At 49.4% G+C, this 1153433-nt stretch overlaps 4 protein-coding genes, 1 long non-coding RNA gene and 1 pseudogene across 8 annotated transcripts; 2 read left to right on the top strand and 4 right to left on the bottom strand.

Moving 5' to 3' along the window:
- Positions 1-42627: 42627 nt before the first annotated feature.
- INSIG1 (insulin induced gene 1) lies at positions 42628-56283 on the bottom strand. The gene is made up of 6 exons (XM_069587195.1): positions 55738-56283; positions 54667-55098; positions 51974-52098; positions 50623-50789; positions 49987-50086; positions 42628-44536 (listed from the first exon to the last, which is right to left on the bottom strand). The coding sequence occupies exons 1-6, from the start codon at positions 56018-56020 to the stop codon at positions 44507-44509; spliced, it is 1137 nt and encodes a 378-aa protein (XP_069443296.1). The 5' UTR covers positions 56021-56283; the 3' UTR covers positions 42628-44506.
- A 37219-nt stretch (positions 56284-93502) lies between these two features.
- Positions 93503-101382, top strand: LOC138438989 (uncharacterized). Its single transcript, XR_011256523.1, has 3 exons — positions 93503-93594; positions 100933-100990; positions 101265-101382. It is a non-coding gene; the product is annotated as an uncharacterized lncRNA (long non-coding RNA).
- Positions 101383-176699: 75317 nt separating this feature from the next.
- HTR5A (5-hydroxytryptamine receptor 5A) lies at positions 176700-191615 on the bottom strand. The gene is given in 3 exon segments (XM_069588881.1): positions 176700-177032; positions 190873-191009; positions 191012-191615. Coding segments are annotated over 3 exon segments (1074 nt in total).
- A 27442-nt stretch (positions 191616-219057) lies between these two features.
- PAXIP1 (PAX interacting protein 1) lies at positions 219058-261014 on the top strand. 3 transcript variants are annotated; one of them, XM_069587192.1, is made up of 21 exons: positions 219058-219577; positions 221970-222104; positions 226340-226383; positions 227730-227793; positions 234099-234212; positions 236916-237551; positions 243698-244169; positions 244643-244737; positions 247356-247451; positions 248063-248200; positions 248919-249040; positions 249717-249901; positions 250862-250905; positions 251943-252013; positions 253423-253525; positions 255786-255954; positions 258489-258589; positions 259500-259634; positions 259716-259791; positions 260037-260112; positions 260581-261014. In XM_069587192.1, the coding sequence occupies exons 1-21, from the start codon at positions 219497-219499 to the stop codon at positions 260705-260707; spliced, it is 3084 nt and encodes a 1027-aa protein (XP_069443293.1). In that variant the 5' UTR covers positions 219058-219496; the 3' UTR covers positions 260708-261014. The 3 variants fall into 3 exon arrangements, with proteins under 3 accessions (XP_069443293.1, XP_069443294.1, XP_069443295.1); XM_069587193.1 differs by having other exon boundaries at positions 260037-260101; positions 260578-260681; XM_069587194.1 differs by lacking the exons at positions 219058-219577; positions 221970-222104; positions 226340-226383; positions 227730-227793 and adding an exon at positions 231609-231768.
- A 16148-nt stretch (positions 261015-277162) lies between these two features.
- On the bottom strand, positions 277163-1091720 carry DPP6 (dipeptidyl peptidase like 6). 2 transcript variants are annotated; one of them, XM_069587190.1, is made up of 26 exons: positions 1091484-1091720; positions 655386-655500; positions 629767-629865; positions 569469-569563; positions 553463-553537; positions 486531-486583; positions 451298-451379; positions 399237-399357; positions 368483-368637; positions 366935-367032; positions 347564-347687; positions 345880-345918; positions 341210-341317; positions 339372-339463; positions 338582-338629; positions 337575-337693; positions 309590-309637; positions 301253-301351; positions 296729-296798; positions 294202-294396; positions 286504-286558; positions 281621-281732; positions 280620-280678; positions 279914-279986; positions 279752-279825; positions 277163-278113 (listed from the first exon to the last, which is right to left on the bottom strand). In XM_069587190.1, exons 1-26 carry the CDS (start codon positions 1091718-1091720, stop codon positions 277967-277969), a joined length of 2592 nt encoding a protein of 863 aa, XP_069443291.1. In that variant the 3' UTR covers positions 277163-277966. The 2 variants fall into 2 exon arrangements, with proteins under 2 accessions (XP_069443291.1, XP_069443292.1); XM_069587191.1 differs by lacking the exon at positions 1091484-1091720 and adding an exon at positions 810178-810589.
- Positions 371692-372208, bottom strand: LOC138439788 (protein dpy-30 homolog pseudogene; annotated as a pseudogene).
- Positions 1091721-1153433: the final 61713 nt, after the last annotated feature.

Here is a 1153433-nt window from a genome sequence, read left to right as displayed (position 1 = left end):
GCTCCTGCACCGGGGTAGTGTTGCTAACAGGCTCACCGAGGATGTCGCTTGGGGAGGGGTGTGGTGATAACCACCCCCCACCCCGGGCCCTTTGGCAGCTGGATGGCCTACAGCTGGGGATGAAGCCGAGGAAGCCTTCGGAGTGCAGCCCCAGCGCTCTTTTCCGTGTTAAGACATATATTAAAAGCATAACTGTGTTAAGGCGGATATTAAAAGCACAGCCGAGCGGGACTCCCTTCCAGGAGGGTTTTCATCAAGCGCATGGGCCCCCAGGACCATGGGGACCCTGAGCGGCTGCCCCAGGCCCTCCGCCTGGCCGCGGTCACCCTGGGACCCTTGCTGCTCAATTACTGCCATCATGAGCCGCTCCTCAAGCAGGGGTCATTTCTCTCGTCGAGCTAAAATCAAGTATCATCCGTTCGAAACAGCAGTTGGGGGAGCAAAGCATTCAGAGAGGCAGCCGGGCGGTGTCTGGGGAGAAAGGAGAGACCGGGTGGGCAGCTACGTCCTCGGCGGGGCTGTGGGTCGGTCCTCGTGGTCCACACCCGCGGACAAGCGCTCCTCACGGCTGGCTCTTGGGGGTGGGAAGCATCAGGCCCTCACGCCCCGATTCGTCCGAGCAAAACACTCGCTACAGAAAAGGACGTTTGTTGGGGGCAACAGCCGCTCCAGAACCTGCCTGTCTCCCCAGACCCCCATCCCAGTCCGCCGTCGTTCCCAGAAGATGACTTGAGAAGGGGCCGCAGTGTGGGGACCGCGAGGGTGGGCTTCCAGGCTGCGGGCAGAAGCAGGCCCCGCTGGTCCGGACGCCCTGGGCCTCGGTGATCGTGGCCAGGCTCTGTCACCAGGGCGGTGAGAGCCAGGCCGCCCCCTCCAGTCCTGCCAAGGCGTCCAGCGTGGAAAGAGCCACCGGGGGCTCCTTCAGGGCCGCAGTTTCGGCTCAGCCCGAGATCTTCTGAAAGTGAAACCGGGCCTTCCCAAAAGCCAGCCTGGAGCATGCATTTCAAACCCAGCCTGCACAAAACCGAGGCTTCCGCCTCGTCCCAGGCACACGGGGGCTGGTTGCCCCCGGAGGCCGCTGGGTAACACGTGGAGAGGGCAGCCTGGAAATCTCCGGGGGCAGTGCTTGGCTTTTCTGAGTAAAGTGGTAACCTTGACATGGAAGGAAAACGCACTCTCGCTCGGCTAGGGCGATGGGCTCAGAATGGAGATTCTAAAGACAGCATCACTCGTTTAAAATCGGATTTTCATTTTTCTTCCAGCCAAAGTGAAAGTGAAATTGAAGTCGCTCAGTCATGTCCAACTCTTTGGGACCCCGTGGTCTTTAGCCCACCAGGCTCCTCTGTCCATGGGATTCTCCAGGCAAGAATACTGGAGTGGGTTGCCATTTCCTTCTCCAGGGGATCTTCCCAACCCAGGGATTGAACACAGCTCTCCTGCACTGCAGGCAGATGCTTTAACCTCTGAGCCACCAGGGAAGCCAAAGTCCAGCCTAATTCCTGAAGCCCAGTTCCTGAAGCCAAATCAAACAAAACCAAAAAACCCAAAACGTTTCAGTCCCGTAGCCGTCCGCCCCGAAGATGCAGAGATGGAGGCGCAGGCACGCAGACACCTGGTTTCCTGGGTGACTCACAGATTCCCATCCCGTCTGGTCTGTAAATGCCGACCCCAGGCTGCAGGCAGGCCGCTTCCTCACTGGCTGCTTTTCTCTGAACACCGCAGGCAGCTTTGGAACCTGTGCCTGTGAGGAGCATGGATTAATCCCGCGGTATCCGTCTCGGGCCCTGCATACTGAAAGTGGTTCTCTGACATCCTAAAGGCTCTGGCGGCCGAGGGTCCGCCCTGGTGGGGACGGGGAGCTCGCACGCCCTGCCAGCCTGCAGGTCGGCCCTCTGCCCTCGCACACAGGGGCTGTCACAGCTGTTTCTTTTTTAAAAATAAAACTGCAAAATACCTGCTTTCCTCTTTTCAATTCCGCCATGTTTTCCGAGAACCACCATCCTGTGAGTTTGTAAGGTTAATGCTTTTCCCCACTCACACAGGCACAATTTGGGAAGAGACTCTCCCTGTTTGCAAGAAATAACATTGAGTGTGTTTTGGTTTGGAGTTCATGCCCGTGGAGAGGGACCCCTGGCCCCACCGCTTCGGTGCTGGGTCCCAGAGTGGACTCCCGATCCGAGTGAGGCAGCCTGGCGTCTGTCCGTCCACCCGTCCTTTCCCTCTCTGTCCACATCACAGAGCTGGTGACCACCGAGCACTGTGGGCTCCAGGACCAGATTCCCGAGCGTAAGCCAAGCATGTCTGTAAGAGCCCCCTTCTCGTTCCGCAGGAGAAACACTCGGAAGGAGCTTCCCAGGCAGGATTGGAGTCCGGGTCTCCCTGGCTCGGCTCAGAGCATCGGGTCCCCTTGGAGGCTGATGGCGGGGGGTGGGGGTGATGACTTCAGCGTGATGACCCTCAGAGACGTGTGTCCCCTCCACTGAACACGGGGCGACCCCCACCCCGAGTGCAGAACAACACACGGAGTGTGTCTTGGAGCTTCCAGCCTGCCTCTCCACCAGCACCGGGGGTGACCGGGGGGAAGGGGACAGTGCCACGCACGGGGAAAGGGAGGGGGAACACGGGGGACAAGCCCCCCCCCAGGGGGCCCAGCTCTGGACTGTTATCTTCACATGAGTCACTGAAGGGTTGGGTTTGCAGAACAGTCACTCCCACAGCCAGTAAGTAAGTGACCCAGGACTTTCCTCCCTTTCCATGATGGGGGCCGAGGTGTGCAAAGACTTCCCCATCATGGGGGCAGGGGTCGGGGGAATGAGCATCGCGGTTCTCCCTGCTCTGCACCCTGCGCCCTCCTCCACCTGCTCTCAGCCCGCGATGGACATTCTGGACAGCCAGTGAACTCCTCGGCCTGGGGTCCAGGCGGGCTCGGGCAGAGAGGACCGGCGGAAGCCAGAGGTGGAGGAGAGTGAGAGGTGTCTGCAGGGTCCCCGAGGGCCACCGCCTGTTCCCCCGCCCCGCCCTTGAGGTTCGGGCTGCTGGTGGTGACGGCTCCCTGGCACACCATCTGTACCGTCACCTGGGCTCCCGACACTGAACCCACGACTCAACACGCTTCTCTGTTTCCCCCTTAGGAAGGGGCTGGCACTTCCTGCCATCTGATGATTAAATCAAAGTCATTCACAGACAACCTGTTATCTCTGGGGTGAAGCGCACCCTTTCACAGCTTCCCAGGTGGCACTAATGGTCAAGAACCTGCCTGCCAATGCAGGACGTGTAAGAGACGCAGGTTCGATCCCTGGGTCGGGAAGATCCCCTGGAGGAGGGCATGGCAACCCATTCCAGTCTTCTTGCCTGGAGCATCCCACGGACAGAGGAGCCTGGTGGGCTACAGTCCATGGGGTCGCAAAGAGTTGGGCACAACTGAGCGACTTGGCACGCACCCCCTTTTCACAGGCCCTCTCCATGGGTGGCTCCCAAGCCACTGGTCCGTGCTGACTTCAGCCAGGGAGCACCTCCTCCAGGAGCACCTGCAGGCCACGCTCACCTCCTCCCGGCCTCCCCGAGGCTGCTCCTTGGCCAGAACTGGCCCGTATCCACCTGATCACCCTGGTAGCACCTTTAATGACCCGGCACCTGGTTCTCATGTCCCTTCCTGCCAGAATCCTTCCCTGATCTCAGACCAAGTACTGAGGCAAGCATCACATTCATGTTCCTGGAAGCAGCCCCCTTCCCACCCCCCCCCCCACCCCAGCACAGACAGCTCAAGGTCCCGCTGCTGGGCGGGGGGACAGCGCTGACTGGCCTCTGGACCCTCCTGCGTATCGGGGCTGGCTCCTTCTACTCAGGAGAAGGGCGTCACCACGAGCCTCCTTGCTGGGGGCTGCACTGGGACCAAAGGTCGACTCGGCAGAATCACAGAGCGTTGGCCCCAAGACATAGGGCTGAAATTCTGCCTCCACACCTTGCTGGCTGGGCACCTCAACCAGGACCTGACCTTCAGGCCTGGGATTCCTCGCATTGCCTTGCAGGGTTGTAAGGGCGACCCCAACCCTGCTCTCACCTGACCCAGGGAGGAGGTGCCCTGGCTTCAGGCCCCTGCACTGGCCCCACGACCTGGGCAGTCTGAGGTATCATGGGACCACTCGGAACTTCGGTTTCTTCTTTGAGAAACGGTGGCTTTGGAGGAGTGTCTGACCTTTCATCAGAGGGGGAAGACCCTGGGGCTGGGCCTTATCCCCTCCAGTCTGAATTTCTCCCTCCTAGAGCTAACTGTCCTTTTCATCTTGTTCTGACTCACAGTTCAGATTGCCTCCTCCCAACACTCCTTTATCCAGTCATCCTGTGGCCCCAGGAATCTTAGGCCAAAGGCTTTTCCATGACCACGACTGCATCCCCAGCAAGAATGCGCCACTGGGACTTCCCTGGTGGCCAGTGGTTAAGACCCCACGCTTCCAATGCAGGGACGAGGGTTCGATTCCTGGTCAGGGAACTCAGATTCCCCCATGCCTTGCCGCAAAAAAAGAAAAGAAAAAAATGCGTTGCTTTTTAGACACAGCGGAACTGAAGGAAAGAACAGATGAAATGGAGTTTAATTGACCGCTTTTAGCACAACAGCCCCACGGCACTCACGCTCTGATGACGGTATATCCACAACCCCATCTCCAAATTAAAAATGCCAAACAGTTTTTCCCACAAGAGCCCTTGTGCGGTGCACTAAGTCGCTTCAGTCGTGTCCAGCTCTTTGTGATCCCGTGGACGATAGCCCGCCAGGCTCCTCTGTCCATGGGGATTCTCCAGGCAAGAATGCTGGAGTGGATTGCCATGCCCTCCTCCAGGGGATCGTCCCAATCCAGGGAGCAAACCCAGGTCTCTTATGTCTCCTGCATTGCCAGGTGGGTTCTTTATCACTAGCGCACCTGGGAAGCCCAAAAGAGCCCTTAAAGTAAGCTAACTTAAAACGCCCTTGGACAGGCCAGAAAACTCAAAAGGCTTTGATAGGCTGACGCCCAGCGGTGTGACCCACACACCAACTCTGTCTTCCCCACACTGGGATGGAAGGCTGAGCGCTCTGGTCTAAGAAGCCAGAACCCCTGCCCCAGGTCGTCCGCTCTTTGGTGAGGACGCCTCCAAGATGACATGCCGTGATGATGGCAAGTGGCTGCCTTTGGACACCGCTTAACACTCTTCAAAGCCCCTTCCATTTTCCCATTGAGGCATCTCACAACCCACGGAGCTGGCTTTCGTAGCCTCGTTCTGTGATGACAGAACAGCCTGCCTGAGAGACTGCGTGAAGAGGGGAAACGCCCCTTCCATACCTGGATCAGGCAAAGCAGCCCAGCCCCTTCTGGCACACTCCCCGAGCTCTGCAGAATGTCCTGTGCTGGCCAGGTGGATCTGCCTTGACCCACACACTCTGTGCAGACACCCCACCAGAGGAACTCCAGTGTCCGGTCTCAGAGTCGGGAGGAGGGGGCAGGGGTGGCCACTGAGTCAAGCTGAGAGGTCCGTCCAGACATCAAAGCCTGGGCAGGGGCTTGTGATAACCCCTCACTCCCAACAGCAGAGCTGACGCTCCTGCAGGCACTGGCCTGGTGCCATTTAACCCACACACACCTGCCTCCCGCTCTAGACAGCGGGGAGTGATGAAAATGCCACCGTCACAGACTTGCCACGAGGACCATGTGAGCTGATCCACGGAGTGTGCGTGGGACTGCGCTGGTCCCCGGTACCTGCTGCCTGAGCGTCTGAATGATGTGGCAGCGTCTCAGCTCTGGACAAGCACTCACTCAGAATTCTGCTGTGCGGGGACAAGCCTCACTGACCCTACAATTCCACCTGTGCGCAAGGTCGGGGAAACGATGGGCTGGCGGGGAAGAGCATCTGCTTCCTCCACAGGCTGGAGGAAGCAGCAGGCTCTTTGGGAGGTGAAGGGGCTCCGTCTGAGGTCAGAATGCTTCCTTGGCCTGAGGCATCGACCCGTAGTTGGGGGCCGAGTCTCACTTTTACTCCAGCCACTGACCTCGTGTATCATTTACCAGGGGTGCGGAAGTTCTGGCTACAGAGCTGCCACAGCCACCTGGTCGACCTGCTTGCCCTCTGCGACACCACCCTGCCCAGGCAGGATAGGAACTACAGCACACGCAGGCTGGAACCCTGAATTTTCTGGGTCGGGGACCGCTTGTCCAGGTTTTAATCTGCGTCATCTCCTTCCATATGGCAACAAAACATTCTTTGCCCTGTACACCAGAGATTAGGGTAGAAAAAAAGAAATGTTTGAATTTACGCTACCATAAGTCCTGCCTTCTTGGGACACAATTTCCAGGCAAAGGGGCTTAAATCAGTAAAATGCCCCTTCTATTCCCGCGGACAGAGGTGGTAGAGATGCTTGTGAAAGTGAAAGCTGCTCGTTTGTGTCTGACTCTCTGTGACCCCATGGACTATACAGTCCTTGGAATTCTCCAGGCCAGAACACTGGCGTGGGTGGCCTTTCCCTCCTCCAGGGGATCTTCCCAACCCAGGGATCGAACTCAGGTCTCCCGCATTGCAGGCGGATTCTTTACCAGCTGAGCCACCTGGGAGGCCCAGAGATGCTTGCACTTGCATTAATTGGACAGCTACGCAGGCATGCCTGTGAAAGGCTCTGTCAACCTGGGGATACAGGAGGAGCGAGGTTCGGTGTCAGGACAGGCCGGGAAACACAGTGCCACGGCACCCTGGGGTGCACGCCCCGACAGACCTCGGTCTTGGTGCTATGGAAGCCTGGGGCGGGGCCCTTCCCAGCCTGGATGGGGAGCCGGTTGGGAAACAGTACCCAGAAGAGGCCTTCTCAGGGAGGCGTCTAGCTTTGTTTTATGATACAGATTCCGAACTGAAAGAGACCTCTGTGTTCAGGACGTTTTGACAGTTAAAAAAAACAAAACCTGACAGTCTCTCTGGAAGTGAGAGGCATGGCTCACCGGTGACTCGCCCCCGCCAGGGCCCCCCCGCCTGGCCCCCCTAGGCATACTCCTGCTCCCAGGGCTTTGAGGGAAGGTGGCTACCCGGGTCCTTCTGCCAGGGACTAGCTAGCAGGGGCAGGCTTAGGGTGAAGAGACCCCAAAGGTAAGCCAGTGGGTCTCCACCTTGGCGCTGCTTAGAATCACCAGAAGGGCTTTAATATGCTCCCTGGGGGCTCTGCACGCAGCCAGAAGGTGCTGGAATCCAGAGGCCTGAGCTTGGTGCACAAAACCGGATATCCTGTGTCCAGGTTTATTTTAGGTTTTAATATTTTTTTAAAAATTGAAGTCTAGTTGATTGACGATGTGTTAATTTCTGCTATACAGCCGGGATTCAGTTACGGTATATATATATTCATTTGCTTTATATTCTTCCCCACCGTGGTTTATCACAGGATATTGAATATAGTTCCCTGTGCTCCACGGGAAGACCTTGCTGCTCACTCCGGTGTCTTATTTGGTGTGTGTAGCCTGCTGGATGTGCGGGACAGAGGATGGCTTTTCCGTTTCCGGGAGGAGGCCTACCTGCGGGGGTCAAGGGGCCTGTCAAGCATCACAGATGTGACGAGAGGTGTGGAGTAGAGCCCACGAGTCCAGTGCCTGCCCCCCCGCCGGCCAGAGGTCCTGCTGCCGAGGGCACAGCTGTGAGTTCCCGAGGACCCCTTGCTTTCAAGGGGGCCAGAAGACCCCGCATCTCCCCGGGATGAGCTGTTTCATCACAGATGCCTCTCGGGGGCTGCAAGCCTGGGCTGCCATGTGTAGTCCCGGGGCCTCCTGGACGCCAGCTCCCAAGGGACCAGGGGCTGGGGCGACAGCTCCAGGGACAAAGGTGGCTGGAGCACCCTAGGTCTCCTGGAGGACAGAGGGCCGAGGAGGAGGCCAGCCTGCTCCCTGGGAGCCACGAGGGGGCCGCTAGGACACCCACTCTGTGCTGCCAGGGCCTCATGGCCTTTTGGGACTCACAGTCTGCTCTCAGGGGCCCCCAGGGTCCACCCTCAGGCCCGAGAGGAGCAGAGCACAGAGGGGAAATGATTCTCGGAGGCTCAGTGGGAGAAGGCAGCCGGTCTGGGGGTGCTGTACCCGCAGGCCAAGCTGCACTGGAGCCAGTGGGCCCACCAGACCCTGGAAGAGGCTCTCAGACGCCCAGCTCCAGAACTTCTTGTCTGTGGTCCCAAGTCATCCGGTTCGTGGGGCTTTGCCACGGTCGCCCCAGGAAGCTGTCAGAGATGGGTAAAGTGCCACTGGATGGAACCGCGGGGAGGCCAGGGAAGGCTGTGCAGGCCAGCTCCAGCAACCCCAACACCTGCCAGGAGGCTGTGCATGGAGACAGACGGAGGCGGGGGACCTTTTAGAGGTGCCCAAGTCCATAACCCCGTGTGACAGCCAGACGCAGCCCAGCAAGGGCACCAGGGTAGAGAGGGCTGAGGCCAGAGCCCCCACCTGGGGGGTCCCTCTTGGGAAGCAGGGCAGGTGTGAGCCCCCGGAAGATGACCCTTGCCCTCTTGGCCTCCCTAGCCCTCAGTGGGTGTCTGGGACACAGAAGAGGCTCAGAATAAGCCAGTGGCCGTTTGCTGCCCCTGGACTGGCTGGCACTCACATGACCCCTGGCCCCCTGCCCATCCCAGCCTGGAAAACACTGAAGCCTGAGAGATTTGAGAACAGCACTGGGGTACTCCCTCCCCAAATGAAACCAGCCGCTCAGCCAGACAGTGAGAGGGCCTCGGCCTCCAGGGTGGGAACGGGAGGAGCTTGGGACAAAGTATATCTTTATTTTCATGCGGCCCTACAACTCGCCTGCCCAGTCTGGCCCGGCCAGGACCACTCCACCAAAGGGATGGCCCCAGGACCCCACACTGACCCTCTCGCCTCCCCTCCAGCCTGTGCCCACTCTCCCTGATTTGTTTCACTTGGAGAAATACTTCTGTTTTGATTTAGCTACACTCCCGTCATCTCTTATAGGAGCCCCTCCCCCACACCAGGTCATGCTAGGTGGTCCATCCCCCACGTGGGTATCTGAGGCCTCTGGGAACGTTCCCGGACCCCACCACTCCAGCGATGGGGTTTAAGCAAAATGTTTGCACTAGTCTTTCCTGGCGGGTTGACTTTGCACAGAAAACAAAATATTCCCGCCAGAAGCAACTTGAGAAGTGACCACACACTCAGGGTTTTCCTGGATGCGACCTGCTCAAGGTCACACCAAGAGGCACAGGGTCACATTCAGGGTCATGCTCAGGTGGTTGGTGACAGCTGGGCATCCCCAGGAGCAGGTCCCTCCTGCCTGTTCCTCTGCCCCTTTCTTTCTCCAGCTCCTTCATGGCCACCCGTGCCCCCTCCCACCAGGTCCCCAGCCCATCCTCCCACCTGTCCCCACCTCCGGCCTGGGGCCCTCCCTGTCCCAGCCCCGCTGCTCCTCCGCCACCCCCTACAGGAAGCCCGCGGGCCTCTCTTTCCCAGACCTACTGAAGAGGCTTTAGGATGAGAGCCTGAATCCAAGTAGGTTTGCAGGTGGGGGCGGGTGGTCTTAACTCCCGCCTCTCGATCCCTGCATCCAGCCCCCGGCCCATCACCAAAAACTCAAGGCCCTGGTGAAGGAGCGGGGAAGACGGCCAGGCCCTGCCTCCTTGCTACCCGGAACACGGACTGGACCGCCTTGAGCCTCCCGCCTGCCGCCTGCGGTTCCCGCCGGCTCACCCGTGCTCCGAGGCGCCCGCGTGGTGGCTGCGGGCTCCCGGGGCGCGCGTCCCCGTTGTGACCCCGGCCCGGGTCGGCCCCATACACTTGCTTCGGCGGCCTTGGACATCCGACCGCCAGCAGAGACCAGTGTCCGGCGGGTGCTCCCCGGGCGCGCTCCGGGCTCCTCGGGGCTGGGCAGGGTGTCGGCCCCCACCCACCGCCCGCCCGGACTCGCCAGCAGGGGCAGCCACGGGCCAGGGCCGGAAAAGGAGTGTCGCCCCCACACTCACCGCAGGCGCTCTTTCTGGAAGCAGGGGGGGTGGGGCTTCCTTCCCCTCTGAGAGCCGATGTCCGAGTCAGCCTTCCCCCGGGCTCGCCTCCCGCCCCTTGCACACAGGCACACGTGCACACACACGCGCGCAGAAACACAGGCCCACTTGCACAAGCGCCCCGCGCATCGCACTGGCTCTCAGAGGCCGGGTCCGGGGGGGACCGCAGGCACTGGCCCTTGGGGTGCGGAGGAAGGATCCACAGGCCTCCCCGCGCAGGGCCCCGGGAAGGGAGGGGCCGCGGCCGCAGAGAGCTCTGCCGGTCCACCTCCAATCCCGCGAGCGGGCGGAAGGCAGGGGCCGGAGCTGGGACCCCGGAGCCTCGGGCAGGGAACGCGAAAAGCCGGTGCCCGCGGAGACGAGGGCTGGTAGGACTGACCGAGGCTGGCCTCCGCCCGCGGGCGCGGGGCGGGGGTGGGGGCGCTGGGGCCCGCGCGCCGACGCCCCCTCCCTGCCCTGCCCCGAGCAGCACAGTCCTGTCCGCCTGGCTTTGCCCAGATCCCCTGGAGGCGGAAGATGGAAGCTGGCTTTTGTCTGACCTGGTCAGACAGCCGTTTTGTGGGATAAAGGCTTAACGCTCGGTGAACACGCAGAAAAAGCTCAGCGCTGGCCCTCTGACAATCCCATTGTCTGGGGCCTGAGCCCAGCGGTTTGGTCTGAAAGCGCCAAGTTCATGACATTTCAAAGAGAAACGATACCGGGAGTGGGGGGTAGGAAGGGGGAGGGCAGGGTGGGCAGGAGAAACAAAATCCAAAAAGGAGATAACAAAATTTGACTCCTTGGCCCCCGGATTTCCTCGGAGGCCCCCTTCAGAGCCCTTCCGACCAAGTCCCTTTCTCAAGACACAACTGAACTGGGGGCCGGGCTGTTGGAGTCAGCGTCGCCAGGGGCTGCAAGGTGAAGGTGTGAAAAGACGCTCAAACAGGCACTGTGGAAGCTTCCGGGGACTATTAGCAAAGCCGAAGCCATTAGCACAAGCTCCCATTGTCTGCACTGCCCGGCTAGATGACATTTTTGTCAAGGTCTAGGTGACATTTGTTACTTTAGGTGACAAAATGAGTTTATTTTAAAGAGCTAGAGTGCTATTGTTTTCCTCTCATTTTTGTTATTATTACTACTATATCCTTTTAAAAACACACACACTTTTCTGAGCCAGGGAGCAGAGGAGCTTCCATTTTTAGTGTTTTATTTGTTTAATGTGCCTCTGCGAAAGCAAATAATTCGGGAGAGAAAGCAGAGGAGTCGGGAAATTGAATCTGTTTTGTCTCCAGCCAAGTTTCCCTTGAGTGATTTCGTTTGCTTTCTGTCTCGCTGAGCAGGCTCCGCTTTCGGACGTCCAGCCGGCTGGGCCTCCGCGCGGCCCTCCGCCCTCTGTCCGGGGAAGCTGTCCTCTGGAAGAACAAAACAGGCCTTCCAGAATCATGCTAACGCGAGGAGAAAATAGGATTAGGGAAAAGTATCAGCAAGGTAAGTCGGATTAACAGCAAGGTTCGATACATTTTGGCGTTCCTGTACAGTTTTTAATTCTACAAAGGTATATGTTTCCCTTCCCTGGTTTTATTTAAAGAGGCTGTTTGTTTGTGCCCAAGAGGTAGACGATGAGCGATAAGGCTCTGTGTGGAATTGGAAACGTATAACCTTGCAAAATGACATTTCGCCCTGTAGAGTGTGACATGCTCGGGCAGATAAAGGCAGAGTGCCGACGACGGCTCTTTGTTAACGCCTCTTGCCCCCTGGCGTCGCTTTGATGGAAGGACACCCCCTCGCGCTGCAGCAGAGCGTCTGCCTGCCGGCTCCGTCCCCTCAGGCAACCGGGGAGATGCCTGCTGGCCCAGCCACTTTTTAAATACCCCAAGTTGGGGTTTAAACACTTATGAGCAGGGACTGGCGATCGCGAAGCCAGGGGAGCAGAGAGTCTGATGGCAAAGACGGGTTGTTTGTACTACTGGAAAGACAGATCGGCCCTGCATTTTGCCACAGGCCGATTTAGTCTTCATTTGTTAATCAGGCTCCTCCGTCTGTCCTAAATTAATGCAATTCTTCGGGGCAAGGCAAGGGGGCATTTATCCTTGTTTCAGTTTGCAGGCCGCTTAGCAATAAACTTGGTAGAGGGCTGCAGTTCCCTGGATAGTCCCCCCAAGGAAGTTGCTGCCTCTGCCACTGTTTCTGAAGGTCCTTTCCAAGATGAACTGCAGACAGAAAGCGAGAGGGGAAGGCGTCCACCCCAAAGGCTTTCGAAGTTCTGGCTGAGAGGGAAACGTGTTTGAGAAAGCTCAAGGCCAAAGGAAAAGAAAGTTCTTGCTGAGCGCTTCCCCCTTTGGAGGCCGGGACAGTCACAGGATTTCTGCCTCCATTCAGACTTGTCGTATGTGGTAGGGCATGGTTTGGGAACGTGAATTTCCAGAGACAGAGCAGGGTCCCCAAGAGAACTAGGCAGGGCCGGAACTCTGGGCTTCCACCAGCTCTGCAGAAGTGACGGAGAAGTTTGTTCTGTCTGAGCGCTGGCTCTGACCTGCCTTGTTACCTGGGGGCTTTCCGCAGCTAAGCTGGAGTATTCCTGATGGTGTGTTTCTATAGTGTTCTCTGGGTGATGCGTTTAGTAAACCCAAGAAGTCTATAATTCCATTTTGATTAGTGAAAAAGAGAGTCTGGGTTTGTTTTGTTCAGTTTTTTAAAGATGTCTGCCTCTTTTGGGGGTTGAATGCAGATGTGTGTGTATATGAGAAGGAATGAACTTTTGCAAAGCCAGATCTTGCCGATTCCTTGTTTTAATGCCTCAGTCTGCGGATTCACGCACGAATGCCTCTTCTCCAACTGATCAATAACCTAGCTCATTGCGGAGGCCGCCGAGGTCCAGGACCCGTAATTTTATCTTAGGTGGGAATAAGACTCACCACCTTTTGAGTCCAAACTCTGCTCTGGTTACCCAGTACCTACACTTTTAAAGTTATTTATTTCCATGGGACGGCAGACGGTTCTCCAGGCCTGGAGAGTCTGGACCTTTTTGCCTCCTCCTCTCTCTCGTAATCTTTAGGCTGCAACATCTTTCAAGGGCTTTCCTTTCCCAGAGCCCATATCTGTAAGTGAGGTTTCCATTTTCCCAGCTGTCGGCTCCAGTACCCAGCCAGATGTGGCAGGAGGAGGTGTGGTCCGCTCCCCTCCTCCCCACGCTCCTCTTCTGCCTCGTGGTGCTGAAGCCTTGAGCTTATGGTTCCCGGACTGGAACACACGTTGCCCAAGTGTTCCTGCAGAAAGGGAGGACAGAAGGAGAGTTGTAGAGCTGTCGTGTGTTGACGGATATGCAGGAAGCATCAGCGCAGGAAGCATCAGCGCGCACACTCACTCGCACACCCGTCTTTCAGCTTGGGATTCGGATCCCTCTGCTGGTTTTTGGTTTTGCCAGCTGGTTTATAACCATTGGATGTATTTATTAGGGGGATATTGTCCTCCTTCCTACTAGCAGCATTGTTGCTTTATCTGGAAATTAAAAGTAAAGATGGAGCATCCTCCAGGGAGAAAGAGGACAGCCCAGACTCCCTTCAGGACCTGGGCCTGCACGCCCTGCCTCTCCATCTCCAGCCCACAGATACTGCAGATAATAGCCCCACCACCACCACCGCTGGAGAGGTGGGCAGGCCCTTGGCCTTTGTGCCTTTGTTGGCCTTGGGACTGGCGACCTCGAGCTCACTCTGCTTCTGGGCTCTGGGAGCTTGCTGACTGCAGGGTTGGGGGTTTTAGGTGCTGCAGAGGCTCTCCTTGGCAAAGGCCCTCGAGGAGCATGGCTGCCCAAGCCACGGTTCAGGCCTGAGGCTGAGCTCTGAGGGGTTTTGTTTTTGTTCGGAGAGGGGTTTTGGAGACATGACATGCTTGCAAAGCCTAGGGGAAATACGAGGAGAATGCTGGCAAGAATCCAGCCCCAGCGCCAAGGAGGTCAGCAAAGCCAGGTTTTAGGAAGCCCTGGTCAGGTTTGTGGGCGCTAGAGAGAGACCACGTTGGGTCTGCAGGGTTGACACTTCCTTTGCAAGTCTGGAAGATGGGCACTGAGCGAGCCCTTCTTCCCGCTGCAGGCCCGCCTAGAGAGATTAAGTCCTTGCACAACCACAGACCCCTGTATCAGGTGGGGAACCCCAATCTGAAAGGGAGAGACGGGGAGCTTTGGAAACCTGCCACTCCAGTGATGAGAGATGGGGAAGGCAAATTCATTTCCACTGGACTGCTGTACAGTAGGTTTGAAGAGAACAAAGCAAAAACTATTAATGTGTTTAAGTATATATACTTACTTCATATTAATCTTCTCTAAATATAGCTTCATCGGGTGTCTTCACCCCTTGAATTGAGCAGAGTCCAAAAGCTGTCTCCTGGCCAAGTTCACATACATCAGTTCTCTCCCTGGGCGTCTCCATGCATTTTATTTACCCTATAGTTTATTCAAACTTATTTTTGAAGGCAGTTTTATTCGGCTTGTAAAGACTTTAACTCATCGGGTATGCACTGTAAAAGTTTCACAGTCAAATGCCAGCCCAAATTCCAAATCGAGAAGTTAAATATTTGTTTTTAATTTTCTGGCTCAAACATGTTAACTAACAGAAATGATTCTTTCTGCTCTAATATGCATGCATAAATGGACTTGTTATTAGAACCCTCCCTTAAAACAGCATTTGCTTCCTGCCCTGACACATTGTGCTTGAAAACTCCACTCTTAGAAGAAATTTTAATATGTACAAATAAAGAGCAAGTGCTTGACCTCAGGGTACTTTGGTCCAGGAGGCAGGACACAGAGGACACAGCATTCATATTATTATTTGAGTAGCTTGATTATAGAGCAGTTTAAGTAGAAAAATGTATTTTGTAGGAAATTGTAAAAGGGCTTACTTCACAGAAAATATTGGCACCAAAGTCCTCTTAACAGTTGTCCTTTTCAACATTATAACAGAAGATTGGATCAGTAAATTTGGAATTTTGTAAAGAATTTCAGGGTTTAATTTGCCAAATATTTTAGCTGTTGCATTTTTTTCATTTACCTATTTATACATGTCACTTTCTTCAATTAGCAAATCGCTCTTCACTGAGCGCAACTAAGTGACAGAGAATATGAACAGATTTGGAAATAACCTCACACCTGACCTGGACATCGTTGGGAATGGAACCACAGAGAACTGTCTTCTCTGCAGAGGGGTGTTTCCACGCTAATCAAATTGCAAACAGTTAAAAAACCCTGCTCAAACTAACATCCTGCGTCTGATGGAAGAGGTGCCTTCTGACTGTAAACCAAGGCAGGATCCATCATAAAGAATCAGTGTTCCCACATCTTCATATCTGATTTTTAAAGGGCCCTTTTGGGAAACAGACGCATCTAATGCTTGGGGAGATGGGTATTAGGCACACACCCGTCACGTAGTAACAGCCTTAACCGGCGAGCTATTTACCTGGTCTCTGCTTTATCCTCCAATTCTTAAGGAAACAAAGATGCCGCCTGCCTACCTCTGCGGGGGGAAGCTCATTTTCCTTTCTTGTGGAACACACACTAAGGGCCCTCTCTTGCCCTAGACCAGGTGTTAACTCTCCTGATTAATGCCCCTTGCACCTCCTAGAGTGACCTGAACTGCCTACCTCTCTTTTCAGCCAAGCAGGGTTCACGTGGAGTCTGCCCTTTACGGCATCCACGTGTCCCCTGCATGACGCACAGGCGGAGAAGCTGGCCATGTATAACCAGAGCTACGTAGGTTCTAGCTGGTCGAATACAACCGTCTGTGGTCTCCCGGCAGGCAGCTTGAGTCCACGAAGCCCCCTCCACCCCAGGGCGGAAAGGAAAGGGAGACACAGCTTTCAGGTCTCCAAGGTGCACAGGGATGGCAGGGCTTCTAGGGGTCGCTCCTTTTCACCAAACTCAGGGATTTAGCAGGTCATCAGGCAATTCGTTCAAGAACGTACTCTGTAGCCAGCACCGTTTTAAATGTTCCAAGAGAAGCTTCCCTCTCTCTGACATCTAGGACCGCCTTGGGGGAGCCCTTGCTGGCACACAGTGAAGAAGGCAGACTTCCCCTTTCCGGCATTATTTTGAATCTTCTCCCCCGGATCTTACTGGAGACTCATCAAGTCCTGTGCGCTCCCACTCCTGGCTCGCTCCTGTCCTGGTGGGGCTGGTGATGGAAACGGGTGGGAAAGGAAGGGACAAGGGGGTACCTCCCTTTCACTTTTGCTTGATGCTGCCTGTTAAACACAGCAGGGCGGGGGCAGACAGAGAGCTCCCCTATTAGCGTTCCATCCCCGCTGCCTTCGCCTCAGCTAAGAGCTGCCCCTGTACTGTAAAAAGCGACCCCGTTCCCTACACTGCTTGAAACGCGGCTGTAAGATTTGGCTGAATCAAGCTGCGTTGGCTGCCAACACGTGGGTCCGGGCGTGGGCGCGTTGTGCGTGCACGGGGACGCGTGTGCACGGGGACGCGTGTGCACGGGCACCGTGCGAGGCGTCCGCGGTTCAGACCGGTCCTCCAGGCGCAGCAGCCGCAGGCTGCATTTGAAAGGCGGGCGAGGGTGCAAGAGGTCGAAGGGGCAGCGGGTCCAGGGGAAAGAAGAGAGACAATTAGGACCTGTCGGGGTGCCTGCACTCTCCCGCCTTCCCTAAGTGACCTTTACGCCCGTGGCGGCGAGGAAGTCAACAATATTGATCAGGTTCTTCCTTGGGTTCCACGGGGCCGCGCTCCGCGGTGCAAAATGAACCATTAGCGGACGCTATTGACCGAGCCCGCTGGCGGCCTCTCCCCCATTCACCCGTCCTCGCGTAATGAATTCGTCCATTTAGAAACATTACAAGGAATATTGGAGATTGACTGCCAGAGGAAGTGACACTTGACCCTTGCATCCTGCGCCCTGGAGGGGACAGCAGCCCGGTTTCAAAATAGCAGTCCCCGAGCAGCGCCCAGCGGCGGTGACCGGCCGCCGCCCTCCGGAGCCGCTCCGGGCCCCCTCGCCCGCCCCTCCCGCCCGGCAACCCGCGTTCCCCGCTCGACGAACCTTCTTGCAGCCGCGTTTCAATCAAACTCACTGGGATGGCACCGAGCAGGCGCCAGGGACAAGAAACACGGCACGGGCTACAACGCGCGAACATGCCGAGCCGCGCGCTCCAGCGCCCTCGACCACGCGCGCTCTGCTCGCCCGACCCCACCCGGCCCGCGCCGGGCGCGGAAGGAGCTGGGGCCCGCGGCGTCGCCCCCGGACGCAGGGACGCCCCCTGCGTCCCGCCCCCGGCGCCCGCGCCCCTCGCTTCAGTCTCGGTAGCGAACCGCGCGGGCGCTTGCGCTTGGCGAGTCCGGGGCTGGGGTGCCAGGGAGGGGGGAAAGGACGTCGCCCCCCCAATAGCCGCGTTCCCAGTTCGCTTCCTGTGGGGACCCGCGCGAAGAACAGACCAAGACGCAGAGAGAAAGAGAAGGAGAGAGAGGCGACGAAGGAGGGGAGAGGGGCCTTGGCGTGCGTCCCGCCCTTGGGCCTCCGCGCCCCAAACGCCCCGCGCTTCGTGTGGGGCTGGGGAGGCTCTGAGACCGCGGGTCGCGGATTTGGGACGCGTAGGCTATTCACAAACACAATCGGGTGCCGAATGCGGCTTCTTCGTTTCGAAGTCGGGTAGGACCGGTGTGGCTGGGAGCGCTCCGCTCTGTCTGCCGCAGGCCGCGCGGACCCGCCGAGGTTGCTCCGCCCGAAAGTCCGGCCGCGCCTTTTGTTCTAGCCGGTGGCCGTAATTTAACATAAAATGCCTATCAGAATTACTGCTGCTGCTACACGGCTTTCCCCTTGTTTTGCCACCAACTAACAGGATTAGCCAACGAGAGCGAGATTTCAAATTAACCATAAAAATTACAAATTGCAATTCATTTAGCTGTCCATTTACTACATTAAAAAACATAAATAAATGAATCTGTGTTCGGAGGGTTGAAAGGGCTGCAAGGAAGCCTGAGCATCTGGACTCGGGCCTCGAGACAGGTCTCCGCGCCGGGAGGCCGGCGGCTGAGAGATTTTCAGCGTCCTCCGAGACCAGACAGAGGCCATGTGAGCCCCAGGGGTCTTCCAGGGGACTTAGGACCCGGAAGGAGGCTCCTGAGTGCAAGCATTCTGAGCAGAGTAATCCCTGGGAAGGGCCTGGGGTGGGGGGTGGGGGGTGGGGGGTGGGGGGGGCGGAGGGTGTGGGCAGAGAGGAGCGGTCTAGGCGACAGGCTCTCCAGAAGAAACACCACGGAATGCAGCAAACATGGTTTGCAAAACTCCGAGTGGTGGCGGCAATTCTCCTTTGCTGCCTAGAGTGTAAGGAGTGACATGATGGTGAAATCTTTGCTGCCTTGGGCTGTGGACAGGTCCCAGCCAAGTTACATACGCATTCCAGTCTGTTTGCATGAGGAGTCTGTTTGCTTGAGCAGCGTGGCCCTTTTTAGGGAGAAGGCCGTTGGTGTGGCCGATGTTTGGAGGCGTGGTGGCCTTAACCCAGCTTCTGCTTTCAAATTTATTGAAGTTTCACACTTCACAGATGCCCTGAGTCCTAAAGTTTCGTCTGAGCAGTGACGGACTCAATGGGTGGGGTGGGCCAGCACAAGAGGATTCCGCTTTGCTGGGGGAGGCAGGCTGGGCAGGAGTTCTGTTCTCCCGGGGCCAAATGTTTCCCCTGTGGCCTAACGTTTCCCCCGTGGCCTATCGACACTTGAGGGGAAACACTGACTGTGCTTCACTCCCACCTGGTTGGTTTTTTGTTTTTCTTAGTTCAGGAGATTTTGTTCCAAAACTACTTAGTCTTTGGTAACAGACGAGCTTTCCTCCTCTCTGCAGCTGGAACCAGGCCTCCCCAGGGCAGGTGGCGATGCCCCCATTGTGTGCCATCGGCCTCCAGCCCCGCTGGCCCCCGAGTTAGCCTGGTCTGGGAGTGGGGGTGCTTCTGCCGACCACATGGGCACCTGTCCAGTGGATCACTTTCCGTAGATTTGGGAGAGGGAGTGCTTGCCCCATTGGGGAAGGTGGGCTGGCTGGAGTCGTGGGCAGGACCTGGGAGTTGGCACCGAGCTGGTGATGCACGCAGGACAGCCCGGCTCCCTTGCCCTGCTGTCCCAGGATGGGAAGAAAATGTGCTAGGTAGGTCTAGGGCCCCACCCAGACACGCACCCGATCTTTCCAGACACACATTCTGTGGCACTCACACAGCCCTACCGCCACTCCTTACATAAACCCTCGGGCCAAATCTCGAGGAGGATCTTCAGCCTCTCTAGAATGTTCGGGAATAAATCCCGACCGAACAGCTAGCCCGATTCTCCTGAGCCTGGGCCTCCACTGTAAAGCTAGAGGAAGGCTGGCCAGGGAGGAGGTTGGGAGGTGGGGCACTCTGGGCACCCACAGGCTCCTGCGAGGCCTGGCGCCGCTGTCCCACCCAGCCTGACCTTTCTTGTCCTCCTGAACCTGCTCAAACGTTGGGTGGGACCCCCAGAGGGGGCGCCTCCAGCTTGGGGAGGCTGGAACCCGGGGGCGCATATTTTCCAGAACCTGGGAGGGAGGGAACCACGGAGCCTTTGACGAAGCCTTGGCGCCTTTGATGGCTCCGCGCAAAGGGCAGGCTGGGTGCCCAGGTGGCGATCCCCGCACTTGGGGAGTGTCGCACCCCAGGCCCCCGGCCGCGACACCTGCCATCCCCCGCCGCAGGCTTCCGAGCCCCAGGGGCGAGGAGCGCGCTCAGCCCGCACTCGCGCAGCGCCTTCCGCGAATAAGCGGCGAGGGGAGGAGGGGGGGTGGTTTTCCTGTTGTGCCGTCTTGCTCTATCATCCACGATCTCGCAGCCAGAAGACGCCAAGGGGAGTTTGTTCAACTCTCCGCCAACAACCGCCGTTTGGGTTACGACTCATTTACTCCTGGAAACTCTGCGTTCCCGGGTGCACAGGAGCGGAGAAGCCTTTGTTCGGCTGACAAAGACCTGGACGCCCACCTGCCAGGACAGTCCAGGAGGAGTGGGGTCCCCGCACCCCTCTACAGATTTAGGGGCTGCTGGGTTAGGGACACCTCCGCGGATCCCGACCATGTTCGTTTGGGGCCCCAAACTGTTCCCTTGAGCCTTCCAGAGCCCTGCAGAACCCTAGCAAAAAGTACCTAGCCTGCCCAAAACAGGGCCATCCGCGGGGCTTGGAGGTGTGTGCATCCTTCCGGAACTGTGGGGAAAGGGGAGCCGATTTATTTTATTAAAGTTTTCCAGACACTCACTGAGGTGGATAGGTGACTGTCTCCCCTGCACCCCTGAGGAACTCAGGCCGCGCAGCTAGGGGCTGAATTTGAGCAAGACTTGGCCCCCAGAATTGCTCCTTTGCTGACGCCCTCAGGGACCCCTCACAACCGAGCCTGCTCGGCCGGGTCTCAGGCTGCTGGCCTGGGACATGACGATGACCTTTCCACCCTGCTGACTTCATCGTGGACTGAAGCCCAGATTCTGCAGAAGGAGAACCGTCCTAGCCTATGAGGTTTGCCCGGGGTGGGTCAGACAGGATGTGGGTGAGTGCAGTGGTCCTGACCGTTCCCCTTGGAGCAGTGGGGCCCCCCTAAGACAGCACTTTGCACCTTGGTAGCTTTCAATTATTGATGTCATCAGAGAATCTCAGTTGGGGAGTTTCAGAGCTGGGGTGGTTAGAGGGAGGGTGAGGTGGGGTCTTGTGGGTGAAGCCATCTGGACTCCAGGGTTTCGGTGTCTGCAACCAACAGGTTTTATTAAGTTCCTGCCATGGGTCCAATATTACACTTGGCACACTGTGGAGGGGGGGTGCAGGGTGATGGGGGGAAGCCCCCATGCTTGTTCCAGCTTCTGTGTTCCCAGAGGAGGTGCCCCCCACCCTACGAGCCTCCTAGTCACAACTGGACACAAACAGCCCCACCATCTGCCCGGAACCGCCCTGACAGGCCTGCCTGCGTCGCGCATCTGTGGCTTCTTCTCACCTTCGTGTCTGGCCCGGTGAAGCGGCAGCTGCCTGGCTGCAGTGTTTCCTGTGCGAACCGGTGAGTGAAGGACTGGTGAGGGGCCGGTGTTTCTGGGAGATGTGTGAGCCTGTGCACAGGGCAATCACTCTGCCGCCTTCCCGGAACACAGACCCGGTCCATCCCCACGGGGTCTGAGCACAGCGCCACCTGGAGCACTCTCTCCAGGGAATGAGTCCTGCCTCCCTAGGGAGAGGGCCCCAGGGCAGATTTACCTCCCCTCCCCCACCCACTCTGCAAAGAAGTCCAGACCCTTGGGGACCGTGCCCCTGACCTGCAGAGCCTGTGTCTGGCCTGGGAGACAAGCGTGTCCCCTCTTGCACCAGGTACACAGGTGCGCCCTCTGTGGATGGAGAACGCCGGAGGTGGCGGTGGAGAATCCGGCAGCGGAGCGGAGGTGGAAGCCTAGCGCTGCCAGGGCTTTGCCTTGGGCAGGAACAGTCTGTCCACCCAGGAAGCGAGCGACTCTTAGGAGGCCAGTGGGGGCCTGGAGGAGCACAGCCCCGCCGGCCACCGTAATGCTGACTGGTGGCGGGATGGCTCCCTGATGCACTTCATCCTCCTTGCACTTACGGGTGCAGCCCCCCAGTGAGCCGGGGAGAGAGGGCCTGTGCTCACTCTTCCCATTTTACAGGCAAGGAAACCGAGGCGCCACCAGGTCTGGTGACTTGCCCCAGAGCCCCCCGCCTGGTAAGTGGGGGAGCCTAGGTTTGTGCCCAGCTTGGCCCTGTGCAGTGTCACCTCTTGCCGAGTGACCCCTGTCCCCAGGAGGAGCCCCACCTCCATCGGTGAGCAGGGGCAGGAGAAGTCCACTCGCCTGCTTGGCTGCCGGGAGCCGGCCTGTCACCCTCAGCCTCCCAGTGCTGTCTGGGAGGGCGGATGCCTCGAGTCTTCCCAGACAAAGGGACACAGCTGGCCCCACCAGCCCAGTCACCCCCGCCGGGAGGGGTTCCACATGCCAACCCCGGCTCCTGCTCCCTCTCCTCCTCGCCTTTGATCTGATGAGTCTTAATCCCTGCTGATGACCCGGCCTCTGTCCATCTGTTTCTGTCCACTCTCCAGGCAGCAGCGCTGGCCTCTTTGGGATTCTCTGGCCCGAACACCTGTTCCCACCAGCAACTCTTGTTCCCCAAACCTCCCGCCTTCCCACAGGGTGGCCCAGGCCCCGCCTCCCCAAGTAAATGTCCCTTAAACAGTCAAGAAAAAGTCAAGCATAGTTGATACACAGCAGAGAGGAGCCAGGCGGTGTTTTCAATAACAGATTGGATGATTTCCTCTGAAGTGGGTAAAATAATATTAAAAGTTAGGCACTTTCCTATGAGACTCTTGGAGAAGGAAATGGCAACCCCCACCAGTATCCTTGCTTGGCAAATCCCGCAGACGGAGGAACCTGGCAGGCTACATCCATAGGGTTGCAAAGAGTCGGACACGACTGAGCAACTTCACTCGCTCACTCACTCTAGAAAACTTAGGTCCCTGAGAAAACAAAGCATTTTGCTCTAGTTCATTTCAAGGCTTTCAACCTGAAAGTTGAAAACACCAGTGAAGATGTAAGAGGCTTCCAGGACAGTGGCTGCCTGCATGGCTCTGGGGCCCAGCAGATGTGGTTTAGAGACCTGCCTTGCTCCTCACTAGCTGTGTGGCCTTGCCTGAATCTCCCACCCTCTTGAGTCTTGTCTCCCGCAGTTAAGTGGGGCAGGAGCAGTGATCAGGGGTTGCTGCGAAATGCTTGGGGCTCAATGCCTGTCGTCACCGCTTTCCTCTTGGACACTCTTTAAAAAAAAAATTGTCTTTACTTATATTTGGCTGCACCAAGTCTTAGTGGAGGTACGTGGGATCTAGTTCCCTGACCAAGGATCGAACCCGGGACCCCGCCGTGGAAGCATAGGGTCTCGGCCACTGGACCACCAGGGAAGCCCTCTTCCAGTCCTTGTGATCCAGCAGGCCCGGATGCCAGGGCCAGGCGCAGGCAGGGCAGGAGAGGTTGGAGGGAGAGGTGGGCCTGGGCAGAGCAGGGGCAGGCAGAGGACGCAGGATGGGCCCCCTTACCCGCTGGCAGGACAGCTGCACCCCACTTGCCTAGAAAACAAAACTGCTCTTCCATTCAGATTCCAGGTTTCAAAGTCAGAGGCTGCCCGAGATGGAAAGAACCTTGGTGAGTCGGGGAGAGGACCTATTGCTAGCGAGTTCTCCTTCAGCCTGGTCCACGAAGTTGGACGAGCCCTCCTGTGTCTGAAACCTCCGGGCTGGAATCTGGACCTCTGATTGGAGGGGAATCTGGCCGGCTCAGATTTCCCCTTCGTGGCCTTTTTCTGGAAGCCCAGGAGGAGGCGCTGGTGAGCAGCGCAGCATGTCGGGCACAGCCGGGCCGGGGGAGGGGGACGGGCCCAAGGAACAGCTCCCATGGCCCTGCTCTCCCCTCTGGAGCCTGTGTCGTCTCTTTCGTGTAAAAGAAATGAAAACCCTCGGTCACGTTCACCAAGCCTCCCAGGACCTTTGCTGGAAAAAAAAAAAAAAAACCTACCCTGACGACAGCAACTGCAGCCAGATGGGAAATTACAGTTAAATTAAAAGGGGCCGCTCTCGCTGTGCAGAGGAGGCTGTGCGGGGCTGGGGGCTGGCCGGGGTAGGGGGCGCCTTCGAAGTTGGGGGCTGAGCACCTTGCAGGTGGACCAATGGATTGTCATTCAGCCAAATCAGTCCCTCGAGAGGGTGCCCAGCGTGAGAAGCTGGGCAGACGCTGACGTCTGGCCTTCGGGGGAGGAGGACTGCTTCCGGGGGCAGTGTTGTCGCTGCCCCAGGACCACAGCCTGAGCCCCGAAGTGCCCCGCCCCTCCGCCCTCTCCCCCACGGACGTCCCCGCAGCCCGAGCGCCGGAGCACTGCTTCAGCATCCCACGAGGGTGTTGAAACCCAAACACAGTCTATTTACGTAGTGTCTCTTGAGGTCTCAGAGGTGCCCCTGGGGGTCCCCAGAGCACCTGGGGGCTTCCCACACGCAGCTGCCACACTTCCAGCGAAGCCTGGGGAATTGTGCTTCCTGAGGGCAGGGGCCCCGTCAGTCTCGTTGGACGATGGGCCGACAAGGCTTGAAGCTCCCATGTCCCTGGAGAAGCGCCGGTGACCTGTCAGCCCCTGTGCCGTCTGCACGTGGAGTGCTTGTTTGTAACCAGTGGCGACAGCCGGGGTAGACGCGGTCTTAGCTGGAGACTCCCGTGCCTTCTCGTGCTTCGGCATCTGGAGCTTCTGAGGGGCTGCGGGAGCGCGTCTGCGGGACTCCTCGCCTGCTGGAGGCCTTGACGGTGAGCGCCCACGTCTTGCTGATTTAGGTGCTGAATCCGTTCCAAGGCACCCGGAGAAAGCAGACCATTAGGATGGACCGAAAAGACCAGAAGAGGCGGGGGGAAATGGGCCATCTGCTGGCCTCCCTGGCTCCAGAAGGCGGTGGCCGCTTTCTCCTGCAATGCTGCTATGGGCGTAGGGCTGGGTGCTGCAGGCTGTGGGGTACTTCTGTCCTGTCGGGAGTCCAGTGAGTGGACGCCAGACCGCTTTGCCACAGTGTCTGTGGACAGTTGTGATCCAGTGGGGCTCTGGCCCCTGGAGGTTGGGAGGTGCCGGGGGAGGACCACCAGCTTCCTTGCAGTGGCCGGCTCACTCCCCTACTGCTGTGTCTTCATTCTGCAAACACCCACTGGCTGGAGCTGAACTGCCAGCCGCACCCAGAGACTAGGAATGCATCTGAAGTGGAGGACCAGAGGAGGTGTGAGCACTGGGAGGGACGGGCTCGGGGTGCTGGGACGGGCTCGGGGTGCTGGGACGGGCTCAGGGTGCTGGGACGGGCTCAGAGTGCTTGGATAGGCTCGAGGTGCTGGGACGGGCTCGGGGTGCTGGGACGGGCTCGGGGTGCTGGGGACAGGCTCGGGGTGCTGGGACGGGCTCGGGGTGCTGGGACGGGCTCGGGGTGCTGGGGACGGGCTCCGGGGTGCTGGGATAGGCTCAGAGTGCTGGGGATGGGCTTGGGGTGCTGGGGACAGGCTTGGGGTGCTGGGATGGGCTCGGGGTGCTGGGACGGGCTTGGGGTGCTGGGGACGGGCTCGGGGTGCTTGGATAGGCTCGAGGTGCTGGGGACAGGCTCGGGGTGCTTGGACGGGCTCGGGGTGCTGGGACGGGATCGGGGTGCTGGGACGGGCTCGTGGTGCTGGGGACAGTCTCCAGGGTGCTGGGATAGGCTCAGAGTGCTGGGGACGGGCTCGGGGTGCTTGGGATGGGCTCGGGGGTGCTGGGATGGGCTCAGCGTGCTGGGACAGGCTCAGGGTGCTGGGCCGGGGCTCGGGGTGCACCCTGAATTCACCGACTGGTGCCCTTACAAAAAGAACAGAGGATTCAGGGAGGCCCCCAGAGGACGCAGCCTCTGGGCACTGTGTGGGCAGAGGCTGGGGCGGCTCATCCAAGCTGAGGAAGCCAATGACGCAGCACCCCCAGGAGCTGGAGGAGGCCTGGCAGGTTTCAGGGGCACGTGGCCCTTCTACCCCTTGACCCTGCACTTCTAGCCTGCAGCCGTGGAGAGCACGTTATTGCTGTTTCAGGCGCCCGGCCTGTGGGGCTTGGCTCCAGGAAACCCTGGGTGAGGCTGAAACGCCCTGCAGAAGAGGACAAGATGGGTGGCTGGCAGGCGGCCTCAAGGCCAGGGGCTAGGGGTCCCTCCCACTGGCCGTGACGGCACTGTGGTCTGGTACCCACTGATGCCCTGTGTGCCCGTGACAGGTGAGCCAGGCCCTCGGGGCTTCAGGGTGTGATCTGAGCACCCTGAAAGCCCTCTGCCTTTTCCTTCTGGCCCTGCCCCCCCAGGCCCCATCTGAAGCTCCCACCCAGCCTGCGTGGTGTCCCTGGCCATGTCGTGGTGTGGCAGAGCCCGCAGGAGACTTGACATTGCTGCCCGCTGCCCATCAGCCCCCCAGCATTCCATGGGCTTTTGCTTAGAGCAGGCAGGAGCTGGTGCTGCGTGACCTTGAAAGGGGGACACAGCTTTGTGACATGCCAGGCACCCTTCTGGGGGGCAGGTGGGATCTGGCTGCACGTCTGTTAGGAAATATGTGGATGAGACCAGGTGACGTCCAGGCAGAGAAGAGGGCCCGGTCCCCCCACTGCTGCACTGCAGGGGTTGGGACGCGGGGGCTGGGGGAAGGGTGGGCCCGTGTATAAGCCCAGGATGCATTCAGGATGGCCCACCGCTCCGGCCACAGCCCTCAGCCTCCTTCCTTCCTTCCTCCCACGTCACGACTTGCTGTCTGCTTCCCTTTTTTTCCAAAGCATGCACGTCTTTGTCTGCCGTGTGGCTCCGGGCCTGCAGCGTCTCCATCAAAATGATTGAAACTGTCACTCGGAGCCGATGTTCAGTTAGGCCTCCCTGCGCCCAATTACCCTCGCGGTGAGGCGCCTCCCTGGGATCCCTGGGAACTTCCTGCAGAGATCGGACTTCTGTGCCAGTGTTTCCCAAACCATGTCCCTTGGAACACCAGTTTCTCCAGGTGTTGATGCTATTTGTCCTGCAGAAGGGAAGGGGGAGGTTTCCAGGGAAGAAGCGGTCAGGGTCTCCTCCTGTATGCATAGTAAAGGCTCTGAGAAGGCTGGAGGTGAACACGTCCATGTGGTTTTATGTAAACAGGCATCTTCCCTGGCATCTTTCCCCAGGGAGCAATACTGAAACCTCCGCGTCTGCAACTGTCTGGGAGAATCCTGTTTCGCAATGTGGATGGGAAATGGTCTGAGCAAATCAGACGGGCATATAATCTCTGTTTTGTGACCTTGTAACCGAGCAGCTCTGCCCACCGGGAGGTTTGGAGGGCTGTCGTCTGGGCTGATCCTGGGGGAAATGATGGAGCAGAGTTGGTTTGTCTCCACTGCCTGTGGGCTTCACTTTTTGTCCACTTCTTCCCTGTCGGTGTCCGCACTCCTTGACCTGCTCATATCCCCTGTGGTGTGATTCTGCCGGTGTTTCCGCTCTCTGAAATCACCTTTCATGACCAGAATGGAAAGCTTGTTTATACTAATGTGTAAATGACTAGCCCATTGATAATGCTTAACTTTGGTGTGGGCAGGCGGCTTTGTGCACACCACCCAGAGGCCCTGGGCTGTTTGCCTCGCAACAGAGGACCACTCCCTCCCCTGTCCCCCTGTGTCTTGGGGACACCAAAGATTGTCCGGCCCAGCCCAGCAGTACGACCTGGGTCTCAGCCACATGCCACTGCCGTCGGAGGAGGGGTGAGGGGGTGGGGATCCAGTGTGTCCACCTACAAGCTTCCCTCCCTCTCCCCAGCTGCCCTTGGGGTTTCCAAGGCAGCTTCCCGAGCCCACCATCTGGAGTTTGGGAGCAGGAAGGCTTTTCCTTCCTGAGTCACAAGGTTAAGTGCAGATGGGCCTTCGTCTCTCTTTCCTCAGCTGTTTCCCGCGGTGTGGGGATCACCTAGCGGCCCGCGCACGCCCCTCCTCGGTGTGGTGGAGACAGGGACCGTCTCCGTGGACACAGCCTCTCTCCCGTGGACAGTAGACTCGTTCTCCTGTTTGTCAGGGGCTCAGCTGCTCACAGGGGCCTGGCTCTGGTGCCCCTCAGCTGGGTGAGCGCAGGAGGCTGTGTGGCAGGTGGGCACCAGGTGTGCCCTGCCCACTTTCCACCCTCCTGTGGCTGGCGTGTGCCCCACACACTGGGGGTGGCAGTGACCCTAGGATGTAGCCGGGCGGCACCTGCTGTGGGCTCCTCGAGGGGCAGAAGCACCAGCCCCTCACCCCTGCATCACACCACCACACTTGGGAGACAGTCTCCAACTAAACCCTCAGGAGAGCATCCAGGGAATGCTCCCCTGAATCAGCGTGGCCAACATCCTGGTTATCTCTCCTGGGTGTCTGTCACACCTTGGTGGGGGGCTCAGGGTTTCCAGCTGGGGGCAAAAGGTCTAAACAGTGGTGTTTGCAGGGGGAGGGCGATGGCGCACGAAAGATGGGAGCAGGCGGGGTGCCTACCACAGGTGTCCCTAAATTCGGGTGGCGTGTCTTTGCGTCTGTGCCTCTGAGGCTGAGGATGGTGGATAAAGGGGGTGTTGGAGGCCTGCCTTCCCAGTAGGAGAGGAAGCTGGAGGGGGGGCGCGCCCTGGGTTCCAGCCTGGGCACTCAGACAGGAGCAAGTGACCCTTTGTGGTTCCTGCCCTTCTGTCCTGCTCTCATTACCGACCCTCCTGAGCCGCTCCCCAGCCCAGGGTCTCCTACCCGGTGTCATTAGAGCCGGTAGAACGAGACGGAGCTCAGTCAGCAGCGGAGGAGAGCTCCGTCCTCTGATGGAAGGGCCGGAGGCGCCAGTCAGGCTCCAGGGCACTCGCTCTCCCGCCAGGCAGCGGACAGGCGGCCTTATCGGGTCTGCTCAGGGCTCCCCTAGGGGCTCAGATGGTAAAGACTCTGCTTGTAAGGCAGCAGGCCTGGGTTCAGTCTCTGGGTCGGGAAGATCCCATGGAAAGGGGGGTGGCAACCCACTCCAGCTTTCTTGCCTGGAGAATCCCGTGGACAGAGGACCCTGGTGGGCGTCAGTCCGTGGGGTCGCAAAGAATCGGATAGAACTGAGCGACTGACACTCACTTTCAGGGGCAGGGGGCGGGGCTCTCGGGGCGGGGCTCTCGGGGGCGGGGCTTCTGCTCCAGATGGCATTGCCGCACCCAGCGCCTCTGCACACGGCCCTCTGCCGCCGCCATCTCCGGGGCCATGTGCAGTGTGTCTGCACACGGCCCTGAGTGAGGTGCCCCGCGCAGCCATTTCTTAGCAGAAACTCTGATCTGAAGGGCGGGGTGAGGGGCGAGGCCTCTGCATGCGGCCCGCTGTGAGCAAGTGGAATCACAGGAAACACCAGGAAGAAAATGTGTCTATATATAAACACACATATACGTAAAAAAAAGAGATGATTTTTATTACCCAGATTCTATATGTATCCCTCAGGCGTTGATAATGGGCTCTGCTGGCGATGAAGCTGCAAGGATGCAAGACGAGGCCTGTGAGGGGAGGCTGCGTGTGCAGGCCCGTGTGTGTTCACGTGCACGTGTGTGTACGCGTGCATGTGTTCTGACTGGGCCTTCCTGCATCAGCAGAGAGAAGCTTTAGTTCCCCAAGAGAAGCCGTGGGTTCGGCGGGCCTGCAAAGAGGCTCTCTTATAAAGTCTGGGTTGGTTTGTGGATGTCGGCAGACCTGGGTGGGCGGGTGGACGGGGCCGGAGGGACGGGAGTAATTGGCCACATGAAAGACGCTAGTCATTGGCTCTCCCTGTGAGGAGCGCCGCGAACGCCCCGTGGATTATAATATGGAGGGAATGAATTTTAAAAATTTATGCTTCCCGTGTTCTTCTCTTCATCACGTAGTCTTTTAAATATATCCTCAGCAGGCAATCTGAAATATTTAAGAGGATCATTCTTGATTAAAATCTAATAAAAGGTGGGGGTCGCCTTCCACCACCGCCTTACCCGAGGCGGGGGTGGGGGGCTCCCACGTGGCCCCCCCTTGTGCTCATCTCTTCACAGCAGCCCGCTTTGAAGGTCCATCACTTGAGTCAGGACGCCTGGCACGCCCCTTCACTTGGGAGGTCTGTACTGGGCCCCAGGACAGGGTCCCGTTTCCCGGGGTCCCCCTCTGTCTGACCTGTGAGTGGCTGTCGAGATCAGGCCACCAGGCGGTTTGGGTGGTGGTCTCTGGAGTCCGCTGTGCCCAGCCTGGCTGCGGTCTACTTCCTGGACCCAATGCAGAGGCACCTTGGACGCCCAGGGCCCTTTCCAAAGGTCGGCAATCAGACCTGCGCCTGGATACCTAGCATCTGCAGGCGAGACTGCCCGTGCATGGGAGAAAATCGTTTTTGTCGCTTCCTTTGAGACGGAACCTGCGTTTGTGTCTACATGAAGCGCTCTTTTAAGTAACATCCTGTAGTGTCCTGTCCAGCGGCTTCACTGAGCTGATATCTTGGTGGTGGGAGGCTCTGCTATTTCGCTGCTTTGAAATTGTGAAAAGCACTTGAACTGACTGGTACCTCTCAGGGCCCAGGAGAGCCCTTGCAGCCTGAAAAATGGAACAGAGACAGATTAAATGATAATATTGCACCTGCTCCGATCTGCAATTTAGACTCTTAATGAGAAAACAATGAATGGTTCGCCTTTCTGCTGTGATGGAAGTGCTCATCACAGTTGTTCAGGTTAGAGAGAAGACCCCTCTCCTTCCCCAGCCTTTGCGGTGTGGGCCCCGTGTGGACGGTTCCCCCATCCCCAGGGTCAGGGCACTCCCTGGGTCTGGCGGGGCATCTGAATCCTTGCAGAGAACAGCAGAGGAGCCGCCTCCTGGAAATACTGGCCCAGAAGCTTGGTGTCCACCCACGAGCCCCGGAGAGCTCTCAGCATCCACTCGATGGCAGGCGATCCGGAGAGCGAGGCAGTCTGCAGTGTACCCCAGGTGCAGCCCATGTTCTAGAAGATTCTAAGAGGAGGAAAGGGCTCTGGGGACAGGGACTGATCTCTGCCACAGCCCCCAAGGAGCTGCTACTGTCCAACAGCTGCTCCTGAGGGGATGTCCCCCCCTGCTTGTCACACCCCAACACCAGGGTTCGGTGAGCTTCCCTTGGACCAGGGTCCCATTGGAAAGGGCTGAAGGGAGCTTGTCCCTGCCCATGGGCAGCTGACCCTTTGCCAGCAGGAGGAGAGGCACCCAGGACAGGCTCCTGGGGCCTGTAGACAGCATTTGGGGACCCTGTGCCTTTCCCAGAGAGCTCTCTCTGTGTTCTCAGGGGCTTCCGTGGACCCTAGTGGGTGAGAGCCACCGTTACCCGTCAGGCTTGGCCAGGTTCCATCATCCCCCTGCTCCCGGTCTGTCCTTGGCTACAAAGGGCAAAGCTGTGCAGTGACACGGCAGCGACGTGAGCGGAAAGCCAAGCTGGAGCCTGGGGGGACTGGGCAGGCGTCATGACCCCCTCCCCTCCGGCACTGCGGGAACCCCTCCCCAGTTGGTGTGCGGGAAGAATTCCCAGCCTTTTCTCTGTGTTTCCCCCTTACTAATATGATCTCCAGCTGTTTGCCTCCATGAAGGAAAACCAAGTTCATTTTCCTTCATTAATGTGCCTGCTTCCAGAGTGACTCATTTAGGATTCATTCTGGCAGAGGCTGCAGCATCTGTTACCGTTTTTACCTGGGCCCCATGGGCAAAGGTTCTTACCTTGCCGGCTTCAGAGGGTCGTGCACAAGTGTCTACTCTCTCCTCCCTGAGTGTCAACAGCAGGCAGGAGCCGCTGGGAATTAACGGAGGCCCCCTTCCCCCGCCAGGTCAAACAGCCGGATTTGGCAGCCCCAGACACCTGAAGGCAGGTGTGCATGCCCGGCGGGGGCTCTGGTGCCCCTTCCCATCATTACTGAATCGTGACGATGCCCACTGCTCTGATTCCCCCCAACTGAGTCCTCAACGCGGGGCTTAGGTGAGAATTCACTTTCCTCCTGGGACTCGGGAGTGCCCAGGCGCTCCCTGCGGGGCTCCTGCAGACCTTAGTAACCCATTGAAGGCAGTCAGTTTGCAGCATGGTGTGGCAGCTGGTTAAAACCTGGCAGGCTGTGAGTTGGTGGGGTTGCGGTCTGGGTGGATCCGGTGTTTCTTTCTGCTGCATAAAGAACTTGACTTTCTGCTGGTTTATGCTCTGGCCGCTGACGTGTCATCCTTTTCTCAAACTGTCGTTTTCAACAATCTGGCAAGCCAAGCCCCAGCCCCAGCCCCTGCAACCTCAGAGAGTAAATTGCCAAGAGCTCCATCCAGTTTGCGTGCAGCTTAAGAAACAGAATAGGATATATACATTTTCTTTTCAGCATCAAATTCCCATTGAGATTTGCCTTTAAAAAAGTATCTCTGAGCCTCCAGTTGGTCTTTGATGAGGAGTGGGCTGGGTCGGGGGTGTGGGGGATGCGGGGGAGGACGCAGGTGCCGCAGTAGCCACTAGGGGGCCCCAGCACCGCTCAGCGGGAATCTCCACGTTATCCGAGATGAACCCTGCGCCTCCACCAGGGGTCAGCGGGGATCCTGGGGGATGTGTCTGTGGAGGTGACCGGGTTCCAGGCTGGGTGCAGGGGTGTGAAGTGATGGAGGTGGTCTTGGACAGGAACCCCTTTCTCCTCAAATGCAGCCCCCCCAGGGGTCCGGGAAAACCCACCCTCCACGGAGCTCGCTGACCACGGACAAAACAGGGTCACTCCCCGGGGCAGCCGCGGACAGGTCTGAGAAGCAGAGATAAGCCCTGCCCGGACAGGCCTGCAGCAGTGGGAAGTAGTTTCCCGGGAGGTGGTCCCGGGTCATCAGAAATCTACCTGGGCTTGGTAGGAGACGGGGGTGGGGGATGGGGGGGGGTGGGGGGGGCAGGGAAGGGCGGATCTTTGTGGAACACGGGGTCTGAGGAAGCAGGGTCCCCTTCTCTTCCCCGGGTGTGTGCTGGGGGGCAGGTAGGGGAGGCCTAGGGTTCGGGCTCTGGTGTGGGGTTGGCCCTGCCAGGCACACAGGTGGCAGGTCTGTGCTTCCATCCCTGAGGCTATACCCCTGGGGACACTGGGCACGTCTGGGGACATTCTTCATTGGGAAGGAGGAGCTAGGCAGAGGCCTGAGATGCTTGCCAATACCCTGCAGGGCCCAGGGCAGCCCACGGCTAACGGGTCCCTGGTCCCCACGTCCAATGCTGAGGCTGGGGAGCCCTGATCCAGGGGGGATGTCCTGACGTTGGGTCCCAGGGCTGGGTGGGCACCGGGGCTGCGTTCCAGACACCCCTCGTCTGGGCAGGGGGCACAGCACCCTCACCCCTCAGCTCTGGGCACTGGATTTGCCCCTTTCTAGCACCACCCGGACCCCTCCTATCCTTCGCCCCTCGGGTACCTATGGGCACCTGCTCTGTGCCAGGCTGGGCGGAGGAGTACCCACTGGGTCCCTGTCAGGAAACGAGGCATTCTACACAATTGGGCTGTTGGACGCAGACCTGAGGGAAGGTCCCTCCATCTCGGAGACCCTTTGGGCCTGTGAGGGCCCTCATGCAGGACCTGGGATGAAGCTGGTCAAACAGATCAGCCACAGGCCCCTCTATGTGGCCACTGGGCTGGAGGAGCTGACCCAAGGCATCCTGGACGGGCGTCTCTGCCTCAGCACTCTCTGGGAAGTCAGCAGGGTTTCAAGTTGGAGCCCAAGAAGTAGGTTTGAGACAGGGTCTGGCTGAGCCTCTGTCCCCAGGGCCTGGAAACAGGGGTCAGAACCTCGTGGTCACTGTGCCTGTCTCTCCCCTCACCTTACTCTGTCTCTCCACTGCACGCCACCCCCCCCCCCCAACCCCACTAAGCCCTGTCTTGCCCTTCCCTGTAGCAGAAAGGGCTACAGGCAGTCCGCTGTCTGGGGGTGAACACTCCCAGCAGACTCCATATCTTTGGGACAGTCCCCCTCTGGCCCACCATGTGGCCCCTGAACTGGTTGAAGTCACTGGGCCTAAAGCGAAGAAGAACTAAAGAGCCTCTTGATGAAAGTGAAAGAGGAGAGTGAAAAAGTTGGCTTAAAACTCAAAATTCAGAAACTAAGACTTTATTTTTTGGGGGCTCCAAAATCACTGCAGATGCTGACTGCAGCCATGAAATTAAAAGACGCTTACTCCTTGAAAGAAAAGTTATGAGCAACCTAGAGAGCATATTCAAAAGCAGACATTACTCTGCCGACTAAGGTCCATCTAGTCAAGGCTATGGTTTTTCCAGTAGTCATGTATGGATGTGAGAGTTGGACTGTGAAGAAGGCTGAGCGCCCAAGAATTGATGCTTTTGAACTGTGGTGTTGGAGAAGACTCTTGAGAGTCCCTTGGACTGCAAGGAGATCCAACCAGTCCATTCTGAAGGAGATCAGCCCTGGGATTTCTTTGGAAGGAATGATGCTAAAGCTGAAGCTCCAGTCCTTTGGCCATCTCATGTGAAGAGTTGACTCATTGGAAAAGACTCTGATGCTGGGAGAGATTGGGGGCAGGAGAAGGGGACGACAGAGGATGAGATGGCTGGATGGCATCCCTGACTCGATGGACGTGAGTCTGAGTGAACTCCGGGAGTTGGTGATGGACAGGGAGGCCTGGCGTGCTGTGATTCATGGGGTCACGGAGAACCGGACACGACTGAGCGACTGAACTGAACTGAAGATCATGGCACCTGGTGAGACTTCATGGCAGATGGGGAAACAGTGAAAACAGTGACAGACTATTATTTTGGGCTCCAAAATCACTGCAGATGGTGACTGCAGCCATGAAATTAAAAGACACTTGCTCCTTGGAAGAAAAGCTATGACCAATCTAGACCGCATGTTAAAAAGCAGAGACCTTACTTTACCAACAAAGGTCTGTCTAGTCAAAGCTATGGTTTTTCCAGTAGTCATGTGTGGATGTGAAAGTTGGACTATAAAGAAAGCTGAGCACAGAAAAATTGGAAAAGACTTGAGAGTCCCTTGGACTGTAAGGAGATCCAACCAGTCCATCCTAAAAGAAATAAGTCCTGAATATTCATTGGAAGGACTGATACTGAAGCTGAAATTCCAATACTTTGGCCACCTGATGCGAAGAACTGACTCATTTGAAAAGACCCTGATGCTGGGAAAGATTGAGGGCAGGAGGAGAAGGGGACGACAGAGGATGAGATGGTTGGATGGCATCACCAGCTTGATGGACATGGGTTTGAGCAAGCTCCAGGAGCTGGTGATGGGCAGGGAGGCCTGGCGTGCTGCAATCCGTGGAGTCGCAAAGAGTTCAGACATGACTGAGCGACTGAACTGAACTGAACTGCTGGTTCAGTGACCAGGACCGAGGTGTCTGCGTGTGAGCTGTAGGGCAGTGTTGGAAGCCTGGTTGTGTGGGTTCTCAGCTGTAGGTCCTGAACAGTGGGTGGGGCTCTCTTGAGCTGGGGCAGCCTGGCCCCAGAGGTCTGAGCGCTGATCACCCAGGCTGGCCGGCCCCACTGCTGGCCCTGCTCTGTGGGAGGGAGCTGGGCCAGCGGCACTGGGGGCTGGAGATGGCCCCCTGGGTCAGCGGGCAGAGGGGGGGTCTCACACCCTCTTTGGAAGAACCCCCCTTTCTCAGCCTGAAGCCTGTTGGAACCCACACATCTCTGCTGCTACAGGAGAGAGTGATCCTCTGCCCTCCCAACGAGCTTGGCCCCTCCTCCCCTGCGCTGGGGAGGCTGGGGCTCTCTCCAGAGGGTACCCCATAAAGCATGGTCCACTCAGGGGAGGACACAGAACTGGCTTCCAGTTCTACCTCTGTCACAATTTGTTTCGAAATGGTAATGAAAATCGCATGCAGAAGTACGATCAAGGTGACTTTTTTCATTTAACTTATGTTAAGCCCAAACATCAGAGCGATTAACGACCGGGCTGGCGCGAGTGATTTTCAGCGCTTGATCCGGATATTCCTGAGTATGTCGGCTATCTCCTGTGTGGCATAACGTCGACCGTTCTCAATCAATGTCTTGATTTGGTTTCTATGAACTTCAGCTGGTTTGCCCGATCCTGCAGCATCATCCAGCGAGAAGTCTCCAGCATGAAGCTTTGCAAACTGCTTTTGACGTGTTCCACCGGTCACAGCGACTTCTCCATACACTGCACAGAGTTGCTTTTTCTGCATTTCAGTTCCGTTTTTACCTTTAGTGAAATAATAAAGCATAATATGCTGAAAATGTTGCTTTCTTCCTTCCATCTTTAAATTAAAATGGCCACACAAAAATTCACCTCTTCTGATAAGGTTTTTAAATGCTGATATGACAGCTGTCACAATTCAATGTAACAAAATTGTTTCCGATGAAGTTAAAGACAACCAGGTGCTGCTAGCCTCGCCTTATCAGCTCAGTTCAGTTCAGCTGCTCAGTCGTGTCCGACTCTTTGCGACCCCATGAACTGCAGCACGCCAGGCCTCCCTGTCCATCACCAACTCCCGGAGTTCACTCAGACTCACGTCCATCGAGTCAGGGATGCCATCCAGCCATCTCATCCTCTGTCGTCCCCTTCTCCTCCTGCCCCCAATCTCTCCCAGCATCAGAGTCTTTTCCAGTGAGTCAACTCTTCACATGAGGTGGCCAAAGTACTGGAGTTTCAGCTTTAGCATCATTCCTTCCAAAGAAATCCCAGGGCTGATCTCCTTCAGAATGGACTGGTTGGATCTCCTTGCAGTCCAAGGGACTCTCAAGAGTCTTCTCCAACACCACAGTTCAAAAGCATCAATTCTTCGGTGCTCAGCCTTCTTCACAGTCCAACTCTCGCATCCATACGACTACTGGAAAAACTATAGCCTTGACTAGACGGACCTTAGTCGGCAAAGTAATATCTCTGCTTTTGAATATGCTATCTAGGTTGCTCATAACTTTTCTTCCAAGGAGTAAGCATCTTTTAATTTCATTAGATACTATTTATCCCTCCAACTCAGACACTTCAGGGCATGAAGGGAGAGATACTTAGCAATTACGCTAAGAAAATAGGCAGGAGCTGGGACTGTCCCAGGAAGCCAGAACATACAGTCCCCTGAACGGAAAGACAGAGTGAGCATCTTAATACACAAGCAGGCCCTACAAGTGAGAACCACTCACAACTAAAGAACAAACGAAGATCCTCCGGAGGAGGGCATGGCAACCCACTCCAGTGTTCTTGCCTGGGGAATCCCCAGGGACAGAGGGGCCTGGGGGGCTGCCTTCCACGGAGTCGCAAAGCACCGGATGCGACTGAGCGACTGAGCAGGAAGAACAGACAGCCGGGGACGCGGGTGGCACGGCGGTAAAGCACCCGCCCGCCCACACAGGAGGCCCAGGAGACTCAGGCTCAGTCCCCAGGTTGAGAAGGTCCGGGGATCTTGGCTAGACAGGCTCGGCTCGCGCAGTCTCCTGCTGGGCAGTCAGCTCCTCAGCTGTGACGTGGAAGTGGGGAAGGGGAGGGTGTGGGAGGTTCCTGAGATGTTCCCCTCGACCCTGATCCTGTGCCCAGTAATAAAGGAGCATTCCAGCCCTGTGTCCCCACGGTTGGGCGGAGCTTCTGTGGGCCCCTGGGCAGTTGCGGGGCAGGAGGAGAGGGACTGGCTGCCAAGTCTGGACTGAGCCTGGGGTGAGGGGGCCCCAGGGGAGGGAGCCCTGGCCTCTGTTTCCCCCATTTTACTTGTTCAAGTCAGCTGCCTAAGGGCCAGTTGCACAGAGGAGATTAACTGAGCTTCTCAGCAGGAGAATTCGACCCTGGGTGTTGAAATCCTACCTGGTTAGTGCTGATTTTAATCTCGACCAATTAAGTTTTCAAAGACCTGCAAACTCTTCCTTGTTGACTAAGTAGAGCCTCTTAGTTCCACTTGATTTACTGGGCGGCATTCTCCCACCTGTCTCTCTTCCCTCCCTGAGAAATAAAGTGGGTCCACATAAGACAGACTTCCAAATAAGAACTCTGGCAGAGTCAGTTCTGTGGCAAATACTTCTGTTGTGTTCAGCCGTCTGCAGTGCAGCCTGCAGAGCCCACCTTAGGGCGGGGCGGATGACTCGAATCAGATTTCAACATGGTGGGGGTTGGTGGTTTAGTCGCTCAGTCGTGTCTGACTCTTTGTGAACCTAAGGACCATAGCCTGCCAGGCTCTTCTGTCCATGGGATTCTCCAGGCAAGGATGCTGGAATGCATTGCCATTTCCTTCTCCGGGGGATCTTCCTGACCCAGGATTGAACCCGTGTCTCCTGTATTGCAGGCAGATTCTTCACCGCTGAGCCACAAGAGACTCCCAGATTTCAACACAGTGTACAGAAAAAGCAGCTCTCCAAGTTTAGATGAAACGATAGAATACACAGGACATCCATGTATGCCTCTGGAGGAGTAAGAGCTATGGAATACCAAAGAAAGCGGCAGAGATTTGTTGTTTCCTGTTCTGGAGGCCAGAAATCTCACGTCCAGGTGTAGGACCACCCTGCCTCCGAAGGCCCAGGGCTCCTGTGCTTGGGACAGCCTCCGGCGTTCCTCGGGGCCAATCCTCTGGCCTCAGAGGAGTCCTCCCTGCCCCCTCCACCTGGTCTGTGTCCGCCGTCCCCAACCAGGGCTTGACCCTGGGGCCCCAGCCGTGAAAGCGCCCAGTCCCAGCCACTGGACCACCAGGGAAGGCCCCCATGGCTCCCCTCATCCTGCTGGGTCAGCTTAAATCCTCAAAGGCTCTTCCCAAGTAAGGTCCCATCCGAGGCTGGGGGTAGGCCTCCCACGAGGACGCACAGGGTGAAGGATGGCGAGACCCCTGGAGTCTGTGAGGAAGCAGCCTTTGGGTTGAAAACAGGAGGCAACACTGTTTCAAAAAAGAAAGCTTTTCCTGACTTTTCTTCTTGCTCAGTGGAGAGCCGAGGGCCTCCGATGCCTTTATCCTACAGCCAAGTGCTAGGTGCTGGATTTAAAACTCTGGGCTATTTGAAGTTAAAAGTTGGTTTCATGATGACCGGCAGCTGAGTGTTTGACACCCTACCTACCTACCGGTCTTCCTCCTTCCCAGATTCCTTTCACCAACCTGTTACGGAGAAGGATCAGGGTTGCTGAGCAGAAACAGGGTCCCCAAAGATCTCTGTGTCTCTGGAAGCGTAAACTGGGTCCCCTGGGTGAAGAGCTGGACCCCGGCGCACACGCTGTACCTGCTGGTGCACATTGGTCAAGGGATCAGGAACCTTTTATCTGTTTCTCAACGACCATTTAAACGGGTACAAAGAGCTGTCTGTGGATGTTGAGAAACAAGGGTTTCCTTTGTGAGAAGCCCCCGGACAGGGCTTCCCCGTGTACCCCCAGTTTCTGAGAGGACCTGAGGGCCGTTTCTGATCCCATGAGGGCAGTGAAGTGCACACTCCCACCTTGGACCTGGGAGCTTGGAAATGATCTTTCCAGGGGTCTGTTGGCATGTTGCCCTTCCGTTGGCAGGCCCCCCCGGAGCCTGGTCACATGGTGGGCTGGTCTGCCCGCACACGCTGCGGCCGCAGAGCAGACCGTTAGGGGTAGGCTAGGGGGGGCTCCTGCCAAGCCGCCCCCTCATCTCAGACTCCCTCAGAGCTTATCTGCTCATGCCCACCCCACCGCCACTGGCCCCCTGGCCCCGTCCTAGTCGGGTCCTTTTGCAACTAACAAGACTGAATTAGGGGAAAGGGTGATGCCAGCAATTCCCACTGGCACGGTCACAGGGCCCCTGGGCAGGAAGGAGGGTCACGATGGGGCTGGGAACCATCGGATGGCACATGAGACACAGTCTGAAGGGCGGCAGGATGGCAGTCACGTGACCCAGCACATGAGGAGGACAGCAAGCAGCTGGGGTGCCCTGGGCCCAGGGACAGTCTCCACACACCCTTCACGGCCCCGGGCAGCATCATGACGATTCCTGAAGTAAACACAGAGCTTGAACCTCTTGATTTGCATGATTTCGTGGCGTTTTCTGGGTCAAGTGAATAGCGAACTGTTTTTAGAGGCCTCGAAATTAAAAGATGCTTGCTCCTTGGAAGAAAAGCTATGACTAACCTAGACAGCATATTAAAAAGCAGAGACGTTACTTTGTCAACAAAGGTCCGTCTAGTCAAGGCTATGGTTTTTCCAGTGGTCATGTATGGATGTGAGAGTTGGACTATAAAGAAAGCGGAGTGCCAAAGAATTGCTGCTTTTGAACTGTGGTGTTGGAGAAGACACTTGAGAGACACTTGGACTCCAAGGACCCAACCAGTCCATCCTAAAGGAGATCAGTCCTGGGTGTTCACTGGAAGGACTGATGCTGAAGCTGAAACTCCAATCCTTTCGCCACCTGATGTGAAAAACGGACTCATCTGAAAAGACCCTGATGCTGGGAAAGATTGAGGGCGGGAGGAGAAGGGGACGACAGAGGATGAGATGGTTGGATGGCATCGTCCACTCAATGGACATGAGTTTGCGTGAACTCCAAGAGTTGGTGATGGACAGGGAGGCCTGGCGTGCTGCAGTCCATGGGGTCACAGAGAGTTGGACACGACTGAGCAATGGAACTAAACTGAGGCCACTTTCCGCCAAAGCTAAACTCTAAAACTTTCAATAGGGAACGTACCTGAGAGAAGACACACAACACAAGGAGCTAGATTCTGATGAGAAAATTAGTGAACTTTCAACTCATCGCCCCTGACTGTCTTATACCCTGAACTGCGGGAGGCATTATCACAGGGGACAACATGGTCTCTCCCACAGACAGAACTCATGAGACGGAGCCGAAGCACCGGAAAAACGGTGGCTGATGAGTGAAAATGTGGTAACTGCCTTTCACATGCCACCGTCTTTAAGTCACAGACCTAGGCAGGAACCCCCACACCCAGGACACCATCTCAGCAGCCCTGTTCTTCCCGGAGCCAGCAGCCTTGAGCCAGACACTCGGTGTTAAAATCGTTCAGGACGAGATTCTTCCCATTAGCGTCTAAAGATCTATACAGAAAACCAACAGAGGACCAAGTGGGTCCTACGGCTTGGAAGCACATTTCACGCATCTCTCTTTGCATAGTTTGGCTGTGTTCAGCGATCAGTGTGAAACTCCCCCTGTGGCCCGTTTATTGTCAGTCAGTCTGCTGCCTCTTCAGGGGTAAGCGTGAAGTAACTGGGATCCAGTAAGTAGGTAACTGGGCAGTTGGCCAGCTTCTGTATAAGATATGATGTATTAGAGTTGTGTTTGAATATGTTTATTAATACTTTATGATATTGGCCACATGGTGCAAAGAGCCAGCCCATTGGAAAAGACCTTGATGCTGGGAAAGATTGAGAGCAGGAGAAGGGGGCGACAGAGTTTGAGATGGTTGGACGGCATCACTGACTCAATGGACACGTATTTGAGCAAACTCTGGAGATAGTGAAGGACAGGGAAGCCTGGAGTGCTGCAGTCTGGGTCACAAAGAGTTGGACACGACTCAGTGACTGAACAACAATATTAACACTTTTCAAAGGTATATGCCAACTTTAAGGCTTTATCTGCTACTTATAGTATTACAAAGATATCTGAAACTCTCAGAAGGTGAATTTTCTTAGCAAAAGCTCTATTTTAAAACATGGAGTCGAAAAGGCAAGCTTAGATTTAAATTGGCCCCTTTCCCTCCCGTCTTTTCACCACCAAGATAAAGGCATTGTCTATAATCCACACGACTTGATTATGTCTAATCCCGTTCTTTAGACGAACTTCCAGAAGCACTCCTTGGGTAGGATCTCAGGAGACTCTGGAAACTGGCTAAATAAACACAATACCTGTATCCCCATCGTGAGCTCCTGGTTGCTCAGCCGCGCATCTGCACCTGTAGAGACAGGACATGGAATTCCTTGCTGACTCACAGACCGACCTTAGTGAACTGGGGTAATTCAGCCACCTGCTCACAGATCAGAAAAAGTCCAGAAAACATTTCACTCCCCAAACTTTACTCTGAAACACAGGGTTAGACTAGTTCAGAGCAGGCATCACAGTAAGGCCCCTACATACGAACCTTTGAGTGCAAATTTTCAAAGATGCGAACACTTCTTGTTCACTTGATGCCAGCTGCAGTACTGCGCGTGCATGCTAAGTTGCTTCAACTGTTTCCAACTCTTTATGACCCCATGGACCATAGCCCAGCAAGCTCCTCTGTCCATGGGATTCTCCAGGCAGGAATACTGGAGGGCGTTGCTGTGCCGTCCTCCAGGGGATCTTCCCGACCCAGGGATTGAACTTGAGTCTCTTGCATCTCCTGCATGGGCAGGTGGCTTCTTTACCACCAGCGCTACCCGGGAGGCCCCTGATGTACTGTACTACTGTACTTTTCAAGGTATCCTAAGATTTAAAATGTTGTTTTTTATGTCTTATTTGCATGGAAAGTATTACAAACCTATTACAGTACAGTACAGTTGATTGTGTTAGTTGGGTACCTAGGCTAGCTCTGTTGGACTTCAGAACAAATTGGCCTTCGCATACTCGCTCTTAGAACACCACTCACTGCTAGGTAGGGGATGTGCTATTCTGTGCTGGGAGTCTCACAGTGAAAGTGACCTGACTTGGTCGTTTCCATCACACCCAACTCCCCCCCAGCCTGGCCCAGGGGTCTGTGCTTCTCACCCTGGGATGAGAGCCTCTGAGGCCAGTTTTGATTCTTGTCCAACCCAGCACCCAGCCCTGGCAGCGCAGGCGTTCACACCGGGCGGTGTGTGTACACGCACCACTTCTGTGACAACTTCAACTGGGGTGACCCTGTGCAGCGGGCGCCAGGGACAGCGGACCTCTGCCATGTGGACCCTCACTCGGGGCCCCTGGACGCACTGGCTGCCAACAGCCTGGAGGCTCTCTCTGCCCTTTTCCTGGGTGCCCAGACACCCCGTTTCCTAGGACGAGGAGAAGGGCCCTCTCACTTCAAGACGGAGGACAGCATTCCTGGGGGCGGGCAGGCCGGAGAAGACATCCCACTTCCCAGAATCAGTGGGTGGGGCGGGAGGTTAAACACCTCCATTTCCACCACGAGGAAAAAATATTTTTCCCAAGATTGTGTGGCTACTTAGTAAATTTTGGAAAGCTATAAAATATTCTTCCATTCCAAATGTGACTATCCTACAGAGGGAATTCCCCCTCCTCCCTTTAAAGAAAAACCCATAAATCCAATGGTTGGTTTTGAACCTTTAATAAAAGTAAAAAAATGAATTCAAAAGAACACAATGCTGAAAACTTAGTATGAATGTGAATCTCACTAGATGTTCCAATCTGGTATAGTGCAAATTCTGCTCATACTATTTTAACATTTTCACGAACTCAAATAACTTTGGTTCACATACTTGCTAGAAAATATTGGCAACGAAATTCTTCAGATTCACATCTTTTGGCTATACTGCTTCTAACAGACAGAGATTTATTTCCAGTTTAAGAGAGAAAAATACTCACTGTGCATGATCAAGTATATTGGAAAGATTCAATGACTGCTTTCATCTAATAACTTCTGGTTTTTTCACAAAAACGCTGACATCCTCATTGAAAAATCTTTTCGCATAGCTGATGGTTTTCGTTTTCGGAAAATGTCATAAGGGGGTCATTGCAAAGTTCAGAATGGTCCTATTTTCTTTTAAAAGAAATTCCTCTAAAACAAAGTTGCTACAGTAACCTAAAATTTACTCCAGGATGTTCTCCTTAAAACAAAAGCAAACTGAGACGGGGACCATCGGGTGAGAGGAGCCGGGGACGCACAGAGTCCACGGCTGCCGGTAGGGGCTCCCATGTCCCCAGCCCCCCAACTGCCAGCTGCCAGAGGAATCTTACCATCAAGCCACATTCACAGGATTTGAAACAACCTAAATGTTTTAAATTGCAAAATACAGAACGGGTGAATTTGTAAATAAAAATTACAAGTTTACTAAACCCCCCAAACTAGGAGTATTTCAAAGGACTGGGGCTCAGCGGGAGGGCACGACAAAGTAACTTCACAAGTGGAAAGAAATTATTGCTGAATCTTGCCTCCATGCAGCACTGAAATGGAGAACCCTCTTTAACATCGCATACGTTTAAAAAAATAATAATAAATATTTAAAGAGAATACAAGGCTCAGATTGGTTTTCCTATACATTGCACTTGAAGGCGAAGGCCCAGGACTTGCATACCGGGCCCAACGTGGGCTGTGCCATCGAGTGAGTGCATTGTGCTCACCGCGTCCTTCGAGGGTTTAGAGACACCGAATGTTTGATGCAGTGACGTGCGCACTCTTCTTTTTACAAGGCAATCACAGATTGCAGATCTCCTAGGGCTGTGGGGAAAAAGCTGTCTCTTCTTCCCGAGTATCAGAGAAAACGCAAGTTTTGGGCCAAGACGGAGACGTGTGGCCGGCGGGTGCCCCCTTCGAGACGACGCGGATTCCGGGCAAACTCTGTGAATACTGGGGTGGAAAGTCCAACCCATCGAAGCACAGAGCCACGACCTCCCACTCACTGCCTCCTCTGCAGGACTGTCTGTGCGGGGCCCCACGCGGGCACCGAGGGCACGCCGTGCCCGCCTGCCCGGCACGGCCACCCAGCACTTGCTGCCACCACTGCCTTCTCTTTTTCACAACACAGCCCTATTTTAAAAATCTTCTGGATGAGTAATATTCCTATCTCACCACACTTCATCTTCATAAGCACCACCAAGCCATCCCCAGGGCCCTGACATGGAACCAGAGCTGGCAGTTAGGCTTTAGTTCGAGGCTTAGGAAATATGGCAACTTGGCATTTAATAACACAGGAAACTGAGTCCTCGGGGCCTGGTGCCCGGCCGGCCTGCTTGTGGTGCCCCCCGGCGGACGCAGGCCCAGACACTGTCCCACAAGGTGCCGTCTCAACACCAGCGGCCATCCACCCGCTCAGCTGCTCTGAAACAGGTGAAGTGTTTTCCAGGAGTCACTGGTGCAGTCAGCCCCATCTGAAAAGATTACTGAGGAAAAGAGACAGTCTTCGTCACTACCCCGTATCACGGATTTTCCTCCCAAACCTTGCCACTCTTCAGGATCCGTGGGTCTGAAGGTTCAATCACTGTGTGGCTTTTCGGGGACACCCTATGTGGGGAAAGAGAAAAAAAGAGAGGATGTTAGCGCTGGATGTGTGCGTGTTTTAATTAGCAATTTAAGCGGACCCTACGAAGAGAGATGAATGCCTTTGCGCTGGAGGCGAGGGTGGAGAGGGGCGGCAGGTGGGCTCCCCCAGCCCCACGGCGATGCCCTCGGGGCCCTGAGCTGGGCGCCGCTGTCTCAGCAGACCCCGTCTGTCCCGCTCAGGCAGGACAGGAGGCGGCACCGCTGCCCAGAAGCCGTGTCTACGCACGTCTTGTCACCGACCAGTGCAGACACCCGGGGCGGGCACCCTGTGCTTCTGGCCGCTGTCTGGGCCCAGCCTGGTGGGCCCTCAATAGAGGACAAACACCCCACTGGAGGAGCAGGTCCCAGACCAGAGGCTGACCTTCCTGGGGTCATGGGCCTGTGTGAGGAGAGCCCCCTGCCTCCTGTCAGAGCCGGGGCCCCCCCCCCCCCGTATCCACCCTGACCTCTGCTGAGAGGCCGAACGAGCCCCACGGGCCAGCCTGCTCTGCACCAGATGCCAGGCGCTCAGCCTCCTGGGCCCCGACCCCCATCTCCAAAGCGGACTGACAGTCCTGCCCCCAGACCGCTGCCACAGGACTCGGCCAAGTGCCAACGGACGTCAGCCCCTGGCGACACCACGGCCACGACGGCCAGGAGCCGCCGCATCGCAGACAGGAGAGGCACGCTGGGGACGCAGCGTCTGGGGCCGGGGCTCTGGGGACAGGGCCACACCGCTCATGCGGCAGCGCGAAGCCTCACTGTTTCTGAGAAGAGACTTTCGTCTGTGAACAACAGACACGAGCCAGATAAAATGAGGCTGCAGACTCCTGTCTAAACCCACAGGCGGACGGCAGGCACCACAGGAAAAGCTACGCGAACCACTGAACACTCGAGCAAAGCCAGCCTGTGGCTCTGCGGCACACCTGCCCAGGCCAGGAAGCACGTTTAAGGGCAGAACTGAGCGGACGGGAGGGGCGGGCTGCAGGCGCGTCACATGGGACTCTCCGGCCCCGACCTCGCATCGACGCCTTCAGCCCTTTGTCTTCTGTGCGTTCCGCTACAAAGCCTCACTTGGAGACGTTTGAAACCAAAAATCCATCCTGAAACGCTGCGGCTGGAATATGAGTCAGAAGTGTCCTCTGTCCGACGGCGGCATGGAGGCTGCTCTGAAAGCAAGGACAGTGGCCACAGGCGTGTGAACAGGGCCATCAGCGAGGTGCCGAGCGACCCCATTTCTAAGGCTCCGAGTCCTTTCAAATTCCAAGTGAAGAGTAAGCTCACTGTCACATAGCAGCTGTTAGTTTTTTCCCTTTCTTCAAAGAAACAAAATAAAAACCTGGCTAAAGTATTTGAACTCTTTCTTTAAAAAATTGTTTAACTTGCTCAGGAGAGTCTAGTGAGGTGCTGCGCTGTCCAGGCCGAGCTCTGAGACCCCCCAGAGACACAAACCCAAGCCGTCAGGGCGAACACCCCAGCGCGCTGAGGGGCACGAGCCTCTGTGCCCGGCCCTAGGCACTGCTCTGGGGGACCAGGACTGGGCGGTGGGTGGTCAGGCAGGGGCAGAGGGCAGAGGCCATGGCCCTGCTCCAGCCCATCACAGCCGTTGGCTGCTGGGTGGTGGGGAAGAGCAGAAGGTCCTTCCAGCAGGGACGGTCAAGTCACGAGTGGTTATAGCTTTCTAAGACAAACCTTATTATAAATATATTTTTCGTTCTTCAGCCCTGATGCAATTTGAAGCAAATATAACTTCCTACACTTCCAATTCTAGTCTCATGAAAAATACAATTTCGGCTTCACACACTTATCTGTTTGCTCCTGCAACAACAGCACATTGCGGAAAGGCGGTCTGCCATCCCACGGACATGGCAGGAAAGGCTGAAGTGGATGGAGGGTTTGTAAAGAGGAGGGGTCACTGTCAGGTTCAGAGGTCAACTGATAGGCTGTGAAGGCTGTGTAATTCCTGCCAGACAAAGGGGAGCTTTTTAAGATTCCCTACTGCTTTCAGGGGAGAGTCATTTACAGAGGGCTTCCTTCAGAGCTCAGCTGGTAAAGAATCGGCCTGCAGTGCGGGAGACCTGGGTTCAATCCCTGGGTTGGGAAGATCCCCTGGAGAAGGGATAGGCTACCCACTCCAGTATTGGGCTTCCCTGGTGGCTCAGCTGGTAAAGAATCTGCCTGCAGTGCGGGAGACCTGGGTTCAATCCCTGGGTTTGGAAGATCCCCTGGAGAAGGGAAAGGCTGTCCACTCTAGTCTTCTGGCCTGGAAAATCCCATGGACTGTGTGGTCCGTGGGTCACAAAGACCGAGTGACTTTCACGTCACTTTCATTTACGACGCCCTGAAGGATGGAAGAGACAAACAGAAAGGCAGGGACCAGGCAGGATGGACTGAAGGAGGGGAGGCCGGGGTGGGGATGAGGGTCTAGGGGCTCTGCAGGGGGTGGGGGCCGATTCCCTGCCTCCCTGTCGCCGGGGGGTGGGGACCCGATTCCCTGCCTTCCTGTCGCCCACAGCCCAGGGCCAAGGCCCTACTCCCAGTGCACAGATGGCGCTGCGCGGAGGCAGAGGGCTGCAGTCCTGCGGTGACCATCCCACGGACACCCTCCGCGGGACACAGCGGACGGGCCTGCCCCCCTCCTGACACAGGTCTGCCCACTGCAGAGACCATGGCCACGGGCTCCTGTACACAGGCCAGTGCTCCGGTTACCAAGTACAGCTGGCCCTTGAACAAGGCTTTGAGAGCAAGGCTTCAACACGGTCCCTAGTTGGCTGTATCCGTCAATATAGGATTCATCCAATACACTCAGGTTTTCAACTTCTAGGAGGGTTGGTGCCCCTAATCCACCTGTTCTTCAAAGGTCAACTGCAGAACAACGGAAAACTTTAAAATTGCAAAAGAGAAAAGAACAACCCCAACCACCTACTTGTCAGAAGCGGCCACTTCTTTCCTGCGGAGCGCTCCCCGGCCCGCCCCGACCAACACGGCTCCTCACTACAGCCCGTCTCTGCCAGTCCGACCGGCTGACCCCTTCAGGCCATCTGAACCGCGAGCCTCACTCTTGGGCCCCAAGTAGCTCTAATGGGAGTAACCTTTCCTCAACCTCTCCCCGACTCTGCCAGAAACAGGGCTGCGACCCGAGCCGTGACCGCCCTGCCTGTGATCACGTGGACCGTGTCCTCTGCTGGGGTCTGAGGACTCAGGGAAAGGGGCTTTGCTCTTGCCCTCCCTCGAGCGGCTGGCAGCAGAGGGGGCATCTGTAAAACCAGCTGTGACTGCCCCTCTGGCTTCACACGTCTGAGGAGTCTACCAGTCTCCCTGTCAGCAGCTCGCCCTGCTGGGGCTGGGGTCCAGGCCCTGGCTGGGGACTAACATACCACAAGCTGTGAGGCGTGGCCAAATACACACACAAATAAATGTGCACGGATGGAAAGACGGCAGGAGGGCTGGACTCAGAGACCGGGGCGGGGCTCTTTCCCTTTGATGACTGCAACGCTCACCAGCCTCTTCCAGTTTCAAAACACAACAGTGACATCCAAAGATAAGACTGTCCCCAATTTTGAAGAGTAAAAAAGAAGAAACACCTTTAAGGAAGGGGAATTACCATTATGCCAGTTATCTTAAGTTCTGTTTAAAACTTTCACTCATCTTTTCAAAAAAAATCAAAGCGTCTACGACAAACCAGTCCATCCTAAAGGAAATCTACCCTGGATATTCATTGGAAGGACTGATGCTAAAGCTGAAGCTCCAATACTCTGGCCACCTGATGCAAAGAGCCAACTCACTAGAGAAGACCCTGACGCTGGGAAGACTGAAGGCAGCAGAAGGGGGTGACAAAGGATGAGACGGTTGGATGGCACCACTGACTCAGTGGACCTGAGTTTGAGCAAGCTCTGGGAGACGGTGAAGCACAGGGAAGCCTGGCGTGCTGCAGTTCATGGGGTCGCAGAGAGTCGGACACGACTGAGTGACTGGACAGCAGCAGCAAGACAAGGATGGAAGGACAGCTGCTAAAAGTACCTTCGCTTAGTGTTGCTGCCAAAGGCGTGGCCGTGCCGCTCCCGTGAGTCTACTCCAACCATTTCTGGTGTTACGATCCTGTGCATGGCGTGCACCGTCTACCTCTATCGAAAGGACGCTTCTTTACAAAATTTGTCAAAAGACCTTCATCATAGACGTATGACAGCATCCACCCCTCCTCCTGAAGTAATAACCGGTTGGCTGAATGGTGTCAACTTTAACTCCATGAAGAGTCACAGGAGCTGAAAACAACCTCATCTCAAAACCCTTATTAAGAATGCTAACTAAATACTACCAAAATGAACATCTCAAGGCGGATGGCGAGCATGCAGCTGCCTCATTCTCCCTGGAATCACCAGGGGCCGCGGGGATCAGCACAAGGGTGTTGCGAGGCTGTGGTCACAGGGCAGGGCCGCCCGCATGCTCACAAGGGGTCCAGAGACAAACCGTCATCAGCTTTTGTTTTGGCGGCAGGTCCAGACAATCACAAGGGTCAGGGTGGGGGAAGGATGGCGTGGACTCGGGAGCCAGTGGGACACATCACAAATTCCCCTTTTTAAATTATTTCCATTCTTGTCAAACAGCCAAGCAGGCGGCTCCCAAGCCAAGCTCAGCGGGCACAAATAAATGTCTTCTTTTTAAAAATAAAAGCATGAGGGACCAAGACAAGTTTCTAAGAAAGTCCCAGAGTGTGTCTCTGAGAGAAATGGCCCTTATAAGACTCTAGTTTCCTTTTCTTTTTAAAATTCATTTTATTTAAGCCTTTGAGTTGAAGTCCATTCAAAACAGTTAAATGTCCATGTTGCACGCTCCTTCATCAAAGTGCTCAAGTGTCGCGATCTTTCACTCCCAAACAGAACTGCCAAGGCATCCTGACTGTCTGCCTTTCTGGCTCTTGGGAAACAGCTCCGTTCAGGACTCCGTGTCTCTCCCTTTAGTCCTCAGACAAGGTCCAGGACGGAGTCCACCCACCTAGGGACACTCAGCGGCCCCCAGCCCTGCCCACGCTCTCATGGGCCTGGTGTGGCACCCTTCCCCTAGCACGGCGTAGTCTGTACCCGCGCCGTGAAGCCCAGGAGGAAACTCATCATTAATCATTCAGTTAGCCGTTCCTGTAGCTCATCTCTGCCAGTTACTACAGGAGAAGCAGTTCAGAAAAGCAGCTGATAGCATCCGTCATGTGAGGGGAGCTCTGGTTCCTCTGCCGGTCTCACTGGGAGCTTACAAATCCCTGAACCTTTACAAGTTAGCCAAGAATGCCCTGGGGATGTGCCCTTTTTTAAAGTGTATGCTTATCTGAATAACTGCTGCTCCTGACTATACATTTATTGACACAAATGATAATGTCTTAGGCAAACAAGCTGATCAAGCGGAAAGCTCCCAGCAGGCGCCAACGTGACCACTTTACGTACCATGGCCAGCTGTCGTCCTATGTTTCCCACGGTCACACCTCCCGAGAAGAAGATGCAGGGCAGCCAGGAGCGGATGTAGAGGAAATCTGGGGACGTGTACCTGGAGGGAGAGGGAGGCATGAGCCCTGCGCGGCGGGCAGGCACACACACCAGCCACGCTAGCAAGCAACACCCACGCTCACCGCCCACCGCGGCCCCCTGGCACAGAGAGCCAACGCTTCGGAAAAGACCCTGGTGCTGGGAAAGACTGAGGGCAGGAGGAAAAGGGGGCTGCAGAGGATGAAATGGCTGGATGCATCACCAACTCGATGCACATGAGCTGGAGCGAGCTCCGGGAGATGGTGGAGGACAAGGAAGTCTGGTGTGCTGCAGCCCAGCATGGGTCACAAGGACCTGGACACGGCTTACGAGACTGAAGAGCAATGCAGAGCTCTCCACCATGGCTTGGTTTTCCTTAAATTACAGATGGTGCATTTTTACGTGAGTCAACAATAAGCAGCGCTTTTGAAGATTTCACGTCTAAGCTCATGCCGTGTAATTACAAACAGAACGTGGCATCTCAGCTTCGTGGGTATTCCGAGTAAAAGTGGAGCGACAGTTTCCAGGCAGAAGTGATACTTGAGAGCACGTGCTTACTGATAGACTCCGTTGTACACCAGCAGCTGCGTGATCAGGGTGGCCAGGAAGGCTATGGTGATGCCCAGCCCCAGGCCACTTCTTGAACGGTCAAATGTCCACCAGAGGCCCAGAGACAGTGCTGCTAATGTCAAGGAGAGCTGAACGTTATTGGCAAAATCCAGTTTCTGGTGACGCAAAGTTAAGGAAAAGTGCAACAATTTCTAATACAGTCAAAGACATGCAAGCGAGCCCCGGGGCCTATACATGTGCACCACCGGATTCTCCAGCCACAGAAGCTGCCAGGTGAGCTGCAGAGAGCATGTGCTGGGTACAAGGCTACTCGATCAGGATGACCTGGGGCATCTCTGGGACCCCTGTGTCAAAAACTTGACCTTACCAATCAAAGACCTAAAAGCTATGCATAAAACCCTGCTTGGGTTTATTTCAACCACTAAACAACTATATTCTAATAAGTCATCCACAGTCCCACTTTTATTTCCTGTTCTTATTAGCAGTTTGAACTGAGCAAGCACAGTCTTTACTGTGTCTGCAAGGAGACACCTCATCGGAAAGGCATTCAACACAACACGGTCACAGCTGATGGGGACACAGCTGGCCTCCTTCACAACACCGCTTTATCAGCTGGGGACAAAACAAACGCGTCAGAGCCAGGCTCTCTTGTAATACCTTTTCTTAACAGTCTTATCATTAAAATCAGGGTAGAGCAGATTTAAGCAGCAGAAACTCTAAAAACAGCTTTCTCCAGAATTTAAAAATATAATCTTGCTGTGAGAAAGAAACCATAAATCTCCTGAGACCTGGGAAACCATGGCCCATCTTCCTAAAGACTGCACTGTGTTTTGCCAGGCAGCCCACTGGTGGATGCCAGAACCTGACCTTGAATGTAACCTCCACTGGGAACCCTATTCCTGAGGCCACCTCCTCTGATCAGCCCTGGGCCTTCCCTGGTCAGGACTGGGGAGGGCGGAGAAGCAGACGGGCTTCTGCTCTGCCTTCTGGAAGGGTCAGCCAAGAAGAGTGAAGCTCTCGCAACCTCTCACTGCACCACAGGAACCAGGTGTGCACGGTGGAAGGATGGGAGGCAGAATCGTACGAGGAATTTACCAAACGATCTCCGAGGATCCAGCAGGTAGTGACCAAGAAAGGGACAGAATATAAAGATGTCCACTCTGTTCCCAGGGTCATTTTAACTGTCTCCTGAAATGAACTGAAAAGACTTTTCAGGACCATTTCGAAAGCTCTGCTGAGAGGAAACTGAGCAACGTGGTTTGAAATCATACTTGTAAGAGGACGGCTCAACTGACCGAGGACGCGACAAACACCCACTGACAGTAACGCCTTAGGATACAGCACTGGCGTGGTTGATGCCCACGAAGACGGCCACGCAGCGCATCACGCTGGCCCACTCCCGCTTGAACTTGTGCGGCTCTCCGAGGTGACTGTCGATGCAGGGGTACAGCAGGCCGACCACAGCTGCGGGGGAACACAAGACGGCAGCGTCTGAGCACGCTGGCAGGGATGCAGCTGCCACGCGGGGATCATTACCGCGCTATTCAAGCCATCCCCTTCCCTAGGCTTACCAGTCACCAGACGTTTAAACTAACTCTGCGTCTTTTATTTTTAAACTAATGTCACATCTTTGTTCTCCTTGAATACAAACTGAAAAATCCACATCATTTTGTACAATCTTAAATAAAACTGCGGCCTCAGTGCCCCTCCCTGGCCCAGTGTGTGGGAAGCACCCGCAGGGCCCGGAGGCCACGGCACCCGTTATGACACCACCCAGGCCCGGCACCCCCGTGTCGACCCAACTGTGCCACGGTCCCAGAGGGCGGCCCTGCCCCTGACGGTTAAGGGGACTTTTCTGCAGCGTTTTCTGTAGGAGACCCACATGTGCGCTGTGCGCCCCTGCCGTGGGTCAGCACTCAGCACAACCTCGCCCCACCGTCCCTGCATCCAGGCCCCAAACCAGGGGCAGAGCACGGGACACACGGCTTCACGCCCCGCTCGCCCTGCTGGAACCTGGCGCTCGTGTGTAAAACGATGAGGGTTACGTAACCAGAGGACGCAGGAGGAGCTTACTGTGTGGTCGGGAACTGTCTTCACAGACACAGGACTCTAAAGCCTCAGAGTTCCCAGAGGGTTTAGGTGGGGGGAGGCTCAGTGTTCCGGGGCGAAGTAAAGTGGAAAAAGCCAAAGCAAGAGGGACTGGGGCGCATGGTGGCTGGCCGGGAGGCAGGCCAGGTGGAGTCAGCCAGGTACCAGGCTTGAGAGGCATGCACGGCGCCCCTGGTGTCTCGCGAGGAGGGCCCACTTCAGGTCCCGAACAGAGAACAAGCAACACGGCCTCAGCCCAAGAGTCGACGAGACTGTTTCAATTTCATAATACATTTTATCAAGTTCTGATTTTGGACTTTTTTTTGGGGGGTTGGGGACCCACATGGCATAGCTTGTGATTGAACCTGGACCACCACAGTGAAAGCGTCAAGTCCTAACCACTAGACTGCCAGGGAACTCCCTTAATTCTGGAGTCTCCAAAAATGGAACCCAAACAGTTCCATCACTTAAGTCACTATATCTTAATCTTAGCCTTTCAGATTCAAGTAGGTGAAAACGTACTATGGAATTTTCCCTTTATGCTCCTGACTGATGGCTTAAAAAAAGCAGCTAGGGTACCAGACATCATGTATCAGATATCCCTGGAATTCCTTAAAGCTTCTGTTACAAATAAAGCCTAAACCAAATGGTTCAATGGTTTTGAGATCAACTGTTCCAGTCAAAGAAACTATTATATCACATAAGAATGAAAAACTGGAGTGTGCACCTAGGCCCAGTGCCCCAAGAGGCGTCTTAACAGTGAAAGGGCGCACTGACGGGGCTTAGAAAATAGAGCAGGAGCATAACTTCCTGAGAACGATGAGAACCTTCTCCCCACAGCACCGCTCCCCGGAGGGTCCCCACTCCAGCCTGGGGCCTCGGCGTTCTAAGGGAGGCTGCTGACAAGGCACTGCGTTCCCAGTGCAGGGGACACAGCCAGCTATGGATGGAGGGCCTGCCACTCAGCGTGGCCCCTTGTGGTTCCCATGTCTGTGAAATGGAGCTGCAGCAGAGTCTCGTAAGGACCAGGGGAAGCAAAGCATATCAAACAGTCCGTAAATGCCAGCCACGGAGCAGACAGGAGCCAGCCTGGTCACCTAGGTCCACACCTGTCCGGCCCCCCAGCCCAGGACACCTGCCAAGGGCAGGCTGCTCACTGCACTTCAACCACCGGCAGACCTTAGGCCACAGCAAATGCTAGGTGCCAGAGAAGTCTTAAGCGCCCTATTGGGATGAGATCAATTCAGCGTTTTTTCCTAAAACCAGCCAGACGACCAAGACATTTTACTCAGAGATACAGTCCATCTGTCTAGTCTCTTAAGACTGCAGACTCTGGGTCAGGTTTTGTGGCTGGCCAGGTGCACTAAAGGCTAAACTCTGAATAAGACATTTGTTTTCCTTCATCCAGGGACCCCGGCGTTTTTTTGTGCAGGGGCGGGGGGGCAGGGGGGTGGTGAGGCCTGGCTTTGGCACGTTCACAGGGCCATCCAGAAAAAGGAAGTGCGGGAGGCCACTGGGGCAGCTCTGCCCACTCGCCCACGTGACAGTTTGTTTTCGGTTGCCCGGCGGGTAGCGTGTTCCCAGGGCCAGCCAATCGCGTGGCAGTTCCTCGGCTCACCAGTTCCGCTGGTGGCCAATGGCACGGCTCGCTCGGGGTGACAGCTGTGGGCCCCTCAACACTGTCCTCAGGGCCAGATCAGAAAGAGGGAAGGACCTCGGTCAGCCTGGCACGGGCGAGGAACAGCCAGTCACTGCCCCGCCTGATCCCCATCACCAGTGTCCAGAGTCCTGGCATCTGGGCTTCTGCCTCTCACCCCTTCTCCTCTAGATACGCTCCCTGGAGAGGCACACCGCCCCTCTGTGGATGGCTCCATTCTCAAATAAACAGTTCTTAGAGGTTGAACACACTTCCTAACCCAACAGACATCTCCGGTGTCTACTCACCCGCTGCTGTCCCGCAGCACGGAGGAACCCACCAGGCGGAGGAGAAGATGGTGGCGATGACCTCATCCGGGAACAGGGTGACATTCCTCTGGACCTGCAGGAGGTTGAGCACCAAGGCCAGGACCACCCCCACCGAGAACAGCACCAGGCTCCTCTGCACCAAGTGGTGATGCCAGCTGTTGACGTGGCCGCTGCTGCCCTGGCCCCCCACACCAGTGCTCTGAAGCCCGTGAGCGGGGTCAGTGCCCGGGGCGCCATGGGCTGCCAGCAGAGAGGGGCCTGACCCCGAGGAGTTGATCATCTCTCCCGCTTTGGCCACCAGCCCTCTGGCGCTGGCCCTCGGGTGGCTTCTGTGCTTCGTGCCCTTGGCACAGGGACCTCTCCAGAGGTGGTCGTCCAGTCTGGGCATGAGCCACCAGCCTGCAGGCTTTCCTAGAACGAAAAGGGGGCGTGGAGGTGGAACCCTGATCAAGTTCACTTCCAAAGCAGGTCAGGTCCAGGGAAGCCCACTCAAGAAGGAGGGCTCTGCTCTGGTTCACCACCAGCAGGTACAGGAAAACCCCTAAGGCCCTCCGGGAGTTAGTCACACCCGGCAGGTGCCCCAGGGTGGGGAGCAGCTGCAAGGACCCTGCCCACAGCCCCAGCCAGGCAGATGCACCAACTGCTTTCCGCGGCAGGCAGGTTAACCTGGGCGTTGCGCTCCCGCCACGACGCCCCTCCACAGAAGCCCTGAAGTTCTGGCCCGTCCAGTCCAGAAGTTTTCCAGACCCCGTCCGTCTGCAGGAGGCGGACTCAGCCAGGCAGGACCTGGGGCAGGTCATCCCAGGACAAGTTGCTGGGGTCCTCCCGGTCCGGGAGGCGCACCGGCAAAGCGCACTTGGGGGTCGGGGGTGCTGGCCCCCCGCGCAGGGTCCGGGGCTTGGGTCAGGGCTGGCGCCCAGGCCCGAGGGTCCCCCAAAGGAAGGCGGCCTAGAGGGGCGGCTGCCTGGAGTGGAGGGGACGGCACCCGGACATCCCAGCCCGGCCCATCCCGGAGCCCCTACCCCGCCGCCCTCGCCGCGCCCCGCGTACCTGGCCGAGGGGCGCCCGCCCGCGGGCTCGCCGAGGGAGGAGGGACGCAGAGGAGCGTACCGGCCCAGACCGCCAGAAGTCGGGCCCGCAGCGGTCCGCGCGCCGCGCCGCTTATAAGGCGGGCGGCCGGGCCCCGGGTCACGTGGCCGCGTCGGGCAGGCCGCCGGGCCCGCCGCCCGGGGGCGTGGCTTCCGCGCGCTCCGCCCCGCCCGCGCGCCCGGCCGCTCGGGGTCTGGTGAGGCGGCCGCGGCCAATCGCGGGCAGGCGGCCCATATGACGTCATCACACGCCACCGCCGTCCCGCGCCGGGCGCGCTGGCTCGGGAGCGCGGACGGCCGGACGGCGGGCTGAGCGCGTCCGGGGGCCGGACGCTAGCTGAGGGCGGGGGGTGGGTAGGGGGTGACGGCGATGACGGGGGACGGCCTGACCGACCGGCTCGAGGGGAGGGGGCGGGCTGTCGACCCACTGAGCTGCGAGAAGACGGCAGGCGGGGGGACCGACGGACTGAGCAGAGGATGGAGCGGGGGAGGGGGGCTGGCCAACGGACGGCCCGCTGGACCCGCCGAGGGGAGGGAGCGCTGACTGACTGACTGACGGGCCGATGGACCGGCCGAGGGGAGGGAGCGCTGACTGACTGACTGACGGGCCGATGGACCGGCCGAGGGGAGGGAGTACTGACGGACGGGGTTGGCCTAGAGCGCCCGGGGCCTCGGGTGAACGGCCGCCGCGGGAGGACGGCTTCCTAGCAGTTGGCAGCCGCGGGCCTGGCGTCCGGTGGTGGAAGACCTTAGTCTTCGGACCCTGTCCCAGGCATGACCCGTTCAAAAGCCTCCCCTCCAGATGGTCACTCTCTGCCCCGGCGTGCCACGTGGTCATGCTCTGACTTCCGTTCCATGCCCTGCTGTCTGAGGCTCCTGACCGGCCACCAAACCTGCTGATATAAAGTGGGTTAGTGCCTGCAGTGACCAGAAGGTGCTGGCACGTCTAAGGGCTCAGACGTGTTTCCCAGGCACCAGAGTGGTTTAGAAAACTTTTCTGACACAAGCCCCTTTATGAAAAGGTAAATGATGGAATCTTCACTCAAAATAGTTTCTTCTAGTTTCTAACTGTCTCTCAGTGGAAAACAAACCATCAAAACCACTTGGGGTAAAAATAAGAGATTATTTTATCTTGTTGATGTCATATATTTATATCCTGTTTGCCACATAAGTCTGGCCACCTAATAGGAGGGCAGGCCCCATGCCAACTGAAAATCCACATCTCGTTGAGCAAGATTGTATTTTTAAGATGTCCTTGAACAACAGTAGAAGAACTCTGGCCTTTTCCCACTGTCTGCGGGTGAGCAGAGATTGAGAGGAAGTTTGTGCTCTAAATAGCAAATCCGCTCACAGCCAAGAGACCCTACAGGCTTAGGCAGTGTGAAATGCCATATTGTGTGATCTCTGGGGTTTCTGACTTAATGCCAGAAGATTAAAAAAGCCTTCCTGAGGCACCAACATTTCTCAAACTTCATTTTGGGGGTGGAGGTGAGGATGGGATTCACATGAATGATAATCCAGAGACTTCAAGGAAAAGTAATGCTTTCAGGGGGTGTGTTTACTCTCCTGGACCATAAGGATGTTTCACTAGGTAACTGGAGAAGTGCTGAGTAGACATTTCCTGTTATCCCAGGGTCAGAACTGGTTTCTCTAAATCTCTTCTGCCTGACTGGCTAGACAAAGCCTGGTTGTGTGGATGTCATACACCCCCGCCTCCCCCCTTACCCCCTCCCCCACCCCGGTCCAAGGTGCCAACCTGGCATGAACCTCACCTAATCTACTTCTATAAAAGCGTAAAAGAATGCTGACACTGGATTATAACCAAAACTGCTTTTGAATGGTTATGTTCAATCAAGACAGCATTTGCTAATAATGTGACATTTTCATTTCTTGAGCCTGGCCCAGCCAAAGCAGGAGTGTGTGCAGAAGAGTCTTCGGTCTTCTGCTCTTCCTGTTGAGTGGGCAGGACAGGTTTTCCTGTCTCTGCCCTGGTCACCACTATGTACTTTGTTCCCAAAAGTTCAAAGCTTTTTTGACTTGAGGGAGTTGGGATCCTGGCCATTCTTTCCATTTCCTACATAAGTCCACGGAGATATGTTTCTCTGTAGGTATATATACATGTATTAATACACGTTATATATATATATGCTCAGTCAATTCAGTCATGTCCGACTCTGCGACGCTGTGGACTATAGCCCACCAGGCCCCTCAGTCATGGGATTCTCCAAGCAAGAATACTGAAGTGGGTTGCCATGCCCTCCTCCAGGGGGTCTTCCCAACTCAGGTATTGAACTTGTGTCTCCTGCATTGAAGGAGGATTTTTTACTGCTGAGCCACTACACATACATGTAATATATATATTATCATATGACAAACAGATGGGGGAAAAAGTGGAAACAGTGACAGATTTTATTTTCTTGGGTTCCAAAATCACTGTGGACAGTGACTGCAGGCATGAAATTAGAAGATGCTCCTTGGAAAGTATGACAAACGTAGACAGCATATTAAAAGGCAGAGACGTCACTTTGCCAATAAAGGGATGTATAGTCAAAGCTATGGTTTTTCCAGTAGTCATGTATGGATGTGAGAATTGGACTGTAGAGAAGGCTGAGTGCCGAAGAACTGGTGCTTTTGAACTGTGGTGTTGGAGAAGACTCTTGAGAGTCCCTTGGACTGCAAGGAGGTCAAACCAGTCAATCCTAAAGGAAATCAACCCTGAATATTCATTGGAAAGACTGATGCTGAAGCTCCAATACTTTAGCCACCTGATGCAAAGAGCTGACTCATTGGAAAAGACCCTGATGCTGGGAAAGATTGAAGGCAGGAGGAGGATGAGGTGACAGAGGATGAGGTGGTTGGATGGCATCATCGACTCAATGGGCATGAGTTTGAGCAAGCTCTGGGAGATAGTGAAGAACAGGGAAGCCTGGCATGCTACAATCTATGTGGTTGCAAAGAGTCAGACACAACTTAGTGACTGAACAACAGTCAGTTGTTGTTCACAACAACAACAAGGATGTCTGTGGGCTTCCCAGATGGCTCAGTGGTAAAGAATCCTCCTGCTAATGCAGGAGACTCAAGTTCGATCTCTGGGTCAGGAAGATCCCCTGGAAAATGCAACAGCCACCTGCTGCAGTATTCTTGCCTGGGAAATCCCATGGACAGAGGATCTTGGTGGGCTACAGTTCATGGGGTCACAAAGAGTACATGTATATATACATACATATGCATGTAATATATACATATATACATACATACCATCACAGTAACATTGGGACCCACGAAGTTCCAAAAAGCTGGCCCAGTTATCAACTGACAGGAAACTGGCTCAATAAATAATGGCACACTAATATGATGAGATGCTGTGTAACTGAGAGCCATTCCTTTAACCATCAGAAGCCTATGCTGAGTCTCCCCTACTCCAACCTCAGGCTCAAATCCCATGCACATAGGTCAGGAAGCACTGATAGAAATCAAGCTCTTAACCTCAGGGAGACAAATGTGCCTCATGGCCATGACTCTGAAATGTAGGTGTGCCATGGACTCAACTGGGAAACCCTAGAAAATTCAGGAAGCTTCTCTTTCGCACATCCTCTTTCAAAACCTGGTATTTTCAGATGTGTGAGGTTTAAGACAGTGAGGTGACAGGTCAGTGTTTAGCTACCAAGTTGCTGTTCACAGGCATTCCCGACAGCACAGATTGCAGTTTACCTGTCTTGCGGGATCTGAGATTTTTTACTTCATCTTTTTTCCCTGTGCCCTTCTGCCTGGCCATCCAGACTATCCCAGTATCTTTAATACCAAGTACATGCCTTATAAAAACGCTATGGGCTCCTGCATTGTGTCTCTGCTGTCTGGGGGAGTGCTGTCAATGCTCCTAGGTAATTGGCATATCAAGGTCTGTTCACTCAGTCACCTTCCTCTCTCCACCCACGCCGAGGTTAATATAGCCCTTCCTCTGCCCCTCCATCCCCTCTCCTGTGTGACACTCTGAACCAGGGTCCCCCTCGAGTCACACAGAGACCCCACGGATCTGGGGGGAAGGCAGGAGGGATGCCCGTGGGCTGCGTTTCGCCAGGTCCTGCTAGGGCCGTCGGTGTGGCCTCGCCTCCACCTGGTGTTCATCACTGCACCCCCAGGTGTGTGGTTTGCCTAAATGCCTGTGGAGTCTGGGCCATGAATGGAGAAGTCAGTCCAGGGAATGACAATGGAAGGAGCTGAGTTTACTGCCTTGGAGAGCAGAGCCTCGCTACCAGAAACCATATCCAGGTATTTTGGGGTTTGAAATGCCATCATCTGCAGTGAGGCTGTTATTGATGGAGTCTTTCTGTTGAGCATAATGGGATCTGTTCTTTCCAGCCCCAGCCAGTGACTCGGAGTTGATTATCTGAGGAAATATGCTCATGAGGGTACCATTTATTACAGTTTTCAATTATAGATGTGCTGTTACACAAGGGGAGTTTACCCTCGCTTACGAACTAAGCCCAGCACTGTGCTGTCTCCCCAGATCAGTCACTGAGGGCATGATGCTGAGTAGGTCTTCTGGACACAGACAAATCATGGGCTCGTGGGGGAGTGTGTCGGGGGGGTAGGGGGACGTGTTCTAAGGACTTTGAGATGTTGTGTATGCAGTGAGCACTCTATGGACTTTAGTCTCTATTCCTGATATACTTTTGATAACATTAATAGCCATTTAAAAATAACCTATTTAAATAATCTATTTTTAAAAATAGGGTAGATGATTAAGTATATTATTTTTTAATAGAGATTATGTGCCTATTATAAAACATACAGAAGAAGTGAAGTGAAGTCGCTCAGTCGTGTCCGACTCTTTGCGACCCCATGGACTGTAGCCTACCAGGCTCCTCTGTCCATGGGATTTTCCAGGCAATAGTACTGGAGTGGGTTGCCATTTCCTTCTCCAGGGGTCTTCCCGACCCAGGGATCGAACCCAGGTCTCCCACATGGTAGACAGACGCTTTACCCTCTGAGCCACCAGGGAAGATAAAACATACAGAAAGTAAATGAAAATAGATATTTAAATCCATAATGCCATCATCTAGAGATACTCACTATAACTTCTTGGGGTATTTCCAGATATTTTTCCTATGCACGTATGTGTGTTTAAAACAAAACACAAGGAGAATCATACTTCATACGCAGTGGAGTTCGTCCTTTGGAGCATTCAGTAGCATTTAGTACATCCACAGAGTTGTGAAAGCATCACCACAGTCAACTGAGAAGAAAGTGAAAGGTGCTCAGTTGTGCCCAACTTTTTGTGACCCCATGGACTGTAGCCCACCAGACTCCTCTGTCCATGGAATTCTCCAGGCAAGAGTACTGGAGTGTGTAGCTATGCCCTTCTCCAGGGGATCTTCCTGACCCAGAGATCAAACTCAGGTCTCTTGTATTGCAGGCAGATTCTTTACCATCTGAGCCACCAGGGAAGCCCCAGTCAATTTGAGAACATTTCATCAACCCAAAAAGAAACTGTACCTAGACATCATTCCCTTTATCCTTCTTCACCCCACCCTGCCAGCCTCCACTCCCCAGCCTTCAGTTCGGTTCAGTTCAGTTCAGTCACTTGTGTCTGACCCTTTGCAACCCCATGGACTGCAGCACGCCAGGCCTCCCTGTCCACCACCAGCTCCCAGAGCTTACCCAAACTCATGTCCATCGAGTCGATGATGCCATCCAACCATCTTATCCTCTGTTGTCCCCTTCTCCTCCTGCCTTCAATCTTTTCCAGCATCAGGGTCTTTTCCAGTGAGTCAGTTCTTCTCATCAGGTGGCCAAAGTATTGGAGCTTCAGCTTCATCATCAGTCCTTCCAGTGAATATTCAGGACTGATTTCCTTTAGGATGTACTGGTTGGATCTCCTTGCAGTTCAAAGGACTCTCAAGAGTCTTCTCCAACACCACAGTTCAAAAGCATTGGTTCTTCAGTGCTCAGCTTTCTTTATAGTCCAACTCTCACATCCATACTTTACTACGGAAAAACCATAGCTTTGACTAGACAGACCTTTATTGGTAAAGTAATATCTTTGCTTTTTAATATGCTGTCTAGGTTTGTCATGGCTTTTCTCCCAAGGAGCAAGCATCTTTTATTTTCATGGCTGCAGTCACCATCTGCAGTGATTTTTGGAGCCCAAGAAAAACCCATCCCCTGGGCTGGTCATGCCAACAACGTCACCCATAAGGGTTATGGAGAAACATGTTTTGCAAGAAAGAAACATGTTTTTGGAGAAAAGAAAGAGTATCTTTTAGCCTTCTGACTCCCTTCTCTGGCTGGTCACATCTTCCTCGCAGTCATTGTGTCCTCTGCTGTCCTGATGGGTACTCAACTCCCCCGTGTGTGCACTGGGCAGCCAGGGTCCATGCCAACAGTGAGTGCAGCTCAGTTTCTGCAGTGGTGGGAGGAGGCCAGGGCTGCTGCTGTACGTCCAGGTGGGTCAGAGTCACTCACAAAGGGAACAGAAGATTCAGGAGAGATGCCGGAATCCCTTTACCTCAGACTGGGACTTGAACCCATGAGCATGTGTGCTAAGTCGCTCAGTCGCGTCCGACTCTGCAATCCTACAGACCATAGCCCACCAGGCTCCTCTGTTCATGGGATTCTCCAGGCAAGAATACTGGAGTGGGTTGCCATGCCCTCCTCCAGGGAATCTTCCGACCCAGGGATGGAACCCGAGTCTCTTAGTCTCCTTTACTGGCAGGCTGGTTCTTTACCACTAGCGTCACCCCGGGAAACCCTGAACCCATGTTCCGGGATTCAAGCTGAGCCAAAACCATGGCCTTCCGCCTGAGATCACAGACGTGGTTCAGGTTCTGGGTGTCTCATCGCAGAGAGAATTCAGTGAGAGACACCGTGAGAGGTAAGAAGTGGGTTTATTCAGAGAGAAACACACTCCACAGACACAGTGTGCCATCACAGAGGCGAGTACTTCTCAAAATGTGCTGCCGTTAGCTTTTATGGGCTGGGGGATTCCATAGGCTAATGAGCGCGAAGATTATTCCAGCTGTTAATAATTTGGGCATGGGGTCACAAAGAGTTGGACGTGACTTAGCAACTGAACAAGAGCAACAATATTTTGGGGATGGGGTGGAGATTTCCAGAAATTGGGCCACCGCCCCCGTTTTGATCTTTGATGGTTGACCTTGGAACTCTCATGACACCCCTGGGTGTGTCGCTTAGCTTGCTGATGTGTTACAAGGAGCTTATACTGAGGATCAAGGTCTAGTCGACTTGTCTGCCATCTTGGACAGACTTGATTCTAATCAGTTTCTGCTGTGGCCTCAGACTGTGTCATTCCTTCAAAAGTTGTGCCCTGCCCCCTGCCCTCCTGTTTCAAATGGCTTTGATGTGGAAAGCTGTTGGTGAGTCTCACTGAGACCACTCCCTATGGTCACCCGAGCCACTGGTGAGGACAGGCCAAGGCAGAGCGCGTGGGACGAAGGATGACACGACGGCCTAGGGGTGGAGAGGAGACCAAGAGGTGGCAGAGGGCACTGGGGTGGAAGGTCTCACAGCAGGAAGAAAGGATGTTTGAGAAAGCCAGGGAGGCGCTCCCTTTGGCAGCACGCACACTAACCTGGGAGGATGTAGAGATCAGCGCAGCCCCTGAGCAAGGATTACAAGCAAACTTTATAGACATCTCTTCCATGTTAAAAAAAAAAAAAAGAAATCCAGGGAGGTATGTTGCAGGAAGGGGAGTTGGCAGGGACAAAGGCTCGCTCCTGGCGGAAAGACACAGTGATGTGGGCTGGGGGCACGGCAAAGAGTCACGCTGGTACTTCATGAGGAGGCAAGTGTGGACGAGGAGGGGAGAACCAGGCTGGAGCAGAGCGTGGTCTGGAGAGAGACAGGCTTTTCAGCGCTGATGGAAGATTGCAGTAGACAAAGGAAGAAAGAAAGGAGAAAGTGTGGGCAATTCCCCCAAGGAGCCTGCAGAGGCTGGAGGGAGGTTGGATGAGAATGTTTGCTGTCCCCAGGAGGGTGCCCTCAGGGAGGCCTGGGGCCAGGTGGGTGGGCCACCAGGAGGGCCTGCCGGCCAGGGTTTCAGGCGTGTGGGGTGTGTTGGGGAGGAAGGAGGAGCTGCTGGACTGAGAGCAGTCTGCGTTTCAGCCTGGGGGCCTCCTCAGCCTTTTGGGTCGTGATTCCACAAGGTCTGCAGGGTGGTGAGGTGAGTCCTTTGTACCAGCATCCCGGGCATGAGAAGCTGGGCTTTTCCAAGTGGAACAAAGGAGGAACCCCAGGGCTGGAAGGGCGGCACACTGAGTGGCTCGTGGCACTCTCAGAGTCCAAACAGGGCCAGGAGGAAGCCGAGAGTGGGCTCGGGGAGGGGCAGCGACCCCCCTGCCCTCCCAGGACGGGGCGTCAGGCAGAGAACTCAGTGTTCCCTCCTCCGTGCAGGGATCTGTGCTCTGTCCACTGGCATGACCCAGCACCTACACACAAGTTACTGGATAGGGAGTCTGGAGGAGGAGAGACTCCAGCCAGACAGGAGGATTCAGAGGGACAGCAGCTGCAGATGTAACAAGTCACAGAGTGGCCCTGGGGTTGGGCTGTGCCGTGCTGCAGAGGAGTCACCCGGGCCACGGGGTCAGGGGTCAGAGAGGCGGACCCGGGGGTTGGCTCTTCTGAGATGGAGTTGCTTAGGGCAGAGGGTCTGTGCAGGAGGCCTGGGCCTGCCCTCGAGGTCGCATGACTTGGGGGGTGGTGGGCTTATAGCTGAGAGGATGCCCCTGGGCGAGAGTGTCCCCCCACATTCCAGGTCCTTCCTGGGACCTCAGAAGACAAATACAGGATTTCTTTGGAAATTGGGTCACTGCAGCTGTGATTAGTCATGCTTAGGTCATCTCGGAGCAGGGCTGGCCCTTAACCCAGTACGACGGTGTCCTCATAAGAGGGGAAGAGCCACGGAGAGAGGAGACTCCTGGGAAGGCCAGGCTATGATGGAAGAGAGCCAAGGGAGGGTGTGGCTGTGAGCCCAGGAAGCTGAGGGCAGCCCTGGGCCCCTGCAGCTGGAGGGGGCAGGAGGGAGCCTCCCCCAGGGCCTCCAGAGGGAGCACAGTCTGATGCACCTCAAGTTCAGACTTCTTTTTATTGTTATTATTTTTACTTCACAATACTGTATTGGTTTTCCCATACATCAACATGAATCCGCCATGGTTGTACATAAGTTCCCACTCCTGAACCCCCGTCCCACCTCCCTCCCCATACCATCCCTCTGGGTTATCCCAGTGCACCAACCCCAAGCATCTTGTATCCTGCATCGAACCTAGACTGGTGATTCATTTCTTATATGATATTATACATGTTTCAATGCCATTCTCCCAAATCATCCCACCCTCTCCCTTTCCCACAGAGTCAAAAAGTCTGTTCTGTATATCTGCGTCTCTTTTGCTGTCTCACATACAGGGTTATCGTTACCATCTTTCTAAAGTCCATATATATGTGTTAGTATACTGTATTGGTGTTTTTCTTTCTGGCTTACTTCACTCTGTATAATCGGCTCCAGTTTCATCCACCTCATTAGAACTGATTCAAATGTATTCTTTTTGATGGCTGAGTAATACTCCATATGTACCACAGCCTTCTTATCCATTCATCTGCTGATGGACATCTAGGTTGCTTCCATGTCCTGTCTATTATAAACAGTGCTGCAATGAACACTGGGGTACACGTGTCTCTTTCAATTCTAGTTTCCTTGGTGTGTATGCCCAGCAGTGGGATTGCTAGGTCATAAGGCAGTTCTATTTCCAGTTTTTTAAGGAATCTCCACACTGTTCTCCATAGTGGCTGTACTAGTTTGCATTCCCACCATCAGTGTAAGAGGGTTCCCTTTTCTCCACACCCTCTCCAGCATTTATTGCTTGTAGACTTTTGGATCACAGCCATTCTGACTGGTGTGAAATGGTACCTTATTGTGGTCTTGATTTGCATTTCTCTGATAATGAGTGATGCTGAGCATCTTTTCATGTGTTTGTTAGCCATCTGTATGTCTTCTTTGGAGAAATGTCTATTTATTTATTTGGCCCATTTTTTGATTGGGTCGTTTATTTTTCTGGAATTGAGCTGCATGAGTTGCTTGTGTATTTTTGAGATTAGTTGTTTGTCAGTTGCTTCATTTGCTATTATTTTCTCCCATTCTGAAGGCTGTCTTTTCACCTTGCTTATAGTTTCCTTTGTTGCGCAGAAGCTTGTAAGTTTAATTAGGTCCCATTTGTTTATTTTTGCTTTTATTTCCAGAATTCTGGGAGGTGGATCATAGAGGATCCTGCTGTGATTTATGTCGGAGAGTGTTTTGCCTATGTTCTCCTCTAGGAGTTTTATAGTTTCTGGTCTTACATTTAGATCTTTAATCCATTTTGAGTTTATTTTTGTGTATGGTGTTAGAAAGTGTTCTAGTTTCATTCTTTTACAAGTGGTTGACCAGTTTTCCCAGCACCACTTGTTAAAGAGACTGTCTTTAATCCATTGTATATTCTTGCCTCCTTTGTCGAAGATAAGGTGTCCATATGTGTGTGGATTTATCTCTGGGCTTTCTATTTTGTTCCATTGACCTTATTTCTGTCTTTGTGCCAGTACCATACTGTCTTGATGACTGTGGCTTTGTAGTAGAGCCTGAAGTCAGGCAGGTTGATTCCTCCAGTTCCATTCTTCTTTCTCAAGATTGCTTTGGCTATTCAAGGTTTTTTGTATTTCCATACAAATTGTGAAATTATCTGTTCTAGCTCTGTGAAAAATACCGCTGGTAGCTTGATAGGGCTTGCATTGAATCTGTAGATTGCTTTGGGTAGTATACTCATTTTCTGAACATGGTATATTTCTCCATCTATTAATGTCCTCTTTGATTTCTTTCACCAGTGTTTTATAGTTTTCTATATATAGGTCTTTAGTTTCTTTAGGAAGATATATTCCTAAGTATTTTATTCTTTTCGTTGCAATGGTGAATGGAATTGTTTCCTTAATTTCTTTTTCTGCTTTCTCATTATTAGTGTGTAGGAATGCAAGCGATTTCTGTGTGTGGATTTTATATCCTGCAATCAAGTTCAGACTTCTGCCCTCCAGAACTGTGAGAGGATAGGTATCTGTTGCTGTTCAGTTGCTCAGTTGTGTTTGACTCTTTGTAATCCCATGGACTGCAGCATGCCTGGTTTCCCTGTCCTTCACCATCTCCCAGAGCTTGCTCAAACTCATGTCCATCAAGTGGGTGATGCCATCCCACCATCTCATCCTCTGTTGTCCCCTTCTCCTTCTGCCCTTAGTCTTTCCCAGCATCAGGGTCTTTTCCAATGAGTCTGCTCTTTGCATCATGTGGCCAGAGTATTGGAGCTTCAGCGTCACCATCAGACCTTCCAATGAATATTCAGGACTGATCTCCTTTAGGATGGACTGGTTGGATCTCCTTGCAGTCCAAGGGACCCTCAAAGGTCTTCTCCAGCACCACAGTTCAGAAGCACCAATTCTTTGGCTCTCAGCTTTCTTTATAGTCCAACTCTCACATCCATACATGACTACTGGAAAAACCATACCTTTGACTGTATGGACCTTTGTCAGCAAAGTGATGTCTCTGCTCTTTAATATGCTGTCTAGGTTTGTCTTTGTTCCAGAGGCCCCAGGAAACCAGCAGCAGACAGGCACTGTAGGTCAGGGTTACCTATAAGCCACACCAGGGGCTGTGGCGCTCTGGACTGGACGCACACGGGTGGTGCTGCTGTCACGCCCCTCACGGTGGTGTGGCCACGTGTGCCTGGACATGGCACATCGGGTGTGGCCTGCACCTGATGGTCTGGCTGAGTGGAGGTGCCCCTGTCAACCTGTTTGGTAAATGTTACCAGAAATGAATTTCTGTTTGGAAACACTTGGTGCAGCCCTAGGGTGCCTGCTGCTCCAGATGTGGGGTGTCCAGTGAGCTTGGGGCTGGGGTGGGGCAGTCACGCTCACATTGTCTGCTCCAGGAGACGATCAGACTGGAGACCTGGACAGGCCCAGACCAGGTGTAGCAGTAGCTGTGTGGGGAGATGAGCCACAGCACGGTGCTGGCTCATGTGGTGAGGCGGAGGGGAGCCACGGTCTGGGAGCCTGGGGCAGAATGTGGGGTTCGCTGTGTCCTTCCTCCCCTCCAGGCCCCGGGTGGGGTGCAGCTGGTCGAGGCTGTGGCCCATCCGTGTGAGCCACCTGCTGGAGGGTCTCAGGGAGCACGGAGCCCATACCCCTGTCACGTGGCCTTTCAGTCCAGGGTCTGTGAGGGAGGAGGGGGCATCATGTCTCATGTTTGGCCTCGGCCAGGAGACGGGGTGGGGCAGAGACCCTGGGCCTCAGGGCCAAAGATGCAAAGGCCTGAGCTACAGTTATAGCCTGGAGACAGTGCTCTAGTGTTTGGGCTTGCTTTGCTTGTTGCTTTTAATCCCTTGTCACTTTCCAGCATCAGCAACAAAATCTTTAAATGAAAAAAAGGGCATTCATATGCGCCCTTGTTGAAGATGAACAAGAAAGAGAAAAAGTAGAAAAATTACCTTATGTTTTCCAGCCAGGCTTGGGGTGAGCTGGGAGGACAGGAGCCATGGACCTCAGGGGACAAAGTGGGTGATGGTAGGAACATAGGGAGGATAGAGGCTGCTGGGGTGACTGATGGGAAAATTTCCTGGGGACGCAGAGGCTCCCCATGGGCCCGGGTGGCGGTGCCTCCATCCGGCTCGTGCTCCTGGATCCTGGAGAAGAAGGAGCTCAGGCTGTGGGGTTTGGGGTGGGGAGAAGAGTGGGTTTACTGTCAAACATGAACATCTAGGGGGCCGTGGGCAGCAAGTGGCTGACATTGGAAAGGCAGTTGGATGCGCCAGGGTTTGGACCCAAGCAGATTTCAACAGGATCATGTATACAAGATGGAGGAAGCAACAGAGACATACCTTTGGCCAACGAGCCCACGAAAACAGGCTTAGCATCACTAATCCCCAGGGAAGCGCAAATCAACCCCATCGTGACATGCCAGCTCATGCCCACGAGGTTGGCTATTATTCAAAACAACGACAGAGAACTGGTGTTGGTGAGGATGTGGAGACTCGGAACCCTGTGCCTTGGTAGTGGTAACGTACAGGGGTACCATTATCGTGGAAAACAGAAGAGCAGCTTGTCAAAAAGTTAAACACGGAATTACCATACAATTCAGCAGTTCCACTTCTGGATTTATATCTTAAAAAAAGGCAAAGCAGGAGCTGGAACAGGGGTCTGCTCACTGTGTGCACGGCAGCGTTCTTCACGATAGCAAAGGGTGGAAGCAACATATGCGCCCATCGATGGATGACGAGTAAACAAACTGTGGTCCTCACAAGGACTTGTGAGGACATTCTGTCACCTGCTCCATCAGGGATGGACCTTGAGGACTTTATGCTGAAGTAAAGAGCCACAAGAAGAGTAAGACTTTGAGATTCACTTATATGAGGTCCCAAGAGGCGTCACAGTTGTGGAAACTAGGTGGTGGTTGGGCTTCCCAGGGGGCTCAGTGGTAAAGAACCTGTCTGCCGATGCAGGAGACTCGAGTTCCATCCCTGGGTGGGGAAGCTCCCCTGGAGGAGGGCATGGCAACCCACTCCAGTGTTCTTGCCTGGGCAATCCCATGGACAGAGGAGCCTGGTGGGCTATAGTCCATGGGGTCACAGAGAGTTGGACATGACTGAGCGACTGAGCACGCTTAAGGTGGTGGCTACCAAGGGCTGGTGTTTAATGGAGACAGGGTTACAATTTAGGAAGGTTCTGGAAACGGATGGTGGTGATGATTACGGAACAACATAAATGTACTTCATACCACTGAACAGTGCACTTAAAAGTGGTTAATATGGTAAATTTTATATATGTTTGACCACAATCGTTTAAATGTGGGAAAAAAGAAGAAGGCACACCTGACCGTGACCTGGTTTTCCGTTTTGCGTCTGATGACAGCAGAGTCTGCCTTCCGGGGCCCCTGGTTACAGCGAAGAGAGACCGAGGGGCCCTCCTCCTGGCTCTCAGCTGCCCCGCTCAGCACCACCCATGGGGCTGCAAGGCCCTTGCTACAAGTCATCTGCCTTTTAAGCTTCTTTTTCTTTTCTTCGTCCTTGATGCCCTCTCTTCCTTGCTTTCCCGGTGCTTGACTTCTGAATGTCAACGGTCTTTGCACATTAAACGCCAGCATTGGCCGAAGGTCAGCTGTGTTACTAGAGTGCCCTCGGGTCCCTGGGGGTCGCCCCTGGCTGGGTCCTCTTGGGAGGCTCCCCTGAGTTCCTCATCCCCAGCGCTGCCCACCTGCTCTCAGCCCGCAGACGAGTCTGCCCTGCAGGTTGCATCTCCCTGTGCCCCCCGCCCTTGCTGCTTGCCTGGGATGGGCTCTGGCCAGCAGGAGGTGCTGGCTAGAGATGGGAGGGTGGGGGGCACGAGGCTGGGGTGTCCTGTCCCTGCTCCCTTCTTGCCCATGACTGTGTGTGCCCCCTGGTAGCCCCTCCAGCTCCACCGGCTTTGGGGTGGGAACAGCCACCCTCAATGGCTGGTCTGTGGACACCCACCCTCCCCTGTTTGTTCTCTTCACCCTGGCCTCCCTTCCAGGGAGTATTTTCAGCAAAGCTTCTTTCTTTAAACGACCCAGGAGACCTGAGTCCTACTGGGTCTCTGTGGGACCACCACCATCTCTTCTCCCAGCAAGAGGCTTCCTGAAGTCTCTGCAAGACCGCTAGCCCTCGCTTCAGGTTACCCGCGATGACACTGACGCTTCTGAAAACCATCTTCAAGGCCCCACCAGGTGCTGTGGGGCTGCCGGCTTCCAGGAGAATGAGGGACATGGCCACTTCTCCCGGATCCCTAGAGGGCTGGTCACTGAGTGCCCCGAGTTAGGGGGGTTAGGATCACAGGAGGAGAGCTATCCCGTAATATCAGGAAAGCCCCAAGCAGGGTCAAATTTGCGCTTGTCTTTTCACTGGGCTTGGTTACTAGGTACAATAGGGTTATGGAGAGTAGGTTATATTCCTGTAGGAAACTCAGAAGTAAAAACAGGAACACAGAAACCACCTATAAGTAGTCACGGATAGCATCTTATATGCACAAGTACACCTGTAAGTTTACGGATAAGATCTTACGACTATGGTACTTCTCTGCTGGTCCAGTGGTTAAGACTCTGCGCTCCTAATGGAGGGGGCCCTGGTTTGATCCTGGATCAGGGAGCTAGATCCCACATGCCGAACAGCACGGCCAAGAAGAAAACGATTTTACTATTAGAACTCTACAGGTTGTAATATTCTGTCTTGTTTCTCAACTTACCCCCACCTCCAACAATCCAGGGTAAACATCATTCAGGGTAAGAAATATACATTTTTCAGCAACAAGTTTCCTGCTGCATAGATGTGTGTGTGTGTGTGTGTGTGTGTGTGTGTGTATGTGTGAGTGTGTATGTGTGTGTGATTTCTTATCATGTCTTATCACTGGACATTTATAGAGAGCCTCATACATTTTAGTATCATAAACAAAGCTTCAACAGTATCTTCATAGCGGTGGTGGTTTCGTCTCTAAGTCATGTCCGACTCTTGCGACCCCATGGACTGTAGCCCGTCAGGCTCCTCCACCCATGGCATTTCCCCAGACAAGAATGCCAGACTGGGTTGCCGTTTCTGTCTCCAGGGGATCTTCCTGACCCAGGGGTTGAACCCGAGTCCCCTGCACTGCAGGCGGATTCTTTACTGACTGAGCCAGCAGGAGAGCCCAGTATCTTCATAGCTGAATACCCAGGCGCATCTCTATCCCTGTTTCCTCAGCACACATCCCAACACTTACCTGTAAGATAATGGAACTGCACATCCTGCCGAATGTGTGCCGTTCCTGGTCGCGTGCTGCCGGCCAGTCTGGTTTCTGACTGTGGGGCTGACATTCCTCCCCGCTCTCCTCTCTGGTGCAGTGCTGCAGGGCTCCTCAGATGTAAGCAAGAAACAATGAGTGACAATCTCACCTCTCCTCTCCACCTTCCATCAATCCCTCCCGGGACAAATGGCTCTTGTTCTGCTTGTCATTCACAGTGATTTCCTGGGTCCCTATTTTTAAAAATAAAAACCAGAGCTGAACTGTGGTTTAATAGGAACTCCTTCCACTGCTTACACTTCTAGACATTGGGTTGCTGTTTTAAAAATGAGTGTATAAAACTTGTGGCTATCCATGAACAGGGCAGGCGCACTTCACTGGGGATAGATTTAGTTTGTTCTCGTTACATATTTAATTTTGCTGAAAAGCAATTTAATCTGCTAGTGGACTTCTTCCCTTTGCAATAGGTAAAGTTTGAGTGAATGAATGAAAGTCACTCAGTTGTGTCCGACTCTTTGTGACCCCATGGACTATATAGTGGGTTGCCGTTCCCTTCTCTAGGGGATCTTCCCATCCCAAGGTTCGAACCCAGGTCTCCTGAATTGCAGGTGGATTCTTTACCAGCTGAGCCACCAGGGAAGCCCAAGAATACTGGAGTGTGTAGCCATTCCCTTCTGCAGGAGATCTTCCTAACCCAGGAATCAAACTGGGGTCTCCTGCATTGCAGGCAGATTCTTTACCAGTTGAGCTACCAGGGAGTCCCAGGTAAAGTTTGGGGAATTGTAATTCAGTGATTATCACTGAGTATTGGACTTGTTTCCTGGGTGTAAACTTTCTCTGTATTAAGAGCTGAGAAAGGAGGTGAGTCCCCACCTTCCCACACTCAGGGTCACTGCTATGCTCCAATCAGAGGGTCACCCCAAGCGGGACCAGCCAGGAGGAGTCCGGGTATGCAGACGCCCTGTGACCTCACCTAGGGAGCAGGTGACCTCCACCTCTCAGGGAGATGGGACCACCTCCAGAGTGACCCACCGACACACCCGGAGTCGGTGTCAGCTTACCTAGCCACCCATCAGCAGCTGGAAACAACATGCCTCTTGCAGCCAAACTCACCACCAAGAACCCCCCGGCAGGCAGCAAGGAGCAGGGGACTTCCCCAGCTGCCCGCGTTCACCTGATCGCAGCGGGAGCTCTCGGCTCCGGAGGGGCAGGGCTTTTCTCTTGATCGTCAGGCGGTCTGTGCAGAGTGCGCCCGGGGCTGCTGGCCTGGGGCCTGTGTCTGTATGCTGGCCCGCACGCATGCAGGCTCCCTGGGCCTCTGCCCGCCTCTCCCTTCCGTGTGTCCAGTCTTGCCACACGTAGCTCAAAGCTCTGTTATGAAGCGCATACACCTTTGTGCCTGTTAGGACTTTGTGACAAACTGACCCTTTTGTTATCATGAAATGCCCCTCTTTATTCCTGGGGACACTCTGTCTTCAAGTGCCTATGATCTGATGTTGACGTAGTTACTGAAGGTATGTGCCTTTCCCTACCCTGTACTTTCAGCTTATCTGTGTATTAAAAGTATGTCTCTTGTGGACAGCGTATCAACTAGGTCTCAGTTCTTCTAATGCACCCTGAATATCTCTGTCTTTTCTTTGGAGAGTCTGATCTTCTACGTTTGTTGTAATTAGTGATGTGATACGACGTCCATCATTTTGCTATTTGTAGCCTGATTGTCCTTGTTTAAAAGTTGGTTGATTTTTAGAATTCCCTTTACGTGTATCTATTATCCTTGCTTGTATTTTCTTAGTGGTTGCTTCACTGGTAGCTCAGTGTTTAAAGAATCCACCTGCCAGTGTAGCAGACCCGGGTTCAATCTCTGATCCAGGAAGATCCCCTGGAGGACGGCATGGCAACCCACTCCAGTATTCTTGCCTGGAGAATCCCATGGACAGAGGAGCCTGGTGGGCTACAGTCCATGGGATCACAAAGGGTCACAAAGCGACTGAACGAGTGTTGCTCGAGGGGTTATAATGTACATTCCCTGGTGGTCCCTGTCTCTTTAGAGTTAATGTTGTATTATTTCACGTAAGTGTAAAATATTGCGACTGTATAAAAAGCTTGTTTACCCCACCCTACAGCTGTTGTGTGTGTTACATATACACTGGCACAAACCCCACAGAGTTGAGGTTGTTTATCTGTACACATGATAAAGAGGAAGTGCCAGGATCTGGGAGCCGCACAAAGCCCTTTTCTGGGTCGTGTCGGTTCCTGGCGCCATGGTCTCCGGCCCCTCACATATCTACTTGGTTACAAGGGGCACAGTGGTAAAGAATCCTCTAGCCAGTGAGGAAGACGCAAGACACCCGGGTTTGATCCCTGGATCAGGAGATCCCCTGGAGGAGGGAATGGCAACCCACTCTAGTATTCTTTCCTGGGAAATCCCATGTGCAGAGGAGTCTGGTGGGCTACAGTCCATGGGGTCTCATAGACTTGGACACGACTTGGCAGGCACGCACGGTCTTTGTAATGGGCACCCTGCAGCCATAGGCAGGGCTAGGGGGTCTCTTACAGCCCTGTTACAACCACACAGCTGAACACAGTCCAGAGCAGAAAGGGTCTGCTCCCTTCAGGCAGCACTGTTGAAACTTGTCTCCACAGGTCATGTGGTTGATCCAATCTGGTTCTGAAGGGTGTGTGGTAAGAAAGGCACTTGCGATGGAGCCTTGTGGATGAGGATTTCATTATGTTCCTGCAGTCAGTGCGTGTTATCCTTAAACCAGGGCTACCCCTGCCTTTGCTGGGCCAGCAAGTTGCTGAGGGTGCAGCACACGTGTCCCAGGACTTCTGCCGGAAAACAGAACCCAACAACCGCAAGCAAACGAACAGATGAGACTATTAGAAGCATCCGAATAGTAGGCCAGGCCCCGGAAGGCCATCAGTAACGCAGCAGATGGCGAGGGCGTTTTTCTCACTAAAGAGAATACCATAGCTGCGTTCACTCTGAGCGGGGAGCAACCTTCCCAGCAGAGGGCTCCCCCCTGGGTCGTTCAGCCGGGCTGCTTTGAGGCCCTGCTGCATAAAACATGGGTTTTCATCGCAGGGCAAAGCCATTTGTTCTCCTAGCTCTCATCTCCGAGAGGCAGAGCAGTGCTGGGAGAAGCTTGCCCATGGAGGGGCTCTCCACTTCCCTCAGCCCCACTGCTGGGCCGTGCCCCCGCCCGTGCCCTCCAGCCTCAGTCTGGTAGAGTCTGTGGAATTAACCGCGACGGCAGCCGCACCCGGTTTCCTGGGCAGATGAGCTCAGCCTCGACTTGATCTCATGGAGGCCGCCTGACACCCAGGCTGGCCTCAGTTTTCTTACTTCCCCACTCAGCTCTATTCACACTCCTGTTCTGTGCTCAGAGGCCCCCAGTCACCCCTCTCTCCCCGCTGCTTTCTAAATTTCAGATTTCCCTTAAATAAATTTCGTGTAGGCTTCTGTCTTCAAAACAGATGGCAACCCGCTCCAGTGTTCTTGCCTGGAAAATCCCATGGACAGAGGAGCCTTGCAGGCTGCAGTCCACGGGGTCACAAAGAGTCAGACACGACTGAGCGACTTCACTTTCACTTCACTTTCTGTCTTCAAGGGCTTCCCTGGCGGCTCAGATGGTAAAGAATCTGCCTGCAAATCCAGGAGACCGGGGTTCAATCCCTGGGTCGGGAAGATCGCCTGGAGGAGGAAATGGCAACCCACTCCAGTATTCTTTCGTGGAGAATCCCATGGACAGAGAAGTCTGGTGGGCTACAGTCCATGGGGTAGCAAAGAGTTGAACACAGTGAGTGACTCTATCTGTCTCCAAGAGACTTTTCAAAATCTCCTTCTCAAGGCGTAAAAAAGTGGCCAGTTGCTATTTAATTTAAATCAGTCTATTTAGAAAGGGTAAGTCAAATTTCTCTTTTGTTTTTAAATGCCTGCTGCAGTGCCGTACTTACAGAAGGCATTTAAGAACTGCGCGATATTGCTGCTGTGGATAACAGTGTGCCTCTTTTGACACAGTTGGTCTTTCATTGCACGAGAGAGTGAAAGACTAGGAAATCCAGCATGTCACCAAACACTTGACCGCGGCTCATCGAATGCATTGTTCTCGGGGTCTAACGTGAATGCAAATTCCTCGGGGATCCTGTTAAAATGCAGATTCTGGTGCCGGTGTGGTGGGGGGGCCTGAGACTCTGCATTCCTTGCAGACCCCAGGACATGTGGGCCCAGGAGTACCTTGCTGCAACCTGGGGCCAGGCATCCAGTTACTGGAACATTAAACCACTCCCTGTCTACTTGGGAACACAGGATTTTCCAAGTGTGTTTGTTTGTTTTCGTTTAGGGTTTATTTTTGGCTGTGCTGGGTCTTCACTGCTGTGTGTGGGCTTCCTCTGGTTGTGGTGAGCAGGGCTTCTCTTCGCTGCAGTGTGAAGGTTCCTCGTTGTGGTGACTTCTCTTGTTGTGGAGCACAGGCTCGAGGTGTTCGGGCTTCAGTAGTTGCCGCTCACTGGCTTAGCGATTCCGAGGCATGTGGGATCTTCCCAGACCAGGGATCGAACCCGCGTCCCCTGCGCTGGCAGGCAGGTTTTTAACCACTGGGCCACCGGGGAAGCCCCAGTGGTTTTTGTTGTTGTTGTTTTTATCTGAGTCTTAATTTTCAGCTCTTGATATGGAGTGAGGCGACATTTCACAACTGTTTTTATTGTTTATTTGTTTTCCAACGCATAATACTGATGCTAGTGGAGCACGTCAGTAGAAAATTATTTCCGGTTGATGTTGTTACTAACAATTCAATCACTGACCTGGGTAACAAGGATCTTAACCAGAGAGAAGCCTGTGGTTTTCATGGGAGTAAAAATAGTTGATTATAAACGCCAATGAAAGGACACCATCAGACCACAGGGAACACAAAGAGGTGTCTGGCAGGAGCTATGCCTGTCTCAGACCTACCTTACACAGAAACCTCATTGTATCAGGCCAGAGGTTCTCAAAGTCTGTATCGGAACACTGATGGAAAAAGTGGGGGACTTGTGAAAATGCAAGTCTCTGGGTCCCTCTCACCCTCAACTAGTCCCGTGGCAGGGTGGGGCCCTGGCGCTTGCATTTCTGAAAATCCCCAGAAGAAGCCAACATGCTCGCCTGGGACCTGGGGCCACACTTTGAGAACCATTCATTCAGGATGTTACTGTGCGTGGCACTTGGCAGGCGTCCTCTGTAATCTCTTGCCCTCGGCTGTATTTTCAGCAGTAAGCATTGTTTTCTGGTTTTTATTGCTAGTTTATTTAAAATATTCCTATTCCCAAAGCATTTCTTGGAAAACTCTAAATATTTTTGTTAATGGGCTTCAGATATCAGATTCTTGTCGAGGAAATAGAATACTGTTTAATTTAGATTACCTCTCCTTTGCAGCTTTCCCAAAGAGCATAAGAGCGACACTGCTCTCCGCCCAGTGCTTCCTGTGACTCTGCCCGAGAGTCCTCTCTAGTGTGCGGTTTTTATTACTAGAACTTTCTGTGGGTCCATAAGTATGGATATGTCTGTGTGGTGTGATGTGTGTAGTGTGTGTATGTGTGTATGGTGTGTGTATGTAAATGTGTGTGGTGTGTGGTATGTGTATGTGTGGTGTATGTGTGTATGTGATGTGTAGTGGTATGAGTGTGGTGTGTGGTATGTGTATGTGTGGTGTATGTGTGTATGTGATGTGTGTATGTGTGTGTGGTATGTATGTTTGTTGTATGTGTGTGTTGTGATGTGTGTGTGGTGTGTGTGTGGTATGTATATATGATGTGGGTGTACATGTGTGGTATGTGTGTAGTGTGTATGTGTGGGGTGTGTGTGGTGTGTGTGTGGTATATGTGTGTGTCTATGGGTGTGTGTGGTGTGTGTGGTGTGTGTGTATGCTGTGTGTGTGGTGTTTGTGGTATATGTGTGTGTTTATGTGTGTGTTTGTGTGTGTGTGGTGTGTGTGTGTGGTGTGTGTGTGTGGTATGTGTGTGTGGTGTGTGTGTGGTGTGTGTGTGGTGTGTGTGTGTGGTATGTGTGGTGTGTATGGTATATGTGTGTGTCTATGTGTGTGTGGTGTGTGTGTGGTGTGTGTGTGGTGTGTGATATGTGTGGCACGTGTGTGTGTGGTATGTATGTGTGTTGTGTGTGTGGTGTGTGTGTGTGGTGTGTGTGTGTGTGGTATGTATGTGGTGTGTGGTGTGTGTGTGTGTGGTGTGTGTGTGGTATATGTGTGTGTGTGGTATGTGTGTGTGTGGTGTGTGTGTGTGGTGTGTGTGTATGGTATATGTATGTGTGCGGTATGTGTGTGGTGTGTGGTATGTGTGTAGTGTGTATGTGTGGTGTGTGTGTGTGGTGTGTGTGTGTAGTGTGTGTGTGGGGTGTGTGTGGGGTGTGTGGTGTGTATGGTATATGTGTGTATGTGGTATGTGTGTGGTGTGTGGTATGTGTGTGTGTGTGGTGTGTGTGTGGTGTGTGGTATGTGTGTGTGTATGGTATATGTGTGTGTGTGGTATGTGTGTGGTGTGTGGTGTGTGTGTGTGTGTGTGGTGTGTGTGGTGTGTATGGTATATGTGTGTGTGTGGTGTGCGTGTGGTGTGTGTGGTGTGTGTGTGTGTGGTGTGTGTGGTGTGTGTGTGTGTGGTGTGTGTGTGTGTGTGTGGTGTGTGTGTGTGCTGTGGGTGTGGGGGAAGTCCAGCCTGTGAATCAGAGGCTCTGAGTTCTGACTGTGACTCAGCCACACACCATGTGATGCCCTGGAATGAGTTACAGACTTCTTTGAACTTCGGTTTCCTCAAACATCAGGAGACGCCCCAGAAATCACCAGATGAGACTGGAGCCATTTCCAGCTCTAAGAGTGCGATCCTTCTCCCCTCTTGGAGACTTTAGGCTTTTTTTTTTTAATAACTCCCAGAAAGAAGAGAGAGGAATATGTGTGTGTGCATTTATAATTAAAATGCTGAAAGGTCCAAGCCGGGTTAGACGCGCTCTTCTGCTGTGCTCGAGCGGTCAGCGCCCGGCAGCGCCCCTCAGCCCCTCCCCGCCCGCGCGCGCCGGACGAATTGCTCTCACCCCGTTACACAGGCGCGCCTGCACGGCCTGGCTCCCACGCTTTCTGGCGTGTACCGTCTGGCGGCCTCGGACTTCTCCTGAGAGTCCATCCCTAAACGGTCCTGCACCCACGGAGGGTGTTCAGAATGTGCAGACACCTGGGGGGGGGTGCTGGTAACAGCTCAGGACAGCCCGCAAACCCCCTACCAGTGTGCTGCACCCCCACCCCGACGCTAGGGTCCCTCAGAGTAAAAACATGGCTGCAAAAACAAAAGCTCCTCTAATGCAAGGAAGCAGATTTACTATATGAAACGCGACTTGCTCTGGGGAACTCGACAGTTTGAGTGAAACTGGAGGATGGGTGTCCCCTGGAGTGTGTCTGGCAGGCGGTTCGCTTCCTGCCCTCCCCAGTGATGACCTCCGGGGTTGTGTTGGAGTGTTTTTTTGGCTCAGCGTTATTGATTGAACCTGTGGTGGCCCTTTCCCAAGCTGAGAGGTGTCCATATAGCAAATTCAAGGGAGAGTGCTTTCCAGGAAGTGGTCAGGAGGTCCCCTTCCTGGTGAGTCCAGAGTGCTGCTGGGATGAATGAAGAGAGGCTACGCGGGCGTCTGCACTTGTCACAGCGGCTGCTTTTCTAAAGCAGTACTGTTCTGACTTCAGGGTTCTTTCACGTCACCTGGGCACCTTGTCAGCCTGCAGTGCTCACTGGGCAGGTCTGGGTGGGTTCAGACCCTCCATGATAATCGAGCCCCAGTCGGCGCTGCGGCTGGTGGTCCGTGGACTGCACTTTGAGGAGCAAGGCTTTGGGAGAAACCTGATGATAATTCCTTGTGATTTCTTTTGCTTTGTCTCCTGGTGTGTGAACTTGAGCACTCTTTTGACAAGCATAAACTCCTGAATAAAAATATTCATCCAAAAATACACATTATGCTGTTTTCCCTCAGCCTTATCCTTTCCTGGGTTTTTTTCCCCTTCAGATCCTAACAAACCAAGTTGGGAGAGGATTAAAAAAAAAAAAATCCTCTCTCTCATGTGCTTCCTTGTGAATTAGGAAGTCAAGATTGCCCATGAGTTTATATATTGCACGTAGCATTTACATAGTGAATGTCATCAGGTAATCAACAGACTACTGGGGACCCCTTCCGGCTACATGCTGTGCTGGGTGTTCAGGCCCCACCTTTGATGGGCTGCCTTGGTGGGATCACGGTAGGAAGCGGATAGTTCTCAGTGTAGGTGTTAAATATTAGGACAGACATATACGCCCGGTTTGCTCCATGCTATAACATCTTACGAGGCAAAAATGAAGATTAATTTGTAATTGTTGATGTTGCACTCCCAGAACTGGGAGAATGTTTCAAGGCTCCACTCGGCTTCCCACCGGGACCCCCTCGGGAGGAGAGGATGCCCCTCCTCGCTGTCTGACCACACTGCTGACTCTTAAGCACTTACTAATCAGCGCTGGCGGTATGTGGGTGCTTTCTATTAAGACATAAACCTTGTGAACCTGAGGTTTGTGTCTGAGCCTCTGTGGTTCCCCACAGTACCTGTCACAAAGAGATGCCCAGAAAGCCCCGTTGAATGGTGCCCACTGTGCCCTGGAGCTTGGGGTTGCTCCGCTCTGGACCAGCGTTAGAGGGGACCAGCTGGACCACGGGAAGGGGGAGAAGGCTCGCCTCCTTCCCTTTACCTGTGCTCGCAGACCCAGGGTTGTGCTGCTAGAAACACGCTTCCAAACTAAACGCCTCCCAGCGGAGAGGTCTGTGGCTTGGGGGTGTGGCGGGCAGGGGACGCGTTGGCTGATTCTCAGGGTGGAAGCGTGTGGGAGCCGCTGGGTGAGTTTGATGTCGATGACTGAGCTGCAACATGGATGTTATTGACATCTGAAAGACGTACACTACGTTCCTAACCTTAGTTGAGAAAAACAAAATATCGATTGCTTTCCGGAAGCTTTTGGCTGTTTCACCACACGCTTGTTGGCACGGGGTCAGCTTCTGCAGTCCCGATTCAGCATGAACATCCACATACTTAAAAGCCTGTTTTCTCTTAGACGAGAGGAGAGGAAGCCAGAGGGAAAACACCCACTGTTAAACTTGAGTGAAGCCCATTGGGGAGGGAAAGTTTTAAAAGTTTTCTCAAACTTCACAGTGCTTTTATCTCTTCTTCTTCTTCTAGTCGACTTGAGGCTTTTCCCAGGGCCGAATCCATCCATTCCCCTGGAGAAATATCTTAACCAAGGGTTTTGACTTTTGTAAAAGTACATTTTGCAAACCTTCTTTTCAGTGAACTACTACACCATGCCTGTGATCCCAGGAACCCAAATATCCACAGCTTCTCCAGCCTGTGTCATCAATTTCCTTACTTGGCGAAATAACATAATAAATGCAGAGCCTTTATGACAGCAGCGTTAAAGCATCCGCCTGCCAACGCAGGAGACGCAGAAGACGTGGGTTCCATCCCTGGGTTGGGAAGATCCTTTGGAAAAGAAAACGGCAGCCCACTCCAGTATTCTCTTTCTTAAATAGTTTACTGACCTGTTTCTGAGCGTGCTGGGTCTTTGTCGCCGCGCGGGCTCTCCTAGTTTCGGTGAGCGGGGCTGCTCTTGAGTTATGGCGTGCGTCGGCGTCTCGGCAGCGGCGCTTCTTGTTGCGGACCGCGGGCACCAGGTGCACGGGCTTCAGCAGCTGTGGCTCCCCAGCTCCAGGGCACATGCTCAACAGCTGTGGCGCACGGGCTTTGTCGCTCCAGGGCAGGTGATATCCTTCTGGACCAGGGATGGAACCGATGTCCCCTGCATTGGCAGGCAGGTTCTTTACCCCTGAGCCACCAGGGAAGCCCCCCACTCCAGCACTCTTGCCTGAAGAATCCCATGGACAGAGGAGCCTGGTTGGCCACAGTCCACAGGGTCGCAAAGAGTCGGACATGACTGAGCAGGCATGTGTCCTGTGACGGCAGGAGGGGCGGACTTTTACCGGGGTCCCTGCCCCGCGTAATCCCGTCCGTTCCCCAGGAGGCCACCCCTCTTCTGGGACCTCTCTGGCTGGGGCCTGTCACCTTAGCAGCGCCTGTTGCTGCGGCCCAAGCCACCTGGCTGTTGTCCTAGCACACACACCCACCCTCCCTTAGTTGCCCCAGATGCCGGGGCTGAGAGGGACCCGGCGTCTTTCTGGAGATTGATGGGGAAGCCGCCCGCCTGCCAGCTTCGTCTCCACGTGCGCTCACGCGTGCACATCCGGCCCGCAGGGTCCCTCACATCTGGGACCCTCATCTGTGACCCTCACATCTGGCCTCTCATCTGTGACAGTCCCCTCACCAGCATCCTCCATGCCCCCTATTGTCCTCCTCTTTAGTAGACCTCCTATAAAAAGAGCTTTATTTGCGTTTTCTCATTGTTTTAAAATTAGTTAATTTGACCCCGCCAGGTCCGAGTTGTGGAATGCGCATCTTTAGTTGTGGCCTGTGGGGCCTAGTCCCCCAACCAGGGACTGAACCCTGTGTTGGGACCATGGAGTCTTCGCCACTGGACTGCTCAGAAAGCCCCCACAATAGCTTTATTTCTTTTTTGCTCATTTTAATTGATTAGTTAGTTAATTAGACACTGCGGGGTCTGAGCTGCGGCGTGTGGGATCTTCAGATGCGGCGTGCAGGACTTGCTTCCCTGACCCAGGCACTGAACCCATGCTCCCTGCCTGGGGAGAGCAGAGTCTCAGCCACCGAACCACCAGGGAAATTCCCAAAATAGCTTACTGCTTGTAAATGTATCTCCACTCCTTGATAGGCTGTCCCCTTGGGAAGCCCATCTTATTATCCTGTTGGTGGATTAGCTGGGAGTGCGTTCAGTGGCAGGTGTGAGCAAACCACACCCGAGTGATCGAGATCACGATGGTTTGCTTGTTCATCCCATGGCATGAGGTCTGCAGGCAGATGGTGCGGGATCGGCCCAGGGCTCAGCAACACTGTGGGGGCCCAGCTCTATTCTTTCCGAGCTGCCCCCAGGGTCTCCACCAAAAATAAAAAGAAAAGAAAGCTAAAGAAGATGGCACTCTCAGTGGGTGAGGAGACTAAAACAAGGCCTGATCTCCTGTACAACGGGTGGGAAGGGCTTGGGGAACCCATCGCGGGTGCAGAAGCAGGTGTTCCTGCCTCCAGCCTGGTGGGGCGAGGCAGGGGCTCTAAGCCGAACGTGGAGAGGTTTGCAGCTGTGGCAGCAACGACTGCAGGGCCGTTGGAAAGGAGCTGCGGCTTCCAGAAGAGGAACACAGCCAAGGGGGAGCAAGAAATTAACCTGACTTTCCTGCCCACCTCCACTCTCCCAGGGGTGCCTCTCAACTTCCTCTTTGAATAACCCAACTGGAAGCCCTGAGCCGTCCAATACAAGCCAGCATCTTAGGGCGCTGAGCTGAGTGGAGGTGAGTGGATAGTGAGTCTGGAGGAGCAGTGGAGTACATCCAGCCCTCTGCCATCCGTACAGTGTGAGCTTTCCATCTGACACTTGTCCATCACCTCATGGTTTCAAGAGGGCTGCAGAACTCCAGGCATCATGCACACGTTCCAGCTGTGATAACTGGGGAAGGAAGGAGACGGAGGCTTACATGAACTGTGCTTGTCCCTTTGTGAAGATTTCCTGGAAGCCTCGCCAGCAGACTTTCACTTATATCTCATGGGCCAGAGATGCATCCATAGTTTTTCCACGTAAAGCTATAAATGAGAGGCCATCAATTCCCAGAGAAGTTCCCTCCCCAGTGTCAGGCCATCCATCAAGGGCCTAAGAACTGGAAGATCCATCAAGCCTGCTTGGAGGAATAATTTATATTTAATAATTTATAAATAAATTATAAATCAGTGAATATACACAAGAAACAGTGTTTGTGTTACTGTATTAGACTCTGCAAAGCTCTGCAAAGTGAAAGCAGAAGCAATTCATGATCTTTATCAATGGAGGCTGGATGGCATTAAGAGGATGTTGTAATACATCACCCTTACTATTCCATACAGTCTGGAGGGAAGACCCTTTGCATTCAGAATCTACCGAAAGGGCTATTTTAAAACATGTATTTATTTGACGGCACTGGCTCTTAGGCGCTGCACTCGAAATGTTGGTTGTGCTCTGAGATATCTTTAGTTACTGCTTATGGGATTTAGCTCCCTGCTCAGGGATGGGACCCAGGCCCTCTACACTGGGAGCTCAGAGTCTTAGCCATCGAACCACCAGGGAAATCACAAGGACCATTTTTAATGCAATATATTTTTTCAAAAGTACCATTTTTTTTAAAGCAGAACTTCAGGTGACCCCACGCGAAGGTTTCACTGTAGAGCAGGACTCGGAGCAGAGACCCATGCACATGAGCCAGAGTGGTTTGTGCTGCGTGGGTGCCTCAGGGGAGGGGGGGAGCTCCCCCCTTGTGGGTGTGCAGCGGCTGGAGTCTATGCCTGAGCGTGCAGAGCGGGGGAGGGGCAGCGAGCTGTGCCCCGGGGTCCCTGAGCAGGAGTTGGGCAAGCAGAGCCGAGAGGGTGTGGGCATTGAGGAGGACTCGGGAGTGATGGGGGGGCACCTGCCCATCACTGCGGTCCTCAGTAGGATCTTCAACCACCTCTTCCTGGGTGACCACAGCCCTCCGGTCACGTGGCGGGTATGGGTCGGTGGGGGGGGAGCTGGTGTCTTGATTCCCTTCTCTGCCTCGTTTACACGCACCGTCTTTCCCCCAGATGAGCTACTTCTCTGATGAAACGGCCACCTCGTGCATCTGGAGTGTGTCCTCAGGGCTGGTGTGTGCGTGTGTAAGCGTGTTCATGTGTGTCCACATAGGGTGTGTGTTTGCATGTGTGTGCGTGTGCAGTGTACAAATGTGTTGGGTGTCTGCGTGTAAGTACACTGTGTTTGTGTAGGTGCCCACATCTGTGCATGTGTGGATATGGGTGCCCACACGTATGTCCACAAGTATATACAGCATGTGTTTGCGAGTGTACACATGTTCACATATGTGTGCATGTGTGTGTACACATGCTCGGAGATGCACGCGTACATGCATGTGTGTATGGTACGGCCACATGTAGATATATGCATACATGCATCTGTGCATTGCACATGCATGCATACATGTGAGCGTACATGCGAATACACACATATGGGACACGTGTATATGTATGTGTGTGTGGGCACAGCATGCGTGTGAGGGTAGGCTCTGGACCAAGGCTCTGGGTCAGGAATTGCACCTGAGCATGAGTGACTAGAAATGGTGATTTCTAGGATTTCCACGCTCCCCTGACCAGAACTGGCTCCGTCCAGGGTAGCAGGCGGCCCCACCTCGCTCCCCTGCACCCAGCATCACCGCTGTGTTGGAGGCAGCTTCTCTGTCTTCCCGTCCTTGCTGAGGCCTTCCTCTTCCCCTGCTGGATAGTCCTCAGCCCCGGTGGCCAGGCCTCTCGAGGAAGATCAGGCAGTGCCTTTCTTGAGTCACTCAGGTGCACCAAGCACGGGACTCAGCCCTTTGAGCCAGCTCCCCCAAGCTCACACTGACCCTCGGAAAGACGCAGATCTAGCTGAAAAGGCAGGTGCAGGAAGGCTGAGCGTCTCACCCAGGGCTACACAGCGGGGCTTGCATGGAGATACTCTGGCTCCAGGTTCCGAGCTCCCTCCCTTCCAAGCTGTGAGTTCTGCTGACCGCAGTCCTGAGCGCAACCTTGGGGGAGCTTGGCTGCCTCCACATGTGGCGAGGCAGGCCTGGCTCTGTCCGGAGCCCAGCAAACAGAGGCCCGCGGAGGCCAGCTTCTGGCCCACGGACCCCTCATGCTCTGTGGAGGAACACTCTGAGTGCGGGTGACGGTCATCCTTGGATAAAAGATAGTGATTTTGATTTGGGTTCTGGTCGAGAGGCCACATCCTTGGGATTTATCTTCTGCAGACACGGGCCTTTGAGATGCAGGATGGAAGGAGAATGGGGGGACGGACAGATGGCTGACATCTGGCCTCGGTGTGTGTATGTTGGTTGGGAGAAGCAAACTTGTTGATGAGGAAGGGGCGGGGTGCTTCTGTCTCACACGACAGCTCCCGGGGCCATGGTCCAGGCCAGGGGCCGGGGCCTGGCCTGCCCAGTTTCCTCCCAGACACCTGTCTGCCAGCTGAAATGCCGGAGTGTTCCGCGGGGGCCATGCTAGGCCTCAGCGGCACCTCAGTCCCTGATGGGCAGGTCTGAGGTCCTAGGAGTTTTGGGGGACCACCCTCGGCCCTGCTGGCCTTGCCCTAAATCAGAGGGGAGCAGCTGCCAGCCCGCAGCACACACGGTGGGCCACCCCCTTCCCCATCCCCACCCGTAAGGCGGGAGCCTCGGTCCATGATGATGCCCGGGTTGGCGAGGGCCTCGCTCTGAGAAGCAGGGACGAGTCCTTCTGCCCCACAAGCATGGTCCTGATGCACACATGAATGGCAGGGGTTTGGGCCGGGAAGGATGAGGGGGAGAATTCAGGGGCCCAGAGTGGGCTGGACGGCTCTATTCACCCTAAACATACTCAGTGGTGCTTCCTTTATATCATCCCCCAGAGCCAGGGAAATCTCGCGTGGGTGAGTCTCCAGTAGAGCTGGGGAAGTTGGTTTTGGCACAAGGAACCCAAAGAGACCAAGGACAGAGGAGCTGCAGGCCTCATTGCCCATCCCGGCGGTTCCAACGGGCTCCAAGGGGCAGACCTCTTGGCCCCGCGCTCCAAGACTAGTGGTGTGGGAACAAATGCCACGTATCCCTGAGAAAAGATCGTCATCATACTCCTGAGACCCAGGTCCATATGTATCACCACGTGAGAGCGCTCTCTGTTCTGTGCGTGCGTGTGCGTGTGTGTGCACGTGTGTGCATGTGTGTGTGTGTGTGGAGCGCTGCACACCTGCTGCCACCATGTGACCCCTTGGGCAACAGCAGGACATGTGTCCCCAACTGTCCCTGCCCGTCCCTTTGTCTCCAACACAGGTGTGAAGCTGCTCTGCATTGATGTAGGAAAGGAAAATCAAACGCTGACCTGGAAAATTGGAGCTTGGAACAGTTTCCTTATCGCAATTATGCACGGGTGTGTGCTAAGTTGCTTCAGTCCTTTCTGACTCTTTGCAACCCCAGAGACTGTAGCCCACTAGGCTCCTCTGTCCATGAGATTCTCCAGGCAAGAATCCTGGAGTGGGCTGCCATGCCCTTCTCCAGGGGATCTTCCCAACTCAGGGACTGAACCCAGATCTCCTGCATCGCAAGCGAATTCTTTACTGCTGAACCCTGCTACTGCTGCTAAGTCACTTCAGTCATGTCCGACTCTGTGCGACCCCATAGACGCCAGCCCACCAGGATCCGCCATCCCTGGGATTCTCCAGGCAAGAACACTGGAGTGGGTTGCCATTTCCTTCTCCAATGCATGAAAGTGAAAAGTGAAAGTGAAGTCGCTCAGTCGTGTCCGACTCTTCGCGACCCCATGGACTGCAGCCTACCAGGCTCCTCCGTCCATGGGATTTTCCAGGCGAGAGTACTGGAGTGGGGTGCCACTGTCTTCTCCAACTGAACCCTGGGGAAGCTCTGTTGCAATTATACATTACATAGCTGTATGTACCTCTGTCTCTATCTACATGTGATCTATAAATGAGTGTGTGCGTACACAGAGCTAGAATTCTGATGTAAACTTAGGCTGTATTTCTCGAAGGTGATTTTTTTCTCGGCTGTGCCACTCAGTATGTGGTATCTTAGAACACTTGCCCCCCGCATCGGAAGCTCCGAGTCTTAACCATGGGGCCACCAAGGCAGCCCCTCTTAGAGGTGGATTTAAACTACACTTCCACAAAAAGGTTTTCAACAATGCTACTGCATTACTTTTGTAACCAGTAAAAAGTAATTATGGTACAAACAGAAGTTTAAGGTGAAATATTCCATGAAATTGACATGAATATTTCTCAACACGAATTATCCAAAGTCTTTACTCAGCCGTACTCTAGGCAGGGCCAGTGTTAAACTGTGGCTTACGAGAACCCAAGGAGCCTCCTCATTCTAAGAGAGACTTTTCCGCTGGGCCTGTTGCACGTGTGAAACGCACAGCATTAGGGACCACCCTCTGGATTAAAGAGTAGTGTCTCTGAAAGATCCCCATGAGAAAGCGTGACTCCTGCCTCTTGGGAAGGACGGCTCCTGAGGGGGTCTTTAGGGACACACAGAGTGATGAGGTTGGACCTGGGGGCAGGTGGAGTGGGAGAGAAGGCCCGGAGACAGCCCTGGAAGCCCCCAAAGGCCGTGCGGCCTCAGAGAGAGAGAGGACGCCTCCAAAGGAGACTTAGGAAGGAGGGGAGGCGCGGTAGCCGGACAGGCTCCCCGTGCTACAGGGGTCGGCTGGTCCCAGGGTGGTGAGAACGCATCGGGTCACAGAGCCGGACCTCCGGGCCGAGTCTGTGCAGTCGCTGGATCGCTGCTGGATGGACCTTTGGGGGCATGCAGTCCGTCCTGACCTGCTTTTCTTGAACAGCACTGTTCCATGACCGTGCGGCCTCCAGAGACCTGGACTTTCCCTTCTAGCCTCACCCTGACCCTGTGGCCAGATTGTTTTCCTGTGGTTTAGCCTCTTGGCAGCGGCTCCTGGCCGGCTCTCAGCTCAGCAGGGCTGTCCCTTGCTGCACAGTCGGTCATTTCTCCAGGAGACCTTTCCCACATTTCATAATGTTTTTTTCTCTTCTAAACTTGCCCTGTCTCCTCTGTTCAGAGAGGCTTATGCATGCTCCCCCCAAAGACTCAGAGTCAGTTTAAGTCTTATCAGGGTGTTAGGGGTGAGCCCAGTTGCACGTTTCACTCCAGTGCCATAGCCAAGTCCACCATCTCCCATGCCAGCAGCGAGTGTTAGATATTTCAGATTGTGCTAGGACCAATCCCAGAGTCCTATCTTTTTACCTAAGGACTTTTCCTGGTACCTTGACCTTGCCAGGCATTTCTAATCCTTTTGGCTAATCATTTTCTAACATTTTTATGGCTCTGAAGCATGGGAGTCCCTTGATGTGCCTTAACTTGACCCTTAGGAACCACCGGTGTGATGGCTGATAACTTGAGGCAGTTTTTTTCTTTTCTTTCTTTTATTCTATAGATTTCCCTTTGTACTCTCAAAATCCTGACCCCCGAGGAAGTTTGGGGCTTTTCTGTCACTTAGGTTTGTTAAATTGTTGTTGTTGTTCAGTTGCTCACTCTTTGTGACCCCATGAACCACAGCACGCCAGGCCTCTCTGTCCATCACCAACTCCCAGAGTTTACTCGAACTCATGTGCTTTGCGTCAGTGATGCCATCCAACCATCTTGCCCTCTGTTGTCCCCTTCTCCTGCCTTCAATCTTTCCCAGCATCAGGGTCTTTTCCAGAGTTGGGTCTTCACATCAGGTGGCCACTGTACTGGAGTTTCAGCTTCAGCATCAGTCCTTCCAACAAATATTCCGGGTTGATTGCCTTGAGGATGGACCGGTTGGACCTCTTAGGTCTCTTTGGTCACTGAGGTTAGAACTGAGCAATTTAAACACGCTTCCAAGACCTTGCACTTTTTTTTTTTTTTTATTCTTTTATGTCTTATCAGTAGGAAAAGGTAGCATACGAAAACACATGGAACAAACCGACATGTGGACCCAGGCACAGCTTGAAACAGCTGGTAGAGAAGTCCCCCCAGTGCAGCCTCAGACACCAGGCCGGTCTTCACCTTGGGCGCAGTTCTTGTTTGTGTCTGTAGGTAATCTTTCAGCAGCAAACCCATCTGCCCTTCTCGGTTGTCAGCAGCGAGTAGTAGCAGAAGCAGCGGGTTCCTGCTGCCTGATCCAGACCTGATCACGTTTCTGCCTGGATTCCTCATTTCCCGTTTCCATCTCTCAGTTACTTCTCTGTGGCTCTCTTGTCGCTTTCTCCCCAAACATGCAGTGGCTCAGACCGTAAAACAAGTCATCAGAGTAAAATGGGGCAATTATTCTGTCTGCCCCGCTGAACAGCGAGCCTCATGAACTGAGAAGCTGGGACCGGTTCTCTGAGCAGCGGCTTCCGGCGGAGTCTTGGGGGGTGGCGCGGCTCCCCATCTCTCCTGCTGCTTTCTACACCATCCCTCCAGAGAGAGGCCTGGTTGACGGGCCGGTTGTGGGAGGCTTCGTCCTGTAGCCGCAGCACCTCAGTCTGCTCTGGCTGCCCTAGGAGAACAGCACCGGCTGGCTGGCTTAGGAAACACACGTCTGCTTCTCATGGTTCCGGAGGCTGGGAGCCCGAGACCAGGGTGCCAGCCTGGTTAGGTTCTAGGGAGAACTTTCTTCCTGGCCTGCACACTGCCACCTTCTCACTGGGTCCCTACATACGAGAGAGGGAGAGGCAGGGAGAGGGCTCATGAGCATCTCTGGCGTCTTTTCTGGTAAGGGAGCTGATCTCATCATGGCACTCCACCCTTATGACCCGTGCTCAACATAAGTGTAGGTTACGTAAGTTCTAATGTGGGTTTAATCCCTGGAGAAAGGAAATGGCAACCCGCTCCAGAATTCTTGCCTGGGAAATCCCAAGGACAGAGGAGCCTGGCAGGCTGTAGTCCATGGGGTCACAAAGAGTCAGGACTGAGCGACAAATTAACAATAACAGGGTTAGGGCTTCGACATGTGAATTTAGGGAGACGCAAACATTCAATCCATAACAGCCAACCAAATAGACTAGAGATGCTTGTCTATTATGGCAGCTAAGAGGCTCTGGGGCACTTGACATTTAGCTAGTCCAAACTGTGATGGCTGGAGAGTGTCAAATACACCTTGGATTTCAAAAGCTTACATTAAGAAAAAAAGTGCAAAATATCCTGTTATTGTCATTGTTCAGTTGCTAAGTTGGGTCTGACTCTTTGCAACCTCATGGACTGCAGCACACCAGGCCTCCCTGTCCTTCACCATCTCCCAGAGTTTGCTCAAACTCATGTTTATTGAGTCAATGATGCCACCCAACTATCTCATCCTCTGCTGTCCCCTTCTCCTCTTGCCTTCAATCTTTCCCAGCATCAGGGTCTTTTCCAATGAGTCGGCTCTTCACATCAGGAGGCCAAAGTGCTGGAGCTTCAGTGTACTCTGCACATAATCCAAACATGTAATTTTTTATTACACGAGATAAAAATATTTTGGATGTATTGGGTTAAAAACACATTATACTAAAATGGACTTCATGTCTCTTGGAAACTTTTTACAGATGTCTACGAGAAAACTGAGCCTCACACGTGTGGCTAGTCTGGGAAGGTGGAAGAGGAAGACGGATGCAGAGGAAGGGACCAGGCTGGGAGGTGTGGGCTTGCCCTGTGACCAGCTCCGGGGGCAGCGGCGGGTGCGGTGGGACCGGGAAGGGCAGGTGAGGTGCTGTGGGCCTGCTGCCGCGCTCAGAAACAAGCACAATCCTTTTAGGCACAGAATTCTCTGTCGATGAACGGAAGCTTCCTGTATACACGGAACGGCGGAAACGCAGGCACGGAGGCGGAAGCCAAAGTGACCAGTGTGGCCAGCCCTGGGTTCCTGCTCATGCTGTGGGCTGCCAGACCCTCGTCCAGCTGTCTCCGACCCTTCGCTGTGGCCACCTTGTACACACAGGCTGCAGAAAATTCCACCAGGGTCTGGAGCCTGGGGCCCTGGGGAAGGGTGGGAACCGTATCTGTCCGCTGAGCCGGTTTTGTTACCTTTGTAAATCAGAGGGAACGCAGACAGTTCCAGAGCTCCTTGCTCCGCCCTGCTCCTACCTCTCCTCTTCCCCCTCCTCCCCCGCCTCCTCCTAGATGAAAGGTGAAGGTGAAGGCGCTCTGTCCTGTCCGACTCTTGGCGACCCCATGGACTGTAGCCCACCAGGCTCCTCCATCCATGGGATTTTCCAGGCAAGAGTATTTCCTTCTCCAGGGGATCTTCCTGAACCAGGGATCAAACCCGGGTGTCCTGCACTGCAGGCAGATGCTTTACCCCCTAAGCCACCAGGAAGAAGATCAGGAAGGTGAGAAAAGGAATAAAAAGTGGTTAGGCAGAGAGAAATCAGATGGTACAGAAAACGGAGGGCAGAATCTTAAACATGGGACACCAGGAAAGTCCCAAACGTAATTTTAACAATATTTATTTACAGTAGCATCAAATGCACAAATTCCTAAAAGTATAAGTACTACTAAAACTAATGAAAAAGTAGAGAATCTGAGTAGACCTATCAGTTCAGTTCAGTTCAGTCGCTCAGTCGTGTCCGACTCTTTGCGACCCCATGAATCGCAGCACGCCAGGCCTCCCTGTCCGTCACCAACTCCCGGAGTTCACTCAGACTCACGTCTATCGAGTCAGTGATGCCATCCAGCCATCTCATCCTCTGTCGTCCCCTTCTCCTCCTGCCCCCAATCCCTCCCAGCATCACAGTCTTTTCCAATGAGTCAACTCTTCCCATGAGGTGGCCAAAGTACTGGAGTTTCAGCTTTAGCATCATTCCTTCCAAAGAACACCCAGGACTGATCTCCTTTATAATGGATTGGTTGGATCTCCTTGCAGTCCAAGGGACTCTCAAGAGTCTTCTCCAACACCACAGTTCAAAATCATCAATTCTTTGGCACTCAGCTTTCTTCACAGTCCAACTCTCACATCCATACATGACCACAGGAAAAACCATAGCCTTGACTAGATGGACCTTAGTCGGCAAAGTAATGTCTCTGCTTTTGATATACTTTCTAGGTTGGTCAACTTTTCTTCCAAGGAGTAAGCGTCTTTTAATTTCATGGCTGCAATCACCATCTGTAGTGATTTTGGAGCCCCCAAACACAAAGTCTGACACTGTTTCCCTATCTATTTCCCATGAAGTGATGGGACCAGATGCCATGATCTTCATTTTCTGAATGTTGAGCTTTAAGCCAACTTTTTGACTCTCCTCTTTCACTTTCATCAAGAGGCTTTTTAGCTCCTCTTCACTTTCTGCCATAAGGGTGGTGTCATCTGCATATCTGAGGTTATTGATATTTCTCCCAGCAATCTTGATTCCAGCTTATGTTTCTTCCAGTCCAGCATTTCTCATGATGTACTCTGTATATAAGTTAAATAAGCAGGGTGACAATATATAGCCTTGACGTACTCCTTTTCCTATTTGGAACCAGTCTGTTGTTCCCTGTCCAGTTCTAACTGTTGCTTCCTGACCTACATACAGTTTTCTCAAGAGGCAGGTCAGGTGGTCTGGTATTCTCATCTCTTTCAGAATTTTCCACAGTTTATTGTGATCCACACAGTCAAAGGCTTTGTCATAGTCAATAAAGCAGAAATAGATGTTTTTCTGGAACTCTCTTGCTTTTTCCATGATCCAGCAGATGTTGGCAATTTGATCTCTGGTTCCTCTGCCTCTTCTAAAACCAGCTTGAACATCTGGAAGTTCACGGTTCACGTATTGCTGAAGCCTGGCTTGGAGAATTTTGAGCATTACTTTACTAGCATGTTCACCGTAAGCTCAGATTGAGTTTAATAAATGAGGCAGGGATAAAAACCATTTGAGGCATTATTTCTCATGGGTTGAACACAACAACAAAACACGAAACAAAACACATCCTTGGCCAGAGTTTATCACCTGCCTTCGGAGTGGACGGGGAACCCACAAGGCTGAGGACCTGCTGGGTGCAGTCAGTGCAGGGAGCTCGGGGCCAGGGCTCGGGCCGGGGGATGGCTGCTGTCCTTAGGTCGGGAGAAGGAACGCAGAGTGGGAGGGCCCGCAGCGGCACGAGGCCGCCCCGCTGCTGGGGGAGGGCAAGATTCCTCCCAACTCTGCCCCGTCCAGATCTCTGCCTCCGCCTCCGCTGTCAGCTGCCTGGAAGCTGCTGCTTCGCTCTTGGGATGAGGTTGCAACATAATTGCAAGTAAACAGAAAGGCAGGGTAAATAAGCCAACTCCAAGCTGCAGGCCGCCCCCCACTCCTGGAGGCCGAGAGAGACTCCCATTCCAGATGGGTCTGCAGCTAGGACTGGGTAGGGGGTTGAGGGGCCTCGGGATGGGGCAGCGGATGAGGTGCGGGCAGGAAGCGGCAGGTGTGACCAGAGTCACATGGAGGCTGCAGGGGCCGGGGCTGGGCAATCAGGGCGGCTTGCAGGACCTGGAGGCGGTGTGTAGGAGGTGGCGGAAAGCCCACGAGGGTCTGGGGGATGGTGGTAAATGTGAACAGAGCAGGCAGTTTGCAGATTAAGTCAGGATGCAGTGTGTGGACCCCAAGGATCAGCTGACCAGACCCCCACAAGTCTCTAGCAGAGAAACTCAGAGGTGAAATGGTTGCTCGAGGTCACACGCCAGGAAGGGTTCCAGGCTGCCCTGTTCCTAGAGCCAGAGCATCATTTCTGGCCCGGGGTTGCGGCGGGGGGGGTTGGGGGGGGGGTGGGGGTGCGGTGGCCACAGAGACACGTTAACTACATGAACTGCAGAGGACAATCCAGCTTCTGAATCACCCTGGCCACCCTTCAGCTGCTCGAGCCGCGTGTGGCCCGGGGCTGCCGTGCTGGACCCTGTAGATCTAGAACATTCCCCATCATTTCCAGAAGTTCCACTGGATGGGCCCCCTCCCCCGTGGCTCCCCCCTCCGCCAGAGTGTGGTTCACTGTCTGTACCCAGCACCGGGCTCCTGGCCCCGTGTCCAGCTTGGGGGCCTCGTCCAGTGAACGCTCTGGCCAGGCATTGTGGCAGAGGCCCTTCTAGGTCCGAGGCCGTTTCAGGTTCTTCTCGACTCCCTTCCCGTCTGCTCCCTGAGGTCTCCTGTGCCCTTAGCAACTGCCCTGCCCCCAGTTCTGGCCAGAAATCACAGAGGCTGGCGGCTGGAGGAGGACTCAGATCTGAGCCGATGGTGGCACCACTTGGCCTGGGATGTTCCTCCTAGTGGGGGAAGGACAAGGTGCAGATGGAGCCCGGAGCAGGCAGGAGTGGCCTTGTTCGGAATGACTGAAGCTGTCTTGTGGTGACTTGCCAGAGGCTCGGACCTCCGCGGAAGGGTCTGGGACTCTTGTCTCCGGCTTCCTCCTCCGTTGTCCCAACGCGGGTGATGTTGTGAGCGTTTAGGACGCTGTCGGGAGGAGAGGCCACGCCTCCTGCTTACTTAGCTGTGTTCCGTCCCTTATTTGTCTGATTATTTTTGCTCAGCGGGTGGCATTTTCATTCAGCCATGTTGTCGTCGCCTGCGTTTATCAGCGGTGACACATTAATCATGGAAATGAGAATATTATTAACGAGGAGCAGGTCATGCCGTTCCTGTGTCTGGGTCTGCTACAACAGCTTAGCTAGCACCCCGTGGCCCCTACAGAGTGAAGGACTCCAATGGGGTGGAGGCTGGGGACACAGCAGGGGGCCTTCCACTGTGGGGTTGGTGTGGAAAGAGTGCATTTATGTGAACGTGCACGTTTTTAGGAGTCGCAAACCCCTGGCACCCCTCCGCCCCGTGTTAACATGTGTCATGGGTGGTGGTGGGGGGGTGTGGATCGGCTGTCTCTCGCCGTCTCCCACAGAATTCGAGCAGCAAATTCCAGCCCACGGACCTTGTAGGGTCCCTGAGTCCCAGCATCTTGTTTTCTGAACATCGTTTGCAGAGCTGGTGTGGTGACCCCTTCACTCCCTGCAAGTGCCCTTCAGCCTCAGGATGCTTGACCCTGCCGGGCAGGTCCAGGTTCTGGCCCAGGGCGCTTGCCCTCATGATGCTGGAGCCCTTGGAGAAGCAGAGATGCCTGGTGCCCATTTCCCCTGCCCCCTGGTGCCCGCCCAGGTTTCCTGCAGTGGCCTGGGCGCCAGGAGCCATCGGTCTGCCCCTCTCTCCTCCCGGTTGTGCAACCTTCCCTGGCCCGGCCGAGCCAAGTGTGGAAACTGTTCTCGGAAACTTGGCCATCGCCCAGCGCGGCAGGGGTGGAGGTGCCAGTCCGGAGTACTTAGCGAGTCACGCCACCTTGGGTCATGAGACGTGGCCGGCTGGGAGCTGGAGACGGTTGGCTCTGCCCTCTCCCCACCCTGCCCCGCGATCCTGATTCCACGGTGAGCCCAGGACCCAGACCCGGAGCAGGCGTGGCAGGGGAGGGGCCTTCTTGGAGCTCAGGTGTCAGCCGGCAGGGGCTGGCTGCTGGCTGCAGCACAGGAATCCTGTGCGGCCTTCTCTGCGCCTCCCCTGGGGCGTTCCTGTGGCTCCGCCTCGAGGCCCGCCGCTGCTGACTGCCCCTCTGCTGGCCAGGACCGGCCCTCTCCCCACCTGCACACCTCATCGCCACTGTTGCTGTCCTTCCCCCCAAGGTGTCCAGACCCTGGTCTTCACCTGGTGACATCTCACCTGTGTAGATTCTGACGATCCTTTCTGCCCCACCCGCCCAGCCTTCAAACCTGGACCTCAGTGGGGCAGGTGGGGAGGGGGTGAGATTTCTCCAGCCTCTTTGATCTAATCACAAATGAGACCCCTGACCCCAGACCTGGGAAGCTTGACAAGGGAGCTGCACGGGTTGCTAGGGCCACTGAAACAGGTAGTTCCGCGAAGGCATGGCTTAAACCCCCTTGCTCACTGGCCTGCCGGCCCTGGGGCGTGGCAGGGGCTCCTTCTGAATCTGAGCGGGGGAACCTCTCCAGGGCCTCCCTTCCGGCTCCTGGCAGCCTCAGGACACCATGGGGTGCGTGGCTGGTGGGGGCCGGTTCCCTGCATCCCCATGTTGTCTTCCCTCTGTGCGCAGCGCCCTCTTCACAGGACAGTCTTTCTACACGTGACGACCACAGTGGGCTAGGAGCCACCCTCCTCCAGTATAACCTTGTCTTGGCCGGTCACTTCTTCAGTGACTCTATTTCTGAGGTTCTGGGAGTTTGGACTTCACCATATGAATGTTGCAGAGGGGGCCAGAATTCAACCCATAATTGGAGCAAAAACCACACTTGAGTGAGAAAAGCCTGCTGCTGGGAGCTCAGAGTCTAACCATGACTGCCCACGACCTAGCCCATAGCAGACAGCCTGGAAGCTGTGTAACAGCTTAGCTCAAAAGGGCTGAAGACCCTTAGTCCACCTCTGGCCACAGCTGGTTGGCTAAGTTCCAGCTGGCCAGTTGGGAGAACCTCAAGTCAAGTCTAACCCCAACCCCTGGATATGGGTCCTGGGCCCGGATCCCATGCTTCTCAAGACAACCCCGTTCCTGCTGGAGAACCTCATGGTCATCAAGGTCCTGGGAGACCTTGTAGGTCTCTGCCCCTCTGCACCTTGGCTGACCTGGGCCAGGGGTGGCTTCGAGGAATGCCAGAGACCCCGAAGGATGCGGTGGGCTGTCACACAATGATGAAGAGTCGCGCCACAGTCATTTTACTTATGGCTGAGCCTGGGAGCCCTCCTTTGGCGTGAATAAAAGAAAAGTCAATGCAAACAGTGTTGACAGGAGGGGCAATTCCATGGAATAGTCGTGTGACTCCGGGAGGCGGAGGGGGACGGCCGTCTTCCGGGGCCGCGAGAGCTCTCCCCTCACCTGTGTCTCTGCCCCCATCTACGTGTCTCCCTGTCTGGGCCGGGTCTCCCAGCTGCCTTCTCTACAGGGAGGGGACAGGGCCACTTCCCGCCCCTGCGTCGCCACAGAGGGGCCGGGACTGGCTCTCAGAGTTCTGAGACTTGGGGCCAGGGGCCGTCTTTGGTCCAGCTGTGTCCTGCCAACCCTGGACCAGTGACCTGTTTCCGGGGGTGAGGTTCTACAGCTGGCCAACTGGACCTGAGAGGACGCCCAGCCTGGGCCAAGCAGCTTGGCCAGAGGTGGACTGGGGGTCCTCGAGGTCTTTTGAGCCAAAAGCAGAGGCTGTGCTTCGGGAAAGGGGCACCCGCCGCTGTGTGCCCCCAGAGGAACGGGATGCCCCCAGCTTCCCTTTTGTCTTGTCCTTAGCGCCTTTCAAGGCACTGGACCCGGGGAGCCAGGAGCATGCCACTGAGCGGGTTTGGGGTTTCTGCCAGCATGTGGTCTGTGGGTGCTGTCGGCTCGGTGGGGAGATGTGTCTTTGGAACTCCTGGATCGGTTACTTGTGGCCGTGGGAACTGGGGCATGGGAGAATTCGACCCCAGGGTTTCAGGGCAGACTAAAATGATATAACACCTGTTGTGGGTGGAATTGTGTCCACCTCCCTACTCACAGGGCTTCTTGGGTGGCTCAGCCGGTAAAGAACCTGCCTGCAATGCGGGAGGCCTGGGTTCAATCCCTGGGTTGGGAAGATCCCCTGGAGCAGGGAACGGCAACCCACTCCAGTCTTCTTGTACTTCCCTGTGGCTCAGCTGATAAAGAATCTGCCCGCAATGCAGGAGGCCTGGGTTGGGAAGATCCCTTGGAGAAGGGAAAGGCTACTCACTCCAGTATTCTGGCCTGGAGCATTCCATGGACTGTATGGTCCATGGGTCACAAAGAGTCAGACACGACTGAGTGACTTTCACTTTTACATCCCTACTCACAAAGTCACAGGCTGGAGTCCTAACCCCTAGGACCTCAGAATGGGACTGCATTTGGAGATAGGGGTCCTTAAGGAGGCGATTATGCTTAAACAAAGCCATGGGGGTGGGCCCTGATGCAGTCGGGCTGGTGTCCTGAAAGGAACAGGGGATATGAATACATAGAGGAAAGACCGGGAGAGGACATAGGGGGAGGATGCTCTCTGGGGCCAGGGAGAGAGGCCCCCAGGGAACTCAGCCCCCCATCCCCTGGGCCTGGGACTCCCCACCCCCAGGAAGGAGAGAGAGGTGTCTGGGGCTCGAGGGGGCCGCCCCGGCACCGGCTCAGAGCAGGAGCTCAGCGTGGGGTGGACCTGGGACTTGAACCTGGGCCTCAACCAGCGCCTGCTAGTGGGCTGTCCACCCGCTCCCGCCCCACCTCGGGGAGCGTGTGTTCACACTCGCAGCTCAGCGTTTCCCGGTGTGCGTGTCTGTGTGCCGCCACCTGTGACTTCTTTGAGTCAACACACAGGACCAGAGACTTTCAATGGGAGAGCGACTGGTCAGCCATCTCCCTGGGTCGGTTAAGAAACTAAAGGGGTGCCTCGGTGCGAGCACAGCCTCGGCCCTTCACCACTGGGCCTCCCGAGCCGCATCCCCCCTCTCCATCCCAGTTCCGCTGAACCTCCCTGGGGGCGCTTTGCAGTCCTCCTGGCTCCGCCTGCGGTCAGTCTTCTGCCGCCTGGCGCAGCTCGTCTCTCCTCCACTGGTTAAAAACCTCAAGTGTGATTTTTGACCGGATCCAAACCCTGCTTCTGTGCATTTTCAGCCACCAGGGCCCCCTCTTCCTCCCCTCGGTGCTGGCCCGCCGTGACGACCCGAGGACCTCTTCCGAGGCTGTCCACGCACCTCCCCGTCCTCTCCTCCTTGACCACCCGGCCAGTGGCTGGGCGCCCCTCCCTGGAGCCCAGGGGGCTTCTGCCGCTTCTCACGTGCCAGACGCAGTCCTGATCCCCCGGATCTGTGCCTTCCCTCAGTTTGCACGTCCCTCTCAGCGCCTCTGGAGCCCAGTTCTGCTCCCTGCTCGCAGGGTGAACTTTCCAAGCATGGGTCGGATCCTGACACTGGCCCTCCCTGAGCCCCTTGGCATTCTGGACACAGGACGAGTCCAGAGCCGCGCAGACACTGCCTGAGGGGGTCTGGGTGCAGCTTCCTTCCTCCCCTCAGACGCAACGACCCGGGTGCTGTTTAAGCAGAGGCTCCGTACCCGGTCCCTGTCCCGCCTCTGGACCCGTTTCTTCCCATCACTCCATCCTGGCTCAGACGTCTCTTCCTCTGAGAGGCTCCTCCCCCATCTCTACTCACTCATCTGGCTCTTTTATTAAAAAAAAAATGTTGATTTGTATTTATTTATTTATTTGGCTGTGCCCAGTCTTAGTTGCGGCATTTTGTTGCAGGATTTTTAGTTGCAGCATGCGAAGTCTTAGCTGTGGCATTTAGAATCTAGTTCCCTGACCAGGGATGGGACCTGGGCCCCTCTGTTGGGAGCTAGGTGTCTTATCCCCTGGAGCACCAGGGAAGCCCCCCTCACCTGGCTTTATCTTCCTTTCACGTCCCTGGTTACCACCTGCAACTGTCCTGTGTGATTAACCACCCTCGAGGTAATTGTCTCCCTTCCTCCGTGAACACAAACTCTGGGAAAACAAGGGCACTGTCTCCACCGCCGTGTCTGCCTGGTTCCTACAAGGATGCTCGGGATGCGGACGCACGCGGCAGACAGTTGCAGAAGGAACGAGGCCGTCTCCCTCCGCGGAGGCTCCAGCAACCCCACGAGTCAGGAGGCTGCCCTCTGCGTTCTCAGCCCCTAGCACTGACTGCGGGCGAGGCAAGTGCTCGTTACCTGCAGCGAACACGCCAGTAACATCTCTCATGCTTAAAGTTTCTCAAAAGAGCGCTGCCCAGAGATCCTTTAAGTTAGATTCTTCTCGTCCCAGCTGCCACTTTTGGCTTTGTAAATGAATGTGCTTCCTTAACGCTCATGACCAGGATTGCTTTTAAGAGCACCCTGGGTCCCTGAAGCGGATAAATTTCTTTGGAGTCATCTGAGAAAGATCCATACTCCTGAGGAAGCGTCCGCATGGCCCCCCTCGGCCCGAGGTTTGCCACGCCGGTCTGGAACTCACTGAGCAGGACAGGAAGGCTGGAGAGTGGCTGTCAGAACATCCGCACCCCCTCAGCGCTTTGACCGGTGGGTGCATGGGCCACTGCGTCCTTTCCAGGTGGTAGGAAGGTGACCGAGAAAGCCAGGACCTGGGCCAGACTGGCCTGCTCACCTAGAGGAGGATGGCGGGGAGCTCCGGGGGTGTTTTGGGGACTGATGCTGACCAGGGGCTGGATGCAGGAGTGGGGGCAGTGAGGTGCCCTCGGACTGCAGACAGTGGTGAGTGGGCACAGAAGCAGGAGGGCTGGAAGCAGGAAATCACAGACGACTGTGCGGCAAATGGACCCAGGGCAGCGGCTCGGGGGCTCCGAGTGGTCTGGGTGAGGGGAGACGCAGACCGCCTCGCGGGCGGAGGGTGCGGCACCCGGGACCGGCTGGGTGTGGGTGAGGCTTGCATCCCCAACCGCTGGCTCGGGTAAGCAGGAGCGCAGTGGTGCCGTCCAGTGGGTCAGAAATGTAGGCAGGGAGCAAGGCTGGGGGAAGAGAGGAGCTTAGGGTTTTGTTTTCAGTGGTGAGAGAGTGCACTCACACCACGTAGCATGTAGCAGCCCAGCCGCTCTCAGGCGCCGGGCTCTGTGGTTTCACGTGCCGCCGCTCTGTCTTGCGAGTCTCACCACCGCTCGTCCCCAGACTTTGTCATTTTCCTCTCCTGAAGCTGTCCCTGTGTGACTCTGCCTCCCTCTCCCCCAGGCCTCGGCCCCCAGCATGTTTCCTGTCTCTGTGAGTCTGACGATGCTGAGGACCTCACGTAAGTGGAATCACACAGTGTTAGTCCTTTTATGACTGGCTTGTTTCACGAAGCATCCTATCCCTTAGGCTCATCCACGTTGTGTGTGTGCGTGCGTGCTAAGTCGCTTCAGTCGTGTCTGACTTTGCAATCCCGTGGGCTGTAGCCCGCCAGGCTCCTCTCTCCATGGGATTCTCCGGGCAAGAATAGTGGAGTGGTTTGCCATGCTCTCCTCCAGGGGATATTTTCAACCCAGGGATCGAACCCAGATCTCTTATATTTTCCCTCCTGGCAGGCGGCAGCAGGTGTCAGAATGTCCTTCCTTTTAAAGACTGCATGAATATTCCACTGTCTGGATGGGCCGCATTTCGCTTATCCATTCATCCATCCGTGGACACCGGTTGTTTCCCTCTCTTGGCTGTTGTGAATAAAGAGTATGAGTCACAGATATCTCCTTGAGACCCTGCTTTCAGTTCCTTTAGGAGTAAACCCAGACATGGGATGCTAGACCATACTTTTTTGAGGAATGCTATGCAGTGAGATGTCGGGGTGGAGGGGACTGAGCTGGGAGTTGGGATGGGGGCCACTGGGACGCGGGGCCGCAGGACCACTGGGAGCCTGTAAACAGAGAGGTTGCTCTGCGGAGGCGGAAGTCAGAATTGATGACCTCCGGGAGGGGCGGTTCGTGGCGATGACGGGCCTGGGTGGGCCACAGAAGCCAGGCCTGTCACAGGCCGGGCCGCAGTCTTGCATCGCTGGAGGGGGCAGAAGTAGATGCTGGAGACTGCTCGCTTCACTAGTGAGGCCTCTCGCGCTCCCCACAGTGCCGGGGTGACGCAGAAGCTGCGCGAGGAGCACAGGCCGCTTTCTGGGCGCTCTGCTCCTTACCCATCGTGGGTTCAAAGCCGCAGCCGCGCCCCCCGCACGGAGCCACCGGCAGAATCAGATGAGACATCTTTGAAAAAGCTTTATGTTCGTTAAGTGCTTTCGTCTCAAGTTATCACACTCATATTAAAGACACCCAGTAAGTGTTGAATCGAGTCAAAAGGAAAAACTGAAGGGATTCTGTGCAGATCGTCCCCCCTCACCACCCCTGTATGTCCTGGTATACTCAGCATTACAGAACCTCAATTTTCACGAATCTACCTGCAATTCAGGGGTCTCAGGAGACATGGGTTCAATCCCTGGGTCAGAAAGACCCCCTGGAGGAGGGAATAGCAACCCACTCCTGTATTCTTCCCTGGGAATCCCATGGACAGAGGAGCCTGGCGGGCTATAGTCCATGGGGTCACAAAGACTGAAGTGACTTAGCACACCCCAACATTGATTGAGACAGGAGGAAAAAGGCAAAATTCTAAATCTGTTACAATTAGCTATGCAGTCAAGTAAAGGAGAACTCCAACTAATAACACCGTGAAAAAGATAGACTTTTCTGTCATAGTCAAGAAGCCGGAAACATAGTGTTCACGGCTAGAAGAGTGTCTCTCAGTTCAGGGAATTCCATTCCTTCTAAGCCTACTATTCCAGTCCCAAGTTTACGTTATGGCCCAAGAGAGCTGCCGGAGCACCAGCCATTAGGTTCATGTTCCAGCCAGAAGGGAGAGAGGGCAAGGAAGATGTTACCTTTAAGTACATTTCCTCAAAGATCTGCAGGGCAAGTATATCTCCATCTCACTGACCTGACCTTGGACACGGACACAATTCATGCTTGAGAACCCGAGAGATGGACTCTTTCTTCTAGGTGGCCCCAGAGAGGGCCAAGAATCGGGTGTTCCCTTACAGAGGCAGACAGACAGAATGCATACTGTGGCCCAACAGAACTGGAAGCACGGTGTCTTAGGATGAGAAGAGATGACTAAGGTTTGCTGTCGCTTGAAGTGCTTTTTGGAAGCAGAGTGGGTGATGATGATAATAATAATAAAATGATGCTGATGAACCTTGTCCCTTGAAAGACTGAGTATCTGAGCCAGCACTGGAAAATAATTCCCAGGCGTGGGAAAGAAGGACAGCGTTCTGATGTCCGGTCTGTGTTTCGGTCCACGGCTGACCATAAACCTTGTTCTGATGTTTATGACGGGCATGAGTCAGAATCCTGATGGGGTGGCCAGCGCTGTTCCTCCAGTGACGCTCCAGAGAAGGCGTCCCTGAGTGTGGGCCGCCTCCGTGTGACCTCGCACCCCGCTGGCTCGCCCCAGTCCCTGCATAAGCTGCTCTCCCAGCGTGGTTACTAAGCACATCACTTTTGCTCTCCAGGGAGTGCTGGCATGGACAGTGACCGCCTGTACCAGCAGCGTCTGCGAGTCTTACAGGAAATGAAGGGTTCTGGGTTCCAGCTCAGATCCGGGCTTCCCCGATGGCTCAGCTGGTAAAGAATCTGCCTGCAGGGCAGGAGACCGGCGTTCAGTCCCTGGGTGAGGAAGATCCCCTGCAGGAGGGAATGGCAACCCACTCCAGTACCCCTGCCTGGAGAATCCCATGGACAGAGGAGCCTGGTGGGCTACAGTCCATGGGGTCGCAGAGAGTTGGACGCGACTGAGCAACTACGCAACAAGACCAACGGTGACTCTAGCTCAGATCCAACCAGCAGAGCCTCTGGGTGCAGGGTCTGGAATGTCGTATTTGAAGCAAGCAGGCAGTAAAGTCTGAGAAAGAACCATGTCCCACAGCCACATCTGCTGCAGACAGACAGGGATCTGATGACCGGAAGTGGAGTCCAGAGGTTGAGACCGAACTGACGCTCCCCGCCAGTTTCTCGAGGTTTCCTCTTTATACTTAACGCTGCTGGAAAGGTGTAGGGTTGAGCCCAGGTCCCTGGCCCATAGGTGCTTTCAGGTGGAACAGGGGGTGTCCACGCCACAGTGACCTCGGGGTCACTGCAGAAGTCAGATGAGGCGCCGGATGCCCAAGTCCGTGCTTTGCTAAGATGAAGTCCAGTCGAGGGCTCACTCTCCATGGTTATCATTTCAGTGTTTTTGAGTGGGGCTGTGCTTCCTCGTGTCTGCATTTTCTTGGATGATCTAGTTTGCAACAAGGAGGTAGCGAGGTGCCCTGGAGGGAGCGTGGAGGCGCTGTGTTGGGCTGAAGGTGCAATTCTCTAATGAGTAAGAGGTTGAGCATCTGACCCAGGCTGAGGCCTGGCACTCCAAGTAAACAACGAGCGGGGAGGTCACCGAGGCCGAGAAACCAGTTCCCCTACACCCGGCCTTCCTGGCCTCAGTCCTGGGAGGGTAGTTCCCTCCAACTCCCTGTGACCTAGCACGGCCCACATTCCTCAAGGAAGCCCAGCCCACACCGACAGGGCCTGCTGTTTGCTAAACGTGGGCTGGGGTTCTGCCCGTAGGCCCTGCCTTCCTTGCCTGATCCACAACTCTGCCTGACATCTCTATTTTCTTGGTCCTTGGTAAGAACAGGTAAATACCATCAGCGGGCAAGTTGCTGGATGGCAGTACCAGTGACAGGGCCCAGTGGAAGCCAACAAGCTCGGGTCTGACCAATGTCAAGTCCAAAGTTACCTGAAGAAAGCTTTTTTTATTTTCGCAACCGGTGAAATATCAGACAAGTGTTTGCTCAACAGGCTAGAACATTCTAGGAGGAAAGAACTTGCATTCAATTGCTGCAAAGCCCTTCAGGTCAGAACATCCCAGACAATCTTCTGGAAACACAGCGGAATGTGCTTTATTATACTGGACCAGGTTCAGAATTTGTGATAATTCAGATACCAATACCTCTGGCTTCCCAGGTGGCACTAGTGGTAAAGAACCTACCTGCCAAGTGGGGGACGCTGGAGACCTGGGTTCAATTCCTGGGTTGGGAAGATTCTCCTGGAGAAGGAAATGGCAACTCACTCCAGTATTCTTGCCTGGAAAATACCATGGACAGAGGAGCCTGGGGACTACTGTCCATGGGGTTGCAAAGAGTCAGACGGGACGGAAGTGACATAGGACGAGATACCAGTTGGTCTGCAGATGACTTCATCACTGTCGATGGTCTAAGATTTGCCAGCAAATATCTGAATTATTCGGCAATGTGTTTTCAGTTCCTTTACAAGCAGTGTTTCAATGTCTGACCTGAAATGCTAGTTGATTAGAGGCCCAAGGCCGTGGCTAAGGCACGAGCGAATGTGAGAATTGAGTCCGGGAGTTGTCTCCTGCTGGGCCTCTGGCCTTGATCCCTTGGAGCTGTTGACTCACCTGCCAGATGGGAGGGTAGCTACTTCAAAGGCGTTCTCAGCCCTGAACAGCATAAAGGCTCCGCAATAAACTTTTCAAGCTACTGCCTCTGTTTCCACTCCACCACCCAGAACTCTGTTTGTCTGCTTTGGGCAAACACGCAAAGGGCATTGCCAATTTCTGCTGTCAGTGTTATTCACGGTGTTATTGGGCTGTGTTGATATAAAGCCAGCAAGAAACACATAGACAGCCAAGCGTAGGGACGAACAGAAAACATCCCAGCGTTAGGCAGGAAAGCGGGTCGGACCCACCGGGTACAGCTTCCCGCCCCTACCGTCACTTCTCTGCCGCTTAGTAACACGGTCCTGGGGCGAGCAAGAGGGCTCTGTGAGTCTCGCTGCCTTAACAAATTATCACAAATCCCACGGCTCCAAACAACATAAACGAATTATCTCACAGTTCCATTGTTCAAAAGTCCAGCGCAGTCCCCGTTGGCCTAAAAGGAAGGCGTTGGAGAGCTGGGTGCTGGTGGAAACTTTAGAGAACTGCCTCCTGGCTTTCTACAGCTTCTAGGGCCCACCGCCCTCATTCCTTGGCTCGTGGTCCCTTCCACGTTCAGAGCGGCAGCAGCTCCTGCCCCGGCTCCTGCCGCAGGGTCCCTCTCTGACTTTCCTTCTGCTTCCCTTTCTCAGGGCCCTGGAGACTCTCCCTACTTAAGATCATCTGACTGGCACCGTGAATTCATCTGCATCGTTGGTTTTCTTTTCCCATACAACCCCAGACACAGGTTCTGGGGAGCAGGACGTGAACCCCTTGAGGGTCGTTATTCAGCCAACCAGACGGGTGATACTGTTTGGGTTTCTGCTGGTTAAGATGGAAAGACCGTGTGGCTTGGCCACAGCAGCCGTGGTGGCCAGCCAGGAATGGCCGTGTCCATCCCTCTCCTCGGGGCTCTGTTCGAGCAGTCAATTCGTCACCCTGCCCTTGTCCCCATGACTTGCTGTGTATTGTGCTCAGTTGCTCAGAGACGTCTGTCTCTTTGATCCTACGGACTGTAGCTGGCCAGGCTCCTCTGTCCGTGGAATTTTCCAGGCAAGAATATTGGAGCTGGTTGCCATTTTCTACTCCAGGGGGATCTTCCCGACCCAGGGATCCAGTCTGAGGCTCCTGCGTCTCCCGCACTGGCAGGAGGATTCTTTACCACTCCACCACCTGGGAAGCGCTGTCCCCATCGCTTGCATCTCGTTAAATCTTGAGGAACCCCGTGCTTCTCAGTGGCTGAGGCCCGTTCATCTTCACTCCGGCCCTCGTCGGAGCCAGTGCCCTCAGTCTCCGTGGTAGAGACCCAGAGCCAGGGTGTTTGTTGTTCCTCCAGAAGACAGATTCCGGGTGCAGAAACACACGCAGCCGGAGCGGCATCCAGACTACAGTCAGGGGCATCCTGTTAAATCTTCTGCAGTGCCCTGGGGTGTGCACAGGCCCCAGTGTCAGAACCCCCAGAGGTGCTGGGTTAACAGGCAGAGCCCTGCCCCCTACCCGCCCGCCAGCCCTGCAGAGTCAGGGCCTGTGCTCCGTGGGGTTGGGAAGATGCAATCTGCCACCTTTCTGTGTGATTCTTATGCACAAGGGGGTGTAGGAGCCTCAGCATATGGACAGAGCCCCCCGGCAAGGTAGCCAGGTGGATGGCACAGCCGAACATGAGCAGGGGAAGCCCAGGAGCCTGTACTGGGCCATGTCCTTCCAAAGAGGCGTTCAATGTGCCGTCTCGTCCACTTCTGCTGGCATGACAGGGGTCAAGGTGAGGGTTTTTGTCGTGCAGGCGCTCAGTCGTGTCTGACTCTTTGCGACCCCACGGACGGCAGCACACCAGGCCTCCCTGTCCTTCACCATCTCTTGGAATTTGCTCAAACCCATGTCCATCAAGTCGGTGATGCCATCCAGCCATCTCATCCTCTGTTGTCCCCTTCTCCTCCTGCCCTCAATCTTTCCCAGCATCAGGGTCTTTTCCAATGAGTTAGCTCTTTGCATCAGGCGGCCAAAGGGTTGGAGCTTCGGCTTCAACATCAGTCCTTCCAATGAATATTCAGTGTGGATTTCCTTTGGAATGGACTGGTTGGATCCTTGTTGTCCAGGGGACTCTCAAGAGTCTTCTCTAGCGCCACAGTTAGAAAGTATCAATTCTTCAGCACTCAGCTTTCTTTATGGTCCAACTCTCACATCCATACATGACCACTGGAGAAACCATAGCTTTGACTAGACGGGCCTTTGTCAGGAAAGAGTGAGGGTGATACCTCACGAATTCCTGAGCCTTGGACTGAGAGTCATCTGGAGCCAGTTTAAGAAGCAAGGGTGTGTGGTGGTGATCCATGGTGTGTTGCAGAAAACGGACCGTCCATGTGGTTTTATCATGAGGGTTTGGGGGTGGAATTAGTCATTGTTGGAGTCATGAAGGGGTTGGCCACATGTAAGAGCTTCCTCCAACCCAAATGTATTTGTGGTATCAATGTGTTTCTTTCTTTTGTTTGTAGAGAGGATTGTTTCTAATCTTTTTCACAGTAAGATTCATGGGCATTGCCAGTGCCAATAGAAACCCGCCCTGAACATAATTCATGAGGAGCGCAGACTGCGCCACTGTATGAAAGAGTCATCATCGGCCTAAACATCCCTTTTGTTGGGTCTTTAGTCGAGCGACATATTCTTCCTGACCAAGGCTTTTGTTGACACATGCGGACGTGGCTGTCGGTGGAGGATCTTGCTGGGTTACCTAACAGGGAGTCTGTTCCCTTTGGTCTAGATTGATGTTGTATTAAGGTGTGTCATGTAGAATTGCCAAGATAACCAGAATTCAGACGTTTTCATGAACATCAATCACGTTGACCCCACAAAGGATGCCTCTGTGGGTACAGGATCAGGCAGTTCATTGGCCGGACGTCCCCCACCCCAGCCAATCACCACGCGGCGAGCTGGAGAAGTTGGTGGGTGGACAGACAGAGCACCAGGCCTGGGGAGATGGCATTCCGGAGCCTGAAGCCGCACGGCAGGAAGTGGGGCGGGGGGGGGGCAGACGGCCAGTACTTTAGGCTTTTCTCTGCTGTTTCATCTGACCGGGATCAGAGCTCAGAGCTGGCTGGCACCTTGAGGCTCAGCCCCGCTGCACTTCCCCAGGAGATCAGCGTTTGAGTGTGTGATGCTCACTGTTCTCTCCTTCTTCTTTAAACTAAAAAAATTTCAGTTTGAGATATAGTTGACATACGATGTTACGTCCATCTCCAGTGTACAGAGTGAGTTGAGATTTGTCTGTATTGTGACATGATCACCAGGATAAGTCTAGTTGACACCGTCTCCTCACACATACAGATTCTGTTTTCCTTGTGATGAGGCCTTTAATACCTACGCTCTTCAGTTCAGTTCAGTCACTCAGTCATGTCCAACTCTTTGCAACCCCACAAACCGCAGCACACCAGGCCTCCCTGTCCATCACCAGCTCCTGGGGTCCACCCAAACCCATGTCCATTGAATTGGTGATGCCATCCAACAATCTCATCCTCTGTCGTCCCCTTCTCCTCCCCGTCCTTCAATCTTTCCCAGCATCAGGGTCTTTTCTAGTGAATCAGCTCTTTGCATCAGGTGGCCAAAGTATTGGAGTTTCAGCTTTACCATCAGTCCTTCCAATGAATATTCAGGACTGATCTCCCTCAGAATGGACTGGTTGGATCTCCTTGCAGTCCAAGGGACTCTCAAGAGTCTTCTCCAACACCACAGTTCAAAAGCATCAATTTTTCTGCACTCAGCTTTCTTTATAGTCCAACTCTCACATCCGTACACGACTCCTGGAAAAACCATAGCCTTGATCAGACAGACCTTTGTTGTTAAAGTAATGGCTCTGCTTTTTAACATGCTGTCTAGGTTGTCCTACTCTCTTAGCAGCTTTTGAATATGCAGCTCCGTGTCTGCACTGTGGTCGCCAGGCTGCACACACACCTCAGGACGTGTGCGCCTTAAAACCGGCCCCTAGACCCCTCCCCAGCCGTATCCCTGCTGCTCTTGGTCGCCGCATACCTGGAGCGGGGCCAGAGGCTCCTGGGGCCGAAGTGAGAGAGACACACACTCTGGTTCCCACTCGAGTGCCCCCCTTCCCAGGGTCTTATCCCCCCACCCCCACACACAGAGTGTCTGAGGTGGCCGTGACCCCGTCCTGTGCCCACCTGCCCGTGCCCAGAACGGGCCCCCTTCTTCTCAATGTGAACGGTTCCTGCAGTTTGGCCTTTCACCTTGAACCGGGACCTTTGGCGAAAATGAAGCCATTCCCTTCCCAAGAGCTTGAGTGACTCCGTGCCAGGGAAAGGGCCTCAGGGATGGGGACGGTAGGCATCACTGTGCCCGGGGGCCTGGGAACCACGGAAGCCAGAGCAGCCCCCGCGCCCCGCCTTCCCCCAGTACCCACGCCTCCCCCCTCCTCTCCCTGCCTCAGGCTCTCGTCGCCTCTGTCCCTCTCGCTCTCTGTCTCTGCTCTCCTCTGCTTCTCTGACTCCTTGGGCGCTCTGCGTGCCTGCTTCCTCTGGTCAGTGGCCCCCTGCCGCCTGGGGTCTTCACAGCCTGAACCTGCCCTGACCTTCCCCCCACCGCCCCCAGGCTGGTCTCCAGGAGGTGCCTGGCCTGCCCAGGGGTCTGCCTCAGGCCGCTCAGTGGCCTGGCTGGTGTGGCTCCTGGCACCCACTCAGCAGACTGCTGAGGTCACCCTCTGCGGCCCTTGGCGACGGTCAGAGCCCTCCCCTGCCTCCCCTTCCTCTCCCTCCCCGGGTCTCGCTGCTCGCGAGGCCTTAGTGGCTCCTGCATGAAAAGGCATGGAGATTTTCCACTACTGTTCGCTTGCCCAGCGCTCACGCTCTCCTGTGCAGACAGGACCGGGGGTCTTTGTAGCCCACCAGGCTCCGGTCTGTGGAATTTTCTGGGCAAGGATACTAGAGTGGGCTCCGTTTTCCTACTCCAGGGGGATTTTCCTGACTCAGGGATCGAATCTGCATCTCTTGCGTCTCTGTTATTAGCAGGCAGACTTTTTCCCTCCGCCTGGGAAGCCCCTTACGTATATAAAACCCCAGCTAAATACAGGGTGGGCCTCAGAGGCCCCTCTGCTGGTATCTTCAGTTTATCGGTGCAGAAAAGCAGAAAGCAGCGCCTCTCACTGGATTCGGACAGCAGACCAGGCGTGTCGCTGGCTTTCAAGGGTTCACTCCTCCCCAGGCAGCGTGTGCCCCATGGCTTGGGCAAGGCACCACCAAGCAGGCAGGGGCGTCCGCATCCCTCCTGGCCGGCCCTGCCCTCCCCGAGGCGCTTCTGCTTCTGCCTTCCTGAGGATTCTTCCAGAGGCGGGGTGAGGGCGTCCAAACCCTCTCAGATGATGCTTATTCATGGCACGCTCGATTCCCCCCGGACTCATCTCTGCAAACCTTTCCAGGGTTGTTACAGAGCATCTGAAAGGCTGCGGCCCTCAGCTTTGATCTGACTGCTTAATTGCCTTTACTAATCACACTGACATCAAGTAGATAAAAATAGCCTCCGGGGTCGGGGGTGAGCAAGTCCCCCTCACGTGGGGTTGGGGGTCAGCCAGGCTGAGATCTCATGTTCTCCTGGTGGCCAGCCGCCTGAAACCATGGCTCTGATTAAGTAAGCAGCCATGACTGCTAGAGCTGTACTAACACCCTGACCTCAGGTTTTGAAGTATTTACTTATGGAGAAGCAGAGCAAAAGTGAGGAGGTGCTTCCTGGAAAAGATTTCTAGTTTATTTTCTTGGGCTCCAAAGTCACTGCAGATGGTGACTGCAGCCATGAAATTAAAAGACGCTTACTCCTTGGAAGAAAAATTATGACCAAACTAGAGAGCATATTAAAAAGCAGAGACATTACTTTGCCAACAAAGGTCCATCTAGTCAAAGCTGTGGTTTTTCCAGTAGTCGTGCACGGTTGTGAGAGTTGGACTATGAAGAAAGCTGAGCACCAAAGAATTAGTGCTTTCGAACTATGTCAAGAAGGGTCAAGAAGGTTAGGCTAAAGTCTATTTATTTCCTAAGTCTCTGCTGGTGTTGCTAGTAACATGGTCCCATCACTTCATGGCAAATAGATGGGGAAACAATGGAAACAGTGGCAGACTTTATTTTCTTGTGCTCCAAAATCACTGCAGATGGTGACTGCAGTCGTGAAATTAAAAGACACTTGCTCCTTGGAAGAAAAATTATGACCAACCTAGACAGCATATTAAAAAGCCGAGATACTATCTTGCCAACAAAGGTCCGTTTAGTCAAAGCTATGTTTTTCTCAGTAGTCATGTATGGATGTGAGAGTTGGACCATTAAGAAAGCTGAGAGCTGAAGAATTGATGCTTTTGAGCTGTGGTGTTGGAGAAGACTCTTAAGAGTCCCTTGGACTGCAAGGGGATCCAACCAATCCATCCTAAAGGAAATCAGTCCTGAATATTGATTGGAAGGACTGATGCTGAAGCTCCGATTATTTGTCCACCTGATGTGAAGAACTGATTCAATGGAAAAGACCCTGATGCTGGGAAAGATTAAAGGCAGGAAGAGAAGGGGGTGAAAGAGAATGAGATGGTTGGATGGTATCGCTGACTCGATGGACATGAGTTTGAGCAAACTCTGGGAGTTGGTGATGGACAGGGAGGCCTAGCGTGCTGCAGTCCAAGGGGTTGCAGAATTGGACACAACTGAGCAACTGAACTGAACTGAACTGAATTTACGGAGAAGCAGAGCGAAAGCCAGGAGGTGCTTCCTGGAAAAGATTTCTAGCTGTTTCCCTTCGTGCTCCCTTCCCAAAGTGGAAAGGCCCCGCCCCCTGCCTCTCCTATCTCTGTCTTGTCTCTCTCCCTCCCACCTCCCCTTTCCCAGGGTTTTCTCAGAGTTTTCTCTTAAAGCAAAACTTCTGAATCACAGGCTTCTAGTTTTGAGCCCCGGTCAATGCTTCTTCTCACCTGGGGTTGTTCACCACGCCTCCTCACCTGAGCAGCGGCCCCTGCCTGTGGCTCTAACCAGCTAACCCAGAAAGTCTGCTGGCCACTTACACAGATGACCCTGCAGAGGGAAAGATGCTGGGCCGAGAAAGAGAGGCAAGTGCCTGGAGGCCAGCTGCTTCCCGGGAGGCGAAGGGCTCAGCCCAAGGACAAGTATCTGACAATCACCTGAGGTTTTGAAGAAGGTGAGAATTTCACAGTCAAGTATCAAGTGCCTCGGGATGTGGCTTCAAGAGGTGATTAAGGTAAATGAGGTCTTATGGGTGGGCCCTGATCCGATCTCACCAGTGTCCTGATAAGAAGAGGACACCATGTCTTACAGAGGGACGGCCAAGGGAGGACACGGGAGGAGACAGTGTCTACGCAGCAAGGAGAGACGCCTTGGGAGGAATCAGCTCTGCCCATACCTTGTTCTTGGACTTCTAACCTCTAGGAATGTGAGAAACACATTTCTGTGAGTCAGCCAGTCAGTCACGGTGTGTTACAGAGCCCTAGCAAACTCACACACTCATATACGCACATACACAGACACACACACACACACACACACAACCCCCCCACACAATCCCCCACACTCATACATATACACACTCGCACACACACATACACACACACATACACACACATATACACACATATACACACACACACAAACTCCCCCCCACACACATACTCACAGACACACACACACACAGGCACACTCACACATACATACACACATACAGACACACACACTCCCTCACACATACACATAGACACTCACACATACACATACTCACACATACACTCACACACACATACACATAACCCCATACACACTCACATACACACACAATCACGCACACACATACACTCCCTCACACACACTCACATATACACACACACACTCACATACACACATACAGACACACACACACACAACCCCCCCATACACAACCCCCCACACTCACTCACATACACACTCACAGATACACACAACCCCCCCCACACACTCTCACACTCACACACACACATACACACACAAACAACTGACACACACACACGAACTCCCACACACACATACACACACTCACACATACACACTCACATACACTCACATACACACACACACATAGTCACTCACAGACATATACACACCCCCCACATACACATAGACCCCCACACACACTCACACATACACTCACATATATACACACACACACACACAGAGTCACTCACAGACATATACACACTCACACACCCACATACACATAAACCCCCACACACACTCACATACACACACACACATACTTATTCACATACAAACACACTCACATACACAGTCACTCACAGACACATACACACTCACACACCCACATACACATAAACCCACACACACACTCACATACACACACGCACATACTTATTCACATACATACACACTCACATACACATACACACAGTCACTCACAGACACATACACACTCACACACCCACATACACATAAACCCACACACACACATACACACACGCACATACTTATTCACATACAAACACACTCACATACACACAGACACACTCACTCACACATGCTCACTCACTCACAGGCACACACACACGCCAGGCCTCTATAAGCCACGAGGACAGTAACGTCTGTGAGTGGAAGCCGCTGGGCCAGGCCATCGCAGACTGTTCTTAACCGGCACGCGTGGCTCAGAGCAGATGTGGCCCGGGAGGTCCCAGCAGGCACTCTGGCCCTTTTGCTGTGCAGGCTGGGCCTGGACTCTGCAGCCCTCCTGCCTGGTGGGACCCTGACCCCGTCCCTTGGCAGCTGCGTGTCGAGCAGCAGGTGTCCCGAACTCCTCTGTAAGCAGGGCTGATAATGCTGCCTCTTGACATTATAAAGAGGCAGTTAATATTTGCAGAGGACTTAGAGGAGCGCCTGGAGAGCGGAAAGCGGGGAGTGTGCTGCCTCGCCTCACCTGGGAGGCTCTGGCCACAGGGACGCAGGACGCCGGTTTGCTGGGGGGTGGGTGCGGAGCAGGGTCACGCGCTTGGTCTAGGGACCTCTTCACTCTCAGAAGTGCCTGAGGGCGCCAGAGGGCACCCGTGTATGTGAGAGGTATCCCGTGATATTTATCATATTAGAAACTACCAATCAGAATTTCACCATATTACAAAATTAAACTGAGAACATTTTAAACACTTCTTCATTTATTTAAAAATAACAATCATAAACCTTTTATATTTTAACATAAATATTTTATGACAAACAGCAGTAGTTACAATTTTGCAAATGTCTTTCCTTTCTGGCTTAATAGAAGACGCTGGGTTCTTTCTTGCCTGCTTCTGCAGTCCAGCTGCCCTGACGTGTTGCTTTGGATGGAGAAGGTGCAGATCTTGGCTGCGGACATCCACCGGGCTCGGGAAGGGCTGCGGGCCCCTTGGAGGCTGCTGGGCCCTTGGGGTCGAGGTTCCAAGGTGCTCCGCAGAGCCTGAGGGGTGAGGCGGTGTGGGGGAGGGTGGGGAGGGGGGGCGCTTCCCGCCCTGCAGTCAGAACATCTCCATTGCCGGCAGGCCCCCCACTCAGTCTCCTGAGTCGTCTGATCGGGGGCATGGGGCTGTTCTGGGAGTTTCCACCAGGGAACCCACTGGAGTCCCGGGAGGGGAGGGCTAGAGGCCTCCAGGTGCGTGCAGGAGGGCAAGGCGAGGCAGCTGTGTGTGTTGGCGGAGCGCTGCGCCACCTGGGGCGCCCCAACCCGACCTAGGGAAACACCGCAGGCAGCTTCACAGAGGACGGTGGGACAGAGGTGGGGGCCGCGGGCTCACACAGGGGCACGGCGCAGCTGCTCCAGGGTGACCCCAGGACTCCCGAGCACACCCTCCCCTGGGCCCCCTGGGCCCCAGAGCACCGACTCCCTGAGCCCCCCACCCAAGAGCGCCCCCTCCCAGTAGCTGGCCCCACACCAGGCTCCCAGCTGTCCAGAGCGAACAGCGATTCGGCCTGGTGACCTGACCCCACCCCTGGCTCCCCCCGGGCACCTCCCCCTTAGGCAAGTCCTTTAGTGTCCTGGCAGTGGTAGCAGCGTGCTGAGACCCCGCTGGCCTGTGTGAGCGGGACCGCAGGTGGGGCTGGCCTTCTTGGCCACTTCCAGGCCGGGGGCTCAGTCTGTGCTGAGGCCGAGACCCCCCCGTGTCAAGCCTGCTGTCCATGTGGGCTCCCCGGAGGTGGCCAGCGTCCCGGGGCCCGGGCTCACGCTGACCGGCCCCTTCAGTGGCAGGTGGTCATTGTCGCATCCTTGCCGGGCGGGGTCAGGAGGCCGTGGAAGCTGCTAGCTTCAGAGCTATGAGCCCAGCGGGGAGCCGGATTCTCCCTAGAGGACCAGAAGCAGAGATCAATGCGCGGGTTTATGCCTTCACGGTAAAGAACTGGCTCCCGTGACTGCAGAGGCTGTCTGGGAGGGGCACGTGGGTGTGAGACGTGCAGAGGGGAACCCAGGTCCCTGCTGCAAATAGACGCAGGGAGAGGGGTCTCCCTCACCCCACTTTCGCTCTGTCCCAGCCTCCAGCAGGTTGGACGAGGCCACCCCTCCCCCCCCATGTGGGGAGGACTGTCTGCTGCAGTCAGGCTATAGATTCAAGTGTTCACCCGGGAACACCCTCACCGACACACCCAGCATACTGTCCAAGTGTCTGGGGGCCCATGGTCCAGTTGAGCTCAAGTGTAAAATCAACCACGTCCCTCTGTGGAGGTGGCCCCATCTCAGTGACAGACAGGGCCTGGGCCAGCTGCCCAGCCCGCTTCCCGACCCCCGGAGCAGGGCAGCACCACCCTGACCACTGGCTCCTTCCGGCTGAGAGGCAGGCCCTCGCGCTCCGGTGGTACCGCCCGTGGCAACCAGCATCCTCCCATCCGCATTCCCAGTTTCCAGGCCATCTGCTTCTTTTGGTAACTACCCCCAGAAATTTGCTTCCAAGAAGCCCCAGCTGAAATCAGTGCAGACATCTCTATAGTCCATCCAAACAGAGAACCGGGCTTCCGTTCCCAGGCTTTGCCACTCACTTGGGAAACAACCTACTAACTGCAACGAGGCGCCTACATGCCAGAGGAAGGGCCCCCCCAGCCACCAGGGGATGGAGCCCGGAGAAGTGAAGCCAGAGGCCTGGGTCCTTCCGTCCAAGCCGCTCCCCTCTCCCCGCTGGCTGCTTGATGAAAGGTCCGGAAGCAGAATAAACTCTCAGCAGATATCATCGTCAATTGAGATAAGCATCAAGTTTATTGACCTAAGAGGTAGATATCCACGGCACTTAAATACCACATCAATCTTCACCTCTAGGGGCAACCGAGCCTGAAGGTGCAGCTGGGCTTCCTGTGTTTAAACCCACCCACAAATCCCCCGTTTCCACAGCAGGGCTTCGGGCCATCCCCGCAGCCCCAGAAGACCCGAAAACGTGGTGCCAGTCCCTTTCTGGAGGCAGCAGACTCTAGTGCCTGCGGGAGCCCTAAGTCACGAGGGAGTGCTGACCACTGATCCCATGGGGCTGGGGTCAGAGGTTACACACCCGGAGCAAAGCTGCGGGAGGTCGGGAGGTCAGCTGTGGGAAGAGGCTGCAGGCAGCGGTGGGGAGCGGGGAGCAGGAATGAGCCGGCTGGCGTGAGGGCCACCAGGACCATCCTGGAATACAGGATGGTGGTGTGACGGGAGCTGGGGAGGCGGCTGTGAACAGCCTGCGGATCTGCTCCGGGTGAGATGGACGCTGTCTCAGCGCAGGCCATGGCGCAAAATGCCCCAGACTGGTGGTTTGAGGGCTTCCCCAGCGGTTTGGTGGATAAGGAATCCGTCTGCAGTGCAGGAGATCCAGGTTCGAGCCCTGGGTCAGGAAGATCCCCTGGAGAAGGGAATGGCACCCCACTCCAGCATTCTTGACTAGAGAATCCCATGGACAGAGGAGCCTGGCGGGCCGCAGTCCGTGGGGTCACAAAGAATCAACCACGACTGAAGCGACTGAGCATGCCTGCACGGGCTGTTTGAACAGTAGACATTCATCTCCTTCCAGTCCTGGAGTCTGGAGTTCAAGATCGGGGTCCTGGCTGGTTGGGTTTCCGGTGAGGACCCTCTCCTTGGCTTGGAGATTGGCGCCTTCTCACGTTTCCCATCTGTGGGCTCTGAGAGGTGGTCTGGAGCCTCTGCCGTGGAGTAGCGCACCGGGCTGGTGACTCCAAGTTCAGAAGGGGCGGCTGAGCAGCATCGCCTGTAACGGTGCGGGCTGCCTGCGGCACGGCCTCCTGAACCCCAGCTCTCGCCTGCAGCCTGCGGCCCGCTGGCCTCCGGGGACCCCAGGGTCCCAGCCGAGTAGGGGAGGTTACGCCTAAACGCCTGAGCTGTTTCCCCGTTGCATTTTCGTGTCTTTGGGGATGGGGTGAGCTGAGCCGTGTGAGTAACTGAGGCTCACACACCTGGATGGCAATCTGGAGGCATAAGCACCATGGAGATGCCCTAAGCCTGCAGCCCGCCTGGAGGACGGGAAGCCTCCCTGGGCAGTACAGACAGAGGTGGTCTTCAGTTGCCAGAGCTCTGGGCAATCACCCCTGAAGAGCGGGGGGAAGACCTGGAGGCCGCTCTTGGGGGCCACCCACCAGATCCGGAGATGCAGGTTTCTCCAGGCTGCAGGGGGACCTGGGCGCGGCGCCCTGGAGGTGCTTGGCTCAGGGCGGGCTTCTGCAACCTCAGCCCTCCCAGCAGGCCTTGTGGGGTCAGCGTCCTCATCTCATCCTGCTGCAGACACCAGTGCTCGAGAGACAAGCACCACACTCGGAGAGTTGGAGAGCTCAGGCTTATTACACCAGCGGGCCCAGAGGAGTTAACACGGCAACTGTGAGCCCCGAACAAAGGGGTACAGAGTTTTTATGACACAGACAGGCATGATGAAGCGGGTTTGCAGGTTTGCAGGGGCTGGGCGACTGCAAGGAGCAGGACAAGGGTGAATGAGATACGCTCCGGTCCCTAGTATTGTGAGCCCCCGCTTTCAGAGGCCAATGTGATGCAGGCTTGGCAAGGAGCAGGCTGGGTTGCAGAGGCTGAAGGAACAGGAGGTGATGTAAAATTTTAGCTTTTCCTCTTCAGTACTTGGTGGATGGGAAACGGACACAGCTCTTCCCTTGAATGTTTGTTCGTCCGTGCGAGCCTCCCCGGAGCCCGGGAATCTGAACGTGCGGGCCTGGCAGGTGGACGCACAGCCCCAGCCTCAGCACGGTTGCAAGTCCGCACTGGGTGGGTCTGTCCTGGGCCCTCCTGCGCACAGCTGGATGTGAACAGCTGGCCTCTCCCCAGCAGTCACAAGGAAAACGTCCCCAGAATTGTGGAATGTCCCCGGGGGCACATTCACCCTGGGTCAAGAAGTCTCCTCCTGGGACCAGAGCAAGGCGTAAGGGTCAAGCAGCCCCATATAACTCCCCTGCCCCACACTGCCCTACCTAGAGACCCGGCCACGGCCGGGCTGAGGTCAAAGCCATTTCCCATCCTGTAACAGGTTTTGGGGAAGGCGTGGCGGGGGCAGGGGGAAATCCCCAGGCTCCCTGGGCCCACGCTGGGGAAGGACTTGGGTGGGGGTGGGCTTTGGGAAGAGAAGTGACTTCAGCTCTCGTCCACTGCCCTGCTCTGGGCACAGCTGGAGTGCGACCAGCTTCCTACACTCACCAGAGGAGGTAAACAGGTAACTGGCACGTTCGGGGCAGCCTTATCTGACAGAGTTACCGGGTTCAGCCTGGAAAGACAACCTGGAAATAGCGATCTGAAGAAAAGCTATGGGGCAGAGAACCACTGCCCAGCTACCAGGCGTGTCCTGGTGTGGGTGACGGGCCTCCACGGCCTTTTCTGCAAAGTGGGTGGGCTAACGGAGGCCCGCCTCCCTGTGTCTGTTGTCTTCCTGAAGTCTTCCGGATGTCTTTCCTGGGGAGGGATGTGGGCCTGGAGCCATGGGGAGCTCTGAGTTAGAATCACCGTTGGCATTGAAGGGACTTGGAGGGGCCGGAAGGGCTGTCAGGCTGACGCCCTGCCACAGTCTCATGGAGTGACTGGCAACAAAGATCAAAGGGCATTCGTGTATTCGTTTTTTTTTTTTTTTTCTAACCCAGTTTCCTCTTCTCTAGCTCAGCCCAGTAAGAGAAAAACGGCATATTGGGTATGATGTGCTCCTTTTCAGCTTCCTTCTTGCAAACCACTTTTCTGCCTAAGAAAGAGGCAGGTGTTTGGGACCTTGAAAGATCAGTACCTGTCTTGCCCTGACGCTGTGAGCCCTCTCAGGGTAAAGTGGTCCGGTCCCAGAGAGGGAATTGCCGCCGTGACCTCACGGAGAGGCGGGGCCGACGCCAGAAAGGTCCCATCGGCTCTTACACCCAACCCGGCGGCATCATCAGTACCAGAGCCGCATCGCGGCGCCAGCGCGGGCGGGGTTCCGGCCCCACCCAGGGAGTCACGGGGCCTCGTAGGGCCCCAGGGTCTCACCTGTAAGTGGGATAAATGCAATAATAGTGATGCTAACAGCTACTGTGACGGGACTGTTTTAAGAGTCAGTGCAATAGCGTGTGGCAAGCACTTAGCTCAGTGCCTGCGGGTCATCCGACCTGTGTCCCTTTGTGGGCCTACATTTACCCCTTTTGTCTTTGATTAGGAACTAACCAGCTTTTTACATTGATTCATAAATTCATCTGTTATTCTATGACTCTCTTTTTTTCCCGTTATCCTTACTGAGTCTTTTTCTGCTTTGCTCCGGTGTATTTTATTCTTCTTCCAGCTTCCTAAGTGAGATGCTGGATTTATTCAAAAAGAAAGAGTACTTTCTTTTTACCGATATGAATATTCAAGTCTGCGAATATGCTCTATTTATGGTCCATGCATTTCATCTAGTATTTTCACTGTTGTTTCCCAGAAATTCTGCAGTTTCACTTTGCATTTCCCTCTGACACAAACATTGATTGACAGGGATTTTTAAAATTTCTGGGTGAAGATCTGTTTTGGTTTTGTGATTTTTGTCAACCTCTAGTTTTATTTTACTATACTTAAAAACATTTTCTGCATTATTTCTCCCTTTTGAAATTAATTAAAATTATATTGTGGTTTACAACGTTCCCAATTTTGTGAATAATGAAACCTGAGACACCGTGATAAGCTCTTTCCCTCCTCTTAAATTGTTTAAAATGTGTGTGACTGTTGAAGGCAAGATTATGACATCTTCCGGGTTTATTAACTCGAGCCGGGATACACATGACAACCGGAATGTAGCAGGGGAGGGGAAAGGAAACCTATGGTTGGGAGGCTTCTGCGATTAACTGGAGGTGATAAACATTACCTGAAAGCAGGTGTGAGATGTTAGATAAGAGTATTGTAATCCCCGGAGCAACTGCTGATAGAATAACGCAAAAAGAGGTAAGAAGACGTTAGAGCACTTAAAACGAAACCCTAAAAAAAATTCAGAGAACTCAAAGGAAGCAGGCAAAGGGGAGCACAGCCAGGAGAGACAAGCAAAAGCTTCTGCAAATCCTGTTTCTGCCTGTTTTCCTTGTGTCTTCAGCCATGGCTGCTCTTTGAAAGCTTTATAGTATCTAGGGTAAGAATATTCACAACTGCTATATCTTTATTATAAATTATAAATTTAATAATTTTATAATTATGCTCACGGGCTCAAAGCGCCTTTGCTTGACCTCACTGCACTGTGTTTTGGCTGAAAAACTGCCTTGTGCCATATTGAGACTGAGGCTGCAGCCTTTTGGATGGAGGCAGGTTATGCCTCTGCCTGAAGACCAGGGTGCACTTTGGGTGAATCTCTCGACAGCAACCGCAGAGGCAGGCCCGCTTCCTGACCCACCTGCGTGGCCAGCCTCCACCAGGACTCCTGAGCCCCTCGCCCGGCGGCCTTCCTCCCCTGTGGGATCCCTTCCTGCGTCGGCCAGAGCTGCCCTGTGACCAGCAGATGGTGGGGGGGGGATGATGTGCAAATGGGGACGCGCACTGAAGTGAGGAAGTCTGGCTCTCCTCCCCTTGTCTTCTGTCTGGATGTCTACAGCACTTTCGCTTGGCACGAAACTCCACAGGGCACGTTATCCTCGTGGGCGCCAGCCTGGCCAGGAGGCAGCTCCTTCTAACCCCCAGCTGAGTGTGTCCTGTTCCTTCTGGGACTCCAGCCAAAGCAAGAGGAATTTGGGATTTGGGGGAAGAAACAGCTGGGGTTCCAACCCCGGCTCTGCTAGTACTGGGCATTCAGGCAGCCTCTCTGAGCTGTATCTGTAGAGTGCGTTCAATAACATCTCTGCCTGCCTTGTCCACTGGTTTTAGGCTTGATCAGACCGGCTGGTGCAGGTGGCACGTGGGGTAAAGCCCACACCGTGTCAGAGAGCGTGGGTGCATTGCACAGCCGTGTCTGCAGCCCCGGCTTGGCTTTCTGCTAAATTGGCTGGTTTATAGGTGAGGGGTCAGGAAAGTGACCCCAGGAGCTTTGTTGAGGCAAGTCTAGAGGGGTTCTGCCCTCACACAGAGAACTCAACCTTTGTCCCTGAACATCTCCATCTTTGGGGTCTCCACCTAGTTGAGGCTTCTCTCCAAGCTTTGTTCAACTTGACAATTTCATTAACTTCGCTACTGAATCTTTGTCCAGCTTACAGATGAGATTCTGGCCATGTCAGGCCCCGGACAGAGTTCCGAGTGACAGGGCCTTCCATCTGGCCTGACAGCTGTACTTACCTGAGCTGGTTATCCTACCCCTCCTGGGCTGCAAGGATCCACCCCATCATGAGCGGCCTGGTCAACTCTGGTGCCGTCTGCACTGACCTGCTGGCCGGTCTTGCCAGTTGACTTCCACTAATGAGACGCTCTCTAAGCGTGCGGCCCAGAGGTTGATTAAGGTCTGACTGTGCTGTCTGCTCCCAGGGGTGTGTGTGTGTGATCAGCTATGTTAATAGCAGGGGAGCGCCCTCCAGCCGGCTCTCTCAGCGGACGCACCTCCCCACCTGTCTTGTCGCTGAGCCCAGATCCTCAGTCATCTGGGGCTGCACCTGCATCTAACTTGCTCTGACGGTGGATTGGGGCCTCAGACTCTGTGACATGACTTGTTAAGTTGTGGATTTTTTAAATCAGTAGAGATGCAAATGATATCTATCTACCTATCTGTCTATCTAGAGAGAAAGAGAGGGAGAAAAGAGGGAGAGAGACAGTCAACCAGCAAGTGCTGCAGCCTGAGGCAGCCGGTGTTGGCTCTAGATTTCCTGGATGTCCGGGTGATATGATGGTGAATTCCCTGCGTCAGCTTGGCCCAGCCCCAGTGCCAGATAATGGGCGAAACACAGTTCAGGTGTTGCTGTGAGAGTGTGTTTTAGATGCGGAGGTTGTTCAGTCTCTGAGTCATGTCTGACTCTTTTGAGATCCTGGGGACTATAGCCCACCAGGCTCCTATCTCCAAGGGGTTCTCCAGGTAAGAATAATGCAGTGGGTTGCCGTTTTCTTCTCTAGGGGATCTTCCCAAGCCAGGGATCAAATCCACCCCTTCTGCGCTGGCAGGTGGATTCTTTACCACTGAGCCACCTGGGAAGCCCGTTTCAGATGAGGTTAACATTTAAATCAGTAGATTTTTCAGTAAAGCAGCTTGCCCTCCATAATGTGGACGGGCCTCATCCAATCAGCTGAAGGTCTTAAAAGGAAAAGAGCGAGGTTCCCTAAGAGGGGGAAGTTCTGCCTCCAGACAGCCTTCAGACTCGAGCTGCAGTATCAGCTCTTTCCTGGGTTTCCAGCCTCCAGAGTTCAGAATTGCCAGCTCCACAATCGCGTGAGCCAGTTCCTTAAGACAAATCTCTCTGCCTCTCTCTTTCCATCTCTCTCTGTATAAATATGTATATATATATGTATATATATATATATACACATAATCTATAGATATTTAGAGACAGGGTTGGGCAAAAAGTTCATTTGGGTTTTTCTGTAACATCTTACAGAATATATGATTTCCCAGACAGGGCTTATCATCCCAAATTGAGTCTCCACCTGGGGATTGGGCCTTTGCTGCCACCCACAGCCCACTCCCCAGGCTCCAGGGCACACCCAGGTCTGGCTCCCACAGAAATGCACTGTGGGCTGCACATGTAATTTGAATGAGCTGGTAACCGTATGGAAGGAATTACAAGAAATGGGGAAAGAACCAACATTTTATGTAATCCAGGTCTTCCCTGGAGGTTCAGTGAGTAAAGAATCTGCCTGCAATGCAGGACATCTGGGTTCGATCCCTGAATTGGGAAGATCCCGGGAGGGGGAAATGGTAACCCAGTCCAGTACTCTTGCTTAGAGGATTCTATGGCCTGAGGCGACTGGCGAGCTCCTCTGTTCATAGGGTCGTGAAGAGTCGTACAGGACTGAGCAACTAACACTTTCACTTTCTTTCGCTATGTAATCCAGTGTGACCAAATACCTTTTAGTCAGTACAAAAATGAACCAACGCTAGTTCACATATTTTGGGTGTGAAGTCTTCGTAACTGGTATGTGTTTTACAACTACAGCGCATCTCAATTCCGACACTAAATTTTCAACCATTAAAGAGAAATGCAGTCCTACCAGAACAATAGAGATGCATTGAATAAAAAACAACTCGAGCTGTTTCCATCTTTCAAGCCGAATTGATGAAAAGGAAGAACTGTCTTCCGCTTTGCTGGCCTCGGTCCAGGCCGGCTCTCAGAGCCGCGAGCCGCGTGTGGGGTGCCCCCCCGTGGCCGTGCCTGGGATTGGACACCATCCTGAGAGCAGGCTGTTATTTTGCGGCTTGAATTTCTACACACACTTCTGAGAGTGGGCGGGGGCGTGTGTGGAGAAGTTTGAGGGAAAGTAGTGATGTGTGTCCATGGGACTTTCCAGGCAAGAATGCTGGAGTGGGTTGCCATTTCCACCTCCAGGGGATCTTCCTGGATCACTTCTGGTTCCCAGATCACCATGGTGATTGCGGGCCACGTGTGCAGTCACACCCGTGTCCTTAAGCACCTGCTGTGCTGACTGTGATGAGCTGAGCTCCTAGAAGGCGGTGAAGCTGTCCAAGCCAGAGAGCAAGACTGCAGAGGTTGTGGCTTCTCAGTCAGCTCAGGTGGCCAGCGCAAAGGACCTCGGACGGCTGTGAGGCTGGCCGCCCGAGATCAAGATGCCTCAGGGTGGGTCCCGGTGAACCCTCTGCGTTGCATAGAGTGTTTCCTCATGGTCTGTGCCCATGCATGGCCTTTCCTCTGCGTGCATTCAGAGAATGTTGCCTTCGTTTAATCACTCTGTCGTGTCCGACTAGTTGTGACCCCATGGACTGTAGCCCACCAGGCTGCTCTGTCCGTGGAATTCTCAGGAGTGGGTTGCCAGTTCCTTCTCCAGGGGAATCTTTGCAGCCCAGGGGTCAAACCCCCATCTCTTGCATCTCCTGCACTGATTGGCAGGAGGATCCTTTGCCACTAGTGCTGCCTGGGAAGCCTCTTGCATTCGGAGAATGCTCTGGCATTTGTTATTTCTTACCAGTGTCCCTCGCCCTAGGCTTCATCTCCAAACACAGTCACCCTGGAGGTTGCAGCTTCCGCACGGGGATTTCGGAGAATGCAGTTCACCCCATAACAGTGGCAGTGGCCCCGCTTTAGAGTGGCTGAGGTTAAGACTTGCTGGAGCTCACGCAGAGCCAGGAATCGCCGGTTGTCTAGCTCCCAAGCTCCCCTCAGCTTCTTTGCCTCTAACCCCATTCACAGAAGACAGACAAAAACTAAAATAACCAATGGTCAATCTAACAAAAAAATGGAAATTTTTGTTGGCGCCAACAGAAGGATTATAACCCGAGGGTTTCTTAGAGAGCTCTGAAAACCGTTCTGAAGAGGTGAGGAGGTCAGTATATGTGTGATTCTGGGGAGTTAGGGGTACCTGCGATCAAGCCCTCAACTTGGTAAAAAGTCACTGCTATTCACAGGGAACAGATATTTTAGTCAACGGTTTTAGTGCTTTTCTGAGTATGGGATGATGCAAGACGCTGGGTTCATAAAATCTTCTCCCTAAGAAACCTGAGGGCTTTATAGTCATCTGAGGGCCGATCTCATTGGTCTTCCTGGAGTACGAAGTCCCTTGTTCTGACCTTCACCCTGAATCCCTCTCAGGTACCTTGAAGGTCAGCAACCGCAGTGGCTAAGGCTTGATTCTTGCAGAACTGGAGGTGGGCAGCATTCTTTATTTTACACCCCCTCTTCCCTTTCGGTCTTAATCTCATCTAAGGTTTGGGAGGCATTTTGTGACCAGTTTGTCCCAAGGTTTGAGGAAAGCTTGACCCCAGGCCAGGTGAGGATTTTCTTGATGTGCTGTTACTGGACTCTTTTGCTAGCAAGAATCAAAGGCTTCTAGACCGGCTGTCCCACTGGTCTGCTCTGGCCCAGGGCATGGCCCCTCTTGCCGTCCCTTCCATGCCTGGAGTCGCACGATGGCGGTCACTGGCCTTTTAGAATGATGTATTTGATCAATCGTTTTAGCCGCTTGGTCGTGTCTGACTCCTGCGACCCCATGGACTGTAGCCCACCAGGCTCCTCTGTCCGTGGGATTCTCCAGGCAAGAATACTGGGGTGGGTGGCCATTTCTTCCTCCAGGGGATCTTCCCAACCCGGGGATCGAACCCGGGTCTCCTGCATTGCAAGCAGATTCTTTATTGTCTGAGCTACCAGGGAAGTCCTTAAGTTGCCTACACATTCCTAATTCTACTTGCGGCTCAGTCACACATTTGGTAATGCAAGAAATGTGAGACAGACAGACTACAAGTAACATAGCTAGTAACGCTAATGAGGTCATGAACAGCATTTAAGCTGAGAAGCTCCATGAGGTGTGGCCCAGTGTCTCCCCAGGTCCCCTGACCGGTCTGTTCTCTTTCAGGGAAGCGATGTATTGACTTTGCACATAAAGTTCACCAAAGCTGCCTGCAGGTTCAAGGTGAGCGGTGGGTCATTATGACCGCTTACAGGACTGAGAAAGGACTGTTACCAAGAAGATAAATTGGTCTTTATGGTTGGGCAGATATTTCTGGTTAAAGCATAAGTTTGCGCAGTGCATCCTGGGGGAACAGAGTGGAGAAGGGAGGCACAGGCAGGCAGGGAAAAATTTTGCAATAAAGTTTTCCTTGTCTTGTCCTAATGTATGAATTTTAGTTCATCACCCCTGTACCTGTTTCTCCGAGTCAGTACCCCCCCTCCTTTCAAGCTTGGGTTTCTTGTCCCTCAGATTAGGGAGCAGAACATCAAGTTCAATATCGACGTTTTTAAAATGGGTATGCTACTGTATTAACATTTAAATTTCATCGAGAGTGCAAGTATATGCTAGCCTCATATTTTTTATTTTTTTTCCTTTGTGTTTTTGATTTTTGCAATGAAGATGGAATAGACAAACAGCTTTAAGGGTTCAATGTGTTTAACACTGCACACTAGATTCACCAGCTGGACAATCTAAGGGGTGGGGAAACTGTACACTTCAGAGCACAAGTATGGGGTCAAGCTCTAGAACTGGGAGGAAAAACCCATCTAATTCAGGACTGTGCAGAGGCCCTTGGATGCTGACTTGACTTCAGACTTGAGATGAGCCGAGGGAGTCTGTCTGTACCAGAAACCCACTGAATTCAGGACGAACAGCAACAGGATAGATTGGCCCACACCAGATTGGATTGTGGGGCCCAGACAGAAGCGAGCAGGGTTGGCTGGAGGCTGGAACTGTTACAGAATCTGTAGACGAGAGCAGCTATCTAAAAATTCGCTGATTTCCAAAAAAAGTCCCTAAGACGCTTTTCCCAAACAAGGCATTCGTGACTTTTATCAGTCCTGCCTTTTACAAACCCAGTTTGTGTCCACAGTTAGATTATACAGGAAGGCAACAGTAAGTGGCTTACATACCACTTCTAATTACCTGCCTTGAATGAATCCTAGAAGAGTCAGAGCAAAACTCATTCAAAATGCAAATATTCAGACTCCATCCACCCCAGAACTGCTGAGTCAGAACCTTGAGGCAGGGCAGTAATCATATCTGAACAAGCCCGGCGGGGACTGACCCTGGGGAACACTCAAGTTTGCAACCTGGCTCCCCAGAGGTCAGACCTGTCCCTGCAGCTGAGCTGCCCTGGGGTCCTGACCTTCAGTGGTGCCTCTGGTGGGGAGGGGTAGCTGGAGACTCAGATGGAGGTGAAAGTCCTGTGGCCTCCTGTTTCAGGCTGCAGGGCTGCAAAGTCAGGACAGCAGGGAACCAGTGGGGGGCCTCCTGGCAAGCCCTGGACTCCTTGGGAAGCTGATCAGACTTGGAGCATGACATGTCCAGAAACACGGGTAGTGGTGTGTCCCTAAGACACAACTCACATTAGCCAAACATCGGAGACTGGTGTATAAAACCAAATGCCAGTGGTTGTATTACGTTAAAGTGAGAAACAAGTCTCAATGAAAACCAGCCCACCCTATAGGCAGGCCCAAATTATCATCAGAAGGTTGTCGAGGGCAGCTGGAGTCAGAACTTGGGAGTTCTGAGAACTGAAGATCTCGTGGCATCAAGCATTTGTGCTCAGGGTGGGGGCTCCCTCCCAGCAGGTGGAGGCTGGTAAGCAGAGACTCACTTGGCACAAGGGAGTGAGCGGCTCACTCAGGGTCACACAGCAGGGGGCAGGTCCGGGTCAGGCCCTGGCTGCCCTCCCCCTCCCAGAACTTGGGTTGTCAGCCACCATCCTGAACCCTGAGCTCAGGTCGCACGCAGCCCTGCTGTGGCACACCTCCGTACTTCTCTGCTTGCCGTGTGTGTGTGTGTGTGTGTGTGTGTGCCTTTGCACCTGTTTATGTTTTCATGAGCCTCCCTGTCCCACCGGCCTGGACTTCAGCCCTCACTGTTTGTCCCCTCCTAATGAGCGTTTCCAGCCTTTGAGCCTCTCCCCATCCCCATCCCCATCCCCCACGCCGTCCCGAAGCAGAGACAGGGCCTTCTTTACCTCTCCGTGCCCGGTACAAAGGAAGGAGAAGGAGGAAACCACCCCAGAGCCGCAGGAAAACTGTTGCTTATGCTGTTTAATTGCTTAATGTTCAGTACCACACAGAGCTTTTTCTAATAGACCTGCTAGAACAATCTGGTACCTTGCTGTTCATCCATGAACACTCATCCCACCCCCTGGAGCACGTGACTGTCATCCTCATCTATCTGATTAAAAACCTACAAGCCCTGGAAATGCTGAGGCTTTACAGGCCTGTGGGGTTAGGTTACCCTGCACACACAGAAGGCAACCACAGAGCATCCTTAGACCCTGCAGGATGTTACCCGGTCAGCCCCTCTGGAGCATCTCTCCAGGCATCCCTTTCTGGGATGACTGTGAATCTCTGGTCCTTAAGTACCACCTGGACCAGCTCTTCTGCCTTCCTGCTTGTTCTCTCTTGACAGTGGGAAACCTTTTTTTTTTTTTAACTCATGCTAACAAAATTTATTTGATAATTTTGAATTAATTGTTGTTTAGTTGCTAAGTCGTCTGACTCTTTGTGACCCGACTCTTTGCAACCCCCCAGACTGTAGCACGCCAGACTTCTTGTCCATCACCAACTCCCGGAGCCTACTCAAAATCGTGCACATTGAATCAGTGATGCCATCCAACCATCTCATCCTCTGTTGCCCCCTTCTCCCCCTGCCTTCATTCTTTCCCAGCATCAGGATTTTTTCCAATGAATCGGCTCTTTGCATTAGGCGGCCAAAGTACTTCACAGCCATTCTCTAATTCCTGTTTGTTAGATGTGTGACTGAAACATGAATGAATATGCTCTTTTTGGGCAGCTTGGTTATCATCAGCCTCCAGGAAAACCTAGAATAGTGAGGAGGCCACAGCGTCTAGAACATCGCCAGGATGAGTCACTCCCAGATGTCCAAGGGGGACATCCCTGTGCTGCAGAAAACCGTGATGGCCCATTTCCTTCCTAAATCCCGGACAGAAGAGGCAGCTGCTAAAAAGAGGAGTGACTGTCACGAGACGCCAGGAGCCCAGGCTCTCCAAGGGGCCCCCTGTGTCCCTCAGCCCCGCCTGACACCGTGCTGGGGGCCGGGGCTTTGAGCGTGTCGGGGCACAGGCAGGATCTCACCCCGTTCTCACGTCGGCCTCCTCTGCAGACGCGGGACAGTCAGGCCCTCTGCCTTCACCAGGGAGGCTAGTCTTGCCTCAGGACCACACTCCATGACCCCCGACTTGCTTCTTGGTCCCCGACTGACCCATCCTGGGGTTCTTCTCCCTAAGAGGGAAGGGAAGGCTGACACAGCTTCCCGCCAGGCACCCACTCCTGCCTGGCTCCTGGGGGATCACTGAATAAACACACACATCTCCCAAGAGCAAAGGGTAAATTTCAGGGACAATGTGCTGTAAACGCAGTGTTTTTTGTTTTTTTTTTTTAATAAAGAAACATTTTCCAGAAGGAAAGAAGCATTTCCCCAAATGAAACGGTCTTCAGAGACGTGCTTAGGCCCACAGCACAGACTTGCACAGTTACAGAGTTGTTTTGGCCGTTCCTTCATAGGACCTTTATTTCTGGAAGGGAAAAAAATATCAGCCAACTTGTTTTCCAAAATGAGACATCTAGACACAAAGATAAGTTAAAGAATCCATGTCTGGGTTGGAAAAAAAGAGTACCTGTACCTATGTGACACGGCAATATTCAACCAGCTCACCTGCTGTTGTTAGCTGTCGAGATACTAGCAGCAGTTGCGGCCGGACAGGCCTCAGTCGGCCCGTGACCTGCAATAGCTTTAATGAACATAATCAGTGTGTCTCCACCTCTGTCTGGGCGCTGCAAAGACACAGCCCTTTCCTTGGCACAGCAAATACAAAACACGACAATTACAGTAAGGGAGGGGCCCAGCCGAGGAGGAGCTGGGTTCTCACAGCAGCATATGAAGGAGAGATTGCATGTATAGTAAACAATCAAGATAAGAAAAGAAGTAGAATCTATAACTCACTAAATGGTTAAAGGAAACAGAGGAAATAAAGAAAGCATGGATATCCCCTCCCCCCTGTAAAAAAAAAGGGAAGGAAAAGAAAACAGAAACATCCGCCCTGCCGAGGGGATGTCTGTGCCTCCCCAGAACCCAGGTGCTGAAACGTTTTGGCCAGTGGGACGGGCTAGGAGGCGGGGCCTTTTGAAGGTGATGGGTCACGGGCGTGGAGCCCCCTGAGCAGAAGAGCGTCCGTGGGAAAGAGCCCCAGAGAGCTCCCGGGCACCTTCTGACCTGTGTTACTGTTGCTGTTGTTCAGGCGCTCAGTCGTGTCCGACTCTGCACCCCCATGGAGAGCAGCACGCCAGGCTTCCCTGTCCATCACCAGCTCCCGGAGCTTGCTCAAACTCATGTCCATTGAGTCAGTGATGCCGTCCAGCCATCTCATCCTCTGTCACCCCCTTCTCCTCCTGCCCTCAATCTTTCCCAGCATCAGGGTCTTTTCCAATGGGTCAGGTCTTCTCATCAGGTGGCCAAAGTACTGGGGCTTCAGCTTCAGCCTCAGTCCTCCCTGTGAATATTCAGGGTTGATTTTCTTTAGGGTTGGCTAGTCTGATCTCCTTGCAGTCTGGAGAACTCTCAAGGGACTCTCACTCATCCTGTGAAGCTGGAGCAAAAGACAGCCATCCAGGAAGTGAGCTCTCCTGGGCGTCCCGACCCCAGAAGAGTGAGAAAGGAATTTCTGTTGCTTACAGCCCGCCAAGTCTCTGGCACTTCATGACAGCAGCGTGGACAGACTGCAGCCCCTAGAAAACTCGTCCTATCTTGTCCGAGAGGTGCAGTGTCTCCTTTAGGTCCACCCAAGCTGTGTTTACTGCCCTGCAGTGACCAGGTGCTATTTAGACAGCCCCTGCTGATAAGTTTTGTTCTCAGAATTTAGGCAGGGTTTCCCTTAGAAGGGGCCTGCACAGAAGACCTTGCATGTGTTGTCCAGTGATTCCTACTAGAAAGCCAGCGCCACCTATGGAGAAGAGCCTCGGTTAGCAGAGCGTTCATTCACTGATGTGTGTAGGTGGGGAGATTCCCTGTGATTCAGTTTAAATGGATCTGCTACAGGCCAGGACTTGAATACCCATTTTTAGCTCACCTACACCATCATTCTTCAGTTCCGAGGGCCCTGCTGGCCTGTGAGACAGGGGCCCAGCTTGTGTGACAACGGCGCTTTAGCAGCGTCTTACTGGTTCCCCCAGGTGACAGCTGGCACGGATCCCCCAGGGCCGAGGCCTCTGAACCCCCGGCTGTGTGCGCGTCTCCACGCCCATCCTCGGGTCTGAGCGCCAGCACCCTCCCCCAGGACTGGACTGGGGAATGGCAACCCTCTGACCCTCTGACCGTCTCCCATCCTTCGTCCATCCCTGACGTCACCCTGGCACCACACCCGCCATGAGGCTGGGCCCTGGGGGGTGATGAGAACCTTGTTGACGCATCTGGGGGAGAGGATCCAGAATCCATGCCAGCTGAGGGCGGTGGCGCCTGGCGAGCGTCTGGTGGTCCTTCCCGGGGCCAGTAGTCCCTGACGTCCCCTGACAGTGCGACCTGCAGCTGCTCTAACAAGGGACCACGAACTGCAGTGGGGGTGGGGGGTGGGGAGGGCGCTTCAAGCACAACGCTTACTCTCCCTCACTTCCAGATCCAGAAGTTCAGGGTCAAGGTGTCAGCAGGGCCGGGTCCCTCCGGAGGCTGGAGTGGCGGCAGGGGGTCTGTCCGGGGCCCCTCTCCTGGTTTCTGGTGGATCCGGGAGGCTTGGCGCTCCTGATCTGGAGACGCGCTGCCCCAGGGCTCTGCCTCCACGGTCACAAGACCATCTTTCCCGTGCCTGAGTGCCCTCTTCTCTCCTCGGTCAGGACACCCCCTGCCCTCCACGCCAGGATGATCTCATCTCGAGAGCCTTAACTGAATTACATCTGCCAAGACCCTTTTTCCAATTAAGGTCCCATTTGTAGATTCCCAGCAGATGTATATTCTGGGAGACACTGCTCCACCCACGGCACCCGGTCAGCACAAGCGATGGCGCAGTGAACCCCTTGCCCGGGGCTACAGTGTCCTTAAACACCAGGCTGCTACAAGAACTTAATTTTCCCTGCTTCCAGGCCTGCAGGTGGACGGGCTGTGGGCTCAGCTCTGGCCCACGTGTCTCTCCTCTCCGTGGATCCGTGTCCACCCAGGGCGGGTTCTTCTGATGGTGGATGGTTGGAGCTCAAGAGGTGAAGACAGAACGCTCAGGCACATCTGAGGTCTCTGCCGTCCTCCTGTCCCTCAAACCTGCCACGTGGACGAGCCAGGGTGGACGGAGTGGGGTATGCATGGCCCCGCCTTGATGGGGAGTGGCGAGGTGACAGAGTGTGGATGCACAGTCCCACTGCGGGGGGAGGAACGGGACCGGGCGCCCCGCTTTCCAGAGGGTGCACTCAGGAGTGTCACGGCTGGGTCACAGGGTGTGCAGACCCCACTTGACCAAGCAATGCCAGGTGACCCCCAGTCCCGCGCCCACCAGGGCTGCAGGGACCCTACATTGCCATGGGCCGGCCGACGTTTGACACCTCCAAATCTCCAGTTAGTGCCAGTCAAATGGGTATGAGATGATATCACGATGTTTTAATTTGTGTTTATCTGATGAGCTGCAGCATGAACGTTTATTTGCTTAATGTCTCTTTGGATTTCCTTTGTGTAAGTTAGCCTGAGACTCTACCCATCTTTCTGTTGTCATCTTTTCCTAGCTGGTGCAAGAATGCTTTTTAACTGTTTGTCAGTTTTGGACATTACACTGTCTTCCTCCAGCCCTGCTGTCTATTCCTCACAGTTGTCTTTCTTTTTTGGTATTTTATTTTTAATTTACATGTAATTTCCTTTTATCGTGCCTCATAGTTCTTTATTTAAAGTTTCATTTTAGGAGTCCTTCCCTACTTTCAAGGTCACAGAGACATTCATCTGAATTTTCTACCATGAACATCATAGTTCCATCTCTCACACTGAGGTTTTTCTTTTACCTAAGTCCATCTTCTCGTGTAAGGTCTGGTAGGGATCCAGTTTTAATTTTCTTTTCTCCAGGAGAATCAATTTTAATTCATGAAGTTACTTACACTTTAATTTCTCAATTTATTCCTAAGGAGAGGTTTTTTTTTCCCTTCTAATAGATGCAGTTATCATTTTTCTTCTGGAAAAAGACTGGTACAATTTGTACAGAAAATCAGAGCTCTCATAGCTGGTAGCTGCAATTTTCTTGTGAAAATACAGAGTGTCTACTGGTGACCTAGCTGTAGCACCATAAATGAGTTTTAAAAATTGATTTCTAGCTTAGCAGTTGGATGAATCATTAAACTTGACATTTTGTTTGAAGTTGGAGCCCTTATAAGAACTAAAAATAATTCCAATTTACCCTGTGTCCTAGAAGGGTGATTTCACGGCCTATATACTAAACATAATGAGAGTGAGGCATTTCCAACTCTAATTGCAAAAACTTAATTTCATCACAATAGTGACTGGGGATGTAGTCCCTGCTTTCCTTTTGTGTCTCGGTTTTGTTGCTTTCTGTAAAAACGCTGATTTCTCGTTTTTTCCCCCTTTCTCTGTTTTCTTTTGGATTCACACACCAACTTCCTCCTTTTTTCTCTTCTAATTTGTAGTTTATTGTGAAAAATGAAATATGAGTAAGCAAATATCTGAGTAAATTCTTCTCCTTTTTCTTTACTGACTTTAGCTGAAATATAACTATATACAGAAAAATGCACAGGCCATAAATGTACAGTGCTATGAATTTCACAAAGTGCACACATTATGTAACCACCTTCTGGATCAAGAAACAAACATTACTGCTCAAAACCTGCCTTGGTCCCTTTCAGTAGTTACCTGCCCCTGCCAGGGGCGGCGCTGTTCTGACTTGCGTGTGTGTGTGTGTGTGTGTGTGTGTGTGCACACACGTGCTCAGTCCTGTCTGACTCTGCAAACCCAAGGACTGTAGCCCATCCATGCGGAGTCTCCAGGCAAGAATACTGGAGTGGGTAGCCATGCCCTCCTCCAGGGGATCTTCCCAACCCAGGGACTGAACCCAGGTCTCCAGCATTGGCAGGTAGGTTCTTCCCCACTTCGCCACTTTCAGCAGAAAGATTTTGTGAAATTCAGCCACATTGTGTTGCATGTCGGGACTTCGCCCGTTTGCATTCCTGGGTGGTCGGCCATTGCACAGATGTACCACAGTTTATTTATCCATGTAATGCCTGTAATGCCTGCTACTGTTACAGACATTCACTTATTTCTGCTTGGGCTTATGGGGGATGCTGCTGTTGTGACATTTTTACTTGTGTCTTTTGGCATGTAAGAGTGAGCTTCCCTGTTGGGTATATACCTGGGAGTGAAACTTCTGGGAGAGAGGATATGTGTGTATATCCTGCCAGACAATTTTCTGAAGTGATTGTACCAGTTCACAGCCACTAATGTGCATGTGTGCATGCTAAGTCGCTTCAGTCGTAGAGTCTTTGCGACTCTATGGACTGCAGCCCTCTGGGATCCTCCGTCCATGGGATTCTCCAGGCAAAAATCCTGGAGTGGGTTGCCATGCGTGCATATTCTGAAGTCTTCATATTGGTGCTCATGCTTGTCCTGTCTTTTTTCATTTTGTCATCCTTCTGGGCGGGAATTTAATTGCTGTGGTTTTCATTTGTTCTTCTTTGATGACTAATAAAGTTGAGCACGTTTTCATGTATGTTGGCCACTCACCCTCTTTTGTAAAGTTCCTATTTTTCTATTATTTATTGGTTTGGCTGTCATTTCCTTATTGATTTATGAATTGCTAAAAAATATGTTTTCGTATATCAGTTCTTTACACATTACATATATCTCCCTCACTTTGTGGCTTGCCTTTTTCTTCTCTCTTAATAGTATCTTTTTATGACTATTATAGAAGTTTCTAGTTTTAATGTAGTTCAGTTTGTCATCTTTCTTCTTTATGATTAGTACTTTGTGGGTCTTGTTTAAGAAAAACTTGCCTGTTTCAAAAGCTTGAAGGTATCCTCCTAGGTTTTCTTCTGAAAACCTTATTCTTTTTCATATTTTGATCCACATCACTGCTGGAATTGATTTCTCTGAGTGAGTCTTTTGTAACATAGGTATCAAGATGCACTCTGCTTTGTATTTGGATATTTATCAATATTTAACTAGCATCATTTATTGAAAAGACTATCCTTTTGGGTAGCATCACTGACTCAATGGAAATGAATTTGAGCAAACTCCAGGAGATAGTGGAGAACAGAGGAGCCTGGCATGCTGCCGTCGATGGGGTCACAAGGAGCCAGACACGACTTAAGTACTGAACGACAACAACGATCCTTTCGCCATGGTGTAGTGGGGTCGCTTTGGCTCAGAGGTGGGCACATCCACATGTGCCAACGACAGACACTTCATCCAGCAAGAGGTGGAGGCTATGCCCCTGCTTCCCAACCCTTGACTCCGAGTAGGCCTTGAGACACATCCTGACAGGACAGTATGGTGGGCACAGCTGTGCCAGTTGTGGGCTCAGCCCCTAGACACCAGGCACGTCTACCCTCATGCCCGGGGAGGCCAGCTGCTGTGTAAAGAGTCTGACCGCTGAGACCACCATGCTGGAAGAGCACTCAAGCGAGCCACTTGGAGACCACAGTGGGGAATGGATGCCCATGGCCAAGGGCCAGAGCTCAGGCCTGGCTAGATGGCCATAGCCAGCTGTTCCAGCCAGTTCCATGGAGTCTGGGTCACTCCAGCTGAGCCCCAGTCGTTGTGGGGCAAAGTGAGCAGCCCGCTGTGCTCTGGCTGAAATTCCTGACCAATGACCACTGGGGAGCTTGCCCACAGTGATGGACCTCTGAAGCAGCCCTGCGTCCTGGTCTGGGGGCCTCTTTTCCCCTCCCTTGCGGTCAGCACCGCAGCATCTTAGTCACTGCCATTCTACGTCAGGCCATGCGTCCCTCCAGCCTTCTTCAAGACTGCCTCGGCCATTTCTGGTCTTCTACATTTTACAGTATCGTTTAGAATTCGTTTGTCAACTTTAAGAAACCCACTGCTAGGGTTTTACTGACGCCTCATTGACTTGCAGTCCATATTGGGAGCTATCTGTAATACTGAGGCTTCCGTTCTATGGGCATGGAGTATGTCTCTAGTCATGAGCTCTTACTTCTGTTGGACAGTTTTCAGAGCAGAGTTAGATTTATTCACAGGTGTTTGAAGTTTTTGATGTGTGTGTGTGTTTTACATTTATTCACTACTTTTGGCTAGTATATAAAAATACAATTAATTTTTGTATATTACCCTTGTATTTAGTGACCTTGAAAAATTTGATTGTTGATTCTAATAGACGAGATTCTTTTGAATCCTCTGCGTATAAAATCATGTTATTTGTGAGTAATAATATTGCATTTCTTATGTTCCATTTGTATGCTTTTTATTACCTCTTCTTGCCTTATTGCACTGGCAAGAACCTCTAGGACAATGTTAATAGGAATGGTGATGGCGAGCAGTGAATATCGTTACCTAGTCTCTGATTTCTGAGGGAAAGCTCTCATAGTTTTTCACAAGTATTTTGCAGCTATTCTTTATCAGATTAAGGACATTCTCTCTTTTTTTCTAATTATAAGAGGTTTTATTTTTAATCATGAAAGGATATTGAATTGGACATTTTGCCATGTTCAGGCAGCTTTTGATCAGGGTAAGTTTATACGAGAGAGATGTAAGCCAGTAACTATCATTAAAGGTGGGTGTTGGGGACCAACAGGAAAGCTGGGGATCAGGAAAGCCCAACAGGCTGGGACTAACAGGATGTCCCACGATCTCAACAGGTGCGTTTCATTTACTCATCCATTCCAAAAGTGTCACTGAAGGTCTACTGGCTGCTAGTTACTGGGATGGGCTTCCCTGGTGGCTCAGTGGTAAAGAATCCACCTGCCAATGCAGGAGACATGGGTTCGATCCCTGGGTCGGGAAGATCCCCTGGAGGAGGGCATCAACCCACTCCAGTATTCTTGCCTGGAGGATCTTATTACACAGGCAACCATGTTGTATACAATGGCAGATAAAATTATTATGTATGATCAGAACCATTTGTTGGGAAGAGCCTACTTCTGCCTTCTTGAAGGTGACAAAATGGATCAAGCTGATGCATAGTTTCATTTTGTACTTAACCAGTCTCCAAATAATATTCCAGCACCGCTTGGTAAAGCTTACATTTCGTTCAACAAGAAGGATTACAGAGGCGCTCTAGCTTAGTATAAGAAAGCCTTGCAGACTAACCCAGGTTGTCCAGCAGAAGTTCGTTTAGGAATGGGCCATTGCTTTGTGAAACTTGACAAACTGGAGAAAGCTCGTCTGGCATTCAGCAGAGCCCTGGAACTCAGTTCCAAGTGTGTGGGAGCATTGGTGGGACTGGCTGTTCTAGAACTCAATAATAAAGAGGCTGATTCCAAAGAGTGGATTTCTATTACAATCTTTTACCAAGTGGTGTGAGAAACTTGGTGTTATTGTCTTTTTCCATTTCAAGCTTAGATCAAGAATATTTTTATTTTCTGGAGAAAGAGGTATCTACTGTATAATTGCACCAAAGTACAAATGAAAGGAAGGTTTTCTTCAATAGGGTAAATATAATTCTTGCCTGGAGAATCCCATGGACAGAGGAGCCTGGCAGACTATGGTCTATGGGGTCACAAAAGAGTCAAACATGACTTAGCAGCTAAACAACCACAGAACAAGTTACTGGCATACGATAGTGCGTGGTAAGGAATTGATACTTGCCAGAAAAGAGGTCACTGGGTTCCCTGGTGCCTCAGTCAGGTCATTGCCCTTGGCGCCTGGGATGTAGTCTCAGAGCCCTTAAAATGGCCTGCCTGCTAGGAGCACCTGTTTGCCTGGGACCTTGGTCACACTGGACAGTCTGATAGCGTCCTTAGAATGGGGGTTTGGCCGAGTAGTGGCGGTAGATCCCCACGGAGACTGGCCACTGAAATTAGCCATGTGGTCGATAAAGCCATCCACGTGGCTCCGTCAGTAAAGAATCCGCCTGCCAGAGCAAGAGATACAGGCTCAATCCCTGGGTGGGAAAGATCCCCTGCAACCCACTCCAGTATTCTTGCCTGCAGAATCCCATGGGCAGAGGAGAACCTGCCAGGCTACAGTCCATGGGGCCATAAGAGCCGGATACGGCTTAGTGACTAGCGCGCCCCATGAAAGCTCTGAAAGCTGGGCGTGGCTGGCTTCCCTGGTGGCTGTGTTCCGTGAGCTCTGCTGCCGGCTGATGCTATGAGGCTCACTCTGTCCTGACTTCACGGGGAGAGGACGGCCGATGCTCTGTGTTTGGGCCCCTCCCGGACTTTTCCTCAGTTGATTTTATCTGTAGCTTCTCCCTGTAACACGTGGTAACTGTGGGTGTAACAGCTTTTATGAGTTCTCTGAGTCCTTCTAGCAAGTTATTACATTTCTGGGTGATTTGGGGAACCTCGAAGTTTACAACTGATGTCAGAAGTGAGGTGTCTTCTGTGGATTGTTCTAACTGGTCAGTTGGCTAACTCTTCACCAACAGTGAGAGTATGCGAGTTCCTGCCCTCAGCAGCAGATGGTCTAGTGGGGACGCTTGTCCTTCAGGGTCACACTCCCCAAACTGTGTCCAGACGAGGGCCAACGAAACAAGATTCGAAGGTCAGGTAAATTGCCACATCCCTCATCTTCCACTTGGAGAATCATACCCGTGGTTTCAAACCAAAACCCCTAAAAAATAGGTGTTAGAGAAGCTGGTTTTATATTTTTAGCTAGCTTTCCCAAAAGCGCCTTTATCTCACGGCGTTCTTTATCTTTCTTGATCTGATGCCTGGTAATTTATTGGGGAACAATGTGCTTTGGAAAATGCTGACCTAGGAGATGATGACAGGCAGTGTGTACTGGGAGCTTCCCAGGTGGCTGAGCAGTAAAGCATCTGCCTGCAAATGTGGGAGACCCAGTTCCATCCCTGGGTTGGGAGGACTCCTGGAGGAGGGTATGGCAACCCACGCCAGTATTCTTGCCTGGAGAATCTGGACAAGGGAGCCTGGCGGGCTGCAGTCCGTGGGTTGCAGAGAGTCGGACACGACTGAAGCGAGCGAGCAGCAGCTGCAGCAATGCGTATCGGAGCTCTTCCCATGTGCCGCGTGCCTTGCAGAGTGACCTCACTCAGTCTTTACTATAGCCCTGAAAGCGTGTTGCACCCGTTTGACAAGTAAGGAAACCAAGTTGCCGCAAGAGTAAGTGTTTCCTACAGAACCGCAGTTTGAAAGGTGGGCCTCAGGTCGGTCTGCCCCTGGAGCCCTCTCCTCCACACAGAAGGACGGCCGGCTCTCCAGGCGTCCCTGGGGTGGGGAGGAGGGGAGTTTTGTAGGTAGAGGGTCCACGGCTTTATGCAGACATCCTAAATCTTCAATCCCGAGAATCTTGTAGGATGGAAAGCTACAGCCATCAGGGTGTGAGGTGCCCTTCTGTAAACAGACATTTTAGGGTTGGGGGCAGTACTTTTCCCATTGATAGGATGCGTCCTTTTCAGGGACACTTCTAAAGAGGAGCCATAACTTTTACTCCCTCCCTTCCCCCCGAGCACAGAGCAAACAGTCAGCCTGTGCATCGTCCAGGGCTGAATGGTGTGGACCCGGCCCCGGGCGTGGGAGGATGCGGAGGTCAGGGTTTGGGGTGGACCGTCCCCAAGGACTGTTCTTGTCAGCAAGGGCTCGGGAGGGGGCTTGCAAAGCAGTGCAGGGCGTTCGCATGGGCGGATGCAGGGCAAAAGCCTTGCGGGGGATTTTCCGCGTGTCTGCTTCACACACAGCTTTCGGTGACTCAGTCCTTTGTCCCCAGGGGAGTCCACTCCAAGGGAGGACCCCTGAGCCCTGCAGCACACGTGGCTGCTGTGGGACACACACCTTAAGCTCTTCTCTCATCCATCCTGTCAACCGCCTTCTGAAGAAAAAAACTGCTGTTGCTAATATTTTTCAGGTGAAGACCCAGCCTCGAAGGGGACAGACGGCTTGCTCAAGGTCGCCCGGACGGTGAGGGGACATCTGGGGCTGGGAGCAGGCTGGCCCCGGCCTGCTGATGGACGAGCCGCGGCCCCGGGGCCCCAGGAGGGTTGCGTCATTCTCTGGAATCCCTGGAGTCAGGTTCTGTTTCTCCTTTTTCCATCTGTTGGCTCCAGCAGCTTTGGCCATATGGTGACGTCAACTCCTGGGCAGGTTCATTTTCTTCTCAGGAAGGGGTGCTAAGATGCCGGGTGTTGCAAACCACAGAGGCAAAGGGGAGGGAGACACCTGGGGCAATGCTGTGGGGACACAGAAGCTCAGAGGAGGGGCATGCTGGGCATCTCGGTGGGCACGTGGCATGCCAAAAAGAAGTGACATCCAAGCACTTCCCTAAGACTCTGCGCGTCCACTGTAGGGGCAAGGGTTTGATCCTGCATGCCACCATGTGGCATGATTGAAAAAAAAACAAAACCCTGTTGATTCAGAGACATCTAGGATGGGATGGTGAAGCAGGACTCTACTCTGACTGAACTAAGGACCCAGGCTCACGAATCTTTATCCAGAGTTCTTTTCACTAGACACTGGTGTGATCTGCAGGACCAGGACTCAGAGAACCCCAAGCGCCTGTGTAGAGTGAGACCCCCTTCCCTGCAAAGGAGCAGCCCACTTGTCAGCCACTCTCTTAATTTAATAGAAAACCGCGGCCCTTCTCACTGCCCAGCGCTGGCAGCCCCAGGGTGCCATCAGCCCGAGTACATTTTTCATACCTTTGAATCCACCTTCCAGGACTCTGCAAGCTGGGAATCCAAAGGTCTGGGGTGTTCTTACTTGGAAAATTGCCGTTTTAATGATTTGTTTGAATCTTATGAAATGGCCATTTTGTAGGCTGGCTTGGCCACGTGTCAAAACTTCACTTGGGTCCAGTGAATAATGAGAGCAAGAATGGTGGGAGCACGTCTGTGACGCGCGAGAGGGCTGGTGGAGAGTGGGCGAGCAGGGGCTGGACGGGCAGCTGCTCTCCGCGGGCGGAGGGGCTGCTGGAGTGGGTGCGCCCAGGCGCAGAGGCGGGGAGGGTGAAGGCGGGGGTCAGAGCTGCGGAGCTGGTGCTGGGGCTTCAGAGAGCGGGCGCCGGCCGGCCACGGAGGATGAGGGGCCTGGCTGAGAGCGGCGGATCCCGGAGCAAGGGCGGCAGAGGTGGTCCTGGCTCTCAGGGCTGGGGTCTGGCCATTCTTAGATGGGCACGAGGTGGGTGCCGTTAGCACTCCCATGTTCCTGGGGCCAGAAGCGTTTACGGATGTTTAAGGCACTTGTGTACGTGGTCAAGTGCGTGTGTGTGCGTGCTAAGTCGCTTCAGTCATTTCCGACTCTTTGCGATCCTCTGGGCTGTAGCCCTCCAGGCTCCTCTGTCCATGGGATTTTCCAGGCAAGAACACTGGAGTGGGCTGCCATGCCCTCCTCTAAGGGATCTTCCCAGCCCGGGGATCGAACCCGTACCTCTTACGTCTCCTGCACTGGTGGTTGGGTTATTTGCCACTGGTGCCATCTGGCAAGCCCTTGGACAAGCCTAAGCTAATGTTACTTTAAAACTGCTGTCCTTTCCACATCCTCTGTTTCCTTCACATTCTGACTCTTTCAACAAGACTCGCCCCCGAGGGCGCCCTGGCTCTGACCCTTCCTTGACTTGAACTGGAAACATTGAGGTAAATAGGGAAACTTTCTCTTGTCCGCTTCAGCCTCTCTCCAGTGTCCCTGGCTTGTTCTCGCCTCCTCATTTCCCACCACAGTCAGGGCAGGACTGAGCTCCCGCCAAGTGCAGCATTAACTGGTGCTGAGAACATGAGGCCAACTTGACCCAGAGGAACGAGCTAGATTCAGGCCAGAGTGGGGTCTGCCCAGACCTCAGGGGTCCTGAGTAAAGACAGGAGGAGCTAGGAGCATCCCAGCGCGGAGGAAGTGATGCTGGAGTTCTCCTTAGACGAGTGGAGACCTGTGTCCGATGGGGCACTGGTCTCCGCTGTGTAAACCCGAGAGAGCCTCCGTGTCTCTCCTGGGCGGGGATGGGGCAGGGGAGGTACGGACTTGAACAGAGACATCACCATCATCACCGACGGCCGCCTCCAGGCCGGCCAGAATGCCTCCTCCTGAGTCTCTGGTATGTGCTGAGCCTTTCAGGAGCCTTGGTTCTGAGGGACCTCAGCATTCCATGGGTATCAGGAGTTTTGGGGGGCAAGCGTGTGGGCCTCATGATGTTTTTACTTCAAGCCGCAAGTCAGGGAGCAGACAGGATGAGTTTAGGGAAAATGAAGTGTGGGAAGGTGGCAGCCTAAACGACTCCACCCCGGGAAAGGGGTCCTCGCAGGGACTCCCTCCTTGGTTTCCATGGCTAAGCAGCATCCTGAAGGAGGCCCTTTCTCCATAAAGAACTCTTGCTCAACAGTGTCATTTTGTGTAAAAATGTCCCAGAACGCCAGTTAGAAAATCGGTTGCTAGAATCACATGGTCTGGGGTCCCAAGTAGTTTCCCTGACCTGCCGGTCACCCCTCCCAGGGACCCTCTGCCCCTGTGGCACTTTGAGATGCTGTCCACCCTCGTCCCGCTTCCTCCCAGCGAACCCTGAACCGGCCTCGGGGGGATCTCAGCTGTGCATCACCTGGCTTCTCTGCAGAGGCCTCCACTCCTCCCAAAGTTTGGTTTTGCAAACCTGTAATGTATTTTACAGAATAATAGCTCTGGATCTCAAACTCTTCCTTTCTGTGACATAAACATCATTTTGTTATACTTTGAGGATAAATGTTACGTTTATTCAACTGTTTGAAAAGATGTGTGTGCGTGGGTGCTAAGTTGTCTCAATTGTGTCCGACTCTCTGCACCCCCATGGACTGCAGCCCACCAGCCTCCTCTGTCCATGGGATCCTCCAGGCAAGAATCCTGGAGTGGGCTGCCGCGCCCTCCTCCAGGGGATCTTCCTGACCCAGGGATCAAACCCATGCCTCTTCCATCTCCTGCCTTGGCAGGCGGGTTCTTTCTCATTAGTGCCACCTGGGAAACCCATGCATGTATACACGGAATATCAATGTAAGTTGCCATTAAATTATAAAAATCAATGATTTATTTATCAGTTACTCATTATACTTTGTAAAGAGAACATATTTAGAATCTTTAATAGTACTTTGTTACGGTTCATCTTAGAAATATCCATACATTTTTCACAATTTTGAAACCAAAATGCTACCAGCACTTATACAGATGCTGCAGCTCACTCCCCTCCCTTCTCCGCCCCCCCCATCTCCCAGCCACTGCCAGTCCACTTATTTTTCCCTCCGGGTTTTCTTCATGAGTCTCCTTGGTGGGGACCTCCTCGTCTTTGTTAATAAAGCTTTATTGGAACACAGGTGGCCCACCTGTTCACATTTGTCCTGCAGTGCACAGAATTCCAGCCTCAGGCACCAGCCGGCTGGCTGACTTCTCACCTATATTAGTTTTGCTGGTGATTACCTGAGGTCTTTTGAAGCTGCTCTTGTTCATGTTTGCCTTATTCAACATTTTATTTATTTATTTTTGCGATTTTGTGGTTTTCTCAAGAATGTATTTTTAAACTTTTTATTTTCTTTTTTTAATGACTGATGTGATTTGACCTCTGCTCTGCATTCGGCTACATGAGCCGTTTAGGGGAAAGCCTCTGTCTTGCTAAGGCAAGCAGGGATCGAGAGAGCTCTGCCTCGTGTCGCGAGGCCGGCCCAGCTTTTGGCTAACTGGCTGTCTGCAGCGCCTTTTCTTACTCGGTCCTTCTGTGTGACAGCTGGTGTTGATTCGCCCTCCTCCCCCTGGCTACTTCTCACCTTTTCAGGGAGTGACTCACAGTTTCTTGAGTATTTCCTGCTTAAACAGATGGAAACAAGTAGACACTCACGCTTCATAAGCTGACAGATAATATTAATAGAAGAGACAAAACATCCAAACAAGCAAACGTGTTCCGCTCGCTAGTATCAATAAAGACTTACAACCTACACCGCCAGGTAGCACCGCTTCCGTCGCTCTGCACTGCTTCACCATGGGGTGCGTCTCTAAGTCACTGTAACTAACCCTCATTTCTGTCTGTTGTCTTATTTACCGTGTGCTTTCCCTGAGCTAGATGGCAGCTCGCCCACCTCCCGTGGGCCCGGGGCGGCAAGTGGTACAGCACGGGGGTCTGTTAAGTATTTCTCACCCAAGTCAGTGAATGGGAGAGTCTCGGTGGGGTCCTGGGGGTGTCTAACTGTGTTCTAGGGAGCTTGCGGGTGGAGGGGCAGAGCCTGAAGGTTCGTGAACTTGGGAGCCCGCGGCGACGGCTCTCGCAGGTTCGCAGGTTACCCATGTGCCCTGGGACCTTCAGGAGATCCTCGCCTAGGCCAGGCCCCAGATACAGGGCAAGGGGAGGATGGTCGTGACAAGGGAAGGCATACGGGGCCTGGGGGTAGGTCTCAGGCTGGGGAGGTGGCTCTCCTGCCACGTGGGAATTCTGAGTCCCTGAAAATGAGGGAAATGTGCACGATCACCGCACCCCCCCTCCCCGAAAGAGTGTTCCGGTTAAGGTCTACCACAGCTCTGGCAAGCCAGGCTGGCTCTCCCCGACCTCTGCTTTCCCTCCTTTTGGGCTGAAGCCAGCCTGAGCCCTGTTGGGCCCCAAGGGCCTGGCTTCACCCTCACCCATGTCTGTTTCACCTGGGCCTGCCCGGGACTCTGGGACCGATGCCCAGGAGCCAGACCTCTGCTGTCTCCTCCGTGACATGCCTCTAGGGGAGTCCAGTGGGCACCTCTGCTTATAATCACCTGCCTTAATTACGGAGGGCCTCTACCTGCGCCGGCGGCTGCCACGTGTGCGATGCACCAGAGTTGAAAGCACAGGGAAAGGAGAGGTCTTATGGGCAGGAGGGGGAGTCCAGACGGGGCTGCAAGCATCCGTCACCCACCCGTCGTCCACCCCCTGCGGCCGCCTGGAAGTGGGTGTAATTATTGTGCGTTAGATTATAACCTGCAGGGATTTGTGGGCAGTTCAGAGAGAGGTACCCCAAATGACACCCCGTCTAATCAGTTCTTTTGAGTTTCTGTTATTTCAAATTGGGCTCTGGTTCCAAATCTTGATATGACCCACGGGCAGGAATTAAAACTCCGCACCCCTTCACGGCGGCTGAGCCCGATGTCAACACATAATTGCCTGCCTTTGGCCCATTATTTCCAACAGTCAGTCGAGGGCCCGTGGCTCTCCAGCCCGGACATGTTTTGATGATGTCAGGGCTGCCTGCGAGCTGATGACTTAATTTTCTCTGAAACTGCGACATCATCTGTCACTGCCCAAGACAATGAGCATCACCGCGGCGGCGCAGTCACTCCTGATTTGGGGAAGGCGGGTGAGGATGGACACGGCCAGCTTGGTCTGGATCAGCAGGAGGGGAGGGGAGAGAGGCGAGACAGCTCCCGGGCCAGGAGCTGTTTAACATCCTGGCGAAAATTCTCCTGGTTGGAACGTGGCAAAAAGACCCCGCAGTAGCTGCCTCGGGAGGAGCAAGAGCCCTGCTGGCCTTCCGGTGCTTTAGAAAGACAGTGTCGATCTTTCGTGTCTATTTCTCTCCCTGAAACACACGCGCTGGAGAGCTGGGTCACAAAGGCTTGGGACCAGGGAGGACGAATCCTCATAGGACTGCGCTGCTGCCGCTGAATCAAGAGAAATCCCAGTGGACGGCGAGGCCTCGACCAGGAGAGCCGTGAGCCCTGCTCCCATGGTGGCGACGGTGGGGCTGGCGTCCGGCAGGTGTAGAGACACGCTCACACGATGTCGCAGACGCTTCTTGTCATCTCTGGGCCCTCCTTGTCACAGCTTCATTCTCAGGCGGACTTGCTCCACAGGGCGGGGAAGCCGACCACTGGCAGAGCCAGTGAACTCCCACCAGGAGTTACTTCGGAATCCCGCCGGGAGACAGCCCCTCTTCCTACGAGGAGCGTGCCCAGACTGCAGGCGAGGCTCCGCTGGTCCTGGTGGGGTCACTTGCCACCCGGAGCCAGTGACACAGCGGGGGGTTGGTGGCGCCAGCCTGAGTCATGTGGGTAGAGGGCACCGTGATCGTGTTCTCCCAGGACAAACTTGAGTGGAAGAGCAGTCACACCCGTGTCCCTGAGGTCCCAGCTAGAGCAACAGCACAGAAAACGTAATGCGTGCCCTCCACAAAAACGAGAGCCGAAGGGGGGGTGAGATTCCCCCCGGAATGGCAACAGCGGCAAGCGGGTCCACCTGCAGGCCCCCAAAGCGATGGAGTGGTGTCCCAACCCCCAGGATCGAGGCCGGCCTGGCCAGCCCAGGCGCTGACAGTGCCACCCACTGACGGCAGCCCACAGTGACGCACAGGGGAAGCGGCCGGATTACCATCCACTCACCTTCTGTCGGGTACGGTCAGCCTCCCGGAGTCTCTGTGGTGCGGGGAGCAGAGGGCGGAGGATGGACTGGGGTAGGTGGAGACAGTCCACAGAGCACCCCAAGAGAGGCGGTGCTGGGAGGACGAGCTGTTCCCCACAGCTGCAGAGAGGCCGTCTGCAAGGCTGCGGTCATCTCATCACACCGAGCTCCTCACTTGATCATCATCCCTATCTCATCTAATTAATAGGACGTGGACTGTGCCGAGATAAGCCGAGTGTGAAAGACCCATGAAGACTGGGGAACTGCATTCTAGGAGACGAGACGGGCTTGCTCTGCAGCCCAGGGCAGTCCCAGTGGACAGAGGGTGGGAAATCCTGCGTGGAGTCCAGGCGTCGGGGGTTCCTGCAGTGTCAGCCGCTCAGCAGCCGTTTGAACACGGTTGTGGGGGTGTTGTCTCCCCCTCCGGCTGTCCGTGCGGCCAGCACAGCATCGCCGCGGCCTCGAGTCACGGGTGACTAGCTGCCGTGTGCTCCTTGGTGGACACTGCGTGCTCCGGCCTCGGCCTGACCGTGTGCCCTTCCATCCCGCACTAAGTGGTTAGCAGGACTGAGCAGACTTAAGGGCTGAACGGCAATCACATAAGAGCTTCCTGGAGGCGAGCAGCGGGCAGGAGGTTCCGGGTCCCTGGAGTAGAGCCGCTCCTCAGTCCCCGCCTGCCCATCCCTCCCTCCTCGGGGCACGCAGGGCCTTACTGCCTTAGCTGAGACAGATCTGCATACAACGATGCACACTATGTGGGCCAAGCCTTTTACCTGTTTCCAGTTAACTTTCAATTTATCCACTCCTTTCCTGGCACACTAGACTCCAAGAGAGGGGATGCTTCTGAGATGGCCCTGTACCCAGCCATTGTACAGTCAGAGTTTTTAAATTAACACTGATCGAGCCCTTTGCACCAGGCTGTGGGCTAGGCATACAGCATGAAGGTGAATGAAACACTGCCATGCCTCCAGGTGGGGACCCAGACGGACAAAGAGCAACTGCAACATCAGGGCACAGCTCTGCACAGGGGAACTGTGCACGTGTGAGTGTGGACACATATGTGAGCAGGTGCAAGCATGTGCACATGCGTGAACAGGTACAAGTGCGTACACGTTTGTGAGCATGTGTGAGCATTTGCACATGTGAACAGGTGTGTGTCTATGTGTGTGAATAGGTATAAGGGTGCACATGTGAACAGGTGTGAGCGTGTGCACTGGGTGAAGAGGTGTGAGCATGTGAACAGGTGTGAGCGTGTACACGTGTGTGAAGAGGCACGATCCTATACACGTTTGTGAGCGAGTGCACGTGTGTGTGAGCCAGAAGCTCACCTGGGGGGGATTATGTCTGTGCTGAGCTCTCAAGGAGAACTAAGGCTTACAAGCAAAGGAAGGGGTATCCTTCCTTTGGGACAAAGCAGAAGGGCTATGAAGATCTGACGAGCGAAAGGAAACGGCGCTCCGGCGGAAGTCACTCTGCTGCTGCTGCTAAGTCGCTTCAGTCGTGTCCGACTCTGCGACCCCATAGACGGCAGCCCACCAGGCTCCCCCGTCCCTGGGATTCTCCAGGCAAGAACACTGGAGTGGGTTGCCATTTCCTTCTCCAGTGCATGAAAGTGAAAAGTCAAAGTGAAGTCGCCCAGTCGTGTCCGACTCAGCGACCCCATGGACTGCAGCCCACCAGGCTCCTCCGTCCATGGGATTTTCCAGGCAAGAGTCCTGGAGTGGGCTGCCATTGCCTTCTCCACCTCCAAGCCTTAAGAAGTCCAAACCGGTGGACGTCTGTCCCCACCGTTTCTCAGCACCTTAGGGTCAGCTGAGCGCACCATGAGTTCTGACTGGTTGAGACAGGGTGGGACCCCCCCCCCGTGGGACGCCCCCCGCCACCGTGGGACGCCCCCCCCACCCCGTGGGACGCCCCCCCCCACCGTGGGACGCCCCCCCCCACCGTGGGACACCCCCCCCACACCGTGGGACACCCCCCCCCCCCGCCCCGACCGTCTCACTTGGGCATGCGTGATCCTGCCCCTGAAGTCTCGGCCGGAAGTTCCCTCGGAAGGTCAGGGCGCCGCCATTTCCGAAGACCGCCTGCTAAGGGCCTGGAGCTCCGGGTCGCCAGCAGAGAACGACGATTCCCTGGGTTCGTTCTTCTTTCCAGTCACATTTCGCGGCTCCCCAGCCTCCCGCCACCCTGCTTGTCCCTCCCGAAAACATCCCGGCCCCTGCCGTTCCCCAGGAGGCCTGTTCTCCGGGCTTCCTTCCTGGGGCAAACCTCGGTTTCAAAAGCGGGCTCGCAGCTTGTGGGGCAGAAGGGGTGGTCACGTCTGTGCTGCGCCGCCTGGGGACGCCCAGGTCCCACCAGGTAGGGGGCTGGCCTGCCGCGTGTGGACAGAGCTGCGAGTCCAGAGAGACGGAAGCTGAGGCCCTGGTGAGGCAGTGTTGTAGGGGAGGGTGATGTGCTGGGGTCCTGAGAGGAGGCACCGCAGCAGGCGTGCCTGCGTGCGTGTGTGTGTGTGTGTGTGTGTGTGTGTGTGGAGGGGGGGGGGAGTGTGGGGGTGGGGGACGCTCGCCTGGACACTCACGGGGGAGGGCGGGTGTGTATGTGTCGTGGGGTGCCGGGGTCCAGTCCCGGTGGATCCAGGGTAATTCGAAGGTGGGGACGGAATCAGCATCCTGGAAAAAAACTTATTCAATTATAGACATAGAGGGAGATTAGAAACAGGTAGTGTAGTAGGAGAATTAGTGGAGAAATAGGCTGAATAACTGGTTTACATGAAATACCAGTCACTGCCTACGGAGGCCACAGGCGTCTTTCCGTTCTCCCAAAGGAGAGGAGGCACTGAGGCTTCCCCAGTCCGATCTCAGAAGCCCAGGCAGAATTAGCAGGCTTGGTGAGTACCCACATTTCAGATGGGAATTCAGCCAGGAAAACGGGGAGCGAGAAAGAAACCACACGGGGGAGTTAGTCTTTCCAGAAACTGATCCGATTTCTTTATTTTTCAGGTTTGTTTATACACCTCTTTGTTATACATAGGGATGAATACAGAGTCACGCGGGGGTCAGCAGACCTGACCCTTGTCACAATCAGGTGCTTCATATAAAATTATACAAAGGTCTTATGAGTTTCATCATCTTCTGGCCATGAGGTCTGCTGACATTTTATGGCCCTTTCTGATACCGGTCAGTTAACCAGAAAACTTATTTTTCCAGGGGTGATTTTTTCTTAAATCAGGCACCACCCTCCAAATAAAGTTGCATTCCTATAGGGTGAGGGTGTAGTGAGTTACAATCAAGAAAGGAATTTACTTAACCTAAGGTTTAACATGATTAATCTTAAAGGTTAATACTTATTTCTCCTATATGCTAGTTATATTCATTATAAGGGCAGGAATATGGAGATTTAGCAACAAATATAGGCTCAGCAAATGTAAACCCTTCACCAGTGTTCCCTTTATGATCTATTTTGTCTTAAGATAGTGATAAAGTTACATTTTTGCATAGCAAGGACACAGTGATTTATAACAAAGTACAGTGATCTATAATAAAAGAGAAAATTCATTAAGTCAAAAGTCTAGTATTGCTAACATCAAAAACTACTATATTTCCTTTTCTATATTCCAAATACATTGATTAATATATTCCCAGGTGCCTAAGGATATGGAGGCCTGATGGCAATCACTGACTCACCAATGAAAAAAGCCCTACGCTAATACTCCAAACTCTCTGTGCTGTTTATGGCTGAGAGGCTGTCACACAAGCTAGTCTGTCAGCAGAGAGGGTTGACCTGAGACATCCTTGTCACACCCAGGGCAGGGAATTAGCAGTAATTATTGGCACGACAAATGAAAAAACCCTTCACCAATATAATTCCTAATCAACCCACTAATACTATACTAATGATCTAACTTCTCAAAAGAGTCTGTATTTAGAAAGTTTTAAAACATCCCGTGCCTCTCACAGTTGGGAGGCTGTAAACAATCACATGCGGCCGGAGGAGCCTGATCAGGCAGGCCAGAGAACCTCCAGAGTTCGTAAGCTGGAACTCTTGTCACGCCCAGGAATTTTTATTAACTGGAGCTGCAAGTTAACTCCTTCTCTGAGAGAAATGGTTATGGGGGAGAGCTCCCCGTAAAGTACTCTGGTTTTGGGGGTAGATGCTTGGGAACGGGGGGTTTCCTGAGGCTCGATCACGCCTTTACGTATGCCAAGCCTCCTTCCTTATGACCTTTGCCATGGGCGGAGTTCCTCGCGCTGGCCCCCAACAGGGGGTACACTCACTTGGACAGTCACGTATGTGTGTGGGGAAGGCGCTTGCCTGGACACTCTCATATGTGTGTATACACTTGCCTGGAGACACAGGTGTGTGTGTGGGGGGGAGGGGCGCTCACCTGGACACTCACGTATGTGTGTGGGGGAGGCGCTTGCCTGGACATTCTCTTGTGTGTATGTGTGTATACGCTTGCCTGGACACTCACAGGTGTGTGTGTGGGAGGAGGGGCACTCACCTGGACACTCAAGGGGGTGTGTGTGTGTGTGGGGGAAACACTCACCTGGACACTCACGTATGTGTATGGGGGAGGTACTCACGTGTATATGTGTATATACGCTCACCTGGACACTCACAAGTGTGTGTGTGGGGGAGGGGTGCTCACCTGGACACTCACAGGGGTGTGTGTGTGTGGATGGTTGCCTGGACACTCATGGGTGTGGGTGTAGGGGGGGACCCTCGCTTGGACATTCACGGGTGTGTGTGTGGGGGGAACGTGTGGACAGAGCTGCGAGTCCAGAGAGTGTTGAGGCGAATGCTGGCCACGTCCAACACTCGTCTTGACACACTCGTGTGGGTGTGTATGGAGGGAGGGAAACTCACATGGACACTCACAGGGGTGTGTGTGTGTGTGGATGCTTGCCTGGACACTCATGGGTGTGGGTGTAGGGGGGGACCCTCGCTTGGACATTCACAGGTATGTGTGTGTGGGGGGGAAACTTACCTTGACACTCTCGTGTGTGTGTGTGTGTGTGGAGGGAGGGAAACTCACCTGGACCCTCACGGGTGTTTGTGTGGGTGGGTGGACACTTGCCTGGACACTCACAGGTCTGTGTGTGGGTGGGTGGACACTTGCCTGGACACTCACAGGTGTGTGTGTGTGTGGATACTCACCTGGACGTTCACGGGTGTGTGTGTGTGTAGGGGGGACGCTCACCTTCATACTCACGTGTGTGTGGGGGCACTCGCCTCAACGCTCATGAGTGTGTGTGTGTGTGTGTGTGTGTGTGTGTGTGTGTGTGTGTGTGGTGGGGATGCTTGCCTGGATACTCACAGGTGTGTGTGTGGGTAGATGCTTCCTTGGACAGTCACAGGTGTGTGTGTGTGGGGGTGGATGCTCGCCTGGATACTCACAGGTGTGTGTGGGTGGGGGAAGCTCGCCTGGACACTCATGGGTGTGTGTGTGTGGGGGGGACGCTTGCGTACTGGCCTGGACGTGGCGTGGTGGGAGGAGGAAAAGCCCAGGGGAAGTGAACCTTGGAAGCAGGAGCAGGGGTAGCGGTAAGGAGAGGGCGAAGGTGGGAGAGGAATCCGGAGCCACTCCTGTGGGAGTCCAGGATGGATTTCACGCTCGGGGGCGCCCTCCCTGCCCCTGTCCCCACCATTGAGGCGGAGCTCCTAAAGCATGGAATTTTTTTTTTTTTTTTGCCACTTAGCAGGACTTTTCTGTTGAAATGAAGTGTTTCTTTGTTTGTTCTCTCCTTGGCTGCGATCAGGCAGGGCTACCGTCAAAATCATTTTGACCAGTGGCGGGCACGTGGCCCAAGTAGGTCAACAGGACGCGTGTCGTGTGCTTTGCAGTGGGAACACGAAGTGACCAAAACGCAGTTGGTGTTGATGTGTACACTGCAGCGTGGAGGCCCTGGGAAACCTCTTCATGCACTGTGCCTGGGGGCGCTCCTCCTCCCCACCTGGTTCTCTAGAATTGCTCTCAATTCTGCACCCTCTCTAGGTCCCTCCCATAAGTGTCTTCTTGTCTAATGTGCCTGGTTTCACTGTTTTGTTTTGTTGGCTTCACTGTGAGGCTTGCAGGATTTTGTTCCCCAACCAGGCCTTGAACCCAGACCAGGAACCCAGGCCACATCTGAGAAAGCCAGAGGCCTCACCACTAGATCTCTGGGGAACTCCCAGGGACCGACTGTTAATTGCTGAAGGGGCAACAGGGACCCTGGCTGAGTCAAACCCTGACCAGTTTGGGAACAATTCCCCACCCCTTCCATCTCTTTCTCTTTGCTTCCCTTCACCTTCTCTCTTGCATTTCTAACTGGAAACTTGTTCTGAAATGAAGAGAGTCCTCTGAGAGCAGGCCCAAGAGCTTGTTCTGGGTCATGTGGGGACCCCTTCCTCAAAGTGGGGGCTTGTCTCACTCCCCCAGCAGGAAGAGCTGCCCTGGATCAGACACTGGGCCATGCTTCAGGCCTGGGCGTGCACCTTTTATGAACCCTGACCCCAGGCCTTGGGCTGCGCCCAGCCTCTACCTCTAGGGCCGGCACCCCCAGCGCCTGCTGCCTGGCATCTTGATGTGCTTCCTGTGGACAAAGCAGCCTTCTCATGCTTGCCCCACGTGAAGGCCACAGCGGGAGCGCTGCTCCTCTGCCACTGGCGCCTGGCTTGGGGCCCAGCAAAGCCCCACCCAGCACGCCGTTCTTGGCGAGCACGCTGGAGGAGGGGGCCGTTGCTGGCAGTCTTTGGCTTTCACTTTCCCGGTGAAGATTAATTCCTCGTGCTATTCCTTCCGTAAGACACACTGGAGTTCACTCTGGAGACCGAGGCTTTACCGCCCTTGTTTTCAGATGCTGTTCCAGCATGGTTCTTGCTGTCCTTTGTCTTAAAAGTGTCTTGGTTTGGATGGTAAGTTACAGCCACTCCACTCAAGAGGGGCACCGCACAGATGAGACAGAATGCCCTGCTGGAATTCCCTCGTGGTTCCCAGCGCAAATGTGCTGCGTTAAATCTCATCTGTGCGTGTGAGTCCAATGCTAACTTAACAGTTACCTCTAAAAATTTAGCAGTGATAGCAGTTCTGTTGAGTTAGACATGTGAGAATGTCAGTTCTAAAAAAAGATGCTTCCTGCCACCTGGACTTGAGCATTTACAGAAGCAAAATCACTCTGCAGCATTTGCGTCGTGGTAGAAGGCTGTGATTGTGATCGGGTGCCCTGACCTTGTATGTTGAGGGTGGCAGCTTATCTCGCTTCTCCCCACACCTACAAGCAGGGCAGGAAGGGGGTGAATATTGTAGCTGTTCCTAAAGAGAATTAGGAAACACTGAAGACTGTCCTCTACTGAAGGGCAAAGGGAACAGTCAACAGAGTGAAAATACAGCCTGCTGAGTGGCAGAAAATATTTGTGCTGCACATGTCTGTTAAGGGGTCACTTTCCAAAACATGAAAGGAACTCCTACAGCTCAACACTAGAGAAACTGACAGCCTGCTTTTAAAAAGGAGGAGACTTGAGTAGACATTTCTCCAAAGAAGACATGAAAAAGGCCAACTGGTAATACGGAAAAGGGCAGGATGTCACTAGGCATCAGAGAAGTGCAAATCAAAGCCATAATGAGATGCCACTTCGTACCTGTCAGGATACCTGTTATCAAAAAAGTAAAAGTGTCAGCAAGGATGTGGAGAAATTGAAACCATTATACACTGTTGGTGGGAATGCAAAATGGTGCCACTACTATGAAAAACAGCATGGAGATTCCACAAGAAGTTAAAAATGAAGCTGCCGTATGATGCAGCAACTCCACTTCTGGGTATTCATCCAAAAGAATCAAAACCAGGATATCAACGAGACACTTGTACATTCGTGCTCATGGAGGCACCATTCCCAATAGCCCCGAAGTGGAAGCACCCAAATGTCATAGGGAATTTCTGCATCAGTGCAAACCAGTGAGTGAACACACTGCTGACCCAGCGGAATCCCCACATAGCGCAAACCAGCGAGTGGACACACTGCTGACCCAAGGCTCCTCTCCAGATGGTGCACTAACTTGCTAGGTAGATATCACTTGATAACAAAGATTTCTGTTCATGCCTGTCCTAAGGGAAACATCGGCTAAACTCTGTGGATAAAAAACACCTTTCATGTTCATCAGTAGGTGCTGTTCAAATACCAGGTGGTCACAGCAGGTCTGTAAAAGCTGCAGTCTGGGAACGTCTACAGTGTTAGTGGTCATCTTTTGCTTCTTGGTGGAAGTGCTTCATACCTTGGAAGCATATTCTGGCCTTTCTCACTAATCAAGGATTGAAGAAAGGATCAAAGATGGTTGTCTGGGTTGGTGGATGTCCCCAGCATCTGCACCCTTTTCACGCAGTTGGGGCCTGTCTCTGAACCAGGAGTTAACCTGCTGCCTCCACAGAGATGGCTGAGGCCACATCTCCTTCCCTTCACCAGGAAGACCCTGTGCCACAGTGGCAGAACCAGGATGAGAACCTAGTTGTCAGGCCCCCTTTATTTCCTGCATTGTATTGTTTTGAGATGATCGCTGGTGAAGTTAATCAGAAGTCCTGAATTAAAAATCAATTATGGGTATCTTTGAGAAGATTTAGGGTAAGGCTAAAAAAGCAGTAAAGCACAGTTCTGGATATATTTTCTAAGAAGTCATCAAGGGATGTTTCTTTAACCTGACTAAACTAGGTCCATCTCAACCACAGAACCGGTATAAAATTGGTTATTATTTTAGGTTCTGTAACTGAAAAATCCAAGACAAGAATCCAAGCCCAAAACCAAACAATAAGAGAAGTTAGTAAGGCATCAGGGTGCAAAACTATAATGCAACAATCAATAGCTTTCACATTTCAAAGATAATAAATGATGGGAAGAAATCTTATTTACATTGACAGCACAAAACTTGATGAGAAATAAGCTTAAAGAATTTATAAAGTCCACCCAAGGGGTGTTTTTAAATACTCCTGAGGGATACGAAAGACACTTCAGCAGACTGAAAGTTGTGCCATGGTCCTGGGTAGGAAGACCCAACGCCTGTGTGCATCCTGCCCAGATCTCCCTCTCAGGACTAAGGCACTGACTTCCTGAGCTTCTAGGAGTGTTGTCCTCAGAAGCTGCCCTTGGCCTCACCCGAGAGTAGCTCTCTCCCTGAGGACAGCTCTCCTCGCCAGTGAGTGGCTGATCTCGGGTATAAGAGCTGAGCCCCACTTGCCTCATTTCAGTGTGTCTCTGAAGGGCTATCCCAGCATCAGAGCTCGCTGTGGGATGGCTGAGCTCTCTGCCGCAGTTCAGCTCTTTGCCCAGTCTGTTCTGTCGGTTGATCTGGGAGGAGTCCATCACTCTCTCAAAGATGATGATCCTAAGAACAGTTCAGTTGCTCAGTTGTGTCCGACTGTCCGCGACTCCATGAACCGCAGCACGCCAGGCCTCCCTGTCCATCACCAACTCCCGGATTTCACCCAAACTCATGTCCATTGAGTTGGTGATGCCATCCAGCCATCTCATCCTCTGTTGTCCCCTTCTCCTGCCCCCAATCCTTCCCAGCATCAGAGTCTTTTCCAATGAGTCAACTCTTCGCATGAGGTGGCCAAAGTATTGGACTTTCAACTTCAACATCAATCCTTCCAGTGAACACCCAGGACTGATCTTTAGAAAGGACTGGTTGGATCTCCTTGCAGTCCAAGGGACTCTCAAGAGTCTTCTCCAACACCACAGTTCGAAAGCATCAGTTCTTCGGCGCTCAGCTTTCTTCACAGTCCAACTCTCATATCCATACATGACCACTGGAAAAACCATAGCCTTGGCTAGACAGACCTTTGTTGGCAAAGTAATGTCTCTGCTTTTGAATATGCTATCTAGGTTGGTCATAACTTTTCTTCCAAGGAGTAAGCGTCTTTTAATTTCACAGCTGTAATCACCATCTGCAGTGATTTTGGAGCCCCAAAAAATAAAGTCTGACACTGTTTCCATTGTTTCCCCACCTATTTCCTGTGAAGTGATGGGACCAGATGCCATGATCTTCGTTTTCTGAATGTTGAGCTTTAAGCCAACATTTTGACTCTCCTCTTTCACTTTCATCAAGAGGCTTTTTAGCTCCTCTTCACATTCTGCCATAAGGGTGGTGTCATCTGCATATCTGAGGTGATTGATATTTCTCCCGCCAATCTTGATTCTAGCTTGTGCTTCTTCCAGCCCAGTGTTTCTCATGATGTACTCTGCATAGAAGTTAAATAAGCAGGGTGACAATATACAGCCTTGGCGTACTCCTTTGCCTATTTGGAACCTGTCTGTTGTTTCATGTCCAGTTCTAACTGTTGCTTCCTGATCTGCATACACGTTTCTCAAGAGACAGGTCAGGTGGTTTGGTATTCCCATCGCTTTCAGAATTTTCCACAGTTTATTGTGATCCACACAGTCAAAGGTTTTGTCATAGTCAATAAAGCAGAAGTAGATGTTTTTCTGGAACTCTCTTGCTTTTTCGATGATCCAGTGGATGTTGGCAATGTGATCTCTGGTTCCTCTGCCTTTTCTAAAACCAGCTTGAACATCAGGAAGTTCACGGTTCACGTATTGCTGAAGTCTGACTTGGAGAATTTTGAGCATTACTAACCTGTGAGATGAGTGCAATTGTGCGGTAGTTTGAGCATTCTTTGGCATTGACTTTCTTTGGGATTGAAAACTTTGGGTCACAGAAAACTTTGACCTTTTTCAGTCCTGTGGCCACTGCTGAGTTTTCCAAATTTGCGGGCATGTTGAGTGCAGCATTTTCACAGCATCATCTTTCAGGATTTGAAATAGCTTAACTGGAATTCCATCACCTCCACTACCCTAAAATTTTTTCCGCCTTCAGATCTTCATCTCAGAATGTTCCCCGGGGAAACTGGATTACACAGTGTCATCTGATTTTATGTAATTTCTCCCTAACAGTTTATAAATTACAATAATCATAATTTTGAGATTAATGAAAGATGGTTGGCAAGAAGTGTCCTATACCAAACGTAAAGCCTTTTATGGTTAAATTAAACCAATGGAATCGATCAATAGAACATAAGGGAAAATTCAGACTAGACCCACATTCATTCATATAGAAACTTAGTGTAAAGAAAATGCCATCTCAAATTACCGGGGGAGTAGATTGTTCAATAAATGGTGTGTTATGTGTGTTAGCTCTCTGTGGCTGCAGAGCAGCGCATCCCTGAAGTTTGTGTCTTAAAACACCATGGTACATGGTCAGTAAGTATCTTGCATGAATTCTTGGGTTAAGAATTCGCCGGTGACTCAGTTGAGTGGTTCTGGCTTAATGTCTTCTCTGAGGCTCAGTGCAGCACTTGGCTGGGGCTTCAACTGAAGGCTGGGGCTGGGGCATCTGTTTCCATGGTGCTTGTCCACACGTGTGTCTTGAATGCTGGCCATCAACCGGAGACCTCAGTTCCTCCCTGTGTGACTTCTCCACGGGGCTGCTTGAGTGTCCTCGCAGCGTGGCATCTGGTGCCCCCAGAGCAATACCCAAGAGAGAGCTATGCAGAAGCTGCAGTCTCCTCCATGACCTGGTCTCAGAGGCCATAAACCTTCACTTCTGCCACATTCTCTTACTTAAAAGTGAGTCTTTTAAGTCTGACCTTCACTCAAGGTGAAAGAAATTAGCCTCACCCTTTGAAGGGAGGAGGGTCAAAGAATTTAAAACAGCCACAGTGGGAAAATGGATCAACAGCTGTTGAACAACTGACACCAGGATAAATTCCAAATGGATTAGAAACCTAGAGGCAAGAATGATAGAACCCTTAAGTACCAGGAGGATCAATGGGAGAGTTCTTTCCTGGTCTGACGCTTCAAGGCCTAAGAACATAAAACATAGAAGCCATGGAATTAATCTGACTGCTTCTGGTGCTTTTGCCATACAGAAATTTGTGTCTTTGTATACAGTCAAAATGTCAAGTGGGAACAACACTTGGCTGATAACATCCCAGAAAAGGGGTTGATTTTCATAGTATATGAAGTGTCCACAAGTTGCTGTAAAGACTCATGTCTCTACAGGAAAGTGAGAAAATGAGGAAATAAAGAAGGCTTATAAAATTGGAAAACATGCTCAACTTAAGACAACAAATGCAAATAGAACTATTTTCCGATTCCATTTTTTACCCTCTGATATTGGCACAGATTTGAATGTTTGATAACATTGGTTAAAGTAGGGAAAGAGGTGCCTGCCTGCCGTCTGTAAATAATAGCTGTGGAGGTCAAGCTAGTAATGCTTATTAAAACTCTACTCATACTCCTTGACCAAATAATTCTCCTAGGGATTGTAGATGATTTATTGTATAAATGGGCTTCCCTGGTGGCACAGCGTTAGAGAATCTGTCTGCAATGTGGGAGACCCGGGTTCGATCTCTGGATTGGGAAGGTCCTCAGTAGAATAAATGACATGTAGTACAGAGCCCCTGCCCCCCCCCCCCCCCACCGTGCAGGCATGCGTGCATGTGCTCACACACACACACACACACACACGGAATTCCTCTCACGCTGATGTGGGAAAAACACCACAGTATATTAAGAAGAAGGGCAGAAAGGGACATGTCAGTATAAATTGACCATTTTTGTTGTGTATGTGTAAAGGATATTTTTACCTGCTAAGAGTGTGAAACCCTAGGTATGTGTTCACTTACCAAGTCAGCCTGATTATATTGAGACGTATCCCTGTCCACTTCTCGTGTAAATCACCATTCATGTTCTGTGTTATCTCTTTCTGGACAAGTAGATTGTCATAAGAATTGTTTAAAAGGCATTACCCCTCCCACTTGAGGCCCACAAAACTCACTTCAGGACAAAGGTTTAATTAAGAAATGTGTTTATATCTGTATCGCTAATGTTCAGATGTTGCTACAGTGCCAGATTCAACAGTGGGCTCCATAGAAGCCAGCTAGATGGTATTTAAAGAGAGCAGATGCTCCTGAACAGAGAAAAGGGCAGAAAATGAAAAAAAAGTGATGCAGGTGGCTCCTGAATTGTGCTTGGGGAGTTTGCATCAGCCATTGGACAAGAAACAAAAGCCCCAGCAGGTGCTGCTGTCTGCCCAAGCCTGGGCTCCTGGAACCTGGACAGATGTGTGCAAACTTCACAGATGCTGGAATGGGAGCCATGCTTCTCTCCCTCATTTTCCTGGCAGGGCTAATATTCAGCCTCACGTTGTCATTGGACCCAGATAAAACATCTCTCGTCTGAACCCTCAGAACGGGGGCCTAGGCTCAGCACTGTCCTGAAAGTTGAGAAGAGGCATTTGCTCTGGAGTGTGCCATTGGAGACTGATGCTGGTTAGTCCTGAAAAGCTGGCCTGGGGGCTTTCTCTCCCCTGTGCTGTGATGGAGCTCAGGTTGACTCAGAGAAAGGCCTTGAGACTCAGGAGAGGACAGCAGAGGATGAGGGCAGTCCCTGGTACCGCAGCTGGAGTTCTCTGGGGACAGACTCTGCCATGGAGGCAGGCCTGCAGGGCAGTCCCTGGGATGTGCCCTTGGGAGCATCCTTGCAGGGGAGCAAGGGAAGCAGGGCTGGGCAGAGGGACAAGGGGACCCAAAGGCAGTCCCCACAGAGGTTCAGCAAAAAAAAAAAAAGGCCTTGCCCTGGAGTCGATAGTGTTTCCACAGAGCGCACACTCATGAAGTTGGAGAATTGTCAGTGAAGTTGGTTGAGTTGAGCTACCAGAGCAGGTCCCGAGGCGTGTGCATCCTCCTTGCCCTCACCGCGATAGAGGATGGCACCTTTTTTTAAGAGAAAGGGAGCTAGCCTGTGTCAGTTTTGCCAGCATCAGGAGGATGCCCCTCTGGAATTTTAATTGCTCCCTCAGGAGTGAGCAGCAGCTCCCAGAAATGTCACTGAGTCCTGAATGGCCACAGGAATAACTGATATTGTCAGTTCCCCTTCCAGTGGTGAGAGAAGCCCTTTATTCTTTAGGAGAAAGCAAAAATAGACTGGTTTTACAGACTGAGCCCAGAGAGAAGGCAAACTGAAGACTGAGTAATTATAAATGCAGTCGTCAGTCCCTCACTAGACGTGGTGCTGGATTAAGAATTTGTACCATGGATCCAGAGCTCTGGTTACTGTGGTAGTATAAACACCAGCAGACTGGATGGGGCGATACTTGCACTGAATTGGGCATCAGGTCGTGCATGATTAGAGGATGAGGCGGTCAGTGTGGAATCTCACAGCTACAAACAAGCAGAGCCTTCCAGATTGAGTCTCTGTATGCACGCAGAAATAAGGTGATCGCTCCATGAATAGGTCACAAAGATAACCCAAGGTACCAGGTGCTACCCACCTGTCCCTTCTCCCATGCTGGTTTTGGAGGGCTCAGCTTCCTGGGTGTGGAGTTGTGCTCCTGCTCTTTCAGCCTGATGTCTAGGTGCTCACTTTCCTCCACATCTAGCCACTGCTTGGATCAGTGGCTCCTCTGACTCCAGAGCTATTTCCCAGCTTCCTCTGCGTCTCTGTGGTCACAGAGCAGCAGCCCAGCCCAGATCTCCCATGCTCACTGCTCCCGTTCCCTTTCTGCAGGGTGGAGCCAGCGCCTGCCTCGTAATTCTGAAATGAGAGCGTGCAGAGGAACTGTAATTATTTTGGAACTGTAAAACAATGTTAACATCGTGTCATGGTCTTATAAATCAGTTCTTCACAAATTCAGGCTGGGGACTTGGAACCTGGGCAACGAACTTGTTTGTAGGGAATTGGAGGAAACCCATCTGAATGGCGCAACTCACATACTGTGACCAGAGAACATAGCAAGTGATGCGAGATGGTGGCCCAGGTCAGTAGCCGTGCCCTCGGGTCTAGTGAAGAAGTCTTCAGTGATGACAGCCTCAGAACCTGCAGGAGCCCCAGCCAAACCCATGCTCGTTGCCTCAAGGGGAACATGTGTTTGTGCTGAAAGCAGACAGCGCCCCTGAGTCTTCCATGCTCGACTCCAGAAGCCTGATTCCACAGGCATTGGGTGTGAACAGGTTGTCTTTGCCAGAACTTTAGCACGAAACTGTCCCACTCTGAGACTAGGAAAATTTTTCCATGATGGGGATGGGGTTGGGGAGACTACAAATGTATGGGGTAGAAATGGAAGGACTTCACATGTCAGGTTCCTGCTAACCCTCCGAGTGGGGACACGTGGCGGGCCTGTTCGTGGCCAGCGGCGCGTTCGTCTGGCTGCATGTGAGAGCTTCCTGGGAGGAGCTTCTAAGAGTGAGTACGCAGGCTGTTGGACACATGGCCATGATATGCAAAAATAAGCTCAATGGTACCTCATATGATACAAAAAAACAGCTAAAAGTGGATCGAAAACCTAAATATAAGAGCTGAAATTATGAAAATCAGAATAAAACGGTTTTATGACCTTAAATTTCTCGATGGATTCTTAGATATGGCACAGAAGAGCAAATGATGGAAGCAAAAATAGATAAATTGGACTTCATTAACATTAAAAACTTTTGTGTAGCAAAGGACATGATCAAGGAAGTGAAAAGACAACCAGCAGATTGGGAGGGGACATTTGCAGGTCCTGTGTCTGAAAAGGGTCAAGTGTATAGAATTTATAAACACCTCTTACATCTCACAACAAAAAGACAACCCCATCTGAAGCTGGCAAAGGACTTGAACAGACATTTCTCCAAAGAAGACATGCAGGTGGCCAATAAGCCCGTGGAAGGGTGCCCCAGGCCCCGAGGCATTAGAGAAACATCAGTCGAAACTACAGTGGGGTGTGAGGCGCCACTTTGCATCTACTGGGTTGGTGAGAGTAAAATAACAAGAAACAAAACAGAAAGCAAGTACTGGTAAGGATGTGGAGAAACAGGAACGCTTACACGTGGCTACTGAGACTGTAAACCAGTCCATCCTTATAGAAACGGTTTAGCTGTTTCTCAGGAAGTTAAACAGATTACTGTATGATTCAGCAGTTCCATTGCTGTGTATATGCCCCAAAGAACTGGAAATGAGGACTCCGACAAACACCTGTTACTGGATGTTCAAAGCAACACTGTTCCCAGTGGCCAAAAGATGGAAACAACACAAGTGGCCGTTAGCAGACAAATGGATGAACAAATTATGGTATCCACAGACGTTGGAATGTTATTCAGCCATACGAAGAATGAAGTATGGATATATGGTCCAACGGGGATGAGCCTCAAAAACTTTATGCTGAAAGTGAAAGAAGCTAGGCAAAAGAGTCAGAGTTACATACTGTGTAATTCTGTTTGTAAGGAACGTGCGGAATAGGTAAATCCGTAGAAGCCGAAAGCAGGTTGGTTGCTGTCGGGAGGGAAAGTGGCGGTTCACCGCTTGATGGGTACAGGGTTTTATTTTGGGGAGATGAAAATGTTTTGGAATTATATGAGGGTGATTCTTACATTGGGTGTTGCTGAGTTGTTTGCTTTAGTTAATTTTGTGTTACGTGAATTTCATTTCAATAAAAACAAGTTCACCCTCAAGACCAGTTGAACTCAGAGGAACAGGGTCAGGCATCAGTATTTTTATTTTTTTAAGTTCTCCAGGCGATAAGAACTTGTAGCTGAGACCTGCAGATCTAGATGGAAATACGTTCCAGGCACGTCACCGGAGGGGGAATGGTTGCCGCACTCACAGGGCACGCTGCCTCACTGATTACCACGGGGCCCTGGCTGCGGCCACCCTGGCAGGCTCCTTCCCCTTATGGCGCTGGCTAAGATTCTAGAGTCGCACTGTAGCTTGGCAGTCGAAGGGCGCCACCCACCTAGAGGAAAGAGGAATTGAACTGTAATGAATGTGATGATTTGAGCAAGTTCAAGTTCGTGGGTTGACCTTAAGTGCTGCATGTCCGTGCACATTTTATTTCTACACTTGCTTCCTTACACTCTAAGGTTCTGCAGGGCGTTGCTGAGGGGAATGGAAGTCAGCTGCCATTCAGTTAACACGTGTATTGAGCGTCTCCTGAATACTGGACAGACACTGTTCCAAACATGAGTTAAAACAGTTCGCAGATGATCGCCTTTTTACACGCTAGTGGGCACGCACCTGGGACCTTTGTCTGTATTCTGCTTGCCTACAGCCCATGTGGCCGCTGTGTCTGTGTTCAGTTGGAGGAGTCTCTCTCCTCCCTGCGGTTTCCCTCTGGTGGATGAGATAACCTCAAGGTTACAGTTTAATTGCCCTGTCAGCCTTTAACCAGCTTGTGACACTTTTGTGTAATAATCTCTAAAACAGCCGTCCAGAGTAAGGTTGGCAAACTTGCTAAAGGGCCAGATTAGGAAATATTAAAGCCTTCATGGATAAAGAGGCAAAACTGAGGGTACTGGGTTGGTACTTAGAGGATCCTGTAAAACATGAACATTTACAAATGTAAAAGCCATTGTTGGCTCAGCCCTGTGACAAGCAATGGGCTCTGGAGGGTCTTCTTGCCAGAAAGTGGATGTGGCAGCTTAGATAACAGCCTCCAGTCCTACTCTAACCTTTTGTCTTAGAACAAGTTTGGGGTCCTTGCAGCGGGCCTGGCTGCCACAGGAAAGCAGTTAATAATTCCTTGTTGGGAAGGGTGGGGGGCCGTCCTGCACATGTTACCAGCATCCCTGGACTCTACCCACTAGATGTCAGTAGAGCACCCCTTCCCCCCACCAGCCCCCACTTTTAACAACAGATGTCTCCAGGTGTCTCCAGGCACCCCACAAATTCCCTAGGGCAGAATTTCCTGATGGAATCTTAGAGATTCAGAGGGCAGGCTTCTGTAGGTTTTTTTCAGAAACTATTACTCAGTATTTCTTAAAACTTATTTGGCTGTAGATACGGAGCACATATGTTCACGCAGCAGCTATTAACATTCCTTGGAATTAGGGTTTTATGAAACACCTTGAAAAGGGCGGCTTGGGCTTTCCTGGTGGCGCAGTTGGTAAAGAGTCTGCTTGCAATGCAGGAGACCCAGGTTCGATCCCTGGGTCGGGAAGATCCCCTTGAGAAGGAAATGGCACCCCACTCCAGTATTCTTGCCTGGAGAATCCCATGGACAGAGGAGCCTGGGGGGCTACAGTCCATGGGGTCGCAAGAGTCCGGACACGACTGAGCAACTAAACCTACCTACCTGTCCCCATCCATAAGGGTTATGGCGGAGCGCCGTGTGGCTGGTGCACAATACTGCCAAGTGTTACTTGGAGAGATGGCAGCAGAGCACTTCCCTGAAGCAGGTGCAGTGAGGGGCATGGCTCATCTCCTGAAGCTTGCTTTCCTTCAGACCTGGGAATTCTCTACTGCGGGTGAGTGTGAAAGAGTAGGTGTGCCTGGAGACTGGGCACGTTGATGTTGGGACGGTTTTCATTCTCTTCCCAAGGTGGAAGACTGTAGGAGGAAGTACTGTCTGTGTCCTCCTGGGACCCCCATCCCCCACGCAACACCCAGATGCTCTCCCCTAACTGCAAACCCCTTGGGAACACTTTTCTTCTACTGAGGCTTCAACTGGTGTCTTAGAGGCCATATTTCACTGTAGAAAAATGTGAGGTGATTCCCCTTCCCATCCCAAACACCAAGAACAGTCTCGAGTCTGCTAAGGGGAACATGGCTGAAGGTTAGCAGCATCTATCCAGGTGAAAGCTTGTGCATGGACTCACATGCCCACGTGTCTCAGCTGGGCTTCATGTGAAGTGTGAGAAGCTACTATTCTGCTGTAGATCTTGGGCCCAGGCAGGAAGAGTTGAGGGGTTGACAAGTTGTTTTACTCCATACAAATGTACTGTTTCTGCCCTACACAGGGCGTCAGAGAAACCAGATGTATCCCCTTGAATATTTATGGTTGCACAGCTTCTTCCATGAATAATTCATCCCGAACAGCACTGTCTACCCATCAGCAAGGCTGCCCAGGCGAGGAGCAGGCACAGAAAGGCTCGCTCCTCCCCTCCCTGGAAGTCCCAGCGCCTGAAGCAGACAGATGGGGAGCCACACGCCTTGCTTGGATCACCCTGTGACAGATAATAAAACACACTTTGTTGGAATTTTCTGCAACAAGCCTTTATTACTTTAATAAATCACGGGGGGCAGTCATCAGGAAAAGAGCTGTGCTTTTCCAGCCAGACTTCTAAGAGGAACATTTGGCTTCTTTTGTTATTATGGGGCCAAATATTGTTGCTAAATTAGTCTGTTTTGAATACTAAGGAAGCTTTCTCCCTCCTAGAAGTCAGCTCTGTCTCTGGGTGAAAAGCTCTCAAAATTACACCTTTGTTTTTGATTGTGAATTATAATCATTGCCAGAGTGTTAGAAGATATTTTAAAAGTTAGAATAAAAAAGTCACCGGTAATCCTAACACCTGGAGGAAAAATATCCTTTATGTCTTGCTGTATGGCTTTCTAGGATGTACGACCTTACATATGTAAATGTGTGCTTAAAAGTAGTGTTAATATATTGTTGGTTCTCCGAAATATCATTCAGTAGAAATATATTGTCCTCACTTCCTGTAATTTACACAGACACAGTATAGTGACTCCATGGCCTTCCATTGTATATATTTTTCTGTGAGGTTTTGTCAGATTCCCTGCTGATTAATAGTCATGTTGCTCCTACTGTTTTCCTACTGTTAAAGTGTTGCCATGTCTTGTGAGGACTTCCTATTGTCCCCCTGCCCCGTGGTGATAGGGGAATGTCTGTGTCCGCAGATGTAGCCTTGTCCCGCTTCACTCCAGTGAATGTGGACCAGCCAGCTGTGGCATTTTGATCACTACACCTAAATTTTGTAGGTTCCTCCCCACTGTGAGACCCAGAAGCAGAAGCAGTAAGAAGGGATCACAGGATAACCATGCCCAGGCCAACTCCCTGTGGGGTTGGTGTCCTGCTCAAAGAAGTGGTTGGGAAATTAGTCACATGATCGCTCTGGGGAGCTCAGCCTCTGTGATGGGACTTTTTTGAACTGAGGATGTGAGCGCTTTGGATCCTAACCCACAAACACTGGATTTTGATGTAATATGTTTTCCTGGTGTTGATGGCTTTCCAGATTGTCTTCTTAATAACTTACAGCAAGAGTGTCAGAGCTTTCAGTAACAGATGTGAGTGGAGCAGGGCCACAGGCCAGGAGAGGCCTCTGAGCGTGAACTCCACTGGCAGTCCCGCTGTCCTGCGCTGCTGCTGCTGCTGCTCTGCGTCCACCTGCTGCCCCCAGCGCATGCTTACCTCCTGTGACACCTCGAGGCCAAACCCCCTCCAGCCCGGGCTCACCAAGACTCTGAAGACACTGCTTCCCTCCAGTGTTACTGAACTCAGGTCCAGCTGCTTGCCACTCAGAAGCCCATGCTTGAGAGGCAGGTGCTGGCGGAAAGGAAAGGTTGCTTTATTTCAGAGGCTGGCAACTGGGGGAGAAGGCAGACTTGTGTCTGAAGACCAGCTCCCCACTTACAATCAGTAGGCAAAAGCTGTTAAGAGCATATGTGTGTGTGTGTATATATATTTCCTTATTTGGCTGTGTCGAGTCTTAGTTGCAGCAGCCGGATGTTTGGGCTTCTCTCTAGTTGCACCTGGGCTCCAGTGTGCACAGACTTGGTAGCCCTGTGGCATGTGGGATCTTAGTTCTGGGACCAGGGATCAAACCTGTGTCCCCTGCATTGGAAGGTGGAGTCCCAAGGGCAAAAGCTTTTAAAGGGGCTTTTTAGGGGTGCACAAGTGGAGGGACGAGGCTACATACGGAAACAGCACAGGCAGCTCTGATAGTCATCTTGAAATTGACCATAGTGGTTTGATCAGCGTCGTCTTGAGTGTTTTAAGTGCAGTTAATCCTCATTTTCGGGTTGGTTGGTTCCCATTTCTTTGAGTCCATTTCTCAGGACTGTGGCAGCGTATGTCATGGCTATCGTCTGCTCACCGTATAGTTGGCTTCTCCCGCTTGGAGGGGTTTCAGTATCTACAAAATAGCTCACAAGATACAGCTCAGAGTATTATGTATAGCCTTGAGGAGGAAATAAAGGTCCTTCACTGTGTTTAATGACTATTATTAGTTGGTCTTGTTTAACTGATTTTCCTTTGTTTTTGTACTTCCCCATTTCTCTGCCTAAGTTTATTTCTCGACTAAATCTTTTCTGCACTCAAAAGGCAGACATAGGACATGAGGACGTGAGAGAGGTCTCACAGCTCCAATTCACCAATGTAATTCTCTTAAGAATTAGATCATATCCATGTCTGACGTAGGGTGCAGCATGCTTGGGGCTGGTGCATGGGGATGACCCAGAGAGATGTTGTGGGAAGGGAGGTGGGAGGGGGGGTCATGTTTGGGAATGCATGTAAGAATTAAAGATTTTAAAATTAAAAAAAAAAATTAGATCATATCACTGCTTCTAGAGTGTGCTGGCTGTGTGCCTTCAGACATGGATCCTGATGGAGACAAACCCCGACTTGTTTTCACACTTTAGAGGCTTGATCATAAAATAGGCGTCTCAGTCCGCAAGTCTCGTCCACCCCTTCCATTCTTTCCCAAAGACTCAACCAAAGACTCTTTCCAAAGAAGAGATCCCCTCTCCCTAAGCAAAGTCCATTTTCATCTTCCAGAAATACTGCAGAGCAATGAACAGGGAAACCAAGAAATAACTTCCTGAGGATGTCAGCACTTCTGGGTCAGATTCTCAGCTGGACTTAAGAGCAGGTACTCAAGCACAAGCACCACCTTCTCAGAATGTCTTCTTTTCAGAATAGAAAGCTTTTCGTAGCTTCCTGGGAACTCATCTCCATGTGGCAGTGGGAAGAACAAGTAGAATATACACATTTTCAAGCATTCCTTGAATATTCAAGCATTTGGTAAATGGAATATTCAAGCATTTGTTGAATGGAACCAAATGGACCTTCAAAAATACTGAGGCAATTTTTCACCCTCACCAACTGGAAATGAGGGTGCTCACAACCATCCCAGCACCGAGCGTGGCTCATTTATGCCAAGATGCTTTCAACTTTCGGATTCTTTTATTGGAGTTTCTCTGGTGGCTCAGATGGTAAAGAGTCTGCCTACAATGCAAGAGATCTGGGTTCGATCCCTGGGTCAGGAAGATCCCCTGGAGGAGGGCATGCCTACACACTCCAGTATTCTTGCCTAAAGAATTCCATGGACAGAGAAGTTTAGCATATTGAATAGTATTTAACAATATGCTTACTATTTTTAGTATACAACATAGTATTGGTGATATGTACCTTTTTTGAGCTACCTCCTTGTGTTCTCAGCTCAGTTTTCTATTCAGATGTTTTCCTGGTATAAGAGACTTAGCTAATGCAAAACCATGACCATCTAATGTCATTATTTACATAATGTAATTATATATAATTAAATGAGAAGGTCACCATGAGTCAAAAACTCAAGCTCAACAAAAAATACTAAGGCATGAAGTGAGCACTGATCAAACACAGAAAAGCTACAGAAGAAAAAGACAAAGTTAATTTAAAAGTGAATACTAAATTACAGAAATAAACAGTGGAAATGATATATAACCCAAAGCACAATCAGGAACATAATGGAGAAACATAAGAAATGCCAAGGAGAAAGAAATGATCAGAGAGTTCATGGTACTGAATACTAGCAAAGAGCATCCAATCTACAAATGAGTTCCCTAGAAAAATAAAACAGTAGAAGACATTATTTAGAATTTAATTCAAGGAAGTTTTTCTGAAAAAAAAATTGAATATACACATTGAAAGGTCCTACTACTGTATAGCTGGGAAAATTGAAATATAACCTAGTGAAACAAACGTTGAAGATGAACCCTAGGCCTCCTGGCCAAAAGGAGAATAAAGAAAATTAGTTTGGCATCAGACTCCCAACAGCAGCATACATAGGAAGGAAGAGGAGTGTAACATTTCTTCAAAGTTAAGGGCAAAATGCAAGCTTTTATTAAAAGGTTACAACGGAACAATTGAGATGACTGTTCTTCAGGAAGCAAGACGTTTAAAGACTTAAAAGATTAATAATTTAGAAAGTTAAGCTGTGGGCCAAATTTGCCACCTACTCTTGTGTGATACACTGGTTAACTGTTCTTTTTTTTTTTTTTAGCATGGTTGGAAAAATATGAAAATAATACTTAATGACACGTGAAAACTATGAAATTCAGAGTTCAATGTCTGTAAGTAAAGTGTTGTTAGAACACGGCCACTCTTCCTGACCTCTGTGTTGAGTATGACTGCTCTGGCGCCGCACGGGCCGAGTTCATAGTTACGGCAGGGACTGTATGATCTGCAGAGCCTGAGACGTGTGCTTTCTGGCTCTTTATAGAGAAAGTTTGCCGGCACTCGATGTGGAATGCGGATGGTTCAGCCTGAGTCCAGTGTTGCTCTGAACTTACTCGCTGCACCGTCTTACAGAAGGTCTGCAGAAGCTGAGGGTCATGGGCAGCAAGCTTGGAGTCAGTGTTTGGAACCATTGTTGGGACGGTTTGGACTTAGAGGATTAGGGAGGAGCAAGATGCCTCCCGGATTGGGGCACTATATAGTCCTTTGCACGTTTTGTAGTGTGCAGTCCACTTAAACTTATGTGTCTTCCGCAGTATGTTGAGTACGTGTTTGGGTGACTCAGCCTCTTGAGATACATGCCCATGGTCTCAGCACATGCTCCTCTCACCCTCTACTCCCGCAAAAGAAGGCATTCCTGGTGAGGGATGAGCTCACAGTCTAGGATGTATCCTCTGGATCCATAGTTGTGTTGGTTCTGAAATAGCTAGTCAGGCTTTCTTCCTGGACCATTGACCTCTGACTTGAGATGGTCCCATCTTTCCTCTTGAGATGACGTGCTGAAACCTGGCGCTAACCCCTTGGGCCTGCCATCTTAGCCATTTACCTCTTAGTTTACAATCCCCACCTGTGGCCTCTTATCAGTTCATCATCTTTCTGGACACCTGTGTGTTGTCTCAAAACAGCACAACAGGCTGTCCCACCCATCCGGCCACAGCTCTGTTGCCCATCACTGGTGCCGTTACGGAAGAGAATTCACAAAGTGCGCCTCTTTCCTGTGGGCGCCGAGTCTCTGTCACTCTGGCTCCAAGCTGGACCTAAAGCTCAGCTCACACCTGATGCTCCAGTGCGAAGACAGCAAGGACACTGCTTCCTCAGCCCCCACATGTTAGCCGAATCTTTCTAAAGCATCTCAGAAAGGACTGAGAAATGAGGGCTGTGGCGCTTCACCTCACTGCATTACTTCCAAGTCCACTCTTCATAATTCCTCCAGTGGGAAAGGCAGGGTATACACTTTGACTTTCATTCAAAAATCATTTGAGAGCTTACTGTTGTTCCAGCACTGATACATCACTAACCTTGTTATGGGAGAGAATCTGTGATAACGCATCTCTTCTCTGTGGGCACCGAGTCTCATACCCTAGCAGCTGTAGACAGCAGAGTTAGCCTCTGGGCTCATGAGTTTTATGTACCGTCTGTTCCCTGATATTTGGCTAAATACTATTCTAGGTGTTTCTGAAGTTTCTTTTAAAATTACTTTTTAAATAATTTTTATTTGAGTATAGTTGATGTGCAGTGTTGTATTTCTGCTGTGTAGCAAAAATCAATCATCCATATATACATACCACTCTTTTTTAGATTCTTTTCTCATATAGATGATTACAGAGTGTTGAATAGAGTCCCCTGTGTTGTAAGTAGGTTCTTTCTTGTCTGTTTTATATACAGTAGTGTGTGTATGTCCGTTCCAGTCTCCCAGTGTATCCCTTCTGCCTCCCCTGCTTGCTAGCCATGTTTGGTTTCTGCATCGGTGACTCTGTTCTGTGTTGTAAATAAGTTCATTTCTCCCGTTTGTCCAGGTTCTACGTACATGCCCTGTCATGTGATATTTGTCTTTCTCTGTCTGACTGACTCCCTCAGTTCGGCAGTCTGGGTCCATCTGTGACACCCCAAGTGGCATTATTGCATTCTTTTTATGGCCGATATTCCATTATATGTGTGTACCACACCTCCTTTATCCATTCATCCATCAGCGGACATTTAGTTTGTTTTTGTGTCCTGGCATTGTGCAGGCATTTTTAGATGAGACTAACATTTGAATCAGTAGACTTGGCATAAAACAGATTACCCTCCATAATATAGGTGGGCCTCATCCAGTCAGTTAAAAGCCTTAGGAGGGAAAGACTGAGATGCCCTGAGGTCAGAAGGCCCTTGGGTCCCAGCTGCAACATCCACTGTTTCCTGGGTCTCCAGCCTGCCAGCTGATGTGGTAGATTCTAGATTCTAGACTTGCCAGCCTCCACAATCACCTGAGCAACTCCTTAAACACCCTTTCTCTCCCTTCCTCTCCCTCTTCCTCTCTCTCTGTCGCTGCACATGTATACGCCCTTCTGTGGATTTCATTTCTCTGGAGAACCCTGACTGACATAAACTCTCTACACAAACCTAATTCTAATACCTAGAAAATCTGTTCCTCTCAGAGTTTTGAAGGCCAGTGTCGTCTTCTCAGAACGCCTACACAAAGCTGTATGGATCTACCCGGTCCTTCTGTAACAGCTTTAATTTACAGTCCTGGTGGGTTGGATACCTGTCCTGACCAGGGAGAAGTCTATTTGCCTAGAAATGTATGAGAACAAGGTGTGTGAATGTTTTCTTTAGAAAGTCTGTCTGTTCCTCCTGGAGTTTCATTCTGAGCAAGTGACACTGGTTGAATTAGCTCAGGTTGTCATAGCAAATACCATGGACGGAGTGGGTCACACAGCAGGAACGTGTGTGCTCACAGTCCTGGAGGCTGGGGAGGCCGAAGCCGGGGTCAGGGTCCCAGCCGGTTGGCTGTCTGGTGAGGGCTCTCTTCCGGGCCTGCAGATGGTCGCCTTCCCGCCATGTTCACATGGTCTCCTCTTGATGTGCATGGAGAGAGAGGGGGCAAGCTCTCTGGTGTGTGGGGCCCCACCCTCGTGCCCTCATCCAAATCTAATCGCCTCCCGTCTCCCAGTACCGTCACGGTGGGGCCAGGGCTTCAGTGTTTGAATTTATGTGTTTGGGGGACATTCAGTCCGTAATGGGTTTGCACCTCAGGAGAAAAGTTTGGAAACAAGATTTGCATAGACTAGAAGTTTTAGATAGTAGATGAAATCAAGGGACAGGTTTAGTTGGGTGAAGCTTGATTTTGTCTTTCCTTGGCACCAGCTCCGGTGACCACTATAGAGACTGGTTTTCAGCTTGTTGTTGAAATATCAGAGACTGTTTTTTTCCCTTCACTTTTTGAAAAGTCATTTTACTGTGTTCCAAGACCCATGTGCAAATGTGACCAGTTGGAAACAACAAACTCATCATTTCTAAAGAGAAGATTCTATGTGGCTGAGTCTCATTATTTCTGCAAGCTCTGTGAATAGGGCCACTGGTAAGTGGTTTGTTCAAAGAGTAGATCTGTAAACTGAATTCTCTCATTATGGCCTCAGCTAGCAAGGGCGCCTTCCATTTTTGGAGACAGTTATCTAAGGTCCAGTGCTTTGGGCGTAAACATGATTTAATGTCTATTGATCATTGCCCATGGAGCTGCAGGAGGACCCTCAGAACACGAGAGCTCTGGCTCTGGTGACTTCCTAGGAGGAGGAGGTTAGCTTGTTTATCTACACCAGAGCTGGAGACTGGCATCCATTGTCACAAGGAATATAGAATTAGAGTTCATTAAGACCACAATGAATGCCTCAGAGGCATTCACACCAGTGTGGGCTCAGTGTGGGTGCCAACATGTCCATGTTATTAACAATGTAAAGGGGAACACCCACAAAATAACAAGGTCAGAGGGGTCCGGGCTGTGTATAGGATTTGCTTTATGCCTCTACTTTATTCTCTTTGTGTTTGGTGGGCTGGGGGTGAGTTATCAGGCTTCTTGGAATTTATGGAGAGAAGTAATTGAAGGTGAGCTCTCTTTATACTTCCAGAAAACCAATTTCTCCCCATTGGCATTCTGCTAAGTCTACTGAAGAGCCTACAGGTTTTATTACAACAATTATTTTATTGTCTGGTTTTATTATAAGCTGCCTCAGAATGTTCCAGGGACCAAGGAGGGAGATAGTGATTTTTTTTTTTTTTTTGCCAACTTAACACTTCAATTAGAGCACAGAAGCATAGCTTGGAAGTGGTGAGTGAAATATGTGTATTATTTATGTCATTGGTTTTCACCAGGGAGAAGATACTAGTTCAGGCTAGTTCTTCTCTTCCCAAGGTGTTCATATCCGAAACCTACTTTATTGTGTATCTGGAGAGAGGAAATATGTGATTTTTAGAACCCCGTCCCCTCAGAGAAGTCTCCATTGGGATTGCAGCCACACAGACCAAGGAACAAATGCAGTGTTAGTGAGGCGGCAACTGAGTCAGCCTGCTGTGCAGCTCCTTGTCATCCAGCGAAGGGAGGGAGGACAAAACTGCCTGAGCCACACGGCATCTGGTCTCTCCTGTGAGGGTCTCCCCGAGAACGCACGTGCTTGATGACAGGGTCCTGTTGCCAAATCAGCGTGAAAGCAGGTCACTTGGCTTCCCTGGTGGCTCAGGCTGTAAAGCGTCTGCCTGCGATGCCTGGGTTTGATCCCTGGGTTGGGAAGATCCCCTGGAGAAGGAAATGGCAACCCACTCCAGTATTCTTGCCTGGAAAATCCCATGGACGAAGGAGCCTGGTAGGTTAGAGTCCATGGAATCGCAAAGAGTCAGACATGACTGAGCGACTTCACTTCACTCTGAGCATCTCTGCTCCGCGGCGTCACACAGTCATCTGGGAAATAAAAGCCACCTGCCCTGAGATGGGAGCCCCTCTACCCCCCGATCCTCCCTTCCACGTCTCACCCAGCCTGGGCTTTAAGGAAAAGCTGGGATGGAGCCCTGTGGTCAGATAGAACTTAATTATAATCACCACTTCTTGGTCCTTTCTGACCATAGGGTACAACTGTAGAGAGTCTTCTTTTAAATGGCTTTTCCTTTCCATGTATGTAAACAGGCACCACTCCACTCCCGTTCCCAGCCTGAGCCTCCCTGAGCGTCAAGGCTCATGTATCTTCCGAGGCTGGGCTCCAGATGCTCTCCACTGATCCTGTGAGAATGAAGTCTCGACACCCCTTGCTTCTCTTCCCCTGCCAGGGACTTCAGGCCTAGTCCCAGGTGGGGCCCCTGCAGCGTGGCTCTGATCAGTGGGGGCGGGGCGTGCATAGGGTGGTGATGTGGATATCGTCACCCACGAGGTGAGAGATGCGACGCCCAGGTCTGCCCTACAGGAATTGCTGTCCTGATTTCTAAGTAAATTCAGTCTGGGCCACGCGTCGAGTCCTACTGTCCACTGTTGCCGTGGAGCTTGGTGCTGACTGAGGCATCAGAGCCACCTTTGCAGTGAATGCAAAGCCAAACTTCAAACCGAGACCCCAAGTGGACATCGGTTCAGTTCAGTCGCTCAGTCGGGTCCAGCTCTGCGACCCCGTGGACTGCAGCACACCAGGCCTCCCTGTCCTTCACCAACTCCCACAGCTCACTCAAACTCCACTGAGTCGGTGATGCCATCCAGCCGTCTCATCCTCTGTCGTCCCCTTCTCCTCTCACCTTCAATCTTCCCCAGCATCGGTGTTTTCTAGTGAGTCACTTCTTTGCATCAGGTGGCCAAAGTATTGGAGTTTCAGCTTCAACATCAGTCCTTATATTCAGGACTGATTTCTTTAGGATTGACTGGTTGGATCTTGTAGTCCAAGGAGCTCTCAAGAGTCTTCCCCAACACCACAGTTCAAAAGCATCAATTCTTCAGTGCTCAGCTTTCTTTATAGTCCAACTCTCACATCCATACATGACTACTGGAGAAACCATAGCCTTGACTAGATGGACCTTTGTTGGCAAAGTAATGTCTGCTTTTTAATATGCTGTCTAGGTTGATCATAGCTTTCCTTCCAAGGAGCAAGTGTTAAAACAAATGGACATAGATCTCCTATTTTTAATATGTTAATTAATATAATTTAGTATGTACAAAATAATACATATAACAATATATCCGTATTGTAATAATTCAGACATAATATATAATTTTTAAATGCATGCATTCAGAGAATCAGGGACATAGCAAACCACAGGCAGTTTTGTTGTCCAAGACCTTTTTAAAGTTTTGTGTGATCACATAAACACCACATCATCACTTAATAGTCTTGCCTCACCAGTTACATTGCCGCGTTCATTAAAGTGTTACCACTTTTCTGCGTTCATCGTTGCCTGTATCGGCCTCACAGTGGGTATTTACATGCCAGTGCACAGCAGCAGCGAACAGATTGATCACCCATCACCTTAAAGTGCCCCTGTTTGGTGAATAAGCCTTCATAGCCCTTAGTGATGAAACTATATATAAGAAGTTAACAACTTTGTGACAGTTTTGTTATTCTAACCTCATGATCTGAGGCTAGAAATCTTCGTTTGGCAACATTTGAATAAATTCTATACAAATGGAACCCATAGTAAATAAGCAAATTTGACAGGTTCTACGGAGCTAGTAGATATCTCAGTGTTGTGGACAGTTGCTTCAAAACGGAAGGCGGTATTTGATTTGACTTTCAGTTCCAGTTGCAAGCTCTTGGGTTGCGTTTTAGAATAAACTGGCCAGTGGGAACACTTGCCTCTTCCATAGGTTCGGTGTGCACGTGTGTGGGGCCATCTTGACTGGTCTTGCAGATGTGGCTGTATACTTTGATATGTTCAGAGAGAATGTTTTGCGGGCAAATATTGGGACATGGTAAGTACTAGGGTGAACTTCCTGGAACCACGGGATGGAGCCCTGCAAGTGGGGACTGTTCCGAGAAACTTGCAGTTGTGGTTTCCCTCCCCCTAGATGTCCCGGTTGTGACTCCTTGCTCATCACTTCCTGTCTGTCCTCATCCTGCCTGGACTGATCTGTTTCCTCCCTCGCCTCTGGCTGGCTTGACTTTTCTGGGATGAGGATGCTAAACCATGCTGCGGGGGACTTTAGAGAGGAAAGGGCACTTGGTGGGCCAAGTCCGTGGCTGTGCAGTGCGGAGTGAGGACAAACAGATAAATGGGATAAAATGAGGTCCCGGGAACTGCCCGTGCAGACTCGCTTCCTGCCGGGAGTGCGGCAGTGAGCCAGCTGGCTCTGGGGGCCACCCTGGGGACCTCGAAGGCCTGTCTCTGGCAGGCGGTTGCCGGGTGGGGATGGGCAGATGGGCGAGTACCCCTCGCCTGTCCAGCCTCGCGCTCAGCGGTGCCTCGAGAAGAGGTTCTTGAAGGCGCTGTTGTAGTTCTTGTTGAAGGCCGTGTAGATGGGGGGGTTCAAGAAGGAGTTGGAGTAGCCGAGCCACAGGAAGATGCTCTTCCAGGTGGCCGGGCCGTCGCAGGCGCGCAGGGGGCTGAGGAGCTCGGCGGTGAAGAACGGGATCCAGCAGAGCGCGAACACCCTGATGAGGATGCCCACCATGAGGGCAGCGCGCTGCTCCTTCTGCTCGCCCCGCGCGTCCCCGTCGGCCTGGAAGGGGACCGTGGCGCGGCGCGTAGCGAGGACCATCTCAGGCCGCTGAGCGGCGCCCTTCACCTGGAGAAGGCAAGTGGAAGCATCAGGAGAGCCGCCCCCATCCCACACCCGGGGCGGGCTGACTGGAGACTCGGGTGGGCCCGGTTTCCCGCACGTGCACTTCAAGAGAAAGCTTTTCATTGTCCGTTGCAGGGACCCTACTGTCGGGTCCCCCCACTCCCGGGCCAGCAGAGCTGAGTGTTTGCTCACGTTTTGACATCTTAAATCTTTTTGATCTCCTTCTGGTTTATCCCCTGCCCCAACTTTTATGGAAAACAAGAGATGCTAAACTCAGATTCCCTCCACCTCGGCCTGCCCAAGTCCCCTGGAAGGCAGTTTCTCCAGCTTCACGACCCTTCTCTAAGGTGGCGGAATTCCTAGGAAAGGAGGCTCTTTGCTCCATTCCAGCTTTTAATTTTTTTTTCTCCAGGTCTTTGGGGAACTGGAATGCGATGTGTCTGAGGATGAGGACCCATTCACAGGAGGAATGACAATGGGCTGAAGTGCTAAATGAGCCGACTAGCTGACTCCGTCACAACGTGGGGCAGTTTCTGGGTCGATCCATCGTTCACTAGTGGAGAGACCACCCTGACATCAAGCTCTGTCCTCTGCAACTCCAGCTTTCTGTGATCCCAGTACACTTGACCTGGAGAGGGACCCGCTCACGCCCCAGCAGCGCACAACCTTCTAGGCAGTGAGCTAGGTCACAGGGTCTGTCTCTCTAACCCACGTAGCCAGTTCATGGCTGCATCTACAAACTGCAGTCAGGAGGAACTGTTTATAACATCATATAGAATAATGGAGCTGAAAACAGGAACACTGTAGTTAAGGGAACGTTAGTTCCTGTGTGGATTACTAAATTTACATGTTACCCTTCCTGTCATCTATTTGAAAGACAGCGAAACCCCAAGCATTATACAGTTAAAGAAAAGATTCATAAATATTGAAACAAGTAGTTCATTATTCTTCAGCTCTTAAAAGCATATATAAGATAAGTGACATTGACCCTTTCACCTGTGTCTTTCCAGAGCCTCACCCCTGGACGGAACCAGTTACCTTTCCTCTTTTATTAGTGTCTGTCGTGGACTTCATTTCAGGGAGCTAATTTATGGAAATGCAAGCACAGTATTCAGTTTTATTTTTCAGCATAAAGAAAATAGGAAAACTCACTAATTCCCTTGGTAAAACTCAACCTCAGAAGGTCATCAAGGAACCCGTTTCTCCCCGTTTCCCCAAGGTGGCAATGAAACAGTAATTCCAGTCCTGACTCTTGAGTCCTTGAGAAGCTCTCCTGCCTTTCAGACTTTTTCCTGGGCGACGCTGGCCGCTCACGGTTTTGAGGCCATCGTGACCAACCCTTAACTCTGTAGCACTCTTGTGTAAAGGTGGAGCATGTAGACCAGACTCCAGCTCTGGGGTAATGGCAGAAATGAACACAGCAACACACAGCTAGGTACTGTGGCTCCTGAACCCCGGCCCACTCTCGGGAGCCTCTCCACCCCCGCCCCATCCCCACTCACTGCCTGCCTGCTTCTTGGTGGTCAGTGCCCCTCCAGGTCAGCTCCAGAAGACCGTCTGAGCCCTTCAAATATGCAGATTCCAGTTGTGAGACGCTGTGAGCCCACAGTGAGACTGCCTCCGTGAGGCCAGCCTTTGGTGAGGGATGAGATACACTCCCAGCGCTCTGCTTTTTGTCTGTGGGAGTTTTCTACTGCATAATGGGAAAAGTTACACAGCTTCCATTCTGAGGGGCCACCTTCTGTCCTATTGACTGAGACTCTGCTGGGACGTTCAGACCCAGTCCCGACCTGTATCCAAAGGGACTCCACGTCAGAATACAGCACAGTACCTCTTTGTTGGTCTGAGAGACGAGGGATCACAGGGCTGTTTGTTGCCCAGGTGTGTGCCGTACGTTCAGGTGAAGGATATGTTTATAAAGGTGAGCATCGGGGATGGAAGCCCAAGTGTCGTGAGACAGTTTCATGGCAGCCTGTCCCTTCAGGTCATCGTCCTCATGGAGAAACATTGAATGCCCTACACAGGCCTGCTTGTGCAGGGGTGTGGCAGCTGCACTACGAAGTCCTGACTGTTTTGGCCAACTGATGCAAAGAGCCGACTCGTTAGCAAAGATCCTGGTGCTGGGAGAGAGTGAGGGCAGGAGGAGAGGGGGGGCAACGGAGGATGAGATGGTTGGATGGCATCACCAACTCAGTGGACATGAGTTGAGCAAGCTCCGGGAGATGGTGAAGGATGGGGAAGCCTGGTGTGCTGCAGTCCACAGGGTCGCAAAGAGACACTACTGAGCAACTGAACAGCAACAAGTATAAGATCCGAGGTTCTTCCAGTATACTGTACCTAGGTTCTTTTGAATTTGAACTGTTCCCATGCACAGCTTGTGTTCATTGAATTTGTGAGAATTCCCCACTGTACAAGAATTGATGTGTAAGTGTCTCTTAAAGGTTTCCCAGTTTTTCATTCCTAAGCTTGTCTTCAGGAGGATTTCTCTTGTCAGTGGGACCCACAAGTCCATGATTGCTTTCTCTGAGTTCTTAGCACAGCAGCTGGGGAGCACATTCGTGGGGCCCCTTTACAGCAGAGAACCTAAATTCATGTTTAACAATTCTTTTCCTGTTCCATGCGGTCTTTTCCCACTTAGAATTCTAGTTTGAATTCAAGTTAAACTTTTTTCCTAAATACATTGTTTTTATGGTTTGTTTTGAGTCGGGAATTTTTATAGGTTAGAGAACTCCTTGTTTCTCAGAAAAGCACACTCTCTACAACTTTGATGAGAAGTGTTGATCATTTTGGGGGTCATTCAACACCAGCTCACCTGGTGGGCATGTCGTTGGTCTGGAATGGCTCTGCTGGAGGAGGGGCTTTGCTGTTGGGAGTTTCAGCTCCCCGTGTTAGCAGATGGTTGACGTGGCTGCTTACCCTGTGGCTTTCTGACTAAAGGACTCCTTAGCTCTGCTTGTCAGCGATCGCAGTAAAGCACTTAATCACGCCTGGGGTATAGACTCTGTTGATGACTCTGTCAGTTACTCAGCACGGTTAGTAGAGTCACAGAAAGAGAGGTACTGGGGTAAAAATAAGTGAAAGCATTCAAGCCGAGCTCCACTTTTCCCATTTATCTGTGTAGTCTTGTATCATTTCTAAAGCACAGGCCTCACAATTTAAGACTCCCATGGAAAAAATTTTCTAAATGAACAATTGGCCTTGTATCTCCAAACAAATGAATTATCTGGGGGACATGTGCCAGTGATTTAGACTTCCCATTTGTCCAAAACGGTTATGTGTTCAATTGTGACCTACTGTATAGCACATGGAACTCTGCTCAATGTTATGTGGCAGCCTGGATGTGTGTGTTGCGGCAGAGATTTTGGGGGAGGATGGATACATGTATACATGTATGACTGAGTCCCTCATTGTTCACCTGAACTATCGCAACATCGCTAATTGACTATACCCCAATACAAAATTAAAAGTTTTTTAAAAGCTGAAACTTAAAAAAAATGAAGATGGTTATGTGTGAGATAACGTGTTGCTATCTAAACCAGTCAATCCTAAAGGAAATCAGTCCTGAATATTCAATGGAAGGATTGATGCTGAAGCTGAAACTCCAACCAACTCATTGGAAAAGATGCTGATGCTGGGAAAGATTGAAGGCAGGAGGAGAAGGGGATGACAGAGGATGAGATGGTTGGATGGCATCAGTGACTCGATGGACGTCAGTTTGAGCAAGCTCCGGGAGTTGGTGATGGACAGGGAAGCCTGGCGTGCTGCAGTCCATGGGGTCAAAAGAGTCAGACACGACTGAGCGACTGAACTGAACTGAACTTGTTGTTTACTCACTAAGTTGTGTCCAACTCTATTGCAACCCCGTGGACTAGCCCACCAGGCTCCTCTGTCCATGGGGTTTCCCAGGCTCAGATAATAAAGTAGGTTGTCATTTCCTTCTCCAGGGGATCTTTCTGACCCAGGGATCAAACCCACATCTCCTGCATTGCAGGTGGATTCTTTACCACTGAGCCACCTGGGAAGCCTAGTTAAATAACTATTCACTAGTTAATCATAAATCTAGCATGTCCTTTTATTTCCTCAAACTATTCTGCTTCACCTCCCTATTAATATCACAGACAATCAATAGATTATAATCAGTAGTGGGTATTGCGATTAAGGGATGAAGGCTCTCACCTGGGAAGTGTGGCTTCGGGTGATTGCAGGTGAGACCAGACCATTGTCACATGCAGGATGTACTAGTGAGTCGGGATGTTTAATCTGGGAATGATCCTACCCACCTAGGGAGGGCTTACAAGGGGCAGAATAAGAACGTTTCCACATGCTTAGGAAAAGACCGTCGGTCCTGTAGTTGTGGTAACACAGAGCCTCGCTGCTTGTTTAGGCCCCTCCAGTGAATCCAGGACGGTCCAGCTCTGGGAACAGGCACTGCCAGACCAGCCAGTCGGTGTCGGCCCTCACTTCTGACAGTCAGCCCGCTGGGGTGAGGTGCGCCCCAGTGCACACGTCCCGAAGCAGCAGGGAGCCAACAGCGGCCTCGCTGAGTACCCCTGCTTGGGGAATGTCTGCTCAGTGTTCCTCTCAACGCCCTCCCGTCCCCGAGCGCAACACTGTCTCCATCGATGACGGGTGTCCTGCCCTGCTCCGGGAGATGGTGCCAGACAGATGTAGCTTTCTCTCAATCTGTAGCAAGCCGTGTTTTTATTTCAGGTGCTGTGTGGTGGTTGTATTGGCCTCGGGGAGTTCCATGGATGTTGTTTTGAGGACCCTTCACAGGGTACGGACTACAGGTGCATTCACAGAGCCCCAGACCCCAGCCACCTTTGGGTCTGCAGACGCACACCAATCTCAATGAGCTGAGTGCCAGCCCACTCCACCGGGCTCTTCCCACACTCTGTGTTTTGTTATCCAAGGCTTTGCAGCCACATGTGTCTTTGAATGGGCTTCCCCGATGGCTGAGAGTGTAAAGAATCTGCGACGCTGGAGGCACAGGTGATGCGGGTTCAATTCTTGGGTCAGGAAGATTCCCTGGAGAAGGGAACGGCAACCCACTCCAGTATTCTTTCTAAAAAATCCCATGGACAGAGGAGCCTGGCAGGCTACAGTCCATGGGCTCACCAAGAGTCAGACATGACCAAGTGACTCAGTATGCACGCATGCGTGTGTATTTGAATCAGATCATTCAGCTTAGGTCTTCGTATCAAACAACTGGACCTTGTTAGAAAGGTGTGCCGTTTGGAAGTCGACTCACATCTTCTTATAAAGCTGTTAGGTCTCTTGCTGGAGGTATACCACTGAGCAAAAATGTTATGCCATAACCTACTTATTATATTGCTGTTTTCTTTGTTTTGGCTGTTGTTTGTCTAAATATGCAAACTCTTATTTTCATAGATTTTTTTGGTTTAATTTTTGTCCTGGAATACCTTTTATTTTTCTGTTGAATATAAAAAGGATTGTTTTATAAGGTGCTGGCTTTATAAGCTTCTAATCTTTTCTAAGCCAGACCTGAGGGCTAATGATTTGCAGACCATTAGACTTAATAACCAATTTGTCAAAAAGCAATTGATCTAACTTTGCTTCAAGTTTTTCACAAAACTTAAGTGAGGGCATTCCCTATCTTGTCAGTCTATGGAATAAATATCACCTTGTGTAGCTGGCAATCCAGCTCGTTGATGATTGGGTTGGTCATCATATGGCCTCTGGTCAAGGATCTGAGAAACCGTTCACACACACAGACTGTTGGCCAACCCTGGTGGCCGTTTTCTTGTGTGTCCTGGTTTGTCTTAGTCAGAGTCTCAGCCTTCTTCTTTGTGAACGTCTATTTTGAACTGCACTGTAATCCTAACTCTCACTCTTTTCTTGATAAATGTGAAAAAAAGTTTTTCATATAATCTCTGAAAATCAAAATCAACACATTAACATATTTAAGCTGGAAGACAAACACTAAGCAGTTGAGAGTCAGCTTTTTCAGTTGTTCTGCTAAGGCCTTAAAGTCTAACTCTGAGTTGGTCCTAAAGATTTTGTAACTTTCCAAAACCTCCCCTCAACAGGAGACTGTTGGATCCCACCAAAAAAAGATACCCCACATCCAAGGGCAAAGGAGAAGCCCCAACAAGATGGGTATGAGGGGCAAAATTGTGTTTAGAATCAAACCTCATACCCATCTGAGATGCTCAGAGGGCTCAAACAAAACCTTGTGCGTACCAGGACCCAGGGACCCCACAGAGACTGAGCCAGACCTGCCTTTGAGTGTCTGAGTGTCTCCTGCAGAGGCTGGGTCAGCAGTGGCCTGTGCGGGCACAGGGGCTCTGACTGCAGCAGACCTGGGAGGTGTGGCATGTGGCATAGCCCTCCTGGAGGAGGTCACCACTGGCCCTACCATAGAGCCACTGAGCAGATGACCCACAGACTGGAGAACAATTATACCAAAGAAATTCTTGCACTGTTGCAAAAGTTCTAGGACCCACAACAGAATTCCCAACCTGGAGATCTGGCAAAGGGACTGAGAACCCAGGGAATTTGAAGTCCAGTGGGATTTGCTACAGAACTTCCACAGGAAACGGCACTTGAAGGGCACAGACAAAACCTTGTGTGCACCAGGACCCAGGAGAAAGCGCAGGAACCCAAGAGACTGAGCCAGACTTGCCAGTGAGTGTTTGGGAGTCTCTGGCGGTGGTGTGGGTCGACAGTGGCCTGCCGCAGGGTCAGGGGCACTGGAGACAACAGTCCTGGCATATGTCCTTTTGAGGGAGATGCCATCGCCCCTACCGTATTTTGGCCTCAGGCCAAGCTACAGGGAGGGAACATAGCCCCACCCCAAAATAGAAAATTGGGTTAAAGCTTTGCTGAGCATGGTCCCACCCATCAGGCAAGACCCAGATTCCCCCACAGCCAGTCCCTCCCATCAGGAAGCTCCCGCAAGCCTATTACCCTTCTCCACCAGAGGGCAGACAGACTGAAAACCACAATCACAGAAAACTAACAAAGCTGATCCCCTGGCCCACAGCCTTGTCTAACTCAGTGAAACTATGAGCTGTGCTGTGTAGGGCCACCCAAGACAGATGGGTCATGGTGGAGAGTTCTGACAAAACATGGTCCACTGGAGAAGGGAACAGCAAACCACTTCAGTATTCTTGCCTTGAGAACCCCATGAACAGTCAGTTCAGTCGCTCAGTCATGTCCAACTCTTTGTACAGGAGGCAGTGATCAAAACCATCCCCAAGCAGAAGAAATGCAAAAAGGCAAAGTGGTTGTCTGAGGAGGCCTTACAAATAGCTGAGAAAAGAAGAGAAGCTGAAGGCAAAGGAGAAAAGGAAAGATACGCCCACCTGAATACAAAGTTCCGAAGGAAAGCAAGGAAGGAAAAGAAAGCCTTCCTCAGTGACCAGTGCAAAGAGATAGAAGAAAACAGTAGAATGGGAAGGACTAGAGAACTCTTCCTCTTCAAGAAAATTGGATACCAAGGGAAAATTTCATGCAAAGATGGGCACAATAAAGATCAGAAACGGTATGGACCTAACAGAAGCAGAAGATATTAAGAAGAGGTGGCAAGAATACACAGAAGAACTGTACAAAAGAGGTCTTAATGACCCAGATAACCACGATGGTGTGATCACTCACCTAGAGCCAGACATCCTGGAGTGCAAAGTCAGGTTGGCCTTAGGAAGCACTGAACAAAGCTAGTGGAGGTGATGGAATTCCAGCTGAGCTATTTCAAATCCTAAAAGATGATGCTGTGAAAGTGCTGCACTCAATATGCCAGCAAATTTGGAAAACTCAGCAGTGGCCACAGGACTGGAAAAAGTCAGTTTTCTTTCCAACCCCAAAGAAAGACAATGCCAAAGAATGTTCAAATTACTGCACAATTCCACTCATCTCACATGCTAACAAAGTAATGCTCAAAATTCTCCAAGTGAGGCGTCAACAGTATGTGAACCGAGAACTTCCAGATGTGCAAGCTGGTTTTAGAAAAGGCAGAGGAACCAGAGATCAAATTGCCAACATCCATTGGATCATAGAAAAAGCAGGAGAATTCCAGGAAAACATCTACTTCTGCTTTAAATTGACTACACCAAAGCCTTTGACTGTGTGGATCAAAATTCAGTTTAGTTCAGTTGCTCAGTTATGTCTGACTCTTTGCAACCCCATGGACTGCAGCACACCAGGCCTCCCTGTCCATCACCAAAATAAACCATGGAAAATTCTTAAAGAGATGGGAATACCAGACCACCTTACCTACCTCCTGAGAAATCTGTATGAAGGTCAAGAAGCAACAGTTAGAACCGGACATGGAACAACAGACTGGTTCCAAATTGAGAAAGGAGTATGTCAAGGCTGTATATTGTCACCCTGCTTATTTAACTTCGCTGCAGAGTACCTCCTCTGAAATGTCAGGCTGGATGACGCACAGGCTGGAATCAAGATTGCCAGGAGAAATATCACAACCTCAGATGACACCACCCTTATGGCAGAAAATGAAGAGGAACTAAAGAGCCTCTTGAAGGTGAAAGAGGAGAGTGAAAAAGCTGTCTTAAACTCAGCATTCAAAACACGAAGACCATGGCATCTGGTCCCATCACTTCATGGCAAATAGATGAGGAAACAATGGAAACAGTGACAGACTTTATTTTCTTGGGTTTCAAAATCACTGCAGATGGTGACTGCAAATGTGAAATTAAAAGATTCTTGCTCCTTGGAATAAAATCTATGACCAACCCAGATAGCATATTAAAAAGCAGACATTACTTTGCTGACAAAGGTCCATATAGTCAAAGCTATGGTTTTCCAGTAGTCATGTATGGATGTGAGAGTTGGACCATAAAGAAAGCTGAGTGCCAAAGAATTGATGCTTTTGAAGTGTGCTGTTAGCGAAGACTCTTGAGAGTCCCTTGTACTGCCAGGAGATCAAACCAGTCAATCCTAAAGGAAATCAACCCTGAATATCCTTTGGAAGGACTGATGCTGAAGCTGAAACTCCAATACTTTGGCTACCTGATGCGAAAAACCGACTCACTGGAAATGACCCTGATACTGGAAAAGATTGAAGGCAGGAGGAGAAGGGGATGACAGAGGATGAGATGGTTGGATGGCATCACTGACTCAATGGATGTGAGTTTGAGCCAAGCTCCAGGAGTTGCTGATGGAATGAAAAGCCTGGCGTGCTGCAGTCCATGGGGTCACAAAGAGTCAGACATGACTGAGCGACTGAACTGAACTGAAAACCTCCCCACCTTACACATCTACACCCCCCATATTTCTACTCAGCTTTTCATAACTTCCTAAATGAACTGTCTTTTCCTCAGGGGATTCCTCAGTAAAACAAAATCACATTGTAAAATTGCCAGGCAAGAAGTCAAACTTACGGAATGTCAGTTAAAACCTTGATGAGAGCTGAGATACAGGCTATAAGGAAGAATTCTTCTAAAGTGAAAGCCACTTGTCATGTCTGACTCTTTGTAATACCATGGACTATAGCCCACCAGGCCCCTCTGTCCATGGGGATTCTCCAGGCAAGAATACTGGAGTGGGGAGCTGTTCTCTTTCCCAAGGGATGTTCCCAACCCGGGGATCAAACCCAGGTCTCGCACATTGCTGGTGGATTCTTTACCACCTGAGCCACCAGGAAGCCCCTAAACTTCAGGGAGAAGGGCAAAAAACTGTTGTAGAATTTAGAATTTTTAGAGAGTACTGAACAAAATCCTTATTGTCCTAGACTGCAGATCAGCAGCACCTAGTGAAATTAATTAAAATTTCCCTTAGATGAGGAAAAATATTTAAAACTAGAAGGATAGAAGAGAGAAGAGCTATATAACCTGGCTATGAAAATTTTAAATGTAAACTAAAACAATTTCAGAAGCCATTTTTTAAGAGAAGATTGATTGAGGATTCAAAATTGTAAACTATATAGAAAATTTAAAAGCAGTATTCTGATATAAACCCAACAGCTGACATATGGTCTTGTCCTAAATGGGCTCAAATCTGAATTAGGGAACTTAATAAGAAAAAAATAAATTTAAAAATTTAGAAAATACACAGTATGGGGCTGAATACTTCCAGATACCCTTGGAAAGTAGATAATAAGGGGTAGGAGAGAGGTTCAGGAGGGAGCAGACGTGTGTAAACCTATGGCTGATTCACGGTGATGCATGGTAGAAACCAACTCAACGTTTTAAAACAATTATCCTCAGTTAAAAATAAATTTAATAAGAAAGCAGATAATCAATACAAGATATGGCTATCTAGAGGAAACATCGAGAAGCACCTCTGTTTTGAAAGATTTGGGTGCCTAGATAAGGCCCACAGTGAATGTAGACAGCAGAAGTAACCTTGAAAGCAGCAATATCCCCTTTTGGCTAAAAATCAAAATGACAACCATCTAAAATCTGCCTAGTGAAGTCACCCCAAGGGAAATATTATCACCCAACAGCTTCCTGTCCTTCCAAACTTCTAGGGGGAATTGCCTTTAATTGTGGATGTACAACAGTACAGCTTTCTTGTTTATGGTGTGGCTGTAGAAAAGGCTTGAGGGAAAAAACCCAAGTTAATGGAAGAATTTGGTGAGAATCTTAAGTAATCCTGTGTGCCAACTTGTAGCTGGTATTTCAGGATCCTTATGAGAATCCTTTTGTTTCGGTTTAACACAGCTACACATTTAGTAAGTAGAAACTGCTTCCAGATAAAACATACTGCCGTCCTTCAACATTATCAGATTATAACCAGTCTGTTTGTGAGAGTATCTGCACTGTGTGTAATTCAAGACATCACTGGAGAAATAGCAGTGGTCCTAGAGCTCTTGTGGACAAGAGACGCCACAGACAGGTGGATGAGAGCGGAACGCATGGGAGTTCAGATGGGCTCTCCCTGGTTTGTCATGGATTTGCCACCCTGTCCCGATGTGAACGTGCTGGGGCACGCTCCAGGTGGGCTGATCCAACTACATGGCACCCGTCTAAGGACTATTGTCTGTCGAAGCCCACCCCTCCATTCAGTGATCAAGGCTTTGCCTCCATGCCTCAGAGACATTACTTGCATCAATTAAACTAGTTTTGTTTTGTTTTTTTACATTAAGCCTTTAAACCTTATGTTACCACGCGCAGTAAATCCCCATTGCTAACTGAAACCACCCATGTTTTCCTGCTAGTTGGTTAATCTGGTTTGGTGTCCACTGTCCAGAGCTTTGACTGCTTCTGCCCAGCGCTGTCCTGACAAGTGACTGAGCACGTCGATCGCTGTGCAGTCCGAACACCCGCTCTCCATGGATGAAACTTCAAGGAGAACCAGCAACAGAGCTGAGAAGCTGGACAGTCCTGATGGTCTCTCCGGAGTGAGGACCAAGAGCTGGGGAGCGAGAGCCACGTGCTCCTCAAACTTGGGGCCAGTCCGCCTGTTCCACGCCCAGAGCCTGCTCCTTCCTGGGCAGTAACGCTAGAAGCTAGGAAAGTCTTGGCGAGAGTCGCCAAGGGCCTTTGATGTGCTGTCAGTCAAGGACATTTCGTCTCGGGGGGCTCGGTTTTACAAGCCCTGCTGCCGTGTCGGCCCCTCACTTCTGGAAGTTAGGCAGCCAGGCCTGGATTCACTCCAGTAACGCCCGGCCAGCATAGCTGCTCCTACAGCTGATGTCAACCCGCTGAGAACCCAGGAAGTCCCCCAGGCGCTTACAGGCGGCAAATCCAGCTGTGTCTTCACGTCGGAGCCTCAGTCGCAGTTTCATCAGGCTGTGTCAAGGCAAGGCCTCTCTCTCGTATGTTTCTGGCTTTCATCTCCGTGCCTGACAGCGGTTAGGCTTTCAGTGTGCGTCTGAGGAAAACTCAGAAGGTAAAGCAGCAGGGAAGACGCGTTGTGTTCCCCTAGGCAACAGGGATCGTTGGTGGTAGAACTGTGTTTAGAAACTTCGGCACCTGCTACCACCAAGAAATCAGGAAGCCTGGCTTTTAATCCACCCTCCACGGTAACGTGAGAACAAGGCCAGCTCCACGTTTCAGGTGGAGCCCTGGATCGCTTAGAGGCCTTGCAAAGCCATGGGGCCCATTTTTGAAAGTTACCTGGCAGAGAAAGAACATGAAGCAGTGCTTTGCTTCTGCTGTCTCCAGACCTGAGTAGTGATAGCCCCTTTTCCTCCTGCTCCAAGCCCTCCAGGACACAAGGACAGTTGCCGTTCCCTTTTAAAGCCGTTTGGTGTTGATCACAAATTATGTTTACCTGGGTGAGCATCCTGGCAGAAGAGGATCCGTGTAAGGAGGGCTGTAGTGGGCCGTCTGTCTGCCAGCCCCCTTGTTCCTGACCGGGAACTGCGGGGGTGCACACACGTGGACACGCCTGGTGGTTTGGGGGCACTCCTGCTTGTCGGCATTCCTTGTCCAGTGTAGAAATTTCTTGGGCCAGGGTTTCCCACATTTGTCCCTGTTGACATTAATCTGTCACTAATTCTTTGCTGTTCAGGCTGTGCTGTGTGTCTACCCTGTCTCACGTGTCGATAATCGGAAAGAGTATCAGATAACCAGACATTCCGAATGTTTCCTGGGGTGGGAGAGGGTCATTTGGGTGAGACTGTTGTTGTAGATAAAAGGACAGAGGGCCTCTCACCCCCTTTTCCTTCTTTCTTCTAGAATGATGCCCTTCTCCTTCTCCCCTGTCTTCACCTCTGGTTCCTCTAAGCTTGATTGACTGGTTGTGCTTGGAATTAGCTTCTGACTCTTGAAAAACACAATCACATCACAGTGCTCACACCACACGCCTCTCTCCCTGCGTTAGACTCCTCCTAGGCAAAGATGGTGTCTTTACCACCCTCTCACCCCAGCAGCCAGCCCGTAGTCCTCACTCAGTGTGCTTATTGATGTTGTCCCAGAGGCAGTAACAGAGATGGGTGCTGCGTGGATTTCTGATCTAACTTACACATGTGAATTAGGTTCAAGGGGTCACCCTTGGCAATGAGTGGGAGGGGCTGAGCTCTCGTGGTTCCTGAAGCTTGCACCACAGGGTCAGATTACTAAGAGTTAACAAAAAGCAGGAGGTGCGGGTGGAGAGAAGATGGGGACTGAGCCCCCCCGGGTGCTGGAGCAGTGGCTGGACCTTAAATGCTCTTTGCACGGAGCTAGGGAGTTTTCTGCCTTAGGTTTTAATTTCCTCCCTCAGCTTTCCTCCTGTGCCAGGAGGCAAGACAGTGATCCTCAGCACATGCCGCCTGACTGGGGGTGGGGCTGGGGCAGGGGTAGCCCCCGAAAGCAGCACCATGGCCCGCGGGAGCAGGTCACAGATGCAGGCTCTGAGACAGGCGTGTGAGCAACATCTGGTCTTGCATCAGGAGAGGAGGATGCTGAGAATGACGGTAATCCATGAGATACCACATTTTTGCAAAATTAATTGCTATAATTTGCAAAGAAAAAATTAGATGGGGTTGAAACACTAACGTGCTTTGCCTGGTATATTCCTGCCAAGTCAGATCACCGCCCCTCTTCCCACCCCCTCAAACACCCCCTCTTAAGCACAGGAGTCTGCACGTTTATCTTTTACCTGGTGCAGCCCTGGACACCAGCTTCTTCAGACATTCTAAAGGTGGTTATAGATCCACAGAATTTTCAAGCCTAGTGGAACCCTGTAGAATTCTATAGTTCAGACCCTCATACATGTGAGGAAATTAATATGCATGAGCGATGGCATGCTCTGTGAGCAGAGCAGAGTGGGTGATGCTTTCTCTCTCCCACTTGACCCCCTTCCCTTCCTCCCCTCCCTTGCCCCAAAATACTAAAAATTTTCCACTTCTCACTAACGTGGGGGAAGGTGTGCCGGAGAAGAGGCCTGTGCAAACGCAAGCAAAGTGTTTTTTAAGGCTGCCTTTAACACCCACCTGCACGGTTTCGGATATGGGTGAGACGCTGTTGGTCTTCCGGGGGCCCACTCGGAGCTTGGCGGCCTTGTAGATCTTCCAGTACACAAAGAACACCACGCCGAGCAGCAGGTAGAAGGCGCCCACGGTGGAGAACACGTGTAGGAGGGCTCGCGGCTCACCTGGCACTCCTCACTGCCCTCCGAGTAGGTCTCGCCCCAGCCGAAGAGCAGCGGGGCCAAGGAGATGACGGCGGAGAGCGCCCAGGTGAGCGCGATCATGACGTTGGAGACGCGCCTGCGGGCGCGCAGCGTGTATTCCAGGTGACGGGTGATGGACCAGTAGCGGTCCAGCGCGATGGCCGTCACGTTCCAGATGCTGGCCGTGCAGCAGAGCACATCGCACGCGATCCACAGCTGGCACAGCCGCCGGCCCAGCTGCCAGCGGCGCCCGGACAGCTCGTGCACCAGGCTCAGCGGCATGACCAGAGCGGCTACCAGCACGTCCGAGATGGCCATAGACGCCATCAAGTTGTGCGGAACGCGGTGGAATGTGCGCACGCGGAGAATGGTCGCCAGCACCAGCAGGTTCCAGGCGAACGTGGCCGCCACCAGGAAGCCCAGCAAGGTCAGGACAAGCACCCCGAAGACAGAGAGCAGGGGCAGGCTGGGGCGCGGGTCTGCTGCGTCGAAACTGCTGCGGTTGGTCTCTCCAGGGGCGGGGGTGGAGAGGGTGAAGTAGCTGAGGTTCTCAGGCGGGTCCATCTCTGGGTCAGGAGGCCGGCTCCGTGGTGTGTAGGAAAGGGGCGCTCAGGAGAACACACGGTGGCCCCTGTGCTGGAAGCCACTCCGGAGGCTTGTCCCCTCTGGCCAGAGGCAGGGTTTCTGGGGAGCGCCTATGAAACGGGCCGATCTCCTGCATCCGTGGGAGACGGTGTGGCGGAGGGGCGGGCGCTGGGCTGCAAGCCGGCGGCAGATCTGAAGTCCTCGGAGGCTGGGGGCTGCGTCTCTCAGCCAGGGCCCGCCTAAGGGACGCACGCCCAAGGCGCTTCGCCTCGGCGGAGACACAGCAGTTTGTTTCCCCAGAGCCGAGCGTCCCCCAAGTGTCGGGGACAAGCTGCGCGGCCTCGGGGCGTGTGGCCGCCGAGAGGGCTGGTGCGTCAGCGCAGTAGTTCTCGCCGCGTGGCCTCCCCGCCCGCCCCTTTCTCCCCGCAGCGGCCGCGGGCTGCAGCCGCAACTCCGTGCTGGGGGAAGCCCGGCAGGGACCTGCCTTCTGCTCGGCCCCGGCCCCTTCCCGCCCCGTGTGGGGCCGCGGCCCCGCAGAGCGAGTGCTGGCGCGCCCACCGGACCCGTCTTATCAAACTGGGGAGCCAGCCTACGTGAAGCATCAGCTGACGAGGCCGCCTCTCGGCCCCGAGCGCGCCGCGCTGGCGCTGTCCCGGGTGCTGCCGGCTGTCCCCGCCCCGGCCCGCGCGCGCGGAGCTTGCTGCTGTCCTTGGTGCTGCCGCTTCTCCCCTAAATGAGCGCCCCTCGTGGAACGAGTTTACCAAAGAACTTTCCTTGAAATATTCCCCTAAGCACTCCAAACCCATGGCCTTTCTAGGGGTGGTCTCGATACCTTGAGAGGGTTCTTCGCTTTCCACAGGTCTTTATTTTAATACCTGTCTTCCGAGTTAAGCTTCCGAGTAAAAAGCTTCCCTGGCGGCTCAGACAGTAAAGCGTCTGCTTGCAATGCGGGAGACCCGGGTTCAATCTCTGGTTCGGGAAGATCCTCTGGAGAAGGAAATGGCAACCCACTCCAGTACTCTTACCTGGAAAATTTCATGGACAGGGGAACCTGGCAGGATGCAGTCCATGGGGTCGCAAGGAGTCCAAGACGACTGAGCGACTTCACTTTCCGAGTTAAGGGTCTAATATGATTTCACTGGCTTTTCGGCTCTGGAAGATTTCAGCACCTGATTGCATGCTTCTTACACGACACCTGGCACTTCCCTTAGAGGGTCGTTTTCCTTTAAGAAGGAAGAGCAGGATAGCAGTTGGCTGCTGTCCTAGAGGTGCTGAGGCACTGGAGCTAGAATGTTTAGACCTTTTTCTCCAAGTCATAGAGAAGTTGAAGTCTCCAGTGAGCTCTACCACATTTGCTTCTTGTGAAGGGAAAAAATGGATAAAAGCTCCATCTCACTTACAAAAAGGAGGAGGGCACATTTAACTCTTTCCCCACACACACTCACATAGCCACACACACAAACCCACAGTAACTGAGAAAATATCGAAGCACTCACAGATAGACACATGATACAGCAAGATAAAATAACTTAAAATCAGGGAAGTGAGGTGACCGAAAAGTAAGACGGCATTAAACCTCTGGTTTACAAAGCGCGTGCAGTGGGTGTCGTTGGATCCTATTTGTTCACGAGTGGTTGTCCACAGATTTGGTCAGAAAATTTTTAGCTGTTTGAAAATGAGAAAAAGATGGGCTTCCCAGGTGGCGCTGCTGGTCAAGAACCTGCCTGCAATGCAGGAGACAGAAGAGACACAGGTTCATCCCTGGGTGGGGAAGGTCCCCTGGAGGAGGGCATGGCAACCCACTCCAGTGTTCTTGCCTGGAGAATCCCATGGGCAGAGGAGCCTGGCAGGCTGCAGTCCATGGGGTTGCAGACAGTCAGACACGACTGAAGGGACTGAGCGCACGCGCACCAGATTCTGCTTCTAATGGAGTGAAACAAGCCCCAGGAGACTGCTCTGAGACGAGAGAAGTCCCCCCTCCCTGTGAGCTCAGAGGAGAGGATACAGCTAGGGAATGTTGATGAGAATGTTGTTCATTAATAAAGGTTATCTGCAGAGCTGCTTCCCCAAATTTCTCCTGGAAACAGCTGACGGTGGCTGCCTTGTGCACTGCTACTCCACGTGGCTTTAGTCAAGGGGCAGACGTGGTTGTTTAGAGAACATCACGTTTTTGGAGTCACAGAGCTAATTAGACTGAGACGTAGACAGTCTCCTTCTTTGGGGAAAAAAAAAGTGCTCTGAACAGTTCTGCCTTCTGTTGCAGGAGTCTATGGCTGGGTGGGATGGCTCAGCCTTACTTATGGTTAAGGAAGGCCTGGATAATGACATGTGTCAGAACAGATGTGGAAGACGTCGTGTGTGCTCAGTCACGGCAGTCCTGTCCGACTCTTTGTGACCCTGTGGACTGTAGCCCAGCAGGCTCCTCTGTCCGTGGGACTCTCCAGGTAAGAATACTGGAGTGGGTTGTCATGCCTTCCTCCAGGGGATCTTCCCAACCTGTATCTCCTGCATTTACAGGGAGGTTCTTTAGCGTTAGTGCTACCTGGGAAGTGCTTGGAAAACATCATGGGCTTGAAATGATATCCCACCCCCACCCCCCAGGACTGCCTGGCACAGCTGTCTGTACTGATCATTAAGTGAGCAGCTGTCCCATAAGGGACAAAGCCAGGGATAACTGAGGATATTTTGTGCAAATGGGAGCATCATAAACTTGAGAATTGATGAGAATGCTCTAAGAAAGAGGAGATCCGATGGAATATTTCCAGAAGAGCCCATTTCTGTTGAGAAATCCTGTTTTATTTTCTTACACAGACACAAGGGAAAGATCAGAACATTTCAGCTTTTTAATCTTAAAGCACGGCCACAGGTTTAGCTTGAAAAAATGCAAACAGGTGTAAAGCTCTCATCTGCCATAAAGCACTTCAGAAATGCCAGTTTTGGGGAATAGGATTTTCTTGTTTAATGCATGTAGTCTGTATCCCCTCTCTCCTAAACCCTCATTTTGAAGTCCTGATCTCTAGCACCTCAGAATGTGACTGTATTTGGAAATAGGGTCTTGAGAGATAAGATTAAGTTAGAGTGAGGCTATTAGAGTGGGCCCTCATTGAATCTGACTTGCATTCTTATAGGAAGAGGAAGCTGGATACACAGCAGCACCAGGGATGTTGGTGTACCGAGGAAAGATGGCAAAGACCCAGCAAAGAGGAGGCCATCGGAGGCCCAGGGTGAGGCCTCAGCAGAAGCCACACCTGATGACGCCTTGCTTCTGGGCTTCCAGCCTGCAGAACTGTCAAACATAAAGTAAATTCCTGTTTCTTAAGCTGCTGTGTGCTGTTTTGATACGGCCCTCTGGCAAATGAATAAACCATCAACAAAAGCTACTTGCTGAAAAGGTGCAACCAGATAACCAACTAGGGTGATAGGCTGTGTGGTGGTTTTATAGACACGTTAACCAATTGTAGGACAGCTACCAAAACATGTCTTTATAAAACGTAATTTGTGGCCATTCTGGCAAGAATTAGATTGCAGGCTCAGTGGTCTATTGAAGTTACTTACAGTTTGTGATTAAGCCAAAGAAGCATATAGAAGGCTTATTTTACATTTTCTTAGTGGGAAAGTATGCATCTGTTTCATTCAAGTAGGAGCTGATTCTTAACTGAAAGTTTGAAAGTGAGAAAAAAATTGGAAATGCAGAATAGAACCTAATTCTGCTCCACTCGCAAGGATCTGATGGGTAAGATTTTTTCCTACCTACCCTAACCACCACAATTTTATGAAATCAGTGATTCATTAACAGATAATCCTTCTTACAGAAAATCTGTATTATATTCCAGACATTAAATGATATCCCCATGTGATCATACATCAGAAATTTCTATCGGGAATTCCCTCAATATTTATTTCTCCAGTTCCCAAGTGCATGATTGGAACATGCTTAATGGCAGTGGGCAGACCCCCTGGTTCCTTGACCTGGGCGGGTAGAAGCTGTTGTAATAAGGAAGGCCAAGAGAAAGTCTCCAGAACATCTCCTCCAACCTGGCAGGCAAGACAGCAGAAAGAGCAGCACACGGCTGAGGGGAGTCCACGTGTGCTTTGGTCCTTGGTCCCGGCAGCCCCAGTGGGGTCCTGGGGGGGACAGCGGTCAGACCCGAGCTCGGTTATGCAGGACTAGACCGCATCTCGGCTAGCGTGGGTGAGCACAGCCTTCAGAGCTTGGCGGGCAGCCACTGATCCGGCTCCATTCCCTTCACTCTGGAGAATCAGAGTGGCTCCAGCTCCCTTGGAACAGCCAGCGGCAGCCAGGACGAGGTTCCTGCACCAGGGCGAGGTTAGCTTTCCCTCCCGCTGCCTCCAAATGGTCTGAAGGGCCCTGGGTCATCTAGACTGGTGGTTTTCAAAGTGCGGTTCCTAATCCCTTCCAGTGGGTCTGCAAGGTCCAAACTGTTTTCACAATAACAGAAGGATATCATTGGTTTTCCCATGGTGTTGGCGTTTCATCAAGGGTGTGGGTGGATGGGGAGGAGACCTGCCCAGCGCTTGCACAGAGTGGCCGTGTGAAGCCGGAGCCGTCATCATGGGCCTTCCTCACTGCTGTGCTCTCACAGGAAAAGGGGAACTCTACAGGGCTCACTTACAGGTGTCCTAGGGAAGCGAAGACATCACTTTGCCAACAAAGGCCCGTCTGGTCAAAGGTGTGGTTTTTCCAGTGGTCATGTGCAGATGTGAGAGTTGGACTATAGAGAAAGCTGAGCACTGAAAAATTGATGGTTTTGAACTGTGGTGTTGGGGAAGACTCTTGAGAGTCCCTTGGACTGCAAGGAGATCCAACCAGTCCATCCTAAAGGAAATCAGTCCTGAATATTCATTGGAAGGCCTGATACTGAAGCTGAAGCTCCAATACTTTGGTTACCTGATGCAAAGACCTAACTCATTGGAAAAGACCCTGATGCTGGGAAAGATTGCAGGAAGGAGAAGAAGGGGACGACAGAGGATGAGATGGCTGGATGGCATCACCCACTCAATAGACATGGGTTTGGGTAAACTCCGGGAGTTGGCGACAGACAGGGAGGACTGGCGTGCTGCCGTCCATGGGGTCTGCAAAGAGGCAGACACGAGTGAGCAACCAAACAACAACAACAGCGCTGTTGACCTCCAGCACAGGGCTTGGCGAATCCAGGCAGAAGCCCCGGAGAGCCCGTTTTCTGGAGAAGAAAAACCTTGGGACTTACCATCTTTTATTCTGTTGGCTGAAGTTACTCACTAGCCTAAAACAAATGAGCTATTGACGGTGATGAGACTTTTGAACTAGTGTATCCTAGAAGAAGAGGACACTTTTTACGTGTTTTAGCCTTGAAATGTCTTATGTTCTGAGGGGACTGAGCTTGAATGCTCAAGTTACCATTACATTGGTAAAGTTAAGTTGCCGCCTTGGGAGGGCTCTAATGCGATGAGTAACTTCACCTCCTGTAAGTAAGCGAGTGTACTTCACTCCTGGAGCAGGTGCAGAGGCCACAGACGCTCCTAGTGTGCCTCCCCCAGGCCCTCTTCTCCCTCAAGTGTCTGGATGAAAGGGCAAGAAGACAGTGCCGCTCGGGGAGAGGGGGAACAGGCGGCCTCCTGTCTCCGCGCCTGCAACGGGCTGTTTCCTGCCTCCCTGGCTGGCCAGGCATCTTTCAGGAAGCTGGCATTTTCTCTGCTTGGCAGTGGGGCGAGCAGCAGCGACCAGGGCGTTCGGTGAGGTCAAGTCTGTTTGCAGTTACCGGAGCCATCTGGCTTTCTGAAGAAGGCTGAGGGCACTGTTGGGGGGAATCTGTGCCTCCTTTGCATATAAAAGGATGTCGGGGGACTTCCCTGGTGGTCCAGTGGTTAGGACTCTGCACTTGCAACACGAGGGTTGCGGCTTCGATCCCTGGGCGGGGAACTAAGATCACAGGTGGTGAAGAACATGGCCAAAAAAAGAAAAGAAGAAAAGGACATGGGTCCTTGGGAATCCCTGAAGCCCAGAGCTTGCAGACTGGCCCTTTCTCAAGCCAGTCTCTGAACCGCCCACACCTCCCTCCCTGACGTGGGGTGGGGGTGGGAGGAAAGTTGCACAGATCTTGGCTTCTCCCTTGCCTCTCATCCTCATTTTACCTCCTGGATCAGGGAGCCGATGTGGATATTCTGCAGCCTAGGTTTTCCGTTCGGACTGAGCACTCAGGAACGGTTTGCATACTCACTAGACAGCCCCCGCCCTTGCACTGGGGCTCAGAGTCTCTCATCTGGCCTCTGTAACCCTCTGGCTGGGGGACCGCGATGCAATGTGGACGGCCGAGAGATTCACATCAACAAGGATACGGTTTCTTATCCGAGTCGCTCCCCATCAAAGCTGAGATGGAGACCTGGGTACAAGTAATCTGGGGGGAGTCGACCTCAGAGAGAACGAGTGGAGGAGCAGGGAGAGGGGAAGGAAGCCAGGGAGAGCAGTGCAGAGGTCCCTGCAGAGCTGACACCCCAGACATCCAGCTTCCAGTCACCTGGAAAGGAGGCATGCCCTTAAAGCTGGACTCACCTTAGAACGGGGGTCAAACATTCGTCCATGGACTTCTCAGTGCATTTTTGGAATTGCCCCAGGGCTGTCAGCTTCACCACCTCCCTCCTTCTGGGCCAGCTTTTGCGTGCAGGCCAGCCCAATCCCCCAGCAGTGGAAAAGTCCCAGGACAGTATTGTCCAGCACATGGAGCTCCATTCAAGAGTGGCAGCCTGGATGGAAGAGGCATTTGAGGGAGCATAGAGACCTGTATGTGTGTGGCTGAGTCCATTCGGTGTTTCGCCTAAAAGCTACCACAGCATCGCCTGTACCCCAATACAAAACAAAAAGCTTAAAGTTTGAAAGAAAAAGGAAAGAAAGCCCCCAGACAGGCGAGTGAGTGGGGAGCCCAAAGGACCATGCCATCAGCGTCCTGTGTGCAGCTGTGTCCACCCGTCCACAGCTGAGGTCAGAGCTGGACCCAGCCAGGCCAGTGCTTCCTGTGAAGTCACAGGCCCCTTTGAAGAGGCCTGAAGACAGTTTATAGAATACATGCCTGGCCACGCTGCAGAGATTCTCCAAAGGGGCCCAGCCTGCTCCTCGGTCAGCAGGCGCTGGTCTCTGTGATCAGACCTAGGTCTGGGAACTGGGTCAGGGAGCCTGCAGCATCACCACGGCAGCAGGAGCTGGATCTCTGCCTACCAGACCTGGGCTTTTGTCTGACGAAAGTAGCCCCTCATTGGGTTGACCCTGTGGTTTATTCCTAGGGACCCCATGCTTGGGTAGCTACCGTGTGGGATCCCATGGGTCAGGAAACTTTGATGAGCTTCCTGTCCTCAAGGTCTGGTAGACAAATGTTGCCAACCGTGTCTCTGACAAGTGTTTCCTTTCTGGGATCCCGATTTTTCAGTTCAAAGCACGGAGCTTATTTCCATATGCCATTTTCCTTTCGTCCTCTCTCTCTCAGAACTTCTCAAGGATGTCTGTGCTTCCTTTAACAGTGTACTTCTGAAAACTTATTCTATTGTGGAAAGTCTCAAGCATACGTAAACCAGACTGAAGTGTTTAGAGTGACACCCTCCCGCACCCCTCACTCTACTCCAGCACACAGCTCATGGTCAGACTCCCTCCACCTGGGGTGCTTTCTCTCCTGAGCTGTCTTGAAGCAAACCTCATCATATTATTGCATCCATAATTACGTGAGCATATATCTCTATGACAAAGACTGTGTTAAACAACATAATCCCGGGCATTGTCACACATAAAAAGATTAACACCAGTTCCTTAGTATCAAATCTCCAGGTGGTGTTCAAATTTGGAAACTTTTTAAAGTTGTTAAAATCAGGATCCAGACAGGGTCCACACTTTATATTGGGTGTATATGTCTGAAATCTTTTAAACGTATATCTCTTTAAACCTATCACCTTTAAAAAATTCTCACAACACATTTATTGAAAAGGCTTGATCATTTGTTGTGTATACCGGTGCATCTCAAAATTTAAAGTTTAGGCGGATCACCTAGGGATCTTTTGAAAACACAGTTTCTGGCCTTCCTTGGTGGCTCAGTGATACAGAATCCACCGGCCAATGCAGGAGATGCGGGTTCAGTCCCTGATCCAGAAGATCCCACGTGCCACAGAGCAGCTAAGCACGTGCGCTGTGCCCGAGCCACTGAGCCTGCGCTCTGGAGCCTGGGAGCCACAGCCAACGGGCCCTCGCGCTGCGCCTGCCGAGGCCCCGCGCCCTGGAGGCTGAGCGCCCCCACGGGAGAAGCCTCCACAAGCGGAAGCCCACACACCACTAGAGAAAAGCCCACGCCATGGCGGAGACCGGCGCAGCCAAACGTGAATGAGCACAACCCTGAAGATGCCGCTTCTGGTGGAGTAGGTTTGGGGGTGGGCCTAAACACTAGCATTTCTAGCAAGCTCCCTTGGGATGTCCTAGCTACTAGTCCACTGATCAAACCTAACTACTCTTTTCCCTCCAGTTTCAGTGACATGTAGTTAACAGGTTTAAAATGTACAGCATAATGATTTGACTTAACATATGCCATGGAATGGTGTCCTCAATAAGCTTAGTGACCATCCATCATCTCATATAGGATCCAAAGAGAAGAAAAAGAGAAAACTTCTTTCCTTGTGATGAGAACTCAGGATCTACGTAAGGACTCGGATAGGTAACACACAGCAGCGTTAGCTGCATTCATCACGCCACACATTACATTCCTAGTATGTATGTGCTTTGTAAGGGGAGTTTATACCTTTTGACCTCTTCCAGACAGTCCCCTTCCCCCTGTGCCCACCTCTGATAACCACAAATGATCTCTTTTTCTTTCCTTCTTCTTTTTTTAATTTTGCTGCACTGTGAGGTGTGCGAGATCTTAGTTCCTCAACCAGGGATTGACCCTCAAGCCCACAGCACTGAATGTGTCTAGTTCTAACCATTGGACTGCTGGGGAATTCCCTAATCTCGCTTTCCAAGAGTTTGTTATTGAAGTATTATTAACCTACAACACTATGTTAGTTCCTGGTGTACAACATAGAGACTCAGGGTTTTCATAATTTCAAAGTGATCGCCACAATAAGCCGTCTCCATCTATTACCATGTAAATGTATATATATGTATATATGCATCACGTCTTCTTTATCCACTGTCTATCAGTGGGCACTTCCACACTCTGGCTATTGTTAATAATGCTGCAGTGGACGTTGGCGTGCATATATCTGTTTGAACTAGTATTTTCATTTTCTTCAAATAAATGCCCAGGAGCGGAGTTGCGGGGCCACACGGTAGCTCTACTGTTAACTTTTCAAGGCTCCTCCACGCTCTTTTCCACCGTGGCTGCACTAGCCTACCTTCCCATCAGCACGAGGGCTCTCTTTTCTCCGCATCCCAAGTAACGCTTGTTCTTTGCTGGCTTTTTGGTAATGCCTATTCTGGCTTGTGAGAGGCATGGTCCTGCTATGGTTCTGAATCACTTTCTCTGATGGTGAGTGATGTTTGTCTTTCTATGTACTTGCTGGCAGTCTGTCTTCTTTGAAAAATGTTTATTCAGGCCTTCTGCCCATTCTTTTTAAACTGTATTGTTTGTTTTTGATGTTGAGTTGTATGAGTATGATATATACAAGTATATTCTTTGCGTATTAACCTGAATTGGACATATTGTTTACAAATACCTTCTCCTATTCAGTAGGCAGCCTTTTTGTTTTGTCCATAGTTTCCTTCACTGTACAGAAGTGTTTCAGTTTGGTGTAGAACTGTTTGTTATTTTTGTTCTTGCTTCCCTCGCCTGATGATACATATCCAAAAAAAATTTACTGAGATCAATGTCAAAGGGCATACTGCCTGGGACTTCCCTTGTGGTCCAGTGGCTGAGACTCTGCACTTCCAATGCAGGCAGGCCGGGTTCAGTCCCTGGCCAGAGAACTAGATCTCACAAGCCGCAACTGAACAGTCTGCATGCTGCAATGTAGATCAAAAACCTTGCGTGCTGCAACTAAGACCCTGCACGGCCAAATATTTATAAATAAAAAGAACATACTGCCCATGTTTTCTTCTAGAAGTTTTACAAGTCTTACATTTCAGTCTTTAATCCATTTTGAATTTATTTTTGTTCATGGTGTGAGAAAGTAGTCCAGGTAGATTCTTTTGTGTGTTGCTGTCCAGCTTTCCCACCACCACTTATTGAAGAGACTGTCTTTTCCTCCTTGTATATTCTTGCGTCTTTTGTCGTAGGTTAATTGCCCAGATAAATGTAGGCTCATTTTTGGGCTCTCTACTCTGTTTCATTGGTCTGTGATTCTGTTTTTGAGTCAGTACCATTCGTTTCAATTACTGTAGATTTGAAATCAGAGAATGGGATACCTCCAGCATTTTTTCTTCTTTCTTAAGGTTGTTTTAGCTGTTCAGCATCTTTGGTGCTTTCTTACAAATTTTAGAATTATTTGTTCTCATTTTTTGAAAACTCTCATGATCTTTTGATAGATTGTATAGAATCTGTAGATTGTCTAAGGTGGTATGATCATTTTAACAATAATAATTCTTCCAGTCCATGAACTAGCTGTATCTTTTCCTCTGGGTCATCTTCAGTTTCTCTCATCAGTGTCTGCTATTTTACTAAGTACAGGTATTTTACATTCTTAGTTAGGTTTATTCCTGGGTATTTTATTGTTTTGATGCAATCATAAATGGAGGTGTTTTCTTAATTTCTCTTTCTGATGGTTCATTGTTGTGTATAGAAATCCAACAGATTCCTGCCTATTGATTTTGTATTCTGCACTTTACTGCGTTCATTGATGAGCTCTAGTTTATTGGTGGCCTATTGAGAGGGATTTTTATGCATCATGTCATCTGCAAACAATGACAGTTTTACTCCAGTTTGAGCCCCTTCACCTCTTTTTCCTGTCTGGTCGCTGTGACCAGGACTGCCAATGCTGTGTTGAATAAGAGTGGCAAGAGTGGCATTCACTTGCTCCTCATCTCAGAGGAGATGCTTTCGTCTCTTCGCTGCTGAGAATGATGCTAGCTGTGGCCTGGTTGTATATCACCTTTATTATGTTGAGGTGTATTCCCTCTGTGCCCACTTTGTTGAGAATTTTTCATCAATGGATATGAAATTCTGTCACAAGCTCTCTCTGCATCTACTGAGATGAGCATGGGCTCTTTACTCTCAGATTCGTTAATGAGGTGTATCACATCCATTGCTTTGTTGATACTGAACCATCCTTGCATCCCTGGGCTAAATCCCATTTGATCACTCTCTTTTTTTCTCGATGAGGCTGGCTCAGAGTTTATCAGTTTGTTAATGTCCTTTGGAAAACCAGCTCTTAGTTTCATTGGTCTCTCCTGTCGTTTTTAAGCCTCTGTGTATTTCCGCTCTGACCTTTATTATTTGTCTCCTTTTACTGTCAGTAATTTGGGGTTTTCCTTGTTCTTTTTCTACTCCCTTTAGGCGTAAGGTTAGGTTGTTTGTGTGATTCTTCTCATTTCCAGAGGTAGGCTTGTGTTGCTATAAACTTCCCTCCTGGGACTGTTTCTGCTGCGTCCCATAGAGTTTGGATCATTGTGTTATCTTCATCTCCAGATTTTTTTTAAAATTTATTCTTTGAGATCTTCAGTGATTCATTGGTTGTTTAGTAGCACTTTGTTTAGCCTACAAGTATTTGCGGGTTTTTTGGTGAGAGTACTTTCTGGATTATGTTATAAGAGACACATAATAAATTGTGATAAGATTAATCAGGGTTCAGGTGACGTCAAGCAGATCAATCCATTATAATGGTCCCTTTCAGCTTTTCACTTATCAGTTTTTTCCATTTATCTCACTTTAGGTTGCAATATAGTGATATTCTGTAATTTCTTCTTCAATTAGTAGCTGGAATTTTTGTACAAAAAATTTTTATGAACGATTTATTTATTGAATGTCTTGAAGTACTGTTGACATCGGTAGAGTGAGTGGTGTATTCTTCCTCTTCATTTCTGGCTGTTGAACACTCGAAGTGTGGCTAGCTCTAATTACGATGTGCTACCAAGTGTGAAATGCACAGGCTTCAGACGTACATGAAAAAGGAATACAACATATCCCATTGATTATTTTCTATGCTGACTAGAAGTGGAAGTAATAGTATTTTTTGATATATTAATTTAATTTCACCTCTTTCTTTGTACTTTTCCAAAAAATGTAGCTACTAGGGAAACATTTTAATTCCATAGTGGCTTACATTGGTGTTCACATACTATTTCAGTTGAACATCCCAGTGCCGGGGTAAGACAGGGAATGTCCAGTATCTCCACCTCACCGACGCTGGCTGAGGGATCCAGGACCAGGAGCCATTCCCCGTGGCCCTGTGAGTCCTGAGTCCTGGGAGAGGACGTCTGCACCAACAAAGTCACCCCAGCCCAATCATGTATTTTACCTTTCTTAGCCTGGTGCCTGGAGTACATTTCCACAAATCTTGTCTTGAAAAGTGAAAGTTAAAGTCACTGAGCCATGTCCGACTTTTTGCGACCCCATGTACCTGTCAGGCTCCTCTGTCCATGGAATTCTCCAGGCCATATACTGGAGAGGGTAGCCTTTCTCTTCTCCAGGGGATCTTCCCAACCCAGGGGTTGAAACCAGGTTTCCTGCATTGCAAGTGGATTCTTTACTGTCTGAGCCACCAGGGAAGCCCAAGAATACTGGAATGGGTAGTCTATCCCTTCTCCAGGGGATCTTCCTGACCCAGGAATCGAATTAAAGTCTCCTGCACTGCAGGTGGATTATTTACCAGCTGAGCTACCAGGGAGTCCCAAATCTTGTCTTGGTTTCCACCAATTCAGATTATTTAGATCTTGAAATTCTTCCCCATGAGTGTCTTTTCCAAGAGCCAAATTGGAGTTCTGCGTAAGACCTTGTTTAAAAATAACTGAACCTCAGGGGACTTCCCTGGCAGTTCGGTGGTTAAGACTCCAAGCTTCCATTGAAGGGGCGTGGGGTTGATCCCTGGTCTGGGAACTAAGATCCCTCATGCCACATGGTGTGGCAAAAAAAAAAAAAAGTGTTAAAAAAAGTAAAAAGAATTGAACACCATTTTGATAATCTCTTGGGTCCCTCCCTGACTCAAAGTAGTCCAGTTCCTTTAAGTGCACCTCATTAGCGCCAACCATTCCACTCCATGCTTGCTGGCAGGGACCACAGTTGGTTGTGTGCTGACAAGCTCAGAAGATGGTTCTGCAAAACCAAAGGCTGAGTCAGAACCACTGGCACGGTTTCCTCAGCAGAAACAAGCATTTACTGCACACGCCAAATAGAGGTGGGACTAGTACTTGCTCTTTTGAATTGGTTGGGAAATCTAACTAAAACCAGAAAGGAAATAACACAGCCTGTGTCGCGGCTGCCCCAGGCAATGCCTGAAATGTTCGCCCCGCCAGGACTTGGCCCACACACGGGCAGGAGGGGCACTGGGCCTCGTCTAGAGGAGGGTGTCTCGGCAGGTGACTCGTACCCTTGTCTGATGAAAAGCCTGGGGTCCGTGTCTCTCATCCTCATCTGGGCGCGAGCGCCTGCCGCCTTCCTCAGTAAACGGACGGTGGGGAGTTTCCGGCTCCCTTGGGGTCTGTGTTGAGTGATCGGATGTTAATTCTCTCTCTTTTAATCTTGTGCCATCTTCTCCCTGCCCCATGGAGGCTCCCATGCTCTGATTCAGAACGAGAACTGCACGCACTCCTAATGCCCCCTTGTTTTAGCTCCGCAAGGCCCCCCTTCCTTCCAGCTCTTGCGGGAGGAAGAGAGATGTGAGTACATTCTTTGAGGGGCGGATGCTCATCTGAGTAGAAAATGAAGTGAAATCGTGAAAATGGGTCAAGATCTTACATGCTATGCATGTGCCTTACTAGAATTCCCCCAAGGTTAAGCTCAGCCATTCCAAGAAAGGGTCTATTGGTACAGCTAAGTAAACGGTGTGTATGTGTTGAATATATCCACATATATACATAGCGTGTGTAAATATGCATAAAATATTTAAGAAATTAGACTTTGAAGTGTTTGAGTTCAAATTCCCCAAAGCCGACAAAACCATTGTATGTCTCGCTGACATTAGTATTCAAAAAAAATCACTTTTTGCAGAGAAAACATCTGAGGTTTCCAGAGTTCAGAATTTAATATATTCAGTACTTCACTTGGAAAAAAAAGAATCTGTGTAAATCAAAGAGATGGTTCTAACCATTTAGAACATGATGTCTCAATATTTTCAGTTCCAAACGCTTTGTTTTCCTTGCCAGTTTTATACTGCACTTAATTGTAAAATGGGGAAATACTTTGCATAAAAGTATACATTTTCAACAAAACACTTATATTTGATCATAAATCAGTAAAGAGAAATCTGAAACTAACTTTTAACAATTTTAACCAAAATGATGTGTTGGGGATAATAGTTCTGAAACAAGTGCTGGTATATTTGCTTTCTAGGGAACTGAGGCTAAGCATCCCAGAGTCCAGAGTAGACAGGGGCGTTCGGAGGGAATGTCGGTCGTAGGAAGGATTCCGCAGAAGCTGGAGAGCCTGGGACTGCGGCGGCCGCGGACGGGACTCCCAGGAACATAGCAGGTTAGAAACAAGGGAGGACGGGCCTCATCCCTGCGCTCAGAAGCTATAGGAGGGGGGAGTTTTACAACATGAGTAAAAACACAGCAGACATTGGGACTTCCCTGGTGGTCCACTGGTGGTTAAAACTCCACGCTACAAACGCAGGAGGTCCGGAAACTAAGATCCTACATGCCTTGTGGTGAGGGCAAAACGTTAAAAAAAAAAAACAAAAAACCAGATACTTCATATGTGAAAGTGGCCAAATGGCCAGTAAGTATTAAAGTCCTCAACCTCGTTAATCAAAGAAATGAAAATCATATTGCAACACCGCCACTCGCCCAGCAGGACGGCCGGAATGAAAAAGACAGCGCCACCTCTGGCAGGAATGAAACGGTGCAGCCACTTGGGAAAATGGTTGGCAGCATCTGTTGAACCGTACATATGCCGTTCTTCCAACCCAGCAATTCCACGGCCAGACTATGTGTATCCAACTTAACGCGTGCATCTATCCACCAAATAGCATGTATGGAAATGCTCGTCGTGGCACGCTCACAGCAACGAAAAGCTGAAAATTGCTCGAATGCCCAGGATCGTCGTGTGGATGAACCGCTGTGGAGCACTTGCCCGGGACCACGGTTCAGCAATATGGATGGAGAGGCCGCAACGACGTGGGGGCGTGTGAATGGCTCTCACAGACTATAATTTTGAGCCAAAGACAAGACACAAAATATGTGAATCCGTTTATATAGACTTAATTACAGAAAAACGGCTCTAAGATATCAGAAGTCAGGACAGGAAGCAGTGGTTTGTGATGGAGTGTAACACAGGCAATCCCGTGTCTTTAGCTGGTTACACGGGCGTATCCACCTCGTCAGGCTCTCTGAGTAGGGCTGGTGCACATTATTGGATATATAGTAATGTAATATATAGAATGTAATGTTGTATATGTATAATGTAATGTTATATATGTATAATGCTTTATATTGATGCTGCTACTGCTGCTAAGTTGCGTCAGTTGTGTCCGACTCTGTGCAACCCCATAGAAGGCAGCCCGCCAGGCTTCGCGGTCCCTGGGATTCTCCAGGCGAGAGCACTGGAGTGGGTTGCCATTGCCTTCTCCAATGCATGGAAGGGAAAGTGAAGTCGCTCAGTTGTGTCCAACTCTTAGCGACCCCAGGGACTGCAGCCCACCAGGCTCCTCCATCCATGGGATTTTCCAGGCAAAAGCGCTGGAGTGGGGTGCCATTGCCTTATTAGGCTTTAGTGAAAACGTCAACAGCAGGAGCAGCTCATATCCTGCAGCAGGATGGAGCCCGTGAGACTGTCACGAGCCCATTTACTTAAAAGTAGTAAGAATGTCACCCATTGCACTCCTCATAGCAATATTAAGCTTCATCCTACTTCACTAGTCATGATAACCAAACTTTAAAGTCATAATGCTGTGTGCCTATGACAACCACCTGCCGCTTTACATTATTTTGCAGTCATTTCTTAAAGCCACTGTAAAGAACCAAGAGTGCCATTGGCGGATTAGACAGAGCCAAGGACAGAAGGATGGAGGAACGGAGAGAAGGAGAACCTTCCCTGGCGGCTCAGATGGCAAAGAATCCGCCTGCAATGTGGGGGCCCCGGGTTCGATCCCTGCATCAGGAAGCTCCCCTGGAGGAGGGCATGGCAACCCACTCCAGGATTCTTGCCTGGAGAATCCTCTACAGAGTAGCCTGGTGGGCTACAGTCCATGGGGTCCCAAAGAGTCAGATGTGACTGAATGACTAACACGCAGAGAAAGGATCCGTGAAGCTTCTTTCTCGGATTCTAATGAACACGTTGTAGATGAGTGGGATAAAATGCATCAGTCACAAAGCCCAAGATAAAATGGAAGTTTCCATTTATGATCATACTATACACATATTCTCCAATACATTGAAATTTTTCTGTAGGAGTGGAACATGGGACTTAATTCTACCTGCAAAGCCCTCTGCTTTTATTTTAATAGACTTTTATGAAAGTCCTCAGAGCTGCCAGACATAGGCAAATAGATTGAATAAATCCTCCCACTTGGAAACGTATTAGAATTATCCAGGACTCTTATTAAATCATTTAATCCTTGAAATGGCTGGCTGGACAAAGTGTTGTAAATATAGATGGCTTCTGTGCTCAGCGAGGTGGTTCTTTTCTCTCCATAGTCTGGTTTTTCTTTCTCTGCACAGCTTTGGAGCAGATTCTTTGTTTCACATGAGCAGGTGAGTAACAGAAGCAGAAGCATCACCAATATCCCTAATGTGCACCCCTTGGAATTTTCTTACAGGACCCCTGAAATAGAAGGGACTCTGACCTAAGTGAGAGCACTCTGGGGCTTTCTCTCCTCTGGTTTTCTGTTCAGCTCATCCTATGGCCTTCTGTCCCTGACCACTAACACCCTAAGCCCTGTCTTCGTCTTTCTAAGGAATAGTGTGTTTTAAATGAGGAAAATGACTGGTTTACAACAGGAAGGAATTACTTTGAGCCCAAGTCAGGAAATCGAATGTGATATTAGAACTGCTGTGTAGCTGGGTTTTAATATCTCAAAAATTATCTTCAGAATTGGCTGGGAATTGAACGTTAATAAACCAAGAATGACACTTTTAATTCACAGCCCCTAAATTATATCAACCTCAGATACACAGATGATACCACACTCTAATGGCAGAAAGTGAAGAGGAACTAAAGAGCCTCTTGATGAAAGTGAAAGAGGAGAGTGAAAAAGCTGTCTTGAAACTGAACATTCAAAACACTAAGCTCATGGCATACGGTCCTGTAGCAAATAGAAGGGGAAAACGTGGAAGCTGTGACCGATTTTATTTTCTTGGGCTTCAAAATCATCGTGGATGGTGACTGTAGCCGTGAAATTCAAAGATGCTTGCTCCTTGGAAGGAAAGCTATGACTAACCTAGACAGTGTGTTAAAAAGTGAAGACATTACTTTGCCGACAAAGGTCTGTATAGTCAAAGCTATGGTTTTTCCAGCAGTTATGTAGACATGTGAGAACTGGACCATAAAGAAGGCTGAGCACCGAAGAATTGATGCTTCTGAATTGTGTTGGAGAAGATTCTGGAGAGTCCCTTGGACTGCAAGGAGATCAAACCAGTCAATCTTAAAGGAAACCAACCTTGAATATTCATTGGAAGGACTGATCCTGAAGGTGAAACTCAAATACTTTGGCCACCTGATAAGAAAAGGTGACTCAGTGGAAAAGACCCTGATGCTGGGAAAGATTGAAGGCAGGAGGAGAAGGGGATGACAGAGGATAAGATGATTAGCTAGCATCACTAATTCAGTAGACATAAATTTGAGCAAACTCCAGGAGATAGTGAAGGACAGGGAAGCCTGGAGCTCTGCAATCCATAGGATTGGACACGACTTAGTGACTGAACAAAAACAAAAATGTGTTACAAGCTGAAAGTTTAAGATTCTTGGTCGTGTTATTCTGTGGCTGTTTTCTTTTTGTGAATAAATGTTCATAAGAATGGTTGTCTTATGTTGAAATGTCTGCCTTTATCACAGTAAAATGATTTTTATTATCTTTGGACGATGTTCCTAAAATGCCTGAATTTACCTTGATAGACACTGAAGTACCTTCATTTTAGGTTCATATAATTTCTTTTCCCCATGAACATCACTACACAATAGGCATGTACACTGGGTGTGTTCTGAGTAAATTCCACTGTCTTTATTCATTTTCACCTGTGCTGTGCTTATAAGTCTCAAATTAAACAGCTCCATCAAGCCTCAGCAGCTGGCACTGTGCCCCGCTGCGGATCGCAGACTGAGAAAGGACTATTTGGGGAGGCTTCATAATTATCCTAAGATGAAAATGTTGGCAGCCAGGAGATGCATATTTTTCAAGATTTGAGAGAAAATTTAATGAAAGTGCCACATGCATATTACTTAGGATGATCGTTTGCAGTTAATATGAGGCCGTTTCCTCTCTGGACTTCAAAGTTTGGACTAATTAATTAGCCCTAATTCCCCTGTCTTCCTGATGGTCAAGCACTCAGACAGACCTCTGGAGACTGGAGAGTTGGCACAGCCAAGTAGAGGAAGTGCCGGCTGGCGCTCCAGGGACCTGTGAGTTAGTTCACACCTGTTGGGTGTTGGTCTTTGGGATGGAGTCTGTGAGCCTGTGACCTTGGATGCCCCAGCCCACAGTCGGCAAGCGGAGGCCCTCGGGCTCAATCTGGCCGGCCGCCCGCCTTTGAGGAGGGGGTGCCACTGAGCCAGCCCCGCCCATCGGCACACGTATTCCACTACAGCTGCCGTCTCCCTGCAGTGGTGGGGTTAAGGAGTCAGAACGGGTGTCCTGGACCACAATGCCTGCAGTGTCTTCTGTCTCGCCCATCACAGGACAAGCTGGCTGGCCCCTGGCCTAACCTTTCTGGACCTTGTCTCCCCATCTGTAAAGCAAAGTCTGGGCGTCAGTAACAGTGGAGCAGCTTCCAGTCGAAGAAGGAACTTTCAGTTTGGCACAGCTGTGACTGTGGTGGTGCCTTAAAACCAAGGTGGAAAATCCCTGGCATTGATGTTAGCTCATTCGAAATGCACCCATCTACTCTCTCAGTATCTATCCATCATCCACTTGGCATCGGGCACCATGCTGAGCAGCTGGGGATATACTTGTTCAGAGCAGTAAGACCTATTTCTGTTAACAGTGGCAGGATTATGTGGGAGTTGGGTAGGGGTACTGTGTGAGATGGGCAAGTATTTTAAAATCAAGTCTTTTGGAATTTTAAATAGAAGCATTGGGAGGAAGGCAAGCGCCCACATTTTAGGTCCCCTGCCTTGAAAACAGGTGCGTTGGGCAGCCACACCACTGAGCGGAAATGAACTCTCTCACAACTTGCTTGGCTTTAGTCAGCCTCCATCCATCCAGAGAAGCCCCAGGTTATGACTTCTTTACCACCGGCAACAGAAGGGACCAGAGCAGTTCTGTCTCAAGGCATCAGAGACGTTTCACGAAAGGGGGCACTTGGGCACGGACACAGCAGAGGCGTGGGCGGCTCAGCTGTGCACAGGTACAGCCGCTTCAGGTTGGGGGGTGGGTGCGGAGTCTGCACGAAGCCGGGGGTTGGGGGGGGGGAGGAGGGCAGGGGTGCGTGGTGGGTGTGTTTGAGGGGGTTCGAGCAGCCGGTTGGTGGGAAGAGGCATGTATGCAGTGGGGTGGAGGAGGCAGGCTGGGGTGCTGGGTTCTGGAGTGTGTAGAGGGCGTTTGGGGTAGGTCACAGGAGGTCATGGGGGCGCGGCCGGCAGGCTGGTAGGACTGAACCTCCTCCGCCAGCCGTGCGAGCTGCTGGAGAGCTGGGGCAAGGGCAGGAAGCGCTGTCTGGCTGGTGCAGTTGTGAGTGCTGCCCTGCTCCACACTGAACATGAGCAAGTATTTTCCGAACGGGAACGAACGAGAGACGGCGTCCTCCGCCTCCACTTCAGCCTCTGCGTTGTTGGGTCAGGGTCCGTAATAGATCCCTCGCTCTGAGCCGTGTGGGCGGCACTGGGCCTTCCTGCATGGTTTCTCCCTGACCGTCTTCAGCCTACTTCCTTGCAGTGGCTCCCGGCGGCGGCCCCTGCTCCGGGGTCTGCCCTGGTCCTGCTGCCCCACGTTCCCTCCAGGCCCAGGCCTCTGCTCGGGCTGCTTCTCCAAGTGGCCGTTGGTCCCCTCCTTCCGTCATCCTTCACAGCCCTTTCAAGACTCACCTCCTCCGAGAAGCCCTCCGTGTCCATCCCAGTCCTCATGGAAGCTCCCTGCTGTGAACCCCGTGCCCTTCACTGCTCGTGTTGGCGCAGGGACAGGCTGCTTCTAGACTGGAGCTCGGGCCTCCCATGGGTGCGTGTTGCTGGGCCTTGCTTCTTAAGCCAGGCCCATGTGCAATGCACCTAAGTGCCCTGTGCTTGCTCCGCTGAAGTGAACTTCCTAGAGTCAGACCGCTTCACTTCACTCCTAGGTTAGATCTGGGTTCAGAATTGTGCCCCCGCCCGAGCCTCCTCGCGGGGTTCTCAGTGGAGCTGGGGAACAGGGGTGCTGCGGGCCAGCGGGGGGACGTGGTGTGGCGCAGAGCCCGTGTGCCTAGTGGCTCAGACCCTCACCGGGAGGTGCTCCTTGGTGGGAAAAAGAGCTCGGACATGAACACAGCCTCATTTTCTCTAAAAAAGCGGTTATTTCATCTTTTGGGGGGTATTGCTACGTTAAAATATAGTTATCCACAAATTGTTTATACTTATACATCTATAAACATGAAAGAACGAGGCCTATTTGATTTCCATAAGTCATGCAATTATAAGGCTTAAGATTTTACTGTGACTTACCAAAATGTTTTCCATTCAGCCCACTGACAAGTCTGAGGAATAATGATCTTTTAATACGCCGTTCAGTCGCTCAGTCGTGTCCGACTCTTTGTGACCCCGTGAATCGCAGCACACCAGGCCTCCCTGTCCATCACCATGTCCCAGAGTTCACTCAAACTCACGTCCATCAAGTTGGTGATGCCATCCAGCCATCTCATCCTCCGTCGTCCCCTTCTCCTCCCGCCCCCAATCCCTCCCAGCATCAGAGTCTTTTCCAATGAGTCAACTCTTCGCATGAGGTGGCCAAAGTACTGGAGTTTCAGCTTTAGCATCAATCCTTCCAAAGAACACCCAGGGCTGATCTCCTTCAGAATGGACTTTAGAACATGCCGTCAGGCCGGGTGGTGACTCCAGAGACTCTCCTTTTCATCAGCATTACTTACAGTATTCGGTGATTCATGCCTGTCTTATGTCTATAACTAAAATCACGTGGTTGGGCTATTTCTCATAACATCCTATGTTCTAGGATATTTTGACCTTATATAAAGGATTTATCCGTTGAGTTTTAATTTGGCAGAAATTATTGAATCCCAGCTCATGTTTTCACCTGTACCGTGTTTCAGAACAAGTGGGAAGTATCTGGGAAGTTTGCAAGTATCTGGTATCTCGCCTAAAATCCCCTCCCGTCTGGCCTGTCCTGCCACTGACCGTAAAGCAATAAGTGTAGCGCTCGGCAGTATTCCCTCTTGCCATAGCTCTCCAATTATTGAAAATGAAGTGACTCCCTATAGAGGAGAAATCATTAAATATATAGTAAATAATGAGGTTAATTAATTTAACCCCTTCTAATTAGGAAACTAATTAAATCAGAAAATTAAAACTGACACAAGACATTAAAAGAGGGAAATTCTGAACTTAGAGCTAACCATCATCTCTTCATCTTCAGTCAATTCCAAGAGGGGACTGAATATGTCTTAGCTGCAAAAATATAAATCAGTGGGCTATTTTCAACTTTTATCAAGTTATACCTTCCATACCACTAGTACTTTTTTTCTACTTCTATTATATGTGAAATTAAGTCTTGTATCTGTTTTTTTAAAAGAAGGAATTCAAGTAAACATAATATAAAAAGATGGATTTAGCCCCAAATCTGCTAGCGATTCTCATCACCAACCAGTCACTTAAATTCCCTGGGCCTGTTTTCTCATCCTCAGTATATCCTATTAAAAAGTGAGGCTGACCCACAACATCCTGCAGATGGAAGTACATCTAAGATGGAAGCATATCTAAACAGGAGGAATGGGTTCAGAAGCCCGAGTCAGAGCAGACCGTCAACGTCTTTGTCAGTTCTCGTAATACAGAACCAGGTCCCAGTCTAGGACTTGTCGGTGAACAATCTGAGATGAAACCAAGGACACATTTTCAAAGAAGCCCGACTCTGTCCATGACGGGAAGCCGTCACGCGCGTCAGCGTTACCTCTGGGAATGGTTTCTGATGTCCAGGAGAGCCTCAGAGCGACCGCAGAGCTAGACTAAGGTCATGGTGCTCAGCGCCAGCGGCCGCGGCGTCTCGAGGGTGAAGACACCTGAACAGGGCCTGCTAGACGCCAGCGGACCCTCTGGCCTTTTTACATTGTTCTCACTCTCCACGCAGTTGACAAGCACATAGAGCACTGTGGTCCAGGGCCTTTCTGGGGCTCCACTCTGGGTGTGGATGGCGGAGGTGAGTCCACGTGGATGCCCCAAAGCCGTAACGAATGTGTTCTAATTCCTTGCCATGTCAGTGCTACTGGGCGCTTCCCATCAGATGGCCAGTACAATTCATAATGACAACTTCTGTTTATGCACTTTAAAGGCTGTAAATGAAGCAAGAGTTAATTCCATAGCCGGCCTGCCACAAAGCAGTTCACCTTCAGTAGCTAGTAAGCTGTCCTTTTTTTCCTGTTACCACAGCTACAAGTTTATTCTACACCTCAAATTCAACAGCCTGCTCTGGTGGGACTTCAGGACCTTCACATACTTGGCATTTATTTTGTATTATTTCCTCTTTACCCCTTATATCAAATAACCAATTACTGTCTAAAACGTGCCACTTTCCTCTTACCCGCTCCTTCTGGGAAGTTTGTCCCATCGATCCTGGCACACAAGGAGTGCTTCCCTAAAGCTCTGCTGCGTTTATTAATTCCACCACTGTCAGGCTTGTGTACCCAAGTATTTGTTAGCTTTTTGAGGGCAGGCATAACATTTATCTGGAAGAAAAGACTTCTCAATGTTTCATCAGGTCTCCATGTCTGCTATGTAATTCGGATCACGGCTGAAGCAGCCTACTCACATTAGCATCACCTGAGAAAGCGGATTTATAAAGGGATGGCTACAAAGGTGGAGGCAGATGTGTGGGTGGCAGGGGAAGGAAGGGCCAAAGGAATGAGAGGAAGGAAAGGCGACCCGGGCCTCGGAGGAGGCACCTGTATAGGTCATGTGACCTTGCCAGCTCCCAGCAGCCTGACCAGAGGTCCAAGAAATAAACACAGCAGTCCCTCTCTCCTGCCATCTCAGCTGTGCTGGGTTCCTCATTCAGCAGATTCATCTGGGAGCCTGAACTGTCACCCAGAGAGGTCGGCATCCCGGGCAGGGAACAGGGCCGCGGACGGGGTGCAGACCTGTGGGAGGAGGGGTGCTGGAGGCTGCTGCAGGCCTCCGACCAATGCCTGATGCTTTCTAAGAGGACATCCATCGCTCACCCTTTCCACGCAGAGCCACCGACCCCCCCCCCCCAACTCAGCATGTCTACCAAGTAGCTAGGTGAAAGCATGGCTTTTTAAAATTATCTTTAATAAAAAATTTTTAATGTTTTATTGTATTCTATTGGTATGATCTTAGTTTGTTAGAACTGTTTTGGCAGAAACAAGTTCTAACAGATGGCAGAAACTGGCGGAGTGCCTTCAATCTCATCTCCTTTTCCTGGATACCAGGAAGACCCTGTTTTCCAGCCTCCCCTGCAGGCTGGGGTTACAACACCCGGTTCTGGCCAGTGGAAGTGGGTGGACTGGGAGGTAGGCGGCTCTCCGCAGGCCTGGCGGCCGGGGAGCCTCCCGAGCGATGTTCTGCTTGCTTCCTCCCCTCCTGGACGGCAGGCAGGAAATGGCTCCCAGACAGCAGCCCTGAGGAACGCCACCTGAGCAAGCCCCCAAGCCGCGTGAGAAGCGTGCCGCTCAGAAGCGCGCAGCGTCCTGATCTGGCGGAGGCTGCACGTGCTGCCTGTCCTCCGGCCACGCCCCCTCGCGGCTCCCTGGGCCCTGTGCGCAGGGCGGTCTTTGTGCGGGCTGCCCCGGGCGTCCAGGCCTCTGTCCCCGGAGGCCAGCTATTCCCCTCCCCTCAAGATGCCTCTGGGGAGCACCACCGCCAGAGCCAGAACCAGTGAGCGAGCCCTGGTGATGGACACTGTGCTCCGCACGCGGTCCACGAGGGGCAGAGGGGTGGCGCTAGTCCCTGACCTCGGAGCACGGAAGGGTGTAACACCACGCGCGCGGGCTAACTGTGCAATGACTCTACAGCCCTGAAAACTGTCAAACTGGAAACAAAGGCGTGACACAGAGTTGGTTATATAAGTTGCTGCTGCTGCTGCTGCTAAGTCGCTTCAGTCGTGTCCGACTCTGTGCGACCCCCACTAGGCTCTGCCGTCCCTGGGATTCTCCAGGCAAGAACACTGGAGTGGGTTGCCATTTCCTTCTCCAATGCAGGAAAGTGAAAAGTGAAAGTGAAGTCGCTCAGTCCTGTCCGACTCTTAGCGACCCCATGGACTGCAGCCCACCAGGCTCCTCTGTTCATGGGATTGGTTATATAAATTAACGTACATTTAAAAATGGAGCATTATGTATCCACTAAACGATGCAGACCTTTTATCTACTGACCTGGAAGGACCTTGTTTCTGTTTTTAGGCCAGCAATATAATTTTTCTTCAAGAAAAAAATGTATTTGTGTGAGACAGTGTCTGGAAGGATTTCAGTAACACTGCTTCCAGGATAGGATTTGAGGTAATTTACTTTTTTGCCTTACTCATGTTCCCTAGTTTTTCTACACTGAATACATGACTTTGGGTGGCAACTGTGCCCTGTGGGTCGGCTGACTGACTGCTCCCATACAGAAACACGTTTTTTGGCTCCCAGGTTCTCTTGTGAGAAAACTCTGGTTTTCTCTAACTGATGCCTCTAACTTAAGTACTCCCTTTCATGAAAAGGTCAAATGTTGTAGTCTATAAACCCCAACTAGAGGTTTACTAAAAATTGACAGCACCTAACTTTAAGGGGTATGTGACTCGCTGAACTGAACATGAGGCCAAGACTGAGGTTGTCGCATAGAACAGAAAGATCTGCATTAAAAAAAATTGTAAATGCTTAAATAACGGCCTCAAGTTCCTGCCAGTAAGTACAATTTGAGTTAAATATTCTCTACTTTCCATTTCCTAATTTTACACTTTTCCCCGCTAGCTTCAAGATACCCAATTTTGCAAAATAAAACATGAGAAGTGTGTATTACCCTCTTTATCAAATCAGTGTTAAATAAACAGGCTGTTTGTTCTCTGAAGGTTACCAACAAAATGATCATGCTTAACTTAGATGGGAGATATATTAATGCTCAATGTCGCGTTTGGGGTCATACATGTACTGAAGTTAAAGAAGTACAAAGCTTTTGTTAAATGAACTGATACTTCCTCAGAACATGCCTTATCCAGGTGAAGTCAGATTTCATCTAAAGAAGTTTCTTTTATAACTGGCAAAGCATCAGTGCATTAGATACACTCTACTGAATGTTTTCTCTGTGGGCCACTGACCCGGACCCTCTTGATGTTGGGGAGATAAGGTCCAACATGTACAACACTGACCTTGCACAGTTTAATGTTTAACAATCTTTTGACAGGTTGATGAGATTTTAAATAACAGATTTCTTAGTTCCATAATTTGCCTTCTTGACTATCAGAAGTCACAATAGGGTAAAGTTGCCCTGCTGAATGTTACAAGTTCTTTTTTTAACTTACAAAATAAAATACCTGGTTGAGATATGTTTTAAGTCTTTTATTATAAAAATACATGCTCAGTTCCTGTTTAATGAAGAAAAAAGCTAGTAAGTTCTCTCACAAAGGTCAATAAAAGGGGATGCCAATTTTGATTCGATATTTAGAACTAATTTATCACCCCTACATTTTCTTAACAAAGAAGGTAAAATGTTACAATGGCCAATACCAAACTTATGCTTGGGTAGTCAAAAGGAGAACAGTATATTCTTACTCATTCAGGCAAGTACCCAGTGTTTTTATTATTTGTAAAAAAAAAAAAAAAAAGTTAGCATTAGAACAGCGTTCTTTCAGAGTATTCAAAAGACAAATGAAAAAAGAGTAAACATCAAAATGATAAAACATAAGTATATTTAAAAGGGTTGGGCTTCCCAGGTGGCATAGTGGCGAAGAATCCGCCCGCCAATGCAGAAGACGCAGATTCCATCCCTGTGTCGGAAAGATCCTCTGGAGGAGGCAACGGCAACCCACTCCAGTATTCTTGTCTGGAGAATTCCATGGACAGAGGAGCCTGGCGGGCTACAGTCGATGGGGAGGCAAAGAGCCGAACACGACCGAGCCACTAACGCACAATGTGCTTCCTTTCTGCCCATACAAAAACCGCTTATCACACACATAACGAGTACAATCACAGGCGTGTCTGCTGACTAAATAGAGCCAGTGTCCCCGGTACTGCGTCCTGGTCAACGAACCAACCACAACTCACTTTCAGAACTTGTGTGTGATCGCAGACGAAAAAGCGGTAGCCTCAGAAATGAGTGAACGTTACAGGAGGCTGCCACAGTCATTCTGAAAGGTTCTCTTTTTTCCCGACCAATTCCATTAACATTTACTTCACGTTTGAGAATGAGATGGCTGGATGGCATCACCCACTTGATGGACTAGAGTGTGAGTAAACTCCGGGAGTTGGTGATGGACAGGGAGGCCTGGCGTGCTGCGGTCCATGGGGTCGCAGAGTCCGACACGACTGAGCGACTGAACCGAACGGCTTTCCTCTTAGCAGGGAGCAGCAGCGGGCCTCCCTCACGTGCCTTCCCACCCCCAGGCCGCGGCCGCGGCGTAAGCCCCGGGGGACGGGGTGTCCCGTCGGCCGCCCCGCTCAGCTCCCACCCTGTGCAGGTGCGCCCGGAGCGCGGGTCTCCGGGCGCCGCCCGATTACGTCACAGCGCGGGCGCGCGTCGCGCCAGGCGTCGTCAGCGGCGCCCGGAGTGAGGAGAGCGGGGCTGGTTCCGATCGCACAGGGTCCCCGGGCGGGAACCGGCTCGGGCGATGGGGAGAAGCCCAGTGCCCGCGCCCGCGGGACCCGCACGCCTCCAGCAGCCCGCGGCGCTCGGTCCCCGCCCTCCAGTCCGGGCCTCCCCCTCCCCCACTCGGCTCCAGACCGTCACCTCAAGTCCCCGCTGGGCGGCCGCCGGCGGCGCTCCGCTCGCCCGGGCCCCGCCCCCCGGCGCGCGCATGCGCAGCGCGTGCGGCCGCGCGGACCGACGGGAGTGCCCGCCGTGCTGCCGTCCTCCCCGGGGCCGGCCCACTGCAACCCCGCCGGGGGGGGGCGCGTCTTCCCGCGACCCCCGAGCTCCCCCAGGGGCGGCGGCCGCCCCGCGCCTTGCGCTCCTCGGCGGGCGGCCTTCTGCGCTGAGCGCTTCCCGACCGCGGGGCCGAGGCGGAGGGCTCCGGGCGGCGCCGGCCGAGCGGCCCCCTGCCCTCGGCTCCCCCTCGACGGCCGGCGGGATGGTGCGGCCCACGGGACGCGCGCGGCTCCCGCGCTCCAGCGGCGCCGAGGGCGGGGGCGCCGAGGGTCCGACTTGTAGTGCCAGAGCCGGAGCCGCGCGCCGGCCGCGCTGTTGGGGAGCGGGCCCCGCGGGGCCGGGCGGGAGCCGCCGCTGCGGAGCCTCGGGGCCGCCGCGACCATGTCGGGCCAGGTGCCCCGCGTCCCCGAGGAGATGTTCAAGGAGGTCAAGTACTACGCGGTGGGCGACCTCGACCCGCAGGTACCCCGCCTCCACCCCGCCGCGTCCCCGCGCCCCCCGCGCCCCCCGCGCGCGCGTCCGGGTCCCGGGGAGCTCGCGAGTCCGGCTGTGCAGAGACTCAGCCGCTCGGCGCCGAGCAAGGCCGGAGGGGACGGAGCGGGCACCGGGGTCTGCAGCCCCCGCGGGAGGGCACCCGGGGCTGGTGGGGACCCCTGGAGGGGACGTGGGGCGCGTCTGCGGGGTCCGCGGCGGGCGCGGGGTGGGGGACGCGTGCCCAGACTCGGGGGAAAGCGGGCACGTGGAGGGGGTCTGCGCGGAGAGCCCAGCGCCGGGTGTCCCCGTCTCCTGCCCGTGGGGCGACCCGCCTGCCTGCGGTCGCGCGGCGCCTCGCCGGCTTCCCCCCCACCCCACCCCTTCTCTTCGCTCCTTCGTGGGCGGAGTCCGGACGGGGACACTCTCCCGCGGCAGCCCGGGCGGTCCGGGGTCCCGGGGCAACGGGTGCGTCCGGGGTGGGAGCTTCGACAGGGTGGAACCAGTAGGAACGCGGGTCCCAGGGTGCTCAGGGGACAGTTAGCCGCCCCCGGGTGGCAGCCACCACCCTCCCAGCTCGCAGGTCTGCAGCTCGGTCCTCTCCTGTCCTCGCCTCTCCTAAAGTAGTGCATCTGTTTGAACGTCAGAGTTTTATGCTTCCACCGTGGGAATAAACTCTAGTTGGGTCTCCAGGTGTTGTCTTCCCTAAAGTTTTATGTGTACAGTTACATCGCCTGGGTGTCCCGTTGGCTGTGAGCGCTGAGCATGGAGAACTGAGGCCTGGGCCTCCCGAGTAGAGACGCGGACTTAATAGATAAACTGGAGACAGAAGAGCTGATGGGTTTTGGCCTTCTTAGAGGTTTGTGAGCTGGTGTCCTAGTAACTAAACGCTCGGCAGCCCCCAAGGTGGATCCTTTCTCCCCTCTAACTCTGAAGTAGATTCTTTGACTTGGATAAACAGGTGGTGAGCTCAGAGGTGAAAGTAAGTGCCCGTAGCAGGGTGGAGGCTTCTCCCTTCCCGCGTGGGTGCCCTTTCTTCACTGCCTGCTGTTCCTCTCCCCTCTGCTGCCTATCCTCTGGTTCATTTTAAGGCTTTGAACACAACTGAAGCGAATATTACTTAAAATCTGGAGGAAGCTGAACTGGAGCCATGCTTACTCAACTGTGAATCAAGTCTAAGGGCTTAAAAACGTCCTTGCAAACCACTGAGGTCTGAAACTGTGTTTCCTGAAAGATGGTTGATCCTCTGAATCTTGAAGTGTGGATTCCAGGAGTTCACTTCTGTCGGATGGACTTCTAGTCCCCACCACACATGGGCGCTCTCACCGCCTGGAGCTTGCGGTGTGCTGCTCAGACCGTGCCGGGGCCTCCACCCACCCTCCAGCGTCCGCTGCCCGCCCGGCCTCCGTGTCTGGCCCCCTGTGCTCTGGGGTCTCGTTGGCTCAGAGCTTTGCCCCCATCTCTGTACACAGATGGCTTTACTCGGGTGGGACCCTGGTCTCCTCCTCGATGCGCTGCGTGTCCTCCTAGATGGTACAGTGGCACCCGAGGAAGCTGTGCCCTAAACTGAAACTTGCCCCCGTTGGCTCAGTGGTGCTCGCGAGCTGTGCTGTCGCAGATTCTTGCACACGCCCCCTCAGTCACCAAGTCTTGCTGATTCCCTTGCATCATCTTCCCGTCTCTGCCTCTTTCACCTGAGTTATCGCAGGCGTTTCTTGACGCCTGTCCTGCCTTCACTCCCGCAGGGTAAACCTGTCCTCCTTCCACTGGCGGTGGTCTTTCTGTCTTGTCTGACCATGGTCTTCCCTGCTGGCCGCCTGCCCCTCAGCCTCTCTTTCAGAAGACACTCTGCATTTCATTTTGGGGTAGAATATAAAGGCGCAGCATCTGGGCCGCGCCGCCGACGGTGTGGCTTGTGTTCTGCCTGGCGTGTGGAACGCTGCCCTCTCCGCACAGTGACTGTGTTTGCGTGGCTGACGCCTTTAAGTTCCTCGAGGTGCGGCTCCTGTAGCGCCTCTCGCGCTTCTCCGGTAAACTCCGATAAATCTCTCCGTTTATCAGAACTGCCTGTCCCCACGCCTTTCTGTTGAGACGCTGCGTGTCCAGTGCTTGCCCAGCCATGCTCACCGTGTCTGTCAGCCCTTCTGTCCTCAAGGGGGACACTGCCCAGGGCCTCGGTTGCAGGAGCTCTGTGCTTCCCTGTCGGTGAATCAAGACTTGCTGCATTTTGTCGTCCCGTAGGTTTCCTTGCAAATGACTTGGTGGCAGGTATTAATCCCGTGTGGAGAGCGTGGTGGATGTTTATTAGAATTTTCACGGCTCGTGATCACTGGTGTGCACTGAAATGTGGCGTGTTCTGTTGTAACTGGTGTGCTTTTTGTAGGTTATTCAGCTTCTGAAAGCCGGGAAAGCGAAGGAAGTGTCGTACAACGCGCTTGCGTCGCACATCATCTCGGAAGATGGGGACAATCCGGAGGTGGGAGAGGCCCGCGAGGTCTTTGACTTGCCTGTCGTCAAGGTGGGTGGTGACTGCCCCACTGCTCCCTTGCTTGCGCGTCTTGCCAGCGGCGCGCTGAGCTTTCTGTGCGGCTCTGCTCAGGCTGTTGGCTCAGGCTCGGGTCTGGGTGGGAAGCGCTTGCAGCACTTGCACGCCTGCGAGGCCAGCCAGCAGAAGGCCCGGTCCCCACGCTGCGGCTTACGCTCCTGCCACCGTGAGGCCAGCCAGCAGAAGGCCCGGTCCCCACGCTGCGGCTTACGCTCCTGCCACCGTGAGGCCAGCCAGCAGAAGGCCCGGTCCCCACGCTGCGGCTTACGCTCCTGCCACCGTGAGGCCAGCCAGCAGAAGGCCGGTCCCCACGCTGGGGCTTACGCTCCTGCCACCGTGAGGCCAGCCAGCAGAAGGCCCGGTCCCCACGCTGCGGCTTACGCTCCTGCCACCGTGAGGCCAGCTAGCAGAAGGCCGGTCCCCACGCTGCGGCTTACGCTCCTGCCACCGTGAGGCCAGCCAGCAGAAGGCCCGGTCCCCACGCTGCGGCTTACGCTCCTGCCACCGTGAGGCCAGCCAGCAGAAGGCCCGGTCCCCACGCTGCGGCTTACGCACCTGCCACCGTGAGCCCGTCGGCCGCAGGCTGGAAGTTCTCTAAGCCAAGAAAGCGGGTTGAAGGCAGTGGACGTGCTGTCTTGACATAGATGACACTGGTGAATTCTGCTCGGAAGCTGGGTTGACTCCCGGAGACACTCCTGGCTCCCTCGCACCCACAGCGGCCAGGGACCCTGCTGTCCTGGCAGGCGGTCTGTTTTCCGACTGGGTCATGGTGGCCGCTGGTCTCGTTGTCCCCCAGGAGCTCTCACTTCCGCTGTCCAGCTTGAGAGCTGTGGGTCGTTTGTTCTAGAAAGTGGAGCATCTGCTGGTGGGCAAACCGCTCAGAGCTTGTTGATATGTGTCCTGTTGCTCTGTTGCTGCTGAGGGTCGAACTAACTGCTCTTAAATGTGGGTTTTTGAAATTTAGGTTTGTGATTTTGATCCTTCAGTTTCATATTATGCATTTGTTTTGAAATGGTTTTATTCCACTGTTTTTTTTCCTTCTTCTTCTCTTTCTCATACTGTTGCGTGTGTTATCTTAAAATCACTATGAAGGTTACCGTAGCTGAATACCGAGAGCCTGGCAGTTGGGGGCGAGTGCTGTGGCGGGCAGCCTGCAGGCCGGCTTGCTGCTGCGGCTGTTCGCCTCACCAGCATGGAGGCTCTGAAATGCTGCCTCGCAGGTGCAGAAGCCCGACTTGTGAGAGTGAGCCTGCAGGCAGGTCTGTCTCACAGGAGGGTCCTTGCCTGCCAGGCCCTCCGGCAGCCGCTGCGCGTCAGAACCACGCGCGGTTGCTTTGCGGTGTTGAAGCCCAGCAGTCGCGATTCTGGCTGGCCGCGTCTTTATGCCTGGCCAGCGGGCTCACTCTACCTGGTCCTTCGTGAAGACTGATGTCGCGGGTGTCTTGCCCGCTTCCCCTGTGCCGCCGTGGAAGAGTGGGCCTGCCTCCAGCATCAGGCGCCCTGGGGCCCTGCTCTGCTTCCGTCCTTCCGTGGCTGTGGGGACCGAACCTCATCTCTCCCACATAGTAGCCTGCAGCCTGTTGTCACAGTGGCTGCAGGTAAACTGTGTGGACTCTTCATGAGCCTTCAAAGAGCAATCCCTTGGTAACAAATTTGGGGTGCCAGGGTCCTTGTCCCCAGCCCAGTTATGGCAGTGCTTCTTAAGTCTGGCGACCCCATCAAGCTCCTTATTTGTAGCAAATATTTTGTAGTACCCCCTTTATTACCCTGAAATGAAATTGTTATGTAAGATAACATGTATTGTAAATATATATATTAGTATTTATATACGAATGGCCCAAACAGGAATGTAAACAAAAAAGGGAGGTAGATGGCAGTAAGTCTGCATTTCAGTGGAGAGACCCTGGTGGGGGCGGGGTGGATCCTGAGGGACCTGGTCCTCTGTCCTGCCCACCAGCACCAGCTCTGAGGAGAGTGTGGGCTGGTGACTGGGCGCTGCTGAAGTCCTGAGCCCATCAGCACGTCCCTCCCAGAGGTCGCGTTCCCAGGAAGGGCGTCCACCACGCGGCTGCCCAGAAGTAGCCATCACTCAGTTGCAGCGCGGCTGTCGTGTCCCAGCTGGCTGACCACGGCCCTGCGTCTCGTCTCCCGCTGCTTCCGGGCACACTGCTCGCTTTCCCTCTCAGTGCGCCAGCCTGCCTGTACCTCGTGGCGCACCGCGCTGTCCAGGGCTGCAGTGTGGGGACGGGGTGGCCGAGTCTTCCAGAGCAGTGCAGTGGTCTGCGCTCACTCCAGGACCGCACGGCACACAGTCCTCGTCTCACCTGCTTGGTGTGCCGCCAGGCTGCTGGCTGCGCTCAGCCAAACGAACGTGGGGCCTGGTACCCAGGGCTCTGGAGCGGAGGCTCGGTGGTCGTGGCTCTGGGCTCTGGAGTGGAGGCTTAGTGGTGGTGGCTCCCGGGTGTTAGAGTGGAGGCTCAGTAGTTGTGGCTCTGGGCTCAGTGGTCGTGGCTCTGGGCTCTGGAGCGGAGGCTCAGTAGCCGTGGTGCAGAGGTTTAATTGCTCTGCAACATGTGGGATTGTCCTGGACCAGGGATCGAACCCATGTTTCCGTGTTGGCAGGCAGACTCTTCACCACTGAGCCACCAGGGCAGCCTGGCACCAAGAGTTTTTAAACCTTTTCTTTTGTGGAAACGCTTTCCCCAGTGGCCTTGGAGGCCTCGTTGGAAGCGTTAATTATGCTGACTTGCAGTGGCTTTATTTTATATGTTGTTACTTGCTTTTGGGATAAATCGCTCCCTATTACTGTGCTTTTCTAGTTCTCCATTTCTGCTCTGTTATGCATGTCTTCTTAGCTGTAGTATCTTACCTAGACTTCCCTGGATGAGGGGGTCAGGGCGAGTCTGTTTATGGCTTGGCGACTTTCAAGCAGCCAGCCCGGCAGCCTCTAAGTGCACCTGTACTTTCCCCTCCTGCAGCCCCCAGGGACAGCTTTCGGGGTGACTGCTGCAGGCAGAGTGGTAAGGGTGCCTGTCCACGGTGTCAGCTCCTCTGGCCTGCCCACATTTCAGGGTGTTGACCTGGCCTTCTGCCGTGTCCTCCTGCCATGGACCAAGGGTGGCTGGAGAACTGGTCTCAGGAAAGCCACCTGGTGCTCCACACGTGGTGGCCGCTGAGGGCTTTGGGGTCGCAGCTGAGATGCTGAATGGAGCGGGAGGCGGAGCCCGTCGGGGTTCCTGGGGGGCGGCTCCCTCCCCTGTCACTGGAGCCTCCCCAGGACCAGAGTCACGATGACGTTACACACTCCCTCCTGCTTGGTGGCTTAGCCACAGAGCTGCAGCTTCGGTGCAATGGTGAGATCAGTGTGAAGTGATTCTTCACAGATGCCGCACAGCATACAGACTCACGCTGAGGAGTTGTTGGCATTACCTGGCGTAGAAGGAGAGGGTGCTTTGATTCCTGATGTTCTTTCAAGGTGTATATGCTATATTAGAAGTGAGTGTCGTACAAGCAGCTGAGATTTCTGAAGTCCGCTGGCTACAGCTGGCTACTGTGTGTTTTTTCACAGTAATTCTGTGAAGCAGACCTACCAGGATAATGGTTAATGTGATTTTCAAAATTAAATGTCAAAGTAAGATGATTATTCAAAACTGTAATTTACCCAGAAAGGTAGTAAGTAATGTGTTTTGCAGTTCATAAAAAGATCAGCAGACAGAAAGGCCTCATGTGATTTACAAACATTGTATCTCTTTGGCCTCCTGAAGAAAAACCCCAAGACTCCCACCTTTAGACAAGCCAGGACTCGGACCCCAGAGGAGACTTGGAGGGACCATGTGTGCCTGGCATGTGGGTAGGGTAAGCCTCTGATCGTGAAGACAGCTTCTAGCTGGACTAGAGGCTCACGCAGCAGCCCAGAGTCGGACACAGCTGGAGCGACTGAGCAAGTGTGGGAACCTGGAATAGGGGTTCCTACGTGTAACAAGCTTTTAAAGGGCCCTAGTGTCTCCTTCCGCACTTGGGCCTTTCCCCTTGGGGACTGAGAGCTCATGTTTGGCCCTGCTGCTTGAAAGCTGGTGACTGTAGTCTGGATGCTGCATTCCTGGTGATGACAGAGCCTTCCATTTCCAGGAGCTGCACTGGCCGCATGGCGGTGTTCTGAATACAGACCGGAGCTGTGTCTTGATTTGCACCTTTGTTTTCTCTTTCAGCCTTCTTGGGTGATCTTGTCCGTCCAGTGTGGAGCTCTTCTCCCGTATCCTTTTTGGGGAAGGAGGGAGGGAGAGGGTGACTCTGGGTCCAGGACTCAAGCGAGCCTCGCTTCCTGCGCTGACACATGAGTCGGGGGGTGCTGTGTGTCCTGCTCCGTCCCTCCCGTATCCAGGCGTCTGTCCCTGATCCCTGTCGTTCCCCCCGGGGGCAGGGGGCCAGCTGTATGGAGGCAGCTGTAGCCTGGGCCTGAGGCACGAGTTCTCGTTCTGCAAATTGGCTTTAGGACCCAGGCAGTCTGGACCCCAGTTCTGTTGACTTTGGAACAGATGGCTTCTGTGGTTTCTGGTTAGACGGACTGTTGCTAAAAGTCTTGGTCTGTACAAACCCGGTCACGAACTGCTTGAAGAATAGATGGGCGAAGAGAACTTCAGGACATTTTTAGTTTTATATCATGCACTGTTATTCTTTTAATTACGTTGGATGGAAATATATTAATCCGTTTCTACATTAATTCCACCCTTGATGTGGAGTGCCTGCTCGGGGCCTAGTTCTGCAGACAGGGTTGCCAGGCCCGCATTCCTGCCCCGGGGAGCTGCCCTGCACTGCGTGTTGGTTCATTTGCCGTTTCCCGAGTGTGACTGTGGAACACATACACCCCCTCCCACACGCACACGCACAGCAGACAGGGTCACCAGGACCGCACGTCTGCCCCCAGGAAGCTGCCCCTGCACTGTGTGTTGGCTCAGCACACAGAAGTAACGCTGTAGCCCATCTGAGGTCCAGACACTCCAGATTCCTTAAAAAGTCATGTTTGCTTTGAACAAACTGTGACGTTCAGGCCCCCAGAGGTCCTGTCTGCTGACGGAGAGCCCTGTGCCCGGGGCTGCATGCCGTGAGCGCTCAGAGAATGTGTTGATGGAGTTTTAAGAGCCAGAGCTTCAGAAATGGGACAGACCTTGGGAATGACATACATACTCTAACTCTTGTTTTAATGAAGGGAAAGCTGAAGCTCAGAGTTGTCTCGCCCAGGTTCATAGGGTATGGCGGTGCTAAAGCTGGAGCCTGGGTTCTTTCATGAAAGATTCCTCGAGGCGACAGGGGCGACCGCGCCAAAGCAAGTGCGGGGTTCCCAGGGCTCTTCTGGGGTAATGCCAGGCCGTACGTGCGCGCTTGCGTGCGTGTGTGCCTGTGTGTGCCTGTGTGTGCAGTTGGGTGCTTTTCCCGCCTGCCCTGCCCTCTTCGGCCAGCTTAAGTCTGCCTCTTTGCTAAAGGGACGGAGTGGGAAGCAGAAGGCGGGTGGTGTCCACACGGGCAGGTTGGAGCTGTCTCTTAGTGGAGTAGAGATTGCGCTGGTCTCGTTTCATTGGACTCTTAATACATGTGCAACAGAGTAAATGGTTTTTCTCCAGAGTCGTGTCAGATTTTTTTTGGAATCACAGCCTGCCTCTCTCAGGTAAGTGTGGCACAGTTCCTCTTGTGTTATTTACATAACAGTTCTGAATTTTAATGTGATTGGACATATGTTGTATTTGTAAACCAGTGTTGCTTAACTAAACTGCATATTCAGTATGAGCTTAGAACAATTATTTAAATATTCATACCCAATCTTAAGAGTCAAAGCTTTAATGGGTGAAAATGGTCTTTCTAAAGAATTACAGAGATTTAAAACTTGAGTATGAAAACACGTTAAAAGTGAAATTAAAAGGTGACAAGGAGACTCCATTCAGAAGTAAAAGCAGAGCTCTTTGTCGTAAGTAAGAGGCTCATGTAGACCAGTGGAACGTTTCTATGAAGAGGAGCTTCAGATAAGTGCAGCAAGACATCTGATACACTTGGTGTGCCCTTTAGTAGCACTGAGATGAGATTGTCTGTGTCTCAAATGTGTGACAGTGTATTCAGTGCTGGCTGAGCTGTAGACAGGCTTCCCCGCCCCCCACAGGAGTGCAGAGCAGTGAGCAGTTTTCTGGAAAAGTCCAGCCACGTTGGAGCTGTGGGAGACTCAGTTGTTTCCCTGCAGGCCTCGTGTGTTTAGATGTTTATCCCAAATTGATGGAGAAAGAGGCAGGTTGAGGCATAAAGGCAGCGTTATTCATGAGAGGGTAAAGTTGGAAATAAGCAGATCATCCACGATTTGGAAACGTTTAAGAAACTATTCTGGCCTGTTGTTAATATGTAATAATCTAGCTATCTAGCCAGTTTTGAATTTTGTTTTTTAAACGTATGCACAGACATATGGGTAATTTTTTAAATGGGGGACAAAGCAGGATATAACATAGTTATGTACAGTGTTACATCAACCAAATAAAATATGTAAGAAATATCCGGGAAGAAAAGAAACATCTGAAGGGGGACCAGACGTTAGCAGCGATGGATTTGGGCAGTGCGTGTCAGTGTCGTTACGTCCCAGTCTGTCCTCTCAGTCCCCAGCCGGACACCCTCAGTCTGTAAACAGCTTTTACGAAAAGTCAGGCTGGTGGTGCTCGAGCTCACTCTCAGCTTCCTCGGAGTCAGACATAGCCACTGAGCAGGAGGAGGCTTGGTTAGCCCGATCTGGTTTCTGTAGCCCGAGGACCTCGTTCGTCTGAGGCTCTTCTGATGACAGTTTGGGTCTCCCCATCTCTTTGGAGGCCTTCGAGAACGGGGTGTCCAGGGTGTTAGGTGAGACTACAAGGGATTTGATGAGAACCCTGCCTCCTCACAGCTTTGTAACAGAAGACTGGAAACTGTTGATTATCAGCCAGACTCAGGTTTTTGTACAGGTGGTGTCACCTCGACCCCGTCTCTGCCCAGACAGTACATCGAGTGATTTTGTGTTTCTGTAAATTCTGGAAGTTCTTTAAAATTATAAAATCTCCTTTTCGTTTTTGCTACATCGATTTAATAGAGATCCTTGAAAAGTTGGCTTTTTTCCTTAAGAATAGAAATCTTGTTGGTATTTGTGTTTTTCAGTGTTTTTCACATATTTGTAATAAATGTAAATTTATATGATGATGATTTTAAAAATTGGCTAAAATGAAAACCGGTTTATAATGAGTACTGTGGTTACATGCAATTTTTATTGTTTTTTTTTTTTTATACTTCTCTGTATGTTCCAAATTTATAATAAGCATCAGAAAAGTTTTTTAAATGAAAACATTTTATTACTATTATTCCTTATCCGTAAACACAATATACTGTGGCTAAAATGTAAAATTTGCGTTTAATTATATTTGTACTGATTGGATCTCTGGGTTCATGATCCAGAGCCCACTGTCCAGATGAGAGGAAGAGGCTGAGGCAGGGAGTCCTGTGGCTGTTTTCACGGGTCAAGGTCATAGTGACAGGGTCTTTAGCAGACCTGACTTGGAAAAATAAATAAGATTATTCGTTGATTAGAGTCTGTGAATATGAGACGATTACAGGGTTTTAAATTAGGGATCTGAGTTTGACACTGGAGAGCCTTCTAGTCTTGGAGAAATAGAAGTGCAGTGACGTTCGACAGAGGTTTTGGCATATGCAACGGGTTACACGTGGTCAGTACACTGGGTGTGTGAGGACCGGTGCGCGTGGCCAGGCCGCAGGGTCACCTGTGAGCTTAGAGATGGCGGGGACGTGTGGATGGCAGGGTCCGGATGGCCCTGGTGGAGGTGGCGAGGTCTGCAAGGCTGAGGCACAGCGGGTGGAGCGGGTGGAGCTGGAGGGGCGGTGGGGGCGCCAGTCTCAGAGCGGGGCTGCCTGCTGGGGTAGAGAGGAGAGCTTGGGGACCCAGGGGGCGGAAACCTGGGTGCGGGAGGGAGCGCGATGAGCTGCTGGCTTCCCTGCTTAGTTTCTCACGCCTCTAGTCTTGATTGCAGATATTTACATCAGGACGTTTGGAAAACACAGGAAGAAAGCAAACAAGTTAAAAATCACTTGCCTTCCTGTAGGTGAAACTGATCTGAGAGCCCTGAGCAGGAATAGCAGGCTGAGTAGGGATGGGGTGAGGCGGGGGCTGCAACCCAGGCGAGCACCGTGTCCCTGAAGACAGCGCAGACCGAGGAGCGGGCGGACGGGAGTCGGAGGGTCTGCATGACACGAGGGCGCAAAGGAAGAGGAGCCGACGCTCACAGTGGGCCTCTGATGGGAGCTCCACAGAAGGGCACGGCCGGGTGATTTCCTTTCCCAGGTTAGGAGCATTGCTGGGCCTGGGCCGTTAAGGGGAAGAGACGAAGTCAGCCTGAAACCCAGTACTGTCCAAGCTCAGGGACCTGGGACACGCGTGAAGGCTGAGAAGTGCGTCCTTGCAGAGGAGGGTGGAGGGAGGTGCAGGCTCAGGAAGACAGCCTTGAGTGGGAAGACAGGAGGCTTCAGAGTGAGCAGAGATGCTAGCGGGGGTGGGCGGGCGGGGGCAGCTCTAGGAGCCGGGGGTCAGGCCCTGCGTGGTTTCACCTCCAGGGCCAGTAGGGGGACCCGGAGTGTCAGCTGGAGCCCCTCTGCCCGGCTCAGTGCTGCGGGCAGGGGGCTGGCTGCGGCTGCATGCGGGCTCGGGGGTCTGCGTGGACCTCCGGCTCTGGGTTGAGGAAGCTACAGGTGAGGTTGGCAGCAGGGAGAGCGGGAACCCCGGGAAGGACCTGAGAGGCAGCTGGGGTCAACGGGCGGGGTGTCTGGGAGGTGGCCCAGCCGGGGGCTTGTCCAGGTGTGCACTTCATGGGGGGTGTGGGGTGCGGCTGGAGCTGTGGTGGACAAAACAGTGGATTTAGCGAGATCGCTGACAAGGGTTTTGTGGTCCTGAAGCAGATCGATTAGGTATGCCGTTCAGACCCCAGAACCTTCGTGTGATCTTCACTGTGACGGAAGTGTGGTTTTTGTGGGTCCGTCACTCACTGCACTTACTCTCACCGTCCGTCACTCGTGGCGAAGGAAGCTCTGCTTCATCGGAGTCGATGGCTCAGCCGAGTGAGGAAAGCTCAGAGCACACTGGGGACACTAACTCTGGCTGCTAACACTCGCTCACTCAGTTGTGAAATGGATAACAAGTGTCTGTCCAGTGTGCAGCTGCAGGACCCGCCCACCACGCCTGTGCGGGTGCCTTGTGAAGCAGGAGACAGGTTCCCCTCAGGTGGGGGCACAGGGTGTGGGCGGCATCGGGGTTGGGGGGGGGGCAGCACGGGTAACAAGCCCCGAGTGGCCTCTGCAGCACGGGCACGTGCACACGGACGCGCAGGCAGGCAGGCAGGCAGGCAGGCGGGGTTCCGCCGTGGAGGGACTGTTGCTGGCGGTTCTCAGTGACCTTCTGTCTTTTCCCGTCAGGGTGTTGAGACGCTGGAGCTCTTGCTGGAGTCTTCCAGAGCGCTCCAGGGAGAGGTAGGGAAGGGCGCTTGTGCCGGCAGAAGTTGGGAAGCACAGACATCACCCGCCTCCTCCCGAGCCGGTGTTGGCGCAGGCTGTGGCCGCGGTTGTCGTGTGCTGGGTAGGTGGTGGTCAGGTCCCCGTGTGTGAGAGCCTGCCGGGGCCTGACTGCACTCTGGGAGGCCCTTTCCATCTGTATCTCAATCAACAAAGAATTTCTTGACTGCCTACCCTGTGCCTCGCACTGTACTAGGCCCCAGCCGAGGTTCCAAGGTCAGGACAGGCCTCCTGGTTGGCGGGCTGAGAGCTCGTGCGTAGGAGGGACGAAGAAGGGCTCAAGGAGCTGCACCCCAGGAGTGTCTGGGCGGGAGGCCTGGAGAGGGGCCCGTCCTGGTGCAGAGGGAGGCCTGTCCCCACAGGGACGCGGCCAGGAGCACCCTCTGCTCAGGGTGGAGGGGGCTCAGTGCCCCTTGGGGGCAGCTTGCTGTGGGAGTGCAGGGGCCAGGGGCGCTGAGCTGAGAGGATGGTGGCCCAGGGCCAGGGCCAGCTGCCTGGGCGGGGGCTCAGCGAGGGGGCAGCCGCGCACAGGTTGGGGCGGGTTGGGGGGTGCCCGAGACACTCTGGAAGCGCTCAGATCTGAGCCCGATGGTTCGAGGAGATGTCCAGGCTCTTTTAGCTGAGTGGATAGATTAGGAAGATTGCTGTTTTAAAAAAGAGCATTTTTCCCCCCAGTTATAAATGCTTTTGAAAATTTGGAAAATACAGAAAAGTATAAAAATGAAAATTAAAACGTCCCCATGACCCCGTCACCGCTAGGTAGCTATTGTTAACAGTTTGGTGTGGAAAGAGCATTCTTCATCACACTGTTAGAAACTCATTGGATGAGCTGGTGCAGATATGTTCAGGTCACTTAATGCAGACGCAGGTTGGTGAAGACTCTGATTCCAGGAAGTTTTCCAAGTTGACACAAGCTAGAGTTTGGGGGCTTGGTCCACGCGTGGCCTCACCTCCCCCATGCAGGCTTGTTGTGCTCTGTTGAAACCCAGCCAGGGTCCAGGCCGTAGGGTGGAGGACTAGTCAGTGAAGTAGAAATAATAAAGCCATGTCTAGATTGCGGTTTTTATTTCATTTGTAATAAAGATTATATAATTTATTAGAGTCATATGTTTTATCATGTAATTAAGTCTCACCACCAAATGCTGCAGGGTATGTTTTTGTGGAAGTCACTATTAAAAATAACACCTTCTGATCAAGTCTCCTGAAATGTGTCACTGACTAAATTAAAGACGTACAAAATAATGATTTTAAGGTGATTTTGTAAAATTAATGTGTTCTTGTTAGTATTCACAGAGTAGTATGGAATGCAAAATAATTTCTAGAAATATTTGTAAAATGGAGAGTAGATACAGGATGTTAAATTTTCGGCAATCTGAATAATGACAGTTAAAAAGAAAAAATATTGTTAAAAAAATTAGCTTGAGACAAAGTTCAGAATTCTTAACTAATTCACAGTTTATAGTAAGTTACTTAGCATAAAATTGACTTCAATGATTATCTTAGAATTAACGCTTTTGTTTTCCTTAAATGTTTCTTTTGACTTTCAGATGATAAAATTTTATTTTTCAGAAATTGTTTTTAGTACGACCTGCCCTTAGCGAAGCAGTCTAGAACAGTGGGAAGCACAGTTTGGAGTCAGGCCTGGACTTAGGCAGACCTAGGTTTTACGATGATCAGCTCTGACTTCTGTGAGTCCGTGTGTCCCCTGCGGGGTCGCAGGGATGAGGAGCCCTTGGCACAGTTCCTGGCACATAGTAGGCAGGCAATAAATGGAGCTGTTGGTTCTGGAGTGAAAGCCTCTGTCACAGCATAAGCCATCACATCTGAGTCTCAGCTTCATCACTTGCGCAAGCATAGGAATATGCCTTTTATGCTTGCCTCATTTTCTGTGTGCTTGGTAATTACGTTTTCCCTTGAGCTTATACGCCACTGTATTTTTGTCGTTTATTTTTAATTCATTTCATAATAAGCATTTATTTGTTATCCATTAATTCTTAAGGAATCCCTTGAATGTGATCTTTATACTACTGTATGTAAACATTTTAAAAAATGACAGAGTTGGAAGATGGAGTGTGGTGTACTAGTTCTTTTTCCCTGTCATTTTGTTATGTAATGAAGGAATCCTCCACTCAGCCCCTGGAGTGTGGACATAAGTATTTTTTAATTTATTTGGTGACAAGGCAAAAAAGGTGATGTTTATAAACCTTAAGATAGGAGTAAAAGTTACTGAAACAAGCGCATAGCTGAAAGCTCATCTTGTTTCTCCCACTAATAGGCTTAGGTTAATTCCATTTAAGAAGGAAGAAAGTGGATGAGCACAGTGGTTATGATGCCACATAAAGTGGGCAGGCAAGTCGGGAGTGTGATGGAAGCGTGATTTCTGGTTCCCACCAGGTGTCCCCTGAGGACCGAAGCGCCCTGTGGGCGATGCTCACCTTCCACGGGGGCGGCTGCCAGCTGAACCTCAACAGGAAGTGCACGCACCTGGTTGTTCCCGAGCCAAAGGGGGTAAGCGACCCATGTACGTTCTCCTTTTAAACGTCTTCTAAGCATTTCCAGTCATCACATGTCTTCGTTGAACTTCTTTTGAATTAACTGGATTCTGTTTGCAAAAGCTGATGACACGAGCTTATGCCACTTGTAAGACAGCTTCATTCCACAAAGGGTGGGAGGTGACGAATTTTACTTTGAACCCGATGTGACTTTTAAATACAAAGAAATTTGGGTTTGTTTCATGGTGAAGATTGGACAGATTTTTTTAATCTTTAGGTTTCCTTTCACATAGACTAAAACTTCAATTGTGAAAATGTGTGTTAGTGCTCGTTACAGTTTTTACAAAGGGTTGTACTGAGTATAATTATAAACATGCATTTGGAGCAGTTCTCAGTGTCCTGTCCTTCTTAATAACCTGGAATATTTAAGCGGTGGTTACCTCTTCCCTAAGCACGGGTGGGGCCGTGGGGATTGGGGTCCTCGAGTGGGGTGCAGGTCAGCAGCGCAGCCCCGCAGGACGTGTTAGGGCTGCAGGCTGGCCTCCCACCCGCCCCAGACCGAGCGGAACAGGACCTGCTGGGGTGGGGAGGAAGCCCGGGCCTTCTGCTGCACCCCCACATGAAGTGCGAAAACTGCTCTTGTGTGGAGGCCGAGCTTTCTTCCTCCCATGGACAATTATGTAGAACTTTGAGAATTAAGTATAGTGTATTCACAGTGGGAAGGTCTTTTGACAAGTCAATGTCCTCACGCCAGTCATTGCCTCCGTATTTTTCATTGCCTTCAGTCTGAATCGACACCATGGGTGTCTCACCCGAGTGCGCTGACTCACTGAGCGGGGGGTGGGCGTCCGGCCAGGTCTGGGGTGAAGGGGGCGTGGAAGCTGACAGACCCCCCTGCCAGGAGGGTCCCTTGCCCTGGACCCCGGAAGCCGGGCAGCCCGTGGACGTGTACTGTTCACAGAGCTTATTCTCTGACAAGAAAGTGAGCTGTGAGCTGGTGAGTGTGCTTTACCTTAGTAAGCCCTTACTCCAGGGAGAAGCTCTGAAAATTTGGGGCGAATCTTAAAGTCTACTTAAGTAAAAAGTTGTATCTTACGTGACAATTTAAGAGATAAGTAGTATGCTTTGATTAAAGAGTATAGGTTTTTTTTTTCCTCTTTCTATCAACTGGTTTATAGCTGAAAATAAATCCTTTGATTTTAGGTAGCTAGTTTAAGGGGAATGAAATGTTTATAAGTTTTAAAACTATGAGAGAATACTTGTAAAGGGTCAGATTACAGTTGGAGGCAGTATATGAATCGAGTGGATTTGTCAGACCAGCCGAAAGTGAAAGTCACTCAGTCGTGTCTGACTCTGCGACCCCATGGACTATGCAGTCCATGGAATTCTCCAGGCCAGAATACTGCCGTGGGTAGCCTTTCCTGTCTCCAGGGAATCTTCTCAACCCAGGGACCAAACCCAGGCCTCCCGCATTGCAGGTGGATTCTTTACCAGCTGAGCCACAAGGGAAGCCCAAGAATACTGGAGTGGGTAGCCTATGCCTTCTCCAGGGCATCTTCCTGACCCAGGAATCAAACCGGGGTCTCCTGCATTGCAGGCGGATTCTTTACCAACTGAGCTAGCTGACTATATACACAAAAATAAATGGCACGTTTAATTTTTTCATTTTTGATAAATTTATGGAGAAAATACAGCATGATGAAACTATGGTTTCTGTATTCTTGAATTTTTTAAATGTTTTAAGTTGAGAAGAATGGAGGAATTTAATAACGGCCAAAACACAGGGTATGTTGCTCAGTGTTTGGCGGAGGGAGCTGGTTTCCGGGTGTACATGCTCGCTCTCCACTGAAGGCGGAAGGCGGAGCTGGGGAGGGTCCTCGGGTCCTCCAGCAGGAAGTGGGTGTAGTTTAGGGCCCCAAGTCCCTGTTTGCCGGAGAATGGCTGTTAGCTGAGGCTTTAGCACAGGTGGGTGGGACTCTGCCGCTTCAACGAGCCACAGTTACGAGCTGGTTCACTTGAAGCTGCTTTATCACATTGCTCTCGCATAGGGTTTCCTCCGTCTCTCTTGCCTCGGGCGTGCCTTCCGGTCTGTCCTGTGCCCTGGAGTGTCCCCAGGCGCCCCGGCTCGCTGCCCACAGAGCCCGCCGGGCCTGCCTGCCCGCGGCCCACGCGGCGTGGCGCTGGCTTCCCTCATAGTCCCGTCACCTGTTTGACCTCTGTGCAGAGCTGAGTCGAAGCCTCGTGGGGTCCGAATCACTGCGACTTTGTTTCAGTGGAACGAGCTTGGTGCACGGCGGTGCCTGCTGGGGCGGTGTCCTCACGCCCCGTGACTGCCTGTGGTCCTGGGGGCTCCGTCCACCGCGGCACGGCTCCGAGCAGCTCTCGGTGATCACCACGCTGGACGGCAGACACGCCTGTCGCTCCTGAGCATCTCACGGGAGTCCTGGCGCTGCGTGCTGGCTGAAGTTGTGTTTGCAAACGACAGCTGAAGCACAGTCTTCTCAGATTGCTGTTGGCACAGGGGACGGCGTCCTGTGACCCCTGATACGTGGCTCTTCCTGTCTCCTGCCTGAAGGGGTCTGAGTGGTTCCTGTGGGTGAAGTGGCCACAACCGTAGCTGACTCTTCTCTTCCTAGAGCTCTTGCTTTGCGCCCGTGATTCTGGGAGATCTGGTAAACCCCGCAGCTTGCTTCTGTGTGTGTCTGTGCTTCACCCACAGGAGAAATACGAGTGTGCTTTGAGGAGAGCCAGTATTAAGATCGTGACTCCCGACTGGGTCCTGGATTGCATCGCCGAGAAGACCAGGAAGGACGAGGCCCTCTATCACCCCCGCCTCATCGTCTACGAGGAGGAGGAGGAGGAAGAGGAGGAGGAGGAGGGGGCGGGCAATGAGGAGCCGGACTCCCCGAACGAGGGCAGCACGGACGGGAAGTCCAGCCCGGCCAGCTCTCAGGAGGGCTCCCCCTCAGGCGAGCCGCCCTTCTCACCCAAGTCGAGTGCTGAGAAGTCGAAAGGGGAGCTGATGTTCGACGACTCTTCAGACTCCTCGCCCGAGAAGCAGGAAAGGAACTTGAACTGGACCCCTGCGGAGGTCCCCCAGCTGGCGGCGGCGAAGCGCCGGCTACCCGCCGGCAAGGAGCCCGGGCTGATTAACCTGTGCGCCAACGTGCCGCCCGTGCCCGGGGGCATCCTGCCGCCCGAGGTCCGCGGGAGCTTGCTGGCGCCGGGACAGAGCCTGCAGGGCCCCGAGAGGCCCGAGGTGATGGCCACCTGGAGTCCGGCCATGCGGACGCTGAGGAACATCACGAACAACGCCGACATCCAGCAGATGAGCCGCCCCTCCAACGTGGCGCACGTAAGTCACTCTTCCAGACAGAAATGTAAATGTCGATTTCAGTCTTTTTAGAAGATCCGGTTATTTTCTGCTGCTTCAGAACAGTTAACGCACAGGCAGTGTTTCTTTGCCGAGGGCATGTTCTGCAGTCCCTGTCTGCACACACGCGTGTGTTCAGTGTCGCAGACTCCCGACGAGAGCGGTGACAGGCCCTGACCCCGCTGAGCGGCACACGCCCCGCGGCCAGGCTGCCCTGGACGGTGGCCCCAGAGCGAAGCCCGAGGCTGCCAGCTGTGCCTTGGTGTTTACCACGAGCTGGGGGTTGGTAGAGGGCATGGCGTGGTTCGCTCATTCATTGAAGAAGCCTCAGTTTTAATTTACAGTTTTGTGATGGGAGCCTGCTGTACAGAATGGACCTTAAACGCTTCAGTAGCTGTTCTTCCATTCAGGACAAAAAGAAGGCAGTTAGGTGTATGTGTGTCTCTGTGTGTGTGTGTGTCCCTGAGTGTGTGTGGGTCAATGTGTGTGTGGGTCCCTGTGTATGCGGGACCCTGTGTGTGCGGGTTGCTGTGTGTGTGTAGGGGGGGGTCCCTATGTGTGTGTGTCCCCGTGTGTGTGTGGGTCAGTGTGTGTGTGGGTCCCTGGGTGTGTAGGGGGGCGTCCCTGGGTGTGCGGGTCGCTGTGTGTGTGTGTGGGGTCCCTGTGTGTGTGTGTAGGGAGGTCCCTGTGTGTGTGTGGGGTCCCTGTGTTTGGGGGTCCCTGTGTGTGTGTGTGTCCCTGTGTTTGGGGGTCCCTATGTGTGTGTGGGGGGGGTCCCTGTGTGTGTGTCCCTGTGTGTGTGTGGGTCAATGTGTGTGTGGGTCCCTGGGTGTGTAGGGGGGCGTCCCTGGGTGTGCGGGTCGCTGTGTGTGTGTGTGGGGGGGGTCCCTGTGTGTGTGTGTGTGTGTGTCCCCCTGTGGGGGGGGTCCCTGTGTGTGTGTAAGGAGGTCCCTGTGTGTGTGTGGGGTCCCTGTGTTTGGGGGTCCCTGTGTGTGTGTGTGTGTCCCTGTGTTTGGAGGTCCCTGTGTGGGTGTGGGGTCCCTGTGTGTGTGTGTGGGGGGCCCTGTGTGTGGGCCCTGGAGACAAGGTAGTGAGTGAGGATGAGGAGCCCAGCCCCTTCTCAGGTGCAGAAGGCGGGCGGGGCGCAGACGGGTCTGAGCAGAAGGGCTCCCCATGACGTGGGTGTCTGGACGGTGGTGCTGAGTCGTGTACCAGCCACAGGCAGAGGAGGCTCCTTAGATCGAGCACTTAACCCCAGGCGGCCCTGGCAGAGCTGAAAGCGAGTTCTGGGTGGGGGGCCAGCCCTCAGACCCCGAGCAGACTGACCCTGCCGAGTCCTGAGGGCTGGAGGGGCCTGGCGGGTGGGGCCTCAGCTTGCGTGGGGGGTTAGTTTGAGAGTCCTGTTGGTTAAAAGTGTATGAGAAGTGTCCCTCCCTGCCTCCCTGTCTTGGGGTAAAGAGTGACCAGTGGATAGTACCTGGTTCTTGAGACGCTGGAGGGGCTGCCCCCGGCCGGGGTTGGGGGAAGTGCGGGCGGAACACGGGGTCAGGGACTTGGGGGGCAAGTGTCCCGACATGGACGCGAGGTTCTGGACGTGGGCTGGAGCTGGATAGGAGCCAGGGTGAGGGGCACCCTGCCCTGGGGTGTTGGCAGAGTGCGCGCGGTGGGGTCTGGCCCATGGTGAGGGCTGGGGTGGCACCCACAGCCCGCAGGGGAAGCCGGAGGAGGCAGAGCTGGCGCGTTCGGATGGGCGATTTTGGGAGAGTGGCGGCTTCGGAGGAGAAGGCGGAGGGCGAGGTCGCGCACTGTAGCTGACCCGCCACGGTCTGCTGAGGTGTCTGCTGTGCTCCAGAGGACCTGCACTCTGTGTGCTGGCCCCGGCTATGAGTGGCGAGTGGCGGGAGGAGCGAGGAGGTGGTCAGAGAACGGGAGGGCCAGGCCCGGCCAGGTGGTGCCATCGAGACCCGGGGAGAAGCTGGAGCCTGGGAAGGAGCAGGCGCCCCTGTGGGCGGTGGGCCCCGTGTCAGCACCCAGCCCTGCAGGGGCCGTGGGGAGGGTGGGGTGCAGATGCCCGGCCAGAGGCAGAGAAAGGGAGGAAGTCAGAAATCGGGGTGGGGCAGGCTGGGGAAGCCTCCAGGGCACCTGCCCTGTGGGCCAGCGGACGCCTCCCTGGGCTGTTCCCTGGGGCTGCCTTGGGGGTGGTGGGGGGTGCCAGCCTCCTCCTCCTCAGCTGTGGAGACGGGACAGGTGTGCCCGGTGCCCCCTCGCCAGCAGCGCAGAGGGCCTTGCTCGTCAGTGATGGTGTTTCCAGCGGCTTCTGTGTCTTTCCAGTGCAGTGGAGGTTGACTGTACCTTGGAGTCTGTCCCCTCGCACCTGGAAATGCGCAGTCCGTGGCGGGGCACACGTCTGCCTTCCCGCCAGCCGTCCTGCAGGTGCCACCTCCAGGGAAGACAGTCTCTCTCCGCCCGCGGTGCGGGCTGGGTGGGGTCTGTCCTCACCAGGGCAGGGTTGTGATACCGACGGGAAACCTTCGGAGGAGACCTTTGCGGAGCTCTTTAGCAGCATCAGAACATTGGGACATTTCACTGCTAGATGTGGAGAAAAAGAATCTTTGAAAGTTAGAAATAGAAGATTTAGTTTAAAATTAGATCAGGAGGTTGGGGAAACACAGCAGCCATCAGACTCTTGCTGAGATTGCACGTTTCTGGCGGTGAGGAGCTGTGCGTGTGTGTGAGATGTGGCGCTCAGCGTCAGGGACTTAACTAAGGACTGTGGCAGCGCAGAGCGGCATCCATACTCGGCGTCCCCTGAAAACTGCAGCTGGCAGCGCGGCACGCCGCCTGCCCGCTCAGGTGGGCTCACGCAGGTCTCCAGCCAGACTCAGGTCAGAAAGCTGGACGCAGCGTCTGGTGGCTGGGGAGGGCGCTCCCGGGGCGTCTCGGCGGCTGGCGGGCTGGTGCGGGCCCTCTGGGCGGCGCCCACCTCAGGCTGGCTGGGCCCTCGCCTGCCTCTCCGCCCGCCCCAGACGCACCAGCCCTGTCAGATGCCGCCCTCAGGAGCCCCTCGGGAGCCCTGTTGCTGACGGCAGGCAGGCTGTCAGGTTCAAGCGGGCTGCCACTGCTGCGGGGAAGCAGTGCGCGCGTGCAGGTAACGTTCTAACGGTGGTGGTGGTGTAGTCGCTCCGTCGTGTCCGACTCTTGCGACCCCATGAACAGAAGAGCCTGGCAGGCTGCAGTCCGTGGGATTCTCCAGGCAAGAATACTGGAGTGGGTAGCCTGTCCCTTCTCGGGGGGAACTTCCTGACCCAGGGTCTCCTGCATTACAGGCAGTTTCTTTACTAACTGAGCTACAAGGGAAGCCCATTCTAATGGTCCCCAAGGCTGTAAAGTGATAATAACCTCCTTGAAGCCCCCCGGCCCCCTCCCCCCCCCACTCCTGCCTGCTTCTCTGCAGGGTCAGCAACCCAAGTGTTGTTCTCTGCTCGGCTGGGTCTGTGGTGGGCTTCATTTCTGCCCCACTTGACTGGGTATTTTTTAATACTTGCATAGAGAAAAGAGTTATCTTGTTACTTAAAAACTTACTTAAATCTGCTTTTTCTGCCCAGAGCTCAACTGCGAAGTTTCCAGAGTGCCCAGAGTCTCCTCTTACATGTAGGGTGATTCCTAAGACAGGTATCCTCAGACTCTTGAGTTTAACTTTTTTCAGTTTTAATTTGTTTCATCACTGAATCCAAGGCCTGTTAATCTGGCAAATTATATAACTTTTTGGAGTCTATTTAAGTGAAAGATGTATGTTAAAAACATACGAGATTTTTGTATAACTTTGCTTTATGTGAAAGTTGAATTTCCAGAGTTTTATTTAAATGACAAGGATACAAAAATAGGGATTAGTTGTATTGGTTGACTTTTCAGTTCAGTTCAGTTGCTCGATCGTGTCCAACTCTGCAGCCCCATGCTCTGCAGAGAGCCAGGCTTCCCTGTCCATCACCCATTCCCGGAGCTTGCTCAGACTCATGTCCACTGAGTTAGTAATGCTACCGAACCATCTTATCCTCTGTCGTCCCCTTCTCCTTTTGCCCTCAATCTTTCCCAGCATCAGGGTGTTTTCCAATGAGTCATTTCTTCAATCAGGTGGCCAAAATATTGGAGCTTCAGCTTCAGCATCAGTCCTTCCAGGGAGTATTCAGGACTGATTTCCTTTAGGATGGACTGGTTGGATCTCCTTGCAGTCAAAGAGTCTTCTCCAACACCATAGCTCAAAGGCAGCAATTCTTTGGCTCTCGGCTTTCTTTGTAGTACAACTTTCACAAATACACATGACTACCGGAAAAACCATAGCTTTGACTATACGGACCTTTGTCGGTAAAGTAGTTTATCTGCTTTTTAATACGCTGGCTAGGCTTCTTGTAGCTTTTCTTCCAAGGAACAAGTATCTTTTAATTTCATGGCTCCAGTCACCATCTGCAGTGATTTTGGAGCCCAAAAAATTGTCTGTCAATGTTCTCACTCTTTCCCCGTCTATTTACCATGAAGTGAAGGGACTGGAGACCATGATCTTAGTTTTCTGAATGTTGAGCTTTAAGCCAACTTTTTCATTCTCCTCGTTCACTTTCATCAAGAGGCTCTTTAGTTCCTCTTCACTTTCTGCCATAAGGGTGGTGTCATCTGCATATCTGAGGTTATTAATATTTCTCCCAGCAGTCTTGATTCCAGCTTGTGCTTCTGGCAGCCCAGCACTTCTCATGATGTACTCTGCATAGAAGTTAAATAAGCAGGGTGACAATATACAGCCTTGACGTACTTACTCCTTTTCCTATTTGGAACCAGTCTGTTGTTCCATGTCCAGTTCTAACTGTTGCTTCCTGACCTTCATACAGGTTTCTCAGGAGGCAGGTCAGGTGGTCTGGTATTCCCATCTCTTTAAGAATTTTCCAGTTTGTTGTGATCCGCACAGTCAGAGGTTTTGGCATAGTCAATAAAGCAGAAGTAGATGTTTTTCTGGAACTCTCTTGCTTTTTCCATGATCCAGTGGATGCTGGCAGTTTGATGTCTGGTTCTTCTGCCTTTAGCTTGAGCATCTGGAAGTTTTGCAGTTCATGTACTGTTGAAGCCTGGCTTGGAGAATTTTGAGCACTATTTTGCTAACATGTGAGATGCGTGCAAGTGTGTGGTAGTTTAACATTCTTTAGCATTGCCTTTAGTAAAATCCGTTTGTTACTGTTTTCCTTGACCATAGGAAGTTGCCTTCCAATTTTTTTGAGCATGTAGGGAAAATTCATAATAAGACGGGTTTCTTTTGTTACGTCCAGCGCCATGCAGGTAGTAGAATAACATGGGATGTGACTCTGCGAGGTGATGTCCCTGGTTCCTGAGGCTTGTTGGTTGCTTGCCGGGTGCTTGGCCGACACCTGTCCCGAGGAGGGGATGAGTTCGGGAGAAGCCGTGGCCGGCGGGGGCTCTAGCCTGAGGCCTCTGTCCAGTGTGTGTGCAGAGCCCCACGTCACCCTGAGGATGGGGAATGGACTGCTGTGCATGGGCCTCTGGGCTGGGGAGGGCTGCCCACATGCACATAACCTGGGGCTGGGTCTCTCCTGCCCCTCGTGTGTGTGGCGGAACGGGGTGGCCACAGACAGGGCGGGCTGGGGGCTGCCGTCCGGGGCCGCAGTGTCCCGTGCCTTCATGCGGGTGGGGTCTTGGCGTCCTCTGTGCCCTTTGCTTGCTGGGGAACGGCAGCTGCGGGAGGGAGGGTTGGTCAGGCTGTGGCCCGGGGGAGGTGGGGGGTGGTGGGGCGTCGTGGTCGCAGCGGGACTGTGGGGTCAGCGGGACACAGCAGCCCCCACCAGCACCCCCCGTCCTTCTCTGGAGCGCGTCAGCCCCTCCAGGGAGTGTATCTGCCCACGTCCGTTCCGTAGCCTCTTCCGTTTTACTTACTCTGTTCCACGTTTTGGTGAAGAGGTCTCAAGTACTAGCGTGTCCACTTCACTGAGCTGGCAGTGTGTGTGCACTGGGAGAGGCAGGTCCGCTGGTGAGGGTGAGCGCGGCATGTCGGGTGTGCGCTCCGCTCTCTGAGGGGCCTGGAGGTGAGGGCAGCAGCTGTTGACGCGCCCTTGCCTGATCTCCGCTTCCAGATCCTGCAGTCCCTCTCGGCGCCGACGAAGACGCTGGAGCAGCAGGTGAACCATGGCCAGCAAGGCCCCGGGAGCGCTGTGCTGCTCGGCCAGGTGAAGGTGGCCCCGGAGCCAGCCCCGGCGCCACAGCCTGTCCTGCACCTGCAGCCGCAGCAGCTCCTGCAGCTCCAGCAGCAGCATCTGGCGCAGCAGCCCTACCCGCCGCCTCCACCACACCCGTTCCCGCCGCCGCCGGCCCACCCGCACCAGTTCCCCCAGCAGCCCCTGCAGCGGCCCCAGCCGCCCCTGCAGCAGCAGCAGCAGCTCGCCCACCTGCAGCAGCAGCACCTCCAGCACCTGCAGCGCCTGCAGCAGATGCAGCCTATGCAGCCGACGGCACAGCCGCCTGGCCCGCCGGCCCAGGCCCTACAGCCCCCACCACCCCAGGCGCAGGCGCAGCCCCCACTGTTCGGACACGACCCAGCGGTGGAGAGTTAGTAATGTGCATCCTTCTTTCCCTCCCCTGAAACCCTTGTACCTGCTCTGAGAGCGTTTGAGGGCAGGCTAAGGATTTGTGTCAGAGAAATACATAGAAAACGGGGACCGTAGTTCAGAATCGATAGGTTTCTCGGGTGGCCTGGGCCTCCATCCATACCCTGAAGTGAACACCGGTGTCCTTGGAATGGCGGGCTGCCACAAGGACCACTCGGAGCGCTCGGCGCCCAGACATAGACCGTGGTGGCTCCCGGTTTTGAATCATGTGATATGGGCGATCGGGTAGCTCCATTGTAGCAGCTGCTTTTGCAGGACCTTTTGCAGAGGTCCTCGATGGGTGGAGACATCATGGGCAGGCGTGACTGACTTCATAGGTTCACACTGAGCTCTGCAGAGTGCGCTTTCTCGTGTTCCATGCACACGTTCACAGCGCGGGCTCTGGTTCATTTTCCTTGTGTGATTCTGTTCTAGTCCCAGAAGAAGGCTTCCTACTGGGGTGTGTGTTTGCAATCGCGGATTATCCAGAGCAGATGTCTGACAAGCAGCTGCTGGCCACTTGGAAAAGGGTGAGGGCACTAAGATACACACACCTGCACACACACACAGACGTGTACCTACGCCTGTACTCACACTGGGTTGGCCAAGAAGCTAATTTGTTTTTTTCTGTAAGACAGCTCTGATACCGCTTAACTGACTTTAACTTCATGCAAAACAGTTTTGTTAGATTGTTCTGTGACAGCTGTCTTATCAGCTTGTATTCTTTTTAAAAGTTATCAAAATTGGTGAATTTCTGTGTAGCCATTTTAATATTGAAGATGAAAGAAACAAAGGAATATTCTTGACATATTATGCTTAATTATTTCAAGAAAGGTAAAAAAACAACTGAAAAGGAATAAAAGGGATCTTTGTACAGCGTATGGAGAAGGTGCTGTGACTGATCAAGTGTGCCAGAAGTGGTTTGCAAAGTTTCCTGCTAGAGGTTTCTTGCTGGACGGTGCCCCATGGCTGGGTAGACCAGTTGAAGTGGATAGTGAGCAAATCGAGACATTAGCTGAGAGCAGTCAACATTACACCGCGTGTGAGGTAGCCGACACACTCAGGACTTCCACATCCAGCGCGGAGAGTGAGTTGCACCAGCTTGCCTGTGTTCATGACTTTGATGTTTGGGTTCCACACAAGGAAAGCGAAACAAGCCTTCTTGACCTTTTTTCCACATGCAGTTCTCTATTGAAACGTAACAAAAAACGTTTTGTTTTTAAAACAAACTGTGACCAGCGATGAAAAGATACTGTACAGTAATGAACAGAAGAGATTTGGGGGCAAGTGAAGTGAACCACTTCATGGGAAATAGATGGGGAAACAGTAGAAACAGTGTCAGAGTTTATTTTGGGGGGCTCCAAAATCACTGCAGATGGTGACTGCAGCCATGAAATTAAGATACTTACTCCTTGGAAGAAAAGTTATGACCAACCTAGATAGTATATTCAAAAGCAGAGACATTACTTTGCCGACTAAGGTCCGTCTAGTCAAGGCTATGGTTTTTCCTGTGGTCATGTATGGATGTGAGAGTTGGACTATGAAGAAGGCTGAGCGCCGAAGAATTGATGCTTTTGAACTGTGGTGTTGGAGAAGACTCTTGAGGGTCCCTTGGACTGCAAGGAGATCCAACCAGTCCATTCTGAAGGAGATCAGCCCTGGGATTTCTTTGGAAGGAATGATGCTAAAGCTGAAGCTCCAGTACTTTGGCCACCTCATGCAAAGAGTTGACTCATTGGAAAAGAGTCTGATGCTGGGAGAGATTGGGGGCAGGAGGAGAAGGGGACGACCCAGGATGAGATGTCTGGATGGCATCACGGACTGGATAGACGCGAGTCTGAGTGAACTCCGGGAGATGGTGATGGACAGGGAGGCCTGGCGTGCTGCGATTCATGGGGTCACAAAGAGTCGGACACGACTGAGCGAGCAACTGAACTGGACTGAACCGAACTGAGCTGAACTGAAGTGAAGTGAAGTGAAGTGAACTGAGCTGAAGTGAACTGAAGAGAACTGCCGAGAGGGTGATGTTCTGTATCTGGAGTGGGTGGAAGGGGGTCCTCTGCTGTGGCTCCGCCTGGAAGACCAAACGGTTACTTCCGACAAGTACTCCTCCCGCTCAGACCGGCCGGAAGCAGCGCTGCATGAAGAGCGCCCGGAGTTAACCGACAAGAAGCTCACGCTCTCCCAGCAAGATAGCTCAGACCGCATGTTTCTTCGATGGGTGACGACCAGGCAAAAACTGGGAGAGCTTGTCTGGGAAGTTCTGATTCATCCACCATATTCACCAAACATGGCACCTTCTAATTTCCATTTATTTCGGTCTTTACAAAATTCTCTTACTGGAGAAAAATGCTAATTCCCTAGAAGACTGTAGACAGGCACCTGGAACAGTTGTTTGCTCAGAATGATAGGAAGTCTTGGGAGCGTGGGACTATGAAACTGCCTGGGAAGTGGCAGCAGGCAGAGGGACGAAGTGGTGGACACGCTGTTCAGTCAAGCTCTTGGGCCGCATTAAAAATACATCTTTTAGTTTTAAAAAAATCAAAGAACTTTTTGGCCAACCCAAGAAAGTTCTCGCCCTTTTGGTAACAATGTTCCCCTCAGTGCCACACAACCGGGCAGCCACTGCAGTTGGGATGCAAGCCGGGATGAAGAAGCTCAGAAATTCAGAAGCTGAATTTAACTTCATGCTGCTCTGCTTTCTTTCTTTCTTTTTAGAATACAGTTGCTTAAAGGCAGCGCTTCTGGCCCCAGGGACCAGTTGGCGCTGTCTGAAACTTTTCTCGCTGTCCCAGCGGGGGAGGTGTTCTTGGCATCTGGCTTGGGGGTCGGGGTGCAGCCAGCCCCCTGAGACGTGGGACGCCCACAGTGCAGAACAGCTGGTTTTAAAACATCCGCAGCGCCCTGTCTCAGAGAGAGGGCATCCCACTCTTCCTCCAAGTTCAGATGAAACAGGGCTCAGCGTTCGTCTTTGCTGGGTAGTGCTGGCTGGGAAAGCCTGTGAACATAACCAATGGTTAGTTCACACTTTGGGAAATGCACTGTGTGCATACATGGTGGGTCTCGTGAGCGCTGTCCCTTTGGAGATCGCAAGGCCCTCTCCCCCGGGTGCGGGAGCCGACTGACCGTGGGTCTCGTGTGTGTGCAGATCATCCAGGCGCACGGAGGAGCCGTGGACCCCACGTTCTCGAGCCGCTGCACCCACCTGCTCTGCGAGAGTCAGGTCAGCGGGCTGTTCGCACAGGTGAGGGCTCGGCTCTGCTGGGACCAGGGGGGCTCTGAGCAACGCTGGGACGGTCGTGCTTGGAAAGGACTTTCTCCCACCTCTGAAGACAGGAAGCCGCTTCTCGCTCATTTCCGTCCGCCTCTGGCGTGTGCACACCTCTGTGGCCCCCGGCTTCTCTGCCCGTGAGGACTGGGGCGGAAAGGCAGGTTCCCAGTGAGAGGGAGGTGGACACCATCCGCCCTGGCAGGGCCACTCACTGGCAGGTCCCCATCCTGCGGTAGTTTCAGGGGCAGTTACGTTTTCGTAACTCGCTGTGTTCTCACGGGGGAAGTCTAATTCTGATGGTCAGGAGTGTCCTCTCCTTGCGTGAATGAGTTCATTTCCTGGGCTGTCAGCTTTCCTCCCTGCTGTTGGCTCTTGTTCCTGTGTAAACGGTACCAGTTTCGTCTTGTGTTCAAGTTAACTGGTGACACTGTTGTAGTTTATTAGTTTAGTTGAGTGCTAAGCTCCTGAAATTCCTATATTGATAGGACTTCCAACAGAAGCGACCTTGTAGTTACAGCCTTGCAGTTCTGTGTGTCACCTGCGGTAAAGCCCCCAGCGACCGGCCCGTACTGTTGTGTTCGCAGGCGATAAAGGAGAGGAAGAGGTGTGTCACGGCGCACTGGCTGAACACAGTCCTGAAGAAGAAGAAGCTGGTGCCGCCCCATCGGGCCCTGCACTTCCCCGTGGCCTTCCCCCCGGGGGGCAAGCCGTGCTCCCAGCACGTAAGGCTCCCCCGCCTCCCTGCACAGAATGAGCATCTTGTTTCCTTCTCTGTCCCCCCTGTAACAGTCACGGCTTCCTGACATTTAACGGGTTCTCCCACGTCTCGGACACTGTTTAATAAATGCCTGCTCCCTGGTGGCCCCGACGGTAAAGCGTCTGTCCACAGTGCGGGAGGCCCGGGTTCGGTCCCTGGGTTGGGAAGATGCCTGGAGAAGGAAATGGCAACCCACTCCAGTATCCTTTTCTGGAAAATCCCATGGATGGAGGACCCTGGAGGGCTACAGTCTGTGGGGTCTCAAAGAGTCAGACACGACTGAGCGACTTCACTCACTTTACGCTTAAGTGTGTGACACCAGGAGTGGCCACAGCCAGCCAGACGTGATCTCCTGTCGGTTCTCCTGGCCAGATGAGCCCAAAACCGGGGTCAGTAAGAACTGACTGATGTGCCTAGGTGGCTCTGTTACCGCGATCGGAGCAGTGTCGAGCCGACACAGGGAAGCGTTCCCCTTTGGTGTGTGTGCTTCCTGTCCCCCTGGGTGGCTCGTGTGCAGCATCGTCGCCAGTAACAGCATTCCCAGAGGCAGTGCCACCAACGTGCCCGTCAGTGCTGGAGGAGGAATGGAAACACGTCTGTCTAAGCAGAGCTAACGGAGAAGAGCCACATCAGGCGGGTTAACCCATCGTGCCCTCTTGACCTCACTGGGCCTTTCCCCCCAGATTATCTCTGTGACGGGGTTCGTCGACAACGACAGGGACGACCTGAAGCTGATGGCGTACCTGGCGGGCGCCAAGTACACAGGCTACCTGTGCCGCAGCAACACCATCCTCATCTGCAGAGAGTAAGCGCGGTGCCGCCACGGCCACCCTCAGCCCGCACGCCCCGCCCGGGTCCCTCGGTCAGCTGGGGCTCCCTCGGTCAGCCGGGGTTCCATCTGGGCCCGTGCAGCCCCGCCTCGGGTCGCTTGGTCAGCTGGGTTCTGTCTTTGCCTGCACGGCGCCGCCCGGGTCCCTCAGTCAGCCAGGGCTCCGTCTGGGCCTGCATGCCCCACCCTGGGTCCCTCGGTCAGCCGGGGCTCCCTCGGTCAGCCAGGTTCCATCTGGGCCCGTGCAGCCCCGCCTTGGGTCCCTCGGTCAGCCGGGTTCTGTCTGGGCCTGCACAGCACCGCTCCAGGTCCCTTGGTCTGTGTTGAGTTCTGGGGTGGACGTCACAGAGTCTGTTGACAGAATGGCAGTGATGTTGGTGGCGATGCTAGCAGGGGAATGAAACGGGATGATTCAGGAGGCTGCAGTCAGACTAGGTGGCAGTGCTGAGCTGACAGCCGGCCCGGCGGTGGCCTCGCGTCGTGGGGATGCCTCCTTACAGCCCGGCCAGCTCTGCAGAGCCATCCTTGCCGCGTCCAGTGTGAGCAAGTGTGGGCTGGCTTGTGTTAACAGAAGTGTAAGTTTGAACACCGATAAGGCTAATGAGTGTGTTTTCTCTCCTCTCCTCCCCTGCCACTCCCCACAACAAAAAAGACCGACTGGTTTAAAGTACGAGAAGGCCAAAGAGTGGCGGATCCCATGCGTGAACGCCCAGTGGCTGGGGGACATCCTGCTGGGGAACTTCGAGGCCCTGCGGCAGACGCAGTACGGCCGCTACACCGCCTTCGGCCTGCAGGACCCCTTCGCCCCGACCCCACAGCTGGTGTTGAACCTTCTGGGTAAGCAGGCAGCTCCCCGTGGCCGCGGGCTGGCGCTGCAGGCGCCGCTCTTGGCTTTAGGGTGGTGTCGGTTTTCGTCTCATCTCCTGTTTCCTCTGGGTGCTGTCTTCTCTGTGCCGCCCTGACTGTGCTCCAGGCGGCCCCTCCAGGGAGTGGTCCCAGCTGCTAGAACACGCGCTGCCATGAGGGGGCCCATCCAGCTCTGGTCCTAATGGCCTCAGTTGCAAGAAAGCCCTCCCTGGTTTAATCCGCGGTCTGCCTGCTTCCCTGGGACAGACCTGGGTGTAACGTCCGCTCTGAAGCCGTGGTGCAGGTGGCAGGCCCACCCTTGGTGACACGTGTCCTTGAGGGCCCGGCTGGGCCGCCGCCCCCATGCGCTGCGCTCATCACAGACGGTTTCTTGGACGCCAGAGCCCCCGAGAACGGGGCTCCCAGAACGGTCTGGGGTGCAGCCCATGCGGGCAGGCGGTGCCTGCACTGGGCCACGGGCAGGCAGTTTGCTCGGGATTGTCTCACACGGAACCCTCGGCCCCTGCCAGGCTTCCCTGTGAACTCAGGAATAGTCCTCACGGCTCCCTTCCTGGAGGCCGTCCCCTGAGCCTCTGCGTGTCCAGGATGACCCGCACCTGGAGAGGCCTCTCATTTCTGCTGTTACTGACACACCTCTATTTTTAATTGTTTTTCTATTGGAACACGGTTGACTTACAACGTTGTGCTAGTTCAGGGGTGCAGCGAAGTGAATCAGTCATACTTGTACATGTATCTATTTTTGGGGGGTCTTTTCCCATGCAGCTGTAACAGAGTATTGAGTAGAGAGTTCCCTGTGCTGTGCGGCAGGTCTTTATTGTTAACCTGTTTTATATATAATAGTGTGTAGGGGTCCTGAAAAGGCTTTTATGTTGATTGTGGGTCCTTTCTTTACACAGTATTTCTGAACAGTAACCTGTCTTCTCTCTGCAGATGCTTGGAGAGTCCCGTTGAAAGTGTCAGCAGAGTTGTTGATGGTATGTCAAGTTGGTCACCCCGCTGTGGCGTTACCGTGTTATGAAGGAGGAGGGCTATGTCTGTGTCTGTAACTAACGTAGTGATCGGCCGTCATGACAGATGAGGGCTGAATCATCTCGCCTGTCGTTAGCTGTTTGGTGCACCCTTTTTCCTCTTCGTTAATGATACTGGGAGTTCCTTATTCACACACACGTTAGCCCCATGACTTCTTCAGAGAGCCGCGAAGGTTTGCAGAGCAGAAGAGAGGGTGGTCGTGTGTTTCCGTGGGGTTCGGGAGGCGGGAACTGGGGCACCGGCGCGTCAGCCCTGGCCGCAGCTCCTTGCCATGGCAGCGGGCCTGTAGCCCGCGGGCTGGGATCTCTGGTGGGCTGCCTTCGGGTGGGCTACTCTGCACTGGAGCACCAGGGGTTGGTTAGTAGGAATAAGTAAGGGCTGCCCTTCACTCAGGTGGAGAGGCGGTTGCTTCCGATAGTAGGTGAATGAGTGTGCTGTGGGAGGAGGTCTGCGTTAGAGGCCAGGGCAAGGCTGGCTGTGGCGGCCTCAGGCACCGGCTCCCCTCTGGGCTCAGCGTCTCCGCAGGTCAGGGCCTCCAACTGGCGTCAGGAGCACGGGCACCGTGCCCAGGTCCTGGAGTGGCCGTCAGGCCTGCCTTCGCCTCCAGAGTGCTGTGACCTGACCGTCCTGCACCCTCAGAGGGGAACCTCCGTCTTTCTGGAGGGATGTGATTGCAATCATTATGTTTTCCAAATTTCATTGAGACAAAAAATATTTGAAGTAAAAAGTGTTTTGAAAAGTTCAAGGTTGAGGATTAAATCTATTACAGGAGCTGAGAGGGGGTGAAGATGTCTTAAAGTGCTGTTGGGTCAGGTGAACAGGGAGGGTGGCCAGGGCTCCCTGGGCAGCTCGCGGCACCCGTGGTCTCTGCCGGTTGTGCAGCGGGGAGCGTTTCTTGTGTGAGGTGAGGTGGCTAGAAAGCGCTCAGAAGCTGCTGTGTTACTGGGGAGGCTGACTAAGGTAAATCGTCCTTTAATTACAGGGTGTAAGACTACCTCCCAAACCGAAGCAGAATGAAGTAACTAATATCCAGCCTTCTTCCAAAAGAGCCAGGTAGGAAGAATCACCTTGTTTTTTTAAGGCTGATGGTCTTTCCCAGTATGTTCTAGGAAATGGTGGCAGTCGGGATTTTCACTTGGAAGGGCTTCCCCGCTGACACTGGTGCTGAGGAATCTGCCTGCTGATACAGCGGGCATAGAGACATGGGTGCAGTCCCCAGGTCGGGAATATGCCCTGCAGGAGGGCATGGCTGCACGCTCCAGTATTCCTGCCTGGAGAAGCCCATGGGCAGAGGAGTCTGGCGGGCTGCAGTCCATGGGGTCACAGAGAGTCGGACATGACTGAGCAGCTGAACTACCAGGACTTGGAAGGATCTGCTGCTTACTTGCCTCGCAGCTGTATCGTGACAGCTTTCGTTTCATTGCTGGAGACAAACGGGGAATAGACAGTGTCTTTTCCTTTCTTATTTAAAAAAATACCAGTCCAATCTTCTTTATCTTTTCCCTCTTTCTCTGGAACCCCTGTTCTAGGAAACGATCTGCTGTGGTGGGACAGGGGCAGGGTACTGGAGCCCAGCTCCGGGCTTCCGCAGTGTGTGCCTGGGAGCCGCGCCGGGAGGGGCGGAGCCGCGCCGGGAGGGGCGGAGCCGCGCCGGGAGGGGCGGAGCCGCGCCGGGAGGGGCGGAGCCGCGCCGGGAGGGGCGGAGCCGCGCCGGGAGGGGCGGAGCCGCGCCGGGAGGGGCGGAGCCGCGCCGGGAGGGGCGGAGCCGCGCCGGGAGGGGCGGAGCCGCGCCGGGAGGGGCGGAGCCGCGCCGGGAGGGGCGGAGCCGCGCCGGGAGGGGCGGAGCCGCGCCGGGAGGGGCGGAGCCGCGCGCCCACACTTGTCTGGTCTGCCTGCTGAAGTTGAGCCGGCGGGGCCGTGCTGAGTGAGGGTCTTTGTCTCCTCAGCCACCCAGGCTGGGGATCGTTGGATTCTTTAGTAAAAGCCTAATTATGTGACTATATCTATCATTAAAATGCTGCAGGTTTTTTAATTTAATAGACTGTCTCAAATATAACCTAAAAATAGGATTTGAAAAAGTTTAAGGAAAGGGAAAAAAGTTTAATGTAAAATCTGTGCTTGAGTCAACCAGCTTTGTCCTGCGTCAGAGCTTCTGGGTGAGATGGGGCCTGTGGGAGGCGGTGGGGGGCTGGGACCACAGGGGCCCCTGGGAGCCCCTGCTCCTGCCCTCAAAGACCCCCAGGGCCAGCGCGGGCTGGGGGTGGGAGGGGTGCTGGGTGAGAGCCCTTTGGGGTGACTTTGTGTAAATGGTGGGGAAGAAAGAGCAGATGAGCCACTGCGCTTTCCCTTTAAGGAAGGAGAACCACGCACAGGTAAAGCTCTCAGGGCCTCTTAAAGCTGTTGGAACCCCTTGTTTGGTAAAGAACACGTCAGGGAAGTAATAGCCGTTCTCTGTTTCATAGAATCGAAGATATTCCACCTCCCACCAAGAAGTTAACCCCGGAACTGACCCCTTTTGTGCTTTTCACTGGATTTGAGCCTCTTCAAGTTCAGCAGTACATAAAGGTGACCTTTCCTTCTGTTTTGCATAAGGACTTCTAGGAATGTTCCTTGCTGTGTCTGTTTGCTTTAGGCTAGCCGTCTCTAAGCTAACGCGTAGTCAGGAGTAGCCTGCTGTAGCAGTGTCCATGGTGTGTGCTTACTGTGTCGTCATGACGCCTTCGCCTTCCCGCCTCCTCTTGCTGCGGCTTCCTCCTTAGATGCGTGCTTTCTTGTTAGGACGACTCAGGCGAGGAGGCCAAGAGCAGTCTGGTAAGCACACGTTAGCGAGGCCTCGCAAATCCCATTTCCACACGGACTCCAGCTTACGAGAGCAGCTGTGCCCCTCCAGCTTTCCTGAATGAACCCACCATCTTCTCAAGACTTGTTCCCTGGAGTGGTGGGCCCAGGGCTCAGCAGTGTATTTGTGTTTATTTACATACATGCACTTCTGGAAGTACCACCAGGAGGGATTGTGGGCTTGTGTTTCGTTATGTGGCTGTCTGGGGAGGGGATGGGTAAAGTATAGTTGACCTGTATCACGGAGTCAAACATTTCCCTTTATTTTTTTAAGGAAAAGAAACAATTATAAGTGCTACTATAAAATTCTTTTTTTACTTTTAAGATTGGGCGTAAAGAGATCAGCTCTTACGTGTCTGTGTCTTAGGTCGGTTTTTGTGTTGTCATTTCTTAGAGACCGTGTCTTAACTGCCTCACCAGCACTCACTTGGGCGTGTGCCGGGGTCCTGCCCCGGTGGATCCAGGGAATTCGAAGGGGAAACGGTGTAGGCGAGAAAAAACTTATTTATTTAGAAATATAAGATTAGATTAGGAAGAAATAGTGTAGTAGGAAAATTAGTGGAGAAAAAAGGCTGAATAACTTGGTTTACGTGGAAAACCAATAAAACTTCAGGACAAGAAGTTTGCACCATCTATGTTAGGCTGCCGGCGTCCATTTGCATAGTGGAGAGTGCCCCGCCTTGGGCTCCCTCTCTCATGGATCTTAGCAGCCGGGGCAAGTAAATAGACACGGCCAGCCTCCATGCCCCAGGTGGGAATTCAGCCAGAAAATAGAGTAAGAAAAGAAGACACGGGGGAAACCAGTCTTTCCAATGACTGGTCCCTCCTCTATTGTCCAGAAAGGCGTTATATACCTTTTGATTGTACATAGAGATCAATGGATAATACAAAGTTATGCAGCAGCAGCAGCCCTGACTCTTATCAAGACCAGGCTCTCTCTCTGCATACCTAGCTGTATACACAAGTCTTAGATGATTTACATCATCTTCTGGCCAGAGGGCCAATTAACATTTTACAGCCCTTTTCTGATAAGGGTAATAGTGGTGTTCTTCCCAAAGTCTAGTGCCACTCTGAGAAAGCACTAAAGTTACATTCTTACATAGCAAGGACACAACAATTCATAACAAGTAAAAGGAGTACAGTGATTTATAACAAAGAGAAAATCAATTAACTCAAAAGTCTAGTGTTGCTAACATCAAAACTACTATATTCCTTTTTCTATATCCCAATTACATTGATTAATATCCTTCAGGTGCCTAAAAGATAAAGGATATGGAGGCTTGGCGGCAAACATTAACTCAACAAACTCTTCACCAAACTAATTCTTAGTTCCAGGAGGCTCTATAACTTTAAGATGTTTTAAGCTTCGTGCCTCTCACGGTTGGGGGCTGTAAAGAATCCACAAATTGTAAAGTTGGGCAGACCGGTCAGATAAGTTAGAAAGCCATCAAGGGGGTTAAGCCGAGACATTCTTTTTATACGCAGGAGACTGTTGACTAGAGCTCTGAGTTAACTCTTTCCAGAGAAAGGTGGTGATGTCAGAAGAGTATAGTATAGCACACAGCAAACAGGCAGATTTTGGTTTCGGGGGAGATGCTCAGACAGAGGAGCCCTCGAGACCTGAGTCGCCTTGCCCGGCAGGCCTCTCCGCATGACCTTGTCGTGGGTGGGATCTCCCGTGCTGGCTCCCGGCGGGCGTGGGCGGCCTGGGGCCTCTACAGACGTCCTGCTTCTCACGGGGTGCCCCCCGGGGTCCGGTGGAGGGCCCGCTTTACTCCTGACTTGTGCGGCACTGATGAGGGAGATGCTCATTGTCGCTCCCAGTCTCTGCCTTGCTCGCACGGTGGCGTGAGTCTGGCTTCACCTCTTTCACCGTTTTCCGCGGCCCAGAGCCCCATTCACGGTCTAGACAAGTCCCAGCTGCGGGCGGGCGGGCGGCTCTGCAGACAGGATGGTCTGACGCCTGCTCTGTGTTCCCGGCCTGCAGAAGCTCTACATCCTGGGCGGTGAGGTCGCCGAGTCTGCACAGAAGTGCACCCACCTCATCGCCAGCAAGGTGACGCGGACGGTCAAGTTCCTGACGGCCATTTCTGTGGTGAAGCACATTGTCACCCCCGAGTGGCTGGAGGAGTGCTTCAAGTGCCAGAAGTTCATCGGTAAGGGGCCGGGCCGCACCTTGGGGACTGGGTGCCCAGTTAGGAGGGGTTTGCCTTGAATCTGTCCCCGTTTTCATCCCAGCAAACACCGAGTTCATTTTTTAAGTCTGTGAATTATAAGCAGATTCTCTCATGTCTCAGCGTGAAATTTGGTGCCTTTGCGTCTTGCTGTGAAATAGGAAGGCCGTGGTGATGGGGGAAGTGCCGGGGAAGAGCTCTGTGGCCCTGCCCTGCCGCTTCCTGACGGTTCGTCCTCTCTGCTACGCTGGCTGTCGAGCAGGGTTCCAGGTGTGGGTGGTGGACAGACCAGAGCCAGGGCGGCAGGAGCGTCCTGGGAATACGGGACGCGCGGCCTGGGGGTCAGTGCGGGGCACCCCCCACCCCCCAGGGCAGGCAGGGCATCTGTGGTGGGACTGTCTCTCCGCTGCTGCGTGCCCCCCGCACGCCTCCTGCTGGGGGCTGCACAGGGCAGACCTGTGCTTGGGTGGTGTCCACGGTGATCTCCTCTCCGCCCCGCTCTCAGTCGTCTGTCGGGAGCTCTTTGAAGTCTGCCCTGGCCACTGCCCCACGGCCGACTCCCATTTATCCCATGTCCTCACGTCTCCTTGCCGTCTTGTCGCTGTTCCCACGTCGCCTGCTGTGCCAGTGGCCGCCGGCCAGGCTGGCCCTGGTGTCCTCTCCGCTCTTGCCGCCGGTCGTGGCCTCCTGGTGGCTTTGGCGAAACAGGCGTGCCCTGGGCCCATCTCAGGCTTCTCTGCCCTGACGCCGGGGCCAGCGTGTCCAAGAGACCCCCACTACCCCCAGTTCCGCTGGGCAGACTGGGAGCCGACGGCGCAGGCCCGTGGGCTCTGGCTGTGCCGAGCCGACTCCCACGGTGCGTCTCGTGCCCGTCTGTCCCCTGCCAGTCCTGCAGCACAGGCTCAGGCACGCCTCTGCCTTCCCGCGTCTGTGCTCCAGCAGCGAGATGCCTGCTCCCCATGTCCTAAACGCACCAGCTCCCGGGACGAGTCCCCTGTGCGGAGGCAGCCCCTGACGGCCACCCCTCCACCCCAACCCTGCAGCATGGCCCCCCCGCCGGGGCTCTGACAGCTTTAACGCTGGGCGCTTCCAGCTGTGGGGGACAGGCGTTTTGACATTCTGTATTTGTCTTTACATAGTTTGAGACGCCAGTTGTATAGGTTATTTCTTTCTGGAATACACATGCCATTTGCACTGCTGTGGGAGGTTTGATTTTCAAGTTGACTCTTGCCACAACTCTGCAGAGAAGGCAATGGCACCCCACTCCAATACTCTTGCCTGGAAAATCCCATGGACGGAGGAGCCTGGTAGGCTGCAGTCCATGGGGTCATGACAAGTCGGACACGACTGAGCGACTTCACTTACATTTTCACTTTCGTGCATTGGAGAAGGAAATGGCAGCCCACTCCAGTGTTCTTGCCTGGAGAATCCCAGGGACGGGAGAGCCTGGTGGGCTGCCGTCTATGGGGTTGCAGAGTCGGACACGACTAAAGCCCCTTAGCAGCAGCAGCACAACTCTGACCAAGCTGATGTGACTCTAGCTGCTCCTCTTAGAAATCCAGGGTTGTCGCAGCCACTGTGTTCCTTTCAGAGTCCTCTCTCCTTACACACGGACAGCTTCCTCTCCTCCGTCACGGCTCTTCAGTAGGCCCAGCAGCCTTCATCCTGCTGTAGACGCTAAGATTTCAGATACATCCCTTGATTCAAGTATATATCACTTCGTGCATGACAGTACTTCTTTGTTCATTTTTTAACTTCACTTTTAAGACATTCTTCTCTTCTTTCACCGAGTGTAATGCCTTCTTTTTGAGGTGTTGTTTTGAGAAGAGAAGGGCGAGTGACGGACCCAGCGTGTGGCCCGTCGGCCCTACAGCGTGTCACCTGACTCAGCCCGACCCTGGACTGTTTGGTTACGATGATGAAACGCTTTTCTGAACGAGATGTATTCATAAGATTAAAACATTTTGTGATCTTTACTTTTTGACAAATTAGGTATTATTTAAAAATTCTTAGATCCTCAAGATCTGGTAGAACCGTTCTTTGTAAATTGCTGTATGTGTTTGTATATAAAAGGGACTTGTTTCTGGTACATCTGTAAACTGTGGCTATTGACTCTCGGCTGGAGTCCGGTGGCTCTGAACTCCCTGGTCCCTGGGAGCACACGCTGACTGTGAAGCTGGTTCCCGGGCTGTCCCTCTGCACGGGCGCCCTTCACCTGGGTCTGGGTTGGGGCGCTGTGGCCCCCCAACAGTGTAAAGTTACAGCTCGGGGTGGGGAGCCGTCCAGGGGTGAGAGGAGGGTCCACGGCTTTTGGGACATTTGTTCCTAAAAGCTAAGAAACCCTGGTCCAGGAGGAAGAGTATCTTTGGCCTGGCTGTTTTCGGGAGGAAAGGAACTGAAATATGGTCGGGGAGACTTACTCATTCACAGGTTTCTCCCGGGGTGCCTGGAGCCGGTCGCACATGCTGTACCCCAGCTCCAGGCCCTCTCTGAGGCCGTGCTGTCTTCCTTTTCAGACGAGCAGAACTACCTCCTCCGAGATGCGGAGGCTGAAGTGCTTTTCTCCTTCAGTCTAGAGGAGTCCTTGAGGAGGGCCCACGCTTCTCCGCTCTTCAAGGTATGCCTGGACAGGAGTTCAGCTCAGCTGCTACGGCCATGTGGCCGCAACGAAGCGGGCGGCTCGCCCCCAGAGAGCCGGGCGCTCCCCTCTCCCCTGCGCAGTCGGGCCTCCTCCAGGTGTTCCAGGGCTCAGAGAATCGATATGGAGAGAGATGCATTACACATAACCTGGGTTCAAAGAGTATGTTATGAATAATTTGTAAGAGATTTAAATTTTTTTTTTTGCTTTTAGCAACTATTCTCATAAAACATTTATTCAGCTGGAAAATGGAGACCATTCTTGAGAAAATACTAACTGAATATGTGTCTAATAATTCTAGACTACAGTGTTTAAATGTTTCTAAGATAGAACAGTTTGGAAAATTTTTTTGTATCAAACAGTGGCTTAGTAGATTAATAAGGTAATCAGTTTTTTTTTCTTAACTCTTAAGGAGCCAACTTAGGAATCAAAAGAGATTTGTAGTACTGAGCTAAGAGTACATTACCTAAAATAGTCTGTTATTCTAGATGTTTGAGAAGTTTAACACAAAATGGTACTTTTGGTACAGTTAAGAGTAAGGGTGTTAGAAAATTTTAACTATAATAAATCATTTTGTACTCCATCTGAGCTTTAGAAATTGTAGAAAATGTTCTTATTCTGGCTTTTACCACAGAATACCTCATGTATTACAGGAATTAAAGTCCTAGTCACTTTTAATAATTATAGGTCACACCTAGCATATGAGGGTGCTTGTTTCTGAAATGCCATGTCTGGGTTCTGCCAGGCCCACTTCATGTTGGGGACTAGGGGGGTCTAGCACCGTTTAGCTCTGTGAATTTAGGCATTTTGTCAAACTTTTGGGGTAGAAGGAGAAATTACGCACGCTGAAAATTCAGTTTAAAACCAGTACACGTATCCTCATTTTTAGGCGAAATACTTTTACATCACCCCTGGGATCTGCCCGAGTCTGTCAACCATGAGAGCAATTGTGGAGTGCGCAGGAGGCAAAGTGCTGTCTAAGCAGCCGTCTTTCCGGAAACTCGTGGAACATAAGCAGAATAAGGTGCGCAGGAGTGGGGCGCTGCTGGGTGTCAGTGTCGTGCATGAGGCTCAGTAACGAAGGAGCTGCTTTTCTTTTCCTTAGAGTTTGTCAGAAATAATCTTGATATCCTGTGAAAATGACCTTCACTTGTGTCGAGAGTATTTTGCCAGAGGAATAGGTATGTTCATTGCTCCGCTGCGCGTCGGCATGGGTGCGGGCAGGTCCTCATTGCTCCACTGCACGTCGGCATGGGTGCGGGCAGGTGCTCATTGCTCCGCTGCGCGTCGGCATGGGTGCGGGCAGGTGCTCATTGCTCCACTGCGCGTCGGCATGGGTGCGGGCAGGTCCTCATTGCTCTGCCGCGCGTCGGCATGGGTGCGGGCAGGTGCGTCCGCTTGACGGTTTTGTCTTTGTTCCTGGCAGATGTTCACAATGCCGAGTTTGTTCTCACTGGAGTGCTCACTCAGACACTGGACTACGAGTCATATCCTTTGGGAAGGTGGTGGGTGGGCCCCTCTCAGCACTCCGGGAGCCCCCAGGCTAGGGCACACCGCCAGGGCTAGCGGTGGAGCCGCTGGGAGGCCCGCTGAACCCCGTAGGCTGTCCTCTTGAGTAGGTGCTCTCACGTCTCCAGGCTCTCTGCTGCCCTCCGTGTTTCTGTCTGAAAGCCTGTTCTGCACTGCCTTTCCTTGCGGAAGGAAGACTTGGTGTAAAGCTCGCCTGAGCTGTCTGTGGGTGACCCTTCGGGCCTCTCCTTGCGTCTGCAGCCTGAGAGTAGCTGCGTCGTCCTGCTGTGGGTGGAGGCCTGGGCCGCAGGGCCTGGCAGGTGCCCTGCAGGGGAAGGCAGGGCCTGGTTTCCGGAGCGGGGCTTCAGGCACTGGGACTCTGTGTCTGCACGTGGCCGTGCTGGGTGTGGGCCTGGTCTGCGCTGCTGTGGGTTGTTTTCCTCAACACGCCTACATATAAGTTCAACTGACGCCCCTGCGCCCCTGCCAGGAGCCGCGGCCTGCCCCGGCCGCACCCGCGGACGCCCTTGTTTTCCAGCTGCTTTCTTCGGGACAAGCATTTTTAAAGCAGGAAGACAAATATATTAAATATGTTGCATCTTATTTAAGATGTGTAATTTTATTCTGAGGAAACATAAATTATGTTTTGTATTATACAACTTTTAAGAGCCCACATTAGGTTTTATGATTCATTTGCCAGGTTTTTAACTGTTTTCACAACACTGTTAATGGAACTTTAGCTGCAAATAGAAATGATGTAAATAAAGACCTTGCTATCTCTAAATTATGAATGTTAAAGATTTGAAACGTTTTGTACTTTATTTTTATTTCTTATACTCTTTTCTTTTATATTGAAATCTTGCCCACATTTTAAATAAATGTACTTTTGAACTTTGCTTAGAATTGAGTGATCCTTTCTTACGACACATTTTTTGGTATAGTTTATAGGGCTTGCATGAAGCTGGATCACATTTTAAGTAATTTCAAGGCAAAATATTTTCTCCTAGAATTTTCTCTCGTGGAAGTAGTTTTCCATCAAGGTGAGACATAAACTCCTGAGCAGAGGTATGTTCACAACATTAGCAGTTAAGACAGCACAGGCACCAACTGGCCAGACGGTGTTAATCTCTCCCACTTCTGTTCCAGGTACGGTTCTAATACTTCCTGTTGGGTTGTAGGTACAAAAGCATAAGTGGAGACCATCGTCTTACAGTGACTACTGACGTTCGAGCGTGTTGAATATGCTACAGGTATTCTCCAGTATACTCCAGTATTCTCCAGTCCAGTGCTGCCACAGAGGTTCAGCCCTGCCCCAACATCACTGCCCATCCACATGCTCCTCAGACACGGAACTTGCCTCCACGGCAGTAGCTGAGGTGTCTTCCCAGAAGGAGCTGGAATTGGCTCCAGTCTACCCTGTTGCGCAGTCCCTACCGTTTAATTCCCGAACAAAGTGGAGGGGGAGCAGTTTCACGCCACAGGAGTGGTCAGCACTGCTGGGAGGCTCAGGCGTCACTTAGTTACGTGGGATGTCCTCCTGGCTTTGACGTGGAGCCACGTGGAGTCAGTCCTGCAGTTCACCACTGTGAAGTGAGGCTCCACAGCTGGGACCTCACCTGTGGCGACTTCCCCGTGACCCGTCTCTTGCCGTGTGGGTACTGTTAAGTCTCAGCACTCGTGCATGACACGCTGGTGGTCTGCTGGAAACAGTAATCTGCCAAGCTCTTCCAAACACCCTGTTGGCACTTACTTGCATCAGTAACAGACTATGTCTCAATGTGTGTCCATTTTGGTTCTCACTTTTGTACCTAAGCAAACACACTTCCCTGCAGAACTGACTCTCCTCATGAACTGCAGATGGAATGAATGTTGATGTGAAAGAATTTAGAATCTGTAAGGCCCCGGAAGTACAGCAGAAGTTTCATGAGTTGGCACAAAATGTTGGTTGCTCAGTATTCAGAGTTATGGGCCGCTTCTTACACCCTTGAAGGAAAGTCGACGTGATCGAGGCATAAAAGCCTCTGGGTAGAGTCTGTGCATCTGTGCAGTCTTCAGTGAAGAGGGGGGTTTGTTTAAGCAACATGCAAGTCTGACTGATTTGATTAACCTTTCAATGAGTGTTTTTGCAAAAGCTGCCAAGAAATACTCCTTAAAAACTCCAGGAGCTGTCTACAGCCAACTGGCCTGCACAGCTGCTAAGCACTGACTTGGAGGCTCAGAGGAAATTACATATGAAGATTTAAGAAAAAGATAAATCAACTTACTAGGTTGATTAGGTTATAAAATTATTTCTCATAAGGAAGTCTCTCAGTCCCATTGTTTGGCCTGACTCAAGATTTAGCAAAAGTACAATGTAGACCACATGTGTAATTCTAAAGTTTCTAGTAGTCACAGTAGGAAAGCTTTTAGATTTTAGTTTCTACAGTTTAATATATCTGAAGTGTTATTTCATTTATAAGTAATATTAAAAAAATTTTTTTAAATACTTCAGATTTCAGACCACTTAACAGTTCAAAAAGTAGATTTACATACCCAAGTTATTCTAAGTGTAGGTTTTTTTAAAGTTAACATTGAGGCTGACGGCTGAGCCCGTCTCTCACGCCAGGCTTGTGTCCCGTACGTGGTGAGCTGGTGCGGCTGGCCTGCAGCGCCTCACTTTGCAAATGGGCGGGAGAGACACGGATACGACTGCAGACGGCACACTTGGTATCTGAACAAGCCTCTAGGATCATCTCATACCTCTGCGTAGACAAGTGCATGACTTTGAATCCAGATGGCAGAACAGAAGGACATGGAACTCATCTCCTCCCACAAATACATCTACACATGGAACAGTTCTCCCAATACCTCCTGGCGGGAAAGCTCAGGCAGCAAGGAGCACAGGAGAGATCTCCAGGTAACCCAGGGGGATGAACGGGCTGTTGGGGTGGGGGGAGGGGGTCGGGTGGGGGGAAGAAGAACCAGGCTTGTGCCCCCAGGAGGAAGCTCTGATAGGGGACAGGTTCCGGCCCCCAGAAAGGCCCTCACCCAAACAGAGAGGGGCTCTTCAGAGACTTGGAGGAGCACGTAGCAGGCAGGGCAGAGAGCCTGGCAGAGAGGCTCTGTGCTGCCTGCACGCAGCCAGTCTCCAGCCAGAGACGCGTGCCAGCTGGTTTATGCAGGACAGGCGGGGGAGAGGACCACGGTTGGCTGCATGAACAGCCTGAGGGGCTGGAGTGTGGCGCCGCTGCAACTGGGGTGGCGTGGAAGACACCCTGGCCGTCGTAGAAGCAAAGCACCGATGTGAAGGGCAGAGTGGGCCCCCAGCAGCCTCCACACTCCCCAGCACAGCCCCACCACCACAAGCCCCAGGAGCACTCGGACACCAGCAGGGCCCTCACCTGTGGAGGTGGGGCTGAAATCAGCCTCCCTGTGGCCGATCTCTGGTTCTGTCCACTAGGCGCCTGCAGGGCACGCGATTGGACAGCGGCAGCTCCTTGGCTGGGGCAGGTTGGGCTCAGGCAGCCGTGGGTTTGTGGGTGCACCTGGGGGCCAGACCTGGGTGCACAACTGCTGATTTCAGAGGATCTGCACCAGTGGCTCTGAACACAGCACCGAGGGCCACCTGCCAGCACCCCCCCAGAGGATGGGGTCCCAAGCAGACCCACACCAAGACGGAGGGTCATGAAAGTGTCAGAAGTGAAAGAGGGATCTAAAGGAAGCATTCAGGTGTCTAAAGGATTCATTACAAGAGAACTGCCACAAGGCTGCCGGCAGACTCCTCTCCAGAAACACTGCAGGTTAGGAGGGAGTGGCCAGGTAAGTTCAGAGTCCTGAAAGGGAAAACCCTGCCGCCTAGGATACTCTACCCAGGAGGACGGTCATTTAGCATGGAAGGAGAGGAGATCTCTCAGACGTGATGCCACGAGATGAACCCCCAGGTCAGCAGGTGTCCAGTACGCCGCTGGGGAAGAGCAGAGGGCAATTACGAATAGATCCAGAAAAATGAAGTGACTGGGCCAAAGCAGAAACGATGCTCTGCAAACGATGTGTCTGGTGGTGACAGTGAAGTCCGATGCTGTAGAGAACAATAGTGTGTAGGATCCTGGAATGTTTGGTCCATGACTCAAGGAAAATTGAAAGTGGTCAAGCAGGAAGATGGCAAGAGTGAACACTGATATCCTAGGAATGGACTGGAATGGGTGCAATTTAATTCAGATGACCATTATATCTACTACTGTGGGCAAGAATTCCTTAGACGAAATGGAGTAGCCCCCATAGTCAACAAGAGTCTGAAATGCAGTACTTGGGTGCAATCTCAAAAATGACAGAATGATCTCTGTTTGTTTCCAAAGCAAACCATTCAGTATCACAGTAATCCAAGTCTATGCCCCAACCACTAATGCCGAAGAAGCTGAAGTTGCACGGTTCTGTGAGAACATACAAGACCTTCTAGAATTAACACCCCAAAAGATGTCCTTTGCATTATAGGGGACTGGAATGCAAAAGTAGGAAGTCAAGAAACACCTGGAGTAACAGGCAAGTTTGGCCTTGGAGAACAAAATGAAGCAGGGCAAAGGCTAACAGAGTTTTGCCAAAAGAACGCACTGGTCATAGCAAACATGCTCTTCCAACAACACAAGAGAAGACTCTGCTCATGGATATCACCAGATGGTCAATGTCAAAATCAGATTGATTATGTTCTTTGCAGCCAAAGATGGAGAAGCTCCATACAGTCAGTAAAAACAACCGTGGCTCATTTCATGAACTCCTTATTGCCAAATCCACACTTCAGTTGAAGAAAGTAGGGAAAAATGACTAGACCATTCAGGTCTGACCTAAATCACATCCCTAATGATTATACAGTAGAAGTGACAAATAGATTCAAGGGATTAGATCTGATAGATAGAGTGCCTGAAGAACTGTGGACGGAGGTTCGTGACATTGTGCAGAGGCAGTGATCAAATGATCCCCAAGGAAAAGGAATGTAAGAAGGCGAAATGGCTGTCTGAGGAGGCCTTACAAATAGCTGAGAAAAGAGAAGTGAAAGGCAAAGGAGAACAGGAAAGATATACCCATCCGAATGCAGAGTTCCAAAGAAAAGCAAGGAGAGAGAAGAAAGCCTTCCTGTGTGATCAATGGAAAGAAATAGAGGAAAACAATAGAATGGGAAAGACTAGACATCTGAAGAAAATTAGTGATACCAAGGAACATTTCATGCAAAGATGTGCTCAATAAAGGACAGAAATGGTATGGACCTAATAGAAGTAGAAGATATTAAGAAGAGGGAGCAAAAATACACAGAAGAACTATACAAAAAAGATCTTCACGACCCAGATAATCACAATGGTGCGATCACTCACCTAGAGCCAGACATCCTGGAATGCGGAGTCAAGTGGGCCGTAGGAAGCATCACTATGAACAAAGCTAGTGGAGGTGTTGGAATTCCAGCTGAGCTATTTCAAATCCTGAAAGATGATGCTGTGAAAGTGCTGCACTCAATATGCCAGCAAATTTGGAAAACTCAGCAGTGGCCACAAGACCAGAAAAGGTCAGTTTTCATTCCAATCCCCAAAAAAGGCAATGCCAAAGAAAGTTCAAACTACCACACAATTGCACTCATCTCACACGCTAGTAAAGTAATGCTCAAAATTCTCGAAGCCAGGCTACAACAGTATGTGAACAACTTCCAGATGTTCAATCTGGATTTAGAAAAGGCAGAGGAACCAGAGATCAAATTGCCAGCATCCACTGGATCATAGAAAAAGCAAGAGAGTTCCAGAAAAACATCTGCTTCTGCTTCATCGACTACGCCAAAGCTTTTGACTGTCTGGATCACGACAAACTGTGAGAAATTCTTAAAGAGATGTGAATCCAGACTACCTGCCTCCTGAGAAATCTGTATGCTTGTCAAGAAGCAATAGTTAGAACCAAACATGGAAAAATGGACTGGTTCCAAATTGGAAAGGAGCACATCAAGGCTGTATATTGTCACCCTGCTTATTTAACATATATGCAGAGTACATCATGAGAAACGCTGGGCTGGAAGAAGCACAAGCTGGAATCAAGATTGCTGGGAGAAATATCAATAACCTCAGATATGCAGATGACACCATCCTTATGGCAGAAAGTGAAGAGGAACTAAAGAGCCTCTTGATGAAAGTGAAAGGAGAGTGAAAAAGCTGGCTTAAAACTGAACATTTAGAAAACTAAGATCATGGCAACTAGTCCCATCACTTCATGGGAAATAGATGGGGGAATAATGGAAACAGTGAGAAACTTTATTTTTTTAGGCTCCAAAATCACTGCAGATGGTGACTGCAGCCATGAAATAAAAAGGCGCTTGCTCCTTGGAAGAAAAGCTATGACTAATCTTAGTTCAGTTCAGTTCATTTCAGTTGCTCAGTCGTGTCCAACTCTTTGCAACCCCATGAACTGCAGCATGCCAGGCCTCCCTGTCCATCACCAACTCCCGGAGTTCACTCAGACTCATGTCCATCGAGTCAGTGATGCCATCCAGCCATCTCATCCTCTGTCATCCCCTTTTCCTCCTGCCCCGAATCCCTCTCAGCATCAGAGTCTTTTCCAATGAGTCAGCTCTTTGCATGGGGTGGCCAAAGTCTTGGAGTTTCAGCTCTAGCATCATCCCTTCCAAAGAACACCCGGGGCTGATCTCCTTAACCTAGACAGCATATTAAAAAGCAGAGAGGTTACTTTGCTAACAAAGGTCCATCTAGTCAAAGCTATAGTTTTCCCAGTAGTCATGTATGGATGTGAGAGTTGAGCTATAAAGACAGCTGAGCACCAAAGAATTGATGGTTTTGAACTGTGGTGTTAGAGAAGATTCTTGAGAGTCCCTTGGACTGCAAGGAGATCCAACCAGTTCATCCTAAAGAAAATCAGTCCTGAATATTCATTGGAAGGACTGATGCTGAAGCTGAAACTCCAGTACTTTGGCCACCTGATGTGAAGAACTGACTCACTGGAAAAGACCCTGATGCTGAGAAAGACAAAAGGCAGGAGGAGAAGGGAATGACAGAGAATGAGATGGTTGGATGGCATCACCAACTTGATGGACATGAGTTTGAGCAAGCTCTGGGAGCTGGTGATGGATGAGGAAGCCTGATGTGCTGCAGTCCATGTGGTCGCAAAGAGCAGGACACGGCTGAGCGGCTGAACTGATCTGACAGTTGAAGGGCGTGTGTGTGCTCAGTCTGTCTATGCCTCTGTGGCCCAGCAGGCCCCCCTGTTCTGTTCACGGGGTTTCCCAGGCGAGAATACTGGAGTGGGCGCCATTTCCTGCTCCAGGGCATCTTCCTGACCCAGGGACCAAACGCACGTCTCTTGTCTCTCTTGCATTGGCAGGTGGATTCTTTACCACTGAACCAGCTAAAGCCCAGAAGTGAAATAGAATCTGCAAATTGAAAAACAAAAGACTCCCTACAAACCAAAGTGCAGGACCTGATGGGTTCACATGGGAATTCTACCAAACAAGCAAAGAACTTATACCAATTCTACTCAAACTCTTCCAAAAGACTGAAGTGGAGGGAACACTCCTCAAGACACTCTGTGAAGCCACCGTCACCTTGATAGCAAAATCAGAGACGCTGCAAAGAAAACTAGGCCAGTGTCTTTGATGAATACGTTGTAGTTGTTTGATTCATCTCTGACGAATATAGATGCAACAGCTCTCAACAAATTAGCAAAAGCCAAAGCCAATAAGACATAAAAAGGGCCACACGCAACAGCCAAGTCAGATAAATCAGCACTGCAAGGGTGGCTCAGCGCACGCAAAGTTAATGCCATACGCCACAGCAACAAAAGCAAAGACGAAAACCACGACCACATGATCCTCAGTGGGTTCAGAAAATGCCTCTGCAAAAATTCAGCATCCATTCATGATTTTAAAAAACTTACAAAAGTGGGTATAAAGGGACTGTATCTCGACATAATAAAAACTATGGCAAATCCACAGATAGTGTAATACCAGTGAAAAGCTGAAAGTCTTCCCCCTAAAATCTGTAACAAAGATAGAATTCACCACTTCTGTTCGACATAGTATTTCAAGTCCTAGCCACAATAAAAAGACAAGAAATAAGGGTATTTAAGCTGGAGGGGAGAGGTGAAACTGTCATGATATGCAAAGGACATGATACTATATATAGAAAACCCTGCAGACTCCTCACAAAAACTCCTAGAACTGAGAGACGAATTCAGTAAGGGAGCAGCATACAAGATTAACATACAGAAATTGGTTGCATTTGTTACATTGAAAATGAAATATCAAAAAGGGAATGTTTAAGAAAAAACAAACTCCCTTTTAAAATTGCATCCCCCACCCAAAATAAAGTACTTAGGAATAAACCTGAACAAGGAAGTGGAAGAATTATATACTGAGAATTAATATAAAACATTAATAAAGGGTCCCTCTGTTGCTCACCTCAAACTATCACCAACATTGTTAATCAGCTATATCCCAATATAGAATAAAAGGTTTAAAACAATAAAAGGACTAAAAAAATATTAACAACGGAAACTGAAGACAGTTGAAAATGGGAAGATACCCCGAGCTCTCGGATTGAAAGAATGAGTGTTAAAACGGCCAGACCACTCAAAGCAACCTACAGAGTTAACGCCATCTGTAGCAAATTACCCAGGACATTTTTCACAGCTAGAATAATCCTAAAACCCAGGTAGAAACATAAAGACTCAGAACTGCTAAAACCATCTTGAAGAAAAAGAACAAAGCAACTCACTCCAGTATTCTTGCCTGGGAAATCCCATGGACAGAGGAGCCTGATGGGCTACAGTCCACAGGGTTTGAAGGAGTCAGACTCAACAACAACAAACTATCCTCTTGGATAACTTTCCTTGGAAAAGGACACTATTCTAAGATAACTACTACTGCCCATAAGCCAAGGCTTGGGTCTCCTTCGTTTTATTGTCTAATGGTACCAGGTGGTAGTGATGGCGACCATCACATGTAATTTCCCGCCGAAGACAGTTACACCAGCAGGTCGCAGCACAGACCGACAAGTTCACACCCCAGTCAGCTGCTCAGGCGTCCCAGATGGCACAGTGGGAAAGAATCCGCCTGCTAATCCGGGAGACGCAGGCGATGCGGGTCCCATCCCCATGTGGGGAAGATCCCCTGGAGGAGGAAATGGAACCCACTCCAGTGTTCTTGCCTGGAGAGTCCCAGGGACGGAGGAGGCTGGTGGGCCGCAGTCCACGGGTCCCCAAGAGCCCGACATGACTAATCCACCAAACTACAACAGTCGCGGCCCTGGTCAGACTCCCTGAGAGGCGCCTGTAAGAACACGGCCTGTCCACAAAGAGGAACCAGACGCAGCAGGAACCAGGTGTGCTGAGGACCAGCCTGGAGCAGCAGCACGGCCTGGGGGAGGACACAGCCCTCAGGAAGGGCTGCAGGGCGCCCCCCGGACGCCCCCAAGGCCTGGGAATGCAGGTGGCACACGCCGAGAAGCCCAAATGGGGCAGGTCTGCCTGAAGCCGACCTTACCTGGTGTCTCCAAAATGGCAGGCCTGTGGAGACAGCGGGAGTCAGTGGTCCTGAGCGCTGGGTCCCAGGGGAGGCTGTGCAGCCGGTCCCCAACCCGTTCCTCCTGGCGGCTACTCAGCCGAACGCAGAGACGCCAGGGCTTGCTCACAAGGTGGCGGAGCAGGAGACGGAACAATCAAGTCTGCCTCCCAGAAGGCCTTGGGCTGGGGCGTTTACAGGATAAGGAATTAGGAAGCTGCACGTGGGGAGCATGGGGAAAGGTGATTGGGAAAAGGTGCGGACTGGTCCTTCCACAGGGGCTCACAGGGCCGCAGGCCGCCCCACGTGCCGAAGGCCCCGGGCACTTGTGCAGGCTCAGCTGGAAGGGCCCTGGTCCCATCCAGCCGCAACCAGCTCAGTGCCAACCGGGCACAGCTGACCCCTCAGTTCCTAGGAAACAGCCGCACAAAGGCAAGCACATTCCTGTGGAGGCCCCGAGCTGCCTGCAGGACGCACGGATCCCCACCGTGAGCCGCAGGGTCCCGGGGGCGGCCGTGCTGCGGCCTTGGGGGGCCTGGGCATCCCCTGCACATGAGGCCCGGGCCACCCGCTGGTCCCCGGGGTTCTCCGGGATCCTGGGCGCTCCCCGGCCTGTCTGGACGCGGACTGCAGGCGCAGCTGCCCCGGGGCAGGGGGCAACGCTGCCCTGTTGGGGTCTCAAGCTCTCCCGAGTCCTTGGCTGCTTCCTCGCCCCAGCAGGCCTGTGACAGGGACTCAACCAGACAACTGGGGCTCGCCGGGGGTCCCCAAGCGAGGCCTCTCCCTCCCTGGCCCCTGTGGGCTTCAGGCGCAGTGTCAGCTCCCCAGCGGGTGGGGGCGGCGGGTGAGTGTTCCCTGGGCGGGGTGCTCCCTTTGCTGGCCGCAGCTCTGACTCAGGCCTGGTGGGGACCCTCCCCCGGGGCGCAGGCTCCACCCGCTGCTCCCCCCTACCCCGGCCCCGTGTCTGGAAGGCTCGGGGCAGCCCCCCTGTGACCCTGGCCTGTGGTCCCCCGTGGAGTCCCGCCCCCCTGCCCCGCTTCTTGGGCCCGCGCCCTGGGGACCCTCTGCCCACCCAGCACTCTCCCACGGGCTGGAGCCCTCCCACCTCCAGCCCAGAAACCTGTTTCCCAGAGGTTCTTCAGGTTGCAGTTTAAGAAACTCGGAATGCAAACTGTCAGGCATCCTTCCAACTCTTTGGGTGAGACGAGGCTCCCAGGCATCAGGAATCACATGCCACCCACGTTCTCATCCCCTCTGAGCTGGCCGCTGCCTCCTGAGAGGGGGAGTGGGAGCCCAGAGAGGCCAGGACACCTGCCCGGGACACACAGCGGCCGGCAGGCAGGTGGAGGGCGGTCCTCTGAGCACGGAGCCTGTGGCGTCTGGCAGGAGGGCTACACCTCCTGAGGGTCAGTAAGCTGCTTTGGGGATTTTCTAGAATTAAAAGAAAGGCCTTCAGTTGCCTGTGGGGAGCCCTGGTAGGCCCAGAAGCACGTGCCTGGGGTGAGGGGGCAGGCCCCTCAGCCCCGCTCCTGCGGGCCTTCCCGTGCGGGTGTGGCTGCGGGCCCCACAGCCTTTCCCTGAGGCGCGAGCCGCCGGCAGGGCCGTGGATGGCTCCCGGCTCCACCGAGGTGCACACTGGGAGAATCCAGACGGGAGCCCGGAGGAAGTGGGGAGCCCTGCAGGGTCCGGGGGGCTGTGGCTGCCCCTTCCCAGAAGCACATAGATCCGTCCAGGGGCAGCCTGGCTGCTGGAGCGGCCTCTCGCTGCAGGGGTCTGGGTGGGAGGACAGGCCGGCTCACGGACCCCCAGGCCTGCCGCCCCCTCGGGCCCCGGTCACCCCTTCCTCCCCAACACCCAAGCTGTCCCTTGTCAGGAAACCCCGCGTTAGGGGCTCAGTTGCGTCACTGCCCCCACCCCCCACCCCATCCTAACTCACCCGCAGGGGCTTTGAATGGATGGGACCTTCTCCAGGGGTCTGTGCTCCACCATCACAGATGATCAAGTGTAGATACGGCCGGCAGGGTGGCTCCTGACCAGGGGGGAGGTGGCCTCATGGAACAGAGAAACGTGGACGCGGGCAGGCTAGGTGAGGCTGTCCAAGGGTCGGAGGTCTTCCACCTCAACGGAGGGACCCCCAGAAGCCGGGAGGAGGCCCACGCCCCAACACCTCTGTTTGGGGAAGCATGCTGACTGAAACCTCCCTCCCTGGCCAGGCACCATGGTAACCACTTGCGTGAGTTGTTTTACGACAGGAGGCCCTGGTAAGGAACACGGAACTGATAAGCCACCTCCCACCAGAAGAGTGTGGGAAAGGTCAAAAGGAGACACCACATGTCCGACCACCGCCCCGAATCCTCCTCTCTGGCTTCCATCTTGGCTGAACAGGGCGTGCACCACCAGGAAGGACCCTGAGTCAGGATGATTGGCTAAGGACAACCCGGAAACTAATCCTGTCACCATGAAACCCAAGACAGCAAGCCACGTGGCAGAGCTGTTCTCCTGGGTTCCCTTCCCCTCCTGCTCTCCACCCGGGCATCCTTTCCCAATAAAATCTCTTGCTTTGTCAGCACATGTGTCTCCTCGGACAATTCATTTCCGAGTGTTAGACAAGAGCCCAGTTTTGGGCCCTGGAAGGGGTCCCCCTTCCTACAACACCTTCATCACAGACTTTTGACCTCTAGCATCCCGAGAGTGTACATTTCTGCCACTTAAGCTGCCCGGTTTGGGGCACTTTGTTAGGGCAGCCCCCGGGCAGCTAGGACCCCTGCCAGGCTCATCTTGACGAATGACCCGAGCGCAGGACGGCCAGTCGAGCTCCTGGCCCCACCGCCAGGGCACAGGGGAGGTGGCCCAGAAAGGCCGCCCACGGAGCCCGCCTGCTCCCTTCCGCCCCCTGCGCCCGCCTGCCCCCCTTCCAGCCTGGCTGTGGATGAAGCAGGGCCGCTCTACTGGAAGGGTAAACGGGGGAGGGGGGCAGAGAGAGGCTGTTACTTCTCCAGGCGGAGGAGCTCAGCCCTGAAACTCCTGTGTAACTGACACATCATGCCAGCTCTGAAGCCGCTGCCTGGTCCCCAAGCCTGGTTCTCGAATCATTGAAGACGGACCTGCTTTGTGCTGAAGCGCCCAGGGCCGTGTGTTGTGATGTTGATGAGGCCTGATGAGTTTTGCAGGACCACGAGCCGCGGGGGCCCAGGGGCTGTGACCCACACAGCCTTTGACTGGCAAGAAGCTCCCCAGGAGCTCAATACAGCTCCTGTCCCCACAAACAGCAGCAGGTTCCCCCTGCAGGTTGGGAGTCCCAGGGCATGAGGCCAAGTGGGGATCCTGCCTCCTGGAGCAACGCCCCAACAGCTCTTCCCGTGGGACGTGAGAAGCCCACGGAGAGCAGGACCGGGCTGGGGCTGGCGGTTTGCCGGGTCTGGGGTTTGCCGGACCCCAGGCGTGTTCCTCCGTCTCTGCCTCTCCCAGCGTGAAGCGCCCGCCTTGTGCCCTGAGGGTCTGCTTGAGCTCCAGGGGCCAGAGAGGAGGAAGAAGAGGGCAGACGGGGCCTCTTGAGGGTGTCGCGGGTGCTGGCTGCCCCGTGGCAGCTCCGCATACCTGCCAGCGGCCAGAGACCCGTCCAGGGGAGTCCAGCCCGTGGTGCTGGCTCCCGGGAGCGGTTCCTGTGGTCACAGCTGGTCCTCCAGCATGCTGGATGTTTGGGGCCAAAGCCTACGCCCTGGGGCGTAGACCCTGGAGGGGTTAGACCCTGGAGGGGGGCCTGGGCATCACTCCTCAAGAAAGAAATGATCAATGCGCTGCCTTGGGGCTGCGGCTGCCTTGCCTTCTCTGGTCTTCTGACCCCCTGTCTATGTAGTGAGTGACGGGATTCAGACAGTGGTTGGCTTCTTTGAGACTGGGGAGGGAGCCCAGGCGTCTCAGGGCCAGCGCCCGGTGGCCTGCCTGTCCTGATGCTCTGAGAAGCTCCCCCCGGGAGGCCGTGTCCCCGAGGCTGGCTCCTCCTCCAGCCCCAGGGTCCCTGCTTCTGCTCAGCAGCTCCCCTGAAACCTTTCTCTCAGGGATGCCAGATGAAGATGAGAACCTCGGATTTGGACGGAACGTGTGTCTCCCTCCCACCCCAAGTTCACCTGTTGAAGCTCTAATGCTAACAGGATGGTTAGCGTTAGATGGACCTTTGGGAGGTGGCTGGTACAGATGAGACCCCACGATGGGACTGGTGGTGGTGGTTAAGTTGCTAAGTCATGTCCGACTCTGGCGACCCCATGGACTGTGGCCCGCTAGGCTCCTCTGTCCATGGGGATTCTTCAGGCAAGAAAACTGGAGTGGATTGCCACTTCCTCCTCCAGTATGGTGGGGTTAGGGGCTTTATGCCACTTCCTCCTCCAGTATGGTGGGGTTCGGGGCTTTATAAGACGAAGAAAGGCCTGAGCTCTCCCTGTCTCTCTCGGGTGCAGACACAGCCAGAGGATTCATCTGTGAACCAGCAAGAGGGCTCTCCCTGGGAACCTGACTTGCAGCACCCTGATTGTCAGCTTCCAGCCTCCAGAGCTCTGAGAACTCGGCTCCTGTTGTCCAAGTCACTAGCGGACTGCTACCCACCCACAGCAGAGCCCGCAGAGGCGGCTTCCTCAGGGGTCCCGGAGCTGGGGGCAGCTGCCCTTGCATGTGCTTGGTGGATGCCGGAGGCAGGCATGGAGCAGGACAGCTCTGTCATGAGAGGGGGCTTAGGAGTGCCACGGCAGGGGCCGGGGCAAGGCTGCATGTGGGGCTCCCACATGACTGCCGAGGGGAGTGTGTTAGGCTCTCCCAAGCTGGTCCTACGTTGGAAGTGGGGGCAGAATTCAGCCTGTACACACGGCCTGGACGTCCTCAGCATCCACATCGGGTGCTAACAGGCTTCCTGCTCTTTCCTCCTGTGACTGGCCCGAGAGCGCACAGCCACAAAATGCCAGAGGAGGGCCAAGGGCCTCCCCGAGAGGCCCCTTCAGCGTCTCCTGGGACCCTGAGGTTTCTAATGGGTTTCGGGGAGGTCGACCGATCCTTCGTGAGATCATTTTACTGGGACTGCCAGGTCAGGCGAGAGAGAAAGGGGCTTGCTTCCAGGCCAGGGGTACACATGGCCTCCTGCCCACCTCCACAGCACCTCTGTGAATGGGGCAGGCTGGCCCCAGGAGATGCTGTGGAGAAGAAATGTCCTGGGGTCAGGGCTGTACTCCCTGCGCAGGGCTCTGGAGCGCCACAGCTTTGTGGTCTCATTCCATTTAAATTCCATTTAAAACATTTAAAAGCTAATTTAAACTTTTCCTGTGGTCGTGTATGGATGTGAGAGTTGGACTGTGAAGAAAGCTGAGTGCCGAAGAATTGATGCTTTTGAACTGTGGTGTTGGAGACGAATCTTGAGAGTCCCTTGGACTGCAAGGAGATCCAACCAGTCCATTCTGAAGGAGATCAGCCCTGGGTGTTCTTTGGAAGGAACGAGGCTAAAGCTGAAACTCCAGTACTTTGGCCACCTCATGCGAAGAGTTGACTCATTGGAAAAGACTCTGATGCTGGGAGGGATTGGGGGCAGGAGGAGAGGGGACGACAGAGGATGAGACGGCTGGATGGCATCCCTGACTCGATGGACGTGAGTCTGAGTGAACTCCGGGAGTTGGTGATGGACAGGGAGGCCTGGCGTGCTGCGATTCATGGGGTCGCAAAGAGTCGGACACGACTGAGTGATGGAACTGGACTGAACTGAAATCTGAAATAAGTAGCTACACTCAGGTGCGTCACACAAGCCACCTCAAACACACAGGGCAGGCGCTGGGTCTAGGCCTCCCCCGAGGCCTTCTCCTCCTTCCCTGGGGGAAGTCAAGGGCATTCGAGTGGAACCGGGTGGTCCCACCCAGGGGTCAAGGTCAGGGTCTGCTCTCAGGGCCCGTCTTATCGCTACACCCACTGTTTCCAAATATGGGGAACATGCGCTCTCGTGCAAAACTGTCAAGCCCCACCCAACAGGGAGGCGGTGTCCTTCCTGGGATGGGGCGGAGGCCGGGGCTGCAAGTGTGATCGTGGGCGCCAGGGTGAGCATGCCCGGCTGGGATGCGCCCAGCTGTGTCTTGCTCCTTGGTCGGGAGGGGTGCCAGCATCCAGCGGGGGAGACCAGACGGATGGCCGGTTTCTCTGGGGCAGCGGGAGCTTGATGGTTTGGACGGTTCAGTTTATCAAGCTCTCTGCTTCCAGGCTGGGCTACATCAGACTTAGTGACTTAAAAACAGCAACAAAGTGAACGAATTTCTAGCAGATGCAGGTTTGCTAACACCTTCTAGCGAGCAATGCAGGGGCCTCAATGGAGAGCCAGTGTTACTGCTAGTGCTGGGGAGGGCCCCTACATCTTCCCCTTGAAATTTTAGACACGAAACTCAAATTCACGTCCCTGGTTGATCTGGGACTTTGATGGACTTAACCGGTCCCACCCTTTCTACCATCAGGGCTACTGCTACCGTCGATGCAGGTTTTAGGAGCTGCACACAGGCCCCTGAGGACACATCAGACCTGGTCAGGGCCCAGTGAGGACCGCGAAGACCTCGGCACACTTTCGGAGGTGAAGGGGGGTGGAGGATAAGCAAGAAAAGAGCTCTCGAGTGGTAAAATAATGTTTTATTCCATGGATGAGCAAACACTACCATGCCACACCTCACTCCCTCCTGCCAGACCTCGTGGCCAGAGCCGGCCTCCGCTTTCAGACCGAGCTGGCTGTGCAGTCGGTCAAGCCCCCTGACAAGACAGAAAGCACAGCCAGGTAGCATCGGAGCGGTCCTGCGGGCAGCACCTTCATTCTTTTCCCAAACGCTGATGCATCACCTGAAACAAGAAATCCCATGACGGAGATCTTCCAGTCGAACCAAGTGCAACTGACAATTCAGAGCTCGTGGAGATGAAACACAAACCCCCGAACACCAAAGAGCGACACAGACCTGTCTTCTCTGCAGACGAGGATGTCAGGGACCCCTGCTCCCCAGTGGGGGCGGGACCCAGAGACCCGGGACTGATGTTCAGGCTGTCAACAAGCTCCAGAGGCGATGACGGTCTTCAGTGCATTTCCAACGAGCACTTGTAGAGAACAGCTTGGGCAGGCTGCGAGCATGCAGGCAAAACACAACAAGGACTTGGCGGAGGGCAGGGGGCAGTGGCGATGGCTGACCGCAGTCCTGTCTCTATATACAATGGAGTGAGATACACGAGGATGCTGGCTTGCCTCTGAGCAGAGGATGCCTCACGAGGCCAGGCTGGAATGTTGCCGAGGCTGCTTGCGTGCAGGGGGTGGGGGTTGGGGGCGATGCTGGCGCGGGCCCCTTCGTTCCTCCAGGGTTCTTGTCACCCGAGCACACATGACCAGCCTGGAGGTGGAGCTAATGCTTGGTCTTTTCATGTTTTTTAACCAAATGTCATCTGAAGAGATAACCTATCTGGGAGGAAAGGGATGGGCTTCAGGACGCGTGGAAATGGACGGCGCGAATCTGAGCCAGACCCTAACGCACTTGGTGGGAGGCGAGTTTTTATTTATGACCCTTTAGTGAACAGTGCCGCATGTCGTTTGCAGTATTTTTGAAACGTCCCCACAAAGTCTAGAGACGACCTTGAGGAGAAAGCCGTTACTTCTGATCTGTTTTTTTTATCCAAACAAGTGCAAAGCCTACATACTGACTGAACGAAACCAAGCAAAACAAAACAAAGCAAAAAAAAGAAAAAAGAAAAAAAGCGCACAGCAAAACAAGCCGGTGATCAGAGACAGTGTCAGGTGAAAACCATAGAAAAATGCAAACTAATTCCAGAAGGGTAACCATCAGCATCAGCTACAGTGACACTTTGTACAGCCCCTTAAAATGTGGAATCTCCTAATTGAAGAGGAGCGGGCCAATCTAGGGACAGGTACTGTGAAAGTAATTGTGCTCTGGTTGGTCCATGGCGCGGTGACGTCACGTGGGGGTGGTGCTCCCTGGTGGGCGCGGTACTCGGGGGAGGCCGGGTCCCACGCTGCCGCTAGCCAGCTCCAGTTCCAGGGCCGTGCCGTCCAGGCTCCGCTTTGTTCCTTGGGGAGGGTCGTGGGGAGGCCCCGGTCACGCTGCAGGGGGAGGAGGCGGTGGTTCCAGGCTCCGAAGAAGCCCCTCGGGAGCGGCGACGCACCTCCACCCGGCAAGGAGCTTGTTTCTGGAGCGGAAATGCCTTCGGACCCGAGACACACATGCGATGAAGGAGGCGCCCCCGCCTCTGCTGGACAGGCCGCGGGGTGCCCAGAGCAGCGTGCCCTGTCCCAGGGGGTGCCGGGCGGTGCGTCGTGGGGCTCAGTCCTCCTCCTCCTCCTCTCTTGCTGTGACTGCGGGGAGCTTGTCCTGGATCCTGAAGCATTCCACGAAGAACCCCAGGATGGAGCGGTACAGGTGCTGCTGCAGGGCGGCGCTGCTGAAGTAGTGGCTCTCGTCCGGGTAGATCTGCAACGGGGGCAGAGGACTCAGCCACGTGGCCACCGCCCCCCTGTGGGCCAGGCACCCGGGAGACGCGGAGACCCCCCCACCCCACCGCCCGCGTGGCCAGACTCTTAGCTCCGACGGCAGAGGGCGTCCTCAGAGCATCAGGGAAGGAATCGGACAACACTGTCTAGTAGACTCTGTGCCTCTGGCTCTGCTTGTTCAGATCCGCAACGTGGATCCAGGCTCGGGGACCACAGAGGCCGCGGGTGGGCCTGCAGGGGTCAGGACTCCCAGAGAACTGGGCGGAACAGCGTCTCTGAGACCCCAGTGAGTGCAGGAAGCTCCCAGCTCGCCAGGCACAGGGGCTTTCCTGGACCTCAGCGTCCAGAGGTGTCCAAATGGAGACGATTATCATCATCAAATCTAACTCATTAAGCGTGGTGAGGATTGAAAGACAAAATTTCCCTGAAAGGCTCAGAACAAGGCCTGGGACACAAAACGCTGTGTTCAGTCGTGTCCAACGTTTGTGACCCTGTGGACTGTAGCCCACCAGGCTCCTCTGTCCATGGGATTCCCCAGACAAGAGTACTGGAGTGGGTTGCCATTCCCTTCTCCAGAGGACCTTCCCGACCCAGGGATGGACCCCAGGTGTCTGGCATGGCAGGCGCCCTAGGACACGGCGGGGCTGAAAAGATGGCAGCTGATCATCCCGTCCCCAAGTGTGATGGCCCCAGGCACCCTGGGCTCCACCCAGCTTCCACACGAAGGGCCTGGTCCCAGCAGAGACTCAGAGCCAGGTCTCACTGGCCCCAAAGCCTGTGGTCTTGCCAGGATACCAGGCTGCCTCTTGCGCGTGCACCCCGTCCTTCTCTAGCGTCTCGGGTGTCTTTGTGACACCCACCTTGGTCTCAGTATTTAGGAAGGTGGTCCTTGAGCTAGTGCCTGTGTCTTAAGCCTCAAACAGCTCTGAGAGGTGCAGAGCGGGAGGCACCTCTCCCCCTCGCTGGGTCCTGGGCCCCGGAGCCCTCAGCTGGCCTGTCACCGTTACAGGCCTGAGCGTCTCAGCTGCTCTGCGTCTGCAGCCGTATCCAGGGGGCCTGGCCTGGGCCCCACCTGTATCTGCGGCGTGATCCACTCCTGCACTCAGAGCTCTGCTGCTGGACCTACTGGGGCTGCGACGTGTCATACGATGCACTTGGCCTTGTAGTGTGACCTGAGCTCTCTCAACGGAGCTCAGATGACATGTGAACTAGGCAGGACTCTGTCCTGCGGGGAACCGCTCCCTGGGGGTGCAGGGCGGGATAAGGGGCGTTCCAAAGGGGCCTGAACGCAGCCCCAGAGCAGAACCCAGCTGCCGTTTGTTGCTGTTCTTCAGTCGCTCAGCCGCGTCCAGCTCTGCAACCCCATGGACTGCAGCACGCCGGGTTTCCCTGCCGTTCACCATCTTCAGAGTTTGCTCAAACTAATACCCCCTGAGTCAGCGATGCTATCCAACCGTCTCGTCCCCCGTTCCCCCCTTAAGCCCTGCTCATCCCACCCGATGTGTCCCCGACCACCTCCCAGGACCGGGCCCAGCAGCGTGTCCCTGCAGAGTGGGAAGACTGGGCGTGTGGCTTGCCTCTGTCGGGGGGCAGGGGGTGTCTTGGGCCAGCCCTGTACCTGTAAGCTGTAATTAGCCTTTCCCTTAATGAGCTGTGTGATGAGCTCTGCCGTGTGCTGGAAATGGATTTTTTCTGTTGAAAGAAAGAGGACAGAGTCTGTCAGAGCCCGTGGCGGCACGGAGGGCGACGTTCCCCGCAGCCCCCAGGGTCAGGCGCTCACCGTCCGCGGTTGCGTGGATGACCAGGAACTGCTGCCCTTCCAGCGCGGACACCCGGGGTGCCACCTTGACCATCTGCAGGCGGGGAGGGGGGTCAGCACGGGCCTGGCTGGGCGGCGCAGCGGGCGCTCTCTCCCTGCCCTGGTGGTCTCGCCCGATCAAGAAGAGGACGGGGCAGGAGATGAGGGGTGGGGGGGAAGGGAGGGCAGGAAGACAGGGTCCCCTCCCCCTGCAGGAAGCCTGGGGCCGCCATCCCGCCGGGAGTGACACGCTGGCCAGAACGATGTCCGTGCGTGGCTTTCAGCCCTGAAGCCTCAGCGGCCTCCGGGGCCCCAGGTGAGGAGAGGCCTGGGTGACCTCCGCTCTCAGCCGCTGCGCGGGGACTGGGGGGTGGGTCAGAGGTGCGTCCTGCCTGCTCCCTCCCATCCAGGGCTCGCTCTCTCCCGGAGCAGAAGCAGCCTTGGGGGCAGAGCCCATGCATACGTCAGCCTATGGACCCCAGGACAGACTTCCCCACCCAAGCCTTCCCCGCTTCCTCCTCTGCTCTCCGGCTCCAGACGGACAGCCAGATGCATCTGGGAGAGGGCTCGGTCACCCATGTCCTCAGGGGTGGGGCCAGGGGCTTTCTCAGAGGGAGCTGTGCTGGGATGCAGGCCGGCAAAAGGCTAAGAGGGGGCCGTCCCAAGCAGTGGCCGCGACCAGACGTACCTCGTACGCTCGGTTGTCAAGTCCGTGGAGGCCCAGGTACCTCTCGGAAAATGCAGACGCTGGACGGAAGCAGAGGGGAGCGTTAGCCCTTGGCCTCGGCCCCTCGGACTGTGAAATAGCTAGAGTAAAGCCCCTAGAGAGCCTCGCTGAATTTGAAAACACAGAGTATGTCACATGTATTCCACGGGGCAATCATTCTAGGTTATTAAAATCTGGAATTAGGCGAGTTCCTGTATGGTTTTCAGCTGAAATGTGCACGAATCACTTCCCAAAGATGAAAGTGTCAGCCGTGAGCCTCCTGGCCCCCAGCCCCTGCTGCTGTGTCCCTGAGTGCAGCTGGAGCTGATGGCCAAGCCTCCCTGCGGCCCTGACCTGAGTGCCGGCTCTCACAGCCCGCGGAGAAGGCCTGTCCCACACTTAAACCAGCGGTGATGTCACAGAACCATTTGCGTTTGGGGAAAAGAGGCTGGCTGACCAAAGGGCAGGGACGCCGGGAGCCTCAGGCCCAGATCAGTGACCAGAGAGCCAGGTCCAGGCAGGCGTGGGCCGGCCCCCACACCTGGGGTCGCACCGTGGAGGGGGGCCTCAGGTGGGGGGAGCAAGGAGGAGCAGACCCCCGGGACCCTCGGCCGCGAACACCCCCAGGCTGAGAGAGACACGGCTCGGGCTCTGCCAGCTGACCCTGGGGCACAAGCAGAAGGCTGGCCCTGGGGGTGGCGTGCAGGGAGCCCCTCCCTTCCCTCCGCTCCCACCATGCCCACGCTGCAGGTGGACCGCTGGTCGAGTTTCAGCTCCTAGTCTCACGTCGGGGAGGATGGTTCAGGGACGCAGGTGGGTCAACCCCTTTCAGAATAAGCAGCTTGGAAAACCCCCCGCCCTGCACTCCCAACTCAGGCTGTCTACTAGGCGTTACCGCTGCCCACACCTCCCCGAGGGGTATCAGACGAGGCCCTGGGGTGTGGCGCGGGGAGGGTGTGTGCCCTCCTCGTCAGGACCCTCACCATAGAGCTTGAAATCCGTGATGGGGGAGAGCGCGGAGCCGCAGCTGAAGACTGGAGCCTGGCCGTCGCCCTTGGCCGGGAGGAGGTAGGTGCTCAGGTACCCGCCATAGTCCTGGGGGCGGGGACAGACAGGGGCGGGGCTCAGCAGCGCTGCCACTAGGCCCTTTCTTACACCCATGGTGGATTCACGTCATGTCGATGTTTGGCAAAGCCAATACAATATTGTAAAGTAATTAGCCTCCAATTAAAATAAATCAATTTATATTTTAAAAAGTCGACATTAAACATCTCCAGGGGATGTAAAAAGAGGGAACGCAAACACCTCTCCAGCTAAACGCACCGTGAGGCGAGCTCCCTTCTGAGGCCTCGTGTTCATGCGCCGTGAAGGCGGAATCTGATAGTCACGTGGAGTGTGACCTTGCGCTGGAGAACCCTTGTGCGCGTGCACGACTGTCCCGTCCTTTCAGTCCGGCGCCTCCAGCATACCATTGCTTGCTGCCTTCCCTGTCTACAAACAGAGTCAACCCATCTTCTCTGATTTTTTTTTTTTTTGGCTGTACTAGGTCTTAGCTGTGACCTGCGGGATCTAGTGCCCTGGCAATGGGCTAAACCCCGGCCCCCTGCACTGGGAGTGTGGAGTCTTGGCCACTGGACCGCCAGGGAAATCCCCGTTTTCTGTGCTTCTGAGGACGGGCCCATGAGGAGTCAATGTCAAAGGGCTCGGGCACAGGCCACCACGATGCTCTGCTCAGGGGCCTACACAGGACAGATGTCCACACGTGTTCGGCACGTGGCCAGTCCTTTGGATCCGGTGTGGCCCTTACTCTGGGGTTGAGATGGAAGACCACAGCGTGAGCCTCCTTGGGAGAGTGAGCATGACACCAGGCCTGCCGTGGGTGCAGGTTGGCCCAGATGTCTTCCTGCTTCTTGGCAGGCCAGGAGGGAAGCGGGCACACAGGGCATGCTTTGATGAGCAAAGGTGGGAAGGTGTTAAGGGTGTGGGTGTGTGTGCAGGGGTGTGTGCTGGTGCGGGAGGGTGGCGAGACATCTGTGCCAAGCTCACTGCAGAATTAACCGGGTTTTGATTGTAAGTTTCTCCTTCAGTAAAACAGGACTATCTTTCTCTTAACGACATAAGAGTCTTTTTGGTTTCTTGCAAATAATTTTCATGGTCAAAGAAATCACCAAGTCTTACAGGTCATTTTGCAGCTTTTTTTTTAAAAACGTTGACTGATCACACCAGAGGCTGGTGAGCACACGCAGTACTGGAACTCTGCTGGGAACCCACTTGCTGCTGGTGGGGATGCCAAGTGTTACAGACTCTGTGGAAGAGAGCTCAGTGGATCCCTCCAAAACTGAGCATTCCCTTATATGATCATACACTCCTTGGTATTTAAGAAGCTGAAAACTTAGATGTCCACAAAAACCTGCACAGGGATGATGTTTTATTTGTCACTGCCACAGCGACTTGGAAGCCACCAAGATGCCCTACAGTAGGTGAGTGGATAAAGCATGGTGCATTCAGGCAGTGACTGTTTGGTACTAGAAAGAAATGAGCTGTGGGAGGGAAAAGAGACGTGGAGGAAACTTGAATGCATATCGCCAAGTGAGAGAAGGCAATCTGACAAGGGCCCACACTGTAAGATTCCAGCGCTATGACGTGCTGGAGAAAGAGAGCCACCGTCCAGTCGGTCAGTCGTGTTTGACTATTTGCAGTCCTGTGGACTGCAGCACGCCAGGCTTCCCTGTCCTTCACCATCTCCCGGAGCTTGCTCAAACTCATGTCCATTGAGTTGGTGATGCCATCCAACCATCTCATCCTCTGTTACCACCTCCTCCTCCTGCCCTAAATCTTTCCCAGCATCAGGGTCTTTTCCAATGAGTTAGCTCTTCCCCTCTGGTGGCCCAAGCACTGGTTTCAGCTTCAACATCAGTCCTTCCAATGAATACTCAGAACTGATTTTCTTTAGGATGGACTGGTTGGATCTCCTTGCTGTCCAAGGGACTCTCAAGAGTCTTCTCAAACACCTCAGTTCAAAAGCATCAGTGCTTCTGTGCGCAGCCTTCTTTATGGTCCAACTCTCATATCCGTATATGATGACTGGAAAAACCATAGCTTTGACTAGACGGACCTTTGTTGGCAAAGTGATGTCTCTGCTTTTTAATACACTGGAGAAGGAAATGGCATCCCACTCCAGTACTCTTGCCTGGGAAATCCCATGGCCAGGGGAGCCTCGTGGGCTGCAGTCCATGGGGCCTCAAAGCATCGGACACGACTGAGTGAGCGCAGTACATGGTACAGCTTTATCACAGCTTCTCTTCCACAGAGCAGGCGTTGGGAAGGGGAGAGCCATGAGCAGGTGGAGCACAGGGACCTGAGGGCAGTGAGGCTGCCCTGGGCGGCCCTACAGTCATGGACAAGTGGCACCATACGTGTGTCTGAACCGCAGACGGTGCAGCCCCGGGAGTGAGCCCTATGTGAACTACGGGTTCTGGGCGATCGCGGTCCATCAGTGCACGTTCACCGAGTGTGAAAAGAAAGGTAGCAAGTGGCAGCGATGGTGATGGGGGAGGCTGTGCAGCTTGCGAGGAAACCGCTCAAGTTTGCTGTGGACTTGAAACTGCTTTAAACAAAGTCTTTTGCGAAAAAAAAGTGTGGAACACATCTTTCCCAGAGGACTCAGGGCCTTCTAGGATCTCAGCGAGTGTGTTCTGGGCCCCGGCACCACGCTGTCCTTGGGGGTGAGCTGCAGCCCACAGGCAGAGCTGCAGGACGCAGCCGGGCCGGCCCCGGCTCTGGGAGCTCCTAGGCTGCATGACGAGGGAACATGGAGCCTGGGCGGGGCCCACACCCACTCAGGTGGGCCTGAGAAGGGAATCAGGGGACTTCCCTGGTGCGCCAGCAGGTAGGAATTCGCCTTGCAAATGCAGGGGTCGCAGGTTCCATCCGTGACCTTCAGGGGGTAACTAAGAGCCCACATGCCTTGCAGCAACTAAAGCCCAAATTGCAAGTCGCGAGCCCTAGAGCTGTAACTAGAGTCCAAGGGGCACGACATGAGGTCCCACAGGCTGCAACTAAGACCTGAGGCAGCCCAATTAAAAATAATTATACAAAAAAGGGAGAAAGAGGGGAGCATGCCCACCAGCTACGGGGATCAACGGTTTGTTCCTCTGAAGAGACGCAGTCACTGAGTCCATGAGCTTCTGTCTGAGGCACTATTCAGAGAGGCCAGGGACCCACTGGGCACAGCGGCCGAGGAAGGTGCAGGGGCCAGGGCTGGGTCCAGATGCCCACCGTGGGGAGGGGCCAGGCGATGCGGGCCAGGCTCCCGGCAGTGGGGGCCACGCTGGGGGAGACTCCCAGGCTGGACAGAGGCTGAGCCCAGCCCGGAGCCTGGCCTTGAGCTGCGGCCAGTCTGCTGGGCAGGAACTGCTGGGGGCAGTCAGTAGGGCTATCACGGCAAGGTCTGCTGTGGGTCATCCAGCCTCCTCGGAGCCTCACAGGCTGGGAGTGGGCTTTCGCTAGGACGGACTGAGCTGAGGACTCTGTCCAGACTCAGGTCCGACCCCGGGGCGGGCCCTTTACCGCCGCACCTCCTGGGGCATTCTGGGACCCTCCACGGGGCGGTGTCGCATGTCTGATGCGTGAGGCTCCCGGGCAGCGCTGGGCTCAGAGGTGATGACCCAAGAGTTTGCCCTCTGGTTACCTGTTCAAACCCCCACCTGCTGTGAGGCCACTCCAGGCCCCTCTGCGGGGCTGTTCTCTCAGCGGGAGGATGGTTCTGCCTGTCCCTCTGTGCTCCTGCCGTGACCCCAAGGGCCCACGGTCCAGGCCTAACCATGGTGGGGAGGGCACCACAGTGACAGGAGGTGGTCCTCCGGGGACCCAAGGCCCAGTCACGGGCCCCACACCCGGCTCCGGCCCGCAGACGCGGGGCGCCCGTGGACGCTTCTCCGGTTTGACAGCGCAGGGTATGAGTCGCCCCACCCACTCCCTTCCTTGTAAGGGAACCTAGTCAGTGAACATGAAAGAAGAAAAGTCGTGTCTGACTCTTTGCGACCCCAAGGACTGCAGCCCACCAGGCTCCTCTGTCCATGGAATCTGCCAGGCAAGGACGCTGGAGTGGGTTGCCATTTCCTTCTCCAGGGGATCTCCCCGACCCGGGGATGGAGCCTGGATCTCCCGCACTGCAGGCAGACACTTTACTGTCTGAGCCGCCAGGGAGCCCTTCCAAAATGAACACGGCCCCTGCACACAAGGACGTCGCAGCGGGCGGCAGTGGCGACGGACCTGGTGCAGGAGACGCAAGAGGCCTGGTTTGGTCCCTGGGTCGAGAAAATCCCCTGGAGGAGGGCATAGCAACCCACTCCAGCATTCTTGCCTGGAGAATCCCATGGACAGAGGGCCTGGGGGAGCTACAGTCCACGGGGTCACAAAGGAGTGGTCACGACTGAGCGGACACGCAGGTCCAGCGCTGCACATGGCAGGCGGATTCTTTACCAGACGGGCCGTCAGGGAAGCCAGCGCTGCTCATCGAGACACAGACACAGAGACCCCGCCTCCCCCTGTTCCGGGCGCCACCCTGAGAACCCAGCAGGCTGGTCCTGAAAGCAGTCAGGAGCCTCACAGAGCACGCCCAAGGGATCTGCTTCTTCGTGCCTTCCTTCCAGATGATGTGAGAAGCTCCTGAGGCTCGGGGGTCTAGATGAAGACCCCCCAAACCCCCCCACCCCTGCGCCGGACTGAACACCCAAACTCTTTTTAAGCAAGAACTGCTCGCCCGTGGTGGGACCAGAGGTGCATCCTACGCATCAGGATTCGGCCGGGTGACGAAGCAGGTGGGGGCCCGAGCAGGGGGTGTGGACCCCAGCCGGCAGCTCACCTTCCCAAATACGGCCACGCGCGTCTTGTCAATGTACGGCTCCTTCAGCATCACCCTGCAAGGCCAGGCAGAGAGGGAGGGGTCAGTGCGGCCTGGAACCCAACCCGGGGGGCTGGAGCTGGGCTTTCCCGCCCTTTTCAAAGATGAAAGCCCTCTCTTAGAGGAAACACTGAGACTCTAACTGTTGGCTGCGCTTACGCAGTGCCTTGGACGCCCACGTGAAGCACTCGAGGCTCCCGTGCGTCGCCACGGGGCAGCCGGGCCTGCAGAGCTCGCAGGTGGAGAACTGGGGACTCACAGCAGCACAGGCCGTGCTGGAGACTCGTGGGCCCGGCTGGGTCCTGTCTCTGCCACGGTCACCCCTCGGTTGGACCACGTGAACCTCAGGCTCAGGGACGGAGCTCTGAGGTCCGCAAGGGTGACTAGGCTGTGTGTCAGGGCACTGGGCCCTCCACCTGCGCGCGCTCGCCCCCAGCTCCTGGGAGGGTCCCTGTCGTGGGCAGCATCTTTCTGCCTTGAGCCTCCCGGCAGGGCTCCATCTGGACATGCCCAGCTCGGCGCCCGGGGGGTGCTGCCTGGGTCCTGCCTCATCCTCTCACTGTGGTCCCCCGGGGCCCCTCATTTCCCCCACGAAGTGGCTGGAATCGTCCTGGTTTCTGGACCCTCCTTCAGCAGCAGGAGTGCTGCCGGGAATCTATGTGCTGCTTCTGTCCGCTTGCCGCCACTGCGAAGTCTCCCTCCCCTGCTTCCCATCACCCCTTTGCGGGTATCGCCCAGCAGTTATTTTCTTGTGTCTGCTGGCTGGAGCCGCCCGGTCACTTCTGACTGCCCTTCTCAGTCTGGGGGACTCTAAAATTCCCGAGCCTGGGCCCCAAGAGTGCACGGTCCTCCAGTCGGCTCTCCAAGGGTCCCAAGCCCCAGACCCGGCCAGCCCTTCAGGGTTACAGCAGCGCTTCTACGGTGATGTCAGAAGCCCACGGACCCCCAGTTCCTGGGGCTGGGCGGGCCAGTCCAGAGTGGAACAGCAACTGCTCTGACTTCTTACCATGATACAAATTCAGGTGACTTCTGTGCCCTTGGTACAGTCAGCCCTCTGCATTCAGGAGTTTCACATGCACAGATTCAACCAAATGCTTATTGAAACTATTAAGGAAGAAACCCAGAGAGTTCCAAAAAGCAAAACTTGAATTTGCCACACTTTGACAACTATCTATATAGCATTTACATTATATTGACAACTCCTCCCCCCTAAAAAAACCCCAGAAAAATTCAGGAATCCAGAGGGAACAGAGATAACACAGTAAACAGAGGAAAAACCATCACTAACATATCTAGAAAGAGAAGAAATACTGAACCAATAAGACAAGAAGACTTTGCTCTTGGGTAAAGAGAGAAGGTTACGGATTTTGAAGCGTCATGTCTGCCAATAAACATTAAGAGAAAGGCCGGAAAATAGGAGATAAAGGGGTGTTGAGAACAAACCCAGAAGCACCAAAACCAGTACAATAAAAGCTCCACAGAGAAACAACAGAGAAAGGAGAAGTCAGCAGCACACTACGGTGAAGCTTTCCGAGGACGAGGACGAAGAACAATTAGTCTCCGGGCTGAAGAGTCCCACACCAAGCGCGGACGTCTCAGCATGCCAAGAGCGAGGAGGTCCTTCTCCCAGAAGGGAGCAATAGGCTGTCTATGAGGATTAGCAAAAATAGGAAGACCAGCAGACGTTTCTCACTAGCAACCCCAGAGGGTGGATGATTCCAGGGCCTTCTAGACAGAGATTACTATCTATGTAGATTTTACATGTAGATAAGCAATAACCTCAAACGTGGGAATAGAATAAAGACATTTTATAATGTTTTCTAGATTCACGAAGGACAAAGTAAATAAAAAGGGGGATATATATCTGTTGTTCTGTGGCATGAGACCTGGGGTGCGTGCAAAGCCCCCGACCTAGGGACGGTGTGGCAGGGCAACGGGGGTGACCTGCAGACACCTGGTCCAGGTGGAGCGGGAGAAAGGGATACGGGAATCGACATCATTAGCAGGGGTGGTGAACTGATGTTTTCAAACTGTGGTGCTGGAGAAGACTGTTGAAACCAGTCAATCCTAGAGGAAATCAACCCTGAGCATTCACTGGAAGGACAGATGCTGAAGCTCCAATACTTTGGCCACCTGATGTGAAGAGCCGACTCATTGGAAAAGACCCTGATGCTGGGGAAGATTGAAGGTGAGGGGAGAAGGGGACGACAGAGGATGAGATGGTTGGATGGCATCACTGACTCAATGGACATGAGTTCGGGTAAACCCCAGGAGATGGTGAAGGTACCCAAGTGAAAGACAAAGGTGCCGTCCAGGAAAAATTAAGTGATGTAGCAGAAAGCAGGGCATGAGACCCCACGGGGTCTGCAGCCAGCACCATGCACGCAGTGATCCTGCACCTCTGACGGCTGACCTCACCGCGCAGCTGATGTACCATGCCTGGGAGAATGATGGTCCTCACCTGTGACAACCAGAAGTCGAGTGATGAGCAGTTGTGACGTGATGACAGCCGTGTTCAGAAAGGCGGAAGCAAACGCTTGATGAAGGAGGTGAGGGGGTCGAGGGTGGCTGCCTCTGCAAAGCAGGGCTGGTGGGAGGGTCGGGTGAAGGGCAAGGGAACTGGTGTGGTTGATTTATGCATTTGTTATGGGTTGAATTCTGCAACATATGTTGGATTTCTAACCCCTCAAACCTCAGTGTGGGACCACACCTGTCGATAGGGCCCACTGCCGATGTGATGAGTAAGTCAGGATGAGGTCACACTGGAGTGGTGTCCTTCTAAGGGGAGAAGAGACACAGAGGCCTCGGGAGGACACAGCCCATGAAGACACACGATCGCAGAGACGGGTGTACAAGCCGAAGATTGCCAGCATCCACGGGAGCGGGAAGAGCAGGCAGGACCCTCCCCACCAGGCGTTAGAGGGAACGCAGCCCTGCCCACACCCCATCCTGGCTTCCAGCCCGAGGAGATGCAACACTTAACACCTTGGCTTGTTTCAAACATGGTGCAGGTGCCATAGGGCAGCCTGGCAGACTTCAGGTCACACACACACACACACACACACACACACACACACAGCCTAGGTCGACCTGCAAAGCACGGCGGTCACACCCATACAATGGACCCACTGAAGACCCCTCTCCAAGTTTCTCAGTTCTCTCCTTGTGACCCCAGTCCCTGATACGCTGACAGGGCTCGAGGACCATCTGGTGAAAGGGCCCACCCGCTTCCAGCGGGGTTCTGCTGCACGGCCGGATGTCCAGACCACAGGGGCTGGGACTCTGTCTGTGGATACCACGGTGTCCGCCCCAAGGGGCCTTGGTGCTGGGGTCTTGGCTCCATTCCAGTTCATAAACTATCTCGGACTTTTGCTCGCAGCCCTGTGTGCACATCCACAGGCAGCCTCCGATCTCTGGCGACCGGCCCAGCAGCGACTTTACCTGGAGGGTCACTTCCCGAGCTGAAGCCACGCGTCACGGTCACGACCCTCACCTGTAAAGTGCTTGGGAGGCTTCTGGGGAAACAGTGTTTCCAACATCAAATATTTTTATGATCTTGTTGCTGCCTGTGCTCAGTTGCTCACTTGTGTCCGACTCTGCGACCCCATGGACTATAGCCTGCCAGCCTCCTCTGACCGTAGGATTCTCCAGGCAAGAAAACCAGAGTGGGCTGTCATTTCCTTCTCTAGGGGATCTCCCCACCCGGGGATCGAACCCGTGTCTCTTGCATCTCTGCATTGGCAGGCAGGTACCTTACCACTGCACCACAACTATGTCCACTAATTACCAGGCAGTTCCATGTGCTGGCCCTTTCCAGGGCAGCGGTGGAGCCTCCAGACGGGGGAGCGTGGTTTGGGCTCCGGGAGCACGTCTCGCCTCCTGGACACTCTCAGCTGCAGCACAGGGCAGGGCGTCCTTCTCGAGGGAGCAGGTGCAGAGCTCAGCTCCACCCCAGGGTCTGCAGAGGCCCCATGTGAGGAGGGAGAGACTCTGGCCTCCAGAGGCACGTCTGGGGATGGCGGGCTGACACCCCGGAGCGGCAGTGCTCATACCTTCCAGCCTTCCCCGTGTCCACGCCATCTCAGGCTGTCCCCACCAGTGGCTGGGGTGGGACCCCCGCTGGCCCCTGTCAGTCTGGCAGAGACGCTCAGGGTCCAGATGCCCCTGGAAGCCGATTCCTCCCTCTGTCTGTCCTTCCCTGTGTCAGACCCCCACGGTTGGAGGGCTCTGCCCCGCTGTGCTCCAGCCTGCGTTCTGCACAAACACGCCTCCTGCATGTCCGAACGTGTCCAGGCACTGCTTCCCAGGGACCCACGCTGACGCAGGCATCATGGATCACAGAGCTGCTCCCAGCACTTTTGGAGCTGGGGAACCTCACAGCCAGAGACTTGACGAGACACGAGCGCGGGGCGGGCGGGAGAGGCGTCATGAAGACTGCCCTTCCCTGCACGTGTGTGGCAGCGGCAGAACGTTGGGAGGGACGCAGGGCGCGTGGCCCAGCCCACTCTCCTGATGTGTCCACGTCTGTCCCCCTGTTCCTCACCATCTCCCAGAGTTTGCCCAGGTTCATGTCCATTGAATCGGTGATGCGATCTAACCATCTCGTCCCCTGTCACCCATGTCCCCTTTTGCCCTTAATTTCCCCAGCATCAGGGTCTGTTCCAATGAGTTGGCTCTTTGCGTCACGTGGCCAAAATACTGGAGCTTCAGCTTCAGCATCAGGCCTTCCAATGAATATTCAGGACTGATTTCCTTTAGGATGGACTGGTTGGATCTCCTTGCGGTCCAAGGGACTCTCAAGAGTCTTCTCCAACACCACAGCTCAAAAGCATCAATTACTCCAGCGTTCAGCCTTCTTTATGGTCCATCTCTCCTATCCGTACACAACTACTGGAAAGACCATTTGACCTTTGTCCGCAAAATGATGTCTTTGCTTTCTAATATGCCGTCTGGGTTTGTCATAGCTTCTGGTTATTCCTCTCTCCTTAAATTTCCCTGTTTGAATGTTTCCCGCCAGGGCTCTCTCCCAGAAAACTTGCTACACTGCTACCAGGATCTCGGTTCTGAAGATGAAGGTGACTTTGCCACCTCCTGGCTGAAAACCCTCTGAGGGGACGCTGCTGCTTGGAGAGCAGGCGGCAGCTCGGAGGACGGGAGGGGAGGCGCCTAGTCCAGCCACCCACCCCTCCCCGCATCCCTGGCTTACATGCCGCGTGGTATTTACAGTTGGGGGGCCCTGAACTCCCTGCACCCCTGCATCACCTCGACCTTCGCTCACAGTATTTTCCGTGTGGAACGTGCATCTCTCATTTCCTGCGGACACATCCTTATTTATTAATCCTTTGAGGTGAGGTCCTGGCTGGAAGCCATCTCCTTGCAGGAGCTCCTCTGGGCAAGGCTGTGCTCCCCTCTGATGCCCCGAGTGCCCGTTCACATGCCCGGCTCCTCCTCCACGGAAGGAGAGACCTGCTGGGCTCCCAGACCAGGGGTAGGGAGCCCCGGGGAGTGAGCATGGGGGGCTGGCCTCATGGTTCCTTAAACTGAGAAAACCGGGCTATGTCTTTCTAATGAGAATACAGACCCAGATACTAAGAGAGCTGAGTAAACTTCCGACGGCTCCAGGCATGTGGGGAGCAGCCTCCCGAGGTCTGTGTGCCTGGGGTGGCTTGTGCTCCTGACCCCAGAAGCCTCAGTGGCTTAAGAGTTGGCCAATTTTTCTATTTTACTATTATTTTCCTGGAACTGGTTCTGCCTTGTTTTTGAACAGATGGCCGATCAATCCCTTATTTTTGGAAACACCGTGGGTGTGAAACAGCCGTGTGCCCTCTGTCTCTGCTCGGAGGAGGGTGGCCAGGCTAGCCATGCCGGCGGGGTGCATGAAGGACGCTGTGTCCTCCGCCAGGGCCTCTGGGCTTTGGGGGCGGTGTCAGACCAGGGAAGGTGAGGGCAGGGGGCAGCGGCAGGCGGGGAGGGACAAGAAAGGGGGGCTCAGGGGAGGGGGCTCCGCCACCACCCGGCACACCCCTCCTCCCCCCGAGCCCCGCCAGGGCCTCGTGCTTCTCCCCAGGAGACGCTGCAGCACCGGTGCCGACTGGGCGCCACCCGCTCCTCCTCCTCCTCTGCTGGCTGAGCTTTCACTCGCTCTTCCTTCCTCTGCCCCAGCCCTCTGGGTCTCGGGGCGGGAGGGGGGTGCTGCCCCACTGCTCTCGTGGTTGATTGGTTTTGGGCTCCTGGGGAGGCTCCTCCCTTCCCTTCTGAAGATTTCTGTTAGTGGATCAAGGTGCTGAAGGCAGGTGCTCTGGCAGCCATCCTGTGAGCATGAGGAGCAGAGGCTGAGTGGTGCTCCATGCTTGGCTGAGATGAGAGCTGGAGGGAGCCAGGCCTGGGGCAGACCCTCACCACTGGGTCTCCAGCCAGCAAACCTGATGCCTGACGCCTGTCTGGACTCCAGAGCCAATATAGTGCCGTGTCTGTAAAGCACGTTTGATGTTGCACGTGTGTTTGTGTGTGCTGTTGATTTTCAGGCAAAAGTATGGCAACGGATGCGCCTTCCCAGACTCTCGGGTCCTCAGCCGTCTCTCCCGCCCCAATCTTCTACCTGTAGCACGTGAAGGTCCGGCCGCGTGGCCTGTCTCTCCACCAGCTCACAACTCCCTTGAGGAGAGGGTACCATTCACTCACTCACTCACGGTTTCATCCACTTAATACTTACTTACTGAGTACACGTCACATGTACATACACATCACACGTATGCACACGTCACACAACATCAATCTTTCTAAAAACAAGAGAGAAAATGTTCTGAAAAGTCAGGAGAGTGAAACCTCGTAAACCTCCAGAGTGCAATCGTGATGACTCATGGGCTGGAATGTCACGCTGTCTTACCGCCCTTCAGTCAGCAAACACTGATCCACCTGGGCGCTATATCACACTCTTCGAGGCCCAGGGTCCAGCACCACGCACCCGGATCTCAAGGAGGATGACCGCTGTGCCCACACCCTTCCCGTCCCTGCAGCACCTGAGTCCGTGCGTCTCACGCCTCTCCCACGTGAAGTCTGCCGCGTATGCGGTAAACTGGGAAGACCCCGCCTTGGCCGATGTGCCTGCAGGCCAGCGAGCGGCACAGGTCCCTGACAGCTCTCGTTCCGGGGTGACAATAACATCCAGTCAACACCTTTGCTCCTCGGCCCCTTCTGTTTCCGGAGACTCTACCGGCCCTGCCTCCGCGAGCAGGACGTGGGAGAGCCATAAAAACGCGGAGCGGGGCTTCCGACCTGTCTGCTGCACCCCTTTCTCAGGAAGGAGGTGACCAGCTACATGGGTCACCTTCTCTCTCCCTCTCCCTGTCCTCTCCCCCCATGACCAGTGGCCAAGGCCTGTGACCACAGCACCGGGAACCCACAAAGACCCACGTCATGGTCTCTGCACCTTGTCGCAACCAGCAAAGCTGAAAGGCCACCAGCCATGCGACGACTAGGACCCTGGCCTTTGGGAGCGTATCGCTTGCAGGAATTCACTGGGGAATCACCAGAGACTTCTGGGGGTGCCTGCAAAGCACAGGCGGGATGTGTGCACCACCAGGAAACAAGGCCACAACGCACCCCGGGTAGAGAGGCGACCCCCCAACCCCGTTCCAATGGCGCCGTCGGGGTGCTCACCGCACGGCCTCCATCTGGTCCTTCTCCTCCAGGGAGCCCAGCCTCCGCCTCACCTCGTGCAGCAGCCTGGTGCCCTGGAAGCCGCTGCCACGGCCGTCGCACTTGACCACCACGGCCCCGTGGCTGCTCACCATCACCGTCTCCCAGGTCACCGCAAACTTCTCGGCCACACTCTGGCTCCCCGGGGTGCCGTCCCTGGAAGAGACAGGTCAGGCCTGAGCATGCAGCTACGGGGCGGGGGGTGCGGTGACTGGTCCTGCAGACTCGGGAGCCTGGGGATGCTCTCCTGGGGCAGAGCCAGCCCCCACACCCGGCTCCACACGTCCGCACCCCCCAGCACGAGGGCGCTGAAGGGCCCGTTCCTGGGGAGAGACCCTGGACAGTCCTCCTCTTCCCCTCCTGCCTGGCTCCCACTACGGCCCACCTCTCCCGTCCTTCCCGGGCGGGTTCCCAGGCTGCCCCCTCAGTGCCCATCATGTGAGTGATCACGCTGTGGTGCTCCTTCCGGCGGCCCCTGGTTTGAGGGAATTAGGGGGCTTCCCTGATGGCTCAGACAGTAAAGAATCTGCCTACCATGCAGGAGGCCTGGGTTCCATTCCTGGGTTGGGAAGATCCCCTGCAGAAGGGAATGGCCACCCGCTCTAGGATTCCTGCCTGGAGGGTCCCAGGTGCGCGCATGTGCTCGTATGCATGTGCTCTGTGTACTGGTGTGTGCGTGTGAACACGTGGGCGTGTGTGAACATGTGGGTGTGTGTGTGTTGTTGTGTGTTATGTCCATTTGTGTGGTGTGTATGTGTATCTGTGTGTATGTGTATTTCCGTGTATATGTGTATGTGTAAGTCCATATATATGTATATGTGTGTACATGTGTATGTGTGTATGTATGTTTATATATGTATGTGTGTGTCTCCGTATATATGTGTATGTATATGTTGGTGTATATGTGTATGTCTGTGTATATGCATCTGTGTGTGTGTCTGTATACACGTGTATGTGTATGTATGTCCATATATGTGTGTATGTTTGTATATATGTGTGTATGTCTGTATATACGTGTACATGTGTATGTATATATGTGTCTCTGTGTATATGTATGTATATCTGTATGTATGTGTCTGTGTGTCTGTGTATATGTGTATGTATGTCTGTGTATGTGCGTATGTGTGTATGTCTATATATATGTGTCTCTGTGTATGTGTATATGTATGTATGTCTGTATACACGTGTATGTGTGTGTATGTCCATATATGTGTGTATGTCTGTATATATGTGTATGTGTGTGTGTGTCTGTATATACGTGTATGCATGTATGTCTGTATATACATGTCTCTGTGTGTGTCTGTGTATATGTATGTATGTCTGTATATATGTCTGTGTATATGTGTGTGTATGTCTGTGTATACGTGTATGCGTGTATGTCTGTATATATGTGTGTCTCTCTCTCTCTGTGTGTATATGTATGTATGTCTGTATACACGTGTATGTATGTCCATATATGTGTGTATGCCTGTATATACATGTATGCATGTATGTCTATATATACGTGTCTCTGTGTGTATCTGTGTATATGTATGTATGTCTGTATATATGTGTATGTTATGTCTGTGTATATGTGTATGCGTGTTTGTGTATATGTGTGTGTCTGTATATATGTGTATGCGTGTACGTCTGTATATATGTGTCTGTGTATATGTATGTATGTCTGTGCATATGTGTATGTATGTCTGTGTATACGTGTGTGTGTCCGTATACATGTGTCTGTGTGTCTCTTGCTGGTGAAGTGCCCAGACAGTGAGGGGAGAGTGTTAGTGGCAAGCTGGGCAGGACTGTGTGTCCAGCCAGGCGTCTTCGGGTGCAGCCTTGTCACTGAGGGCCTGTCTGGGTGCCAGGGGCGATGCACAGAGCTGTCGGGCTCTGGGCGCCTTCCTGGGTGCTGACTCCCCAGGGGCCCTGGGGCAGCCCCAGTGCAGGCCTCTGCCCTCCCCTGGCCCTTTCTTGCGAGTCTCCCTCGCCCCACGGCCCTGTGCACACCGGGGCAGGAGCCCGGGGCAGGACGCAACCCCGTGGGAGGTGCTTGCAAGGCTCTGCAAGGGGTTCTCAAATGTGAGCCAGAGGCTTGCCAGTTAGCAGGGGCAGATCTGAAATCGTCCTGTGGGGGACACTTGGTGTTCGAGGCTGCCTGGTGGTGCAGGAGGGGCTGTTGGCTCCTGTGAGCCCCCCGCCAGGCCCACCTCGTTTTCTGGGGGCCCCAGACCCTGCCCAGTGAGGTCAGACTCCCAGTCAGCTTTCCTGCTGTCCCTGGGCTGCTGGGCGGCCACAGCAGCAGGACCTGTGGGACGTGACCCAGCACCTGGGCTCAAAGCTGAGAACCCCCGCGGCTGATCGGGCCCTGCCTTCCTTTAACATCCGGGGCCACCGGTAGTTAGAGACAAGGGGCTAAAGTCACTTTCTGACTTTAGTTTGCAGCGGGATTGGGCTCCCCTTCCCACCTTCTTGAGAGTTTGGTCCTTTTCCCTGGGATACTTACACCACCAGGAGCAAGGGGTAGTGGGCGGTGTCGGTGAAGGTCGCCGGCTTGAGGATCTGAACGGGCAGGTCTAGGCAGAAACAGAACACAGGGCTGCACGTTAGGGGCCAGGAAGTGTGGCCAGGAAGGGAGGGGTGGGATGGGCCCCCAGGGGCCTGGGAGACAGACAGGGCGACTCCCGCTCCCCCTGGACTTGGACAAAGCACCCAGTCAGTCTCCTTGAGGCTGAGTTTCTTCAACTGAGGGCTTCCCTGTGGCTCAGATGGTAAAAAACAAAACCAAAAAGCTGCCTGCAATACAGGAGATCTGGGTTTGATCCCTGGGTGGGGAAAGTCCCCTGGAGAAGAGAATGGCCACCCACTCCAGTCTTCTTGCCTGGAGAATCCCATGGACAGAGGAGCCTGGTGGGCTACAGTCCGTGGGGTCGCAGAGTCAGACACGACTGAGCGACCAACACTTTTCTCCACCTGAGGCTTAAAGGTAACCTTGTGCGGAGGAACGTGTGGACAGACAGGAATGCCTGCACCTCCGTGGGCTGCGCGCTTGCTAACAGCAGAGTTCCAGGCAGGGGGAGTGAGCCCCCGGAGTAGCGTGCGCTCTGTCACGAGGGACTCCTGCATCGTACAGGTAAGTGGGGAGGGACGCTGAGGAGCGGTGGGGGCGCGGGGAGGCAGACACTCAGTGGGGAGTGGGTGGTGAGGCGGGGCAGAGCCCAGAGGGAGAGGCTGGAGCTGGGGGGCCCTCACTGTTCATGGGCTGGAGCTGGGCAGGCCCGGATGCCCGGGAGCCAGCGGGAGGGAGCCGGTGTGGCCGCGGGTCCTGCGGCCAAGGCCCTCTGGACGTGGTCCCTGGCCACCAGGATGCGGTCAGGGAAGGAGAGGAGCGTGTCCCTCACCGCTGTCTCTGTCCTTTCCCCAAATGGAACTTCCTGCCTCAGTTAGAGATTGTTCCCTGACGTTAACTAGAGCCCAGATCTCAACTAAACTGGAACGGGCGCCTTCGCCCGCACACAGTCACCATACCGATAGACACACCCTAGGCCGGGGGATTGCCTCAGCAGCAGGCTCTGACCCCACTCTCATTACTGATTCCGGCTGAATGTTAATGGCTTGCAAATTAGATCGATGGCCCAGGGACCCGGGGACTCTATCACTGAAATATCCATAAAACATGGTCTGGGCTGCTTTCTGCCACTGATAAGCCCACGGGCGGGCTTTGGCCACCAGCGGTGGAATACATTCGGAGAGCAGTCCTGGAGGTGGGCGACTTCCCCGAGGACAGCCTTAGCCTCCACCAGCATTCAATGACAGACAAAATAAAAACAGGCGGGCAGGGCGACAGCGCTCGGGTTTGCTAGGACCCCCAGGGGTGATGTGTGGACGCTGGCCCGCACACGCTGTACGCCCTCTCCTCTTGTCTTCATCCCTGGACACCTGCGAGTAAAAACTTCGCCCTGGGAGAAACCTCGGGCAGCCGGTGGAAGAGGCGGGGGTCGGCTCTTTGTTTCTCAAGCCTCTTCTCTGCGTTTTTGGAGGAGGGGGTGGCAAGCACCGCTCAGGGCTCCGCGGTGTGGGGACCGTTCCTGTGGGAGCCCGTGAGCCCACATGGATGGAGGAGGAGGAGGAGGAGGGCCTGGGCTAGGAGATCGGGTTGGGGGAGGGTCTAGGCAAAGAATGAGATCTGGCCTCCAGGTAACAGACTTAGAGAAAACTGGCTGGGAGGCGGGACGGGGCAGGGCAGGAGGCTGAGGTCTGAGCGTGGAGGCTGGCCGGTTTCAGAGGGCGCGACCTGTGAAGTCCTGTGGGCCCCTGAGAGGCCCCAGCTGAACCAGAAGCTCTGCCATCATCATAAGCCTCCTGTTTTCATTCTGCTCGGTCCCTGCACATGACGGGGCCTGCCTGAGGTCTGCATGGAGAGATAGAGGCAGCGGGTGGGGCAGGCCGGTGGAGGCTGCCTGCCTGCTTGCTCATCCACCCTTCCACCCACCCTTGCCTCCAACTCTCCATCCATTCATCCCTCCATCAATCTAAAGGCATCCTGTGTGTTTGCTTTGGTTCTTCCTTACAAAAGGAAGGCAGGAAGACGAATACCCAGTTAAGGAGAGGGCTCTCGTGACCCTGGGTCTGTCCTGAGTGATAGGTGCTGCACGACAGTTTGCACCAGTCATGGACGCCCTCCCCGGGGGCAGCCTAGACTTCCCTAACCCCCTTCCTGGAGGTACGGAGGCTCCACCCTGAGCTGTCAGTCAGTTCTCTCTACACTCAGCAGGGCGGGGGAGGCAGACAGGACCTGCATACATGCTTCGGGGCAGTGGGGGCAGGTTTCAGGCCCGTCCCACGCAGGGGTGCTTGCCCCGTCCCGGTGACCCACGCACAGACCCCATGGGGGCTGCACGCCTCTTTTCTCCCCCTCCTGTTAGAGCCGGGACTCCTGGGGTCTCAGGAGCCTCGTTTGCGGCCTGGACTCCCACCCTTCCTGCCGCTTGCTTTCTGTTCTGTGGTTCCCCGCACCCTGATGACGGCATCTGTGGGCCGCCCTGCTCCTCCATCCTCTTTCTGACTGATGGCCCCTCTCCCGCTCGGGACTGGACGTGCCCCCTGGACATGCAAAGCTGCCCGCGCTTCCAGGTCTGAGCGCATCCTGCCGGGATCCATGAGTATTTCAGGGACATTGAGGGAAATCCAGACCTGGAGAGACAGTGGGGTGGCCCTGGCCCAGTGGGCAGAGATGTCCCCACCAGGCGTGACCACAGCCTCCACTCACACTCCTCCTGGGCTGGTTTCTTCTCTATCAGCCTCCGACGCACTGAGCATGCACGGGGCCAGAGCAACCAGCTGTGCCCACAGGCCCGGGGAGGGGTCACTGCTGCAGCTCAGTCTCCCCCCGCTGCACCTCTCCCCCCGTATCTCCCCCTCCCTGCACGTCACCCCACCTGCACCTCTCCCCACCCCCCGCACCTCTCCCCCCAGCGCCTCTCCCCTCCTCACCTCTCCTTCCCGCACCTCCCCCGCCTCGTATCTCCCCCTCATATCTCCCCCTGCATCTCTCCCCCTCGTATCCCCCCCTGCGCCTCCCCCCTCGTATCCCCCCCACGCCTCTCCCCCTGTATCTCCCCCCGCACCTTCCCCCTGCACCTCCCTCCCCTGCACCTCCAGCAATGATTAGGAAGCTTCCAGTACCATATGACTCTGTGCGCCCAACAACAGGACGCAGGTGAAGGAGATGGGGGGGTGAGGGCCCCCACGTGGAATCACCCGTCAGCCTCCTCACCATCAAGAATCCTCCCTGGATGGATGCCTCCTTCTTCTCTGCCCACCGAAAGAGATTCCAGGAGCCCCTTCGGAGCCCGCTCTGCTGGGAAGCTCCACGGGACCCCAGTCCCCTTTCCTGCTCTCCCTGGAGGCCCTGGGCCCTGCCTTCCTGCCCTGAAGGACTTGGCTTCATGGGATGTGCAGTCTTGGGCGGGGAGGCCATGGGGAGGGGAGCTGGATTGTGCTCTGTGGCAAAGCCTTGGATCCTGCCCTCAGGGGTTCACAGGCTGGCAGGCGGCCAGTTCCCATCTTACAGGGATGCTTAACGAGACTCTAGGGCTCACAGGCCCCAGTGACGAGCTGCTGCCCCACTGAAGGGAAAGGGCAGATGACGAGGAGCTCCCAGACGCCGTCTGGGGAGACAGACACAGGCTCTGGCCACCCTCCCTCCGTCACCCCAGGGCCTGCATTCAGGCATCACTCTTTCCCATCCATCCCTGGCGACCTTCCAAGTTAGCTCCCAAGACCTCAGAGATGATGGGCAGATGGTACCTGGATGGGTGACTCAAAAATGACTTAAAGGTTTGCGGCCTGAATGACCTGGAACCAGTCCGCACACTAAGGGTGTCATCGCCCACAGCAGGACAGCGCGGAGGGACACGGTGCTGCGGGGACTGGAGGGCGGACGCCCAGTGGGCGGTGGGGCCCTGGGCCGGGTGAGCGGGGCGCCGTGTGCAGAGGTGACGAAGCAGCTGGGACCCGCTTCCCGCCTGGAGCTCGGGTCCCATCCAGCCGGGCCCCAGGGCTCTCAGGGGAGCCTGCCACAGAAGAAGCTCACGGAAGCTCACTGAAGGGCTGAACGGACAGCTCAGAGGGAGAAGGACACAGGCCAAGGAGGGGCACTGATGGTCTCCAGCTGCGAGGACGCCCCCCCCCCCCGCCCCCCCACAGCCCGTGAGCTACATGGAGAGGCGAGATGACAAGCAATAGGGCGTCAGTGGCACAGAAAGGGAACGGCCGGGGGGAGCCCCTGCCCTGGGTGGTGTCTAGGCCTGCTACCTGCCAAGGAGAGAATTTTCATCTGGACCACGTCTAAACTGTCGGCCTCCGGGGGACAGAAGTCACCGCTCCTGTTTATTTCTGTCTGGCACAGAGCGAGTGTCTTGCCTGTGAACACAGTAGGCTTCCCCTGGCCCCCGCGCTGGGGGCCCCTGCCCCGCCCCCAGCCCCCGCCCGGAATAGCAACCGCGGCTGTTTCCCCCGAAGCACTCACTGTAGTCGCCAGTCTGGATTCTCCTGTACTCCACTGTCGGCATCTGCCGGTCGCTTACGGCTCTCTGTACATGCTGGTTGGTCTCTAGATCAAACATCTCTGAAACAGACAGAACAATGATGTGCTCAGATCCCCGCTCATGGACGCCCTGGGGTTTCACGTGCCTCCTGACTCCTGGGTTGGAAGACAGGATCACACATCCATGGTAGGAGCCAAGAGCCGCAGACGTTAGATTCCAAGCCCGGGTCAGGACAGGGGCGAGTTCAGGTCAGCCCGGGTGCTCCGGGCGGGCGGTGGGTTCCTCCACGGTGCCACACTCCGGGCATTCCTCACACACGGGAATCATTCTGGGGGTGTGACTGGTCTCAGGACTGCTGTTTTTCTGGGGAACTGACATCATGTCTGTCAAGGCAAATGGTTTCCAAACGGAGTGGCCACAATAACACACTGAAGAGAGGACAGGAGCTGGGTGTCCTTTGCCACTTTGTCCAGGAAAGTGGACTTGGCTTTCTTGCCTTAGCCATAGGTGGCCTGGCCCTGGAGACCTTCATTTGAGGTGGCTGCACGGCCGTGTGAGTCCGGGTGCAGGGGGACTGGCCTGTCTCCCTCCAGGACAGAGAGGTGGCTGCACCCTTCCCTGCACCTCAGGGGCTGCTCTGAGACCTTTACGTTGCACCAGCTCATGAAGGCCTTGGCAGGGACCCTGTCCCTGCAAAAGCCCCCTTCTTCCATCCCCTGCAGAATTGGCCCTTCCCCCGACTGCTCCATCTGACACATGACTTCTTTTCTCCTCTCTCCCCACAACCCTACCTGGGGACAACTCGTGGTTACATCGAAAGGAAGTTTTATCTCCAAGAAGCTTGACCTTTGGGTAGACAAGTCACTTGGAAATGGGTGTGAACCTTTTAGAAGAAGAACCTAGTCTCACAAGCATGCTGATAACTGCTTTTAAGAACAGGCCAGGCAGGTGAGCCAGCACTCAGGACCCCCAGCACTGAGTGTCCTTTCTGTGGGGCCATGGGGACCACCCTGAGCAGGACCCTCACACTTCCTCAGGGGCAGAGGCGACCAAAAGTTCCCAAGGCTGGTGACAAGCCAAGAAACAAGACAGAAGGCACTCCATGAGTTAGCCGAGCACGTATTTGGATATTTAGCTTTGGTGACATGGTGAGAGGAGAAATGGTGAAACTACCTCTCAAATACATGGAGCTTTAAAAATGGTGAGGTTGGACCCCACCACCCGGCAGGCAAGAAGTCCAGTCCTTTGTGGAAAGTGAGAAAGGAAAGGTGTATCCACAAGGGCTGTGTTGACACACGGAGGTCCAAACAGCGCGTGAGTGAATGCTTAGTCCCTCAGTCGTGTCTGACTATTGCAACTCCATGGGCTGGATAGCCCGCCAGGCTCCTCTGTCCATGGGATTCTCCAGGCAAGAATACTGGAGAGGGTTGCTATTTCCTCTTCCAGAGGATCTTCCCGACCCAGGTATCAAACCCACACCTCTAATGTCTCCTGCACTGGCAGGGGGGTTCTTTACCACTAGCAGTGCCTGTGAAGCCCGGAGGTCCTGGCAGACCTGACCTCAGCTCGGGGACCTGAAGACCCAGCCCGGAGGTGGCACCCTCTCAATCTTGCAGTCTTACAGACACGTGAGGGAGGGGACCGCCAATCTCAGTGTGTCGAGAGCACCCCACGGTCCTAACAGAGCAGAGAGCAGCCGTTTTCCCTGAGTCCGAACAGCCCTCTAACACAGCGTCCCAGGCACACAGAGGAGCCGGTTTACCAGGTGTCAAGTATTCCCTCCCCACGCTCTATCCACACTCTCAGGGCCGGACGACGGAAGTAACGGCATTTCCCACGCTCTCTGCTGCCTCCGCGCCTTCGCACTTGCTGTTCTGTGTTCCCGGCTCCTCCCCTCCATCGGGTCAAAGGTCACCTACTCCGAGAGAAGCCCCCACCATCTATCTCGGGTCCCCCTCCAGGTCCACGCTACACCAGCTCTCAGAGACTCGGTCACCGGCCTGGCTGCCCCCTCCCACGCCGGGCATCGGGCTCAGTCCCATCCCAGGGACCAAACATACCAGTTTCCAGCAGCAGGAGTCGACCTGTCTGTGGAAATCTGACTCACGCCCGGGACACGATGCATCTGCACAGCAGCCGAGCCTGGGTTTTGGCCCGAGGCTTTCTTTCTTTTCCCACATGGGAAGGACTGAATGGTCCCTCTGGGGGTTTCCGAAACCCCATGGGGCTCTGAGAGTCCTGGTGGTCAGACCTCTTGGTGGTAGGAGCCAAAGCAACCGAGGCCTATTAACCCCTGCTTCCCACACCAAGCAAAACACAACAAAAGCACATTTCAATCCAACTGATTTGAAAGTTGACAGTGTTTGAACACCCAGGTCACTATTTAATTTTGGGAACTGAGGAAATTCACTGTTGCTGTTCGGTCGCACGGTTGTGTCTCACTCTTTGCAACCCCGTGGATTACAGTACGTCAGGCTTCTCTATCCTTCACTATTTCCCAGAGTTGCTCAAACTCAGGTCCATTGAGTCGGTGATGCCATCCAACCATCTCATCCTCTGTCGTCCCCTTCTCCTCCTGCCTCCAACCTTTCCCAGCGTCACGGTCTTTTCCAATGGGTCAGCTCTTCACATCAGGTGGTCAAAGTATTGGCGCTTCAGCATCAGTCCTTCCAGTGAATATTCAGGGTTGATTTCCTTTAAAATTGACTGGTTTGATCTCCTTGCTGTCCAAGGAGCTCCAAGAGTCTTCTCCAGCACCACAGTTTGAAAGCATCAGTTCTTTGGCACTCAGCCTTCTTTGTGTTCCCACTCTCCCATCCATACGTGACTAGTGGGAAAACCATAGTTTTGACTATACGGACCTTTGTGGGCAAAGTGATGTCTCTGCTCTTTAATACGCTGTCTAGGTTTGTTACAGCTCTTCTTCCAAGGAACAAGCATCTTCTAATTTCACTGATGCTACCCAAACCCAAGCTTATGGTAGGAGCCGGAGCACGGACCTCACAGGGTCTTCTAGAAGCCTCAGCCCTCCAGCCCGTGATCTGGACCTCTGTGTCTGCTTAAGAGAAGCCCGGGGGTAGGGAGCTAAGGGGCTCAGGGGCACGGGTGGGGCTGTGGGTCAGACCAGAGGGATGGAGACGCACGAAGACAGGGGATCAGCGGGAACACAGAAGGAGCGTCCTTGGGGACAAGAGCAGGGCCCGGTCCTTTGCTGTCAGAGAAGCAGCTCCAAGCTCCCACTTCTTGGGGCTGGACAGAGCTCCGAGAGAGTGGGGGTAGGGCGACCTGGATGGGCAGACATCACCAGGCAAGAGGCCTGGAGCAGCCACTCAAGGCTGGTTGTCACCTCTCTCCACACATCTGCATGGGGATTTGACACGGCTGACGCCAGCTAAGCTTGAAGGAGCTTTGTGCTCAGGCTGATGCGCAGCCTATGAGCGAGGCTCGCGTGGAGCTAAGGAGAACACAGACTTGCCACCGGAACGTGGAGCTTCTGGTTGACTCCTGGGCATGGGAGCCGTGGCTTCGCCAGGGAGCCCCGGGTGTTCTAACTGTACACGGCGTTCTGACGGCACACGGCCTTGGCAGACAGCGTGTGAATAGCTAGTCCCTCTGTATTAAAACCCCACCCTTCACAGAAAGGCACCACGGCAGCAGACTATTAAATTTAGTTAAATATTAGATTTCTCATTTAATGATTGCCCACACAACCGGTTTTATCAGCAGAGAGCTGGCTGTCCCACTGGGGAGTAGAGTTAAGCCATTTTATTTGTTCCCATAATTGCATTCAAAGAGGGCAGGGGCCCAGCAGAGGAAATAAGAAAAGATGGGCTTGTTCCCCGAGGAGTCTCTTTCGACGTGGGGGCCGTGGGGACCTGCCGTCAGGAGCAGACAAATGGCCGCTCCTTAATTAAATGTGAGCCCCTCTAATATTTGACGGAATTAGCTATTATCAGATCTGGACACGGTGAGCCTGCAGGAAGCTGGGTGGCTCACGAGGGCTGCCTTCCAGCTGGGCCCCCGTGTGCAGGCGCTGTGTGGCCGTGGCTGTTCGGGACCCAGTTGGCTCAGGTCTTTGGTGGAATAGCCACTTGGCTGCATTTGGGGGCCTGAGTGACCAGCGTTGAATGGGAGCCGGCGAGCCACTGGGCTGGAGGAGAGAAGAACTGCCCTCCCTGTCTCGGGTTGCTGCCGGCAGCAGAAGGGCAGGGCCGGCACGGAGGGCGCTCGGTCTGGGCAGCGCTGCCCCATTGCCGGGGTCTGGCCACCCGCCTGGATTTCCAGGCCTCCTGTAGTCCGGGCCTTTCCTGGCGTGTTTCAGGCAGCTGTCTCCGTAGCGTCAGTGACCGCGGCATCCCAGAGGCGGCCCGCCCGCCCGGGGCTGCGCAGCTCAAGCCCAGTGTGGCTCGGATGCAGTTCTAAAGGCGGCCACACGGTCTGGGGGCCATTGTCCTGTTTGCCGTGCCTGTTTCTCTCCAGGAGGATTATAAGCAACTTGGAGGCAGAGTGATGGAGTGTGGTTATAGTGCCGGCACCGAGGAGGGGCCACGCGTGGCCCCCACCCAGTCAGCTCCACTCTCACTCAGGAAGCAGTAGCGGTGGGCATGGCGCCTCCAACCCACCGCCCTCCAGAGTCCTGGCGACAGCTCTGGGCTTGCTGGGGCCAGGCGCACTCGTGCTGACCCCGCCTGACATCTCCCCATCGGCTGTCCCAGCTCTTGACGGGCCTGATGGTACAGCTGAGGTCCCCGTGTGGTCACCTGGAAGAAGATGGGGAGGGCAAGGTGGCCACCAGGCAGAGGACCGAGAGAGCAGGTGGACTGGACCAGACAGCCGCCGGCGGGACGGCCTCAAACAAGAGCTGCACGCAAGGTGGTTTTGCTTCTTTGTAAAAAGCCGACTGAGGGAGCAGGAGGGAGAGACGCTGGCCAGGAGTTCTGGGGGAGGAGCCGCGCCGGGAAGCCCAGGAACTTGGGTCCGGGGGCAGTGGTCACGACGCTGTGGGCGCTGTCGGGGGCAGACCACACTGTACCCGCCTGCAGGCGCTCTGGACCCGGGCTGGGCTGTGTTGGGGAGACAGGGGAGCTGACAGTCCTCTGCACCTGGATCACACCCTCTCCCCGAGCTCACGCCCCTCACGCTCACCTCAAAGCATCTATTTACACGGCTGTCGGCTCTGCCACCCCAGGGCCCGAGCAGCCTGAACACCCAGCACCTAATGCGTGCGCTCCGGCCCTGACCACAGTTATGCTCTTCAGGAAACAGCTTCTAAATAATTCAGAGTCACATCTGTGACACCGCAGGCTCTGTTTGTAAAGAAGATTTTCTAAAGGGAAAGAAATCGGATAGTCCCAGGGTGGCTCTGGGGTCAAGGGGCAGAGGAGGGGAAGGCAAAGAATTCTGAAACAGTAATGTCAAGCTCCAGAGTGGGGCAGGAAGCCGGGCAACGGCTGCTGCCTTCAGAGGCGGACGGGGCCTTCTGGGGCCCTGCCTGCCACGGCCTGTCTGCCTGGGGCTGTCGCACAACGCAGGCCACAGGCTGGTTGTCCAGGCTCCCCAAGCGTCTCTAAAGGCCATCCCCCAGGGCCCGCTCGCCCTCGGGCTGCTGGGCTGTGGGCGCGTGGCCCCTACACCCGTCTCCCCACCTGCACACCGGTCGGAACCGCCTTCCAGACGAGTCGGGTGGCCCTGGGCTCTGCTTGGGGCTCAAAGACCAGCAGGGACTCAGTGCTGCGTCAGGTTAGCCGGGGCGGCTTTTGGAGGGACCGTCGGGGAGGCTGTGGCTGTAAGCAGGTCACTCAGGTGGCAGCAGAATAAAGGCCTCCGCCCCGGTGACCGGAGCGGGCCCCGAGGTCACGACCTCCTGCTTGGGCTCGCGTGAATAAGGTCTGGCCCGGCCTGGCCGTGTGAGCTCGGGTGAGCTGCTGCAAGATGGGAGCCCAGGAGGGTCCAGGAAGCCGCAGGAGGCCAGCCCTTGATATTAGGTGGTCACTCGATCATGTAAAAAGTAGTGAGCGTGGTCCCAATGGGGATTAAGCGTTCAGGGTGCAGTTTAAGGGTTCAGTCCTGCTGACTGCAGAGCCCTCCCCCAGAATCTGCCCCCTGCCCATAGCTCTCCCCGCCCCGCCAACTGCACACCGAGGCTGAGCGGGGTTCACTGCAGGGCAAGGGTCTCTGGAGCAGGAGAGGATGAGGCTGTGGTCGCCCAGCCGGCTAGGAGGCAGGGGTGTGCGGCGGGAGTGGGGGGCGGCCTGCCCGCCCTGGCCTGTCTCGGGGCGGATGCAGGACAGAGCCGCTGGGCCTGAGCAGCCCCCCGGCCACACTGGCCGCAAGGCTGCTGGTCAGTGCTGTGCTCTGAGGTGGGGGTGGGCTGAGTCCCCGCTGCCGGCTCGAGGCGGGACCAGCACTCTCCGGCTGGGCGCATGCCAGGTGTGCCCCTCGGCCTCAGGTCTCCTGATCAGTTCTGGGGTGATGGGAGCGCCTGCCCCCCCAGGTGGCGGGGGGAGAAGACGGGTTAGAACACGCAGAGAATCTGCAGCAGCGGCTCCGGCTCGTGGCCGGCTCTGTGACGCCGGCCCAGGTCACTGTCCATCACCTCAACTCCTAAGGTCTCCAGGCCCCAGACCTGCCCTGGTCTGGAAGATGGTCATGGTGCAGCCTTGGCGGGGCAGGCATATTGTGTGGACTCCGGCAGAGGCGCCAGAAGGCTTTGATGGGCCTCCCAAGCACCTCCTCTGCATCTCGGGCAGGGAGAGGCTCGGGAACCAGGGCATCAGCTCCACTCCCGCCTGGGGGCAGCACGCCCAGTTCAGCAGACAGACCCAAACCCGGGGGCACTGAGTTCTGTGCTGACGCAGTGAGGGACAAGACGGGACGGGAGGCTCCGGAGCTGACCTCAGACCAGTCAGGAGTTAGTTCAGTTCAATTCAGATGCTCAGTCATGTCTGACTGTTTGTGACCCCATGGACTGCAGCATGCCAGGCCTCCCTGTCCATCACCAACTCCCGGAGTTCATTCAAACTCATGTCCCTCGAGTGGGTGATGCCATCCAGCCATCTCATCCTCTGTCGTCCCCTTCTCCTCCTGCCCTCAATCCCTCCCAGCATCAGGGTCTTTTCAAATGAGTCAGGAGTTAAACACCCAGGAAAGCCCCCCTGCAGACTCCCCATCGCAGCGCCTGGAGGCTGAACTCCACGCTGCGGCTCTGATGCACCATTGGGAACTGCAACCTCCGGGTCTTATCTTCCAGGCGGCACCCTCAGGTATTCCTGTGGTGTCAGCGTCTGGCGCGGAGCACACTAATGAATATATATAAGGAATGGACTCTGTATCCATTCACTCTCACATCCATTTTCTGGCTCTTTTTTCCTTTGCATTTAAATGATTTAATTATTTACTTTTGATTTCAATGTTATTGATCTTTAATTTTGGATTTCTGTCTAAATGTGCTGCTGGCCACCTCCTTTTCGAAACTTTCCCCCTAAGCAACTCTCCCTGGTGCCTGAAACCCTGCCATCGAGACAGCAGCAGTCCCTTGCCGGGAGAATTAAAGGAACTGTGTGAGTTGGGGCTGTATGAGGGGGGTTGCTGAGCAGGGTCCTGCCAGGGCTGGCGCAACGGGGGTGCTGGTGCCCAGGAAGGGGGGCAGGTCGGGGGGAATGGAGGCTCAGACTCCTGGGGGATTAGGGCAGAGGAGGGCCGAGGCAGGGAGCGACCAAGGCCGAGGGCTCCTGACTTTCGAGCTCTCCCGCCGGTCAGCCTGCTCCCACGGTTTCCACCTTTTTGTGTGAACACACATGTGCGCAGCTTGTCACCCCAGGTGTGTGGGTCCTTGAGAGTCTCTGGGAAGCTCCACCGCTGCAGCGGCCTAGGGGTGAAGCCCCTGTGCCAGGCAGATGCCCCCAGACCACAGAGGCAGATGGGCTGGAGGCGTCCACGGAGGCTCAGCCCGCGGTGGGGGGCTCCCAGAGCCGGGAGGGTGCGGCAGGCCCGGCTGAAGAGCCCAGCACTGGCTGTGCACGTCTGTGCGGCTCAGGTTCTGCCTCGGGCGGGGCTCTGCCTAGGGGGTCGCAGACAAGGCCGGCTCACCCCAGGCGGCCTCTGGGCCTCGGCACCTGCGGCCTGTGCGCCCTCACTGGCTGGGAGATCTTCACGTCCATCACACCTAAGAGTACTGGAGACGCAGGTTCATCTGGAGCTGCTAGGACACAACCATCGTGGCCTCCAGACAGAAACCGCGCCTGGATCATCTCTTAAAGTCTTTCCGCTTCCCTCCCCACATCGCAGGGAGATTTAAGACAAGACCAAGGGGCACTTACTTTTCTTATCCGTCGTGTTGTGCACGGTCACCATGGGGACCCCAGGACCTGCAGAGGGTAGAGAGACGAGGGGGCCATGAGTTTCACAGAGAACGAAAGAGAAACGAGCCTCGGTCGCCACGTGCTCCGTGGCCCCACGGAGGGCTGGAACCTTGGACGGCAGAGGCCAGGTCCCTGGGGGTTAAGGGCACGTCCTCCTAAGTTTGCGTCTGTGTCAGTTACAAGGAACCCAAGTAGAAGCGCACGATTTTAAAGGGTTGTGATGGCAGAAAACATCAATGCCCTTACACCTTCCCTGTGACCCTCCAGGCAGTCCTTCAGGGTTTTCACTGAGTTCTGGTCAGTCTACGGCCTCTGTCCTGAGTCACCCTTCGAGGCCGCCTTGCTGGCTCCTCCCGGGGGAAGCCCTCCCCTCCTGTCTCCCGGAATGCCTGGTTAACACTTCTAGGGTAACATGATCACTGTGCAAGTGTTCAGCCGTTTCCCTGCTCCCTGATGCAGCTTTCAGCTCTTAGGCTGTCCCGAAGCTGCAGGCCTGGAGTGAGAAGGGGGCCTGGCCAGCTGTGGGTTGAGTCTGTAGGCCAACTTTGTTACCCTTTTTAGCAAAAGGAGAGTCCCGCAAGAGAAAAGGGCTCCCAGACTCACTTTTCAGATATTCTGAAGGCATACTGAGAGGCAGGCGTGGATTTTCCAGCCCCATCTCTGCGCCTTCTCTGCACTGCTGTTCCACCTGGCAGTGTGGTGGGGGGCCTTCCCGCGGGACGTGAAGGACGCCAGGCTTGTCCCCACCCTGCCCCAGCCTATGTCCTCTCTGCCTGAAGTCTCTGCTCCCAGACACGGGCTTTGTCTTCACTGAGTCTCTGCCCACACACCTCCTCCACGCCCCCAACTCCCGACGCAGGAGAAGCTCCCACCCCCTCTGCCCAGCCCCTTCCCCCTCTTCTTTACAGAGTGCTGCCTCTTGCCATGACATCGGACCCCAGAGTATGGATTTTCAGCATATGTGTTCACTGTTCACTTCAACTGCACCAGAACAGAAGCCCTAGAATTTATATGAACAAATTCTGAACCTTGGTCTTATTTATTGCCTGTATCTAGAGTGGTATTTGGAACACAGTTGGGGCTTGATCACATATCTGTGGACTGAGCACTGAGTGAAGGACCCCAGACCACAGAGGAAGGAGCTGGGGAAGCTGCCCCTTGACCCTGGTGGTCTGGGGAGATGGCAGGGAGAGAGGGAGCGAAGGCGGGTGGGCGGCAGTGGGCAGAGGGGGATGGATGTGTCCTGGGGGCTGGCGGGCGGGGGGGGGGGGCGCTGCTGTTCCTCTGCCTCAGGCAGGAGACTCGGGGGTGCTCTGAGCTCATGGGGTGGCTGCATCTAAGCTGGGGGTTCAGACTATTTGGGCAGCTTCCCCAGGATCACCATCAGAACCCCCTGCCCACTTCCAAGGGGCCCAGTGACAAGGGGCTGAGATGAGAGCAGGGGGTCTGTGTGGGTCCCACCACTGCAAAGCTCAGAGCCCCAGCCATGCTCAAAGGCTGCAGAGTGGAATTCTAGTCCAGGGCCCAGAGAGGATGTGGCACAGAAGCTGTGGGGTCCGAGGTGCCGTGAGAGGCATGAGGGGCTGGTCCAGCCGGGGGGGGGCACCCCCAGACCAGCAGGGCTGAGAGACAGCAGCCACGGCAGCCATGGACTGCCTGTCCCCTCCCCGGGACTGGGCCCAGACACAAAGCCCAGGAGGTCTGGGGCTTCGTCTGGCCCACCTGGTGCCCCTCCTCCATTTCCCCATAGGGAAGCCTGCCCAGATCAAATGCAGGTTATCCAGTTATATTTGAATTCCAGATAAACAATACGTATTTTCAGTATAAATATGTCCCAGGCGGTACTGGGATTTACAACTAAAAATTCATTTGTTGTTTACCTGAAATCAAGTGGTACCGGGTGTCCTGCCTTTTTATTTGTGGAACCAGGCGCCTTTGACCTGGGGTGGGGAGGGAGCAGCAGGGTTGGGAGACTCTGTGCATTTAGCCTAAAGGGACGACTGAAGGGGGTTAAGCGCCGGCAGGCGGTGGGTTTCAATTATTGGGTCAAAAGAAGTTTTCGGGCTGGAAGATCTGTTTCCCCATGGGGCGTGTGTGTGGGAGAACAGAGCAGGTACTGAGAGACAGCCTGCGTGTCCTTCCTCCGCACATTTCGGGGAGGGTACGTTTGCAAACAGAGCACATCCTCCATTCTTATTAATAATGTAAACAGTGATTATTTATTTAGTGCCTACTATGTCAAAGGCACTCTGCTAGGTGTTTATATGAATAATTCCTAGTCCTCCTAGCGGCTCTACAAAGCAGGCGCTTCCAACCGTATTTTGCAGATGAGAAAACACAGGCTTTGAGAGCTTTAAGTCTTCTGTCCCAGCAGTGCAGCAGGGAAGTTGCTGAGCCTGGATGGGGCCCTTCTTATTTTCAAATGCATGAGCTCGATACGTGTGTGTATGCTAAGTTCCCTCAGGCGTGTCCGACTCTTTGTGACTCCAGGGACTGCAGCCTGCCAGGCTCCTCTGTCCATGGGATTCTCCAGGCAAGAATCCTGCAGTGGGTTGCCATGCGCTCCTCCAGGGAATCTTCCCAACCCAGGGATGGAACCCGGGTCTCTTATGTCTCCTGCGCTGGTTTCTTTACCACTGAGCCCCCTGGGAAGCCCAGTAAACTTGGTACATGTTTCTAAAAAAATTCAAACACCACAGAAAGGGATAAAGTGACAGGTAAAGGTCCTTCTCACCCCACTTCCAGAAGTAACCTAAATGATTCTAATATGTCCTAAAGTGTTTCCTGCATGTTGGGCTTCCCTAGTGGCTCAGCTGGTGGAGAATCCGCCTGCAATGCAGGAGACCTGGGTTTGATCCCTGGGTTGGGAAGATCCCCAGAGAAGGGAATGGCCACCCACTCTAGTATTCGCTGCGTGTAGGTGGTCAAATTTGCAAATAATCAATTACTTCAAACATTTAAAAAAACCCTTTCATGTAAATATGCAGCTTTATCGAAACTTTAAGTTATAGCACATTGCCTCACTTTTTAAAGATAAAACTTAACACACAGATTTGAGGTCACCTGTGTCTCCTAATCTCAGTCTGCTCCCTTCCCAGAGGTCGACTTATCTTGGAGTTAGTATTTATCATTTCCATTTGTATTTAAAAGACTAGTAAAGTAATGGTCAATATTCTCCAAGCCAGGCTTCAGCAATACATGAACCGTGAACTTCCTGATGTTCAAGCTGGTTTTAGAAAAGGCAGAGGAACCAGAGATCAAATTGCCAACATCTGCTGGATCATGGAAAAAGCAACAGAATTCCAGAAAAACATCTAATTCTGCTTTATTGACTATGCCAAAGCCTCTGACTGTGTGGATCACAATAAACTGTGGAAAATTCTGAGAGAGATGGGAATACCAGACCACCTGACCTGCCTCTTGAGAAATCTGTATGCAGGTCAGGAAGCAACAGTTAGAACTGGACGTGGAACAACAGACTGGTTCCAAATAGGAAAGGGAGTACGTCAAGGCTGTATATTGTCACCCTGCTTATTTAATTTCTATGCAGAGTACATCATGAGAAATGCTGGGCTGGAAGAAGCACAAGCTGGAATCAAGATTGCTGGGAGAAATATCAATAACCTCAGATATGCAGATGACACCACCCTTGTGGCAGAAAGTGAAGAGGAACTAAAAAGCCTCTTGATGAAAGTCAAAGTGGAGAGTGAAAAAGCTGGCTTAAAGCTCAACATTCAGAAAACGAAGATCATGGCATCTGGTCCCATCACCTCATGGCAAATAGATGGGGAAACAGTGGAAACAGTGTCAGACTTTATTTTGAGGGGCTCCAAAATCACTGTTGATAGTGACTGCAGTCATGAAATTAAAAGATGCTTACTCCTTGGAAGGAAAGTTATGACCAACCTAGATAGCATATTCTGGAGAAGGCAATGGTACCCCACTCCAGCACTCTTGCCTGGAAAATGCCATGGACGGAGGAGCCTGGAAGGCTGCAGTCCAAGCAATCGCTGAGGGTCGGGCACGACTGAGTGACTTCACTTTCGCTTTTCACTTTCCTGCATTGGAGAAGGAAATAGCAACCCACTCCAGTGTTCTTGCCTGGAGAATCCCAGGGACGGGAAAGCCTGGTGGGCTGCCGTCTATCGGGTCGCACAGAGTCGGACACGACTGAAGTGACTTAGCAGCAGCAGCAGATAGCATATTCAAAAGCAGAGACATTACTTTGCCAACAAAGGTCGGTCTAGTCAAGGCTATGGTTTTTCCAGTGGTCATGTATGGATATGAGAATTGGACTGTTAAGAAAGCTGAGTGCCGAAGAATTGATGCTTTTGAACTGTGGTGTTGGAGAAGACTCTTGAGAGTCCCATGGACTGCAAGGAGATCCAGCCAGTCCATTGTAAAGGAGATCAGTCCTGGGTGTTCTTTGGAAGGACTGATGCTAAAGCTGAAACTCCAAGACTTTGGCCACCTCATGCGAAGAGTTGACTCATTGGAAAAGGCTCTGATGCTGGGAGGGATTGGGGGCAGGAGGAGAAGGGGATGACAGAGGATGAGATGGCTGGATGGCATCACCGACTCTATGGCGGTGAGTTTGAGTGAACTCCGGGAGATGGTGATGGACAGGGAGGCCTGGCGTGCTGCAATTCGTGGGGTCACAAAGAGTTGGACATGACTGAGGGCTTGAACTGAACAGAACTGATTGTTACGTGATAGGTGGTAACCAGACAATATCATGTGGCAAAAATGCGTTTTTCCACTAGTCATGTACGGATGTGAGAGCTGGACCATAAGGAAAGCTGAGCACCGAAGAACTGATGCTTTTGAACTGCGGTGTTGGAGAAGACTCTTGAGAGTCAATTGGACTGCAGGGAGATCAAGCCAGTCCATCCTAAAGAAAATCACTCCTGAATACTCATTGGAGGGACTGATGCTCAAGCTGAAGCTCCAATACTTTGGCCACAAGATGTGAAAAACTGACTCACTGAAAAAGACCCTGATGCTGGGAAAGATTGAAGGTGGGAGGAGAAAGGGATGGCAGAGGATGACATGGTTGGATGGCATCACGGACTCGACGGACATGAGTTTGAGTAGGCTCTGGGAGTTGGTGATGGACAGGGAGGCCTGCTGTGCTGCAGTCCATGGGGTCATAAAGAGTCAGACACGACTGAGCGACTGAACAACAACAAAAATGTGTTATTAATAATACATACGCCACATACGGAATAACACAGCACACCTCAGTGGTTTGAACTGCCTTGATATCTAGTCTGACAACAGCAGGACGACGAGGCCAAACGCCCAGCAGGTGAGTGGGCATAGCCACCTGGGGGGAAGACTCAGCCACAGCTGTGAAACCTGACGATCCCTGACCCACGACCAGAGGGTTCCACCACCGGGCCTCGTCTCAGAGCGGGCCCTGTGCACAGACACACGGAGGCATGGAGACGGCTCTTCATCGCCACTGCAGCTGAGCAAGAGCTGCCCGGCTAGCCGTGGGCAGGGGAGGGACCCCATGAACGCAGTCTGTCCACCGAGGGGAAGACCGCAGAGTGCAGGAGATGAGTAGGGGACACCTGTGCACACGGGCACATGTGGGAAATGCTTCCCATACATACGATCGAGCTACAGTCAGAGAGCACATTCCTAAGTGCAACAAAGCTAGCCAAGGTACCTGACACAGTGGGGCTACATAACACCATGCTGTAGTAGGTTTATAATTCTTTTCACACAAATAATACATTAAAAACACACAAAAATAAACAAAGTATGTTTAACCTCACAGGACAGCACCTGGAAAAGCACAGTGGCCCAGCACAACAGCTGGCATGCAGGGGCTGGCATCCGTGAACAGGCGAGAATGACTGGAGGAGGGAGGGGCGGCGGGAGTGGGGGGAGCCAAAGGATGGTCAGCGATGGGAGGTGGAGGGCGAGCTGCGGGCCACCCACGCCTGACGCTGACGGGACGCACGTGTGCCTCTTTGAAAACCTGCAACTTGCAAGTTGCTATGTAGGGGACTTACTGTACCATGTTGCATGGAAACATCGGGCTGCAGAATGCTAGAGGCCGCAACACCACGATGGTGGGCGTGGCGTCCACAAGTGGCGCCTTCATTCCAAACAGACGCACGGTGCTCTGCTCTGTGGACACGTCACGCGTCTCTGGTCCACCCCCTGCTCGTGGGTGTTCACACTGTGTCCTTCGGGTTTGTTGTGGTTGTGGTTGTTGCTAAGAACGCTGTCACAGAAATCCTCTAACACGTGTCTTCACACACAGGTAAGACTGTGCTGGTTAAGCTCACTAATGGCATTGCAATTGCTGTGTTAAAAAGGCCGTACAGTCAGTTTTCACTAAATAGGCTCGTGGTTTCAAATACAAAACCCTCAAATCTCGGTGCTTTAATACAACAGGAGTTCAACCCTTGTGGCTGTTATACCCAGGGGAACTGGTCAGCTGCAGCCGTGCTGGTCCTTCTCCGGGGTCCAGGTTGAGAGGGCAGCCTTCATCTGGAAGCTATGCACCCACGGCCGCAGGAAACCAGAGGGAGCTGCAGAAAATGCCTGGGGCCGTAGTTCACGCGCACTCCGGTGCCCTCAATGGTGGAGCTGGAAAACCTCTCCAGAGGAGGGGCCGTGAACCACGTGTGACGGGAGGGTGGTCTGGTAACAGCAGAGCACATGGTCTCATCAGCCTACGGCTAACAGTGGATGGAGGTCTATGCTATAACTTAAAAGAGGTGTGTGTGGGGGTTTTGTTTGCTTTTTTCTTTTGATTGCCTTTACCATCCTTACAGGCACGTGTTTATCTTGGTGTTGCTCTGGTCTGCCTTTTCCAAATCTTGAGTGGGTTGACGCTGGGCAATTGCCTGTGCAATTCACGTGTGATGTGTGTGGACTGCAAACCGCCTGTCTCATCTGTGGTCCCTTCAGTCACGTTGCTGCTTGCGATCATTATTTAGTAATTAGTTCTATCCTATACGAATATTCTCAGCAGCCTTATTTGTTACAGATGGACACTCTAAGCAACACAGACATCTACCAGCAAGGGGAAGGGAACTGCTGCGCTGCTGCGGCGTCACAGAGCAGTAACACACAGAGGCAGGCAGAGGAGCTGCTCTTCACCGAGCGGCTGCAGACCCTCCCCCTGCGCCCGTCCTGGCGTGTGCCTCACAAGGTGCCCTCGGCCCCAGCAGCGGCAACTGTCACCACGAAAGCCACTCTCAAAAGACATAACTGCTCCTTCCAAGTTCCCACTACTCCTCAGACACACACACACACAGACTCACACACACACACACACGCGAATCTTCAGGCTGGGGATCTGAGTCATCCCAGCACCTGTTCTGAATCTGGGGGTCAATGTCCTGAACAAAACGTTTGCTCAGTGGATTAGCAGCTCGTGTAGGACGGCTTCCTAAGTGTATACTTGGCCGTCATGTATCAAGGCAGCAAGTGTAGACTCAGCTAAAGAAGGGCCCCCTAAGACCACACTCTGGGTCCTGTGCTTCATTCAGGTCGTGGTTTCCTTGCTGATACTCAGCAACCCCGCCACCCCCAACCCTTTTCTCAAAGCAGCGAGGGCAGCTATCTTTACTTACAGGATGTGAATTGTATTCTCTTGTTTTCTGAGAGCCTCATCACAACCAAGTCATCTTTCCAGTTATTTTAATATAGAATATTTTTTTTAGAATGGGCTTCCCAGGTAGCGAAGTAGTAAAGAACCTGCCTGCCAACGCAGGAGATGCAAGAGACCCGGGTTTGATCCCTGGATTGGAAGAGCCACTGGGGTAGGAAATGGCAACCCACTCCAGTATCCCTGCCTGGAGAATCCCACGGATAGGGGAGCCTGCTACAGCCCGTGGCATCACAGAGTTGGGCAAGACCAAGCACACACGTCGGGTCACATTCTTTAGAACAGCTGAACAGAAACAATACAAGTAAAAACTACATCTAAAGTGAAAGTCGCTCAGCCACATCCAACTCTTTCTGACCCCATGGACTATAAAATCCATGGAAATCTCCAGGCCAGAATACTGGAGTGGGTAGCCTTTCACTTCTCCAGGGCATCTTCCCAACACAGGGATTGAACCAAGGTCTTCTGCATTGTAGGTGGACACTGAAGTTAAAAAGCGGCCTGTATGTATAATTTAAACGTATTAATTATAACCTAATCCTATCCAACTACTCACACCTCCTCTGTGAGGCCCCACCCCCAGGTCCATGGGCGTTGTGGTCGAGGCGCTGGGTCCTCCTCTCAAGCCATCACGCACACTCCTCTGGACCAGGTAGCCTCAACCCACGGCTCTGTGTGAATTTTAAGATCACCCATCATTTTGAGATTTCATTTTCAGCTCCTGAAAATGTGGCAGGTAATTTAGGAAAATACCTAACTCAAACTCACAAGAAACGGGGGAAAAGCAGGAGATTCCCAATTCGGAGTAAGATATTTGGGCTTTGTGATCCTTTGACCAGACCTGGGTTAGTGTTGCTGAGGATTTCTGTAAGAGGAGAAGCAACATGCTAAACACAGGAGGCCCACACACATGACCCCGGGGAGCGTGCAATGCTTAAAGGGAAGCCTGCTATGCTCATTTTAAACAATTAAGGACACCTTTACTGAACAGCCTTCGGAGGGGCTTCACCACTGAAGTTTAAGTTGGCTTTCCTTACTTTTCTTCCTCTTCCAAATGATCTCACTTGCCTCCAGCCAACAGCCACCTGACCAAATGCGCTGTTTTGAACAGCAGCAGCTTTAACTGCTGCCTGCAGTCCTGCCCTTCCGCCTGTCCCTGCACAGACTACTGTGGCCCCAATCTCTCTAGACAGTCAGAGTCCGACAGCTCTGTTTACCTGCTGTCCTTCCAACAGCTCCTGTTTGCAGTTTCGTCTTACTTTGCATGTGATTCAACCCGACAAACATATATGGAGACTCCACCATGTTCAGGGAGCAGGGCCAGGTCCCGGGGGGAGAGGCAGAAGAAGACAGAGGACTCGCCACCAGGGAGCGCAGAGGCCAGCAGAGGAAGACAGCCAGGCACAGAAACAGTCCCCGGAAGAAGGTGCGCCGTTCCCAGGTCCGCACACGGACCCAGGAGTCAGGACGTGGTCCCCAGTTCCGTCTGGGTCAGCTCGGCCACCAGCTACTTGTGGTTCCAGCCAAGAGGTGTTTCTCACCTGGGTCCCAGCTGTGGAATACAGGGTGGCTAAGGTCTATTCTTAATAAGAGGAACAGCAAAAATGATGACACTACCACTCTGGGTGCCCGTCAGGTGCAGGGCTGGGTGGTGCCTCACCGCACTGGCTCCAGGAGGCCGAGGCAGCCTGGCTGCACAGGCGTTAAGATGCTGTGATGGACTGCAGCTTCCCTATAACATGCAAACGCGGACCCTGGGGAGGGGAGACGCTCCACACCTGTGCCCAGAAAGAGGCGATGCTCTCAGCCTGACGCGGAAGGCGGGGAGGGGCAGGAAGGGGACGATGGAGAAGCAGGACCACCTGTCTGCTCCCTCTTAGCATCCCTTCCCTGTCATGCCCTTTCGGCTCATCCTAGGACATACGACATGTTCCACTGTAAATGCCTCTGTCAATCAGGTCATTCATGAAACACTCGATTCTCCACGTGTTCACCTATGGACACACTCATGCACACACGCCTAGACTCATGTGAGCAGCCACCTGTGAACACACATGTGCAGTCACAAAAATATCTATTAATACTAGGAGTCTCCTTGCCCCTTCCGGAGATTTCTTGCGTCCTTGGTAGGTTAAGTGTGTCTCAGCGGCTGTCCCTTTGCTCAAACTGAAATTGCGCAAAGACAGTTCTGTTTGCTCAGCCTTTGCTTACAAAGACACGATTGCCATAAAAACAACATTTGGTCTTTTAAAAACTCCGGGTAGTGACAGAGACTATTTTGGCTCAAGTTAAAAAAAAAAAAATCTGAGTTCCAAGTTTATATTGTTTCCAAGCAGGAAAATATCCACACTGAAGCAAGCAAATTCAGAACCAACCCATAAGGTAGTTCTGGTCAATAAAGATCCCGCTGCCAGATGGGGAGAAATTCAAATTATAAATGGAAAACCTTTGAAGTGCGTCATAGACTTGCATACAGAAGGTACTTATTTCTTTCTGTCTCTGGTCTCCAGTCCCGTTCATTTCAGAACGTGAGTTTATACCTGCTCGACTGGATGGAGGGACGCGACAGTGGCAGACGAGAATAAAGTGATGAAAAATGGCACGGACCGGAGGGGAAAAAGCCATCAGACTAAAACGGAACCGTAGAGACAGTGCCTGTCCTCACTGCTCTCGTCTGGGTCCTCAGAGGAATGTGCGTGACGGACAATTCCCGCCAGAAGCTACACTCGTGGTGCGTGAGCAACAGAGACCCAGGCAGTCTGGCGGTCACGGCCCGAATCTCTCTTGAGCACGGATGAATGGTTCAAAGGCCAGCGGCCAGCTGGGTGAGCGCAGGAAGGCTCCAGCCAGCGCAGAAGACGGGCACGGCCCTGCTGGGCGCAGCATCCGGATCTCTTTACCCGCTGGTCCGTGAATTATGTATGCTTCATGCACAGGGTTCACATGCTGAGATGATATTATCAGACTAATAAGGAGGGGGCTAGCCAAGCCTCCCAGAACTACCGCAGAGAATGAAAACGTTTGTTCCCAAAGATGTGACTTCCTCGTCAACACTGCAGATGGATACTGTTGTGTTTGACTTTGAAGCCTTGTCATAGCTGACATCGAGCGTGGGATCTGGGGGTTCCCCTGCCATGCCTCACAGCACTGAGTCCTGCTTCAGTCCAGGTTCATGGGGCCACCTGAAAGTGACCATACGTCCCATGTGGCAGGGGAAGGAGCATCGCTCAGAGGGCTTCACGGGGATCGGGGGTGGCTTCACCTGCTCACAAACATGGTGAAAAGTGTCACATTAACCTTTCACAGTCACATGTGACCTCCTGCTCGAGAAATTACGTGTCACATGTCAGGAACATCACAGGCAAAGTAAGAGAAACCACCTCAGTAATGAAATGGCCTCTGTACGCTCTCCAAAGTCAGCTAGCATCTTCGGGAAATCAATCCACAGAAGTGTTAGGTTTGAGGAACTATCTGCCTTTTGTTGTTATTCAGTTGCTCAGTCATGTCCAACTCTTTGCAACCCCATGGACTGCAGCACTCCAGGCTTCCCTGTACTTCACCGTCTTCTGGAGTTTGCGCAAACTCATTCATGTCCATTGAGTTGGTGATGCCATCCAACCATCTCATCCTCTGCCGACCCTTTCTCCTCTCACCTTCGATCTTTCCCAGCATCAGGGTCTTTTCAAATGAGTCAGCTCTCCACATCAAGTGGCCAAAGTACTGGAGTTTCAGCTTCAGCATCAGGCCTTCCAATGAACTCTCAGGACTGATTTCCTTTAGGATGGACTGGTTGGATCTCCTTGATGTTCAAGGGACTCTCAAGAGTCTTCTCCAAGACCACAGTTCAAAAGCATCAATTCTTCAGTGCTCAGCCTTCTTTAAAGTCCAACTCTCACATCCATACGTGACCACTGGCAAAACCTACCTCTGACTATATCTACCTTAGTAGGCAAAGTAATGCCTCTGCTTTTTATATGCTCTCTAGGTTTGCCATACCTTTTCTTCCAAGGAGTAAGCATTTTTAAATTTCATGGCCATAGTCAGCATCTGCAATGATTTTGGAGCCTAAGAAAATAAAATCTTTCCCTGTTTCCATTGTTTCCCTATTTGTTTGCCATGAAGACATGGGACTGATGCCATGACCTTAGTTTTTTGAATGTTGAGCTTTAAGCCAACTTTCTCACTCTCCTCTTTCATCAAGAGGCTCTCTAGTTCCTCTTTGCTTTTTGCCGTAAGGGTGGTGTCATCTGCATATCTGAGGTTATTGATATTTCTCCTGGCAATCCTGATTCCAGCTTGTGCTTCATCCAGCCCAGCATTTCACATGATGTACCCTGCATAAAAGTTAAATAGGCAGGGTGACATTATACAGCCTTGATGTACTCCTTTCCCAATTTGGAACCAGTCTGTTGTTCCAGGTCCAGTTCTAATTGTTGCTTCCTGACCTGCATACAGATTTCTCAGGAGGCAGGTAAGGCGGTCTGGTATTCTCATCTCTTTAAGAATTTCCCAGTTTGTTGTGATCCACACAGTCAAAGGCTTTCTTTTAGTCAATGAAACAGAAGTAGATGTTTTTCTGGAAATTTCTTGCTTCTTCTATGAAAAATTTTCTGACAGATGTTGGCAATTTGATCTCTGGTTCCTCTGCCTTTTCCAAATCCAGCTTGAACATGTGAAAGTTCTTGGTTCCTGTACTGTTGAAGACTGTCTTGGAGAATTTTGAGCACGACCTTGCTAGCATGTGAAATGAGTATAATCGTGCAGTAGCTTGAACATTCTTTGGCATTGCATTGGCATTGGAATGAAAACCAATCTTTTCCAGTCCTTTGGCCACTGCTGAGTTTTCCAAATTTGCTGTCATACTGAATATAGCATTTTAACAGAATCATCTTTTAGGATTTGAAACAGCTCAACTGAAATTCCATCACCTCCACTAGCTTTGTTTGTCGTGATGTTTCCTAAGACCTATTTGACTTGGCACTCTAGGATATCTGGCTTTAGGTGAGTGATCACACCTTCATGGTTATCTGGGTCATTAAGATCTTTTTTGTATAGTTATTCCATGCATTCTTGCCACCTCTTCTTAATATCTTCTGTTTCTGTTAGGCCTAAACCATTTCTGTCCTTTATTGTGCTCATCTTTGCATGACATGCTCCATTTATATCTCTAATTTTCTTAAAAAGATCTCTAGTCTTTCCCATTTTATTGTTTCCCTCTATTTCTCTGCATCATCCTCCTAGGAAGGCTTTCTTATCTCTCCTTGCTGTTCTTTGGAACTCTGCACTCAGATGGGTATATCTTTCCTTTTCACCTTTGCCTTTCACTTCTCTTCTGCCTTTGAGCTATAGCAAAACTTTTCTGCCCGATATGCATCACCCTGGGTGAAGTTTTCAGATGTTTAGCGTAATCCACAGAACACAAAGCATGAATGTGAAGGAATGAACTTAGTTTGGTCAGTTTTGTGAGGTTAGGCAAACTACAAGAGAAATAGAGAAAGCGGCTGTTAGACTCATCCCTGTGCATCCCTGAGCTGGATCTGGACCAGGGTGGTGTCAAGGCTCTTACGAGTACACTTCCCACAGCTCCTGTATTGTCCTGTCTCTCACACTTGTGACAATACTTCTTATTATCTGCTGGTATTGTCACCTGATAGTTCTGGGATGAATTTTAACCAATGTGATTAAGTTCTGATTGGAGCTCTACATTCATGTCTTATCTTTTCAACTATATGTGGAGCTTAGGAACCCATTTTATACAACTCTGTATCCCACAAAGGAACACGTACAGTGTCTTACTCACAGTCCGTGGTCAGTGGATATTTGCTGTATAAATGAAGGACAAAGTATTCATGGACAGGATGTATGCCTTGGGAAATGGTGAGGTTCAGAGGCTGTGGCCTGTTCTCTTGAATAACCTCAAAGTTGCCAGTTACCTTTTTTAGATGTTAGCTCTGGTTTTTAAAAAGGGCAAAAGATCACTTAGAGCTAAATCATGTAACAAAGGATATTTTAGGTTTGATGATTACAATAACTGTCAACAATCAAGTCTATTATTAAGGGAAGAACTACAGATTCCTTGGGGGGCTGGTCCAAGAAGGCCATACTGCAAGGAACACCCTAAATTCCTCTGAGCAATATCCTCTTGTCAGAGCAAGTAGTGCAGCTTCCTGAGAAGGATGATACTTAGCAGATGTACAAGTGACAGAATGCAAAGAAATGAGACTTTTATTATCATCCCAATGAGGACAGGCTACACTTTGTCTTTTTTCTTGAACTTGATCAAGTCTTGACTCAGACTGGAGGGCGCTGGCTGGTGGGACTCTACCGTGCCCCTCGGTCTGCCTTCTTCTGCCCCCTGCTGACCACCAGTCTTCGTCCCTTCCCCTCATCCCTCACGGTCAGTACCTTGCATGTAAGCAGGAGTGACTCGGCAAGCGCTGGGTGTGCATCCTGGGCAGAGGCCTCAGTTCTCAGTGCAGGGTCTGTGAGGTGGGGGAGCCACCTGACTGGGGTATCGGGGTGACCAGGGGCTGCTCCCCTATGGGTACTGACACTTGGTGGATACAGAGCTTCCTGTTTTTCCTTTTGGACTCAAGGACAGAGAACAAGCAGAGCACTTCTTTTAAAGGTTAGTAAACCCACACTCAACTCGCTCACACTGCCACATCTGACTCCTCAGGGGTCCCCTCCTCCACACCTGCGGAAGCATCTCCCGCCACCTCCCATCGCCATGGCAACACTTTCACCACTGCCCTCCTCACCTCCGCTGAGGACTCCCACACAGTTTTGACCTTGGCCCTCTTCTGATTAATACCCTCGAGTAGCTCTCCAATCCCCGCATGACAAAGTTGAAACCCTTGGCATGAAATTAAAGACCTGTTCAGACAATCTCCTATCACCCCCCACACACGTCCCCAACGCCTTGTTCTTTAGAAGAGAAGCTGTGTTGTTTCACATCTTTGTGCCTGCTCACTCCTCCTCCCCCTCGATGCCCTGCTCACCTAGTCTCCTCTAAACCTCTGCACTGCCTGCAAGGCTCAGTTCCAGTGTCTTCTCTGTGATACTTCCTCTGACTATTCCCTCTTTGGTAGTACCAGTGTGATAATAATAATAATAATAAGAATAGTAATAACGCCATAATTACATCACGATCACCACATCAGGCATTGTTCTAAGTGTTTTACACACAGTGACGTTAGTCACTTTAGTCTTTAAAATAACCCTGTGAAGTAGGCACTGTATCCCCATTTCACAGACGAGTAACTGGGGTACAGAATTGCCTATGGTATTGCTAGGACCGACAGCAGTCACAGTCCATTCACGTCCATATATTTCTTAGTTATAAAGGGCAATGAACCCCAGTGTTCATCTTAGCAGCAACACTGTCTAGCTGAGTGGAGTTCTGCAGGTTACCCTTATTAGCTGGTCCTTGGCATCTTCCTCTTAAAGAGTTGTTCTGGAACCAAACGGTGATACGAACAAAACGGCTAGAATATGCCACATGCCTCATACTTGGGTGATTCCCAGGTGGCAGTAGTGGTGAAGAATCTGCCTGCAATGCAGGAGACTTAAGAAACATGGGTTCAATCCCTGGGTTGGGAGATCCCCTGGAGGGGGGCATGGCAACCCACTCCAGTATTCTTGCCTGGAGAACTCCGTGGACAGAGGAGCCTGGTGGGCTGCAGGCCATAGGGTCACAAAGGGTCGGACATGACTGAGCAACTGACACTTGAATTCATCCAGGTTCCAGGCTCCACGAATGATGATCCTTTCTCCAGTTAACAGATCAGCTTTTACCTCTTAGCCCTGGACATCACGATCCCACGTTCACAGCATAGACAGGGGTTAGTTAAGAGCGGAGACTCAAGTCTTGTCGGAGCTCTCCCACCTACAGACAGGCGAACCTGGCTTCTGAAGGTCCACACCCTAGCCCAGATCATCCACACCCTTCAGCCAGTCCTGAAGGCCACTGGGACTGTTTATGGCACCCATGAAGTAAAGAAAAGTCCTTTTTCCACAGGTATGTTCAGTGATAACCTTTGGTCATTTGAGCCTATTTGTTGCTCAGCCTGGAAACTTAACAGCTGTCAGTTAATGATCATTAACTGACTACCAGGTGCACTGATGTTGCCAGTCGTCAGAAGCCTGAGTGCAGGCAGCCCACCTCCAGCGGAGGTGCTTGACAAGCCGGTTCCCCTCCATGCTCCTTTGTCCCCTCAGCCAGCTGGTAATTTTGCAGACGCTGGGCTACTTGAGGGCAGCCTTCGCCTTGCTCACCTCTGCATGCCCAGCATTCAGTCCAAGTCTGGCACTTAGCAGGCACCAAAGAAAGACTTCCTGCCTGCAGCGGACAGGTCAGTCCCCTGTGGCCCACTGGGTGGTCTGACATATTCAGACAAGGCAGTTCGGACACTGGTTTCAGTGGAGACACCAGGCTGTGCCCAGTTTATCACCAGAAACCTGAGCCTGCAGCGGGTCTAGGAAGAGGCGCTAAAGCGCAGGGCTGCAGTGCCCTCTTGTGTCTGGGGCTTCGCTGGGGCTCAGTGCACTCAGGTCTGCAGAAGAGATTCTCGTGGAAAGCAATCAGCAATGAGATCAGTTTTCCCCAGCGCACGAGAGGTGACAAACACACTGTCACGGGCACCTGGACTTCGCGGGCACGGATAGAAGGCAGACTCTGCTCCCGGCTCTACGGGCCACATGCCTGTGGGGGAAGGGGTTGGGTGTCTGGGTGTCCTCGGCTGTCACACGGGCGGTGGCTTTGCTGGTGGGAAGGGACAGGGTGACCGACTGACTTTTGGCGCAGCGTCCGGGTTCTGAATTCACGCACTTTGGTTAGGGGGAGCCTCCAGAGACTGTAGCTTCCCCGAGGTCAAGGGCAGTGTCTCATTCCAGCAGTGGTTCCAGCGACGTCCCAGGCACAGAGTTGGGGAACCCCTCTGGCTCCTCCCAGCCCTGTGCACAGGGTGGTGCAGCTCTAACTCCGGGGGGACCTTTCTGTTTGCGTGTCTTCCCGCAGACATGAGTCCTGCAGGCGGGCGCCCTCGCGTGCTCTTGGTGCTCCTTGTAGCTGCTCTTAACTGAGCCGTGTGGACCCATGAGGGGAAGGTCGGCATCCGGTGGGATGGGGGGGGGTGGGGGATGGGGGGCAGGGGGGTGGAGGGGGGCGCTCCCGGTGGGGCGTGAGGGTGTCGTGACTCTCCGGGGAGGGAGACCAGCCAGGTTTTGCTTTTCCAGTCAGATGGTTTGCATTCTACTTTGCAAGGCCTTCTAATCAATTATTCCACATGAGTTTCATTTGTCATAAAGGACATAATGCGCTCTTACTTTTTGAAAAGAAATGCTAAAATCTCCTGCCAGCAGTTTATTCTGCACAGCTAAGACTCTGGAGCTGGAGGCAGGGGTCAGCTCCCCAAAAGCAGCCGCAGAGGGTGAGGGGACCTGGCTGTAGGTTTGAACCTGTAGGGAAATGAGCTGCAGCGACAAGAGGCTCCCAGTCTCTGCAAGCTCCCTTGTCGTGAGAAGGAAAACATAAAATGCACCCACTTGCACCAAGTGGGAAAGTCTCAACTGAACCTGTGAGAAGCCTCATTTCAAGAGACTGTTTAGGACAACTTTCTAAGTGATTGCCACCTGCTGAAATGAGGATATAAATTCAGCAGAGATTAGCACCGAAATGCAGAGACGACATTCATAAGTTTTCCTAAACAGAACCAACAACCCTTCAGCGGGCTTTTCTTGTTGCTTTATTCCTTCAAGAGAGCTTTTTTTCCTTTTCAAAGTTTACTTGGCTCTGCCTGCGTTCTCGGCGACTAAATCAGGGGCGTCTGGATTTCAGAGGTTTTATTCCAGAACATCAAGGCCTGTATATCAACCAATGATTGAAGAAAGCTTCAAAGTTGACCACGGAGAGCACTCTGCGTGTCAGGACCCGCTCTGGGCTGTGATATGACGGCGTGTGAACCGGAACCTTCAGGAACGTTCTCCTCAGTAGACAGCATGGCTTCCTCTCGTTCTTGGCGTGTCCTTTTCTTTCTGGATGGAGAGTCCCGTGGTCCCTGCTGTACAGTGAGAGCCAGGGTCCGGCACCAAGGACGGTGCAGGAGCGCCGACGGCTGGGAGGCCCCAGCGGGTCGGGGCGGGAGCGCCCACCCTCCTGCAGTGCCGGAGCGAGCCCCGGTCCCCCGCCCCAGGAGCAGTGAGGCTGCTCACAGACGCGGGGCCTCCTGCCCCAGCCGGAACCGGGCGCTGAGCTCCTAGGTTCCCGGGGTGCACGTGCTTCCAAAACGGACAGAGGCCTCGTCCGGCAAAAAAGAGAACTCAACGTGACGACGTGTAAGCGCACAACCACGTGACTGGGCGCTGGCGAGGGGGCGGGGAGAAGGGGTGCTCCTCCCTGTGGGCGGGAACGGAAGTTGGTGCAGCCCTCGTGGAGAGGCGTCTGGAGGCTCCTCAGAAAACTGAAAACAGAGTTACCACGCGGATCCCGCAGCCCACTCCTGGCGGATACCCAGAAAAACCTGTACTTTGAAAAGCTCACTCCTGTGTTCACAGCAGCACTATTTACAGAAGCCAAGACATGGAAACAACCTATGTGTCCATCTACAGATGAATGGATAAGGTGTTACATATATACACACAACGGAATATGACTCATCCAGAGAGAGAGTGAAAGAACGCCTGTGCAGCGGCACGGATGGGCCTAGGGATTGCCCTCCTAAGTGAAGTAAGCCAGAAAGATGAACATCATATGATGTCACACATGGGGAAACTACAGTACCACACAAATGAACCTGTCTACGGAACAGAGCCAGACTCCGAGAACAGGCTTGCAGTTGCCGAAGGAGAGAGGGTGGGGGAGGAAAGGGTTGGGAGGTCGGGATGAGCAGATGGGTGCAAGCTATTCCATACAGAATGCATAGACAAGGCCCTGCTGTTCCATCACAGGGAGCTATGCGCGGCATCCTGCAATAAACCCTAAAGAATATGAAAGACAATACATGAGTGTAACTGAATCACTGCTCGCGGAACAGCAGAAAGTGACACACTGTAAATCAACTGTATTTCAATTAAAAAAGATCACATGATCTGCTTTCCAAACTGGCACAGAGAATTCTGGAGTTGATGAGAAATGAGAACCCATCTAGATCACGAACTTCTCTGTCTATTTTTGTCTGAGAAACGACCTGCTTGAGGTGAAACAAAAGATTATTTTTGACTTATTGGAGCACCTCAAAGCTTCTGCTGGGACTGTGAACTGTGTGTTGGCTTAGCTAATGGGCTAGACAAGCATGAAGGTGCTCCCTGTGGGCTTTGGACATCGGCGCGGCTGTGGTCACTTGTCCAAGAACTAACGGGGGTGAAGCTGCACTTCACAGGCTCTGGGAGATGCTACTTAAATGTAAACACAACCCAGAAAACCAGCCGTTTCACAGACATGGAGACTGAGGCTCAGAAAGGCCGGGTGCTGGGCTGTGGGGTGTGGCGCTGGAACTGCCCTCACGCATGTGGCCCTGTCCTCACGCGGGACCCCAAGAACAACCCGGGGGGGGAGGGGGCACGTCCAGATCCACCCTCACACACTCACGGCCGGCTGCTCTTTCCTTGAGTCACGCGCCTGCCAAGGCTACCTTGTAACTGGCTCCGTCACACTAAGAGTGGGCTTCCAATTTCTCAGCAGCGGCACCCTGAACTCCGCTGAACTCCCATGCGTCAAATAGCCAACAGCTGTACGCTGTTAGTATAAACACACTTTCTAAATTTACAGTGTAGTTTATAACTTCCCAATATAAAGTCAGTCTATAAAAAAATAGACTCTAAATGAATGAGAGAGTAGAGTTAATGGAGAAGTTTTATTTGAGTCTCAACACCATTTCTCTATTTTCATTTGCACAGCTGGAGGCTCTGTAAACACTGCCCGCAGTCACATCGCTGCAGCTGGATCAAGGTTTCCCTCAGCAGCCTGGCCACCTCAGACCTGCCTCCGTTCACAGGAGGCTTTCTCACTAGATATACATGGCTGCACACCAGAAACCTGCTTGGTATCTATCTTAAAATGTTTATGACACCATTACACATTCTGTTAAGTGAGGCATGCATGCATGCTAACTCGCTTCAGTCATGTCCGACTCTTTGTGACCCCATGGACTGCAGCCCGCCAGGCTCCTCTGTCCATGGGGCTCTCCAGGCAAGAACACTGGCGTGGCTGCCATTTCCTCCTCCAGGGGACCTTCCCGACCCGGGGATCGAACCCGGGCCTCCTGTGTCTCCTGCATGCAGGCGAGTGTTTACTGCTGAGCCACCAGGGAAGCCTACTAAGTGAGTTATATGAGAAATGAAAGTCAGTGCAAACATTAACCTACTGGCTGAAACCTAAATTCCTGAGCAGGGTGTGTGAGGTTCCGGAAGCCCGGCCCCTCCCTGTCCTGCCGGGTGGCACCCCCACCTTGTACGCTGTTTCACCCCCTTGGATTTCTACAAACCTGTGAGTCCGGTCCATGCTTCTGATTCTTGGTTAGACTCTCCCCTTTGTTCAGAGCGCTCTGCTTTTTCTCAAGGCAAACTTCTTCCTCAAGAAGCCAGCCTGTTGGTGAAGCTCTCCCACTAGACCGCTTCCAGGCGTGTGCTTGTGAAAGCGTGTGATGTTATTCAGGGCTATCTTACACTGCAGCGTTTACATGGATCCGTGGATCCGTTCCCCCCAGTCTGTCTTTCCAAAAGGACTTTCCACTATTCTCATTAGACTAAAGCGAACTCCTCCGTCCCCTGCCCTCGTGGCCTGCTCTGCCCTGCTCACCCCTCTTCCCTGAGTTAGAGGCTTTCACCTCTGGGAGGAGGAGACCTCAGTGAGAGTGTCACGGGTGAGCTTGCGGGGGAGGACGCAGGACGGAGCAGGGGCCGAGTGAGTGTCAGAGTCAAGAAGCACTCGGTGTGTCGATGTCCAAGATGGAAAAGAGAAAGAAAAGGCGGTTTCGAGGCACAGCAGGAAGAGGTTTTTAAAAGGATCATCAAGGATATTAACAACTGCTCAGGAAACTGCCACAGGGCTGGCTGGTGTGAATCAGAGCATCCTTCAGGGAGGGGACAGCTGTGACAGCTTAAAAGATCGGGAAGGACCGTCCGGTGGCAAAGATGGGAGCCAGCATAGAACACAGATGTGGGAAGCGTCCAGGCAGCTTTAAAACTTAAGTTGCAAAAGGGATGTGCTCTGGGGTCTTTATAGAGAGTCGTGGGCGATGCTCCTGGAAGGCGAGTCCAGATGCCACCTCAGGAGCAGAGACAGCGTCAGCAGGGCAGGGGAGGGTCCTGGGCAGGATGGAGCGAGCCTCTTGCCCACTCGAGTGTGGTGTGTGGCTCCTGCTAGAATCGCCAGGCGAACACAGCTCGGAGTCTCACACGCTGCTGCTGATGCCCTCAGCGCGACATCAGCCTGGCTCAGGACCTCGAGAGTGACCGGGGTTGCTGTCGTGGCCTCTGAGCCCGTATTGCTCATGGCTCAGCTCCCAACATGCTCAGAACCCAGTCGCTTTCCTGCCAGTATCTCCCACTGCTTTTCCTACCATAGAGCTTGAGGCAAATATTAATATACTGGGTTGATCCATAAAGAAGGCTGAGAGCTGAAGAACTGATGCTTTTGAACTGTGGTGTTGGACAAGACTCTTGAGAGTCCCTTGGACAGTGAGGAGATCCAACCAGTCCGTCCTAAAGGAAATAAATCTTGAATATTCACTGGAAGGACTGATGCTGAAGCTGAAGCTCCAATAATCTGGCCACCTGATGTGAAAAGCTGACTCATTGGAAATGACCCCGACGCTGGGAAAGATTGAGGGCAGGAGTGGGGGGGTGGACAGAGGATGAGATGGTTGGATGGCATCACCAACTCAATGGACATGAGTTTGAGCAAACTCTGGGAGACGGTGAAGGACAGGGAAGCCTGGTGTCCTGCAGTCCGTGGGGTCGCAAAGAGTTGGATACGACTGAGCAACTGACTAAACAAGACATTTAAACATTAATGTGAATGATAATTAGATATTTACAGATGAGGGTGCGTTTCGTGAGAAGACTGCTGACACCAATGGTGATGACTCGGAGGATGCTGATGCTGCCTTGCTGTTCAGGGCTGTGTCATAGGAGAAAGTAGGGTTGGATGACCAAAAATAGAAAATCTGAGGTGCACAGGTTGCTGAAAGTCATCTTAGAAAGTGAAGTGTCAATGTGCCAGGACTTAAAGTTTATGACCATTTAAAATTTTTATGTAGATTTTTTAAATTGAAATAATGTTTGGACTATACTAAGTAAATTAAAATATAGTATTAAAACTAATATTATAGTTTCTTTCTACTTTTTAAATATAAGCACTAGAAAACTTCAATTATCTACGTGGCTCATTTTGTGTTTCTATTAAATAGTGCTTGTCTAAAGTTTATGATCCTAAGCCTGATTTCAAAAGTTATTTTTCTGACTTCAAATGTAGTATATAATAGATATCAGAAAAAAAGCTCTTTTCTGGAAAAAATAACATTTATAACCATTTAAAACCGAGGTATGGGACTTCCCTGGTGGTGCAGTAGATAAGACTCTGCCTGCTAATGCAGGGGACACTGGTTTGATTCCTGGTCCAGGAAGATTCCACAGGCTGCAGAGCAACCAAACCCAGGTGTTAACAACCACCGAGCTCGTGCTCCGGAGGCCATGGACCGCGACTGCTGAGCCCATGTGCTGTAACTATTGAGGCCTGCGTGCCCGGAGCCCATGCTCTGCAGTGAGAGAAGCCACCAGAGCAGAGAGCAGCCCCCACCGGCCACAGCTAGAGAAAGCCTGTGCAAAGCAACAGAGACGCAGCACAACCCAGAAGAAAGAAGTATAAAACTAAAGAAGAAAATTCTTAGAATGGATGTATAGGCAGCCTTTTCTCTGGAAGACGGGTTGGTTGGAGGTACACAGACACCTGTCTGGATCAAAGAGGGCAGGGGAAATGTTTTTGATTTTCTCCCTAAAGCATGATATTCTAGCGTAATTACATTCATAAAGCACATATATATTTATTATTGTAACACAGATGTATTTTATCTGGTCAGTGTTCACCACATCCCACCAGAATGCATCAGTGAAGACTAGAGGTCTTGGATGGACGGAGTCATGTAGACACTGGCTTCTCTTGCTGTTGTTTAGTTGCTAAGTCGTGTCCAGCTCTTTGCGACGCCATGAAAGGCAGCACACCAGGCGTCCCTGTCCTCCACTGTCTCCTGGAGTTTGCTCAAGTTCATGTCCTTTGAGTTGGTGATACTATCCAACCATCTCATCCTCTGTCGTCCCCTTCTCCTTTTGCCTTCAGTCTTTTCCAGCATCAGGGTCTTTTCCAATGGGTTAGTTCTTGACATCAGGTGGCCAAAGTATTGGAACTTCAGTTCAGCATCAGTCTTTCCAATGAATATTCAGGACTGATTTCCTTTAGGATTGACCAGTTTGATCTCCATGCAGTCCAAGGGACTCTCAAGAGTCTTCTCCAGCACCGCAATTCAAACGCATCGGTTCTTCGGTGCTCAGCCTGCTTTATGGTCCAACTCTGCTATCTGTACATGACTACTGGAAAAACCATAGTGCTGACGATTGTGGACCTTTGTTGGCAAAATGATGTCTCTGCTTTTTAATACGCTGTCTCGGTTCGTTGTAGCTTTCCTTCCAAGGAGTTAGAATCTTTCAATTCGATCCCTGGGTTGGGAAGATCCCCTAGAGAAGGGGATGGCTGCCTATTCCAATATTCTTGTCTGAGAGATCCCACAGACAGAGGAGCCGGGCGGGACTACAGTCCATGGGGTCACAAAGACTTGGACACGACTGAGTGACTAACATTTTCAATGCTCCTGGGAGGGGATAAAAATCAACTCTTGCCGGAGAGAAATCTTGCGGGGTGTATAGGAGGTCATTGGGCAGCCAGGCAAAGGTATGGGCATGTGGAACACTGAGCGCAGGGCACTCTCCGCAGACCCATTTGCGATAAGAGTATAAATTACAAGGAGTCAGACATGGGAATATGGGCGACGAGTATTGAACTATAGGAATGAACTTCACGTGTAAGAAGCTGGACACGTACCGACTGTTCCCATTACCTGTCTCACAGGGTCATTGAGAAGACCAACTAAGCATGTAAACTGAGGCTTGCTGGTGTATCTTAGAGTAGATTTGATCTCATTATAAGATGTTGTATTGTATTACAACCATTTGGATGCAGCTGGCTTCATTGCCAGGCCCCAGAGATCTGGAAAGGAACCTAATCCCTACATTAAATATGCAAGTGAGTTTCCACAAAGTTCTACTGAACACGGTTTACACATGTACCTCATGGAAGTATTCCGTGATTGCCTAAAACCCATGCCATTTAGATATAAATATTGACACTGATAGATGGGATCCAGCCAGGTAACGAGTGGATATACGCATTGCAAACATTTCCAAGTCTTTACTTACTTATATTCTATTTTAGCCTATGTTTAATCTAACAGTGTGCAAAGGTATAACAATAATGTACATATTTTAAAGTGGTCACATAATAGAAACTAGAAATTTAAAAATAATAAAGAAACATAAAAGCGGCCATCTTTGAGAAACCACAGAGGAAACGCGAACGAATCTTAGAGGAGAAAGTACATGATGATGAGACGGGATGAACCCCTACAGTGAGGAAGATGGGCGCACTCTACCACACCAGTCCATCCTAAGGGAAACCAACCCTGAATGCTCATTGGAAGGGCTGATGCTGGAGCTGAAGCTCCAATACTTTGGCCACCTGATGCGAAGAACTGACTCATTGGAAAAGACCCTGATGCTGGGAAAGAGTGACGCCAGGAGGAGAAGTGGGCAGCAGAGGCTGAGAGGGTTGGATGGCTCCACCAACTCAATGGACATGGGTTTGAGTAAATTCTGGGAGACAGTGGAGGACAGAGGATTCTGGCATGCTGCAGTCCATGGGGTTACAAAGAGCTGGACATGACTTAGCAGCTGGACAGCACCAACAACAAGGAGAAGAACTATATGCCAGAGGACTAATTAAACAGAAGTTCTGGCTGCAAGCTACTGATGAGCTGTGATCAGTCATGATGGGATTACGCTGCTGGGCACTGCAGCATGAGTGAAGGTGATAGACCCATATCGGATAAGCTTCCCAGAAACCATCATAATGGAAGGTCCACGAAAAGGAAGAACAGGGTCGCGTGGGGCTGCCACCGTTTCACGTGGCTATGACACCCAGCTCTTATGTACGGATGTGGGGTAAGCTTGCATCTGCTCTGACTGGGCCTCTGTTTCAGTGGCTAGGGTCCACCTTGAACTAGTTAGTAAATCCTCTGACCACAATCTTTAACCGAGACGAACATCCCTGGTTCGTGACGTGATGGGCTGGACACTTCTGAGCCCGGGAGCACCTACAGGCGTTCCTTTCCCAATTCACCCAAGAGAATCGTCCAGCTGCCCTTACATTTCCCCTCAGCATTAAAAGGAGAGATTTTAGTTCTGTTCTGCTTACATCTGAGAAGCTAAGTTTACCTACATAGTAGAGTCCTGCAGCGGCAGGGGAGGAGCAGTTAAATGCTGCTCAGAGGTTCACAAAAGTGGTCCAGCAGTTAAGAGTCTGCTGTGCAATGCAGGGGACGTAGGTTAGATCCCCGGTTGGGGAACTAAGATCCCACATGCCACGCGGAGCAGCAGAGCCAGCACGTCACAGCTAGCATCTGTGCACCACAACCAAAGATCCCGCAGGACGCAGCGGAGATGCCAGGTGTCGGAACCAAGGTTCAATGCAGCCAAATAAATGAACAAATCCAGGTCTATCAGAGTGGCTGTGGAGTGTGGGAGAAGCAAACGGGAGAGGGTGTGGAGTTTAATAAACGCTGCTGTGGGCTACACATTGGGGCCTACTTTTATATCTACTGGCCTTCCCTGGTGGCTCAGATGGTAAGGAACCTGCCTGCAATGCAGGAGACCTGGGTTCAGTCCCTGTGTCGGGAAGATCCTCCGGAAAAGGGAATGGTAACCCAGTCAAGTATTCCTGCCTGGGGAATTCCATGGACAGAGGAGACTGGCAGGCAACAGTCCATGGGGTCGCAAACCATCAGACACGACTGAGTGACTAACACTACGTTTCAATGATTCAAAAAGTCCTGAGGTGACAACTCCACGATCAGTTAAGAGTTAAGTTTCTTAATAAGAGGCAGCAGGGGGTGGAGATCAGGTCAGATGGTCTCTGAGGTCTCCTATGCTTCAAACTCTACGAATCAGTTCTATCGCTGGTGGGTCCAGGCATGTGTGTGGGGAGGGACGCCCGTGCTTCTGAAGCTGAGCTCACGGGGGTCTCAGGGGCCCAAGTCGTGTCTGTGACCTGGGCTGGCCCGATCGGCTCCCTGCTTCCACTTTCCTTCATAGTGGCCACTGAGGAGCAATCTCCTCACCCGGAATATCCACAGACCACCACACAGGCAGCTTTATACAGGAAACAAGTCCCGGGACTGGCTGGAGCATAAACATAAAAAGAAACGTTATTCCCCACTCGGGACAGACGCCAGCGGGAGGACAGGAAATCCGCACAGAGATGAATGTCCAGCGACCTCCACGGGCTGCCCAAGGGGCCTCCCAACGTGGGCGCCATTTTTACGTCCAACGCCTCCACACAGGAGTGTCCGTGCCCAAACCCAGGGCCACAGATTTCTTGGGAGAGCCGTTCAGTTTCAACCCTGGGTGGGGGTCTGCAGGACTGGACAACGAGAGCTTGCTGTACTCACAATGAGGCCCTTCCCTCTGAGAAGGGCCCACAGAACCAAGCAGGAGCACGCACTGGTGAACGTTCAGTTCAGTTGCTCAGTTGTGTCCAACTCTTTGCAACCCCATGGACCGCAGCACGCCAGGCTTCCTTGTCCATCACCAACTCTTGGAGCTTGCTCAAACTCCTGTCCATTGAGTTGGTGATGCCATCCAACCATCTCATTCTCTGGGGAATGTTAGCAAGAACCCAAGAACGAGACCCAAACCATGACCACCTTGGCCAGGGACAACACAGAGCCTGAAGCCCCCAGTTCACCGTCTGCCTCGAATTTAAACCTGTTTCTGGAAAATGATGTCTACCTGCTTTTCAAGACCTTCCTTGAGGGAGGCTCTGTGACCTTTCCCTTCCAGTCATTATTTCTGGGACTTCCTCTTTAGGACTTCCATTTCCCTTCTGTATTTCATCACGACCTTCCACACTGTAAGGCCACATCCTCCCCTAGAGGTAAGGAGTCAGATCTCTGGTCCTGCAGCTTCCGTTAGGCCCCCGTCTCCTGTTCCTGTTGGGTCTGCTGACCACACTCCCCAGTCTCTGTGCATCTCTGCATGTTCCCAACAGCTAATTTCACAAAGGTCCTGCCCTGGGGCGACAGGTCTTGATGGGGAAAGAGGAGTCTGGTAGGATGCTTCAAGGGGACTGGGGCCTAGAGTTGTAGTTCAGATTCCCCCACCCCCCACCCAACATGCAATTTTCTCCCATCACATCATCCATGCTCGGGTGATGAAGGGGCTGAGATTTCAGATGATGACGCTGTTAAAGAGAGGATGAAGTCCCGAGCCACTGAGTGGCCAGCAAGGCTATCACGGCCTGAAGAAGGCTCTTCACGCCTCACCTGGGACCCTGGGGTTGAATTGCTCCTGGCGTTGGTCTGTTTCTGCCCTCAGTGTAGTTTCCTCCATGAGATGACCTCAGTAGATCAAGCTCCTCCGTGAGACATATTTTGTTACAACTGTATTTATAATCTCTTACTTTTCTGTGGGTTCCTATCCTATCTTTCCAAGACCTGAGGACAAGATGCAAACACATTTCTTTTTGTCCGTGACGGGACTTGGCCTGCTGTTTTGTATATGCTGACTGGTGTGATCCAGAACTTTTTGAAGTGTGAGATAAATTATCCATGCACTGGGTCCTAGGAAATATTTTTTCTGGGTTCTTTCATATCTCAATCTTTACATATACTTAATAATTTTTGAAAGTGTTTTATCACCTTTTTAGATGACCTGCGTCCATCCATGTGTAAGATAAATTTTTTTTTTAAAGGAAAATGTAGGTGAGTTTTAGGATTAACTGGCATAGCATGTGGAGAACACTTTGATAAACTGTAACCCTTTATAAGATGTAAAACATCAGCAATGCTCCAGACAGAGGTGATCCAGGAACATTGCTTGGTGAGCCGAGGTCTGTCCTGGGGGTCCTGGAGCTCCTGGGGCGGGGTACCTGCCGGGTCCCCGCAGCGGCTATGAATGATGCACGCACTGGTAGCGGCGGGAACTCACCTTCGCACTTGAGCAGGAAGAAGTCAGCACCGGGGCTGAAGGAGGCGCTGAAGTAGGTGCAGTTATCCACCAGGTCACAGGACAGGCACTGCCGGTTGAAGCTGCCCACTGTGCTGGCGCTGCGCAGGGAGGGCGGGCAGGAGTGAGTGGTCACTGCGGGCAAGACCCTCAGTCCCAGCCCTGAGTGGCCCGCCGGGTTCTCCTATAGGGGAGGTCTGGGGGCGCTGTCCCCTTGCCTGTCTCCCTGCTGGCCCCCCTGGGTGCCGGGCTCGGCTGTCATGAGCCCTCTCTGCCCCGCTACGGGCAGGGGCCCCCGGGCACGGCTGCTTCTGGGGGTCACCCAGGCGGGCTGAGTCCTGGCGACCCGCAGCTGTCACTCGGGGCCTTGCTGATCAAGCACGATTTCATGCCCCGAAGGCTTAGCCAACAGGTGTTATCAGAGCTTACGAGACACCAAGGTGCCTTCCAGAAGCCTGGAAGGAGTCCCGGTCTGAGCTGCTGGCACAGGATGGGTCTGGACGCGAAAACTGTCCACTGGACCGAAGACCTTTTGGTGGGAAGGGGACAGCGTCCTGACGGGACAAGTCAGAGGCAGGTGGGTGGCCAGTCTCCATCCCCCTTTGCTAATTTGGGGGCGGGACGGATGGGATTATCTGGGTGGACAAGCAGAGGTGACCCGTCCATGGAGAGAAGCGGGCCTGTGACTGCAGGGATGTGCCCAAGTTTTCTCCGCCTCTGAAAGGACCCCCCTGTGCAGCCCTTACTCTGCAGCTGGAGGGGGCGGCTGTGCACCTGACGGGGCCGGGGGGGTAGGCACCATCCAGGCCACAGCGGCCTCACATCACGGAGTCCCCTTAGGTGGCCCTGAGCTGGCGGCAGGAACCAGCCGCCGCCTCCTTCCCATCTGGAAAGTGTGGCGGGGGTGGTAATGGTGCCTCACAGTTGGGGCAGAGGACGGGCGGGCAGGAGGGGTCGGGGGCGGAGTGGGGAGTGGGGTGGGGACGCACCTGTACAGCTGGCGCCGCCTCGGCAGGTCCTCCGTGCTGAGGAAGTAGCTGTGAAGACCAGCGGGGGCACAGCGGTTAGCTGGCTTTGGGGCAGGTTGGTACTTGGCACACCAGGACCACCCCCCGGCGCCCCCTGGGGTCGTGCGCTGTTCAGGGCCCACAGCTGGTAAGTTCCTGCCTGGGGCCAGCTCCCTGTGGGTGGCCACACTCCCACGGGCTGAAGGCACCGTGCCCGGGCAGACCTCTGCTGGCCCAGGTATGCCCGCACCGCCCAGGGCTTGGCCTCGGGGTACACAGCTGGGTCTGGATGTGGGAACCCCTTCACAGGACCAACCCTCTGGAGGGCCAGAGCTGGGAGTCCAGACACACAGCCCGACTTCACGACTCCTCGGCCCATGCCCGCCCGGGACCCCACGCGGAAACCCAGGCTCTGGTCCAGAAGCGGGCAGGGTGGCGGCGTCCCGCCTGCCTGAGTGGAGCCCCAGCTCCTGACGTTACCAGCAGACAGTTTGGAGGAAGTCCCGTAACTTCTTTCCGTCTTGGCCCTCTCTCTCAGAAGCGGGGCAGCGGTGACGTGCACTGGGGATGCCCTGGGCTCCCCGACCCCACTCCTGAGAGCCAGCAGAGGCTGAGGGCAGGCACGGCTGCAGGCCCAGCAGCGTCTGTTGCTAGGACCCGGCGACTCGGGACATGGTGTGTTGGCAGCTAGGGTCTTGAGACGCCAGGAGAGTCGGGCCAAGGGCCAAGCGAGCGGAGAAGGGTGCGGAATGGCGGGAGGACGCTCACTCACATCTGACTCCGCTTCTCGTCGTAGGACAGGATCTTGGTCACGTCCCAGTCCCCGGAGGTGATGGACTGGATGTTGTCGTTGCTGCTGTTGGGCTGCAACACAGGCGGGGGCAGGGTGGTGCGTGGTTGGGGAAGGGGCTGGATTGCAGCCTCCCTTCTCAGCCCCGGGGCCCTCAGACAAGAGGTGGTGAGTGGGCCCTCCCTGGGGTGATCCCTCCTCCTGCCCCACCCTGGCCTCCTCTGCCCATCCCCAACTCTCTGAGTGCTCCTGTGACGGTCAGGACCCCTGGTCACCGCGCTGGTCAACCAGCTCGACTAGATCGCCAGTGGCTCTTGCCACGAGCTCTGCACCTTAACCCAGTGTCTCAGGCTGGGGACAGTGCTCCTTCACAGCTTGTGAATCTAGTAAGTGGGTCATCACGATAGCGGGACGAGGAGAGAGGAGAGAAATCGGGCAAGTGGATGCGACAGGCAGGGAAAGAAAGCATAAAGCCAGGAAGGGAGGGGCGGAGGCGGCGAAGGCCGCCCTGGCCTTGGTCCTCGTTGCTGCTTGTCATAGGGACGGTCGGAAGGCATTCTCCTGCGTGTTGCACATTTGCACGCACGGACTGTCTCCAAGTGCCTCCCAGACCAGAACAACTGTGACAGTTTAAACCGTAACACGTGGAGAAAGACACGGCCGTCCCCACAGGGCTGGGGTGGGAGACGCGAGGTGTGAGCCACAGGTGCCCGGGGAGCGGGACCCCCGGGGTCGTCTCGGGACAGGGACAGCCGATGGGGGCAGGGCTCGTCGGGAGAAGCGGGGGGCCAGGGGACCCACAGGGCAGTGGGGGCCGAGGGTCCCTGGGGAGGAGCTCTCCGGGGGGACTTGCTTCCTGCTGGGTGACTAGCAGGCACCCAGTCCTGGAGCCTGCCTCATCAGGGCTACTCCGTCCGGGGCATTCTTGGAGTTTTCCCTTGGAGATTACCCTTGGGGTCATACCATGAATTGGCATCTACTTTACAGTCATGGGATATTTTTGATAACTTTTAAAAAAGCAATTTCATTCACATGTCCTGATCCTGAACAGGTCTGCAGCTGCTTTAACGCAGACCCATCTGCCTAGGGTGGTGCAGGTGGAGGACAGCAGCCCTCGCCTCCCTCCTAAGAGCGGGGTCCCTGAAGGGCAGCCCCGTGGAGCACCGCGTGGGGAGGGCGCAGGCCTCCGGGTGCCCCCCTGCAGAGGGCGGACTTGCTGGCGGCCTGCTCTGTCTAAACGCACCGTATGCAGCTCCCACGTTCCCCGATCAGTGACCCTCGCCCCTTTGCTCGAAGCTACTGTACAGGCAAGAGCAGTGCCTCTGGCTGACGGTGGAGGCGGGACGCCAGGGCACGGGGCCGGCCCCCAGGACCCAGAAGAGGGAGGCCAGGCTGACCGGGCAGACCAGCACACACAGTGGGCTACGTGTCCTGGGCTCAGACCCAGCAGAGTGCCCAGGGTCTCCCCTGACGTCATCAGCAGCACCACTCCTGTTGCGCTCCTGAGCGGTAACAGGAGGGGCGAACGCCACCTCCACGCGCTCAGCACGGCTGGCTCATCAGGGCCCTGTTTGGCCCCACAGAGGAGCCACCTTCCAGTTTGGGGGCCCTGCTCCCCTCTGCACACCTTGAAGGTGACAAGTGCACTCAGCCCTGGCCCCTGGGGGCCAATCCCACCTGCTAAGCAAAAACTGGGGAGGCTCACCAGGGAGGGGGCTCACCCGATAGGGGGCTTACCTGGGAGGGGGCTCACCTAGGAAGGGGGCTCACCCGAGAGGGGGCTTACCTGGGAGGGGGCTCACCTGACCGGGGGCGCTCACCTGCGAGGAGGAGACGGTGATGTGGTAGAACTTCCCCTGCCCACCCTGCGGGATCGCTCGGACGAAGAAGAACTTCCGGCCATCCTTGGAGAACACCGGCTCTTCATTCTGCGGACAGAAGCCATTGATTAAGTCTATAAACTGCTTCATCTGGTTTCCAGAGGTTGAACCAGGATAAAACATGTCTTGAGATACACTTCCTGTGTTATTTCCAACAGGGGTAAATTCTATGTGGGGCCTTTTCTTGCCTTGGGAATCACGTGTCAAACCTCCAGCTTCCTAAAAGAAAGTGAGGACTTCAGAGACGACAGCTCAGCACTCGGGAAGTACAAGTCAGGCTCCCCACTTACCTGGGGCCGTGGAATCCAGGGTGCCCTGAAAAATCCTCCAGGGGTGTTTGCTAAACCGTTTAAAAAACTGAAATAGAGTTGATTTACAATGTCGTGTTAGCTTCAGGGGCATAGCAAAGTGATTCAGTTATGTGTGTGTGTATCTGTACACACACATATATATTTCAGCTTCTCTTCTATTATAGGTTTTATTACAGGACAGTGAACATAGGTACTTCTGCTGTTCAGTTGACTTCAGTCACTCAGGCGTGTCCAACTCTTTGTGACCGCATGGACTGCAGCACGCCAGGCTTCCCTGTCCATCACCAACTCCCAGAGCTTACTCAAACTCATGTCCATTGAGTCGGTGATGCCATCCAACCATCTCATCCTCTGTCGTCCCCGTCTCCTCCTGCCCTCAATCTTTCCCAGCATCAGGGTCTTTTTAAATGAGTCAGCTCTTCGCATCAGGTGGCCAAAGTATTGGAGGTCTTTGTTATTTTATATACAGAAGGATGTATATGTTAATCCCAAACTCCTAACTTATCTCCACCCCCTTCGATAAACATAAATTTGTTTTCTATGTCTGTGAGTCTATTTCTGTTTTGTAAAAAAGTTTGTTTCCATCATCCAAGGAGTTAACGATCATAATTCTGAAGAAGCACAAACCTGATCTTGCCTAAAAATGGATTCTATTCTTTCCATCCTTTAACCTTTTATTCAATAAATTCCACCTCATACTGAATAGCCCACCACGGAGACAAGAAAAAAGAAAGGAAAAAAGCCCAGCAAACAAAGACAGCGCCCGTGTGTGCTACGACGTGGGAGGGAGCACAGTGTTCTCTGGGTCTCACTGAGCTTCTCAGCCGCTGTCGAAGGAGCAGGGCGTTCCCCATGCCCATTCGGTAGGAGGCGCGTATTTCCCCGGATCCTCTGTCACTGCTGGCTTCTCAGGGGGCTCAGAGGTATGGAATCTGCCTGCTAATTCAGGAGACTCGGGTTCTAGCCCTGGGTCGGGAAGATCCCCTGGAGGAGGGAATGGCAACCCACTCCAGTATTCCTGCCTGGGAAATTCCATGGGCAGAAGAGCCTGAAGGGCCACAGTGCACGGGGTTGCAAACAGTAGGACACAGCTATGCACGCACGCACTGTCTCTTTCCATGGAGACAAAACCAGCATTCCCAGTTTTCCCTGGGGGAGAATTCCAGGCTGGACTCAAAGCCAGCGCCTGGAGCGTGTGCCTGCATCTTGGTTTGCCCCCCACCCTAAAAGCTGAGGAGTCCCGCTCAGTGCCCAGCCACACCCCCTCAGGATGGCGGTCGCCTGGATGGGCAGAAAGGGATTTCACTTTGGGGGGCGACACCCCAGCCTCTGTGAAGCTGCAGCTTGAAGGTTTCCAATTAGTCGGCCGCAACATACATTTTCTGATTTGAGGAGATCCACGCTGAGGCGGAGGGGAACAAATGGTAAATAAACCCCAGCTGGCAGGAGGAGAACTCATTTCCCCGTGGTGAATGAACACATGCAAATGTGATATGCCCAGAGAAATAAACCAACATGTGATTAAAGTGACATTTAATCTTCATGAATATTTGCAATAAAATGAAACCTCTAATCTGCAAATATTTATTTTTCTATTTAGAGTTGGAAGCATGGTATTTAAAAATAGAGGTGACAGAAAAACCCAGCAGTAAATCTGGCTTTTTACAGGCATTTTTATTTGCCAACCGCAGGATGGATACCACAATACTGCATCCGTTTTCTGGGGGGGGGGGAACTGTCTGCACTTTTGGCAGAGAAAATTACTATGAGTAAATGTAATAAATAATTAATCCTGGCCCGAAGCTTTGCTTTTACACTGAGAAGGCCCCATGCATTGCCATGTCATCTTCACATCCATCCTGGGAACATTCCTCGGCAGGAAGGGGGGAGACCAGACTTTGAGCCTCGCTGAAACCTGGTTTCTGACACAGCAGACGTATCTTTAGTGGGAAAGCGCAATGACTTTTGACCAGGAGTGTGCTTCAGTCCGACTCTGCGACTCCAGGGACTGCAGCCTGCCGGGCTCCTCTGTCCATGGGACTTCCTAGGCAAGAACACTGGAGTGGATTGCCATTTCCTCCTCCAGGGGATCTCCCCGAGCCAGAGATCGAACTGGGAAGGCAGGGGTGAGAAGGGGACCCTCTGACCCTGACTTCCCCACAGCACTCAGCCCATGAGGAGACAAACTGCACCCCACTTCAGTTAAGTCCATCCCCCCTCCTCCGGCTCAGACACGAACTGCCCATGGTGGGAGGCCTGGCCCCCCGCACCTCCGCTCCCCACCTGCGATGGCCAAGCCCTTCCACGCCCCAGGCACAGAGTCTAAGACTCCACCACATTCCCCTCTTTGGGACCCAGACATCCTCTCCCTGTCTTCACTGAGACATCATGGAGACTGCTACTCCAGCAGACTCATTCCTTACAAAGTCGAGGATGACACAAACGGAAACATGTTCATTGAAGCAAGCCCTCCGCAGCTTCGGGCGCGCTCGTGATGTGGCTCACGCCCTGGCGGGTTTCCTTCTCCTCGGGGGGAGCCCGGAATCCACTAGCTGCTCCTCCGCCTCCAGCTCGGCAACCGCTGCAGCCCCCACGCAGCCTCCCGCTTCCTGACTCTGTCATCCCGGGCATCTCAGGGACCTGGAGTAACATGGCGGGCGGCCCCTGTCACTCGGCGCTGTGCCCTCCGCAGCATGACCCACACCAGCCGCAGGGCAGGATGCCGTCACTGAAGAGCAAAGCGTGCTTTGTCTACCCGGCGGCACGTTGTTCAGCCGTGAAGCAAGTGGAAGCAGTGGACGTGAGTTTTTGAGATCCACAAAGCGAGGTGTCTGGCACGATCTCATACTAGTGGAACAGATGACTTTACGCAGATAATGAATTTCTTCTCCGACTCTTTCGCTTCAACCACTTGGGCATTTTGTGTGATTTTAAGAGGCACGTCGTAACATTACGTCTGGGGCTTGCGCTTGCCTTATCGGTCCAGGCGGCACTCAAGAACTCCTCAGCTCCCCAGCGAGTACTTGATGACGCCTGAGCACAGTCTCATGATGGGTATCTCCTAGCGGGGACCTGGCATTCAAAGTTGGACACAGGAAGCAAGCGGCTACACGAGTGGTCCGCTTCCGCGTCAGGCGGGCCCAGGGCAGGACATGGGTGTCTCTAAAGCATCGCTCCTTCGATGAGGCTGCCGCCCTCCCCTGAGATGACTGATGGAGGCGAGGCCAGGCGCTGACTCCGCAGGTCACACGGTGCGCGGAGCTTCTGGGATGTCCCTGGAGAGCCACTGTGGACAGCCCAGCTTCAGTCATTCTCCACGAACGGACTCTACCCTGTCAATAGAGAGGCGCGCCTCTGCCGGCCCCACCGTCATCCTGAGACTCAGATTCAGTTTAATAGAATTTTCAGACGATTTTCATTCCATTCGGTAGGACAAGAAGGAAGAGAGCTTCCAAAACCTTCCACGTGTGCTTTCTAACGTCAGGCTGTGCAACAAGAAAAAAGTAACCGAAGCAAGAAAGCACCAGTGCGAGGGTTTTATTTTTTGTGGGAGTTGAACTTTTTTGTTGGAGTGACTGACTGCAGATCTCATCTGATAGCCTCCAGTTCCTCAGGCCTGCTTCACCTGCACCTCTTAGCTGAGTCGGGGACAGAAATCCATGGAAGACTCAGCGGACCTGTCCGGAGTACCCCCAGCTTGAAGGAGGCTTCTTTGAACCAGGCTGAGAAAATCAGGGACATCAGCCATGTTTCATTTTCTTTCACCAAAGTGGGCCTCCCAGGTGGCTCAGTGGTAAAGAACCTGCCTGCCAGCGCAGGAGATGCAGGTTCGATCCCTGGGTTCGGAAGATCCCCCGAAGGAGGAGACGACATCCCACTCCCGGATGCTTGCCTGGAGAGTCCCAGGGACAGAGGAGCCTGGCAAGCTACGGTCCATGGGGTTGCAAAGAGTTGGACATGACCGACCGACTAAGCACAGGTTAAATCCAGGCAACTCGTGTGGCTCGTCCGCGGTACACCGGAGGGACACCCCGAGACCTGAGAACCCCGCACGGCCCAGGAAGGCTCTTGCAGCCCCTCCCACAGAGCCCACGGCTCTCCAGCCCTGCTGGGCTTCCCGGGGCGGGGGATGAGGGGTGCTGCGCGGCCCTACCGCCCCACGGAACCTCGGGGGCCTGTGTGTGTTCCTGGAGCTTCCTGTAGGGTTTAATGTCAGAAGCCATGTTGTAACACCTGGGGAAGGAGGACTTGGTGGCTGGTGGGGACGGCGAGTGTGGGGTTTACACACGGAATAGTTACCTGTCTGTGCAGCCAGGCTTCACTTTCATCCTCGTGTTTCTGAAACGAAATAAGAGCGTTGGAGGAAGGCGTCTGTGCGCATCTCGGGTCTCTGATCGGTGGTGCAGAAGCAGTCTGGCTCCCTCGGCGGGGGCCGCACAGGCTCGGGAGGAGGCTGGCTGCTCTCTGCCTCATCTGGTGCCACGGCTCAGAGCTGAGGGCGTGTCCTCGAGCACGGAAGACGTCACTCTCCCGGCCATGAGGACAGACAGCCGGGGTGAGAATCCCCTGCAGGACTGCCATTCGGCGGTCACCCCTGACAGGCACGGGCCCATCAGACAGTCGCCCCTGACAGGCACGGGCCCATTTAAAGGCAAGTCTCAAGTGCCTCAGTGTGTGTGTTTGTGTGTCTGTGTGTGTGTGTGGACATGTGTCAAATTTCCAGTTCACAACTCTGAGTAACCCTCGGGACTTAGACCACAGCTGAACAGTCAATCTGAGAACTGTGTGGAAAAACAGAAAGAGAGACGACCAAACCCACCGCACCGGGAGCAGCTGCTCCGTGGCACGCGCCGTGGCCTGTCCCGGGGCCGCTCTGCTCGTTACCTGCAGACTCTGACCGCGGGCAGCGGGACTGTCACCGCGGACCCCACAGGGCCAGGGGCACAGACCCCAGGGCCCCGGGGCACGAGCCGCGCCCGCTCCTCCCTTCCTTCCCCTCAGGAAGCTCATCAGAACAGCCCGGAACCTGCTCCAGACTGGATCACAGACAAAGTAAGCCACCGGCCCGTGGAGGATGCCGGTCCCAGCCACAGCTCCCTGGGACCGTCCTTGGGCTGCGGGGTCAGGCTGTTTGGGGGCATCTCCCAAGTCACAACATGGCTGCTTTGCAAGCCCGTCGCCTCCCCAATGGGGAAATAAAAATTTAGGGCCCCCCCAAAATAAAAATAAAAGTTTAGGACCAAAAAAGGGTTTCTGAGAGATGAGCCTGGGTTGAGTAGACGTTTCTCGGGGCTCAGGGAGCATGGAGGACGCAGTCCGGGGCCAGGGAAGTCTGGCTGTGGGTCACTCCTCGATCCTCAGGGGAGCCCAGCCTGCTTATTTACATTTTCATTCCTCCTTGGGCTCCTTCCTTCGCCTCCTCCAACCGCCCACTGAGCCAGCCTGGGGCCGCAGGAACATGGCAGTGACTTGCAGACAGGAGGCTGACTGCCCAGGGGACTGGCTGGCTCTGGCCGGGCTGGGGGCGCCGACGCTGAAAGGGGCAGGCGTGGGTGCAGCGCTGGGCCCTGGGAACGCAGGCCGGGCCACTCCCCTCTCCAGCGCCAAGTGGAGGACGGGGAGCAGGCCCCTGTATGGAGTGGCCGGGGGCGAGGTGAACGGAACGGTCACTTCTGGGACCTGGCATCCCCGGGGAAGAGCCCTGAGTCTGTAGCAGTTCTCAAGTCAGCCACCAGGCGGCAGCAAAACGGAGGCCAGAGAGCCTGGACCAGCCAGCGCTCAGCCCGTGTGTGTCTGTGTGTGTTTCTTCCTGCGTGTGTGTGTCTCTCAGTGTGCGTCGGTGTCTCCCTGTGTGTGTGTCTGCCTCAGTGTGTGTGTCTCTGTGTGTGTCTCTCCCTCTCTGTGTGTGTGTGTCTCTCTCTCCCTCTCTCCCACGTGACCCTGACGCCCAGGAAGCGCCCGCCGGCCTGCCTGGCCCCCCTACCTTGGTGCAGACCCCCGTGGTGGCGTCGCAGAGGGTGAGGATGGACACGTTCTGCGCCCGGCTCAGCCAGTTCACGGCGACCTTGGTGCTGGTGGCCCACTTGACCATGGTGATGTAGTACTCCCTGCAACAGAGGGCGGCGCTGAGGGCCCCGGGCTCTGGGCGTCACAGTGCAGAGATGCGGGAGGGAGCCCTAGGGGTGGCCGGCAGGACCCGAGCCGGCACCCGCAGCGAGGGAGCGGTGCGCTTCTCTCCGAGCTGCCCCCGAGCTGCGCTCCTGCACTGGCACCTTCCAGCCGCCCCGCCGGGTTCTGTAAGTCGGCGGCCGGTGCTGCCTGCTGCCCGGCTTTCCTGCCACGGGGACACTCAGCGCCACGTGGGGAAAGCGGCCAGGACGTCTGAGCCGGGAAGGGCTCCAGGGGTACACCTGTCCCCCCACCCCCCCGCCCCCCGGCCCCCGAGGGAGGGAGCCGCGGCGCTCCAGTCCCCAAGTCCCCAGGGCCATTCTCGCTCTATTTAGGGAAACGGGTGCCTCGGCTCTGGGCACGTGGTGGACTTGATCTGATATCTGAGCTGTCACGCATCTGCTTTTACCCAAACCTGAAAACCCCAGACTGTTCTGGGCCACTCTGTACTCAGCCCCTGGGTATTTAATTCAGTTACCCAAAGCCGCCCACACCCCGCCCCACCCCCCCCATCAGGATTTTTACGAAAAATGTACATTGATGAGTTAGAAGGACATGACAAAAAAAGAAAAACAAATAAGCAACTTCACAAAAACACATCCCTCCGCCCGCCCGACTCTATCTGTAATGAGATCTCGTGTTCAGAATGATGACTCCACGTCTGACAAGATCCCTTATCGCTAAAAGGCTGTGCGTTTGCGGGACGATGCCTGCGAGCTGGAAGGAGACCCGGTACGCTCAGTAATTACTGTCGGCAGAAGGATCGAAACAACCCGGCGCGCTGACACGGCCTTCAGCTAGTCAGGGGATTAAATCGCTGGGTCCCCCACTTCTCAGGACCGTTAGTCACAGCTGTTATTCAACCAAAGCCGAGAGCACACGACGAACACTGCAGGGAGGCCTCTGAGCCAGGGCATCAGCTCCCGCGGGGCAGAGAACGGGCCCCGGGACCCCCCTGCACAGTCCCCGGAAATTTGCTGTGGACACGGTGGAGAGTCGCTCAGCACGGCCCAGCTCTTGCTTTCCCACCGTCTCGGGTTCCGTGAGTTTCTGAAATGCCGCTGCTCCTGTCCCTCGGGCTCCGGGGACGTGGGCCTGCGTGTTTGTTCACGGGACCCACTTTCCCACCCCGCCCTCTGGCGGCTCCGGCTCTGAGAGTCACGTGTCCTTCTGGCAGCTTCCGCGGCTGCCGCTTTGCCGTTGTGTCACTGCTCAAGGCTGGGAGCTGCGTTTGTAACAATAGGATCTCACAGTCTGCCTGGATCTTTGCAGCCAGGAAACATGTACTCAGCTTTGCTCCTTAAAAAGCCACTCAGGTCTGTGCCAGCCCGTGCTGCACACAGAACACTTTGAATTTCCAGTTACACCATAAATGAGCTCTGGTACCTGTTGGACAGACATTGCAGTGAGCCCAGCGACGGAAGGGCCTGTTGGACCTGTTTGATGCAGGCGTTCCTGTTGAGGTGTGATGGAAGGTCACAGAGACAGGCTGCAGAGGTTTGCTACTTAGAAGTGCAACCACAGAGGTGAGATGAGGCGACTGTAAAGAAACTGGAATTGAAAAGGAGAAAATGGAAATGGAAGAAAATTTGGGAAGCTCCCCCAGAAGGCAGAGGAAGGGGTCCCTGCAGGGGAGAGATGGAAGACAGCAGATGGTCCTCACATCTGAGAATCTAAGCGCTTCTCACCGCCGAACTGGAGTGATGGGAAGAGACGCAATAGCTGAAGGCACCACAAGACTCCTGCATAGTGCAGACGTGAGCACGCAGAGTAAAGGGTTTTCCAATCCCAGGGAAATTAACAAAACGCCTAAAAATATTCTCATAGAATCTTAGAAGTCTATAGGAAAAGAAATGCCACAACAATCCAGTAACAAGGAAATAAGTCTTGAGAAAAGATACAGATTTATGCTGATCTCAGATTTCTCAGCTATTTTAAGTCTGCTCTTGTGCAGCTGCTCAGTCCTGTCCGATTCTCTGTGACCCCATGGACCGCAGCACTCCAGGCCTGTCCATCACCAACTCCCAGAGCTTGCTCAAACTCATGTCCATTGAGTTGGTGATGCCACCCAACCATCTCATTCTCTGTCATCCCCTTCTCCTCCTGCTTTCAATTTTTCCCAGCATCAGGGCCTTCTCTAACGAGTCGGCTCTTCGCACCAGGTGGCCAAAGTATTGGAGTTTCAGCTTCAGCATCAGGCCTTCCAATGAATATTCAGGACTGATTTCCTTTAGGATGGACTGGTTGGATCTCCTTGCAGTTCAAGGGACTCTCAAGAGTCTTCTCCAACACCACAGTTCAAAAGCATCAATTCTTCAGTGCTCAGCTTTCTTTATAGTCCAACTCTCACATCCATACATGACTATTGGAAAAACCATAGCTTTGACTAGATGGACCTTTGTTGGCAAAGTAAAGTCTGTGCTTTTTAATATGGTATATAAGTTGCTCATCAGAGAAGGCAATGGCACCCCACTCCAGTACTCTTGCCTGGAAAATCCCATGGACGGAGGAGCCTAGTAGGCTGCAGTCCATGGGGTCGCTAAGAGTAGGACATGACTGAGTGACTTCACTTTCACTTTTCACTTTCATGCACTGGAGAAGGAAATGACAACCTACTCCAGTGTTCTTGCCTGGAGAATCCCAGGGATGGGGGAGCCTGGTGGGCTGCTGTCTATGGGGTTGCACAGAGTTGGACACAACCGAAGTGACTTAGCAGCAGCAATAGCAGGTTGCTAATAGCTTTTCTTCCAAGGGGCAAGCATCTTTTAATCTCATGGCTGCAGTCACCATCTGCATCTTTGACACATCTCTGACTGTCTGGATCACAACAAACTGTGCAAAATTCTTCAAGAGATGGGAATACCAGACCATCTTACCTGCCTCCTGAGAAATCTGTATGCAGGTAAAGAAGCAACAATTAGAATCGGACACAGAACAACAGACTGGTTCCAAATTGAGAAAGGAGTATGTCAATATTGTCATCCTGCTTATTTAACTTCTATGCAGAGTACATCATGAGAAACGCTGGGCTGGAAGAAGCACAAGGTGGAATCAAGATTGCTGGGAGAAATATCAATAACCTCAGATATGCAGATGACACCACCCTTATGGCAGAAAGTGAAGAAGAACTAAAGAGCCTCTTGATGAAAGTGAAAGAGGAGAGTGAAAAAGCTGGCTTAAAAGTCAACATTCAAAAAGCGAAGATCATGGCATCCTGTCCCATCACTTCATGGCAAATAGATGCGGAAACAACGGAAGCAGTGACAGACTTTATTTTTTTGGGCTCCAAAATCACTGCAGATGGTGACTGCAGTCATGAAATTAAAAGACGCTTGCTCCTTGGAAGAAAAGCTATGACAAACCTAGACAGCAGATTAAAAACCAGAGACATTACTTTGCTGACTAAGGTGCATATAGTCAAGGCTATGGTTTTTCCAGTGGTCATGAATGGATGTGAGAGTTGGACCATAAAGAAGGCTACGTGCCAAAGAATTGATGCTTTTGAACTGTGGTGTTGGAGAAGACTCTTGAGAGTCCCTTGGACTGCAAGGAGATCCAACCAGTCCATCCTAAAGGAAATCAGTCCTGAATATTCATTGGAAGGCCTGATGCTGAAGCTGAAGCTCCAATACTTTGGCCACCTGATGCGAAGAACTGACTCATTAGAGAAGGCCCTGATGCTGGGAAAAATTGAAAGCAGGAGGAGAAGGGGACAACAGAGGATGAGATGGTTGGAGGGCATCACCAACTCAATGGACATGAGTTTGAGCAAGCTCTGGAAGTTGGTGAAGGAGAGGGAAGCCTGGCGTGCTGCAGTTCCATGGGGTCACAAAGAGTCAAACACAACTGAGTGACTGAACTGAACTGAACTCTCACATCTATATGTGACTACTGGAAAAACCATAGCTTTGACTAGAAGGACCTTTGTCGGCAAAGGTGTTTTAAGCCTAATGGTATTTAATACCTCAATGAGCTTTTAATAACCCGTATCTTCTTGTTTAAAGCATGTCTTCTACTTGAATATACCCTTTATTAAAAGCTATTCAAAATTAAAGGCTTAAAATGAAAAGCTTCACGTGTAGGAAGATCGTGTCTGATACCAATCCATTCATAGCCAGTCGTAAACTACTACCAATCTGATGATAAATTTGAATGCAAATATCAGAAGTGATTATTAAGTGATAAAATGATATAAAAGAAACACTGGGTGACTATTTCATAGAATTATAAACATTTCGTAAATCTAGAAAGATTAAAAACAAAGATAGCAGCCATCACAGATGATGAATGTTATACTTAAGACACAAACATGCTACCTCCCTGGAAACTAAAGGAAACTAAACATAAGAAACTTTCAAAATAATTATCAGCCCAGGGATGCTTGAACTGACAGTATTCGAGCTCCATGAGGGCAGTGCTCCACCTATGGTCGATACTTAATACATTTTAAAGAAATGAACTTATTTCTAACAGAAAGATCAATGAACTTCTTTTTTTGAGAGGGGGCAGCTAATACAATAATACTAAAGTTCACATGTAAGAAGAAATGAATGAAAATGACGAGAAGGTTTACAGGAAGACTGATGAGAAGGGATTTATTGCTAATGATACAGAGTAGCTATAGACTTTGTAACTGATATAACCCTCAGTAGATCCATCATGATGGGCAGCCTTAAGTCACAAGGGTTTATATTAGAACAGAATAGTTTATCTAAGAATTTAATATTTAATAATATTAAACTGTCATCCCAAATCAGTGGGGAAAGGAAGACTGATAACAATAAATGGTGCCGGGAAAATGATTATTTAAAAAAATGAGCAAATAAAGAACAAGGGTGCATTTCTAGATAAAAACATCAGGAAAATTTATCAAAATACTCAGAACAGTTACCTGTGGGTAGTGAGATGGCAAGTGATTATAACGCAGAGATGATTTTTTAAATAGGAAAAAGGTTATTAAGGATAACTGGAAGTTTCCAATTTAAGTTGATGGATCCATCACATTTATTTCTGTCTTCTCTCCCCAGAAACACAATCACGATGATAATGAAGGAATAAAGCAGGTATACACTCACATAAAGATTACAGGAACGGTTTCACCACATTTCAGACATGAGTCTTGAGGGATGAGGCTGGTTGAAGAAGCAGCAGATTGAAACACCTCCAGAGTCAACCCCAGAGAGAATGTGGGGACCTGGAGGTTGAGCGCAGTCAGTATGGGGTTGGGAAATGCGGCTGAACAGGAGTGCCATCTGGGAGTGTCTGGATGAGACAGACGGTGCAAAAGAAAACAGAGAAACCTGACCCACATTTAGACACGTGAGTTCATCCAAATATCTTTCAGGGAGTGGGGTGGGGGGAAGACATAATTCTCAGAGGAATGAGGGTCAGACTGACATCAGGTTTGTCAGAAGCAACACTGGACATGAGATGGAATTATAGCCCCAAAATGAGGGACAGTGGTTTTCAAACTGCAATCCTACATACAACTAAGCTTTTCAACAGACGTGAGAGAGACATTTAAAATATTGCAGAACTCAGAAAGTTTGCCTCCCATAGTTCTTTCTTAGGAAAGCATCTGGAGGGTGTACTCCAGACGAAAGTGGAAGTAAATCAAGAAAGAAGGTGATGTGAGACCAATGTGGAGAGCAGTGAGGGGGTCTCCCCGGGTGGCACAGGGCTGACGTGAAAAAGAACAATGAGCCCGGACGAGTGTTGGGGTGGTGGAGCGGTCTTGCCGGGATGCAAGTGGGAAGGAGGCAGAGCTACGGGATACCTGCTAGAATCTGGGGGAAAATGGTGAGGGTGTGATAAGATAAAATAGCTCAAATAAAAACAAAGGCAATTTAAAACTCGGGGAAAAACAAAAAGCTGAACAGAAAAGAGACACAGTCATAGGGTGCTACTCAGCGCTACCAAGACAGACAATTACTTATGGTAAAGTTATGCTGTTTATTGATTGTAGTCCTTCAGAATCAGCCTACAGATAAATAAGGAAAGTTTGGGTTCGGGGAAGAATGCAAATGGCATCAACTTCAGGGATATAAAAATATTAAAAAGACAGAATTTTCTAGGTGGGAGGGGCAGAGAATGGACCTGTAGGAAAGGGCAGGACTTTCAGATCCATTTTACCAAGTGGGTTGTTAAAAATTCTTGCCTGCAGTTAATGTGATACAAAAGAAACTTGTAAGAGTACTGTTTCAGCTTATAAAGGTAACCAGTAGAGAAAATAAAATGCATATATACTATATATAGGGCTTCCCTGACAGCTCAGTTCGTAACGAATCTGCTTGCAATGCAGGAGACACTGGTTTGATTCCTGGGTAGGGAAGATCCCCTGGGGAAGGGAAAGGCTACCCCTTCCAGTATTCCGGCCTGGAGAATTCCATGGACTGTATAGTCCAAGGGGTTGCAAAGAGTTGGACACAACTGAGTGACTTTCACTTTCACACATATATATTCACCTACTCACACACACACTCACACACTCACACACACACACACACACACACACACACACACACACACACACAGATGGGCTTCCGGGTGGCTCAGTGGTAAAGAATCTGCCTGCCAATGCAGGAGACGCGAGAGTCGCAGATTTGATCCCTGGGTCAGAAGATCCCCTGGAGAAGGAAATGGCAATGCACTCTAGTTTTCTTGCCTGGAGAATCCCATGGACAGAGGAGCCTGGCTGGATTCAGTCCATGGGGTCGCAAAGAGTCAGACACGACTGAGCATGCACGTGTATACATACTGCCACCTGCAAGAAGCGTGGGTGTGGGTGGAGATGGGGGGCAGTCTCCTGGGCCCCGAGGGTGGCCTGCGGCACCTGCTGTTGCCCCTGCACTTGGGGAGGCTGGGCCTGTCCAGAGAGAGATGGCCAGAGCAGACTGCTGACCCTGGGCCCTGGAGGAGAAGCAGTCTCTGCCCCCCGCGTTTAATGACCAGAGTCAGTGGTCCTCAGGTGGGGGCTCCAGACCAGCAGCACCTGGGGAGTGTTGGAAACACAAACTGAATCTGAGACTCTGGGTGGGGCTGAGGCACCTAACTGGTGCCCCAGTTTGGGATCCACCAAACTAAGTGAGCCAAGTGATTCTGGTGGGCAGACCAGCTGGTGATGCATCCGGGCTCCATATAATCATCTCTGCCTCCACTTCTGCTCTCCCGAGACATTCTCTGAGTTAATAAGTGAACTGGTAGGCAGATAAGGTCCTAAGGAATAAAGAGAAACCTGGTCACAGTTCAAGGAGAGGAGAAAATAGCATTTGAACTGTGGAAAGTTCTGAAAGAGATGGGAACACCAGACCACCTGACCTGCCTCTGGAGAAACCTATATGCAGGTCAGGAAGCAACAGTTAGAACTGGACATGGAACAACAGACTGCTTCCAAATAGGAAAAGGAGTACGTCAAGGCTGCATATTGGCACCTTGCTTATTTAACTTTTACGCAGAGTACATCATGAGAAATGCTGGGCTGGATGAAGCACAAGCTGGAATCAAGAGTGCTGGGAGAAATACGAATAACCTCAGATACGCAGATGACATCATCTTATGGCAGAAAGCAAAGAAGAACTAAAGAGCCTCTTGATGAAAGTGAAAGAGGAGAGTGAAAAAGTTGGCTTAAAACTCAACATTCAGAAAACGAAGATCATGGCATCTGGTCCCATCACTACATAGCAAATAGATGGGGAAACAATGGAAACACTGACAGACTTTATTTTGGGGGGCTCCAAAATCACTGCAGATGGTGACTGTAGCCATGAAATTAAAAGACACTTGCTTCTTGGAAGAAAGGTTATGACCAACCTAGACAGCATATTAAAAAGCAGAGACATTACTTTGCCAACAAAGGTCTCTCTGGTCAAAGCTATGGTTTTTCCAGTAGTCATGTATGGATGTGAGAGTTGGACCATAAAGAAACCTGAGCACCAAAGAATTGATGCTTTCGAACTGTGGTGTTGGAGAAGACTTGAGAGTTCCTTGGACTGCAAGGAGATCCAACCAGTCCATCCTAAAGGAAATAAGTCCTGAATATTCATTGGAAGGCCTGATGCTGAAGCTGAAACTCCAACACTCTGGCCACCTGATGGGAAGAACTGACTCATTGGAAAAGACCTTGATGTTGGGAAAGATTGAAGGTGGGAGGAAAAGGGGATGACAGAGGATGAGATGGTTGGATGGCATCACTGACTCAATGGACATGAGTCTGAGTAAGCTCCGGAGTTGGTGATGGACAGGGAGGCCTGGCATGCTGCAGTCCATGGGGTTGCAAATAGCTGGACACGACTGAGCGACTGAATTGAACTGAACTGAATCTAAGAATGTGAGTTGGAGCTGGGCTGTGAGAGACACCAGAGTTGATCCAATGTCGAGATGCAGTGAGACACAGAAGCATTTCGATAATCACAGAAAACAGAAAATCATGCTTCAAGGGCTGGACAAATTGTGTTTTAAAAAGAACATGAAACCAAATGATTAACAGGATGCAAAAGTTCCTGGGAGAAATGCCACCGGTTTTCTTTATTCTAAAGCGCTTTATCTGCCCATAAATACTGTCATTCATTCAAAGAGCCTTTACTTAGGGCTCAGTGTGGACACGGTTCCAGATGCTGGCATGCAGAGGCCCAAAGCCTGGTTGTAGGGGAGCTCCCTATTTGTGGGGAGACAGAGAACCCCCAAATTTCAGTACAGGGTGAGGACTGCCCTGATAGGAGGAACCATGTGGGAGCCGGAGTCGCTGAAACAGCACAGCTTGGCCGAGAAAATTCCACAGCCTCCTCACGAATCTCCAGCCAGATGGGCCTTCAAATCAAAACACAGCGACCCCTCCTGCCGAGCAGTGTATGAATTTTTTATTAGTCCATTTGTTTCCCGTAAAATATTAATAGAGCAGTGTCTCCCACGCAGGGACTAATGTGCCTTGTCGCTTCTCGGTATTGCGAGTTCTGGCGGAGGTTCTGACAGTCATGCGGCAGCGAAGGCCAGGGGGGGCGAAAGGCCTGCTGATCCAGCGAAATCAGGGGCCTGCGACTGATGCTGGAGTTTCCAGTGAGGGTCGGCCCCTGCGTGAGGCTGGAGCGAAAAATACTTTGAGAGGACAGTTTTAAAACAAGGAAGATGGTAACAGAAAGCATCACTGAACAAACGGAAACGACATCAAATAACAAACGCTGCTGTGATCAAGTATACGGCTCCACACCTGAGCCCTGGGAGCAGCCTCTTAATTGCACAAAAATATCTGCAGGTGGACTGCACTTTGCAAGATATGAGGTTGCGACGGTAAGACAAGTGACTATCTGACGTAGACTTCCGTAATTTCACTTTTAAAAATAAGTCTGTTTGTTTCTGTCTGTGCTGAGTCTTCGCTGCCGCACGGCTTTCTTCAGTTGTCATGCGTGGGGGCTGCGCTCTAGTCGGGATACACGGGCTTCTCACTGTGGCGTCTTCTCTTGTCGCAGAGCACGGGCTCCAGGGACTTCAGGAGCTGCAGTGCACACACTCACAGTTGTGACTCGCAGGCGCCAGGGCACAGCCTCCATACTCGTGGCTCTCACACGCAGGCTCTGATGCTCCCCGGCACATGGGATCTTCCTGGACCAGGCATCGAACCCGTGTCCCCTGCGCTGGCAGGCGGATTCTTTACCACAAAGCCACCAGGGAGGCCCCAGAATTTTGCTTTCAACATAGGAAGAGACCACGTGAGCTTTCCTTTCCATCTGAGGTGCTGGCCGCACTGCAGGGCTGGCTGCTAAGATGAGGAGGAGAGCATGGGCTATTCTGCTCTGCCGAAATCTGCCAAACAAGACTCAGTCCCTGCATATCTAGGGACAGGGTCTTCAGAATGATCTCGCTTCCCTTTAAACACAAACCACAACCATGGAGAACACGTGTTCTTCACCAGAAGTTTCTCTTTCTGGACATCCACGACCCGATTCCCAGGATTCTAAAGCATGAGACATTTTGATGGATGAGAACCTGGAAACCTGTGATCAACAGTAACGTTGAGAACCCCCTTTCCAAAGCATCCATAGAATAAAGAAGCGGCATCTCTCCAGATTGGACCTTCCATATTTCTGCAGTCGCCATGAAGAGCTTCTTGCCCTCATGGGTAACAAAACCACACCCCACTCTGATACCACAAACACAACAGCTGTCCGGCTGTGCAAAGCCCCTTGAACGGCTCCCGGAGATGAAGTCATGTCAATGTCTGCCCAGTTCACTACTTAATACACGAGGTAAACGGAGCGAGGTCTCACTCTGCGGGCATTAGAGTTATGCATTTCTAATTCATCCCCTAAACACCTTCGAATCAAGTTGGAAATCAAATTCAGATAAAACACGTGCCTTCCCACAGTCATTCATATAAAGACAGAAGATTAGAAATATGTTAGTAGGATGGCAGGTTCAGGGATGGAGGTGGTGGGGCAGCATCTTTGATTTGAAAACGACACGGGGCTTTCCTGGTAGCTCAGCGGTAAAGAATCCACTTGCAATGCAGGGGACGCGGGTTCGACCCCAGGTCCAGGAAGATCCCCCGTGCCTCAGAACAGCTAAGCCTGGGCGCTATGATTCCTGAGCCTGCGCTCCAGCGCCTGGGAGCTGCGACTACTGAGCTGGCATGCTGCAGCCCCCAAAGCCCCTGTGCCTAGAGCTGACGCTCTGCAACAGGATAAGGACCACGATGACGAGCCTGTGCATCACAACCCACAACAACTAGAGAAAGCCTGTGCAGCAATGGAGACCCAGCACGGCCCAAACGGAGAAAGAAATGAAATTACCAAAAAAAAAAAAAAAAAAAAAGGAAAATGACACAGACCTTCCTTTCCAGGTGAAAAACTGCTCCCAAGAAGGGCTTTCCTGCCTTGCTCACACTTCCGAATCACTTGAGGAGGCTTAAAAACCCCCAAACCCAAGCCACACCCCCAGTGGAGAAAACCAGATAGGGGAGAGTTACAGAAATGGTCCTGTGTGTTCCACCTGAGAGGTCAGGCACCAAGTGAAACCCAGCAGATGTGAGAGCTCTGGAACAAGGACACGCGCGGCAGTCAGGGGTCAGGAATCTTGTGTTGGAGCCTTGCTTCTACCCCTAATTAAAAAGCAAAAATCGGCAAGTCAGGTGGTGGTGATGATGGTGGTGAAAGTGCAGGTGTTGGAGGAGGAGCTCGAGGTGACGATGATGACGGCAGAGGTCCTGGTGGGGGTGTTGATGGTGGGGGTGGGGGTGGGGGTGAAACTCGCTCCGTGGTGTCCCACTCTTTGCGACCCCATGGACGATGCAGCCCCTGGGATTCTCCAGGCCAGAATACTGGAGTGGGTAGCTTTTCCCTTCTCCAGGGGATCTTCCCAACCCAGGGATCAAACCCAGGTCTCCTGCATTGCAGGTGGATTCTTTACCAGCTGAGCCACCAGGGAGGAGGTGGTGGTGAATTGTTGATGGGGGTGGCGCTCAGGTCCTCAGGAACAAAGGCCCTGTTTTTCTGATATGTTTCCGTTGCTCTGATGACTTCTGATCCTTATAAAGGCTTGCTCCGGATCCAGTGTGCCAGTCTCCCAGGGAGCCCACACTTCCCACTGACTGGGCAGAAGGAAGCGGCATTTCCCCTCGAGGTTGGACGGGGGTGCATCACAGGTGGAGAGGGTGCAGGAGGAGCCTGGAGGCAGCGGGTGGCGGGGGCGATGCCCTGAGAGTGCCAGCCCCGGGGAACGTGCACAGCTGGAAGCAGTGAGCCGCACACACACCCGTGTGCTAGGTCTTTACAGAGTTCCGAGAGGAAAAAGAGGCGGCAGGCGCCCACACAGGCAACACACGTCTGCACGTGCGCGTCTGTATCTATATCCCAGCGCTGTGTACGTAAGGCAAGCACGCACACCGCAGTGCGTTTTACCAGCACTGACGGGAGAGAGGCTGCTCAAAGCACATTTTCGGCATTTTAAAGGCCTCTTGAGAAACCTGTATGCAGGTCAGAAAGAAACAGTTAGAACTGGACATGGAACAATAGACTGGTTCCAAATAGGAAAAGGAGTGCGTCAAGGCTGTATATTGCCACCCTGCTTATTTAACTTCTATGCAGAGTACATCATGAGAAACGTTGGACTGGAAGAAACACAAGCTGGAATCAGATTGCTGGGAGAAATATCAATAACCTCAGATATGCAGATGACACCACCCTTATGGCAGAAAGTGAAGAGGAACTAAAAAGCCTCTTGATGAAAGTGAAAGAGGAGAGTGAAAAAGTTGGCTTAAAGCTCAACAGTCAGAAAACGAAGATAATGGCATCTGGTCCCATCACTTCATGGCAAATAGATGGGGAAACAGTGGAAACAGTGTCAGACTTTATTTTTTTGGGCTCCAAAATCACTGCAGATGGTGACTGCAGCCATGAAATTAAAAGACGCTTACTCCTTGGAAGAAAAGTTATGACCAACCTAGACAGCATATTCAAAAGCAGAGACATTACTTTGCCAACTAAGCTCTGTGTAGTCAAGGCTATGGTTTTTCCAGTAGTCATGGATGGATGTGAGAGTTGGACTGTGAAGAAGGCTGAGCGCCGAAGAATTGATGCTTTTTAACTGTGGTGTTGGAGAAGACTCTTGAGAGTCCCTTGGACTGCAAGGAGATCCAACCAGTCCATTCTGAAGGAGACCAGCCCTGGGATTTCTTTGGAAGGACTGATGCTAAAGCTGAAACTCCAGGACTTTGGCCACCTCACGTGAAGAGTTGACTCATTGGAAAAGACTCTGATGCTGGGAGGGATTGGGGGCAGGAGGAGAAGGGGACGACAGAGGATGAGATGGCTGGATGGCATCACTGACTCGATGGACCTGAATCTGAGTGAACTCCGGGAGTTGGTGATGGACAGGGAGGCCTGGCGTGCTGCGACTCATGGGGTCGCAAAGAGTGGGACACGACTGAAGGACTGAAGTGAACTGAACTGAACTGAAGGGGTGGGGGCCGGGCAGGGGGCAGAGAGTGAAACGGACAAGAACAAGTAAAGGAGAGCTCCTGAACTTGACTGAGGACGGCTAGCCCCGCGCGAGGCAGATCTAGGTCTTGGTGCTGGACCGTAAGGCGAACAAACGGACGAGAAACAACAGAAGCGAGCGGTGGGGATGGGGAGAGCCCGCCTGGCCCAAGAGCGTCGGGCACAGGGCACTAGCCTCCCTTCTCAGGCTCCGTGATCAGCCCCACGGCCACCGGACGCAGGACGGGCACCCTAGCCACCGGATGGACAGCATCTGAATGGCGTGTCTGCAGGAGGAGACACACACACACACACACACACACACACACACACACACACACACACACACACACACACCCCCCCCCCCCCCCACCCCCCCCCCCCAGCGCAGCTCGACGCCAGTTCACAATGACCGCGTCGGGGCTCTGCTGCGCCTTCATTCAACACCCAGCTCAACAGACCCGCAATGAAAGTAGCAGCGGCGCTCCTTTCATTAGCGCAGCCGGGCTTCCGCGTGAAACTTCGGGAACCGCGGGCCCTGCCGCAGGCGCACTTCCTGGAGAGGCGAGGATCACTGTGCCCCGAGTAACAACCGGCGCCCATCCCTGGGCCCCGCGGCCCAACCCCATTCCCAGTTCTCTGTGGGGAACCCTTTCCCATGGAGGCCCCCGGCTCTGCTCGGCTGTGTGAGCACGCTGTGTGAGCATGGGAATGCCTCGCCCTCCCTGGCCCTCATCACCCGTGCCCTCCCCCGCCCCCGCCCCCCTGCACGCGGCTACTGAATTGGAGCTGCCCTGGCCCCTGGACCCCGGTCTCTGATGCAGGGGCTGTCATGGGCCCGCCAGAGAGCCTGGCAGACGCGGAAGGCAGTAGGTGTTTTGCCAGGGCGAGGACTGGGGAGCCTGGAAGTCAGCCACTCCTCCCCTGCCCGAGAACCCTGCAGGGGAGCTGGGCTGGCTGAGGAGCCACAGCAGAGAGAGGGGGTGCACGGGATGAAGGGGAGCCGACTGACACGGAAACGTTTGCTTCCTCTCGAAGGGCCCTGACCCATCTGCAGGAAGTGGCCCCTGGCCTTTCGGGACTCTCTGCATCTCCCTGTGGAGGCCGCGTGGAGGGACAGGTGGTCCTGCCTGGCTTGAGTCCCAGGGCACCTTTCAGGCTCTGTGTGGAGTCAGCTGTGTGCACAGTCATGTCCGACTCTTTGCGACCCCATGGGCTGCAGCCCGCCAGGCTCCTCTGTCCATGGGATTCTCCAGACAAGAATCCTGCAGTGGGTGCTAGTCCCTGCTCCAGGGGATCTCCCGACCCAGGGATGGAACCCGCGTCTCCTGCGTCTCCTGCATGGGCAGGCAGATTCTTTACCACTAGCACCACCAGGGAAGCTGCAGACCCTGCCTGTAACCTCTGGGTTCTCGGCCCTGCCTCTGTGGAGCAGTAGAGGGGGGCTCACGGCGGGGCTGTGTGAGGCCCCGGGGGACCCAGTCACATCTGTGAGACACACACCCTGGCTCCTGAGAGAAGGGCAGAGGGAAGGACAAATGTGAAAACAACACCCAACCAGACCGGCCCACACCTGACCCAGGAGCCGCCCTGCACGCTCCTCCTGGGTCCATACGATCTCCGTCTGTGTCCCCAAGTGGCCAAATCCTGCCTGTGTCCACCCCTCTTCCTCCCCGGATTTCTCAGTCTTTCAGCAAAATTCTGGACGGAACTGATGTCTATCTGGTGGTACTTAACTTTTGACTATTATATATTTCTTTCTTTGTCTATCCTTGCCTAGATCATTGAGGGCATTACATAGGTTTCCTTCCTTTTTCCATCCCTCCACAAAGCGTCTTCCTTTTACCTGCTTTAGATTTAGTGACTCTAGTGTTGAAGGTGGAGAAGGCGATGGCACCCCACTCCAGTGCTCTTGCCTGGAAAATCCCATGGACAGAGGAGCCTGGTAGGCTGTGGTCCACGGGGTCACGAAGAGTCAGACACGACTGAGTGACTTCCCTTTCACTTTTCACTTTCATGCATTGGAGAAGGAAATGGCGACCCACTCCAGTGTTCTTGCCTGGAGAATCCCAGGGACCGGGGAGCCTGGTGGGCTGCCGTCTATGGGGTCGCACAGAGTCGGACATGACTGAAGTGATTTAGCAACAGCAGCAGCAGCAGTGTTGAAGGAGACCAGACTAGGTCACCCCAAAATATGCCTTTTTGACAAGACAATTATTTTGAGCTGAAGACAATTAGGAAGGAGCAAACCCAGCAAAGCCCCCCTGTTTCTGCCTCACGGCGGGAAATAGTCTCCTCTTCCTGGAGGCAGACTCTCACCGGCTCAGAGATGCACCGGGGAGCCTGAGTGCCCATCTTCCCCACGGGGCCCTCTGGTTCAGGCGCCACCTGCAGCTCTGCCCTGGGGACCCTGCGCCTGCTTCCTCATTCTGGTAACTCTCTCCGAGTTTACCACTTCCGGTGGACGATGCTGCAAAGGCTGCACTGGGAACCGATGCTTTGAGCTGCTTTGGGTTGAGATGTTTTCCCACGCTGCGTGCAGGGCATGTATGAATAAACTGTGCTTCCCTCTTGTTAATCTGTCTTGCTGTGAGGATCCCAGCTGCAAGCCCAGGACGGGTAAATGGTGGTCTCCACAGCGTCCTGTACTGAGAAGGCAGAACGTCAGCAAGGGCCAAGTATCTGTCAAGTTTTGCTTCCAGGGCAACCAAAGAAATCCATATCCACAAGGCTCCTATTGAAACAGGACTTTATCGGCTAATTTTAAACCTAATTTGCCCATTCAGCAAGCCCAGCTTGCACCACGTGCCGGGCCCTGCCCAGAACTGGAGCTTGAGGTTCAAGCGTCACATGTGTGTATGTGGTCAGTCACTTCAGTTGTGTCCGACTCTTTGTGACCCCCTGGACTGTAGCCCACCAGGCTCCTCTGTCCATGGGATTCTCCAGGCAAGAATACTGGAGTGGGTTGCCATGCCCTCCTCCAGGGGATCTTCCTGACCCAGGGATCCAATCTGCGTCTCCTGCACTGGCAGGTGGGTTCTTCACTTCTGGGCCACCGGGAAAGCCCAGTTTAGGATATCATTTAGAGAGAGACAGAGTATTTATTTGAAACCTGCAAAGAGCAAGTGAGGTCGTGGAGTATCTTCCTGTGCAATGCCTGGCTTGCCTTGCGATGGCCTGGGCAGCCCTGCTGGGGTGGACATCTCACATGGATTTCTGTCTGGTGGTTCAGAGAGCCCCAAGGTTACAGTCAGGGCCCTGGGGGATCTGTAACCCTCAAGCTTGACCTTATATTTCTTGTCAGACTGTCCACAAACACCGAGCTTCTCAACTGTCCCTGGACTGGTTCTAATGCCCTACTGGTTAATTAGTGAGTCAAATAAAACCTCTGACACCTGCTCATTTACCTCCTCTGAGAATCACAACCTGACCAGTTGAAGGGGAGATGTTGGACTGGCAGTTAGAAATGGACCTGAAGTTCTGAGGGCAGGGCGGAGTGCCAGTGGCCAGCAGGCAGGACTCAGGGCACGAGATGGGAGAACCAGCCTGTGCTGCGCGCTCTGTCTAATCCTCATGACACCCACAAGAGTGAGTCCTCGATTGTTCACATGCACCTCCCCCCCTTGCAGATGAGGAACCGGAACGAGGCAGGAGAAGGGGAACTCGCCCCGGAGCACGGAACCGGGATCTGGACCCAGGCGGCGGCTTGTGAACCTTCACTCGGAACCAGTGGTTCTCAGTCTTGTCCTGGGGCGTCTTCGATGGTCATGCTGGCATCCAGTGGGGAGGGCGGGGATGTGCCTGAAGTCTCTATGATGCAGAAGGCAGCCCCCACTGCAAAGGGTCCCCAGGCCCTGAATGCCGGGGAGAGAAAGCCTCAGACTTGGTGGGGCAGTGGGGGCGCCGCGTCCAGGCTCTGTTCTCAGCACAGCCCCTCTCACGCCTGCAGCCCTCCACTTGTTGTAATGCTTCCTTCAAGGCCAATCCCTCCTCTGCATAATAACCTCCATATTTCATTCACACTAAATTCTCAGCCTAATGGACGCAAATAATAAATACTTGCTAAACGGCTGCTCACATTTACTGCGTGATTTCTGACAGATGTGCGCTCACATTGAAAAATCCCAAGACTGTGATGGGGAAGGAGATGAGAGAGTGCGACATGAACACACCACAGGTTACGGGCGCCGGGAAAGCATCGCCGCGTGGAGCTCGGGAAGCTGCAGAGCAGAGGCCTCGAGGCCCGCGTCCCGGCAGCCCTGATGGAGGCTAATTTTTCACTGTCCTTGAAGCTAATCAAGCCTGCGGAAACAGCATCACCAAATGGACTAAACGAGATTTTCAATTAACTCAAACAGATGGCTTAAATTTTCCAGGTGACTTTCCTTATTAATTCCGAGAGAGTGCTGGACCCGGCCCCAGGCGGCCTGACAGGGATGGCGCTGCAGGAAGACAGCGGAGCGCACGGATCTCAGGAGAGAAGAGGAAGCAACGATCGCAGCGTTTCTCCTATCCCGGCAAGAATGTGGGCGGGCATGCGCGCTAAGCCACTTCAGTAGTGCCCGACTCTCTGCGACCCCATGGACTGCAGCCCGCCAGGCTCCTCTGTCCAGAGGCTTCTCCAGGCAAGAATATCAGAGTGGGTCCTGGTAAGAATAGCATCGCCCAAGTTGATTCCACTCCGGGACACACTGAGGGTCCGATCTCCCAGGAGGGGCCGTCCGAGACGGAGGCCTTGGGACCTGCTGCACGAGTAGGGCGGCCACTCCAGGGCCAGGACAGACAGACAGCCAGGAGGGACAGGCAGAGGGGAGCCCTGGGCTGGGTCTGTCCTCCTGAGGACCAGTGATTTTACACACCCCTGGAGATGGGAGAGCCGAAAGAACCTCAGTGTGTCCTGCAGCGGCTGCAGGCAGATGGGTTCTACCAGGGACAGCAATGAAGCCTCCACAGGAGAGGCCCATGTCGTTAAGGACCAGCAGCTCCAAGCGCCCGTGTGTCCAGCCCTGAGCTGGGCCTGCAGAGGAGCCAGAGTGGCTGAGGCCACTGCACCCGCCCTTGTGGAAGCTGCCAGGAGCTACTAGTAATGCAGAACTCTGTAAATGAATAGGGAAGACCCAGGCTACCGTTAAGGCAACATGTGGGCTGGGTATTTGCTGAGCTTCTGGATGGATCATTCTCGGCTTAACTGGGCCCCTGGACAGGTTCGCAGCATCGATGAGTGACTGGAAGCTGGGGCCTGCCCAGTCCCCCTCCCTTTTTTGCATCTCCCATCAATCCTCTCAACAGAGTGGGGTTTAACATCGCTATTAGTAAACTCTGGAAGTATAACCAGTCCCCAGGCTGCTTGGACTCTGGGACAAGATGAAACTGAAAGCCAGACCCCTTCAGTCAGATTCTACTCAGCCTTCTGGATTGGAATACAAGATCCACCTGAGCCGGTCGTTACTAACAACAGGACGGGTGCCTTTGTCAATACGTTCCACCAACTGCGTGGTTGGTGCGCCAGCTGGGAGATTTGGCTTCACTGGAACAGGACTTCCCACTTGGTTCCTAGGCCTGGCAAAGGGCCTTCACGCTTTTTGGTAGCAGGGGCCAGTGTCGCAGTAGAGTTTTTCCACGGATGGAGTCGGGGGATGGTTTTGGAATAATTCAAGTGCTTTACATTTACTGAGTTCATTGGGGAGGCAGAGCTCGGGTGGTGCTGTGAGTGATGGTGAGCGGCTGTAAACATAGGCAGAGATTCTCTCCACTGCCCCCCACTCACCTCCCGCGGTGCATCCCGGTTCCCAACAGGAACAGTACCGCTCTGTGGCCTGGGGGCTGGGGACCCCTGCTCTAAAGTGAGGCTCTGAAAATGGGGTCCCATGCACAGTAGGTCTGATTACCTGGACTTTCTTGGAAAGGTGCATCTGTTCATCTGAGGGGTGCCCCCCAAAGTCTTCCACGTGCAGCCCAGGTGCCCCCACTGGACACGTGTGGTTGACCATCCCCTCTGCCCCCCCGAAGCCGAGCCTCTGGGGGGCAGGATCTGAGCCTGGCGTGAGGTGAGACATCGCAGCGGCTTTGACGGGTGTTCCTTTCCCAGAACACCAAGCCACAAAGCAGCCAGGAAAACGGTACAAAACGTGACTTTTCCTTGGGTGTTTAAATTGGCAGCCACATAAGCGGACACGGATCTCACAGTTATTGTCACCGCGTGACTGAGGGAAGGTGCAAACCTCATCCTCGGGTCATCGGGCGGCGTCATCTCCAGGTCGTGCGTAGGTCCGTTCAGGCCAATGACGTGCAGGGAGATGCTGGGGTTTTCACAGCCGGCCTGGGAGGAAAGGGGACAGGGGTGTGAGAGGCGCCTCCCGCCTGGACTGGCCTGGGCGCTGAGTCTGCCGGGAGACACGAGAGGCTCAGTGTGGGGAGGACGGAGCCCTTCACGGGGAGTGTCAGTAGACGGGGCGGGGAGGGGGAGAGGCCACTCTCCTCTGTCCCCTCCCTGCACAAGCGCTGGCCGGCAGGGCAGAAAACTAGGCTGCTGGTCTGACTCTGGCTCCTCTGCCCCTGCAGATGGGGTGTCAGGGTGAGAGGAAAGCGGACCCACACAGGGCAGGGCTCAGACGGGTCGGCAGCTCGTGGCTCCAGTCTGAGTTCTGTTGGTCAGAACATGCCGACTTTCTACTAAAACAGGAAACCGCAGTCCCGAGCCACGTGGGGTGTCATAATTCCAATCACAGACCTGTCCCAGAGCTCACGGTAAAGTCAGGGGGTTGCAGTTTTCTAGGTTTCAGGCCATCCCATCACTCCTAGGTTGGGAGGACTCCTGTGAAAGGGTTCACCAGGGAAACTGTTCCCTTTCCAGGCAATCTCTGGCTCCCAGCCTCCGGAACTGTGAGACACACACGTCCGCTGTTTAAGCGGCACGGTCTGTGGTGCTTGTTATGGAGACCGAGCTGACTGATACACCTGGCACTTCTTTCCTCTGGCCTGGGACCCTGGGACCCCTGCTTGGGCACCATCGCCCCCTCACTGCAAACTGCAGGCCCAGTGTCCTGTATCTCTGGTCGGCAGGAGGCGGCAGCTCCCAGAGCCCTCTGGTGGCTGGGGAGCCTGGGCCAGGGCTGGTCAGCAGAGGCTGGACGGGTCCTTCTGGGGCAGCCCTGGGGGGACACGGGGACCCTGTCACCAGGTGGGACAGGCGGGGCCCCGGCCTCTGTCCAGCTGAGTGGGCGGCAGGCCCTGCCCCCACACTGGCATGATGCGGTTTGCTAACAAAGCCAAGTGTGGCCATCTGTGCCTCCCTGCCCTCACCCCCTGCCGCCCACCTGCAGCCGTGCTGCTCTGCTGGCTTTCTGTGCCTACACACTGGTTTGGGGAGCAATTAGAAACAGTCTAGGTCAGCACACAGCCAGGCACAGAACAGCCCAGAGCCAAGGGGACCCTGAACCCCAGAACCTGCAAAAGGAGCTAGAGGACAGAGCACCCCAGCGTGAGCAGTGTGAGCTGCTGTCACCACAGATCACAAGGGAGGTGATGTATATTGGTTGGGACTGAAGCTTAGACAAATGACTAATGGTAGTTCCATTATTTTAAAAAAGTAAATCTGCTGACAAATTCAGCTCCGCAGAGATGGGAATTTAATGCCGTGTAGTGGGACATAATTAAGCCGCCTCTGGTTACTGCCTTGCTCCCAGCACGGGGGAGAGCCACAGCTCCGCGAGGGCGTGGGGAGCGGATGAATGCACGCAGAGGCTGTCCCGGCGCGGCTTCCCGCCTACCTTGGGGTAGTGGTAGGGCTTCGCGGTGGGGTAGACGGAGCCGGTGTAGGTGGGCAGCTCCATGACGGGCACGCGAGAGTCGTTGATGGTGGCGTAGGCGAGCCGCGTACCGTCCGGAGACCACCAGTGGGCGATGTGGGTCTTCAGGATCTCCTCTAAGGAAACAGACAAAGCAGAGACGCGTGAAGCCACGGGGGAGGGCACCCGGGAGCAGCCCCGGGGACATCTCCCTCCTCACAGCCGCTGAGGAGGCCTCCCGGTGCCAGGTGCACCGTCATTCCGGACGAACCCCAGCACAGCAAACCCAGCCAATCAAGGCCCGACCGAACAGAGGCGAACCGTCTAAAAACCGCTCTTTTTTTTTTTTTTTTTGCGCAAATTTGAGCATGGTGAGCCTATGAGGTCTTTTCTGAGTTGACTTACTATTGTTGTGTTGTGGGTTATTACTTTAAGGGGATCAGGAAACCAAAACGAGAGGAGATCCATTCGTCTGAAGCAGGGAGACCCCGGCAGGACCAAGTGAGGACATAACTGTTTGGAGCTTGAATACCAGGAAATCAATGAGCAGGAGACGCTGAGGGCTCAGGCCCGCACAGAGGCCCCCGGCGCACAGCCGTGTGCGGGGCAAGACTCAGAGCCCGGCGGGCCGCTCACCGCGATCGAGGGAGGCGATCGCGTTCCCTGCCGCAGAGACTCAGAATGGCCCCCCTTCAGGGAGACCGAGATGGAAACAGCGACGGGCCCAGCCTCCACCGGGCGCTCCCACCGCTCCTCCCCGTCGCGGAGTCTGGGTTAACTAGAGCGCTCACCCGGGAGGATTCCCATAGGCTCTGACGTCTGTTCCGGAAAGAATGATCCCACGTTGCCTTCTGAACAAGCCGAGAGAGGGCACCTCCCAGGGGCCACTCATCAGAGCACTGGGGTTGGAGAAGCACCTCGGGGCTAAAGAGCTCTGAGGCTGGGGTCCTCCGTGGACACCGTGTGTGCATTTTATTAATGAATTCCCCCGGATTTGTTTTTAAAATAATGGTCAGCACAGCTCTACAACCCCCTCAGTGCGAGTCCCATGCCCCGGTCATTATTCGGGGCAGACCACAAACCAGCTCTGAGAGCCCGCAGGGACAGAAAGGCAGTCGGAACAGCTGAGGTCACACGGGGAAGCAGAATGAGGGACTCAGACGGCGAGAGTGAGAATAAGGGCGAGGGAGGTGGCGCCGGAGGCGGGGCCACAGAGGAGCTAGGCGGTGCAGCGGGGACCGCCGCCGACTGCAGGATGGAGACAGGGGTGGGCTGCGGGGGCAGGGCCCTGCTGCGGGGGCCACAAGGGCGTTCCGCAGCCCAGTTTAGGGGCCCTGCAGCCTTGCTCCTCCTGGGGGACTGGCCGATGGGCAGTCTGTCCCTCCATCATGGGCTCCACCGGGCTGGGGGCTCAGTGAGAGGAATCCCAACGTCCTGCTGGACCTGTCACAGCAGAGCTAGAAGGGACTCCCTTCATGAAGCGCTGGCCTTCCTGAAATAACTTCCTGTGCCCCCAGCCCTCCACCCTGGGGGCTTCCCTCCTGGTCTCCAGCAGCCTGCAGAGACCCCGACCCCTGTGACCCAGGAGCAGCGCCAGACAGCAGCATCTCGTCTCCTAGGAAGTGCCCAGCACGTCTGACTCCTATCACCAGATGCAACCCAGGCCTGCGGCGTGGCAGGTCCGTGAAGGATGCTGAAGGGGCCCCAGTCCTGGGCTCTGCCCCCGTCCTGCCATCCACCGGGGGCCCCCCGAATGAGCCTCCCGCTGTCAGCTGAGGGGCACAGCGGCTGCCTCTAACACCGGCGCTCTGACCTCGCGGCACCCCAAGAAACGACTCAGAGGCGTTGCCAGAGCCGATAAAAAACCCAAAGGTCTGCTGAGGCAAAAAAAAAAGAAGCCATCCAGCTCTCCAGGGCTTGTAATTTTCCAGTGTCTTCAGCAGTGGCAAAGTGACTTTCAGGTGTGGGTTTGGGAGGAGGTGACGCAGAGATGACTCTCTGCAGAACCACCTGACTTGTCTGGCCGGCGTGATGGACTGGAGCAGACGGGTTGCTGGGGGAAACGGGCGCCACTTGCAGTGGTTTGTGGGAGACGCTGCTCCACCGCACCTGTGCTGGGGGCTGGGGGTGTGGGCATGTCAGGCGGGACGGGGAGTCGAGGGGAGCCAGTGGGAGCGAGCGGAACGCATGGGGCAGGGCGGGGACAGGCAAGCATCATCCACCTGAAATCAAGGGCGCGAGCCTGACCACAGCGCTCACAGCCTGTTCCTCCAGGACCAGAAAATCCCAGCGGAACAGTGGCAGGTGCAAGTAAGGCGCCTGGACAGAAGCGTCACCCAGGAGCAGATGGGCAGCACAGCCCTGCAGACACGCAACTCGTCCGCGGCTTCTCTGACCCCGAGCGATCCCCTGAGAGGGAAGGGACAGAACCAGCAGCCTGCAGGGTCTGCCCCCCTTCACCCCCAGATGGGCCCAGGGCTTGGTGAGGGGCACGGAGCGCGGGAGGGCACACTGCTAGCTTCTCATCCGTCCGTCATGCATCCACCTCGTTTCTAGAACTTGCCTTTCGATGCAAAGGAAACACTGCTCCTGCGGTCTGGCCAGCACAGGGCAAGGGGTCCCACGTGTGGGGATGAGAGCCAGATCGGGGGAGAAAGGAGCCCCAGGTTGGGCTGAGAAGCGCTATTCCTGCCCCGTCCATTAGCAGACACCGAGTCTGTCGCTGAGCTCAATGTGCTGCTCAGAGCGCATGGTGCAGAGGACCACAGGCTTCAGAGGAGAGACGTGCTGGTCAGAGGGCAGCTCGGAAACCAGGGCGCTCAGGAGTGACAAGGGCCTGCTGTCTGTGTTGGCAGATACTCAACATCCCACAGCGAGACGATCGCTAACGGAAGAGAAATGCCTCCATGCCAAAGGCAGGCCATACACAAAGGGCAGCTTCGGTTTATTCTCTCCAAATGCTCTTAAACACATTGTTCCTGGGTGTTTTTATTTTCCTGTGAGTTAGTTGCTCCTTAAAGACATAATTAAGTATAAGGAACTACGGGGAAAAGGACCAGGCAGATGAAACTGTGACACTTCCCCATTCATTACGAACGTCCCCATTCTGCAAACGTTTTCTTCAGGCTTCTAGCTTAACGATGCAGTTGGTTTAAATGCCATGAACCAAATGTGGTCTATGGGCAGAGGTGTTTTTTTTTTTTGCATGGAACACATTTATTAAATAAGTTGTGATTAAATCAATAAGGGAAATGATGTCTTCTTCTGCAGCTCCGAAATAAGTTCTGTTGTCCTGAAGGTTCTTATTCTTCCAAAAAGGGAGGGAGGGGGGAACCTTGGCAATTAAAGCTGCCTCTTAATCATGTAAATCTACAGTAGAAACCAAATTTTTCTGTTCTTCCCAATTAGTCAGTTTCGATCTTCAAACTGTGCCTTGTTTTTTAAAAGACATGATGCTGGAAATTCAATGGGATTTGGTGGTCTTTCCTTTGCAAGTACAGCAAGTCCTTGTGATAAGATAGGCACAACTGTCTGATCCAGACAGGCACGAGCTGGCAAAGACTGGAGATCCTCTTTCTGTTTTGATGAGTTCTCTGTGTTAACTTTCTCATTTTCTACTGTCTTCTCGACATTGTCTGTGAGACCATATGCGGAGTGGGGATTTTCTGCAACCTGCATCTGTCTCTCCAGCACCTGCCTGGGCTCCATGGCTGACCCTGCAAGTCACACTCCTCGGATACCAGTCCGCACCCAAGCCGTTCGTTCTCAAGAGCCCTGCACCGCACCAACTCCTATGGGCAGAGTTTTGCAGGTAGAAATAACCCCTAGTTCATCAACTAAATTAATTGCATGAGCCCTTGCCTTGGGAAAGGGGAAACTGCCTTCTGAACAAGGACAGACAACCCGTGAGAACGAGAGGGTACAGTTTTCCTTCACCTCCCCTGACCCATCCTGGGACCTTCTAGGAATCAATCAAGAAGGATGCATCTCGGGACATTCACTTGAAGAGGAAGAAATTTCCATCCATGCAGCTTCAGCTCACAGCAGGATCTGGGCCGACTCCCCTAGGTCTTGTCACCACATCTTAAAGAAGCGAATATTGTCACTCAGGTCGCACATATATTGGCAGGTCCAAGAGGACAAAGTCCTTTTGGGGCTCAAGGTGATGAAGTCCAGTCCCGCCAAGATGAGGAATTCTCCAATTTTCCAGATTGATTTTCAGACGGAGAACAAGAAGAAGCCACCACAGTCATTGCATAATTTTTGCTGGGTGTGCTTTTGAACTGTGGTGCTGGAGAAGAGTCTTCTGAATCTCTTGGACCAGTCAATCCTAAAGGAAATCAGTCCTGAATATTCATGGGAAGGACTGATGTTGAAGCTCCAACCCTATGGTCACCTGGTGCAAAGAGCTGACTCACTGGAAGACTGATGCTGGGGAAGACGGAGGGAAGGAGGTTGAAGGCAAAAGGAGAAGGGAGCGACAGAGGATGAGAGGGTTGGACGGCATCAGCGACTCAAAGGACATGAGTTTGAGCAGCTCCAGGAGACGGTGAAGGACAGGGAAGCCTGGCGTGCTGCAGTCCATGGGGTCGCAAAGAGTCGGACACGACTGAGCGGCTGAACAGCAACAACAATCCCTTAGGGAGGTGCTCAGGGAAGCATGTGGGAACAGTGTGAGCTTTTGTTACAGACACCCGGGTCCCACTCCTGGCAGAATAGTCACGGTTTAGTGGGGTGGGGGAAGGGCACGAACTCCTTTTCTACACAAGCTTGCAGGCTGGTTGATACGTGACATCTGATCCAACAGGCCCTGCATTCTGGAGATGCATGTCTGTGGTCTGTGGCAAACAATGTTGCCCGCCATGGCAACAAACAGAGGCTGCTGCAGCTGTGAAGCCAGCAGCAGGGCAGCGGGCCTGATGGTGCAGCCCTAGGGAATTCAGGGTGGAGGAGGACAGGACGCTGGCCCTAGGCAGTGATGACACCTGTCTGGGAATGACTTCAGTGAGCCCAGACTCCCTCATCATCCGCACAGAGAGACGCACAACGATCACTGTCTCGAGAGGTCTGGTCTTGGCGATGAACAGTACTCTTCCGACGCTTGATTACATTATTTTCCAGCAAAAACTCCTACATATTCTGGCTCCTTCCTTCCCTTCTTGGAACGGTCTCACTGAGAGGCTGTCTCCCAGGCTGTCGTCCTCAGGAAGGTCCCTGAATAAGACACAGCTCGTGGTGCAGTGGTAAAGAACCTGCCTGCCAGTGCAGGAGATGCAGGTTTGACCCCTGGTTTGGGAAGATCCCCTGGAGGAGGAAACCCACTCCAGTACTCTGGCCTGGGAAATGCCATGGACAGAGGAGCCTGGTGGGCTACAGTCCACGGTGTGGCAGAGGGTCAGACACGACTCGGGACTGAGCACCACCCAGGCGTCTTTTAGGCTGTGCACTTTTTTAGTGGACAGGTCCATCAGTACATAAGAAATAGGCTTCCAAATTATTTGCGGGGAGCACACCATTTGAACAGAAGAATAGTAGGTTCCACTTAAAGGTGTGTTGTGGGTGAAACTGTCCCCTAAAAATAATGACATCCTGACCCCTGGTACCTGTCAAGGTGACCTTGTTCGGAAACGGGGTTGCTGCAGATGTAAGTAAGATGCACATTAAGATGGAGTCGCACTGGAGGAGGGTGGGGGCCCCAAGCCGGCATGACTGGCACCTCCTAAGGACAAGTAAAGAGACACAGAGACAGAGCAGGACAGCGCCCTCTAGGGGCAAAGGCAGAGCCTGAAGTGATGCGCCTACACGCTGAGGAACAGCAAGGATGCCCCTTCAGAAGCTGCAAGGGACACCTCGGCTTCAGACTTGCAGCGCCTAAAGCTGCAACAACAAATCCCTGCAGTTTAAAGCCATGTGGTTTGCTGTCTTCTGTTGCGGTAGCTGCAGGAATCTGCACAAGGTCATGATTGTGCTGGGTCATGACCTCCAGAGAGCCCGCTCCTCACCGGGAGGATAATGGAGGAGGCAGTCAGCCGAATTCGGCCCTGGAACTCAATAGGGTGGCCTTCCAAGCCAGACCGGACCAGGAAGGGGCTGTGCTCTGGCCTCAGCCCTAAGAACAAGCTGGGCTGGACCCAGCGCCCCCCTCCCTGGTGCTCACACATGCACACATGTGCTCACACGCACCCGCACACACACACATGATGCTGAGTCTGTCCAGCTGCGTCCCCAGGCCCCAACCTGCAACGCTCCAGCCTCCACTGGGCCTGGATCAAGTTGGCTGCCTCAGCTTCCACCCAACATGCTGGGGACCCGCTCTGCCTGGGACCCTTGCTGAACCCCGCTCAGATCAGGGACATCTTTTGGTCGAACAAACATTTAACATGCGCCAGACACTGTTCGGCGCACCTTCCAGGTAACAGCTCGTTTACTCCTCCTGACGGCCCTCACGGCTGAGCGGCTAACACAACTTCTAAAATACTTTGTGTTGCGTTCATCACGACAGCATCTGCACAGACCCCACCAACGTTTAGGTGGACGTCGACACACAGTTTGTTTGGTCCACGTGTGACGAGTCGTGGGCATGGGTTTGCAGACGTCCTGACGCTGCACCACAGCCTGCTCCCACTCCCTGGCTTAGATGTGGACCAGCTCCCTCTGAGCAGGTTCCAGGACGTCCACCACCAGAGCCAACATCGCCCTGCTTCCTGAGTTCCTGGCAAAGTACCCGCCAGCCATGAGCAGAGGGTTGCCAAGGCTGCATTTCCCGGGAAACGGTGAGCTTGGACCAGCCTGGCCGCAGCGGGCACACTTGGGAGGTGGTGGGAGGCACAGAGCGCAGCAGGTGCCAGGGAGGACACGCATTCAGGCCCTTCCTCCTGGGCTCGCGGCCTCTCTGAGCATCTCCTGACCTTCCCCTGACCTGCCTATGAGGTCCTAGAGGCGGCCTTGGAACGACCCACGGCCTCTGGTGAGCTCTGCAGCCCCCAACGCGCTGGCGTCAGTGAGTGCGGTCACAGGCCCTTGTTCTAGGTCGACATTCCCGCCTGTGTGCCCAGGACCTTCCCCCGGAGACCACCCTGAGCAGCAGCTACTCAGGCGCTGGGGTGCACGCTCTGGGGGCAGAAGAGGCTTGGGAGGTTGGCTTCTGCCTTGAGGATCTCACACAAGAGGGGAAACCCGACCAGGGACCAGGAAGAACGTGCCCTGAACACAAGCGTCTGGTCTCCCTCAGCCTCGGGGCAGGCGGCCAAGGGAAGAGGGGCTCTCGCTGCAGGATCTCGGCCTGCGTTTAAATATCACTCAAGGGACTTCCCTGGAGGTCCAGTGGTTAAGAATCTGCACGCCGACGCGGGGGACGTGGGTCTGATCCCTGGTCCAGGAAGATCCCACATTCCAACAGAGCGACTGAGTCGTGTGCGGAAACTACCGAGGCCACGCTCTGGAGCCTGTGAGCCGCGACTGCTGAAGTCCATGTGCCCCAAGCCCATGGTCTGCCGGAGCACGGCAGCTAGAGAGGAGCCCGCACAGCAGCAACGAGGACTCTGCGACCAGAAAAACCGTTCAAGACCCCAAGCCTGTCAGTCAGCGTCAGCTGGGCACTGTCTGGGTGTGGAGGGCAGGGGTGCGGGAGAGAAGGGGGAACCCGTGGGAATGGCAGGGCCTTCTGCCGACACCAGGGGCATCCTGGCAGGCAGCCCCCTCCCAGTCGTGGGGGGTCAGGGAGGGGAGAGGCTGCCCCCGAGCCTTGGAGGGACCACGGGTGGGTGGGAGGACGGGGCTGCCCAAGCTGCCAGACCTGGTTCTCCTCTGCTCTGATGTTCTCAGCGCAGCAGGCGTGCGGAGTGAGTTACCACACGGGGCTGACCCCCGGGCGGAGGTGGGGACGGGAGAGCCACCCTGCCCACCCTGGAAGGCGTCCTGGAGAGGGGCCTGGAGGGAATGGTGTGCACACCGCACCCCGCCCTGCAGACGTGAGCGGCTGAGGACGAGGGCCCCCGCACACCACACCCCGCCCTGCAGACGTGAGCTGCTGAGGAGGGGCCCCGAGCCAGCCTCTCCAGGGCCACTAGCCGACCGGGTGGCCTCAGGGAAGGCCCTGCCCGTTTTCTCATCTGCAAATCTGTCTCTGCCTCGTGGGTTGTTGTGAGAGTGATGTTAGTTCTCATATATAAATGCACTGGAAAGCCCGCCACAGCATCTGTTATGATCACGGAACATGTGTCAGCCTGGGCCGCTGCAGTCAGGGATCCACTGAGGGAGCAGAAGTGGCTCAGAGGGGAGATGAGCTCGGACCGGACTGATGTGGCTGCCAGGCATGGGCCACTGTGGCGTGGCCTCGCGCCTGGCAAGCCTGGGCACCTGGGGTCAGAGCCACTAAACCATCGGGGACCCTCACTGTTGAACACCCTCGCTGTGGCTCCTGATAACTGGAGGAGAGAAAGAGCAAACAGCTCAGGCTTCCCAGAGGCCCTGGCGGATTGCCTCTGCCCCGTCAGGAACGGCAAGCGCAGGAGACACACCGGACGCGCAGGACGCGCAGGGCAAGGAGGGGGCTGCTTCTCCAGCGCTCATTTTGCAGAGCAGCTGCAGAGCTGGCCCTGCCTGCCACAGAACCACCCTCGGACCACTCGCACGCAAGTCCTCCCACTTTTTTTGTAACTAACAAGACCCCAGTGAGGATAGTAAGCTAGGAAGGCAGGGCTGATCCAGGCAAAATGTAGAGGAAAGCGGAGGTTACCTTGTCTGGCAGCCCAGACGCAGAAAGCACTTCACTGTGACCCTTAACCCCTGGTCTGGGTCAGTCGTCCTCTTTTCCTTTTTCCCATCACAATGTACAGGCCAGACGCTCATGCCTGTGTGTATATGTGCACACACGTGGGTATGCATGTATGTGCACGTACACGTGTGCGAGCATGTGTGGGTTTCAGTAGGGCTCATTTACTCCTCCAAACCACCACTTTGAGTAGGTGTTCCTATCTTCACCTTTCTCCTAAGGAAATTAAAAGGATAAAAGCGTAGATAACGGGCCCCCATCACAGAGCGAGGTCCTGCAAAGAGCATGTCTGTGGGAAGCGCTGAGAGAGACGGCATGACATCGTCTCCGGCAGCTTTCCACCCCCTTCTGCTCCGTCTCTCCCCCACCTGTGGTTCTGGATGGGGTCTGAGCCACTGACTGGGCTTCCCAGGTGGCGCCAGTGGTAAAGAACCTGCCTGCCGACGCCGGGGACGCAGGAGACGAGAGTTCAATCCCTGGGTCGCGAAGATCCCCTGAAGGAGGAAATGGCAACCCACTCCAGTATTCTTGCCTGGAGAATTCTATAGATAGAGGAGCCTGGGGGGCTACAGTCCATGGGGTCACAAAGGGTCGAGATTTCGGACACTGAGGCACTGAAGGTGAGATGAATGAGCTGGGCCAGTGGGGGCTTCGGGCAGATCTCAGACCTCCCCCCAGCTCGTGCCACTCCACTTGCCAGGCAGGCAGGCAGCCCTGCAGACAGTCTGCCATCTGTGCCCGGGTGCTGACCAAAAATGGTTTTAAATTCAGCTCCTAAAACTGTTCCATTTAAAAGAGAGCATTCCATCATAATACTCTTTGATATTAACTTAATAATCCATAATAGTGACTGGAGGTAGAATGTTATCACCCAACTCTACAATGACTTTTAATGCTCTTAGACAGTTTTATTTTTCTTCTTGATATTTTGCTGAAGCTGATCATCTTGTTAATAATATTCACAAGGAAGTTAAAAATGATTGAGATTCTGAAATTGGAATTTTAATGAGACAGTGACTTAACTACCAACCACTACAACCAAAACTGTTTATATTTATGAAGGGTTTCTTAAAAGTGCTGACTCGATGGTGTCCTCTTCTGAAAGTTAGAATTTTTCATTGCAAAGCAAAATTATTGCCTTAAAATTATATGTAACATTTCTTCTATACACTGGCTTTAGCTTTAAAATTAGATGGCAGGAATGTTTTCCTGTAGGTGCACTGTACAAAAACTCATGAAAATACATCTTTTCAAAGAAAATTCCAACAGAGCAACAGCCACCTGAATCAGTCTGAGGCAGTCTGCGTAATTATTTCTTAATATCAGTGGAAACATATTTTAAAAATGGATATCAAAAACAATGTGTATCAAGAAATTAGGTCTCAAGTTTTTGTACTTCTTTTTGAAGAGGAAGGTTAATTAACTGTGAATTATAAACAGCACTCAGAACAGTTTCTATACCCAACTGCATTGAATTATTAAATATTCTTGGTTCTACTGTTCAAAGAAAAAGAGTCTGCCTTTCGACTTGTACAAATAGATCCTGACTCTGGAGACATAGCTCAGGATTTCAGTGTGATTGAGGGGAGGGAAATCCTGGTCATGGGCACAGTCATCACAGGTACTGTCACCAAGTGCACAGTCATCACAGGTAGGGTCACCACGGGCACAGACATCACAGGTAGGGTCACCACGGGCACAGACATCACAGGTAGGGTCACCACGGGCACAGACATCACAGGTAGGGTCACCACGGGCGCAGACATCACAGGTAGGGTCACCACGGGCGCAGTCATCACAGGTAGGGTCACCACGGGCACAGTCATCACAGGTAGGGTCACCACGGGCGCAGTCATCACAGGTAGGGTCACCACGGGCGCAGTCATCACAGGTAGGGTCACCACGGGCACAGACATCACAGGTAGGGTCACCACGGGCACAGACATCACAGGTAGGGTCACCACGGGCGCAGACATCACAGGTAGGGTCACCACGGGCGCAGTCATCACAGGTAGGGTCACCACGGGCAGTCATCACAGGTAGGGTCACCACGGGCACAGTCATCACAGGTAGGGTCACCACGGGCGCAGTCATCACAGGTAGGGTCACCACGGGCGCAGTCATCACAGGTAGGGTCACCACGGGCACAGACATCACAGGTAGGGTCACCACGGGCACAGACATCACAGGTAGGGTCACCACGGGCGCAGACATCACAGGTAGGGTCACCACGGGCGCAGTCATCACAGGTAGGGTCACCACGGGCAGTCATCACAGGTAGGGTCACCACGGGCGCAGACATCACAGGTAGGGTCACCACGGGCACAGACATCACAGGTAGGGTCACCACGGGCAGTCATCACAGGTAGGGTCACCACGGGCAGTCATCACAGGTAGGGTCACCACGGGCACAGACATCACAGGTAGGGTCACCACGGGCGCAGACATCACAGGTAGGGTCACCACGGGCACAGTCATCACAGGTAGGGTCACCACGGGCACAGTCATCACAGGTAGGGTCACCACGGGCGCAGTCATCACAGGTAGGGTCACCACGGGCGCAGTCATCACAGGTAGGGTCACCACGGGCACAGTCATCACAGGTAGGGTCACCACGGGCAGTCATCACAGGTAGGGTCACCACGGGCGCAGTCATCACAGGTAGGGTCACCACGGGCACAGTCATCACAGGTAGGGTCACCACGGGCACAGTCATCACAGGTAGGGTCACCACGGGCACAGACATCACAGGTAGGGTCACCACGGGCGCAGTCATCACAGGTAGGGTCACCACGGGCACAGTCATCACAGGTAGGGTCACCACGGGCAGTCATCACAGGTAGGGTCACCACGGGCGCAGACATCACAGGTAGGGTCACCACGGGCACAGACATCACAGGTAGGGTCACCACGGGCACAGTCATCACAGGTAGCGTCACCACGGGCAGTCATCACAGGTAGGGTCACCACGGGCAGTCATCACAGGTAGGGTCACCACGGGCGCAGACATCACAGGTAGGGTCACCACGGGCGCAGTCATCACAGGTAGGGTCACCACGGGCACAGACATCACAGGTAGGGTCACCACGGGCGCAGTCATCACAGGTAGGGTCACCACGGGCACAGTCATCACAGGTAGGGTCACCACGGGCAGTCATCACAGGTACGGTGACCACTGGTCCAGTCACAGGTGCTGTGGTGATGCCATCAGGGTGGACAGGAGATGGCAGAGCCACAGCCCCTAACCCTCCCCTGTCCCCACCCGATCTCACCCCCAGGATGTCCCAGGACCACGTTTGGCCTCGACCTGAAGCTGCTCAGGGCCATCCTGAGGCTGGGAGTCTCGGAGACAGGTCCGTCCACCCAGGGCACCGGCCAGTGGGCCTGGACCAAGCCCTTCTGGCCCTGCTCCCCTCTCCTCAGCTGGGAGACGGGAGAGCTCAGCGCAGCCCCACTGTGAGCCACACGAGGAGGGAGAGTGCCCCGGCCCAGGGCCCCTCCCCGCCCCCAGGCACAGCAGCTCCAGGGGGCGCTTGCTGCTGAGAATGTTGGGGACGGTCCCCTCCAGGCCCTGGCCACAAGGAGCATGATGCGGGCAGGACAGGCGGGGACACTGAGGAGGCCAGGAGGGGGCTCTGGGCTGCACCTGCCCTGCGACCCTACCCTGCCTGTGCTTCTCGTGAGTCATGGGCTCCCTACCACCCACCTCCATGGCTTTTCACACCTACCGACACCTCCAGAAAGTGGAAGGAGGGGGCTTTGGGTTCCAGGCACCTCCCCTTCTCAGAAGACCCCGTAGGCCAGCAAACAACTGTCAACTGAGGGCCCCCTGCCTGTTCACACTCATCCTGACACTGGACTGATGATGGGGGGTGTTGGAGCCGGTGCTGGACCCAGGACCACGTTTAGCCTTGACCTGAAGCTGCTCAGGGCCATCCTGAGGCTGGGAGTTTTGGACACGGGTCCAGCCACCCAGCAGTGCCTGCATCAGCGCCAGCATCGGCCCTGCCTGCAGCCATGAGGCCTCCCCACAGCGTGTGCAGACTCGCCAGGGTGACAGTTGCCCCCTGTGCCCCACCCCTGGGCCTTGAGCACCCTGGCCCCTTCTGTGATGGCCGTGCTAACAGGCCTGCTTCTGGAGGGTCTCCGACGCCCAGTGTCAGGGACGTGAAATGGAAACTCTTCTCTTTGTTATAGGTCTGGCATTTTCCTGGAGCCAGGGGATGAGTACCAACAGCTGTAACTCAGCCAGAGCCTGACCCGTGCCTGGGAGCTGGCACTGCACGCTTACCCTGCTCTTTGCCGCAGTTACCTCCCAGAGGAGGCCGCTGAGGCTCCTGCATGGTGTTAACTTGCTCCAGCTCAGGCAGCAGCTAACTGGGGGAGGCAGTCTTCCCACGACACCCATCTCACTGGACAGTTGGCTCCACCTTGACAACTGCAGGTCTGCCGCCTTCCGAGAGCCCGTAATTTTAGGGCCAACTGATGGGGTGGAATGCAAATATCTGTGCTCCAAGGCAGACAGCCCCGGAAGGCAGATGGGGATGAAGTGAGTCGAGGCCAATTAGAGGGCAGCTCTTCCGCGGGCCGAGGTCGGCATCGGACTCCCCGGGGTCTCTGCGCCAGGCAGGCGATGCGGACAACAAGTACCTGCTCCAGGAGAGGTGGTGACGGCTCCAGGGCACTCTGCCCACTGCCTTCTTCCAGTGCACTCGTCCCTGGCCAGCTCCTGCATGGCTTTAAACGCAGCAGGAAGAGCAAGGTCCCATGGGCCCTGGGAATAATCGGGGTTAGGAGACAGAACTCCAGTGACGAGGCGCCTCCGCCCCAGTCAGAGAAGTGCTCCCAAGGGAGACCCCATCCTCCCACGGAGTGTCTTCTGAGATACGGTATATCTTAGTCCTGTTTTGTAGGGTCAGCAATACTTTGAATGAATCTTCTCAAACTTGCTCAGTAGCTGGCAAAAAATGTCAGCTTCTCTTTAGAATGAAAAGCAAGTCACCATGAGTTAATTCTCCCTTTGCCAAAATCCAAACAGCATACAGAAGTGAAAAATCAAGTGAATCCTGCTTTGTTTTCCCTAATCATCTTTGGCCAAGTGTGGTCCAAAGCAGGGGACTGCCATAGTCTCTCTGTGGATAAAATGACCCCAGGGAGAAGGTTCCAGAAGCCTGGGAGGAGTGTGCTAGTCCTTCTGGGGTTGGGAGGGTCTCACACAGGAGAGGTTTTGTCAACAAGCCCCCACTGGATGGGCCGTCAAATGACGTAGAGAGAAGGCAGAATCCACCAGGGCTGCGTGCCCACTGCACACACGGGCTCCTCTCTCCCAGGGGTTGGGGGGGCTTCTCTCCTGGTCGAGAGACAGGGCCTCGGGCTTCCCAACCCTACGGAGTGGCTCGCCTCTAGCTGCCTGGATGGGAGGTGCCTCCCCGTGAAGAGAGGTCCCAGCTCCGCACATCGCCCTAGTCTTCAGGTTCTGACCCACCTAAGGTTCCCTGCATCTCACGGCCGTGCTCACGTGGGTCTGAGCTCACTTTCTCCCAGTCAGCCGCGGCTTCTGGCCTGGATGAATGCTGCAGGAAGGACTCCATTCACAACCAGCCAGCACCCAGGCTCTGGGACTAATGGGCCTGTGTGTGCTGAGCCGTGACCTGGTGGGATGGGCAGGGCAGGTGTGTCCTCTGTCCCACGAGGAACCCAACGCTCACTGTGAGCACCCTACTGCCAAGCTTGCAAACACGCTTCTGTGACTCCACTTCACAGAGGAGAAAGCTGAGCCCCACAGGCAGGGGCGGCTCACCCCAAGGGCCTGCCAGAGCCTTGAGTGGATTCTGGTCTTGGGGTATATGGAGGGGGCACTGGTGTGAGAAGGAGACGGGGCTGTTTCGCAAGCTCACGAAAGGGCAGAGGGTGGGGCTGGCTCTGGTCCTGATTCCTGGTCCACAGCTCGTCCCAACGCTGCCAGCGCCCTGCCAACCCAGTGCTGAGCCTCTGGCCTGTCTCCCCTGCCCGCCCCATGCTGTCCGGCAGCTCGAGCTGTCTCTGCCTTGAGGGCTCCATCTGCCTGACTCATGTCAGCATTACGGCCGTCACCTCTGGATGGGATGACAAGAAGCAGATCAAAACAGTGCAGGCAGTTGAGAGAGGGTTTGGGATTGCTCCTGAAACACAGGCCCCGTGTGTTCTCACTGTTAATAAATGCCTGCCACCTGCACCCCCACTGCTGTGTCGACTGGGGAAAAAAATCAAAGCGTCTTGAGAAATCTGGGTCCTGGAAAATTGCAAAAGACATAAATAACATGCCTGATAGATCTGCACTTGGAAATAAATGGCCTCATTCTAAATACGGGCAATCTTATTTATTCCCGCCTGCATCTGCAGCCTTTTTCCTGCCACTAAATATTTTATCCGAGGTGCTGAGAGCGGAATTAAATACGGGGGTTAAACAAGAAATCGGCCAACGCCAAGCCAGGAGGTGGAAGGAGCTTTTCCCTCGCCGCCTGTAGCCTCCCTGGCTAACCAGCGCCCTGTGACTTGCGTATTACTCACTGCACACACCTCATCACCATCCCGGTGGTCTGACAACGCCCGCAATTCAGCACCTGAGCCCGGGGACAGCGGATCCGCCATGCCTGCGCTGGCCACCAGGGGGCAGCGTCCACCCCCGCGTACTCATGTCTGAGCCAGGCAGGAGTCTGGACTTGATTTTTATTCCACAGCCGCAATCGCTCAAATGTTCATTATAACCTTGCTGGCTGCTAATTTGCAGCTTCTCCAAACACTGATGGGTTGCCTCAGTTCTCCCGTCCTCCTTTTTTCATTCCAGGGGAAAATAGACACTGAATGCATTTCCAGGGGCTGGAGACTTTTGAGGAAGAAACTGTTAAGAAGCTGTTCCGGTGGGGCGGACGCCCAAGGCCCCTGATGGGCCCCCTGATGACCAGCTGCAAACCCGCCTGTCGCACAGAAGCACTCCAGCGGCTCCCCTTGTCACTGTCCTGCGTGAAGGGCAGTGTTTCAGCACTCCAGCCGTGCCGAAAGGAGACAGACACACCGAGGGCAAGGAAAGTCCTCCAGCTTCTGTTAAATCTCTTCTTTTTCTTTTGGTAAAGTCTCTCTCTCATGAGTTTGAGCAAGCTCCGGGAGTCTGTGATGGACAGGGAAGCCTGGTGTGCTGCAGTCCACAGGGTCACAAAGAGTCGGACACGACAGAGCGACCGAACTGAACCGAAAGTCTCTGCTTCGCTCTGTCTGTCTCTGAGTTTCTCTCCCTGTCTCTGCCTCTCTCCTCTGTCACACACTCTGCATCCCTGGCTGAGCCTCATCTGTTTTAGCATCCTCTGCTTTGGGAGAGCGCAGTGTGGGAGTAATGAGTTCCTCTTCCCTGTTCCTAAAACATCAGAGTCAATAAAGGCCCATTACCGCAGAAGGCCGTCTCCCCCGCAGCCTGAAAGGTCTCTTTTACAGAGTTTTCCAGCCCTCCTTCAGCTTTATGTCCCCTTAATGATGACTCTCCAGTCTCAGTTAAATGTTGCGATGAAACAAAATTACTTATATAAAGCTCGAGTGCATAGAAAGAGACATGCGTGGCTCAGCCTGAGAGGACAGCAGCTGGACATCACGGCAGCGGGCGAGCCCCCTGCCCCACCTGGTCTTCCACAAACCTCGGCTGTGACCACTGGGGACTGGTTCTCATTTCGGGCTTTCACCCTTTCACCCTTTCACCTGCACGGCCACCAAGGCACAGTGCTCTGTGCTCCCTGAAGAGTCTGCTGAATCCTCCATCGGCCCAGGAACGTGGGGGGCCCTCTGGGGGCTTCCGGGAGAGTCCCCAGGCACTGAGGTCTGAGCCTCTGTCCTTCAGTTCTGGGGCTTTGACCCCAACCCCTTAGGGCCCAGAGCCTCCTCTATGCGAGGAGGTGGAGAGGCCAGAGGCTGGAAGCACTGAATGTCCGAGTGGAAGTGGCCACGGTGCCCACACGGGAGGGCACTGCCTGTCCCACCCGCCACCCGTGCCCGGCTCACGGGAGCGAGCACTTCACTTGCCAGAGCTGGGAGGAAGGGCCCAGAATGTCCCCCGACTTTACCAGCTGGTGTCATGACGTGGAGGGGCAGCCGTGGATTTTCTAACCATCAGTGTTCCCCAGCTTTTTCAAAAATCTCCCCCTCAGGACAAGCTTATGTGGGCTCACATCTTGCAGGATCTCAAGTCAGCAGTAGATCGCAAAAGGCAGAAACTGGAAAAGAGATTGGGGACCAGGCACTGATAACGTGCCGAGAGAAGGCAACCGGGGACAAATGTTTTAAGGAATCAGCTCTGGATTCCATAAATCAGTTAATGAGTTAGCAATTGCTTGGTTTTCTGATGGGTCTGCGGTCTTCAACCAGAACGGGTCACTTTGCCAGTGTCTGAATGGCGTTGGAGGCAAGCACCCCGTGGCAAGGGTGTGATTCAACTCCACCCTGAAGGCAAGCCTGGGGCACAGTGCAGCCTCGTCCCACGGGGGCCTGTGGAGCCTGGTGCAGAATGCACGGGTGCGTCCCTGGAGGCCGCTTCATACAGTGCATCCTGGCTTCCTGGTGGGGCTGCTCCGTGCTGGCTCCCGAAGGAGGGCCCACGTCCACCCCCTGTCACATTGTGGGTCACCAGCCCCAGGTTCCCTGGAGACGGATCAGTTCTGGGCCCACGGGAGAGGTGGGCTTATTGTTCTAGAACCAGTGGGGAGGGCGGGCCGGGCTAGGTGTCCATGCAGCCTCCGTGTGGAATTGATTTTGTTACCTGCAGATTCTTCATACGCCTCATACCTGGGTAGGCACATGGGCACAGGGACTGGGGGAGAGAGTCAACCCTCAACAGAAGCTGTGCTATGGGGAACAGTAATTTGGACGCTTAGAAGAACTGAAAACATAAGGTTCTAGAACCTTGTGGCCCGGTGATTTGGTCCTGAGGCCTGGGCAGATGTGACCCCGTGACCTCCAGGAAGGCTGGACCCCTTCCCGGGAACATCTATTTAAAATCCCAACACTTCCTGGGGCTTGTGTCCCCACGGCTGTTGGTTTTTCTATTAATAAAGCAAGTGCCATATGCTCGAACTCCTGCGGCAAGAACAAGGTGCCGGACGGGAGTTCTCCATTAAGGCCTGCACAGTCATCTGCTCTTTGGGGACGGCTGGCACCCGGCGGTTCCCAGGCCTGGGGCCCATTTTCAGTGAATGGACAAGTCGTGGCCTTGGGAGGAAGGCGCCGTGTTCTGGGGAGGAGCCCGGGGTGGGGCAGATGCTGGAGACGCTGGGCCCCGGACTCCGCTTGGACTTGCTCGGGGGCTTGGAGCCATAAGTGTGCGCGGTGACGTGGGCCTGCGTGTCTGCCCTCTGGCCAGTGCAGGAGTCACTTTGGGGCACCCTGACCCCATGACGGTGACGGAGAGACGGCCTCTCCCTCTGCTGGGAGACCGAGTAGGAACATGCGACTGACCTGAGACCTACGGCCTGGATCTCCTTCCAGGCACCGGCCCTCATTCATGGGATCCATGACAAGGGCACAGCAACCCGCTCCAGTGTCCTTGCCTGGAGAATCCCATGGACAGAGGAGCCTGGCGCGCTACAGTCCACGGGGTCGCAGAGACTCGGACATGACTGAGCGACTTAGTAGTAACAGTGACAAGGCCGCATCTCCACGTCCAGGGGGCTCTGACGTGGAGAAGCTGAGCTGCCATCTCACCCCCATCCCGCCCCCCAAACCTCCCCAAACCCAGCCCGAGCAAAGAGAAGAACTACACTGAAAACGCAGATTGTATAGAAAGAAAGGAAAAGGGGGTCCCCGGAAGGGAGGCAGGCCCCTCCCCGCAGAAAAGCAGATGAGAACCCCTGATGAGTCCCAGTGCACACGTGTCCTGCGGGGGGTGGGGGGCAGAATGGGGTGGAGGACAGGGCGCCCTGTGCTGGGCCCCCCACCCCGCTGTCTACAGTCGGGGCATTTTCCTCCTGATACCCACCCAGGAAAGCCAAGGACAGGCAGACAGCACATCGCAAAGTCACCTCGTGTGCGTACAGACTTCACGCCATCACACTGAGCGCTCCCCCCGACGTTTAAGTATGAAAACACAGCTGAGGGAGGTGGGCAGCGCTATCCGGTCCATGCCGTGATGCCTGCAGAGGAGCGAGAAAGAACTAAGTGCAAAGAGGTCAGGACACGGGTTCAGTGGGATAGGTGGGGGCGGGACCCTGGCCTCTGGGCCCAGGAGATGTCTGGGGCACAGGCAAGCACCGGGCCTCACATGTCTTCCTTCAAGCATCTGCTGTCTGCCTCTCGGTGGAACACTAACGTTAACCAGACTCTCGACACTGCGGCAAAGGGTCTCAAGTCCTTACGAGATTTCAGGAAGCAAAAAAGACTAAAAGAAACTGGGGTGTCCGGGAGCGTCAAGATTTCAGCCAGTGACACCCGAGTCTCATTAAACTCCACAACCAAAAGATGGAGATGGGTCGGTCTCAATCCCACAGTTGATGCATAATTAAAGAGCTTTAAAAGCCTAACCACTGAGCATTGTATATTATTTAGCAGAGTCTCTCAGGATTAGGTAATTAATTGTGAGAAACATTTCTCAAGACCAGCGGGAATTCGTCCCACACGCGGAGAGAATGTTTTCCCCTCAGAGTTCTCCTTTTCCTGATTTTTGCTTCATGCTGAATTAGAACAATCAGGGACCCACAAGGCCAAGGCAGGACTATGAAGGGCAGACTCGGCTTCTGACTCTCTGAGCCGGGGGCTTCCAGTAAACCCGACGGTGTCACACGATGGCCAGCTCCAGGGGGCCTGCCTGTCCTGGGGTCTCTCCCCTGCCGTCGGGGCCTGCTCAGTGGGAAACACAGCCGCTAATTTAAAGGACTACAAGGAGACGCGGAGAAGAGCGCTGATCACAGGCTCACGTGTCACTGACCAGCCTTTCACGGGAGACGAGACCTACCAGCTAGCGATTTGGCTGACGCCCCTCGGCTACCAGCCGTAAAGTGTGAAATAAGGTGAGTTTGCTTCCCACGTGGCGATAGCGGTAAAGAACCCGCCTGCCAAGGCAGGAGACGCAGGAGATGCTGGTTCAATCGCCGGGTCCGGAAGATCCCCTGGAGGAGGAAATGGCCACCCACTCCAGTATTCTTGCCCGGAGAATCCCACGGACGGAGGAGCCTACAGTTCACAGGGCTGCAAAAAGTCGGACATGACTGAAGCGCATGACCACGCATGCAAGGTGAGTTTGCAACGGCAAAAAGTTACACCCCTAGCTGTCTCTTGAGCGGTCCAACGAGGGGGACACGGCGTTGCTACCTGCAGCGGCTCACTAATGTCTTCGCGACGGCTCGGGCAGGCCAAGCCGCCCTCACTCAGAGTCCACCCCCCTAACGCCCCCACGCCTGGCGTCTGGGGAATGGCAGCAGCAGCAGTATTGCAACCACTACCTGCACCCCCCGGCTGCCCCTAAACCTGTTGCTCAGTCTTCTCACTGACCCTCAGGGCCCCCCCAACCCTGCAGGAGTTCCTCTCCTGCTGATTCCAGATCTAGGGTCTTCAGCCCCGCCGTGGAATCTGCAGGGTGGGGTCTCCACTGTGCAGGCCTCTCCCGCGTCTGGCTGGCTGCCAGCACCACGTCCTGGGCCCTGGTCCTGGCGACCGAGTGGTGAGCAGGGCAGCCCAGCAGAGTCACTTCCGGTCCGAGCACAGCGCCTCCGTCCCCACCCACTCTGGGCTGGGCGGGGCCTGCTGCCAGGCGGGAGGGCGGGGCCCGCAGCCTGCGCCCCTGGGGGAGCTCCGGGAACAGACCCGCCCACCTCTGCCCCATGCGGGGCATGAGCGATTCTCCTGCTGTGAATCCTGGAGCGGGTGTTCGGTTTGCTTTGCTGACTTGTTTTCTTTTTTTGTTAATTTTTAGTTTTACTTTATTTTACTTTAAAATACTGTATTGGTTTTGCCATACATTGACATGAATCCACCACGGGTGTACATGCGTTCCCAAACATGAACCCCCCTCCCACCTCCCTCCCCATAACATCTCTCTGGGTCATCCCCATGCACCAGCCTCAAGCATCCTGTATCCTGCATCAGACATAGACTGGCGATTCATTTCTTACATGATTGATAGTATACATGTTTCAATGCCATTCTCCCAAATCATCCCACCCTCTCCCTCTCCCTCAGAGTCCAAAAGTCCACTCTACACATCTGTGTCTCTTTTGCTGTCTCGCATACAGGGTCATCATTGCCAGCTTTCTAAATTCCATATATATGTGTTGGTATACTATATTGGTGTTTTTCTTTCTGGCTTACTTCACTCTGTATAATCGGCTCCAGTTTCATCCATCTCATCAGAACTGATTCAAATGAATTCTTTTTAATGGCTGAGTGATACTCCATTGTGTATATGTACCACAGCTTTCTTATCCATTCATCTGCTGATGGACATCTAGGTTGTTTTCATGTCCTGGCTATTATAAACAGTGCTGTGATGAACATTGGGGTACATGTGTCTGTTTCAATTCTGGTTTCCTCGGTGTGTATGCCCAGCAGTGGGATTGCTGGGTCATAAGGCAGTTCTATTTGCAATTTTTAAAGGAATCTCCACACTGTTCTCCATAGTGGCTGTACTAGTTTGCATTCCCACCAACAGTGTAGGAGGGTTCCCTTTTCTCCACACCCTCTCCAGCATTTATTGCTTGCAGACTTTTGGATTGCAGACATTCTGACTGGTGTGAAGTGGTACCTCATTGTGGTTTTGATTTGCATTTCTCTAATAATGAGTGATGTTGAGCATCTTTTCATGTGTTTGTTAGCCATCCATATGTCTTCTTTGGAGAAATATCTATTTCCACCAGAAAATTACTAGAGCTAATCAATGAATATAGTAAAGTTGCAGGATATAAAATCAACACACAGAAATCCCTTGCATTCCTATACACTAATAATGAGAAAGTAGAAAAAGAAAGGAAACAATTCCATTCACCATTGCAACAAAAAGAATAAAATACTTAGGAATATATCTACCTAAAGAAACTAAAGGCCTATATATAGAAAATTTATTATAAAACACTGATGAAAGAAATCAAAGAGGACACTAATAGATGGAGAAATATACCATGTTCATGGATCAGAAGAATCAATATAGTGAAAATGAGTATACTACCCAAAGCAATCTACAAATTCAATGCAATCCCTATCAAGCTACCAGCGATATTTTTCACAGAACTAGAACAAATAATTTCAAGATTTGTATGGAAATACAAAAAACCTCGAATAGCCAAAGCAATCTTGAGAAAGAAGAATGGAACTGGAGGAATCAACTTGCCTGACTTCAGGCTCTACTACAAAGCCACAGTCATCAAGACAGTATGGTACTGGCACAAGGACAGAAATATAGATCAATGGAACAAAATAGAAAGCCCAGAGATAAATCCACACACATATGGACACCTTATCTTTGACAAAGGAGGCAAGAATATACAATGGAGTAAAGACAATCTCTTTAACAAGTGGTGCTGGGAAAACTGGTCAACCACTTGTAAAAGAATGAAACTAGAACACTTTCTAACACCGCACACAAAAATAAACTCAAAATGGATTAAAGATCTAAAGGTAAGACCAGAAACTATAAAACTCCTAGAGGAGAACATAGGCAAAACACTCTCCGACATAAATCACAGCAGGATCCTCTATGACCCACCCCCCAGAATTCTGGAAATAAAAGCAAAATTAAACAAATGTTTTCTGTTTTTTAAAAAATTATTACTTGTTTGCCACACCACATGGCCTGCAGGATCTTAGTTTCCTGACCAGGGGTCGGACCTGGGCCTCCTGCAGTGGACACGTGACGTCTTCACTGCCGGGCTGCCGAGGAAGTCCCTGTGGGTTTGTTTTAGTTTCCCAACCTGACCTCGGCATCCTCTCCCGCTTCTCTGACTGGGTTTATTTCAGTACAGGGAGGACGTTGGGCTGCAAAGCACAGGTCAGGGTCCTACCCTCAGCGCTGAACTTGGGGGAAATTCCCGATCGGGGGTTCCAGCATTTGCTGATTTTGTCGCCAGGCCCTGGCCCCTGCCCCGGCCTCCTGGGCCTGACGTCCTGGATAGAATGTCGCTCCTTCCTTGGCTGGCGCCGCGGTCTCACCCCAGCTCAGGCCACGTCACCTTTCCAGTGGAGAGCCACCGGGGCGCCCCCGGAGATCCCCCAGGCTGACGCCCCATCCTCATGACTGGATGGTCCGTTCATCACACAGTTTCCATGGCAACTCTTGCCTGCATGCTTCTGGGAGGCAGGAAGATAACAGCAGTGACTACGGACCACAGCTATGGTCACCCCGGCACTCAGGGGGTGGGGGACCCAAGGAGCAAGACGAGGGAGATGACGGGCCAGGACGTCTCTGCGGGCTTCTCTCGGGAGAAATCCAGACCGCTTTCCAGACCCTTCCCCTGCACTCAGCTGCATGCTCTGGGGGTGCCATGCTCTGGGGGTGCCATGCTCTGGGGGTGCCACACTCTGGGGGGCTCGGGTCTGACATTCACCTTACAAACACCTCTGCCCCTCTGTGGAAGACACTCGTCCGACCCTGGGCACATGGCCGTCTGAGATCCTGCCACGTCCGCCAGCAGCCGGGCAGGAGGTGGATCCTCATGGGACATTTCACAGCCTTGAGGTGACATGCTGTGATGACACGTCCTGCCATGCCCACATGGTTCCACCTTGCTCGCACGGATATGCTGTCATCCAGCCTCACGCTAAATCTTTGGGGAATGTATCCGAGCTCTTCATTTTCAGACGATGAACCTGAAGGTCAGACGAGGTACGTGACTGCCTCAAGGGCACCGGTGGCAGCGTGGCAGCTCAGGGACGCACCCGCAGGCCCTGGGGTCCTCACACCTATGCCGAGAAGCGCCTGGCGCAGAGCTGGGGGTGTCAGAGGTGTGAGTGGACCTTGCTGAGGTGATGGGTGGTCCGCTCACCCCTCGGGCACCCATCAGGCCTATTTTTAATCTGCAAGAAGTTCATGCAGCTTTTTATACATGATGGGTGTGTGATGAGGAGGCCAAGTTGGAACCACTTACTGGCTGTGTGACCGCAGAGAAGTCACGCAACGCTTCTGAGCCCAAGTTTCTGTGGCCGCAGCAGGAAGTTCGTTCCTGTTCAGTCATGTTGGGCGCGCCATGGAAGAGGCAGTGGGTGAGAGTGAGCACGCCTGCCGCGGGCCAGCCCCGACTGGTGGTATTATTAGCGGGCGGTCTGGAGTGACACCCCCTCCTCGCCCCTCGGTCCTGAGTAAGGGGACTGTCTCCATTCCCAACACCTCTCCTGCCTCCTTTGGGGATAAAAAGAGTGAAGCTCATCGTCACAGTGAGATTAACTGTTCCCGGGGCTCTTCAGTGATCAGCCTGCTATTTTTGCTGAAGGAAGGGTGCGGAAGCTCTGATGGTAGTGGGAAAAAGGAGGTCAGCTGAGCTCCCTTGGGGGGAGTCTGGGACCCTGCACCTGAACCCTGGAGCTGGGGCCACACGGCGAGGATGGGGGAGTGTGGCTGTGTGTAGGGACCGTCCCGGTGGGGAGGCGTGTGGGCAGGGGTAGGTGTGACAGGACTCGAAGGTGGAGAAGGAAGCAGAGGATCCAGGTGAGGCTGGACCGGCCCTGGGGTTGAGGGGAGACTTGGGGGCCAGCTGGATGTGGCCTGGCTGGCAGCTTCTCCCCACGGGCCTGAAAGTCTTACTCCCAGCCTTGGACCACTGTCCTTGCACTGACATTTACAGGGAAACAGGAGGACGTCTCACCGGGGGTCAGAGAGAGCACAGAAGCAATGAGCCAACACTGAGGCATCTTGTCCAGCCCCGCGCCAGACGCGAGGGTCCCCACTCAACAGCTGTGGCCTCTTCTGTATCTTTCTACAAGGTAAGAGCCCCTGCTGCCTGAGTCAAGGTCACCGCTACTCCACGGAGCTGGAGACGGGGCTACCCAGGAAGAATGCTCATTTCACTCCACACTCTGAAAGTGCTGACTTACTGGACTAGAGGTCTGCCGCCTGCCACCCGGCACTGCTGCTGCTCCAGGCAATGCCTCCCGGGTCGGGGGCTCCCCTGGAGGCTGGTTAAATTCCAGTATTCTCATCATCACCTTCATGCCCGTGTCCCTCTTCAGAAGTGAACTGCAATATGAATTTTTAACTATGTAGTGTCTACAAGCCACCCTGAAGCACACTCTTTACCGTGTGACACGACTGAGGTGCTCACGGGTAAACGGCTGTCAGGCGAGGGGGGCACGCCTCCAGCTCAGGGACGCTGATGCAGAGAGAAGGTTCCAGGGTGACGCTCGAATCTGCACAGACATCCTCTCCAGGGGGAGCAGGAAGCCTGCGCTTCCTACATAGACATATGGAGATAATAACTCACGAGTGAACAGCTCAGTGGTTCTCAACACTGATGCTGGAGGAGAATGGACCACGCGTTCGCGCTTCTGGTGCTGACGATGCCAGACGAGAGAGGTGTGTACCTGCTATGTGACTAGTTTTGGAAAAGTGAAAGTGTCAGTCACTCAGCCATGTCCGAGTCTCTGCGACCCCATGGACTGTAGCCCGCCAGGCTCCTCTGTCCATGGGATTCTCCAGGCCAGAATATTGGAGTGAGTTGCCTTCTCCAGGGGATCTTCCCGACCCAGAGATCAAACCTGAGTCTCCTGCATTGCAGGCAGATTCTTTACCATCTGAGCCAGCAGAGAAGCCACTGGTTTTTTAAAATTCCAAGATAAAGAGTAACAGTAGCTTCAACAGCAACAGCTGTGGTTCACTAGTCCCAGGCGCTGTTCTAAGAATTGTAAACATATCAGTCCATTTAATTTCCATGATGACCTGAGGGAACCTAGATGGTCTTCACGCTTGTCTTGCAGATAAGAAAACAGACCCAAAGAGTTCAAATCTCATTCCGGTTCACGGTGCTTTTACGTGGTGAAGCTATGATTCAAAGGCAGGCACGGTGGCTGCAAAGACCCTGCCCTTCCCCCCCAGCTCTGCCGCTCGCACACGGGGGGGCTTTGTAAAGCCCACCACAAGCTGCAGGAAATTTTCTGGGAGATTTCCTGGTCTGATCAAGATTTCCCATCAGGTAAATTGGAGAAGTAACCAACCACATCCAAAGAGCCTCAAGTCCATGGTCCGAATAAGAGCATGCAGAAGTGAACATGACTCTCAGTCCACTGAACTCCAGGCCGTGCAACTGTCTCTAAAACTATCAGTCCAGCCAGAACGAGGCTCCACGGGCGAGCCTACCCCTGGGATGCAGTCTGCTAATGACCGGATCCAGGTACTTCAGAGATGTCAGCATTGGAAGAATCAATCAAGAATGTAAATTCAGAGTGGCTCCATGAGCTTTGCAAAATATCAGGATCAAAACGTGTACAAGGTAGGGGGGGGGTGTGTGGCTTAATAACAGTGCGAGAAGCATCAGAAATACTTTCTTGCTGATAAAAACCTGGTGTGCATGCCCTCTACCTGCATCTGACAGTCCCGGGCGAGGGCTGTCCGCTGGAACCTGCGGCCACAGTGGGCCCCACAGGCTTGATCCACTGATGACAAGCACAGAGCTCGGGCAGGGGACATGGGAGCTTAGGTATACAGGTCAGCACACACACACACTGCTCACCAAGCATAGAATAAACCACAAGTTTAGTCCAAGACAAAGGCACATTCCATGGGAACTATGACTTAGAATTTCATTTTAGGGAATCTGGAAAGATTGGGGTGACCAGGATGATTCAGGAAGAATTCTTTATGGGAACATATTTCCCGTGGAAAGCACACATTTTCAAAACCACCCCAGGGAGCTCCACAGTTTGGTCATGACAACATTTCTTCCCGCGTAAGCCATTTCCCCAGTCAACTCTCTGTCTCCTGGAGAATCCACCTGCTGATGGAGGAGATGCAGGGGGCCTGGGTTCGACCCCTGGGTTGGGAAGATCCACTGGATGAGGGCATGGCAAGCCATTCCGTATTCTCATCCGGGAAATCCCATGGACACAGAAGCCTGGTGGGCTACAGTCCACGGGGTTGCAAAGAGATATGACCGAGTGACTAATGATATGATATGACCGCGCGCACACACACACACACACACACACACACGCATCTGACTGCTTCGGCAACAGAGGTACGGCTGTCTCATAAGATAGCAAAACAGGTAATGACTTAAAGTTTCATTACTGAAAAATTATTGGCCAAAACATCTGTGCTGTACGACTATGGTGGCAGCAGTGTCAGTCGCTCAGTTGTGTCTGATCTTTGCGACCCCATGGACCGGAGCCCTCCAGCCTCCTCTGTCCCTGGGATTCTCCAGGCAAGAATACTGAGTGGGTTGCCACTTCCTCCTCCAGGGGATCCTCCCGACTTGGATCAAACCCACATCTCTTACGTCGTCTGCACCGGCAGCCAGCTTCTTTACCACTGCGCCACCTGGGAAGCCCCCACACCTGTGTCTATGACGGCAACGATCAAAATGGAAATAATATAAACAGTATCGACTGGAAAACACAAGCATCTCTGTAACACTGGAAACCATGAACCTTGCATAAAAATGTGGACAATCCAGCCCTTTGCTCATAAGCTTACATAGTAGGAGCTTTGCAGAATCACTAAGACTTGCATGAAAAGTACAAATTCTTAACAGAATCTCCCTTCCTGAGTTCTCTAAACTGAATACACCATTAGTTTTTGGGTAACCAACTTCGAAGTGGAAGTGTTAGTTGTTCAGTCATGTCCAACTCTTTGCAAACTCGTGGACTGTAGGCTGCCAGGCTCCTCTGTCCATGGACTTCTCCAGGCAAGAATACTGGAGTGGGTTGCATTCCCTTCTCCAGGGGATCTTCCTGACCCACAGATCAAACCCAGGTCTCCCCCATTGCAGGCAGATTCTTTACCATCTAAACCACCAGGGAAGCCCAACTTGACCTTGGTAAACCTTGAAGGAGTTCTGGGACACTTTTAAGTCATCTTTAACCTCATATTAAAACCAAAATGCTATGTAACCGCATGACATTTGCCCAGAAGAATAAAATATGCATGGCCGCTGTGAGGGCGGGAATCTGCAGAGTCAGTGAGGCTCACGGTCCGATGTCACAGACGGCCTTGAGGGAATGTTTCCCAGTGTGGGGGCTGCTTCAGTGAGTTAGGGGGATTCCCACGGAGTGCGTGTAAACCTCGGCTTGAGGGATGGGGGCTCCTGGCAGCCCCTGAATCTCCTCCTCCTCTTCCTTAGCCCTTGATATTCTGAAACGTTCAACATGTTCAAAAGATCCTTTCTGGGAAACAAAACAAATCAGTGTGGCATCTGACTGCCAACAAGCCTAAGGGCTGTGGAGTGGCTCAGGGTTTATGTAAGCTCTGCTTCTCAGAACTAACATCTCTGAGTGAGTCAGGCACCCTGCAAACGCTTTCAGGGTATTTTTCCCTCTAATCTTGCCCCCTACCGTTTTTTAAAAGGAGCATTTGGAGGTGAAGCAGTTAAGTCACAGATGAGAAAAAGGCAGCCTTCAGGGTTTACCTTCCCATTATTAAAAAGGAGCTGAGATTCCTTGCAGGCTCCAGGAGTCTAAGCATCAGTGTATATAACCTTCCAGGGAACAGCACTCAGCAGACTAAGCTCTACATCAACCATGATTGATTTAGAATATGAGGGCCCTGTTATCACACCCACACAACTCCCTGTAAATGCCCTAAAGAAACATTTCTTTTCAACCAGTTTGCTCAAGCAGAAACTTACCCTGAATTGCAAGGCAATGAGTTTTTTTTTTTTTTAGGAAGATACTAAAAAAAGATATTCTCAATTTCCTGGTGATGGAGTTTTAAAGATTATTCCTAGAGCGGGTCGAGGCTCTTCCTACTGGGACCCCAGTGCCCCCTCCCCTTTCTGGGGGCCATGGGGTTATTGCCCTGATCCCTTTGCCACCTATAGGGCTGTCTGCCGCAGGACAGCAGAAGCGTGGTGGACACTGTCTGTTTCGTCCAGTGACATCCTCGGGTGCGCCCAATGAAACCTTAAGGTCGATTCTCCTGGGGCCTGGAGTGCAGCTCAGAACCAGACTCATGGCCACTCTGAGCAGTGGTGACCACAATGGAATAAACACAGGGCTTCCGGGGAGACCACAGGGAGGGGGACGGTTGTGATGAGCATTCCAGCATTCAGCCAGGAAGCCAGCTGCACAGAATCAGGACCATGGTGGCCTCTGGGAAGGGGGTTGGTAGGGAGGAACTTCTGAGATGAGGGAGTGTTCTGTGTCTTTTAAAGGATTTCCTTTCAGAAATTATTTTATTATTCTTACTGTTTATTTTTATTTTTTGGCTGTACCACGTGGCATGCGGGATCTCAGTTCTCCAACCAGGGACTGAACCTGCACCCCTGGGCAGGGCAGAGTGCATCCTTAACCACTGGACCGCCAGGGAAATCCCACGTTCTACGTCTTGATGGGGTTGCACAGTGCATGTTAGTAAGCCCATCGAACCGCGGCCTAGGAACTGTGCACTTAACTGTCAAAGACTTCCATCTCAATTTAAAAAACGGAAACCCAGTCACAGAACCTTGAGCCTCAGTGGCTTCAGTGCGATTCCAGTGGGAAGTGGGACTGAACATATATGTTTCTACTCTATTCTTCAGGATATAAAAGCCGCTGCAACGCAGGGCCCAGATTAAGGGACTCACTGCACCAACGAAAGATGAGATCTTCCGGGCTTGGTCACGCCCAGGCATCCCAGAGACCCCGGTCCAGCCCAGCACGGTGGACTCCTGCTGTGATCATGGGCTTTCAGGCGGGAAGGTCGAGACGGGTACCAGCTGTCCATCAGCCTGGCGCCCGTCCATACCTGCATTTCCAGGAGGGGCAGTCCTGCAGCTGAACAGTGACACGCCCCCAGAGCATCTCCCCTGACCTCATGCCAATTCAGGCAGATGACCTACCCTCACCGCCACCTCCGCAGTGAAACGTCTGTGACACGCTCATCTCAGAATGTGCTCTCGAGGGCGCCATGGATGGGGTGTCCGTGACCTCACAAAATCCACGTGGAGCCGAATCCCCATGGTGATGTGTCTGGAGGTGGGGCCTTTGGAGCCTCCATGACGGGACAAGTGCTCCACCAGCAGGATTAAGGGGTCCAGAACTTTCTCCCTCCTCCCTTCTCCCCCTGCACCCCCATCCTGTGAGGACACAGAGAGAAGGTGGCCGTCTGCAAGCCAGGGCGAGAGCCTTCACCAGACATCAGCGCTGCCGGAGCCCTGATCTCGGACCATGTGAAACAGACAAAAGGTGCTCAAGCCGCCCAGACTGTGGCCTGTTGGCTTCACAGCACCCTGGACTACGGCAGGTGACATGAGGTGCTAACAGGCACCAAAGCACTTAGCGTGATGCCTGGTAGCTAGCAGCAATCAATACACGACCGTTAGCGTCACAGCAAAGTTCTCATCAGCACGGAGACGGATGACGAATGCTTCAGAAGAGAGCTGCTCACTCGGATTTCAGAGATTCAGTAACGCCCACCGCCGGAGTCCACTGGCACCCAGTTGCAGGAAACGTCCAGTGAGGTGGATGGATGCACGCAGGCCAGCACGCCACCCTGACCCGGGGGGTTTACCCGCTGACGTCTTCCCCGGGCAGAACCAGGTGCTCTGCCTCTCGGAAAGGGAGCAGGGGGCCTTGGAGTCTGGACCCTGCCTGTTCTGGAGTCACCCCCAGCACGGCACAGGCTGGTGGGTGCCCAGCACGCCTGGCCACCAGGTGAGAGGCCGACACTGCGGGCTCCAACCGGCCGCCTGCTGCCCCCGGGACTCCACAGGCCCTCTGGAATTTAGCTGAAGCTCCAGAAACCGGGGCTTAATTGACAGAGTGCACATCACCACCACGAACCGCCGTGAAGCAGTGGCAGCCTCGACCACAGGAACGGTGCCCCCGCCCCCCGCGTACCTTCGTACAGCCAGTCGCTGAGGCCGTTGTAGATCACGCCTTCCTTCCCAGTGGAGACCACGCGGATGGCCTGCTTCCCGACGTGCGCGCAGTAGTAGATATTGTTTTCAAAGATAAATATCTAATTGGAAAGAGAAAAAAAGCACAGCATTAATCAAGGAAGCAGTTACAAACAGGGTGTTCTTAAAACCCCAAACCAGCCATTTGGTCGGCATTTTCCTGGTGCATTTATTGGACAGAACAAGAGTCTCAAGATCCCTTGGGGCTCACCTGCCTCCTATAGCATCTACACTGATGGTCAGTCAGAGCCTCAAACTACACACAGTTCACCCAATGCTGTCATTTACCACAACTGGACAATCGGTTGGATACCTTTGGGGGTGTTAACATCAAGTTGCACTGACTGTGTTAGCAATTATATTTTCCCTAGCAGTTATGAATGGGGGTGCTGGGAAACTGGAAACCTGAGACTTATTCACTCAACATTTACTAAAAACTACTCAATGGACTTCCCTGGTGGCTCAATCGGTAAAGAATCTGCCTGCAGTGCAGGAGGCCTGGGCTCAGTCCCTGGGTTGGGAAGATCCCCTGGAGAAGGAAATGGCAACTCACTCCAGTATTCTTGCCTGGAGAATCCCATGGATGGAGGAGCCTGGTGGGCTGCAGTCCATGGGGTCGCAAAGAGTCGGGCACGACTGAGTGACTAACACTTAGTGGGAGAAGTGGGCAGCAGAGGATGAGACGGTTAGCTAGCATCATGGACTCAATGGGCATGAATCTGAGCATTAAATTCATGTCTCCCACTAACTCTGGGAGATAGTGAAGGATAGGGAAGCCTGGATGTGCTGCAGTCCATGGGGCTGCAAAGAGTCGGACATGACCGAGTGACTAGACACCACCACCACTTAGTGGGCACCTGCTCTGTGCCAGTCCTGAGACAGCACGTTGATGTATTGTGGGAGGTATCGTGCACTTTATCCTACTTACAGTCTGGTAAAGAAGACAAACTTTTAACAGGAGAATGCTCTGACGGGGACAAGTGGAGACGTGGGGACATGTGACGGTACCACTAACTTAGGACGAAGGACAGGCCTGAGAAAGTGACTGAAAAGTATGTATTTTCTAATTGTGGTAAAACATGCTTGACATGAAACCTGCCGCCTTGGCTACGTTTCAGTGTACAGTCTGGTGGCATTAAATGCACTCACACTGTCATGCATCTGTCACCACCGCCATCTCCTGGCCTCCTGTCTTCCTGCAGAATGAAAGCCCCGCCCCCATAAAACACTAGCTGCACTCCCTGCCCGCAGCGCCCACCGCTCCACTTTCTGCCTCTTAGGCACCTGACGACTCCAGGGACCTCGTAGAACAGGAAAGCGCAGTGTGGGTGCTTCTGTGTGTGGCTCAGCTCACAGAGCAGGACGTCCTCAAGCTTCACCTGGGTTGGAGCAAGGGCCAGTGCTCCAAGAAAGTGGGTTTTAGGCTGCGATCTGGACAGGGAGCAGGACGAGGAAAGGGGGCAGAGAAATGAGATGACACGGGGCAAACAGCTTGCGAGAAACCAGAGGCAGGGCTGGGGGTGCTGAGGGAACTGGGCATGCGCTCCCAGTGACCAGAATCCTGGCAGGCACAGGACCCCAGGGGCAGCGGGAAGCCTTGGCTGAGGCTTGACGAGGGAGCGCCAGGGTTGGGGTGAGTCTTCTGCAGGTGAGCCCCGGGCCTTGAGGATGGATGCAGGGAGGATGGGCAGGCGTCAGCCTGTCACTGTGGGAGTGGGGATGGAGGCGGACCGGCAGGGATGGGAGGAGGACGCCCTGGGTGTGGCCAGTGCAGTCGTGGAAGAGGCAGAGAGGGCCTCCGGCTGCTGGTTGGGTGACCCGTGTGCACACTGGGGTGCCCTGGGGGATGTTACGGCTCTGAGCTTGGGTCAACTCCAAATTCTCTGGGGCTGGGGAGGAGGGCGGGCTAGGTCAGCAGCTCTCAAACTCTGCTGCGTATCAGAATGATCTGAGAAGCTCTGAAAACCCTACTGCCAGGTCCAGGAGCCCAGCCCAAGGATCAGAATCTAGGGGTGGGACCCTGGCATCAGCATTTTAAAGAAACACTCCAGGTGATTCCAGTTCAGTTCAGTTCAGTTGCTCAGTCGTGTCTGACTCTGCGACCCATGGACTGCAGCACGCCAGGCCTCCCTGTCCATCACCAACTTCCGGAGTTCACTCAGACTCACGTTCATCGAGTCGGTGATGCCATCCAGCCATCTCATCCTGTCGTCCCCTTCTCCTCCTGCCCCCAATCCCTCCTAACATCAGGGTCTTTTCCAATGAATCAACTCTTCACATGAGGTGGCCAAAGTATTGGAGTTTCAGTTTCAGCATCTGTCCTTCCAATGAACACCCAGGACTGATCTCCTTTAGGATGGACTGGTTGGATCTCCTTGGAGTCCAAGGGACTCTCAAGAGTCTTACCACAGTTCAAAAGCATCAATTCTTTGGCACTCAGCTTTCTTCACAGTCCAACTCTCACATCCATCCATGACTACTGGAAAAACCATAGCCTTGACTAGACGGACCTTTGTTGGCAAAGTAATGTCTCTGCTTTTCAATATGCTATCTAGGTTGGTCATGTGCAGCCAGATCTATGAAACAGCAGCCCAGGAAAAAAAATCCAATGTCTCCCGGAGCTCTTAAAGTATGAATGAGCCTGTTCACAAGGCCCTGGTCAGTTCTGTGTGTTTTCTGTGTCTAAATGCTCTGCCTTCCACCCCCAGGGGAAGCAAATCTCCAGCATCTATAGACGTGGAGCTACGTGGACCAAGAACATGACTCAATCTTTTTTTTTTTTTAAATAATTCTAAAAAATATATTATCAGTGTCATTGACAAGGCCAGTGAGAGGGTGTTTTGCAAGCATAGGAAACAGTGCAAATATTGACATTTTAAACAGAATTATGCCGAAAGGGCAGTTCCCACAGACGGTTCTCACGGAAGGATGGAGCTGAAAACTTGTCAAGTATCAGCTTCCTGCTCAGGCCTCCTGCCTCTTAAACATTCACTTCAACCAGAAATGAGCTGGAAAACTTCCAGACACAAGTACACATCCTCATTTAATTTCTGCAGCTGTTCTTACGAGTTTGCCGAAGGGTAAAGATGTATTATGAAATTTTAACTTCTTTTTATGAGTTCTAAGCCTAACAATCCATTTTTGAATCAAGTCAGACCATAGCCAATTAATATTCTGAATAAGTAAAATTTGCTATGATAGATATTAAATCCATTTTCACGCTGGCTGCATTTTTAATGGAAGGAAAACAAAAGGGAACAAGTTGCAGGGAACAACACGTTTTGCTTTGAAGATGTTCATGTTTACAACGGGAGTCTGGGTTCTACAGAACTTCAGTTGTCTCCAGGCCCCGCAAGGGTGTCTGCACCCTGTGCTCCAGGAGCACCACAGACTTGCTGTGGGACTGGGCCAGGGCTGGACTCCCAGAGATCCCTTTATCTGTCACTGGAGATAAAGGCATGGGCTTCCTGGGTGGCTCAGTGGTAAGGAATCCACCTGCCAATGCAGGAGACACGGGTTCACTCCCTGGGTCAGGACGATGCCCTGGAAGAGGACATGGGAACCCACTCTGGTCTTCTTGCCTGGGAAATTCCATGCACGGAGGAGCCTGGCGGGCTACTGTCAGGGGCTGCAAAAGAGTCGGGCACAACTGAAGCAACTGAACAGTAATGAGACAAACACAGAGCCCGGCCTTAGGGTGGGCATGAGGCTGAGTGAGCTGACAGCTGCAGGGCACTGAGGACAGTGCCCAGCACGGCAGGGCTCATAACACACCCTTAGTCTCGCTGTGGTGACTCTCATCGTGACAAAGTTTTATTCTGCCTGGAGGGATTAGAAGAGGATTCCTGGGGGAAGTGGCCAGGAAGAACCAGGAAGAACACCCACATGGAGCCAAAAAGGGCTGCGAGGAGTCCCGTGCGGGGCTACACCCAGGAGCAGCTGTTGACAAATGGCCCCTGTCCACACCCTGCCGAGCCAAACTGGTGCCAGCCTGGTGCCAGGCATGTAAGTCGACCTGTCTCCTTGGCAGATACAAGAGTCCCTGAGGGTGTTTCTGAGCAGCCATCAGGCTCCTGGAACAGCCCATGTTGCCTGGTTCAGGTCAGGAGACACCGCTGGTGGCGGGACTCCTGGGTCTCCACTGAAGCGCAGTTGTTACGCAACAGTGACAAGAAGGATGTTTGCCAACAGCCACGAGAGGGTGAGTACAATACTGCTGGGATTATTTTTTTGAAAAGCAAACCGGCTGGTGGGAAATCACACATCAGTTTGGCCGACCATGAGGTGGAAACCGGAACAGCAAATGCCGCCGATCTCTGACTGTGCACAGTCAGCATTACCACAGTGTATAAGGGAAAAGTCAAAACTCACAACCCTGTAGACCACACAGACAATGGCATATCACACAGACACAGTGTATCACACAGACACACGGTGTATGACTATTTTCGATAAAATAGACTGGTATTTTATTTCCTTCTAGATGAGAGAGAACGCGAGAGGGTTGGTGGGTGGGGTATAAAATTTAGTTTTAATAAAGCTCAAGTTATATAACATATGGTTTTGCACAATGTTTGACAATCTGTATCAGAAGTGCTTTTCCATGTCATTAAGCACGCTCTGAGACATGCCTTTTAGGAGATACACCGTAGCTTATTTCATTACGTTCCTGCTGTTTGACATCTATTCTGGTTTTTATCACAATGAAAATGCTTTCGTCTCAGGCCTTGGCGGGACCTCTGCCGTTTCCCAAGGATAAAGTCCCATGAGTAGAAACCATGCCTCATGCTCCTTGTGCAACTGAAAAAAAATGGGTGGAGGAGACGAACGGGTGGGCCAGAGCACCGCATGAAGTGCTGACCACACAGAAGCGTGCATACCAAGAACAAAAGGAAATCTGCTAACACTGTGAATTGTTTATCAGATTTTCAGACTGAACAGTGACACCCAAAGTTGTTTGGGAGGCCCTGTGCTTTCCTGGTGGGGGCAGAGGTTGGCTGCACCCACAGTCAGAAAACCACGTCAAGAGAGACTTTTCTTGAGTAGATAATGTGAGAAAGATGCTGGACAGAACGTATAGCCTTCTCAAACGGTGTCTACAGAACCTGACGCCGGTGGGAAGCTGTAGCCTCTGATCTAAAGGGGCACGATAGAGGTATACGTATGTAGACGTGTGCTGTCTCCTGGGCCAACACGCCAAGGTGCTGAGAATCGCTCTCCGATCACCAAGCTCATTTTGGGAACTGAGCAACTCTCTCCTTCCTCTGTTTGCTCTCCGAGCCCCTGCTTTGGCCATTCTACTGCTCGGCTGGGCGCGGAAGTGACCGTGTTCCTCTAGTTGGTGTCTGAGTCTGGAAATGCACTGATGGCGGGGGTGGCGGCGGCAATGCTGTTGAATCAGTGAGGGTTTTCCAGACTCTAGCGGCTCCTGTCCAATACAGGAGCATCACCATCAACCCCACAGACGTGCGTGTGAGCACCTCCAAAGAGCCGGGCAGGGCGCTGGGCGCTGGCTCTCCAAGCTCTCGTCTGACTGGTGCTGGGGCCACAACTATGCTGTGTGAACGGCTCACGTTCCCAGTCCACCCATCGCCCCAGATGCAGCACACCTGGCTCTCAGGTTGGTTCCTGCCCAGGCAGCGGTGGGACCTGGCAAAATTCACACAATTGTCCTGCCTTCGGACTTTCTCACTTGTGAAATACAGATAATCATACCTGCCGCATCAGCCTTGTGGTGCTATCGGGAGGATAAAATGGGAGACAATTGTGCTGCAGAAATGCTGCAGAAAAACTTGAGGGTTTTAAAGCACATTCAGAGGAAATGCTCTGTTAGCATAAAAACTATCGTCAGCCCGTCTAGTCCTTGCTGCTAGGATACCGATCAAATAACGGAGTCCTTTCAGCTTCTCACGTCGGCACTGCCCCTCCCAGCCTTTCCTCCAGAAATCAGTGCAACACAGTGCGTCACACTTCGCCGAAGCAAAACAACACGGATTTAACGCCAAAGAGCAGAGTTCAGTGCCAAGAAAGAGAAAGCCTTACACACTATCTAAAACCATCCTTCTCACTAGAAAGTGCTCCCCTTGCTCATCCTTTCAAATGTCAACCACAGTCTAGGAGAAGCACCTGAAACATCACCATAGAGACCCTGCCCTCAGCGCAAACGGTGGAGGAAAAGCGTGCTTTTCAGAGTCGGGCCCCGGGAAGAGTGCTCAGGATCTCTCCCACTGCTGAACTCGCCCTCTAACCTGCAGAGCTCAGAGGTGCTGTTTTCCCAAAGCTGAGGGAAAAGCCTCAAAATGAAATTATGCTCCGGTGCAGCTGATGGCTGTGCTCAGTCCCCTGGGACATGGGAGCTGAGCAAATTCACAGCGACCACGGGGACAAGGCTCAGGGGCAGGGCCAGGGGCACCTGCCTAGCCTCCTCTCCTCCCCGCAGGCTTCTGAGTCGTGGGGCTGCCTGTGGATGGGCTGGTCGGCCTCCCGAAATGCCAGGCTAGGGAGTGCTGGGAGGAAGTGTGCGAAGGCACTTCCTGCACCAGGGACAGGGCGCCTGGGCACAGGGTCATGCAGGGCTTCTGAACAAGGACATGGAGGGTGGGCAGCGGCTCGTCAACCCCGAAGGTGCCAAGCCCATCATGGGATCCGCCTCTGCAGGCCTCCTACCCGCTGCTGCCTGTGGCCCGCAGCTCAGCCCCTGCTGGAGAACTGGTGCTACCCACGGCCGTGCCTGGCTCAAGGGGGCAGGAACTCTTGGTACCCCCGGGAAAGGCCCCCTGGAATCACTCGCTGTCTGGGGTCAGCGTCTACCACGGAGCAAGTCGCCTTTCTTTAGAGGATTTGGGCGGTAAGGACCTTCAAAGCCACAAGAGGGCCTCTCTCAGGGGCTTCGGGGCCGCTGGCAGCTCCTGGAAGAGCCCCCACCCTCCTTGGGGGCACCGCCTCCTGGGCCGAGCTGTGCACCCCTCAGCGGCGCTGAGGTCACCGTTACGAGTGTGGCTGCCCCGCAGACACAGCTCATCCTTTCAACAAAAGGAGGGTTTCCCGGTCACCAGACCTGGGAGAGTATTTGCCTCTTTGTATAGAGGAAGAGCAGTATTTGTCAGTCCCCTGTGGTGGGGACATATATAAAGATGCCCACTCAACTTTTTCAAATTTAATATGCACAAATTATTCACATTTCAATCTTACCAAAATTCAAACGTATTAAAATTGATGGTGTGTCAACGTTAAAATTGTAGCCTATTATGCTTTCTTGGAGGTAAGTGAAAAAGTGTTGATTTTACAGTAGGTATTCATTTATATTTGATGAATCTGGGTAGCGGCATTTGATATGCCATTCTATGCACTGTTCAAAGTGCTTTATATATATTAACTTTTCTGAAGGAATTCTTTTGGTGGTAACCCCTCTACTTCCTGGGTTGGGAAGATCCCCTGGAGAAGGGATAAGCCACCCACTCCAGTATTCTTGGGCTTCCCTTGTGGCTCAGCTGGTAAAGAATCCACCTGCAATGCGGGAGACCTGGGTTCGATCCCAGGGTTGGGTAGATCACCTTGGAGAAGGGAAAGGCTACCCGCTCCAGTATTCTGGCCTGGAGAATTCCATGGACTGCATAGTCCAGGGGGGTCGCAAAGAGTTGGACACGAATGAGAGACTTTCACTCCTCACCTCTCCTTCCAGCACTTTTTAAAATTTATTTTTAATTGGAGGGAATACGTGCTTCTGTCTTACTCCAGGATGCTCTGGCTGAGCACTTGGCGGAGATCTCCATGCTCCGCCGGCCCAGGTTGAAGCCGTCCCTCCCCCACGATCTGCGGCTCTGGCCTGCCCGTGAGCACCACCTTCTGCCCTGGACACCAGCTGGGACATGCGGCGCGTGCCTGTGTGCCCTGCGAGCCCTCCCTCCCCCCCACCCCCCAACCTGGCCTCGGCGACGCTGGGTGTGGGCTCGGTCCAGGTCATCCCTCAGCGTCTCCCTGACAGAGTTATGAAGTTAATGGGTTCTGGTGCTGGAAGGCCCAGGGATTACTGATCTACCTGGTCCCATAGACTGTGTCTTTTCACGGTGAGAGAGAGTGAAACACCCACCCAGAGGGAAGTGGAGCTAAAGAGAAGCGAAGGCAAAGGGAATGCAGGAAAGGGAGGGAGAGGGGACGCGTGCATGCTCTGAGGGTCTACTCTGGCTCTTGGGTACAGCTGTGCCTGGTGCCAAACCTGTGTCTGCCCATCCTTCGCGAGTAAGAGTCTCTTTTTTGTTGATTCCATTTTAAGTGTGAGTTCTGTCTCTTGTAACTGACAAACCCCAGTGAACGCACACTCTTCTTTCACCAGTTACTGTGTGTCTGTGATCCGCCTTCTCCCTCCGAGCTCTCTCCTGTGCCAGGTGTTACAAATGATGATGAGGTCTTTGCCCCCCAACAGCTCCAGGTTCAGGCACATCCTCATCTACGCTTAAAAAGAGATGCACAAAATCACGGCAGATAATGAACACTAGTTCCCATGCCGCACCCAATGATCAGCGCTTTGGTTTCTGGAGATCTCCTCCTTACATTTTCCAAGTGATAGCTCCAAGAGAGTAATTTTTTCTGGCTCACTGAAGGAGACGGCTGATGCAATCCAGAGATCCACAGACCTCTCAGAGGCTGGCAGGCACAGAGATGAGGATAAATCAACAGAAGCAAAGATGAGAGGGCGGGTGGTCTGGGGTGGATAGAGCAGTGATGTGGTCATCAGAGGTCACTCCGGACACTCCCCACACAGCCTGCCCCAGGCTGGAGTCCAGACTGGGTCACACCCACCCGGGTAAGTGATGAAGTGCGTGCTGCTCTCAAATTCCCAAAACGCCCGCTGGAAAAAACAGCAACTGCCACAACCAAGGCAGGTGGGAAACTCAAGGGGAACCAGACTGGCTGGCACTGGACTGTGCCCAGGGGAAGGCCGGGGCTCCAAGCTGACCAGGGCACCAGACTCAGCCTCTGGCTAGCAGCACTGGGGCCCCTCTGCTGGTGGTAGGCAGGAGGAAAGAGGTTGGAAGCCCACTCCGTGGACAAACCTGCAAAGTCAGATAGGAAGAAGATGCTGGGAAGTGGGCCTGACTCAGTGACTCTCAATGCAAGTGAATTCACCCAGCCCAGTGATCGCTTAGAGGACCAGAGATGACTCTGCTGAGAAGGAAGAGCCACCGCCTCCGGGTCACGTGGGGAGAGGGAGGCAAATGCACACGGGTGGGGAGGTTTCCGAGGACAGGTGATGCTGGATGGTGGGGACGAGGGTAAAGGGTCAAGGACGTGTCTGAGCACCTGGGTAGAGGTGGGACCTGCTCTCCAGTGGGGGGTGGCCCCTGAGCACCTGCTCACCTGGAGAACCCGAGCGGGCCGAGGGGACGTGAAGATGTGGTGGGGTACCCGCCTGCCCCAAGGAAGTGGCCTCACTCGTCCTGCTCAAGGGCAGCGTGTCTACAAGTCAATGCAGAACCGTCCCCTTGAAGTTTCACTTCAAGAACTGAACAGTGCTCTGGTACTGGCCTTCGAACAAGCCTGCATCAGCCCAAGCCATCCACACACGACCACCGGGACCCCCCCAAAGCATCACGCTTTCTCTCCCCGTCAGCCTCAAGAATGCTTGGCTCAGCCTGAGTCTCAGACTCTGACACCCTCTCTGGTCTCTCTGCAGCACGTGGCACTTTCCTTCAGAAAGACGATGCTGGCTCATCGCTCTCTGAGCGGTGTGTGGAGCGTTTACCAAAACTCCCGTTACTAAATTCATCTTATACTGTCTCCCCACACAATTATAATCTCCAAGAAGATGGAGACTGCGCTTGTGCCCGCTTTGATGCCCACATCAATGCCTGCAGAGACCTGATGCTAATTATTTGCTGATTCACGATTCCAAAAACACCCACTGCTACTAGCTGAGGGCTCCTTGTGTGCTTGGCACTGACAGACGCTCACCCACATTTGGTTTATTTCATAATTGCCAACAAAGGTCTGTACAGAGAAGGTTTTGGTTTTTCCAGTAGTCATGTATGGATGTTGGACCACAAAGAAGGCTGAGCGCTGAAGAATTGATGCTTTTGAACTGTGGTGCTGGACAAGACTCTTGAGAGTCCCGTGGACTGCAAGGAGATCAAACCAGCCAATCCTAAAGGACATCAACCTTGAATATTCATTGGAAAGGTTGATGCTGAAGCTGAAGCTCCAATACTTTGACCACCTGATGCAAAGAACTGACTCAGAACTGGAAAAGACCCTGATGTTGGGGAAGATTGAAGGCAAAAGGAGAAGAGGACAGCAGAGGATGAGATGGTTGGATGGCATCACCGACTCAATGAACACGAACCCTTGGGCAAGCTCCGGGAGACACTGAAGGACAGAGAAGGCTGGTGTGCTGCAGTCCATGGGGTCAGAGAGTCGGACATGACTGAGAGGCTGAACAACGCAGAGCCCTCTCTTGTCCTCAGTGTGGCCCTCATTGTCCACTTTGGCAGAGAAGATGTTATTCCAGTTTTTTAGAAATGAGATGCAGGCTCGGAGAGGCGAAGCTTTGACCCGAGGTCACAGTGCTCACGACAGAATTAGAAACGGACTGCTTAACCCACATGCCTGTGACTCTGGGGCTGGTGGTGCCAGCAGCCTGCAGAACCAGCTGGAACCGCGAATTCTCAGGCGCCTCCCCAGGCCAGCTGGGTTTTAGTGAGCTCTCTGGATGGTGACTGATATCAGTGGAAAATCATAAGCGATTTCCAGCAGCTGTGCTGGTGAGGACAGCCTGCTGGTGAGGATGGCTGACCCCCTTCATGGGAGGGGTCTGAACGAAAACACAAAGGCTGAGAACTGAAAACTCTGCAAGCGCTAAGGGATGACAAGTGTACTGACTGGCAGAAAGCAGGCACTCTCTCAATCTTTTTATGCTGCAGTTAAATTCAAGCCTCATCGGTTGCCAAGCGCAGGCTTCTGACTCAGAAGAAGTCAAAGGATTCTGCAGTACTTTCCTAAGGGGATGGAAAAGGACACTGTGTTCTCTTGGTATGTTTCCGGGCCTTTTTGCGTAGAGTCCAAACATGAGGCCGGCAATGCTGCCCCTGAAACGTCATTCAGACCTTGCTGGTGGGATCACCTGGGTGGGAGCAGGTGCGTGAGGTGTGCAGGGTCCGCTCTGAGGGGATGCCGAGGCCTCTAACACCGCTGCAGACACGCCACAGACATGCCAGCTCACCCCGCTCGGACACGTCCTCTCTGATTCCCGGGGTGATGGGTCTTAGAACTTTCTTCTTCTCCAAGGCAATGAGATAAACAGCCAGCCTTCTCTTCAGCCGCTAGGGGCTCATTATCTGGTCTGTAGATTACTGGAGGTCTTTGCAGCTCTTCTTTTCTCTGGCTGTTCACCTCCTAGCCTATTACTGCTCATCAGATAGTGGGAGTCGGGGTCTGGCTCAGAAGCCCACCGTCCTCCGCACTGATGCTCAGAGGCGTCTGCCGCGGCTCTGCTGGGACCAGCTCCGGCTACACTGTTAAGTGCTGACTTCTGCGCCCTGTGGAGCTCTCATCAGTGACCTTTTCTATTATTTACACACCAAGGCAATAAAAGATAAAACGGACCCAGAATCAAACCAGAAAATTCACAAGAAAGATGCCATGACTATTAATTTATGGAAAACAATCAATCAACTACCAAATACATACTAATTTATCAAGGTATATAAATACATACATGCTGATTTAAGTAGGTATGCAATTGAATTATATTAGCAAAGATTTTTGAAAATTCATAAGATTCAACAATATTTTTAATGATAAAGCCTGCTGCTTTATGCAGTAAATATGACTGATTAAGCACACCATAAACAATTTGTAAATATGTATCAAGAGCCTTAAAAAAGCATGTAATACTTCAGTTAGAAAAATCAATTGGCAAAAAAATAAAAAAATAAAAAACACAAAACGCCCATTGTTTTGACTCAGTAATTCCTCATTAGGAGCATTAGGCCTAAAGATAGTGCACTGTATCAGCTGTAATACTACGTGCCGTGCTCAGTCGCGCAGCCACGTCTGACTCTGTGGGACCCTGTGGACTGTAGCCCCCCAGGCTCCTCTGTCCATGGGATTCTCCAGGCAGGAATACTGCAGTGGGTAGCCTATCCCTTCTCCATCGGATCTTCCCGACCCAGGGGTTGACCCAGGGTCTCCTGCATTGCAGGCGGATTCTGTACCAGCTGAGCTCCCAGGGAAGCCCAGGGATACTATATATATTGTAAATAGTCTAGATGTCCACAGAAAAATGATTTAATTTTTATAAATCCATTCTATGAACTGTTATGTAACTCTTAAAAATTATGTTTAGGACAAGTATTTAATTGTATGAAATGCTAACTGAATCATACTAGGCACAAGTTGAGATATATACAACTAATTATTATAACTATAAAATAATACTAATTATTATAACTATATTATTATTACAACTATAAGGTTTCCACTCTGGGAAACAAGATTAAGAGAACACTAAAATATCAATAGTAACTGTCTGTGGATACTGGATCTGCTGGTCCTTCTATAAGACATTTTCCCCCGGCTTTCCACATATTTTTACTTTCTATATTTTGTATTATTTTTACAGTAGGGAAATAATAAAAATTAAGCAACTACCTAAAATGGTCCGGGCACCAGTCCTGGGAAGTGGGGATGAAACACTGAAGATGAAGCATCCCAGCTGCCACAGGTGCCACGTGGTTGCCGCTCAGCAGCTCAGGTGTGTCCGACTCTGTGCGACCCCACGGAGCACAGCAAGCCAGGCTTCCCTGTCCATCACCGACTCCCGGAGCTTGCTCAAACTCATGTCCATCGAGTTGGTGATGCTATCTAACGTTTTCATCCTTGGCATCATATGTGATGGGAAAGGATCTGGAAACAAGTGTTCAGCACACGAGGTGGGTACCGGCAGATCTGGGGAGTAGCGGGGAGCCAGTGGGGCGTGGAATCCTAGCCTGGGCTCCAAGGACCCCAGAGAGGACCCCTGCTCACCTCAACCCTCCCTGTGTCTTTCACGGCTGCCTATCTGAAAAGGGTCCCTGTGTCCATGGACAGCTCGCACCCCAGAGACGGGGACGCAGTGAGCCTTCCAGCTCCAGGTGTGGGCTCTGCCTTCCAGGCCCAGAGCGAACCTGGTGCCTGGGTCACTGCTGCCTGAGAGACTCGGTGTCTTCCCACCCCCACGGCAGGCCAGCTCATCCTGACTGTGGGCTCCGTCTCACGAAGACCCAGGCTGAGGCTGGAGGGGTCAGATGGGGCGGCCCCGAGTCTGTGCTGGGCAGTCCGGCCCGGCCTTCATGGTGGGCGCAGCTCTGGTGCAGACTCTGACCACTGAAGGCCACGGGCATCTCTGCAGGCGCCTGGCTGGGAGGAGGCCAGGCCAGGGCCGTGGGGGGTGGCAAGCTTCTGGGGGGCACGTGGAGGTGTTTGGGGCAGGGGGTGAGGGGGTAGTTATAGCTCTCGAGGGGGGCAGCCTGGACGCAGAGCTGCTCTGCCGCCTGCCGGGCACTCAGCCTCGGGTGACCCGCCAGACGTCCCCAGACTAACTTTCTTGCCTGTCAGATGACCTTGGGTGCCTGGCAGGGTCCTCGACTCAGGGTGGACAGCCGTGTTCACATCCCCCTGGTTCCTGAATGCCGGACTCACTCAAAGCCCTCGGTGGGGCTGCTCATTCCAGCACCACGTGAGGCCCGGCGGCCAGAGCAGGACTCGGGACCTTCCGGAAGCAGCACCTTGTCCCTTGCCCTCCCCCGTCGGGGCAGGGCTCTGATGGGCCCGCAGGCTGTCCCCCTCCCCCATCCCTCAGCCTCCCCACAGCTCTTCCAGGAGACAAATGCCACTGCGGAGGCATGGAGGCTTGCCGTTACACCCTCCTGTAAGCCGTGGGCAGGTGCGGCTTCCGTCCCCAGCTGGAGATGAGACGCAGGGAGGTGAAGCAATTGGCCCGACGTGGCAGGCGGGGGCGGCCGAGCTGAGGTCCGGCCCAGGCTGTGGCTCCAGAATCCGCCTCTCTGCCCTCTCTGCTCCAGGCCACCTGCTCCGACACTCGTGGGACAATCCCCTGTAATTGGTGTTAAAGATGTGTGTGCAGGCACTCATCCACCAAGGCCGCACGTCCTGGGTCAGTGGTATAGAGCCAGGCCGACGACCTCGTGCCTGGAGATGCCCATCCACTCAGCGACTGGCTGATGACACCCTGTGTCAGGCCGCTCCCGCCTCCTCCTCACAAAGGGCTGTCTCAGCGGCTCCAGCTGCCCTAACACAACAGCACAGGCAGGGCTGCTTAAACGGCAAATGTGTAGAGTTCACGGTTCTGGATGCTGAAAGTCCAAGATCAGGCCGCCATCGGGGTCGGGTTCTAGTGAAAACCTCCCTCTTGGTTCACAGATGGTGGCCCGGGCTGTTTCCTCACAGGGCAGAGTGAGACCATCTCTTATGTCTCTTCATATAAAGGCACTAATCCCATTCGTGGGGGCTTCACCCTCAAGACCTAGGCACCCCAATGCTTGCTCCCCCTCCTGACACCATCCCACTGGAGATAAGGGTTTCCCTGCATGAATTTGGGGGACACAAACCTTCAATCCCATAGTGCCTTCCAGCTCTGCTCTGCAAAGCCTGAGTCTGTTCTGCCTCTTTCAGGAAGCCTTCCATGACTACCTCCATCTCCCTCCCTCTAATATAAGAGCACCAATCACTGATATGTGATAAAGGGCATCATTCAATCTCTGAACTGCAGTGATCACTCAGCACAGTTCCCTGTCTTAAAAAAACAGGGGAGTTAAGACTCTTTAGCTTCTCAAAGTCTGTAATAACTTTCCTAGATTATGTCGCGTGTATGTGTCTTGTCCAAATATTAATCTCCTTCAGGCCACGCTTTTCCCTTTATCTCATTCAAACACTGGCACAGCTCTGGGCAAACACAGGGCTTACGTTCTGAGTCTGAGCCATCAGAGTTCTCTGCTCCCGGCCTGGGGTACCAGCAGCCCCCTCAGCTCCTGGAGAACAAGCAGCAGGCTCCGCGCCAGGGTTGAGCCTCACGCAGCCTCGACTAATCCCCTAACGGGACACCAGCATCTCAGGACCACGGCGCCACGAGGGGCAACGGTGGTGTCTGTCCCATCTCTGTCACTTGCCAGCCATAGATTCAGGGCACATTTCAATGACAAACAGAAGCTGTCTTTTGAAATGTTGTCTCAGGAGGCAAATCGCACTTTTCCAGGCATACCGGGAACAGGTGGGGAACAGGTGAATTAGTACTATCTGGACTGACTGGTGATCCTGGACAGGATCTTGTGCAGGAAGGGGCTTGGGGAAAGGGAGGAGGAGATGAGCTGGGGGCTGAGGAGAGGGTGGGCTACGAACGCCCCCCCCGGGGGTTGTGAGCAGGTGGGCCGGCCGCCTGTGTGTCTGGGACTGTCCCATGTTAACACTGAACACTCAGAAAAACTGGGGTAGACTGTAGCCCCAGTTCAGGTGACTTGTAGATGGTGGGGAGGGCTCAGCTGGTCTTATATTATCTGTATCATGGGTTGAAAATTTCCTGGACAATCAATGAGAAAAATCATGAAAATAAAACCCCACCTGCTATGTCTTCCTATATGGTTCTATGCATCCACACATGAGCCTTCCCGCATGTCTGTGTCCACCTATTGCAATGACACCAGGGAGGGTGTTTTAGGGGGTCTCAAGAGACAGGTTGGATCCCTGGGTCGGGAAGATCCCCTGGAAGAGCGTGTGGCAGCCCACTCCAGTATCCTTGCCTTGAGAATGCCATGGACAGAGGAGGCTGGCGGGCTACGTCCAGTCCACAGGGTCACAAGGAGTCAGACACAACTGAAGCGATTTCACACACACGCTCTGTTCCTGCTGAGACTCAGCCAGAACCTTCCAGGGCCTCCTAGACCTACCAGGGGCTGCAGGACCATGACATGTCGCCTGACGGGAGCTGAGCCTGCAGCTGAGGTTGGGGAAGGGTGGCTGAGAGGCTCTGGCTCTCTGATGTCGCAAGGCAGGTTTGGCACCCTAGGACACACTGTCTTAAAGACAGACGTGGCCACGGCTTTGGGGGCCCAGCCTAAGGCACTCGGTGTTCTGCCTGGTTCAGATGGGGCCGCACCAGCCAGGGCCTCCTACCCGTCCAGGGAAGCTGGCTCTGATGAATCGGGACATGGCTGAGCCTTGCGGGGAGCGTGTGGTGGGACAGTTTAATATGCAGCCAGTCTTCTGTGCTGAGCTTGGTAATTAGCACTTCTGGAAAATCAGTGCACTCTACAATGTTAGCAAAATGAAACTGCTAATTAATAAAGCAAAATTTCAAGCTCCTTAGAATTTCAGGAGACATTTAAGCTGCAAACTCTCACTTGGAATTATGGAGATGTGACTTGGAGAAGACTAAAGGGAACCATCGTCAGGAGGGTCCTCCTTGAGGGTGCTCCACCCTTGCTTTCCCTTGATGGGAACCGGCGTGCCATCGTAACCACAAGGGGACCGCGGTGCAGACAGCCCCCGACTCACGATGCTGTGACTGCAGTAGAAGCTGACCTTGGAAGCTGAAATCTACTCTTTTCTGGGCAGTGCTGTGTGGTCGGATGCTCTCTCGTGATGCTGGGCAGGGCAGCTCCCGGTCGGATGCTCTCTCGTGATGCTGGGCAGGGCAGCTCCCGGTCGGATGCTCTCTCGTGATGCTGGGCAGGGCAGCTCCCGGTCGGATGCTCTCTCGTGATGCTGGGCAGGGCAGCTCCCGGTCGGATGCTCTCTCGTGATGCTGGGCAGGGCAGCTCCCGGTCGGATGCTCTCTCGTGATGCTGGGCAGGGCAGCTCCCGGTCAGCCTCGTGACCACAGGGGAAACCATGATACGCAGATGACCATTCCGGACCCAGACGGCCATTCTACTTTCACCTCCAGTACAGAGTCCAGTAAATTACACGAGATGTCCAACACTTGATTATAAAACAGGCTTGGTGCTAGAAGACTGCCCAAACCACCGAAGGCGTTCCAAACGAGGAAGGGAAGCAGCGGTCATCCGCTAACCTGGACCACAACAGGAGCCGTCATCCAGTGCCTGCTGCACGCCCTGTGTGGCTACTACCATGCGATCTGAGCATCTAGTTTACCCCAGGTTCTCCCAATAAACATGCAAATTAGGCATCTCAATCACCCTCATTTTATGGATGAGGAACCTGACTCAGAAGGTTCAAGGTCGGAAAAGCTAATAGGGTCGCCTGGCTCCAGAGTCTACATTTTTCCATTTTGTAATTTTCTCATCATTTGGGCAAAAATTATATCTTTGGCTCAGATTCAAGATACTATGAGGTTTCTCCTTCCACAACACTGGCCAAGAAAGGGAACTAACACTGACCATGTCAAAGAAGGCTGCTCAGGAGCTGCTCCAAGAGCCTCCATGGCGCGCCTGGAGGTCTTTCCACCCTTTACGGGTGAGGAAACCGCGGCTCTCAGGGGTCATTCGAGTCATACAGTCCTGTGAGTTGGGTGGGGGGCTGGGTTTCAATCCAGCACAGTTGTTGTTACTGAGTTGCTAGGTCATGTCTGAGCTTTTTTGAGACCCCATGCACTGCAGTGCGCCAGGCCTCCCTGCCCTCACTGTCTCCTGGAGTTTGCCCAAGCTCATGCCAATCCAGTTCAGGCTGCTTAAACTCTATTCTTCCCACCTGGGGAGCGCTTTCCAGAGTTTGGTTCACCACCAACCACCTCCATGAGGCGTTTGGATTTTGATTTGAATAGTACTTAGTGCGATTATTTGGGGCTTCCTAGAGGAGAAGGGGACGACAGAGGATGAGATGGCTGGATGGCATCACTGACTCGATGGACATGAGTCTGAGTGAACTCCAGGAGATGGTGATGGATGGGGAGGCCTGGTGTGCTGCGATTCATGGGGTCGCAAAGAGTCGGACACGACTGAGCGACTGAACTGAACTGAACTGAACTGAGGTGGCTCAGTGGTAAAGAATCTGCCTGCCAACCAGGAGATGTGGGTTTGATCCCTGGGTCAGGAAGACCCCCTGGAGGGGGAAATGGTAATCCACTCCAGTATTCTTGCCTGGAGAATTCCTTGGACAGTGAAGCCTGGTGGGCTACAGTCCACGGGGTCACAAAGAGTCAGACATGACTGAGCAACTCAGCACAGTACTGCTATTTACTAGCTATGTTTCAGTCATTTCCCTTTCAATGTAAGCCAGTTTCATTTGAAAGGGATATTTTGCCTCACTAGTGTGAAGGGAACACCAGTATTCTCAGGAGTGAAGAGGTGGTAGGCATACACAAACACCAACAAAACCAAACATTATTTCTAATTCTGCCCAGGTCTGCCTAAAGACCTGTTTGTTTAAGATCTACCTAAAGGTCTCTTTGTTAAAAAGCAGCGTTAGCAGGCATCAGGCCCTGCCAAAGACTTTCTCCTGATCTATATGCCAAAGTCTGGAAGAGAACTGAATATGGAATAATTTCCTTACTATTTACTGCCGCCTTCCTTAGCGCTCCACGTTGCACCTAGAGTCCGGCCCCAGACCATCCACCCCACACTCGCCACTTTGCTCCATAACATTAAGAAACTCCACCTGGGAGTGTGGAGGAAAACAACCTCCGGAAAACGTCTGCATTGCATCAAAACACTTTGAAGCTGCTTCTCACGGGTTGTTTCCGCCTAAGACGGTGTATTAGGAAGCAGAACGCTGAAAGATGCTCCTGGCTTTACCAGCCTTGTGTAAATAAATACCGGCCTCTCTGTTTGCTATGAACAGGATGGTGGAACCATCAGGGAACACACAGCAGCTGGTGGTCCTTAAGGCTGTGGGGTTCCTGGCAAACAGAAGGGGCGCAAACACTGTTGAATGAACAGGCCTCACAGCCGTCATCACGAGAGGAAAGAGATCAGAGCAAATGAAGCCCAGGTTGTTTCTTTCCCGTCCTCGACATTGTCACTTACTGCAGATCAGGTTAGCATGAGAGTACAGGCAGCTGTAAGGGGGAGTCACCAGTGGCCTGTCTGTAAGGGACGTGCTGGAGCTGGCATGGGGGAGCTAGCCCCTTCTGGTGCCTTGGGATGGGGTGGGGGTGGCGGAAGTGACTGGTCCCAGTGGGCTGGACCATTTCTTCTCTCCCCTTAGGCTGAGACGGCTGCACGTGGAAACAGCATGGCGGGTCGACGGACACAGCTCACTTTTCTTTGCTGTTCACGATGGAGAAGCTACTGAAAGTCAGTGTGAAAGCTGTGGTGTCTACATGTCAGGTCTCGGAGGAGGCCCCACCCCACCCAGGGTACGAGGATTCATCTACAACCCTGCCCGCTGTTCAGAGAGGTTCCACTGCTGTGTTGACCGGTGCTGTTTCCAGCAGAGCGCAATCTAGGGATGTGGGTTCCTTCTGGATGGAGTGGCAATAACCCAGGAATCTGAGCCCACAGATGCTTTTAAAGGACTTCTAAGCTTCACATGTTCATTTTGGGCTTCTCAGGTGGTGCAATGGTAAAGAATCCACTTGCCAACATAGGAGGTGCAAGAGATGTGGGTTCAATCCCTGGGTGGGGAAGAGTCCCTGGAGTAGGAAGTGGAAACCCACTCCAGTATTCCTGTCTGGAAAATTCCATGGACAGCAGAGCCTGGTGGGTTACAGTCCATGGGGTTGCAAAGAGCTGGACACGACCAAGCACGCAAACACATGCCATGTTCATTTTGATGAGAACCTCAATAAAATTAACCTGACATATTCTAGACCTCCAAGATGACTAATAACCCAGCCCTACCATGTAATTTTCATTCCTGATTTAATGTTCACAAGCACAACAGTGCCTGCAACTAGAGTTGTTGTGAGCCAATGAGAAAAGGATAAAATGAATCTGACGTGTAAATAATACATCTCTGACGAGCAAAGCAAAAATAATATCATGCTTTATGGTTCCAAAGAAGTTTTTGCAGCAGGTCAAATAAAGAAAGTGAAAGTGTTAGTTGCTCAGTCGTGTCCGACTCTTTGCAACCCTATGCACTGTAGCTCATCAGGCTCCTCTGTCCATGGGATTCTCCAGGCAAGAATACTAGAGTGGGTAGCCTATCCCTTCTCCAGGGGATCTTCCCAACCCAGGGTTTGAACCTGCGTCTCCCTCACTGCAGGTAGATTCTTTACCATTTGAGCCACCAGGGAAAAGTGCCAAATAAAGAAAAGTCATGACTGACACAGGCATGAGGGTAACACAGGCATGAAAAAGGAAAGGCAGGAACAGTCAGTGCCGTGATCACCAGGCACTGCTGCTTTCAAATCTGTTGATTTTGTAGATTTGTTGAGGCTCACTGGTAAATTATATTTGGCTTTATAAGTTATATAAGTATATACCGAGCTTTGTGTTTATACCCAAGTAAGGAGATCCAACCAGTCCATTCTAAAGGAGATCGGTCCTGGGTGTTCTTTGGAAGGAATGATGCTAAAGCTGAAACTCCAGTACTTTGGCCACCTCATGCAAAGAGTTGACTCACTGGAAAAGACTCTGATGCTGGGAGGAATTGGGGGCAGGAGGAGAAGGGGACAACAGAGGATGAGATGGCTGGAGGGCATCACCAACTTGATGGACGTGAGTCTGAGTGGACTCCGGGAGATGGTGATGGACAGGGAGGCCTGGCGTGCTGCGATTCATGGGGTCGCAAAGAGTCGGACACGACTGAGCGACTGAACTGAACCGAACCATTTTAATAAAGTGATTTAAGTCTAATTCAAGAATATATTTACCACATTAGCAGACAGTGTTACTCATGAACATAGATGCAAAAACCATAGAGAAACTACTAGTTTAAAAAACAGCAAAATATGTATGCATGTAAGAAAAAATCTGGATTTATCTAATCGGATTTATCCTAGTCACTACTAGTTCATTCTGATTAGAATCTTCAGTATGGCTGGTTTTCTATTGATCAGTACAATATCACACCGACAAATTAAGGGAGAAATGCCACATGGACCATCTCAGTAGATGACGAAAGCACATTCCAAGATTTCGAAACACAGTTTAAGATCATGAATCACAGAACACAAAACAACAAGAACAACAACAAAAATAAAACAAAGAAATAAATAAAAGCGCAGAGCAAACCGGAACTGGAAATGACCCTCCTTAACCTAGTCGAGGGCATCTACCTAATAAGCCTGCAGCGACTTCACACTGAAAGGTGAACGCTTGAAAGCATCTCCTTTATGATCAGATACAAGACAAGGATCGCACCCCGCAGTCACCCCTCTGTCCCATGTGGCACTGGCGCCCTTAGACAGCACAGCAAGATGGAAAAAGGAAGAAATAACTTCATCACCATTTGGAGAGGCCAGGATTGCCTAAATCCCTAATCCAAACAAGCCACAGACAAAGTATTGGAGTTAAGTGAGTTTAGCAAGGCTGAGGGATATGAAATCAACATAAAAAGTCACCTGCAGTTCTATCCAGCAGCATATATAAATTAGGAAAATTATTTTAAAAATCAAATATATGCAATAGTTCCAAAATATTCTAATACCTAGGAATGATTTTAAGCCAAATATTTGCAAGAAATTTGCGGAGAAAATAAAGACTTTAGTGTAAGAGATTTTTTTGGAAAAGTAAATAAACTGGCAACTATGCCATGTATTAGGAAGTTCCATGAGCTTGTGTCGCTTCAGTCGTGTCTGACTCTTTGTGACCCCGTGGACTGTAGCCCACCAGGCTCCTCTGTCCATGGGATTCTCCAGGCAAGAATACAATACCGAAGCGGACTGCCGTGCCCTCCTCCAGGGGATCTTCCTGACCCAGGGATCGAACCCACGCCTCCTGTGTCTCCTGCATTGCAGGCAGATTTTTTTTTTTTTTAATCGCTAGAGCCACTGGGAAAGTTCAATAGCTGAAGATTATAAATTCTCTCACGATGGTGTGTAAATTCAGTGCAACTCCCCATTAATCTCCCAAAAGTGTTTTTAAAAGAACACACAGAAGCTTTTAATTTTAATTAGATCCCATTTGTTTATTTTTGCTTTTATTTCCAGAATTCTGGGAGGTGGATCATAGAGGATCCTGCTGTGATTTATGTCTGAGAGTGTTTTGCCTATGTTCTCCTCTAGGAGTTTTATAGTTTCTGATCTTACATTTAGATCTTTAATCCATTTTGAGTTTATTTTTGTGTGCGGTGTTAGAAAGTGATCTAGTTTCATTCTTTTACAAGTGGTTGACCAGTTTTCCCAGCACCACTTGTTAAAGAGATTGTCTTTACTCCATTGTATATTCTTGCCTCCTTTGTCAAAGATAAGGTGTCCATATGTGTGTGGATTTATCTCTGGGCTTTCTATTTTGTTCCATTGATCTATATGTCTGTCTTTGTGCCAGTACCATACTGTCTTGATGACTGTGGCTTTGTAGTAGAGCCTGAAGTCAGGCAAGTTGATTCCTCCAGCTCCATTCTTCTTTCTCAAGATTGCTTTGGCTATTCGAGGTTTTTTGTATTTCCATACAAAGCTTGAAATTATTTGTTCTAGTTCTGTGAAAAATGTGGCTGGTAGCTTGATAGGGATTGCATTGAATTTGTAAATTGCTTTGGGTAGTATACTCATTTTCACTATATTGATTCTTCCAATCCATGAACATGGTATATTTCTCCATCTATTAGTGTCCTCTTTGATTTCTTTCATCAGTGTTTTATAGTTTTCTATATATAGGTCTTTAGTTTCTTTAGGTAGATATATTCCTAAGTATTTTATTCTTTTCGTTGCAATGGTGAATGGAATTGTTTCCTTAATTTCTTTAAAAGACAGCCATCTGAATGGGAGAAAATAATAGCAAATGAAGCAACTGACAAACAACTAATCTCAAAAATATACAAGCAACTTCTGCAGCTCAACTCCAGAAAAATAAACGACCCAATCAAAAAATGGGCCAAAGAACTAAATAGACATTTCTCCAAAGAAGACATACGGATGGCTAACAAACACATGAAAAGATGCTCAACATCACTCATTATTAGAGAAATGCAAATCAAAACCACAATGAGGTACCACTTCACACCAGTCAGAATGGCTGCGATCCAAAAATCTGCAAGCAATAAATGCTGGAGAGGGTGTGGAGAAAAGGGAACCCTCCTACACTGTTGGTGGGAATGCAAACTAGTACAGCCAATATGGAGAACAGTGTGGAGATTCCTTAAAAAATTGCAAATAGAACTACCTTATGACCCAGCAATCCCACTTCTGGGCATACACACCGAGGAAACCAGAATTGAAAGAGACACATGTACCCCAATGTTCATCGCAGCACTGTTTATAATAGCCAGGACATGGAAACAACCTAGATGTCCATCAGCAGATGAATGGATAAGAAAGCTGTGGTACATATACACAATGGAGTATTACTCAGCCGTTAAAAAGAATTCATTTGAATCAGTTCTGATGAGATGGATGAAACTGGAGCCGATTATACAGAGTGAAGTAAGCCAGAAAGAAAAACACCAATACAGTATACTAACACATATATATGGAATTTAGGAAGATGGCAATGATGACCCTGTATGCAAGACAGGGAAAGAGACACAGATGTGTATAATGGACTTTTGGACTCAGAGGGAGAGGGAGAGGGTGGGATGATTTGGGAGAATGACATTCTAACATGTATACTATCATGTGAATTGAATCGCCAGTCTATGTCTGACGCAGGATGCAGCATGCTTGGGGCTGGTGCATGGGGATGACCCAGAAAGATGTTCTGGGGAGGGAGGTGGGAGGGGGGTTCATGTTTGGGAATGCATGTAAGAATTAAAGATTTTAAAATTTAAAAAATAAAAAACTAAAAAATAAAAAAAATAAAAAATAAAAAAAAAATAAAAAAAAAAATAAAAGAACACACAAACACAGCACCCACGGTAGCCAAGAACAACATGAACATGTAGTCAAATAGATAGAATAATACCTATTCATAGTGGTTACGCTGCCATACCGATCATAAAGCTACGGTAATTAAGACTGTGCGGCTCCATCACACTGACAGACAAAGGGCCAGTGGGACGTAGCAGGGAGTCAGAAACCAAGCCTACACACACACAAAAGCTGATAGATGGGAGAGGCAGCCATAAAGACCAGGGAGGGAAGGAAGGTGTTTTCTTTTCTTCAATAAATAACCTGGTGCAATGATTTTTCCTATGGAAAATAACTGTAAGTCTTCGTCACATTCTACACTCAAATCAGTTTTAAGTGGATTAAAGACCTGTTTTGAAAGATGAAATTACAAAAACTTACAAGATACAAGATAGGAGGGTGTGATCTCAGGGTAGGAAACACTTCTTGAAAAAGACATAAAAAATGCAAGCCATAAATGAATAAACAAACTTGATTTCACTGACGTTAATATCTTTTCCTATTAAAAATATCAAAATGAAAGTGAAAAGAAAAGCTATAAAATGCAAGGAAATATTGACAATAATAAAATGGACAAACAATTACGATTTGGAATATATAAGGACAAGCATAAACAGGGAGCTATATTTGATTTCCTGTGATAAACCAAAATGTAAAATAATCTGAAAAAGAATACATATATGTATAGCTGAATCATTTGCTGTACAGAGGAAATGAACACAACATTGTAAATCAACCATACTTCAATAAAAAAGAAATGCACCAGGTTTCTGTATATTAGTTTTGTTTTAAAAAAAAGACTGTACAAATAAATTGCACATAATAATATCAATAAAGGGGACATATCCAAAAGAAAAACAAGGCATAAATAAGCATTTTTACAGAATATGTAATATGAATAATTATGCCTGTGAAAAAGTTCAACCTCATTAGTAATCAATTATATGCAAATTAGAATCCACCGAAACTTTGACACATTTGTACGAGGAAATGAGTGACATGTACTTAACACTGCAAATATTTTAAACTAACTAGAAAAGGACCTGCATATTGATGGGCAGGAGACTGAATAAACTCCTTGGGACCTATTTGTACAATGGACAACAACACAGCGTTGAAAAATGTTCAATTAAAGCTACACGTGTCACAAATACCCACAAATATCACAAGCAGTGTTGAGTGCAGAAAGCGAGGAACAAGAGTACCTATAAGATTTCAGTAACAGTTACAGGCTTCCCTGGTGGCTCAGTCAGTAAGAGAATCTGTCTGCCAGTGCAAGAGACACTGGTTTGATCCCTGGGTCAGGAATATACCCTGGAGAAAGGAATGGCAGCCCAATCTAGTATTCTTGCATGAGAAATTCCATGGACAGAGGAGCCTGGCAAGCCACAGTCCACGGGGTCACGAAGAGCTGGCCATGACTGAGCACACACTTCATATGTATTTTTTTGTTTTTACAATGCATTTTGTTAAGATATAAATATGCATCTGAAACACGAAACAGTTAAAGGTAGGAAACTAAAACAAAAGTGTTACCCCTACCCTCTGCCACCAGGAAGGGAACGCTCAGGGTTTTCTTTGTTTAACCCTCTACAAAGTCTTTCTGAGAGGACGTCATACTGGGCTGACGATCTGTTTCTTATGGGAGAGACATTTTATTCCAGGTGGGGCTCATTGCTTGCTCTGGGGCCCTGGCAGCTCATTTATGGAAGCTGCAGAGATTTCAGATGAAAATATCACAGTTAGGTCAATGTTTCATTTCCTTTAAGGAGCGAGGCGGGAGAAAGATAAAGGGGTTAGATTAATTACGCCAGAGGCTGTATCAGGAGACAGACAGCTTCTTGATACTGCATAAACGGTTCACATGGGTGGCCTTGAATACAAATGCCATCACTCACAGTAATAATAACACTTTACACCTGCAGGGCATTTAGGAGATTTTCAAAGACTTTTCACAGACATGAACTCATTTGTTCTCAAGATAACTCCTTCTGGTTTTTCATCTGAGATGCTGGGTCCAGATGTACAGTCTGGTGCATAGGAGGAAGCAGCCCCCGGGTTTCCGTTCTGATACCATCATGAATACATGGCCTCGGACAAATATCTTATGTTTTCTGAACTTCAACTTTCTCACAGCTAAATGGGGATACAGTGAACAAAAAAAGCCATCTATGTGGAATGCCTGTCTTGCAGATTGGGGCCTTGGCAGCCCTAAATAGATGGAATACTGGAGTGGGCAGTCATTCCCTTCTCCAGGAGAAGACCCAGGGATCAAGCCAAGGCCTCCTGCACTGCAGGCAATTCTTCACCGTCTGAGCCACCAGGGAAGCCCTTGCTTTATATTATTAGCTGCTGCTGCTGCTAAGTCGCTTCAGTCGTGTCCAACTCTGTGCAACCCCATAGACGGCAGCCCACCAGGCTCCCCCATCCCTGGGATTCTAATGAAGGAAAGTGAAAAGTCAAAGTGAAGTCGCTCAGTCGTGTCTGACTCTTGCGACCCCATGGACTGTAGCCCACCAGGCTCCTCCATCCATGGGATTTTCCAGGCAAGAGTACTGGAGTGGGGTGCCATTGCTTTCTCCTATATTATCAGCTATTATGTCCCAAACCGAGCAGCCATGTGGTTACAACTTGCTGTCTGCATGGCTGTCTTTTTTAGTAGACACTTTTTGCTCATAGATCTGATTAGAGAAAATCCCCCCAAAATTATTAACACTGAATAAAAGATCTAGCAATGTGGGCAATGACTCCTCACCAAGGGTTAGAAGAAAAAGAAAACACAATACTTTTGAAACATCCTGATCTAAACTTTGAATTGAACTGATTGACCAAGGTAACCTGGAGCACAGGCAGCATCTGCCTGGACGTGCTCATGGGCCTGACCAGGGACCACTGCCTTCGGGAAGCGATGGTTGGTTTGACCAGGAATGTTCTGGGTGGCGATTTTATATGCAACACACTCCTTTGCTACCGGCCTGGTGATTAAAAACATAATCTCACAGATTCTTTGCTTCTTCACGAAGTGAGAATGGTGTTCACGAGGCTTCGAATTTATTAAAGAGGCCACTCAGTCCCCACCCTGCCTACTGGCATCTAAGCCCGTGATGGTCAAATCTGGCTGAATGTGAGAAGCTCCTGGGAGCTCTAACACAGCGCTTAGTGGTGCCCGAGCCGTGTCTGGTCCAAACACACCAGAATCCCTGGGCACGGAGCCCAGGCACTGGTCTTTATAAACGTCAACGCATAGCTCAGAACCACTAGCTCAAGCAAACACTGACCGCCATGCCCTTTGTTTTCACTACATGTGTACTAGGCTGTTGAACTCTTGGCCAACAAAATTTGAGGGTTGTTGGAAGGAAGGATGTACAGAGTCTGAATTGGGAAATTCCAAAATCACTGACACATTTCCTCATAATACGGGAGGCGAAAGGCAGGTCTACCCGCTGCCCGACAAGCTGCTTTGTTATGACACTGATTTGCTGTTCGGATGCGTGTAAACAGGGATGCGGGGAGATGGTGGAGGTGCAGAAAAGCGAGATGTCCTGCAGCGACGTTCTGTTATGTTTCATCAGCCAGACACGAGAGTTTACTTTCCACTGACTGATGAATTTACGCTTTTATTATTCCGTGCTTTTTGACAGGAAGATTGTGGAATCAGTTAATCTCGTAAGGCAGTAACACAGGAAATTTAAAAGACAGAATTCATTAAGCAAGTCTACCATGAACCTTGTCCTGGGGTGATCAGATCCATAGGAAATATTTAATAGAGAGCAGTGATTTCAGAGCACATTTCAATGACTCAGATTCCATTAAACATTCTGAAATTCCATTAAATGTTCACATTTTCAGTGAACTTAAAAAAAATATGAGCTTGTATGGCCACAGAGAAAATTAGTTTAATTAAATAATTATGTGTATATGCAATTAAAATTCTTTTTATTTGGAAACTTGCTGGAATTTCACTGAGTTCCAGCTTCAACTTCATGTCAGGGGTAATTATAACTCATCTGGAGGCTGAAAAGGTTAAGATTTAAGGGAGGTGTGTCACAAGTGATGGCCTAAGACAGAAGGCCAGCTGCAGTAGGTGAAAATAAAGGAAAAATAAGAAAAATGCACCTCAGGTTTATGCTTATATCAGAAAAGGTTGTGTCCAATTCTTTGTGACCCCATGAACTGGGAAGCCCCTGGTGGGTTCCCTGGTGGCTCAGGTGGTAAGGAGTCTGCCTGCAGTGTGGGAGAGTCTGCCTGCAGTGTGGGAGAGTCTGCCTGCAGTGTGGGAGAGTCTGCCTGCAGTGGGTTCCATCCCTGGGTCTGGAAGATCCCCTGGAGAAGGAAATGGCGACCTACTCCAGTATTCTTGCCTGGAAAATCCCATGGGTGGAGGAGCCTGGCAGGCTACTTGGAGTAGGCAGACAGTTCATGGGGTTGCAAAGAGTTGGACACGAGTGAGTGACTTCATTCTCTTACTCTCAGAAAAGGTAGTTGACTTTCACCTTGGGTAAACAATATGCCTTAATTAGCAAAAATAAACAAATAAGACCTAATCAAAGGAAATCATAAACAAAAACCAAAAGACAACCCACAGACTGGGGAGAAAATATTTGCAAATGATGCAACCAATAAGCACTTAATTTCCAAATACACAAACAGCTCATCCAACCCAATAACAAAAAACCAAATAATCCAATCAAGAAATAGGCAGAAGACCTTTAGACATTTCTCCAAAGAAGACATACAGATGGTTGAGAGGCACATGAAAAGATGCTCAACATGGCTAATTTATTAGAGAAATCCAAATCAAAATTGCTATGAGGTTCTCACAGTCAGAACAGCCATCATCAAAAAGTCTACAAATAATAAATGCCAGAAAAGATGTGGAGAAAAGGAAATCCTCCTACCCTGTTGGTGGGACTGTAAATTGGGGAAACCACTGTGGAATACAGTCTGGAGGTTTCCTCAGTTCAGTTCAGTTCAGTTGAGTCGCTCAGTTGCGTCCGACTCTTTGCGACCCCATGAATCACAGCACGCCAGGCCTCCCTGTCCATCACCATCTCCCAGAGTTCACTCAGACTCATGCCCATCGAGTCCGTGATGCCATCCAGCCATCTCATCCTCGGTTGTCCCCTTCTCTTCCTGCCCCCAATCCCTCCCAGCATCAGAGTCTTTTCTAATGAGTCAACTCTTCGCATGAGGTGGCCAAAGTACTGGAGCTTCAGCTTTAGCATCATTCCTTCCAAAGAAATCCCAGGGTTGATCTCCTTAAGAAACTAAAAATGGAGTTACCATGTGACCCAACAATCCCACTCCTGGGCATATATCCAGAAAAGGTGAACACTATAATTCGAAAAGATACACGCACCCCTATTTTCACAGCAGCACTACTCACAATAGCCAAGACCTGGAAGCAACCTAAGTGTCCACTGACAGATGAATGGATAAAGAAGATGTGGTACCTATATGCAATGGAATATTACTCAGCTATAAAAAGAAAGATGGAATAATGCCATTTGCAGCAACATGGATGCAACAAGAGATTATCATCCTAAGTGAAGGAAACCAGAAAGACCATTTGATATCACTTATATGTGGAATCTAAAATATGGCACAAATGAACTTATTTATGAAATAGACTTGGACACAGAAACCAAACTACGGTTCCCAAAGGGGAAAAGGGTGAGGGAGAAAGAAATTAGGACTTTGGGATTTACATATACACCCTACCATATGGTAAACAGATGAACAAGGACCCACTAGGGGACCTATATTCAATGAAAGAAAGAAAAGTGAAAGTGAAGTCGCTCAGTCATCTCCTACTCTTTGCGACCCCATGGACTGTAGCCTACCAGGCTTCTCCATCCATGGAATTCTGTCGGGAGCCAGCGTCAGGAATCCCACCCGTGACAAGGTCATGCGGAAGGAAGCCTGACAAAACGCAAGCACGTGATCGGCTTCAGGGGTTCCCCCTGGAAATTCCTGAGCATCCACCCCCCAAGACCAGAGTCTGCCTGCTTTACTGTGTTATGCTTTCCACCTACTCTTCTGCCATTAACAGGGGACTGTCCCCCCACCACCTTTTTCTGGAAAAAATTAGAGCTTTTAGATAATAAATCTCCTGGGCATAATAGGAGTGTTTCAATCCCCAAACCCCTCTGATGGCTTTCTAGCCTGCCTGCAGGACTCGTACAGCTGCACATGTGATTGTTTGAGGCCTCCTGACCATGGGAGGCACAGGAAGCTTAAAACATCCTAGGAATGTCGGGGCTTCCGAGGAGTCAAAATCATTAGAATAGGACTGATTAAAGGTTTCATTTTTTGAGCCAATACTTGCTGCCAAATTTCCATATCTTTTATTTTTAGGTATAGTTGGTATATAGAAAAGCAGGTAGTAGACCTGGTATTAGCAACACTAGATCATTGAGTTAAGTGCTTTCTTTGTTATAACCCACTGTACCTTTGTTGTATAGGAATGTAACTTTTTTGTACTTTGAGGGTGATGCAGAGTAAAGAAAAAACACTTCTAGGGAAAAGGAGTTTTCTGGACAATTATCCATGAAGAGAGCCATAAAAATGTTAACAAGCCTCTTGGCCAGAAGATAATGTAAACCACCTGAGACCTTTTGTATACAGGAGGGTATGCAAAAAGAAAGCCTTGTCTCATGAGGGTCAGGACTGCTGCCCCTGCATAACTCTATTTCTTTATGTACAACTTGGGGTATATAAGCTGATTTTGAAAAATAGTTTTTGGAGTCTTGCACCGATGCTGGGCTTCCCCATGTCCTTCTTTTCTTTTTCCGGCTGAATTCCCATCTGGAGCAGGGAGGCTCATCATGTCTACTTATTTGTCCCGCCTTCTAAGATCCGTAGGAGAGAGAGCCCAAGGCGGGGCACTCTCCGATATTCAAACGGATGCCGGTGGCCTAATGTGGATGGTGCAGGTTCCTTGTCTGGAACTTTGTTGGTCTTCCACATAATCCAAGTTATTCAGCCCTCTTTCTCTACTTAATTTTCCTACTATGCTGTTGTTTCTTAATCTAATCTTATATTAATAAACAAATAAGTTTTTCTCACGCCAACGCCGTCCCCGCTTCGAATTCCCTGGATCCACTGGGGCTGGACCCCGGCAGAATTCTCCAGGCAAGAATACTGGAGTGGGTTGCCATTTCCTTCTCCAGAGGATCTTCCTGAACCAGGGACTGAACCTGGGTCTCCCAAATTGCAGGCAGACGCTTTACCATCTGAGCCACGAGGGAAGCCCTATCCTATGGTAAACCATCAGGGAGAAGAATATGAAAGTGCGGCTTCCCAGGTGACGCGAGTGGAAAAGAACCTGCCAGCTAATGCAGGCGACCTGAGAGATGCTGGTTTGATCCCTGGCTCAGGAAGACCCCCTGGAGTAGGAAATGGCAACCCAAACCAGTATTATTGCCTGGGAAATCTCATGGACAGAGGAGCCTGGCAGGCGGGCTACAGTCCATGGGGTCACAAAGAGTCAGGCATGACTGAGTGCGTAAACACACACAGACACACACACGTGTTACATACCATACATACATGGTACAGCAGAAACTAACACACTGGTATAAATCAGCTACGCTTTAGTTTAAAAAATGCTTTAATGGATCGCGTCCTTCGTTTAGCCTTTGAATACTCGCTGCGCGTTTATCAACTGTCACGTCTGTATCTCAGGGCTGGGTACACGTTAGGAACAGAAGAAAGCTCTCATTCCTAAGGAGCTTACGGTGGACTGGATCCTGACAGACGGCTGCTGAGTGTGGGAGGCAGCGGTGCAGGGGGTGTGGAGAATGAGCAGAGGGTCTCCAGCCCAGCTGTGGCTGTGCCTGCGGATCTGGGAAGGCTTCCTGAGGGCAGAAGGTGGCTTTAACAGGGTGCTGGAGGTGGGGTGGGGCCTTTGTCCTGGATGCTGGGGACTCAGGTGCAGAGGGGAGAGGCTCTGGGACAGCTGGGCAGTTGCACAGCCTTGATCAGGAAAGATGCTCAGCCTGGGGGTGGGGGAACCAGCGTCGGGGCAGCAGGGTTATGGGGTCAGGGTCGGGCTTCCCCTACCGGTGATGCAGCCTGGGGCAGGATCGACACGGGAGGTGACACAGCCCCTCTGTTCCAGAAGGTTCTGGAGCAGGGCAGACTCGGGCTGGGAGGCCACGCCAGCAGCTCTCCCAGGGCCCAGTGGGCAGGGTCACAGGGCCCAGTGGGTGGTGATGGTGGGAACGTGGAGGACGGGATGGGGTCTAACAGTATCAGGAAAGCAGGAGGCGCAGGACCTGTTGCTGGATGGGTCAGGGCAGGGACGAGGGGGCCCGCGGAGCCTGGGATGCCAGGTTTCTGATCTGGGCAGCAGAAGACACGTGGTCCCTTCACTGAGGGGCGGTTACTGAGGGGGAGCGCAGAAGGTCTGGGTCCAAGTTCTAAGTCTGGGTCAGTTCACGGCAGGCACGGCTCACGTGGGCAAGGACCACAGCGAGACCCGGGTCAGGGAGACGGCAAATTCAAGGATCTTCTGGACTTGGCTTATCGACGTGAGTGACCTACACTCTTTAAATCAGGCCCAGCTGAGGACGTAAAAACATAATTCCAGCTGTTACTGGCCATCAGACAAATGATTAGGTTTCCAAATTGAAGAACAAACAGAAAAATCAATTCACAAATTTGCTAATTGTCCTTTACAAGTGGAAAGAGCTGAACTGAAATGGATTTTAGCCATGATATACATAAAATAAACACAGTGTAAAGCACATAGAACTGGGTCTGTTTTTTTTTTTTTTTAAACTGACTCATGGATTAATTATGCTCACTCGCATCTCTGTTCTGTCGTAAGAGATGCCTGCATCCCCTAGGTGTCAGTGAAACACAACCTCATGGTTTGTGGGAATAACTATGTCATAGGGCAGAAAGAAGACACTGGTATCAAGACAAGTTCTTTAGAAAAGTGAAGTATTGTCACTTTTCAGAATTTATCATTGATTTCAATAATCAATAAGGGCTGACATGATGTTATAAAGGAGGAGTCCTGGGAAGTCTGTTTTGAAGACAAGGTGGGAAGAGTCAATTATTTGCACATAATTGACCGAGATACTGCTAAACTGCCTCCAAACATCCTTAGAGGCGTCTTGTTTCACACGAGCTGTTTTCCGTCTGGCGCCCTGCCTTCTCCGTGTTTCACCAACCCAGACGCAGCACCCAGAGGACCAGTGAGGACTCGCAGCACGGAGGCCTGACATCCCCTCTGATACCGAACAGAAGGACGACACCCGCGCCTGGCGGGACGAGAAGGGGGTGCTTCTGCCGTCCGACGTGCCTGGGGAAAACCACGGGGTTCCCACCCTTCAGTCAGGATGCTCAGGCCAGCCTGTCCTTCCTGACCTTGTTTTTAATAGTGAAATTCACTGCTTTGTATTGAGATCTTTCATAGCATAACAACCTATTAGGAGTTTCCCAGGTGGCTCCACAGTAAGGAATCTGCCTGCCAATGCAGGGGATGTGGGTTCAATCCCTGGGTCAAAAATACCCCTCGGAGAAGGAAGTAACAACCCACTCCAGTATTCTCGCCTGGAGTATTCCACGGACAGAGGAGCCTGGCGGGCTACATTCCAGGGGGTCACAAAGAGTCGGATGTGATTAATCGACTAAACCACAACAACAACATAGCATAACAACCATTTTAAGAAAAAAAATATGACTCAAAAATCCAGAATTCCTTCCAAGTGTTGCTCACGGTCTGAACTACTCAGTTAACGAAGCAACAAACTTGTTAAATCTTAAATTTTTTTTAGCTTGTAACAGAAAGCTTTTCTAATTTCCATGAATCTTGGACCATTGGTCCATACATCTGACGTTTAGTTTTACTTTCCCTTATGGATCCCATTCATTTACCAGGTATTTGGTGACAACCTAACTCTGCTTGGTTGGAGCCATGGGCTGGGGAAAATCAAAGTGAGATGAAAAACACTCTGTCCTTGACCAGCTTATGTTTGGTCTGGGAAATAAAGTTACTCAAAAGTGAAACAGATGAACAATGAAAGGAGGAGGCTGATTAACTGCTACGCTAAGTGGGGCTGACAATATCACAGCAGTTCAGAGAAAGAAAAAGTCATGGTTATTCCATGGAGACAGGGAGATGGAACCATTACCTTGATATTTTCCAATTGTGAAACATTTTAGGAATTATGATAAAGAGGTGTTCCTTCCACCCAAGTGGGAGAAGTCCACAAAATAGCCTATAAAAGCCCATTACGGACACTAAAGAGAATTCTTAGCAGCACAAATACTGTAGATCACTCCCAAGGCCACTGAAAAAGAAATCTCCAAATGTCCAGAGCTGGATCTCTGCATAATGGGGACTGATGGGTTTGCCCGTGGCTGCCACTGCAACCATACCCTCCAGCCTCACATCCTAATGTTTAAAAAGGTTATTTTAATTTATAACTGCCTTGTTACATTATCTGAGGAATTTATCACTAAATGCACTCTTTCCTAATGCAGAACTCTGGTCCTGCCTCTAAATTCTATTTGATAGATCATCCTGAACTTCTCTAACCTAATATTCCCAAGGCTGATGTGCGCACCCTTTGAAATTAGATTCTTCATAAAAAATAATACACTGCTTCCATCACAATTGCATTAGGGAAGCTGTGATGAGGAAGAGAACGTGGTTTATCTCCACAGACCTAAGTGCACAACTAGGCCAGGCCGGTTTTCAACCCCAAATCCACCTTCTTCTTAATTGCTCTGGCTTGCAAGTAAATTCTGGGCAATCTCTCCTGAGGGTCTGCAGCCGAGCCCAGGAGAAAGGGCGCGTGCACGGTGCTCGGAAACCAGCGGGGCGGGGGCCACCGTCGTCCTGAAGGCCAGCTTATCCTCACGTGTGCCTGCAAAGAGCGCCACACTGGACTTCCCCTGGGGTGGAACACACGTCTACTGAATGGAATTCCTAAGCCTTGCATTTGACAATCATTCTCATTTCAATTTTTAATGAATATGTAATAAGGCTTATCCTACAAACTTTTGAAAGTGGGTAAAGTGCCCATTGCCCAGCCAGGTTCAAACACTTATCCTTCCCCATATACATGTCCAACAGTGTATTTTTAGTTGTAATCTTAATTAATAGATGGTATATTTCCCATATTCCTGTACAGTCTATCTACTATTTTTGATGGCTGTATAATTGCTCTTCCTGTCAATGGACCATACCTCACCAAACTGCTCTTCTATTGACACTGATTTTCCAGCCTTTAAAGCTATCATTATAGATAACAGTGTTATGAATGTCTGTGATACAGCTTTTGGCTTCTCTTTAAAAGGGCTTTGTGGCTCAGCTGGTAAAGAATCCACCTGCAATGTGGGAGACCGGGTTCAATCCCTAGGTTGGGAAGATCCCCTGGAGAAGGGAAAGGCTACCCACTCTAGTATTCTGACCTGGAGAATTCCATGGACTGTATAGTCCATGGGGTCACAAAGAGCTGGACATGACTGAGCCACTTTCACTTTGCTAAAGGGCAGGAGCGTCTTTATGACTCTTACTATGTATTTTCACATTGTTTGAGAATGAATTTTCTTTTATGCGCCACCCCCCCCCCATCCATACAGCATGACGAAAGTTAAAAAGAAATCTGCACTGAATCGTAATTCACTAATATGAAATGGAGTATTTCCTGCCTCATCAGTAAACAAGGAGGCCACAAAATCATCAGTGACTTCCGGCCTCCAAATGTAAACTTCTGAGCCGGGAGGGTGCCCAACAGGGAGAAGAACAGAGCCTGGGATTCGCAGGTGTCAGCTGTCACCACTCCCTAAGATGACTGAGGGACTAAGGCCGCGACAAAATCAAGCAGCAGGATGCTGGCCCCAGGCAGGCTGAGGTGAAATGAAAGAGATGATTTCGCGGAGCCCAGACTCTTGCAACTTCCCACATTTAGAAGAGCGCTGCTGCTGCTGCTGCTGCTGCCAAGTCACTTCAGTCGTGTCCGATTCTGTGCGACCCCATAGACGGCAGCCCACCAGGCTCCCCCGTCCCTGGGACTCTCCAGGCAAGAACACTGGAGTGGGTTGCCATTTCCTTCTCCAATGCATGAAAGAGAAAAGTGAAAGTGAAGTCGCTCAGTCGTGTCTGACTCTCTGAGACTCCATGGACTGCAGCCCACCAGGCTCCTCCGTCCATGGGATTCTCCAGACGAGAGTACTGGCGTGGGGTGCCACTGCCTTCTCCATAGAGGAGTGGTACATTCCTTAATTTGAGATATCAGGTTTTCCCTAATTAACAATAATCTTTGATATCCTGACTGCCTCTCCCCTCTTTATTACAGACTTCTACATACCCTGCCCCTCCACACCCCCGCCTCGGCCGCCTCGGAGACGTTCTCTTGGGGCTACTGGAGATGCAGCCTCTCAGGCCTGAATAAGCAGAACTCTCAACTTTTAGGTTGCGTGTATTTTTTTTTCAGTCAACAGTAATTACACTGCTCTCCTCACTTTCTCTATAATCCTATGGTAACAAAGTTGCCTTTATGTTTTTTTAAAATTTTTAATTGGAGGATAATTGCTTTAAAGACGGTGCTGGTTTCCGCCATAGATCAACACGAAGCAGCCACAGGCACACCCGTGTCCCCCCCGTCTTGAACCCAGCTCCCACCCCACCCCACCCCACCCCTCTAGGCTGTCGTGGAGCACCAGTTTGAGCTCCCCGCATCACACAGCGAATTCCCACTTCTCCCTGTTTTACATACGGTCATGTATGTTTCCATGCCACTTTCTCCGTCTTCCCCTCCCTCTCCCTCCCACGCTGGGTCCACACGTCTGTTCCCTACGTTGCACTGCAAACAGGTTCATCAGTACCATCTTGACACCACTGTAAACAGGTTCATCAGTACCATCTTGATACCACTGCAAATGAGTTCATCAGTACCATCGTGATACCACTGCAAATGGGTTCATCAGTACCATCTTGATACCACTGCAAACAGGTTCATCAGTACCATCTTGATACAACCACGGTGGGGAAGAGCACAGAGAGTCCTCAAAAACTAGGAAAGGAACTGCCATATGACCCAGCAATCCCACTGCTGGGGTACACCATATACCATGCCTTTGTGTTTGGAAATTCTGTGCGTTCAGGGACCCTGCCGGTCAAAGGGAAAAGCCATGGGACCACTTCCTAACCACCCCTTTCCATCGACGGTGACCACTGGGGAGCTCTGCTTACCGCGCCATCCATTCGGGTTAATTGCCGGAAAGAGCTTATTTACTTGAGTGCAAGTGACTGCTAAAGTGACGGAGTCCCTCAGAGCCGTGAAGTGATAACGTATTGCGTTAAACCTGAAGGGTACCCTTGGTGGAGCTGGTAAATCACTCACTAAACTGGCTCCATCCATTATCTGAGGACACGTCAGGCGATTTCCCTCCCCGTGAATTAATTTCTTGGCTACTGTCATGGACTTCAGTGCCCATGATGAATGTTTTTACAATGAATACCAAATTAACCCAAACTGATTAGAGGCTTTTATAAGTTATTAATGGGATGTCACTCTGGCCTGGTCTTCTCCGCATCTACGACGGTTTCATTAAATAATCTCCGCTTGCTGGAAAGATCCATCTTTCTCCCCTCGTGGGACTTGTCAACGTCGACAGACACTCCCTCACCCCTTGGTTCCCAGAGCCGGGGGAGCAGCAATGCCCTTGGGGGCTGTGACCTGGGGGTGACGCCCTCGGGGGCTGTGACCTGGGGGTGATGCCCTCTTTCTGCTCAGTTTCTGGGTAAGCTTAGGGTAGAGAGCAGTCAACCAGCTGGAGGTCCCAGGGCAGGGACTCTGGTTTACCAAAGGGAGGAGAAGGCAGGAAGTCTCACCCGATTTTTAGTTTTCAAGTTTTTTTTTTTTAATTCCCCTGCCCCTGCTTTACTGAGGTGTAACTGACACACGAATTGTCCAAGTTTCAGGTGTGCAGTGTGGGTCTGACGTATCTCTCTACTGCAAAACGATCACCACCGTAGCGTTGTGGACACCTCCACGTCCATCTAGCCACTTAGCCTTTTCCAAGTCAGACAGACAAATACCGCGTGGCCTCACATACTTGTGGGATCGGAAAAATCTGAACTTATGGAAACTGAGAGCAGAAAGTGGCCACCAGGGGCTGGAGGGTGGGGGACGGGGGTGGGGAGACGCCAGTCATAGGGAACAAGCTTCCAGGTAGAGGATGAACACACTGGGGAACCACTGCCCGGGATTCCTGTAAGGAACGTATCCTCTCTGTCTCTCCAGGGATCACCCTGGCAGGGCATCAGGGCAGGGGAACTGTCCCTGGGAACGGTCTTCTCTAAAGACACAGACATCTGAAAACCTAGGTGGAGCCAAAGGCTGAGGGAGGTGATGGTGTGTCTTGTGAACAGCAGCCCTTCCCCGAGAAAAGTCGAAGAAGTTTTGGGGAGGAGACAGCCTTAGACACGCACCTGGACTCTCTCTCGGTTATAGCCAGCATCTCTCTGTTCTATCAAATGCAGCCTCACTCACCTTCCTGCACAGACCAGACCCTCAGCTGATGATATTCTTATTTTTTCTCATTCCTTACATTTTGGTTAAGCCAAGTAATAACCCTAATAACTACAGCAACAGCAAAGCTGTCACTCAAAGAATACTCTCCACACGAGGTTCCACGCCACGTACTTTAAACGGGTTGACTTAACCGTCACGGTGACCCCTACAAGATACACAGTGTTGTCCTCACTTTACAGATAAGGAAAACTGGGGCTTTGAGAAGGTAAGCATTTTAATCCAGATCGCGGCTTTAAAGTGCAAGGTCTGAACAAGACCCTGCGACGCCCGTTTTTGTTATGACTGGTCCTCGATAACAGAACAAACTGTAGAAAACTCCCTTCTCCTCCTGAGGTCTAAGATGAGGACCTTCAGGTTCTGAGACGGATGAGGTGGTTGTGGCGCTAGATCAGGGCTTCCAGGTTCCAACTGGGGTTGGGTCCTGGGCTCCCTGCCCGCACGGCCCACGGTCTGAGCTCACGGCTGCAGGGCGAGCGCCCGCCACTGGCCCTTCTGTCTGCACCTGGCCGCCACCCTGAGAGCTGAGGGGCCCCCGAGGCGGCCAAGCTCTCTGCAGGCGCCCACCCCAGCGCGGGGCACTCCACTCCTCAGCCCCTCGTTCATCTCCATTCACCTCTCTGCCCTTCGTTCCACGTGACCGCGTGCTTTCCAGAACAATCTCCTCATTGAGCCTCTCTTGTTGAATTGCTGACATTTTGGTAGCATGAATTTTTACAATGTTAACGAGTTGTTTTTTAAAAAGCTTACTTTCTTTAAACTGAAAACTCGAATGACCCAGCGTGAGTGCAAGTGCCTTCAGCTAGGATTTTCCTGAACCCTTCACTAACTCTCAGAAACGTGTCAAGATGCCGTCCTGCGGGAGGAGGCATGAGCCAGCACCAATGGACGGGCACGGTAAGACTCTTCCTTTTCCTTTCTTCTTCTTCTTTTTTTTTTGTTGACATTTTAGAAAGAAAAATAACCTCTGTTGATAAAGCAGTGTTGTTAAGTAGGTAGGAAAACAGCATTGAGACAGAAGACTCCTAAGAAGTGAGTTGTTTTAAGGCTTAGTTTCCTTAGAAGGGACTTCAGAGTCAGAGCGGTCACACGGCTGACAGGCACAGTCATGACTGAGGTGGGGGGCGGCCCAGGGCCCTGCAGAGGGGTCCCTACGAGGCAACCAGGACAACACGGGTGCATGCGTGCCCACAAAGGAAGGCTGCTGGGAGTCGGGGAGTAAGCCCGATGGACGCGCGGGGCTGGAGGGACGCCACGCTGACAGCAGGCGCCTGCATTCACCCCAGGAGGAGGCCCCCTCAGAGGCCTGAACCCCGAGCACGCCAGCAGCCGTAAGTGCAAAGCAGCTCACTGCGGGGCCCTCAGAGGCCTGAACCCCAAGCGTGCCATCAGCCGTAAGCACAAAGCAGCTCACTGCGGGGCCCTCAGAGGCCTGAACCCCGAGTGTGCCATCAGCCGTAAGCGTAAAGCAGGCCACTGCAGGGCCCTCAGCGTCTGTGTGATTTTGTTAGACGTTTCTAGCAGAGACAACATACAGGGAAATGAAAGGATAATTTAATCATATTCTAGATCAGCAGAGACAAAACCTCACATAAACAGACGAACATGCAGGGAGGGGTGGGCAGGACATCATGAAATGATCAAAGAAAATGGAAATTCTCCATTAGGCAGACATTCATCTGTTAGAGGATAAATGGAGAAAGATACAGTTTGGAGAGATATTCTGATATAGCTTGTATTTCAGTGTAAATCACTACATAGACTGACTGAAAAAGACGGAGGAGGGACTTCCCCGGTGGTCCAGTGGTTAAGAATCTGCCTTGCAATGCAGGGGCCTCAGGTTCGATCCCTGGTCAGGGAACCACGATCCCACATGCCCTGGAGCAATGAAGCTTGCTCGCCACCGCCCTGGGCTTCCGCCACAGCTAGAGAATCGCGCGCTGCACCGTAACATCCCTCGTACTGCCACTAAGACTCGGCACAGCCAGATAAACAAGGAAGTAAACAGGCATGTTGGAGTTTCATTTACTTTTTAATTGAAGGATAATTGCTTTACAGAATTTCGCTGTTTTCTGTCAAACCTCAACAAATATTTAAGAACGAAGAATGGGAGGAAGACGAAGCCGGGGAGCAGCTGTTCAGCGGTGAGCGTCTTTTCCCACTTAAATCCCAGCCAAATCCATTTTCCCATCTCGAGGCTTTTGGCAGATAATGCCGAGTTCTGGGAAGCACCCGGTTACCCCTCAGGAAGACCACAGACCGGCACTGCTTCAGCAGCGACTTTCTGGCAGAATGGACACCTCCCCGAAGTCAAGGTTCTCCCTGTCCTCTCTGAGGGCAGGAGCCGGTCAGGCCATGCTCATCTCCTATGCTGCGATCTGAAGGTCAAATGAAATTTACCCTAAAAGGCAAGAACCAGTAATTGAAGGCCACGTGGAGGCGTGGGAGAAAATGCCTTTCAGCCCCTCCTGGTGGCCCGGGTCACCTTCCTGTGGTTCAGGGGGTCCCCAGCCCAGAGGCATCGTGGGGATCTGGCCACACGGCGAGGAGGTGGTGCCCGGAAAGGCCTTGCTGAACTTTAACTGCAGCTGTGTTCTCTGCTCCCAGAGGAGAAGTACTCATTTCACTCTGACTCATTATAATTAGAGTCGATTTCCTTTGGGGAGCAATATTTACTTTTAAAAATAAAACAGCAATGAGAGATCTGAGTGTTTACAAGGCCTGCTTGTGGGTTTCGAAATGTCTTTGCCAAGAGCGCCCACTGGGAGCACTGGGCCCCGGGGGTCGGGCTTTCCCAGGTAAGCACAGCCAAGAGGGCATTGGGTCCCCCAAACATTCACGAACTGGTGCCTTCCGAGGAAAGGCTGCCAACTCCTGCTCCAACATATAGGATGTTTTCTCAGCACTGAGAGGTATTGCCTTCTAGACTTAGTACAAGAAAAACAGCAAAGTTAAAGTTTAAAGTCTCAGATTCCAGGAGCACATGAGTACTCCTGGTACTAAGGCCAAGCAGCAGCAATCATACTTGACTGAACCTTCATTTCCCTGAAGCAGAAAGGAAGCTGAACTTCCTTCACTGTCAGTCACATCCTAAATATACACGGAGGTGCAGACACATAGCGCTTCCCTGGCGGCTCAGTGGAAAAGAATCTGCCTGCAGTGCAGGAGACCCGGGTTCCGGCCCTGGGTTGGGCAGATCCCCCAGAGGAGGAAATGGCAACTCACTCCACTATTCTTGCCTGGAGAGTCCCATGGACAGAGAAGCCTGGTGGGCTACCGTCCATGGGGTCGAGAAGAGTCAGACACGATAGAGTGACTATATTTTATTTTCTTTCACACATAGATGCCGGCTATTTGCCTCCATCCAATTATTTTATATGTAAGTGGTTGAGAACCACAAGAACATATCAGCTGACAATTCATCTGTCCATTCATGCATTTACTTTGGACCTCAACAGTTATTTCCCAAGTGCCAGGCATGGAGTCAGATGCTCAGAATTCACAGATGGAAAGCACTCGGGGCTTAGACCAAGGACCACCCCACCGGGGAGAGATGTGTGAGCAGGAACTCGTGTGTGAAAGGAGTTTGTGCGGTAAGACACTGGGATGCCCAGAGAGGGCGCCTGGCTGTTAGGTTATCGGAAGACTTAGTGAGGTGTGTAACTACATCAGGGACCTGGGACAGTAGCTCCTGCGCTAAACATTCCATAACCAAATAAGGAGGTCAGTAGCTCCTGCGCTAAACATTCCATAACCAAATAAGGAGGTCAGTAGCTCCTGCGCTAAACATTCCATACCAAATAAGAAAAATCTATAGGGAAGCAGCATCAGGGGAATGTATGAGCTCAGCTTCGCATGTAACCAATCAGGTAGTGCCAACTATGCCTGTTGCTGGACTAAGGGACAAACTGTATATAAACCGCCATACCTCTTTGTTCGGGGTCCAGCCGCATTCTGCTGTGTCGGAGAGGCTAGGACCCTGGTGCGCCAGAAATAAACTCCCTTTATGCCTTTTGCATTACTTTGGTGGACTTGTTCATTCGGTCGGGTAGGGGACACGGACAAGGAGCATAACATTTGGGGGCTCGTCCGGGATCTCCGCCCCACCGGAGGAATAATTCCCCTGGTAAGAGGGAGAAGCCCCGCTGAGAGGCAAAGAGCTCTGAACTCCGAAGCACCGGTGCTAATAGTACAGGCCTAGATTAAGTCCGGGGCCCAGTATCGTACTGGGGAGGCATCTAGGTGTGAGAGACAAGGCAAGCCCAGCGTAAGGCCGAGTCCCCGGTAGCGTACCGGGAAGGCGGCTGGCACTGAGGACGTCCTGACGGTAAGACATTTGCAAATAGAAAAGGGGTCTCTAGTGCTAAAAGAGACTGAATTGGAATCTGTTTGTTGTGTCATTTTTGTGACTCTGTGTGCCGGCACTGTCTGTGTGAGTGTCTTGTTGTCATTGTCTGTGTTCTCTGTGCCCATGGGGCAATCTACTTCTACTCCGCTGTCCCTGATGACTGACCATTTTTCTGATTTTAAGTCTAGAGCTCGGAATCTTTCGTTACTAGTAAAGAAGAGCAAACTGGTGACGTTCTGTTCCGCCGAATGGCCCACCTTTGATGTCGGATGGCCACAAGAGGGAACCTTCAATCCCCAGATCATCCAGGCAGTTAAAGAGAGGGTGCTTACTCCTGGTCCTGCTGGGCACCCAGACCAGACTCCCTACATTCTGGTCTGGCAGGATCTAGTGAAGAACCCACCGGAATGGCTTAAACCCTTCGTTCTTGCTTCTCCTAAACCTCCCCATCCCTCTTCCCCGGCTCCAACCTTACTAAACCCACAGGTGCTAGTCATGAAAGCGTCTGAAAAAACGAAAGAAAACCAGGACGAAAAACGACCCAAGCCGGTGTTCCAGGAATCTTCCTCTCTGTACCCTAATTTGATTGACTTGGAAACCGAACTGTCCCCACCCCCGTATGCGGATCCAAATCCACCTTTGCTTCCACAGGTTCCTCAAGTCTCGTCGGGAGAAGCCCAGAGGAGGGCCGAGCCCTCAGCTCCCCCTAGGGGAGGAGGCCCCGCCCAGGGAACTCGGGGAAGGGCAAGGGAGATGGCTAGCGCAGCGGAGGAGGAAGGCCCGGAATTGCCCTCCTCCACTGTTCATGCGTTTCCGGTCCGGGCGGGGCCAGCCAGAGAGGGTGGGGAACGCACATATCAGTACTGGCCTTTTGCTACTAGTGATTTGTACAATTGGAAAACCCAAACCCCCTCTTTCTCTGAGAAACCTCAAGGTCTTATTGATCTTTTAGAATCTATCCTCTTTACTCACAACCCCACTTGGGATGATTGCCAACAACTGCTACAAGTACTTTTCACTACAGAAGAGCGTGAACGGATCCTGTCAGAAGCCCGGAAAAATGTGCCGGGGGTAGATGGGAGGCCCACAGTACAGCCTCACCTCATTGAAGAGGGGTTCCCCTTGGTGCAACCCAACTGGGACTTCGAACGCGTTGAAGGTAGGGAGCGTCTCCGAGTGTACCGTCAGATCCTCATGGCTGGCCTTAGAGCGGCCGCCAGAAAACCAACTAATTTGGCCAAGGTAAATTCGGTGAGGCAAGAGCCAAATGAGAGCCCGGCAGCCTTCCTTGAAAGGATAATGGAAGCTTTTAGACAGTATACCCCCATGGACCCCCAGGCAGATGAGTCTAGGGCAGCAGTCATGCTAGCATTTGTAAATCAGGCAGCCCCCGATATTAGGAGAAAGTTACAAAAGATAGAGAGGCTCGGTGAACAGTCCCTACAAGATTTAGTGAGGGCAGCAGAGAGGGTTTTCAATCATAGAGAGACCCCGGAAGAAAGAGAGGACTGCATTAGAAGGGAAGACAGAGAATTTAGGGCTGAAGAAAACCGTAAAAATCAAAAGGAGCTGGCTCAGATATTTTTCGCTGGGATTGAAAACAAAAATAGATCCCAAAAAGGGAAAAAGCCAGATTCAAAAACTGAGGAGAAACCTGCAAGGCGCAAGCTTGAAAAGAACCAATGTGCGTTTTGTAAAGAGTTTGGACATTGGAAAGATAAATGCCCCAAGAAAAACCTAAAAGAGGGGCCAAAAAATTCCAAGAACGAGACCCCCCCCTCCTGACAGTCATATCCTCTACGCAGGAGAGGATAGTGACTAGGGGGGTCAAGGCTCGACGCCCCTCCCCGAGTCCTGGATAACTATAAATGTGGAGGGGAAACCGGTTGGCTTTATGGTAGACACGGGAGCTCAATACTCAGTCTTAAACCAAAGAGATGGGCCTATGTCTAAGAAAAGTAGCTGGGTACAGGGAGCAACCGGGACTAAGCGATATGGATGGACTACAAAACGGCATGTGAATTTGGGGACCCACCAAGTAACTCATTCCTTTCTGGTGATACCCGAATGCCCAGCGCCCTTGCTGGGAAGAGATTTACTGTCTAAAGTGAATGCCCAAATTCATTTTGGCCATGGACAAGTGTCAGTTTTAGATGGAACCGGGCACCCTCTACAGGTTCTGTCTCTGGCATTGAAGGATGAATACAGACTGTACTTGCCAGAGGCCCCAGCGACAGTAAGTCCTGAAGTACAGCCATGGGTTCAAAGATACCCTCAGGCCTGGGCTGAAACAGCAGGAATGGGATTGGCCAGACAGAGACCCCCTATTGTTGTGGAGTTAAAAGCGGGTGCCACACCAGTGAGGGTACGGCAATATCCCATGAGTCAAGAAGCCCGGCGAGGAATCACTCCTCACATACAACGCCTCACAGACGCTGGGGTCTTAAAGAGATGCCGGTCCCCATGGAACACCCCCCTGCTTCCCATAAAGAAGCCTGGGGGAACTGATTTTAGACCAGTTCAAGACCTGCGAGAGGTCAACAAGCGGGTGAGTGACATCCATCCTACGGTCCCTAACCCTTATACATTGCTAAGCAGTTTGCCACCAAGCTACGTATGGTATACTGTTTTAGATTTAAAAGATGCCTTTTTCAGTCTGCCTCTCGCCCTGGCGTGCCAAGACATCTTCGCCTTCGAATGGCTAGAAGACGGTGGACAGACTCCTGTGCAGCTGACATGGACTCACCTACCACAGGGGTTTAAGAACTCACCCACGTTGTTTAACGAGGCCTTAGATGAAGACCTCCGTGAGTACCGGGTTGAACACCCTACCATTGTTTTATTACAATATGTTGATGACCTTATGCTGGCGGCGACTACAGAAAAAGAGTGCCAGGAGGCAACAGGTGACCTTCTCCAAACCCTTGGGACTTTAGGTTACAGGGCTAGCGCCAAAAAGGCCCAGATCGTCAAGCAAGAGGTTACATACCTTGGTTACAAGATAAAACAGGGCCAGAGGTGGCTAACACAGGCTATGAAAGACACCATCCTTCAGATCCCTGAACCTACCACTCCTAGGCAAGTGAGAAAGTTTCTGGGAACTGTAGGATATTGCCGATTGTGGATCTTGGGGTTTGCAGAAAAAGCCAGGCCCTTATATGAAGGGACCAAAGAAAACAAAGACTGGAAGTGGACTGAATCAATGAAAATGGCTTTTCAGGAGCTCAGGCGTGCCTTGCTGGAAGCTCCTGCCCTGGCCCTTCCTGACCCATCTAAGCCGTTCCAATTATTTGTGGATGAAAAGCGAGGGATAGGAAAAGGGGTACTAACACAGAAATGGGGACCTTGGAAGCGTCCCATAGCCTACCTTTCAAAGAAATTAGACCCAGTGGCAGCCGGGTGGCCACCTTGCCTCCGAATTATTGCAGCCACCGTGCTTCTAGTCCATGATGCTGATAAGCTGACTTATGGCCAGAAACTCTTGGTTTACACTCCTCATGCTATAGAGAGAGTCCTGAAACAACCTCCGGGCAAATGGATTTCCAATGCCCGCTTAACACACTACCAGGCCTTGCTGCTCGACACCTCCCAGATTCATTTTCAAACACCCTGCACTCTAGACCCAGCTACTCTTTTGCCCAATCCGGAAATAGATAGCCCCCTCCACGATTGTGACGAGATACTAGCCGGAGTAACAGCAGTACGAAAGGACTTAACAGACACGCCACTGGATAACAGTGACCTAATATGGTTCACAGATGGAAGCAGTTATGTTAGAGATGGACAGAGACGGGCGGGAGCCGCAATAGTAGATGACTCTGGACAGACGATATGGGCAGAGACTCTTTCCCCAGACACCTCAGCCCAAAGAGCAGAGTTAATTGCCCTGATTCAGGCATTAGAGAGAGCTAAAGGTAAAAGAATAACTATTTTCACTGACAGTCGCTATGCTTTTGGCACGGTACACATTCAGGGCCCGATTTATCAGGAACGCGGGTTTTTAACAGCTGAAGGAAAAGAGATCAAAAACTTACCAGAAATCCGTCGACTTCTGGAAGCTGTGCAGTTGCCTCGAGCTGTATCAATAGTACATGTACCTGGACATCAAAAGGGGGACAGCCTCACAGCCCGAGGAAATCGTGCCGCTGATTTGGCGGCTCGGAAGGCGGCTGACAAAGAGTACACCGCTCCAGTGCTGGCAATCGGACTTCCGCCCCCAGGTATGGGAACTTTGCCCCCAACCCCTGAGTATTTGTCCACAGACCTGGCCTGGATCCAGGAATATCCCAACCTCCAACAAGGAGAGGATAAATGGTACCGGGACTCCGATGGCTACTTGATACTTCCTGCTCAGTTGGGACGACAACTGTGTGAACATCTGCACTCATCTACTCATCTGGGAGAGAAAAAGACTCTGCTGCTTTTTCAAACCGCGCGCCTACGATTTCCCCGGCACCAAACAACCGTAAAAAACATAGTACAAGCTTGTAAGACATGCCAACAGATGAAGCCAGGAAAGAGGCAACACGCAGGACTGAGGTATCGAGGGGAAGGCCCAGGACAGCACTGGGAGATAGATTTTACTGAGGTAAGGCCAGGCAAGTATGGTTACCGCTACTTGCTAGTGTTGGTAGATACCTTCTCAGGGTGGGTAGAGGCTTTTCCTACTAAGGGAGAAACTGCAATGGTAGTGGCTAAAAAGATTTTAGAAGAGATAGTCCCCAGGTTTGGCCTGCTGGTGACCGTTGGCTCTGATAATGGCCCTGCTTTTGTGAGCCAAATAATACAGAACCTTGCCCGGGCTCTAGGAACTAAGTGGAAATTACATTGTGAATACAGCCCACAGAGCTCGGGGCAAGTTGAAAGAATGAATCGGACCCTAAAAGAAACTTTAACTAAATTGGTTATGGAGACTGGCGGGGACTGGGTGACTCTCCTTCCCTTCGCCCTTTTTCGCGTGCGTAATACTCCTTATCAGCTCAATTTGACCCCATTTGAAATTCTGTATGGGCGCCACCCTCCCGTATGTCCAAAATTTGAAGGGAAAAAGTTTCCACTTCCCACCTTGGGACAATTCCAGGAGGCTTTGATGGCTTTGGGCAAAGTACACTCTCGTGTCTGGAAACTACTCCGAGAGGTACATGAGGGTCAAGGTGAGGGAATTAGCCCCTCACATAACATTGGCCCCGGGGACTGGGTGTGGGTCAAAAGGCACCACGCCAGGGCACTGGAACCCAGATGGAAAGGTCCTTATGTTGTTCTTCTTACCACTCCAACTGCCTTGAAGGTCGACGGTATCGGGCCCTGGGTGCATTGCAATCACGTACGCCCAGCTACTTCAGCCGAACAAGAAGACGCGAAAAGACAATGGGAAGCGTCTCTACACCCATCCAACCCTTTAAAATTGAAGATCCAGCGCCGGCCGCAGGACCGACGAGACTCATCTGGACCGTCATCTGGATGACTGTGTTGCTTTGTCCTGTGACTGCCAGTGTGAACCCCCACCAACCTGTTAAGATCACCTGGACGCTCTGGAACGGACTGACTCGAGAGGTACTCAATTTGACCACCGGAATTCACCCCCCTAATACGTGGTGGCCGGATCTGTATTTCAACCTCAAAGACCTTATAAAGACTACTTGGACAGCGGCCCAGACCAGAAACTTTGGATTCTGGGCATGTCCCGGACACCTGAAGAGACATAATTGGGAGACTTGTGGGGGGCTGCAACATTATTTCTGTTGGTCCTGGAGCTGTGTGACCTCCAATGATGGGAGATGGAAATGGGAGGTCGGGAACCGGGACTTAGTCAATTTCTCGTTTGTCCAGCCCTATCGCGGGCCCTGGAACCAAGATTACCAAAACCTGTTCGGAGATTATGTCGGGCGGCAATGGGAACAGCACTGGAGCCCAATTGCTCAGGTGAAAGTAATGTTCAACCAGGAAGCGGCTAAACTGGAGAGGTCTTGGGTCTCCGGGCTATCATGGGGCCTCCAACTCTACGCTGAGTGGTTTGAAGCAAAGCCTGGGGGAATTCTGGTTATTAGTCAGACAATAAAACCGATATTAGTACACAGTATCGGACCTAATAAGGTAGAGAAATTAGGTGCTGTGACCCTATCAACCACACCCCAACCAACTTCGTTGACTTTAACTAAACCTAACAAGGATGAAGCTCTTGCTGAGACAGACCCGTTGTGGAAATTAGTCAAGGCTGCATACACTGCCTTAAACCAGACTCATCCTGAGGCAACTAGATCCTGTTGGTTATGTTACAACGTAGCTCCCCCATACTATGAAGCCATAGGCCTCAATGCTTCTTACAGCTTGGTCAACGCCTCAGATCCCTCCCAGTGTCAATGGGGAGACCGTAAGGTAGGACTCACGATGAGGCAGGTATGGGGAAAGGGGCTATGTATAGGCACAGTGCCGTCAGATAAAACCTCCCTATGTGTCAATGTCACAAGATCTGTAAACGGGCCTCTGGCTAGCTGGATGATTCCCCAGATGGGAGGATGGTGGGTATGTTCCAGAACCGGGTTGACCCCTTGTGTACATGAGTCAATTTTTGATCCCAAAGAAGAATTTTGTGTCATGGTAGCAGTAGTACCTAAAATAATATACAGGTCGGAAGAAACTGTGTACGACTATTGGGCCCATAGGTCAACCCTCAATCAGCAAGAAAGAGCATATAGAATTAAAAGAGAACCCCTTACTGCAATTACTATAGCCACTATGTTTGGCTTAGGGATAGCCGGAGCTGGAACTGGAATTACAGCTTTGTCTATGCAAAGTCAAGGATTTAACTCTTTAAGGGCAGCGATAGATGAAGATATCACCCGACTAGAACAGTCTATAAGTCATTTAGAGTCTTCTTTAACTTCCTTGTCTGAAGTAGTTTTGCAAAATAGAAGAGGGCTAGATTTGCTATTTCTACAACAGGGGGGACTTTGTGCCGCCCTGGGAGAGGAATGTTGTTTTTACGCAGACCATACGGGTATAGTTAGAGAATCTATGGCCAAAGTGAGAGAGGGGCTAGCCCAGCGTAAACGAGAGAGGGAGGCCCAACAAGGATAGTTTGAGTCTTGGTTTCAACAATCCCCTTGGCTGACTACTTTAATCTCAACCTTACTAGGACCCTTGATAATCCTTCTAATAATGCTCACGTTCGGTCCCTGCATCATCAACAGACTTGTAGCCTTTGTAAAAGAACGTATTAACACAGTGCAGTTGTTTGTGCTACGGCAACAATATCAAACTATATCACCGGGAACAGAGGAAGATTCCTCTGTATGATCAAAGAACAGGGGGGAATGTTAGGTTATCGGAAGACTTAGTGAGGTGTGTAACTACATCAGGGACCTGGGACAGTAGCTCCTGCGCTAAACATTCCATAACCAAATAAGGAGGTCAGTAGCTCCTGCGCTAAACATTCCATAACCAAATAAGGAGGTCAGTAGCTCCTGCGCTAAACATTCCATACCAAATAAGAAAAATCTATAGGGAAGCAGCATCAGGGGAATGTATGAGCTCAGCTTCGCATGTAACCAATCAGGTAGTGCCAATTATGCCTGTTGCTGGACTAAGGGACAAACTGTATATAAACCGCCATACCTCTTTGTTCGGGGTCCAGCCGCATTCTGCTGTGTCGGAGAGGCTAGGACCCTGGTGCGCCAGAAATAAACTCCCTTTATGCCTTTTGCATTACTTTGGTGGACTTGTTCATTCGGTCGGGTAGGGGACACGGACAAGGAGCATAACACTGGCCACGTGGGCAGAGGGGCCAGAGGAGCTTTCTCAAAGAAGCTGACCCTAGTTCTGCTGCTGGTTATTCTTTAGGAGATGGAAATAACAGCTTCCATGATCGCCTAACCCAGCCCTGACCGCAGTGCAGCCTGGCCTGAGTCTTTAGCACCCCAGTCTTCTGCAATCTCCTATGGAATTGTGATTTTTCTCCTTGCACAAGCGTTTGCAGCTTTGAGCAAAGACGACTCTCCTCTCCTGGCTGTGACTGACTGGTGGATGGGTGTCATTCTGCGAGTCAGCTTGCGGCACCCTCCTGCCCTCTTGTCACTGGTTTAGACCCATTAAATGTGCCTTTTGAAACCTCTGCTCAGTAAGTGTGTAGCACATGGAACATTCAGGCAGCAGCTAACACAGCCGGGTGGCCTACACCCTCCTGCGTCTTCAAATCAATTCGAGGCAATGGAATTAACACACAACCGAGAAAAAATAATTGTACTATTGGGGAAAGTAAGAAAACTTTAATTCTAAGACAGTAGGCAGCCTGTTCAACAGAATCTCACCCCAAGGTTTTTAACATGATCATTTTCTGCGCTATTTTAGGAAAGGATTGAAAAAGGCAGCTTTATTAATTGGCTCAAAGATGTAGAAGAAAATGGTCCGCCACCATGCCACCTGATCTTCAGGCTGCAGGCGCTTTCCGGAAAGGGTCACGCGACCTTGTCACCGGAACTGACGAGTATCACCCGGTTTTAGATAGAAGCAACACTAGGGATGAACCCGAGTGCTCACCTCACCCAGATCTTTCATGCAGGAGCTGGGCTAGCTGATGGCAGCTTGGCGTCTAGTTCATGAACTCCCAGGGTTAGAACCCACGTCTTTTAACCACTTTTTCAGACCCCTTTTTGCTACACTGTCTTGGCCATTGGGTATCTCGAAACGCCTTAGTTTTGCCAATTTGAGTGGGAATCCATGGAGCTTTCTGGCGTAAAGCAGAGATGGCCCCAGCAGTTCTGGGCGCTCTGCAGACTCTGTGCTCTGGGAGCCCAGGCCCACAGCAACTGCAAATCTACTTTTCTCATGAAACCCTCCCAAGGAAAGAACCAGAGTTCCATGAGCAGAACCAAAGAGCATTTCATGACTCCACCGTTCTGACCATCCCCATCTGCTGTCCTCTGATGAGGTCCATCTCAGATTCATGGTTAAGTTCACAGACAACACACATGGCCCAGTCAGGGACTGCTTTAAGGACAGCAGGGACCAGAACCAAGGCTATGCTCTTTCAATTTCAACCGAGTTCTCTAGTGAAAGAGACGGCCATTTACACATGCAGATGTCCTGGGGTACTTTTCCAAAACGTAATTCACACAGACACAGATTCTGAGTCTAGTGAGATACATTCAGTCTGTAAAACATAAAGTTCATCATCACAGACACTTGGTCACTGAAAGCGACGTGCTTACCAGCTGCTGACCCTTGGGGCCCCATCCCGCATACTGAAGTTTTGCATTGCTAACTTCTGGTGGATCCAGGCTCTGAGGGTCCCTGAAAGAAAAAAGCAAAGAAAAAGGTGGGAAAGAAGAAGTTAAGATGATGTGACATTATCTTCCACCTGGAGCTCACTCGTGTTTCCTCCACCACATCATTTTCAGGAGCTTGTGTTATTCAATTAAAACATCTCATTCAGCCTCCACTAGATTTCTTCAGATATATATATAATTTACATGAAACTGAAATAGGTTGGTCATTGCTTAACTTCCATAGTAAATATTCATCAAGAGAGAACATGCAGAGAGGTGTGTAGACCGATTTCTAAAATATCCCTAATAGTCAAAATTAAAAATGGAAATGTGCAGCTCTGCAGGGTGTAACTCCCCGCAACTTCCATCTCCATCTTTGGCTTTCCCCCTGAGCTGGCTCACTCTTACCTTCCCAAACAGCAGCCTCAGGGCAGAGCCCACCCTTTAGTTTGTGCTGATACAGAAGAAGGGTGGGGTGGGGGAAGAAGGAAGTGGCAAAGGAGGGAGGGAGGAAGAGAGGGACAAGGAGAGAAGGGGGAGGATTGTTTTTTTCTTTTAAGCATCACATTTTTCCTTCTTAATTTATTGATATGCAAAATGCCACACTTTAAAAAATCCTATGTATTTAAATAAAGGTCCTAGTGAATAAGTCATAGTAATAAAAGGAAAAACCTAACACTTTTATACATATTAACTATTTCAGTGTATTTTGTAGCTACCACTGTGTACTCATGCAGGAAAGGCTGAAGTTCGAGCTTCTTTCAGACACGTCTGCCGCACATGCCAGGCTCTGCAGAGGAGCGCCTGTCACTGAAATACAGTGTTTTTTGTGCAGAAGACACAGCTGAGAAGGTGTCCATTCGTCTAGAGAGACCAGGGTTGAGTGGTCTTAGGAAAAGACAGATGCTGAGTTTTAGGAGCTGCCTGAACCAAGATGAAGCAAGAAGGGAAGGGAGGTGAGTGAGATGGGCTGATTCAGAGCTTCGATCAGTAGAAAATTCTAAAGTATTAATAAATGCTCAATAGCACTACAAGGATGAAACAGAGTGCACTGCAGACCAAAAGGTGTTAAGGGAGACAGGATAGTCTGCAAAGCCCCCGGGGTTCAGGCACTGTGGAGACGGGTCTGGGGAAACCGCGGAAGCCTGAAGGGGGATGATAAGCGCTAAGCAAGAGTGATAACAGCGGTCGCAGCGAGGCGGACACCCAGGCAGGCAGAAGGGCCTCAACATTCCAGCTTCCAGATGACTTGTAGCCAACTCTGCCTCTGTATGCTTTTAACATTTCAAAGCATTTTCATAAACGGAAGTGCGAAAGGCTTTCTAAGGTTGACTCATAACCCAGCAGTGATAAAAGTGAGGTAAATTTACATAATAGTACATGTTCTGCATGACAAAAACCACAAATGAAAGATAATTGGCAAACTGGGAGAAAATATTCATAACAAATGAATGGCTAATATCATTATTACATAAAAACTCTAAAACTATCAAGGTTATAAAAGAACAAGCAGAAAGAAACAAGAAAAAGACATGAAAAGATAATTCACAAAAATACAGAAAAATGTATTAAAAAGGACTCAAACGCATTCAAAAATTAGAGAAATATAAACTGAAACTACACTGATATCATTTCTCACCCACACACACACACACACACACACACTCACACATATACAGACAGATCCAAAATCCAGTTATGTGTGTATCTACAGGTTAGTGCACATAGCTACACGCCCTTGCTCTGTTCATGGAGAAGCCTAGACCCAGGGACACCCAGGAGAAAACAAGCCTACCCTGGACCCTCATCCTGGTCTCTGAGCACCATCTTCCAATTAAAAAAGAACAGGGCTCGCAGGAGGAGAAACCATAAACAGGCTGCTGCTGCTGCTGCTGCTGCTAAGTTGCTTCAGTCGTGTCCGACTCTGTGCAACCCCATAGACGGCAGCCCACCAGGCCCCCCCGTCCCTGGGATTCTCCAGGCAAGAACACTGGAGTGGGTTGCCATTTCCTTCTCCAACGCATGAGAGTGAAAAGTGAAAGCGAAGTCTCTCAGTCATGTCCGACTCTTTGCGACCCCGTGGACGGCAGCCTACCAGGCTCCTCCGTCCATGGGATTTTCCAGGCAAGAGTACTGGAGTGGGGTGCCATTGCCTTCTCCCAATAGCAAAAATGCAGGATGAGTCTGGAACATCTCATGGACCAGAAAATACGGAAAGACTCAGAAAAGATAGAGCTTGCTAACAGAAGGCAGAAGCTAAAGCTCGCATGGCCAAAGGTGGAATAATCTGAGCAACAGAATCAAGAACAATAATGACCCAGAGAATAAGTATTCATGAGCCTTACTAATATAAAGAATCAAATACATAAGTAGGTGGGGGAGGGGAGAGCAGCTCTTCCTCATAACAGAATTCCAATCAATAAATGCAGAAGAAGGAAAGAGCATCCCCCTTGGGGGAACAGCAGAGAGATGACCGCTGCAGACAAGATCCATGATGGATGCTGAAGTTAGCAGGGAAAGTCTGAAGAGAAATGATTTGCATAGTCTCAAAGTATCTCCTGCAAGATGCTTATCACCCCAAAGGAGAAGATAGCAACTTCCCAAGGAGAAACCTGGCAGACAGCAACTTAACCAAGAGATCAAGGTCAGCATCACCAGAAGTAAAACATGTCAGCATCAGGACAGCCCAGCAAGGTGCACTGAGAAAAACAAAACATCATGTATTCGGTACTGTCAACTGGCGAAAGTGAAAGTCGCTCCATTGTGTCCGACTCTTTGCAACCCCATGGACTATACAGCCCATGGAATTCTCCAGGCCGGAATACTGGAGTGGGTAGCCTTTCTCTTCTCCACGGGATCTTCCCAACCCAGGGATCGAACCCAGGTCTCCTGCATTGCAGGTGGATTCTTTACCAGCTGAGCCACCAAGGAAGCCCAAGAATACTGGAGTGGGTAGCCCATCCCCTCTCCAGCGGATCTTCCCGACCCAGGAATCAAACCGAGGTCTCCTGACTTGCAGGCTGATTCTTTACCAGTTGAGCTATCAGGGAAGCTCATCTCTGGCAACGCCCATTATCAATTCCCAGGGAATAAACATAGAATCTGGGTAAAAAAAGAAATCTAACCTTTTTACCCCCTTGTGCTTCATGTAATCCCACTTGCTCACAGGGGACCAGATGCAGAGGCCTCGCCCCTGGCCCTTCAGACCACCAGAGTTTCCGGGGTGAAATCGCAGCTCCGCCACCTCGCCTCAGGGGTGTGTGCAGAGATGCGGCACACATCTCTGTGACTCAAGATGGCGGCACCTGTAGGCTGCGTGCAAAGGCGCTGGGGCACCGCGATCCGGAGCGAGAGCCCCGCCCCTCGAGCCCCGCCCCTCGAGCCCCGCCCCTCGAGCCCCGCCCCTCGAGCCCCGCCCCTCGAGCCCCGCCCCTCGAGCCCCGCCCCTCGAGCCCCGCCCCTCGAGCCCCGCCCCTCGAGCCCCGCCCCTCGAGCCCCGCCCCTCGAGCCCCGCCCCTCGAGCCCCGCCCCCGCCCCGACCACGCTTGATAAAGCCAGCCCTGCCCCGACCTGCAGAAGAGCATGTGTTCTGAAGGCCAACCTCCCACCTCAGCGTCCTTCTAGTCCTTACATCAGAGGACGAAGCTCCTCTCTGCTGCTGAGCTCAGATCCTTCTCCTTCTACTGACTCCACACACGGCAGGAGGGCCGCTGTTGGGAACCAACTGGGGTGGGTCGGTAACAGCATCTTTGCTAAGAATGCATCGCCTCTCTCCAATCATGAATAAACTTCAGACAAACCCAGATGGAGGCGCTCAGCCAAACAGCTGACCAGCGATCTTCAAAAGTGACCTTTCTTCCCACAAAAGGGAAGGGAAGACGGAGGACATGTCACAGCCTGGAGGGGGCTGAGGGGAATTACTGCCTGCAAGAATGTGGGATTCTAATACAGGGAAAAAAGCATTGATGGAAAAGCTGGTCAAGTGCACATGAGGTCTGCCCTTGCGTGAATAACACTGTACAGTGTTAATTTTCTGTTCCTGATGATAACACCATGGGCATGAAGCACTGATACATTAACAGCAGGAGAAGCCGACTGAGGCATAGAAGAGAACTCTGTACTATTTTTGCAACTTTTGTGCGTCTAAAATTACTTCAAAATAAAAAGCTAAAACTATTCTGAAGAATCTTAGTAGCTTATAGCTCGTTGGTTATAAAAATTATTATAGTATGTAATGAAAAGTTGGAGAATTTCCCCAACCCTGACATACTGTGATACTGATTCAATAATTGAAAAACCATGACTTCTGTATCTAACACAGCGACAGCGCTCAAGACATGCATTTGAATACACAAAGAAGATGGATGGACTACAGATGGATGGATGGTACTAAGGGAAATAACTTTAGCAGGTTTAAAGGTCTAATGAATTCACCTGTCCTGGGTTTACAGAATTTTCGAAGCACAGACGACAGGGTAGGGGATCAGAAAGAAGTAGCCTTACTTATTACTGAAAATTAGCTTGTTCGATTATGATTTCTAGCAGGTGTCTAGGATACTCACAATAGCTGATGAACTTCTCTCTGATCTAACAACTGTGAATTCCTGTAAAAATTTCCATAAGTGCTGCCCAGAGATCATACCTCCAGTAGGTAAACTGTCTCAGAAGGCTGGCTGAGTGCCAGGCCTATGCGCCTGCCCACACACACGTGTCCAGCCTCATTACCTCCGCTCCCCTGTGCTCAGGAGACCGTTTCTCCTTCTCTAGAGACGACAGACAAGCGTCCACAGCCTGGAGGCAGCAAAGTTATAGGAAGAGCCTCAGGGTAGCGATCAGAAGTCTAGCGCCCAGGTTCCAGCTTCCTGAGGCACAGGCCATGCGTCTGGGCTGATCACACGTGAGCACAGATCCCGTGATTCAACAGGATACGAGACTGTATATACTGACGGCAGGCAACACAGCACTTGAAAGTGAAAGTGTTTCTCGCTCGGTCGTGTCCGACTTTCTGTGACCCTGTGGACTGTAGCCCGCCAAGCTCCTCTGTCCGTGGAATCCTCCAGGCAAGAATGCTGGAGTGGGTTGCCATTCCCTTCTCCAGGGGATCTTCCCAACCAGGGACTGAACCTGTATCTCCTGCGCTGCAGGCAAACTCTTTACCACTGAGCTGCCAGGGCAGCCCATTATCTAGTACATACTTGGTAACTGCCCACTTACTCACTGGTAAACTGGTAAATCCCCTGGCGTAGGAAATGGCAACCCACTCCAGTATTCTTGGAAAATTCCATGGGCAGAGGAGCCTGGAGGGCTACAGTCCATGGGGTTGCAAAGAATTGGACACAACTTGAGAGTCCCTTGGACTGCAAGGAGACCCAACCAGTCCATTCTGAAGGAGATCAGTCCTGGGTGTTCTTTGGAAGGAATGATGCTAAAGCTGAAGCTCCAGTACTTTGGCCACCTCATGTGAAGAGTTGACTCATTGGAAAAGACTTTGATGCTGGGAGGGATTGAGGGCAGGAGGAGAAGGGGACGACCCAGGATGAGATGGCTGGATGGCATCACGGACTCGATGGACGTGAGTCTAAGTGAACTCCGGGAGTTGGTGATGGACAGGGAGGCCTGGCGTGCGGCGATTCATGGGGTCACAAAGAGTCGGACATGACTGAGTGACTGAACTGAACTGAATTGAACTGAGCAAGTCAGTGCACACACACACACACACACGCATGCACACACACACAAATTGGTAAATATTCAAGTCGACTATGCACCACAAATTCTATGTAATTTTAACAAAAGGTCCAATCACATATCAGCTGTAAGGACAAATTTACAGAACTCAGCAACCCAACACACGGACTATGTTCCTGTATTAGATTGGAGCTTGGTACAGAAAAGTTAGCTCTTAACCATACACTCCACATCTGTTTCTGTAAAATAAACCTGTATTTTTGTATCTGCACATGATTATGTCGGATTCTTTTGCTTTCACGTTAAAAGTGCATCTCTTCCAGCCTTCCCCTCCTCTTGACACACCCAGACCCCTGGAACCAGCAGAGAAAAGCACGGAGCCAACCGGAGTCCCTCCCCTTACTGGGGCCAACCCACCTGTCGCTGTCCTTACTAGGGCTTGGGTGCTTGCCAGCCTCTTGACACCAACTCCAATCTCTCCTCTCTCTTCACGTCCCCTTTCATCTGCTGCCCCCTTCCTCCTCTGCTCTGAGCAGAGACCCACCTGTGGGGCAGACGGGAAGGGGCCTAGTTCTGGTCACCTTCCAGGAGGAACTTGCTGCTCTGAAGGAAACGGCAGCCCACTCCAGTATTCTTGCCTGAAATCCCATGGACAGAGGAGCCTGGAGGGCTACAGTCCATGGGGTCATAGAGAGTCAGACACGACTGAGCACGCACACACACACACACACACGTGCACACACACGCACGCACATGCACACACACACGCAGCTGATTTACAATGCTGTGCTAACTTCTGCGGTACAGCAAAGATTAAGTTACACATATAAATACATTTTTCCATATTCTCCCCCATTATGGTTTATTATAGGATGCTGAACATAGTTCCCTGGGCTGCACAGAAGACCTCTCTGCTCATCCGTTTCGTGATAGTTTGCATCTGTTAACTCCAAACTCCCAATGCATCCCCCAACCCCTTCCCTCTGCACTCACAGGTCTGCTCTCTCTGTCTCTGAGTGTGTTTCTGCTTGGCAGGTACGTCCATTTGTGCCGTAGTTTGGATTTCACATGGAAGAGATGCGTGTGGTGTTCCTCTTTTCCTGACTTACTCGCTTAGTGAGACAGTGTAATCTAGGCCCATCCACGGTGCTGCAAACGACATTATTTCGGTCCTTTAATGGCCGAGCAATATTCCGTTGCATACACACAGACACCACACACGTTGTCCTCTTTCCCTCACCTGGTGATGCACACGTAGCCTACTGCCACGTCGTAGCTAGTGTACACAGTGCAGCTAGGAACGTAGCGGTGAATGTATCTTTTTGAATTATCCGTTTTGTCCAGATATATGCTCAGGAGTGGGACTGCTGGGAATGACAGCTCTGTTTGTAGCTTTTTCGGAACCTCCATACTGTCTCCATAGTGGCTGCACCAACTTACATCCCCACCAGCGGGGCAGGAGGGCCCACTTTGCGGTGGAGTAACTCTCATGAAGCCCCAGATTCCCGAGGACTGGCTCCATCTGCTCTTTCTACTTTGTCCTCTCTCTTCATTGTTACTTTTTCCAAGGGGTACTTTCCCATTTACGTACGAGACAAGCCTACCAAAGGGACAAAGAAAACACCGTTTCATTCATTTATGATTCACCCCTGTCTTTCCTCTGGAACCTCAAGAAGTAGGTCACATGCAGGGGTCATTTTCTGACCTTCCAGCCTGTTTTCAACCTAGGGGAGTGTGGCTTCCATCCCACTGTGGAGCTGGGCTGCTCCTAAGGTCTCCCATCACCACTGAGTTGCCAGACTCTCCTTCTGTGGGCTCTTCTTCCGCCTCCTCCTCGAAACTGAGTGTCCTGGGCTCCATTGGCCCACCTGCCCCTCCCACTGCACTCCCACCCTGGTGATCTCCTTAGGGCATTTTTGTTGTTGTTCAGCTGTTCAGTCATGTCCAACTCTTTGTGACCCCATGGACTGCAGCACGCCAGGCTTCCCTGTCCATCACCAACTCCTGGAGCTTGCTCAAACCCATGTCCACTGAGTCGGTGATGCCATCCAACCATCTCATCCTCTGTCATCCCCTTCTCCTCTTGCCCTCAATCTTACCCAGCATCGGGGTATTTTCTAATGAGTTGGCTCTCGCATCAGGTGGCCAAAGTATTGGAGCTTCAGCATCTGTCCTTCCATTGAATATTCGGGATTGACTTTGTTTAGGATTGACTGGTTTGACCTCCTTGCTGTCCAAGGGATTCTCAAGAGTCCTCTCCAGCACCACAGTCTGAAAACATCAATTCTTTGGTGCTTAGCTTTCTTTATAGTCCAACTCTCATGTCTGTACATGAATACTGGAAAAACCATAGCTTTGACTAGATGGACCTTTGTTGGCAAAGTAATGTCTCTGCTTTTTAATATGCTATCTAGGTTTGTCATAGCTTTTCTTCGAAGAAGCAAGCGTCTTTTAATTTCATGGCTGCAGTCACATCCCCAGTGATTCTGGAGCCCAAGAAAATGGTCTCTCACTGTTTCCATTGTTTCCCCATCTATTTGCCATGATCTTCAATTTTTGAACGCTGAGTTTTAAGTCAGGCTTTTTCACTCTCCTCTTTCACTTTCATCAAGAGGCTCTTTAGTTCTTCTTCACTTTCTGTCTTAAGTGTGGTGTCATCTGCATATCTGAGGTTATTGATACTTCTCCCGGCAATCTTGATTCCACTTGTGCTTCATCCAGCCTGGCATTTTGCATGATGTACTCTGCATAGAAGTTAAATAAGCAGGGTGACAATATACGGCCTTGACCTACTCCTTTTCCTATTTGAAACAACCACTCTGTTGTTTCACATCCGGTTCTAACTGTTGCTTCTTGACCTACACACAGATTTCTCAGTAGGCAGGTAAGGTGGTCTGGTATTCCCATCTCTTGAAGAATTTTTGTTTGCTGTGGTCCACACAGTCAAAGGCTTTAGTGTAGTCAATGAAGCAGAAGTAGATGTTTTTTTGGAACTCTCTTGCTTTTTCTGTGATCCAGCTGATGCTGGCAATTTGATCTCCGGTTCCTCTACCTTTTCTAAATCCAGCTTGAACATCTGGAAGTTCTCGGTTCACATACTTTTGAAACCTAACTTGGAGGATTTTCAGCATGACCTTACTAGCGTGTGAGATGACCGCAACTGTGCGGTAATTTGAACATTCACAGTCATGGTCAATCTCAATTCCTACTCTGAGGAGCACCAAGATCGCATCCCAGCCCGGGTCTCCCCCACACCTCAGATGGCATACAGGGCGTCTCCACTGGGCCATCCCCTAGTCCCCAGTATTGACACGAGTGAACTGAGCCCTCCCTGCCTCTGCCTGGTCGTGCAAGCTGGGAACCTGCTCCAGGCATCTTAGAGGTCAAGCAGCCAACGCCATGCATTGTGGGTAAAATTCTGTCCCCCGAGAGGAGATGCTGAGTCCCGACCTTATTTTTAAATAGGCTCCTGGCTGACATCATCACATTAATATAAGGTCATTCTGGGAAAGGAGAGAGGCTGATGGAAATCTGGTGGCTGGAGTCTTCATAAGAAGATGAGACGCAGAGAACAGACACAGGGAGAAGGGCACATGATGATGGAGGCAGAGATCGGAGCGAGGTGCCCGCAAGCCAAGGTGTGCCAGGGCCCGAGCGCGTCCTCCAGGGGCCGGAGGAGGAGAGAAAGGGTCCCCCCGAGAATTTCAGACCACTGACTTTCAGAACCGGGGGAGAATAAATTCCCGCTGCTTTAAGCCACTCAGTTCGTGGTAACTTGTTACTGCAGCCCCAAGAAACTTCATTTCTCAGAGCAGCTGAAGCCCTGAGTCGTAAGTTTATTTGCTCAAGGACACATAGCTGATTAACTTTTGTTTGAAGGTAAATCTCCTGCTTTGGTCAAAGGGAAAAAAAAAGTCTCCAACAGACTGAAGAACAAAGCAGGAAGAAGCTCCGAGGGGAGACCAAGGAAGCTTTGTCTGCTGACTTCTCGCTGCGCTTTCATATGGCTTCACGTAGAGGAGGCTTCTCCATCACAGAGGCCCGGATGCCAGCTCCACACGGCTCCCCCAGCTGCGGGACCACTTGCAGATCTCTCTGCCTTGAGCCCAAGATCTGGAGCTGGCTGTCATCAAATGATTTTCCATCATGGACTGGGTTATTCTCAAGGGTGAGTGTGTGTGTGTGTGTGAGAGAGAGATACACAGAGACAGAGAATAAGAAAGAAAATGCAGAAAGCTATGGATTTATTTGGAGATTGGTTGGTGCCTTCTACCCTTTTGCTATCTTCCTTTCTATTTATTATTTATTTTTAAAAATCCACGGTAAGCTCTGTGATGAATCATCTCCAGGATAGAGATGAATTTGTTAAAAAATGATTAAGGAAGAATAAAATTATCTGGACTTCCTATATCTCAAAATAATCATGCCATCCGTTCTTATTTTGCTTATTTGAGCAATAAACAAAATAGGGCATAAATCATGTTGAATTTTGAAAAGCAAATTAATGTAGCCAAGCTTACTCATTTATCTTCCAGCGTGAGTTCAGGGGATTGAAAAGCTTCCCAACAAAAACGGCATTTGGCAAAGAAAAGCAAAAAAAATTGCTTATTTGGTTCCTAAACTTTTACGGTGAAAGACATCAGAAAATAGCATTATTAGTGTGGAACGCAGTATGTACTTTGCATGGTGGGTAATATAAAAATAAAAGATACACTCCCAGTCGTACCATAGGGTCTGACACATTGTAGATGTCTATGTATACTGACTAAAGAATAAACAAACGGATGGCTGGATGGGTAAAAATAGTGTCTAGTCTAGGGTTTGCGATATCTTAAGCTGATTCAGAACTTAAAGCTTTGTGTTATCATTTTTATGTATATCTTAAATTACACAATTTAATCCTTTAGGGCAGGCATCCTTCTAGGCACAAACCCTTCCTGATTGGCCAGCACTTGAGTACATGCCTTACCACTCATCTTAAGATGCTTCTATATCTACGATCTATGGGAAGTTCCTTTCCTTGTGAAAGATCTGGACATCGAAGTTTCCAGGCAGAGAAGCTCTCTCACAGAGAGTGACTAGGGGAGGCTTGTTCGGAAATATCTGTGACATCTCCACCCACCCCATCTACAGGGACACTCTAATGTGGGAGTGCGCACTCAGTCACTCAGCTGTGTCTGACTCTCTATGACCCCATGGACTGTAGCCCGCCAGGCTCCTCTGTCCCCGGGGATTCTCCAGGCAGGAATACTGGAGTGGGTAGCCATTCCCTTCTCCAGGGGATCTTCCCAGCCCAGGGATCGAACCCGAGTCTCCACGTCTCCTGGGTCGGCAGGCGGGTTCTTTACCACTGAGATACCTCGGAAGTCCCATACTCTAATATACATGATGACAAGCACAGGTATTAAATAAAACCACACAGGAAGATTAGCTCTAAATACAAGGAGAGGAGAGGGAGGAGGAAGGGGGGGAGGAACCCTCACTGCGGCTGCTCCAGGGGTCAACACTCACGGGCAAAGCCTAGGTGCAAGGTGGCCTCTGCTTTGCTCATGACCTGGTGTCAAGCCTTCACACTCTTACTGCCTCCCCAGGATGCTCCCTGAATCGGAATTCCCATGCTTCCCCCTGGAAAGGGTGGACAGTCTCAGAGGAGATGACAGCAGGCAGCGAACCCGAGCTCCCCGCTGGCCCTCTGGAGGGAGGGGGCAGCATCTGCACGGAGAGGGAGCCCACGCCTGTCCATTTCCCCACCACACCGGGGGCCAGTGTGGGCTGTGTGAGCCAAACTAAAGGGGCCCGGTGGGGTCAGGGTGCAGTCCGCGTGCCTCTCAGCCTGGCCCCCACCCCCTCTAGAAGGTCTGATGCTCAGAGAAGGCCCCATGAACACCCCACGGTGCCGTGCGGGGCTGCCTCTCTGCAGGGCCTGAGGGACCTGACCTTTCCACGTTCTCCTCCCCACATCACCGCATGCCTCTCCTTGCTCCCGCTCCTCCAGGCCCCGGTCTCTAGGAGCAGACACCCAGGCAGTGTGACAACACACGTCCTGTACTCTCGGGTGAAATTACAGCGGGCGGCAATGCCCTAACTCGGCGCCCTTCCGAGTGGGAGAGAACGTGCCTTCGGATCAGACACGGATGAAATGCCAAGAGCCCACGCCCAGGTTGTATCGCCTTCGGGTGAGACGCTCAACCTTTCTGAGCTCTTCCAGTTTCTTCTCTGTGACATGGGGTTGTTCCTCAGGGGCTATGGCGAGGTGTAGGTGAGCAGATCCGGCAATGGTCCTGGAAACCAGGGCAGAGGTGTTACCGCTCTGATGTTTCTGCTGATGACAGTGGAGGAGCTGGGGGACGGGAAAGGGGGCACGATTCACTCGTTCAGGGCTTTCCAAAGCAAGATGGTCCCTGCGGCCTAAGGCTCTCGGACTCTCAGGCACCTTCGGTTCAGGGGATCTCTGCAGGCAGGGTGGCAGTGTGGACGCCCTCTGTGTTCACAGCGAGTGTGCCAGTCTGGGCATCTGAGTGAACTCCTTTAGAATAAACACATTTGTTCACCTTCTCGGAGGTTCCACCTTACACCATGCAGCAGTAAAAACAAGTTTTTGACAGCATGGTATTGGCACGAAAACAGACATAGGGATCAACAGAACAAAATAGAGAGTCCAGAAATAAACCGACACACCTATGGTCAATTAACCTTCGACAAAGGGGGCAAGAATATACAGTGGGCAAAAGACAGTCTCTTCAGCAAGTGGGGTGAGGCTGGACAGCCACATGTGAGTCAATGAAGTTAGAACACCATACACAAAAATAAATTCAAAATGGCCTTAAGACTTAAATAGAAGACACGATACCATAAAACGCCACAACAAAGGCAAAACTTTATCAAAGAAAAACACTAATACAGTATACTAACGCATATATATGCAATTTAAAAAGATGGTAATGATAAGCCTGTAGGCGAGACAGCAAAAGAAACATAGATGTATAGAACAGTCTTTTGGACTCTGTGGGAGAGGGAGAGGGTGGGATGATTTGGGAGAATGGCATTGAAACATGTATAATATCCTATAAGAAATGAATCGCCAGTCCAGGTTCGATGCAGGATACAGGATGCTCAGGGCTGGTGCGCTGGGATGACCCAGAGGGATGGTACGGGGAGGGAGGTGGGACAGGGGTTCAGGATGGGGAACACATGTATACCTGTGGTGGATTCATGTTGATGTATGGCAAAACCAATACAATATTGTAAAGCAATTAGCCTCCAATTAAACTAAATAAATTAAAAAAAAAAACTTTATCTGACAGAAATTGTACTGGTGTTTTTGTAGGTCAGTAAACAGCTTTCCCTGGTGGTTAAGCTGGTAAAGAACCCACCTGCAATGCAGGAGACCTGGGTTCAATCCCTGGGTTGGGAAGATTCCTCTGGAGAAGGGAATGGAACCCACCCCACTATTCTGGCCTGGAGAATTTCATGGAATGTATAGCCCACGGGGTCATAAAGAGTCAGACACGGCTGAGCAACTTTCACTTTCATTTTCTCCCAAGACAAGAGAAATAAAAGCAAAAATAAATAAATGGGACCTAACCGAACTTACAAGTTTTACACAGCAAAGGAAACCATTAACAAAACAAAAAGAAAACACGCAGCCTGGGAGGAAATATTTGCAAATGGTGTGACCAACAAGAGCTTAGTATCCAAAATATACAAAAAGCTCACACAACCCAACAACAGAAAAAACCCCCAATCAAAAAACGGGCAGAAGACTAAACAGACATTTCTCCAAAGAAGACCTACAGATGGCCAAAGGGCGCACGGCAACATGCTCATCATTGCTATTTATTAGAGAGATGCAAAGCGAAGCTACAATGAGCTGCCACCTCAAGCCTGTGCGCATGACCACCATTAAAAAGTCTACACATAATAAATGCTGGAGAGGATGTGGAGAACAGGGAACCGTCTTGCATTGTTGGTGGGAATGCAAATTGGTGCAGCCATTATGGAAAACAGTACGGAGAGTCCTTCAAACACTAGAGTTGCCGTATGATCCAGAAAAAAATCTCTTAACTTGAAAAGACACACACATCTGTACGTTAACAGCAGCACGAGTCACAGCCACCAAGACACGGAAGCAACGTGAACGTCCATCAGCAGACGAGTGGGTGAAGATGCGGTACACACACACAGGGGAGTATCACTCAGCCCCCAAGAGAGTGACATCACGCCGTCTGCCGTTACGGGGACGGACCCGGGGATTATCACACTAAGTGCAGGACGTCAGGAAAAGACAAATACCACACGGCAGCGGTTATATGCGGAATCTAACGTACGACATAAACGAACGTTCCCACCAGACAGAAGGAGACTCACAGACGCTGGAAACAGACTAGTGGTCGCCGGGGTAGGGTGGGAGGGGTGGGGAGCGGATGGAAACTATTGCACGCAGAGCGGGTAAACAACACGGTCTCGCCACATAGCACAGGGAACCACATTCAGCATTGTGCAATGAACCATAACGGAAAGAACACATATGTATAACTGAATCCCTTGCTGCACAGCAGAAATTAACGCAACACTGTAAGCCAGCTACACCTCAACAAAATTGAAAAACACAAGTGTTTGATCATTTCAAGGGCTCTTTTGTTCCTGCTTCTAGTAAAATTCCAGGACAGAACAAAAGAACCGAAGAAGGGTGCCATAGAACTGGCTTACAGGAAACCAGTGATTGCTTCTCTGCCTGTGTCTGGAGTGAAATGAGCTCCCAGCCGTGGAGACTGGGGAGAACGGGAGTTTTGAGGAGACAAGCCCTTTAAGGAAGTGCACGGAGTGAGCGGCCTGCTCAGAAGGGTGCTCTGTCCCCATCCCCCTCAGAGGGTTGGCACTTCCTCCCCCGCCCTTCTTGCAGCTTCTCACCCTCTCTGCCTGCTCACAGGCATCAGTTCTGGGTTCTGGGAGTCTGGGGAAATGCGCTATTATGGGCCCAGAGACACATTGCTCAAAACCCTTTTATCTCAGGGGTGGTTTCAGCAAACAGAAATGGTGTAAAAGACAGGTAATCTAAACCTGGAAACTCCAGAGCTATTTGAGAGCTTTCTTCTGTGATTGAGAAGCAAGGTTGGCACTTATATGAATAGCTGATGACTGAACATGGGTCACACGGAGGGCAGCAAGGCAGCGAGAGATGGAGACACAGGGGGAGCTGGTCTCCGGGTGGTCCACATCCCTTTACCAGCTGGCAGTATTTGAGGATGAAACACACGTTTTGAGTGGAATTTCTCTCAAAAGCATGCAGTACTGGCAGAAGATGGTATTCATTAATAACAAGGTCCCTTCAGGTTTCTGCTATCGAGCAATTGCTAAAACATTAGCTAGACTGAAAAACTGCCGACGTGTCAATAGAATAAACAATCTGATTGGAGTGTTAAAAGTTGGGGACTCTGGAAGTTACTGCTTCATTACGAATCCTTACAAATCCCCAGGGTCCCAAACACTTCTGGCATCACTAGCAAGTATCATCACAGATACGGCGGGAAGGTCATCTTTTCCTGTTCCTACACTTCAGACATCTGCTTCTACTGTTTCTTAAAGGCTTTCCAAAAAATTTATATTTTTCTATTCAAGCATCTCTTCCAAGAAGAGACGGGATATGCAGTAGAAATGTTAGACAGGTTGGAGATTTGCTGTGAGAAGTCATACTATTTAAATATGGACTGTACATATCTGGATGGGAGGCTATGCGTCTTACTTATCAAGGAACTTCTAATACTTCTTACATTGAAGCCTGCAGAAAGCTGGGATAAAGAAGGCGACCTTTCACACAATGAGAGCAGGGCTGTTACATAATAAACTCTGCCCACAGTCTTCAAGTCAGTCCAGATCTGAATTTCAGGACAGATTGTGTGGATGTAGTTTAAAAATGCATATCTGATATATACTGACATATTTAAAATATAAACCATAGGGAGAAAACCCAGCAAATCTTTTCAGACTGAGTGGCAAATGAGGTTTCCCCAGCACGGCCACAAAAGTATTCCTGGTCCCAAAAATCTATGTGCTTTCCATCCAAAGAGGGAGTTTATATCCTTGAAGCTGGGTGAGGCTTTCAATGGCATCAGAGTCAAATGCAGCAGAAGTGAGACTCCTGGGGCTTGGTCACCAGGAATGAGTACCCTGGAATGCTGGGTGACCAAGGCGTCTCCGTGGAGCCCTGAGGACCTGGCCAGACACATGTCCTATATTCGTGTAGGGGCACGGCTCCCCCGCTCCATGTGCGTGGTCATCAATGAACCAGGCTCCTTCTGAACAAGAGCTGGGTATGCTATCTTAAGACACTGATGAGGCCCTTCACAGAATTATTTTAAGCCAATTTAACTGTGTATATTTGGGGTTCCCTTGTGGCTCAGCTGGTAAAGAATCTGCCTGCAATGCAGGAGACCTGGGTTTGATCCCTGGGTTGGGGAGATCCCCTGGAGAAGGGAAAGGGGAATACTCCAGTATTCTGGTCTGGAGAATTCCATGGACTATTCTGTTGCAAAGAGTAGCAGAGTCGGACACAACTGAGTGGCTTTCACTTCCAACTGTGTACAGACTTCCCAGGTGGCACTCGTGGTAAGGCACCCGCCTGCCAGTGCAGGAGACGTAAGAGACCTGGGTTCAGTCCCCGGGCTGGGAAGATGCCTGCAGGAGGGCATGGCCGTCCACTCCAGCGTTCTTGCCTGGAGAATCCCATGGCCAGAGGAGCCTGGCTACAGTCTATAGGGTCGCAAAGAGTCAGACACGCTGAAGCGACTGAGCACACACACAACTGTGTACCTGGACAATAAACAAGCACAACCCAGAGAAGCCAGACAACATCAAACCTCCCACAGCGCAGGTGGGCGACGAAGACCAGCAAGTCAGAAAGCGGACCACCGCCGAACACTGCAGAGGGAAAGAACCTCTGGAACAGAAATGACTCAGAGCCTCCAGCTAAGTAAGGGCCCACGAAGACGAGAGGTGCCCGTTACTCTGCATCGCTCTCTCCCCGGTATCCCTGAGCTTGACAGAATCACCAGCGCACATGTCTGAAGCCTGCAGAGAGGTCTCTTCTTGTTCTCTGAGAGCCCACTGCTGATCTGAGGACTCATCTCCTCTTCTGCTTCACAGATTCACCCCCCAATCTGCTCTGCCATCCTCCTCATGTTGGAAGGCATAACTCAGACATCTTAATTAATCTGGGGGCTTCTTTTTAGAGCCAGGCCTGAAATAATCTTATTATTCCAAGACATGTTTTGCATGAGGGGGTGTCTGGGTGGAGGTTTCAACTCTCAGACAGTCGTCCAGCCCCCCTGGGGCTTCAGGGCAGAACAAAGTCAGAGGAAGCCTTTACGGGCGATCCTGGTCCAAGACCACGGTCCACGGTCTGGGCTGGGTCAGCCCCTCCATCCCTCATGGTGCCCTTGGGCTGCCCATCCATAGACTGCAAAGGCCAAGTCCAGAGGCGTGCTGAGGGCGATTCCTGGCGCTGAGCTTTCGGAGTGAAGACCCAGCCCTCCTGGAAACGGATCCAGCAGCCTGTCCACAGGCCATCTGGGCGGCACCCAATACCATGAGGGCCCGGCGGGCAGCCTGGGTTCTTCCTGCTCACGTGGCCCTGGGCTGGGCTCTGTGGTTAACAGCCAGCAGGGCTCTGGGATGCATTTAGCCCACAGCAGGGAGAGTTCCACGGACAGGGGAACCTGGCAGGCTGCAGCCCATGGGGTCGAAGGAGTCGGACACGACTGAGCGACTGGCACACACGGGGTGGGGTGAGACGTGACGTGTGGACAGACCGAGCTTCGCCGGGGGAAGCGGGCCATGGATACAGGGCCTTAAAGACAGGGTTTATTTATTTTTAAAATTTCACTGAAGAATACCTGATCCACAGTGTGTGTTAGTGTCAGGTGTACAGCAAAGGGATTCAGTTACACACACTCATGTATACCCTTCTGTAAGTTACCCCCCACTACAGGTCATTACAAGGTGCTGAGCGGAGTTCCCTGTGCTGTGCAGTAGGATCTTGTTGTTTATCTGTTTTATATACAGCAGTGTGCATGTTAATCCCAAACTCCTAATTTATCCCGCCTCTGTTTTTCTTCTTTTTTTAATCGCTCCCCTTTGGTAATTATAGGTTTGTTTCTATGTCTGTAGGTCTGTTTCTGTTTTGTAAGTAATCTCATTTGTATCATTAAAAATTATATTTAGCTGACTCCTATATTTCTCGGCTGGGCCTCTAAATTATCCGCGTGTCTTTTCTCTGTATCTCATCCTTCCTTCCCACTTTTCATCTCTCTTTGTCTCTCTTTGTCTCTGTTGCATTTTCGGGAAAATGTCTTCACCTTTGTCTTTAAACCTTTCTACTGAGTTTTCATTTCTACCGTATTTTTCATTTCTAAGAGTCTGGTGCTTTGAAATTAAAAAACGGTACGTGTTATTCTGTTTTGTCTCCTGAGGGTAACAAGTCATCTGAGGATTTAAGAAGAGGCTTTGGTCCTAATGCTGGCTTCTCCTCAGGTGCTGGGGTGCTAAGGACCACCCTGGGGGTGGGGAGGGGTTAGGAGAAACCAGCTCGGTTCCTGGGGTGCTGGTGATCTCTGTTTTCTCCACAATGCTGCTACCGTTCGCTTTGGTTTCTGTTAGACGAGAAGATGTCTGCGGTCAGATGGTGGTTCTCCCCCGGGCCCCCACATTGAGGAAGCTGGGACCGAGGAGCTGATGGGGAGTCCTGCAGAGCCTGGGAGGGCCTGCCTGGTCCCCCTGGGCCCTCCTGCTGGCTCCTTCTGGACCTGGCTCTGCCAGCGTCTCTGGGGAAGGATCCCTCGTCCCCCAGCCTGGTGGGTGAGGCATGGCTGCCACGTGTCAGGGACAATGAAAGAGCAGGAAGTCTCTCCACACCCTGCAAGCGTCCCTCTGTCCCTGTTCAGACTGCACCCTGCCATGATGTTCCTCCGTGCGAGGGCCTCTGCTCGCCCTCACCAGGAAACACACCTCCGGACCTGAGGGGAGTCAGTGAGGGGAAGCTGGGGTTCTGACGGCTTCTTAATTTTCAAACCATCCTTGTTTTTTCTCCCACAGCCCCTCCCATCGACCTTCCAAAAGCATCCCGAGGGCCCAGGCCTAAGCCTTCTTCTCATCAGAGGTAATAGTCTAAAGGGCTGACCCAACAGAGAGCAGACCACAGCCAACCAGGAGCCGCCGCACGCAGGTTAGTCCGAGCGCTGTCCACACCTGGGGTGCTGAGGACCACCTTGGGGGTGGGGAGGGGTTAGGAGAAGCCAGCTCGGCTCCTGGGGTGCGACTCAGCCGTCTTATGCTTGGGCATCATGATTTTCCCGTCTTCCTCTGCTTTACAGCTTGCCCAGTTTTGCTGTTTATGTGTCCTCTCTTCGCTCCTGTGGGTGACGTGCTCAGCTTTATTTTCTGTGTATCGCTGGGGGCTTGAGAACACTTGAACACAGAGAAAGCTGGGGGGAACAGAGAGGTCACGATGCAGGCAGGAGAAACCGAGGGTGGCAAGACCCAGGTGCATTCTGCCCTGCCAGGGACCAGCTGTGCCAGCACACCCGCCACGCCTGGGCTTGAACGCGAAAGAGCGGCTAATAGTAGCCTCCACACCATAGGTATCCAAGCATTCAGTGAGGGCTGCACGTAAAGCGCTAGGAAGACTATCTGACCTAGAAAGTACTGCATCAGGGCGGGCCTTTTGTTGCTGCCGTTACAACTGAATAGAATATCTGGGGTCAAGAAATGACTACTTGAAAACACGGCTCTTTAAACAAGGTTCAACGCGGTGGTAGAAACGAGGAGAAACATTGAGGATGGCCTGGGCGAGTCTTCACGCAGGCTTCCTAACCATCTCCCCTGTGCAGCCTGCGGGCCACTTCTGAGGACCTGTAGGAAGCGGGCCGAGTTCACGGGTTTCCCGAGCAGGTCCTGTGGGGATAATACTTTCTGCAGATCTGTTCTTACATCTCTGGTTGATTTCGTCCAGTGAGGAATCCTTGAAATCGGATGGAAAAGGATCTTTTGCCGTTTCTTTACTGAAATACTTCACGTAGCGTGCTGCTGTTGGAGCTCACTACATCAGGAACAATGGCTACTATTTTCAAAGAAGTCTTTGCTCAGATCTGGGTCTCAAGACAAATTGCATAACTTAAAATTATTTTCAGATTGATTGCACGTGCATGCGAAGTTGCTTCAGTCGTGTCTGACTTTTTACAACCCTGTGGACTGTAGCCCGCTGGGCTCCTGTCCGTGGGATTCTGCAGGCAGGAATACTGGAGTGGGTTGCCATTTCTTCCTCCAGGGGATCTTCCTGACCCAGGAATCAAACCCACGCCTCCTGCATCTCCTGCACTTGGGAGGCGGGCTTTTTACCACTAGTGCCACTTTACTTGGGGGGAAAAGAAAGCAATGGATTTAAATCAGTAATTTTTTTTTAAAGAAGCATTCTCCCTCTCTTCTTCCTCCTCCACCACACACAAACAGATCATTTTTCTCCATAGACTTGGAAAAGATTCTTTATCCAAGACTGAATTCTCTGCTTTATGGCAAAAAAATAATTTCTTCTATTCTAATGCCACTTAGTGTTTGGGATTCATTTGGTAACAAATCAGCAATAGACAATTTGACAAAACTAAAGTCAGGGTTTTGATCCATGTCAAGATAATAAGGGCTCTTGGGAACACAAGATAATAAGATCACTTTCACAGAGGACCTTCCTCTCCATGAGTTTAAAAATCACGCCCCCGGGAGCAGTAGATGACCAAAGGCCAAGCGGCTGGGCTAATGCCGTGATGCTGATAGGACGTGCGCCTTGTCTGCAAGGAGTTGAAAGCGGCAGAGGGCACCCCATCTCTGAAAATAAACATTCCCATGAGTGGAGCTGCATAGTTTATTGTCTACAAAACACAGGAATCTGAAGGTGAAAGTCAAACCCAAGACCAACCACAACACCGCCATCATCAACAGTGAGACCTGTGCTTAGCCACTGCCACTGAAGGGTAAGAACCAATTTTCTTAAAGGGTATGTATTTCTTTACATTTTTAACTGACTTTGATTATATGAATTGTTACAGACACATTTTTACACATATTTTAAAATCCTAAGAATCTACATAACCAAGAAAAGTGGTCTTTTTTTTTTTTCTTTTATGAGAAATCCATGAGCTGGCCAGGCTCATGTGAGTGAATCACTTAAGCTCGGCTGACATCAGAGGCGCCCGGGGAGCCAGACAGACTGAGGGGTGAGACCTGGGGTTCAGGCGAGGACATGGCCTCTGCGGGCTGAGGACAGCTCTCCTCTGCCAGTGCGGAGACGCTGCCTGTTTCTTCCGCTCCAGGCTTCTCTTATCTGCCTGCTGACCTTCATGCTCACGTGGTCTTTCTTCAAAAGGGTTCCACACAGCAGGTCGGATTTCTACTCCTTACAAAGCAAGCATGTCTGAGCTCCCTCCCCGGACTGAGTGCCTGGCAAGGCCAGCAGGTGGTCCAGCCACGTAATTTCAGATGAATATCTGGACTGTGCTCACCGGGACCCTGGCAATCAGCAGGGTCAGATTTCTCCACTCTCACAAGACAAGCTTCCCCCTTCTGTTGGGGCTTCTGGAGGAGCTGGGGGATGGGGCTGGCACTCTGAGGTTCGTGTTTGCTTAATGCAAGGAAGAGGGGGTTTTACTTTATTTTTGTAACAATTTTAATTGGAGGCTAACTACTTTACAATATTGTGCTGGCTTCTGGCATACATGCACATGAAGCAATCAGCCATGGGTGTACATGTGTTTCCCCATCCTGACCCTCCCTCCCGGAAGAAGGGATTTTAATGCCAAACCAAGAAAACACGGCGACGTCTTTCCAAAGCCGTATGAGGCTCTGACCCAGCCTTTGGAACATCTGGAACAGGTGCCTTTAGTTCCATTTTAGGAACAAGGAGACAAAGGGCTGAGGTTACACAGGAGAAGCCCAGCTCTGGGACCTTCAGCCCAGGTGTGCGAGGTTACTTCCACTGAGGTACACGCTCGCCACTTGCTGGCAGGACAGAAACTCTCAGGGGTATCTTTTGCCTAGAAGACGACCACTCCACTGCTTCCAAGCCCCGGAGCCCCTCCTGCAGGTGGCAATGCTGTCCTGGGAGCCCACAGAGGGGACTGTGTACAAGGGCCTGGTGCGGGGCCCAAGACCGCTACACACAGGGCTCTGGGGGTCTCCTCCCGTCTGGCCTCTTGGCAATTCTGCGCCTAATACGTGATGCTGTGTAGTTCTATTTTGGTAGGGATGCCTTATTTGCTTCACATGCCTGTTTGTCAAGTCAAAACAGAAGGACAGCATCAGAGTTACCATGACTCTCTGATATCAAACAGAAGGCAAACTGCAGCTCGAGGCAGTGCAGGCACGCAGGCTGAGTGGATGTACCAATTAAATCTACCTCTGACGACCAGTAACGCCGGCCACCGGGTTATCCCCCAACCTCTCACCTGATCAATACCACCCCTACTATGTGCTGTAGAGGGCCCTCAGCCTGAGGATGAGTTACTTCTGTAAGACGAAGGGTGTGGCGCTCAGTTCAGAGGTTGCTTAGCAGCTCCTGTTGGACTGAAGTGCAGAGCGAAGCGATGTCGCTTGGAGCTGGAAGTGCCGACAGGAATCCTGGCCAACCACCAGCTATACTGGGAGCTGCTGCTGCTAAGTCGCTTCGGTCGTGTCTGACTCTGTGTGACCCCATAGATGGCAGCCCACCAGGCTCCACCGTCCCTGGGATTCTCCAGGCAAGAACACTGGAGTGGGTTGCCATTTCCTTCTCAATGCACGAGAGTGAAAAGTGAAAGTGAACTGGGAGCAGGTTACTCCAACTGCGAGTCTCAGGGTGCTCATCTCTGAAGTGGGCTGTGACCTACACCCATCATTGTTATGACTACAAAATACGTTATGATATGTTCAAGTCCCAATATCAGACGCATAATAAGTTAGTCACTAAATGTCTATAAATGCAGTTAAATGTTCACTCGTTCATTTATAAATGAAATAAAGCAACATGGGAGCAGAAAGGAATATACTAGAGACTGCACAGTAGGGTTTTAAAGACACGCATAAACTGTGGTTACGTGGGATCTTTCCTCGTAGTTCAGATGGTAAAGTGTCTGCCTATAATGCGGGTAGACCCAGGTTCAATCCCTGGGTCAGGAAGTTTCCCTGGAGAAGGAAATGGCAACCCACTCCAGTACTCTTGCCTGGAACACCCCATGGACGGAGGAGCCTGGCAGGCTACAGTCCATAGGGTCCCAAAGAGTCAGACACCACTGAGCAACTTCAGTTAACCTTATAAACTGTGGTGCTGGAGAAGACTCTTGAGAGTCCCTTGGACTGCAAAGAGATCCAACCAGTCCATCCTAAAGGAAATCGGTCCTGAATATTCATTGGAAGGACTGATGCTGAAGCTGAAACTCTGATACTTTGGCTACCTGCTGTGAATAACTGACTCATTGGAAAAGGCCCTGATGCTGGGAAAGACTGAAGGCGGGAGGAGAAGGGGATGACAGAGGATGAGATGGTTGGATGGCATCATGGACCCAATGGACATGAGTTTGAGCAGACTCTGGGAGATGGTGAAGAACAGGGAAGCCTACTGTGCTCAGGTCCATGGGGCTGCAAAGAGTCAGATACGACTTGGCAACTGAACAACAACAACCAAATAGAGGAACAAGGATAGGATTTCATTCCAGGGACCAAGGGGACAAAAACAGAAAGCGGCATGAAGGCGACTCGTGCGTGGGGTGAGAGAGGGCCTGGGAAGGGGCCTTTGGATGAGGTGGTGCATAGCTGAGTGGACAGAGCCCGGGAGCGGATGGCATTCAGACACGCTAAGGTCAGTGGAGGGTACTGCAGGGAGAGAAGCAGGGGAGAGACCCCGAGGGCTGACCTGTGGACACAGGGAGGGGACAGACCAGGGGCCGCAGTGCCCTCGGGGGCCACGCTCATGGGTCTCAGCAGAAGGCCTGCCCTGAGCTTCAGTCCTGGCTCAGGAGTCCTAGCTCCGACAGCACTGATGATTACACGCGAGCCTCAGGTCAGCCCCGGGTTTGCATCTTGCTCTCTCCTTAGCCTCGGCATTGGGCTGGCTGTGAAGGGGGCTGCAGAGGACACTGGGCTTGTTAGCGCTGCCCTGGAAGCCCCTCTAAACACTTAGAAGGTTGATAGAAACATGTATGAGGGCCATCATGCAATGAATCAAACACGCAGAGAGACGATAAAGTGCCGACGTTCTGTTCATACTTGGGCTCCGGCTGTCCACAGCTCTGTGTTCACGGAGCAGGCCAACGTGACAGGCCCTGGGCCCAGGTGCTCACCCCGAAGTGTGGGAACGTCCATCGTCTTGCTGGATGGAGGAGACAGAGCTCCAGGGGATGCTGCTAACTTCCAGCCCGGACAGGCAGAAGTCTGAGTGGCTGCTTCATCTGGGAGCCTCAGCCCCAGCAGGGCATCGACTTCGCCACTGAGTGTCCAGTAGCCTGGCAGGCAGTGCAGCGGGCCAAGCTAAGTCCTGGGAGTGGAAAGCCTCATGTGAGCGAAGAGTTGTGTCATCTCCACCGGAGGCTGTGCTATTCAGGTCTGGGAACCAGAGCTTATTGATGATGAAACGCCACAGCTTTTGTTCTTCTATCCATCGCCAGCAGCTCCAGAAATACGTATTGGTCCATACACAGTCTGGCTGTGCAGAGCCGGACTGTGCAAAGTCATCGCCTCCTGGGAGGGCTAACGCTGCCTGCTGTCTCCTTCACACTGCTGCCGTCAAGATACAGCAAGAGAACAGACAGGAACGCCTGAGAAGGCCCATGATGCCCTTTGCCGGCCCAGCCGGGAACCCCAAGGTCAGAGGCATCCTTAAGGATGCTGGGTGCTGGGCGTGCAGCTCCGCTCTCCCTCTCAGCCAGGAAGCAGCAGGTGGCCCCAGGGCAGGGCTGTGCTCCTGGACCTGGTCCTTCCTCCAGGACCGGCGATTCTCAAAAAGAAAACCCCTCCTCCTAGATCTGTCTAGAAACGAGCGATGATGCTCGGGCTGGAGCCCTCTTCACTGCTCACGAGGCTTGTGCTGGAGCGCCCGTGAACAGCTTCTTCAGGAAGTTTCCACCCTCCCTGCCACCGACTTCCCCGAGGACTTGTCGTTATAGAGCACTGCAGAGGGGACGGCCACGGGGAGCAGCCTGCGAGGTCCCCAAGTGCCTGCGCTCGGGCAGGAGAGGAGGCCTAACACTGTCCCGGGCCAGAACCCGAGCAGACAAGTCACCTGGCCTCTCTGGGGGACCAGGTGGAGGGTAGGGGGGTTGAAACCCCCAGCCTTACAGGGGTGGTGTCTAAATAGTACAGCCACTTTGGATAACCACCTGGCAGTCTCTCGCCAACTGAAACATACGTTTACTGTACGACCCAGTGATTCTACCTCTAGCTATTTACCCAAGAAAAATGGAAACATGTGCCCATAGAAAATTCTGTACGCAAACGCTCACAGTTTTATTCATAACAGCCTCAAGCTGGAAACCACTCAAATGTCACATGGCAAACGCATAAATGAATGACTGTCTCTCCACTCACTGGGCCACTTCTCAGCAATAAAAGGGACGACCTACATGCGTCGGCAACAACGCGGGTGAAACTCAAAAGCAATTATGCTGATGAAGAGTCCCGTCACCCAGGATTATGTAAGGAAGTCTAGAAAAGGCAAAGCTAGAGGGGTGGAGGCCAGGGCAACCACGGGGGCTGGAGGACAGGCGCATGGGCTGTTTCGGGGAGACAGAAATCTGTCTTGTTCGGGGAGGTGCTTCTGTGATTGCAACCATCAGTCAAAACTTGATGAAACTTTCTCACTGAAACATATGGGTCTTATGATGGGCACGTCCTGCTTCAGTAACCGGTGTTTGCTTGTCTCTCCAGGGTCTGGACGACCACCTGCGCTGCTGTCCGTGGGGCCTGCTTTTCTGGACAAGGCTACTACCCTTGATGTTTAATCTGTGCCAATGTCACCAGCATAAATAAGACAGGGGGCTTTGAGTCCAGCCCCCAGTGGGGACAGTCTGAATCGCAGAGAAGGTGGCATGAAGACAAAGCAGAGGAGACGACGCAGCAGCTGCTCATGTGGCCTGCCCGCTGTCCATCCTGGGCTAGAACAGACTGGCTCGTGGGGGCGCCCTGCTGCAAACACCAGGGGCTCGTTCTCCAGGGGACTCGTTGGAAAGAGGTCTGTGGGCGGGAGCAGTGCTGACCTCAGGGACGCCGACAGAGCCTTCCCGGGTGGCTGGCTCTCAGGCCCGGCGGGAAGCGTCCCGCATGCTTGCCTCTAACTGCGTGACTGAGAACGCGGCCTGTGACTCCTCAGAAGAGAAAGACCAGCAGAGCTCGGCCAGTCCATTCCATCAGTCCAGTCGCTCAGTCACGTCCGACTCTTTGCGACCCCATGGACTGCAGCACGCCAGGCCTCCCTGTCCAGCTCCCGGAGTTCACTCAAACTCATACCCATTGAATCGGTGATGCCATCCAGCCATCTCATCCTCTGTCGCCCCCTTCTCCTCTCACCTTCAGTCTTTCCCAGCATCAGGGTCTTCTCCAATGAGTCAGGTCTTCACACCAGGTGGCCAAATACTGGAGTTTCAGCTTCAGCATCAGTCCTTCCAACGAACACTCAGGACTGATCTCCTTTAGGATGGACTGGTTGGATCTCCTTGCAGTCCAAGGGACTCTCAAGAGCCTTCTCCAGCACCACAGCCCAAAAGCATCGGTTCTTCGGCTCCAGAATGCATCATTAGGAACAGCGACTCCAGGCTAAGACACCAGGTGGCGCTCACGTCAAGCTCCAGCCCAGACGCAGGCTCCATCTCATCGCCGTGGTTCGGATGTCAGCGCTGCAGGCCTTTACTGCATATCAGTAAGTAAATCTCCAAGGACGCTGTCAGCCGGAGACCTGCCTGTATCTCTCTGCTGACGGGACAAGGAAATTCACGTTCGTCGCTTCTTCCCAGAAACCGAAACAGAAGTTTCTCAGCTTCAGAGAGAATCCTGGGGTCGCTTGGTGCTGACAGCTGGTGAAGAGCCCCCTGACACCAGATGCTCGACCTAGAAACCGAGTCGCTTAGAAATGCTCTCCTGAGGTCCCGTCATCTGAGACTGCGGTCTGAGTGATGTGGGGGTGGGGCCCAGGCCTGCTTCTCCTTATACTCGACAATCTCATTTAATCCATTAATTCCCTCCACCTGTTTGAGTCAACATCGATGCACCTCCTCCCACGCTGGGAAGAGTTCAAGGACGGGAACATGAGAGTTTAGGTTTCCCAAGGTGCGTGAGGAAACGACCCCATCTTCTCACCTCATTTCCAAACGGGTTTGCTTGTTTGAAAGTCTTTAGACATGGAGGGTGGTTTTTTAAAGGCAGAAAAGGACTCAAAGGAAAGGATTGGTTGAAACAGGCCCCCTTTGACTGTGGCTGACGCTTTGTCTCCCGACAGCTCAGACCTGCAGGGGCAGCCTCTCCGGCGGTTATTCTTGGGCATCCCTGTTCTCACACCCAGGCCACAGACACCTGGGACACAGCCAAGCTCCTCCCAGCAAACCCCGCTCTCTGACATCTAAGAATTCAGGAGAGAAATGGGTCAGGCAATAAATGCATATGAAAACATTTCTAAACGCGCTGTCCAGAAAAAATTACATATTGACAACAAAAGAGCAATTTAAAGCAGGGATACATTTCAGCCTGAAATGGGAGGCGATCTGACTCCAGGAGCTTGGAGAGGCTGGAGGCGGTTTTAGAGGAGAGGGTTGTGATGTCAGGGCTTGAAGGATCGGAAAATTTGGACACAAGACACACGGTCGGTGGCACCTACGTTTCTGGCGTCCGTGTTGTGGGGATGGGGTAAAGGATAGAGCGAGTGAAGACGGGACCACCTTCCGTCTGCGTGCAGCGGCAGCGCATCACTGAAGTGGTCCTTCAGGGAAGACTGCTTCCTGCACCCGGAAGGCATCACGGGCATCCTTCTCCCACCCCACCCCCCTCACTGCGGGCGAGACTCATGGATCACAGCATCCTCCCCCAGAGAGCACAGGCACAGCTTTAAGCTCAGAGCTCCAGGAAGCCGTTAGAATTGATCAGAGCTGGCATGGAGTATGAAATTTACTTTCTGTCCAGAGGTAGGGAAATTGTGGGGAGAGTGATTAATTCGATTCGGCTGCATAATGGGAGGCCTTGGTTCCCCCACGAAGGAAGCCTGGAGGACACTCTGCACACTGAAGCAGGCACGTACAGGCACCATTTCAGTATCCTACAGAACTCCATAACCTTCCCATGAACCCCACGAGTCAGGCATTTTATTTCCATTATATGGATGGAGTAATAGTGCCCAGAGAAGCTAAGTAGCTCTTCCATGACTACACAGGTAAAGAGGCTGACGGGGGATTTATTCCCACATCGATTTGATCCTAGAGCTCATCCTTTTGATAGTGCTTGCTAACTGCTTGTAATTCGGGGGAAGAAGGGAGAGAAGGGGGAGACCCTGCGGGGAGGGAGCAGGAGAAGCAGCTTAACCAAGATCCAGCCCCGCAGGCCTCGGAGCTGTCCGCAGTGCTGAAACGCTGGGCCGCCAGCAATGGTAGCATCCTGCCCTGTCCAAGAGAGGTTAGTCTGTAAGTCCTGTCTGACCCTTCTGCGAACCTGCGGACTGTAGTCCACCAAGCTCCTCTGTCCATGGGATTTCCCAGGCAAGAATACTGGAATGGGCAGCCATCTCTTTCTCCAGGGGATCTTCCCAACCCAGGGACCGAACTTGCACCTCCTGCATTGGCAGGGAGATGCTTTACCGTGGGGCCGCTTGGGAAGTCTTGCAGGCCTTGCTGGAGGCACGTAGAATGCCACTCTAAGGACTCTCTTTCTCTTATATTTCAGCCTCATGTTGGCCCTTCCTAGAGATATACAGACAATCCTGTTCCCGCAACTCCTGGCAGCTCTGCAGAGCCAATGTGTCCAGCGGCAGTGTCCTGGAGAAGGCAGGGCTGGGCCGTTGACACTGCTGGGGATTCTCACCGCTGCCCTCACGAACTCGCTACCTTGAATCTCCTCATGCATCAGGCTCGACTCACAACAGGCGCAGGCTGCCGAAGATTTAATTTGCAGGGCATGGAACATAAACGCTTGAAACCTGTCTTCACTTTCGGAGCAGACACCAGACATCCACCATCACAGTTGGGTGGTTTCTCCACTGAGCCCTCTCGCACCGCACGCCTGCCCTGCTCCTTGCCAGGACCCCTAACTGACTCCAAGCCCTACTCACCCCTTCCCTGCCCTCCGCTCTACACACACGCACAAAATTAACCTAAGCCTGCCATCTGCACCGCGTCTCTCTTAGGCTTGATGTTCAGCGTGTTCTTCCTCTAAAGACCCATGGCACTCAGCTGGGGATTAGGTCTTCCACACCCCAGGGTCACCCCAGACCCACCCAGTCCTGTCTCTCCCCATGCAGAGTCCCAGGAGAACAGCCCTGCTCCAGCCTGGCCTGGCACCCCACTAATTCCAGGAAGATGCTGGCTCACTAAAAAGGTCAAGCTCGTTTAATGATTCACCCGACCTGGAATATCTCCTCTCAGTCTCCATCTATTAAACCAAACAAAATAAAACTTACTCAACTACCAGGCTCTGCTCAAGCCAGACTTCCTTTTCGAGATTCTTTACGGCATCTCTTCTTTTGTGTTCGGTGTTTAAAATACCCATTCGAGGCGTTTAATTTTATATTGTTATATAAGCAAGGAGTTCCAACCAGTCCATCCTAAAGGAAATCAGTCCTGAATATTCATTGGAAGGACTGATGCTGAAGCTGAAACTCCAATACTTTGGCCACCTGATGCAAAGAAACGACTCATTGGAAAAGACCCTAATGCTGGGAAAGATTGAAGGTGGGAGGATAAGGGGAAGACAGAGGATGAGATGGTTGGATGGCATCACCGACTCAATGGATGTGTTTGAGTAAATGCCAGGAGTTGCTGATAGACAGGGAGGCCTGGTGTGCTCCAGTCCATGGGGTTGCAGAGTCAGACATGACTGAGCAACGGAACTGAACTCAACTGATATGTCTGTGTCCTTCCTTTTCAAGAAGCTTTTGAACGTCTCAAGGAGAGAAACCATGCTTTGTTGCTCAATACAGCACTTCACTGTTGCCTTATCTTTTCTGCTTCCACTGGAAGCAAAACAAGAAAGCCTTAGAAAGTAATTGCAGCAAGTCAGGTTGAGATGAGATTAAAAAAAAGAACTTGTTGAGCACTGAGAACTGTAGATTGTTGAGGCCACAGGCATCACTTTTAAGAGAGAAATTAAAATCACGTGGGCATTTTAATCACCTGAGCATCATGGAACAGATCTTTCTTAGCTTTGAAAAAATTTTAAAGGGAATTTTATTATGGTAGGGGTTATATCACTCCTCTCCTTGTAACAGAAAGGATTTGAGCTGGCTAGAAAGTACAGTCTGATAAAATTTAATTATGAGACTACAAATACATATTGGGGACATATTAAAATGTGAAGAAATAACATTTCCAGGCAGTCACTCAGAGCAAATTCTCTGCTGTGCACTGCGCATGTATCATCCCCCTTAACTCTTATCGGGTGCCTATGAAGCAGGCACTGTTGTTAACATCTTTATAAGAGCGTGGACATGAAGCTCCACAGAAGTACAGTGACTCCTGAGGTCATACAGAGTCAGCTGCCAAATGGGACTCGTGTTCAGGTCTATGTGACCCCCAGGGCTTCAGTCTCTAACTCCTGCGTCACGAGGTCAGCAAGGTGCTGGGCACTGCGGTGTGTTCTCAACCTAGGTATCTATTTTCTAAATGAATAGAATGCTCTTCTGTGTCCCAGCCTGTAAAGTTAGAGAGTAACCCTAGGAAGAAGGAATCTATGTCTCAGTTCATTATTTTCACAGATGTGACTTCATAATATTGTATAATTAATTTTTCAGTGCCCTCTAAACTCTGGCTTCCTTCCCTTTTGCTAGTGATGGAAGAATCTGGGGTGGGTGAACCCTCTTTTCTGTCTCTCTCACGAGGGAGGAGGAGGCCATTGTCATATTGTAATATGCCAAAGGAATACAATTTTGTATGGTTTGTTTGGTAAAGGTAAATAAGCAAGGTTAGGGCAACAGTATCTACAGAAGACGGCCTGACACGTACACGAAAGTAGCTCCACACACTTCTCAGTTTCTGCTCTATCATTGCTCTGTTTGCCAAACTCCAAAATGCCAATGCTATCTAATTAAGGGGTACGCCCAATTTTTCTTAAAAGTGATGTCTGTTACGCAAGGATTGAGTTTCTCCAGCCCATATGATTTCCAGAATGATCCTAATAGATATGAAAAACTGCAAATTACATAGGAATATAATTTTTTAAAGAAAATCACTCAAGTCGAAGGGAAAACTAACCCAAGAAAAAACTCATGTCAGGAAAACTCCAAGAAACAACAAATCTACCAAAAACTGCTATGAAAACACAGGATGGACCCTTATCAGAGAACATTTAGCTGGCTACCATTTCCATCAATCTCTGTCATGAAGTGTCGCTTTACTTTGCTGCAGTTTCAATATAAACACTCAGTAAAACACTCTAGATTAAATATTAACTAGCTCTAATGCTGGCTTACTAAACAAATCTGTGTAAAAGACACATGTCCTTTGAGAACACAACTTTTGAAAATTTAGTATGTGAAAGTCAAACACCCCTACCATGAGGCTCCAGACCTTTGATCAGATGAAAATTCAGCCGGCTCGGGGTTCTCATTATGACTCGAGCTATTGCGTGTGCCCTGGGGCCTACCCCAGGCTCCAGCTGCGGAGGTCAGAGCTGGGGATGGAGGGGGTTAGGCACGGGTCAGGGAGGCCTCCTCCTCCCTCGTGAGAGAGACAGAAAAGAGGGTTCCCCCACCCCAGATTCTTCCATCACTAGCAAAAGGGAAGGAAGCCCGAGTTTAGAGGGCACTGAAAAATTAATTCGGTTCATCTCTGTGATTGTTCGGAAAGCCTGAAGCTAAGGGAGAAAATCTAAGCTATAAATGCCAAGTAATCCCATCCTGCAGATCGAATGGCCTCGGGCTGGAAGTGAGGGACTGCAGGGAGAGAGGGATGGGAGGAGAGGTGAGAAAAAGGGAGAAAAAGATACACGTCTGTGTCTCCAGAAATCTCAAGAGGTGCTCCCATAGGGTGTTCTGCCCTATGAGTAAATGCTAATTTAAATGTTTTCATAGAGACGTTTCTATTTAAAGAGACAGCTGTGCTTTCCTCACCACCCCAAGCCCACCTACAGGGCTGTGCTCTTGCCCGGCCACCAGGCAGGGCCCTGGTACAACTGACTGAGCTCAACAAGCCTCTCTTGGACACCGAAGCTGCAAAAGCTCAAGGTCTAAAGGCTCACCCAGTTTGGAAATCCACTGTGTCATTAATACAAAGAAGACTTTGATGATACTCGAAACTCATTTATTTATTGTTCATAAATGACCAGTCAATCCTAAAGGAAATCAACCCTGAATATTCACTGGAAGGACTGGTGCTGAAGCTGAAGCTCCAACACTTTGGCCACCTGATGTGAAGAACTGATTGACTGGAAAATATACGGATGCTGGGGAAGATTGAAGGCAGGAAGAGAAGGGGACGACGGCGGGTGAGATGGTTGGATGGCATCGCCGACTCGATAGACATGAGTTTGAACACGCTCCGGGAGATAGTGAAGGGCAGGGAAGTCTGGTGTGCTGCAGTGCATGGGGTCACAAAGAGGCAAAGAGTGGCACACGACTTAGTGACTGAACAATAACAAAATGATCTTATGAGGAGGAGGAGCTGGGTGGTCAAACAGTGAACGCCATTTTTGTAGGTGCCTCAGTTTACGTGATGATGAGATGAATCATAGACGTCCTCAACCACCAGAGGCTGTCTCCCGTGAGTGCAGCAAGCATTCTGCCACATCTTTCAATCCTATGAAAGTCCTTATGTAGCTGAGCAGGGCCCTATGGGGCCTTCCTGGAGGAGACCCCTCCCCAACCCACATTCTCCACCTGCCTCTTGTCTGGAGAAAAACCGTAGCCTACCTAGGTTTCCCTCAAGTTCCCCAGAGGAAATTTAATCAGAGAAGTGAGAAGATGCAAAAAGAAAGGGAAAAAGCCAAACAAGGCAACATAACAATAGTTTAGCCATGAACCAAAGTCAAGGACCTTTCGCTCCTCCCCCAGGGCTATGGATCGCATTCTGAGCCACGCCCTCTGGGCTGTCTCGCGGATACTGACGCCCCGCCAGCTGGGAGAAGTTACCTGTAAGCTGCACACAAGCACGGAGACCCCAGGCCAGTCGGAACCAAAAGGGCACGTTGATGCTTACTTACCTCACCACGGTCAGTCAGAAGGCTGCCCACGAGCCGGCCGCATAACCCACAATCCCCTCCCTCACCCTGACTGTAGAAACCTGTCCCTGGAGCCTTCAGGGAGTCCGGGCCTTTTAAGCACCAGCTGTCTGAACTCCTCGCTTGGCGCCTGCAATCAGCGTGTGCGTTCCTTCACCACGAGCTGGCGTCAGCAGATCGGCGTTGCCGCACTTGGGCACGCAAGTCCACGTTTGGCTCGGTAACGCTTAGGGAAGCAGTGAATCAGCATGGTGAAGACTCTGATTTCACAGCTGCAGTGTAACACCCAAGGCGACTGTTTGAGGTGGACGGTGAGCCCAGTGTGTTGGAGTCCAGGCCTCCTGGACACGAGCCATGAGAAGGCAGGGCAGAGGAGAAGGACGATTCCCTTGCAAGAGCGACGTGCTAGGGTGAACACGCATGAGACTCAACCAATACGCGAAGGCAGTGCTGACTACCGTGGTTGTTTAAAAACACGGAAAGCAGCTCACTCTCTGCTGACATCCCCTATGGGGGGATTATCACCCTCATCGTGAGCACTGAAGCCAAGCCTTCAGCACAGACCACCTTGCCCTCAGGCTTGCAGTCCGTCTGGCAAGCTCTCGTGCCAGGAGAACATATTTCTCCTAAATGCAACTGATGCAGCGAAACATGTACACCGTGTGTCAGGCACAAAATGCTTTGAGAGTTTGGAGTTCTACAAATTTATCCTCCATCTAGGATAAATGCTATTGCTCCCAGAAGAGGCAGATAAATCTCAAGGCATAATTATACCCCTGCTGGCCGTGACCTTTGAAGTGCCTATCTGCTTGAAAAATAATAGAATACTCCCTCCTCTGTGAAAGACATTTGAGTTTCTATCTGAACTATGCTTTAAATAAAACATGCCCATGGATACTTCATTTTCACGACAGGGGGTCAGCTTCAGTTTCTCGGGGCTTGAGTTTTCTAACAGCCTAACAGAAGCGACTAATCACATTTTGCCGCCTATTTACACGCGTCCTTTATTTATCCGAAGTCCAGAATGAAGCTATTTTCCCCACGCTTGTTTTCCCAGGATATGCCCATATTCTACCCAACTTAGCTGTGAAACATCCATTCTGTGATCAGTGCTCTCCTACAGAACAATATTTTTTTAAATCAACTCCTGCTGTTTGTTTGCATTTGCTTAGGAAAACTAGGAGGCCTCCCTCTAAGTCATCGCGGGAAAGAGCACTATATCGCCAGCAGCACAACCCAATGTCTTTGAACATTTCCTGAGCACCTCACCTTGTCAAAAAAAAGAGAGAAACTGTGGAAGGCAGAGAAGAGGACCGGAAGGAGGGCGGCAGCGGGGTGTGGGGAGGGGCACCGTAGGGGGTGGAGGAGGGGAGGGAGGAGGGGGAAGAAAGGAAAAACAGGAACGGAAGCAAGGAAACACCGTCCTTGCCTCACTCCCCTTGTTCTGCAACGGGTTTTCCATGCGCCACCTCAACAAATGGCTTCATCCAACTTTAACCTCGAATCAACACCTCTGGATTCCAAAGACGAGCCCCTGATCACACACCCCACTGTGTAGACCCAGAGCTGAAAACTCTGCCAAATCACGCACTCACGGCTTTTCCTTCCCACTCACACTTCCCGTTTTGAGAAACAAGAGGTGCTTGGGGTGCTGCCCTTTCTATTGTGTTTATAAACCGGGAACCCTCCTGGAGTCAGAAGGTGAATCACCATGCCCTGGGGGGACTGCAGGTGATTACAAATCATAGGGGTCGGGGGTCGGTGACTGGGGGCCGGGGCAGCATCTAACCCTGCAGGATCTGGAACCTGGGCACCAGAGCAGGAGCTGGGGCAGCTGCTCTGGGAAGGGGGCTTCACTAACGGGCGAGGAGCTGGACTCACTGACACCCCCACCCCCACCCCCACCCCAGGGCCTGGGGGCACCCCAGAGGTTCCCACAGCATCAGGACACTTCACTGTCAAAAGCTAAGGTGCCATACTTCCTGCCCTAGGAATTAAGCAAGTAGTCAGCCCTCCACCCCACTCTGTTTTGCAGAGCTCTCATTAGAAGAAAATGAAAGAACCATCTTACCCATGAGGGATTTTGCTCAGGACATAATATCCAGTATAGGAGTGTTGATATATCTGAAACAGACACACAAAAAAACAAGAAACAAAAAAAAAACAAGCATTGAGATCATGGTTGTGATTATATTTTTCAAATCACTGTGAATCCTAATAAACAAGCCTGGACCTACAGCATGTAGTCAGGAAACCAGGCAGCCAAATCTTTTATTTACTCAGGAAGTAAATTTGCGTATCATGTCAGTCTTATTTCCACCATTTGCATGTGGTTTACTGGGTAGCCAGAGGCTTGGTACTATTTCCATAACTACCTGGTTTGTGATTAAATCGGGGCAGAGATTTCCAGCTCAACTAATGTAGCACAGAACTAACGTGGGCGGTGCTCATCGGAGGCTTCCTGACAGCCAGCTGGACCAGAGATGGGGAGACCCCGGCCCGGCGGGAGGTCCCTGAAATCTCCGGCAGAGTCCACTCTGTACCCTCGGTGAGCTGTAATACCGGAGCCAAGATAGGCTTACCTGGGCAAACTCCTGTCCCCTGGACAATTCGATGTGCATGCTTTAGTTTCAGAGAGTGGCCAGTAAATTAAGAGCTCATTGCAAAGGGAACGTGGCTTTCAAAAGTAAGGCAACAACAGCAACATAGCCCTCAGGTCTCAGATGTCCCTCTTCAACTCTTGAGCCAGGAGATTATTCCCCAACCCATAAATGCAGTGGTCACCCGCAAAGAAGGGAGAACGTGGCCTCTGTCCTCTCGAGCTTTCTGGAGAGAGACCCTCTGGGGGTGTGGAATGTGATGTGTTGGTTACCCTGCAGGGATGAAGTGAGCCGTTCCCTTCCTCTGGAAACTTCTGAGTGTTGGTGCCCTGTGTGAGCCAGTGCTCGCTGACTAGCATTTTAAAACCAGCTTTCTAAAGATAACGGGTAAGGGACATGCAGGCCAAGGAAGACGGAGCTACCGCCGGGTGTGTGCAGTATGGACACGCTTGGGCTGAGGACAGACGTGAGCCTGCAAAAAAAAGCGGGGGAGGGCCTGCTAACACCCCGACTCCACGCCTGGCCTGGGCCCCCGGATTAACCTCGTGGGGATCACAGCCATTTGGCAAAAAAAGGACCCAGATATAAAAATAAAAAACAGCACTTAATGCTAAAGAAGTTTCGCTTCCAGTGACCCCAGGACTCCTGCACTAGACCCTGGGATGGTGTGCTCAAGGGCAGGAGACGGCCATCCAGCTAGGGGTCTAGCTGAAGCTCTGGTCCAGGTGTGAAGAAACAGCTCTGGAGGAGCGAAGTCGTGACGAAGACCACCACGCGCTCCCGTAGCAATCTGAGCAGGACCCCGCCCCGCCAGGACCGAGCTGCTGCTGTTCTGAAGCGCTGCAGCGCCGCTCCCCCAGGAGAAGGCGGGGCCGGGGTCCCAGGCCCTGTGTCCTGAGCAGACTGGCGCTCAGAGAGCCCCTCGGAGGTCCGGGAGCTTGGACAGAGGCTGCCTCTGGGAACGGAGACGGGAGCGGGAGCTGGGCGGCCGTCCAGTTTCTCTACGGTCACGGCGCCTCTGCTAGGCTGTTCCGTCTCTCCAGCGGTGCCCTTTCAGGGCACCTGCAACGTGTCTCACTCCAGGTTCACAGTGACCCCAGGCAGGCACCTCTGTTTGCTGAGAGGGGAAAGTGAGGCCCTGCCGGGGGCGTGGAGCAGGCAGCAGTGATGGAGGCACGAGGAGAGGAGGGCTGGGTCCTAACTCAGTGACCCCGACGGGGTCAGAAATGATGGCCCAAGGCTTCTGAGCACAGGCTGTAAATGGTACTGAGGCCTCCCAGCTCCCTCTTGGGTCATTTGCTCTGCGGGAGGATGGCTGTCAGATTGCGAAGACACTCGAGCGACCGCATGGGGATGAGCCGAGGTTCCTCTCCATGAGGTGACCACAAGCCAGCAAGGCACCGGGAAGCTTGGAAATTGATTCTTCACCCCCCACTCAGGCCTGCAGACGACACGGCCCTGACTAACAACCTCTCAAGAGAACGTGAGCTGGGGCCACTCCGATCTAAGATGGCCCTGAGTTACTGACCCGTAGTAACCATGAGCCGGAAGTACTGGCTGTCTTAAGCCACTAAGTTTCGGATAGCTTCTCACCCAGCAGTTGGTAAAGAATACATCTAGTTTAAATCCAGATGATAAAGCTTAACTGTTAAATCAGAAGTGGACAGACTTTTGAGTTTCTGGATCCCCTCCCTATAAACTTTCAGCAACTTCTCAAACAAATAGACAAGTTACCTATCAAAGAGTCCGTACAGGAGAGGGGAGGGGTGGGGGGCATTAAGGACCAAAGCATTTGGAAAAAGCCTTTGAGTTTACCGTAGAGAATGGTCCACAGCACAGGGGATGAGGCGGTCATGACGGGAGGGTGGGGAGCATTTCTGAGGCACACTCTATGCAGCAGGCAGTAAGCCAGCTCCTCAGCATACGTGAATGTGTCCAGTCTGCATGGGCTAGGTATTATTATCCTATCTTTTGGATAGGAAAACTGAATCAAACCCATAATACTTGAGATCCGTTTCTCTCTAAGCACATACTGGAAATTGCCTGAACAAAGGGTACAGCTCTTAATTCTCAAGTTACAAGTCCAAGTTGGTTGTTGTCAACTGAAAAATCCAGGATACCAACAGCCATAATACATATGCAAAGTAAGGACACGCACTGTCTTGCTTGGTCGAAGCCTTATTTATTTGACCCATCTGGAAACAGTGATTTCAGTTCATTCTCTGGTTATGACATTCCCAAACCCCTAGACTTACATCTTCACACCTCTTTAAACATACCTGCAAATGACCCTGAAATTCAACTCTGTGGATATGTTCTGAGTGGGACCAAAGAGAAAAAGGAAGACAAAACTAAAATAACCTAGTAAGGATAATAGAATAAAACGATGAGAGAGCTATCCATTTACAATTCTGCATCTGTTCTGTCAGGCAGAAAGGAAAAAAAACAAGCCTATATGGATGGGAAATGTAGCAGAATATTAGAAAATGAAACCGCTAATTAGAAAGAGTCAAACAAGATGAAAGAGAGTCAAGAAGTAGAGACGGATAAAACCTGAGGACGCTGGAGTACCTCTGTGCCAAGTATGTACGGAAAAGCAGCATTCCAGGGTAAACCATGGATGCAAATGAGAAGCCTTCAGCGTGAAACTGCAATTATGACTCAAGAGCTACTCTTAGAAAACGGGGAAGTAGGAGGAAGACGAGGTGATTTTCTCAACGCTCCGAGATGAAACAAGCAAATCAAACATTCTCCTCTGCAAAATATTCCCTCAACCTGGAGCCAAAAGAACCACAGTCACAAAGAAAACTTTGAAAGAGGACAAATTTCAAGTGTTTTCATTTGCACAATGCCTTATCTTGAAAAGACATTAAAAAAAAAAAGTTACATCTCCCTGAAAGAATTTGAGATAAAAGCCTTTTGTTTGTGTGTGTGTGTGTGTGTGTGTGTGTGGACTCTATCTCTTGTATTTATGCATCTTTCTTTGAAACAGACTCAATACTTCTGATCATGGAAAAAAGTACAAAGAGCTGGAAGTTAGTGAGACCGCATTGTTATTTCTGTGTGAGTGAACTTTTAGAAGTTCATGAATATAAGGTTTCTTCCCACACCATCAAATTTCCCTTGGAAAATAAATGCATGAAAATCTGTTACCCAAAATACCATTCACAGGATGGAAAAACAATCTCATTATATTGTTTCTTTTTTTTAATATATCATACAATATAGTTGACATCGGCATTCAATAATTTGGAAAAATAACCCAATGTTTGTCTTGGGCTAGGTTCATATTTAGTCTGCATCTAAGAAATCTGAGGGCCTCCCTGGCGGCTCAGCTGGTAAAGAATTCACCTACAATGCGAGAGACACAGGTTCGATCCCTGGGTTGGGGCAATCTCCCGGAGAAGGGAACGACGACCCACTCCAGTATTCTGGCCTGGAGAATCCCATGGATTGTATAGTTCAAGGGGTCGCAAAGAACTGGACATGACTGAGCGACTTTCACTTCCACTTTAATACTTCTGAGACATCACTCTGTCCACAGCTTGCTTTCTTATCCTCTCCCACATCACTCTCTGAGAGACGCAGACTTTGATTTCCTCTGGTCTTTCCTACCGCAGCCTCACCAGGTACACTGACATGGCCTCACTTTATGCCCTCTTCCTCTATGAAATCTCCCCCTCTTGCAGTCTTAAACCATGATTACCTGAATATTAATTTCATGGACCTGTTTCCTCAACGGTAGGCCAGTGTATCAGACTCCCCAATGACTTCTTTCTCCACCTTAGGTTCACAGGCACCCCAGACTCAATATTCTCTGAAAGAAACTCTTCAACAACCCTTAAAACCTCGTTTTCCTTTCGTATTTCCTATCCTGGTTGGTGGCTCCCTCATCCCCTCAGTAAACTGAGCTGAAAACCTAGTTTTTCCGAACTCCGTTCTTTGCCTCCTTGCTTCTCTGGCTCAATTCCATATATCCCCAAATGGTGCTGAAATAATTTCTCAAGTCCTTCTCAAATCCATCACCCACCCCTCATCCCTAAGGCAAGTGCCCTGCTTCAGACCCCTGTGCATCCTGCCTCTCCTACAGAAAGAAGCTACCGTGTTCTTCTCTAAGACTAACTCCTGAGACCTTGACCCCATTCCCTTCTGCTTCCTGTTGAACTTGATTATCAACTCTTCTACCACAGATTACCCCACCTTATATTTTTCATCGGGCTTCCCAGGTGGCTCTCATGGTAAAGAACCCGCCTGCCAATGCAGGAAACTCAAGAGACGCGGGTTCGATCCCTCAGTTGGAGAAGATCCCCTGGAGGAGGGTATGGCAACCCACTCCAGTGATCTTGTCTGGAGAATCCCAAGGACAGAGGAGCCTGGCGGGTACAGTCCACAGGGTCGCAGAGAGCTGGTCACGACTGAGTGCACACACACACACACACACACACACACACACACACATTTTTCGTCACTCCCTCTCCATGATTTTGTCTCTCTGATCTGTTGAATTAAAATCTCCCACATGAAAAAAATCCTTGGGCATTTCCCTCCTCCCCCAATTCCTTCTCTTTAACCAGCACGGTACTTTATAAGGGAAGTCTGCACTGCATCACTTTCATGATCCTCCCGACGTTCTCAAAGTGCCACCTCTGCGTGTCTGTCCCACGGCCGTGCACGACAGCGTCTTCTTATTTTCCAGCCCGCTGGCTCACTCTGCAGTGCGTGAGAAAGGTCACAGGAATCCTTCTCCCTTCTTCGTTCCCAGGCAGGTCTCCGGCCTTGGTCTCCTCCCTGCCTGTCCTTTCTGCTCTGCAGACCCCTTGAACGGATGCAGGCACCAACCTGCCACCCACGCAGGTTCCCCTCATTGGTCTGCACTCTTGGTCTGGAAGGACATTGCTTCCTTATGTGATGTCTTCCTGAGTTCATATTTTCATGCTTGATCTACTTGCTGACTTCTAAGCTCATGTTTTTGCTTATGTTGGGCCTTTCAGCATGTTTTTGCTCCAAACTGTCATATCACATTCAATATTTTGAAAACCAAATAAATTCTTCTCCTCCTAAAAGTCTTTTTTTTTTTTAAAGCTGCACTGTGCAGCATGTGGATCTTAGTTCCCCCTCCAGGGGTTGAACCTGCGCCTCCTGCATTGGAAGTGCGGAGTCTTAGCCACTGGACCGCCAGGGAAGCCCCCTAAAGAATTCCCTTTTATGCTCTTGCATGTATCTGGTCTCTCGGTAGAAGCATCTTGGAATCAGCTCCAACCATTCCTATTCCTTCCTCCTTTCCTACTGTCTAGGTACGACTGGTTTCCAAATTTCACTGGACTGTGACTGGAATGAACCTTAAATTCACAGCACAATTTCCACCCTCAGTAACACTGATGCCTTAGTGATCACAATGACCTTCCAGGTGACCTGCCAGCCTCGGGCCACAACTCCCCTCCTCCCCAAGGCCTGGAGAAGTCCTTCTTCACAACACAGGAGTCGGGAGCAGTGGGTGGAGGTCCTTTTTCACAGGAGTCGGGAGCAGTGGGTGGAGGTCCTTTTTCACAGGAGTCGGGAGCAGTGGGTGGCTGTGGTGGTTTGGAATAGTTCTGGAGTAGGATGCAGCCACTCCTCTATATCCACTATAATTACAACACAGTTTTATACTAAGACATATGTTCAATTCCCAGCCTGCTCATCATCTGATGGGTGAACTCAGACAAATCACTTAACTTCTGAGCCTGAGAAGTAACAGCTGTGCGTATTTGCTTAGGAAATTTAAGCCATGAGAAAGGAATCAAGAATGCTCGTGTTTAAATTTGAAGAACTATATAGTCTAGCTACCAGCACTGTATAGAATCCACAAAATTCTTTTTTTTTTTTTCCACTCTTTTGGGCTGTAGGAAAACAGGAATTCCACAGAGAATGGCAAGGTAGGAGCTCACCTCTTCCAAGGGGTGGGAGAGACAGGAAAACAACTGAGATTGTTGCCCTCTGGACTGGCTGCTGGTCAGCACCGCCTCTCTATTCAGACTGAAGGCAGGAGGAGAAGGGGATGACAGAGGATGAGATGGCTGGATGGCATCACGGACTCAGTGGACATGAATTTGAGCAAACTCCGGGTGACAGTGAAGGACAGGGAAGCCTGGTGTGCTGCAGTCCGTGGGGTCACAAAGAGTCGGATACGACTTGGTGACTGAACAACAAGTGTTTCAATAATGAGGTGGATGGTCCCCTGAAGGGGTGAGCTCCCCAGCACTGATGGGATTCAGGCAGAGGCTGGAGAGCTGCTGTGAGGGACGCCCTGGCATGGGTGTGTGCATTCTTAGGCAGCTGGCTCCAGGGGACATGATTCCCCTTTCTTGTCTGATCCTACATCTATTTATTTATGGGCTTTGCTACTAGCTCAGCTGGTAAAGAATCTGCCTGCAATGCAGGAGACTCAGGTTAGATCCCTGGGTTGAGAAGATCCCCTGGAGGAGGAAATGGCAACCCACTCCAGTATTCCTGCCTGGGAAATCCCATGGACAGAGGAGCCTGGCAAGCTACAGTCCATGGGGTCAAAACACGAGTGAAACACGACTGAGTGACTAACACTTTTCCTTTTCCTTCTATTTATCGAGGAAATTAAACATATTAGAGGGTACAGATGAGCTCGGGGTAAGACTCTCCCAAGCTATAACCAAGGACGCCATGGATGGAATAACACACGGTTAAAGAAATAAGATACAGGGATGTGAAGTGAATAGAAGCTAAAAGTATCAGGAAAGCTTAACACAGGAAAAAGTCAGACTGGGCAGGGAAGGAACGTGAGATTTGGAAACCAGATGGTAAAAAAAAAGAAGAAAAAAGAAAATTATCCATACAAGATGCATGCTGATGAGTGAAAAAAAAATAGAAATCTGAAGGGAAAAGGTAAAAACGCTAAAAGAAGTAGCTGGAAAAGGTAAGATGTCTTGGTTTTAAAACTGGAGAACATAAAGCATTTACCCAGAGGGTCTGTCTTCTCACAGTTTTGAAGGTTCTGTTACCAAAAGAGAAGGAATTTCATTAGCTTCCAGCCAGCAATACAGTTCTCCTGAGAATTAACATACAGCCAGCCCCAGGAGAAAGCAAGCAACCTGCCTCCCAAACCCAAGCCGACGTCCCCTGGACCATGACGGATTCTCGCGCACTGTTCATGATCCTGTGACATTCTGTAGCTGTTCCCTCAAAACCTTTTTGATAACAGCTTTATGGAGGAGTAATTTACACGTCAAATACTGCACGTAGGTGACTTCCCTGGCCGTTCAGTGCTTAAGAATCCGCCTTGGAGTGCAGGGGACTGGGGTTGGATCCCTGGTCGGGGAACTAAGATCACACATGCCTTCCAGCAACTGAGCCCAAGCACCACAGCTACTGAGCCCAAGCACCACAGCTACTGAGCCCATGCCACGGCTAGAGAGTCTGTGTGCTGCAATAAAATGATCCCACACGATGCAGCTGAGACCGATGAAGCCACGCGAATTAATTAATTTTAAAAGTTACCAAAAAGGCACTGCACGTATGTGATTTGTTCGAGTTGATGAGTCTGGACACTTGTGATAGTCAGGACCAAGGCACCAGACATATCCAGCACCTTCCACGGCCTCCATGTGTCCCCCACAACCTTCCAGGAAAGCAGCAAAGGCCAGATAATTAATCCTGGAGCCCTGGTGCCCCCTCCATCAGTGGGGAGAAGTGAGGCGAGGAAACCTACCCTCTGTTTTTTCAAAACCACGTCACGAGTCTCCACACTCACGTGGTGTGTTCCTAAGACTCGGTCCCGATACGTTCTTCTGAACAACCTGCCCTCCTGGTTGCGGAGGCCCTCCATCCACACGGTTAGACCAGGGTCAGGATCAGCCCTCACAGAGCAGCTGCCGTTCCTCCAAGAAGCCATCGAAGACCCGCTCTGCGGAACGGCTCATGACCCAGAGGGGGCTTCAGGGCCTGCCAAAGGCTCCCCGAACAGTCCATCCAGATCCTTCTCTGAGTAATGAAAACAAGTGAACGCATCTCCAGTATGTGATGAGACAAGAGCTAACCAGTTCGTAGGGTCTTGCTGGGAAGAAATGATGAATATCCTGCCTGGAAACCCTTTCACTTAGTGTTTGGAGAAACGGGCCCAGCTGAGGGTTCTCGGTCTTTTGAGGAGTGAGACCCACGGGCGGAGATGCTCTAGAGAAGATGCTCAGGTCAGCGGGAGTCGGACAGAGAGCCGGGTGAGGGACGCCCGGGGCAAGTGGTCTGGCCAGAAGAGAGAAGCCCGAGGGCAGCTGGAGGGCTGATTCTTGGTTTCACACAGCCCCGGGAGTAAGCGCCAACAGGCCTGTTCTCATTTCCTCCACGCGGGAGGACAGCGTTGACAAGTGCATGTGACAAAGAACTCCATCTCAGCGCAATGATGCTGGCTGCTGGCGACGAACGCTAGACTGGCAGGGCTTCCCGGCCCCTGGCAGTAACAGTGTGGAAGCAGAGTTTGCAGGGGCGGCAGGAGAATGCCGTGGTGACACCGAGCCCGGGGACTCCACGTCCCCCTCCTGTTCATAAAGCCCCTCGGGTCCTGGGGGGACTGCACCCCTGCCCTCCCCACCTCTGTCCTGTCTCGTGCCTATGTTTAACTGTGCAGGCACTGAAGCCTGGATCTGGGCGCTCAAGCCTTAGGGCGTCACGTCTGACAAGCCCCTGACGGTGACACAGTTGGTGATGTCCCCCTGCATGCAGAGTCCACACTGCTTCCTCTCCTAGATTCTGGAGAAATCCCATCTCGTGACAGAGTCGGTCTCTGCTCGACTCTTAATCTCCTGTTTCACTCATGTCTTTTATTGGGCTCTACCCCCAGTGACTTGGCATCGTGCCAGAACACCTGGCCTGGTCTGTGTGAATCTCAAGCCCTGATGTAGAGGTTGATGATGATGGAAAGGTTCCTGAAGAGCCCAGTCCATATTCAGTACTTGTATCTCAACTCCTTTCCTCCAGGAGTCACTGTTTTCCCACCAGACTTTCTAAATTTAAGGGCGTATGCTCAGTCATGCAGGCATGTCCAACCCTTTTGCAACGCTATGGACTGTAGCCCACCATGTTCCTCTGTCTGTTGGATTCTGGAGGCACGAATACTGGAGTGGGTTGCCATTTCCTTCTCCAGGGAATGTCTCTCACCCAGGGAGAGAACTTGGGTCTCCTGCATTGCAGGTCCATTCTGTACCTCTGAACCATCAGGGAAGTCCATAAAATTTAAGAGAGTAGGTTTCCCCTCAAACCTGTAGTCTCTCCAAACATCTGGTTCTGCTCTGGGTGTTAATCCAGCCCCAAGAACCTCTAATGCTTTGTTTTTTGACCAACCCCATTCATCAAACTTCTTATAGAGAATGTCTCATCTTCTGGGTCCTTCACCCACAAAGCTCTCCAGATATCAGTGACTCTGAAAACATCTGAGCCTGAAAACAACAGGATTAAAACTGAGGATGCCTCTAAATAAAGATCTTAAGTTTCAGAGATGAATAGCACAACTTTCAGCTGTGATTCGGGTCACGTTCCCAGATACCCAAGAGAAGAACACCTCTGACATTCAGGAATAGCTGAGTAATATTCTTTTAATCATTTCCTGTGTCTCCACTCGGACATTGCAATTCAAGGAGCATGTCCATGTGTCAGGCTCATCTTCTGGAGACAAATGATATCAGTCGTAGGGTGCTGGGAAGACATTTGAAGGAAGCAGTTCGCGAGCCTTTCCTTCCTTCCTAACTGATTTTCAAGGACACACGCCCACGTGCCCTGACCTCTCCCCGGCTCCATCACTGCCTGTCCTCAGTGTGGCAGCCACTAAGAGATGATGCCCGATGTCCCCGCTCTTCCAGGCTGCCGACTTCTCCTTCTTCGCCCTCTCTGTGTTGCTGACTCTTTCCTGATCTCGCTTGAGGACACGGCGTTTTCTTTTCCCTTGCTCGCCTTTGTGTCTCTTCTCACCTGCATACGCTGCCTGTAGGATCAGCCTCCGGAGATGCAAGGTAAAAATAAATAAAACCTCCTGACATCGTGGATGTCTTTAGAATTTACAAACCATGTTCTATATCCTTTAACGTGACCCTCACAACACCTGCTCCCATGACTGGGTTAAGTTTCTCTTCAATTCTTCTTTTAAATAAAGAAACAGAGGCTCAGAGACACAACTGGTTGGTCCAAGGTCACATAATGTCAAAGAAACAGACGCGGGAAGTCAGGGTCTTTTTTTTCCCACATGGCTTCACACTGTTGCCACTGTAACATGCTGGTCAGAAAGCTTCTCCCACCCTAAGCCGCCTCTTCTTTAGCAGCCAGAAAGGATACCGATACATCCACACTCAAGAGAGCAATGTTAAGAAGAAAAGAACTGAGAAGGTCTATGCCAGAGCCGCAACTAGCTCCTGCCCTGCACAAGATCGGCTGTCAGCCAATGCTGCCAAGGCCTCGGGGAACCTCACAGAATCCCAGTGGTCCTGGGGATGGAGCGGGACGTGGAGAGGAAGGAGGTCACCAGGGGGTCACCGAGGGGGAAGGGCGCTCACTTTCAGCTTTTCAGGCTGAGCTGCTTCTGCGCCACTTCCTTGTACGGCGGCCCCCCAGCTTCTCTGCTGCCTCTCTGAGTGTATCTCAGGACCCTGACCCCTGGTTCCTCGTCGCAGCAAACACTGAGTGCAGCGGACTCACTTCAAGGTCAGGGCAGGGAGGTGGAGCGTAAATGTCTGGCTCTCTCCTCTGGGGAAGGGTGCTGATGGAGGCAGGGCTCACTTAGCGGTTTATCAGCACAACATAAAAAGCAGCAGCGGCTGTCTCCGCTTTAATAAGAGGGTGCACCCGGGCCCGGCTGTGTCCCCCGCCAGGCCTCTGCCGAAGGGCAGGGTTGAGAAGTCCAGGCGGTCCCTCCTCTGCCTTCGCTGCCTTACTCGTTAATTCTATAGCGTGTGTCACGTGATGCTAAGTGGATGATTGATTTTCGGTAGGTCCGTCTCCCCCCGCCCCCCCACGCTCACGTGACATTTCCAGTCCTCCGTTTTCCATCTCCTGCTCACCATCACCCCATGGCTACTCTGCCCTGCTGATCCGAGTCTAAGGCGAACACTCATCACCTGTCCTCCGAGCGCCCCCTGACTCGCTCCCCTGCAGCAGGAACCCTCCGCGCTCACACGCGGGAAGGAGGTCTGGACCCGGGGCCGTTTCTCTCACTCCTTTACGCCTAGTCCCTCTGAACCTGATCCAGGCCCCCGTCCCCGTCCCGACTCTGTCAGGAACTAACAGGTTGCCGTCTGCCCAGCATCCCGACACACCCCTTCCCTCACCTCCACTTGCACTCCAGCGGTTCTCCTGGCCTCTCGAGTCCCCCTGCCCAGACTCACTGCCCAGACTCACTGACGAGTTGTCAAAACCACCCCTCCCCTGCCCACAGTCGGCATCAGTCGGCTGGGGCCGGATGAGCAGAGAGGGCTGTGGCTTCCCGGGAGATGGGCACAGAGCCGCAGCTCGGCTAAGACAGGATTAGGGCACAGCGGTCCACGGGGGAGGCTTAGTGCCGCCCGGAACTGAGTGCCAGAGGATGAATCGCCGGGTCCCGGGGGTGCTGGTCCCAGTCACACCCGATGGAGGCTTCTCTTCGCCAGACAACTGCGCTCCCACCTCTAAAACCCAGCATGCCACATCCAAGGCGGATTCAGCTTCATGCCGACAGCTCTTAACCCACAGGGTCCCTTGAAACAAAGCCTTTGTGGGTAAGACAGACGATAAACCGGGCCGCTGGTGACTGGAGGAGATTCTGGAACCCAGTGGGTAGAAACGGGCTGAGCACCCTCTCGCTCAGAGACCCCAGCCGACGTGCCATCTGCACTGGCATGCTTCGTGTGGCACTTTCTACCAGCGAAGCTTGGCTCCAGCGCGCTCTGCTCTCTCATTTTCAAGACCATCTTTGAGGGTTTCATTCTCACTCACGTTACTGTTTCCTGTGCACGTCTTACTAGGCTCTGTGGGAGGTTGCGTCTGTGCTTCCCCCGGCCACCCTCCCATCCTACTCCACTTCTGAGACGGCTGGTATTTCTGTTTCTTGAGACCCTTCCTTCACCCATTCTCAGCCTCTCCTTTGCTTATTCTCAGAGGCCTTTGCTTTCATTTTCCAGTTGCAAAGGAGACGGTCAACGCCTCTGACACACAGGCAGCCCCTGGCCACGTGGACACCGAGAGCAGGAAGAGGGGGGATTCTGGCAGAGGCCGCATATCCTGCTCTCACTCCAGCTTGTTTTCCGTCCCCTTGGCTGTCTCTTTCTGGAAGATTCATCCCGGGTGAGCGACAGGCTGGGGCTTGCATCACAGTCCTGGGAGTGCCTCCAGAGAACCCAGCGGGTTGGGTTCAGCTGGACACCACACACACACACACACACACACACACACACACACACACACACCAGGGGTACTTGGGAGCCACCACGGCCCTCCCCATGCTTCCAGATAACAAGGTCTGGAAGATCACCCTCCTCACCAGCCTCTCTGATGTCTTCTTGATCCGGAATTACCAAACATCATGCCACTGTGACCATATAACTTGCCACCCAAACAGGCACAGAGAAAGTGGGCTGATCGGTAGTCAACATTGGAGAGACAGGCACAGACTGCTTGTCTGGAGCCATCCGTTCAAGACAAACCAGGATACATGATTTCCCCCGTTACTGTTGCCTCGTGAGCGATCCTACTGATGGGAGAATGGGAAATTACATCCTCAGTTTAACCAGGGGAAGGTGCGAGAAATCCAACGAGGACCTGGGGAAGGAGTCTGAAAACAGACAGAGGAGGAGGGAGGGGAACTGTGTTGAGCATGTCTCCAAGAAGGACTCACGAAGCAACCAGGCTGCTGAGGCACCGTCTGTGCATGCCAGTTCCTTACGGTGCATGGCGCCTGCCTCTTCCCCAGCCTCGGGCTGACACCACACGCCACAGTCAGACGGCGCTGTTTGTTGGCAGGTGTCGTGTGTCCAGCTTAAGGGCAGTGGAGACGGTGCTGGGGCCGAGCAGGGCCATGACTCGTAGGTTAAGTGAACACAGAGCAGGAGGCCAAGAGGCTGGAAAGACCGTTTTCCATCAAGTCAGAAGAGGGAGAATAAAGGCTTACAAAGCGCATACTGAAACAAATGTTGAACAAGCCCTGGAACCGATGGTTTTACATAAGTGCGGCTACATGAACTTCTAATGACCTAGCAATGTCTCAATAATCCTATGAACATATTAGGGACCCATTCTCAGTCTCCCAAATCAGGCCATAGTTACTAGGATATAGCTTCCCGGATTAGGGGGTAAAGTAGATGCAAACGATAAAAAATCCAGTATCCTGAACTCAATTGTACACAAGTTTGTATCCTTGAGACAAAAAGAACTCTTGAAAATGATGGGGTGATGCTTCAATTTTCAGCTCGAATAACAGATTTTATTATCATCCATGAATGTCACGAGAATTCTCAGTTTTAAAAGATTTCAAAATGTAGGGCATCCTTAAAAGTACAGGTGATCCTAAAACAACATTTATTTGATTTCATGTGGGTTTATTTGTCACGGTGGATGGGAGGAATCCACTGGAGTGAGATGGGAATGTACGGTCTGCAGGCAAGGACAAAACTGTGTCCATGAAGGCAGGGACCTCGGTGCTCGGTGATGGAGGAGAGTGTTCTCTCTGGCTGCTGATGGGCTAAGGGTGATAGGTTGCTGAAGATTCTGTGGGCAGCGTCGAAAGGAGAAATGCTCCTTGAGGACAAAGGCAGCCTTGAGGCTGTCCTGGTAATTCAGAGGGAAAAGCTGCCGGCTGCATGCGTCATCGTGACGGTTCCTGCCTGCTTGGCAGTTCTGCATCTACTGAAATTCTGTGCTCTTCACAAGACGGCTCTAAATATATCTCCTGGTTTGACAATCCCGAAGACACACGAGGAATCCCAGGATGCTGTGCCTCCGATACAAGTCTTAAAGCAGGGCTAGAAGCAAAGGCAGAGGCGTGCTAATGGACGGCACTCAGATGCCACATGGAGCCGACGGGGCTGACGTTGGAAACTCCTCAGTCGACACTGACTGTACATTTGCCATATGCTCAGGGTCCTCTAATGAGTAGTTATGGAAGAATCCTTCCTTGTTTGGACTGGGCTGCTGAGTTCTGCAGAGCTGTTCCCTGAGCTGAAAATACCGGAGCTAATTAGCTCGCTCTGCTCTTCGGGACTCGCCAGATGGCAACTCGAGGCTGCTCTCAGAGCTCGCTGCCGTGGCAGAGCGTCTCACAGTGTGGTCCATGGACCACATACATGCATTGGAATCATCCGGTGTGTCTGCTAAAAATGAAGATTCCTGGGTCCACCCCGTAGCATCATCGAGTGTGTGGGGCTTCGCATCTGCCTTTTGACAAAACCATGTGGACACGTTAACAGGGGTGCCCCCAGTGAGCACGCTGACATTTGAGAACTTCTGTCCCAAGGTGCCTGGTTTGCAAACTTGGCTCCACTCAGAGTTACCAGGGACCTTTTAAAGCACAAGTCCCACCACCAGAGAGCCCGATTTGCTACATGGCTGGCTGGTGATTCTAACGTAGGAGCAGGCATGCGGCCTGGACCTCAAAGCACACCTCTGGGTGTTACCGAACACTCACATCTACAAACAAACACACCAAGAGAGGACTGAGCCCTGGAGCACGTGGGCTCCCTGCTGTCAGCTTCATCGCTGAAGGTTCTCAGAGCTCGATCATGAGTTTCCACCACAGCGCTGCAAACTGATCACTCCCCTCGTCGACCAAAAACCCAGATATTCCCTCCAGCCAGTGCAGCCAGCTTCCGCGGGCATGTTCACATACCCCTGGTGGCAGGTGAGCTATGGGGCAAACGTCCTTTCCCTGACCCCAGCTCTCAGTTTCATACATACTCAGAGGGTAGAAGCAGCACCTCTAACTTGGATTTCATTGAAGTTACCGCACAGGAAAAAGTGGCGATAGGTGCTGGTATTAGGCTGAGGTGGTGGGTGACATGTTTGGACGTGAACGTGGACTCAAATGAGAAAGACTGGAGACAATCCAGGCCGGGGACAGCCTCTCAGCCATGTCACTCACGCCTGTGCAAACACACAGGCTATAGCCTGGGTCTCTCCCTCGATGAAGTGGAGATGACATCAGCACTCACATGATCAAAGTTGAAGTGAGAGAGCGTATCTGAGGCGTTTTTAGGGACGGGGCTGTGCTGGCTTCTCAGGACATGAGGTCAACATGGAGACCACCCCACTGGGATGTCTGGAGGCGGGGCTGCAGCCTTGCCTTTCAGGGATGGTGTGGCTCTGAGTGTGTCATAAACTCTGGGTTTTGGTTTTCATGTCCGCAAAATACAGTGCTTCTGAGAGCCAAGCTAGTTTGACGGCAAGAGCTCCCTCTGTGCCGTGATTTTGAAATTCTAAAGGGATCAGTGGTGTCACAGCATAAATGGAGAAGGTGCATGAGAAAGGGACGTCAGGAGTTGGCGGGAAGGTGCAGGACTCGGGTCCCTGCAAGGCCGGTCTCCCTGGGACCTCGGTCCGAATATCTGCCTTCAGCCCCGTAATGAAGTCTTTCCTCACTCCTTAGAATCTCTGCTGAGCACCCTCAGGGATGGGAAAGGGCACCCGGCCCTGGGAAAGCCCATTGGATTTGTTTTCTGTTCCAAACACAAAACACAAAGTGTTGAGTCCTCAGCACAAGTCCCCAGGCTGGGTCAGAGGGCACTTCACACCGTGGGATACGTCAGTGAGTCTTCCCCCAAACACATTCCATTGGAGACACATCAGCCTGCAGTGGACATATGCGCTGTTGGGCGTGGTGGCATGACAGCAGCAGGCGCCTGGAGATGCTTCTGAGGACCATTCTACGGCCTCCAACTTGCAGTTGGTTTTTTCTTGGATAAAAGGTATAGACTTTGAACTCGATGAAATAATATTCTTTGGAAGGTAAAATTTAGGAATCTATGTGTTTGCTTCCTTCTAAGGAGATGCAATCTTTAATTGTGTCTGTTCCAGAGTGTTCTCTGTTGCCATGGTTACCACAAGGTGGCCGATTACTACTGCTGCTCAGGTTGGTGGAGATGGACTTTTCTCTGAACTCATTTTCTCCTCCTGCTTGTATTTACTCTGTTTACTGAACCCAGTTCTGGATCAAAGAACAGTCCTACGTTTCAAGGGAATGGCTCTCTGGTACTCGTGGTGAGGGTCACTCACGCCCAAGGTCACAAACCAGATTTTGTCCACCCCCATCATGCTATCTCTTCTCCTCCAAACTCTCAACTCTGCATGTTAGCCTTTTCAGAGTCCACGTAAGGACACTGGACCCCATCCTTCAGTTCAAAATTAAAGGGAGACTTTGGGACTGTCCTAAACTCAGTTTGAGACAGTCGGGAGCTGTTTACAGCAGGCAGTATTCACTCTCATAAAGATACTCAGAGTATAAGTCAGTTGTTTGGAAGGCAGACCTCCCAGTCTCACGCTGGACCTGCCCACTCAGAATCTCTCTGGGTGGAGCCGAGGATCAGCTTCTCCATTGGCCATCTGGGATATTTTTGACGCTACTAAACATTTACAGCCACAGGCTGCTGGGAGGCCAAGTTCAGTGGACTACCCAGAGAGTTTGTTCAGAGATGCTTGGTAGAAACCCAAGGCCTCCAGACAGAGCTACTCCTGGCAATGGGCCAGCTGGTCGACCCAGGACATGGGCAAGGCTCCCCAGAGCTTACGGTCAGCTTGGCTTGTCAACCCAGGACACAGGCAAGGCTCCCCAGAGCTCAGGGTCAGCTGGTCGACCCGGGACATGGGCTAGGCTCCCCAGAACCCAGGGTCAGCTTGTCAACCTGGGAAACAGGCAAGGCTCCCCAGAGCTCAGGGTCAGCTGGTTGACCCGTGACATGGGCTAGGCTCCCCAGAGCTCAGGGTCAGCTTGGCTTGTCAACCCAGGACACAGGTGAGGCTCCCCAGAGCTCAGGGTCAGCTTGTCAACCTAGGACACGGGCAAGGCTCCCCAGGGCTCAGGGTCAGCTGGTTGACCCGGGACACCAGGCTCCCCAGAGCTCAGGGTCAGCTTGCCGCGTGACTGGCCCTGAGAGAGCCACACCCAGGGTCTCTGGGTGGGGCCGTGTCTGAAGCATCCCAGGGGCTGGCAGCTACTCCTTTCCTTATGAATCTCCTTGGGGAGAAGGTTCTCTTAGAACTGGAGGGGATACACCATGCTTAGGTGAATTAAGCCAGACACAGGAGGATGGGCAGTGAGTGACTCTTTTATACGAAGTACTTACAACAGGCAGATTCATGGCGACTGAAAGCAGGACAGATGCTCCCAGGTCCTGGAGAAGGGGACGGAGGGGTCACTGTTTAATGGGAAAGGGAGGGGCGGTGGGGATGCAGCACCGTCATGGTGCTTGATGCCACTGAACGGTTTACTTGCGGACGGTTAAAATGATATGTCTATTCACCACAGTCACAAAAACCTGGAGAGAGAAAATGGATATCGAGATATCTGAAAAATCACTGTGTAATCAACAATAGTCTTGAAAAAGAAACATTTCTTTAATCCATCAGCTATTATTGATTACGCAATGCAATCCTTGATGAAGCATGAATCTAAGGAAAAACAGGTATGTTATCGCTTGCAGGAGCATTTATAGGCAGTATAATTTCTTAGGCTCTGAAGTTTTGTTTCTGTACGGTTATCCAGTGCACATTTATTGGACATTCACAGAATATGTGTAACTGCTGAAGTCGGGGCACTAGGAGGGTCATCAAGGATTATCTGCCTTCTCTTCTTATTTTATAGGTGAGGAAGCTATTTGACTCTGGACTCTGGTTCCAGAAATGTACTAACGGGTCAGCGACTGGCTGTCCCGATGATGCCAAGGCAGAGTGCCTCCCCCACCCCTGCAAACTTTCCTTACAGGAAGCCAAAAGGCCCCAAAGACATGCACACCGCCTGGCAATCTCCTGTCCGCCGGGGACCTCCGGCTGAGGGTGTGCCAGAGACAGGTCCCACTGCGTGAACCTCGCATCCACAGGCACCACCTGTGCTTGCCCAGGTGACTGCAGACAGCCCACCAGTCAAATCTTATCCCCACTTTACAGACGAGGAACCTGGTCCTCAGCGGTCTGGCCTGCATATGGAGATGGGGCCTGGCTGACGACACTGCGGGACACACGCCACCCATCCTGCGATTTCTGGCCAAGGACACGTCCCCAGCAACAGCCGCACAGAAATGACTTACGGCCCTCGAGGTCCTCTCCCTCTCTGCTCCATCGGCTTTGTGAGCCAATAAAAGTGCTCAAGGCTGTTAATGCTGATACCTCAGGACGCTTCAATTAAATGAAACATTAACATTTTACATGCGCTCCCTGGAGAATTTAACTGGAAGCGTCTACTGATTGCTCTGCTGCTGACATTAATTTAAGTACACACAGTAAAGGAACCCCCAAATAGTCCAGAATGACATGTTTTTCAAGGGATGGTAGGGCAACTATGTCAGAGAAAAGAAAACAGAGCTATAAAACCCAATAAACCATTCCAAACAAGGCACAGCGATCTGTCTAGAGAGCAAGTGTGCTTCACTCCCCCCCAAGCTCTGCCTGGAGAGAAGCCCATCAAGGCCAGCTGGAGGGGAACGCGCACACAGACTCCACACCCTCCAAACGCCACAGGCTGATCCCGTGATCAGATTATGAAGACTCAGTCTCCAGCTCTTTCCATAATTAAGCCCACTCGAAAAATACGAACATCAGAAATGGAACGCAGCCAGTTAAAGAAGCTGAACAGCACACCCCAAACCCGTGCCACTGTATTTAGTTGCGGGAAGAAGGTGGGGGCAGTGGGGACAGTAAAGACTAAGAGGCCACACAGAAGCGCTGGACCAGGGAGGGGCCCAGCAGACGGGAGCAATGCCAGGAGAGCAGTAAGGAGGGCCTACGAAACTACACACAGAGCCACCATATGGCCAGCAATCCCACTCCTGGGCACATACCCGGAGAAAACCGTAATTCCAAAGGATACGTGTGCCTCCGTGCTCACTGGGGCACTATTTACAACAGCCAGGACGTGGAAGCAACTCAAGTGTGCATCAACAGAGGCGCGGATATGGAAGATGTGGTGCGTACGCACAGTGGAATATTACTCAGCCATAAAGAGGCAGGACTCTGTCATTTGCAGAGACAGAGCTGGACCCAGAGACGGTCATACAGAATGAAGCAAATCAGAAAAACGAATGTTGTATGTTAACACATATCAGTTCAGTCCAGTCACTCAGTTGTGTCTGACTCTGCGACCCCATGGACTGCATATATGCGGGATCTAGAAAATGGCATAGATGATCTCTTTGCAAAGCAGCGACAGAGACACAGAGGTAGAGAACAAGCATGTGACACCAAGGGGGAAGGGGTGGGAAGGGTGGAATGGGAGACTGGGGCTGACTCACAGACGCTCCTGCGCAGCAAACAGATAACTAACGAGAGCCTACTGTGTAGCGCAGAGAACTCGACTCAGCGCTCTGCAGGGACCTCAACAGGAAGGAAGTCCAAAAGAGAGGGCGCATACACCTATATACCTGCGGCTGGTTCACTCTGCTGCACAGCAGAAACTAACACGACACTGAGAAGCAACTACACTCCAAGTAAAACTAATTTTTTACAAAGGGAGAGAGAAGGGAGGAGAGGAAAGCAGTGAGGATGGAGATGTGGGGGATGGGCGGGGGAGGCAGGAGTGGGGGATGGACAGGGTGCTATGGGGAGGCAGGCAGAAAAGGTGTCTGCAGCTGGGGGATGGCTTGGAAGAATTCACACTAAAAAGAAGACTGTGGAAATAACAGAAATGTTTTGCCACCAAGTCCACTGTCCCATCACTTCATGGCAAGTAGATGGGGAAACAGTGGAAACAGTGGCTGACTTGACTTTATTGGGCTCCAAAATCACTGCAGATGGTGTTTGCAGCCATGAAATTAAAAGACACTTACTCCTTGGAAGGAAAATTATGACCAACCTAGACAGCATATTAAAAAGCAGAGACATTAATTACTTTGCCAACAAAGGTCCGTCTAGTCAGGGCTATGGTTTTTCCAGTGGTCATGTATGGATGTGAGGGTTGGACTATAAAGAAAGTTAAGAGCCGAAGAATTGACGCTTTTGAACTGTGGTGTCGGAGAAGACTCTTGAGAGTCCCTTGGGCTGCAAGGAGATCCAACCAGTCCGTTCTGAAGGAGATCAGTCCTGGGTGTTCATTGGAAAGACTGATGCTGAAGCTGAAACTCCAATCCTTTGGCCACCTGATGCAAAGAGCTGACTCATTGGAAAAGACCTTGATGCTGGGAACGATTGAGGGCAAGAGGAGAAGGGGACGACAGAGGATGAGATGGTTGGATGGCATCACCAACTCAATGGACATGAGTTTGGGTGGATTCCGGGAGTTGGTGGTGGACAGGGAGGCCTGGCGTGCTGGGGTCGCAAAGAGTCGGACATGACTGAGCAACTGGACTGAACTGAACTGAACCACTGTTCTTGGGCCTGGACATGGGGGTGACTGGCCTTTGCTCCTTTGGCTCTGCCAATGGACATCCTGCAGCCTCAGCCTGCATCTGACATTGTAGATTCAGGCAGAAAGTTGGGGACAGGGCCTGCCCAGTCTTCACATGTTTAAGAATAAGCTTTTATGATCAATTAGAAGCTTAATTTGGGAGGAAGTGCATACAGCAAAGAGTCAGGAATATAGGGTTCTAGACAGTTCTATCAGGCTTAGCCCTATGACCTTAACTAAGCCTTTGGTCATCAGAGCCACTTGTCTCGCCCACCAAATATAGTTAACAACTAATCCTGTCCTTATCCAGCGTCAAGCTTGTCAGAGACGAGATGCGTGTGTGAAAGCAGCATCATTTATCTGAGCTAACACATGTCTTCTATCAGGAAGATTCCACCTTATCTAACCACCGTGCAGGTAGAACCATTCACTGTTAATATTTACAGGACACATGTGAGTCAGAAGTCAAGAAGTAACAAATAGTTTTGCCACACAGCTATCATTAGCCCTCTGCACAGTTAACTGCCCGAGACTAGCTGTAATGTGATAAATGAATACAAATTCAGCTCAGGCAAGTGACCAACCAGTCTGCGTCACTGTACATGAGTTAAACCGGCAGCCAGCTCAGGTGTAAAACACTATTCAGATTCAGAGTTTGAAAGGACTGAAGAAAAGATGATTCAGCATAAGGTTCTTACAAGGGTGAGAGGCTGGAAGTGGGAAATGACAATCCAGTGCAGAAAGCTCAGCACCGTACACACTGCTGGGAAAACTAAGAAAGGAAATGTCAGATGGTGAGTCAGAGTGAGCCCTGGGAACAGTTTTCCAGAGAAGAGTCGCCAGTGGAAGCACACACACCACACAGCATCACACACATGCAAATGATATAAAAACAGAAACTGGGATAGATTTTACCTGGGCTTCCACATAAAACCCGATGTAACGCTAACACAAGATCTTAATATCAAAGATCAAATGTTGCCTCTAGAAGCAATATGTCATTGCAGAACTCAGAGAAGACTTTTCAGTTAAACAGGAGACATTTGCTGCAAGAAACGACAAATTCATTGCCAGAAGTTGGCACCTCCACATGGCAGGGGTTTGACTTTCAGCCCAACTTTCCCAGCCCTCCTCCATGAGGTTGTCCTTTCCGCTGACTCACATATCAGTGGTCCTCTTATCACTCGAGTTCTTATTCATTTCCTCCTCCTCATCTGAAATGCCTTCCCATCTAAACTGCTGGACTGGATAAATTCTCCTCTTTGTCAAGACTCAGTTTTGAGTTTGTTAGGCGAAGCCCTTTGGAATCACACCAACCTACAGTGCTTTCTATTGTCTCTGGATCAAGCCGTTCCTATTGACAAGTCTTTATCTCACATGCATTTAATTCATAGAATCTCCTCAGTCAGATCATGTGGCAGGGGAAGCTGGGACAGTGCCTGCTCTCTCTTCCCGGGTGAAGAGATTGACCATTGGTTCATGAGTCAATCCCCAGTAACTCACACTCCACCCACAGCATGGCCAGGGCTCAGGAGATAACTATGAAGCAAAGGGATACAGGAGTGAACAGACGGCCTTGAATTCTGTATGTCTATATCTGATGGGGAGGACAAAGGTCAAGATAAATGCTTTCGTTTTCCAAAGAGAATGCAGAAAGCTGGAATACTTTCTTGGAATAATGCCAGAGTGAAAAGGAACCCCCGGATCTATTGCAAGTAAAGACTGATTCCAGAGTGGGAATATGTAAATTCCAACACGTTCCATGGAGGTCTTATGAGATGGACCACCAAGGTCAAGTTGGAACTACTTGGGAAGACAGTAAGACCAGCAAAGAGGCCCTGGGCACATGGTTTAGGAAGCTGAGGAGGTTTGTTCTATGCTGAGTGTGAACTGATCACTGCGCCGTGTTGCAGTGTGTGTGAGCATGTGTGTGAGTGTGTGTGAGCACGTGTGGGAGTCTGTGTAGTGAGTGATATAGAAACACTAGAAGGCTTACCAAAGGCACTTGAGAACATAGGAGAACACATCCTATCAGAAGGAAAAGAGAGAAAACAGAGACACTTGTACGAGCAAACAGAGCCCCAACTTTAGATCCAACCCAGCGTGGCTACAAGGTGAATCTGTCAGTGAACAGACCTGTCAGCCTGTATCCCAGACACGATGCCTCTCCTGACGAAATGCTCTGTGCAAAACGTGTGAGAGATACCAAGTCACAAGGGAGTGGGGTGGTTACAGGGATGGTTCAGAGATTCAACCATTCAAGATGGTTCAGAGATTCAATTTAGAGATTCAAGATTCAAAATCCTGCAGTGTGGTAGCTAAAGTAGACAGAGAACACCTCCCATTAAACACAGACCTAGACACACGTCATGGAACTTTCTGAAAATACGTAACGCTTGAAATGAGGGAAACTTCTAGGTGCCAGAAATGAAGACAAAATGTGTGGGGAGAACACAGAATTACAGCTTGGGTCTGGGCAGCTGATGAGGGTTTCAGGTATGAATGTAGGCTTAGGGTCAGGATCTGAGGTTTTAATGCCCCCATGGGGATAGGATGCCTTGGGCCTTGATGTGGTCATGTGCTGAAACTGTTGCTGTTGTTGTTCAGTAGCTAAGTCATATCCCGCTCTTTGTGACCCAATGGAGTGTAGCATAGTAGGCTTCTCTGTCCTTAACTATCTCCTGGAGTTTGCACAAACTCTTCTCCATTGAGTCAGTGATGCCATCCAACCATCTCATCCTCTATCATCCCCTTCTCCTCCTGCCCTCAATCTTAGGGTTTTTTCCAACATTAGGGTTTTTTCCAATGAGTCAGTTCTTCGCATCAGGTGACCAAAGTACTGGAGTTTCAGCTTCAGCATCAGTCTTTCCAATGAATATTCAGTGTTGATGTTCTTTAGGATTGACTGGTTTGATCTTCTTGCTGTCCAAGGGACTCTCAAGAATCTTCTCCAGCACCACAGTTTCAAAGCATCAATTCTTTGGCACTCAGCCTTCCTTATGGTCCAGCTCTCCCATCTGTACATGACTACTGGAAAAACCATAGCTTTGACTAGATGGACCTTTGCTGGCAAAGTGATGTTGCTGCTTTTTACTATGGTGTCTAGGTTGGTCATAGCTTTTCTTCCAAGGAGCAAGCATCTTTTAATTTTGTGGACCAAAATTGTGGATCCCTAAATTGTGGACCCCTTAATAAAGCTGAAACTGTGGACCTCCTTAATAAAGCCACTACCCACACATCAATTAATCATCTTTGAAAATGGGACTAGAAAGTTCTATCCATCAGCCTTGAAGAGGGCAATATAGTTTTCTGTCAAGAAAGGGCTCTGGGTGGGGTGGGCCCGGGGGGATGAATTAAGGGTGTCCCTTGATAATTGGAAGCCACGAGCCATTGCCCTGGGCATGGATGGAGTCTATATTTGTACTATCTGGTGGTCAGGGAGTCTCCAGAGAGAAATGAACATAAACACAGTCCAAGGAAGTTAAAACTCCTGTAGCACCAGCAAAACTTTACAGGGTCACTTTGACAATGAAGGCCACATAGTCATCACTCTCACTGAAGAAGAGCTCCCAGTGAAAAATTATAAATCATAAAAAAAAAAACATCCTGAAGGGGAGCAGAGTAAATGAAAGAATCCGCACTCTCCACCTAAAAAGTTATGAAAGCACCAGCAGTATTTCTAGGTATTACAAAACAAACATCCACTGAAATAAAAAAAAATTAATGGGCTTATTATACAACAGATAAAACATAATTGAAGCAAAATTAATGTCTGGAATGTAGATTAAAACAAAGTGTGCACATACAGCACAGAGAGATAATGAGCTGGGAATAAACATTAAAGAACACATAAACTAAGAAGGGCCCATACACATAGAACACTCTAGAAAGAAAGAAAAGAACACAAGAGAGGCATTTTCTATGAATACAGTAAGGCTTTGTTCAGACTTAGAAACATGGTTCCTTAAAGCAAATAAGTACAACCAGTCAGGAGCAGAATAAATAAAAATAAATCATCACATACATAAATCACAGTAAAAATGCAAGAAGCCCATTCAAGCAATCAGAGAAAAAAATTTCCCATGGAAGAGCACCCATTGGGTTGCACCCAGAATTACTCCCAGCAACACAGAAGCTGAAAGAAAATGGATTATGGTTTTTAAAAAACAGAAGAAAAAACTATAAGATTTTAGCTGAACTATTATCCAGGTGATGGCCAGACCAACAACCAAGGTAGTTCATCACCGAGGTGACATGTGAGGAGCCTGAACCTGGAAGAAGGTGGTGACACTGTCCCTGGCAAGCAAAAAAAGGACTAAATACATAGGTCAAGCCAGAGAGGCTGCGGAAATAGTCACTGATGATTACTCTGGCTCCTGGAGGAGGGTTAAACGAGGTGTGGAGAGTATGAAATAACAATAACGAGAAGGGTGACAAGGTGATGGGAGAGAAGCAGAAAAGAAGGCAGTAAATCCTGAAAAACGCAATAAAAGGGAACAAAGAAAAGGTGTGACAACTAGAAATACTTTATTTTCTTCGGCTCCAAAATCACTGCAGATGGTGACTGCAGCCACGAAATTAAAAGATGCTTCCTCCTTGGAAAAAAAGTTATGTCCAACCTAAACAGCTTATTAAAAAGCAGAGACATTATTTTGCCAACAAAGGTCTGTCTAGTCAAGGCTATGGTTTTTCCAGTGGTCGTATACAGATGTGAGAGTTGGACCATCAAGAAAGCTGGGTACCGAAGAATTGATGCTTTTGAACTGTGGTGTTGGAGAAGACTCCTGAGGCTCCCTTGGACTGCAAGGAGGTCCAACCAGTCCATGCTAAAGGAAATCAGTTCTGACTATTCATTGGAAGGACTGATGCTGAAGCTGAAACTCCAATCCTTTGGCCACCTGATGGGAAGAAATGACTCATTGGAAAAGACCCTGATGCTGGGAAAGCCTGAAGGTGGGAGGAGAAGTGGATGACAGAGGATGAGATGGTTGGATGGCATCACCAATTCGATGGACATGAGTTTGAGTCAACTCCGGGAGTTGGTAATGGACAGGGAGGCCTGGCGTGCTGCAGTCCATGTTGCCACAAAGAGTCACATACAGCTGAGTGACTGAACGGAACTAGAAAAAACAAAACACCGTTTTTGGAATGATCAACGTTTATCAGTTGTCAGAGTAACTGTGGCTTCTCCGATGGCTCAGCAGGTGAGAGTATGCCTGTAATGCAGGAGACACAGGAGATGCGGGTTCAATCCCAGGGTCAGGAAGATCCCTCAGAGAAGGAAATGGCAAGCCACTCCAGTATTCTTGCCTGGAAAACTCCTCAGACAGAGGAGCCTGGCAGGCTACAGTCCATGGGGTGGCAAAGAGTTGGACATGACTGAACACACAAACACGCAGTAACTGAGCTGGTGAACGATTTTGGAACCCTATGTCAATAGCCAGAAATTCTCCATCATGCGGGAGACCTAGTCCCAAGTGTATCTCTAAAACGCGTTTCAGGCAGAGTTCACTGTGTGTGCAGTAAATTAGGAGTCTATTACACAAAGCTAAGGGAAAAACAAGCATATGTTTGGAAGCTAAATAATGCATGAATGAAAAATTATAAAATATGAAACATTTAGAATGGAATGGCATAAAACACTCCATATCAAGAATTGTGGATGCCCCTAAAGTAACAGAGGAAAATTTACATCTCAGCTCAGGTCATTCGCTTAGTTGTGTCTGACTGTGACCCCATTAACCGTACGCAGCACACCAGGCCTCCCTGTCCATCACCAATTCCCGGAGTCCACCCAAACCCATGTCCATGGAGTCGGTGATGCCATCCAGCCATCTCATCCTCTGTCGTCCCCTTCTCCTCCTGCCTTCAATCTTTCCCAGCATCAGGGTCTTTGCAAATGAGTCAGCTCTTCGCATCAGGTGGCCAAAGGATTGGAGTTTCAGCTTCAACGTCAGTCCTACCAATGAACACCCAGGACTGATCTCCTTTAGGATGGACTGGTTGGATCTCCTTGCTGTCCAAGGGACTCTCAAGAGTCTTCTCCAACACCACAGTTCAAAAGCATCAATTCTTCGGCTCTCAGCTTTTTTTATGGTCCAATTCTCACATCCATACATGACCACTGGGAAAACCATAGCGCTGACTAGATGGACCTTTGTTGGCCATTACGGCAATACAAACTACCAGGACGTGACTACCAGGAATAACTTAATTAATTATGATGAAACAACTGACTATTCACGTAGGAGAAATATGTTAGCTCCTTTCTCCATAATACAAATAAAGATAACAGTTCAGTTCAGTTCAGTTCAGTCACTCAGTCGAGTCCGACTCTTTGTGACCCCATGAATTGCAGCACGCCAGGCCTCCCTGTCCATTACCAACTCCTGGAGATCACTAAGACTCATGTCCATTGAGTCAGTGATGCCATCCAGCCATCTCATCCTCTGTCGTCCCCTTCTCCTCCTGCCCCCAATCCCTCCCAGCATCACAGTCTTCCAATGAGTCAACTCTTTGCATGAGGTGGCCAAAGTACTGGAGTTTCAGCTTTAGCATCATTCCCTCCAAAGAAACCCCAGGGCTGATCTCCTTCAGAATGGACTGGTTGGATCTCCTTGCAGTCCAAGGGACTCTCAAGAGTCTTCTCCAACATCACAGTTCAAAAGCATCAATTCTTCGGCGCTCAGCCTTCTTCACAGTCCAACTCTCACATCCATACATGACCACAGGAAAAACCATAGCCTTGACTAGATGGACCGTAGTTGGCAAAGTAATGTCTCTGCTTCTGAATATGCTATCTAGGTTGGTCATAACTTTTCTTCCAAGGAGTAAGCGTCTTTTAATTTCATGGCTGCAGTCACCACCTGCAGTGATTTTGGAGCCCCCAAAAATAAAGTCTGACACTGTTTCCACTGTTTCCCCATCTATTTCCCATGAAGTGATGGGACCAGATGCCATGATCTTCGTTTTCTGAATGTTGAGCTTTAAGCCAACTTTTTCACTCTCCTCTTTCACTTTCATCCAGAGGCTCCTTAGTTCCTCTTCACTTTCTGCCATAAGGGTGATGTCATCTGCATATCTGAGATTATTGATATTTCTCCCAGCAATCTTGATTCCAGCTTGTGCTTCTTCCAGTCCAGCGTTTCTCATGATGTACTCTGCATAGAAGTTAAATAAGCAGGGTGACAATATACAGCCTTGATGCACTCCTTTTCCTATTTGGAACCAGTCTGTTCCATGTCCAGTTCTAACTGTTGCTTCCTGACCTGCATACAGATTTCTCAAGAGGCAGGTCAGGTGGTCTGGTATTCCCATCTCTCTCAGAATTTTCCACAGTTTATTGTGATCCACACAGTCAAAGGCTTTGGCATAGTCAATAAAGCAGAAATAGATGTTTTTTCTGGAACTCTCTTGCTTTTTCCATGATCCAGTGGATGTTGGCAATTTGATCTCTGGTTCCTCTGCCTTTTCTAAAACCAGCTTGAACATCAGGAAGTTCACGGTTCACGTATTGCTGAAGCCTGGCTTGGAGAATTTTGAGCATTACTTTACTAGCGTGTGAGATGAGTGCAATTGTGCGGTAGTTTGAGCATTCTTTGGCATTGCCTTTCTTTGGAATTGGAATGAAAACTGACCTTTTCCAGTCCTGTGGCCACTGCTGAGTTTTCCAAATTTGCTGGCATATTGAGGGTAGCACTTTCACAGCATCATCTTTCAGGATTTGAAATAGCTCAACTGGAATTCCATTACCTCCACTAGCTTTGTTTGTAGTGATGCTTTCTAAGGCCCACTTGACTTCACATTCCAGAATGTCTGGCTCTAGATGAGTGATCACATCATCATGATTATCTGGGTCATGAAGATCTTTTTTGTACAGTTCTTCTGTGTATTCTTGCCACCTCTTCTTAATATCTTCTGCTTCTGTTAGGTCCATACCATTTCTGTCCTTTATCGAGCCCATCTTTGTATGAAATGTTCCCTTGGTATCTGTAATTTTCTTGAAGAGATATGTTTTCCTCTATTTCTTTGCATTGATTGCCAAAGAAGGCTTTCTTATCTCTTCTTGCTATTCTTTGGAACTCTGCATTCAGATGCTTATATCTTTCCTTTTCTCCTTTGCTTTTCGCCTCTCTTCTTTTCACAGCTATTTGTAAGGCCTCCCCAGACAGCCATTTTGCTTTTTTGCATTTCTTTTCCATGGGGATGGTCTTGATCCCTGTCTCCTGTACAATGTCACGAACCTCATCCCATAGTTCATCAGGCACTCTCTCTATCAGATCTAGGCCCTTAAATCTATTTCTCACTTCCACTGTATAATCATAAGGGATTTGATTTAGGTCATACCTGAATGGTCTAGCGGTTTTCCCTACTTTCTTCAATTTGAGTCTGAATTTGGTAATAAGGAGTTCATGATCTGAGCCACAGTCAGCTCCTGGTATTGTTTTTGCTGACTGTATAGAGCTTCTCCATCTTTGGCTGCAAAGAATATAATCAATCTGATTTCGGTGTTGACCATCTGGTGATGTCCATGTGTAGAGTCTTCTCTTGTGTTGTTGGAAGAGAGTGTTTTCTATGACCAGTGCATTTTCTTGGCAAAACTCTATTAGTCTTTGCCCTGCTTCATTCTGCATTCCAAGGCCAAATTTGCCTGTTACTCCAGGTGTTTCTTGACTTCCTACTTTTGCATTCCAGTCCCCTGTCATGAAAAGTACATCTTTTGGGGTGTTAGTTCTACAAGGTCTTGTAGGTCTTCACAGAATCGTTCAACTTCAGCTTCTTCAGCATTACTGGTTGGGGCATAGACTTGGATTACGGTGATACTGAATGGTTTGCCTCGGAAATGAACAGAGATCATTCTGTCGTTTTTGAAACTGCATCCAAGTACTGCATTTCAGACTCTTTTGCTGACCCTGATGGCTACTCCATTTCTTCTGAGGGATTCCTGCCCACAGTAGTAGATATAATGGTCAGAAAGGGTAATACCATAATGATTCCATTTATACAAGGTTTAAAAAAAAAACCACTGAGACTACTCTATAGAGATAAATGTCAGCAGGGGAGTGGTGACCTCAGTGTAAGAATGTGAGCGATAGAGGGGTCCTCAGGGGACTGTGGAGTGTCTGGTCAAGTTCTAGTTGTCGAGTTTCATGGTTCCTGCAACAGCCCATTGAACTGTACACAGGATTTGTACTTCTTCTGAAAGTGTTATTCTTCGGTTTAACATTTTATTTATAAAGTAAAGACTCCAGTGTATCCTCGTAAAAAGTATGCCTGAACCGTGGAAATTAAGAACTGGAACTTTACCAGACACTCCACAGTACCCCGAGGACCTCTCTATCGCTTACATTCTTACCCTGAGGTCACCACTCCCCTGCTGACCTTTATCTCTATAGAGCAGTCTCAGTGGTTTTTTTTTTTAAGCGTGTATAAATGGAATCGTTGTGGTACTGCCCTTTTGTGCCTGCTTTTGTCTTTCTGGTTCGCCCGGCCTCTGTTGCTGTGCGGGCTTTCTCTGTTTGCAGACGCGGGGGCTCCTCCCTGGTTGCGGCGCCTCCTCACTGCGGTGCTTCTCTTGCCGTGCAGCACCGGCTCCCGGGTGCAAGGGCTTCAGCAATTGCCCTGCAGCACGTGCGATCTTTCTGGACCAGGGGTAACATCCGTGTCCCCTGCACTGGCAGGTGGAGTTTTAACCACTGGACCACCAGGGAAGCCCAGTCCTTGGTTTTATTCCTTACCATTATTTTTATGAGAAGAAATAAAATAGAACAGAGCATCCAGAGCTCTGGAGGAATAAGCATGATCTAACCCATGTGTACACGCCGTTCCAGAAAGAGGGCAGAACGACAAGGGACAGAAGAAACATGGGAAGAGGTCAGGGCTGACTAAAAGACATCTAAGGACAGATCCACACAGTTCGCAGAACCCCAAACGGGTCAAGTACAAACACAGTTACATCTATATACATCACATGCAGACTGCTGAAAGTCAAATGTAAAGATAAAACCTTAAACGCACCCACAGAACAAAGAAACGTACATACGACAAAGGCAGGGAACTTCTCAGACACAGTGCAAGCCTGGAGACGATGAGGTGCTGTATTTAAGTACCAAAAAGAAATAAACAACAACTTGAACTTCTTCACGCAGAAAAAAAATGTTCTTAAAAAACAAAAGCGAAATTAAGATTTCTTTAGATAAACAAAAGCTGAGCAAACATTGCCTGAAGATCAGCATTATGATATTAAAAGAAGTTATTTAGGCAGAAAGAAATGATGCCAGAGCAAGTCTGTATCTATTGGGGAGACTAAAGAATTAATGACGAGGTGGGAAAATCTAAAGCTGTTTTCCTATTTTAATCATTTTAAGACTAGTAGATATCCTAAATGAAAAATGACAATGCATTGGTGAGGTTTATGACAGGTAGAAAGACAAGGTATGACAAAATATCACAGAGAAACATACAATGAAAATGGAAGAATACTGCTTTAAGGCTTTCCCACTTTATGTAAAGTGTGAAATATTATTTGAAGATCAGCTGTAATAAGTGAAAGATGTTAACTGTAAACCCTAGGGCAACCATGAAAGCAAAGGGAAAAGTTTTAGTTTATAATCCAATACTGGAGATAAAGTGGAATAAAAAGAACGGCCTAAGTAGCTAAGAGGACAGGAAAGCCTGAACCAAAAACCAGACAGGAGACATTAAAGCAAAAATCAAATAATAAGATGGCAGATTTAAGTCAAATCCTGTTGATAATTACATTAAATGTAAAGGTCTAAAAGTGAAAACGAAAATGTTAGTCGTTCAGTCATGTCCAGCTCTTTGGGACCCCATGGCCTATAGCCCACCAGGCTCCTTTATCCATAAAATTCTCCAGGCAAGAATACTGGAGTGGGTTGCAGGGCCTAAATGCGTTTTCTCAAAACAGACACCCTGATGCTGGGAAAGACTGAAGGCAAGAGGAGAAGGAGGTGACAGAGGATGACATGGTTGGGTGGCATCACTGACTCAATTGACATGAGTTTGAGCAAACTCTGGGAGTAGTGAAAGACAGGAAATCCGGGCATGCTGTAGTCCGTGGGGTCTCAAAGAGTCTGACACAGCTCAGTGACTGAACAATAACAAATAAATGCTTTAGGCTTGCAGGTAATGCAGTGTCTGTTGCAACTACTTTTGCAGTGCAAAAACTTAGACAATACAGAAACAAATACCCATGTCTGTTTTCCAATAAAACTTTATTTACAAAAACAAACAATGGTGTCTTGTCTAAACATTCTGCTTAAAAGGCAGAGACTGTTAAATTGAAAACAAACAAAAAACAAGAGCAAAAAAGGCAAGATCTACCTATATGTCGTCTACAAGAAACACATTTTAAATGTGAAGATACAGAAAAGTTAAATGGAAAAGAATGGGGAAAGTCAGATCATGCAAATACTAATTGAAAGAAAGCTGGACTAGCTGTGTTAATGTACTAATATCAAACGAAAGAGACTGTAGAACGAGCAATGTTAACAAAGGTAGGGGAATACGACCAGGGATGTTTCATAAAGATGAAAGGATCAGTACATCAAGAAGACACAAAAGTCCTAAAGGTGTATGTGTCCTAGTAAGAGCGCATCAATATTTACTAAGCAAATCCTGACAGACTTGAAAAGAGAATTAGACGAACCTAACAAATCCAGTTTTCCCAGAAGTCGTGTATGGATGTGAGAGTTGGACCATAAAGAAGGCTGAGCACTGAGGAATTGATGCTTTCAAATTGTGGTGTTGGAGAAGACTCTTAAAGAGTCCCCTGGATAGCAAGGAGATCCAACCAGTCCATCCTAAAGGAAATTAACCCTGACTATTCACTGGAGGTACTGATGCTGAGGTTGAAGCTTCAATACTGTGGCCGCCTGACGCAAAGAGCACTGCATCATTGGAAAAGACCCTGATGCTGAGGGCCGGAGGCGAAGGGGGCAACAGAGGAAGAAATGGTTGGTTGGCACCACCGGGATGGTGATCTAGCGGCATCACTAGTGACGATGGTGAAGGACAGGGAAGCCTGGTGTGCTGCAGTCCATGGGGCTGCAAAGAGCTGGACACCCTTAGTGAGTGCTGGAGATTTCAGCAACACAGTTGGAGATTTCAGTCCTCCTCACTTAGTATTTAGCTGAAAAGGTAGGCTGAATTCATCAGAAATGAACAGAAGCCCTGAACCATGATACCAACTAACTGAACTTAACTGGCATATTTTAAACAGGCCATAAGTCACCAACAGCATCAGATCACATCTTCTTCAAGAGCCCAGGAAGATGCCAGCCAGCCAGACCACTGATGGATCTGCACATTTTGGATGTGGGTGTCTATCAGTAATGGTGTCTGTATTTTTCTGCACCCCGGAGATATTCCATGTTTAAACAACAAACCAGATGTTTGATTACTTTAAAAAAGTACAAGTTTTCAAAACGGATAGGCCTGGGTCTGTGACTCAGTTTCCCAAAGGCCAGCTGAGCACCTGGATGTCACACTGACTTTCTCTTATTGATCTTGCTTCCGACATCTCGAAGAGGAGGTAACTTGTAAGGGCTGCCATGGAGGCTTCTTGGAGATTAAATCAGATCATGTTCATAATGTTTTAACACAGTGCCTGGCACATATGAAGCACACCAAAGCACTAATTATCATATTTTATGAAGCTATCTTTGGAACAGGATAAGCAAATCAACCAAAAGGGAGTATGATTCCAAAAGTTCACATTTTCCCCAAAGAGCTGGCAGATTGGTGGGAGCTCCAGGTGGCAGGACAGCTTTAGCAGGGTCGAGAGCTCCTGCACGACACAGCTGGGCAAAGAAAGCAGTTGACCTGCAGTGAAGAGGAGGGCAGAGAGCCCTCCCCACAGCGAGGGGTGGCAGGGAGCATATCTGAGGCCAGGGGCAGTCCTCTGACTCGGGAAGGATGTGCTTGGAGGCAGGACACCCTGGGATCCAGCAGAGTCCCTGCTCCAGGGCAGAGGGTGGCTGGAAAGGATGGCAAGGCTCCTGCCGCAGCTCTGTGCCAGCCTTTACTTACCGTGGAGCCACCCCTCCCGCCCCATGCCTACCTCCTACCGGCCCCCCCTCCTTTCTTTCCTCCTCCCCTCTTTCTTCTCGAAATAGAGTTACTTTACTTTTTATAGAAGTTACAGGTTCACAGCGAAACAGTGGAAAGCACAGATATTTCCCATACACATTCTGCCCCTAGCCCAGGTACCGCTCACCCTCCATCGAGACCCCCACCACGTACCACTCACCCTCCATGGAGACCCCCACCCAGGTACCGCTCACCCTCCATGGAGACCCCCACTCACGTACTGCTCACCCTGTATTGAGACTCCCACCCATGTACCCCTCACCCTCCATCGAGACCCCCACCCACATACTGCTCACCCTCCATGGAGACCCCGCCAGCATTCGCACATACATTCGTTACAGCTGATGAGCCCACACTGACACGTGCTAATCTCCCAGAGCCCGTAGTTTACATTAGGATTCCCAGGTGCATTCTATGGATTTAGACAGATGCATGTTGACACGCACCCACCACTGTCACGTCATAGAGAGTAGTGTCACTGCCTGGAATCTCCTGGGCTCTGCCTGTTCACCCCCCATCACCCTGCCCCTGGTAACCACTGGCCTTTTGATGTCTCCATTGTTTCACCTTTTTCAGAACATCAGACGATTGGAGTCATACAGCACGCAGACTTCTCAGGTTAGGTCCTTTCACTTGGTAATAGTATGCATCTCAGCTTCCTCCGTGTCTTCTCATGGCTTAATATAGCTCATTTCTTTCTAAGGCTCAGTAACATCCCATTGTCTGGACGTACCCACATTCTGTTCACATATAAAGTAAGGATACCATCAACCTTGTCAACTTCACGTGGGTATTTTGTGCAATAAAAGAGGAAACTAACATGACAGCACCTTGTAACTTCCAAGCAATAGGATGGTCCTGAGACAGAGCTACCGCTCATGCGCACCGTGGGGTCTTCCTGCCCCTGGTTTATAGCATGGAGAGTGCAAAGAGCTGAGTTCTCCACCAAGCATTGCTGTGCTCTTTCCCTGATTTGCAGGTTTGCGTCCAACAGCAAAGACATCAGCAGCAAAAGGCACACAGGCACATTCCTGGTGGTTGCCATCACCCCTAGAATACGGTGCAGCTACAGCCAGCTCAAACCAGTCCATCCTAAAGGAGATCAACCCTGAAAACTCACTGGAAGGACTGATGCTGAAGCTCAAGCTCAAGCTCCAATACTCTGGCCACCTGCCTGATGTGAAGAGCCGATTCACTGGAAAAGACCCTGATGCTGGGAAAAGACTGAGGGCCGGAGGAGAAGGGGACGACAGAGGACGAGATGGTTAGATAGCATCACCGACTTGATGCACGTGAGTTTGAGCAAACTCCGGGAGATGGTGGAGGACAGGGAAGCCTGGGGTGCCGCAGTCCATGGGGCTGCAGAGTCGGACACGACGAAGCGACTGAACGAAACAACAGCGGCCAGCTCTGCCACTGCTGCAGGGTCTCCTCTGAAAGAGACCAGTTCACAGAACATCGACACCACCGGGTCCTCTATCCCAGGGTCCACGGCGACACTAAGCACCCAGGCGGTGGGTTCCCAGTGAAGAGCCTAAAGATTGATGCATCAGACGGCGCATTATACAATTAAGATGAACGGTGACACCCAGCGCTATAAAAATAGACTCTGTGGAATTCTCCACCATCCTTGTCGCTTCAAGACGCACAGGGATGGTGCCAGTCTATTCTCAGTTACAGCACGGAGTCAGGTTCCAGAACATAAGAAAGGAAGCCTGGCATCTGATCTGCTGTCGGCCTCCTCCCCTGAATGACAAAGAGGGGTTTGGCAAGGCTTTACACGAATTGTGTCCTACTGTTTCCGAGGGGTAACGGCAGCCCTTTGTCTGTCAGAGTTGCTATAATCTATTTATAATGCTGTTAATTTCATGCACCAGTGTTCTGCTCTTGGAATCAGTGACACCAAAAACTCACTAACTCGGGTGGCCGGTTGGAAACTGAGCGATCGTCTGTGGGCCTTGTCACCGTGTCCAGGATCTGAAGAGGGTGTGAATAAATATTAATAACACCAGCTGAAAAATGTTTGCTCTGTGTAGTTTACATCTAGAAGTGTGACATTCGGCTGTTCCAATCAGCACATTTCTTTATCTGCTAAAGTGGTTTTTACCTTATGAAGTGTTGACTAAACTACGTTTCCTGGTATAAAATTCGAGACTTGAAATTTAAGTGTACTTGCGAAATTGTCTGATAATAGATAATGTTAACCTGTAATTTGGTCCTGGGCTTCCCAGGTGATGCTAGTGGTAAAGAATTCACCTACCCGTGCAGGAGACAAGGGTTCGATACCTGGGTCAGGAAGATCCCCTGGGGGAGGGCATGGCAATCCACTCCAGTATTCTTGCCTGGAGAAGCTCCATGGACAGGGGAGCCTGGTGGGCTACAGTCCATGGGGTCACAAAGAGTAGGACATGACGGGAGCGACTTACCAGCTGATTTTGGTAAATAACCATCTCGCTGTTCGAGTATAATTCTAAAAAGAAGATAATTCCCAACTTTGCTGTTTTTTCTTCCCTGTGGGTTATGGGTTGAATTGTGTCCCCATCCCCTCAAAATAAGATGTGCTGCAGTCCTGGCCCCCAGGACCCCAGAATGTGACTTGTTTTGGAGACAAGGACTTAACAGAAGTAATCAAGCTAAGTGGAGATCATTAAAGTCGGCCCTAAAACCATCTGACTGGCGTCCCTGTAGAAGAGGGTATTTGGGCCAGAGATCTGGGACACAGGAGACCATCATGCGAGGAGGAAGGCGGAGGTGAGGGTGATGCTTTCTAGAAGCCAGAGCTCAGGGAAGACGGCCCGCCACCAGGACGGGGAAGATCCCCGCCACCAGGACCCGGAAGAGCCCCGGGCAGCTTCGCCCCGGCCCCGCCCCCCGCCCCCGTCCCCGCCCACACCCTGACCTTGGCCCTCTGGCCTCCAGAGGCGCGGGGCCGCCCGCTCCTGTGGCTTGGATGCCCAGGCCGTGGCACCGTGCTCCAGGAGCCCCAGCACGCGGACCCCCTGCTCAGGTCGCAGCGGCCCCGGGGCAAGCCGTGGGCCGGGCCAGCTCCGCCCTGCGCTCTGCGCGCCTCCTCCCCTCTCACTGCTCTCATCACACAGGCGCAGCACCTCCCTCGGGCCCTGCCGTCCTGCGGGGGCAGCACCCCTGCCTCAGCGTACTACTAAGAAGCTCTCGGCTGCCTCTTCACTACTTTTATTTATTAAAAAAAAAAATTAAAAAAATTTTGGGAGGGCCCCACCAGGGGAATCTTAGTTCCCTGACCTGGGATCAAACCTGCACTCTCTGCTTTGAAAGCGTGGAGTCTTAACCACTGGACTGCCAGGGAAGTCCCTTCTCTACTCTTAGAGCTTAATGGTGGTGAGCAGTGCAGAGCATCATCGCCTTCTAGAGACAGTGGCCAACTATTAGCTTGGAACATCATGAACATCTCATTCATAGCTTTTTCCTACCTCGTAGTTTTAGTTATCCTAAAACAAAACAGACCAATAGAAATAACTTCTCATGCTTTCAAAAGTCCGTAGAAATGGATTTTATCTTAAATAAAGCTGGAAGCTATTATTTTCCTTAATAACTACAACCTCAGATATGCAGATGACACCACCCTTATGGCAGAAAGTGAAGAACTAAAGAGCCTCTTGATGAGGGTGAAAGAGAAGAATGAAAAAACTGGCTTGAAACTCAGTGTTCAAAAAGATCATGGCATCCGGTCCCATCATTTCACAGCAAATAAAGGGGAAAAAGTGGAAACAGTTACAAACTTTATTTTCCTGGGCTCCAAAATCACTGCAGATGGTGACTGCAACCATGAAATTATAAGATGTTTGCCCCCTGGAAGAAAAGCTATGACAAACTTAGATAGCATATTAAAAAGCAGAGACATCACTTTGCCAACAAAGGTCCACATAGTCAAAGCTATGGTTTTTCCAGTAGTCATGTATGGATGTGAGAGTTGGACCATAAAGAAGGCTGGACACTAAAGAATTGCTGCTTTCAAACTGGTGCTGGAGAAGACTCTTGAGAGTCCCTTGGACTGCAAGGAGATCAAACCAGTTAATCCTAAAGAAAATCAGTCCTGAATATTCATTGGAAGGACTGATGCTGAAGCTGAAACTCCAATACTTTGGCCACCTGATGCGAAGAGCTGACTCATTAGAAAAGACACTGATGCTGGGAAAGACAGAGGACAGGAGGAGAAGGGGGCAACAGAGGACGAGATGGTGGGATGGCATCATCACCTCAGTGATATGCGTTTGAGCAAACTCCAGGACATAGGGAAGGCCAGGGAAGCCTGGTGTGCTGCAGTCCACGGGGCTGCAAAGAGTCAGACACAACTGAATGACTGAACAACTTTTAGGTGACTCTTTGCGACCCCGTGGACTGTAACCTACTAGGCGTCTCCGTCCATGGGCTTCTCCAGGCAAGAATACTGGAGTGGATTGCCATTTCCTTCTCCAGGGGATCTTCCCGACCCAGGGATCGAACCCGGGTCTCCCGCATTGGAGGCAGACGATTTAACCTCTGAGCCACCAGGGAAGAGTTTTTAGTTATCCTAAAATAAAACAGGCCAACAGAAATAACTTCTTGTGCTTTCAAAAATCCAGACAAATGGATGCTATTATTTGTCTAAAGTCATACTGGCCTCATTTAACCAATTATGAAGACTCACCTATAGGCACTATTAGGTTGTTTTACGAAATAGCTAATTCCTAAGTACGGATGCTATTTCTTCAATGTTGTGGCCTTTGTCTCCTCAACTCTTACTTCAAGGACCACCTCAATATCCACTTTCCCTCTAGAAGTTTTTGGCATACCAGTCTACATCATGCCAGGCTTTCTCTTGCTTTCCTTAACCCCTTCACACACAGTGGCTATAAAGACACCACGGACATCCTTCAAGGCTTTCTCAGGTGCTTGCACACTGCAACATTCTCTGGTCCTGATGCAGCCAGACCCTGCAGGGTTCCATGCAGCTGGCTAGAATGCAGATTCTCTGCACACAGGATTACCTACCCCCTCCCCTCCCCCGGAACACCAGGCTCAGCACTCAGTAAGCTGGAGGTGCTCAAGGCACTCCTCACCGACAGCATGAAGGAAAAATGGAACAGTTTCACTTCAATGGTTTTTGTAATTTGGGTCAAATGCCCTTCTCCTTTCCATGACTAAAATGAATACCTGATCCGGGGAAAAGTAAGTCCTGCCTCATTCTAAATGGGAGATAAGGGTTTTTATGTATAAAGAAAAGTGCTCCAAAGTGCAAACTCCACTCAGACGTCAGAACACATTAAGCGTAATAAGGTAAAGAAAAGTGCAGAGCAGCCTCCTTTGCAAATAACCACCATTCTCCTCTTTGCTGTCTCTCCTTCCCCTTTGCTGAGGGAACTGAGAGAAGAGCTTTTTTATTTAGCAAATGAGCAGTATTGTTTCCCAGCTCCCCTGCACCATTATGGAAAGTGCCACCTAGCAGACATTTTTGAAAACACACTGTAACAGTGGGAAAAAATATATCTTTAGACAGCGCCATAACTACTGTGACTCAGTTTTGTGAAAATCATGTATAGATGATAACCCTAGAATGGGTGTCTTTAATAGATGATCTAGTTCACTCTCCTTGCAGGCAAATCAGGGTGGGAAGGCGGCAGGCATTTCTCAACCGAGAAGGCAGCAGTGCTGAGGGGTGGGGAGGCACCTGGTTTGGGGCCCAGCACCTCCTCCTACAGCACAGTTGGATTCCAGAATGCCAGGAAGGAAGCAGGAGAGAAGAAAGGCGGGTGGCGTGTAGGCGATGGGAGGAAGGGGACAGGCAGGCTGGGAGGGGAGGGGCAGTGGGGGAGCTGGCGGGGCGAGGGCCAGGATAGACTGAAGGCGCCCAGCACGCGCACTCCCCTGCGCTGCTACAACACCCCAAGTCCCACGGCCGCTTCAAAATTCACCAACACTAAGCAAAGAACATCCATGCCCCAAGGAATCAAGTTATACCTTGATAAGAGGGGTTAACAAGGGGGGTTGAAAAGACACAGAGCTCAACAAAGCACACACGCTGTTCCCTCAGAAGCGTGTCCTGCCTCAGACCTGGGTCTGGAGCCCAGTCTGGGAAACCCACAGGGGTCTGGGATCTTATTCATGTCGGCTTCCGGGCTTGGGGGAAAGACCTGAAGTCCAGGCAGGGTCTTGGTCTATTCGAGGTCAGACGTGGAATCCCATCTGAAACCCAAAGGGCCATCTTTCCTGACTTCCTTAGTCTGAAACCTACCAGTGGTGGTCTCCTGTATATTCAGTATCATGGTCGGCGCTGTGGGGCGAGGGCAGAGGGGGCAGCCAGGACAATACCTCCTATTCCTCTCTGATACTTCAAGTTGGGGATCACAGGTACATCTTAAGGAAGTTAACAAATGGGAATCATGACAGGTCAAAGAATCGCAGGCAGCAGACACTAGGGATTCAGTGTCACAAACAGCATTGGCCTGAGATGACCCAGGGTGAGAAGAACGATCATTGCTACCCAAGGGCAACTTCTCACCAACTTCTTTTCGCTTATTGATCCATTCAGTATTTGCTTCGCTTGCACAGTGGGCAGGAGACCAAGGATGCAAGATGAATAAGGTACACTGCCTGCCTTCAGTCCTGAGTCCAGCGAGGGGCACAGACAGACACACGCACAGAGGAGCCCCCATGCGGTTCTGGAAATGGCATTAGCAGGTGGTCATATTACAGAGGGCCTCCCTGGTGGCTCAGACGGTGAAGAGTTCAGTTCAGTTCAGTTCAGGCGCTCAGTCGCGTCCAGCTCTTTGCGACCCCCATGAACTGTAGCACACCAGGCCTCCCTGTCCATCACCAACTCCTGGAGTCCACCCAAACCCATGCCCATTGAGTCGGTGATGCCATCCAACCATCTCATCCTCTGTCGTCCCCTTCTCCTCCTACCCTCAAGCTTTCTCAGCATCAGGGTCTTTTCAAATGAGTCAGCTCTTTGTATCAGGTGGCCGAAGTATTGGAGTTTCAGCTTCAGCATCAGTCTTTCCAATAAACACCCAGGACTGATCTCCTTTAGGATGGACTGTTTTGATCTCCTTGCAGTCCAAGGAACTCTCAAGAGTCTTCTCCAACACCACAGTTCAAAAGCATCCATTCTTTAGCACTCAGCTTTCTTTATAGTCCAACTCTCACATCCATACATGACCATTGGAAAAACCATAGCCTTGACTAGACGAACCTTTGTTGACAAAGTAATGTCTCTGCTTTTTAATATTCTGTCTAGGTTGGTCATAACTTTTCTTCCAAGGAGTAAGCGTCTTTTAATTTCATGGCTGCAGTCACCATCTGCAGTGATTCTGGAGCCCAGAAAAATAAAGTCAGCCACTGTTTCAGCTGTTTCCCCATCTATTTGCCATGAAGTGATGGGACCAGATGCCACGATCTTCGTTTTCTGAATGTTGAGCTTTAAGCCACCTTTTTCACTTTTCACTTTCATCAAGAGGCTCTTTAGTCCTTCACTTTCTGCCATAAGGGTGGTGTCATCTGCATATCTGAGGTTATTGATATTTCTCCTGGTGAAGAATCTGCTTGCAATACAGGAGAACTGAGTTTGATCCCTGGGTTTGGAACAACCGTTGGAGAAGGGAATGGCAACCCACTCCAGTATTTTTGCCTGGAGAATCCCATGGACAGAGGAGCCCAGTGGGCTACAGTCCATGGGATCACAAAGAGTGGGACACAACTGAAGTGACTGACACTTTCATTATGTTACAAAAGGTCGAGGTTAGAGGCAGTGCTTTTATAGCATGAAAATTTCCATCCATAATCCCCTGAGCTATCCTTACTGATGCATGGTTTTTCATCCAAAAGGACCCCCTAGACCAGGGAACCTGAGGGAGCAAATATGTATATTTGCTCCAGGGTCCTGGAGTCACCCTTTGGTTAAAATAAGAAACAGAATCTGCTGCCTTTGAAAGGTTGGGGGTCCATCATCACCCCTGCGTTTTCCCCAGGTGCCTGACCAAGGAGCGCGTGTTCTTGCCTAGAGGACCTTGGTTCTCCTGCCTACATGGAGGCAGCTTTAAGACCGCAGATCACACCTACCTCACATTAGGATGCTACTAGCTACTAACGGTTCTCAATGCAACCCTCGCATAGGATACTACAGTGAATGTCACCGCCTAACCCACTAGCCTAATCACTGCATGGGGGACTGTGGGTCATGATTAAAGGGCGGTGGAGGGTTGCTTTTCCTCTGCATTCTGAGGCCCCAGCCTCACAGGACCTATAACAGAACTGCACACGCTGAGGGGGCCTGGGTTCTGGTTGCCTGACTCCTCAGGGGCAGCCAGGAGCAGCCCTCTGCTTCAGAGCTGGGGCTCAGAGGCACAAGCCCGTTCTTCTGGGCAAGGGGTCCACGTTTTATTTTCCATGTACACACACCCCAGTGGCCACCCGTGTCCCAAAAGTGATGCGGGATTTTTCTTTAATGTTCATGCCCTAAGACTCTGAACAAATAGCTTGCTAGAGCTAATGATCACCTGTCCAACAGCTAAAAGAGATCAATTTGTAATGCTAACAGCCCGGTGAATGAGCACAATCTAATTTTTAAAGTAAAATCTCATATATTTGAGTTTTCAAGAATTCATAGAAAAGAAAATACATGCTGTGATCTCAGGAAGGTAGCTTTCATGCACCAAGAATTATTCACAAGGCAAAACGCATCATTATTCAATCAAGATTTGTGCTGTTCTACCAAGGAAACCAGAGTCTAGCTGGACGGGAGCTGCTCACAGCTTATGCTAACAGCGCATGCACCACGCTCACACCTGATGTGAACACAGCCCTGGGCAGAGGGGTGGGGACTAACCTGCAGAGTCTTTGAACCTGTCACGTGCCCCCAAAACCACCACCCTGCTGACAGAGCATCACACAATTAACCCAGAGGACTGGAGAAGCTGCTTCTGCGTTGCTTCCCCTGGGGCTCTTTCCCAGTCTCGCCTCTCCCCAAGGTGCATTCCCCTGGGCCCTGCAGAGCATCTGTAGGTGAGAGGGGCCCCTCTCCTCTCTAATTTTAGCACCTGCTCTGCCGATCAGCACCCAGTCTAAAGGCACTGACCAGGCACCTTCCAGCCCCAGGAGAGTGAATGTTTTCCTCTCCTCTTTGGCTCATTTCGTGAAGCTGGGTTTAGGGTGGTTTACGGGATAAAGATCGGCTGGGGAGGCAGCAGTTATTAACGGACCATCTCTTCCCATAGGATGTAAGACTCATGGGCGCAGGGGCTCAGCCTGTTTTGTTCATTGCTGTATTTATTCCCAGTGTCTAAAAACTGCCTGGGACATATCCTGGGCTTAATAAACAGTGCTTGAACAAGTGAATAGGTGCTGAGGAGGATTAAGTAAACCAAATGGGTTAACAAATTATTTTGCACTGTGTTACTTCTGGTAATGGTGTAAATCATTGTTTTTTCTTTCTGCTTCTTCTTCTGTTCTCTTCCTGCTCACCAAGTCACAGCAACTGTGTTTTCAGCAGAATGGGTGCACAGTTTTCTGGGGGCTCTACCCCACTTCTGCTGTACCCCTGCTGTGTGGTGAGGATCATGGACTGGGCCGTCTGCCCCGGGAAGGCTGCTGACTGGGGCCCCCTGATCCAGAAAGTGGTGAAATAGCACAGACCCTGTTCTCAGGTGGGCGGGTCAGTCTGCAGGTGGGGCTGCAGGGACACAGAGCCAGGCCCCTCAGGAGCCATCAGGCCATCTCGGCTAGAACTCCAGCCTCCCTTGGCACAGAGGTGCCACCATCTGCAATCTTGTCAGGACCTTCCTGGACCAGCAAAGAGCACAGATGTGGGCGTCAGGGCACTGTGGTTTCTTCTGAGTCCTCCAGACTCGCTCTGAGACTCTGAACACAGGGCGCTGGTCTCCCCTTCCCAGAACTGAGAATTCCATCCTCGGGCTCACACCTTCAAGTTTTGTTCATTGCAGGACAGTCTTTTTTCCCCCTAAAGAAGCTCAGCCAACCAGGGCCTGTAGCTGGTGATGGATTCGACAGCTGTGATCGCCTCTGCTGGATGGGGCTGAGGCTGTTTATATTTAAAGAGTGGAAATGCTGTTGAAACAGCAAAGCCCTTAATCTCCGCAGTTTTGCTCCCGGCATGCAGCAGGGCAGACGGTGTGGCTTGCACAATGCCTGTTAGCTTTCCCTCTGAGCGATCCCTGTCTCCTTCCAGACTTCTCATTTTCACCACCTCTCTTCCCAAAGGAGGGCCCCTGAGAAAGGACGACACTAAATCGTCTTCTGATCTTTATCATTATCACTATCATAACTATCCTTGACATTGGCACCACTGTGATGAGCAGCTGCCACCATCGTCCCTGGTGAGGCTGTCTTTGTCAGCATCACCATCATCACCACCACCATTATCATCACCACCATCACCACCACCACCATCATTACCATCATCACCACCACCATTATCACCGTCATCACCACCACCATCATCACCATCACCACCACTGCCACAGCCATCATCAGCTGCCATCACTATGGTGATACCCACGATGCCACTATAAGTCTCAACCTTCATCTGCAGCAATAGCTCCTTTCCTGCAAGCTAAGAACGCACCCTGAGCATCCATGCTGCTGAATGAGCACCAGAGGCAGAGTGAGGCCACCTTCCAGGCTCTGCTCCTGGCCCCTGCTCTCCTCCCACACTGGTCTTTCAGGCAAAGTCATCTTTGTACCTCTGAGCTATCACCTCAGTGCCAACGCATGCCAAGATGCTCAGTGAAGGGCACAGCTAACTACACTTCAGTTCTGCTTCTTCGTCCAATCTCATTCCCTCCCTGAGGCACCCCAGGGCCAGCATGGTCCCTGTGAGCCTCTCTTGCATCACCAAGGCCGCCCCTGCTTCCTAATGGGTGACACAGGTTATGATTATCTTCCTCCTTGTGGGGCTGTCATGATGGCCCAGGACATGGCAATGGTCAATGAACACTTATTAACAGAATGGCTTTTTTTTTTTTTTTTTTTGAGTAGAAAAAAAGATCATGTCTGCCTCATTAGTAAATAAAGGCAGATTTGCCAAACCCGGCTTTTCCATTTCACATGAAAACAGATCATGGAATATACTCTTTTTATTTACCATAAATGTGAATGCTGAGATACTGGTAGGTTCTAAACAATGGGACACTAGGAAATGGTGTTCAAGCTTGCATGGGATGTAAAGACACAGATGGAGAAAGCTTTAGAGGAAGACAAGCATGTAATTTTTGATCCATAAAAATAGAACCAAATCAGGAATTCTCAGGCTCACACTTTTGGGAAGCTGTTTATTGCAGGACCATTTGGTACATGCTGAATTTGCAACATCTCTACCCCATGTGCCTCCTCAGAAGAACTGTGGGAGGGGCTCAACAATATGGACCATTTTGCTAGACAAGTGACCACCCCCAGATACCACTGTAAGACTATCTGCATTGCTTTGCATCTTACCTGGATACACCCATGGCTATTGAGAGCTGAAAAGGCTGTGTTGTACCCAACTGTGGGGGAGGGGGAGCTGAAGGAAACAGGACCCTCCTCGATTCTGTCTCCCTCCTCTGCACACCCCTCCCACCCATGGTCACAAAACCAAAAACCTCAGTTTATATAAGAGGATGAGATGATTAGTTAGGAAGAGGCTTACATCCAGAATGAAAACCCACTTATTTGCTCGCTAATTTACTCAGTTATTGCAATCATTAATCTGAATATTTTACAGGGTGAATCTAGGATGACTAAGCTGTTAAGAGTCTGGACACTTGTTCAGCAAAGGAAAGGCTAAGGATGCATGAAAGGTGCCTTTAAATACTTGAAGGCCATCAAGTGACAATGGAGAAGAAATTATTTTTAGTGTTTCTCTGAAGCTGGAGTGTCTAAGGGTAGCAACAATCTGTTGCTATGCACTTAATTACAGTTATGTAAAGTCATAAATAGGCTTCCTGCTGGCTCAGACAGTTAAGAGTCTGCCTGCAATGCGGGAGACCTGGCTTCGATCCCTGGGTCAGGAAGATCCTTTGAAGAAGGAAAAGGCAACCCACGCCAGTATTCTTGCCTGGAGAATTCCATGGACAGAGGAGCCTGCTGGGCTACAGTCCATGGGGTCACAAAGAGTTGGACACGACTGAGTGACTAACACAAAGTCATAAATGGAGCCCCTCTGTCCCACCAGCCACATTCCACGGTTTCCACGGCCGTGTGTGGGCTGCCATGGTGCAGAGGGCAGATATAGAGCGTTTCCATCACTGGGGATGGTCCTGCTGTGTCCAAGGTGGAGCAAGTTCCAGCAGATGGGAACTTCTACAGAGTAGATTTAAATCAGTCTATAGAAGAACTCGGGATTCCCAGGTGGTGCTAGTGGCGAAGAACTTGCCTGCCCATGCAGGAGATGTGAGAGATGCGGGTTCGATCCCTGGGTCGGGAAGATCCTCTGCAGAAGGAAATGGCAATCCACTCCAGTACTCTTGCTTGAACAGAGTACTGGACACGGGAATACCACGGACAGAGGAGCCTGGCAGGCTACAGTCCATGGGGTTGCAGAGAGTAGGACATGACTGAAGCAACTTAGCACGCATGCACAGAAGAACGCTCCCCAAACCAGACCTGTCCAGTCTGGGGAGAGGAGGTCTACAAGGAAGAACTAAGCCATAAGACCCAGACAGGAGCCTTCCAGAAAAGCTACAGTGACGGTGGACTGTGACCACAGCTGGACCGAGACCCAGCAACACCCCTTCAGCCTCAAAACCCTATGATGCTGTGAACCATGAATTACAGTCAAATCAGCACAAGAAGAACTACACATTCGTGCTGAGAAAACATAAAGGAAGGGAGAGGTTGAAGGCAATCATAAATAATCATAAATCCAAGCAGAGGAGACCTGGGGACTAACCAGTTTTCTTCAATGAAATTCCAAACAAGAAAAGCTGATACTGTCACCCCAGCCAACTCCACCAGTCGATGAAAATAAAATAGATTAAATAAAAATAACCAATACCCCTAGGAACAAGCACACTCAGGTGACAGATAAAGATTTGAGTAAATGAATACATATGGGCAGAGGTTTGCACCGGATCCAGCTTCTGTTTTCCTTTGATAAATGGCTTTGTGAGAACAGACTAATCCATTCCAGTTTAACAAGCCTGTTTCTCCTTAATGGATAAGATGTTTGTCCACTAAGCTTCCAGGTAACTGAGCGTGTGTCAGGTCTACAGGACTAAAAATAAGGGGTGATTACTAGCTGTAGACACAGAGCAAAAGTCTCTATGATTATTTTAATAATTACTATTTATTTAATTTGTGAAACCACTTTTTGGGAATATGGGTATGCGTGTGTGCGTGTTCAGTCACTCAGTCATGTCCAACTCTTCGTGACCCCATGGATTGTAGTCCGCCAGGCTCCTCTGTCCATGGAATTCTCCAGGCAAGAATACTGGAGTGGGTGGCCATTTCCTTCTCCAGGGGATCTTCCCGACCCAGGGACTGAGCCTGGGTCTCCTGCATTGCAGGCAGATTCTTTACCATCTGAGCCACTAGAGAAACCCTTTTAGGAATATATGTATTACTAATTCCATGAGGCCCGTGGATATTTTTGTTTTAACAGAAATGCTAGCTGTTTCATTTAGTTGAAATGATCATTAAAAATCTGTGAGTCTAATGTAGACACTTAGGAGTAACCCGTTGGGATGAGGTCCTAGAATAAGTCACAAGCTAATAAAAAGGCAAGAAAAGTCTCGGTAATGAAAAACCCAGGGTGAGAATGATCTTCATTGTTAATAGTGAGGAAAAATGTTAATTTGTGGGCAGTGGCGACCTCAGGTGTCTATTACATGTCAAAGTAGCATCGACTGCCCCTCGGAGGACATGAACCAGTCTCCGTCCTGTGATTAGGGGTGAAAATATCCACAGGACTCCAGTGCCGGCAGCTTTTGGAGAAGAGCCATTTATTTTATTTTCTTCATTTTATGGAGTACAGTTGATTTATGATGTTGCTAATTTTTGGTGTCCTGCAAAGTGACTCAGTTATACACACACACACACACACACACACACACACACACACACACTCTTTTCCACATTATTTTCCACTATGGCTTGTCACGGAATACTGAATTTAGGTCCCTGTGCTGTGCCTAGGGCCTAGTGGTTTATCCATCCTGTGTATGATAGTTGCATCTGCTAAGCCCAAACTCCCAGCCTATCCCTCCTCCTCCCCTGCCCTCTTGGCAACGGTGAGTCTGTTCTCTGTGCCTGTGAGTCTGTTTTGTAAACAAGCTCATTTGAGTCGTAATGTAGATTCCACATAGAGGGGACATCATATGGTGTCCGTTTTCAGAGAAGAGCCATTTTAACCAGGGAAAGACGCCTCCCTCCCTCCTCGGGGGACCCTTCCGGGGACGCCAGCAACCAGGCTCAGGTGAAGAGAGGCCGCATCCGCAAGCCCGACCAGGCCGCCTGGCTCCTCCAACGCTGTTTAACGACGGAGCCTGCGCAGAAGCAGGAGCTGGGAGCGCTCTGGCCGCGAGTGTCCCTGGCCTGAGATCTGCCGGCCGCTGCTCCGCCCTACCATCTGGGGGACCAGACGGGAGGAAACGGGAGGGCCTTGTCCCTGCCGCACACAACACGGCCAGCGAGACTGCCCTGGGGCGGCAGCTGTGGGCCCTCAAGGCCTGATGCCATCTGCCTGCGATCCTGTCTCCTTGGATCTTGCTAGGGGCTCCGCCTCGGTACTCGCGTGGGTACTGAAACAGATCAGTTTCTGCCCGTGCAATCATCCCACCTCTGTCAGCTCCACAGAGCAGCGGAGAGACGGTGACGGAATAGAAAAGCCAAGCCAAGCCGGGGCAGGCAGAGGCTCCCGCCTCATTGCACTATCCCGAGTCCCAGGCCAGGCGGCTTCAGGCCTCTTCCGCGAGGTGGGGGATGGGTGGGACGCTCTTGGAAAGGTCCATTTCGCCCGTGACCCCATGGCGCCTTCTTGGCTGAGGGGGCGGGATTCTGGGGAGGGAGACATAAAATCCAGTCCCCGCCCCCACTGCCGAGCATCACCTCCCACAGGTAGGCTGTTCTGCTGGTGATCGCAGCCCAGCTGCGGTGACGTCACCTGAGGGCCCGCGGGGCACGTGGGCGGGGGAGTGGAAGGGAGCTGTAGCAGTGGTCTCGGCAGGAGCCAGTGGGGGTCCTGACCCGGGCTGAGGAAGAGGAACAGGGTCCAGGTGAGCAGAGCCACTCAGGCAATTCAGTTCAGTTCAGGCCAGGAGCGGCCACCCAGCCCACTCGCCAGATGAGACCCCAGAGCCCATGGTCTAGGACTTGCAGGGAGAGGCGGCCTGCCCACGCCCAGCAGGAACATCTCACTCTGAGCATCTGCTCCTGGGGTTCCCTTCAGGAATGCCTCTTCCCGCTCTCATTTCTTCACCTGACAACTTGGGTCAGACCCCTGCTTCAGCCCCCTGTGCTCAGCTCAGCTTCCCCTAGAAACCACCCCCCTCCAAGGACAGCCCCCCACCCAACCCCTAGGAACCCTTGCCCAGAGACAAGGTCGTGACTCTGCTCAGTTTTGTCTTGTTTGCTCTGTGGAATTCTCTCCTCACTCTCATCGAAATTTCCACAGGGAGACACACCAGCCCGTGCAGAGGGTATGGCCTAGAAAGGCTTGTTGGATTTTCAACATCAAAGTGAAGGACAAGGTAGGTCACCGCATCTTTCACAGCTGAACTTGGAGTCACGTGTCTCACCAAACAGCAAATAAGTTCTTTCAGCTCATACACTCCACACTTCTAGACAGTGCTGCTGCTGTTCTTGTTCAGTTGCTAAGTCAGGTCCGGCTCTTTGCGACCCCCATGGACTGCAGCATGCCAGGCTTCCCTGTCCTTACTACCTCCTGGAGTTTGCTCAAACTCATGTCCATTGAGTCAGTCATGCCATCCAACCATCTCATCCTGCCCTCAATCTTTCCCAGCATCAGGGTCTTTTCCTGAGTCAGTTCTTCACATCAGGTGGCCAAAGTATTGGAGTTTCAGCTTTAGCATCAGTCTTTCCAGTGAATATTCAGAGTTGATTTCCTTTAGGATGGACTGGTTAGATCTCCTTGCTGTCCAAGGGTCTCTCAAGAGTTTTCTCCAGCATCACAGTTCAAGAGCATCAGTTCTTCAGTGCTTAGCCTTCTTTATGGTCCAAATCTCACATCTGAACATGACTACCGGAAAAACCGGTAGCTTTGACTAGACGGTGAAGGTAATAATATTCCAGAGAAGCCTCAGATATTCTCCATATTTCGACATCAAAACATACTCTCCGCTTTAAAGCTGCTCTGGAAAGGTTAAATGCTGTTTATTGCCATTTGTATGACATTCTAGAAAAGGTCAAATCATTGGGACAGAAGACAGATCCATGGTTACCAGAGGCCAGGGTGGAGGAGGGACAGACAGCAAAGGGGCTTCGAGACGAGGTTTTCCGGGGGTGGAGCAGTTGAGCACCCTGATCTACAAGGGTGGTTACAGCGGCTTCAAAACTCAGGGAGCTGCATACCCCCAGCAGCTACAAACATCAACAATGAGAAAGAAGGACCTTCCCTGACGGTGCAGTGGATACAGGTCCACCTGCCATCATAGGGGACATGGGGTTGATCCCTGGTCCGGGAAGATCCCACATCCCGTGGGACAACTGAGCCCGTGTGCCTGTGCTCGAGAGCCTGGGAGCGGAAGCTACTGAGCCCGAGAACCTCAGAGCCCAGGCTCTTCCCACAGGAGAAGCCACCACAACGTGAAGCCTGCAGACCACAATACAGGGCAGCCCGCGCTCACCGCAGCTGGAGAAAACCCTCACAAAGCGATGAAGGCTCAGCACGGACAAAAAAAAAAAAAAAAAAAATCAATCAATGAAATGTTTTTAAATGAGAAAGAAAAACCAATTTTTCCATTATGTTCCATGTAAACTGAAATCCAGGAGATACTGCAGGTGGGCTGAGAAGCATTCAGACCAGAGTCCTCCGAAGGCAGCAGTTCTGTGTGCGTTCTGAGCTGAATAATTACAGAGTCAGCTGTGAAGGGTTCTTGAATATTTCTAACATTAAAAGCCGCCTTAGCATGAGAGGCTTTAGAAGATATTTCAGCAGAACACCTCTGGTACAAGCGTGGCTTAACAAAACTGCCTTTTCTTCAGGAAGCTGGAATCGTGGGGGCTGATGTTGGTCAGTGCCGTGACCGGCTTCCTGGGTGGCGTGGTTTGCCTCATGCATCCGCAGCCCAGGAGCCCTGAGTGACCACAAGCTTCAGTGTGGGGGCTGAGGGGGGGCTCTTCCTTTTGTGAACTGAGTCACAATGAGGGATACATATGGGACAGCCAGGCTGCAAGGCTCCCTGTGAGGGTCTTCAAGTCCAGTGAAGGTGGAGACCAGTCAGCCAGCGTGTGACTGGAAAACTGTAAAGTGCTATGGACCCTGTGGTCTCTGCAAGGGTCACTAACACCCTCGTGCACACCATTCCTAAGGGAGGAATCAGTGGGGCGTGGAGGAGCTCTGGGGTGATGGGGAGTGGTTTTGCTGGCAGGGAGAGTGAAGGCCAAAGGCAAGACGGAGGTCCAGTCACTAAGGTGCTGGAACAGGTCTGGGGGTCACAGGTGGAGATGTGTCCAACCAAAAAGGACCCCTTCCAGAAGGCGCCATCGAGGCTGTGAGCAGGAAGTGAGGGGGGACCCAAAGATGGCAAGCTGGAGGCTGGCATAAGCTGACTGGTGCCTAGAAGGTCACCCTGAGGGCAGGCTGCAGGACAGGCTAAAGCTGCGCAGCAGGAGGGAGGCCCTTTGGGAGGGGACTCAGTTCTTAGGACGCAAGTGAAGATTTGCCCCAGGGAGCAGCAGTGGAGGAAAACTGCAGTGGGCATGCCTGGTGCTGGGGGAGAGGAGATGCAAGGTCTACACCCGGGCCCTGGACCCAGGCGCTGGTGGCGCTTGGCCCAACCCACTGACATGCAGAACACAGAAAGCTAAGCCAATCTGGGGGTGCAGTTAATGACATCAGTTTGCACACGCTGGGTCTGAGGTCCCCAGGAGGCAGCAGGACATATGATCCTGAGACCAGGTGAGGACCTGGGGCAGACGTGACTGGGAGGCACTGCTGTGTAGAGCAGCAAGTCTCAAACTCCAGCAGCACACACACGGGTCATGTCTGCGTCTCCTGAAAGCGCAGGTTCCCATTCATGAAGGTGTGAGCAGGGCCCCGAGATCCAGGATCTCTAACTAGCTTCCTGGTGGTACTTCTGCCGCTTGTCTGTAGATCACATTTTGGGGGGTACAGCAATGTACAGCCTGTACAGCAATTGCGGTTTCAGACAAAGCTGCCCAGGGCGAGGACGCTGCCTGAGCAGGAAGACGACCCACGCCAGGACCCAGAGGAAAATCAGCTATGTCTGTGCCCTGGACGCATCCTAACTGGGCAGGCGTGGAGAAGCACCCACGGAAGCCTTGGGAATTCAGGACCGGGAGAGTCCATGGAGGAGAGAGCCGTGAGTAACCTCTGGGTCAGCCAAGAGGACCAGCCAGGGAGGCCAGAGGAGGGTGGCCTTTTGGGCTGAACATCTGGGTCCCCAACAAGCTCATATACCAGAACCCCAAGTCCCCATGTGACTGCATTTATAGATGGGACTTTTAGGATGCAATTAAGGTTAAATGGGGTCACAGAGGAGGCCCCTGATTTGATAAGACTGGTGTGCTCATGAGAAAAAGCACCAGCGAGTTTGCACACACACACATCCAAGAAAGGTCTGCAGCAAGATGGTGGGAGCCTACAAACGGGAACGAGAGCCCGCATCAGAAATCACATCTGCCAGGACCTTGATCTTGCAGCCTCGAAAACTGAGAAGATTAACCTTTGTCGTTTGAGCCATTCAGTCTGCAGTTTTCGGGCCTAGCAGCCCGAGCTGATTAGCACGGATGTGGGCCCCACGAAGTGGGTGCTGCCATAACCAGTCCCTAAAAACGTGGAAGCAGCTTTGGAACTTGGCGATGGCCCGAGACTGCAGAGTTCCAAGGTGCCTGCCAGGAAGAGCCTGCGTCGCAGGGAGGAGACCAGTGGTGGAAATGTAGGTGGGAAGGCCATTCTGACGAGGCCTCAGATGCTACTGGAAACGAGAAGAAAAGCAACTCTTGTTATAAAGCGGCAACCAATTTTGACTGCATTGTGTTCCAGTCTTTGGTGGAAGATGGAGCTTGTGAGCCATGAAATTGGAAACTCAGCTGATGAAGCTGAATGTTGACGTGGCAGCCCGGGTCCTCCCGGAGCTCCTAGTGAAATGTGAAAGGCGCGAGATGAACCGAGGAAGGCAAGGTCGAGAAAGAAGGAAGCAGAACCGAAAGGCTTGGAAAATTCTCAGCCTGTCCCCACCATGAAAAGTGAGAAGGTTCGTTCTCGCCCCCCGGGTTTCTGAAGACCCACTGAAAAGGGGGTTGGTGTGGGTGGGAACCACGAGTATAATCAGCCACTTGTTAGCAAAAACTCAGGGCTGGGGCCACCTCTCCAGTGTGCATGGCCGGAACGATGCACCTAGGGTTTTGGGGGCAGTACCCTCCCTTGCCGAGAGCTGTGAGGGTGACACTGATGCCCCACCAGGCCCAGAAGGCAGTACATGGACCTGGATAAGATGACCCTCAAGCCCTGAGACACAAAGGAACCTGCTTTGCTAGGTTCTGGGCATCCCTGGAGCCTGCGACCCCTTTCTTCTCCCTGCCTTGTCTCACTCGGAATAGGACTGTCTGTCCCGCGTCTGTCCCAGTCCTCCTGCAGTATTTTGGAAACACACAACCTGTCTGGTTTCATGAGTTCACAGCTGGGGAGGAATTCAGCCTCGGGGTGAATCATGCTTGGGGTCTCACCACATCTGAAGGAGATGATGTTGACAAGCGCCTCTGGACTGAGATTTACAGCTGATGTTGAGATGAGTTAAGACTCTGGGGGCTCTGTGGACCAGATGAATGTATTTTGAACTTGAGAAGAATATGAATTTGGAGAAACCAGGGGTTCAATGCCACGGAATAAGCTGTGACCCCTCAAAATTCATAGGTTGAAGCCCTTATCCAATGTGATTCTTTATTAAGGCAGTACCAATACTTCTAATTTGAGAAACAGCATCTGATAATGGGGCTCATCCCTGGGAAATTTTCTCTCGCCTAAGGGTCTTGTTCCAGGACACAGAGGGAATTTTCCTCCTTACCCAGGGTGCCCCAGGTGGCCTTAGCGGTAAAGCACCTGCTTGCCAGCGCAGGAGACATAAGAATTGCAGGCTCGGGCTCCATCCCTGGGTCGGGAAGATCCCCTGGAGGAGGGCACAGCAATCCACTCCAGTATTCTTGCCTGGAGAATCCCAGGGACAGAGGAGCCTGGCGGACTACAGTCCACGGCGTCACAAAGAGTCAGACACGACTGAAGTGACTTAAGATGCACGCATGCATCTAGGTCACACTGCTGACTCGCTCTCATTGCTGTGTCTGTCTCTCTCTGCTCCTGCCGCCGTGCACACAGGGACACTGTGATTCAGAGCGTCTCCCAGGCTCCAGCCCTCCTAACCCTTCCTGGGCGATCACTCACGATCCTCTTTCCCTGGGGGGTTCAAGGGAACGTGCATTTAAATACTTGTGTATGGCCTGGCCCCAGGACCTGTCTCCTCCCTTCCTGTTGAATCCTCTGGCTGGACCCACATACCTCATTCCCTGGGGCTCCCTGGTGGCGGTCAGTCTCAAGGTTGCCGAAGCTGTTGGTTAATTCAGGCCAGGGGCAATCCAGTAAAAATGACAGTTGTGACATGACGCAGATTAGACTACTGGTTGCTTTCACTAATCCCTTCTTCTTGCCTCATCCAAGGATTTATGTAATCAGAGCTAAGTAGCAAATCTACTCATGGATTTCAGTCTCGTTATATTTTCTCATTCCCTATAAGCAAAGGTTTTCCTTCTTTGGATGATTAGTAATCTTTGGTAGCTTGTGGAAACAAAAAAAAAAAAGAAAAAAAAGAGAGAAGCTTTCAAAGCTCTGGATGCATAGGTCAGGTGGAGAGCTAGATTACAGAGAGATACTGGCTGGGTCATGTTCCTTCTGCCTAGCAGGATGCCTCTCTCCAGTGTGTAATTGCCTAATTATACAGCAGATTGCAGTTCTGATGCAAGAACAATGCACACTCCCCATCTCTTCTCACCTTTAGTGAAAATTATTCACCCCTCACACGCATGTGCACACAAGCACACACACGACACACACATGGGAAATCCTGCAAACGTCAACACTTTTTGCCTGTTGTCACCATCATACAGTGGAGGCAAGTCACGGAAAATGCCCACGGCAGCACCCAATTTAGGATCATTCAAGCAATGCCTTTTCACACTGTTCATGGTTTCTCGAGTCAAGAACAATGGTGTGGTTTGCCATTCCCTCCTCCAGTGGACCACGTTGTGTCACTGGAAAAGACCCTGATGCTGGGAAGGAGGAGAAAGGGGTGACAGAGGATGAGATGGTTGGATGGCATCACTGACTCAAGGGATATGAGTCTGAACAAACCCCGGCAGATGGTGAAAGACAGGAAAGCCTGGTGTGCTGCAGTTCACGGGTCGTAAAGAATCCGGCATGACTTGGTGACTCAACAACAACAACACAAAAGCAACACACTGTCTCTGCTCGTTAATTTCTACAGATTCAAAACCCACGGCTACTGACTTGGCTGGAAGCCCCATCACGGCAGGTGTATCAGTAAAACCCGCCAAGTCCAGACGTTGGTGTTCACTACCACACCACAGAGTGAGCCTGAAGACTCAGGAGTAAGCGACCTGCTAAGATGGGAAAAGACTATAGAAAATTAAAACCTAGTAGAACTCCAAATTAGCAGAACTCCAAATTCCCAGGGGACTTGCTGCCTCACCCACAGAGCCCATCATGGAGTTTTTCCAACTATACAGCCTACTCACTGCAGAAAACACGAAGGAAAAAGTGGAACCCGATAAACTCTTGAAAATGACGTTCAAGAAAGTCTATCTATTATTATAAAAGTAATAAGTTTAGTTGCCCAGAAGAAAAGCAAGAGCAGGTCCTAGCCTGCTTCTAGCAATGGGCTGTCTGATTCTACCGCTGAGCTAAAATTCCCAATTGCATGTGCTATAGGAAAAGCTACCAACAGCACCTTCGTACCATTCTGTTAAATCATTTTCTCTGATGGCAGCTGGAGCCGAAAACCACAAATGGAACTGGTCCTAACTTATAACAAGGATGAATTCCTTCAGTTTTTAGTAACATAAAGACGCTCTAACCACCAAGGAGAGATAATGAGTCTCTGAGCCCTAGCTGTCGCTGGGAAGGCCCAGTGGCTCGGTGCACAGTAATCTCTGCACACGACTGCTGTCCATGTTAATCAGCTCCGAGTCTCCGCATACAGTCGCTGTCACGCAGCTCACCCACAGTGAAGGGCTATTAAATTGGAAGTGAAGCCCAGATCTTCACCTAGAACTCGAGGCCTTTCCCCCTCCGTACATTACAATGACGGCCATTCACAGCAAGAGCAGTTGGGTGTTCTCGGTTTCCCCCCGCCCTGTGCCACTCGGCACACCCGCTCTCCTCATGTACATTCCTCCATTTCTTTTGTTACTAACGACACAACTTCCATGATTAATTGAGATGACTCAGAGGCCCTCCTCCAGCGCGAGGCCTTTGGTGACCTCTGGATGAGGTCACCGCCACCCGGAAGTGAGGCGGCCCCCTCCCCAACGCCCTCTCCTGCAGATGCTCAGCATCCGCTGGCACCACTGAACCCTGGCCCGTGTCCTGCTTCTCAAACCCTCCCCGGGTCCTCCAAGACGCCGGTCCTTTGACTGGCGGGCTCTCCCTGAAGCTGTCCCTCCCCGCTCCTGTCCTCACTGACGCCAGCGACCAACAGATCACAGCACCCTCTCTTCCGTGGAGTGTCTCTTCGCCTCTTCATTTCTCCCTAACCTTCCCGGTTACCAGAGGGCTGGAAGATGCAGGAGAAAAGTCCTTCTCCGCCACCAGTGAATCCGCCCTGCTGTCCCAGGTCGCACCCCCATCCTCCAGCACGTCTTTCCCACACTGGTAGTGCCCTGAGCCCCGCTCCCGTCTGCTCTTGCTTGCACTGGCTTAGCCATCCTGAGACGCCACCTGCAGCGTCTCACATGCGCTTTCTGGTGTCCACACTGCATCCATCCGCTGCCTTTGCCCCCACTTCCTCCCCTCCAGATTTCTGATCAAACACTCCTCCGCTTTCTGCCTGTGGCCCCTCCGGTTTTCACTTCCCGCCGTGAACAGGTGAGCGTCCACGGTAACTCACGATAATCACTCCTTTGAAAACAGCCTTAACTCCCAATTTCACTCACCTGCCGAATTCCAGTCGCATAGGGAGCTGGACCGATGAGGGCTCCAGGGAGAGGCGCCACCTGGAGGCCTGCCTTCCCCGCACCCGCATCCGTACAAGCCCTGCCCCTCGAGGGCAAGAGGCCAGCAGGTCCTGCTGCTCTCTTCCGACTCCCCGCTCCTCTGCCATCACTCTCAAGCATTATTGGGAAAAAGAAACGGATGTGTCAAGAGACACTCAACAGCCCCGCTGCCTCTTCTTCTGCAGACAAGCTTCTTCCTGCACCTGGAGGAGGTGTCCCTCCCCCGTGGGCAGAAAGTCCCGGAGATGGTGGGAGAGGGTGGATTGGCTTCAAAGGCCCTGAGGTCAGAGGGGGCGGCGGACAGAGACAGGGCTGCCAATAGCACGCGGAGGAGTCTGGGGCCTCCCTGCAGGGGAGCAGGCCATCAGTCTAAGGCGAGTGCCAGGGAGAGACCTACGTGATCTTGCGTACGCATCTGCAGGTTATCTGGCTGGAGAAGAGCCAGAGAAGAAGCACAGAGAGCAATTAATGCCTGTTCTTAATTGAGGCATGCCAGGTCAAAGGGTTGGTCTGGGACACCACGGGTCAGAGGGCACGCCGCAGGTCAGAGAGGACGCCACAGGTCACCGCCCACAGGCTGTCACTTGTTACAGTCACTCAAGCTGCACGCCCAGAGCTGCACGCGTGGCCTCATTAGACTTTCCTGCTGCCTACAGATATGCCCAGAAAGCCTCTTTTTGTAACACTCCATGCTGCAAATAAGTATTTCGCGCACCTACAGAAGCTGTTCTCCAAAACATTAATCAGTACTTTTGGCCCCATAGAGTGCCGCAGGTCGGTTCAACCCCCTTTCTCCCCTCTGGAGCATCATTGCTCGCTCGCTCTCTCTCACACACACACAATCACCTCAACAATGTTTGCATTTTGTGGAGAAAAGGACCATTGTGAGGTCCACATTTTCCCATGTCCAATTCTGAGCTTTTAAGTCTAGCTCTGAAACTGGAATAGAAAGACAGACAAAAAAGAACAAAAGGCCCGAAAGTCTGTGCGTGCATTTCGAACCAGCTTTGTGTCAAGACAACACCACCACCACAATCCCCCGAAACGCTAAGCAGCTTCCACTTCAGAAACAAACAAAAGTCATTCAACTTCAGAAACAAACAAAACTCACCAACCACGACTAAACTTCTGGCACAGGAAGGATCTACTCCCTTCAGAGACAGGGAGCGGACCCAAGACGTCGGCTCAGCCTGGAGCAGAGGCTCCCGAAAACTCTGACCAGCAGCTGGACAGCCACGGCCCCATACAACCACACACGGTGCTTCACGAGCTGTGTGACGGCACACAGTGCAAAAGTCATGGGGCGGTTTCCAATGACCCAGCAGAGGAAGAGCCCCAGACAACCCGGCCTTCAACACTTAAAGAGCAACACACCAGGATACTAACAAATCAAGGGGAGCAGTTTCCCTTGTAAATTCTGCTGCTGGAGGGAAGGTGGTCGGAACTGAGACCCCAGGTTTAATCACAGAACAAAGGGGGTCCTGAGAACTGTTGGTGGGGGATTGGTGCCCTTTCAGGGGTCCTGGGACAGCGTCCACACTGGAGGCAATGAGTCCCACTAGGACCATCCTTACGGCTGCAGAAATGCCAGTGACCGCAGCCTTGCTCCTCACAGTTGGACCTGTGGACAGCTGCAGACGGAGACTAGATAGCTCCCTGCAATGCTGACTTCAGCCCTGACGCACGGAAACGTGTAAGGGGCTCATCTGGCAAGAACCACTGGGATCAGCTGGTTCCCTGAGGAAGGCCCAGAAAAGGCTTGCAGACAATGCAGAAAGATCTAGTTCAACAGCTGAAGAGTTAAGAATTCCTTTCCCTTAGTCACTACGGGGCAAAGATTTCATCAGTTCTTCTAATGGTCGATACCAGAAGCACACCACAGTACCTACAGTGGTTGCAAATGGGAGCTCATACACTCAGAATTACACCAATTGAGCTGTAGCAGAGTTGTTAAGTCAGTCCATAAGTTTGATTTCAATACTTTATAGCCAATCCCTTGTGATTATAAAGTCTCAAGTTATTTGTTTTCAATTAATTTTAATTGGAGGCTAATTACTCTACAGTATTGTAGTGGTTTCTACCATACATCAACACGAATCAGCCACGGGGGCACATGTGTGCCCCATCCCGAAGCCCCCTCCCACCTCCCTCCCCATCCCATCCCTCTGGGTCATCTCAGCGCACCAGCTTTGAGTGCCCTGTTTCATGCATCAAACTTGGACTGGTGATCTATTTCACAGATGGTAATATGTATGTCTCTATGCTAGTCTCTCAAATCATCCCAGCCTCTCCCTCTCCCACAGAGTCCAAAAGACTGTTCTTTACATCTGCGTCTCTTTTGCTGTCTCACATACAGGGTTATCGTTACCATCTTTGTAAATTCCATATATATGCGTTAGTATACTGTTATTGGTGTTTTTCTTTCTGGCTTACTTCACTCTGTATAATAGGCTCCAGTTTCATCCACCTCATTAGAATGGATTCAAATATATTCTATTTAATGGCTGAGTAATACTCCATTGTGTATATGTACCTCAGCTTTCTTATCCATTCGTCTGCTGATGGACATCTAGGTTGCTTCCATGTCCTGGCTATTGTAAACAGTGCTGCGATGAACACTGGGGTTCCCGTGTCTCTTTCAATTCTGGTTTCCTCGGTGTGTATGCCCAGCAGTGGGATAGCTGGGTCGTATGGCAGTTCTATTTCCAGATTTTTAAGGAATCTCCACATTGTTCTCCATAGTGGCTGTACTAGTTTGCATTCCCACCAACAGTGTAAGAGGGTTCCTTTTTCTCGACACCCTCTCCAGCATTTATTGTTTGTAGACTTTTTGATATGGCAGAAGCCAAAGAAATATTGTAAAGCAATTATCCTTCAAGTAAAAATAAATTTAAAAAATTAACTCTCATAGACATAGGTACTAGAGATTCCAGAATTCTGTTGAGGTTCACCTTAAACCAGACAGGTTCAACCAGACCTACACATGTTTGGCTGTTTTTCAGATTTCACATGAATTATAAAGGTCATGGTCCCTTAGATGGCAAAATGGGCTGCATAAACTTACCATAAGGGCAGGAAAAGGGTAGCAATTTATTAGGTCTGAAGATGGCTTCAAATTCCTGCAGGAAGCTCAGCATGAAACCACCTTATCTCAGGTCTGAGCAGGATGCCTGTCGGCAGAGGGGATGGGAATCAAGAACCTTGGGGCTGAGCGCCCCTCTCCCCACCACTGAGAGGGGAGATGCTGGAAGCCAAGGGACCACACACTCCTGTGTCGCCAGCATCTGCCCTCATCCGCCTTTGAGAGGAGCAGAGAGTCGGTCTGTGACTTGGCTCAAATCTTTAAGTGCTAGACAGCTAAAAAGGGCAAGGAGACTGCCACGTTCTGCCTCTGTAGGAAGCAAAGGCGCCCGAGGCTGATCAAGACACACATGGGCCTCCAGACCCTCTGCGCCACGGAGCACAGGCAGGGCTGGCCGGGGACGCTGGGGGACGCAGAGCTGGGCAGAGCAGGCGAGAGGCGGGCGGGGGGCAGTGGGGGTGTGGGCTCAGCAGGGGTAGACTGTGATAGACGGGATGCGCAAACAGGGCCCTAATGCATACAGGAACTGTGCTCATAACCTGTGATAAACCATAATAGAGAAGGATAGGAGAAAGAAGACACACACACACACGCACACACACGTACATACACACGTACACACACGTGTATACATATACACATATACACACATATGCGTGTACACATATACACACATACACACATGTGAACACACATATACACACGTGCATACACATACACACGTGTATACACGTGTGTACATACACACGTGTATACATATACACACACGTGTATACACACGTGTATACACACATATGTGCATACACATATACACACGTGTATACGTATACACACATGTGCATACATATACACATACACGCATATGCATGTATACATATACACATATACACACATATGCGTGTATACATATATACACATGTGTACACATATACACATATACACATGCATGTATATGCACACACACGTGTATACACACACGTGTATATACACACACGTGTATACACACACGTGTATACACATACACACATGTGTATACATATACACATACACACACACACGTGTGTGTGCTTCTCAGTAACCTGTGATAAACCATAATGGAGAAGAACAGGAGAAAGAATACACAAACACACACATGTGTATACATATACACATATACACACATATGCGTGTATACACATACACACATGTGTATACATACACATACACACATACACACACATATGTGTGTGCTTATTCACTCAGTCATGTCCAACTCTTGCAACCCTATGGACTGCAGCCTGCCAGGTTCCTCTCTCCATGGGATTTTCCAGGCCAGAATACTGGAGTGGGTTGCCATTTCCTATATATATCACACACACACACACATATAATATATATCATATTTATATATCTCACTTAAATATAAATATATATCTCACCTAACACACATATATATATCTCACCTAAAGACTTCACTGTGCAGCAGAAATTAACACAACATTATAAATCAACTCTAGTTTAATAAAATAAATTTTTAAAAAACGTGACAGTGATGACACCAGGGTCTGGATGGAAGCATGCTACCTCCACAAACCACCATCTGTATTTAGAATAACAAAGGATTTGAGTAACTTCTCCAACTAAGTGGCATCATCTTTAACTGCTAATACACAATCCTTAGAAGACAGAAAGAACATCACAGTAGTTCTTTGTACACTCTCCTTTTCTAGCACAAAACTTTAAAAAGCTCTTTAAGATGTATACCAGTACAGCAAGAGACATATATCCGCATTTAATGGCCCAATAATTTCCTGCTGTATTCTAATTTTATTGCTAAATTTGAGATTCCAGAAGTAGTTAGTACTTAAAAAAAAAAAGAGTAAGCTTTCACTTGGGTGCCTAACAGAATCGTAGCAATACTGCACTTGCCTGGATTTATGTAGTATCTTTATACCACCAATCTTGAAAGTATCATAATAAAAACAAAAAATCATAGCAGGAAGTTATATAGATAGAACCCACGATGTTCGAGATCTGGATTAGGCATCTTCTTATATCATGAACTTAAACTACTCAGTAACCCAGACAGCTAAGTGATCCTCCATGCTGGTTTCACAACATCCCTAAGTCAGTAATGGACAGGACAGCATCTCCACTTCTCCGGCAGGAGAACCACAGAGGTCTGGGCCACCTGAGGTCATCAGAAAGTTGCTTGCAGAGGACCGATGAAAACTCATTTTCCTGCCCAAACACAGCCCTCTATGGAGGCTATCATCCCACCTCTTGGCCCATCTGAGTGGGAAGCCACATAAGGAAGGAAGGAGCTCATTATATCCCTTCCGCAGATGCGTCCTATGCATAAGAGAAGTGGGGTTCAGTCCCTGGGGGTGGGGAAGATCCCCTGGAGGAGGGCATGGCAACCCGCTCCAGTATTCTTGCCTGGAGAATCCCATGGACAGGGGAGCCTGGAGGGTTACAGTCCGTGGGGTCACACAGAGACAGACACGACTGAGTGAGTCAGCACAGCCCAGCATCTCCTTTAAACACTGCAGCCAGAACTTCCACAAATATTCACTGGCTCTTTCAGAAAATAATTGCTAAGAAAGAATATTTTCCAGATAAAAATTCTCTTTCCTCTTTGAAAGTCACAAAATGTATTAATATTTTTAAATGATCTAAGATATCAAGGTTTAAAATTTTTCCCCTCCTCCCCTAAGAGTTTTAGAAACTTCTCACATTTGCCAAATATACTTCAATATGAGGGAACATGGTTGCTCTAATTAGATAACTTTACGGAAATTTACCCCTCTAAGTATAGTTTAGTTACTATAGTTAAAATAGCTTTCTAATTAAAATAAAAAATTACTATCCCCCAATGTCTAGCTTAGTTTCAAGAGAACCCTTTAGAAGCAATACACTGAGAAATGTTATGAAGTTCTACAAGTGAAACAGAAAATAACAGAAATACTGGCTCTTTGTGGGCAGGAGTGGTCTTTTGAGCAGAAGTGAGAGGGTGTAAACAAAGGTCCGTCTAGTCAGAGCTATGGTTTTTCCAGGGGTCATGTATGGATGTGAGAGTTGGACTGTAAAGAAAGCTGAGCGCCAAAGAATTGATGCTTTTGAACTGTGGTGTTGGAGAAGACTCTTGAGAGTCCCTTGGACTGCAAGGAGATCGAACCAGTCTATCCTAAGGGAGACCAGTCCCTCCCTTGGAGGGACTGATGTTGAAGCTGAAACTCCAATACTTTGGCCACCTCATGCGAACAGCTGACTCATTGGAAAAGAGTCTGATGCTGGGAGGGATTGAGGGCAGGAGGAGAAGGGGACGACAGAGGATGAGATGGCTGGATGGCATCACCGACTCGACGGACATGAGTTTGGGGGAACTCCGGGAGTTGGTGATAGACAGGGAGGCCTGGCGTGCTGTTGTTCATGGGGCTGCAGGGAGTCGGACACGACTGAGAGACTGAACTGAACTGAACTGAGAGGGTGTAAAGAAACATATTCTGCAAACTGCAGGACTGGCACACATTAATAAAAACATAATATTGTTTATTACTTTTCAATTCTAGAGACATTTATGGATCTATAGGCATCTAAGGCCTGGAAAAATTGGAAAACTGTGCTTGGGTTTATTTCTCAAATCTAATTGCTAACTTTATATTTTTTTAAAAGGGTAATTTTGAGACCATTTAAAAAGCGTATGGTTGACACAGTTAACATTAGCTAATTTGTGGATGTTCAAGGCTGTTAGTTAAGCTATAAGTTTAATAATATTAAAAGAGTTTAGTAGTAAAAAAGATATGCTAATTAGCAAGATGCCCCCATTTCCAGAATAAATGTGGAATGTTACTAAAATGTTTCACAAATAGGGGTCTCTTTCTTTCATGACATAATTTTTTTTTCCTTTTTGTGTATTTTGTAGAATTTCAAGGATTTAAACAAAGTCAGTTTGAATCTCGCTCCAGAGCTAAGCAGTTCAGAGAGAAGATAATGGCACAGACATATCTGTTCAGCACCAAAAATACACACATGGTTCTGGGCCACATCTCAAGGGGGCGGACAGGACAAAGGGCCTCCTGCTCTATGAACAGCTGACAACATTAAAAACGGGCAAACGAAACCAGCTGACGTCAAACAACTGGGAACTGACGCAACGCTGCAACCAGTCTGAATGACCGAGAGGAAGAAATACACAGTTCAGGCAGGTTGCTTGGACAGTCACATGCTCAGTAACGGCTCAGCTCTCAGAAACCATCAAGGGTTACTTCTTTGATTCAGGTTAAAAATACCCAGTTCTATAGATTTTTAAAAATATAGCACACATTTTTGATATTTGATCATTTTTACAGTTGAAAATATAGCTACATCAGTACAATTTTTTTTTCTTTTTTTTACATTTTCCCTCAATTGAGAAATCAAACTGAACACACGTCTACTCCAAAGGCCAACGGATGCCGTGCAGGGAGAAAGCATTAGCTCAAGGTGTCTATTTACAGCCTGTGTTCTACATGATAGAGACTCGGGTTTAGCAAAATATCCTCTCCCCAAATGGCATCAGCTGCAATGTGATCCGCAGGCACTGTCCCCGAGGAGCACTGGGAGGAAGGAGGGGGATGGTGGAGAGCTCCATGATGGACAGAACCACAGGGTCCCAGGCACTCCAAGTGAGCAGGTAGGAGAAGCTCCTCTAAAAGATTCTGAAGAACAAATACAAACTTTGCTTTCAAGGAGCAGGATGCTCATTACCAAACACGGCAACTCATCCCATTATTGAGCTCCTCCTATTATGAAAAGACTGTCCAGGAAGATGACCTGAAACCTGTCTTTCAAGGCTTTTCTCTCTTGGGTGTTGGTTTTGTCTCCTCGGAGCAACTCAGCGTTCATTTCCCTATTCCTACAAAAGTCCTTCAAAGATCTGCTGGGATTCTTCTCTTATTCAAGGGTGGAGGTTACGTTTTTGGCAGCTTCCAAGGGTGGTGAGAGGGGCTGGAATACTATCAGCTGTGACCGTCACGCTCAGAGGTATGCAGGGTTCGGTGTCAGATGCGTGGAGTCCCAAAGCTAGTATGTCAAGTTCACTGACCTCCCTAATCAAATAGCTGAAGATGACTAATTGTTCCAAAGGATTCAGACGGAGAAAATGAAAACTTTTACATAGTGGACATTTTCAAAACTAGTACACGGAAAACTGAGGATGGAGAATTTAAAAAGATCTCCTTTTGGAGGAACAAATCCCCAATTGAAGTTTTAATTGAGACTGAAATCCAGTTGTCAAGAAATAATAATCCAGCTGTGAAGTTACTTTGAAAAGAAATTCTAAAGTGTCTAGAATCGGAGTTGCTTCTCCATGCAAACCCCAGCTTCCTCACTGGTGTGTAACTCAACAAGCTTGCCCAGCTCATGCCGGGGGGAGATTCTCTCAGACTCACCAAGGAGCTACTCAGACATGAATGATGATGCAAGTATCATTACATCTCACAGAAGCTTCACGAAACTCCAATTAGAATATTCTCAAAAGAACTAGAAAGCAGTGGAATTCCATATTTTATTTGCCAGAGAAAAAAGTTCCACTGATGCATATTTCTAAAGCTGCTAATCTCTTGCAAGCCAAACATCTGTTTCACTTAAATACATTGCGCCCTCTCGCTCAATTTAAAAAGCCAAAATGAATCCCAATGTATCAGTGCAGTAAAAAGGAGAGAGACCCAGTTTTAGAGTGCTACCAAAGACCAGGATGAGATTTTATAAAGAATTCTGGTGACATTTTGTGGGAGATTCATTCAGGAAGTGCTAAAAACAAGGGTTTATATAAAGAAAGTGACAGTTCAAGTCTTCTCTAGAACACTGTGAGGCCAGGAGATAATTAACACTTGATTTTAATTTAGGGAGAACCTGAAAGTCATTTTCTGTTCTTAGGATAAAATGTATGGCATGATTGAGAAAATGGCAAGAAAAATAATTTACAAAAGGGTAAATTAATCTATAAAAGGACAACTTTTTGTTACCAATGAAATCCTATGAAATAGGCCTTTAAAGGAGTGTTTTGTTGGTTTTTTTCCCCTCTGTTAAAAAGATTTTCATACCTTTCCTCTCTCCTAGGTGGCAGTGTGGCATAAAAGGAGACTATCTCAGAATCCATTAACTATTACAGGATTCAAAGATCAGTAAGAATAGAGATTCAAGGGAAAATACTTAATATGGTATTAGAATAAAGAAACACATTTCTATAAATAGGAAAGACGAGTACTCACTGGTTCCACGTTATATGAAAAAAGAGCGTATTCTCTATCTGGAGATATTTCATATCTGATGGCTCTTAATGATTCCTAAAAGAAAAAAAAAACAACAAAGAATTTTAAAACATTACATATAACATAACTCAAAATCTTGCACTGAGACTGTGCCTGATGGTGCCATCTTCAAAATTTATTAATAAAATTCCTTTGCAGCAAATTTGCTAAAGTCTGTTAAATATGGCTCTGTCCTTTTTTTGGCTAATGGAATAATGTTCAGTTACATAATGTTCTTTTACACCTCATTTGTTGTTTTTCAAGTTTCAACAAAACATATTGTATCTATTGAAACAAGCTGATGTAAATAAGCATAAAAACAATTCTTTTCCCACAAGATTCCCAACCTCTCTGTATCTTTAAGCATGGGCTTCCCTAGAAGCTCAGACGGTTTACGCCTAAAATGCAAGGGACTCAGGTTGGGAGGCTCCCCTGGAAAAGGGAATGGCAACCCACTCCAGTATCCTTGCCTGGAGAATCCCATGGAGGAGGAGCCTGGCGGGCTGCAGTCCATGGGGTCACAAAGAGCCGGACACGACTGTGCAACTGACACACATCTTTAAGCATGCATTCCTTTGCTCACTGTTACACTTAGAAGCTTACATTCAGCAGATTTGTTCCTAAAATAGAATCGCATTCCACACCTGATTTGGCAACCTGCCTTTGCACCTCCGTGGACTCTAATTCACAGGTCAGTGGATAGAGGACTCAGTATCATGTTTTCTTTCAAATTTCTTCATAGCACACAGGTGATTTTCCATAAATGAAATAATCAAAAATGCTGTGTTTCCCTTCAACTTGTCTGTCTTCTCTGAAGCACTCACACAGACCCTCACACCCAGTAAGAGAGCCCGATATTGTCAGCTTGACATGCGTCACTCTATAAATGATCCTATGACCACATGTAAACATTAGATGTTTCAGTTCAGTTCAGTCACTCAGTTGTGTCCGACTCTTTGCGACCCCATGAACTGCAGCACGCCAGGCCTCCCTGCCCATCACCAACTCCCAGAGCTTACTCAAACCCATGTCCATCGAGTCGGTGATGCCATCCAGCCATCTCATCCTCTGCTGTCCCCTTCTCCTCCTTCTTTGAATGTTTACTAACATCAGGGTCTTTTCAAAAGAGTTAGCTCTTCGCATCAGGTGGCCAAAATATTGGAGTTTCAGCTTCAGCATCAGTCCTTCCAATGAACACCCAGGACTGATCTCCTTTAGGAGGGACTGGTTGGATCTCCTTGCAGTCCAAGGGACTTGTAAGTGTCTTCTCCAACAGTTCAAAAACATCAATTCTTTGGCGCTCAGCTTTCTTTATAATCCAATTCTCACATCCATATATGACTACTAGAAAAAACATACCCTTGCCTAGATGGATGTTTGTTGACAAAGTAATGTCTCTGCTTTTTAATATGCTGTCTAGGTTGGTCGTAACTTTCCTTCCAAGGAGTAAGTGTCTTTTAATTTCATGGCTGCAATCACCATCTGCAGTGATTTTGGAGCCCCCCAAAATAAAGTCTGACACTGTTCCCCCATCTATTTGCCATGAAGCGATGGGACTGGATGCCATGATCTTAGTTTTGTGAATGTTGAGTTTTAAGCCAACTTTTCACTCTCCTCTTTCACTTTCCTCAGGAGGCTCTTTAGTTCTTCTTCACTTTCTGCCATAAGCGTGGTGTCATCTGCATATCTGAGGTTATTGACATTTCTCCCGGCTATCTTGATTCCATCTTGTGCTTCATCCACATCACTGTTTCTCATGATGTACTCTGCATATAAGTTAAATAAGCAGGGTGACAATATACAGCCTTGACGTACTCCTATGCCTATTTCGAACCAGTCTGTTGTTCCATGTCCAGTTCTGACTGTTGCTTCCTGACCCGCATACAGATTTCTCAACAGGCAGGTCAGGTGGTCTAAAATCACGTCACCCTGAACAATTCTCATCTCCGTTTTCTCATGCAACAATAAAGGAAGGAAATGACTCTAAGGCAGTTGGTTTCACCTGAATTAGTGATCGGTACTGTGACCAAGACTCTCGGGAGTCTTGTTTATCCCCTAGGAACAGTGTTTGTGGAGACTTTCTGAAACGTAGCTGCCATGAATAATAGGAATCTGCTTTAAATACCCTTGGTGAGGACTGAGTGAGTGAAGATAAATCCGCACAGTAGAATAGTATGCAAGATTTTAGTCAGTTCAGTCACTCAGTTGTGTTAGACTCTCCAACCATCTCATCCTCTGTTGTCCCCTTCTCCTCCTGCCCTCAATCTTTCCCAGCATCAGGGTCTTAATGAGTCAGTTCTTTGCATCAAGTGGCCAAAGTATTGGAGTTTCAGCTTCAACATCAGTCCTTCCAATGAACACCCAGTACTGATCTCCCTTAGGATTGACTGGTTTGATCTTCTTGCAGTCCAAGGGACTTTCTAAGAGTCTTCGCCAATGCCACAGTTCAAAAGCATCAATTTTTTGGCACTCAGCTTTCTTTACGGTCCAACTCTCATATCCATACATGACTACTGGAAAAACCGTAACTTTGACTATACTATGTATGTTGACGAAAATATTTTATCAAATGCTCAGCATTAATTGTTTCAAAGTTCTAATTAGGATTCTGTTAAAATTTTATATCAATTTAAAGAGAATTAACATTTTAAATACTGTATTCTCACCTAAGATTACATTGTTGTTGTTATTGTTCAGTTGCTCAGTCGTGTCTGACTCTTTGCAACCCCATGGATTGCAGCACGCCAGGCTTCCCTGTCCTTCACCATCTCCTGGAGCTTACTGAAACTCATGTCCACGGAAAGCATATGAAAGCTGAGATCAACCATCTCATCCTCTGTCTACCCCTTCTCCTCCTGCCTTCAATCTTTCCCAGCATCCTGATCTTTTCTAATGAGTCAGCTTTTCGGATCAGGTGACCAAAGTATTGTAGCTTCAGTTTCAGCATCAGGCCTTCCGATGAAAATTCAGAGTTGATTTCCTTTAGGATGGACTGGTTTGATCTCCTTGCAACCCAATGGACTTCCAAGAGTCTTCTTCGATACCACAGTTCAAAAGCATCAATACTTTGGCATTCAGCCTTCTTTATGGTCCAAATCTCAGTCCACACATGACTACTGGAAAAACCACAGCTTTGACTACAGATGTTTGTCAGCAGAGTAATGTCTCTGCTTTTTAATACTTTTAAGATTATATTGTATCCTTTTATTTTTTTCAAATTTTCAATAAGATTGTATAGTTGGCTTTATTCTAACTCCCAGTACTTTTCTTAGATTTATCCCAGGTCTTTGTACAGTTTGTGTGATGTGAATGGAATATTTTCTCCATTTCTATTTCTAGATATTCATGTTAAGGAATAGAGAAGGTTTTGATTTATTATATTTATATACTAAAGCTATATTAATAAGTTTTCTTACTAATTACAGTAGTTTTTAAAAAACTAATGCCTTTTAGGTTTTCTTTTTTTTTTTTTTTTTTTGCCTTTTAGGTTTTCTAAAGTAGAATTATATGATCAGAAAAGAGATATATATATTCCTGTACTCAGCATGCAGCTTGCTTATATACTGCATTTCCCACCATTTAAGAACATATTAAATATTAATGGTGATGTTGAGTATTCCTTCCTGACTATAATTGAAATGGTTTTATTGTTTGCCATTTAGAATGATTTTCTTTGCTCATTGGTCCATGATAAATAGTCTTTATGCTATTAAAGCAGTTTGTACTGTTATCTTACCTGGAATTTTTGTCAGGAGTGGTTGATAAATTTTATCAGATGCCCTTTCAGCATCTTGTGACATAGTTACAAGTATTTTCCTGTTAATGTGCGGTTGCAGTGAATTTTGTTGATTGATTTCCTGAACCCGAATGCTGTTGAAATGATCACACCTTACTGTTCAGAGAACACTATTATTCTCATACATGACTGAACTCTACTTGCCGATATTTTACTTATAATTTTTGCGTTTATGCTCACTAGTGAGATCAGTATATAGTTTATACTTTGTTGGAGATTACGAGTGAAATAACATAAAACAAGACACACACAAAAGACAGACGCATACTCCGGCCGGAGGAACAGAACTGGGCAAAAAACTAATTGCCGTTTATTATAAAAGCCCCCTAGGCAGAATTCCAGACTGCATGAATAAGCCTTTTCAGCACAGCGCAGGTACATACATGTTATCGTATAGCAAAGGGGAGTGAAATCCCTGTCTACTGCAGAGTCTGCCCAAAGCCCTCATCGCCCTCTTATCTCAAGAAGGGAATGCTCCCTCGTTTGCAAGGGACCATTAAACTCAAGGCTGTGTCCAGACTCTTTGGCAGAACGCATCGCTTGCAAGGATGCTCAGCCCGAGCAGAGAGACCCGTTTGCAGGCACATCTCTGCTACCCTATTAACCCTTCACACTTTGCATTATTTGGGACTATTTAGTTGTCAATGATACAATGTTTTAATAACACTATTCTAACTTTCAACAATACTGGTCTGCATAGATTTTGAGAGAGAGGGGGGCATGCTTCTGGTGAGATGCTCATCTGAACGGTTCTGCCCTGTTTTCTTGGACTAGATACACACATGTGTGATTGTGAGTGCACAGAAGGAGAGGGGGCCATGCAGGAGAGAAAGAAATAAAATGTAGGCTGCTCCAAATTACCGAGTAATAGAAGGGAAAGGAAGAGCAGAAAGCATCAATATATCCGCAGGCTCTTTTGTGAAAACAATCTCCTCATAAAAGGAAAAAAAGAACACACAAGTGAAATAGATTAGTAATGGTGAAACAAATGCCAGACAGTGACCAGGTTCAACGAGCTCCAAGAGGACTCTGTCAGACATGACTGAGGGGCTGAACACACAGACGGAGGACCCTGTGGAGCCCACAGAAGCGCGACGAAACAACACATGGAAGACTGTGATCGCGCCCTCCCTAGTCAGTGAGGAAGAAGGGGGCTCCCGGACCAAGCAGTACGGCCCATACCTGGGCCCCTCCTTCCCTAAGAAATCATTTTAAGCGGGATCAGACAGCCCCGGTGCTGCTCCCGGCACTGCCTGTGAGGGAGAAAACCCGCAGAAGCTGCAGAACAGGCTGCGGGGACGATGACGCTCGACAGCCAAGAAAAGTCTCCCGGTGGCTTCCCAAGCCGACTTCCCTCTAACCTTGAAAACGGACCATTCTGTGCACTTTGATGCATCATTGAATTTTGCATTACGCTAAGCTGATGCACCATTTTGCATCTGTAATCTTTATTTTAGTCAATACGAGGTGGCCTCCAGGAGCAATCCTGTGACATGCCACGGGGGACCACAGGTATGAAAATGCATCTGAAGCTGGGCACCCTTCTCAGTCTCGAGGTGATGGCCTCTGTCCCCCTGGATCCCCCCGGATTTGTGGGTGCAAACGCTGCGGCTGTATCCCTTATGCAATTTAAAAATAACTTTGTTTGGAATTAGGCAAAGCTGAGTTCAGCTCTCGGGAGTCCCAGTTAACAGCTATGTTACTCAGAAAAAATTATTTTAACCTTCATAAACTTCAGCCTTATCGATAAAATAAATAGTAAATGTTCCCACTCACAAGATTCCTAAGGATTTCAGTTAAATAAGATAATATACCGTGTTTTACTTCTTGTCACACTGCGAGCACTCAGACATCAATCATCAGTTGATTTATCCTGTGTAAACCTCGCACATCCTCTTCCTCAAAGTTTCCCTGGCCGTCCGCCCACCTGGCCTGACGTCTCCTGACCGAGATCTCTGACTTCCCTGAGATGGCCCACTCTTCCACCAACAAGGCTCGTATCCCCTGGACTACCCAGACCTCTGCTTCAGCTCTCAGCTGCCTGCACACACAGCGTCTCCAAGTCTTCCCAGTTCTCCCTCCACAACATGACGTAAAGCCATCCCATCCCATTTCTGCTGTTCTCCCTCCATTCAGGGCGTCATCTCTCTTCATCTGGACCTGAAGCAGCCCCTGGGGACTCTTGACCTAGAATCTTTCTCTTCTCCAAATATCCTCTCATACTGGAGTCTAGACTTACTTTCCTAAAACACACACTTGTCCTTGAAAATCCCATCCATTCCAATCTCCGACAGAGTAAAGAGGACCCACAACATGCGACTTGCTCTTTTCCAGGACTTTTAAGCCACAGCCTCCCAGGCCCCTCCTGGACAAGCTCACTAGGTCACGACTTCTTGTCACGGTCTGCCAGAACCCTCTGACTCCATCTATTCACGCTGTGAGGATTCCACTTCCCACTAGTTTGCAGACCACAGTCGCCTTCCAGGGGTGGCCGAACGCTCCCTCTTCAAGACCTCATCTATTGTCAGGGCCAACACCATTTCCTTCTTCCTTCCTTATTCCCGTCCCACGTGGGACCTCAACTTGGAGCACATTTCATCCAGATGTTGACTTCTTTTATACCTGGGCTGAAAGCGTCCCAGAAGCAGACACTGTTTTTTATGAATCCGGTATCCTGCCAGCCACCCCCTCGTGCAGCCCAGGGTCTCGCTCAGAGAAGACTCCTCCTCAAGGTCAAATGATGCCGTGCAGCGGTGAGCGCAGAGCGGCATCAGCCTAGCCTCCCCTGCAGAGGAACGGGTCTGGGCAGAAAGACGGGGCTGCGGCCGGATGTCTTTTCAGGTCTTTTAAAAACACAAGTATTGACATAACATATTCTACTCACCTACCTTAAAATTAAAAGCAGGAGAGGGAAGGATTGGGAGTTTGGGATATATATATACATATATATATACACATACATATACACACACACACACATTCCATGGGGCCGCAGAGCTGGACACGACTGAGCACACACAGAGACAGAGGCATGTGTGTACATATGAGAGTGAAAGTGTTGGTTGCTCAGCTGTGTCTGACTTTGTGACCCCCACGGACTGTAGCCCATTAGGCTCCTCTGTTCATAGGATTTCCCAGGCAAGGGAGGGGGTTGTCATTCCTTTGTCTAGGGGGTCTTCCTGACCTAGAGATTGAATCTGGGTCTCCTGCATTGCAGGCAGATTCTTTACCATCTGAGCCACCAGGGAAGCATATATATATGTATATATGTATGTGTGTGTGTGTGTGTATACGTATGCATGCATGTATGTTTGTATATGTATGCATACATGTATGTGTACACACATGTATATGTGTATGTATACATGTATGTATGTATGTATATAACTGAATTGCTTTGAGGTACAGCAGAAACTGACAACATTGTAAATCAACTACATTTCAATAAAAAATTTTAAATAGAAACAAAGAAAATAAACATTGGAAAATAGTTTAAAAAGTTAAATGATACAATTTATAAAGTTAAATATATACAATCATGTACAATCTAAAAAGTTAAAAACAGAATGAAAATGAGAATGAAAATAAGTAAAAAACACTTTTGTCTCTTGTTCTATCTTGTCACATGAGAGGCGGACAACGGAAGGGAAGAGAGGGAGAAACAGTAAAAGCAACGATCAGGAATACAAAGGATGGGGTCATCTGAGACCCCAAAGGAAAAAGGAAAAACACAGAAAGACAGAGTGGATGTGCTGAACCACGCAGACACGGGAAGAAATACAGAATACACAGAGGCGTTGTGGACCACAGCCATCTACAGCATTCTTGCAAAACATGCTGACTTTTCAGGCCGCCCTTTTGTCTGTAGACTAAAAGTTTTGACACCCTGAGGCCGGTCTGGTCAGAAGCCAGGGCTTGTGGTCACTCTGGGGACGGGCCAGCTGCCCTGGCCCCACCAGCCAGATCTGTTATCTATGAGAATAGTATGTCTTGCTGCTGCCAGATCTTCCCATTTTTAGAGCAAAGCCAGAAATGTGGACACTGAGTTTGTACGAAGCTGCTCCGTGGGCCAAACAAAACCTTTCCCTGGGCACGTCAGTGCCAGTACTGACCGTCTGAATTATGGACAAAACAAGGCTGTTCCTCCATCACGGCCCTGACTTGGGGCCCAGTTTAGTCAGCTTGGGGCAGAAATGCTTGCCGGGCACGGCCGGCCCCACCACAGACGCAGCCTAGCTGGGGGTCTGGTGGCATCAGTGCAAGGAAGAACCTTCTGGATTTCCTTGGCCATTTCTCTCCTGGAGTCTGGAACGGCTCTAAGAACACTTGTAATTATGTCCCTCCCTGTGGGGAGTTAGAATTCATTCATTTTTAGAGAGTGAGATAAAAATTCAAATTCTACTGTCTCATGATGATATAAAATCAAAGAGGAAGAAATTGAAGAAACAAAAAGGCTTTTCATTTAAATGCTAATCCAGCAATTTAAATAAGTAATTAAAACGAGTAGATCAGTAATTAAACAAGTAAAGACATAAAAAGTTGAGAAAGTCTAACATAAGCGTAACAACAGGATATATATATATATTTCTATTTGCTTGTTTTTCTCTTCCAAGTGTTTCCAGGAACCATCTATAGCTCTTCCATATTCATCAATGGAAGAAATCTAATGTCTTTGGAATGTGAGGATGAATTTTTAAAAATCTGATTAAAATTACTGAGTAAATGGCATTGAAACAGCAATTATGGAAATCATCACACCACAAAATAATGTACACAATTTCACCACCCAGTGAGACGAGCTACTGTCAGAACTCGGTGTTGACTTCCCAGCCTTCTCAGGGTACACAGACGATGCTGACAGGTGTTAACTGAAGTGCATTCTTCTGTGTTTATTTAGTAAAACATCACAAACATTTTTGCATTATTTAATACTCTGTAGCCTTCATAACTATTATTTTAACGGCAACATCATGTTTAATTAATTAGTCAGTTAGGCTGCCTTGGGTCTCAGCGGGGTCTTAGCCACGGCATGAGGCCTCTCTAGCCATGGCGTGTGGGTCCGGCAGTTGCTGCTTGCCGGCTTAGTTTCTCCGAGGTATGTGGGATCTTAGCTCCCCAGCCAGGGATGGAACCCACGTCCCCAGCATCGCAAGGTGGAATCTCAACCGCTGGACCACCCAGGGAAGCCCCTTTAATTTACCCTTACTTACCAACTGTGCTACGAGGGAAGCCTAGTTTTACTTGCTTACTGATCTCATTTCTCAAGCGTCACGTCTTTTCACTATTTCAAGAAACGTTTTAGAAAATTTACTTATGACAAATTCCCTGGAATGAGTCAGAAGACGAAAATATTTTTGTTAACCTTGGATGCATCGCTAAGTTGCTTCCCAACACCTGGAACAATGTAAGTAATGCGATGAATGCCTGTATCCACTGCACCGCTCTTGGCTGACCGACGCTACTGTAAGTGCAGACAGCGTAAAAGGATGAGTGCCGCAGGTAACACGGAGGCCTGTGCTGAACCAGCCTGCTGGACCCACAGCTCATGAAGTGGAGGTCAAGTCACAGCTGTCTGTGGACCCTCTTGGTTTCCTCACGGAAGAAAGGGAGGGTTTGAATAACACAATCTGCAAAGACTACTTCCGCTTTAGATACTGAAATCTCAAGCAGAGGCTCTCTGCTTCCTGTGGAGCATTTTTGCACTATGATGTTTTAGAAGAATTGGAGAGATGGTGGTGAGTTTCTGTAAGAATTTCAGCCCCTGTGAAATTTATGTTATTAAGCCCATTTTAAATGCACTTGCACTGGAGAAAGAGAATCAGTGGGATGACTGTGGCAATTTCTTGAAATAACACAGCAATGAAGTTTGCACACTGATTGACTGCTCCCTTCAGGAACAATTTCTCTGTAGCATGCAATGCTGTTTGAAAGTGCTTTTCCCGCAGTAGAACGTCTTTCAAAACTGGAGTCGGTGCTCTCAAACCTACTGCTGCTGCTTCATCGGAAAGTTGGAGGAACACACTAAATTCTCTGTTGTTATGTCAACCATCTTCACAGCATCTTCATAGGAGTAGACTTCATCTCAAGAAACCACTCGCTTTGCTCATCCATAAGAGCAACTCCTTATCCACTCAAATATATCATGAGATTGGAGCCATTCAGGTGCATCCTCAGGCTCCACTTTTAATTCTAGTTTTCCCGCTGTTTCCGCACCTGCTGTTACTTCCTCCACTGAAGTCTTGAACCCCTCAGAGTTATCCATGAGGGTTAGACTCGACTTCTCCCAATCTCCTGTTAACACTGGTGCTTTGGCCTCTTCCCATGAATGTTCTTAACATCTAGAATGGTGAGTCCCTTCCAAAAGGTTTTCAATTGGCTTTGCCCAGATCATCAGAGGAATCACTACCTATGGCAGCTATAGTCTAAGGAAACATTTCTTAATGGGCTTAAAAATCAAAATTACTCTTTGATCCATGAGCTACAGAATGGTTGTGTTTGCAGGCATGAGAATGTTAATCTTTTGTACATCTCCATCGGAGCTTCTGGGGACCAGGTGCTTTGTCAATGAGCAGTAATATTTTGAAAGGCATCTTCTTTTCTGAGCAGTAGGTCTCAATAGTGGGTTTAAAATATTCAGTAGACCATGTGGTAAACGGATGAGCCATCATCCAGGCTTTGTTGTTCTATTTATAGAGCACAGGGCAGAGTGGATTTAGCCTAATTCTTAAGGGCCCTAGGACTTCTGGAACAGTAACTGAGCACTGGCTTCAAGTGAAAGTCATCAGTTGCATTAACCCTCAATGCCAGAGTCAGCCTGTCCCTTGAAGCTTTGAGGCCAGGTATTGACTTGTCTCTATCTATGGTCTTTGATGCTGTCTTCTTCCGACAGAAGACTGTTCCACCTATCGGGCTGGCCAAAAAGTTCACCTGGTCCATCTGCTGGGATTCTGGCCAACCCAATAAACTGAAACTGTGTGGCTTACTGTAGCCACCTTCACTGATCATCTTACCTAGGTCTTCTGGATGACCCAGCTCCTACATCAGCACTTGCTGGCTTCACCCTGCACTGGATGCTAGGGAGATGGTTTCCTCGCGCAGACTTCACGAACCAGCCTCTGCCAGCTTCAGACTTTTCTCCTGCAGCTTCCTCACCTGTCTCAGGCTTCAGAGAACTTTAGTTAGGGCCGTGCCTAGATTAGACTTTGGCTTAAGGCAATGCGGTGGCTGTTCAAATCTTCTGTCCAGAACATTAAAACCTTCTCCATGACAGCAATGAGGTTATTTTGCTTTCTTATCATTCGTGTGGTCGCTGGAGGAGCACTTTTCACCTCCTTCAAGAACTCTTCCTTTGCGTTCACAACGTGGGTAAATGGCCAGAGGCTTAGCTTTTGGCCTGTTGTGGCTTTTGAGGAGCCTCCCTCACTACGCTTCACCACTTCTGACTTTTGATTTAAAGTGAGAGGCCTGGCATGTGACTCTTCCTTTCACTTGAATACTTAGAGGACCTTGTAGGGCCATTAACTGGCCCAATTTCAATACTGTTGAGTCTCAGGGAACAGAGAGACTGAGAAGAGAAGGTCAGGGGAATGGCTGGGAGTGGGGAGCAGTCAGAACACACACAACATTTTCAATTAAATTTGCTTTCTTATACGGGTGCTCCCCAGGGTGCCCTGCAAAGAATTACAATAGCAACATCAAAAATCACAGATCACAGTTCCCCATAACAAACAGTGAAAAATCTGAGGTACGGTGAGAACTGCCAAAACGTGACAGAGACACATGGTGGGCAAATGCTGTTGGAAAAATGTCACCGGAAGACCTGGTTGACGTAGGTGCCTACAAACCCTCAATTTGTGGAAAAAAAACACAGTATCTGCAAAACTCAGTACAATGAGGGCTGCGTGCACAGAATCCACGTGAAAGCTGGCTTAGACTCTATTTTTAGAAATTGGAGGGAATGCACTTGCCTCATTTTGGGACACAGCCTAGACCCAGCTCCTACAGGGAAGAGGCTGGAAGCCAAGGATGCTAATTCTCCATCCACCACTACTGACCTAGTCACCCTGGGTATCTCTATTTAGAGCTGCCACTGGCTCATCCTGCCAGATCCTTGATCTGCTGAGGCTCTCCCACAATCCTGAGCCATGTTGACTGACGCTCACATCTCAGTCTGCCACGTCTGTCTTCTCATGTGGTCCAGAAAATGCTCCTGGGAGGTGGGAGAGGATGCACAGAGCTTGGACAGCTGCCTGAAGGCCTCCGGCTCCTGAGCAGACAGCAACGCCAGCATGGGGAGGAGCTGGGTCAGGAACCACCCCCATCCTTACCGCACTGATGCTCCGGGAGACCGACGGCTTACTCCTGTTTTGTCACCTTTTATGTTCATTCACACAATACACAGTTATGGAGCACCTACTGTGTGCAGGTCACAGTGCCAAGCACCGTGGAAGAGACAAAACTCAACCAGGCAGAACCTGCCTCTGATGAGCTCTGCAGCTGAGCAGCACAGGTCCCCGGCTCCCAGACAATGTGCTTGTGACTTCATTTCCCATAGAAATCTAAAAGGAATGCTTCAAAAGTATTCAAAAAATTGGAAAGTGAACCAAGATTTTTTTTAAAGATTTTTTCAGATGTGTACTAAATTTTTAAGTTTCTACTTAATTTGTTACATTGTTTCTGCTTTCTGGTTGTTTATTTGGTTGGGGGGAGGGTTGCAAGGCATGTGGGATCTCAGCTTCCCAACCAGGGATCAAACCTGCACTCCCTGCATTGGAAGGCAAAGTCTTAACCACCAGGGAAGTCCCCTGGCCAAGATATTTTGGTAAATCCTTCCTAAAGTCAATTATCATGTCACATCAAATATGACACACTACCAAATAATAAGGATCTGAAAATACCGATCAGAAAATAACATAAAAAACCCCAAAGAATGCAAGTAACAGTGCAAACCAGGATGGAATTACCACAGAATGCTAAATGTCTCCTTGAGCTCACAGCTTAAACTATTTGTGGAGTTCTGAAGTATTTCATGATCTGATTTCTACTATTTGAAGGAGTGAGAAGGGACAAACGACCTCCTTTTTGTTAAAGGAAGTTGTCTGGGGGGCAAGTGAGACCCCTCCAGGTGAGCCCAGCACAGCGCAAGCTCTCGCCTGCATCACCATCAACGATCTGGAAAGCCCTTCTGCTGGACTGGCTAGTGTGAGTTGCATTCAGTCTCATCCCCGTCCATTGATCCATCCCGGGAAAGAGCCCGTCACAGAAGCCACGGAGCCAGGACGATGCTTAAGGCCAGCGGGCTGGGGTACCCACCCTATGTGACCGTGCCTGTGAGGCTGGGGAAGGAGGATGAGGTTAGGGGTCAGACTGCAGGTTGATAGTCTGAACTGACCCAGGCATTCACTGCTTCACGTTCATTTCTCCACTGGTTCTGGGTTGTTTTAAGATAAACCCAAAGATTACAGGTAGCCTCCCAGGCAGCACAGTTCTCTCTCTCAGCTTACCTTTACCACTGAAACAGCCTCAAGCTTCCGAGTTTCGAATAAGGAGAGACTGCTTGGTGAGCCATCATTGCAGAGGGAAGAGGGCAGATCAGAGGAGTCACTGCCCTGTGTTCCTGCTCTCTGCAGCCCACGCACCCTCCCGGGAGCAGACGGTCCCTTGGCCCCAACCCTCAGAGGACTGTGCTCCCCTTTCTTCACGTTTGCTCATGAAAACACACAGGGCAGACAGCCATCTCAAGGCTGGATCGTTCCATCGGCTTTAACTTGCAGATGGAGGCGCTGAAGAATAAGAAGTTTAAGCTTCTGTGTTCTAAATGAGGATGCAGGCTGCCAATGACTTTTCCTCTTAAGGTCCGTCTAGTGAAAGCTGTGGTTTTTCCAGTGGTCGTGTACGGATGTGAGAGTTGGACTATAAAGAAAGTTGAGCACCAAAGAAGTGATGCTTTTGAACTGTTGTGTTGGAGAAGACTCTTGAGAGTCCCTTGGACTGCGAGGAGATCCAACCAGTCCATCCTAAAGGAAATCAGTCCTGAATATTCATTGGAAGGACTGATGCTGAAGCTGAAACTCTAATACTTTGGCCACCTGATGGGAAGAACTGGCTCATTTGAAAATACCCTGATGCTGGGAAAGATTGAAGGTGCGAGGAGAAGTGGATGACAGAGGATGAGATGGTTGGATGGCATCACCGACTCAATGAACATAGATTGAGTAAGCTCTGGGAGTTGGTGATGGACAGGAAGGCCTGGCGTGCTGAAGTCCATGGGGTCACAAAGAGTCAGACACAACTGAGCGACTGAACTGAACTGAACTTATCTGAGGTCTGTTTATAGGAGTCTTTACATGCAGCTTTGAGCCAGGAATAAACTGGCTTGATCATGAACAGTATTAATCAGAATGTATGTACACCTTTGGCACTCAACAGATGTTTCTGATGTGAGTGGATAAATGACATGTTAAGAAGAAATTTAATTATACAGGATACGCCTTCTGATGTTCAAGGAAAGGTCTTCCCCTTTTTCTCTACCTAAGGTGTTTTCCAAAGTTGCTTTATTACTTGACTAAAACAACTTCGGTTACAATGCACGGTCTGTCACAAGGCATTGATCTGAGAAAGAGAAGGCCCTTCCTAGTCTTCCGTAGCTGTATGGACAGCACCCGCTGTCAGCAAACTGATGTCCTCACTGGAAGTACCGCCACTATCCTGACACTAACACGTACTTACCCTCAGCAACAGTCCCATTCCTTTCTCCTCTCGATTATTATTAGAAAACCATTTCTGCAGCTCCTGTATTTTTAAGTGAGTTGAATCAGCTTTTCTAAGGGCACTCATTCTATCACAGATGGTTTTTTAACACAAAGAAATGCAGGCACATTCATTCTTTCTGGGTCAGGTCCTACTTTGCCAGAATACTATTGAATTCAATAAACCTGTCGTTTTGGGAATTATACCGTCATACAGCTATTCCAGGCCTCCCTCACCTCCGCAAAAAGACTCTGTAAAGGGCGGGATCCATTTCATTCTAAACACCACTAAAATGCTTACTTTTAAAGAACAAAAGAAAAGAAATGAAAAGTGTTGAGAAGGCAAGCTTTGTGTTCTGGAGAAGGTGGGGCAGCATTTGTGTGGGTGGCGGGGTGGGGCAGCACAAAGATGGAGTGGTCCTCTCATCCTTTCTTGTCTGGGAGGGAGGCTCCAGGGACCAGCCTGAGTCCTCACCCAGGGTCCTCAAGCTCATTCCCTTACTGGGCTCAGGATCCTTAGCTGTAAATCCAGGCAGCTCTTCCCCTGCCCCTCGCCCCCTACCCCCACCTGCCACTGTGGGCTCTAATCCCCAGATCCCAGAATTCCAGGATTCCTTGTGTTTCTCATTCACACCAGATGCTTGTTATGACCATTCTGACTGCAAATTCTTGGTCTGTTTCAAGTCTCTCGTTTAACAGACTTGCCTTAGTTTCTTCCCGTGACTTCCTTTCAGCATACCGTACAAGAAAAGGATAGATTCCCTAAAGCTGAAGATTGATTCCTTCTAAAAATGAGCGTGAACATGTGTGAAAAAAAAAAAGAGTTGATGCTCTTTAAATTGATTTCTGGTACATAACTTCAGTCAATTCTTCAATAAATACCATTAGCTGTACAAGGGCTCCAAATCTTAATGCCATTATCTTTGGGAAAACAGGTATTCCCAATGATGAAGTACTGGCATTCATATCGACTCCGTCCTTGTTCCAAGGCATAAACATCACTTCATGTCATTATAGAGTAAGTACTGTCAGTCCCTAAGTTAATACGCCCTGTGCATGCGAGGACGCGTTTTTTAAAAAATGAGATCGAGCAAGCCATCCTGAAGTATTCTCTGCATTACCCCCAATTGTTCTGTAAATGTGCGAAGCCTTAGGACTCGCCTTTCAATTATATGTGATATGCAACACTTGTTTCCAACACCTGCAGAGGAACTTTCTGGGCACTCAGAGAAAGCATGCTTTCAGCTTATTAAATTAGTGTGGGCTCAGTTTCACATTACCTTCAGCTGCTCAGTCTGTGGTCTTATAAATTTATTGCTTCTGCTTGGCTATACTGAAAGTTGAAACCTAAAGTCATTTTCTGCTTTATTGACTCGAAGGCGGGAAAACTGAAATTATCCTGGTCATTAAAGGGAGTACTTACGATTTTTTTGCCTTCTATTAACACCGTAGAAGTATTTGTTTCAACATTCCGCAGTATCACATTTCCTTTCTGCTCTCTGTAGATGAATTCTTTATCTACAAGAGAGAAAATAAAAAAGAGACATGAAACTCCAAGGAACTCACTAGCTCTTGGTAGACATTTAGGTAAAATGAACTGACCCAGTTCCAACAAAAACATATCCTGTGTTTCATTGAAGGATCCATTAAGTATGGTGAAACATATTCAGTGCCTTTCCATATAACTGCACGTGAAGCCTCTCTCTGAATCGTTTCTCCTCTCTACTTGTGCAAGTACACACCACCTTTAGAACATTCTAGAATTTTTTGGAGTGGGACACACAGATGAGCAGATTATGGAACCTTCTACCCCAAGAGTTGGAAGGTGGCTGGTACTAAAGGGCTTGATTCCCTGCGTCTGAAACGTTAGGGTGAAATCTACATGTGCCCACGTTAGGGTGAAATCTACATGTGCCCATGCGCAAACCCACATCTGCATCCTGCAGGACTGCTTTCATTTGGCCCACAGATCCCTTGGCTACGTCTGGAGGAACTGGCAGTTTGGGAGAATCCCAGGGACGGGGGAGCCCAGTGGGCTGCCGTCTATGGGGTCGCACAGAGTCGGACACGACCGAAGCGACTTAGCAGCAGCAGCAGCCCTATGTGTATCTCCGCCTCGATACGTTGTATCTTCAGTGACACTGGTCCTTTGTAAATCAACTGAGATTCCAAATATCCCCTTAGAAATGGAACTGATGAACTGATTTCCAGGGCAGGGATAGAGACACAGACAGAGAACAGACTTTGGACCCAGCCGGGGAAGGAGGGGGTGGGATGAACCGAGAGGTAATACACATGAATTGACACACATATGCTGCCATGTGTAAAACAGCCAGCCAGTGGGAAGCTGCTAAACGGGCGCACGGAACTCAGCCTGGTGCTCTGTGACTCCCTAGAGGAGTGGGATGGGATGGGGGTGGGGAGGATCAGGAGGGAGGGGTCATGTGTGTACTTGCGGCTGATTTACATTGCTGTGTGGCAGAAGTCAACACAATATTGTAAGGCAGTTATCCTCCAGTTAAATATTAAAAAATTAATAGAGCAATTTCACTGAATCGTACGCATGTAGAGGTGTGTGTGTGTGTCTGTGTGTGTGTGTGAGTGTACAGGCATGTAGGCATGGGGGTCTGTGTCTGTGTGCTGTGTACACATACTATATAAATGAAAAGGTGCAACCAGTCCATCCTAAAGGAAATCAGTCCTGAGTGTTCACTGGAAGGACTGATGTTGAAGCTGAAACTCCAATACTCTGGCTACCTGATGCAAAGAGCTGACTCATTTGAAAACACCCTGATGCAGGGAAAGATTGAGGGCAGGAGGAGAAGGGGACAACAGAGGATGAGATGTTTGGATGGCTTCACCGACTCGATGGATATGAGTTTGAGTAAACTCCGGGAGTTGGAGATGGACTTGAGTGCTGCAGTCCATGGGGTCGCAAAGAGTTGGACACAACTGAACTGAACTGAAACTTTCTGAAAAAATAGTAGGTGGACAGGAGGCAGAGCACACAATGGGAAGAAGAAATAATAATTTGGAGACTGGGATTGACGTACGTGCACTACTCTACATAAATGAAGACAGCGAATAAGGACCTACTCGATAGCACAAGCAGCTCTACTCAAAACTTCGTAATAACCTAAATGGGAAAAGAACCAAAAAAAAGCGTGGATATAGGTATGTGCGTGGTTGATTCACTTTTCTGTACACCTGAAACTAACAATACTGTAAACTAGCTATACTCAAATTTTTTTGAAAAAGAAAGAATACTACCTTTCTGGGTGCAGGGGGTGACGCTGAGCCAGTGTGGAGGCAGAGGCATTTCACACAGCAATTAGCTGATAAATGGAAGCACTGTGCGGACAGGACTGATTCCAGAGGTGTTATCACTGCTACGCCTTTAAAATCGGGCTCCACAGAATTACACCCTTTTCTTTTTTATCCCTTTCTTCTATCTGCTTTGCCTTTAGTTTCTCTTCTTCTTCTAGTCTGTTAAGATGGAAGCTTAGAATTTTGGTTTCATTTTCCTTCCTTTTAGTAAGGCTATTAAAGCTAAAACTTCTTCATGCATCGTATTACTTACATCTGACAAATTTTGATATGCTGAATTATGTTATTATTCACTTCAAATTACTTCTAATTTTCCCTGTAAAATCTGCTTGGCCCAGTAATTATTGAGAAATATGTTAATTTCCAAATATGTATTCTGGTCTTCTTATTTTTTACAGATTTTTAAATTCACTGGATCAAAGAATATTCTGCACATGATTTTAGCCTTTTAAAGCTCATTAAGACATCTCTGTGGCCCCAGACATGGTCTATCCTGGTAAATGTACCGGATGTACATTTAATGAAATTTTTGATATGATGAGTTTGGTCTAGAATTTCTTTTCGGGGGTGTGTGTGTTTGTTTTCTACTTCTCTGCTTCTCGTTTTCCTCTTTCCTGTTTCCTTATTTCCACTTTATTGTTTGAATAATTTTTAAATTTAATTTTTCCTATTTTTAGCTGTATTTCTTTGCTTTTTTTTTTTTCTTTTTGGTGGTTGTCCTAGAGATTTTAATATGTACTCAACTTTGCAGCATCTACCAAGGGTTAATCATGTGCTACTTCTCATAAAATACACTGTTGAAACCTCTCAGGTTTCAGGTGCATATACAGTCTCATCCTGTGGTAACTGTTGTGTGTGTTTCATCAATACTTGATACATTCCACAAGACAATGTTATAAGTATTGTTTATAACAATATCATAGCTTATAAAAACATTAAGAAGAAAAAGCAAAAAAAAAAAAAAAAGGAAAAACATTGTCCTTCACATTTATCCACTATTTACCATTACTGATGGTAATAATTTTATCAAAAATATGAGTTTCCATCAGATATCATTTTCCTACTTCTTAAAGACTTTTCTTTGGGATTTCTGATTATATGAATTGCTGGCAACCAATTCTTCTAACTCTTTGTCTAAAAGTCTGTTCCTTTAGCCTTCATTTTTGAAAGGCCTTTCTCGTAACACAGGTGTCTAGGTTAGTTTCTTCTCTTTCAGTGGAAGTTCTGTCCCCCCTCTTCTGTCACGACGCTTTCTAATGAGGAGCCAACTGTGCCCTGAATTCTCTCCCTGCATGTCATTTCTGTGCTCTTTCGCTGCTTTCCAGGCTTCTTTGCTGTCTGTGGTTTTCAGCGGCTTGAGGCCGATGCGCTTTAGAGGGGGCCTGCTTCATGTTTGTTTGATGTTTAATGAGCGTCTTGTATCTCCAAATCTACATCTTCACCAAATCTTCAGCTGCTTATTTTCCAGACAATTTGTCCACTCCTTTATCTGTCTCCTCTCCTTCTGGTATTCCAATTTCCCATATACTGGGCACCCTGATGTTATCTAACAGCCTCTGAAGCTCTGATCATTAAAGAATTTTTTCCTCTCTGTTCACCCTGAATCATTTCTATTGGAATCATTTCTATTGATCTCTCATCAAAGTCACTTTGTCTTTGCTCTGTGACAACTGTTTGACTATCAAATCCACACAGTGAATTTAAAAATTTTAGAATTTGTGTTCTGTTTAGGAATGTCCATTCAGTTCTTTTTATTATTTCTATTTTTCTGCTGAGGTTTTCCTTTGGGATTTTCATTTATTAAAAACACGATCATGTTAACTCATTGGGGACAATTAAAGAACCTTACAAAATCCTTGTCTCTCAGTTCCAAAATAAGGTTCATTTCACGATCAGATTCAATTACTTTTATGTAGAGAGTGTCTTCCATTCTTTCTTGGTTCTTTGTACCTAAGGTAATTTTTCATTATTTCCTAGACGCCATGAATTGAGTTCTGGACACTGGGTTTTGTTGTTGTTCAGTGACTAAGTCATGTCTGACTCTTTGTGACCCCATGGACTGCAGCACGCCAGGCCTCCCTGTCCATCACCAACTCCCAGAGCTGCTCAAACTCATGTTCATTGAGTCGGTGATGCCACCCAACCATCTCATCCTCTGTTGTCCCCTTCTCCTCCTGCCCTCAATCTTTCCCAGCATCAGGGTCTTATCCAGTGAGTTAGCTCTTCACATCAGGTGGACAAAGGATTGCAGTTTCAGCTTCATCAGCAGTCCTTCCAATGAATATTCAGGGTTGATTTCCTTTAGGAACGACTGGCTTGATCTTCTTGCAGTCCAAGGAACTCAAGACTTTTCTCCAGCACCATAGTTTGAAAGCATCAATTTTTTGGTGCTCAGCTTTCTTTACAGCCCAACTTTTCCTGGGTTTTGTTGATATTCTCCAGTGACTGTTGTCTCCTTTGCTATAGCAGGTAATTTCTTTGCTAAACCCGGATGGCCAACTTTGTCTTTCCGGAGAGCAGCTCCACTCTTAGCTCAGTTATTTTGTCTTCAGTAGATCTGCTGGCTTCTCTTCACACATGTGTGGTTCATGGGTCAGATGGAGAAAATACTGTACCTATACTTCCAGTTTCATTACTTCCAGTTCTACCTTACCTCATCACTCTCCTTTTCTTAACTTTTAAGTTTGACACTGAGCTTGTTAATTTCAGCATTTCTTCTTTTCTAATAAAATCACAACCTCTATAAACGTTCTTAATTACTTCTTTGAGTTTGTAACTTTTAATGAGTAGAATAGTATTTTCACTACTGCTTAGCACTGTGCATTTTCAGTTTCTGTCGAGACTTTGTCTTCAACCTGTTACTGAGAACTTCCAGTCTGCAAATGTATGCAAAGCACCCTTATTTACTACCAGTTGTCAGAAAAATCTGCATTATTAATTCTTTGAAATTTGTTGAGACTGGTTTATGGACTGACACACGGCCCACTTTTGGAAGGGTTTCTGGAGAGAACACATTATTCTCTAATTGTAAATGCAGGGGGTTCTATATGTGGTCATAAATTAAGCATGTTACTTGTCTCATTAAATTGACTCTCACTTAGCTAATTTTTTGTGTGCTAAGTCTTTCCTTAAGTATTGAAATTTTCTAGCAGAATGATGTTTTGAGTAATTCTCTCCTGCAGATCTCCCAAATAGTGCTTTATACAATTTTTGACTATTTTATTAAATTAATGCAGGTGTAGAAATTTCCTATCTTCCTGAAGACTTACAAGTTTTATTTCGCAAAATAAAAGTTTTTATTTTTCTCTCCCTAACAATGCTTTTTAAAGATAACTTCTCTTTTGCGTGATAGGATAGGTGAAGTAACAGTATGCACCTGCTATTGCTCACATGGAGTCAATGAGAGGATATACGTAACACACACAATGTGTTTTAAACAATGCCAGGCTCAAGGTGAGCCCTTGGTGTATGTCAGCTGTCAACAATATTTCAGAAAAGGATTTGGAGTCACCTTTGTCTCCTTTCTTAAAAAATTTTTCTGGATCATCCCCGTGCACCAGCCCCTTGGGGTGGGAGGTGGGAGAGGGGTTCAGGATTGGGAACTCATGTACACCTGTGGCTGATTCATGTCACTATATGGCAAAACCAACACAATATTGTAAAACAAAATAAAGTAAAAATAAAAATTAAAAAAATTTTCCCTGAAAGAACTGTTTACATTCCATTAATAAATGTTTTTATTGGAATTTTAAATTTTTATTATTTAAAAAATTTTATACAATTTTAAAGGTTACATTCCATTTACAGTTAACTACGAAGTATCAATTGTATTCCCGGTGTTATACAGTATTAATCGGAGAGGGCAATGGCACCCCACTTCAGTACTCTCGCCTGGAAAATCCCATGGGCAGAGGAGCCTGGTGGGCTGCAGTCCATGGGGTCGCGAAGAGTCGGACACGACTGAGCGACTTCACTTCACTTTTCACTTTCATGCATTAGAGAAGGAAATGGCAACCCACTCCGGTGTTCTTGCCTGGAGAGTCCCAGGGACGGGGGAGCCTGGTGGGCTGCCGTCTATGGGGTCACACAGAGTCGGACACGACTGAAGTGACTTAGCAGCAGCAGCAGTACGATATTAATAGAGCCCTAAGCCCATCTTAAGGCCTTCCCTGGTGGCTCAGACGGTAAAGCGTCTGTCTACAATTTGGGAGACCTGGGTTCAATCCCTGGGTAGGGAAGATCCCCTGGAGAAGGAAATGGCAATCCACTCCAGTGCTATTGCCTGGAGAATCCCATGGACAGAGGAGCCAGGTAGGCTACAGTCCATGGGGTCGCAAATAGTTCTTACCTCCCACTCCTAGGTTGCCCTCCCCAGCCTGTGACTCCTGTTTGTCCCTCATTCTGGGCTTCCCTGGTGGCTCAGATGATAAAGAATCTGCCAGCAATGCAGGAGACAAGGGTTCAATCCCTGGGTCAGGAAGATCCCCCAGGGAAGGAAATGGCAACCCACTCCAGAGAATGCCTGGAGAATCCCATGGACAGAGGAGCCATGGGGTCGCAAAGAACTGGACATGACTGAGCAACAAACACTTTCACCCTCCCAACACTCTCCCCGCCTCCTGCTCACCCTGCCTCTCTCGTGCGTCACTTCCAATGGTCCTGCCCAGGGCTGGGCAGCCGTCACCCCCACCTGCGCTGCTGCAGGGCCTCCCAGTGGGGCCCTCTGTCCTATCTGGACCAGGTCACACTTGCTTTTCAAAACTTTTTTCCCTGGCTGCTTGGCCAAGACTACTTTGGCCAAACTTCTTAGTCATATCCTGGCCTGGGTTTCTCTTCTCGTTTCAAGTTTCCCACCATCCCCATTAAGCATCTGAACAAGTGCTGCCTGCCACTCCTCTCTGAGGCTTCCTGATGCAGTGCCCTTCGCCCGGCCCTGCCAGGGTCCATCTCCCCTTCGGGAAGTTTCTCGTGCCTCTGCAGGGCAGAAAGCCCTCCCTGTCTGCTGGCCCTCACCTCGTTCACCCTGCTCTGTGCTCACCACAGCACACTGCTTACTTGCTACTAACACTCGTCTCTCCCACTAGCGTCATAATTCTCAAGGGCAGAGCCCACACCTATTCGATTTTTCTAACTCTTAGCATAACGACTTTATGAAAGTAGCTGCTAAACAATGTGTGATGCACTTAACAAATTCATCCCATCTCGAGTCGGAGTCACCAGACATCGAAGATGCTTGAGGAACAATAGGCAGGACTCCTGGGACAAGACGGAGCGCTCTGGGCCGAAAGAAAGATGGCTGTGGGGTGGGGTGGTTTTCTCGACTTATACCTTTTGTGCCTCTTTGTGAGATTCTGTTACAGCTGTTTCACTCCCAGCTCTGTTACAGAAGGAGTTACATCTTACATCCAGTAACAGGAGTGCACCTGAATGCCTTGAGGATACGGGCAAAACAAAAAGCCATGCTCAACAGGGACGCCAAGAAACACACGGAGGTTCTTAGCAAAAGGCTTCCCAAAGAAAATCTCACACATGAGCACCCACCCACTGGCTGGTTCTTCACATGCTAACTACCCAGTGCTTTGCATTTAAATCAGCAACTTAGTTGTCCTGTGTGCTTTAGGAATTCTTCAAAGCTAGAAAGGTTAAAGAAATAAAGTTGCATTGGTAGCTACCAGAGATGGTTATTTTTTATTTTGTTTCCCCAAATTGTGATACAAAAATATATAGCAATGCAACAAATTATTTTACGTGCTCAGCCAAAAATAAGATAAAATTCAGTCCTTCACTTTGAGTATAACGTGTGTGTGTGTGTTAATTGCTCAGTCATGTCCGACTCTTTGCGACCCCACAAATTGTAGCCCGCCAGGCTCCTCTGTCCATGGGATTCTCCAGGCAAGAATGCTGGAGTGGGTTGCCATTCCCTTCTCCAGGGGATCTTCCCGACCAAGGGACTGAACCCTGGCCTCCTGCATTGCAAGCAGATTTTTTAGTGTTTGAGCTACAGGATAATATATAAGCTAATTTTATGTTTTGCATACTTTTGCCTAATAATACTACATTATTAGCAGTTTTTGAAAGTCTTATCCATGGTGAAAATGTTAAAAATGTATGGCATTTTATGGTGCAATAGATTTCTTAAAAACTGAGATAATTTAGTTGTCTTTGCCAAGTACAATTTGTATATGCTGATTGGATTTGAGGAGCATATTAATCCTGATTATATCAATATCACAAAGAATCAATGCATAGAAATAGCTTTTAATTACTGAAACAATTAGCGTACATAATAAATGTAGTAGATTTGATTTTTCTCATGATTATCTTCTTTCAGTTTTAAACAATGCTGATAGAAACAATGTCCTTTCCAGTTATTGCCTTTTTTCTCAGATATAATTTATTTCTGTTCATGTATATTCAAATCATACACAGCATGTTGTTGTGCTGAGTCGTTTCAGTCGTGTGCGACCCTGTGACCCCATGGACTGTACCCGCCAGGCTCCCCTGTCCACGATATTCTCCAGGCGAGAACACTGGAGTGGGTGGCCATGCCCTCCTCCAGGGGATCTTTCTGACCCAGGGATCGAACCCAAGTCTCTTGCACTGGCAGGCGGGTTCTTTACCACCTGTGCCAACTGGGAAGCCCCTGGAAACCAAGGAAGTTGTCAGGGAAGCTATCAAATTCTGTTAGGACCATGACAAATGGCTCAGAAACCAACTTCAAAAGGCTCTGTTAAGGAAATTAAATACATAGCCTTGTTCAGGCTTCAGAGACAAAGAACAGCTCTCTGACCTTACTTCTAACCTGCCTGGATGCTGCTGCCCCTACTCGGAGTGCCTGTGAGTGACTGCCGGCTGGGAGGGCAAGACTTGCATAGATAAGATGGAGGGGGAATCTTGAGATCCCTGAGCCCCTGGGGGGGCGCCTGGCCAACCGAGTCCCATGCTTAACAACAGGCCAAGGTTTACACAACAAACAGCATTAACATGAAACCAGGGCAGCGATTTGTTCACAGGTGGATGATGATGTAAGTTTGTGTCCCGGGACTGATTATAAGCAGGAACCGTGAGCTCCAGTCTCTGAAGTCTCACACGAGGAGCGGACGTGCTGCCTGGGGCCTTTTCCTAGTTGGGGCTCTGATGTGCTGTGGCGCAGGACTTCCCAGGGCTGTTTAAGCCTGGATGTTGGTCAAAAACCCAATTTGGTGATGTGTCCTCTGCTTTTTCTATTTCTCTTTCCTTCCAATGTTAGTGTATTGAAAGTAAGCTAGATAATTCTCTAATAAATATCTGTACTATCTATTTGTATAAAACAAACCGTTTATTTTGTTAACAAATCCTTTGAACCTGAGACGAAAGTGAAAACTTTCGGCAAAACGGGCTCCCATCAGCTAAGAGCGTACTGCACCAGACTGAAGCTCATTAACGCTCCGTACATTCATGAACTTAGAATGATATTTCAAAAAGAAACAGCTAATGCAAGTGGTCATCATTAGAAGATGCTTATAAATCAACACACTACTGAAAAACTGGTAAAGAAAAAAGGAAGCATTGAGAAAATTTCCCTTCTTTCTTATACCAGCTGTATCACTGGGCAACCGAATTATAGATAAGGGGAAGTTTCATGCTGTGGGAGTATTCCAGCTATTAAGTGGAAAAGGCTGATGGAGCTGGACTGTCACCATTGTGCAGCCCCTAATGAGCTAAGGCGCCGAACAGCTGGAGCTGCTACCACAGGAGAGCAACCAGCAGCAGCGAACCGCCTCGTCGAGGAAGCACACAGCACTGAGTGCTGCCAACCGAAACCAAACCCAAACCCAAATGCAGGCTGCTCTGATCCAAACAGATGATCCCCAGGGATCCACGGCACAGCACGGGCAGCGCTACGCAACTGTCTGCAAGAACTGAAACGGGGAGAGACTGTGAAAAGGCACAGCTATATGTGAAGCCCTAACCCTAAAAGAAAAAGAGCAAAGTATCTGCTTCAGTCACGTCCGACTCTTTGTGACTCCGTGACCCCATGGACTGTAGCCCACCAGGGTTCTCTGTCCATGGAATTCTCCAAGGGAGAATACTGGAGTGGGTAGTCAATTCCCTTCTCCAGGGGATGTTCCCAACCCTGGGATTGAACCCATGTCTCCTGCACTGTGGGCAGGTTCTTTATCACTGAGCCACCAGGGGCCAGATGACTTAGGGTTGCTGCTGCTGCTGCTGCTGAGTCACTTCAGTCGTGTCCGACTCTGTGCGGCCCCATGGACTGTATAGTCTGTGGAATTCTCCAGGCTAGAATACCGGTGTGGGTAGCCTTTCCCTTCTCCAGGGGATCTTCCCAACTCAGGGGTCGAACCCAGGTTTCCTGCGTTTCAGGCAGATTCTTTACCAGCTGAGCCACAAGGAAAGCCCAAGAATACTGAAGTGGGTAGCCTATCCCTTCTCCAGCGTATCTTCCTAACCCAGGAATCGACCTGGGGTCTCCTGCATTGCAGGCAGATTCTTGAGGTCATTGTAGATGGATTCTTTACCGTCTGAGCCACCAGGGAAGCCCCTGATGGCTCAGACGGTAAAGAATCTGCCTCCATTACTCTAACCCTAACTCTAACCCTAGGTCATCTGTCCAGAAGCTCTGGGGGAGAGCTGCTTTTTAACTTGTGTGTTTAGGTCTGAAGTAGCCAAAGGGTTCTAAAAAATTGAAAAAAAAAAAAAAATTTTTTTTTTTTTGTATTCTGGGTTTTTTCTGGTTTACATCACAAAAATGTCACAAGGAGGCAATGTGGGCTCAAATCTGTCTTTTAAGAGAGCAAGCTTTTCTAAATCCACTCCTTAAATGCTAACAGCACTCATGGTCCCCACCAGCGAGTACACAACCCAGACAGCATGATGCTGAGACTCTGAGACTTGACCCTGAGGTCTGGGGCAGGCCCAGCTTCATCTGCAGCACGAAGTGAGGTGTAGACTGGTTCCGTCTGGCTCAAGGGCTCACATAGCCCTCCTGATCCAAACCTGCAGCTCCCTGTCTGTGGCAGGACAGCCTGACCACTTCCTGCAGGATCCTGAGAACGAGGATAAACTAGGGCTGCAGGCGATGCTTCCCTTCCCCCTTTCAAGAATGAACCAGGGACCGGTGCTCTTTACGCTGGAGGGTATCGGGAGGCATTTGCTTGGGAAACAGAACTGGCTTGTCTGGGGGAGGAGATGGGGAAGTGGATGGATGCAGAACAGTGGGCGATTAAATTCTGTGGGCTTCAAATTATGATGAAATGACACCGCAAGACCCACTCTTACAGCTTGGGTAATTACATCGACAAGTCCCTTCCAACAAATAATGGTCTCAGCTTGGAAATTACTTGGAAAGGATCTACGTTTCAAAGATGACAGGAGTGGCTCTAAATTTCACTTAGTTTTCATCACAGGATCTGAGATCACCCAATTTTGTCTTTGATTAATGGATGGCTCAGACAGCTTCTAAAAATCTTTTAAATGTTCATTCCTCTTACGGGGAACAATTTGTATGTGTCTCCACAGCACCATGTTTAGACTTTTAAACAGCTTATTATATGGCAATCTTACCAAATAGCAAAAAGCACTTCTTTCTGTATTTAACGCTGTCAAATATTTCTCAGCAAATTCATTTCAGTACTGTGATCAGCTACATACTTTTTTTTTTTTACCCTTCTCTTCAGATCTTACTGGATCTCACCTTAATTTGTGAGCTAAATAAAGTCTTTGACAGATGTTTATTTTATATTAACATAAAATCATGAGCCTTGTGATTTTTATCTCTAAAATACTCTTCTTCAATAAAGTTTTTTATTTGCAAGATATGGACACCATTTCACAGATAGGCTATGAAAAGAAAATCACTGAAATACTTGAAATGTAATTTTGGCTATCAACTTGTTTAGAAATAAGCCAACTTACAGATTAAATATCACTATTTTTCAGAATATTAAATTGTATCAAAATAAGATATCTTCAAAAGTCCTGAACCATTAACGGATTATGAAATTCACTGGTCAGTGAAACATGTTGTTTGTCTCATTCCAGTGCCATAGCTTATTAGTAAATCAGCAGTTACTTCTCAAAAGAGCAGTATTGTTCATAGTTCTGCGGGCTATCACTTTAGTCACAATGGTGAGAGCTGAATCAAGGTTAAATTGTCTGCATGATTTCATCAACAGAGATTTGATGACAATAGCTATTTTCCAGTAAAAGTATAGAAGACGTTTGTGGAATAACCTAATTGTCAGCAGACTTTACGTTAAGGAAGAAGACTATTGCAGAAAGTAAACTCAGGTTCACCCTAAATGACTATTATGGAACAAATTAGCGAATAAAAGTACCTACAGGTTGAACTGAAATGACCACCTTTCTTTATCCAGGCATCCATGAGAAGAATCCACCTTCTACTGACAAAGACAAAAGAAGGGCTGAAACACAGATCTGAGTGTCTTCCTTCAAAAGGAAAAATCTGATGACAATGCCAAGGGTAGCAGACACACTGTTGGGAAAAGCTTGGAATAGGAGTCTGGAAATCTGGCTTCTATTTCAGGTGCTGCCACAGACTGGTATGCCATAAATACAGAGTGAAAGTCTTGAAGCAGTGTCCTTGAGGAAATACAGCATGCGAGACTCTCCTCTCCTTTTTCATACCTGCCAGCAGGAAGGCTTTTATGATGGCTGGAGCTAGAGCAGCCATCCTGGACCTTCTGTGATCCTGGAAATGGAATATAAGACCCAGACAGACAGAACACAGGTCGTCCCTCTTGACTTTGATGCGAGAGAAAAGTGAATTTAACAGACAAATAAATTTCTATCTTGTTTAAACCAGCACTGCTTTCATTTTTCTGTTGCTCAGAGATGAATCTAATGGTAATAAAGACCATATCTAATTTCCGGGTGTAGGGACAGAAGACTGCCTCTAGCCCCACATCTGTGTCCTCCTGAGTCAGGCTACTTTATCCCCCAATCTTTCATTTTCAACATTAAAATGCCTTACTCTTCAGAAAGGGCAGCTGCTAATAAAACCTGAGATTTGTCATGTGAAGATATTTTGAAAGAAAGAAAAAAATAAAGGAATAACTCAGATAAATACAGGATGCTATTTCCATCTGCATCAGTCATATCTTTGAGAAGGAGAAAGTGTTGTCTTCCTACATGACATCTGTAAACAAATGTTATGAATGACATTCCAGGAGAACTGGGGGTAGAATCCTATTTTAAAGAGCTTGTCTCTGCATAACTCTTGTCCTTCTGATTTTGAGCAAAAATATACAAAATAAAAATATAAGGAGCAGGCAGGGTGATACCTATACAGAATGAAGAAAATTGTTTCAGCCTCTGTCTATTCACTGGGGTGGAAAGGCGAGGTAACAAATGATTAGCGGTTCTTTCACTCTCACGGGGAAAGGAGGCAGGTACCTTTGAAGGAATCACTCACTCTGTCTGACCTGCTCATTTGCAACTGTCAGGCCTGAAAATGCCTGATTGCACAGTGGACACCAGCGGGCTGTTTCTAGCAGGCGTGCCGTGTGTGACAAATACGATCTGCCAGTGGCAGGCCTCTCTCCAGGCTGAGGGGTCGCCTGGGCCTGTCTGCTCAGGTAGACGGGGAAGCCTAATTAGGTGCTCGAGGGGCTGCTGTGTTGAAGAGGTTCAGCCCAGCTGCCCAGGTTTCTCTTCCAAGAGCGTGAGAGCTTGCAAGCTGAGTCGCTTCAGTCGTGTCTGACTCTGTGACTCTATGGACTGTAGCCTGTGAGGCTCCTCTGTCCATGGGATTCTCCAGGCAAGAGCACTGGAGTGGGTTGCCATGCCCTCCTCCAGGGAGTCTTCCCCACCGAGGGATCAAATCCAGGCTACTGCATTGTAGGCAGATTCTTTACCACTGAGCCACCGGAGAAGCCTCCTCCTCCAAGTAAGGGCCTCCCAGGAGTCCCAAATGACATCGTCGTTATAAATCCACCTCTTTCTTCCGACACTGCTCTGACCAAAGACCCTCTCCCTTCCAGCTCTGAACTGCAGAGAGGTTGCTGGGATGGTTAGAGAAGATCCAGCCAGTTAGAGCCAGAATCAATCCATCTGAAAGCTGGGGGTGCCTGGGTTGTGCCCCTGAGCTTCTTCGGTGGAGCACCTGTCACAGACCAGTCATTAGCGTGTCCTCGTAATTGCCGGCGAGGAAGCCCCTGCATTCACCGCGGAGAAGTGAGAACATGTCTCTGAAAGAAGACAGTTAACCTGAAGTGCTGGACAACTCCCACCTCTACTAGCGATGAACTGTGCAACCTTACACAGATTATCGGACTTTCTGTGCTTCAACATTCTCATCTGAGGGCCGTCCCTGGCGGTCCAACGTCTAAGACTCCAAGTTTCCAATGCAGGGGCCAGGTTCGACCTCCGGTCAGGGAGCTAGAGTCCACACGCCACAGCTAAAGACGCTGCCTGTTGCAACCAAGACGCAGCCCAGCCAAATAAGGAAACACTAAAATAAGATGACCATCTGAAAAAAACATGGGTATGAATACCACCTAACACAACGTTAAGATAATGTCCATGTTTAACTACTAAGTACTACCGAGTTCTACTAGCAGTATCGCGCTGTGTGCTAAGTCGCTCAGTCCTGTCTGACTCTTTGCAACCCCATGGACTGTATTCTGCCAGGCTCCTCTGTCCATGGAATTTTTCAGGCAAGAATACTGGAGTGGGTTGCCATTTTTCTCCTGCAGGGGGATCTTCCTGACCCAGGGATAGAACCTGTGTCTCTTGTGCGTCCTGCATGGGCAGGGAGGTTCTTTACTATCAGTGCTGCCTGAGAGCAAAGAACCAACCTCTGTGTAGTCCAGTGAACACTCCTCGGACTTCACAGGAATGCTTTACACGTGGGACTTGATGTAACTCTAACCTGAAAGTTAAGGACTGCTATAGCCCTTCTATTTCATGTATCCCCAATATGACTGTGCGCTTTTTCATATAAACCAGGACACTTGAAAGTGCAAGGTGGGCGGTAGTTTACTAATCGTATCAGGCCAAGTGGCATAACCTGGTATATGAACACTGGCTTGTCTCAACTTCAGCAGAATTAAGGCGTTCATGAATTAATAGGGCTAGTGTTGGCAGAAACAAAACTTCATACTTACCAAAAGTTTTAAAAAATAACAATCCTGACTTAATGTAAGGGATAAAAGCTTCACTCTAGCACCTCTGAAATAAGAAGGTAACTAAACTTGAATCGTCAGGATTGTAAATCCAATGATTATATTCCACGGATGCTGCCAATGAAGACGACAACTTAAGAAGCAGCCAGTCAGCTTGCTCAAAAGATTGATTACACTGTAATTTAACAAACACAGAAAAAGGCTCAGCTAATCTTTAGGTTGTAGTATCATAGCCATCCACAAAATCAATGAGTCGTGTTTCAAGTCTTCTGCGGTGTTCATAAACAGTGTGTTCATGAGTGGCAAAGTGGTACTCGTTTTAAAGGCACGCATCTCCGTCACAGGCAATGCAGCAATGTTTGGTCAGCAGTGAGTCCTGTCCTCTGAGCTGATGGGCACTTTCAGCTCAGTTTATAGCTATGGGGAGAGCAGACATAGGGTCGCAGAGTCGGACAAGGCTTAGTGGCTGAGCAACAGGAGCAGACAAAGGTCGTCGCTGCAATCTCATTATTAGAGCCGCCTTTCTGAATTGCAGAAGTGAACGGAGTGAAGTGAAGGTCTCAGTTGTGCCCGACTCTTTGCGACCCCGTGGACTACACAGTCCATGGAATTCTCCAGGCCAGAACACTGGAGTGGGCAGCCTTTTCCTTCTCCAGGGGAGCTTCCCAACCCGGGGATCGAACCCAGGTCTCCCACATCGCAGGTGGATTCTTCACCTGCCAAGCTGCCAGGGAAGCCCCTGAAGCGCAGAGGTGCAGGGTAAATGCCGCTGAAAATTGTAACCGGCAGCAGAGCATCTGTTCACTCTACTAGGGAACGGAGTTTTAAAGTTCTACTTTCCCCTTTTCCTGCGTTGTTTGTTCGCATTTGCTTTCCGCAATGCCGTTACGATTTACACGTGCACTCTATCATGTATGAAACAGGGATGGTGCAGCGATCGGCTAGGCGTGACTAAGTGGGCAAAGCTTTCTTCCCCTACTCTCAACACTACAAAATTATAAAGTAAAATTTCCTCCCCGAAACAACATTTTTAAAAAATTTCGATTGGAGCATATTTGCTTTACAATGTTCCGTTAGTTCCTGCTGTGCAGCAAAGTGGATCAGCTACGTGTACACGTATATCCCCTCTTTCTCGGATTTCCTTCCCATTTAGGTCCCTGCAGAGCACTGAGCAGAGCTCCCTGGGCTGTAGAGCGGGCTCTCCTCAGTCGTCTGTTTCATGCGTAGTATCGATAGCGTTGTGTTGAGTCAACCCCAGTCTCCCAACTCATCCCATCCCCCTTCCCTCTTGGTATCCATACATTTGTTCTCTACCTCTGTATCTCTAGTTCTGTTTTGCAAACAAGATCATCTGTACCATTTTTCTGGGTTCCACATATATGCATTAATATACAATATTTGCTTATACCTTATTTATTCTACGTAATGAAATACTGCCAACTAGATCAACATTAGTAACTTTCATGTGATTTGCACACGCACACACACACACACACCTATCCAACTAGTGCCAAAGCATCTGATTTTACAAACAATGGCTAGCCTTCCAAACGCTGCCCTGGGTTTACTCACTCTATTTGATTCGTTCACCGAGGGCTTCTGAGGCACTCCGTGCGCGAGACCCTTCACAACTGCTAGTCTCTTCCTGTGTGCTCGGCCCTCCCCGCAGCAGCTTGGCTGAATATGTGACTCCAACTTAGAACATCAAATAGCTATCGACTATGGGTGAGCTTCCTTGAATTAAACGTTGCCAGAAACAGACAGTGACCTTAGTCCCCACTTTACTTTCCCCACTGCTCTCAGCTCATGCTTTTCCTTCCACGATGCCTCTGTCTCTCTCCTCTGAGGGGGAAGACCACGTTATGTTATGTTTTGATGTATTTTCGCATAGCCAATGCATAGCGGATATTTCAAAAGGAAAACAAAACAAAACAAAAAATACTGTGATACAGAAAAGACTGAAAGCACGTAGAAAGAAAGTGAAAGTGAAGTCACTCAGTCGTGTCCGGCTCTTTGTGACCCCGTGGACTGCAGCCTGCCAGGCTCCACTGTCCATGGGATTCTCCAGGCTAGAATACTGGAGTGGGTTGCCATTTCCTTCTCCAGGGGATCTTCCCAACCCAGGGATCGAACCCGAGTCTCCTGGATTGTAGGCAGACACTTCACCCTCTAAGCCACCAGGGAAGCCTGAAAGCATGTAGGTCAGTTCAGTTGCTCAGGCGTGTCTGACTCTTTGCGACCCCATGAATCGCAGCACGCCAGGCCTCCCTGTCTATCACCATCTCCCAGAGTTCACTCAGACTCATGTCCATCGAGTTCGTGATGCCATCCAGCCATCTCATCCTCTGTCGTCCCTTTCTCCTCCTGCCCCCAATCCCTCCCAGCATCAGAGTCTTTTCCAATGAGTCAACTCTTCGCATGAGGTGGACAAAGTACTAGAGTTTCAGCTTTAGCATCATTCTTTCCAAAGAACACTCAGGACTGATCTCCTTTAGAATACACTGGTTGGATCTCCTTGCAGTCCAAGGGACTCTCAAGAGTCTTCTCCAACACCACAGTTCAAAAGCATCAATTCTTCAGCGCTCTGCCTTCTTCATAGTCCAACTCTCACATCCATACATGACCACAGGAAAAACCATAGCCTTGACTAGACGGACCTTAGTTGGCAAAGTAATGTCTCTGCTTTTGAATATGCTATCTAGGTTGGTCATAACTCTCCTTCCAAGGAGTAAGTGTCTTTCAATTTCATGGCTGCAGTCACCACCTGCAGTGATTTTGGAGTCCCCCAAAATAAAGTCTGACACTGTTTCCACTGTTTCCCCATCTATTTCCCATGAAGTGATGGGACCAGATGCCATGATCTTCGTTTTCTGAATGTTGAGCTTTAAGCCAACTTTTTCACTCTCCACTTTCACTTTCATCAAGAGGCTTTTTAGTTCCTCTTCACTTTCTGTCATAAGGGTGGTGTCATCTGCATATCTGAGGTTATTGATATTTCTCCCAGCAATCTTGATTCCAGCTTGTGCTTCTTCCAGCCCAGCGTTTCTCATGATGTACTCTGCATAGAAGTTAAAGAAGCAGGGTGACAATATACAGACTTGACATACTCCTTTTCCTATTTGGAAGCAGTCGGTTGTTCCATGTCCAGTTCTAACTGTTGCTTCCTGACCTGCATATATGTTTCTCAAGAGGCAGGTTAGGTGGTCTGGTATTCCCATCTCTCTCAGAATTTTCCACAGTTTATTGTGATCCACACAGTCAAAGGCTTTGGCATAGTCAGTAAAGCAGAAATAGATGTTTTTCTGGAACTCTCTTGCTTTTTCCATGATCCAACAGATGTTGGCAATTTGATCTCTGGTTCCTCTGCCTTTTCTAAAACAAGCTTGAACATCAGGAAGTTCATGGTTCACGTATTGCTGAAGCCTGGCTTGGAGAATTTCGAGCATTACTTTACTAGCATGTGAGATGAATGCAATTGTGCAGTAGTTAGAGCATTCTCTGGCATTGCCTTTCTTTGGGATTGGAATGAAAACTGACCTTTTCCAGTCCTGTGGCCACTGCTGAGTTTTCCAAATTTGCTGGCATATTGAGTGCAGCACTTTCACAGCATCATCTTTAAGGATTGGAAATAGCTCCACTGGAATTCCATCACCTCCACTAGCTTTGCTCGTAGTGATGCTTTCTAAGGCCCACTTGACTTCACATTCCAGAATGTCTGGCTCTAGGTGAGTGATCACACCATCGTGATTATTTGGGTTGTGAAGATCCTTTCTGTACAGTTTTTCTGTGTATTCTTGCCACCTCTTCTTAATATCTTCTGCTTCTGTTAGGTCCATACCATTTCTGTCCTTTATCGAGCCCATCTTTGCGTGAAATGTTCCCTTGGTATCTCTAATTTTCTTGAAGAGATCTCTAGTCTTTCCCATTCTGTTGTTTTCCTCTATTTCTTTGCATTGATCACTGAGGAAGGCTTTCTTATCTCTTCTTGCTATTCTTTGGAACTCTGCATTCAGATGCTTATATCTTTCCTTTTCTCCTTTGCTTTTCGCCTCTCTTCTTTTCACAGCTATTTGTAAGGCCTCCCCAGAGAGCCACTTTGCTTTTTTGCATTTCTTTTCCATGGGGATGGTCTTGAAAGCATGTAAGTGGAACAAATTTAGGTGACGGTTTGGTACTCTGGAACAACCAAACACATTTTGTCAAACACAAAAATCACCAAAGTGCCAAAATGAACTACACCACAGAGCCATCTGAGCCCCGTGTCCTTTAGAAATGCCACAGATTATTTCTCAAATAGGAGAGTCAATTCTGCAAATCTGACGATTTGACTTCTGCTTGGGTTTCTATTTTATTTTCCATTTACTCAAACCATTGACAAATATTTCCATTTTACTTTTGAATTTCATGTATGCTATATTTCTTATAATAGTCTGGCTTGTAATCATCCCCCCATGTGCTACAACAAAGTGTAGGATCTTGTCAAGTGAATAAGTAGTCGCTCTTCTCCTAAGAGATTAGCCCGGCTACTTCTCTGGCGTATAGGAATCAGTCATACTGTTCACGACATATCCGTTTAATGACTGTAAGCCGTATTTTCCTGAATCAGTTTATGCGGCCCATTTCTCCCAGGAGACAATAAACACCCTCCCTGGCCCTTTAATTCACTGTTTTCCTTTTGATACGATTTTCTCAGTGCTTCTCAGGTTGATCAACAGCGTCTGAGCTCAAGTCTTTTGGATTCTGAGCATCGTGGACCCTCTCACGTTTCTGTCTGAACCAACCACCACCAGAGCTTTGCGTGGGTGTTCAAGAAGTACTTCTGGAAAAGTCTCACAAAGAAGAATTAACGGAAACTGGTGCCACAACAGATTTCACTGGAGTGTCAGCTGACCTGAGAAAGAGTGAGAAAGGAAAATGGAAAAGCTAGTAGGTCTAATGTGTGCCAGGGGCCAAGTTTGGTAAAATTCCCCGAGCACCAGGGATGGTGTGGGGACGTCTGCACTGATGAGCTTTAGGGCCAGAGGGAACACTGGCACTATTCTCACACACTTATCTTGTTTATTTCACTAATAAAGAGACTCAGAAAGAACGAATGCCCGTGCATGGCAGAGCAATAGGGCCTGGGGCTGCTACTATCATACACCTTCTCGTTTCTGGGTGTCCTAGTGTGGTCTGACGGTTGTGGAAGGTAGGGAAGGAGGGCAGGAGGGAATTATCCAGGGAGGAGGCAGGACAGAAATCTTCCATCACAGGGCATTCCTGGGGATAGCAGCTAACCTCTTAAAAGTGCCACACAAGATTTCCCAAATGCAGATTTTATGCCAGATCATTCTTAGAAGACTTTCTACATTCGGTCATCTCTCCAGCCACTTCTGCACGATGTGGTCACAGCCCACCAACCAGAGGCAATTCTATTTGGAGAAAGAGAATTGTGTATGATTTGCTGTTTCCCTACATTTTTTTCTTTAGGTTTAATTGCCTGGGTGGTGCTGTCAGAATGGCATTAAAACAGCCCTGTGTCCTGAGGTCATCCACTATTTTCAGTGATTTCTGGAAATATTAAGAATTCCCGAGACACACATGGTGATACCTTAAAACTCCAAACACAGAATTACCACTTGTTCTGGCAGTTTCGCTTCAGGACACGCACACAGAAGTGAAAGGAGAGGCTCACACGTCTCGTGTGCACTGGCGTTCACGGCAGCAAGGCCAACACACTCACAGCAGCCAAAAGGCAGAAGCGGCCCAGGTGTCTATTGACAGATGAATGGATTAACAAAATGGGAGACGCATACGCACACACAATGGAAACTTGTTCAGCCTTAAAAAGGAGGCAAATTCTGACATATGCTCCAACGTGGGTGAAACCAGAGGACACGGTGCCAAGCAAAATAAACCAGTTGCAAAGGGACAAATACTACACAAACCCACTTACATGAAGACCTGAAACAGTTACAGTCATAGAGGCAGGAAGTCAGGTGGTGGGTTCGGGGGTCGGGGAGGGAGGGATGGGGAGTGGGTTCAATGGGGAGACAGTTGGGAAGATGAACAAGTCCTAGGGTCCATGGAGGAGACGGTTGCACAGCAACGTGAATGTACGGAATGCTTCTCAACTGTACACCGAAAAATGGGGAAAATGGTAAATTTTATATCTATTTTATAACAATTGAAAAAAAAAAGAATCCCTGGGACAGAAAACTAGGTTTGATGTAGAGTATGGGAAAAAGAAAGAGGGGATGAAAAAGTGCATAGCTGTATAGTTCATCACTTCTTACTTTCATTCAGTCCCAAGGTTATGGCTTTGGAAACCAAGGGTTCTGAAAAAAAAATCAGCATGAAGTTACGTGAGCTGATTGAAGACAGATCCGTGGGTCAGGCAAGTATCTATCTGACCCACATACCAGCTCCCTGAAGCTCGCTGCTCTGAGGTGTCATACACCTGATACACCGTCATACACTATCATAACACGGTCATACGCCGTCACACCCCATCTCGTCTGGCGTGCGGGCAGCAGAGACTCAGCACAGTCACTGGTTCTTGGATGACCGCGAGGCACAGACAGAAAGGAAACTGTCAGGACCAACCAAGAGGCCGTGGAGCTCACCTCCCACCGCAAACACATCAAAAACACAGCTGCAGGTGAACAACTCTTACGGCAAACTAGCTGGAGCCTGGCGGGAGGACCCCTCGCGGCCAAGACTGTAGGAAGACCCCCACGGAATCGGGCAGGAGGGAAGAGAGGCTTTCAGGCTGGGACCTGCGGCCCCGGGAGAGGACGTGGAGGAAAGGGTGGGGAGATCTGACCTGGGGAGTGAGCGGTTTGAGCCCCAGACTGGGCGCCCAATCCTGGTATCCTCTGCAGGGGAGACCAGCCCCCAGGCGGGTCAGAGGGTCACTGGGAGCAAGAGAAGGGAGGTGGGAAGCCTGGACTCTGCCCGTGGAGAGCGTGCATGTGCCGCCCTGCCTGGACACAGGGTGGAGAGAGGGCTGCCTCAGCGAGTGCTGGGCTTCCTGCAAACACCCGGGTGTGGGCCCGCGCCTCGCGCTTCCTCAACCCCACAGCTTGGTGCGGACAGAGGGAGGCAGCTGCTGCCGGGGCTGACCCCACTGTGGGGCACCAAGAGACTCTGCGCATCAGTCAGCGACAAAGAGCGGAAGTGTGGATTAAAGTTCAGCAGCATGGAAGAGAAGGCACGAAAATCATTCTATTTACATCAGACGTGGGGCTAAGGACACTGCAAGGAACTCTGTCAGTAGACAGATACAGCAGGCTGAAGAGAAAGAGAAAGTGATAAACGACCACTTCTTCGTGCTCAGTTCTGGGGGGGCTCACACGTTCGAGAGCTGGAAGGATGCTCTCAGGATACTTCTCTTAGAACCTAGCGAATTTCTGTGCTGGCTATTTAGGTAGAGTGACCCAACACTGCAGAGCAGACAGTGGTTTTTCCTATTCCTACAGGTTGCGAATTCATCACCCGTCCTATGTCTCACACAGCCGCCAATGTATGTCTCCTCATGGAAAATCTAAGGACCACCGTCTCAGCCGATGACCGTTTTTGTCCTCACGAAGTCCATCCATCAACCGCCGGGCATTCAGCGTGAGTCATTCGCTCTCAGTGAGAAGCTGTCATTGCCAAAGACGAGGACCACAGCGCCCCGCCCACCGCTCACGAGGACCGCAGCGCCCTGCCCACCGCACACGAGGACCGCAGCGCCCCGCCCACCGCTCACGAGGACCGCAGCGCCCCGCCCACCGCCCACGAGGACCGCAGCGCCCCGCCCACCGCACACGAGGACCGCAGCGCCCCGCCCACCGCTCACGAGGACCGCAGCGCCCCGCCCACCGCACACGAGGACCGCAGCGCCCCGCCCACCGCACACGAGGACCGCAGCGCCCCGCCCACCGCACACGAGGACCGCAGCGCCCCGCCCACCGCACACGAGGACCGCAGCGCCCCGCCCACCGCTCACGAGGACCGCAGCGCCCCGCCCACCGCTCACGAGGACCGCAGCGCCCCGCCCACCGCTCACGATTTCTGTTTTGTAACATAAAAGCAGAGATCTCGTTTGTTAGACAGGCTGACTGGTGGCCCAAGGTCTGAGAGTGGCCATCTCCTATAGAAAGACTTATCATCTCCATCACCTTCTTCACAAAGACGTTCCTCCTCCACCAACGGGAATAACTCATGGCAGCGTGCACGAGAGGAGGGTAAACTGTCTTTTAGCTTATAACTCCCTTTTCCTCACCTGAAAGCAAGGAGCTTTAGCATTAAAAGCTTTAAGTGATGTGGCATCATGCTTCACAAATGTGAAGGAAAAATCACTATTAGAATTATACCCTTCCATGATTGTGTCATGAAAAATAGTACTGATCTAACATCTTTAAAGTGCATTATGTAACAGGACACTTTGGTTACCAGGAATAGAGAGAAAAAACAAAGTCATTCCTGTGATAGGATTATCTGTAAGCCAATATAGATATCGTAATGCTATTATGAAGATCTGTCTCATAGACAGAAAGGTTTTTCCTTTGAGCAATCAGGGTGAAAACACAATTAAAGAATATACAATATAGAGAAAAATGTATAATGTTTATGAACTGGGTACCATAATTTTAGATTGAAAAATAACAACTTTCTCTCAATGACCTCAGTGACTTTGATCATTAATCACGGGATGAATTTTGTGTAAGTAGATTCCAGTTCTATGAAGAATCACGGAACTGACTATGTGACAGTTATGGCAAGCGTTCATCTAACGTACACCTAGAGGACTGTGTTGCATTAATAATTTAAAGGTTTTAGCAAGTTGTATTAAGATCATTTACAGCATGAGGTAAATTGCATTACCAATGAATATCTGAATAAATCAATTTCATTTGAAAATGTAAAAACTATTAAAACAACACTACTGTAGGATCCAAATAGATTCTCTGTAAAATGTTAGGAAGATGGAATATTCAGGTAGCCTACAATTCTGGTACATCAGGATACAGTATACTTTTATAAGATCCTCCAGACGTTTGCTAGTCTATTCTAGAATTTAGCTAAATTTTAGATTTTTGACAATATAATAACTTGTTTTCTGCCTAGCCTTTTAGCTCCTCTCTCATTTGCTCATACATTTTTACAGATTATTTGCAACGATTCTGTAATTTCCCTGACAAGCTGGTTGATGTAGGTTAGGAAAAGCATATTTGACTGCTGAACAATCCATCAGCAATGCAAATCAGACATTCCTTTAGCTGCTCTGAATGCTCAAATGCATGGTTTGGCCTTTCTACTCAGCCTCCAGGACCAGAAAGAGATGTGTTCAAACTGGCTTTGAACCTGACCATATGGATGATACCGAATAAGTTAATTAATCTCTCTGAATGGGTGATAACAGTATTACCTACTTCACTGGGCCATTACAACAGTTCTTACATGCTCTGCAGACAAGTTCATTACCAAGTTTGCGATTTGCAAATAATTTTTCTCATGCTATGGGCTGCCTTTCACTTTCTTGATGGCATACTCTGGAGTGCAAAAGCTCTCAATTTTGATTAAATTCAATATATTTTTTTCTTTTCTTGATCATACTTCAGGGCTGTGTTTAAGAATCCTTTGTCAAATCCAATGTCATGAAGACTTACTCCTCTGTCTTCTCCCAAGTTAATAGTTTTAACACTTACATTCAGGTCTCTGATCCATTTTGATACAGTATGTGCATATGGTGTGAGGTAAGGGTTCAAGGCCATGCTAGTATATATGGCGGTATAGTTGTCTCAGAATCATTTGTTAAAAAGAAACTTCCACTCATTTTCACGCTGCTTTACCGTATTTTAAGCATTTTCACAGATGTGACATTTTGTAATTTCACTCTTTAACACAGAAAATTAATACAATCACCTACCTCTAAGGTTGACAGGCTCAGAAAACATAATGACTGCCTTTTCCTCCCAAGCCTTCATCCAGCCTACACGTTCCAGAGTTCTTTGAAATCAGGTGGGGCTCTGTGCCTGACTTCTAGCACAGCTGAGGCAGAAGTGACGTACATGACCTTGTTTCACCTGGCTTGCCTTCTTTTACCTGGTCACCCGACTACACCAAATTTCTCAGCCTCTGTGGCTGTTAGATGGGGGTCACGTGACTGACCCCCAACATGGGAATTGCAGGTAGGATGGGATGTATACCTCTTGCAGGCCCAGCCCCTAAAAACCTCCTGTAAGAAACTCTCCATTTTAGGGACCTCCCTGGTGGTCCAGTGGTTATGAATCTGCCTTGCAGTGCAGGGGGTGTGGGTTCGATCCCTGGTCGGGGAACTAAGACCCAACATGCCACAACTTCACCCTTGTGCTGCAACTATGGAGCCTGCGTGCTCTGGGGCCCGTATGTCACAGCTATGAGACCATGTGCTCCACAGTGAAAGATTCCACATGATGCCAAGTTACAGAGCGCTCAGGGGAGGACTCTGATCTCTTACAGACTCTGCAGCCACTAGGAAAGGAACCTCAGTCCCTGAAAGCCACAGGCCAGACCAACCCACAGTCTCCGCACCGTGAGAAAGAAAAAAACCCATCAAAGTGCTCAGAGATGAGGAATTCAGGTGAAGACAACAAGACAGAGCAGGACTCCTGCAAGACGAGGGGGCCACACAGTGGGTGCTCCTGGAGGAACGTCCCAGGCTAGGAGGCCAGAGCTGGAGTTGGTTCTCACAGCCGAGTCCTGGGATGGGGGGAACAGAGACAGATGGACGCTGGTCACACAGAGCAGCAGCCGGACAGCTTGATTGCCCTTTCCTTACAAAACCGACAGATGATAGATAAGTGCAGGACACTCTCTCTCCAGATGTGTAAGCTGAGGCTAGGTTATCGGGGTGTGTGTGTGTGTGTGTGTGTGTAATCTGAGGCTAGGTTGAGTCAGGGTGTGTGTGTGTGTGTGTGTAATCTGAGGCTAGGTTGAGTCAGGGTGTGTGTGTGTGTGTGTGTGTGTGTGTGTGTGCAGAGGGAGATAACAGCTCCACTCTCCAGGATTTGAAGAGCTGTCAAAAATTTGATTGATTCTGAGTTTCCTCAAAAGCAATAGCTAGACCTAAAGATAGATAATTCTATGGATAAATTTTAGATTAATACTATGAGGAACTCTCTACCAGTCACTGCTGGCGTCCTTGGGAGGAGCGCTCAACCACACTGAAGGGGTGCATTCAGACTCAGCTTGATGGATCGCAGGCCAGAGCTTGTAGAGGGATTTCTTTATTGTGTTTACCGCTGATGACATGAAATTAAACCCCTTCCAGTCCTGCTTCTGCATGCTGTCCCCACACAGGGTTGGCTGATGTCCACAGCACAGGCTTGGTTCAGAATGCACAAAGACTCTAACTATATGCTCACAAAATCCTTTAAGATCTGGCCTAAGGCTCACTGTCTCCATGGGCCCCTGGGAGGCTGACAGTTCTCTCTATGTGCCAATCTTCACGTCGAGTTTACATGTACTTTCCTTCTGAACCGCTTCATCCGATTATACAGTCTAAATATGCTCCAGGTATACAGAAGTTCATTCTTTAAAAAACTTCCTTGTTATTCCATAAATACCAAGGGCCTTTAATAACCCAACCCAAAGTGTTTTTTCTTATGAAGGGCATACAGTTGGTACTTAATATACTGAACGGTCATCCAAGAAAAAAATGCCTTGGGAAATTAGATATTTTGTACACCAGAAAGTCGATTTCTGTATCTCCTACAGACTTTGGCAAACTGAAAGCGGTCTAGGCCTACAAAAGTATGGCATGAAATTTCCAGGCTGTCAGAGCAACTTTTAAGGGACACTGTCCTCATCTCTGTGAACCAATTACTACTAGAAAGGGAAAATGTATCAGGACACAGTAATTCTCTTCCTAACTGAAAGGACAGAAAGAAATGCTAGATAATCCTTCTCCATTTTAAGCCCATGACCGGATCAAGCAGTGTCCGGGTCAGAGGAACTTAGTTCTTTTATCCTAAATATGGATCTTAATTTCAAGAGAGTAAAGAAAAAGATTTCTCCCGTTCAGGTATTATGGTTTATCATCTGTTATATGCTTTTAGCATTCTATACAGAGAAAAATGAAAGAAACACTGCTTTTAAGGATGTTATTTGGAAGGATATAGCTAAATATTGAGTGTCACATTAAATAAGAAAACAAGCCCATGTGTGCTTTATTATTCAAAGGATCGTCCCTCTCAGAGCATTAGTCATCACAGCACTGCAGAGTAAACGTGCAAATGTGATTCTTTTTCAGATAACTGCACTGTTTAAGATATATTCTTAAACACCAAAAATGTCAGAAATATAGGTTTCAATCTATTCAATTCTCACTCCCACAGAAACACACTGCTCCTAGGAGCATGGAAAACTGCTAATATTTTAGTCTGTCCTGAAGCTCTTGAAAGCGTTGATGGGGAACCAAGCATCCTTTTGAGTATCATCCAATATTACATGTGTCAAATATGAGAATCAGGTCATTTTCAACACAAAGAAGAAAAGGATTACATACAGAATCTGTTAGAAGGAGGAGCCACTTCCAGAATGGGAAATTAAGGACCTTTTGAAAATCTGCTCCTTTATTATAAAAGCAATGAGATTGCAAAAGCAATTTTCCAAAACTTCAGCAATTAACCATTAGTTTCCAACATTCTGAGATCCATTTATTCAAGAAAAAAAAGGCGGAATTTTGGCCAGAATACTGAGTTTTGTAGCCTTTTAACTTGCTCTATTCTCTTGATGAAAGGGAAAGAGGAGAATGAAAAAGTTGGCTTAAAGCTCAACATTCAGAAAACGAAGATCATGGCATCTGGTCCCATCACTTCATGGGAAATAGATGGGGAAACAGTGGAAACAGTGTCAGACTTTATTTTGGGGGGCTCCAAAATCACTGCAGATGGTGATTGCAGCCATGAAATTAAAAGACGCTTACTCCTTGGAAGGAAAGTTATGACCAACTTAGATAGCATACTAAAGAGCAGAGACATTACTTTGTCAAAAAAGGTCCATCTAGTCAAGGCTATGGTTTTTCCAGTAGTCATGTACGGATGTGAGAGTTGGACGGTGAAGAAAGCTGAGTGCCGAAGAATTGATGCTTTTGAACTGTGGTGTTGGAGAAGACTCTTGAGAGTCCTTTGGACTGCAAGGAGATCCAACCAATCCATCCTAAAGGAGATCGGTCCTGGGTGTTCATTGGAAGGACTGATGCTGAGGCTGAAACTCCAGTACTTTGTCCACCTCCTGCGAAGAGTTGACTCATTGGAAAAGACCCTGATGCTGGGAGGGATTGGGGGCAGGAGGAGAAGGGGACGACAGAGGTTGAGATGGCTGGATGGCATCACCAACTCGATGGACGTGAGTCTGAGTGAACTCCGGGAGTTGGTGATGGACAGGGAGGCCTGGCATGCTGTGATTCATGGGGTTGCAGAGTCGGACATGACTGAGCGACTGAACTGAACTGAACTGATTCTCATATTCCTCTCCCTGTCTACATGGTAGTCTTGAAAACCAGCACCTTCATAATCAGTTGCCACTAAAATAATCAGCTTAAAAACTGCTGGAGGGGGGAGAACAGCTTTATAACCCTCCAAAAGCACCATTCCCAGGAGACGGTCATTGTCTCACCTGTCTGGCTGTTTCTTAGAAACCTGCCCTCGGTCGTGTTAGCTTCTATTTGATCTCGCTGAGCCTGCTCCCTGCAAAAGTTTTTTCCCTTGGGGCATTTGTCAGAAACAATCAGTGACAGTTGTTTAACACAGTAGCTGCCTGAGGTGATGATGCTAGCTGGAGTAATGAGAAGCTGACCAAAAAGCCTGAAAGGAAAAGCTAGGGAATGGGATGCCATGAGTGCTTTGAAACACTCTAACATACGGCTGGGAATCTGGAAGGCTACTTTTACGTGCAGGACTATAAGCATACCTAGGAAATATCAAAGGATGCCCTCGGCTCTCACCTCTGGCTGACTTTGAGACGCCGAGAAAGCAGGATTAGACTGTGACACGGTTGTAAATTGTCTGACTGAGTACTGAACAGGCGTCCTAACCACACACACACACACACACACACACACACACACACACACACACACACACAGATTTGTTAGTAAAAACTGGGAGGTTTATTGATCAAGGTATTTACAGAAATCTCTGTCCAATCGTTACCTAAACACTAAGCTAATGTAGCAGAGACGTTAGTAGCCACGCGTGAAACGAATGCAGACTTCATTGTATTAGTTCAGGAAAGTCATTAAATACATGAACATCATAGATAACAAGAAATATCAATCAATAAGACCTGGGAAGAGAGGTAATTTGATTTCCAGAGTTGCCACTATATTATTTAAAATGTCCATTATGTGACAAAAAAAATCATGAGGCACAAAGAAATAGGAAAATATGGCCCCTACACAGGGAAAAACAGCAGTTAATAAAAACTGTATTTGAGGAAGACTGGGCATTAGAGACACTAAAAAAAAATTAAAAGTAAACTGCTGAATTAGCTATTATAAATATGTTCAATGAACTGAGGGAAATCATGTCTGAAGAAGTACAGAAAAAAATGAGAACTCTGCGTCTCACCAAATAGGCAATATAAAGAGACAGAAATTATCTACAATGAACCAAACAGAGACTCTGGAATTGAAAAGTACAAATAACTGAAATAGGAACATTCACTAGAAGGATGTAAAATAATATTTCATCTGACAGAATAAAGAAACAGTGAACTTGATGATAACTGAGATTAGTCTGGGGAACGAAAAAAGAAAAAGGAATGTAGAAAGATCAGCGTTTCAGAAACTTGTGGGATATCATTAAGTGCTTCAATATACACAAAATGGGAGTCTACAAGGAGATGTTGAAAGAGAAAGAGCAGAAATAATATTTGAAGAAACAAGGTCAAAAAAAGGAGAGAAGAAAACCCTTTCCAGCTCATTCTATGAGGCCACCAATACCTTGAAACAACAAGAACAGAAGCGACATCACAGGAAATTACAGACCAATATCTCTGGTGGACACAGGTGCGAAACCCTCAACAAATATTAGCCAACCAAATCTAGCAACCTAAAGAGAATTACACACCGTGAGAAAGCGGAATTTACTCCCCAAATCCAAGGCTGGTACAACATAGGAAACCGATGTAATGCAGCATATTAGTAGAAAGAACAGAAAGTGTGTGATCACGGCAAGAGGTACAGAAACGGTACCTGACAAAACCCATCACCCTTACACGAGAGAAACACCGAACACACCAGGAACAAAACGGAGCTTCCTCAGCCTCATAAAGAGCACCTCTGAAAACCCTACGATAGGATCACAAGTACTGGTGAAGGATTAGCTCAGGAGCAAGACAGGGAAGCCCACTCTCGCTCCTTCCGTTTAACACTGTACTGGAGGTACTAGCCGGGGCAACGAGACAAGAAAAGGGATAAAAGTAAGCCAGGTTGGAGAAGAGGAGAGGCGTGTCTAACGGTGCCCAACAAGGACCAAAATCCACGGATCTGTATACTTTAAAAAAGAGCTGTTCCAACAATGTCTTGTACAGCAGTGCTCACAGCAGCATTGTTCACAATAGCCAACCAGCGGAGACCGCCAACTCTGCCACCACCCGAGAATGGATAAACAAAAGGCGATATGCATACAATAGGATAACACTCAACCATGAAAGGAGGGAGACTGACGCAAGCCGCAAAAGGGATGAGCCTTGAAAACAGTATGCTAAGTTAGGTAAGCCAGACCCGGAAGGACAGAGGCTGTTCAGTTCCTTAGGGCACCTAAAATAGTCAGAAGAGTGGAAAGGAGATGACCAGAGGCTGGGGGCGGGGAACAGGGCGTTAGCATTCTAATGCGGACAGAGTTTCTGTTTGGGATGATAAATCAAAAGTGGTGGCTGCACAAGATTTTGAATACATGTAGCACCACTGAACTATACATCAGAAATAGGTAAAATGGTAACACGTATCTCTTGCTGTTGTTTAGTCACTAAGTCATATCCGACACTTTTGCAACCCCATGAACTGCAGCCCTCTGTCCATGGGATCTTCCAGAGAAGAACACTGGAGTGGGCTGCCACTTCCTTCTCCAGGGGATCTTCCTGACCCAGGGATCAAACCCAGGCCTCCTACATTGGCAGGTGGATTCTTTACCACTGAGCCACCTGGGAAGCCCCTTTGCATATCTTACCACAATACAAAAGTATCTAATAAAGAAAACAACATGTTCAACAACAAACTTTTAAAAGGGCAAAAACATTGTGGATACATTTCAAAATAAGAGTTCTTAAAAATGAAAATTAGAGGGAAGGCTAATGACAAGCAAACTACATGCACACTATACTCAGATGACGGGTAAATTAGCTTCTCACTGGGGTACAGCTTAGCAGTTCCGGAACTTCTACACATACATGCTGGGGTTGAGCAGCCAATCAATGCGTGGTAGATGGGGGAAGTCAAACATTTACTGTGAATCAGGGAAATGACAGAGAAGCAACAAGGGGTAACTAGAACATTCCACGTAGAGACCTCAATATGAGCTCAGTTTAGCTCAATACAGATACCGATGGAGATGGTAGATGGATACACGGGAGAGACGAGGTATGTAGATGGATAGACAGACATGATAGAAAGACAGGCTAGATACGGACAGACATGATAGGATAGACAGACAGACAGACAGGCATAGACAGCCAGGGTAGATGTTAATAGACAGACATGATGGATAGACAGGACAGATGGATAAACAGACGTGGACACACGCAGGTTAGCACACACCCGTGTATCTCCTCACACTGTCAGATGTCCCAGTACCAACGTCACGGTCTTGTTTCTAACACCATTATTCAATAAAAGGAACCAGGCCTCCCTGGAGAAATGACTAAGTCTAGGGCAGGGGAGGGAGAATATAAGTCTGGAGCATCCTGTAATATCAGACAGTAAGAAAGAAAAAAAGGAAGGAAGGAAGAAAGGAGAAGATAAAATCCACAATAGTGAAATGGCACGTGAGTCGAACTGAAAGGGAGCCCAGTGGACAAAGCTGGAACCATTGAGAAAAAGCAGTGCTGAGCAGTAACGTAAAATCTAAACTAGATCTGTGAGTTGATATTAACATAAACAAGTGACCCAATAAGTAAATAAACGGCAGAGAATAGACAAATCTGTCACACAGAATTACAAAGAATTGATAGAGATGCTTTGTTCTCAGATGAGTAGGACACGGCCTCCCACTCCTATGAATAGTTACCTCCTTCCAAAAACTACAGTATGAAAAGAGGGGGAAAAGAAAAACTTTCCAGATGCCCAGCAGACACTGCCTCAATCAGATGATCAAGAGGCCACTGATGGCCATCGTCACGTTGACAGCACGCACTCTTGACGTGACGTGGTGAGAACGGTGTTCTTACTTCCATCTTCTTCTGCTCAAAACCCTGTAACCCCAGCCATGATGGAAAACCCAGAAACACTGCCATTTAAGAACATGCTACAGGAGACTTGACAAATATTCCCTGAAGTATCTAACTCTGACATTTAGACTTCTCAGATGCTATAATCCAGAATATGGTGAAAAGAATACACTCCCGGTAGCAAAAAATCCTCCGGCTCTAATCCAGCAAAGACAAAGTGGAACAGTTTCTCTGTGTTCAGTTCACCAAATATTCACAGTCTTTAATTCCCCAAACCAAAAGTCTCGTCCAATACGGTGATTTTGCATAGTTCCAGATACACTTCCATGCCCCAGATAATGCATGATGGAGAATTTAAAAACACAAACTAGTTTCAAAAAGCCATCTGATTTTAATCAACTTCCACAGCAAAAGAAGAAATTGATATTGTATATTTTCCATCTACTGCTTTGTCTTTCTAACCAAAGAGCTGCCTACATTTCTATAAGATAAACTTGGATATTTTTAGCGAAGAAAGGCTATTTTTAGAGGCAGTATTTTTCATTCTCGGAAATATGGTAGTGAGGTTTCGGGTTGTAATGATCTGTTAGATAGAGAAAGAAGGATGAGACAAGAGTAATATTTCACGAAAATTAGGTCCCATACGTTGATCCTTTGACTTATCTATTCCTGGACTCATATCTCTTCCAAATCGCACCTAACCATGTTTTAGAAAATAATTATTGGGGCTCTTGGCTTTGGCATAAAGCAGCGTGATTGCTCAAATGATCATCTGTCATATCGCTAATATTATAAACGACAGGCTGCTAAATTTATACTCAAGGTAACGCTATATATTAATAGGAGAATTAATAGGTCAGTGATCAAAAAATCATACACCCAGTTAACAAGCCAGATAGCATCTGTCTTCGTGCTTATTTGCTACACATGTGCGTTGCATACATCTGCAGCACGATGATAAATCTCTTTAAACGCCAGCCTTACAATCAATTCTCTGGCTAGACTAAATAGCGCCATTCCTGAGACTGTCGTGCGTGTCCTCAGCCACTGGGGGGCACTGTTTCATAAAATGCTTTAAACGCTGTTTGGCTTTTAGAGTTCTGATTAAAAATAACAGAGAATGAAGGCATGTCTGAATTCATCAATGTTGGCAAGCTGCGACAATTCAGAACAAAACAATTAATATGCTACTGTTCATGATATTTATCTGTGTTCATCCGGATCCCTGGGTTTTAATCCCCGTCCACCTGTAATATAGCTTCCCTGGTGGCTCAGATGGTAAAGAGTCTGCCTGCAGCGTGGGAGACCTGGGTTCCACCCCTGGGTGCGGAAGATCCCCTGGAGGAGGGCATGGCAACCTACTCCAGTATTCTTGCCTGGAGAATCCCATGGACGGAGGAGCCTGGTGGGCTACAGTCCATGGGGCCACAAAGAGTCGGACGCGACTGAGTGACCTCACTTCACTTCACTTCCACCTGTAAACTCAGCAAGTCTCAAAAATCTGCAAGCTTGTTTTCTTAGCCCCAAATCGGACGTCTGTGGAAACCTTTCATAACACATTTGGAGTGTTTTCACGAAATACCTGATTCTGATCTTTAAATGTTGCTGCTGTGAGTCTCATGGGGTCCTTGGAATGCTCCTCTATCGAGAAGTTTTTGTTGCTGGATTCGACCAATTTAGCTGAAGTCGAACAGTCCCATCATCACTGGTAACAGCCAAGGCTGTGTGTTCACTGCGTGCTCTCAGGTGAGTGGTCTGCAAAAGGGGCAGGACTCCACCGTTCTTCCCCTCCCCTCCCCCCACCACGGCCTCCTCCTGGCTTTTACGTGTAGAAAAACTTTAGTCGAACAGTAAGTTTAGGCAGAGAAATGAGAAAATGCAGATGCAAGGGAGAGAGTCGAACAAGACCAAATAATTGCAGTCTAGTCAGTCAAGGGAGAGAGTCGAACAAGACCAAATAATTGCAGTCTAGTCAGTAAGCAAAGCCACGGACCTTCAGTTCCTCCTCAAGAGCTGCAGATAATATTCTGAGATACCTCCTGTGAACTACTGGAACCTCCACGAGGTGGGGGAAATATTGATACATGATGAACGGGCTTCCCAAGGGGCGCTACTGGTAAAGAACTGCCTGTCAATGCAGGAGACGTAGGAGGTGCAGGTTCGATCCCTGGGTCGGGGAGATCCCCTGGAGGAGGAACTGGCAACCCACTCCAGTGCTCTTGCTGGAGAATCCCACGGACAGCGCTATAGTCCACAGGATCACCGAGACTCGGACACTACTGAAGCAACGCAGCACGCGTGTGTTGACTGGACCGTAGGCATGACATAAGCTGCCACAATTCCAAGAACTGGCCTTAAGGAAATGGGAAACAAACTGACCCCGGAGCTGAAGATCAACTGTCCTTAAAACAATCGAGATGATGATGGTCAGACCACTGAGGACCGATTTCAAGATGACCGTCAGAGCTGCTTGTGCTTTTTCTACATGGAGCCCCCTCCCTAGCCTATAAAAGCAGTTGCTCTCTGACTGCCAAGGGGTCGGGGGAATCGGCCTTTGGACAGGCATCTTCCCCCTCCCCTCCAGCTGCCCACCAGCCTGGTCTCTTTACTCTTGCGTGGTGAGCAGCCAGACCCCACCTTTGGTTACAGTTTCAGTTTGTCTCAAACAATCACCCGAGGAAAGGATTATTATGGGTACATTTAATAGATGAAGAAACAGACGATGAAAAAGCTGGGGTATTGAGTATGGACCCAGGGGTCTCCTGAATTCCAAGCAGGAATTCGCTCTATTTTCCTGTGATGCGTGTTTCCTCATCATCACAGGTCCTGAAGGTGCTCGGTAAACGTCTGCTGAATAAACACATATATGCTTCCCTGGGGGCTCAGACAGGAGACACAGGAGATGCAGGTTCGATCCCTGGGTCAGGAAGATCCCCCGGAGGAGGAAATGGCAATCCACTCCAGAATTTCTGCCTGGAGGATCTCATGGACAGAGGAGCCTGGCGGGCTATAGTCCAAAGAGTCTCAAAGACTCAGACGTGACTCACCACGCAGGCGTGTAAGGGAAACACACGAAGGATACGCGTGGAACCTCGCCTGCTTGGCTGAGGCAGTTCTAGTTACAGGCAGTGCTGCATTAAGAAAGATACTTTTAGCTCACCGACGGATTCTCAGTCTTCCCTGTTGGAGGAGAAATAGAGGAAGCAAGGATAAATGACATCCCAGGGGGTCTGGAGTCACAGCGAGCGGGGATGAGCCACGGTAACAGCCCTTCTGCGGCCGACCAAGCAGAAACCTCAAAAGACATGTTCACATTTCCTGCTGTGAGCCCTGAAGCCTCAGAGAGGCTCACAACTGCAAAGACTCGAATGAAAATGTCACACAGCCTGTGCCTTGGTGTGCCTGTTGGTGGGGTTTTTTTCCCTCTCCTGCTGCAAAGGCGGAGTCCTCAACTGTGGTCCTGACGCCATGGTTCCCAAGCTCAGCCGGTCTTGAGCACCGCCAAACTGCTCCCAGAATGAAACCTCAGGTCCTGAGCGCCCCAGGTAGGGCCACACTCAGAGCACACCGTGTGTGCAAGAGTGAAGCCCTGCCCTTTCCCCACTCGGGGCCTCGCTGAGTCACGCAGGGGGTGACCTGGACACAGCTCCTCCTCCCTCCGCCCAAGCCTTCGGCTGGAGCATCCTCTCCTCTCTGCCTACTTCCCCCATCTCTCAAAATCATCCCAAATCTTCTGTAGTCCAAAGGTCCTCCGAGCCCCTTTCCCGAGTCACTGTCTCCGGCACTGGGCCTGCACTGGGGTCACGCCTGCACTCACACCAGGGCACACTCAGGGTCCAGAGTACCCCACAGAGAAGACCGTGCCCCCATGCTGGACATCAGGCACAGAACTTTTTACAAGGGAGCTCGACCTATTTAAGTACCTCTGAGTTTATTGTTAGTTTGTCTTCTTAAGTAACATGACCTTCAGAATGAATCCCACAGCCCTTGCTGCTGGGGGACGGGGGCTGTGGTTACGATGAGATTCGTGTGAAGTGTCTCTGGAGGACACCCCTGCAGCATACGGCATGAGGGCAGACTGGCATTTATATTCTATTTTGCTTAGTTTTTAGTCTGTTTTTACTATTTCATACATTTCAAGCTTGGAGAGTCAAAAAGGGTCAGGATGCTATGGGTGTGTGGTTTTCCACACATTTCCTTTCTTTGTTGGCAGAAAGACCCCAAGGGGCACAGGCTGGGAAAAGACGGGCTCCATCTCTGGACCCCCATCCAGCTGTCGTCCACTGCGGGCAGAAGTGTTCCTTTTCCCAAATCTTGTTTATGGGGTGAGGCGGGGAGCAGAAAGCACTGTTCCCACGAAGGCTGCTACAGCTTAGGAAAGCCCTGAGTGAGAAGAGGGTGCGTCTACAGCTGGGTTACCCTGGCCTGCGATTCTGGGGCAGTTACCACCTACACGACGGGTGTCCTCGGGGGCTCTCGAGTCCACCTTGTGCCCCTGGGGAAGCTCCTGACAGGTGTCTCAGCCTCCAGATTCCTGCCCTTCCAGCACCATCTACATCCTATTTCAGGGCGCTCACCAGTCAGATCGGCTTGCCCCTCAGCAAAATCTCCCGAGGATGGTCTTTCTAGGAGTCACAAGACAGAATTCAGTCTCCTGACCTGACACTCAATATAATGCACCTGGGTCCCCAAATCAACTCAGACCATTTTATCTCCCTTGACTCCCATTCCTCCTTACAGAAATGGTGCCAGGTGGGATTCTGTTTGAAGACAAAATTTACATAACAAAAGTCACCAATGTAACCATTTTAAAGTCTATAATGCAGTGCTTTGGGGGCATATTCACGCAGTTGTTCAGCTGTCGCCACTGTCTAAACCCAGAACATTTTCATCCCACTGGTGAGAAGACTGCGCCTGAGCCCCTGTAGACTGTGGTTCTGTTGAATCCCTGATGTCCCTCCGGAGTCTGGGATTTGGGGCCGTGCTGGGCACCTGACCCGGGTCTCGTGTGCCCAGCCTGGACAGAGCCCGGGGGCTCGAGTCTCTAAAGGGGTCGCTCAATTCAGTCAGTTCAGTCCCTCAGTTGTGTCCGACTCTTTGTGACCCCATGGACTGCAGCACTCCAGGCCCCCCTGTCCATCACCAGCTCCCGGAGTTTACGCAAACTCATGTCCATTGAGTCGGTGATGCCATCCAATCATCTCATCCTCTGTCATCCCCTTCTCCTCCTGCCCCCAATCCCTCCCAGCATCAGGGTCTTTTCAAATGAGTCAACTCTTCACATCAGGTGGCCAAAGGATTAGTTTCAGCTTCAGCATTAGTCCTTCCAATGAACACCCAGGATTGATTTCCTTTAGGATGGACTGGTTGGATCTCCTTGCAGTCCAAGGGACTCTCAAGAGTCTTCTCCAACACCACAGTTCAAAAGCATCAATGCTTCGGCGCTCAGCTTTTTTTTATAGTCCAACTCTCATATCCATACATGACTACTGGATAAACCATAGCTTTGACTAGATGGAACCTTGTTGGCAAAGTAATGTCTCTGCTTTTTATTATGCTGTCTAGACTGGTCATAGCTTTTCTTCCAAGGAGCAAGCGTCTTTTAATTTCATGGCTGTAGTCACCATCTGCAGTGATTTTGGAGCCCAGAAAAATAAAGTCTGCCACTGTTTCCACTGTTTCCCCATCTATTTCCCATGGAGTGATGGGACTGGATGCCATGATGTTAGTTTTCTGAATGTTGAGTTTTAAGCCAACTTTTTCACTCTCCTCTTTGACTTTCATCAAGAGGCTCTTTAGTTCTTCTGGGACGTAATATTTCACCCATGTTGCCACAGTCTGTTTTGGGGGAATTAAATGTTCCCTGAGTGACCTCACTGGGTGAGGACTCTCGGAAGCTGGGGTCCCCTGCACTTGGCCCCACCTGCCTTTCCCCTCTGGTGACTTTGCTTTGCATCCTGTTGACGTCATAGCTGTAACTTTTAACTCCAGGCTCAGTCCTAGGAGCCCTCCTGGAGGGTCACCAAACCCTGGGGTGACCTTGGGGTCCTCAGATACACATATTAATACATTTGCGATGGAAAGCTATGGTATATGAGATACCTTTGAAAATAGTTGAGGGATTCATCTAGGATCCACTTTGCTTCCTCTTCTCTACTACAGTGGTCTCAGTCTTACCTGGGATTCAGTATGTCCAGTTAAAAGTACGCCCCTCCTATGAGGGGTGGTGAAGGGACGGACTGGGAGTTTGGGATTAAGAGATGCAAACTGTTAATATGGAGAAACAATAAGGTCCTACTGCACAGCACAGGGAACTGTATTCAGTATCCTGTGATAAACCGTAACGGAAACGAAAATGAAGAAGAGTATACACATATGCATAAGTGAGTCACTGCTGTACAGCAGGAATTAACACAACATTATAAATCAAGCAGACGTCAGTAACATTAGAAAAAAATGCTCAGCTCCTGCACGTCCATGCAAGAAGACAGGGCAGTCACACCGCCAAGCTCAGGGCAGAAGGCTGCTGCGAATTTTGTAAAGTGCTTTGTTGTTGGTGTCTAGTTGCTAAGTCGTGTCCAACACCTTCATGACCCCATGGACTGCAGCCCACCAGGCTCCTCCGTCCATGGGATTCTCCAGGCAAGAATACTGGAGTGGGTAGCCATTTCCTTCTCCAGGGCATCTTTCCAACCCAGGGATTGAACCCGGGTCCCCTGCTTGGCAGACAGATTCTTCACCACTAAGCCACCAGGGAAGTGCTGTAAAGTGGTTACCTTCCAACAGACTTAACCACCTGCGTTTCTTTTTTAAAGCCTCTGAAGATATAGGCCACATGTCACAGATGGCATACTGGGGACTTACAACAGTGGTTCTCAAAGGGGGTGAGCACGGTGACTCTGCCCCCCAGAGGCAGGGTCTGCAGGCATTTTTGGTCTCCATGCTGCAGGTGGGGAGCTGCTGGCGTCCGGTGGATGGAGGCCAGGCGTGCAGCGGAATGCCCTATGGCACGAGGGACGGCCCCACCCCGGGGATCACCTGGCACCAGGGCTGAGACGCTCCGCTCTGAAAGGAGCTGGGACTCTCGAAGACACAGTGACGTCGCCACACGTTGTCCATCTCTGCCGTCCTACTGTGTGAGGACAAGGAGTCAGCGGGCTAGGCCACTCAGCAGGGATTCTTCTACCTTTGGCTGAAATCAGTGATTCACTCCTTCATTCTCCCTGAGTTCTCAGCTCCTCCTGACCTGGAAAGTTTTCAGGGGGCTCTGTTCTGACGTTACATCTCACGGAAGTCACTCGTTAGTTCTGAGGTTCTGAGGTTTTCTGCAACTCTGTGTAGAGAGATTGACACTATTCTCTGCCAGCTTCGTCTTGCCCTGACCTCAGGATGCACCCTCTGTTTTTCTTGTTGGCATGAGAGAGACACAATGCACCCTTGCCCCATTGCCCTGCTGAGCAGGAAGACTGTGTGACCTCAAGGGCAGGCCAGCTGGTTGGCCGGGTGGCCTCAAGGTGGGGGCTCACTGGTTTCCAGTGTAAAATAAGACAGGGGGGTGTCCGGTGGTCAGGGGTGGTCTAAGGAGATAAGTCATGAAAGGAAAAAAGCCCCATAAGCCTAATCCCAGGAGATGTAAATTGCTGACAGTTTGTTTTACTCGCTTCCAGATTTTCCCTCTTGAGTATTTGTAGGAAAGGTAGAGGCTCTCTGAGAAGAATGGACATACTTTATGTTTTCCTCCTTCTCTCGGTTCAGTGCCGTATTGCACCTGCCTTTCTGTGGGTGATGATCTTACGGAGACAGTTCTACTTCCCTTTCTGTTCTGAGGACGGAACTCCTGACCTGTCCTTCCTGGCTCAACCCCAGGTTACAAAGTCCCTCAGCAGATCCAGCTCAGACTAGAAAATGTGCCACCTGGACAGGGCATCCTAGAGTTCTTAGCGGTTTAATCTGTAGAAGCAGAGGCCAGGCTCCAAGGGCACGAAGGAGGGTTCTTCTATGGGATCCCAGGCTTTGAGCTCCGAGAAAGACCCCGAGGGAGGGACCTGGCTTCCCCTTCACCCCGGGCGCCTAGAGCAGTGCCCGACACACAGTAGGTCCTTGGCACACTGTTGGTTGAATGAATGAATGCCCGAATGCACCAGAACGTGGCTTCCTTAAAGATGGGGGACATGTTTTCTTTCCAGGTGATTCAGGCTGAGCACTAAGAACAGATGCCACATTCTTCAGCCCTCGTCACTCAGGGACGAGCCGCACTGGACACGGAAGGAGTATCTGGGGCAGGTTTCTCGTCTTTGACGTGATGTGGAGGCAGACTCCTAGCCTCCTCCCAGCTGGCCCCCCAAGTTCCTCCTGACCAGCAGCACTGCCTGTGTGCTGATGACGGCTCAGGCCTAGGGGACCCTCCCCGTTTCCTGCGGGAGAGGCCCCCCTTCCTGTGGGAAAGACCCCACCACAAAGAGTATAACCGAGTCCAAGCTCCCTGCCTGCCATGGACACAAGCGAGCCTGGCTCTCCTTCTTGTCTCTCCACATGTGAGTCTCTGTCTCAGGGCTTGGGGAACATTTCCCAGTAGAAATGCTGGAAATGGTCGGATAAATGGATGATACCTGGTAATGGGATATTCTCATCTAGTAAAAACCTTAAATCTCTGGGCTCCTGGATACCCCTTTTGGGTCAAGTTAATTATATTAAGTGAATCCTCAAAGCTTTAATGTTCATAACATCTTCATGCTGCTTTTCAGAAATTAATTCATTCCTTCTAGACAGGAAATTTGCAGGCTCAGGCTCTGAGAAAAAGGATTATATTTAATGCATTTAAGAGGTCCGCTTACATCTGTATTTCTCCTGAAATAAGCTGTTTGCCAGTGTTTGTTCTAGAGAGAGAGAAAAAAAATTCTTAAAACACAGCATGGTCACGTTGTTAAAAATTAAGATATATACTATTTGTGAAATCCTCAAATCTTAAGAGATTCTTCCTTATGAAAATGCAAGACTCTGCCCCATGAACTGGCTCTTACAAGCACGTGCTCTGGCTTGGGTTATTCCCCGTTGCTGAGTTATGGTGGAGGAGGCGGGGGAGGTGTGCTCGACTCAGCAGGAATTTACTTAATGTGCATTAACCAGGGCCCACAGACGTCGGCCCCGTGACCCCTTGCTGAACGCACTGCCGGCCCGTCCTCAGTGACCTGTTCTCCCCTCCCCTCCCACGCCCACGTACACACTCAGCACCACCCCTGTCAGATTCCGAGCTTATTAAGGCTTATTAAGGAGGACGGGGGGAGCCACCCTCCTGTCCCCGTGTACCCTGTGAAGGATTCTGAATGCAGAAAGTGATTTATAAAAGCATACACATTCTCCATCCTTGTCCTAGCCTACCCCTACACTCTGCCCTTTGACTCAGGCAGTGAAACACGGCCGATGTCACCCCCAGCAGCCACCGCGGTCCCTCCGCTTGAAGACCAGGCTGCAGAGAGGCCTCCGTGGCCTGAGCCCTCCCACACTTTACCCCTCAGCTCCCACCAGTCCAGACAGAGTTCTCAGATCAGCTCTCCACATGCACATCGCTTTTCACATCCTTTTCGTTCCTGCAGCATTAACAAAACTCCCTCCTCTCACCCGTATGCTACTAAGCAGTTTTACTTGACAAAGTCCCAGTGATGTTCAAATGTCTCTTGGGTCCAGGTGCCACCCCAAGGGACTCTCTGAGCTCCCACGGTAAGAAGCTCTGTGTTCCACGTCCTTGCTACGGACCTCACTCCATTCTGTGTCTTGGGAAGCAATTGCGGTTCCTTGTGTCGTTTACCTATTGCTCGCAATGTCCCCCTGATCTGCCTGAGAGCAGAACTTGTCATTGTTTGTTTAGCTGTTAAGTCATGTCTGATTCTTTTGCAACCCCCTGGACTGTAGCCTACCAGGCTCCTCTGTCCATGGGATTCTCTAGGCAAGAATACTGGAGTGGGGTACTACTTTCTCCTCCAGGGGAATCTTTTCAACCTAGGGATCAAACCCGCATCTCCTGCATTGCAGGTAGATTCTTTAGCATCTGAGCCACCAGGATTAGGTCATTATTTTTCTCCACACCATGAATGAATGAATGAAGTGAAATCAATTGATCTGGAGGAAACAGGATGATGGGAAAACCCTGGACTGGGAACCACAAGGCCTGACGTATATACTGGGGGCATCACCCAGCCTCCATGGCCTAACTCCTCACACTGATGGTAGCAGGGAGTCTGTCTTGGATGGAGTTCCTTGTCTCAGGGCACACTCTGTGGTTTCTTGGAGACAGCCAGCAGCTCCATATCAGAGGGGACCTAAGGATGCCAGGTGGTGTTTAAGGATTCACCATGTCTCTCCCTGGCACAGAAAACAACACCTTGCTTGTATCTATAGAAAGACACTCAGTAGTCACTGTATGACCCACGTGCAATTCCAGAAATGGGATTTTTTGCCCCGAATTTGCTTAAAAATTAAAAATCATTACAATAGTTCAAGAAAGGCAATTTAGTGTAAGTGAACTACTCCAGGCATTTTTATTTCTTAAAACTAGTAAGACTCTACATCATCAAATAGCGTTTTCATTTAGATGACTGCCATCAGACTATAACTATCTTAATCTCTTTAAATCTCTTTAGTAGTGTTGAGTCACTCAGTCGTGTCTGACTCTTTGAGACCCCATGGACTGTAGCCCCCCAGGCTCCTCTGTCCATGGGATTCTCCAGGCAAGAATCCTGGGGTGGGTGGCCATTCTCTCTTCCAGGGGATTTTCCTGACTCGGATCGAACCCGAGTCTCCTTTGTCTCCTGCCTTGACAGGTGGTTCTTTACAGCCAGCGCCACCTGAGAGGCCCAAAATGATGCTCACCGAACTACAATTCATTCTAAGTCTCACTTTCCCTGGTGGCTCAGATGGTAAAGAATCTGCCTACAGTCCAGGAGACCTGAGTTTGGTCCCTGGGTTGGGAAGATGCTCCGTGGAGGAGGGCATGGCAACCCACTCCAGTATTCTTGCCTGGGAAATCCCATGGACAGAAGAGCCTGGTGGGCTACAGTCCACAGGGTTGCGAAGAGCTGGACAGGACTGAGTGACTAACAGCAACAAAGTCCCACGTGTACCAGGACACCACGAAAGCTGGAGAAATTCCTGAAACTGAGCCTCAAAAACATCTGGTTCTACTTCAGATGTTGGCTCTGAGGTAAAGAATCCACCTGCCCCGATGCAGGAGACGCGGGTTTGATCCCCAGGTTGGGAACATCCCCTGGGGAAGGGCATGGCAATCCACTCCAGCATTCTTGCCTGGAGTATCCATGGACAGAGGAGCCTGGTGGCCGACAGTCCGTGGGGCCGCAGAGTGGGACCCGGTGAGTGACTGAGCGCACACTTACATGCTACCTCACATGTGGCCCCGGGCACAACAGCCCTGGGGGTTGCTGTTCTCAGATGGGACGGCTTCTCTGTAGGACCCCATATTAAACTGCAGTGATTGCTCCCACGAACCCTGGCCAGAAAAGAAACACTCTGTTCTAGAAGAATCTCAGGCGAGCTACAGATCGGGGTTACTGGGCCTTGGTGATCAAACAGACAGGAAGCTGCGTGGATCTTAACCAGCTGCTGGAAGGCCATTTTCTGACCCTAGGCCATTTCTCACGGGACAGTCTGCAGTGAGTGTCACTCCTATGAGGGTTTTAGAGCTGGTCTTCTGACAAAGCCTCCGATGCAGAAGGAAAGGGGGGCAATGAGAACAAGATCCTCATCCTGCTTGGAGGACCAGCTCCCTGTGGCGAGCTGTAGGGTCCACATCGAAGGCTTTGGGAAGAGATGGTCACTTCCTTTGCTGTGACAACTGGCCGTAGAACTGAAAGACGATTCATTAACCTCTCGAAGGCCCAGTTTTCTCATATGTAAAATGGAGACACCACCAGCCACAAAGAATTGCTGTGGATGTCACGTGAGCTAAGGCACACGTGGCACCTGGGGCAGCGTCTGCCAGACTGGCACCCGGTGGAAGAGAAGGACAAGCCCAGGGGTGAGGGCAGAGGGGAGGCCAGGAGGAGGCCCCTCCGGATGCCTCGCTCCCCAGAGCACTTCCACTCCTCGGAGATTCCTACAAAATCATCTCATCTTTCCCGTTATTTTCCTCTCTGTGGTCCTCGTTGGGCTCTTACATTGCCACCTGAGGTTTGCACTGACCTCCTCCCAGTCTTTTCTGGAACAAAACGCTATGAATTCATTCATTTCACTCTACGCATTAACTAACACTTCCTGGGCACCACACGAGGTGCAGGGGAGATACAGCCCTGATAATCAAGCAAATGAAAACAACCGATGCTTCATAAGTTAACGTTTATACCACGTCTTATGTTCTGCACACAAGGGACAAACCACACCTGCTGTCTCTTTATGACCCTGAGTCATCTAACCAGAGCTCCAGGCATCGGGCAGACACTTCATAATATTGATAAAGTGAACGGTGATGCTTTAAGCATGCTGCTTTTTTTTTAAATGGGGTATAGTGTTTCTACAACACCGTGTCAGTTCCTGCTGTACAGAAAAGTGAATCAGCTATACCAATACATACATCAGCCACGCATCTCCTCGTTTCTGGATTTCTTTTCCATTTAGGTCACTACATAGCACTGAATAGAGAGCTCCCTGCGCTGTAGAGCGGGCTCTCCTCAGTCACCTGTTTTATACAAACTATCAATAGTGTGTGTATGTCAACCGCGATCCCCTAATCCATCCCACACCTCTGTGGTATCCATACGTTCGTTCTCTAAGTCTGGGTCTCTATTTCTACTTTGCAGATAAGTTCATCTAAGCCATTGTTTTTTCTAGATTTCTCCTATATGCATTAATATAAAATATTTGCTTTTCATGGCTACCTACTCCAGTATTCTTGCTTGGAGAATCCCATGGACAGAGAAGCCTGGTGGGCTACGGTCCTTAGGGTTGCAAATAGACAGGACTGAAGCAGCTTAGCACACACATATGTATGCCAGTCTGTGACACATACATATGCCAGTCTCTAGGTCCATCCACGTCTCTGCAAATGGCAGTTTCTTCCCATTGTAGGGCTGAGTGGCAGCCAAGGATGCTGCCGTACTGGTTTACATTGCTTTATGCAGTTTGACCCCTGGAGACTTAGTCTCTGTTGGGTGCCAAGACAGAATCCTTGAGCTAGTGCAGTCGGTAATAAATAAATCACTTCCAGAGATTAAGTTAGCACCCAGAAGGAAAGCCATGAAGAGACAGATCAGCAGAAGACCTGCCAAGACCATGAACAAGCAGAGAAAGGAAGCTCGCCATATTGGGCTTGGGAGCCCCAGGTGCAACCCCCTTGCCTGTGACTGGGGCAGTCCACAGTGCCTGGTATAAATATCCAACGGTCAGCAGTGTTACTGTAAAACTCAAGTGCTCATATAAAAATTAGAGAATGACCCTGCTCCCTGCTGCTGCTGCTGCTAAGTCGCTTCAGTCGTGCTCGACTCTTAGTGACCCCACAGATGGCAGCCCACCAGGCTCCCCTGTCCCTGGAATTCTCCAGGCAAGGACACTGGAGTGGGGTGCCATTTCCTTCTCCATCCTATTCATTTTCCCTGTTCATCAAGTAGACGAGTCAGGTGGAGGGGAAGGGGGAAAGCGGAGGAGTCCAAGTTCTTTCTCTAAACTCTGTCGGACGCTGACTCAAAGGAGGGAGGGGTCAAAGATTCTGGATGAATCTGGAGCTCTAACAGCCGAGGAAGATGACGCGAAGAGTAAAGGAGGCCGTGGGCTGGCCTGAGAGTCAAGCTGAAAGGGAAAGTTCCTTTTAGCCTTTAATACATTGCATCCCCTCTTAGGCACTTAAGACTTACTCTAGCCCTGTCCATGGGGTTCGGGCATCAGGAAGAAAGGCTTTTATTAGCTTACAGACAGGCATTGAGGTGGCCATTGTATCTCATGTCCATTAGCTGATAAATGAGCAGACTCTAATTTGCAATCCATTTGTTTGTTTAACCTGACTTATTTGGGGCTCTTAACACCAAATTAAGTTTTAAAAACCCAATAATTTGGTTTAAGGATGAACACCAACCTAGGCATTTTGTGTTTAGTAAAAACCTATTTTCCTGTGAGGAGTCATGGATAAGAAAGTTGGAAAAGAAAACATCCCAGGAAAGGCTGGTATTAATATTATATTATGTTGACACTTATCCCCCAGATTTCAAGAAAAAGGTGCCTTCTCACGAGCTAGCCACGGCATCTCCTCTGCATGTAGCTTGTATTTACTCACAGGAAGGTTGCCTGGGTCTCATTTCTGAGGCAATTTGAACAAGGTACCAAAGGGCTAACATGGCTTCTAAGATGCACTTCTGACCTCCGGCTACTGCTCTACAATCCACGTGACCCCAGGGGAGAATGGGACAGTGACTGTCAGGGTCTGTATTTATTTGCCCTTTAAAAATTCCTGATGTGGGACTTATCAACCCTCAAGTAGACAGCCTGGAGTCACTGCACATTTACCAGTAAACTGCCAGATTAAAAACAAAACTCTGTCCCCAAAATGATCATCCGGCAACACTGTTCTTGGGAGGTTTACCTGTCGTTTTGTAGGCATTTGCCTGTGCAGATCACAGCTATCTTAAGGCAAGTATCTGGTGCCAAGAGGTGTTTGAGCTGAGGCTGAGAAGCCACAGAGAAAACAAGTCCAGCGGCAAAAGGAAGCAAATCACCTGATAGAAGAAGCAGAGCTCACAGGCCGCCTGGCCGCCCCGTGGAGCCTGGGGTGGGGGCGTGTGGGACTGCTGATCACCCCCCTTACCTGATACCTGGCACTTCTGCTGTGACCCTCAGGCTCACACGAGACCAGCAGCGAGAGGTGAGGGTGTTTGAGCTCGGGGAACACACTGGGGCTTCACAGACACGTCCAGACTCCCACTGTCCATAAGGATTCAGCCTCGCAGTGATTCAATGAATGCCCTCGCATTTAATGAACAACCTTTCCACTGAATTCGGGGCACATTCTCAGAAGGCATTTTCAGTGTTAAGCCAGACAGAACCCTTAAAAAGGCCAGCTCTGTCACATGTACGCTGTGTGGCCCAGGCCAATGACCGGACCTCTCTGATCCCAGGAAGCTTTACCTGCCACCCTGGTGTTACTAGGAAGCATTCTGCGGCTGTGTCATTTCTGAGGTTTGTTCTACTTGCCTTGTATATTTGGGGTGGATGAAAGCCCCATCCAAGGATCTCATCTGGGAAAAACTAACAAAGCCAAGTTGCTTGGCTGTTCCTTGTTTGCAAAGGGCAGGGGTCCCAGAAATGTGTCTTTTCTTTGGAATAACTTCTTAGTTTGACTTTCTAGCTGTTGTTGAGAAAGGCTGCCTGGCACCCGAGGCGGGGCCTCGGAAAGAAGGGGTGCCTAGCAAGCTGGAGTCTTCTGCATAAGGACCCAGAGTAAACGAGTTGTTTGTTGTTTCCTCTGGGCGAGGAGATTGTGCAGGAGCCCAGGATGCGCAGAGAACTAAAGGGTCTGAACACGGAAGAGAAGCCTGTGACCCAAGAGACGGCCCCACCGGGAGCGACGGGGGTCAGTCTGAGAAGCCAGAAACCAAGCACTGAAAAGGCTCCCAGACTGCGCATAGGACCCGAGTCCACGTACAGGCTTCCGGGTGATCCCCACAGCTGAAAGACTTCCCGTGGAGCCGGTGACACCCCAGGGCCCCTCGTGGGGTGGCTTTGAGTGACTCTGGAAACAGAGCATGCTAAGGACTTAGCACATTTTGCATGTAATCAGTAAATGACAAGGACAGAAATTATGTCGTCACTGTGGTTCAGTTGCTAAGTCGAGTCCGACTCTTTGCAACCCCGTGGACTGCAGCACGCCCTGCCCTGCCCTTCACCATCTCCTGGAATTTGCTCAGACTCATGTCTATTGAGTCAGTGATGCCATCCAACCATCTCATCCTCTGTCACCCCCTCCTCCCCCTGCCCTCAATCTGTCCCAGCAACATAAGCGAGGTGAACAAATCTAGAATCAGGAGCTTCTTTACCATCTATTGGATTCTCCCTATTAAAGCAGGAAGAGAGAAACACCCCTGTCACTGTCATTACACGCATGCATGTGATTTCTGTCAATGGCAAGAGTTAGCACAGATAAAGAGCCTGGTTATCATTCCATCAACCAGAAGTTCATTTACGCAGAGCGCTGGGCCATGCGTGCTTGGAGCTGTCCTTCAGTCAGGTGCTGTTCACAGAGACTCTGCCACATGCCAGACACTCCGCTCCATGAGGGAAACAGGACAAGACAGCAACACACTCTCAGCCCCGAGAAGCTGCTTTCCAGGGTGAGGCAGCGCTTGTGCTGAGTCGCTCAGTCGTGTCCGACTCCTTGCGACCCCGTGGACTGTGGCCCGCCAGGCTCTTCTGTCCTTGGAGACTCTCCAGACAAGGATACTGGAGTGGGCTGCCACGCCCTCCTCCAGGGAATCTTCCCGACCCAGGAATCGAGCCCAGGGTAAGGCAGAGATGGAAGCAAACAGCTGAATGCAAATTAGATGCACCGTCGGCCTGGGGTTGAAGGGCCACTGGAGATTACACTCAACCATGGACGAGATCAACTGATTCATTTTATATTAATTAAGAAGGTGATCAATGTTTGAAAAGATGTCAGTGATAATTAACTAGCCTCTGGTAGACTGATGAGGGTAAGGACTTGGGATAATCTAATTGAGACAATGAATGATAACGTCAGTGCTGGTAATGAGGGTCACTGCGTTTCAAGGATGTAAAATCTCTAATTAATAGGACTTTCTGGTTTGCTTTAAAAAGACCATTCTAGACTCAGAGGAATATCACCCCTGGGTTCAACAGCTGCAGCATAGTGGGGTTTACAGAAATTCACAGGCCGCTTAATTTGCATGAAAGTAAAATAAAACGAGGCTGGTTAGTCCCGGTTTGTGAGCTGTGGGGCTGAAAGTACCCTTGACATCCCACTACCAGGCAGACCACCTGCCCTGCACCCTGGTCTGGTTTACAGGCGGGCCTTCAGCGGTGACACGCGGTACCTTAGGGCATGCCCTGAGTGATTGACTGGGGAGGGGGCCGGGGGGTGGGCAGGGGATGTTCAGGAGAAGCCCCCTAGTCAGGCCTGGAACCCTGGAACAGCCACAGAACATTCTAAAAACTGTCTTTCCACCTCACTGAGGATGCAACATAACATGTAACTCTCACTTGAGATCTCTTTTCTCAAAATGAAAATGTGCACGCCTGTGTGTGTGTGTGTGTGTGCGCGCATGCGTGTGTGTGTTTTCATATATGCAAATAAAGCCTGTCTCTCTGTAATGCAAAGAAACAAAGTTGAAATAGGATTTTACTCTTTGCTTCTGCCAAGGGTCTTCATTCAGTTCAACGAAACAGAGGCTGTATCTAAATTTCGAAGGGAAGAGGCACTTGCCAACTGAAAAGTGAGGAAAAGATTCAGAAGGCACCTCTCTCTTCTGGGAGCGTGTTGGCCCACCTAAGCCTGAAGAGATGCAACTCCTCAAAGGAACTACTACCAGCAGAAGGGCCCCCTCAGACAGAAGACCAAAAGCAAGGAGCGTGATGTCCACAGAGCATTCGGGGCCTCCAAAGGGAGGAACCAGGCTTGTTCCCGTCTCTGCCCCAATCACTCCTTTAGCTGCTAGTGAAGCAGGTCCAGCCCTGCAGAGTGGGGACCCCAAGACTGGGGACCCTAAGACGATAATCCAGGAGATGCTCGGATGGAACTGTGAGTTCAGCAAAGAGCAATTGCTTCTCCTTGGGAAAACAGCCAGAGAGAATTTATTTTGGATCAAGCCATAAAGAGTGAATGAGGATTTCTGAAGCACAGAAGTACTGAATAAAAGCACTTTCATATACACAGAGCCAGAGAAGAAAACTAAGTTACTGAATGTAGCTATTGTTCTCATTTATTGCTATTATTGCTTCTACTGCCCTGGGCACTCACTGCTACAGCCTTTGGAATGCTTCCTGCAGGTATTCATAACTCCAGAGGACGGTTAGCAGATAATCATTTTCGCTCTCACACTGGAAGTGTGGGCATTGCATTAAGAAGAAGGCAGGACGATGCAGACAGGGGCTGCTGAAAGCACCTCGGTCTGAGGATACATCCAGGAGCACTGGTGGGAACAAGCTTCACTGCACTGAGGCAGTCTGCGGCAGGCATAGCTGGCCTCACACCAGACAAGTGGCTTTCTCTTCCCCTGAGCAAGGGGAAATCTCGAAAACTGTTCAGTAAACTGGGGCTTTACCCAAACGTGTACTCTAATTGTATTTCACCCGTTTCTCAAGGGCTTTAATCAGGCACAGTGACGCTCTTCGACGTGCGTTCTATGCAATGACTTCAAATGGTAACTAAATACTTACCTCCACCAGTACCGAGCCATGAAAGAACGTTTTCTCTGAGACCTGACCTCTCTGGGCATTCCTCTGCAGTGACTGCTGGCTGACGGGTACAGGTGGCGCCAAACAACCCTTAGGGGAACTTTTTGACTCTGCAATTCTAAAGACTTAATAGTTTCAATTGAAAAATGTAGCTTTCAAAAAGCAGCGGAAATACCCAAACCTTTGTAAACTGGAATCCCTCCTTCATCCCCCCCATCCCCTGAGCTTTAGAAAAAGAAATCCCTCTGGTCTTTCAGAATAACAATAGAGAAGAGGAGAAAGTAAATATGGAAATCAGGCTGCTTTGAGCTTTGTGAACTATCTCAATTTTATCTTCTAAAACATATACTTTTCCAGGATCAACCAGCCAGCTGATATTTCCCGACATTCAAAGGAAGTGATTTTCTCCAATTTTACAGCCTCTCTCATATCCGCCCTCACGGCGCCTGGATGAATGGAAATGAGAAGCAACAAACAGTGGCGAGGCTCTGGAGCCAGCAGCCACCACGGGCTCTCACCACGCTCCACTGAAGTCCAGAGAGAGAGTGGACTGGGAGGCCAGGCCTTGCCTGGAGCTCGCAGACAAGCCGATCCGGCCCCGGCAGCAGCTGCTGCCAACCACGCCAGGCCCGGCTGCGTCCTGAAGACGCTGGGCAGGGAGAGCGGGTCCCCCGACGGGTGCGGGTGCCTCGGCTAGCTCAGGCCACAGGCTGCAGGCTTGCCAGCCCGTTGCCAAGGTTCAGCCCAGGCCGCCTTCCTAAGAGGGAATCTGCAACAGCAAATAAGCTTCCTGAGAAGGTGTGTCATCCAGGAGTCTCTGGGGTGCTGTGGCTTCAGGCTACCTGCGCAGAGCGGCTGACCCCACAAATACAGAGGGACACTCTTTCCCTGTTGCTGGCAAGTGTCATGAACAGAAGAGCCGTCTGCATCACCGACTCGATGGACATGAATTTGAGCAAGCTCTGGGAAACAGTGGGGACAGAGGAGCCTGGTGTGCTACAGTCCACAGGGTCGCAAAGGGTCGGACATGACTCAATGACTGGATAGCAGCAGCAAATACAAATGTCACCCCGTTTGGGGAATTAGCCTTCCCCCCATCAGTCTGAAACAGGGTTAGTAATCTCAGACATGCAGATGACGCGACCCTATGGCAGAAAGCAGAGAAGAACTAAAGAGCCTCTTGATGAAAGTGAAAGAGAGTGAAAACATTGGCTTAAAACTCAACATTCAGAAAACAAGATCGTGGCATCCAGTCCCATCACTTCATGGCAAACAGATGGAGAAACAACGGAAACAGTGAGAGACTTTATTTTTTGGGGTTGCGGGGGGGCTCCAAAATCACTGCAGGTGGTGACTGCAGCCATGAAATTAAAAGACCCTTGCTCCTTGGAAGAAAGCTATGACAAACCTAGGCATATTAAAAAGCAGAGACATTACTTTACCAACAAAGGTCTGTCTAGTCAAAGCTATGGTTTTTCCAGTAGTCATGTATGGATGTGAGAGTTGGACTATAAAGAAAGCTGAGCGCTGAAGAATTGATGCTTTTGAACTGTGGTATTGGAGAAGACTCTTGAGAGTCCCTTGGATTGCAAGGAGATCCAACTAGTCTATCCTAAAGGAAATCAGTCCTGAATATTCATTGGAAGGACTGTTGCTGAAGCTGAAACTCCAATACTTTGGCTACCTGATGTGAAGAACTGACTCATTGGAAAAGACCCTGTTGCTGGGAAAGACTGAAGGCGGGAGGAGAAGGAGACGACAGAGGATGAGATGGTTGGATGGCATCACCGACTCGATGGACATCAGTTTGAGCAAGCTCCAAGAGCTGGGGATGGACAGGGAGGCCTGGTGTGCTGCAGTCCATGGGGTCACAAAGAGTCGGACACGACTGAGTGACTGAACTGAACTGAACTGATTTGCCACACAAAGCAGTCTGATGAAGGGCAACAACACCCAACCCACTGTATGAGAGACTTGCAGGAAATGCGTTCCTGGGGCGAGTGGGTGTGCAGCTGCCAAGAGGCCGCTTCTCACTGCTGTGCCCTCCACCTGCCATCGCAAAGTCGGCCGAGCACCAGCTCTCCGGCACCCTCTTCTCCCAGGTCTTCTCTGATGCTGCCTCCTCGGGCCCCTCCTGCCTGGGAGAGCGTGAGCAGCTCCCATGAGATGCGTACTTCCCACGTTTCCAAGTGGCTCCCACTCCTCATGGAGCTTCATGCCCTGTTCTCAGCACTTAAAGCACATCCCACAGAGTTCTCGCTCGTTAGCTTCTGCTCTGCCCTCCTCATCTAACCACAAGAGCTGACTCCAAGTAGGCAGAGACTGCGCTCGCTAACCAAGGCGCCACCTTGAGGCATTCCGTGCATATCTTCCCACCCCCACGTCTGCGCACCAGAACATCTTATTCATGCACGGCTCACCATGCCTTCTGACATCTGTCACTCCGTCTCCACTCATAGCTGAAACTTCCACTCCCTGAAGACTGACCGAATTAAGTCACCTTATATTCACTGGAAGGACTGATGCTGAAGCTGAAACTCCAGTATTTTGGCCACCTAATTCTAAGAGCTGACTCATTGGAAAAGACCTTGATGCCGGGAAAGATTGAAGGTGGGAGGAGAAGGGGTAGACAGAGGATGAGATGGTTGGATGGTATCACCAACTCGATGGACATGAGTTTGAGCAAGCTCTGGGAGCTGGTGATGGACAAGGAGGCCTGGCGTGCTGCAGTCCATGGGGTCACAGAGTCAGACACAACTGAGCGACTGAACTGAACTGATGTACTGAGAGCCTACTGAGACATTAACATGATCATGGAAATAGACATTTATTTTCATTGAAATATGTTTATGATAATGTGTTATAAACTTTCCCCCATGTAATAAACATGGTCAGCATTGTCCCACCAATTATATCTAAGAGGATAAATATGAAAATGTAGTTTTATTACAGGGGATTTATTTTTATCCTTTAAAATAGCATTCTCTGTTTTCTACTTTAGTACAATAAGTATGTAATTCAGGTCTAATAAAAAATTCGATACAACACACACACCTAACCTCTCACGGTGCCATTTCACTACTCTCTACCCTTCAGTTCCAACAGATCACACTCGACCCCTCTGTTTCTCTGAATGGAACCCTTTCTCACTGGCCACCATCCTCTCCCAAGAGCCTGAGTCACCTGGTCCGACGTTGTCCCCCTCTGGGCTCCTGGATGGGCCTTCCCCCTGGGCTGCACACTGTGGACGGGCGTCCCAGGTGGGGCTCTGCCTGGGGCCCCTGTGGCTGCTGTCCCACAGGGGACATGTGGGACCCTCTCCCGCAGAGAGCTTACTTGAAGGGTTCTCACAGTCAGATGTCTGCTTAAACCAGCTTCATCAGAAATAACTTCCAACCATTCCACACAAAGTAGCGGATCCATAAGTTTCCTTATCTTTAAAAGTCAGTTGTTTAAGTTGCAAACGGGAGAATGTTCCAGAAGGGCCAGCAGATGGCCACAGACTGGGTACTTTGCTAAAGATTCCAGACACCAAAAGGTAGAAACGAAAGCACTCCACCCAGCCGTGTAATGATTCCCGCCTTGAACCAGAGCCAAGGCCCGGGGGCCACTGAGGAGCATGGCGCCCGGTCCCGCCTGCTGCCACGCCTGCCCCCAGTCCTGCATCCCTTACGTGGACTGAGACATAAAGGCCGACGTCAGCCAGGAGTGTCTGATTGAGGATTAGACGGGGTCGCAGAGTCGGACACGACTGAAGCCACTTAGCAGCAGCAGCAGCGTATTCTGAAGGCAGAGCTGGCGGTTCTTGGTGGGTTAGATATGAAGCACAAGAAAAAGAGTGGGGACGACGATGACCCCAAGTCTTTCAGCCGGTTCTGCCAGAAGAACAAAGTTCTCATCAGCTGATTTGGGAGTGGCTGTGGATGGGACTTCCCAGGTGGTGCCAGGTGTAAACAAGCTGGCTGCCAGTGCAGGAGACATACGGGCCGTGGGCTCCATCCTGGGGTCGGGAAGATCCCCTGGAGAAGGGAAAGGCTACCCGCTCCAGCATTCTTGCCTGGAGACATAGAGGAGCCTGGTGGGCTATCCATGGGGCTGCACAGAGTTGGACAAGAACGAAGCAACTCAGCATGTGGATGGTGTGGGTGCTTTTTTTTTTTTGGCGAGGAGGGGGTGAACTCATATTTGGTGATATTAAAGCTAGGGTTGTATGTCTGTGAGACATCTGAGAACTTCAGGGGAGAGGTCTGGTCTGGAGAATAAGTTAGGGGTCATCAGTAGGCGGAGAATATTTAAAGTCATGAGACTAGATGAAAACTCGGGGGGAGTGAGTGTAGACACTGAAAGCGAAGGGGAAGCCTGAGAGCCAGGCCCACCAGCATCAGAAGTCAGAGACAGCACCTGAGGAGATAAGAGACAAAACCAAGAGAACGTGACGACACGGCGGTCAAGTGAGGAAGCTGGCGCAGGCGGAGGGCGGGGGGGACGGTGTCAAATGCTGCTGACGGCAGACTGAGCAGAGGTCTGGGATGCGAAGGTGGAAGTTAGCCACCTGGAGGTTCCTGGCGACCTCGACAAGAGAAGAGTCAGGGAGTCCTACGGCTGAAAGCCTAACCAGGGTGGGCTTAGCAAGAGCTGGAGAAGCACCTGGAGATGGTACGCAGCGCCCGTTTCAAGCTGCAAAGAGGAGCAAGAAATCGGGCACGGCCAGGTGGGGAAGGTGGAGGCCAGGTGGGGAAGGTGGAGCCCAGCTGAGCCTCCCGCGTGTTTTTGGAGACCCAAGCAGCAGCATATCTGCTTGATGACGGGAATAATCTAACACAGAGATGAAACATTGACACTGGAGAAGAAAGGAGACATGTGCTGCCATTATTCCTCAAGTAAGTGAGGCACATTCACCCCTAACGCCTGGAGGCTGAGCACAGACAGGTCACGCTGAGCTTCTAGGCCAGGGGAGGCGCAGAGCGAGCGGCAGGTGCAGACGCTGGCGGGTAAGGAGACGAGATGGTGGGAGTATTCTTTTCCTTTCTCCTGGAAGGTTTGGATGGGAAGTAGAATGGGAAGAAAGTTTTGAGGGTTAAGGAAAGAGGAGAAGGTCTGAAACAATTAATCATCTAGGGGCTGGAAAAAATGAGCAGACAAGCAGAGTCCAGGAAGATGGACCAATGAAAAAGTGAACAGACCTAAACGTCTGAAGTGACCTCAGACCGTATCACAGAGGCCACCTCCGATCACAGCATCCCAGCGCAGCACACTAAGAGATGCCAAAGGTTGAGAAGTCCAGTGTGGTCACTTACAAAAGACAGAAGAGTTTATTCAACTAAGCAAACATGGGGTGAGACCACACGCTGGGTAATTTCAAGAAGCATAGGCCTCTTCCTTTGCAGGTGGGAGGTTGAGTGAACTCAGATGTCACCAGTTATACTGTTCTATGCATCTCAATAAGCTAGCTGCAACAAATACCTGAGGGAAGTCTACAGGGGCTTTAGGACATGAGAGAATTAGAAGGCTGTTACACCAATCATTTTCAGAAAAGGTAGATCAAAAAAGTGTCTCCAGGATGAACGTGGGAGGAGAAATGTAACTCCAATTCATTTTTTTCCTGATAAATAAAAGGTATTAGTTCTACACGATTAACTCCAATATTAAACTGAAGATAATACATTTGTTAACTTTAATGGTTAATGTTCACTAAAAAAGTCAAAGTCTCTTTCTTGGGGAATTGCACCATTTTTCTTGATCACTTGTGTTCTGTTAGTTCAACATAGGCACCATGGGAATAAGGAGTCCTAAAACAGAGAGTTAAGGAACTGCAATAATCCTGAAATACTCATAACCTACAGTCTTGATTAAACACAATGTAGCCAGCGAGGTTAAAGAAACTGGCTGCAGACTTTGGTTAAATACAATGTAGCTATTTATAGACACCAGTGCAGCTGTTTATAGGTTTGAATCTGAATTTTGCTACTTATTAGCTGTATGTTCAAGTCATTTAAACACCCTTGGCTCAGCTTCCTCATCTGTAAAATGCGAATAATGGTGTGTGTGTGTGCCAAGTCACTTCAGTTGTGTCCAACTCTTTGCAACCCCATGGACTATAGCCTGCCAGGCTCCTCTGTCCATGGGATTCTCCAGGCAAGAATACTGGAGTGGATTGCCGTGCCCTCCTCCAAGGAACCTTCCTGACCCAGGGATCAAACCCACGTCTCTTATGTCTCCTGGATTGGCATGTGGGTTCCTTACCACTAGCGCCACCCGGGAAGGCCAAGTGAATAATGGTAATTGTGAGAATTAATTGACTGAAAGTGTGCAAAGCACTTAGCCCAGAACTTAGAATATGGGAAGCCCACAGTAGATGATGTGATGACGATGGTGGTGATATGATGATGGTGGTGATGATGGTGATGTGTTGGTGGTGGTGATGATGGTGGTGGTGATGTGGTGACGGTGATGTGGTGATGATGGTGGTGATGGTGGTGGTGATACGATGATGTGGTGATGTGTTGGTGGTGGTGATGACAGCAAGGAAGATGAAGGAGAGAAAATGCAGACAGAGGAGAAAGGAAGAAGAGGAGACGAATGAGGCTGTTGTAGTGATGATGGTGGTAGATGGTTGTGGCGGTGGTGGTGGTAGGGGTGATTCCAAGTCACCCAAAGGGAAACTGTTCCATGGCCAAAACCATGTCTTTTTTGGGGTCCAGCAACTTGCCTGCTACATTGTAGACACTCTGCTGCTGCTGCTGATGCTGCGAAGTTGCTTCAGTTGTGTCTGACTCTGTGCGACCCCATAGATGGCAACCCGCCAGGCTTCCCCGTCCCTGGGATTCTCTAGGCAAGAACACTGGAGTGGGTTGCCATTTCCTTCTCCAATGCATGGAAGTGAAAAGTGAAAGTGAAGTCGCTCAACCGTGTCCGACTCTTCGCGATCCGATAGACTGCAGCCCACCAGGTTCCTCCGTCCATGGGATTTTCCAGGCGAGAGCACTGGAGTGGGGTGCCATTGCCTTCTCCGTGTAGACACTCAACAAACACTAATTAAATGAATTAGTGTTCTGACCATTTCTAAAGCTCATCTCAGCTTCACGACAATCAACAATCCTATGAAATGTAGGATTCTTTCTCTGGGTTTTCACATTCAGACTTGTAAGGTTAGAAAATGAATGAATTCCTTATGGCGTCTGTGAGACTCACATTGTAAGGCACAGTTAGTCACCACAAAGTCACTTCATTCCCTTTAAGCTACCGCATCTTCAAGGAGCAGGAAGAAAGAGACTGATCAGGAAGAGGGAGCAGTGAAAGGAGGAGGGGGCAGCTAGAAAGTAGAGGGGGGAGGAATCAGTTATGTTCCCTTGGATTTCTGATGGTGCCTGGTCTCTGGGGAGACCAGACCACTTGGTTACCCCACAACAAAACTTCACACTGTGCCTACAATTACAAAGAAAGACTCCTCTTACAAAAGCTCCTGGACATAAAAGGCATGTTTCTTTGAACCACAGGTCATCTTATGAGTAGATTTAACCCGCTGGGCATTTTCTGCTGGGCACAAGGCCACTTCCTGACTGCTTGTATTAACTCCCAACTTTGCGGATAGAATGAAATTCTGGCCAGAAAGCCAGCACATCTCAGGACCAGCTCCGTGCCTCTGCAGCATAAATTAGTTCATGAAAGACCAGTGCCTTATAACAGCAACCAACAAGGGTTCCTGTAGAAACTTGGGTGCCCTTGAGCCTCTAGATCTCTGCCTACACTTTTTACATTGTCTGCATAGGGAATGCTGAGGCGGGCCAAGCTGGAGGCCATGGAAACTCTATTCTAAAGGCTTGCCTGTATTATTTGAGCACTCACGGGGCCTTTGCAGGGCTCCCCTCCGACTGCCTCTGAACCCTGTGCCTTTGAGACCGAGGGTACGCACCATCTTTGAAACTCCTTCTCGGGAAGAACGAGGAAATCACAGCCTTCCTGCACTCTGTGTCACGACCACCACTGGTGGCTCTGTTTGTCTCCTGGATGCTGCTGTGCTCCTTAAGAAGAGAGCCATCACCTTTTATTCCCAAGATCTGGCCCAGAGCATGCGATCCGTGCTCAACCCTCTCTCTGCGATGGGTACCCACAAACAGGAAGCAGATGCCAAGTCCCCTCAGGACCAAAGGTAAAAGTATTTCCTCAAACAACAAAGAGCTTGGCTCTATCAGTGATTTGGATTTCTGTGTGTGCCTCCTACTGGTATTCACAGTACGCTGCTCTCATTTCTTCCCAGTCCCCTCTTATAAAATGCATTCCCTCTGAGATTCAGCTACTCCTTTCATTTTTAAATAAGCAAATCTAAGAACCAGGAATTAATACAGAAGCCACAGTGAAGGACAAAGGAGAAGCTATTGCCCAGTGGGAGATGGAAAGCAAAGAGTCACTGCTGGTTGCTTTTCGACAGTTTGCGAAGCATAAATGGCATTTCAGAGGAGCTTGACAGCGAGAAAACATGCCACAGTGTCATTCAACAAAGTATCAGCGGAAAGCGCACAAAATGGGGAGGAAGGTAGGAGACAGGCTTCCAGCTTCAGCTGTGTCACGAACTAGCTCCGTGACCTCAGAGAAGGCACTTAACCTCTCTCGGCCTCATTTACTATAAAAGCCAGGCTGTGAACTGACCTCTAGTATTCCACTACACAGGTTCTCTGCCCCGAGGATCAGTTTTCAAGTGCATCCCATGGAGGCTAAGACGAAATGAAAGCAGTATCTGTGGAGATAACTGGAGAGGTCCTATGACCAGACTGTGCAAGAGGGATGCAGAGAAGCCTGCAGAGGATGGGCGAGCAGTCACTTACATCCTTTTTCCCCAGGACTGCAGTCTAGAATTATTTCAGACCCAACTAAAGGAAATAGACTATTTTGAACCACCAAATGTATTATAAACAAACTGCCTTTCACCTCCAGTTCTATGTTGCTTTGTGGTTAAAAAAAAAAAAATCCCCCAAACAAGAAAACAAGATTTCATCTAGACTGAAATTCAAGAGGAAGATTAAGTTATCCGCATGTGGGCACTGGACTCCACTGTTCCCTTCACTAGGCAGCGTTCTAGAAGAATGCCTTCAGTTCCTTCTGGAGCCTGGACCTAGTTGGGAGTGAAAGCGAGAGGAGTGCAAAAGGGTATGAAGAAATGCGGAGAAGGGAGGGAGGCTCAGCTGTGTCTCACCCTGCCCTGTTGCTTAGCAACATCTCACGTCTGGGTCTGAGAAGCAGTGACTCAGGGAGGCGACCCTGAAGACCAATTTCTCACGAAGGAACAGCCTGATCTGACCAGACACACATTTCCGTAGAATGAGACGACCACAGCAAGAGCTCTGTGGGTCCACTTCTACAGCCAGAGAGAGAAGGTGAAAGGCAAATGGCAAAACCCAAGCTCTCAGAGTGGCAGAGAGCAGGAGAGATTACCCAAATGCACTCAGGACTCACCACTTATCCACTTAGCCTCGGGGTCGTGGATTTTGAAATCTTCACTGAAGAGATCTTCCACAGTCACCTTCTTCTTTTGAGACAGACTGTTATCTTCCGCTAGAAAAGAGCAAGGCGCAGAGACAAAAAATTTTATTCCTTGGTTAAAAAAGAGAGGACCATAAAACATTCTGATTGCCACCCAGAAATGGTAGACAGGGTTAAACATAATTTCTATACCTAGTGCTGAACAAAAGCCAGGCATGCTTTTTGCTTTTATCAAGAGCTTAGCTACCAGGTGGCTCAGTAGTAAAAAAAAAAAATCCGCCTGACAATGCGGGAGATGACAGTTTGATCCCCAGGAGAAGGAAATGGCAACCCACTCCGGTGTTCTTGCCTGCGAAATCCCATGGACAGAGAAGCCTGGTGGGCGGGCTACAGTCCACCGGGTCATAAAAGAGTCGGACGTGTCTGAGGGACTGAACAATCACAACAAAGCTATCAAAAGCTATGGTAAGGGGAATCACAGTACGGTAAAACGGCATCGCTATGCCCTCTCCACCTGTAATACCTAAACAACCGTATTTCTTAGATATGAAGGTGAATGACTGTTGAAAAACTGACTGATGAGCAATAAGGTGGAAATAGTTTAAAAAAGAGAGAAGGGATCACAACTGTATTATGTAACCAGTCATTCATGAAGCATTCATAATGGCAACAGCAAACCACACACTGGGCGCCTGAAATCCAAAACCAAGTAGCGCCTTCCTTAGGTATTTATCCCCATATGCCTCACTCGTTCCTGGCTGCCTTCAGGCTGGGGAGTAGTCCTCCAGATAAGGACACACCCCACATTCTGTGTGCAAACTACCAGATTCGGACCTCCCCGCCTCCCCTGGATCAGCAGGCTTGGGAGTTAAGCACCCAGGATAAGACTTGAACTTCCATCCCAAGAGGAGGTATTCAGGTAATGACACCAGCGGGGAGACTTTAGGAACCTGGCAGCTTTTATCCTACTCCTAAGGCTGAAGCTTCTGGGGATTTAGGTCTGCCTCAGAAAGGTTCTCTCATTATGTGCACAAAAATTCATTCATCTACGTTGACAAGACAATAGGCTGTCCACCTTCTGATCTGCGAGTCTGAGCAGATTAAAGCTGGGCAGGATCAGGGACGCAAACGCAGGGAATAGAATGGGTGGAAGTGTCGGGGGCAGGAGATGGGATGACCGGGAGGCTGGGACTGACAGGTACACTGCTAGACAGCGAGTGGGAAGCTGCGTGTTGAGCAAGGAGCTTGGCTTGGGGAGGCCATCTCTCTGCGGATAGAGAGGGGTGGGCTGGGGGAGGTGGGAGGGAGGCTCCAGGGGGAGGGGCCGTGTGCATACTTACAGCTGAGTCACGCTGCTGACCAGCAGAAGCCAACACCACATTGTAAAGCAAGAGCACCTCTCCCCCCAAAACCCCCACCAGACAGGACATCAAACCACCCCCACTGTTGTTATACTAACAAGACACTCTTTAACCTTTGTCTGATGTCCCTCATTTACGCAGAATGCTTATTTATGACCCTGCTCTGTGAAATAAAAGATGCCTCTTTTGCTGCCCTTTTCTGGAGATGCTGGTCCCCATTTCTCTAGTTGTGTGCTGGGCTGTGGCGTGGGGTTATCACGAGTGTTAGCTGGGGTGTGTAGGCCTGTGGGCATCCTGCGTGAGGTGGTTTCAGATCACCGCGATTTTACAGGGGGATGTTTGGTTGGTCTGTCTGTTTCTCTCTCCAGTTCTGGCTGTTGAGCCAGCCTTCACTTCTTGGGCTGCCATAGGGCTTGCCCTCAACAGTACCCTTTGCCTCTTTCAGCTTTCTGTTTCAAATTCTGTGGCAGGTTGGGGAAACAAAAAAAAAATTTATATTACAGAATGAAAAAATGATAATCTCTGAATGAAATCCTCAAAGCTTCTAGGATTCTAGCGTATAGATTTTGTTACATCTCCTTTGGTTTCTTCTTTGTGGCCTCCCTGGGCATGAAAGATTACTGAAATTCACAGAAATGTTGCACACGGACTTGTACCTTGCATATCAAACAGGATTAGTGCATGTAAAAGTCTCTTAAATGTACAGAATGATGAGGCTTGAGGTGGCCTTCCTGTTAGACCTGATGGTATGTGGAGCTCTCCTAGGTGCTAATCAAAGCATGTTAAAACCAAGCCCAGTTCTTCCCTCTAGGACTTATCTGCCTCTGAAGCAGTCTCGAAGAGAGATGCACTGCTTCAAGCACGATGCATTTCAGTATAGAAAACAGACAATAAATGAAAAATTTAAAGATTACTGGACATCGATCTAATAAAGTTATACAGTGAACTAGTAATTAGGAAGTATATTTGCAACTAGTTGATAAATAAGTCCTGGAGCGCTCATGCACTTTTAGTAATTAGAGACGACAAAAATGTACTATAAACATCAAACTTGGTAAGAGACTAGATCTTAATTTTTCCCACCCTAAAAAAGAAGCTAATCATGTGGCCTTACAGAGGGTGTTAGCTGATCGTACAAAGGCAATCATATTGCAACACGTAAAGGCATCAAGCCAACATGCTGTACACCTTAAATGTGTGTGTGAGTCACGCAGTCATGTCTGACTCTTTGTGACCCCGTGGACCCTGAAAGGCTCCTCTGTCCATAGGATTCTCCAGGCAAGAATACTGGAGCGGGCTGCCACGCCCTCCTCCTGGGGATCTTCCCGACCCAGGGATCGAGCCCGCCTCTTTCACGTCTCCCACACTGGCAGGCGCATTCTTTACCACTAGCGCCACCTGGGACGCCATAAACTTACACAGTGTCAAATATATTTCAATTAAAATACAATATATAAAACAAGAACAAAAGCAAATATGTCAGAGACACTCAAATACATGGTCAGAAAATAACTAATCATATTAAAACTTAAATTTTACCTAATAAACACTTCTATTCAGGGGTGGTTCTAGCTGCACATTTTGGTATCTGCAGGAAGCCCACCAAGAGTGAAAGACTGCCTTTAAACAAACTTTGGATCAAATATGAAAAGCCGACCTACTCACTTTCTGAAAAATTTTTCTTTTCACAAACGACTGTTCTAGGCATCAAAACAAAAAAGGTGTTTTTTTTAAAAAAATTTTTTTTTTTTGCCACACTGCATGACATGCAGGGCTCCCTGATCAGGGATCGAACTCACGCCCCCTGTGTTGGAAGTGCGGAGGCTCAACCACTGGACCACCGAAAATGTGTTTTATTTTTAAATGACTACTACTTCCTCGGCTTAAAAAAATCTTATATGACTTAAATAGGGAGAGCCTACAGTGGCAGCATTACTATATGCTATTACTACACTATTACTACATACTATGGCATTACTGTAGAAAGTGCTCCGTTCAAGCCGGGACAGGCGCTTCTGCCAACAGTCAGCCCTCCCTCCTCAAGACACTCTCCGCTCGCCCCTCTGGAGCCTGACGGCTTGTTCACATGGTCAGGTGCTCTCTAACTAAGCTACTGACTTACAGCCTGATGCATTCCAAAATCCTTTGAGGTGGGGAGAAGCACAAGGGACTGCCATGTTCAGAAGTCAGGCTGAGCCCCAAAGAATCACAAATGAAAGACCTTGTAAGCGATTCTGACTCTGAATCTCAAAGAGGAATGGAACCAGCGCTGAGAGAATGACCACACCGCGAGAGTGACGGGGCTGAGGGCGGCCGCGCCTGGCGTGCCGGAGGCTGCAGGACAAAAAGCGGGGGGAGCTGAGAAAAGACCCTGCTGGCCAAGATAACATAACGGAGGAACATTCCAGCTGGGAGGGCTGCAAGGCCATGAAGGCACTGACGACTGCCGTGCTTTCGGGAGACTGCGAGCGCGTTGGTACTGGTGCAGCAGAAAGTGTGAGCTGAAAATGTCCAGCGAGGAAGGTATAGTCTCCCATATTTGATATTCTGAAATCCCATTAGAAAAATGTCCAGTTGTGGCTTTTCTTTAAATATCCTGCTTACCAGTCAGTACTCTTTACAGTCTAAGAACTGCCTTTCTCTGCATCAGGAATGTTATCAGTAACTGTCCAATTCAATACTGCTTCTCCGTCATTCCAGACCCCACTGGACCTCACCAGGAACCTCTAGGTCCCCTGCATTTTTATGTCTCTCGAAGGATTTGCATTATGTCTTCAGCTCAATTTTTATCTATTTTTTTTCTTTAGTGTATCAAGCTCTTTCATTTTGTTGTTTTAATTTTCTAAATAATTTATTTTAATTCCTAATATTCCAAATTAGCTTTATCAAGATCATCTGCTCTTAGGTTACAAGCTCTATGTAACTGATAATTTTGAAAAAAAACTTTTTCAAACTGATAATTAAACTGATCAAACTGATAATTTTGAAAAAAAAAAAAAAAACTTTTCAGTCATTTTCTGCTGTGCCTAATAGATTTCTATTTCTTTGGAATCAAGGTCTCATGTGCGTTAAGCTGGTGAACTGCTTTCAGGGGATGGTTTCTTTGGGTCCTTGTGATGTAAAGTGACAACTCTAAAATGTTTTGCTGTGTTTGGAGGACTCTGACAGTTATTACCTCTCAATCCTGCAAGGAGGAGGAAAGAAAGCCATTTTATGGAAGGTAGACCTGAGCTCCTAAGAGGCTAAGTGGCTTCTCTAAAGATGTGCAGGAGGACAGTAAGGCCAACATTAACCACATCTGCAGGAAAATTTAAATACTGACACTATTCACAGAATCTGGCTTGTTCATAACATATTCCAGAGCCAGGAAGCTAATAAAATCACAAAACACAGGTAACGTTTATGATGATCCTGATAGAACACTGCTCTCCAGGTAAAAATGTTTTCTGTAATAAAGAAAAGATTGGGAAAAACTTTTAAAGGCATACATTTCCCTAACTGGAAAAGACTTGGCCATCAAATCAGATCAACAATGACGGGCACACAGCAAGTGGTCACTCTGCTGTGAACAGTGTGGGTGATGTCAAGTACCAAGTGCTTTAAAAACCCGAAGAGGAAAAGGACAGTGGTGGGCATGTCAGGTGCAAATCCACAGGGAGACAGACCCCAGCCTGAGACGCAGAGCAAAACTACTCTAATGCTCAGAATCAGTCACTGGGAAACTTGTGTGTTATTTCTATAGAGGTTGATAATCGGTGTGCGTTTCCATACAAACACCTAAGGAAGAACATGCGGAAATCAATTTTTCATTTTTCAGTGTCTGCACTATTAATTCACAAGTTCCAATGACACAGAGTTTGCTGAGAAGCAAGTCGCTGCAGCCTTTTCCATTAACAAGCATCCTAACACAGCTGTGCAGAGAAGGAAAAAGCTCAGTGAACACAGAGGGACTGTGCCTGCGTGCCAGTGCAAAATGAGGGCTCTGTGCCAGATACAGTCAGAGGTTGGGTCCAATAATTCCAATCAGATTTCTTTTCTCTTCTCTTTTAATAGAAAAAGTACAATAAATAACGATGTCTGCTGTATATACTACTCATATTTCTTTAGTAGATTCTTGACATAATGAAAAAATAAATCTAGTTATGCTTCACTATCAACGGCTTAGGAACAATGACATTTAAACCAGGTAACATATCAACCTCAGATATGCAGATGGTGCCATTCTAACGGCAGGAGGTGAAGTGGACCTAAAGAGCCTCTTGATGAGGGTGCAAGAGGAGAGTGAAAAAAGCTGGCTTGAAACTCAGCATTCAAAAAACCAAGATCATGGCATCCAGTCCCATCACTTCTTGGCAAACAGAAGGCCTTCCCTGGTGGCTCAGTGGGTAGAGCGTCTGCCTAATGCGGGAGACCTGGGTTCGATCCCTGGGTTGGGAAGATCCCCTGGAGAAGGAAATGGCAACCCACTCCAGTACTCTTGCCTGGAGAATCCCACGGACTGAGAAGCCTGGTAGGCTACAGTCCGTGGGGTCGCAAAGAGTCGGACACGACTGAGCGACTTCCCTTCCCTTCATTTCACTTCAAAGTGAAAGCAGTGATAAATTTTATTTTCTTGGGCTCCAAAATCACTGAGCACAGTGACTGCCGCCATGAAGTTAAAAGACACTTGCTCTTTGGAAGAGAAGCTAGAACAAACCTAGACAGCACAGTCTAAAGCAGAGACATCACTTTGTCGGCAAAGGTGCACACAGACACAGCTAGGGTTTTTCCAGCACAGTTGGGCCACAAGGAAGGCTGCGCGCAGAAGAACTGAGGCTTTCGAAGTGTGCTGGAGCAGACTCTTGAGAGTCCCTTGGACTGCAAGGAGATCAAACCAGTCAGTCCTAAGGGAAATCAGTCCTGAATATTCATTGGAAGGACTGATGCTGAAGCTAAAGCTCTAGAATTTTGACTACCTGATGCGAAGAGCTGACTCATTGGAAAAGATTCTGATGCTGGAAAAGATTGAGGGCAGGAGGAGAAGGGGACGACAGAGGAGGAGACGGCTGGATGGCATCACTGACTCAATGGACATGCGTTTGAACAAACTCCGGGAGACAGTGAAGGAGAGGGAAGCCTGGTGTGCCGCTGTTCACGGGGTCGCAAAGAGTGGGACACGACTAAGCAACTGAACAACAGCAGCAGTGCTACGGCCTAAGTTTAGAACATTTTCATTGTTCCTCTCTAAAACTCCATAACCATGATCAGCCACTCCCCAAGTCCATCCATTTCTTCCCAGTCCTAAGCAATGAAAAATTTGTTTTCTGTATCTATACATTTGGTTACTATGAGTTATTCATACGGAGTCATATAATATCTTGGTCTTTTTTATTGGTATATTTCATTTTCAAGTTTCATCCATGTGATAATTTGTAATAATATCCACCAGCACTTCATTCCTTTTTGTGGGTGAATAATGTTTCAACCCTAATAGTGTCGAGCATCTTTTCATGTGTTTATTGGCTATTTCTGTATTTCCTTTGGAGAATCATCTCCCCTTACCCAGACTGTAAAAAATGTGGAAGTTGAGAAATTCACTTCACTAGATGTGGCTTAACATACTTTTGCCAATACGACTGCAAGATCAAAACCTCAGGGTATTCACTCACGTAAAAATCTCATTGAAGAGCCTAACTGTGTAACTCATAATCTTCTCAGCCGTCTCGGCAGAAGCCAAACACAGAGATGGGAGTATCTAGCTAACCCCTATGGAGGGGTCTCTGGTCTAATGGAATGAATGCCCAGGACATACATAGGAAACCCACAGGTTCTTAAGAATTGTGTATCTGCAGAAGCTCTGCCAGCTTGGACTGAGAAGGACAGAGAGACTATGAAATAAGAGAGGGCTGGCAGACCTCCAGCCTCCTCAGACAAGAAACATGCTGATAAAACTACTCAGCTGCAAACTCATGCTGCCTTCCATGAAGAAGAAACATGATCCCCGGAGGACAGAGTTACAATCTGCAGACCATTATTCCCAGGACTTAACACACACAGGAGCATGCCCAAGTGCACTTAGAAGTGCTTTGGAACTGGTAACCCCTTTTTTCCTTCAAATTTCTCCGTTTTGGAACACAAGTACTTATGACTGTTACCCTGTTCCTGTCTCACCATTACTTTCAGGAGAAGACACCACTTATTTCTTTAGTTCCACAGGTTCACAGTCGTGATGAATTGTGCCCTGGGATAGAGTATACCCAGAGTCTTACTCACAACTCATTGAGATTATTTAGATGATAGCATTTGGGACTGCTGAGCTGATGAAATTTTAGACTTTGAATTGATTCTGGAATAGTTTGAAACTTCTGGGGTCTCAGAACGGAGTGGATATACTTTGTATGTGGGATGGATGTAAATCTTTGAAGGCCAGAGGTCAGACTGTGTAGGCAAAATAATACACAGCAAAGATGTACATGTTGCTCAGTCGTGTCTGACTCTTTGTGACCTCGTGGGCTGCAGCACAGCAGGCCTCTCCCTGTCCATCACCAACTCCCGGAGTGAGGTCAAACCCATGTCCATCGAGTTGGTGATGCCAACCCACCATCTCATCCTCTGTTGTCCCCTTCTCCTCCTGCCCTCAATCTTTCCCAGCATCAGGGTCTTTCCAATGAGTCAGTTCTTCGCATCAGATGTCCACATGTAATGGTGTTATGGATTGAACCAACTCTTCTCTCTCCAATTCATATGTGGAAGCCTTAATCCTCAATGCGACCATATCTGGCAACAGAGCCTTGAAGGAGGCGGTAAAATGAGATCATAAACGTGGGGCTCTGGTCCAACAGCACTGGTCTCCTTGTAAGGAGACAGGACTAGAGACAGAGCTCTCTCCGTCTCTCTCTCCCCCTGTGCATCCAAGCAGAGGAAAAGCGATGTGAGACCCAGTGACCAGGTCCATCTGCAGCCAGGAGGAGAGGCCACACTAGAAACCAACCCTGCTGGCCCTTCCCCTGGCACTTAAAGACTCAAGAACTGTGAGAAAATACATATGTGTTGTTTGAATCCACTCTGTGGCTTCATTAGGTCAGCCCAGGCAAATAATACAACTAGCATTTTCAAAATTTCCGTTTCCAAAGTTTTGCTGCTAGTGCCTAAGACATACAATTAATATTTGAATAGAGACCTTGTATTCCATGTTCTTTCTAAAACTACCCCTAAATGTATTAGCATTATCTACACGACTTTTTCATTTTGTCTGTAATGAAGATAGTTTTCCTTTTTAATTTCAAATAGAAACAATCCATTAGGATTGCTAAGAAAACGGGTCTGTTTACTAAAGTCAAAGTCCAAATAAGAATAAGCTAGCTGCAGCTACTGAAGAGTCTATTTGACCTGAATACCTCTAGACAAGCTGCTTAGTGATAAAGTACTACAGTTTCTCTCTCCCTGTGGCTTTGTCTGCCTTATCAGGTTTTAAAGAGAAATACATGTCTAAGCCAAACATTGTCAATGTTTTAAATGAATTATCCATTTAAAAATTTAGGTATCTATTTATTTGGAATAACTTCTCTTTTTTAATTTTTCACAGATTTTTAGGTGATTATCCATAGACTTTGTAGTACATGGTAAGCCTGCAACCCATTCTTGATACTTAGATGACTTCATTGTTTTCAATACAGAAGCAAAATGCTTTTGCTTTTGTTTCAAAGATCTGCGTTCTTTTTCGTAAGGACAGTTGATTTACAGTGTTGTGTTAGAATTTTCCACTTTAAAATCAACCGTTTGGTGGGAGATTTTATTAAGTGGGACAGTGCACATGTCACCGATGAGAGCTGGCTTTCCCTCGAGGCTTTCCCACGAGGCTTTCCCACAGTGGGAGGAAGAGCTGGAGGGACCATGTAGCATGGAGCAGAAGACTGTCTGGGCACTAGCTTCTCTCTCTTGTCTGGCGAGAAGCCAGGAGACTCCACTGAAGATCAGCAGAACAGGAAATGCACTTGTAAAGACATTTTCATAGGAATTTACGAAAGAGGTCTCTAGAGCAGCGGTCCGCAACCTTTTTTGGCCTCAAGGATGGGTTTCACGGGAGACAATTATTCCACAAATGGGGGAGGGCAGGGTGGGGGAGGATGGTTTAGGGATGATTCACGGCCAGCACATTTGCTGTGCGCTTTATTTCTAATCTAATGCTGCTGCTGATGTGACAGGCGGTACTGGCCCATGGCCTGGAGGTTGGGCACCCCTGTCTAGAGGAACTGAAAATAACCTGATAGTTTCTCCAACCCAGAGCAGAGAAAAGAAAGCAGGAGGAAATGTGAGTTAAATGTTCTACTTGGATGGGAGGCAGTCTGTGAATACTGATATATGAACGTCACATTGCAGTGACAGAAATAAATACCGGAAGAATTAAAATCAGAAATGGTCCAAAGTAATGATACCAAAGGACTGGATGCAGCACGGACAGTATGAGAAAAGTATTATTATTTTTATTTTAATTGTAATTGTTAACACCTTTTTCACTGTTTTTCTGTTTATTCATATTATTTGGGCAATAAATATTAATGAAGTTATATTCTGATCATAAAAATACACTCATACCCAAATTAATTGCCTGAATGAGCGTGCGTCTTCATGACGCACCAATGCCAAGTCAGCTAGTTGGTCTCCCGGAAGCACAGGGGTCTCTGTGAACAAAGAGTGCAGCTCCCAGCAGAGAAACGGTGGGCAGGGCAACGCTTTACCCAGTGAGGCAAGAGCAGGCATGTCCAATGCAACATCCAACCCAAAACATTGGTGTCACAACAAACATCCGAACACGTTTAAGGGGTGATTTAGTTTCGGGAACCTCATCTTCTGCCACACAAAATGACTGTTTCTTAATTTGAAATTTATTGACTTTGTTGATTGACCTGTATTTATTTTAATTTCGTTGTTGCTCTTAAGTTTATATGAATTGTTAAGTAGAGTCTGTATGTGTTTAATGAATGTTTTTCCTGGGTTCCAAAATCACTGCAGGCGGTGACTGCTGCCACGAAGTTAAAAGACACTTGCTCCTTGGAAGAAAAGCTATGACAAACCTAGACAGCATATCAAAAAGCAAAGACATCACTTTGTCAGGAACCGTGTGCACAGTCAAAAGTATGGTTTTTCCAGTATGTATGGATGTGAGAGCTGGATGATAAAGAAGGCTGAGCACTGTGGTGCTGGAGAAGACTCTTGAGAGTCCCTTGGACAGCAAGATCAAACCAGTCAATCCTAACGGAAATCAACCATGAATATTCATTGGAGAGACTGATGCTGAGGCTGAAGCTCCAGTACTTTGGCCCCTTGATGCGAAGAGTCAACTCACTGGAAAAGACCCCGATGCTGGGAAAGACTGAGGGCAGGAGGAGAAGGGGATGACAGAGGATGAGATGGTTAGATAGCATCCCTGACTCAATGGACACGAGTTTGAGAAAACTCCAGGAGATAGTGAAGGACAAGAAAGTCTGGCATGCTGCAGTCCATGGGGCCACAAAGAGTAGCACACAACTGAACAACAAAAATAATGAAATATGTCAGTGTGGGAGGCAGACACCGTCTTTTCCTCTCCAGTTTTTAAAAAGGCAAGTGCATACCTTAATGTGAATGAATTTCAGCTCCTTTCCTGGTGGTCGAGATGATAAAGAATCACATTTTGAAGCTGAGAGGAGCCCCCCGGGGCGGGGAGAGGAGCCGGTGTGGGCGCTCAGTGGGAGAGGCCAGGGACGCAGAGGCGGGCCTCACGGTGAGGCTGTCACCGGGGCCGCGGCATCCAAAGCAGCCAGTTCCTCTCCCTAGTTCTGGCTGCGGGGGTCCACTTCCATGCCTGCCTTCAAGATGTGGCCGCCGTGAAGTCACTGGAGGCATTCAGTAATGTTTCCCTTTGTTATCAGCTTCTTTGGACGGTTCTAACACGTGGCCACAGATCTGATCATTTAAAAGATAAATTTATTCTCCCATGGTTTTTGGAGCCCAGAAGCCTAAAATCAGTTTAAACAGGCCAAAATCAAGGTGGGCTCCTTGGGAGCTTTAGGGGACAATCTTTTCTCTTTAAAAAATGCTTTAATTGGAGGAGAATTGCTTTATAGTTATATTGGTTTCCGCCATACAACGTGAATCAGCCATAAGCATGTACATGTGTCTGTGTGTGTGTGTGTGTCTATGTGTGTGTGTGTGTGTCTGTGTGTGTTTCTCTGTGTGTGTCTGTGTGTCTCTGTGTGCGTGTCTGTGTGTGTCTGTGTGTGCGTCTGTGTCTGTGTGTGTGCCTGTGTCTGTGTGTCTGTGTGTGTGTATCTGTGTGTGTGTATCTGTGTGTGTGTGTCTGTCTCTGTGTGTGTGTCTTTGTGTGTGTGTGTCTGTGTGTGTGTCTGTGTGTCTGTGTGTGTGTCTGTGTGTGTATCTGTGTGTGTGTCTGTGTGTGTGTCTGTGTGTGCCTCTGTGTGTGTGTCTGTGTGTGTATCTGTGTGTGTCTGTGTGTGAGCATATCTGTGTGTCTCTGTGTGTGTGTCTGTGTGTGTATCTCTGTGTGTGTCTGTGTGTGTGCATATCTGTGTGTGTCTGCGTGTGTGTGTGTGCATGTCTGTGTGTGTGTATCTGTGTGTGTGTGCCTGTGTCTGTGTGTCTGTGTATCTGTGTGTGTCTCTGTGCGTGTGTGTCTGTGTCTGTGTGTGTCTCTGTGTGTATGTGTGTGTGTCTGTGTATCTGTGTGTCTGTGCCCCCTCTTGAGCCTCCCTCACCACTCCTGTCTGCGTCTCTTCCAGCTTCCGCTGCTCTGGGTGCTCCGTGACTTGGGGCCGAATCACTCCAGCCTCTGACTCGGGGCCGCGTGGCCTTCTCTCCTGCCTCTCTGTCACATTGCCCTCTGCCTCCACTCACAAAGGCACCAATGATTCCATTTATGACCCACTGGATAGTCCAAGAAAACCCCGCATCTCAAGCTACTCAACATAACCGCACCTGCAAGGAAGCACACTCCTAGGGTGACGGTTCCAGGACGTGGGCATCTCCTGGGACCTGCCTCTTTCCTGCCTCATCCCTCTCAACCTTTGCTCCCATTTCCAACTAACCCACCACTTGATAAGGCAGCCTCTGAAAACGCAACAGTTATACATTTCCTGAACTTTTAAAAGGATATTGAAAAAAAGAAAAAGAATCTGGATAAAGAAAAGCAATGGGGAAAAAAAGACTGATTAGATCTGAGGTTCTATAAATTATCACTTAACCTATTTTCTGTGATTTTATTACCTCACCTAAAAGCACAGATAATCAGGGATTTGGGTAATATGAAACATCAACCCAAGAAAGTGCATATATCTATTACTCCTCCTTAAGCGATCAATGTGGCTGAACCAGGGTTTAAGGTGAGAGTTATGTCTCAAAGAGAAGGCAGGTGATTTAACTCCATCCTCTTCAGTCCCCCCTGTATTAGCTGCCTAATACATTGTGGACAACTTCTCTCTAGTTCTCTGGTTTTATTATTTCCGTTGATTTCTGTGCTCTGACCTATACGAAGAAACTCAGCTTAGACTCCTGAATTGCTACCTTTGGGTCCTAACCGGTCAGAGTCTTCCTTAAAATAGCACCTCCTGGATCAGCTAGCCCCTTGTAACACATGGTCTCAAAGGCTCCCAAAATCCACGTGAAATTTACCAACAGGCTCTCCTCTAAGCCAAGCAGTAGACTCCAGAGAAAACCAGAGTGCCAGGATAAGACACACTCCTTTTCAGGGCTTACAGGCAACTGTGCCTTTAAAGTAGAATGCATAATGTAGGAACACTTTGAAAAGTGCCCCTTTATGGATAAATATGTAGGCACACTTGCCTTAACTTAGAGTCTTCATGCAAGTGTGAATAATAAGCATCTACCGTCATCCTTGCGATAAATGGCTCTTTAGTGTAAGGATTCAATAAATAAGCAAGATTCACCTAACAATCCTTCTAGAACTAATGATGAAAAGTCAGAAGAGAGACTGTTAAGATTCTCCTAGGGACCCACTTCTCAAGACTTTGGAAGCTTGCAACTAACTGTAAGGTTAGTAGCAGTATAAATTAATTCTTTCTTTCATGAGAATCTGTCAGAACTCCCTCTTTTCAGATTTGTTTCAATTTAAAGAATGGTGCAAACTCACTGTTCAAGTTCAAGGAATGCAGGCCTCATTCCTCAAGTATTTCATAAATCGAGGAGTCTCATTACTTATTGTGGCAGGCACTACGCTGCCTCCCCAAGAGCCACAGCCCTCTGTCAACTCAGCAGAGGTGAACTGCCATGAAATACATGCTCTCTCAACCCTTACAGCTAAGGGTGTTCATGTACTATCATTATATGAACAAGCTGCCTCCTGGCTAGTTTTGGAAAAAGACAGAAATACATCAGGCAGGTTCTAACTTTCCCTTCCTTTTGGTGAGGGTGTGAGATGAGATGCATGGTGCCACTGCAGCTACTTTGCCAACATTAAGATGACAGCAGCAGAGAAACATGGTCTTTGAAACACTGAATCATCCTGGGACTGGCTAGGTCTGGACTTCTTGTTTGTGAAAACATGATAAATACCTACCATTTGAATTACAGTATTTTAGTTAGGTATTTTATTCCATATGGATAAAAGTACCCTAATGGATATCTCCTAACATCTGAGCTTGGATAAATGCTCAAGATGATTCCAAGATGGTTAATGGACTGACTAGATCCATGAGCTTCCTGAAACGTATCCACATTTTTATGAGCCTGTCCCCCTTCCAATGGCAAGATCAACTGTTGTTCGGTGTCTAAGTCATGTCAGACTCTTGTGACCCCATGGACTGCAGCACACCTGTTCATCACGATCTCCCTGAGTGTGCTCAGACCCATGTCCAAAGAGTCAGTGATGCCATCCAACCATCTCATCCTCTGTTGCTCCCTTTTCCTCCTGCTCTCAATCTTTCCCAGCATCAGGGGAAATGATCAGATCATCATCTGCGGGCTTATCACAATAAAAGTAGTTAGGACGGATCAGTTGTTCCAGATTGTAGGAGCCGTTAGAGTACAATCTGGAACTCAGTGCCTCAGACCCTCCCAACACTCATCACATCCTGCCAGTGCTTCCAGGCCAGGCATCTGCTGTCCAGCAAACACGCCAGGCTCATTATGGTTCATGGTGACCTTCCTTCTTGGATTTCCTCCCATTAACACAAGGTATGTGTTTCATATTCTTCATCCTCCAAAATATCTTCCACATACGCTTCCTGTCCTCAGCGATTTCTCCCATATTCTGGATTGTCATAACAGACACTATCTGTATCGCCCATTTAAATATAGCATGTGGTCTTCCTCAGCACTGACACGTTAACTGTAATCAGAAACAACAGCAAGAAGAGGAGCAAAAACAGAGACACACTATTTACTCAGTTCATCTGCTGGCTGGTGGGTGTGCAGAGAATCTACAGACACAACCACAGATGCCCAAGTGCAAACGAACAACACCAGGCGTGTATAAAGCACCCTATATGTCCCGTGACAGGACACCTGGTCACAGTCATTGATAATAGATGGACGATGACAAGACTGGGACATGGGGGGTGAGTTTAATGTAGGAAGGAGAACAGAGAGAAAATGCCTATTAAAAATGGGCAGGAAACAGTATTTCTACCAAAAAAACCCAATAGGAAAGAGTAAGGCATATATCACTTGTTACGAAGTGAACAGACGTTATTAAATTACTAGTGGTGTGCAATTTCCATAGGGATGATATGAGACCTCACGAAGAGATAATCCATCATCAGTTGAAAACTGGGTACAAATAGGACTTAAAATATAACATTAAAACGCATGAACACACTGAACAAAAGAACCAGGTATAAAAAATACACATCACACGATTACATGAATAATGCGAATGTAACACATATAACATCATGCACAATTATTTTATGACGTTAGACGTTAGGCTACCTTTGGGGAGATGAATGGTGAGAATGGGCATGGGGTAGCTTTGGGGATACTGGCTGCATTCTGGTACTTTTGGATTTGGGTGCAGGCTATGTAGTCCGTTCAGTTTGAAAATTCATTTAACATTAGAATATTATATGCAAATACATAATGTTTTTAAAACGTCTGTCCCGGAATTTTAAAAGGATAGGCTTAAAACACCGGGTTACCACTTCATGCCAATTAGAAGGACCAGTCAGAAAATCTGAGACGCTGACAGCACCAAATGCTGGTGAGCGTGTGGAGCAACGGGAACTCTCATTCACTGCTGGTGGGGATCACCATGGAGCAGGTCCTCAGGAAGACGGCTTGGTGGTTTCCCCCAGGACTACACACTCATCAGACCGTCCAGTGATCATGCTCCTTGGCAACTACCAAAGGAACTGAAAATTTATGTCCCACCCAGCACCTTCACGCAAATGTTCACAGCAGGTTTATTCATACCCATCAACACTTGGAAGCAATCAAGATGTTTTTCAGTGGGTAAATGGATCGAGAAACTGAGGTACAGCCAGACAGTGGGATATTATTTAGTGCTGAAAAAGAAATAAGGCTTCCCTGGTGGCACAGTGGTAAAGAATCTGTCAGCCAATGCAGGAGAACAGGTTTGATCCCTAGTCCAGGAAGATCCCCTGGAGAAGGAAATGGCAACCCATTCCAATATTGTTACCTGGAGAAACTCATGGACAGAGGCGCCTGGCAGACTACTGTCCACGGGGGCGGGGGTCTCAAAAGAGTAGGACACAACCTAGCAACTGAAAAACAGTGACAATGAAAGAAATAAACTCTCCAACGACGACAGTTCCTCCAGGAAGGAACCTCGAGTGCACACTGCCAAGTGACAAGACGCCAATCTGAAAAGGGTACACACTGTCCACAGCCCTATGACATTCTGGAAAAGACAGAACTATGGAGATGGTATCTTCCCGGTGGCACAAGTGGTACGGAACCCACTTGTCAATGCAGGGGACATAAGAGATGAGGGTTCAATCCCTGGGCGGGAAGAACCCCTGGAGGAGGAAATGGCAACCCACTCCAGTATTACTGTCTGGAGAATCTCATGGACAAACGACCTGGCGGGCTACAGTCCATAGGGTTGCAAAGAGTCAGACGTGACTGAAGTGACTTAGCACGCACACATGGAAACAGTAAAAACGACAACCACCACAATCAGTGGTTTCCAGGCATTACAGGGGAAGGGAGAATGAACAGACAGGGCACAGAGGACTTTTAGGGCAGTGAAACTACCCCATGCGATGCAGTAAAGGCGGATGCATGCAATTATAAATCTGTCCAGTGCCACAGACCGTGCTCCCTGAGGGTGAACCTCACCGTCAATTATGGACTTTGACAACGACGTATCAACACAGGTTCATAAATTGCCACAAAGGCACCACCTGGGGAGGGATGTTCATGATGGGGATACCATCCATTTCTAGGCATGCAGAGGCTATCCCCTGGGTAACTCTACCTTCCTCTCAATGTTGCTGGAACCTAAAACTGCTTTTAAAAAGCCAAGTCTATTAAAAGAACCCATGGAAATTTTGTTTCAAAACTCAGACAACTAGCAGTAGCAACTATTAAGTAGAAGGATTCTCTTATATGTAATTTTAACATATAATTTTCCCACATAAACCCATCTCCTCTTATTTTGACTATGGTGTAATTTCAGAATGCTTGATTGTTTCTGACTTGGATGTTTCTGACTTACATGCTCTTATAGCAGAATCTAATTTACGAGCTGTATGCTAATTTGCTAGATTTCTCTCCCTCTCAATAAAGCCTACTGGGTCGAATTGAACATTTTTTTAAAAAGATAAGCTGAGAGCTAGCAATGCAGTTATAGACATTAGATATAAATCAGATAGTTATGAAATTTCCATTCTGTAACAATCATTTCTATATTTTGTTCCCACCCAAAAGATTAATGAGTCTTATATTCTGATAACCTCTGCTTTGCCTTAAAAGTTTACCTTCAATAAGACTTCCAAATACCCAAGGCTTTTCGTTTTTATACCACCTAAAGGATCCTAATGTTTTCCGTCACAAACCAGTGTCCATCTTCTCTACAGTGAAAAACCATAAAAGTCAAATGTCAGGGATATTTTAATGCAAATATGATCCTGGTGGGTTTTTAAGCTCCTACAACCATAATTGTGGTACTAAAGATTATCAGAGTCCTTTTCATCAGAATACAAGAGTTATAGCTGCAAAAAAAAAAAAAAGGCATATGCTGTGTGTGACCTATCGCAGACATATATTTAATATCTGAAAATAAAAAGGTAACTTTGAGTCTATTATCCCAAAGAGACATTAAGAAAAGAGCATAGACTAGCAAGGGAGAAATGAATGACGGGACTGAAAAGGACACATTCTCATCTGGTTAATCCCTTTGGAACTAAGATTGCCTTAAACACTTTTAATTTGATTTTTAAAACATAAATTGTGCATAACTGGTGATAATTAGGCTGCACTACAGAACAAAGGTACTTGTCGCTCAGAAGTAAGGTATCGCCAGGACGTTCTTTGAGAGCCTGAGGCACCAAAGGCGCACTCCATCACGACCCTTCCCAAGGATACTTCCCAAGTAGGAAAGGGACCCACACGTACTCAGAAATGTTTTCGCCAAAAGACTGAATCCAAGGAGTTCGGAATGGATTTGAGGGTTAAGTAGAAAGTGGATACTGCACTCTGAGTTTCAACACACCAAAATACAAGACTGAAAAAGAGGGTGCACTTGAAAAGATAATTGTTTAAATACATGATATGAGTTTCAAGTCAGTCTAGGAAGCAGCAGCAAGTCTGGAAGGGGTGCACTCAAGACTGTGCATATAGGTCCAGGTTGTTATTACTACCAGCAGGACGCTCTACTTTTCAAACCTAAACTTCCTCCCTCACGGGGGAGAGCCACTCCTGCCCTGGCTTGTGGAGACACCAGGAAGATAGAGGGGGGTGTGCGGGCACTTGGGGGCCCGTGGACAAGGTGATGGCCATGCCGTGTGTTACGTCAAAGATTCAGTAATTCACAACACAACAGGTCTTTAACCAAAAACGAAAGGGAAAGTTGCTCAGTCGTATCTGACTCTGTGACCCCATGGACCAGAGCCCACCAAGCTCCTCTGTCCATGGAATTCTCCAGGCAAGAATACTGGAGTGTGTAGCGATTCCCTTCTCCAGGGGATCTTCCTGATCCAGGGATTGAACTCGAGTCTCCTGCAATGCAGGCAGATTTTTTACCACCTGAGCTACCGGGGAAGCTCCCCAGCCTCACCTATAACTTCTGTTTTAGTTACTGTTCAGTCACTCAGGCACGTCCAACTCTTTCTGATCCCATGGACTGCAGCACATCAGGCTTCCCTGTCCTTCACCATCTCCTGGAGCTTGCTCAAACTCATCTCCATCGAGTTGGTAATGCCACCTAGCTATCTCGTCCTCTGTCGTCCCCTTCTCCTGCCTTCAATCTTTCCCAACATCAGGGTTTTTGCCAATGAGTTAGTTCTTCACATCAGGTGGCCAAAGTATTGGAGCTTCAGCATCAGTCCTTCCAATGAATACTGAGGGTTGATTTTCTTTAGGATTGACTGGTTTGATCTCTTTGCAGTCCAAGGGACTCTCAAGAGTCTTCTCCAGTACCAGTATGCCCAGCCTTCTCCATGGTCCAACTCCCACATCCCTACATGACTACTGTTAAAACCATAGCTTTGATTATATGGATCTTTGTTAGCAAAGTAATGTCTCTGCTTTTTAATATGCTATCTAGGTTTGTCATAGCGTTTCTTCAAAGGAACAAGCATCTTTTAATTTCATGGTTGCAGTCACTGTCTGCAGGTATTTTGGAGCCCAAGAAAATAGAGTCTCTCACTGTTTCCATTGTTTCCCCATCTATTAACCATGAAGTAATGGGACCAGGTGTCATGATCTGAGTTTTCTGAATGTTGAGTTTTAAGCCAGCTTTTTCACTCTCTTCTTTCACCTTCTTCAAGAAACTCTTTAGTTCTTCACTTTCTGCCATAAGGGTGGTGCCATCTGCATATCTGAAGTTATTGATATTTCTCATGGCAATCTTGATTCCAGCTTGTGTTTCTTCCAGCCCAGCGTTTCAGATGAAGTACTCTGCATGTAAGTTAAATAAGCAGGGTGACAATATACGGCCTTGATGTGCTCCTTTACCAATTTTGGACCAGTCTGTTGTTCCATGTCTGGCTCTAACCGTTGTCCCTTGACCTGCATCCAGGTCTCTTAGGAGGCAGGGCAGGTGGTCTGGTATTCCCGTCTCTGCCGTGGTGGGAAATTCTCCGCGTGCACTTTCTGTCTTTCTCGGTGGATCTGCGCTGTCGTGGAGAATATGTGCATCTTCTCTGCCCACAGTGCATCCAGCACTTAGCTCGATGCCCTCAGCCCCTCACAGGGATCCTTCACATTCGATCGATGGATAGGCATTATGAGTCCATGTGACGGTCTGCATATAGGTGAATTTGAGAAGGCTCTGGAGGATCTGACGTCCTCTTGTGTCTGGCGGAATTTTGACGCTGTAACAAAAGCCACTGCTGCATCAAGGGAGAGTGACGCAGAACACCAGTGATGGGAGGCACTCGCTATTGAACCAGCCCGTACGACCATCCTAAACCTAGGACACACAGCCCTCCAGCAGCACAGCCCAGAGAAACACTACCTATGAAAGTCCAACAGAACCAAAGGGTCAGGCAGGCTCAGCCACAGTTTTATTTTAACAGACGGATAAAAGAAATCCCACTCAAAGCCTTTCCTGGAACTCAGGGATTCACTAGAGCCTCACCTTCATGGTGGTTGCCCCTGGCAACTGGCCGTCAGCATTCAAACAGAGAACAGTGTGGCGTGTTCTGTGCTCTTATTTACTGCAGAAGAGATGCCGCTGTGACGGTTCTGGCTGCACAAGAACTGAATGTAAAAAGCTTTCAGGATTAGCAGCTGCATTTGAGAGAAGAGAGACTGAGGCACGGCTCACTGTACAGCTGGGAAGACCCAGGGACGGCTCTCTGCCTGATGCTGAGTGGGGCATCTGGAAGGGAATGTCCCAGGACTGACTTCATGTCCCAGGCATGAAGTTGTTCAGTCTCAGACATTTCCCACCCAGCCTGGTTGCCCTGGACCGCAGGCATGAGGGGAGCCTCCAGCAGCCCTCCCGTCTCCCTTTGAAGTGACGGAGGCGTGAGCCCTCAGATCCTGGGAGACAGGAATGCTCACGCGCCTTGGGGAGGAGGGGGATGGCAGTAACTGCAAACGGCCCAAACCGTTGCTGCTCCCTAATCCCCAAAGTGAGCGATGGGCAATCACATCCTCAGAGCTGCAATGGCCGTTGTATACACTACACTTGTGCTCAAAGAAAAGCAAAGGTAGGAACATGCTTCACGATTTCTGAAGGAGATCTCACTTCCTTTCTATTAATTAAAAATAGTTGCCAAAGTCCCCAACGTTTATGAACTAATTTTTAATTAATATAAAATATCAGCAAAATTATAAAATAGAAGAGTCTAGAAAGTGAAAGTGAAGTCGCTCGGTCATGTCCAACTCTTTGCGACCCCATGGACTGTAGCCTACCAGGCTTCTCCGTCCATGGGATTCTCCAGGCAAGAGTACTGGAGTGGGTTACCATTTCCTTCTCCAAAGAAGAGTATATGTCTCTCCCAATTCCCTTCCCCAGTCCCTCTCAGATCTACGCATCTAGATTCCAACAGCTGCATGGAAGTTTTCCTGTCCAGTCAGATGCTCTGTTTTGAATTGTGAGTCCAAGTGACCCAGGAACTCCGATCTCATCATAAACCTAGCTCACAGAGCAAGCTACAATTATTGGAATATCTCTATGGACATCTGCCCTGGAGAAGGAAATGGCAATCCACCCCAGTATTGTTGCCTGGAAAATCCCACAGACAGAGAAGCCTGGAGAGATACAATCCATGGGGTTCCAAAGAGTCGGACAGAACAATTTTGACTTTCACCACTTCACCTTATTCAAAGAGGCTACGTAATTTTACATTCCTACTAGTACTGTATGAGGTTCTAATTTTTCCACATCCTCACCAATATTTGCTATTTCCTATTAAAATATATACATTTTGGGGGGGGACTTGAATTGAAGGGTATTATGCTAAGTGAGGAGAAGGCAATGGCACCCCACTTCAGCACTCTTGCCTGGAAAATCCCATGGACGGAGGAGCCTGGTAGGCTGCAGTCCATGGGGTCGCTAAGAGTCGGGCACGACTGAGCGACTTCACTTTCGCTTTTCATTTTCATGCACTGGAGAAGGAAATGGCACCCCACTCCAGTGTTCCTGCCTGGAGAATCCCAGGGACGGGGGAGCCTGGTGGGCTGCCGTCTGTGGGGCCGCACAGAGTCAGACACGACTGAGGCGACTCAGCAGTGGCAGCGGCAGCAGCAGCAGCAGCAGCAGCAGCAGCAGCAGCAGCAGCAGCAGCAGAGTGAATAAGTCAGAGAAAGACAAACACTGAACGGTCTCACTCATACGTGGAATCTAAACAGAACTGCAAACTAGCGAACGCACCAAAAAAGCATTAGACTCAGAGATGAGACAAACCAGCGGCTACCGGTGGGGAGAGGGAGGGCAGGGCAACACAAGGGCAGGGCTGCGGCGCACACGGGTGAGTGCACCACAGGTTACAAGGGCTTATCGTTTACTGTGCGGAATACACCCAGTATTTTGCGATAATTGTAAGTGGACTGCAACCTTTAAAAATAGTGCCAAAAATACACATACAATTATATATATATATATATATCTCCGTCCTGCTGAGTATGGAGTGGTACCTTACTATGTTTTCAGTTGTGTTTCCCTGATGATTAATGATGCAGAGCATGTTTTCTTAGTCTTACTGGCCATTTGTATTTCTTTGGAGAGATGTGGTTCAAATTCTTTACTCATTTAAAAATGAACTGTTTGTCGCATGATTTAAGCTATAAGAACTCTTTGTATACTCTGAATACTAAATGTTTATTGAATATATGATTTGCAAATATATTCTCCCATCCTGGGGGTTCTCTTTTCACCTTCTCCATAGTGATCCTTGAAACACAAAATATGCTTAGGTTGATGGAAGTGTTATCTATTTTTTCCTTTGGTTGCTTGTGCTTTTGGCGTCATATCTGACAAACAGTTTCCTAACAGACTGGTTCCAAATAGGGAAGGGAGTACATCAGGGCTGTATATTGTCACCCTGCTTATTTAACTTCTATGCAGAGTACATCATGAGAAACGCTGGGCTGGAAGAAGCACAAGCTGGAATCAAGATTCCTGGGAGAAATATCAATAACTTCAGATATGCAGATGACACCACCCTTATGGCAGAAAGTGAAGAAGAACTAAAGAGCCTCTGGATGAAAGTGAAAGAAGAGAGTGAAAAAGTTGGCTTAAAGCTCAACATTCAGAAAACGAAGATCATGGCATCTGGTCCCATCACTTCATGGCAAATAGATGGGGAAACAGTGGAAACAGTGTCAGACTTTATATTTGGGGGCTCCAAAATCACTGCAGATGGTGACTGCAGCCATGAAATTAAAAGACGCTTACTCCTTGGAAGGAAAGTTATGACCAACCTAGACAGCATATTGAAAAGCAGGGACATTACTTTGCCAACAAAGGTCAGTCTAGTCAAGGCTATGGTTTTTCCAGTGGTCATGTATGGATGTGAGAGTTGGACTGTGAAGAAAGCTGAGTGCCGAAGAATTGATGCTTTTGAACTGTGGTGTTGGAGAAGACTCTTGAGAGTCCCTTGGACTGCAAGGAGATCCAACCAGTCAATCCTAAAGGAAATCAACCCTGAATGTTTTTTGGAAGGACTGAAGCTGAAGCTCCAATACTTCAGCCACCTGATGCGAAGAGCTGACTCACTGGAAAAGAACCTGATGCTGGGAAAGACTGAGGGCGGGAGGAGAAGGGGACGACAGAGGATGAGATGGTAGGATGGCATCGCTGACTCATGGACATGGGTTTGAGGAAGCTCTGGGAGATGGTGAACGACAGGGAAGCCGGAAGTGCTTCAGTCCATGGGGTCACAAAGAAGTCAGACATGCTGAGTAACTGGACAACAGATAGTATCACGATACTTTTACTGTAGTTTCAGGGTAAATTTTAATATCATAGATGTAAGTCCTTTAGCTGTTCTTTCTCAAGATTGTTTGGCTGGTCTGAGAGCCTTGCATTTTCCTATGAAGTTTAGAATTGGCCTGTCAAGTTCTGCAATGACACCAGTCGGGCTTTGACATGGAGCAGGTTGAATCTGCGGATGATTCTGGGAACTGCTGCGTGTTAACAGTGGCTTACCCTCTAAACCATGAGACGGGATATCTTTCCATTTGCCAAGATCTTTAATTCCTTTCAATTACGTTTCATGGTTTTCAGTGCACAAGTCTTACATTTTTATTGTTAAATTGATTCCTAAATGTCTTATTTCCTTAGAAACTAATATAAGTGGAATCACTTCTAAACTTCATTTTGAACTGCTCATTACTAGTGTACAGAAATATGAATAATTTTTGTATAATTTTGCATCTTCCAGTGTTGCTGAACTCACTTATTAGTGATGCTTTTGTGTGTTTGTGGACTCCAAGATTTCTTTACACAAGTTCATGCCATCTATGAATAGAGACAGTTTTACTTCTTTCTAACCTGGATGTCTTTTCTTCCCCTTGTCAAAGATAACCTGATATTCAGCAGGATCACTGCTAGCCATTTCAGTGTGAAGTATGATATGAGCTGTGGATTTTTTATAGATGCTCTTTTTCAGGTTGGGAAAGTTTCTCTCTACTCTTCGTTCATTCCATGTTTTATAGAGAGGGGATTTTGAACTTTGTCAAATGCTTATTCTGTGCCTATTGAGATGATCATATTATTTTTTTCTGTCTTTAGTCTACAAATCTGAGTGCACTACCCTGATTTTTCATATGTTAAACCAAATTTTATTCCCTGGGATAAGTCCCATTTGGTCATGGTATATAATGCTTTTTTTTGTTTGGTAATTTGGTTCACGTTGTTAGTATTTTGTTATGCGTTTTGCATCTATGTTCAGCAGAGACACTGGTCTGCAGCTTTCTCGTGGTATCTTTATTGAGTCTTGGTTCCAGGGCATTTGCTGTCGTTCAGCTGGTCAGTTGTGTCTGACTCTTTCTGACCCCATGGACTGCAGCACACCAGGCTTCCCTGTCCTTGACAATCTCCTAGAGCTTGCACAAACTTAGTCAGTCAGGAAATAGCAACCCACTCCAGTATTCTTGCCTGGAAAATCTCACGGATAAGGGAGCTTGGTGTGATCTGGGGTCACAAAAAGCTGGGCATGACTGAGTGACTTAGCAATAACAGCAGCAATAAATTAGAGCTAAACATACCTGAAAATTTGCCTGCAATTTTTGTACCTGTCAAAAAATGCATTTTTTCCATCATAAAGTCTCATCCCTGTATAGTCTACTTATCGAGGACTGGAACAACCTTTTTGTCCACAGAAGTTGACACTTAATACAACAAAGGAGAATGGATAGTCATGCACAGTTTATATACAGCAATAATGCTTTCCTATCATGACCCCAGACGTTTATCTTATGGGCAAAGGCTTTCTTCTGTCCTAACCTCACCACTCTCCTGCTGCTAAATTCTCTCCTCTCCATGGAAGTCCAGCTTCACACATGACTTTCTCCATGAACTTTCTCATGAAGGGTTTTATCTCTTTCTTCTCAACTTCTATACAACTTATATTTGAAACTTTCACTAATCCATGCCTATATATGTTTTTTTTTTTCTGTAGACTTTTGCTGACAATTTTTGTGAGTTTTTCTTCCCTGAGAAATTTCTGATTCTATTTCATGCTTCCTTTATTTCATCAGTAGTATCTAATAAGTAGCTTATCCTTAGCTCACACTTAGTATATGTTATTTTAATAATGTTAATTCATCCCTGATAGAATACCCAAGAATACCATGAGACATATAAAATCATTACATTTATAAGGGCAAAGTCTTTATTTAAGCTGATCAAGTATAAACAAATATTTGTGAATTTTAATACGTGCCAAGAATTTACCCTAGTCAGGAATTGTCTGACAAATCCATAGCATGTACAATGGATCTTTCTCACTGAATGCATATTACATCATTTTACCAAATGGCACAATGAGAATTAGAATCAAGGGGACATAAATTACACAGCAGGCTGTTAGGAAAAATTCGCCAAGTAAAATCATCCCTCTCTCCCTCACAGCAACTTGCTTTCCCAGGAATACACGTAAGTACCTGGCGTCAGCAGTATCACCGAGGTGACGATCAAGGAGCAGATGACCAGGATAACAAGCAGCGCGATGGCTATTCCTTTCCAGTTTCTCTGTGGAGGGTTACTCCCCACGAGCTCCTGAAACGACAGCACAAAAGAGAAATCTGTGAGTCAAATCAGGAACTAAAATAACCAAGTAACCACACTTCAGTCAAGTCAAGATCTCGGGTGTAGGCTTCCATGGCGGCTTGGTGGTAAAGACTCTGCCTGCCAAGGCAGGAGACGCAAGAGACGTGGGTTCAATCCCTGCTATGGGAAGATTCCACATGCCTCGGAGCAACTAAGCCCCGGACCACAACTACTGGGCCTGCGCTCCAGGGCCCGGGAGCCACGACTACCTAGCCCACGCGCCGCAACTCCTGCACTCTCACTCCCCAGAGTCCATCCTCTGCAACAGGGGAAGCCGCCGGTGCCAAACGCGTGCACTGAAACCGGGGCGCGGTCCTCACTCCCTGCAACTAGAGAAAGGCCCGCGCAGCAAGGAGGACCCAACACGGCAAAAATAAATAAAGAGCTCAGGGGTATTCTCATCCCTGAAGCGGAGATCAGTTCCTTTCTCTTCCTTCTGCCTCAGGGTCCAAAGGACCCAGGCTCCCTTCCCCCATCTTATGGCAAAGCTTTATCTCAAGAAGAAAGTGATATTATGTTATGTTTACAGCCTTTTCTGTAACTTAACGCTTTTCCACCCAACAGACTTGGTTCCACATTACAGGGTGACTGACTATGGAGTTTCTCATTGCAGTCAACTTATTAAATGCCATCAGATCAAACCCAGGTATGATACAATTTCCAGCCTCAACCTCTCTCATCTTTCTCTTCATTGACACCCACACTGTGAACTTCTATTTCAGCTATGAAACTCAAACGTTTATTTAGCACATACTAAATGCCAATGTTAATCAACGTCTGCCTACTTCTCATCATCTTGTACCTTCTTCCACCTACAGCTCCTCAAATAAAGCTTCAAGGTTTCCCAGGTCTCACTTCACTAGGTAGCCCATCTATCCCTTTTCTGGGTTTTTAGTCCCCTCCACAGAGCTGTATTTGTATTACAGCAGGTACTGAGGGCGAGAGGAGGGATCTGGAGACACAGCTAAGGATAATAAAGATTTACTAAATCTAGGAAATTAATCCAGCATGTTAGCTCCTGAGACCAAACTCGCAATTTCAAATCAGTATGATGACATAACTTACAGTCCAAACTAGGACGCTTGGGGAGACAAAGGGGGTGATACTAATAAGCAATAACAAATACAATAGTTACATATCAATAATAATTATTATTAATTATGCAAGAGTGACAGGAACTCTCCAGGGCAAATTTAAGCATAAGGCCACACCGCAAATGAACTACTCACTACTGTCTATACATAGATCACAAAATATTCTCTCCTGTAGTACCCATGACTGCAACTCATATTAACTGCAAGTCAAAATGCAACAGAATGGAGATAGTGTCAAAAAGTAGGTAATGTGAGGCATAGATACACCTTTATCCCAGGCTGAAAGTTCATTAGAATGTTATCAAAAGGCTGCAAATCAAAATGAAGAAAATATTCAACCACAGGACAGGAAATAATTAACATCTGACCTTCAAATATTTAATACTGGCTATCCAGGCTACAGAATTAGGAAAAAAATTGACGCGAGCTAATTAACACTGGCCATCCAGGTTTGAGGACCATCATAACCTGAGCAGGAAAGAGTGCTACAGGTTTTAGAAATTTTGACCAGCATTCTTATGTGCCATCGAGAACTTAATTTGCCTATTAAAAAGTGGCTTTCAGCATTTAAAAATAAGACTAAACATAAGCATGAAATTATGACAAAATGTATACTGAGCCAATCTCCTTTCCTATTGGATAGAGCTTTCTATGCGAGGAAATCACTGGCCAATGACAAGAAGTGATCAGATCTCACTGACTGAGCAGCTTTTCATTTCACCTGAGTTTACAGAGGAAACAAGCCCTTCTCACCAAGAATGAGAAGAGCGTATGTCTTGCAGTAGCACACTCCTTACACTATCAGATGTGCAAGATCACTCACAGACCCAAAGCAGACATTTCTCAAGTACTGTTCAGATTAAATTCAGAGTCGACATCCAAAATTTGAACAATTTCATACTCTAGATCAATCTTTCTCAAGACAGAGAATAAGTAAATTAGTGGTATGGTCTTCATCAGCTCAAACAATGGATATCTTTAAAATTTTGCTTCTAATAAGAATAATCTCAGATTTGAAATTTTGTTTTAAACACATTTATTAACGTCTATGCAGAGTACATCATGAGAAACGCTGGGCTGGAAGAAGCACAAGCTGGAATCAACATTGCCAGGAGAAATATCAATAACCTCAGATATGCAGATGACACCACCCTTATGACAGAAAGTAAAAAGGAACTAAAAAGCCTCTTGATGAAAGTGAAAGTGGAGAGTGAAAAAGTTGGCTTAAAGCTCAACATTCAGAAAACGAAGATCATGGCATCTGGTCCCATCACTTCATGGCAAATAGATGGGGAAACAGTGGAAACAGTGTCAGACTTTATTTTGGTGGGCTCCAAAATCACTGCAGATGGTGATTGCAGCCATGAAATTAAAAGACACTTATTCCTTGGAAGGAAAGTTATAACCAACCTAGATAGCATATTCAAAAGCAGAGACATTACTTTGCTGACTAAGGTCTGCCTAGTCAAGGCTATGGTTTTTCCAGTAGTCATGTATGGATGTGAGAGTTGGACTGTGAAGAAGGCTGAGCGCCAAAGAATTGATGCTTTTGAATTGTGGTGTTGGAGAAGACTTTTGAGAGTTCCATGGACTGCAAGGAAATCCAGCCAGTCCATTCTAAAGGAGATCAGCCCTGGGATTTCTTTGGAAGGAATGATGCTAAAGCTGAAACTCCAGTACTTTGGCCACCTCATGCGACGAGTTGACTCATTGGCAAAGACTCTGATGCTGGGAAGGATTGGGGGCAGGAGGAGAAGGGGACGACTGAGGATAAGATGGCTGGATGGCATCACTGACTCGATGGACGTGAGTCTGAGTGAACTCCGGGAGTTGGTGATGGACAGGGAGGCCTGGCGTGCTGCGATTCATGGGGTTGCAAAGAGTTGGACATGACTGAGCAACCGAACTGAACTGATTAATATTAGATGTCCTTGTAGAAGTTTATATGAAAAGGACAACTAAAATAGTGTACAGAGACTTTAAAAAAAACCACTAAGACTTTTAGTTTGCATCAATTTTTTTTGCATCAATTTCTTGAGTGGCCAGGAGCATAAGTAATTTACTTGCAAAAATGCAATTGAATGAACGTTGCAGCAATGTTCCAGTAGACCTTTCCCTGGCCCAAGTACACTCACAGAATGGTGTCCAAGTCTGGGCTGAATATCGTTAGAGATAATGATGGACAGAGTACGTCCATAAAGAGGATACCAAAGATAGACACTGCAAAACGTCATATGAAGCAAGGCTAAGGGAAGAGTTCAACCTCAAAAATCAAATAGTTAGAGTCTCTATTTGAGGTATCACATGCAAGGGACAGAAGACTTCTGCAGAGCTGTAGAAGGCACAGTTGCCATCAAAAGGAAATTTCACGAAGACAAAATTATGTAAAACAAACAAATAAGACTTCGGAATTTCTAACCATTTGCATTGCTCATGACAGAGCGGGCTGTTTCACCAGAAAGTGAGGAAGGTGGATGAACAGCTCGCAAGGATGCAGGAGGGCCAGTCCAGGAAAGGAGGTGGAGAGGAGAGATCTTGAAAACTTCAAACAGGGTACCTTCTACGGTCACACAGGGCATGGGAAAGAAAGATGCTGAGATGGCTCGGCAAGTGGGAAAATGAATGAGGGTCAGTTCAGAAAAAGGACAAAGGCTCTGCTCCTTCATGCTCACTGGGCTAAGAAAAGATTTTGCAGAGAAAACCAATTCAGTATATATTATTAGATGGAAGAATGCAGAATAATATAAGCAAACAGGTGTTGATAGCAGAGTCTGCTTAGGTGATTCTGGATCATTGACGCCATGTCTTAAGTACAGAAGCATTACACTATCTTTCAGGCAACACTCTTACATTTAAAAAGCAGTGTCATTTCACCCTCAGAAAAGCAGACTGTCCTTACTAAATTCCGAATTTTATTTTCAAAAGTAACTTTTTAAACTACAGAAGCAATATCGCTACAAAAACCATAGAAACAAAGAGGAAAAACAGACGAACAACCTCGGCAGCCCCAAAAGAGCCCAAAAGAGCCCAAGTGTCCATATTCCCGTCTTCCTCTCCAGGGCTGATGTGTGTGCATATTCAGCTCTTACACGGGTATTTAACAATAACCAGAACATAGATCTGGTTTTTGAGTTAGAATGCAGAGTAACCGTGAACATCCAACCTGAGCATCTGATTTGGCATCCCAAATTCAGACTTCCTCATCTTAACTTGTGTAGGAATTGAATTATCAAAAATTTGAGCAAAATTGTTCCCGTTTCTCAAGAAGGGCAACTTTCCCCTGCAATGTTGAGCTTCGGTAGTGCATTTCTCAACATCATTAAGTATTTTTCGCCTAGAATGATGAGAATGAGGCTGTGATATATTCCCTGTTCTGTTTGGTACCACATGCATACCGTGGAGATCCAATAAAATTTAATTTACAATTAAACACTGGCCTGAGAAGGTGAACGAATCCCCCATCCATCCATCCATCCAATATTTATCCAAGGCTTACTCTGCCAAGCCTTGTTCTGTGAACTTGTTATGCATTGTTAGCAACTCGACAAGTCCAACAGCTTTCATTTTTTCCATATTCCTTTCTTGTATCTTAGTGTAGGGACGGGGGCAAACAATAAACAGACAAACCCACCAAGAAAGCTGCCTCCCCTCTGTCTTCACCTGCAAACGTGGAGGAAAGGCCACGTGAGGACAGAGAGAAGGCGGCTGGCTGCAACCCAAGGAGACGGCCCTCACCAGACCCAGCAGCTGGGGCCCTGACCCTAGACTTGGGTCCCTGGAACCGTGAGAGAGAAATCTGTGTTTAAGCCACCTGGTCTGTGGCGGTGTGTTATAGCTGCTCCAGACAGAGTAAGACACGGGCTGACACCTGAAGGCAAGCAATTCAGGCAGAGGAAGAGGCAGTGTGCGCTCTGGAGTGGAGGGCGGCAGAGACAGTGGCCTGGGGGCCACGGGGATGAGGGTGGGGTGCCCACGCTGAGCAAGGAGGGTGGGCATGGGCGGCCAGGCAAGCAGGGTCTGGAGGCCACAGCACGGGGGTTGGTGTTTCCTCTACGGGCAAGGCATGTGAGCACCGCAGGGCATGAACCAGACTCCCACAAGAAGACCCCCAGGGGAGCTGCTACACGGAGGGAGAAGGGTGTGCCCAGAAGGGACCCACTAGGAGGGGAGATGGAGGTTTGTCCCAGGAGGCAGTGGCATGGGTTGTGAGAAGGGGTTAACCCTGGGCACATGATAGAAAACGCCAGTCAACAGTGCTATTCAGAGCAGAGGATACGCGACGGGGACATATTTATACACCCCTCCTCCACTTGGAGCCCCCTCTGAGGAGCCTGGCTTCTGTGCTCAAGCGATGTGCACCTCACTACAAAGTCCCCTCCTTCCCTCCACCTCTGAGCTAAGCCTCCCGCTCTCTGCTCACAACTTCCTGCTCCTGGAGCCGCCTCCTGCCCTGTCCCCATCCCCTCCCCACCCGCCCCCTCTGCAGCTTTGTGTGCAAGGCTTGATTTACGTTTCCTGACATTCCTCTCCAGCCTCATTTCAACAGGCAAATCCCTTCACACTCTTTAGTTGTCAGCTAAAATATCATCTCTGACATTTCAGGAAGCTTTGCCTGGTTTCACTGGCAGAGTCCATTATTCTTTCCAACTGGACACAAATGCCACAATTTGTAAATGCTCTTCTGTAACATTACTGCGCTACTAAATGGTGCATTCCACACGGGTTATGAGAAGGGGTTAACCCTGGGCACATGATAGAAAACGCCAGTCAACAGCGCTATTCGGAGCAGAGGATACATGACGGGGACACATTTATACGCCCCTCCTCCACTTGGAGCCCCCTCTGAGGAGCCTCATCTGCAGGCTGCAAGCCACTTAAGGAAGTTATCCTGATGTTCATGATCACGACGCCTGGTATGAAACCCAGGGCACCACAGCGCCCGGGGACTGTGGGCAGAACGGATGAGTGAATCTACAGATGCCTTTATGAGAAGGAGCTTTGGCATTTGCCTGCACATCTGTCAGAGACGCAACTGTTGACTGATGCAGAAAGTAAAGCGTTAATATAAGTCTGATTGCATGAACTATGCCATAAATAGCAATTGGTCCTAAAAGCCTAATGCAAACTGACATCTAAGGCTGCCAATTCCCTCGAACCTAGTGACGTAACTGTTGCTCATACTTATTTTTAGCTCAGACAGAAAGAAAACAAAGAACTAAAACCAAACAACCTTTTCCTGGGTCATTTGGTTGTTTTGAATATAAAATTCATCTTCCCGGAGTGCTATTATCTTAGCAGTTCCTAATCAGAGCTTGATATTTTCTTTGCCAAGGTCACAACATTAGTTACAGACCCCACGATGTCCTGTGAACTGATTCAGAAAAGACTCCGTTGGATGCTGACTCCCCTGCAGGGACCACCTGCGCCCTTACAGCAGGTCTGCTAGAGAGGCCCTCTGCTCTCTCTGCAAAAATCTGACATCTCTTTATTTTACTTATTTTGACCATGCTGAACAGCATGTGGAATCTTAGAGACCTGACCAGGGATTCAAGCTGTGTCCTCTGCTTTGAGAGAGCAGAGTCTTAAACCACTCGACGGCCGGGGAAGTCCCAATCTGCAGCGTCTTATCTCGTCCTGAGCTCCATGTACCTTCATTACACCTCATGCCTTCTGATGGGGAGTAGAGAATCAAATGAAAACTCAGGGGTGATTATTTAAACAAGAGACACCAAGACTGCAAAGGTGGAGAAAAGAAAGGAAGGGCGGGGATGAGGAATCTAGAGTGCGGCTGTCAGAGGATAAATGCACACGTGTCTGAAAGCCCATTAACGTCTGTAGATGCTACAGAAACCAGAATCAACGTTGCGTTACTATTGACTGTGATCCAAACGATGTCTGGGCAACACCTGACAACGTGATACGGGGAAACTCAAAAGCACACCAAACTTCCTGTCCTGGATGAAGAAGGTAAAGGGTGCAGAGACCACATTTCCTCCATCCACTCTCTTCACACCAGAAGCTCCAACAAGGGGAAATGAGCACTTTAACTTCTGTTGGGTCCCCGGAGTAGGGCGGTATAGGTTGCAGCTGAGAGACGCCACCACAGTGATGCAGAAATAACCACCTCGCCTCAAGTACTGTGTGCACTGTGGCTAAAGGGACACAGGGACAGCCAGCAGGAGTGAGACTGGAAAGACTTCCCCAGTGGCCCGGAGGTTAAGACTTCACCTTCCCATGCAGGGGGGCGTGGGTTCAATCCCTGGTCGGAGACTAAGATCCCGCACGCCTGCCAGCCAGAAAACAAGAACATGAAACAGAAGCAATCCAGTAACAAAACTCAATAAAGACTTTAGAAACGGGAAGAAAAAAAAATGGTGCACATTAAAAAAATATTTAAAAAACAACAGATGAGGCTGGAGGCTGACTTCTGCAGGACACTAGGGGTTGTCCTAAAGAAGCGCCCCATCCCGGGGGACGAGAGCACAGGAAACTTCAAGTCAGGAGCGACGGGGGTGGTGGGAGGAGGGCAGGGGCCACAGCGACAGCTGAGGTCCAGGCCTCGCCGGCTGCGACGGGGACAGCTGGCCATTGCGTGTTTTATTTCCCTTTGCTGAAGGCAGAGAGGTCAACCAGATGGCCCACTCACCAGGGAAGGAGGAAGTGAATTCAATTATTTTTCTCAGAATAATCCATCTTTGAGCTAATCAATTTCATCTTCTATCATCAAGCAGCTTTCCGAAGAAAACTAAGGCTAGGAGACTGGTTCTGGCTCTCAAAATGGAAATCAAAGCTGGGATATCACTAGACCCAGGTTTAGGTTGCTGATAGTTTAAATGTCCCCAGAGGACAGATGGGAATGGCAGCCCCGTGGAGACCGGGCATCCTTCACAAGGGGGACTCTCCACTCCCTGGAACACCCCCTCCCGTGACAGCGCGCCTGAGTCCTCTGAGCACTCTGGGCATTCTTGCTAGCTGTGAGTGTGAGGGATGGCTGAGTGCTGTGACCTTGAGACACTGATTGACGCTGATGCCACTAGTGACTCTCAACTGATTACAGGGCTGGGGGGCGGCTGGCAGCCACTCCTGAAAGACAGAAGCATCCAGTGATGTGTGAGCAGCGGGCAGGGCTCATGCTGGAGGGCAGAGTCTTACCCTTCAAAAGGCTTCTGCTGACTTCACTAATTTGAGGTTACATTTGGTTGACGGGCCCTTCTTCCTAGGACTGATGGTTCCTTATGAATCGTCATCATCTTAGTGATAGAGAGGAGCTGTCATGCCCCGAGTATCTGACCCACAGTCAGGTGGCCCTCCTTCCCCTGGATGCTCTTCACCATCTTTCTCTAGACTACAAGGACACCCCAATCCTTAGGCTGTTCTGAGTCCTCCACCACGTTCTTTGCCAGCCTTACTGACTGAGCTGGGATCCACTCTCCTTTCCTCTAATGAACTTGGAAATTCTGAAGTTGACTATTTGACTTAACGTGGCTTTAACCTAACATTGCTGTCTGAGGGCACAGCCCTTTAAAATCAAACCCACCACTGTTAGAGCAGCTGCCATCTCCGCCTGGGCTTCTCTGGCGGCTCAGGGGGTAAAGAATCCACCTGCAATGCGGGAGACCTGGGCTTGATCCCCGCGCTGGGAAGATCCCCTGGAGGAGAGCATGGCAACGCACTCCAGTATTCTTGCCTGGAGAATCCCATGGACAGAGAAGCCTGGCGGCCTACAGTCTGTGGGGTCGCAAAGAGTCGGACACGACTGAGTGACGAAGCGTGCATGCACGCACCTGCTACCTGCGGCTCAGCAGCACTGTTTGCAGAGCAAGCCCCTATCCTATAAGTTCTAGATGAAGAAGAAAAAACAGGTAAAATATTGACTGTAATTATCTGTCTTAAAAATTTTTTTCATTATTTTTACCCACAAATTCAACAACAGAGCTGAAATAATTTTATGCTCTTTAGTTTAACTGACAGTGTCTGACAGCTTCTTTATGAAATTAATTTAAAACGTTAAGTTATTCCTGTTGCAGTGAAAAGGAAAAAAAACAGGATTGAGTTTTTCTTTTTCCTTTCTCTGAGAACAAAGACAAAGAAAACAGTGAGCAGGCCTAAACATTCCTAGTTTTTAAAGCCTCATGGATTGTAGCCCAACAGGCGCCTCTGTCCATGGGATTCTCCAGGCAAGAATACTGGAGTGGGTTGCCATTCCCTTCTCCAGGGATCTTCCCAACCTAGGGATCAAACCCGGGTCTATGCATTGCAGGAGGCTTCTCTGCCATCTGAGCCACCAAGGAAGTCCTTTTTTTTTTTTTTTTTACTTTCAGTTCAGTGCAGTCGCTCAGTCACGTCCGACTCTGCGACCCCATGAATCGCAGCACGCCAGGCCTCCCTGTCCATCACCAACTCCCAGAGTTTACCCAAACTCATGTCCATCGAGTCAGTGATGCCATCCAGCCATCTCATCCTCTGTCGTCCCCTCCTCCTGCCCCCAATCCCTCCCAGCATCAGAGTCTTTTCCAATGAGTCAACTCTTTGCATGAGGTGGCCAAAGTACTGGAGTTTCAGCTTCACCATCATTCCCTCCAAAGAAATCTCAGGGCTGATCTCCTTGCAGTCTAAGGGAGTCTCAAGAGTCTTCTCCAACACCACAGTTCAAAGGCATCAATGCTTCGGAGCTCAGCTTTCTTCACAGTCCAACTCTCACATCCATACATGACCACTGGAAAAACTATAGCCTTGACTAGACGGACCTTTGTTGGCAAAGTAATGTCTTTGCTTTTGAATATGCCATCTAGGTTGCTCATAACTGTCCTTCCAAGGAGTGAGCGTCTTTTAATTTCATGGCTGTAACTGCCCCTAATCCTGCATGTCTGTAACTGAGTCTGCTTTCCTGGCCCCCAACTCTGCAGGAGCTACAGTTCACATTTCCTCCTTTGACTCTATGCTAAATACCTCCCCTATCTGGTGTTTACCCTGACAACACGCTTCCCCTTGTGGTTACACAGCAGAAAGAAGGTCGCAGAGCCACCAAGCCACCAGACCCTAAGACTGGGTTGCTGATGCCAGTATATGACTGAGTTTGAAACAGTGCAAGAGGACGAAGTCAAGCTCCTATCACCTTTGTTCCTCATCACCGACTCCTGACTAGGAGCCCTTGCCGTATATAAGCCCCTAGATGCCTCATGGGGTGGGGGCACAGTTCTTGAGACATAAGCCCACTGAGTTCCCCTCTCAGCGGCTGAGAGTGAAAGCCACCTTTCTATTTCCTCCAAATTCTCTCTCCATTTTTTTCATTCGGCTTCGGTGGGCAGAGAAGGTTGAGATTTTGGCTGGCAACTTTCCAAACTTCACAGCTTAGTCTGACTTGGACCTGTTTTGATAGACTGTTTTATAAGGCATCATGTTGCTCCATAAATCACAAAAGTAAGTGCACTGTGATCCGATCAAGGTCAGAGGAAATTTCACAATGTATCATGCTCAAGAGAAACCTCTTTCAGTAAAAAATATGGCTATGAAATTAAGTTGCAGAATTTAAAACTGAGCATTTGCATCTCACATTGCTGTGTATGATAATGTCTTAAAAGCATTTTAGATAATGTCTGCCTTTGCTGTGACTCACTGAAACGCACAGCAATTGTAAGACAAGTTTCCTACACTGGGCAGCCTTTAAGCAAACTCAACACCTCACTTCCTGACGTCAAACTTTCCCGCAGGCCGTCATTCACTATTAAATAACAAACAAGTCTCCAAGACAGGACTCACCAGCAGTTTAATGACAAAGATTAAAATAATTTAGCTTAATTTTTCAAAAGTGCTTGCCCCTGATACAGTCTTCTATCAAGGTACATGGACTCCTTTTGAGAAATTATCCCAACTGCCCTCCTCCCCCAGCCATGGCGCTCCCTCAACCACTCTCTGCACCCCACCATGCCCCGCCCCAGCCTCAAGTGACTGGCCCAACCTGGGTCAGAATTCTGCCGCAGGATTCTAGGGATGGGTTAAAATATTGTAACAGGGAAGAATCTCTGTATTCTCTTACGAGTTCACTAAACATCATGAAAAAACAACATCACTAAAAGGATGTTGCCTATAAGCTTAAATTCTACATAATGGCCCATCTCTGGGAACCCTGCCTTGCAGGTAATGAGCAAGATGCTCAAATACCTCTGTTTAGCTCACAGGAAACATCCTTATCGGCCCACCTATGGATGACCACCGGAAGGAAGAGATGAACACATCCCCTCAGGAGGCTGACCAGAACCAGGAAACATCTGACTTTACTCCCTCCCCTTTCAGAGCAGAAGAATCCTGAATTCTGTCTCGGGCATGATGGTTCTTTGGAACACTAGTTCCCCATCTTCTTGATCAATTGGTTTTCCAAATAAAGTTGGAATCTGCCTGTCATGCAGGGGACCCCGGTTCGATTCCTGGGTCGGGAAGATCCGCTGGAGAAGGGATGGCCTGGAGAATCCTATGGCCTGTATAGTCCATGGGGTCACAAAGAGTCAGACATGACTGAGCAACTTTCACTTTCACGCCTTCCCCCAGCAACTGGCTTCCCAAATTACTGACCTGTCCTGCGGCAAGCACTGCGAGTTTGGACTCTGTAACAATATTCCAATTTATTCTCACCTTTGTCATGAAACACGAGAACGGAGGAGGCATGGGGGTGGGGAGTGTCTGCTCCCATTTGGCATATGGACCCTGAAGGAGACAGAAGCGGCTGACAGAAGATGAGGAATGAATTAGACCAAGACACAAAGAGACAAGGAGTGGAGAGAGAGAGCAGTCCCCACTGGTTTTGAATTTCTTGACCTAATTTTTCTCCTGGGGCCTGAATAAATTTTTCCCTTAGACTTATCAGCACACTCCTATTTCTCCATGAAATACTTTATTTCCTATTTTACTTATCTAGCCTGAGCTGATTCCTGAAACTTGGGGACGAGGAAGCTGACACATGTCACGTAGAGACACCCAGCCCAGCCGCCCAACACCCCGTCGGCACTGCGCTTTCGGAAGACATTCTGTGCATACGACCCGAGTCACAGGTTGGCTGTGAGGAGCATCTTACGGCCAAACCCACACCTGAAAACGAGGTGAACATTTTAACTACATGCTTGATGTATAATATCAAAATATCCAATTTGCTAACTGGATGTGTAACTTTCTTTGAAAAGACCCAGCTCTTCCATAAGTATGCATAGTTATTTTTTCCCGGGAAATGCTGAGTGAAATTCAGCAACCCTAACCTTCGCAGATCCCCACAAGAACCCACACTTGTTATTCTCAGTGCTCGAGTGTGCGCCCTCCGAGACAGGAGGTGAGTAATTCAAGCTGAAGGAAAAGCAGCCAAGACGGCTGGCGTGACAGTGACCCTGAGCGTCTTGAGAGGGCGGGCTGTCCCGATGTGTTCACGGCCTTGCTGTTGTGGTGAAGAGCCGACTCAGTGGAAAAGACCCTGATGCTGGGGAAGACTGAAGGCAAGACGAGCAGGGGGCAACAGAGGAGGAGATAGTTAGATATTACCACTGGCTCAATGGACATGAACTTGGGCAAACTCCAGGAGACAGTGGAGGACGGGGAAGCCTGGTATGCTGCCGTCCACGGGGCTGCAAAGAGTAGCACACAGCTTAAAGACTGAACATCAACAGCTGGCTTAGAATGGTTCTTTCCAGTAGCTCCATGTGTAACAGCTATTTTTATAATCAAGAATGGTCTATAAATTACAGATGCAGAAAACAAACTTATGGTTACCAAGGGGTAAGAGGAGGGAGGGATAAACCGGCAGACTGGGATTGATACACACATCCTCCTATACATAAAATAGATAACTAATAAGGACCCAATGTGTAGCACAGGGAACTCTATCTACTCAATACTTTGTAGTATTGGGGGAAAAAAAACTAAAAAAGAGTAGATATATGTCTGTGCATAACGGACTCACTTGGCTGTACACCTGAAAACTAGCACAATATTGTAAATCAACCATACTTCAATTAAGAAAAAGAGAATAGTCCATGCCAGCACTGTCATTAACTCAGTCTAACAGAAAGGCATACAGCATCAGAGAAATTATGAACCACAGGACTACAACTGATAAACCATGTAATTCCATCTGCCACCTTCATCATCTTTGCTGTGAAACTAACGTGTCTACAGGTCCGTGTGTTGGGGATGAGGACATCTTTGGGGTGGGGGAGATTATTTTGCCAACCACAGGGTGCATTCCATGTGATGAAATGTTATACCTCAATGGAAATACCAACCTTCTGCTACATGCAGTGTCCTAAGGAAAATCTCAAATAGAGCTGGGAGTGAGATGGAAAAGACTCTAAGGAATATACGTGGAATAATTTCATCCCCTTGTGGCTCAGCAGTGAACAATCTGCCTCCCAAAGAGGGAGATGCAGCTTTGGTCTCTGGGTCGGGAGGAGCCCCTGGAGTAGGAAATGGCAACCCACTCCAAGATTCTTGCCTGGGAAATCCCATGGACAGAGGAGCCTGGTGGGCTATAGTCCATGGGGTCGCAGAGTCAGACACGACTTAGCATCGTTCACTCTCTCAGTCCTGTCCAACTCTCTGTGACCCCCATGGACTGCAGCAAGCCAGGCTTCCCTGTCCTTCACCATCTCCTGGAGCTTGCTCAAACTCACATCTACTGAGTCAGTGATGCCATCAAACCATCTCATCCTCTGTTGTCCCCTCTCCTGCCATCAATCTTTCCCAGCATCAGGGTCTTTTCTAATGAGTCAGTTATTCACATCAGGTGGCCAAAGTACCGGAGCTTCAGCTTCAGCATCAGTCCTTCCAATTGAATATTCAGGATTGACTTCCTTTAGGATTGACTGGTTTGATCTCCCTGCAGTCCAAGGGACTCTCAAGAGTCTTCTCCAACACCACAGTTCAAAAGCATCAATGGGATTGCAAAGAGTCAGACACAACTTAGCAACTCCACAACAGAAACAGTTCAATATTGGGCAAAATTGCACCCCAAGCACAGGGTGCACACTTAAGTCTACAAGGACAACCAAGAAAGGAATTTCCATAGAAATGAGGCTGCTGGGTAACTTAGCAGTTGGAGAGGGAAGATGAAAGGCAGCAGTCTGGGGAGGCCCGGCAGGACTCTCTTCTGACCCAGATGGAGGCTATAGGGCTGTTTCTGGGCACACTTGTCTGTTCGGCTGTCTGCTTCATGTTATCCAGCTTTACACTACAGTATTTCACAGTGCAAAGGGGAACTGTGCTCCGTGTGCAACAGCCTGGGGACTGGCCACGTGCGAAGTAAGGAGACACTTTCCGGAGCTCACAGCTGGTAGGAAGGGACATTAGGCCAAGGAAATGACCCTCGGGACACAGATGATGGACAGAAAGCCAAGGGCTGCTGCTGCTGCTAAGTTGCTTCAGTCATGTCCGACTCTGTGCAACCCCATCGATGGCAGCCCACCAGGCTCCCCCGTCCCTGGGATTCTCCAGGCAAGAACACTGGAGTGGGTTGCCATTTCCTTCTCCAATGCATGAAAGTGAAAAGTGAAAGTGAAGTTGCTCAGTCATATCCAACTTTCAGCGACCCCATGGACTGCAGCCCACCAGGCTCCTCCGTCCATGGGATTTTCCAGGCAAGAGTACTGGAGTGGGGTGTCATAAGCCAAGGGCTATGATGGGCCTAATGATGGGAGGCAGGGCCAGGCGGGCAAGGGCTCTCTGAGGAAGAGACATTTGAGAGGAAGGGTATGCAGGAAGGAGCCAGGTGGGCAACCGGGAAGGTTGCCCGAGTGGGGAAAGCTCAGAGCAGAGGGTGTGGGCCTGGGCTCAACGCAGCTCAGCTGCCGGCCGCGTGGCGTCCAGGACAAAGCTGAAGGGAAGGTGAAGACAAAACATGGCCTGCTTTGCAGATGACGCCGTGCATTTTGGGTTGGATGCAAAATGCAAGGAGAAGTCAGAGAAGGATTCTATAAGCCACTTGTGATAACTTCTGGGGTTCCCTGGTGGCAGCTGGTAAAAGAATCTGCCTGCAATGCAGGAGATCTGGGTTCGATCCCTGGGTGGGGAAGATCCCTTGGAGAAGAGAAAAGCTACCCACTCCAGTATTCTGGCCTGGAGAATTCCGTGGACTGTGTAGAAGAAGTAGAAGAATAGCTTAGAAAAATAATAAAGCTATAGAAGAAAAACTTCTGGAAGAAGGTAGGCATTCATTGCTTATTCGATTTGTTTATTGACATCAGAAAAAGTACACCAAGAAGGACCAGGACTGGTTACTTCCATTGTGCCTTAAAACATACCAGACCAAGCTGGAAACAAATACCCCCAAAAGGGAAATACCCACATAACAACTATTACAACTATTGAGAGAAAATAAACCACACAAACTGGACCGTGGGACCTCTCATTACAGGGCTCCAGTCTATTGTCTAAATGTATTTTCTTTCTAATATTTATTCACCATGAACACCACTGACATAAATTTTCTTTTATGTACCATGGACCGTTTACTATAAGTAGAAGGTAGCAATGAATTACAGAATCAGCAGTGTGTGCATCTCAGGATGGTAAGAAAAGCTTTCTAATCCTTGTATTTTTCACATTCAGGAGGACAACAAAAGAATTCTAAGATGGCAAGAACACATTTTAAATAATATCTGGCAACTGACACACGTCCATCAACATCCATCATGTTGGCCTGTTGCAGGCATACCCCCTATTTCTGCTCTGCCGGCTTATTTCCTTACACTTCGATCTTGGTGAGTCCTTCATAAATGGCACAACAAAGGCAGTAAGTGGCCAATAACGCCCCAGGAATCCGAGTGGACCAGAGCAGAGAGCACTGCTCTGCGTGGTCCTAGGTCACTGAGCTGGTGACGGGGCTCAGAGGGAAATCCGCAGCAGTGAAATTAGCGGAGCAGGGGCTGCCCTCCACGGTCCATGGGAGGGAGTCACAGGATCGCTCAGGGGGTGGTGGCATCCCTCCTCATCCTGCCTCTGCTCCTCCCACAAGGCCCCCCCCCCACCACCTCCCTCACACAGTCAAGGCCCCTTGAATCCAGCATGGGTTGAGTGGTTTTGTTTTTCCAAAAAAATTTGACAGTTTATTCAAACAGAAAGGACATTGAAAGTTCTTCAAATGTTTCTACATGAAAAGTGTATCATCTATTGACACACACTTTAGTAGATGTGATACTTCTTTCCACTCAGATACTAATCTTATTTTGTCCAAACTTTGAACTTGTTATTTTGAATTGGGGTATAGCCAATTAGCAGTGCTCTGGTGGTTTCAGGCAAACAGCGAAGGGACCCAGCCATACACATACATGCATCCATTTCCCCCCAGGGGCCTGGTGGCTCAGAGGATAAAGGATGCACCTGCAACGTGGGCGACCTGGGCTTGATCCCTGATCCCCGGGTCGGGACGATCCCTTGGAGGAGGGCATGGCACCCCACTCCAGTATTTTTTGCCTAGAGAATCATCCATGGACAGAGGGGCCAGGCAGGCTGCAGTCCACGTGGTTGCCGAGTCAGATTTAACTGCACGACTGGGCACGAAACGCACCCAGACGCCCCTCCCACCCAGCCGGCCACATAACATTGAGCTACGTGCCGTGTGCTGCACAGCAGGTCCTTGAAGATGGTCAGAAGACCTGAACAGACGTTTCTCCAAACAGGACACTCAGAAGGCCAACAGTCGTATGCAAAGATGATCAACATTGCTAGTTACTAGAGAGATGCAAATCAAAATACGAGATCGTACCTCACATCAGTTGGAATGGCTAACATCAAAAAATCCACAAACCACAAATGATGAAGAGGGCGTGGAGAGAAGGGTACCCTCCTACACTCTTGGTGGGAATGTAAATTGGTACAGCCACTATGGCCAACGGTAAGGAAGTTCCTTGAAAAACTAAAAGCAGAGCTACCATAGGACCCCGCAACCGCACTCCTGGGCATATATCCAGAGGAAAACACGCACAAAAGGATGTATGCCCCCAGCGTTCACTGCAGTGCTGTTTACGACAGTCAGGACATGGGAACAACCTCTGTCCACTGACTGAGGAATGGATAAAGAAGGTGTATGACATCCCTTATATGTGGACTCTAAAAAGAAATCATGCAAATAAACTTACTTACAAAACAGAAAGAGACTCACGGACTTAGAAAATAAACTCATGTTTACCGGGGGGAAGGGACAGTTAGGGACTTTGGGAAGGCCAGGTACACACTGCTATGTTTAGAATGATTTTCCTTTCGATAATTGAAGTATAGCTGACTTACAATATTCTGTTAGTTTCAGACGTAAGCAGAGTGATTCAGTTACACACACATATAGCCCTGCTTTTTCAGAGTCTTTTCCCTCACGCTGCTGCTTAGTCGCTCAGTCGTGTCTGACTCTTTGCGAGCCCATGGACTGCAGCCCCCCGGGCTCCTCTGTCCGTGGGGATTCTCCAGGCAAGAATGCTGGAGTGGGTTGCCATGCCCACCTCCAGGGGATCTTCCTGACCCAGGGATCGAACCCAGGTCTCCCACATTGCAGGTGGAGTCCTTACCATCTGAGCCAGCAGGGAAGCCAGAGAATACTGGAGTGGGTAGCCTATCCCTTCTCCAGGGGATCTTCCCAACCCAGGAATTGAACCTGGGTCTCCTGCCTTGCAGGCAGATTCTTTACCAGCTGAGCTACCAGAGAAACCCTTTTCCCTCATAGGTTATTGCAAAATGTTGAGTATAGATCCCTGTGCTGCACAGTAGGACCTTGTTGGTTCTCCATTTTTATATACAGTAGCGTGTATTCAGTAGTCCTGAATATTCATTGGAAGGACTGATGCCGAAGCTGAAGCTCCAATACTTTGGCCACCTGATGTGAAGAACTTACTCATTGGAAAAGACCCCGATCCTGGGAAAGGTTGAAGACAGGAGGAGAAGGGGACGACAAAGGATGAGAGGGTTGGATGGCATCACTGACTCAATGGACATGAGTCTGAGCAAGCTCTGGAAGTTGGTGATGGACAGGGAGGCCTGGCGTGCTGCAGTCCATGGGGTCACAAAGAGTTGAACACGACTGAGTGACTGAATTGAACAGAACTGAGCGTGTATCTGTTAATCCCAAACTCCTAATTTATCCCTCCCCCCTTCCCCTTTGGTGACCATAAATTTGTTTTCTTGTCTATGAGTCTCTTTCTGTTTTGTAAATAAATCTATTTGTACTGAATCCAGGATTTCAGTGGAATTCTCTGCCTCTGGCACAGCCATGAGCACGAAAGCAACTACCAAGAAGTTTCAGAGTTCAAGAAGCACAGTTCAGATGTGCTGGGGAGAAGCAAACACCCAGAGGGGATCCACTGGGCTCGCAGAGCAGAAGGTGAAGCGCCTTGATCAGAAAGTGGGAACCGTCTCAGTAACACTCAGCCCAGCACAGCGGAGCAGCTCAAGCAAAAGGTCAAGAAGGAATATGAAGCAAAACACTTAAAGTGCGCTGAAGAGAAAAACAGAAGAAAACCTCAGGCCCTGGGAGGAGGAGAAGCATCTGGTGACACCAAAGGCGGAAGAACCAGCTGGAAGGGGCCAGTCTGCATCCCTGGGTGGGGCAAACAGGAGCGGCATCCAGCAACCCGCGGATGCCCCTGCCTCTGGGTGCAAAATCATGCCTCTGCAAGAGCAACACAGAGGGAAACCCAGGTTGTGGTGGTTGCTTCTGTTTGCTGTTTTTTTTTTTGTTTGTGTGCTTTTAATGAAGAGGAAAAGTTAAAATTTCACATCACCTCCTGCTCCTTCTGCCTCTGTGACTCAGCTTGCCCCTTGCAAGGTCTGGGTCACGTAGGTCACACAGTCTCAGAAAGTGAGGACTCACAATACTAGGAACTGGAGCTTTTCTCACTTACCCTTGTCCGGCTCTTTGCAATCGCCCAGCCCCTGCAAACCTGCTTAATCATGCCTGCCAGGTAAAGGTCAGGCATCCCCTCCCCGTCTTGACCACTGTTCTCTGCGTGGCCGCGAAACCCCTTAGTTTAATCCAGCCTATTAGCAGCTAGTGTTGCCTATAAGGTTTATTAAAACTCTGTAACCCCTTTGTTTGGGCTTAGAGCTTAGAGTGTTAACGTCTCTGGCCCCCCTGGCATAATAAACCTGAGTTCTCCAGCCCTCTGAGTGTGGCGCTTGGTTTCTCAATTACTGGTTTCTGCAACATTTCAGCAGCTATTTACATGCTGCATTCCCAAATAATTTCTACCTGAAAATATTAAAAGAAATTCTACACTTGAAGTGACAAAATTTTAGAAACCTCAAGCTACAGGTGAGCAACCCAGGTGAGCTTATAATTTAAACCAAATTCACATTGCTCATTTTTTACTTCAATTTGATCCATCCATTTCAAATCATTTTTTTATGAATCAATTTTTTTAAAAGACTGCGCTTAAACGTTTCAGGATGCCATTAGTGTTGTTATGGGTAAAACCGATTTTTTCAAAAATAACCACAATTTCTGACATATTCAGGAGACCCACGAGGCCTGGGTTTAACCATGACATATACAACGTGAAAGGACAACCAGAAATATTTGTTTTACTTTGGATGTTATGTAACAGATGAACAGTCCTTTCGGGGAGCTTACAGGGAAACAAACAGTGAGTGTTTTGCTGGAAAATTGGATCTACAAGGAAATGTCAAGATAATTAGTCTACTTATCTGAAGAAAAACTGGCCCAGGCCAGAACTTAATTAGTCTCCAAATATAGCCATCCAAAGATGTTTGGACAAAAGAAATAATAATGATTTAGTCCCTAGGACAGAAGCAAGCTGATATGATGAGAAAGACTATTTGAAACAACTGAGTGTGTTTCTCAAAGTGCTGCTGCAGAAGTGCTCAGCGCCCCTGGCTGTGATGGCAACACGCAGATTCCTGGGCCCTCTGAACCCTCTTGAACCGGAGTCTCTGGGGGTTGGAGCAGAGAGCAGTGGTTTTACTATCCACACAGGTGATGTTTATAATGACAAAGGTATCAGAACCAGTATTCACAAGAGCTTCGCATCATATAAATTGGTTTAGCAAGGTAAACTGGTTTAGCAAGTTTCCCCAAAACTGATCTAAGAATTCCTCAAAACTGGTATAAGAAAATTGGTTCAGGCTGCTGTCAGGAGATAGGGATCAGATTTTTAACCGTTCAGATCAGGGTCTCCAGTCCCACAGGAGGCAAGGCTACTTCATCTCTGATGTGCTTTGTCCTTCTTGTCTTCCAAAGGAAGAGTTCAAGGGCCCTTTGGTCCCTTCCCAACTTCGTTCTGCCCCCTTCTGCACCCTGCTCCGTGTCTTGGAGGCTGCCCTCTGACCCTGCAAGCTTCATCCCTGCCCATCTTTGCTCATGGCTTCAGATTGGTCAACAGATTAAAAAAGAATGAAATAACGCCACTGGCAACCAACGCAATGGACCTAGAGACCATTGTATTAAATGAAGTCAGATAAAGACAAATTTTTCCATTGAAATAATTATGTGAAATCATTTATTACAATCCTTTATATGTGCTGCTGCTGCTGCGGCTAAGTCACTTCAGTCGTGTCTGACTCTGTGCGACCCCATAGACGGCAGCCCACCAGGCTCCCTCGTCCTCGGGATTCTCCAGGCAAGAACACTGGAGTGAGGTGCCATTTCCTTCTCCAATGCATGCAAGTGAAAAGTGAAAGTGAAGTCGCTCAGTCGTGTCTGACTCTTAGTGACCCCATGGACTGCAGCCCACCAGGCTCCTCCGTCCATAGGATTTTCCAGTACTGGAGTGGGTTGCCAATGCCTTTTCCCTTTATATATGAAATCTTTTTAAAAATGATAAAAATGAACTTATTTACGAAACAGAAGTAGACTCACAGACATAGAAAAGAAACTTATGGCCACCAAAGGCGGAAGGGGGGCAGGCAAAAATCCGGAGCTTGAGATTAATGTATAGGCACCACTGTACGCAAAACAGATAACCAACAAGGGCGTACCGCGTAGCAGAGGGAAGTATCCTCGATGTTTGGTAATAACCTCTCATGGAAAAGAGTCTGAAAAGGAATACGGGTATAACTGAACCACCCTGCTGTACACCGGAAACTAACGTAACACTGTAAACCAACTATACTTACACAAAACCAAAACTGACCGGCCAGCAGTCACCTGTCCGATCTCTCCCTGCTACACCCAGGATGCCTGGCATGAGCAGTTTCCTCTCGTGACTACATCCCATGGGGGCAGCCCACGGGGGTCCACCCTTTGCCTCTCAGGCTTAGTTGAGGGTAGGTAGCAGTTTCAGGGGCTGCTCTTCCCTAGAGCTCACCTCTCTGATTGCTCCCTTAACCCAGTCCATGCCTCTGCAAAGAGTCCCGAACCAGTGAGCTGTTCTAGGTTTCCTGTGCGACCCTGAACACCCTAGAAGTTGACCCCACTCACAGCGAGAGGAGGCAGTGTTTCTTTCTTGCTGCACTCAACGAGCTCTCAGCCTCATCCTGGATTGAGTGGTCTCTTTTCCATTAAATGCGAAGTTCCTCTGGGGAACGCCGGCCACAGTTCCCCACCCAGTGTTTTCTATACATCCTAAGTGAATATCTGCCTTCTGGATGGATTAGCCAGCTTCCCTGATTGGCTACTGTCTCTTTGGAATGATCGGGGCAATAGGAACTACTTTATGGAGAGCACCTGTCTATTCTCACCTGTTTCTGTCCAGGGAAGGGTGGGGAGGCCAAGGGTGTGGGCTGGATGAGTCCTGCTTTCCAGCCTGGACAGAGACCAGGTCATGGTCGCCCTGGGCCCAGCCTGCACCTGCAGGGCACAGGGCTGAGGGGGCTGGAGGCAGTCTTGGACCTCACTGGGCAGGCTCTGGGAGACGTGGAGGGTCTTGCCCTCAGGGGCTGTGTCTTCACCTCTCACGTGGTCCCTGTTGAACGAGGCAGGTGTGTCTTCTCCCCGACTGAGCACTCTTGGAATCAGCCCCTTGGGGACAGGGCCTCATCAGGACCCGTCATCGCAAGATACAGGCCTAGTGATGGTGATGTTCAACACAGAACACTTATTTCCTGGACGGGAAAGACTTAACTCCACTTGGGAAAGAAGCATTCAAATGACCCTGGGGGGCCTTGGAAATGCAGGCTCGGCTCTGCCTCTGCTGAGCGGCTGTCTCAGTGGGCTAAGGCTGCTGTAACAAAGCAGTCCAGGCTCGCGGCTTACACAACAGAAATGTGTCCTCACGGCTGGCGCCGAAGTCCCAGATCAGGCACCACCCGGCCGGGTTCTGGGTCAAGGCCTCCTTCCTCCTGTCCAGAGGCAGGCATCTCCTTGCTGTGTTCTCACATGGCCAGAAGGGAGCTGGCCAGCACCCTGGCCTCTTCCTGCAAGTCACTGACTCCCCGCCAAAGGCCCTTTCTCCAGATGCCGTCACTTGGGGTTAGATTTCAACATCCTCAGACACCCCGCTCCTAACAGGGACCATGCATGGGGCTGGTGTTCAGCATGATCAGCAGTAGGCTGGGACGACACACACCTTGGGGAATTGAAGTGTGGATGACCGCAACACGTCCAGGAAGAGGCCTAGGGTGGAGCAGACCGCGAGAGCAGCACCTGTTACCCCGTGAACGTAATACCAACACCCCCTCATGTGGTATCCTCGTGGAAGAGACACTGACCGTTCAGCGGGCGTTTCCACAGCCCTGGAGCCTCCTAGCTGACCTGCAGCACCAAGCCAGCCCCAGCCAGAGCGTTGTCTGCTCCCAAGAAACACTTCGAGTCTGGGGCCCCCGGGCGAGCCTGGCCTGCAGGAGAGGGGTGCAGCTCGCTGCCCTGAGCCTGACCGCTGCCCCGGGAAGAGAACCCTGCAGCATCCAAGCAGCTAGGCAGGAAGATAGAAAGCAGTGTCTGTTTGGTGATGGACGGTGGCTGAAGGTGCCTCTGCTCTGGAGCTGTCAGAAAGGGCAGCCTGTGTTCCAGAAGCCAGAGAGAACACCACGCTGGACTCCCTTCTGTGCTGGGGAGGGGAGGGAGGGGTACAGCGACATGCCAGGTCAGCTGTCACAACCCACATCCCAGCTGAACTGTGGAAAGCAGGCCCTGCTGCGGTAAGACTAGAGGAAGCCTCACACACACCTTCTCCAAAGGGCAGGAGCCTTGCTCCATGGATGTCAATGCCCCGGTGCTCCCAGGGGCTGAGCGCTAGCTGGCTAGACAAATGATCCTTATGATAATACAGGTTAAGAACCATAAGCTCAGAGGGGTTAAGGAACTTGCCCAAGGTCACACAGAGGTCAAGCAGCAGAATGGGACCCGAGGTCAGGTCCTCAATCTCACGCTTTTCCAAAACTACTTCATGAATACCAAACAATACCAAATGCACTTATTCCTAAATTTAAGGACATTAATATAAAGACATTTAATGAACATATGTGTCTCTACACACTCCATTTAGGGCAAGGAGGTGGAAAAAAAAAACAGCAAGTGAAAATGGGTTATAACATAAAATTGCCTACAACATTAAATAGTAATGATCTTGATTGATCTTTTAATGTGTACATTTATCTTCAACAAAACAATATCTGATTAAAATAGAGTGTTGAACTATGAGTAAGGAGTGTCACTAGCGGAAGTGGTCATTTCGGGGTCAGAAAATGTCACGTTACTTTCTTCCCAAACATATTCAGCTCCTCGTGTAGCAAATAAACGATTCTCTTAGAGTTTTTGTTCCATGATCTATTCACATAAACCTTTTTTTTTTTTTGAGTATTTAATGGCTCTATTTAAAAAAAAATTAAATAACGCACTGGCTGTTATTCTCCCAAAAGTCATTCCTCAGTGGTTTTACGGGGCATGTCAGCACTTCCTCACGGTGACCAGGAAGCCAGAGCAGCAAGTCCTCAATCGTTTGGCACACTTGCGCTGTCTGCAGTGATGGTGTCAGGGGCCCCACCCTGCAGAAGCCTCCCAGCCGCAGGTCCTGACCTTCCTTCTCCAGGAGACCTGCCCGACTCAGGGATCGAACCCACATCTCCTGCACTGCAGGCAGGTTCTTTACCACTGAGCCACCAGGGAAGCCCCAAAATACTTACACACGTGTCCACAGTTGTGGTGCTGGAGAAGGCTCTTGAGAGTCCCTTGGACTACAAGCAGATCAAACCAGTCCATCCTAAAGGAAATCAACCCTGAATATTCTTTGGAAGGACTGATGCTGAAGCTGAAGCTCCAATACTTTGGCCACCTGATGTGAAGAACTGACTCACTGGAAAAAGACCCTGATGCTGGGAAAGATTGAAGGCGGGAGGAGAAAGGGATGACAGAGGATGAGATGGTTGGCTGGCATCACCGACTCAACGGACACCAATTGGAGCAAGCTCCCGGAGATAGTGGAGGACAGAGGAGCCTGGCGTGCTGCAGTCCTTGGGGTCACAAAGAGTTAGACAAGATTTAGCAACTGAACAACAACAGCCCCATCAGTGGGAAAATGGGTGATTGTTTTCTCCCCATAAAAAGGACACTGGAAACAAAAGCCCATTAAGCAAACGCCATAAAATCTCTCTGGCCTCGGGCTGAGAGATCATTCACCACACTTCTTTCACACTGCTATTTCCTCCATATAACTCTTACTTTCAATTTTTTTCCTATCACTGTAGGTAGTTTTGTTAAACGAGAATCTTTCATCAGCAGCTTTGAATAACCTGACTAATTCGGTTCCCAGATTTTGGAAGAGAAAACAAACCCACATGCAACAGTTCTTTGCATTCTTGACTTTAAATAATATAACCAAAACCCTCAGCTGGGTTGCACAATGCCACTAATTTAAACGCCTGATTAAGGCGGGTGGGGGGCTTTCACAATTTTCCATTTCATGAATCATTACTCAGATGCACTTCGCCAATAAAACTGTTCTCTGACAACACAGTTTTGTGTGGTTGTTTTCCCTGTATGCTCTGTTCAGGTGTTCAGAGATACCTACGTGCTATACCGATATAGAATGACAGGTGACGAAGATCTCCCCTCAGCCAGTCAGTAGGCAGGACCTTCCTCGCCACTTGCCCTCAACCTCGGTCTATAAGTCCATGGGATTTTCCAGGCAAGAATACTGAAGTGGGTAGCCATTTCCTTCTCCAGGGGATCTTCCGACCCAGGGATCCAGGGGGTCGAACCTGGGTCTCCTGCACTGCAGGCAGGTCCTCCACCATCTGAGCCACGAGGGAAGCCACCCCAGCGGCACAAGCAAACACTAGTAGAGTCTCTGACAGCTCAAGGTCACGTCACTAGGCTGACCCCAGTCCACACTGACACGGACATGGCTTTCTGCCCCTGCTCTTCGCCCCAGGAGCCTGATCTCGAGGGCCAGCCTGGACCTGGTTCCCTTGTGCTCTGGGTTTTAGTTGGGTCTGGCCAGTGGGAAGCTCTGTTGGGAGATGAGAATGTCAGGAGGAGAGGCCAAGGTATTAATGGGCACAATTCGTGCCCAGTAGGCAGCCTTCTCGCAGGCCCACCGACTTGTCAGGGTCCAGCAGCTACTCACTGGGCCAAAGGGTGACTGTGTCCTCCTGCCCTTCCAGCCCCAGAATGTTTCACCATCTTCTGCTGCTTTCTCCTAGTCCTGTCTGCTGCTGTCTAACTTGTCACTTCGTTTTATCTCTTCAAATGCTCCATCTGATCATGCCCTCTATTTCCTGGAGCTGCGACTCATACAACTAGTTACTTCAAATCGTTAAATAAATGTTTCCTGAGTGCCTACTATACACCCTGGGCACTGGGGCCACTGTAATTGACAAGATACACACCAGCGCTGTAATTAAATGGTTGGTTTCATTTCCTCTCTAATGGTGTTTGATTGAACCAAATGCATTGGCCCAAAGCTTTGGGCACCATTTGAATGTGCTGTTTGACAGCACGTACAGAACAGAATCTTTAGACAACTTGATGAGTAGATAATTCAGTTCAATTCTCTCTTTTTACAAAGGTAGAAACTGACATTCAAAGACAGGAAATGATGTGTGAAGCTAAGAGAGACACACAGCCCAGAGCGTCAACAGCTGCATGAGCTGTGAGGTTCTGTTCCTGCAGAAAACTGGTTCCCAGGCTGAGCCTGCAATTCTTCCAGTCCTGCTGAAAACCAGATCTTGTTATGTCCAACTTCCCAGGTGGCTCAGTGGTAAAGAATTTGCCTGCAATGCAGGAGATCTATGTGGGATCTCTGGGTGGGGAGGATTCCCTAGAGAAGGAAATGACAACCCACTCCATTATTCTTGCCTAGGAAAATCAAGGGACAGAGGAGCCTGGCGGGCTAAAGCCCATGGGGTCACAAAGTGGCGGGCTAAAGTCCATGGGGTCACAAAGAGTTGAATGTGACTTAGAAATAACAAAAATGCCCACTTACAGACATGGAAACTGAGGGTGAGAGACGTCAGGTAAGGTGCCTGACATTATATACTAGTAACTGGGAGAGTCATTCTTCAAACACTGGGTGGTCTAGTTTCAGATGTCGTGAACTTTTATACACAGTTTCAGAATTCTGAGGCTCTACCTATACTTAAACAAAGGTATGCATATTTCACAGACTCTGGTTGCCTTTCTGCTTCTGGTTCTAACCACTTCCAAGAGAAGAAAAGGAAAGGAATACAAGCCCAGAGCAGCACCAGGGGTGTGGGGGCGTTGGGGAGCCCACCAGCAGTACCTGCTCCACCTGAGACCCTACGCGCAACTCTGGAAGCGGCAAGAACAATTCTCAGCTAGGACTTGGTTTTACCCCAGGCCACTTGGCTACTGAGCTGCCAAGAGATGTGTGAAAAATGCAAACACATCAGAATGAAGCTGGGAGCTATATATTTTTAAAAAAGTGAATCAAGCGTGAATGTAAGTCCTAGAAGGGTAACTATGTGTAAATAAAGGACATCCACTGTCTGAAATATAAATCTCAACCCTTCATTTAACACCAGCGCGCAGTCATTCTCACACGAATGGTGAGCAGGCATTTTGCAAAGGTTAACCTTCCAATCTATCGATCAAGACGAGCCAAACATCCTTTCAAGGAAACACTGACAAGGCAGTGCATCTCTCTCTCTCTCTTTTTTAATACTATCAGGACAAAAGTCTCTGGCTGGAAGCCACAAGCTTTTCTGAAGATTATTTTTTAATTTTTTGAAACTTTTATTCTCACATTCCATTCCAGCAGTCACTGTTGCTTAATTGCTCAGTCATGTCTGACTATGATCCCATGGACTGCAGCCCCCCAGGCTCCTCTGTCCATGGGATTCTCCAGGCAAGAATACTGGAGTGCATTGCCATTTCCTTCTCCAGGGGATCTTCCCAACCCAGGGATCGAACCCGCATTTCCTGTGTCTCCTACATTCCAGCAGTCACTGTTACAACTATGTTGCTGCTACTGCTGCTGCTGCTGCTAAGTCGCTTCAGTCGTGTCCGACTCTGTGCGACCCCATGGACGGCAGCTCACCAGGCTCCCCTGTCCCTGGGATTCTTCAGGCAAGGACACTGGAGTGGGTTGCCATTTCCTTCTCCAATGCATGAAAGTGAAAAGTGAAAGGGAAGGCGCTCAGTCGTGTCCAACTCTTAGCGACCCCATGGACTGGAGTCCACCAGGCTCCTCCATCCATGGGATTTTCCAGGCAAGAGTACTGGAGTGGGCTGCCATTGCTAAAGCCTGATAAATGTTCGTTGTTGCCTCCAACTATTGATGTAATTTTCATTAACTTACAACAACATGCCTAAAACACAGCAGACATGCCAACCTCAAGGAGCGGAATTCAGAGGCTCCACCATGGTGTACACCTCCCTGGTTAGAGGTGCTTGGACACCCCTGACTTCAAACATAAGAGGCTCACTTTTCTAGTGCTTGCTTGTTAATACATTGATAGAGAGCTGTGTGCCTTACTGGTTCTCAAGCTCACATTCCTGTGGGAGCTGTCTCTCAGTTATAAAGGCAATTAAAAATCACAGAAAAAATCACCTTTAATATAAAATTTCCCGAGAGAGGGAGGTAGAAGTGCTATAACCAGGTGGTAACGCGTGAGAAGCAAGCAGCAGGGATAGGTTTGGTTTCCTTATGAAGTCACAGTCGTTACTTAAATGCTATTGACAGCTTCAAGATAAAACTGTTTCAGGCGTGCTTGACACCATCTCTCCCAGCTTTCCCTCTTGGTACCATTTATTATTTCGTCATGTAGTGTTCTTTAATCCTTTCCACGTTCCTTTCACAAAATCTACTTTCTAAAAGAATCCAAGAAACCCACTCATTGAATTCATAAATGGGTTAAACATTTATTAAGCACCTGTTGTAAATAGGCTCCAATGCTAGCTGATTTAGGAGACAAGAAGATGAATAAAACATAGTCTTTGTCACCTAAATTTACAATCCAGTAAAGAGAACTAAGCAAACAACAGCAACAGCCGCGAAAGAGCCTCCACACGCTAGATGTTATAGCAGGCGAGCTGGGGCTGCCTGTTCTGACCTGGATCTCCACTGGTGGCGGGGCTGCGAAGCCCTCATGCAAACAGTGGGAATTTGGGCAGAGAGTTGGGAGGCAAGCAGATTTCTGCAGACTTTGCCACGGCATCCTAGCGAGGGAGACTGTCACTGTTACTGGCAAAGACGTGCCTGCCCTGTTCACAACAGAGCACGTGTTCTGGAATGACTGTGATGGTGGCTGTAATGGGTGACCAAACAGACCTCATGAACAAGGCTTCTGGTCACGGGAACTCCTGAAGTCAGGAGTCTAAGGAGGAGGACTGCTACTAATCCATCAGTGTGCTGGTAACAGCCCCCAGGCAGAGGGTGAGGAGTGAAGGACAAAGGCAGAGATAGCTTTCGTGCCGGCTGGAAGAGCTCAGGTGAGAGGTGAATCCCGGGGTTGGAAAGATCCCCTGGAGAAGGGAATGGCTGCCCACTCCAGTATCCTTGCCTGGAGAATTCTATGGACAGAACAGCCTGGCAGGCTACAGTCCATGGGATCACAAAGAGTCAGACACAGCTGAGCATCTAACACTGTCACTTTCAAAGAGTTTATAAAGATGATTAGGTAGAGGAAGGCTTTAATTGATTCAAACTACATATCTTATAAAGAAAAGTCGCCGTTTTATTTTTAATCAAAGAAAAGGTTTCCTTCTTGTTTTTAATCAAATTATACCACATAACCAGCCAAGGAAAGGCTTTCCTTTCCTGGGAAAGGAAACTCATTCTTTCTGATAGAAGAGTTCTTCCTTCTGGTTTTTTCAGGTGTAGCTGAATTCTGTTAGTCTGAATAGTAACATTCCTGAATGAAGTACATATTAGCCCAAATTACAATATTAATGATGGCAAATCAAATGGCGAAGTTTCAAAATGGCTCTTTGGCAGTCCTGAGATGCTGCACCACTGTGGAGTCTGAGGAGCTCACGTCTCAGAATCATTTTGCTCTCAGTGAAAATGATGGACATGATGGCTTAAAAATCTAGGCACTTTACAGACTGCATGCTTCATTGTTCTCACTGGTATCTTTTTAAGAAATTCTATACTACAGTAATGCTGAAAGAACACGTCTGCTGAGCATTTTGTGATTTTTAGATCATTACTTTTTCATGAGAAAGCAGGTTATTTTTATTTGGCTCACTAGCATGCATTATTGCAGAAGGCAATGACACCCCACTCCAGTACTTTCGCCTGGAGAGTCCCATGGACGGAGGAGCCTGGTAGGCTGCAGTCCATCGGGTCGACTGAGCGACTTCACTTTCACTTTTCACTTCCATGCACTAGAGAAGGAAATGGCAACCCACTCCAGTATTCTTGCCTGGAGAATCCCAGGGACGGAGGAGCCTGGTGGGCTGCTGTCGATGGGGTCGCACAGAGTCGGATACGACTGAAGCAACTTAGCAGCAGCAGCAGCATGCATTATTGGTGAGAGAAAAAGAAAACTTGCTTTATACTCGTTTTGATTTTCACTTAATTTTCAATTATTTTAAATAATTGGTTATTGAATTTTTCAAGCAGTTGCAAGGAAAGCATTTGACTCATATAACCTTATTCGTACTGCTGAAGTCCACTGATAAACAATGAAAAAATACTAAACAGAGAAGGGATTGCTTTCTGAAGCCTTCATTTATAAAACCCTGTGTGTATTTAACACAAAATAAATGCCCAGAACTAAAACTACTTGAAATGTGGCTTCAGGTGAATGGATTAAAATAATATCCTTTACTTGTTCTGTAGAAAATCAAAATGGATTATGAATAAAGGGTGGAGACGGTGAACAAAAATTGCCATAAACCACTGACTATTAGCTACCTTACTCTCTTTGAATTTCAGCCTCGCGATTCACCACATATTTCCTTACTATCAAAAAGATTCCTGCAATATGCAACAGGCTCCATAGAAACAGATCTGTGATCTCTGAATACCTGAATAAAAATGAGGAGGCACAGAAATATTAGATACACTGTTTAGGGAAATGCGCTCCCCGAGGAGAAGACAGTGCGACTAGGTTTACTTAAACAGAGAAGAGGCTGAAGAGGAATATACCGACATTCAGGTGGCTGGATGAGGGGTGGGCAGCTGTTTTTTATCTACACCAAAGGCCAATCTAGAGCTGTGTTTCTCAAGCTCAAATTTTCATGAGGGATATTAATATTCACAAGGAACATTTGTATTAATATTAACACGGAATATTAGTATTCAGGAGTCTGGGTGGGGTCAGAGTGTCTGAATTTAGATTCTCAGGTGATACGGATGTTTCTCAGACTCCAGCTGGAATGTTCTAAAGCAGCGACCAGAAACTCAGATTGGGAAGGTGTTTGTCCTGAGGATTTGTGAGACCCTGGACCAAGCTTCATAGGGTTTTAGGGCAAGCACATCAGGACCACCGAGTGGGCTGCCCCTGTGAGCGTGTGGGACGCTTCACCGGCTCAGACAAGCACCTTGGGCAGGGCAGAAGCCAGGAGAACTTCAGGGAAAGCTGCAAGTGGGGAGGTCAGGTCATCCTGAGTAGGCAGCACTGGGCAAATGCAACCCAGAGATGCAGAGCTTCAAAAGATGTCTTATGTGAAAACTGCCGTGCCTCTTGCTCTGGAGCTGCTGGAAGCTGAGAGATAAAGATGCACCGAGGTAACTGAAAATCCATGATGGGGGACTGAACTGTGTCCCCTCGAATGCATGTTGAAGCCCTAGCCCCCCGGGCTGACTGCCTTCAAAGACATAGACTTTAGGGATGTTAGTACATGCCCATCTTCATGACATTTCTGCTGAACATCGAGTGTTCTCTTTATAAAGGTTATCTAGAAGCGGCTTCACAAAAGGTAGAGGACCATTCAAGGATCTATCCAGTCCTAGAAGTGTCTGACTTGATAGGAAATTTCCCCAGGGTTGAGGCAGGAGACAGTCTCAGGTCAAAAGTACTTCAGGCAATTCTTGTAGATACATATTTCTTAATTCCTAAGAGCTAACTATAAAAGCTCATATTTTCTAAGGGAATCAAATGTGTACTTATTCCTTAATAAAAAGAACTGTGACAGTGGGTTTTCACTGTTTAAACAATGTTTTTGAATACTTTCTAGGCTAGCAAATGAATCAGGCTCTAAGGAAAAACACCAAAATTAATTTTTTTTAAGGAAAGAAACAAAATATCTCACACTAGGGACTTTAATGCTTATTAGCAGTAAAAATAAAAATATCCAAAGCAGTGATAATGCAGAATCCATTCTGCTGTTAAATCCGTTGATTAAAGACCCTTAAGTGAAAAGCAACATTTGGTTGTTTAATTACAGCCAGAGCTGCCTCTTAAACCTCTCTCTCCAGAGATCAACATACTAGGAAGACAATAGTATTAATATCTTGCAATATTGATTAACCAAAAATAAGTACCATCAAACAAATGTTCACAGAACAAAAAGAACTTAAGATTGTGTATGCTTCAGTGATGGAGGGAAAGCCTTTATATCCAATGAAATACTGAATCTGAAACACTGTAATCCAAATAGACATTTAAGCATCCTGCACCTGTTTATTAGCAGAGTTAGAGGAAAATTCTGTAAATCTCATTACTGCTTTCTCCAGAATCCACTAGTCTTATCTGTCAGGAAGTGCACACATCTCAACTCAACCCTTCAAGCCACAGCTTAAGCACATTTCCTGCCGAACTGTCATCACTAAGACGTGGTGTCAGGCAAATCTGAAATCGTGTGATCTTTGTTCACACATACATTTTGGACAGTGCTTTATTATATTTTCCCTTTAAAGAAGCTCTCTCATCCTTATCAAGGGATGGATTTGCAGAGAGACAGGTCCTACTCATTAAATTCTAAGAGTTTGAATTTATTTCACCTGAGTGATATAGCTTCCTGCCTTTGTTAGCATCACAAATGTGAACAGAGGATGAGGGTAGCTATGCTGAAATGTGATATTCTTACATGTTTTTCCTCTCTTCCCCAGCACAAGAAGAGCCTTTCATGATCAGTACCTTGGAGAGTGACATGCTTCCAACCTGGAGAAACAGTTTGTCAGGCATGAGTCAAGGTTATTAGAGGATGCTGTTAGAGAACCAGCTGGTGCCAGGGGTCAAGAACCAAAACGTGGTACCACAGACCTTGGTTTCTAGATGTCATTTTAAAATAAAAGGAATCTGCATTCTTTGGGGAAATGGCCGATTGTAGGGACAGTGCAAGGAAAACACACAATGAGCCTGGATTATCTCAAAGCACCTGAATAGAAGTAAGTGCCCAAATACCAAAAGCATGAGACACCCCCAAGGAACACAGGGACCAACGTGAAAAAGCTCCAGAGGCAAGGCTTGGACAATCTGAGCATCAACATAAACAACACTGAACTAGATTTTAATGAAAAGGATAAAGCAAGCTTATATGGGTCCATATGGTGCTAGCTCTCTAAGGTTGCCATGCCAAACACCACAAACTGAGCGACCTGAATGCCAGGAATTTACTTCCTCGGAGCTCTGGAGGCTGGGAGCCAAAGATCAAGGAGTCGGTGGGGTGGTTCCTTCTGAGGATTCTCTCCTTGGCTTATGGGTGGCTGTCTTCACATGGCTATCCCTCTGTGCATATCTGGGTCCCAGTCTCTTCTGATAAAGACACCTATTAGGTTGGACTAAGCGCCTCCACATATGACCTCCAATGGCCTTCCTGGTGGCTCAGCAAAGGGTCTGCCTGCAATGCAGGAGACCCGGGGTCGATCCCTGGGCTGGAAAGATCCCCTGGAGAAGCAAATGGCAACCCACTCCAGTATTCCTGCCTGGAGTATCCCATGGACAGAGGAACCTGGCAGGCTATAGTCCATGGGGTCACAAAGAGTTGGACAGGACTGACAGACTAACCCATATGACATTATTTTAACCTAATCATGTCTTTAAAGAGCCTGTCTCCAAATACAGTCCTACGCTAAGGTCCCGGGTTAGGACCCCAACCTGTAAACCTGGGAGGCACGATTCAGCCTGTAACAGTATTGATATAAATAAACGAGTCAAGGTCAGGAAAAATAGGAAAGAAGTGGAAGCGGCTGCGGATCACAGGACACCGGGGAGACCTCACCTAGAACAGAGAGAGGGCACCAGGGGAAAACTGAAGCCCAAGGACAGTCTGGAGGTGGGTTAACAGTTACTCACCAACCCCACTTTCTTCATTTTTTACTTAATTCGCACAGAAGAGTAAGCTGTTGCCAGTGTGGACACTGGGGGAAAGTATACGAGAACTCTCCGTACCAAGTCTGAAAATTTTCTGAAAACCTAAAATTATACCCAAATGAAAAAAAAGAAATTATAATAAAAAAGATCAAACAAACCCAGGGCTGGCTCCAGCTCAGCGGTTCCTTTGACTGAATCATGGTTCAAGCACCCTTTCCAGGGTGGTTCAACACCCGTGGGCACTCCCCAGTCCTTTAAAAAAAAAAAAAAACCCAAACCACACAAATGGAGTACTAGGATTTGGCTCAAGGAAAGAAGAGACTGACCTCCTTTTCTAGCCTAAAGGTAACACAGCGGGTAGTTGGTGAAACTGCCTTCCAGCCCTCTTTACACTGAATACTGTACCTTGCATTAAATGTGCAGGAAAATCCTTCACTTTTTTTTTTTTTTAATGTGCTGTGTCTCATTTTTACTGAAAGACGGAACAAAGAATATGACTTTCTTGACCCGTCTTTTGTTAGAAGAGAAACACTGGTCAATGCTACTACTATTTCTGCTATGAGTACTGGCCCTAAGAACTAGGGCAAGAACATCAAACACTTGGGCTCTCACTCTGTGCCAGGCTTGTTTGAAGCACTCTATGTATATGTACACACTGGATCTTCATGACCTATGAGCTGGCTACCACTAATATCCCCAGTTCACAGAAGGGAATCAGAGACAGAAGTTAGGTATCTTGTGCCAGGTTGCTTGGAGAAGGCAATGGCACCCCACTCCAGTACTCTTGCCTGGAGAATCCCATGGATGGAGGAGCCTGGTGGGCTGTGGTCCATGGGGTCGCTAAGAGTCGGGCACAACTGAGCGACTTCACTTTCACTTTTCACTTTCATGCATTGGAGAAGGAAATGGCAATTCACTCCAGTATTCTTGTCTGGAGAATCCCAGGGACAGAGGAGCCTAGTGGGCTGCCGTCTACGGGGTTGCACAGAGTCGGACATGACTGAAGCGACTTAGCAGCACCAGCAGCAGCCAGGTTGCTCAGACACAGCGAGTAAGGGGCACAGCCAACAGCAGATGCCAGACACTCCTTAAAGAGAACGGTCTCCAGCCTCAGACAGTCACGGGTGCACCTGTGATGACTAACAGGTACTCATGGCCCTGCTGGACATAGTTCAGAAGTAAAGACTCCACATATTCTTTCATCTCAAAGTCATAAATGTTACATTCACAGGAAATTTCTCAATTTTTAAATCGAAGTTCAAAAAAAGAAAACCAACCATGAAGCACCAGAGCAAAATGCCTCCCACGAGCTGCCTGACCATGGCCTCTAGTTAGAGAAGCTGTGCCAAGAAAATGTGGAGAGGGGAGAGTGGCCACAAGCGAATACACTAAGCACAACCTGGAAAGTCATGGCGAGGAAATGCTAACTGCACACACGGGGCAGCAAGGTAAACACCATCGGTGATTATCAGTAGACACTTGGCCGGACACCGAAACGATACAAAATGATGCAGAGACACGTTTAATATGGGTCTTCTCCGTGAAACTTTTTTCGATCAGATGCAGTCAAGACATAACATGCATAAAATGATTCTCTAAAAAAAAATGATAAGAAGAAGACCAAATAAAAAGCAGTAGGAAAGAAGAGTCAGATGCCATTTGAAAAAGAGAACCCTCGGAGGAATCTCAGAGGATCTTAAATTGGAAATTTAAATGTGGGGAGAAATTCCAGTTGGAGGATAAACTGTAACAACAACAGGCCTGAGGCTGTGTCTGCTATACAGTCTATCATCTGCTTGGAGTGCGTAGAGAAAATTAATGGTACGTGTAATTCCAGATAAAGACTCGGGATTTGGGTTTATCTCAAAGATGAAGGGCTAGGATGGGAAGAACTGGTTTGTACCAAGACCAGGAAGGGCAATGCCGGCTGGAGCTGTCAGTGCACGGTCGTAACACTGATACGCGCTGCACGGAGGCCTCTGGCTGGAGCTGTTGGTGCATGGTCGTGACACTGATACGCGCTGCACGGAGGCATCTGCTGTTGTTCAGCCGCTCAGCCATATCTGACTTTTTGCAACTCCATGGACTGCAGCACGCCGGGCTTCCCTGTCCTTCACCATCTCCCTGAGCTTGCTCAAACTCATGTCCATCACGTCGGTGATGCCATCCAACCATCTCATCCTCTGTCGTCCCCTTCTCCTCCTGATTCCAATCTTTCCCAGCACTGGGGTCTTTCCTAATGTGTCAGCTCTTCCACTCAGGTGGCCGAAGTTCTGGAGCGCCAGTTTCAGTGTCAGTCCTTCCAATGAACACCCAGGACTGGTCTCCTTCAGGATGGACTGGCTGGATCTCCTTGCAGTCCAAGGGACTCTCAAGAGTCGTCTCCAGCACCACAGTTCAAAAGCCTCAATTCTTCAGTGTTCAGCCTTCCTTATGGTCCAACTCTCACATCCAAACATGACCACTGGAAAAACCACAGCTTTGACTAGATGGACCTTTGTCGGTGAAGGAATGTCTCTGCTTTTTAATATGCACGGAGGCATTATGTTTGCACAGTTTCTTCTTTTTCCAAAGAACAGATTTGTTCTCATCAACACTGACATCCATCTTGCTCTTTCTCTGACTGCCCTGAGCTCACCAGAACCAACTTGTGAAAGAGCACTAGGGGAAGACAGTTCCCTGACTGACCCATAGGTCTGGGGTGGGACCTGAGAAATCACCTTTATAACAAGATCCCAGGTGACGCTGATGGCAGTGGTCTGAAACCTACACTGTGGAAGCCAGTGGCCTAGAGGTCCAAGGCTGATCCATGACCCTCATGGAGCTGTCTGGTAGAACAGCTAGTGATCAACATCAAGCTAAAATGTGTGAGTGAGTCTGTGTGTGTCGTGTGTGTGTATGTGTGTGTATGTTTGTGTGTGTCTGTGAGTCCGTGTCTGCGAGTGCCTGTGTGTATGTCTGTGTATGCGTATGAGTCTATATATATTTATATGTCTCTGTGTGTGTGTCTGTGTGCACATCTGTGTCTGTGTGTGAACCGCTGTGTGTCTGAGTGTGTGTGCGTATGTCTGTGTGTGACTCTGTATGAGTTTGTGTCTGTATGTATCTGTGTGTCCGTGTGTGTGCATGACTCTGTGTCTGGGTGTGTGTCTGTGTGTATATCTATGTGTCTGTTTGTGAATCTCTGTGTGTCTGAGTGTGTGTCTGTGCATATGTCTGTGTGTGTGAGTCTGTGTGTGTATGAGTTTGTCTCTATATAAATACAGAGTGTGTCTGTATATATATCTGTGTGTCTGTGTGTGCGCATGTCTCTGTGTGTGTGTCTGTATGAGTTTGTATCTATGCATATGTCTGTGTGTGTGAGTCTGTGTGTATATGAGTTTGTGTCTGTGTGTGTGTGCGTGTCTCTCTGTGTTTGTGTGAATCTCTGTGTGTCTGAGTGTGTGTCTGTGCATGTGTCTGTGTGTGTGTGTCTGTGGGTGTATGAGTTTGTCTCTGTGTGTCTGTATATATATTTGTGTGTCTATGTGTGTGCATGTCTCTGTGTGTCTGTGTGTGTGTGTGAATCTTTGTATGTCTGAGTTTGTCTGTGCATATATCTGTGTGTGAGTCTGTGTGTCTACGAGTTTGTGTCTCTGTGTGTGTGTCTCTGTGTCTGTGTGTGTCTGTGTATTCATCTATGTGTGTGTCTGTATGAGTCTGTATTTATGCATATGTATATGTCTGTGTGTGTGTGAATCTCTGTGAGCATATGTCTGTGTGTGTGTGAGTCTGTGTGTGTATGAGTTTGTCTCTGTGTGTCTGCATATATATCTGTGTGTCTGTGTGTGTCTGTGTGTGTGCGTGTCTCTGTGTGTGTGTGTGTGTGTGTGTGTGAATCTGTGTGCCTGAGTTTGTGTCTGTGCATGTATCTGTGTGTGTGAGTCTGTGTGTGTATGAGTTTGTGTCTGTGTATCTGTGTGTCTGTGTGTGTGGGTCTCTCTGTGTCTGTGTGTGTGTCTGTATGAGTTTGTATCTACGCATACGTCTGTGTGTGTATGAGTTTGTGTCTGTGTATCTGTGTATATATATCTGTGTGTCTGTGTGTGCGGGTCTCTCTGCATCTGTGTGTGTGCCTGTATGAGTTTGTATCTACGCATACGTCTGTCTGTGTGTGTGTGTATGTGTCTGTGTGTGTATGAGTTTGTGTCTGTGTATCTGTGTATGTATCTGTGTGTCTGTGTGTGCGGGTCTCTCTGTGTCTGTGTGTGTGCCTGTATGAGTTTGTATCTACGCATACGTCTGTCTGTGTGTGTGTGTATGTGTCTGTGTGTGTATGAGTTTGTGTCTGTGTATCTGTGTATGTATCTGTGTGTCTGTGTGTGCGGGTCTCTCTGTGTCTGTGTGTGTGCCTGTATGAGTTTGTATCTACGCATACGTCTGTCTGTGTGTGTGTGTATGTGTCTGTGTGTGTATGAGTTTGTGTCTGTGTATCTGTGTATGTATCTGTGTGTCTGTGTGTGCGGGTCTCTCTGTGTCTGTGTGTGTGCCTGTATGAGTTTGTATCTATGCATACGTCTGTGTGTGTGTGTGTGAGTCTGTGTGCGTGTGGGTTTGTCAGCGTCTGTGTGTGTCTGTGTGTCTGTCAACAACCCACGCTTCTCCCTCCGCACAGGCTCAGGGCAGCAGCCAGCTCTCAGAGTTGTGAGACTGAAACAGGTGAAGAAAAGACTGGCCACAACCACAGCAGAACTGGAAAGTGCGTTTGATAGAAGACAATGTTTATTTGCCTTTACGACCTTATGGAATGACTCTGTAGCCTTACCTTTTCAAACTGTAAACATGAAGTATGCCTGGCGAGCTTCTGGTTTCCTTTCTCAGGAGTGGAGAACACTTAAGTCTAAGCGTGTGACACTCAGTGGAATCTTCTCCAAGGGCTTCCCTGTGCTCTGCCCACTTCACAGCAGACTCTCTGATGTTCCCTCTAGTCAGCAGTAATACAAGATTCACTGCACCTGTTTCTTAGGAAACTCAATGTACCAGTAGCCAAGTTAATTTCACATTATGTATCGTATTGCAAATATGTCTTCCTTCTATGTAGCAGTCTTCACCAAAGCCTTCCTTAATCTACTGAGCTCCTTTGCCCCAGGAATATGAGTCCACTCACCAAGCACACATCTTCACATGACTTTCCAGAAGTTCTCCAGTACGTAAAGGGAAAACATTTTCAAGTTCATTTTAGAAACAAGCAAACGTGAACTGAGTCACGCAACGGGGCCACTCTGCGTCCCCTCCATGTCCTGCCTCCTGGAGCCTATTCAGGCTCCCTGATCCATCCACTCTCAGCCTGCCCAGCTCAGCTCAGACATCATGTGGTTAAACCGAGCCTGCAAAACCCAAGGGGGACCACATCCGCCTCACATCGCCTGACCCCTTTCTCAGCTTAGAAAATGCTTCTGTGTTTTAAGAGATGGAAAACAAGGGGGAAAGGCATCTCCTAAAAGAGTAGCTTAAAGCTCAACATTCAGAAAAGGAAGATCATGGCATCTGGTCCCATCGCTTCATGGGAAATAGATGGGGAAACAGTGGAAATAGTGTCAGACTTTATTATTTTGGGCTCCAAAATCACTGCAGATGGTGATTGCAGCCATGAAATTAAAAGACGCTTACTCCTTGGAAGAAAAGTTATGACCAACCTAGACAGCATATTCAAAAGCAGAGACATTACTTTGCTGACTAAGGTCCACCTAGTCAAGGCTATGGTTTTTCCAGCGGTCATGTATGGATGTGAGAGTTGGACTGTGAAGAAAGCTGAGTGCCAAAGAATTGATGCGTTTGAAGTGTGGTGTTGGAGAAGACTCTTGAGAGTCCCTTGGACTGCACAGAGATCCAACCAGTCCATTCTCAAGGAGATCAGCCCTGGGATTTCTTTGGAAGGAATGATGCTAAAGCTGAAACTCCAGTACTTTGGCCACCTCATGCGAACAGTTGACTCATTGGAAAAGACTGTGATGCTGGGAGCGATTGGGGGCAGGGGGAGAAGGGGACGACTGAGGATGAGATGGCTGGATGGCATCATGGACTCGATGGACGTGAGTCTGAGTGAACTCCGGGAGTTGGTGATGGACAGGGAGGCCTGGCATGCTGAGATTCATGGGGTCACAAAGAGTCGGACACAACTGAGCGACTGAACTGAAAAGAGTAGATACTACTTTTGTATTAACAAACATCTTCATTTTCATTTGTAGTCAGAAGCCAAAAAAGCAAGCAAGAATGTGTCACGTCTGTTTCACAGGTGAAAATCCTGGGGCTTCCCTGGTGGCCCAGCAGTTGGGAGTCTGCCTTCCAATGCAGGGGCACAGGTTTGATCCCTGGCCGGGGAACTGGGATCCTACATGCCACGGGGCAACAAAGCCTACACCTCAACTACTGAGCACCCTGCCCCCACCACAGGCTCGAGAGCCTGCCCCTGCAGTGAAGAGCCCACCCGCTCAGCTGAGGCCTCACGCAGGCAGGTGAGTGAAGATGAAGACAGACGCGAAGACCTCGCCAAGCCGAGGGACCACGCTTCCAAAAGCATGTTATGGGGGCTTCTCCTTGACGCTGTTTGCTTTTCCAGTGCAGCTGGAGTGAGACTGTGTATTTCAATGGGTATGTGACTTTGTGTGACCTACTGAATTCTCCAATTCAGTCTCTGTGTCTAAAAACTGGAGAACAATGGTTCCTACTTTATAGGGTTGGTTCTGAGGGTTAAATGTGAACCTGTAACACACACACACACACTCACACACACACATACATATATATATAAATACAGCTGACCCCTGAAGAACACATGGGAGTTGGGGGTACCAACCCTCCCCCAGTCAAAAGTCCAAGTGCAACAGTAAGGCAGTTCTCCATAGCTACACATTCAATCAAGTTTGGATCAGAAAGTACTCCTGTACGTATTTGTTGGAAAAAATTCACATAAGTGGACCCATGCAGTTCAAACTTTTGTTGTTCAAGGGTCCACTTACAAATACATGCATACATGTATGTGTGTGAAGATATATACACATATATACACACACATGTACATACACACACACACACATATTTAAACACACAGACACACTGCCTGGCACCTAAGTGTAAAATAAACATCTGCCGTTCCTATTAAACTTATTTTTAAATCTAATTTTATTGGATTTCCTTTTGAGGTTTTATTCTCTAAAAAGTGGTACCATGGCCATAGGGTGCATAGTTTTACCCTACATGATATTAAAGTTCTGGATGTGGAATTTCTGGGTCAAGGCACCTGAGCCTTTTTAAGGCAGTCTCCCGTGTGGAACCCGTCCATCCAATCTGCACCCCCGCCGAGTGCTGAGAGAGGGTGCCTGTTTTACTTCTATGGCATCAGTACTCGAGTTGGAAATTACCTGTTTCAAACATGTACTGACTTTATAAGCCAGACGTCCCCTTTCCACCTCTGTCTGAATCTCCCTGACTACTGCTGTGCTGGCGCTTCTGACGAACCAGCTGCTCGGCACGTTTTCTCGTTTGTCTGTTCATCTGTTTGTGTCCAGGCTCTGTATATTGGGCTTTTGTAATTTTCTTCTTATTGATTTTTCTTCTTATGAGCACGCCTGTGGCTCAAAGACATGATCCTTTTTCCTATTTGCTGTTAACATTTTTCTCACAGCCTTGTTCTTTCTTTTCTGATTTCCTATGTGGAACTTTACAAAGCTCATGCTTCTAACTTTATGCAACAGGTATGGTCTTTGCCTTACAATTCCCTCCACAGATTTGAACAGAGAGACCCCAACTCAGTGTGCATGGCTTCTGACCATCATTTATATGATATGATATGTGCCATTAATATCACCCATGCTATATCTCTGATTTCCTGTCTTGTAAGCATCAGCTACTGCCTTCTGGACGGGAGGAGTGGAACTACCGTTGGAAGTGACTTTAATTCCAGTCTCTGTCTGGATCCAATGAGAGAACCACTCATCAGTTCCAAGGCCAGTGAACTATGTTAGGGATGAATGTTGTTACGACAACAAAGAAAAGACAAGTTCATTTCGTGATGCTCTTACTTAAGGCACAGGTAGTACAAGGTGTTTCCAGGTGTGTATCTGACACCACGTTATAAACTCTGACGGTTGGCTATCAGTGTCATTGTTTTAGACATAATAAAACTCCAGATCTCTGCAGCTATAGGCAATCCCTAAACCATCTGAACTGAAGAACCAGAGTCGTTACTTGAACAAGAGTTGCATGTCTCTAAGATTTCTGTTCTCCCCACATCTGTCGTCTCAAGCTGCTCACTAAGCTTTGGGATAATCTGTCAGGCAGGAATGAATGACACGCACGTAGTGGAAAACGTTTCCAGCATCTTATCAAACAGAGACTTTCCGTTTAGAACAGTCTTTTCTGGAAAAACAGTATGTTTTAGATTTCAACTCATCAGTCAAGGACAATTAGGGATTAAATGCGAAGACCTCAAGACTGGCTACTTTAATTAATGAAATGTACAAAGCTGACTTGCGACAGTCTCACTGTATATGAATATGAATTGTTGTTGTTCAGTCGCTAAGTTGTGTCACAACCCCACGGACTGCAGCGCGCCAGGCTTCCCTGTCCTTCAGTATCTCCTGGAGCTTGCTCAAACTCATGTCCATTGAGTCAGCGATGCCACCCAACCATTTTGTCCTCTGCCCAATACTAATTTTCAGTCTCATAATAATGGGGTTTTTTGAGGGGGAGGGGACTGGTGTTTGTTTCTGTATTTTAAGCGATTGGTATTGGGAATTAGCTGTGCATTTCTTTAGCATTCCAGCTTAATCTGCCTCTTTGTCTGTGAATACTAACGAAGAATAGTCTTTACCAGGCTGCTTACGTAAGAGCCCTCAGCGTGTTGGCAAGTAATGATTACTAAACATACATTAAGACTCTCAGAATATTAAAAAAGAGAATGCATGTATCCAGTCCATCCTAAAGGAAATCAGTCCTGAATATTCATTGGAAGGACTGATGCTGAAGCTCTGGCCACCTGATGCGAAGAGCTGACTCATTTGAAAAGACCCTGATTCTGGGAAAGATTGAGGGCAGGAGGAGAAGGGGACGACAGAGGACGGGATGGTTGGATGGCAACACTGACTTGATGGACAGGAGTGTGAATAAGCTCCAGGAGTTGGTGATGGACAGGGAAGCTCAGCGTGCTGCAGTCCACGAGGTCGCAAATGACTGAGTGGCTGAACTGGACTGAATATAACTGAATCATTGCTGTGCAGGAGCAACTGACGAAACACTGTAAAGATTCTTCTTTCTGGATGTGGCCATTTTTTGAAAAGTCTTTATTGAATTTGATGGGTATCCTGGTGGCTTACAATAGTGCTTATGTTTTATGGGGTTTTTGGTTTTTTGGGCCACAAGGCATGTGGGATCCTAGCTCCCCAACAAGGGATCAAACCCACAGCCCCTGCATTAGAAGGTGAAGTCTTAGCCACTGAACCACCAGGGAAGTCCCAACACTATAAATCAACTACACTTCAATTAAAAATATTGATAAATTAAGGCTCTCAGACTGTGCTGAGAGCTTTATCCCTTTGCCACTTTCCCTCACCTGGGGGGCTGTGTGCCCTCCCCTTAGCACACTGTCTTGAGTTCACAGGAACTCAGGGCTGTGAGTCACTCCCCTCTCTGAGTTGCTTCCTGACCTTTAAATTGAACATGTGTGCCAGACGACCTGTAGGTCTAAAATCCTTTCCAGTGCCAACAGTCTACAAGTTGATGAAACCTGCTTCCTGCAGATGCCTGCAATTAAGGCATCCTCATCCTTTCGTGGAGTTTGGTGAGGGGAGGCATTCTCCTAGTGATGCATTCTTGGAGGACTCACAGATAAGCCCGCAAAGAGTGAAGGCCTTCAGAGAAGCCTCTTTCCTACTTTGATTTTGTAAAACAGAGTCCACAGGATGTAAAGTGAATATTTATGGGGCCACATGGATAAATCAATAAACACAAAGTAAAGCCCTGCTTTCTCCTACCACTTACCCAGCACTGATCTCAATTTCCATGCACCAGGCCTATTGGGGCCCACAGCGAACCCACTCCCCGAGACGTGCCGACCCCCAGCTCTCCACCTCTGCTGCCCACATCCTCAAACATGCAGCCCCAGGCACAGGCTGCTAATCAGCTCAGGAGGGCATCTCCTTCCAGCAGAGTTCTGTCAATATGTAGGAGCCAAGAGTTCAGGGAGCGCTTTGCCATGAAGAAATGCTCACGAGGGTACAGAAGGAAATAAATGAAGCTGGAAGAAATGGGAGGAATCAAAATCGAACCTCACCGCTGGAGCATCACACCTCACTGCAAGTGCATCTCGATTAAACCGAAGCCCCGAGCTCCTACCTGTGAAATCTGAGGAGCTTTACAGTTATGACTGTCCCTGCACCTGGGGACTGAAATGCTCACCTGCCCCAGAAGCGGGTTTGGCTGGACCGTTTCCCTGTCCTTGGCTGGCTCTGACCGTTTGTTTTCAGCCCTCTTCTCTTTCAAAGTTCTTTCCCTACGGGATCTCATTCAGGCCCATGACTTCGGCAACTGCAAGAATCATTGGCCCAGCATGCTCCAAATTCATTCCAAACACACTCCCAAAAAGCTTGAATTTGCTCTTCAGCATCTATTCCAAGTGGCTGCCTTGCTTGTGCTTATTAACGCACTGCCTGGAGCCTTGCCCTCTTTCAAGACTCCTTCCCTCCACCCCCAGCAAGACAGCCAGCCATCAGAGCTGTGCCTCGATATTTCTCTTCATCAACCGCCCTCACTTTGCCTCAGCTGTGGAGACCCGGGGAGACCCAGATGGCATCTTCCCCAGCGAGTGCAGCGGGCTTGGATCTTCCAGGGCAAGAACAGCAGGATCAGAAGTGCTCCCTGCACAGCCATGCCACTTGCTGGTCTCCTCTCCGCCCCATGACTTCCAGATAGATTTCAGCACCACTCTCAACTCCCTGCAAGCCCCCTGCCCCTGAGGTCTCTTCTGGCAAGACCCTACACTGCTGCTGTATACACACCCTACATTCTCCCCAGCTGGACCCTGGGTCCCTATCCAAACACGTCCATGCTTCTCTGTGTGTTTGGTCTTGGCATTCTCTCTTTCCTGAAGAATCTTTCTTCTGTATTTTTCTAGTATTATAATGTGTGCACACACATGTGCTCAGTGACTTCACGCCTGTCCGACTCTACGTGACTGTACAGACTGTAGCCCGCCAGGCTCCTCAGGCCACGGGATTCTCCAGGCAAGAATGCTGGAGTGGGCTGCCATCCCCTCCTCCAGGGGATCTTCCTGACCCGGAATTCAAACCTGCATCTCCTGCGTCTCCTGCACTGCAGGTGGGTTCTTTAACCACTGAGCCACTGCAGAAGCCCCGATATTATGACATACATACACGCAATAACTTACTAAATTATATCTAACATACAAGGGTGCATTAAACTTTAATCTCCTCCATGAAGACCCCCACCCTCCACCTGGAGAGAAGCTACATCCTTCTTTACAGCATGGACAGCGCTCACCCCGAAGTCTGGCAGAACAGAAGGCAGGCAGCACCCGGTGATGCCCACCCTCCATCCCCTGGGCCTCCAAGAGCATCAGCCTGGCCCTCAGCACCTGCCACATGCCACTGGGTTGTGTGTGTGCAAAGACAGACTCGCTTCCTCATTTTCTACGACAGGATGAACACAGTTGTCTGCCCAGAGTGAGCCCCCCACGGAGACACTTGGAACAATCACTGCAGTTTTTCCACTGCCACCGAAGTTATCAAGAAACCGACACCTGGCAATGAGTTTGAGCCGTTCTGATACCCGAACAGCTTCATTTCATTTTTCTGACAACTCTGGGAAGTTAATACAGAAGGTCTGATTATTCCCATTTTACAGAAATGATAGTGGAGCCTTGAAAAACTACTTAACAATCAGTAGAACTGTAACAAAATAAGGAGAGGGATAGAGAACTGGGCATCCCAGGTGACACAGCGGTAAAGAATTTGTCTGCTAATGCGGGAGATGCAAGAGGCATGGGTTCGATCCCTGGGTTGGGAAGATCCCCTGGAGTACGAAATGACAAGTCATTCCAGTATTCTTGCCCAGGAAATCCCAAGGACAGAGGAGAATGGGGGGCCACAGTCCATGGGGCTGAAGGCAGTTAGGACTGAGCGACTAAGCACTCACACAGGAAAATAAATGAGACGTCTCTTTCCGGTTCTGTCCTAGCACACAGTTGCATCTGAGTAAGAACACTGTGTTTAAACTGAATCAAGGACACAAGGAAAGTACAATGGGCTTTGGTGCCTGAGGAGCTAACTTTCCTTAGGAGAGAGGATTCCTCTTCCTATTCCTATAAAAAGAAAGGGGGTGACTCCATAGAGACTGCATGGCTGCTCTTGAATTTCCAGAATCCAAAGATTCATTGTCACTGAAGTCTGGTTCTCACCCACCAACCACATGTCTGAATGCAAGGCCACTGGCTGCAGTTTAAATATTTTGTTCACCGGCTATTGTTCACTTAACAAACCCTCAGTTCAGGGTTGTTGGGAGACAAGACTTCTCCAGGATCTGGCTGAAAACGTTTACTCTGGGGAAACTATACCTTCCCTTCGAAAGAGAGTGTTTTTAAGTTTCTTTCCCTAAGCAATCAAGTGTGCCGTGTAAAAATGACCTTCAGAGTCCCCAAGTCTTACTGTTTTCAGGAAGGGAAATTTAGGAGACAGAAGTGATGAATGAACAAGGTCTTTAAGACGCAGCTCCCCCTCAAAAGAAGAAGGTAAGCCTCTGTGACACCTGAATTTGATGCCCCAGTAGACGCGTGACACATGGATGCACTGAGGCACCTGATTTTCTGCCTGCTGTGGCTGCTTCAATCTGCAAAGCAGAAGCAGCATAACCAGAATCGGGAGAGGATGAGAAAAGCAAGCTGCCCATTCACTTGAGATGGAGAAAAAATTGTGATCATTAAGTGGAAAAAGAAACATGATGGAGAGAGATACTTTCTCTGTGGGATCATTTTGGTGCCTGCATACGAGGGTGACTTGACGGGTCATGAAGGCACTTGAAGTGCAAATCAAACACAAGAGGTGCCACCCTGCCATCAACACACAGATGCATCTCTAGGAGTGGGCTGGCAGTGCGATGGGCTAGCATGCCAGTTCCAGAGTCAGAGCCTCCTGGGACTGAAGCTGGGCTCTGCTGCTAATTAGCTGAAAGATCTTAGGCAAGCCGTTTAAATGACACGCACCTCAGTTTTCAAACTGAGATAATAATGATTACTTTATGGAGGAATTGGCAAGATTAGCAAGTTACACACATAACGTGACTGGTGCCTTGCCTGGCAGGTCACAAGCACACAACACGGGTGTTGATGTTGCTGTTGTTCAGTCGCTCAGTCGTGTCCGACTCTTTGTGACCCCATGGACTGCAGCTTACCAGGGTTCCATGTCCTTCACTATCTCTGGAACCTTGCTCAGACTCATGTCCACTGAGTCGGTGATGCTATCCAACCACCTTATCCTCTGTCATCTCCTTCTCCTTCTGCCCTTAATCTTTCCCAGCATCAAGGTCTTTTCAGGGCTTTTTCCAGATCAGAGTCTCGATACACGGTCCTTATCATTCTTACACCTTACACACATCCACGGAGATGCACCAGTTGTTACTAACAATGCTGCCGTGCCCAGAATTACCATCTGTTTCATAGCATCGCAACTGTTGGATATAAATCCAGAAATGTACATTCAGGGAAAGAGTAAGTTGAAATGAATAGTGATCATCCCCTCCAAATGTTCTATATTGAAAACCTGGCCCTAAAGCCCAAAGGCACCAAGACCTGGAAATGTCTGGGGACCTGGCAAGAGAAAGAGGGCTGTTTATTAGAAAAGACGCCTTCACCGCCTTCCTCCCCCCACACACAGCACAAAGCGGATGAACATATTGTACACCTGCCACCTAGCTTTTTCACCTGCATCTCAGGAGTGCTGGAAAGTAAACAAATATATTAGAACTCATCCCAAACCCAGCACCATCAACATTTCCATCCAAATGTGAGCAGCCTCCCCATCAGAAGAGAATGAATCTTGGTATTAGCAGCCTGCAGCCGTGGCATATGATTCATTGCAGGTCATCTGCTGATAATTTCTCCTATGGAAATCACATTGCACTCAACAGTGGTAATATTTTATCCAAGGATGCAGGTGCAGCTTCATGACAAAGACATTCCTTTTTAGGGAGAAAAAACCCATTATTTTCCACCAGTTTGCGGATTCTAGAATTCTCTCTCCTTTTTAAATGAAGTTTATGAATGAGGAATTAAAACTGAAATGTGGTTCTTTCATTCCTTTCTCAGCAGACTGCCCTCCCCATCACCATGTCCATAAGATAAAGGCTATGCTTGCCAGCACGCACGTTTCTCATCCTTTTGGGGACCATTGTGCCACTGTTCAGTTGACGCCCACTGCTAGACAGAGACGGAAAAAAAAGTAGCTTCATTTTGTTCCAAAATAACTAGATTCTGAAAGTAGGTCCCTATCTCCTGTACATTTCATCATTTATTATAACATCCTGCCTCTACTAACAAGTGGAAATTGTGTCATGATGGGAAATCAAGGTTATGTGTGCTCCAGGCTCTTTGTTAGATGTCAGTTATTCATCACTACAGTCTGTCAAGGACTTTTTTATCCTGCTTTTTTTTTAATGCATTTTTATCTCTGCTCCAATATAAGCATCAGACAGCCTCCCTTTGTGCCCAGGAAGGTGCAAGCTGGTCAACTTTTCTTCCTGAAGTTAAGGGAAAATAGGAACATTCTCATTCCTTTTCTCTCTGTCTCTTTCTCCCTTGCAGGGCCTCCCTGGAGCGTCTGGGACAAGGCTCTCTTCCACGACCCTAGCACAGCGGTCACCACAGCAAGCTGGGGGTTAGATGGCAGAGTCTGAATCCCAACCCTGCCCTTGCTGGCTTGCTGCCTTGAGCACATTACTGAGCCTCTCTCAGTTCCTCGCTTGTAGAGGTGGGGGTACTAGTACCTCCCACACGGAAGGTGTTCTGCGCATTGGGACTATAATGCATGTGGATGGTTTAGCGGGGCGCCGTGCATACAGTAAACCACTGTACTTTATTTGTGCTATTATTTCAGTGGCTGGAGAGTCAAATCAAGTCAATTTTCTAAAAATGCAGGGAAGTATATTCTCATCTAAAGGTTATGAGACTTTTAAATAAGCAATCAGTGTACAACCTAACGTTACTGGGTCCAAAAGGAGAAACAAAAATGTGTGTGGGCAATTCCATGTCTTGCCAACAGCCAGCTTCCCACCCCTAGCCCCAAGGACAAAAATTATAAAAGGCTGGATGACAATTACAAGCAACTCTTTATTGAATAAACATTCCCCCTGACTAACCTATAAGAGATTTTATTGAGTCATAAACAGTACTTAGTCCACATACCAACCTCAGTTTTCATTAGAATCTTCCAAGGCAAGGGTCATTATGCAAACTCTGCTTCCACCATAGGCTTTAAGCCCCAGCATGGATCATTTACTGACTACGCTAAAGCCTTTGACTGTGTGGATCACAGCAAACAGTGGAAAATTCTTAAAGTGATGGGAATACCAGATCACTTGACCTGCCTCCTGAGAAACTTGTATGCAGGTCAAGAAGAAACAGTTCAAACAAACGCAGAACAGACTGGTTCAAAATCAGGAAAGGAGTACGCCAAGGCTGTATACTGTCACCCTGCTTATTTAAGTCCTATGCAGAGTACACCATGCCAAATGCTATGCCAAGGCTGTATATTGTCATCCTGTTTATTTAAGTTCTATGCAGAGTACATCATGCAAAATGCTATGCTGGATAAATCAGAAGTTGGAATCAAGATTGCTGGGAGAAATATCAACTTCAGATACGCAGATGTTACCACTCTAATGGCAGAAAGCAAAGAAGAACTAAAGTGCCTCTTGATGGGGGTGGAAGAGGGGAGTGAAAAAGCTGGCTTAAAACTCAACATTCAGAAAACGAAGATCATGGCATTCGGTCCCATCACTTCATGGCAAATATTGGGGAAAAAGTGGAAAGAGAGACAAATTTTCTTTCTTTGGGTTCCAAAATCACTGCAGACAGTGACTGCAGCCATGAAATTAAAAGATGCTTGATCCTTGGAAGGAAAGCTATGACAAACCTAGACAGTGTATCAAAAAGCAGAGACATCCCTTTGCCAACAAAGGTCTGTTTAGTTAAAGCTATGGTTTTTCCAGTAGTCACATACTGATGAGAGAGTGGGACCAGAAAGAAGGCTGAGTGCTGAAGAATTGATACTTTTCAATTATGGTGCTGGACAAGACTCTTGACAGCCCCTTGGACTACAAGGAGATCAAACCAGTCAACCTTAAAGGAAATCATCCCTGAACATTCATTGGAAGGACTGATGCTGAAGCTGAAGCTCCAATACTTCGGCCCCCTGATGTGAAGAGCCGACTCATTGGAAAAGACCCTGATGCTGGGAAAGATTCAGGGCAAGAGGAGAAGGGTGCAACAGAGGATGAGATCGACTCAATGGACATGAGTTTGAGCAAACTCTGGGAGATAGTGAAGGACAGGGAGTCTTGTGTGCTGCAGTCCCTGGAGTCACAAAGAGTCAGATACAACTTAGTGACTTAACAACAACATGGATCATTCAGATTGCAATTTGTTTCCTGGTAAAGGTTCTCTCATTGGGACATTTAAAACTTTATATTGAGAATGTCCCATCTAAATCCCTCAGCTGTTTAGTCTTTTGGCTCCTCAAGAGTCTAGACTGTTCTCCACTTTGTGTATTTCTAAACAAATCCAGTCTACATACTAGGAGACTATTCAAGATGACCCATATTTGAGACAAGAAAAACATTTGCATTTTAAATGCAAATTGAAAGTATTAAAATGATTCTAACTTAGGGTTAGCACTTCAGATTTCTTTTCTTCATCAGATGAAGAGTGCAAGGCAACACCTTCACCTCCTTTAAATAGCTCTGGACTCACGGTGGGTGTGTCCCGAGGATTCAGACTCTGGCCCCAGGTCTCCCAAAGCAATGTCTTGGCCACGGGACTGCTGCCTTGCAACTTTGCAAACTGTCTGCAGTTCCTTCTTCCTTCCATCCTCTAATTTTACACAATTATATCTCTGTGCCTCCTGGGATCTTCTCTAACCCAAATACAGTAACACATCAATTAACCAGAAAGCTCTGGGAATGAGGGTTGTGATTAATTTAATTTTCTAATTAACTGAGGACTAACAGGAAACACTAATCTCAACTCTCCATTGAAAGTCCCCTAGATATACTCGTCCAGTCTCTACCTTAGTGAAGTCAAACATGCAAAACCCATCCTGGATGAAAGAAGACCCCTCGGCCTCCCTGGAGCCCTCACGGAAACGGAGTCTAGCCAGAGAGAAGGGAGGAAGGGCGTGAATCCACTCTCCATCCGCACAAAATAGCTCACAGGAGCTTGTCACATGCTTCTTCTTAGAAGCAGAGTTAATAAAGGAAAGAAAAGTTAATCAATGGAGGCCTTTGCTCAGCTAAATTACTTACAGATATTACTTCTTAGATGAATATCTACCAAAAAAGTACCTTTATTGATATGGCACCTCGGGGGTCTTTAACAACCAGGCTTCCTTCAGTGGATACTGTAACAGGAAAGAACAGATCTGACTCCATGCTGGATCTGTTATAGTGCCTGTGCTGAGTCATGCCAGCTAGCACTTTTTGTAAAAGCGTGTTGCCTACAGCCTGAAACGGGCTTCCCTGGTGGCTCAGATGGTGAAAAATCTGCCTGCAATGTGGGAGACCTGGGTTCAATCCCTGGGTTAGGAAGATCCCCTGGAGGAGGGCATGGCAACCCACTCCAGTATTCTTGCCTGGAGAATCCCCATGGACAGAGGAGCTTGGTGGGCTGCAGTCCACGGGGTTGCAAAGAGTCGGACATGACTGAGCAACTAAGCACAGCACAGCCTGAAATACACAGGACAGTCCATTCTCAGGACACTCACAGGTAAGAGTTCATTCATATAGAGACAAAAAGTTGCAGAACAGAGAATAACACTTGTCTTGTTGGAGGTTTACAGGAACATGGTCAGCTGACCTAGGTGTGTAGTTATAAGAACAAAGGATTCTGACATCAAGAAATTTACAACAACCAACCATGCCCCTTCCCTCACTGTGTCTTTAAAAGTTGTGCTGAAACCCTCTGGGGAGCTCTGGGGTTTGTGGGGGCACAAGCCACAAATCTTCTTGTATGGCCCTGCAATAAACTTTCTTGGCTCCAAACATCAGTCTGTTTAGCCCCACTGTGTGCTGGGCACAGGAACTTGCATTCGCTAACAATTAAGGAGGAACACTGTCATAGGGGAGTCGGGGGCACACTGCTGGCTCCTCTGGTCACACCAAGGTGACTGTGAGGTGTGCTTCACTCAGAGAACCCTGAAGCAAGTCACTGACCTGCCCTCTGCAGCACCCACCCTTCACCCTCACCATTGTGAAGAACTACCATCTTCGTCGTAAATATTCCCTGGCTGAGGTGTGCAAGGCGGGTGGGCAGTGAGTACCTCTAGGCTGGATCAGGGGCTGATGAGTCTGTCCAGGTGGGACACCAGGAAAGTCTGAGGGAAAGGGAAGAATTTACAAAGCCCTTGGGACTGACTGACAGAGATTAATGGAGGCTGTGCTCCCCGAATGATGAATTCAGGAGAAATGGCCGTGTAGAGGAGGCAGGTTTGAGATGCACTAAATTTGAGTCTGGGAAGACACACATCCAGGGAAGTGTCTGCCGATAATGAGAAATACTCAGTAGGGGTGTGGAAGAGTCTGGAACAGGGCCATCGTCCAGCAGGTGTGACTCCGAGGCCGTGCAGGCTGGAGGGCTCATTGTGGGGAAAGCGGGGTGGCAGGGGAGACGGCAGGTGCACAAGCAGCTGCCCACCCAGTAGAGAACTGAGGGCCACCACCACCCACCCGACGCTGTGTGTGGAAGACAAGGAATTCTAAGCCCCGGCTCCTACTCTTTAAGATTTTACGGTAGAATAGAACCAATACACGTGATACCATATGCAAAACAAGAGCACACGTACGAAATAGGGTGCAAACGCAGGAGCGCGATGGAAGCAGCAGTGCTCACAGGGCGCCTCACACAGTCAGCGTGCACCAAGTCTCATAACATCTTCTTGCTGAATTTGCCCCTGGAGGTGGGTGGGCTTTTACTGGCGAGGACACCGAAGTCTGACGCATAAGGCAACCTGTTGAAAGCCATGTATTTAGAACGTGGAGAACCGATCTCTGGTTGCGTGAAAATTGATGACAGATTGTGTGTTTGTCTCTGGGTCTTGCAGGTGATGAGCTGACAGGCTGGTGGGCAGGGCAGGAGGCGTCAAGGCAGGGCCACGTTTATGGTGGGTATGGAAGCGTGAGCAGGTCAGGAATAGGAGCCTTTAGGGGAGAAGCAAAGAGGGTGGTGGGCTGGCCCGGAGAGGATGAGGGCCAAGGACAGAGGAAGCCAGTCCTGGTTCCTGCTTCTCTTGGTCCCACGCCCACTGGGTATCTGCTCTCGTGACTTTTGAGGCGCCATCCTGACCTGGACACAACTGCTTCTTATGCGGCCTGGAGGTCTGTAATTTAGTGAGGCAGGTATTGAGAGCATAGGCAGACCTTCTTGCTTCTCTGATCCAACACTTCCCAGCTTCACTCAAAATAAAACCCAAAGCCTGCACTGGTGAGTACGCTCTGGACCCCGAGTGGTCTCTGGCCCCATTCACGCAACAGACCCTCTCCTGCCCCGATCTGCTATGGATGTCACACTTTTAACCCCATACCTTAGTTTTCTTTATATCTCTACTTGACATTCACTCACTTATTATCTTCCCAGCATGGATCTAAACAACTAGAGTGAAAGTCACTCAGTTGTGTCCGACTCTTTGCGACCCCATGAATCGCAGCACGCCAGGCCTTCCTGTCCATCACTAACTCCCGGAGTTCACTCAGACTCACGTCCATCGAGTCAGTGATGCCATCCAGCCATCTCATCCTCTGTTGTTCCCTTCTCCTCCTGCCCCCAATCCCTCCCAGCGTCAGGGTCTTTTCCAATTGTAAACTTACATATTTGCAATAAAAGCCACTCTTATAAGGCTACTTATGTTACTGTCACTGTCTTGAAATTAGGTCAAATTGTATTAATTTAGCTTTTATAATAATCACTCATCCAGCTTCAAAGCTGAGATGTTTAATCCTTTCAGAGAAAATTCATTTGCTGCATATGAAAGTTACCATGAGAATTTTAATTAAATGGATTGTGTCTAAAAATGAACTTGCGAATTATATTTTGGGGAGTGCCAGAATGCAACAAAAAGCAATATATTATGTCCAATATCTTCAAGATATTATCCAGGTCAAAATTCTGAAAATAACCCCCCTCCAATTCTCTTAGTTTTCTAAATACATAGGCACTGAAATAAGTCATCACACAAATTCTATAAAACATATTATTGTCTGACACTAATTCCAGGACACAGAAGGTTAATTGCCCACTGCAAAGAGACAATGAACTAATCAAAGGGCACATTATGAAATTACTAGAACACTGATCTCTGCAGTGAAACAGAATTTAAGTAAAACATTCTAGAAATCATAAGCCTATCCCGGGTAGATGAAATCACCTCCGTTTTTATTAACTTCTGACCACCTGCTTTCACCCTGAAATGAAACATCTGAATCCCATTCAGCCTCCTCGCCTCATCCCTGAGTAAGCAGCCATCATCACCCTGGACTTCCACAGTCCTCCCTCTGCCTTTCCCTAGTTGCTCTGCTGCTGCTAAGTCGCTTCAGTCGTGTCTGACTCTGTGCGACCCCACAGACAGCCTCCTACCAGGCTCCCGTCCCTGGGACTCTCCAGGCAAGAATACTGGAGTGGGGTGCCATTGCCTTCTCCAATGTATGAAAGTGAAAAGTGAAAGGGAAGTTGCTCAGTCGTGTCCAACTCCTAGCAACCTCATGGACTGCAGCCCACCAGGCTCCTCTGTCCATGGGATTTTCCAGGCAAGAATACTGGAGTGGGGTGCCATTGCCTTCTCTGGAATTGCCAAAATCAGCAAAAGTGCCCTCCTAAATAATCTACTGACATTTCTACATAAATTATATGCTTCAGGTGAGGGTATCACAAACTCCGTGAGGCTGAGTACTCACTATGGGGACAACGATCCATCAACGTGAAGACAGTTTAGAAGTCAGTGCTGAGGACTGACCTGGGCTCCTGGGGTGTCACTTGTGCGTTTGAGCAGGAAACCCATCACCAAGAAATAAGAGGAAAGCCTTTAACCAATAGAAATCTGTATTAAATTATCCTGGTCTTGGGCTTCCCTGGTAGCTCAGATGGTAAAGAATCTGCCAGCAATGCAGGAGACCCAAGCCCATTCCCTCAGTCAGGAAGATCCCCTGGAGAAGGGAACGGCAACCCACTCCAGTATTCCTGCCTGGAGAAGTCCACAGAGGAGCCTGGCAGGCTAGAGTCCATGGCACTGCAAAGAGTCAGACATGACTGAGCGACTATCACACACACACATCCAGGTCTTAATGATGTTGGTGGTGATTTAGTTGCTAAATGACGTCCCACTCCTGCGACCCCATGGACTGTAGCGCACCAGGCTCCTCTTTCCATGGGATTCTCCAGGCAAGGATACTGGAGTGGGTTGCCATTCCCTTCTCTAGGGGATCTTTCCAACCCAGGGACTGAACTGGGATCTCCTCCACTGCAGGCAGATTCTTTACTGCTAAGACACCAGGGACGAGTTAGTGAGGAGCTACGATCTTAATTCTGCTTAAAACGGCACTGGATGCATTTTCTCCACTTGGAATCAACTTCCCAATGTTACTATTAGTCATAAATCTACTGTCCCTCAAAAGCCTGCTTAAACTCCACCCTCAGTCACCTCTCGGCAGGGATTCTCTTCAGGCTCGTGTTAGAGGCAGATCAGACTGCAGAGAAGGGAACTGGCTGCTGTGAGGGAAGGTGTTTTGTGTCTTTGAGACTACTGTTTCTCTTGTGCAAAGGGGACGATGGACTCTGTAGTTCCCAAGCCTGGACCATCATCGGAATCAAAAACCAAAACAGCCTGGGTCCCACCTCCAGGAGAAATAACTCTCCTGGGGGAGACCCAGACATGTTTAAGGGCTCCAAGAAATCTGAATGATCACCTGAATGAAACTATTCGATGAAATTAGTGAATCTGAAGATGCCACTGTCTTCAAAGGCTCAGAAGAACTATCCTGAGAACATAAATATAGTAAGACAAGCTTTAGGGGGTGATCGAACCATTATTACAATTACATGCTCAGTCGCTTAGTTGTGTCTGACTCTTTTGTGATTCCACGGACTGTAGCCTGCCAGGCTCCTCTGGCCATGGAATTCTTCCTAGGCAAGAATTCTGGGGTGGGTTTCCGTTTGCTCCTGCAGGGGATCTTCCAGACCCAGAATCGAACCCGTGTCTCCTGCATCGCCTCCATTGCAGGCAGATTCTTTACCACTTAGCCATCCGGGAAGCCCTTATTCCAATTCATTAATTTATTCCAATTATTCAGTGAATATTTTTGAGTGCCTGCGGCCTGCCCTGCCCTCTTCTAAGGTGCTGAGTACAGAACAGTTGATATAAATGGTTCCTGCTCTGATGGAGCAAGCCGGCTGGTGTCAGACGGTGAAGAGGGTAATGAACAAAACAGTGACAAAGAAAGACAGGAATGGTGTCCCGGACTAGAGGACAGGTGGTTAGTCCCAGGCCCCTGACTGGAAGGTCCCAGCGCAGAGGGCCGTCTCGCAGCACTGCGGCGCGGGTGCTGGCGGGGAGTGGGGTGGGCCTGCGGGATACACCTCCCGCTGCTGCCATGACGACGTGGGGCCGCGAAGGAGCTGCCCAGCGCTTGTGACAGAGCGGAGGGGAGGAAGCGGGGACACGTCTGTGCTCCCAACACGTGTCAGCCCTGAGTGCTGGGCTGACCCCACGTCTGCCCAAGACGCTGTTTCCACGGGCCCTGCAGCGGGTCAGAGAGGGTCGCCACGGGCCCGGGCCCCTCAGCCGACTTGCGGATCCCCCCCGGGGCTAGACGTCCAGGCTCTAGGAAGCCGCCGCACCTTCTCTCGGGGTCGTTAGAAAGCATCCCTGGATGTTTCCGGCAATGTCCTCACCGGGGGGCCGCTGGGAGGACTTAGAATCGGGGCATCTCGACTCCCTTCGCTCCGAGGCTCGCGGCCCCCGAGGGCCGAGCGGCGTTCCTGAGGGCGGCCGGGAACCCACGGTCGGCGCACGGCCGTTAGTCAGCGCTGGGCCGTTCGCGCGAGACGCTGGCACGAGACCGGAAGTGGGGTTCACGCGAGACGCTGGCACGAGGCCGGAAGTGGGGTTCACGCGAGACGCTGGCACGAGGCCGGAAGTGGGGTTTGCAGAGGTCGTCTCAGCCGCGGCCAGCCTGGCGGTTCTCTTGAGGCCGGGAGGGCGATGCGAGCAGAATAGGGCTCTCCCCGGGACCCTAACTTGGGCCGGCGGGTGAGCTGGGAGCCCCGGGCCAGGCTTGTCCTGCAGGCTCCAGAGTCCTCGCCGTGGCCAGCGCCAGACCCCAGCCTTGAGGCAGGGGTGAACCTCCCCCCACCACCTCCGCCTCCGTGGGTCACAAGGGAGCCTGAAGGTCGGCTGGGCCCTGGGCGCCAGGCTCCCTCCTGGGCGCCAGGCTCCCTCAGTGATGATGGCTGGACGGGTCCGGGTGCCTGATGCTGAGGACTCTGCCTGCTGAGGTCTGCCACTTGATCAGCACCAGGAGAGGATCCAGACTGGACGCTAGATGAACGCTCCAGGGCTGGATAACCGACCCGGTGGGAACCCCTCCTCTTAGCCAGGACCCGGACCTTGGAGGGTGAAAGCTGAGCTTGTGGACCTTGCCCTTACTTGTCAGAACAGAGAATATTTGTTTTAGCAGAGACTTACAGGAACCTTTGCTACCTGACCATGACCTGACCTCAAGGACAAAGGCTCTAACACCAGGAAGTCTGCAGCAACTGACCATGCCCCTCCCTCACCTTTACTAGGAAAGGGCTTTGCTGAAAGCTTTGGGGAGTTCACGGTTATCTGGGCACGAGCCACTGGCCTCGCTTCACGGCCCTGCAACCTTCCTCTGTTCCAAACTGATGTTTGAGGGTTATTCGGCCTTACCATGCACCTGGCCTGCCTGTAACACCAGCACACGCCAAGTCACCCACAGATGTTTGCTGAAATGAAGGATGCCTTCTCCTGCCTCTTGATGAATGATTCGGCCACATTCAGAAGTTGCCCAGGGTTCAAAGACCCAGAACGTCCTGCTTCTAGAGCTAGATGCTGCGTTGAAGTTTTTCTAGGTTGATTTTCTCTTCTCACACTTTCATCCTCTGTCCATTCCTCTCCCACATCCACATCCTGTCCTCCTGTCCTGTCAGTCTAACACAGCCATTTCTCACCACTCTGGTTTCTGCATTCTGAATACTTGCTCACTCTGCCCAAACCCCCATTATTTTTTTTAAATGAAAAATTAAAATTTTTTTGGCTGTGCCACATGACACTTGGGATCTTAGTTCCCTGACCAGCGATCGAACCCCTGCATTGGCAGTGCAGAGTATTAACCCCTGGACTGCCAGGGAAATCCTCAGACCTCCATTCTTGTCTCCTCTATTTGGTCATCTGCCCCATCCTCTGCCCTGTAATTTCCAGGGCTGGCTCACAGGAAAGGAGCTGCTTCTTTCCTCTCGGGGGTGGTTTCAGTCCTGCCCCAGCTCCAGGAATGCTCCAATGAACAGCACATACTTCAACTTTGACTCTCCCCTGCTTTCTCTAATTAGGTGAGGTTTTTTTGCATCTTTTCTCCTAAATTAAGCTGCTGCTTATACATTAAACAAAGCAACCGCGTGAAAATCTGGAGTCCTCTTTGTTTTAGAAAAGTTCCCTCCTACTTCACCTTGGCTGTCTTGGGAGGTTCACGTAACTCCCACGTGCATCTATGCAAAGTCCGAAGCCTGAAATAATGCCATTACTGCCATAACGTCCAGTGAGGTCTGGATCTGGTGGCACCAATGGGCAAGTGTTTCTGGGAGAAGACAGATGACTGTGATGGGGAAGCACAGTAGACCGCAAAGTTAACCTGTGACAGAAATGCTTCTGGGCAACGTGGGGCTTCAGAAGCACCAGGGGATCGTGGATGGTTGCAATGAAAGAAATCTTATATATATAAACACAGACTCTCAGAAAATCTACCATAGAGATTAGAAGGTGATAAGCAACCCTTCCTGCCACATCAGGGAAGACATGGCAGAGACACCAACAAGATCAATCAAGGTTTGTGAGTCGATCCAGTCCATCTCTTTAAAAATATCTCAGAAGGACACAGAGACTGGAAAAGACAGTAGCAACACTTTTCACAAATATACCCAGTAATTCTGCAAGAAGGGACTGGCTTTCTGGAAGAATGACTGTCATGAAGACCAGCCCACGATCATAGGGAAACAAGAAATGTGATTCTGGGTTACTTCCTGCTTTCTGCCCGAAAGTATCCGGCGAGCTCATCAAAGCTGCTGGTGTTCACAGGTTGAGAGAGACCACCCTTCTGCCTGCCTAGTACCCCCACTCTCCCCATGCTGAGCCTCATTTATTGGGTAATTAAACACCATCCATTTAGTTTTCTCCATGAATGATCCCCGACGCCAGTTTCTATGTAAGATTCTCTTACTGATCTGAAGAATCTATCTGTACACAGGGTGCCATTGATAGGGAATGAACCTCTACTGATGAATCACAGCTGAGCACAGTCATAATTCTGGGCATGTCACAGCCTGTGCAGCAAGGGTCTCACCGCAGCTTCACAGCAACCCATGACATAATGCTTAGCATCTCCGCCGACAGAGGAGGGAATTCTGTCTCACAGAAATTAGATGGCTTTCTCAGCAACTGGGGGCAGAACTGACCTGGGGCCTGAGTCCCACTCTCATCAGCCTTGCCTCCCTCTCCCGTGGAAGCTGGTAAACATGGACCGATGGGTGGGGTGGAGGGGAAGCAGAGTGATGCAGACCGTGTATTTACTCTGTGTGGACTGGGGTCATCCCGGTAGAAGGCATGGCGCTACATGATTGATGAAAAATGCCTCATCTAAAAAGTAACAACTTCATTTCTTGGAAATAAAACTCAATAATTTCATCTGAGTCTCACTGGTTTTCCCTAAAAATGGATGATAATTTGGAGCCAGAAAGTGGGTTGATGTGATGTACAGTTGACCCTTGAACAACTTGAAGGGGTTAATCGTATAATTTAGAGTCAAACCCTGGCATTTGTGCTTCCCCGGAATCCTTGAAGTTAACCATTCGTGGACTGTGCAGTTCTGTATGTAATATTTGCTACTGAAAAATATCCGTGTGTGAATGGACCCACACAGTTCAAAGCCGTGCTGTTCAGGCGGTCAACCGTACTGTGAGAAGGCATTTCGCCCGGTTCTCATTGGCCCTGAAAACTGGTCTTCCTGTCTCCTCCAGGCTCTGTCCCCCACTTGCCCATGTGTCCCTATACAGTCCCGGCCCCTTCTCCCAAATCCCCTCCAGCGTTCGGGGTCTGTCCATGCTGAGGCTCCTCTGCAAGTCTTTCCGGAATGCTTCTGGAACCCCAGGACCTCCTCCCCACAGAGGCACATGTCTGCCGTGGGTGCTATTTCAGTTAGGGAGCCTTAAGTCGTCCTCTGCTGTTGACGCCTTCAGGCCTCGTTTTCTGACAGTTACAACCTTCCCAAACACCAGGGGATGCTATGACCGCCATCCTCAGACGGCATGGTCTCTGCCTTTACAAAGCCCTGCACTGGAGTCCTAGTAACAGTGTTCAGCTCTCTGGCCTCAACTTCCAAATGAAGACAATTACACGACACACGGGAGGATCCATGTGCAAAGACCCCAGATGAACATCTTTGTAAAACAGCTGCTCAGCACTGGTGGGTTGAGAATGACTAAGCTAATTACTCGGGGATGTTGGGTGGTCCTAGGCCCTTACCAAGGAGGTTTAAGAATCCTTTGATGACTCTAAGAGATTGGTATTATTTTAAATAATTCACTAACATTTTTTAAACTGTTGAGTCATGAATCAGCTAGAGACAAAAGACTCCACTATATTTTTCATATAGTTATCAACAGTGCATGTAACTTCCATATATTAAAATGTTTTGCACGTAGGAATAATCAGCATGCCCTAGAAAGCAATCCACAGGAAACATTTTAGTACCAAATAATGTTGAAAAATAGACACAAAGATATGAATGTTTCTATTAATGGGAGGATCTAAAAGAACACGGGAGTGCAGGGCTACAAAGGGAGGGATGGGAATTCGGGTATTTTATGAGCCTATAAGGGCTTCCCAGATGGTAATAGTGGCAAAGAATCCACCTGCCAACACAGGAAACATACGAGAAGCAGGTTCAATCCCTGGGTTGGGAAGATGCCCTGGAGGAGGGCACGGCAGCCCACTCCAGTGTTCTTGCCTGGAGAATCCTATGGACAGAGGAGCCTGGAGGGCCGTAGTCCATGGGGCTGCAAAGAGTCGGCCACAACTGAAGCTACTGAGCACACACGCATGCAGTGAATAAAGGAAAAAATACACAAAAGCACTTAACACGGAGTTCAGCTCATAGTAAGGCTTCCCAGATGGTGCTAGCAGGAAAGAAAGAGCCAGCCTGCCAAGGCAAGAGACCTGGGTTCGATCCCTGGGTCAGGAAGATCCCCTAGAGGAGGGCACGGCCACGCACTGCAGTATTCTTTCCTGAAGAGTCCCATGGACAATGGAGCCCAGCAGGCTTCAATCCAGAAGGGTCAAAAACAGTCAAGACAGGTCTGAAGCAACTTAGTACATACACACACACACACACACACACACACACACACGAGCTTCTAGTAACAGTCTGTTAATTGTTATTATTGCTGCTTTTATTATTATTACTCCTACTGTTATTCTACCGATGGGAAAACTGAACAGGACAAACCCTTGAACTTGGGAGAATGAAAAGTTCTACCAAAGCAGGCACATCTGCTAGGATGCCTCAACAGTAATTAAAGTTCTGATGGCATCTTGACCATAACATCACCAGACAGTGATCCTCAATTCAAAAGTATGAAACTTGAAATACGGGCTGGCCGTCCTTTGCCCACGGACACCCTGCTGCACAAACCCAGACCCAGACCCAGAGCATCCCTGGCCGCAGCCCAGGCTTGGGGGAGAGCCACCAGTGAGCACGTCTGTGGCCCCGCACACGTGCCACCTGCACACACTGCTGCTCACTAGGCAAGATTAGTGTGTGCTCAGGCCCTCAGTCGTGGCCGACTCTTCATGGCCCCGTGGACTGCAGCCTGCCCGGCTCCTCTGTCCACGGGACTGCAGAGCGTGACCAGTTCCAAAGCAGAGCCCTTCACGGGACGTAACAACCGGGTCTGCTTGTGGCTTCACTGGGACGCGGACTGTCCTCCAGGCTCCCTTCCTGGCTCACTGCACAGCCACCCATCCTGGGCTGTAATTACATGACTTTAGGGAAAGAGAAAGCCAAAGCTCAGGCCCCAAGGTCAACACACGCACGGCTCTGACAGGGCCTCACCCCGAAGGAGGAGAGAAAGGAGTACCAAGGACGGCAGGCCAGTGGCTACCGCACATTCACTGCAAACACATGCAGATGTACACATAGGCTGGCACACACAAGCGAGTAGACCCACACACAGACACACACGCACGCATCTAAGGAAACACGCGGTACGCAGACAGAATTGGTTTCAGACCCCTGATCCACTGTTTACTACGTTCTTTTATGTCATTCACATTGCTTAATTCATTTTTTAATCTGTAAGTTGTGAAATCAATATAGGAGGCACCAACCAGCAATATCTCTTTAAAGAAGGGAGCATATTAAATATTAATAAACATCTAAGAATAAGTGTAAGGTTTGTTTGATAAAACTTTTGTATTATGTATTTTAAAATACATACACATAAACCTATACATTGACGTCTATAGGTCCTCTGGCATGCTGATAAATATGTGTACATATACATGTATATATATACACACACATACACATACAGACCCATATACATGCATGGTGGTTATACAGAAACATTTGTTGTCTGGGTTTACTGTCAAAATTTTTGAGATACCGACAACACCAACTGTCAGCTCCCTCCTCCTTTAAAATACCTATTCCTGCAAAGGGAGACGAGGCGGGAGGAGAGAAGGAGGGGACAGGACGCCGATGCCTCCGGGTGGTGTCTGAGACAGAGTGTGGAAGCATTGCCTTGTGAAAGTCAGACGCAAACCCCGCAAGAAACGTCCACATATCTGTGCCCAGGCGCACCTTGCACACACCACCTGTGACACACCCACAGCGTCACTGCTCCTCTCCCAGGACCCCCTTGGGCAGACAGGTGTGGAGGAGGCTGGACACCATGACGAGTGCGTGGAGACCACACTGCTGAAGACCCTGAAGGGCGTGTGTTGTCTGGTCCCCTTTGCCCTCTCTGACCATCTCTGCCTCTGAAAGGTGCTGACCACAGTACCTTCCCCACCCTCTCACCTGGGGAGAAAGCTAAGATAAAACACTCTCCTAGAAACATGTGGCCAGGTGTGCCCAGAAGTTAGAGATGCTGGCACCAGCCAGGGCACCCAGGCCTGTGCCCCCACGCAGGACGCAACTTGAGAAGATGCTACAGAAACAGCCCACCACCCCTGCCAAAGCCCTCCTCTGTGGATTTACAGCCCAGAAAAAGGAATAATCCCAAACTGATGCTCCCTGAGAACCACCAAAAGCAACAAAACACAGTCCTCACCCAAGATGAGGGTGCTCTAGAGGAGAAGGCGATCTTCCCAGGGCCCAGCCTGACATTTTCCCTACAGCTGGCCACCCCTGCTGGGCGGAGACATCGCCCCCTCCCACCTGCCCCAACCCGCCTCCCTTTGAAGAGTCAGGAAGCTAGGGAAACCCGTGAAAACCAGTGCAGTGGACATCTGCACAGGCTTCACGGAGAGATCACAGCTGTTACCACACCACTGCATTGCCCCTCTCCTGCTCTCTCTCTATACACATACGTCTATCTGTATGCATACACGTGTGGGTATATGCATACACACAGACTTTCCCTGCTAAACCATCTGAAAGCCACTTACAAACAACACCCACCAAGTACTTCAGCATGAATTTCCTGATAAGGGCATTCTCCTACAGCATCACAGCCAACACAAACATCTCTGAGTTATAACACCTAAAATATCTAACAATAATCCCGGGCCTTATTCAGATTCCCTAGTGTTTCTAAAATGCCTTTTGTATCTGTTTTCTCTTCATCAAGTAACGAATCATGGCGTACTGTTTTGCACTTGTTTTTTTCTAGTTTATCTCTTTGAATTTAATGCATCCACCCCCTCTGCCTTGCCAGGTTTTACTTTGTTTTGTTTTCCATAATGACACTGTTTTTGGTTTACTTTAGTTTTGTTTTCATGGATTCAGGCTTGTTGTCTTCTAGAAAGTACCACAATCTGGACTCATCTGATTATTTTCTCATGATTAGATTCACTTGAACATTCTTGGCAATAATATTACGTAAGGAATGCTGTGGGCTGCTGACTGCACCGTCCCAAGAAGCACGTATTTTGTTCCAACGTTTTCATTACTGAGTTTGATCATTTGGTTAAGTGATGTTAATTAGAAAGGTGGTTTCATTTTTCCATTTTTCATTAATAAGAATCTATGGAACGACACTTTAAGACTTCATGGCTATCTTAGTCCCCAGACTGTCACTGAATGATTTTAGCATTCATTGTCAATTTTTGCCTGTATCAACTATGGCATTGGGAATGACAAAATCATAATTTTCTAAATTTATAATGCTTTCTATATTTATTAGGGAATATTCATCTGGAAAAGTTTTTATCTTCTTTATACGTCTCACTTTTTTAAAGGTCCACTCTTCAGGAAAAATTTTAGGTCCAAACATTCACTGCTGCACCCTCTGGAGCTCTCTGTTCTGGGGGTCTGCATGACCTTTGACTGGGGCGCTGCTTGGAGCCAGGCTGTCAAGTCAACATGCTTTTCCCTACGGCCTTAAATTCATCCCTTATTTTTTGATGGTAGTTTGACAGTATATCTATTTTTACATAACTACTTCCCATTTCTTTGGTTCTCCCTCAGAAACGATACATCAGCTTATTCTACTTTGCCGCTGTCACATGCTGAATAAAACGTATGGAGAGAAATGACTGGCAATAGGTAGAAAATGATGTATAAAATCCTGCAGCTTTGAAAAATGCCTGCTGCTGCTGCTAAGTCGCTTTAGTCATGTCCAACTCTGTGCGACCCCATGGACGGCAGCCCACCAGGCTCCCCCATCCCTGGGATTCTCCAGGCAAGAACACTGGAGTGGGTTGCCATCTCCTTCTCCAATGCATGAAAGTGAAAAGTGAAAGTGAAGTTGCTCAGTCATGTCCAACTCTTAGCGACCCCATGGACTGCAACCTACCAGGCTCCTCCATCCATGGGATTTTCCAGGCAAGAGTACTGGAGTGGGGTGCCATTGCCTTCTCCGGAAAAATGCCTAACATTCACTCAAAAATACTTGAGTGGCATCATCATTTTGCTGGGTCCTGGGAAGGAAAAAGTAGAGAAGACAGAGTTTCTACCCTCAAAAATACCTCACCACACCCCATTTCTGCTTTCCTGGTGGTTCAGGATTAAAGAATTGGCCTGCCAAGGCTGGAGACACAGATTCAGTCCCTGGGTTGGGCAGATCCCCTGGAGAAGGAATTAGCAACCCATTCTACTATTCTTGCCTGGGAAATCTCATGGACAGAGGAGCCTGGTGGGCTACGGTCCATGGGGTCACAAAGAATTAGATATGGCTTAGGAATCAAACAACAACGATGCCCTATTTCTATACACTAATACAAAGTTTATCCAAAATTATAAGAGCATTTCTATTATGTCCGGAAGACACACCCCAAGATTCCGACCTAGAATTAAGATGAAGTATCCCCTTGTACAACAACCAAAAATGGGATTGATCTCTGCAACCAGCCTCTCATAGCTGCTCTCCCTCACCTAGAATTCAGCACAGGTACCCAAGTGGCTCAGATGGTCAGGTCTATAGGTGACTCATTCAAATACATGTCCCAGAAGCTACACTAAATGGTGATTAAGAATGGACTGTTTGGCTTTAATCTCAGTTCTGTTACTAACTGCTCAAATGAAACTCAGGCACTCAGGGTCTCCACTCTTCAAATGCAGCATGTAGGTAAGAAAGCAAGTCCCATCAGGTTGTGATGGAATTGTGAGTTAACACAATGAAACTTCTTGTAGCTTTCCTTAGCACATGACGGGCTCCCCTCGGGGTTCAGATGGTAAAGAATCCGCCTGCAGTGCAGGAGACTTGGGTTTGATTCCTGGATCGGGACGAGCCTCTGGAGAAGGGAATGGCAAGCCACTCCAGTATTCTTGCCTGGAGAATCCCATGGACAGAGCAACCTGCTGAGTTATAGTCCACGGGATCTCAGAGCCGGACATGACTGAGTGACTACCACGAGCATATGCTACTTATTCAGTAACTATTAGTTGTTCTGAAGGTGATTATAATTATTCCTATTCATTTGATTTCTTTCTCTAAAAGAAGGTTTGCTATCAACAGATTGAGACTTCCAATACCTTTGAGAAGTTCCCTCACCTGCCTCCCACCCCTGCCAGATGAGGAATACAATAGAAAATCCCTGACTTTCTCAAAAAGCAAACTCCAGGAAAACAATTACAGCTGTGCCACACAGTGAGAGGAGAAAATCCTCCAGCTGGGGGCCAAATTACAACATCTTAATACCAGGGATTAGAACCTATTGTATGGGCTTGAGTTCTCTGAATTCATGAGGCCCAAGCTGCAAGCTATTAAGCAGAAAGATTAGTTTTATGGGCCAATGGGCAGCAGACCAGCTCCAGCAAGAGCCAGGATTTTGGAAGCAGGTGGGACCACTGCGTGCAAGCCTGAAGCTACCTGTGCTGTCAGTCAACCCCGAGGACTCATGGTATGCAAACAGAGCCACCTGAAGTTTCTTCGACTGGATGCAAAAGTATTTCTTACATGCTTCACATACTCACGAGTGTCGCTACACTCAATTAAAGCAAAATTTTAAGTCTTGTAGTGTTTAGTGTTTATCCACTGAGGACTAAACCCATCTCACTTCTAACTGCCTGCTGATTAATGAGAGATGATGTATATCTGAGTATTAGAGTTGTTAAAACCCGGGGTGGTGAAACAGCATTTATGGACAGTCTGATATTTTATAGACTATTGCTGCCTTGTCCATTTAAGCCTCGTCCATTTAATCACTTTCCACTAAAAATATTTTTTAAGTAGGGCCGAAGGACAGAACAACCATCAACGGCCTCAGCCCTTCCAGCTCAATTAAGCTTGGTCACACGTTGGCATCAGTAATGACCACCATCTGCTCAAGTCCACGGCCCAGCAGCCCTCCCTGTGCATGGAAATCACCACGTGTCCATCAAATTGCCTGATGCTGGCAGAGGCCCAAGAGCACCACGTGAGCAAAGAAGCTGCCTGACATGAGCCTCCGGTGGAGTGCAGATGCATGCGCTTCGGGAGACTGGGGGCCCAGCAGTTCTGGTCGGAGGGCACCGGGAAGGGGCAGGTCATACCTGGGACCCACCTGGCTCCTCCTTAAGCAGACAGGCAGGTGAGCATGCCTGTCCAGGTGTGGGAAGGTATTTGACTCTTCCTCACTTGAATGCAGCATCCACTTATCAAAAGGTAGGCATCTGTTTAAAAAGTTGGTGGCAATCAGAAAAAAATGTGGGCCTTGGGATGTGAGTTGAGTGATTCAGGGAGCAGAAGGCTTTCCTGGGCAGCTCAGATGGCTGTGACAAAACACACAGGCTGGTGGCTTAAACATCAGACATTACTTCTCACAACTCTGGAGGCTGGAAGTCTAAGGTCAAGGCGCTGGGAGACGGGGTTCCAGTGAGAGATCCCTTCCTGGTGTGCAGACAGTGTCCAGGGAAAGACCTCTCATCCATGGACACTAATCCCCTGCTGGGGCCCCACCCTCGTGACCTCACCTGACCCTGACTATCATCCACAGACCCATCTCCAAATCATCCCATGGGAATGAGGGCTTCAACGCAGGAATCTGCGGGGGCTGGTGGGGAGGACACTAACAAGGCTCGTAATAAAATGGAGTAAATAAAGCTCAAGGGAGAGAAATGCACAGCCCATAAAGCTTTCTCTTCGAGTCTGCTCTCCCTGTGACTCGGAGCCCATCCCCAGCCCATCCCCCTCTTCATAATATGCCCCCCGATTTCACACCAGGCCCTGCTCAAACATCACCTCAAAGCAGCACTTCTCAGGTGTCCATCCGACCCTGCACCCTCTTATTCCTGATACTCGTACTGTGTCTGAATTTTCTCTAAAGCCCCCTGCCCCCACCTTGCCACCTAAACACAGGTTCATTGTTCCCAAATCCATTCCCTTCCACACTCACTCAGGACCAGGTCCCTATCAGTCATGGCTGCATCCACAGGGCCCTCAGAGTATCTGGCGTGTAGCAAGTACTTAATACGTGCTGCTGCTGCTGCTAAGTCGCTTCAGTCGTGTTCAACTCTGTGCGACCCCATAGACGGCAGCCCACCAGGCTCTCCCGTCCATGGGATTCTTCAAGCAAGAACACTGGAGTGGGTTGCCATTTCCTTCTCCAATGCATGAAAGTGAAAAGTGAAAGTGAAGTTGCTCAGTCGTATCCGACTCGTCACAACCCCATGGACTGTAGCCCACCAGGCTCCTCCGTCCATGGGATTTTCCAGGCAAGGGTACTGGAGTGGGGTGCCATTGCCTTCTCCGTAATACACGCTAGTGGAGAGAATTATTTAAAACGGTCATGCTGGCCCCTCTCTCACAATATGGAGTGAGAAGACAAAAGACCAGTTTACCCAGCTTAGAACACGGGATATGAAGCCCTTGCACGGTCTCCAAGTGGCAACACATTCGTGTGGGAACTGCCGTAAAAATGTTAGTAAGGAACAGGCACATTTTTCTTAAAATGACCCCCAAACAGTAGCTGTGACAACCAGCTACCACAAGGACAGCCAATACTCTAAAGCCAAGATAAGTACTTTACAAACCTCAGCTCACGCGGGCCACCTGACACTATGAAGCAGTTACTATTATCAGCCTGAATTTATAAGCATGAGACTAAAGAGGTCAAGCGACTTCTCCAAGGTCACGCCACGCAGCTAGTCCTCACGGGGCCAGGGTTCCGGCTAGAGTCGGTCTGACTCCAAAACCTCTGGCTTCGTCGTGTGTCCTCATCGGGACTGCGACAGATTCAGCCACATTTTTGGAAGCTCAGCGAATTTCCTGCATGAAAATAAGCTGGTGTCCAGAGTTTCTGCTGATACGTCAATCAGCTAAAAATAAGCAATTATAGCTTTAAAAAGGAAGGATATTCTCACACTCGCTACAGCCTGGATGGACCTTGAAGACTTCATGAAATGACGAGTCACAAAAGGAGGAACACTGATGTCACCTATATGAAAGGCGTGGAGGATTCAAATTCACAGACACAAAGTCGCTGGTGGGACCGGGGGCCGGGAGCCAGGACGGGGAGTCAGCGTTTACTGACGACAAAGCTTCCCTTTTGCAGGAAGAAGAGCTATGGACGTGGATGTTGGGGACGGCTGTGCGACAGTGAGGCTGTGCTTCACACCCCTGGAACTGTACCCTAAATCCTGGTTATGATGGTGTATTTCATGTTATGTACGTTTCATCACAATAAACATTTTTTTTTAATTGAGCACACACAGACATATGGTTTGAACATTTTCAGTCTACCTCCTGATCCCCCATAGCTCTCAGTGAAGCACAGACTCTGTTCCTTTACAATGACGAGCGGATGACAGGAGGAGCCGGCCTTGGTGACACGCACGTGGCGGCCAGCTGCCTGTCTTCATCCGACACCTCGGAACGGCCTACACACTGCGACCCGCCTCCTCCTTGTACGAAGACACGGGGACCTGCCCTAGTAACTGCCCATCAGACACAAGCAACCAAGTCACAGAGTCACTTTTATTTCCTGGAAGGCTGGCCGCGCTGCAGGAGAGGCAGTGTACAGACACAGGTCTTCTGCTTCTGGATCTCTAAGCTCCCTCCCTAAAGAAGACTCTCGTTAATTTCAGAAATCACATTAGTGGTCATTTCTTCTGCTCATCCTCGGAAGCCAGCACGGTGGAAGACGGGGGAGGAGGGAGAAAAGGAGAGAGGGGAGGGTTAGGGTGCAGGCAAAGGCGATGAACAGAAGCAGGTGAGACGGCACGGCCTGGCCGATCTGCCGTGTCTGGCCCCGTCTGGGGCAGCAGGGGAGGGGCTCTGTCACCACGTGGGGAGCACTCCTATTAGGAACCCACCTCCAGAGGGTGCACCCCCACGGCGGTGGCCTCCGACTCACGTGCGCCTGAGCTCCATATCCGCGGTCACCTAGCAACGCCTCCACCTAAGGGGACCCTAGGCACTCTCAGCCCTCGCCTTCCTCCTGTAATTACTCCCTTTCTAGGCTCAGCCATCTCCTTTGGCTCTTCCCTGTAAATTAAATTTGGACCACTTCAACTAATGCATTAATAACAACGCCGTTTTCTTCCCAGGAAGTAATTTTTTAAAAAGCACCTTTGGACCTCCGCGGCATCTTGGCTCCCTGCCCCAATAGGCAAAATCAGCCGGGCCGGCACTGTGTCTGCCCCACCCCTCCACGTCAGGAAAACGGGTTGGAAATCGGATGCGTGGGCACTGCCACGTACAGGTCAGCCCGCTATGTTCAGCGCCGCTCCCTGGGGGAGCAGCCAGCACTGGACCAGTGACAGGCGCTGGCCTTCCCTTCTCAGAAGGCTGTTCTCTATAACGATCTCACCCGCAATGAGACATCCCGAGGTTCCTTTCCAAGTCACCCCAGGAAGTTGTCTCTAATGGGTCTCTGTTAGGCTTTCAGGCACGTCCATGATGGTGGCGGTGTGGGGGCAGGGGGAGGTGCCAGCTTTCAAAGTTAGGACACTTGAAATGATTTCTGCCCGAAGAATACGATCAAGCCGCATAAAAGCAAACAGTGGTCTCCCCGCCAGCTGACCCTGGGCCAGTCTCCAGTAAGAGGCTTTCTTTCTTGTTCACCCACACACTCCCCAACAGCTCTCCCTGCCTGGCACGTGGGTCCTCACTTGGGCTCAGGCGTCCACTACTCTGGGGTGTGCCCGTCTTTCCCTCTCTACACCCTGCCCCACGTGATGTCCAGTCAAAGCCTATTTCTGGGAGGAGCGTGGTAAGCGCATCCACACCCCAAGCCAGCCACGAGGCACCCCAGCACCTCTGGCTCCTGGCGGGCCACGTGCCCTCTCCCCAGGCCACCATGTCGCTCACAGCAAGGGACCCACTGGCCACCAGTGGGGTCTCAGCTGCCCTGAGAAAGCTCTTGATTTGGCGGGTTTGTTTTGGCTCCTTTGTTTTTCTGTCCTCTTGAAGTCAGGCCCTGAGTTTGAGTAAATGGACACGACTCAATGGACTTGAGTCTGAATAAACTCCGGGAGTTGGTGATGGACAGGGAGGCCTGGCGTGCTGCAGTCCACGGGGTCGCAAAGAGAGACGACTGAGCGACTGAAGTGAAGTCAGGTGGTGCAGGTCCCAGGAGTACCCCTGGCAGACCACAGGTCCTTAAATCCCACTCACAGACCCCATTCTCAGGGACCCCCGGAGGGAATCTGCTTGGGGCCTCCTCTGACTCACAGGCCTGTCTACCCAGGACGCCCGGCCCGCCCGCCCGCACCCCACCCCGCGGCCGAGGACTTGAACATCCGTCCCCACCTTCTCTTGGAAGCCCGAGCCCACCCTGGAGAACCGGCAGAAACACCGCTTCCGTCACAGGATGAGGTGACTCCTTTTTGTTCCGGCGTTTCCCGTGAAGTTAAAAGAGGATTCCTTCTGGCAGATGGTTGAAACGTCCCCTGAGTTGGGAGCAGACCTCTGGCTCCGACAAGCAGAGAATCTGAAAGTGCCCGGGGAGAACTGTGGCCCGCTCAGGCGAGCTCATCCAAGCTGCTTCGTTGTTCAAGTTTGAAAGACGCTTCGGCACTTGGCGGGAGAAGAAACGAGTCGTGCTGAAGTAATCAGATTTCTGCCCTCAGTTTCTTAAAGAACCACTTCCAGTGGGTTGTGTTTACCGACATTAAGAATAGATGAAGCGCTGTCAGAAAAATTCGACCAATGTTCTATCTGGCTCCGAGGCGAGAGTGCTTGAAAGAACTGATGTCTAATATTTCCGCAAAGAAACAGACGAGTTCGGAGTCACATTCCAAAGTTTAAACGCTTCTTGCTGAGCTCTCTCCGATTTTAATTACTTGGCTAAAGTTGCCGTGCTAACATTTTTCAAGAGATGAGGGGCACAAGAACAGGAACTCGTATGAAGGCAGACGGACAAAGGGGTTGAATTCAGCAAAGGACTGTAACGTTGTTCCACGCCAGAGCTAACCGCTGGCTGCCCCCTGGACAAAAGCTGACCCAGCCCGAGGTCCAGCAGAACAGGCAATTATCTGCGTGGGGTGGTCTGACAAGCATTGAGAGCACTTCATCCTGCCCCCCAGCTCCCCATTCCCTCCAAAGAAAACAGAATCCCTCCCATTAGCCTGCCCCTGTGCCTAAAATTGCCGGCATGTGCCTCCAGGCACGACAGATGCTCAGACCGCAGGTATCTGTTTCATTAGGGATACTCTGCTGGGCGGATGGACTGAATTATAGAAGCTGGGCACCAGGCTGTGTACACGGGCATTTTTCAAAAGAGTCAGGCAGAGTGGAGGGTCCGTGAAAGGCAGAGGCACCCTGGGGGCTCAGGGCTGGGCTGAGAGCAGATAGGCTGAGCCGCAAACCGGGAGAAGCAGGCCAGCATCAGTTCAGAACTCGCCAGGGCTGCTGAGGCTGCTTCAAGGGACCGCCAGCACAAAATCGATGACAAGGGGTGACATATATACACTGTTGATACTGTGCATGAAATAGACAATTAATGAGATACTCAGTGCTCTGGGGTGACCCAACTGGGAAGGAAATCCCAAAGGGAGGGGACAGATGCAGCTGACGGCTGATCCTCTTTGCTACACAACAGAAACTAACACTGCAAAGCAACTGTGTGTGTGTCTGTGCGTGTGTGTGTGTCCGTGCGTGTGTGTGTGTCCGTGCGTGTGTGTGTCCGTGTATGTGTGTGTGTGTGTGAAAGGCGCGCAGTCGTGTCCGACCCTTTGCGACCCCATGGACTCTGCAGTCCATGGAATTTTCTAGGCCAGAATACTGCAGTGGGTAGCCTTTCCCTTCTCCAGGGAATCTTCCCAACCCAGGGATCAAACCCAGGTCTCCCGCGTTGCAGGCAGATTCTTTACAATATACCCCAATAAAATCTTTTAAAATTAGCTACTAAAATAAAGAGAAAAAGCCTTATCCATTGAAATAATGATTAATTTCTAGGCTTAAGTGCCTATTGATACCGCGTAGATGCGGGTCTTCTGTAAGGGGTGAGGGCCTGTCCGCACTCCTGCCTGGCCACGTGTCCCCCTCCCCCTGCAGCTCGGTATCAGGAGAGCATCGCCTAGACGGCTTGTGAAAGCATCATCTGCAAAGCCCCACACCCGGAGTTTCTGATACAGCAGATCTGGGACAGCACCTCTGAGAACTGGCTCTTCCAGCAGGTTTCCAAGTGACGCTGATGCTGCCGGTCCAGAGATTGCACTTTGAGAACCACTGGTCCAGCTGCTCCACACGAAGTGAGACGGAGTCAGGCTGCCCTTCCTTCCTCCTGGCCTCTGTGTTTCTCTGAACATACGAGGGAGTTGACTGACTTGATGTCCATGGTTTGGGCAGGGAGATTATTTGAACTAATACCATGATCCAATAGCATTCCAAAATTTTGTCATGTACCACAATAAAAACTTTACTTGAGAGCCTAATTACACACACACACACAACTGGGGTTTCCCTGGGGGCTTAGTCAGTAGAGTCTGCCTGCAATGTAGGACACTTGGGTTCGATCGCTGACTTTGAAAGATCCCCTGGAGAAGGAAACGGTAACTCACTCCAGTATGCTTGCCTGGGAAATCTCATGGACGGAGGGACCTGGCTGTCTACAGTCCATGAGGTGAAAAGAGTCAGATACGACTGAGCAACTAAACCTACCTACCTCCAATTGGAGTCAAGTCTTCAGCAGGCAATATTCCCCCTTACTCCTGTTATATAAGCTGGTATTCTCTATTTTCCCCTCTTGTACTCAATTTCATTAAAATAAAATGCTGAACATGCTTCTCTTTAACTGGAATGCTAGCAATAATTTTGGAGGAAAATCAAGAAAACAAAACTCTACCATAAAAATAAACATGTCATTTTTAGATCTTAGGAGAAATGAGTATTTAAGAGGCACATAATCGTGCAACCCCAGTTGGTACTTATTTTTAAAAGTTCATGGCTTTTCAAACTGTTAGAAGCAATCCAATTAAAATGTTGGGAATGAGAATGCAGAGATGATTTGTCAGAGTCACTTGAGAAAGCTTGACTAACAGACTTGAGATATGCAAGGAAGGATTTTCCAGCATGGTAAATTACACACTCCCATGTTACACTAACGACGAACATGGTATAATTTTCTTCTCCTGCCGTGGCTCAGCATTGCGGCAATAAAGGCTGCACGCTGGAGTGTTGGCTGACGCTGGGGCCGTGAGACGTGCCGTGCTCACCTTCAGTGGAGAGCCCAGGTCCCTGCCCACCGACCTCACTGCCTGTCACCTGGGCGGTGACCCTGGGCAACCACTGCTGGGCTCCGTGGCATGATTCTGTGTGGTCGTACCTCTCAGTTAGTTCCATGGACCTTGGGAAACCTCATCCTTCACGTGACATGTCCTCCCAGGAAAGGAAGAGTCCTCTCCAGTAAAAGGACAACATTGATAACGCCCTCCTATTACAGAAGCCTGTCTCAAAGGCAAAACAATAAAATCAGCAAGTTTTCCACACATGCCCACACTTCTTGTCAATTAATCTGACAATCTTATCAGACAACTCTGTTACTAAAGACAGTTCGGAGGCATTTTTTAAGGCTTTGCAGGGAATAAATTAATTATTTAAAGTCTTGGCAAAACTGAGTATCTTGATGATTAGGAAGTAATATCTGCATTTAGCTCTTTTGACATTACTCTTAATCCTTTTAGTTATTTCTAGTGGGTTCCACCCCATCCAGTTCCTCACCCTCATACTCATGAAACTTGTTGACTTAAAAAGTTCTGATGAGGTCCTCACCCCAAGGCCAATGTCATATGATAATCGCTTACACGTAGAATCTAAAAGAAATGATACAAATGAACTCGTATACAAAACAGAAGTAGAATGCAAAAAACAAACTTAGGTTCCCAATGGGGAAGAGGGTGGGAGACGGATAAATTAGGAGACTGCCATCGACAGATACACACTGGTAGCTGTGGAAGAGATAAGCAACAAGGTCCCACTGTACTGCACAGGGCGCCATACTGTTTTGTCATAACCTATAAGAGAAAAGAGTCTGAAGAATAAATATGCATGTATAACTGAATCACCTTGCTGTACCCCTGAAAGTAACACAGCACTGTAAACCAACTATACTAAAATATTCTGAAGAGGCCATTCCCACTAAGACTGCAGCCCCCATCTTGGCTGTACATTAAAATCACCAAGGGGAGTTTGTAAGTGACCAATGGCCAATCCTGCCCCAGGCCAGACGAGTGGCAGTCTCTGCTGATGGGGAACCGATGGGGCCCAACACCTGTGTTTTGGGAGCTCTTCCCACGCAGTTGACAGCCATGGCTCTGTCTGGGATATAATCCCCACCCCTGTTGCAAGAGATGTTAACAAAAAATCGAAGGCGCAGAGTCAGCCTCCAGTTGCAGAAGCTGTTTCCCCCCAAGGAAGAGACGAGAGAGGCACATGTCCAGGGGTGCAGAGAATCCTTTCCAGTATCCCCGCATCTTATTCACCTGCACAGCTGGGTCACTAGCTGGCCTACAGCTCTTGCCCACCTTGCACTTTCCCATTCTCTTCCTACTTGGTGGTCCCCTCAATGGGGGACACACTCACGCCCCCGAGCAGCATCACCGTTCTCCTCCCGTCTCAGCCACGTGGCTCAGAGCCAGGCCCCATTCAGCCCAGGAGCTGAGACAGGACAGCAGCCCCTGGAGCTAGAACTGGGCTGACAACACCTGTCGGGGGCCCAGGGCTGCAGGCTTCCCCGGAAGACAGAGCAAAGGCTCCCACTTCAAGAGGGGCAGCGAGATGAACAGTGGGGCCGGGCCAGCAATTAGGGGCTCTGCGCCGTGAATTCCAGGTGAGTCAGAGACTCCCGAGTGTTAAGTGGGCCGCGCTCTGCGCGCGTTTGATCTGAACCTCACAGTTACACGTTCCCATCCCGTCAGACCCGGTTACACACAAAGGGGATTCATCTCCCCAGAAAATACTGCACAGCAGAGGGGACCCTCGGGGCTCTGTTTCTTAGCTTTTATCAAACGCACGTGGATCACACTTTGCCCTGTGAATTTTACATTCTCTGCTAAATCTATGATCGTCATTCTGTTCTTTAACATCAGTTCTGGTCCTGCAATGGAGAAGGAAAGGGCAACCCACTCCAGTACTCCTGCCTAGAGAATCCCATGGACAGAGGAGCCTGGCGGGCTACAGTTCCTGGGGTCGCAAGAGTCAGACACGACTGAGCGACTGCACCACCACCACGGGTCCTGCTAAATTTATTTTTGTTTTGTTCCCGTTTCCGTTCTGCGGGGAGCCTTACTTGGCAAAATACAATAATGTTCTCGCCTTGGCATGCCCTTTGACTCCCAGAGGCTGGACTAGATTCCATGGTGTCATGAATTCCTGGATTAACCCTTTTCATGACAGAACGGCGAGTCACGCTGCTCTCTCTCAGGATACCACTGTGCCGAGGAGACAGGAGATCACTTAGTCCAGGCAAAGCAGTTTGGGACTGTCAGCCCAGCAGGACTCATCGATAGACACCCCCGTGTCTGTCCTTGGGAGTGGATGGTACAGGCAGCCCCCAAACACGGCCCCTGAGTGAGGATGCCTTGCTAGGGGGGAAACACAATAGACAGAGGCCTGTCTGGTCACCTCCTCAGTCCTTTTAGAAGCAGGAATGACAGCTGATCTTCACCCTCAGGGAAAGAAGGAAGGGAAGCCCACACAGGGGTCTTCCAGAGCAGACTATCCCACCACATATTGCCTGGCGGGGGTTGACCAGCTTTACGGAGTATAGACCACACATTTCAGATCTGGTTTCTCTTGTGCGGACAAATACATTGGGTAACTCAAGAAAGAATGAGTTGATGCTGGGCTGGCAGGTCAGCGTCTAGACTGGGGCTGATATACTGTTTCTCCACTTGGACATATGTGCACTCTGCCCTTTACGTGAGTCTCTGCCTGTGTGCAGAGAAGGCAATGGCACCCCACTCCAGTACTCTTGCCTGGAAAATCCCAGGGACGGGGGAGCCTGGTGGGCTGCCGTCTATGGGGTCGCACAGAGTCGGACACGACTGAAGCAACTTAGCAGCAGCAGCAGCAGCAGCAGCATCCGCCTGTGTGTCCTATCCTGCAGAGACCGCCAGAGAAATAGGGACATTTCTCTGTCCTAAATATGAGGATGTGAAAGTGAAAAAGTGGAAAGAGGAGCCCGCCAAGCCCCTCTGTCTATGGGATTCTCCAGGCAAGAATACTGGAGTGGGTTGCCATTTCCTCCTCCAAGGCATCTGGAGTCTCCTGCAGTGGCAAGCGGATTCTTAACCACTGGTGCTGCCTGGGAAGCCCATTGAAGGAGCAGTCATTCATATTTAACGTGAAAGAGAATGGAGGCTAGGAGATTTGCACCCAGACCCCCAGAGGTAAGCAAAGGCAGAAGCCTGGCTCAACCCGAAGTTATCCAACACCAAATCTGCTACGCGCGGTTGCCTCTACGACTCAAAGGGAAATGTCGCAGGTGTCCAAAGGGGAGCATGCGCCGACTGTTACCCTTTCCTGCTGGGGAATCAGAATCGATTCCCTGGAGGTATTTGAGGTGAGCCTTGAAGGACGGCAGAGTTTGACAAGGCACGATGGTCAGAGGAAATTATAAACTACAGGAACTCATTTAAAGAGAGCAGAAGATACGAGGGCAGGAATAAGGGGACACTGAAGAAAGGGTAAGTGGCTCAGCTGAGGCTGAAGCTCCGAGACTTTGGCCACCTGATGGGGAGAGCTGACTTACTGGAAAAGACCCTGATGCTGGGAAAGACTGACGGCAAAAGGAGGGGAGGGTGGCAGAGAATGAGATGGTTAGATACCATCATGGACCCGATGGCCGTGAATTTCAACAAACTCTGGGAGATAGTGAAGGACAGGGAAGCCTGGCGTGCTGCAGTCCATGGGGTCCCAAAGAATCAGACACGACTTAAGCGACTGAACAACAGCAAGTGTGGTTCAGTTCAGCTGGAGCACAAGTCATGCAAAGGAGAGCTGTGGAAGTCAGACTGGGAATTGGGGTTTGAAACATGGAGGGCCTCGAATGCCTTGTAAGTGAATCGACTCCGTCTTGGGAGTTTAGCACCTAATGGAATGAAATGGCCATAAAAACTCCATAAACTGGAAACCTGTGACTCCTCCTGAACCCTGAACATGTTTCCTAAGCAAAAGCCTTTCTTCTCTAACTAAACCACATGCAAAAGGCTAAACAGAGCCCAGAGAATCAGCCCAAGGTCACGCCTTAGCAGGGCTGAGTGCCGTGGCTGGCTGCTAGGGCCTGAGGACAGGCTTCACAAACTGGGTCACCTGGAGAGCTTGGAACACGCTTGAGGCCAAGGGCTCACCCCAGAGCAACGTGGGAGGAGGCGGGCCCAGACCTCAGCCTTCTGAAAGCCCCCCGGGGTCTCTAACGTGCAGCCATGCTTGGAACGCCAGTCTGAGGCCGTGGCATCAAACGTGGCGTGCGCCCTGAGGACTCATAACATCCAGCGCTGACCAGGGGACCGTCTGCCTTCCAGAGGGGCTCTGACTCCTGCTGCGGCTGCGGGGCAGGCTCCCCTTGGAGCAGGCTGACCTCCACTGTGGTGGTTCTGACCCCCGGGGCAGAGGAGTCAGTCCACAGGCAGTAGCTTCGTCTTTTCATCTGATGCCAACCACCTCAGGGTTTCCTGATGCAGGATGCACCCCCCCCGCCTCGGGGCTCCTGCAAGGTGATGGCTGGCTTCCTCCTGAGCTGAGCCCCCGGGGCTGTCTGGAGGTCCCTCAGCCCACATCTCTCAAACTGCTCTCCCCGGGACCGGCAATGATGTTAGCCCTTCCCACTGGGGCAAGGGAGAACCCTGTTGAGTCGGTCTCCGTGATTTAAAAAGACCATCATTGGGATTTCCCGGGAGGTCCAGTGGTGAAGAATCCACCCGGAATGCAGGGGACACAGGTTCAAATCCCCGGTCCGGGAAGTGAGACCCCATGTGTCAGGTTGATGCTCTAGAGGCAAGAGTGGCAGCAGCTGAGGCCCCGGGGCTCTAGACCCCCTGCTCTCCACAAGAGGAGCCTCTGCAGTGAGAAGCCCGAGCGGCGCACCTAGCGGGGCCCCGGGCTAACAGCGCAGCCCAGCACAGCCATGAGCAAACAGCCTTAAGAGTCAGTTCACCTCAGCTGTTCAGTCGTGTCCGACTCTCTGCGACCCCATGGACTGCAGCACGCCAGGCCTCCCTGTCCATCACCAATTCCTGGAGTCCACCCAAACTCATGTGCATCGAGTTGGTGATGCCATCCTCCCATCTCATCCTCTGGGGTCCCCTTCTCCTCCTGCCCCCAGTCTTTCCCAGCATCAGGGTCTTTTCCAATGAGTCAGCTCTCTGCATCAGGTGGCCAAAGTATTGGAGTTTCAGCTTCAACATCAGTCCTTCCAATGAACACCCAGGACTGATATCCTTTAGGATGGAATGGTTGGATGTTCTTGCAGTCCAAGGGACTCTCAAGAGTCTTCTCCAACACCACCACAGTTCAAAATTTGAAAAATAGTTTGTTAAAAATAGAAAGGCCACCACACCACCTCTATGACTCTGCCCTCATCCCCCCTGACGAGGACCACTGTGGACCTACCTAGTGGGCTCCCCACCAGGTGACACGCTGCCAGGGATGAGCCTACACCCTAGAGGCGGGGCCGTGGCTGCAGAGGACCTCCCGTGGGGAACCCTGGAGACGAACTGGGTTCCAGATCCAACACCGCAGGACGCGGCAAGTTACCTGATGCCTCTGAGTTTTCTCATCTGTGAGGCAGGATTAATAGAGCACCTACTTCAGAGGATATATGTGTGAATCAAATGAGTCAATGCTGTAAGCACCTGTCTAGGACCTGCCACAGTGTGGTCAATTAATCAGCAACAATAATAGCCTATTAAGCAAATGCTGCTGCTGCTGAGTCGCTTTAGTCGTGTCCGACTCTGTGCAACCCCACAGACGGCAGCCCACCAGGCTCCCCTGTCCCTGGGATTCTCCAGGCAAGAACACTGCAGTGAGGTGCCATTTCCTTCTCCAATGCATGAAAGTGAAAAGTGAAAGTGAAGTCGCTCAGTCGTGCCTGACTCTTAGAGACCCCATGGACTGCAGCCCACCAGCCTCCTCCATCCATGGGATTTTCCAGGCAAGAGTACTGGAGTGGGGTGCCATTGCCTTCTCCTATTAAGCAAATACTTAATATTAATTAATAATTAAACAAAACACCTATTTATTGCCGAGTCCGCCGCAGTGTCTCAGATGGGCCACATGGAGCATGAGGTCAGCTCAGACTCCAGGCGTTTTGTTTTGTTCTGCCAGCAAACACTCTTGAGATCTCTCTGCTCAGGTGTTCTCCAAATTGCTTTCATTTTTTTAACAGACATGAAAGACTACAATTATTCCTGAGAGATTTTACCCTGTTGATCTGGATTTCCAGCCCACACCCACGTGATAGTACAAACAAAGCAACAAGGTTTCATAACGTCCTCACAAACAGGAGCAGGAAGAAACCTCAAAAGTCCTTTTGGCTCACCCTGACCTTCAGGGTGAGTCAGTCCAGAGTGTAGACCAAACACATGTCTTGTGGGGTCTTGGAGCACAGGGCAGGGCAGGGCGCTGTGACTCAGCTGGTTATCACTATTAAAAAGAAATCTCGGCGCCTCAGGGGCAGCTTGCATGCCGTCGATAACTCTGGATAAGAGGCACAGAGGTCCTCCATCAGCCACCAGCCCACGGCGTCCAGCATCTCATACACAGATGCTCGTCAAGCTCAATAAGAACTGCATGCACAAGAGAAGGCAGACCCAGCCCAGGCCATCAGGGATGGATTCTGGCTGGGAGAAGACAACAGCGCACAGCTCCCTGTTATTTGTGGAGCCCACATCAACTCCCTACTTATTTATGCCTTATAATTTAATTTTTCTGGCATACAGTCATAAATCACACAGGCTGGTCACTTGGAAAACAGCTCATTGTTATGCCTAGCGAACTTTAAACAAGGTAATCATTCTCTCTGCGCTTTCAGCTTCTCTTTACAGAGCTGAAGCGAGTGACATGTCACAAAGAGACTTCTGCTGCAAAGCACCGAATCCAGGCGTTTTCAGAGGGATTAACACCTGGCGCGCCATGTTTTATTCAGATCCATTTCAGGGTTATTTTTCTGGTCTCAAGCGTCTCTGTCTTTGGCAAATCAACTTACAGTGGTTCAGGGCAGCTGCTCGCTGCTGAAAATAGAGAAACAGGGAAAGCCTGAGCCTGCAACACGCGACATGGAAAGAAGAAACAAACGGAGCCACTTAGGGTTTTGGGTCAAAGTCAGTGACTTGAGAGGTGAAAGGAGCGTGGAATCAGGGTCTGGACATGGCCTCATTTCCCCCCAGGGAATCCCCTGGCCGGGGGTCCCCTGAAAGCTCCCTATCTGGGGCACCCAGATAATATTCCAAGAACAAGTGAAGCCAATGTACCACACTGTCCCACCTGCTGAACGGCAGCTCACATGCAGATTTATGCCAGCTTCCGTGCTTAAGGAGATAGGAAAGAGATCACTGCTGACACAGAAGAATGAGCCAGGAAGAGTCCAGCGTCTAAACTTTCCAAATCAGAGCCAAGCCACAGTCAGGGATAAAAACAATCGATTCTCCTCCGTGCACAGCCCTTCTGCATCCAGCCGTTGGGTCATTTCCACCTGCCCCCGGAAAACCCTCCTACCCTCTGCGTCTCCCACAGCTGTCCAGACGTTCCCGGTTCAAGGCTGATATCTACTTCTCCAGGAAGGCTTCCTTCACTAATTGGAACATTTAGCTCCCAGGGGTGCTTTAGGGCCTATTTTGGGGGTGGACTTATTTGTCAAGGCAGGCTTGCCTGATAGCTCAGTTGGTAAAGAATCCACCTGCAATGCAGGAGACCCGGGTTTGATTCCTGGGTCAGGAAAATCCCCTGGAGAAGGACTAGGCTACCCACTCCAGTATTCTTGGGCTTTCCTTTTGGTTCAGCTGGTAAAGAATCCACCTGCAATGCAGAAGACCTGGGTTTGATCCCTGGGTTGGAAAGATCCCCTGGAGAAGGGAAAGGCGACCCACTCCAGTATTCTGGCCTGGAGAATTCCATGGACTTTATAGTCCATGGGGTCGCAAAGAGTCGGATTCGACTGAGCGACTTTCACTTAACACTTAAAGATCTGTTTGTCGAGGTGGGGATTCAGGCTCTGAAATCAGATTCCCCAGGATCAGGCCTGGGCTCTCCCACTTGTTAGTTATTATCTCTGGGTTTTGTGTGTGTGCGTTAAGTCGCTTCAGTCATGTCCAGCTCTGTGCAACCCTACGGACAGTACCCGCCCCTCTGTCCATGGGATTCTCCAGGCAAGAATACTGGAGTGGGCTGCTGTGCCCTCCTCCAGGGGATCCTCCGGACCCAGGGATGAACCCACGTCTCTTACGTCTACCTGCATTGCAAGGTGGGCTGCTTACCACTAGTGCCACCTGGGAAGCCCATCTCTGGGGTACCCTTCTGCAAAACAGTCCCTAAAAAATGTGCTCACTAAATGGTGCCTGCCACCATCATGACCAACAACCAAAGCAGCAGAGTCGATACATGAAAAAACACGTTGGTGATTTTGAGAAACATTTCATGGTTGTGAGAACGAGGGATGAACCACGCAGAAGGTAAAGACACCCTGGGCGACACACTCCTGCAGGAAAAGGCACCATTTGTTCCACGCTTCAGTCATCTGCCCTGGAGACGGCGATGGCACCCACTCCAGTACTCTTGCCTGGAAAATCCCATGGATGGAGGAGCCTGGTGGGCCACAGTCCACAGCGTCACAAAGAGTCGGACACGACTGGGCGACTTCACTTTCTTTTTTTCTTTAGTCATCTCAGTCTATCGCGGTTATTTGGCATCATCATTTTTTGGAAACTTTCTTTGAATCGACCCCAGCCCACCTCTCAACAATGCCTCTGTTTATACCTCTATATTAGTATCTCATGTAGCTATTTATTCACGAGTTCATTCCATTCCCTCAACAAACCCTTAGGAGGGCTTACTATCCCAGCCCTGTTCTAGGCGCCTCGGGCGACAGAAAAGGACAAGATTTCCTCCTGCTGTCAGGCGTGAGTGGGTTAGCGTGGGAGATGGTACACAGAGCAGCCAAATGGGTTAGAAGGCAAGAGGGCTCTGACGATCCCGGGGAGGACGGAGGCAGGGCAAGGAGCAGGGGGAGGAGGGGCGGAATCAGTAGTGAGGACTCGCTCCCCACGGCTCCCCCTGCCACCCTCCCGGGGCTGCAAGATCTCGGGGCGCCTGCCTTTCTCTGCGTCTCCAGCACGGACTGCGGTGCCAACGGCCTCAGCAAACAGGATGTGGTGACTGGAGGAAAGCCAGCCCAGGCTGGCACTGTTTCCATCGCACGCTAAGATGGGCCCTCCAGCCCCCAGCATCGCGCCAGGGCTCCTCCTGGGAGGCACCCACCCCCCCGTCTGCCCCGTCCCTGCCAGCCTGCCTTCCACATCATCCGCGGTCCTCTGACCACGTCTACCGGGATGGACGGCACCCTTCCTGAGCTCACTGACCGCCAAAGGCCATTCTGCTCAGCTCTGCACTCAGAAACATACGGCTTCCTGAACTGCAGCATCAATATATCACATGCCAAACATACTTTAATCGTAACTTATGTGGAGACAAAGAAGAGAAAAAGGCCATGACATCCTTCCCAGAGCCCCGGCTGACCCCCCAACACACCTGGCCCCCCTCCTGGGCCACCCCTTCCAGCCCCTGCCTTTGCCCCCTTCCATCTGCCTCCTGTCGTCTGTGTTTCTGGCTTTCCTTGTCTCGTGCCTCACATATTACACACATGTGCCACTATTACACACACACACACACACACACACACACACACACACACACGGTGTTGGTTTATAAACTGAGACAGTGAGAAAGATACACACACTGAGAGAGAAAATTTACTTAAAGTTTATTTGATCAAGTCCCAAGAGCTATGTCAGATGTTCAGAATGCACGAGACCCCTGTGAGATGCCGACTCCCCAGGGTCTGGGTCCCTTCCTCTTCATCCCGGGGGACCAGGCTGCCTGGCTCTCCGTGCCAGCCACTGGTACACCTCACATGGCCAAAAGAGTGGAGCCGACTTGCAAACGTGTACTGCTTGTGGCAAAGGAGGGAGGGGAAAGGATTGCGTGGTCCAGGCTGACTGTCCCCAGAAGTCAAAGTCCGTCTACATCGAGCACCCACCTGCGGGATGCCACCGTCACGCGAGGAATGAGGACAGTGCCTAAGGAAAGCATCCTTTCTAAAGCTGCCTTGGTAACCCTGAGCCCTCCAACCATTCTTTAAAAATGGAATGACTTCTGCTATGAGTTGCCCTAAGCCTGAATGCATTACAGAGAAAAGAAGCTTATTTTCTGCCATTTTCAAGAGAAGATATAAAAAGGCAACATTTATTGACCTTACCGAAGGCTTTGGTGCAATTAACAGCAATTTGGCTTGAATAAAACTACATGCAATTGACCTTACTTCATTAGTTTGAAGATTATTTTACAAATGGAGAGCAAAGAGCTGTGATTTAACAGATGAACTACGGTAGCTGATTAAATGAATCTTCCTTCAATTCTGACAAACCTGGACTCTTCTCTAAAGATAATGCATTAATGAAAGAGGCGCTGTACTTGTTTGGTATGAGATCAAAGGGAATTAATGTGCTTTTTGAATTTTAACTTTAGATGAACTTCTTTTTATATTAACCTCATGCTTTACGTATTAAGGTCAAGATATTCACTGTTCATTTAAAATACATCCTATGAGGATGGTAAACGCAGGATGAGGATTTTTTTTTTTCATTTTAGCAATGATTCTTCCATTAAATGACTGGTTTGAAAGAAACTCTTGTACAAGAGACTTATTTTTTTTAACTCTTAAAATACAAGGTAATACCGTCTATAGGGTAAAACCTGGGGCTTCATGAAATTTGCCTGCTTATGTAGAAAATATCAAATTCCAATAGAATTTTCTAATCATCTTCCAATTTATCTTTTCTGCTTTTTTTCAAATTTAATTCCTTTTGTTCTTTATCTGATGCACTCTCAATCTGACAGGACCCTACGGTCCTTCAACCCCCGCCCTACACCACCAAGTCTTCCTCCTGCCTCTTGTCTGTAAAAAGTGAAAGTGAAAGTCACTCAGTCACGTCCGACTCTTTGTGACCCACTGGACTATACGGTCCATGGAACTCTCCAGGCCAGAACACTGGGGTGGGCAGCCTTTCCCTTCTCCAGGGCATCTTCCCAACCCAGGGACTGAACCCAGGTCTCCCACATTGCAGGTGGAGTCTTTGCCAGCTGAGCCACAAGCTTTAGCCAAGGAATAAGTTTAAACAGAGGAATGATGGCATGCAGAAGCAAAGGGAGGAGTGAAACGAGACCAAACGGTCGAGTCAGATGAGCAAAGTCAAGGACCTTTCTTTCCTCCTCACGGGCTATGATAATATTCTGAGCCGTGTCCTGCGAGCTGTGTGTAGACGCTGAAACCGCTCAAGTGGAAGAAGCTAACTGTATGAAGACCCGACCGCAGCCACGACATAGGCTGCCACAATCCCAGAACTGGATTCAGAGAAATAAAACACAGATGGATCTGGAACCGAAGACTGACTGTACGTAAAACAACCAAGACGACGCTGATCAGACCACTGATGACCAACCGCGAGACGACCGTCAGGGCCGAGTGTGCTGCTCTGCGTGTGGCCCCTCCCTTGGCCTGCGCACCCCGAAAGTCCCCCTTTAAAGCTCTTCCCCCGTCAGTGGGGAGCTGGCCTTTGAGCAGGAGTCCACCCTCCCTCCAGCTGCAAGCCTCCAAAGTAAAGCAGACTTTCCTTCCCACCAGCCTTGCCTCTCGAGCACTGGCCTTTGAGCAATGAGCAGCCAGCTCCCACATTCAGTAACAAAATAATCTTTAGCAAGATGAGATTTCAGTATAGAGGCGTCTGCAGGAATACGTGCATATCTGACTTAAGAGGAGGTTATTTATTTTAAAAACTGTAATTTATAAGATGATTGGATGCCCACAAAATTTAGTTACTTATTAGATTTAGCTAAAACAGTCAGACCACTGAAGAATTAGTCTGAAATGTTATCACTTTTAGAGTAACCAGAAAGGACTAACGTTCTTTCACAAATAATCAATCAACAGTAATGAAATATTTATTTGGTAAATATTCAGTTATGCACTGTGAGTATAAGGGAAAAAAATCCAAAATGTTCTCTTGCCATAATAAAAAATAAAATTATAAAACTGTGTATATAAAACATTGTTTTAAATGACTCAGAAATGCAAAGTCAATATAAAATTAGCCTTACTTGTATTACCATTTTATCAATATAAACAAATACACATGAAATAGAAAACCACAGAAAAGAAAAAGGATAAAAAGATTTATATTAGCATCAATAACCCCCAAACTTACGTAGGACTCAATCTCATAAAAGTGTGTAAGACGTCAACACAGAAAACTTGAAGATGATATTAAGAGTAACTAAAGGTCTAAATTAAATAGAAGGGTATACCACATTTATGGTTTGGAAAATTTAATACTGTAAGTATGTAACTCCTCATCAATTTCATCTCTCAACCCTCAATGCTGTGTGTACCCATGTGCACATGCCCATGTGTGCAATCTGACAAGCTGATTTGAGAATTTTTATGAAAATGTAAAGGGCAAAGAAAGACAACCTAGGAAAGATAATCTTGATATCTGAAGCAGGTAAACCATCAGTGCGTGGGCACGCATGCTAAGTCTCTCCAGCTGTGTCTGGCGCTTTGCAATCCTATGGACTATAGTCTGCCAGGCCCCTCTGTCCATGAGATTCTCCAGGCAAGAATACTGGAGTGAGGTGCCTGCCCTCCTCCAGGGGATCTCCCCCACCTGGGGACAGAACCTCTGTGTCCAGTATTAGCAGGTGGGCCCTTTACCACTAAAGCTACCTGGGAAGCCCCAAACCATCAGAAACAAGACTTATTTCAAGGAACGGTAACTCCAATAATGTGATTTTACCCTAAAAGGATAAACAAGTCAACCAGTAGAACAGATAGACTGTTCAGAAATAAAGCCACACGTCACCTAACTTTTAATAAAGGTGTCATAGCTCTACTGTGAAGAAAAGATGGTGTTTTTACAAAATGGTGATGAAGTAATTCAATATCAACATGGAAATAATGAATCACGACCTCCTACACCTCATACCACATCAAAAAATACATTCTAGATCAATCACAGACTGAACTGTCCAAAGTAAAATAATAAAGCTTCTAGACAATAACAAAGCAAAACTCTTTACGTCCTTGAACAGGGCAAACATGTCATTAGAGGACGGCAAAAGGAGAACACGAGACAGGAAGCAAAGGCTAATGAATGAGGCTTCACTGAAATTTAAAATCGCATTTTTCAGGACATTATTGTGAAAACCACTGTGTGAGCAGGCAAGCTGTAAGGAAAGAGGATGTCTGTCATAATCTATCGGATGGTCTCATACCCAGAATATATAAATAGCTTTTACAAATCAACAAGTGGGAGGAGAGTCAGGTAACCTAGCGCAATAAAAAATAGATCAAAATATCTGAATAGGCACTTCAGGAAAGCTACCCCAAATGGACAACAAGCACGTGAGAAGGTGCTCAAGCTCATCAGCCATCAGAGAAATGGAAATTAAAACAACAGTGAGACCCCATCATACACTCACTGGTATGTCAAAAAAAAAAAAATGACGCCTGTACCCTAGCACAGCCTGGGCCATACTGAAAGCTAGAGAGGAGAGACAGTGGCCTCTGCACTGCTGGTGGGAATATAAATGAGAATGGCTGCTTTGGACGTTTGTAGCAAAATCACCTGCAGTCCTCCGTATGAATGCGTGTGTTCATGCCCTGAACTAACATGTGATGACGACTGTGCAGAAGAGTCGAGTCAGAAAACGACACACACGTGCACAGACAGAAGAAGGAATAACATGGTGCTGCTCCACCCCCTGGTTCAGGAAGATCCCCTGGAGGACGAAATGGCAGCCCACTGTATTCTCACCTCGAGAGTCCCATGGACAGAGGAGCCTGGCGGGCTACGGTCTATGGGGTTGCAAAGAGTGGGACATGACTTAGCAATTGCGGACATGTTCACACAATGAAATACTTTTAGAGAAACCCAAGAGAGAACTTCCGCTGTGTGCCAGAAGACCCTTTCAGACACAATTTTAAGCAAATTAAATGTGATACCAAAGAATACGTGCTGCATGATTCCATTCATACAAAGCTCAAAAGCAAGCAAAGCACATGGATCTGAGAGATGTCAGAACAGCGTTTGCCTTTGGGAGGAGAGGAGACGCCTGGTGCAACCGTGATTTAGGAATATTCCACAGAGCCGGTCTGCAAGGTGTGCTGGGAAGGGGCACCTTGGGATTAGGAAGGAACATTCGCAAACAGCTGCAGTGGTGCTGGGCGGAGAGCATCTGGATGGGGGAGGGGACAGCGCTGTGGATTAAACATCACAGGGCGGTGGCTACTAGTAAACAGCGACAGCCATGTAAAACACCTACAGTGCCCGTCACAGGACACAGTCAAGCCTGTCAACCATTATCATCATTGTTATTACTATGCCGGGACCTGTGGAGATGAAAAGGTAATGCCAGCTACGGACTGGCGCTTGCTGTCTACCCCCGACAAGGATAAGGACCCTAGGTTCTGCAGCCGCTGGCCTTCAGACGCCCCCTGAAAGGAGACCAGGGTGGAGATCAGGAATGAGGCGGTCCCTGCTCTGGGAAAACTGGCAGAACAGGTCTTCAGACAGTTAGGGCTTTTCAGGAGGCTTTAGGAACCCGGTTCTCGCATCTTCTCATATCTAGAAAAGTTCTAGAATCATTAACAGTAACATCTGCTCCTCGTGACTGGCAGAAACCTTCCTCCTGAATGTACTCGTGACTATATGCACCCACCGCCCCATGAAAATCGCGTATATACTGACCTCCCCCTGGCCTTTGTGGAGCAGTTTCTCGGAGCTATCTGAAGGGCTCTCTCCCGGGCTGCAGTCCTCATTTTGCCTCAAACCTTAACTCACAGTTCTCACGTGGTACTTTTTTTTTTTTTCTCCAGTAAACAGAAAGAACAACGTGGGAAGATGTTTTGATAGGAAAGCAGACGTGACTGGATACGGAAGATGGTGGGGTGTTGGCAGCCGGGATACGTGGGGGAGGGAATGACCACAGGCATGAACGATGCAGGTGATTTGCTCCTGCTTTCCTGCCTGCAGGGAGCCGGGGCTGCTGCACACACCACCGAGGCTCACGGCTTCTAAGCCCTGGGCCCCTCACCGTGCTGGACCCGGGCTAAAGCTCAATAGATACACGGTGATGGGATAATCTCCATCCTCAGGGTCTTCAGTGGGAAATCCCCTTGGACACTGGTGGGAAGAACAGAACGGGAAAGAAAGCTTGACACTGGAACTTATTTGCTGAAGTTTTTCTCTTTGGAACGGCCTTGCCACAGAAGTATATTATGCTTGCTGTATGAACCCCAGAGACCTGTCTGTCATTTTCATACAAAACTAGCCGTCCTCCAGCTTAATGGTGACTGCGGGCTTCCTGCCCCTAAATCATTGTGAGGTCAGGGACGGCTTTCGCGTGCAGGTTTATCGTTCTTGCAGCAGACAATCATCTCTTATTTGACCAGAGCCCAAATCTAATAGGTTAGATGTCTGGTATGCTTTTGTCTTTTACATTAAAGACCCTGTAATCAGGGTTCATTAAAATGCCTGTTCATTTGCCAGAAGAAACACAGGAAAAAATTTTAAATTCCTCCATCACTCAACTGTCACAGAGAATTCCCCAGTCAGATTCGAATAGCGGGCTACAATTTCCCCGTGTTGCAGGAGATAAACACAGTGTGTTTAAGCCTCCAAATGCCCCGATGTTTCCCAGAGGGACATTATTCTGGCTCCTGATTCACTGGCACACCTACCAGAATGTAGGTGTATCTTTCTCTCTACACCAAATGACAAAATTCAGAATTGGCCCAAACTCTGGTTGCAAAGTCACTTCCCTCGTGTCCGACTCTTTGCAACCCTATGAACTGTAGCCCATCAGGCTCTTCTGTCCATGGGATTCTCTAGGCAAGAATACTAGAGTGGGTTTCCGGTTCCTTCTTCAGGGGATCTTCCCGACCCAGGAATCGAACACATTTCTCTTAAGTCTCTTGCACTGGCAGGTGGGTGAAAGTCGCTCATGAAAGACTCTTTGAGACCCCATGGACTATACACAGTCTATAGAATTCTCCAGGCCTGCATACTGGAGAGGGTAGCCTTTCTCTTCTCCAGGGGATCTTCAGAATATAAATGCAGTTCAACCAGAAAGAAAGCAGAAACTTTACTGAAAGGTTCACCAAGTATATACTATTGGGCAAATCTGCTCCTGTTTTCTTTCAACAGTGCATCTCAAGGTGGATCAAGACCACCTGGGATGTTGTTAAAACTCAGATCCTGGCTCAATAGGTTGGAGTAGCGGGAGGGGCTGAGACCTTGCAAGTCTGAGGACCCCCAATGATGCTGATGCAAATGGGCCAGGGACCAGGGCAAGGGCGCCCGTGCCAACACCTCTTTCCGGGCCTCATGTCGCTGATACATACTTATAATTTATATTTTTCTAAGGCAATGGCACCCCACTCCAGTACTCTTGCCTGGAAAATCCCATGGATGGAGGAGCCTGGTAGGCTGCAGTCCATGGGGTCACTAAGAGTCGGGCACGACTGAGCAACTTCACTTTCACTTTTCACTTTCATGCATTGGAGAAGGAAATAGCAACCCACTCCAGTGTTCTTGCCTGGAGAATCCCAGGGATGGGGGAGCCTGGTGGGCTGCATTCTATGGGGTCACACAGAGTCGGACACGACTGAAGTGACTTAGTAGCAGTGGTAGCAGCAAGGAGCAATCAGTAGAGGAAGAAGGAGACAGTTCAGGCCTCTGGTTATCGAAACACAAACAGAAGTCCTTCAAGTAGTTAAATCCTTTGTCAGCCCATAAACATCCAAATTTTTAAGGACAAATGAGGGTCGCTCACAGCAGCTGCTCTGGGAACGTTTATTTCTCCTCCACCTGAGGTCTGAGGGGTCAGACTGCGAGGGCAGCTCCACAGGGCGGCGGGCAGTGCATCAGCCAGGGGGACGGGCAGGGAGCAGGCAGCATGACAGCTGTCCCGCAGGCCATGTGCCCAGGCGTCTGCCACTCACTCCCTGCGCCCAGCAGGTCTGGCCAGACAGCTTGGACTCAGGTGCCCTGCAAGATCCAAGGTGAGGCAGGGGTCCCCCAGAAACCTCTGTGCCTGAGATAAACATGCTCAGCAATTGCAAAGATGGTGGGGCGGGGGGCCCTGTGGGAAAGCACACCCGATTCTGCTGTCTCGCTGAGCTCACATCCCAGCACAGCCACGTAATGTCTGCGGGGGCCAAGTGAGCCTCTTTCCTGAGCTTCCCATCCTTCCTGTGACCCCATTACCACGGTCACCCCACAGCCTGGCGGGGCACAGAGCGCAGGCCCAGGGCTCCCCTTCCTGGACGCTGTTCCTGTCCAGGCTGCAGAGGACGGGCAGGTGCCTCCAGGGGCAGGAGGGGGTGGACCCTGTGATCATCACCATTATTACTCCAGCCCTCTCTTTTCCTGCCGTGAGCAGGCTCTGCTGATGCACATTCATTTCCAGGAGCTGATCAACAGGGGGCTTCTCCCGGGCTCTGAGCTGGAGGCCAGGCCCCCAGAGCAGAGGGGCTGCAAATGACCCACATCTCTGTGACCACACTTGCTAAAAACGTTAATTCTCCTCTTAAATGTAGGGCCGGTCCCAGAGAGCAGATTTCCCCCGTGAGGGTCCTGGGTGAGAGCTCAGAGACCTTGGAGATGCAGGTGAAGGAAGGCACGCAAGGTCCCACCCCTGTGGGGTCTCGGCTACCGGATCCCACAGCCAACTATTCACAAACTGGCACTTGCTGTCTCCTTCCACTGCTTCTGAACTGTGGTGCTGGAGAAGACTCTAGAGAGTCCCTCTGACTGCAAGCAGACCAAACCAGTCAATCCTAAAGGAAACCAATCCTGAATATTTGTTGGAAGGACTGATACTGAAGCTAAGGCTCGAATTCTTGGGGCACCTGATGTGAAGAGCTGACTCACTGGAAAAGACCCTGAGGCTGGGAAAGACTGAAGGCTTAAAAGGAGGAGGGGGCGGCAGAGAATGAGACGGTTGGATGGAATCACTGACTCAACAGACAGGAGTCTGAGCAAGCTCCGGGAGATGGTGAAGCACAGGGAGGCCTGGCGTGCTGCAGTCCATGGGGGTCACGAACAGTCAGACACGACTGAGCAACCGAACAGCAACAATCGGCCTCCACCAAGACTGTCACAAGGACTAAGTCACAAGCTGCTGCAACTTCTCACCTTCGACATCTCCTGAAATGAATTTAGGGTGGAGATCAGGAATGAGGCATTCTGTGCTCTGGGGAAAAAACGGGCAAAAAGGTCTTCAGATAGATATTTTCAGGAGATTTTATGAGGCAGAGTCTCACATCTCCTCACGTCTAAGCACTGAAATCATCAATGCAGACCCTTGCTTTTTGTGACAAGAGGTAACCTTCAGCCAAAAGGAGTGCTTGGCTGCATACAACCCCTTCACCAAAGTCACACATACACTGACCTCCCCCTACCTCTCTGAAGCAGGTCTCTCACAGCTATCTGAGGTGCTGTGCCCCAGGCTACTGCCCTCATTTTGCCCCCAAATAAAAGTTTACTCACAATGCTCATGCTGTGTGTGAGCTAAGTCCCTTCAGTCGTGTTTGACTCTTTCTGACCCCATGGACGGTAGCCCACCAGGCTCCTCCATCCATGGGACTTCCCAGGCAAGAATACAGGAGTGGGCTGCCATGCCCTCCTCCAGGGGATCTTCCCGACCCAGGGATCAAACGCGCATCTCTTATGTCTCCTGCACTGGCAGGCGGGTTCTTTACCACGAGCGCCACCTGGGAAGCTGTGCATCTGTTTTTTCCAGTGGACACCACTCTCTGTAGCCCGATATGCACTGGGGTGCCCCTGCTTGGGCCTGGCTCCCCCAAACTGAAGAGCAGTGACCTGCAACTCTGAATGGCTGGGGGATCCTGCTCTGTATTCCCTAGGGCAAGTCACCAGGGTCTCCTCTGGAGCCTCACTTTTTTTTTTTTTAAACAAACAGTTCCTTTTAGCATTCAAATTTTTTTATTATTTTCTTGAAGGCATGTGGGATCTTGGTTCTCCAACCAGGGATGGAACCCACACCTCTTGCACTGGAAGCTCGGAATGCTAACCAATGGAAACATCAGTAACCTCAGATACGCAGATGACACCATCCTTATGGCAGAAAGTGAAGAGGAGCTAAAAAGCCTCTTGATGAGAGTGAAAGAGGAGAGTGAAAAAGTTGGCCTAAAGTTCAACATTCAGAAAACGAAGATCATGGCATCCGGTCCCATCACTTCATGGGAAATAGATGGGGAAACAGTGGAAACAGTGGCAGACTTTATTTTTGGGGGCTCCAAAATCACTGCAGATGGTGACTGCAGCCATGAAATTAAAAGACTCTTACTCCTTAGAAGAAAAGTTATGACCAACCTAGACAGCATAATAAAAAGCAGAGACATTACTTTGCCAACAAAGGTCTGTCTAGTCAAGGCTATGGTTTTTCCAGTGGTCATGAATGGATGTGAGCGTTGGACTGTGAAGAAATCTGAGTGCCAAAGAATTGATGCTTTTGAACTGTGGTGTTGGAGAAGACTCTTGAGAGTCCCTTGGACTGCACAGAGATCCAACCAGTCCATTCTAAAGGAGATCAGCCCTGGGTGTTCATTGGAAGGAATGATGCTAAAGCTGAAACTCTAGTACTTTGGCCACCTCATGTGAAGAGTTGACTCATCGGAAAAGACTCTGATGCTGGGAGAGATTGGGGGCAGGAGGAGAAGGGGACGACAGAGGATGAGATGGCTGGATGGCATCACCGACTCAATGGAAGTGAGTCTGAGTGAACTCCAAGAGATGGTGATGGACAGGGAGGCCTGGCGTGCTGCGATTCACGGGGCTGCAAAGAGTCGGACACGACTGAGCGACTGAACTGAACCACTGGACTGCCAGGGCAGACCCCCCCCCCCTCGCCTCACATTTCACTTACCGCCCGCCCATCAGGTCTGCGTGTCCTGGTACCCTCAGCTCAGGGTTTTATTTCTGGTAAGTATTCAATACTTGCTTGTCAAGTGGAACTCATCAGTCCCCTGACTCCAAGGACTGGCCCCACACACAAAAAAACATCCATACAATGAGTCTTCAAACATTTTTTTAAGCCTACTTCAGGATAAATGGCTGAAATTCTAGTTCTGACCTCTCTTATGCACATGCTTTTTTTCAGCACTTGTGTTGTGAGAGGGGGACCCTTGGCAGAGGCCGTGGAACTGCTATACCCTTATAAGGCATCATTCGGCCGGGCACTCTGTACCCAACAAAGCTCTAAGTCACACATGCTGAACACATTAGGAGAGGTTTATTATTGCCTAAAACCTGTATCTTTCCCAACAATCGCCTGGAGACGATGCATAAACATAATTCCATTTTTGCAGCACTGGCAACTTTTAGCACACTAAGCCCTTATTAAGGCAAGTGTGTCCCTGAGTCGAGCGTTTGTGGGCTGAACTGAAAACTTCAGCCTGTCTCTCCTTAACATCAAAAAGGGAACAGACATTAAACCTTTGTGGTTGGGGTTTCACGACGTGCTTTCCAGAAGCGTCTGTGGGGTGTTCATGGCTTCTGTTCTCCTGTCCTCTGCCAACTTAGAGGGTAGCAGTGCTCCTGAGGGGTGTACTCTTGTGCTGATAACCTGATTGAAACCACTGATGCTCTCAACGTCATCGAGACACGCTGGGACCTGGGCCTGGGACCTTCTGCTGCAGAGCCTGCAGCTGAACAAACGTCTCCTTGAGCAACAAAATACAAAGAAACTGAAAGGGACTAAAAATAAACACATGTTGGGGCTAATTATGGACAATATGTTACAGAAAGACCAAAAACCCCACTGCTACTTCCGCATGCGCTGCACACATCACCAAACGGGAGGACTCCCTCTAGCCCAGCCCATGAAGCGGCCCCCACCCTCACGACCCTCCTTCAGTGAGCGAGCAGGGGAAGCTGTCACTTGTCCTTGCTCCTTCCTGCTGCAGCAGGGGCCCCAGTAAAGCCTTGCTTGACTTTCTTGTCTGCTCTCTGAGCAACTTCTATTGATTAAGGAGGCCAAGAACCCTGCTTAGCAACACCAAAACCTATCTTTCCCTAGACAATGCCATCGTCCTAAAACCCTGGAGAGTACCGCAGAGAACAGGTCACCTGTGTGGTCAGTAGCATCCCAAGAACTAGCTGCATCTGCTAACTTTATCATAATCCCTTTACCCAGGGCAACCATAGGGCCACCCAGTTCACTAGTGAAATAAATGAGAGAGGATTCCAAGAAATACCACTTAACTCCTAGAGAAGAAGGAAGGGGCCAGGTTACAAGCAAAGGGGAATGCTTCCAGAAACTGCTACTGTGATCTTCAACAAATCATTAAGAATCTCTCTCCTCTTCAAGTCTCCATTCTGCAATTTTTAGAAGTATTGTCAGAAGTAGTCGTTTTGGAGAACATCCAATTATGGCAGACGATTCTGCATCGGAGAAGAACAGGCATAATGAAACGAAGGGGTCCTGGCACCAAAGTCTTCGTGAAAGGAAGGCTCTGAGCAAACCTCTTTCATCTTCTCCATTCCGTGAGTCTAAAATGATTTTTCATTTGCTTTGGGTTTGTTTCAATGATACTATCCTTTAAATAATTGGCTATTTCACCACTTACATTCTGCTTTCATCATAGAGGATGTACAGAGAAGATGAAAAATAAAATTAGAAACCTCAGGCCTAGGAAAGAGCTTTTCAGATTTAATTAAGACTTACATTTCTTGAGGGATTTTGATTAAAACCTGCAGTGCTTTTTAAAAATAATATTTTAGTCCAATTATTTATACACACAGAAGTGAACTATTGGGAGGTCTGCCACTTAAATAAGGAAAAGCTCTCACGTTCGAGAGTCGCATCCCATGACTTTCCGATCACTTTAAAAAATTAATACGAACTTCTTTCACAATAGCAGCTCACAAAGGAAGATGACTTCATTACACCACTTCGGGTGTGTTACATATGCCTCCTGTTCAAAGAGCATCTGCCAGGAGAACTCAGAGGCATCGGAACACGTGGGTGAGAACTGAGACACCTCCTCCTCCCTCGGCTGCAATTACCGCATGGTTCTTTGCACACTGAAAAGGCAACACCCCCAAATGCCAGGCAGCCACAAAGTTAAAAGACGCTGCTCCTTGGAAGAAGTGCTATGACAAACCTAGACAGCTTATTAAAAAGCAGAGATTTTACTTTGTCAATAAAGATCCATATAGTCAAAGCTGTGGTTTTTCCAGTAGTCAGGTATGGATATGAGGGGTGTACCATAAAGAAAGCTGAGCGCTGAAGAACTAATGCTTTTGAACTGTGGTGCTGGAGAAGACTCTTGAGAGTCCCTTGAACTGCAAAGAGATCCAACCAGTCCACCCCAAAGCAAATCAGTCCTGAATATTCACTGGAAGGACTGATGCTGAGGTTGAAACTCCAATACTTTGGTCACCTGATGCAAAGAACTGACTCATTGGAAAAGACCCTGATGCTGGGAAAGATTGACAGCAGAGTGAGAAGGGGACGACAGAGGATGAGATGGTTGGATGGCATCACTGACACGATGGACATGAGTTCGAGCAAATTCCAGGAGTTGGCTATGGACAGGGAAGCCTGGCATGCTGCAGTCCATGGGGTCACAAAGAGTCAGACACCACTGAGCGACTGAACTGAACGGAACTGAACTGATTCAAGGAGCCAACTCATTGGAAAAGACCCTGATGCCTGGAAAGATTGAAGGCAAAAGGAGAAGAGGATGGCAGAGGGTGAGAAGGTTAGATAGCAACACTGACTCAATTTTGGATGTGAGTTTGAGCAAACCCGGGGATATAGTGAAGGACAGGGACGCCCATGGGGTTGCAGAGTCGGACATGATTTAGCAACTGAACAACAATGAGGAACAAGCGATGCTGGAGCTAAAAGGAGCCTCAGAGGCTATCAGAGCCCATCTGCCGCGGGGGCTTAGCCATCTGCATAAATCTCCACGACCCGGCCAGGATTTACTGGCAGGGGTGGTTCACCCACAAGTTGGCTCTCCTCTCCTGACAACTGAAGGACGAGCCAGTGGGGAAAAAGAAAATGACTTAGTCATAAATACCCTATTCTCCTGCTAACAGGCTCTTCTCTATCAGGCTCATAATCTATAAACACCTGTTACCATTGTCAGTAAAAGACCCATTCTTCTCATGTTGTTCTCGGTTTGGCAACATTTGAATGGGACAAAATAAAAATGGTAATTTATTTCGAGCAATGTTCCTGTAGAAGAGGAGATGGGCATATTTACATGTATACAGACAAAACACCAAAACACTAATTAAGTAAATTCAGTTTTCCCTTTAATCAGACTTCCAGGTAATTAGCTGTCAGTGAAGACAAATTACAGTTTATTCCATTTTTAGACCATGCTTTGGTCAAATAAAGATTATGCTTTAATGGCCAGATTTAGTTGCTAATTTTCCATGCCTATGAAAGGATTTTCAAATATTATCAGTGGAATCGTTTAGTGTTCTGAAAACTAATTTCTGCCTAAAACATCACTCTATAAACAAATAATTTTATCCAAGGCTAGGGATTATTTGTTGGATCTTTCTGATTTCATATATAACTGTTCAGATTTTTTTTAAACCCCGGATCAAGAGTTTATAGCATCTGTGATTATGTCCTCAACCCAAGTCAAGTCTGGAAGTTCAGTTCAGTTCAGTCATTCATTTGTGTCTGACTCTTTGCAAACCCATGAATTGCAGCATGCCAGGCCTCCCTGTCCATCACCAACTCCTGGAGTTCACTCAAACCCACATCCATCGAGTCCGTGATGCCATCCAGCCATCTCATCCTCTGTCGTCCCCTTCTCCTCCTGCCCCCAATCCCTCCCAGCATCAGGGTCTTTTCCAATGAATCAACTTTTCACATGAGATGGCCAAAGTACTTGAGTTTCAGTTTTAGCATCATTCATTCCAAAGAACACCCCGGGCTGATCTCCTTTAGAATGGACTGGTTGGATCTCCTTGCAGTCCAAGGGACTCTCAAGAGTCTTCTCCAACACCACAGTTCAGAAGCATCAGTTCTTCGGCGCTCAGCTTTCTTCACAGTCCAACTCTCACATCCATACATGACTACTGGAAAAACCATAGCTTTGACTAGACAGACCTTTGTTGGCAAAGTAATCTCTCTGCTTTTGAATATGCTATCTAGGTTGGTCATAACTTTCCTTCCAAGGAGTAAGTGTCTTTTAATTTCATGGCTGCAGTCACCATCTGCAGTGATTTTGGAGCCCCAAAAAATAAAGTCTGACACTGTTTCCACTTTCCCCCCTCTATTTCCCATGAAGTGATGGGACCGGATGCCATGATCTTAGTTTTCTGAGTGTTGAGCTTTAAGCCAACTTTTTCACTCTCCTCTTTCACTTTCATCAAGAGGCTTTTTAGTTCCTCTTCACATTCTGCCATAAGGGTAGTGTCATCTGTATATTTGGCATGCTGCAACTCATGGGGTCACAAAGAGTCAGACATGACTGAGCGACTGAACTGACTATTTCAAATCCTGAAAGACGATGCTGTGAAAGTGCTGCACTCAATATGCCAGCAAATTTGGAAAACTCAGCAGTGGCCACAGGACTGGAAAAGGTCAATTTTCATTCCAGTCCCAAAGAAAGGCAATGCAAAAGAATGCTCAAACTACTGCACAGTTGCACTCATCTCACACGTTAATAAAGTTATGCTCAAAATTCTCCAAGCCAGGCTTCAGCAATACGTGAACCGTGAACTTCCTGATGTTCAAGCTGGTTTTAGAAAAGGCAGAGGAACCAGAGATCAAATTGCCAACATCCTCTGGATCATCGAAAAAGCAAGAGAGTTGCAGAGAAACATCTATTTCTGCTTTATTGACTATGCCAAAGCTTTTGACTGTGTGGATCACAAGAAACTGTGGAAAATTCTGAAAGAGATGGGAATACCAGACCACCTGACCTGCCTCTTGAGAAACCTATCTGCAGGTCAGGAAGCAACAGTTAGAAATGGACATGGAACAACAGACTGGCTCCAAATAGGAAAAGGAGTATGTCAAGGCTGTATATTGTCACCCTGCTTATTTAACTTCTATGTAGAATACATCATGAGAAACGCTGGGCTGGAAGAAACACAAGCTGGAATCAAGATTGCTGAGAGAAATATCAATAACCTCAGATATGCAGATGACACCACCCTTATGGCAGAAAGTGAAGAGGAACTAAAAAGCCTCTTGATGAAAGTAAAAGAGGAGAGTGAAAAAGTTGGCTTAAAGCTCAACATTCAGAAAACTAAGATCATGGCATCCGGTCCCATCACTTCATGGGAAATAGATGGGGAAACAGTGGAAACAGTGTCAGACTTTATTTTGGGGGGCTCCAAAATCACTGCAGATGGTGACTGCAGCCATGAAATTAAAAGACGCTTACTCCTTGGAAGGGAAGTTATGACCAACCTAGATAGCATATTCAAAAGCAGAGATATTACTTTGTCAACTAAGGTCTGTCTAGTCAAGGCTATGGTTTTTCCAGTGGTCATGTACGGATTTGAGAGTTAGACTGTGAAGAAAGCTGAGTGCCAAAGAATTGATGCTTCTGAACTGTGGTGTTGGAGAACACTCTTGAGAGTCCCTTGGACTGCAAGGAGACCAACCAGTCCATTCTAAAGGAGATCAGTCCTGGGTGTTCATTGGAAGGACTGATGCTATAGCTGAAACTCCAATACTTTGGCCACCTCATGCGAAGAGTTGACTCATTGGAAAAGTCTCTGATGCTGGGAGGGATTGGGGGCAGGAGGAGAAGTAGATGACAGAGGATGAGATGGGTGGATGGCATCACCGACTCGATGGACATGAGTCTGAGTAAACTCCAGGAATTGGTGATGGACAGGGAGGCCTGGCGTGCTGCGATTCATGATTCATGGGGTTGCAAAAAGTTGGACACAGGTGAGCGACTGAGCTGAACTGAAGTGAAACCCAGAGTTAATACTGAACATGCTGTTACTCAACTGTATCCCCAAGACATGAGTTGTTTTACATTTAAGGAAATGACCAAGAGGCACAGTGGTACATTTAAAGCCGTCACAGTGACTTTCCCCACAAACCTGAGCGTGAACTCAGCACTCCGAGTGGGGTGAGTCATGACAAAACGGCTGAGTTGCAAGTCACTCAGGGCCCCTAGAGGCACAGGGGGTTCCATTTGAGAAGAAAACCTGCAGAGTAGGTTTCACATACTTGAAAAGTCCTTTTGTTTTTGGTCTTCATTCAGTGCGTGAAGATACAACTTCATTTATCCTGGGAATCTTAGTGAATGCCTGGGAAGGAGTCAGGTATGCTGTGCCTGCAAATAATCTCACCTTCGGGAAATGCAGAGGGGCTGGAAAATAGAAAATGCCTGGAATTCTGATTCTGAAGGGGTGCTCTTTTCAATGTACTGGACAGTAGGGAGGAAGGTTTTTATCTCTCTGGGGAGATGCCTTGCTCTTAGACAATGGAAGACCAGCTCTGCCTAATCCTTGATCAAAATATTTCCATCAGAAACAAAAAGGATGTCTATTGTACGGGCTTTATTTCCAGAATGGACAAACAGCTCACACAACTCAATATGAAAAAAACAAACAAACAAACCATAAACAACCATTCAAAATGGACAGGAAATCTAAATAAACATTTCTCTAAAGAAGATATACAGATGGTCAATAGGCCCATGAAAAGAGGCTCAACATCACTAGTTATTAGAGAAATGCAAATCAAAACCACAATGAGGTATCACTTCATAGCAATCAAAATGGCCTTCATCAAGACTTCTACAAATAATAAATGCAGGAGAGGATGTGGAGAAAGGGAAGCCTCCTGCACTGTGGGTGGCAGTGTAAGTTGGTGCAGTCACAGTGACAACAGTGTGGAGGGGCCTCAGGAACCTAAAAATAAGGACAGTATATGATCCGGCCATCCCACTCCCGGCCAAATCCCCAGACAAAACTCTAATTCAGAAAGACACATGCACCCTATGTCCACAGCAGCAGCCGCTGCAATCGCCAAGCCACGGAAGCGACTCAAGTGTCCATCAACAGGTGAGCAGACAAAGAAGCTGGGGTTCACACGCACAGCAGAGTGTCACTCAGCCATAAAAGAGAATGAGGTGATGCCGTCTGCAGCCACAGATGGACCTAGAGATGATCACACCAAGTGACGTAAGCCACAGAGAGTCAAACATCACATGACCTCACTTATTTGTGGAATCTTAGGGAAAAAAAAAAAAAGATACAAATGAACTTATTTCCAAAACAGGAACAGACTCACAGACATAGAAAACAATCTTATGGTTACCAAAGCGGGGAAAGGGGGCAGGAATCAATTAAGACCTTGGGATTAACAGATTCACACTACTACAAAAGCGGTAACCAAGAAGGACCTCCTGTAGAGCACAGGGAATGATACTTAATATCTTGTAATAACCTATAATGGAAAAGAATAAAATATATATATAAATATATGTATTACACTGACTCACTTTGTTGCACACTAGAAAGTCACACAACAGGGTAAATCAACTATACCACCGCAACAACAAAGCCTTTGAAAGAAGGATGTCTATTTTAACTCACGGAAATGGTGTCACCGAGAAGGCACTTTGTGTACAAAGGAATGATGTCTAGAGAAAGGGGCAGTAGGTCGTCCTGGCAACCAGAGCATCCTTTCTCCCTGAGCAGAAACTGCAGGCAAAGGATGCAGGGCAGGACACGTGACCCTTGACTGGGGAACCACGGCTGATGATGACCATTGATGGGCTTCCGTGGACGCACACTGCGAGGCCCACACGGGTCTGCAGGGACAGCCAGTGAAAGAAACACCTCCAGGGAAAGGGGAAGGAACAGCCAAGTCTGGGCAAGTGGCAAATGGTGACAATTCCCAGGACACGTCTGGAGGGATCCAGCCCTATCAGGGCAACTAAAGTGACATCATCCCCAAAGTACCATTTGCCCAGCCCCTCTTCACAAGATTTCTCATGTATGTTTCTGGAGGTGCCAAGTATTAAACACTTGAATTACAGTTTCTAGTCAGTCCCTCCAACAGCCCTTGGGGCTTATTGTTCACCCTTTACAAATGAGGACAAAGTGACTCTGGGGCGACAGTAGTCAGCTAGCAGCCACCGGGGTGCAAAGGTGGGTATGACCTCACTGCCCTTGCCTGGCTCCCAAGCCCTTTATCCCTATCCCACACTGGTCTAGCTCCCAGCAGGACTCACTGGACATTGCGCTTTGCTGCTCAGTCGGGTCCAACTCTTTTGCAACCCCATGGATGGTAGTCCGCCAGACTCCTCAGAAGTGGGTTGCCATGCCCTCCTCCAGGGGATCTTCCCGGCCCAGGGATTGAACCCAGAGTCCGTCTGCAATGCAGGAGACTTGTGTTCCATCCCTGGGTCAGGAAGATCCCCTGGAGGAGGAAAAAGCAGTCCACTCCAGTATTCTTGCCTGGGGAATCCCATGAACGGAGGAGTCTGGCGGGCTACAGTCCACGGGCTCGCAAAAGAGTGGGACAGGACTTTGCGACTGAGCACACACAGTGGAGACTGCTGCTGCCGTCAGCCGCTCAGTCCTGTCCGACTGTGACCCCGTGGACTGTAGCCGGGCAGGCTCCTCTGCCCATGGGATTCTCCAGGCAAGAATACCGGAGGCATTTCCCAATTCCATGTGTTATTGAGAGAGAGCAGGTCAAAGGTGGGAGTTAGAACGCTGACTTGGGGGCGGGGAGCTTGAGGAAGGAAACCGCGGGCGTGGGACCTGCAAGCGAGGTCACTTGAATGTGAATAACAGGTCTTGGGGAAGAAGAGAAGATGCAATCAGGGCAAAGGCGCCCTGATCCTCCCACCGCCTTCCCTCAGCCCTGTCTCTTCTCGCCATGATGCTTTTACAGAGACCTTAGGAAAGTGAGGCTGAGTGACTTATCTATAACGCCTTCTTCCCCTTGGGGGACATGAGATAAAACCTCACACGAACCGCGGTGTGACTTCAGACTTGAGGCTGTTACAGAGCTGGCTGAGCGGTACATCGTCTCAAGATCAAGATGCGATTGGCCGTCAGTTTCAGGGCTGAGGACACAAGATGCCTTTGTTTGCCACTCAGCTCCGCTACTTATTGGCTCCGTGCCCTTGGGGAAGGTGCACGCTCTGTCTGATGTGACCAAGAGCACATCGGGGCAGAGACCTCCGGCAGCGATGACACGCGGCCTTGCACTCAGGCAGCGCGGGAGCCGCGGCTCTGTTCCTCCTTCCAGGGCACGCAGACCTGTGTCATTGTAACAACGGGCCTCCCCTCTGCTCCATGCAAACGCACCTCAAGTCACTTTCGGGGTGCCCCTCAATCCAGCTGGGTCTCTGTGAGCAGCAAAGTGAGTTTTGAACACTCCAGGTAAACCCCCTCCAATACGGTCCATTCAATGCCCTCCACTGCCCCACTACTAAGCGGATTACTGGCTGTTCTATTAGAAAGCACATCAATCATTTCACTGCCCAGCTTACCTAACACTCCCATAGGGGCTGGTTTGCTATTTCCACACTAGTAACACCACTAAGGGCTTCTCAGGTGGTAAAGAATCCACCTGCCGGTGCAGGAGACTTAAGAGACATGGGTTCAATCCCTGGAATCCCTGGGTCGGGAAGATCCCCTGGAGGAGGGCCTGGCAACCCACTCCAGTATTCTTGCCTGGAGAATCCCATGGACAGAGGAGCCTGGCGGGCTGCAGTCCATGGGGTCACAAAGAGTCGGACAGGCCTGAAACGACTCAGCACGCATGCACGCACGCAGTATCACTAAAGCTTACTGCCCTCAACACTTAATGGCAATTCTGCTGTCAGCTGGGTCTCACGTGTGGAAGGAAAGAAGTGGTCTAATTCACTTATGTTTCCCTTAAATCAACACGGTCACAGGTGGTTCTTGACTGAAAGGTCCAGAGGCCATCAGGCGTTCACATCAATTTCTGGATAAGAAACATCGACTGGCCTGTCAACTCGTGTGCCTCCAGGAAAACGGTCCTTAGAGTGAGGAATCTTTCAGCGGCTCCCGAAGCCCCTCCCATGAGGGTATCTGCCAAGGGTCAGGGGCCACTTCATCCCACTTCAGCAGACAAGGAAGAGCTTCAGGAAGACACTGTGATGGGGCTTTTGCAACCTGGCTACTCTCCCAAGGGACAGAGCCTGGAGAAGACGCAGGGCCGACGGACTCCACTGACCCTATGTGCTCCCTCCTGGGTCCCCCGAACGTGTGGAGGCCCCCCTTCTGCTCATCCATCCGGCCCCAGCCCAGGCTCAAACCCTGGGGCGTGCTCCCCTGCCCCCTCACCCGCTGCATCACAGAGTTTGTAAAGTCATGGGCTCGGCTGCCTCCTTCTCCACACCTCCTCTGTACACTATCTACGTCCTTTAGGCGCTCTGGGGTTGCCAAACCCAACTGCCCGGCAGACTTGGTCAGCCGACCATCAGGCCCTGCTGTCTGATGGACAGCCTCGCCTGTCTCCCCCTGAAGACTCTCCAGAATGCCTTTTCTTCATCAGTTTGAATGACTAACTGACAATCAGCTATGGGCTGATCAGAACTATTGAGGACTCAGAATCTGAGATGATTCTAACTCCAAAGCACCCAAGCATCACCTCCAGCTCAGATGCCCCAGTGCAGGTCAGCAGCCCCCGTGCTCCACCCGACAACCTTGCTCCCGTGGACGCTCATAAGTGCTGCGCCTTGCACTGAGACGCTGTCCATAGTCAGTTCTAAAGTCGTTGCCTTTTTAATTCAAACACTAGTCTCGTATATCTATATCATATGTTCAGCCAGTCGGTAGGGTCCAGCTCTTTGGTGACCCCAACGCCTGTAGCCCGCCAGGCTCCTCTGTCCTTGGGATTCCCAGGGAAGAATACTGGAGTGGCTTTCCTCCACCAGGGGATCTTCCTGACCCAGGGATGTCTCATAAGACCGTATCTCTTATGCCTCTTGCATGGGCAGGCGGATTTTCTTCTCTTTGAGCCACCTGGGACGCCCATCTGGATTACAGGAGAAGGTAACTAACTGAGGAATAGCCAGTCACTCTGGCAAGACGTACGATGCCCGGAATATGAAAATTCACGCGATTACGTGTCATCAAGGGGAAAAGCGAAACACACACACCTCGAGCCTAAACATGAGGGACAAGAAAGGGAATGAAGAACGAGGCGTTTTGCTGCTTCAAAGGGATGATGCTGCTTCCAGGGAGGGAGGAAGAGCTCGCATCTTCTTTGGCAGGAGGGAAGAAGGCAAGAAGGGGCTGCTGACCCTGGGTGAGTGGTCTCCTCCTGTTCAGCCTGCCTCTGGCTTTTTAAACTCAGATCTGTGAAAGGGACAGTGCGGCAAAGGCACCTACAACTGTGGGTTTCATTTCAACCAGCTGAAGCGATGAGGACTCAATGATTCATTTCAATCCTATATCACCACCCCCTCCTCCTTCTGGCCCGCAGCCCCCACAAGGTGAGGACGGAGCAGGGGCGCATCTCCTGAACAGACGAGTGCATCCTGCCCCGAAGGGGGAGCTGCGCAGACGCCTCCCACCTCGGGACACCTTCACTGTGTAACCCCATCATTTAAAACCTGTGTGACCTACTTTATAAACGTGTTTTTGTGTTTTCCAAATACCAAAAGGAAGATGGAGCAATTTATTAGTATTAGATTGAATGGTATTTAAGTGTGATTTATTACTCATAACAAAATCACTGAAAAATCTGGTGTCTACACTGACAGCTGTTAACTCACTCATTAGGGAATGTGATCTATAGGTTTCTACAACAATGAAATGGAAAGAAGGACAAATGTCAGCAGGAAAAGCGGCATCAAGGAAAGTGTTCTTTGAAAAATTATACACGTACCCTCAGAAACAAGTGCAGAACCATCTCCTTGCAACAGAGATGGGCTTTGCAGTCGCATTTGAGGTCTGCTTAAGCATCACTTTTTCCAAGGGGGAAGTGGGTATAATAATAACAGGAGTGATGAAGATGAATCTTGCATTAATTGAGATATTACAGGTACAACACTTTGAGAGCTAATTGGTACCTACCATGTGTGTGTGTGTGTGTGTGTGTGTGTGTGTGTGTCTGTTTAGTTGCTCAGCCTGCCAGGCTCCTCTGTCCATGAGGTTCTCCAGGCAAGAACACTGGAGTGGGTTGCCATTTCCTTCTCCAGGGGATCTTCCTGACCCAGGGATCAAACCTGCATCTCCTGCAGGCAGATTCTTTCTGTCTGAGCCACCAGGAAAGCTCATGTGGTATATTCATGTCAGCTATTGCTGCTATGATCAATTCTACTCCACTCAATGCCTTGAACATTAAAGGAAACATTTTTAAAGGACAGGTTTAAACCAAGAGATCGCATGACCCACGTTTTGGGTCTCCAATTTGAATAAAAGCAAAAAAATATAAAAGTCACTTTTAAACACACAGGAAAATCTAGAAGGAACTAAAGTCCGAGGGATAAAACATTCACCATAGCCCATGAGCTGGGGAAGCTGGATGAAGGTCAAGAGAGCTGAGGACACTTCTGCAAGCTGGCTCTCTGACGGTTCGTCAAAAGAGGAAAGGAACAAGCTGAAGAGACCCGACAGGCACTTGAGGGCCGACGTGCGCGGGAAGCGATTCGGGGACTCTTGGTCTAGTTCACTGTCAAACTGCTCATTCATCACAATTGTTCACAGAGTATAAACAGCATTAGTGATTACACAGAATCCACTGCTGTCCCATCAATGCACGAGACTGTCTAAGATGGCCTGACAAGTGACGTTCGCAGCTCCATGGGTGGGCCTAGAGAGAGTCATAGGAATACCACATGCTCTGTGGACTCTAAAGAAGTGATCAGATGAACTCTCAAAACAGAAACAGACTCATGGACATGGACATCACACTCATGGTTACCAAAGGTGAAGCTGGGGGAGAAAAGTGAGGAAACTGAGGCTTAACAGATACACACTACTACAGATAAAACAGATAAACAAGGACCTACTGTACAACACAAGGAACTATACTCAGCATCTTATTATACAATAACTTACAAGGGGAAAGAACCTGGAAAGGAACACACTCGTGAAACTGAATTGCTGTACCCCTGAAACTAATACAACATTGTGAATCAGTCATACCTCAGTAAAAAATAAACTTAAAAATAAATCTATAGTTTGTCTTCTTATAAGCAGCATCTCTAGCACTTGAGCTTTGTGTATCAATCCTGATCAGCGAAGATGGCTCCAAGTTAACTTGATGTTTGCGTATAATGGTCAACACATTGCTGACCACCTAACAGCAAGGTGTAACAGGCACATCCCCAGGAATTTACACCATTCCTCCTCTGCAGAAAAGACTGGCTACTTCTACTGTGACTTACTAGATGCACACTGGGCTTCCCAGGTGGCTCGGTGGTGAAGAATCTGCCTCCTGGTGTAGGAGATGCATGAGACACGGGTTCAATCCCCGGGTCGGGAAGGTCGCCTGCAGGAGGAAATGGCAACCCACTCCAGTATTCTTGCCTGGAGAATCCCAGGGACAGAGGAGCCTGGTGGGCTACAGTCCCTGGGGTCGCAAAGAGGAGTCAGACACGACTGCGTGACTAGCACACACACAGAGATGCACACTTCCTAATCTACGGCAGTGAAAAACACACTCAAAGCATGGCGTGTCAAGGCAGCCCTTCACTGGACAGGGACTGCATTTCAGATGAATATTTTAGATGTTCTATTCATATTAATTGCTCGACAGATTATCGCTGAATTCAAAAGGACCGTTATGCAGAACATGCCCACTGACTGGAAGCAGCTTCCTGGGGACTCTTGGGAAGTGAGGTCTTCCTATTCTGCGGGCTCTTTAGGAAAAGCCACTGAGTAAACCTCAGTTTGAAGGAGCTGCGAAGCTTCTTCCCCCGGACAGGCAGCCAGCCATTGGGTCTTCCCCAATCCTGGTCCCCACCAACCAAAGGACTGTATTAAAAATAAGCCGGCCTGAACCCCCTGCTTGCCTGTCCCGTGATCCTGTCTGCGCTCCTTCCTCTCCCAGTAAATTCCAAATGAGTAGCACTTTCCATGCACAACACGGGCTGCTGACACCTCTCACAGAAGAAAAAGGCAGCAGCACGCTGGATGAAACAGCATCTTCAACTCACAGCCTAGACGTGTTTGCTACGCTGGCAGTGACCACCGAGGACCAGCCCCACAGCCCAACAAGCAAGCGCTTTATTTAAAAGGAAACAAATAATCTGGCCCGTTTGCGTCCAGTCTGGGGCAAGTTTAGAAATCTGGGGTTGAAATAGCAATTCGGGAGGCTTAATGACCTCAGAGGGAGGGGAACTGGCACTGGGCCTTGCCTGGAGCAGGGTGGCTGGGCTCAGGAAGAGAGGGGAATGGATGGACGCCGGAGGAGGGTGGAGGGCTGTGCCGCTGCGGTGAAAGAGGCCATGGTGTTTGCTTTCAGATCAGGTTCAGGAGAAGAAAGAAAAGAGCCCAGTGAAAGCGGAGCAGGCTCAGGGAGCATGAAAGAGGGCATTGTGTCGAGCGCGGCGGCTCCCGCAGATTCAGTGGCGTGTCTGTCCCTTCGAGGGCATTGGCAAGACAGGGATGCTGGGTGCGGGAACCGCGGCCCCGCTTGCAGAGGCTCCAGGGAGAAGCGGTGCCAGGAGCCTGAGCACTCACCCAAAAGGTGCTATTGACCGGGCATCAGCAGTGGCCCTGAGGCAGACACCCCGGGCCTCACAGCTCCTGTCTTCCTCTTAGCTCCTTTTCTCCTTTTGCTTTTCGGCTTGAATCGCTCGATACTGCACGGGTCGGCCATATTCAGTCCTTTGTGTGTGTTCCAGATGTTGAATTTCTCAGAATCACGGCTTTTCGGAGTTCTTTTTTCCTGGCCCCACAGACATCTGCCTTCATAAAATGAAGCCTCTTGGGTCACAGCATCCTTTGCACGTTCAGAAAAGGCCTTTCAGACAGACTCACAGACTTAGAAAATGAACCCATGGCTGCCGGGGGAGGGGGGACGGGACAGTTAGGGAGTTTGGGATGGACGTGCACACACGGCTGTATTTAAAACAGGGAACCATCAGGGCCTACTGCGCAGCACAGGGAACTCTGCTCAGTGTTACGGGGCAGCCTGGATGGGAGGGGTCTGGTGGGGAAAGGATGCATGTGTCTGTCTGGCTGAGTCCCTTCGCCCCTCACCTGAAATTGTCACAGTGTTAACTGGCTATACCCCAATACAAGAAGTGTTTTTGAACAGGCCTCTTGGGTTATGTACCAGAGGGTTTTTGGGGACACCGAGGTTCTCGGAAACAGGCTTCTCAGGCCAGGTGGAGAGTCAGGTTTGGGACGACGGTTCCCTTGGAATAAAACGATGCTTCTCGAGACCTTTGGAAAAAAACGTAAGCGACTTCTAACTTTGTCATCCACCTTTCTCTGTAACATCTTGGCAAACAATCTCATCTTCTGGAGGAAACGATCTGAATCCAGGCTAAAAATAAGCAAAATGCCATATGGAAAATATCTGCCGGAAGGCAAGACAACAAGTACACGCTTACTTAGAAACGTTGTCAAGGAGGAACCGCCCCGACGCCCCCACCACAGCCAGCCTTGACACCCGGGACCCAGAAGAGAGAGGGCTGCGTTCACTGAGGCACCATCTCAGGGGCACCAGGCAGGAGTCCCCAGCCAGCACATCCCTCCAGGGCCCCAAAAGAGCCACCCCGCGGCGGGCACTGCACATCCTACTCCTCCTGCCCCCTCCCTGGGCATGGCCCCTGGCCCCACTGAGATGCAAGCACTGCTCACAAGCGTGACTCTGTCCATCCTTTACCTCCGGAGGGTGGTTTCACTGAACCGCTTCCCACGCACACAGTTTGATGAGACCTGCCTGGGAAAGAAATCTGGCTGGGAGAGAAATCAGGCACCCTCCTGGGTGTTTGCCTGGTTGGGAGGCACCAAGAGGGCGCCCTGAGCCCCGTCAAGGCTCATGAATGCTGAGATCCTTCAGAATTGGACCCCAACCTATTTCATCATTAGCCATGGAGCCTGGCAGGGATGTATCTGCTGTGCAGACAGCACCCTGCCAAGGATGCCAGATTTCAGACAACGTTTTCTGAGCGCTCCGATTCTGGGCATAGGCCGTTATCATTCAAGAAGTGACATTTTCTTCCCTCTTCTTAGGGTACTGGAAACGACTCAGTGGTCTGACGGTAAAACTTGTGGACTTATTTTAACTCTACGTTAGCAACTGGTGGCTCGATGGTAAGGATCCGCGCCCCCAGTGCAGGAGCTGCAGAAGACACGAGTTTAGATCCCTGGGTGCGGAAGATCCCCTGGAAAGGGAAATGGCAACCCCCTCCAGTGTTGTTGCCTGGAGAATCCCATGGACAGAGGGGCCTGGTGGGCTGCAGTCCATGGGGTTGCAGAGAGTGGGACACGACTGAGCACGCACGTTATGTTCGCAGAAAGAATAGGGATTCTTTGGGAGAGGACTAAGGAAGTGATGTGCAGACACGTGAAGATGAGCTGAATGGACTGTTTACGGGAGACGGGAGACCCAGCGACTGGGCGCCCAGTGACATCACCCGCAGTCCAGTCTTCCTCTTCCACCCCAGCTCCGCAAGAGTTCACGCAGGTTCAACTTTGAAATGCAGAGAAGCGAGGAACCAGATATCGAGACTGACTTATCTTTTTATGCCTGGGATATTCTGAAATGACTTTTGAGGCTCTCTGACATTTAAACAGCGCTTCTTTTCTACCCCAGCTCCTCCGGCCCCGACTTCATAGTGAACACCATCAGGCGCTGCTGGGGAACTCTCAGCCCTTCGATGCCCCTTCCAGCTGGTGACCTGCCTGGTGGAGGAAGCTACAGAGCAGCCATCAGCTCAGGGGGCCAGAGCACGTCTGGCCCTCCATGGGGTGGTCCTGCCCGCGGGGACCCATGCTCCCAGCCTCCTACTGCTTTCTGCAGTCTCCAGCCGAGGTCCTCCCACCTCCTCCTCCATCCATCACAATCCCACATGGGCTGTCAGATGCCTCACGTCCCTGCCTCATCCCACCCACGCAGTTTCGTCTTCTCCACTGCTCTGACGATCTTGGTTTGTTGGTGAGAGAGACTGAGCTAGAGGGTGGGCAGGGGAGCTGCCGATCTCGTCCTCATCACGAAAATGGTACGGGTCCATTGTGGGCTCTGTCCCAGACAGTGGACCACGAAGATGGAGACCATGGGTCCCTCCAGCTGGGGACTCCGCATTTAGTTTGAAACACATTTTGGAACTAACTAACTACGCACTCTACCTCGGAGAAGGCAATGGCACCCCACTCCAGTACTCTTGCCTGGAAAATCCCACGGATAGAGGAGCCTGGTAGGCTGTAGTCCATGGGGTCGCTAGGAGTCGGACATGATTGAGCGACTTCACTTTGACTTTTCACTTTCATGCATTGGAGAAGGAAATGGCAACCCACTCCAGTGTTCTTGCCTGGAGGATCCCAGGGATGGGGGAGCCTGGTGGGCTGCCGTCTATGGGGTCACACAGAGTCGGACACGACTGAAGCAGCTTAGCAGCAGCAGCAGCATACACTCTACCTTGAACTGTACTCCAAAGCGTGGGGTAGGTGTTATGTTTGACAGTCCCTGGGGAGTCCCTGGTGCCCAGACAAGCCTGTGTTTGGGGGGCAGCGTGGCTGAGCTTGAGAAGCCTGGAGGGTCAGCACTGCCACCACCAGAGGTGGAATCCTCAGCCACCTCCTGCCTCTGGCGGCCCTGTCACTTGTCACCTTCTCCTCCCCACTACTTGTCACTGAAGCAACACAGACATGAGCCGGTCAGGCAGGCCTGACGAGGCACCTGGTCCCGGCTGTGCTGTCCTGTCTTCTGAGCCCAGTCACTTCACTTCCGCCAGATGCAATTCCTATTCCCATCAGGCAAGGGGGCTGGGCTGCAGGTGGTTTCAACTTCCTGCACTACTGCAGGGAAGCCTGGCGCGCTGCGGTCCACGGGTCCCACAGAGTCGGACACGACTTCGGGACTGAACAGCAACATGCTACTGCAGGCTTCTATAACGTTGTCTCTCTTTTACATGAACACACAGGTACAGGCCTTCCATCTGAGCCACTTGAGAAAAGAAAAACCCGCATGATGGTTTATTACAGCCCACAGAGTGCCCGACTAAAAGCCATCAACGCTGTATGCCGCACACATTTTATTAACATATTGACTGGGACTCTGCCACAAACACCCGTACAATTGCAAATCAGAACACAAAACAGGCACACAGCTTCAAGAAGGCTGCATTCCTGAACAGCTGGCAGCCTCGCAGTGTGGCCAAAGCACTGGGGCCGCCACAACCGCTCCCACACTGTACTCGGGTCACGGTGTGTTGGTGGCTCAGCCGTCCCCGGCTCTTTTCAACCCCATGGACCACAGCCCACCAGGCTCCTCTGTCCATGGGACGCTCCAGGCAAGAATCCTGGAGTGGGGTGCCATTCCCTTCTCCAGAGGATCTTCTCAACCCAGGGACTGAACCCAGGTCTTTCACTGCAGGCAGATTCTTTACTGTCTGAGGCACCAGGGAAGCCAATTCAGGAGCCTCTTGAATTGATTCTGTATTCTCAGTCTACTACAATCACTGTCTATTAAACACGTGGAACTTTTCCCGTAACGGGTATAGCTTGGATTCCTACTGTCATGCTTTACAGGATAAGTCCCATAGACAGCAAGGCGATCCAACCAGTCAGTCCTAGAGGAAATCAACCCTGAATATTCATTGGAAGGACTGATGCTGAAGCTGAAGCTGAACCTCCAATACTTTGGCCACCTGATGTGAAGAGCTGACTCACTGGAAAAGACCCTGATGCTGGGAAAGACTGAAGGCAGGAGGAGAAGGGGATGACAGAGGATGAGATGGTTGGATGGCATCGCCAACGTGATGGACATGAGTCTGAGCAAACTCCGGGAGATAGTGAAGGACAGGGAGGCCTGGCGTGCTGCAGTCCATGGGGTCGCAAAGAGTTGGACACAACGGAGCGACTGACTGGCTCCACAGCCAGTGCGTCGGGTCTGGAGTCTGAACAACAACAGCCTCTGCACATTGTTTATAGGTTACCAATGTGTGCTCTGCCCACAAATCACCGCAACGGCCATCTATACAGCCCGTAAGTGGCTTAGGTGGAAGGATAGCTACTCACAACTCAGGCGAGTGGTGTGGGGAGGTTTCTCTAAGAAACACTCTCATTTGATTGCTGAGCTGACAATGCAGGAGACGGGAGAAGCGCGTGTCTTGCACCTGCGTCCAGGGGAAAAGCCTCAACGTAAGAGTGATAATTGACACCTGCTGTTTCCTAGCCACGTGATGAACGTGGCCATGCAACCAGCCCGTGCATGGAGCCTTCATTCATCTTCACTAATGTCCCTTGAGGACGTTTTCACTCTCCCCTTATGCATCGCAGATTCCTACATAATTTCTACATTTAAGTCTTGGAAAAAAAAAAAAGGAAAAATCATCATTCAATCTCAAGAACAGGATTTCCTCACATTGGAGACCTGAAGTAACAAACACGCTTTGGAGCAGAAATAAGCTTGGAGTTGAATGTAAGGACCACATACAACAATAGCTGTGACTCTGCGGGGTGTCACTGAGCTCCTACAAGCGTTTATTGAGCAGCTACTAGACTACAGACATCTCAGCCTTTCCCCCAGCCCATGAGCATCCAAGCTGGGATTCAAGTCCTGCTCAGAATATATCATCTACAAAAGTTTCATTGTGTACTTTGATGAGTTGGAGGTTTCAGATGACAGACACAAGGCTTTCTGATTGAAATCCAGGGGCCAGGACTAGTATCCACCCCCCAAAAAAGACTCCTACAAAAAGCTGCAGAAGCAGTAATTTCATAAACAAGGTCCTACTGTATAGCACAGAGAACTATATTCGGTATCCTCGGGTAAAGTCATTTGGAAAAGAATATTTTACAAAAGAACATACATATTTTCCTACAACTGAATCATTTTGCTGTACAGCAGGAATTAACACAATATGGTAAATCAACTATAATTCAAGAGGCAGGTCAGGTGGTCTGGTATTCCCATCTCTTTCAGAATTTTCCACAGTTTATTGTGATCCACACAGTCAAAGCCTTTGGCATAGTTGAGAAATCTGTATGCAGGTCAGGAAGCAACAGTTAGAACTGGACATGGAACAACAGACTGGTTACAAATAGGAAAGGAGTACGTCAAGGCTGTATATTGTCACCCTGCTTATTTAACTTATATGCAGAGTCCATCATGAGAAACGCTGGACTGGAAGAAACACAAGCTGCAATCAAGATTGCCGAGAGAAATATCAATAACCTCAGATATGCAGATGACACCACCCTTATGGCAGAAAGTGAAAAGGAGCTAAAGAGCCTCCTGATGAAAGTGAAAGAGGAGAGTGAAAAAGTTGGCTTAAAGCTCAACATTCAGAAAACGAAGATCATGGCATCTGGTCCCATCGTTTCATGGGAAATAGATGGGGAAACAGTGGAAACAGTGTCAGACTTTATTTTTTTGGGCTCCCAAATCACTGCAGATGCTGACTGCAGCCATGAAATTAAAAGACGCTTACTCCTTGGAAGAAAAGTTATGACCAACCTAGATAGCATATTCAAAAGCAGAGACATTACTTTGCCGACTAAGGTCCGTCTAGTCAAGGCTCTGGTTTTTCCTGTGGTCATGTATGGATGTGAGAGTTGGACTGTGAAGAAGGCTGAATGCCGAAGAATTGATGCTTTTGAACTGTGGTGTTGGAGAAGACTCTTGAGAGTCCCTTGGACTGCAAGGAGATCCAACCAGTCCATTCTGAAGGAGATCAGCCCTGGGTGTTCTTTGGAAGGAATGATGCTAAAGCTGAAACTCCAGTACTTTGGCTACCTCATGCGAAGAGTTGACTCATTGAAAAAGACTCTGATGTTGGGAGGGATTGGGGGCAGGAGGAGCAGGGGATGACAGAGGATGAGATGGCTGGATGGCATCACGGACTCGATGAAGATGAGTCTGAGTGAACTCCGGGAGATGGTGATGGACAGGGAGGCCTGGCGTGCTGCAATTCATGGGGTCGCAAAGAGTCGGACACAACTGAGTGACTGAACTGAACTGAACTATGATTCAATTTTACAAGTCATTTTAAAAAGCTGAAATCATTGTCTTAAAAATAGAAGAGGTAACTTCACTCTCCATCAGACCTCAATATCAGCTCCTAAATCCTGTCTCCTCCAAATATTTTCTAAGTCAAAGGGGTAGAGAATGAGCCATGGCTTCCGTCTCCGTGAGTTTCCGCCTCTCTCCCTTGTCCACAATGGGGACACGTTTCTCAGGTTTACATGATAATACAACATTCTTAACCGAGTGTGGCTGCATCTGCTACTCCTGTGGCACGCACTGACTGGTTCACTCCTCTGAGCCGCCGCCCTGAGAGATGCCATGAAATACAGAAGGGAGGCTCCCATCCCTCACCTCACTTAGGGTCCAGTGGGCAGAACACGGAGCAGACAAGTGGGGACAACAGAGCAGGAGGCGTGCACGGGCGCAGGAGACCGGTAAGGATGGAGGACTAATGCCTTGTCCAGACACTTGTGAGCAGATGATTGTGACCCATTCTGATGGATGGTTTCTTCTCCCTAGACACCGACCAGTAGCTCAGTGTTTTCTTTCTTCCTTTCTTTTTCTTTTTATTTTCTACTTTACAATATTGTATTGGTTTTGGCATACATCAACATGAATCCACCACGGGTGTACACGTGTTCCCAATCCTGAATTCCCCTCCCACCGATACCAACCTATTTTCTTGATCTTCAGTCTTCACACTAAGGAAACCATCTGCTTTGGGCTGAGGATTACAAAGTCAGACTTCTCTCCCTCCTTGAAACTGCAAGGAGCAATTCCACCTTCGCTGGGTAGCAGTTACACGATATAGCTCGAGGGAGAATCCGGGAAGGACAATGGAGGCACGTCAAAGACAGCCTCGAGCCCTCTTTCCTGGCCTCACTGCTCCACTGCTCCACGTCTCCACGAATCACGAGAAGGCCAGCCTGGGCCAGAGGATGCTGCGGGGCATGGCTTATGGCGACAAATGTAAACTGAGATTTTTACACTTCGTAAGATCCTGTCTGCCAATGTTCTACCTGAGTTTATGAACCCAGAGGCAGTAACAGTATGCATAAAAAAAGCAGCATACAGTCAAAGCCTCTTCCTCCTTGGGACAGATTACTTAGTTGTCCCCCATTTCGGAAACAGCCATTTGGAAAGGAAGGAAAAACTCAAAAGAAAAACTAGATAAATACCATTTAACATCTAGAGACAAAATCAATAAAGATGGACATATCTTTCCAGCCTTTTCTCTAGGCGCTGGGTGTATGCTGCTGCTGCTGCTGCTGCTGAGTCGCTTCGGTCGTGTCCGACTCTGTGCGACCCCACAGACGGCAGCCCACCAGGCTCCCCAGTCTCGGGGATTCTCCAGGTGTGTATGCGTTGTGTTAATTTAGTAAAACAATAGGTGAGGCCACCTCCCTTTTTGGACAAAGTCAAGTTGGAGTTCGCCCCCTGGGTCAAGGTCACACTGACTGCCAGGCCACCTGCTCAGGTTTTCACGGCCCCTTCTGGCTCAAAGCCCCTGTCACCACAAGCCCAGCAACCACAGCTGGTTACTTCCTTCAAACATAAGACAGAATACTGCCCTTTTCCTTGACTTCCCCAAAATTACTCAACAAGCCAATGGGGAGACAGCATGTTCCATCAAAGGCTCAGGTCTTGGACAGGTTTATCCTGAAGACACAGACTTGAAACTTCACATCAGCCAGCCGTTTGCTTAAAAGGCTTTGGCTCTCTGCCCACTGGGAATTTCCCCTGGATCCTGTCTCTGGTTTCCTATCACTGTTGCTTCTCATAAACTCAATAACTTCTTCTCTCCTCCAATCTTTGAACTCGTACTTTTTGGACATTCTCAGAAACTCAACTTGTCTTACCTTGTTGTCCAGAGAAATCTCGCTCCCAAACCTGCCCAGCCCGTGGCCCACCCTGCGTTTCCATTCTGCAGAGCTCCCCTTTAACAGCTCGGAGCCCTGCCCTGCCCCCGGTAAGCGGAAGGCAGCGACACAAGAATTGGGACCACAGGAAGAGTTATGCCACTGAGCTCCCTTCTCCGCTCCCGATATAGACCTAACCCAGCAGATGCAGGAACAGTCGGCTTAATTTTTCACTTTATTTTCAGCCCATTACACACACACACACACACACACACACGCACACACACACACACACAATTTGCACAATACCGTCTGTATTTTTTGTAATATTCTCTTAATATAGAGGAAGTATTTCCATATATCCCTAAATACTTTTTTTTAGACAAAATACATCATGGTTGCCCAGGATATGCTACCTTCTATTTTGGGGCTTCCCTGGTGGCTCAGAGGGTAAAGCGTCTGCCTGCAATGCAGGAGACCTGGGTTCGATCCCTGGGTCGGGAAGATCCCCTGGAGAAGGAAATGGCACACCACTCCAGTATTCTTGCCTGGAGAATCCCATGGACGGAGGAGCCTGGCGGGCTGCAGTCCACAGAGTCACCAAGAGTCGGGCCCTTTATGTAACCTCCACCATGGATGTTCACTTCGCTCCAACAAAGGTAGAATGTTGCCCTTTCTACAGGCTCTTTATACATGTAATTGATGCTCTGATGAACACTCATGCTTATGTATAAAAACTTGGCACACGTGATTAATTCCAAAGCTTACATAACTAGAAACAGAATTACTAGTCAATGGAAACTTAATGTTGACAGCGTCAATAAGTCAACTCACGCACAGAGAGATAGGTTCTGGATTGGGCTTCCCTGCTGGTTCAGTTGGTGCAGAATCCACCTGCAATGCAGGAGAGGTGGATTCGATCCTTCGATCAGGAAGATCCCCTGCAGAAGGAAATGGCAACCCACTCCGGTATTCTTGCCTGGGAAATCCCAAGGACAGAGGAGCCTGGCGGGCTGAAGTCCATGGGGTCGCAAAGAGCCAGACATGGCTGAGTGACTGAGCACGCAGGCAGGATCAATCTTTGGACTTCTTTTAAAGACACAGAGTCACCTAGCAAGGTCTACCATTACCATTAGGTAAAAACAGTTGAGATGAAGACTCAGAACACATCCCCCAGTCCAGTAATATTTTACTCCAGGCTTAAGAAGACAGGCTGAAAATCATGTTATTTAGTTATACAGAAATGAAACTTTGGAGTCTCAGAAAACAAAGCTCAAGTCATGGCCTTCATCAAAGACCAAACTCTCATTCAGCACTTTTGTGACTTCCAAATTATGGGTGGAAAGACCAAGGGAAACAGCAAAGAAACAATCTCCATTGTCATTATCAAATAACATAGTATCTGGATTTGAACACGGGCTATTTTGATAATACTCTGCATTACCTTAAGTGGTTTTCAAAGATTTCTCCCCTTCCCATTTGGACTTAACGCCGATCTGCATCTCAGGACGTGTCTACACTCAGGGGTCCCTCAAACATGGGTGAGGCCGCATCACGCTCGCATCTGTGATGACGGATTCACTCTCACCTCTCACAGGTCCTGCTTCCTGGACTTTCCAACGATGGCCCACCTCACTCACCACCTGCCCAGAGAGAAGTCTGGCCTTTGTCTTCAGATCCTGGGATACAATCTCCAAGCCCTTGGAAGGTCCTGCCCCATAGCGACGTCTTCGTTTACCTGGTGATCTTGGGCTGCCAGACAGTCTAGGCTAACACCGTTCAGGGTGGGCATCAGGGTGGGCATTTGGGCCATGTGGTATCAGCTTGAGCTCTGGAGGGGTTGGGAGGCCAAGGTCAGCACCTGGGTGGTCAACCGTGTCTGCATGACAAGTTCCTAACAAGAGCTCTGACACCAAGGCGCAGGCGAGCCTCCTGGTTGGCAATACTCCTTGTGTGTTGTTGCTGGGAGCAGCTGGCATTGCCCACGAGCCCACAGGGAAGGCACGGCTGGCAGCCCCGCATCTAGAATTCTCCGGGACTTTCACACGTGTCTCTTTCATTCACTGACTTTAGTCTACATCCTCTTGCTGTAATAAAGCACGACCATGAGTTTAAGGCTGTCTGAGTTCTGAAGTCTTTCTGATGACTTATGGAACCTTGAACCTGCAGCTGATGGCAGAAGGCAAGCGGTCTTCAGCTCAGCTCAGTGCAGGTGCTCAGTCGTGCCCGACTCTTTGCGACCCCATGAACTGCAGCACGCCAGGCCTGGCCTCTAAATGCTGCATCTAGTATCAGGTGTGTTTGTCCCCGCATCACCCTGAGAGGAGTGGGTGACAGCTCGTTATGAGCACTGACACATCCCACCTCCTCTCCCCCTTGCATCCCACAACTTGCCTTGCCAAGGCTCCCTTCCAGCGGGGGTGGTATGACGGAACATCCCTAGAAGGGGAATCAGGATACAAAGGCTTGGGAAAAGCTAGCACACACAAGAGAACCTGTGATGAGCCTTTTCTTTCCCTCCATCCTCCCTTTTAAACTAAGTGCTGTATACATACTGTTGATATTATGTATAAAATAGATAACTCCTGAGAACCTACTGTATAGCACAGGCAATTCTACTCAGTGCTCTGCGGTGGCCTAAATGGGAAGGAAATCCAAACAAGAGGGGATATCTGTGCATCTACAGCTGGTTCAGGGCTTCCCTGGTGGCTCAAATGCTGAAGAATCTTGCTTGCAATGCAGGAGACCTGGGTTTCATCCCTGGGTAGGGAAAACTGCCTGGAGAAGAGAATGGTGGCTACCCACTCCAGTATTCTTGCCTGGAGAATTCCATGGACAGAGGAGCCTGGTGGGCTACAGTCCATGGGGTCACGAAGAGTTGTAGACGACTGAGCGACGAACATTTCACATTTCATGCGGATTCACTTTGTTGTACGGCAGAAACTAATACAACACTGGAAAGCAACTATACTCAAAAAAAATTTTAATCAAAAACAAAAGATCCCATATGCCACACTGCACAGTCAAAACAATTTTTTTAATTAAAAAAGAAAAATAAGTAACAAAATACATACTATATACCAATTCAGTCAGTGCACATGTAGAATTCTCTCTGCAGATGAGGTTTCAATATTATACCCGAATAATTTAAATAAGTACATTATAGAATGACGAGCTGAAATGCCTCCTTCTCACTAAAGTTAGTTCATACTTATTAAGTTATAAAAATGATTTGGGACTACATTATGGAAACAGTCTATTAAAATCTTATTTCTAATTACAAAGGATGATATTAAGGAATTTGAATCCAGTTACTTCCTCTTCCTGTCTGTTTGCCCCCAAGGGTAAGCATTTTTTAAAGCCTTGCTAGAAATCATTACAGAATATAATCTAATTCTAATGACTGACCTTACTAATCAGAATTATGTAAAATCGGATGTTGAATAAAATAGCCAAGTATCAAACTGACTTGTTTTGAATCTTACATTCTTGAGCTAATGAGAAAGTTTTATTTTTCTAATTTTCACCATGATTTAAAGCATTCTTCATACCCCTGGTGCATCTTATAATTAAAAATAAGATATGTTTCACCAACATTCTCTACTGCAAGCAACATACTAGCTATAGAGATTAACCAACCTTCCTATATTGGGGGCATCCAATATCTTAAGAGCTGTCAGAGAAAAATCAATGCTCAAACCTTCTAACTGTAGCATGGGAGCTCAGCTCTGAAAGTGCATAAAGCATTAATCTATATTGCTAGCTGCTCACGATTCAAGCACGAGAATTACAGAAGAGGCTTGGCTGCCCTGGCAAGGCCAGCCTAGAGGCTTTAAAATCAGGAACATTTTCCAGGAACTGGTAGAAAATAAATGTTTGTCTTTGACACTAAAGACTGCCTAGAAATCCAACCTCAAAGTGAAAATGAAAGTGTTAGTCACTCAGTCGTGTCTGACTCTTTGCAACCCCATGGACTGTAACCCACCAGACTCCTCTGTTGAGGAAATTCTCTAGGCAAGAACACTGGAGTGGATTGCTATGCCCTCCTCCAGGGGATCTTCCAGGCCCAGGGATCAAACCCGAGCGAGTCTCCTGCATTACAGCAAAGATCAGTCTCATAAAAAAAAAAAACACCTGAGAAATATGTGTATTTCATCACAGAATCAGACCCGTCATCTCTCTCCAAACAGGTTACACAGCGCAAGATAGAATTTTTTCTCAAAGACACTAGAAAGTAAGGGAAAACAAACATGCTTGAAGCAGAGGTATTAAAACAGCCCAAAAGGGTCATATGCAATCATCTTGTCAAGGCACTGGGCTCCTCTCTCTAAGAAGACAGGGGTGGGCTGCAGAAGAATCCATCCTCGGCTTTCACCGCAGGCACTTCCTCCTGCAGGGACAGAGCAGCGTTTCTGAGACGCAGAGCCTGCCTCCAGCCGCTCCTGCAATTCTCCAGCACCCGAGACCCAGACAAGCATCTCAGTGCCAAGGCCAGAGTTTCCTGTTTCCAACTACGGTGCTGCCAACGTGCTGTTAGGGGCATTGAGGGCAACTTGAGCGGGAAAGTGCCAAACACACACTCTCAAAAATGTATTCGAGATGAATAGATTACTCATAGAACTTGACAACGGAAGATTTCATCTGGCTTCTCTTTGGAAGAAGCCTGGAAAGCCCAAATGCATGCGCACACTTGAAACCTGGATCCGCGGATAAACATCTTCACTGCCTTAGTTCTCAGATTCCACTGGTCCTTGAGCTTCAGACTCTTGCGTGATGAGTGAGTGACAGTCTCTCAGTCGTGTCCGACTCTTAGCGACCCCATGGACTGTAGCCTGCCAGTCTCCTCTGTCCATGGCATTCTCCAAGCAAGACTTAAAAGGCTTCTACCTAAAATTGGACATACATACAAAGACCCAAAGGCTTATCCACAGAACAGCAGCAACCTCATCATGGGAAATTTTGCTAGCTATGCAGACTCTCAGGACATGTGCCAAACGCACTGAATCAGAATCTGCATTGTGATAGAATCTCCAGGAGATCTGTTTGTGCACGAGAGTCTGAGAGGTGAAGATGTAATGGAAACACAGAGCTGCCGTATCACCCAGCAACCCCACTCCTGAGCAAATATCCAGAGAAAACTATGATTCAGAAAGATACACGCACCCCTATGTTGGTGGCAGCACTACTGCCAATAGCCAAGACATGGAAGCAAACTAAATGACCCCCCATGGTCTAAATGACCACAGAGGAAGCGATGAAGAAGACGTGGTACAGAAATACAATGGGTGTTACTCAGTCATAAAGGAGAACAGAATACATGCCATTTGCAGCAATATGGACGGACCCAAAGATCATCACACTGAGCTAAGTCAGAGAGAGAAAGACAAATGTCATACGGCAAAACTTACGTGTGGAATCTAAAAGAGAGAGAGAGATGAACTTATTTTCAAAACAGAAACAGATTCTATGGTTACCAAAGGGGAAAGAGGGGAGAAGGATAAACTGGGAGTTTGGGATTAACAGATACACACTACGGTGTGTAAAACAGATCACCAACAAGGACCTACTGTATAGCACAGGGAATTCTACTCAACACTCTGTAACAGCCTGAAAGACAATGCTGCTGCTGCTGAGTCGCTTCAGTCATGTCTGACTCTGTGTGACCCCATCCATAGACGGCAGCCCACCAGGCTCCCCTGTCCCTGGGATTCTCCAGGCAAGAACACTGGAGTGGGTTGCCATTTCCTTCTCCAGTGCATGAAAGTGAACAGTGAAAGTGAACAACAGACACACTTCTATGCATGACTGAATCCCTTTGCTGTGCGCCTGAAACTAACACAGCATTAGAGATGAACTAGACCCCAATATAAAACAAAAATTTAAGAAATAATAAACAAACTTAAAAAGACACAATGAAGAACACCCTCGTGGCCCAGAAGGTAAAGAATAGGCCTGTAATGTGGCAGACACAAGTTTGACCCCTGGGTCGGGAAGATCCCCTGCAGAACAACCCGCTGCTGTCCTCTTGCCTGGGAAATCCCATGGACAGAGGAGCCTGGTGGGCTACAGTCCCTGGGGTCGCAGCACACAACGGAGACGTTTTTGGTGCCTTCATGGGTTACTTTCTGTGACCCTTGGCCACAGACCCCATCATAGGTGACAACAGGAAAGGTATAGCCCATTTCCAGATCAGCATACGTGCAGGTGTGGGTACTTAGTATATACACCATCATAAAGGGTCCTGGACTTTACTAGGCACGTGTATAGTGACCCTATTGGTGGAAACTTGGAGAGTGTTTTTATGGACTCTGAGGACGTGGCTCTATTTTCAGTAGGCGGCTAATTTCACACCAGAACTCTATATTTAACCACCCCAGCTGAGTGAGTGATCCCATCATGTGTGATTCTCTGTCCCCTCTGAGATGACAGGTACAGAATGCTCTGGGTGTGCGGCCGATCGGGAGGGCTGGAATGGCAAAATTGATGGGCATTCTCCCCCCACAGACATCTTCTAAAGCTGGGTCCTCCTCACCCACTAGCAATGCCCTCCTGCTCCATCCAGCATCAAATCCTCTTCCCTGCAGATCAGCGCGACCATCCTGGATGAAGAGAGAATTCACGGGCCTCCTAATGAAAGGCCTGAGAGATTCATTTACAAAAGGGAGCTCTCTTCTCATCCCCTGCGCTTTTGGTCGACCAGTTATCCATCTGCCTATTAGCCGCAGTTCAAGTGGGATTCCCTCGGGGCTAAGCAGAGGCCTTTTGTGCCTCACCAGCAGGTAGGTCCTGGAAAAACCGTGAATGTTCCACTCTTCTCAGAAGCCACACTGACAGGCCCTGTGTACTGCGTACTGCCAGCTGAGGCAATGACAGACGCACGCTCCCCCAAATCACAGCTCTGCCCGCCACCTCCAACACCAGTCATGTGGTCTTTGCACAGGCTCCAGAGAGCAGGCTCATCTCTGGGACGAGAGTGCCTGGAAGGGGGGAAACGACGCAGCTTCAGAGCACACCCGCCAAGCACTGAAATGCGACGCGATGTGAGCTGGATGAGATGAGCCAGTAACAACCCCTGTGGCAGCGTGTTCCACCCGGAGGCATCTCCCGAGCTAAACACCCCCCAGCTTCAGATGACGCCAGGGAAGGCCATCACAGGGACTTGTGGGTGCAGGGGAGAGCAAATTATACTGAAGCTAATGATTGCTAGAACTAGGAGGAGGCGCCAAACTGCTCACTGGGCCTCCGGCTCTGAGTGCTGACGCCTCCTCCGTAAGAGGAGTCTGAGGTCCGCCCAGCAGTTGGTCTGCTTGAGGTCATACTGCACGTCACGGTGGAACAGGGGCTGACGGTGGTAGGCTGGGTTCTTAGCAGAAGCGTGTGCTAGTTCGCATCCCCACAGAGGGAGGGAAATACATACGTGAATGTGTGCATCTGTGTGCATTCAGTTCCTCAGTTATGTCCAGCTCTTTTGAGACCCCACAGACTGTAGCCTGCCAGGTTCCTCTGTCTGTGGGATTTTCCAGGCAAAAATACTGCCCTGGGTTCCATTTCCTCTTTCATGGGGTTTTCCCGACCCAGGGATCAAACCCAAGTCTGTTGCGACTCCTGCACCGGCAGACAGATTCTTTACCACTGAACCAGCTGGGAAGTCCCATATATAAGTATACGTGTATATATAGAGAGAGAAAGAGAAAGAGACCAGAGACAGAAGATTTTCAGCATTGGGGAAACATGCACAATTGAACAGTGATGTGGGAGCAGCAGGGTCCAGAATCACAAGATGCACTGGGTCCCTCTGCTCCCTGCACACTACGAGCTTGTGCCCATTCCCACCACTGCTGAACGTCCCCTCCTCTTTTCATTAGTCTCTGGTGTCTGGAACAGACTCAGCTTGTCCATCAAGATTCAAACACCTCCCGGACGGCCCCACCCCAAGGAGGCACAGCTCCCCTCTCTCCGCTCCCTGTACCAGAACGCGGACCCCTCTCTGGGACAACTGTTTACCCGTCTCTCCCCTCCCGCCCCACTCGGGGCTGCCAGTGCCTTGCAGTCAGCGCAGTGACAATGGTGTGTAGAATTGCGCTGTGCAGGAATACAGCAGCCACTAGCCACATGCAACTATTTCCATCTTACATAGTTAGAATTAAAATGATTTCTCAGTCACGGAAACCACACTTTAAGAGATCTACTGCGACACGCACCAGTGGCTACCGTATCGGATAAGGCAGTTACAGAACAATTCTAAGTTTCACCAAACCATGCTGTTCTAGAAAATACTGTGTCTGGCGCACAGGAAGGCTGTGCTGACATCAGAAACAAAACAAAAGTGAGAGTTGCTCAGTCGTGTCCAACTCTTTGCAACCCTGTGGACTATACAGTCCATGGAATTCTCCAGGCCAGAATATTGGAGTGGCTAGCCTTTCCCTTCTCCAGGGGATCTTCCCAACCCAGGGATCAAACCCAGGTCTCCCACATTGCAAATGGATTCTTTACCAGCTGAGCCACAAAGGAGTATGCCAAAGCTTCAATGGGCAAGATTTACGCTAATTCAAAAACAAACCATTAGCATTCTACCATCCACACTTGCCTAAAAGATACCCACCTTACCTGCCTCCTGAGAAATCTGTATGCAGGTCAGGAAGCAACAGTTAGAACCGGACATGGAACAACAGACTGGTTCTAAATCGGGAAACAGGTATGCCAAGACTGTATATTGTCACCCTGCTTATTTAACTTATATGCAGAGTACATCACACAAAATGCCGTGCTGGATAAAGCACAAGCTGGAATCAAGACTGCCAAGAGAAATACCAATAACCTCAGATACACAGATGACACCACCCTTATGGCAGAAAGCAAAGAACAACTAAAGACCTTCTTGATGAAAGTGAAACAGGAGAGTGAAAAAGTTGGCTTAAAGCTCAACATTCAGAAAACTAAGATCATGGCATCCGGTCCCATCACCTCATGGCAAATAGATGGGGAAACAATGGAAACAGTGACAGACTTTATTTTCTTGGGATCCAAAATCATTGCAGATGGTGACTGCAGCCATGAAATTAAAAGACACTTACTCCTTGGAAGAAAAGCTATCATCAACCTAGACAGCATATTAAAAGGCAGAGACATGACTTTGCTGACAAAGGCCCGTGGCTCCTGCCACTACCGAGCGAATACACCCAGGAGTTACGGAAATGCTATTCCTCTGCGGGCCTGACCTTCTCTCACTCCAGAATGCATATTATGGTCACCAAGGCTCCTTCATACCTCCTGGCTTCCCGACACTAGACAGAAATCAACAGGACTCCCAAGGCCTTCCTTGCTGTCTTGACCACACCGGGCAGGTCAGCAAAGAGAATTTCAGGGCCACATGCATATCAGGCTAATTGTTCCCTATCTCTGTTCTCCCTGCACTCAACCTCATCAATTAAATCCATCTCGAAAAGCACTTCAGTGAAGGGCCCTAGCTGAACAAGCGCCTCTGCCATCCTCTGCACTGCCCTGAGACTTCCCGCTACTTCAGGACGCAGCATCATGTCGACTCGAGTACCAGTTCTCGAGTGCCTTATACTGCCCTGCTCCTGCCTCCCATCACCTGACTTGGCTGCATCAGCCCTATGGCCTCTCTCTCCGAGACCTCATGTTCTCTGAAAGCAGCCTTGTCCCACAGATGGCTTCCTGATCTTGAAAGTGTCTGCTACTCTGACTGAGGGCAAGGGCACACGGAGACTGAGCAAATGACCTTTCCACTTCAGTCTCTGATGATTGGCGCTGATGGCTCCTTGAGCTCATGGATCTCAGGAAGACTGTTCCACTGAATACAAATAATAACCACCTCCGTCAGAGAGGTCCCAGGAAACAAACTCAAACAGCAGCCCCGTTCCAAAAGAATTAGTGGTGGGCATTCCTCACAGCAGTGCACCTTCCCACCGAAGGCGGGGCAGAAACCCAACAGCCTAGGCAAGTGAGACAGGGCAGATTATCACAAGGCTTATAGTACCTGTGTGTCTTTGCTGTCCTGGAAAGCCAAATCACATAATCAGTGTAAGTGGTGACAGCGGAGGGGTACAGTCAAAAGTATATATTTCTTTGCCTTTTTCCATTTCCCCCACTAAATATGCCAGCAAATCTGGAAAACTCAACAGCGGCCACAGGACTGGAAAACATCAGTTTTCATTCCAATCCCAAAGAAAGGCAATGCCAAAGAATGTTCAAACTACTGCACAACTGCACTCATCTCACACACTAGCAAAGTAATGCTCAAAATTCTCCAAGTCAGGCTTCAACAGTATGTGAACAATGAACTTCCAGATGTTCAAGCTGGTTTTAGAAAAGGCAGAGGAACCAGAGATCAAATTGCCAACATCCACTGGATCATCGAAAAAGCAAGAGCATTTCAGAAAAGCATCTACTTCTGCTTTATTGACTACACCAAATCCTTTGACTGTGTGGATCACAATAAACTGTGGAAAATTCTGAAAGAGATGGGAATACCAGACCACCTGACCTGCCTCTTGAGAAATCTGTATGCAGGTCAGGAAGCAACAGTTAGAAGTGGACATGGAACAACAGACTGGTTCCCAACTGGGAAAGGAGTACATAAAGCTGTATATTGTCATCCTGCTTATTTAACTTATAGGAAGAGTACATCATGAGAAACGCTGGGCTGGATGAAGCACCAGCTGGAATCAAGATTGCTGTGACAAATATAGATAACCTCAGGTACACAGATGACACCACCCTTATAGCAGAAAGCAAAAAAGAACTAAAGAGCCTCTTAATGAAAATGAAAGAGGAGAGTGAAAAAGTTGGCTTGAAGCTCAACATTCAAAAGGCAGAGATCATGGCATCCAGTTCCATCACTTCATGGCAAATATATGGGGAAATAATGGAAATAGTGACAAACTTTATTTTGGGGGGCTCCAAAATCACTGAAGATGGTGATTGCAGCCATGAAATTAAAAGATGCTTGCTCCTTGGAAGAAAAGCTATAACCAACCTAGACAGCATATTAAAAAGCAGAGACATTACTCTGCCAACAAAGGTTCATCTAGTCAAAGCTACAGTTTTTCCAGTGGTTATGTTTGGATGTAAGAGTTGGACTATAAAGAAAGCTGAGCGCCGAAGAATTGATGCTTTTGAACTGTGGTGAAGACTCTTTAGAGTCCCTTGGACTGCAAGGAGATCCAACCAGTCTATCCTAAAGGAGATCAGTTCTGGGTGTTGACTGGAAGGACTGATGCTGAAGCTGAAACTCCAATACATTGGCTACCTGATGAGAAGAACTGACTCATTTGAAAAGACCCTGATGCTGGGAAAGATTGAAGGCGGGAGGAGAAGTGGACGACAGAGGATGAGATGGTTGGATGGCATCACCAACGTGATGGACGAGTTTGAGTAGGCTCCAGGAGTTGGTGATGGACAAGGAGGCCTGGCATGCTGCAGTCCGTGGGGTCGCAAAGAGTTGGACATGACTGAGCTACTGAACTTCCACCATATGGAGTGGAAATTAGTACAGGCAATGAAGTTTCTAAGTTCTGAATTCCAGTCCCAGCTTAGATAATTTTGCAACACTGAGAAAAGTTTTGTTATTTTTTTATCTTCACTTTTCTTCTAAGAAATATAGTCAATACCAGTCCTCATATAAAAATAGAAGCTGACATAAATATCAGATGGTGGTACAGCAAAGTGTGTGTGTGTGTGTGTGTGTGTGTGTGTGCGCACGCGCGTGCGCACGTGCCCTCATGTCTGACTCTTTGCAACCTCATGGACTGTAGCCCCCCAGGCTCTCTGTCCATGGAATTTCCCAGGCAAGTATACTGGAGAGGGTTGCCATTTTCTCCTCCAGGGGATCTTCCTGATCCAGGGATCCAGCCTCATCCCGGGCATCTCCTGCACTGGCAGGCAGATTCCTCAGCAGTGAGCCACCTGCGCATAGTAAATGGAGACCTCAACAATCAATTTCACCAAAGTCTTCATTTCCAATCTGCTGCTATTTTCAAACACAAAATATTTGATGAGGAAATTTGCATTCCTCATCAATACATATGTTGCCCATGTAACATTGCCCAAACAAGGACACCACTGAGAATAAAAGGGGATACCTTTAAAACTCAAGCCAAGACACTGGCATAAACCAGGACTGTCCTAAGCACACTGGGAGATACGGTCACCTTACCTACAAAGCACTTTTTTAAACCCATAAATAGCTTTTTCCCCTCATAATGCTAATACCTACTGATTCTTCTATTTTCTCATCATCCCCACATTCTGACTTTAATTCTCTCAACATTGCCGAAAGGCCAAATTATTTTTTTCCAGAAGCAACTATCCTCATATAGACTCCAATGATGACAGGTGGTAAGCAGACCTCAAGCAAAATATTAAGACTGAAACAGAGACCTGGATCCAGGAGCTTATTATTTCTCTAAAAACACTGTGACCTCCTTGAGAACAGGAGCTCTGGCACACGTGCTTTACACGCCCTTCCAGGACTAGCTGGGCAATGCCTGCAGACCAAGGACCAGTCACCTCCCTTTCTTCATTCCTTCTTCATGGCAGATCAGATTATTTCATTTCCCGTCTACCCCAGGAAAAGATATAAATCAGTGCTAAACCACTAGCTCTCCAGAGAAAAACAAGATAGGAAAACAAAGTGATATTATTTCTATGCAGCAACTACACAAATTATATGGTGCTGATTATAGCAAATGCGGTAGAGTATTTCTATACTTACAGGCTAAAATTAACCATAGAATATAATGCCAGAATTATGCATTCTTCATAAACAAGTCACACCGTGCACGCATGAGCCACTCTAGATCCGGACAAAGTCTGCTAGGATGCCAAGAGACGCCACTGGTATCCACGGTATCAGGTGGCTTTCAGGCTTCTACATTCTGTTTCTAGGGTCAGAGGTTCAACGTTTATCATAATTATATGTGCATTCTTGTTTCATCAAAATACAGATGATGAGCCTGACAATTTTCCTCCAGGGATACCAGAGTTGGATGCAACGGCATGAGTGCGCGCGCGCACACACACACACACACACACACACACACACACACACACACACACAGAGTCTCCCATGTGTCGTTTGTTGTTGCTGTGTAGTCACCAAGTTGTGTCCAACTCTTTTGCAACCCTATGAACTGTAGCCCACCTGGCTCCTCTGTCCCTAGGACTTCCCAGGCAAGAGTACTGGAGTGGGTTGCCATTTCGTTCTCCAAGGGGTCTTCCCAAACCAGGGATCGAACCCACGTCTCCTGCACCTTCTGCACTAGCAGGCAGATGCTTTACCGCTGAGCCCCCTCCCATGAATTACAAACCACCAGAGACGCGACCACATTATGTTTCTGAATAGGGACCAGAGCCACACAAGGGTTACCTCACTGTGAACAGAACCCAAGTCTTGGATGCCCAGATTATCGCTGGTCCAGAGATGATATTTTGATGAGCAGAACTGGACACAAATCAGTTTCTTTCATTCCCTACAGCCCTTTCATGATAGATTTCTGCAGTTAATTGATCAATTTTTGCCAGACTTCAAGGATATGAGACAGCGAGGTTTTATTTTTTCCTTGGAACATGGAGGTAAGGTTATCCATATTTGAGAGAGATTTCACCAATAAAGCATAGATTTAGCAGCCTTTATGCATGAAAAACAACTTGAAATCCACTTTTTTCAATAAAAATGTCAGACCTAAGGTTCAATTAAAATGATGCATGCAAGTAATTTGGCACTTCCTGACAATAAAACCTCCAAACAGGTAAGATATTCAGGTAACAGAGGCACAATTTATACCTGTTATTTCAATCCATTAAAAACGTGCCCTTGGCCTAAACATTTAGAGGTGTATGTATGACAGAAAATATGTGTCTTTCTTCTGATTATTAATAATATATATTGAATTCCGCCAATCTCTCTACAGTTCTGAATACATCATGAAAACACCATCCAAATTTTAATTTATAATGAAAATAAAGCAAAGGGGACCAGCTGAGTCTCTTTCTGAATCATTAGAGCAGATATCTAATTAAGAAATATTGCTCTGTTTCTTTGGGAATGGAGTTCCCATCACGGAAGAGAGTCTCCAGCTGAACTCACGTCGATGTTAAGTGATTCTGAGGGCAACGAGCAGAAATCAGCTGCAAAGGAGAATCACGAGAACCCAGTGTGCATCTGAAATGGAGCTGGAAAGCAGTCCTAGATGCTTAGGTGGGGCGTTGCAGGCTCAAGGCAATCCAAGTCAGGCACAAACTTTTTTGTTGTCCGCAGGAAGAAATCGGAAAACGCTATTTGCTGGACAGCCCGTCATTCCCTCCTAAGTGGGCGGGACACGGAACCAGGGGCCCAGTCTGAGAGCCGCCTCCCCGAGCACCAGCCACGTGGCCTCAGGCACGTTTTCACTGAGTTTCCGTCTCCTCGTGTGGCAAATGGGGATGGTAGATCCCATCCGGAGAGCTTGGGAGGACCAACCCAACAGCTGCCCTTGAGCGGGGAGAAGCCTGTCAAGATCCCGTGTCGTCGCTTAGCAGCACAGCGCCTACGTCCGGTGACGCTCGGAACACTCCCAAAAGATCCTGCCACCACCCACCGCCTGGGGGAACCAGGTGCTCTTGGACCAGAAGATTCCCAAAGCTGATGTGAAGGAGGGGGGCTGGGGCAGCAATCACCACGTGGGGGTGACTAAGACGGGAAGAAGGGGGACAAACAAGCTCTCCGGGTAGAACCTGGGAGGGAAGACCGCACTCTGGGATGGCTGAGGTCGGCAAAAGACAAAGTCGAGCTTGCTTCTGACAGGGACCAGCAAAACAGCAAGGAGGCGCTTTCCTTGCGGTCCAATGGCTAAGACTCTACCTGCCAATGCAGGGACACGGGTTCAGCCCAGGAGGATTCCACATGCAGCAGGGCAGCTAAGCCCACGGGCCAAGATGACTGCAGCCCACGCCCCCAGAGCCTGTGCTCCAAACGGGAGAAGAGCCCGCACAGCAGCGGAGACCTAGCACAGCCGAAAACAAACAAACAAACAGCATAAAATGTCTTAAAAAGGAAAGGGAAAAGACAAATGGAAATACAGCCAGTATTGAGCTGAATGGGCAGAAATGAGAGAACAGTTCATTAGCAAACACAGTTTTTTTTTTTTTAATTGAAATACAGCTCATCTACAATGTTACAGTATTTTTAGGTGTATAACAGTCATTCGAAATTTTTAGGTTATACTCCATTTAAAGTTATTATAAAATGTTGACTGTTTACCTATTCCATCCAATATATCCTCACAGCTTATTTATTTTATACACAGTAGTTTGCAGCCTGAATTCTCTACCCCAGATGGCCCCTCCCCTCCTTTTTCCCCACTGGGAACTACTAGACTGTTCTCTATCTCTCTGAGTCTGTTTCTGCTTAGCTGCTGCTGCTGCTAAGTCGCTTCAGTTGTGTCCGACTCTGTGTGACCCCACAGACGGCAGCCCACCAGGCTCCGCCGTCCCTGGGATTCTCCAGGCAAGAACACTGGAGTGGGTTGCCATTTCCTTCTGCAGTGCATGAAAGTGAAAAGTGAAAGTGAAGTCACTAAGTCGTGTCCAACTCTCAGCGACCCCATGGACTGCAGCCCAACAGGCTTCTCCATATTGATTCAAATGTTTTGTTTTTTTATTTTTTATTTTAGATTCGCCATATTACTGGTAACATATGGTATCTGTCTTTGTCTGTCTGACATTTCAGAAGGCATAACAGCCACCAGGTCCATTCATGTTCTTGCAAATAGTAAAATATCATTCTTTTTATGACTGAGTAGTATTCCATGAAAATAGAATATTTTATCACACTATATACAAACATTACTCAAAATGGATTAAAGACCTAAATGTAAGACCAAAAACCATAAAACTCTTAGGAAAAAAAACATAGGCAGAACACTCTTTGATATAAATTGCAGCAATAATTTTTTCCTAAGGCAAAGGAAAGAAAAGCAAAAACAAACAAATGAAACCTAATTAAACTTGAAAGCTTTTGCACAGCAAAGGAAACCATAAACAAAATGAAAAGATAACCTACCAAATGGGAGAAAATGTTTGCAAACGATATGACTGTGACAGGGGTTAATATTCAAAATACACAAACAGCTCATACAAGTCAATATCAAAAAACAAACAGCCCTATCGAAAATGGGCATAAAACCTAAACTGACATTTTATTCCAGAGAAGACATACAGATGGTCAACAGACACATGAAGAGATGCTCAACACCGTCAGTCATCAGAGAAAGCAAATCAAAACCAAAATGAGATACCACTTCACACCTGTGACTCTCATCAAAAAGACCACAAATAACAAATGCTGGAAAGGGTGTGGAGAAGAGAGAGCCCTCATACACTGTCCGTGGGAATGTAACTGGATACAGCCACTCTGGAAAACTGTAGAGGCTCTCCAAAAACTGAAAACAGAACCACGGTACAATGCGGCGATTCTACTCTTAGGCATAAGTCTGCGGAAGACAGGAACACTAATTTGAAAAGCTACATGCAGCCCTACGTTCATGGCAGCGCTATTTACAATAGGCAAGAAATGGGGCGCGACCTAAGTGTCCATCAACAGACGGACGGATAAAGCAGGTGTGAAACACACACACGCTGGAATACTACTCAGCCATATGAAAGAGTGGAAGAATGCCATTCACAGCAACGTGGATGTGTACACACAGACAGACACACACACAGGAGCAAACGTAACTTTTATAAAGTACTTAAGCAGACAAGGCCTGAGGTGTTTAGGATGGCAATAGTTTCCCAAGTCACCTGGGGAAGTGGAAGGTAACTGTGACTGGGAAATCAGCAGGAGTTATTAGAGTAAGCCTAACTTAAGTAATTTCTAGGCCATCTCCAAACAGGAAAGAATATGTCCCTTTTTCTCACGGAACCCCGCCCGCTTAACCCCGCATTCAAGACTCTGTCCTGAATGAAAAAATGGCACATGGTGCTTAGCTTTCCCTCCTGTCCCCATCCTCCTAACTGTAAATGGAAAATATGGGGACACGTGTATATGCGATGCACACTTGTTATACTAGGGTCTTTGAAAACTTTTTGCCTGTGGTTAATTATCTTACTGGTACTTCTCCGTAGCCTTCACGGATGGCAAACTCATCAAACTTTTGCTGTAACAAACTCAAGCTGGTTTAATCTATTTCAAACCTTAACTAGCTCAGACGCAAATACTACTCATTCATAGGTGGCAGCTAAAAAAGGAAATTCTAGGACGATTATGGAAACAGTACCAAAACTGAAGACAGCATGCCTCACACGCGGATGTGGTGAGGTCCACGGACACAGGAGGCAGAGGCGAGCGCCGAGACCTGGAAAAACGGCAGGCTCAGACACTCGGGGACGAGTGCACAGTGTTACTCTTGGAGAGTTCCCGTCAAGAAAGAGGATTCCATCCACTTACACGAGACACGGCAAATGGGTCAATAAAATTTCACGGTTGGGGGACCAAAGGCAGCAAGTGCCAGAGACAAGTCAGTTGCTGATGAAAATGGACATGGACCTTCTGTTGTGGAGCTTGACGAAACCATCCTTCACCAAGATCAGCGCTTGTCCCAGACACGGGCCAAATGCCAAATGCCAGCTGGATCCCACACACGCGCAGTCATCCCACCAAACCCTGTCCTCGTGGAGCCCTCATTTCTACAGGTTTTGTGCTGAAGCGCTTCCTTCTTTTCTTTCCTTTCAAAGACAAACTCTAGAGATTTTGCGCGAGGCTAACAGTGCCAGTTGAAAGAACTGTACATAAACTCCAAGAGAGGTCTTTAATGTTCGAGCCATCTTGGAAAAGTGGAATCTTGGAAAGGAAGCAATATCCTTCGAGTTTACTGTCATGCTTACAATAACCCTCCACACTTAAACTACTTTATACACTTCTTTAGGATGTGTATGGAATGGCGTTTTACTCGACTTTGAATCTTCTTCATTATTCCATTTATTTTCCCCAAACAGGGCCAATGTGCCCATTCTTTTCTGCAAGCAGGCTGGCTTCCACCAAGAACTATAAACCAGAAGGTGCGATCACAGTAATACCATCGCAGTTTGTATGGTGTGAACTCCTACACACATTATCTGGTTTGATTTTTGCATGGCATTTGACAGCAGGTTAATAACCTCACAGAAACGTGACCTAAATACATGCATCTGGAGTAAGCATATTTAGCTAATGTGAGCTTGGTCTATGTTTCAAGCATCTTCTCTGTAGCCTTCACTAATGCCAAACTCATCAAACTTTTGCTATAACAAATTCAAGTTCATCTTATCTATTTCAAACCTTAACCAGCTCAGATCCAAATACTACTCATTTATAGGTAGCAGCTAAAAAGGAAATTTTGTAACTGTTATGGAAATACTACAAAGGCCGTAATGTTTCTTGCCTAAGAAGATCCCTCTCAGTATGTGATACCGAATATTTCATAACGGATACCCAATAAATGCTGCTGTCTTCCTGAGCACACCTGGAATTCGCTAGTCTGTTAGAGTCTAAGGAGTCTTCTGTTCTATCCTGCACACTATGGTTTCCTGAATCTACTTGAATTCTCCTGCCACGGAAAATGGAAGGTGAAGGTTGGGGTTCACATTGTTTGCAATCTTCCATGTTGCCCAATGCAGCTGAGAAATGAATGAATAAGCACGATGCTCTTCATGACACAGCAGGTCGCACGTACGACGTTTTAGAACAAGTGAAGATTGTCTTCCTTCTGTTGCTGACCTTTCTGCTTCTACAGTTCATCCTTATAGTGCCAGAGACGCTGAGGCCGTGGGTCAGAAACGCAAAATGTTATCCGATTGTGGTGCTTCTGCCCAAAGAAAGTGAAGCGCGGAGGGGAAAACCCACCATTGTGCTCTCTGCATCTCCAATGCTTTACGCTCCATAGACACAGCGTCATAACATCCTAGCATCTGAAGTCTACTTCAACCAAGTAGAAGGGAATGATGGACGGATGATAGGACAGACATACATGCAGATACCCCCAGCTCCCACATCAGGGGCCGTAACTGCCAACAGAGAGGAGAGAACATCTCTCTGGAATGATCGACGGCACTCAAGCCATCAGTTTTTTTTCTCTAACGTATATGCCCTTCCTGTGGCTGGAAACAATCGATGCTGGATTGTTACTTAACCAGTCCAAGACGAAGCAAAATAGTATCTCCTGATGAACAAAGAGACAGACACACGTCTCCATCCTCAGGTGCAGGTACTACTTCTCTGCCAGTGGTTTCTGAGCTTTTGGTACAATGGGCTTCAGCTGGGGCCACCTTGACCTGCTCAACAAAAACCAACCAAGCGATTTATCTTTCCAGTAAGTTTTATCAGCGTACGAGGGCCGTCAGTGAGGTGATCCCTAGCTTTTTGGTCCAGGAGTCAGAGCTGTGTGTGCTGGCAGGGGTGTAAAAAGTACAGGAGGGCGTGTGGTTGATATGATATGTATGTAACTGACTCAGGGCTTAATAATTCCCCCCAAATCTCTCTCATTATCCTTAAATTCGCTACACCTCTTTACAGGATCATACAAGATGACAACGGACATTTCCAAACGTGGAAAGAGTGTGCAAAAGAAGGGTAAGTATTGAGTCCTGCATTATTAAAAATCCCCTCACACGTTTCTAAATAAGACGATGTAATACACCTCTGCGCATATTTTCAAATCCAACAAAGATGTGATTTGAGGTCAAAACTGAGGATCCTCCAGCAAAAGCAAAGTCGTAAAATTTTTCTCTGTGTGCTCATGAAATTCCAGACATCGGATCAGCTCAGAAGCTCCTACAGAATTAAAAGGTACTCTAAGTGTCTTTCACAAAATTAAGATCCGAGTGAAAAAACACACATAATTTAGTGTTTCCTTTCTTTCTTATTCATTTGACAAGAATGTTTTCTGCGAGCTTCACAAAAGGCACAAGCCAGCGTTCTGGTGACAGTGATCTCCATATTCTTCAGCGTTTTGCTTGAATTCAATTACTGTCTTGTTACTTTAACTACAGTTTCCCCATTCAAGCAATGACAACACAATTACCTAAATCTAAAATTTTCAACAGGGATATTACAACGCAGACAAAAACTAATAGAAAATTCTAATCATACATCTGTGCATTACAAAGACCATCATTCTTCAGGAAATCAAGCTCGGTAACCTTGTAAGAACTTGGTAACTTTAAAATGCAAGTCTACTTTGCACGCAAAGCTGCATACCGGGGCTGCTCACATCTCCACGTTCGTGTCAATATCACTACTGAACTAAGCTGGATAAGCAACTAAGCTGCAAATACATTTCTGATAACTAACAAACTACAACTAAGCTTCAAGTACCCTAATATAATTATTCAAACCACAAGCCTAAGTGAATTTAATTGAGTCAAAAACTGCAGACTAATTGCTCCAAGTGCAGTGTATTATCTCTGCAATTTTGAGCATAGCAGCAGTTAAGGGAAAGTAAACGACTTCATTCAGCGCAACAAACGTGCATCCATTTGGCGACTTTGTCCTACAGCCAGACTGTCTGGGGCCACACAGACAGTAAACACTTTGACCCAACTCACACCAGGTCACTATCTCTCCACTCCTTCATGAAAGTCACAGGGACCCTGGCCTCCCTACCAAGGCCTGCCTGACCATTAGCTCTTTCATTGACAAGACATCATAACCACTGCACTGACAATATTTACAGCTGTTGTCTACTGAGCTCAGTGTAGAAACTGAGGCCACCCAGAGTCGAGCACTGCCGAGCTGGTAAGTGGCAGGACTGGGATTTACACTCCGGCCTGCTGGAACCCAAGGCTGGTACTTCTTCTCCTATGCAGCCCCCTGCCTCACCACCACTTGGCTCTATAAACCGAAGCTTCACTGTTTTGGGCTTCCCAGGTGGCTCGGTGTTAAAGAATCTGCGTGCTGATGCAGGAGATGCAGGAGTTGTGGGTTCGATCCCTAGGTGGGGAAGATCTCCTGGAGAAGGAAACAGCAACCCACTCCAGTAGTCTTGCCTGGAGAATCCCACGGACAGAGGAGCCTGGCAGGCTATAGTCCATGGGGTCTCAAACAGTCAGACACAGCTGAGCACACAACACTCACTCACTCACTGTTCCATTTCTTTCTTCTTAAGAAAGCACGGTATGCTGTTACCCACCCTGGAAGTCACTCGTGCACCCACGCTGCCTTGTGACAAAGCCTAAGGAAGGTAGCCATCCCACCTAGCAGAGGGCAAGCAGGAGGAATGTTCCAGACCAACTCAGCCTTGCCATCTTGATCCACTTGCTTCCTTTTTCTCTGAAAGCACTCCTCCCACCTGAGTCTCAGAGGACCAGCTCAAACTGGTCCTCCAAGTCAACTCTCTCTAGACATAGGGGAAGGTGGTGCAGTCTGGATCTTACCATCTTTTCATTTCAGGGCGTCACTTTCGTGGAGGAGAAAGACTTGGTGCTTCTGCTTCAGCAACAACAGAAAGGGGCTTTGGGAACGCACACTGTCCATTTTCCCACCTTTTCTCACCAACTGGCTTTCTCGTTTGTGAGTTGGTAAATGAGAGGACGTTCACTTACGTTACAGACATGAGTCATGGCAACGCTGGATGGCCATGCCTGGCCTGTAGCTGCAGCAAAGTCAGTGCTTTCGTGGTGGGAAAGGCTTCAGGCAAGTCAGGCGGGGGGGTCGGATTTGGGGAAAGGAAAAGTGCCAGTGGCACGTCAAGCATCAGAGACAGCAAGGTGAGCCTGGCGTTCGGGAGGCTAGGTTTTATTTTCCTCCAAAAATGTAATCCATTTGCTGAATGAATCGAACCACGGACCCCCGAGCTCTGTGAGACTCACAGAGGGGTTTCAGAGAGGACAATGTGCTTCACCCCTTCACTGATTTGTTTTGCACACGCTGCTGGAGATACAGAAGGAACAGGGCCTGTCTATCAGAGGCTCACAGCTGTGTGTCAGGGAAGGGAAAACACATTCCACATTAGAGAGCTTTAAGTAGAGGAAGTCCTTTGTCACACTTGCCCCTATCGGAGGCCGACAGGCATCCTATGGTCCTGGTGATGAGAAGACGGCCAGCAAGTCAGCCGTGACCCACAGAGCACAGGCTGACCCTCAGCTAAAGCTGCATCCAGGGATCCATAGACCCCCTAAATCCACAGATCCCTAGTTTTGTCTTGCAGAGTAACCCAGGAAGTTGAAAGATCAAAATCCTACACTTCTACTACTATTTATAGCAGTAGATCTTCCCAACCCAGCGATCGAACCCAGGTCTCCCGCGTTGCAGGCAGATTCTTTACCAGCTGAGCCACAAGGGAAGCCCAAGAAGACTGGAGTGGGTAGCCTATCCCTGCTCCAGCGGATCTTCCCAACCCAGGAATTGAACGGGGGTCTCTGCATTGCAGGCAGATTCTTTACCAGCTGAGCTAATATAGGGAAGCCCTAAAGGTGATGTAAATTACCAAAGTCACACAGCTGACAAATTCAGGACACAAACCACACGAAGGGAACAGAGAGATACTCAACTTGGAGTCCACGGATGGATGTGAGAGCTTCTGTGAGCCTCACCTGAGGTTATGAGACTTTTTCTTTTTTGTTGTTTGTTTTTACAGTTTAAAAGTGCTTTTTTAAATTATGAAAGTATGATAACACATTCACAGGAGACTTGAAAAATACAGAACAAAGTTACATATAGCTCCGCTATATATTACAATTGTGTTTTTAGGTAGATTAAGATTTTTAGTTGGCATTTCAATACCACACTCTCCAAAATTAATAGAATGAACCGATAGAAAAGTGGAAGCCTAGAGTAGATCTGAAAAGCACGATGAACCAGTTCAGTATAATTGAGATTTATAACAATTTTTCTTGCTACATCAGGATACAAATTCCGTTCAAGTTCCCAAAGACTACAAACCAGGAGACACTGGAACATATCCAGAGACAGGAAACAAAGGTGCAAAATTGTCAAGATAGGAGATGTTTTTCTGGTTGGCAAATCCACAGCTTTTATCAGACCCTCAAAGGGGATCCATAATCCCAGGGCAGTGATCAACACATCATCAGTTCAGTTTAAGCTTATGAACGGATAACAGTCCCAGTGTTTCGACATCGGCCTTCCTGCTGGGCCAGGTACCCAGCGTGTCCAGGTGTTTGTCTGGGAATCCTGTGTCTCTTGACTCTGATCTTCCTACACCTGCCGTATAACTACTACCTTTGAAGCTATTCAAGTGTAAGAGGAAATTGAAAATTACCTACTGCCTACTTCCAAAGCAGGCAGAATTTATTAATTGTTGCTTATTTTTGAAATTTGGGGAGAAAAACATTTGTTATAGCCTCATTTCTTTCCCCCTCGTTTGAAAAACAACTCATTAAGTAACTCATTAAATAGAAGTTGCTCTGAAAACCCTAATGCCTCCAGGGATGGTGCTGTAAAAAGAAGAAACATCTCTGCCTCTCCACAGACAGGAAGACAAGGAACTGCAGGAAACCCCGGCTGCCCTCAGCACATACCCCTTTCTCAGCTGGTCTGCAGACAAGGGTTTTTATTGCATCTATAACACGAAATTCTTTTATTGCCGTTTCAGTTTCCAGTCCATCTCAGTTTGGGGGTTAATCGTCTTAATATATTATTTTTATTGGGTCTCACCCAGGAGTGCTTGGTTTGAAGCAAAAACTAAGAAACTGTCCTGAATCTGCAAAGTGCTGGCTGTGTGATTTGGTAACTGATGTAACCTCTCCGAGCCCTATTTCCTCCTGCACAAAATGTTTCTACTGAATCAGGCATCTGGACTGTTGCTCTGGAGCTCTGATGGCCTGTCCATCAGTGGAGGGCGGTGCTTTCGTCTCTTTTACATGTTGGATTTGTCTTTTCTTTACGGAATAGGTTTCTGTTACTAAAACAGGGGTCCACAAATCACACTGGCCAAGATGGTCTATAAAGTGCCCTAAAAGTCAAAATTCTATGATTTCCTAGAACAACAACTCTTGGAATGGACACAAACCCTCACCAAATGCTGAAAATCAGGAGAGCCACTCAAATATCATCGTTAATGCCAACACGCACAGTAAGGGCTCATTCAACGGCAGATTGAAATCTTCATTCTAAGAATAGCGTTCTGTGCTTAAAAAATGTTTTCCTCATAGCAGTGGTGTGACTGGCATTATCGCCAAATGTGGAAGTGAACCAGATTTGCCCAAGATCGCTCAGCTATGAGGGGGAAGGGCTGGGATGTGAAGTCAGAAGCATCCATGTGTTCTCCCAACTGCCAGCAAACAGGGCTATTGGCAATGACTATTCACACTGTCAAAGTGAAACAGCCACCCCTGGACCCCCATCGGAGCTTCGAGGTATGAGATTTGAAATATTAAGGCTTTATGATTTGTAATGGCCGAAGAATTGATGCTTTGGAACTGCGGTGTTGGAGAAGACTCTTGAGAGTCCCTTGGACTGCAAGGAGATCCAACCAGTTCATCCTAAAGGAAATCAACCCTGAAAATTCATTGGAAGGACTGAAGCTGAAGCTGAAACTCTGATCCTTTGGCCACCTGATGCAAAGAACTGACTCATTTGAAAAGACCCTGATGCTGGGAAAGATTGAAGGTGGGAGGAGAAGGGGATGACAGAAGACGAGATGGCTGGATGGCATCACCGACTCGATGGACATGAGTTTGAGCAAGCTCCAGGAGTTGGTGATGGACAGGGAAGCCTGGCGTGCTGCAGTCCGTGGGGTCACAAAGAGTCGGACACGACTGAGTGACTGAACTGAACTGAACTGATTTGTAATGGCACGACAGCTTTTACCTGGCAAAGCTCTCTCACTGGTAATCGCATTGTCTGATTGTGTATCATATGACTTGGTACTGGGAGAGTGGAGGGTTTGTTTGTTTTTTCAAAATCAGAGCCAGAAATTCTAATCATCCAAAGTCTTATAAATATTTTTCAGACTATTTCAAGAAATAGGACGTGTATATATCTACGTTCCTATCTACCTACTCATGAGTGTGTATGTACCGTATGGCCTTAAAACACCCTGTTGCTGGTGGACTTGAGTTCCATTTGGGACATCACACACTCCTTTTCAGCTCTCTGAAAACTAGAATCCTACAGTGCCCTTTCCAGTCCCTCAAAGTCACACCCAGATGACATAACTCCCCCACAAAGTGTAATTTTACATCCAAGTCGCTCTTCCAGTTTCAAACATTCCCCTCAAATCCTGTTCTTTTATGCAGGATTCTGTCACGTGAAGTTCAGTTTTCTTCTCTTTCTTTGAGAATATGACTAACCCTCTGTTGCTTCCCATCCTTCCCAGGGCATCACGGCACTGTAACCCTCTCTTGTGGGCACCAAAGAATTGATGCTTTTGAACCGTGGTGCAGGAAAAGACTCTTGAGAGTCCCTTGAACAGCAAGGAGATCAGACCATTCAATCCTAAAGGAAATCAGTCCTGAATATTCATGGGAAGGACTGATGCTGAAGCTGAAGCTCCAATACTTTGGTCACCTGATGCCAAGAACAGACTCATTGGAAAAGACCCTGATGCTGGGAAAGACTGAAGGCAGGAGGAGAAGAGGGAGACAAGAGAATGAGATGGTTGGATGGCATCACCGACTCAATGGACATGAGTTTGAGCAAGCTCCAGGAGTTGGTGATGGACAAGGAAGCCTGGCGTGCTTCAGTCTACGGGGTCGCAAAGAGTCGGACAGGACTTAGCAATTGAACACAACATGTAAGCAGGTCCTGTTTCCCCAAACTGCCTCCAAGCCCCACAAAACATTCCACCTCCCCAGGTGGACCACTGCACCCTGCCCGCTCCCCGCCTCCCTGAATGCAGACCGCAGAGCTGGGAATTCCCCTCCTCTCCTGACCTCCAGCTGGTACGTCCAGCTCTCCTTTCCTCTACTCTGCCTCCTGACTGACTGTAGGGATGATCATACTAAATGAGATAAGTCAGGAAGAGAAAGGCAAACACCCCACGGTATCACTTATATGCGGAATCTAAAATGCAACATAAATGGGCTTATCTATGAAACAGAAAGAGACTCACAGACGTAGAGGACGGACATCACGCCCAAGGAGAATGATGGACTGGGAGGTTGGGATTAGCAGGTGCAAACTGTATAAATACAATGGATAAACAACAAGGTCCTACTGTATCACACAGGGAACTATAACCAGTATCCTGTGATAAACCGTAACAGAAAAGAATATTTTTTAAAATGTATATAACTGAATCACTTTGCTGTACAGTAGAAATTAACACAACAGTTGTAAAGCAACAATACTTTAATAAAAAATTAAAAACAAATAAAAACCTTCCTCCAATCCAACAGCTGTCTAATAAGTGGATGGGGTATTAGGCAGCTATTAAAGTTTAAAATATGTTTACCTGACTCTCCTACCCAGGGATCCAACTTAAGATACATAGTTAGTGTCATAATTTTAGAATTTCCAGTGGGAACACTGTAACAACCTCAAACATTCTAACAAGAAGAATGCAAATCTTGTCCTCAAAATAGAGAAGGAAAGTTCTTTCATTCATTTTAACACCTACATCATCACCATTCAAGGACATCTCTATTGAATATTTCCAAGAGACAAAAACGGGCATGCATTTCAGATTTTGTCGTTTGATGACCATCTTTCTCTGGGCAAACCTACTACTTATGGGGTGGAATCTAGCCTTCCACGGACATGGACACCCACTATTGTCAAGAGGAATCATGTGAATGCGTCAGAAGACAGACCTTGGAAAATGTTCTGAAAGAGCTCCCTGCCCACCTTGGTTTCCCATTTTAATCACCAGACCATGCTGGTGCTTTTTAGTCCACCATCTCCACCTTCACAGGGGCGTCAGACACAAATTTTTGAAAAGCCTGTATTCCAAATTCATGGCTTAGCAGTTTGGGAAAATGCTCAGCGTCTTGTACAGTTTCTGAGAAGAAAGCAGTTTTTCTCAGAATCTAGTAGGAGAGGCTAAAGCTCTCTAGACATGGGTCAGATGCTAGTAAGGGAAGCTACACATCTCTAAAAATCGATCAGATACAATTCCCGGGTCGGGAAGATCCCCTGGAGAAGGAAACGGCAACTCACTCCAGTACTCTCGCCTGGAGAATCCCATGGACGGAGGAGCCTGGGGGCTACAGTCCGTGGAGTTGCAAGAGTCAGACACGAGCTAGCGACTAACGCACCACCACCACTAGTAAGGAAACGAAATGTACCCTGCCATGGAAAATTCTATTATCAAGACTCTTCTATCACTGGTGTGTTTTGTAAAGTTGCTGGTGGAGGGCTGCATCCCAGATCCTATAGCATCCGCGCCACCGGCGCTAAAAGGAGCCGGCCACCACCATGGAAGCTGGCCCAGGACACTGACTCAATGTCCGTGCTTATGGCCGTTTTTCTCGAGAAGGGATTCATAGCAAATTTTGACTCCATTGCCATAAGCTCAACCTGGAAATGGAAGCTGAACCCAGCAACAGTATCTGCTGTTTGGTCCTTGACTGATGTAGCACTTGCTCCAATGAAAACACAGAATTCACAGACCTGATAATACACACAGAATCCATCAGCGGTTGAAGGGGCACCAAGACAGGCCCCACAGCGACCTCTCCCTGCTTTTCCACGAACAACTGGGACCAACTGGAACCATAGTTTGTCTTGTATCAACCCTGCCATAACTTTGTACCGGAAATTTCAGCCATTAATAATTCAATTTGGTCTGTTCACCAACAGTTATTGTTAAGCTTTTGGTTTTTGTTTTATTTTACGTTGGCGTATACTTGATTATTGCTTTCCAGGTGGTGCAAACGGTAAAGAACCCACCTGCCAACGCAGGAGACCTAAGAGATATGGGTTCAGTCCCTGAGCTGGGAAGATCTGGAGGAGAGCCTGGCAGCCCACTCCAGTGTTCTTGCTGGAGAATCCCGTAGACAGAGGAGCCCGGCGGGCCACAGTCCACGGGGCTGCAGAGTCCGACACGACCGAAGCGGTGAAGCACACGCCTCATGAATAGTGTTGCGTTGGTTTCAGGCGCACGGCAAAGTGGTCCGCTCACACACGCACACGTCTCCACTCTTCTTCAGATTCTTTTCCCGTTTAGGTTATTACCGACGATTGAGCAGCGTTCTCTGTGCCACACAGTAGGTCCTAGTTGATTATCTGTTTTAGATATACACACTGCTATTGCTAAAGTTACGGATGTTCTGAAGGAGGGTGACACATTGTACCAGTTTTACACGTTTTTAAGTAATTGGATTTGTCTCAACCTTTTAGCAAAGCCAGGTGGAATACAGCACATAAAAAAACGAGTTTGATAAGGAGAATCAACTATAAACAAATACCGGTCCTGTATTGGTACCGGGGGTGACTAAAGGCCTATCAGGAAAGGACATAAAGCGTCCCGGAGCGTAAACTGCAGACGGGGAGGAGCACGGAGAAGAAACTTCCTGGACTTAACCACGTTCCCTGGGCTATTTTAAAAAATCCTTTCCACCCTCCTCTCTTTATTTCCCCACATTAAGGAACACAAGATGCCCAAGTCAGGAAGGAAATGTCAGTCTCGTGAAGAATTACAGCAAGTGGGATTCAGGTTGAAATTTCACCCAAACGCATAGTTATCTCCTCCTTGTGGCTTTAAGGCCACAAGGCATCCAGATGCAAATTTTAAAAGACATTTCAGTCCATTCTGTGTTTCCAAAGGATGTCTGAAAAAAGAATACACACCCCACACCTGTCTGATATTTTTAAAGCAAGGACTTCAAGCCGCCATTGACCTCTAAAATCTTTTAGAGAATTGCTTCTTTACCCAGTTAAATTCTTGTCCTCAATTTTCAGGACTCGATCATCAGACTCATCCAGTCTTGTCTTTCTCAACGAGAGAGGGTGAAAGATGTCTATTACAAAACCAAATCAGTTAATGCCAAAGACAGGCACAGCTCATTTCCATAAAAAATAATAAAGCTACAATTCCCGATGAGCCGGAAACATGGTAACTGTTCATTACTGTAAGTGGTGAGCATCTTTGCATTTTCGGCAGGCACGTTGGAGCTGAAGACGTTTCGGTGAAGGTGAACGGAAAGCATTTTCCAGCCCTTTACATCCTCCAGCTTTTCTCTGTGGAACACTGAGAATTCCTGGCAAAGCTTTCCGTGGCAACTCCACTACTAAAGAGGAAGCGCAGGACCAGGTTTAATGTGACACTTGCTGATAAAATATAACACAGCGGACTGTGTTCCATGCAGAGAGAGTATTTTCCAGGAAGGAAAGTCAGCTGGTTCCCATCTGTTTTGAATTTGGGCTGTGGATACAGCTGATCTGGTGGGGTGGGGCAGTGTGGGTTTTCATGTAGTAGATTAAGTGAGCAGAATACTACTGGAGCTCATCATCACTTCTGGTGAAGTTCACAGGATACAAAATTAATATGGTCCCATTTATCATTGCATTTCTATACTGCAACGATGAAAATTCAGAAAGAAAAATTAAGGAAACAATCCCATTTATCATTGCATCAAGAAGGGCAGAATTCCTTTTCCTTCCTCAGGGAGGAAGGAAAGTTTTGAAAGAAAAGACTTATACTCTCAAAACTGTAACACACTGATGAAAGAAACTGAAGATGATACAGAAAGATACACCATGTTCTTGGATCGGAAGAATCAATATTGTTAAGATGAATATACTACCCAAGCCAACCTACAGATTCGATGCAACCCCTATCAAATCATCAATGGCACTTTTCACAGAACTAGGACCAAGAAAAAGTTTCATATTTATACGGAAACACAAAAGACCCTGAATAATCAAAGCAATCTTGAGAAAGAAAAAGGAAGCTGGAGGAACCAGGCTCCCTGACTTCAGAGTATATTATAAACCTACATTGATCAAAACAGTATGGTATGGTACTGGCACAAAAACAGCAGCAAAAGCTCAGGAATAAACATATGCACCTAAGGCTAATTAATCTATGACAAAGGCAGCAAGAAGATATAATGGAGAAAAGACAGTCTCCTTAGTAAGTGGTGCTGGAAAAACTGGACACCTACATGAAAAAGAATGAAATTAGAACATTCTCTAACATCACGTGCAAAAGTAAACTCAAAGTGGATGAAAGGCCTGAGTGTAAAACTGGATACCGTGAAACTCCTTGGGGAAACCATAGGCAAGAACACTCTCTGACACGCATCACAGCAATATCTTTCTGGACTTCTTTTAATACAGCATGTGACTTACATCCCAGAAGACTGGGAACTACCCGTGGATACCAGGACACACAGATTACAGCTTTGCACTGGTGTTCGCTTCATTGCCACGTTGGTCTCCCCAGTAATGAGACTATATATCCTTCCTCGGAGAAGAGCATCACTCAACGCCCCTTCCTCTCCTCAAAAACATCACACTGCTGTCCCTTTGCTCCCTCAGCTCCAGGACCCACCCTGGCAACTCCAGGCCCTGAGCTCTTCTTATGAACCTGCTCTTGCTTGGACACCCATGACTTCTGAATTCTCTCCCTCAAATCTTTCACACACCAACCCGTTTTGCAGTGAAAGTGATTCTCTCTCTCTCTTGCTGCTCTGGAAGCTCACAAATCCTACAGGTGTTTCCAGATAAACTTAAGAGCCTGGCATTCCTATCCTTCACCAGTTCCTTCAAGCTTCCTTTTCATCCAGAGAGTCTTATATAAGTTAGTCCATGGGCAGAATGGCTTATTTAAAACCAGAGACATCACTTTGTCAACAAAGGTCCATCTAGTCAGAGCTATGGTTTTTTCAGTAGTCATGTATGGATGTGAGAGTTGAACCATAAAGAAAGTTGAGCGCCAAAGAACTGATGCTTTTGAACTGTGGTGCTGGAGAAGACTCTTGGGAGTCCCTTGGACTGCAAGGAGATCCACCCAGTTCATCCTAAAGGAGATTAGTTCCGGATATTCACTGGAAGGACTAAAGGACTAAAGCTGAAGCTCCAAGCCTTTGCCCACGTGTTGTGAAGAGCTGACTCATTGGAAAAGACCCCGATGCTGGGAAAGACTGAGGGCAGGAGAAGGCGATGACAGAGGATGCAATGGCTAGATACCATCACCAACTCAATGGGCGTAAATTTGAGCCAACTCCGGGAGTCAGTGAGGACAGAGGAGCCTGGTGTACTGCAGTCCATGGGGTTGCAAAGGGTCAGACACAACTTAGCGACTAAACAACAACAGCAACATGGGCAGAACGGAATTTGACTTATAATAGTACAGTAGGAGAGCGAAAAAGTTGGCTTAAAGCTCAACATTCAGAAAACGAAGATCATGGCATCTGGTCCCATCACTTCATGGCAAATAGATGGGGAAACAGTGGAAACAGTGTCAGACTTTATTTTTCTTCTGGGCTCCAAAATCACTGCAGATGGTGACTGCAGCCATGAAATTAAAAGACATTTACTCCTTGGAAGAAAAGTTACGACCAACCTAGATAGCATATTCAAAAGCAGAGACATTACTTTGCCAACAAAGGTCCATGTAGTCAAGGGTATGGTTTTTTCAGTGGTCATGTATGAATGTGAGAGTTGGACTGTGAAGAAAGCTGAGCACCAAAGAATTGATGCTTTTGAACTGTGGTGTTGGAGAAGACTCTTGAGCATCCCTTGGACTGCAAGGAGATCCAACCAGTGCATTCTGAAGGAGATCAGTCCTGGGTGTTCTTTGGGAAGACTGATGCTAAAGCTGAAACTCTAATACTTTGGCCACCTCATGTGAAGAGTTGACTCATTGGAAAAGACCCTCATGCTGGGAGAGATTGGGGGCAGGAGGAGAAGGGGAAGACAGAGGATGAGATGGCTGGATGGCATCACCGACTCGATGGACATGAGTTTGAGTGAACTCCGGGAGTTGGTGATGGACAAGGAGGCCTGGCGTGCTGCAGTTCATGGGGTCGCAAAGAGTCAGACACGACTGAGCGATTGAACTGAACTGAACTGAGTACAATTACTGCCATCGTTGACACCTTCTGAGTCATGAAAGAACCATCTCTCCTACTAAGAAACTCTTAAGTGAGCCTTTTTGCACTTCTGAATACTGACCCTCGATTTCCTGGTTCTTCTTTCCCCGCTTCCCCCTCCCCCTCCTCTTCCTTCTCTTCTTCTCCTTCCTCCTCTTTTTAATACCACATTTGCCTTCACAGCAGTCGCCTCACATTGCCTCTTCTTTTAAGACAGTCACACAAAAAATTTACCTGTCATGATGGTCAAAGCGAGATCCTCTGTTTAAGTATCTTGTCCAACCACTGACAGAGGCAGAAGGCTGCATACAAAGAGCACTAGCCAGGGCAGGCCAGGCTGCCATCTGCGTGTCCCTGGGAAGGCCAGCCCTCTCAGAAGTCTCGGCTCCACGCACTGTGTTTCATTTAGTCTTTAAAGTTCATTTGGCTGCACTGAGCCCTAGTTGAAGCACAGGAGCTCTTCGTCTTGTCTGCAGCATCTAGCTCCCTGACCAGGGGTCACACCCGGGCCCCCTTCACTGGGAGTGTGCAGTCTTAGCCACTGGACCACCCGCGAAGTCCCGCCATGCCTGTTAAGGCTCACTTTATAGCTGTTTGTAAAATTCTCTTCACTTCAGAAAACACTTCTATAGTGCCATTATCATTACAAACAATTAGATAATTTTTTTTTTAGGTTTAGTCTTTTAAAATTGTTTATTGAGCTGAAATTCACTTAACACAGAACAAACTATTTTGACAAGTACAGTTGGGCGGTATTTAGTACACTCACAAAGCTGTCGACCATCACCTCTATTTCTAAGACTGTCATCACCACCAAAGAAAATTCCAGTTACATTAGCAGCCACTCTCCATTCTCAGCAGCCCTTAGTAACATCCTCGATCTAATCTAACCCATCAGTCCACACTAGGTCCCAGGGCCCATCATTCACTAGGAGAAGAGACGCATGGGGCCTACATATTAGGACTTGCGCAGCTCAAAGAAACTGAGAAGCAACAAAAATAACCGTCACCAGCTTCCCTGGGGGCTCAGACGGTAAAGAGTCCACCTGCAGTCCAGGAGACCAGGGTTCGATCCCTGGGTTGGGAAGATCCCCTGGAGGAGGAAATGGCAACCTACTCACCTCTGGCAGGACTATCAGAGCTACCAGTTCTCAGATCAAGGGAAGTTACAGAGGTGGTGACTGAACTTAACAAAGAGCAAAAGATTCAGGCTTGTCCACAGGACACAGAGTATTTCCATATGAAAAGAGATTTTGCTGAAGACCCTTAAAGAAAAGGGATGTTTGCCTTTATCTGTGAGATTCCTCAGCCAAAGAAGGTGGAAGGGATCACAGGATGCACTGTTCCAGCTCTGGGATTCTGTGACACATGAGCCCTGCCGGTGTGCGCACGCGCATGCGTGTGGGTACGTGTCCACACATGCAAATACGGAGTCTGCATCCCTGTTCACTATGTGAGGAACAGAGTGTCCCGGTTGGCTGGAATCATGGAGACTGAGCCTGCGGTCTCCTCTGTCTCTCAGCAGCTCCTGAGATGAGCACTTTCCAACTTTAAGTCATTTGATGCGAGGGTAGTACAGTTTAAAAAGGGAGAGCAAGTACCTTAATATAGTTCTCTAAGGTAGGATCTAGTTTGTGAGAATACGCTAAGTCAAATTAGCCTCTGATTTTCCTACTTCACTTTCGAGGCCAACCTCTGGGTACATGTGAAGCAAGGGTGCTGGCCAGGGTGGATTCTGGTTTCACCAACACGCCTCCGTAACACCTGACTGGCTTCAGAGTCAAAGGGTGGATTTAATTCCTTCAGCTTAAAAGATGTATTGTTTCCAAGCATCTCTGGGTTTTTTTTATACTTCATTTAAAAATAACTTTTAGTTTTCTAGAAGTCTGTCTCCCATCTCACTCCAATAGGTGCATCACGGGTGCTCACTCAGTCATGCCAACTCTTGGCGACCCATAGACTGCAGCCCACCAGGCTCCTCTGTCCATGGGATTTCCCAGACAAGAATACTGGAGCAGGTCGCCATTTCTTTCTCCAGGGGATCTTTCCGACCCAGGGATTGAACTCGCGTCTCTTGCATTGGCAGGTGGGGACTTTACTGCTGAGCCACGTGGGAGGCCTAAAATACGTCATACAGTTTCCTAAAAAAAAAAAAACAAAAAACAAAAAACAACCTCCTCCTACATATTCATCATTTTATAGTACATATTTTAGAAAACAAATTGGTAAAACTCAGCAATCTCTAATTAACAGGTAAAATCAATTGGTTATATGCTATTTCTTGGATTTTTTTTTTCATTAATCTGCAGCAATCCTCAACATAAAAAAGCTAATTCCAGCTGCCACCCGTGTGCCTGGCTCCCAACTACCAAGGCTCCCAACTACTGTAATACATCTGTTAGTGTGCTGAGAAGGAAGTGGTCGTCTATTGCAACAGCCAAAAATGTGTAAGCACCACGCCACGTTAAACCCACATCCTTGGTAATGCTAAGAGTTCCAACCAGGAAGCAATGCTTGGTGATTTGAAGGCAGTCATGAAGGTAGCACAATGCAACACAGTCAAAAGATCTCCAACCCAGCAATCAAACCGCAAACCGGCATCTATCCCTTTCTCTCTCCCAAAAGAAACTGGATCGTATTTCTGCCAGCCTGGGTAAGGGGCCATCCCCAAAGCATCACGAGTGAAAAAGAAGAAAATGATATGAAGGAGTGGAGGAATCATTAAGAGCTCAAAGCACAGAAACAGCTTAAATGTCTTCTGAAAACTGACAGATGAGAGGAATAAGAAACAGTCTTCATGAACTAAGTATTTCATTCTCCTCCTTGTTTCTGGACTAGCAGTTAAGATTTTAACCAATGTCCCCTAAAGGTATATTTATTGCATTTCACTTAAAATTTTTTTTTACTGTGGGCCATTTTAGAAGTCTTTTATTGAATTTCCTACAATATTGCTTCAATTTTATGTTTTGTTTTGTTTTGTTTTGTTTTGCTATGAGGCATGTGAGATCTTAGTTCCCTGACTAGGGATCGAACCCATGCTCCCTACATTGGAAGTCTTAACCACTTGTCTGCCAGGGAAGCTTGTGGTGTATTTATTTTAGATGCCGTACCTCCATCCTCCATCCTCATTTTGCTTCTCCTCCCCTAACTCCGCTGCTGACCTTTTATTTACTGGACTGTGGGCTCTGGGAATTCTTCAGAGTCAAGGCGACACCACTCTGAGAAGAGTGGAAAGGGCTCTCCCAACTGCCTGGGCTGAGACAGACTCTTCTGGATGTCCCACCAGCTCCCAGAAGCCAGGTCATGCCAGCGGAAGTCTTCCACAATTACAGCATGTTCAATTATAAGGGATTTCCCAAGATAAAAAGTATAATATCAGACAAGGGCTTATCCGTCCTCCCAAACCCACACCCTAATGAGACATTTCCAGGACTCTGGCTTGTGAAGGTATCAAGCAGAGTGAGAACAGAACTGAGCAGGAACCATGCACCTCCCTTTACGTAACAGCCTGGGCTTCTGAGGGCCCGCCCTTGGTTTAGACCCATGAATAGTGATGCACTGGCCCCTGGTCCGAGATGCTACCCCAGCCCTTGCTAGAAGCTGGAGCCCGGGCAGGTTTATTTTACAGCTAGTGAGGAGGAGCTCGGTAATAAGAGGAAGCCCCATCAGTCACTGGAGGTTGATTCAGGGTGGACACGTTACTTTATTGAACAGATACCCCGGAGGAAGGCTTCGTTTGCCTCGTGTGAACCTGCATCCATGCTACACTGAGCATTAACCCTCACACAAGCTCGCCAACTGCATAGAAGGTTTCCAAGACATTCATAATGACAAAATCTTTTTCCCAGAAGAAATGAAACTGCACTTAAGTTCTGTAGATGACGATGATACACCCAATAAGACGGTCTCATTTTTAATGGAAAACTGGGATTTGAGGAGATGACCAACAACAGGCAGTTTGCACTGCATACTGAACAGACCCGAAGTTGCCTGCGGAAGGTCTCTGAAGAGTTGACGATAGGACTGTCACACAGTGCCCCCCAGAGAGGCTCTTTGCCTTTCTGAACTCTAGAGGGGTCCCCTTTCTTAGCCCCAACCCTAGCAAGTGACAGCAAACAACACCCCTAACACACACAGGGAGACTCGGTGCTGTGGATTCTCCAAGCCTGAGCGAGCTGCTCTGCCAAGCGACGGGTATCTCCCAGGATCTACTTTAACGACCTGCCCGACAAGAACTAAGCACTGATTAAAAGGTAAGAACCCTCAAGATCTTCTGAGAAGAGAATTACTCTCTAAGAGCTTGCAGGCTCCCCTTTATTCCTTGCGTTTCTGCAGACACTGGGCCTCCTCGGGGCAGAGTGAGCGGCTGTCCCCTGCCACCTGGGGACACCAGTGCAGTCCTGGCCTTCCCTGCCAGCCCTTTAACAACTGCCACTTCTTAGCCGGGGCCCCTCTGGTCTTAACAGGAGCATCCTCTGACTTTTCCAGCTGGGAGCGTCTGCACCCTCTAAATGCCAGGATGAATAGCAGTGATCTGCTAGTACCTTCCAAAATACTAGGGAGGGGGAGAGCAGGAAAAGGGGGCACAGGTATCCGGAAAAAAGTCCTTTAAGCAGACCTGGCATGTCTTCTCGTGCTTTGTGTTAGAACCAAAGTAAAGTCCTGTTGGAGGGTCATGAGCAGCTGAATTTGGGGAGAGGGCTGTGCTAGCCACTTCCTGCAGCCCCCCTCCACCCCACCTCCCCAGATTGCAAAGTAGCCGGCACCCTTCACTGACAGGCTACATTTGGCAGCTCTGAGAGAGGCCTTTGTCAGCGGTCCCCACACATCAAGTTTACCTCTCCAGATGCTCCCCGAGCCCATGCATTATGGATGGACTAGGGATCCTTCAAAAATAGAAGCGGGGTGGGAGGACAAAGGCAGTCCCAGCCAGCACGGTCGGGGCTCTTGATCTCACGGCCAGCCCGGGGCTCAGGTGGCTACAGTCCTGCAAACACACAGTCATTCAAGAGACGTAGCACCCCCTCTCTCTGCCTCGCAGGCACACGCACCTCGAGCCCAGCCTTACCTGCTCCTGCTGCTGCACGGATTTACCCGAAGCGCTGGGCTCCTTGGCTGTGGTCATGGTCCCCTGCTTCAGGGTGCGCGCCGGCTCAGCGGCAGGTGCGGTCTGAGCGGGAGGACTTCGGGGCCCCCAGAGTCCAGCTGGCCGGCGGACTGGGGCTTAGTCCATACTTCCCAGAGCCAACGGCTGCTGGAGAGGGGGTGGAGGGCGAGTGGGTACGGCCGCCTAGTTCTCTCTTTTAAACGCACAGAGCAGAAGCGAGCGATGCTGCGCCTTCGCGGGGCTTCTGCAATTAGCAACAGCCTCTGCAATCGCCACAGAAACAACGACCACTGCTTAGCAACCGGGCAAGTGGCGGCGCGGTGCAGGAAGGGGACCCGAGTGATGCGCGCCGCTCCCGCCCGCCTCCCGCGGCGCACGGCGCATGCTCGGGCCGGCGGCTGGGCGGGGAGGGGGCTGGGGAGGGGGCGCCTGCGGGGAAGGGGAGCGGGGATGGGGGAGGGGAGGGGGGAGGGGAGAGGGGAGGGGCCGCCGGCTCCGGGTCTTGTTGCCAACCTGTGCAGGTGGCCGGACCTGCGCCCCCGGGGCACCGCTGCAGGCAGGTCGCACCCGGGCGGGGGGCGCGAGAAGGGACCACGCGGCGAGAGGCTTTGTTTGTCCCTCTGCCAAGCGCAGGGCCTCTTGAGGAGCAAAGATGCCCGCGGGCATCAAAGAACAGCTTCTTTTCTGTTTGCCTGGTGGGATTTTTCCGGCCGCTCCCCCCAACCCCAACCCCGCTGCCCCCACCAAGAACACTAGGCGTGGCAATCTTGGCCTTTATTTTCCTTAAAATTCAGAAACTTAACTATGGTCTGTCTTTTTAACTCAAAGAATCATCTGTTTCTCTGCGAAAATCAACCAGGACCTCAAGGGTGTCTGATGGTTAAAAGCAGAAAAAAAAAAAAGGAAAGAAGCTGGTGATGACCTTATAGGAACTCAAGGGCTCCCTGCTCTGTCCTGAGCTCAAGGAGAGAGAGGGGCAGGGGTGGCCGGCCTGCTCTGGGGCCTCATGTCCTTGAGCTTGGTCCTGACCCTGGGCACACGGCACCCGCTTGGCTGCTGCCCCTGGGTGGACCGAGTGGTTGGTGGAGAAGCAATGCCCAGCGGGGACTCTGGTGGCGCTGAGCTGTGGCCTGCAGGTAGGGACACCTGTGCTTTCCAGGCTCAGGTTTCTGCTGCCCCTGTGTGTGACTGCCCGCCTCCCAGCCTGGAGCCTCTGCCGCCAAAGGGCTTCAGGCCTCGGACACTCACTGGCCTGGGGGAGCGTGGCCATCACCCCCAGCCCTGAGGAAGTGCTTCCCCTGGGCTCCAGGCGGTCCTGCCTTTGCCCCTGTGAAGCCAGTGCAGCATCTTGCAAAGAGAAGGCAGAGTAGAGCCGTATCCAGTTGAATGTGTTAATAGAAGACTTCCTTGGTTCTGCTCCTTCCCTGACTCCCTGACCCCATCCTACTATAAATAGCAACAGTGTGATCCAAGGCCCTGTGCCCTTCCCTGGAGGGGAGGGTCGAGCCCTGCTCCTGCAGGATTGCGTCCCCCCCCCCCAACCCACAGCCTGAAATTCAGCTCTAAGCGTTTACTTGGCACTGATTCCAGAAGGTCAGGATGGGCAGCTGGGAGCTTGGCTGGCTCGGCCGAGAGTACAAAAATGGAAAAGCCCCGTGTGAGAGCCTTGTCGCACAGTCTGGCTTCGGTTAGTGTTGTGTTTGTCTTATTTAGACATCCCTGCAGGGAGGGGGGTTTCTGGGTGGGAACAGCACTGGTGTGTTCCCGGTGGGCCACATCCAGGGGGTCCGGAACCCAGCGTATCGCCGGTGTGGGCTGTGGGCAGTGTGCCAGGCTACACAGACACTCAAGGGGGGTGGTCGCTCTGGAGGGGAAGGGGCGGTCACTGTGGTGTGAAGTCCCCAAGCAAACCGGCCATCACAGCAGCAGCAGCTAAGACTCAGGAAGGAGGTCTGGGGAGTGGGGTGAGCAGCGCCCCCTACCCTAACACAGTTGGACCTGGCAGCCCCAGGGGCACCCTGGGGCTGGGAGAGACCAGCAGCCCTTGTGGCAAAATGGTTCATCGCTGAACATCTCAGAACTGATCTGTTCTCCCGGGTTTCCTCTTATATTGGAACCCCTGGGGTGGGTCACATCTTACAACCACCATCAGTTCACGTCTCTGAGAGCATCCACCGCTGACTCGCAGGGTCCATGAACGCCACCCAGCACCGCTGTCCAAGGACGGGACGCGAGCTGGGGGAGGAGAAGGCAGAAGGTTGCCAGGGCCCTGGGTCTAACCAAGTGGGTGGCACCCCAAGCTGCTCAGCTGTGTCTGCTGGGGAAGGGCGTGAAACCCTCAGGGCACTTCTATTTTACTTCTGAGTAAAGACCGTAAATGCGATTTTATATCTAAAATGAATATGGATATCATGCAAAGTTCACACACACTTGCGAGATTATACCTGATCCTTCAAAGGAGTCTCCTGCTGGCCCCGCAGCCTCAGATCTCTTGGAGCTCCCCGCCCCCCAACACACACACCCACCTCCTCCAGCTCCTGTGTCTTCATGAGCCATTGATTGGGAGGAAAAGCTCGCAAAAGGCTGCAGGATGGACAGGCCAGGTGGTGCCGCTCGGAACCTTTCCGTGGGCTTTTCTGACACCAGGTGCCCAGGGCCCAGCTTTTCTGCATCCTTGGCTTGGACCGCTTTTAAAAGAGAAAGGGCAGGACTTCCAGCCGAGCCAGACGGCAAGGATGAACCCGGAGGACGTTTCACTGAGTGAAGTAAGCCAGTCACGGAAGGACAAATACTGCCTGACTCCACGGCTATAGAGGAGTCTAAAATAGATTCACAGAAGCAGACAGTAGAATGGTTCTGCCAGGGGTGGGGAGTGGGGGGCGGCAGAAGCAGGGAGTGGCTGTGCAGTGTTTACAAAACTTCTATTCTGCCAGATGAAGAGGTTCTAGAGCTGCCGTAAACACCTGCTTCTGGTTAACGACCGTGCGTCGTATGCTGACAAATCTGTCACCTGAAATACGTCAGAGAAAAGCAAGCACCGAATCATTTCAGTCACACGTGGAGGACAGCAAACAAGCAAAAATAAATCAACACAAAGACACGTAGTGACCGAGAACAGAGCAGTGGCTGCCAGAGGGGAGGGGGCCGGGCGAGATGGATTCAGGAGGATCGAGTGGACGGAGGGAGACAGTTTCCGGTGGTGAGCACCCTGCAGGGGGCGCAGAGTCCAAACACGTGGTCCGCACGCAACATGCTGTGTTACAAGCCCCCGCTACTGTATCTCAGTACAAACAAATCTGTGGGGATTAACAGACACACAGTACTATATTCAAAGTGGATAACCAACAAGGACCTACGGGACAGCACAGAGAACTCTACTTAATCTTTTGTAATAATCTATAAGGGAAAAGATGGCATCACCGATTCGATGGACATGAGTTTGAGCCAGCTCCGGGAGCTGGTGATGGACAGGGAGGCCTGGCGTGCTGCAGTCCATGGGGTCGAAAGAGTCGGACACGACTGAGCTGAAGTGAAGTGATAACGTAAGAGACTGAAAAAATAGATATAGATGTATGCATGACTGAAACACTCCTGCACAGCTGAAACTGCTGCTGCTGTTGCCGCTAAGTCACTTCAGTCGTGTCCGACTCTGTGCGACCCCACAGACGGCAGCCCACCAGGCTCCCCCATCACACCTGAAACTAACACACTGTAAATCAACCGTGGGTTTCCCTAATGGCTCAGTGGTAAAGAGTCCACCTGCCAATCAGGAGATGCGGGTTTGAACCCTGGGTTGGGAAGATCCCCTGGGGAAGGAAAGGGCTACCCACTCCAGTATTCTTGCCTGGGAAATTTCACAGAGAGAGGAGTCTGGCAGGCTATAGTCCTTGGGGTCACAGAGAGTCAGATGTGACTTAGTGCCTAAACAACAACAACAAAAATCAACTATACTCCCCAAAACCATCACAATATTGCAATATTGTAAACTAATTATCCTCTAATTATTAAGAAAAAAAGAAGTTATGGCAAAAACCATCACAATATTGCAATTATCCTCTAATTTAAAAAATCAACTATATTCCAATTAAAAAGATAACAAAAATATATCTTAAAAATGTCTGTTCAAAGGGTAGATCTCTTTAAGAGAGAGAAAGGGCTGTGTTTTATTCATATTTTAAAATTAATCAGTATCCCTCTAGAACAAAAGCACCATGTCCAAGTGTATCCTTCAAGCTAAAGTGTGTCCTGCACACTTCTTTCGGAGCCTTGCTGCCTGCCTCAATGAGCATTAAGTTTCTAGCATCCATCCTTAGCAAAGGGACAGGGTCCAGGCTTCCTTGCCTCACAATACCTGCAGCGACAGTGGTCCCCTGGGGCTTCCCTGTGCTGGGCACCCAAGCCCAGCATGTGTGTGAGGCCGGCCCTGAAATTGCCCCACTTATGAAAGGAAATTGGCTTTTTGAGAATTTAAATATTACTCTCATCGTTAGCCAGCAAGTAAGTGCCCAACCTAAACTTGGGCAGGCCAGGGCTGGGGCTACCGTACTCCACTGCCTCGAAAGGCCTGCAGAGCAGAAGATGGAAGATACTTAAGCAGTCTGTGCCAGGAAGTACAGTGAGCACGGGACACCCATTCCCTTACTTGATCCTTAAAAACCTCTTAGACACACCCGGCATTAGCTCGCGAGGGCAGCCACAACAGAGCATCGCGAGAAGCCCAGGATCACGGTGCTGGCGCCTTTTGAGGCCTCGTCTTTGGTGGCCCTTCTATGTGTACCCGACCCGCTCTTCATACAGGACACCAGTCATGGGGGATTAGGGGTCCGCCCAGCGACCTCACTTTATGTTAATCAGCCTTTTAATACCGTGTCTTCAGAAACAGTCCCATTCTGAGGTCCTGGAGTCACAGTTCAGCCCCTAATGTTCATTGTGAGCTCATTTCACTGATGAGGAAACTGAGGCTTGAAACGATTCTGCAGTCTTTCCAAAACCCACACAGTCAGTAATAAGCAGCAGAGTTACTCCAAGCAAGAGTAAGGTGCCTGACCAACCTCCCAGTATCTGCAAAGCGGCAGGCAGCTCAAAGGTCTGCCCTAATGGCCCACTCTAGGCAAGTCCCTGCTGGGGGTCCCGGCAGGATCCCAGCGCAGTACAGACTAGCCCTTCCCAGGCGAGTGTTCCCTGTGCCGAGGGAGGGCAGAGAGAAGCCGGTGTGAGCAGAGCCTCCTCCCGCAGCACACAGCAGGGGCCACAGCGACACCTGCTCCTCGCCCCGCTGGCTCTTCCCTGCCTTTGCTGGACACAGGCAGCTGAGCCTGGCGGAGCGCGGCAGCCCGCTGGCCAAGGAGGCCGCCGCCAGCTGCTCGCCTTGCCGTGTTACCCACCTCCCTTTCCCACTGGGCCCATCGCCTGGCACTACCAGAAACCTCTGAGATCCTGCAGGCAGTCTCCCTGCATGGACCCGGAGCCCCATAGTCCCGAGCAGGTGCATGGGGCTGGAGGCTTGGTCACGTGGGCGCCGTGCAGCCTGCAGCCTCCTCTCCCGTCCAGTGTGTCCCAGACCGGCGGCTGGCACCGGCTCAGCTGATGAGGTCTGCGGGCACATGTGCGGCCCTGGGTCCTGCAGCAGCCCCAGGCCGTTCTCGCTCCGCTGATCTCTGCTCACTTTGCCCCAGTAGCCAATCGGCTGAAACAGCTTTGCCTCACGACTGGCCCCATCAGCCCGTCTTTACCAAGCACCTAGTATGTGCCGACGGCAACACCACCGACAAGAAGCAGGCACGGTAGCTGCCTTGTTGCTGTAAGGGGTCAAAATGGCCTTAGAGTAGGATCCCTGAAAATCTTGATTTATTTATTTATTTTTTTTTTGGCATTAACCATCAGCGAGAGAAACCAATTCTAACTTACAGTTCCCTGAAAATAAAAGTGAATATGGGCAGCAAGGTAAGATTCCCTGGAGAGTCCCGTCAGGATCCAAAGAAGTAAGTTTAGAAAAAGAGCTTATAGAGATATATAGAAAACTACCACTAGGAAGGACACGTGGTAAGTTTCCTGAAGACTGGATTTCTCCAGAGAAACAGAACCAATAGGATGTGTGTGTGTGTGTGTGTGTGTGTGTGTGTGTGTGTGTGCACATAAAGAAAGAAGAAACTGAAGTTTCTCAGTCATGTCTGACTCTTTGTGACCCATGGACTGTAGCCTACCATGCTCCTCCATCCATGGGATTTTCCAGGCAAGAGTTCTGGAGTGGGGTGCCATTTCCTTCTCCAGAGGATCTTCTGGACCCAGGGATCAAACCTGGGTCTCCTGCATTGTAGGCAGATGCTTTACCATCTGAACCACCAGAGACAGAATCCAAACGTGTGTAGAAATGGCAACCCACTCCAGTGTTCTTACCTGGAGAATCCCAGGGACGGCGGTGCCTGGTGGGCTGCCATCTGTGGGGTCGCACAGAGTCTGACATGACTGAAGCGACTTAGCAGCAGCAGCAGCATACATATACTATACATATACATATACGGAGAGAGAGAGTGGTTACTCTTTTTTTATTTGGCTGTGTTGGGTCTTAGTTTTGGCATGCAGGCTTAATTGCCCCCATGGCATGTGGGATCTTAGTTCTCTGACCAGGGATTGAACTCATGTCCCTTGCATTGGAAGACAGATTCTTAACTACTGGACAATATGAGAAGTCCCAAGATTGGTTAGTTTTAGGAATCTAGGAAGTTGGCTCATTTGCTTGTGGGGCTTGCTAATCTGAAATCTGCAGGGTAGGATTGTGCAGGCCAGCAGGCTGGAAACCCAGGAAAAAGACCATCTGGAGGTAGAATTCTGTCTTCCTTTTGGGGAGGTTGGTCTCTTTTCCCTTAAAGCCTTCAACTGATTAGACAAAGCCCACCCACACTAAGGAGGGTAATATGCTTTATTCAGAAGTCTACTGACTTAAATGTTAATCACCTTAAAAAGCACCACTCCTTCCCAGCAACATCTAGGAGACCAAATGCTGGTACCGTGGGCCAGCTTCACTGACACAAAATCAACCATGACAGGTGATAAACAGAGGTGACTGGCAAAGCGTTTGGTGAGGTGAATATTCTTAATTTACTAATACCGTTCTTCTCCTCTCCACTTTTCCCATCTTTCTACCTGAAATGTTTGCTACAATTTTGAATCACGAAATCCAGACCCTTCATGGGAGAAAACAGAAAAGCCATCAGATTCCTGAGCTTCTTTCCTCCAAATGTTTTATACAGAAGGCAGACAGAGACTTCTCTCTTACATAAGCCACCATGACTTGGGTTTTCTGTCATGCACAACCAAGATGAGCCCAAATGAACACAGGACCAATTTCCCTTCTGTCTCCTCTTTTTATTACTCCTAGCAGTTTTGCTAGGGGTACCCCCCTAATATTGCAGCCAATTAGGAACAAACAATTGGAGAAGGAAATGGCAACCCACTCCAGTACTCCTGCCTGGAGAATCCCAGGGACAGGGGAGCCTGGTGGGCTGCAGTCTATGGGGTCGCACCGAGTCAGACATGACCGAAGTGACTTAGCAGCAGCAGGAAGAAACAGGAGCTGATCTTACCTATTTATTTATTTGGCCACGTGTGTGGCTTGTGGGATCCCTGACCAGGGACCAAATCCACATCCCCTGAAGTAGAAGCATGGAGTGTTAACCCCTGGGCTGCCAGGGAAGTCTCTGATCCATCTTGAGAGACCTGATAAATGTATGCTGGTTTCCAGATGTAGCAAATAAGTGAGCTTCTAAGTCAGGTCCCCCTGATCCACTTCTTATTTCATAAATAAAGTTTTACTGGAACACAGCTGAGCCCATTCACTCACACATTGTCTAATGAATGCTTTTGCACTATAGTGGCAGAGTGGAACTTGTGACAAGGCCATGTGACCTGTAAGGTATAACATTATTATCTGATGCTTTGCAGAAGAAGTTTGCAGACCCCAGGTCTAGAGCGACCCTGTTACTTGTCAATTACAGTTATGTGCCCTCACTCAGAATCACAAAATCAATAGGAAAAAAGCTGCATCCAAGTAGACCATTCCTCTGATTCCCTAAAAGGAAAGACCATGGGAAAAAAATCCTAACAGTTTTTTGCCATCAGCCTCCTGTCTTCACAGGAAGATGAATGTTTCCACACAGTTCCCCTCTGGCACTGCCGTCAGAGAGTCTCATTTCTCATAGGGAGACTGTGACTTGACCTGTGACCCGCCACTCACCCTCGCCTGTGTACATCCTGACAGCGTCCTCTCCAAAGGCCACAGCAGACCCATGGAATGGAGTTCACTGCCCTGGAAGCAGGAATCTCCCGTGGATCTGGGAATACTGAAAGCATTCAAATGGTTTGCAAAATCCATACCTCCGTCACCTAGAGTAAGTGTTTGATACTGCTTGTTTGGACAGATGAATGTGGTGTATTCAAAGGAATTCAATGACAAGTTTCATTTGAGTGATTTTCATCTTTCCCTAAAAGATGCTTCCTGCACTGATCATAAACCTTTACAAGGTAAGGTAATGCTACCCACTCTCCCTGGAGATGAGGCCACAGGACGCCTGACCTGAGCCAGTGTGTCCAGCTGTTGGAGAAGCCTCCGGCCCCGTGTTTACAGATATGTTAGTGCGTGCCAAGTGCTTTCCACGGAAGTCAGGAAATCTGCTCTCAGAGCCTCAGAGCCTAATGGAAGATGCAAACTTGTAGCAAATGCAGGTCTTCTGGTCCTGCCTTAGGAAGCACCCCCTGGTGGCTCCGATGGTAAAGAGCCAGCCTGCAGTGCCGGAGACCCGGGCTCCATCCCTGGGGTGGAAGAGCCCCTGGAGAAGGAAATGGCAACCCGCTCCAGTATTCTGGCCTGGAGAATTCCATGGATGGAGGAGCTTGGTGGGCTACAGTCTGTGGGGTCGCAAAAAATCGGACACGACTGAGCAACTGACACTTTCCCTTTCTTTCTCTTAGGAAGCACAGGGAGAAAGAGGTGGTGGTGGAGGTAGCGAGGGGGTTTGGAGGCAACCTGGGTGCCCATCCTCGCAGAGGGCCACGTAGAATGCTCTGGACACATGCCCGTCAACACTAAGCAGTGATGAGCAGCAAGGTCGTGTGCATACAGAGCAGCATGGGTGGATCACAAACACAGCGCTCAGGGCAAAAACTAAGAAATAGGAATGCATGCTGACACATGTACACACACACGTGTAAATACATTTACATAAATAATGTACACAGAACACATATGCACATATCCATAAACCTTTTAACAGTGAAAAATGCATTCGTACAAAGATACGTGTTTTGCAAAAATACAAACTGAAAGCTACCCAGCGGACATGATATAACGTTTGCTGGTGGTGGGAGGGAAAGGGGGCTAGATTCTGAACTGGGAGGGAGGAAGAGAGGCAGAGAGGAGCGTGAGGCAAAGGAAGGAGGAAGGCCGAGGGGGGCTTTGCTTGGGCCACAGATGACCACGTGACGTCAGCTCTGCCTCTGGGAACCTCAGCTTCCTCTCCTGCAAGTAGGGCGGAGAAAAGGCCAAATAGAATGAATGGAGAGGGGTCTGCCTGGTGGTCCAGTGGGTAAGAACTGTCTGCCAGTGCAGGAGACGTGGGTTTGATCCCTGGTCCAGGAAGATCCTATGTGCCCCGGAGCAACTCGGCCCCTACGCCACAGCTACTGAGCCTGTGCTCTGCAGCAAGTCAGTGACTCCTGCTCGCTGCAACTAGAGAAAGCCCGAGAGCAGCACCAAAGTCCCAGTGCAGCCCCAAATAAATACATATTAAAAAACAAAAGGGAACGGGTCGCTATTCCCTTCTTCAGGGGATCTTCCCAACCCAGGGATGGAAGCTGGGTCTCCCGCACTGCAGGCTGACTCTTTATGGTTTGAGCCACCAGAGAATGCTTTCTAAAGCAGGACCAAAAGACATGCATTGAGAGCCCTCGGGAGCCCTGCACGGTCGCTAGTACTATCTTAATTAACCCTCCCAACAGTTCTAGGAAATAACTAATTCTTAATTTATAGGTAAGGAAAAGGGGATTCTGAGAGACCGGATCACTTGCCCAAGATCACACAGGCAATGGTTTGAAGGATGGGCCCGGCGTGGGTCCACGTGTAAGTCTAACTCTCCACTCTGTGTAGACCCATCACACTCCCTGAATTAGGTGTCCCCTGGTATGAATACCTTCCAGCTGGGAAATTCTACTGGGTGAGTCCAGGTAGATATTCAAGGTTGATAATCAAATCTGTGAAAATTGACACTGTGCAAAAAAGTCTGAAACCGTCTCCCCCACACCTGATCACACTCCGGGCTGTCCAATAGCAGCCTCGTCTCAACCGTCAAGGGGACCAGATGCAATACAAACTGTGTGGCATTTTGAAAACCTCATTTAAAAATGCGTCTGCTCCATGCCAAAGTAGCTTAATTCCACTCCAATCGCTATCTTTTGCATCTCCCCCTGACCCTTCTCGTATCTTGAAACCTGGCCGAAGGGCACGGGCAATGTGGCACCCAGGCAGGTGGGCCACCTGGCACCCAGGCAGGTGGGCCACCTGAGCTGGCTGGTCACGGCTGGGCACTGCCAGCTTCTCCCCGGGAGCCTCACACTGCCGGGATGACCTTGGCAACAGCAGCCTTACAGATGTCTTGGTGACGGTCTCTAATGGCCCCGGGTTGAAATTTCCAGGGCTGTTCGCAAGGCCCGCGGTGAACGAGCTCTCATGCTAGCTGGGTAACAGCAGGCGTGGAGGGGGACTCAGGTCTTCCCGCTGTGGCACTGGTCAGTGGTGCCTCCAGATGGATATCCTCTAAGGAGCCCCTGGGCCATGCTCCGGGCACGTGTACCACCTCCTCTCTGGGTTCCCAGGACTTCTGCTCAGCCCCTGCCATCTGGCCCACGTGTGGTTACCTAGCACCAGAATCAGGGTCAGCTCTCATACCCACGTAGGAAGGTACATCTTATATAGCAAGTCCCTCCAAGCCGTTGAATTCTCCTGCTTCGTTTTCAACAGCAAATAAATAAGTAAACAGACTCCTGCAGACAATGCCCAGTGGAGGATCCGTCTGTGAAACCACTGTTGTCTAGCTTTGCAGAACGCATTCGACTTGGCTTCGGGGATGAGTGTAAGTGAGTGTGAATGACCCCCAAATGAGTCACGTCACGTTGGAGACGGACATAAGCCACGGCGATTACACTTGGCAACTCCTCTTAGAAGCTAATACTGAGCAAGGACATGAGCAGAGGAAGCTCAAAGAAAGCACGTCGTCCACCAAAGAAGGAGCACTAGTATCTCCCCCAACCCTCCAATCCGATGAGCTCCTACTCATCCTTCAACGCCCAGTTCAAATGCCGCCTCCTCCCTCCTCCCTAGATTTCATCTCTCGCCTGACTGTTCTCCCATCACAGCTTTTATGTCCCATGCTTGTGTGAAGTCTTGTTCATTATGGCATCACGGCCCACTTCCTCTTGCCCCATTGTGGGTTTCTCCAGGGCAAAGCCTGGGAAGAATGAAGTGCTGCACATCAGTTAGAGGAATGAGCTTTAAGGTCAGAACAATTTCTTCTGTCCAAATCCCAGGTCCGTCTCACTCGCTGGCCATATGTCAGCCGCCGATTCCAGGTTTCAGCTGTTAAATGCACACACAGTAGACAGCTCCCAGCGCATGGCCAGGACTAAATGAGCTCAACTATTAAACCAGCGGACAGAGCAGGGGCTCCATCAGAGGCTCTCCTCATTGCTGGACTGAGGTCACCTTAGGGACATGTCTGCTTCTTCGTATGCCCAGCTCTCAGCACACAGAAAACAACAGAAACATGAGTGTTTCAGGGAGAGAACTTCAGGAAAACTTGAGAGTCACTGCCACTGACATGCAAGAGGATGTCTTTCTTCACACGAGCACGAGGAGAGATTGGAACCTGATCATTCATTCTAGGCAACTTGTTCCCAGCAAAGACGTTCAGACAGAGTCAGCACACACAGGGCTCCTCCTGGAGCCTTACGGGCTAGTGTGGTCACAGTGAATGGACCACTGAGAGGTGGAAACACGGATGTGGGCAGCCCTGGAGGATGGAGCAACATCCACGGGAGGAGACATAGGTTGGGATGGCGCCAAGGTGGTGAGGTTGAAGCCAAGGCTTCCTGAGAACTTGGGGCTCCAGCCCACCCACCCTCATTTCAGCATCCAGCCAGGACCCTGTCCCCATGACGGGAGCTGCATATCACTGAAACAAAGGCTCCCTGCCTTAAGACAGTTCAGTTCAGTTCAGTCACTCAGTCGTGTCCGACTCTTTGTCACCCCATGAATTGCAGCATGCCAGGCCTCCCTGTCCATCACCAACTCTCAGAGTTTACCTAAACTCACGTCCTTCGAGTCAGTGATGCCATCCAGCCATCTCATTTCCTGTTGTCCCCTTCTCCTCCTGCCCCTAATCCCTCCCAGCATCAGAGTCTTTTCCAATGAGTCACCTCTGCATGAGATGGCCAAAGTACTGGAGTTTCAGCTTTAGCATCATTCCTTCCAAAGAACACCCAGGACTGATCTCCTTTAAAATGGACTGGTTGGATCTCCTTGCAGTCCAAGGGACTCTCAAGAGTCTTCTCCAACAGCACAGTTCAAAAGCATCAATTCTTCGGCGCTCAGCTTTCTTCACAGTCCAACTCTCACATCCATACATGACCACTGGAAAAATCATAGCCTTTACTAGATGGACCTTTGTTGGCAAAGTAATGTCTCTGCTTTTGAATATGCTATCTAGGCTTAAGACAGAGGATCCACCAAGTCTCTCACGGCAGATGAACACTTTGTAAAGGAGAAAGATGAAAAGGGGAAAACAATGACTGCTAAAGAGAAAAAAAAAAGTTACATTTTAGGAATTAACGATAAAACACACAAGGAAGATATATTTCCTCAATTCATCAGACAAGCATGTGCCTTATTATGTCTTTTTAAGTTTCTTTTGCTGAGCATTAAAAGTAAAAGTCCTTAAGAACTGGAGCTTGGCCTATCAAATAAGAAGAAGACCTGCCGTTGAGTACTGAATGTGAGTCTGACTCTCCACCGGCCCCCACAGGAAACAGGAAAGATGACTGCTTGTTGGGGAACACAGAGACAGCCACACGAAGGCAACTGCAAGGTTCGTGCGATGAAATTAATTCTATCACTTACTGTGCCAACCAGCATTCAAAGAGAAAGCCTACAATAAAACAGAAAATACAAGTGCAGACAGTTCCTAGGACGGGTATTATTTTGTGAAACTTTTGTGAAATGCAGTCAATGGTGAAATATGAAGAAAACACTCTTCCAAGGTCTCTTAAGAGAAACTGTCCCTGGGCATGGGCCTGTTTTCCCTATTCCAAAGCTCTCTCTCCCTTGCCGAGAATTCTCGAACACGCAACTTCTCCCAGAAGCTCTCCGGAGCACACCAGAGTCAGCTCCTTAAGCAGGCTCAGGTTCCAATACTAGGAACTTCCCCTTTCCAACATCAGTTCAGTTCAGTCGCTCAGTTGTGTCTGACTCTTTGCGACCCCATGGATTGCAGCACGCCAGGCCTCCCTGTCCATCACCAACTCTGGGAGTTCACCCAAACTCATGTCCATCGAGTTGGTGATGCCATCCAGCCGTCTCATTCTCTGTCATCCCCTTCTCCTCCCACCTTCAATCTATCCATTTATAAAATGTGCCACTACACCAAAGCAACTGAAGGGCCTGCATGCGATGGAGAAAAACCTCGCCTGAATGAATTAATGATGTCTCCTCCATCTGAGATGCTCAGGTGAACTCTGGTATAGAAAGATCACCCTTGGGATGAACGCAGAACGCCAGGAAACTAGCTGAGTTTGAGCCACATCTCAGAGAGGACGGAAAACTGAAGCCTACAAGACGCTGGGGGGTTTCTCACAGCCCATTCTACGCAGGCTGCCAGGTGGGGCACAGCATAGCTGGCACAGTAGCATTCACAGGGGACCAGAAAGGCTCCAGCTTTAAAGTATTTTCCTCATCAAGACTTCAAAACCACAACTGCGCTTTTATCTTTTGTGCTTGCTATCATTCATAAGCCTATTGATAACAGAGTCAGTTGACACAGATGAAAGACACCCCATTTCTCTATATCAACTGTAATTGAGAATCTGTCAATGGATCCAATGAACAGACCCACTCCCCTCAGAATTACTAACTTGAAGGAACCCAGGAAGATCATTTCTAGATTCAGGCTACGTTCTTCCCTGACTCTTTTCATCAGCTTTCAGAAACTGTTCTCATCCTTCAAATGAAATAAGTTCTTTTGACGAGCACAGATTGTTGCCATACCTCTAAAAGGGAGTGGAGCCAGCATGCCCACTGACTCAGGAGAATTAAGGAGGGAGCGTGCTTTCCTTCCCTTGGGGTTTTATGGTTTAATAGAAAATACCTGTATGTCCGTAGAACTCCCCCTTTAAGCATCCCGCTTAAGGAGAAACGGGAATCCAAGGCATGGGTGACTGGCCCAGGGCCTGTGGCCTGACCCAAGAACGCCAGTCTATAGCCAGGTTAGCCATGTTCCATGCTGCAAGCCAGTCCAATCCGCCCTCTCAGGAACTTGAATTCATGCAAACTCAGACGCCTCCTTTTCAAGCCCAGGTTGGTTTCCAATTTAGCATTGGGTGCTAGTGATGAGCAAGGCGAAGATTCCCCATACAGACTAATACCTAAGGATGCCCCAGGCTAGTCAACACCCCAGGGACCCTCCCCTCCTGGGGCTCAGATGGAATTCATACAGGATGTTGACTGGTCACCTTTTTTTGTCTCTCTCATTAAATTTCTAGACATCTATTGAGCATCTATCATATACCAGGTCTTACTGGGCTACACTGCTGAAGAAGACTCTTGAGAGTCCCTTGGACTGCAAGGAGATCAAACCAGTCCAACCTAAAGGAAATCAACCCCAAATATACATCGGAAGGACTGATGCTGAAGCTTAAGCTCTAATAATTTGGCCACTCGATGTGAAGAGCCAACTCATCGGAAAAGACTCTGATGCTAGGAAAGATTGAGGGCAAGAGGAGAAAGGGGCGACAGAGGATGGAGGTAGTTGGGTGGCATCGCTGACTCAATGGATTTGAGTTTGAGCAAACTCCAGGAGATGGTGAAGGACAGGGAAGCCTATAGGAGTATATGCCGCAGCCCACAGGAATGCAAAGAATCAGACACAACGTAGCAGCTAAACAACAGCAACAAAGGGGGATACTGGGGAAACACAGATACAGAGAATACAGCCTCGGCTTTGAAGGCCACCCAGTCTGGTGGGAAGGCGGACAAACGGTCCATATCTCCAGAAGAATATGAAGCGTGTGTGCGGGGCTGAAGCAAAGGGCCTGTGGCTCTCCGAGGCTTTTCTTACAGCACATCCCGCTGGAATGCTGGGGGCCAGGTGGACTAGCGTGGACAGGACTGAGCGGCGGGCTGCCTGTTCAGTTGAATGGTGACGACATGCAAGAAGGTCCTTTGAGGGGCTGCAGGAGATCCAGAGCACTGGGGTGAGGTGTGGGGGAGGAGGCGGGTGAGGCTCGGATTATGAGGATCCTGTTTCTTAAGGGGACAAGCTCTCCCCTGCGGACAACTGAAAAAAAACTGTAGGCAATACCATGTCAGGAGCATATTTGCCATTTAGAAAGGTCTCTTCAGCGTGTGGAGAATGAACTGAGACAGCAGTTTAGGAGGTTTTTGGAGTCGTCCATGTGAGAAAGAAGTGCCTGAAGTAAAATGGTGGGATGGATAAAAAAGAAAAATTAAAATTGTGTATCAGGGTCAACTTGAAAGAGCACATTGAGTGATTAAGAGTGAATCCATTTTCTTTGGATAAATTTAGGTGCAGCAACACAAGCAATCCTCTGCAAGGCCCAGCACAAGGCATTGTCCACGTGAGGAGCATTGGCCACTCATGCTCACCTTTTATCCGTACTTTTCCCTGGCGCTGCCCTGTGCCCACGTGGAACTTCCTAATAAGCAAGTCTGTAATGATGGGGATAAATCGCAATGATCACACCTCATTTATTTTTCAACATCCCCTCCATCTGGTCATTCTACCAAGCGCTGTATTTTACCCAACCATTGTGTATTTCAACCTGAGGGCTCCTTGGCTCCTTATTTTGATTAATATCTGGTCAGGGTGGCTGAAGGAACAAGAAAAGCTCACACACATAGGATGGACACTTGTGTCCCCGGCAAATTCACACTGTTGAAACCTAAGTCTGACATGGAAATTCACATTACCATATGTAAAATAGATAGCCAACGGGAATTTGCTGTCTGGCTCAGGAAACTCAAACAGGGGCTCTGTGTCAACCTAGAGGGGTGGGATGGGGGTTCAAAAGGGAGGGCATACCTATGGCTGATTCATGTCGAGGTTTGACAGAAAACAACAAAATCAATTATCATTGAATAAAAAATTATCATTCAATAAAAATAAATAAATTTTAAAAACAGGGATAAAAGAAAACAAACAAAAAACCCTAAGTCTGACATGCTAGCATTTGGAGGTGGGGCATTTGGGAGGTGATGCGGTCAGGAGGGTGGAACCTCGTGAGTGGGATCAGCGCCCTCTTAGGAGACTTCCTGGGGCCCCTTCCATCACCTGAGGACACAGCGAGAAACTCCAGCTAGGAACCTCCGGGAGGCTGGCCCCCACCAGGCACAGCATCTGCCAGAGCCTTGGTCGGGACTTCCCGTTTCCAGAACTGCGAGAAGTACCTTTCTCTTGTTTATTCACTACCCAGTCCACGGTATTTTTGTTACAGCAGTCTGCGTACACAATTCCCCCTGTGTTCTATGAACTCTGGATGAGGGGGATTACTGGGAAAAATAAAGACCTACAATCTCAACGTCAAGGATGCTCTCTGGAGTCACATAAGACAGGGGTCCCCCCAGCTTCCAGGCCATGGACTGGTACCTCGGGTCAGATCAGCGGTGGTGTTAGATTGAAGTGGACAATAAATGCCATGTGCTTAGTCATCCTGAAACCATCCCCCCAACCCTGGGCCATAGAAAAATCGCCTTCCATCAGATCGGTCCCTGGGGCCAAAAAGGTTGGGGACCGCTGGCTTAGGAATGTGGCATCCACTGCGTTGGCGTAGAGTCTGCTCCCCACACAGCTGTGTGCGTCTGGGTGACTCACGGCCACCTTCTGCCCACGGCACCCCAGCCTGGGCGCCAGGGGGCAGGGGGCTGCTCGCCTTGCTCACTGCTACATCTAGTACAAGCATACAGTAGGCACTCCCTAAATGTCGTGGCCCTTGAAACAGTGAGAGGACTGCGCCAGCTTGAGGGGGTGCAGCGCCTCTGGCTTGCACTGTGAATCCGGTACGGCCGGTGTCCTGCAAGCCACTGGTCCACAGAGGGAACCCAGACTACAGGAAGGGCTCTGTCATTGGCTTGGTGACCTTGAACCTGTATTTACAACAGGCTCCACGCAGAGAGCTTCGTCCCACAGGAGCCGGGAGCTAGGAGTCAGTGTCTAGATGGCTTATGACGTCTATGAAATATTTTCCGGCCTCGGTTGATGACAGCGTTTTATTTGTCACCGGACATTCTTACTGTAGCCCACCTCACACTGCTTCTTCGTCACCAGGCTCCACTTTCCCACATGGTGTTATCTTCTTCCTCCTTCCATCAGCTTCCATTAGGCATCACCTTCTTCCTTGAAATGCCTTTTTTTTTCTTTTTCCTGTCACTCGACAAGCCCCCCTCTTCAAATGGGTCTGCACGCTTGACACTGTGTATTCATTGAATTCCACAAGTACAAAGAGAGACAGACAAGAGCTTTCAGTCTCAAAGAGGCAGAGCCCGGGACACTGAGCGAATTTTAAAAATCAGTCTTTCCTGAAACTTGCATCTGTACCACCCCCTAGCCCACGAGTTTCATGTTCCATAACTCCCGTCACTTCACTCCACCCGCGACCAGATTTCTTCGAGTGCCCATTAGAAGGCCAACTGCAAAAGGGCATTAAGTTGAAATCTGCTTCATTCACCGACACGTTACAAGTGCTTCAGTGTTTGCCACGTAGTAGGTGCTCAATAAATACCTGTTGAAACATTCACTGTTACAGAGGCTTTCTTCCCTGCCATTTTCAGGGAGTAAAACTTGGAGGGATTCATCGCATAGATGAAATCACTTTTTTAAAAATATAAATTTACTTATTTTAATTGGAGGTGAATTACTTTACAGTATTGTATTGGTTTTGCCACACATCAACATGAATCCGCCACAGGTATACACGTGTTCCCCATCCTGAACCCCTCTCCCTCCTCCCTGTATGCAAGATAGCAAAAGAGACACAGATGTATAGAACAGTCTTCTGGACTCTGTGGGAGAGGGAGCGGGGGGGATGATTTGGGAGAATGGCATTGAAACATGAAATCACTTTTGATGAATCATGCCTTCCGTGTAGAGAACAACTTAGACCTTTACACAGGATCTCATCACCATTCAAACCTGCCTTAAGAAGTGGTCAAGGCATAAACCGTCTCCTCCCTAGAGAGGAAGAGCTGCTGAAGGCTGCAGCTGCCCAGGGAGGTGGCATGCCAGGTCTCAGGTCCCTCAGTGAGGTCGCAGCCACCCCCGTGTGGCTCTGAGTCCTCTGCACGCGGCTGTGATGCCTACAGTGGAAACACGGCTGGTGCGTCTCGGGGAGGGCGGGTGCGGAATCACTGGCTTTGCCCAGCCAGGCGGGCAGAGCGGCACCGAGTCCCACGTCCAGTTCACCTGCCCTGTATGTTGTGTCTTCCCAGGTCTGGTCCCCTGCCTGCCTGCGTCCCCTGCCTACACCCCTTGCTCACCTCTAGGCGGAAGGTTCGCACAGCGCAGCTCAGTTGCCAGACTGCACTGAGTAAGAACAATGGATCCATCACACCCTTGATAAGTCTCCGGATCCAGCAAACTTCTCCCGGCTCCAAAGACCACGAGCTGGGGGCAGGGGGGTAGGGGTGCATGGCCAGGAGGAGGACCAGCTCTTCTCAGATGCACAGCGGCCGAGGGCATCCAGTGAAGAGCCGGCATGTTCCTACGGATGACCGTGGCTTTGCCCCTTTTACCAGACTCATTCTCTAGAGGAGAAAGTTTCTATCAGGTCAGGGGCCAAATCCTCTAAAACGATTCCAATTCCTTCACGATGGATCCCACGCCCTCACCTTTAATATTCTCAGTCTCTCAGAAATAGAAAGAGCAGGGACGGCTCTTACAGGATGCAGGGCCTGACCCGCCCTTCCTGTTCACCGCGCGTTTTGCTTTTCCTGCTCTGCTGGATGCTGCCGTTTCATTAGGGAAGGCGGCAAGTGGCAGGAGGCCCTTCTGCCAGCCCTTCGGGGGTCTGGTTCCAGGAGCGTGGCCAGGCCGCTGGTCTGGGCCAGCCACGCAGATGGACCTGGGGGGGAAGCAGACGATGCCCAGGGCCCCTCTGCTCCTCCGCCCCTGTCTCCCCCACAGCCCCCTGCTTGTTCTTTTGTCTTCCCATGTGCACGGAATTCTTGGGGAATAAGTGATGACAGCAGAGGATAGGCCCCCACGATACGTGTCCAGCGTTATAACAACATCACACTGACCTCAGACAGATGCCGTAAACCTTTAACCCGGGAGGCCTTTTATACTAAGTAGGATCAAACCAGTCCACCCGAAAGGAAATCAACCCTAAATGTTCATTGGATGGACTGATGTTGAAGCTGAAGCTCCAATCCTCTGGCCACCTAAGGTGAAGAGCCGACTCACTGGAAAAGATCCTGATGCTGGGAAAGATTGATGGCGGGAGGAGAAGGGGAGGACAGAGGATGAGACAGTTAGATGGCATCACCGACTCAATGGACATGAGTTTGAGCAGGGTCCAGGAGATAGTGATGGACGGGGAGGCCTGGTGTGCTGCAGTGCATGGGGTCACAAACAGTTGAACCCAACTGAGTGACTGAACAGCAACAAGCCAACAGACCCAGCCATCAGGGAGAGCAAGCAGACAGTGGCCTCAGAGAGGCCAGGGGGCAGCAGGAGAGGAAAGCTGCCTCCGGGTGGTCCCCAAGGCCACAGCGACTTTCCACCAGGAAGGCACAGATGGCCTCGGGGCAGGGACGGTGCCATGAGAGGGCTGGCTTGAAGGCCACCTGGCAGCTGACTGGATATCTGGGGAGCCTTGCCTTAAAATTCAGGTCTTGTCCATAATTTCCTTGCCTGGAAGAGAACGCCCTTTTCCAAGTCACTGGAGAGAGAGAGGCCATCTCCTTGCAAGGCCATCAGATGGCCTGCTGCCTACCTCAATTGCAGCGTCTCGTCTACCCTCCATAATGGTCCGAGGCATGCATGACCTGCACGGTCCCAAGTACCCTGAGGCTCAGTCTCTGTCCTGAATATGCAGCCAAGGGATTAAGCATCATTAACCATTTTACTCGTGGCTGCTTCGAGGCATGAAGGATAAAATTGCCCCAGACTGTTGATGAAGCTGGAGGCGGCCTGGGGACCTGGGCAGGGGGATCCCTTCCTCTTCCTCATCACTAGACAAAACTGTCTCCCATCTCAGTGACTGCTCCTGCCCTTTCTGTAAAATGTAAGGACTCTTTTCGGTTCCACGGTCTTGGAAAATTGAATCCTTTCTTTTCTAACCTGCGGCGTACAAGCTATGAAACATTTAGCACAGGAGCAAATATATTTGAAAACCATATGGAGGAATTAGCTATATTTTCTTCAAGGTGTATTTCTGTATGACAGGGAATAACTGGTAACAAATGGCTCTTGAGAATGGAGGGATAAACGGGTTTACGAAAGTAGAGCCTGCGTCTTTCTTCTCACCAGTCTGTCAGAATGAAAAACATGCCAGAGTTTTCCTGCAAAAAGTTAAATTGTTATCTCCTTACACACTTTGCCTTTTCTATATTCTAAACACACCAGTGCTCTGTGTATGTTTCATAAACACACGGCAGGAATAATCAGGCTTAAAAGGAAACGCAGGGCGCCGCGGCGTTGTGATACCAATGCTTTCTCTCATGAAAAATAGCAGAACCTACGAGGCGTCTCAAAAATTATCATATTCACCGTGCTGCCATCTCTTTACTTTTTAAAAACACTTCCTCACGAGGAGTTACTTAAACACAGACACATATATACACGGACATACCTTGGAGATACTGTGTGTGTGGTACCAGACTACACAATAATGGGAATATTGCAATACAGCAAGCTCTGTGAAAGTTCTGGTTTCCCAGCGCACATAAACGCTCTGTTTACACGCTACTGTAGTCTAATAAGTGTGCAGTAGAGGGTTCTCAGGTGGCACAGTAGTAAAAAATCCACATGCCAGTGCAGGAGACGCAAAAGATGCGGGTTCAATCCCTGGGTCTGGAGGATCCCCTGGAGGAGGAAATGGCAACCCACACCAGTAGTCTTGCCTGGAGAATCCCGTGGACAGAGGAGCCTGGCGGGCTGCAGACCATGGGGTCACAAAGAGCTGGACATGGCTAAGCGACTGAGCGTGCACACATCGCGTGCAACCGCGTTCTGTCTAAATAAACAACATACATATTTAATTTTAAAATGCTCTATTGCTAATTTTCTGGTGGTGTTTTGGGATTTACTGCATATAGTAGCATGTCTTCTGCAAACAGTGAGAATTTTACTTATTTTTTTTACTTTTATTCCTTTTGCTTATTTTTATTGTCTGATTGTTGTGGCTAGAACTTCCAATACCAAGCTGAACATAAGTGGTGAGAGTGAACATCCTTGTCTTGTTCCTTAGAGAAAATGCTTTCAGCTTCTCACTCCTGAGCATGTTGTCAGCTGTGGGTCTGTCATGCATGGCCTTTATTCTGTTGAGATATATTCCTTCTATGCCCACCTTCTGGAGAGTTTTATCATAAACAATGTTGAATTTTGTCAAAAGCTTTTTCTGCCTCTGTTGAGATGATTATATGGTTGGTCTTCTTCAATTTGTTGATGTGGCCTATCACATTAATTTATGGATACTGAAAAACATCTTTGCATCCTTAGGATAAATCCCACTTGATCATGGTGTATGATCCTTTTAATGCATTGTCAGATTCAGTTCGCTAATATTTTGTTGAGGATTTTTGCATCTATGTTCATCAGTGATACTGACTTGTAATTTTCTTTTTCTGTGCTATCTTTGTCTGGTTTTGGTATCAAGGTGATGTTGATCTCATAGAATGAGTTTCAAAGTATATGTTCCTTCCTCTGAAATTTCTTGGAATAGTTTGAGAAGGACAGGTGTTAATGCTTCTCTAAATATTTGACAGAATCCACCTGTGAAGCCATCTGATCCTGGACTTTTGTTTGTTGGGAATTTCTAAATTACTGATTCAATTTCAGTACTGGTGATTGACCTGTTCAGATTCTCTCTTTCTTCCTGGTTCGGTCATAGGAGAGTGTACCTTTTCTAAGAATTTGTCCATTTCTTCCAGGTGTCTATTCTATTGCCATATAGCTGTTCCTGTGTGCTGTGCGAAGCTGCTTCAGTCGTGTCTGACTGTGTGATGCTATGGACTCACCAGTCCATGGGATTCTCCAGGCAAGTATACTGGAGAAGGTTGCCATGCCCTCCTCCAGCGCATCTTGCCCACCCAGGGCTTGAACCTGTGTCTCTTATATCTCTTGCACTGGCAGGCGGGTTTTGTTTTTACCACTAGTGCCAGTTGTCCATAGGAGTCTCTTATTATCTTTTGTATACCTGTGGTGCTGGCTATAACTTCTTTTTTCACTTCTGATTTTACTGATTTGGCTAACCACCATCTGAGCTGAAATCTTTTTGCTGGTGGAGGGCTTGAAATATTGTGGGATTTACCAAAATGTGACATAGAAAAACTAAGTGAGCCAAGGCTGTTAGAAAAATGCGCCAACAGACTTGCTCATGATTGAGGCTTGCTGCTGCTGCTGCTGCTGCTAAGTCGCATCAGTCGTGTCTGACTCTGTGCGACCCCATAGATGGCAGCCCACCAAGCTCTGCCATCCCTGGGATTCTCCAGGCAAGAACACTGGAGAAAGGGTTGCTACAAGCCTTCAATTTGTTAAAAAAATAAAAAAAAGCAATATCTGTGAAGCACACTAAAATGAGGCCTGCCTCTGTGTGTACAGACACAGATACTTAATGTCCCAGTTTAACCAGTCTTAAGCATATGCATCAGTGGCAGGAAGTACATTCACAAGGTTGTACAACCACCATTACTATCTGTGTTCAAGGTTCTCAGCATTGCAACATGAAAATCCCTAACCACTAAATAATAAGTCCCTTTTTCTCTCCTGACAGCCCCTGGTAACCTCTAGCACTTTCTCTCTCAGTGAATTTGCCTCTCCTAGATATTTCAGATAAGCAGAATCGTGGAGGATCTGTCCTTTGTGCCTGGCCTGTTTCACTTGGTGCAATTTTTCAACGTGATCCATGTTGCAGGACGGATCAGAACCTCACTGGTTTCCGTGTATGGGTGGCAGCCCTTTATGAGCAGGCCACATGTTATTTGCGCATTCAACAGCCGAGGCACCCACGTTGCTTCCCCCTCTCGGCTGTGAGTCCTGCTGCAGCGGGCACTGTATTCACTACCTGAGGGGCACGCTCAGTGCCCAAGGCCTTGCTTTTAATACTTTGGGATATTTCAACTGTTTTTAATTTCAGAAATACAATCAATTGGCTGAAATCTCCATGAGTTATCTACTTCTTATGTCCTGCAAATCACCTCACAGTTCTTCCAGAATTCAGTCACAATTACCCCACTGGTCTATAAATCAGCTAAGACCCACCTGTAATAGGTTCCTCTCAACTCCATAGACCACGCCGGGATCTGGGACTCAGCCCTCACTCTCCCGTGACCAGGACCAGGTGTCTTCTCGTGACTTAGTCCCCATTTGTCAAACAGGGCAAATAATACTTGCCTTGTGTATCTAATGTGATTGTCATGAGGATCAAACGAGGTAATGTTTAGGAAACCTTTGAAATGCAGAAAAGCTCTATGTAGCACAATGTATTATTTTTGAATTTGAAGACAGCTGTTTCCACGCATCTGCAAAGAGGACTGAAATGATGTGGGCCCAGAAGCACCTGTTCCCTTGTCTTCGTGATGTCAGAACAACAAGCCAGCAGGCTTCCCTGGTACCTCGGTGGCAAAGACTCTGCCTGCCAGTGCAGAAGACACGGACCCCATCTGGGAAGACCCACGCCACGGGGCAACTGAGGCCATGAGCCACAACTACTGAGCCTGTGTCTAGAGCCCGGGGGCCACAACAACTGAAGCCCATGTGCCCTAGAGCCGGGCATGACGAGAGAATCCACCACGAGGGGAAGCCTGCGTCCTGAAACTAGAGAGTAGCCCCCGGTCGCCACCACTAGAGAAAGCTTGAGCAGCGGCGAAGACCCAGCACAGCCATAAGTAAATGCATGAAATTGTGGGTACACACACACACACAAGCCGGCAACAAACAGCACAAGGCCCCATTTAGCCCAGGTAGATGGCGGGCATCTGATATCTGCCCATCATGCCCGCATATACCCGGGGTTGCCTGGAGCTGCCTTTGAGTCCCTCCTGCTGGACCGTCTGACCTTCTATCTGGGAAGATACCAGGAGCGTCAAGGATGCTCCAGGTGTGTCTGTGGAGGCCTGCCTTCCAGGCATCCCCTGTGTTCTTGGAATTCCCACGGTACCCTGTGCTACATGAGCTTCATAACAGAGATTATCTGTTTTCTGTTATTATTACGATTCCTCTTTGCCTGGAAAGGAGGGTGAGTTCCTTGAGTAAAGGAGCCACGTCTACCCCGCTGCTGTATACCCCACACCTGCTGCTTTGCCTCCGTAAGTCCTGATTAAGTTCCCGTTGGTGACGACGGCAGTATTGCTGTGGATGACGATGCTGACAATGACAATGGCTGACGCTTTCCAGCAACTACCGAGTCCCCAGCCATCATACAATTCCTGGGCATTAACTCAATTATCCTTAAATGAGCCCGATGAAGTAGACCATTTCTGTCCTCATCTTACAGATGGTAAGCCTAGGCAGAGAAAGTTGGAATCATTTGCTCCAGATGACAGGCACAGCTGTGTCAAGTCCAGGATTGAAAGCAGGCGTCTCTTGCAGATTTCAAGCACAGAACATCTACTCCCGCCTCCTCTCGGATGAGTGCTCTAGGGCGGTGCAGGAGGGACTCTAGGGTTCAGAAGGTGAGCAGATCACAGTAGTGGGCCCAATGGGGCAGGCGGGAACGAGTCCAGTCCCAATCCAGAGAGGGCTATGGTGAACATCACTGCCTGCCTCCTGACGGAGGGGAGCTGGAGCTGGACGTGGGTCTCCTGACCTTCAGGTATGTGCAGGTATTGCCCCTGAGGCCAGAGTGAGATTTCAGGTGTGTTCTGGCTCTGGCCTGAGCAGGGTGTCCTGGCAGGTTCTGGCATTTGAGGGGGAGGGGGGCAAGAGTCATCACCTCTAATTTGATCACCTGTTATATAAACACTGGGCTTCCCTGGTGGCTCAAAAGGTCAAGAAACTAACTGAAATGCGGGAGACCCAGGTTCAGTCCCTGGTTGGGAAGATCCCCTGGAGAAGGGAATGGCAACCCACTCCAGTATTCTTGCCTGGGGAATCCCATGGACAGAGGAGCCTGGAGGGCACAGTCCGTGGGGCCCTGACTGATACTTACAGTATTAGTATTAGTATTAGTATTAGTCGCTCAGTCATGTCTGACTCTTTGGTATCAGTCATGAATGCTTCCAACCCCCTTAGAAACCACTGAAGATTTATCTGCCCCAATACACTTTAGCGTTTTTGTTCTCTCGCAAATGGTCTTCATACTGAAGCCAAGTTATGATACACAAGCTGTTATGTGTGAATTCTATCCCATAAGCATCCCACTTGATAGCAACTCCAAGGAAACTGCCCCTAAGAGAGGCCACGGCACAGTCCTCTGTCACAGACCGCTCACTCGGGTCCCTGCTTTGGGTCTGAAGCGGGGGCTGTGCCCAAGGTCAGGGGACACGTTTCACAGCGTGCAGCTTCCTCCTGGGGTGTGGTGAGCAGAGGGGAGGGCCAGCTCCAGAGGCGAAGACAGTGTGAGAATCACTTTGCCTCGCCGTGCAGCATCCGGGATCTTCAGTCCCCGATAGGGGGTCAACCCCGGGCCCCCTGCCATGGGAGCAGGGAGTCTTAGCCACTGGGCCCCCAGGAAAGTTCCCCTGTGCTGTTTGAAGAAGGCTTTGGGGGTACCGTTCCATGTACCTGTGCCAGGGAGTAGACCTTAAGTACAGCTTTGGTCAAGGCACAGTTACTGGGTTGCATGGCTGAGCAAAGGTTACCTGGCCACCTGGCAAAGCACCATGAGCAAAGGGAAGCGAGGGGTCCATGCCTGTCTGAGGGGGTCACAGGCAGAGTGGGATTCAGAGGGACAAGGAGGCCATCTCTTCGCCCGAAACCCTGTGCCAGGCCCCCCACCGATGCTCCCATCACATAGAATTCTCAAGAGGACTTGCATGGGGGCTGACTCTTCCTTTGATAGTGAGATGTGAGATGTGAGGTTATGTCATTGAGATAAAGTCGCAGAGACCTGTGTCTTGTGACCCCAAAGCCCACACCACTCCATCTTTGCTGCACTGGACTCCGAGGATCATGGGAAACTCTTCTTAAGCAGCAGGAGGAGGAGGGAGACTCTTGTTTTTCTCAGGTAGCAGGGCGCAGACTGGATATCCCAGGTGGTGCTATGGCAAAGAACTCACCTGCCAACACAGAAGATCATAAGGGATGCGCGTTTGATCCCTGGGTTGGGAAGATCCCGTGGAGAAGGGCATACCAACCCACTCCAGTATTCTTGCCTGGAGAGTCCCTTGGACAGAGAAGCCTGGCGGGCTACAGTCCACGGGGTCGCAGAGTCAGACACGACTGAAGTGACTTAGCAGGCACGCACAGAATGCAGACCACTGCGTCAAAGGTCAAATTCCTCAACATGCGGCATGACTGTAAACAAGAGGCCACTGATATAAACACCTTCTGGTGCTAAAATCCATCTGTGTGGCCAGTTGCAAAGCAGGTCCTATCGGAACTGCATGATTATTCCAGAGATCTTACATGCATGCCTGCTAAGTCACTTCAGTTGCGTCTGACTCTTTGTGACCCCATGGACTGCAGCCCGCCAGGCTCCTCTGTCCAAGGGATTCTCCAGGCAAGAACACCGGTGTGGGTTGCCATCCCTCCTCCAGGGAATCCTCCTGACCCAGGGATCAAACTTGTGCCTCACATGTCTCCTGCGTTGGCAGGCTGGTTCTTTACCCCTACGCCACAGGGAAAGTCCAAGAGATTTTTCACCAGGCGCAAGATGCATTTGAAATACCACTTAGCCTGACACCCTAAGATCTCCAGGATACACAGTGTGGTACAGCTTTGGACTGTGTGACTCCCTTGACTTTTCAAAAGTTTCATCACAAGCTGTGTGATTTACGATGAACAACGCTTGTGTCAAGTCAGATAACACCATTTGGATGTATCGCTCAGATATGACAGTGAAGTCAGAGATCCAAGACTGACTCGTATGATTCAGAACACAGTTCCATGGGGAAGGAGAGCCTGCACATGCCAGGTGTGGTGCCAGACGCAGCATCTTATCTAGAGTATAAAGCCTGGCCTTTAAAACTGCATTCTTATCACGTAACAGTCACCTGTCTCCCATTGACCGGCTATGTGTCTTTAGTCCAGTTTCTTACCTTCCTCAGTTTCCTCCCTGTGAAAATGAGGTGCTGACTGTCCCAAACTCACAGGACGGATGCTACGTTAATACGTACAAAGTGGCTAAAACAGGGCTGGACGCAGAGTGAACGGTCAACTTAGGTCGGCTCTTACATTGCATTATCAGAACAAGGAGATGCAAGGAAATAGAAAAGTGTCAACACTGGGATTTTCCTAGGAATGATTTTTAACCTACATATACAGTAAGTCTCCCGCATATGAACGCGTTCCATTCTGAGAGTGCGTTTGTAAGTCCAATTTGTTCATAAATCCAACAAAGTTAGCTTAGTCACCCAACTCACACACCTGGCTACGTATAGTGCCACACTGTAATATGTTTGCAATACTTTTCACATAAATAATACATAAAGACAAACAGCAGAAAAAAATAAAGAAAGCCTTTTTAATCTCACAGGACAGTACCTTGAAGAGCACAGTGGTCCAGTCCAACAGCTGGCACACCGGTGCTGGCATCGAGAGAACGGGCAGGAATGACTGGAGGGAGGGGAGGTGGGAGATGGAGGAGCTGAAAGGATGGTCAGCAGTGGGAGACAGAGATGGGAGCTGATGCTGACGGATGCATGTTCGCATCTTTGAAAGTTCGCAGCTGGAAGGTTCATACGTAGGGAGCTTCCTGTATGTGGTTGTTGGAGTGATAACGAACTTACTGGTTACCATTATTAATCAAATCCCAACATCAGTTGAATTAGGAGCTAACGGAGAAGTAGGCACAACCACGGCGATCACTTACTGAGCAGCTCTAGGAGTCCATGCTCTGTGCTGGGGACATCGCGCCCTCCCCACAGCACCCCGCCGTGGTGACATTGCTTCCTGAATGAAGGAAGTGAGACTTGGCACAGATGTGCTGTGTCTAAGGTCACAGACGGAGTAAGTGGAGGGCGGCTCCAGCCCGGGGCCTGCCGCCCCCAGAGCCAGGAGCTTCCTGAACTCATGCCACAGGCCTGGGTGTGCCTCAAAACTGGGGTGGGCTTTAGAGACGCTTCCCCAGAAAGAGGCCCTTAATGAAGCCTTAGTTCCAGCTCATGAAGCTCAAAGGGATACATTTATAATGCACATTTGCATTTTGTCTAACCCTCATGAGCTCCACAACGCAAACTTTAAAAAACCCACTAATACGAAAGTAAAAGTTTTCTTGGGCTCCAAAATCACTGTGAATGGCGACTGCAGGTGTGAAATTAAAAGACACTTGCTCCTTGGAAGAAAAGCTATGACCAACCTAGACAGCATATTAAAAAGCAGAGACAACACGTTGCTGACAAAGGTCCACAGAGTCAAAGCTATGGTGCTTCCAGTAGTTTTGTATGGATGTGAGAGTTGCACCATTAAGAAGGCTGAGCACTGAAGAATTGGTGCTTTCAAACTGTGGTGTTGGAGGAGACTCTTGAGAGTCCCTTGGACTGCAAGGAGATCCAACCAGTCCATCCTAAAGGAAATCAACCCTGAATACTCATTGAAAGGACTGAGGCTGAAGCTGAAGCTCCAATACTTTGGCCACATGATGCAAAGAGCTGACTCACTGGCAAAGCCCCTGATGCTGGGAAAGATTGAGGGCAGAGAGGAGAAGGGGATGACAGAGGATAAGATGGTTGGATGGAATCACTGACTCAACGGACATGAGTCTGAGCAAGCTCTGGGAGATGGTGAAGGACAGGAATGCCTGGCGTGCTGCAGTCCATGGGGAGTCGGACATGACCGAGCAACTGAACTACAGCAACGAGAGGTACCACGGTGTCGCTTCCAGTAATGAAAGGCCGGCCACACTTCCGTGACTTCAGAGCTATTTCTCCCACTGTTGGCCCATTGGCGTGCAGTGATGGGGGATAAACAATTATTTTACTTTTCTCTATGCTAAATGCAACTTTTCTTTCAAAATATCCTGCTGGTTATTCTCAACACCTATTGAGAGCTATAAAATTGTTCTAGGCTTTGAATAGGACCTGCACGTCATTGTTCTAAACAATGGCCTAATATGCTTATTATCTCACTAGGAAAAAGCAGGGTATCGCCCAGAGGTCTTTAGAACTGTTTGTTTTGTTGTTGTTGTTTGTCTTTTTTTAAGGATCATCTGCTGTGCAGGGAGTGCGTGAGGCTTTTTAATCTAAAGTTAAATCCATCTGCAGACAAATGGTCTAAGAGTCAAACCAAACCCTAGGAGCAGCTAACACGTTCCTCAACAAACAATACCCTTAAGTAGATGATCTGACCCCTCTCCAGGCTTCCCATGTGGCTAGGCAGGTAAAGAATCTGCCTGCAATGCAGGAGACCTGGGTTCATCCCTGGGTCAGGAAGAGCCCCTGGAGGAGGGCATGGCAACGCACTCCAATATTCTTGCCTGGAGAATCCCATGGACAGAGGAGCCTGGCGGGCTACAGTCCACGGGGTCACAGAGAATCCAACTCAACTGAGCGACTAATGCATGTCTCACCCCCAATTTAATTAAATGTTATGTTTCATTCAGTTCTTCACAGTCCTTAGTGGATATATGAATATCGTTTTCTAAGAGTTTATATGGATTCAAAAATCAGACCAATGAGACTCTGCAATCTAAACAAAATTGTCGTCAGTAGTACCACAGTATAAAGGGCTCACGTGAACACAGCACTGTTTTTGTTCTTGTTTTAATCCACACACAGGCATGGCACGTTACTCTAAATATTACTGTATTTACATGTCTGTCCCAATAAGTAATACCCTTCAAAGCTACCACCTCAGAAAGCCAGAGTCTCATCCCCATGACCCTGCCATTAACAGTAACCTAGGAACATCCTGACCAGGGTCAGTCTGGGGACCACAGATGAAAATCAGTCACAAAATTTCATGACCATTTTTAACTCTACATAAAATAAACTTTTGAACTGTGGTGTTGAAGGAGACTCTTGAGAGTCCCTTGGACTGCAAGGAGATCCAACCAGTCCATCCGAAAGGAGATCAGTCCTGAATATTCACTGGAAGGACTGATGCTGAAGCTGAAACTCTAGTACTCTGGCCACCTGATGTGAAGAACTGACTCATTGGAAAAGACCCTGATGCTGGGAAAGATGGAGGGAGGGAGAAGGGGACAACAGAGGATGGGATGGTTGGATGGCATCACTGACTCGATGGACATGAGTTTGAGTAAACTCCGGGAGACAGTGAAGGACAGAGGAGTCTGGCATGCTGGGGTCCGTGGAGTCACAAAGAGTAGGACACGACTGAGTGACTGTACTGAACTGAACTGAGCAGAAAAGCATCTAGACTGATCAACCAGGGCATTCCGTACTTGCCTTTGAATGATTAGATCTACACACGCAAATCTCATGTATGTACTTGATACACACACCACACTCATACCACAAATACACACTCACACACACCACATACATACACACTGGACACGCACACACAGACACGCACACGCACACACAGACATGCACACACGCACACACACAGGGGCACTCACACGCACACGCACACGGGCACACACACACAGGGGCGCTCACACGTCTTTCCCTAAATGTCTATGATTTAATGGCATCATCAAACATTTTCAAAAAATGCGGTGAAGGTGCTCAAACACTTCCAGATACATGTGGAACAAGAACACCCTTCATTGAACGAGCCTCTGACTTCACAGGGGCCACTCTAGATGGATATGTTTTAGAAAATTAATTAATAAATTTTAACTGGAGGCTAATTACTCTACAGTATTATAGTGGTTTCTGCCATACATCGACACGAATCAGCCATGGGTGTACATGTGACCCCCATCCTGAACCCCCCTCCCCCTCCCTCCTCATCCCATCCCTCTGGGTCATCTCAGCGTGCCGGCTTTGAGTGCCCTGTTTCAGGCATCAAACTTGGACGGATCATCTGTTCCACAGATGATAATATACATGCTTCTGTGCTATTCCCTCAAATCACCCCAGCCTCTCCCTCGCCCGCAGAGTCCAACAGTCTGTTCTTTACGTCTGTGTCTCTTTCGCTGTCTCCCGTATAGGGTCATCGTTACCATCTTTCTAAATTGGATGATACATTTTATCACGACCACTCCGAAGTCACAACTGAACAACACGTAAGAAGACTGTACCGTTCAGTTAATGGAGATGTTGGGACCTGAGGTTCACAGGAACCGACCCTGCGTTTCCACCAGGGGCCACGGTTCAGTGTCCTCGGCGACTTCACGGAAGGGAAGCGCCACGGACATGAGACGAGGTTGTGTCCAGAGCCCGTCAGGTCCATCCTCCTCCTCACCTGAAGCCGAGTGGGGCGTCCCCTGCACCCCAGCCCCAAGATCAGAACACGCTCACATCCAGTTCAATTGTTGACCTCATGCACACCATTTCCTAATCAGTACTTTCCTGGCTGTGGGAAGGGACATTTCCTTCTTTCCTCAACCTGGCCTACACATCCCACTGTGACTCTAAAGCACATGTCATTACTGAGAGGCTTTAGGGACAGGGACATCAGCTAGAACCAAACTGGAACGATATGAGTGACCCTAGGAAAACAATCGGTTAGCAGTTCTGAGCCAAAGCCGCCTTGTGTCTAAAAGGGGGATAATAACTGCCCACAGGGCTTTGGTCTGTGTTTCTAAGATAGTGCCCACAGGTTTGGGGGGAAAACATGGCCAACAGTAGGTTATCAGGAGGAAGCGGTCAGCTTACATCTCCATGGGCGTTGCAGGTGTGTTAGCTGCTCAGACTCTTTGAGTCAGAAAGTGTCTGACTCTTTGTGACCCCATGGACTGTAGCCCGCCAGGCTCCTCCATCCATGGGATTCCCCACCCAAGAATGCTGCAGTGGGTTGCCATGCGCTCCTCCAGGGGATCTCCCCGACCCAGGGACTGAACCTGAGTTTATATGTCTCTTGCATGGGCAGGCGGATTCTAAACCACTTGCGCCACCTGGGAAGCCCTCTCTAACCCTGTGCTGGGCTCAGCTGTGTCCAGCTCTTTGTGACTCCATGGACTGTAGCCCGCCAGAGTCCTCTGTCCATGGGATCCTCCAGGCAAGAGTACTGGAGTGGGTTGCCATGCCCTTTTCCAGGGGATCTTCTCAACTAGGGACTGAATCCGTGTCTCCTGCATTGCAGGCAGATTCTTTATCATCTGAGGCACCAGGGAAGCTCCTATTTGTGCATTCTGGGATAAACAGAGATGTCCTAGACACCAGCAGAGTCTGACAAATCTCAACTATCAGAGCTACAAGAGAAGTGTCTGGGCTCCTAGCAGTTTTCACACTAAGCTCTGAATTCAGGGCCATTAGCAGTGGACAGTGTGGATGGGCATGGGGAGATGGCGAGGGTGAAGGGCCCTGATCACAGACTGAGTCCTTCTCAAGAGGCAGGGCAGCAGCCTAAGGGGCTTGGTCATTCTTAACAATTTTAACATTTACTATGAATGAGCAGTTAACTTACAGTGTTCAGTTCAGTTCAGTTGCTCAGTTGTGTCCGACTCTTTGTGACCCTATGGACTGCAGCACGCCAGGCCTCCCTGTCCATCACCAACTCCTGGAGTTTACCCAAACCCATGTCCATTGAGTCGATGATGCAATCCAGCCATCTCATCCTCTGTCATCCCCTTCTCCTCCTGCCCCCAATCCCTCCCAGCATCAGGGTCTTTTCCAATGAGTCAACTCCTCGCATCAGGTGGCCAAAGTATTGGAGTTTTAGCTTTGGCATCAGTCCTTCCAAAGAACACCCAGGGCTGATCTCCTTCAGAATGGACTGGTAGGGTCTCCTTGCAGTCCAAGGGACTCTCAAGAGTCTTCTCCAACATCCATCAAAGCATCAATTTTTTGGCGCTCAGCTGTCTTTATAGTCCAACTGTCCCATCCATTCACGACTACTGGAAAAACCATAGCCTTCACTAGACGGACCTTTGTTGGCAAAGTAATGTCTCTGTTTTTTAATATGCTATCTAGGTTGGTCATAACTTTCCTTCCAAGGAATAAGCATCTTTTAATTTCATGGCTGCAATCACCATATGCAGTGATTTTGGAACCCAGAAAAATAAAGTCTGACACTGATTCCACTGTTTCCCCATCTATCTACCATGAAGTTATGGGACCAGATGCCATGATCTTAGTTTTCTGAATGTTGAGTTTTAAGCCAACTTTTTCACTCTCTTCTTTCACTTTCATCAAGAGGCTCTTTAGTTCTTCTTCACTTTCTGCCATAAGGATGATGTCATCTGCATATCTGAGGTTATTGATACATTCTCCCGCCAATCTTGATTCCAGCTTGTGCTTCCTCCAGCCCAACAACTTACAGTTACAACTTACAGTGCAACGAGTCCCAACACAACTGCCTTAGGACAGAAAGGCCCACATCAACATGCTTTCTAGAAAATAAACCAAGTGATTCACCCATGTGAGAACCACAGAAGCACATGACCTCTGAGATGTCCACGTCTGGAGACAGAGCTGCTAGCCTTGGTCATGAGTATGCACCTGGGGCGGGTGTGCCCAGGAAAGGTCAAGGGAAGACCTGCAGGAGAGAGGTCAACGTCTACCTCTGTCTCTGACCTCAACCTTGGTGGCTCAGATGGTAAAGAATCTGCCTGCAGTGCGGGAGACCTGGGTTCGATGCCTGGGTCGGGAAGATCCCCTGCAGAAGGGAATGGCAACTCACTCCAGTATTCTTGCCTGGAGACTATAGCGAGCGACTGGCACTCTCACACACACTTGGATGGTCATGTTTGCCAGAAACATGGTTCAGTGGCCTGGGACTATGCTAACACACATAACAGTGATGGAGATGGAGTGCTGTGTGTTTAAAAAGGTCACTTTTCATCGAAAAAATTATGCCTAACATATTGAAATAAAATACACAAGAAAAGTTCCTTATGACAGTCTCTAGGTCCATCCAAATCTCAACAGTCCACTGTATATATGTACCACATCTGAAGTGAACTAAATCAAAGAGAAAAACAAATATCACATATTAACGCACATATGTGGAATCTGAAAAAAAAAACTGGTATAGACGATCTTATTTACAAAGCAGAAATAGAGACACAGACGTAGAGAGCAAATGCATGGACACCAAGGGGGACAGGGGAGTGGGACGGATTGGGAGATTGGGGCTGACGGATATATATACACACTATTGATACTATGGATAAAAGAGATGACTCATGAGAACCTACTGCACAGCGCACGGAACTCTATGCTCTGCGGTGACCTAAATGGGAAGGAAATCTAAAAAAAAGAGCAGATCTACGCTCACTTTGCCGCACAGTAGAAACTCACACAACGCTGTACAGCAGCCATACTCCCAAACACACTAAACAGCAAAATGAATTGTCGGAAAATATAAGGAAAGCAGGGGCTTCAGAACGGGATCGTTGTTGTCTAGCCACTGTTGCTGCTGCTGCTGCTGCTAAGTCACTTCAGTCGCGTCCGACTCTTTGTGACCCCGTGGACTGTAGCCCGCCAGGCTCCTCTGTTCATGGGATTTCCCAGGCAAGAATACTGGAGTGGGGTGCCATTTCCTTCTCCACCAGAACTCGCTAGGTTTAAAATTATAGTCATGGTTTGTCAGAGCCAGCTCTGGAATCTGATGGACATGGCGCTGCAATGCTTGTACAATGAGAGTAAATGAAAAATCCAGACAGACTTGTAGATTTTAGAAATCAGTGTCTGAGCAAAGAAAATCTTAGTTGGCATGTCTGCATTTGACTCATTGAAGACTTAGACCATCGTCTTTCGCGTACAGAAGAACCCCAGTTCAGTACACACTGCAGTTCAGTACACACTGCAGTTTAGTACACACTGCAGTTCAGGGCTTCATGCTTCTGGGCATCGAGAGGTCAAGGCCTTCTCTCGGCCGCAGGCTGGCACTGTCCGCAGCCGCACAGATGGTCGGGGGCTGAGCAGGCGCCTCTCCACTCGTAGAGCAGCTGCCCGCTCACAAGACCGGCTCTGCCTGGACGCGGCTCCTGCAGCCCTGCCTGGGGAGCTGGCTGCCCGGCTTGGGTGTGATCTTACTGGTGCTGCCAGGACTGGAACAGGGGTCGTGTCTGAGGAAGCAGAGGATCCCATGGAAACGCGGATCGGAACTCAGCAACCTGGCAACGAGGCCTCCAACTCACAAAGAGGACTTTGGGTGGAAGGAAGGGCCAGGGCCAGGACTGCAGGATTCTGCGGCTGTAAAGGTCCTGGGAGATCATAAAGCAGCCTGTCCCATCCCTGCTGGGACCCTGAGTTCTCAGGGCTTTGGGGCCTCAAGGGGGAACCAGCACCTTGGATGAGATGCTGCCCAAAAGCATGCGGCTTCGCCCACCCTTAAAAACCCTCTGGTAATCCAGCACCCTCACTTTCTGAAACAGGAGGAATGCAGGCAGGGAGAGGCATTCACAGAGAACCACCTGGAACCATCCCATGGGGAGTGCTGTGTTTCTCGATTGTTGGTGCTGCTATGGCGATGTCTTTCTACTTGTGCCAGCGTGACGCTGAGGTCCTGGTTGCATCCTGAGAGAAATCCTTCCAAAGAACCCGCCCCTGCCCCCCAGTCTCATCTACAGAAAAAAGCACAGAGTTTATACTTTACTTTTTAACGGCAGTTTAAAACATGCAGCTCATCAATGAAAATGGGTAAAATCACAGATCCCACGAAAGGTGAAGACAATAATTTTTTCTCTGTTCTTTTTAATACCTTCTGTAACAAAATGCATTGTTGCAGAGATCATTATCCACCGATAAGGCTGTATTTTGCTTCCATATAAAAGGTGCCATTTCACGCCAGTCAGAATGGCTGAGATCCAAAATTCTACAAGCAATAAATGCTGGAGAGGGTGTGGAGAAAAGGGAACCCTCTTACACTGTTGGTGGGAATGCAAACTAGTACAGCCACTATGGAGAACAGTGTGGAGATTCCTTAAAAAACTGGAAATAGAACTGCCTTATGACCCAACAATCCCACTGCTGGGCAAACACACAGAGGAAACCAGAATTGAAAGAGACACGTGTACCCCAGTGTTCATCGCAGCACTGTTTATAATAGCCAGGAGATGGAAGCAACCTAGATGTCCATCAGCAGATGAATGGATAAGAAAGCTGTGGTACATATACACAATGGAGTATTACACAGCCATTAAAAAGAATACATTTGAATCAGTTCTAATGAGGTGGATGAAACTGGAGCCTATTATACAGAGTGAAGTAAGCCAGAAAGAAAAACACCGATACAGTATACTAACACATATATATGGAATTTAGAAAGATGGTAATGATAACCCTGCATGCGAGACAGCAAAAGAGACACAGATGTATAGAACAGTCTTTTGGACTCTGTGGGAGAGGGAGAGGGTGGGATGATTTGGGAGAATGGCATTGAAACATGTATAATATCATATAAGAAATGAATCGCCAGTCCAGGTTCGATGCAGGATACAAGATGCTCGGGGCTGGTACACTGGGATGACCCAGAGGGATGGTACGGGGAGGGAGGTAGGAGGGGGTTCAGGATGGGGAATACGTGTACACCCATGGTGGATTCATGTTGATGTATGGCAAAACCAATACAATATTGTAATTAACCTCCGATTAAAATAAATTTATATTAAAAAAATAATAAAAGGTGCACTGCCCCTGGGTATGGGTAAACGGCCACTGCACAATTGTAAAGTTAATGGTCATCATAGTGGGGAGTGGTCTTCCTAGGGGGCTCCGCGGTAAAGAATCTACCTGCCAATGCAGGAAACGCAGGAGACGCAGGAAATGCTGGTTTGACCCCTGGGTTGGGAAGATCCCCTGGAGAAGGAAAGGCAACTTGCTTCACTATTCTTGCCTGTAAAATTGCATGGACAGAGGAGCCTGGTGGGCTACAGTCCATGGGGGTAACAAAAGAACGGGCCATGCCTGAGCGATGGAGCTCACACGCATCGTAAGGGGCAGAGCGGGCCTTGCCCGGCCGCACGGCCTGGCAGAGACGCAAGCCGTGTCTCTGTCATTGACTGCCGCTGTCTCGTGGGGGCGGGGGGCTCCTCTGGCCGTGGTCCTCCACCTGCAGCTCCTCCCCACATGTCCAGAGCCCCCCTTTCTCTGCTCTGCTTCCTTCACTCTGTTGTTGAACATCACACAGCTAGTGGCAGAGAGGCTGAGCTGAACACGGAGGACCCTCCAGTCCCGGCAATTTCAAGTGATGGTGACTCAAAACAATAAAGACCAAAAGATCCTCGGGACAAAGGATGAGTCAGAGGAACAGCGCCAGACCTCTGCTGTGTCCACTGATGGGCGGAACTCCGCTATCCTAAAAAAGTGAGGTTATATACAAGTAAAGTCCTTGGGGAGAGAAATGGTAACAGAGGCTCTGGTGGGAACACTATCAAAAGGGTGCATTGGCTTGTTGAGCTTATCACCTCACACTGGGGTCAGAATGTCCACCATCAAAAAGACTGCAAACATGCTGGAGAGGATGTGGAGAAAAGGGAACGCTCTTGCACTGTTGGTGGGATCGTAAATTGCTGCAGTCGCTATGGAGAGCAATATGGAGAGTCCTTAAAAGCTAAAAATAGATTTACCAACGATCCTGCAATCCCGCTCCTGAGCACATATCCAGAGAAAACCATAATCCCTATGTTCACAGCAGCGCCATTCATAATAACCACGACATGGAAGCAACCTAAGCGTCCATCACCAGAGAGACAGGTGAATAAGACGTGGTACACATGTCCAATGGAATATTACTCAGCTATAAAAATGAATGACAGAGCGCCGTTTGCAGCAACACGGATGCACCTAGAGGTGATCACACTGAGTCAAGTCAGAGAAAGACAACTATCGTATGTATCACTCATACAACAACAACAAACCGATCTAATTTAAAAAAGAGAGGTTCAAATGAATGTACTTACAAAACGGAAACAGGCTTACAGACGTGGAAGACACACCTGTGGCTGCCAAAGGGGAAATGGGGTGGGGAAGGATAAATCAAGAGCTTGGGACTCATACATACACACTACTACACGCAAAAGAGATAGCCAACAAGGACCTACTTACGGAACGGCACTGGGAATCCTACTCAATATTCTACGATAGGTTATGTGAGAAAAGGGTCTAGAAAAGAATGAATACATATGTAATGGAATCACCTCGTTGTACACCAGAAACTAACTCAAGATTGCAAATCAACTATACTCCAATAAGTTAAAAGAATAGCCCCCCACAAAAAGAAAAGGGTGTATTTTCTTGGGAGCATGTGACACTTCAGGTTTGGAGAGAGAGGTCCTGCAAAGCAGAGGTCCTGGGGGCTCCAGGGACAGAAATCTTCACAGACCTGAAGGCGGGTGGGTCTCAGGACCAGGCGTGGGGCCAGCAGAGGCGTGTGATGGGAACAGCTCGTGTGCAGCATCAGGACACCACGGCAATATCCACGACTTCCTCATTCTTTACCAGCACGGATCCAGGGGAGGTCACTCTTAAGGTCACTTCTACCCCTCTGCAGCCCTTTCTCCCACCCTCTTGCCCGAGCATTTGGTTGTTGTTTTAAAGAGTTTTTCTTTTCCTTTTTTTATGTAGACCATTTTTAAAAGTCTTTACTAAATTTGTTACAATATTATTTCTGTTTAATGGTTTGTTGTTTCCAACCGGAGGCATGCGGGATCTCTGCTTCCTGACCAGGCATGGAACCCGCACCTCCTGCATGGGAAGGTGGAGTCTTAACCACTGGACCACCGGGAAGTCCCTCTATCACACTTTAAACACCGCTGCATGTTTCCCGTCAATAACACCCCCCCCATGCCCCCTCTCCCTGCACTGCTCACCTGCCTTGGGAGTTTTGAAATGAACTTCAGTGAAACTCTGGAGACCCCCAAATGTCTCGGACCCAATTCCAAATAAGGCAAATGTGGCTGAGCGTTCAGCCAGGACTCTTTAGGTGCGACTGAAGCAGCCACCGCACGGCTGGGCAGACCCCTGCCGCGGAGTTTTCACCCAGGCAGCGTTCTAAATGCTTCCCCTTGGATTAATGTCCATTTCAATTATGCTAATAAAGTATATGGAACTAAAGCCCCAGCTGTCCCAAAAGGGCCGTAAGGAGTAACAGAGGTGCGTCCTCTGTGGTCCGAGGTAATGCGCCAAGTGAAGCATGCTTTTCACTTTGATGAACATTCCATTTAATTAAAAGTAAATATTAGGAGAGAGCCTGTCGAAAATGGACAGACCATGCAGGGCTATTTCAGCGGAGGATAGGGAACACTTGGGTAGAGCTCTAGTTCAGTCCGAGGTCCTGTGCCCACAGCTGGGGACCCACAGGTGAACAAATCAGCATCTTCTTATCCAGAAGCTACTCATCTCTCCAGGGAGAGAGACACACAGAATATATCGAGACGCTGGACGTAGAGGGATTCTCAAGACTGTTCTACTTCAAGCCAGGAAACTTACTATCGAAGGTGGTCCTTCACCATCACCTGATGGCTCTGGTTACAGATCTTGTGCAGAGCATCATGTTTGTGGAGCCCTGTACCCAAAGCAGAGACATTACTTTGTCAACAACAGTCCGTCTAGTCAAGGCTATGGTTTTTCCAGAGGTTATGTATGGATGTGAGAGTTGGACTATAAAGAAAGCTGAGCGCCAAAGAATTGATGCTTTTGAACTGTGGTGTTGGAGAAGACTCTTGAGAGTCCCTCAGACTTCATGGAGATCCAACCAGTCCATCCTAAAGGAGTCCTGAGTGCTCACTGGAAGGACTGATGCTGAAGCTGAAACTCCATTACTTTGGCCACCTGATGCAAAGAGCTGACTCATTTGAAAAGACCCTGATGCTGGGAAAGATTGAAGGCAGGAGAAGGGGATGACAGAGGATGAGATGGTTGGATGGTATCACCGACTCAATGGACGTGAGTTTGAGTAAACTCTGGCAATTGGTGGTGGACAGGGAGGCCTGGCGTGCTGCAGTCCACGGGGTCACAAAGAGTCGGACATGACTGAGTGACTGAACTGAACTGAACTGATACCAAGGTCACAGGTGTAAAGCCTTATGCCAAAGCCAAAGATGTGGAGCCCTGGTACCAAGGTCATCTCCAGAACTGACCAAGCCCCATAGCAACCGTTGGCATGAACCCCTCTGACTTAAACCAGCAGGCTCCCTGACCCCACATTAGGTAAAAATACCTACCCAATAGCACCCTAACCAATCACCTAATGCCACTCTTCCAGGGGAGTTTTCTGTCTCAAGGCCACTAAGCCCACAGGAGACTTCAGCTCTCCCCTTTGCTGGCCCGCTGTCCTAACAGCATCTCCTGCTCTAACAAACGCTATTCTCCTCTCATTCTGCCTCAAGTCTGGAAATGCTTTTCCAGCCTGCGCCCAGGTCACAAGGTCCATCTTGTGGGAAGGCAAGTCTACGCAGTGATCCCGGACACAGATATGTCCCCAGGCCCCACTGGGGCCTGGGTTCAACTGACTCTGCTCTTAACAAGGAAGGCTGACATTACTTTCAGGTCCAACGTTTGAGCCATTTTCATGTTATTTTATGGGACAGCAGACTGACACCCAGTGCTGGCCCTCGGGCTTTCGCTGGGACCCTCTTATAATTGCCAAGGAAGGGAGGCTCCCTTTCGCGGGGGTGGCCGTGGCACTCGCTGGCCCTGCTGAGCCGGCGTGTCCCCTGAAAACAGGAGCATCTGTTCGATGGGTCCCCAGCACCCAAGTGAGGGAGGAAGTGGGACTGTGGGAACGAGCAGGGTCCCCTGTCCACCAGGGCCTCCTCTCGAGGCCACCTGGTCCCCACTGGCCCTCTGGGCCCTGCTTCTTGCTCTCTGAGCTTGCTCTGCATCCTGGCTCCAGGGAACCCACTCCAACCCCCACCCACTCCAGCCTCACCACGTTTCCTGCCTGGCACGATCAACAGCGTCATTCCCAGTCTGCGACCCCAGAAAGAGGCAGCCTCGGGCCCTCCCTCACTGGACTGACAAATAAGCAGGGTGTCACTGAAGCCTTAAACTTCATAGGCACAAAATAGATGGACAGGAGGTTGCCATTTCCTTCTCCAGGAGATCTTCCCAATCCAGGGATCAAACCTGCGTCTCCTGAGTCTCCTACAAGACAGGCGGACAGGTTCTTTACCACTGAACCCCCTGGGAAGCCCCAGTGTACAGAGACTGGTGCTTAAGACTTCGAGTCCCATGTCCCCCCTCTGATGGGCACAGACACACCTTCTGAGTTGGAAGCAGAAACAGACATCTGGGGCCCCAGAATCTTCCCAGAAAAGTGCTTACAAGGTTGAACATGGACCCAGTCCTTAATCACAGTTCATTGGTACTACAATATACCTTGTCCTTTTTCTTTTCATCACAGGGTATTGGAATGCAAAAGTAGGAAGTCAAGAGATACCTGGAGTAACAGGCAAATTTGGCCTTGGAGTACAAAATGAGGTAGGGCAAAGCCTAACAGAGTTTTGCCAAGAGAATGCACTGGTCAGAACAAACATCTTCTTCCAACAACACAAGAGAAGACTCTCCACATGGACATCACCAGATGGTCAACACAGAAATCAGATTGATTTGCAGCCAAAGATGGAGAAGCTCTATACAGTCAGCAAAAACAAGACCAGGAGCTGACTGTGGCTCAGATCATGAACTCCTTATTGCCAAATTCAGACTGAAATTGAAGAAAGCAGGGAAAACCACTAGACCATTCAGATATGACCTAAATCAAATGCGTTACAATTATACAGTAGAATTGACAAATAGATTTAACGGGTTAGATCTGACAGAGAGAGTGCCGTGAAGAACTAGGGACACAGTCTTGTGACATTGTATAGGAGGCAATGATTAAGATCATCCCCAAGAAAAAGAAAAGCAAAAGGCCTCTGGGGAGGCCTTACAAATAGTGGAGAAAAGAAAAGATGCAAAAGTCGAAGGAGAAAAGGAAAGATATTTCCATCTGAATGCAGAGTTCCAAAGAATAACAAGGAGAGATAAGAAAGCCTTCCTCAGTGATCAAGAAATAGAGGAAAACAACAGAATGGGAAAGACGAGAGATCCCTTCAAGAAAATTAGAGATACCAAGGGAACATTTCATGCAAAGATGGGCTTGATAAAGGACAGAAATGGTATGGACCTAACAGAAGCAGAAGAGATTAAGAAGAGGTGGCAAGAATACACCGAAGAACTGTACAAAAAAGATCTTCATGACCCGGATAATCACTTGTCATGATCACTGGTGTGATCACTCACCTAGAGCCAGACATCCTGGAATGTGAAGTCAAGTGGGCCTTAGGAAGCATCACTACAAACAAGCTAACGGAGGTGATGGAATTCCAGTTGAGCTATCTCAAATCCTAAAAGATGATGCTGTGAAGGTGCTGCACTCAATATGCCAGCAAATTTGGAAAACTCAGCAGTGGCCACAGGACTGGAAAAGGTCAGCTTTCATTCCTATCCCAAAGAAAGGCAATGCCAGAGAATGCTCAAACTACCGCACAATTGCACTCATCTCACACGCTAGCAAAGTAATGCTCAAAATTCTCCAAGCCAGGCTTCAGCAGTACTTGAACCGTGAACTTCCTGATGTTCAAGCTGGTTTTAGAAAAGGCAGAGGAACCAGAGATCAAATTGCCAACATCTGCTGGATCATCAAAAAAGCTAGAGATTTCCAGAAAAACATGTATTTCTGCTTTACCGACTATGCCAAAGCCTTTGACTGTGTGGATCATAACAAACTGTGGAAGATTTTTCAAGAGATGGGAATACCAGACCACCTGACCTGCCTCCTGAGAAATCTGTGTGCAGGTCAGGAAGCAAGAAGTTAGAACTGGACATGGAACAACAGACTGGTTCCCGACTGGGAAAGGAGTACATCAAGGCTGTATATTGTCACCTTGTTTATTTAACTTATATGCAGAGTACATCATGTGAAATGCTGGGCTGAATGAAGCACCAGCTGGAATCAAGATTGCCAGGAGAAATATCAATAACCTCAGATATGCAGATGACACCACACTTACAACAGAAAGTGAAGAACTAAAGAGCCTCTTGTTGAAAGTGAAAGAGGAGAGTGAAAAAGTTGGTTTACAACTCAACATTCAGAAAACTAAGATCATGGCATCCAGTCCCATCACTTCATGGGAAATAGATAGGGAAACAGTGGAAACAGTGTCAGACTTTATTTTTTGGGGCTCCAAAATCACTGCAGATGGTGATTGCAGCCATGAAATTAAAGGACGCTTGCTCCTTGGAATAAAAGTTATGACCAACCTAGACTCCAGTATTCTTGCCTGGAGAGTCCAATGGGTGGAGAAGCCTGGTGGGCTGCAGTCCATGGGGTCATGAGGAGTCGGACATGACTGAGCGACTTCACTTTCACTTTTCACTTTCCTGCATTGGAGAAGGAAATGGCAACCTACTCCAGTGTTCTTGCCTGGAGAATCCCAGGGACGGGAGCCTGGTGGGCTGCCATCTATGGGGTCACACAGAGTCGGACACGACTTAAGTGACTTAGCAGCAGCAGCAGACAGCCTATTAAATAGCAGAGACGTTACTTTGCCAACAAAAGTCTTTCTAGTCAAAGCTATGATTTTTCCTGTAGTCATGCATGGCCACGAGAGTTGGACTATAAAGAAAGCTGAGCGCCGAAGAACTGATGCTTTTGAATTGCGGTGTTGGAGAAGACTCTTGAGAGTCCCTTGGACTGCAAGGAGATCTATCAATCAATTCTAAAGGAAATCAGCCCTGAATATTTATTGGAAGGACTGATGCTGAAGCTGAAGCTCCAGTTCTTTGGGAATCCGATGTGAAGAGCTGACTCATTTGAAAAGACCCTAATGCTCGGAAAGATTGAGGGCAGGAGGAGAAGGAGACGACAGAGGATGAGATGGCTGGATGGCATCACTGACTAGATGGACATGAGTCTGAGTGAGCTCTTTGAGTTAGTGATGGACAAGGAGGCCTGGTGTGCTACAGTCCATGGAGTCACGAAGAGTCAGACATGACTGAGCAACTGAACTGAAGTGAACTGATACCTTGTCCATTTAGTAAACCCCTTTCCTTTGGAAATGGAGGTTTTCGATAAAAGGAAAGTTGGTCCGGACGAGTGGGGCGGTGTAGAGGGTGAAAAAGGAAGCCCGCAGGCACACATACTCTCGCGGGCTATGTTCATCAGGACTGGGGCTGAGCTCTGGAGCCAGGGTGGAATTACTCAATGGATGCACTGAGAGGGGTGATACCAGCACCCTTGTTTCCACGGAGGCAAAAGCACCCATGGGGTTCCCTGGTCGCTCAGCAGTAAAGAATCCACCTGTTAGTGCAGGAGACACTGGTTCAATCCCTGGGTGGGGAAGTTTCCCTGGAGAAGGAAATGGCAACCCATTCCAGTGTTCTTGCCCAGAGAATCCCAAGGACAGAGGAGCCTGGCAGGCTACAGTCCATGGGGTTGCAAAAGAGTCCGTCACAACTTAGCAACCAAACAACAGCAACGAAAACCACCCCTTTCCCAGCCTCAGCACACCTTGACTCAACACCCCTTTGGGTGTCTTACCGTAAACTTTTCCACATCAAGGCTGGGTCTCAGCTTCTTCCGCTCGCAGGGAAAACCTCGTGAGCCTCTCGCCCTGAAGGCACTGGACATTCTAGTCTAACCTGTGAGGGGTGGGAGTTGGGGGGTGGAGGGGTGGGCCAGCCATCTGCTTCCCCTCCAGGTCCTTGGGAGACAGGCATGGGTGGTTCTCAGGCCTCCCCAGGCTTCCAGATTCCCTGCCTATATATATGCTACGTTTCCCTTTTCTTTAGGAAAGTGATTATTTTATTTCCATCCATTCGAAAGGGTTCTTCTGTATTATCAGTTCAAAACCAGTAATGATCAGATGTTCTAAGTTGGTGGAAAATATCATTTCTGCCTAGAAACCTGGCCTGTGCAGACCACCAACAATAGCACCGGCTGCAGAACTGGATGACGCTTTGTGCTGAACCCAACAACAGCACGATGGAACACATTTAACGGTTACATAACATGGTGAGTACAGAAAACAGACAATGTAAGAGCGAAATCATGCTCCTCTTTCAGCAAGAGTTTAATCTTCCCTCTTTAATTCGAAGGGAAGATGAGAATTAGATAATCATGAGAAGAAGCATGAAATGAAAAGTCTTTGTGGTTAGCCCAGAGTTGAAAACATACCCAAATAAAGGCTGTTAGGAAAGTCATTCTTTCTATTTACTAATAGGAAACATACTTCCTTTGCATTTTTCTCATTATTTAGGGTTTGACACAAGAAGAAGGGAGTCATTTTTATAGCAACAATTTTTTTTTTCTCTCGCATGCCAGGAATTGTGAAAGAGCAGATGTATCTTACTGCTTTTCTTACACATCACCTTCCCTTAATTGCAACACAGTTTTCTCATTTTACCTCTGGGATTTGGAGAATGCATTCAAATACTGCTGCTGCTGCTAAGTCACTTCAGTCGTGTCCGACTCTGTGCAATCCCATAGATGGCAGCCCACCAGGCTCCTCCGTCCCTGGGATTCTCCAGGCAAGAATACTGGAGTGGGTTGCCATTTCCTTCTCCACTAAAACACCATTATTTCTGGGAACTTCTAAGTTTGTTTAAAAACTCTGCACAATAGTACAATATAGACTTCTCTAGATGGTATAGATCCGTATAGATCTTAAAGTAAGCTTGTTCAAATTCATACTTATAAAGAAAAGAAAATCAAAGCCTGGAGACGTTAAGCCCTGACCTGACCACAGGGTGCTGCAGCTTCATCAGCAAACACGCACGGAGCACTGCCAGGAGCCAGAGCCCACTGCACCCACACCAGCTTGCTCTCCTGGGTTCCACGCGGCTAAACGTACTCAGTGGCACCATGTAATTCTACAGAGCGATGTGACCCCGGAGAAGGGCAGGGCCTGGGGAGCTAAGGCTGCCTGAGCACCTTGGAAACCACATACAAGCCCCTGGGCCCCAGCCCTTCAGAGGAAAAGCCTGTTGCTTTAGTCTTCCATGCCTTCCTGAATCTTAAAAGGCGGATTCAGTAAACAGAGAAGGATGCGGAGATGTAGAGACAAAGGACAGCTGTTGGGCTGGAGAACTGGTAACTGTTTCGAGTATAACCAGCCACAGAGCAGAATCACCAAACTCCCAGTTCCCTGAAACACATGGATAAAGGACCAACACGCGTGCCTAGGTTGTTTTTACAGGAAGTAGAGCCCCACCAGATGAAAGCCGCTGATGGCAGGAACACACACCCTAGACTGGCTGAAAGCCCAGAAGGTTAAAGATGCCTGAAATGTTACCCTGATGCCGAGCGGATTCTGCAAGAGCTGGTCGTGCCCCCAGCAGCACCCCCTCCCCTGAAAGCCATCGGGGAGTTTGGGTCTCCTGAGTGTGACCTGCCCATCCTCTTTGCTTGGGGTCTGCAATAGAAATGCTGTACTCTGCTTCACCACAACCCGCTGTCAGTTGACTGGTCTTTCTGTGTGTGGGTGAGTGGACCCGAGTTAGGTTCTGTAACACCCACTGTGAGCTTGGCATTGTATTGGGCTCTTTGCAAGCTTTGTGGTATCCAATTATCCCAAGAACTCTCAAAGCTGACCATTAGAATGAGTTCAATGCAGGGAAGAAAATCACAAGTTTTAGGATCAAAGACCTTGGACTGAAACGCAAGCCTGTCCACTTAGCAGCTGTGTGGCCTTAGCCTTTAGTTCTCTAATCTTCGCATTCTCCATCTGTAGGATGAGGGTCACAGCGTCGCCTTAGTGGAGTGTTTTTGAGAATTAAATCAGTAACTCATACAAAGCATCTTTTAGAGCAAAAGGAATATTGTAGGGAACTTTAAAATGGCAGTTATCATCCCCAAATTACAGATTTTTTAAAAAAGTTTCATGGAATAGAAGATTTGCTGAGAAACCTGTGGATAGAAGAGGTTGAGTCAGCTGTGACCCCAGGTCTGCCTGCCTCCAAGGCTCACGCTTTTATCTGCTAATCTGCCTCATCTAATGTTCTGACCCAGCCTTGTGTCAAAATAATCAACAAACAAGGCAAGTTTAGAAGTTCTAATAGAGCTGGTTCAAGTCACCAGGTCCAGCATTTGAATTTACATAAGACTGAAAGTGAAAGTCGCTCCGTCGTGTCCAACTCTTTGCAACCCCATGGACTATACCGTCCATGGAATCCTCCTGGCCAGAATACTGGAGTGGGGAGCCTTTCCCTTCTCCAGGGGATCTTCACAACCCAGGGATGGAACCCAGGTCTCCCGCACAGCAGGCAGATTCTTCACCAGCTGAGCCCCCAGAGATGCCCCAGATAAGATTACTGAGACAATAATTGGCAGCAGCAGAAAGTCTCTTAATGAAATGCAGATGCAGTCTGTGGAACACACACTGTTCAGAGCACGGTGTGTCCTCAGAGAGAACCGTTCAGATAAAGGGAGAAGCCACTCTCCCCACCCTCTGCTGCTGGTTCCCTTAGTCAGAACCATACAGTTCAGTCCCTGATGCTGGACTAAGTTCAGCACCTTTGTGTGGACAGTCACCTCCCTAACAGTGTCAAGGCAACACCAAGGGCAGAAGCAGTACTTTCACTTCTCATAGACTACAGGACGGGCTGGGCATTTTTTAGAACCAAAAAATTCCAGGCTGGAAAAGGGTTATAGATAAAGATGGAGGTGGGGGTTTGGTATTAGGAGTTTGGTATTGACATATACACACTACTGTATGTAAAATGACCAACAAGGACCTACTGTATAGCGCAGGGAACTCGACTCAACGTTCTGTGAAAAGTTATATGGGGAAAGCATCTGAAAAAGAATGGATATGCGTGTGTGTACCACTGAGTCACTCTGCTGGACATCTGAAACGGACACAACACTGCAAATCAGGTATGCCTCAAAATAAAATAAAACACTTAAAAGTAAATCAAAACCTTTCAGGCTGGAAAACTATTATCGAGTTAATAATCTAATCCAGTGGTTTTCAAAAAATTTTCTTCTCAGGACCTTTTTACACTTTTAGGAGTTACTGAGAATCTCAAAGAGCTTTAGTTTCTGTGTTTATACTCTATTTTTTAAAATTAAAACAAATTTGTGTGTGCGTTTATATTCTACTTATACATATATTCTCTCTCTCTCTCTCTCTCTCTCTCTCTCTGTATATATATATATATATATATATATATATATATATATATATATATATATATATATATATATAAAAATGGGCTTCCCTGGTGGCCCAGTGATAAAGGATATGCCTGCCAATTCAGGAGACAAGATGTGGGTTCAGTCCCTGGGTTAGGAAGATCCTATCCCCCCTGGAGAAGGAAATGGCAACCCATTCCAGTATTCTTGCCTGGGAAATCTCATGGACAGCAGAGCCTAGTGGGCTACCGTCCATGGAGCTGCAAAAGAATCAGACATGACTTAGTGACTAAAACAATTATATACATATTAAATTAAAATTTAAATTATCTTTATTTATTTAAAATGAAAACTTATTATGTGTTAATATAATTTAAATATTTTATGAAAGATAACTGTATTTTCCAAGACAAAAAAATTAGTAGAATGGTGTTGTTTTAAACTTTTGCAAAACTCAATTAATATTTGCCTTTATTAAAAAAAATCAGGCTGGATTCTGACACCTGCTTTTGCCTTCAATTTGTTATAATGTATTATTTTGGTTTAGGTATATGAAGGGAATCTGGCTTCATGCATATATACATTGTTAGAAATGTGAACCATATTTTAACTGCCTTTTTCAATAATTGCAGATACTTTTCTTTGATACCACATCAAAATTTGACAACAGTGTTTGCAGTGTTGACTCAAAAACTAAATTGGTGGATTTTTCATATGCATGAAAGAATGAAAGTATAAGTCAAACAAAATCTTGGTATTATTAAAAAAGTATATTTGGCATTCCAGACCTCCTTAAAAAGGTCAGGGGTGCCCACAGGGTCTTGGGGACTTTTGGTTGAATTCACTCATTCAACATATGTAAAATCATTCAGACATCCTGAGTGATTTCTGCAGACTCTCAGGGTGACTTAATTCTGAATATAAATACAGTAAGTACTGTTGATTAACCAATGGCTCCTCTTCGTGGTTTGGCCATTAGCAAAGACATACCTCACAAGTGGTCACCCAGGTTAGCTCTAGACCACGCCACTGGGCACGCTGCCCTTTTAGGGAACAGGCTTTGTTTTTGCCCTTTATCTTTCCTCATCTCTTGTTAAACATAGGACCAAACGAAGCCCAAACAAAGTCATGATGAGAAGCTTGAGTGAAAAAATTTTAGCCTTGGGAGAATATTCGCTTGAATATATTTCTAAAAAGAAATACACACACACAAGAAAAAAAAATCTAAGGAATACACTATGATAGAACTGAATATTTTTCTTATCTTTCTTTTATGATCCAAGAATGTCTCCTGGGCAAAGCACTAATTTTAAGTTTATTTTCTGTAAGTGGGCTACATTATCGCTTAAGGTTTTGTTGATCTTGCTAATACAGTCTATGGTACAGTAGTAATGAATATTATGATTGAACAAATTTACTAAAAGTTATAACACAATTGTCTTCATCTCAATTTCTTGGCCTTATGTAAAAGAATATGAGATGGTGCATTTCTGTAAAATGAATTTAAGTAATTTCTCTTTCTTATCAGAAAGCAAACCAAGAACAAGCCACAGCAGGGGCATGTCCTAAGAGGGCCTTCTATTTGCCCAATATATTGGCAGGTATATTTCATTTCAGAGAAACTTCATTAAGGTAAACATGCTCACAAGCTGCTGAAGCTGAAGCTCCAATCCTTTGGCCACCTGATGCGAAGAACTGACTCATTGGAAAAGACCCTGATGCTGGGAAAGATTGAAGGCAGGAGGAGAAGGGGACGACAGAGGATGAGATGGTTGGATGGCATCGCTGACTCGATGGACATGGGTTTGAGTGAGCTCTGGGAGTTGGTGATGGACAGGGAAGCCTGGCGTGCTACAGTCCATGGGGTTGCAAAGAGTCGGACACGACTGAGCGCCTGAACTGAACTGAGATCAACACCATCTTCATCAACTTCATCATTGTCACCATCATCACCATAACCATCATCATAGTCGTCAACATCATGTCACCATAATTAACATCACATCATCGTATTGTTATTATTTCCATCATTATCACCACCACCCATAACCTTCAACATCATCAGTCTCGTCACATCTCTATCATCATCGCCTCGATCGTCTTCACCAATCTCACACAGTCATCGGCGCCACCCTTACCTCATTATCATGGCTGTCTTTGTGCCATCATTACATTCTCACCCACATAACCACCATCAGCACATCCCCTTATCACCGCCAGCATCATAACCCTAATCAGGTCAGCACCGTCGTATCGCACAATCCACATCACCGTCCTCACAGAATTTTCCTCATTATCACCACCACTCAGAACCTCCACCATCATCATCTTTCATCATGACCACCAGCATCACCACCAGCATCATAGAGACCAATGCGGACCCTCTCCACTCTGTGCTGGGAAGCATGCTGAGCTTTTCATAATACAGCTTGCATCTTCACAATAACCCTACTAGACAAATCTGGTTATTCTCCACTTTTCAAATGAAAATAGGGAGACAGATAAGAGGTCCAAAGGAACAGCTAATGAGAGGCTGGATAAGGATTAAACCCAGATTTTTATGACTTTGAGGGTGATCTTCTTAACCACCATATGACACCAAAGAATGCTGTGTTCTGACTTAAAGGGTGCTTCTCTGCCCAACCACAAAATAAGATTTCAGAGTTTGAAATCTGTGTTATAAATCTTTATGCACAGCCTGTTTTGACCTCTGCATTGGTAAATACATTACACATAGTGAGACTTGGGGATACCAGCACTCCATGCAAATGCAGGTACAGGCAGACTGCATTTTCTTGTGATTTGCTTTCTTGCATTTCACAGATACTGCATTTTCCCCCCACAAATTAAAGATCTGTGGCAACCTGTGTCGAGCAAGTCTCTTAGTGCCATTTTCCCCAACATTTCCTCACTTCCTGTTTCTGTCACATTTTGGTCATTCTTGCAATATTTCAAACTTTTTCACCATTATTATACTTGTTATGGGGACTTGTGATCAGTGATCTTTGATTTTACTGTTAGGACGCACTGAAGGCTCCGATGATGGTTAGCATTTTTTAACACTACGTATTAATATTTTTTAATATGCATATTGCTTTTTCATACATATATTATACACTTACCAGACTTACAAGACAGTGTAAACATAATTTTTATATGCACTGAGAAGCAACAACAACACAAAAGTCCGTGTGACTAGTGTATCTTTGTGAAACTCTCTTTCTTGGGGTGGTCTGGAACCAAACCCGCAGTATCTCTGAGATGTAGGCACATCTCACACTCCTTGAAGAGGCCACTTTCCAGCACGACACAACCTCGGGGGGCCTTAATTGTGACAAGGAGAAGGGCCTCTTGGGAGCTGTAGTCCGTCATGCAAGTTATTCTCTCTATTTTTATAGCACTCAGTCCCCACAGACCTCCACAAACAGAACAAAACAGGGACGGTTGGGAAAGCCCTAAGTACCTGCTCTGAGGCCAGCACAGGGGAGGCACGGTAGGAGAGGGGCAGAGACACATGTGTAGACAGGAATTAGTGATGCCCACACTTGCGGTGGAAACCTACAGTCCAAGTGTCAGATGACCTCCCATCTCAGGGTCCGTTTCCTTTCAGACCACCTTCCAAAGCTGCAGGCTTGTGGAAGTTGACCCAGCTTCTAGCATTAGTTGACAATTACTCACATTCTTTCCCCAAACAGCTATGGAATTAAACATTATTCCCGTGTAAGAAGAATGGAATCTGTTCTACCAGCTTCCTAATCTGATCTTGAAGGAGTAGACTTTATCCTGGTAAGAGGAACATGTGCTCATTGACTCCCAGGTTGACCTGCTTCATTGCCTGGACTTGACCCTCTCTGCATCACGTGACCGTGTATATGGAGCCCTTTTCCTCTTGTTCTTCCTGGCATGGTTCTTCTTCACCTACCTTTCTCCTGTAACAGACAGTAACTGACAGAAAGGCAGAGGGGCGGGGTTCTTATCCTAGACTCTCCACTGGTTGTCAACATCGGGACTCTTCCTTAAACAGGTTTCAAGGTTTTCCTGACTCCTTCCCCGAGTAGAAAGAGACTCACAGGATTGAAGTGCAGTGGAGTCAACAAGATTATAGTTTCCAGCTGCGCTTTCTTGCTGAAGAAGCAGGTTCTTGGACCAGACTCTTCAAGGGTGAATTTTTCCCACTGTTGTAACTGAACAAGGCAGAAACTTTCATAATTCACTATTTCGCTTTTGCTACACTGACCTTGGCCTGGGTCAACAGGTGAAAAACACAGTTAAGCCACAAGGACATACTGAGAAAATATGTCTCCAAGAAGATAACATATAGCCTCAAGTCAGAGAAACTGCATTCTTGCCTACAAATACGACTTTTGATCCCCAATAAAATGATTTGCTCTGATTATATCTTATGTCAGCTTAATTCCCTGATGGCTCAGTGGTAAAGAATCCACTTGCCAATGCAGGAGATATGGGTTTGGTCTCTGGGTCAGAAAGATCCCCTGGAGAAGGAAACGGCAACCCACCCCAGTATTGATGCCTGGAGAATCCCATGGATGGAGGAGCCTGGCAGGCTCCATACAGTCCAGGGGGTCCCAAAGAGCTGGACACGACTTATCGGCTGAACCATGATAAACAACAGCTTTACCTGTAGTTTATTTTTCCTTCTCATGTCACTTGGTACTCTTTTACCATATTTAAAACAGAGCCCTGGACCTCCCTCTTCTTGTCCCCAGAGCACTATTACTCTGCTCAGGCTGCTGTGGAAACCTACCTCAGACTGGCTGGCTGGAGCACAATGGATTTCCTTTGCCATGGCTATTGGAGACAGAAGTCCAAGACCAAAGCGTGGGCAGGTTTGGTTTCTCCCGAGGCTCCTCCCCCACCTTGCAGGCAGCCACCTCCTCACTGGCTTCACATGGCCTTTTCTCTGTATGTGCGCATTCCTGGGGTCTCAGTGGGTGTATAACTTCTTCTGTGCATAAGACCATCATTCCCATTGGATTATGGCCCACTTCAATGGCCTTTTCTACCTGAGTGCTTAGTTACTTCAGCCGTGTCTGGCTCTCTGCAAACCCATGCACTGTGGTCCACCAGGCTCGTCTGCCCATAGGATTCTCCAGGCAGGAATACTGGAGTGGGTGCCATGTCCTTCTCCAGGGGATCTTCCCGACCCAGGGATCAAAACTGCTTCTCCTGCATCTACTTGGCTGCAGGCAGACTCTTTACCACTGAGCCACTGGGGAGGCGCTGGTTTACCTGGGTCACCTCATTAAAGGCTCTATCTGCAAACACCGTCTCATTCTGAGATACTGGGGTTCGGGCTTCAGTTCCGAGGGGGTACAACCGAGCCTGTAACACCATTTCTCTCACAGTCACCTACATCGAAGGAAACCGGCCTCCGTGCCCTTAGTCGCTGGAGGGAGACGGAGCTTAAGAGGTCCTCGAGTCACACCCTCTTTCGTATTTCACATTCAGTCTGTGAGTACACTCTGCGTGCATGCAGAGCCCCTTCAGTCATGCCTGCCTGACTTTTTGAGACCCCATGGACTGTAGCCCTCCAGGCTCCTCTGGCCATGGGATGAGCCAGGAAAGAATACTGGAGTCTGTAGCCATTGCCTTCTCCAGGGGACCTTCCCGACCCAGGGATCAAACATGTCTCTGATGCCTCCCGCACTGGAGGCAGGTTCTTTACCACTAGCGCCATCTGGGGAATGAGTATATTCTGAAGGCTTTCATTTCAAAACATCCCCTGATTTCAACTCTACTTCCCTCCTTCCCTGCTCCCTCCTTAGCCTCACTTATATCTACTTTCCTGCTCCCATCACCTCGCCACTACTTGCTCCTTGCGATTCCAGTTTTAACCCCTGGAGACTGTTCTCCACATAACAAAACGGCCTTTCAAAAATGTGAATCCGATTCTGACCAACTCCCACTTAAAAGGATCCATGAAACTTGGAATGAACGCTAACTCCTTCCCATGAACTTCAGTCCCCTCTAGGGCGTGGCTGCTGCCTGTCCAACAACCTCTCGCCCTGTTTCCGACCCCGCCTCCCACCCCACTCCACTGTCTGCCTCTGGCGTCTCAGGATCCTTATGTCCGAGGTTTCCTCTGCCTCCACCAACGTGTCCAGACCTGCTCCCCACTCCACAGGGACCATGTCACTACTATTCCTGAGAGAAGCGGCCTCTGGCTGTCCACTCTGAAACAGCCACCTGCCCGTGCAGACCGCCATTCCCCCTCGCCTGACTCGGCTTCCCTGACCCGCAAGCCCTTATTTCTACTGGATGTTATGTTGTTTATTTCCTTGCTTTGTGTTGCTTTTCTCCTCCGCCGGCGTCTAAGCTCCTTAGGGCAGGTGTTTTGATTTCCATGTTCACAACCGGTCCTCAGCTGTGAACAGTGTCTGGCACTTAGCAGGAACCCACCAAATATTGTTGAATGAGAGATGAACAGGATGGGCCAGAAGAGGCAGAGTGATGGCAAGAATCCTGCAAATACACGCGCCCTCAGTCTGGGTGGCATGCCCACATCCTTCAGCCAACCTCCTTTGTCACATGGCTCCTCCGGGTCGCCGTGGCCATGCCAGCCCTGCCCAAATCTACCGATCTGATCTCATTTCCAGTTTGTCCCCAGCAGGTCTCTCTTCTGACCCTCCCTCTTCCCCACCGCATTTATCTTCATTCCTATGGCTGCTCAGAGCATTTATTCAAGGACAGACTCCCGCAAGAAAACTCCCCGGATGGATCCTTTCTTGGTCCCTCCCTGGCCGAGACACCTGTGCTGTTCAGCTTGGCACTCTGTAATTCAGTCTTTTTTCTTTATCCACCTTTTATTCTGAACAGGATCATAAAACCCTCAGAGGGAGGACCTAACTTCAATCACTTCTGTGAAAAAGTTTGTTTTGAAAATGAGACTTTGTTCCAACGCAGTTGAAGTATTAAGGGACTAACCTGTGGATGACGCTAACTTCACGTTTGCATGTGCGTCCTTTGTTTTTGAGAGAGAGTCCGAGATGCAGTACTTGGATGCAATCTCAAAAACGACAGAATGATCTCTGTTCGTTTCCAAGGCAAACCGTTCAATATCACAGTAATCCAAGTCTATGCCCCAACCAGTAATGCTGAAGAAGCTGAAGTTGAATGGTCCTATGAAGACCTACAAGACCTTTTAGAACTAACACCCAAAAATGATGTCCTTTTCATTATAGGGAACTGGAATGCAAAAGTAGGAAGTCAAGAAACACCTGGAGTAACAGGCAAATTTGGCCTTGGAATGCGGAATGAAGCAGGGCAATGACTAACACAGTTTTGCCAAGAAAATGCACTGGTCATAGCAAACACCCTCTTCCAACAACACAAGAGAAGACTCTACACATGGACATCACCAGATGGTCAACACTGAAATCAGATTGATTATATTCTTTGCAGCCAAAGATGGAGAAGCTCTATACAGTCAACAAAAACAAGACCAGGAGCTGACTGTGGCTCAGATTATGAACTCCTTATTGCCAAATTCAGACTTAAATTGAGGAAAGTGGGGAAAACCACTAGACCATTCAGGTATGACCTAAATCGAATCCCTTATGATTATACAGTGGAAGTGAGAAATAGATTTAAGGGCCTAGATCTGATAGAGAGAGTGCCTGATGAACTATGGAATGAGGTTCGTGACATTGTACAGGAGACAGGGATCAAGACCATCCCCATGGAAAAGAAATGCAAAAAAGCAAAATGGCTGTCTGGGGAGGCTGTACAAATAGCTGTGAAAAGAAGAGAAGTGAAAAGCAAAGGAGAAAAGGAAAGATATAAGCATCTGAATGCAGAGTTCCAAAGAATAGCAAGAAGAGATAAGAAAGCCTTCCTCAGTGATCAATGCAGAGAAATAGAGGCAAACAACAGAATGGGAAACACTAGAGATCTCTTCAAGAAAATCAGAGATATCAAGGGAACATTTCATGCAAAGATGGGCTCGATAAAGGACAGAAATGGTCTGGACCTAACAGAAGCAGAAGATATTAAGGTGGCAAGAATACACAGAAGAACTATACAAAAAAGATCTTTAAGACCAAGATAATCATGATGGTGTGATCACTCACCTAGAGCCAGACATCCTGGAATGTGAAGTCAAGTGGGCCTTAGAAAGCATCACTACGAACAAAGCTAGTGGAGGTAATGGAATTCCAGTTGAGCTATTTCAAATCTTGAAAGATGATGCTGTGAAAGTGCTGCACTCAATATGCCAGCAAATTTGGAAAACTCAGCAGTGGCCACAGGACTGGAAAAGGTCAATTTTCATTCAAATCCCAAAGAAAGGCAATGCCAAAGAATGCTCAAACTACCACACAATTGCACTCAACTCAGACACTAGTAAAGTAATGCTCAAAATTCTCCAAGCCAGGCTTCAGCAATACGCAAACCGTGAATTTCCAGATGTTCAAGCTGGTTTTAGGAAAGGCCGAGGAACCAGAGATCAAATTGCCAACATCCACTGGATCACCGAAAAAGCAAAAGAGTTCCAGGAAAACATCTATTTCTGCTTTATTGACTATGCCAAAGCTTTTGACTGTGTGGATCACAAGAAACTGTGGAAAATTCTGAAAGAGATGGGAATACCAGACCACCTAACCTGCCTCTTGAGAAACCTATATGCAGGTCAGGAAGCAACAGTTAGAACTGGACATGGAACTGGTTCCAAATAGGAAAAGGAGTACGCCAAGGCTGTATATTGTCACCCTGCTTATTTAACTTTTATGCAGAGTACATCATGAGAAACGCTGGGCTGGAAGAAGCACAAGCTGGAATCAAGATTGCTGGGAGAAATATCAATAACCTCAGATATACAGATAATACCACTCTTATGGCAGAACATGAAAAGGAGCTAAAAAGCCTCTTGATGAAAGTGAAAGAGGAGAGTGAAAAAGTTGGCTTAAAGCTCAATATTCAGAAAACGAAGATCTTGGCATGTGGTCCCATCACTTCATGGGAAACAGTGAAAACAGTGTCAGACTTTATTTTTCTGGGCTCCAAAATCACTGCAGATGGTGATTGCAGCCATGAAATTAAAAGATGCTTACTCCTTGGAAGAAAAGTTATGACCAACCTAGATAGTATATTCAAAAGCAGAGACATTACTTTGCCAACAAAGGTCTGTCTAGTCAAGGCTATGGTTTTTCCAGTAGTCATGCCGAAGAATTGATGCTTTTGAACTGTGGTGTTGGAGACAACTCTTGAGAGTCCCTTGGACTGCAAGGAGATCCAACCAGTCCATTCTGAAGGAGATCAGCCCTGGGATTTCTTTGGAAGGAATGATGCTAGAGCTGAAGCTCCAGTACTTTGGCCACCTCATGCGAAGAGTTGACTCACTGGAAAAGACTCTGATGCTGGGAGGGATTGGGGGCAGGAGGAGAAGGGGATGACAGAGGATGAGATGCCTGGATGGCATCACTGACTCAGTGGACATGAGTCTGAGTGAACTCTGGGAGTTGGTGATGGACAGGGAGGCCTGGCATGCTGCAGTTCATGGGGTCGCAAAGAGTCGGACACGACTGAGCGACTGGACTGAACTGAACTGAGGTGACTGTGAACAGTGCATGGAGGCTGCAGGAATGCACAGAATGCACGCACTCTCCCATACAGTGCTCACCCCTGTCGGCCGCCTGGTGGAGCCACACCCTCCCATCTCCACCACAACTCCCAAGCCGTCCTCTTCCAGTGCCACTTCCCCAAACAAGCTCCTGGTCCTTCTCAAGGTCAAATACCATATAGACTCCAGTGTGCATGCCCTTCTTAATCATTTCACACGTGTAAACTGTGCTCCCACTCGTACTAGGTTCTTGTCTCTACTTTATGTGTTACTGGCAGAATATTTGAATGTTTGGTCCATAAGCCCACTTTCCCCATAAACCCTGTGGATTTTATGATGTAATTTTGCATAAGGCGCTGATTTCTAAGAATCCTTGCTAGAGAAGACTCTTGAGAGCTCCTTGGACAGCCAGGAGATCAAACCAGTCCATCCTAAAGGACATCTGTCTTGAATAAACATTGGAAGGACTGATAATGAAGCTGAAACTCTGCTATTTTGGCCATCTGATGTGAAGAGCCAACTCATTGGAAAAGACCCTGATGTGGGAAAAGATTGAGGGCAGGAGGAGAAGGAGGTGACAGAGGATGAGATGGTTGGATGGCATCACTGACCTAATGGACATGAGTTTGAGCAAACTCTGGGAGACAGTGAAGGACAGAGAAGCCTGGCATGCTGCAGCCCACGGAGTAACAAAGACCTGGACACGAGTAGCCAATGAACAACATTATTATTTGCTACAGCAAAACATTTGCTCATTCTATGTACTTTGGGAGAATGGGCATCATCAAACACTTATTGAGCATTTGACGCAAACGAAAGAGAAGGAAACTCACAGACAGAAACAGACTTGAGGTTGCCAAGCGGTAGGTGGGGAGGGGAGGGATGGACTGGGAGCCGGGATCAGCAGATGCGGACTATTATATACGAGACGGGTAAACGAAAGGGTCCTACAATAGAGCACAGGGAACTGTATTCAATATCTTGGGATAAACCATCATGGGAAAGAACGTGAAAAAGAATATGTAGATATACATGTATAACTAAATCACTTTGCTGTAAAGCAAAAACTAACACAACATTGTAAGTCAGCTTTATTTCAATTAAATATATTTAAAAGAAAGAAACTGGAAAACATATGCTTCATAATTCTATTCATTTGCATTGTCTTATGGCATATATTTGTAAAGCATGATACAATAAAACTTGAGGTAACAGGCAAAATGCACAAAGTCCTGTAAGCAAACCTCCCTTATCAGCTCTCTTTCTGCTGGACCTCAGTTACCGTTCAAGTTCTATGATGACTCGAGTTTTTTCAGTGATTTTTTCATGGGCAGCATAAATCTTGCTCAGCCTCTTGTTCTCTCATGGGAATAATAAAACAGAAACTGCGTTGTTGGAAAAGTAGAACAAGATATATATATTAAACGATTTGCCATCTAATTTATTGTTTCATTGCATTTCCCTACAACACAGAGTTTACTTCGAAGAGAAGTCGTCTGGATAGATGCCAAGAGGGAGGCGGTTCTTGCCCACAATTTACCCTTGCTCTTTACCTCTTTCCAACCTGTTCCTGTTCTAAGTTCCATTTCTGTGCAACAATGTGTGCAATTTCCAGTGATGGTTCGGCTTCTCAGCCTTGAAAGCGGCCACATTAGGAAATGGCAGACAGACACGCTGTCAAGCGGTTTGCCCTTTAGTGTTTGTTCTGGGGAACAAAGGGGAGAAAAAAGCTAAGATTCAAGAAAACAAACGAATTGGGTTGATGTCAAACGTCTCTTCTCACGAAGGGCAGCCAAACAAGGTCATTACAGCTCTGCTATCCATTCCTTTAAACTCCAGAAGCCATTCACCCATGCCCGACTCCCTGACTCCCAGCATAGAAATGACGACCTTGCACCTGATTTGACTTCTTCCCCACTTGTGCTGGGTGTCGAACTTGAGTGTTCTGTATGGGAGATCTGCCTTCTGAGGACACAGGGAGTGCAAGCCAGAGCAGGCAGGTAAGCCTGGACCGAGGGAAAGGGGCTACTGGGGAGAGTGTGGCTGGAGGGGGTGATCTGGCCAAACGCCAGTAGAGAAGATTCACGAGCAAGGCTGAGAATATCTTCAGGTATCTTCAGTCAAAGAAATAAGAGGAATACTTCACACTCTCACTCTGAAGCCTGAAGTGAAGTGAAGTGAAGTTGCTCAGTTGTGCCCGACTCTTTGAGACCCTGCGGACTGTAGCCTACCAGGCTTCTCCATCCATGCAATTCTCCAGGCAAGAGTACTAGAGTGGGTAGCCTTTTCCTTCTCCAGGGGATCTTGCCGACCCAGGGATCGAGCCCCGGTCTCCCACATTGCAGGCAGATGCTTTACTGTCTGAGCCACCGGGAAGTTCTGAAGCCTGGTATCATCTAAACACGCTTGCCCTCCCTAAAGTGAGGCTGAGGAGGAAATATCGTGGCAATTCTAGGCTGGTACCCTTCCTAACCTCCCAGCAGAACCCCACAAGACCTTGTGACATGAAAGGATTGATTGGGGGTGAGCAGGTGCTAAACAAGTGTAACCCAATGAGAACCTAGATTCTAATTTTCTTTTCTTTCCACAGTGATGACACTAACAGTGGTCTTACCACCATGCAGTAGACTCAGCTTCCTTGCTGTTAATCGGAAATGGCCGGAACTGGATAGCTCAGGCAGTACAGAATCTTCCTGCAATGCAGGAGACCTAGGTTCAATCCCTGGGTTGGGAAGATCCCCTGGAGAAGGGAATGGCTACCCACTCCAGTATTCTTGCCTGGAGAATTCCATGGACAGAGGAGCCTCATGGGCTACAGTCTATGGGGTCGCAAAGAGTCAGACGCTTTCTGACTCTTGAGAGTTAGAGTGATTAACACTTTCACTGAACTAACAGAAAAGTAAGTGCAGAAGCAAGAAGAGACAAACCCGGGACCAAACCCCAACCCTGTACTGACTGGCTCTGCAATCTGGAAGGTTTAGATACGTGGCTGACTCTGGTTCAAGAGGCTTCTGAGATCTTGGGAGGAAACATGTCTTCAAATGTCACACTTCACTTCCCTGCAACAAGTCCTGCAGACGGATCGTCTTCCATCATAAAACCCATCTCCATTCATCCCAACACATCAGGCAGAGCAGTCACTCTGCAGAATGAAGGATGCTTGGCTTGTGCTGAGCAGTCAGCTCGGGGCCCTTCGGGAGCAGATCAGTGTTTTGCATACTATAGTTTGTGAAAACTTTAGGTTAATCAAGATAAGTGATTACCATGATTGGACTTTTAAAAAAACTAGTCCAATAATTTATTCCATAAATTGGGCCTTGAAATTCATCAGGAAGTGCTTTTTCTTCTCCTAGTCAGACTTTAATTATACGGTGTTAGAGTCCACTGCAGAATACATCTTTCCTTTATCAGTCTGTAGACCTCAGACACAATTACAGTTTTGCTTGAGACCTATGAAAATAACACCATAGGTTATAAAGCATTTCATGCTTTTCACAATGTATTTTCATGTATTTATCTCACTGTGCCTTAGGGAAACTGGTAAAGAGAGCAGATAACATCATTCTAATTTTGTAGATTGGTATTTGTGATTTTGCAGGTGGTGAAACAAACATGAATAAATTAAGAGGAATATAATACTGCAAGCTTTCATTAGGTATAGCAACCAGTTGTTCTAATTCATAGGACAATACTTTTTCTGTATTAGGTGTTTATTTATTTTAAGTGTTAAGTGGGAATACATCGATAAACCAAGAATTTTTAAGCACTCTACCGGAAAAATTTTGGAAACATCTAGTTTCTATTCTGGAGACTATGATGGGACTGAACAAGCATGCTCTAGTCAGTGAGGGCAGGCCAAAGATGAAAAGAAAGGAAGGGTGAGAGGGCCAGTGTTCTCCCTGAAAGGCATGAGAAAGCCCGAGGAGCTCCCATCCCTACCTGACTCGGGGTGCAAGGCTGTCCCCAGCACCCCAACTGCTCCGTCTTCTGCTGGGGAGTGGCTCCCACTTTCCAAATTTGCATTTCACTGCCTCTTTCTCTCCTCATATCTGGGACAGAATTCATCTAAGCCTGCAGACTGCTCAACCTTCAAATATTGCTGATTTTCTAACTAGCTTCTCTGGAATAATCACAAGACCTTTCAGTATTTCACATGCCCCCCCGCCGAAAGTGGATTTCATTTCTGGTCTGTGACCTTCAGCTCCTCCTGTCTGATGTGAAGGCAGGTCACCTGGGCCCCGGCTGCAACTCAGGTCCCCCTGCCCTGATCGTGAGTCTCTTCTCACTCTTGCTCAGAACAGACCGGTTGCCCTGGGCAAATGGCGTGATTGGATCTTCACTGGAATTTCATACATCCTTTACTTCATTAGGAATTTTCATAGATCTTTCTGTCTGTGGTCCATATGGCTCTCTGAATCACTCTTAATGCATTCCTCCCACATGCATCCCTCTCCCATTAGCTTTCAACATGCTCATTTTCCTACCTTTGAATCTTTTTGTACAACCTCAGACCCTCTCTAGCCTTCACACTCAAAAAACATGTGATCTGCGCAGGGAACTCTGCTCAGTGTGATGTGGCATCCCAGACGGGAGGAGAGTTTAGTGTGTGTGTGTGGGGGGGGGGGGGGCGGGGATAGACACGTGCGCATGTATGGCTGAGTGCCTTTGCTGACAACCTGGAAGTATCACAGCATTGCTCACTGGCTGCACTCCAATATGAAATGAAGTTAAAAAAAATAAAGAAATGAAAATAAATAATAAAATAAAATGTGATTTATGTGCTTTCATTCTTCAAAGTTTTAGTTGTGTGTGTGTGTGTGTGTGTGTTTTGAGCATGTATTTTTCCTTTATTTTCATTGTTTATCTCTAACCTTTATTCCAATAACAAACAAGTCCTCCCATTCCCTTCATGACTTCCCTGGTGGCTCAGATGGTAAAAGCGTCTGCCTACAATGTGGGAGATCAAGGTTTGATCCCTGGGTTGGGAAGATCTCCTGGAGCAGGAAATAGCAACCCACTCCAGTACTCTTGACCTGAAAATCCCGTGGAGGGAGGAGCCTGGTAGGCTACAGTCCATGGGGTCGCAAAGAGTCGGATACGACTGAGCAACTTCACTTTCACTTTCATTCCCTTCACAGAAGAGTTACGTTCTTCAGCAGTGGCTCAAGCAGTTGGTATTTTAGGTGTAATAGTTGTGTTTTAATTCGTACCCAGTGAAAACATGATGACTGTTCCCCTCCTCCCCACTGTTCTTAGGTCTCCTAATGGCAGCCTTAGTACCAACATCCCTCAAGGCAAGCCCTGTGTCCAGGCTTCGACTCATTCATTAAATGTGGAGCGTGCCCCCACTCTCCCACCCACGGCCAAGGCAGCAGCATCTGCATTAAGACGGTGCATCTGCCTCCACAGGACTCAGGCCTCCCTCCCAGATTGTTCTTAGAGCCTCAGTGTGCTGTGCTGAGCTCAGTCGCTCAGTCATGTCCGACTCTTTGTGACCCCGTGGACTGTAGCCCACCAGTCTCCTCTGTCCATGGGAATTCTCCAAGAATCTTGGAATGGGTTGCCATGCCCTTCTCCAGGGGATCTTCTTGACTGAGCGATCGAACCCAGGTCTCCTGCATTGCAAGCAGATTCTTTACCATCTGAGCCACCAGCAAAGCCCAAGAATACTGGAGTGGGTAGTCTATCCTTCTTTAAAGGATCTTCCCCACCCAGGAATCGAACCAGGGTCTCCTGCATGGCAGGTGCTTTCTTAACCCACAGAGCTACCAGGGAAGCCCGAACCTCAGTGTAGCCATGGTTTATTCCACCAAAATTCATGATGGGCTGCGACAGCTGCCATTGTGTCACAAACGTTAACTTGTAAGCGAAACCTATAAATAAACACACAAAATAAACCCAACTTCAGTCACACCTACAAAACCAATAGCTGTGCTGAGATTCTTTAGATTTGGGTCTGTGACAGGCAAAAAGCAAACAAAAATTTCAAAGAATCTTCAACTTCAGGAGAGGTCAGGGAACAGAAAAGGCCAAGAGGGCCCAAGTGTTAGACTGGACTGAGCTAAGGATAAAAACACTGTCCTCTCGGACTACTTCCTCAACCTCTCCAAACCAGAGGAGGAGGAGGATAATAGCTTCCAAGAAGCAGCGCCGCAAGGAATGAAGTGGATGACCTATCAGCATACCTGGAGCACTGCTCCTCTTTACAAGACAGCATTATCCTCGCTGTCGCCATCATTGCTTTCATTATCAGTGAGGCTCATAGGGTCTATTTTAGTCACATGAACATATTTTTTCAAACAACGATAGACATAAAATCATTTTTTCCAATGATGATAAACATCAAATCATTTCTAAATGTAACGCAGTGTGAAAGTGAAAGTCACTCAGTCGTGTCCGACTCTTTGCGACCACACGTACTCTACAGTCCATGGAATTCCCCAGGCCAGGAGACTGGAGTGGGTAGCGCTTCCCGTCTCCAGCAGATCTTTCTGACCAGGAATCGAACAGGGGTTCTCCTGCATTGCAGGCAGATTCTTCACCAGCTGAGCTACCAGGGAAGCCCTAAAGCAGTGTACTAAGGCAAGATTTAACTCAAGTTACCATTTCAGGGTAGGTTGTAGGTGGACAGCATTAAGCGTTATTTAGTCAGCTCACATCACCTTCTTGCTTCCTGGTCTCTCCTCATTTGCTCTCCCCTGAAGGTGGGAAGTGCCCTCCTGCTGATCAAAACCACCTCCACTCACTTGTGTGTATTTTGGTTCACTCAGTTATGAGAGTGGAGGCATGAGTTCTTGGATCACCACCCACCCCCATAGACACTTTCTCCAAGGAAACCTTGATATGCTGCTTTCCTTTCTCTTCACAGTCAACTAGCTCATCTGCAAAGAAAAACCAGATTAGTACATTTCTTCTTGGCAGAGAGTGGTTGTTCTGAAAGTACACTGGTCCCTCTCTGCCACTCCCATCTTCCCTGAAAGGGACAGGTGGGTTCACTTTTCACAAAATGCTTGAGATTATTTATCAAGTGCTCCTGGAAGCCCCTTCACCCCATGTCTCCCCACTTCCCACCCTAGCTTTCTCTGCATCATCTTTCAATCTGGCTTCTTGCCAGAGACTTTCTAAATATTTATTTTATTGTCATGTTATTTTGATTCTGGCAAACTAAAATCTGACCAAAAGGGAAAGCTTTTGAATGAGCTTTGAGTGGCCTTTCCCCAGCAGTTAAGGTTTTATGAGTATAGCTGGGGGCAGACAGGTTTCAAGAGAAGCTTTGACAGTAGTTAATGTTGACTCTGCCCAACCTATCAGTGGAATTGGCAAAGTGATCACTCTGGGCTCAGATAAGTTAGTCTGACCTTTCCAACTAGTTTGGATATCCTCAGGGCATACATCTAAACTTTTCCTTCATGTAATTTTGCTTTTTTGAAATCTTTTCTAATCCCTCAATGCTAAAAGAAATCATCTCCTGCTTTGATGAGACAGCAACAGTTGGTCAGGAGAAGTTTCAGTGAAATTTGCTCATATGCCATTCACAAGAACTGTGGTGTGAAAGAGAGACAGTGTGTATGAGTGTGTGAGAGAGTATGTGAGACAGAGAGAGAGAGAGTGTGTGTGTGTGTGTGTAAGAGAGAGAGAGAGAGACTGTGTGTGTGTGTGAGAGAGAGAGAGTATGTGTGAGTGTGTGAGGGAGACAATGTGTGTGTGAATGTGTGTGAGCATGTGTGTATGTGTGTATGTGTATGTGTGTGAGAGTATGAGACAGAGACAGTGTGTGTGTGTAAGTGTGTGACAGAAAGAGACAGTGTGTGTGTGTGACTGTGTGTGTGAGTGTGTATGTCAGAGAGTATGTGTGTGTGTGTGAGAGAGAGAGACAGTATGTGTGAGTGTGTGTGTGTGTGAGAGAGAAACTGTGTGTGAGAGAGACAGTGTGTGAGTATGTGTGAAAGACAGTGTGTGTGTGTGTGAGAGAGAGACTGTGTAGAATGTGTGTGTGTGAGAGAGAGAGAAAGTGTGTGTGTGGGTGTGTGTGTGAGAGAGAAACTGTATGTGAGTGTGTGTGTAAGAGAGAGAGACTGTATGTGTGAATATGGAGTATGTGTGTGTGAGAAAGACAGTGTGAGAGAATGTGAGTGTGTGTGAGTGTATGTGTATGAGACTGTGTGTGAGAGTATGTGTGTGTGAGAGAGAGACAGTGTGAGTGTGTGTGAGTGTGTGAGAAAAAGAGACAGTGTGAGAGTGTGTGTGAGAGAGAGACTGTGTGTGTCAGTATGCATGTGATAGAGAAACTGTGAGTGTGTGTGTGTGAGAGAGAGATAGTCTGAGTGTGTGTGTGTGAAAGTGTGTGTGTGTGTGAGTGTATGTGTGAGAGAAATAGTGTGAGTGTGTGTGAGAGAGAGACTGTGTGTGTGTGTGAGAGAGAGACTGTATATGTCAGTATGTGTGTGATAGAGAGGCTGTGTGTGAGTGTGTGTGACAGAGACAGTGTGTGTGAGTTTGTGTATGAGACAGTGTGAGTGTGTATGTGAGAGAGAGACAGTGTGTATGAATGTGTGAGACTGTGTGTGTGTGAGCGTGTGTGTGTGTATTTGTGAGACAGACTGTTGTGTGAGTATGTGTGTGAGAGAGAGACTATGTGAGCATGTGTGTGAGACTATGAGCATGTGTGTGAGCGTGGGTGTGTGAGAGAGACAGTGTGTGTATGTGTGAGAATGTGTGAATGTGTATGTGAGTGTGTGTGTGAGTATGTGTGAGAGAGAGACTGTGTGAGCATGTGTGTGAGCATATGTGTGAGAGAGAGATTGTGTGAGGGTGTGTGTGAGCGTGGGCATGTGAGAGAGAGAGACAGTGTGTGTGAGTGTGTGTATGTGTGAGAGAGTGTGTGTGAGCGTGTGTGTGTGTCAGAGACTGTGTGAGCATGTGTGTGAGAGAGAGGCTGTGTGTGAGAGAATGTGTGTGAGCGTGTGTATGAGCGTGGGTGTGTGAGACAGTGTGTGTGAGAGAGAGAGTGTGTGAGTGTGAGTGTATGTGTGAGAGAGTGAGTGTGTGTGTGTGAGAGACTGTGTGAGCATGTGTGTGAGAGAAACAGTGTGTGTGTGTGTGATTGTGTGTGACAGAGAGTGTATGAGAGTGTGTGTGAGAGTGAGTGTGTATATGTAGTGTGTGAGAGAGAGAGACTGTGTGAGCATGTGTGTGAGAGAGACTATGAGTGTGTGTGTGAGAATTTGTGTGTGAGAGAGAGACTGTGAGTGTGTGAGTGTGTGTGAGAGAGTGTGTGAGTATGTGTGTGAGTGTGTGTGGAGAGAGACTGTGTGAGCCTGTGTGTGAGAGAGAAGGAGACTGTGTGTGTGAGTGTGAGTGTGTGTGAGAGAGACTGTGTGAGCGTATGTGTGTGAGAGAGAGACTGTGTGTGTCAGTATGCATGTGATAGAGAAACTGTGTGTGAGTGTGTGTGTGAGAGAGAGAGAGATAGTCTGAGTGTGTGTGTATGAAAGTGTGTGAGTGTGTGTGTGAGTGTATGTGTGAGAGAAATAGTGAGTGTGTGTGAGAGAGAGAGTGACTGTGTGTGTGTGTGAGAGAGAGACTGTATATGTCAGTATGTGTGTGATAGAGAGGCTGTGAGTGTGTGTGTGAGAGAGACAGTGTGTGTTTGTGTATGAGACAGTGTGTGTATGTGAGAGAGACAGTGTGTATGAGAGTGAGACTGTGTGTGTTTGTGAGCGTGTGTGTGTGTATTTGTGAGAGAGAGAGACTGTTGTGTGAGTATGTGTGTGAGAGAGAGACTATGTGAGCATGTGTGTGAGACTGTGAGCGTGTGTGTGAGCGTGGGTGTGTGAGAGAGTGTGTATGTGTGAGAATGTGTGAATGTGTATGTGAGTGTGTGTGTGTGTGAGAGTGTGTGTGTGAGAGAGAGACTGTGTGAGCATGTGTGTGTGAGAGAGAGACTGTGTGAGCGTGTGTGTGTGAGAGACTGTGTGAGCATGTGTGTGAGCATATGTGTGAGAGAGAGATTGTGTGAGGGTATGTGTGAGCGTGGGCATGTGAGAGAGAGAGACAGTGTGTGTGAGTGTGTGTATGTGTGAGAGAGTGTGTGTGAGCGTGTGTGTGTCACAGACTGTGTGAGCGTGTGTGAGAGAGAGGCTGTGTGTGAGAGAGTGTGTGTGAGAGAATGTGTGTGAGCGTGTGTATGAGCGTGGGTGTGTGAGACAGTGTGTGTGTGAGAGAGAGTGTGAGTGTATGTGTGAGAGAGTGAGAGTGTGTGTGTGAGACTGTGTGAGCATGTGTGTGAGAGAAACAGTGTGTGTGTGATTGTGTGTGACAGAGTGTATGAGAGTGTGTGTGTGACTGTGTGTGTGTGAGAGTGAGTGTGTGTAAGTGTGTATGAGAGAGAGACTGTGTGAGTGTGTGTGTGTGAGCGTGTGTGTGAGAGAGAGAGACTATGAATGTGTGAGAGTTTGTGTGTGAGAGAGAGACTGTGTGAGTGTGTGAGTGTGTGAGAGAGTGTGTGAGTATGTGTGTGAGTGTGCGTGGAGAGAGACTGTGTGAGCCTGTGTGTGAGAGAGAGGGAGACTGTGTGTGTGTGAGTGTGAGTGTGTGTGTGAGAGAGACTGTGTGAGCATATGTGTGAGAGAGAGAGACTGTGTGTGTGCGAGTGTGTGCTGGGTGGTCAGCAGGATGGGATCTGGGAGAAGCAGTCTGCCAGGCACAGGAAGTAAGAAAGCACACTGGCCGCAGGCGGGCTTGCCTGCCAAACAGAAACACTCACAGAGAGAGAACAGGCTTGTGGCTGTAAGCGGGTGTAATCACAGATCCCACAAAAGGTGAAGACAATATTTTTTCTGTTCTTTTTATAATCTTCTGCAACAAAAGGCATTGTTACACAGATCCTCATCCACCGATGAGACTGTATTCTGCTTCCATATGAAAGGCGCACTTGCCCTCGGGTGGTAGAGCCAGCGGTCATCACAGTGGGGAGTGGTCTTGCTGGGGGGCTCAGTGGTGAAGAATCCATCTGCCAATGCAGGAGACGCAGGAGCTGCTGGTCTGACCTCTGGGTAGGGAAGATCCCCTGGAGAAGGAAATGGTAACCCACTCCAGTACTCTTGCCTGGGAAATCCCATGGACAGAGGAGTCTGGCGGGCTACAGTCCACAGGGCTGCAAAGGCTTAGCGACTAAACAACGGCAACAATAATATGGATGTGTAACTGAATCACTCTACTCTATAGCAGAAATTAACATGAGGCTGTAAGTCAACAGTAAAGTTTTAAAAGGTGCATTGTCTTTAGAGAATTTAAACTTGAACAGATCTGAATAATAAGGGTTGGTAGGATTTGTTTAAGACCAGAAACCAGCGTGAGGGCTCAGACGCCCCTCTCTGCCTGGACAGAGCACTCTTCTCCCTTCTGACCTCAGTCCTGCTTTACTGCTAAATGGAAGGAGTTTTATCAAAGCTTAACTTGATCTCAAACATCCTTATTGTATTTCCAACACACACACACACACACACACACACACACACACATGTGAAATACAAGGGCCTTGATTTTCACTTTAACTGAAGTAGATAAATCTTCTCACCCTGTTATGAATACAGATATAGATCCAAGCTCTATCAGCCGACGTTTCCATTTTTACCCAAGAAGAAATCCCTCTGAAGAGGGACTACGCCACTGTAGTGATGGGCGTGTGCCAGGCTGAACACAGCAAGCCTTGACAATAAATATGCGACTCTGGAAGCATTCTTGTTCCTATTCAGGCCACTACCTCCACCTCATGTTCTTAGGAAACCTGCAGACATCCCACCTGACGGGTGATCAGGTCTGTAAGCCCCAGGCCTTGCTCTTCCCTCGCCTGCCTTCTCTTCCACCCTTCCCAAAGCATCAGCTTCCAACCACCTGCAGATTTCCCTGTGAAATACCCAGCTCTTTTGGAACAGCCATCTGCTAACCGGGGCAGAAGCCTCTCTTTTCTCTGGGTCTCTCTCCTCTGCTGCCATGAGTCTTTCTGAGGTTCAGCGTGATCTTCAGCTGAGATACACTATCAAGTAGCAGCCTTTCTGCAGTCAGCCAGACTCTCGGGAACATTTTCACATGGACTCTGATAAGCACTCCGTGCAGGGCTTCCCTGGTGGGCCAGTGGTTAAGAAGCCGCCTGCCACTGCAGGGAACATGGGTTCGATCCCTGATCCGGGAAGAGCCCACACGCTGCAGAGCAACTAACCCCCATGCCACAAGCACTGAACCCCCACACCAGACAGCCTGGGCTCTGCAGAGAACCACTGCAAGTAGCACCCATGCACAGCAGCTAGACGGCAGCCTGGCCCTCCGTCTCTGCAGCAAAGACCCAGCACAGCTAAAAATAATAAATGAATAAAGAAAAATTCAAAAAAGAACACTGAGAAATTAAAAGAAAACCTCATGTAATCAACCTACAAATGGGGAAGCTGAGGCTCAGACAGCTAGCCTGCATCCATGAATCCACCCAGCTGGTGAGTCTCCGCCTCTCCCACGTGGCCTCTGAACACTCCAAGAGCCAGTTCTTCAAAGTTCCAGCTTCAAGTTCCCAGGATCTGTGTGCCGATGGTTGGAGCCCCGTGGTGCAGGCTGCGTGTCCCTATATCTCCCCTCCTTCCCCTTCCTCCCTCTTGACAAAGACCTCTTTCAGGCAAGAGACTAATTTTTCTTTTCGCCAGGTAGAAGCCACCAGGGAAGACTGCATTTCGAGGCAGACATTTTCCCCATTAAATAAAGCTGTCTGAATTCATCTTTGGGAAAGGCCTTTCTTTCTAACTAGCTGGAGACACCCGTTTTTCTTTAGCTCCCACACAGGCTCAGAACGAGGGGAGAAAGCCATTTGTCTCCTGCTCCAATTCACAGGCAGAGATTGAAGAGAGCTTTTTTCAAAGGCTGGTGAGATAACCCCTGCAGACAAACCTGGCGAGCCTGCCCGGCGCTTAGCCACGGCGCACACCCACACACCCTCCCCAACGGAGACCCTCACCCCGGATGCCAGCGAGGGAGCCGAGCGGGGTTTCTTAGAGGCAGCTGTATGAGAAATGAGAAGGAGGGCTCTTCCGCCAGACTACTGCAAACCCCTCCGGATACCAGATACATTTCTGGGTATCCACAAGCCTTCTGAAAGCACATGCAAAAGTCTGTATGTGTGAACTCGTAACAGTGGCCAGCACCTTGACATTCATGGAGCTGCGACCCAGAGGGACTCTGAAGCAGAGATCCGATGTTTGGACCACAGAGACGCTTTCCCTTGTCCACGGCTAAGACAAGCACACAACAGAATCCTTGAACTGCAGACACACCATCTTCTACAAGCGGAAGGAAATACTCGGAAGAATCAGCGTTCTCTGATGTTTAAAGTTCCCCAAATATCTCCGAGGGAGCAGAGGAACACCGGATTCCGGCGGAAGGAATTATTTGTGCGGTTTCTCTGAGGTCAGGCAACCTTTTCGGATGCGATTTGATGACCTCCTTGGCTAATAGTTTCTCTGGGTTAATTCATAGGTTAATTGATATTTTCCATTCTCTGTCCACTGAATGCTGCTGTCCTAAAGAAAGTCTGATGTGGTTTCCAAAATGAACAGCATGCTTGTCTCTGACACACCAAATCAGAGAATGGCCTCTTTTAACGTGTTTGAAGAAAGCAAGCCTCCTTTCTCATTAGGCTATGCATCGGTACTCACGTGCTGATCCAGCTGAACACCAGCACTGTATGTAAGAATCCAAAGGCAGCAACAAACAACAGCTAACGATCACTAGGACCATGGGTCTTCAACACCCACGGGCATCCTATGAATCTCAGGGGGAGCCTCCAGGTGGCTGTGCCCTAGGGCCTGAGAACCCCAGTCTGATCACTGATGTGCTTGAATAACAGAGGAACATATTATCAAGACAGGTCTCCTTCAAAAGCCCCTGGTGGCCCAGTGGTTAGGACTCCGTGCTTCCACTGCAGGGGCAAGGGTTGGGTTCCTGCTCAGGGAACTAACATCCCATAAGCCTTGCACCCCCAAAAAGCATGTTCTTTTTTGAGTTAAAATTTAGACGCACACAGATCTAAAGCATACATTTCATTGCTTTTGACAAATGCATATACAGTCAAATGAATATGATCAAATCAAGATAGAGGGCATTCCAATTCCACCCAGAATCTCCTACAGGCAACCCCTGTTTTGATCCCTTTCACCGTTCCTGAGTTTTTATACATGGAATTAGCATGTTGTCTTTTTGCCTGGCTTTCTGCAGGCCGGATATGAGGTTCCTGTTGAGATTCACCCTCAGTGCAATGTGCATTGAACGCTGCTCACAGGTAATTCACTACCTGAATGCAGCGCGATTTCTTTTTCCATTATCTGCTTGAAGGATATTTGGGTCTTTTCCAGTTTGGGTACACTACGAAAAAGACTTGTTATGAACACTACAAGTTTTTTTCAAGGACTCATGTTTTCACTACTGTTGGAGAAACACCTAGGAGTGTAATAGATTTCACTTGGGAGTTACACATTTAGCTTTATCAGAAACTTTCAAACTGTTCCTCAAAGTGCTCTACACTCTCATCAATAGTGTTAGGAATTTCTGTCACTTCACCTTCCTGTTAACATTTGTTGTTGTCGCTGGGTTGAGAAATGGCATCTCAACACATTTCCTTACGACTGACAATATGGAGCACTATTTCATGTGCCAACACTTATACATCTTCTTTCGTATACTGCCTATTCAAATATCTTGTCCATTTTAAATTATTGATGTGTAGGCATTTTTATATATTAGAGATGCAAGTCCATTTGTCAGATATATGGAATTGAATATAATTTTCCCAATTTATGACCAGGGAAGAGCCTAATTTATGACCAGACTATTCATTTCCTTAACATCATCTTTAGCTGAGCAGAAATTTTTTACTTTGGTGAAATTCAACCGATTGACTTTTTATCATTTTTTTTAAATCCCTACCTGTGAGGTTTTTGGTGGGCCTTCCTGGTGGCTCAGATGGTAAAGCGTCTGCCTGCAATGTGGGCAACCCAGATTTGATCCCTGGGTCAGGAAGATCCCCTGGAGGAAAAAATGGCAACCCACTCTGGAATTCATGCCTGGAAAATCCCATGGACTAAGGAGCCTGGTGGGCTGCAGTCCATGGGGTCTCAAAGAGTCAGACACGACTGAGCAGCTTCTCTTCACTTCTCCTCATGAGGTTTTGCTGGGCTTGCCAGGTGGCTCAATGGTAAAGAATCTGCCTGCCAAGCTGGAGACATGGGTTCGATCCCTGGGTAAAGAAGATTCCCTGGAGAAGGAAATGGCAACCCACTCCAATATTTTTGCCGTGAAAGTCCCATGGACAGAAGAGCTTGGCAGGCTACAGTCCATAGGATCACAAAGAGTCGGACACGACTCGGAGACTAAACAACAGCACAAAGCCTTTACTAACTCCAGAGTCAGGGTATCTCTCATGACTATTAACATATCCATCATCATTCTAGATTTTACGGTTAGGCATATGATCCACCTAAAATTGACTGTTGTTTATGATGAGAGGTAGGGTTTAAATTTCCTCTCTCCCCTCATTTCATCCAGATCTTTCCACCTTTTCAAAAATTTGTTGGTTGTGTATGTGTATGTCTAATTCTGGATTCTTCACAGGTAAGTTCTATTGATTATTCATCTTTCCTTATGCCAATATTAGTACCACAAAGGCCTGTATACTCAAAGCTGTGGTTTTCCCAGCAGTCATGTATAGATGTGAGAGTTGGACCATAAAGAAGGCTGAACATCAGAGAATTAATGCTTTTGAACTGTGGTGCTAGAGAAGACTCTTGAGAGTCCCTCGGACTACAAGGAGATCAAACCAGTCAATTCTAAAGGAAATCAACCCTGAATATTCATTGGAAAGACTGATGCTAAAGCTGAAGCTACAATCTTTTGGCCCCCTGATGCAAAGAGCTGACTCACTGGAAAAGACCCTGATGCTGGGAAAGACTGAGGGCAAGAGGAGAAAGGGGCGCCAGAGGATGAGATGGTTAGATAGCATCACTGACTCAATGGACATGAATTTGAGCAAATTCTGAGAGATAGTAAAGGACAAGGAAGCCTGGCGTGGGGTGGCAAAGAACTGGACATGATTTAGAAACAAAACCACAACAACGAATACTAACCTTAAAAACAGGTAATAGGGATTCTTAAAACACCAACTTCCTTTTCAGATTTATTTCAGCTGTTCTAAGTCCTCAGAATTCTTATGCTTGTCAATTTCTACTATCTATTTGAAATTTTCACTGAGCTTTTATTAAACCCATAGGTCAATCTGGGATCATTGACATTAACGTTACCGATTCTTCTCGTTTATGTAAGTTGTCTCTATCACCTGTCAGTTTCCTATTTCATCATTTTTTCCTGTATAATTTCCAACTTTTACTTACTTGAGGTTCATGTTCATTTTTTTATTCAGATTATTGATTTTTATTCTCTTTTTTTTCTAATATAAACTTTTAAGGCTACAAATTTCCTACCAAGCACTACTTTAGATACATACCACAGCTTTGATATGTATGTTTTTAGTCATTTGGCTTAAAATATTTATTAACTTAGTTTTTATCTCACTTGGATTTCTTGAACCTCTCAAATATTTGTTTCCATAAAATATTGGCAAACTTAAGTCATTATTTTTAAAACTTTTTTTCTGTTATGTATTTTTGAGACTCAGATTACATGTGTTTATGACCACTTGGATGTTGTCCTACTTATCACTGGGAAATATCTTATTACACTTTCCCATGTCTCTATCTCTTCAAGTTGGATAACACTGTTGAACTACCTTCAAACTGATTAGCTCCTCTGTTGTTCTCAATGCATTAAGTCTGCCCGGTGAATTTTTATCTCACATACTATATTTTCAGTTCTAGAAATGTTTTTCTACTTTTATTTTCTCTGTTGCAATTCTCCTTTTGATCCCTCATTATGGCCACGTTTTCCTCTAATTTCTTGGCTATATTTACGATACTTGTTGTAAAGTCCTTGTCTGAAAAATGCAACATCAAGGTCACCTCAGGGTTCAATTGCATTGGCTTCTATTATCATTGATCATGGGTCACCTATTTGTGTTTCTCTACAAACCTAGTAATTGCTTAAATTGTTTTACACTATTTGCAGGGCAGTAATGGAGACGCAAACACAGAGAACAGACTTATGGGCGCGGGAGGTGTTGCAGAGGAAGAGAGGGGGACAAGAGGAGGGAGCAGCATGAGAACATAGTCCCTACCACATGCAAAATAGGAGGTCCTGGGAATTTCTATGACTCAGGGAACTCAAACCAGGGTCTGTAACAACCTAGGTATGTGGGAAGGGTGGGAGGTTGGAGGGAGGTTCAAGAGGGAGGGGATCTATGTGTACCTATGACTGACCCACATTGGAGTATAGCAGAAACCAATGCAATTCTGTGAAGTGATTATCCTTCAGTTAAAAGTAGATAAATTAATATAGTTTACACCAGATACTACAGATGAATTCTAGATAGTGTCTAGAATTATAAGTTTGTTGAGTTTTCTTTTGAAAGCTGAAAAATTACCAGTCACTGCAGATAGTGACTGCAGCCATGAAATTAAAAGATGCTTGCTCCTTGGAAGAAAATCTATGACCAACCTAGATAGCATATTGAAAAGCAGAGACGTTACTTTGCCAACAAAGGTCCATCTAGTCAAGGCTATGGTTTTTCCAGTGGTCATGTATGGATGTGAGAGTTGGACTGTAAAGAAAGCTGAGCGCCAAAGAATTGATGCTTTTGAACTGTGGTGTAGGAGAAGACTCTTGGGAGTCCCTTGGACTGCAAGGAGATCCAACCAGTCCATCCTAAAGAAAATGAGTTTTGAATGTTCATTGGAAGGCCTGATGATGAAGCTGAAGCTCCAATACTTTGGCCATCTGATGCGAAGAACTATCTCATTGAAAAAGACCTTGATGCTGGGAAAGATTGAAGGCAGGAGGAGAAGGGGCCGACAGAGGATGAGATGGCTGGATGGCATCACCGACTCAATGGACATGACTTTGAGCAAGCTCCATGAGTTGGTGATGGACAGGGAGGCCTGGCGTGCTGCAGTGCATGGGGTCACAAAGAGGTGGACACAACTAAGCAACTGAACTGAATTGAGCTATTTTGGTCATATCAGGTTTATTAATCTTTGTTAGACATGAACCTAGTCCATGGGAAGGCCTTTATTCTATAAGGTATAACTTTTACTTTAAGTCATAGACTTCCTGTGGCTTCAGATGAACTCCAGGATGCTCAGTGAGGGCTCCTCGCTGAGGCTGGGCTGCAGGTCCAACGTCCCCAGCCGTGCATGACCTGTTCCACCTTCAGTCACGCTCCCACTCCTGCAGCAGCTAATCACTGCCAGGTCATGTGCATTGCATCCCAGCTGCAGCCAAGAGCCTGTGGTCGGTCCCCACCACCCCGGCAACCCCTGGGGAAAGTGGCCCAGACAGACAGGTCAGGCAGCCGTCGGTCTCCCCACCACTTCCTTTCTCTCAAGGGCTGTGACTCTGTGATGCTATGTTCAATTCCTTAGAACAGTGGCCCTACACATTTTATGAGTCTAAAAGTTACCTGTGCCAGGAAAGACAGTTCGGCGCGAGTTACTCCATTGTAGCTAGAAGTAAAGCTCACTGGCGGCTTTTATGCAATAGCCCAAGTCAACACGCAAAGGGACACGTGCTTCTTGAAGCCAGTGTCATCAGAGCTTGAGAACTACAAAGCCATAGTCAACTTGGTCTCTGCTTCACACCATTAGTTATTTATGAAGCACCACGGAGGCATGTAGAAGTTCACAAAGCCCGAGTGAGATCAAGATGCCTGCTCCAGGGTGCTTACGTGCGGATGTCACACTAGTCAGGAAGAGGGGGTGGCAAGACTGGATGCTATTTCAAAGGTTTCAGTGTGGGGAGACGCAGAGAGGACAGACCCCTTTGTTGATGCTGAGAACTTCTCCAAGAGGGAGATGGTAGTGGATTCTGAGGGATGAAACGCAGATGCCAAAAAGTCTCTCTGAGTAGCTCTTTCCTTTGTTCAAGGATTGCCTAACCCCTTTCAAGATAAAAAGCTAAGGAATCAAGCACAAAGAATTTAATGAATATCTACCAGAAACTCTGTTCTCTGTACATTCTGGAAGATAAATAGAGTGGAATGTGTGGGGAGGTGGGCGGCCGGGGGATTGTCCACTGCTATGTTACAGGAAAATGGGACAAATGGCTCCTTTCTTTAGTTCTGAGATAGACTTTTTTTAACCATCAGATTTTAAAAAAACTTAGAATAAGCCAGGTTAAACATAATGCTTTCTTTGGGGGAAAATCAAGTAGAATATATGGTAATCAAGGCCCGTACTGTGATACTGAGTCAAAAGTAATAGAATGTTGAGGAGGGAATTACTGGATCTAAGGAAGGCTTTTTGGTGTAGATGGGAGTGGAGGTGGATATTTGAAAATATGCATGCTTTGGATAAAATAGGGAAAGGAAAGAAGGCACTTACTGAATACATTGTAAAGGAAGCATGTTTGTTTTTGCCAGTGGATGATGTTTACACACACGAGCTCACTGAATCACCTGCTATTTTGTGACATTTTCTTTGTGCCACATCAATGGTGCAAAACAGTAAAAACTAGTGCAGTAAGTAAAAAAGAAAAATTTAACCCATACCTTTATCAGCGAAACTTCCTAGTATTCTGCCAACAAATAAAGGGGTGACCTGAAGATGCAAGGGCCTGTTGGTCTGAGGTTGAATTGGCTAAATTCACAGCTTTTTACCCAAAGGTGTATTGGCCCAGGCCAAATACAACAAGGGAATACCAAATGTATGACATCATTGCAAAGGGAAATATGGCCCATTTCAAATTAACCGGCTGAACAACCCAATCAGAAAAATGGGCAGAAGACCTAAACAGACACTCCTCCAAAGAAGACATACATGGGGCCACTCGGCACGTGGAAAGAGGCCCAGCATCACAAACTATTAGAGAAATGCAAATCGAAACTACCATGAGGTCATCACTTCACACCAGTCAGAGGAGCCATCATTAAAAACTCTATAGACAGCAGAAGCTGCAGAGGGTGTGGAGAAAAGGGAGCCCTCCTACACTGCCAGTGGAGACGCAAGTTGGTGCATCCACAATGGAAAACAGTATGCAGGTCCCTAAGGAAACTGAAAGTAGAGCCCACATGACCCGGAAGCCCCACTCCCTGGTGATGCTCAGATAGAACTGTAATCAAAAACGGTACACTGGCCTCTATGTTCGCAGCAGCACTGTCGGCAACAGTCGAGACATGGAAACAAACTAAAAGTCCACTGACAAGTGAACGGACAAAGAAGAGGTGGCATGTCTGTCTGTCTGTCTGTCTATCTGTCTGTCTGTCTATCTGTCTATCTATACATGTAGTGGCATTCCATTGTGTGTAAGCAACACACACACACACACAATGGAATACTGCTCAGTCACGGAAAAGAACAAAACAATGCCATTTCAGCAACGTGGATGCAACTAGCGGTGATTATACTAAACGAAGGAAGTCAGAAAGAGGAAACCAAATAAATATCACACGATGTAACTTACATGTGGAACCTAAAATATGGCCCCAAATGAACTTATCCACAAAACAGAAGCAGACTCACAGACGTAGAGAAGAGACGTGCGGCTGCTGGGGGGGCGGGGGGGGATTGGCAGATGCGGACTACTATGTGCAAGACGGACAGACAGCAAGGTCCTGCTGCAGAGCCCAGGGGACTATATCCAGTCTCCTAGGATAAACCACAATGGAAAAGAATATAAAAATAGAATGTGTGTGTGTGTGTGTGTGCGCGTGTGTGTGTAACTGAGTCATTTTGTTGTATGGAAGAAATTAGCATAGCATTGAAAATTAACTATACTTCAATGAAAAAATAAATTGAATCAAGTAAATTGAATGTCTGAAACACTGTCCATCATGCATAAAATCCATTGGCAGCAATTAAACAACTGTCACTGTTGATTTGCTAATAAGAAAATATTGGAATAATCATTAGCCAAATTAGAAGCACTTGATGAAGTAGAGTTAGTCCCTCAAGAAATCAGGTGGGAAATTGAACATGAGTGTAAGGTCAGACGCTTTGCCCACGCGGCTATAGCATGAATCTGAACGAAGAGGAAATATTCACAGGGAACAACATCAACCAACAATCTGCAGAGAGCACAGGATCTGAACACCTCTCACTGATGGAGAACTTCTGTTCTTTTTTTTCCTTTTTACAGGAGATGGAAGCTTCTAATATTCTAGCGTATATTTCCTTCTCTGCCATCGTGCCTTGGGGGAGCATGGAATGGACACAGGGCTGCTTAGGGTCATTTCCTATTCCTGTTCTCAGTAGAGAGGGAAAGCTCAGCCAAAGGCAGACGTCTGAGGATTGTATGCAGATGAAATCAGCAGGCAGCATCAGCAAGTCTGCCCAGTTCAAGGAAGGGTCCTTGCTGTATGGAATAACGACCTTCTAAAAAGTGGCATTCAGTGATAATAATGAGAATCTATACAGGGAGTGTCTTAAAATATTACTAGAATTACATCACTGGCCATAAACTCAGCTAAATATAGAGATGAAAACATCACAGTTGATCTTTTTTCTTTTAAAAATCTATGAAATAAATTAATACTAAATGGAGTTCTGGAATATTTTTCTCTATAGCAGAAGATATAACTATATTCTAGTTAGATATAAACAGCCCTAATTATACACATTCCATATATAACTAGGTTATAGATATTCCATATATGACTACTATATTCCTAGTTGTACAGATTCCATATGTAACTAGGAAATTAAGAACTATCACACTAGAGATGCCGGAGTCGGGGTGGCTTTGTCATTTCTCTTGAAAATACAGAGTCCCAGTTCCATCTGAGGCATCAGATACTTTCTGCTGCTGCTAAGTCGCTTCAGTAGTGTCTGACTCTGTGCGATTCCATAGACGGCAGCCCACCAGGCTCTGCCGTCCCTGGGATTCTCCAGGCAAGAACACTGGAGTGGGTTGCCATTTCCTTCTCCTCAGATACTTTCTAGGGGGATAGAATTGCTCTTTGGGAACAAAGCTCAAACTCAATGCCATGTGAGGCTGTCTGAGCATCCTTCTTGGAAACAGGTAGAGAAATGGGTTCCAGTGAGTCTTCCCCACACCCCTCCTCCCACTAAGAAATTCAACTGGAATATTCATCCAGAACCTGTAACAGAGACCTGGCTAGACGTCTAGCACGTCTGCCCTTCATCAGTCCCGTCACCCAGAGAAACACACAGCTTATCTTATCTTCTAATCATAACCAGACAATGGTAATAATTTTGCATTGCTCAAATCACAGAGACACAGCAGTTTGAGTGAGTTAATCCGCTGTTAACTACAAGATGGCACTGGTGAAATCCTTGACTATCTCTGGGCCTCAGGTTTTTAACTTGCAAGATGGAGATAATAACATTTGTTCTGTGCATGTCAAGGAGTTTTTGTAAAAACCAAGGGGAAGAGAGTAAAAGCCCATGTGTGACTTGCTGGAGACACTGAGAGCATCATAATCAGAGTGTCTGTTCACAGACTCCAGGCTGTAGGGTGGTTGCCATTTCTCTTCCTTCCAGGGTCGAACCCAAGTCTCCTGAGTCTCCTGCATTGGCAGGCAGATTTTTTTTTTTTAACCACTGAGCCACCTGGGAAGCCCCTGCTCAAATGTGAAGTCAAAGAAACCGTTAGTTGTTCAGTTGTGTCCACCTCTTTGTGATCCCATGGACTGTAGCCCACCAGGCCCCTCTGTCCATGGAATTCTCCAGGCAAGAACACTGGAGTGGGTGGCTGTTCTCTTCTCCAAGTTATCTTCCTGACCCAGGGATTGAGCTGGGTCTCTGCACTGCGGGCAGATTCGTAACCGTTTGAGCCCCCAGGGATAAATGTCAGCCAGTGTTACCATGGTCAACTCATAGTTTTCTTTGTTTAATCCAAAAAAGAATTTAATTTAAAAATTCTTCTGTTTAATATGCAGATGACACCACCCTTATGGCACGAAGCAAAGAAAAACAAAAGAGCTTTTTGATGAAAGTGAAAGAGGAGAGTGAAAAAGCTGTCTTAAAACTCAACATTCAAAAAACTAAGATCATGGCATCCAGTCCCATCACTTCATGGCTAATAGATGGGGAAACAGTGGAAATAGTGACAGACTTTATTTTCCTGGGCTCCAAAATCACTGTAGTTGGTGACTGGAGCCAGGAAATTAAGACACTTGCTCCTTGGAAGAAAAGCTATGGCAAACCTAGACAGCATATTAAAAAGCAGAGACATTACTTTGCCAACAAAGGTACCTCTAGTTAAAGCTTTGGTTTCCCCAGTAGTCATGTACGGATGTGAGAGCTGGACTATAAGGAAGGCTGAGGGCTGAAGAATTGATACCTTTGAACTGTGGTGTTGATAAAGACTCTTGAGAGACCTTTGGACTGAAAGAGGATCAAACCAGTCAATTCTAAAGGAAATCAACCCTGAATATTCACTGGAGAGCCTGATGCTGAAGCTGAAGCTCCAATCCTTTGGCCACCTGATGCGAAGAGATGACTCATGGGAAAAGACCCTGATGCTGGGAAAGATTGAGGGCAGGAGGAGAAGGGGATGACAGAGGAAGAGATGGTTGGATGGCATCACCGACTCAGTGGATGAGTGTGGGCAAGCTCTGGGAGTTGGTGAGGGACAGGGAGGCCTGGCGTGCTGCAGTGGATAGGGTCGCAAAGAGGTGGACACGACCGAGTGACTGAACTGAACTAAATTCAAAAAGAAAAACTTGACATTACGTTTGAATTGTTAAGGTTTCCTAGTACATCACTCCCTCTAACACACATCAATAGTATTTCAGGCTTCAGACTTCAAGAAAAGTACACATCGTCATATTTGATAAGAAATGATATTCCTGGGCTCCGCCATCAAACACAACCTGCACACGATAACACAGCAAATGAAAATGCTATTTATAATCCAAAATATCAACCTGTTTCCGAAGTGACAGGATCAATTCTGCAACTAGAGTCTCCCCCTCGGTGACAGATGGTGCTATTAAAAATGACCAACTCGCACATCTCTTCAGCGAGGAAAAGCTGCCTTAGACTGTGAAAGGGACCTTGTGAAGTCTGCTCTCCTGCTTAGAGGGGAAAGGCCCTCAGGAGGGCCCTGGGATTCTCAGACAGGAGCTTCTCATGGGGTGGTGGCCCCTGGGCCTTCACTCCCCAGCACCCCCGGCAGAGGACCTCAGACAAGCCCCTTCTCTGTTGCTGCAGCTCCACCTCTGACCAGCTCCCCCACCCTCCCGAGCCTGGACAGGATGCACTCTGCTACAAAGCACTCTTCCAGGGCCCGTGGAGGGTCCTCAGCCTCAGACCCAGTGAGTGCTTCTCTCTCTCTCTCGAGATTCCTTCCTGGGAGCTCAGAGCCTTGAGCTGGGTCAGGACCACACTGACCCCGTTGTATAGGAGAGGTTTGTCCGGAGCCACTCAGTGTCCAGAAGAAAGAAGTAAGCAAACAAGGATGAAAATGGGGGTGTCAGGGGTACTGACTCCAAACCCCCTCCCCATTCAGATAGTGGCTTACTGAGAAAAAAGGCTGTACCTACCCCCCAGACTCCTCTGATCTTTTAAAATAAGAAAGTGAGTCTTTTATTGAAGACAAAGAAATTATTCTAGGAATTGAAACTACCTAGAAGTCATTGGTACACATCTCAATTGGTTCTGCACAAAATTATGAGCAAGATTGTTTATTTCCTAGTAATCCAAATAGCTATTTGGATTTATAGCACATTGAAATATATCAGGGTCCTTGAGGGGACCTCCGTGCCACCTTAGGGAAGGTCAGTTGGTCCACGGGGACCTCAGATTCCTTGTCTGTAAGATAAAGAGATGGATTAGATATTCTCCAGAGTGCTGTGAGGTTCCAAATGACTGGTTTCTCTAGGCTTACGCGTGTCATTCAGTTTGACTCCAGCAGGCTTCTGAAATGATCTTCTCAATAAACTGTTTATAATTTCATCCTCCAGAAAATGAAGGAGGAAAGGTGATGTTGCCTTTAATTGCTCCCAGGGAAGCACAGGTCTTCAGAGAACTGACCTTTCACATGTGGCAGGGGGGCAGGGGTGGAAGTGAAGATTTGCCCATTTAAGTAATATCATTTGAGCCCCTCAAGAGCACGCCCAGAGGTAGGGTCAGGAAGAAAGGTCCTGAGAGATGGCCTGGCTGCTGGACCAGAAGGAAATGCTGGCCTGGCTGTACCGGAGCAAGTGCCTGAGAGTTAAACGCAGAAAGATATTACAGGTCAACACTGTCAGGGACACTTCCTGTGAAGCACCCAGCACAGCACTGGAGGGTTTTTTTTTTTTCACATGATAGCAATTTTACCAACACTGAGATCTGACTCCCTCCCACAGCAAATTATGCAGGAGGCAGCTGCCCAGGAAGTCCCATCTAGCAAGTGGCTGGAGCACCCAGGTGACCATCCTAGAATGTGGGAGGGGGGCTCCTTGACAAATCCTCGCCTTTGTCCCTGCTGTTCCCTCTCTCTGAGTGCTGTTCCCTTCATCTGAGTGCTCCGTCTGAGTGCTGTTCCCTCCGTCTGCATGCTGTTCCCTCCATCTGGGTGCTGTTCCCTCCGTCTGGGTGCTGTTCCCTCCGTCTGGGTGCTGTTCCCTCCGTCTGGGTGCTGTTCCCTCCGTCTGCATGCTGTTCCCTCCGTCTGCATGCTGTTCCCTCCGTCTGGATGCTGTTCTCTCTGTCTGGATGCTGTTCCCTCTGTGTGGGTGCTATTCCTTCTGTCTGAATGCTCTTCCCTTGTCTGAAACCTCCTTATGTTGAGAGGCTGCAGCTCTGTGTTTCCAGCCTGAATCACCGCTCCAGTGCCTGGCTGGGAACCAGCCCCTCCTGAATCACTGCCCCAGCGCCTGGCTGGAAACCAGCACCACCCCCACCTGAACTCGGCTCTCACGGAGACTAAGTGGCTTCCCCGGTGCCTCAGCAGCAAAGGATCTGCCTGCCAAGGAGGAGATGCAGGTACGATCCCTGGGTCTGGAAGCTCCCCTGGAGGAGGAAATGGCAACCCACTCCAGTATTCTTGCCTGGAGAGTCCCATGGACAGGGGAGCCTGGCGGGCTGCAGTCCAGGGCTCACAAAGTCTCGAACACGACTGAGCACGCACACGCGTGTGCACAGCTACTAAGCGCTGGAAGGATCTCCCCCTTTTTCTTGCTTTAGTCCTCCCGGACCCGCCCCACACGCCCTTAAGAATTCAGTCCAATTTTTAGGAGGCTTTTCAGAGTATCCCCAAGCGCCACCTTCCTCACCCTGTAAGTTATGAATATTGCACCGTCTGTTCTCTACACGGTTTCTGCTTTGTGCTGCTTTTTTCAGTTTTTCTCCAGCACTGACTTACTGTTGTAACAAAGGACCACAAACTGGGTGCTTTGAACAACAGGAACTGATTTTCTTAGTTCTGGAGAGGGAAGTCCCAGATCAAGCAGGCAGCAGGGGAGGGCCCCTCTGAGGCTGCGGGGAGGTGGGTCTCAGGCCTCCCTTCCAGGGTTGCTGGGTCTCTGGCTGTCTTTGGCAAATCCTTGGCTCATCAACACATCGCCCTGGTCTCTGCCTCCATCCTCACACGGTGATGGCCGCCCTACACGTGTGGGGGCTTGAATTTCTTCCCCTGTTTATAAGGTTGACAAACTAAAAGGTTGCTGCCGTGTCAGTGAACAAAGGATGTGGCAGGCATCAAGCCATCCCATATAGCCAAGCAGACGCCGAGCCCCGAGGGCGCTCAGGACGGAGCCCGAGGGCTGCCCAGTGTCAAGCCCATCGAGCCCCCAGCCACACTGTAAGGGACAGCCCGAGGACACTCGGGGTGAGAAAGCAGAGGATGCTGGCCCCAGAGAGCCGAGGCGTGCATCAAAGGAAGGACTTCAGTGCGCCCAGACTCCTGTATCTTCCCATACATAGAAAAGCCCTGAATTCCTTAACTTGAGATGTCTGCTTTTCTTTTATTAACAGTAACTGTTGGATGTTCCAACTACCAGCACTTCTGTGGCAAAAACTCCTTTATATCCTGACTTCTCCCTTGCCCCTTCTGAACAGTTTTCTCAGCGTCATCTGAGATGCGCTTGAAATCTGTGGGAAGTCTGCCGAATAAAACATAACTCACGACTTTTTAGGTTGTGTATTTTTTTTCAGTCAGCAACATAAAAGTCCTACAGGATCAGGGGCCCGCATGTCCTCCAGGGTGACCTCATCTTAACTAAGTATCTCTGCAATGACCCTCGTCTCAAATAAGGCCAAACACGGACACTGGGGGATTAGGACTCCAACCTATGAATTTTCAGGGGACGCAGTTCAACCATTCAACAAGAATGCTTAACGTTTCGTCAGCACAGAAGCTCCTTAGCCACACAGGTGCTGAGTTATCTAAATATTTTGTATCACCGCCGTGATGAATAAATTATCATTGAATCAACAAACAAATTGCCGTTAGCAGAAGCCTCCTCTCCCCGACTACCTATAATTCATAACTACAACCCACTGGTATGCTTGCCAGCGAAATGGTTTCCCTCTCTAGCCCAGCTTTTCTCCAGAAAATAATTTCTGAATTCAAGCTCTGAGCGATTATTCCAGTTCACACAGGTAGGATCCATTCTCTAGACAGATTCGCTCCCTGTGTTCAACAGTTTCATTATCGGGCGTCCGCGTGAAGCCACATTAACCACGTTTCTGTCTTTGGAACACATAAGGCGTCAATGACTTATTTTTGACACCCGCAGGAAACTTGGTAATCCGAGACATAAACAGCGGGATGAGTCGGACAGCGTTCTTGCAGGTTTCAGCACTTCGTGGGCTCCTGCTTCTCAAACCCTTCTCCCACCTATTTCCATCTGCCTTCCTCCCGCGTTGTGTCTAATCCATCTCAGCTGTTTTCTGCTGACTTCTGGCTTCTCCCTGCCTGCCCTGCTCTTGGCAGATCAAGATACAAACACAGATAGAGTTGGAGAAACAGATATAAATACCCTGCTCTGAGCTGGGCAGGGACACCCACTGAAGACTGTTACATGACTGGACAAAAGGGTTTTTACTAAATACGGAAGCAGTAATGATCATCGAGTCCCCATGAGCACTGGTCCAACCTGGACACGAGGTGCCAGTCCCGATTCTGCTCATCCTCCTCCCGGGGACTGGGACCCCGAGCGCAAGCGCCTGCTCCATGTCGGGGCTTAGCTGTCGTGGATGGTCCACATCAGGACCCAACCGGCCTGAAGGCCCAGGTAGGTCAGGCTCAGATTCTGCGTTCTGCGCTCTGGCATTTTTGCCAGTTACTCTCGATCGCTGGGCTCGCCAAGTGGTGCTAAGGGTAAAGAGCCCGCCTGCCAGTGCAGGAGGACATAAGAAACGTGGGTTTCATCCCTGAGTAGGGAAGATGCCCTGGAGGAGGACGTGGAAACCCACTCCAGGGTTCTTTTCCTGGAGAATCCCATGGATGGAGGAGCCTGGTGGGCTACATAGGGTTGCAAAAAGTTGGACATGACTGAAGCCACTTAACACAACAACAGCAACCCTTGGTAGCTGGTTTTCTGCATGCCCTTGACTGGATATATTCTGACCCAGTGAAAAGCACCCTTCCTGGGTGCTTAATTTCAGTACCTGCCTCTCCTCAGTTCACTTGACCCCACCCACCCCATCATCCTATCCTACCTGTCGGGTCCCTTCCAGCTCCTGAGCATTTCCACTGGTCCTGAGGTAGATGCTTGCCCTGGGATGCCATATTCTGAAAGACCACACTGTTTAGGTAATTCTTATCATGAAGCAAGCCTGTGGATTCATCTATCTTTGTAAGAAAAATGGAAATCATGAAGCTGGTCTCTGCCATGTTCCTTGCTGGTGGGCAGAACAGGAGGATGGCTGTCTTCAAGGATGTCCATGGACCTCTAAGGCCATGAGTCTGCGCCAATAATCAAAATTCCTAAAGAGGCTACTGACAACCTTTCGGTGGGGGAAGATATATTGCCCTCAGTAAGTGTGATTTTCTGGTATCTGTTAGGTTGTGATGAGTGAGTCATGGATACATTATCTCGCATCAGTGGCTGGAAACTGATCTGGGAGACATGGGAGCAGGTAAAGGAGAGAGCATTGGGGAGGCACAGAAGGGACCCGGGGTAGAGGTGGATGGGGAGGACCAGGCAGTCAGCCCGGAGTAGGGGAACAGGGGCTCATCACGACGCGGGCAGGAGTCGAGGAGGCCACCAGATTCAGAAGGGCCACTGGCATCGTCCTCTTAGAAAGTCACTTAACACGTCAGCATCTGGCCTTGTCCCCCACGCCCTGCTGTAAGGATGTACAGACTGAGTCCACCCAGTTCCCTGCCCCTCCCCGAGCAGATCTCAGCCCATCTCCTTCCTAAAGCTGGTTCTTGCTTTTTGCGTGGAGGCTGAAGTCACCTCTTTCAAGGTCGTGAGTGGCTCCTGTAGACTTTTTTTGGTTCACAGCATTGCCTCTACTTCTAGAGGCCTAAGTTCAAACTTTACAGAAGCCGAAGCAATTTACTAATATAGGAAACATTCAGGAAATCCTTGTAAAATCTCATTGTTTATTAACACAAGACAAAGCATGAACTTTCCCTCAGGTCAGTTATTAACAACAGTGACGATACTTCTGGATCACAGAGAGTAAGCCTTTGGTCTTGGGGGAGGCTCCATGCAGAAAGGGGTCAGTGGGTAGGTGAGAGGCGAAGGGGCTTCTTGAGGTTATAAAGCCGTTCCTCTCATGGGTACAGGGATGGAGCAGGAGGGCCCAGTGAGAGGAAAGGGGAAGTAACTCAGGAGAACCACTGGACCCTGGAGGTCTCTGCATCCTTCCCCTCCTAGTGCTATGAACTTAGGCATTTCCCCTGAGCCTCAGTTTGCTCATCTGTAAAATGGGGTACTGTGAGTACTGCAGGGGTACTGTGAGGCTGAAGGCAATTATGCACAGGAAGGGCTCTGGGAAGAGAAGGTTTTCAGTGAATGTTTGTTAAAGAAAAGTTTCATTCCATTTGGGATGCTGGCAGGGCTGCAAGACAGCCCAGCATTTTGCTGGAGTGGTCAGAAACGACCCAGCTAATCTGAATGATCCAGAAAGATCTGGAAGCACTCTCTTCCTCCAGACTCCCACAGCACACTGTCCACCCGCTATGGAGAAAACCCTCCGTGCACAGCTCTGTTACAGGAAGGCTAAAGACATAACTTGGTAATGTAAGGAAAAGGAACCTTGGACGTGAGTTTGAGTGAACTGCAGGAATTGGTGATGGACAGGGAGGCCTGGCGTGCTGCACTTCATGGGGTTGCAAAGAGTCAGACATGACTGAGCAACTGAACTGATGCACGCAGAGTCTTCAGTCCTGTCCAACACTGTGCGACCCTACAGACTGTAGCCTGCCAGGCTTCCCTGTCCACAGCAAAGCCCTAAGTGTTTAATACTTCATGATAATTAACTCATTAATAAACTCTGTCCTGCCTTTTACGCTCTTCAGAGCACTAAGAACCCACCCTTGGAGACCTGCCCATGATAATACAAAGTCGTGTCTCTTAGCAACCCCATGGACTGTAGCCCACCAGGCTCCTCCACCCATGGGATTTTCCAGGCAAGAGTACTGGAGTGGGGTGCCATCGCCTTCTCCGAATACAAAGTTACAGTTGACAGGGACCTAAGCGCGTGAAGACTCTGATGGAGTCTTGTCACATGTACAATCTTGCTTCGAGATCTCCACGAGCCGGCGATGCCACCAGGGTCAAGCCCTAGTTGCTCCAGTCCCTTGTGGACCGAGGACCATCTCCGAGGGTCTTTAAATCAAGGGAAATAGATCCTCTTCTAATTTCCACCTCTCTCTCTCTTTTTTCAACCCGCTGAACTATCTTCTGGCACTATTTACACTGAGGAGACGACTCTGCCATTTAGCTTCAACATAAAGAAACGGCTTATTTGAAACAGAAGTTGTGACTTCTCCTTTTATCCCTGACTTAAGTGGAGGACACAGCATCTTTTTACATGTCTTTGTAGTGGAAATTATATAAATATGCACTCAGTGTGGTTTGATGGGTTGAGGACCCCTGTGAAATGCAGAAAAGGAATCCACTCTGAAGGCTTGTACATTGCCTCTTCAGACAGGGTTTAAACTACCAATTTTTTAAAACTCTCAATTTGGCAACTTTCATAGGAGTAAAAGCCACTCCAACTTGTTTTTTTTAAAATAAGACCGTCAGATTCAGTCTGAAGGATTCACTGGGAACTACTGGACTACACAGAACAATTTGAGAATTATTGATCTGAAGATCCCATTTGATTATCAATTCTATTAAGCTTGGGTATTGAGTTTATAATAATATCTTTTAAATTTGCTGTTACTAGTGGGATAAGGAAAAATAATCCCTAGTGATATATCTGAACGGGACATTGTTCATTCTTATTCATTTCTCATCCACTTATTGTCTTCCTGAAATTTCTAAGCGGGGTAAATATCGTAGCTACAATGAGTGAGACTCTTGAGAGTCCCTTGGACAGTAAGGAGATCAGCCAGTTAATTATAAAGGAAACCAACCCTGAATATTCATTGGAAGGACTGATGCTGAAGCTCCAATCCTTTGGCCACCTGATGCGAAGAGATGACTCATTGGAAAAGACCCTGATGCTGGGAAAGACTGAAGGCAGGAAGAGAAGGGACAGTGAAGGATGAGATGGTTGGATGACATCACCGGCTCGATGGACATGAGTTTGAGCAAGCTCTGGGAGATGGTGAAGGACAGGGAAGCCTGGCGTGCTGCAGACCATGGCTTTGCAGAGTTGAACACGACTGAGCGATTGAACAGCAACAACAGTGAATAAGAGGAAACAGGAAACATGGGCTAAACGCCGATGCTGAATACGCAGGACATCCTAGTTTTGCGTGCTGGTCCATTCAGATGTACGATGCCACAGCGGTGACAGCGCCTGGCACTCATTCCTGACGTGGCTTTGAATGACAACCCCACCCACACGCAGCCCCACAGACTGTAGACCTCTCCTAGGATGGTGAGTTGAGAAAAACCCCAGAGGATGATGTGGGGAGCACAGTGGGCTAAAGGGGTCGGTGAAGAGGAACGTTGCCTCTTAGGTACATCTGGGATGGCGCTTTACATGTTTTCATTATGGTAAAAGCAGACAACATTAGAGCTACCCTTAACACAGTTTCAAGTCCTCAGTACAATTTGCTAGCTTTAAGCACAGACTTCTAAAATGTATTCACCATGCAGGGATAAAGAACAACGTCCTATTGGACAGCACAGGGAACTATCGTCAACATCCCATGATAAACCATAATGGGAAAATAAACGAAAAAGAAGGTATGTATATGTATAACTGAGTCACCCTGCTGCATAGCAGAGATTGGCACAGCATTGTAAATCAATGGTATTCTTCAATAAAAATAATAAAATTTAAAGTAAAATAAACCCACCATAGACAACCAACAAGGACCTAGTCTATAGAAAACAGGGGACTACACTTAATATTTTGTAATAATCCCAACCAGTAACGCTGAAGAAACTGAAGTTGAACGGTTTTATGAAGACCTACGAGACCTTGTAGAACTAACACCCAAAAAAGATGTCCTTTTCATGACAGGGGACTGGAATTCAAAAGTAGGAAGCAAAGAAACACCTGGAGGAACAGGCAAATTTGGCCTTGGAATGAGGAATGAAGCAGGGAAAAGACTAACAGAGTTTTGCCAAGAAAAATGCACAGTCATAGCAAACACCCTCTTCCAACAACACAAGAGAAGACTCTACACATGGACATCACCAGATGGTCAACACCAAAATCAGATGGATTATATTCTTTGCAGGCAAAGATGGAGAAGCTCTATACAGTCAGCAAAAACAAGACCAGGAGCTGACTGTGGCTCAGATCATGAACTCCTTATTGCCAAATTCAAACTCAAATTGAAGAAAGTAGGGAAAACTGCTAGACCATTCAGGTATGACCTAAATCAAATCCCTTATGATTATACAGTGGAAGTGAGAAATAGATTTAAGGGCCTACATCTGATAGATAGGGTGCCTGATGAACTATGGACAGAGGTTCGTGACATCGTACAGGAGACAGGGATCAAGACCATTCCCATGGAAAAGAAATGCAAAAGGCCTTACAAATAGCTGTGAAAAGAAGAGAAGTGAAAAGCAAAGGAGAAAAGGAAAGATATAAGCATCTGAATGCAGAGTTCCAAAGAATAGCAAGGAGAGATAAGAACGCCTTCTTCAGCGATCAATGCAAAGAAATAGAGGAAAACAACAGAATGGGAAAGACTAGAGATCTCTTTAAGAAAATTAGAGATACCAAGGGAACATTTCATGCAAAGATGGGCTCGATAAAGGACAGAAATGGTCTGGACCTAACAGAAGCAGAAGAGATTAAGAAGAGGTGGCAAGAATACACAGAAGAACTGTACAAAAAAGATCTTCATGACCCAGATAATCTTGATGATGTGATCACTAATCTAGAGCCAGACATATTGGAATGTGAAGTCAAGTGGGCCTTAGAAAGCATCACTATGAACAAAGCTAGTGGAGGTGATGGAATTCCAGTAGAGCTATTTCAAATCCTGAAAGATGATGCTGTGAAGGTGCTGCACTCAATATGCCAGCAAATTTGGAAAACTCAGCAGTGGCCACAGGATTGGAAAAGGTCAGTTTTCGTTCCAATCCCAAAGAAAGGCAATGCCAAAGAATGCTCAAACTACCGCACAACTGCACTCATCTCACGTGCTAGTAAAGTAATGCTCAAAATTCTCCAAGCCAGGCTTCAGCAATATGTGAACCGTGAACTTCCAGATGTTCAAGCTGGTTTTAGAAAAAGCCGAGGAACCAGAGATCAAATTGCCAACATCCACTGGATCATCAAAAAAGCAAGAGAGTTCCAGAAAAACATCTATTTCTGCTTTATTGACTATGCCAAAGCCTTTGACTGTGTGGACCACAATAAACTGTGGAAAATTCTGAAAGAGATGGGAATACCAGACCACCTAACCTGCCTCTTGAGAAATCTGTATGCAGGTCAGGAAGCAACAGTTAGAACTGGACATGGAACAACAGACTGGTTCCAAATAGGAAAAGGAGTACGCCAAGGCTGTATATTGTCACCCTGCTTATTTATATGTAGAGTACATCATGAGAAATGCTGGACTGGAAGAAGCACAAGCTGGAATCAAGATTGCCGCGAGAAATCTCAATAACCTCAGATATGCAGATGACACCCTTATGGCAGAAAGTGAAGAGGAGCTAAAAAGCCTCTTGATGAAAGTGAAAGAGGAGAGTGAAAAAGTTGGCTTAAAGCTCAACATTCAGAAAATTAAGATCATGGCATCTGGTCCCATCACTTCATGGCAAATAGATGGGGAAACCGTGGAAACAGTGTCAGACTTTATTTTTCTGGGCTCCAAAATCACTGCAGATGGTGATTGCAGCCATGAAATTAAATGACGCTTACTCCTTGGAAGAAAAGTTATGACTAACCTAGATAGCATATTCAAAAGCAGAGACATTACTTTGCCAACAAAGGTCCGTCTAGTCAAGGCTATGGTTTTTCCTGTGGTCATGTATGGATGTGAGAGTTGGACTGTGAAGAAGGCTGAGCCCCGAAGAATTGATGCTTTTGAACTGTGGTGCTGAAGAAGACTCTTGAGAGTCCCTTGGACTGCAAGGAGATCCAACCAGTCCATTCTGAAGGAGATCAACCCTGGGATTTCTTTGGAAGGACTGATGCTAAAGCTGAAGCTCCAGTACTTTGGCCACCTCATGCGAAGAGTTGACTCACTGGAAAAGACTCTGATGCTGGGAGGGATTGGGGGCAGGAGGAGAAGGGGACGACCGAGGATGAGATGGCTGGGTGGCATCATGGACTCGATGGACATGAGTCTGAGTGAACTCCGGGAATTGGTGATGGACAGGGAGGCCTGGCGTGCTGCGATTCATGGGGTCACAAAGAGTCGGACATGACTGAGCGACTGAACTGAATAAGGGAAAAGACTTTGAAATGTGTATATACACATTTGTATAATTGAAGCTTCCGCTACGCTGGATGTAGGTTTGATCCTCGATTGGAGAAATAAGATCCTGCATACTGTGCTACTTGGCCAAGAGAAAGTTAAAAAAAGAAAACGTGCTCAAGTTGCTAAGTGAAGCTTTATGCCCACTGAACGGCAACCCTCATTTTCCCTCTCTCATCCCTGACAACTACGATTCTACTTTCTAATTCAACCAGTTTCCTGTTTTAGATCCCTCATATAAACTCTCCTGGCACTGACTTATTTCATGATGTCCTCCAGGTTCCTCCATACTGCAGCATAATCACATTCCATTCATGTTTTAAGGCTGAAGAGTACTTCACTGTCTGGAGGGACCGCATCCCTTTCTCCCTTCTTCCAGCAAGGGACACTGAGTAGCTTCCGTCTCTCGGCCACTGTGAATAACGCTACCACGAGCCTGAGTGTAGATCTCTCTTTGTGATCCTGTCTCCAATTCTTTGGGATAAACCCTCAGAAAAAGTAGGATGGCAGACTCATGCGGCAGATCTATTTTTCCTTTTCAGAGGAGGCTCCATGTTGCTTTGCACAGCAGTGACGCCATCACCTTCTGAACTAACAGTGCCCATGCGTTTGCTCTTCCATCTCTCATTTTTTGGGGCCTTGGAATTGGCTGAAGGGCATTGTTGCCTCATCCTTCGGGTGCCAAAGGGAGATGGACTGACCTTCTAAAAGTCAAGGGCAGACTGCGGGCAGCTGACAGCTAAAACCAAGTCTTACACATCCTTTGGCTCCGGAGATCACACACCGCGACGAATAAACGGAGGAGTCCCGCTGCTGTTCCTCTGTACAAATGGCCTCACGTGCCTCATACGTGAGAAAACAGCATCAACTATGGACTTTTCTGAGCAGCGGCTCCTGAGGATGTCCATGTAAGATCCATCCCATGACAAACTGGAAATAGGAACCTGCACTTACTGGCGTATAGTCGGGAACTAAGCCAGGTCTCTATGCCCCCTGGGGTGAAACACGCAAGAGATGCTTAAGTTTCAACACCTGTGAAGTCCCTGGAACGCCCCTGCAGCCAGATCCCTGCGTCTCTGTAGTAAGCGATCAGCAGAAGGAGCACAGGGGTCCCTCCCTCGCTGGTGTGTCTCTCCTGTGAGCTGAGATGCGCCTTCCCTTTCTCCGTCTTCCCTGACCGTCTGCAGCCCCGATGCTTAATCCTTGGATCATCATTGTGCATCCCTCAACTCAGGTTCTCCGCAAGACAGAGTTTCTCGTTTCAATATTTCAAATAACTTCTGGTTTCCCTGGCAAGACACCTCTGGGTCTTAGGGGAGCTTCTTGAAGAGCATCTCGCAGCATGGAATGCAGTTTGCTACCAGGTCCTGTCTCCCCACCGGCCCTTCTCCTGCCCCTGACACCAGGCAGCCCAAGGCTCCCGCCGCTCCTCCCCCTGAATTCCGTGTCATCCCACCTCCAGGGCAAGTCTTGGGTGCAGCCCTGTGCAACTGGGAAATACTCCGAATAGAAGACATGGTTCCAGGCATGTTTATGCGCTGCAACAGCTGTGGCTTGATCATTTCACTTGCTTATTCATGAGAGGTGGATATTAACAACTGTCTTCCAAATCTAAGGGCTAATGGCACCAAAATTGAAAGGTTGCTTACAAACATTGCTTGCTAATCAAAGTCGAAGTATGACTGGCTCCCCTGAGAGAGGGTGGACGAGGTCTGCTGGGAAATGAGGAAATCCACCGGCCTGGGAAAGAGATTTGTCTCTGCAGGCAGACGAACCTGTGTTTAAATCCTGACATGGGTAACATCAGAGGAGTGAATAAATATCTTTGTTCCTTGAATATCAGTGTATTATTCATAGACTGGGTAACATGAAATCTGCCATAGAGAGATGGTACAGATGCTATGATTACTAATGAGACTTTTATATAGAGTGACACACACACTCACAAGCACTCATACACTCACACATACACACACTCACACACATAAACACACACACAAACAGCCTGTAGCAACTCTAAACCAGCAAGAATTTCCTTTCCTTCCCCAGCTTGTCTTACAGTAAAAGGGGAAAATGTCAATCAACATTTTTCTATTTTATCGCTGGTTAGAAGCAATGACATTTTAATAGTGGAGTTAAAAAATCTGGAAGGCTGAAGAAAATTTAGATACTCCATCATGAAAGAAGGTGAGGTCATGTGATTGCTCAGAATCAGATATCTAACATGCATGCATATATCTATCTATATATATATATAACATGAACATTATCTATATAGATGTATAATATATGTTGTATATACTCTCTGGAAGGAACCTCTTATTTTCTTAATTTTTGCAGATTCTTTTCAGAAAACTGCACATACGAATGCATTTTTATAAAAAACAGAAAAAGGATGAAAGGTTTGAGTCATTTCTTGTTCATGATACAGTTATTCTGAAATCAAATTCTTTGTAAAAATGCTAACAATTAAGGAGCTAATCAGACATTGCAAAAGGGCTCTTATGTCATCAAACTGTTAGGCTGATGTTAACGTCCTCTGGCTATTGCTAGGAATCTTTTTTGTAGTTGATTAATTTTGGTAAATTCTGAAATCTAACTCGGTACACTGGGGACAGCTGAGATTTCCATTTGCAGAAAGAGAACTATTGAAGTTGTCAGAGTTAAACAAGGAATCTGGGAACGTACTGATTATGTTGTTCAACGCACAAAGCAAAATTTAAAAGTTAGGTCTTAATTTAACGTCATGTTTTATGGAAGATGAAGCTTTGCAGTTGATTGGAGCAGCCTGGGGACCAATTCAGGAACATTTAAAGTATACAGTTTCATCAAAGTTTGGTTATATTGTTACCTGGGGGCACAGAACTCAGCAGTCACCCTGGATGCCTCGCGTTTTCTAACTCGCAGTGTCTTGTCGCGTGAATGTGACACCTCAGTACCTCTTAGTACTGCCTGCTTCTCTCCACCTTAACCATCAGCATCGTGGTCCAAGCTGTCCCCGGCCTGGGTACCGAGGTGACCGCTGCGCTCCTCCATCACCTCCGTGCCGTCCCTCCTCCTCACTGTTCTCCACTCCCCCGAGAAAGTGTCTTTTCTACCTGCAGGCCTGGCGCCGCCCCCACCCGACTACTCTCCCAAGCGCTTGTCACGGGTTCCCACTGCTCCCAGGATGATGTCAAGGTCTGTAGCGTGGCCCATGGGACCTGGCCCCTCCAGTCTACCCTCTCCCCTTCCGACACTCAACCTGATCCCACCCCACGCAGGGCTTTACAGCTTCTTTCTGCCTAGAACACTCCTCCCACCCCGTCCCCCTATCTCAGTCACCCTTTAGGTCCCCGTTTTTGCTTGGCTCCTCAGGGCAGCCAGGTTAAATTTGTGATCGCAGGGCCTTACCCGCGTCCCATGGCGCTCAGGATGCGGGTCACTGCACAGTTTTAATAACACGTTTGTTTGTGCAGTCACAGTCCACTCTTACCCCTCTCTGACGCTACGTCGTCGGTTCTGGGTGTGCTCTGGAGCTCAGCACCAGCGGAGGCCGAGTGCGAATGGATGAACGGACGCCAGGACACGCATCCGTCTATCATCTGCAGTCGGGCACGGCGCCCTGGAGAGCTGCGCCTCTGCCTGTCCTTGGTCGGTCTCCTCTCACTGACCAAGAGAAGTATCTCTGTGATGCTTAGCTTGAGGCTGGGGTTCTCTGACGGGAGGAGGAGCAGCCTCTGATCACGCACATACGTACAAAGCCTACAGGAGTGGAAACCAAAGCTCTTCTCATCAGCACTCAACTCTGCTGTTGCTCACTCACTCAGCTGTGTCTGAATCTTTGCGACCCCGTGGACTGCAGCACTCTAGGCTTCCCTGTCCTTCACCATCACCCAGAATTCGCTCAAACTCATGTCCATCGAGTCGGTGATGCCTTCCAACCGTCTCGTCCTCTGCCATCCACTTCTCCTCCTGCCCTCAATCTTTCAAAGCATCAGGATCAATTCCAGCTCTCCAGTTTTCACCATGGGCTCCACAGCCTCACCTAATTACTTCCAATCTTCTCACGGATTATCATTTAATGAATAACTGTACAGTATGATTTAGTATTTACAGAAGGGGTATGAAGTCCCAGATGATGAAAAGCAACAATAAACAAAGCCTTTCCCACAACCTGCAAGGTCAGGACATCATGGCTCTTGTCAAACAAGTCATTGAAGGCTCCTGTTGAGCCCATCCATATGCCTTTAACCCTAGCCTGGATCTTATCAACAAACAGCCGGAGGTGCGTGAGGCAGATGAAGACGTGGCAGATTTAAAAAGCAGGAAATGGGACTTCCCTGGGGGCCCAGCGGCTAAGATTTCGTGCCCCCAATGCAGGGGGCTCAGGTTCAACCCTTGGTTAGGGAACCAGATCCCACATGATGAAACTAAGCGTTTGTATGCTGCAAATAAAGATCCTGGACACAGCGGTGAAGACTGAAGCCCTGGTGTGCAGGAACGGACCCAGAGCAGCCAAGTAAATGAATAATTTTTTTAAAGTGGGAAATGGTCATCCTGATGGGGCAAAATCCACTGAAATCCGCTGAAAGATTCCCCTCTCCTGCAGGGTGGTGCTCAGTCGTGTCCAACTCTTTGCAATCCCAAGAACCGTAGCCTGCCAGGCTCCTCTGTCCGTGAGATTTCCCAGGCAGGAATAGTGGAGTGGATTGCCATTCCCTTCTCCAGGGGCTCTTCCTGACCCAGGGCTCTAACCTGCGTCTCCTGCATTGGCAGGTGGCTTCTTTACCACTGAGCCACCTGGGAAGACCCGTTGCAGGGTACATTGCTGCATGTTATTTTGAGTCTTTCGATCCTTCTCTGCCCAACTCAGCTGTGAAGAGCTGTGAACCACAGGGGACAGGATGGATGTTGGCAGGAGAAGGTGGGGTTTGAATTGTCCTCTGGAAATGAGCATGATTTGGTTTGTGGGAGGAAGAGATGAGTCCACAGTCATAGGTCAGGAGTGGAGACTGAGAGATGAAAATGCATAGAGAGCAAACACTTATCCGAGAAAAGGCCAAGCTGTGCAAATGCTGGGGTTGGGATTCAAGAAGACAAGAAGGAAGGGGGTCATGTGACATGTGGTAGAGACTCTCCCCCAAAGATTTTCTGTCCCGGGGGTACCTCATCAAGCATAGTAAAGATGCTTCCTTTTTTTCCCCTAACTCATTTAGGGAAAATTAAATTAAATTCTCAGTTTATCATGAATTCATATGCCTTTTATTTTAATAATACAAACTAGGGATGCTATAATATGACCATTATCTCTGAAAAGGGCTTGGCCAGCTTCCAACCTTCTTCATCCACCTCTATTTCTAATTCCGCAGAGGTTAACAGCAATCCACAGATGTCTTTGCATGACCGGCTCCCCCGGAATGAAGAGAGGATCTGGAAATCTCAGAGAGTAATGAAGTCATTATCATAACGATGTTAATAAAATTTTCAGTAGTTAAGTCACCTTTCTGTGATTTGCTGCTCAAAAAAGGCTAAGCCACTGAGTCAGAGGCTTAAAAAGGTCGGGGAACAGGCTGTTGAACAAAAGTAATAAAGAAAGAAAGAGCAGATGAGAGAAGGCGGCCGGGATGAGAGCAGGAACCGCTGTGTCCATGCTGGGCATCTAGCCAATGCTCTCCAAAGCCAGCTTTCAATGGAGACCTGCACGTGCCGTCTATACCTAAGCTGAGATCCTACAGACCCGGAGACCATGAATTCAAGACCAACCACCATAAGGACCGATCACCCATCCCGCCCCAGCAGAGAGTCCCTCGGGTCTCAAGCAGCCCAGGTAAGACTTGTGCATGGAAGCCTTCACACTAGACCCTGTAAAGACTTGGGCACCTTTTTTTTTTTAGGACTTACCAGCTCTGACTGTATAAATCAAGCCTGACAAACTAGGGCTTGAAACATATCCCCTAGAAGACCCAGATATAAGGCCAGGTGGGTTTCAACACAGGTACCTCACAACCTACAGAAAGACCCACGTAATACTTCCCAGCAGAACCAAGGAAGGAAACAGGTCTGTGCTGGGTGCCCTTTGCTTAAGAAAGTAGGCAAGGAAAAATAGTAAATAATAGTTTCAAAAGACTCCAGTAAAACAGCGGAAGTGTTGAACAAAGACTCTTCAATGCGTAAGCATCAGTTGCCTTGAAAGCTCTCCCACCCTTGAGAGTGCCAGATAAAGGAAGTGCTCATGTGCCTGTGTGTATGAGCAAGTTGATGTGTGATCCACAGTCTCAGTGGAATCAGATGGTACCCAAGTTGCAGGGAGTGGGGTGCCATGATTAGGTCTATTTGCTGAGCAAAGAAGTAGCTCCTGGAGAACATCCTTTTGAAATGCCTAATTCCCATTCTTTAGTAGTAGGTGGGTTTGGTGAACTGAATTTTATCTTTGTTAGAGATGAAGAGTCTGGGGGCTTCACTATCCTGGGGAGGAAGGTCAAGGAGACAGACAAGTGGCATGACAGTACAACCAAGATAAGAATTTAAGCAGATTTCTTTCCTGCCATTCTACTGCCTTCTAACACTGCCTGAGTGGAAAATCTCAGGAAGTAAAATTTCAAAACAATAAAGATTTAATGTACCAAGAATTCGGCAAAGGACACATCCCCCAGTATAGACCCATCTGGGAAACTCACACATGCACAGCTCTTCAAATATGTGTTGCTGCAGTCACTAAGTCCTGTCTGACTCTCCTGTGACCCCATGGACTGCAGTTTGCCAGGCTCCTCTATCCGTGGGGTTTCCCAGGCAAGAACACTGGAGGGGGCTGCAATTTCCCTCTCCAGGGGATCTTCCAGACCCAGGGATTGAACCTCCATCTCCTGTGTTAGCAGGCGGATTCTTTACGGCTGAGCCACCAGGGAAGCCCCTCACTATGTGTGAAAGTGAAAGTGAAGTCGCTCAGTCGTGTCCGACTCTTTGAGACCCCACGGGCTGTGGTTTACCAGGCTCCTCTGTTCGTGGGATTTTCCAGGCAAGAGTACTGGAGTGGGTTGCCATTTCTTTCTCCAGGGGATCTCCCCAACCCAGGGATGGAACCCAGGTCTCCCGCATTGCAGGCAGATGCTTTACTGTCTGAGCCACCAGGAAAACCCCTCAGTATGTGTATAGAGATGCAAATTTCTGATGCCCTTAAGTCAAAGAATTCATTCACTCAATTCTGGCACCTCTTTTGGGGGGACAATCCTCTAGTTTTGGCTCATCCACTGGGAATTAGAGATGGCTATATATATTTAAAGTACATATGTTTGCATTTTTGGCCCTGCTGTTTAATAGAAAAGTGATTTATAACAGCGGATTGGCAGTGACAGATTCTGTGGCGGGGCCGGGGACTGCTTCCAGATGAGCTGAAAGATGGTTTCTGAGCATGAATTATGTTTCCGCATGTAAACAGGAAGACATGGAAGATGATGAATCATCTCCTACGATCTCTTAGTGCAGAACTGCAGACTATATAATTTAAAATTTACTGCCAGCAACACCCATATAATGTGACCAGGCACAGAGAGCCTACCAAATATTAATACGTTAGGACACAAAAGCTGTATAAAGGTTTCCTGTAACTGAGAGAAAGCCCATGAGTAATCCACCCTTCCACACATTAGGTCACCTAGAGGTGCACACGCATGCTGTGGCCTTAACCCTCAAGGAAACCAACGAATTAGCTGAAAAATCTGGTTTAATATTAATATGATATGTCAATTTCTTGGAAGATCAAGTTGACCTGTCAGAGCTCTTTGAAGGTAATCTCTAAGTCTGGGCAGTTTAGCTGTGATCGTAATTGTACTAAGACTGTTTGACTTGGGTGGGTCCTCTGGGAGGGCACCCAGTGTGTGAATCAGGAAAGTAGCATCCTTGGGATAATGGTGCTTTCTGCATCTCTTCTGCTTCTTTTGATAAAAGCGAGTGGCTGGACTGCCCAGGACCCCAGCTGACCCTCCATCCCAAAGGTAGTAGGAATGCAAAATCCATCTCAGCACATGCCTGGGGTAATTTGTTTTCTGTTGATAAGATGAGAAAACCGACAATGGATGGATTTAAAATGTGAAGTGCTTCCTTGATTTATTTCCCTTCTTTTTTTTTTAAATATTAATTACATTCTGGGTGTTCAGAGAAATAAACTTGAATACCCAGTAAGCTGCCGCAGAGAAGGTGCAATGAATCACAATGAACTCCTTTCCACCAGGCCCCGCCCCGTTCCCTCTGAGCCCGCGTGCCTTTTGTTCTTCAGCCCCGGACCCTGAGACCGAGGATCCAGCGGGCAGTCTGTGGATGAGCTGTGCCCTCGATCCTGTCTGCTTCCTCCGCGGTCACATGGGTGCTCTTAGCTTCTTCTCCCAAGCTGGAAGGAGACAATGAAAACCACAAAGGGCGTCCTTGGCCCTGCGGTCCATGGAAGAGAGAGACGAGGTGGGAACTCAGGCCCTTGAAGCTCTGGGCGTCCAGCACCTCTGAGTTTCCCTAACAGACCTTTCTCAGCTCATGCAAGCCTCAGGGAGTACAAATTGGTTACAGATACATTTGTTTTGGTGGCTTCCCTGGTTGTTCAAGTGGTAAAGAATTTGCCTGCAATGCAGGAGACAAGAGTTCGATCCTGGGGTCAGCAAGATCCCCTAGAGAGGAAATGGCAACCCACTCCAGTATTCTTGCCTGGAAAACCCCATGGACAGAGTAGCCTGGCGGGCTGCAATCCACGGGGTCTCAAAGAGTCAAACACGACTTAGTCACTGAAAACAACACTCGGTTTTAAGAACTATGTATCTGTTTACAGCTTATAGGCTTTTATCTTTTCAGAAAATGCAACCTTCTGAAAGTTCCTAAACAAAACTGAGGGTAATTCTGGTGGTCAAAATGGAATCTTATTGGCCCATGTATACATTAACATTTCGGAGAGATAGCTTGCGGTTGGCAAAAGATCTTAACACTTTAAATTTGAGCTTCTATTCCAGCCAGTTCTACCCTTTTTATGTAAATGAGGGTCAAATAATTTGCAGTTCCAACAAAACCAACATTTGGAAGCTCCCAGGACCCAACTCACTTAAATGTGCTGACATGGTTTTAGAGCCTGAAATTGTTTATTGGATGGAATAACTCAGAAGTCAAGGGCTGATGCGAATAGCTGCAAACCTCAAACAGTTATTCCTGGGAACATCACAACCTCCTTAACCTGTTTATGTCTGTGCTTTTGCCAAAAGGAATCTACCTGGAATACTGATCAAATGATAATTTGAGAGCTTCTTCTTTTCTTTTTTTTTTAAATTCAGTTTCCTTAAGGTGAGGCTGGTGTTTCAGTCTTTACAAGGTAAGGGTTTTTATTCCCATTTTCTGGGAAGGGAGACTTCCTAATACGGAACATGGATCAGAATTAGTACAGGTCTCATGGGCTTCCTTTGTGGCTCAGATGGTAAAGAATCTGCCTACAAGGCAGGAGACCAGGGTTCAATCCCTGGTTTGGGAAGATCCCCTAGAGAAGGGAATGGCCATCCACTGCAGTATTCCTGTCTGGAGAATCTGGAGGGCTCCAGTCCCTGGGGTCGCAAAGAGCTGGACATGACTGAGTGCCTAACACACTCCTCTGTTCCCAAATACTTCCTTGGGGCTTTTTTCTGTTTCTCCTTCTGAGAGGGTTTTCGCTTCCACGGTTAAATCACTAAGTCAGATTGAATTTAGCTGAAGGGTGAAGTCTTAACATGTGAAGTCTGTAATTTGGCAAAACACAACGTCACAAAAGCTTGAACTCTGCTGAAACATCGTCATAGTCCTGTGATGCAGGGAGTACGGGGGCCGTCTGTGAGAGTGAGGACATGCTTCTCCCGGGAGGCGTGCCCCTGAGGGCTGGCGCTGCTCTTCAGGGTGGCAGGAGGAGAGAATGGCCCTCATCAGTTTGTAATGTGAAAAGGACCCTCCTTTCGAAAAAGGAGTCATGATAGCCCTTCCTCCGGATGAAGACAGACTGGTCAGACTCCTCGGGCCCTCGACACAGGCTCCCCTCTCGCCTCCCCGAAGTCACGGGCTTCTGTGGCTCCTGCCCTGGGCCAAGTGTGATCTCTGTCCCTAGAAGCTGGTCCTTCCAGATACCCCAGACCTTCCAAAACACCATCTTAGGATCTTCCCATGGCAACACACTTGAATTTGCGTTCTCGAGTGAGCGTCACAGTCCGTGTGAGTGTGTGTGTTCAGTCACTCAGTTGTGCCTAACAATGTTGTGACCCCATGGACTGCAGCCCGCTAGGCTCTTCTGTCCATGGGATTTTCCAGGCAAGAATATTCGCGTGGGTTGCCATTCCTTCTCCAGGGCGGGTCTTCCCGACCCAGGGATCGATCCCAGGTCTCCTGCGCTGGCAGGTGGACACTTCACCACTGTGCCACCTAGGAAGCCCGTTACTTTCCCAGGAAGAGAGATTTTGTGGAACTAGCCAGCAAGACGGCTGGTGGTCAAGAGCTGTGGGCAGAGAGGGTCCAGCGGCCCACGTGGAGGGTGTCCTAGAGGCCACCTGCCCCCTCAGGCCCCTCCTCCCGATGTCTCCGGGCTCCCCACGGTTCCCATGAGGCTTCCGGTGCCAAGCAGCGTTGTGTCCTCCCATCCAGACGTGTGCAGTTGCTCAGTCGTGTCTGACTCTTTGTGACCCCGTCGACTGTAGCCCGCCAGGCTCCTCTGTCTATGGGATTCTCCAGGCAGGAATACTAGAGTGGGTTGCCATTTCCTCCTCCAGGGGATCTTCCTGACCCAGGGAACGGACCTGAGTCTCCTGCATTGGCAGGCAAGTTCTTTACCACTGTGCCGCCTGAGAAGCTGTCCGGATGCTCAGAGATGAACTGGCTGCCGAGTGGACATGTCCCGACAGGCACTTGGCACTGTGAGCGTTTCCAGCAGCAAGAGGGAAACAGGGGGACTGGGCAAGTGCATCTGTCTACGGGACCCAGGACCGGATCTGCTGTTGCCCCCTTATATTAAAGGCAGTAGGCGCCATGAGCGTAAGGTGGATCTGCCCGGTTGTTTCATTGGAAGCTTGAGCAGTTCAGTCTCATGTTCAGAAAACTCTCCAGAACCGCCCGCCCTCATCACATGGCTCGGCTGTAATCAATCAAGGAACTCAGGAAACCAGACGGGGCTGAAGTGTGCCGGCCAGCATCTCCTTTCAACGTGAATGAATCACCTGGGATCTCGTTAAACATAGATCCAGAGTCAGCCTGCCTGGGGATGGAGCTGGACGCGGCACTTCTAAAAGGCTCACAGGGGATGCCCAGACGCTGGTCCACGAGGCTCTTGGCAAAAGCAGTGGGGCTGCTCCCCTCCTGCCAAGACAAACCGATGGGGGAGACAGGACCTTGACAGAGAAAAGCAGACCTCAACTGGCTTCCCAGAAAGGAGCTCTGACTAAGTGGCTAAGTCACTTCAGTCGTGTCCGTCTCTGTGCGACCCCATAGACAGCAGCCCACCAGGCTCCCCCGTCCCTGGGATTCTCCAGGCAAGAACACTGGACTGGGTTGCCATTTCCTTCTCCAATGCATGAAAGTGAAAAGTGAAAGGGAAGTTGCTCAGTCGTGTCTGACTCTTCGCGACCCCATGAACTGCAGCCTACCAGGCTCCTCTGTCCATGGGATTTTCCAGGCAAGAGTACTGGAGTGGGGTGCCATCACCTTCTCTGGAAAGGAGCTCTAGTTATGACTATTCTTTATTCTTTTTTTTTTTTTTAATTGAAGTATAAGTGGGCTTCCCTGGTGGCTCAGAAGTTAAAGCATCTGCCTCGAATGCGGGAGACCCGGGTTCGATCCCTGCGTCGGGAAGATCCCCTGGAGAGGGAAATGGCAATCCATTCCAGTATTCTTGCCTGGAGAATCCCATGGACGGAGAAGCCTAGTAGGTTACAGTCCACGGGGTCGCAAAGAGTGGGACACACTGAGCGACTCCACCTCACCTTATAACCGATTTACAATGTCCTGTTAGTGTCCATTGTACAGCACAATGGCTCGGATTCTTTTCCTTATAAGTCACCATAGGACATTGAGTATAGTCCCCTGTGCTACATAGCAGGCCCTTGTTGGCTTTCTACTTTATGTGAGTGCGTGCTCAGTCCTCAGTCGTGTCAGACTCTGTGCGGCTCCATGGGCTATACCTCGCCAGGCTCCTCTGTTCATGGGGTTTTCCAGGCAAGAATACTGGCGTGGGTTGCCATTTCCTTCTCTAGGAGATCTTCCCGACCCAGGGATCGAACCAGAGTCTCCTGCATCTCCTGCGTTGGCTGGTGGATTCTTTACCATGGAGCCACCTGGGAAGCCCCAATCTGTAAACCCCATATTCCTAATTTATCCCTGCACCTTTGGGAACTATATGTTTGTTTTCCGTGTCTGTGGGTCTATTTCTGTTCTGTCAATAAGTTCATTTGCATCTTTTTTCTCAGATTCCACACATAAGTGATATCACATATTTGTTGCTCCTCTGACTTATTTCACTTAGCATGCTAATCTTTAGTTCCAACTATGTTGCAGATTCAAATAGATACATGCACTCCAATGTTCACAGCAATGCTGTGTACAATAGCCGAGGTATGGCAGCAACAGCAACAGATGTTGAGTCCGCCCGCAGATGAATGGAAAAGAAGACGTGGTACATATCCACACAATGGAATATCACACAGCTGTACTACTGTAGGAGCATCTACACACCAAACTGTCTCATTTCTACAAGTCTCCTTAAAACCACCCGAGTCTCCTTGCCCCCGCTTCAAACATTTAAAAGTACTGACAAGGCTAATGCTTATTAAGCTGCTCCATAGACCAGCAAAGAGCTCATCTGAGCCTCATCACAACACTTGCTGTTGTTGATGTTTAGTTGCTAACTCATCTCCTACTCTTTTGTGACCCCACGGACTGTAGCTCCCCAGGTTCCTCTGTCCAGGGGATTCTCCAGGCAAGAATACTGGAGCAGGTTGTCATTTCTTCCTCCAGGGGATCTTCCAGACCCAGGGATCAAACCTGAGTTTCCTATGTTGGAAGGCTGATTCTTTGCTCCTGAGCCACCAGGGAAGCCCCATAAGAACACTACAAGATACATACTTTGTCCTGAGGCAATAAAGGAGACAGAGCTTTTGGATTTAAGTGATTCGCTAATGAAGGCAGAAGTGGACATGGCATCTGAACCGGGGTGGGGCATCTGACTCAAAGTCCTGCACTCTTTCCTCTGCCCATCAAAGGGGCCACTTACCTATTCCAGGATGCAAATTTTTTTTCTTTCCAGCTGCATGTCTAGTGAGTACCTGCGATGTGCCAGGCATGGACTAAGGCTGGTTAATACTCTACAGAAAGGTAGTAAGGATCCTCGAGCACAGAAAGTCTTTTTCTGGAGGCCCTTCAGCAAAAGCACACTTCTTAAATCTCCATTTCAAACACTGATGTAAAAGAGCTGCTGGCTCAAGGCTTTGGTGGATAAATTGGGTTGCTGGAATTTTCAGAAAGCCTTTGGTCTTGAAATCCCTGTCCTTTAGAACCTAAACACTTACTTGAAATGTGCCAAGGGTGCTGACAGCTTCCAGGGCCATGACACCTTTTCAAATAAGCAGTGACTTTGTTCCTCATTAGCGGTGGTGCCTGCAAAGCTTAGAGTGTTTGCAGCCACCTGTTCTCAGGGGCTTCAGCTGGTTACCAGCTGCCCCTTAGAGGCACAATTTAGTTGCAGCAAAAGGAAGAAGTCAGTGACCCTCAAAGACCATCCTCCAGGAAGAGAGCTGCTTCTGCCTGGAAATGCAGAGAATTCCTTGGAAAGCTGAGGCCTTTGGTCTTCCTCTCGGGTTTTGCAGAGGCCCTGCACCTGGGCTGGTGGGCACATTGACAGGTGTATTTGAGGACCCATGGCCTTGGCTTCATCAGAGGGCCTGGAGGGGCCCTGGAAGCCACGCCAATGATGCGACATATTCACCGGACTGGAGAGGAGGATGTGGATTGAGCCACTAGTGTCGTAGTGGGAGAGTAGTGTGAGTCGCTCAGGCGTGCCCGACTCTTTGAGACCCCATGGACTGTAGCCCACATGGATCCTCTGTCCACGGGATTCTCCAGGCCAGAACGCTGGAGTGGGTTGCCATGCCCTCCTCCAGGGGATCTTCCTGACCCAGGGATCGCACCCACATCTCCTGCACTGGAGGCAGATTCTTTACTGTCTGAGCCGCCAGGGAAGCTGGATATGAGCAGAGGGAGTTTCAGCTCCTAACTTCTGACTGCGCCACGTGGAACACGGCTGATGGAGACAGAGTGGTCAGGGCGCTCAGGGGCAGGCAGCCACCTCCCTCGAGCTTTGGCAGCAGTCCCTGCGTTCGCAGGCTGGTGGCCCTGTCTTATTCCTCTCTGCCTGCGAGCCGGGCACAGACCTGAGGGAGAGACACGAGGGTCTCACAAGTGGGAAAGGAGGACAGCCTCAGGCAGGTGGCACTGAGCGTCGGGAAACCAGAGTCCAGAGGGCAGGGGCTCTGGGATCCCTTCCAGCCCCTCTTGGAGTGTCTTGCTGGCACGTTTCCAGGGGCTCGGGGGGGAAGCCGGGTTGTCGACTCCTCTGTGTCCCCATTGCACATGGCCCCATCACTTCCTGCAGATTTTCCTCACCAACACTGACATCACAGGCAGAAGCAGAAAAGGAGGGGCGTGGACTTGGAGACACAGGCCGGGCTCCGGGGCAGAGGAGCAACGGTGTGCAGCCATCATTGCCAGAGACACCTCAGGGATTCTGTGGTTCTACCCAGCCCGTCCTCTGCCAGCCTTCAGGCCCCCCTCACCCCATCCCCTCCACAGATGTCTTTCCCCAAAGCCACATTCCAGAAACTTGGAGGCACAAGTCCCTGGAAGCTGTTTTTGGCTGTGTTATCCAATTGTTAGACTGGGCTTCCCTTGTGGCTCAGCTGGTAAAGAATCTGCCTGCAATGCAGGAGACCTGGGTTCAATCCCTAGGTTGGGAAGATCCCCTGGAGCAGGGAAAAACTACCCACTCTAGTATTCTGGCCTGGAGAATTCCACAGACTGTATAGTCCATGGGGTTGCAAAGAGTCAGACACAAATGAGCAGCTTTCAGTTTCTAGTTGTTAGGGCGCTGAGGTCATCTGGTAAAAACAGCTAATTCCACTGCATGCTTATATCAGTTCAGGCATCATATCAAGGTCTTGACAGGCGCTAGCTCACACCATCCTCTTGATGCCATCGTGAGGTAGGCCCTGCTGCCATCACCATTTTACACTTGCCTCTAAGTCACTGGGTTTTTAAGAAGTAAAGTCTCATTTTTAAGAAGGTGTTTAAGGAGTAAAGTAAAATCTGAATTTCCAAAATATACAAACAGCTCATACAGCTCCAACAACAACAATAAAACAATCAAAAAATTTGCAGAGGACCTAAACAGACATTACTCCAGCTAAGACATAGAGATGGTCAACAGGCACACGAAAGGATACTCAGCATTGCTAATTATCAGATAAATGCAAATCAAAACTACAGTGAGTGCCTACCTCATCCTAGTCAGAATGGCCGTGATTAAAAGTCTACAAACAATCAGTGCCGGAGAGGATATGGAGAAAAGAGAGCGCTGTCCCACAGTGCTGGCGGGGATGTAAGCTGGGGGAGCAACTACGGAGAACAGTATGGACGCTCCTTTAAAAACTAAAAATAGAGCTCCCGTCTGCTCCAGCAATCCCACTCCTGGGCACACACCTGAGGAAAACTATAATTCTAAAAGATACGTGTGCTCCTATGTTTACTCCAGCACTATTACAATAGCCAAGACATGGGGCGACCCAAATGCCCAGCATGGATGGATAAAGAAGGTGTGGCCCGTATATACAATGGAATATGTCTCAGCCACAAAAAAGAATGAAAGAATGTCGTGTGCGAGCCACGTGGATGGACCTAGAGGTTGTCATACTAAGTGAAGTCAGTCAGAAAGACAAACATCGTATGTCATCACTGGCACGTGGAATCGAAAACACAACCCAAATGAACCTATTTATGAAACAGAAACCAACCCCCAGGCCTAGACAACAGAGCTGTGGTTTCCATGGGGGAGGGGAGCCAGGCAAGGGGTGTAGTGGGAGCCTGGGGCTAGCAGAAGCAGACTGTCTTACGTAGGGTGGATAGACAACGAGGCTCCACTGCATAGCACAGGGGACCGTATTCAGTGTCTTGCGATAAACCATTATGGAAAAGAATATGAAGACGAGAACTCAGCTCTGCAGCCTCATCCAGGGCTCAAGCTCTTCACCTGCAGTGACAGGTGACAGCTGTTCAGGCACCCTGGCAAGGCCACGGACAGAGGAGGATTTGCTCAGAGAAGACCCCTGCGGCACCCCAAGACATGATATCCACTGCAGTTACCCTTAGGCCCCATCTTGGATGACAGGACATCCATGTGGATGGGGAAGGCCTGAGGGAGGGCAGGGTTTTGAGCAGCCAGGCTGGCCCAATGAGGCATTTGCTAATGAGGCATTTGCTAATTTGTTAAAAGATAGACTTGAACCTTCTCAAGTCTATCTCCCTGTTACGATGACCTTTCTTCCAGCCCCTGGGGAGCTGGAGGGTTATAGGAAAAGAGAATGAAAGGTCACTATTAATCTCTTCAATTACTCTTCACCACCATTTGGTTCAAAAATTGGAAACAAGTTTCTTGCTGTGAGGTTTTCTCAACCCAGCCAAACAGTAAAATCTGAAGCTATGGATATTTTCCAGGCAGAATTCTATAGCTCCTCGAAAAAGTCCCGTTGCATTAGAGATGTGTATGCTGAGTCTAAATGTCCATCCTATAATATCTGCAATCAATAGCCAATGGTCACTACCATCTACTGTCCAGCTCCAGCCTTTGACAAGAAAAACATGAGAAGTACAATCTTAATGTTTCCACCCCGGAACCAACAACAACCATTAGCATTTCAATAGCACCTGATGCCTCTGTTGGAGTCCCAAGCTGGCTTTCACAGAGAGCTAGAGGCAAAGATCCCTTTCTGCACTTACAGTGAGAAGCGAGGGTCTTAATTCACGGTGGCTTCTACTGGGCTTATCTATACTCTCTACCTGCATGCCCGTGTGCTCAGCCGTGTCTGACTGTTTGCAACCCTAAGGACTGTAGCCCGCCAGGCTCCTCCGTCCACGGGATTCTCCAGGCAAGAATACTGGAGCAGCTGGCCATGCCCTCCTCCAGGGGATCTTCCTGACCCGGGGATCAGACCCAAGTCTCTATGTCTCCTGCATTGGCAGGTGGGTTCTTTACCACTAGTGCCCCCTGGGAAGCCCCATACTTTCTATCTATGAGGATAGAAAACGAAGTCCAGTTTGTATCACTTGATCCTTTTTAACTAGATATGAAGAAGGGCTTTCTGGTTTCAAAGCACTCCCAAAGTCTGGGAATTCCTAGGGGAGTTGAATTTCACACCAGAGGCACCGCTACTCATCCTATAAACTGGCAGATGGCAATCAGAGACAAAAAGGAAAGCCACAGGAAGTCACACCCACCAGGACTTCCCAGGTGGTCCAGCGGTTAAGACTTCAGCTTCCACTGCAGAGGCCCTGGGTTCCATCCCTGGTTGGGGAGCTAAGGTCCTGTGTGCCTCTGGCCAAAAAATAAAACATAAACCGAAAGCTGTCGGGAGCCAGCGTGAGGAGCTCCGCCCATGGCAAAGGCCATGAGGAAGGAAGCTTGGCGTACGCAAAGGCGTGATCAAGCCTCAGGAAACCCCCTGTTCCCGAGCATCTACCCCCAAAACCAGAGTACTTTATGGGGAGCTCTCCCCCATAACCATTTCTCTCAGAGAAGGAGTTAACTTGCAGCTCCAGTTAATAAAAATTCCTGGGCGTGACAAGAGTGTTTCAACTTAAGAACTCTGGAGGTTCTCTGGCCTGCCTGATCAGGCTCGTCTGGCCCCATGTGATTGTTTACAGCCTCCCAACTGTGAGAGGCACGAGATGCTTTAAAACTTTCTAAATACAGACTCTTTTGAGAAGTTAGAAGACCATTAGTATAGTATAGTGGGTTGATTAGGAATTATATTGGTGAAGGGTTTTTTCTTCATTTGTCGTGCCAATAATTACTGCTAATTCCCTGCCCTGGGTATGACAAGGATGTCTCAGGTCAAACTTCTCTGCTGACAGACTAGCTCGTGTGACAACCTCTCAACCATAAACAGCACAGAGAGTTTGGAGTATTAGCACAGGGCTTTTTTCATTGATGAGTCAATGATTGCCATCAGGCCTCCATATCCTTAGGCACCTGGGAATATATTAATCAATGTATTTGGAATATAGAAAAGGAAATATAGTAGTTTTTGATGTTAGCAATACTAGACTTTTTGAGTTAATGAATTTTCTCTTTTGTTATAGATCACTGTACTTTGTTATAAATCACTATGAATCACTATGCTATGTAAAAATGTAACTTTATCACTATCTTAAGACAAAATAGATCTTAAGGGGAACATTGGTGAAGGGTTTACATTTGTTGAGCCAATATTTGCTGCTAAATCTCCATATTCCTGCCCTTATAATGAATATAACTAGCATATAGGAGAAATAAGTATTAACCTTTAAGATTTATCATGTTAAACCTTAGGTTAAGTAAATTCCTTTCTTGATTGCAACCCACTACACCCTCACCCTACAGGAATGCAACTTTATTTGGAGGGTGGCGCCTGATTTAAGAAAAAAATCACCCCTGGGAAAATAAGTTTTCTGGTTAACTGACCGGTATCAGAAAAGGCCATAAAATGTCAGCAGACCTCATGGCTAGAAGATGATGTAAAAACCCATAAGACCTTTGTATAATTTTATGTGAAGCACCTGATTGTGACAAGGGTCAGGTCTGCTGACCCCCGCGTGACTCTGTATTCATCCCTACGTATAACAAAAAGGTGTATAAACAAACCTGAAAAATAAAGAAATCGGATCAGTTTCTGGAAAGACTGATTCCCCCGTGTCGTTTCTTTCTTGCTCCCTGCTTTCCTGGCTGAATTCCCATCTGAAATGTGGATACTCACCAAGCCTGCTAATTCTGCCTAGGCTTCTGAGATTGGACCAGGGAGGCCTCAGTGCCTCCTCTTCTTCAGGAGAATGGAAAGACGCCTGTGGCCTACGTAGGTGGTGATTGGTATTCCATGTAAACCAGTTATTCAGCCTCTTTTTCTCCAGTAATTTTCCTACCACACTATCCGTTTCTAATCTCTCTCTATATCTGTAATTAAATAAGTTTTTTCCGTCCCCACCTTCGAATTACCCAGGATCCACCGGGGCTGGACCCCGGCAGAAAGCAATATTGTAGCAAATTCAATAAAGACTTTAAAAATGGTCCACATTAAAAGAAAAAATCTTGAATAAAAACAGCCATGCCCACATGCCCACTGAGGTTGAATTCTGCAGATAAGAAGGGCCTCGATGGAACCCCGGGCTACCTTTGGTAAAGGTAGGCACCTAACGGAGAGATGCTGGCTTCCCAGGTGGGGCAATTAATAAAGAATCCACCTGCCAATGCGGGTTCGATCCCTGGGTCGGGATGATCCCCTGGAGGAGGAATAAAGAGGATGAACATTCCGGAGGTAGTGCACTGGCTGGCGTTCACTATTGGGGCCACCTCTGCCAGAAATGGAGCAAGCCTCCCAAATCTGACAGTCCTTTTTGGGAACCAGACTTTTCAAGGACTGCTTCCCATTGCTCGAAGCTCACGATTCATCTCTCACTGGAACACGTGTCTGACTCTGCGCAACCCTATGAACTGCGGCCGTCCAAGCTCCTCTGCCCATGGGATTTTCTAGGCAAGAATAAAGGGTTGCCGTTTCCTTCTCCAGGGGATCTTTCCAACCCAGGATCAAGCCCAGGTCTCTTTATGTCCCCTGCAGGCAGGTGGGTTCTTCACCACTGAGCCACTTGGGAAGGCTCATCATTTACTTTCTATTTGAGGGGATGTGACAGTCTTAATTTCTTCCTAGGAATTCTCTTAATATTTGGGGGAAGTCTCTGTTACAAACTGCTCTTACTCAGTCCAAATTAGTTTCGTAAGGCTTTGCTAGATTTTCATTTCCTTCAACTTAAATGGTACATACCTCACATAACCAAGATCATGTACGTGTGTGCGTATTTCTCTGAAATTTAACAATTCACTAGATTTGCATAAATTATTTAGGCAAGGAAAGAATCTTTAAAATCTGCATACTTCACAGGTTCTAAATTCTGAGTTAGGAGGTAAAGTGTAGGAGGGAGAAAATTACATTCTGGTGAGGCACTTATCCAGACTGAGGCTGTCCCATTTTTTTTTCACTCTAGTTCCAGGAGCTGATTTTTTAATGGCCAAAAATGAAAACTTATTTCCCTGACTGTGCTATCTGGACCGTCCCCTCCAACTGTAATCGCTTTACAATAGGTTTCTAATGCACAATTGCCAATTAAACTGTGCGTTTAACCTTTGCACAAAGCACTCCATTTTCTTTTGTTAGGGAATCAAGCTCTTAAGTCAGCCGATCAATTCTGCAAATTATGTAAGTACATAGCGCCTGCTTAATATTTATTACGTTGGGCAGAGTGGAGCATGACCACAGCTGTGACAAACAGCCCCTCACACATTCCAGATGGGGTGAATCAGCTGGGGTGATCTGAAGGCTGCGGGGTGTGGGACACCTTTGGTTTCTGGGGCTCTTCAAATACTGGGGAGAGACATAAACATGCAGTGAGACCTCGGTGACTCTAAGAGGCAGAGCTTAGCTGTATTTTTGTCCAGGGAATGTCTCACTTCCTCTGGCCAACTCTGACCTCAGAAGAAACTTTCCGCCTCCATGTCTGGGTCCCTGTAAACGCCACGAGGAGCTCCAGCAGCACACGGTTCTGATACTCTGAGCACACAAATACCTGAGGCCTCTCTTCTTTCTAAGTCACCTCCGGAAACAGCGGCGTGATTAGATACACTACTGTTGTTGCACAGGCTATCAGTCGTGTCCAGCTCCTCTCGACCTCACAGACTGCAGCACACCAGGCTTCCCTCTCTTTCACTATCTCCCGGAGTTTGCTCAAACTCATCTTCATTGAGTTGGTGATGTTATCTAACCATGTCATCCTCTGTCACCCCCTTCTCCTTTTGCCTTCATTCTCTCCCAGCATCAGGGTCTTTTCCAATGAATGAGTCAACTCTTCGCATCAAGTGGCCAAAGTATTGGAGTTTCAGCTTCAGCATCAGTCCTTCCAATGAATATTCTGGGTTGATTTCCTTTAGGGTGACTGGTGTGATCTCCTTGCTGTCCAAGGGGCTCTCAGATACACCGTTAGTAACCACTGTTGGAGAGGTGAATAATTTATTTTTTCTTTTCATTTTAAATTGAGAAACTACTCACCCATGCCTATTTTCTGTGTCATGAAAGTGAATGGAAGTGTTAGTTGCTCAGTCGTGTCCGACTCTTTGGGACCCCATAGACTGTAGCCCAGCAGGCTCCTCTGTCCATGGGATTTCCCAGGCAAGAATACTGGAGTGGGTTGCCATTTCCTTCTCTAGGGGCTCTTCCTGATCCAGGGATCAAGCCTGGATCTCTTGCATTACAGGTGGATTTTTACCATCTGAGCCACCAGAGAAGCCCTTTCTGTGTCATACCACTGGATAAAAAAGATCAAAATGACTTATAACTAGAAGAATTCAATTACATGAGAAAATCAGAATACAAAGGCTCTTCAAAATAGATGATGCTTTTAAAAAAGCATTTGCCTTCAAAACTCCTAGTCAAAAGAAGATTCTCTGGGTTCTGCTTCTTCACTTATAAACTGAGAGGCTGAACTGAAAGGCAGGTTCTGAGTCTTACTCTATACTTGGCTCTGGGTTTGTTTAAAAGCAAACTTATTTTATAGTGTGAAATAAAATTTCTATTTTCATGGCAAGACAAGACAAATTTAAACAAAAACTGTCTTCTGCCCTTTGGCCGAAGAATTGATGCTTTTGAACTGGGGTGTTGGAGAAGACTCTTGAGAGTTCCTTGAACTGCAAGGAGATCCAACCAGTCCATCCTAAAGGAAAACAGTCCTCAATATTCATTGGAAGGACTGATGCTGAAGCTGAAACTTCAATACTTTGGCTATCTGATACGAAGAACTGACTCATTTGAAAAGACCCTGATGCTGGGAAAGATTGAGGGCAGGAGGAGAAGGGCATGACAGAGGATGAGGTGGTTGAATGGCATCACAGACTCAATGCACATGAGTTTGGGTGGACTCCGGGAGTTGGTGATGGACAGGGAAGCCTGGCATGCTGCAGTTCATGAGGTTGCAAGGAGTCGGACACGACTGAGCAGCTGAACTGAACTGAACTTTGGCCTCCTTTCCGTCTGCTATGCACATGTATCTGTGTCATGTATGGACCACACCTCCGCCCTGGGCAGGAATACCTGCTCAGCCACCAACAGCAACCTTCTCCCAGCATCAGCAAGACAAATCCTGAAAGATAACATTTCTCCTTGATCTTATAAGGGGTCCCATGATGCTGCCTAGATCTGGATTATGTAAACTGTCGGTAACACATCATTTGACGCACGGGCCTCTGTCTCAAAAAACTTACATAACTGCCTGACTTTTAATGGGCAGAACAGGTTCTCAGAGCTATCTGAGATACTCCCCCGTAGGTGATAACCTCACATCCGGCTTGAATAAAATTTTCCATTTCTTTCTTGGATTGATCGATTAATTTTTCGTCGACTGTGGTTGGAAATCATCTTACTCCACAGTCACACTTGATTAACTGCAAATTACAAATCACTGCAATCTGGAGTTTTGGGCTTTTGCTCTCGGGAGGGGCCTTCTGATCCTAACGTGTCTGGATTCAACTGTGAACAGGCAGTGGAGAGCGGAGCAGGGAACCTGTCGGATTCAGCAGCTTTGGCATAACTGCATTTGCATACATTTGGTGCTAACGTTATACATTGTTTTTTCAAAATCATGCAAATTGATAAATACGCTATAGAAAAATCTAAAAGTGAAATGTACATCCTCCCAAACACTGTATCTCTTTCTACTACACAGAAACAAATGACATTACACTTGCAAATTCAGAAGGTCAGGAAACGCATATGATTAGGTTTTCACGGTTAGAATGATTAACTGGAGTCTCTTGTATCCATATTAAGCCCTGGATCTTAAAGGATCAGATCGTCACTGGCAAGTCTTACACGTGTGCCCTGTGGGTGTGTTAATGCTCCTTTGCCAACACCATACTTCACATTTTCATCTTGGTGTTTCCCCACAAAATGCTTCCAGTCTGAACACACAAAGGCCCCATCTCCAAGTCTTTAATCTTACGCCCTTTTAAGGAGCTAACACTGAGAAGCATCTTTGAGTCCCATCCTCCTTTCTCATCCTTCGGCTCCCCTTACTTTTTGCTTGAATATATTCAAGAATGTTCTATCTACTCCCCTGTAGACACGAGGAGTGTTTGTCTACTGCAGGAAGACTGGGGACTTCACCTCTGAAGAGACATCATATACATTTAAAAGAATAATTGACCCAAGCGAAATTCTTGTATCATAAAGTCAACCATTTTCAAGTAAACAATTTAGTGGAATTCAGTACATTCACACGTCTTACAACGACCACCTCTATTTCTAAAAGATTTCCGTCACCCTCAAATAAAACCCTTATCGCAAATATTATTCGAGGACGTTTCAATGGTTTCTGACACAAGAAAGAGAAAAGAATGAGCTGGGCTAATGGTTAGTCTTATAAATGTCCCCTAATATTTGCTTGGACGGATTGGTGGGGTTGCAGGGTGTGTGAGGATCGTGGCCAAGAAAGAGGTCAACGGGCTTTGTCGCCTGAGTTTAAACACCTTAGGAATGTTTCCAATGTGTATTAAAAGGTAACTTTGTCACATGTTAATCCCAAATATATAATTTGCCCTCTCCTTTTCCTCCTTGAGTGATATCGCTCAGTCATGTCCGACTCTTTGTGACCCCATGGACTGTAGCCTACCAGGCTCCTCTGTCCATGGGATTTTCCAGGCAAGAGTACTGGAGTGGGGTGCCATTGCCTTCTCCAGAGGATCTTCCCCACCCAGGGATTGAACCCAGTCTCCCGCACTGCAGGCAGACGCTTTACCGCCTGAGCCGCCAGGGAAGTCCCTTCCTCCTTGGTAACAAGTATGTTTTCTGTGTCTGTGGGTCTGTTTCTGTTTTGTATATAAGTTCATCTAACCCTAACAAATACACATCATTATATATAAAATAGGGCTTCCCAGGTGGAGCGAGAGATAAAGAATCTGCCTGCCAATGCAGGAGACGCAGGAGATGCAGGTTCGATCCCTGGATCGGGAGGAGCCCCTGGAGGAGGGCATGGCAACCCACTCCAGTGTTCCTGCCTGGAGAGTCCCATGGGCAGAGGAGCCTGGTGGGCTGCAGTCCGTGGGGTCTCAGAGTAGGAGACTCAGGGAGTGTGCACACACACACACACCAGGATTCTTGCCTACAGGGTTGCAGAGTCAGACGTGACTGAGCACACACACGTATATAAAATAGAGACCAACAAGGACCTGCCACATAGCACGGGGAACTATAGTCTGTTTTGTAATAAGCTATAAGGGAGAAGTTATATCTGTCTATCACTGAGTCACTTCGCAGTGTGCCTGAAACTAGGAGAGCATTATCAGTCAACTATACTTCAACTAAAAAGTCAATAAATAAATTAATTCATTTTTAAAAAGATGACTTTGTGAGCTGTTAAGACCTCCAAATTAGCAATGCATCTGGGACAGGAAGACACTTAAGGATACGGATTCACGGCTTCTCCCTCCCTCCTTTTCTCTTGCAGAGCTCAACCTCTATGCTGCCCTGGCTACCAGACCAGGAGCAGGGGTGCGGGGGTGGCAGAGGCTGGGGGGCCAGAGAAGGCTGAGGATTCCAACTGGAAAGAGCACACAGGTGCTCAGAGAACAGGGCAGAGAGAGATGGGGGTGGTGAGAAGCATATTTTATTTTAAACCAGCAAAATGGATTTATTCAGGAAGAGCAACGTTCCTAAACTGCAATTCAGGGTATGCAGGCTCTGGAGAATCACATACAGGTCTGGAGAAAAAAGAAGTCTTCTTTCATACAGGAGAACAGGGAGCTGGGGAACGTCTCCTGATGCTATCAACAGAGTTCAGCAGAGGAAACTAGGAGCTCAGAGGGCGAGGCTTTTCACTGGATGAGGCGTGACAGACTGGGTGGTTGCTAGGCAAGAAGGCCTTCCCTCCTCCTGCTAAGTTTGTCCCCCTGGAAAATGCCAAGGTCCTCTTTTTCTTATAGGGTTGCAGTAAACATGGAGTGATAGGGGTTAAGAGGTCCCCAGTGTGAGGCCTTGGGGGTCCTGATCTGAAATGGTCAAGGAACAGAATGTCCTGGAGAGGAACGCAGAGAGCAAAGCAAGGGGTGGAACAACCCACTCGGGGAGAGTGAAGACTTTAGCCAGAGGAAAGGCAAGGAAGACACCTTGATCTTGTGGAAGGTCATGCCCGTTTCTGGTTTCTTTAAGGACCTTCCTTCCATCCGAAGCGTTTATAAATCAAACTTGATGAAGCATTAGAGGAGTTGCATTTCTTTTGATGCACCAGAGGCCACGGCTGTGCTGGGGACCAGGAAGGTGGGTTGTCAAGAACCCCCAGTCAGGAGCAGTAATGGGGCTTCCTCTCACAATCCCAGTTTTGGCAAAAGTCAAGAGCTTTGCACTCAGCTGTGAATAATCTCTCCTTGACAGCCTCTCTGAGCCTCTGTCACTTGGGGGTGGGTAGGGGGGTGGGGGGTGAGGTGTCCTATGGCTCTGGGGTCCTTGGATCCTAACTCTAGGATTTCAGACTTTGGATTCTTTCAAGATGAAGCCACATGAGTGGATGGATATAAATCATCTCCAGAGAAATACGCTGAGTGGAAAAGGCACCCCCTAAGATGGGAATACCAGACCACCTGACCTGCTTCTGGAGAAACCTATATGCAGGTCAGGAAGCAACAGTTAGAACTGGACATGGAACAACAGACTGGTTCCAAATAGGAAAAGGAGTACGTCAAGGCTGAATATTGTTACCCTGCTTATTTAACTTCTATGCAGAGTACATCATGAGAAACGCTGGACTGGAAGAAACACAAGCTGGAATCAAGATTACCGGGAGAAATATCAATAAACTCAGATATGCAGATGACACCACCCTTATGGCTGAAAGTGAAGAGGAGCTAAAAAGCCTCTTGATGAAAGTGAAAGAGGAGAGTGAAAAAGTTGGCTTAAAGCTCAACATTCAGAAAACGAAGATCATGGCATCTGGTCCCATCACTTCATGGGAAATAGACGGGGAAACAGTGGAAACAGTGTCAGACTTTATTTTTGGGGGCTCCAAAATCACTGCAGGTGGTGACTGCAGCCATGAAATTAAAAGACGCTTACTCCTTGGAAGTAAAGTTATGACCAACCTAGACAGCATATTCAAAAGCCGAGACATTACTTTGCCGACTAAGGTCCATCTAGTCAAGGCTATGGTTTTTCCTGTGGTCATGTATGGATGTGAGAGTTGGACTGTGAAGAAGGCTGAGCGCTGAAGAATTGATGCTTTTGAACTGTGGTGTTGGAGAAGACTCTTGAGAGTCCCTTGGACTGCAAGGAGATCCAACCAGTCCATTCTGAAAGAGATCAGCCCTGGGATTTCTTTGGAGGGAATGATGCTAGAGCTGGAGCTCCAGTACTTTGGCCACCTCATGCGAAGAGTTGACTCATTGGAAAAGACTCTGATGCTGGGAGGGATTGGGGGCAGGAGGAGAAGGGGACAACAGAGGATGAGATGGCTGGATGGCATCACGGACTCGATGGACGTGAGTCTGAGTGAACTCCGGGAGATGGTGATGGACAGGGAGGCCTGGCGTGTTGCGATTCATGGGGTCACAAAGAGTCGGACACGACTGAGCGACTGAACTGAACTGAACTGAAGGTTACATAGTGTGTAGTGAAAGTGAAGTTGTTCAGTCATGTCCGACTCTTTGTGACCCCATGGACTATAGCCTACCAGGCTCCTCTGTCCATGGGATTCTCCAGGCAAGAATACTAGAGTGGGTTGCCATTTCCTTCTCCAGGGGATCTTCCTGATCCAGGGATGGAAGCTGGGTCTCCTGCATGGCAGGTGGACACTTTACCGTCTGAACCCCCAGGGAAGCCACCACCACGTACTGTGTGCTTCCATTCATATCGCAGGTGGGGCTTCCCTGGGGGCTCAGCCGGTAAAGAATCCACCTGCAGTGCGGGAGACCTGGGTTCAGTCCCTGGGTTAGGAAGATCCCCTGGAGAAGGGAAAGGCTACCCACTGCAGTATTCTTGGGCTTCCCTGGTGGCTCAGCTGGTAAAGAATCCTCCTGAGATGTGGGAAACCTGGGTTTAATCCCTGGGTTAGGAAGATCCCCTGGAGAAGGGAAAGGCTACCCACTCCAGTATTCTGGCCTGAGGAATTCCATGGACTATACAGTCCATGGGCTCGCAAACACTCGGACACGACTGAGCGACTTTCACTTTCACTGGAAATGAAAAAGTTACCGAGCTAGAGAACAGATGAGTGGATGCCAGGGTTAAGGAGGGGAGGGGGCAGCAGAGTGCAGAACCAGCCATAAAAGGGGCCCAGGAGGGTCCTTGTGGGGACAGAATGCCCTGCGTCCTGTCTGCACCAGCATCTGTGTCCTGGTGTGGGGTTTGCCTCGGGTCCTTGCAGCGGGGCACCACGTTGGGGGCGGGGTCTGGCTGAAGGGCAGTCGAGGTCGTGCTGTGTTATTTCGCATACATGTACGCAAATCTACAATCTCTTCAAAATAAAAAGCTTAATTAAGAGGACAATGCCAGTGAGCACTGAGGTTGTTCTTCATAAAGGAAAGGAAACACTTGGAGAAAATAAAAGTATCAGTAATGATTAATGAAGGATGGTGTCCCGTCTCAAGGTGGCATTGCAAAGGCATGCTTATTAAAACATATTAGAACAGGCACCTGACCTATCATCTAATGCCTGCGATGGAGAAGGTGGGGTTCAGCACAGGAGAGAGTGAGTCAAATTCAGCTTGTGACGAAACATTGTTCATACAAACATGCATGCACATTCTTCATGCATATTCATTGCATATGTGTGCATGTGCGTGTGCACGTATTAAAGAATTCCAGGGAATGAATGCGCTCAGTCGCTTCAGCTGTGTACCACTTTGTGACCCCATGGACTGTAGCCCGCCAGGCTCCTCTGTCCACGGAATTTTACAGGTGAAAATACTGGAGTGGGTTGCCATGCCCTCCTCCAGGGGATCTTCCTGACCCAGGGTTTGAATCTACCTCTCTTTCGCGGGCAGATTCTTTACCACTAGTGTCACCTGAGAATGAATGAATATATTCACACGCACACTGACACACACACACACGTGCATGTACAAGGTCACTAACCCGGTCAGTAACCGAAGGAAAACCACATATCTGGGTTATTGCTGCTTCTAGACAACGCTTTCCTGTACAATCCATCGGGCCTCAGAAAACACCCTTCTCCCTACTTAGCCTTGACAGTGACCTGCCACAAGGCTGTCCTGAGCCATGTGATTCCCGTTCGTCCTGTGAGACCAGAACCTGCGCGTGTAAGGATCTGGGTGCACGTGTAAGCAGCACCCTTTCAAATGAGACTCATCAGGGTCTATCATTCGTCCCCACGGGGAAGGGGAAAGCTAATGATGCAATTACCTCTCCTTCGCTTAAAGCACCGGGAAGCCATCGGTGAATCTGTCCCCTCAATGACACCCTGGGCAGGGCCAGAGCCTCCCCGTGCTGTCGCAGGCTGGATGGAGAAGCCAGGATCTCGAGTGAAAAACAAGACACAAGTTCCCAGGACTCCCTCAGGGGCATCCCATCAAGGAGCTGCCCGCCCCCATGAAGCAGCTTAGCTCCTGGGTGATGCATGTTTGGGCTTCCCAGTGGCACCAGTAATAAAGAACCTGTCTGCCAATGAAGGAGACACAGGTTTCATCCCTGTGTTGGGAAGATCCCCTGCAGAAGGTGATGGAAACCCACTGCAATACTCTTGCCTGGGAAATCCCATAGACAAAGGAGCTGGCGGGCTACAGTTCATAGGGTGCAGAGTGGGATATGGACTGACGTGATGCATGCTTGGCCCATAGAAAGCAGTCTCTCTGAATTGGGCTACAGAAGGGTGTGACGGCCACACCTCCCCATGCTGCTCCTGGAGATCCAGGTGGGGATCCCCTGTGGGGCCGTCAGATGGAAACTGCACACAGGAGGGCCCACAGCTCTACCGTGAGAGAAGAGAGGATCATTAGATGCAGGGAGCATCATTCCAGGGCTCACTTTGGGGATACAGGCCCCATAATCGATCACTTCCCTTGGACACACTCATAGCCCCTCTACAGCCACTAACCACAGTCAGAGCAACCATTCAACCAGCACTTCTGTTTAACAGGCCCTTCCTGTATCATATCACTTGTTGAAGAGCACACTCAGGTGGCTATGATGACCTCTATTTCCTTGTGATACAGGAAACTGCACTGCTCATGGAGGGGCCACGTGGGCACAGGTGTGGGGCAGCAGCTTGAGCAGAGGCTGGTCTTCCTGCCTCTGGGCAGGTGCTGCTATCACAGCACGAACCTGATGGCTCAGAAGGCAGGGGGTCTACCTCCACCCTTCTACTGCCTTCTCAGCTCTTCCCTCCTGGTCCCCCCCGTGCACTGCCTGGGCTTGTCATTGTTCGTGACTCACCCAGCTGCCTCTGTCCATGTTGTACCTTGTCCCTGCTGTGGTGTCTGCAATCCCCCCAGAGGAGGCGATGTTTCCGTGACAGACACACAGAGCCCAGGCCATGTGTGCTGGCAAGCTTCTGACCAGGGCTCAGGAAGTCAAGGGAGGACGTCTGATGGCCAGGCCACCCCGAACCACTGAAAATGCTCTCCGTTCTGGGCAGCGGTCCTGCCCATGGTGTGTAGAGAAAAGTATTTCTTCAGGGCTGGGGTTTGGGCCCTGTCTTATCCTGATAATTATTGCCACATTCCACTATCTACTTGTATTTGTACAACTTCAATGCCAAAACATACACTCTGAATGCTAAGAGCAAATTTTATATACTAGGCATGAGCGAACATTATCTCATTTCCGTATTTGATGCTCTCAATAAATACTGTGAATATATTCTATTTTTAAGGAGAAAGAAAAACATTTTAAGTAATTTAGTCAAGTTTGTCAGCTAATAAATGATAAAATCAGAACCTAAAGCCAGGTTTATTGAACTTTAATGTCTTTATTGCCAATCTATATGCTCTACTGTCAAAAGTCAAAATCCTGCCCTGAGTCCACAGCAATCGAGAAAGAAATTGTGGTTTGTGTGTCTGTGTGTCTGTATTAGTTGATGTTTCTGAACAGTTCAAAAGCCTGATAAAGGGTTCTGAGCTAAGTTCAGGAATCCAGAGGTAAAATCAGACCTGTTACCTGTTTTCAGGAAGCTCACTGCACAGAAGGGGGAAATGTTTAAAAGACAAAACAAACACACCTCTGTGGGATGGGGGAGTCTATGATAGAGGAAGATTCCAGGGAACAGAGAGAGGAGGCTGGGGGTTGCAACACGAGAGTCTATCTGAAGATGGAACCAGGGTGGCGAACTCAGAGGGTGAGGACTTCCCGGATGGACCAGCATGAGGAGCGTGGGGGATGGGAAACGAGGGGGCACTGGTTTGGGGTGTGAGGGTCAAGGGTAGGGTAGGTAGGAGGTGGAGGAGGGGACCTAGGAGTGACCATAGCAGGGAGAATAAAATGCTGGGAGAAAACACACACACACACACACACGCACACGCACACAAACACACACACACACACACACACGGAAACAGGTGAATGCATTCACAGTAATTATCAGAGTTCCAATAAAGCTCACATGCAGCTGTTCCTTCTATATCCTCATATCATCATTTTAATTAAAATTTTTTCCCTAACTTTATTGAAATATATTTGACAACACTGTGTAAGTTTAAGGTGTATATGATGATTTGATATCAGTTTAGTTCAGTTCAATTGCTTAGTCATGTCCAACTCTTTGCGACCCCATGGACTGCAGCACACCAGGCTTCCCTGTCCATCACCAACTCCCAGAGCTTGCTCAAACTTATGTCCGTTGAGTTGGTGATCCCATCCAACCATCTCATCCTCTGTCGTCCCCTTCTCCTCCTGCCTTCAGTCTTTCCCAGCATCATGATTTGATATATGTATGTGTGTGTGTGTGTGTGTATATATACATCTACATATATATAATGAGATGATTACCACAACAGTTGCTTAACACAGCGACACCTCACATAGTTCCATGTGTGTGTTTGTGTGTGAGCACATGCTGAGACCATGCTGTCCTCTCACTTATGCAGTTAAAATTTTTCCCTTTAATAGAACCATTACACATGGATTTACTAATTCCTATTCCTAAAGTCACATGAGCAACAGACTCATCTGCAGTATATCTTACACAGAGTCTAGAGAGGCAGAAATGATGAATAATTGTTGCATGGATCCAGCCTCAAAGTTCCCCACTGCGACCTGCTGGTGTCTTCCTATTTATACGAGTGTCCCTGAAAAGCATCTGATGGGTTTCAGAATCTCAACATGGATGAGGTCCTCATGGCAATACATGTGTTCAGTAGGTATACGCCTACACCATCACAGACTTTGACTGCCTGGAAAAATCCATTTTTAAAGTGGAAATCCTCTCCTTACTACCTGAAACTATGACTCAAGTTTCTCTTTTTACTGCTGATTATGAAAGCTGAACACATCAGAAGATAAAGCTAGAGCTGTGGGGCCATATCGATAGGGGTTCCCTCACTAATCTCAGAGGGATACTCTTTGTTGGGGAAGGGAAGCTCACAAAATCTGAAAAGGAAGCCAATTCTCAGAAGATCCCACTCATGTCCTACTGGACTGTCCAAAGGAGACACCAAGTTTCCTGCCTTGAATAGCACTTGTTCAATTAACACAGAGCTTTGCAGTCTGTGCCAAAGTAGGACTAATGTTTCAAGCAATAAAAATCTGCAGCCTTGCATTCTCCAGCTACTGAAGTTATAATAGCACTGTTTTGATTTTCTTTTAATCTCTCACCACTCTTCTGAAGAAAACTCAGGAGGAAAAATGATACTTGCAACCTAGCTCAGGAGATGGTGAGTTTCTCTTAAGAGTTCTTACAGGGGACAGAAACCCTAGGCTTTACTTGTCTTAAAATTTTCTGAGATGAAAATGCTCCAGAATGACCTCAATAGTTTCAGGCCCTGACCTTTAGCACTGGCATCATCAAAGCCTCCCAAACATTCTTCTCAGTGGCTGAAGAGATTTTTAAAGACCGAGGTGTCTTACAAGCTCCACCCCACTAGTTCTCGTCCCTGGCCACACATCAGGACCAGCTGAAAAGTGAAAGTGTCAGTCACTTAGTCATGTCTGACTCTTTACGACACCATGGACTGTAGCCCACCAGGATCCTCTGTCCATGGGATTCCAGGCAAGAACACTGGAGTGGGTTGCAATTTCCTTCTCCAGGGGATCCTCCCAACCCAGGGATTGAACCTTTCTCTCTTTATATCTCCTGCACGGGCAGGCAGATTCTTTATCATGTGAGCCACCAAAGAAGACCCCTGCGGGACCTTTCATAAAACCATAGCCCCAAAGTGATTAAATCAGAACCCCGGCATGTGACCTGTAAGGCAATTCCTATTTGGAAAGCCCCCCCCACCCCGCCCCCACCCAGAGCAGCCCAGGTAGAGAAGACAGTCCAACAGTCTGAGGCGTGCCAGGTATCACAGATGGGCCCCTTCACGATCAGGACAGTTACTCAAAAACTGCTGCTAAGGGCAGAGATGCCCCACGATTTGTCTTTCCATCACTGACACAGTGCTAGGCTCACATGCAAAGTCTTCATAGAGAACCAGTAAAGGGATAAACGAATGAATGAAACAGGTAATTCTAACTCAGCTACCAATTAGCTTTGTCCAATATCTATTGCTTATAAAAAAAAATGTCCTGCCTAACTAATAAAGGATGCTGGAAAGTTTACAAATAGTCAACAAGCCTTCTCTAAATGCAGCTGGACGTTCGAAACCACTAAGGAGTCAGAGTGTGGGGGGAAGGGGATGGTAGAGGGAGGGAGAGGAGGCTGTGACTTAGGAGACAGCAAGCAACTTCAGACGCAGCCCAGCTGGTGTCTCCAGCCAGGCCTCCCAACACTGGGGCAAACCCTGTAAAACTCCCTAGTGCGTTAGTGGCCCAGGGGAGCAGGTGTGACAAGGATCTGGGAGGACCATGAAGACGACCAACAGAAAGCGAGGCTGTGTTCACCAGGGGCTTTATCAGGGAAAGTCAGGAAAGACGGCGATGTATTCAGAAGCACAGGAAAACAACAAACGCCAGGTCTCACCAATTCACTCCGTCCTCATCAGACCCTCATCTAACGCCAAGACTCACTCCTGAACTTAGAGGCTGAAGGTCCAGTTACACAACAGAAGAGAGGGGCTTGGAACCTTCTGATGCCCTACGCACTGTGATGCCTAATTTTATATCAAGGTGGCTGGGCCGTGGGGCGTGTAGATACTCGGTCCGACATTGTCCTGGGTGTGTCTGTGAGGGTGCTTCTGGATGAGGCTAACATTTGAATCCTTACACCGAGGAAAGCAGATTGCTCTTCCTGATGTGGGTGGGCCTCATTCAATCAGTTGATGAGTAGGCCAAAAAAGGTGACTGCTCCCTAAGTAAGTGGGAACTCATCCTGGCTGACTGCCTTTAGCTGGGACATCAGTCTTTTCTGATCTTTGGACAAGAACTTATATCATCAGTGTTCCTGCTTCTCAGGCCTTCGGATTCAGACTGGAGCTACCCGTCAGCTCTCTCGGGTCCCCAGCCTGCCAACTCATCCGCAGATCTTGGGACCTGAAAATTTCCATAAACACGTAAGCCAACTGCTCATAATAAATACACATCTATGTCCTATATACGTTCTAATTGATTTTGTTCCTGTGAAGCACCCTGCCTAAAGCACATCTACAGGTAAGGTCCTTAAGATCTGCAACCATTTGGACATAGACTTATCTTTGTTACAGAATCAAAGCTGTATAATGCTTAGGCTGCTGGAGTCATTTTAAAATACACGAAGTGAAAATTACACTGAAAGCCCATTTGTCCACTCCCTCACTCTCGGCATGAGTCAGAGAGAACAAGCAAAAGATGGCCTTGGACCACAAAACAACCCTGTTTATGTAAGGAAAAAGGGAGCGTTCAAAAAGAATAACAGTGCAGGGCTTCCCTGAGGGCCCCGTGGTTAAGAACCTGCTTTGCAAGGCAGGGGACACACGTTCAATCCCTGGTCAGGGAGCTAAGATCCCCCAAGGGGCAGAGCAACTGAGCCCACGTGCTGCTACTACCTGAAGCCTGGGCGCCGTAACTCGAGAGTCCCTGTGTCTCAGCCCAACACCCCACCTGACACAGTGCATGTCCCACGGGCCACAGCTAAGACCCAACGCAGCCAAATAAAGAAACAAACACTCGACCAGTTAAATAAGGAGAAGACAGTGCACCACGCAGGCATGAGGGGTAGCCCGCATCACACGGGTGAGTGCTGACTCCAGCTCTAAACACCCAGGTGACTCTGCTCTCTGCCCAGGGTGCCAAGGAAGGCATCAGAGAGAGTGACTCCTCTCTCTAGTGCTCCTGGGGAGGGAGGCCGAAGGCAGGGTGCGCTGCTCCCAGTGGAGTGCAATCCTAGGTCTGGGAGGAGGAGAGGTTAGTTTCTCTGCCCTTTTCCATGCCAGTGGTGTGGCCTTCTAGGCAGATGTCATCAGGCTTGGTTAGGTCAGGATACAAGCTGCAAAGCAATGACACTCTAAATTAACTGCTTGGTGACATAATCTATATTGTTAACTGAATGTTATTGATTCTTATCCAGAACAAACGGGCACCAGGGCACAGAAACACTGGGATTTCAAATGGGCTTCATTACAGGGCCTCAGTGTCCACAGATAAAGCTGGCTGAACTGGGTCAGTGGGGACTGCTACCGTGGTCCTTGGTCATGATGTCATGGAGCCAGGTGTGGGGAGTAAGAGGCAGATTCCAGACAATGCCATTGGGCAGGCAGCACACTAAGGTGTGTGAACGCTTTTTGTCCAAAGGGAAGCTATGGTCTGATTCTTCCTCGTGGATTCTCTTATTTCTTCCAATAAATCATCACTCCCTACAGTGCTTCCCTGATGGCTCAGACAGTAAAGGATCCGCCTGCAAAGATGGAGACCTGGGTTTGATCCCTGGGTTGGGAAAGTTCCCTGGAGAAGGGAACAGCTCCCCACTCCTGTATCCTTGCCTGGAGAATCCCATGGACAGAGGAGCCTGGTGGGCTACAGTCCATGGGATTGCAAAGAGTCGGACACGACTGAGCGACCGTCACTTTCACTCTAGGGTCACAGCTCTACCTCTCTTGTGCTTGCTGACCCTCCATAAACTCTGTCCTCAGACCCAAGCCCACCACCATCACAACCAAGGAAGAAGAGTTGCCGTGCACCATGTTAAACTCTGCCGGGGGCTACGGAAGGATGCACCATCTACTCGCATCGCCAAGCTTGCTAAAAACACCAAGCAGGGTCTGGTTAGATGCTGAACCGGCAGCATAGGCTGTAAATAAGTTCAGAATGGGGGACCTCATGGAGGAGGAGACTCAAACAGGGCCCCCAAACGTAGTAACTTGGAGGAGAGAGAGGAAAATAGAGGTTGAATCTCATGGAATTTCCAGGCAAGACGAGGAGGCAGGAAGCTCCAGGATTATTTGGGGAGCCAGCTGGATTTCACTGAAGGGCTGGGGTCCACTAGACGCTGGGAAAGGAGACCACTATAAGAGGACGCTTGAAGTCTGCTGGGAAGGTGGGCCAGGGCCCGACAGAGCCAGGCGTCCTGCTGCTTTCCGACGGGCTGAGGCGTGGTGAAAGCCACATTGTCAGATGAATCCAAGTCAGAGGCCTTGGGTAGGCTTGGCACTTGGCCATAAAGCCCAGGTGCTCCATGAAAGCACGCAGCTGAAAAGTAATTATCTTCCTGAAAACCGACGTTCAACAGAGACGCAAAGGTGCTCCAAGAAATTCAGATGAGTCTCAGTAACACAGAAATGTGCTAACTTCACTTATTCATTCATTAAATGAACAAGAAGAAGGAACACGAGGATACGCTGAGGGGTGACAGTCTGTTCATTTTACATCTTGATTGCAGGGTTGCTTTCTGGATGTAAACACGTGCCAAAGCTTATTAAATCACACACCGCAAAGGTGCGCAGTGGATTGTATGTCCTTTAGGGCAATAAAGCTGTTCAAAAACATCATCAGAGTTATATGCATACGATCCATGCCTTTCCAGCTTGATTTTTATGATAATTCCTTTTTATTTTGCCCCCTTCTGACATCTTAATTTCCTCGTCTCTTTACCTCATACCTACAAGAACTCATAAGCTGCCTCTACCATAAGAAAATGATACACTGGCTTTTTCTAACTCTAGCACTGACGGCACCTGGAAACGGGCTGGCTTTCTACGTGTCATAATAAAAACCACTTAAGAAAAATGGATCTCATCAAGGGAGAAGATACACTGAGGCTACAGACAGCCTCTCTCTGTGGTTCAGCAGCTTCTCTGATGAGTAACCCTTTGTTCTAAACTCCATCAGAGTGAACTCAACCTCTGCCCCCCGGGCTGGGTCCCTTTCCAGGGGGAAGTTGCTGTTTGACGTATTGACAGCAACCACACTTCAGAGGCTGGAAGGCCTCTGTCTTTTGCCCTGGAGCCCCGTTCTGCCCTCTGTGGTGCATCCCGACTCAGCACGGTGAGCTGGGAGGCTGCAATTTCCCTAGCCCTCCTAGCAGGGAGAAATAAATAGCTCTGCTTTGCTCCTATGTTAATACTTCTGCTTGAACGTGAGGAAGTGACTTCAGTGAAGTGCCTCTCTCAACCTTCTTTCACAGGTTAACCCTGCCAGCTACTGACTGGCACTTGCCATCTGCCTCTAGAAGGATGGAGTCACAAGCTGCTGTGACCTCTGACTTTCAATACCAAACGAAAAATGTACAAAAACGGTACAAAAACTAGGGCTCTATTTATCACACATATGAATGCTAAATTTCCCGTTTCTTAAATCACCCCCAAGATTTTTACCACATGCAGGTCATACTCAATAGCAGACCTGAATGGAATCTCAAAGTAACATGTATTTTTTTCTTTTTTTTAGCAAAATCATTCCAATATTTTCACTCTATAATATGGAAATTTGCATGTAAATAGCATGGCAGCCCACTCCAGTGTTTTTGCCTAGAGAATCCCATGGACAGGGGAGCCTGGCGGGCTACACTCCATGGGGTCGCAAAGAGTCAGACTTGACTGAACAACTTAGAACAGCCACAAATAACAAACCCTGCAATCCATCTGCAGAGCTGGTTAGCTGTTCCACAGAAAGAAAAGGTAAAAATGCCTTCAGTTCAGTTCAGTTCAGTTGCTCAGTCATGTCTGACTCTTTGCAACCCCATGGACTGCAGCATGGAAGGCTTCCCTGTCCATCACCAACTCCTGGAGCTTGCTCAGACTCATGTCCGTTGAGTTGGTGATGCCATCCAACCACCTCATCCTCTGTCGTCCCCTTCTCCTCTTGCCTTTAATCTTTCCAAGTATCAGGGTCTTTTCTAAGGAGTCAGTTCTTCCCATCAAGTAGCCAAAGGATTGGAGCTTCAGCTTCAGCATCAGTCCTTCCAATGAATATTCAGGACTGATTTCCTTTAGGATGCACTGGTTGGATCTCCTTGCTGTCCAAGGGACTCTCAAGAGTCTTCTCCAACACCACAATTCAAAAGAATCAGTTCTTTGGCACTCAGCTTTCTTTATGGTCCAACTTTCACATCCATACATGACTATTGGAAAAACCATAGCTTTGACTAGAGGGATCTTTGTCGGCAAAGTAATGTCTCTGCTTTTTAATATGCCGTCTAGGTTGGTCATAGCTTTTCTTCCAAGGAGCAAGCATCTTTTAAATTCATGGCTGCAGTCACCATTTGCAGTGATTTTGGAGCCCCCCCCCCAAACAAAGTCTGTCACTGTTTCCACTGTTTCCCTATCTATTTGCCATGAGGTGATGGGACCAGATGCCATGATCTTCATTTTCCAAATGTTGAGCTTTAAGCCAACCTTTTCACTTTCCTCTTTCACTTTCATCAGGAGGCTCTTTAGTTCCTCTTCACTTTCTGCCATAAGGGTGGTGTCATCTGCATATCTGAGGTTATTGGTATTTCTCCTGGTAATCTTGATTCTAGCTTGTGCTTCATCTAGCCTGGCATTTCACATGATGTACCCTGCATACAAATAAGCAGGGTGACAATATACAGCCTTGACGTACTCCCTTCCTGATTTGGAACCAGTCTGTTGTTTCATGTCTGGTTCTAACTGTTGCTTCCTAACCTGCATACAGATTTCTCAGGAGGCAGGTCAGATGGTCTGGTATTCCCAACTCTTTAAGAATTTTCCACAGTTTGTTGTGATCCACACGGTCAAAGGCTTTGGCATAGTCAATGAAGCAGATGTTTTTCTGGAACTCTCTTGCTTTTTCGATGATCTAATGGATGTTGGCAAATTGATCTCTGGTTTGATCTACTTTGCTCGCCTAAATATATGTAAATATAGGAAGAATTGTCTCCAAGCATTATTCACTGGACACTCAGAAACGAAAATGCATTAACTTCTATTTACTACTAACGAATTCACTATTTGAAGTAATTCCTGGGCCTCAGCTCAGTGAGTCTGCACCTCCTCAGGCTCCCTCACTCAGGTGTGTCCCTACCTGGCCCCAGGCCATCTCAGTCACCCCTGCTCCGCAGTTCCTGCCACAGACACCTGCCTCACTAGTCAGAAGGGAACAGTCTCATTTGCCTGTGTGCTTCGTTGCTCAGTCTTGTCCAACTCTCTTGTCACTCCATGGACTGTACCCCACCAGACTCCACTCCCCAAGGGATTTCCCAGGCAAGGATCCTGGGGTGGGCACCATTCCCTTCTCCCGGGGACTTCCCCACTCAGGGATCGAGCCTGCGTCTCCTGCATTGCAGGCAGGTTCTTTCCTCACTGAGCCCCCTGGGAAGCCCTGGCGTTTGCATAAGTTTCCATAAAGGTCTGGGGTTCCAGGCCTCGGATCACACTGTCTTCTCTGCCTGGACTCCATTTGGTCCATATGGGAGTTTTTTCTTTACTTATTTTTAAACATCTGGTTGAAATCTCTCCTCTCTGTGTCTTCCTCCAAGCTCCCTGCCTCCAAATCAAATGAATTGTCCTGTTTGCCTATTTCAAGGGCACTTTATCCCTGCCTCTCCCTGGCACGTCTTACTCTCTGTGTTCTTATGCTAAATTTCTAAATTCACCCTCCGAGATGACATGATGCCTCCACACCCAGCAACAGTCAAGGAACTGAAATGTGTATCCGACGGATTAACAGGTAATAGGCATTAGCTAACTTTTACAGGAATCAAATTTGGGCGTCTTATAGGCAGGAGAAGTTTGCTGTTTGTAGGTGAGGTACCCAAATAAGAATTGAGTTGTAGTGAAGGAACAGATGATGCTATTAACCAGTTCAACAAAAAGAGGGAAAAAAATCAGTGTTAAAAAGAAATTCGATGCTTACTGCCTGCTCAGTTGAAGACTTTATTTTTAAAATCTTTGCAGGAGTTTCCTGGTGGTTCCATGGTTAAGAATTTGCCTTCTAATTCAAGGGACATGTGTTCATTCCCTGGTCAGGGAATTAAGATCCCACACACCCAGAGGCAACTAAGTCTGTATGGTGCAACTACCAAGCCCACGTGCCCCAACTAGAGAGAAGCCAGCACAAGGAAAGATCCCACATGCCACAAGAGCCAGCGCAGCCAAAAATAAATAAAATATTTGGGGCTGGTGCACTGGGACGACCTAGAGGTATGTTATGGGGAGGGAGAGGGATGGGTGTTCAGGAAGGGGAACACATGTATACCTGTGGCGGATTCATGTTGATATACGGCAAAACCAATACAATATTGTAATTAACCTCCAATTAAAATAAATTTATATTAAAAAATAAAATAAAAATAAAATCTTTGCAAAGACAAGTACTCATAATCTAAAAGGCTGCTCCTTTCAATGTCTTTACCTCCCCTCTCATCATTCCTGCAGCTTGAAACAGAAAAGGATACTCAAGCATAGAGAGAAATCCACCAACATTTGCCCCCAAAAGGCTTAGGTTAAATGGCTAGGGCTTTTCCTGCATCCTTTTCCTAACTAATAAATATAGAGTGGAAACACTCTACTTCCTAAAGCAAAGGCCTATCTTAAATTCTACGGTGAACACAGAACAACGCAAGGATAATGTCTTTGGATAAAGGCTAATAGCCAAACTACCTAATAATGTTAATAATTCTAAAGAAGGGTCAGGCAAGAATGAAAATAACAGAGACAAGGAATATTTTCTGGTGTTTTCAGATCATATGGTAATGTTAATATCAGCATTATGATTGAAGTCCATGCTAACTGATTAAAAATTGATGAATTCCTAGGTGATTCATACTAAATCATAGATTTTTATGTAGACATACATTGGATGTAAGCTAGTTCCATCCATCCATCCATCCACCCATCCGTTCACTCACCCATCCATCCACCCATCCATCCACTCACCCATCCATCCACCCATCCATTGATCCACTCTTCCTTCCTTCCTTCCATTCAAGGATACTCACTCAGCACACCCACCCTCAGCCTATGAGCTGTAGTTAAAGATTAGACAAGAGGTTGTGTGCACAGGAGGAAGAAAGAGAAACCAGCCCTTGTTACTGAGACAGCTCCCAAGGTCGCTCATGATGGAGGTGATCTCATGACTCTCTCACAGGGTCTTACAGGATAACTAATCTGATTACATTTTACCACTAAGGCAACTGAGGGAGAGTGTTTAAGGAACCCTTCAATTTACCCTAAATAAGTCCATTTGCCTCCTAAAGTGGGTTTGGGTTCTTCTCCAGGTGCTCAAGGAGGACTCACTGTCAAGGATAATTATTCGTCTTCATTAAAATGCTGGTAATCAGAGATCAAATTGCCAACATCTGCTGGATCATGGAAAAAGCAAGAGAGCTCCAGAAAAACATCTGTTTCTGCTTTATTGACTATGCCAAAGCCTTTCACTGTGTGGATCACAATAAACTGTGGAAAATTCTGAAAGAGTTGGGAATACCAGACCACCTGACCTGCCTCTGGAGAAACCTATATGCAGGTCAGGAAGCAACAGTTAGAACTGGACGTGGAACAACAGACTGGTTCCAAATAGGAAAAGGAGTACGTCAAGGCTGTATATTGTCACCCTGCTTATTTAACTTCTATGCAGAGTACATCATGAGAAATGCTGGACTGGAAGAAACACAAGCTGGAATCAAGATTGCCAGGAGAAATATCAATAACTGCAGATATGCAGATGACACCACCCTTATGGCTGAAAGTGAAGAGGAGCTAAAAAGCCTCTTGATGAAAGTGAAAGAGGAGAGTGAAAAAGTTGGCTTAAAGCTCAACATTCAGAAAACGAAGATCATGGCATTCAGTCCCATCACTTCATGGGAAATAGATGGGGAAACAGTGGAAACAGTGTCAGACTTTATTTTTCTGGGCTCCCAAATCACTGCAGATGGTGACTGTAGCCATGAAATTAAAAGACGCTTACTCCTTGGAAGAAAAGTTATGACCAACCTAGACAGCATATTCAAAAGTAGAGACATTACTTTGCCGACTAAGGTCCGTCTAGTCAAGGCTATGGTTTTTCCTGTGGTCATGTATGGATGTGAGAGTTGGACTGTGAAGAAAGCTGAATGCCAAAGAATTGATGCTTTTGAACTGTGGTGTTGGAGAAGACTCTTGAGAGCCCCTTGGACTACAAGGAGATCCAACCAGTCTATTCTGAAGGAGATCAACCCTGGGATTTCTTTGGAAGGAATGATGCTAAAGCTGGAGCTCTAGTACTTTGGCCACCTCATGCGAAGAGTTGACTCATTGGAAAAGACTGATACTGGGAGGGATTGGGGGCAGGAGGAGAAGGGGACGACCGAGGATGAGATGGCTGGATGGCATCACAAATTCGATGGATGTGAGTCTGAGTGAACTCCGGGAGTTGGTGATGGACAGGGAGGCCTGGCGTGCTGTGATTCATGGGGTCGCAAAGAGTCGGACACAACTGAACGACTGAACTGAACTGAATCATGTTTACACGGTAACACTTTGAAATCTTACAAGTATTGCGTGTATCTCTGGTGGCTCAGATGGTAGAGAATCTGCCTGCAATGCAGGAGACCTGGGTTCAAACCCTGGGTCTGGAAGATCTCCTGGAGAAGGGAATAGCTACCCATTCCAGCATTCTTGCCTGGAGAATTCCACGGAGAGCAGAGCCTGGCGGGCTACAGTCCACGGGGTCACAAAGAGTTGGACACGACTGAGAGACTCGCACTAGCAGATGTGTATCGCATACGTTCACCTTTCCAATCAGTAACTTGGCTCAGATGTGCGCAGAAAATACCATCAAAGGTCAGAGCACAGAGTCTCCATCCAGCAAATTACTGCCTGAAGAGGAAACATCAACAGACTCTCCAGTCCCCAAGATTGTTTGCTGGGTTTCTCTGCAACCATATCACTTGCTTTGGTTATTAACTATGAAACAAGTTATCTGACAGTTGACATCTTATATATGAACTCCCCCATTGCAAATATTCAGCATACTTTATTTCAAAAACATCTGAAAATAGGAACTTCCTAGATTCCTACATGAGCACAAGGCAGTGTAGGCTTCTTAAAGATTTCATTGGATAGGAATAGTTCTTTTAATGACTATCCCATGAAAAAACTATTTGATACTCTTTTTTCCTTCACAAAGTAACAGCTCTTTCCAGGACACAAGGCGAATGTGTGGGCTTTTTAGAGCTTTGGGGAAAATAATTGGCCCTATTTATCCTAGTCCCGTTCCTTTGGACTATCAGAAAGGTCCACCCATCTGTTTAATCAATAGCAAATGCAAGGAATCTGTTCTGGTTCTCTAGGGGTAGGGAGAAAAGTCTTTAAAGAAAACCAACACCTTAGCTGAGTTCCTGACACACGATGAATTAAGTGTATACTTGAGCCCTTCTTACACTGGCAATGAATACAAAGGTAGAAAGAATTGCCTGTTTATTATTTCAAGATTAACATCTGACTTGCAAAAATACATTCCAACCCAGGAATCCATCGCCTTTTGAGAAGGAAGAGTTGTGATATATTTCTCTGAAATCTTGACATTACTGGATTCACTGATGCTGCTGCCATCAACTCTATCTGCCTCCGGTGCGAATTCCAGCCACCTTCACCTGGAAGAGTAGGCAGAGGTATGCCACTGTAACTGCCTGGAGACTCCCAGGGGCCATGCCGGGGTTTCAGGCAGCTCGGTTCCCTCAGACCTCCTGCTCCAGCCAGCATTACTTACACACTCGGTAGGTGAGAGAAAGCCCACTTTGCATTGATTTTGCAAGTTCAGGAAAGAGGAGGTCTTTTTCCTGCCCTCCATTCTTTATCCCTCAATATCAATCAGATATGCATTTGAGCTTCAGGATCATAAAATATTTATTAACTTCCAGCTTTTAATGTTCACGGATAAAGAGCCAAATTAATAATTTTTGAGTGTTGGTTAACAAGAAGCAGAGAACTTTCTATAAAGGGACAGGATTCGAGGCCAATAAAGAGCCGTGATCGGGTCTACCTGATGTCCAAATGCCTGGCTGCACAACCTCACTGGTGAATGGAACCCTTAGAGACTCTGAGAAGTAGGACTGTTCAAGTGTGTTCGAGCTTGCTTTCCTTCAAGAGCTGAGAGCAGTTGCTCTGGTCTGCAAGGAAGAGACACACTAAAATAAGGGGGAGGCCACAAAGAGAATTCAAATACAGGGACAGTCTCACAGGTCTCAACCCAGAGACACATGAAAGGGGGAGAGGGGAAGTGGCCGATGGAAGCCTGTGTCACGATGTCACTTACTCCACACTCTTGGGGGGCCAGGAGGTATTGGGCTGGACAAGAAGTTTGTTTGGGTTTTTCCATTAGATCTTATAGAAAACAAACTTTTTGGCCAAACCAATCATATTTTCCTTCTTCAACACGTCTGCAACCCTAGGACCTCTGCTGTGTCCTGGAGCAAACATCCCATTGGGATGAGTGCAGTCAGCCTCCCTCAAACAAGTGAGGGTGTCCTGGACATCACTAACTGAACACCCAGCATGTACTAGTACTTTCAAGATGCTGTATCATGCTCAGTCACTCAGCTGTGTCCAATTCTGGGACCCCATGGACTGTAGCCCGCCAGGCTTCTCTGTCCATGGGATTTCCCAAGCAAGAATACTGGGGTGAGTTGCCATTTCCTCCTCCAGGGCATCTTTCTGACCCAGGGAGAGAACCCATGTCTCCTGCATCTATTTACATTGGAAGGTGGATTCTTTACCACTGAGCCACCTGGGAAGCTCCATAGATACTGTGTGTGTGTGTGTGTGTGTGTATATATATTATCCAATTTAATCTTCACCCCAAAACATTTAGAGTGTAACTAACATTAGCAGCTTCATCTTACACAGGAGGAAATTTGGGTTCAGACAGCTTAACACCCGCCTCCTCTCACCCAGAGAGGTGATGGGAGAATCTGGATTCAAACTCTGACTTGTCTGCAATGCCATTGCCTTTTCAAGCAAATTACCCAGGTGGGTTGGTGGATTGGTTAGTTTTTGGAGGAGAAGGAATCGGTATCCTGTCTGACCTCCTCTTTGGATGACCAGCTTTAAAATAGTCTTATGACTTCCCAGCAACCTGAAGAAAATGGTTTGGAGGTAGAATCACAGGACATCAGACAATCTACGGAAACCTGGTCTAACCTCATCCCATCACAGACAAGACGCAAAGGTTCACAGAGCAGAAAGGGCTTCCCCTATTAAAGGCAACTCCCGGGGGCAAAGACACAGTTAGATTCCAAGGACTCAGACAATTTTTTCCCTGAGACCCAAAGAAAGCTCGACTGGGAGTCGGACGTGGAGCCGACCTGGCACAGGAAGACGCAATATCGCCACACGGGAGTGGCCCTGAACGGTTTAGGGGAGGAGCCAAACGTCAGCAAGGGCTTCAGACTGCTTTTCACGTTTGTGCCATGACTTAGGCAAGATCCCACTGTAGTTTGTTTGCTTTTTGGGGGCGGGGGGCATATGGCTTACAGGATCTTAGTTCCTGGATCAGGGTTCAAACCTGGGAACCGAGAGTCAAAGTGCAGAGTGCTAACCACTGCACTGCCAGGAAAGTCGCCATGTTTTCTTTTACTGAAATGCACAAATGAGGGATTGCACATTTAAATGCATTAGTGTTAGTTGAACATCAGTATAAATGCTCTGGGCTTTCAGAGGATCTATGGGTATAGGTGTGGGAGTGTGTGTGCTTATTAGACATCTTTTTGTCCCAAAGAAATGTGGACAGATGAATGAAATGTTTACCCCTCAAACTCAACTATCTTTAAAAGATAGGGGTAGGGTTCTTCTGTCTAGTTTTGAATGCATCAGCCAAGTTTTTGAGACTGGAAAATTGCACAAACAACATCAGATTTAGATAGCCCAAAGCCACAATCCACTATTTCTTTTTCTCTCACCTCTACTGGATTATAAATTAATTAAGGCAAGGACTGTGTCTTCTTAATTTTTGTATACCTAACACTGTCTTAGACCTCAGTGACAAGAAAGACAAGCCTGTATTTGAGAGAAAGTATATTATTTTTGCTGGTTTTATTCCCTTGAAACTAGAGTTCACTGCTCTTAGGACCGAAAATATCCCATTAGGGAATTAAAAATTCAAATGGCCATTAGATGCTTTGTCCACACTAAGGATATTCGAAGTCTTCAGCCTGAAACACCACTTTGGGGGATTGAAGGCCTTCGAAATTTCACTGTACCACTTTCAACTCATCCTCTCTTGAAATGAACAGAATACTAAGAACCACCCCAACCACAGTACAAACTGTGTAGTGCTTTTACCTTGAGATATGACCATTGGAATCTTAGTATATAGAATGTGAGAGCTCGGGAAGGCCCTTCAGATAATACCATTGTTCTTGATTCTGGTTGTCCATTAGAATGAGCTGGGGAGCTTGAAAAAAATATGTTGACATCAGAGGCTCCACCTGCAGTGACTCTGAGTTAATTGGAGTAGGGCAGAGGCTGGGCATAGTAGGGGAAAAAAAAAAAAAAAAAAAGCTTTCTGGGAGATTATCGTCTACTACCCAGACAGAGGATCACGCTAATTTGATTTACACTCTTCTTCGCAGTATTACAGGTGAGAAAACCAATACTCAGGGAGATAAAATGACCCTTTTGGACAAAACCCTGGGAAAGACGGGTTTGCAGCAGAATCCCTGCACCCTGCTCACTGCTCTAGGAGACGGCAGAGCCTCTCAGGAGCGTGGCCATGCTGTGCAGTGCTCGGGGTGGGCCTGTTTGCTGACACTGTCGTCAATAATAGAGAGTCCATGGGGACAAAACAAACCACCTGTTTCGCCTTCTAGGGTAAACTGGACCAGCTTTTCTGGTGTACAGATGTCTGTCATCAAACATGTGTTGCATCAGATGCCTTCGGCTGGCATTCGATAACTGGATTCACAGATTTTCTGGTGAAAAAAACCCGTCACTTGGCCACGGCGTGCATGCAGTCTAAACAGCAGGGCCGTCTAAAGCATCCATTCCAAGAGTGTTCTCTCTCTGGCTATCGCAGGTGGACCAGTCCCGGGTTTGCTGCAACAACCCCAGCCCCTCTCCTATTTCTCCTTTCTACCAACACCCAGTCAACCCTAAAGGAAATCAACCCTGAATATTCACTGGAAGGACTGACGCTAAAGCTGAAGCTCCAATATTTCAGCCACTAGATGCAAAGAGCCGACTCACTGGAAAAGATCCTTATGCTGGGAAAGACTGAAGACAGGAGGAGAAGGGGGAGACAGAGAATGAGATGGTTGGATGGCATGCCCGACTCCATGGACATGAGTTTGAGCAAGCTCCAGGAGACAGTGAAGGACAGGGAAGCCTGGCGTGCTGCCGTCCATGGGGTCCCAAAGAGTTGGACATGACTTAGTGACTGAACGACCACCACCAAAAACAAGATATAAAATTACAGAAGTGACCATGAGTGGACTGCTGTTGACCCTGACTGCAGACCACCAGGACACAGTCCCTTCAAAACTGCCAGGACCCCTGGAGGAGTTTTCAATGAAGTATGTGGTGGCACTGGGCTGGGGGAGACGGGAGGGGCTCCATCCAGCCCGCCTTGAGAAGCTGGCAAACTGGAAGAAACTAGACAAGCCTTGCCATTTGCCTGTGATGCTGCAAGGCTGCTCACCATTCAGAGTCTTCTCCATCCTTGCTCTGAAACTGTTTTCAAATCTATCTCTGATTTTTAAAAATTTTATTAACAATAGGCTGAGTTATTAGCATAAAATGACCATGAAAGGGGGGATGAATAATTCAGAGTTGAGACTACAGAGTAATTACATCGCCCATTTAAATCCCCATCTCTAAATAATGAAGGAAGTCCTCAGATTATTTAGAATGTGCTTCCTTGTCTGCACTGTGCTGTTGGCTCGTGAAACCCTGGATGTCTCTTTACATCGATCCGAGGCCTCCTTCCAGAGAAGAGGGCCAATGTACCACTGCTAGTTTGTGAGGCTGTGCGCATCAGATGATGCTAAGGGGCCCTGGGGTCTCCCTTCCAGATGCAGCTTCCTGAGGGGTTCATCTGAAGCTCTGGGGTGTCAGATACAATGTTTTTAGATCACTGGAGGTGTTAATAGCTAAAATGAAACAGTCTGTGAAAGAGGAAATGACACTCAACCATGAACCTTTTTGAGAAACAATCCAGACAGACATGGGGTGAATCGGGGGCAGAGAGTAATCTGTCTTCCATGTGCTGAGATTAACTCTCAGGGCTGGAAGGAACCACTCCCTCTTCAGATGGAAAATGAAGGGCCTTAAGCACTTTTGCCCTAGATCAAGAGACTAATCCCAGTAAACGGTTGGACCTTCAGCCCAGGGCTATGCAGGGAGCATATGGTGCTTCTCTAGTTTCATCACTGAAACATTTTCAGCATGCTCTTCTTCGCTCAGCTGAAACACCTACATACACACACGTGTGCATACACACCTATATACATTACATATTACACATATTCTTCCATTTGAGGAGGAATTGTTTTGGCTCCATCCAGGTGAACGTAGATTAACTGGCTTAAGAAGTAATTTCACAGCTCCTGGCAAACTCACATTATCCGATCATTCCAAGTTCAGAGAGAGAGATATCCTGACTTGCTAAGTGATTGGCTAAGCACAGCTACCACACCAGGCCCTTCCCCAGTGACTCAGAGCATCACACAGGACGGAGAGCAGTTCACCTACAGAGATGCGTTCCGTGCATGATTCCCTGTTGCTTACTCATCTAAGGAAGTGGTTTCTATCAGGGCACCGGTACACACTCAAAAATCAGAGTCAAATGACATCAGGCGAGATGGAAACACCCACATTTTCTGCATTTCGTATTGAGGACTGAAAATCACCTTCAGGGTCATTTGCTCCTTCCCAGGTGCTACACACGCGAGGGTTTTGACTGATTGCTGAAAGGCGTGGACATCCCCCCCTCCCCGAATCCCAGCTTAACTTCTCAGGAAGGAATACTTGTTGCTCTGAATCCAGATTCTGACAACCGAAAAAGAGCCACGATCACAGAGATGCTTCAGCCTTCCAAGAGGAGGGGCGAAAGCTGAAATTCCACGAGCCAGCTGTTGAGGCTGGCTTGACCCCGACCCCTCATGACACAGGATTATGGGAACCATCTACAGTATACATCTCATGTTTGATGCTTGATAATTACAATTGCCTTTGACTCTCTAATGCTTTAATAGCGCCACACAAAGCTCGAACATTCTTTGGCTTTTTCCTTTCTAGTCACCCAGGGCTTCTAATAAATTCTATAGTTGGGAAGAAAACACACAGAGACCTCACTTCCACAGGATTTTATCTGTTAGCCATCACTTTCGACACTCTTCCCAGAGGCTAAGACCAGAACACGCCAGCTGATACACGGGGTCGGGGGCAGTAAATATACTCCGCCATCATGCAGCAGCTCAGATTCTGGACTGCCATTTCTAGAAAACTTTTGCTGGGAGTAAACACCCCAGGCTGAACTGACTGCTGATTGTATCTGCTGCAGATTAGCTAAAATTAAATTGGGGACCTTGGGCAAGACATCAAGTACGCACAGTGGAATCCCCCCACGTGAGTTTTGGAAGATAATGCAAATACCTCACGGCACACCGCCCCCGAGCAGCTCAGCTTTTAAATTTTCCTTTCAGGAATTAAACTCCCTCTCCCCTCCAGTAAGTTGATTTGTGTCCTTTTACTCACCCTCCAAAACTGCTTTAATCTGCTCACTCTGGGCAGTCGGGACGCGCTCATCTCTGTGTGTCGCCGGTCCGAGGTGCATCGGCCAGGAAGACGGAGGGACTCCCTGGGCTGACGTGAAGTGGAGTGAGGGCTAATGCCTGGGGAGTCTTGCAACCGGAGACACTCCTTGGCTTTTAATACTGCTTTCCAACAACCACAGAGTCCTCCGCTCAGCACAAAGCAACCAATAGCTGCACAGGACAGTCTCAGCCTCTGAGGATCACAGCGGAGAGGAGAGACCCCTCGACCAGCCAGTGAGGGTCAGAGGGAAGACCTGGGTGTTGGCAGACACCCCAGAGCAGCCTTCCCTGGTGCAGAACCGGAGGTGTTCTTCCCACGGCCCTATTTTCTGCTTCCTGCTTCACCTGGGCTAAATCAGAGATCACATTCTGCTCTGGGAAAGCCAGACACTAATGATCGTCTCAGCTCAAATTTGCTCAGCCTGCCTGAGGCGGAGGGTCCCCATGCTGGCCCCACTGGCCCTGCCTTCTTTTTCTGGGTTCTGACCAGGGGCAGGTGCAGAATACTGGCCCTAATTCCTGATAAAGGGTAAATGCTGATGCTAGGTTGGCTGCATCTACTCAGGAAAAGAGAGATTTGGCCCTTATCCACTTGATTGTATGCAGAGAGAACAGGTATTCCAGAGCTGTAGTAAGCAGTGTTCTGGATATTGAAGAATGTATCTACAGAAGCCCCCCACCCCCACGCCTCAGGGCCCCCAGCAGAGAGGAGCCATAGGCGGAGGGCAGACCCAGAGTTCATTGTGCTCACTTCGACTCCCGTCCTGTAACAGATTCATCCCAGCCATGTTCTGTGTACGCCAGCTCCACTCTGGGCACTCCCGTGTGAGCACATGGAAGCCAGCTCTGTGACTGCGACGTTTGCAGTCAGTCTGGTGTGGTAGCAATTTAATGACCTGCCATTCTCTCCTGAACAGACCAGCCCACCTGAGACCAAGAGCCTCTCAAGAGCAGAGGCTGGACCACTGTCTCTTAGTATCGCACCCAGCACCCAGCTCAGCGTGGGGACCCTGAGAACAGTCAGTGATGGAGGCAGGGAGGAGGCGGGCCTGGGAGGGATGTGCATCAGGGAGCCCCGAGACTGTCTGGGCTGCTCTCAGGTGCCCCCATCATCCACCTGGAAGAGAGATTCCTCCGAGGTGATTCCACCTTTACAGAAGTTTAGCCTGAAGGACGGAACACCGTTAGATAATTCACACCCAGATGCCCTTTCCAAGGTGAGGAGCCTCATCTAAACAGTCACTTCCACTCCCCACCACCACCTCTTGTCTTTCATCACCAGGTAGGATACAGCGAACTCATTTCTGGGGGTTTTTCTCGTTACAGGACATTAATACTGTGAAACTAACACGTTTAGAGGCTGGTTTAGAGCCTGGGATAAAAGGAATGAGCCAACGATCTCGAGAAAATCAGCTTCACTAAACCACAAAGGGCAAGGGAAGGGAGGAGATAGAAGAGAGAAGAGTGAGGAAGGCTGGGAGAAATCGGAGACTGGGGATTCCAGAGGACAGATGGAGACACGCTCACACGGTGCACAAGCGTCTGTGCTGGAGAAGAGAATTCCACCACTGGGAGCATCGGTCTTTAGCCCAGCCTCACCTTGACCCCAAAGAGCAACTGCCAGGAAGAACACCATCTCTGGACTCAAGAAAAGTGCTCGAGGGCACAGAAGGAAAGAGCAGAGAGGAAGGAAGGTTCTGGAGACAGAGGAATCGAACAGGAAGCCTGCTTCCGAGATAACACCACGAGACCAGGCTGCAAGGGCAGGAGAAAGCTGGGAATGCCTGCATCTGTGCTCTTGCTCTTCATCCCTCAGCTGCTGAAGGATGATCTACCCTCACGGAGAGGCAGCATTGGGTTGGTCATATGGGAAATACGCTGGATCAGACAGCACCGGGAGACACGGGCTGAAACCTCCTTGTCATCACAGAGTACCAGGAGTGGCTCCTCTCTGGAAGCTGCCTGAAGATTCGGCTCTCCATTAAACACCATACGATGACCCACTGTGTGGGGATAGTGCTGGCTGCTGAAGAGTTTTGGCTCAGTATCCCTGGGCACACATTACGGGATCATTCCTGGTCCCTTTTGATCGGCAGGAAGCACGTGACGGGTCTGGTCGGTGAGCTCTGGAAAGAAGCAATGGGCTACTTCCACATCAGGCCTGACACTGCCGGAGCAAAACACTCTCACTCTGGTATGGCGATGGGCCGAGGAGGTGGAGACCTGCAACGGACACGTGGCTTTTCTTCCTTGAGCCTTGGAGCTCCTGGGTGTGTTTGTTACTGAAGCATAACCTAGCCTATACTGACTGTGACGACTTGTCAATCATTTCCTTAGTTCGTCTTCTCCCAAAGCAATCAGCAGAACAAAACTGCCGATGTGTGGTGGTACTCTGCAGTTTTTGAAGTCAGAGGATCAGGTTGTTTACCCTCTTGAACCCAGGCAGGACAACCCCTCAACAGCCAGACTGAGAGCCACGAGGCTGACCCCAGAGGTCACAATCAGACACTCGGCGCATGCGCCATCCCTCAAGAACAGAATGAGATAATGCCACCTGCAGCAACACGGATACACCCAGAGATGGTCATAGCAAGCGAAGCGAGCCAGAGAAAGACAGACACCGAGAGACAGCACTTCTATGTGGGATCTAAAACAGCAAGATACAAATGAACGACTCACAAAATAGAGAGGAACTCAGAGTCACAGACAACACACTACAAGTTACCAAGCGGGAAGGGGAGGAGGGATAAATTAGGAGTCTGGGATTAACAGATATATACTAGTATATATAAAATAGATAACCAACAAGGACTTACTGTATAGCCCAGGAAACTATAGGAGAAGGAAATGGCAACCCACTCCAGTATTTGTGCCCAGAGAATCCTGTGGACAGAGGAGTCTGCTGGGCTGCTGTCCACAGGGTCGCACAGAGTCGGACACGACTGAAGCGAATTGGCATGCATGCACAGGGAACTATACTCAGTATCTTATAATCCAAAAAGGAAAAAAACTGAAAAAGGATACACACACACACACACAGTTGTTTAGTTCCTAAGTCGTGTCCGACTCTTTGTCGACACCACTGACTGTAGCTTCCCACGCTCCTCTATTCACAGGATTTCCCTGGCAAGAATATTGGAGTGGGTGGCCATTCCCTTCTCCAGGGGATCTTTCTAACCCAGGTATTGAACTCATGTCTCCTGCATTAGCAGGTGTGTATATATATATCTCACTTTATTGTATACCTGAAACTAACGCAATACTTTAAATCAACTATACTTCAATAAAAATAAAAATTAAAAAAATAAAATGGCAAGAGGCACGATTTAAGTCCATATACAGAAGTAAGGGATCCAAGTGAGGGCTTATACGCTAATATTATAGCACCTTCATTGGAAAAGACCCTGATGCTGGGAAAGATTGAAGGCAGGAGGAGAAGGGGATGACAGAAGATGAGACGGCTGGATGGCATCACCAACTCGATGGCCCACGGGCTGCAGTCCACGGGGTTGCAAAGAGTTGGATGCAACAGAGTGACTGAACTGGTAGCACCTTCTATACTGAATATATTTGTAAACAAAGCTGTCCATTGTCTGCCACTTGTGTGCAGGAGAAGCCTAGATATGGTGAGCTTGGCTTCTTCCCCACCATTGGATGGAGGGAGAGAGGGCTCAGGATATTAATTTTCAGCTGCCACTGATGGGCCAGTGATATTTAGGTCATTCATATTCAAGGCTCTGATGTTTCACTCAAAAGCAACACTGGGAAATTCCTGGCACCAGAGCAGGCGAGGGCAAAGAATTATCGTTGGGATGTAGAGGGGTGGGGAGATTTGAGTGCCTCTCAAATTATGCCCAGTCACCACCATCTGGACAGCAGTATCCTCTTCCTATTTGAAGTGCAGTAGGACATTATTTCAGAGAAGGCAATGGCACCCAACTCCAGGACTCTTGCCTGGAAAATCCCATGGATGGAGGAGCCTGGTGGGCTGTAGCCCATGGGGTCGCTAAGAGTCGGACTCGACTGGGCGACTTCACTTTGACTTTTCAGTTTCATGCATTGGAGAAGGAAATGGCGACCCACTCCAGTGTTCTTGCCTGCAGAATCCCAGGGATGGGGGAGCCTGGTGGGAGGCCATCTATGGGGTCGCACAGAGTCGGACACGACTGAAGCGACTTAGCAGCAGCAGGAGCAGCAGGACATTATTTTAATTGGAGGAAAAAAAAACGAGATAAAGAAGTGGTCATAATCTTACGAGTGTAAACATTTTAGTGGAATTTGGAAGCTCTCACAAGCCATTTTCAAGGACTGTTTGCCTAAATTTGGGAGTCGAAATGCATCGGGTCTGTATGTCATTTATAGATCATGTCAGTATGGAAACAGAGCAAGTTAATACATTCAGGGCTCTTCAGCATTCCATTTAAGTCATAAGTTAAGCAACACGGAGAGCTACAGGAACCGATACTGCTGACAAAATGATTCCAAGCCAGGGGACGTGACTTCTAGTATTTCCCCTTTAAAAAGTCTTTGAAGTAAGACCTGTGGGCTAAGCACCAAGAAAAGCTGATTAATATTTAATTCCTGGCTGATAAAAATAACGTGAGCTTGAGTTTATATGATTTTGGAAAGGTAGTTATGATGGATCTATAACCCCGGAAACAGACCATGGAGAACCTTCCCATCAGAAGAACTTTAAGTCACTGGAAAATCTGGGGAAGAAAACATAGGTCTCACTCTTCACCATATAAAGCTTTACAAAATGATATTCTGCCATGCTTATCATATATTTTTTAAGTCATTTGTAGTTTTGTGACCCGGGTGACTTCTAAGAAAAGGATATAAAACTCACATATTTTGTTAATAAGCCATATTTTCCAAAGTACCTTGGACTTCCCTATATTTCTACAAAGAAAGGGTTTTTCAATGTTTTAAATCAGAATCGTCTTGTGAGATTCCAAGTCTTTGTGACGTTGCAGGCAAACCAAGAATTGCAACGTCATTTTTAGCTTAAATGTTCTCAAACATAACATGAATAATTTATTGATTTTTAAATAAGTGAGTCTATCTTCGCTTAAATTTTCACCTTATTAAAATGGCCTAAAGTGAATAGCCTCAAAGCCATCACAAAATACTCTGCAATGCTGCTGGAAGAGAGACGACACAGAAAATTAACAACTAAGGATGTCGTTCCACATTTTCAAAAGATGTACGTCACACAAAATCAGGCCGGCTTCCCAGGGCAAGTCAGTGATTACCAGCATGCATGAGACACAGTAAGCCTTACAACCAAACTAGGGTTTTGATTTTGGGGGGAAAAGGAGGTGACAGCTGTGACTGATTCTGGTTTGATGGGAGAGGGAGCGGGAGGTCATGGTTAGCAAAAGCTGTATAGTCTCCCCTGAGTTATGGGTAATTATAGATTACTTATTATTTGATTTTCAGAACAGTCATGAACTAATCACTTGTATTCAGAATGCCTGGATTTTAGGTAGCCAAGAATTTGCCTCCAGAATATCAACAACCAGGTCTATGGCATCCAATCCAACGTAAATAACCATTTCAAGACACACACTGTCGAATCTGACTCCACTGGCCACTTAAATATTCTTTACTCAAGCTTTACATAAACACGCTGCACTACCATCTTGAACCCTTATTTTAGCCTCTCTTTGCTCTGCAGTAATCTACAAACTCAGGTGTGCAAGAATACCTAATCCTCTTTAAAATATCTGATGTTCTGTCCGACGGAATGAGAGGCAGCTTGGTCTTGCTCACCACGAGGGATCCCCCCCAGGACTGGTCCAGGTCTGTGGGTTTCTGCAGTGCTAAAGCTCAGGGAGGAGCCTTCAGGCCATTTGTCATGAGTTACAGGACCTTACGTCATTCTGCATCATTCCTTTAAGTGTGCTAATCCTGCTGCTTTGGGGCTGCCTGGGGACACAGAATACTTTGGAGGGGCTAGGGGCCAAACAGCCCAGGACTCGGTCTCCAAAAGGACACCATCAAGCCTTCCCCTCGAGGTCTTGCCGCTTCCCTTGGGCTCCATCTTGAATCAACACACAGACACTGCTCCAGGCAGTCATGCCAACTTCTCTTCTCTTTTTGGTCTGGGGCGATTTCTTCTCTTACTGCTTCCAAAGGCTCTCCAATCTCCCCGCCCAGAATGGGACCCTTAGACATAAACCGAAAAGGGCTGTCACAGAGACAGGGGTCTTTTCATCGCATCACTATTTACAATAGCCAAGAAACAGACACAGCCTAAATGTCCATCGACAGATAAATGGGTAAAGAAGACGTTGTACCTAATATAATACAATACTATTTCACCACAAAAAGGAACAAAATTTGGTTATTTGCAGAGACGTGGACGGACCTAGAGACTGTCATACAGAATGAAGTAAGTCAGAAAGAGAAAGGCCAATGTGTTATTATATAACACATGTATGTGGAATCTGAAAAAAAATCATATAGATAATCTTATTTATAAGCAGAAATAGAGACCTGGATGTAGACATCAAACATATGGGTATCAAGGAAGAAAAGGCTGGTGGGATGAACTGGGAGACTGAGATTGACTATACTGACTGTATACACCCTAGTGTGTATAAAACAGATAACAGGGAACTCTGCCCAAGGCTCTGTGGTGACAAAGAGGGAATCTATGTACACGTGTGTGGCTGCTTCACTTGGATTCACAGCAGAAACTAACCCAACACTGTAAAGAAACTATACTCCAATAATTTGCTTTAATTGCGGAATCCTATATGAATGTTAGCTATGCCTGGCAGGACAGCGTCATTGCTGATGACTTCCTTCTCATCTACAGAGACCTGTGATTGATGTCCTGCCTTTGGAAGAGCACTGAAACAGAGGCTTTACCTAGAGTCAGTGTCTTCCGGAGAGCCCTTTCTGTAAGCAGCTCTGACTTACTAACGCTCCACCGTGTCCGCTAGGGACGGGCAGAGAAACTCCACTTGCTGTACCTTCCTGCCTTCCTGTGGCTTTTGGCTTTGCGGTCAGAGACTGAAGCGGTGAGCCAGAGAAAACAGCAATACAATGCTGGTCAGCATGAAAGCACTTTAAAAGAGGCGTGGGCATCCTCGAGGCCTCAGGTATTTCAGAGTTTGCTCAACAACGACTTCTTTGCTTCCTGATCAAATGGTGAAGGTTAACCTCCTGGTAGTAATTGCAGGATGTTGTCTCTGCAAAGGTTTTGTCTCCAAATTGGAAATGACCTTTCGTTCTTCAAAGCTCATTGAACAGAAATGTGCAAATTCTCCCTTCTCTGGGCATGAAGTCTCACCAAGACTTGAAATTGACTCTCACAATCTGGGCGTGCTCACCTCTTGGTGTTCTGGGAGGGGCCCTGGCTGGTCAGAGGGCTGGATGCTCGGATGCAGGCAGTGTGGTTTCCTGGAAAGAGCCCCGCACAGGGAGTCAGGGCCTTGGTGTTCCTGCATCAGCTCTCACAGTTACGATTACGGTGTGTTCACCTTTCCTCTCTGAGCCTCATTTTTCTTTACTGCCAAAGATACTAACTTCAGTGTGTCGGTGTTATTCCGGGCACTACAAATACTTCAGAGAGTACTTGAGCACCATTGCTATCACCACCGTGGCTGGCAAGGCAGGCAAGTCTGGGTAAAGAGCGAGCTCTTTATTTCAAAGTGCTGGTCTCTCAGTCGTGTCTGACTCTTAGTGACACCGTGGACTGTAGCCAGCCAGGGTCCTCTGTCCATGGGATTCTCCAGGCAAGAATACTGGAGTGGGTAGCCAAGCCCTTCTCCAAGGGATCTCCCAGACCCAGGGATCAAATTCGGGTCTCCTGCATTGCAGACAGATTCTTTACCATCTGAGCCACCAGGGAAGCACTTTTCTTTAAAATCAATCTCAATTATTCATACCAGAGATGATTCTTTTAAAAATATAAACAGGCACTTCCGTGGCGATCCAGTGGTTAAGATTTGGCTTTCCAATGCACGGGGTGCAAGTTTGATCCCCGGTCAGGGAACTAAAATCCCACATGCAGCAGGGCATGGCCAAAAAGTACAAATAAACACATGTCCCCCTTTCTAGGGAAAATCATCAGCAAATGCACCCAGTGACTCCAAACCATGCTCGCTCGTGGGCAGGGCCCTTGGTGAGGGTTTAGACTCATCTGCAAACACCCTTCAGCTCTAGTCCCACTCTAGCTTTCCTTAGCATCCCTTCATCCTCTTTATTCCTTTATCACCACTTCCAGTTTTTAAAACTATATGGGGCCTCTCTGGTGGTCCAATGGTTAAGGATCCTCCTGCCAATCCGGGGGACACAGGTTTGATCCCTGGTCCAGGAAGATCCCACATGGAGTGGGGTGACTAAGCCTATACGCCGTTAACTACTGAGTCTGTGCTCTTGAGCTGGGGGGCTCCAACCACTGAAGCCCACGTGCCCAGGGCCCATGCTCTGCAAGGAGAGACGCCACCACAATGAGAAGCCCTTGTACCTCAGTGCTGCTCGCTGCAACTAGAGAAAGTCTGCCCGCAGCAACGAAGACCCAACACTGCCAAAAATAAATCAATCAGTCTTAAAAAAAAAAAAACAAACACACACTACATGGGCATTCTGGCTTTCCTCACTGCCTTTCTCTGAAGCCTGTATTGAAGACAGCGTATCACTTTAACTCCCATTGTTTAAACTTCCTTTCTCACTATGTCTCACTGTTGAAGATAATACTGAAGACACTTTCCTCACACGGCATGATTGCTCTGCATCACTCACTACCTTATCCTGTAAGCAAGACATCCATGTCTATACATCCACAGCCAGCTTCCTCTATTTCGTATGTATTTCTCTGGGAACTGCTCAAAGGAACTTTATTCTCCGCTGAACACAGTGAATGTCTCCCATGGCACACTGAACAGGTCCCCAGATGGAAGGACGCGCGTCTCTGAGACTCTTCAGTGGCTGGTGAAGTCTCCTCTGCACCCTGTCTGCAGCACTGTTTACAGCGTTGCCTGGTAACTGGCATGCCAGGCAAGCAGACAGGAAGTATTCGTGGAGGAGTCCCAGTTAATCGGAGAGTACCAGACAAAGGTTTGAAATTCACAGGGTCAGAGTAGAGCAGTGTTTCTCAAATATCTATGATTTCTGTCATCCTCTTACATGGTGATACTGTATGCACACCTGTGAAAATGCACGCACGCGCACACACACACACACACACACACACACACCTTTCACTAAACATACTTACCTTTGCCATTTACTTCTCTCTCTCTCTCTCTCTCTCTCTCTCTCTCTCTCTCTCTCTCTCTCTCTCTCTATATATATATATATATATATATATATATATATATATATATATATATATTGGAAAACACCACACTCTCTGCCCATATCTGTGGAGACTCTGAGTCCATAAATGTGAGGTGATCCATAGAACTCTACACTTTTCACTTATTTCCTGGAAATGCAGTTGGTTTCCAGAAAGTCTTTCACTGGTAGCACTGAATTAAAACTTCCACTTGCACTCAATTCACTTGGTGAGGGCAGATTTCTAAGATGGAACTCTGCCATATATTCCTGAAATGTCAATTAACTTCATCTTATTCCATGGAAACCAAATACATATTTCCCTCGATAGCTCAGCTGGTAAAGAATCCGCCTGCAATGCAGGAGACCCGGGTTCAATTCCTGGGTCGGGAAGATCCCCTGCAGCAGGGATAGGCTACCCACTCCAGTATTCTTGGGCTTCCCTTGTGGCTCAGCTGGTAAAGAATCTGCCTGCAATGCAGGAGACCTGGGTTCCATCCCTGGGTTGGGAAGATCCCCTGGAGAAGGGAAAGGCAACCCACTCCAGGATTCTGGCCTGGAGAATTCCATGGACTGTATAGTCCATGGGGTTGCAAAGAGTCAGACAGGACGGAGCAACCTTCACCTTCGCTTTTCAGCTAGGGACTCTGTCCATGGACCATGCCCCATGCTGGTCAGGAAGAGGGTGAGGCAAAAACTTGTGATGATATCAAAAACAGCCACAACCATAAGCTAATGATCTGACAGTGACTAGGGTGTGCATTAGGCTTCTGTTGCTGCTGTAACCAGTTGCCACAAACTTAGTGGTTTAAAGCTGAACTCACTTATCACCATGTAGTTCTGTAGGGCAGAAGTCCAGCACAGTGTGGCTAGATGCTCTGCTTAGAGTCTGACAAGACGGAAACCTGATGCAGAGAGCCGACTCACTGGAAAAGACCTTAATGCCGGGAAAGACTGAGGGCAGGAGGAGAAGGGGACGACAGAGGATGAGATGGCTGGATGGCATCACCAACTCAAAGGACATGAGCTTGAGTGAGCTCTGGGAGTTGGTGATGGACAGAAAGGCCTGGCATGTTGCAGTCCATGGGGTTGCAAAGAGTCAGACATGACTAAGTAACTGAACAAGGTAGAAATCAAAATATCAGCAGGACCAGGTTTCTTTTGGGGGCCCTGGGGAAGAATGTGCTTATTCTGTTGGCAGGATCCTCTTTTGCTTGTAAGAGCTCATGTGATTACACTGTGCCCACCCAGATAACAAGATAAGTCCCTGTCTTAAGGTCCACTGGCTACTAAACTTAATTCCACCTGCAAAGTCCCTTTGCCATGCACTCTAACACAACCATGGGTGTAACGCCAGAGGACAGACATTATGGGAACCAAAATTCTGGCTACTATATATAGTGGGCCAATAACATCATTTTTTTTGTGTGGCAGGCAGTGTTAAATATTAAGAATAAATCAAGCATAAGACATTATAACTGGGAGATAACTCCATATGGTGTGATATTTACAATAAATTAATAATTTAAAACTAAAATAAATAAAAATCAAATTAATGAGGTTTGGCCCTATTGAACATCAGTTCATCCAGAAGTCTTTCCACAGGCAAATAAGTGATTCAAACACAGTGTTTGGTTAAAGTGTCGGTGGTTGGGAGCCAGCAATATTATTCTTGAGTAATATCATTTCCATAGTTTGTTTTCCTGATGAGCAGCTCAGAGAGGTAGCTTCGTGGATAATGACACTCCTTGGCCATGAATGCCACCTTCCTTGTTGCTCAGCTATCCCTGCTATGCATTGTCCCTGGCTTTGCCATGGCTTTATAGTAGCTTTGCTTGAAAAGCAAGTTCTGAACATGTCCAACTGGCCAAATCACTATCAGTTCCAACCTTACCGAATTAAACATGAAGCAGTGGGTTGAAGAGGGCAGGAGGAGAAGGGGGCAACAGAGAATACAATGGGTGGATAGTATCACCGACTCAATGGACATGAGTTTGAGCAAACTCTGGGAGATAGCAAAGGACAGGGAAGCCTGCTGTGCGGCAGTCCATGGAGCCGCAGAGTCAGACATGACCTAGTGACTGAACAAGAGTGGGTTCAAGAAGGGACTCTGGAAGAAATGAGAGGAGAAAGGAGGAGAGAGAAGAAAAACCACACGAGAGACACGAAGGGAAACAGCTGCAATGAGATAACAGAGATAGGAGGAGGGGAGAGGGGGAGCATGAGGGGCGGAGGGGAAGGATGCGAAGGGGAAGACAGATCTTGAGAAGCTGAAAATTAACAACCTGTATTTATCATAGAGAGCCAAATCTCCACTTAAATATATACAAGTAAGTTATTTAAACCCGGGGGTGTTGATTTATCTACAAAGAGCCAGGTTTATGGTAATCAAGAAATAGTGATAAAAGAAAATTCTAAGCAAAACAAAACATTTCTAGGGAGGTCTGTGAGCATGGCAGGCAGAATCTGAGATGCTAACATGTCTTGGTCTTAGTATCATCATTAGTGATAAGAGACTGTTTCTCAACATGACTAAATACCAAAGGTTAATTTCTAACATTTGTCATCAGTCACTCAGTCATGTCTGACTCTTTGTGACCCCATGGGCTGCAGCACGCCAGGCTCCCCTCCCGCTCTCAATCCTTCTAACACAGGCATCTGCATCATAAAAATATACAAAATGCACCAGAGATCTGTTTCACGGCAATGTCATACACTCAATACTACTGAGTCGCAGGTACACTTACAATGGCTAAGACAGCTTATGTTGCGTGCCGTTTACCACAATTTTGAAAAAAGGCGCCATTCCCTATAAATGGATCAACTCCCCTAATTCCCCCCCAACCATGTAAGACTGGTGCTCTTACTATCTCCTTTTTCCAGAGGGAAAACTAGAACTTTAGGGAACTGAGAGACTTGTTCACACTCATGCAGCTTATGGGAGTGGAGCTGCCATTCAGAGCAAAACAGCATGACCCAAGTCCCTCGGTGTTAATCACTTTATTCTTCTCTTACTCAGAAACCAACTCAAATAAAGAAGGAAAATAAACATGCATTTAAAAAATAATCTGTGGCTAGAAGGATGATAGAGAGGCATGTGCAGCAAATAGCATTTTAGGCAACAAACCCACGGCTCCAGGAAAACAAAGAAGTAGAAGGCCATCGTATAAATGGATGCACATCCGGAGCTTTAAAAGTTAGATTTGCACACGATTCATAGAACAGGGCTTTCCCAGGCTAGTGGTAAAGAACCTGCCTGCCAATACAGTGAGACATAAGAAGCATGGGTTCGATCCCATGTCTTCGGTAAGATCCTCCGGAGGAGGGAATGGTAACCCACTGCAGTATTCTTGCCTGGAGGATTCCATGCACAAAGGAGCCTGGCTGCCTAGAGTCCGTGGGGTCTCGAAGAGCTGGACAGGACTGAACGACTTATTACTTTGCCAACTAAGATCCGTCTAGTTAAGGCTATGGTTTTCCCTGTGGTCATGTATGGATGCGAGAGTTGGACTGTGAAGAAGGCTGAGCGCCGAAGAATTGATGCTTTTGAACTGTGGTGTTGGAGAAGACTCTTGAGGGTCCCTTGGACTGCAAGGAGATCCAACCAGCCCATTCTGAAGGAGATCAGCCCTGGGATTTCTTTGGAAGGAATGATGCTAAAGCTGGAGCTCCAGTACTTTGGCCACCTCATGCGAAGAGTTGACTCATTGGGAAAGACTCTGATGCTGGGAGGGATTGGGGGCAGGAGGAGAAGAGGACGACAGAGGATGAGATGGCTGGATGGCATCACGGACTCGATGGACGTGAGTCTGAGTGAACTCCGGGAGATGGTGATGGACAGGGAGGCCTGGCGTGCTGCGATTCACGGGGTCGCAAAGAGTCAGACACGACTGAGCAACTGAACTGAACTGAACTGAACTGAACTGAACTGAAGCGACTTAGCAAGCATGCACACAGGACAACGTTTTACAGCCGATGCAGGTGGAAGAGCCCCCACACCCGAAGCTGCCTCACCCGACCTGGGCAGGCATTCCTCAGTGAGCCCAAAGGAAGAGTGAGCCTACAGTCACTAAAATATAAATTCTGTTTCTTTCCCCTCCAAGGATGTAGACATAAAAATCAAAGCACAGCATTCCTGTCTGCCTATTTCACTTAGAATTTGCACTCATTCTTCTAAACCTTCATTCTGTGAAACTAATTATGATGGCTTTCATTTCTTCCACACTGGAACAGTCAGAAACAATTTTTGTTATACAAATACCCATAATGTCACTGTTGTTGGCATAAATTAACCAGGACTGCCCTTAGGCCAAGAAACAAACTCTATTTACCAAAATTCCTCTGAAAGAAATGAAAGTAGTTAGGATTTAAGATTAATTCTCACATAACCCACCAGGAAATATATTTACTCCAAACACTGTTTTTTAAATGCAAAAAATAGCCTGTTATTTGCTACCATTTCTCTCCCATTATGGATTTTTAACAAATAAAATGGAGTTTTGATGAAGACACACTTGTAAATAACATTCTTTCTTAAAGCCTCCAACAACCATGGTTTCAAAACTTGGGAAAGCCAATCACAGTTGTTTATATTAACTTTCTAAGCTGTGGTCTAAGGCACTTTAAGGCAAGAAGGTCAAGAGTGAGAGTTATGGTTAAATATTCTGGTGTGCAGATCTGTGAAGCTGATAACAATATGCAAAGATTCACGCAGTACAATTCTGTCTACCTGGAATCTTCTTTATCTATTTCTTCACATAATAAGCTGCATGAAAAAACACTTGTTTCATTAATCTCCCTCTCATGAGATCATTTGCAATATTACCATTAAAATTTTTTAATCAAGGTTCTTACCACTCCTTGAAATTTTAATATTTATGTTGTTTGTTTATTTACTCTTTCCTTATATTACTTCCAAAATACTCCAGAGTCCTTGGCACATGTTTGAAAGTGAAAGTGATGGTTGCTCAGTTGTGTCCCACTCTTTGCAACCGCATGAACTGTAGCCCGCCGGGCTCTTCTATCCATGGAATTTTCCAGGCAAGAAAACTGGAGTGGGGAGCCATTCCCTTCTCCAGGGGATGTTCCTGACTCAGGGATCGAACCTGGGTCTCCTGCGTTGTAGGCGGATTCTTTACTGTCCGAGCCACCACAGAAGGCGCTCATTAAATGTCTGTGGCATAAATGAGCGAAGGAAAGGAGGGAGGAAGGAGCAGGGTGCCACAGAGTCTGTGTACAATATTGGAATGTGGCTCATTCAGAGGGAGGCATAATCTTTTTAATGGGAGACAGAAACCAAAGCAGACTAGACCTTGGGCTCTCTTTGGGTAATAGAACGTTTCTGAATCCCACTGTGTGCATTTATCAAATGGGAATAATAGTGCTCACCCCGTTTCACTCATTATACTAGTGAGGAAAACAGAAAATAATTCATCAATGTAAAGGGAAAAAATTAGCATCCCAGGGGCTCTGCATTTTAAGTAACCAGGGACAATGTTTCCTTTCTCTATGTGTGAATACACAGTCAGACCATGATCGGAACTAGAGGGAATAGCAGAGCTGTTCTGAGCGTCACAGGTTCTGGGGGGACGTCTGGACTCTACTGGGGGATTATGAAGGCCAGAGTGACACTGGAAAATGTTCCACTTGGACCTGAGCTGTGGCTCAGTTCTCGGCAGAGGCCTGCCTCTGTTCTGCTTGCATCTTACGTGCCCCCTAGGACTGGGGATGGAGTGGGATGGAGTTGCAAGATGATAACAAGCTTGCCAACAAAGGTCGTCTAGTCAAAGCTAGGGTTTTTCCACTGGTCACATATGGATGCTGACAGATGCTGGGAAAGATTGAGGGCAGAAGGAGAAGGGGGTGACAGAGGATGAGATGGTTGGATGGTGTCTCTGACTCCATGGACATGAGTTTGAGCAGACTCTGGGAGACAGTGAAGGACAGGGGAGTCTGGCGTGCTGCAGTCCATGGGTTGCAAAGAGTCGGACATGACTGAGCGACTGAATTGAACTGAACTGAGTAACAATGAGGGCTTCTCAGGTGGTGCTGGCGGTAAAGAACCCGCCTGCCAATGCAGGAGATGTAAGGGATGTGGGTTTGATCCCCGGGTCAGGAAGATCCCCTGGAGAAAGAAATGGCAACCCACTCCAGTATTCTCGCCTGGAGAATCCCATGGACAGAGGAGCCTGGTGGGCCACAGTGCATGGGCTCACAAAGAGTCGGACAGGACTGAATGACTTAGCACCAGCACAGTATCAGTGATGATGAAGATGATGGCAATGATGAGGTGATGATGGTATTAGCTGACATTAACAACCATATACTTTGTACGAGTAACTGCTCTGATGTACTAATTCACTTAAGTCATCCAATAACCCAGCGGCTTCCCTGGTGGTTCAACGGTAAATAACATGCCTGCCAATGTAGGAGGCACAAGGATTGATCCCTGAGGCAGGAAGATCCCCTGGAGTAGGAAACCCACCCCCCCATGGACAGAGGAGGCTGGCGGGCTACAGTCCATGTGGGGTCACTAAAAAGTTGAGTGTGACTTAGTGACTAAACAAACCAAAATAACAAATAACCCTGTGAGGCAGAGGTTGTCCTCATCATTTTTAAGGTCACTGAGACACAGAGGAAAAAATACAATCTTTCTACAGCCACATAGCTAACAGGTACCAGGACTTGAACTCAGGTGCCCTGAATCAGGCTTAACAGCTACGCAGTTCTGTCTCGCTCAGAAGTGGAGAGCAGAGTGACAGCATGACCCCCACCAGCTCCCTCTGTGGTCATGTGCCCCATCTTCTCTCTTCTGGCGTCAGACTGCACCCCAGTGTGGTCCAGTTACTCGGGATAGATCCAGGGCTTCACTGACTTACTACAGGACTGTATTGGGGTGGGCACAGGATCTATGCCAGGCCAATAGGAGGCTTGCCTGAGAACCTCCACACTGAGGCTGGAGAAAAGAAGCCTTCCTTCCTTTTCACACAGAGACCGACGAGAAGGCCTTGGGATAGTTGGTGGTCACTTCCGCTCATGCCCTAAGAGGAGAAGCCAGCGGATGAAGCAGAGGGCGAGTGGAGGGAGTCTTAGCTGCACCTGAGGCCTGGTTCAGCCAACCCCAACCAGCCTCTCTCTTGCCCAAGCTAGAGCTTCTTCTTTTTCTCAAGCTGAGATGCATCATTTGCTACAGAAATATACCTCCACTCTAAGTATCTAAGGGGCTTCCCTGGTGGCTCAGATGGTAAAGAATCCGTGTGCAATGCAGGAGACCTGGGTTCAGTCCCTGGGCCAGGAAGAGCCTGGAGAATGGAATGGCAGCCCACTCCAGGATTCTCGTCTGGGAAGTCCCACAGACACAGGAGCTTGGCGGGCTACAGTCCATGGGGTTGCAAAGAGTCAGATGTTTATTTTTAGAGAAAGACATGTCATGTTCCTCCACAAGTCACTATAGACCCTGAGCATCTGGCCAGCCCTGATGTCAGTGGAACAGGCATCGAGTTAGATTCAATGATTATGAGATCACTGACTCTGAAGACTTGCATAAAGGCCCGTGTCAAATGTCTTGTTTTGGAAGTCAGAGGTTCAGCCTTGGCCTGGAGGCCCGCCGTCTGCTGGAGATCCACTGGCCTTAGTTCCAACTGCTGCCCCCGCCCGGGTCGGGAAGGACGGGCCACAGTGTGCACAGCTCTGCCTCAGAGCCGAGCAGGCACAGGGTGGCCCAGAACCACACTCGGTGTATTTTCTTCACCGCCCACATTGTGCACAGGGTGGACCAGCAGGTTCTACCAGGGTGATCGATATGTTTACGTGTCCCTGGATCAGAATGGCTGGCCTGGATAAAACAGCTCATTTATTTTATTGATCTTGCGTGTCTACCTAAAGTGGGAGTAATAGGGCCTTCTGGGCTCTTTCGTCTCCCCTCTGTCTGGGCTGCCACCGTCTCAGACCCTGAGCTGATGTTCTGTGGACTCCACAACCTCGAGGGAGAGTGAGAGTTTTAATTGCAGTGGCTTTCTCCTTCCTTGGAAGCTGGTGTTATCTTCAGCCGTCCATCTGTCTCCAGTGCCTGCCTCTGTCCCAACTGAATCTAATAGAAAGAAACAGATTTGCTCGCTGATAAAGGCTCCAAATGAGATTGGATGGGGGCCCAGAAAGCAGTAGCATCAGGAGGAAAGTTGCCTGACAGGTGCGAGACGGGGCAGTCTGTCCTGGGGAAGAACAGTAGCAACGGCTCCAAGTGGACCCTGAGCCTTCAGCCCTGGGAGACCGACAAGCTTAGGAAAGTCAGGGTTGCCTACCACGGGCACTGGTCCATCTATTCTGCTTCCAGGCTCTCTGACTTCAAGCCTTAATGTTTCCTCTCACTTAAACCTCGCTTACTCCCCTAAAAACAGCAATACTAATAACTGTCCTCCAGGCATTTTGCAGAGATTCAAGGGTACCACTTGTGTTGAGCAGTTCACAAACAGGAGTGCTGTTTAGCAAAATGACAAAGTCATCAAATCCATGGAAATATCTGAATTCTTGCTGAATCAAAACAGAGCTGAATGTGGTAGGACCCGGAGCTCAAATGCCCCTTAAAAATAGCTATCAGAGACTTCTCTGGCAGTCCAGTGGTTAAGACTCTGAGCTTCCAGTGCAAGGGTCGCAGGTTCGATCCCTGGTCGGGGAACTAAATCCCTGCATGTCGTGAGGCATGGCCAAAAAAGAGAAAAAGAAAACAACTGTCCAGGGGATCCCAGCCTCAGAAAGGGTCTGCAATTAACGGGAGGTACAGATCCAGTGGTCATGTATGGATGTGAGAGTTGGACTGTGAAGAAGGCTGAGCCCCAAAGAATTGATGCTTTTGAACTGTGGTGTTGGAGAAGACTCTTGAGAGTCCCTTGGGCTGCAAGGGATCCAACCAGTCCGTTCTGAAGGAGATCAGCCCTGGGATTTCTTTGGAGGGAATGATGCTGAAGCTGAAACTCTAGTACTCTGGCCACCTCATGCAAAGAGTTGACTCATTGGAAAAGACTGTGATGCTGGGAGGGATTGGGGGCAGGAGGAGAAGGGGACGACAGAGGATGAGATGGCTGGATGGCATCATGGACTCGATGGACGTGAGTCTGAGTGAACTCCGGGAGTTGGTGATGGACAGGGAGGCCTGGCGTGCTGCGATTCATGGGGTCGCAAAGAGTCGGACACAACTGAGCGACTGAACTGAACTGAACTGACAGATCCAATTAAGAGAGCGAGCCTGGGAAGCACCAAGCTCCATGAGCTCGTGTGGCCTTCTGGACAGCAGTTCGTGTTGGAAGCTGTAAAATGTTTATGCAAAGGAGTTTAGCTCCTCCAGTCTCAAGATGTGGCTGAAAATATGAAAGCCTTTCCAAGGGATCATTCACCTTGGGGAAAATGCATCGCCTCAGCAAGGGAGCTCATGCTCAGAAGTGGAAACGTCAGCTGAAAATATTCTCAACATTGCTTTGCTCAGCACTCACCTGCATTCATGCAAGAGCTTGGCGTTCATTTGAGAAGCTCCCTAGAAAATGCCAGTCGCTAAGCATTAGTTTTTTATGCAGCTCAGCCCTGAGGACGTGGGTGATTTCTTCTCTAGTACTTCTAGTTTAACTGAACCCTCTCCCCTCACTGTCGTATACACTGCTCCTGTTTCCATCAAATGACTGTGTAGCTTCTGACTGATTGGAAGGCAATACTGACACAAGATAAACGATGGTCTCCCAGCGGTGGTTTTCCTGAAGACCACACCCACAGTTTGGATAGTTGCACGGGTACAGAGGAAGAGATTACCCAGCACAAATCTGCACATGGGCACACATGTGCTTGTGATTTCCTTTTAATCTTTTGCATGAAGAATACATCCCTCTCTGCTTCTATGCCCCAAGCATCCAGAACAGGGCTAGACTTTTTTCCACCATGCTCTGTGCGGCATGTCGGGTACTGGCTCCCTGACCAGGGATCAAACCTGTGCCCCCTGCACTGGAAGTTCAGAGTCCCAACCACTGGACCACCAGGGAAGTCCCCGAGTTGGATTTTGAGCAGATACTTATTAGATCCTTGCTGGCGAGTGGAGGAAAAGGCAAGGAGGCCTTTGAAGACAAACAGGTGAGTAACTCCCTCTCAATTAGTAAATAAAGAAGGATCTATTTTATCTTATGCAAGTCTGGGGACTTGAGAATGTAGACATCAGTCTCATGTGTTTGCATTTATTTGCATGTGTGTCCTGACCAGCTGACCTGGTGGGAGTGAATCTAGAGAAATATCACAGACTCTCCATTGACTCTACCCCTTCCAGAAGCCCAGTGTCCTCCCCCTAAGCCCCACGTGTTAGAATCAACAGCAGCATGACCTAGCCATGCTCCTGGTACCTGGTATCTGACAGAATCTCGGATTTCAGTGGCTCCTAGCAGGGGAAGAAGTGATGCGGAGAAGAAAACTGAGACACTCCCCTTCCTGGAGACTAGAGACACGTCACTGGCCAGAGTTACATGCTTGCCTGTGGAGCACCTTCCAGCTTTCTCCAAGCATAACAACACACAGATTACTTCCGGCTTACTTTTTTTTTTTTTCTTTTGAAGTCACCCATTGTTAGTCCTACTCAAACTGATAGGGAGAAACATGGGAGAAAGGAGGCAAGACACATAGGATGGACAGGAACCGATAAATGGAAAGAGCTAGACAAGCTGAGGAACCAGAAATGGGGCGTTAAAGAACAGCTGGCAAGAGAAAAGGGAAGGAAGAGAGAAATCAGAAAGGCAAAGCTCTCAGTAATCCAGGAAACGCCTGCACTCTGTTCAATCCACACCAGAAATACGAGCCGTTGCTGGGGAAGCTGGTAGATGATCCTTCCCTTAGACACACATGGCACTCTGTGGTGATGCCTGTGACGGCAAAGGAAACAAGGAAAGCGACAGAACGTGTATCTCTGTCTCCATCAGACTGTGGGTGCACTGAAGAGGTCAGGAATAGCTGGGACCCAATACAGCGCCTGGCACACAGGCGCTGCACCTAGCGGCCCCTGTAAACTGGACACGAAAGAGGAAGATGCAGGGAAGAAATGGGGGGATGCTCAGGGATTAGTTTCAGAACAGTCCTTCACGTGCAAGCTCACAGCCAGACCTTCACACCAGGACTGCTTGATGCTGGACCTCCAGACAGCCCTTCCCTTCCCATAACCACCTACAGAACTCAACTTGTGTCCTGTCCTTTGCCACTTTCCTTGAGTAGCCTCATGTCTCTAACTGGTATTTGCTCTTCTTGCACCAACAAGATGGCATGCAATGGGAGGACAGGTGCTAACGGCCAAAATGCTTGCTCTTTTTCACATAAAGCCTCGTCTTTGACTCATGGAGCGGTGGGCATGCCAAGGCTTGTGTCAACGGGTAGATTCTTAACCTGCAGACTCCGGTTCCTAAACAATGTGCACTGTTAAGAACAGAGGCTCCCAGTCAACCCTGGCAACCTGCAGAGCTTCTCATAAACCCACATCCCTGTGATCCGCCATCGAGACTCTGGACTCTGTAGCTCAAGGAAGGCGTCCTAGGTCTGCTGTCTCAAGAGTTCTTCTGATGGGGGCTGGTGCTGCCTCGCATTCCTTGGTATACCAGAACTCCCTGCCGTTTGCACGTGTTTAATTGCTTCTCTTCCTGCCTAGGGTGCCTGGATGCTCCCTCCTAGGTCATGAGCTCCCACTCCACTCTCCTGGCTCCCCACCCTGCTAATCCTCCTGTGATGCCATCCGGGGGCGGCCCCTCCCCAGGGACCTCGCACACCCCCCTCCCACCCCAGCACACTGCGAGTCCTAGGGAAGATGTGAGGGGCAATGCAAGGATTCAGATCCAGCTTTGCATTTCCCTCAGCCCCTAGCAGGGCCTCTGCACAGAGCTGCAGCTTAGCAGAGCTCCTCTGACAAACCCAAAACCTATAATGCAAAAATCTCCAACTGGAGGAGTTGAATAAGGCTGTAGACATAAGCTGTAATTAAAAGTGGAAAGCAGGGACCAAGTTCCAGTTAGGACACAAAGCTTCTTTAAAATCTTGTAGAATCTGTGGCTCTGGGGATGCCAAGGGCAGGAGAAATTCAAGACAGAAAAAATAAACTGACCAAAAAAGAAAGAAATCAAAAAATTAGAGGGAAGGCATCAGTTAGAGAAAAAGCAAGTATCTTGAAATGGCTTATTCTGAGTGTTTGATGCATGAAGGAGGTGGCGCCAATATTTTCAAACACAATTTAGTTTCAGAATTTAAAAAAGTTATTTCCTGGAGGAATAAAATGCCTAACTTCATTAAAAATATAAAAATGGTTAATTAAGCATCACCCGGTCTAAGAAAGTGCCTGAAAAATTGTGCTCCCTGGTTACTGGCTGAGTAGATGAATGAATGAGATGGACAAGAAGAAAGAAGATAGAGAAGAAACAGGATGCTTCACAGAATCTTTAATAGAGAGAACAGTCCTTCAAATGCAAGTTCAACGTCCACCTCTCTAACCAACGCTTCTTGATTTCTGGATCTCCAGACTGCCCATTATAAAATGTAACAGTCATGTTCTCAGAAAGACTTGTACACACTTACTCATGGCAGCCTTACTCATAATGCAAAAAATACGGAAACCACCCAAACATCCACCAAATGATGAGCGGATACACAAAATGTGTTATATCCATACAAGAACATACACTTCAGCCACAAAGAGGAATGAAGTTCTGATATGCACGACAGCATGGACGAATCTTTATGAAACATTATCCTCAGTGCAAGAAACCATATACACCAGTGAATGCTATATAATTCCATTTATATGACATGACCAGAATAGGCAAATACAGACCAAAAAAATAATAACAGTAATTAGAGGTCACTGCAAGCTGGGCCAGGGACGGATGAGAAATGGCTGCTAATGGATAGAGGGTGTCTCTTTTGGGTGATGAAAATGCTGTAAAATTGGATTAACATGATTGCTACACAATTCTGTGAATATACTAAAAACCACTGAATTGTCCTCTTTAAAGGGTAGACTTTATGGTATGTAAATGATGCCTCAGTGAAGCTGCAAAACAAATGTCATGGTCCTTGCAAAGCAGCATGTTTAAGTCAAACACAATGGTGATGTTTTCAACAGGGTGGTAGAGATAACAGCACAGCCATTTGCTGGGTTTCTGGCCGTTTTAGGAAAATCACGGATGTGAAATAGAATGTCGATGGTATTAATTTCTAGAGGAAAAGAGAGAACATCTTAAAAGCCTTATATTAGAAAACAGTCAGGAAAGCCTTGGGACCTAGAACTTGTACTGGAAAGGGAACTCCATGGATGGTGCCAGCCCATCCGTCTGAACGGTGATAGAGGCCAGGAAGATGCTGGACTCAGCCAGCGAGAATACGATGCTGAGCGGTGGGAGCCAAGCCAGGCAGGTGGATCAGAAGAGCGATGAGAAACCCTGGGGCTATTCCCAGCTGGAAGTCCACAGAGAAGTGTCAGCTCCAAGCCCCAGGCTGGAGCCCGGGAAGACAGCTGTCTCCGAGGATGGCTGGCAGGAGGGTGAAGCGAGCAGAAGCTGGGTGGGGGCCAGGGGACTGGCTTCCTCACCGCACTTCTGTGGGCAGCTGCCACGCACCTGCACACCCTGAAGCTCCACTGAGTCCTCTGAAACCCACAGTTCCTCCCAGTAGCTGATAAACCTTTCTGACCACAGCTCTCATAACACAAATTACTTCCCAGCCCACGTACTACCCAGGCGCATTAGAAAAAGTTCAGTTCAGTTGCTCAGTCGTGTCCGACTCTTTGTGACCCCATGGACTGCAGCACACCAGGCCTCCCTGTCCATCACCAGTTCCCAGAGTTTGCTCACACTCATGTCCATGGAGTCGATGATGCCATCCAGCCATCTCATCCTTTGTCGTCCCCTTCTCCTCCCACCTTCAATCTTTCCCAGCGGGTTCAGCGAAATCAGAAAGCCTCACTGTCCTAGCACATCTGGCGATCTCATGAATACATCCTGAGTCACTAACCGGGACCCTGAGGATTTACACTGGAGCTACAGGGCAGACAAGTCTCGTGAATTAGTTTTGGGTAAACTAAAGATTTAAAGCATTTTGGGAACCGATCTGGATCTCTAAAACATGTTGTGGGTTATTTGGTTCAGCCAAAGAGAGAAAGGGTGATTTCAAATGGAAATGAAACAAAGATGAAAGCAAAAATAACTGCAACAAAAATCCAACCGGCTCAAAACATTGGCAGCCCAGGAAGCCTAGCTGTCGAGCCTGACTGCCCTGGTGGGCGGGGAGCAGAAGCTCTGTGGCCTCTCCAGGCACTCAGTGGGAAGCATGCTTGGCAGACCAGAGATGGGTGCTTGGCGAACTGCAGCAGCCCGCTAAATTTAGCCTATGGACTCGAGTTCAGGTGCCTGTAACAACCCACTTAGTTACACTTATGTACGTGCTTAGATAGTCTTATCCAGCTCTTTGTGAGCCATTGGACTGTAGCCCTCCAGGCTCCTCTGTTCATGGGGCTTTACAAGCAAGAATACTAAAGTGGTTGCCATTTCCTTCTCCAGGGAATCTTTCTGACCCAGGGATCAAACCAGCATTTCCTGGGTTCCTAAATGCAGGCTAATTCTTGACCCATGGAGCCACTAGGCAAGCCCCTTTAGTTACTCTTACATGTGTGCAAAAGTAAGTCTATGGACTTGAAGTTCATTCATTCCATAAAGACCAAAGAGAGGGACTTTATCTTTGGTTGAACTTGTCACCCATCCACAGGGCACTCAAGAGTCTACAGGCAGACTAAGGACCCTATTTTGTGAATCTCCCTTCTTGACCAAACTCTCGGTGTACGCCAGTGAGTCCCACTGAGGCTCAACCAACCTAGGGCTCTCAGCTTTCTTGCACTTGGCAACACTGGCTCTGAGTTTTGAGGCTAATCCCAGGATATTTTTGGAAGAGATAGAGAACAAAAACAAATCTGCATTTATAATTAAATGAAACCTTCTTGAGAGTATATTTTAAATCAGAGCACATTTGCTAACACCCAGGATAAATATGCAGAGATAAAATCAACTACTTTTAGTTTTCAGATTATTTTGTCAACTGAGATTTGAATGCATTTGTTCAGTTCCCTCTTCTTAGGGACCAACCTATAGTCTCTGATAACTCTGTTCTTTGGCTTTTCAGAGGTGACCCAGAGAGCGGACAACTTCCCCATCACCCGAGTTCTCCGGGAAGGTTTGTGTCAACTCTGGCTGTGGTTCTGGACTAGAAAACCAAGGAAAATGCGCCACTCTTAGGGAGAAGGAAGTCTGAAGCCTAAAGATTTGGCCTCTGTTTCTACCCCTCCCTGTAGCAAAACGTGTGACTGGGAGCTCCTGGGTCCCCAGGCCCTCAGTGTCGCATGGAGGGGGGTGCTCTTTCCAAACCCACCGATCTTGGCCATGTGTGCATTTGTGTGTGTGTGTGTGTGTGTGTGTGTATCAGGTCTGATCTAGAAGCATGCTGTATTCCTTTTAGCAGCAATGATTTTTAACCTAAACATTAACAACCAACACTAAAGCAACAGAATAAACTCAAGAAGGATGTGGCTTTATCTACTGCTTTTGTTTATCTCCTTTGAACTTTTAGGGTGTGCCTAATATAATAAAAAAAAATATTCCTTCCAGGGAATAAATAAACATTATGGAGATTCTAGTTAGCTGTAGCTGGTGTCACCTATGTCCTCTAGGGCTCACAATCGCAGGCCACAGTTGCCAGAGGCCCGCTGACAGGGGACTCTCAGCGCCATTGGATTCCCACTCAGGGAAGAAGGCTCTGCATTTGCTGGGCCGTGGTTTTAAGAAGAGCAATCAAATGTGCCTTGTTTTCTGGTGAATAAGAACGTGCTTTTTTGTGAAATTTAAAAAGAAATGATACAAATGAACTTACCAAACAGAAAGAGACTGGCAGACAGAGAAAGAACTTAAGGTTGCCGGGGGAGAAAGGTTAGTTAGGGAGTTTGAGGTGGATATGTACACACTGCTATATTTAAAATGGATAAACGACAAGAACCGCTGTATAGCACAGGGCACTCTGCTGAATGCTATGTGGCAGCCTCGGTGAAAGGGAGTTTGGGGGAGACTGGATACATGGAAGTGTATGGCTGAGTCCCTTTGCTGTCCCCCAGAAACTGTCACAACGTTGTTAATCAGTTGTATCCCAATATAAAATAAATTGAAAAAAAAAAGAACATGCTTTTTAGAGTTCATAGGAAACCACCTTGTGGGCAGTTACATAATTTTATCTGTTTTTAGAAAGAGAGGTAAAGGAAATGGGGCCCGGGAGCTGGCTGGCTGACTCAGGGCTTCCTGAGCCCGGGGCTGGCTCTGAGCAAATGCCACCATCAGGACCACAGCTGTCCCCAGGGAAGCCCTGCTGGTAAGTACACCAGTGACAGGACCTCCCTCTGTTGGGACATGAGCTCCTCCCTTTCTTCTCTTCGGCTCCCGTTTCCTAAGAACCTGCCCTCTGTGATTTATCCTTGGAGCGTAACTGATAGAACTGGGGGAGATGAGGGAGCAGAGACTGTAAACCTCAGCTTGGTCTCCTCTTCCAGGTACTCAGGGAGCACAGCACACCCAGACAGCCTGGGAAGGGCAGGTGGAGGGCCCTGGATCGCAGAGTCATACATAAGCAAAGGCATCTTCTAGAAAAACCAAGATCACATAAAGAGCAAAGAAAGCCAAGGCCTGGACAGAAAGGAAAACGCCAGTTACAGGATCACCCAAAGAAGCTCTGATCCAAAAAGGCTGAGAAAAGAAATAGGAGGAACAGCCAAACCATTGAAAGATATGGTACAAATGGAAGAAACTATAAGCAAGGTGAAAAGACAGCCTTCAGAATGGGAGAAAATAATAGCAAACAAAACAACTGACAAAGAATTAATCTGAAAAATATACAAGCAGCTCCTGCAGCTCAACTCCAGAAAAATAAACGACCCAATCAAAAAATGGGCCAAAGAACTAAACAGACACTTCTCCAAAGAAGCCATACAGATGGCTAACAAACACATGAAAAGATGCTCAACATCACTCATTATCAGAGAAATGCAAATCAAATCCACAATGAGGTACCATCTCATGCTGGTCAGAATGGCTGCTATCAAAAAGTCTACAAACAATAAATGCTGGAGAGGGTGTGGAGAAAAGGGAACCCTCTTACACTGTTGGTGGGAATGCAAACTAGTATAGTCACTATGGAGAACAGTGTGGAGATTCCTTAAAACACTGGAAATAGAACTGCCTTATGACCCAGCAATCCCACTGCTGGGCATACACACCGAGGAAACCAGAATTGAAAGAGACCCGTGTACCCCAATGTTCATCGCAGCACTGTTTATAATAGCCAGGACATGGAAGCAACCTAGATGTCCATCAGCAGACGAATGGATAAGAAAGCTGTGGTACATATACACAATGGAGTATTACTCAGCCATTAAAAAGAATACGTTTGAATCAGTTCTAATGAGGTGGATGAAACTGGAGCCTATTATACAGAGTGAAGTAAAAGTCAGAAAGAAAAATACCAATACAGTATACTAATGCATATATGTGGAATTTAGAAAGATGGTAACAATAACTCTATATGGGAGACAGCAAAAGAGACACAGATGTAAAGAACAGACTTTTGGACTCTGTGGGAGAAGATGAGGGTGGGATGATTTGAAAGAACAGTACTGAAACATGTATATCATCATATGTGAAATGAATTGCCAGTCCAGGTTCGATGCCTGAGACAGGGTGCTCAGGACTGGTGCACTGGGATGACCCTGAGGGAGGGGGTGGGGAGGGAGGTGGGAGGGGGGTTCAGGATGGGGAACACATGTACACCCATGACTGATTCATGTCAATGTATGGCAAAACCTCTACAGTATTGTAAAGAAATTAGCCTCCAATTAAAATAAATTAATTAATTAAAAAAAAAAAAACGAAAGATATGGTGCAGTGCTGGACTCTGGCATTTATAGGTGGCTCTTGACTGACCCCTGGCAGATTGGTCATTGATTTTAAAGCAATAAATATTTAGTTTTGGGAACTGTAGGTACTTAACTATTTATGATTATTTTCTAAAGAACAGGAACTTCTTGAGGTCGGATGACTCACATGTTCTCGCCTATCCCCTGCCCCCGCTGGCTGGGACTAAGTAGGGTATTAGCATGTCTTCTACTGAATTGTATTATGACAGTAATTTCATTGCCAAGATGCTAAAGGTGCTAAGGAGGCAGGCTTAGGATTAATTTAACTGTCTGCCTTGAAGCTATTTCCCAGTCATCTCTCTCTACCTTCTGGAAATCAGTCTAACTCATCCACAGTAGAAATGCCAGTGCCTCGATTAGCACCAAAGTTCAGTGTACACTGCATTTGGAGAAAGAGCTCCACACATGTTCCCGAATTCTCCGTCACCATCCCTCAGGGAGAGCAAGCCCAGAGATGGGTGGCTTGTCTAGAAGACAGGTCCTGTCTTGGCTCTTTGTCCTCCCAATAACCCAAGGCCTCTGCTAAGGTGATGTTTCCAAGACAGCTTATACAGCAGAGATCACAAGAGCGCCTTACTTCTTTAAAGACAGGTTGTCAGAGGAAAATCAATGACTTTTCACTCTGAATTTAGAAAGCCTAAAATAGAGAAAAGCCTATAGAGATAGGTTGCCTGTTTTAGCATAACAGAATAAGGCATAAAGAACACTATAATGGCCTAAAAGAAGTTAAAGTATGTCACTGAGGACGTGGCATCATTTATCACTTATCAAAAAATATGTGGTCATTCGGTTTCTGACACAGGGTGGCTTAAAGCACAGAGAACGTGGAGGGAGGCGATCTAGGCCGGAGACCTATTTTGTTATGCAGATCTCTGGATTGGGGAACCTCTTAACCTCGCCACATGCAATTACAGTTCAGTCGCTCAGTCGTGTCTGACTCTTTGCGACCCCATGGCTGCAGCACGCCAGGCCTCCCTGTCCATCACCAACTCCCGGGGCTTGCTCAAACTTAGGTCCATCGAGTCAGTGATGCCATCCAACCACCTCATCCTCTGTCGCCCCCTTCTCCTCCTGCCTTCAATCTTGCCCGGCATCAGAGTCTCTTCTAATGAGTCAGTTCTTCGCATCAAGTGGTCAAAGTATTGGAGTTTCAGCTTCAGCATCAATCCTTCCAATGAATATTCAAGACTGATTTCCTTTAGGATGGATTAAAGGAATGTGCCACGTGCTATTTACCGTCTGATAAACCAAGTAACAGTGTGGCTGGGAACATGGGTATAAGAAGTCTGTGTAGAGTGCCCAGTATTTGTAGTGTTTTGCCCATGTTTTTGCAGTGGGTAGAGTTGTTTCGGTGGCAGTGCTGTGCATAATCTCACCGTGACTTCTGTGTGGCCAATTTCATGTTTGTTAGTGGACTGAATAAGGTAAGGAGGAGAGGTTTTGTTTTTGTTGGGGGAAAGGGTAGGTCTTAGTATCTCATAAATATTGCCTTTTGATTTAAGTCATCTTATTCATTTGATCTGAAAAAGCAGAAAGAATCAAAGATGGCCACAGAAATATTCTGGATTTTGTTTCTGACACGGGAAAAAGGCAAAGATACACCCAGGTTGATAGTGAGGATGACGCCGCAGCTAGAAGCTGCGCTCCTGGCCCACAGAGTGCGAGTCAGCTTGGGATTAGAGACAGAAGGCTCCGGGGACCGTGTCTCCAGGAGGAAAATCGATCTATTTAAATACTGAGAATGCAGGGGGAAAAGTTACACAAAAAAGACATGTAGGACACTCCTGAGTGACTGAACAACAGCAAAAGTAATATTTTACCTCTTGTTCGGCAGCAGTACAATCATCACATAATGGTTTTACGAAAAGAGTGAAATAACTAATGGGAATACGCTGAAAGGTGAAATCTGGTGAAAATAATACAGAAGAGTTGATCTTCACCTGTTTCAATAGGAAAGTAATAGATAACGCCCGAATGAATAAATACAAATACTTAAGTGCATTGTTGAAAAATATTACAGTAGATGCTGGAGAAACAGCAAAAAGAAAATGTTAGCCATTAGGGATCAAGACTGGGAATGAGGACGAGGAACAGAGAACTGTGTTTTTAGTCAATATGAGCCTCAGTGTGCTCACTACACAGCTTTACAAACTCTGTGTGCACATTACTTTGAAAAAGATAAAAAAGAAAAGTAGTTTTAAAAGCAGAACAAACACAAAGCAGAAAGCAATTAGAGAATCAATTCCCATTCACAGAGAGCTTCTCCTCTCAGATGCTTTCAGTCTCTCTTAGGCTTTGTAGAAAGAGGAACTAGAAATTCTGCATAGGGTACTGGCTCTAAAGTCATCCAAGCTTTCTCTCACAAGCTGGGTAGAGAGAAGGCATGTCAGCTTAAATCAGTGAGTTAGCATTTTCTGAATCCTTCTAATCTTTAGGCTCAGAAAATTTCGAGGAGGGTATTTCATATACATAAAAGAATACATACGCCCTGAAGTTTTGCAACTCTGTGTGTATTAAGTAAAAATATTCAGAATAACCAAAATATGAATACCTAAAGAGGTCTTCTTCTACCCCAGAAACAGAGAGAACCACACATATCAAGGCTTAATTATCCCAATGAAGGTATAATCTTAAATGTCTCTCTAGATATTACAAAGATAATTTGTTCTTTGCCAAGAGTAAAACAACAGAGAGCTATGCAAAGATCAGCACCAATGCACAGCTCCCCCTTCTCCACCAGCTTTTAAAAAGAGTGTTTCCTTTAAGAACAAATTTAGGAGGTCACTTTGGTGTCTTTTGGCTAAGTTTGATACAGATAGACCTCTTTGATATTCAAAGGTCACTTGCTTACTCCTTGAAAGAAAAGTTATGACCAACCTAGATAGCATATTCAAAAGCAGAGACATTACTTTGCCGACTAAGGTCCGTCTAGCCAAGGCTATGGTTTTTCCTGTGGTCATGTATGGATGTGAGAGTTGGACTGTGAAGAAGGCTGAGCGCTGAAGAATGGATGCTTTTGAACTGTGGTGTTGTAGAAGACTCTTGAGAGTCCCTTGGACTGCAAGGAAATCCAACCAGTCCCTTCTGAAGGAGATCAGCCCTGGGATTTCTTTGGAAGGAATGACGTTAAAGCTGAAACTCCAGTACTTTGGCCACCTCATGCGAAGAGTTGACTCATTGGAAAAGACTGTGATGCTGGGAGGGATTGGGGGCAGGAGGAGAAGGGGACAACAGAGGATGAGATGGCTGGATGGCATCACTGACTCTATGGATGTGAGTCTGAGTGAACTCCGGGAGTTGGTGATGGACAGGGAGGCCTGGGGTGCTGCAATTCATGGGGTCGCAAAGAGTCAGACACGACTGAGCAACTGAACTGAACTGAACTGTATCTTTAAGCCCTATTAAGTTAAAGGTCTAAGTTTCATCAAGAAACCAAACTATGCATGGTTTTGTCAACTTCCTAAAAGATGCTAATCAGGAAGGAGATTTTATTAAACAAGAGGGAAACTGCATGTGAGTTTCCAGTGAAATCTATGTGTATATATATTTGTGAAATTTACTTTCAATAAAGATCACCCCGTAGCCTCTGCCTCGATTTCTGTTCTTACTCAGTACCACCAAAGAGGGCCAGCTCTATCCAACAAAGCCCAACGGTCCTCTCACTTGTCTAAACATCTAGTACCGATGATTTCTCGACACCACTGAGAACAGTGCGTTGTTGCTGCTCAATTGCTAGGTTGTATCCGACTCTTTCTAATCCCACGGACTGCACGCAGCACATCAGTCTTCCATGTCCTGCACTGTCTCCCGGAGTCTGCTCAAACTCAAGTCCAAAGAGTCAGTGATGCCACCCAACCATCTCATCCTCTGTCACCTTCTTCTCCTCCTGCCCTCAGTCTTTCCCAGCATCAGGGCCTTTTTCTATCAGGTGGCCAAAGTATTGGAGCTCCAGCTTCAGCATCAGACCTTTCAATGAATATTCAGGTTAATTTCCTTTAGGATTAACTGCTTTGATCTCCTTGAACTCCCCTAGAACGCGCGGGACTACTGGCCCGGCAGTTTAAAAAGAAATAGCTTTTCCAGTTCTCTGTAACATTTTTCCTTCCCCCATCTGTTTCCTTCCAAACGCCTGAAGCACCACCCAGACGAAAATAAGCCTTTTTAATAATCCTGTTCTGTATGAGGCTAAAACGTTCCCCTGGTGCCTCCAAGAAGAGTAGCTGAAGATCTTCCCGATGCTACGTCCCGAGGTCTCATTCATCACTCCACACACGTGTTCCTGGTGCTGGAACACCACATCCAGATGTTCCATCAGATGGAGCTTCGGAGGCATGAACCTCACTGCGACTCCCCATCCAGCAGCCAGAAGGCAGGCGAGGCTTGTGAGGGCTGGCGTCACACCAAGTTGCCAGGTGGGCTTCTGCCGGGGGTCCTCTAGCAGCCCCTGAGAGCTGGGCTGGACGCTCTGCATGGGGCCAGGAGGGCTGCAGGCGGTGCCGGGACCTGCAGGGTTCTAGACAGAACTGAGAGCAGAATCTATGTTGCCTTACTATTAAAGGCAAAACAAATGGTCTACTGAGACAATGCTCCTGCCCTGGCTGGTTTCCAGGCAGCAGACAATGGCCGAGGAGGGACTGGAGGCCAGTGGAACTCTGGGGAGGGCCACTGAGCCATCGGCCTGCCGTCGGACAGCATCGTGGCTTTTCTGCTGGCTGGACTGCTGGAGGAGACATTCCATGTCCCCTGTAGCTCGCTTTCCAGATTCACGTTGCCGTGCTTCCGGCTTTCCAGCTAAGCCCCCATCCTGTGGCTGCTCTCTCTTTCCTCACGGCAATTCGATGTCCTCGTGAGCACGCACAGAGGCTGGGATAACCGTGCAAGCCCAGGGCATCACAGACACAACCATGACGGACTTCCCGATCTTGTCCCACCTGTGGTTCTGCTCCTCTGGAGCTCAGAGCAGTCAGCAGGGGACTCTGTGGGCAGAGCCTCAGAAAGTCCTGAGAGCCACCAGCACACACTCTGGATACAGAGGAGGAGGGGGGCTATGTTGGAAGCATTTGAAACGCACGTCATAAAAATAGCATGCCTCCTTTAATGGCATTTGCGATTTCAAAATAAATATCACAGCTTCAAAACCTTAAAGCTGTTAGAGTGATGAGCGAGCGTTTACCATCATCAGTGACTGATACACTGAAGCCTGAACAGCATCTGCTATAGGAACCGGTGCACGTGAGCTCTAACTGTTTTAATGCACGGAATTCTCATCACTTCTAAGGTTGCTAATATGCTGCTGCACTTTCAAGATGTGTCTGGTAAGGAGAGAGCCTGGCCCCAAAACCTGCTGCTTAAGGCCAGGGCACTATTCCCTCACACCCCTCTCCCCCACCGCCTCCTGAGGACAGTCTGCCTTCCCACCACTACCGCACTCGCCAGGCCAGGACACTGGCCGGGGGCACTATGGTCAGCAGACATCAACAGCGAGACAGAAGTGAGTCCCTCAGTCCCGTCTAAGGGAGTGAGTCGCTGCTGGTGCCCAAAGTCGGGGCAGCCCCAGCGGGCAGGGTGTCACGGAACTGAACGTGCATGTCCCTCCAAAACACACTTAGTGAAGCCCTAATCCCCAAAGGGGTCGGACCTGGAGACAGGCCTTTGGGGAATAACTAGGCTTAGATGAGGTCATGAGGGTAGGGCCCCCAGGTTGGGATTAGTGTCAAGGGGAGAAGGTGGCCGTCCACAAACTAGGAGGAGGGTCATCCCCAGACAGCAGATCTTCTGGAATTCCCCAATGTTATGAGAAGCAAACTCCTGATGTTGAAGCCATTCAGACTACGGTCCTTGGTCTTGGCAGTGCCGAAAGGACCAAGACACAGGAGGAAGTCAGGCAGGGGACCTGCCACTGTTCACCAGGGTTCATCTGCTGGCACATGAAGAAGGAGCTTTCTGCTCAGCCCTGCATGGAATGGCCAGAGGACTCGGGCTGTCAGGACACCTCGAGGGCCTTTTCTGGCTCACACGAAACTTGGGGAGCTAGTCTCAAGTATGGTCTATGGGGGAAGAGAGTCCAATGTGGGAGGAGGCGTAATAACTCTGAGGCTTGGGTTCACTTAGGAAAGAGGAGCCTGAGGTACAGATAACACTGCACTTGTCCTTCCTTTAAAAAAAAATGATACAGAGGAATGGCACTGAAACAGGTATATTATCATATGTGAAACGACTCGCCAGTCCAGGTTCGATGCATGATACAGGGTGCTTGGGGCTGGTGCACTGGGATGACCCAGAGGGATGGGATGGGGAGGGAGGTGGGAGGGGGCTTCAGGATGGGGAACACACGTACACCCATGACAGATTCAAGTCAATGTATGGCAAAACCAATACAATATTGTAAAGTAAAATAACTAAATTAATTTTTTAAATTAAGAGAATTTCATGTTTGTTGTGAAAAAATAAAATATAGAAATTAATAAAGTAAAAAACCCATATATGAATCCCTTTGCTGCTCACCTGAAACTATCACAACATTGCTAATTGGCTATATATCCCAATACAAAATGTTTCTGGTATTAAATAAAAAATTTTTTTAATCATTAAAAAAAAAATCAAAGCTCTCACATCCAATGTACAGTGAAGTAGAACAGCAACAGTTTGACAGATTTCTGTCCAAACTTTTGCTTTATTCTTATGCTGATGAGTGTTTAGAAGAGAAAAGTGTGAGGAAGAGGGAGGGAGGGACAGAGACAGATGGATGAGAGATCCCTCTGGGTTACTCCCCAAGTTATGCATTTTCTGGCTCTGTTAGACTCTCACCGGGCTCCCTAGGTGGCGCTAGTGGTAAAGAACCTGCCTGCCAATGCAAGAGATGGAAGAGACGCAGTTTCATCCCTGGGTGGGGAAGACCCCCTGGAGGAGGGCACGGCAACCCACTCCAGTATTCTTGCTTGGAGAATCCCATGGACAGAGGGGCCTGGTGGGCTACAGTCCATAGGGTCGCAAAGAGTCGGACACAACTGAGGCAACTTAGCAAACTGACAGTCACCAATTTAACCAATCTTTCTCCGATACAAGCCCATGTGGAGCAGTTTACCCAGCATATTTATATGAATAAAGGGGGCCAGATAGAGAGGTGGTATGAAGTTCTTAGATATGGGTATCCAGTTACGGCCATGGATTTCCACCATCCATACTGAGTACCTCCTGAGCAAAAGCCAGCCCCAGCAGGTGGTGTGGGTATGGAGAGTGGACGAGTAAGGTGTGAGCTTCTTTGGGGGCTGCGAGCACTCTGCCAGGCTCACTAGTAGTGGGCAGAACTCATCTCCTGTGGTTTCAGGACTGAGGTCGCCAGGACGGCTCTCGGGCCTTACACCCACATTTCCTGACCATGTGGCCCCCATGGGCAGCTCATGACAAGGATATGTGCTTTCTTCAGGCCACGCAGACCATCGAACTCCTCTTCTGCAGGGAGTCAGAGGAAACTCTGCTTTTAAAGGGCTCGTGCATTACATCAGCCTACCCGGATGATCTCCCTGAAGGTCAACTGACAGGGGACCTTAATTACATCAGCAAACCCCTTCACAGCAGCACATAAATCAGTGCTTCCCTGAGCCACTGGGAGAGCAGGCGGGTGCAACGGGGACCAGAAACCATAGCTGGGGGTTGTCTTGGAATTCCACTTCCAACAACTGGTACTGTATCACTGGATGGGACTCAACTTTGCCTTCCTTCTAAAATATCTCACTTTTGAATATCAAAAGAATCTATACCCATATTTCACTGACTCTTCCTGCAAATGAAATCATCATGGATTTAGGAGGGGCAATGTCAAACTCATCGCTGTGTTTTAGCTTGGGTATCCTGGTAAATAAGTGAATTCATAAAGCTTCCAAATATTTAAGGTTAGGAATCACAATGTGAAACAATGGTGAATTTGGCTACATAAAAATCAAAACTTTTTAATGTTTAAAATATAAATACAATTAAAGACATATAATAAACTAAAGATAGGGGTGGGATGTGACTGCTACATCTGTGAAAAAAAGATACACCACAGTAGATAAACAAATACACAAACAAATACATAAATAGCAGAGAAATACGGAAAAAAAATCACATCCAATTGCAGGAATAATGACATGAAGAGGCAAGGAAAAACAATGGCCGATAAACATGAAGAAATTCAACCTTACTTATTAATCAATAAAATGCAAATTAATAGTCACCACCTATCAGACTGGCAACAATTAAGAAGAATAACACCTTGTGTTGAAGAGGGTCTGATTAAAAAGGCTCTTTTATATACAGCTGGTGAGAATATAAATCAAAGACACTTTTCCAAAAGAAAAATTTCCAGCACAAATCAAATGTATTAAAAAACATAACTCTGACCTACCCGTTCCACTTCCAAAAATCTTTTCCTAAAGAGACTAGGACATAAATGTGCAGAGACGTGTGCCACACAGCAACTAACAGGAGGAAACCGCCAGGTGCTGAAATCTACAAAGGTGGGCCCAAGACACGACTGCTAAGAGGCCTTTAAAAATGACAGATGCTTCCTTGCTGCTGTTGCTGCTGCTAAGTCGCTTCAGTCGTGTCCAACTCTGTGCGACCCCATAGATGGCGGCCCACCAGGCTCCCATCCCTGGGATTCTCCAGGCAAGAACACTGGAGTGGGTTGCCATTTCCTTCTTCAATGCTTGAAAGTGAAAAGTGAAAGTGAAGTTGCTCAGTCGTGTCCAACTCTTGGCGACCCCATGGACTGCAGCCCAGCAGGCTCCTCCATCCATGGGATTTTCCAGGCAAGAGTGCTGGAGTGGGGTACCATCACCTTCTCCGGCTGTTTCCTTCGTGACTTGAAAAGATGTTCCTAATTAGTTTCTATGCAAACAGAGAGGTGACAGAACAAATTGATACCATTTTTGTAAAGTAAACGTATTTATATGCATGAATAATGGTAATATAGATAGGTGTAGCTCTAAACAGACCCATAGATGCCTAGAAAATCGTAGAAGGAATATTTGCCACACTGTTTACAGTGATGTCTTTGAGTGATTAGATTAGGGGTCACTTTCATATTTCTTTTCCAACTTGTATTTAATTTACTTGATATGACAAACCCACAGCTAACATTATACTCAACAGTGAAAAGCTGAAATCATTCCCTTTAAGATCAAGAACAAGGCAAGTATTTGTCTTGTTCAGAGTATTTTTAGAAGTCCTAGCCACAGAAATCAGAGAAGAAAAAGGAATCCAGATTGGAAAAGAAGAAGTAAAACTGTCAATGTCTGCAGATGACATGATGATATACATAGAAAACCCTAAAGACACCACCAGAAAACTACTAGAGCTCATCAATAAATTCAGTAAAGTTGCAGCATATAAAATTAATACACAGAAATCTCTTGCATATCTGTACAAGAACAATGAAATATCAGAAACAGAAATTAAGATAATAACCACACTTATCATCACACCAAAAAGAACAAAATACCTAAGAATAAACACACCTAAGGAAGCAAAAGATCTGTACTAGAAATCTGTAAGACTCTAATGAAAGAAATTAAAAATGACACAGTTGGAAAGACATACTGTGTTCATGGATTGGAAGAATCAATATTGTTAAAATGACCATACTACCCAAGGCAGTCTACATATTCAATGCAATCCTATCAAATTACCAATGACATTTTTCACAGAACTAGATCTAAAAATTTTACTTGCTTCTTATTTTTCTTTCTTAAACATATATTGTTTATTCAAAAATAAAATGTTAAACTGCTTTGAAGTTTACTTGAGATCTAAAGTTATCGTCCCTAGTTACATGAAAGACTTTGAATCTACTGTGCATGCATGCTAAGCTGCTTCAGTCATGTGCAACTCTTTGCCACCTTGTGGAGCCCGCCAGGCTCCTCTGTCCATGGGATTTTCCAGGCAAGAATACCGGAGTGGGTTGCAATACCCTCCGCCAGGGGATCTTCCAGACCCAGGGATCGAACCTGGGTCTTTTATGTCTCCTGCACTGGCAGACAGGTTCTTTACCACTAGTGCCGCCTGGGAAATCTTCTAAGAGGACTGCAATTTGTATTGATTCAACGTGTTACATAATCTCTAAGGTGTACTACCAAGAAGTCTTGATTTAGAATTTTCAGCAGTTGTGATCAACAGGGGAAGACCCCCCTGGGACCCACAACACATTCTGAACTGTGTGCCTGTCTACTTCCGGGTGTAGCTGACTCTGCTTCTTCTGGCCCCTTTCCTGGGCCCAGCACAGAGTTCTACACACAAAAAGCAGTTGTGACCACCCTGCAACCGTCACAGCCTACAGACGTCGCACCGCAGATGACCGTGAAATCCTAGGCTACTTCCCACAGCTTTCGTAAACTCTTAGGTGTCTGACTACTGCTATTTAGCATAGGATACTAGAAAAGAATACATTTTGTAGGGTTATTTGACCTTGGAACAATCTGCTCTCTAAGCCTTATGTGCTGGCATATGGAAGGCTGTTTAGGTGTCAGTTTGGAACTGTGTTCACTGCTGGCAAATTAACATTTGCTGTGATGCTGTTTGCCTGCGAGCAGGTCAGTTTTGGCATAATTTATGTTTTTTTCTCCCCCACATAAATGCTTGCGTGGTTTTTATTTTCACATCTTGCTCTTTGTTTTGTAAAAATGAGTAGAAAATGCAAAAATTATAGTGATGATTCCAATGATATGTGGCTCAGATCATATTAATTTAATTTCCGTAGTTTTCTCAATTATACAAATAGAATTTCTCATAATGAAAGTTCAACCAAATTCAGTTAACTGTATAAAGAATAAAACTAAATAATGTGTAAATACTACAAATATATATTTTATCTTAAAGATGAGATGCAATGAGGGATATTTTAATACTTTGTAGCTTTCAAAAATACCCCCAATCTCATAACATAGAATGTTATTATTTATCATTTTCACATGCCATTTTTGTACAGATTTTGGGGAACGTTATAAATAATAAATGTGACTGTCTTTATATCTGTGTTCACTGTTTACCTGCCCATTGATTTATGCATTCAGTTTATAAACCCAAATATAAAACCAAGTAAATTATCCAGGGCCAACCAAATAACTCTTTCTTATCCCTTACTCAGTACAGTGTGTTAATTTCACTTAAACTCAAATATTCTACTAACATGCTTATAAATAACAACCTCTATCACTATTTAAACCACTTAACTGAGAATATGTAGGGAATTAAGGACGAGGTCATTATCAGTTTATCTTGTGGTAACCTCTGTACCTTTCTCAGGAATATGGTATCTTTCAATTTTAAGCCACAAATAAGAGTACACTGAATACGTGGTGCTTAATTAATTGTGTGTACTTTGGCAAATGTCTCTTTCTGGGTCTTAGCTTTAGGTCTTCTTGATTTATTCTGTGGCAAGCAGGCTTCCCTGGTGGCTCAATGGTAAAGAATCTGCCTGCCAAGCAGGAGACTCATGTTTGATCCCTGAGTTGGGAAGATCCACTGGAGAAGGAAATGGCAACCCACTCTAATATTCTTGCTTGGGAAATCCCAGACAAGAATATGCACCAAATTTACTCATTCATTTGTTTACTTATGGACGGAGGAGCTTGGTGGGCCATAGTTCATCAGGCCACAAAGCGCTGGGTATGACTTAGTCACTAAACAACTGCTGTGACCAAGCAGTTGGCATTACCTGCAGGGCAACATCTGACATCCAAATCCATTTTCAACATAAGCCCATTGATAAGCCAAACCCTTGGTTACTAATGTCTCCGAACCCTTCCTCATCTCTTTTCTCAGGATTGCCACGACATTCCATCTATTGCTTATTCTGGGACCACTGAGAAATATTTTCTTGAGAGTTTCTTTTTACAAAGGAAAGGCAACCACATTACACAAGCCCAGACAGAAACACTGCTGCTGCTACTGCTGCTAAGTCGCTTCAGTCGTGTCCGACTCTGTGCGGCTCCATAGACGGCAGCCCACCAGGCTCCCCCGTCCCTGGGATTCTCCAGGCAAGAACACTGGAGTGGGTTGCCATTTCCTTCTCCAATGCATGAAAGTGAAAAGTGAAAGTGAAGTCGTTCAGTCGTGTCCGACTCTTAGTGACCCCATGGACTGCGGCCCACCAGGCTCCTCTGTCCATGGGATTTTCCAGGCAAGAGTGCTGCAGTGGGGTACCATCGCCTTCTCCGAGACAGATACGCTAGTTTGGTGCAAATGCAATTGTTCTCGGGACTGAGAAGGGCTATGAAGGTCATTCTGGCAATCAGGTTTACAAAGAAGCAGAAGCAACAGAGGGTGGCAGAACACATCCAGGACTCAGAAAGGGGCTCAGGAACATGCACCGAATTTATCCATTCATTTGTTTGCTTATTCATCCATTCATTTAAATAACATCCAGTGAGCAGCTACTGCATCCAAAGCACAGTGGATGGTCAAAAAATTCTGATGTTTCCAGAAACTCGGGTAAGCGAGGCAGAACTCTCTGTGTCTCCACCTGTAAAACCACCGGGGATTCACTGTGGAGGGTCAAGGGAAAGAAGAGGCATGAAACACATTGAATGCCTCTACGTTCTTCAGTAGAGAAAGAAAATAAACTATCAGTGACAGCTTTCTAAAATTGAATATCACTGTCTCCATACACAAGAGTTGTAGCCAACATCAGTCCACACATCCACACTCCCCCAAATCTGAGGGTTTGTCTGTGGATAACCCCAGAGCCCTTTAACACTAGGACATGAACTTGGCAGGACAGTGGACTCTACTTTGGCAAAAGACTGTCAACAAAGTCAAAAGCCAAATGGCCTTCAACTTAACCTGGGATTCACAGAAAACCCATAGAATTCTACATTCAGGGAACTTCAAGGATAACTTAGTGAGCTTTATTTCTAACATGATAGATAGAAACCCGAGAATCAGAAGGTCACCAAGCTTCAGACATCTTATTTATATGCCAGGTAATTTGTTTAGACTCTGCCTACTTCTAAAAAGGTTTCGAGGCAATTCTACAATCACTGCGGTTAATCACTGCGCTATTCTTAGAAGCGTAGCTCCCATACTCGGGCCGCCTGATGTGAAGAGCCAACTCACCAGAAAAGGCCCTGATGCTGGGAATGACTGCGGGCAGGAGGAGAAGGGGGTGACAGAGGATGAGACGGTTGGATGGCATCAGTGACTTGATGGACATGGGTTTGAGCAAACTCCGGGAGACAGTAGAGGATAGAGGAGCCTGGCACCCTGCAGTCCATTGGGTCGGACATGACTTAGCGACTGAACAAAATTAATAGATGTGACTCTTTTTTTTAAACTTACATTTCTAAAATTCCATGGATTTAGTTAGGGCTAGGTAAATATTTCAGATTATCCTATATATGCTGGCATTTTAATAAAGATGCTAACAAGCTGAATCCTCTTGGCATTTTAAAGGATTCCTAAAATCAGCTCTTTGGGCTTGTACAGGGCAAGTGGCGTGAATTATAATACAGTGAAGAGTTCCCCACGTTTTCGTGATTATCTTATGAAATTTACAGAGCAAACCTGGTGTGAATAAGATTAACCTCTTTGGGATATTTGGCCTCTCTTTCTGTAATATGTGGATTCATACGTGCTAACAGTGTTGGTGGTTTAATCAGATCTGGACTTTTCTTTAAAAATGCATGTAAATGAAATTTCTGATTGGAGTATACAAAGCATAAATGTGAACTCTGGAGTGGGCTCCTTGGGTGGGCGTTTTAGATGAAAGAAGAGAGATGTAGGAGACAGGGTAAGAGCAGAACGTGCCAGATGGGGCAGCGAGTCACTGGTCACTCCCAGCAGCCCTCTGATGGGCATCTTCCCAACAGACACTGGCGACACTTTCACTCAGCGGGGCTCCCTGTCACTGCTCACTCTCAGGATTCAAGAACACCCGGAACCAGAAGCAGAAACTGGAAGCCAAGTCAGCTACATTGGGTGAACCTGGTCTGCATGCAGAGATAGGACTGTCCCTTGAAGGTCACGTAGATAGGAGGGCAATGGAGCACTTTGACCTCTTTTGTGCCCAATGTGCTAAGTTGCTTCAGTCGTGTCCGACTTTTTGTGACCCAGTGGACCATAGCCCACCAGGCTCCTCTGTCCATGGGATTCTCCAGGTAAGAATACTGGAGTGGGTTGCCATGCCCTCCTCCAGTGGATCTTCCCAACCCAAGGATTGAACCCACGTCTCTTATGTCTCCTGCATTGGCAGGCGGGTTCTTTACCACTACCACCATCTGGGAAGGCCCCTTGTGCCCAAGGGCAATGCCATTTCTATCTCTCAGGCCACTGGCTGCGGGCATTGCCTAGAGCATCATGGACTGGAGGCAAGAAGAGGATGCAAAGGAGACCTCTGCGTGGCTGTGGTCTGGCATAAACTATGGACGGAATGAGGGGAGGAGTTGGGGAAGGCTTACAGGCTGTCAGTGGAGCAGCTGCGTCTCTCTGGACCCCTTACAGCACTCAGGGCCCGTGAATCACCTAGGCAGCAGTGCCCCTCCTGCCCTACCCACTGCCTGAGAACCTTCTCTGAGGCTGGCAGGCCCGCGTCCTCGGCTCTTAGGAGAAAGGAGGGGCTCTTTCTGTTACACGTGGATGGGATGGGGGCCACAGGAATTCAGGCTGTCCCTGCTGGGGCAGAAGGTGTTTGGGGCTCAGGTGTTTCTCGGGTCACTAACGTGTTCCCTTGTGGGAACTGTTCAGGCATTTATCTGTTAGGTGACGCTGTTCATTCACTTCAGTCCCTTGACAGGCCTGGATGCTCTTTGTGCTGAACTGGCTTCACATCAACGGCTGCTCTGCTCAATTAATATTTTTTAAAAAATCAGTTTAGAAAAACAGTGGCTCAGACTCACTGGCTGCGGTTGTCGCCTCCTCCAAACCAAGCACATGGCAGCATTTTGGGCACTTTTTTCTTTCCAGCCTTTGTCATTTCACCTGTGGCCACAGGCCTAGGGTGTGACAATATGGGTTTCGTAGCTGATCCAGGATCATGGCTGATCCTATTGTTCATGACAGCAATTAAGGTCCACGGTGGACAAGCTCAAGGGATTCGCTTGGTGTCTCACCCGTGGATCTGTACCATGCAGGTGAGCCGGGCGGATACAGGATGAGTGTCTCTATCTGTGTCTATTATAGGGAGTTGCCTGTGTGATCCAAGCTTCTCACCAAGTATCTCGTGCTGTGCTGTGCTTAGTTGCTCACTCGTGTCCGACCCTTTGCGACCCCAGGGACTGCAGCCCGCCAGGCTCCTCTGTCCATGGGGATTCTCCAGGTGAGAATACTGGAGTGGAATGCCATGCCCTCCTCCAGGGGAATCTTCCCGACCCAGCGATCGAACCCAGGTCTTATGCACCACAGACATACTCTTAATCAGCTGAGCCACCAAGAATCTTGAAGTTTGCCAAATATCTTTCTCCCAAAAAAGCACCTTCAAAGCCACAGTCCAGCACTGTCTAATTTGCTATTTGATGAGAGTGAAAAAGCTGGCTTAAAACTCAACATTCAAAAAACTAAGATCATGGTATCTGGTCCCATCACCTTATGGCAAAGAGATGGGGAGGAAGTGGAAACAGTGACAAATTTTATTTCCTTTGGTTCAAAAATCACTGTGGATGGTGACTGCAGCCAAAAACTAAAGAGACACTTGCTCCTTGGAAGAAAAGCTATGACAAACTTAGACGGTATATTAAAAAGCAGGGACATTACTTTACTGACAAAGGTCCATTTAGTCAAAGCTATGGTTTTTCCAGTAGTCATGTATGGATGTGAGAGTTGGACTAAAAAGAAGGCTGAGCACCAAAGAACTGATGCTTTTGAATTGTGATGCTGGAGAATGCTCTTGAGAGTCCCTTGAATAGCAAGAAGATCAAATCAGTCAATCCAAAAGGAAATCTACCTTGAACATACATTGGGAGGACTGATGCTGAAGCTGAAACTCCAATACTTTGGCCACCTGCTGTGAAGAGCCAACTCATTGGAAAAGACCCTGATGCTGGGAAAGACTGAGGGCAAGAGGAGAAGGGGACGACAGAGGATGAGCTGGTTGGATGGCCTCATCGAGTCGATGCACATGAGTTTAAGCAAACTCCAGAGACAGTGAAGGATGGAGGAACCTGGCAGGCTATAGTCCACAGGATTGCAAAGAGTCGGACATGATTGAGTGACTGAAAGGCAATTCACTTGAACTAAATGTCTTCTTTACATAAACAGTACCATTTCCTTCTGTGAGAAGTGTGTTTATTGGCACCCTACACACGAAACATCTTGACTGTGTCTCGTAAAAACCTGTGACTGGCATGTAGGCAAGCTTTTAATGAACTTCCGAGCGAGTAAGCCAAGCAGTAAAGTCCACACATTTTCTGTTCATAAAAACACCTCATTTGCAAAGGAGGGGTATGGGTTCCCAGGAAACAGACAGGGAGCAGAAGCCAGGCTGGCGATTTATAGAAATTGACCTCTTTCTTTTCTTCCAGAGACCCTGGGCTTGAACAGACTAATCCTGGACCCTGGAAATTACATCAGCTAAAGTTTGGGTTGGGGTGGGGGGGCAACACAGGACACAGTGTATTCTAAATGGGGGCAGGGAGGCAGAAAAGGCCCAGGCCTTCTGGAGGTAGAAGCTGCGTGGGTCACACCCCTGCAGACTACAGTCACCTTCAATTTCAATCATGGAAGACATTTCCCGTGGTGTGTGTTGGCTCTGTGCCCAGGGAGAGGGGAAATGAAGGTCAGGGCACTCCGTGAGCACCTTCTTCAACAGGGAAGGTGTGTGTCAATCCAAGGGGCTTGGGCTCTTTCCAACACAATAATTACATCCCACCCACCCAGCCCACAGCTGCCCTCCCCCTGGCACCGTGCTCCCGGGTGCAAAGCACCACGGACCGTTGGCAGAGATGCTGATGCCAGCCAACCGGTTCTTCCCTGCTCTGTGAGCTAAGACTTTTCTCTGTAACACCATCCTTCAGAGGCTTCACTATGTAGAAATACCATATTTCATCACCGGAATGAGGCTCTGAAGGAGCTGTTGACTGGACGCCCACATCCCTGGGATCCCTCCCTGGTCTCCTTTTGTGTGATGGATGCAGAACAGGGGACTCGGAGGGGCCGAGTGCACCGGAAAGAGGAGGGCTGCAGAGGCCATGAGACAGGCGGGTTCCGATGGGCAGAGCGCTAGTTTCCAGCATGGCCTTCACTCCTCCAAGGACTATTCAGGGGGAGGCGGTGAGAGAAGCCCTAAACTGGACAGGCCAGAGGCCGATGCAGCTGAGTTCAGAGATTCGGCCTGAAAGAAGGCTTCAGAAGCATCCTGCGTAGACACAGAGAACAACGTATGGACACCGAGGGGGGCAGGGGTGGGAGGCTGGAGACAGGGGTTGACATGTGTACACTGCTGCTGCTTAGTCGCCAAGTCGCGCCCAGCTGTTTTGCAACCCCATGGGCTGAAGCCCACCAGGCTCCTCTATCCATGGGATTTCCCAGGCAAGAGTTCTGGAGTGGATTGCCATTTCCTCCTCCAGGGGATCTTCCCAACCCAGGGATCAAACCCGGGCGTCCTGCATTACAGGCAGATTCCTTACTGCTAAGTCACCATTAGGTACCTATTGAGTGAGTGAAGCCGCTCAGTCGTGTCCGACTCTTTGTGATCCCATGGACTGTAGCCTACCAGGCTCCTCCGTCCACGGGATTCTCCAGGCAAGAGTACTAGAGTGGGGTGCCATTTCTTTCCCCAGGGGATCTTCCTGACCCAGGGATTGAACCTGGGTCTCCTGCATTCCAGGCAGATGGTTTAACCTCTGAGCCACCAGGGAAGCTTTTTTCAGAATCCTGCCTAAACGATCATCTCCTTTTCATCAGGGTCCATGGTTTTGTTGATAACATTTTACCTTTCTCAGGAACACTGTCTCAGAGGAACTATGAGTCGAGATTTCTAAAAGCCATCTTCCAGGACTCCAGTGAGGGACAAGGTATTGAAGAGCTCGTGAGAGCATTTTAGGAGTCGGAAGATTCACAAGTGATGTGTGTCAGAAAATGTCTTGCGTAAAGGGCACACATACTGCCACCTGTCTAAATGAAACTCAGTGAAACCTCAGTTCAGCTCAGTTCAGTCACTCAGTTGTGTCTGACTCTTTGCGACCCCATGAACAGCAGCACACCAGGCCTCCCTGTCCATCACCAACTCCTGGAGCTTACTCAAACTTATGTCCACTGAGTGGGTGATGCCATCCCCTGTCATCCCCTTTTCCTGCCTTCAATCTTTCCCAGCATCACAGTCTTTTCCAGTGAGTCAGCTCTTTGCATCAGGTGGCCAAAGTGTTGGAGTTTCAGCCTCAGCATCCATCCTTCCAATGAATATTCAGGACTGATTTCCTTTAGGATGGACTGGTTGGATCTCTTTGCAGTCCAAGGGACTCTCAAGAGTCTTCTCCAACACCACAGTTCAAAAGCATCAATTCTTCAGTGCTCAGCCTTCTCTATGGTACAACTCTCACATCCATACACGACTACTACTCTCCACCTTTCCAAAAACCTGGAATAAAGATTCTGTAACCTCCTTAGGAGTGTGTCAGACTGCAGAGAAATCAATGAATCTGATGTGTTAACACAAACTTCCCTTGTATAAGATATACCCTAATAACCCAAGACAATGATATAAACTTAATTATTCCTCCTAAGGAGAGAAATTCCAGCTATAATATATCCATTCAGATAAGAAACATTTGGTGAAGTCAGGAATTGCTGACCCTGGAGATTCTGCAAAGAACAATGCCGACTTAGTTCTGTCATCCTGGAATTGTAGTTCCAGCCAGGGGTAATGTCAACTGTCATTAAATAATGATCCCTCTCAATAAATATCACCAAGAAAAAAATGCAGGTCTCAACAAAAGCACATCACAGGGGGACCATCAATACTTAATGAGAGATATGGAATGGGAGGAGGGAGGGAAAGATGGCGGAGGAATAGGACGGGAAGACCACTTTCTCCCTCACAAATTCCTCAAAAGAACATTTCAACGCCGAGCAAACTCCACAAAACAACTTCTGTAGGCTGGCAGAGGACATCAGGCAACCAGAAAAGCAGACCATTGTCTTCAAAAACAGGTAGGAAAAAATATAAAAGACGAAAAAGGAGACAAAGGAGGTGGGGAGGGAGCTCCGTCCCAGGAAGGGAAGCCCGTCCCGGGAAGGGAATTTGAAGAAGAGAGGTTTCCAAACACCAGGAAACACTCTCCCTGCCGAGTCTGTGGCGAGCCTTGGAAACACAGAGGGCAACATAACAGGAAGGAAAAATAGATAAATAATTAAAACCAACAGATTACAAGCCCACCAGTAACTCCCCCAGCGGAAAAGCAGCACAGACGCCTGCATCCGCCATTGGGAAGTGGGGGCAGGGCAGGGACGCGCGGGAGGCGCGGGCTGCAGAGCTTTGCAAGAATCGGGCAGGAACGCCCCACCCGCAACCAGAACGACCTAACTTGGGCTAGCAAACCAGACTGTGGGATAGCTACCACGCGAAAAGCTCGAACATAAGACACCGCCAGGACCGAGCACAGAACAAAGGACGGAATGGAAAAAGCCGGCTGCAGACCATCCCCCGCCGGGGACAGGCAGCCAGAGCCGTAAGGACTGGAAAGGGGCAATTACAGACCCGGAGAGACTTTACTTACCTAACTGCAAGCAGGCTCCTTTGCTAAGACTTCTGGGGGTGCTGGACAGTCACAATCTGCCCCACGGGGGGCGCCAGCGGTCCACCCAGAAAGCTGAGCAGCAGCGGCAGAAAAGGTGACAAGCCGCGGCGATCGCGCTCACCAAACTCCTGAGCTACTCGGACCTGGGAAGGGTACAAAGAGCAGTCCCAGCCGAATATGTGCCTCTGAGGGCTGCCTGAGCTCTGAACCTGAGTGGCTTGGACCGGGGAAGTGCACGCAGCCTAGGGCCGGCCCCAGACGGTTCCCGGCTGAGCATCGTAGAGCCGGAGCGGTTTGTGTGCCTTGAGAAAGGACAGGTCAAGCGGGGCAGAGATACTGTGTGCACACGACAGTGCTATTTGTTTGCAGCATCCCCCCTCCCCACAGCGCGACTGAACTAGTGAGCCTAAAAAACCAACAAACAGAAGAAGTTAAACAGAGGGAACCACCTTGGAAGTGATCCCACGTGGCCCATAACATCAGAAAAGGGCCAGATATATTTTTGACTATTTTTAAAATCATTCCCCCCCCTTTTTTTTTTTTTTGCTTTTTCTTTTTTTTCTAACTTTTTTTAATTGTTAAGTCTTCTATTTCTCCTCTAATTTTTATTTCTATAACCTATTATTACTATTTTAAAAAAAAACACTTTTTTTTTTTAAGGCAAACACCATATATAGTCTTTGGATGGTTGTTGGTGGTTTTTTTTGGTTGGTTGTTTGTTTGTTTGTTTTTTAATAATTCTTTTTTCTTTCTTTCTTCCTTTTTCCTTCTGCTTTTCTTTAATATTGTATCTTTGAAAATCCAACTTCTACTCTAGATTTTTAATCTTTGCTCTTAGGTGTTTGTTGTCAATTTTGTACTTTTAAAAACCCAAACTTCACTATCCCAGTTTACCTGAGAGCGAGATTACTGGCTTGACCACTCTCTCCTCCTCTGGACTCTCCTTTTTCTCCACCAGGTGGCCTCTGTCTCTTTTCTCCCCCATCTCTTCTCTATCCAACTCTGTGAATCTCTGTGTGTTCCAGACGGTGGAGAACACCTAAGGAACTGGTTACTGGCAGGATTTGTCTCTCTCCTACTCATTCCTCTCTCTAATCCTCCTGGTCACCTCTGTCTACTTCCTCCCTCTCCTCTGCCCCGTATAACTCTGTAAATACCTCTGAGTGGTCCAGACTATAGAGTGCACATAAGGAAGTGACTACTGGCTAGCTTGCTCTCTCCTCTCTTGATCTCACCGCATCTCATTCCAGTTACCTCTAACTACCCCCTCCATCTTCTCTTCTCCTTGTAACTCAGTGAACCTCTCTGAGTGTCCCTCAATGTGGAGAAACTTTTCATCTTTAACCTAGATGTTTTATCATCGGTGCTGTATAGATGGAGAAGTCTAGAGGCTACTGTAAAAATAAAACTGAAAACCAGAAGCAGGAAGCTTAAATCCAAAGCCTGAAAACATTAGAGAACTCTTGAATTCAGGGAACATTAAGCAATAGGAGCCCATCAAATGCCTTCATACCTACACCGAAACCAAGTTCCACCCAAGGGCCAACAAGTTCCAAAACAAGACATGCCACGCAAATTCTCCAGCAACACAGGAACACTCCCCTGAGCTTCAATATACAGGCAGCTCAAAATTATCCCCAAACCTTTGATGTCTCATAACCCATTACGGGTCACCCCACTGCACTCCAGAGAGAAGAAACCCAGCTCCACCCACCAAAACTCCAACACAAGCCTCCCTAACCAGGAAACCTTGACAAGCCACTAATAGAACCCCACCCACAGTGAGGAAGCTCCATAATAAAGAGAACTCCACAAATTACCAGAATATAAAAAGGCCACCCCAAACGCAGCAATATAACCAAGATGAAGAGACAGAGGAATACTCAGCAGGTAAAGGAACAGGAGAGTTGCCCACCAAACCAAACAAAAGAGGAAGAAGTAGGGAATCTACCGGAGAAGGAATTCCGAATATTGATAGTGAAAATGATCCAAAATCTTGAAATCAAAATGGAATCACAGATAAATAGCCTAGCGACAAGGATTGAGAAGATGCAAGAAAGGTTTAACAAGGACCTAGAAGAAATAAAAAAGAGTCAAAATATAATGAATAATGCAATAAATGAGATCAGAAACACTCTGGAGGCAACAAATAGTAGAATAACGGAGGCAGAAGATAGGATTAGTGAAATAGAAGATAGAATGGTAGAAATAAATGAATCAGAGAGGAAACAAGAAAAACGAATTAAAAGAAATGAGGACAATCTCAGAGACCTCCAGGACAATATGAAACACTCCAACATTCGAATTATAGGAGTCCCAGAAGAAGAAGACAGAAAGAAAGATCATGAGAAAATCCTTGAGGAGATAATAGTTGAAAACTTCCCTAAAATGGGGAAGGAAATAATCACCCAAGTCCAAGAAACACAGAGAGTTCCAAATAGGATAAACCCAAGGAGAAACACCCCAAGACACATATTATTCAAATTAACAAAGATCAAACACAAAGAACAAATATTAAAAGCAGCAAGGGAAAAACAACAAATAACACACAAGGGGATTCCCATAAGGATAACAGCTGATCTTTCAATAGAAACCCTTCAGGCCAGGAGGGAATGGCAAGACATACTTAAAGTGATGAAAGACAATAACCTACAGCCCAGATTACTGTACCCAGCAAGGATCTCATTCAAATACGAAGGAGAAATCAAAAGCTTTACAGACAAGCAAAAGCTGAGAGAATTCAGCACCACCAAACCAGCTCTCCAACAAATTCTAAAGGATATTCTCTAGACAGGAAACACTTAAAGGGTGTATAAACCCGAACCCAAAACAATAAAGTAAATGGTAACGGGATCATACTTATCAATAATTACCTTAAACGTAAATGGGTTGAACGCCCCAACCAAAAGACAAAGACTGGCCGAATGGATACAAAAACAAGACCCCTCTATATGCTGCTTACAAGAGACCCACCTCAAAACAAGGGACACATACAGACTGAAAGTGAAGGGCTGGAAAAAGATATACCACGCAAATAGAGACCAAAAGAAAGCAGGAGTGGCAATACTCATATCCGACAAAATAGACTTTAAAACAAAGGCTGTGAAAAGAGACAAAGAAGGCCACTACATAATGATCAAAGGAACAATCCAAGAAGAAGATACAACAATTATCAATATATATGCACCCAATATAGGAGCACCGCAATATGTAAGACAAATGCTAACAAGTATGAAAGGGGAAATCAACAATAACACAATAATAGTGGGAGACTTTAATACCCCACTCACACCTATGGACAGATCAACTAAACAGAAAATTCACAAAGAAACGCAAACTTTAAATGATACATTAGATCAGTTAGACCTAATTGATATCTATAGGACATTTCACCCCAAAACAATGAATTTCACCTTTTTTTCAAGTGCTCATGGAAACTTCTCCAGGATAGATCACATCCTGGGCCATAAATCTAAACTTGATAAATTCAAAAAAATCGAAATCATTCCAAGCATCTTTTCTGACCATAATGCATTAAGATTAGATCTCAATTACAGGAGAAAAACTATTAAAAATTCCAACATATGGAGGCTGAACAACACGCTTCTGAATAACCAACAAATCACAGAAGAAATCAAAAAAGAAATCAAAATATGCATAGAAACTAATGAAAATGAAAACACAACAACCCAAAACCTGTGGGACACTATAAAAGCAGTGCTAAGAGGAAAGTTCATAGCAATACAGGCATACCTCAAGAAACGAGAAAAAAGTCAAATAAATAACCTAACTCTACAACTAAAGCAACTAGAAAAGGAAGAGTTGGAGAACCCCAGAGTTAGTAGAAGGAAAGAAATCTTAAAAATTAGGGCAGAAATAAATGCAAAAGAAACAAAAGAGACCATAGCAAAAATCAACAAAGCCAAAAGCTGGTTCTTTGAAAGGATAAATAAAATTGACAAACCATTAGCCAGACTCATCAAGAAGCAAAGAGAGAAAAATCAAATCAATAAAATTAGAAATGAAAATGGAGAGATCACAACAGACAACACAGAAATACAAAGGATCATAAGAGACTACTATCAGCAGTTGTATGCCAATAAAATGGACAATGTGGAAGAAATGGACAAATTCTTAGAAAAGTACAACTTTCCAAAACTGAACCAGGAAGAAATAGAAAATCTTAACAGACCCATCACAAGCACGGAAATTGAAACTGTAATCAGAAATCTTCCAGCAAACAAAAGCCCAGGTCCAGACGGCTTCACAGCTGAATTCTACCAAAAATTTCGAGAAGAGCTAACACCTATCCTCCTCAAACTCTTCCAGAAAATTGCAGAGGAAGGTAAACTTCCAAACTCATTCTATGAGGCCACCATTACCCTAATACCAAAACCTGACAAAGATGTCACAAAAAAAGAAAACTACAGGCCAGTATCACTGATGAACATAGACGCAAAAATCCTTAACAAAAGTCTAGCAATCAGAATCCAACAACACATTAAAAAGATCATACACCATGACCAAGTGGGCTTTATCCCAGGGATGCAAGGATTCTTCAATATCCGCAAATCAATCAGTGTAATTCACCACATTAACAAATTGAAAAATAAAAGCCATATGATTATCTCAATAGATGCAGAGAAGGCCTTTGACAAAATTCAACATCCATTTATGATTAAAAACTCTCCAGAAAGCAGGAATAGAAGGAACATACCTCAACATAATAAAAGCTATATATGACAAACCCACAGCAAACATTATCCTCAATGGTGAAAAATTGAAAGCATTTCCCCTAAAGTCAGGAACAAGACAAGGGTGTCCACTTTCACCGCTACTATTCAACACAGTTCTGGAAGTTTTGGCCACAGCAATCAGAGCAGAAAAAGAAATAAAAGGAATCCAAATTGGAAAAGAAGAAGTAAAACTCTCACTGTTTGCAGATGACATGATCCTCTACATGGAAAACCCTAAAGACTCCACCAGAAAATTACTAGAGCTAATCAATGAATATAGTAAAGTTGCAGGATATAAAATCAACACACAGAAATCTCTTGCATTCCTATACACGAATAATGAGAAAGTAGAAAAAGAAATTAAGGAAACAATTCCATTCACCATTACAACGAAAAGAATAAAATACTTAGGAATATATCTACCTAAAGAAACTAAAGACCTATATATAGAAAACTATAAAACACTGATGAAAGAAATCAAAGAGGACACTAATAGATGGAGAAATATACCATGTTCATGGATCGGAAGAATCAATATAGTGAAAATGAGTATACTACCCAAAGCAATTTACAAATTCAATGCAATCCCTATCAAGCTACCAGCCACATTTTTCACAGAACTAGAACAAATAATTTCAAGATTTGTATGGAAATACAAAAAACCTCGAATAGCCAAAGCAATCTTGAGAAAGAAGAATGGAACTGGAGGAATCAACTTGCCTGACTTCAGGCTCTACTACAAAGCCACAGTCATCAAGACAGTATGGTACTGGCACAAAGACAGACATATAGATCAACGGAACAAAATAGAAAGCCCAGAGATAAATCCACACACATATGGACACCTTATCTTTGACAAAGGAGGCAAGAATATACAATGGAGTAAAGACAATCTCTTTAACAAGTGGTGCTGGGAAAACTGGTCAACCACTTGTAAAAGAATGAAACTAGATCACTTTCTAACACCGCACACAAAAATAAACCCAAAATGGATTAAAGATCTAAATGTAAGATCAGAAACTATAAAACTCCTAGAGGAGAACATAGGCAAAACACTCTCAGACATAAATCACAGCAGGATCCTCTATGATCCACCTCCCAGAATTCTGGAAATAAAAGCAAAAATAAACAAATGGGATCTAATTGAAATTAAAAGCTTCTGCACAACAAAGGAAAATATAAGCAAGGTGAAAAGACAGCCTTTTGAATGGGAGAAAATAATAGCAAATGAAGCAACTGACAAACAACTAATCTCAAAAATATACAAGCAACTTATGCAGCTCAAGTCCAGAAAAATAAATGACCCAATCAAAAAATGGGCCAAAGAACTAAATAGACATTTCTCCAAAGAAGACATACGGATGGCTAACAAACACATGAAAAGATGCTCAACATCACTCATTATTAGAGAAATGCAAATCAAAACCACAATGAGGTACCACTTCACACCAGTCAGAATGGCTGCGATCCAAAAATCTGCAAGCAATAAATGCTGGAGAGGGTGTGGAGAAAAGGGAACCCTCCTACACTGTTGGTGGGAATGCAAACTAGTACAGCCACTATGGAGAACAGTGTGGAGATTCCTTAAAAAATTGCAAATAGAACTACCTTATGACCCAGCAATCCCACTGCTGGGCATACACACCAAGGAAACCAGAATTGAAAGAGACACATGTACCCCAATGTTCATCGCAGCACTGTTTATAATAGCCAGGACATGGAAACAACCTAGATGTCCATCAGCAGATGAATGGATAAGAAAGCTGTGGTACATATACACAATGTAGTATTACTCAGCCGTTAAAAAGAATTCATTTGAATCAGTTCTGATGAGATGGATGAAACTGGAGCCGATTATACAGAGTGAAGTAAGCCAGAAAGAAAAACACCAATACCGTATACTAACACATATATATGGAGTTTAGGAAGATGGCAATGACGACCCTGTATGCAAGACAGGAAAAAAGACACAGATGTGTATAACGGACTTTTGGACTCAGAGGGAGAGGGAGAGGGTGGGATGATTTGGGAGAATGGCATTCTAACATGAATACTATCATGTAAGAATTGAATCGCTAGTCTATGTCTGACGCAGGATACAGCATGCTTGGGGCTGGTGCATGGGGATGACCCAGAGAGATGTTATGGGGAGGGAGGTGGGAGGGGGGTTCATGTTTGGGAACGCATGTAAGAATTAAAGATTTTAAAATTTAAAAAAAAATAAAAAAAAATAAATAAATATCAGATTAATGCAAAAAAAAATACTTAATGAGAGATATGGAGGATGAATTGGCGTTGGGAGAGGTGCAAGTCTGGGAGAACAATGTGTCCCAAGGAGGAAAAGGCATCCTGTGTGTCTGGAGTGAGTGTGCAGTAAGTGTGCACACAGGAGGAGCAAACAAAACTGCACACTCACAGGAAGTGTGTGCACACAGGAAATGAAGTGAACACCTGCTCCCACGTAGGGGAAGCTGGCGATACCAGCAGGGATCAGAGGACACGAGACAGCTGGGGGAATAGAAACAGCCTCAGAGTCACGCACCACTTGGGTTCTGTATGTACCTGACCCCGTGAAGTGTGGGTGAGCCCGGGATGGAACGTGAGCAGGACCACGAGGAAGGGAGCCCGTGGGAACCAGCAGATCTGGGGACCTGGCCATTTCCTCACAGCATCTCATTCCTTCTCTCCAGACCACATGCGGGGGTCCCTGCACCATCACCTCTCCATGAAAGCATCTGCGGACAAAGGTAATAACCCCATTATCAAGAGGAGAAGGCAGTGGGCAAGAGATCAGAGTTCCAGAGACTTCCATCCCCTAGTTGTGAGTCCTCCCTGGGGTTCTCTGCTAGAAAGACTATCTCAGCCCCAAGGGGGAGGAGACACACAGCCAGGGAAGAATTCTCCTTGTTGACTTGTGTTCCTGAGGTTCCCCTGGGTGATACCTGGAAACTACACATCTCAGGATTCAGAGCCAAACTTCATCCAGAGGGAGGAAATGTGTCCAAGTCAGAGACTTACTAGGGGCAGCTCTGCTCAAGTCCATGAAGACCCTCCCTGAATCAGACTTTTGGGGCTTCCGGGCATGAGTTCTCACCACTCTGGTTCTGGAAGCTGTCCAGCCTGGGGTGCGTCTCATCTCATCCCATCAACCGGCTCCCAGGTGGGATGTGGACCTGATCTGCAGAGGCCGAGGGAGGTGGATGGAGCCTGAGAGAGGCTTGCAGGGTCCTGTGGGCACCACTGAGTTGGTTCTCTGCCTCCCGGAACGAGGCCAAGTCAGTGCCACGAGGATGAGTCACAGCTTACAGAAGTGAGCGGTCAGGTGTGTCCCCTCGATTCAAAAGCACCATTGAAAAGAACTTCTGTCCCAGATATGGCAGGGAACCTGCCTCTCCAGACTTAGAACAGCCCGTCCTTGTCATTTTCCCTCTTGAAGACTCACACTTCTCTCACTTGGTCTCTTCTTCGATGGGCCCCAGATGGTATCAAAGCTGTGACGTTAGGAAGTTGGAGGAGGAGAACTTATCTGTGTTTCCCCAGCAATAGCACGCTGCGTGCTGGACTGCTGTCACCGTGAGCTGCTTCTAAAGCTCCTCCTCGCTGGTCCCCTCTCTCTGGCGTGGGAGTCCCCTGAGGACGAGCATCCCGTTGTCCTCTTCCTTGGAGCACCTGCCCGTCCTGATGGAGGACACCGCTCCTGACAGAAGGCTCTGGTGAGCTGTGTCACAGTTGGGCCTGTGGCACTGTGAAGGATGGGGCCAACCACGAGGGCAGGCTCTCTGTCCTTGACCCAGCAGCAGACTTTATCATGAAGGCCATAGAAACCCACTGAAGACGTGAAAAGTCCTTTTTTTTTTTTTTTCACCAAATGCATTGGCAGAAAGAGTAGGCAGATGCCTCTTACAAGATTATGGAAATGGAGAGGGGGGATGAGGCAGAGATGAGCGTGTGTGTGTATGTGTGTGTGTGTGTGTGTGTGTGTGTGTGTGTGTGTGAGTTGCTCAGTCGTGTCTGACTCTTTGAGAGTCCATGGGCTATAGCTCACCAGGCTACTCTGTCTACTCTTTCCAGGTAAGAAAACTGGAGAGGGTTGCCATTCCCTTCTCCAGGGGATCTTCCCAGCCCATGGATCGAACCCAGGTCTCCTGCATTGCAGGCGGATTCTTTATGGTCTGAGCCACCAGGGGAGAGGTGCGGCCACAGAGAGGAGGAAGAAGAATGGGATGAATGGGGGTCCTGTGGAGGTGGGATGTTGGGAGGGCAGACCCGTGGAAAGGAGGGAATGCAGAGGGCAGGGCCCGTCGCCAGTCTGTAGAGGTGGAGAGGATGGGGACCCTCCACTGTATCTGCTCAGCGGGCTAAGCGCAACTAAGTACTGGATCTCAGGCAATAACTATAGTCTCATCTCCTTTGAAGATATCAAACACCTCACTTGCTGGAAGAGGAATACTTAGAACAACGATGAGCCAACGGTATGACCAGCAAATCAATCAACAGCCCGACTCATATCTATGATAATTAGAATTTATATAAAGTTTGATAAGATGGCTTATTCTTTTCTCCTTGAGTATCTCCATTAGCCATACCCAAGCCAGAATCCAAAGGGCATCTTTTCAAAATATTTTCTCCCTTAAGTTACCTTGATTTACATAATGAACAAACCTTCCCCTTTTATTCCCACAGATAGCATTAGTTCTTTTCCATGTAATTAGTACGAGAAAAGTCCCCTACCATTCCAAATATTGATTTAATCAAACATTCTGTTAAACCAATATTCTCCAAATAGGTTGTGATAACTTTCCTGATGCACATTATAATTACACAACAAAAGACAGAAAGCAGCTGAAGATGACCTATTTCCAAAATGGGCCTTTCTCATCGCACAGAGCTCTGCTTGAGACAGCAATGTGGACCCTTAAATTGAAATTCTCATGTCAACTTCTCTATGCAGCCATAGCCAGAGAACATCATAAGGAAAAAACCCTTCCAGATCATCCATTCAGATTTCCCAACATGGTCTGGATGTGATCAGTCACAGCGGATACTCCTTGAAACACGAATGTTGAGGCCATTAAGTCAGAGCTGTGGGCTTGCCAGGCTTCCCTGGTGGTTCAGACGGTAAAGAATCTGCCTGCAGGGCAGGAGACCCAGGTTTGATCCCTGAGTCAGGAAGATCCCTTGGAGGAGGGTATAGCAACCCATTCCAGTATTCTTGCCTGGAGAATCCCACAGACAGACGAGTCTGGGGGGCTTTAGCCCATGGGGTTGCAAAGAGTCAGACACTTCTGAGTGACTAACACTTTCACCTTTCACCGTGAGCTTCCCAGGTGGCGCTAGTGGTCAAGAATAGACCTGCCAAGGCAGGAGACTCAAAGACACACAGGTTCAATCCCTGGCTAAAGTCCAAAGAATCAGACACAACTTAGCGTGCACACACGCACGTGCATACACACCCATACACACCCTGCTTCTGGGAGCTTCACAGCAGCCTAACATAGGTTCAGTCTTACCATAAGGAAGTAAGTGTCTGCATACGATCTAGAGCGCTTACGTGACCATCTTCTCCGCTCGTAACATATTTGACCATCCTGCAGAATTGATGGTAAATAGAGATCTAACCCACACCTCCCCCAAACGCAAAGATGAGACCCAGGAGTTGAGTTGTTTGCCCAAGCTCCCTCAGTTAAGACACTGGTTCTTGATTCTGAATCTGATACCAGCTGACTCCCAGATCATTCATCTGTTTGTTAAAGCATCCCACGTCATTTATGTTCATGTTGATTCTCGCTGCGCCTGACAGGAAAATCATTTCTCTGCTGGCAAGGTGCTTCGGAAAGACCTGAAAACATCCACCCCAGCTTCCATGGGGGTTTGCCCAGCAGCTGTCTTTGCCACATCTCGGACAGCCGATTCTATCTTTATCTCTGTATCTTATCTAATATCTATACTTATATTTATACTGACACATAACCTCACCCTTACATTCATACAGGCAGACCTTGGAGCTATTATGGGCTTCCCTGGTGGCCCAACTGGTAAAGAAGCCGCCTTCAATGGAGGAGACCTGGGTTGGGAAGATCCCCTGGAGAAGGGAACGGCTACCCACCTCAGTATTCTGCCTGGAGAAGTCCAAGGACTGTATACATGGTCCTCGGGGTCACAAAGAGTTGGACAAGACTGAGTGGAAAATTCTGAAAGAGATGGGAATACCAGAGCATCTGACCTGCCTCTGGAGAAACCTATATGCAGGTCAGGAAGCAACAGTTAGAACTGGACATGGAACAACAGACTGGTTCCAAATAGGAAAAGGAGTACATCAGGGCTTTATATTGTCACCCTGCTTATTTAACTTCTATGCAGAGTACATCATGAGAAACGCTGGACTGGAAGAAACACAAGCTGGAATCAAGACTGCAGGGAGAAATATCAATAACCTCAGATATGCAGATGACACCACCCTTATGGCAGAAAGTGAAGACGAACTAAAAAGCCTCTTGAGGAAAGTGAAAGAAGAAAGTGAAAAAGTTGGCTTAAAGCTCAACATTCAGAAAACGAAGATCATGGCATCCAGTCCCATCACTTCATGGGAAATAGATGGGGAAACAGTGGAAACAGTGTCAGACTTTATTTTTCTGGGCTCCAAAATCACAGCAGATGGTGATTGCAGCCATGAAATTAAAAGACACTTCCTCCTTGGAAAGAAAGTTATGACCAACCTAGATAGCATATTCAAAAGCAGAGACATTACTTTTTCAACAAAGGTCCGTCTAGTCAAGGCTATGGTTTTTCCAGGGGTCATGTATGGATGTGAGAGTTGGACCATGAAGAAGGCTGAGCTCTGAAGAATTGATGCTTTTGAACTGTGGTGTTGGAGAAGACTCTTGAGAGTCCCTTGGACTGCAAGGAGATCCAACCAGTCCATTCTGGAGGAGATCAGCTCTGGGATTTCTTTGGAAGGAATGATGCTAAAGCTGAGGCTCCAGTACTTTGGCCACCTCATGCGAAGAGTTGACTCATTGGAAAAGACTGTGATGCTGGGAGGGATTGGGGGCAGGAGGAGAAGGGGATGACAGAGGATGAGATGGCTGGATGGCATCACCGACTCGATGGACGTGAGTCTGAGTGAACTCCAGGAATTGGTGATGGACAGGGAGGCCTGGCATGCTGCAATTCATGGGGTCGCAGAGTCGGACACGACTGAGGGACTGACCTGACCTGACCTGAGTGACTTTTACTCACTCACCAGAGATATTATGGGTTCAATTCCAGATCACTGCAATAAAGTAAATATTGCAATGAAGTGAGTCACACAAATTTTTAGTTCTTCAGTGCATATAAAGGGCTTCCCTGGGGGCTCAGCTGGTAAAGAATCCGCCTGCAACACAGGAGACCCGGGTTCAGTCTCTAGGTTGGGAAGATCCCCTACAGAAGGGAATGGCAATCCTCTCCAGTATTCTTGCCTGGAAAATTCCACTGACAAAGGAGCCTGATGGGCTACAGTCCATGGGGTCACAAAGAGTAGGACACGACCGAGAGGCTGACAGTTGGGGCATATAAAAGCAACGTTCACATTCTACTGTCGTCTGTCAAGTGTGCAATAGCATTATGTCTAAGGAAACAACACGCATAATCTTAATTTTAAAAAATACGTAATTGCTGAACTTCCCTTTTTGTACAGTGGATGGGAATCTGCCTGCCAATGCAGGGGACACCGGTTCAATCACTGGCCCAGGAAGATTTCAAACGCCGTGAAGCGACCAAGTCTGTGCTGCACAACTGCTGAGCCCGTGCTCTGGAGCCCATGAGCCACAACCACTACACCCAGGCGCTGTAACTACTGCAGCCCGTGTGCCTGGGCCTGCGCTCCACAAGAGGAGCCGCCGCAGAGAGAAGGCTGCGCGCTGCACTGAGGGGCACACTGCTCACGGCAGCCAGAATAATGCAGCAAGGAAGACCCAGCGCAACCGAAGATAAAGAAACACAGGGATATTTTTTTAAGATGTAGAACATTTAAAGAAACTTGCTCGTGCTTAGTCGTTCAGTCGTGTCCAACTCTTTGCACCTGCATGGACTGTAGCCCTCCAGGCTCCTCTGTCCATGGGGATTCTCCAGGCAAGAATCCTGGAGTGGGTAGCCATGCCCTCCCCCAACTCAGGGATCAAACCCAGGTCTCCCTCACTGCAGGTGGATTCTTTACCAACTGAGCCACCAGGGAAGCATTTAAAAAAAATTGCTAAAAAATGCTAGCCATCAACCTTGAGGGGTGGGTTGGGGAAGGAGACGGGAGGGAATTTCAACAGGGAAGGGTATGTGAATACCTATGGCTGACTCATGTTGAGATTTGACAGAAAACAGCAAAATTCTGTAAAGCAATTATCCTTCAATAAAAAGATAATTTTAAAAAAATGCTAGCCATCATCTGAGCCTTCAGTGAGTTATAGTAGTAGCATCAAAGACCACAGTTTACCATTACAAATGGTGACAGTTCATCCTGGCTTCCCCCAAGACTGACCAAGGCGATGCCTGTTGTCTTGACATAAAAGCTGAGAGCTCCCCTTTCCCCTCTCTGACTGAGCTTCCCCATCTGGATGATAAATGACACGGTCCCCTTCCTTTTAGGTCAATTTTCCCCTCATATCAATTCAGCACAACTATTTCACTGTTGGATATTCAGTCAACTAAAACGTAAATTCTGTTTACACATTTGTAAATTGACAGTTTCTAGATTTATTACCTCTCCTGGAGCCAAAAAGAATTTCAGAGAAGTTGCAAATTCCTAGCTAACTGACTTAATACCTCCCCTTCAAGTTCAATAACCCTTGCACCAAGTATTTATCTAGATTACAAAATAGCCCTTTCTCTAACATACTCCTGCTTTGTTTTCCAAGGAGGTAGGGCCACTTAATGTGAACAGCTAATGAAAAATGGATTCAAGAATCAGAAAGCGTGTGCTGTCTCCATATAAGGTTCTTCCAGGCAGAAAGTTGCCTTGAATTCCTGGAGCGACTACATAACTAACAAGACCCTAACAATCAAGTCCCACAAGCCAGTGCACACTTACATCAAGGTGGAAAAGAAATATGCATGAGGACAGTTTATGATTCTGCTAAGGAGTCTTGAGGATGATTTCCTGGTGGCCTGTTAATTCTAGGCTTTTTCCAACAGAATACAGATCATCTCTGTTTTCATCTCTGTACTGTAAGCTCATTATCCTCACCCTGGTCTCTAGCCCTGGGCATCGCTCCTGGACCCAGGGAGCTGCCACAGCTGACAGGTACCAGCAGAAGGTATAACATGAAACCTTATTTTTGTCCACTGGCAAAATAACCACTGTATGCACAGCCCTGAAGGTGGGTCGGAATGATCACATTACTATAAAAGGCTATGCTACATGCATAGATTGCCCATTCACATTTATTTTTTTCTCTAGACCTGCCAGTGTGTTTCATGCACCCATACCCACGCACGGTGCCTTTTCACAGTCATAAGAGGATTACTGCATGTCATTGCGTTAGGTGTCACAGTCGTGTTTCTTTATAATGTGACTATATCTTACTTAACAGAAGTAAAGCCAAGATATTAACAGAATTCCACACATTTGTTTTTAGCTTTGCCGTACAATTTTTAGAAATGCAGGCAGTACATAAAGCGAAGCAAGTAGAATTTTGAAAGGACTTCAGAGAATTTGAGTTCATGCCTTCACTCAGTCCTGGTAAAGCCCCTGCCTCATTCCGGGCTCAGAGTCACGTCTACCCTATATTGTCTCTCCTCCTCACCTCCCATTCACCCTTCAACGACCTCCAATCTGGCTTTGACTTCCACCACTCCTGGTGAGCTGTCAGCAAACTGTCCCTCTCAAGACCTCTGTGCTGAGTAACAAAAGGGCACATTTCTGTCCTCATGCTAGCTTTTGTAACATAACTTTTTTTTTTTCCCTCTGCCCTCCAACCTCACCTGAATACCTCCTCAGTCTCTAACTAAGATCATGGCATCCAGTTCCATCACTTCATGGCAAATAGATGGGGAAACAGTGACTGACTTTATTTTGGGGGGCTCCAAAAATCACTGCAGATGGTGATTGCAGCCATGAAATTAAAAGATGCTTACTTCTTGCAAGGAAAGATATGACCAACCTAGATAGCATATTCAAAAGCAGAGACATTATTTTGGCAACAAAGGTCCATCTAGTCAAGGCTATGGTTTTTCCAGTAGGCATGCATGGATATGTGAGAGTTGGACTATAAAGAAAGCTGAGCACTGAAGAATTGATGCTTTTGAACTGTGGTGTTGGAGAAGACTCTTGAGAGTACCTTGGACTGCAAGGAGATCCAACTAGTCCCTCCTAAAGGAGATCAGTCCTGGGTGTTCATTGCAAGGACTGATGCTGAGGCTGAAACTCCAATACTTTGGCCACCTGATGCAAAGAGCTGACTCATTTGAAAAGACCCTGGTGCTGGGAAAGATTGAGGGCAGGAGAAGAAGGGGACGACGGAGGATGAGATGGTTGGATGGCATCACCAACTCAATGGACATGAGTTTGTGTGGACTCCAGCAGTTGGTGATGGACAGGGAGGCCTGGGGTGTTGTGGTTCACAAGGTTGCAAAGAGTCAGACATGACTGAGCGACTGAAATGAACTGGACTGAATTGAACTGGACTGAATTGAACTCTCTTTTTGTCTGCCTTTTCTTTCTAGTTGTGAACAGTCACTACTTGGCTCCATGTCCTATCTGTTGCTAAGTACTCCCATGCTTTATTTCTGCCTGATCTTTCCCCCGAGGAAAAGAGAGCAGGCATTGCCACCTGGGCATCTCAGAGGTGTCACTGATATCTGCACCAAAGAAACTGTCCTTGTCTTCGTCTTCTCAGTTGGAGAAAAGGGTATCAATATTAAACTGATTGCTTGAAAAATGAAAAAAAAAAAAACCCACAGATAGCATCATAGTTTTTCCCACCCCCCTGCCTGCAAGTCAAATCCATTAGCAGCTTGTGTGTTTATTTTTGTTTGTTTTCAGTATGTTTGCGAGCCATCTACTCCTCCCTGCCTACCCAGCCAGCGCCCTTCCAAGTCACAGGAGAGTGCTAAGCCCTTGCCTGCTCTGGATCTGGGCCCCTCTTCATGTGTCACTGTCGCCTGCCACTCCTCCTGCTCCGGCCACACTGGCCGTCCCATATGTCCCCTCACCAGCCGTGCACCTGTGCACCCCAGGCTCCTGCAAGCTCACTTCGAAGGAAGAAGCCGCTCTGGCCATGGAGCACCGGGAGCAGGCAGGAGTTTGCTGATGCAATTCCTTGATGTGGGTCAAACACAGAAGGCTTCGGGGAGGGCTGACGGCAGTTCAGTCCATGGGGGTTCATGTTCTTTGTTAACAATTGGTTTCCCCCAGAGACTTCCTTTCCTTGTAATAAACAACCCCAGTGTGTCTGTCAGCTCAACTGCAGGCACTTGGATGCAGCGCTGATTGCTTCCAAAAACAGCCCAGGGATCCGGCCCTGTGAGCTGCAGGCTGCATCCTTCAGACTCACGCGACGGCTGCTGGGGAGAGCAAGGAAGGGGGCCTGCTGGCCAGAGGGAAGGGGGCCTGCCGGTCAGAGGGGAGAGGACCCGAGGGTGAGAGGGAGGAGGACCCGAGGGTGAGAGCGAGGAGGACCCGAGGGTGAGAGGGAGGAGGACCCGAGGGTGAGAGCGAGGAGGACCTGAGGGTCAGAGGAAGGAGGACCTGGGGGTCAGAGGGAGGAGGGTCTGGTGGTCAGAGGGAGGAGGACCCAAGGGTCAGAGGGAGGAGGACTCAAGGGTCAGAGGGAGGAGGGTCAGGTGGTCAGAGGGAGGAGGGTTGGGTGGTCAGAGGGAGAAGGAACTGATGGTCAGAGGGAGGACAGTCTGATGGCCAGGTATTTAAGATATTGCTGCCAATGATTACAGCAAATCACTTGAGTGGGTGTAACTATCCCTGTTACTGCATAGATGAAGGCACGAGGCTCCTAGAGTCCAATAAACATGTCTGACATCATTCAGCTAGAACTTTAATCCCATATCTCTTTCCAACAACCTACATTTATTTCATATAATACACGGGGAGGTATTTCAAGACCACATCACATGCATGCTGTCATCTCTTGATTTATCTTCCTTGGTTTCACGTGGCTTCTGATGCAGTTTGCACTTTAATAGGCTCTGGACCTTAGGTTCATAGAGTGCTCTATGTTCTCACGCCATGCTCCCATTCTCCACACCCCACCACCCGGGTCAGTAGACAAACATGCAAATGTGAGCCATTCTCAGCACTTCAGGGATGGTGTGGTAAAGGGCCCTGGGAGGGGGATAATCATTCCTAATCATTATATTATATCTGGGCTCCCAGAACTTATTTACCTATGAGTCAACATACACAGACATCCTAAGAGAATGCAGTCCAGTGTTTCCTGCAGCTGTGTCCTTCCTTAGTTTTATGTGAAAATTTATAAAGTGTATTAAATGGATATCAAGGCAAAATGATATTTCAGGTGAAGAGAATACCATTTTCAGAAATTACCAGAATTGTGAGAAATACAATTGAATGGTCTCTGGGACAACAGATCATTTTAGATAGAGACAGCCCAAAGAATACATGTTTATATTTAAACTTGGAACTGACAACGTGTTTTACAGACAGAAAAATAACTGAAAAAAGAAACTAAATAAAAAGAGGCATTGGATTCTGCACGTGTGTTGTGTTGAGTTGACAGCACTGGCGTCTTCTGCTTGGAACGCTATGTTGGAAATCGAGGTACATGATGAATTGTTACAAACTTCTATAGAGCTCTCCACCCAACAGCAGCAGAAGACACATTCCCCTCCAGTGCACAGGGAACATTAGCCAGGACAGACCATATGTTAGGCCACAAAACAAGTCTTAAATTTTAATATATGAAAAACGTATGAAGTAACTTTGTTGACCACAATGGGATGAATAATAAACCAATAGAAACCAATAACAGATGAAAAACTGGAAAATTCATACAAATACGTGGAAATTAAACAACACACTCAGAAGCAACCAATGGATTAAAGAAGAAACCACAAGAGAAATTTAAAAAATACTCTGAGCTGAATTAAAATGAAAACACAACACACCAAAACTTATGGGAGGCAGTGAAAGCAGGGCTTGGAGGGAAAATCATGGCTGGAAAGTATATTAAGAAAAAGCTTCTCAATCAGCACCCTAACATTCCACCTTAAAAAGCTCACAAAGGAAGAGCAAACTAAATCCAAAGCAAGCAGAAGGAAAAAGAGAACAGAGCAGAATAAATTAAATAGAAAACTGAAAAATAATAAATTAATGAAGCCAAGTGAATTCTTTGAAAATCAACAAAGTGACAAACGTTTCGATAGATGTGTCATTACGAACTACTCAGGGTGAATTTTAAATGCCAGATGACTTCCTATAACCTCCCATCAAGTTAGTATCTCTCATGCATATTAATTCCAATCAACAATAGTCTTTCAGAAGTCTATTTTGTAAGGAGGTATTTCTGTTATTCTTGTAAAGCATAAGTCTTTCAATAGACGATGATTTTCCACCATTACAACCAACTCTTCAATTTTCAGTTCAAGGCATAAGCTTTAGGAAAATTCTCTTAAAAATGAACATGTATAATGTTCAAGAAAGGATGTTAAAAAAAGGAGGAATTTTAACACAGTAGAATGCAATGGCAGAATGGAAAAAATCATAAGTTTATGTAGAATAGAAACAGCACTTCTAACCTGGTTGGCCATAGGTAAATATATCAGTCAACATTCGAGTTTGGGAGTGAAACTCTGAGTATTAGACAGCAGTAATATCTATTACAGGAATTAGACCTTACACATTTGTGGGGCAGACAGGGAAGCAAGGTCTTCAGGATGGACTTGCAAGCATCTGGTGGGGACCCCGGGACCTGGCAATCGGGAAAGAGAGCTGGGCACCAGACAGCAAAGAGCAGACAAACCAAAGCCTTCTGCTAGTTCCTTTTCGGCATCTCTAACCACTGCTTCACTTTACCCCCCAAAGCTCTCACAACTTCATTTTTGGCCAACTCTAACTCAGAACCCCATACATACGGAAAGAGATCTGGGAAATTCCCAACGTTGTAGGTTGATGCTAGAACAACCCATCACATGTAAATTACCTAATATTTCTGCCTTTCCATCTCCTCCCCTGTTAAAAGGCTACACATCTATCTCATAGCTCTGCTGTGTCACAGGAGATAATATAAAACTCTACGTGTTCACAGCTGGTTTTTATTTTCAAGGGGCTAAATCAGAACCCGTGTGTGTATGTGTGGTGATGGACGTGTTATAAGATCAGAGGAGGAACTGAGCAGGCCCGACTCTACGCTCCTGCCCAGTGTGGGATTTGTCTGAGCCGCACACGTTGCACACACCCTGGAGAGCTCTGTCTTCCTTGCTAGCTTATGAAAGCCCCTCCCACCAGGCCTCTCCATCAGTGACTCACACATGTGAGTATCACTGGAAGGGACCAAGTCTTGGCTGGCTGGCCACTACTCGCCCTGATGACCAGTAACAGAGGTCTCTCCCTTCACCCTTCAGGTCAGGCATTCATGGTGTGTCCATGTATCAATTAAATTCTCAAAGGCACTGGATCCCTTTCCACAAAAGGTTCACAACCTGCACAAGTTTATTGCTCCTCCCCATTACTGTGGACTGCTGACCTTTAGGAAAGCATTCATGTTCTATAAAAATGCCAGTGATCCTCTGGAAACAAGAGATCCAGATTTCACAGCGTTTCTGGAGACTGACCATCCTCTGTCAAAAATCAATGCATTGTCATCTTCCTGCTGTCTCAGATGTGGAGCTGAAGGCAGTTCATAGAGATGCCATCTCAGCTGTGAAGAAAGAGATTTACAGCTGCTTGAATAACTACCCGTATTTCCTTGTTGCTTGTTCTGAACCTGCTGAATCTCGAAGAAGAGCGGTATATCTCTGACACAGGTGACACTGGACTCCTTCATCTTATAAGCCCTTGCAGGTTTTGTTTTTTCTCTTCCTGCCTCTCAGCTTTCATTTGACACAACTTGACATTTAGACACAAGCGTCTCCTCTCTGCCCATTATCTGTGCCAACGTCAGTACCGTCCACACTGCTACTCTGTCTTCCACATGCCTGACCCCAGCAGGCCTGGCTCCTACGGTGGACCAGCAGAGCTATGGATGTCACCTCCGGTCTCAGTCTCAGAACCCAGTGCTGGGCTCTACTAGGATGGCAAACCCTCCATCAGGGGAGCTTCTGGGCCACACCATGTTCCATGCTCGGAAACACTGCTTGTGGCTCCGCTAGCTGGGTGTCTGCTCACCTGCACCTCCTCCATCTCATCCAGCCTTCTCCCATCCCACTGAGCAGATCAGATTTAACAAATGCTCAGTTAAGTTAAGCTCATTAGCAGCAGATTCTAGTACGAATCCCTCCTAAGCTCAAGGCACTTGCCATTCATTTGGCAAAAGTCACTATGTCTCAGTGTAGTGAGCCAGCAACTTCCAAGTTACAGCGAACAGTGAAAAAAATAAATGCTTGCAAGAGAAGCGAGAGGAAGGACCAAAAGGAATCCAAGTGTCCTTTTCAGGACCGTCCTTGAAAGAAACTAGCACTGAGGGACTTCCCTGGTGGTCCAGTGGTTAAGAGTCTACCCTCCCAGTGCAGGGGGCCCGGGGTTCAATTCAAGGAGCTGGATGCTAAATGTTGCGACTAAGAGTGTGCATGCTGCAGCTAAAAGATCCTGCAAACTGCAAGGAAGACTGGAGATCCTGCATGCTGGAACTAAGACCAGCACAGCAAATAAATAAATAAATGTCAAATTAATTTAAAAAAACACTAGCATTGCAGTAATTGGAGAAGGAAACGGCAACCCACTCCAGTGTTCTTGCCTGGAGAATCCCAGGGACGGGGGAGCCTGGTGGGCTGCCGTCTATGGGGTCAGAGTTGGACACGACTGAAGCGACTTAGCAGCAGGAGCAGCAGCAGCAGCATTACAGTAACAAAGGTTTTTGTCCTACTTTAGTCCAAAACCTAGATTTCCTTCTCCTAAAGGACAGACAAAGACACCAAGGTGTTGAGTGAGAAGAAAAAGAAAAGAGCTATATGGTACTTAGTCCTAGAGAAGGAAATGGCAACCCACTCCAGTGTTCTTGCCTGGAGAATCCCATGGACAGAGGAGCCTGGCAGGCTACAGTTTGTGAGGTCACAAGGGTTGGACATGACTTAGTGACTAAACCACCACAGTACTTAGTCCTTAAAAAGGATGTATTAAAAAATAGGTAAAAGAGAATTCCTTCAAGGCAATATACACCTCAGAGGTAAAAAGCAGGGTACATAATACATAGATTAGTCCAATAAGTTATTTTGAGTGACTACTTTGTGACTCTCATGTGAAATGGTAATATTTATAAATTTGTTATCTTTTATGTTATCTTTTAACAGACTGTCTGACTAGATCTAGTAGATAAGTGCTTGGGAAATGAGTAGGACAAATTAAATTTCCGACAGGCTGAGCAAGCAATCCCTTTAATGTATGTTTTGGATTAGGCATGCATTAATTCTCACGGGTCCACCTCACTGCTACAGTATGCAAACACTTGTGAAAAGAGGTCTTTTGATGCCTTACGAAGCCTTGAGGTCCTCATTCTGAGAAAGTCACTTCACCAGCTTAAACTGAGCTGAAGAACAGGATTGCATTTTCCCTGGGCTCAATCAGAGTCTGGGATTTGCTTTTATATATATATATATATTTTTTTTTCAAATCCTACTATCTTATTTTTATAGAATGCTTTCCAAGTTCACCTTGGAGAGAAAAGGCAGGTCTTGAATAACTGTGATACCTGGTTAAACAAAAGTTTGGCTGGATTAGTAAGTAAAGAAAAGGTTAAGAGGGATGGGTAAGGAATGAGGAAGCCAGCACTTTATACAGGCGGCTCATCCAGCAGTTCAAGGGAGGCTGAGATGAAGGGACATTGGAAACTCAAGCAGACCCCGAGAAGACCATTCTCAGACATCTGCTTAATAACAGATATCTCAGGTTTTGTTTTACTGAAGTTGAATCAGTCACTTCTTAGTGACTTTTTGGAGAAGTATCAAATCTAACCATAAATGAATTGCTTCAGGTCAAATTTACCTTAGAAGCCCATGTGGAACAGCAGAGGCCAAAACATAGATGCTTACTGCCCCTTTGAGAAGGGGATATTCAAGAGGAGCCCTGATTTCTAAAGGACAACCAGAAATAAGAAGTTTGAATCAAGTATTTTATGTATTCTTTTGCAAAGAAAGATGAATAGAAAGGTTTTATTCAGGAGAGTATGCATGCATTCTTCTGTCCATCTACCCACTCATCCATCCACCCACCCACCTATCCTTCCACCCATCCATCCAACCACCCATCTATCCATCCCCCCACCCATCCATCCACCCACCTACCCATCCATTCATCCATCCATCCATCAACCCACCCACCCATCCATCCATCTACCCATCTATCCATCCACCCACCCATCCATCCATCCATCCATCCATCAACCCACCCACCCATCCATCCATCTACCCATCTATCCATCCACCCACCCATCCATCCATCCATCCATCCACACACCCATCCACCCACCCATCCATCCACACACCCATCCACCCACCCATCCATCCATCCATCCACCCATCCATCCATCCATCCACACACCTATCCATCCACCCATCCATCCATCCACACATCTATCCATCCACTCACCCACCCACCCATCCATCCGTCCACCCACCGACCCACCCATCCGTCCACCCTCCCTTTCATCCATCCAGGCATCCATTCCTTCAACCATTATGTATTCAACTCTTATTTGATGAGAAAATTTTTAACTACAGTTTATTTTCAACATCATGTTAGTTTCAGATGTACAGCTTCAGATTATTTTCCACTAAAGGTTATCACAAGATACTAAATAGATTTCCCTGTGCTATACAGTAAATCCTTGTTGCTTATATATTTTATATACAGAGGTATGTATCTGTTAATCCCATACTCCTAATTAATCCCTCTCCTTCCTCTTTCTCCATTGGTAACTATAAGTTTGTTTTTCTGTCTGGGAGTCTGTTTTATAAGTAAGTTGATTTGCATCTCTTTTAAAAAATTCTACATGGAAGTGATATCATGTTAATATCGGTCTGACTTAATTCACTTAGCATGATCACCTCTAAGCCCAGCCATGTTGCTGCAAATGGCATTATTTCATTCTCTCTTAAACTGAGTAGTCTTCCTGGATATACGTACCACATCCTCTTTATGCATTCATCTGTCAATGACTTTCGGGTTGCTTCCATGTCCGGGCTGTTGTAAACAGTGCTATGAAGAGAGGGGTGCATATATCTTTCTGAACTGTTACTTTGTCTGGATACATGCCCAGGAGTGGGACTGCTGGGTTATATGGCAGATCTATTTTTAGATTTTTGAGGAACCTCCATATTGTTTTCCATAGTGGCTGCACCAACTTACATCCCCATCAACCATGTAGGAGGGGTACCCTCTTCTGGAGGAAAAAAAATTAAATGAAGCAAAAAGACAGTTCCAGATTTTTAAAGTGTATTATCTACCTGAGTAACTAACTAAAGCACGTCTTAGCTAGCACACCTAGCACACGCCTGTAAGAGCGGATGTGTGAGGAACGGGGACCACTGAATGTTTCGTAGGAGGTAAGAATCTGACCATTTGTCACACAGACACACATTCAGCTTTATATCTGACTTTACAACTAAGTTGCTAATGACTGGAGTGAGATCCTTTCCTTCCGCTTAGAATCTGAACTCTCACATAAAGTCACCTTTGCCTGGAGGACCGAATCCTGGTTTGCACCTCATCCTAAATCATCTCAGCACACCCGTGAGCCCTGGATGGTGGGGGGCAGCCGACAGTGCAGGACCAGGAGTGGGGAATAATTTCTCTCCTCTCTCTCCACCGACCACACCTTCCTCAGTCCTTGTATTTCCAAGCAAGCCCGGGTCAGGATCAGACCCGTGGCTGCAGAATCGCACTCAGCACAAACCTAAACACCTAGCATCACAGAAAGTGCGTGAGCTCAGGGCAGACATTTGGGTAGCAGCAGATGGCAGAAGCCTCCAGGGCACAGGCGGAAACATCAGGAGAAGTGGAAGTCTGGGGGAGGGTTCACTGCGGTGAAAGAGTAATTGTATCATTAATATTGAGAGTACTGTCCCCGACTTGCCTTCATTTCTGCCGCGGGGGCCTGGGACTTCGGCAGTGAAATTGGATGGGTCTTGGCCCTCTGAACGCCCTGGGAGGGGGTGTGAGACACTGCAGTTACCGTACTCTTGCTTAGGAAGATCAAACTCATGGAGAATTTTTAAAGCTCACTGGGAAATAACCTCTAGGCTATGGTCCTCCATGTTTTCCTCCTTCATCAACCTCAAAAATTGACTAAAAAAAGCTAACTTTTATTATTATGCTTCAGACTCTTGATCTCATTTGATCTTCCTAATACCCCGGTGGCGTAGGTCCTGTTATCCCCATTTTGCAGCTAACTAAACTGAGACTTAAAGTTTTAGTAGCTCGCTCAAGGGGGCTCAGCCGGTACCTGACCGGGTCAGGATCATCTAAAAGGGATGGTCCTGCTGCGGATAACTGAGATTTTGGCACGGAAGTGGAAATGGTGTGGCATTTGTCGAGAACTGGTCGTGTATCCAGGGCTGTGCCAAATGAGGCCCCAGGAGGAGCACCTCGTTACTGCCCAGAGAGAGAGAGAGAGATGATCCAAGCTTCTCTCCCAGAAATTCAAATGTTGCAAAATATTCTTGTCTTATGTGAAGATCAGAAAGTTTACAGCAACTGTCCCCAATACTTACCAAAGAATTCAGCTACTCTCAATGCACTCCTTGTTAAACAGCTTCATAGATTTCTTCATTCTTCCTTTGTCGACAATGTCATATTTGATTTAAATTCACCAGCGGGTTGGTCTCTCTTTGACAGCAAGTTCCTTGGTGTCTGATAGGAATCGTGACGCAAATGTTTGTGACCATTTCTTCAAGACACTTGAGAGATGCCTACTGTCCACATCGCGTGCAACCCACGTGCTTTCTAGTTCAAGGATGCGGGACATTTCCAATTATCCCATCTTTGAGCAGCCTTTGTGATGCATTATGGCCAATATGCACGGAAAATTTTTAGGAGTAGAGGAGGGTAAATTGGAAAATATGGGTTCTTTCACCCAATTCCTGCCTATTTGGTCCTTAATGAAATTCAACCTTTTTTTTTTTTTTTTCTATTTAGAAATACGTGTGCTTCCCTGTTTTTCTGTTAAGGAAAAGGATCCTGACTTAATGTTTAAACATATTTTAATGATGTGGGGAAATAACCCTTAATTACACAGCTGGCCTCCCATCAACAGCGTACCCGTGTAGGGTCAGTCATATGCTCCCATCTTCATACCCCTGGCGAGTTTCTTTAGTTATTAACATAGTCGGTGGCTCAGATGGGAAAGAATCCGCCGGCCCGTGCAGAAGACCCAGGTTCAATCGCTGGGTTGCAGAGACCCCCTGGAAAGGAAATGGCAACCCGCTCCAGTATTCTTGCCTGGGAAATGCCATGGACAGAGGAGCCTGGTACAGTCCATGGGTCACAAACAGTCAGACAGGACTTAGCGATTGAAACAACAGCAACCAGGTGGAATGTCCTGGTCCAGTGTGAGGACAAAGAAAAACAGATCAGAAGAGGCCTCTAATTTCATCAACTAAATCATGCTTGCAAACAAAGAAAAAAAATACCTGCTTGTTTTTACTTTTATTGCCCCCTCTGGCATTACCTAGACAAGAAAATAACTGAAATAAGTACTTTCCACTAGCCTCTGGCATAAATCATGATTCACTCTGGCAGGTGCCTCAGCAGCATAAGCACCTCTGATGATGGTCACGGCTGGTGTTTCTTGAGTGGGTGTTGTGTGCCAGGCACAGTTAGAATAGCCTAGTGTGGGTTCTCTTGTTTGATGCTCACACCGTGGTTACAAGGCACACACAGCTCCTAGCCTGTGTTATAGGTGAGGACTCCACGTCACAGCAGGGTGAATCAGCTGGGGCAGTGACTTCACCTTCAACTCAGTCAATTCCCCTGGTTCTGGGGATGGCTCACTGCTCCCCAGAACCCTGCAAGTCTGATGGGGGAGCCCTGCTTAAAAAATACACTCAGGCCCCACTGGGGACAGAGTTGAGGATAATCACACATCACAATAAATGCCAGTGTCTGGCCCGCCAACCAACCTAGCGCATTGTCCAGTTCGGTCTTCTGAACCCATTCAAGTTCTGTTTTTATACTTGAACTTGGAAACCCCATTCTGGATTCCCTTCTGTCCCCAGACAGCAGCAGCTCCCTCAAATGGCCCCTCCTATTTACCCCTCCTTTCCCTTCTCTCCTTACCCTTTACCCTAAAATTGTTTTCACCAAGCCCTCCAGACCCCAGGGGTCTCCACTTTCTCCTCTGTCTGGACCATCAGATGCCCTAGACCGTGAAGGCTTTTCTAACTTTGAATGAGAAAGCAATTTCCAAATCCTGGAGCCGAGGTCTGCTCCACAACCTGCAGACTGTGGCGAGCTCCCTCTTCTTTCCTTCGGGTGGGTTGAGATCAAAAGTGGAACCTTCTAAGAAACCCTTACATACAAGTCAAGGCCGGTTCTTCCTGCGCAAGATCCACTCAACACCACCAAAGTCCCCACTCTTCGGCCCACCCTATTTCCGACGGACACACATCGTCTCTCCTCTTGCTCTCACCCCATATATTGTGAACGCACATCACCTCTCTCCCATCAGGCTGTGCACATGGATGACAAAGGCCTGATTTCCCTTTGTGGTTTCCTCTCCCCTGTCTGTCCTTGTCTATCTGCTCAGCTCTGGCTATTACTGTACACCCACTAGGTAACCAACACCAGATTCAGGGGACGGCAGAGGTTCTCCCCTGACTGCGAAGAGATTCGCCCATAGAGCTTTCCATCTCAGGAAACTCAACCCCTTAGTGAAACAGGAGGAAGGCACCACGTGTCCCTGCTTCCTGCAGCCACACAAGACGCGCTGAGCTGACACCCAGGAGCATCACCCCTTGAGTTGGATTGAACTGAACAAACTCACTGAACTGAATATTTCTGCATCGGAAACCCCAACGGGAGAGGCACCAGGGTCGGATTTGGACTCCTCCCACACATAGCTCCCCCCTCATCTGTTGCCTGGAAACCACACTTGATAAATAAATGACTAGAAAGTCAGCAAAACATGGTTTCCATCTCTCCTACTTCGACTTCTCTGATGACCTCGATCCTCCTCTTTAGAGCCATGTGAAATGCTCTGGTCAATTACTTGAAAAGTGTCGATCAACACGAAGTCAACCTATTAAGTGCTGTGTTTTACCTCTTTTAGCTCCTTCTCCTCCCCGTTACAGCGTCAGTTCACTCTCTCCCACTCCCCTCGGTGCGGACCCTCCACACATCAGAGGCGACTGGTCTTGCAGACCCCCAACCCCCATTGCCATGAGGACCCTGAGCTCTGAAGGGTCCCCTCTCCGTGTTCTGCCACCAAAACAAGGCCATCAGGGCTTCCTCTGTCAGGGGTTCAGTGTCCTGATGGGTGACAATGGGTGTTTAATGGGTTGTTCCTCGAATCAATTAATTCCCACCATCTTTACCCCCGAAGAAGAATAACATCCTACCAGAGACAAAATGCACACACCAGCAATTCATATTAGCAGGCAACTTTAAAATAATTATGTCAGTTAGAAACATTCAGCAAAGTAGGCAACACAGATGAGTGGAGTGAATCTTCCTATCCCCACCGTCCAGATTCTGCCCGTTGTTCCGCATTTTGCACATTCACTCTTCATCTACTTTAAAAATTACTTCAAGCGAACATAAACATTAAGGCTTTTTTTTTCCTGCAAATAATTTAGTATGCATCTTAAAAAAAATCTGTGTGGGCCAGCTCTGAAAAATGGAGACCCCATTCCCTAGATATTCTCCTGTGTAACTACTGATAATTTAAAACATTTTCCGTTGCTCTTTAGTCACTAAGTCATGTATAACTGCTTGCAACCCCGTGGACTGCAGCCCACCAGGCTCCTCTGTCCATGGGATTTCCCAGACAAGAATATTGGAGTGGGTTGCCATTCCCTTCTCCAGAGGTTATTCCTGACCCAGGGATCGAACCCAGGTGTCCTGCACTGGCAGATGGATTCTTTACCACTGGGCCATCAAGAAATTTTATTTTACACCCAGGACTGATCTCCTTTAGGATGGAATGGTTGGAACTCCTTGCAGTCCAAGGGACTCTCAAGAGTCTTCTCCAACACCACAGTTCAAAAGCATCAATTCTTCAGCGCTCAGCCTTCTTCACAGTCCAACTCTCACATCCATACATGACCACAGGAAAAACCATAGCCTTGACTAGATGGACCTTTGTTGGTAAAGTAATGTCTCTGCTTTTCAATATGCTGTCTACATAGGTCATAACTTTCCTTCCAAGGAGTAAGTGTCTTTTAATTTCATGGCTGCAATCACCATCTGCAGTGATTTTGGAGCCCCCCCAAAATAAAATCTGATACTGTTTCCACTGTTTCCCCATCTATTTGCCATGGAGTGATGGGACCAGATGCCATGGTCTTCGTTTTCTGAGTGTTGAGCTTTAAGCCAACTTTTTCACTCTCCTCTTTCACTTTCATCATTCAGCTTAAACTCGGTCACTTCTTGGCATGCGAAGCTGGCCTCTCATCCTGCATCATGGGATACGTTTGTCTCGCTGTTGGGGATGTGAAGACTGATAACTGGGTTAAAGTGGTGACGGCCAGCCCCCTACAGTATGAAGGCACCTTTCTGACCCTGCAGCCGGCCAGCGACCCCTTAGGTGGGTGCTGCAGCACCACGTGAATACCCTGATCGACTCCTTCGAGCCACACATTGTCATTGTTGTTCAGCCTTCTTTGGTGGCTGGGACGGTAGAGAGTCTGCCTGTAATACGGGAGACCCAGGTTCGATCCCTGGGTCGAGACGATCCCCTGGAGAAGGAAATGGCAACCCACTCCAGTCTTCTTGCCTGGATAATCCCATGTTGCTGTTCACTCGCTCAGCTGTGTCCGATTCTCTGTGGCCCCATGGACTGCAATGCATCAGACTTCTCTGTCCATCACCATCTCCCGGAGCTTGCTCAAACTCATGCCCGTTGGGTCAGTGATGCCACCCAGCCATCTCCTCCTCTGCCGCCCCCTTCTCCTCCTGCCCCCAGTCTTTCCCAGCATCGGTCTTTTCCAATAGGGCAGCTCTTCCCATCAGGCGGCATGAGTGGCATTTGCCTACCTTGATTGTTTTGGTAAGGGCTCCAATATGGCACACCCAAGGAAGGAAGCACTCCGAGCAGGCTGTCGGGCCACCTGGGGACCTGGTGGCTGGAGCGGGGTGAGGGGCGGGTGAGCCTGCAGTGGGCAGGGAGAAACACAAACCCACCTTTGGCTCCATGCTGGGCCTCCAGAAGCCCTGTAGGGTCTGTTCTAAGAGTCCTGCAGGGGTGCAGGCCCCTCCCGGGGGTCTCACACATCTGCCTAGAAGCGAGCTGGCCGGTCGATCACAGAGCTAGGGCTGAGGTATACAAGGTGCCCTTTTATATGTTTGGGTGAATACATTGCTTTATTTTCCTTTTCCTTTCATTCCCCAGCCCTCATGAATTATTTATTTGTTATTAAATTCAACTGAATGAGATTTCAAAGGCAAGGAAAACTGCTGAAGTTCAAATGAAATCAAATTATCACAATGAGCTCAGCGCTGGTTGGGGGGAGCGGGTGGCACAGAGTAACTCAGCCTGCTCTTGTGAAGGGCCTTCAGGTGGGTTTTCCGGGCCTGGCTCTGGGATGTCACCAGGCATGGAAGGTCCCCCAGTCAGTGTTGGTGTCACAGAGCCCCAGAGCCAGAGCATCTCTGTACCTGATCCAGGCACTAGGTCATCCTGGCCCTATGTCAGGCTTCCTGCAGCCAGGCCTGAATGCCACCGGGAGAGCACAGCCCTGAATTCTTCATACACCTGCCACGGGGACTGTCCCCAATCTCTGCATCCGTTCTTGCAGTAGGGCCCCCTTCAGCGCTCCCCTTGCTTAGTCTGTGCTCACAGACTCTCCCCTCCAGGCCCCTCTGGCCCCTTCACCCGCACCCTGTCCTGCGCCCAGTCCACCCAGCCACACTAGCCTCATATCCCTGCCATCAGGGATCCAGTGGTCCAGGGTCCTTCCACTATGTAGGTAAAGCACTCTGGTCTCCCCGGGTGACAGGCTGGTTCCAGCTCACCCTCTGGTCTCAGCTCATGGGGAATCTTCTCACAGAACAGACGTCCCAAGCTCCCCACCCAACAAGTCACTCTTCACATGCCTCCTAAGAGTCACCATCACCAGAGTACTGTCTGTTTCTCATTCATCGACCACCTCTTACCTCCGCTCGGACACAAACTGAATGAATGATGAGGGAATCGCCAGCACCCAGCCCGGTACAGGGAGCCTGTACGATTGTATGTTGTATAAAAAAAATGCAAAGAAAAGGACCCTGCAGAGCACGGAGAGCTCCACGTCAGTGGCCTCAGCGCCACTCAGGGCTTGATGTTCAGAACCAACACTATGAGGTGGGCAGAGCAAGCATTCAGGACGCCGGGGTTCTGTTTCTCCCTTTGCGACAATGACGACAATGTGTAATACATTTCATGGTGTTTATTTGATCCTTTGGCCAGAATATAAATCATGCCTGTTCTGCTCACCCCTGAAAAGGCAGCGCCAAGCAGCATGTTCAGTAAATGCGCACAGAGGAGGCGCTGCCTCTCGGGCCCTCGGAAGCGCCTTGAGACAGACAGAGCAGACCCATCTTCTGTCCCTATTCCGAAGGCATCGAGCCCGCAGTAGGGAAGACGGGCTAGCACGAAAACATGACCTTTGCAACAGAAACAGCTTCGAGGGTGATGCTCCGGGAGCAAGGAAGGAAGTGAGTGATTGAGCCTGGGTTGCTCATGATGTTTTCGAAATGAAATTATCTCTGCCTGAGTCCCAAGGATGGCCAGACATGCTCCTCTCTCCTTCACGGTGCAGCAGAAACGGAATGAGCCGAGGTGCATGCCTGGGGCAGCTCCGTATGTTCGGGGATTTATGCCATTGATGTGCTATAGGTGGGTCTCAAGGTGCCTGTGGGGGGTGGGGGATGGGAGGCCTGGAAAGGGCATGGTTCATGCGCCAAAGAGCCCCTGGCTGGTGATGAGCAGTGAGGACTCGTCCTGAAGATTCGGCCACTGGAAACCTTGAGTTCAAAGGACCGAAACCTGAGCGCTCCCGGGTCCCTTGATGGCTCAGTGGTAGAGACTCTGCCTGCCGAGGCAGGACATGTGGGCTCGATCCCAGGGTCAGGAAGACCCCCTGGAGGAGGAAATGGCAACCTGCTCCAGTATTCTGCCCACGGACAGAGGAGCCTGGTGGGCTACAGTCCATGGGGTCGCAAACAGTCGGACATGACTGAGTGACCAAACACCAAACAACAACCACGTGAACAGGGCTGCGTGCTGCGCACAGCCACCCCTCTGTCGTGCTGAACCGGAGCTGAGGCTTGCCTACAGACGGGCTGAACGGACTAGGAAGCCCAGAAGTAGATGCTGTTTTGATTAGCTCTTTGATTAGATCACCTCTCACTTTGGAGATTCAGGCCAACATTCTCCACATTAATGATCAAATAAGGAGGGGACAGTAACCCATCACCTGGGCCTTACCCCCAGCCACTTGGCTTCTTTTATATGAGCCCTTCTGATTATTCATCAGAGAAGCAAGGTGGACTAGCATTTGATCTTCCTTTGAGTATTTATCCCTATTACGGTTATATGTGGGGATGCATTATTGCGTGCGTGCTCATGTCCAACCCTTTGCCACCCCATGGACTGTAGCCCTCCAGGCTCCTCTGTCCATGGTATTCTCCAGGCAAGAATACCTTTGGGTTGCCATTTCCTCCTCCAGGGGATCTTTCCAACCCAGGGATCGAACCTACGTCTCCTGCACTGTAGGCAGTTTCTTTACCATCTGAGCCGCCAGGGAAACCATGCGCCTGGGATGCATTATTCATATGCTAAAAGCTACAACATGGAGAAGCAGATAAATGCCCAGTGGAAGAAAGCCAGAGGTGTCTTTAACAGCAGAAGGATCCCTGAAGAAAGTCCCAAATGGGTCCCCTGTCCAGGCTGTCAAATAAATTCATGGTTGCAGCCTGTTTCAGAAGTCACAGGAGCTTGGACATATGAATAGCTTGCCTTCTGAGTCATCAGAATACATGCGCTGGTGTCACCAAGCAGGTTCCGCTCCGGGCACCGCACCTGACTTTGACAGAGTGTAGGAGGAAGAGCTCGTTAGTCCTCCCTGCTCATTCACCATGCGTGTCCAATTTTCCAGCCACTGACAAACGATCTTCATAAAATATGACTAAATCGTCCACGAAGCAACATTTCTCAAGGTCTAGCCAACAAATATCAAGGAATCACAGCACCCCTCACTTACCCTTTCAGCCAGGTGCCTTTCTGAACCGTCATCCATCAGCCGGAGTGATGGGTCAACGTGCGGAGGGATGGACCCAGTACGAGGAGACTGGGATCCCAGGAAGAAAAGGGAACATGGGACCCCTCAGGCCATGTGGTCATTAAAGGACCAACTGAGGGACAGACAGGATGGTCAATATCCTGGGTAATGAACATCCTGAAACTCAGAGATGAAGGAGCTGGGGCAGTGGGTCTGCAAACCCAAGGATTGAGGGTGTCTCCTGCATTAGCAGGCAGATTCTTTACCACCAGCACCACCTGGGAACTCATGAGGACTGGGGGCTAGATGTTTGAACCCCTGGCATCATAAATGCTTTCCCCAAATGGTCAATTAGGTCCTCCTGCAGATGTTTACTGAGCAAATAAGGGGAGGGATGAATGAATGAATAGCAGCAAGGCGAAAAGCAAAAGCGTTCAAATTCTGTGCACACGGCTCCCAAGCAGTGTTCCAATTATGAGCTCTAATGACAATCTGACCACATGTTTCTGGCTTTTGCAATACAGTAACCATCGCTCATCACTGTCTCCTTTATTCTGCTCCTTTCATCGTTTCCCTGGTGGCTCAGACAGCAAAGAATCCACCTGTAATGCGGGAGACCCAGGTTTGATTCCTGGGTCAGGACTATCCCCTGGAGAAGGGCATGGCAACCCACTCCAGAGTTGTTGCCTAGAGAATTCCATGGACAGAGGAGCCTGGCGGGCTATAGTCCATGGGATCGCAAAGAGTCAGATACGACTGAGCGGCTGTCATTTTTCATTGTTTGGGATTATAGCTATGTGTCTTGAAAGAAATGAGAAGGAAAGAAGGGAGGAAGGGAGCGTGGCGGAGGGGGAAGAGGGAAGAAGAAACAGGGCAAAATCACTACTATTTACTGAAAGGATTCCCAGATGGCTCAGCGGTAATAGAACCCGCCCGCCAATGCAGGAGACACAGGAGACACAGGTTCAATCCCTGGGCTGGGAAGATCCTCTGGAAGAGGAAATGGCAACTCACTCTAGTACTCGTGCCTAGAGAATTCCATGGACAGAGGAGCCTGGCGGGCTACAGGCCACGGGGTCGCAAAGAGTCAGACACTGACCAAGCACTCAGTATTTACTGAGCTCCAGCTGGTGTGAACACAACAATAAGGCAGTTAATTCTCATTGGCTCTTTCTGGACTATGTAGGAAACTGCAGACAAGTCTTGATACAGAGTTATGCCTTGTGGTAGAAAGAAGCGCAGGATGGTAATGGAGCTCACAGGATGAGCAATTAATCTGAATTCAGAGTGCCAGAGGGAGTTTTTCAGAAAAGTATCTCCTGAGGGATCGGCGGGATATGCCTGGGATGGGGGACACGGGGGAGGATTCAGCAGTCAGGGGCAACAAGGCCCCAGCAGCACGAGGTGGCTGAAGGTGTGCAAGGCAGAAGGGCGTAAACACATAGGCCACCACAACACAGCCGGAAGGACTCTCACAAGGATGGACGCAGTGCTGCGGAACCACACAAGCGCAGACCCGCTGTGGGTCCTGATGGAAGGTCAAGCACCAGGCGGAAAGGGACTTAGGGCCTGGTGGGCTTTGACGAGATTGGAGAACTTGTGTCTTGAGGATTCAGCAAGCTTTTTGTCAACCAGTGACAGCAGGGAAGGTCTGGGTCAGTGGAAGCAGATAATCATCAGAAAGAAACAAAGCTTAGTCTTGCCCGCTCTGCCTTGGGGTCCCTCTGAGCGGCTCTCGGGTTAACCGCTGGGCATGGTGAGTGATGAGCCACAGAAGGCACGCTGGACCCAGAGAATGAGCACCAAACCACTCTAGGGAACAGAAGGCCATTCCGTCAAGGAGCCACCTCTAAAACTCTAGTCTAATTTAGTTTAAAAGTTCCCCTGAGATCTGTAGACTCATCTGCTGACAAGAACACTCAAGAGTACCTCAAACTTTACAATCCGAACTGTACCCCCAAAGACGGCTGTCCTACAGCGTCCCCATTGCAAACAAAACTGGCGACTCCACACTTCCCGGTCTGCAGCGGAAACCTTGCTTTTGTCTCCTCCTGGATTCCCCCATGGACTCTGTCAGCAAATCCTGGCAAGTTCACGTACAGAGTTTATCCTTAGTATGTCCACTGCCAGAACCCTGGCAAGGTCACCACCAAATCTTGCCTGGATTCCTCCAGCTGCCAGTTCACTCTGGTTAAAGCCAAGTTCCTTAAGTAACGGCCAATAAGACACGACCTGATCAGGCTTCTCATTGGGCCCCTGGCCTTCCTGAAAGTATGATGGCCTCCTTGATGTCTTCGTAACAGAACAGCCCCCTCCCACCTCAGGCCTTTGCGCTTGCTCTGCTCTGTTCTTACCACCAGGAGCCCGTGGTTCACTCCCCTGCTTTATCCTGCTCTTTGGGCAAATGTCAGCTTCCCAGTACAACCTCATCGGCTACACTTTTTATAATTTTAAGCCATTTCTTCCAGCCTCCCAATATGTTCCTTGTTCTTTTTTCCTTAGAATTCATCACTAGATAGTACATAATAATTTTTACTGATTTGTTTGTTTGTTTGTTTTTTGGTTTCTACCCATTAGACTGTAAGTCCAAGAAGGAGATTAAACCAGTCAATACTAAAGGAAATCAACCCTGAATATTTATTGGTAGGACTGTTGCTGAAGTTGAAGATTCAACACTTTGGCCACATGGTGAGAACAGCCAACTCCCTGGAAAAGATCCTGATGCTGGGAAAGACTGAAGGCAGGAGGAGAAGGGGACGACAGGATGAGATGGCTGGATGGCATCACTGACTTAACGGACATGAGTGTGAGCAAACTCCTGGAGATACTGAAGGACAGGAAGCCTGGTGTGCTGCAGTCCATGGGGTTGCAAACAGTCGGATACAACTTAGCAACTGGACAACAACCACCAGTGAAAGATAAGATTTTTGACTGCTCACTGCTGTACCTAAAGTGGTTAACACTGTGTCTGAAGCTGGGCACATATTTGGGACTCAGTGTTCACTGATGCATGAATGGCTTATTTTATGTCTAACATAAGCTGGTGTTGCCAGAATTCACTGAAAGGCAGGGTAATGGAGTAGATTACTCCATTTGTCTGCACAAGCAGCCTGGCATGACTTACTTTCCAAGTACAGAAATTCCATGGGGCAAGAACGACTTTTAGTTCAATTCAGTTGCTCAGTCGTGTCTGACTCTTTGCGACCCCATGAATCCCAGCATACCAGGCCGCCCTGTCCATCACCAACTCCCTGAGTTCACTCACACTCACATCCATTGAGTCAGTGATGCCATCCAGCCATCTCATCCTCTGTCGTCCCCTTCTCCTCCTGCCCCCAGTCCCTCCCAGCATCAGACTCTTTTCCAATGAGTCAACCCTTCCCATGAGGTGGCCAAAGTACTGGAGTTTCAGCTTGAGCATCATTCCTTCCAAAGAAATCCCAGGGCTGATCTCCTTCAGAATGTACTGGTTGGATCTCCTTGCAGTCCAAGGGACTCTCAAGAGTCTTCTCCAACACCACAGTTCAAAAGCATCAATTCTTCAGTGCTCAGCTTTCTTCACAGTCCAACTCTCACATCCATACATGACCACAGGAAAAACCATAGCCTTGACTAGATGGACCTTTGTTGAAAAAGTAATGTCTCTGCTTTTCAATATGCTATCTAGGTTGATCATAACTTTTCTTCCAAGGAGTAAGCGTCTTTTAACTTCATTGCTGCAATCACTATCTGCAGTGATTTTGAAGCCCAAATAAATAAAGTCTGACACTGTTTCCACTGTTTCTCCATCTATTTCCCATGAAGTGATGGGACCAGATGCCATGATCTTCCTTTTCTGAATGTTGAGCTTTAAGCTAACTTTTTCACTCTCCTCTTTCACTTTCATCAAGAGGCTTTTTAGTTCCTCTTCACTTTCTGCCATAAGGGTGGTGTCATCTGCATATCTGAGATTATTGATATTTCTCCCGGCAATCTTGATTCCAGCTTGTGCTTCTTCCAGTCCAGCGTTTCTCATGATGTACTCTGCATAGAAGTTAAATAAGCAGGGTGACAATATACATCCTTGACATACTCCTTTTCCTATTTGGAACTAGTCTGTTGTTCCATGTCCAGTTCTAACTGTTGCTTCCTGACCTGCATATAGGTTTCTCAAGAGGCAAGTCAGGTGCTCTGGTATTCCCATCTCTTTCAGAATTTTCCACAGTTTATTGTGATCCACACAGTCAAAGGCTTTGGCTTAGTCAATAAAGCAGAAATAGATGTCTTTCTGGAAGTCTCTTGCTTTTTTGATGAGCCAGCAGATGTTGGCAAAATGATCTCTAGTTCCTCTGCCTTTTCTAAAACCAGCTTGAACATCTGGAAGGTCACGGTTCACGTATTGCTGAAGCCTGGCTTGGAGAATTTTGAGCATTACTTTACTAGCATGTGAGATGAGTGCAATTGTGTGGTAGTTTGAGCATTCTTTGGCATTGCCTTTCTTTGGGATTGGAATGAAAACTGACCTTTTCCAGTCCTGTGGCCACTGCTGACTTTAAGGGCTTGTTTTGTTTGCACACATGTTGAGAAGTGGAAGTTTGCTGGTGCAAGTGTTGTTATGGATTCTATGAGAGGAGAAGCTAAGGAACTGTTAGCTTAACAGCTTAACTCTTAACATCACAGGCCAACGACGAGGCCTAGCAGTGGTTCCCCTAACAGGAACAACCTTCTCCTCCTCAAGCTGGATGGCGAGATGCAGCTGGACAACGGACATCTTCGGTCCTTCTACCCTCAGCATCACAGAGGGAGGAAGTACCTGCTGTGGCAAATTGAGCCGAAGCTTCCGGAGCCAAAACCCTCAGCAAGAGCAGAAGGTGTCCCCGAGAAGTCCATCTCCAGAACTTGGTGCTTTAACAAGGTCATGCCTGTGTTACTGCTCAGAACTCCACCCGGTACCAGCAGCTCTGACTGGAGGATGACCCCAGGTGTAGCCAGTAAAGGCGGCTGCAAGCAGCACCTCAAGTCGGCCAGGGCTCTGCCTGCCTGAACTCGCCCTCACACTAACCCGGAATCAGCGGACGGGTCCAGGGGATGTGCTGCTGGGGTCACTCACTCACCAACACCCCCAGTCTCCCTTGTAAATCTGCTTCCACGTGCTATGTAACCACCTCTCTTCTCTGCTGCTCAGCACAGACCTGCCACTACAGCAGGCTTTTCAGATGGAGCCAGACACAGTCCGAGAAAAACAGCATCAGGACCACACCTCATCCAAGGGGACTGGGGACAGCTGAGGACCGCCTTCCAGGAAAACACTTTCCGACTGGTCGAGAGAGGCAAGGGAGTGCTCTCTGAAGGAGGAGGGACGCCCTATGAACAGAGAAGGTCCTGTGGGTCCTCACGGGACCCACATGAGGGCACCCTCATGGGTCCTGCCACCCACACACTCTCAACCACGAGGCCACCTACAAGAAGGCCACGGGCTTGCTCACGTGGAACCTCCCCGCCTGGTAGCACGGCTGGTGTGTGTGTCACACAGGGACACTGCTGACCCGAGAAGATGCCCCTGACTGAGACCCACCCACAAAGCTCGTCTGCATCTCCCAGAGGATGGTGAGGCCCCAGGATTTCCCACTGACGGAGACTCACCCACAAAGCTCGTCTGCGTCTCCCAGGGGACAGTGAGGCCCCAGGATTTCCCACTGCTGGAGACCCACCCACAAGTCTGCATCTCCCAGGGGACGGTGAGGCCCCAGGATTTCCCACTGACGGAGACCCACCCACAAAGCTCGTCTGCGTCTCCCAGGGGATGGTGAGGCCCCAGGATTTCCCACTGATGGAGACCCACCCACAAGTCTGCATCTCCCAGGGGACGGTGAGGCCGCAGGATTTCCCACACCCTCCAGCTCGGCAAAGTCCTTTCAGCCACCTGCTCCTCCATTCCTCTGAGATCATTACAAAAGTTAATTCACAGCATAGAGCCCAAGCCCTTATTTCAGGAGATCGTGAGCAGAAGTGCTCAGGTTTTCTGGGAACCGCACTGAGTGCTCCTTGACTATGCAACAGGACAGCAAGTTAGAGGCAATCACACAGCAGCAGAAAACTCTGCGGGGCTGGGGGCTCCTCCAGAGGCCACCTGCCCGTGTGGCCACCGTCCGGCCAGCTGCAGATGGATGGGGGTGCCCCTCCCCCACCGGAAATCAACGTTTATGGGCTTATATTCTAACGCATCCCAGGAAAAGACTGGAGAACGATCAGGCCTATTTTAGGATGCAAATGGCTCATTCCTCAAGGAGGACTCCTCTAATGGGATTAGGAAAAGGTAACCCACTCCAGTATTCTTGCCTGGAGAATCCCATGGACAGAGGAGCCTGGTGGGCTACAGTCCATGGGGTCACAAAGAGTCAGACAGGACTGAAGCAACTTACACAGCACAGCACACATACAAAATACAGACAACTTTATTCTATGATATCATATATGGATTATATAATATCTATATAAATGATCTTATATACAGATTTATGTAATATTTATTATAAGTGATATCATATACAGATTTATACAGAGGAGCCTGGCAGGCTACAGGCCATAGTGTCACAAAGACTCGGACATGACTGAGTGACTCACTTTCATTAGTATATTCATCCCTGGAATCTTACTTTCCAGACTTAGAAATTGCTTGGGAAAAACTCATTCTTTCACGACAGGAGGGATTAAAGAAAATGACCTCGGCCAAAGCACGAAGGTCACTTTAATATCAAACACAATGGAATGGGAAAATTGAGCTAGGAGTTAGGAGGGTCTCATGCTACCCAGATGTGTTGAACGTAGGCAAATGGCATAAACAATCTGAGTGACAATTTCCTCGTTTCTGAAATAACGGAGATCAAAACTCTGTGCCTCAGTTTCTCCATGTGTAAAACAGGAATAGCTGTATCTAATTCATAGGGTTGTCATTAAAGTCTGAGTAATCTATACAGAGCCCCTAGAACAATACCTGCTGTTGTAACTAATGTCCAACTCTTGTGCGACCCCATGGACTGTAGTCTGCCAGGCTCCTCTGTCCACGGGATTTCTCAGGCAAGAATCAAGTGGGTTGCCATTTCATTCTCCAGGGGATTTTCCTGACCCAGGGACTGAACATGCCTCTCCTGCATTGGCAGGCGAGTTCTTTACCTCAGTTAAAGTGGAGAGATCAGTAGGAGGCAGGCTCACACCCTCTGATACCCAGTCAGTCAGTCAGTCAGTTCAGTTGCTCAGTCGTGTCTATTCTTTGTGACTCCATGGATTGCAGCACACCAGGCCTCCCTGTCCATCACCAATTCCCAGAGTTCACCCAAACCCGTGTCCATTGAGTCGGTAATGCCATGCAACCATCTCATCCTCTGTCGTCCCCTTCTTCTCCTGCCTCCAATCCCTCCCAGCATCAGGGTCTTTTCCAATGAGTCAACTCTTTACGTGAGGTGGCCAAAGTACTGGAGTTTCAGCTTCAGCATCAGTCCTTCCAATGAACACCCACACTGATTTCCTTTAGGATGGACTGGTTGGATCTCCTTGCAGTCCAAGGGACTCTCAAGAGTTTTCTCCAGCACCACAGTTCAGAAGCATCAATTCTTCGGCGCTCGGCTTTCTTTACAGTCCAACTCTCACATCCATACATGACCACAGGAAAAACCATAGCCTTCGATACTAGCAGAGCCCAGATGGAGAGGACTGGAGAGGACTCAGCCAATGGGAAGCCACGGACTCTTTGGTCACTGCATCCTCCCCACTTCCTCTTCCCTTGAATAAAAGCATCCTCCCTCCCCTGCCCTGCAGGGACTTGCATGTGACTCACCATGCAAGACCCCAAACTGCAATTCTCTGATGATCCTGAATAAACCCATTTTTGCGGGAGAAATACCTGCAACCTGTCGATTTCAGGTCAGCAGCAGCAAGCTGTGAATGATCATGGAGAGGATGACGACCGCAAGGCTGCTATGGCTGCTGTGAAATACACTGAAAGTGACGTCACTTGTGTATTAAGACAGTCCTTCCCAGGCGGTGCCAGCGCTCAAGAATCCGCCTGTCGATGCAGGGGATGCAAGAGGGAGAGTTGGATCCCTAGGTCGGGAAGATCCCCTGGAATAGGAAATCCAACCCACTCCTGTGCTCTTGCTTGGAGAATCCCATGGACAGAGGAGCCTGGTGGGCTACAGTCCATGGAGCCACAGAGAGTCAGACACGCCTGAGCGACTGAGCACAAAAGATCCACCTTTGGCAAAACTGCAAGAGTGAGCCCCACGCCCCGCTTTCCACACGCCTCACTGTGCTCTGCCATGACCGCCCCCCAACCCGCCCGGGAGTGAACCAGAGTGGGCTCAGAGGCGGAAACCAGTGTCTGCTGAGCTCATGCATTCTAGCCTATGAGTCCAAGACAGAGAGAGAATGTGGTCCCTAACGTGCAAGCTGAAGCACCAGGAACAGGACTTTCTTTCCAGCACTGACATCAGTGTGGTGCCCTCCATCTCAACAAAAGAATCATTGCACTCTTCACTGATCCTGAGCAAGGGGTTTGAAAACACTGCCTGTATTATGAAGGGACAGAGAGGGGTTCCTCTGAAATCAAGTGGGAAGCCCTGCATGTGCTTCCAGAAGAGCCTGTCAGGAGCCACAGTCACAGCTGAGATTTCATGAAGCTAAGAAGCAGGGTCCACCCCAGCATCAGGAAAGAATAAGCCGCCGCTGTGTGCAGAGTGGGCAGCCAGCCTGCTAAGTGTTCTCAGCAGAAACTGAGTGACTATAGTATGGGCAAGAAAACCAGTCAATCTTAAAGGAAATCTACCTTGAATACTCACTGGAAGGACTGATGCTGAAGCTGAAGTTCCAGTACTTTGGCCACCTGAAGTGAAGAGCTGACTCACTGGAGAAGATCCTGATGCTGGGAAAGATTGAGGGCAGGAGGAGAGGGGGGTGACAGAGGGTGAGGTGGTTGGATGGCATCACTGATGAAAAGCACATGAACTTGGACAAACTCCAGGAAATGGTGAGGGGCAGGGAGGCCTGGTGGGCTGCAGTCCAGGGTGCGCCGAAGAATCAGACACACGACTTGGTGACTGAACAAGAAGAAGATGAGAAGAGATGGGCAGGAGCAGGAGGCCCTGCAGCACACCTGCCATGGAGGGCCTCCGTCCCCACTGAGGAGACTCTCTGGCCAACATTCTCATCATGAGGAGACACGAGGCAAATCCCACTGACAAGCATGCCTCAGGAAAACTCAAAACATGAAGGTCACGAAGGCAAGACAGACGGCGGAAATGCTCCATTTGAAAAGAGATTAGAGAGACAGAACAATTAATGCAGCAGTGACCCTGGACTGGATCTAGGAACGGGGGCACCATAGTGACCAGCAGGGCACCACCACTGGAACAACTGAAATTAGCACATGATGCTGGATTAGATATCACTGCACTGATTGTAAATGTCCTCAGTGGAGGAGCTGCACTGTGTCACTGTGGCTTGTCTTATGGGATTTACAGCTGAACACCCTGCTCTCAGAGAAGTCCCCAGCGACCACACACATGGAACCTTAGGCACATACAGTGTCTGGAAGCCCTGCTGTGCCTCCAGCCTGGACAGGCATGGGGTCCATGCTGCACGGAGGTTCTCAGCTTCTGGGCCACAGGATTTGATGACTGTGCAGAGCCCTGTTAGTAATCTCCCACGAGTGAAGATTAAAGCCTTTGAAAGGTTTATTTTAGAAAACACATCAGAAAGGATGAAGGGTTTTCCCTGTAATGCTTGTAATAGCGTCGCCCTCATTTCCTTACATTTCCATTCCATTTCTTGAGTGGGGTGGACTTCCGCGAAGCACACGACGGTGTGTCTGTACAGGCAGCCAGGGACAGCTGATGGGGGCGAGAGCAGGCAGCGTGAACTGACCGCCCACCATGGGTCGCCCCCTGCCCTTGAGGCTGTTTGTTGTTTTTAATATTAATATTAAATATTAATGTGGACCATTTTTAAAATCTTTACTGAATTCATTACAATATTGCTTCTGTCTTACATTTTGGTTTTTTGGCTGCAAGGCATGTGGGATCTCAGTTCTCTGACCAGACACCGAACCCACATCCCCTGCATGGGAAGGGGAAGTCTCAGCCTTTGAACCTCCAGGGGAGTTCTGATGCTCTCTACCTGCCGTCTCACTGAATATCCCAAAACGGCATTTGAAGACAAGTATCACCTTGAAATATCATCTTATCATATCACACATCTGGAGTGGGTTGCCATTTCCTTCTCCAGGGGATCTTCCCAATCCAGGGATCCAACCCAGGTCTCCTGTACTGGCAGGCAGACTCTTTACCGACTGAGCTACAAGGGAAGCCCTCATATTATGCAAGTCTCTCTTAAAAACAGGGTCTCCTAGACCTGGACACAGCACTCCAGATGGGGTGGGCAGTCGCTATATTTTACCCAGTCAGATGTGGTCGTGTCACCAGATGGCTTGTCTTGCACTGAGTGTCAACTAAATCCTATAAGACAGCATGAAGTCTAATCAACTAAATCCTATAAGACAGCATGAAGTCCAATCATCTCTCCCACTCTTACTGGACCTCCCCAGGCAGCATCTTCAGGGCTTCCAAACAGGTTGCAGATGAAGGAAGTGTGCAGGCTTGGGAGGGAGTTGCCTGAATTCTATGGACCTGGCTGACTTAACCTCAGTGAGCAGGGAAGGGGATGACCACACATCCCACTGTTTAAGCCAATAACCCTTGAAGGAAGGAGTCTGCTGAGCAGTAGTTACGGGAACTGTCTCAGAAGAAATGGCACGTGGCATGTCAGGGGAGACAGCATCCATCACGGCAGCATCACCAGGCAACGGGTCAGGATGCGTCAGCCGCAGCTGCCCAGGGCCAAGGAGCAAGTACTCTGGACCTGCAGAGGGGGCAGTGGGAAGGTGGCGGCACAGCCTTCCCCGGGGCAAAGGCCTGAGACAGAGCCAGGAGCTCTGCTGAGCCAAGCCAGTGGCTGCTTTAGGTTTGGCCAATGGGGCTGGGCAAGCGCTGGGCACGGGCGGGCCTCCTGCCACCCCAGACGTGCAGTCACGGGGCTGGCCAAGAGGGCAGGTCCCAGCAAAGGGGACGGGACACTGACTGGGCACAGCAACCTGAGAAGCCTAATGGGGCAGGGGTCGAGCTTCCCAGCAGGTCTGTGCAGCCGTGAACAGTGGTGAATCCTCCAACACTGTGCTGAGTGAACAAGAAGATCCCTGTTCTTGGGTAAGGATGTTAATTCAGCACATTATGCGTGTGCATGTGTGTGTGCGTGTGTGTGTGTGTTTAGTTGCTAAGTTGTGTATCTTTGTGACCCCATTGCTACAGTCCTTCAGGCTTCCCTGTCCTTCACCAACTCCCGGAGCTTTCTCAAACTCATGTCCACTGAGTCAGTGATGCCATCCAACCATCTCATCCTCTGTTGCCCCTTCTCCTCCTGCCTTCAATCTTTCCCAGCATCAGGGTCTTTTCCAATGAATTGGCTCTTCGAATCAGGTGGCCAAAGTATTGGAGCTTTAACTTCAGCATCAGTCCTTCCAGTGAGTATTATTATGGTTGATTTCCTTTAGGATTGACCGGTTTAGTAATCCCCAAATGTAGTATTTTTGAGTCATAGACACCATCAATCTTTTTGGTTAATGATTTATACTTAAACCACCGAGTTTCCAAATTCCCTGACTGCCAACAAGTTATGTTCAGAGAACCAAACCCTGGTGAGAAAAGCAAGATGGGCAGCAGAAGCCAAAGGAGCCTCGCAAACTAAAGAGCTGCCCTGCTCCGGGCCTGCCTCCGGGCTGGCCAGCAGAGACATGCTAAAGACAGATAACCACTCACTGTGAAGGCCGCTGGGCGCCACCTGCGGTCAGAGTCTTGCTCCTCTGCCCTCCTCTGCCCACGTCTCTCCCTGTCCACTCCCGAGTTCTACCCTTGCTCTCACGTGTACAACAGTCCTCTTTCATAGGGGAGACAGTAGCCAGATTCATCTCGTAAAAGCACGTTTCCAATCTTTCCTGTTTAAGCTCTTCTGCACGTGTGAAAATACTAAGTCACTTCAGTCATGTCCGACTCTTTGAGACCCCATGGACCGTAGCCCTCCAGGCTCTTCAGTCCATGGGATTCTCCAGGCAAGAATACTGGAGTGAGTTACCATTTCCTTCTCCAGGGGATCTTCCTGACCCAGGGATCGAACCCACGTCTCTTATGTCTCCTGCACTGGCAAGCAGGTTCTTTACCACCAGCGCTACCTGGGAAGCCCTAACTTATGTAACTAAACAATATCATTAAATCTCATTAAAAAACATACTCCAGAGAACAGGAAGTACATCACATTAGTATCCTATTCATTCAGCAAAATCTCAAAGCTTGCTTAGGAGGCAGCATAGGATAAAAATAATAGAAATTAAAGAGGATGTAAAATGTTTACTGTTTAGTTGGCAAGACGTAGTGAAGATTAATCATTATGTGGGAGACTCCATGAAGGTCATTTGGCTCAAGCAGACAAGAGGAACGCTGGGCTCCGAAGAAGTGGACCTTCTGAAATGTCTGGGAAGGCTCAGGGTGAGGCCTGGGAATGCTTGGGGAAGGGAAGGAATGTTCAAATTTGGACAAAATGAAATATAAAAGAACTTTCCAGATGGAGAAATATTATCGACCCAGTGTGAACTGGGTCAGTGACTCCTAAATGCCCGTCCCTGGATAACTGATCCTCAATGATGATGTCTCAATTGCTGGTAAATTTGTTAAAAATGGAGAGAGATAATGAGTGTTTTATAAAGGTAAGGTTTTTTTAAAAAACCATGGTATTTATTCAGAAAAATATGTTCTCCCTGCATGTTAAAATGTCCTTTCTTTAGGGCTTCCCTGGAGGCTCAGACAGTAAAGAATCTGCCTGCACTGTGGAGACCTGGGTTCCATCCTTGGGTCAGGAAGATCCCCTGGAGAAGGGGAAGGCTACCCACGCCAGTATTCTTGTCTGGGAAAACCCTCGGGCAGAGAAGCCTGGCAGGCTACAGTCCACGGGGTCACAAAGAGCAGACGTGACTGAGCACGCACGCACGTGTCCTTTCTTTTAAAAACCACGGTGGTAACAGAGAGCAGATTAGTTTCAAGTCAGCTCACTAGGAACAAGCTGGCAATCCCAAGTGAGGTCTGCTCCCCCATGGAGTCTGGAAGGCAGTCCAGAAGCCCCATGGCCGGGGGTGAAGGGCATTCGTGGAGCTGGAACCTCAGACGAGCAAGCTGGAAAGGCAGAGCGGGGGGAAGCCGGGCGCCGCATCTGAGCAGCTGACCGGGATCCCCCTTCACTCTGGGGTTATAGACGCGCTCCTGAGAAGGGGGCCACATGATGAAAGCAGAGTCCAGGAGGAGCGCACCATCTCCCTGGAGGACGTCACTTTCATATGAACCTTGGTGGCGACCCGTGTAAGTCAAACCACCAGCCTGTGTTTCGTCTGCTCCATGTCATCTTCACCATTTTCCTCCTGTGAAATGGAAGCCAGCCTCACTCTCCAGCCTCGTCAGAGGACCAAACACAAGCTCTCTCTCCTTTTGGCAAATCCCCAGATGCTTCAAAGAGCCTTGGCCTTTGTTACAAGGTTAAAGATTCACCTCCCCCATGTGTTTTAGCTACACAGATAAGATGCGGTGCCCCCAGCTTCAAACGGGAGGGAATCAGATGATGCACCTTTTATAAGGAGAGGAGCGCACGATGGACCAACTCTAATGTGCCCTGCTAATTACAGTATTTCTCTTCCACAGAACTCAGGGTCCAGTCAAGTCGCACAGCGCGAGAGGCATGCCCCCCCAACCCCTCCCCATCCCTCCAAACCTTTGACTAAAGAACGTCACAGCGATCCCCAGGCCAGTCTGCATGGAGGAAGCTAACTGCCCCGGGGAAGGACAGGCAGAAGGGGATGGCCTGGAACCTGGATGGTCAGCGGCAGAAAGGTGCCTGTGCGGCCGGAGGAAAAAGACCAGGCACAGCACATCCGTCCTTTGCCAAAAACTTCCCAAGCCAAATCCTTGGGATGTTCCAAATCCATCGACGCCTGGATCTTAGAAAATGTGAAGACAAACAGTGCTTAGAATTTTGAGCTGTAGCTTCAAGTATGAGAGATAAAGCAAGAGTGAGGAAGAGGGGGTGATGAAGGCCTGGGTGATTGACGCCAAAGACTAAGGGGCTGGGAACAGAGTCTCCTCCAGACGTCGGGTGTTACAGGCCTCTGTCTCCACTTCCTGGAACATAAAGAGAGAGGAACAGGAGGGAGCGGTTCTCCAGAGCTGGCCCACCCAAGCGGCTGGGCTGCGTCTCCTGCAAGGAGGGCGTCCTGGGCCCATCGCTCAGAGCAGGTGATGAATCAGACCAACGCCTCAGCTGAGGACACGGGGGAAGCACGGAGCTGGCCGGCCCTCTGCTGCTGAAACGAGCCTGTCATGATAGACAGGGATTTTCATTCGGTGCTTGTCCTCCCCAGGCTTGCAGGTGCTAATCCTCATGAAGCAGGGCTTCAGATGGCAGCAGGCCTCGGCCTGAGCAAGTTGGCTTAGATCAGCCTTTGCTGGTGAGCTGATGTGGGGGTGGGGGAACCTCGAGTAACCTGGGTGGGCCAAGGGACATCCTACCCCTCTCGCCAACTGAAGGGGCAGAACAAGTTATCATTCCATCCTCCAGATGACTGCTACTGAGACAGCAAGCTTCCCAAGTCTCCTTTCTGGAATAACCAGGATTTGAACCTCCAGCTGGATGACCCCAACAGCCACCTTCTCTCTATCCCAAGAAACTGGGATGCAACATGGGACCAACTGCCCAAACTTCCTGGGATTCGGTTTTCTCCGCTATCAATTTGGAAGTACCGAGAATATCAAAACTAGCCCTGCAATAAAACTACAGTGGAGACGAAGCGATACAAAGGAACCGCCGGAAGAGTTCCAGAACCCAAGTCATGCCGTGCTCAACAGCTCAGCTGTGTCCAACGTTTCGCGATCCTATGGACTGTAGCCTGCCAGACTGCTTCGTCCAGGAGAGTCTCCAGGCATGAATACTGGAGCAGGTTGCCATTTCCTCCTCCAGGGGATCTTTCTGACCCAGGCATCGACCCTGTGTCTCCTGCATCTCATGCGTTAGCAGGCGGATTCCTGTCTCATTAGCACTGAACCAACTGGCAAGCCCCCAGCCCAGGCAGGTGCTAAGATTTGTTCACTCATCGGCTAAGCTTTGTTCATTCACGCGTTCATTCAGTAGAGTCCCGGGTGCCGGGGTCCAGCCCCAGTGGATCCAGGGTAATTTGAAGGTGGGGACGGAATCGGCGTCCTGGAAAAAAACTTATTTAAATACAGATATAGAGGGAGATTAGAAACAGATAGTGTAGTAGGAGAATTAATGGAGAAAACGAGGCTGAATAACTGGTTTACGTGGAATACTAATCACCACCTACGTAGGCCAAGGCGTCTTTCCATTCTCCCGAGGGAGAGGAGGCACTGAGGCCTCCCCAGTCCGACCTTAGAAGCCCAGGCAAAGTCAGTAGTCCGATCTTAGAAGCCCAGGCAAAGTCAGCAGGCTTGGTGCGTACCCCCATACCAGATGGGAATTCAGCCAGGAAAACGGGGATCGAGAAAGAAACGACACGGGGGAATCAGTGTTTCCAGAAACTGATCCGATTTCTTTATTTTTCAGGTTTGTTTATACACCTTTTTGTTATATATAGGGATGAATACAGAGTCACGCGGGGGTCAGCAGACCTGACCCTTGTCACAATCAGGTGCTTCATATAAAATTATACAAAGGTCTTATGGGTTTTTACATCATCTTCTAGCCATGAGGTCTGCTGACATTTTATGGCCCTTCTGATACCGGTCAGTTAACCAGAAAACTTATTTTTCCAGGGGTGATTTTTTCTTAAATCAGGCACCACCCTCCAAATAAAGTTGCATTCCTATAGGGTGAGGGTGTAGTGGGTTGCAATCAAGAAAGGAATTTACTTAACCTAAGGTTTAACATGATTAATCTTAAAGGTTAATACTTATTTCTCCTATATGATAGTTATATTCATTATAAGGGCAGGAATATGGAGATTTAGCAGCAAATATTGGCTCAACAAATGTAAACCCTTCACCAATGTTCCCCTTAAGATCTTTGTCTTAAGATAGTGATAAAGTTACATTTCTGCATAGCAAGGACACAGTGATTTATAACAAAGTACAGTGATCTATAACAAAAGAGAAGATTCATTAACTCAAAAAGTCTAGTATTGCTAACATCAAAAACTACTATATTTCCTTTTCTATATTCCAAATACATTGATTAATATATTCCCAGGTGCCTAAGGATATGGAGGCCTGATGGCAATCATTGACTCATCAATGAAAAAAGCCCTATGCTAATACTCCAAACTCTCTGTGCTGTTTATGGTTGAGAGGTTGTCACACAAGCTAGTCTGTCAGCAGAGAGGTTTGACCTGAGACATCCTTGTCACACCCAGGGCAGGGAATTAGCAGTAATTATTGGCACGACAAATGAAAAAAAAACCCTTCACCAATATAATTCCTAATCAACCCACTAATACTATACTAATGATCTTCTAACTTCTCAAAAGAGTCTGTATTTAGAAAGTTTTAAAACATCCCATGCCTCTCATGGTTGGGAGGCTGTAAACAGTCACATATCAGGCAGGCCGGAGAACCTTTAGAGTTCGTTATTTGAAACACTCTTGTCACGCCCAGGAATTTTTATTAACTGGAGCTGCAAGTTAACTCCTTCTCTGAGAGAAATGGTTATGGGGGAGAGCTCCCCGTAAAGTACTCTGGTTTTGGGGGTAGATGCTCAGGAACAGGGGGTTTCCTGAGGCTTGATCACGCCTTTGCGTATGCCAAGCTTCCTTCTTCACGACCTTTGCCATGGGCGGAGTTCCTCACGCTGGCTCCCGACACCGGGGCCAGAGGCTATGGAGCTATTTGGGGATCTGGGTTCCCATCCTGACCAGCACCCTCCCCCGGAGACAGTTGACCAGCTGTTATCTGTGCTGCTCCGGCTACAGCTGCAGAGGAAGCTCTGTGCTGTGTGGACAGGCTCCAAGGGGCAGACGCTGCTGGAACTCCTTGGACATGGGGGACTGTGTCTAATGTGTTTCATGGAAAGGCCACATCTCAAGCTGATTTCTCATAGCGGGGAGCCCTGTCCAGGAAAGGTGATGCCAGGAAGCCTTCAGGAACCATCTTGAAAGCAAACATCCATTTTGTACCAAATTACTGCAGGATACAAGACATGCAAGCTTATTTGCTCCCATCCAGAGCTGTCACCCTCTACCGCAAACTGGAGCCACAGAAATTTGCATACTTCATTCCCGCCGATAATTAGCAAGCACTAAGGTGCAAGCACTTCAGAAAGGTGCTTTCTGAAGGTTTGGGGGTGACTTTCAACTTAGCAGCTCTGTTTGCTTCTCTCCAGGTAGGAGGAAGTCAGTATTTGCTCCGGGCACAGACAGATTTTCACTCTTGCTCACCAAATCCGACTACCCATGACGCCAAAGCGCACCTTTTCTAGAAGGCTCTCTGGCCAGCCTATGGCTTACGTCGACCGAGCCCTCCTCCAGCTTCTGCCAGCATGCATGGTAGGGATGCTGTGAGTGCGGGAGGGGGAGGCAGGCAGAGGTCAGGATGACCCAACGTGCCCACCTGGTTCATAAGTCGAGCTTATGCCGGTTGTTCTGGTATAAGGGTTAACCGCACATCCACCCTCAAAGCGCCCCACTCAGGACAAGTCATGCCGCTTTCCTGGGCACTGGGAGAAGGCTGTGAGCCAAGGTTCAGACCTTTGCAGATGTGTGGGCACTGCTGCCCTACGTAGGCAAAGAGAGGGACGACGAGCTGGGTGCCAGCCTCCGTGTGTCCTCGGCGTGGGGTCACTGGACGACAGTCACGGGTCCTCCCTCTCCCAGCCCCAGAGGCTGGTGCTGGTGGGCCACATCTACTGCCCACCTCACGGCCTGGCTTCCACAGGAGGCCATGCAACGTGACGGGAGCCAGGGGCTGGAGGCAGGAGACTGACAAGGAAGGCAGATGCTCCTGCCCCGGCCCCTTCCTGCAGCCCCCCAGCGGTCTGTGTCCCTTTTCCCTCCCTGGGCCCTGACGGCAACCCGCTCCCTGCTCCCGCCCACCTTGGGTGGCAGCAGACCGAGGCCCCACGCCTTCCTGTGGCTCCCCTGTGCCCTCCTCCCTCTCTGGGACTTTAATGGTCCTACTGTGGGTGCCCTGTCTGTTTCCCCAGCACCCTGACTGATGCCCCCCATCACAGCAGTTCCCCGCACCTGGCACTTTCTCCAGATCTTAAGTCAGTGGCACAATTGTCAACTCCCACGAAGCAAGGTGCCTCGATCGATACTGGCTGTGACTGTGGTCTCAAGAGGGGTGGAGTGCCAGGCGCAGGGGGCAGGGTGGCAGCACAGGATGGTTGCGGTCACAGGAGCCAGCTTACGGGGATGGGGTGCTCCTGACAACCCCCCCTTGGAGCTGCAGCACTGATCCCTGGAGCTGGTCTCCAGACCCTGAGATCTCGCACCTCACCCTCGAGTCTCTGTCCACGTTTTCCCGGCCCCCATGCTCCAGCCCTCCTCCTCCTCCAGCCCACACGGGCCCTGCTCACGCTTCTCACTGGGTGCCACTCTGGCCCCTTCCTGGAATCACCCAGGCTACCTTTTCCATGATCCCGTCAATGGAGAATTCACCTCCACCAGCCTCCACCTCCCCTCCTCATTGTAAGCCTTCTTTTCTAAGCCACATCCTTTCTGCCTTGAATAACCCCGACTCTCCACTTGCTGAGTACTTGAATTTTTGGCTGTCGATATGTAGCCAACTGGACAGTAACCCTTGCAAAGCAAGGCCACAGGACGTGTCTTCTTTAAAAGCAACTGCTGACCAGATAACAAGCGCTTAATGAAAATCTGCTAGTTGGCCTTTAAGGGCAGCTACCAGGTGGTAGTAGTGGTAAAGAAGCCCCCTGCCAGTGAAGGAGATAGAAGAGATGTGGGTTTGATCCCTGGGTCAGGAAGGTCCCCTGGAGGAGGGCACGGCAACCCTCTGCAGGATTCTTGCCTGGAGAATCCCATGGACAGAGGAGCCCAGTAGGCTACAGCCCATGGGGTCACAGAGAGCTGGACACAACTGAAGCAACTCAGCCTGCACGCACCCTCAGAACAGCTCCAGGGTCAACCTCGTGGTGCGGTGGGGACCCAGCTTCCTGGGAGATGTGGAGGGAAGGCAGGGCACTTTGAGGTGGAGACAAACTGCCTTCGTTTCCTTTGGGTTTCCAGTTTGTATTCTGAATTTTTAAAAGAGAAAGAAAATTCTTTCCCCCACCCCCCCATAATCATGTTGAAAGGAAAAATAAAATAGTGTGTTTTATAAATCATTTTGGGTGAATTTCTTCCTCCAAAATTAAAGAAGAAAACCAGGTGGCTTCCTTTGATTCCAGTCCTTTTCATGTTCTTCCGCGCGTCATGTGAAAGCACGGTTGCTATGGCAACCACTCATTATTTTTCAGGAGTTGGCTAGATATTTTAACCACAACCCCCCAAAAAAGCCCCAAATCTTTCTAGCCTCCAGATAGTCTTAATTTATATCCTACACGGGTTTCTAATTCTTACAATTCCTTAACTAAGCACTTTGCTGCAGCTTTAACAAGCCTAACCAACCTACAACTTTGTCACTAAATGAGCTTTGGGGAATAATTCAGCAGCTTGACTTTCCCCCTATATTGCTCAGAATCTGAGAGAATTTTAAATAGTTCTTACATTCTGGAGTCTTGCTCTGTCTTCAGGGTAGAAGATGTATGTGGGTTTAACGAAGCCTAAAAAGTCTGGAGTGTGCGTGTGTCTACAAGTACCCTTCAGTTGGAGAGAACTGGAATGTAATTAAGGAAGAAGGACTTTCTTCTTGAATCACCCTATCGACATACTCTTTTTCAGAGCATTTATCATCTCTCAGCACGGTGTTAGAATCTCTCAAGGCTTCAGAGAAGCAGGTGACATCATTCTTATCTTCAGCATAATTAATATCTGGCTGGAAAAGGATATCAAGATATTCCTTCACGATAGAGAGAGGCAAGGGAGACAGCAAGACCAGGGACTGTTCATGTGTAAATCACAGAAGGAGCAGAGATAACTAAGGAAAGAAGTGATTGCTGTCAGGGTCTGGAAAGGAGTTAACAGGAGGGGATCCGTGGTCTATCCAGGGCCTCACTGGGGGCAGTCTACACCCTCAGCAAATGTTTCCTGAGCCCCTGCTCTCTACTGGCCAGGTACTTTCAAAGGAGATACAGCACGTGACCTTTGCTCTCACCTGGTTGCTGCCCAGATTTAGATGAAATCTAAACGACTCCTGGAGAGAAATTAAACCCTCAGCAAAGGAAAAGGCCTTTTGGAAATGCTCCGCATCTCCAGTGGTCCCAAGGAGGACAAGAGTCAGCTTGGCATTAGGAGAGGAGCCCCAGAGGCTGCCGCCCCCTGCACGGTGAGAGCCGTGGAGCTCCCGAGGTCAGCCCACGGAAGATAAATCAGCGGGACCTCAGTGCGTAATGATGCTGAGAGATTTCACAAGAAAAAAGCAAAGGGCCCAGGGAACAAAGACGCTGGTTATGGAGACAGAAGCTGGTTTCCTGGCCCCATGCACCCTGTCTGATTAGTACACTCCTTAGTGGCAGATCCCATGACAGAACGGGGTGGCTTCAGCTCAGAGACCCAGTTAGCACACAGTGAAACCATCCTCAGGGATTTTAAATCGCATTCGTTACCTGTGAACATCCTTAGACCCAAACATGACCCTCAACAGAAGCACATGCAATGTAGAGGTCTCAATACATTTTGTGAAGAAAATTGTTTAAAAATATCTTATCCTGTTGCCCACACGTTTGAAAACTATAGCACAATGATAAATTTACTTTGTAAACATTACATATTGACATTATTTCTTGTAGAGGGCAAGATGGCTCTTGTTTTCCAGTCTTTCTCTGCTAGGGTCCACTGGGTTGAGCACATGACTTCTCTATTTCTGATTCTTTTTCCGGTCCATGCTGTGTTCCCCAGTGAGTAGCAAAGGATGCGGTCTCCAAGGCCTTATTAAGCACCACAGACAGAATGCACGCCCTGACAGGTGGTGGAATCCCAAGGAGACAGCGTCCTCACCCATCCATGCCAGATCCACAGAAGACACGGGTTTGACACCACGCTGAAGGAAAAGATATGATCAGAACTTCCCTGAGGGTTCAGTGGCTCAGACTCTTGAGTTCCCAGTGCAGGGGGCCAGGTCCCACCTCTGCTCGGGAAACTGGATCCCACGCGCTGCAACTAAGAGGTCACCTGCTGCAACGAGAGAGCCTGCACCGCGCAACTGAGACCTGGCCCAGTCAAATAAATAGACTAAGAAACAAGAGTAAGACACGACCCTGGCTGAGACTTCCCCAGGCCCCACTTTCTCTGATGACTTGGAACCCATTTGGGGTGCAGCCCTTACTTACTTCAACAGATGAGGCTCCTCTTTCTCATTCCACATACAAACAATACAAGTCTATCATTACTTATCCTGACACTTTTTAAACTCTAGGGTTCATCTGTCCTGTCTTCTCTTTCCTTTCCCCAATTTCTGATGATTTCCAATCTTCTTCTTTCTTTTCAACCCAGACTGATTATTTCTTCAATGTTTATTTTTAATCAATTGGTGATTGCTTTACAATATTGTTTTGATTTCTGCCATATATCAATATGAATTAGCCATAGGGATACACACGTCTCCTCCCTCTTGAGTCTCCCTCCTACCTCCCACCCATTCCCACCCCTCTAGGTTGTTACAAAGCCCCAGCTCGAGTTCCCTGAGTCACGCAGCACATTCCCGTGGGCTGTCTATTTACACGTTTGTGTCCATGCATCCAGGCTACGGTCCCCATTCATCTCGACATGCAGTGTAGACCGTGGCTTTCTCCCCACAGCCATCAGTGCAGTTACCAGGGCACTGTCGGCATTCAGTGCCTGTACACTTACATGCTGAAGCACGTATCACTGATACTTCACTATAAATTATTTTATTTCATCTACATTAAAATTTTAAAAAATTATGTATGCACACAAGCTTTATTATAGATGCATTTAAGCTAGGAAAAGGGCATTAAAATATTGGCTATGGCAAGGGGAGTATGGGCTCTTCCTAACACAAGCATCTCTAGATTTGCCTTTAAAAAAAAAAAAATGGACCTATTTGCTCAAGGCCACTTTCTACTTATAGAAAGAGGGGGAAACAGCCCAGGTTCCTAGCTCTCAACCTTCCCCTCCCTGCTTGGCTACTTTCTTTTAAGCATTAGGCCCTTAGGGGAGCCCCTATATGAGGTCCTGATACATACAACAAGCTTGTCCCCCAATACCAAAATGGGGAAATGGTGTGCTGGCAGACTGCCAGACTGAGAGGTCTGGCCACGGTTTCAAGCGCTGAAGCTGGTTCAGGAAGGCCCCTCCTGGTCAAGGGCATTCCCTTCACAGCGCATCCACCCTTGGCACGCATACCACCCTGCTCAAGGGACACTTCCCTCTTCCCACTGAAACCAACAGTATCTAACGTGAACATTACTATATTTCTTTTAAAATTCAGCCTCACGCTTTAAAATTATGAAATGGAAAATTATATTTCCTACGTGTAACAATATGACACACACATGCTTTAACCTGCTATCACCTGGTTGTAGTAACAATAATATCTTACTAAAATAGACCTGGATGAAACAGTTGAAGCTCGTTGCCAGAGCCACAGTGCCCTTCCCTCGTCCCTCCCCAGTAGCCTGGAGCCTGGAGCGTCTGTGCATATTTCCATCCTGTGTTTCTACACTTTACTTTCACAAGTCCGCGACAATAAACAGTTAACTGTTTTGCATGAGTCAGGTCTGACCTAGACGGTATCACACCATACCTGTAATCTCTATTGTAATGCAAAGGGCTGTCTCAGATTTCTCGAAATACCTCGACCATCCACGTGATTGCTGTCCTGCATTCCGCTTTGTGAGCACACTACTGTGACTTACACACTCCATATTTACAAACATCACATGGTTTTGTCTTCTATCACCGCAAATGAATATCTCTATGCATAATTCTTGCTTGTATGTGGCAGTGCACTCTCGGGACTATATATTCAGAGAGAACTGCCAGATGTAGCGATAAACAACTCCAACACTTATTAGATAGAGGTCTACTTGGGGAGAATGCTAAACTGCTTTCAAGAGTAGCTGCACCCACGTCTTCCGAAACCACCAACATGCATAAATTCATTTTTTCTCCCTATTATCAAAATTTGAGATGCTTTACATTTTTGAAATACCACCTGTGCCTCATTATTTTTTATCTGCATTTTTTTCTGACTGCCAGTGAGACTGAGGCTCTTTTGGGAAGTTTATTGGCCATTCTGCTTTCCAAATCTGGAGTGTGCTCACTGACAGCCTTCCCTTGTCCTGTTAGGTTATTTATCTATTATATATCGATTCCTAAGAATGTACATATTATGAATGTAATTCTGTATCAGTTATATGTGCAGCTATATTTTCATCTGGTCTGGGGTTTGTATCATTAATCTTCTGCCCACAGCAAAATATTCATTTTTTCCCCTTTATTATTTGTACATTTGTATGTTAAGAAATGGGCCTTCCCACTGGCTCAGCAGTAAAGAATCTGCCTGCAGTGCAGGAGACACAGGAGACGTGGGTTCAATCCCTGGGTTTGGAAGATCCCCTGGAGGAGGACACGGCAGCCCATTGCAGTATTCTAGCCTAGAGAATCCCATGGACAGAGGAGCAGATGGGCTACAGACCAAAGAGTCACAAAGGGTCAAACACAACTGAAGTGACTGGGCAGGCACGTGTTAAGAAATACTTTCATGCCCCAGTTCTATAAAGATGGCCCATATTTTCGCATAAGTCAAAAAAATTTCGCCTTAATCCCTACAAACTGTTTTCTAGTATAGAATGAGGAAGGGAAGTAACTATATATTTTTCTATATTGATAATTTATATTTATTAAATAACAGTTTTTCCTACCAATATACAACTACTCCGGTTGTCAATTACTCGTGTGTAAATCAGCCTTTTAACCTTTCTTTCCCTAGTTTTCCTAGGGCATTCCCGGGTGGTTGTAAGGATTAAGTGAATTTGAGTTTGACAGCTGTTTAAAATGGTTCCTGGCACACACATAGTAAGGGGCCAGCTGTGCTGCCGTTTGAGTCCTGTCCATGGTCTGGGCATCCGTCCCCACACCACGATGACTTTGTTCTTGGTGTATAATCACTGCGTCATGTCCAACTCTGTGACCTCATGAGCCACAGCACGCCAGGTCTCCCTGTCCTTCTCTAGCTCTGGGAGTTTGCTCAAACTCATTTCCGCTAACTCACAGTGACTAAGGCCTTAGGGTAAGTCTAGGCATCGAGTTAGACAGAAGCGTCCTTCATGACTGCCTTGCTAAGTCTGGTTTTTTTTTAATCATCCACAGTGTTTGCTCTTATTTCACTCATTTGTTAATATGTGCAAAAACTCACAGCTCACATGGTACAGATCATAAAAAATATAATCTTCATCCTTCTCATCCTGTTTCCCTGAAGTTTACCACTGGTTGCTGTTAGGTCTCTTTATATGCATTTTTATCAAAATATAAGCACATATATGCCTTTCCTATTTACTCATATAATCTGCTCCGCCCCAGCCAAGGAATTGCTACTCTGATTTAGAATCAGCTGAAGTTCTGTGGGAAAAAAATATCAATTGAAATTTTTATTGAGAAAATGTAACTTGGTCAGATTGGCATAGAAGTCGCATAGTTTTTAAAAAAACATATTTTAATAAATGAAATAATAACACACTTTCCCATCTGTTTCTCCTTAGGATCCTTCTCTAATACACAGAACACGGATCTCACAGATGTTGGGAAATTTGAAGCCAAGCGGTAAAGGTCTCATTCCTCAAGCTGGGCTTCCCATGTCAGGGCCTCCACTGAAGCCCACTCATCTATTCACCACGAGGCACACTGGGCACCAGTTCTGTGCAAACATAAGTAGGAAACAGTCTTCATCCTTGAGATTCTAAACGGCTGGTGGGCATGGCTGGTGTTTAAGAAAATAGGTGTCCACACACCAAAAGGTTATCAAGAAACAACCCAGAGACTGTGAGACAAGAGAGGAGGCAGAGGCTCTGAAAATATTTTTCGGGGATCCAGATTTGGGGGAACAGGATGTGGACCAGCCGGAGTTCACAAAGGGAAGGGGGGCAGGAAACGGGGAGATGCGGGAACACGGCTGTGAGCCCGGGAGCGTCGGGAAGAATATACTGGCCATGCTTAATCCTTCCACACCCGAGTTCTTCCTTGCACGGAACTGGGGGGCTGGGCAGAGGGCAGGAAGGCGAGGGCAGCCATGCCAGGGCCTCAGCAGATGCAGGCTGGACATGGTCACGAGGTGCAGACAGGGGGATCTTCAGGAGGGAGGCAGACACTGCACGTGTCCTCGTGGTCCTCAGGCCTGTCCCGGTGGGGCTATGTGAGCGAGGGCGCCTGGGGCTCTTCCCTCCAAACCTAGGGTCCACCGAGATCAGCACTGAATACAGCGCAGACCGGGGTCAGGGCTGGTCTGGCCTCAGACAGACGCGCTTATCCGTCTGCACTGATCAGCCACCAGGGGCTCAAAGCCCTGCCCTCGAGCTCACGAGCCTGGCACTGGGGCACGTCCCCTGGTAAGAAAGTGCAGGCAACAGGCCATGCCTCTTTACGGTGGGCTCAGGGCAGCCTCACAGCCCTAGGTGGACACTACTCTTGTCAGCAAGAGCCTCTGACAACCAGCGACACTGGGCGAGGCCAGCACCCGCCCGCTTCCAGCGCTTGCTGTTAGATCTCAAGACCGTTTTGGAACCAAGAACCCCCCTCTGCGATGGAAGCCTGGAAGCAGGGCAGACCCGCACATTACAAACGCACAGCCACGGCGCGTTCTCAGGACCTAATCCTGCCTGCTATCCATGACTTTTCTGACAAGTCTGCCAGGAAGCCTGGGGGGTTTCTCCAAGTACCTCGCTCATCTCAGCGAAGCACCCACCCCACCCCCTGATGCTGTGAGCACATCAGGGGCCAGGCCTCTGGAGAGGGTTTTTTGTTTATCATGAAATAAACAACCCCCAGTGAGAAGCATTTGATTCTCCAAAGAAGAGCGCCTCTCATGAAAACCCTGAAACGACGTGCAAAAGTTAAGGGGAGCTAACAGAGATGCAACCTGCTCTGAGCCCTGCCACTGGGCAGCGTTCCCTGATGCCATAATGCCTCTCTCTCGGCCTAGGGAACAACTTCTGATACACGGCTGCTTCTCCTTCTCAAGGCTCCTGGCACTACTGAAACAGAATCTAATCAGTAAACTCTGCCCTCTGCTGTCCACACTTACAAGTACACACATAGCCTTATTCACTAACAAGTACACACACAACCTGATTCACTTACAAGTTCACACATAGACTTATTCACTTACAAGTTCACACACAGCCTCATTCACTTACAAGTTCACACACAGCCTTATTCACTTACAAGTTCACACACAGCCTGATTCACTTACAAGTACACACACAGCCTTATTCACTTACAAGTACACACACAACCTGATTCACTTACAAGTTCACACACAGCCTGATTCACTTACAAGTTCACACACAGCCTGATTCACTTACAAGTTCACACACAGCCTCATTCACTTACAAGCACACACACAACCTTATTCACTTACAAGCACACACACAGCCTCATTCACTTACAAGTACACACACAGCCTCATTCACTTACAAGTTCACACACAACCTTATTCACTTACAAGTACACACACAGCCTTACAGCCTTATTCACTTACAAGTTCACACACAGCCTTATTCACTTACAAGCACACACACACCCTTATTCATTTACAAGTTCACACACAACCTTATTTTGTTCCTTTAATATTAGCATGCATATCATGCAAATGGGAAGCTACCCTGGGGATTATCTGTGTTTCCTTAACACTGCTCATTTTTCTGTTTTCAAGGAATTGAGATTTTTAGGCTAATTTCACTGGCTGGATTTTTCCTTGCAATGTGCTGTGCTTAGTCACTCAGTCATGTCCGACTCTTTGCGACCCCGTGGACTGTAGCCCGCCAGGCTCCTCAGTCCATGGAATTTTCCAGGCAAGTGGGTTGCCATTTCCTTCTCCAGGGGATCTTCCTGACCCAGGGATTGAACCCGGGTCTCCTGCATTGCAGGCAGACTCTTTACCACATGAACCACTATGTTTGCAAGCTTCGTGCCCCCATCTTACTTTTAAGTATGTTTTTAAATTTTTTTGGCTGCATGTGGAATCTAGTTCCCCAAGAAAGAAAGTGAAAGTGAAGTTGCTCAGTTGTGTCTGACTCTTTGCGACCCCATGGACTGCAGCCTACCAGGCTCCTCCATCCATGGAGAAGTGGAAACCATCCATGGTTTTCCAGGCAAGAGCAATGGAGTGGGGTGCCATTTAGTCCCCAACCAGGGATCAAGCCTGCACCCCTGCAGAGTCTGGACCACGGGACCGCCAGGGAAGCTCCGCCCCCATCTGACTTTGGAGAAGACTCAGCAGCTGGCCTGAAGGATGAAGATGTGGCAGCCTGATGTAGGAGCCAGGGAGGCGGGAGAAACGTGGGTTTAAAATGAGAAAGTTCTGGGTTCTCATTGTGCTTCTGCCTTTTGCTGACTGAGAGGCCTTGAGCAGGTCACTTAATCCGAGATTCAGTTTCCATATTTGTAAAATGAGAGCAATACCCCCTACCACGTGGGGTTATTATGAGCAGAGAGCAAGAGAGTGTATTAAACTACAGCTCACTCACCAATCTCCAGACCGGTCCATGGATAAGCCTCTTCATTAGATACGGTTTGAGTGAACATTACAAACACACTTTTCCATACCCTCAATTAACCAAAGTATCTGAAGAATATACCATGCTACCAATTTTAACATTCTATTAAACAGAGGGCCATTCTTTTTTAAAATGAATTTCAGTGAAGAAAACTGACCTGGTTATTCTCTGTAACAGTTTTGCATGACCTCAATAATTAAATATGTCACTCAGGAAAAATGCTAGAGAGGCGAAGTTGAAGGGAAAATTGAAACCGTGTGTATTAGACCTAAGACCTCCACCTGCCAGGATGTCACAGACCTGATCGCATGAAACAGTGAACGGTCTCCTGGTCAGTCGTCCAAAACAATCGAAGTTAAAGCAAAAATAAACAAATGGGGCCTAATCAAACTTACAGATTTTTGCACAGCGAAGGAAACCATAGACAAAATGACAGTCCATTGAGTTGGTGATGTCATCCAACCATCTCACCCTCTGTCGCCCCCTTCTCCTCCTGCCTTCAATCTTCCCCAGCATCAGGGTCTTTTCCAATGAGTCAGTTCTTTGCATCAGGTGGCCAAAGTACTGGAGTTTCAGCTTCAACATCAGTCCTTCCAATGAACACCCAGGACTGATTTCCTTTAGGATTGACTGGTTTGATCTCTTGCAGTCCAAGGGGCTCTCAAGAGTCTTCTCCAGCACCGCAGTTCAGAAGCATCAGTTCAACCTGCTGAATGTAAGCCATGCAACTGACAAGGACTTAGTTTCCAATATACTCAAACAGCTCATACGGCTCAACAGAAGACAAGCAGTCCGATTGGAAAGGGGCAGAAGAGCCATACAGACCTTTCTCCAAAGAAGACATACAAATGGCTCACAGGCACGTGAAAAGATGCTCAACATCGCTAATTATTAGAGAAAAGCAAATCAAAACTACAATGAGGGACCGCCTCACACCCGTCAGAATGGCCCTCGTTGAAAATCCTATAAATAGCAAATGCTGGAGAGGGTGTGGAGAAAAGGAAACCCTCCTACACTGTCGGTGGGAATGTAAATCGGTGCAGACATGATGGAGAACAGTACGGAGGGTCTTCTTTTTTAAGTTTAAGAAAACCTTAAAAAAAAATAGACTTTCCATGTAATCCAGCAATACCACTCCTGGGCATCTACCCAGATTAAAATAGAACTGACAAAGATACATGTACCCCTTATGTTCACAGCGGCACTATCTACAACAGCTCGGACACAGTCACAGATAAAGGTGTGGGACACAGGTACAGGCTGCAAGGCTACTCAGTCAGAAGGATGAAGTCATGCCATCTGCAGCAGCACGGATGCAACGAGACATGATCCTACGAGGTGGAGGAAGCCAGAAGGGCAAATGTGTGCTCTCCCTGAAACGGGAAACCTAAGATGAACGCATGATCTCACCTACAAGACAGAGACGGACCCACAGCGCAGACGTGGTTGCCAAGGGCGAGGGAGGGGTGTGGAGGGAAGGATGGGAAGTTTGGGATTAGCAGATGCAGAGTATTCTATAAATGGATGAACATCAAGATCCTACTGTACAGCACAGGGGACTATACGCAATACCCCATGCTAAACCACCATGGGAAAGAATATTAAAAAAGTAATGCATGCGTGTGTATCGCTGAATCACTTTGCTGTACAGCAGGAATTAACACAACATTGTACATCAACTATGCTTCCATAAAAATTATAGTAACAGTACATTTTGAAAAAGAGAAAGCTCACAGATTAACAGATACATCACGACTTTCCTCTGAGGGATGCATCTGTTTAACTATGCCAGGGCTGCCCTGGTGGCTTAGACAGTAACGAATCCCCCTGCTTGTGCGGGAGGCCCAGGGTTGATCCCTGGCTCGTGAAGATCCCCTGGAGCGGGAAATGGCAACCACTCCAGTGTTCCTGCCTGGGAAACCCCATGGACAGAGGAGCCTGGCAAGGGTGCAGATCACGGAGTCCCAGAGAGTCGGACTAATCTCATTTTATAAGGAGAGGAGTGAGCTGAGGTGTGAAGGCTTTCCTCCTTACAATAAATTAGTAGTAGAGCCAGGGTCTGAACCTGGGATTGGCCCTGCCTGACCAGCTCTCTTCCTCCCTCACCGGCTGACCCCTGCAGAGTGACAAGCCTGATAGGCATGGGGCGCTGGGGGCACCTTTACTTCATTTCTGCTTCCTCACTTAAATTCTTGATATCAGCTTACTTAAGTATTATTGGAACATACAGATGAACTGCATTTGAAAAAAAACAAGTATTTTTCCAAGCTCTCCAAATGATTAGGCATTTTGTGAAACTACGTTTCTTTTTCTTAAAGGCCTCTTTAGGAAGAAGGAAGTAAATGCTGACTTGAATAATTCATTTGAATCTACTAAACATAGGACAATTTGCATATTAATAAATAAAATATTATTCAAAGAAAAGAAAATAACCAGGGGTCTGTGAACATTCAGCTGTCAACCAGGTTTAAATGATTTAAAAACAAAATACTACCCTGAGTTTCTAGTAAGTATTTAAAATATAAACAATGGGCTGATTACTTTCATGAATACCGTTTGAGTGTTTCCAAAAACTGTACTTTTCCCCTCAGACTCTGGGGTCTTAATAATTAACCCTTAAAAAGTGTCCTAACAGAGAAAAACCAAGTGAGTTAGTCATGTCCTTTGAGAGCTCTGTTTTTATAGTTTTATTTCTATTTCAAGATATGTCATAAATAAACTACACATGTTTTCAGTGGAGAATATTCTAGAAATAATCTAGAATTGGATTTTAGGTAACCATCCTGGAAATTCGGCCCCTACCCTTCACTATTTGGCCATCTGATTCCTCATTCTGGCACATGGACCATTGCCCAGAGCCTCGCTCACAAAATCCTTTGTTATTTAACAATTCTCATTGGTTAATTTTCAATAAAAAGACTGTAAAGCGGTGAACTGTGGTGTTGGAGAAGACTCTTGAGAGCCCCTTGGACTGCAAGGAGATCCAACCAGTCCATCCTAAAGGAAATCAACCCTGAATGCTCACTGGAAGGACTGATGCTGAAGCTGAAGCTGAAGCTCCAATACTTTGGGCACCTGATGTGAAGAGCTGACTCATTGGAAAAGACCCTGATGCTGGGAAAGACTGAGGGCAAGAGGAGAAGTGGGTGGCAGAAGATGGGATGGTCAGATAGCATCACTGACTCAATGGACATGAATTTGAGCGAACCCTGGGAGATGGTAAAGGACAGGGAAGCCTGGCATGCTGTAGTTCGTGGGGTCGAAAAGAGTCAGACACAACTTAGTGACTGGACGACAATAAAGGGGTGAATTAAGCCTCTGGTGACCTAATTTGTTAAATTTCCAACTGTCCACAGTCTGGTCTCCGAGCGCATCCCTCGGACCAAGGAGGTCCTCTGTACCACCCAGGTGAACGCGTCCCCAAGCCCTGCCTTCTTTATCAGTGGCTTCTTCCTGGCTTCTGCAGGCGCTCACCAGGAGCTGCTGCAGGCCCAGCACGGCCCTTCCAGTGTATGGCCAGAAACTCCAGAGTACAAGCCTATCTCTCCAGCTTTGGTTCACCCCTCCATTTTCCAGTTAGGGATGTCCCCTCCCGGACACTTGCCCACCCCCATGCTCCTAAAAACAGTCTGGTGGATGACGGATGACGGCCATATGGTGAATCCACTGGGCATGTCCTTCTTTCATGGGATTCGCTTGGAAAGGAGCCACCTTCTCTAGGAAGCTCTTCCCCCCTGGGCTCCGTGACAACAGCTGCTCCTTCCTTCCTCCGCAGCTGGTCCTGCTCAACACCCTTCAACACCTTCTAACATCCCTACCTGGTCATCTGCCATTTTTTGTACCCATTTCCCCTGGGCAGTGCCCTCAAGCCCCACAGCTTCAGACACCCACAGCAGAGTAATGACTTCAAAACGCAAACTTCCCAGGGAACTCTACTCAGTTCTCTGTAATGACCTGTATGGGGAGAGAATCTAAAAAGAGGATGGATACATGGAGATACGTGACTGAAGCACTTTGCTGTACTCCTGAAACACAACGCTGGAAATCAACTACGCTCCAGAAAAGATCCTAGAAAAAGAGTAGTCCCGCCCCTGGGCAATGTTATAAAAGAGTAAGAGGCCTTGCCTAACTATCACAAATAATATTTTGATGCCAAGGACAAGTGAGCAAATGGACAAACGGTAGCTTACAGAATACTGCTTTAACAAGGACCATTGCCAACCAGCTACTGGGCTTCCCGAGTTGCTCAAATGGTAAAGCTTATGCTTGAACTGCAGGAGACCCAGGTTCAATCCCTGGATTGGGAAGAGCCCCTGGAGAAGGAAATGGCAACCCACTCCAGTATCTTTGCCTGGAAAATCCCATGGACAGAGCCTAGTAGGCCGCAGTCCATGGGGTCGCGAAGAGTCAGACACAACTGAGCAACCAACACACACATTTCCAATCAAGTGTGTCGCACGTCACACCCAAAGCAATTTTTTACAGAATATAAGAATATTAAAAATTCTGACACCATTTTTTTTAATGCAAACTTTGCCATCTCAGGTCTCACGTGTCATCAGGCTTGTTATACTCCAAGCCCATTCCTTTTGTCTCTTCCACGGGCTCTGCCCCACAACCTCTCTTCCAGCACAGGTGTCATGCTCCTGAAGGCACTCTGTGTGTGTGTCAGCCACTCAGTTGTGTCTGACTCTTTCAGACCCTGTGGACTGTAGCCCAACAGGTTCCTCTCTCCATGGGATTCTCCAGGAGAGAATGCTGGAGTGGTTAGCCTTTCCCTTCTCCAGAGGATCTTCCCAACCCAGGGATGGAACCCAGGTCTCCTGTGTTGCAGGCAGATTCTTAACCAGGTGAGCCACCAGGGAAGCCCAAGAATACTGGAGTGGGTAGCCTTTCCTTTCTCCAATCTTTCCAACCCAGGGATTGAACCCAAGTCTCCTGCATTGCAAGCAGATTCTTTACCATCTGAGCCACCAGGAAGCCACTATACCTACTCCCTTTTCCTGATTGTATTAGTACACTGTGGTGCTACAACAAACCACCACAGACTGGGTGGCTTAAACAACAGAGATCCATTTCCCACAGTTCTAGAGGCTGGAAGTCCAAGATCAGGGTGCGCAGGGTTGGGTCTGTGGCTGGCAGAAGGCCCCCTTCAAGCTATTTCCTCATGAGACAGGAACACAAGCTCCCTGGTGCCTCCTCTTATGAGGACGCTAATCCCACCCCAAGGGCCTCACCCTCATGGCCTCATCTGACCCTGCTCTTCTCCCAAGGGCTCATCTCCAAACACCATCACATGGAGGGGGCAGGGTTTCCACATATGAGTTTGGGGGGAAACACACATTCAGTCCTTAACACTGATCCACCTCACCTCCACACCTAACCTATCGCCAAATTCTGTCTGTTCTACTCATCCTCTTGGAAATCTCTTATACTTGCCCCTCTTCTTTCCAGGCTTTCTCCTGCTGTTTGGAAAATACTGAAATGGAGACAGGAAAACAGAAACCCATGCAGCATCACGTGTAAGGTAAGCCTCGCGTGTAGTACGTGTCACACCTCTCACCTGCTGTGGTTTTGTAGGCGGTGACCACAGCCATCTTAGTGATATCTCCTGGCCAACTCTCCCAAAACTTCCTCTCTCCCTCAACCAAACAAAAAACCTATGAGGACTTTGCCACATATCTGCTACCAATTTCCCCTTAGCTTCTCATCAGTAGCTAAGTCACATCCGACTCTTTGCGACGTCATGGACTGGAGCACACACCGGTCTTCCCTGTCCTTCACCATCTCCCAGAGCTTGTTCAGACCCATGTCCATTGAGTCGGTGATGCCATCCAACCATCTCATCCTCTGACCCACTCTTCTCCTTCCGCGTTCAATCTTTCCCAGCATGAGGGTCTTTTCCAGTGAGTCAGCTCTTCCCATCAGGTGGCCAAAGGATTGGACCTTCAGTCCTTCCAATGAATATTTAGGACTGATTTCCTTTAGGATAGACTGGTTGGATCTCCTTGCAGTTCAAGAAACTCTCAAGAGTCTTCTCCAACACCACAGTTCAGAGCATCAATTCTTCGGCACTCAGCCTTCTTTATTGTCCAACTCCCACATCTGTACCTGACTACTGGGAAAACCATAGCTTTGACTAGAGGGACCTTTGTCCCATCGCCTTGCGAAAGGTCATCTAAGGTCTGAACTCCATGCAGGAGCCCCAAGGCCCCTACCCACCCCTGGGCTCATTTCCCGTCACTGTGTCTCATAGGTGTTGTCCTTCAGACTCACCGAGGCGCCAGGATGCTCTGAGCTCTCTTTCATGTCTTTGGGTCTTTGAAGGGGCTGTCACCTTACCTGGAATATCTGTCTCCTTCCCACATTATCTCCTATTAATCTGTCAAGAATCATCACGAGCACTCGTCTCTCCCAGGAAACTCTGCCTGACACCCCGGAGAGGAAGCTAAGTGCCTCTCCTCCGTTCCCATAGGGCCTCTGCCTACTCTATCGGAGCATAATAAGGCGATGTGTTCAACTTGAGGGCAAAGGGCTGTTTTATTGATGAAATGCCACGTACTGAACTCCTTGTACTGGTAAAGAGATTAATATAGGGGATTTCAGACAAATGAATAAATCAACACACCTTGTATTACTTGAATACAAATTTCTCACCTTGATCCCTCAGGCCTGTGCTTTCCAAAATGGTAGTCCTTTCCACAGGGCTGTTGAAATGTAAGTAGGTTAAGATTCAATAAAACTTAAGACTCAGTGGCCAAGCCATATCCCCGGTGCTCCACAGCCATGGCTGGCTCTCAGCTGTGGGACTGGGGGCCACAGATGTTGACTGTTTCCATCATCACAGAGAGTTCTATCAGTGGGGGGAAGACGCTGTCAGGACACAGCATTCAGGGAGCTGGTAAGGTCTGGGAATTGTCTGTCCTGATGGAGCCCCCTATACAGCGTAGAATCACGATACAGGCTTGACAATGTGACTGACCCCCATGGGTGCTGCGGCATGTGGCCCATGTTGACTCCATCAGAAACCCGAAAAGAGATTTCACCTGTGGTCATTAAGAAAGAGGGCTGCCCAGGTGGCTCAGCAGTAAAGAATCTGCCTGCCAATGCAGGAGACACGAGTTCAATCCCCAGGTCGGGATCCCCTGGAGAAGGAAATGGCAACCCACTCCAGTATTCTTGCCTGGAGAGTCCCATGGACGGAGGAGTGGGGCAGGTGGCAGTCCATGGGGCTGCAAAGCGCTGGACATGCCTGTGCAACTTTCACTTTCCCTTTTGGCGGCTCAAATGGTAAAGAATCTGCCCACAATACAGCAGACCTGGGTTCCATCCCTGGGTTGGGAAGGTCCCCTGGAGAATGGAATGGCAACCCACTCCAGCATTCTTGCCTGGGGAATCCCATGGACACGGGAGTCTGGCGGGCTCCAGTCCATGGGATCACAAAGAGTCAGACTCAACTGAGAGCATCAGGAGAGAGCAAAGGTTTCTCAGTCCCTGGACTAGTCTGATGATCTGGACGTCAGTTTTCTCTAGATCTCTCCCAGTTCAATGGATGATTTCCTACTTCAGAAAACAGAGGGGTGCTGACATTTTAGAAATGACGCTGAGAAAGCTGTATCTTCCACCAGTTCGCACGTGCTGCCAGACACGAATCTGGTTCACGCTCTGCGTCAAGTGCTAGGTATTCCAGAATGAAAAGACCGGCGCTTGCCTCTACAGAGCTGGCAACTCGTGAGACTCCCTGTTCTGCGCTCTGTATGCAGTGGGGTGCTGGGCGTAGCCAGAGGGGGCCTCTGCCTGTCCCACCTCCACAGGCAGCTGAGCAGGTGACCCCCATGCCATCCTGAAGGATGTCAGGGCTTTGTCTAGAGATGGATGGGGGGTAGGCAGCTGTGGATGAGCCCGCGTACCGAGGCACGGAGCCGACACAGAGCCTCCGTGGGCTGCTGGACGTCAGAGCAGGTCTCAGGTGCCGGGCAGGTGAGACGCACACCCAGAGCAGGAGGCGTCAGGCCAGAGGCTGCAAGGCAGAGGGGCCGAGCTGGGAGTCAGGGCACAGAGATGGACCCAGTCCCCACCGAGGGCAGGAATGGGTCATCCTGGGAAGCAGGCTTGTGGCAGCGAAACGTCCCTCAAGGTAGACCCCGAGTCACTTGAAAGACAGCCCAGAAAGGGCAGCAGGGGCTGCTTTTAATAGCTTGTGACATTTGCGCGGCTTTCTTTCCAGCCAAACCCTCCCTTTCATCACACATCCCGGGGAAGGATTTCAGCCACTGCCTGGGGAGGCGCTGGGAACCCCAAGCGAGAGGCAGGAGCCGTTGCTTTTTTCAGAAAGGACACATCTGAAAACATGACCTCCTTTCTTTCTGGTTGGGCACAGCATGTGAGGAGGTGTCCGGGAAGGAAAGAATGAATAATGGAGAAATGCCAGCGGCGGGGGGCTGGGGACCCGGCTGCCGCCAAGCATCCCGCCACCGCCTCTGCTCCTGCCTCTTCCCGTGCGGCCCCGGGAATCCGTCTCATCTTAGGCTCCTCGTTTCCCACTCCAGACAGTTCTGATGAACGTACAGCCTGACAGGCAGCACAGAGGACACAATTCTGAGTCCCCACCACATCGCCAGCCCAGGGCCGGTCCCCGGAGGGGCCTGGGACGTGGGGGCACGCTCCCTGACCCCCCAGAAGCTCAGATTCCAGAGAAAAAGAAAGGAAAAAGAAAGAAAAATGGGCAATTTCCTGTGTGGTGTGACACGTGCTCCCATCGCTGCGTGCAGGAAGACCTTCGGGGAGGCTGTCACAGTGACTCAGACGGGGACCAGGAGGACTTTGGAGGAAGATGGACTGTGGAGCGGGAATCCCTTCACTACAGTCTAGCAGAGCAGAGTGTCAGCTGTAACCCAGTGAGCCAGGGGAGGGGGGCAAAGTGTCCTCGCTGCCCACGCCTCTGCCACACCAGGAACTCTGTGGACCGGCCATTGCTTGCACAGGGTCAGCAAGGACATATGGCCAGGCCTGTGGAGAGGAGGGGGTGGAGGCAAACAGAAACCTTTCCCTGTAGCCCTAAGGACCCTTCCTCTCCACGGTTCCAACCAGAGCCCCCAGCGCTCCAGCCCTGACCCTCAGCCTGACCCTGACCCTGACCCTAAGGACCCTTCCTCTCCACAGTTCCAACCAGAGCTTCCAGCACTCCAGCCCTGACCCTCAGCCGGACCCTGACCCTGACCTTGACCCTAAGGACCCTTCCTCTCCACGGTTCCAACCAGAGCCCCCAGCACTCCAGCCCTGACCCTCAGTCTAACCCTGACCCTGACCCTAATCTGACCCTATAAAAAGTGTTAGCCACTCAGTCGTGTCTGACTCTCTGCATCCCCATGGACTGTAGCCTACCAGGCTCCTCTGTCCATGGGATTCTCCAAGCAAGAATACTGGAGAGAGTAGCTATCCCCTTCTCCTTGAGATTTTCCCAACTCAGGGATTAAATCTGAGTCTCCTGCATTGGCAGGTGGGTTCTTTCCCATCTGAGCCAACAGTGAAACTCCAACTCTGACCCTGACCCTAACCCCACATGGCACCACCAGCCACTCGTCTGAATGTACATTGGAACAGGTAGGTTAAGAATGGCTTCCTAGGAACCTCCACTGCTCACATGACTGCCTGGGACACACCTGTCTCTTGCCCTCCCCTGACCAGGGAGCTTGTGCCTCAGGAGGGGCAGGGGGAGAAATAATGAGGCCAAAGCCTTGGCCCCCAAGGGTGCCAGCCCTGGTTCTAGGCATCAATAAGGTGTCTGTATACCTTCAGAGCACCAGGTTCTAGACATCTTCCTGTTCTGACAGCACAGAACACACTTAGGTTTTCTACCTGCCGTCTCTTATTTTCTAATTTCTCCACTACTCATGTGCACAGTCTATCAGGGGAAGGAAGAAAGAAATAAGGAAAATAAATAAAGCCATGTGTCTTCTACCGACAATGATCCTGCCAGAGGCTGGCTTGTCCATTTTGGGAACAGAACTACAGAAATAGGTGTGTACATCCAGGAGCTGCACTGACACATAATTAGCTGCCCCTCGGTTCCCATGCCTATAGGACATTGCAGCACCCTAGAAGAGAACCAATCAGGAGTCCCTGTGGAGTGACATCCTAGAAGAGGGCCAATCAGAAGTCTTCATGGAGTGACATCCTGAGAAGAGGACCAATCAGGAGACTTTGTGGAATGACATCCTAGAAGAGAACCAATCAGGAGTCTTTGTGGAGTGAGTCGTCTGCAGAAGACAGGATGGTTTCCACACTTCTCAGCATGGACCTTCCCTGGAGTCCAGTGACTCTCACCTTCATGTGACAGTCCCTTTCCTGTTTAACTTATCCAGTTCAAAGCACAATGCACGACACTGCAGTATCTCATCATTTTGGCCTTCCTAACTATTCACATCAGAATCTGTTTCCTCCTTTCCTCTCCGCATTGTTTTCCCCAAAGGAAAAGTCCCCAGGGACAGCAAGCACCAATAAACTGGCAACAATGATTGAAAGATGGAGCCAGTGCACAAAGCAGTGAGTCAGACTTAGCGACAATATATTGTTTCTTACAATCCCAGCAACATAGGCAATGACCCTCCAAAAGCTCTAAAATAACCAGAGAGCTGCCTGCTTCCAGAAAATGGTCAGGAAGTCAGTGTTAAGAGTTGAACCGGTTCTCCCCAAAAGATAGGCTGTCCTAACCCCAGCATCTCACACTGTGACTCTATTTAAAAACTGGATGGTTGCAGATATAATCAGCTAAGACAAGGTCACACAGGGGTTAGGGTAGTTCTACATCCAATATAGGTGATGTCCTTAGGAGAAGAAGGGACACAGAGAGAGAGGGTCGTGAGACAACCAGGTGGAGAGGAAAGTGGCGCAGCCACCAGCCAAGAACTCCTGGGCTGCCAGCAGCTGGGAGAGACCAGGAAGGACCCATCCCTGTCAGTGTCGGAGGAGGGGACACCTTGATTTTGAACTTCTGGCCTCCAGAACTGTGATTCAATATGTCTCTGTTGGTCTGAGGCACCTGATTGGAGGTGTTTTGTCACAGCAGCCCTGGGAAATGAACAGGATCAGAGATAAGCTGTGATACAAAGAAACCAGCAGAGTCTGAAGGAGATTTCCTCCCCCTGTTGAAGAGGGGGGCGATGTGAGACCTGCCCCTCAAATACTGCCATTCCACAAACTGATATAAAGCAGGAGAGACCCTGCCATAAATGCATCTACTTAACGTGCTCTTGGAAGGAAAGGGATGACCAACCTAGACAACATATTCAAAAGCAGAGACATTACTTTGCCAACAAAGGTCTGTCTAGTCAAGGCTATGGTTTTTCCAATAGTCATGTATGGATGTGAGAGTTGGACTGTGAAGAAAGCTGAGCACTGAAGAATTGATGCTTTTGAACTGTGGTATTGGAGAAGACTCTTGAGAGTCCCTTGGACTCCAAGGAGATCCAATCAGTCCATCCTAAAGGAGATCAGTCCTGGGATTTCTTTGGAAGAACTGATGCTAAAGCTGAAACTCCAATACTTTGTCCACCTGATGCAAAGAACTGACTCATTGGAAAAGACCCTGATGCTGGGAGGAACTGGGGGCAGGAGGAGAAGAGGACGACCGAGGATGAGATGGCTGGATGGCATCACTGACTCAATGGACATGAGTTTGAGTGAACTCCGGGAGTTGGTGATGGACAGGGAGGCCTGGCGTGCTGCGATTCATGGGACTGCAGAGTCGGACACGACTGAGTGACTGAACTGAACTGAATTGAACTGAAAGAGTCTACAAATAACAAATGCTGGGGAGGATGTGGAGAAAAGGGAACTTCCTACACTGTTGGTGGGAACGTAATTTGCTGCAGCTACTATGGAAAATAGTATGGAGTGTCCTCACAAAAAACAACAGAGCTACCATATGATCCAGGAATCCCAGTCCTGGGAATACATCCAGAGAAAACTCAAATTTGGAAAGATACATGCACCCCTAGTAGTCATGTGAGATGACTATCATATGAGATGTGAGACTTGGACCATAAAGAAGGCAGAGCACCAAAGAACTGATGCTTTCAAACTCTGCTACTGGAGAAGACTCTTGAGAGGCCCTTGGACTGTAAGGAGATCAAACCAGTCCATCCTAAAGGAAATCGACCCTGAATATTCATTGGAAGGACTGATACTGAAGCTGAAACTCCAATACTTTGGCCAGCTGATGCAAAGAGTTGACTCGCTGGAAAAGACCCTGATGCTGGGAAAGATTGAAGGCAGGAGGAGAAGGGGATGAGAGAGGATGAGATGGGTGGATGGCATCACTGATTCAACGGACATGAACTTGGGCCAACTCTGGGAGATGCTGAGGGACAGGGAGGACTTGCATACTGCAGTCTATGGGGGTCACAAGAGTCGAACACAACTTGGCAACTGAACACACACACACGCACACGTGCATACACACACACACACACACACACACATGCACCCCTATGTTTATAGCAGCACTAATTTCAGTGTCCAAGAGACGCAAGCAGGCTACATGTCTGCAGCCATATGAGTAGACAGAGAAGATGTGGTGGAGATATACACAATGGAGTACTACTCAGCCAGAAAAAAATAACGAAATACTGCCATGCAGAAACATGGAGGAACCTAGAGATTATTGTACTAAGTGAGATAAATGAGACAATTATTATATGCAATCACTTACAGGTTGAACAAAAAAAATACAAAAGAACTTATTTACAAAACAGAAACAGACTCGTAGACATAGAGAACAATCTTATGGTTATCAAAGAGGAAAGTAGGGTAGGGATAAACTAGGAGTTTAGGATTAACAGATGCACGCTCAGTCAGTTCAGTTGCTCAGTTGTGTCCGACTATTTGCAACCCCATGGACTGCAGCACACCAGGCTTCCCTGTCCATCACCAACCCCCAGAGCTTGCTCAAACTCATGTCCATTGAGTCAGTGATGCCATCCAACCATCTCACCCTCTGTCATCCCCTTCTCCTCCTGCCTTCAATCTTTCCCAGCATCAGGGCCTTTTCTTATGAGTCAGTTATTCGCATCAGGTGGCCAAAGTATATTGGAGTTTCAGCTTCAGTATCAGTCCTTCCAATGAATATTCAGGGATGCTTCCCTTTAGGGTGGACTGGTTGGATCTCCTTGTAGTCCAAGGGACTCTCAACACCACGGTTCAAAAGCATCAATTCTGTGCTCAGCTTTCTTTAGAGTCCAACTCTCACATCCATACATGACTACTGGAAAAAGCATAGCTTTGACTAGACGGACCTTTGTCGGCAAATAGATAAACAACAATGACCTACTGTATAGCGCGAGGAACCATATTCAGTATCTTGTAATCAACCATAATGGAAAAGAGTCTGAAAAGAATATAAAGACACATATACGTAACTGAATCACTTTGCTGCACACCTGAAATGAACATAATGCTATAAATCAACTACATGCCAATAAAACATTTGAAATAAATTTAAAAAAAGAATTCAATGCTTCCCAAACTTTTTGACGAAAACCTCTCTTCCACACAAGGAGACATTTACAAAGGGAAGCGTGGATTATGCCTTGCACAGGTTCCCCTAGCTCTGTAACAAGAGCCCAATCTTATTTCAAAGGAACTGCAAAGCTGACAGTTTTATACACACTTACTGATGTGAAAAGAATTAGATTAAATTAGGTTCTTCATAATCATCTTTTTAAGTGAAATTTTATATTTTACTAGTCAACAGATTTTATTTGAACTCAATGAATGTGAGTGCCGGCCAGTCTTGGAGCCATAAAGACCAGGAAGAATGCCAAGGGATGTGGACTATTCAGAACAAGCAAACATGGTCCCACTTTTCAACACTGAACTAGAATCATGTCATTAAAAAAATATGGAATATGCTCTCCCCCAAAGGCATTCAGAGTTATTGGGAACTTTTCCAAAATTGGACACAGATTTTCCCTTCTCATTCTGGCCTGGCTTCACTGAAATTTGCATCTTGCTTCTCAGCTGAGCTGGGCTAATTATAGACATTTCCTCCTGTATTTCCCTAGTCGTGTTCCTGCTTCTAAAGTGTTTTGATGTGTGCCTCCTTGGGAAGACCTTTCTTTGGAAACATTAGCACTGGGAAGAAAATGAGCTTCGAGAAACCCTGACCCAGACATCAAGTCAGGTGCCCAGAGATGTTACCAGCTCCTCCTGACTTTCTAGTTTACAGCTATTGCATGCTGACCCCTGTAAGGTGTATATGGTCGTGGAACCACTGATGGCCGCAAGCCAACCTCAAGATGTTTTAACTATCAGGTATTTCAGATACAGGATACCTTTCCAAGGCTTTCAATGATTCACTGAGTCTATTTCGTCTTTTCTTTCATCTTAAAGGCTTTTGAGTTTGTAGAAAACACACCAAGGTCTCCTTGAACACAACACTGGCTCTGTTTCATTTTGGGAAAACCTTATATCCTCCCCGCCCCTCTCTCCCCACTGTCTACACCGATGTTGCATTTTCTGGCTCACCTCCTGATGAGCTCACTGAGATCAGCCAGCTCACAGGGACTGCTGCCCACGTCCGAGAGAGACTCAGCACCTTGACATTCAGTGGGCAGTCTGTCTTCACACCATGGTCTGAGTCCTGGGAAATCAGGCAGGGATCATGAGCTCTGAGCCACAGCGAGGACCAACCAGAGTCTGGGTGAATAAACACAGCCTCCCGCACCTCTGAGAAGAACACTTCAGACGAAGGTCTTCACAAGCCCTGGTTTAGAGGGGAACACATCTACTGCTTTGGGCTAGTCCCTGTGGTGGACACTCCTGTGTGTGCTTGTCGTGTGTGTGTGTGTGTGTGTGTGTGTGTGTGTGTGTGTGTGTGTGTAAGAGAGACACAGAAAGAAGCAGAGACGGGAAACCTGAAATTGACTACATAAGCCCAATGTGGTCGAAGAAACGCATTGACTTCCTTGGTTGGTTCCTGAGAAGAAACGTCATCATAGTGCCACTGGCTGTCTAAACCCCCTTCCAGCTGCTCATGGTGTGATGCTCGTCCTGCTGGCGGTGATGGAGATGCTTCTCCAACCACAGAAAGCTGCAGAAACCACTTCAAAGGCGGGCACGCTTTCTCTTCTGACAATTGGATGGTACAGCCAGGTTCCCATCCACCCACTCCTGAAGCTGGAGTGAAGAAACTTCTAGAAGTTTTAAGATGAAAATTTCCCAACTAAGTTGCTAATAGAGAGGCAGCTAAAAGGCAGGGGTTATGTTACAGTGAAATTTTATGAGGATCAGGAAGAGAAGTGGGTTCAGTATTTTTGTTTATAGTTAGAACACTTTTAAAATTTCAATTGTTATAGTCAAATCCATATCTGGCCAGTTTTCCATTATTTTCCTATAGCTCCACTGAATGCATACTTTTTTTTTTCACTCTGTTTGATAAGGCCACATTTGCCAGCTGGTCCTTTCACAGTGACTCCTCAAGCTGAGCCCCCTACGTGGACGCTCTCCTTCCCCGGCAGGCACCGCCTCCACAGTCTTTTCCGTGTCTTCTAGTTGGACCTATTCTGACCACTGCCGGGGAAACATTATTTATTGAGCACTGTCCATGCATAACATTTCAAATTCTCAATCACAGGATGGACTCCAATAGAAGCCATGTTTTTCAGCCACTGTTTCCTCATTTAGTTTTGAGGTCTCAGGCTCCAGAGGGTCTCCATGAACACTCTTGGCAGGTGTCTGGTCTTTGTGGAGATGACAGGGTCCTGGGAATTAATCCGGGGTCAGCCTGCACTTCCTCATTTGTCCTCCTCTCCGGAGGGGAGCTTGGCCTTGAACCGTTTCCTTCATGAAAGTTGGGGCAGGCTGTAAAGGGCACAAACCCACCCCAAGGGGGATCCTGATTAACCCTGATGACCCCTGACATCACCAGCCCTTCCGAAAACCATGGAACCCAGCAGTCCAGCCCTCTCATAACAAACCACTCAACCTGCATAGTGGGATAATGGTTAAGTTATAAATACTAGGGATCGCAATTAAATAATCAGTGCCTATGTGATCACTGGGGGTTTATCACATTCCCTTCCTTTCTACAGTTCTAGCCCCAAGACACTTTACTCAGGGGAACACCCGAGTCCTCCACCTTTCCTTTCCAAAACAATCAGACTTGGTAACAAGGACTTCATGATTATGTCACGTAGGATCCTGTTCTAAACGTTTGACATGCATGGACTCGAACTGGCCTTCCTTGGTGGCTCAGATGGTAAAGAATCCACCTGCAATGCAGGAGACCTGGGTTCGATCCCTGGGTTGGGAAGATCCCCTGGAGAAGTGAATGGCTACCCACTCCAGTATTCTTGCCTGGAGAATTCCATGGACAGAGGAGCCTGGCAGGCCTCAGCACATGGAGTCAAAAAGAGTCGGGCACGACTGAGTGACTTTCACTTTCACAATACACCAATAAGAAAAATACCATAGGTTTCCCCCTTAATTTTACAAATAAGGAAAGTAAAGTCCAAAAAGAGTTACGTGACTTTTTAAGGCTACACAACGACTAAATGGTGAGCAGCTGGCATTCATGCTCAGGTAGTCTGAGTCCAGGGCACGCATCACCCACCGTGACGCCCTGCCCACACCATGAACCATGAAACGACTGCCCAGCCCTCTGCCCGGCTATCACTCTGTGGGGTGGACACAGGATTGATTCTCTGTGTGGCACGTTCATAAACTGTGGCAGGAAGAGATCATGGCGACATCCTGCCAGTGTCCGTGAGTTTATTGGATAACTGGCCTGTTACTCAAAAGCTCAGTAATACCCACTTTTCCTGTGAAACCTTATGTACGAGTAAAATATTTTAAAAGCACAGCTGCTTTAGGGAGGAGATGAAGCTCTGCTGGCTGTGGCCCTGCCCCTCTTTGGTGGCTGCCATCACAAGCCCAGAACTCGGGAAGCAGAGACTGAGAACCCCAACAAATCCAAGCTGAAGCCTGAGGTCTGGCTGCTCTGATCCAGTGAAGGCAGATGCTCCCTGGCTGACACACTGAAATGATGCTCTTCCACGGAGACCACTGACCTTCCTGGCTGCACCCCATTTGCCCCAGGCTCCCAGAACCCTGGGTCTGCGGGCAGGGCTGGGTTCCGCTCCCTCCTTTGAGGCTTCCCTCCATAGACCAGTGCCCATCTGCCCAGTGGCCTCTTTCCCTCCTCCGTGGGCACTGCTGTGTCCTGGACTAGCAGCCATGACCGTGCCCTGACAGCGAAGGGCTGGTGTGCTGGGTCCAGGACCAACCCCGCCCCCTGCCCTCACCCACCTGATGGCCTGAGAGAGAAAGGGAGGGAGTGGACCTGCAGGCTGGAGCCGCTGCCTCAGTGCTCTGCAGGGTGGGGGGCTGCCTGCAGGGGGCCAGGGTCCCTGGGTCCTCTCTCAGGTGCAGAGAGACGGGTGGAGTGTGTGTGAGGTGGCTTTTCACACGCACCATGGCCGTATAGAATCCACCTGCAATGCAGGAGCCGCAGACTTGATCCCTGGGTCAGGAAGAGCCCCTGGAGGAGGAAACAGCAACCCACTCCAGTATCCTTGCCTGGAGACTCCCATGAACGGAGGACCTGGTGGGCTACAATCCAGGGGGTCTCAAAGAGGTGGACAGGCCTGAGTGAGCAGCACACACACACCTCTCTCCCTCTCTCCCTGAACCTGCGCCAGGGTGCTGAGCCGGGAAACCGTGTCACATTCTCTTCCCTTATGTAACGACGGCAGGAAACATGTTCCCGTGCGTCTTTGGGCCTTAAGTGTTCAGAGGCACTTTGACTGCCTAAGTCCAGTGGTCAGGGAGCCAACTATCCAGCCACGCGTCTGCTTGTTATCTGCTGCACTGTAATGGCCTGCACTCTGGCACCGTGCGGCAGATCAGGAAACACACAGGCTTATTAGCACGTCTTCAGAGGAAGGACTGGGACTACCTGCAGGTCCCTGATCACCCGATCGGAGTGCTGCCCGTGCCACAGACCATGTTCTAAGCGGAGGGTCTGGTGTGATTCCTCTGCTGTTAAACAGCTCAGTGCAGGCTGATGTGGGCACAAGAGGCCCCCTCATGGAATACATTTGCATTCCAACCCTGTCTGGCCACAGCAAATGCAACTGCAAATCTTGATTTCGCATCATTGAGACTTCAGAAGTCTTGAATCAAAGTCCTACTGCAGCCTGAAGACAGCCCCTAGGGTCCGGCGGTGCCAGGCCAGGCTGGAGGTGGGCAGAAAAGTCAGGGTCACACCTGCAGACTTCTCTTCCTGTTCCAGCTCCATCCGAAGCGTCAGGGAGCTCTGACTGTATCATCACAAAAATGGACGCTGCAGGTAGCGAATGTGCCTCTAGCACTTTTGAACAGATTACAGAATCCAGGAAGAGCTTTTGTGTGTGTGTGTGTGTGTGTGTGTGTGTGTGTGTGTGTCAGAATCTGTGCATTTTGGTTTGGGAACTTTAGTTTCCCTCTAATGACATAGAGTTCAAAAACACTCTGATTTGACTTTCTACCTGCCAGATGAAATGAGGATCACAGGACCACAGAAAAAGAAGCTGTGATCTTCTTCTCTCATTTAAATTGAGAATTAGGTAATGCAAATTTCTAATCAAGAAGCAACTTATCATGATGCTGTATTTATAGGAATCTCCTCTTCTTAAAGGCTTGCATTTCCCTAATGGGACTCCCTCCTCTGATAACCACAAAAAGAGAGGGAAAAAGTCAGCAGAAGCAGTTATATATAGAAAATGTATCTCGTGCATTTTTACTGAATGAAAGATTCTTTAAATTCTGCAGTGCTTTACAATTTTCAAGTTTCATACACATGATTTCACATGATCCTGTAGTAACCCCTTTTTAAAGTCCCCTCCTCTCTTTTCTCTCCCCAGTGGGTAACCACAGTTGTTCTCTATATCCGTGAGTCTGCTTTTGTTTGGGTGCTCACCGGTTCCTTGTATCTTTTAGATTGCACGTATAAGTGATAACATGCAGTATTTGCTTCTGTCTGACTTGTCCTCTGTGGTGTTGTAAGTTGTGTCTGACTCTTTTCAACCCCATAGACTGCAGCACGCCAGGCTCCTGCATCCTTCACTAGCTCCCCAGGGTTTGCTCAAATTCACGTCCACTGAGTCAGTATTGCGATCGAACCATCTCATCCTCTGCTGCCCCCTTCTCCTTTTGCTTCCATCTTTCCCAGCATCAGGGTCTTTCCTAATGAGTCAACTCTTCCCCTCAGGCGGCCAAAGAATTAGACTTCCTTTTAACTCACACTTATTTTTAAACTCAGACAAAGTATTACTAATGCGAACTATCACACATCTTAAGCAGGTCTTACGAAAGTAACTCCTACTGTTTCCCTAATAACTGTTTTGTCTTCTCAGCTGTGGTCTTAAGTCGGGCCATCAGGCAGAAACTGCTCAGAATCAAACAACGGATGAAAATCTGAAGAGAAAAGAATCCATTTGTAGCCACTTGTAAGCAGCCACATAGGAGGTTCAGAGTTCTAATTTCAGAACTCCTTTAATTTTGGGGTAAAAAAAAAAGGTCTGGAGAAGTGGGTTAAGGGCACTGTGCTTATTCAAACAGAAGTGAGCAGAGATAGGGTCAGGCAGGATGCCAGTCCCGCAGGCATTCCTGCAACAAAGGCATGCTGAGCACGTTGCCCATGACAGATACTATACCAGGCACCTAGACACGCCACAGAATAAGACAGCCAGAGACCCTGACACTAGTCAGGTGATATTCTAAGTGTGTGTGTGTGTGGGGGGGGGGGGTGGCAGAGAGACAAAAATAAAACAGGCATGATAAGAAAATTATGACCACATATTGGAAGGTGATAAATGGCATGGGAAAAGAAGGGCAAAGCAGGGCAGGGTGGGGAAGAGCAGGAGGGCTGGGGGGGTGCTGCAGGGCAGGGTGGGGAAGAGCAGGAGAGCTGGTGGGGGGGGAGCTACAGGGCAGGGTGGGGAAGAGCAGGAGAGCTGCGGGGGGGGGGCCTGCAACTCTAAGCAGGATGGCAGCGTGGACCCCTGAGAGAGTGATGGGGAAGCAGAGATGTGAAGGGCAGGAAGGAAGGATGTTCAAGCAGAGGGAACAGACCACTCATGGCTTCCGGCCACGACAGGGACCTTGACGTTTACCGAGAGAAGCGCGGAGCTACACGGGCAGCTCTGACCTGGGGCAGGGTCATCCCCTGGAGCGATGTTCTGCAGTGAGTTCAGGACACGGGGAAATGGACTGTCCATATGGTCAGGATGGATCTGAGAGGGGAAAGAGGAAGGGAAGCTTGGAGGGTGGTGTGAAAACTTCTGCAGAGTCCATCCAAGTAGGAAAATGGCTCTCAAGTGTGTGTAAGAGGGAGTGACAGATAGCGGAGGGGCCAGAAACGACCCCGCAAGTGCACCTCTATTTCAGAGACACCGTGATGAAGCCCAGAAGTCGAGAACAGGACTGTTTCCCCTATGGCTATGATGAAATAAAAGGAGCGCTGGAGCAGGAGAAGCAGGATCAAAGATCACGGGGAGACAGGACGTTAGGATTCTGCTCAGGTGCGCTCCGGGCACCTGGGGAGACAAAAGCTTCTGGTTGATATGATCTCCTCGGAGCTGCAGGACAGCCGTGAGGAAGGGTATCAATGATTGTGTGTCCAGTAAGGCCAGCGCCTGACAAGGAAACCAGACATCCCTGCTCATCACAGCCAGCTCCTGTTTCCATAGAAACAGTGCCCCATCTTTGACAGCATCTCCCCTCTCCCTGTAACAGATAACCAGTCATTTAGGGGCTCACTTTTCTGTCCATTCAGACGAATGAAAAATCTAGGGAAAAGGAAGAGAAACTGGTGACACCTTTCTACACGTAAAATAAAGCACCGGCCTGGACAGGCACTGGGGGAGAAAGAGCATCGGCTAGATCTGGGCGTGTCTGATGACATCACCTCTCATTTAGATGAAGACATGTCCTCTTTCCTGGTGGCTCAGGTAGTCAAGAATCCGCCTGCATTGCAGGAGATGCAGGTTCAATCTTTGGGTTGGGAAGAGCCCCTGGAGAAGGACATGGCAACCGACTCCAGTATTCTTGCCTGGGACATCCCATGGGCTGAGGAGCCTGGTGGGCTATAGTCCATGGGGTTGCAAAGAGTTGGACATGACTGAGCAACTTACACTACACACACATGTCCTCTTTAATCCTACACTGTAAATATAGATTCCGTGTAAAATGGATTCCAAAATCCACATGACATGAAGAGCACAACACAGACCCGAAGCATCCAGGCTTCCCTATGAGAACCTCAGAGTCTCTTCATTTCTGACCTGAAGGGTCAGAAGCCCAGAAGGCTCATTTGTAAGGCTGAGCCTTCGCATCCAGAAGGCTGTTTGCGTCCATCATTACTATCTAGGAACCTGTATGACTCCTGTTTCCCAGTCTCTCCCTTGCTCCTTCCATGAATGCCCACACTTGTCTCTTCTCACCCTTTCCCCTTCACCCAACAAGCATGCTCCCAAGAGACAGGAAATGAGGGAAGTGGTTAAAACTCATCACCCCAGCATCAGTTGCCCTCCCAGGGAAATTTCCATTTCTGTCTCTTTGGGAACTGGAAAGTCTTAAGCACGATGCAGGAATGTAGAATGAAGCTTCCCATGGAGGTTGAGAAAGTGCCAGATTTACCCACAGACGAGGAAGCAATCAAGGTCCGGAAAGAGTGCCCAGTGGCTGATCCACAGGAACACGTATCCCGCTGTGTCCATCAGCTCAGGCCAGGTGACACTATCCGGATGTAATCTAGGTGGTTTACAAACCTACCTTTCTATCTTTCCCGCTGAACTGCCTCTACCTGAAATACTGCCAGCGTCCTTATCAGAAGGAAGGAGAGCAGGGCAAACCACGGGCAGGCTCACAAAGCATCCACTTAGGAGAGCTAGTCTCACTTCCGGTCCATTCCACCTGCCAAGGTCAACCACGTGACCACACACGACGCTAAGAGGGAGGGCACAAGCCCACGGGTGCCCGTGAGACCCGCAGTAACGTGCAGAGCAGCAGTGACCCTGCGCCAAACCATGCCAACACTCAACGTGAGGTCCAGTTTGGCAACTCAGCCCAACTTGACTTCCGACTCCGTTTCTCCGCGTGCCACACCCATGCATCCCTCTAGCGAACTAACCACAGCCCCCATGTAAGTTTCAGCGGAGCCTCTGTCCCCTCAAAGCGCTATTCTCAGCAGCAATGCACTCTGGTGTGGACTTGTGAACTGATGGGTTCACTCTGGACTCAAAGAGTTTCACCTGCAGCACATTGCCTCCAAACCTGCCATGGAGAACGAACACACGTTTGCAAGCCGGAAAAGATGGAATGGACATAACGACAAAGAAGACTTAGAAGTTCGCCTGGGAAAGGAGGTGGGTATTCTATTAATATAAGGCAGCCAAGTGTTCCAGGAAACGGCAACCGTCCCCTCTGTCAATATTCCCAAGACGATGTGGCAAGGTAGGCAGGGATGAAAGTCTAATCTTAGGGCAGAGCGAGCGCCCACTTGTCTCCATTGGCCTCAGATGCCGGAAGGCAGCGGTCCATCCGCAGGGTGGTGGAGATGCTGAGCAGGGATGCGCAGAAGCCACAAAAAGCCCAGAGCCAGCCCCCCATGTTCAGGGCTTGGAGCCATTCACTCAAGGCTGGTGGGGTTTCACTACCTCGTGGGGTTGCAACCAGCTTGCAACTCTTAAGAGCTTTCACAAACTGATGAGATAATGTCATCTCTCAGGACTTTCAAAGAGATTTCTTATTTTTACTTTTGATTTTTAAATTGCTGGATGGCATACTGCCTGAAGCATAGGAATACGGTTTAGGCAATTAAATATTTGGGGGGAAATGGTTAGGGAGCCTGGAGGCCTGTGATCTTCTCATGCATTTCTCCACCTCTAGTTTCTGCTTTATCCACCCCCTCTTCACTTGTATTGCATAAAACCTCTTTATTCCTGTTCCTGTTCTTCAATGCTCCCTTCTTCCAGTCCTGGTCCACTTCTGGCTGATGCCATCTTACAACATACTAGGTGCACAATACAGAAAATAGAAGGGATATAAACAGTCATATAAATATATTACAGACGATATAACAAAGAGACCGTTGCTGTACAAAACAGCTGTATTAATTCCAGTAGTTCTGTCTTTAAACTAAATCTTCCCAAACAGTAAACAATAAGAGACAGAAGGACTCATTGGTCTTCTCAATTCCAAACTGGGGAACATGCCAGGAAAACCTGCTCCACATTTTTTTTAAACAGAGGCATATTAAAAGTGACCCCAAATCATCTAAGGTAAAAGCTGATAACAAATAAAATCTGAACATTAGAGAAAGTTAAGATTTTATTTTGACAATGACTGTGATGCCCTGGAAAATCTTGAAGTTCCTTTTTAATTAAAAACTAGGTGGAGGCATGTTTTGGTTTGGTTTGTTTTTAATGTCCATTGGGCATGGTACTCGTAGGATTTTACTGCGTTCTAAAGGCCTTCAAGCTGTTTATCTACATACCACAGGAGTGAGTTAAAGTCAGGTTTGTTTATTTTAAAGGGAACAACTGTTCCAGCACCTGAGAACCATTCCCGTGGCAACAGGAGTCTGCCCCTTTCCTGCATGCAGGCAAGATTCCAGTCCCTGCCAGGTGCCAGGCCATAGTGCCCACTGCTGTCGACCGAGATGTCCCGACTCTGGGAAGCACGATGCTCACCGCCTGGATGTCTACCATCTGGACCTCACGGGCCGTCCTGGCTTCTGACTCCCGGTAAAGACACCCATATATGCTCCCAGATTATGGGACAAAACCGAGCATCTCCTGTGCTTCCAGTGGATCTGGATGCTGTTAGGAAACACAGAAAGCACTGTGTGGAGGAAAACAGAGTAAAACCACGGGGGAAACCCATCCAGGGCAAAAGTCTCATACTACTGTGGGGAAACTGTTATTTCCTTTGGCAATTAGCATATCCATTTAGAATCAAAATAATTTAGACTGTTAAGATTTCATAACGTTCATATGTTTAAAATCCAGTAATATAATTAAGTTAATTTTTCCACTCAATTACAGTACCATAGAGGATACTGAGAAGGACACAGGAGAGAAGGAAAGACTGAGTTTCTCTGAGGTCCAGAGAATACAAGTGATTTACAGAATATTATTCACAGAACTATCTACAGTCTTCTCGTTTGTAAGATGAGATGTTATCCAATTTTTAAGTATTTTATTTTAGATAATTTCAAGATGCAGATCCTTCTATAGATAAGTGTTCCAAAGGTCGTTAACCAGAAAGGCTGAGTGCTTTTCTTTCTGTACTTGTAAATAAAATCAAATGGATGTGTTTAAAATGAAGCAAAGCATAGCATGGCATATGAGTACTGACTTCCCTTAACACTATATTTATTAGGGAGAATTTAATTTTGAAAGGATTACTGCACGTATTATTTTATAGGCAACACTCCATGAAAGGGATCACTACTGTATATTGCGAAGAAGCATTCCATATGTGCTTGATGAATGCATTGTTACCATCAGAGTAATTAAAAGGAACAGGGTTATATACAATCAGCTTGTACATCTTACTCAGCAACTCCTGCCAGTTGCTTCCAAAAATTAAACTCATTAATCATTCTGATTCCAAAGGAGGAAAAGCTTGGAGTATGAAATAAAAAGCTCTATTTTTATGAAGAAAAAATGTCCAAAGTCAACATCTAGAGCAATTCCTGTCTACAGAGTGATACTAGAATATTAATCTCATGTGGGAAAACCAGCTGTTTCCATTGTCAAAAATATAAATTGATACTATGTTATCTAATCCTCCAGACCTCCTCATATCTACAGGTAACATATACAAGTAAATTACTTAAAAGTGTGCACTAGCAGGAATAAAAGGACGCACGCCATATGAAGTAGGCTGCCGTGCCCACTTCAAAAGATCTTACTGCTACACAGAACTCAGTTCCACCAAGAAGGCAGAATGCTCATTTTTCACAAACAGATCCGGCCTTAAGCAAAGACATACTTTTTTGGCCGACTCCACAGAGCAAAGGCTTGTTAACACGTTGAAATTTATTTGTGATAATTCACAGTGGACAATTGACTCATCCAAATGAAAAAAAATCAGGCTTACCCTGACTAATTTTTCAAGCCAACAGATTCGCTCTTTGTTAGGGTTCTCCCCAGGCCAAGGTAACAAGGAAGGTGGAATGAGATATACCCAGTGGTGCTTTAAAAAACACAACGTGCAGTGCAGAGGCAAGAGTTTTGATGCTATATTTGGCTTCACCCATCAGTCAGCTAGCACTGAATCTTTGTTTATATCACCATTCGTACTTCCTTGTAACAGACAATTTCCCAGTGATGACTCCGCTCTGCATTGAGACAATAGGCAAAATTTTGCATAATTTTGTGATAGCTACTTTACCAAAACATTCACAGAGAGACTGCTTTAGATAGTAAACACATGAAATTAAAAGATGCTTGCTCCTTGGAAGAAAAGTTGTGACCAAATTAGGCAGCATATTAAAAAGCAGAGACATTACTTTGCCAACAAAGGTCCGTCTAGTCAAAGCTATAGTTTTTCTAGGAGTCACGTATGGATGTGAGAGCTGGACTATAAAGAAAGCTAAATGCTGAAGAATTGATGCTTTTGAACTGTGGTGTTGGAGAAGACTCTTGAGAATCCCTTGGACTGCAAGGAGATCCAGTCAGGCCATCCTAAAGGAAATCAGTCCTGAATATTCATACGAAGGACTGATGTTGAAGCTGAAACTCCAATACTTTGACCACCTGATGTGAAGAACTGACTCATCAGAAAAGACCCTGAGGCTGGGAAAGATTGAAGGCAGTAGGAGAAGGGGACGACAGAGGATGAGATGGCTGGATGGCATCACCGACTCAATGGACATGAGTCTGAGTAAGCTCTGGGAGTTGGTGATAGACAAGGAGGCCTGGCGTGCTGCAGTCCATGAGGTCACAAAAAGTCGGACACGACTGAGACCGAACTGAACTGACTGATTGTGTGTTTGACATTCTTCTGAAATGCAGAAAAGAGACTTTGCAGGAGGACAGCTGTTGTAGGGTACTATGATACAGTGTTCAGTTCAGTCCAGTCTCTCAGTCGTGTCCGACTCTTTCCGACCCCGTGAATCGCAGCACGCCAGGCCTCCCTGTTCATCACCAACAGTGTTACACAGCATTAACCCAGAAGGGCACCTCAAAGCTTATCTAGTGAAGTATTGCATATTACAAGAAAGAAATCAAGACCCTGTGAGAAATGTAACTGTACAAGCTTATGTATATTGTATGCCATACTCGAGGGTGGAAGAAACAGTAGCACCAGAAGGGGGAATAAAGGGGTTAGGCAGAGTCATTTAGAATAATGAGAGGTAAAGAGAGGGAAGCGGTGGCTCAGTGGTAAAGAGTCCGCCTGCCAGTGCAGGAGACACGGAGATGTGAGTTCCATCCCTGGGTCGGGAAGATCCCCTGGAGAAGGAAATGGTGACCCACTCCAGTAATCTTGCCCATAAAATCTCATGGATGGACTGGAGGAGGCTGGTGCGCTACAATCCATGGGGTCACAAAAGAGTTGGACATGACTAAGCTACTAAACAGCCACACGGAAAAGAGAGGGAAGTGACAAAGTCAGGGGTATAGTTTACATGGATGTCTTGTCACCACTACCGAAACTGATCTGTGGAGCAAAAGGTGGGAGAAGAGGTGAACATGGGGACCGCCAAGGTCCTTCCAATCCTACAGTCCTCCAATTCTGCAAAATAGAAAAGCAAATACTCTTCAGAAGAGATACTAGGAGGTGTATACCAGAGGAATTAAGCTACCTCGGCCATCTGCTATTACAGAAGCTATGAAATATACTCGGCTCCCTTTATCTTCATTTTAATTTTCCCAATATTTAGTTTATCTTAAGAAGAAAGCATGGCAGGGAAAGAATAGAATAGTGGAGACCAAAACCTTGGTGCATAGGTTCTCCCAACCCCCTACATGAGAGAGAGGAGGGGAAAAAAGGACTTACTGAAGAATACAACGGTCAGAGAGAGAGAGAGGACATGAATTCATGTGGCATCATGAAAGACACATAACACAGAAGTCTGAAGTGTAGGGCGGCGGTGATCAGGAGCGGAGAGGTGACAACAAGGACTAAGGCCACTGCATCCAGTAGTTAAGAGGACACTGAAGACATTTTCTGTACAGTTTGCTGCAGTGAGGACAGTAAGAATGTGAGTGTGCCACCAACCTAAGTAAGGAAAAAGGAATCCTTGTAATGAATTAGTGAATCCACTTTAGATCACCTGATACAGAATTTGAAAGCTCCAAGCAACACTGTGACATCCCATAACTCTTCTACAGACGAGTTACACTAAGCATTATCGAATTCGACATGAAAATAATGAGATCAAGCTGGTGGCTGAAACGTTTAACCTTTTCCTCAATATGTTAGGAAGATGATACGAGGTTTCAAATACATTTGAAATTGCAGAAGAAAGTCAGAAGGTATACACATATTTCTGTGGGATCAAGTTGCTTGAAAAGTTAAAGTTGATAAACGCCAAGGAGAAATGAACAGGATGTTGACAGCATATCAGTGAAAAGTCAAGGTGGAGAGGAAGAGGGCTGGAGGTTTCAGACAAACAGGAGGATGAACTGCATCAGAAGCATGATATCAGAAGCATGACATCAGAAGCTAGACAGCAGTGACATCATAAGAGAGACTGAGTAAGCAACGATTTTTGCTCAGTCTCTGTTTTGGCCAAATTGCTGTTTTAAAATCCTGTCATCATACTTGTACTGTTAGGAAATCATGTGTCATCAAAAATGAAGGATATAGGAACATGCTGATCTGGCCCTGACAAGCCTACTGCCCTGACAGCCACCCATGGCCTTCAGAGTCCTTTAAGAAATCAAAAGGAAACGCTCAAGCCAGGGCACAACAAGGTTCAGTATTTTTAAATTAATTGAAGTTAATTCCTATCAGAAGTTACTAAACTCCATTAAAAGTCACTTCCAGCAGCAGTCCCTTTAAGAGTCAACTAATTTTTAGCCTATGAAATGAATTTTAAATCAAAATAGCTCTTGATTCCACAGAGGGGGTCTCCCAAGTCATTGACTTTAAATAAATATAAGATTGATGAGGAAACTCTGGTAGAAAAGCACTCAGGGTTTCTTTCTTCTTCAAAGTTAAACTTCACACCTTAAAACTGGCCCACCCCAGACAGACTTTTACACAGCGGAGAGGTCCCTACACGTAGTTGGTGCACACAGGAAATGCACTCCTAGTCACTAATCATGCAACTGCAGCATTTGACTTCTCTCTTCCAGACCTGGTAACTACCGTCAACTTTATTTTGTAAAGAACTGTTCGTTCTCAATCCTATTCAGACACGTGTGTATACACACAGACACAGATCAAGAGCTACATTTCATTTCCTCATTTCTAGATGGCAGGACAATGAGACACAGAGCTCGCTGGATTTTAAAGGTAACGCTGTTTACCATCATGTGAGTGACCGAGGTGGGAAAGCTGTTTCTGTTCCACGGAACAGACAAGCCACGGAAGAGCTAGGGGCTAATAGAGAGGATGCTTCAGAACCTTGGACAGCAACCAGCATGCCCTGGGGATGCCAAGACACACAGAGTAATACGCAATGTATTCTTAATCAGTTGTACACCTAAAGGGTTAAATGTAGGTAGCAGGGTGATTACTCAAGATTCTGTAATCTTAACAAGGGCTAATATCAGAAAAGTAGTTTTTATACCTACTTTCTTTAACTAGTACTAACTCATAGCAAATGGCATTCCCTGTGACTGGAGGGGAATGAATCTGTTTAATGTGTACTCCTACGTAGTATATTTTTAGATATAGTTTTTCCAATCCTGAATACTTTTTCTGAGAAAAGCACATAAAAATTTTCAAGAAATTGATGCTACATTTACTCACGTGTCATTTTTTAATAATACATTTTAAACACGATATATATATATATATATTTCATAAGGATACTGCATACACTATATTTATACCTACTTTTTCACACACAGACATACCCACACCCTTTGTTTTTCATTTTCCATGAAATAAACGACATTAATATCAGGAGTTAATGAATTTAAAGTAGATATACTCTTCAGAGTCATCTCAGCAGAAACCATTTGAAGATGTTAAATTAATAATTTGCTCCTCAGTTCAACCCTTTCGCTTATCTGAGGAACAGTTCTAGACATATGTCAAAGTGAAAGGAGGAATACATGCTCAAAGCTACATGCTCAAAGCTAAGATGAGGGGGAAATGGGCGGAAACCGTCTACAACAAAAGTCAGAAACTCTCCCCTCTCCACTCCGCTAGCGACACCTAGAGCGCATTGGAGGAAACTGCTCATGGTTCTCACTTCAAGCATAACAAATCCCAACAGATTTAAGACAAACGATTTAAGGCAAAAAGCGCATCATTTTTGTCTGCATTGCAGCTCAGTGGTCTTCCCCAAGATCTCTGGAGTTTAATCCTCCATAATTTTTCAACTTCCCCAATGAAACCCCTCCTTAAAGATTCTGGTCCCTTGAATCTGAGAATTCACACATTTCCCTTAGGACCTGACCCGCTGGAGTGAGGGCCATCTCTCTGATAGGTCTTAGTGTAACCAGGGTGGGGGGGGGGGGGGGGGTCTGGAAATAAACCAAAATAAGAAAATCTCATGCAAGCTCTAATACAGGGTGTGTGTGTGTGTGTGTGTGTGTGTGTGTAACCACGTCTCCCACAATCTTATTCCACCTCTCCAGATCCTCCATTCACAAAACAAAACAACCAGTGACCCAAGGCAGGACACGTTGAATGACCACAGCCTCCTGCTCAGGGCAGAGACAGGAACTGCCCTGGGTCTGTCAGGGGAGGCCATCTGCCAGGTTTGTGAGAGGACCTGCATCCAGGTACCCCCCACAGGGAGGGGGACACTCAAAGCTACACACAGTGAACTCTTGGACCCAACACACGCAGCGGAGCTGGACCAGTTGAGCCAGTCCTGTCTGCCTGTCTGAGAGCTTGTCTGGGATTTTTTCTTTTTTTTTTCCTGGGAACACAAGGTATCTGAAGCATCACTTGGCCCTCCCTGGCTCTCTGAATAGCTGAGAGAGATCAACAGAGGTGGTCGAACTCATCCATCTCTGGCAGCCTGTGGGTGTCCTGCCTGAGTCATCGGTTACTAAGGTGATATGCAAATCTAACCTTTGAAACCCCCAGCTACCGGCCCGGAGAAGAGTAGAAAACGTGCTCCTGGAGAAGTTTTCCCACTAACACGGCCCAAGGTTGTAGCTAGTCCACGGCTAAGTGTGGGGACAGGCAGGGCCTGACTCGCACCAGCAAAAACTGTGCTGGGCCTGGGTCAGAGGGCTGGGCCTCGGAAGCAAGCGCTTTTATTTCATGGTTCGGGAAAGAGGATCACCACCAGCCCCACCACCAGTGGGGGCGGGGGGTTAGGGGAGGGGTTGGAGAGTGGAGAAGCGACAGCCTGGGAGGCAAGGACTCCGGTGACAGGTGGGAGGGGGCGGAAAGGAGCCTGGGACAGCCTCTTCCTAGAGTCTTAAAGCAGACAAAAGAAAACGGAAAGAAAGAACAGAGAAACCAACTCGTAAGCACACACAGATCGAATTCTCTCCTTAGGATCCATAGCAGCGTGCGGGTAACAGCAGGCGTCCCCAGGGCCGCCGTGAACCCTTAGCCAGTTCCACACCCCAGCAGCGCAGCTCCGCCAACGCTGCCCTCAAAGCCACCAACTCTTGGCCCGCCGCCGCTGCAGACCGGGACCCGCTCCAGGACGGCGGTGACCGAGATCCGCGCAAGGAGTGGTTTTGTGGGCGCGCTTCCGGGAGGAGTGGGGGAGGGGAGGGCGCCCCGAGACCCTCGCAGGCGCCGCGCGGGCGCGTCTCCCCCGGGCTCGCCTGCAGCCCCGCGTTTCCCCCCACCCCCACCCCACCCCCAAGATGCTCTTACGTCCTCGTCGTCACAGTCGCTCCGCGCCTGGTACTGGAACCGGGGCCGGCCACCCGCGCCACCGCCGCCGCCGCGCTCCCGGGGCGCCGCCGCGGGCGCCTGGGCTCCGAGGGGCTTGGGCCCCGCGCCGTCCTCCTCCGGCCCCTGGCCGCCCAGGAGGCGGCTCGCCTCCGGGGGCGCCGGGAAGGACCGCGAGGTGTTGATCTTGCCGGTGAACCTCTGGTACAGCGAAGCCATCGGTCCCCGCGCGCTCTCGCTCGCTGTCTTTGGGGCGTTTCTGTATCGGCTTTCTCCCTCTGGGGCTCCCGCTCCCCACGCCCTCCGGGGGGAAAAGGGGAGGAAGAAGAAGGGGAGGCGGCGGCGGAGGAAAGGACGGCGGCAGCGCGCCGCTCCTCCCGCGCGCCACTCTCGAGTCGCCGCCGAGCGACCGCCTGGCTCAGCCTCCTCCGCCCCCTCCCCGGCGGCTGGGCCGAGCCGGGGTCTGGCGGTGTGTTCTCGTTCCCGTTGCTTTTCTGTTTTCAACTCCTCGGCACGGCCGCGTACGGCCTAATCAAAGCCATTGAAGGGAAGAAAAACAACAGAAAACCATAAAGGGAGGGAAAATGCCTAGGCCCTGGAATTTGGCACCACCTAGAGCCCGGCGAGCATCCGGAGCGCATCTCCTCGCTCCCCCCGCCCCGGGTCCCCTCGCAGCTCCTCCTCCCCGCCTTCTCCCCACGCGGCCCTTCACCCCCGGGAGCGGCGCCCGGGGGTCCCGGGGCTGGCAGCGAGGAGGCCGCGGGGCCACGCAGCTCGTGGGTGCAGGGGCGCGCTGGGGGGCTCCTGGCCACAGGGAGAGCGCACCCCGCCGTCTTCCGGGAGAGCGCAGCGAGAGAAGAGGCCCGCGACGGGGAGGGGGCGTCGGGGGCACGGAGGCAGGGGGTGGCACCCTAGATGCAGGTGCTAGGTTTCGCGCGGGGCTGCGCTCCGCGTCCACGCGCTCGCATCGCTGGCGGCTGCAACCCCGGCGCCCTGAGGGGCTCTCTCCCTCGTGTTTTCCTCGCAGCTTTTCCTGCCTAACGTGAAACGACAACAGCCGAGACCCCTGGAGGTCGGGGGTGCGCACGGGGGGAGGGATGGAGAGCAAACCGCGGGGCTGCAAGGGAGGGGGCTCGGGGTCGCGGCCTCCGATGGGCCCCCTTCCTTCCCAAACCAAGCTCTGCTCCAAAAACAGGTCTCAAGAAGAGAAGGGAAAGGTCAGGGAAGGCAGGCAAGGGCCGACCGGGGTGCAGTGGGGCGCGGTGGCGGGGAGGGGTGTTTTCGGAGCAACTCAGCTCCGCGCTCCTCTCGGCACACCCCCACTCATTTGTGTGTATCGAGAACTTCATTTTCGTTTTCGATAAACGCGTAAACGCCAACGGAGGCTAAAGCATTTGGTGATGCCTGCAACTTTTCCGAAGCCTGCTCTGCGCCCGCCCCCAGCCCCTGGACTGAGAGGAAGTGGGGAGCCCCGGGTGTGTTAGGGGGCGACACCTACTGGGGCGCTCGGGTCTGGGTGCCCATTCGCTCTTCCTCTGCAGTAAAACGTGCTCCAGCGCCCCTGTGTGGAAAGACACCCACTGCGCCTGGGCGCTGGGCTCCGGCTCAGACCGCAGGCGGGCGTCTGGTTTGTCCCCTGCCTTTCGGGGTGGATTCCTCCCTCCTGTCCTGCTGGAGTCCGCGCCATCGTCCTGCCTGAGGATCTATGCCTCTCCCTGCTGGTCTCGTCCCCCTCCTCCAACCCCTGATCTTCCACGCGCAGTCCTTTCCCCCTTGTTGGCAGCCCTTGGGCTGGGATGGATCGTCGTGTCCTGAGCGGACTAGGACCCCACACTCCAGACCAGCTCGCACCTGTCCCGGCGCTTCCCCGGTCCTTCCACTCCACGTGGATGTGGGCATCTTCACCTTCACCTTCCAGCCGGACTCCCGCTCCGCCATGGTTTCCGTGACCACTTGAGAAAATGGCCAGGCCTGGGCCACTCTGCGGCCCCCACTGCAGGCTGCCAGCGCTTGGGTCTGAGTCCAAGGCCACCTCCTGGCACCATTGTCCAAACGCAGAAATCCCAGAGGGAAAGAGACCTTGCTGTCCCTTGTCCTAAAAAACTGCTGCCTCCTCTGGTGACCCAAGGACAAAAGAGCAGATAAAACCAAGGAGGGTCTTGGAATGCAGGAATGGAAAAAGCAGACCCTTATCCTCCTTCCCTCCCCTATGTTGTAACTATTAATGAAACAGTATAATGTGTCTCCCCTCCTACCCCATAGGGAGGAGGTATTTGCCCTACTCTTCCCAGACCCCCAACCTAGTATACATGCCTCATCCAATGAGCAAATGCCTCGCAAGACCCCTATGCCACTCCTTGTGCCCTGGGTATCAAAGTGGACCAAGGACCCCTGTTTATCGTCAGCTCTCCTTTGAGCTGGCCCACTGTTCTAACAGCGTCTCCTTCTCTCATAAACTTTATTTCCCTCTCGTTCTGTCTCATGTCTGGAAATTCTTTTCCAACCTAAGCCCGGACCAGGACACCTCCTTCAGTGTCCTTAACTTGGGTGGAGACACTGGAAGTCTGCTGGGAGAGGACCCCTTCCTATCTCTCCCAATCTCTCAACCTAGCAAGTAGTCTTGTTTTAATTAAAATGTATACCACAGCTATCCGCTGTTTAATCCTCTGTGGTTTCCTTCCACTAAGAAACAGAAGTGCGTCATAACATAGTCCAAAAACATGCTTCCTTTCCAGAAACCATAAAGACAAGTAGAATCAGAATCTGGACAGCCAGGGGCCCCCCGCACTGCCAAAAGGCGGGTGTGCCTCCCACGGATCTGGGGTGCCAGAGCATCCTGCCCCAGCTGCCTTTGAAGACAGAGGCCACAATTACAAGAACCACCCAGCTAAGCCTTAAGAGTCGTCACATTCAGATAAATAGGAAATCTTGCTTTCATCCCCCCTCCCCCGCCCAGCTGTGCTTCAGATCCATGAAGCTGCTTTCCCAAATCAACCTGAGAGCCCCCCCACTGCTGCTCACAGAAGCATCTAGATCTGACACCTCACTAAATATAGAGGCTGCGAGGGTCCCACTGGTGTAGTACATATGCATATATATAGTTATGAAATGTCCATGTCTATATTTACACGAATTATAAGAAGAAGCATGATGGATATTTCTTGTAGCAATATAGTTCACACAAGATATTTATATGGAAATAGTTTAGCTATCACACACTTTATAGATGTGTGTGTATCAAGAAGAATAGATTGAAAGGGAGATAAGAAGACATGCAGGGTCTCTCACACTTGAAATTATATTTTCAAGCAAGCATGTAGGCCTTCAAATTACAATTTGGCCAAAGCGACAGAGGATGGGATGGTTGAATGGCATCACCAACTCAAGGGACATGAGTCTGAACAAACTCCAGGACACCTGAAGGACAGGGCAGCCTGGCGTCCTGCAGTCCGTGGGGTCTCAAAGAGTCAGACACAACTTAGTGACTGAACAGCAGGCAACAACAAAAATCTCAGCTGAAGGCTTCAGATGAAATGATAGGGCCACTCTAATTTACAGTTATTTGTAAAGTGGAAAAAGCTATAAAGCCCATAAACAACTGGGGGAAGAGTTGAGTACAGATGGGTGTCAAAAGAAGTATATCTGAAAATTAAACAGGACGAATGGAGGGCAAGGACCTGTCGCAATGAGCAGAGGTCAGGGTGGTGGGAGCAGATGGAACACCAATGTGGAACCGTCAGAAGCCGCAAAGCTTCCTGGGCGCCATCTAGATCCTGGGCCCATCAACCAACTTCAACAGCACCGGGCTGCCCTCCTCCACCCACACACTGAATCCCGCTCCTTCTCAAGCGTGCCCTAGACTTTGAACGTGAGTCTGTGCACACACGTTGGCAAGCGCGCATGCACTCACACATTCAAGTCGGCCTGAAACGCTGATACATACATTGCGGGGTCTCTTTGGATAGACTGTCAGAACACTGAAGTCCCAAATGCAAAGAGGAAACTGGCTAATATTTTAGGATGAATGAAGTCAGCTGCAGAGAACTGCAAGCGGCGGCACTTCATGATGCATCATTTGTTCACTTACTGCCTTCAATAACCTTTCCAGAACCCCAACCTTTAAATAAGGAAAAAGATTCTGAAGAGTAGCAAAACTTCCTAGGGAGCGTGTAAATAGAGGGGCAGCGCTGCCGAAGGAAACTTGTCTATGACGGCCTCCACTCAACACTGAACATCTTGGCTACACAGTCTATAAAAGTAGATTTCCATTCCTGCTCGTTGGCTAAGTATGGGAATCTATTTTCAAAAATGTTCTGTGGATTATCTCCCATCAAAATGTTAATTCCTCACTATGGCTTAAAACTCTGATCACCGACCCATTTTTTCCATCTAGTTTCACTTGATTATTTCTTCCCTGTTTATTAAAAGGTGGGAGTGTGGGTTTATTTTCCCTGGAACCAATTTACAAAACAAATATGGTAAATCATTGGAATTAGGCAGATGCTGCAAAATAGGATGAGTAGTTTTTTTTGTTTTGTTTTGTTTTTAGTGACAATACAGGGAACTTTCTGGTCTGTATGCAAGCTAAGCATTGTAAAAATACCAAAAGTGTATTGAGTCCAGCAGCCTAGGCATGCTTTTTATTACCTAAGAGGTTTTCTTATTTCTAGGAGAGAATTATGTCCTATAGTTTACTTCCCCCTTCTGTTGGAGGAGAACGAGGAGGACAGAACCTTGCTTAAGATTTTTACTCTTTCCCAAACACTGATATTTCAGAAAATGAAATGGCCAACATAGTACATTCTGACAGAAAGGCTTCCCTAAAACACTGGGCATCAGTGTTTTTTAAATATTATCACACTGTATTCATACAAATGGAAAGAAATAAAACAAGTATTCTGGTAGCTTGAGAAAATACAGTACTGACTACATAAATTCAGAGCACCCACTCTCTCGTGTACTCTCTCTTTAAAATAACTATTTCTTTGCAAGGTGACTACTGAGAGGGATCCGGATGGTAAGATGGTAAGATGTCCTTTTCAAACTTTACAAATAGGAAACGTCCAGCACAAGAAAAAGAGAAGGCCACTACTAGCTTTGGGCCTCCCTGTTGGCTCCGTGGTAAAGAACCTGCCTGCCAATGCAGGAGACTTGAGAGCTATGACCAACCTAGATGGCATATTCAAAAGTAGAGACATCACTTTGCCAACAAAGGTCTGTCTAGTCAAGGCTATGGTTTTTCCTGTGGTCATGTATGGATGTGAGAGTTGGACTGTGAAGAAAGGTGAGCGCCGAAGAATTGATGCTTTTGAACTGTGGTGTTGGAGAAGACTCTAGAGAGTCCCTTGGACTGCAAGGAGATCCAACCAGTCAATCCTAAAGGAGATCAGTCCTGGGTGTTCATTGGAGGGACTGATGTCGAAGCTGAAACTCCAGTACTTTGGCCACCTCATGCAAAGAGTTGACTCATTGGAAAAGACTCTGACGCTTGGAGGGACTGGGGGCAGGAGGAGAAGGGGACGACAGAGGATGAGATGGCTGGATGGCATCACGGACTCGATGGACGTGAGTCTGAGTGAACTCCGGGAGGTGGTGATGGACAGGGAGGCCTGGCGTGCTGCGATTCATGGGGTTGCAAACAATTGGACACGACTGAGCCACTGAACTGAACTGAACTGGCTTGGATCCCTGGGTCAGGAAGATCCCCTGGAGAAGGAAATGGCAACCCACCCAGTATTCTTGCCTGGGAAATCCCAGGGACAGAAGAGCCTGGTGGGCTACAGTCCATGGGGTCGCAAAGATTCAGACACAACTGAGCAACTAAACAACAGCAAGAACAACGCCTGGCTTTAACACATAGTTAAAGTACGAACTGAATTAACCTTGAGCTTTTTGAACTGATACTTCAAGATTAATATGTTTTAAAGGAAAACATTTATATTAAGCCTGGTGGGCTACAGTCCATGGGGTCTCAAAGAGTCAGACACGACTGAGTGACTAGCACTTTCATTTCACTTTCAACCAAAAGGCTTATGCTAAAATTAATATAGTTAAATGTTACTTTCCAGCAGCACATGTCCCTGCATTTCAGTACTGACTCTGCGTTTGCTTGGTTTGCTCATACAGTCTGAAATATACATACAGCTCTCTGCCCCGGGCCGTACCTGCTCACGTGGACTTGGTTACTAATACATGTGGTAAAGCTAATCACCAAGTAAGTAAAGCAATCACTGACTCAGCTAAGCCCGTATTTTCCTCTGAGCCTGGTGGGGCTGTGGGAGCCCAGCCTCCCTTCCTTTAGGGGTCTTTAGGGGTCCACTCTCTTCCATCACCTATACCCATGGACACTGGACCATGTCTTACTTCCCCTTTCCTCCCATCTTTCACCCTCCTATCTTCCCATCCTCTTTCGCGCTCCTCCATGGTCCCTGCTCTGGATCGATATCAGTAAACTGCATTTTTTTTCTCTTTAAAAATTCCTTGCTGCACTCTGAATACTTATAAGAATTTGCCTTTCACTAGCAATGCTGCCTCAGAAAGTATCTGAATAATCACGTTAGCCCCTAGAGGAGGTACCAACCTCTGTCTGCTCCCATTTTCTGATGACTCAGTGAGAGCTCCACCATGCTTCCCAAGGCTCCTAAGATTTTTAGAGCATGGGATCCAGAAGAGAGCCTATTGTTTCTGTCTGTCCATGGCGATCGCTGGAGAGCAGCCGTGTCGTCATCTAAAATGTCTTCATTCATACACCTTGCACCATTAGATTAAAAACGAAGGTGACTTCTGCTCTGAAATGCCCCCAAAGCTCCTTGCCTTTCAAACCATGCACTTCCCGGGTCCAGTGAATTAAGCTGAATCGGCTTCCCGTCAATGTTAAAGTGACATTAACAAGCCTCTGCAATTCAGTGTTTCCCTTTTTAAGCCAACAGAGGTGATGGTTGAGTTCTGGAAGGAGAAAAAGCTTTTATCTGCTCTCTCTTGTGACCAATGGCTGGCATTTCAAAGGACCAAGTCTGGTTTGGCTCTAATGGGAAATGTGAAACCGGCTTGAAAGGACAGAGCTCAGACCCTCACTGACGTTTATTCTTCATCATGTCACGCAAAGGGATTCTTAGGTTTTCACTGGAAAGGAGCAATGGAATAGAAAAGAAGGGATAGAAACAGGATCATTCAAAAGCTGAGTCTTCTTCAGATAGTAGAAAACAGAGCTAGTATTGATTCATTCATCCTGCCATGTAAATTCCACTCAACTGCAGGCCAGTGGAACTGCAAAACATGGAGAATCACCTACTGGGGGTTTCCCATATCTTAAGTTCTCGGCTAAGTGCTTTGCACACATAAATCATTTAATTCTCACAATTACCATTTTTCACTTTCACTTTCACCAGGTGGCACTACTGGTAAAGAAGCCACCTGCCAATGAAGGAGACATGAGAGACTCGAGTTGCATCCCTGGGTCAGGAAGGCCCCCTGGAGGAGGGCATGGCAATCAGCTCCAGTATGCTTGCTTGGAGAACCCCGTGGACAGAGGAGCCTGGCGGGTTACAGTCCATGGGGTCACGAAGAATCAGACCCAGCTGAGCGACTAAGCACGCATACGGAAGGAATGGGAAGGAAAATGATGTAGCCCTTAAATGTGCTGCAGAGCTGAATTATAGGGAAGCCTAGGTGTGAGGCTGATGCAGTATACCAGCCGGAAACAGCACAAGAAGGTGAGGTGAGCCCAGGGAACTGGCGTCCAGGCGCAGGCGATGCGTGTTTCATGCATCCTGGTGTCTGCCTTCCAGACACCGAGGGGGAGAAGAGGGGGCTTCCTCTGATCGGAGAACAGTGACAACGAGGGGCCCTAGAGAGTCAGGGCCAGAAGCCATCCCTGAGGCTGACCAGGGATGCGGTGGGGCCACCTGCCTCCTGGCCATCCATCTGGTTGAATGTGAACCCGCAGAAGTCGCTTTAAAGTCCCTGTCCTGTCCATCTTACCCTGCCTCGGGCGCTGCCAGAATTAAGACCGTACCCTTGAGTTTAAGCATTGTCTGGAATAGCATCGGGAAAACATCACTGGATATAACTGAGGTCTTGCGGTGCAGCACAGGGGACTCTGCTCAGGGTTCTGTGGCAGCCTGGATGCGAGGGGGGTGCGGGGAGAATGGGTTCGTGTATGTGTGTGCGGAGTCTGAAACCATCACAGTCAGGTTAATCGGCCACAGTCCCACACAAAATTAAGAAGTTCAGAAAAAAAGGAACTGGCAATAAAAGCTAGCTAGCATTTAGAAAAATGAATGAATCACACAAGTGTCACTCATTTAAAAGAAAATAAAGAATGCGGTCTGAGTGAAAAGAAAAACACACGCATTAGAAGACACACCAGCTTTTCCAGCGTATGACGGGGCTCTCCCGGCAACATCGGCTCCTTCCCGGGGCAGGACGCAGCTGGGTGCATGACAGCGCTTCCAAGCCACGAGTTTCCAGGTCCTGATGATTCATCTTCAGGGTAAGCTTCCCTACTCACAGCTGTGATGGACCGGAATGCTGTTCGGAAAACACCCACCGACCCCGACGCCTTCGTAGCTCTACTTCCAGCAGGCCCCCAAGGCCTGTTCTGGCCAACGGACTGTGAATGCACCCGGTGCAGGCAGAGACCTTCGGGGCATTTCCATAACCTGGCCGACCTCTTGCACCCAGGTGGCCCACCCTCTAAAAACACAGCCTGGGTAGTTGAAGCCACTTCAGCTTGGCCTCCACAACTAACACACTTGGGAGAGACTTGAATCCAACCCCTGGTTTGGAGTTAAGCTCAGGGATCGGGGAACACAACGCAGAGCCTGCCAGCTGAGCCCAGGGCAGACCAGCCGCATCACGACTGACCAGCAGAAATGGGAACCTTGATGTTACGTAAGCCATGCCATTTGGGATGACGTCTATACGTGCATCATGCTATATGTCACGTTCTAGCTCACTAAAACTAAAATCAAATCCATGCATGAAAAATGGAACAGCTAATGTAGGTGCTAATTGTAAGCATTTAACCTCTTTATCCAGTAGCTAGCTAAGTGTCCAGCATGTCCCGGTCATCATTCTATTTTATGCTCTAGGGAAGAGGTGGATAACTAAAATGAACATAATTCTTGCCTTCAGGCAGATGATGGGCAGGCTCCTCTCAGCGGAGACGGCCCCCTGCTCTAAGCTACGGGGCTGGATGGATAAGGCCATCCTTTCACGAAAAGATGTAACTGTCTCTATTTATGCTTCCTTCTGGCACATTTGCAGCTCTGGAAGTTTTATTAGAAAAGCACTGTTAGGAGCGTAGACCACAAATGTGTTCCTAATAATGGTCTCGTTGTTGACTGCAGAAGCAGGAAAAGCATCAGTTCAGGTCAGTTCAGCCGCTCAGGCGCGTGCGACTCTCTGCGATCCCGTGAATCGCAGCACGCCGGGCCTCCCTGTCCATCACGAAGAGCACGTTCAGCCCCGTATCACAGAGGCTCTCAAAGAATCACACCTGGACCAGGCACGAAAGGAACATCTAGAAATCTGTGAGGATGTGAATTCTGGGTCCCGTTCCAAACCTACTGAATCAGAAATTCAGGCTGGGCCCGGTCATCCGTAATTTTGATAAGCCCACCAGGTAGGTCTGATGAGCGTTAGAGTTTGAAAAACAAGCTGCACTAGAATAATCCCTAGAGCATGTTTCTAAACGGCACCCAGGTGAGCCGAGCAAGTCTCAGAATGTTTGTTGATTTTCAGGAAATGGCTTACTCATTTAAAACACAGAACAGGCATTCTCCAGAGGGCAAGAATTTTTCCAGAATGAACAAAGGCCGGTCTTTCTCACTTAAAGGGGGGTTTTCTTGACAGTTCCTTCAAAGCCAAAATATGCAGTCAGCCACAAAAGTGTCTCTGTGGCCAAAAGCAGACACCGACTCTACGGTCAAAGCTGAGATCCATTCCTGTCGGGGCTCATCTCGGAGAGACTTTGATTCTGTACCTGAGCTGACAGTCTCACCCATCTTGCCAGAATATATGCAGTTTGGCAGACAAGCCCTGCAGAATTTCAAGAAACCAAACACCTTATTTTCAAAAATTGATTTCATTAAAAATCCTCAGTGCCTCTGGTTTAGACTCATTGCTTTTTTAATGCAAAAAAAAAAAAGAGAGAGAAATAAAATGAATTAAAAATCAATGAAGTTAATAAACATGTTCAGGTTGAAAACCAACTTTTTATGAACTTAATTTTCCTGAATCTACTCCTTTAGGACACATTAAGGTATTCAATATAAAACCCATTTTTTTTTCACCATCACTTAAATTTCCTCCAAATTTCCATGCAACATACTTAAAATTTTAAAATAGGCTGATGCAACTTTAGGTGGTTCGTTTTTGTTAAATTGTAATACATTCTCTGACCTACATGTACATGGTTAATATTTATGGCTAATCATTACTGTACACACACAATAGATCCTATGAAGTATGGGAACTAACCCTGAGGAATAAAATAAACTTCAAGCCTGGTGCTCTGTATCTTCACAGGGCCTTGAGCAAATAAATACAAGAGATATCAATGCAAAACCCTGGTTCCTGCATATAAGCCATGTCAGATATGAGTGCAGAGGACTCTCATTAATGAAAACAGATTATATTAGGGCAATAAAACTAAAATAAGGCCACTCATTTGCTTCACATGGGTAATTCAATTCACTGTGCACTGTAACTCCATCAACTCCGCTATACCCATCTCTGACCAATTTCCTTCTCATAAAAGGGAGAAATAGGCTTGTCTATACTACTAATTGCATTTCAGATCATTTTAATTTGGAACTCAAAAACAGTAATTCTCCTAACAATCGCTTATATTTATATTCTGCTTGACAGGTAAACAGAAATTGCCTGTTGGCTAAATAAATCCATGAGTCACAAAAGCCTGCAATTTGAACAGATTTTTCCTCACTCACAGCAAAACCAATGTTGACTCTCTGCTCCCAATAGCGTGAGGTGGGTCCTATTGATTCCTAGATTGAGCCTGGAGTCTGTGATGGGTCTTACTACCTCATCGTCCCTGTTGCACCCAGAATCCCCACCATAACTTTCTTTGTAAGTCAACACTATCCAGATCGCATCACTGTCACAGGACATTTTCAGGCTTCACGAGAAAGGATGAATAAATGGAGGCTTTCAAGGGACTCTGATTCTGAGCTGTCTTCTGGTAAAGAAGCTGCCCATAGAGCAGCTATATGGATAAGGCTATATGGATATCCGTGTTCTAGCACTACTTTATTCCTCTCTCTCTAAGACCTCTGACATACACAACCTCAGCGCAACTCTAAATGAGATGTAAATGGTTGGTTGCGATCTAAATGAATTCTGAGTTTCCAAATTGAGCTATTCAAATTCATAAGAGAAATATCTTCCTTGAGAACTTAATAGACTCAGAGAAAAATATTTTATGATTATTCAATCCAAATATACGGTGGTGGAATAGAATACAAAATTTGTGACTGTGCTAAGACAGAAAGTAAGACTTTAAATAAGTTAACGACTTACAACAGACCCTCAAGGTGGGATCCCTGTGGCATGATGGGCACTCTCATGGAAAAACTTGGACCAAGAACTGGTCTAACCTCATACCCACTGATTACATCTGCATTTTATTGTTTTCCAATCAAATAAGATGAACAACTTCACAGACAGCCACTGATTCCCTGGCAAAGCAGGCAGTCTGTTTGGATCTCTCCGCATGACAAAAACAGTCCCTTGACGTGATGGCGCTTCAGAGCACAGACCAACTCAGCGGATAAGCCACTAGCCCTGGGTCTCCGCCCATGCATGCGTGCATGCTCAGTCGCTCAGTCATGTCTGACTCTTTGTGACCCCGTGGACTGTAGTCCACCAGGCTCCTCTGTCCATGGGACTTCCCAGGTAAGGATACTGGAACGGGTTGCATGTCCTCCTCCAGGGGATCTTCCTGACCCAAGGTCCAACCTGCACCTCCTGCAGTGCTGGTGAATTCTTTACCATTGAGCCACCAGGGAAGCCCTCCCTGCCTTTGGTCTCTGCTTCTGATTAAAGTGGAAAGATGGTGATTTCCTAGGCCAACTGGCAACAGCTCCAGGAAGAGAACGGAAGCAAGTGTTCCACAGATTCTGCCATCTCCCTTTGATGCCATTGATCTTTGTAGGAAAAAAATCATCACTAAGACAAATGCAATTCTGGTTTTATAGTTCCTGGACCATATCTTATTGTTTCCCTGTATGATACTGGCCACATTAAAGAGTTATCTGAAGATATATCTCATTGCTTATTTACTTAAAAGAACCCTTAGGTTTGTATTACACTTTTTACTGGGAAAAGGCTGGATATTATTCATTACATTAGTGCTTTGGAGAAAGAAAGAGCTTTGTTTATTTTCCAGAGGAAATTACAGAAAAGTTACACTCCCATTCTTTCCCACTTTCTGACCATCTCCTCTTAATTTGAGGAATTTCTGTCCTAAAATTAAGGGTGCCTACTTGGCTAAAGATATATAAAAAACTTTCAGAGTGGCATTGGAAAGAGTTTTTTCCCTCCTGGATGGAGGATAGTGGTGTGAGGAAGGACCGCTTCCTTCTCCCCACAGCATCGTCCCTCTAGTTTACTGTCTCTGGACATAGTTGTATCAGACCTGAAAGGCAAGGAGCTACTGCAGCCTCTTTGTGTCCATGAGGAAAGAGTCAACTGCTTGCACTGATGTACACAGAGAACCCCAACAGAATGGAGCTAGTAAACTAAACCAGAACAGTCCCCCAGCTAGAAACCCCTGTTTCACCCTCTTTCAGTAGGAATAGCTACTCAGCCCAAGGTGCTGCTAACAGACACAATCAGACCCCTGACTCGTCTTCAGTGGCTCTTCGAATGAGAATTCACTAAGTATTGGTTTTCTCATCTACAGCATGAAGATAATAAGAGAGGCTACTCCTATCAGCTTTATCTACAACACAGGGCTCCTGAGCAGTTCCAATCCATTGCTTTTATGAGAGAAAACAAACACTTCTTATATATACCTAATCTTTGGGAGAACAGGGGCTGCCTATAGTTCATCCTCGACGAGAAACATCACTGAGCTTTTTCATCTGATTCTTTCTTGTTGTCTATGACTCTGGATTTGGACTTTTTGTTGATTTTGACAGCTTCTTCCACCTAGAGTACTTGATGGAAAATATTTTTCAATTATCGAAAGCCTGAGTGAGCCTCCTGGGTTAGCAATTCTGTGTATTATCACATATATGCTTGATGCTTCCTCATTCCACAAGGAGAGGACAACAGAGGATTTGTGATTGGAATCCTCCTAGAGTTTGCTCTATGAGCCTCTCTCTGTGAAAGAAAGTGAAGTGTTAATCGCTCAGTCATGATTCTCCAGGCAAGAATACTGGGGTGGGTAGCCATGCCCTTCTCCAGGGGCTCTTCCTGACCCAGGGATCGAACCTAGGTCTCCTGCCTCGCAGGCAGATTCTTTACCACCTGAGCCACCAGGGAAGCCCAACGAGAGAAGCAGCTATTGTATTTTTTGTTTTTCCCTTTCTTTTAGCTGCATTGCACAGCATGCGGGATCTTAGTTCCCCAACTAGGAATCAAACCTGCCACCACTGCAACGGAAGCTCAGAGTCTTAATCACTGGACTGACAGGGAAATGCAGTGCAGAAAAGCTGTGACTGACCTAGGACAGCATATTAAAAAGCAAAGACATTACTTTGCTAACAAAGGTCCATCTAGTCAAAGTGATGGTTTTTTCAGTACTTATGTATGGATGTGAAAGTTGGATTATAAATAAAGCTGAGCACCGAAGAATTGATGCTTTTGAACAATGGTGTGGAGAAGACCCTTGAGAGTCCCTTGGACAACAAGGAGATCCAACCAGTCCAGGCAAGAGTACTGGAGTGGGTTGCCATTTCCTCCTCCAGGGGATCTTCCCAACTCAGGGGTTGAACCCAGGTCTCCCGCATTGGAGGCAGACGCTTTACCCACTGAGCCCCCAGGGAAGCCTTGAAGGAAATCAGTCCTGAATGTTCATTGGAAGGCCTGATGCTGAAGCTGAAACTCCAATACTCTGGCCACCTGATGCAAAGAGCTGACTTATTGGAAAAGACCCTGATGCTGTGAAAGATTGAAGGCGGGGGGAGAAGGGGACACGGAGAATGAGATGTTTGGATGGCAACACTGACTCAATGGACATGAATTTGAGCAAGCTCCAGGAGATGGTGAAGGACAGAGAGGCCTGGCGCGCTGCAGTGCATGGGGTTGCAGAGGTGGACACGACTGAGCAACTGAACGGATTGAAAGCCTTTCATTCACGTGGCATGAAGAAACATGTTCTGTGAGATATTCTCTATCTAGGGTTGATAAAGCCAGAGAGAAGTAGTGTGGATCCAAAACAGGGAGGGGAGAAGGGAAGAAAGAATCACTGCTTTACCAAATGAAATCATAATATTATAATTTTTGTGTAGATCAGCAGGCTATACTCAAAATATGCTCCAATAGGCAGTTTCTTTGCCTCAAAGAGGCTCCTAAGAGGCAAACTTTGACTTGGCACCAGAAGAACCCATTTAGAACCCATGCAAGCAGGGCTGCTGTAAGCTGAAAAATGGTGGGCTTGGAATCCTCTAGCCCACAGGAGGAGGGGGGCAGGCTGTGCCCCCTGCAGGCAGGGCATGTGCTCTGGGCACTAGGAACCAGTGAAAGTTACAGTGCAAGTCTCTCAGTCATGTCCGACTCTTTGCAACCCCAGGGACTATACAGTCCATGGAATTCTCCAGGCCAGAATACTGGAGTGGGCAGCCTTTCCCTCCTCCAGGGGACTAGGAACCAGAGTAATGGTCAAAAATACAAGGAAAGACATTCCAGCTCCAATGGACATATAGAACTTTGCATTCAGAATATCTGGGAAGAAACTTAGTATACATACATGTTTTTAATACTTTACAAAATCAAGCTCTGGAGTTGTCTTTTGGAATTGCACATGGAAGGAGCAATGCCTTTGCATCTTAATGAAGCCTACAGAGGCAGTGCTAAAAGCGAGTGGGTTATACATTTTGCTCCAGGTTGGTCAGCCTCCTGTTTATCAAAGGCGAGGAGCAGTAATATTTCAGAGAACTTTTTTTTTTCTTTGCAGAACTTGGAGTTGAGGGAAGAAAGCCAGAAATCCAGGTTCACTGGATTTAAAGTACACTCGTTCCCTTCATCTTGCAGCCTGTCTTGATTGTTTGGATCTTGCGCATTGTTTGCCCTGCGTTTCGATCCAGGGGACGGAAAGAACACAAGGAAAATACATGCATTTCTCACAGTCTCATGGGCCTCTCTTTTATTTTCATTTCTTCTCACAGCTTCTCCTCCCAGTCCTTCCACACCAAAAGCACCCTCGTGACAGCATCCTTGTCATTTCAAAACAGCTCGGCACATCCTGTTCACCTACAGCTGTTTATTTCAATAACCCTTTGATGAAGTCAATCAACCCTCAAAATGAAAGCAACACAACAAACAACAGAAGAGAAAGCAGAACAGGGCAGGCTCGTGATCGTGCGATTTTGAGCACAGAGAGCAGCTCCGAGCTTGACGCTGCCGCTTGAGGGTGCTGTGGGAGTTCAGAAAGGCAAGCTGCGCTCAGCCCTGGATGGCTAGGGCAGCCCTTCATTCCATCACACCGTTTCTGCATTCAACTGATCACACAGGAAACGGGGCAGCCTCTTAGAAGACTTTTTGTTTCCTAGGAAAAGGAAGACTGCTGTTTTTGTTTTCATGCTTTAAATGTTTTAAAAGCTTTCAGAAACCTAAAATTGGGTCAAAATGAACCACGACTCTGTCTTCATTTGTTGAAGATGCAGATATTCTGGGAGAGGGCAGTGGGCACAATAAAGAGCTGAATTCCCATTTATCATGGAGAACAGAAAGACTGATGGGTTTGTGTGCCAAGAATTTCATGGCACAGGAGGGGTCCTGGATCCCCTGTGGTCTTTTTTATCCACTAGACCCTCAGTATATGGGATACCGAATTGGCATGAGTGACGTCAGAGCAGCACTGAAGCTACTGAGAGGCAGTGATGGACTGGATTATAAACAAGCATTATTTGGCCTTGATCGGCTTATTCCATCTATCACTTTCTCCTTCTCCCTCCAGATAAAAAGAAACCCAGAGAGCAGAAGCAATGCTGTGATAGCTGACATCCTTTCCAAAAAATATGTGAAATAAATTCAGCACCTCGGAGAGCAGCCTGGCAACAATTAGGTCTGCACAAGTCTTTGTGGAAATATGAACGTTATGATCTTTGAAAAATTATTCATTAATTTCAAAAATACTGCTTTACAACTTACTTTCAATCAGGTTTTAATACATGCATGTCTTCATACACACAAGCGATCTCAGAAGCTAGGACATCGGCAGGTCCATTGATACCTGCAAATGAACTCGATTTACTTGTAAACTTTCCATCCTTGAAGAGTTTTGTTTATGAATGGTAATAGAGTCATTTGAAGGCAAGCTTTATAACCATATGTTTTACATGCATCATAGTGTTTAATAATTTTTTTAAGTCCTGTGGTGTGGCTATTACCAAGATGGGATTCCAACTGAGGGGGACACTCTGCAGGAACATCCCCACTACGTTTCTGTCCACGCTGTCACTTTGATGAGCTGTGCACTAAAGCACGTCTCAGGAAGATGTCAAATTGAATTTCCAGATGGCATAACCATAACCTTACTTCAAAGTCCAGCTCAACAGTCCATCCAGTGATTTTTTGGAAGTTACTAATTGTCCTGCTGGATCGTCATGACATCTCCAAGTACTTGCCTTAAAAGTACATCATGCTCTGTCTTGTGCTTCATTCATTTATTCACCCAACACACATTACAGAGCCTTAATATGGCTGACCATGTCTTATCTCCCCCATCAGATGTTCCTTAAAATATGTGTCTAACTGAGGTTCAAGCGAAGAACTCTGTTGTATACAGAGAAGATGCTCCAATTAGAGGAAAGTTCATCTAAGCCCCAACTATCTACATAGTCTTCACAGAGGTGGTATTCTGGAAGATACTGTGTTGGAGTCCGTTGGGAGATGCTCTGATTGGTGACTGCTGAGACCCCAGTGATATAAACACATGATAAAAAGGTTCACAGTAGCACCTTTCAGAAATGACGGACCATAATCCATAGGTAGGCCATGCTAGTTATGAAATCAGTGTATGATTTTAAAGAAGAATGTGAAAACCTACCGCTCTGTGTGTCCTCTTCCTGCAGGCATGCTGGGCTCCTCCCAGTGTTGGGTACCTGCCTTGAGTCTCCTGCCCCAGAGTACAAGCTCCTTGAGAGGAGAAACTGCTTCCATTTCCTTTACTGACTGTACCAGCGTCTATCGCAGTGCTTGGAACACTGGACATGAGCAGGGAACACTGGTCAGAGGAATGCAAAGATCTGAAACAACTACAGTAGAGGCGTGGTAGACAGGTCTTGGCTGTCTATCATATCGAAGGCCCACTGAAGGAAGTTTAGCGTTTCCCTGAATGTACCAGTATGTACTGGGGGATGGCTCCTAACACCCTAGTGTTTGTCCAAGTCTCTATTTGTCCCAGGCAAATAGAGAAAGACAAATAATTTGATATCCACCAAGCAAATTGCCAATATCCATTGGATCACCAAAAAAGCAAGAGAATACAGAAAAACATCTACTTTTGCTTTATTATTTGTGCCAAAGCCTTTGACTGTGTGGATCACAACAAACTGTGGGAAATTCTTACAGAGGTGGGAATACCAGATCGCCTGACCTGCCTCCTGAGAAATCTGTATGCAGGTCAAGAAGCAATAGTTAGAACCAAACATGGAACAATGACTGGTTCCAAATTGGGAAAGGATACGTCAAGGCTGTGTATTGTCACCCTGCTTATTTAACTTATATGTAGACTACATTATGCAAAATGCTGGGCTGGATGAGGCACAAGCTGGAATCAAGATTGCTGGGAGAAATATCAATAACCTCAGATATGCAGATGACACCACCCTTACAGCAGAAAGCAAAAAAGAACTAAAGAGCCTCTTGATGAAAGTGAAAAAGGAGAATGAAAAAGCCGGCTTAAAACTCAACATTCAAAAACTAAGATCATGGCATCCAGCCCCATCAATTCATGGCAAATAGATGGGGAAACAATGGAAACAGTGAGAAACTTTATTTTGTGGGGCTCCAAAATTACTGCAGATGGTGACTGCAGTGATGAAATTAAAAGATGCTTGCTCCTTGGAAGACAAGCTATGACAAACTTAGCTGCTGCTGCTGCTGCTAAGTTGCTTCAGTCGTGTCTGACTCTGGGCAATCCCAGAGACACCAGCCCACTAGGCTCCTCTGTCTCTGGGATTCTCCAGGCAAGAATACTGGAGTGGGTTGCCATTTCCTTCTCCAATGCATTCATGCATGACAAACATAGGCAGCATATTAAAAGGCAGAGACGTTACTTTGCTGACAAAGGTCTGTCTAGTCAAAGCTTTGTTTTTTCCAGTAGTCATGTGCAGATGTGAGAGTTGGACTGTAAAGAAAGCTGAGCACCAAAGAATTGATGTTTTTGAACTGTGGTGTTGGAAAAGACTGTTGAGAGTCCCTTGGACTGCAAGAAGACCCAACCAGTCAATCCTAAAAGAAATCAGTCCTGAATACTCACTAGAAGGGCTGATGCTGAAACTGAAACTCCAATACTTTGGCCACCTGATGCAAAGAAGTGACTCATTGGAAAAGACACTGATGCTGGGAAAGATTGAAGGCAGGAGGGGACAACAGAGGATGAGATGGTTGGATGGCATCACCAACTTGATGGATATGTTTGAGCAAGCTCCGGGAGTTGGTGATGGACAGGGAAGCCTGGTGTGCTGCAGTCCATGGGATCACAAAGAGTTGGACAAGACTGAGTGACTGAACTGAACTGAACTGAACTGAACTGAAGCAAAACCTCTGGGTATGCCTGTTCTCAAGACAGGTCTTCTCGTAATTCAAGGAAATGCACTCGCTGCACCAGGGCCGGGTAGTCACTTTACCTGCTAGTTGCTGTGTGGTCACTCAATTGTGTCCAGCTCGCTGTAACCCCATGGACTGTGGCCCGTCAGGCTTCTCTGTCCATGGGATTTCCCAGGCAAGAACACTGGAGTGGGTTGCCTCTGAATAGCCTTCATAGCCTTCAGGAATGAACACATCTTTCGTACAGAGGAGGTTTAATAGTGTGAAGAGGGAAAAGCCTTTCCTTTCAGATTTTTGTTTGTTTTAGTGGCAAATAATTTATCTTTAATGGGTAATGAAAATGTATCCTAGAGAAACTAATATTGCACAATGCCGCTTAAAACAGGCATTATATAAATCTCTCCAGTGTGGTGTATCTATCCAAAATGGAATTAATACCATTGATAAGAAGCCAATGTACTATTCCCATATCATGAAGTTAACTGATTTCTTATATATACTAGCCATGTCAAGTGTTTAGCTATTCACTTACACATTCATCTATTGTTGTCGTTTGCTCCCTAAGTTGTGTCTGACTCTTGGTGACCCCGTGGACTGCAGCACACCAGGCTGCCCTGTCTTTTACCACGTCCTGAAGCTTGCTCAAATTCATGTCCGTTGTATCAGTGATGCCATCCAACCATCTCATCCTCTGTCATCCCCTTCTTCTCCTGCCCTCAATTTTTCCCAGCATCAGGGTCTTTTCCACTGAGTCAGCTCTTCACATCAGGTGGCCAAAATATTGGGCTCCAGTATCAGCATCAGTCGTTAAATAATTTTAAAAGAGTAAATGTTGACAATGATAGCAACAATGATGCGTTTTTGAAAGCTCGATAAAGATTTGCTGGAAGGGCTCCCTGTGAGCTTTGGAGAAATACATGTGGCTCCAGGCCAGAGCCTCTGGATAAGCCTGCTCTGTGGTCCTGGGAGTCTCTGACTATTGGCCTCAAACAACGATTCTGTCTCAGTGAACACTTGAGCACACTCGCAGGGAAAATGAATTTGTAGAATGTAAACTGACTGAAGTCTTTCCTCCAAGGAATCTGTCAGGGTCAATAGCGGTCACAGTCAGCTACCCCTCTCCTCTCTGGCGCCTGTCATCCCACCAACTTCGAAGTGGCTCAAACACAGTTCACTGCTGATATTGTTATTAACATGATTTTTCACTGAGCCTAGAGAGCTCCAAATGTTTGCATTAAGATGCACAGATCTAAATCAACCTTGAACTTGAAAGACTAAGAAATACGCAACAAATAACACTATAGTTTTGAAAAGTTAGTCATCCAGTTGTGTCCAGCTCTTTGTGATCCTGTAGCCCGCCAGGTGCCTCTGTCCATGGGATTCTCCAGGCAAGAGTACTGGAGTGGGTTGCCATTTCCTTCTCCAGGGGAGCTTCCCCACCCAGGTACTGAACCTGGGTCTCCTGCATTGCAGGCAGATTCTTACCATTTGAGACACCAGGGAAGCTTAAGAGTTTTGAATGTTACTCTCAAATCGATTGCTTCTTGCCTACCATTTGCGTTGGGATATCATTTCTACTGAGATTTCTGATGACCGGATATGTTCACCAAAGAATGTCTGTTGGTTGGGTTTCTAGAGCCTGAGGAATGTCACCTCCTCACTGGAACATACATCGTGGATGAATGTTGCAAACAGTGGGGCAACGTTGGTCACGTCTTTCATCATGCCATCTCACTGCACATATATGAGTCTTCCATGGACACGGAAGTATAGCAAGTGACAAACAGAAATTTTAAAATCTGGAAAAATTCACCAATTGAATTCACCAATTCTCCTTGCTTGAACGAGTCGCATGCTTGTCATATAGGGGAGTCGGGTGTGTCTGTAGCCCTGCTTCCTGAGGAGGTGTAAAATGGGGGTGCAATGGGGTGCTTTCCACATCTCATCAGCCCATGAGTAATGGGAGCCCCCACCAGACGGCTCCACAAATGTCAGAAAAAGAAACCCTAACTCAGGGTCTCCAATGTGCTCTAGACAAGACATTCGAAACTCAGTTCCTCCCGGTTTCTCACTGGAGAAAGGAGAGAGTAACAGGTTTTTCAGGGATTATTAAAGCTGTTAAGTAAACTTCTTATATGATGTTTAACACACACACACGGGTTTTCATTAATCTCCCTGGTGCTATACCATAACTATTCTTTCACTGGGTGGTTCAGCCAATGGGTTCACATTTATAAGACAGTCTATTCATTTTTTAAAAAGACTTTATGTTTGCCAAGGTCTCCAACATCAGGGAGAGCAGCTCTCCTATTTTCATCAATATAGCTAATAAATATATTGTACCGAGGACATAAAAAAGGGCAAATGGTGCCAAGACGATCTATGGGAATCATCTTTGTGGATATCTGTGGATGACACAAGATTAAAAACCATTCAGTCTGTGCCTCTGCTACAATCTTGAGCTTCCTGATGCTTTTACATCTTCCATATAGCTTTCCTAGGTGTGTTTAAGTTGATAAATGTCTCTCTGGATAAAAGCATCGTGCTAGAATATCAGTGCCTACAGATGGAATTTGTACATCAGAAGCTGGGTGCCTCAATCCTCTGGCTTCCTACCACCATCGCAAGTAATTCCTGCAAGGAAAATTAAATATTTCCTGTACTTGGATGAGGGGCAGAAGGGAAATAAAATACATTAGTAGTGTACTGGAGACATCACTTCAGGCTTGCGTTACTGGTTCATTATCCATAATAAATGAAATGATTCACATAATTTAACATGGAAAGCCTAAGTGATTACTATTATTGTATCACTGCTATATCCGAAAGGCGATGAACTCTAGAGTGTAACTTATTCACTTTGCTTACTTAAGTCTTAAAGTAGATCCATTACTTGACCACACCATGGTTCTTTTCTAATGGAGCCTCTTCACTCTGTCACTCAAAGATGGCTTAGAAGAGGACAGTGTCCACTGAAGCTAAGCAATGAGCGAGTCAGCAGTTGCTCCACAAAGGAAGGCCATAGACTGTACCCTCAAATGTGAACCTCAGGAAATATCCTTGAGGCTGAAAATCTTAGAGCACCAAGGGTTTTCTGGTACAAGAGCCTCAGGATTAGGTGGGAAGGATGCTCTTGAAGGAAACCAAGACACAGAAACAAGCCAAGAGAAGCCGTGGGCTCTGGCCGTTCTGTCCATGTTTCAGCTTCAGAGAAGTCCCAGTTTGAATTGGGTGGGTGCGGGACTTTGAATTCAATCGGTGAATAGAACTGACCAAATAAACTGATGGCTTAATCTTCTCAATTTTCTGTTGGTTGAGTTTTTATGAGACAAACGAAGCCTTCAAATAAGTCGGTGAGAAAAGAGAAAGGGGAATAAAGACAGAAGTGAAACTGAAGTGAACCACAAAAGCCAAGATGAGTGAAGGGAGACACAAACAATGCCCAGACACTTGCAAGGAAAGCTTATCTGTCCTTGGCTGGTTTCACACCTTCAGACCATTGGAAGATAGCAGCACGTGTACTGATGCCTGCCATAAGAAGGGATGGATAATTCTATTAATAAACAGGGAAGAGAGGTATCGGATAGTTGAGTGATGCGTATCAAGCACACACACACACAAAATGTGTCTTAAGTCAAAAGCAGAGTAAAACAAGAACCATTCATCTCAGCACACACATAAGGAAGGGAGGAGAGGGAGAAAAAGGAAGGAAGGAAGGCCCACACATCTGGGGACCTTGGCCATGGAGCAGGGACTCGCGGCAGCAGCGGCGGTGTGCAGAAGTGGCAGAAAGGCACCGTGGGGTCTGGAGCAGTAAGTGTAGTAGACGCTCCATGCCCCCATCGACATGACCTCAGACAAGTCACACATCTTTCCCAGAATCTCAACTGCCTCAACTACAAGTGCACAAGGTTAGCACAAGGGCATTCTTGAAGTTCTTTCATGCTGTAAGCTTTATGTAATATACTATTAGCAGCAGAAACACCTTTCTTGCTTGGAAAGGATCTGAGCAGGTAACTTCTGTTTTTACATAAAAGAACAGATTGTATAGTTTCTGGGAAGAAATAAGAGTTATACAGAAAAAGTGGTGCATTTCGTTGGGCCCACACTTACTAGTCATATTCTGATATAGCTGTTAACACTAATACGACTGCTATAGAATTCCCCTCATTCATGGTAAGGAGGTCATCTCAATGACCCCTCTACCACTATCACTGTGCAGAAAATGGCCACTGAGGCTGTCTATAAACACGTGCTAGTATTGGACAGAGAAAGACAAAAATCATAAGATATCACTTATATGTGGAATCTAAAAAATGATACAAATGAATATACTTATCAATACAAAACAGACTCACAGATACAGAAAATAAACCGATGGTTACCAAAGAGAATAAACTATGGCTACCAAAGAGAATAACCATAAGTGTATTTTCTGTGTCTGTCAGTCTGTTTTGTATTGATAAGTAGGTAGGGAACATATGAGACCCGTGGCTGATTCATGTCGATGTATGGCAAAATCCACCACAACATTGTACAGGAATTATCCTCCAATTAAAATAAATTAATTTTAAGAAAGAATAGCAGGAGTTGGGGAGAGATAAATCAGGAGTTTGGGGTTACCAGATACACACTGCTGTATATAAAATAGGTAAACAAGGACCTCCTGTGTAGCACAAGGATTTACATTCAATGACTTGTGATGGCCTGTAGTAGAAGAGGATTTGAAAAAAGGATGTACATGACACGCATATATACGTGTAACTGAATCATTCTGCAGTACACTTCAAACTAACACAACACTGTAAATTAACTAGACATCAATAAAAATAGAAACACAATACTCTCGTGTGTGTAAATGAACTCCAATTAATCAGTTACATTCAAATTGCAAAGGGGTCTAGAAAAAATAGCTTACTAGAGTAAATTGAAAAACCAGCCATTTGTAATAAATATTGCTTGCTCTTGTTTTCACAGAAAAGGGCTCCAAGTAAAAAGCAGGACTGTGAGCCTATGTGTAGAATATATGTTAAAATCCTGTTGGTTTCCAAAAAAGAACCATGATCATGAATGGGCTTTCATTTTTTTCCCTAGAAAATTAATCAACCAAGAACCATGGCAACTGCTGGTTTAGCTTATGGAATCACTCACGGTGCCAAATACAACTGCAGCTAAGGCTTATGGAGATGAAGGCGCGGTAGGCACAAGGTCACCTCTTTGAGGGAAAGATTTAGAGCCTTGCAGGAAATCCCCTGACCTTGTGGTCAGTATAAAGAGCCATCACCCCTCAACCAGCCGTGAGCCCACCTGCAGTCAGGAGTCCTTTCTCACACCGAAGTTAAACAGGCATGACGGTGCTGGAGGGGACTTCGGAGAAGACTCAGGTTGACCTTCTTTGTTTGGACACAGGGAAACCGCCTCAAAATGAAAGAGACCTCTCTGCAGAGTCAAACATCATTGCAGAGGGACGAAAAAGAAAAGAAAGAGATGGTGAGGACTCCCCCGGCAGTCCACTGGTTAAGAATCCGCCTGCCAGTGCAGGGGACGTGGGTTCAGTCCCTGATCGGGGAAATCCCACACGCCACGGAGCAGCTAAGCCCGTGAGCCGCAAGTGCTGAAGCCCGCACGCCCCACAGCACAAGCTCTGCGGGGAGAGAAGCCGCGGCACGAGGAGCGCGCACGGCGCCCGAAGGCCAGCCGCCGCTCGCCGCAGCGAGACCCCGCGCAGCCAAAAGGGAGGACTTACATGAAACACACGGAAGCCTTAAAACAACGTCGTTTTTAAAAAATAAAAGAAACGGAGAAAGAAAAGAAAAAGCGGTAAAGAGAAAACACTTTCTCTTTTTCTTCACTAAAGATGTGCATGTATTCTAAGGACAAAGCGCGAGGCAGACAACTCTGCTCTGTGTATTTACTCTGAAAGATATCCGAATGAGTCCATAGCATACACCACAGTAGTTAAAAACCAAACTCCCCAGACTCCTAGCCCGGAATCCCTAGATCCAGATCCTGTCTCCCTCACTCACAGAGTCTCGGGAGAGTGACTTAATGACTTGGGGAGATAACCCAGAGGAGGCACTCCCCCACAGGAGCCCTCCAGGCAGCTGTGATCAGCACTATTATTGGTTAGCCTGTGGCAGCTCCAGAGATACAGAAGCTGCATATGGCAAAAAAAAAAGAGGTAATTGTTCCACCCAGGAAAGTAACCATTTCGCAAGATGGTGGTGATAAATTTTGAGGACAAAAGGGATTGAGGCCCTACATACACCTTGGGGAAACCACAACCAAAAAAGACACATGTATCCCAAAGTTCATCACAGCACTATTTACATTAGCTGGGATACGGAAGCCACCTAGATGTCCATCAACAGACGAATGCATAAAGAGGCCGTGGTATTAATCCCTACACACAATGGGATATTACTCAGCCATAAAAAGGAATGCATTTGGGTCAGTTCTCATGAGGAGGATGAACCTAGAGCCTATTATAGAGTGAAGTAAGTGAGAAAGAAAAAGACAAGTACAGTGTATTAACACACATATATATAGCTTTCCTGACAGCTCAGCTGGTAAAAAAAATCTGCCTGCAATGCGGGAGACCTGGGTTCAATTCCTGGGTTGGGAAGATCCTCTGGAGGAGGGCATGGCAAACCATCCCAGTATTCTTGCCTGGAGAATCCCCATGGACAAAGGAGCCTGGTGGGCTACAGTGCATGGCGTCGCAAAGAGTCGGACACGACTGAGTGACTAAGCACTGATTTAATGGAATCTAGAAAGATGGTCCTGATGAACCTGCTAACAATGGAGACACAGACACGGAGAACAGACTATGGGTACAGAGGAGGAAGGAGAATGTGGGACTGAGGGGGAGAGCAGCGTATGCAGAATCCATAGCCAGCGGGAATCTGCTGTATGACGCAGGGGGCTCAGACCAGTACTCTGAGACCACTTAGAGGGGTGGGATGGGGTGGGAGGTGAGAGGGCGGTTCAGAAGGGAAGGGACGTATGTACACCTGTGGCTGATTCATGTTGATATATGGCAGGAACCAACATAATGTTGTAAAGCAATTATCCTCCAATGAAAATAAATGAAATTTTAAAAAGGGATTGAGGCCCTAAAATTTGGTGAAGAGAAAAGATAAGGAAAGTGTCTCTTTAGCACAAAGATTCTAGATCTTTTGTCTCTTTAGACGTAAATGAGACCAAAAAGTGACCCCTTAGGACAATGTGGTAAGGCTTATGTTTCCTTTCTCAGCATCTAGTGTTTTTAAATACATAAAATAAACTATATCAAGTCACAGAGAACACACATTATTTGGAGACACAGTTTTAAAAATAAAAAATAAAACGTACTTATTCTGGTTTATTAATGAGTCATGACATAATACAGACAGCTAAAGTAAACATTTATGTTTAAAGCCATACTAATGACTGTTTTGGCTTAGATAAATTAATGCCATTTGCCTGTGGCATGTCTTTGGCAAGGAAGCACCCCCATCAGGACTGGATGTACATATCTGACTTTTTTATTTTGATGATTATAGCGATGGGACCCCTGTTTTGCAAGTGACATAGTTACGAGTATAATGGAAGTTTTCAGAACTTGCTTCACAAGGAAAAGATACACTGGACTCCAGAAACAGTAGGTTCTCCAGAGAATTTTTTGAGTTAAAAGCCAACTGTGAGGGCAGCTGTTGGAAGTTTCCTGGCTGCATGGTCACTGGGCTGAGAGGTCTTAAGCCTGACCAGTGATGCTGCCTGGAGGTTCGCCGCAGTCCCAGAGCCCAGGAAGCAGAGGCAAGGCAGGAGACAGGCCCCCGGCTGGGCAGCTGTGACCAGTCTCCAACTGACACTTCGAGAGGACCAGCCAGAGGCAACCCGGAAAACTGACCCCATATAAGCAACCTAAGCTGCCCACTGTTGTAGCTTATTCTGAGCTCACGCGTGAGCTCTTCTACATGCATTCTGCTACTAATAAGCCCTTCCACCATTGCACAAGCTTGCCCTCTCTGCTGAATTCTTTCTTCAAAACGGACAAGGACCGATGTTCCTTCTCCCAGCTGTTCTGCCACCAAAATCAGGGGCAGGGCTGAAGCAACTATGATTTTCAATAAAGGGTGACAGCATGTATTTTGGCCCAACTCCAAATGTCATCATGATGTGAAAATACCCATGATTTCTCTTCTTCACGATAATGACAAAACTACCGTGGCTTTCTGTCTACAGACTCATGGGAGGGAAGCTCGGCTACAGTCAAACATTACAAAATTAATCATAACCTTCTCTTTGGTTTGAATTCATGGACCCCTGAGACTCAATACTGAGAAATCTTGTTTTAGTCTTGATATGAGAAGGAAAGGTCCAGGCCTACGATTTAAGAGGATTCCCAGGGATGAGGAAGAAAACTCAAGCATCGAGAAGCCTGGAACACAAGTGAGGATTTTCTCATCAAAAATCTCTCTTGAAAATTTCAGTTTGTTGGGAGCCAGCGTGTGGAACTCCGCCCATGGCAAAGGTCGTGAGGAAGGAAGCTTGGCATACGCAAAGGCGTGATCAAGCCTCAGGAAACCCCCTGTTCCCGAGCATCTACCCCCAAAACCAGAGTGCTTTACGGGGAGCTCTCCCCCATAACCATTTCTCTCAGAGAAGGAGTTAACTTGCAGCTCCAGTTAATAAAAATTCCTGGGCGTGACAAGAGTGTTTCAACTTACGAACTCTAAAGGTTCTCTGGCCTGTCTGATCAGGCTTGTGCGGCTGCATGTGATTGTTTACAGCCTCCCAACCGTGAGAGGCACGGGATGTTTTAAAACTTTCTAAATACAGACTCTTTTGAGAAGTTAGAAGATCATTAGTATAGTATTAGTATGTTGATTAGGAATTATATTGGTGAAGGGTTTTTTCTTCATTTGTCATGCCAATAATTACTGCTAATTCCCTGCCCTGGGTGTGACAAGGATGTCTCAGGTCAAACCTCTCTGCTGACAGACTAGCTCGTGTGACAACCTCTCAACCATAAACAGCACAGAGAGTTTGGAGTATTAGCATAGGGCTTTTTTCATTGATGAGTCAATGATTGCCATCAGGCCTCCATATCCTTAGGCACCTGGGAATATATTAATCAATGTATTTGGAATATAGAAAAGGAAATATAGTAGTTTTTGATGTTAGCAATACTAGACTTTTGAGTTAATGAATCTTCTCTTTTGTTATAGATCACTGTACTTTGTTATAAATCATTATAAATCACTATGCTATGTAACCTTATCACTATCTTAAGAGAAAATAGATCTTAAGGGGAACATTGGTGAAGGGTTTACATTTGTTGAGCCAGTACTTGCTGCTAAATCTCCATATTCCTGTCCTTATAATGAATATAACTAGCATATAGGAGAAATAAGTATTAACCTTTAAGATTAATCATGTTAAACCTTAGGTTAAGTAAATTCCTTTCTTGATTGTAACTCACTACACCCTCACCCTATAGGAATGCAACTTTATTTGGAGGGTGGCGCCTGATTTAAGAAAAAATCACCCCTGGAAAAATAAGTTTTCTGGTTAACTGACCGGTATCAGAAAGGGCCATAAAATGTCAGCAGACCTCATGGCTAAAAGATGATGAAACTCATAAGACCTTTGTATAATTTTATATGGAGCACCTGATTGTGACAAGGGTCAGGTCTGCTGACCCCTGCGTGACTCTGTATTCATCCCTGTGTATAACAAAAAGGTATATAAACAAACCTGAAAAATAAAGAAATCGGATCAGTTTCTGGAAAGACTGATTCCCCCGTGTCGTTTCTTTCTTGCTCCCCACTTTCCTGGCTGAATTCCCATCTGAAATGTGGGTACTCACCAAGCCTGCTAATTCTGCCTGGGCTTCTGAGATTGGACCAGGGAGGCCTCAGTGCCTCCTCTCCTTTGGGAGAATGGAAAGACGCCTGTGGCCTACATAGGTGGTGATTGGTATTCCATGTAAACCAGTTGCTCAGCCTCTTTTTTCCACTGATTCTCCTACTACACTATCTGTTTCTGATCTCCCTCTATATCTGTAATTAAATAAGTTTTTTCCAGGAAGCCGACTCCGTCCCCACCTTCGAATCACCCTGGATCCACCGGGGCTGGACCCCAGGATCAGTTGGCGAGACCCAGCACACACATTACTTGTGAGTTGGTGCCTTGGGAGGTGAAGGGGAAGCATGTGTGCTCACTCTGGGGCAGGAGGGAGAGGTGACAGACAGCAAGAGCTCTGCTGAGCTGGGAGGTGAGGGCTCCCAGTGGTCAGCCGCAGACTCTGGGCAGGCCTGGAGGGGCGTGAATGACATTGCTTCTGTGTAAACAGCTCAGGGACACTGCGATGCTCTGACATGTCTCAGGGCTGGAAAAGGGTTAACAGACCAGGCTGTGGCTGGCAGGTCACCAGCCAGGGACCTCTCTGCAAGGAGTTTTTAGAAAGAAATGCAGAGGGGGACATCCTGCTGCTAAAGCAGAGAATTCCCCCAGGCATTCGGACGGAGCAGCATTTGGAAAGAGAGAACCAGACCCAGAGGGGACTCTGAGAATGGAGCCAGACACTGTGAATAACTAAGGTCTACAGGGTGGTGCAGGGGCCAAGATTCTCCACGCAGCCTGCGAGCTTCCAGAGGCGTCAATTATACAACCTCTGAGCCATGGAAACATCTTTTAAAATACTGGCTCCCCCCAAGGCCTTGCTGCAGTGACTCCCCAAAGTGCGTCTGCCTGCATCTTCCCGAGAAGGACCCTCAGCATCGGCTCCGGGACCTTCACAGCCAGGGCCAGGCTGCGGTCCCCACAGAGGGACCCAGGCACGTGGTCTGTCGAGGCTCTGTGTGTGTGAAGGGAACAAAGGGAGAGATCCTGACGCGGGTTGATTCTGTTGGGAAGACATCACAGGGCTGAGGGGCAGAGAAAGAGCTGGGGGCCCTTTCTTAGGATGCCGACAATGGCTGATCCATTGTGCCAAGGAAGAAATGGAGATGGAGTCAACAAACATGGCCATGCCTCTCACTGAAAGCCGACTTGGAAAAGTGGCAGAAAATTGACATGCGGAGCATTTTAGAGATAAACTCCTGGGTTAGCATGGGTGCAACAGTGCACCCCGTGAAGTTTCCCCAGAGTCAGACACTCCCCCTGACACACCAGGCTTCGGGGCTGGGTGGGACTGTGGGATAGACCTGGGGTGTGAGTGTCGAGGGGATGTGTTTGTGTGTGACCAGTGTGTGTGCACGTGTATGCCTGTATGTGGGGGTATGCAGGTGTGTGTATGTGTGCAAATGTGTGAACATATGTGTGTGTATATTTATGTGATGTGTGTGCATGTATGGGAGGATTGGCAGGGGCTGAGTTCAGAGGCTGAGAAGAAGGAAAAGCACTCCCGCAAGGCCAGTGCAGGGGTGTCTGGTGGAGATGCTGGATCCGGCCTGTGCTCTCCTCAGTCATCGAGCCCGGGGATGGATGAGAGAGGCAAAGAAGAGACAGAGGAGGCTGCAGGACGGAGGAACAGAGAGAAAGAGGGGCTCGGGAGGGCAGAGACTCAGAGAAGCTGGGCCTGTTCCACTCATCCCCGGCCTCAGGAGAGAGTCCAGGAGCAGGCAGAACAGTCACTGTGACCCCTGTGAGGAGGGTGGCTGGGTCCTGAGGAGCCTCTGCAGACAAGATGCATTCGGGGTACAGACCCTGCTGCTGAATTCTGCTGGGGTGAGCAAAGGGGGAAAATATATATGGATGTGCACGTGCGCATATACGTGTTCTGGGGCCGGACGTGCATGTATGCATATATACGTGTGCCGGGGCCGGACATGCACATGTGCATTTACCTGTGCAGGGGCCGGACGTGCCTGTGCGCATATACGTGTGCAGGGGCCGGACGTGCCTGTGTGCATTTACGTGTGCCGGGGCCGGACGTGCATGTGTGCATATACGTGTGCCGGGGTCAGACGTGCACGTGCACATATACGTGTGCCGGGGCCGGATGTGCCCGTGTGCATATACGTGTGCAGGGGCCGGACGTGCATGTATGCATATACGTGTGCCGGGGCCGGATGTGCATGTGCGCATATACGTGTGCCGGGGCCGGATGTGCATGTGCGCATATACGTGTGCCGGGGCCGGACGTGCATGTGTGCATTTACCTGTGCAGGGGCTGGACGTGCATGTGTGCATATATGTGTGCAGGGGCCGGACGTGCACTTGTGCATATACGTGTGCCGGGGCCGGACGTGCACATGTGCATTTACCTGTGCAGGGGCCGGACGTGCACGTGTGCATATACGTGTGCTGGGGCCGGACGTGCATGTGTGCATGTACGTGTGCAGGGGCCGGACGTGCCCGTGCGCATATACGTGTTCTGGGGCCGGACGTGCCTGTGCGCATATACGTGTGCCGGGGCCGGACGTGCATGTGTGCATTTACGTGTGCCGGGGCCGGACGTGCACGTGTGCATATATGTGTGCCGGGGCCGGACGTGCACGTGCGCATATACGTGTCCCGGGGCCAGACATGCACATGTGCATATACGTGTGCCGGGGCCGGAGGTGCCCGTGCGCATATACGTGTGCAGGGGCCGGACGTGCACATGTGCATTTACCTGTGCAGGGGCTGGACGTGCCCGTGTGCATATATGTGTGTAGGAGTGATATATAACCCAGGCAATGGGGGGTTTGTTGAGCCCCTCACAGAGAAGAGTCACTGGAATTACTCTTAGAAAGAGCGTCACTTGCAGAAGAGCCAGGAGCTCCAGGCAGGGAGGAGGGAAGCTCGATCCACTGGGAGGAAGACAGCTCCTGGGACGGAGGGTGGCCTTGCTGAGACGCTGATGTGAGTGCAGGAAGAGGTTCCGTGAATTCACATGAACTTATCCAAGAAACAGACTCTCAGACAGAGAGCACGGACTTGTGGTTGCCCAGGCGGAAGGGTGGGGGGGATGCCCCAGGAGTTTGGGGTTAGCCGATGCAAACTCTTATCCCAAGGATGGATAAACAGTCAAGTCCTACTGCAGAGCACGGGGAAAGCAACTCAATAGCCTGTGACAAACCACAATGGATGGAATATGAAAAAGAATATGTGTGTATGTATATATACACATATCTATATATCTATGTATCTGAAATACCTTGCTGCACACAGAAATTAACACAGCATTGCAAATCAACTATACTTCAATAAAGAAAGAGTTTCAGTGATGAAGTTAATTTCTAGGGGGTGATGGAGAGAAAGAGGGGCCCAGGAGGGCAGAGACTCAGAGGAGCTGGGCCTGCTCCCCTCGTCCCCAACCTCAGGGGAGAGACCAAGAGTAGGCTGAAGAGTCACTGCAGCTCCTGCGAGGAGGGGGCCTCTGAGACAGAGAATGAGGTGATCTTGGCAGCTGGGAGCCTCTTGCTCAACAAATTACAAGCAAACACATGTCACAACTGAGCCAAGGGCCACGTGGACCTGCGAGGCGGGGCCCCAGACTTCAGGGCACTTGGGCACAGCCCCAGGAACCCTGGGTGTTGGGAAGGAGGACAGATGCTGTCTGATGGATCGCACAGCCCTGTCCCAGTGGGTAAAATCAAAGGTTCCACGCAGCCCAGAGGGAGTCAGGCCAGGCAGTAGGCTGCCCCTCACCCCAGGGTCCAGAGAAGAAAGAGTTCAGCTGCATTTTCAGTTCAAGAGATGCGGACACATTTCCTGGAGATTGAGGGAGAAGGAGGCTGAGAATGGAGCTTCTGGTGGAGGAGAAGGATAAGCAGGAATTCAGCATCCTGTTAAAAAAAGGGGAACACCATCTTCTCAGGGCCAGGGGGACCATCTGGAAGAGAAAGTAGGAGAGAGCGCCGAGTGCAGAGTTTGAGGGAGGCCAGGGCGGGGGGAATCTCAATCTGGGAAATTACACAGACGAGCTAGGGGAAAGGGCCAGACAGACAGAGACTGGAAAGGTGGGAGCCCTTTGAGGGTTAAACCATGCTGTGGCCAAGTGGAGCACAGCTGGATCGGAAGCAGGGGTTTACGCGGCACGGAGCACAGGCTGCTGAGAAGGTGGTCTATGGACTCTGGGAGAGGAAAGAGGAAGTGCTGAGTGCAAGGTCAGGAGCCTGAGAGGCTTGACCTGGGCAAGAGGAGAATACTGTCAGCATGGATGGGCTTTGTGTTTAATTAATGAAATGCAGGAGCTACATGTACTCAAATTTGAAAGGCACATGGTTTGGAGGATGTAAGATCACAGGTATAAAACCCTTTGTGCTCTGGATAGATGATGAAGAGACGAGCTCATTGAGAAGACACGGCTTCACAAAAAGACTCACTAACATGGAAAATGAAGTGATGGTCACCAGCGGGGAAAGTGGGAGGGAGGCGTAAACCAGGAGCTGGGGATTAACAGACACACACCTGTACATGTAAAATAGTTACACAAGGGGAATTCGCTGGCGGTCCAGTGGTGAGGACTGTGCTTCCACTGCAGGGCACGGGTCCGATTCCTGGTGGGGGGGATTAAGACGCCCACGTGCTGTGAGACGTGGCCAAAAAACAGACAGAGCTTTAGGAAAGTAGAGAGAAACAAACACCTACTGTAGAGCACAGGGAAATATATTCAGTGTCCTGTAATAGCCAATGATGGGAAAGAATCTGAAAAGGAAGACATGTATTCACAACTGAATCCATCTGCTGTACACTTGAAACGCTGTAAGTCAGCTATACTTCACTTTTAAAAGTATATAGCTTTCCAGTAGGAAGGGTGTGCTCAGAAAGAAATTTAATGAAGGGTGAAGAAAGGACGAAAACGGACTCATCGGACCCCATACTGAGATTCAGACCCATCAGAATTCAGGATGGAGAGACACGCGTTTAGATTCAAGAGGAACCGGGGTGGAATGCGCGTTTGGAGAAGGGAAGCGGGTGGCTGGCAGGAGCTGCGACCAAGAAAGAACAGAGCAGGGGGGCTCTCGGAGGGAGGGGTGGTCCTTCCTGATCGCGCTGCAGTGAGGGCCAAAAGACGGGTGGGTCAAAGCCTCAGGCAGGTGGCGTGGTGCGGAGCAGAGGAGAAATGCCCACTGGCCTGGAAAGCGGTGAGAAGTCCAGTGAGAAGGAGGAAAAGCCAAGCCCGCTGACAGCAGTAGAGATGCTCCACGGAGATCTGAGGTCTGGTGATGCCCATCTCGGTCTCCCCACCCCCAAGCCCCAGGCCTCCCACATGTTTATTATAGGGCCTTCTGGCTAACATGGTTGGTGGATTATGGGGCTGTGGGAGGACCCAGTCTTGACCATCTGCATTCTCCTCATCTTCCTCCCCTCGGACCTTCTCAGCCCAGACCTTCCACCAAATCCCAGGGCTCTTAGGATGCAAAAAATGGGGTCGAATAGTAGTTCTCCAATAAGGTAGAATTTGAAAATGATTGCAAAGACTAGTAAAACCTGGGCGAATCACGTAAGTTAACGATGCAAGAAAATATTTAGATAAAGTAAATGTGTCATAAAAATTCAGGCACGATTATTTGCTAATAAGAGCTCTCAAATATCCTCTTCCACCTCCTGATGGGAAACGAGCTTGCTGAATGGGGAAGATTATTTGCTAAGATGTTCTCTTTAATTTGTATTTTTTAAAAAGTAATCATGCTATGTTTAATTTCCTTTGGAACTCCCTCATCATAATTAGATCTCAAAGCTTTTACTACTAATCTCTTTGGTTCTTTTCCCCGACACAACAGGGAAACATAAGAACAAGCTCAGCCAACAATCGGAGAACGAAGCTGCCACTGCTAGCCTTTCTGTGCCTCAGATTCAAATGTTACACTGATTTTAATTCATGTGGAGACAGAAGAGACAGCTCCGTGGTTTGCAATACTGCATAGTAAAAAAAATAATGTTGAAAACTATCACTGAGGTCACAGTGGATAGAATAGGCCTATATGGAAGATCTCGGAAGAGCCAGGATTATCTTTGGAGATAAAGTTCACGATAACCCCTGGTATTTATCTGCACCAGGCTCATGCCCTCCATGGAGGCTGAAATGGAGTAAAATATTTATTTCCACCCAGTGACATTTGAACAAGTGGCGTCTGGGAGCCACTGTTGTCACAAAGGGAGAAAAGCTGAAGCCTTCCCGCCCGCTCACCACGAAAGCAGGCATCGACTGCGACCCCTCCATTCAGGTCAGCCGTGGTCCAAGCTCAGACCTGGGTCAGTCCTCCAGCAAAAGGACAGAGATTAAAGACAGGAAGAGGAAAAGGCACTTGAGGCTGAACCCAGGAGAAAAACTGGGGGTAAGCTGCCTACTGTTCTTTGCTAGTGGAATCTCGGGGGCACACTTGATTCTCCAGAAACCGCGTTACTAACCAAGGATGCTCCCTGGAGGCTTGGTGCCCAGAGCTGGTACTGGGGTTTGGTCACTGGGCACCCACACAGCTGACTTCAGCCACGCAGCCCACCTCAAAGCAAAACCAGGCTCCGCTCTAGATCACGTTTTGCTGTCATCGCTCAGTCACTAAGTCCTGTCTGACTCTTTGTGACCCCGTGGCCTGCAGCACGCCAGCCTTCCCTGTTCTTCACTATCTCCTGGAGCTTGCTCAAACTCATGTCCATTGAGTCCATGATGTTATCCGACCATCTCATCCTCTGCCACCCTCTTCTCCTCCTGCCCTCAATCTTTTCCAGCATCGGGGGCTTTTCCAATGAGTTGGCTTTTCATATCAAGTGGCCAAAGTATTGGAGCTTCAGCATCAGTCCTTTCAAAGAATATTCGGGGTTGATTTCCTTTAGGATGGACTAGTTTGATCTCCTTGCTGCCCAAGGGATTCTTAAGAGTCTTCTCCAGCACCATAGTTTGAAAGCATCAATTCTTCAAGGCTCAGCCTTCTTTATGGTCCAGCTCTCACATCCATACATGGCTACTGGAAAAACCATAGCTTTGACCATACGGATCTTTGTCAGCAAAGTGATGGTTCTGCTTTTTAACATATTGTCTAGCTTCGTCACAGCTTTCCTTCCAAGGAGCAAATGCCTTTTAATTTCATGGCTGCAGTTACCATCTACAGCGATTTTGGAGTCCAAGAAAATAAAGTTTGTCATGGCTTACACTTTTCCCCATCCCATTTTAGGACAGACTATAAGGTCAAACCCATACTAGGTGGCCCATGGCTTCAGACCAATGACTACACTCTCATGGGGTGGGGACAGAATGTTCCAGGGGATGGGAGCTAACTTACCAGGAGCAGCCAAGCGCCAGCCCTGAAGACAGGCCTTTCCTGGGGATGTTCAGCGTCTGAACAACCCAGGCCTACACAGTTGGTCCCTTCCGAGACTTCTCTGGTGATCCAGTGCTTTCAATGCAGGGACACGGGTTTGATCCCTGGATGGAGAATGAAGATCCCCCATGCCACAGCGCAACTAAGCCTGCAAGCTGCAACTGAGACCTGACCCAGCCAAGTAAATGATAAACCCTTTCCTTCTCAGAATCCCTCTTCTTTTTCATGGTCCAAAAAGGCAGTTCTGAGCTTTTCAAACTTTTGTGACGACCATCTATTATGAAAGCTTTTTTATATAGCCATACAGTAAACACTTATAAATCCATATATAAAATACAAAGTTCTGCAAAATAATAGGTCATTCTACTATCTAGGATGCACAGGGTATTGCTTTTTTAATTGCACTTTATTTACTTTAAGTTGATCAGGATCCACGAAGTTCATTTCATGACCTTCAAATGTGTCACAACTTACATCTGAAAAAAATGAATGGGCAGGAGAAATGAAACCGTTAAAGTCATAAGGAGCCAGAAGCCTTTATTTGAAAAGGCAGCCTCGTTCATAACCGTGTAAGGCTTGACATCATTCATTGTGACAGTTGGCAGGGAAGATGGTTGCGTGGATAAAATGTCACAAAGGATGGCAGAGTGGAGACACAGGGCGACTGCGGTCCACGCCGTGCCGGCTTCAGCGAGCGCCATCACTCTTCCCTGGAAACTTCCAAACTCTGCTTCTCTACTTCTTTGTTGTGGCTGTTTCGTCGCCAGTCCTGGCTGACTCTCTGTGACCTCAGGGACTGTAGCCTGCCAGGCTCTGTGGGATTCTCCAGACAAGAATCCTGGAGTGGGTTGCCATTTCCTTCTCTAGAGGACCCTTCTGACTCAGGAATCAAACCCACGTCTCCTGCGTCAGCAGGAGGATTCTTCCCCACGGCGCCACCAGGGAAGACCCCTCTGCTTCCCACCTCCGTACCATCTTTTGCCTTCTCCACTCTCCTCCCAGCTCTCCAATAGATTTATTCTTCACGTTAAGACTTCCGTGCTCACATCCCTTCTCAGGGAGAAAATAATCAGGTGATCTGATTAGTACAAAGAGTTAAACACTGAGGTGTATAAACAGTCATAGGAGGTTCCCTGGGGGTACCAGTGTTTTAATGTTTGTCCCCTCTGTTGCCCCAAATCATGACCCTTGGAGTCTGGCAGCCAGTGGGTGACAGTTATAGAGAATTCGGGGTCACGCAAGCTTCCCCAATACCGGCCACACTGCCACAAAGAGCCCTCAGGTGGTCTGACCCTGGAGAACTCCAGTTCACGTCCACGGAACTACACGTTTGAGAACCTTAGCATATTTTCTCTAGTTCCCCTTGTTTGGAATGAAGTGTTTTGATGAGCACTGGCATATGAGAAAAAAAATTAAACGTATCATCTAATAAATCTGTTCTGTCTTCAACAAGCCCAGCCTTTAAGTACACACAGCCATTTATTCAATTACCATCAATCTTTCCGGACGTGATTTGTGGATGACAAGAAAAATAATACACATGAAAGTGGTTTTGAGGCTTACGGTGCACACATATAAATACATCAACTCATCAAATTCTCTGAACTGGGCCCCTAACAGCAGACACGATGTGTGGATTGATAACTGGACGACTGGCCAGGTTCCGTCTTTTAATTCAAATGATAAATACCATATTTGCTCCCATAATTTCTTTTCTTCCACACTTTTTTTAAAGGAAATATTGTTTACTGCTGAGAAGGAAATTATGCAGCCTGGTAGTATAACTTCCTCTCTTGGCAGATTGAGTGAATCTAAGTGCCAGACATCCCAGAAAAAAAATCAGAACATCAAAGGTCACAGGTAAGCATTTAAAAGTAGTAAAAACCCAACCTGAAATTGCTGTGGGTGAGATGTTTCGACAGCCCCCACTTCTAAGAACCGTTTGGATGTATATTTAATAAGAACTGACCGATCTTTTAGAATCCTCTTCTCCATTATGCAGTCATTTAACAAAACCATCTGAAGTCTTTTTGGACAAGTATAGTCTTTGTAACACCACAATCTGTTCTTTAAGAAATACAAAGACAGCGCTTCAAATGTCCCAATTCTATTAAACCAAATGGCAAAGTCCTCCGAGCTTCTGTGATGTAGACAGCTGTGAAAACACAGGTCCTTTATGATTTGGGGAATGCAGGCTTCAGAAATGCACGTGTGAGCGTGTGTGCACGTGTACTGGCGTGTGCATCTAGGTGTGTGTGTGCAGAATTCCCAGACCCGGCTCTAGGACCCCTTTCCCCCGTTACATGACACAATTCCCTGAGAACTCTGTGGATAAAGCTTCTAACGACACCCAGGGTAGCTGTGTGCCTTGGCCATCTCAGAGGCAGGATTGGTAAGACCCTACCAGGGACCCTGGAATCTCTGGGCAACCAGAGATGGTGCGGTGGAACCAGAGAGGATCCCAGCTGGTGCTCAGGACAGCCATTGGCGTCTCTGCCTTAGGAGGGTCCCTGTGCCAGCAGGGGAATCAGCCACGCGCTGACTCTTGGGCTAGGAGTTAAGGAGACAGCCCGAACCACAAGCCACGTGGAAGCCAGACAGCAGCTGGGGCCTCCCTGCCCTCCAAGTCCTAGGACAAGCTCCAGCCTCCCCTGTTTCCTGAAAGGAAGCCCAGCGTCTTCACCAAGAGCTCTCTGGACACCCAGGCAGGGCATACCCAGCGCCACTGCGACGCGCGTCGGGTCAGCACAGAGACCTCTTTCCAGCTTCTCTCTCACCTTTCACCTTCAGTTCCTCGTCTCTCTTCCTCTCAAAGGCAAAGGCCAGGAGCTCTCACTCTCCACTCGGCACAGCCAGCTCTGTGTGGCTTGGGGTCCCAGTGCCCTGCCTTCCACATTGAAGCGACTCTTCAATTATTTCTTCTACAGAAAGGTCAGGCTCTCACTAAGAAAAGGTCAGGTGGCAACTGCAATTATAATTCATTATTTTTGTTTCCATACAAAAACTTTAAGTGGAATTAGCAGCATCGTGCAGTTTCCTTCCACAACTATGCTCCAAGCCCATCCTTACCCTGCTCACCAGGTAAGCAAACCAGCAGGGAAAGTCAGTTGCTCCGCATTCCCTCCCACTGACAAGTGCAGTCTGATGGCCCTTCCCTGAAGTCTGGGCCGGACTCCACGCCATCCTGGGACTCCCAAGGCTGGACCAGGAGGAGCCTTGCAGCGTCTGCCTGAGACTCCAGGAAGACGGCGTCAGGGAGCCCTGAGCCACCGGCGGGAGGACCTGAGACTGCTGGGGGGCGGAAACCACATGAGCCCAGCTTCAGCCACCAGATCCCTGAGTGAGAATGCTTAGGACCCTGTAGACCAGCACTGCCAAGGGGTGGGAAGGACATGGAGCCCAAGCATCGCCCAGCCAAGCCCTGCCTGGGATACGAGCCCCAAAATTACATGTTAAAAAATGTTGTTTGAAACCACTATGCATGAGACATAGAAAACAAACCTATGGCTACCAAAGTGGAAAGGGGCTCAGTTCAGTTCAGTCGCTCAGTTGTGTCTGACCCTTTGTGACTCCATGGACTGCAGCATGCCAGGCCTCCCTGTCCATCACCAGAGCTTGCTCAAACTCATGTCCATCGAGTAGGTGATGCCATCCAACCATCTCATCCTCTGTCAACCCCTTCTTCTCCCATCTTCAATCTTTCCCAAAGTCTTTTCTGTTGAGTTAGTTCTTCGCATCAGGTGGCCAAAGTATTGGAATTCCAGTTTCAACATCAGTCCTTCCAAAGAACACTCAGGACTGAGCTCCTTTAGGATTGGATCTCCTTGCAGTCCAATGGACTCTCAAGAGTCTTCTCCAACACCACAGTTCAAAAGCATTAATTCTTTGACACTCAGCCTTCATAATGGTCCAACTCTCACATCCATACATGACTACTGGAAAAACCATAGCTTTGACTAGATGGACCTTTGTCAGCAAACTACTGTCTCTGCTTTTTAATATGCTGTCTAGGTTTGTCATAGCTTTTCTTCCAAGGAGCAAGTGTCTTAATTTCATGGCTGCAGTCACCATCTGCAGTGATTTTGGAGTCCAAGAAAATGAAGTTTCTCACTGTTCCCCATCTATTTGCCATAAAGTGATGGGACCAGATGGCATGATCTTAGTTTTTTGAATTTTGAGTCTTAAGCCAGCTTTTTCATGCTCCTTTCACCTTCAAGAGACTCTTTAGTTCCTCTTTGCTTTCTGCCATTAAGGTGGTATCATTTGAGTATCTGAGGTTATTGATATTTCTCCCAGCAATCTTGATTCCAGCTTGTGCTCCATCCAGTTCCAGGGTTTCTCATGATGTACTCTGCATATAAGTTAAATAAGCAGAGTGACAATATACAGCCTTGACGCACTCCTTTCCCAATTTGGAACCAGTCTGTTGTTCCATGTCCAGTTCTAACTGTTGCTTCTTGACCTACATACAGATTTCTCAGGAGGCAGGTAAGGTGGTCTGGTATTCCAATCTCTTGAATAATTTTCCAGTTTCTGTGATCCACACAGTCAAAGGTTTTGAAGCAATCAGTGAAAGGAAAGGGTGGGGAGGGATGAATTAGGAATCTGGGATTAACATGTAGACACTACTATATATGGAACGGGAATGGCTGCCCACTCCAGTGTTCTGGCCTAGAGAATTCCACGGACTCTAGAGTCCACGGGGTCGCAAAGAGCTGGACACGACTGAGCAAATTTCACTTTCACTGCTATGTATAAAATAGAGAAACATAAGAACCTATTGTATAGCACAGGGAACTATACTCAGTATCTTCTAATAATCTATAATGAAATGGAACGTTAAAAACGAAGTATATATAGGCTCCTCAGCTGGCCTAGTGGTCAAGAACCCACCTCAAGATGCAGGAGACATAAGAGACGTGGGCTCCATCCCTGGGTCGGGAACATGCCATTCTGTGGACAGACAGACACGGGCTTTCCATGATCTCCCCGACTCCCAGTTGAAAGGGGTTCCCATGGGAACCAAAGTGAATGAAGGTCTCTGCGCTCGTCTGCGAGCTCCCTGAATCCAGACGGCAGGAGTAAGAGGAGAAAACCACAAGCTCAGAAGCACCAATTTTCGGTTATTATTTGTAAGCTATTACTAAATCAATACGAACGCCATCCTCAGAATGCAGAGACAGCCACATTATACAAGTGTTTCTCCCTGATACAATTCGTTAATGACTCTGTTCCCTGAAGAGAGAATCTGAAAAACAATACAACTGCTTTGCATGCTCCTTGCCTTGTAATAAAACATCTCGGGAGGAAGAACGATTGGCTACTGAAGCTAGTTACACCGTGTGCGTTAAAAATGCAGCCTAGTGTTGAAAATTAAGTAAAAAAAAAAAAAAAAAGAAAATGTCAGAGGCAGATAAATATTTGATAGAGGTGGGAGGGAATGAAGAAAGTTGGCTTTAGACAGGATATTGGTTTTCCTCTGATAAACGTCACCTTGTTCACAAAATTAAATTTTTTAAAAAGTAAGAAACTCTTAATAAGATGGTGCATTCTTAGGTTTGTATCCAGAACAAATGGTGAGTTGTTAACAAACAGTGACAGCCATTTTTCTTTGCAAATTATTAATACTGAGTGTTTGCCCCCTCCATAAACATGATGGCAGTTTGCATTATTCATCTGTGTTAGAACCTTTTGAAATTTTTTTCCCTATTGATGGCATTTGTTTTGCATTCAGCCGGATTCCCCCCTACCCTTCACTTTTGCTTTAAAGGTGGATGAGAAGCTCTAAAGATATGGGGGAAGGTGATTTCTGAGCAGCTGTGAGATGGTGGTGGAAATGTCACTGTGAACCCTTTCTTATCCTCAAAGCTCCGCCTTAATGAAGAACCACAGGCAACGGGGAGGGTGTTCTCTCTGCCGGTCATGCAGGATAGAAGCCACCAGTGACATATATCCTGTTCATGCAAATGTGCTCAGCCTGATTCGAGTATTAGCTTCACCTTGATTTCCTCTGCGTATAAAGAGCAACAAATGCCTCTTTTAATACCACAGTCACCCTGTGCCCTTCACCTGGGAACAGCCTGGTAGGTTCTCCTGGAGCTCAGGTTATATAATGTCTTGGTATCCACTCTACTGAAAAGCCCAAACAAGCCTGCCTGTGAGCTCAGACAGCCCGTGAAACTGATCTTTCTTCCCCAGGCAGAGGAGGCTTGACTGCACCTGGATCCCATGAGGAGTCGGCTGCTGCTTATTCAGGAGGAAAATCAAGCTGCAACTTGGATAGCCATCATAGACCGAAGGAGAGATGCTACCCAGTGGCAGAAATGGCCTTGGACGTCCCATCTCTTTCAACGCCCTTTCTCACCTCAGCAACCATTCACCCTCCCTTAGGGAACTTGATCTTCACTGAAGTCTAGTTGACGTACAACGCTGTGTGAATTTCCGCTGTAATATGCGTATACACATCCTTTTTCATATTCTTTTCCACTATGGTTTATCACAGGATATTGAACAGAGTTCCCTGTGCTGCACGGTAGGTCCTTGTTGTTTATCCATTCTCTGTATAACAGTTCCTTATTTATCCATTCTCTATATAATATTTTGCATCCACTAACCCCAAACTCCCAGTCCACCGTCTCCCTCCCCTTTTTCCTTGGCAGCCACAGTCTGTCCTCTATGTCTGTGAGTCTGCTTCTGTTTCACAGACAGGCCCACATGCGTCATGTCTTAGATCCCCATAAACAGGATATCATATGCCATCTGTCCTTGTCTTTCTGATTTACTTCACCCAGTGTCCATCCATGTAGCTGCAAATGGCATTATTTCATTCTTTTTGTGCCCAAGTAATATTCCATTGTATATATGTACCCCGTCTTCCTTATTCATTCATCTGTTGGTGGACACTTTTAATAACTGAGCATTTAGCCTGAGCCAGGCACTGTGCTGGGCTCTGTGGGGCCGCAATGGATGGCTGACCCAGGTGTTCATGATCAATGCCAAAGGGGAGCGATCTCTAGTGAGGCAGGAACAGCCTGAAAAGGAAGATCTCAGTGAAGGGCACAGGAGAGGTGCCTGCTGTGGCCGCCACCACCCAACACTGGCTGCCCGGTGGTCCTGGGGATGTATGACTGCCAGGGACTTGATCAGATGCATCTTTGCACGTGAATTCTACCTTGTTCTACATACAAAGAAAATTTCTCAGGTGGTTATCTAAATGTAACAGAAACAAAAATCTAACAACATGTAGCGTTGTACGATTCTCTTCATGTCTGCCAAGGCCTTATATTATCTGCTCTCCTCACTACCCCTATAACGAGACCAGGAGGTACCGGAGAGTCTAGCAGAGAAGCAGATGGAAGCTCAGAGCCCCCCAGGGAATGCCAGTGCTGGCCAGGCCTCAAGACTCCCAGGTCTGAATTCAGATGTCTTATTACTGTGCACACCAGTTACCTGGCATTGCTGAGAAAACCAAACACTCTTAAAACTGGCTGTTGACCATTTCTACAACTTATACATATTGACTTCACAAATATTTACTGAGCTCATTATAAATAGAACAAAAATAGACAAGACCCTTCTCTACTTTTATAAGCAAGCTTATAATCTAAAATTATTTCCCTGTTTAATGTCTAATAGTGATACCTGTGTAGGGGAAAATGAAATAGGATTTGGAGATGGTGTGACTGATGGGTGGGCGAAGGCTGTTGGCAGAGTGGCTGGGGAAAGCCTCTCTGAGGAGGTGATGTTCAGGTTGACTTGAACGGTGGAAGGACACAGTCACACGGCTATCTGTGATAGAGACAGGGCTCTAACGCAGAGAGAGCTTGGGACATCTGAGAAATGGAAAGTGGGCCAATATGTCCAGAGTGTGGAGAGCACACAGAAGGGGGATCTCAAGAGGCCATAGAAACGGGATGTGAGCACCTTTACATCTTGTAAAGAGCTTCTGTTCTGATGTGCAGGAGAGCGGCCTGATTTGATTACCATCTTTACAGGACCACTCTGGCTTCCTTATGGAGAATGGCTTGCAGGAGGGCAGGACGGGAGCAGAGGGATCCTTTGGGGATGACTTCAGTGATCCAGGCGAGAGATGATGGTGGTCACGAGGGTGGAGCATAATGAATTGATTGGGGATGTATGTGGAACTTAAGACGGACAGGAGATGCTGGGTGAGCTAGGTGATGCTGGGTGGCTGTGGGGAAAAATTAATTAATTATAGCTTTAAGGTTTTTGATTTGAGCAACAGGGTGGTTGTTGGTGCCGCTCATTGAGATGGAAACTACGCTAAAGAAACAATTTGGGGATGCTACAGGGCTGAGGAGTCATTTTGATTGACTGAGGATTTTATGTGGAGTGGTCCGATGGACATTCTGGAAACTGAGTTTGGAGTTCAAATGTGAGGACAAGACTAGAGACAGAAAATTGGAAATCATCACCATATACACAGTACCTGAGACTGTGGACTTGGATGAGCTCATCCAGAAATCAGATACATCAGAAAAGAGAAGACAGCCCAGACTTGGGCTCTAAGTATTTTACCATGAAGAGGTCAAGCCAGAGATGGAGCCAATCAAGGAAATAGCAGAGGAGAGGCCGGTGCCGTAAAAGGGGGACTCCCCAGAGATGTTTAAGATGGGAGGTCAGCCATGTCAGACGTCGCTGAGATGGGAAATAAAAGGAAGACAGAAAAGATATTGAGGGCAGAGGAGACTGTGGGTCTCCAGAAACCCTGCAACCTGCTGGGCTTGAGAAAAATAACCAGCGCTTGGGTGCTTCTTATTTCTCACTCCACTGAGGCAAGCAGTCAACAGGGAAACAGTTTCCAATTTCTCCAAGATTTAGTTTAGTAAAGTTCAAATCTCTGAATGAAAAATTGGACCATTTCAAAAGCATATCCTCAGCCCCATAAGGGATAGTTTAATAAATATCCATCGTTATCAGCCAGGCGTCTTGAGACGATGTCCTGGGTGGTTTGACCTTTGATGGGATCATTAGCGAGGACTTCATCCTGGTACTTTCAGGACCAGACTCAATCCCGGCTTCATTATGCTTCGGGGACACATGAGAAATCGGAAGGGAGGTTTCATCTGCAGTTTATTGAGGGATGGACAGTAAGAGGATGTGAGGAATTAGAAAACAGAAGCAGAATCACCAGTTTTATGACAAGAATGGTGAGGGAGTGAAACAAGGACTAAGCCAGCTTCCTTCACTAACACCTTGCTGGAATTAAAGTATGAGTTTCTAGAACCCGAGGGTGGGATGCACAGGACAAGAGTGGGAAAAATGATGGTGCGAGATCAGAAAACTGAAGGCAACTCAATGGCAAAGACGAGCTCAGAGAAAGACAGCGGATGACCCTAAGTCTCTCTTCCCTCACAGCCTGACAATCAGATAATAATCTGACGATAATCACATTATGACTGCCATTGTTTAAAGCCAAAGAGTGGAGCTATTGGAAAGCAAGCTGGGAAAGGGCTCATATCCTGTCCTTTTTATAGTCCTGGTGAATTTTCTCAGTGAATGGAAGTGTGAGGAAGAAGAGCAAATGACATGCCAATGAAGGCATGAAACGGAAATAAAATCACAGAGTGTATTCCAGAAATGAGAAGATGCAGACAAACGGACATGCTCCAAAGTATTTCCCAACGTGATCCTATTGCACACAGGGGCTGACTTCTAAACTTTTGCACCTGTAAAATGAGAATTTTATAGTACTTTTCTGAACATTGCCATCTGATTTAGTAGAATGGTGTGAAGTCAATTCAAAATACCTATCCCTCGTTTAACCATATTTCGTTTTACCTAACGTTTAACTTCTAAAACAAAACACACACCTAAAATGGTTGAAATAAACCTGAGATTTCTCTAAGGAATACACAGTACTCAAAAATTTTGTTAATCTTATTATCTCTCTTGAACTTCTCCCCATGAGAGAATTTAAACATTGCAAACCACTTGGTGGTGGTTTAGTCACCAATTCATGTCTGTCTCTTGAGACCCCGTGGGCTGTAGCCATCCAGGCTCCTCTGTCCATGGGACTTTCCAGGCAAGAATGCTGGAGTGGGTTTCCATTCCCTTCACCAGGGGATCTTCCTGACCCAGGGTTCGAACCCAGGTCTCCTACACTGCAGGCAGATTCTTTACTGACTGAGCTACCAGGGGACAACTTAAATATTAATATATCTAAAACAGAATGATTTAAAATAAGTCAGGAGAGACCTATGGTTCAGTTCATGGTGGAGTTATGAGTTACCAGACTTATCCTCCCACTATAAGCAATTAATAACTTTGGACAAAACACATAAAGCAAATTCAGGTACTGGAGAACAGACTTTGCAGGGCTGTGACCCTTGAGAGCAGGGCGAGCCCAAGGCAAGTTCCTTGTCAGCACCAGCCGTCTGCCTAGGGTTACGTTCAACCCACATCACAAAGAGGTGGAGGCCACAGAGGAGCAGTGGCCTCACTGGAAGAGGACAGGAATCAGAGCTTGAATCTGCTGAAGCAACTCGCACATGGGGGTGATCACCAGCCTCTGATGCAGACTCCCTGCCACCAGCCAGGAAACCAAATGCCTCCTAGAACAAAACTCAAACTCTCTAGAGAAATTTTAAAAATTCGGATTCTCAACAACAGAACGCACAGTGTGCTACACTCAATGAAAAGCTGTTAGACATCCAGAGGACCAGGAAACTAACTCGTAACCCAGGAGAAATAATTCCATAGGAATAGACTGAGGACACTGGACGGAACAACAGCACAAGGGCTTTGGGACAGCTGTTACAAACTGTTCAAAGATGATACTTTTAAAAAGATGTACATAATTTGCTGTCTAGTCACTAAGTCACGTCCAACTCTTTCAAGCCTCATGGACTGCAGCACGCCAGGCTTCCCTGTCCTTCACTATCTCCTAGAGTTTGCTCAAATTCATATCCCCTGAGTTGGTGATGCTATCTAACTATCTCATCCCCTGCCACCCTCTTCTCCTTTGCTTTCAGTCTCTCCCAGCATCAGGGTCTTTTCTAATACCTGCTCCTTTTTAACTGGGCTATTTTTATAGTTTTATATGTGCTAGCAGAAGTCTCTTGTCAGAGACAGGATGTGGGAAAATGTTCTCCCATTCTGTAAACTGTCTTTTCACTTCCTTAATGGTGTTCAATGATAAACAAAAATTTTCAACTTTGAATAACTCCAATGTATTTATTTCTGTCTGTTGTTTGGCTTCTGGGGCCACATCTTAGAAAGCATTGCTTAATCCAAGGTGACATTTAATAATTCTTTTCTTTCAGATGTTATATTTTTCAGTTCTAGAATTTCTATTTTGTTCTATTTTCAGAGGAGATCATGCCTGTGCTTTTTTCCTAGGAGTTAAAAAGTTTTAGCTCTTATATACGCACTTGCTTCTCGGAAGAAAAGTTATGATCAACTTAGACAGCATATTAAAAAGCAGAGACATTACTTTGCCAACCAAGGTCTGTCTAGTCAAAGCTATGGTTTTTCCAGTAGTCATGTATGGATGTGAGAGTTGGTCAATAAAGAAAGCTGAGCACCAAAGAACTGATGCTTTTGAACTGTGGTGTTGGAGAAGACTCTTGAGAGTTCCTTGGATTGCAAGGAGATCCAACCAATCCATCCTAAAGGAAATCAGTCCTGAATATTCATTGGAAGGACTGATGCTAAAGCTGAAACTCCAATACTTTGGCTACCTGATGCAAAGAACTGACTCATCTGAAAAGACCCTAATGCTGGGAAAGATTGAAGGTGGGAGGAGAAGGGGATGACAGAGGATGAGATGGTTGGATGGCATCACGGACTCAACAGACATGAGTTTGAGCAAGCTCCGGGAGTTGGTGATGGACAGGGAAGCCTGGCGTGCTGTAGTCCATGGGGTCACAAAGAGTCGGACATGACTGAGCGACTAAACTGAACTGAAGGCTCTTTAATCATTAATTTCTTTGGAAGGAAATTTTCTGTCTAAAAAAAAAAAAAAAAGATACCCAAAAGGCACTCTCATACAATGGGAAGACAACAAACTTTCTGATTAGACCAGCTCAGGTGCTAAATCCTGCCCTGACGCTCTTCTCTCTGTGACCCCAGGAAGGTTATTAATGTTTCCGAGCCTGAGTTTTAGCATCTACAAAAATGGAGATAATAACACACTGTCTGCAGATATTTTTACCACTATTATAATCCTTCTCATCATGCTGTAGTTTCATCACGAGAATTAGTGTTCATGGGTTTTAAGCCCATATTTCCCATGGACTAGCTCTGTGGCATAGGAGGGTCTGCCTTTCTAAACCTCGGTTTCCTCAACTGTGAAACAGGGTAAGTAAGAAGACCCATCACTCAGGTCCTTTCCAACATTAAACTCTCTGTTACTAATCTCAAGTATGTACTTGGCAACCTAAGATGCACCCTCAGGAAACTACATTCTGTTTAGAAACCTGCTTTTTGGTTTGATGGATCAACAACTACCTCTGCCTCCAAACAAATATGTCCCTCTTCTTCAAGTTAAATCATAACAGTGACATTTATTTATTTATTTGGCTGTGGCTGTGCACCAAGTGGGATCTTAGTTCCCTGACCAGGGATCAAACCCATGCCCCCTTGCACTGGAAGTACAGAGTCTTAACCACTGGGCCACCAGGGAAGTCCCCAAATACTTGTCTTAAGTGAAACAATATGTTGGGTAGAAATAACAATATATAAAATCAGCATCTCTTGCCTTGGATGCTATTTTCATAGAGAGAAGATAAATACAAATTAGATCATTCCTGAGTCTTTTACGTTCATGAACCGAGGTTTTTTGTAGGTCTCCAGCCCACTGCAAAATGATTCATTTTCTGCCTCCCTCTTGAGGTCAGCCTCGATTTCAGCTGCCTGCTAGGCCAAAGACAGAGCCCAGATTATGAGTCCAAAACACCACAGAGCAAGCAGTGGGGTCTCCCAGTGGAAACTCCAGCGACAGAGGAGCGTTCCCATCAGTATTGGGAGGCGAGGCGTCAGGTGATCAAGCTTCGTTGCTGGAAGGCAGGGCAGTCTGGGACCACTGTGACCCCGCTCCCCCACGGGGAAATTCTGCGATGCACTTTGCAAGTCCTGGGGACCTGCGCTGGAGGAGGAAAGGGGTCTGCCAGGTCCTTCTTCCCTGCGGGCTGGAGGGCTGTCTGTGGCCTGAGGGAAGATGATCAGGTCGGCCAGCGAGGAGACAGGAGGGCACCCAGGGTGCTGCAGGAAGGGTCCCCTGTGCCCAGCAGCCTCCCCCACACCTTGAGGGAACCATCCACATGCTGTTCTGTCCACACGACTCCACTCTGCTGCCACGGACATGCCCGCTTCCAGCTCTGCCTCTTTCTGACCAGGATGGGAGCCAGACACACCAGCATCTGAAATGCCAAGTATACAAACTCAAATACCATCCTTCAGAGGTCTCGCGCCAGGAACCCCACGGACTTGAGCACAAGTCTGGCATGGAGGCTTGTTCTGAGCACCGTTTCAATCGAGTCCCGCAGTCAGCTTTTATAAAACTCCCAAACTCGGGACCACTTCGATGCCTTCAAGTTCCATCTCCGGAAGTCGCGTTCGCTTCATTCATCACTGATGAAAATTAAAACCCTTTTGAAAAATGAACTGAAGAGAGAACCCATTCCAAGGTTCAATCTGTAGTTGCCACCTGGATCGATAGCATAGAAAAATAGACATTGAGAACAAAACCCAATCCTGCCTGTCGTTTTCTGGTTTGAAACGAAACAAGATATTGATATGCAAGTGGAGAGGCTCATTGATTCATGAGAATGCATCGGAGGCAGCAGGCAGGAGATATCATGATAAATACATGGTTCTGGTTGAACTGATGCTCTGGCTCTGACTGTTTTTACTCCAGGATCTCTGAGTCACGGTATCGACACTCGCCTCTGTGATGTGAGTTTTCTGGACTCTGGGTTGCACCATGCCAGGCCTTCTGAGCTTCAACAGTTAACGGTCTATAAACTGCCTTCCTGAGCGCGCAGGGGAAAGCAACACGTGCAGGTTTTCTGGGACGGATTTGCTGCCTTCTGTGTCTACTGTCATTGCCGCTCAGCCACTCAGGCGTGTCTGTCTCTTTGCGGCCCCGTGGGCTGCAGCACACCGGGCTTCCCTGTCCACCACCGACTCCTGGAGCTGGCTCAGACTCAGGGCCATCGAGTTTGTGATGCCATCCGACCATCTTGCCCTCTGTCCCCTTCTCCTCCTGCCTTGCTTCCTTAAACCTTTTCTTGGTTAAGGGGTCAATTCCAGGCTGAGAAAGTGGCTTTCACCTCTGGGGTGAGGTGGGATTGCTCCTTTGTGCTGAGAGGGCTCAGAGCCCAGAAGAGTGGGAAAGACTCGCAGTGCCCTTGCCTGTCTGAAGGAGTGAATGAGCTGGCATGGAGCTACCGACAGTGACCTGGGGCTGGGGCAGAGAGGAGACCATGATGATGGGTGTGGAGTGGTCAGGACCCCTGCTGTCCAGCTCAGCAGGGGGTGAGCCAGGCAGGGCGCTGGGTCCGTCCCACGGACCTCGGCTAAGGGTCAGGGCTGACTCAGGTGGGGCCTGGAAGCCCGTTGGATCCTCCTAGAACCTGTTTTTGAAGGTCTCCAGGCTGAGTGCTAGCTACACTCCATCTGTCTTCCAAAGAGGCTGAGCTGACAGTGGGGCCCTGGGCTGACGAGCCAGGCTGGGGCTGCTTGAGAGGCCCTCAGACCATGTGCCGTGGGCAGGTGGTGGGCCCTGAGGGCACGGGGGGTTTCCTCCCAGAGGAAATGGCTTTAGCTGGACTCGCGCAAACATGAGCATTGTGGAGAGGCCGCTATAGGTAAAACAAGGAGAAATGTCAGGCGATCTCTACTCGGGCCTTTGGCGTCCAACAGAGTTAGGAAGTCACCTTCTTGTTGGGAAGTCACCTGAGGTCTGTTGAACAGAAAACAATGCTGGAAGATGGTTTCTCTGGGACAAGGCCGCAGGCAGAAGGCCTCCTGGGCATTATGAGCGACACCCCTCATTACGGACTGTCCCATAGCTGGTTGTCCAGGAAGGAAGCGGTTTTCTGCGAGGCTTGCAGAGAGAAGGCCTTCAGGAGGGGTTATGAGCAGATTTCAGGAAGTAGGAAAATTCTGTATTTCCATGTGATAACGGGAAAACATTCCAGAAACTTTAAACTTCAGTTGTTCTTCCCCCCGCGGCCCCACCCACTCTGGTCAGTGAAGACTTGCCTCAGCCTGAGTCCTCAGTCCACGTGCTAACACAGCTCAGAAAATGTGGTGGGAAACAGCCTGGAATCCAAGTTCTGGCCCAGCTCTGTTTCGGCCCCACAGGCTGTGGACAGCAAGGGTGGTCCCACCAAACTGCCCTAGACTTGGAGATGCGAGAGCAGAGTCAGTCACCCACTCACCCACTCCCTTCTCAAGGGGTGGCCTCTTCCATAGCACTGACGTTTTCCGAGTCTCAGGTTTTCATCCTTAAAAAGTGGGGCAATAACTACCTCTTTGAATGGTTGTCATGATGAGAAAACAACATCAGTGGTAACACAGTTTTAACATAAAGAAGATTCTTGCTACTTAGACATAAGGATGAGTCTTGCTACTTAGATTTCACAGCCTTACATTATCAGTAGTGGTAGAAACTATGCTATATGTTTATCAAAGTGGGTTGTTTCTCTTGGACACACAAGGAGACTACATTTCCCAGAATCCCCTACATCTAGGTGGGCTTCACGCCTGAGTTCTGGCCAATGGAATGTGGACCGAGGACATGGCCATCACCATCAGGCTGGCCATAAGCACAGCCAAGCGCTATCTTCTGCACACACACCTAAGAGTGAGTCACCGGGAGACAGGTAACTGTGGAGAAGAGGAAACAGCCTGGACAGATGGGTGGAAAGACCCTGCCGCTGCTGCTAAGTCGCTTCAGTCGTGTCCGACTCTGTGTGACCCCATAGATGGCAGCCTACCAGGCTCCCCTGTCCCTGGGATTCTCCAGGCAAGAACACTGGAGTGGGTTGCCATTTCCTTCTCCAATGCATGAAAATGAAAAGTGAAAATGAAGTCTCTCAGTCGTGTCCGAATCTTCACGACCCGATGGACTGCAGCCTACCAGGCTCCTCCACCCATGGGATTTTCCAGGCAAGAGTACTGGAGTGGGGTGCCATTGCCTTCTCTAGGAAAGACCCTAAGACCCTCCTCAAGTGGGGGAGCAGGAAGCCACCTGTTGACAGTTAATGGTGCTGTAAGAAATAGATGTTCCCTGGTTAAGCCACTGAGATTTAGAAGTGCTGGCTAAGGAACAGAACAGTATTATCCTGAGCAACACGTGAACTAATTATGTGACTGCAGACACATCTCACCCTCTAAGAGCTGGTTTCTCATCTATAAAAGGGCACCACGACATCTCTCCAATTCTCTCAGGGTTGGCATGAGGGTAAAGACAAGACAATCAGTCAGAAGCTATTATCCCGGGCTGCTCATCTGAGGATTTTTTTAAACTGAGGTGGAACTGATATACATACAGTATTATATAAACGTCAGGTGTACAACAGAGTAATTCAGAGTTTTAAAGGTTATATCTTGTTCATAATTATTACCAAATATTGGCTACAATCTATGTGCTGTACCATACACCCTTATAGCTTACTTATTTCATACATAGCGGTTTGTACCTGCTAACCCACTACCCCTATCCTGCCCCTCCCCCTTCCCTCTCCCCACTGATAACCGCTAGTTGAGTCTTTATATCTGTGAGGCTGTTTCTTTTTTGATATAGTTGCTAGTTTGCTGTATTTTTTAGATTCCCATATATAGGGGATGTAATACAGTATGTGTCTTTCTCTATCTGATTTATTTCACTAAGCATAATGCCCTCCAAGTCAATCTATGTTGTTGCAGAATATCTTTCTTTTTTATGGCTGAGTAGTATTCCAGTGTGTACGTGTGTGTGTGTGTGTGTGTGTGTGTGTGTGTACCACATCTTCTTTTTCTATTTATATGTTGATGAACACTTAGGTTCCTTCTATATCTTGGCAACTGTACAATACTGAGCTGCATGTATTTTTTTTTTGAATTAGCATTTTCTTTTTTGTGATATATACCCAAGAGTGGGATGGCTGGGTCATATGGTAGGTTGATCTTTAGTCTTTCTGAGAAATCTACAAATTGTTTTCCACAGAGGCTTCACCAATTTAGACATTCCCACCAGCGGTGTCTCCACAGCCTCACTGACATTTATTATCTGTATCCTTTTTGATGATGGCCATTCTAACAGGGGTAAGGCCTGTTATCTTATCCTAACAGGCGTGGTTTTCCTTTGAATTTACCTTATAACTGATGACACTGTGCATCTTTGCATACGCCTGTTGGCCATCTGTATGTGTATGTCTTTGGAAAAAGTCTGTTCAGGACTTCTGCCCATTTTTAAATTGGTGTGTTTGTTTTTTGGCATTGAGGTGTATGAGCTGTTTATATATTTTAGATATTAGCCCCGTATGGGGTCACTTATAGCCCCTTATCATTTGCAGATGCTTCCCCCATTCAATAGGTTGTCTTTTCAGTTTGTTGATGATTGCCCACTTCAGTGTTCTTGCCTGGAGAATCCCAGGGACAGGGGAGCCTGGTGGGCTGCTGTCTATGGGGTCACACAGAGTCGGACATGACTGAAGTGACTTAGCAGCAGCAGCAGCAGCCTTTGCTGTGGGAAAGCTTTTATGTTTAATTAAGTCCCATTCATTTATTTTTGGTCTTATTTCCTTTGTGTTAGGAGACAAATCCAAAAAGATGTGATTTATGTCAAAGAATGTTCTGTCTATATTCTCTTCTAGGAGTTTTATGGTTTCAGATCGTAAATTCAGGTCTGAATCCATTGTGAGTTTATTTTTGAATATGGTCTGAGGAAAATGTTCTAATTTCTTTCTTTTGCTGTAACTGTCCAGTTTTCCCAGCACCACTTATTGAAGAGACTGTCTTTTCTCCATTACATATTCTTGCCTCTTTTATCACAGATTGAGCAAAAATGTATGGGTTTATTTCTGGCCTCTCTATGTTGCCCACTGATCTAGCTGTCCGTTTTTGTGCCAGTACCATACTGTTTTGAATACTACAGCTTTGCAGCTGAGACACTTTTCAGAACACAGACACCTGAGTTTTCCGGGAAGGCCCATCTCCTGGTTGGTGCCTCAGGGTGTACAATTTAAATGCTCCTTGGGTGTCACAGCAGCAAGCAAGCGCTGAAAACCAGCATCATACATGTGAAACCACTCTAATAAATGAAGGGAGCAAACGGCAAATTCTTATACTCAGAAGTGAGCACAGGATCGTTCTGCAAGAAGACCAAACATCCATCAAGCTGGGCGGAAAGGGAAACGCTTGGGCAAGTGGACACAAGTCACACGGTTGTCCCTGAGTCACCACAGCTCACCACTCCAGGGGGCGCCACTCACATCCCCTCTGAGGGGGTTCCAGGAAACAGTGCTGTCAGACTGTGCTCTGTGACCCCCGGGATGACCAGACTCTGCTCAGAGTCACTTCCTGAACCTAAACAGTAGTTTAGGAAGAGCTGGACACCTTCTCAGTGAACGGCAGCAGGAAAAGCGAAAACCCAGGCCCCTTCCAGGGGAGGGGCAGTCACCTCCCTGAAAAGGCCAAGCTGCTCTACATTTCAGATGCTGCTGCTGTTGTTCAGTCGCTCAGCTGTGTCTGACTCTTTGCGGCCCCCTGGACTGCAGCGTGCCCGGCCTCCCTGTCCTGTATCATCTCCCGGATTCCACCAAATGCCCGGCCACGCCAGTCAGGGTGACTGAAGATCCCCGGCTCTACTGGGGCAGCCGTTGGTAATCACAGCAATGACTGAGGGCTTCCATGTGCCAGATACCCTGCGAGGCACTCTTTGCGGATTAACTCATTTAATTTTCACCAGAGCTCTACCGTGTATGATGTACAAGGCTCAGCTAAGGCCTCCGTTTTCCAGGGAGGGGCTGAAGCACAGAGAGGTTTGTGAACTTGGGCACCGTGCCACCAGCTGTAAGTGGTGGAACGGAGGCTTCAGCTCAGGCCACGTGGCTGCAGAGCCTGCCCTCGAGACCGGCTTATGTAATCCTTGACTTTGCTGGTGGGAGAAACCATCGCTGGTGGAGCCCTTTTTCTGTGACTTCAAAGGAGGCTGAATTTAGCCCTGGAGCCCACCTGTGGACATTCAGAAAGAAACTGGGAAAGAACCACAGATCATAGAGCCCAGAATAACACCTCTGGCTGCCTCCAGCCACTGAAGTCCATCTCCTGCCACAACAAAGGTCATCCTGAGGTCTACAGAGAAGACAGACTTGGACTCTGACTCGATACAATAGAAACCTTGAACCCCAACCTGCTGAGGTCTACCCGGCCTCAGGGGAGAAACACCCGAGGTGGAGCCCACTGTTGGTTAAGGTCTGTCCTCAACAACATGTGTGTGCTTACAAAGCCGAGGACGGTGCAGACCCTCTGCCCTGCTGCGAGCCACGTTCCCCATCACTGGGCCTCAGCCCCCGACCCCTTGGCACTAACTGCTGGGCAGGTCCCCGAGGTCTGGCCTCCTCCAGCCCTGCAACTGCTCACGTCCTCCCAGGGCCAGCCCCACCCAGGCGCCCAAGCCTCCAGGCCTGCCCAGTGCACAGAGAGACAGCGGGGGCCGGGGGGTGAGCGTGGTGCCCACCCCACGCTGGAGGATGCTCAAGAGTCAGGAGCCAGCACCGGCCGCGTCCCCACAGCTGCAAAGGGAACTCACTCCTCTTGGAAAATGCACTGCACGGCTGTTCAGGGTGAAGGTCAGGAGGGAGCAGAATGAAAACTTTACCACTTGGGTCTTCTCGGGCTCCCCTCCAGGGAAGGGGCAGGCCACACCTCACCCCGAAACCATCTCGCCTCCCATCTAAGCCTCTACCCCCACTCTGGCCCCCGTGAACTTTCTCTCCTGTCTTCCATCCTTCGAGCCTCTTTCCAGCATCTCCCAGGCCCCAAACCAAGCAACTTCCTATGTTTACTTCCCAGGCAATGAATTTTCACTTTAAAACCATTAGAAATTGGATCTCAGGCTCTGACCACAAGGACCAACCACCAAACCTTTATCTGCTGTGGTCCCTGTGAAACCAGCCAGAGTGAGGTCCCTCTGTGCAGACCCAGGCAGCGTGCTGGGGCCCCTCGACAGGGCTGGTCTCCTGCTCAGATGGCCCAGCAGCTGCTCCAGCTGACTCCCCAGAGAAGAGCAGGATTCCACCAGGATCTAATCAAACGAGGGATCTCCGAGGGGTGAGAATGGTGATAAAAGACTTCCAGGATGCGATCTGAAAAAGAGGCCTTTACATGTAATTGCAGCCACTTTTTGGCAACATCGACACTTGGAGAATAAGAACTGGTATCATGCCTGACAACACTTTCTGCAGGTCATGAAATCAAGCTTTTTGTTTTATTCAGGTCTGATTATACCCCATTTTTGAAGACAATGAAAACAGAAAAAGGCAGAAGGAAATTATGTTTTTGACATAACAGACCATAAGGACCATTATGTATTAATTATAAAAGAAGGCAAAGGTGCAGAGAGCCTATATCCAGGGAAATGCCCCGCACTCAGGTAGCAGCTCCGTGCAGGCATGCATGCTCAGTCGCGTCAGTCCTGTCCGACTCCTGCGACCCCATGGACTGTAGCCCACCAGGCTCCTCTGTCCATGGGATTCTCCAGACAAGACTACTGCAGTGGGTTGTCATGCCCTTCTCCAGGGGATCTTCCTGACCCAGGGATTGAACCCATGTCCCCTGCATTGCAGGCGGGTTCTTTACCACTAGTGCCACCTGGTAAGCCCGTTAGCTCTATATGCATATCTAATAAGAAGGAAAATTACAATATCTTTAAGAAGTAAAACGTTCTCCAAAGTTCTCCATATAAACCGCAGTCACTAATCCTCATGAAGTTGGTGGCAAAATGCCAGATCATCTTATAGAGAAGCTTCAGCTCTGAAGGCAATCTGTGCATGCAGACATTCTTGAAAACCAATGCAGAGGCTGGAGGGCTATTATCTACCCCCGCTTTCTATGCATCAAAAAGACAGCCATCATCAAAGCCACAGGAAGCTTACGCATTTGTATTTTCTGCCTTCGAGCCCAAACCCTGGAAATTCAGGCTCAGTGTCTCCAAGAACGCACTACCTTGGGGAATACGCCTGCACTAACATCGGCAGTGTCCGTCCTGTTTAATGCCCACCCTCTTTAATATGGAGTTGATACACCGTCCCCAACATGAGCACAAGGTAAATGTTAGTCCTTCCTTCTCCCTCTTCAGCTCCAGGAACCAGGATGCAACAGACACGTCTCCTCTGGTAGCAACCTGGTACATGCAGTTGATTCATTAACGGATGAAAGGAAAGAAACCCAGGGACCAAACCTCTATACCACTTCAGGAATCTAAAACTCCCCGTGTCTACAGCCATCGATGCTGAACATGAGGGTCAAAGTCAGCCCTGACAATCCGCCCAGGCCCCTCCGACAGCCTCCCTTCGTGGCTACCTGAGCGTCTTCAGGGTTTGGAACGGCAATTCAAGCATCAGCAGTATCTCAAGTGGGAAACTGCGCTACCGGTCTCGGTTCCCCAGCCCTACTTTATGCGTTGCCCTGGTACCTGTTCCATGGAAGATAGAGCACTCTTCTCTACCCCTTGGCCATGAACTTGCTTGAGCAACACAACGAGCCAGATGCAGCAGGGTATCTGTCTGCTTCTGCCCCTCAGAAGACCTTGCCTGTGTCTGCCTGGCGTCTTGCCTTTCTACCGTGGCAGTGGAAAGGCCATGACCCCAGTCGAGGAGGAAGAGGAGAGACACTTGGAGCAGGGACGCCCCAGCTAATGGGATAAAGAGGACGGCATAGCATCAGCAGGAGCCGGCCAGCCAAGGAGCTGACGGACAGCGGAGCGCAGCCAAGGTCAGCCAGGCCCAACGCATGGTTTTAGCAATTCCATGACCAGGGCATTAAGTCCACTGACTCGGGGGTGCTTAAGTAGCAATATCTCACTGATACACTCAGCACAGTCATCCCCCACCACAGACCACAGGGTGCTGCGTCAGGAAAGCGCCAGACAGGCTCAGCTCTTGGAGAGTCACGCCTGGTTGTGAGCGAGACTAAACTCACGAGACTTTGCTCTTAAAGCTGTCTTCGCTGTTCAAAACCTACAGCCCCAAACGATCCGCATAGGTTTGACGGTTTTCCTTCCATCTTGTTATCTGGGACACACACGTTAGCTCAGATCTGCAAGCTGCAGGTGTGCATTTTGGATGCTTTCCCATGGCCAAGAGCCTGCGGGCTCCCCGCCGTGGCCCATCCACTCCCAGGAAGACCTTGGCTCTCGGGGGAGAAGCAAGCTAAGCAGTTCAGGTCGAATCAGCAGCACCTTCACCCCTCTCTGTGCTTACCACCTAACCTTCTGGAGACCTCGAAATGAACCAAAGCCCTCTTGAACACCTGTCTGAAAAGTCATACTTCATTCTTTTCCCCCTTTTCCTTTTTTTTCCCCTTCCACTCCAAATGTCCCATTTGACTCTGAACTCAAGGCTCTGAAATGCCAAGATGGGAGCTACGCTGACCTTTGCAGAAGAGACCGTGAGAGACTCAGGCAGAACGGGGACGGATCGAGGGTGGAGCTCCTGTTCCTGGTCCTCCTCCCTTTGAAAGTCTGCTACCGGATCCCGCGGGCACCCCCGCCCTCTGCTGAAGCTGGTGTCCTCCTACTCTAAGGCAGAGATGATGACTTGAGACACACGTTTCCCCTCCTCCACCCATCCATGACATCCGCTCCTCCAGCTCCAAAGGATACATCCGCGGCATCCTTCTCAACACTGCTCCCACCAAGCGCAGGGCTTCCTTGGTGGGACTTCCTGTGCGGAGCATGACTGCTTACCCAAGCTCCACAACATCCATTTATCTGCTTCTGCCCTGCAGGACAGCGAAACTGCATTTTTGAACTTAAAGTGTCTTTCAGTCCATGACACAGCCCAGATTCTTTCGCATCCCGTCTCCTGCCTAAGCTCATGAAACTCTTAGAAGGCATCCAGTATTTTCAGGATACCTTTTATACCCTAGCTGATGTGTGAAGAGCTATACATGCAGTAATAAGTGAGACACAGTCAAGGCCTCTGGAAAGTCTTGTGTTTTAGAAAGCTTTCAGCCTTGAGGCACAGGGCTGAGCCATGCAGACCTTGCTGGCATTGATGCAGGTCTATAAAAGAAACATCCAGGGGCAAATCTTGCTTTTAGTGATCCCCAAATTCTATTACAATAGTAGATACTTACTATGCTTGAGAGTAAGCTGGTCAAAGACATGAAAAAGCAGCCAAGACTTATTCCTCCCAGAATAAATCGCTGTGACACGGAAAGTCTGAATATCTGTATCGCTCTAAGTATGGCTGTTTACCCAAACTCCACAAGGTCCACGATCTGTTTCTGCTTTGCACGACAGCTAAACTTTATAGCTAAACTGCATTTTTGAACTGAAAGTGTTTTTGTAACTTCTAAATATAGTAAAAAAAATAAAGTGGGTATAGCTGCAACGTTGAAAACATACACATGTCAAACGAAATGCAAACACGTCAAAGTCAAACACCAAGAGGAGCACAGACAGCAACACCGTGGGGGTTCAGGGACACCTGAGGCTCCGGCGGCGACGCCTGCAAGGCTTGCCCAGCACCAAGCTGCTCGAGCTTGCGCTGTAACCAACTATGCTTCAGCCTTTTTTTTTTTTTTTAAGGAAATCTTATAGAGTCCCTTCCCTTCTCTTGCTTCATCTTTAAATGTTAATATAGGATTTTGCCTACTGTGAAAGTCGGTCAGTCGTGTCTGACTCTTGGCAATCCCATGGACTATACAGTTCATGGAATTCTCCAGGCCAGAATTTTGGAGTGGGTAGCCCTTCCCTTCTCCAGAGGATCTTCCCAACCCAGGGATCAAACCCAGGTCTCCCGCATTGCAGGAGGATACTTCACCAGCTGAGTCACAAGGGAAGCCCGTGTAGCTTCCCTTGCCTATTAATGGTCTATAATAATATTTTCAATGGAGACCAGTCTGCAGGAACGCCTAACTCTTATCTTCATTTCCAGAAAGAGAAAGAAGCAGTGTTTAGAAGTGGCGAAGGGGAGAGTCTCCTTGCCTGTCTGCTCACATCTCTCATAAGTGTCCTATATTAATCAATGTACTTCTGGCCTATCACTTTGCCTCTCACTGAATTCCTTCTGTGCTGAGACCCAAAAAGCCTGAGCCTCAGTAAGTCCAGACACCAGATACTGAAGCCCCTACCAGGTGGGGGATGCTGTCTATAACGCTGCCCGTAAGCATGCAGACTCTAGAGAAGTTGGAATTGGAAGGTTGATGATGCTGACTCTCACTTACCTCACCACCAACCAATCAGGAAAAGGTCCACACGCTGACCACACCCTCTGTTGACCACTGCTACAAATCTCTTCACTACCTACTCCAGGTGCGGGGGGCCAGTGTTGAGGGCATTAGCCCTCTGGGGCTCCCTTTACCTGGCAAAACAATAAAACTATTCTTTTCTACTTCAACGCATCCCTCCCATAGAAGGCCTTGGACGCCATCTAGCTCAATGACTGTCAAATACTCCTGTTCTGCCTTCCTTGGAGCCTTGGGGACAAAAGAGATGCCTGGGGCTGGCAGGGCAGAGTGAGGCTGGAGCTTCAGACCTCTGTCTGCACCTCCAGTGGCCAGAGCCCACTCCCCAGAACTCTAGACACTGTACATCCTTAGAGGTCTTGTTTGAAGAAAGAGTTTAATAACTGAATATCACCTGGTCCCACAGGCCCCCCCCCCCAGAATTTCAGCAAGGTGTAGTTACAACTACAAATGATGGATTTCTGATTAACAAAGACCTTGAGCCCCACGCTGTGTGGGGAAACATCTCCAAACAGGGTCATACGTGTTCTCACCATCTGGACAGCCTGGGGACGCTATGATGCGTTGGGGCGTGGCTTCAGAGCCCCCATGGTGGTTTATTTGCAGGGCACCCAACACGAGACTGTGACTCAGGGCTGGGCTGGTCTTTGAGGAGGCGTGGGAGGGGGGAGGAAGGCAGGGCTGGAAGAAGGCCGAGTTCCCCGGTGTCCTGTGAAGACAGTGGTGGCCAACAAGTGGCCTTCAGGACAGCTGCCCCCTTCCCTGTAACCTCCTTGTCCTCTCCTTTCTCCACATCTCTTCACCCTGGGACTGGACCTGACGCTGCAGGCAGCAAGAACAGAGGACGGCTGCAGGGGTCAGGGCCTGGGCTTCTAGCGGGACAGCTGGTCGACCAATCGTGTGGCCTGTGACAACTCATTCAGGCTCCCTTCTCTGCAAACGAGATGGCTCAGAGCCTGGCTTGCACTGAATCAATTAAAATACGTGGAAGATTGTAAGTGTCCAGAATATGCGAACTCTGAACATTTTTCTTCGGTTCCAAACCCTTCTGTTCAAAGATGAAAACACTGAAGCCAAAACAGCTTCCCAAGGTCAGGAGTCTCAGCTCTTCTGATGGAAAAACCAGAACTTTGGCACTGAGTCTTCCTGGTATGACGCCAGGCCCCAGGCCCCGGGCTTGCAGAAACAGCATCCTTTCCCTGCTGGAGATCACAGAGGTAGGGCTGTCAGCCAGAACATCTCTGCGGGAACAATGCCAAGTCAGGATTGCAGGCGCCTTCAATCAGGGCCTAGGTCCTCCTCCCGTGAGCAG

This window comes from Ovis canadensis, chromosome 4, assembly GCF_042477335.2.
Source record: "Ovis canadensis isolate MfBH-ARS-UI-01 breed Bighorn chromosome 4, ARS-UI_OviCan_v2, whole genome shotgun sequence".
Classification (NCBI taxonomy): domain Eukaryota; kingdom Metazoa; phylum Chordata; class Mammalia; order Artiodactyla; family Bovidae; genus Ovis; species Ovis canadensis.
The sequence above is the reverse complement of the archived record's forward strand: the minus strand, read 5'-3'. Positions and strand labels throughout refer to the sequence as shown.

Excerpts from the sequence above, each read along its gene's own strand:
- PAXIP1 (XM_069587192.1), top strand. The coding sequence starts at position 219,497 with ATGTCGGGCCAGGTGCCCCGCGTCCCCGAGGAGATGTTCAAGGAGGTC. Across the intron at positions 253,526-255,785 it reads AAGTTCAGCAGTACATAAAG|AAGCTCTACATCCTGGGCGG; the intron begins GTGACCTTTCCT and ends CCCGGCCTGCAG. Across the intron at positions 258,590-259,499 it reads ACGCTTCTCCGCTCTTCAAG|GCGAAATACTTTTACATCAC; the intron begins GTATGCCTGGAC and ends CCTCATTTTTAG.
- DPP6 (XM_069587190.1), bottom strand. The coding sequence starts at position 1,091,720 with ATGGCTTCGCTGTACCAGAGGTTCACCGGCAAGATCAACACCTCGCGG. Across the intron at positions 339,464-341,209 it reads TCACCGTCTCCTCCTCGCAG|CCCAACAGCAGCAACGACAA; the intron begins GTGAGCGCCCCC and ends CCTGTGTTGCAG. Across the intron at positions 278,114-279,751 it reads AGGCTAATTACAGCTTACAG|ATCTACCCGGACGAGAGCCA; the intron begins GTACAGGGCTGG and ends CCCCCGTTGCAG.
- INSIG1 (XM_069587195.1), bottom strand. The coding sequence starts at position 56,020 with ATGACGTCATATGGGCCGCCTGCCCGCGATTGGCCGCGGCCGCCTCAC. Across the intron at positions 50,087-50,622 it reads GTGTACAACGGAGTCTATCA|GTACACGTCCCCAGATTTCC; the intron begins GTAAGCACGTGC and ends CTCTCCCTCCAG. Across the intron at positions 44,537-49,986 it reads TAGGACGACAGCTGGCCATG|GGTGTCCCCGAAAAGCCACA; the intron begins GTACGTAAAGTG and ends TTCCCCACATAG.